This window comes from Bufo gargarizans, chromosome 4 (genome assembly GCF_014858855.1).
Source record: "Bufo gargarizans isolate SCDJY-AF-19 chromosome 4, ASM1485885v1, whole genome shotgun sequence".
Lineage (NCBI taxonomy): Eukaryota > Metazoa > Chordata > Amphibia > Anura > Bufonidae > Bufo > Bufo gargarizans.
Window position 1 is genome coordinate 236,018,994 of NC_058083.1, and position 1,153,381 is coordinate 237,172,374.

The 1,153,381-nt window shown below is 43.7% G+C and overlaps 6 protein-coding genes, 3 long non-coding RNA genes, 51 other non-coding genes and 1 pseudogene across 83 annotated transcripts; 29 read left to right on the plus strand and 32 right to left on the minus strand.

Moving 5' to 3' along the window:
• Positions 1–89,711: 89,711 nt before the first annotated feature.
• On the minus strand, positions 89,712–173,730 carry LOC122935348 (collagen alpha-1(IX) chain-like). The gene is made up of 26 exons (XM_044291114.1): positions 173,658–173,730; positions 171,866–171,989; positions 169,678–170,068; positions 167,196–167,273; positions 166,494–166,592; positions 166,355–166,408; positions 164,825–164,878; positions 164,273–164,326; positions 163,328–163,381; positions 162,858–162,911; positions 156,855–156,908; positions 155,422–155,475; positions 154,883–154,936; positions 154,205–154,249; positions 151,801–151,854; positions 145,734–145,787; positions 145,388–145,441; positions 142,796–142,867; positions 142,583–142,618; positions 142,163–142,207; positions 141,310–141,342; positions 141,070–141,216; positions 138,016–138,192; positions 133,241–133,331; positions 131,639–131,716; positions 89,712–90,302 (listed from the first exon to the last, which is right to left on the minus strand). The coding sequence occupies exons 1-26, from the start codon at positions 173,728–173,730 to the stop codon at positions 90,133–90,135; spliced, it is 2,253 nt and encodes a 750-aa protein (XP_044147049.1). The 3' UTR covers positions 89,712–90,132.
• Positions 173,731–175,843: 2,113 nt separating this feature from the next.
• LOC122935349 lies at positions 175,844–183,778 on the minus strand (annotated as a pseudogene).
• An 85,918-nt stretch (positions 183,779–269,696) lies between these two features.
• Positions 269,697–836,402, minus strand: DST (dystonin). 17 transcript variants are annotated; one of them, XM_044290835.1, is made up of 104 exons: positions 836,156–836,380; positions 835,777–835,811; positions 811,732–811,923; positions 755,795–756,002; positions 635,332–635,393; positions 613,750–613,839; positions 605,195–605,230; positions 597,801–597,878; positions 591,883–591,975; positions 561,418–561,584; positions 538,581–538,693; positions 537,083–537,189; positions 533,997–534,116; positions 533,251–533,346; positions 533,039–533,166; positions 530,560–530,653; positions 530,219–530,373; positions 529,606–530,134; positions 529,163–529,291; positions 528,515–528,592; positions 526,302–526,463; positions 525,597–525,701; positions 524,481–524,576; positions 523,755–523,880; positions 522,914–523,066; positions 520,014–520,168; positions 517,813–517,939; positions 517,119–517,302; positions 516,327–516,484; positions 515,281–515,459; positions 512,691–512,829; positions 512,011–512,204; positions 507,706–507,865; positions 505,643–505,726; positions 505,111–505,218; positions 504,784–504,882; positions 494,705–494,845; positions 486,396–486,484; positions 484,983–485,118; positions 479,671–484,278; positions 478,621–478,761; positions 476,343–476,549; positions 452,622–452,765; positions 451,580–451,813; positions 450,208–450,360; positions 449,125–449,358; positions 446,035–446,313; positions 444,022–444,564; positions 440,394–440,570; positions 438,232–438,355; positions 432,256–432,464; positions 429,993–430,310; positions 428,513–428,679; positions 421,282–421,438; positions 421,064–421,190; positions 420,595–420,654; positions 416,701–416,933; positions 409,018–409,147; positions 403,116–403,315; positions 398,665–399,160; positions 396,416–397,884; positions 350,587–350,748; positions 346,289–346,459; positions 343,783–343,949; positions 338,649–338,808; positions 336,198–336,524; positions 331,764–331,848; positions 331,154–331,395; positions 329,436–329,642; positions 325,696–325,815; positions 325,497–325,604; positions 322,433–322,651; positions 317,360–317,563; positions 315,218–315,449; positions 314,671–314,897; positions 311,286–311,408; positions 310,959–311,060; positions 309,528–309,629; positions 308,923–309,096; positions 306,271–306,426; positions 305,966–306,163; positions 305,393–305,521; positions 302,786–302,956; positions 302,272–302,427; positions 301,272–301,478; positions 301,065–301,184; positions 299,688–299,857; positions 297,600–297,759; positions 297,271–297,465; positions 296,781–296,909; positions 291,329–291,472; positions 288,988–289,176; positions 288,778–288,907; positions 288,178–288,341; positions 286,123–286,285; positions 283,651–283,805; positions 283,473–283,547; positions 281,057–281,074; positions 279,199–279,316; positions 277,859–277,927; positions 273,999–274,192; positions 273,195–273,305; positions 271,365–271,488; positions 269,697–270,658 (listed from the first exon to the last, which is right to left on the minus strand). In XM_044290835.1, exons 1-104 carry the CDS (start codon positions 836,334–836,336, stop codon positions 270,402–270,404), a joined length of 22,530 nt encoding a protein of 7,509 aa, XP_044146770.1. In that variant the 5' UTR covers positions 836,337–836,380; the 3' UTR covers positions 269,697–270,401. The 17 variants fall into 17 exon arrangements, with proteins under 17 accessions (XP_044146770.1, XP_044146769.1, XP_044146773.1 ...); XM_044290834.1 differs by having other exon boundaries at positions 836,147–836,380; XM_044290838.1 differs by lacking the exon at positions 273,195–273,305 and having other exon boundaries at positions 836,147–836,382.
• LOC122935091 lies at positions 462,192–466,245 on the minus strand. Its single transcript, XR_006388776.1, has 3 exons — positions 465,738–466,245; positions 463,380–463,409; positions 462,192–462,426 (listed from the first exon to the last, which is right to left on the minus strand). It is a non-coding gene; the product is annotated as an uncharacterized LOC122935091 (long non-coding RNA).
• On the plus strand, positions 466,711–470,441 carry LOC122935092. Its single transcript, XR_006388777.1, has 3 exons — positions 466,711–466,803; positions 469,132–469,161; positions 470,123–470,441. It is a non-coding gene; the product is annotated as an uncharacterized LOC122935092 (long non-coding RNA).
• On the plus strand, positions 568,287–577,359 carry LOC122935093. The gene is made up of 3 exons (XR_006388778.1): positions 568,287–568,359; positions 571,259–571,303; positions 577,275–577,359. It is a non-coding gene; the product is annotated as an uncharacterized LOC122935093 (long non-coding RNA).
• Positions 836,403–880,515: 44,113 nt separating the features above from the next.
• CEP43 (centrosomal protein 43) lies at positions 880,516–882,007 on the minus strand. Its single transcript, XM_044290676.1, has one exon. It carries the CDS (start codon positions 881,910–881,912, stop codon positions 880,806–880,808), a length of 1,107 nt encoding a protein of 368 aa, XP_044146611.1. The 5' UTR covers positions 881,913–882,007; the 3' UTR covers positions 880,516–880,805.
• Positions 882,008–882,213: 206 nt separating this feature from the next.
• Positions 882,214–914,663, plus strand: RAB23 (RAB23, member RAS oncogene family). 6 transcript variants are annotated; one of them, XM_044291832.1, is made up of 10 exons: positions 882,295–882,339; positions 882,540–882,638; positions 886,496–886,596; positions 886,712–886,957; positions 898,736–898,930; positions 903,666–903,751; positions 907,253–907,409; positions 908,924–909,006; positions 909,108–909,200; positions 913,604–914,663. In XM_044291832.1, the coding sequence occupies exons 4-10, from the start codon at positions 886,935–886,937 to the stop codon at positions 913,741–913,743; spliced, it is 777 nt and encodes a 258-aa protein (XP_044147767.1). In that variant the 5' UTR covers positions 882,295–882,339; positions 882,540–882,638; positions 886,496–886,596; positions 886,712–886,934; the 3' UTR covers positions 913,744–914,663. The 6 variants fall into 6 exon arrangements, with proteins under 6 accessions (XP_044147770.1, XP_044147767.1, XP_044147771.1 ...); XM_044291830.1 differs by having other exon boundaries at positions 882,311–882,339; positions 886,449–886,596; XM_044291836.1 differs by lacking the exon at positions 886,712–886,957 and having other exon boundaries at positions 882,308–882,339; positions 886,449–886,596.
• Positions 914,664–926,147: 11,484 nt separating this feature from the next.
• Positions 926,148–969,163, minus strand: BAG2 (BAG cochaperone 2). Its single transcript, XM_044289694.1, has 3 exons — positions 968,878–969,163; positions 929,057–929,166; positions 926,148–928,718 (listed from the first exon to the last, which is right to left on the minus strand). The coding sequence occupies exons 1-3, from the start codon at positions 969,000–969,002 to the stop codon at positions 928,339–928,341; spliced, it is 615 nt and encodes a 204-aa protein (XP_044145629.1). The 5' UTR covers positions 969,003–969,163; the 3' UTR covers positions 926,148–928,338.
• Positions 969,164–986,858: 17,695 nt separating this feature from the next.
• On the minus strand, positions 986,859–1,068,680 carry ZNF451 (zinc finger protein 451). Of its 3 annotated transcripts, none has more exons than XM_044292534.1 (16): positions 1,068,519–1,068,680; positions 1,064,237–1,064,353; positions 1,054,891–1,054,968; positions 1,050,966–1,051,085; positions 1,048,581–1,048,692; positions 1,044,246–1,044,396; positions 1,029,803–1,029,932; positions 1,025,268–1,025,421; positions 1,024,191–1,024,338; positions 1,005,888–1,007,512; positions 1,002,981–1,003,079; positions 999,280–999,423; positions 997,976–998,106; positions 996,840–997,026; positions 987,765–987,806; positions 986,859–987,078 (listed from the first exon to the last, which is right to left on the minus strand). In XM_044292534.1, the coding sequence occupies exons 2-16, from the start codon at positions 1,064,318–1,064,320 to the stop codon at positions 987,032–987,034; spliced, it is 3,252 nt and encodes a 1,083-aa protein (XP_044148469.1). In that variant the 5' UTR covers positions 1,064,321–1,064,353; positions 1,068,519–1,068,680; the 3' UTR covers positions 986,859–987,031. The 3 variants fall into 3 exon arrangements, with proteins under 3 accessions (XP_044148469.1, XP_044148468.1, XP_044148467.1); XM_044292533.1 differs by having other exon boundaries at positions 1,068,451–1,068,680; XM_044292532.1 differs by having other exon boundaries at positions 1,068,288–1,068,680.
• Positions 1,068,681–1,117,448: 48,768 nt separating this feature from the next.
• Positions 1,117,449–1,117,558, minus strand: TRNAL-CAA. Its single transcript has 2 exons — positions 1,117,521–1,117,558; positions 1,117,449–1,117,494 (listed from the first exon to the last, which is right to left on the minus strand). It is a non-coding gene; the product is annotated as a tRNA-Leu (tRNA).
• Positions 1,117,559–1,117,801: 243 nt separating this feature from the next.
• TRNAR-UCG lies at positions 1,117,802–1,117,874 on the plus strand. The gene has a single exon. It is a non-coding gene; the product is annotated as a tRNA-Arg (tRNA).
• A 2,324-nt stretch (positions 1,117,875–1,120,198) lies between these two features.
• On the plus strand, positions 1,120,199–1,120,271 carry TRNAR-UCG. Its single transcript has one exon. It is a non-coding gene; the product is annotated as a tRNA-Arg (tRNA).
• Positions 1,120,272–1,120,955: 684 nt separating this feature from the next.
• Positions 1,120,956–1,121,065, minus strand: TRNAL-CAA. The gene is made up of 2 exons: positions 1,121,028–1,121,065; positions 1,120,956–1,121,001 (listed from the first exon to the last, which is right to left on the minus strand). It is a non-coding gene; the product is annotated as a tRNA-Leu (tRNA).
• A 242-nt stretch (positions 1,121,066–1,121,307) lies between these two features.
• TRNAR-UCG lies at positions 1,121,308–1,121,380 on the plus strand. The gene has a single exon. It is a non-coding gene; the product is annotated as a tRNA-Arg (tRNA).
• Positions 1,121,381–1,122,065: 685 nt separating this feature from the next.
• TRNAL-CAA lies at positions 1,122,066–1,122,175 on the minus strand. The gene is made up of 2 exons: positions 1,122,138–1,122,175; positions 1,122,066–1,122,111 (listed from the first exon to the last, which is right to left on the minus strand). It is a non-coding gene; the product is annotated as a tRNA-Leu (tRNA).
• A 242-nt stretch (positions 1,122,176–1,122,417) lies between these two features.
• Positions 1,122,418–1,122,490, plus strand: TRNAR-UCG. Its single transcript has one exon. It is a non-coding gene; the product is annotated as a tRNA-Arg (tRNA).
• Positions 1,122,491–1,123,174: 684 nt separating this feature from the next.
• On the minus strand, positions 1,123,175–1,123,284 carry TRNAL-CAA. The gene is made up of 2 exons: positions 1,123,247–1,123,284; positions 1,123,175–1,123,220 (listed from the first exon to the last, which is right to left on the minus strand). It is a non-coding gene; the product is annotated as a tRNA-Leu (tRNA).
• Positions 1,123,285–1,123,526: 242 nt separating this feature from the next.
• Positions 1,123,527–1,123,599, plus strand: TRNAR-UCG. Its single transcript has one exon. It is a non-coding gene; the product is annotated as a tRNA-Arg (tRNA).
• A 684-nt stretch (positions 1,123,600–1,124,283) lies between these two features.
• TRNAL-CAA lies at positions 1,124,284–1,124,393 on the minus strand. Its single transcript has 2 exons — positions 1,124,356–1,124,393; positions 1,124,284–1,124,329 (listed from the first exon to the last, which is right to left on the minus strand). It is a non-coding gene; the product is annotated as a tRNA-Leu (tRNA).
• A 242-nt stretch (positions 1,124,394–1,124,635) lies between these two features.
• On the plus strand, positions 1,124,636–1,124,708 carry TRNAR-UCG. The gene has a single exon. It is a non-coding gene; the product is annotated as a tRNA-Arg (tRNA).
• Positions 1,124,709–1,125,392: 684 nt separating this feature from the next.
• On the minus strand, positions 1,125,393–1,125,502 carry TRNAL-CAA. Its single transcript has 2 exons — positions 1,125,465–1,125,502; positions 1,125,393–1,125,438 (listed from the first exon to the last, which is right to left on the minus strand). It is a non-coding gene; the product is annotated as a tRNA-Leu (tRNA).
• Positions 1,125,503–1,125,744: 242 nt separating this feature from the next.
• TRNAR-UCG lies at positions 1,125,745–1,125,817 on the plus strand. The gene has a single exon. It is a non-coding gene; the product is annotated as a tRNA-Arg (tRNA).
• A 684-nt stretch (positions 1,125,818–1,126,501) lies between these two features.
• On the minus strand, positions 1,126,502–1,126,611 carry TRNAL-CAA. Its single transcript has 2 exons — positions 1,126,574–1,126,611; positions 1,126,502–1,126,547 (listed from the first exon to the last, which is right to left on the minus strand). It is a non-coding gene; the product is annotated as a tRNA-Leu (tRNA).
• A 242-nt stretch (positions 1,126,612–1,126,853) lies between these two features.
• On the plus strand, positions 1,126,854–1,126,926 carry TRNAR-UCG. The gene has a single exon. It is a non-coding gene; the product is annotated as a tRNA-Arg (tRNA).
• Positions 1,126,927–1,132,954: 6,028 nt separating this feature from the next.
• Positions 1,132,955–1,133,064, minus strand: TRNAL-CAA. Its single transcript has 2 exons — positions 1,133,027–1,133,064; positions 1,132,955–1,133,000 (listed from the first exon to the last, which is right to left on the minus strand). It is a non-coding gene; the product is annotated as a tRNA-Leu (tRNA).
• Positions 1,133,065–1,133,306: 242 nt separating this feature from the next.
• Positions 1,133,307–1,133,379, plus strand: TRNAR-UCG. Its single transcript has one exon. It is a non-coding gene; the product is annotated as a tRNA-Arg (tRNA).
• A 684-nt stretch (positions 1,133,380–1,134,063) lies between these two features.
• On the minus strand, positions 1,134,064–1,134,173 carry TRNAL-CAA. Its single transcript has 2 exons — positions 1,134,136–1,134,173; positions 1,134,064–1,134,109 (listed from the first exon to the last, which is right to left on the minus strand). It is a non-coding gene; the product is annotated as a tRNA-Leu (tRNA).
• A 242-nt stretch (positions 1,134,174–1,134,415) lies between these two features.
• TRNAR-UCG lies at positions 1,134,416–1,134,488 on the plus strand. Its single transcript has one exon. It is a non-coding gene; the product is annotated as a tRNA-Arg (tRNA).
• Positions 1,134,489–1,135,173: 685 nt separating this feature from the next.
• On the minus strand, positions 1,135,174–1,135,283 carry TRNAL-CAA. The gene is made up of 2 exons: positions 1,135,246–1,135,283; positions 1,135,174–1,135,219 (listed from the first exon to the last, which is right to left on the minus strand). It is a non-coding gene; the product is annotated as a tRNA-Leu (tRNA).
• A 242-nt stretch (positions 1,135,284–1,135,525) lies between these two features.
• On the plus strand, positions 1,135,526–1,135,598 carry TRNAR-UCG. Its single transcript has one exon. It is a non-coding gene; the product is annotated as a tRNA-Arg (tRNA).
• A 684-nt stretch (positions 1,135,599–1,136,282) lies between these two features.
• On the minus strand, positions 1,136,283–1,136,392 carry TRNAL-CAA. The gene is made up of 2 exons: positions 1,136,355–1,136,392; positions 1,136,283–1,136,328 (listed from the first exon to the last, which is right to left on the minus strand). It is a non-coding gene; the product is annotated as a tRNA-Leu (tRNA).
• A 241-nt stretch (positions 1,136,393–1,136,633) lies between these two features.
• Positions 1,136,634–1,136,706, plus strand: TRNAR-UCG. The gene has a single exon. It is a non-coding gene; the product is annotated as a tRNA-Arg (tRNA).
• A 684-nt stretch (positions 1,136,707–1,137,390) lies between these two features.
• On the minus strand, positions 1,137,391–1,137,500 carry TRNAL-CAA. The gene is made up of 2 exons: positions 1,137,463–1,137,500; positions 1,137,391–1,137,436 (listed from the first exon to the last, which is right to left on the minus strand). It is a non-coding gene; the product is annotated as a tRNA-Leu (tRNA).
• Positions 1,137,501–1,137,742: 242 nt separating this feature from the next.
• TRNAR-UCG lies at positions 1,137,743–1,137,815 on the plus strand. Its single transcript has one exon. It is a non-coding gene; the product is annotated as a tRNA-Arg (tRNA).
• A 684-nt stretch (positions 1,137,816–1,138,499) lies between these two features.
• On the minus strand, positions 1,138,500–1,138,609 carry TRNAL-CAA. Its single transcript has 2 exons — positions 1,138,572–1,138,609; positions 1,138,500–1,138,545 (listed from the first exon to the last, which is right to left on the minus strand). It is a non-coding gene; the product is annotated as a tRNA-Leu (tRNA).
• Positions 1,138,610–1,138,851: 242 nt separating this feature from the next.
• Positions 1,138,852–1,138,924, plus strand: TRNAR-UCG. Its single transcript has one exon. It is a non-coding gene; the product is annotated as a tRNA-Arg (tRNA).
• Positions 1,138,925–1,139,608: 684 nt separating this feature from the next.
• Positions 1,139,609–1,139,718, minus strand: TRNAL-CAA. Its single transcript has 2 exons — positions 1,139,681–1,139,718; positions 1,139,609–1,139,654 (listed from the first exon to the last, which is right to left on the minus strand). It is a non-coding gene; the product is annotated as a tRNA-Leu (tRNA).
• Positions 1,139,719–1,139,960: 242 nt separating this feature from the next.
• Positions 1,139,961–1,140,033, plus strand: TRNAR-UCG. Its single transcript has one exon. It is a non-coding gene; the product is annotated as a tRNA-Arg (tRNA).
• Positions 1,140,034–1,140,717: 684 nt separating this feature from the next.
• TRNAL-CAA lies at positions 1,140,718–1,140,827 on the minus strand. The gene is made up of 2 exons: positions 1,140,790–1,140,827; positions 1,140,718–1,140,763 (listed from the first exon to the last, which is right to left on the minus strand). It is a non-coding gene; the product is annotated as a tRNA-Leu (tRNA).
• Positions 1,140,828–1,141,069: 242 nt separating this feature from the next.
• Positions 1,141,070–1,141,142, plus strand: TRNAR-UCG. Its single transcript has one exon. It is a non-coding gene; the product is annotated as a tRNA-Arg (tRNA).
• Positions 1,141,143–1,141,826: 684 nt separating this feature from the next.
• On the minus strand, positions 1,141,827–1,141,936 carry TRNAL-CAA. The gene is made up of 2 exons: positions 1,141,899–1,141,936; positions 1,141,827–1,141,872 (listed from the first exon to the last, which is right to left on the minus strand). It is a non-coding gene; the product is annotated as a tRNA-Leu (tRNA).
• Positions 1,141,937–1,142,178: 242 nt separating this feature from the next.
• TRNAR-UCG lies at positions 1,142,179–1,142,251 on the plus strand. The gene has a single exon. It is a non-coding gene; the product is annotated as a tRNA-Arg (tRNA).
• Positions 1,142,252–1,142,935: 684 nt separating this feature from the next.
• TRNAL-CAA lies at positions 1,142,936–1,143,045 on the minus strand. Its single transcript has 2 exons — positions 1,143,008–1,143,045; positions 1,142,936–1,142,981 (listed from the first exon to the last, which is right to left on the minus strand). It is a non-coding gene; the product is annotated as a tRNA-Leu (tRNA).
• Positions 1,143,046–1,143,287: 242 nt separating this feature from the next.
• On the plus strand, positions 1,143,288–1,143,360 carry TRNAR-UCG. Its single transcript has one exon. It is a non-coding gene; the product is annotated as a tRNA-Arg (tRNA).
• Positions 1,143,361–1,144,044: 684 nt separating this feature from the next.
• TRNAL-CAA lies at positions 1,144,045–1,144,154 on the minus strand. Its single transcript has 2 exons — positions 1,144,117–1,144,154; positions 1,144,045–1,144,090 (listed from the first exon to the last, which is right to left on the minus strand). It is a non-coding gene; the product is annotated as a tRNA-Leu (tRNA).
• Positions 1,144,155–1,144,396: 242 nt separating this feature from the next.
• On the plus strand, positions 1,144,397–1,144,469 carry TRNAR-UCG. Its single transcript has one exon. It is a non-coding gene; the product is annotated as a tRNA-Arg (tRNA).
• A 684-nt stretch (positions 1,144,470–1,145,153) lies between these two features.
• Positions 1,145,154–1,145,263, minus strand: TRNAL-CAA. Its single transcript has 2 exons — positions 1,145,226–1,145,263; positions 1,145,154–1,145,199 (listed from the first exon to the last, which is right to left on the minus strand). It is a non-coding gene; the product is annotated as a tRNA-Leu (tRNA).
• Positions 1,145,264–1,145,505: 242 nt separating this feature from the next.
• TRNAR-UCG lies at positions 1,145,506–1,145,578 on the plus strand. Its single transcript has one exon. It is a non-coding gene; the product is annotated as a tRNA-Arg (tRNA).
• Positions 1,145,579–1,146,262: 684 nt separating this feature from the next.
• Positions 1,146,263–1,146,372, minus strand: TRNAL-CAA. The gene is made up of 2 exons: positions 1,146,335–1,146,372; positions 1,146,263–1,146,308 (listed from the first exon to the last, which is right to left on the minus strand). It is a non-coding gene; the product is annotated as a tRNA-Leu (tRNA).
• A 241-nt stretch (positions 1,146,373–1,146,613) lies between these two features.
• On the plus strand, positions 1,146,614–1,146,686 carry TRNAR-UCG. The gene has a single exon. It is a non-coding gene; the product is annotated as a tRNA-Arg (tRNA).
• Positions 1,146,687–1,147,370: 684 nt separating this feature from the next.
• On the minus strand, positions 1,147,371–1,147,480 carry TRNAL-CAA. Its single transcript has 2 exons — positions 1,147,443–1,147,480; positions 1,147,371–1,147,416 (listed from the first exon to the last, which is right to left on the minus strand). It is a non-coding gene; the product is annotated as a tRNA-Leu (tRNA).
• A 242-nt stretch (positions 1,147,481–1,147,722) lies between these two features.
• Positions 1,147,723–1,147,795, plus strand: TRNAR-UCG. Its single transcript has one exon. It is a non-coding gene; the product is annotated as a tRNA-Arg (tRNA).
• A 684-nt stretch (positions 1,147,796–1,148,479) lies between these two features.
• Positions 1,148,480–1,148,589, minus strand: TRNAL-CAA. The gene is made up of 2 exons: positions 1,148,552–1,148,589; positions 1,148,480–1,148,525 (listed from the first exon to the last, which is right to left on the minus strand). It is a non-coding gene; the product is annotated as a tRNA-Leu (tRNA).
• Positions 1,148,590–1,148,831: 242 nt separating this feature from the next.
• On the plus strand, positions 1,148,832–1,148,904 carry TRNAR-UCG. The gene has a single exon. It is a non-coding gene; the product is annotated as a tRNA-Arg (tRNA).
• Positions 1,148,905–1,149,588: 684 nt separating this feature from the next.
• TRNAL-CAA lies at positions 1,149,589–1,149,698 on the minus strand. The gene is made up of 2 exons: positions 1,149,661–1,149,698; positions 1,149,589–1,149,634 (listed from the first exon to the last, which is right to left on the minus strand). It is a non-coding gene; the product is annotated as a tRNA-Leu (tRNA).
• Positions 1,149,699–1,149,939: 241 nt separating this feature from the next.
• TRNAR-UCG lies at positions 1,149,940–1,150,012 on the plus strand. Its single transcript has one exon. It is a non-coding gene; the product is annotated as a tRNA-Arg (tRNA).
• Positions 1,150,013–1,150,697: 685 nt separating this feature from the next.
• On the minus strand, positions 1,150,698–1,150,807 carry TRNAL-CAA. Its single transcript has 2 exons — positions 1,150,770–1,150,807; positions 1,150,698–1,150,743 (listed from the first exon to the last, which is right to left on the minus strand). It is a non-coding gene; the product is annotated as a tRNA-Leu (tRNA).
• A 242-nt stretch (positions 1,150,808–1,151,049) lies between these two features.
• TRNAR-UCG lies at positions 1,151,050–1,151,122 on the plus strand. The gene has a single exon. It is a non-coding gene; the product is annotated as a tRNA-Arg (tRNA).
• Positions 1,151,123–1,151,806: 684 nt separating this feature from the next.
• TRNAL-CAA lies at positions 1,151,807–1,151,916 on the minus strand. The gene is made up of 2 exons: positions 1,151,879–1,151,916; positions 1,151,807–1,151,852 (listed from the first exon to the last, which is right to left on the minus strand). It is a non-coding gene; the product is annotated as a tRNA-Leu (tRNA).
• A 242-nt stretch (positions 1,151,917–1,152,158) lies between these two features.
• TRNAR-UCG lies at positions 1,152,159–1,152,231 on the plus strand. The gene has a single exon. It is a non-coding gene; the product is annotated as a tRNA-Arg (tRNA).
• The last annotated feature ends 1,150 nt before the right edge of the window (positions 1,152,232–1,153,381 follow it).

The window sequence follows — 1,153,381 nt, forward strand, 5'->3', positions numbered from 1 at the left end:
GGATGTTTTGATCAGCGTTTGGCCCTACAACAATGTCGGCCCCAGGGCCATATTATAATCTGCCATTGCCCACAGCATTTTCATCAAAAGTGTGCGTGAAGAGCATCACATTTGTATGGTGCAGGAAGGAAGGGTTTGGGTTCATGGAGAACTGGGCCAGAAGCAATGAGCACTTCCATCATTACAGATGGAAGCGCTCATTGCTGGAGCGCCGACGCCCACATACTGCGGCTGGGACCGGGAGCGCATAGTTCCCTGCCCCGTCGCCGATCACCACCATACGCTTTAGGCCTAGTAGTGAAATCCTGGCGCAGGCGTGCGCAATGACGCCATAGCGCGAGCGTGTGCCGGGACAACGCAGCACATGTAAGTGTTGTAGGAAGGTGCAAGGGTCCAACATTGACGTAAGGTATGTGTCACCGAGATTCCTGGCCTCGGTGAGGTAAGAGCCAGTAATTTTAAGTGTCAGCGGCAGTTAGTGCTGACTGACACTATTTGTTAGTTAGTATTGCTGTAGAGCCGATCCGGGCTCGCTCTAATTGGGAGCCGCCAAAGTGCAGGGTGGTGGCTTCTCCCCACGCTCCAGGCCGGGTTTTGGCTGGGATATAAAAACCTAGCCAGCAGTCTCAGCTGAGTGGATTATCCTCCACTTCACAGTGAACCTGTGGAGACGCTGTGGTTTTGGGAGCTCTCTGCGCTGAGGTCTGAAGGCCATGTGTCAGGCAAGCAGGCCGCCTTACAGCCTGCAAGTGGACTTTCTTAGGCTGTTCATTCAGCTAGGTGTGAACTGACACCCAGGATACCAGGTGAATGTTATTTAGTTTTTTTTGTGTGTGAACAAGCACCAAGCCTGAAAAGGGACTGTTCTGTTATATTATGAGTGTGACTAAACACTGAAGATTGATTTAAAACCTGGTCCATTGCCTCTATATTGTGTGCACTAACCTGCCTACCAGAGCGAATCCCCACAATTGGTAGCTTGGAGCGGGAAAACGCAGTGAGGCTGGCCTGAAGGCCGAAAAGTCTTTTTTCCCCCGGGCACGGGTGTATGTATTTTATCAAGCCGGCAAGGTTACAACCTGTATCCCCTGACAAAATGGAGGCAGCCGTGAAAGCCCTTGTGGAGGCTAACTTGAAGCAGTGGGAGGCAAAGAAGCAGCAACAGGAAGCCAACCAGCTGCTATTACAGCATGTGATGGCATTACAAGCGACAGGAGCGTCCCAGAATGTCCACGATGCCCAGAAAGCTGTTCGTGCGGCAATCCCTAAGATGACCCAATCAGACGACATCAAGACGTATCTGGCGGTGTTCGAAAAGGTGGCCGTGCGGGAGAACTTACCTCGAGACCAATGAGCTGAGGTCATCTCTCTGTTCCTGGCGTCTGGACCCCCGCAGGTGTTTTTCAACCTACCAGCTGACCAAGAGGCTGACTACCTGTCCGTAAAAGGTGAGATTCTGGCAAGACTGGGGTGAATGTATTGGTCCGAGCCCAGCGAGCGCGTCAGTGGAAATTTTACCCGGCTGAACCCGCCAGACCGCAATATTATGATCTGCTACACAGGCTGCAAAAATGGCTGCAGCCTGACGTACTGAGTCCCACTGCTATGCTGGAGTGCCTGTTGGCGGATGTCTTCTGGAGGGCTTTTCCATACTCTCTCCAGCACTGGATCGGCCAGGTGTCTCCTGGTAATGCCCTAGAGATGGTCGATCTGGTGGAGCGCTACAAGGCCACCAGAAATATGCAGGGGGGTTCTTTTGGGGGGGGGGGCAGTCAAACCCCGGAAATCTCCACCCCAAGCCCGGTGGCGGGTGCCATCCAACCCCGCCTGGGACGTACCCCCTGGAGACCCAGTCCGGGCCGGTGGTCTGCTGGCGATGTCATGAGGCTGGACACATAAGGGCCAACTGTCCCCATCGGAGTGAACCCATGGACACTAACTTTGGATACTGCCCCTCAATGTATGCCAAGAGGCTGTGTGGATCGAGCAACCCTGAGACAATAGACAATAGTCACCTGTGCCAGGTACAAGTGGGAGGTAACCTGGCAGTGGCGCTGCTGGACTCAGAGAGCCTGGTGTCCCTGGTAAGAGCTGCCCTGGTGCGGCCCGCCGAGTATACTGGCCAAAAAGTAGGCGTAGTGTGCATCTATGGAGACTTAAAGGACTGTCCCACCGCCCTGGTGTCACTATCCACGGTGGCCCGCATGTGGACTCATGAGGTGGCCGTCGCCACAAAGTTGCACTATGAACTAATAATTGGGAGAGACTTCCCTGGTCTCCCGGCACTATGGCTGGATAAGAAAGTTACCAATACCCCGGAGACAGATGTGACCCTAGCAGAGTGGCCCGGCTCAGGGGGGAGACCAGAACCCTGGGAACCTGAGTCGAAGGGCCAGCGGTAGGGGTGACCGCCACTTTTGTGGAAGAGGGGGAGACAACCCCACTAAGTGTGATGGTGGGAGACACAGAGGACTTGCTGCTGGGTCTGGAATTGGCAACCTCAATGTCTCCGGAGATAACTTTGCTACCGCCCAACACTGGGACCCAACCCTATCCTGAGCCTGGGAAAATGTATTAATAGCAGATAGTGAACCACAACAACCAGGGGCAGAGTCAGTGTTCCCCCGTTTTGTGGTTCATCAGATGTTGTACCGGGTAAACCAGCTGCGAGGTGAATCCATTGAACAGTTGGTGGTGCCCTAGGCTTATTGCAAATTCGCCTGGGAATGCAGAAGACACAGGACCGGATACTACAATGGTTTTATTGTCCCAGTGAGTTTAGGGATGTGGAAGAATTCTGTAAATCTTGCCCGACCTGCCAGGCAACTAGCCCCCAACACCTTTTTCGCAGTCCTTTGGTACCTCTCCCGATCTTTGAGGTGCCGTTTGAGCGAATCGCTATGGACCTCGTAGGCCCAGTACCAAAGTCCGCTAGATGACACCAACTCATCTTGGTCGTCCTGGACTATGCCACTCGGAACCCTGAAGCGGTGCCACTGCGACATACATCAGCAAAGCTTATAGTTAAGGAGCTAATGGAGATGTTTTCCCGAATGGGGCTACCTGAAGAGGTTCTGACTGACCAGGGGTCCCCTTTTATATCCAAGGTCATGAGGGAAACTCTGTAGGTTGTTGCATATTAGACAGTTACGGACGTCCGTGTACCATCCACAAATGGACGGTCTGGTCGAAAGGTTTAACAAAACTCTAAAAACTATGTTAAAAATGGTGGTGTCTAAAGATGGGAAGGATTGGGACCTTCTTCTGCCCTATCTCATGTTCGCAGTGCGAGAGGTACCCCAGGCTTCTACTGGGTTCTCGCCCTTTGAATTGCTTTATGGCAGACATCCTCATGGTCTGTTGGACGTGGCCAAAGAGGCGTGGGAACAGCACCCACTCTGCATAAACCACTTAGAACATTTACTAGGGCACCAAATCTGGGCCTATTAGTTGCACCATCTATAAGGAAAAGAACGTCATTGGGGGCCAATACAAACTGGCTTTTGTCAAAAGGGTTCCACAGATGTGGAGTTTGTAATAACTGCAGAATTACCAAGTTACCAAAAAAAAACACCATTTGTCCCAAAACTCTTTCCATTATAAAATTAGAGATAGCTTGTCATGTAATTCGACGGAAGTGATGTACGTTTTGGAATGCCCATGTAGAAAGCAATACGGACGGACTAAGAGAACACTGAAAAAACGTATAGCTGAACACATCAATAATATCAAAAAAGGGTTTGAAAATCATTCAGTCTCACAACACTACAAATTAGTCCACAATCAAGATCCAAGTTCTCTTAAGTTTGCAGCCTTAGAAAAAAATTGAAGATCGTGGGAGGGAGGAGCTCTGTTGCAAAAATGTCTAGAGCAGAGTCAAGAAAGATCTATGAATTTGACACACTAGCCCCCACCGACCTAAATGCAGAGATGGAATTGTTCGGATTTCTGTAAATCAAGTTTTAATAGACGGGGCGGGTGCCGGTGGGGGATGGGAGGTTGGGGCCAGGCTGTTTACCAGTGCCCCAACCTCTTCTTCCACATCGGCCCCCGTCCCTTTGACAACTATTGGCCCTTCATATTATTTATAATATACACATTCTTATTCCTTCCCACTATATATCACTCATATGATTAATATTTATGTCACTATGTATCCCATGATTTAATACATTTTTATATATTTCTATGTCTTGTTACACTATGGATTTTACATTTTACCTACCGTATTTATTATATTATGCTGGTTTTACAATATAATAATATTACGATAGAGCTATTAAATGTACAGTAATTTTATATCAACAACTAGCTGGTCATTTATAATCAATTAACTGAATTCTCATATTAGGGCCATTATATATATTTTTTATTATTTATATTGTTATATATTGTTTTATATTTTCTAATTTTATATTTTATATTTTTATTTCTATTTTTGACGTTTTTACTATGTTTAACCATTTTAGGATGCAATAGATGAACCAATATATGTGTGTGTATATCTGTTTATTTATATATTTATTATATCCACACATCCTGAATTTTATTACATGAAAGACGCATGAGAGACGCGTAGTATTTATAAAACTATTCTGGAGGCAGATTATTTGCCGATCCATTGGAATCCATTCCATATATTATACCCTTCTGAGGCTTGATTTCCCCGCAATACCAGCTATGCTATAAAAAGGAATCAGCAGTAGTATACTGTCTACCACTGAGGAAGGGACCGTAGTCCTGAAACACATTTGGTGCCGAAAAAACACAGTAGATGAATTCAAGTTATCACATATTTTATGGACATACTATAGATCGAACTATTAGAGTATACCAGGATAGCCACCTGACCCGGATAGTGGATGATCATCCCTCAATCGCAAACAGCGCAGTGAAGGAAAGAACGGCGATCCCAGCATACGTGGGACGCTGATCGGAGCGCACACTGAGAAACAGCCACAAGTCGTCATCATCCTACCGAATCCTTTGGAGGGTAATGTAGCCCCTTGCGGCAAGCACATAGATTAAGAGATCTATTGGTTTGTGTGGCAGTGCATATTGATGAATTACTATACCTAAACAGCATTTCCTTGCAATTTATGCAGTAATCCATAGCAAGACCGCAAGAGAGGTCTGGACAATATATGTATACCCCTGTGAATACAATGAATAAGAGGTGTGGATCTTTGAATTAAGATCACTGACTATTACCCAGACTGAAGGGGATCAATGTACTGTTTTTAGGATCCAAATTTAAATTCCATTGCACCTTGGAAACTATTATATTGTATTACTGCGGGACCCGGTATTCATACTATCATTTGGAGGATTCCTAATTAACTATTCATTGTATGCTGCGGCTTTGTGTTCTGCTGCGACATTTTATCTGGCAAATTATTATCGGCAACATTACCATTTTTATTCTTATTTTTTACTTATATATATATTTTTTTTTTTCTATTTATGTGTGTTATATTTATGTGTGTTATATTGTACAGCATTATCCTCCGCTGTCATCGCTGGGGTGATGCTCCAGGTGGAAACAGTGCTAAGTACCATATCACGATCCCACTATTAAAAGGCGAGCACTGATTATCCGAGTGGACCATCTATACAGGGATCCATAGTACAAATACTGAATCAAGATCACAGTCTAGTGTTTTATGAGGACCATTAAGTCCTACTTTTTTATAATAAATAATATATTTTTTACTTCATTTTGGCTTCCTGATATTTTTGAGTGCCCTCTAATCCTACATCTCCGCATAAGGCCCCTTTCACATGGGCGTGAGGTGAACGCATTGCACCCGCACTGAATCCGGACCTATTCATTTCTATGGGGCTGTGCACATGAGCGGTGATTTTCACCCATCACTTTTGCGTTGCGTGACACGCTCGTCTGTAAGGGGCCTAAAAGTGTCCTGGGGTATGTTATCAAGATGCAACAGCGGATAGAGACAGTTTTACCTCTTGTCATGGAGCATATGGAGGCCGTTCAGTGAGCCCAGAGTCGGATCTATAATCGGCAGGCTCGGGTCCGGAACTTTAACCCTGCTGACCGGGTTTTGGTTCTGGTACCGACCGTGGACAGTAAGTTCCTGGCTAGATGGCAGGGGCCCTAGGAGGTACTCAAGAAAGTTGGAGAGGTAAATTACAAGGTACACCAGCCAGGGCGGCGGAATCCGGAGCAGGTTTACCATGTTAATGTACTTAAACGTTGGAAAGATAGGGAAACCTGTACTGAAGACAGCCCGCAGCTGGGTTTTCTAGGGGAAGAGGTTTTGGCTCCTATGTATGACAGCCTCTGCTTTAAACAGGTTGAGGAGACCAGGGAGTTCGTGAGTCAGAACACGGATGTGTTCTCGGACCTCACTGGACGCACTTCCGCAATCCAGCATGACATTGTCATTGAGCCAAAAGTCTGGTTAAAGCCATACTGGGTACCCAAGGCTCGGCGACAAGCCATCTCGGAGGAAGTGCAGCTCATGCTGCAGCTAGACGTCATCTAGGAGTCTAAAAGTGAGTGGCCCAGTCCGGGATGTTACGGTTCTGTAACGATTTTCGTAAGCTAAACGAAATATCTAAATTTGATGCGTATCCCATGCCTCGGGTGGATGAGCTTATTGAAAGGTTAGGCCAAGCCCGGTATTTTTCTGTTTTGGACCTCACCAAAAGGTACTGGCAAGTACCCTTGACGGAGGCTGCCAAAGAGAAAGCTGCCTTCGTTACACCAGAGGGGCTGTACCAATATAAGGTGTAACCCTTCGGTCTGCATGGCGCCCCTGCCACTTTTCAGGGTCTAATGGACATTGTGCTTCGTCCAGATCTGCGATACGCCTCAGCTTATCTGGATGATATTGTCATTCACAGCACCGACTGGGAAAGTCACATGCCCAAAGTACAGGCCATAGTGGACTCCTTCAAAAGGCTGGTCTAATTGCTAACCCCCAAAAATGTGCGATAGGGTTAGAGGAGACCAAATACCTAGGGTATGTCATTGGGCGCAGAGTAATCAAACCCCAAGTAAACAAAATAGAGACGATAAGGAATTGACCCCGACCTGTCACCTCTCGGCAGGTAAAGTCATTCCTGGGAATGGTGGGCTAGTATATGAGGTTCATTCCCCATTTTGCCACTTTAGCAGTTCCATTGACAGGGCTCTTGAAGGGACAAAAGTCTGTGGTGGTCTGCTGGAATGACCAGACAAAAGAGGCTTTCTCCGCTTTGAAGTCGGCCCTGTCTGGGTCCCCGGTTTTGGTGACAGACTGGTGCCTCCGTAGTAGGCCTTGATGCTGTACTGTCTCAGGAAATCAATGGGGAGGAGCATCCCATTGTCTTCCTCAGCCGTAAGCTCACTCCAGCCGAGACTAGGTACATTATAGTGGAGAGATAGTGTCTGACCATCAAGTGGGCACTCGAGTCTCTACGCTATTATCTGTTGGGGAGAAAGTTCTGTCTGGTGACCGACCACTCCCCTCGCATGGGTCCGTCATTGACGGAATGTATGTGTCACAGAGATTCCTGGCCTCAGTGAGGTAAGAGCCGGTAATTTTAAGTGTCAGTGGCAGTTAGTGCTTACTGACACTATTTGTTAGTTTGTATGGTTGTAGAGCCGATCCGGGCCTGCTCTTATTGGGAGCAGCCAAAAGTGCAGGGTGGGTGGCTCTCCCCATGCTCCAGGCCGGGTTTTGGCTGGGAAATATTAAAGAAAACTATGCCACGTATATAGTGTCGTTGCCCATTACCCCTGAAGATGCCGGGGATCTGGCAAACATTTTAGGAGCGGCAGCGTATGAACCGATTTTAGAGGACGGCTATCGTTAGTGCTGACCCTAAACCATATAATCAATGCAATTAATCAATGAAAAGGAAGCAATAGAGGGACAAGTGGTGACAGTGCACAGAACCACATTCCTGGTGCAGGAGAGAACGCAGAATAATACACTACGATAGCTCGCCGGTGTTTAGTGGTCGGAGGACTTTTAATGAAATAGAGTGGATTTATTATTACAGATTATAGGATAAATGTAAATTGGGGGCTATCAGCTGTAGGGGGGCCAGTTTTTATTTAGGAGAACCTAATACCCTTCATTTATCTAGGTCAGATTTGTTGAATTTACGTCTATCGTATAACACCCCCAGTCCTTCATAGTGTATATCGTACAACACTCCGCAGTATACACTGTAATACCCCACAGTATATAACACCGCCCAGTATACAGCACCCCACAGTATGCTGTATAGCACCCTATAGTATACAGCACCCCACAGTATGCAGTATAGCACCCTATAGTATAAAGCACCCCACAGTATGCAGTATAGCACCCTATAGTATACAGCTATCTTGTATCTCCCTTCCTTGGCATCCCATCCGCAAACAAAGACCATGGGCACGTTCATCGTGGACACCGGGACACAAATATGTATCCGGCTTGCGCCTGCGATGGCTGGGAGATTCATAATTCCCTATTAAATGTAGGTGCCAACATTTCTGGGAGGTATCATTGATCCTGGCAAGGGCTGATACCTCCTGCTGGGGGTTTTCCTGCAGGATCCGTGCTGTCTGACTGGAGATGGGAAATGTAATCAAATGTGGCCTGCTAGGAGTTTTCTGCTATCTGGCTGTGGCTTTGAAGCACGGCCCCCCTATGGAGCTTAATTTCCTCTGCCACCTTTCAGCAAATGGTGGGTGTGAGGACATGGCTGACAGTAAATATTAATCCATATTCCTGACAAGCACCCTATAGTATACAGCACCCCATAGTATGCAGTATAGCACCCTATAGTGTAAAGCACCCCACAGTATGCAATATAGCACCTTATAGTATACAGCACCCCACAGTATGTAGTACAGCACCCTATAGTATACAGCACACCGCAGTATGTAGTATAGAACTCTATAGTATACAGCACCCACAGTATGAAGTATAGCACCCTATAGTATAAAGCACTCCACAGTATGTAGTATAGCACTCTATAGTATACCCCACCCCACAGTATGCAGTATAGCCCCCCACAGTATGCAGTATAGCACCCTATAATGTACAGCACCCCACAGTATGTAGGATAGCACCCTATAGTATACAGCACCCACAGTATGCAGTATAGCACCCTATAGCATACAGCACCCCACAGTATGTAGTATAGCACCCTATAGTATACAGCACCCCACAGTATGCAGTATAGCCCCCCACGGTATGCAGTATAGCACCCTATAGTGTAAAGCACCCCACAGTATGTAGTAAAGCACCCTATAGTATAAAGCATCCTACAGTATGTAGTATAGCACCCTATAGTATACAGCACCCCACAGTATGTAGTAAAGCACTCTATAGTATACCCCACCCCACAGTATGCAGTATAGCCCCCCACAGTATGCAGTATAGCACCCTATAGTGTATAGCACCCCACAGTATGTAGTATAGCACCCTATAGTATCAGGCACCCACAGTATGCAGTATAACACCTTATAGTAAACAGCACCCCACAGTATGCAGTAAAGCACCCTATAGTATACAGCATCCCACAGTATGCAGTATAGCACCCAACAGTATACAGCACCCCACAGTATGCAGTAAAGCACCCCACAGTATACAGCACCCCACAGTATGCAATATATAGTATAGCATCCAGCAGTATACAGCACCCCACAGTATACAGTATATAACGCCCCACAGTATATAGTACCCCCACAGTATGCAATACATAGTATAACACTCCACAGTATGCAGTATAGCATCCTATAGCATACAGTATAGCACCCCACAGTATACAGTAGAGCAGTATAGCACTCCACAATATACAGCACCCCACACTATACAGTAGCTTACAGTATAATAACATTACAGCCCCTGTCACCTTTTCCTGATGTAATCTTCACACACAAAAAAGCTTCACAATTATGGCAAACTTCTCCTGCAGCAACACTCCTGGTAGAGAGAAAGGACCTTTGATTACCTCATAGCCATGTGACCAGTAATATCAATATGTTAGTGGTCACATAGTGATGTCATCAAAGGTCCTTTCTCCTAAGAGAATCACAGCTCTCCTTCCTTGCAGAGACATTGGGTCGGGCGCTGCTGCTGCTCATCCCGCCTGAGCCATTCAGATACAATGAATGGCAATGGCAGGATGCACTAGCGCCGCTAGACTCTCAGTCAGAGACTGACTCTGATGAACGCTCTCCCTGTATAGCTGACAGCCTGACACCCAGGGTGGACCACTGATTACATTTAATAGGTACGTTCATAATACAATTCAAAATAATCCATGTTTTTATGTTTACAAATGTCTTTGTGCATAAACCAGAGTGCTGCTACATATAGTGTTTGCATCACTTTTTCTTAGCTATACCCCACTGCAAATTTTGGACTGCCAACTAGATATGAGCGAATCTAAGTTGACAAAAAGGAATTAGATCCGAAATTCATGAAAATTTGGATTTGCACCAAATTCGAATTTCTTTGCGATTCGTGGTAACAAATCGCATTTTTTCCTAAAATGGCTGCTGCACGTGTGAGGACATGGAGAAAGGAACTCTGGGAAGGCAGGATCACCCATAATGCCATGCATGCAGCCAATCGCCAGCCAGCCAGCCCTGTGATGTAACAGCCCTATAAAAAGCCTCAGCCATCTTGGATTCTGCCATTTTCCAGTGTACTTAGTGCAGAGAGAGATGACAGCAGTGCTAGGACAAACTTCATTGTGCTAAAAAAAACTATTTACAAGTGCAGGGAAAGATTATTCAAGCTGTAGAGAAAGCATATGTAGGACTCATTCCACAACATTTACAGACGTGGACAAAATTGTTGGTACCCTTTGGTCAATGAAAGAAAAAGTCACAATGGTCACAGAAATAACTTTAATCTGACAAAAGTAATAATAAATTAAAATTCTATAAATGTTAACCAATGAAAGTCAGACATTGTTTTTCAACCATGCTTCAACAGAATTATGTAAAAAAATAAACTCATGAAACAGGCATGGACAAAAATGATGGTACCCCTAGAAAACACAGAACATAATGTGACCAAAGGGACATGTTAATTCAAGGTGTGTCCACTAATTAGCATCACAGGTGTCTACAACCTTGTAATCAGCCATTGGGCCTATATATATGGCTCCAGGTAATCACTGTGTTGTTTGGTGATATGGTGTGTACCACACTCGACATGGACCAGAGGAAGCAAAGGAAAGAGCTGTCTCAAGAGATCAGAAAGAAAATTATAGACAAGCATGTTAAAGGTAAAGGCTATAAGACCATCTCCAAGCAACTAGATGTTCCTGTGAGTACAGTTGCACATATTATTCATAAGTTTAAGATCCATGGGACTGTAGCCAACCTCCCTGGACGTGGCCGCAGGAGGAAAATTGATGACAAATCTAAGAGACGGATAATCCGAATGGTAACAAAAGAGCCTAGAAAGACTTCTAAAGAGATTCAAGGTGAACTTCATGCTCAAGGAACATCAGTGTCAGATCGCACCATCCGTCGTTGTTTGAGCCAAAGTGGACTACATGGGAGACGACCAAGGAGGACACCATTGTTGAAAACGAATCATAAAAAAGCAAGACTGGAATATGCCAAACTACATGTTGACAAGCCACAAAGCTTCTGGGAGAATGTCCTGTGGACAGATGAGACAAAAATCGAAGTTTTTGCCAAGGCACATCAGCTGTATGTTCACAGACGAAAAAATGAAGCATATCAAGAAAAGAACACTGTCCCTACTGTGAAACATGGAGGAGGCTCTGTTATGTTCTGGGGCTGCTTTGCTGCGTCTGGCACAGGGTGTCTTGAATCTGTGCAGGGTACAATGAAATCTCAAGACTATCAAGGAATTCTAGAGAGAAATGTACTAGCCAGTGTCAGAAAGCTTGGTCTCAGTCGCAGGTCATGGGTCTTGCAACAGGACAATGACCCAAAACACACCGCTAAAAACACCCAAGAATGGCTAAGAGGAAAAAATTGGACTATTCTAAAGTGGCCTTCTATGAGCCCTGACCTCAATCCTATTGAGCATCTTTGGAAGGAGCTGAAACATGCAGTCTGGAAAAGGCACCCTTCAAACCGGACACAACTGGAGCAGTTTGCTCATGAGGAGTGGGCCAAAATACCTGCTGAGAGGTGCAGATGTCTCATTGACAGTTACAGGAAGCGTTTGATTGCAGTGATTGCCTCAAAAGGTTGCGCAACAAAATATTAAGTTAGGGGTACCATCATTTTTGTCCATGCCTGTTTCATGAGTTTATTTTTTTACATAATTCTGTTGAAGCATGGTTGAAAAACAATGTCTGACTTTCATTGGTTAACATTTATAGAATTTTAATTTATTATTACTTTTGTCAGATTAAAGTTATTTCTGTGACCATTGTGACTTTTTCTTTCATTGACCAAAGGGTACCAACAATTTTGTCCACGTCTGTATATAGAACAGGGTTCGGCAGGGGAGGTTACAGCCTGGGTAATAGGAACAATCCTATTACACCTTGCTACACTGACTGCAGATCCAAATCGCCATTATACAGCTCTGTAATTCCAGCAAACCGTTCTTGTTATTGGGGTGCAAGTGCTGTTTGATACATCCATTAACAGGGTTTATTACAAGGAAATATTTCTATGTCTTATTTGCCCTTGTGCGGTACAGTTATATGTTCTAAAGCATTTTTGGGCTTGTATTAGTGGGGGAAAAAAGCTTATTAGCCGTTTTGAGGTGAAGTGCTAAAATTAGAGCCCTTTTTGTCATGTATTAGTGGCAAAAGTAAAATATATTTGCCGTTCAGCGGTGCAGTTATATGTTCTAAAGCCTTTTTGTGTATACCATATTTTTTGCCCCATAAGACGCACCTAGGTTTTAGAGGGGGGCAATAAGAAAAAAATATTTTTCATTACGCCTCAGGTCAGACCAGCAATCAGACCGCCAATGTTAATCAGACCTCAGCTTACAACACCAATCGGATCCCAATGTTAATAAGACCCTCAATCAGGACTCAGATCAGACCCCAATGCGTCAGATCAGCCCCCAGCTTTGTAACCCCCCAGCTTTATGTCAGCCATCAGCCTCATATAGCCCCGAGCTTTATGTCAGCCATCAGTCTCATGTAGCCCCCAACTTTATGTTGGCCATCAGCCCCCAGCTTTATGTCAGCCATCAGCCTCATGTAGCTCCCAACTACATGTCAGCCATCAGGCTCATGTAGCCCCCACATTTGAGGGGTTTCTGCAAACTACAGAATAAGGGCCATAAATATTGAGTTTGGTTTGGCTGTTAACCCTTGCTTTGTAACTAGAAAAAAAATATTAAAATGGAAAATCTGCCAAAAAAGTGAAATTTTGAAATTGTATCTTTATTTTCCATAAATTCTTGTGGAACACCTAAAGGGTTAACAAAGTTTGTAAAATCAGTTTTGAATACCTCGAGGGGTGTACTTTATAGAATGGGGTCATTTTTGGGTGGTTTCTATTATGTAAGCCTTGCAAAGTGACTTCAGACCTGAACTGGTCCCTAAAAATTGGGTTTTTGAAAATTTCAGAAAAATTTAAAGATTTGCTTCCAAACTTCTAAGCCTTGTAACATCCCCCAAAAATAAAATATCATTCCCAAAATGATCCAAACATGAAGTCGACATATGGGGAATGTAAAGTAATAACTATTTTTGGAGGTATTACTATGTATTATAGAAGTAGAGAAATTGAAACTTGGAAATTTGCCATTTTAAAAGAAAAATTGGTAAATTTGGTATTTTTTTATAAATAAAAATACTTTTTTTGGACTTCATTTTACCAGTGTCATGAAGTACAATATGTGACGAAAAAACAATCTCAGAATGGTCTGGATAAGTCAAAGCGTTTTAAAGTTATCAGCACTTAAAGTGACACTGGTCAGATTTGTAAAAAATGGCCAAGTCCTTAAGGTGAAATAGGGCTGAGTCCTTAAGGGGTTAATTAGAATATTCGCCTTTTTTTTCCCACCTTGTACAGTTGTTCGGCATACTCGTTCCCCGTCACCATAGGAACGCCGGTGGATTAGAATATACCATCGGATCTGAGTTTTCACGATCGGAGGGAAAACTCAGATCCTATAGTATATTCTAACCGACAGGCGTTCCCATGGTGACGGGGACGCTTGTCGGGGAGGAGTATGCGAACAACTGTACAAATTGGGGAAAAAAAAGACGAATATTCTAAATAACGAATATATTCACTATATTGCTATATATTTGTTTTTTAGATTATTCGTCAAGTTTTTTTCCATATGAAAACATGATTCCTTCCTGCTTAAGTTGATTGTGGGCCAATGACTCATTGGCCCACAAGCAAGAAGCAGTGAGGAATCATGTTTTCAGAATAAATTACGAATATTCGATATAGCGAATATATAGCACTATATTCTAAATATTCGCGAATTCTCGAAGTTGCGATATTCGAGATAAAATTTGTTATTCGAATATTTGCGCTCAACACTAATAACCACTGATACATAGACCAGTAAGCTCGGGAAGGGACGTTATATCTCCCTAACTGCCCACTAGGTAAATGTAGTGGCTGGGCCTGAGGCGGAAAGTGGTTTGGCGCATGTCCTACCGCCACCGAGGATTGCTGAACGTTTCTCTGTGCCTCCTGTTCCTCCTCCTAGTCCGCTTCTTCCTCTACCGCCTTCTCATCCTCTTCTACCACCTCCGCATCCAGTCAGCGTAACACCTGCACCCCCAACTTCAGCACAGCCAGGGGGAAACAGTAGCAGGCTGTTCTGAAACTCATTTGTTTTGGGAAAAACCCCACACCGCGCAGTAGCTGTGGGCAGGCATCGATGAACAGACCGATGAGTGGTTTGCATCACTGAGCCTCAAGCCTGGCCTGGTGGTGTATGTTAACTGGAAAAATCTCGTAGCAACTCTGGGCCTAGCCGGTTTGATGCACATCCCATACATGGCGCATGTGCTGAATTTGATAGTGCAGAGGTTCCTGAAGAATTACCCCAAAATGTCAGAGCCACTGCAGAAAGTGTGGGCCATTTGTGTGCGCTTTCAGTGTTCTTACCCTGCTGCTTGCCTGTCTGAGCTGCAGCGTAACTTCTGCCTCATATGCAACGTACCCACAAGGTGGAACTCCACCTTGCACATGCTGGAGAGACTATGCAAGCAGCAACAGGTAATAGCAGAGTTTCAATTGCAGCACGCACAGGTGAATTGCTCTGTGGAACAGCACCACTTCACCACCAACACGTGGGCCTCTATGCGGGACATGTGTGCCATGTTGCACTGATTCAAGAACTCCACCAATGTGGCCAGCACTGATGACACTGCCATCAGCATTACTATCCCACTTCTATGCCTCCTTGAAAAAATTCTTCAGGTGATGATGGATGAGGATGTGGCACAGGAGGAAGAGGAGGAGGAACAGGGATCATTTCCTTGGTTATCAGGCCAGTTGTCCACAGGTGGCTCAGTGGGTGGGTTCCTGCACCAACAGCAGCCAGTTACACAACTGTCTAGCCAAAGAACAGTTTTGGAGAATGACGAGGAGGAGGAACCGCGTTTACAGCAGGGTGGCTCCCAAATCAGTTCACAGGCATTAATGGCCAAACTCACGTTTATTAAAATTAACCAGGCATGGATCCCACAGGACTTACCTTGGGCAGAGAAGAGAAGTATACCGATCGCACCCAGCCATTGTTATACTCCAGTTCTGTTTGCCATTTCCCAATGTTTTGGGGGTGTCATGGCCTTTGGTTGCGCTGTGACGCTGGGTGTTTCATCTGTCCAGTGAGGGCCACCCTTGTGGTCATCAATGTCATCGTACGGTGGGCGGTTTTCCCCACTCCCCACCGCGACAGTATGTCCTACTAAGCCCTTTTCCTCTGTCGGTGCCTTCGGAAGAGGGCACAGCATGTATCGCCTGCCGTTTTCTGGCACACATGCATATCCTCCGGAGGGAGGGTGAAAGGGGAACCCTGTGAACAGTGCGGTTCTCTGTAACAGATGTTGCAGTAGGTGTGGACCGTCACTTGTGTTTGGTCTCCCCTCGTCCATGTGTCAGTGGTACTGTCGCTTGTGTTGTGGTGGCTGGCTGCATTTCTTGTTGAACTGGCTTTGATTTATGCTGGTGGGCGATGCATGCTGGCAGCGACTTGGTGTGAACCGTGTCTGAGTGTGGACGCAGTGATCAGTGCGGTCTCTCCTGGCTGTTTGGTGGCTGGCGCCCTGATTCCTGTGTGTTGTTCCAGGGGCTGGTAGCAGTTCTGGAGAGACTCGCTTGCGCTGACACTGATTCTGCTACCTTTTTTTTCCCCTTCCCCCATCCCTGTTTGTGGGTTCCTCACTAGTTTCCCCTTTTTCTGTTGGGGGGCTTTGAGGGGTGGGAGTGTCACGGCCTTTGGTGTGCACTGTGACACTTATGCCACCCTTGCTGCTGCCTGTGGCAACGTTTTGCTGTTTCAGCATGCGGGGGCAATGTCACGGCCTTTGTGGTGTGCACTGTGACATGGTTGCCTCTTGCATGTTTCCGCTGCGGCAACGTGTAGCTTTTTATGCTGGTGTGTGCACTTCCCCTTTCAGTTGTTTCCTCCTCTGTCCGGTGCTGGAGGGGTTAACCACCTTGTTGGGCATGGTCACTAGGTGCTTCATCTTACCTGTGGCTAGAGGCCAGGAGTCAGTGGTATTCCAGCCATGGTGTGTGTTGGAGTTATGCTCCTGGTCTTCATGTTTCATCTCCCAGAGTGAGGGCCTCCTAGTGTGACATACTGTCGCTGTGGGGAGTGGGGAAAACCCCCCCACCGTACGATGACATTGATGACCACAAGGGTGGCCCTCACTGGAACACCCTGGACTGCATGTCCACCTCCTCCTCCACTCGGACCTCCATCCCCTGGCTCAAGATTATTATTTGTTATATTGGCAGTGTAGAGAAGTATAACGGCCATACCCAGCGATTGTTATACTCCAGCGCAGTTTGCTCTGTTTGACATTTCCCAATGTTTTGGGGCCTCCCCAAATAAAAAAAATAAGAAAAAAAAACACAAAAACTGTGCTGGCTACCTCCTCCACCTTCTCTGCCCCTTCCACCTACACCGCCATGTCATCCTCCTGGTTCAAGATTATTATTTTTTATATTGGCAGAGTAGAGAAGTATACAGGTCGCACACCAAAAAATAGCTATAGTTTACACACAGAATTAACAGACAAAAAATAAATAAATAACTGTGTCGGCTTCCTCCTTCCACCTACACTGCCACGTCCAGAGCTTTCTCAACTTCCTACTCCACTTGGACCTCTGCCTCCTGGTTCAAGATTATTTTTTTTTTTTTTCTAGTCCATGTTATTTTAAGTCATTTCCCTAGCCACATTTGTTTGCAGGGTGATTGTACCCCCATTTTGCTTCCTTTTGCAGCCCTCTAGCCCTTTCTATGACTATTTTGCAGCCATTATAGAGCCCCAAAGTTCTGGTCCCCATTGACTTCAAAACAAAGTTTGGCCGAACCCCTTGAACCCGAACGTCCACGGGTCTGCTCATCCCTAGTAGTTACTGCATTTCTTCTCAACTGTTGAAGTTGTGCTTAACACAGGCACAACCGTGGTAGAAGTATATGAAAATGTGTAAAGAAAGGTCATGTGCAGCTTCTTCGGACCGGTTGATGCAGTGGACCACTATTACATGTAAAACACCCAATGGACAGAAAAACAGAGTAAACAGAGCTGCTAGTATTTATGAATATCGATTGTAATAGGATTCTTTATTGCAGATAAATTGGCTACGTGTTTTGGCACTGGTCCAGTGCCAAATCACACAGTCAGTTTATCTATAATAAAGTTTGCTATTACTATGTCTGATGCTGGATGCCAGCAGTGCTGTTTACTCTCCATTTTTCTGTCCATCACACATCTGAAGACAGGAACAGAAGAGGAGGCTACCAGTTTCCAAGGCTGCTGAGAGACATAGTGGAGCTGGAAGAGGGAAGAGATACATTATCTGGTACAGTACATTGGCTGATGTCTTCCTAGACAACTGTTTGGGCCTACAGGCATCATTAAATCCAATACTGCCTGAACTTTGAACCTACTAACATGCTGTAGTTTAGTTCATAACATCTTGAACTGATATTTTCCATTAAAAGCTGTTTAAGTAATTTACTGTGTAACGTACTTGGTCACCTATTAGCAGATTGCTGCAGCATTCTAATCCTGTTCAAATTTCCAAAAGCAACACGTAGAACCTGGAAATCGCTTCTAAGAAACAAAACACATGGCAAATTACTTGGTGGTCTATTCACCATACACTGAACTCTAAGAAGAAAATATATCACAATTTCAATACACCTTTGCATTATTGCATATATTATTTTCTTCTCATTTAATTAAAATATAATAGATATGGTGGTAAGGTATAGTATGCTGTTTTTAATAGTATTTATCTTATGGCTTTATTTGTATGCAGCGAAAAGTATTTAACCCCTTAAGGACCAGACCTCAAAAGGCCTTAAAGAGCTTGCCCAGGCTACAGATACCAATGACCTGTCCTCTGGATAGATCACCAATATCACATTGGTGTGGGTCTGGCACCCAGCACTCCTACTGAATCCTGATTATCTGTTTTGGGCAGCCACGGCACCAGAAACGGAATAAGAAGGCTTCATACACTGTGTACTTTCAGGCACACTCATACTGTTTAGCTCAAATTTACTGTGGTTCTGCTGCATTTCTTTCTTTCTAGCATAGCTATTGTGGATTGTGTTTTTTATTTTCTGCTTGGTTTTGATTTGTCTTGCTAGGTTATATTGCAGAGCAAGGTCAGTTCTGCTATGTCTTTATTACTGCCCAGTGTCATTCCCCACTCTCTAACTGAATCCCATTATATATCCTTGTGCTGTTTCTGTGTACTTGTTGCCTCCCAATGTTCATATATGCTTCATATATTCTTCTTGTGACTGGTTGATATGAAATTCAGTCCTACGGCATGTCCTTTGGGTACTTCTATACATAAAGTCCAGTTCTGCAGTCTTGTGAACAATGAGCATTGTTTTATTAACTCCCACACTTTATGCAGATTACTGTAAAAGTGTCTGCTGATTTTTCAGCCAGGAAGTCTCTGGAGCAACCTCACCCTTCTAGGCTTGACAGAGATCTCTGACATCATATGCATCATCCCCTGTAAAAACATCAGTCAATCCTAGATTAGATGGGTTTCTGCCGAGCAGCAGTAGACTTTACACAATCCCGGATTTGTTTCCTGATGAAGAAACATCTAGCAGACACATCTACAGTAATTAGAATACAGTACACCAGTTATTACAACTTATTTTTCTAATGTATTTTTTATTGTTGCTGGCACACGTGGACATGTTCTGAAATATTTCTTTTTGGGTCAAAAATGCTGACGTTCCTCTAAGTTGTTTTTTTCTTTCCTTTGTAGTAAAATCAATATAAACAGCTTGGTAGGCATATTTCTGTAAAACAGAAAATGCAATTCAGCTGCGGTTTATATTGTACTCCATCATATCTACCAGAAACCGCAATTGTGTAAGACATGTGAGAACAGTTTTTAACATGGAAAAAATTCCAAAGTTTTCCAACAACCACATTGTGCCCTTCATAAAGTGTAAGCCAAAAAAGTGTTGAAATTAATGCCATCTTTATCATAAGCATCTCTTTAAAACCATACTAAATAAGTTGTTCCAAGACATTCCTTTGCCCACGATGCCCACATATCACAAGTTGTCCAGAGACTCATTGGTTTAAATAATTATGTTGCTAACCACAAAATCTGCTGACCAATCTGAGAACCAAAATCATAGAACAGTCAGTTCCATTGCTCTGATTCTGATTTAAAGGTAATGACAAAAAATATTTTGGATACAGTTGGCTAACATAAAGAAATACCAAAATATAATTTACTTCTACCCAGGTTTACTAGTCTAATGCATCTCTTAATCCATGAAAGTCTATAAAGCACTGAGTTTACAAAATACTGAAAATTCTCAGGTTAAAGAGTAAAAGGGATATATGAAGCTGTTTATTCTCAGGTTAAAGAGTAAAAGGGATATATGAAGCTGTTTATTCAATTCATTTTGATTAGGATTTGCAGGTGTAATACAGGGTTTAAAATTCACCCGTATGATGTGTAGTACTTTTATATTGAAGGCCAATCCTTAGTATAGGCCCTCAATATCTGATCATCCAGGGTCCGATACCCTCTACCCTAACACTCCCACTCAACAACTACTTATCCTGTTAGTCCTATAGCTGGCTTGAGTTTTTCAAACTAGTACTTGGGTAGTGGTTTTGTCATAGCATCCGCTACCGTTTTTACAGTTTGACAGTAAGCAAATGCAATTATGCTTCGTTCCACCAAATTACGTAGGTAATGATATTTTACGTCAATGTTCTTGGTTCTTGGGGTAATTTTCATACTGTTTGCAAGTTTAATGCATGTTTGGTTGTCATCTCATCATAGACTATTGTTGGTTCACCAAGATCTTCCAAAAGTTGATTCAACCAGATTATTTCTTGACTGTCGTAGGCTGCAAATACATACACTGATGAGCAAAAGGGTAACAATGTTTAAACTTTTGATTTTCAGGCTCCATATCTCACCATCCACTAAAGCTTCAAATTTGAGACTACCATCATTTTATAGACAATCATCTTGGCTATCTCATACATAAATTGGACTTGCAACTATTTAACGTATGGTTAGTTATGCAGATTCATAGTTACATAGTTAATACGGTTGAAAAAAGACATACCGTATTTTTCACTGTATAAGACGCACTTTTCCCCCAAAAAAGTGGGGGGGAAATAGCAGTGCGTCTTATACGGCGAATGCTGCTGATTTTGCCGAGTTTTCAATGATACACCCGCCGCGATGCTGAGCGGCGGGTGTATCAGCTGTGAGGGGGGAGGGGCTGGGGGCCGGCATCTGCTTTTATAATGACAGTGGGGCCTGTGCAGTGACTGTATTCTACTACACGGGCCCCGCTCACTGTATAATCGTATCTCTAATAGTTAATTGTTATGTATATAATCGCATAATGAGCGCTGTGTATTACTTACAACTACAAGCGCTCGCCGCTCTGTAGGTAGCAGAGAGGAGGGAGGAGACAGGCTGGGAGGACGGGCGCTGGCAGTGTGAGTCATATGTCACGCGCCTGCGCCGCCCACTTTATGAATGAAGCAGGCGGCGTGGGCGCATGACGTATGACTCACGCTGCCAGCACTTGTCCTCCTGGCCTGCCTTCTCCCTCCTCTCTGCTACCTACCGAGCGGCGAGCGCTTGTAGTTTTAAGTAATACACAGCGCTCATTATGCGATTATATGCATTCCAATTAACTATTAGAGATACGATTATACAGTGAGTAGGGCCCGTGTAGTAGAATACAGTCACTGCACGGGCCCCGCTTTCATTATAAAAGCAGATGCCGGCCCCCAGCCCGTGTATTGAGGGTCATTCACTACAGGGACACTTATGGAGGGGAGATGTGGATGACACATAGCATAAGATGCTATATATGTGTCATCCACAGATCCCCCCCATAACTTTCATACACAGATCCTCATAACAGTGCCATCCAGAGACCCCAATAAGTGTCACCCACAGATCCCCCATAAGTGTCACCCACAGATCCCCCATAAGTGTCACCCACAGATCCCACAGATCCCCATAAGTGTCACTCACAGATCCCCCATAAGTGTCACCCACAGATCCCCCATAGCAGTGCATCACCCACAGATCCCCCATAACAGTGCGCCATCCACAGATCCCCCATAACAGTGCCATCCACAGACCACAATTAGTTCAAAACCCACCAAAAGCACACCTTTTGGTTCAAAATATTTTTTTTCTTATTTTCTTCCTCAAAAATCTAGGTGCGTCTTATGGGCCGGTGCGTCTTATAGGGCGAAAAATACAGTAAGTCCATCAAGTTCAACCAAGGGATAGGTGGGGACACGAATCCCAGAAGGAAATGAAACTAAGATTTCTACACATTTTCATAAGCATTAATGTTGTTTACTTTTAAGAATTCATCTAAACCCTTTTTAAAACTGTCCACTGTTCCTGCAGTGACCACGACCGGAGGAAGTCTATTCCACAGATTCATAGTTCTCACAGTAAAGAAGCTTTGACGCTGCTGGAGGCTGAACTTTTTCTTTTCCAGTCAGAGGCAGTGCCCCCTTGTCTTTTGAGGGCATTTTACATCGAACAGTTTTTCACCATATTTTTTGTATGGCCTATTTATATATTTGTATAGGTTATCATGTCCCCCCCCCCCCCCCCGTATAGGTTATCATGTCCGTCCGTCCCCCCCCCCTTAGACGTTTCTTCTCAAGACTAAATAAATTAAATTCTTTTAATCTTTTTGTCATAACTAAGACCCTTCATACCCCTTATCAGTTTAGTCACTCTGTTCTGTACTTTTTCCAGCTGCAGAGCGTCCTTTTTATGGACTGGTGCCCAGAACTGAACTGCATATTCCAGATGAGGCCGCACCAACACTTTGTAAAGTAGTAATTTTATCCCTGCCCCACATCTCCATGCCTCGTTTAATGCATGACAATATCCTGGTGGCCTTAGAAGCAGCTGATTGACATTGTATGATCTACAAGTACACCCAAATCCTTCTCTATAAGTGACTTTGCCGGTGTTACATCCCCTAGGACATATGATGCATGGAGATTATTACTACCAAGATACATAACTTTACATTTATCCACATTGACCCTCATTTGCCAAGTTGATGCCCAATCACTCAGAGTATTCAAGTCAGCTTGTAGTTTATGGACATTTTCCATAGACTGTACAGTACTACATAGCTTAGTGTCATCTGTAAAAATATAAATGGTGCTATTAATCCTGTCCTCGATATCATTAATAAATAAATCAAATAATAGAGGACCCAGCACTGAACCTTGGGGTACACCACCTATAACCCCGGGCCATTCTAAATAGGAATCATTGACCACAACTCTCTGGACACTGTCCTTCAGCCAGTTTTCAATCCAATTACAAACTATACTTTCCAAGCCTATAGACCTTACTTTACCTATTAAACATCTATGAGGGACAGTATCAAAAGCCTTTGCAAAACCCTCTGTCCAAGCTACTACTCACCCTCTTATAAAAATAAATCAGGTTAGTCTGACAACTTCTGTCTTTGGTAAACACATGTTGGTTATCACTTATAATATTATTTACAGTCACATACTCCTGTATATAGTCCCTTAAGAGTCCTTCAAACATTTTTCCCACAACAGAAGTTAAACTAACTGGTCTATAATTACCTGTGGAGGACCTAGAACCTTTTTTGAATATGCGTACTACATTTGCCTTGTGCCAATCACTTAGAACTGTACCGGTACCTAGAGAACCATTAAAAACTATAAACAGGGGTACAGCAATGACTGAACTGAGCTTTTTAAGCACCCTTGGGTGTAATCCATCTGGACCCGGAGCCTAGTTTACATTTACCTTATTTAACTTATCTTGGACCATATCTACAATTAGCCAATTGAGTAGATTACTGGATGTACTAAGAGCCCAGAACCACAGATATCAGTTCCTTTCTCTTTTGTATATACAGAGCTAAAAAACCATTTAGTAACTCTGCCTTTTCCTTATCTTCAGGGACTAACCCCCCTTTGCCATTATTTAGGAGACCTACCTGCTCAGGCCTTTGTTTTTTAGCATATATGGGGTGTTTCTGTAAACTACAGAATCAGGGCCATAAATATTGAGTTTTGTTTGGCTGCTAACCCTTGCTTTATAACTGGAAAAAATAAATTCAAATGGAAAATCTGCCAAAAAAAAGGGTTAACCTAAAGGGTTAACAAAGTTTGTAAAATCAGTTTTGTATACCTTGAGGGGTGTAGTTTCTAAAATGGTGTCATTTTTGGGTGTTTTCTATTATGTAAACCTCACAAAGGAACTTCAGACCTAAACTGGTCCTTAAAATGTGGGTTTTGGAAATTTTCTGAAAAATTTTAAGTTCTAAGCCTTCTAACGTCCCCAAAAAATAAAATGGCATTCACAAAATGATCCAAACATGTAGTAGACATATGGAGAATGTAAAGTAATAACTATTTTTGGAGGTAGAGGTAGAGAAATTGAAATTTGTAAATTTGCTAAATTTTCCAAATTTTTGGTACATTTGTTATTTTTTTATAAATAATAAAAAAAAAGGTTTTACTCAATTTTACCACTGTCATGATGCACAATATGTGACGAGCAAACAATCTCAGAATGGCCTGAATAAGTAAAAGCATTTTAAAGTTATCACCACATAAAGTGACACATGTCAGATTTGCAATAAATTGCCTGGTCCTTAAGGGGTTAAGCACCCTTGGGTGTAATCCATCTGGATCCAGAGCCTTGTTCACATTTACCTTATTTAACTTATCTTGGACTATATCTACAGTTTAGTTCATCCAGTAATATACTCAATTGGCTAACAGCCCCAGCACCACAGATACTGTATCAGCTCCTTTCTCTTCTTTTGTATATATAGAGCTAAAAAAAAACATTTAGTAACTCTGCCTTTTCTTTATCCTTAGTGACAAATTCCCCTCTACTATTATTTAGGAGACGTACCTTCTCAGGCCTTGGTTTTTAGCATTTATATATATATTTTTAAACGGGATTTGTTTTGCTCTCTTTTGCCACCTAATGTTTGTTTTGTATGCTTGCTAAATTTATCTCTTTTTTACAGATTTTATTAAGCCCCTTGTAAACTTTAAACGCTACAGCTGACCCCTCAGATTTTTTTTTTTTAAATGCCCTTTTTTTTGTCTTTTATTGCCCTTTTTACAGTAGCTGTAAGCCACGGAGGGTTTAATTGTATCCCTTTATACAAACCGGATTCCAAAAAAGTTGGGACACTAAACAAATCGTAAATAAAAACTGAATGCAATGATGTGGAGATGGCAAATGTCAATATTTTATTTGTAATAGAACGTAGATGACAGATCAAACGTTTAATCCGAGTAAATGTATCATTTTAAAGGAAAAATACGTTAATTCAAAATTTCACGGTGTCAACAAATCCCAAAAAAGTTGGGACAAGTAGCAATAAGAGGCTGGAAAAAGTAAATTTAAGCATAACGAAGAGCTGGAAGACCAATTAACACTAATTAGGTCAATTGGCAACATGATTGGGTATAAAAAGAGCTTCTCAGAGTGGCAGTGTCTCTCAGAAGTCAAGATGGGTAGAGGATCACCAATTCCCAGAATGTTGCGCAGAAAGATAGTGGAGCAATATCAGAAAGGTGTTACCCAGCGAAAAATTGCAAAGACTTTGCATCTATCATCATCAACTGTGCATAACATCATCCGAAGATTCAGAGAATCAGGAACAATCTCTGTGTGTAAGGGTCAAGGCCGTAAAACCATACTGGATGCCCGTGATCTCCGGGCCCTTAAACGACACTGCACCACAAACAGGAATGCTACTGTAAAGGAAATCACAGAATGGGCTCAGGAATACTTCCAGAAACCATTGTCAGTGAACACAATCCGCCGTTGCCAGCTGAAACTCTACAGTGCAAAGAAGAAGCCATTTCTAAGCAAGATCCACAAGCTCAGGCGTTTTCACTGGGCCAGGGATCATTTAAAATAGAGTGTGGCAAAATGGAAGACTGTTCTGTGGTGTCAAGGAACCATGAACCAGACGTACAACAAGAGATAAGTGGAAATAAGAAGGCTTTATTGAAAATCAAGCTGTAAGGCAAAAGTCCAAATGGATGGCTAAACCGAAGCAGGGTCTTGCGAAGCCAGAGGTCAGGAACCAGAAGGGTAGTCAGACGAAGCCTGGATCAGGAACCAGCAGGGTAGTCAGACGAAGCCTGGATCAGGAACCAGCAGGGTAGTCAGACGAAGCCAGGATCAGGAACCAGAAGCAGCAGCAGTCTTAGAAGCATGTGAACACAGGAGGACCAAGCAAGGAACTGAAGCCACAGACCTCCTATATATATGAGCTAGGCATCCAGCTCCTCCCAGTGGGAAGGAGAAGCCGCAGGGTGGGAGGCTACAAGAAACCCAGAAACCAAGATGGCCGCCAGCACATGTCAAACGAAGGAGAACAGCAAGAAGGTAAGACCATGACAGTACCTCCCCCTCAAGGGCCCCTCCTCCGCGGAGTAAAGAACGGTTTCTGAGGGAAGCGTGCGTGGAAGGCTCGGAGCAAGGCAGGAGCATGGACATCTGCGGAGGGAACCCAGGAACGCTCCTCTGGACCATAACCACGCCAATGGACCAAAAACTGCACCCGACCGCGGACCAGGCGTGAGTCCAGGATATTGCTCACCTCATACTCCTCACGATTGCCCACTTGGACCGGACGAGGCCGAGGAACCGAGGAAGTGAAACGATTACACACCAGTGGCTTCAACAGGGAGACATGAAACACGTTGGAGATCCGCATGCCAGGAGGAAGCGCAAGGGCATAGGCTACCGGGTTTACCCTGCGAAGCACTCGGAAGGGACCAACAAAGCGAGGCGCCAGCTTGGGAGTGGGCACTCGAAGGTTGAGGTTGCGGGTGGACAACCATACGCGGTCTCCAACCTGGTAGGAAGGAGCGGGCGCTCGTCTGCGATCGGCCTGGAGTCTCTGGCGCTGCGCAGAGACCTCAAGGGACCTCTGGATCTGTACCCAAGAAGCACGTAGGACGGAAAGGTGATCCTCCACAGCCGGAATATCCTGGGGAGAGAATACCTCCGGTAACACGGCAGGTTGGAACCCATAATTGGCCATGAAGGGAGACGTCCCAGAGGAAGAGTTCACCGCCGTGTTCCTGGCAAACTCAGCCCAAGGCAGGAGGTCAACCCAATTGTCTTGGTGATCGGAGACATAGCAACGAAGGAATTGCTCCAAGGCCTGATTGGATCGTTCTGCGGCCCCATTGGACTGAGGGTGGTAGGCCGAGGAGAAAGAGAGATGAATCCCCAACTGGGAGCAAAAGGCGCGCCAGAACCTGGACACAAACTGACTCCCCCGATCCGACACAATCTCCTTGGGCAAACCGTGCAACCGGAAGACCTCCCTGGCAAAAATCGAGGCCAACTCTTGTGCAGAGGGTAACTTCTTGAGAGGAACACAGTGGCACATTTTGGAAAACCGATCCACAATCATGAGAATGACCGTATGGCCTCGGGATGCAGGGAGGTCCACAATGAAATCCATCCCCAGGTGTGACCATGGACGCTCCCCGGTGGCTATGGGTTGCAAAAGGCCCAACGGAAGGTGCCGAGGGGACTTACTCTGGGCACAAACGGAGCATGCCGCTACATATGCGGCGATGTCGGAACGTAGAGAAGGCCACCAGAACAGACGTGAAACAGCCCAGGACAGCTGATTCTTTCCAGGATGCCCCGCGGCCTTGGAGTTATGGTAGGTTCGCAACAACCGAGTGCGCAACTCCTCAGGCACAAAACGTCTGCCGTTGGGTCTCCCAGAGGGAGCACCAGACTGAGCCGCCAAAATCTGCTCACCCAGGGGAGAGGTCAGGCTGGTGCGAATGGCGGCCAGGATCTGATTCGGAGGTATGACCGAAGTCGGAATCGACTCCTCCCCGGACAGCTCGGAGTACTGCCGTGATAAGGCATCCGCTCTGATGTTCTTGGAACCGGGTAGGTAGGAGACCACGTAATTAAAACGTGACAAGAACAGAGCCCATCTGGCCTGACGTGGTGTCAATCTCTTGGCCTCAGAGAGGTAGGTCAGATTCTTGTGGTCCGTCAGGATGAGAACCTGGAACCACCGAGCCCTCGAGCAAGTGCCTCCATTCTTTAAGGGCCTGCACGATGGCCAATAACTCCCTGTCACCAATCTGATAGTTGCACTCCGCGGAAGACAGTTTCCGGGAGTAAAACCCACAAGGAAGCAGAGGACCCTCTGGTGTTCTACGCTGAGACAGAAGGGCGCCTACTCCCGTCTCAGACGCGTCCACCTCGAGGACAAAAGGCAACCCAGGGTTGGGATGCGACAGAATCGGAGCCGACACGAAGGCGGACTTTAGAGCCTCAAAAGCTCGGATGGCCTCGAGCGGCCAGACCTGGGGATTACTGCCCTTCCTGGTCAGATCCGTGAGGGGCTTGGCTAGCATGGAAAAGTCCCTGATGAACTTCCGATAATAATTGGCGAAGCCCAAAAAGCGCTGCAGGGCACGAAGACCACTGGGCTGGGGCCACTGTAAGACAGCCGAAACCTTCTCAGGATCCATGGAGAACCCCTCAGCGGAAATGATGTAACCTAAGAAGGTTACCTGGGATCGGTGAAATTCGCATTTCTCAAGCTTACCGAACAGCTTGTTCTCTCGTAACCGTTGCAACACTCGTCTGACATCCATAATGTGGGCCTCCATGGATTCAGAATATACCAAGATGTCATCCAAATAGACCACCACACACTGCTGCAACAGGTCACGGAAAACATTGTTGATGAATTCCTGGAAGACTGCGGGCGCATTGCACAACCCAAAGGGCATAACCAAGGATTCATAATGACCGGTCCTGGTGTTAAACGCGGTCTTCCACTCATCGCCCGCCTTGATCCTTACCAGGTTATATGCCGCCCTCAGGTCGAGTTTGGTAAAGACCGTGGCCCCTTTGAGGCGATCGAACAGCTCGGAAATCAAGGGTATCGGGCTAAGCGTTCTTGATCGTGATGCGATTGAGACCCTTGTAATCGATGCAAGGCCTCAACTCACCGCCCTTCTTTTTCACAAAGAAAAATCCAGCCCCTGCCGGGGACGAGGATTTGCGAATGTGTCCGCGTGAAAGCGCCTCCCTCACGTACTCCTCCATGGCCTCATTCTCCGCTACCGACAGTGGATAGACTTTGCCACGAGGAGGAACGGCACCAGATTGTAACTCTATGGCACAATCGTATGGGCGGTGCGGAGGTAGGGCAACCGCACGCACCTTATCGAATACATCCCGGTACTCCTCGTATTCAGGAGGCAACAGAGAGTCCGAGGAAGTACACAGCAACTTGACAGGCCCATAGATGCAACTAGCCCCACACTGCGGTGACCACGAGAGGATCTCGGCCGATCTCCAATCAAAAGTCGGATTATGCTTCTGGAGCCAGGGGTACCCCAAGACCACCGAGTAGTGTGGAGATGAAATAACCTGGAGACAGACTGACTCTCTGTGAACGGCACCAATGGCCATCCCCACTGGAAGGGTCTCCTGAGTCACGTGTGGCGGCAGAAGGGGTCTGCCGTCTATCGCCTCAAGAGCCATTGGGGAACCTCGAGGCTGCAGAGGAATGGAATTGGCGGCAGCGAACTCACTATCAATGAACAAACCACCAGCACCAGAGTCCACCAACGCCTGGGTCGTCACCGAGCCCCCGACCCAGGAGAGGACAACAGTAATCAGTGGTTTGTCAACACGGGAAACCGGGGACGAGGAGACTCCACCCAAGATCTGTCCCCAACAGGATCTCAGGTGCGCGCGTTTCCCGGACGGTTCGGGCATGCCAACCGAAAATGCCCACCGAGACCACAGTACATGCATCGGCCCTCGCGTCTCCGGAGTACCCTCTCCCCCTCGGACAGGCGAGCAAACCCCAGCTGCATGGGTTCACCCCCAGACAAGTCATCCCCAGGAGGCGTGGGAGGAGAGGGAGGCACGGGTGGGACAGCAAACGTAGGCGCCAATCTGTTAGAAGACCTCCGCAGGCTCTCCTTAAAGGAAGGTCTCTCCCTGAGTCTGGTGTCAATCAAAATCAGGAAAGAAATAAGAGACTCGAGCTCCACTGGTAGGCCACAGCGAACCGGCCCAACAGGTGATCCTGCTGATCAAGTCTGGCAACCAGCGTAGGTAGCGAGGATGGCCCTGTACCGTCAGAATTCATGGCTTGGTCCTAATGTCAAGGAACCATGAACCAGATGTACAACAAGAGATAAGTGGAAATAAGAAGGCTTTATTGAAAATCAAGCTGTAAGGCAAAAGTCCAAACGGATGGCTAAACCGAAGCAGGGTCTTGCGAAGCCAGAGGTCAGGAACCAGAAGGGTAGTCAGACGAAGCCTGGATCAGGAACCAGCAGGGTAGTCAGACGAAGCCTGGATCAGGAACCAGCAGGGTAGTCAGACGAAGCCAGGATCAGGAACCAGAAGCAGCAGCAGTCTTAGAAGCATGTGAACACAGGAGGACCAAGCAAGGAACTGAAGCCACAGACCTCCTATATATATGAGCTAGGCATCCAGCTCCTCCCAGTGGGAAGGAGAAGCCGCAGGGTGGGAGGCTACAAGAAACCCAGAAACCAAGATGGCCGCCAGCACATGTCAAACGAAGGAGAACAGCAAGAAGGTAAGACCATGACATGTGGTCAGACGAGCCACGATTCAAAGTTCTTTTTGGAAATCTGGGACGCCATGTCACCCGGACCAAAGAGGACAAGGACAACCCAAGTTGTTATCAACGCTCAGTTCAGAATCTCTGATGGTATGGGGTTGCATGAGTGCGTGTGGCATGGGCAGCTTGCATGTCTGGAAAGGCACCATCAATGCAGAAAAATATATTCAGGTTCTAGAACAACATATGCTCCCATCCAGACGTCATCTCTTTCAGGAAAGACCCTGCATTTTTCAACAAGATAATGCCAGACCACATTCTGCATCACAACATTATGGCTACGTAGGAGAAGGATCCGGGTACTGAAATGGCCAGTCTGCAGTCCAGATCTTTCACCTATAGAGAACATTTTGCGCATCATAAAGAGGAAGGTGCAACAAAGAAGGCCCAAGACGATTGAACACTTAGAGGCCTGTATTAGACAAGAATGGGAGAGCATTCCTATTTCTAAACTTGAGAAACTGGTCTCCTCGGTCCCCAGACGTCTGTTGAGTGTTGTAAGAAGAAGGGGAGATGCCACACAGTGGTGAAAATGGCCTTGTCCCAACTTTTTTAGGATTTGTTGACACCATGAAATTCTGATTCAACATATTTTTCCCTTTAAAATTGTACATTTTCTCAGTTTAAACTTTTGTTCCGTGATTTATGTTCTATTCTGAATAAAATATTAGAAGTTGGCACCTCCACATCATTGCATTCAGTATTTATTCACGATTTGTATAGTGTCCCAACTTTTTGGGAATCCGGTTTGTACTTGTTACCTAAAGGAATTAGTGCAATTACTCAATGTGGATTTAAAGCTCTCCCATTTATCCTCAGTATTATTATGTGACAGTAGCTGCTCCCATTCTATGCCCTGAAATGCTGCCCTCAACCCAGGGAAATTAGCCTTTTTAAAAGTCTGTGTCTTTGCTCTGCCTGACAGATCTTGCTTCTTATAGTTTAGGGGGAATATAATTATATTGTGGTCACTATTACCAGGTGTTTCTCGAACAGTAACATTTCCAACAAGCTCTGCATCATTATAAATTACCAAAACCAACAGAGCACAATGTCATGTAACTGCATTGTTATTGTTTTGCTCCTGGCTGTGAAACAATCTTTTTCTTCTTGCATACTACAAATTACAACCCGTTCTCACATTCCCTAATAGCTCAGTGTGTTATTAGGTTGATTCCCAAGCGAAAGTTAACTAGTTCAAATGCAGGAGTGGTCATGAAGAAGATTTCCCAAGAACAGAGAAACAGCATCATCCAGCTCATCAATAGCAGTATCTCAGCCAAGAAAATTGCCAAACTGCATCATGTGAGTGCCATGACAGTTGGAAAAATACAAAATGAAGTCTGTCCCTCTATTCCAAAGCCAAGAGGTGGAATTCCATGCAAAATATCGGAGTCCAACAGTCGGTCATCACAACATCTATCAGCTATGGCGCAACAAGCACGGCAGTGGAGGTGGCTCATATGCTTCGTAATAGTGATCGCAGATATACTTGCAAGCAATGCGCATTACACAAGCCTAATATGGTGGACCAAAAAAAGGTGAAGAAGCCTTGACTTCAATATCGTCATAAGTGTCAGCTCAAGGTTCCAAAAAAGTACAAACAGTGGACAGTAGGAGATGGAAACCGGTGATTTGAAGTGATAAGACAATATTGCAAATGTGTCTGGAAAGAGCAAGGGAAAAGGAGGTGTAAAGCCATCAGCTCTTACGACTAGTGTTGAAGAAAGGCAGGTACACAACAAAGTCACTTCAATCCGGTTTATTGATAGTTCCAGCCAACTTACAGTGCAGTGCAGCCGGATCAGGTAGTCAGTCTATAACACAGGAACAAAGTGATACAGGCTCAGGTCTCACTTAGAACCGTCTTTAGGTCAGTGTTGCTTCACTCACACCTTGCGCTCTGTGATCTGTAAGCCTTTTACTCATACAGACACAGCCTGCTTGTTGCTGCTGACTTTGAAATCACAACCTTGGACATGGGCCACCTGCAAAACCCAAAATGGATCATGGGGAATCCAGTTCTTTGCTTATTGCTTATAAAAGTCAGGCCCGGACTAGCTGATACCAGCTGTACCAACAGTGTCCATTATCTATCCTAGTGGACACACTAGGTACTGGCTTTTATTCCACCAAGGCCTTTTATTCCACCTTGGTGGCACGTCTCGGAGGAACCACAGCAAACCATGATATGCATTTCCGCTAATAGGTTTCCTGCACCATTCTAGGAGACATATACCTTCTTTCATATCTGAGGCATGTAACATAGTAACATAGTACATAAGGCCAAAAAAGACATTTGTACATCCAGTTCGGCCTGTGATCCTGCAAGTTGATCCAAAGGAAGGCAAAAAAATAAAACTGAAGTAGGAGCCAATTTTCCCCACTTTAGGGGAATAAAAAATTCCTTCCCGACTTCTTCAATCAGGCAATCAGAATAACTCCCTGGATTAACGACCTCTCTCTAGTAGCTATAGCATGTAATATTATTACACTCCAGAAATACATCCAGGCCCCTCTTGAATTCCTTTATTGTACTCACCATCACCACCTCCTCAGGCAGAGAGTTCCATAGTCTCACTGCTCTTACCGTAAAGAATCCTCTTCTATGTTTGTGTACAAACCTTCTTTCCTCCAGACGCAGAGGATGTCCCCTTGTCACAGTCACAGTCCTGGGGATAAGTAGATGATGGGACAGATCTCTGTACTGACTCCTGATATATTTATACATAGTAATTTGATTACTTTAGTTGCCCTCCTCTGGACCTTCTCCAACTCTGCTATGTCTGCCTTGTTCACAGGAGCCCAGAACTGTACACAGTACTCCATGTGTGGTCTGACTAGCGATTTGTAAAGTGGTAGGACTATGTTCTTATCACGGCATCTATGCCCCTTTTGATGCAACCCATTATCTTATTGGCCTTGGTAGCAGCTGCCAGACACTGTTTTTTGCAGCTTAGTTTGCTGTTTATTAAAATTCCTAGGTCCTTTTCTATGTCAGTGTTACCATTTAATATGTACGGGTGACTTGCTTATTCCTTCCCATGTGCATATCTGCCACTTATCTGCCCAAGCCTCCAATCTATCCAGATCCCTCTGTAGTAGTATACTGTCCTCTTCAGTGTTAATTACTTTACACAGTTTAGTGTCATCTGCGAAAATTTATATTTTACTATGCAAGCCTTCTACAAGATTATTAATAATGTCACTGTACATCCCCTCCCCCCCTCTCTGTTCAAACCTGAGGGGATGAACACTTGTGTAGTGTCCTGGAGCAGGGAGTACTTTGACAGTTGGACATTTTCCTATTTCCCCTATGCAAAGTTAAAACGTCTTATTTTATTTCACCTAAAAGGGTTAACTTGCACAGTTTAATATTGTATAACTGCATTTTATATATATGTTGGGATATATATCCTGTTCATTGTCACTTTATTTATATGGCTCTGTAGAAAGGGTTAATGAATACTGAGAGACTGTTAGGGCTTTGATTAGGAAGCTGGTAATTTTCCACAGCTGCCATAGGGTTTAGAGAAGACCATGTTTTGGAGGGAAAACACAGGCTTGTTTACCACCAAAAAGCAGTCAGGCTGACCTTTTAAATGTCTGGTTTTAGCTCTGTTATTATGTCTGAAAACATGTTTTGTCTGGAAAACCTGCTGTGTCATTGCCATTGAGTATCATTAAAGCTCTAATGTAAGTCTATACCAGACAGGAACTGAAACAATGTATCTGTTTGAGCTGAGTTTTTCCACTCCACCCCTCCCACTAGAAGGTTCTAGTCTAGCAAAAACGGTATATAAGGAGAGCAGTCAGAGCCCCTAGTGCTGCAGTTAGGAACCAGTGCTTGGAAGAGGAGACTCTGACAGATTAAGGAGTGACCAGAATAAGACACTGATACGGGGATATGCTGCCACAGACCCTGGATTACCAGCTTTGGACCAGTGTACCAGCCTTCTGAAGACAGCTAGCATAGGCCTTTCCTAAGCATGAAATCCTTTTTCTACCAGGGAGGAGACTGGAGAAGCCAGCCCAATGCTTCGCCTGTATTTTGAACCTGAATTCCTCCAGTAAAGAAGCACCCTGGATTACTGCAGACCTTGACTCTCTTGACTTATTTCCCATTGGGGTGCACCACGCCTTACCATCCCTTCCGGAGAACAACAACACGTGATTACACCTCGACGGTGTCCGCGGGACCCAGCGTAGCGTTGGGGCCACCCCTAACCCGGCCACTGCAATTTGGCATCACAAACAATCTAGCACCAGCAGTTATTGTGGATCCAGCTCCAATAGATCAAGACAGCCAGTGGCAACTACAGGAACGCCATAGGACATATATGAAGTGGTCAAACACACCATCCCTACTGGGTCCCACCTACCCATTAAAGATACAGACCCATACCACCAGCTATGTAGCAGCAAGTGAAACGGCTAGTGAATGACATGAAAGCCTCTAATGTAATTCGGGACAGTCATAGCCCTTGGGTCGCACCATTAGTGCTTGTGCATAAAAAATGTAATACCATCACCCATAAAGACTCATACAATTTGCCTAGAAGAGTCACTATAAGCCCTAAGCTCTGCAGCATTCTTCTCTACTTTAGATTTAACTCGTGGGTAATGGCATGTCCCCATGGCACTGTGAAAAGACAGCTTTTACCACACCTATGGGACTTTATGAGTTCAATTATATGACATTCGGCCTTGTAAAGCACCAGCCACTTTCCAGCGTCTCATGGAGTATTGCTTAGTGTTATGAATGCTGGTAGTTGTAGTACCTTGTTCACCCATTCCTGACAAACTGCTGATCCTCAGGGATTATAGTTGGAGTTCGGGTGTGGACAAGAATGGCTTTGGATGAATGCAGCTTCCAAGTAGTTCCTCCCCAGCCAGTAGATAGTTACCCAAACAGGAGCCCAGACTTCATGAAGGGTACAAAAGTAACCTTTAAAGGGGCTAAATGTCAGCCTTTTATGCAGGTTTATGGGACACTCCCATGGGGACCTTGTGGAAGCCTGAGACAGTTTCTTACATAAACCAATCACATGCAGTTACCGACAGAAAACACACACATGTGATACAATTAATCAACACAATGGGATAACGTAATCACTCACAGGCAGAAGCTACACACTTTTCCCTTTGTAGTCAGACCACACGTGGAGTACTGTGTACAGTTCTGGGCTCCTGTAAACAAGGCATACATAGCAGAGCTGGAGAAGGTACAGAGGAGGGCAACTAAAGTAATAACTGGAATGGGGCAACTACAGTACCCTGAAAGATTATCAAAATTAGGGTTATTCACTTTAGAAAAAAGACGACCGAGGGGAGATCTAATTAATATGTATAAATATATCAGGGGTCAGTACAGAGATCTATCCCATCATCTATTTATCCCCAGGACTGTATCGGTGACGAGGGGACATCCTCTGCGTCTGGAGGAAAGAAGGTTTGTACACAAACATAGAAAAGGATTCTTTACAGTAAGAGCAGTGAGACTATGGAACTCTCTGCCTGAGGAGGTGGTGATGGTGAGTACAATAAAGGAATTCAAGAGGGGCCTGGATGTATTTCTGTAGCGTAATAATATTACAGGCTATAGCTACTAGAGAGGGGTCGTTGATCCAGGGAGTTATTCTGATTGCCTGATTGAAGTCGGGAAGGAATTTTTTATTCCCCCTAAAGTGAGGAAAATTGGCATTTATTTTTTTTTTTTGCCTTCCTCTGGATCAACTTGCAGGTTAACAGGCCGAACTGGAAGGACAAATGTCTTTTTTCGGCTGTGTGTACTATGTTACTAGAATAATGAGCCAGGGAGGGGAGTCGGTGGTCAGTAGATTCCTCCACCGAACTAATAAAACATAACATGGCCTCACACTTAGTTCACAAACAACTTTGAGACTATGCTATTGTATCTGGTTGATATTATTATTAGTGTTGATCGTGAATATTTGCAAATTTTTATCGTGAATATCTAGAATATAGTGCTATATCTTCGTAATCCCGAATATTCTAGATTATTATATTTTTTTTTTTCATCAGTACCCATGATCCCTCACTGCTTCTTGCTTGTGGGCCAATGAGAAGGCTGCAATATCTTTGACTTTAGGAGTAGTGTTGATCGCGAATTTTCCAATTGCCAACTTTCGCAATGAAGAAAATGACTGGAGGTCAGGAATTTGCGAATATATGATGAATATTCGCCAAAATATTTGAGAAATTTCTCAAATTCGAATATTGCCCCTGTCGCTCATCACTGATTATTATATACTCTAAATCCTACAAAGACCATTTACAACACCTGTCTGAAGTATTTGCTATACTCATAAAACATGGACTCAAAGTAAAAACCATCCAAGTGCCACTTATTGCAGTCTGAGGTGCACTATTTAGGGCATGTGGTCAGTGCTCAAGGAGTCCTCCCTGACCCCAATAAAATCACTGCAGTTAAAAATTGGACCGCACCTACCAATATCTATGAGGTGAAGAAATTTCTAGGCTTTGCTGGATATTATAGGCGATTTATTCAAGATTTTACTAAGATTGCAGCCCCTTTGCAGGACTTGTTAAAAGGCCAGCCTAATAAAAAAGGTTCAAATAAGATGACTATTGTATGGACTGATGCTCAGGAAAAATCTTTTACTGATCTGAAAAGGAAACTTACCGAAGCCCCTATTCTTGCTTACCCAGACTATACTAAACCCTTCAGGCTGTATACTGATGGATGTAAAAAGGGCTTGGGAGCAGTGTTGGCTCAAGTGCCGGACCAACATGACTGAGTCATTGCATATGCCAGTTGATCACTAAGGCTTACTGAGAGGAATGACTGTAATTACAGCTCTTTCAAACTAAAATTGCTTGCCTTAGTTTGGGCGGTTACAGAAAAATTTAGGGAATATTTGACCGCTACTGAATTTGTGGCCTATACAGACAACAACCCGATGGTTCATCTTTCCACTGACCATATAGGTGCCATAGAATAGCGCTGGGTCTCTAGATTAGCTAATTACAAATTTACCATCAAATACCATTCTGGCAAATGTAATATTAATGCAGATGCACTGTCAAGATTTCCTATAGGTGCACCAGCCAACCTGGTTGATGACTACTGGGAAGATGTTGAAATGCCAGCCTTTTTCATCTTGGGGCTCAACCAGGATACTATCACTGCCAGAGAGGCTAGTCAACAAAATTCCATCCATCCACAAGCAGCCAGAATGGGTTGGACCCAAATACAACATAAAAGCAGAGTGCTACAGGAACTATGGATTGTGCTACAATCTGGTAAGAGCTTTATACCACATCAGAGAGAAACAGCCGACCCTGAGGTACTCAAACTGTTGGGACAGAGGAAACACCTCTTTTATTAGAAGGGTCAGCTCAAACGTCGCATTATTGACCCAGACAGGATGCCCAGCTGATCCTGCATGCATACCACAATCATTTAGGATAGTTTGGGTCCCAGAAAACACAGTCACTAATCAGACAGATTTTTTGGGGTTGGAGTGCGAGATGACATAGAAAAATGGTGTTGCGAGTGTCCTATCTGTGTCATTAATAGTTATGACCAGCCCAGACAAAAAGCACCTCTGTACCCAATTGAGAGTTATAGGCCATTTGAACTTGTTGCCTTGGACCACTTATCAGCGCAAACCACTGTGGATGTGTTTGAAAAGGGGCTTATTGAGGTCCACAGACCACCAGAAAAGATTCTGACCAAGGCTCAGCATTTGAGTCACAATTATTCCAAGAAATATGCACATTGTACATTATAAAAAAATACGTATGACTGCCTATCACCCGTAATGCAATGGTTTATGTGAAAAAATGAATCAAAACATAATAAATCTACGTAAATTGTGTGAGTGTGAGAAAGAAAAATGGCTGACTGGGTATCTAAACTGACTTTGCTATATAACCATACACTGCACTGTTCAACTAAACAAGAGCCCTATATATTAATGTATGGACACAAAAGTTGGTTGCCAGCCGACAAATTGTTAACCTGACCATGATAACAACCCGGGCAAAAGAGCAACTGAGGCGCCTCAAACTGATCCAACAAATAACCAATAAAACAACCCAGGAGGCTCAACAAAAACAAATGGATGACTATAATGCCATAGCTGAGGCTAAACCACTATGTGTAAGAGATCACATATAGTTACGAAAACGACACAGGTCAAACAAACTGGAAAATAAATGGGAATCTGTACCCTACGAGATCAAAGCAATACCAACTGCTGAAACCTATCAGATAAATAAACAGGGTGATGAGAACCTAAAAATTGTTCTCCGTAATCAATTGAAGCTGTGTTTATCCAAGGAACTTGGGGAAGAAACCCCTACATCTCAAGAAAATGTACCAACTGAAAATGTAATACCAGAAATTAAATTAAAACCAGCTACAGTGAGTGAGACCCCCTTTAACTGGTTTTCAATTCAAAAATGGTGGATGGTATCAAAAATGTCATTACCTGTGTCTAGCATTCCTGAACTTTGTGGTTCTAGTGCTAAGGTCACCAATAATGCTCTTTCTGATCCTTTGATCAACACACAGCCCAGGAGATCTGAAAGAGTCACCAAAGGTATCAAACTAGCCAGATACCCAGAATAACTGTTCCATCCACATTGCGGTTATGTGATTTATGGGTCAGAACTGCATTCATATGAATATGTGATGATACACTGTATGACTATACCTAAGCTTCTAAGGTTCATCTATGATGCTGCCCATTTTTGCTGATAATGCTGAAGATCTATATCATTTGTAAAATATTATGTTGCTGAAAGCTATGATAAAAAGCTTTAAGGTCTTTAAGTGAAAAGGGCTCCAATGATGCTTGACATACTGTAATGACCATGTTGAGAAGGGGCTTTCTCATGTACTCCATGTATATTGTGCATGATGACTACGTTGGTGGTACTGTTTGCCAGTCCAGTAATTGGTTTGGCACAGTTAATGATGTCCTTTTGAGTCTTTTTGCTACAGGTGCAGATGCTGGCCAGAGAGTCAATGAAAAAGTAGGGGAGTGCCTATCCCTACTTGTCCTAGATCTGCGACCTGACCACAGGGCCTGCTATCCTGTTCTACCCTAGTGGTGACCAGTGAAGACCTTGCTAATCTCTGCGAAATTCCAACTTGATGACCAGAGTCTTAATCAGCCACATGCATTCTGTCCACATGCATTCCGCATTTTCCATAGAACCAACTACCAGGATACATCATTGCCAGACGGGTTACAGCATCGACAGCCCACCAATCTGAAGTGGAACACTACAAGCCCATGATGAATAGAGTTCGTAACATTTAAGAGCCTGAAACCTAGTGGAAAATTGAAGTCCCCCTAGAGCTGGATAATCTCAAACACAATATACATGGTGCCTTGTTGCACAAGTTTTCTTTGTTAAATAGTCCTGACTGTGTCGGGGACGCCACAGTTAAAGTAGGGGAGAGTGTAGTGCCCTGGAGCAGGGAGTACTTTGACATTTGGATATTTTTGGACATTTGCCAATTTCTCCTATGCAAAGTTAAAACTTCTTATTTAATTTCACCTAAAAGGGTTAACTTGCACTGTTTAATACTATGTAACTGCATTTTATATACAAACCGGATTCCAAAAAAGTTGGGACACTAAACAATTTGTGAATAAAAACTGAATGCAATGATGTGGAGATGGCAAATGTCGATATTTAATTTGTAATAGAACGTAGATGACAGATCAAACGTTTAATCCGAGTAAATGTATCATTTTAAAGGAAAAATACGTTAATTCAAAATTTCCCTTAAACGACACTGCACCACAAACAGGAATGCTACTGTAAAGGAAATCACAGAATGGGCTCAGGAATACTTCCAGAAACCATTGTCAGTGGGCACAATCCACTGTGCCATCCGCCGTTGCCAGCTGAAACTCTACAGTGAAAAGAAGAAGCCATTTCTAAGCAAGATCCACAAGCTCAGGTGTTTTCACTGGGCCAGGGATCATTTAAAATGGAGTGTGGCAAAATGGAAGACTGTTCTGTGGTCAGACGAGTCACGATTCAAAGTTCTTTTTAGAAATCTGGGACGCCATTTCATCCGGACCAAAGAGGACAAGGACAACCCAAGTTGTTATCAACGCTCAGTTCAGAAGCCTGCATCTCTGATGGTATGGGGTTGCAGGAGTGCGTGTGGCATGGGCAGCTTGCATGTCTGGAAAGGCACCATCAATGCAGAAAAATATATTCAGGTTCTAGAACAACATATGCTCCCATCCAGATGTCATCTCTTTCAGGGAAGACCCTGCATTTTTCAACAAGATAATGCCAGACCACATTCTGCATCAATCACAACATCATGGCTGCGTAGGAGAAGGATCCGGGTACTGAAATGGCCAGTCTGCAGTCCAGATCTTTCACCTATAGAGAACATTTGGCGCATCATAAAGAGGAAGGTGCAACAAAGAAGGCCCAAGACGATTGAACAGTTAGAGGCCTGTATTAGACAAGAATGGGAGAGCATTCCTATTTCTAAACTTGAGAAACTGGTCTCCTCGGTCCCCAGACGTCTATTGAGTGTTGTAAGAAGAAGGGGAGATGCCACACAGTGGTGAAAATGGCCTTGTCCCAACTTTTTGGGGATTTGTTGACACCGTGACATTCTGATTCAACATATTTTTCCCTTAAAATGGTAAATTTTCTCAGTTTAAACTTTTGTTCCGTGATTTATGTTCTATTCTGAATAAAATATTAGGAGTTGGCACCTCCACATCATTGCATTCAGTTTTTATTCACGATTTGTATAGTGTCCCAACTTTTTTGGAATCCGGTTTGTATATGTCACAGAGAAATGATAATCCCTAAGATGAAAATGATGAAAATGGAGATTTGATTAAATCCCTTATGGAAATGATGAAAATGAAGATTGTAATGGACCGTTTCTGCAGACAAGGGGTTAAAATCCGTTTAGGCGATATGCCCCTTTCTGAGAGACAGGCACAGCTACTGCAGAACACCAAACTCCCGAACTGGATACAAAATAGCACTCCAAACTGGAACCTCGCGAATAGCTGCCAGCAGACGAACAGGAAAAGCATACAGTCAGCTTACACTGCCCACAGGGTTTTGAAATCCAACCAATCAATATCTTACAACACACACAATGCAAGTACAGCAACCAATCGTTCCCGCCCCCTAGTTTGTTTCAGTTTTACATAATAAAGCATTTTTGAAAAAAAAGATTTTTATTTAGTGTCTCTGTAACGGACCGTTTCAGCAGACAAGGGGTTAAAATCCGTTTAGGCGATATGCCCCTTTCTGAGAGACAGGCACAGCTACTGCAGAACACCAAACTCCCGAACTGGATACAAAATAGCACTCCAAACTGGAACCTCGCGAATAGCTGCTAGCAGACGAACAGGAAAAGCATACAATCAGCTTACACTCCTGGCAATAAGTCTCTAACAGCATACAGGGAATCCCCCCAATAACGAGACAAGGCTCCGTGTTGAGGGTCAAGCAGTGGTCTGACTGTACTTCAGGTACAGCCTCTTTTATTCATAAAAAACAAACATAGTACTGCCCACAGGGTTTTGAAATCCAACCAATCAATATCTTACAACACACACACAATGCAAGTACTGCAACCAATCGTTCACGCCCCCTAGAGGACCAGAAGGGAGACTGCGACACAGAACCGATACAACACATCCCCACAATGCATCATGGTTTCCTCCTCTCTGTCCCAGAGACAACCGAGGGCAATCCAATTATCTCTCAGGACAAAGGGGAGATCGCCAATACACATGTGGAGACAACAGGACAGACATCACCATTTAAACACACAATGGGACAATAGAACCACACCCAGCATATTCCTCCCAAGCTGACAAGTTACACTTATTATAAATTGTTACACCTTTGTGAGGTTACATTGTCCATACATATAACTTACTTCAATTTAAACAGTATAACTTGGGGACAAACCTATCCAAAGTTCACTTGAATAGGTTCAGGGGTTTAAAAGTTAGCAAAAGTATCTCAAAGGGCCGTAATCCTGGGGCAGGAGGCTGGCAAACAGCCCCCTCCAAAACACCGTGGCGAGGTTGGTTTCGCCACAAAGATTTGATCAGAACCCTAAGGGAGATGATCAATTCACGGAAGATGTTTAAAATAACATCTCTGTGGGGTGATTTCCCTAAAGAAAGTAAGTGATTTGGTTCAAATCCCTTAACTGTTTTAGTGAAAAGATGAAATAAACAAGTAAGGAGTCCTGGAAAAAAAAAGAAAGCATTAGAAGAACCTTTGATTACCTCATAGACATATGACCAGTAATTTGACCAGTAATATTGCTATGTTACTGGTCACATGGTGATGATGTTGTCAAGGGTCTTTATTTCCATAGCTCTCACAGTTCACTGATAAAAGGCCCTAGCGATTAAAAAGCCCTAGTGACGCCCCTGATTCTAGGTATATACTATTTTGGCAGGGGGAACACAGCCAGGCATATTTCTGTGGGGGCACACTCCTGGCCATGGGTTCAGATATAGAAAAAAAAATCAAACTCTGACCGAAGTTGTATCTGAAGAACAGTTTAATCAAACTATCAGGATGTTTTTGAACAAGTGGCATGATAAATAAAAACCTATCATAGTCATTGAGCAATTTAAATTAGCACCACTACTTAAACTACAACAGACACATAAACAGTACTATTATGGAAAAAAATACAATGTTATGGAAGTAGGTACTAAAAAATCTTTGATTTTGAAGAGAAAGTCTGACTCCGATTCAAATATCTAAACAGTATTAAACTTTTCACTAAACAGTTAAGGGATTTGATGATCAAATCACTTACTTTCTTTAGGGAACATCATCTTCTGTGAATTGATCATCTCCCTTAGGGATTTGATCAAATCTCCATTTTCATCATTTCCCTGCGACATATATATGTTGGGATATATATCCTGTTCATTATCACTGTATTTACATGGCTCTGTGGAAAGGGTTAATGAATACTGAGAGACTGTTAGGGTTTTGATTGAGAAGCTGGTAATTGTCCACAGCTGCCATAAAGTTTAAAAAAGACCATGCTTTGGAGGCAAAATTCCAGACTTGTTTACCACCATGTTTTGGAGGGAAAAAGCCAGACTTGCTTGCCACCATGTTTACCACCAAAAGGCAGACAGCCTGACCTTTTAATCCTTTCAGTACCGGGCCACTTTTCAACTTAAATCCCAGGCCGATTTTTGCAAATCTGACGTGTCACCTTATGTGGTAATAACTTTGGAATGCTTTTACTTAGCCAAGCCATTCTGAGATTGCTTGTTTTCTAGTGACACATTGTACTTCATGACAGTGGTGAATTTGAGTCGATATATTTCACGTATATTTATAAAATAATCCAAAATTTACCAAAAATTTTAAAAAATTCTCAATTTTCAAAATTTGAATTTCTCTACTTTTAAGACAGATAAAAATACCTCATAAATGGTTATCAATCAATATTTCCCATATGTCTGCTTTATGTTGGCATAATTTTGTAAATGTCATTTTATTTTATTAGGACGTTAGAAGGCTTAGAAGCTATTTTTTTTAAATTTTCAACAAAATTTCCAAAACCATTTTTTAAGCACCAATTCAGTTATAAAGTGATTTTGAGGGGCTTATATAATGGAAACCACCAATAAATGACCCCATTTTAGAAACTACACCCCTCCATTTATTCAAAACTGATGTTACAAATATAGTTAACCTTTGAGATGTTTCACAAGAATTAAAGGAAAATGGAGGTGAAATTTCACAATTTCACTTTTTTATTAGATTTTTTTATGTTGGTAAGTTTTTTCCTGCAACACAGCAAGGGTTAACAGCAAAATATGCCTCAATATATATTACTCTGATCCTGCAGTTTACAGAAATACCCCATATGTGATGGTAAACTGCTCTATGGGCACGTGGCAGTGGTCAGAAAGAAAGGAGCTCCATATGGATTTTGGAGGCAGATTTCGCTAGAATGGTTTTTAGGCACCATTTTGTATTTGAAGAGACCCTGACGTACCCCTACAGTGGAAACCCTCAAAAAGTGACCCCATTTTGGAAACTATACCCCTTAAAGAATATATTAAGGGCGGTACTGAGTGAGCACTTTGACCTCCTAAGCGTTTTGCGAAATTTGGAAACACTTGGCTATAAAAATGAATAGTTTTGTTTCTTCCAATAAAATGTTGCTTTAGCCCCAAATTTTTCATTTTCACAAGGGGTAACAGGAGAAAAAGCATGCCATAATTTGTTACCCATTTACTCCTCAATACGGCAACACCCCAAATGTGGTGGTAAACTGCAGTGGGGGTACATGACAGGACTCAGAACAGAAGGAGCGCCATATGGTTTTTGCAGTGCAGATTTTGATGGATTGGTTTATAGATGCCATTGTTTTTTATTTTTTAAGTGATTTTCTTATGTGGGGCAAATTTTTTGCAGATGAGATGACTGTTTGGTACCATTTTGAGTTACATAAGACATTTTGGTCACTTAGTATTACACTTTTGTTAGGCAAGGTAAAAAAATGGCTGTTTTGTGATTTTTTTTTTTTATATATTTTTTTACAACATTCACCTGAGGGGGCATATAATGTGATATTTTTATAGAGCAGGGTGTTACAGACCCGGCGATACACAATATGTCTATCATTTTTATTGTTAAGTTTTACACAGTGAAATCATTGTGTTGCCATTTTCTGAGAGCCATATTGTTTCATTTTTTGGGGCGATTGTCTTAGCTAGGGGCTCAATTTTTGCGGGATGAGATGACGGTTTGATTGGTACCATTTTGGGGTACAGCAGACTTTTTGATCACTTGGCATTACACTTTTTGTGAGGCAAGGGGACCAGAAAATTGCATTTTGTTTTACAGTTTTTATTTTATTTTTTGTGGCGTTCACCTGACGGTGTGCATCATGTGATATTTTTATAGAGCTGGTCGATACAGATGCGGCGATACCTAATATGTCTACTTTTCTTTTTTTCCCCTATTTGTTACAATTATATATTTTTTTACTTTATTTTGGGAAAAGGATACTTTTTTGTTTTTACTTAAAACTTTTAATTGATCAACTCCCACCCCCCAGCACTGATGCAGATTTGTTTCCATTACAGCTGTACTCTAGTTGTGTATAAACCTTACACTATGTATCTTTATAGATGCATATACAGCTCAGCTACATGTGTCTTCTCCAGTCCCCTAACATCACTTTGGCTGAATAGCTTCCTATACAGCCCTGCTACATCTTTGTTCTACTCCCCCACTAGCACTGTGTCTGAAAAGCTTCATATACAGCCCTTCTATATCTGTCTTTTTATCTCTTTAACCAGCACTGTGTCAGAACAACCGCATATTCAGCTCTGCTACATCAGTTTCTCTCTTCCACCAGCATTGATGCTGACCCGCCACATATACAGCTCTGCTACATCTGTCTATTTTCTTCCCCATTAGAACTGTCTCTGAACAGCAGCGTATTCAGCTCTACTACATCAGTTTCTCTCTTCCACCAGCAGTGATGCTGACCCGCCACATATACAGCTCTGCCACATCTGTCTATTCCCTTCCCCATTAGAACTGTATCTGAACAGCAGCGTATTCAGCTCTGCTACATCAGTTTTTCTCTTACACCAGCATTGATGCTGACCTTCCACATACACAGCTCTGCTATATCTGTCTATTCCCTTCCCCACTAGAACTATGGCTGAACAGCAGCATATTCAGCTCTGCTACATCCATCAGCCCCCCCATATGCCTCAAACAGCCCCCATATGCCTCAAACAGCCCCCAAGTGCCTCCATCAGCCCCCAAGTGCCTCAATCAGCCCCCAAGTGCCTCAAATAGCCCACATATGCCTCCATCACCCCCCAAATGCCTTAAACAACCCCCCAAGTGCCTCCATAAGCCCCCCAAGTGCCTCCATCAGCCCCCAATCGCTGGTGGAATTGGTGGTGCACGTAGAAATAATACTTACCCACCGCTTATGTCCTCCGACGCTGTCCGCACTGTCTCTTCCCTGCACGAACTGTTTGGGCGGCCGCGCATGCGCAGAACTATATTAGCCGCGGTGATGTGCACGCGCACTCAGTGTCAGTGAGGAGGCCGGCCGCAGCATTGCAAGAGATAACAATGCGCAAGCGCGGCCCATGGATGCGAAAATAAACAATGGCTATTGAAAAGTATATTTGAAAGAGAAGAGTGCGATTTTTTTTTTTAGTCAGATATAGATATCAGAAAATAGTTCATTGGGGGATAAATAATTTAATTAAATATGATTAACAAGATGGGAATACCCCTTTAAGATTATGTCCATCAGCCTTTGGAACGTGGAGGGGACCCATGTAACCCAAAAGGCAAAACGACATAGTGATAAAGTCCCTCCAGTGTGACAAAAGCAGTCTTTTCCTGCTATGAGAGCAGGTACCTCTGTTTACACTCAAATGACTATATATGTTGCAAATGTCTTGGATGTCGGCCTTATGATAGCGGGTGGTCATGCCACAATACCTTTATTTCGGAGCAGATAAGACATTAATGAATATATGCCTATGCTGCTTCTTACCGACAAAGAAAATACTGCCACTTGGATTTCCGCAGTTGAAAACTAGAGATATGAATGTTATACCTCTGATCACAGAACTACCGACTGTATACCGAATTTGTCATGATGTACCAAACTGTCATTTATTGTATATACCTCTTTTTTGTTTGCACTTCAGTTTGAAAAAGGCCGTGTTGGCCGAAACGTCACAACTTAGTTGCATAAAAATAAAACAATCACTATTTAAGAAGATTTATTTGCCCCACTGACTACAGTCACTCTCTCTCTCTCTGGCCCTTACCAGAGTGGGGTCCTGGAGTTGGGCAGTCCTGAATGTGTCCCGGGACACCTCCAGCTCCGGGATAGATGTGGCCTCAGCAGCCTCACTGGCCAATACCTCTAGGGAAAACCTATCGGGGTTACACTCTCGCCCCGGAATTCCGGGGTATTTGGGTTCAGACCCTGGAGAGTCTTTCTCCACAAGAGTTTGCACTCTGTCCTTCCATAAGGACCAGAATATGCGTAAGTCTCTTCCCAAAATAGCCCCGTACAGAAGATTATTTAACACTCCCACTACGTGCTGCATCTCCCTGCCCGACATGGCCATGACAACCATTGCGGTCGGATACTCTCAGATATCCCCATGTATACAGATGACAGAGATTTTTGGTTCAGAGGGATTTTCCTGAGAAACCAGTGACCCGTGCACCAGGGTCACTAGACTCCCGGAGTCTAATAGAGCATTAATCCGGTACCTGTTAACAGACACCTGGCATATGGGAGGTTCACCAGCCCTCACCAGGGTGTCTGCGGTACAGATAGGCCAGGCGTAGAATGAGGTCCAGCGAGCAAACCCGCAGTCCATAGGTTCAATGGTCAAGGGGCAGTTAGCAACCCTATGTCCAGGCCCCTGGCACCACCAGCATCAGATAATTGTGTCTTTACGAGCCTGTGGGGGCATGCTTAAAGGGAGTCTGTCACCACATTTGACCATATTAGACAGATCCTATAGCGTTATATGTGCCACCCAGCAGTTAAAAACGGTACCTTTGTTGCATATAACCGAGTCTTCTTTCTGCCAAAAATGAACTTTGAAGATTGTGTAAACGAGCCCTCTCAAGTGCCCAGGGCGGTGTCTCAATCTTTCGAGCCCAAGACCGGACCTCCCTAACGGCTCATAACCCTGCCCTCCTTGTGCCTGTGCCCGCCCGTTTACTCCCCTCCCCTCGCCTTTTCCATTGCGGCTGCGCGGACAAATTCGTAGCCGGCGCATGCGCAGTAGGTATTGCGATGCCCTGCCAGGACCGGGCATCGCATTGCGCATGCGCCAGCTACGAGTCTCGTAGCTGGCGCATGCGCAATGCGATGCCCGGTCCTGGCAGGGCATCGCAATACCTACTGCGAATGCGCCGGCTACGAATTTGTCCGCGCAGCCGCAATGGAAAAGGCGAGGGGAGTAAACGGGCGGGCACAGGCACAAGGAGGGCAGGGTTATGAGCCGTTAGGGAGGTCCGGTCTTGGGCTCGAAAGATTGAGACACCGCCCTGGGCACTTGAGAGGGCTCGTTTACACAATCTTCAAAGTTCATTTTTGGCAGAAAGAAGACTCGGTTATATGCAACAAAGGTACCGTTTTTAACTGCTGGGTGGCACATATAACGCTATAGGATCTGTCTAATATGGTCAAATGTGGTGACAGACTCCCTTTAATGGGCTTTTGAGTTGCATTATCCCCTGCTTAAGATTGGGACTTTTTTCCAGTCTCTGTAAGCGGGGACAGGGGTCGGGGTGTCACCTGTTTTTGAGAAGTGTTCTGCACCAAATCCTGGGTGGCCATGTACCACTTGACCAGGCTGACCAACTAGTCGAGGTTGCCCGGGTCCCCTGACCCACCCAACACTGAATGGCCACTGGCAGAGTACACACAAACCAATTCACCACCACCCACTCTATCATCTGCACTGGGCCCAAAGTCTCAGGCTGGAGCTACATATTCACAACAGATAATAAGTCTGCGACCTGGTGGGCCAAGAGTCTACAACACCCACTGGTACACTCGCTGGGCCCGCACATATGTATTGACCCCCATGTGGGCCAGGGCCTCACCTTTTAAGCTTCCCGTAGATTTGGGTGTCCTCACGGCTGAGGTCAAAGTAGGCCTTCTGTGTGTTTCCCACCAGGAACAGAGCCACCACTTTAGCCTACTGGTCGGATGGAAGATTCTCCCGCTCTGCTGTTCTTTCAAAAACTGTGAGGAAGGCCTAGACATCGTCTTCCAAAGTAATTTTCACCAATTCTGACCTGACTTTATCCTGGGGCGCGGGCTAGAGCTGGGTCACCGCTGGTGGTGTCTCTCTCAGGGCCGCAATCTGCTGCAGCAACAGGCTGTTAGTCTGTTGCTGTTGGGCATTGGAGAGAACCAGCTGCTTTACTAGTTCATCCATCTCAGCTGCTGTCTTAGGTTGGAACTTAGCTGGTTGAATACAGGACATGCGAACACAGTGTTTTCCTTACTGGTCTGCCCACATCCTCCACCATATGAAAAGCCATCAACTCCTATGACCAGTGTTGAAGAAAGGCAGGGACACAACAAAATCACTTCAATCCGGTTTATTGATAGTTCCAGCCAACTTACAGTGCGGTACAGCCACATAGCAGCCAGGTCAGGTAGTCAGTCCATAACACAGGAACAGAGTGATACAGGCTCGGATCTCACTTATAACGGTCCTCAGGTAATTTTTGCTTTACACACGCCTTGCACTCTGTGATCTGTAAGCCTCTCATTCATACAGACACAGCCTGCTTCTTGCTGCTGACTTTTAAATCACAACCTTGGACTTGGGCCACCTGCAAAACATTCCCAATAAAAGCCAGGCCCCGATTAGCTGATAACAGCTATACTAAGTACCAACAGTGTCCAATATCTATCCTAGTGGACAAACTAGGTACTGGCTTTTATTCCACCAAGGCCGATCACCTCGGTGGCATGTCTCAGGTCAACCACAGCAAACCATGATATGCATCTCCTCTAATAGGTTTCCTGCACCATTCTAGGAGACACATACCTTCCTTCATATATGAGACCTGTCACTGCCTCACAGGGGTTAATGGATTGTGGAAGGAACTGTCAAGTTTGGTGGAAGAAGCCTGATGTTATGGGGTTGTTTCACAGCCAAAGGCATTGGATACTTGACCAGGATCGATGGTGGTCTCATTGCTGAGCTATATGTGAGTTTACAGTCAAAGGCGTTGGATACTTGATCAGGATCGATCGTGATCTCAGTGCTGAGCAATATGCGAGTATCCTACAAGACTAGTTACTTCGTAAACTCGAGTGCTATGGGTATAAAAAGGACGTCATAGTGTTCCAGCAGGACAACAACCCGAAGCATACGTCAAGATTGGCGAAGAAATGGTTAAATGATAATGAAGTGGAGGTGCTGGATTGGCTTTCACAGTCCCCAGAGCTCAACCCAATCGAACACTCATGGGTAGAGTTGACGAAAGAGCTATATTCATACCCAAGTGAGTCGACCAGTATGCATCAACATTGGGAACGTGTAGAAGAGACCTGGGAACAGATTTCGGTCAAGATATGCTTTAATCTGATTGAGAGCATGTCCGGAAGGATTGAGGCAGTGTTAAAAGCCAAAGGTGGATTTACAAAATACTAACCAAATAATAAAAATAAAAATTTTGAATTTTAGGAGCAAAACAGTATCAATGCAGTTATGTGACAAGAATCTGCAGACCTAATCATATGCTAAATAGTTGCAAGTCTAATTTATGTATGAGATAGCCAAGATGATTGTCTATAAAATGATGGAAGTCTCACATTGCAGCTGTAGTGGATGGTGAAATATGGAGCCTGAAAGTCAAAAGTTCAAAACGTTGTTGCCCTTTTGCTCATCAGTATATACCGCATCTACAGAAGACAAAGCAACATAATCCTGTTTTTTGTTAGACCAAGAAATCAAACTTTCACCTAACTTGAATATGTAACCGCTTGTGGATTTGTGATGTCTAAATGTCTAACGGTCATTTTGTGCACAGCAGCTACAACCATTAGAGTCCTGAATGTGGTCTGCTCAGCAACTGGAGAAAACGTGGCATCATAATCTTCACTATATTTTTGTAAATATCCTTTTGTGACTAATCTTGCTTTAAATCTGTGAGTTTTGCCTTCAGAATCAGTTGATCTTGAAAACCCGTTTACATTGATTGCTTTCTTGCCTTATGGTAACTTGGTGAGCTTCCATGTTTGAAGTTAATGAAGGTTGATTTCGTCATCAGCAGCTTTAGGCTACTTTCACACTAGCGTTCGGGCGGATCCGTTCTGAACGGATCCGCTCATATTAATGCAGACGGAGGCTCCGTTCAGTACGGATCCGTCTGCATTAATAACTTTAAAAAAATTCGCAAGTGCGCAAGTGCGAAAGTAGCCTGCGCGGATCCGTTCAGACTTTCAATGTAAAGTCAATGGGGGACGGATCCGCTTGAAGATTGAGCCACATTGTGGCATCTTCAAACGGATCCGTCCCCATTGACTTACATTGAAAGTCTGGACGGATCCGCACGGATCCGCACGCCTCCGAACGGCCAGGCGGACACCCGAACGCTGCAAGCAGCGTTCAGCTGTCCGCCTGTCCGTGCGGAGGCGAGCGGAGCGGAGGCTGAACGCCGCCAGACTGATGCAGTCTGAGCGGATCCGCCTCCATTCAGACTGCATCAGGGCTGGACGGCTGCGTTCGGGTCCGCTCGTGAGCTCCTTCAAACGGAGCTCACGAACGGAAACCCGAACGCTAGTGTGAAAGTAGCCTTAGTCCATTTCTGTGTTTCATGGGTAGGTAATTGTTACATCTCTTCAACAGAACTATTTTTTCCCTCATGTAAAATGGAACCAAACCGTTATCTGAACCCATAGACATGGCTTAGGACAGAGCAAAACGGAATGCATCTTTTAAAGGCTTTCGTTTTGCATTCAATCTTAAAATTTTGTTATATTCAGTTATAACTTAATTATAATGAAACCTATAACGGAATTCCATGATGCAAATACGAACTCACCCATACTTATTCTGATTTCACAGAGAGTTTGATTCTTCCTTTCTGCAACATGATTTTGTTCAGAATAGTATGGTACAGTAGTCTGGAATAAGATTTCATTACTCTTTAAAATGGTTTGTAGCTTCTCACGTGTATTCGGTTCTATTGTCTGCACGTAGAATCTTTGGCTTTTTCCCAAACTTGTTACTTACTTCAGAGAGATTCATTTTTGCTGTGAAGCAAATAAACAACTCTATACCTTAAATAATCATCAATAAAAGTGAGAAAGTATCTTTTCTTGCCAGGCATGAGCGTAATCATTGGACTACAAACATTTGTGCATATTAAGGCTAGTTTCACACTTGCAGCAGGACGGATCAGGCAGGCTGGTCTCCCTGTCGGATCTGCCCTTCCGCTGTTTCGCCGTATCGCCTGGACCGCCGCTCCGTCCCCATTGACTATAATGGGGACCGGGCGGCGCTCCGGCGCAGTACGGCAGTTCGCGGTCAGAGACCACCGGACTAAAAAGTCGTACATGCAGGACTTTTAGTCCGGCGGCCTTTCGCCGTGCATTGCCGTACTGCGCCGGAGCACCACCCCCGTCCCCATTATAGTCAATGGGGACGGAGCGGCGGTCCGGCGATACGGCGAAACAGCAGAAGGATGGATCCGACAGGGAGACCAGCCTGCCGGATCCGTCCTGCCGCACGTGTGAAACTAGCCTAAGTCATGTGGCTGCTCTGATCTTATGGCACTATTTTTAGGAAATGTTTTTTTCTGGACATTTTTCCTTCAGGACAGCTTGTACAGTTCATCATCTGATTGCATTGGTCTATTTTAACACCTTCATCAAACTGGTCTCAAACTAGCTTTCTTATTGCTTCTAGGTCTCTATGTGCAAGATGTCTGTGCCATACGTGAACACAATCCTTGTGCTGTTCTTGTTTGGCAGTACACACCTTTTCTTTGTATTTTAGTTCATACAGTTTATCTGTAATTTTTCCTTGTGAAAGTGTGCACCCTTGTTTTGAGATGATGCAGTGGTCATTCTTCAATGTGACTTCATTGCCCTGTCCCTGTTTATAGATAAATTGCTTTCAAGACTAGGGACATACAGATAATCCTTTACTGGAATATTTCTGATTTGTGTTGGGGAGACCTGACAATTAATGTAGCCATCTCCTACTCCTTCTGAATTCATATGCTGACCACCATTAGCTAGGCTAATTTTCTTTGTCTTACTATGGTCAAGGTTAGAGAAGAAGTTTGTTTTTTGTCATATGACTAGTTGCTACACCATGCATGTTTTGATGTACTTGAATTAATAATAAATGCTGCTTTAGTACAGCACTGACAGACCTTTCAACTTTGGTGATCAACTTGCCTTTTTAGTTATTTCATTCCAGCTTTCCAAACTTTTCAGATTTTTCTCTTGAAATCATCTACAAGCTTTCCTTTAACATACTCCAGAGTGAGCTCATTATCTGGACATGCATCTAGTTCAGTCACAAGTGTGTGATAACTTTCTGCAAGACCACTGAGTGACAGTGCAGCCACATGGAAATCTTTTATTTCTTCTCCAATATTTTGCAGGCTCTCTGCAATTTCAATTTCCTATATAGCCTTGCATATTATGGCCCTTGCTTAGCTTAGACTGGTACAGTTTTCTCATTAAATAGAGCTTGTTGTTGAGATTCATTCTTTCATGTACTTTCTGTAGCTCCTCCCACATCTCTTTTGCCATTTCACATTTGCATATGTGCACAATCTGATCATCATCTATACTGATGGAGATCGTGCTTTGTGCTTTCTGATCCTTCTCCAGCCAATCTTCTGGTAGTGGGTCCGGTTTACATACATTCTTCTGTGTATTTCCACAGACCTTCTCTTATTAGGTCTCCATCAGACGTAGAACAACAGGGTTTTATTCAGAAATAACAGCAAAACATATGGATATAACTTTCAGTAAGATCATAATCTCAGCATATCTGCTTCTGACTTTCTTGTCCCTAAGCTCTCTCTGTACATGTGCAGCAAGTCTCCACCCTTCCTGCCTTTTTCTTTTAGTAGCACTTTATTAGCAACATAACACTGTGTCTAGAGACAGACAATCACATATGTAGTTATTGCAGTACACAGAATAATAAGCATTAGTCCTGAGGATAGGCCATGAATATAAAAGATTGAAAAATCCCTTTTATTGATGTTTTTTTTCGATTTTATGAAATAGTGGACTGTGGAAAGAAAATTCTAAGCATGAAATCCTGAACCAATTATTATGCTATTATTATGCTATCAATTTTACAACTGCCCTAATGATCCAGCGCTGAGCTCTAGACTGGCATCTATGTCTAAAATGAGAACTGGACACTAAACAAAATTATGGTATTGCAGGTAAGTTATGAGAATTGTGAAATTTCCCTGGTTGCTCTGCTCTTGTGTTCAGATTGCCTATCAAAGGACCAACATTTTTTATGGAAAAATTGGAAAAAATGAATGATAAAGATTAAGCGTAATACATGTCTGTAGCTCAATACAGTGAAAAGAACTAATTATCAGCATTTACTGTGAGCTGTAAAATGATAATTGGCACCAAATATAATCTATTAAAATACCACCAGCCTCAAAAAAAAATCATGGAATCATAATTTTATTTAAATTTTTCACGGACATGTCAGGAGAGAATCAGTCTTCATATCATAGCCGAGAATCATGCTTCGCATCACCCACCACTGTAACAGTCCATTGTCAGATATTTAGGCCCTGGCACCCAGGCAGAGGAGAGAGGTCCCATAACAGAGATTCAGGCTTCATGTCAGCAGAGAATCAGTCCTTATGTCATAGCAGAGAATCATGCTTCACGTCACCCACCACTGGAACAGTCCATTGTCAGATATTTAGGCCCCGGCACCCAGGCAGAGGAGAGAGGTCCCATAACAGAGAATCTGGCTTCATGTCAGCAGAGAATCAATCTTCATGTCATAGCAGAGAATCATGCTTCACGTCACCCAACACTGGAACAGCCCATTGTCAGATATTTAGGCCCCGGCACCCAGGCAGAGGAGAGAGGTCCCATAACAGAGATTCAGGCTTCATGTCAGCAGAGAATCAGTCTTCATGTCATAGCAGAGAATCATGCTTCGCATCACCCACCACTGTAACAGTCAATTGTCAGATATTTAGGCCCTGGCACCCAGGCAGAGGAGAGAGGTCCCATAACAGAGATTCAGGCTTCATGTCAGCAGAGAATCAGTCTTCATGTCATAGCCAAGAATCATGCTTCGCATCACCCACCACTGTAACAGTCCATTGTCAGATATTTAGGCCCCGACACCCAGGCAGAGGAGAGAGGTCCCATAACAGAGAATCTGGCTTCATGTCAGCAGAGAATCAGTCTTCATGTCATAGCAGAGAATCAGGCTTCACGTCACCCACCACTGGAACAGTCCATTATCATATATTTAGGCCCCGGCACCCAGGCAGAGGAGAGAGGTCTCATAACAGAGAATATGGTTTCATGTCAGCAGAGAATCAGTCTTCATGTCATAGTAGAGAATCATGCTTCACGTCACCCAACACTGGAACAGTCCATTGTCAGATATTTAGGCCCCGGCACCCAGGCAGAGGAGAGAGGTCCCATAACAGAGATTCAGGCTTCATGTCAGCAGAGAATCAGTCTTCATGTCATAGCAGAGAATCATGCTTCGCATCACCCACCACTGTAACAGTCCATTGTCAGATATTTAGGCCCCGGAACCCAGGCAGAGGAGAGAGGTCCCATAACAGAGATTCAGGCTTCATGTCAGCAGAGAATCAGTCTTCATGTCATAGCAGAAAATCATGCTTCACGTCACCCACCACTGTAACAGTCCATTGTCAGATATTTAGGCCCTGGCACCCAGGCAGAGGAGAGAGGTCCCATAACAGAGAATCTGGCTTCATCTCAGCAGAGAATCAGTCTTCATGTCATAGCAGAGAATCATGCTTCACGTCACCCAACACTGGAACAGTCCATTGTCAGATATTTAGGCCCCGGCACCCAGGCAGAGGAGAGAGGTCCCATAACAGAGATTCAGGCTTCAAGTCAGGAGAGAATCAGTCTTCATGTCATAGCAGAGAATCATGCTTCGCATCACCCACCACTGCAACAGTCAATTGTCAGATATTTAGGCCCTGGCACCCAGGCAGAGGAGAGAGGTCCCATAACAGAGATCCAGGCTTCATGTCAGCAGAGAATCAGTCTTCATGCCATAGCCGAGAATCATGCTTCGCATCACCCACCACTGTAACAGTCCATTGTCAGATATTTAGGCCCCGGCACCCAGGCAGAGGAGAGAGGTCCCATAACAGAGAATCTGGCTTCATGTCAGCAGAGAATCAGTCTTCATGTCATACCAGAGAATCAGGCTTCACGTCACCCACCACTGTAACAGTCCATTGTCAGATATTTAGGCCCCGGCACCCAGGCAGAGGAGAGAGGTCCCATAACAGAGAATCTGGCTTCATGTCAGCAGAGAATCAGTCTTCATGTCATAGCAGAGAATCATGCTTCACGTCACCCAACACTGGAACAGTCCATTGTCAGATATTTAGGCCCCGGCACCCAGGCAGAGGAGAGAGGTCCCATAACAGAGATTCAGGCTTCATGTCAGCAGAGAATCAGTCTTCATGTCATAGCAGAGAATCATGCTTCGCATCACCCACACTGTAACAGTCAATTGTCAGATATTTAGGCCCTGGCACCCAGGCAGAGGAGAGAGGTCCCATAACAGAGATTCAGGCTTCATGTCAGCAGAGAATCAGTCTTCATGTCATAGCAGAGAATCATGCTTCGCATCACCCACCACTGTAGCAGTCCATTGTCAGATATTTAGGCCCCGGAACCCAGGCAGAGGAGAGAGGTCCTATAACAGAGATTCAGGCTTCATTTCAGCAGAGAATCAGTCTTCATGTCATAGCAGAGAATCATGCTTCACGTCACCCACCACTGTAACAGTCCATTGTCAGATATTTAGGCCCTGGCACCCAGGCAGAGGAGAGAGGTCCCATAACAGAGAATCTGGCTTCATGTCAGCAGAGAATCAGTCTTCATGTCATAGCAGAGAATCAGGCTTCACGTCACCCAACACTGAAACAGTCCATTGTCAGATATTTAGGCCCCGGCACCCAGGCAGAGGAGAGAGGTCCCATAACAGAGATTCAGGCTTCATGTCAGCAGAGAATCAGTCTTCATGTCATAGCAGAGAATCATGCTTCACGTCACCCACCACTGTAACAGTCCATTGTCAGATATTTAGGCCCTGGCACCCAGGCAGAGGAGAGAAGTCCCATAACAGAGATTCAGTCTTCATGTCAGCAGAGAATCAGTCTTCATGTCATAGCAGAGAATCATGCTTCGCATCACCCACCACTGTAACAGTCCGTTGTCAGATATTTAGGCCCCGGCACCCAGGCAGAGGAGAGAGGTCCCATAACAGAGATTCAGGCTTTATGTCAGCAGAGAATCAGTCTTCATGTCATAGCAGAGAATCATGCTTCACGTCACCCAACACTGGAACAGGCCACTGTCAGATATTTTTAGGCCCCGGCTTTAGGGGCCTAACTTTAGGTTGCCCCGCAATATAATGGTAAAATGAAAATAAAAATAGGATTGAATGAGGAAGTGCCCTGGAGTACAATAATATATGGTTATGGGGAGGTAGTTAATGTCTAATCTGCACAAGGGATGGACAGGCCCTGTGGGATCCATGCCTGGTTCATTTTTATGAACGTCAGCTTGTCCACATTGGCTGTAGACAGGTGGCTGCGTTTGTCTGTAATGACGCCCCCTGCCATGCTGAATACATGTTCAGACAAAACGCTGTCCACCGGGCAGGCCAGCACTTCCAAGGCATAAAAGGCTAGCTCTGGCCACGTGGACAATTTGGAGACCCAGAAGTTGAATGGGGCCGAACCATCAGTCAGTACGTGGAGGGGTGTGCACACGTACTGTTCCACCATGTTAGTGAAATGTTGCCTCCTGCTAACACGTTCCGTATCAGGTGGTGGTGCAGTTAGCTGTGGCGTGTTGACAAAACTTTTCCACATCTCTGCCATGCTTACCCTGCCCTCAGAGGAGCTGGCCGTGACACAGCTGCGTTGGCGACCTCTTGCTCCTCCTCTGCCTTCGCCTTGGGCTTCCACTTGTTCCCCTGTGACATTTGGGAATGCTCTCAGTAGCGCGTCTACCAACGTGCGCTTGTACTCGCACATCTTCCTATCACGTTCCAGTGCAGGAAGTAAGGTGGGCACATTGTCTTTGTACCGTGGATCCAGCAGAGTGGCAAACCAGTAGTCCGCACAACTCTGCTGTCGTTGCGCAGGCACTGCAGCATGTAGTCGCTCATGTGTGCCAGGCTGCCCAGAGGTAAGGACAAGCTGTCCTCTGTGGGAGGCGTATCGTCATCGTCCTGCATTTCCCCCCAGCCACGCACCAGTGATGGGCCCGAGCTGCGTTGGGTGCCACCCCGCTGTGACCATGCTTCATCCTCATCCTCCTCCACCTCCTCCTCATCCTTGTCCTCCTCGTCCTCCAGTAGTGGGCCCTGGCCCACATTTGTACCTGGCCTCTGCTGTTGCAAAAAAACTCCCTCTGAGTCACTTCTAAGAGACTGGCCTGAAAGTGCTAAAAATGACCCCTCTTCCTCCTCCTCCTCCTCCTCCTGGGCCACCTCCTCTTCCATCATCGCCCTAAGTGTTTTCTCAAGGAGACATAGAAGTGGTATTGTAACGCTGATAACGGCATCATCGCCACTGGCCATGTTGGTGGAGTACTCGAAACAGCGCAACAGGGCACACAGGTCTCGCATGGAGGCCCAGTCATTGGTGGTGAAGTGGTGCTGTTCCGCAGTGCGACTGACCCGTGCATGCTGCAGCTGAAACTCCACTATGGCCTGCTGCTGCTCGCCCAGTCTGTCCAGCATGTCCAAGGTGGAGTTCCACCTGGTGTGTACGTCGCATATGAGGCAGTGAGCGGGAAGGCCGAACTTACGCTGTAGCGCAGACAGGCGAGCAGCGACAGGATGTGAACGCCGGAAGCGCGAACAGATGGCCCGCACTTTATGCAGCAGCTCTGACGTGTCGGGGTAGTTGTGAATGAACTTCTGCACCACCAAATTCAGCACATGTGCCAGGCAAGGGATGTGCGTCAAACCGGCTAGTCCCAGAGCTGCAACGAGATTTCGTCCATTATCGCACACCACCAGGCCGGGCTTCAGGCTCACCGGCAGCAACCACTCGTCGGTCTGTTGTTCTATACCCCGCCACAACTCCTGTGTGGTGTGGGGCCTGTCCCCCCCCAACATATGAGTTTCAGAATGGCTTGCTGACGTTTACCCCGGGCTGTGCTGAAGTTGGTGGTGAAGGTGTGTGGGTGACTGGATGAGCAGGTGGAAGAATAGGAGGAGGAAGCCGAGTAGGAGGAGGAGGCAACAGGAGGCAAAGAATGTTGCCCTGCGATCCTTGGCGGCAGAAGGACGTGCGCCAAACAGCTCTCCGCCTGGGGCCCAGCTGCCACTACATTTACCCAGTGTGCAGTTAGGGAGATATAGCGTCCCTGGCCGTGCTTACTGGTCCACGTATCTGTGGTTAGGTGGACCTTGCCACAGATGGCGTTGCGCAGTGCACACTTGATTTTATCGGATACTTGGTTGTGCTGGGAAGGCACGGCTCTCTCTTGGAGAAGTAGTGCCGGCTGGGAACAACATACTGTGGGACAGCAAGCGACATGAGCTGTTTGAAGCTGTCTGTGTCCACCAGCCTAAATGACAGCATTTCATAGGCCAGTAGTTTAGAAATGCTGGCATTCAGGGCCAGGGATCGAGGGTGGCTAGGTGGGAATTTACGCTTTCTCTCAAAAGTTTGTGAGATGGAGAGCTGAACGCTGCCGTGTGACATGGTTGAGATGCTTGGTGACGGAGGTGGTGGTGTTGGTGGTACATCCCCTGTTTGCTGGGCGGCAGGTGCCAAGGTTCCTCCAGAGGCGGAGGAAGAGGCCGAGGCGGCAGCAGCAGAAGAGGTAGCAGGGGTGTCTGAGTGACTTCCTTGTTTTTAAGGTGTTTACTCCACTGCAGTTCATGCTTTGCATGCTGGTGCCTGGTCATGCAGGTTGTGCTAAGGTTCAGAACGTTAATGCCTCGCTTCAGGCTCTGATGGCACAGCGTGCAAACCACTCGGGTCTTGTCGTCAGCACATTGTTTGAAGAAGTGCCATGCCAGGGAACTCCTTGAAGCTGCCTTTGGGGTGCTCGGTCCCAGATGGCGGCAGTCAGTAGCAGGCGGAGTCTCTTGGCGGCGGGTGTTCTGCTTTTGCCCACTGCTCCCTCTTTTGCTACGCTACTATTGGCTCGGTCTCACCACTGCCTCTTCCTCCGAACTGTGAAAGTCAGTGGCACGACCTTCATTCCATGTGGGGGTCTAGGACCTCATCGTCCCCTGCATCGTCTTCCACCCAGTCTTGATCCCTGACCTCCTGTTCAGTCTGCACACTGCAGAAAGACGCAGCAGTTGGCACCTGTGTTTCGTCATCATCAGAGACGTGCTGAGGTGGTATTCCCATGTCCTCATCATCAGGAAACATAAGTGGTTGTGCGTCAGTGCATTCTATGTCTTCCACCGCTGGGGAAGGGCTAGGTGGATGCCCTTGGGAAACCCTGCCAGCAGAGTCTTCAAACAGCATAAGAGACTGCTGCATAACTTGAGGCTCAGACAGTTTCCCTGGTATGCATGGGGGTGATGTGACAGACTGATGGGCTTGGTTTTCAGGCGCCATCTGTGCGCTTTCTGCAGAAGACTGGGTGGGAGATAATGTACCACAGTTGTTTCTTCCTTTTTTTGCAGTAAAAGCAAAAAAAAGGAAGAGACCACTGTGGTACTCAGCAGAAGTGGCCAAAATTATTAAAAACAAAAAGATAGCATTTAGGAATTATAAAAAAAAAAAAAAATGAGGATGACAAACAAATTTATAAGATTAGGCAGAGAGAGGCCAAACAAGTTATAAGAGCTTCTAAAGCACAGGCAGAAGAGAAATTAGCTCAGTCAGGGAAAAAAGGCGATAAGGCATTCTTCAGATACATAAATGAAAAAAGGAAACTAAAACAAGGAATTACCAAATTAAAAACTAAAGGAAGGTATATAGAAGAAGATAAAGAACTAGCTGACTGCCTAAATGAATACTTCTGTTCAGTTTTTACAAAGGAAAATGAAGGAGAAGGACCTCAGTTAGGAAAGAAGACTAATGAATCTTTTGACGCATGTGTCTTTACAGAGGAAGAGGTTCTAAGTCAACTGTCTAAAATTAATACAAATAAGTCACAGGGGCCTGATGGGATACACCCAAAGCTATTAAAAGAGCTCAGCGGTGAACTAGCAAAACCATTAACATATTTATTTAACCAATCACTGGCAACAGGAGTCGTCCCAGAAGATTGGAAATTAGCAAATGTTGTGCCCATTCACAAGAAAGGTAGTAAGGAGGAATCGGGCAACTATAGGCCAGTAAGCCTGACATCAATAGTGGGAAAATTAATGGAAACCATACTTAAAGGGTTTCTACCACTTCGGTGTCACATATTTAGCTGTCAGACACTAGCGATCCGCTAGTGTCTGCTCTGCCCAACCATCCTAATATAATTGATTTTGGGGCAGCCGTTTTGCTAAAAAAAGAACTTTTATTAATATGCTAATGAGCCTCTAGGTGCTATGGGGGCGTCATTAGCACCTAGAGGCTCCGTCTACCTTCAGAAACTGCCGCCGCCCAGCGCGTCCCTCCAGCCCGCCCATCTCCTCCTGAATGCGATCCTCCTTGTGAGCGTATGTATTCTGCGCATTCGCAGTGAATGTCTGACCGCTTCCTTGCTCAGACATCTCCACTGCGCCTGCGCGATGACGCCATAGTGCTCCGAGGAACAGGCGCAGTGGAGATGTCTGAGCAGGGAAGCTGTCAGACATTCACTGCGCATGCGCCGAATACAGGCGCTCACAAGGAGGATCGCATTCAGGAGGAGATGGGCGGGCTGGAGGGACGCGCTGGGCGGCGGCAGTTTCTGAAGGTAGACGGAGCCTCTAGGTGCTAATGACGCCCCCATAGCACCTAGAGGCTCATTAGCATATTAATAAAAGTTCTTTTTTTAGCAAAACGGCTGCCCCAAAAGCAATTATATTAGGATGGTTGGGCAGAGCAGACACTAGCGGATCGCTAGTGTCTGACAGCTAAATATGTGACACCGAAGTGGTAGAAACCCTTTAAGGAGAGAATTGTGGAACATCTAAAATCCCATGGATTGAAAGATGAAAAACAGCATGGGTTTACTTCAGGGAGATCATGTCAAACTAATCTTATTGATTTTTTTGATTGGATGACTAAAATAATAGATGGAGGAGGTGCAGTAGACATCGCTTATCTAGACTTTAGTAAGGCTTTTGATACTGTCCAACATAGAAGGCATATCAATAAAGTGCAGTCATTGGGCTTGGACTCCCATATTGTTGAATGGATTAGGCAGTGGCTGAGGGACAGACAACAGAGAGTTGTAGTCAATGGAGTATATTCAGACCAAGGTCTTGTTACCAGTGGGGTACCTCAGGGATCTGTTCTGGGACCCATATTGTTTAATATCTTTATCAGCGAAATTGCAGAAGGCCTCGATGGTAAGGTGTGTCTTTTTGCTGATGATACAAAGATTTGTAACAGGGTTGATGTTCCTGGAGGGATACACCAAATGGAAAAGGACTTAGGAAAACTAGAGGACTGGTCAAAAATCTGGCAACTAAAATTTTATGTTGATAAGTGCAAGATAATGCACCTGGGACGTAAAAACCCAAGAGCAGAATATAAAATCAGTGATACAGTCCTAACCTCAGTATCTGAGGAAAGGTATTTAGGGATCATTATTTCAGAAGACTTAAAGGTAGGCAGACAATGTCACAGAGCAGCAGGAAATGCTAGCAGAATGCTTGGGTGTATAGCAAGAGGAATGACCAGTAGAAAGAGGGAGGTGCTCATGCCGCTCTACAGAGCACTAGTGAGACCTCATTTGGAGTATTGTGCTCAGTACTGGAGACCATATCTCCAGAAGGATATTGATACTTTGGAGAGAGTTCAGAGAAGAGCTACTAAACTGGTACATGGATTGCAGGATAAAACTTACCAGGAAAGATTAAAGGAACTTAACATGTATAGCTTGGAAGAAAGACGAGAGAGAGGGGATATGATAGAAACTTTTAAATACATAAAGGGAATCAACAAGGTAAAAGAGGAGAGAATATTTAAAAGAAGAAAAACTGCTACAAGAGGACATAGTTTTAAATTAGAGGGGCAAAGGTTTAAAAGTAATATCAGGAAGTATTACTTTACTGAGAGAGTAGTGGATGCATGGAATAGCCTTCCTGCAGAAGTGGCAGCTGCAAATACAGTGAAGGAGTTTAAGCATGCATGGGATAGGCATAAGGCCATCCTTCATATAAGATAGGGCCAGGGGCTATCCATAGTATTTAGTATATTGGGCAGACTAGATGGGCCAAATGGTTCTTATCTGCCGACACATTCTATGTTTCTATGTTTCTATGATTTAAAGTAGGCTTGATAAAGCAGAAACCACTAATTTAGAGAATTGCTGAGTTGGGAATTGTATTTCAACCCAGAACAAAAACTGTGCTTTGACGGACCCAAAATAACTTGACCAGCCTCAGCAATAACCACAGATTTAGATGAATATAAATTTGAGGCCTATTATTTAGGTGCTGGGTGACAGGTATACGTTTACAGACAGAATTAGACTTGGAAATGCACAGTAGCGTGTGTGTGAAGTTATTGAGAATGACCCTATCAGCACCTTGAATCTAATATACCCTTTTAGGGATAGATTTAAAGTAGGCCTGATACAGCAGAAACCACTAATTTAGAGAATTGCTAAGTTGGGAATTGTATTTCAACCCAGAACAAAAACTGTGCTTTGACGGACCCAAAATAACTTGACCAGCCTCAGCAATAACCACAGATTTAGATGAATATAAATTTGAGGCCTATTATTTAGGCGCTGGGTGACAGGTATACATTTACAGACAGAATCAGACTTGAAAATGCACAGTAGCGTGTGTGTGAAGTTATTGAGAATGACCCTATCAGCACCTTGAATCTAATATACCCTTTTAGGGATAGATTTAAAGTAGGCCTGATACAGCAGAAACCACTAATTTAGAGAATTGCTAAATTGGGAATTGTATTTCAACCCAGAACAAAAACTGTGCTTTGACGGACCCAAAATAACTTGACCAGCCTCAGCAATAACCACAGATTCAGATGAATATAAATTTGAGGCCTATTATTTAGGCGCTGGGTGACAGGTATACGTTTACAGACAGAATTAGACTTGGAAATGCACAGTAGAGTGTGTGTGAAGTTATTGAGAATGACCCTATCAGCACCTTGAATCTAATATACCCTTTTAGGGATAGATTTAAAGTAGGCCTGATACAGCAGAAACCACTAATTTAGAGAATTGCTAAGTTGGGAATTGTATTTGAACCCAGAACAAACATATATCCTTTGCCAGACAGCAGACAGTATTACAATTGGCTGGCCACAGCTGAAACACCAGATTTAGGTTACTGCTATTTTTGCAATTGTATTTCACCCCTCAATTAAATACCAAGCACAGCCAAGCCCCTGATGTAGGATATAGCCAAAAAATAACCACACTATTGATGGTTAAATGGACTTGGTGACAGCTTGCCCTTGATGTAGGATATAGCCAAAAAATAACCACACTATTGATGGTTAAATGGACTTGGTGACAGCTTGCCCCTGATGTAGGATATAGCCAAAAAATAACCACACTATTGATGGTTAAATGGACTTGGAGACAGCTTGCCCCTGATTTAGGATATAGCCAAAAAATAACCACACTATTGATGGTTAAATGACCTTGGTGGCAGCTTGTGCTAGCGCACCACAAGACACAAAATGGCCGCCGCTATCAGCTGTAGATCGATCACTGACTTAAGTGTTTTGGAGGAGTTAATCACTGCCTAATCTCGCCCTAACAGTCGCAGCTGCAACCTCTCCCTACACTGTTCAGAGCAGAGTGACGTGCGACGCTAAGTGACTCCAGCTTAAATAGAGGCTGGGTCACATGCTGCACTGGCCAATCACAGCCATGTCAATAGTAGGCATGGCTGTGACGGCCTCTTGGGGCAAGTAGTATGACGCTTGTTGATTGGCTGCTTTGCAGCCTTTCAAAAAGCGCCAAGAAAGCGACGAACACCGAACCCGAACCCGGACTTTTACGAAAATGTTCGGGTCCGTGTCACGGACATTCCAAAATTCGGTACGAACCCGAACTATACAGTTCAGGTTCGCTCATCCCTACTCATGAGGTTCATCACTCTAACTTATGCATCACTTGATAGGGTATATAACTAGCTTTTGGGTAATTCATAAACTATCTTCTTTGATTACTTGATCACAATGAAATGAGCACCATTAAAGATGCTTACTGCTTATGCATATTTCCTGTACATAGTACAGAAATAAGATTTCTTCTAGTCCTAAACAGAATAAGAAAAAATCAATTGCTTAGAACACAATAGAAAAGAATATAATGAACAGTAGACATAGCAAGCTATACAATAAGTGGATGCCATTCAAATGCCTACTCATAGAGCTGACTGTAGTCCAAAAAGAAATCTTTGGCAACACTTGAACTGAAGTCCACAGATAATATTAAAAATAGAGACACATACTGAATGACTCATGGTTTCTTGGATTGCAAAATGGGTTTACATGAGTTTTTAAGACATATGTAATGAACAGAATTTACTGTGTATGCTGTATATAGAAGGGAATAACACTGTTTTGGTTTACCATATAGATATACAGTTGCAAGAAAAAGTATGTGAATCCTTTGGAATGATATAGATTTCTCACAAATTGGTCATAAAATGTGATGTGATCTTCATCTAAGTCACAATAGACAATCACAGTCTGCTTAAACTAATAACACACAAAGAATTAAATGTTACCATGTTTTTATTGAACACACCATGTAAACATTTACAGTGCAGGTGGAAAAAGTATGTGAACCCTTGGATTTAATAACTGGTTGAACCTCCTTTGGCAGCGATAACTTCGACCAAACGTTTCCTGTAGTTGCAGATCAGACGTGCACAATGGTCAGAAGTAATTCTTGACCATTCTTCTTTGCAGAAATGTTTCAGTTCAGCAATATTCTTGGGATGTCTGGTGTGAACCGCTTTCTTGAGGTCATGTCACAGCATCTCAATCAGGTTGAGGTCAGGACTCTGACTGGGCCACTTCAGAAGGCGTTATTTCTTCTGTTTAAGCCATTCTGTTGTTGATTTACTTATATTATTTGGGTTGTTGTCCTATTGCAACACCCATCTTCTGTTGAGCTTCAGTCGGTGGACAGATGGCCTTAAGTTCTCCTGCAAAATGTCTTGATAAACTTGGGAATTCATTTTTCCTTTGATGATAGCAATCCGTCCAGGCACTGACGCAGCAAAGCAACCCCAAACCATGATGCCCCCACCAGCATACTTCACAGTTGGGATGAGGTTTTGATGTTGGTGTACTGTGCCTCTTTTTCTCCACACATAGGGCCATTTATCATTACTCTGACAGCTCACTCCACTTTTACATATGGCTAAAGTCAGTTTTAGCCAAGTCAGATTTATGATTGGCTCTTTAAGACTGTAATAAATGTGGTTTGACCGTAGCAGTTTATCCGTCAGTAAACAGCTTTACAAAAGTCGCATGTCTTTACGAAAAAGTCACATGTTCTATTAAAAAGTCTCATAAGAAAGGCATGGTCCTCACTGGAGTGAAATTGCGAAATTTTTTGCTACTTTTTAAATAGTCGCAATAGTAAATCTGTCTAGAGATTTATTTACATAAGAAAACACGCCCACTTTCAGAAAACTGGTGAGCATAGTGCAGAGCAGAAAAACGTTGCACATTTTTGCGCAGTTTTAGCGATTGCACAAAAAATTGCGACTTTTTTACTGCATTATTCTGACTTAAGCTAATGATAAATCTGGCCCATAGTGTTGTGTGTTTCTTCCAAACAACTCAACTTTGCTTTCATCTGTTCACAGAATATTTTGCCAGTACTGCTGTGGAAGATCCAGGTGCTCTTGTGCAAACTGTAAATGTGCAGCAATGTTTTTTTGGACAGCAGTGACTTCCTCTGTGGTACCCTCCCATGAAATCCATTCTTGTTTAGTGTTTAACGTATCGTAGATCCGCTAACAGGGATGTTAGCATATGCCAGAGACTTTTGTAAGTCTTTAGCTGACACTCTAGGATTCTTCTTCACCTTATTTAGCAGTCTGCGGTGTGCTCTTGCAGTCATCTTTACAGGGCGGCCACTCCTAGGGAGAGTAGCAGCAGTGCTGAACTTTCTCCATTTATAGACAATTTGTCTTACCGTGGACTGATGAAAGCAAGGCTTTTGGAGATACTTTTATAACCCTTTCCAGCTTTATGCAAGTCAACAATTCTTAATCGTAGGTCTTCTGAGAGCTCTTTTGTGCGAGGCATCATTCACATCAGGCAATGCTTCTTGTGAAACGCAAACCCAGAACTGGTGTGTGTGTTTTTATAGGGCAGGACAGCTGCAACCAACACCTCCAATCTCATCTTATTGATTGGACTCCAGTTGGCTGACACCTCACTCTAATTAGCTAAGTGATCACAAGATTTTGTCAAACAGTTGTTTCAACCAGTGTTGGACTGGGCTGCCTGGGGCCCTAAGTAAAATACATTTTGGGGGTCTACTGTTGAGCTACATGCGAATATTACCCACTCACACAGCAGCAGTAGCAAGACACTACAAGATGATGGATTATGGGTGTCACTGCAGTGACTTTCAGAGGTCCGGTGCCTGGTGAATGAAATTACTGGCTGGCCTGCCTCTGTAAAGTCATCTCCACCACCCATTGTGTTTATAATAACAAACTGCGTATTTTTAAAAATAATATACAGTATGTAGTACAGTCAGTCTACTGAGCAATGTAACTTGTGTAGGGCATGGGGGCCTAGGGGACCGCCTCCCTCAAGGACTTAATAGGGGATTCCCCTGTTCCTCTGTGGGCCAAGAGATATTATGCATACAGTGCTCCATAATTAACCATTGATATTACAATGTGAAAAAGATTAAGTGGAGCATGCATATAAAATAAAAGGGGTCTTCCAGGTTCAGGAGGAAATCGAACAACCCCCAGGATCTGATTGCAATACAGACCTGAGCATTACTTACCTGATAGACCCTACACCAGCGCTCTCATTATCGTGGCGAAACTCTGTTTACCTGGCTGCAGTGGTGACATCACGTCGGATGGATTGTTACTATCAACTGCAGTATGTTTGTGTTTCAGAAACAGCTTGGTAATGTTGAAGAAAAATGAAACTAACAGCTCAGGACATGCATTTACCTCCAAGTAGTAATGACATGCTGTACCTGCATATGACTGCTGTAACGTTCATGGGTCTCCTACAGGAATGGCAACTGAGGCCAGAGATTGGCTGCAGTGGTCACATGCCAATATGCTCTTTATCATTCCTGGGATGTACACAGAGACCTCCATGAAAACAATAGTGCATCAGTGCTAGAACAGGAGGGGAATAAACAGGTGAGTGTTGTGGATTGTTTTTTGCATAACATTTGTTGCTGCTAGTTTTTTGGATTTTTTTCACTATACATAGCAATTTGCAGACGAGACGATGCTGGTGTGGCTGGGCAGGAACCACATTTACCCAGTGGGCCGCACAAAATATATGACTTTCCTATTCAGTGGTCTGGGAAATGATGCAGTAACCTGGAGTACTGGAATTTAACTGTACTAGTAAAGTGCTTGAAGTGACAACTTTCAAGGTTTAGGATAAAATTGTGATTTAGATGAATGACCAGGAAAGCATCAGAATGAGCACAGCAGATCAATGAGGTATGTTATTCTACACAATTCTGTGGCTTTATTAGATAATTTTAATCGCCTGGACAGCCTGTTTAAAAATATTCTTGAGAAGGGATGACAAACTGTCAAAGTATTTATCTATATCTGTCTTTCCAGGACTAAGCAGATGTTAACTCTCTGTGGACAGTGCATCACTTTTATTATTTATCTTTGTGTGGACACTGGAAATGTTGTCAGATTTTTAGTTAGAATGAGATCCAAGCCATAAATAAATCACAGGATTAAATATTCCAGGATCAGTTTTAATTAAAAAATATCAAAGCCGGGGCAAAAATGACATTGGTGTGTTCATGCAAAATATGAGTCCACCTGTTTTGCAGTCCACCATCGGACATGACCTGTTCTATGACAGCTTCTGCCTGTTAATCCTTATGCAGAATATAGGGCTACGTAGTCACAGAACTGTATTCAGGTCTAAATACCCCTGTGCTGGCAGTGGATGTGCAGGCCTCTACATAACTTTGGTGCTTGCTTCCGTCTGCCCTGCAACATGGTTTAAACAAGATAGCTGGGGTAGTTTTAGACCATTTTCCACACCATAAAGTGGCGTAGAAATGATACAGGCCCGCCCTCTTCCTCGCCCATGCCACACTCCTTTTTCGGCCACCTTGGAAAAGTGGCACGAGCAGGGAAAAGGTGCAGATTTCGCCACAAAACCACTTTTGCAACAAAATCTGTGCCTTAAATACTCCAAATATTTTTCTTCATAAATGATCCCCAAAATGTTGCATTATATGGAAGTGGCCTTACTAATAAATTACATTGCATCTCGCAGATTTCTGACATGGTTGTCATCAGACTCTGTCAGTAGTGGAGACTCAGGCTTTTCAGGTTCAAACAAATTCAATTTAGCCGAGATGCTAATTCATTTTTGTTTGGAAGATCTAATTTAGAGCCACAATACTAAGATTATTACAACTGTATGCTACTGCCACCTAGTGGACATATTGTAATAATAGCTTGTCTTATATCTGCTTCATTTTCCTGGTCTCATTCTGCCACCAAGTGGAACTTCTATGGAAACCTGCTTGGGCTTCTAATGAAACTAACATTGTGGTACATGACTTTATAAGCACCACACAGTAAAATTTGCATAATTAATATAATTCTAATAGAACAACCAAATAACCTGTATGGCCCAGTTATATATGACACTGTTATGTAAATGACTGTATATGTTACATTACATGTCGTACATGTTGAAATGCTGAGCAATGATTAATAATAATACTAGTTTAAGCACTTAAAAAAGTTGTCCAGCTTTTGGCTACCTTTGTGTCGGTTCCCCACAGCATGTTGCATTAAGCATTATGCTCCTCGCTGTTCCACTACAGCTCCCTGGCTCTGTTCAGCAGTCTGTAAATTTTCGGACAATGAAGGTTACGTGTGTTGCTGAAGGCAATGATTGGCCTCAGTGGTGACCCTGTATGTTTTGAAGTTTACAGGCCGCGGCTGGAAAACTACTGAACAAAGCCAGGGAGCCAGAAGGAGTATCAGAGAGCAGGTAGGTCTGATTTTGTTCAGCAGGTTCAACACGCTGCAAGAGACAGCCAAGAAATGCCCAAAAGATAGAATCCTTTTTAACGAGTTCAAGAGGATGTGATAGTTTTTATTTTTCTTAGTTTTCTTACTTTTCTGAATATTGTTTTTATGCTGTTCATCGTGCAGGAAAGATTACATGATAACTTTATTCTGCAAGTCAGTATAATTACAGAGATACCAAATTCATATAACAGCACATATATTAAGACCAGCATTTTAGACGCCGGTCTTAATAAGCCATATACCTGGGGGTGGATCCGCCAGAGTTATGGAGAGGCACTGGCCTTGAGTATAATATATGACCCCCATAGTTTATTGGTTTGTATTTGCTGCATTTGTAGATCCATAACACTTTCTGTTTGCTAAAAGAAAAAGGGTATTAGAAAGGGAAAAAATATGATTTGTGGTGGCTTTTAATCTAAATAAAAAAAATATATACTTTATAGTTTTCTCAATATTCTCAGTTCTAGTAGAAAACTTGAATCTGTGATCCCTGGATCACCTATATAATACCCTTCAATACTTCTGTATTGCAGTAAAGTGATAATACCCTTCAATACTTCTGTATTGCAGTAAAGTGTGCCAGCTACAGTAAATCTAACAGTATGAGTAAAGAGGGGCCATGAAAAAAGCAAACCTTCGGAGGCATCTATAGATAGCTGACCTGGAACAGGTGCAGCGTCCCACTAGTGTACGTGGGCACTTCAAAAGCTTATTGTGTAACATGTATTATGCTGTATTTCATCCTTATGTGAAATCCCTGTTACCAGGCTGTCAGGTGCACTACATACATTTCGCCACTAGATGGGGATAGCACTAGGATATATATACCTCAGTTCAGGCCTAGTTAGTCAGTAGAGAGGAGGAGTAGGAGATGAAGCAGTGAGAGTGCAGCTGCTAGCTGTCTCTAGTGAAAGACAGTTCAAGTGAGAGAGTGGATAAAGACACAAAGGACAACAGCCATTTTACCAGGCTTTGAGGACCTTTGGATTCAAGGTGAAGGATATATTAGCTTTCGGCAGCCTCACCATGAATAAGCTGGAGAAAGAGAACCAGATTAAAGAGCTGAATATCAGTGAGTACACAATTACCTACCCTAGCCTGAGACATAACTACATGTGCAGCCTGTTACTGGGATTCATCACATCCAACTTGAATGTGTATCAGAGACTGTTTTATTACTGGAAGTAAACTGTTATCAAGAACCTGGTTATAGTAAAGTTCTCAGTTGGATTCAAACCTGCCTCATTCTTCTTACGCCATGTTACTACTGCAGCACGCCAGACCTGCAGGGTATAGCGACAGTGAGGTCACGGTATGGGCAATCGAGGGTTACTCACTTTCCTGAGGAGAACCCTGGGCAGGCATGTGACAGTGAAAGAGAGGCAGACACTAGTTCCTCTGGGGCATACTCTGATGGTATGTGAGGTGCCCTGGATGTTATAGGTGTTTTGAGTGCATTAGGTAAGGTCCCTTTAAGGATCGTGACGCCAGTGCCTGTAACGGTGGCACACCGGTTTGTAGGAATAGTAATTGAGGTACACAGATTGTATGGTGAACCAAACGTTGCTTTACTTGGAAAACAGTCCAACTTTGTACAGTCAATTACAGTTGTTAATGATGATGCAGTCCCTTGAACAATACTTCACAAGCAGGTTTCCTTTCGATAATGGCAGGTATTAATCATGCATAATACTTGGAGGGCAAACAGTTAATGCTTTGCAGTACAATGCTGCTCTATCCCCTCAGCTATTCTAGCTGGATGGATCCCAAGGCCCTGATGCCTAATTGCTGGCTTTAATCCTTGGTATATAAATCCTTCCTCCAGTATAGACCCTTGCTTTTCACTTTATAGTACTTCTGCCCATCAGGTTACTTATCTGTACTTGGTTGTATTATCCTCGCTTGGTAGGGAAACTGCAGGTTGCTCCCAGGAGGTGCTCTCCTACTACTGGGGTATCTCAACTGAGCTATCCTTAGCCTCAGGAGCTTCAGGCTGACTAGATGACTCCTCTAGTCCCCTGGAATACACTCGGTCTCCAAGCAGGCTGTACTCCTTCTAGCCTCTTGGTGCAGCTAGGAACCAGGACTGTCCAGCTGCATGTCAGGAGGAGGCCCTCAGCATATCCTGGGCTGGTGCCTTCTCACTTCTGTCTTCACAGACTCCTGACTAAGACCTCTCCCCTCCCTGTCTGGGCCTGGACATTTATACTAGGGGCTCCCTATCTCCCTCTAGTATCTAGGATGTCTAATTACACCCAACTAGGCCTGCCATGCATAATACAGGGGAAACATTGCATGTAAAAAACACATAGAAAATGCATTAAAGTGCACAGTCAAATGTAACATCACTGTCCCTTGTTAGTAGAAGTAACACGTTAACCAATTGACCCTTGTGTAGTGCCCACTCCTACCTAGTGGGACACTACATAACCACTCTCAACATTTTGCACCATCAAGGTGCTGGCGTCACAACATTACTTTCAGGGGCCCAGCCGCACAAGCATTCTGAAACCCAATCACCATCAAGGGCACATCAATCACCACCTGGCCGGTGTCTCCTGTAATAGAGTGTGCCCCGGAGAATCCAGTGCTGTTCTTCCCTTCACTGCACGCCCAGGGAGGCATCTGCTAAACTGTGAGTAACTGATAGACTCTCTTGTACACTTCGGCCCACCGTAGACCTCACGTGTTCTACCCCTGTGGACTGGCACGTTGCACAGGCAGCAACCAGAAGTGATGGTGTGCGCACAGTTCCTAAGCTAGGATTTCCAGACATCCGATTTTAGGCCAGACAATCCAGCTTCCTGGGTGCCTGTCCTCCATTCTGCAAAAGGCCTGAACAGATGCCAGGAAGTCCTCTTTTTCTGTTACTCAGTCTGTGCCTGCAGCATGCGCTCAGACAGTGTAATGCTGCTCTCTGAACGCACTCTTCAGCCACAGATTGAAGAACAAGGAACAGGGGCAGTGACTAATGACCAGGACCTGCTCTATATCTGCTGCACTGATCAGTGCAGGAGGAGCAGAGCTCAATGCTAGCGAGGAGAAGATACAGTATGGTATATGACCTGTGATAATGTTAAGTGACATGAGGAGCAGAGCTTTGTATGTAGGGGAAGAGTAAGGCCTCTTTCACACGAGAGTGACGGATTGGCTCCGGATGAGTTCAGGGTGCGTTCATTAAAACTCGCACCATTTTGCAAGCATGTTCAGTCAGTTTTGTCTGCGATTGCGTTCAGCTGTTCAAGTTTTTTCCACGTGGGTGCAATGAGTTTTGATGCATTTTTTCACGCGCGTGATAAAAAACTGAATGTTTACAAACAACATCTCTTAGCAACCATCAGTGAAAAACGCATTGCATCCACACTTGCTTGCGGATGCAATGCAGTTTTCACTGAAGTCCCTTTCACTTCTATGAGGCCAGGGCTGTTTGAAAAACTCAAAATATAGAACATGCTGCCTTTTTCACGCAACGCAGAACTGATGCGTGTAAAAAACACTCATGTACACAGACTCATTGAAATGAATGGGTCAGGATTCAGTGCTGGTGCTATGCGTTCACGTCACGCATTGCACCCACATGGAAAACTCGCTAATGTGAAAGGGGCCTAAAAGTTGTGGGTTTAGTGTTTCATCTTCTTCCTCTACAGAGCCAAGGATATGCTGAGAGATGTAGTTCTCTTCTCTGATAGTCAACAATAATAGCTTGGATATGGTGGGAGTAGCAGTTCTGATATCCTACACAGGACTGGGAGCCAGGAAGCCTAACTGTCCAGCTTAAAACTGGACATTCACCTCAGTTACAAGTTCTAGGGTGGTCAGATGTCTGGGGTCCTGTAACCATTACTGTATGGGGGTCCCATAGCCATTACTGTATTGAGGTCCTGTGGTCAGGAAGTATGGGGGTTCCGTAGCCCGGACTGTATGGGGGTCCTGTAACAAGCACTGTATACCATTCCTGGCCATTAGCAATCTCTTGGAGGCAGCAAGGAAAGGAGTTAAATGTTGCAAGTAGGAGCCAAGTTTGGTGAGTAATAAAATCATTTATCCTATAGATTTCCAGATTAATTTGTTATATAGATTATGATTTCCATTCTGTGTATTGTTGTGTCAAGGCACGTCTGCATATGATATCCTCCATTTGGGGGTGTGATATCCTCTTATTTAGGGTTATGAAAGTGGCCACCTTATCCAAAGTGCATGCCATCACTGTGCCATAATAGTATGGCAGCCTGGAGTATGTTCTTCTCTTGATGCACTAATACAGCACTGGGCTGCAATAGGTGAATTAATATATCTAATAAAAATACTTAACATGGATTCTTGGCGTCCAAAATAGACAGAAACAAATTTAACAGTCATGACAGATTTAGACTATTTTCACGTGTACATTTGGAATTCCAGTTTTGAGATCCGGCAGAGGATCTCAAAAACAAAATTAAACAGTTCATTTTTGTCCCCATTCTTTGTCAATGGGAACAAAACTGATCAAGGTGCATAAGTATGCATCCATTCACTTTTGTTGCGGTTTTGTGTCCGGTTTGCAGTGTACGCCCAACACCTTCAACTGTGAACTGTTTCCAGCAGTTAGTAGCATCAAAAACTATACAGTGGATAAAGTCGAAAGCATAAGGCTTTTGATGTCCCTGCCGTCCCTCAGCTCGCTTTCAACTGAGCATGGTCTCTACACAGTGGACAGAGCCTTTTATCAGACCCCCACAGATCTGATATTAATGACCTATCCTGAAGATAGTTTATTAGTGATGAGTGAAGCGAGCTTCGGATCCATAGACCTGAAATTGTTTCATTCAAAACTTTGTTTGAATGCTGTACAGAAATACAGCAGTTAAATGTGTGGTCTCTGCCGAGATGAAATTTGTTATCTCCGAAGTCTCGCAAGATACTTATAATTTTCAACTTGAAAACAATTTTTTTAACTGGGATTCGAAGTCGGCTTTAGTACCTACTATTAGCTGGGTGCTGGTACCTATGATTGTGTTTAAATGGTCAGGGCTTATTTTAAGCCTGCACATCTTGCATACGGCTGTTGTCTTGTTTGCCCTGTCTTTTGGAGAAAAGACGCCATATGAGAGTTGAAGAAAATCACAGAAATAAGATAATAATGCACTTAGTAAAGTAGATGCAAGCATTATATATGGACAAAGTCCTCACTCTGATATGATAAAATCTGAGACACTTAGCCAATATATTTTGATCAAAATACATTTGTGCCCGGCTACCAAGCTCCAAGGTGGTCTCAGGTCAGGCGGCTCCTACGCTAAACCTACCTAAGCCATTGGGCTTCTATGTTCAGGAGCGCAGACGCCGCACATATGGTGTGCTGCTCCTAGTCACCTCCATGTGCGTCAAGCAACCGATAGGAGGAGGAGCAAGCACACCAATATGGGGCACAGATGTGTTTTGATCAAAATATATTGGCTAAGTGTCTCATATTTTATCATATCAGAGTGAGGACTTTGTCCATATACTGTATAATGCTTGCATCTACTTTACTAAGTGCATTATTATCTTATTTCTGTGATTTTCTTCAATAATATGGCCAGGGACATCCGCACATTTATATATCATACCATGCAGGATGTTTTTATCTTAGTTTTTTCTGTGATTTCTTTTTGCCTATGTAGTATTTGCTTGAGGGAGTGGCATCTTTAAGTGTAAATGCGCACCTATTTAATCTTGGGAGTACCATTCCTTTGCACTTTTGCCTTTCCTATCCAATAGAGCGCCTTGATTAGGTGGTACATATGGCTGTGCTTGCTCCTCCTCCCATCGGTTGCTTGATGCACATGGAGGTGACTAGGAGCAGCACACCATATGTGCGGGGTCTGCGCTCCTGAATATAGAAGCCCAACGGCTTAGGTAGGTTTAACGTAGGACACGCCTAACCTGAGACCACCTTGGAGCTTGGTAGCCGGGCACAGATGTGTTTTGATCCAAATATATTGGCTAATTGTCTCAGATTTTATCATATCAGAGTGAGGACTTTGTCTATATATAATGCTTGCATCTACTTTATTAAGTGCATTATTATCTTATTTCTGTGATTTTCTTCAATAATATGGCCAGTGACATCTGCAAATTTATATATCATACCGTGCAGGATGATATATTACGAATATTCAAAAAAACAAATATATAGCACTATATTGAATATATTTGTTTTTTAGAATATTTGTCTTTTTTCCATCTGAAGTCATGATTCCTCCCTGCTTAACTTAAGCAGGTAGGAATCATGACTCCAGATGGAAAAAAGACGAATATTCTAAAAAACTAATATATTCGATATAGTGCTATATATTAGTTTTTTAGAATATTCGTAATATTCTAAAACAAGAATATATAGCAAATATTCGAGATTTTTTTTAAATCAGTACACATGATCCCTCCCTGCTTCTAGCTTGTGGGCCAATGAGAAAGCTGTAATATCTTTGACTTTAGGAGTAGTGTTGATTGCAAATTTTCAAAATGCTAATTTTCATAATGAGAATTTTCGTAATGCTAATTTTCGTAATATTATAATTTTCTATATTGCTATATATTCTTGTTTTAGAATATTACGAATATTGTAAAAAACTAATATCTAGCAATATAGCAAATATTCGAAAAAAAAAAAACGAATATAGTGCAATTTAGCCAATATAGTGCTATAATCTTCTTTGTCTAATAGTTGTAATTTTTTTCTCATCTGAAGTCCAGATTGGAAAAAAATTACAACTATTAAAAATAAATATTATAGCACTATATTAGCTAAATTGTTCTACATTTGTTTGTTTTTTTTCGAATATTCGCTATATTGCTATATATTCTTGTTTTAGAATATTACTTTTTTTTTTTTTATCTGTACAGTTGTTCCACTTCGGCATACTCCTCCCCAACAAACATCCCCGTCACCATGGAAACGCCTGGGGGTTAGAATATACCATCAGATCTGAGTTGTCACAATCTCTTTGATTCTCATTACAAAAATTTGCATTACGAAAATTAGCATGATATAAATTCACAATCAACATTACTCCTAAAGTCAAAGATATTGCAGCCTTCTCATTGGCCCACAAGTTAGAAGCAGGAAGGGATCATGTGTACTGTTTTAAAAAAAAATCTCGAATATTCGAAATTACGAATATATATTACTATATTCTAAATATTTGTGAATTCTCGAAGTGCCGATATTCGCAATAAAAATTCGAATATTCGTGATCAACACTATTGTCAACAGGGAGAAGAAAACCTCACCAATAGGATGTTGGTGAGGTTTTCTTGTCACTTCTTTGAAAAAAGGAAGACGCCCCACTCCTATTCAGAGAGGACTCCACTGAAAGCCTTTGCTGGGGCTGCAAGGAGGAGAAGCAGAAGGAACACTGTAATCCCTCCAAAGTCACTTCCACGTCATCCCACTGCTCCATCCAAACCACAATCTAATCCTCTTCATCCTCAACAATAATGTTGCGCCTTTCCAAAGACAACAGGGACAAATGCTGTCCACTACTACTTATTCTGGCAGGATACCTGATGCTGCTACTACCAAACTTCTGACTCTGGGTCATTCATTGGAACCCTTCCGCAGACATTTTTGTGCATCACAAATAATACTGTGTGCCACCCTGTGTATTGGTATAGTAATCCTGTTTATGCCGGTTTTATTAATTTCAACAACTACAAAAAATAAATTAAAATCAAGCGGAAACAGAAATAAAGGGAAATGGATTTAGGCCTAAATTTGGTATCACTCACAGATAATGTTGTGGGTTACCTCGTGTATTGGTGTACTGATTACCTATATGCTGGTTTAATTAAATTAAACAATCTCCAAAAAATGTAATTCCAACGGATAGAGAAATAAATAAATGGAAATGGATGATTGAGGCCTGACAATGTCACATTATCACTCATAGATAATTTGGTGCACTAAAAATAAATGGATGATTAAAGGGGTTGTCTTATCATGGATAGAATAATTTGGTGCACTAAAAATAAATGGATAATTAAATGGGTTGTCTTATCATGGATAGAAATGAGTGAATAAAAAATAATAATAATTTGCTGATTCACCAAATTTTTCCTGGCTGCTGAGAGCCTTTATAATGGTGTAGAACACTGTGCCTTGTAGTAATATGTAAAGGAAGTCTGCTTTGGTAGTGAAATAATACTGTGAGTCCGTATGACATGCAGATGACAGGCGTCGCTCTTAGAATCACTGTACACTTCACTTATTAGGGTAGTCACGGGGCCAAAACTGACCAAATAACTCAAGTATGAACTCAGCCTTACAGGTTGATGTTAGCACCAAGAAGAAGCGCACTCCTTTTACACCATCGCCAGCTGATGCCACATAGATGTCTACAAAACCTATTCTATTAAACGGGTATACAGGGAGTGCAGAATTATTAGGCAAGTTGTATTTTTGAGGATTAATTTTATTATTGAACAACAACCATGTTCTCAATGAACCCAAAAAACTCATTAATATCAAAGCTGAATATTTTTGGAAGTAGTTTTTAGTTTTAGCTATTTTAGAGGGATATCTGTGTGTGCAGGTGACTATTACTGTACATAATTATTAGGCAACTTAACAAAAAACAAATATATACCCATTTCAATTATTTATTTTTACCAGTGAAACCAATATAACATCTCAACATTCACAAATATACATTTCTGACATTCAAAAACAAAACAAAAACAAATCAGTGACCAATATAGCCACCTTTCTTTGCAAGGACACTCAAAAGCCTGCCATCCATGGATTCTGTCAGTGTTTTGATCTGTTCACCATCAACATTGCGTGCAGCAGCAACCACAGCCTCTCAGACACTGTTCAGAGAGGTGTACTGTTTTCCCTCCTTGTAAATCTCACATTTGATGATGGACCACAGGTTCCCAATGGGGTTCAGATCAGGTGAACAAGGAGGCCATGTCATTAGTTTTTCTTCTTTTATACCCTTTCTTGCCAGCCATGCTGTGGAGTACTTGGACGCGTGTGATGGAGCATTGTCCTGCATGAAAATCATGTTTTTCTTGAAGGATGCAGACTTCTTCCTGTACCACTGCTTGAAGAAGGTGTCTTCAGAAACTTGCAGTAGGACTGGGAGTTGAGCTTGACTCCATCCTCAACCCGAAAAGGCCCCACAAGCTCATCTTTGATGATACCAGCCCAAACCAGTACTCCACCTCCACCTTGCTGGCGTCTGAGTCGGACTGGAGCTCTCTGCCCTTTACCAATCCAGCCACGGGCCCATACATCTGGCCCATCAAGACTCACTCTCATTTCATCAGTCCATAAAACCTTAGAAAAATCAGTCTTGAGATATTTCTTGGCCCAGTCTTGACGTTTCAGCTTGTGTGTCTTGTTCAGTGGTGGTCGTCTTTCAGCCTTTCTTACCTTGGCCATGTCTCTGAGTATTGCACACCTTGTGCTTTTGGGCACTCCAGTGATGTTGCAGCTCTGAAATATGGCCAAACTGGTTGCAAGTGGCATCTTGGCAGCTGCACGCTTGACTTTTCTCAGTTCATGGGCAGTTATTTTGCTCCTTGGTTTTTCCACACGCTTCTTGCGACCCTGTTGACTATTTTGAATGAAACGCTTGATTGTTCGACGATCACGCTTCAGAAGCTTTGCAATTTTAAGAGTGCTGCATCCCTCTGCAAGATATCTCACTATTTTTGACTTTTCTGAGCCTGTCAAGTCCTTCTTTTGACCCATTTTGCCAAAGGAAAGGAAGTTGCCTAATAATTATGCACACCTGATATAGGGTGTTGATGTCATTAGACCACACCCCTTCTCATTACAGAGATGCACATCACCTAATATGCTTAATTGGTAGTAGGCTTTCGAGCCTATACAACTTGGAGTAAGACAACATGCATAAAGAGGATGATGTGGTCAAAATACTCATTTGCCTAATAATTCTGCACTCCCTGTACAAGTAGAGCCCCCCCGGACAGAGTGGAGAGGGTGTCAGCAGTAAGTTTGTGTTGACTTAACTGATTAATTTACCCTTACTCTGATCCGTCAAAACAATAACCCACAAAAAATGAATCCTGTCTGTGGAGCATGCGCCTTTACTCGGTCAGCATTTTCTCAATAATCCATCAGTATTGCTAATGCCCAAAAAAAACTGGAGTGGATCTAAAACAAAGATGACACGTGAATGGAATATTTGCATGTCTTTTGTGTTTTGTACCCACCCCTGCTTTTGGCTAACAAATCATAGCCAATTCTGATGGGACCATACAGGCCTTACAGCTGCTACACAGACAGGATCCGTTGTGCGTCTCATTTTTCCTTCCGACAGATCAGAAGAAAGGTCAAATAAATTATGTCTGCCAGGCCGAAAGGCAAAATAGTGGCCCAGTCATGAAGTGGGGTGGGTGGGAACAGCATGAGAAGTCCACAAAGTGGACCTATGAAATAGTGGTGAGGTGGAGGAAGCATGAGGAGACCATAGAATGGCCCAATGACAGAATCTGGAGGTGGCGGCAGCATCAGGAGGCCACAGAGTAGCACGATGACGAGAGATTGTAGAGGTGGCAGCAGCATTAGGAGGCCACAGAGTGGCACAAAGACAAAGTGTGGAGGTGGCAGTAGCATGAGGAGGCCAGAGTAGCACGACAACAAGAGATTGTGGAGGTGGCAGCAGCATGAGGAGGCAACAGAGTGGCACCATGACAAAGTATGGAATTGGCAGCAGTATGAGGAGACCACTCAGTGGCACAATGACTGAATCTGGAGTTGGCAGCAGCAGAGGTCACCGAGTGGTACAATGACAAAGTCTGGAGTTGTCTGCAGCATGAGGAGACCACAGAGTGGCCCAGTGACAGAGTGTGGAGGTGGTGGCAGCAGCATCAGGAGGAGGCCACCGAGTGGCACAATGACTGAGTCTGGAGGTGGCATCAGTATGATGAGACCACAGAGTGGCCCAATGACCAAGTCTGGAGTTGGTGACAGCAGCTGAATTAGGAAGATACCACAGAGTGGCAAGGTCACATAGTGTGGAGATGGCAGTAGCAGCAGCATCGGGATACCATAGAGTTGCAAGGTGACATAGTGTGGAGATAGCAGCAGCATCAGGAGGATACCACAGAGTGGCATGGTGACATAGAGTGGAGATGGCAGTAGTAGCAGCAGCAGCATCAGGATACCACAGAGTGGTAAGGTGACATTGTGGAGATTGCAGTAGCAGCAGAAGCATCAGGATACCATATATTGTGATGCTGCATATGTTGACGCAGGGCTGTGGTGCCAACATTGGCACCCTGGCCTTGCTTCACCTTTTGCCCACATATTCTACATATGGCCATGTGAACCTCCTCCGGCTGCTTAACAAAAAACTGCCACACCGCCAAGTAGGTGATTTTCCCCCAACAATCCGCACTGACTGACTGCTACAGTCGCTGCTTCCGTGAACCCCTGCACCACTACTTCCCGGGCAGGTTGGCTCCCGACTTCCCACTGCTGCCACCCTGCTGACTCCCAGCCATGCTTTCAACACATATAACTGCCGACTTGAACTGAGAATATATTTTTCTTTTTATACTAAAATAGGCCACTAAACGCTTTCTACACATATAACCGCCGACTATACAGGGATTATTGCCTGGAGCACAATAGAGGGTGTTATTATTACTCGGGGCACTCTAGGGGACACTATAGCTGCTGTGGACACTATAAGAACATTTGGGGTAATTTATCAAACTGGTGTAAAGCAGAACTGGCTTAGTTGCCTATAGCAGCTAATCAGGTTCCACCATTCATTTTTGACAGCTCTTTTGGAAATCCAGTTATACTTTACACCAGTTTGATAAATTACTCCAATTGTGTCTATTAGGGTCATTATTTTTTCAGCAGTACAGTACTTGGGGCATTGGGGAGCACAACGGGCACAGTATTGGGAGTGGCAGCAGGATGACTCTGTGGGGACACCAGGATGGGGAGGTTGATGGAAAAATGGAGAAATCTAACGTGTCTGTGTTACAAACTGTGGAGACGAGATGTGGCTGAAAGAATTTGCCATGGTGGTCTGGGTCAAATGGATGACAAGAGGAAAGAGAAGGTCTACATGACAGGAGATGTCACTGGATGTAAGAGTTATGTGGTGCTGTATTCTCCTCCATGTCTTTTTTATTATAATTATATGTATTTTAAATTTGGCGACCACATTTTTACGTTTAGGACCCAATTTGGGGTAATTTGGGGTATTTTTTTTAGTCTGAAGATGTCATATGGCCTAGGAAGAGACTGTGGTGCTCATGAAGCACCGCAGCCTCTTCATACAAAAAATTAATAAAATAAAATGAGGGAGGGGCCCAAGTTGGGTAGACAGCCCCGGGCCTATTATGCACTTAATCCGGCCCTGGGTTAGACGATTATAAAGCGCCACAATCTGTACAAGACTCGATGTTTGAGGGCCTGGGTCCAAGAAAGAGGAAGGGCTTTGATGTGCATGAAAATATTGCTGCTGTTATCAATAGGGAATGGAGTAAGCCAGATAGAAAATTTTTAATTCCCTCTGCCATTAAACGTAAATACCCATTTGATGAGGAAGTATCTGCTTGTTGGGATAAGGCCCCAAAACTGGATGCCCCAGTTGCCAAAATTTCCAAGAAAGCTTTTGAAGACACAGATTCCCTAAAGGACCCCATGGATAGAAGGGCGGAAATTTATTTAAAAAAGAGCTGGTAAGCTACAGCGGGAGCTTTTAGACCTGCCATTGCGGCCACTTCTGTGGCTAGATCCCTAAAAATTTGGGTGAAGGATTTATAGAATCATATAAAGGAGGGAACCCCTAGAGAGTAACTGCTTTCTTCCTTTCCCACTATTTTTAATGCCATTGATTTCCTGACAGATGCGTAGGCGGACTCATTAAAATTTTCTGCTAGAGCTACCGCCCTATCTAACTCAGCATGTAGAGCCATTTGGTTGAAGGATTGGAAGGGAGATTCTACCTCCAAGGCCAAATTATGCACCATTCCATGTCAGGGTGAATTTTTGTTTGGGCCTGTCTTGGAAGATTTGCTTGAGAAGACCTCAGACAGAAAGAAAAGCTTCCCTTCCACTAGTCAGCAACCTCCTAAAAAACCCTTCCGTTCTCAGTCTAATAGTGGTAGTTTTCAGAAGAAAGGAGGTGTCTAGGAAAACTTCAGGTACTATAAGAAGGTCCAAATTATATATTTTTTCCAGAGCAGAGGCCTCAAAAAAGCAGCCACAAGGACGCCAGGGTCCCGGTGACAGGTCGGCTTTCTCACTTTGCAGAACATTGGCAAAAGATATCAAACAGCCCATGGAAAATCTCCATCCTTGGATAATTTCCATCCTAAAAGAGGGCTACAAGATAAATTTTCAGAGGTTGCCGCCAGAAAGATTCATTACAACAGATTATTATTCAAGTCCTCAGAAACAGACGGCCATAGTTTCAGAGTTATCTTCCCTATTAGAAAAGAATGTTCTGTTGGAAGTGCCAGTACAAGAAAAAATAAAAGGGTTTTATTCAACTCTCTTTTTTTGTAAAAAAAAAAAAAAGCCACACAGCTCCTACCGTACAATAATAAATTTGAAACTTCTGAACCGGTATCTAGTGTACGAAAGATTTCGTATGGAAACAATCAAGTCAGTGATTTTAAATCTGTTTCCAAACTGTTTTATGGTGTCCCTGGATCTCAGGGATGCCTACTATCATGTTCCTATACATACCAGTCATCAAAAGTACCTAGGGGTAGCAATTCAGTTGGAGGACAGGATCCTACATGTGCATTTTCAGGGGCTCCCCTTTGGGTTGCCGCAGGGCCCCAGGGTATTTACAAAGATTATAGCAGAAATGATGGCCCATTTGAAAGAAAAGGATTTAGTAGTTATTCCATATCTGGATGACTTTCCCCTTCTCTCTCAGACATTCACACAGCTAGAGGAGCAGATTTCATGGTTCAGGGAAGTATTGGACAAGTTAGGGTGGGATCTAAACATCGAAAAGTCCAGTTTAATTCTGAGTCAGGTGTGCACCTTTTTAGACTCCACGTCACAGATGTGCCTACTTCCCCTTCACAAAGCCTGTCTGATCAGATATAGAGTTCAGTACCTGTTTTCCCATCAGTCTGTTTCCCTAAGAGAAGCCATGTCAGTTTTGGGGCTCATGACAGCTGCCATTCCGGGGGTGGAGTGGGCCCAGTTCCACTCGAGACCACTCCAACTGCAGATTCTGGAAGTCTGGGACAGGAGTCCTTTGTCTTGGGACTCAGAGATTCGCCCCAAACGCTCTCCTCTCTGGGGTGGTGGATGAATCTATCGAACCTGCAGGGGGAAGTTCCGTGGCAGAGACAAGATGTCTTACTCTTGACCACAGATACAAATCCTTACGGTTGGGGGGCCCATATAGAATCTCTCCTTCTTCAGGGATCTTGGGATCAAGAGATTCAATCCCAATCTCATAATTACAGGGAGCAAAACGCCATCTGGATGGCCTTGAAGGAGAGTCTCCAAATAATAAGAGGCAGGAATGTAAAAATGTATTCAGACAACATGACTGCGGTGGCATACATCAACAGACAGGGAGGTACCAGATCCCCGAGTCTAAAGTCCCTCAGTCAAAAGATTTCTTTGTCTGGGAGAGGATTCTCTTTTGTCAATTTCTGCAGTACATCTGAGAGGAAGGGACAATGTGACAGCAGAGGAGAGGGACTTCTTTATGAATTTCCCCCATTTAAGTTATTGCCAAGAGTCCTAAAGAAGATAAGGGAGGAGAGTGCTTTAGTCATCATGATAGCTCCCTTCTGGCCCAGGAGGGTTTGGTTTTCCTGGCTCCGCAGAATGTCAGTTGCCTTCCCTTGGGTTCTTCCAGTCTTCCTGGGACTTCTAGATCAGGGTCCTATCCTTCACCCAAAGGCAGATTTTAAGGAAGAAAGGTTTATCGGAGGAGGTAGTCAACACTCTATTGGCAAGTCGCAAGAGAGTCACGTCCAAGATCTACTTACGTGTTTGGAGGACCTTTTGTATATTCGCAAATAAACCAGTAAATGTACTTGAAGCACCCGATTTACCTCTAGTGTTAGATTTTCTACAAGAAGGCTGGAGGAAGAAGCTTAGGCCTAGTACTTAAAAGGTACAGATTTCAGCCTTAAGTGCTCTTTTTGAGTTCAAGCTGGCTGAGCACCCTTAAAAAAAAAGATTTTTAACGGCAGTTTCAAAGTTAGCTCAAGTCCATAGAGTAAAAATTCCACCATGGGATCTAAATCTGGTACTTTCTGCCCTTACGTCAGATCCCTTTGAACCCATTCAGGAGATCTCCATAAAGGCTATAACACTAAAATTGGCCTTTTTACTGGCTATTACTAGTGTTGAGCGCGAATATTCGAATATCAAATTTTTTCCGCGAATATCGGCACTTCGCTAATTCACGAATATTTTGAATATAGCGGTATAAATTCGTTATTTCGAATATTCATTTTTTATTTTTTTATTATTGTTATATTTTTTTCTTTCCCAATTCCCAAAAGTAGTTCTTACCTGTTCTGAGGATTCCTGGCTTCCTGGCTGCTCCAGTCAGTGCCCGTTGCCGCTTCTGCCGACTTCCGTGCTCATGGAGCGTCCCCATCACCATGGGAACGCCTCCATACTAGAATGTACTGTCGGATGTGAGAATTAAGTTGCAATCGCAATGCGATTAATATAACTTGAAGTATTCGCATTGCAATTTCAACGTAGAGCTGGGTTTCTAATGGGTCAGCTTGCTGGAATTAACGAAGTTAACGAATGTGGAATATAGCAGTGCTAAGTTGAAATCGCAATGCGATTACTTCAAGTTACATTAATCGCATTGTGATTTCAACTTAGCACTGCTATATTCCATATTTGTTAACTTCGTTAATTCTAGCAAGCTAACCCATTAGAAACACAGCTCTAAGTTGAAATCGCAATGCGATTAATATAACTTGAAGTAATCGCATTGCGATTTCAACTTAGACCTTGTTTACTATGGTTGGCTTGGTAGAATTAGCTAAGATGACGAATATGACGAATGTATTCGTCATATTCCTCAAAACGAAGATAACAAAATATTCTCCATCTTCATTTTAGCTCCATATTCGTCAACTTTGCTAATTCTAGCAATCAAATAGGAAAGTTTACTATAGAGACAGCTGTGTTTACTTCGCTATACAATTATATTACTTTGCTTTTTTTTTAAAAATAGAATAATTATAATAATTTGATTGCTATAATTAGCGAAATTGACGAATATGGAGCTAAAACAAAGATGGAGAATATTTTGTTATCTTCAATTTGAGGAATATGACAAATACATTCGTCATATTCGTCATCTTTGCCAATTCTAGATATCAAACCAATAAATCGCAATACGCGATTATTTAAATCGCATATTAATCACGATAACTAGAATAATGACGAATATTCGATTTTGACGAATATGAGGCGAATATTCGCGAATTTCGTCTAAATCGAATATGGCACCTCCCGCTCATCACTAGCTATTACATCAGCTAGGAGAGTGAGTGAGATTTTGGCCTTTTTTTATTGAAAACCCGTATTTAAATATTTTGGAGGATCGAGTGATAATTTCGCCAGATCCTTCATTTCTACCAAAGGTGTCTTCTTCCTATCATCGTTCTCAGGACATTATCTTACCTTCATTCTGTGCCTTTCCAAAAAATAGGAAAGAGTCAGAATTCCACTGTCTAAAGATCACTCAACCTTGGAGATCTTCCTCTAAGCTTCTCATTTCCTTTCAGGGCAAGAGAAGGGGTTTGGCCGCTTCCTCCCGGACTATAGCCAGATGGATAAAACAGGCTATTTACTTAGCGTATTCCTCCAAGGGAGTTCCACCGCCTACGGGATTTGGGGCCCACTCTACCAGAGCGGTCTCCACGTCCTGGGCAGAATGAGCCTCTGCCTCCATGGAGCAAATTTGTAGAGCTGCCACCTGGAGTTCTCCTCACACGTTTTTCAAACATTACAGGCTTCAGTTACCCTCTAATAAGGGTCTAGTATTTGGACGAAAAGTCCTTCAGGCAGTTGTCCCTCCCTTATCTGATCTCGCTTATAGATCCAAAGGTGCTGTCATAGGCAAGGGGGGAAATATGTGATTACACTTACCGGTAATCTTTTTTCCTTGAGCCTATGACAGCAACCGCTTAATTCCCTTCCCTAATAAAAATAAATAAATAAGAATAATATAAATATATAAAAAAGTGTAATCACATATTTCTTTTTGTACTGAAATAGGCCACTAAACACTTTCAACACATATAACTGCTGAAGTGAACTGAAAATATATTTTTCTATTTGTACTGAAATAGGCCACTAAACGCTTTTGCCACAAATAAGTGCACCAGTGAAGTGTGTATATTTTTTTCTTTCTGTACGCATTCAACACATATAACTGCAGAAGTGAACTGAGAATATATTTTTCTTTTTCCACAGATATAAGCCACTAAAGGCTTTTCAACATAGCACTTGCACCCCAAGAACAAATTGCTGGAATGACAGAGCTGTATATTGGCTATTTGGATCCCCAAATAATCTTTCCCTGCACTTGTAAATCTCTTTTCTAGCACTGTCCCTAGCGCCTTCTGACATCTCTCCCTGCACTAAGATGCTAAGAAATAATTCCTCCCTATCTATTCCCTGCACTTATAAATCGGCTTTTCAGTTTCTTTGTTCGCAATGAGGTTTTTCCTATTGCTATCCCTAGCGCCTTCTCACATCTGTCCCTGCACTCAGAAAGCTGGAAAATGGCAGAATCTAAAAAGACTGCTGTATTTATAGGGACATCAAAGGGCTGGCTGGCGGCTGATTAGCTGCCTGGATACATGTCAATCTGGGTGATCTCGCCTTCCCAGAGTTCCTTGCCCCATGTCCTCAGTCCTCACACGTGTAGCCGCCATTTTAGGAAAAATTGCGATTCGTTACCCTGAAGAGCGAGGAAATTTGCATTCGCTGCAAATCGAATTTTTAATGATATTCGGATTGAATTCCGCTGCGTCTTATTCGATTCGCTTATCTCTAATCACGGACGTTGGGGGCATTGCTTATAGATGCCCCCATTGTCTTATAGGTGCGGGTCCCACCCTGCAAGTGAAGGAGGACACGCTGCGCAGGCGCCCTCCATTCATTTTCTATGGGGCCGGCGAAAATAGGCAAGGCTTGGTTGGGCAATTTTCGTCGGCCACACAGAAATGAATGGGAGCAGGGGCCGCGCATGCGTGGTACGCTCCCATTCACTTCTATGGTGAGCCGGCTTGGTGGTGGCTGGACCGGAGTCCTCCAGCCACCACCTTGCGGGATGCGGGGCTCCATTCTTGGTGGGATCCGCACCTATAAGACAATAGGGGCATATCCTAGAGATATGCCACCATTGTCTATGATAAGACAATCTCATGTATACTTTGCTTTTTCCATGCAGAATTTTACTTGTCGTGCAGATTTAGAAATCCACAGTATGTCAATTGTTTGTGTGTATTTTTTGTGCAGATTTCACCCTTTGCAATGCCATGTAGGTAACAAGAAAGTACAGTAAGTAGTAAGAAACATATGCAGACTTTGGTATGGATTTGGTGCAGAAACTCAGAGATTAGCATGGAAATCTGTGCAGAAATTCTGTTGATAAATACACTTACTATTGTACTCCGTGAGTAATGACCCAGCAGCCTTCTTTCCAAATTCTCATCTGAATTCCAAAATACCATACTTACCAACAATTTAGCCCAAGCCATCCTGGAAACTCATTTCTTGCTGAGGTTTAAATAAACCCTTTTCAAGCCACAGCAAGCTGATTTTGCTGGGATTGTCTTTGAAAATTTGGGAAAATTCTGGACATAGTTGCATTAACCCTTTCGAGACCAAAACCTTCAGAAGCCTGAATATCCACAGCAAAATTTCATCCTTTGGATTGGCATATTATGCTAAAGATGAATATATATATATATATGTATATATATTCTTTTATACGCCAGTTATTTTTTTCCTTATTTTTTGCGATACAGGTGGTGGGTCTTTACCAAGGTACTAAAACAATATTCTTATTTTTCTAGTTTTAGCTAGGGCAAAGTTATCAAATACAAAAAATGCAAAGTTATGTCTTATTTCTGTTTATTATTTTATGTAATTACTTCAATCAAAACATTTTCTAGCAAATTATAATCTTCCCACTTGTCTGTGAATTGTGAGATCATACCACATATGTGTACTTTACATAACATACATAGTAACTGTAGCTCCTGAGAATGAAGGAAGCTTCCTGTATTAGAGTCCACGTGCTGACATTGAACGCCACATTTAACATGTTTTCGGACAGAGAAACAGTCAATATAGTCAGTACTATTGATGAAAATAAACATTTTTTTCCTAAAATAAATAACTAAACTGAATGATAAATCAAGTAATGATCTTTGTGTTTTCACATTTCAATTCTTAGCCTTTCAAAACGTATGAATAAAGCATATTTACAAAAATGTGTAGAATCTCATTTTTTAATCGTTCCCACAAGAAATTAAGTAATCTATAAGTTTTTGTAGCCACTTCTTGAGGTCCGCTCTTGAGGTCTGAGCCACTTTGGATCACTTATGTTTAGGAGTCTTAACTCTTAAGTAAGATTTCTTGTTGGTCCAGTTTCCTCACAAACAGAAGCTGAACATGGTCCTGGTGGTCCACTTACTCCTGTATAACCTATATGTCCAGGTTTCCCTCTATGCCCACGAGGACCCAATAAACCAGGTTCTCCATCAAATGCTTGGCCAGTCTTTCCTTTTTCACCTAAAAGACATTTGAGCAAAACAAAAATCAAAGGTGCACTTGTTTCTTTAATGCTACTTTTTTAGAGCAGAGAGTAACACTACCATGTTAATATACATATAAAATAAAGTTGTAAAATACGGTGGTAGTCACTTAACTTAAAACAAAACAAAAAAAACTGTCCACAAAGAAATATATTTTTACATAAAACACCTTTTTAACCACTTTTTCTACATACATGACTAGAGATGAGCGAATCGAAGCTCACGAAATGGAATTCGATCCGAATTTCATGAAAAATTTGATTCACAACTAATCCAAATTTCCTCACGCTTTGTGGTAACGAATCACATTTTTCCTAAAGAGGTGCAGTTATATGTTCTAAAGCCCTTTTTGTAATGTAATAGTGGAAAAATAAAAATATATTTGCCGTTTCCGTGGTGCAGTTATATGTTCTAGAACCTTTTCTGGCGTGTATTAGTGGCTGTTCTAAAGACCTTTTTGTCGTGTAATAGTGGCAAAATAAAAATATATTTTCTGTTCACCGGTGCAGTTATATGTTCTAAAGCCTCTTGTGGCATGTATTAGTGGTAAAAGAAAAATATATTTGCCGTTCAGCAGTGCAGTTATATGTTCTAAAGCCTTTTGTGGCCTGTATTGGTGGCAAAAGAAAAATATATTTGCCGTTCAGTGGTGCAGTTATATGTTCTAAAGCCCTTTTGTGGCGTGTATTAGTGGCAAAAGAAAATTAATGTTTGCCGTTCAGCGGTGCAGTTATATGTTCTAAAGCCCTTTTTGTAATGTAATAGTGGAAAAATAAAAATATATTTGCCGTTTCCGTGGTGCAGTTATATGTTCTAAAACCTTTTGTGGCGTGTATTAGTGGCTGTTCTAAAGCCCTTTTTGTCGTGTAATAGTGGCAAAAAAAAAATATTTTTTTCTGTTCACCGGTGCATTTATATGTTCTAAAGCCTTTTGTGGCGTGTATAAGTGGAAAAATAAAAATATATTTGCCATTTAGCCATGCAGTTATATGTTCTAAACCCCTTTTTGTCATGTAATAGTGGCATAAGAAAAATACACAGTATTAGCCATTCAGCCATGCAGTTATATGTTCTAAAGCCTATTGTGGCGTGTATTAGTGCCAAAAGAAAAATATATTTGCCGTTCAGCAGTGCAGTTATATGTTCTAAAGCCTTTTGTTGCCTGTATTGGTGGCAAAAGAAAAATATATTTGCCGTTCAGCGGTGCAGTTATATGTTCTAAAGCCCTTTTTTGTGTGTATTAGTGTGAAAAAATGGCTTATTAGCCGTTGTGTGGTGAAGTAAGAAAATAACAGTCTTTTTTGGGGTGTTTTAATTTCCTTTTTATTTATTTATTTCATCTAACAGTATGTCAGGCAGAGAAGTGCCAGGCCCTGCACAGAGGAGTGGAAGAGGCCTAAATGTTTCTGGTGCAGGCAGAGGTCGCAGCAGAGTAAGGGGCTGTGGCACTAGGGGTCACTTCGAGAGGCCAGTGTCAGAAAGCAGTTGTGTCTTGACCAGCAACTCAGCGGTTCTTGAATGGTTGACTTGATCTTTGACTTTGTCGCAAGTGACATCAGACACCCCCAGCCAAGAGTTGGTGGGTTCGTCAGACACAACCCTTAGTTGGCATGGCCCGGGAGCAGGCCCTGTGCCCTCACCTGTCCTCAAACTGCCTTTGTCCTTTTCTGTTCCCTCAGCCAGAGAAGTATTGTATGCTGTGAGCTCAGCTCCACTATACAGTGAGGACAAGCTACTAGAAGACAGTCAGCAGCTACTGGCATGTGGAGGAGACATTCGCCGCTTCCTCCACTAGGCGAGCAAGAAATTATGTATGATAAGAGTAGCATGGGAGCTGGTGTTGCGAGCGGTCCGGCTCTTGACCCAGAGACGGTTGAGGAGGTCATCAGAGACGTTCAGACAGTACTCGATGATAATGATGTAGCTGATCGCACTTGGGAGCCAAGTGCCGAAGAGGCTTCATCATCATCGGGAGAAGAGGGTGGCAGATTTCCTGTGAGGCAGCAGCGGAGCCAGCAAGTCACTAAGCGAGGCTGGGAGTCAGCAGGGTGGCAGCAGTGGGAGGTCGGAAGCCAAATGTGCCCTGGTCGACCACCTGCTTCGCAGGACCCTGACTGCCCGGAAAGTAGTGGTGCACGGGTTCACAGAGGCAGCTGCGGTAGCAGTCAGTTAGTCCATAGAGTTGGTAGTAAAATCAACTACTCGGCAGTGTGGCAGGTTTTTCTTAAGCTGCCAGAGGAGGTGAACGTGGCCATATGTAGAATCTGTGGGCAGAAGGTAAAGCGTGGCTAGGGTGCCAATGTTGGCACTATGGCCCTGCGTCAACATATGCAGCATTGTCATACAGTGGCCTGGGATAACTGTGGCTCTGATGTGGTGGACCAGCCTGCTGCAGCAACCTCTGCATTACCCAGTGGCACGCACACGGTTTCAGGCAATCAAGGCTCCATCACCTCAGCCGAAGGGAACTGTCGTCATTCCCATAATCTGCTGGTTTCTGATGCTCCTGCTCCTCCTCCTCCTCCTACTCCTCATCACTCATTCCATCAGTAATCGATCACTGAAGCGATTGCCAAGAGACAACAGTATGCGTGCACTCATCCAACGGCGCAGAAGCTGAATGTGCTCCTGCTGGTGCTGCAGTCCCTATCTTTCCAAGTGGTGGACTCTGCACCTTTCAGAGAACTTATGGCTTGTGCCGAGCCGAGGTGGAGAGTCCCAAGCAGTCATTTCTTTGCCAAAAAGGCAGTACCATCCCTGCACACACATGTAGAACAGAAGGTGGGTCAGTCTTTGAGCCTGTCGGTGTCTGCCAAAGTTCATGGCAGCGCCGACATGTGAGGCTGTACTAATGGTCTGGGACAATACATGTCATTTACGGCCCACTGGGTGAATGTGGTTCCTGCACAGCCACACCAGCAACTTGGCCAGGTGATGCCACTTCCGCCTCCACGTTCTCATGCCGTTGGTCCTGCTACAAAGTCCGCCTCTGCCTCCTCATCCTCCACCGTGTCCTCAGCCTCCACTGCAGTGACAATTCACAGTGCCCGTCCAGTATACCACATATGTAGGGCGCAGCAGTGTCACGCTGTTATGCACCTCATTTGCCTGGACGAACTGAGTCACACAGGGGAGGAACTTTTCCGTTGTCTTCATCAATAAATTGAATCCTGGCTTTCTCCACGACAACTCAAATTTGTTCAATCTGGTTGTCAAGCGGTTCCTGAAGTCTTCCACCCATCTGCAAACATCCTAAAAATGGCCAGGAAACTTTGCATACTTTTCAGTCACTCATACACCGCAAAGCACACTCTCCTTGAGCTGCAGCGGAAGAATGTCCTCCCCCAACATAGGCTGATATGCGACATTTCCACCTGTTGGAATTCCAACCTCCAAATGTTGGACTGACTATATGAACAGAAAAAGACCATAAACTATTTCTTGATGATCCAACTTCGATGTCAGCCAGTGGCAGCTCATGCGTGACACCTGCATTTTCTCAGGCCCTTTGAGGAGGCAACGTTATTTGTCAGTCGCCAGGACTACAAGATGAACTATGTCATTCTACTGATTCATGTCCTGGAACAGATGCTAGTAAATCTGGCTGGTCAGGGTACTGGAGACGTGGCGCCTAGATCTGATGGCCACATGAGCCCTGTGGGGTCTGAACTGGGTATGGAGGAGAAGGAGGTCATTGAAGCACAAGCAATGTGTAGCAAAATGAGTGGTTTTTATACACAGGTGACAGGAGAAGGAGCAGGAGCAACTAGATGAGCGACAGGGCAATGAAGAAGAGGAGGCAGAGGACCCAGACACCGTGGCAGTATGCAGTGGATATGGAGACAGGGAGTCCCTCCGAGTCACTTGCACAAATGACCTGATGCATGCTCACTTGCTTGCATAGTGACAGCCGAATTGTCACCATTCAGCAGAGGGGTGACTTCTGGCTCTCTACCTTGTTTGACCCTCGCTACCTGTCCAAAATGGGGGGCCTTTTTTACACCCACTGAGAGGAAGGACAAACTGAACTACTATAGAGACATCCTATGTAGTCAGTTGGTCGCTGCCTATCTGCGCCATCGTCCATCCTCTCGCAGGTCTGTGCTCACGTTCAACTGCCATGGCTGCTGGGGAGGGGTGGGGTGGCCGGAGCAGTTCCAGCTCCATCAGCAGCAGCCTGAGTCTAATGTCGCTGATGAGCAGCTTTCTCAACCCACATAGTAAAAAACTACTCAGCAGCAGCAGCTAGAACTGGAGTAGGACCTGAACCAGCAGGTGGTGGCATACTTGGACAGCACCCTGCCACTCCACATTGAATATCCGCTGGACTACTGGTCAGCCAAACTGGATTTGTGATGGCAACTGGCAGAGTTTGCCTTGGAAAAGCTGTCCTGCCTGGTCAGTAGTGTGGCATCAGAGTGGGTGTTTAATGCGGCGGGGGCCATAGTTACCCAAAGAATAACTCGCCTGTCCACCCAAAATATGGAGAGACTGACCTTTTTAAAGATTAATCAGGCATAGATCAGCCAGGATTTCCACCAATACCTGATGCATCGGACTAGATCATCCATGGTGCCACACCAACACTTTGACAAAAGAGATCGGTTTCTTCTGGCTACCTGCCTCAGCTACAATTCTGATGCTGCCACCCGCCTCATGCCACAAATCTGATGCCAATGTCTCAAATACAGGGGAGGGACACACTACTGGTTCCTTCCCAGGTGAATGAACCAGTGTCTCCATTAGGCCTAGTAACAACAAGCACAGGGGAACAACAAAATACAAGAAGCAGTACAACTTTTCTTATAGAAAATGGATGAGCAGGAACAGAGGTAAGGCCCACACACCAACTCTTACAAATCCAAGCAGAGAATATCAACCGCATGGTAAGAAGTGTGAGACCAGACTAAGTAGGGAATGCAGTAATGACCACGGGCTGCACTTAACAAGAGGTGTGGTCATTATCAAAGCACAACACTGAGAATCAAGGGGCTGTCAGTTAACCTCACGTGCAGTCAGTCTCCCCGATCTTCTAACCTCTGTCACAGAAGACACCGTGACAGTACCCTCCCCTTCTATGGGTGACCTCCGGACACCCAGGACCAACCTTATCCGGATTAGCCCTGTGAAAGGCTTTTACAAAGCGACTGGCATTAACGTCGGCCGCTGGAACCCACGTATTCTTCTCTGGACCGTAACCCTTCCAGTGAACGAGATACTGGAGGGATCTACGGAGAATTCGGGAGTCCACTATCCTGGCAATCTGAAATTCAAGATTACCGTTCACCATGACAGAAGGGGGTGGCAGGGAGGACGTTTCAGCAGGTTTGACATATCTCTTCAGTAATGATTTGTGGAAAACATGAATCTTTAAAGCCTGCGGAAGGTCAAGACGAAAGGCTACCGGGTTAATAATGGCAGAGATCTTATATGGACCAATGAACCTTGGGCCCAACTTCCACGAAGGAACTTTCAACTTAATGTTTCTTGTGGACAGCCACACAGAATCATCCACTCTCAGGTCCAGACCACTCATAGGTCTCTTGTCAGCCATTCGTTTATACTTCTTGCCGATATTTTTCTGATTATTTTGATTTCCGCCAAATAGATGACAAAAAAAAGGAAAATCTTTCCTCTTCAGGTATACCAGAAGTCTCAGTACCAGAAAATGTGCCAAACTGCGGATGGAACCTATATGCCCCAATAAACAGCGACTTATCAGTGGACTCCTGCCTACGGTTATTTATGGCGAACTCAGCCAAAGACAAAAAAAAAGACCACTCCTCCTGATTCTCTGAGACAAAACATCTCAGTTAAGTCTCCAGATTCTGGTTAGTGCGCTCAGTCTGTCCGTTTAACTGAGGGTGAAAGGCCAAAGAGAAGGACAATTGTACCCCAAGCGAGTGCAAAACTTCTTCCAGAATCTGGAAACAAACTGATTCCCCCTATCAGACACCACATCAGAGGGAATACCATTTAGCTTCACGATGTTGTCAACAAACACTTGTGCAAGAGTTTTAGCATTAGGTAGCCCTAGTAATGCTATAAAGTGCGACATCTTACTGAAGCGATCAACAACCACTAGAATCACAGTTTTACCTGAGGAATTCAGCAAGTCTGTGATAAAGTCCATGGACAAATGAGTCCAAGTTCTGGGCGGGATGGACAACGAAAGTAGGGATCCTAAAGGCTAAGTATGTGTCACCTTTAGAGTTGAGCGAACACCTGGATGTTCGGGTTCGAGAAGTTCGGCCGAACATCCCGGAAATGTTCGGGTTCGGGATCCGAACCCGATCCGAACTTCGTCCCGAACCCGAACCCCATTGAAGTCAATGGGGACCCGAACTTTTCGGCACTAAAAAGGCTGTAAAACAGCCCAGGAAAGAGCTAGAGGGCTGCAAAAGGCAGCAACATGTAGGTAAATCCCCTGCAAACAAATGTGGATAGGGAAATGAATTAAAATAAAAATTAAATAAATAAAAATTAACCAAAATCAATTGGAGAGAGGTTCCATAGCAGAGAATCTGGCTTCCCGTCACCCACCACTGGAACAGTCCATTCTCAGATATTTAGGCCCCGGCACCCAGGCAGAGGAGAGAGGTCCCGTAACAGAGAATCTGTCTTCATGTCAGCAGAGAATTAGTCTGCATGTCATAGCAGAGAATGAGGCTTCACGTCAGCCACCACTGCAACAGTCCATTGGCATATATTTAGGCCCAGCACACACACAGGCAGAGGAGAGAGGTCCCGTAACAGAGAATCTGTCTTCATGTCAGCAGAGAATTAGTCTGCATGTCATAGCAGAGAATGAGGCTTCACGTCAGCCACCACTGCAACAGTCCATTGGCATATATTTAGGCCCAGCACACACACAGGCAGAGGAGAGAGGTCCCGTAACAGAGAATCTGGCTTCATGTCAGCAGAGAATCAGTCTGCATGTCATAGCAGAGAATGAGGCTTCACGTCAGCCACCACTGCAACAGTCCATTGGCATATATTTAGGCCCAGCACACACACAGGCAGAGGAGAGAGGTCCCGTAACAGAGGATCTGGCTTCATGTCAGCAGAGAATCAGTCTGCATGTCATAGCAGAGAATCAGGCTTCACGTCAGCCACCACTGCAACAGTCCATTGTTTTTTTTCAATCTCCATATTTTATTTATGATACAAAAATACATATCGACATGACATTTATAATATCTTAAATGTTGAAATCATCCCCAACCCGCCCCAACCACCCCCCTCCCTCCCAACCTTGCAGGGAAAAAAAAAAAATTAATGAATTAAGCCGTAACCCACTCTCCCCACAGACCACTCCATTTTAAGTAGGCTCCTCTCTGTTTGTACAAGATCTTCTCGTAGTTCTTCACCTTCTCAACCATAGCCATCCAGTTACCACAATCTGGGATGGAGGAGCTAAGCCACAGTCTAGCAACAATAAGCCTGGCCAGGAACATAACCTTAATCAATAATTGACGATTTATGGGCTGATAGTTAACCTCCGATAGGTCTCCCAGGACCCATATCCTGGGGGACAAAGGAACAAGCATATTCAGTTTGCAGGCCAAAGTGGTCTGGACTGATCTCCAATAACCACCCACCATCGGGCAATCCCAGAACAGATGTAAATGATCTGCCCCGGAGTCGCCACAGCGTGGGCAATCGGAGGAGGTCCTAAATCCTCTTCTATATAACCACATAGGTGTCACATATATTTTGTGCAGAATGTTAAATTGTACAACAGTGTGATTGAAGTTGTGTGAAACATATTTTAAGTTTTCCCCTATAGTTTCCCAATCTGGGGGACCCACCTCCGAAAGTAGCAAAGACCAGGACTTCTGTCCTGGAGAAAGAAGACCCATAAAAAAGTGTTTCATTAAGTGTCTATAACAATATGACATTTTAATTTTTGTAGCAGTTTTCTTAATAATAAGATTGTGTAAAAATTCAGGAGAATCTATAAAAAGAAGGTGACTATTCAAAGTGCTGGAGAGTGCAAACCTCAATTGGAAATATGCATACCAAGCCACCTCACCCATATCTGCCCTCTCCCCTATTTCCCTTGAGGACAGAATTTGTCCACCACTAACCACCTGATGTAAATACTGAACTTTCTTCGTCCTCCAGTACTGGCAGCACTTCAGGTCCCTTATATTCACAAGCTTTAGGTTATGCCACAGTGGGGTGCAAATAAGCGATGCCTCAACTCCACACCAGCTCCTGATGACCCGCCAGGTCTTTGTAGCCATTCTGCAAAAAAGTGTATACCCGGTCTGTGAATTTAATAGATAGTCGGACTCCAATACAGTAAAGAAATCCGTAAAGCCTGAGTCTTTCACCACCTTATTGCAGAAATGGCTATTCTCCCAATCACTAAAAAGGCAGAGCTGAGAGGCCATGAAGTAACCCCTAAAGTAAGGGAGGTTAAGGCCTCCCTGACTATAGGGCATAGAGAAGTAGAGCGCCTTCAATCTGACGCGCTTCCTCCCCCACAATAGATCATTAAGCATCCGCTCAATTAATCTAAAGTACTTGTCTGCGATCCATACAGGCGAGTTACGCAGGACATAAAGAACCTGGGGCAGTACTACCATTTTGATTAAAGAAATTCTATCAGCTTTCGTATGCAGAATTTTTTGCCATATCTTGGATTTAGCCCTCAGCTTTGTCAGCAGGGGAATCAAGTTAAGTTGTAAATATTCCAGAGGTTTAGCAGAAACTAGAATCCCCAGGTACTTTATTGATTCAGAGACAGTTAGCTGATCATCCCAGTTACCTCGCAGCTCGTCTATAGGAAGGAGAGCAGTCTTCTCCCAATTGATCTCTAGGCCAGACGGGGCGGAGAAAAAGCCAACCAAATCCATTATACGAGGGAGACTAGTTTCTGTTTGCTGAAGGAAAATCAAGATGTCATCTGCGTAGAGAGATACGCGGTCATGCTTCCCCATTAAACCGAAGCCAGCCACCTGCAAATCCTGTCTTATGCTGGCTGCTAAAGGTTCAATATAGATATTGAAAAGAAGAGGTGAAAGAGGACAGCCTTGACGGGTGCCTCTTCCTAGGAAAAAGCTCTCTGTGACCGTATCATTAATCCTGATCCTAGCAGTTGGGGAGCTATATAATAGCTGAACCATCGCCATAAATCTAGGGCCAAAGCCCATTTTTTTCATTACCGCCCAGAGAAAAGTCCACTCCACCCTGTCGAAGGCCTTGGTGGCATCCAGCGACAGGATGGAGCGGGCCCCACACCCCGGAGACTGAATGTTAATAAATAACCTGTGCAGATTGTGGTGAGTGCCCCTTTTTGGCATGAAGCCATTTTGGTCTGGGTGAATAATAGTTGATATAACCTGTGAAAGCCTCCTAGCTAAAACTTTAGATAGTAGCTTAGCATCTGTGTTTAATAACGAGATCGGTCTATAGGCGCTCATTTCTAGCGGATCCTTATCCTTTTTGGGAATTAAGACAATCAGAGCCTCCATCATAGTGCATGGTAGATTTCCTCCCTGTGTTGCCTGAGAAAGGACCTCTAATAGCTGAGGGAGAATCACGTCGCTATGCTTGCGGTAAACCTCATATGGAAGGCCATCCATCCCCGGCGACGAGTTCCCTGTGATGGATCCCAAAGCCTCTTGAAGTTCCAAAAGGGATAACTCCTCTTCCAGATATTCTACTTGGGCTTCATTTAATACAGGAAGTGAGATCCTCTCAAGAAACCGCGTCGCTAGGTCAGGCGGCAAGCCAGGAGAGGGGCTATATATCTGGGTGAAATATTGTAGGAAGGTGTCCCTGATTCCTTCAGGATCTGTTATAGTTTCCCCTGCTGTATTACGGATCGAAACAATAGACTGATTTTTCTTGCCTTGTTGTGAAATTATCCTAGCCAGCAACCTGCCGGGGCGTCCAGACTCCGAAAAATATTTTAAACCCTTGAAAAATACTCTATGAGTTGCTTTCTCTGTTATGTATTTATCCAAGGAGCAGCTGGCCTTCTGCATCTCCTCCCTATTATACTCAGTGGGTTGGGCGATAAAACGCTCGCTTGCGCCTGCTACAGCCCTGGTCAATTCCTCCTCTTTTTTTTTAAATGTTCTCTTTGTTGCAGCGATCTCGCTTATAAAGACCCCCCTCAGATATGCTTTCAGGGCATCCCATACTATGTTAATGTTAGCAGAGGGGCGATTCACTTCCCAAAAAAAGGATATCAATGATTTAGTGGACTTTAAATTATCCATAATAGAAAACCAATATGGGTTCAGCTTAAATCCTAGCCCCCTGTTGTCCTTGTTCTTCCCAGCACAAACCTCAATCAATACCGGTGAGTGATCCGAGATTGTTCTTACCCCATATCGTATCCTGCGGATATTACAGAGATTATTCTCATTGGTAAATGCTAAATCAATTCTAGACATAGCTCTGCCACCCCTGCTGACACAAGAGTATACTCGCTTGCCTCCGCCAAGATGTTCCCATATATCCACCAGTCCAACTTCCCGGCAGAATTGTGGCAGCGGGGAGGCAGATAGATTCCTCCCACATTCTGCATCTAGTGTGAATCTGTCTTTCTTGGGGTCCATTACTGCATTAAAGTCCCCCATCAAAACTAGCCGGCATTCAGATCTCCCTTCAAAAAAGTGTGTTAGCTGGACCAATGGGTACATTGAAAAGGGCGGAGGTATATAAAAAAAAGCGAGAATATAGCTATGGCCGTACAACTTACCATGCAAGAAAATAAATCTACCCTGGTCATCTATATAGGATTTAATAAGGATAAAGTCCACAGAGTTATGGATCAGAACTGACACACCCCTAGAGGCGCCACTAAAAGTGGAGTGATAAGACTGCAAGTGCCATCCCGTTGTCAAGCGGGACACGGTTTCTTTGGTAAGATGGGTTTCTACCATGCAAATAATTGCTGGAAGATATCGTTTAAGTGCATCCATAATGGCTTGCCTTTTTACCCTTTCACCGAGCCCTCTGATGTTCCAGGTTACAATCCGAGTAGACATCCTTCACTGTGCATAAGAGAAGAAAAAAAAAAAAAAAAAAAAAAAAAAAAAGGCAAACCCTCCCCGAACCTGCAAGGTGGGTTCCCACCCGCCCATCCCGCTCCCCTCTCCATTGATCCGCCCGATCTGGTCAGCGAACCTCTAAACCCACGGCCGTTCTCCCTTGCCCTGGCCCCTCCCTTCCATAATAGTATCCGTTTTCTCCAGCTGCTCTGACGCTTGTTCTGCTTTGTTTTTTTTTTTTTGTTTTTTTTTTTTCCTTTCCCCTTTTCTTCTTTCCTCTATTTCTATCTAAAAAGGATTAAGCAGTTCCCTTATGGATCATTCTTGGATCGCTGGATACTATAGCAAATATTTAACATCATTGGGCGCCCCTCCCTCCCCTCCCCCCCTTCATTCCTGCTAATACAAAATTTCAGATGCCCATTTGCTCCAGCCAGTTTAGCGCCTGCTGTGGTGTCTCAAAATAAAGTGAAGTCTCGTTGTGGATTACTCTCAATTTCGCTGGATACTGTAGAGAGTATTTGATCTCCTTGGCCGCCAATCGTTTCTTTATCTCTATAAAGTTTCTTCTTTTCTCCTGGGTCTGCCGCGCAAAATCAGGGAAAAAGAGCAGTTTAGTACCCTGATATTCAATGGGTGCACATTCTCTTGCTCTTTTCAAAATCATGTCTCTATCAGCAGACAGTAGAAGTTTGATTAAAATTGCACGCGGCGGTCTCCCTGGTATGGGCTTCCCTCCTGGTATTCGGTGTGCTCTTTCTATTTGGAACATAGGGGAAAAGTTCTCACTCCCAAAGCTGTGCATGACCACATCTTTAATTTCTTCCTCTAGTTGTCGGCCCTGAGCTCCTTCCGAAAAACCGATTATGCGCACATTATTGCGTCTTGACCTGTTTTCTAGGTCCTCTAGCTTATTTTGTAGTGCTTGATTTTCTGATGCCAGGGTTGTCATTTTGGATTTTAGCATGCCCATGCCTGTTTGCAGGGAATCAATAGTTTTTTCCACGCTAAGAACTCGCTCCCTCATCTTTCCTAGATCTTCTCTTATTAAGGAAATATCGCTCTGCACTGACCCCAATTGCGTGGACATTCCCTGCACCAGAGTGCCATTATTTTCCACAGCGCAAAGGATTTTGTCCAAGACCCATGGGTCGTATCCCGTTGGTATTTGTGTAGAGGAGCCTTCCTCGCCTTCCTCCTGGTCAGCGTCCTCTGATCCATCCTCAGAGAGATCAGCAGTTTGACGAGTATTCGCCAGTTTTTTCATCTTGGCTGGAGGTTTAATTTTGGCTGGAATTTTTTCAGCTAGGAAGGGCGATTTTAAAAATTTATCGATTTTATTCTCTGGAGTCTTAGCCCCCAGCTTAGTAGTGGAGGAGTCAATTGAACGTCGTTTTGGGGCCATTTCCAACACCTTATATTGTGTATATATTATTTATTTTTTTTACTTTTTTTTTCTCGTTCTCTTCCCTTTTTTTTTCCTTTCTTTTCTTTCCCCCCTCTCTTTTTCTCTTTCTTTCCTTTAGTTCTTTTTATTTATTTATTTTTTATTTATTTTTTTTCCTCCCTCTTCTTTCTTTTTTTTTTTTTCTTTTCCCTTTCTTTTCCTTAACCACAAGCAGGGAGCAGTTTTGGCAAAAGCTATATCCACCTCATATTAACAGTACAATAAGTACAAAATCAAAGTTCAATCCTCACGTGACCGACGTTGTCGTCCCAGTATCCGCCGTGGCCGTGGCAGCAAGTCCAAGCCGTGGTTTAGATATAGTGTATCCGTCCGAGTGGCAAAAAGACCGATAGCAGGCGAACAGCAGAGGGTCAAGGAGTCCAGCAGCAGGCACACCAACACGCCAGCAGACAAGAGGCAGGAAAAGCCCAGCAAGGCAAAAATCCAGAGGGACAAGCAGTCCAGCAGTCCAACGTCAAGCAGAGCAGCGAGGCAGCGACAGCAGACAGGGGCCACAAAAAGGAACCAGACGGGCAACCACAAGGACAAGCAGATAAGGATCAAAATCCAACAGGTGAGGCGGATACAGCAGCGCAGGGCAAGCAAGTCTAGCGGAGACCAGGGAGCAAGACAGCCACAGCCGGCATCTACGTCCTCTACTTAACTTATCATGCGGAGACGTTAGCTGTACGAGGATCAAGCCGGGCACACAGCTCTGCTCTCCTCATCAGCTGGCCGGTTCAACGCATCGGAGCTCAGCGCATCGGAGGGCACCAGCATCAGCTGTTCGGAGCAGGGCGTCGGAGCTTGGGAGGAGGACGCCGGTATCAGCTGTTCCGCGTCAGGGCATTAGCGCTTGCAGGGAGGAAGCCAGCACAGAGGGGAGAGCGAGACGTGATGCGCTCACGTCATCCCGCCGCCCCCGGCAACAGTCCATTGTCATAAATTTAGGCCCAGCACCCAGGCAGAGGAGAGAGGTCCCGTAACAGACAATCTGGCTTCATGTCAGCAGAGAATTAGTCTGCATGTCATAGCAGAGAATCAGGCTTCACGTCAGCCACCACTGCAACAGTCCATTGGCATATATTTAGGCCTAGCACACAGGCAGAGGAGAGAGGTCCCGTAACAGACAATCTGGCTTCATGTCAGCAGAGAATCAGTCTGCATGTCATAGCAGAGAATGAGGCTTCACGTCACCCACCACTGCAACAGTCCATTGGCATATATTTAGGCCTAGCACACAGGCAGAGCAGAGAGGTCCCGTAACAGACAATCTGGCTTCATGACAGCAGAGAATCAGTCTGCATGTCATAGCAGAGAATGAGGCTTCACGTCACCCACCACTGCAACAGTCCATTGGCATATATTTAGGCCTAGCACACAGGCAGAGCAGAGAGGTCCCGTAACAGACGATCTGGCTTCATGTCAGCAGAGAATCAGTCTGCATGTCATAGCAGAGAATGAGGCTTCACGTCAGCCACCACTGCAACAGTCCATTGGCATATATTTAGGCCCAGCACCCAGGCAGAGGAGGGAGGTCCCGTAACAGAGAATCTGTCTTCATGTCAGCAGAGAATTAGTCTGCATGTCATAGCAGAGAATGAGGCTTCACGTCAGCCACCACTGCAACAGTCCATTGGCATATATTTAGGCCCAGCACACACACAGGCAGAGGAGAGAGGTCCCGTAACAGAGGATCTGGCTTCATGTCAGCAGAGAATCAGTCTGCATGTCATAGCAGAGAATCAGGCTTCACGTCAGCCACCACTGCAACAGTCCATTGTCATAAATTTAGGCCCAGCACCCAGGCAGAGGAGAGAGGTCCCGTAACAGAGAATCTGGCTTCATGTCAGCAGAGAATCAGTCTTCATATCATAGCAGAGAATCAGGCTTCACGTCACCCACCACTGTAAGAGTCAATTTTCATAAATTTAGGCCCAGAACCCAGGCAGAGGAGAAAGGTCCCGTAACAGACAATCTGGCTTCATGTCAGCAGAGAATCAGTCTTCATATCATAGCAGAGAATCAGGCTTCACGTCACCCACCACTGCAACAGTCCATTGGCATATATTTAGGCCTAGCACACAGGCAGAGCAGAGAGGTCCCGTAACAGACAATCTGGCTTCATGACAGCAGAGAATCAGTCTGCATGTCATAGCAGAGAATCAGGCTTCACGTCAGCCACCACTGCAACAGTCCATTGTCATAAATTTAGGCCCAGCACCCAGGCAGAGGAGAGAGGTCCCGTAACAGACAATCTGGCTTCATGTCAGCAGAGAATTAGTCTGCATGTCATAGCAGAGAATCAGGCTTCATGTCAGCCACCACTGCAACAGTCCATTGGCATATATTTAGGCCTAGCACACAGGCAGAGGAGAGGTTCATTCAACTTTGGGTAGCATCGCAATATAATGGTAAAATGAAAATAAAAATAGGATTGAATGAGGAAGTGCCCTGGAGTCCAATAATATATGGTTATGGGGAGGTAGTTAATGTCTAATCTGGACAAGGGACGGACAGGTCCTGTGGGATCCATGCCTGGTTCATTTTTATGAACGTCAGCTTGTCCACATTGGCTGTAGACAGGCGGCTGCGTTTGTCTGTAATGACGCCCCCTGCCGTGCTGAATACACGTTCAGACAAAACGCTGGCTGCCGGGCAGGCCAGCACCTCCAAGGCATAAAAGGCTAGCTCTGGCCACGTGGACAATTTAGAGACCCAGAAGTTGAATGGGGCCGAACCATCAGTCAGTACGTGGAGGGGTGTGCACACGTACTGTTCCACCATGTTAGTGAAATGTTGCCTCCTGCTAACACGTTGCGTATCAGGTGGTGGTGCAGTTAGCTGTGGCGTGTTGACAAAAGTTTTCCACATCTCTGCCATGCTAACCCTGCCCTCAGAGGAGCTGGCCGTGACACAGCTGCCTTGGCGACCTCTTGCTCCTCCTCTGCCTTGGCCTTGGGCTTCCACTTGTTCCCCTGTGACATTTGGGAATGCTCTCAGTAGCGCGTCTACCAACGTGCGCTTGTACTCGCGCATCTTCCTATCACGCTCCAGTGCAGGAAGTAAGGTGGGCACATTGTCTTTGTAGCGTGGATCCAGCAGGGTGGCAACCCAGTAGTCCGCACAGGTTAAAATGTGGGCAACTCTGCTGTCGTTGCGCAGGCACTGCAGCATGTAGTCGCTCATGTGTGCCAGGCTGCCCAGGGGTAAGGGACAAGCTGTCCTCTGTGGGAGGCGTATCGTCATCGTCCTGCCTTTCCCCCCAGCCACGCACCAGTGATGGACCCGAGCTGCGTTGGGTGCCACCCCGCTGTGACCATGCTTCATCCTCATCCTCCTCCACCTCCTCCTCATCCTCGTCCTCCTCGTCCTCCAGTAGTGGGCCCTGGCTGGCCACATTTGTACCTGGCCTCTGCTGTTGCCAAAAACCTCCCTCTGAGTCACTTCGAAGAGACTGGCCTGAAAGTGCTAAAAATGACCCCTCTTCCTCCTCCTCCTCCTCCTCCTGGGCCACCTCCTCTTCCATCATCGCCCTAAGTGTTTTCTCAAGGAGACATAGAAGTGGTATTGTAACGCTGATAACGGTGTCATCGCCACTGGCCATGTTGGTGGAGTACTCGAAACAGCGCAACAGGGCACACAGGTCTCGCATGGAGGCCCAGTCATTGGTGGTGAAGTGGTGCTGTTCTGTAGTGCGACTGACCCGTGCGTGCTGCAGCTGAAACTCCACTATGGCCTGCTGCTGCTCGCACAGTCTGTCCAGCATGTGCAAGGTGGAGTTCCACCTGGTGGGCACGTCGCATATGAGGCGGTGAGCGGGAAGGCCGAAGTTACGCTGTAGCGCAGACAGGCGAGCAGCAGCAGGATGTGAACGCCGGAAGCGCGAACAGACGGCCCGCACTTTATGCAGCAGCTCTGACATGTCGGGGTAGTTGTGAATGAACTTCTGCACCACCAAATTCAGCACATGCGCCAAGCAAGGGATGTGCGTCAAATTGGCTAGTCCCAGAGCTGCAACGAGATTTCGCCCATTATCACACACCACCAGGCCGGGCTTGAGGCTCACCGGCAGCAACCACTCGTCGGTCTGTTGTTCTATACCCCGCCACAACTCCTGTGCGGTGTGGGGCCTGTCCCCCAAACATATGAGTTTCAGAATGGCCTGCTGACGTTTACCCCGGGCTGTGCTGAAGTTGGTGGTGAAGGTGTGTGGCTGACTGGATGAGCAGGTGGAAGAAGAGGAGGAGGAAGCCGAGAAGGAGGAGGTGGCAACAGGAGGCAAAGAATGTTGCCCTGCGATCCTTGGCGGCGGAAGGACGTGCGCCAAACAGCTCTCCGCCTGGGGCCCAGCTGCCACTACATTTACCCAGTGTGCAGTTAGGGAGATATAGCGTCCCTGGCCGTGCTTACTGGTCCACGTATCTGTGGTTAGGTGGACCTTGCCACAGATGGCGTTGCGCAGTGCACACTTGATTTTATCGGATACTTGGTTGTGCAGGGAAGGCACGGCTCTCTTGGAGAAGTAGTGCCGGCTGGGAACAACATACTGTGGGACAGCAAGCGACATGAGCTGTTTGAAGCTGTCTGTGTCCACCAGCCTAAATGACAGCATTTCATAGGCCAGTAGTTTAGAAATGCTGGCATTCAGGGCCAGGGATCGAGGGTGGCTAGGTGGGAATTTACGCTTTCTATCAAATGTTTGTGAGATGGAGAGCTGAACGCTGGCGTGTGACATGGTTGAGACGCTTGGTGACGGAGGTGGTGGTGGTGGTGTTGGTGGTACATCCCCTGTTTGCTGGGCGGCAGGTGCCAACGTTCCTCCAGAGGCGGAGGAAGAGGCCGAGGCGGCAGCAGCAGAATAGGCCGAGGCGGCAGCAGCAGAAGAGGTAGCAGGGGGAGCCTGAGTGACTTCCTTGGTTTTAAGGTGTTTACTCCACTGCAGTTCATGCTTTGCATGCAGGTGCCTGGTCATGCAGGTTGTGCTCAGGTTCAGAACGTTAATGCCTCGCTTCAGGCTCTGATGGCACAGCGTGCAAACCACTCGGGTCTTGTCGTCAGCACATTGTTTGAAGAAGTGCCATGCCAGGGAACTCCTTGAAGCTGCCTTTGGGGTGCTCGGTCCCAGATGGCGGCGGTCAGTAGCAGGCGGAGTCTCTTGGCGGCGGGTGTTCTGCTTTTGCCCACTGCTCCCTCTTTTGCTACGCTGTTGGCTCGGTCTCACCACTGCCTCTTCCTCCGAACTGTGAAAGTCAGTGGCACGACCTTCATTCCATGTGGGGTCTAGGACCTCATCGTCCCCTGCATCGTCTTCCACCCAGTCTTGATCCCTGACCTCCTGTTCAGTCTGCACACTGCAGAAAGACGCAGCAGTTGGCACCTGTGTTTCGTCATCATCAGAGACATGCTGAGGTGGTATTCCCATGTCCTCATCATCAGGAAACATAAGTGGTTGTGCGTCAGTGCATTCTATGTCTTTCACCGCTGGGGAAGGGCTAGGTGGATGCCCTTGGGAAACCCTGCCAGCGGAGTCTTCAAACAGCATAAGAGACTGCTGCATAACTTGAGGCTGAGACAGTTTCCCTGGTATGCATGGGGGTGATGTGACAGACTGATGGGGTTGGTTTTCAGGCGCCATCTGTGCGCTTTCTGCAGAAGACTGGGTGGGAGATAATGTGAACGTGCTGGATCCACTGTCGGCCACCCAATTGACTAATGCATGTACCTGCTCAGGCCTTACCATCCTTAGAACGGCATTGGGCCCCACCATATATCGCTGTAAATTCTGGCGGCTACTGGGACCTGAGGTAGTTGGTACACTAGGACGTGTGGATGTGGCAGAACGGCCACGTCCTCTCCCAGCACCAGAGGGTCCACTAACACCACCACGACCATGTCCACGTCCGCGTCCCTTACTAGATGTTTTTCTCATTGTTATGGTTCACCACAACAACAAATATATTATTTGGCCCAATGTATTGTATTCAAATTCAGCGGGATATAAATTTGAGGCCTAGTATTTAGGCGCTGGGTGACCGGTATGGATTTAGTGACAGAATTAGACTTGGAAATGCACAGAAGCGTGTGTGTGAAGTTATTCTGAATGACCCTATGTGCACCTTCAATATGATCTACCCTTTTAGGGATAGATTTCAAATAGCTCTGATATAGCAGAAACGACTAAATTATGAAATTGCTAAATTGGGAATTGTATTTCAACCCAGAACAAAAAATGTGCTTTGACGGACACTAAATAACTTTCCCAGCCACAACAGGACAGCGGTAACGAGAGATTTAGCGGGATATAAATTTGAGGCCTAGTATTTAGGCGCTGGGTGACAGGTATGGGTTTAGTGACAGAATTAGATTTGGAAATGCACAGTAGCGGGTGTGTGAAGTTATTCTGAATGACCCTATGTGCACCTTGAATATTATATACCCTTTTAGGGATAGATTTCAAATAGCTCTGATATAGCAGAAACCACTAAATTATGAAATTGCTAAATTGGGAATTGTATTTCAACCCAGAACAAGAAATGTGCTTGAACGGACACTAAATAACTCGCCCAGCTACAGCACTAGGGACAGATTTAGCGGGATATAAATTTGAGGCCTAGTATTTAGGCGCTGGGTGACAGGTATGGGTTTAGTGCCAGAATTAGACTTGGAAATACACAGTAGCGGGTGTGTGTGAAGTTATTCTGAATGACCCAATGTGCACCTTGAATATTATATACCCTTTTAGGGATAGATTTCAAATAGCTCTGATATAGCAGAAACCACTAAATTATGAAATTGCTAAATTGGGAATTGTATTTCAACCCAGAACAAGAAATGTGCTTGAACGGACACTAAATAACTCGCCCAGCTACAGCACTAGGGACAGATTTAGCGGGATATAAATTTGAGGCCTAGTATTTAGGCGCTGGGTGACAGGTATGGGTTTAGTGACAGAATTAGACTTGGAAATACACAGTAGCGGGTGTGTGTGAAGTTATTCTGAATGACCCAATGTGCACCTTGAATATTATATACCCTTTTAGGGATAGATTTCAAATAGCTCTGATATAGCAGAAACCACTAAATTATGAAATTGCTAAATTGGGAATTGTATTTCAACCCAGAACAAGAAATGTGCTTGAACGGACACTAAATAACTCGCCCAGCTACAGCACTAGGGACAGATTTAGCGGGATATAAATTTGAGGCCTAGTATTTAGGCGCTGGGTGACAGGTATGGGTTTAGTGACAGAATTAGACTTGGAAATACACAGTAGCGGGTGTGTGTGAAGTTATTCTGAATGACCCAATGTGCACCTTGAATATTATATACCCTTTTAGGGATAGATTTCAAATAGCTCTGATATAGCAGAAACCACTAAATTATGAAATTGCTAAATTGGGAATTGTATTTCAACCCAGAACAAGAAATGTGCTTGAACGGACACTAAATAACTCGCCCAGCTACAGCACTAGGGACAGATTTAGCGGGATATAAATTTGAGGCCTAGTATTTAGGCGCTGGGTGACAGGTATGGGTTTAGTGACAGAATTAGACTTGGAAATACACAGTAGCGGGTGTGTGTGAAGTTATTCTGAATGACCCAATGTGCACCTTGAATATTATATACCCTTTTAGGGATAGATTTCAAATAGCTCTGATATAGCAGAAACCACTAAATTATGAAATTGCTAAATTGGGAATTGTATTTCAACCCAGAACAAGAAATGTGCTTGAACGGACACTAAATAACTCGCCCAGCTACAGCACTAGGGACAGATTTAGCGGGATATAAATTTGAGGCCTAGTATTTAGGCGCTGGGTGACAGGTATGGGTTTAGTGCCAGAATTAGACTTGGAAATACACAGTAGCGGGTGTGTGTGAAGTTATTCTGAATGACCCAATGTGCACCTTGAATATTATATACCCTTTTAGGGATAGATTTCAAATAGCTCTGATATAGCAGAAACCACTAAATTATGAAATTGCTAAATTGGGAATTGTATTTCAACCCAGAACAAGAAATGTGCTTGAACGGACACTAAATAACTCGCCCAGCTACAGCACTAGGGACAGATTTAGCTGGATATAAATTTGAGGCCTAGTATTTAGGCGCTGGGTGACCGGTATGGATTTAGTGACAGAATTAGACTGGGATATGGCCAAAAAATAAACAGACTATTGCTGGTTAAATGCACTTGGTGTGACAGCTTCACCCTGATGTAGGCTTTAGCCAAAAAACAACCACACCATTGAGGGTTAAATGCACTTGGTGACAGGCGCAGCTTGCCCCTGATTTTGTATATGGCCAAAAAATGAACAGACTATTGCTGGTTAAATGCACTTGGTGTGACAGCTTCACCCTGATGTAGGCTTTAGCCAAAAAACAACCACACCATTGAGGGTTAAGTGCACTTGGTGACAGGCGCAGCTTGCCCCTGATTTAGTATATGGCCAAAAAATGAACAGACTATTGCTGGTTAAATGCACTTGGTGTGACAGCTTCACCCTGATGTAGGCTTTAGCCAAAAAACAACCACACCATTGAGGGTTAAATGCACTTGGTGACAGGCGCAGCTTGCCCCTGATTTTGTATATGGCCAAAAAATGAACAGACTATTGCTGGTTAAATGCACTTGGTGTGACAGCTTCACCCTGATGTAGGCTTTAGCCAAAAAACAACCACACCATTGAGGGTTAATTGCACTTGGTCGCAGCTTGTGCTGGCGCACCACAAGACACAAAATGGCCGCCGATCACCCCAGAAAAATGTGACTGACAAACGGTCTGTGCAGCCTAAAAACAGTGAGCAATTGAGGATCAGCAGCTCAATGATCCACAGCTGCAGATCGATCAGTTAATCAAGTCCTTTGGAGGAGTTAATCTGCCTAATCTCGCCCTACTGTCGCAGCCGCAACCTCTCCCTACGCTAATCAGAGCAGAGTGACGGGCGGCGCTATGTGACTCCAGCTTAAATAGAGGCTGGGTCACATGGTGCTCTGGCCAATCACAGCCATGCCAATAGTAGGCATGGCTGTGATGGCCTCTTGGGGCAAGTAGTATGACGCTTGTTGATTGGCTGCTTTGCAGCCTTTCAAAAAGCGCCAAGAAAGCGTCACAAAAGCGCGAAGAAAGCGACGAACACCGAACCCGAACCCGGACTTTTACGAAAATGTCCGGGTTCGGGTCCGTGTCACGGACACCCCAAAATTCGGTACGAACCCGAACTATACAGTTCGAGTTCGCTCATCCCTAGTCACCTTAGCACATACACAAGTACTACAGGCTGACACATAGCCCTCCACCAGAATATAAGAGAAATGAGATCGACCATCCATCTGCTCCCAGGGTGTCCAGTAAGAACTGTACAGTGATGTTCCTCGGACATCTTGTGCCGTAATTCAGAAGGAACAAACAACTTTCACGGAGGACAAGAACCTGGTGCATCTCCCTGGGCCTCCAAAACCTCTGCCTCAAGGTCGAGATAAAGAGAGGATTTTATTACCCCTTCAGACAAGATAGGACCAGGGGCTCTTCTGAATCACACCCCCCTCCCTCAGGAAAGCTATGCGACGAGGCATCCTTGAAGTTCTTAATCCCAGGGCTATGGGTGAAAATGAAATTAAATCTGGTAAAAAAACAATGACAATCTGGCCTGCCTTGGGTTTAGACATTTAGCCAACTCCAGGTAAGACAGATTTTTGTGATCGGTAATTACCGTAATGGGATAAACTACTCCTTCCAACCAATGACGCCAATCCTCAAAACTTAATGGTCAGCAATTCTCTATTGCCTACATCATAATTTATTTCAGCAGCCGAGAGTTTCTTAGAGAAGAAAGCACATGGGCGCCATTTACTAGGTGAAGGACACTGCAACAAGACTGCTCCTACCCCTACCACCTCGGATGCATCAACTTCCACAGAAGCTCCTTCACAGCTGAAAAGACGTGTAATGGCTCATCAGACCAGACTGAGAAATCCGCTCTTTTCTTAGTCATATCTGGTAATGGTTTAACAACAGTTGAGTAATTCAAGATATACAGGGTGGGCCATTTATATGGATACACCATAATAAAATGGGAATGGTTGGTGATATTAACTTCCTGTTTGTGGCACATTAGTATATGTGAGGGGGGAAACTTTTCAAGATGGGTGGTGACCATAGCGGCCATTTTGAAGTTGGACATTTTGAATCCAACTTTTGTTTCTTCAATAGGAAGAGGGTCATGTGACACATCAAACTTATTGGGAATTTCACAAGAAAAACAATGATGTGCTTGGTTTTAACGTAACTTTATTCTTTCATGAGTTATTTACACATTTCTGACCACTTATAAAATGTGTTCAATGTGCTGCCCATTGTGTTGGATTGTCAATGCAACCCTCTTCTCCCACTCTTCACACACTGATAGCAACACCACAGGAGAAATGCTAGCACAGACTTCCAGCATATGCTGTGAAGATACAAGATGTGCAGCACCTAAAACTACAGATACTGGAAGTCTATGCTAGCATTTCTCCTGCGGTGTTGCTATCAGTGTGTGAAGAGTGGGAGAAGAAGGTTGCATTGACAATCCAACACAATGGGCAGCACATTGAACACATTTTATAAGTGGTCAGAAACTTTTAAATAACTCATGAAAGAATACAGTTAAGTTAAAACCAAGCACACCATAGTTTTTCTTGTGAAATTCCCAATAAGTTTGATGTGTCACATGACCCTCTTCCTATTGAAAAAACTAAAGTTGGATTTAAAATGGCCGACTTCAAAATGGCCACCATGGTCACCACCCATCTTGAAAAGTTTCCCCCCTCACATATACTAATGTGCCACAAACAGGAAGTTAATATCACCAACCATTCCTACTTAATTAAGGTGTATCCATATAAATGGCCCACCCTGTATTTAATTTAGGAGTTGGTGAACCCCCAAAATCGCATGAGCACAGACTTTTTCCGGATCCATATGAAAATCCAAACATGAGAGTAGGTAACCCAGGAATTGCACTTCCGGAACAGGAAATACACACTTCTCCATCTTAGCATACAACCTATTCTCCCTTAGGATCTGTCTCACTTTATCCTGATCCTTCTCCATGTCGGGGGATAAAATTAAAATATCATCCAGCTACACCACCACAAACCTGCCTACCAGATGATGAAATATGTAATTAATGAAAAACAGCAGGAGCATTGGTCAACCCAAAAGGCATTACCAAATTCTCAATATGACCTTCAGGGGTATTAAAGGCCGTCTTCCATTTGTCCCCCTCCTTGACCCTTACCAGATTATATGCCCCTGTCAAATCCAATTCAGAGAACACCTTGGCACCAACAATCTGATTGAACAAATCTGGGATCAAAGGAAGCTGATAGGGATCATGGATGTCCAAACATGGCCTAAGGGTTCCGTCATTTTTTACAAAGAAGAACCCTGCAGCCACTGGTGATTTAGATGGTCTAATATGACCTTTAGCCAAGCTATTGGTGATATAATCTCGCACAGCTACTCTTTTGGGTTCAGAAAGATTATACAACCGAACTCCGGGAATCATACTCTCGATGTGGGGGTAACTCCTGGCCTCCACTTTCAGAGAATACATCAGCAAAATCAGAAATAAAGGAAGGAACAGCTTTAGTGGTTACAACAGAAATCGATGTGCTAAGACAGTTGTCTATTAGTGTTGATCGAGCATGCTTGGGCTACAACTCCCAGCATGCAAAGACTGCCTACAGCTTTCAGCCTACAGCAGGGCATGGTGGGAGTTGTAGTTTTGCAACAGCTGGAGAGCCGCAGTTTGCCTATCACTGGGCTAGAGCATCACGATGCTCGGCACATCACAGTGTTCGGCCGAATACCGTGTGTGCTCAAGTGCGATGCTCGAGTCTCCTCCCCGCACGTTTGTTGGTTGATACGCAGCCAATAAATGTGCACGTAAGTACTGCTATTCACTGTCATGCCGTAGCAATGTTGGTTACTGGCATTACAGTGATTGGCTAGCCGGAACATGTCATCGGGTGTCATATAGCCCCCGATGACACTTGGTTCGGCTAGTCTTAGTCAGGGAGAGCTGTGCTGTAGAAGGGACAGATAGTGTAGGGAATTGAATTATATTTTTTTGTTAGGCAGGGTTGTTGTTAGAGACCCAAAAGTCCTTTTAAGGACTATTGTCGTGTCTGGCAGCAATATATATTATTAGCGCAACCTGCGCTAAATTGCGTACAATTGTGAGACCCAAAAGTCCTTTTAAGGACTATTGTTGTATCTGGCAGCAATATATATTTTTAGCGCCACTGCAGACAGCAATCTTATCTGCGCTACATCTCCTGTGACATCCAGTGTACATTTTCCGTAGACGGTGTCCGCTGCGGTCAATGACATTACCTGCGCTACATCTCCTGTATAACGTTTGCGCATACTAAAAATATCTGTAACATCCAGTGTACTTTTTCCATAGACGCTGAAGACAGTGACATTACCTGCGCTACATCTCCTTAATAACGTTTGTGCATCCTAAAAATATCTGTGACATCCAGTGTACTTTTTCCATAGAAGCTGCGGACAGCGACATTTTCTGTGCTACATCTCCTGTTTAACGTTTGCACATCCCAAATAGCTGTGATATTCCCTGTCATTTTTTATTAGCAGCTGGCGACAGCAGCAACATTACCTGCGCTACATCTCCTGTATAATGTTTACGCATCCTAAATATCAGTGACATTCAGTTTAATTTATTTGCGCATACACTTACAAAACCTGCGCTAGTGTTTGTGTGACATATTTGCAAGCATATATACCATTTAATATGAAGAAGGCGAGCGGTAAGGGACGGGGAATTGGCAGTGCTGCTGATGGTGTATGCAGAGGCCGTGGCCCTGGGCGCGGTAAAATTGTGTCTGCTGCCAGAGCACAAGAAACACACTCATCAACGATACCTAGCTTTATGTCCCAGTTTGCAGGGTGGCACAGGACACCACTTTCAAAGTCAGACCAGTGCGACCAGGTGGTCGGTTGGATTGCAGCAGATAATGCTTCCAGTCGGTTAAGCACCACCCTGTCTTCCACAAAGTCCAGTCTCAGTAGCCAAGAATCTGGTCAACAGAATTCTCACCCTGATCCTCTTTCCTCCCACCATGGAGAGTTATGCCAAACAAGTGATCCCACACTTGGATATTCAGAGGAGCTCTTTTCAGCGCCATTACTTGATTTGGGCCTCTCACCAAGCCCGCTTGAAGAGGGACATGAGGAGATCATGTGCGCCGATGCCCAAACTCTTAAGCATCCAAAGTCACTAGAAGATGATGGTGGGGAACGGCAATTAGTCTTTCACGAGGTGGATGATAATGATGAGACACAGTTGCCAATAAGTCAACGGCAATTAGTATCTCAAGAGGTTGATGATGAGGATGAGACACAGTATTCAATAAGTGAGGTTGTTGTTTGATGTGAGGAAGTGGAAGAGGAGGTGGTGGACGATGAAATCACTGACCCAACCTGGGAAGGTGGCAAGCCGAGCGAGGACAGCAATACAGAGGGGGAGGGATCCACAGCACCGCAACAGGCAGGAAGAGGCAGTGGGGTGGCAAAAGGGAGAAGGCAGGACACACCAAACAGGCACACAACTGTTACCCGGAGCACCCCCTTGTGGCAATCTCCCTTGCCAAGGGTAGGTGTTCCGCAGTCTGGCGCTTTTTGGGGGAAAGTGTGGGCGATAAAAGAATTGTCATTTGCAACCTGTGCCATACCAAAATGAGAAGGGGCGTGAACACTAGCAACCTCACCACAAGCATGATCCGCCACATGGCATCAAAGCACCCTAATAGGTGGGTCGAACGCCTTGGTCCACAATAAGTGTCTGCGGGTCACACCACTGCTTCCTCTTCCCATGTTTTATGTGCTGGCCAATCCCTTGTCCAAGACACAGGCCTAGATGCCTCCCACCCTGCACCTGGACCTTCGCAAGCACCATCAGCTAGCACATCCACTTCTGTGTCCCAGCGCAGTGTACAGATGTCCATACTCCAGGCCTTAGCGCAAATACCCAGCCTTACACCCACAGGCCATAGCACTAAATGCGCACCTTTCCAAATTGCTGGCCCTGAAATGTTGCCATTTAGGCTTGTGGACACTGAGGCTTTCCACAGCCTGATGGCAGCGGTGGTCCCTCGTTACTCAGTCCCCAGCTGCCACTATTTTTCTCTGTGTGCTGTCCCCGCTGTACACCAGCATGTGTCCCGTAGCATTACCCGCGCCCTGACCAACGCAGCTATTGGGAAGGTCCACTTAACGACTGACACACGGACAAGTGCTTGTGGCCAGGGATGCTACATTTCACTTATGGCACACTGGGTGAACGTTGTGGAGGCCGGGACTGAGTCGTACCCTGGGATGGCACAGGTGCTATCGACGCCAAGAATTGCAGGCCCTACTTCCATCAGGACTTCTGCCACCACCTACATTAGTGGCTGCAACCCCCCTTATCCTCCTCCACCTCCTCCTCCACTTCCACCTCTGAATTCTTATCTTGCAGCACCAGTCAGCCATCAGTAAGTAGCTGGAAGCAGTGTAGCACTGCAGTGGGGAAGTGGCAACAGGCCGCGCTGAAACTAATATGTTTAGGTGACAAACAGCACACTGCCGCAGAGCTGTGGCAGGGGATAAGGGACCAGACTGAGCTGTGGCTCTCGACACTTCAACCTACAACCAGGCATGGTTGTGTCTGATAATGGCTGTAACTTGGTGGCGGCTTTCGAGCTCGGCAAGCTCACACACATACCATGCCTAGCCCACATGTTCAACTTAGTGGTTAAGCGGTTTCTCAAAATCTACCCCAATTTACCTGAGCTACTGGTAAAGGTGCACCGCGTGTGTGCCCATTTCCGAAAGTCATCTACAGCTGCTGCGGTCTTGCAACACTGCAGCAGCACTTGCAATTGCCAGCTCATCGACTGTTGTGCGACGTGAACACGAGCTGGAACTCCACGTTCCACATGTTGGTCAGGATTTGTGAGCAGCAGAGGGCAGAAGTGGAATACCAGCTGCAACATGGTTGTCGCATTTCCAGTCAGCTTCCGCTCTTCACAAGCGACAAGTGGGCATGGATGTCTGACCTTTGTGAGGTTTTACGCAACTTTATGGAATTAACACAGATGGTGATCAGTGATGCCGCTATTATCAGCCCACTTCTGTGTCTACTGAAACACTCACTGCTCACAATGAAGTTGGATGCTTTGCATGCAAGAGGTGGAAATGGGGTAAGACAGTACACAGGGTGATAGCCAGACCACCCTCAGTTCGTCTTCTCAGCGCAAATTGGATGATGAGGAGGAGGAGCAGGAGACGGTTTGCCTCCGCTACAGAGGGTAGTACCCACAGCAGGTTTATTCCATCTGTTCAGTGTGGATGGGCCAAAGAGGAAGAAGAGGATGAGGAGATTGAGAGTCATCCTGCTGATGAGGACAGCAAAGTATGGTCTGTTGGGACTGTTGGGCACACATGGCTGATTTTATGTTATGCTGCCTTTCCTGTGACCCTCGAGTTATACGCATTTTGTCCAACACCGATTACTGGTTGTTCACCCTTCTCGACCCCTGCTACTAAGAGAACTTCTCATCTCTCATTCCTGTGGTAGAGAGGTCTAGCAAAATGGTGCAATACCAGAAGGTCCTTGTGGAAAAATTGATCCAAGAATTTCCAGTTGACAACGCTGGCAGCAGAGTACGTAGTTCCTTGGGCAACCAAGGAGGGGAGACAAGGGGAACACACAGCAGTTTCAACAGAGGCAAGGCAACACTCTCCAAGGCCTGGGATAGTTTCATGACACCCCCCGCCAGCACCCTCACCCTGATGCGCGGCCTAGCATCACAAGAAGAAAAAAGTTTTGGAAGATGGTAAAGGAGTACGTAGCAGACTGTGTCAGCGTCCTCAATGATCCCTCTGTGCCTTACAACTAGTGATGGACGAACAAGTTTGCGGCGGGTCCCATTCATTTTAATGGCAGGCGAACTGAAAAAACCTTCAGCTGATATTTGCAGCCAATAAATAATTACTATAAGTGCACAAATAGTCCCACAACATGGACAGTGACATACCAGATGTATTATTCGAATTTGCGATCTCCATTTATTATTTTTTTCAATGCAAAATATCGGCAATATAATTTTCACGCATGCACAAATGCACTTTACAGTACCCAAATGCACTATAAAGAAAGTATATTGGTATATAACACCTCGCTTCAATCAGTTTTTTTGGGGGGGGTATATCACACCAGTAGAAATTATTTGTTCCAATAACGCTTGTCCCTCTATATACCTGCAGTATCACAGCAGAACCGCACACAACTGCCGCACAATACAAATGCACTATAATATACTTTCTAACATAGAAAGTATATTATAACACTGTACAAGGAAGGAAATCCATTAGAATATACATAAAGATAAAACGTAACCTTTAATAATTTTACTATGAGGGTTCATTCACACGTCCGTAAGTGTTTTGCAGATCCGCAAAACACGGACACCTGCTATCTGCATTCCGCAATTTGTGGACCGCACATCGCCGGCACTATAATAGAAAATGCCTAATCTTGTCTGCAATTGCGGAAAAGAATAGGACATGCTCTATTTTTTGGCGGAAACGAAAGCACAGATGCGAAAGTGCGGATCCGCAAATGCGGATGCGGACAGCACATTAGGGCCCCATTGAACATGAATGGGTCTGCACTCGTTCCGCAAAATTGCAGAACGGATGTGGACCGATTTTGCGGACATGAGAATGGAAAAGATATCCCCTAAAATGAAAATAAATTAAATTATTAAAGTTAAAGGGGTTCTACACTTTGCATCTGATCGGCAGGGGTCCGACACCCGGGACCCCCGCCGATCAGCTGTTTGAGAAGGCAGTGGCGCTCCAGCAGCGGCGCAGCCTTCTCACTGTTTACCGCTGGCCCAGTGACGTCATGACTATTATCAAATAGCGTGGGCGGGGCTAAGCTCCATTCAAATTAATAGTGAGAAGGCCGTGGCGCTGCTGAAGCGCCGCTGTCTTCTCAAACAGCTGATCGGCGGGGGTCCCGGGTGTTGGATCCCCGCCGATCAGATGCTGACGATCTATCCAGAGGATAGATCATCAGTTAAAACAAAGTGCAGAACCCCTTTAAGCAAAAAGCATAGATATGGTAGGCAATAACAAGTGTTCGGCGGCACCAAATCAGAAACCATATGTCCTACCACAATCCGGGGGGTCCCAGCGCACATCCATGAATCTCGGAAGGAAAGTAAAAACCATCTATCCCTGGGCTAGATAATGATGTAGTATTGAAGGACAGAGTGGGCAAAGAACTGTCCCTGATATTGCCCTACAGGGGAGTGCTATTCTGGCCCTGATAGCCTAACCACAGACCACCCATCCTGATAAGAGCGACCCCGTCCGGAACCTTACCCTATATCAAAATGAATGTAAAATGGCGGCCAGATCAGGTTTATTTATAAGGTAGGGGGTATGTCCATGTGCTGAAATGTCTGAATTGGCTGTCCTGCACCACCTGATGGATGTGTGATGGGTCAAAGTTCTTCATAATGTAAAAGAATATGACGGGCACGAATTTCTCCATATGTCCGCATGTTCGGCGAATCGCAAACACGCAAAGTTCGCCGCTAAACGACCGCCCGGCGAACCGCAAGGCCATCTCTACTTACAACTAATGAGTGTCCAAGCTGGACACGTGGCATGAACTGGCACTGTACGCCTTGGAGGTGCTGGCCTGCCCTGCTGCCAGCGTTTTGTCAGAGCGGGTATCTACTGCTGCTGGGGGCATAATAACTGATAGGCACATCCGACTGTCAACTGAAAATGCTGACAGGTTGACTCTTATAAAAATGAACAAGGCCTAGATTGCCCCTGACTTCTCTACTCCACCAGAGGAAAGCGCCTGAACATAAAGGCATTTTAAATGTGGATTTTATGGTGTATTGAATTCACTGTATTTCAAAGCACCCCTTTCACCACAAAAAAGGGTATATGGTTCAAATTCCCTTTTTCTCGTCCTCCTCCTCCACAATATCAACATGCTTATTAGACTGCCCTCGTTTCTAATGTTTTAGAGGGTCAGCAAGCAGCAGGCCCTCAACTATAATTTTTTCCATAGTCAGATCAGCAGCAGGCCCTCAACCATAATTTTTTCGATGATCAGCTCAGCAGCAGGCCCTCAACTATAAATTTTTTCCATGGTCAGCTCAGCAGCAGACCCGTAACAATAATTTTTTCGATGGTCAGCTCAGCAGCAGGCCCTCTCCCACAGTTTTTTCCATGTTCGGATCAGCAGCAGGTCCTCGCCCTAATGTTTTAGAGAGTCAGCTCACCAGCAGACCCTCAACCATGATTTTTTCGATGGTCAACTCAGCAGCAGGCCCTCACCCCTAATGTTTTGGATGGTCAGCTCAGCAGCAGACCCTCACCCCTAATGTTTTAGATGGTCAGATCAGCAGCAGGCCCTCGCCCCTAATGTTTTAGAGGGTCACCAGCAGGCCCTTGCTACTAATGTTTTTGAGGGTCACCAGCAGACAATCAATCATAATTTTTCAGGGACGTGTTTGATGCCCTCCTTTTATCTGTAATAAAGGGTGTATTGGAGTGCCGGTTCCTTGTAATTTTTGGCAGCCCTTTCACTTAGTGAATAGGCTTTATGAGTGTAGGAGTCCCACTACCTGAACAATTGTACAACAATGCAAATGAGGCCCTCCTTTATGTTATATACAGGTTGTATTGCAGTGCCTCTTTCTTGTAATTTTTGGCAGCACTTGTACTTTAAGTGAATATACAGGAAAGAATGTTTCCTAACAATTTTTCCTCTAAAATTGATTTTATCTTCGGATTTGTGCGTATTATTGTCAGTCTGTAAAATTGGCGTACTATTCGGACAACATCGTTCCCAGCAGCGACCTGGTAGTCCAAGATGTATCCAGACATCCTCCCCATGCTGTTCCCGAACCATTTCAGTGGTGTTTCCATCAATTTCTGACCTTTTCATGTAAACTAAACACCCTCCCCTCTTCAGAGTAGGGGGTGCCTGGTTTAATGCTCAGGTTTTTATATCTACTCGAGCACCCGAGCACTTTGGTGCTCGATTAACACTATTGTCTATGCAATAATCACTCCAATCAAGAATCTGTCCCGCTTGCCAATCGATGGTAGGATTATGTTTACTTAACCATGGTAAACCTAGCACCACCGGAGCAGGCAGACCCTCCAGCACAAAACATGAGATGGATTCTTCATGAAAATCACCCACCTTTAAACAGATGTCCTGCACAATTTGTGATAAACATTTTTGAGTGAGTGGACCAGAATCAATTTCAAACATTTGTTGTCAAACCATGTATACGAACAAACTGACCATCAACTTTAACCCTTGCCCCACTGACAATAAACACCTCAATTCCCACAGTTTTGGAGTCTAGCGCCACCTCAGCCGACAGGAAAAATCTGGTACTACCAGTAAATGAAAAAAAGATTAGTTTTCTGGCTCCCCACCCACACCACCAATAGTAAATTGGGGATTAAACAATTTTTTTTTGTTTATACCTTGACGCTGAACGTACGGATATATATTCACAAAATGTCCCTTCTTTCCACAACAAAAACAGACTCTCTTCATATGACCAAAGCTCTTGCCAGCAGTTCTAGGAGTAGCTCCTCCTAACTGCATAGGCTCGTCACAAGGCGTAACCACAGGTGTCTCTCCATCATAAGTGTCAAATGAAGCCACCACATTCTTCGACAGTACGTCCTCAGGGTAAGGAACCCTAGATCTCTCTCTGAGGCGTCTATCAAGACGTACAGCAAGGGATATACTGAACCTGCTTCCAATGACTTGGATTTTCATGAAAGGCCAACGCATCCTTTAGCCTCTCAGTTAAAACCCCTGATGGAATTGGCTATGGAAAGCAGGATCATTCTACTCCGTATCCCTGTATACGTAGTCCATCTCCTAAATTCAGAGCAATAGGTCTCCGTGGAGCGCTCTCCCTGCCATAAACCACGAAGTTTGGTCTCGGCTTGAGAGATCCGATCCGGGTCATCGTAAATAAGACCCAAGTCAAAAAAAAAATTAATCTACTGACCGGGGGGGACTGTGATACAGTCGGCAGAGAAAAAGCCCACCTTTAAACAATTAAATGATCATACCCACACGTTGACTCTCATCCCCAGAAGAGTACGGATGCAGCTTAAAGTACAATTTTCATGACTCCCTGAACCAAATGAAATTGTCGCAACCCCTGGAAAATCTGTCCGGGAGGACAACCTTAGTTTCAGGGCAGGCCTGGTACCCACCACCGGAACCAGCCGCCTGTGGTCTCTGAATCTGCAAGACGGTCGCACGGAGGTCAGCTACCTCCAAAGACAGACCCTGCAGCTATCCAACTAGTGCTGACATAGGATCCATAGCTGCACCGTTCCGAACAAAATGGCAGTTTTTTGGCGGTTGATAATGTCACGAATACAGGGATGGGGAGGGACATATAACTAGGCCCTCAAGGCTAGGGAGAGGGAAAAGGTCATCTCCTAGGAAGCTTCTAAACCTGGCCCTGACTCCTGGCAGTATGTATAGACCCTGAAGGTGGGAAAATATATACTCCGTAACCTAGACCTTAGGAGCCCTGAAATGCCCTAGGTAGTGGCAGGGAAAGAGACTACTGGTTCCTTTCCAGGTGAACAAACCAGCATCTCCCTGAGGCCTAGTAACAACAAGCACAGGGGAACAACCAAATACAAGAAGCAGTACAACTTATCTTATAGAAAATGGATGTGCAGGAACACAGGTAAGGCCCACACACCAACTCTTCCAAATCCAAGCAGAGAATATCAACCGCATGGTAAGAAGTGTGAGACGAGACTAAGTAGGGAGTGCATTACCAAACCACAACACTTAGACTCAAGGGGCTGTCATTTAACCTCACGTGCAGTCAGTCTCCCTGATCTTCCCCGATCTTCTAACCTCAGAAGGCACTGTGACAGCCAAGTGCTCCTTCTTACATCCACCATCATCAGCGGGTACTGTTATTGCCACCCACCTCCCCACTCTGTCACCGGGTCACTCTGTGGTCTCCTTAAGCTGCTGCCATCTCCACACTCTGTCACCTTGCCACTGTGTGGTCTCCTCATGCTGCTGCCCCCTCCACACTATGCCACCTTGCCACTCTGTGGCCTCCTGATGCTTCTGCCAGCCCCACACTATATCACCTTGCCAGTGTGTGGTCTCCTCATGCTGCTGCCACCTCCACACTATGTCACCTTGCCACTCTGTGGCCTCCTGATGTTGCTACCACCTCCACACTCTGCCACCGGGTCGCTCTGTGGTGTCCTCATGCTGCTGCCACCTCCACACTATGTCACCTTGCCACTCTGTGGTCTCCTCATGCTGCTGCCACCTCCACACTATGTCACCTTGCCACTCTATGGTCTCCTCATGCTGCTGCCACCTCCACACTATGTGATCTTTCCACTCTGTGGCCTCCTGATGCTGCTGATACTTCCACACTATATCACCTTTCCACCCTGTGGCCTCCTGATGCTGCCGCCACCTCCACGCTGTAATTGTGCCACTCTGTGGCCTCCTGATGCTGCTTCTGCCATCTCCACACTGTCATTGTGCCACTCTGTGGCCTCCTCATGCTGCTTCCACCTCACCATTATGTCATTGTCATGGTCTTACCTTCTTACTGTTCTCCTTCGTTTGACATGTGCTGGCGGCCATCTTGGTTTCTGGGTTTCTTGTAGCCTCCCACCCTGCGGCTTCTCCTTCCCACTGGGAGGAGCTGGATGCCTAGCTCATATATATAGGAGGTCTGTGGCTTCAGTTCCTTGCTTGGTCCTCCTGTGTTCACATGCTTCTAAGACTGCTGCTGCTTCTGGTTCCTGATCCTGGCCTCGTCTGACTACCCCGTTGGTTCCTGATCCTGGCTTCGTCTGACTACCCTGCTGGTTCCTGATCCAGGCTTCGTCTGACTACCCTTCTGGTTCCTGACCTCTGTCTACGCAAGACCCTGCTTCGGTTTAGCCATCCGTTTGGACTTTTGCTTACAGCTTGATTTTCAATAAAGCCTTCTTATTTCCACTTATCTCTTGTTGTACGTCTAGTTCATGGTTCCATGACATTAGGACCAAGCCATGAATTCTGACGGTACAGGGCCATCCTCGCTACCTACGCTGGTTGCCAGACTTGATCAGCAGGATCACCTGTTGGGTCGGTTCGCTGTGGCGTTGCAAACCCTGCTTGAACGCACGGCTCATTTCGCTTCCGTTGCCGATGGGTCGGTTGTCGCTCCTGGGCCCGCTCCTACTGCCGCTCCGGTTGTTGCGCCAGAGTCTACCCCGACACCTGTTGCTGCGCCTGCGGTGTCTCGGGGTATGACCGGTTCTGCCCCCCTTCCACAGCGCTTTGGGGGAGAGCCAACTCAGTGCCGAGGTTTCCTTAACCAGGTGGGCATTTATTTCGAGTTGCTGCCACATGCCTTTCCTACTGAGAGATCAAAGGTGGGCTTCTTGATCTCGCTGCTCTCGGACAAGGCCTTGGCCTGGGCCAGCCCTTTATGGGAGAACAACAATCCGGTGGTTGCCGAGTTTTCCGGTTTTGTTGCTTCTCTTCGGAAGGTATTCGATGTGCCGGCTCGTGCTGCCTCTGCTGCGAAGCTCCTTATGTCCATCAGACAGGGTTCACGATCCGTAGCTGAATACGCCATTGAGTTTCGTACCCTGGCAGCAGAGGTGGGCTGGAATAATGAGGCTCCGGTCGCTGCTTTCTCTCATGGTCTCTCGGATGCCTTGAAGGATGAGGTTGCAGCTAAGGACCTACCAGTGGAGCTCGAGTCTCTTATTTCTTTCCTGATTTTGATTGACACCAGACTCAGGGAGAGACCTTCCTTTAAGGAGAGCCTGCGGAGGTCTTCTAACAGATTGGCGCCTACGTTTGCTGTCCCACCCGTGCCTCCCTCTCCTCCCACGCCTCCTGGGGATGACTTGTCTGGGGGTGAACCCATGCAGCTGGGGTTTGCTCGCCTGTCCGAGGGGGAGAGGGTACTCCGGAGACGCGAGGGCCGATGCATGTACTGTGGTCTCGGTGGGCATTTTCGGTTGGCATGTCCGAACCGTCCGGGAAACGCTCGCACCTGAGATCCTGTCGGGGGCAGATCTTGGGTGGAGTCTCCTCGTCCCCAGTTTCCCGTGTTGACAAACCACTGATCACTGTTGTCCTCTCCTGGGTCGGGGGCTCGGTGACGACCCAGGCGTTGGTGGACTCTGGTGCTGGTGGTTTTTTCATTGATAGTGTGTTCGCTGCCGCCAATTCCATTCCTCTGCAGCCTCGAGGTTCCCCACTGGCTCTTGAGGCGATAGACGGCAGACCCCTTCTGCCGCCACACGTGACTCATGAGACCCTTCCAGTGGGGATAGCCATTGGTGCCGTTCACAGAGAGTCGGTCTGTCTCCAGGTGATTTCGTCTCCACACTACTCGGTGGTCTTGGGGTACCCCTGGCTCCAGAAGCATAATCCGACTTTCGATTGGAGATCGGCCGAGATCCTCTCGTGGTCACCGCAGTGTGGGGCTAGTTGCATCCATGGTCCTGTCAAGTTGCTGTGTACTTCCTCGGACTCTCTGTTGCCTCCTGAATACGAAGAGTACCGGGATGTATTCGATAAGGTGCGCGCGGTTGCCCTACCTCCGCACCGCCCATACGATTGTGCCATAGAGTTACAATCTGGTGCCGTTCCTCCTCGTGGCAAAGTCTATCCACTGTCGGTAGCGGAGAATGAGGCCATGGAGGAGTACGTGAGGGAGGCGCTTTCACGCGGACACATTCGCAAATCCTCGTCCCCGGCAGGGGCTGGATTTTTCTTTGTGAAAAAGAAGGGCGGTGAGTTGAGGCCTTGCATCGATTACAGGGGTCTCAATCGCATCACGATCAAGAACGCTTACCCGATACCCTTGATTTCCGAGCTGTTCGATCACCTCAAAGGGGCCACGGTCTTTACCAAACTCGACCTGAGGGCGGCATATAACCTGGTAAGGATCAAGGCGGGCGATGAGTGGAAGACCGCGTTTAACACCAGGACCGGTCATTATGAATCCTTGGTTATGCCCTTTGGGTTGTGCAATGCGCCCGCAGTCTTCCAGGAATTCATCAACGATGTTTTCCGTGACCTGTTGCAGCAGTGTGTGGTGGTCTATTTGGATGACATCTTGGTATATTCTGAATCCATGGAGGCCCACATTATGGATGTCAGACGAGTGTTGCAACGGTTACGAGAGAACAGGCTGTTCGGTAAGCTTGAGAAATGCGAATTTCACCGATCCCAGGTAACCTTCTTAGGTTACATCATTTCCGCTGAGGGGTTCTCCATGGATCCTGAGAAGGTTTTGGCTGTCTTACAGTGGCCCCAGCCCAGTGGTCTCCGTGCCCTGCAGCGCTTTTTGGGCTTCGCCAATTATTATCGGAAGTTCATCAGGGACTTTTCCATGCTAGCCAAGCCTCTCACGGATTTGACTAGGAAGGGCAGTAATTTCCAGGTCTGGCCGCTCGAGGCCATCCGAGCTTTTGAGGCTCTAAAGTCCGCCTTTGTGTCGGCTCCGATTCTGTCGCATCCCAACCCTGGGTTGCCCTTTGTCCTCGAGGTGGACGCGTCTGAGACGGGAGTAGGCGCCCTTCTGTCTCAGCGTAGAACACCAGAGGGTCCTCTGCTTCCTTGTGGGTTTTACTCCCGGAAACTGTCTTCCGCGGAGTGCAACTATCAGATTGGTGACAGGGAGTTATTGGCCATCGTGCAGGCCCTTAAAGAATGGAGGCACTTGCTCGAGGGTTCGGTGGTTCCGGTTCTCATCCTGACGGACCACAAGAATCTGACCTACCTTTCTGAGGCCAAGAGATTGACACCACGTCAGGCCAGATGGGCTCTGTTCTTGTCACGTTTTAATTACGTGGTCTCCTACCTACCTGGTTCCAAGAACATCAGAGCGGATGCCTTATCACGGCAGTACTCCGAGCTGTCCGGGGAGGAGTCGATTCCGACTTCGGTCATACCTCCGAATCAGATCCTGGCCGCCATTCGCACCAGCCTGACCTCTCCCCTGGGTGAGCAGATTTTGGCGGCTCAATCTGGTGCTCCCTCTGGGAGACCCAACGGCAGGTGTTTTGTGCCTGAGGAGTTGCGCACTCGGTTGTTGCGAACCTACCATAACTCCAAGGCTGCTGGGCATCTTGGAAAGAATCAGCTGTCCTGGGCTGTTTCACGTCTGTTCTGGTGGCCTTCTCTACGTTCCGACATCGCCGCATATGTAGCGGCATGCTCCGTTTGTGCCCAGAGTAAGTCCCCTCGGCACCTTCCGTTGGGCCTTTTGCAACCCATAGCCACCGGGGAGCGCCCATGGTCACACCTGGGGATGGATTTCATTGTGGACCTCCCTGCATCCCGAGGCCATACGGTCATTCTCATGATTGTGGATCGGTTTTCCAAAATGTGCCACTGTGTTCCTCTCAAGAAGTTACCCTCTGCACAAGAGTTGGCCACGATTTTCGCCAGGGAGGTCTTCCGGTTGCACGGTTTGCCCAAGGAGATTGTGTCGGATCGGGGGAGTCAGGTTGTGTCCAGGTTCTGGCGCGCCTTTTGCTCCCAGTTGGGGATTCATCTCTCTTTCTCCTCGGCCTACCACCCTCAGTCCAATGGGGCCGCAGAACGATCCAATCAGGCCTTGGAGCAATTCCTTCGTTGCTATGTCTCCGATCACCAAGACAATTGGGTTGACCTCCTGCCTTGGGCTGAGTTTGCCAGGAACACGGCGGTGAACTCTTCCTCTGGGACGTCTCCCTTCATGGCCAATTATGGGTTCCAACCTGCCGTGTTACCGGAGGTATTCTCTCCCCAGGATATTCCGGCTGTGGAGGATCACCTTTCCGTCCTACGTGCTTCTTGGGTACAGATCCAGAGGTCCCTTGAGGTCTCTGCGCAGCGCCAGAGACTCCAGGCTGATCGCAGACGAGCGCCCGCTCCTTCCTACCAGGTCGGAGACCGTGTATGGTTGTCCACCCGCAACCTCAACCTTCGAGTGCCCACTCCCAAGCTGGCGCCTCGCTTTGTTGGTCCCTTCCGAGTGCTTCGCAGGGTAAACCCGGTAGCCTATGCCCTTGCGCTTCCTCCTGGCATGCGGATCTCCAACGTGTTTCATGTCTCCCTGTTGAAGCCATTGGTGTGTAATCGTTTCACTTCCTCGGTTCCTCGGCCCCGTCCGGTCCAAGTGGGCAATCGTGAGGAATATGAGGTGAGCAATATCCTGGACTCACGCCTGGTCCGCGGTCGGTTGCAGTTTTTGGTCCATTGGCGTGGTTATGGTCCAGAGGAGCGTTCCTGGGTTCCCTCCGCAGATGTCCATGCTCCTGCTTTGCTCCGAGCCTTCCACGCACGCTTCCCTCAGAAACCGTTCCTTACTCCGCGGAGGAGGGGCCCTTGAGGGGGAGGTACTGTCATGGTCTTACCTTCTTACTGTTCTCCTTCGTTTGACATGTGCTGGCGGCCATCTTGGTTTCTGGGTTTCTTGTAGCCTCCCACCCTGCGGCTTCTCCTTCCCACTGGGAGGAGCTGGATGCCTAGCTCATATATATAGGAGGTCTGTGGCTTCAGTTCCTTGCTTGGTCCTCCTGTGTTCACATGCTTCTAAGACTGCTGCTGCTTCTGGTTCCTGATCCTGGCCTCGTCTGACTACCCCGTTGGTTCCTGATCCTGGCTTCGTCTGACTACCCTGCTGGTTCCTGATCCAGGCTTCGTCTGACTACCCTTCTGGTTCCTGACCTCTGTCTACGCAAGACCCTGCTTCGGTTTAGCCATCCGTTTGGACTTTTGCTTACAGCTTGATTTTCAATAAAGCCTTCTTATTTCCACTTATCTCTTGTTGTACGTCTGGTTCATGGTTCCATGACAGTCATAGGGCCACTCTGTGGACTTCTCATGCTGTTACCCCCCTCCCCACTTAATGACTGGGCCACTATTTTGTCTTTTGGCCTGGCTGACATCATCATTTATTTGACCCTTTTTATGATCTGTCAGAAGGAAGAAAAAATAAGACGCACAATGGATCCTGTCTGTGTATTAGCTGTAAGGCCTCTATGGTCCAATCAGAATTGGCTTGTGATTTGGTAGCCAAAAGCAGGAGTGGTACAAAACACAGAAGACATGCAAATATTCCATTCACGTGTCATCTCTGTTTTGGATCCACTCTTTTTTTGGCATTAGCAATACTGATGGATTACTGACCAAATGCTGACCTAGTGAAGGCGGATGCTCCACAGACAGGATCCTTTTTTGGGGGTTATTGTTCTGACGGATCAGAGGAAGGGAAAATGAATCAGTGATGTCAACACAAACTTACTACTGACACCCTCTCCACTCTGTCAGCGGGCTATACTTGTATAAGCGTTTAATAGAACAGGGTCTGTAGACATCTATGTGGAATTAGCTGACGACGGTGTAAAAGGAGTGCGCTTCTTCTTGATGCTAACATCGACCTGTATGGAGTTCATACTTGAGTTATTTGGTCAGTTTTGGCCCCGTGACTGCCCAAATAAGTGAAGTGTGCAGTGATTCTAAGAGCGACGCCTGTCATCTGCATGTCATACTGACTCACAGTAGTATTTCACTACCACAGCAAACTCCCTATGCATGTTACTGCAAGGCACAGTGTTCTACACCACTATAAAGGCTCTCTGCAGCCAGGAAATAACAGTTTTATAACGTGATTCGCTGATCGAACCAAATGTTTACAGAAAATTCAGCGAACCGGCCGAATCTAATTTTTTAAAATACGCTCATCTCTACAAATGACCCAAGTCATGGATGTAAAACCTAAACAAGATTCTAAATAGTTTTTGTTTATGTTTTAGCATCACAAAAAATCTCTATAAACTAGATAATAGTTTAAATGTACTTTCATATAATACCACAATAAATGTAGTTTCTGCCAAATGACACAAGGCCTGACACGGCCACATTCATGAAATGACAGTTAAAATTTAAAAAAGCAAAATAATTAGCGCTGGTCATTATAGAGGTTTTCCATCCATTTTATATTGATGCCCTAGTCACAAGACTTCAATGGGGGCACAGCTGCAGTAACCAGCTCTGTCCAATACACAATGGCACCAGAGCTTTACTACTCACAGCTGATCTATGGGCTTGTGTGGTTTATAACCCCGCCACTTTAAGATTGGTGACCTATCCTAAAGATAGACCATCAATATAAAAATGCTGGACAACCCTTTTAATGCCTTTCCAGAACTAGTGACTAAAGAGGTATTCATGTCTTACCATTTATAGCATATTTATAGGATATGCCATACTGTAAATGTCCAATACCTGCAGGTTCCATCTCTGGTACTTGCAAGCCAGGAAATAGACACTGTGACTGGTAAGGTGGCTGCTCATCTGCAGCTGTGTCCACTGGTTTCAATGGACGTTTGAAATCATGATTACTCTTCTATTTTCAAAATTTCAATTGAAGTAAGTGGAAAGAGCCACATCTCCTCCATTCAAAGCAGCAGTGAGATGTCCTTTAGATGGTACTGATACCAAAGGTGGAATCCGCACCTATAAGACGTTTATAGCATATCCTTTGGATATGCCATAAATGTGGAGATGTGAATAACTCTTTGGGGAGTTAATGATTTATTTTGCATTTCAATCAACTGATGCATTCTGCAAGCCAAATGTATTTACATTGAAAAAAAATAATTTACATTTGACCTAAGATGTATGATACATATATATTTTGTAAAATGAAAGAGAAAGGCAGCTATTTTGTACCTCTTGGTCCTACATCTCCTTGAAATCCTACTAGACCATATCCTTTTGGACCTATGTCTCCTTTTTCTCCAGGTTCACCTGCATAATTCAGCAAGAAAAGAATTGTGTCATGTGTGCTATCTACAAAAAGTATACATTATTTGCATGCCATTTTATAAATATTACTGTACCATAAGAATTCTCAAAGTGGTCTATACTCAACCTTATAGGGACACTTCCATTAACATTTATTTCAGCACATAGTAACAACCTACTGTATATGTGAATATTCTATATGTTCCTTTTATATATAGAATGGGTGGATGGTTTTCTGTATATATATTTTTACGTCACTTCATGTATTCTATTTCCTGGCCTCGTTAGCTTCCTTTTCGTTGGACTTTTCTCACAGCGAAGAGCCTCACTTAACTTTCTCAATCAGACCATCACTATGGTGGTAGAGCTCCCCTGTGGTGACTATGTTAGAGCATCACACATTAAAGTAATCCATGTGGGGCTCTTCAGTGGGCTTCTTTATCTAGGCCTATCAAGAGAACAATGGCGCTGTCATACTGTATAGAAATTTTACACCTTCTATTATCATGAGGATTGCCTTTCAGATAGCATCTTTCCCTTGGAGCAACAATAAACTGTCAAAGGATTACCTGTCGGCAGTGTTAGGCTACTTTCACACTAGCGTTCGGGCGGATCCGTTCTGAACGGATCCGCTCATAATAATGCAGACGGAGGCTCCGTTCAGAACGGATCCGTCTGCATTATATTAGCAAAAAAAAGCTGTGTGAAAATAGCCTGGGACGGATCCGTCCAGACTTTCAATGTAAAGTCAATGGGGGACGGATCCGCTTGAAGATTGAGCCACATTGTGGCATCTTCAAACGGATCCGTCCCCATTGACTTACATTGAAAGTCTGGACGGATCCGCACGGATCCGCACGCCTCCGAACGGCCAGGCGGACACCCGAACGCTGCAAGCAGCGTTCAGCTGTCCGCCTGTCCGTGCGGAGGCGAGCGGAGCGGAGGCTGAACGCCGCCAGACTGATGCAGTCTGAGCGGATCCGCCTCCATTCAGACTGCATCAGGGCTGGACGGCTGCGTTCGGGTCCGCTCGTGAGCTCCTTCAAACGGAGCTCACGAACGGAAACCCGAACGCTAGTGTGAAAGTAGCCTTACACTGCCAGATCATCGCTAATGAGAGTTACTACGAATGCTCATTAGCAATCATCTGGCAGACAATCTGACAGTCTAATATAGACCTTTTATATATGTGTTGACTGCTACAGAAGGACAATAATTTTATTTTATATCAATGGTATAGTACTGCTGAAAGTAAAAAGAAAGACAGACAAAAATTCCTTTAAAAATTGCTTTGTATGCTTTCTATGAATATTGAGTAAAACCTGCTTTCTGATGAATATATCCCTGTAAAATAGCATAATATACAATGCATTGTTATTAGTGCCATTTAATTTCCAGTAATAAAATGTCCAATATTAGATATTCATTATTTTTACTTGTGGATAGTGGACGACATTAGATGAAGTAAATTATAAAAATTATTTATACACATAGGGTCATCCGCTGAGATTTCTCTAAAGATAATACCTTTCTGCCCCTGCTTTCCAGGATCGCCAGATTCTCCATAAAATCCTTCTGAACCATCTTCACCATCAAGTCCATTCAATCCAGGTTTACCCTAAAAAAATATTTTATGAATACATTCTATCAATAATTTTGGAAACTAAACATAAAAAGTATAATAAGCTATTGAATGGTAGAGTAAGTCTACTGGATCATAGAGCAAGTGCAACAAACTTTAAACAGTTCTTGTCAGAAGATATAGAAACTAGTCAAAGGTTAACATCCTTACTTAGGATAGGTTCACATCCCCATTTGGTAAATCCAGTAGTCTGTACCGCCATAGGAGCAGACTACTGGAGCTACTGTAACTGGTTTCCCATTTCCCTATAATTGGATCAGAAAAATACCACTGCATGCAGGCATGCTTGTAGGATGGTTTTAAAAGGAAAATTCCATGGTCCATATTTAAGGCACTGATGCTATACAGCTACATTCTACTACATTCAAACTGCTAGACGGAACCTGGATTCATTCTGATCTCTCTGTGATGTGAGAGGACCCAACCACTCTAATTTCAATGATATGAATCACTGTACAATCACTATGAAAAATTATTTTGTGGTTCAGAAATATTAACAATCAGAATTATAACAAATGCCGAATTTATCTAAAACAATGGTTTAGATTGAAATTAGCCTAAGTGGAAGCAAAGCCTCTCCTCTTGCTCTGCTAATTGGAGCAGCGCCACAGGCAGGAATTTTGGGGTAAGTGTCTGGCCTGTCACTGCTGCAGCAAGTGGGCACTTCTTTAACTGCAGGGACAGCCCCCCACATAGGGCTGCACCACCAATGAGGTGAGGCAATGGCTTTAGGCAGCGTAACCCTGGAGGTAAGTGGGGGTTGGCAGCAGGGCCTTGGGAAATCAGCGCTTTCATTGAGAAAGCGCTCATCTCTCTATCCTCAGAACGGCGACGTGTTAGATGCTGTGACGTCTCCCTTCCCCGTTCCCTCTGATAGGCTTCAGGTCTAGTGCCTGTAGCCTATCAGAGGCCGGCGCAATAACATCATCATCATCGCCCTCCTGACCGCTGGACACAGGCCGGAAGAGGTCTGTACCACATCACATGGAGGTATTACTGTTTTAGTTTTTTTTCATTTGGCAACATGCTGCTGGGCCACTATGGGACAGGAAGGGGGGGAGTAATGTGGGGGCGTCTACTGGGGGCACTATATAGGGGCATTTTATACTGGCAAACTATGGGGAACGGTGTTAGAGGAGCACTATGGGGGCATTTACTGCTGGCACTATATAGGGTATTTTATACTGGCACACTTTACACAAGAGAATATCTACATCATAGGAGACATCACTGGATGTAGGAGGTATGGGGGACTGTATTCTCCTGTATGTTTTGTAGTGCTGTATGTATTTTTAGGAGGGAAGAGATAAGGTTGAGAATTTGATATGGAGATGGGGGCACCGTTTCAATTTTCCTCTCAGGCAGCAGATAGGATAGGTGCCCCCCTGCCTCCATAGGGGGAGAAGCCCTGCTGATGAGACCGATTTGCTCATCTCTAATTGAAACACAAAGCAGTATTCAAGTATGCAGACAAACCAGTACAAAGGAAAGACAATGGGGACAATTTAATTTAACTAGCATTTCATATGTCAGTATTTATTTTAACAATTCACTGTCCTAGAGTGCAGTAAGTTTATTAAGAGGTGCATCTCGGGAGGTCTGTGACCTGAAACAGAAATGTATGCCAGCTAGCAGCTGGTGCATATTTCAATTGTAATTTACACTAGTTTCGTAGATTTAAATTGTGTTAAATCAGTTGGGCCAAGACTCCCACCCACCCCCACTCCACCCACTTTTCAAAAAGTGCCATGTATGCCAAATGGGCAAAAAGTCATGGAGGGGCTTATACAAAAGTTAGCATTTTTGGCATCACTGTTCTGTCGCAGTGAGTTTGATACTTTCTTCCCATTCACCCACATATATCAACAGTTGTGCACCACTTATTTGTGCATTTCTAAAGAGAAATATGAAGTGATAGTTGCACTTTTTTTTGCAAATGATGACTTTATGACTTTTCTTGTTGCTACTCAAATTTAAAAAGTGACAAGAAAAGTGTGCATAGTTTCCAATGAAACATATTTTTAGTCTGAAAGCAGTGCAAAATTTGGTGCAAATCTACATGCTTAAAAAAATGGACTAAAAATAGACACGATAAGAGCCTAGAATGACACTTGTGAGCCAAGATCTTATTATTGCTCCATCCCAGAAAAACAAGCCATTAAACTGATAAGATCTTATTTAGCATAGTCCAAAGAATAAAAGCTTATCAAAACATAATAAACTGTTTGGCATATTGCTCGATGTTTGACCACAAAGCATGTTATTGACTATTTATTCAGGTCAATTTTATCTTTTTATTTTTTAAACAGACTATTAAAAGACTGCAGGAAATTAAAACCTAGATCAAGGATCTTGCAATCCTGATTTTAACATTTTAGTTCAACTTCTACAATAATATTTGATTAAAGTACTAAATGCTAAACTATTAATGCTAAAATATTTAAATACTAAATCATAATACTAAAATATTAAAATGCAATTGTGAAGCATTTTAGCTGACAGAGAATTTAGGGGGTTTTCCAAGATCACAATATTGATGTCCTATCCTTGGGAAGCCAATAAGCTGTTTTAAGGAGGTGTGGCAATCAGATGGGCACCGCAGCCTCTTCATTGTTTGCACTATCCATATATAAGAACACCATATACTTAGTGCTGTATTACACCAACAGATTATCTGACCAGTTTCTGTAAAATCATACCAGTAGTTGGTGTGTATGACAAAAGATCTGTGTGTGAAAATGGCCGTCTGACCAATGATCAGTCAGAAAATCTGTCAGATAATCTGTTTGTGTAACACAGCCCTCATTAGCAGCTGTTCTGGTAATGCAGCTTTTTTCCAATTCACTTGAAAATCAATGATCTGATATTGATGGCCTACCCTAAGGATAGGCCATCAATACGGTGATCTCAGAAAACCCCTTTTAATCCTTGGAGTTATGATTGTGTTCATACTTACTATTACATTTATGATGCTATTGAACTTGCGTTACAAAGACTGTCTAAAGTTTGATTTATGTATGTTAAAAATATTCTGAGTTTATACATGATAATACTTTTTTAGCCCCAAAAATGTTGGTGTGGGCACAGCTGTTGGACTGATTTTCACTTAATAACTCTTAATAGCTGACAAATGGAAACCAGTGGCTAGCAACATTACTAGCTCAGCCAAGCACCACTTGACTAAAGAACAGATGCTCTGCTATGGGAGATATACTTAGAGAATGGACATCAAAGGCTGCCTTGACACGCAGTAGGTTTTATTGCAGAACATTTTCTATGACTTAAAATCAGGAAGCACATGGCAGGAAGCACATACATTTCTGCAGGACCTATTCCAGTGAATGGAACTGATTTTCAGTCGCGGAAATTCTGCCATGTGTGAAGGCACTCTAAGAAGTAGAATGTATTCTGAAAATGGAAACTATCATCTACATTGCTTTTTACTTCATTGTCGCTATTGGCATAAAATTAGTGTTACATTTATAGTGTGTTCTATGTTTGTGGTGATACCAAAAATGGTGGGGGAGGGGGAGGGTTTATTTTACTGTGCTATAGGTTTTATTTAAAAAATATTTTTAATTATGTATTTTGTGTCTGTCTTTTTTCTTTACTTATTTCATAATACTCTATATTTTATGTTGTTACTTTTCTTTTTTTGTTCGCATAAAGGAACATAGAACTTCAATTGCTTTTTTTTTCATGCCAACATATATTTTGTGTGCACAGAAATAAACTCCTCAGCACTGAAATTGCAACACCAAGAAGGACAAACCATAGGGTTATGCAAATTGAGGAAATAGGTGCTGCAAATTTTCAAGCACCTAAACCTCAAAAATCGGATTAAGTCATGTGAGATGATTGTGTGATTCCTCCTTTTCGTCAACATGCCATTTATCGCAACGTGTCGCAAACTGAGAGAGACAAAATCCTTGAGCAGAGATATCTTGCTTTATCACTCTGGAAGATCAATACGCACCTAGGCCAAGATATGAGCATTGTTCAGCACTGCGTGACTCGGTGGTTGGCAGAACCATGATGAATTGGGGACTCATGCGTGTTACTGAATAAATCAATATGTTTTGAAAATTTGTTCCCATTATTTCATGATTTTCATATCATTAACATTTCTATCAATCCTGTAATGTCCATAATTCCATGACTTTTCCTTCTTAGAGTTGAGAAGTGTAGAAAACCATTGATTTAAACAGAAGATATGCCTAATGAAGTATATTACACACTTATACACAAGTTCATCTTGTGAACTTTTAACCACAATAAAGGGTATCTCTTGTTCAATAAAATGGTGATATTTCATTTATCATGAGAATTATCAAACCCTGCAAGATATAATACTATTTATATTTAAAGAGATTCCCCAGGCACCTCAGAATAGGTCATTAATATCTGATTAGTGAGAGTCCCACCCCTGCGCCCCCACCCATTAGCTGTTTCTTTTCTGTCTCTGGCACTAGAATTAACACTTTGAATGTAACAGGAAGCACTGGGGCGTCTAAATTGTAGTGGCCATGCTGGGTTACCGCTGCACAGCTCCCTTTCAAAATGAATGAACCTGGAAAACCCCTTTAATGGTGAAGTATCACCATAGATTTTAGTGAAGTATCTTATTAGTTTTATAAAAGTGTTATAAATGCTACTTAACTGGTTGTCCAGGTGGCCCAGGCAGTCCTATTGGACCTGGTGCACCCATTGGTACTTCACCAAACAATGGGCAAGCGCTAGCACACTGTCGTCGTACAGATTGTGCATATGATGACATTTGTTCAAGAACAAATTTCTGACAAACTTCTATTATACGGGATGCTGGAAAAGATGGTCCCTGTTAAAATAAAAATAAAATATTAAATTGCTTTTATAATACAGATGTGGATGATTTATAGAAACATAGAAACATAGAATGTGTCAGCAGATAAGAACCATTTGGCCCATCTAGTCTGCCCAATATACTGAATACTATGGATAGCCCCTGGCCCTATCTTATATGAAGGATGGCCTTATGCCTATCCCATGCATGCTTAAACTCCTTCACTGTATTTGCAGCTTCCACTTCTGCAGGAAGGCTATTCCATGCACCCACTACTCTCTTGCTAAAGTAATACTTTCTGATATTACTTTTAAACCTTTGCCCCTCTAATTTGAAGCTATGCCCTCTTGTAGCAGTTTTTCTTCTTTTAAATATTCTCTCCTCTTTTACCTTGTTGATTCCCTTTATGTATTTAAAAGTTTCTATCATATCCCCTCTCTCTCGTCTTTCTTCCAAGCTATGCATGTTAAGGTCCTTTAATCTTTCCTGGTAAGTTTTATCCTGCAATCCATGTACTAGTGTAGTAGCTCTTCTCTGAACTGTCTCCAAAGTATCAATATCCTTCTGGAGATATGGTCTCCAGTACTGAGCACAATACTCCAAATGAGGTCTCACTAGTGCTCTGTTGAGCGGCATGAGCACCTCCCTCTTTCTACTGGTATTGCCTCTCCCTATTCACCCAAGCATTCTGCTAGCATTTCCTGCTGTTTATGACATTGTCTGCCTACCTTTAAGTCTTCTGAAATAATGACCCCTAAATCCCTTTCCTCAGATACTGAGGTTAGGACTGTATCACTGATTTTATATTCTGCTCTTGGGTTTTTACGCCCCAGGTGCATTATCTTGCACTTATCAACATAACATTTTAGTTGCCAGATTTTTGACCATTCTTCTAGTTTTCCTAAATCCTTTTCCATTTGGTGTATCCCTCCGGGAACATCAACCCTGTTACAAATCTTTGTGTCATCCGCAAAAAGACATACCTTACCATCAAAGCCTTCTACAATTTCGCTGATAAAGATATTAATTAATATAGGTCCCAGAACAGATCCCTGAGGTACCCCACTGGTAACAAGACCATGGTCTGAATATACTCCATTGACTACAACCCTCTGTTGTCTGTCTCTCAGCCACTGCCTAATTCTTTCAACAAGATGGGAGTCCAAGCACAACGACTGCAATTTATTAATAAGCCTTCTATGTGGGACAGTATCAAAAGCCTTACTAAAGTCTAGATAAGCGATGTCTACTGCACCTCCGCCATCTATTATTTTAGACACCCAATCAAAAAAAGCAATAATATTTGTTTGACATGATCTCCCTGAAGTAAACCCATGCTGTTTTTCATCTTTCAATCTATGGGATTTTAGATGTTCCAAAATCCTCTCCTTAAGTATGGTTTCCATTAATTTACCCACTATTGATGTCAGGCTTACTGGCCTATAGTTGCCAGATTCCTCCATACTACCTTTCTTGTGAATGGGCACAACATTTGCTAATTTCCAATCTTCTGGGATGACTCCTGTTACCAGTGATTGGTTAAAAAAAATCTGTTAATGGTTTTGCTAGTTCACCGCTAAGCTCTTTTAATAGCTTTGGGTGTATCCCATCAGGTCCCTGTGACTTATTTGTATTAATTTTAGACATCTGACTTAATTAGTCTTCCTTCCTAACCTTTTCCTTTGTAAAAACTGAACAGAAGTATTAGTTGAGGCAGTCAGCTAGTTCTTTATCTTCTTCCATATACCTTCCTTCTCTTGTTTTTAATTTGGTAATTCCTTGTTTTAGTTTCTTTTTTTCATTTATGTATCTAAAGAATGTCTTATCGCCTTTTTTCACTGACTGAGCTAATTTCTCTTCTGCTGGTGCTTTAGAAGCTCTTATAACTTGTTTGGCCTCTCTCTGCCTAATCTTGTAAATTTGCCTGTCATCCTCGTTTTTTTTATAATTACTAAATGCTATCTTTTTGTTTTAATCATTTTGGCCACTTCTGCTTAGTACCACAGTGGTCTCTACCTTTTTTTGCTTTTACTGACAAGCCTAATGCAATTATCTGTTGCCTTAAATAGTGCCACTTTTAAGTAGTCCCATTTCTCCTAGACTCCATTGAAACTGTTCCAATCTGATAGGGACTCGTATACCACTAATCTAATTTTAGAAAAGTCAGTTTTTCTAAAATATAAAACATTTGTTTTTGTTTGGTGTGACTCAGTCACTGTACTTATAGTAAACCACACTGACTGGTGATCACTAGACCCCAAGCTTTCCCCTACAGTAATATTAGATACCAAATTTCCATTTGTGAATACTAAATCTAAAATGGCCTCCTTCCGGGTTGGCTCCTCAACTACTTGCTGTAGAGAATCCCAGTAGGGAATTTAAAATACCTGTATTCCTGGCACAACTAGCTATTTTGGTTTTCCAGTTTACATCAGGAAGATTAAAGTCTCCTATAATAATAACTTCCCATGTCATTTTAGCTATTTCCTCAACTACTAGATCATCTAATTCTTTGACTTGGCTAGGTGGTCTATATATCACACCTACACCTTATGATTATCAAGCTGCAAGGTAACCCAAACTGACTCTAAATTGGTCTCGCTAACTTGTATTAAATTAGATTTTATAGGGTGCTAAAGAAAATACTTTGAAATACTGCCGTTCTTGCATGAAAAACAAGCAATAAATAAAATATTAGGTTTACCTCTATTAATCCAGAGAAAAACATATCCACTGGCTATTGTGCACCAGTCTTGGTTTGTAAAAAAGCTATTGTGCTATAGCATACATAAGGATATCCTACAATTTTATTTAGTTAAAAAATAAATAAAATTATTAATGGCATGTCCTTTTATGTAAACATGTAGAATTTTAATAATAGTGTGTTCTTACCTTTGATCCCATAGGCCCAATATCACCTGGGATCCCAGGGTCACCAGGAAGGCCTTGCTCTCCTGGTTGACCACGAGCACCAAGTTCTCCTGGAGATCCTCGTCTACCAAGAAGTCCTTCTGGGCCTACTGGACCACTATCTCCAACCTAAATTATTACTAAATGTTAATTGATGTACCTAAAACAAATCAATTCATAATGTACAGTAATTACTTGATACATATAAACACACGCACTTACCTTGCCTTTTGGTCCCTTTGTTCCTTTCTCTCCCTAAAATATATTTTATTAATGAAAAAATATTACGTCAGTTATTATTTTTTTTGAACATAGTATACCAGAAAAATGACCGGGTTTGTGCTGCTTTGACAAACCTGGTTAGTTCATTTACATAACTGAAAATCCTGTTCCGTACCTGACTTAAAACGTAGTGACTACAGTGAGGCTCTTTTAAGATGACAGCGGTTAATGCAAGACTTCAGTAGTCTCATGCATGCGCTGTTAGCGTAAGTAGCGGCGCATGCATTTAAATGCATTACATTACAAATCCGAATCCAGGTTCGTGGCACATGCCACGATCATTTATGAACCCAGGTTTAAAGTCATAATGTAATACATTAATGCATGTGTTGCTACTTACAGTAATGGTGCATGCACAAGACTACCGTAGTCTCAGGTTACCAGGCACAATCTTGAAGGAGCCTCATCAGAGGTAATAAATTTTAAACATGTACAGAGCTAGGGATTCAGAATTATGTTGATGAACAAACCTGGTTCATCAAAGCAGTACGGAGCTGGTTTGCTTATCAATAATCTGGACTCTTTACTACTGTACATAATAGTCCAAAATCTGGGTAACAAATTTTCTAAGACTGGTGTTTGCTAAGCCATTTTTAATCACAAGTGTGCTGGAGTAAGACGTGCAAACCTCTTAATAAATTAAGTTCATCTTTGGGCTGTCCATACTGACATTGATACCAGTTATGAGTAGTTGTAGATTTGATCTATATAATCTTATCTTTCTTGTCCATTTGGATTATTTTTTCAGGTGGAAATTCTCATATTAAAATCAGATGCATAAGCCCGATTATACCTTCTGTCCTTCTACACCCTTAGCTCCTTGAATTCCAGTATTGCCCTGTTAAAAAAAAATATATATATTAATTTTAAATGCTTCTGTTTACTAATAAAAGTTTAAATTGTTTCGATTTAAATTACTTCATCCAAAGTACACACCAAAGTACACTCAGGTTAGAAATATATGGCAGCGTTCAATAAGCGTAATTAGTAATAAAATTGGCTAAAATTATTATCATAAACTGCATTGTATCCATTGATATTATTACATGTCTCCTTGAGAGGCAGTTTCTTGTTTTCACAAATGTGTTATTTTCCAGATAACTAAGAAAATGGACAAAAATATGAACCTCACCTATCCCTCCTCAGCCACCTGTGCCATGGGGGAAAGAGAAAAAAACCCCATAAACAATTAGATACCTAGATATACACTTACTTTTGGCCCAGGTGCACCAGGAAGTCCAACATGACCCTGTGAATGATAAAACTGATTAGTTTTGAAATGTATCTTTGCAAGTTCTTAAATCTATTATCTGCTAATAAATCTTATAGGATTACTCATTATTTCAGTTAATTGTAATTCTTCACAGAAGAAAAAATAGAAGGAAATAAAACCAGCTCCACCAGAAAAAAAATTGAAACTACTCACAGCTGCACCAGGTGGTCCGATAAATCCAGGTCTGCCAGGACGTCCAGCTTCTCCTTTTGGTCCTGGAGGTCCCTTTTTACAATTTTAGAAAAACAGCATACAGAAAGTTTAGATCAGGGAATTATAAAGGCTGCGTTCACATTAGCAATAGGATTCCGCGCATTCAGAACCCATTATCTGGGACAAAATTCCTTCATGCAAAACTTTTGTTTTTGTGCTTTCTGACAATCTGCGATGGAAATCTGATCCAAATGGAGCCTCTGACACAGATGTGAACAAGCCCATACAACAAACCATTACAATACAGTATTCTTTTGAGCTAGTTAAAGCAACCCTAGTTTTTTGCAACAACTGAGAAATACACAGAACATTTACCTGAGAACATCCTTTTCATCTTTATAGTTGCTGTTCCACTATTTCCCTGTCTTTTGTCATCCAAGATGTCTGCAATGCATCTCAAACTGTCTAATGCATCCTGAGCATTTGGTAGCTCAAGACACCTGGATTGGCCAGAAGTGAGCAGTACTGGCCAATCCAAGCGTAGGGCTTTAGATGTAGGAATTATCTTGGGCTACATCAGGTAGTCTTAGAAGCAGTGCAGCCATCTTGGATGACAGAAGAGGAGCCCAAGAATTAACAAATCTGCAACAAAAAAGATGAAAAGGAGGACACCAGTGTTTAGTTAGTTCCCCAGTTAATGTTATTTTTTCCTTTCTAGAAGCCAAGGGTCACTTTAACAATACTGAAAAAAAAAACATTTTTTTACACTCTGTTTCTATTTTATGATTGTATCTGTTTTTATTAAATTTTCATTATACTATTATGCAGCATTTTTTATGTTTGTTGATGCAGTTCCAACGATTTGCTTTAACCTCTTCACCTCTTCAAACTTCCAGAAATATATCGGCATTGCAAGATGAATGTTATTGTGTACCATGCCATATATTTAAAGAATGGTGATAGCAGCAACTTATAGTAGTATACGGCTGACAGCCTGCTGCAACAGTCTGAGATTGGTGCTGGCAACAGTCCTGGACATTTAACCCCTCAGTAGCGACTATGGCAGTTCGTATGGCAACTGAAGGCCTCCAGGCTTGCCATGTACTAAGGACTACAAGGCCCTGGTAGGCAAAGTTTCACTGTAAAACTGGCAGGTTCAATACGCTGAAACAGATGACTACTGCCATGTATTGTACCAACCATCAGACCACTGGATCTTCAAGTCCCCAAGTGGGACTGAAAAAAAAAAAACTTTCAATAAAATAAAAAGCGCATCCACAAATTTCTAATTGGTTAAAAATAAAATTAAAATAAACTACACATTATTATTATAATGTTCATGTCATCTCACCTTCCAAAAAATGTTATAATATGCCATTAAAAAGTCATATGTATCCCAAAATGGTACCAATAAAAGTACCATCCCACAAAAAAACAAGCCCTCACACAGCTGTATTGACAGACAAATAAAAAGGTAAGGGACTTAGATATAGTGATTCAAAATAAAATTATTTTTAGACCTCACGCACATAACCGTATACATTCTGCAGTCCGTAAATTGTTGATCCACAAAACATTGATACTTGTGGTATGTGTCCTGCTTTTTCCTGTTCCACACATCCCACCCGCAATATGGACAAGAATTAGACATTGTCTATACTTTTTGTGGACAGTGGAACAGAGATACGGATGCGAACAGCACACAGTCTGCTGTTCTGCATTTTTTGCGGGCGCATTGAAATAAATCATCAACATACCATCTACAGATTCAATATGGATCAAAAAATACAGTCATGTGCATGGGGCTTTAAAGAAAAAATAATTTAATGATACAAAAGTTGTAAAAGATAAAAAAAAAAAAATTTGAATTGCTTTCTATAGGAGAGAGTGTTGTGGGCAGGTATTATAACATTTGTGCTATCTGTACAGTGGGGGGGGGGGGTGAGAATGAGGGAGCTGAGCTGTTACCGTGATTTGATGTTACCTGCCTCAAGCTTTACAGTAGAGGAGGTATAACATCAGATCACACCATGGAGAAACAATCCATACAAAACAAAAAATATATCCCATTGTGAAGCCCGGTGACGAACATGAATACTGAAAGATATCAGACTTTTTTAAAGAGGTCAAAACTGCTGACAGTGCTATATATGGGTGATGGAGAGCAATGTAAGGAATTGGCAGGAGTCCAATACCCGACACCCCTGCTGATCAGCTGTATGAGGAGAAGGCGCACAGTGTACATATTCCGTCTCCCGTCTCTCTTCCTGTTCACCGCTGCTGTCTATAGCAAAGCAGCAGCAAACAGGAAGAGAGGCGGCACGTGTGCACTGAGCGCACCTTCTGAGCGCGCCTGAGGATAGGTCATCAATATTAAAAGCCTGAAGAGCCCCTTTAACTCCAGAGTGTTTAATACATAAAATTGCTTTAAACAGTACAATAGGTAATTTTCTGAGTTTACTAAGATCTAGTCACAGCACAGATACCTTCTTTGATTTCCTCCTAAATATTTCTATGTGAAAATGAATTTCCACATTTTTGTTGTAAAAGAATGCAAGAGAAATTGTATACAATAAAAATCTTTTTACTCACGGGTCTTCCTTGTGGACCTTCAGAACCTTGTTGTCCCATAAATCCCTTTTCTCCCTTTGAGATAAATATTCAAAGTACAATATATAAAATTATCATAGAATATTAACTATAACCTAAGATTAAAATTGAATTTTATAGTGAAGTAAGCTGAAAACCTCCAGGCTAGACAGGATCTAGACTACCATATTGGCATCTCAACTCATTTCTTCCTCCTATGTGTTGCTCATAAAAATTTTGGCAATGAAAAGTTAAAGCTGTTTTACTGTCAACTGTATATCAAGTAGAATAGCTAAGAAAACAGCATGTCTAATGAAATAATCAAATTGTATCTACATATTATTTTTACCTTGAGTCCCAAAGTGCCACGATGTCCTTCCTTACCCTGAAGACCTTGAAACGCCTGTTAATACAACATAGAATAAAACATGTCTGATATTTGCTAGTTATGCCCTTATAAGAGGTCACCTTGGAAATGCTGAAGGTTACAGCTATTGTACTTGTCAAGGATTGATTTCATAATTTAGAAAGAGCATTTTAAAATCAGCGCTAGATGAAAATTTACAAACTTAGTGGACCTGCTTACACATTCTAAGAAATATTATAAAAAAATTAACAAATGGTGTGAAATGTTACAAATGTTGGCGCCAAACTGCTTTCTGCTAAAATGTGTGACTTTTATCGATTTCACACCACCCAAAAATGTGGAAATTTTTTCACTTTATGGGGTAATTACTGTATTTCAGCACTAATAACTGTATTACTTAGACTCTTTATATTGATATTATTTTGGTACTACAGTATATGAACTTTTATATTGACTATATTAATTGGTATTGAGCACAGTTTGGTGTAATTATATGAACATTTGCTTGTGGTATTATTTGGACACCATAAAATGAGTATTATTTGTGTACTGTTTGGCAGTATTGTTAGTGCAATGTATAGTTGTCATTAGTGTTGAGCAAATCGAAGTTCACAAAGTGGATTTCGATTAGAATTTTAGGAAAACCCAAATCTGAATTTCCTCACGCTTCATGGTAGCAAATTGTTCTTTTCCTAAAATGGTGGCCACACGACCATACTGCCATGCAGCCAGCCAATTTACAAATAGCCATCCTTTGTGATGTCACATCTCTATAAAAGCCTAATCCCACGCGGAAGATCGTAGGGAGAGTTTTTAGGCAATGTAGAGAGAACATAGGAAAAGGGAGACTGCAAGGACAGTGTAGGCTGAGTGTAATCGTCCTGTGCATCTTGTTCAACTGCTGCGCTATTCATACTTAATATGTTTAGTTATACATAGACTTACTGTGCGTCAAACTCATTGTCAATAAGTGGTCTAATATATAGGCGCGTTTATCTAGTTCAACTGCTGCGCGATTCATACTTAGTTACATCACACATTCAGTGACTGAACATTGTGGCCATCAGACAGTTGCCGGGCCCCCAAAAGGAAGTGGCAAAAATTTTGCTGTAGCCAGAACGAGTAGCAGCAGATGAAGGGTTGGAGATAGCAGCAGCTGCAGCAACAGGCCAGAGCTGCCACTGTCATCCAGCAATCGTGTTTTGACCACCAATCTAGCGGTCACGTGTTTCGACAGCAATCAATCACCAAGCCGATTGCAAAGAGACAACAGCATGCGTGCACTCATCCAATGGTGCAGAAGCTGAATATGCACCTAGCCAAGTTGCTGGTTCTATTGTCCCTCCCTTTCCATGTCATTGACGCTGCACCTTTTAGAGAGCTGATGGCTTGCGCCCAGTCAAGGTAAAGAGTCCCAAGCTGTCATTACTTCTCCAAAAAGGCTGTACCAGCCCTACACGTGTATGTTGAGCAGAAGGTGGGCCAGTCCTTGAGCCTGTAGGCGTCTGGTACAGGTAATGCCAGCGCTAATTTGTGTAGCTGTAACTATGGTGAAGGACAATATATGTCATTCACAGCCCACTGGATAAATATGGTTCCGGCCCAGGCACACCAGCAACTTGGCCAGGTGATGGCAATGCCACCTCCACGTTGAAATCAGGGAAGTTCTGCACCATTGTCCTGCTCATCCTTCACCTTGTTCTCAGCCTCCACTATAGGCACAGTTCAGACTGGTCCTCCAGCATACCACCTATGCAAAACATGGCGTTGTCACACATTTCTGCACCTGGTCAGCCTGGTTGAACCGCACACCGCGGAGGAAGTTAGCCACATCATCAGCCAAGAAACAGAATCCTGGCTGTCTCCCCGCCAACTAGAGATAGGGACCATGGTCAGCGATAAGGTGAAGAACATTCTTTCTGCACTGCTTCAGGGAGGGCTGACCCACACACCCTCCATGGCACATGTCTTCAATCTGGTTGTAACTTGATTCCTAAAGTCTTCAATCCAACTGCAAGACATCTTGAAAATGTCAAGGAAACTATGCATGCCCCTCTTGACCTGCAAAGGCACAATGGTGTTCCCCTACATCATCTCATATGAGTTGGAACTCAACACTTTCCATGTTGGACTGACTGTATGAGCAGGGGAAACCTGTGACCAATTTCTTTATGATGCAGGTGGACAGGAGTACTTGCCTGTGCAACTTCGACTCTAGCCAGTGGCAGCTCATGCATGAAACCTTCTGTTTGCTTAGGCCCTCTGAGGAGGCCACTTTATATGTCATTCTCCAGGACTACGGGAAGAACAATGTAATTTGACTCCTTCACGTGCTGAGCGGTATGCTGATAAATCTGACTGGCGAGGGGACAGAAGATGTGGCGCCCACATCTCATGTTAATTGATCATGATTTGGAAGCCAAAAGCAGGAGTGGGTCCAAAACATAGAACAGATGCAAATATTTATCTCTGTTTTGGACCCACTCCTATTTTCACCTTACAAGTACTGATCAAATGCTGAACAAATACTGACGCTTTGAAGACGGATGCTCAAAATATAGGATCTGCTTTTTTGGGGGCTGTTTTTCTGATGAATCAGAAGAATGGAAATGTGAACACAGCCTTACTGCTGAAACCCTACCCCCTGTCATGAAGCCACTACTTGAATCTTGGGCTACTGCATGGTTAAGTACACAATGTAAATTAGACTTGACACTAACATTGACCTGTAAGGCTGTGTTCACACTTCAGGAGCCAAACCTACTCTCAGATAAGGTATCATGAATAGTTCTGCACCTGCTCTCTGGTTTTGAGCCACACCTGCATAAATTTTTTCTTTGCTCAAACTGTGTTTCTCATTTATTTCGGAAAAGTAAGTAATGCGGCAATACTTGTAAATGTTTTTGGCTCGCAGGCCTTCATCAGACACTAAAGACATATAAAGGAACAGCACAAAATTGGACCAAAAATGAGTATAAATGAAAAATAATGAAAAATGTAATACAATGACTGAAATAATACAAAACTGAAAGAAAATAAATGACATCAATCCGCTGTCTCGTCAGTTATGAAGAGAAGAGATCTTTAGACCACTAGAGTTGTTCAGGCTTCACTCAGGTGGACATAATGTCTGTGATTAGGGGATCCGGATGGATGTCTGGTATATATCTTATTAAGGTGTGTATATGTATATTGGTCATATTTGCAATAAGTACATAGGTAACAGATGCTAAATACAAAGCCATCAACAGAGTCTAGAATCGGGGGCATACTGATCAAATTTGTAATCAACACGTAGGGAATCCATATTAATTTCCACAATGTACAAACCAATTGATATAACCTGGAACCAGGGGCATACTGGTCATATTTGTAATAAGCACGTAGGTAACAGATATTAAATAAGCATGTAGGTCACAGATAACAAATATACAACCTGGAACCAGGGGCCAGTATATACTATTAGGGACTTACCTGTGTCGCAGTTAGGTAGAAAATGAAGAAAATGTAAAAGAGTGGCGTACACCTGAAGTTCAGGCACTATCTGGCACCAGGAAGGTAATGGTGCACAAAAGAAATACATTTTTGGGGGATTTACATATTGTCTTATCCTATAGTATCCCGCCATTTTATCTCTCCCCTCCCCTGTTCCCTCCCCTTCTCTAAGTTTGCGCTTCATCCCCACACATCTTCCTGCTATTGGAGTGCAACTTCCAGCCGCTGTGCGTTCCAGACCCCGATCTACTTCCGGTGGTTGGAAAAAACTGCGTCCTGCACTCGTCACGTGCTTCCTAGCCACCGTTTACAGCTGGGGACACCCACTCCTCCTATTTAAGAGGACCCAGCTCACTTTCTCTTGTGCACCATTACCTTCCTGGCGCCAGATAGTGCCTAAACTTCAGGTGTATGCCATTATTTAACATTTTCTTCACTTTCTACCTAACTGCAGCACAGGTAAGTCCCTAATAGCATATACTGGCCCCCGTTTCCAGGTTGTATATTTGTTATCTGTGACCTACATGCTTATTTAATATCTGTTACCTGCGTGCTTATTACAAATATGACCAGTATGCCCCTGGTTCCAGGTTATATCAATTGGTTTGTACATTGTGGAAATTAATATGGATTCCCTACGTGTTGATTACAAATTTGATCAGTATGCCCCCGGTTCTAGACTATGTTGATGGTTTTGTATTTAGCATCTGTTACCTATGTACTTATTGCAAATATGACCAATATACATATACACACCTAAATAAGATATATACCAGACATCCGGATTCCATAATCACAGATGTTATGTCCACCTGAGTGAAACCTGAACAACTCTAGTGGTCTAAAGATCTCTTCTCTTCATAACTGACGAGACAACGGATTTATGTCATTTATTTTATTTCAGTTTTGTATTATTTCAGTCATTGTATTACGTTTTTCATTATTTTTTGTTTATACTCATTTTTGGTCCTATTTTGTGTTGTTCTTTTCTATGTCTTTAGTGTCTGATGAAGGCCTGCGAGTCGAAAACATTTAAAAGTATTGTCGCATTACTTACTTTTCCGAAATAAATGAGAAACACAGTTTGAGCAAAGGGAACTCTATACACAGCGCATCATACAAGTTCACTATTTTTAATAACTTATAAGAATCACTGACCAAATAAGTGAAGTGTGAATTAAGTCTAACAGTGACGCACAGTTATTCTACAACTAATACAGTATAAGGAATTCAAAAGCATGTGCTTGCACTGCCACAACATGGATTAAAGAACCTTTTTTGCCTCCATGTCCTTATTGGGACACAGCTCCTATACAGTAGGGGCAGCAGCATTTAGTCAAAACTTAATTTGAATGTTGTACGGGGAGACCTGTCTCTGTACAGCATCCAAATGTATAGCCTCCAGCAAGGTGACATTTGTTATCCCCGAAGTCTCATGAGACTTAGTTGAGTGACTTCGGACTTTGATTTTTAAACTTGAAAAACATTTCAAAACTTGAATCCGAAGTCGGCTTCGGTATCGAGGTACCAGTCGGTACCAAACCTGACTTCAGATTTAAGTTTTAAAATGGTTTTTCAGTTTAAAAATCGGTGGCCGAAGTTATTCACCGAAGTCTCGCAAGACTTAAGAGATAACGGATTTATCCTCTCCGGATCCCATACATTTGAATGCTGTACTGAGATGGATCTCAGTACACCATTCAAACAAAGTTTTGACTGGAGCCTTAGCATGTCTTAGATTGAGTAGAGAATAAATAACTAGAATGTCTAGGCTGTTAGAATTTATGTTAAAATGGATTTCCAGTCTAATCTATTGTTAAAAAATATTGTTAAAATATATATATTTAAATAGGGCTCTGGTATCTGTGATAGAGTAATGTGACTGAACCGATTTTCTTTCTTTATTTTGTTTTTGTCATATTATGCTTGATATATGAGCCATTATATTTTTCATTTTTGGTAATCCTAGCATTTTAAGATATGCGAGTTTACTGTATGTGTACATGCCTTTATATATGGTGGTATTATTTTAGCACTGTTTGGCAGAATGTTTGGGGACTTTATAGAGGTATTAATTTGGCTCTGTACTGTGGCAGTATTTTTCCACTTTATTAAGGTGTCAGCACTTATAACAGTATTACTTACTTATAATAGTGATTTGATTTTGGTACTATATGAACATTTTTAGTTACTATATTTGGTGGTATTAAAAGAGCACAATTTGGCAGAATTATTTGGACATTCGTATGTGGTATTATTTTGGCACTATAAAAGTATTAATATGTGAGTGCTGTTTAACATTGTTATTTGAGAACTGTATGGCTATCATACTGTATGTAGGTTCTAAAAGACCAATCGTGTGGGCTCTTAGTAACATTTGTCTTTGTATGGTTGCATTACTTTGTGACTACATGACTATATTATTTGAGGACAGTGCCACCACTGCTGTATATCAAAAACGATATGGTTTCATTGTGAAAGCTACTAAATGATACTGACTGATATTTGTTTTAGGCAGATTTAGTATAACAATAAGCTTTCATTTTTGCCTTACTTCAATTCCATCATCGCCATCCCGTCCAAACTGGCCTGGGTCACCAATTATCCCCTGTAAGTCACAAATAAATAGAACAAAATTAGAAATTAGGTATATTGCAAAGTATGTTGATATGCACCCTCATAAAACAATCATATCATAGCCTTACTGGGTGCTATTCTCTCTTAAAGGGGTTCTCCAGGAGATTAATATGGATGGCCTATCTTCACGCTAGGTAGTCAATATCTAATCACTGAAGAACTGACTTCTTGTATCCCCTGCTGACCAGTTGTTTGAAGAGAATGTGGTGCTCCTGTGAATCCCACAACCTTTTCCTAGGCCAGTGAAGTCACTTTATCAGCTACATGGCTTAGGAGTTGCTCAGTACCTTTCAAGTGCAGTAAGCTGCAATATCAAAAAAAGCTATTATACAATAAATGGTGTTGTTCTTGGTATGCTATGAAGAGCTTGCAGCGCTCACCAGAACACAGCAGCATATTTAAACAGCTGATCGATGGTGGTTTCAGGTTTTGAAATCCCAGTAATCAGATAATGATGACCTGTGCTGAGGATAGGTCATTGTTATTTTACCCCTGGAAAACACCTTTAAAGGGATTCTGTCACCTCCCCTCAGCCAAAAAACGATTTAAAAGCAGCCATGCAGCACAGCTTACCTGGATTAGGCTGTGCTGTTTTATCTTGAAATCCGTCCAGCAGTTACTTCAAAAAACGACTTTGATCAATAAGGAAATGCGTCCTGAAGGTGCCCAGAGGGGCGTTTTTTTCTTCATAGTGAGCCCAGTACCGCCCCTCTTTCAGTGCCCAGCCCGCCTTCCTTGTATTTTCTAACCGCCGCCCCCAGCCTGCCACAGCCTCCCCTCCCTCTCCTCCCCCTCCCTCACGCCGAACGAAGTCTCGCACAGGCGCAGTACCCACTGAGGGCTGCGCCTGTGCGATCATCAGGAGACTGAGGGCGGCAGCTTCATCTTCGTCACTGGGCATGCGCCGAGCCCAGTGACGTCCGATGCTCGCTCTTCGTTCGGCGTGAGGGAGGGGGAGGAGAGGCTGTGGCAGGCTGGGGGCGGCAGTTAGAAAATACAAGGAAGGCGGGCTGGGCACTGAAAGAGGGGCGGTACTGGGCTCACTAGGAAGAAAAAAACGCCCCTCTGGGCACCTTCAGGACGCATTTCCTTATTGATCAAAGTCGTTTTTTGAAGTAACTGCTGGACGGATTTCAAGATAAAACAGCACAGCCTAATCCAGGTAAGCTGTGCTGCATGGCTGCTTTCAAATCGTTTTTTGGCTGAGGGGAGGTGACAGAATCCCTTTAAAAGCAAAATGTGTAACATGCCCTCCCAAACACAGTAGACACAGGTTCTAGTCCCGCTATCATCCTTTTTGCATACTACTGAAACTTACCAGCAAACAAAGACTGCAATGGGAAGAAGGGTATGTGTTGCATAAGGATACAACTATTGAAGTAAGATGAATTTGGTTTGAATATAACCCAGACCCTTTCCATGTCTGCTGTGGAGTCATCCACCATTTCTAATGGATAGTGAGTAAGAAACCATAGATTTTGAGGTTTCAGAATATTATCTTTGCATTATTTGCTTTTAAAGAATGCAATCACTGTCACTGTTTTTTCTGATATCCTTATACCTCAAAGCAAACCTAAGTTTAAAAAAAGGTTTGCATAATGGAACGTCTTTATACACTGTGAAGGAACTGGTGTTTTAGGGCTTCTCTAAAGTCTTTTTCACCCATATTATTCCCTGTTTCAGCTGCACAGCTAGATGTATTTCACTCAGAAGCAGGGTGTGTATCCTTTCTGTGAAATCTGCCAGCTATGTGCTTCCCTTTACTTCCCACTATGTTTGTTTTCAGCTCTGAAGCTCACAGAACAGATAAGGAGGAAGAAATCACACTTACAGATACACAGGATGCTCCTATAGTCTTCAAAAGTTGTATAGCAGGAAACTTGATACCTACCAAACTTACAATTTGCTACTGTTCATTTAACAGGTTAAGCATTAGCATTTGCTACATCTGTATATCAATAGGTGCATTATCATGATCATCAATACTGATATACACTGGATACCAAGAGAACATATTCCTGCAGATGGATATGGAATAAAATAACTCTTTTATTGGAAGTATCCTGCAGTACCGAATACTTATTTTATTTTTATTTTTTTAAATAATATTGACTGTCCTCTTAAATGTCCACATCATAGAGAGCCAACACTAGCACATTAACAAACTCTTTTAAAGCATTGTTCCAAAATAGTAAATTATGGCACTGTGATTTATACATAAGAGCAAGTGTTATTTTCATACACTCTGTACAGAAGTATTGTCACTCGGAGAACTATACTGTTTAGAACATTTAAAAGTAAAACACAATAAGCCAGATTACCTGTGGTCCCTGTGATCCTTTCTGGCCATTTGGCCCTGGAATGCCCTAAAAATGACAAAAATACTGATCATTTAATTCATTACACAAAGAATAAGCAACTTAGTAAGATTTTAGGGTATAATTTCATATTAATTCCACTCTGCCTATCAGACTCAACATTTTTACTGTGACTTTCACAAAACGTCTCCATATATTGTCCACTACAGCAGTTTTTCCAGCCAGTGAACCCTCACAATATTACTAGAACTTAGTAGCATCATATCACTTATATTAGTATAAAAGACATATCAGTCATATAATTAATAGGACACATTTTAGGCATATGTCTGCACAATAGACATCTTTGAATACTTTACAGCAAGGATGCCCAACCTGCAGCCCTCCAGCTGTTGCAAAACTACAACTTTCATCATGCCTGGACATTCTTCAGCTATCAGGGAATGCTGGGAGTTGTAGTTTTGCAATAGCTGGAGGGCTGCAGGTTGGGCATCCATGCTTTACGGTATACATCTGTTTAATATTTTGGCCTATAAAGTATACCTCAGATCAGAAATGTTGTAAATGGAGAACAGAAAATGGCATTCAACAGTATTGAAGCACAACAATATCCCAACCATTAATAAGTAATATAGCATCAATCATCTCTAAAACATGACTTAAATGCAATGTAGTACTTACTGGCTCGCCTTTCTTTCCTACAATTCCTGGTTCTCCAGGGTCACCAAAAATTCCCTGTAAAAAAAGTTTTTAGATCACCTTGTATATTGACAATATTGAAAAATAAGCCAAATTTGAATATTATGTTATCGTAGTTTAGGATTGTTAAGGTATCAGCAATAATGAAAAGTGAAATGTTCTTTATAAATATACTTTATCCCATCTTAGCTACACGCATATCAGTGACTGAACAAATAAAAGTCTCATTATAATGAACAACACAGTGGTACTTGAAGGACCTAATTGAAGATCTGAGCAGTGACATTGTGGAAGTAAGCATGGCATAGGAGTCAGTTACACAATTCGCAAAAGTTTTTGTGGATTTTTTATTCTTTCATAGTTTTTCTTTGTGAACTACAAAGATTTGCCGAAATGGTGTAACTAAATAATTCCATATTTATATCATGATAAAGATGTTGCAATATTGAAGAGATTAAATGGATTGCCCATCCTATTATCATCTATAATGTATTAATAATATCAATAAAATTTCACCATACCTTTTGCCCTTGCCTGCCTGGACGACCCTCAGCTCCAGGAAAACCATCATCACCCTAGAAATGAAGACAGTATATTGCTGAAATGTGTATTGCCATTCATAGTTTATTTGCTACTTCCTTTGATTCCATATTAGATGAATAATAAAATAAAGAAAATTTAGAGCTATTTTTTAGGCTGTGGAAAAAATTATTGTCTAGCAATATGTATGTTTTCTCAAGTGCTATGGAAATAAACAGTATAATGCATACAAATAAGATACAATGCATTTAAAAGGTCTTCAGAACTCATTTGTTATGTTGTGGCCTTGTGTTAAAATAAAAAAATAAAAAATTAGTAAAAAATGAAAAAGTAAAATTGTGCATGGACATAACTATTCGGACCCTTTGCTATGACACTTGAAATTTAGCTCAGGGGGTCTCCCATTTCTCTTGATCATCTTTAAGATGTTTTTACACCTTGATTGGAGTCCACCTGTGGTAAATTCAGTTGATGGGACATGATTTCGTAAGACACTACCCTGACAATGCATATCACACCAATCTGAGCTTTATGACAGTGTAGCCAGAAAGAAGCCTCCCCCATCAAAAGAAATATAAAAGTCAGCCTGGAGTTTAAAAAAAAAGCACCCAAAGGACTCTGACAGTGAGAAACAAGATTATCTGGTCTGATGAAACCAAGATTGAACCTTTTGGTCTCAATTCTAAGCACCATGTTTGGAAGAAACCAGACACTGCTCATCACCTATCACCAATACCATCCCTACAGTAAGCATTTTCAGTGACTGGGACAGGAAGACTTAATGACAACCTTATCCACAGTGATCTGGACCTCAAACTTGGCCGAAGGTTCACCTTCCAACAAGACAATGACCCTAAGCACACGGCCAAGACAACACAGGAGTGGCTTAGGGACAACTCTGTAAATGTCCTTGAGTGTCAAGACAGAGCCTTGACTTGAACCCAATTAAACATCTCTGGAAAGACCTAAAAATGGCTGTTCACTGATGATCCCTATACAACCTGACAGAGCATTTTCAATAAATAAGCAACAATTTCATACATTCTGTTTTCACTTTCTTATTATGGGGTATTGAGTGCAGATTAATGGGGAAAAACATGTATTTTTATTTTATTTTAGGACAAGGCCTCAACATAACATAATGTGAAAAAAGTGAAAGGGTCTGAAGACTTTCTGATTGCACTGTGATGATACTTCATATTCATCATAAACATAATAATGAAAATACAAAAGGCAGTCACATACTGTAATGCTGTATTAGGGAATATGAACATATAATGTTTTTCTACTAATGTACTTTTTTTATATCTATAGTTCACCATACTATAAACGTGGACCAAGCAAGATGAAGAGATAATATCAAGTAAACAACTGGTCCACTCATTGACATACTGGTTGCTTAAAACTAATGTACCTTCACTCCTCTGAATCCTGGAATGCCTTCATATCCCATTTCTCCTTCTTCTCCCTAAGAAATGTAAATAATATTAATTCAGAGTCAGTATGGGCAAAAACAGCACTCGTATTCTAGGCCTAGTGCACACAGCCGTACAGATGTTCATGGGGCTTCATTGTACATTTGTTTGCCTTCAAATTCATATGGAGACATACTCCATGTTTTATCAGATGTTGGATGAATGAAAATACTTAGAATACTAGTTAAAGTAACATGGGGCAGCATATGTAGTCCCATTCAGCTTCATAGTACTTCTTACCAGTACCAGTATTGTATTATATAGGAAAGTAATTTGGGGGTTCTGTTCAGGGCTTCCATTGCAGATTCCACCAAAAAGAAAGGACAACATTTTTTTTCACTACAAAAAAATGGACAACCAAATAGCAACTGGACAGCAAAATTATAGCCAATGTGTTCTGTTCAGCTTTGTTCATTTCAATCATGTGCTGGATCCAGCATCTCGTTGTTCTGCTCCTATAGCAAAATAGAACAACATAAAAGGCTAGCGCTGATGTATTGTTTGATTTGTTATATCCAAAAAAACAAAGCTGCCATAAATATAAAGTCCAGACAAAGTTATAATAATACTATATGTAAACATCTGGGAATACTTCAGTATCATCATATTCAGGGTCGGACTGGTGTTCCTTGGTATTCAGGGTCGGACTGGTGTTCCTTGGGCTCACCAAAGGAGTTTGTTCTTGGAGCCCAACCCCCATATCATCAATAAGTCTAATAGGTTTTTCTTCAAATAAATAGACCCCAGTGGAAAGTTATTCTCTACAAAGGCTGTATTTAAAAAAAAATCTCCTGGACCCTTGGGGCTCACAATGGTATCAGAGCTTGGGCCCACCAGTGGATCCTCTGGTCCTCCGACTGGCCAGTCTGATGCTGATTATATTAGAGATTTTATTTAAGCCTATTGAAATGTAGCTGAGATGTAAAAATCTCAAAATAAACTCGCCACAAATAGTTATTAGGTAAGGGTGGGTGTATATATATCAGTTGTGTCTGGTCAGTTGTTTTATGTCAGAGCTGGACACAACTGATGTATGTGCACAAAGCCATTGTGCACTTTAGTGAACTGGTTTGACATCCATAGCCTGAAAGCTCCAGACAGAAAAATGCTCTATGCTAAATTTTTCTGTCTGCAGTTAAGAGACATCTGGAGGGGGGGGTTTGGTCTGACTGCCAATGGAGGTGCACGCATAGAGCCTGAGCTCTGCTTCCACACCATGGCCTGTTATAGGTTAGACTTACAGCCTTATAATCTCTCCCACTACCTGAGTGATTTCACTATGGAGGTATGTGGGAGCTTGGCTGTAAGTTGTATCTTAGCACCTCTCCGACCGTGTTCACACACCATAGGTAGTCTAGTGGTAGGAACCCATGCCACACTGAGATACCTTGACAAAAGGGCTCTGATGTGTTCCTGACAAGAATACATTGGCTGAAGTCTCGGTTCTTAACTCAGCTTGAGAGATTAGTCAGTGTTGTCAGTTGCATATCATTGTGGTGCACCTTTCGCAGTGATTTATGTATTTTCATATTCGCATCCACACATTATCCCAGCTTGTGTAGGATGCCTTTGTGGCGCATGTAGTCCGCTGCCAACATCCTACATTGTAGCAACGGATCACATGCGGAGGAATTGCTCCCCGGTTATAAATACGCCACAGTGTTTTGAGCATTTCCTCCCATTTAGGCCACTTTGTTTGTTATTTTTCAGCTCTGCAAGTGACCTGCAAATCTCTGGAGCTGTCCAGAAGAAGCACCATGACGAAGTTTCTTTCCTACCTGGGAGTGGAGCTTCAGGACCTGCTGCCATCTTCTCCTGCAGCCTTCTCACTGCAGACACCTGTCTCAGCATTTCCACAATGTAGCAGACAGAGCCAGGCCAAGTATATGCCCCTGGAATACCCCACTACTAAGGAGTGAGTTAATGTGTTTCATCAATTGAAACAGGGACTTTTTGGAGAGACGTTGGAAGGTGACCATGAGACTACATGTATATATGTCTCTAAATTACAATCTACAATGACTGCACAAGCTGTTGCTCTTGTGACATGCAGCACCCTTTGGAAGACTTGGACAATAGGGGGTGGCGGAACAACATAAGATTAAGGGGCATCCCAGAGGCTCGGGAAAGGGGGAACCCTAAAAGCGATTCTCAACAACATATTTGATACTGTGCTAGACGAGGCCTCCTCTCACACGATCAAGTTGGATAGAGTTCATAGAGCCCTCAGATAAAAAAGGGTCATCTTCCCAACAAAGGGACATTATCTGCTGCATTCAACTTCACCCTTAAAGAGACTATAATGGCAAAAAGTAAGAAATCTCCACAGCCTTGAATTTCAGGGAGCACAGATCGAGTTAATTCCAGACCTGTCTTGGGTTACTTTACAGAAAAGGCACCTTCCCCTGGAAGTTATCAGAAAACACCAAATTTCCAAATTTCTTATTGCTGGGGATTCCCATTTGCCTTAATTGCTCACAAAGATTGATGGACAGCTACCCTTCGATCCTGTGCTGATCTTACCCCCTTCTGTGCCAACGTTAACATTGCTGCTTCAGATATGGTCCACTGGAAAATTGGACTGCCTCTTCCTTTGCCCCTGTGGGTTTGGCACTCGGTTGGGGGATCCAAGCGCCATTGACTTCCTTCTCCACGTCTGTCCTTTGCTGGACCCCGAGCAAATTCCCTCCCACCGATTGTCTAATACGACTTGTATTTCCTGTCATCATGGATTGTTTGTTGAAACTCCTACTGTTGTTTCACTGCAGGGCCCTTATTTGAGCTTTATGGCATGTTCTTTCTCTCTTTTCTTTTTGGTTTAGGTGGTGTTGAACCATTCTTTAATGTCATATTCTAGTTTTACCTTCCTTGGCTAACTGTCCCCGTTATTCAGGTTAAAGTTAGTTAATTTTTATTTTTATGTATTCTCTTGTATGGTGTACATATTATAAGATCCTTTAACACCTGTCCAGTGTCCAATTGCAAACACATACGGCCTGCCCATAGTTGTATTGCATAACTTGTTTTTCATCTGGTCTTGTCTGTTTATTCTCCTCCCTCTTCCTATTCCAGACTTCTTTCATACGACACCTGCAGCCTGGAGGACGCAATTTACCGCAACGGTTTTTCTTTTGGGCTTTAGCCTTCTCTGGTGGTTGGTAAGATGGGATTATTTATCTTTTTTTTGTTTGAATTGGTATTTTTTGGGGTCCTGAATGGTTTGCTACATTACTTTAAATGTCAAGGGCTTAGGATCTAACACAAATTGGCGTTTAGGGAATTCTGTGGCTTTACTTCAAAAGACCCACTATGACCAGACTTAGACCTTTTTCTTCGCTCATCACTACTTTTCTCATAACTATTCAGCATTCCATAGCAGTTATAAGGTAGATGTTATTTTACTATTGAAATCTTGCTTTACAGCAATTACAACCTTTCACCTTGGGTAGCGACACTTGGGCAGTGTGGGATTCCTTTTGCATACTCTCTAATTTGCAACATGCGTTAGGACTATACTCCTCCCCCCTTATCTACCTTTCCCCCTCTGTTTCTTGTCTTGTCTTTGTGGTACTGTTGCTTTGTCTTTGTGTTTTTCTTATTTTTTGTTACAAAACCTGCACATGATTTGCCTTAACCGATGGAGGATCACCTCTTGTATTTAAGTTCCTACAAGCAAGATGAAAGCTTCCATACTTTACTGGGCTTCAGCCATTTGAATATATATCTTGTCTGGCCATGTTCTCCCTTTTTTTCGCTTATAGGTCACACTTGATTATTGTTATGCTTGATTACTATTGGACATCAAAATACTATTTTTTTTAATGTACTCCAATATTGATTTTTCTTAACATAAAACATAATAAAAATGTACAGTTAAAAAAAAATGAGACTTCTGGCATTTGCTGGATGCCCCAAAAATCCAATGAAGGAAATCCATGGGATCGGTGATGGTATCTACAATAAACTACAATGGATTGCTTAATATATTGGAACCTACCCTAAGAATATTGCTGCAAACATGATGTTTGTAATTGGCCTTCTCTGGCTTTTTTGTTCATATATGTTTTATTAATAGTTAATGGACAAGCTGTAGTGTACTCGTCAGCTAATGACTTCCTTCTCGTCTCACATCCATTCCCTGGGTCTGGACGAGGTGAGTGGAGGATTATGAGCACTCCTAGGTTCAGTCAGGGCAGGTACGAGGACAGGGAAATCCCACCATCAGGGATTGTCCGTGGGCAGAGGCACAGTCAGGACTTATATTTTTATCCCCTGCATTAATATTACTGCCCCGATGCCTCTCATTTCTGCCACTACTATCGCCTTAGGTATTGCCTTTATCTAAGCTATTCACACATTCCATTACTGGAAGTATCCAGTGGAAGTCACAGTGGTAGTGATGGACGAACATCTGCCGGGGCGGTGCGCGAACGCGATCAAATGTTTGCGAACCGCAAGTTCGCTGCGGGTCCCATTTGTTTTAATGGCAGGCGAACCTGAAAAACCTTCAGCTCGTATTTGCAGCCAAGAAATAATTACTAGAAGTACACAAATAGTCCCACAACATGGACAGTACCCAAATGCACTATAAATAAAGTATATTAATATATAACACCCCGCTTCAATCAGTTTTCTTAGGGGACGTCTGGTATATCACACCAGTGGAAATTATTTGTTCCAATAACGCTTGTCCCTCTATATATCTGCAGTATCGCATCAGAACCGCACACAACTGCCGCACAATACAAATGCACTATAATATACTTTCTAACATAGAAAGTATATTATAACATTGCACAAGGAAGGCAATCCATAAGAATATACATAAAGATAAAACGTAACCTTTAATAATGTTACTATGAGGGTACATTCACACGTCCGTAAGTGTTTTGCGGATCCGCAAAACACGGACACCGGCAATGAGCATTCCGCAATTTGCAGACCGCACATCGCCGGCACTATAATAGAAAATGCCATATCTTGTTTGCAATTGCGGACAAGAATAGGACATGTTCTATTTTTTTGCGGAAACGAAAGCACGGATGTGGAAGTGCGGATCCGCAAATACGGACAGCACATTCTGGCCCCATTGAAAATGAATGGGTCTGCACCCGTTCTGCAAAATTGCGGAACGGATGCTGACCCGTTTTGCGGACGTGTGAATAGTAAAAGATATCCCTCAAAATGAAAATAAATTAAATTATTAAAGTTAAGCAAAAAGCATAGATATACCAGTCCTTAAAAAGACTTTTGTGGCCCTATTAGCTAGCATTTGGTATCCCTAACAGCCTGCCCCTGCTCCACACAGCAACCTCTCCCTACACTGGCAAAACACTGAATGTAAAATGGCGGCCAGATCAGGTTTATTTATAAGGTAGGGGGTATGTCCATGTGCTGAAATGTCTCAATTGGCTGTCCTGTACCACCTGATGGATGTGTCATGGGTCAAAGTTCTTTACAATGTAAGAAAATATGGCGGGCGCGAGTATCTCCATATGTTCGCATGTTCGGCGAATCGCGAACACCCAAAGTTCGCCGCGAAACGACCACCGGGCGAACTGCAATGCCATCTCTACTCAGTGGCAGTTAGGCCATATCTCTGCCTTTGTTTATTTGATTTCATCCGCCTTGGTATAAAGGGCGTTTTTTTATCTTATCTCTATTAAAAGTTAAGTCTAAAGGGTCCTATAATGATTTTGTTTGATGTTTTACACATGTTTATTATATATGAAAGGTTAACTGAGCACTAGAAAACTACTGTTGCTAATAGTTTCACACAATCTTTCCCACAACTGTATTTTTTTTTATTTGTTTCACAGTTCAGTTCACAGTTGGATCACTCCTGTTTTAATTTATGTATAAATCCAGCCTAGAAGTACATAATATATTAAAAGTAAGCCATTATATAGAAAATATTTTTGCCTTCTTTAATGTGTTCTCACCTTTTCTCCTTTCAGACCAGAGGGACCTCTGATTCCAGGTGGGCCAGCAATGCCCTGCAATATAATTAATAAATATAATATCAGATCAATATATTGATTGATATACATTATAAACTGTCTGCCGCTAAGGACAGTTACCAACAACAGTCACATGCTGTATTCGAACACAACACTGTGCACATCACTGACATGTTGGGATTAAGCACGTCATCTCTGCGGTTTGTAAAGGACCAGTACTAGAAGAACCAGATTAGGGCTGGATATATATATATATATATATATATATATATATATGTATATATATATATCTCAATTTATTTTTAATTTTAATGAGAATCCCGTTTTAAAATGTTTGGTTTCCATTGGGTATGCAATTGCATGAATGTAATAACAGGACAAAAATTGGTAAAGTGTTTTGAGAAACAATTTAATTAATAATACAAAATTAGTTATGATTTTACTTCACTCACTTTGAAACCAGCTGCTCCTTGCAGTCCCTTGAAACCAGGATCACCACGGTCACCCTTTAGAAAACAGTATTTCCAGTCAATTATTATTATAACTTTAATAAACAGCTTATTATGTCAAAAGTGGTTGCACATGAAGTGCTGTAGATAAATCTGAACAAAAGTTTGAACAATACTATTCGTTATTTGTTTCGCAGAAATATGTGTTGCTAATATATATCTATACATTTTCAAATTAATAATTTTTTTGTATTAATGTTGATATCATTAGATAGTGTAGGAAGGCGCAAGGGACCGTCCGTGATGGAAGGTATGTGTCACCGAGGTTCCTGGCCTCGGTGGAGTAAGAGACAGTTGTTGTTTGACACCTTGCTATTTAGTATAGCTGCAATAGCTGATCCGGGACAGCTCTTACTGGGAGTAGTCAAAGTACTGAGTGGGTGAATACTCCCCACATTCCAAGCCGGGTCTTGACTGGCCTATATAAAAAACCCAGCCAGCAATGTCAGCTGGTGGTAATTACGTCTCTCTCTCTGTCAGAGGGGCTCTGGCAATCGCTGGATTGGGATCTGAGCCATGTGCTAGGCTGGAGGCCGGAGTTTGGGAGGTCTGCTCTGTCCTGAGCAATGCCAATCGGGTGTGAACTAACACCTAGGATAACAGGTGACTCTTTTGCTGTATGAACTGTCTAGGTGTGAACGAACACCAAAACTGCAAATGGACTATCATACTGTTTTGTTGCCATAAGTGTGAATAAAACACTGAAGTTTTTGAGTTACAAACTGGTCTTTGCCTCTATATTGCGTCCACTTGTCCTGCTACCAGAGTGAATCCCCACAATAGATAGATAGATAATAGATAGATAGATAGATAGATAGATAGATAATAGAATTTATTTAAATATTTATATATTTTTTTATATTTAAATGTAATTTTATGCATACATACCCTTTCACCAGGTATACCTCTCTGACCCTTTTCTCCCTTTATGCCTGGTTCTCCCTAAATAGCAAATCAAACATAAATGTGTTTTTTTAAATATGAAGGTAAAACAGTCAGACCACACATGGAGTACTGTGTACAGTTCTGGGCTCCTGTGAACAAGGCAGACATAGCAGAGCTGGAGAGGGTTCATAGGAGGGCGACTAAAGTAATAACTGGAATGGGTAGACTACAGTACCCTGAAAGATTATCAAAATTAGGGTTATTCACTAAGGGGGATCTAATAACTATGTATAAATATATCAGGGGTCAGTACAGAGATCTCTCCCATCTTCTATTTATATCCAGGACTGTGACTGTGACGAGGGGACATCCTCTGCGTCTGGAGGAAAGAAGGTTTGTACACAAACATAGAAGAGGATTCTTTACGGTAAGAGCAGTGATCCTCTGGATCAACTTGCAGGATAACAGGCCGAACTGGATGGACACATGTCTTTTTTCAGCCTTATAAACTATGTTACTATGTAGTATGATATATATTGTAATTGAGCAATTTACTTTAATCCCTGGGTCACCAATTCTTCCATAAATTCCAGGATTTCCACGGACACCCTAGTGCATCAAACAAAAAAGAAAAGAAAACATATGTCTGTGAGTTACATATACATATCACAGAGGAACCTACAGAGTAATGAATGGAAACAAGTGTTGTTTATTCTCAGTCATTGCCCATGTAAAGGGGTCTTTGGGACCTTGATATCTTCAGATACCTGACCTATTTTTGTTCAAAAATTGGTGTGTGTAAATGTCTAGTTGATATCATCTGTCAGAAAACTTGTTTGATGTGGATAAAAATTTGATTACATTACACTAGCAGATAATGTGGCAGATTATCGCTAACAAGTGTTCACTGCGCAATCGGAATCTTTCAACAGGTCTAATCTAAAAATCATCACCTGCCGGCAGCAGATATTACTGTCTAATCACAATCTGCTGCCGGCAAACAATAATTCAGTATGGGGACGAGTGATGGCATTACTGTGAAGGAGATCGCTGTATGTAAATGCAGTGGTCTCCTCCGCTGATGAGCAGGCGATTGCTGGGAAGAAATGCTTCCTTCCCGACATTCACCTACTTCATCTGCACATGTAATATAAGCCTTAGTGTAGTAAGCATCTGAAATATGTCTGAACGACAACTCCATTATAGAGAATTTAAATGTTTGGGGTTTTATTTTAGGATGACTCAAGAATTATGGACGAGATGCAAACACTTATTCTTGATAATTACGCTGTGCAAAGGTGCCACTGGTCACCCATCTTATGAGCATACACTCTTTTTTAGGATGATTGCATCTTGTATGTGGCACGTAAAATCATTTCCCTGAATGAATGATCACAGTTACCATTATTAAGTCCGATCATTGCTGCAGGTAAATGAAGCAGACAAGCAGGCAATGATTGGGAATAGACATTCATAGGAACATTTGTTCCCCACCATGTCCACTCTCCTGGCCTATGCTAAAAGGCTTTCAGAGCTGTCTGATTAGTCAAAAATCTGTGTATGTTTGGACCCTTTTATACAAAATGAGAATCCAAATATTTATCTGGGACGAATGTTCCTATGACCTCTAATTCCCAATAACTGGCCAGTGTAAATTTGCCGCCAATCACCCAATAAATGGAAAAACATTAATTTGTTGGTTCATCATTTCTTTCATGTGGCACCTAAAATCACTGTTTCTAGGCAGTAAGTAGGGAGGTGCTGCGACAAACAATTAATTTGTATGAGGATGAACAATGGCAGTGGTGATCATTCATCCCTATACTAACGATTGCTACATATAAATGCAGCTCTACTGTAGTTGAAGGACTGTTCCCAATCATTGCCCTTTTCATCGACCCATATACTGTACATGGGCCCAAACCAAGCTGTACTCATATATTAGCTCTATACGAAAATATCAGCTGTATATAAAAAAAAATACAAAATCATATTAAAGAAAACATGGATAATTCTTACTTTTCAAATAGTTCTGAGACCAATCAGACTGAGAATGTCTAGAAGACAAAAGAATTTGATAATTACCAAATTTCCTACATGTCCAAACTCTCCTCGTTCTCCTTCATGCCCTTTCTGACCCTAAAAAAATGAATAGAAAGCTTTTAAAATTTTGAATTCTATTTTACCTTTTTTCATAATTTTGTTGTTTAGGCTTGCCTTCTACCTTTGCTCCTGTAGGTCCCTGAAGGCCTAAAAGTCCATGTGCACATTTGGAACACTGAGGAGAATTAGCTCCAAGGCTCAGCTCTGCAGCCCCAGCACACTAGAAAACAGAAATACAGGGAATTTAATATCGCTGGTATAGTAAAATATTACTATCAGAATTTGTCAGGATTTTAACCTTGCTTTATCCTTCTGAGAATGAAAAGGTGAAATATATTAAAGGGGTTGTGCAGGTCTATAATATTGATGCCCGGTCCTCAGGATAGGTTATCAATAACAGATCAGCAGGGGTCGAACTCGAGGGAGTGCGCTACCTCTTCAAACGGCTGAGCAGTGGAGTTGTCGGGAGCCGAACCCTCCCCCCCCCCCCCCCGATCTGATATTGATTATCCTGAAGATGGGTCATCAATATTGTAGCACTACACAATCCCTTTAAATCTGTTGTAAAATACTATAAATATATTTAGGGATAATGAAAATCATCTAGCAAAATAAAATCTTATAATAATCTATTAAGCAACCCTTATGAAGCTATTTTATCAAAAATCCATTTCCACTGGATCAACTGGCAGGATAACAGTCTGAACTGGAGGGACGGATGTCTTTTTTCAGCCTTATAAACTATGTTACTGCAGCTAATTTATTGTATTATATGATGCTGAGATCTGGCCTGTATCCAAGGTAAACACGGCTATATACTCACCTGATCATACAGCTCACAACATTGCTCCCTCAATGCTTTCGCTGGATCACTGTGGATTTCAAGCTGCTGAATGTCAACCTACAAACACAAACATTTTAAGCAAATGTATTATTTCTATTTAACCACTTCATTACCGGGCGATTTTCCCTTTATGTTCATTTTTCACTCACTGCCTTCCAGGAGTCATAACTTTTTCATTTTTTTCCATTCACATAGCTTGCTTTTTGCAGGACAAGTTGTACTTTCCAATCCCACCATTTATTATAGCATACAATGTAGTGGGGAACTGGAAAAATTCCAAATGGGGCATGATTGGAAAAAAATGCAATTCTACCACAGTTTTATGGGTTTTGTTTTTACAGTGTTTTCTATATGGTAAAACGAACCTGCTACCTTCATTCTCTGGCTCAGTACGATTACAGCAATACCACATTTGTATAGTTTTTCTTGTGATTTGATACTGGAATCTTTTTTTTCTTTTTATCACCATATTCTGACCCCCATAACTTTTTTATATTTACATCTATGGAATTGTGTGAGGGTCCATTATCTGCAGGACAATATTAGGGTTTGTGTGACTTTTTGATCGCTTTTTATAGCAAATGTTTTGCAAAGTGAAGCAAAGAAAAAATGGCACGTCAGCCATTTAGATTTTTTTTTCTGTTACGCCGTTCGTCGTATGGAATAAATACTTTTATATTTTAACTCTACAGGCATTTTCAGATTCTGCCATGCCTATGATGTTTTTATTGTTTATTTATTTTTCATTTAATTTTGGGGAAAGGGGTCGATTAGAAATTATTTTTTTTACATTTTTAAAAACATTTTATTTTTTTAGGCCCCAAGCGCCTACAAACATGCAATCGTAAGAAAATTCGGTATAGTTCCATGCAGTGCTGCCACCTGAAGGCCTCCATTGGAATATACTAGTAATAGGACTGGCAGCTTCATACAGGCTCAGGTCTATTACTACTAAGAAACACCTTCCAGATCTCCATGAGAGAAAGGCAATTCAGCCTGGGGAGAGTGCACTCTGAGCTCTCATCTGAGGGATTAAATGTCTGTGACAGGCAGGCACCCGGCAGCTTTGGCGCCAGCTCCACTGTGGAGTGGGCGCCATCTTATAAGATCCTATCACTGATGTAGATGGCAGTAAGGAAGTAGTTAAGATTTTCCTATTATTGGAATATTTTATATAACAAACATTACTCTTGGAGAAAATCTAAATGGATAAAATATTTTAATTAGGCAATGTATATACAGTGTGTTTTGTGGTACTAACTCCCAATTCTGTTCAGCATATCTTACTCCATATATTGCTTACCCACCATATGCAGAAATCAGTATGTTCACACAATGGATTTAGAAAATCCACCTATAAAATTTAATGTGGAATCCAATTTTTTTTCAGTGCGTTCTTTGCAGTTTTGACGAAGTTTTTCAACACTTATGCTTAACCAACGCGTGTTTACTTCAGTACAAAACTGCAGTTTCAGCTTGTGATTTGTAGCTGGATGTGCATAAAAAACCCTTGTAGAAAATACGGAAAATAACGCACATGCACATACAGAGCATACACTTTCCAGGCATTTCAATGGGAGATTTTATGCAGATTTTGCACCCAGATAGGCGTGGAAAAAAGAAAACACGTGCTGCTTCCAATTGATATGAATGGGAGGTAGTTCTGAGGCCAAAATCAGCGCTAAAAACTTCATGTGAAATGGCAACCAAAGTTTAAATGGAATCTGTAATCAGAAAAATACATTTTTTACTCTATGCTAAACATATTTTTTTTTTTTTTTCATGTCTCTATTTATATTTTATTCATTTGCTGTTATGAATTATAATCTTGCATACAGCAAATAGATATCAGTTGTCAGTAGTAACGGAGAGCGCATACAAGTGCTGCTGCTCATTATCCACATCCGCCACTCATCCTCCTCTTTGTACTTTCACTTCGCTCCATTACTACACATAGCTGATATCTTATCAGCTGTATGTAAGATCATAAAGACAGCTCTTTAGTTGACTGCTTTGAAGTAACTCGTCCAGCTGTCTTATTAGGACTATTAGGACGGGTTTTGTGTGTGCCAATAGGACAGCGGCCAGATTTCCCATGCTGCATTCCCCTTAAAGAAACTCCTAACAGCTCATAAACAATCATTATAGCTAAATCCTTATCAGTTTGATAAAACGTTGGCTTAAATGAGAATTTATGAGCTATCAGGGGTTCAGAGAGAGGTCCACAGAGCGAGTTGCCGCTTTCTGATAGATTCACGGTGAATCAGAAAGCAGCAGTCTGTAGATGCACTGAACATGAAAACTGTAGGGTAAAAACTGTTAAAATTATTTACTAAAGACCAAATGAAAAATTGGCCCAATCTTTAGCCCAAAATGATTAGAATGCATTGATTTAAAAATGCCTCCAAAGCTTTCAATAGCCTTTAGATCCACTTTGTGAAACAAGTCTGGTATTACCTACCAAAGGGACGGAGGGTGATTCTCCTGGTATACTTGAAGTGAACATTTTCTTCTTATGAGGTTTCTGCTCTGCTATTGTAACTGAACTCACTTCAATACAATCGAAAATCATCTTGGCATCTTCACTTGTTACACTGAAAGACAATTTATGCCATTTCCCATCCAAAAGTATTGTAGCATTACTAGATGTATGGAAATGAAGAGTCCTGGTTGGCGAGGAGTACAATAAGCTCACAGTAGGTGTGTCTTTATTTAAATAAAGTCCAACTTTCTGTTTTTTATTACTATCGACGATTTGCCATAAATTCCAGACGCCCTGTTGAATATTTGATAATATTTTAAATGTGGCTAAGATGGAGTATTCTGCAGGCAACCCATTTAGGGGGAAAGCACTAAAATATAGAAAGACACAAAACCAAGTTAGTAGGAAGCTTTGTTTCACTTGTTTTATCAATATTTTGGAAATGTATTGCTTATTTGGATTGGCTAGAAAACATTTATAGAAAAGTTATCCACAACTAAATGAAATAAAGGATTTTCCAAAGGACAAACAGACCATGGTAAGGGCTTGTTCACATCACTCTTATGTATTCTGTTATGGCTTTCCGTTATAACCATGAATCCATAAGACGGAAATCAAAACGGAAAGCTTTAGAGGCATTTTGTTTTAATCCGTCATAATAGAAGTATATGGGGAGCATAACGGATCCATCTGGTTCCTGTTATGCTGGACGGAAAACAAAGTTCTGTCAACACTGAGTCACAGCCAGCTGTGGTCAAAAACCGCACTGCCAACTGGGCAGCAGCTGCCTGATATTTAAAGGGGTTGTCTCAACTCAGACACTGGTGACATCACTAGGATATGCCCCCAATGTCTGATAGGTCTGTCTTTAGGACGGTGCCTGCAAAGTAAAGGAGGGCACCCGCACATGTGCGTCTGTTCTACATTCATTCCTATGAGAGCGCTGAAAATAGTCCTGTGGCATGCTCAGTCATTTTCAGCAGTCCCATTGTAATGAATGGGAAGCATACTGCAAAGATAAAGTGCGCACTGCTCATGCACCGTTAACCTCCATTAATTCCTATGGGAGCGTCGAAAATAGCCTGTTTCTTGTAAATTCTGTAAGGCTCAGCTATTTTTGACATCCCCATAGAAGTGAATGGAGCTGTGGCCTTGCTTGTGGGATGAGCTTCCCATTCATTTCAATGGGACTGCCAGAAATTTTGGGCACTCCCATAGGAATGAATGGAGGGTGGCTGCGCATGCGTGGTGCACCCTCCTTCACTTCCCGCGCGGTATTGATGGTGCCTCAGAGCCATTAATAATTAAGACCACCTATACAGTGAGGTCTTCATTAGTTAAATATGAGGCAGCTGCAGCCTAATTGGGCATGCGGTTATTGACCACAACCGGATCGCGACTGTGCCATGTGGTCATACCATTATAATGTCAAATCAGACACACCATGTCGCAGTACCACATGCCCAGGGAAATAAAATATTGACACAAAAAACGTGGGAAATTTATCATTGTAGATGTATCAGAGGTTACTTTTTAGACTGGAGCTGCTATACGAACCTGTGCTAAATTTATGAAAATTGTGCACAGCAATAATAAATTTGATCAAAGTGCTATGTGGTTGCACCAATTTCAGTAAAAGTACACCTGGGAATTCCTGGCTTGGCATTGTGACTTTTTTGCGACTTTTTAAAAAGTTCACTAGGCAGGTAGTGTTTGGTGCTGCCTCTGGAGTACTAGGAATGGGTGGACTGCAGATATATCTGCCGCTCTCCACGATTTAGGGCTTGTTAGTATCATATACATATGATCGATTTATAGCCTTTAGAGGGTTTATGGTGATCAGATTACACAGTTTTGGGAGCTATTTTTTGTAAGTGTTAATCCCTTTAAGAAAGGTATGCACGACAGACTGAAACATCATATTTATCTGGATAGCCTTTAATGAATAGAAACTGAGAAGGATTACAGCAGGCTGGCGAGTTAATGTGAAGCATATCATTTCATAAGCAGTGAGATCTTATTCAAGTGTCATTCAGCCAGTCTACAAATGCCTTGAGTTCCGCAAAAAACACAGAAATGCTAAATGGCTTTCTAGTTCGCCAAACACAAAAAAAATAAAAAAACAGACCAATAGAATGAGAAGTTTTGCTGGAATATTTGTTAATACCTTTTTTTATTTTTCAGGTGAGCCACTGAACTTATGCGGAGAGCTGGTAAGTCTGGTTTGGAACCATTGACTATTTTTACATCTGAAGTTGTCGAATAGCGAAGTTCACCAATAAGATCATATACTGTAAAAATAAGAGAAGCAAGAATACATTTTTATTGCATAGATTGCAAATTTCATATTATTGCAAGGCTAAAGGCTGGCTATGAAGTTAGAGGTACTGTGAAAAGGCCTCACAACATCAACAAATTACTCATGGCAATTTACTGAAAACTCAACAAATACTTACTAAAGCGTTAGTGCACACATTGTGCTAACATTTTTGTTAGCTCATTCAGTGTACCTTAAATAACAGAAATTAAGTAACTTTATAAATAGTCTTAAAAAAATAAAAATATATTCTACCATGTTCTATAACTATCCCTGTTCTGGAGGTATGCAATACTTGAATCCCAATTCTACAGAACCAAGCTTCTTTTTGGTGCTCTACATTCAGTTCAATAATAATTCTGAGGGTAACATGTCACATGTGAAATGGAAAGGCAAATGCAGGTGCAAAACACTTGTCTCAATGAGGCAAAAATGTGCAGGTCTGAAGCCCACAGTATGTCCCTTCCGGGCAAAGTATTAAGGGATGCTATACAATAAGGGAGCACTAAAAGGGGTATGCAATGTCAGCAAATAATGCTTATTAATGTTTATTCTTCATATAATGAAAATGTGAACAGTTTTCCAAACTACTTTCTTTGTTAAGTCCTTATAGCTGTCACTCAGTAGAGACATTTATTATTTACTCCCAAGGGATAGAAATCTGCCCTGATGGTGACTATGACACAGAGGTACTCCGCTCATTACATGGTGCTGCTCTGAGGAGGTGTACCCCTCTGTCATGACTGAACATAATTTATCCCTGGTCTCCAAGGGCAGCACATAAGTGCTCCTTTTAATTCCCTGTGATTAATGCCTCCAGCTCCACCAACCAGAGTGCCCATTATAAACCCCCAACTTCAGGCACCCGAATGTACTATGACTTGCTAGGGAAGTCACTTTGGTGGAACAGTGGGTTAATGCATTGGTACATAGTGAAGGCTACATAAAGCATGGCTAGTAGTGCCAATAAAGGGAGCAGCGGACACTTGTTGCAGAATCTATGTGGCAGTATTGCAGTTCTGGGGAGGTTGGTACAGATCTTCTTGGAGCCAATATGAGGATCTCACACTCACATGAACCAGCACATAGTAGCCAACCCACACCAGCTTTGTGGCTGCTGAAACCAATGGTGATGGTGGATCACCTGATGAGAGAGTTGTAGCATTGCAATCCAAGGAACAAGGAGGCCTTGATATGCTGCTGTAGACCACTAAGTGCAGGGGGGGAAATTCACTAGGCAAGTAGTGTTAGGTGCTTCCCCTGGAGTACTAGGAATGGGTGGACTGCAGGTATATCTGAAGCTCTCCGTGATTTAGGGCTTGTTTCAGCCTTTACTTCTTTGAGACACTGAATTATCATCTTGCCTAAAGAATGAAGCATCCCTGTTATTTACACCACCTTTGGTCTAACTATTTGTACATACCACATTATAACATTTTTTGGTTGCGTAATTGTATTTCACTTTATACTTTTTGTATTTCTTTTTTAGTAAATAATAAATTAAACAAATGACAAATAAGTAGATAATGAGCATGTCTCTTGTATCTGTTGTTTCCATTTCATTTGTCACAGTTGCCATGTAATATAACAATTTATTGCGTAATTTATAAAATTGATATACATGATGAGAGCCATGACTTACCAGAACTAACAGATTCCTGGCATTTTACAAGGCCTAGTAAAGTAAGAAGACAAAAGAATCTTGGAAGTGTCATCTTCACTTTTTCCATTAACACATATCTAAAACCAAGAGCAGTACATTGAACATGTTATTATTAATAATAATAATAATAATAATAATAATAATAATAATTAGAATTAATAGCTTTCAATTAGTAAACTATGAGGCTAATTATAGAACCAAAAGGATAAAACATAAATGTTTTTTTTCCAGAAACTGATCCAGAATAGTTTACAAGATCAGCAAGACAATCTTAAGTTCATTTATCTAAATGTAACACATGGTGCTAGTCAACCTATAACACTTAAATGAAAACTCCACTTTAAAATTATAATTAGTTGAATAATTATGACTGAATGTCATGAATACCCAACAAACTAACAGACAATAAACAGATGAAGCAAATACATAATAACTAGAAATGTGCAAACTTCTTGAAATTAAAGGGACTCTGTCACCAGTTTCTAACCCCCCCTTTTAAAACTATTGTTCTCTCCATGGTGCCCTTGTCATTACAAAGCTGTTGTTATAAGATAAATCCGCCGTCTAGTTTTGATAAAAATCGCTTTTATCTAACCTGTCAATCTTCTGGATAAGGTGCCCAGGGCGTTTCTGAAGGTCTGAATCTGCCGCTCTCCGCCGCCGCCGTTGGTGCCCAGCTCCTCCCCTGATCCTTTCAGCGCCACCTGGATGTAATGAAATCCGCCTCCGGCTCTCCTCAGTGCCCCCTCCTCCTTTTCAAAGATCCCGCGCGTGCGCACAGGCCTGTGCCTGATGCGCCCGTGCGGACTTTTAGATTCTGCCTCGTTGAGCGAAGTGCGCATGCGCGCGCACGTGCGCGAACATGCGCGAACACGCGCGAATGTGCAAACGCGCGTGCGCTTCGCTCAACGAGGCAGAATCTAAAAGTCTGCACGGGCGCATAAAAATCGCTTTTATCTAACCTGTCAATCTTCTGGATAAGGTGCCCAGGGCGTTTCTGAAGGTCTGAATCTGCCGCTCTCCGCCGCCGCCGTTGGTGCCCAGCTCCTCCCCTGATCCTTTCAGCGCCACCTGGATGTAATGAAATCCGCCTCCGGCTCTCCTCAGTGCCCCCCTCTCCTTTTCAAAGATCCCGCGCGTGCGCACAGGCCTGTGCCTGATGCGCCCGTGCGGACTTTTAGATTCTGCCTCGTTGAGCGAAGTGCGCATGCGCGCGCACGTGCGCAAACATGCGCGAACGCGCGCGAATGCGCAAACGCGCGCGCGCTTCGCTCAACGAGGCAGAATCTAAAAGTCTGCACGGGCGCATCAGGCACAGGCCTGTGCGCACGCGCGGGATCTTTGAAAAGGAGGAGGGGGCACTGAGGAGAGCCGGAGGCGGATTTCTTTTACATTCAGGCGGCGCTGAAAGGATCAGGGGAGGAGCTGGGCACCAACGGCGGCGGCGGAGAGCGGCAGATTCAGACCTTCAGAAACGCCCTGGGCACCTTATCCAGAAGATTGACAGGTTAGATAAAAGCGATTTTTATCAAAACTAGACGGCGGATTTATCTTATAACAACAGCTTTGTAATGACAAGGGCACCATGGAGAGAACAATAGTTTTAAAAGGGGGGGTTAGAAACTGGTGACAGAGTCCCTTTAATTTCTGGTCCGATTCTAATGAGTCAGTCAGAATTGATTTGGGTACGAAATAAAGTCGATCCATATTAAAAGTGCTCCAATTGACCTGAAAATGTGTGTATGACAGTCCGAGGTCTGTTAGGACGCATATTTTTTCTCTCTTGACTTTTTCTCTTTTTTATTTTTTATAATCCTCCCTCCCATTTTTAAGCACTTTAACACAAGAACAGCGTTAGTAATGTCAGAGCGATAGTGATATATATAGCTATGGGTATGGTTGACTGTATTAACAAACACCCTGTTTAAAAACACACTACACTGTCAGATATGTTATGCTTTAAAAAAAAAAAACATTCCTAAACTTTCCCTTATTGGGGGCAGATACCTATTGGTGTTTATACGCACACACCAAAAAAAGGTAAAAAATATCATGCCTTAGGTATTCCCCACACAGTCACTAGGAAAAATGAGAATCTGGGGAAAAGGGAGGGGGTAGGGATAAGATTTAACTTTGCTGCTTTCTCTTCAGAGCTTCCACATGTTCTACATGTCCTCTACCAGCCGCCCAATATTTGTTATGTGCGGAGAGGAGACACTCACAATCTTGTCCTTTTTTATCTGCCAAGTGAGACTTCCCCCAAGGTTCATTGCCTATGGCCCACTCTTGTTTGTCTGCAGTCACAACATGACAGTAGTGGTCAGCTTATAATGAGCCGTGTGGCTGCTCGACTTCTCCAGCACTTTCACCACATGCATGGAGTCCCAGCATCCTTTGATCTTCTTTGTACCATCTCCAGCTTTTTGACAAGGATTACTCCAGCAAAACCATGATTCAAATCCCAGAGATAGACGGAGATGCCACCATTAAAAAAAAGGTTTCTGTACTGGTCGAATGCGTTGTTGGCTTTTGTAACGGATCTCCTGGCACCCCGACTGGGTACCTCCATTGATGGATGCTCCTAGTGCTTCCCGAGGACTCCCAGCACTCCGCTCGACACCATAACCACCACAGGAACAAGGAACAGGAACAGCTCTTACAAGAGCTAGGGGTTATAACCAGGGGAGTATACAGCGTAATGCAATCCCCACACACATGAGACTAGGCTCTCTCTTGAATTCAAAACACTTTATTGAAGATCAACTCAGTATATATACAGTTCAAGAAGTCTAACAACATAACGCAATCAACCATGAACAACATGCAAACGGACATCTTTACCCCCTCCATAATGAATGAATAGGGAGAGAGGAGACACATGTGATGGAATTATCTCCTGAATGTATCAAAGGTTAACTACTCATCTAGGAGTCGGCTGCTCCTAGAGTCAGCTATCTTAATCCTATCACTAACACAATCAGTGGGAGTCTCAGTGCAGAGTTAACCCCTTTTTGTGTTGCTGAATCCACACCATGCACTTTTAATGGGCAATAGGAAATATGTGGCATATAAATTCCACACACAAATCAGGGTTCATAGTTTCTTGTAACCCCAAAAGGTCTGAGGGGGTCTCCATAGTTCTGGGTCCATAGTCCGTAGGAAGAAGGCTGGCCCCCAGGCTTCTCCAGCAGCCCCAGTGACGGTTCAGTCCGTCACAGCTTTCATCTCCAGCTTGCGCAGACAGGAGGACAGCATGGCTCCATCTTCCAAGAGTCAGTCATACTTATTGCTCCACAGTGACTTGTAGGAGTGACCATCTCTGTTATAATCACACAGCAGGTAGTTTTGCCCTCCACCTTATGCCGAGTGATCTTCAGGGGCTGGTCAACTGAGGACAGGAGATCTTCACAGAGACTGGGTACCAATCAATGAGGTCACTGAGGTCAAGCAGGGAGATGCCTCTTTAAATGTAAGGCATAGTGCTGGTCACTCGTGGCTGCGATAAGTGATGGCCAGGCTCTCCAATGCTTTTACAGTTCACTATAGCTGTGCCCCATATGCCTAGCGGCGCCTCCTCTTCCTTAGAACCTAGAAATTAACATCTGGGTCAGTTGATCAAGATCTCTGGGCCCACAGGATATATACATTTTAAGAGGTGATTTCGTTTAGATAATAATTTTCAAATACCCTCTTATAATGTAAAACACAGAGACCCTGCTGCAACATATAACTTCTATGCATCTGAATCTTACAGCAGGGCACCTTAGTCAGGATAGCCAGGCAAGTAGAGTCATCCTGGACAGGAAATAAGCAAGGTGTACTGCCCTAGGTGTACTCAGTTACAACCTCCTAGTCTGGTGCAAAGTATCAGCGCAGCAGAACTGATTGAATACTTTGGCAGATGACAGCAGGCAGAGCTTAACCAGTTCCTGATCACCTGTTGGTTATATGCGTCTGAGCGGTCATCCTTCATCTCTGCATGGACATTTTAAACATTGTTGTGCAAATCGCAGCAGCAATAAGAGCAGGGATCAGCAGGGCTCCCAATTAAGAGGGCAGGGGTGGTTTTTCACTGTCCCCACCTTCTCCATTACTCTAAGCACATTGCTCTAAACAATGGCACTTGTTGCTCTGGTCCCAGAAGTCATCATCGCCGGGCGTCAGAAGTCTGCATGAGCTGTGGGTCTTAGAAAACACAGGTCAGTTTTGCGACGAGGTTATATGATTTCTATTACAACAGAATTTTTTCTTTTTGATGGTCAGTATTTTCTTCAAAAGTCAGGCGTTTCGATTGGTGTAACATTTTTACCAATATTTTGTCGCTTTGTGAGAGAGAATTTTTCCTTTTGACACATGTAATCCTTTCATATCCTACATCATCTGCTATGCTCATTATATCTATAACTTGCCCATCATTTGGAGGTGTTGTGAAGAGACTGTAACAGAGATGGAGGCTTATTTTAATTGTAATCCCTTTAATCTGTTATTTACATAGAAACATAGAAACATAGAATGTGTCTGCAGATTTGGCCCATCTAGTCTGCCCAATATACTGAATACTATCAATAGCCCCTGGCCCTATCTTATATGAAGGATGGCCTTATGCCTATCCCATGCATGCTTAAACTCCTTCACTGTATTTGCAGCTACCACTTCTGCAGGAAGGCTATTCCATGCATCCACTACTCTCTCATTTAAATTTTGTCATTATGCTTGTCAGGACAATTTTGGGGATGTGAGTCTCATTGAGAATTGCATAACAAAGGTTGTTGAAAGTACAAACCGGATTCCAAAAAAGTTGGGACACTATACAAATCGTGAATAAAAACTGAATGCAATGATGTGGAGGTGCCAACTTCTAATATTTTATTCAGAATAGGACAGAAATCACGGAACAAAAGTTTAAACTCAGAAAATGTACCATTTTAAGGGAAAAATATGTTGAATCAGAATTTCATGGTGTCAACAAATCCCCAAAAAGTTGGGACAAGGCCATTTTTACCACTGTGTGGCATCTCCCCTTCTTCTTACAACACTCAACAGACGTCTGGAGACCGAGGAGACCAGTTTCTCAAGTTTGGAAATAGGAATGCTCTCCCATTCTTGTCTAATACAGGCCTCTAACTGTTCAATCGTCTTGGGCCTTCCTTGTTGCACCTTCCTCTTTATGATGCGTCAAATGTTCTCTATAGGTGAAAGATCTGGACTGCAGACTGGCCATTTCAGTACCCGGATCCTTCTCCTACGCAGCCATGATGTTGTGATTGATGCAGAATGTGGTCTGGCATTATCTTGTTGAAAAATGCAGGGTCTTTCCTGAAAGAGATGACGTCTGGATGGGAGCATATGTTGTTCTAGAACCTGAATATATTTTTCTGCATTGATGGTGCCTTTCCAGACATGCAAGCTGCCCATGCCACACACACTCATGCAACCCCATACCATTAGAGATGCAGGCTTCTGAACTGAGCGTTGATAAAAACTTGGGTTGTCCTTGTCCTCTTTGGTCCGGATGACATGGCGTCCCAGATTTCCAAAAAGAACTTTGAATCGTGACTCGTCTGACCACAGAACAGTCTTCCATTTTGCCACACTCCATTTTAAATGATCCCTGGCCCAGTCAAAATGCCTGAGCCTGTGGATCTTGCTTAGAAATGGCTTCTTCTTTGCTCTGTAGAGTTTCAGCTGGCAACGGCAGATGGCACAGTGGATTGTGTTCACTGACAATGGTTTCTGGAAGTATTCCTGAGCCCATTCTGTGATTTCCTTTACAGTAGCATTCCTGTTTGTGGTGCAGTGTCGTTTAAGGGCCCGGAGATCACGGGCATCCAGTATGGTTTTACGGCCTTGACCCTTACGCACAGAGATTGTTCCAGATTCTCTGAATCTTCTGATGATGTTATGCACAGTGGATGATGATAGATGCAAAGTCTTTGCAATTTTTCGCTGGGTAACACCTTTCTGATATTGCTCCACTATCTTTCTGCGCAACATTGTGGAAATTGGTGATCCTCTACCCATCTTGGCTTCTGAGAGACACTGCCACTCTGAGAAGCTCTTTTTATAACCAATCATGTTGCCAATTGACCGAATTAGTGTTAATTGGTCTTCCAGCTCTTCGTTATGCTCAAATTTACTTTTCCAGCCTCTTACTGCTACTTGTCCCAACTTTTTGGGGATTTGTTGACACAGTGAAAATTTGAATTAACGTATTTTTCCTTTACAATGATACTTTTACTCGGATTAAACGTTTGATCTGTCATCTACGTTCTATTACAAATAAAATATTGACATTTGCCATCTCCACATCATTGCATTCAGTTTTTATTCACAATTTGTTTAGTGTCCCAACTTTTTTGGAATCCGGTTTGTACTATTTATCATAAACCAATGGAAAGCAATACTATTTTGGTCATGCCGCCCCAAGCATGTTATTAAAAATATTACAGTGGGGGAATTTATTTGTGCCAATCTAAACTGTTCCACATCAGAGCATTATGAAAGGGAAACAACTGCTATATTCTCCAAACTAAAGTTAAGACATGATTCAGACTGGAGTTTGCAGCAAGTGAAAAAAAATTGCAGATGTAGGAGCTAGTGCAGCAACCAGGCTGCAGGGGCGCACATGAGTGTTGGTGGCCGGATGGGCGCAGTAGTCGTACTGATGGTTTCCTGAAGCTCCCTGAGTCAGCATACATTGAGGCTACGGGTGCATTGGTTCTGGGGTTTTCCTGCCTGATGGCGAATTAGGTACCCTTGATGTTGCAGTTTTACGGTATGAGGCTGGGTCCTAGCTGTCATGACAAAAGCACCTTGCTGTGCAAATGTATTGTGGTATAATGATGAGACCGGTCTTGGTATACCAGATCCACAGTACTTTCCTGTAGCCGGTCAGCAGGTGATCCACAAAAGAACACGTGAAATTCAGGTGTTACAGTTGATTCAAGTAGTACCCAAAGGTTGTTTATGGAGGCCAGCTTCACTCTCTCTTTATCAGACTGGTCAATCTCTCCTTTTCCCGGCCTAAAGGGATGCAATTTCTCTATCATCAGATATATATAAGTATACAATATCCTCATAGGGATACAGTCTATGAACAGGGGGCCCTCCTGTCCTTTTTTATGGTGGGCAGCTTGTAGCTTACATTGTTTCCAGCACATGCAGAGGAAGCTGTAGCCAGAGTAGCGGCGATTATTTTCTTTGCCAAAGTCTGCAATCCTTTTCTGTAGGCTAAACCTTTAATAGATCTTTTCCTTTCTGAGGGCGGCCACATAAATTGCTTGTGGGCTGTAGGGCAACGGAATCTTCCTACAGGAGCTGCTCCTTCCTGCTCTGAGGTGTTCACTCCTCAGCCGTCAGCAATTAACTGCAGAATCTTCCTCCTAGAGATGAAGGGTGGAACCACCGCCGACTTCCCTCATGTGACTTCCCACTCCCTATAAAACTTTGTGGGATTTGTACTACATGTACAAATTATATGAAATACAATGATATTAACACTTTCAATGCTTTGCAATGTTTTTCTGGACACTGCACAGGGATTATCTCAATCATAACATCTGGTCTTTTTTTTTTCAGTCTGTTTTAGTCTTGAATGCCGCATTTGTTATAGTATCAGAGAATTCAACCCTGTCCTACATCAGGATCCAGGTTTTTCTAAATATGTAGCCCTTAAAAGCTCCATCACTGTTTCACCCAGCTTATGTTGATTCATCCCAAAAACAAAGTACTTGGTTGCAAGTTAAGAATGATAAAATTGATTCTACTGGTTCTAAAGTCTTCTAAATGGCCCTTAAAAGCTCCATCACTGTTTCACCCAGCTTATGTTGATTCATCCCAAAAACAAAGTACTTGGTTGCAAGTTAAGAATGATAAAATTGATTCTACTGGTTCTAAAGTCTTCTAAATGGCCCTTAAAAGCTCCATCACTGTTTCACCCAGCTTATGTTGATTCATCCCAAAAACAAAGTACTTGGTTGCAAGTTAAGAATGATAAAATTGATTCTACTGGTTCTAAAGTCTTCTAAATGTCTCGAAAATTTGGGATTCTAAAAAACTTGTGATATGAGAGAGAGAGAGAGACTGACTAGTATGCTCATATTGTTTTCTGGGCAATATATACAGTGCTGCTCATATTTATTCATACCCCAGGCAAATTTTGACTTAAAGTTACTTTTATTCAACCAGCAAGTAATTTTTTGACGCAAAATGACATAGGTGTCTCCCAAAAGATAATAAGATGATGTACAAGAGGCATTATTGTGGGGAAAAACAAAACATTTCTCAGCTTTTATTTACATTTGAGCAAAAAATACAAGATGTTCCGCACTGTGGAAAATCTCAGAGGACGTGGTCGGACACCAAAAGTGACACCTGTGCTGGCCAGTAGGATAGTTAGAGAGGTGAAAAGAATCCAAGGATCACCACCAAGGCCATCCTGGTGAATCTGGGCTCTATTGGTGGCAATGTCTAAAGGCAGACAATCCAACGGACACTGCACACTGCTGGGTTCCACGGATGCAGAACAGGCACACAAAAACTCACTTGGCCTTTGCAAAAGCTCATGTGGACAAAGAAGAAAACTTCTGGTCTTCTGTGTTATGGTCAGATGAAACAATTTTTTTATTGTTTGGTCACAATAATGTTTCCTTCATTTGGCGTAAAAAAAAGGAGAAGCCTTAAACCCAAAGAACACCATCCCCACTGTCAAACATGTTGATGGGAACCTAATGCTTTGGGGGTGTTTTTCAGCCAATGGACCAGGGAACCTAATCACAGTAAACGGCACCATGAAAAAAGAGCAATACATGAGGATTCTCAACGACAACATCAGGCAATCTACAGAGAAACTTGGCATTGGGCACTAGTGGACATTTCAGCATGACAATGACCCAAAACACACAGCAAAAGTGGTGAAAAAATGGTTAGCAGACAACAGCATTAACGTTTTGGAGTGGCCCAGCCAGAGTCCAGACTTGAATCCAATTGAGAATCTGTGGAGGGAGCTAAAGATCAGGGTGATGGCATGAAGACCCTCCAACCTGAAAGATTTGGAGCTCATTGCTAAAGATGAATGGGCAAAAATACCTGTGGAGACATGCAAAAAGCTGGTCTGCAATTATAGGAAGCGTTTGATTGCTGTAATAGCCAATAAAGGCTTTTCTATTGATTATTGAGAAGGGTATGAATAGTTTTGGTATGAATATATATATTTACCAGAAACCTAGGCTCTCTCTCTCTCTCTCTCTCTCTCTCTCTCTCTTTCTTCTCTATATTGTCCTAGAGTCTTTCCATAAAAATATAAGTCCTAAGAGACCAGAGAGTGTTATATACCATTAGAGCATATTTGATTTGGGTAGAATTGATTCATACTCAGACCCAAAACGAATTTCAAGAAATGTGTTCATCTAATACAAGAGCCCCTTTAGATGTGGGCATAAAATTAGTTTTTGCTGTTCATTTATGTCTCCCTTTCGTTCCTTCAGTTCTATGGTAACAGGTAAATATCAGGTATAACAGTATTCAGCAATATGTCAAGTGTAATACCAAAGTTGTTGTTTACTTCATCACCTGTAGTGCATGCACCATTCAATATGTTGGATGCCCTAAAGGTAATTTGAAAACCAGTATCAGAAGGAACTTCTTGGATTATGGTTATTCATCTCCTCCACAGAGCATTTCTGGAGTGTTATTACACTGGTAGTTATTCATCCTTAAAGGTGTAAGGCATAGAACGAGTCAATTCACCTTTATGTGGTGGTGACCATCATGAGTAGAGAAGCCTTTTGGATATTCGTGTTTAACACTTGCACACCTGGAGGTATGACCAGGTGCCAAGACTAGAGCTAAGCGAAGTATTCAAAAATTCAATTCGGCCGCTTCATCGAATTCTACAAAAAAATTCACTTTCTGACAAATTACTTTGTCACGAAGCGCATTTCTTTGTAAGAAATGTGTGCAATGACAGGGAGAGGTGATTGCGCCCTTCAGATGCTGCATTCATAGCTGATCGCAGCATCTGACAGTAAAAACATAGTGTAAAATAAAAAAATAATACATTTAATCATACTTACCTCTTGCGCAGCCCATGATGACGTCATCACGTCGGCCAGCATGGTGACATCATAAGTAATCAAGATGGTTGCAGCTACCATGAAGCACGAGGAAATTTGCTTTGCGAAGTGGACTTCAATTTGCTCAACACTAGCCAAAACTTTATTTCACATTATTAATTTCCCTTCTGACTAAATGTATTTTCTGCTCTGTGCTGTGCTATGTTATGTTGTTTTGCTGACATGTTGATTTCAATTTATTTTGCATCTGCATTGTTTTTATCAGATTGTAAGGTGGGAAACTGGGATATATAAGTGACTAAAAGCATTGATGCATTCGATACACGTTGGATGTAATCTTTGCATTTGTCACTTGGATTGTACTTAGGATGTTTCATGAAGCCTGGAATATCTTCATACATTGGAAGCTGGACTTCTATTTTACTGGCCTGTGGAGCTACACAAGTCCATGCATCCGTGCAGTGTGGTGAGCTGACTGAAAGTCTTGTGTTTCCAATCTGCTCTATAATATGCTGCCTGTAGCTTACATTGCATTTTCATGGATCAGCTGCAGTGGTGATGCTACAGGGAAATTAAACACGTTTTTTTCTGTTTTTCTCCGTTGGTTTTATACAAGTAATAAGCTCAATCATTAACCTGGAGAATCAAGTGTCTCATCTCCAGTTATCAGTCTTTCCTTTCAGTGCTTATGACATGACACTGACAATAATCAACATAATAAGGTTGATTACTGTTATAAAGTGGCAATTCGATCAGGTCTTCAAACCCAGTGAGGAGACGAAAATTTGTAAGTACGTTCTTTATGGGCATTGTTTATATGAAGCTGAAGGACAGTTTTGAATGTCTTTGTAGAAATGCATAACAGCTTAATTCACTCACAAAGACCAGAGTTACAGCATTTTGGAAGGACTAAGAATTCCCAAATGAGGATAATTTACAGTTCAGTAAAAGGTTCAGACTGTGTTTTGAAAATAATTACATTGTATCATAAAAATCCTTCAGGTCAAAGACTTTTAAATCAACAAAATACATTAACAGCAATTAGCACTAAAGCCTTGGCACGATGTCCCTCCATTGTGTACAATCATTTGCCTTCAGGACTAAATCAAGTTAGTGTGCTAGAACTGCATGTACTAACCATCAAAGCTAATTTGTTTAAATTAATTTGCTTTAGGGTTAACAGACAGTCCTCAGAACACACACAAACAGTCATTGTAAAGATCCACTGCCCTTTTTATGCAGTGCAAATATTGGGTTTCACACTAGCAGTCTGCTGTGAAATTCAATCATACTACACGAATGGGGAAAACACTGTAATGGCCATTCAGCAAGGTGTTCCATTGGAATGCTTATAGCAACCATTTCTTATTTAATGCAATGTAATATTTAACAATAAGAGAACTATTGCCGAAGAGCAGAACAAGGGATTAAAGGGGTTGTTTCATCATGGACAATGGGGGAATATCGCTAGGATATGTCCCCGTTGTCTTATAGAGACACCTATATCGAGAACGGAGCCCCGCAAGGTGGTGGCTGGAAGACTCCGGTACAAGCCGGCTCCCATCAAGCCGGCTCCCCATAAAAGTGAATGGGAGCGTACCGCTATTTTCGTCGGCCCCGTAGAAAATGAATGGAGGGCAGCTGCACATGCACAGTGCGCCCTCCTTCACTTGCAGGGCCCCGTTCTCCCAACGCTGGGACCCACACATATAAGACAATGGGGGCATATCCTATGCCCCCATTGTCCATGATGAGACAGCCCCTTTAAGTTAAGGGAATGGTCACTACACCTACAGTGTACTATACAGATTGTTTTTGGGATTGGTAAATTCATTATCTTATGAAGCTGTTCTAAAATATTAAACCCTGGACAAGGTATCATACAGCATAGTTAGTGAAGTTAAAAATGACAAAAATCCATCAACTTCAATATATAATCCTACAGATCCAGAGGAAGGCAAAATCCTCCATGAAGTAGTTGCCAATTGGCTCATATTATGATGAAAAAATCCTGATTATAAATTTTATAATTAGAGTAATTCCCTAGACCTATGACTGATCGCCAGTACTCAAAGTACATTAATATTACAAATAGTTAAATAATATGTAATTGAAGCATATGTTTATAAAGGCTCACAATAGACTAAAACAATTGAACTATATCATATGGCATCACTTACAGTTCATACTTTGCAGCTGAATACACAAGTCGGGCAGACTGTGAACCGTCACTTGAGGAACCTTCAGGAGAAGAGAAAGAGACTCCCCAGGGTAGTGGGGAAGGTATCACACAAAGTTTCTTGTTCAGTCTTCAGAAGTCACACTACTACTTCAAATATTGTGACTCAGAACCCTGCTCTTAACTGATAGGTGGAACACGAGTACTTCACATTTGTTAGTTTACTGCTGATGCAGTGCCAATCTCAGAAAGTGCAGCATATATATAGTATGGCTGCATTTTGTGAATTTGTTATCCATTGCAGTGCTTCATAATTTTGCCCCATGAGTTGATATGTGGTTATTTAACATCATTATTGCATATTGAACTAATATAACTATGTTTGGTTTTCCTGGTTGCAAACAAAAAGAAAAGTATTTTGGGTGGTTAGGGAAAACTGATGGCACAGCTGATCCTTTATTTTTCTATGGGAATTATCCAAGGCCCTTATTTCTGCAAAAATGTCCAACATTGGCAACATCGGTAAACCTAACCAGTGTTATGCCAGCTTTTTCATTTCTTTTTTGCTAATGAAGAGGAACTAGTCAATGCAGCCACAATTGACATCACTTGAGCACTTGGACACAAAGGGCACAATGAACACAGCTGAGAGGAAGATCAGAAGCAATGTCAGAAAATATTACTTTATTGAAAGTGTAGTAGATGCTTGGAATAAACCTACCTGATTAACATATACAGTATCTATCCTAAGAAAGAAAATAAGGAGAGAATAATGTAAGGGCAGACTAGATGGATCTGTTTAGTTTTCTGCCTTTGGTCTACTATGTTTCTTCTTATGTATTGCCTACTAGTGCCAGACACATCATTCCCATCTTAGTTGAAGCTAAGCCTAAACATAGAACCAGATTTTTGTTCCTATAGGGCCCTCAGGAGATTGTAACAAACATCAAACCACTGTCACCTGACCAAAAACTCCTTTTAAGGGTCCTATCTATATTTTAAAACGTTAACCTTTATTATTTACTTTTAAAACAAAAATACTCAGAGAAACCAATATTACAAGGTAATTAAAAATATCAGGTTGCAGTTACGGGCAAAGTCAGTTAATTTATGTCTGTTTTGGGCCACTGTTGCTCGCTCTACATTCTATTTAAGAGGTGGTTAACCTCATGGATACTCTGTGGCCATGTATCACCGCAGGTTAGCAGGTGTGTTTTCAATGGGGAATTGTTTGGTGTCCCTATAGGTCCTAAGTATAGGAGTTTCTATTGTAAATAGATGAGATGTATTCCTATATCCCTATGCGACAGACATCCATCATTTATTTACACATCTCACATGCTGGGAGATCAGGCAGTTTTCCTCCGAACATTTGCACAATATGTATTGAGCTGGACAATGATTGCGACCCTGCTGGTTGTGGAGCTTGCCCTATACTGCAACCTATCTAAAAATTGTAGATTGTCAATACCCCACCCAACATGTTTCGCCGTGATGCGGCTTCGTCAGGGAAGTTGGGGTAATAGTGTGACACGCTCTGTTTTCGCCTGCCTAAATAAACTATCTATGCCCTCCCAAACTATGGGTTCCACCAATCGAGTTGTGTTGCTGCGATTGACATGTGTATTAGCCCATCCTGTGGGCTTCACCAGGATTGGCAGGTGGGCGGGGGGAGTGACATCAGCCGAGTGCTGCTCCTCTCCACCAATGAATTGAATCGCACACCCCCTTACATAGTATCGCATCACTGATGATGCTTTCTTGCCGCCTATCACGAGTTGTATTGCTGCGATTGACATGTGTATTAGCCCATCCTGTGGGCTTCACCAGGATTTACAGGTGAGGGGGTGACATCAGCCGGGTGCTGCTCCTCTCCACCAATGAATTGAATCGCACACCCCAATACTATGTAAGGGGGTGTGCGATTCAATTCATCGGTGGAGAGGAGCAGCACTCGGCTGATGTCACTCCCCCAGGCCCACCTGCCAATCCTGGTGAAGCCCACAGGACGGGCTAATACACATGTCAATCGCAGCAACACAACTCGATTGGTGGAACCCATAATTTGGGAGGGCATAGATAGTTTATTTAGGCAAGCGAAACAGAGCATCCCACGCTATTACCCCAACTCCCCTGACGAAGCCGCATCGCAGCAAAACATGTCGGGTGAGGTAGTGACAATCTACAATTTTTAGACAAGTTGCAGTATAGGGCAAGATCCCCAACCAGTAGGGTCGCAATCATTGTCCAGCTCAATACATATTGTGCAAATGTTCGGAGGAAAACTGCCTGATCTCCCAGCATGTGAGATGTGTGAATAAATGATTGATGTCTGTCGCATAGGGATATAGGAATACATCTCATCTATTTACAATAGAAACTCCTATACTTAGGACCTATAGGGACACCGACCAATTCCCCATTGAAAACACACCTGCTAACCTGCGGTGATATGTGATATATGGCCGCAGAGTATCCATGAGGTTAACCACCTTTTAAACAGAATGTAGAGCGAGAGACAGCGGCCCAAAAAAGACATGAATTAACTGACTTAGCCCGTATCTGCAACCTGATATTTTCAAATGACCTTGTAGTATTGGTTTCTCTGAGTATTTTTGTTTTAAAAGTAAATAATAAAGGTTAAAGTTTTAACATATAGATAAGACCCCTAAAATGAGTTTTTGGTCAGGTGACCGTGGTTTGATTTAAGCCTAAACATGTTTCAAATTTTAACAGTCAAGTGACGTAACCCATCTAAGAGTCTAAAAAAAACTATGCCCCAATTAAAGTAATTTCAGAGCCATTATCAAATTGAAAAGTGTTGACTCTTCCCAGAGATGTCTGGCTTGTCAAAGCCACTTAAAATGAGTAGCCCCAACTCATCCAGGATGCAAAGAACTGGAGGCCTCAGTTAAGATCAGTGTCTATGACTACATGCAGTAAAATCAATATTTATCTCACACATTTATGGTCCCTGTTATTTGGGATAATGCTTTAAAAAAAAGATTAGAAAGTACTTAGGATTACACATGATATGAAGCAAATGAAACATTCTTAAGTAAAAACATCATATCAACAGATTTGAGAGATCTGGATTTATAGCCATGTAGAAACAACAGAGAGGGGTTTTTCATAAGAGGAATTTTTTCGTTTTGCAGGAGCGTGCATTGCTGTAATCTGCACCCATTTCCTCATCCACATTTCAAAATCTGAGCAGAAAAAAATATTATAAAAATGGTATAAAAATGCTAAATGTTTTGCACATATAAGCCCAAAAGCCAGAATTCTGGGGCTTGATAAATTCTTCATATGAATTCTACACAAAACCAAAAAATTCACAGGAAGAACATCTTGTCGTCTGTCTATAGAATGAAGCATGAGAGGGTTATACAATAAGACAATGATCCAAAAAACAAAAACGAGTCTGCATATACAGTACAGACCAAAAGTTTGGACACACCTTCTCATTCAAAGAGTTTTCTTTATTTTCATGATTATGAAAATTGTAGATTCACACATCAAAAACTATGAATTAACACATGTGGCATTATATACATGACAAAAAAGTGTGAAACAACTGAAAATATGTCATATTCTAGGTTCTTCAAAGTAGCCACCTTTTGCTTTGATTACTGCTTTGCACACTCTTGGCATTCTCTTGAGCTTCAAGAGGTAGTCACCTGAAATGGATTTTACTTCACAGGTGTGCCCTGTCAGGTTAAATACGTGGGATTTCTTGCCTTATAAATGGGGTTGGGACCATCAGTTGCGTTGTGGAGAAGTCAGGTGGATACACAGCTGATAGTCCTACTGAATAGACTGTTATAATTTGTATTATGGCAAGAAAAAAGCAGCTAAGTAAAGAAAAATGAGTGGCCATCATTACTTTAAGAAATGAAGGTCAGTCAGTCCGAAAAATTGGGAAAACTTTGAAAGTGTCCCCAAGTGCAGTCACAAAAACCATCAAGTGCTACAAAGAAACTGGCTCACATGCGGACCGCCCCAAGAAAAGAAGACCAAGAGTCACCTCTGCTGCGGAGGATAAGTTCATCCGAGTCACCAGCCTCAGAAATCGCAGGTTAACAGCAGCTCAGATTAGAGACCAGGTCAATGCCACACAGAGTTCTAGCAGCAGACACATTTCTAGAACAACTGTTAAGAGGAGACTGTGTGAATCAGGCCTTCATGGTAGGCATGCTAGGAAACCACTGCTAAGGACAGGCAACAAGCAGAAGAGACTTGTTTGGGCTAAAGAACACAAGGAATGGACATTAGACCAGTGGAAATCTATGCTTTGGTCTGATGAGTCCAAATTTGAGATCTTTGGTTCCAACCACCATGTCTTTGTGCGAAGCAGAAAAGGTGAACAGATGGACTCTACATGCCTGGTTCCCACCGTGAAGCATGAAGGAGGAGGTGTGATGGTGTGGGGGTGCATTGAGGGTGACACTGTTGGGGATTTATTCAAAATTGAAGGCATACTGAACCAGCATGGCTACCACAGCATCTTGCAGCGGCATGCTATTCCATCCGGTTTGCGTTTAGTTGGACCATCATTTATTTTTCAACAGGACAATGACCCCAAACACACCTCCAGGCTGTGTAAGGGCTATTTGACCATGAAGGAGAGTGATGGGGTGCTGCGCCAGATGACCTGGCCTCCACAGTCACCGGACCTGAACCCAATCGAGATGGTTTGGGGTGAGCTGGACCGCAGAGTGAAAGCAAAAGGGCCAACAAGTGCTAAGCATCTCTGGGAACTCCTTCAAGACTGTTGGAAGACCATTTCAGGTGACTACCTCTTGAAGCTCATCAAGAGAATGCCAAGAGTGTGCAAAGCAGTAATCAAAGCAAAAGGTGGCTACTTTGAAGAACCTAGAATATGACATATTTTCAGTTGTTTCACACTTTTTTGTTATGTATATAATTCCACATGGGTTAATTCATAGTTTTGATGCCTTCAGTGTGAATCTACAATTTTCATAATAGTCATGAAAATAAAGAAAACTCTTTGAATGAGAAGGTGTGTCCAAACTTTTGGTCTGTACTGTAGATGACTGTGAAGGCCAAAATGAAAGCTTTGGAGTTGATGCAGGCAACCCAACAAAAGTAAAGAGTGCTATCCCTAAACATTTATGTGAAAACTGATCAAATTATATGCAGATTTATAAAAGGGCATTCTGGCCTCAGCAAACAGAGCTTATTTGTTGTATGACGGAATGGAATACAGTGTTCTAATATTCTTACTGTATCTTTTCTCTCATGATTTGAAGATAAATGTTTATATTCATTGAGTCCCAGAGATGTTGCATGTCGCGTGCATTCCGGGCATGTTCCAGAATGTTCCGGATGCCTAGGCATGGGGCTGGTACTTCAACATGCCCACTGTGATTTTGCAGAACATTTACTAATGTGTTCCCACATGTGCTCACTCTGACCAAACCCGGATTTAGCACTAAAGCACTGGGAGAAAAAGTCTAGGTAAAGTCTAGGACAGGTATTGAGGATGTTTGCATTCCCATGTACAGCCCCTACTGGTAAACTCCAGAAAATATATTTGTTACCCTGTAAGTGTAAATAGGGCTCTAGTCATATGATGGACACAGGTGCATTAGGTTGTTTATATTTACAGTGCATGTATCAGAGGACTCTTTAATAATAGGCCAAGCACATTTGTGTCCGATGGTGGACTGGGAACTTAAAGTTGCCCTGGAAAAAAAACCTAAAAGTGGCCCCTTGTTGTAAGCGGTTCCAAATTGACAGAAAGTGGGGCAACACAAGTAGGTGAGATTAGCAATACCATAGCGCAAAATACTGTCTCAGCAGAGCCATATGCAACAGTGTAGCACAATATATTGCTCCAAAAGCTGTCCCTCAGTGGTGGCCATCAATAGCTGCCCTATTCTGCCTCTTCATCCAGTCATCTCTGATTAAGATATGGAGCAGGGGGCTTAGAAGGTGAGATGTGGGCCACAATAGTTGAATTTAGGAGGGCATGTGCGGTTGCTGGCTGGGCACATGGGTTCCTGATTCTCACAGAGTTAACTACTGCTGAGAGCTCATTATGTACCCAGTCAGTGGCTGAGAGGAGGGCTTGGGCAGACCCCTGGACATCAGCCCTCCAGGAAATTTCCCTGTGAGGTCTATGACCAGTCCGCCCCTGTTTGTTTCTGTCAGCAAAGGAAGTTCCTATTGACATCAAGAAGAGATCGTGAAAATTGCAAGGAACTTACAAAGTATGGTAAAGTAAAGCATAACCTGTAATAATACAATGAAGCATAGGCAATGGCGTAGATTCAGTAGAGACAGACGACATGACTGCCATGGGGACCGGAGCTACACTCATTCTCTTCCCGTTGTGAAAACACAGCATTTTCGTGCAGCCACCAATAGGGGCAGCTCAGTGCAAAGAGGTTGCAGACTTTGGTATCTGTAAAAACCCCTATGCACTGAGCTCCCTCTAGTGGTAGCTGCAGGCAGACAGCTTTGTTATATGTAAAGTGAAGTAGGAGATTTATACTAGCAGTATACTAGCAGAAGGACCCGGCTTTGCACAGATATATTTCATCTATTTCATTTAATGTTTGTGTTTGATATCGACAGTATCCCCCATAACAGTGACCTCTACATCACCCGCCCCTTTCACATTGAACTCCACAGTCCCCTACCCCTTAACACTGACCCTTCCACAGTGCCCCACCACTTTAAAAAGGTACCTCCACAACAGCCCATCCCCTTAACTTTGAACTTCACAGCAGCCCACCCCTTTAACAGTGAGTTTCACAGAATCCCACCCTTGACAGTGACCTCCTCAGGGGCCTGCCCCCTCAACAGTGACCTCCACAGTAGCCCGCTGCCTTAACAGTGACCTCCACAGAAGTTGCCCCTTTAATAGTGGCCCCTGCCCCCTTAACAGTGACCTCCACAGTGTCTGCTGCTTTAACAGTGACCTCCACAGCGGCCTGCCCCCTTAACAGTAACATCCACAGTGAACGCCCCTTTAACAGTGACCTCTATAGTGCCCTGCCCCTTTAATGCTAGAGCTACACGATGACATGTGTCTCACAACATTTTGTCTCAACAATTTTTATAATGATAGGCTATGGTCTAGCACTGCGACATGTGACATGCTGCAACTGCGACACGACAGTTGCAAAAAATCCATCCAAGATGGATTTTTCTGCAACTGTCGCATTGCAGTTGCAGCATGTCACATGTCGCAGTGCTAGACCATAGCCTATCATTATAAAAATTGTCGCACTACATTGGTGCGACATCAATGTCGCGCAACACATGTAGCAGTGTAGTTGTGCCCTATGTGTCATGGAACTTATTGTCGATCGACACATGTCGTCGTGTCTAGCCTAAAGCTGACTTACAGCAGTGAAGAAAAATGGCTGGGTTGTTATGGCAACCTGGAGTAAAACTGTGTGTATGTGGAGACTAAGAGCCTGCGAGCTTCTATTGGCTGATAAGGGACATGTGACCGTGTGCTTGGTAGTTGGGGGCCTGTATTGGCTAGTGCAGGTAATTTTTTAAAAATATCTCAGGAACGTAGATTTCTTTCTGGATAGCAAGGGATGTGTATATCAAGTTTCGTTGAAATCGATGGTTGCATTTTTGAGTGATTGTGGAACATACATACATACACACACACACACATATATACGTCCTTCTTTATATATATATATATATATATATAGATTTATACCAGTTGTCTGGTGTAAATACATTAAAAAATATGGTGCTCAGAATGAGCACTACATTTTTGAAGCACCAGTTCCACTTTTTCCAACATAGAAGTCAGATAAAATGGATGAAATCGAGAGCAACTCTTTATTTATTTTTTACAATTTAGCATTTTTATTACAATTTTTAATTTTTACACTTTTACAAAAACACTTCTTCTGCCTAAAAAAAATTTGTCTGAAATCCTGTCCCACATTACCTGGGAACTTGGTGGTTCAGGGGGGGCCATACTAAGTTTTGCAATAGGGCCCTATGAGATCTATGTATGCACTGAGTATAAGGACAGTAGATAATTATTCCATTAGGGTTGTTTTTTTCTTGGAATTACCACATGAATAGAAAGTGAGCTTTTTATCAGCCAATATTCAAACAAAGAGAGAAAAAAAAACAGAAGCAAAATTATCATAAAAAATATATATTTCTAAATAAAGCAAAAATAAATTGTCAATTGTTTTATCAGTTTCTGTGTGTTCATTTATTGCATGTTCTTTCCAAAGGAACACTTATATAGTAACAAGTAAAGCTGTAAAAGATATATGCATCTTAAGTATTTTTACATGTCCTGTTGAAATACCATACAGTTCATTGCGAGAAGCTGCTAGACTCAAAGCAAACATACTGTACAGTCTGTGAAAGGAGTGCATTCAGAGAAGCACATTTATAACATAAGGCATTGATGGCAAGGAGGTAAACATAATTTATTAGTCCAGGAAGTTAAATTCATTCAAATTATTAATATGAAGAAAAATAAGAACTTTCCAAATCCCTTGTTAAATACTCAGTAGTAAAAGACTGACCAAGAGTTTCTAATGGCAAGACTACATAAAGAACAATTCACATTACAGGAATCATTTAACGCTATTATTTCACTTTATGAGTGCTACATACATTGCATTGTATCATGGGGATAGCATATTGCTTGGATCTCTATTGAAATATCAGTCTTATTATAATAAAATTCTGAATATGTAGCAAAAGAAGACTATTTGTAGCAATATTGAATATCCGAATAGCTATATCTGTCCACCTTTTCCCTTGCTACACTGACACCCTGGCTAGTATGGCAGATTATTGCAGATGCAGTGCCTTACATGTAAGTGTCAATCTTCAAAGTATACCTTCTGTAAGACTGAACCCCCAATGTCCTATTGGACTGGTGTCTGGACTTGGTATACTGTATGCTGTCAGCCAGTTCTGTGATTCTTGCCATAAGACTCAAGAATGAATCATACTCTTTTTCGAAATATTGTGATCATAGAGTCACATGTACAATAGTATTCTAATCAGGTATTTTATTAGGGGCCATTAAAGAGCATCATCAAAGCACAGGCCGCTAATAAGAGTTGAAAGAATAGATTAATCCATAGTAATTCTATGTAATTATTCCATGTAATTCTGACTTTAGGGTGCCTTAGACTTGGGATGAAGGTAACACAGATGTGTACTTCCTAACCTTTCTTCTTGGCTGGACATGTCCTGATATGTGTGTCACAAGATAACCACCACGATTTCACAATACTGTGTCGCAAAATTCTATCCTATATGTCTCTATGTGTGGCCACCCAGTGGTTTCTTTTCTTGTGAATTGTGTATTGCAGCCTATGAAGGGATTTGCTTGCATGCTGTGTTATTCTATTAAAATGTTTTATGAGACATGGAGTTCTTAAAGGCAATCTGTCAGCTCCCAACCACTCCCCAAATTACAATGCCAACAGTATAGTGTAAAGATTGCAGAGTCTGATTATGTAATTTGTATATATACATTTACTGGCATTCTTATTATGTGCTTCCACATAACCATTATTGGAGACATTGAGAGGAATGCTGAGCACATGAACATAATAGAGAGGACTCATAGAGAAGCCTTTGCAATAAATTTTACAGCCGGTTTACAAGAGCTCAGCATTAGAATGCCAGTAAGTAGAAAGATACAAATCACATATTTGGACTATTGCAATGGTGGCCCATGCCCACCGCTGTCATGCTCCTCCGGGCAGGTACAGGTGCCATGTGACTCACCCTACTTCCTCTGTCCCAGTGGTCAAGACATCCTTGCCCTCCACTGCCTACCAACAGCAGGTCCGATAGCCGGTGTCCCACGTCTCTTCTGCAGGCCATGGTCTACACTTCTTTGCGTAGTTATTTTGGCCTGTCTCTAGGGCGCTTGCACACTCTTCAGCTCTAAGAAGGCTTGCATACGTGCACCCTAGTCTTCTCCAGCCAATGGCTGTCTCCTTAGGATATTTAAGGCACCATGCGCTATGGCAGGGTGCCTGAGCTTTAGGTTCTCTAGCTTGCTAGTTCCTAGTTAAAGGGGTTGTCTCATGTCAGCAAATAGAATTTATTATGTAGAGGATGTTAATACAAGCTAATGTACAACTAATGTATTGTTATTATTCATATTGCTTCCTTTGCTGGCTGAATTCTTTTTTCCATCACATTATACACTGGTCGTTTCCATGGTTGTGACCGCCTTGCAATCTAGCAGCGGTGGCCGTGCTTGCACACTATCCGAAAAAGCAGTAGCCTATGTGCGCTTCCACAGTCCCAGCCACCAGAGAGGCCAGCGCTTTTTTCTATAGTGTGCAAGCATGGCCAGCACTTGTGGATTGCAGGGTGGTCATAACCATGGTAATGAGCAGTGTAGGAAGCAATATGGATAATAACAATACATGAGTAAGTGTCTTGTATTTACTTTCTTTACATGATAAATGCCACTTGCTGATGTGAGACAACCCCTTTAATATGTGCTCCTCTGTTTGTCTGTGTACCTAACCATAGCCTGTTTACAATATTGACCCTTTACTATCTGCTGTAGTTTCACAAATTTGCATGAACTATGCCTGACCTGACCTTTGCCTGTTTCCTGACTTTGAGTATTGCCTGACCCCTCGGTGCTTTGGACTGGTGTCTGTGACCCCAGTGGGTCAGCTGCCATCGACAGAACTATTCCAAGAGATAGCAGCCTGATGGCTCAACAGCAGCAAAGCTCAGATCCCTGTACAAGGTTTAAAGGGTGAATACCAGGGGACTGTCAGGAAAATGCCCTTAGGTCTAGCAGTAATTTCACACCCATTGCAAGTAACATAGACTCAGTAATCTTTACAATGCTTACAGTAGTGTAGGGTGTTTGAGAGCTGATAGATTTCCTTTAACCAAATCAGAGCTTTAAAGTTAACTACAGGGCATATGTGTATGGTGGAGGATTTATCCATCACAACCCTAGATCATGAGTCACAGAAGGCACTGATGTGAAGCTACTGTTGGTGCTGTTTCCAGCCCTAAGGCCAAATGTATATAAATGAAATTTCCTGTACCATGCAGAACTAAAGTTCCATATGGTTCTGTTATTTTTTTTTCATTTATTTTTTTATTTTTTGAGCAATCATTTTTTTTAGGAAAATATTTTCAAACTACAGAAAAAAAATCACCCTATATAATTTTACATTTTACATAAGACAGCTTATAAATGTCACATATAAGGCATCTTCAAGAAATCATAGGGAGAGGGAGATAGACGTTATGACATTACATAGAAAGGAATGAAGGGAAGGCACCAAATCAGAGAGCTTATTAACAAACAAGCGAATTAGGAGGAATGTTACAGAATTTACTGGATAACCAAATGTCCCACTTTTATAGGAAGGGGTTTTTCTTGTTGGCGAAGCCCATGAATCTTCATACCAGCAGTTTTCATCAACTACCCTTATTATCCTTTGAATTGTTGACAACTCTTAATTTTCCCAACACAGGGTTAGTTTGTGCTTTGGTATGATAAGAAAATACATAATTACAGATCATTTGGAAAAAGATCAATCCTTATTTAGGGTAAAACAAGATCAGGTTTAGGTGGAATTAGGATTTTGCATACTGTAGTTTCAAAAGGAACGAGAAGACTTGAGACCATAATGATAAAACAGGTGGACGTTCCAACCACATATGCATATAAGAGCACTTGAGGCATGACACCTCCAGCATGAAGAGGGGAAGGCAGGTAATAGGTAATAATCTGTTAATATACTGTGGTGTGTAATACCATTTGTATAGTATCTTCCTGGCGGTCTTGAGATGATTGGCACCAGTGGCATACCTCCAATAGAGGCAGACCACACAGCTGCTATGGGGCTTGTGGGGAAAGGGTCCTGCAGTAAACCAAAAGCCCCGCCCCCTAATAACACTCATTACTGTCCAGCTCCAGTATATTATCCCTATCATCAGTGGAGAAAACAAAAGGACCTGTGAGGATGCCATCACAGGTCCTGTACATCTGGTAAAGGAACTGCACAGAGTATAGTGTAGTTCCCAGGTTAGATAGGAACATTCTCCAGGACCTGGGATTACATCATTACAGGTCCTGTACATCTAGTAAAGGAACTACACAGAGCATAATGTAGTTCCCAGGTTAGATAGGAGCATCTGCCAGGACCTGTGACGACATCATCATCAACACAGGTCCTGTACATCTAGTAAAGGAACTGCACGGAGCATCATCACAGGTCCTTCAACCCCCAATACCATGGAGAAGAACTGCAGGATAAGTTCTTCACTGAGATTATAATGGATTGGTATGAGGAATTCCTCCTTCTTTCTCCTTATTTGCACCCAATTCCCTATTTTTACTCATATCTCACTTATATAGATAGTAGTGCAGACAGTTATAACCGCTATTACCTCATGTATCTCACACAATAACCATAATATATAAATGACCACATATATCTATACACACCACACTATTATACTGTGTATTTCTCACATCGGTACACTGCTGTATATATGATATATCTTAACACACTGCGTCTATTATACCTCATACCTGACATGTCAGTACACTGCTCTATATACCACCATCTATCTATCTGTCTATATACATTGTGGGGATCCGCTCTGGTAGGCAGGGTGAGCAGACACAGAACAGAGGCACCAAAAACAGTTCTTAATCAACCTCCAGTGTTTTATTCACACAAGCAGGTTTAACAGTTCAGCAAACAACTTCACCTTAGTTGAAAGTCTTGGTGTTCAGTTCACACCATGCATAAAGAGTCCAAGTCCAGGCATGTGTTCACACTTTTCAAACAGGTCCACACCAAAGTTTAAGTCCAGGATTTAGTCGACCTGTTTTCCCCAAACAGGTCGAAAGCATTCATCCAGGCACAAGCCTCATACATTAACACAGACAGCTATATCCCACACTCTAGCTTCCTTTAATGACAGTTGGGTGTTCGCAAAGCCTGGACCGGCAAGTGAAATCCGGCCCACCTTGCTGCAATCAGTCTCTGCAGCATATGCTGGGAGAAAAAAACCTCCCATCTACTAACAGACCCTTCACTGTGTCACAATATACAGTACAGACCAAAAGTTTGGACACACCTTCTCATTCAAAGTTTTCTTTATTTTCATGACTATTATGAAAATTGTAGATTCACACTGAAGGCATCAAAACTATGAATTAACACATGTGGAATTAAATACATAACAATAAAGTGTGAAACAACTGAAAATATGTCATATTCTAGGTTCTTCAAAGTAGCCACCTTTTGCTTTGATTACTGCTTTGCACGCTCTTGGCATTCTCTTGATGAGCTTCAAGAGGTAGTCACCTGAATCGGTCTTCCAACAGTCTTGAAGGAGTTCCCAGAGATGCTTAGCACTTGTTGGCCCTTTTGCCTTCACTCTGCGGTCCATCTCCCCCTAAACCATCTCGATTGGGTTCAGGTCCGGTGACTGTGGAGGCCAGGTCATCTGGCGCAGCACCCCATCACTCTTCTTCATGGCCAAATAGCCTTTACACAGCCTGGAGGTGCGTTTGGGGTCATTGTCCTGTTGAAAAATAAATGATGGTCCAACTAAACGCAAACCGGATGGAATAGCATGCCGCTGCAAGATGCTGTGGTAGCCATGCTGGTTCAGTATGCCTTCAATTTTGAATAAATCCCCAACAGTGTCACCAGCAAAGCACCCCCACACCATCACACCTCCTCCTCCATGCTTCACGGTGGGAACCAGGCATGTAGAGTCCATCCGTTCACCTTTTCTGCGTCGCACAAAGACACGGTGGTTGGAACCAAAGATCTCAAATTTGGACTCATCAGACCAAAGCACAGATTTCCACTGGTCTAATGTCCATTCCTTGTGTTTTTTAGCCCAAACAAGTCTCTTCTGCTTGTTGCCTGTCCTTAGCAGTGGTTTCCTAGCAGATATTCTACCATGAAGGCCTGATTTACACAGTCTCCTCTTAACAGTTGTTCTAGAGATGTGTCTGCTGCTAGAACTCTGTGTGGCATTGACCTGGCATTAATTTGAGCTGCTGTTAACCTGCGATTTCTGAGGCTGGTGACTCGGATGAACTTATCCTCCGCAGCAGAGGTGACTCTTGGTCTTCCTTTCTTGGGGCGGTCCGCATGTGAGCCAGTTTCTTTGTAGCGCTTGATGGTTTTTGTGACTGCACTTGGGGACACTTTCAAAGTTTTTTCCAAAGGTATTTTGGATTTTGCCTCTTTCTCTTTTATACTATTGGCTTAATGTTTGGTTGCTTTATTCCCTTGCCAATAATAGTTTGATTTTAGTTTCCTTGGAAAGTGGAATTCATACTTGTTTTGTAAATGAATGTATAAATGATATCTAGCTTCCTTTAGTTTAGGAAGTATATGATGGCTGAGTGTTTTTTATAATCTTCTTCTAATGTCTTGATGTTAATAAGTTGTTAATTGTTGCTGCTGTAATTCCTTTTTGGGTGGTGGCAAGTTTTAGAAAATGACCCCTGATAAACCCCTGATAAAAGCCTTGTGGGCGGTCCATAGTGTAGTGTCAGAAGTCATGTTGTTATCATTAATTTGGAAAAATTCATTTAGAAAATCAGATGTGGCCTGTAGGTAATTATGATTGTTGTAGCAGTGAGTTATTAAAGGGGTTTCTCTGGAAACTGAATTACTGAAAATACTTTATTATCACTTTATTATAAATATACTCTCAAAAACCTTTAATTAGTTATGATGGCTTGTTTTGTCTACGCAGCAATCATCAGAGGCAATAAAATGGCTGCCGTCCTATTAGTACACACAAAACCTGCCCTAATCACACAGCAAGACAAGTTACTTCACAACACTGAGCCTCCTCACTGCTCTATTTGTCAAGGATTAAGATCCTGAATATAGTTTAATATGATCTTCATCTGAATGTCTGTAAGAATGGAGTTCATTCGGAGACATGAAGTACAGAGAGGAGAACAGGACAGACTGTGGTCATGTGGGGTTGTGGTAATGGAGACTGCATACAAGAACTGCTGCTCATTAGCCACATTCTCACCCTCCTCTCTGTCCTTCATGTCCCCTCATGATCTCCATACCTACAGAGATTCATCTGAAGATCATATTAAACTGTATTTAAGATCATAATCCTTGACAAGTAGAGCAGAGAGGAGGATAAGGCAGCTCTTAACTCAGAGTTGTGAAGTAACAACCTGATGTGTGATTAGCCAGGTTCTATGTGTACAAATAGGACGGAGGCCATTTTATTTCCAATGATGATTGCTCTCTAGACAAAACAGATGTGAGAAAAGCATTACTTGTTTAAACCTTTCAGGAACAGATTGTTCGTAGCTGCCTTCATTATGGCTTTCTTCAGATGATAAAAGTGGAGCCTTGCTAGCACATCTCGTGGTATACTAGCTGGAAGAGATCTTGGTTTAGGGACCCTGGGTGCTCTGTCTATGACTAGATCAGAGCTGGAAGTTTCGGGAAGATAGGACACCAGTAGATCTGTATTGAATTCTTTGAGCTGAGAGTCTAGAATATTCTCAGAGATGTTCCTAAAGCGGACATTATTTCACCCAGAGCAATCTTCCAGGTCAGCTAATGGTGAATAGTAGAGATTGCCTCTTTGATGTCTTGTTATATGGAGTCTTTTAAATCATTAAACATACTCTGTAAATCAGCTCTGGAGATTCCTGCATTCCTCCCTTTGTCAGAAAAGTTGATCAATGAACCACTACTCACCAACCCATGAGAGCTGCTCCCAGTCACCAAGGTCTGCTGCAAGGAGCTGGGTAGGGCTTTCGGTGACAATGCCACTACACCTAGAGGCTCTTCTCTCTCTACAACTGCTGCTCCCCTTGCACTTTAATTGACAGCACCAAGTGCAATGATGTTTACACTGCCTGGTCCTGTCAAAGTGAAGAGGGCGCAGAAGTTGCAGAGAGAGAAGAACCTCTGGGTGTAACGGCAACGCCTTTGTTGCTCCTGGAGGCTCATTTGCATATATTAAAACTTTAGTTTTCTTAGTAATACAGGCACATATGAACATGGGCCAACACAGATGCTTTCAGCTGCCAAGTACACATGCAACAGGTCAGCCAGTTTCATAGGCACAAATCTGGTGACAGATGCTCTTTAACTATAGTGTGTTAGTTAATAAAGGATTTATTATTAACAGAGTGTAGTTAATCAAAGCATACACCATAGTTTACCAAGGAGTAGAAGGAAGGAAAACACAGAAAAAGTAGGAAACTAGGCATAAACTAGCAACCCTTTCACCTTATAGGAATAACTAATATCGGTTAATAACATTATTAATAATTATTAGTACAACCCCCTCATTTTCTAGCCTAGGATAATGACAGGAAAAAAATAGATTTATTTTAGATTATTATAAATGTGTTATTTTGTCCAAGGTCTTCTGCATTGTTCTGTAAAGTTACGTATTACAGATTGAAAATAGAAACATTACAACTTTTTATGCGAAATTATTTGTCACCTTCTAATTCCAAAACAATTTTATGATCAGATCATTTTTTATGTTTTATACTTTGCATGCTAATATTCTACAAAGTAGCCAAAAAATGCCTCATAATTGGCTGTAGAAAAATATAAAATCTTTGTTGAAACTAATATACATTAGTCACTGTCATTTCAATGAAAAACATCTGTTTAGCAGCTAATCCTGAACACTGAACATATCGATGTTCAATCACAAAGATTGCCAAACATTTTATTAGCCACTGATTTCATGGACAGACACTTTAAATTACAGATTAATAAAGAGAAAAGTATGTACCATATTTTAGAGGATTAATAAAAAACACATGAGACCAAACTTACAGATAGAATGTGAATGGGAATTATCCTGTAATCCACTAAAAGGCCATAAAAAATTCATGCATATTTTATGTCACTATAAAATATATTATTTCATGCAATAAAATCTAACTGTACTTCATAGTATATAATTTTTTATATTATGGGCCAGTGTCAGTATATTCTATAAGCATTAGAGCTTGACTCAGTATGGAATGTTTGTAAAACTAAAGGGAATGTCACTCAGGACCGAACAAAGACAGCACAAGGGTCCTATGTAAGAGCCTCATTCAACAGATCATTTGCTAAGGATAGGTATTTGTCCTCATACACCACTCATGGCTCCCCAGCTCAATTGTTCCTGACTGTGTAATTGACCTCATATGCCCTCTACCCTGACTTCTGCCTTTCTAGCATTGTAACCAAATTTCCTTGCCTCAACCCATTCACCATCTAACCACATATTTGCCTGCCACTTTGTACTGCATCTTGGTGTCAACTTCCCTGCTTATGTCAACTGTTGCTGATGGAGACTACTCTATGGTTATCAATCTAGATCCAGATCCCTGTCTAGGAGTGTATAACAGGGAATCCCTTGGACGCTGTGGCTGGTTTTATGCCAAATCCATACCAATCTAGAAAATCATGACAATCAGTTCCCTGGTAATAGTCAGCAGTACAGTAAATAGACAAGTAGAGATGGTAAGCGTTGAGTTCAATATTAACTCTCTAGGGGATCGGATATAGTCAGTAGCCTTTTAGTTGTAGAAGAGGCCACATGGTGATAGTAGTTCCATCACTCTCACAGAACAAAAATAACTAAAATGTAAAATGAATATTAAAATAACCTATTCCTACAAATTACTCGCCAGAAGTTCTATGCAGTACCAATATGTTTCCATATAGTGTTCAGAACAAGTACTCAATTAGGACCCTTTCTGCTCCATTAGAGGAGAAGAACAATGAAAATAATGTGTCACATTCTGCCGATGGCGCACTCCTCAGAAGGCAGCATTGGCGGTATTCAGTTGTCAGAACAACGAGGGTGGGCTTTCTGCACTGATGTCATCAGTCATGTGAGGCTGGACGGTTCATATGCCCACGAAGTGCTGTCTATTTAAACAGGCAGCCTGCTAGCTACAGGTTGCCTATGATGGTTTTATCCCCTGGATTGCCACACTAGCGTTTGTTCCTGTGAAATTGTTATGGAATTCCTAACCCCAGCTTGTACCCTTATTCTGACTTGGGCTTGACCTCTTGGATTTGACGTGATCTCCTGGTTTTGACCTCTGGCTATTTCTGGTTAGTGTCACTGGTTCTGATTCTGTTCTGGTTTGGACTTTCCCAGTATTGACCTTGACTTCCTGTCTTTATACGCTGTGCCATTCTGTCACTAGTCTTCTGGTATTTGGTTTCCCTGTTTTCCCCTCCCTGATTTGGGCCCAGCACATATATAGGAAGGGACTGCCGTCCAGTTGCAGGCTGCCGATTAGGGCAGATCATGTAAGTAGGTAGGAACAGTGCTAAACAGGAGTACAGGGCTCACTGTTCCTTACCGTGACATCACGGAAGTGCTGAATACAGCACATAACTGAAACAAAGAAAACAAAGAAAGCTGACAGAGTCCATTGAGTACAATGGAGTCCATTTAATTTCCATTTGGAATCCTGTTTTTTTACTGAACTAAAAGGTCCTGATTGCAGGACTTTTTGTCCGATTTTGTTTTTCTGGACTTTGTCAACGTGTCCTTATTCTGCTTTCATTATTAGCTCCATATGAGTACTGTATGACAGAGAATACAAAAATAATCCTTTCAAGTATATGAAATTAATGAAGCTCTATTTCACTTGGGATAGTTATTGGTGGATATTTCAAAACATAAGGGGCTCATTTACTTCATTTATTTGTGTCCACTTTTTTTCTCAAATACACTTTATTGCTTGTACATGTCAATGTTCTCTGGGTATGTAAAACAAACTATTGTGAATTCATATTTCATTACCCCATTATTACATAGAACCAGACCTGTGTCACTTTATGTGGTAATAACTTTGGAACGCTTTTACTTATCCAAGCCATTCTGAGATTATTTTCTCGTGACACATTGTACTTCATGATAGTAGTAAATTTCAGTCAATTTTTTTCATTTTTATTTAAAAAAAGACAAAATAAAAAAAAATTAAAAATTTCCAAATTTCCAAATTTCAATTTCTCTGCTTTTAAAACAGATAGTGATAACTATAATAGTTATCACTTTACATTTCCCATATGTCCACTTTATGTTTGGATCATTTTGTGAATGCCATTTTATTTTTCTGGGGACGTTAGAAGGCTTAGAAGTTTAGAACCAAATCTTGAAATTTTTCCCAAAATTTCCAAAACCCACTTTTTAAGGACTAGTTCAGGTCTGAAGTCACTTTGTAAGGCTTAGAAACCACCCCAAAATGAACCCATTTTTTAGAACCTACACCCCTCAAGGTATTCAAAACTGATTTTACAAACTTTGTTAACCCTTTAGATGTTCCACAAGAATTAAAGGAAAATGATGATGAAATTTCAGATTTTCACTTTTTTGGCAGATTTTCCATTTTAATCAATTTTTTCCAATAACAAAGCAAGGGTTAACAGCCAAACAAAATTCAATATTTATTACCCTGATTCTGTAGTTTACAGAAACACCCCATTTGTGATCTTAAACTGCTATATGGGCACACTGAAAGGCGCAGAATGAAAGGAACTTATGGAGTTCCTTTCATTCTGCGCCTTTCAATGGGCCCATACAGCAGTTTAAGATCACAAATGGGGTGTTTCTGTAAACTACAGAATCAGGGTAATAATGGTTTTTGAAGGGCAGATTTCACTGGGATAATTTTAAGTTGCCATATCACATTTAAAGACCCCCTGATGCACCCCTAGAGTAGAAACTCCAAAAAAGTGGCCCCATTTTGGAAACTACGGGATAAGGTGGCAGTTTTGTTGGTACTATTTTAGAGCACATATGATTTTTGGTTGTTACACTGTTTGTGAGGCAAGGTAACAAAAAATAGCTGTTTTGGCACTGTTTTTATTTTTTGTTATTTACAACAATTATCTGACAGGTTAGATCATGGGCTATTTTTATAGAGCAGGTTGTTACGGACTGCGACAATACAAAAATAAGTTTTTTTGGTTGTTTGTTTCAGTTTTACATAATGAAGCATTTTTGAAAAAGCCATTGTTTTTTTTGGGCAATTGTTTTTTAGGCCTCATTCAGACAGCCATATGCTGTCCGCAAAAATGCGGATCCGTTTTTTTGTGGACAGTTCAGCATGTCCGTCAAAAAAAAACGGATAGCATTCAATATTTTTGCGGACCCATATAATTCAATGGGGCCATGTCCGGAACCATGGAATAGAAAAGGGCCCCATAGAAGTGAATGGGTCAGCATCTAATCTGCAAAATAACGGATCTGCATTTTTGTGGATAGTATACGGCCGTCTGAATGAGCCCTTAATAGTAACATTATTAAAGGTTACGTTTTATCTTTATGTATATGCTAATAGATTGCCTTCCTCGTACAATGTTATAATATACTTTCTAACTTAGAAAGCATATTATAGTGCATTTGTATTGTGCGGCAGTTGTGTGCGGTTCTGCTGCGATATCACAGGTATATAGAGGGACAAGCGTTATTGGAACAAATAATTTCTACTGGTGTGATATACCAGTTGCCCCCCCCCCCCCCCCCAAAAAAAAAAAAAAAAGTGATTGAGGTAGCACAACAGGGCACTTTTAAGAAATTTCCCTTTAAGACGCATAAAAATGTCCCCTTATTAAGACACATTTTTTGTTGGAATTTTTGTCATTGATCCCCCTCTAGTATGTCACTGTCCATGTTGTGGGACTATTTGTGCAATTCTGCAGCCATGTTCGTGGCTGCAAATATGAGCTGAAGGTTTTTCAGGTTCGCTGCCTCCGTTGCCTCTGTGTAATGCACACACAGAGCGCTTCTTACAAGGGAGGGACTGAGCCAGGAGGCGTTTAGGGGCGCAACTAAGGGGGAGGAATATGTGCGGCAGGAGGAGGTATATGAATTAGGGGGCGGATGCACGGAGTAGTTGACAGACACCTTATGCCACGCGATGCTGCGCTGGGACCCACAAGGCAGTGCGTCAGGAAGTTACCGCACACATAAACATAGATGTAAACAATCAGTGGGGGACTGTCGGAGCCCTGCTGAAGTGGAAACATACATAAAAACATCTGGAGTGACCTTGAAACAGCTATTAATAGCGAGTTAACTTTTTTTTATTTTTTTCCCCCGGACAACCCCATTTAAGAAAGGCATCAAGGGCCTTTTTGAACTTACATTTAGAACTGGCGCTGGATGTGCCGAAGTTATTGAGAGGCCTGCTCCTCTTCATAATTTTGGTGATCCACCACCATATAGGGCTTTATTAAGACCGGCAATGATGGGGAACAGCGATCCCTCTAATTTAACCCCTCAGATGCAGCAATCAACGCTGATCACAGCATCTGTAAGGTAAGGCAGAGGGATGTGGCTCCCTTTGCCTTTCAATTGGAGCCCCAGCAGTGAAATCACAGGGCTCCAATCGGTTACCATGGCAGCCTGGATGCTTCTGAAGCTTTCCAGGCCTGCCATGGTAAGCTCCATGCTGCACTCTGCACGAGGCAGGGAGCAGAGTACAATGCCATTCACCGTAATAGATCTCTATTAGGGTGAATGGGACAAGGGGTCAAAAGATCTGAGGTTCTAGCCCGCTAAGGGGGCTAAAAGTAAAGAAAAAAAAAACATTCAAATATTAAAAGTTTAAGTCATTCTCCTTTCCTAATTTTACACATAAAAATATATAAACAATAAAAAATAAACCTATTGGGTATCACCACGTTTGAAAAAGTCTGAACTATTAAAAAAAAAAAAGGTAAATTTCCTGTGTGGTGAACGCTGGAACAGAAAAAAAGAAAGAAAAACACATGATTCGCAGTTTTTGGGTAATAAAAATTACAGTTATTCCTGCAAACAACTCTGTAGACAGAAATATAAAAAAGTTATGGGTGTCAGAAAATTGTGATGCAGTACCAGTGACAGTGATGGCCCCATGACAGAGTGGGGAGGGTGTCAGAATTCTTCTCACCCGTCAGAAAAACAGAAGGAAAAAAAAGATCCTGTATTTTGAGCATCCGTAAGGCTCTTTCACACGGTCAGCATTTGGTCAGTATTTTGTATCACTAAATGAAAAGATATGAGGGGCACACCTACAAATGAGAATCACATGGACCACCAGCCAATACGTATATATAATAATATATTTATTAACACCGCACTATAAAATAAGATGAGGATCCTCATTAATCACATTAATACATGCACATATGTTTAAAACACATAGCACTGGTAGGTAACTATGTTGCATAGACTAAATAGTATCGAGTTTGTCTATGCGTAGAGTGTTTCAGATGCGCAGGGATTGATGCGCACTATCTCTATTAGGGTCTGAAAGTTCAGGCCGTAGCCAGTAATTACATAGACAGTCTTGATCTTAAAAAATCTTCACAGCATGAATGGCTTAGTCTACTGAGTGACCACTGAGGAAGGAGTCACTGCCATCTCCGAAACGAGTCTGGTATATAAGTCTTGAGTAAAGAAAGCAACCGCAGCCTAAAATCTGCGCACCATATTTGAATTTCCGGAAACGCTTTTTCACAGAACAGACAGAAAGAAACACAAGCTCTGTGGTGTCTCTAATCAAAGACGCCAACAACGCCAAACTACACATCGGGTCCTGATTACTTCCGACCCCGGCGTCCAAACGAGTGTTTTTCCTGTCTCAGCAATCTACTCACCTGTTTAAAAGAACGGACCGGAGCTTACACCACAGATGCTGTAACACGTGGGATGCCACGCCAAGCACGGGTGATCGGTCATTTCATCGCACCAAAACAGTGAGTAGTGTGTCCACACACAGTGCGGTTTAGCAGCATATTAAGTGTTACATGCTGTGAAGAAAACCTACGACCAAGACTGTCTATGCAAATATAAATACTGGCTACATAGTGCGGTAGCAGTAGACCAAATACCGGCTACACAGTGCGGTTTAGCAGTAGACTAAGCCATACATGATGTGAAGATTTTTTAAGATCAAGACTGTCTATGTAATTACTGGCTACGGCCTGAACTTTCAGACCCTAATAGAGATAGTGCGCATCAATCCCTGCGCATCTGAAACACTCTACACATAGACAAACTCAATACTATTTAGTCTATGCAACATAGTTACCTACCAGTGCTATGTGTTTTAAACATATGTGCATGTATTAATGTGATTAATGAGGATCCTCATCTTATTTTATAGTGCGGTGTTAATAAATATATTATTATATATACATATTGGCTGGTGGTCCATGTGATTCTCGTTTGTAGGTGTGCCCCTCATATCTTTTCATTTAGTCTATTCACTTTGAAAGATTGGGGATATCTTTTTTAGGGGGAGCACCCACTCCTTGTGATTGTAGGGTGAGCCAATCCATCCATCCAAGGTCTATTTTGTATCACTATTTGATCAGTAATTGTACGCCAAAACCAGGAGTGGGTCCAAAACAGAGATAAAATATAATGGACATATTTGCATCTCTTCTGTGTTTTGGACCCACTCCTGCTTTTGAGTTACAAATACTGATCATACACTAATGCAAAACACTGACCATGTGAAAGAGGCCTTATGCTCAATTTGCATCTGTTTTGGCGATTTACATCTCAAATAGTTTTTTTTTTTACATGGAAAAATAAGCCCACATGCAGGTCTCTAATAACCTCTTTCACACGGTCACCATTTGGTCAGTATTTTGCATCAGTATTTGCCAGTATTTGTAAGCCAGTGGATCTAAAACAGAGATAAAATGTAATGGAAATATTTGCATCTCATCTGTGTGTACAGCACAAGATGGTGGCAGATCACAGTAGTAGCAGAACCCAACAACAGCAGTGTGACAGCAGGGGCCAGTGGTATGCATATCCGTGTAAAAATGTAACATGTACATATCAGTAAGCCAAGAAGCCCCATTGGTAGTAGAGGCAACAGGTGGGTGGCATCAGGCAGGTGTCAGCATTAGCATGGTGGCAGCAGCACGTGGACAGAAGTAACAGCCCATTTGGTGAATATTCTGGTGTAGCAGCACACTACAGTGTGATCATTAGTGGCAGAATGATCTGATTCATCTTTATAAAGGTTAGTCTCTCAAGGTTTTGGGAGAAAAGGCGAGTTCTCTTAGGGGTAACTATTCCCCCTGCCACACTGAACACCCACTCTGATGCCACACTACTGGCCGGGCAGAAAAGCATGCCCATGGCAAACTCGGACAGTTGCAGCCACACTTAAAGTTTGCATGTCCAGTAGTCCAGGAGATTTTGGATCATGGCTAAAAGGGTGCAGTCCAAGTATGCCACCACCTGCTGGTTGAGGTTCTGCTGCATGTCCCGCTGTTGTTGCTGGGTGGTTTCTTCAGAAGACGACTTAAGAAAACTGCTCATTAGAGACTCCAGATTTAACTGACTGCTTATTGAGTTGACGCTGCTCCTGTCTCCCCCCCAACACACACACCCCAGTCATGGCACTGGAGCATGAGCGCAGAGGGTCGCCTAGGACACACCTTCATGAGGAGGGGCATGGCACTCGTAGGCAGAGACCAACCGACTACATACCATGTCTCTATAGTAGTTTCTATAGTTTTTGCATCCCTCTCAAAAGATCTAAAAAAATGAGAGTCTAACAATGTGGATAGCCAGTGTCATCCCTCTGCCAAATCCTAATAATGCGGCTGTCACTATGCAAACAAGAAAGCGTGCATCTGGCCATTTGTGCAAGGGACTTGGAGGACCTCCCTGCCTCAATCTCCACTGCATTCTGCCATGGTCTTTCGGGGTCGTCTGCAACGTCTACGTTGTCCTCCATCTCCTCCTGCTCCACTCCTGCACCTTGGGCAGATAAACCACCTAGTTGTGTATAAAATTCCTGGGTGTTTATGTCCTCCTCCTCCTCTGCAAGATAATCCTCCTCAGGGCTCAGGTGGCCATGAGATGTAGGCGCCACGTCTTCTGTCCCCTCGCCAATTAGATTTCTCAGCATCCCCACCAGGATGTGAAGGAGTGGAATGACATTGCTCATCCCGTAGTTCTGCTGACTGACAAATAAAGCGGTCTCCTCTAACGGCCTGAGCAAACGGCAGATGTCACGCATGAGTTGCCACTGGCTAATTTGGAAGTTACACTGGGGAGTAAACGTGTCCTTCTGCTGCATTAAGAATCGTTGAATGCCTTCCTCTGCTCATACGGGCAGTCCAACATATGGAGAGTGGAGTTCCAACAGGTGGAAAAGTCACATATCAGGCGATGTTGGGGAAGAGCATTTTGCCTTTGCAGCTCAAGGAGGGTGTGTTTTGCACAGTAAGAGTGGCTGAAGTGCATGCACAGTTTACTGGACATTTTTAACAGCTCTTGCAGTTCAGTGGAAACCTTGAGGAACTGGATGACAAAGATATTAAAGACATGCACCAATCAGGGCACATTGGTCAGCCCTCCCTGATGCAGAACAGACAAAATGTTCTTCCTGTTATCAGTAACCATGGTTCCTATCTTCAGTTGGCTAGGAGACAGCCAGTGTTTGATTTATTTATTAATGACACCAAGCAGTTCCTCCCCAGTGTGGCTCTGTTTGGCCGGGCTGATGAGGTGCAGAACCACGTGACAATGTCTAGCTTTGCATGCATCATATGCTGGAAGACCACTGTAACTGTGCCTAGAGAGGAGAGTGAGGACAAGGTGGAGGATGAGGAGGATGAGGAGTACATTGGCGCAGAATTCCCAGCATTACAATGCGAAGACGGCATTGCCATCACCTGGCAAAGTTGCTGGTGTACCTGGGCTGGAACCAATATATGTGAACGACATATATTGTCCATGACCATAGTTACAACTTCACAAGTCAGCACTGGAATGAACTCTACCAGACACTGAGAGGCCCAAGGACTGGCCCACTTTCTGCTCAGCAACATGTGTGCAGGGCTGTTTTTTTTTTTTTTTTTAAAGTAATGTCAGCTTAGGACTCTCCACCTTGGCTGGGCAGAAGCCATCAGTTCTCTGAAATATGCAGAGTTAATAACATGGAAAGGGAGGGACTGTAGTACCAGCAACTTGGCCAGGTGCAAATTCAGCTTCTGCACCGTTGGATGAGTGCACACATACTGGAGTCTTTTTGCAATCGCCTCAGTGATGGATTGCTGTCGAAACAAGTGATGAGAAGTAGGAGCAGGAGATGCATCAGGAGCAACAGACGACAACTGAAGTCATTGGGAATAAACGACAGCTTCCTTCTGATAATGTTGCCGAGCCCTGACTGCTTAGAAAGGAGTGTGGTCCGGTCGGAGATGCAGCAATTGCTGCATCAGGCTGTAACACTAAATGATTGGCAAGGTTTTCCCATATCACTTTATGGTGATGTTCCATGTATTGACAAAGGGCCGCCGTGCCAACATTTGCTCTCTGGCCTCATCTCACTTTCTGCCAACACATCCTACTTACTGCCACGTTATCGTCCCCCAATGACTTGGTGAAAAAGTCCCACACTGCCAAGTTTGACATTTCCCCTCCACCACTGCATGATAGCTGCCTGCCTCTGCTTTTATGAACCCGTGCGCAATGCTAATGTGTTCTTCACAGGTAGTCTCCCAAGTAGCAGACAGTGTACCCCTCCTGTTTTTGGCTCCAGATCTCCCACTGCTTCCACCCTGCTGGCTCACGGGCATGCAAGCACCCTGCGGGCTTATGGGCACTCTGTCTCCCTGCTGTCTCTTGGGCATGCTGCCACCCCACTGTTTCACAGGCAAGCTGCCACTCTCTCCGCCACTTCAGCTGGCTCCCACATTCAATTGGCTACATCATCACCTACAAATGTTTAGTTGTCACTTCACCCTTGCTTGTCTCTTGCGCACATCTTTGACCTCTTGAAACATCTTTGACCCGACTTTCATCATCGGTAGTTGCATTCCTAAAGGAGTTTGCAGTGGACCTCTCCTCCAAGTTTTGGCTGGCCTGTAACTGCTGACTGTCTTCACAAAGCTCATTGTCACTGAAAAGCAGAGCAGAAGGAGCAGCAAAAGCAAGAGGCAGGTTCAGGACAGGTGAGGGCATAGAAGCAGTTCCTGGGCTATGCCAACTAAGCGTGGTGTCAGAGGAACCCACCGATTCCTGGCTGTGTATATCTGTTGTCACTCGAGATGATGTTGAAGAGTTAGTCAACCATTCTAGTACAGCTGGATTGCTGGTCAAAACACAACCCCTGGATGACAGTAGTAGCTGCCCTGTTGCTGCAGCTGCTACCACCTACCCTTCTTCTGCTGCTACTTCTGCTGGCTACAGCAAAATTTTTGCCACTGCCTGTTCCTTTAGAGGGCCCAGGCAACTAACTGTCTGTTGGCCATAGTGTACAGTCGTGGCCAAAAGTTTTGAGAATGACACAAATATTAGTTTTCACAAAGTTTGCTGATAAACTGCTTTTAGATCTTTGTTTCAGTTGTTTCTGTGATGTAGTGAAATATAATTACACGCACTTCATACGTTTCAAAGGCTTTTATCGACAATTACATGACATTTATGCAAAGAGTCAGTATTTGCAGTGTTTGCCCTTCTTTTTCAGGACCTCTGCAAATCGACTGGGCAAGCTCTCAATCAACTTCTGGGCCAATTAGAGACTGATAGCAACCCATTCTTTCACAATCACTTCTTGAAATTTGGCAGAATTAGTGGGTTTTTGTTTGTCCACCTGCCTCTTGAGGATTGACCACAAGTTCTCAATGGGATTAAGATCTGGGGAGTTTCATGTCAACGTTTTGGTCCCCAAGCCACTTAGTTCTCACTTTTGCCTTATGGCACAGTGCTCCTTCGTGCTGGAAAATGCATTGTTCTTCACCAAACTGTTGTTGGATTGTTGGAAGAAGTTGCTGTTGGAGGGTGTTTTGGTATCATTCTTTATTCATGGCTGTGTTTTTGGGCAAAATTGTGAGTGAGCCCACTCCCTTGGATGAGAAGCAACCCCACACATGAATGGTCTCAGGATGCTTTACTGTTGGCATGACACAGGACTGATGGTAGCGCTCACCTTTTCTTCTCCGGACAAGCCTTTTTCCTGATGCCCCAAACAATCGGAAAGAGGCTTCATTGGAGAATATGACTTTGCCCCAGTCCTCAGCAGTCCATTCACCATATTTTCTGCAGAAGATCAATCTGTCCCTGATGGTTATTTTGGAGAGAAGTGGCTTCTTTGCTGCCCTTCTTGACACGAGGCCATCTTCCAAAAGTCTTCACCTCACTGTGCGTGCAGATGCGCTCATACCTGCCTGCTGCCATTCCTGAGCAAGCTCTGCACTGGTGGCACTCCGATCCTGCAGCTGAATCCTCTTTAGGAGACGATCTTGGCGCTTGCTGGACTTTCTTGGACACCCTGAAGCCTTCTTAACAAGAATTTAACCTCTTTCCTTGAAGTTCTTGATGATCCTAAAAAATTGTTGATTGAGGTGCAATCTTAGTAGCCACAATATCCTTGCCTGTGAAGCCATTTTTATGCAAAGCAATGATGGCTGCACGCGTTTCTTTGCAGGTCACCATGGTTAACATTGGAAGAACAATGATTTCAAGCATCACCCTCCTTTTAACAGGTCAAGTCTGCCATTTTAACCCAATCAGCCTGACATAATGATCTCCAGCCTTGTGCTCGTCAACATTCTCACGTGAGTTAACAAAACGATTACTGAAATGATCTCAGCAGGTCCTTTAATGACAGCAATGAAATGCAGTGGAAAGTTTTTTTGGGGATTAAGTAAATTTTCATGGCAAAGAAGGACTATTCAATTCATCTGATCACTCTTCATAACATTTCTGGAGTATATGCAAATTGCTATTATAAAAACTTAAGCAGCAACTTTTCCAATTTCCAATATTTATGTAATTCTCTAAACTTTTGGACACGACTGTACAGTAGCAATATTTTACACCTGCCTTTAATACTGAGGCACACTAACTGTATTACTAAAATAACAGATTAACTCTGAATGTCGGTACAGTAGAACATGATGCACACACTGATACACTCTCCCTGCACTCGCTCTGCACTCTCCCTATCCAATATTCTTTTAAACACTTTGCAGCAACACTGTCCCTAGCACATGAGCACTTGCCATGTCTCTGTCACTGTGCGGTTCACTGTGACAGTTGTGGCCGTGTAGGCTGGCTGCAGGCTCCCTAGCATACTGGCTGCAGGTTGTCAACTGTGTATGCTGGTTGCTTGGGGCTGCGTGCTGGCTGCGGTTTTGTGTGTGAACTGTGGCCTGAATTTGTGGCTCCCATGTCCATATCTCTGTGGTTCCTGTTACTGGTGCCGTGCAGGCTGGCTGCATGCACTTTGTGTACTGGCTATGGGTGTTCTCAGGCATGCTGGTTCTGTGATGCGTGCTGGCTGTGGCCTTGTGTGTACTGGGTCTGAGTATGGATGCATTTCTGTTTGTGTCACGGGTTGTTTGTGCTCTGACGTATGGGTGACTCTGTGTTTGCTGGTTGCCAGGGGCAATGTCCAGTACAGCAGCCTGTGTGCTCACTTCTCATTCATGCAGGCTCCCCTCCCTGTTTGGTTCTAGTGTGGTTAACTTCCCCAGGTCTGTTCCTTGGTGTGGCTTATCAAGTGCCCTTATTATGCAGCTATATCCATCTGTGAGCTGTGGGTCTTGGGGTCAGTCTATCTTCTGCCTTGATGTGTGTTGCACCTTGCTGCTCACCCAGGGGGTCAGTCTGTCTTGCGCCTTGTTGGGTGTAGCCCCTGGCTGCTAACCCAGGATGTTTTGCCATCTGCCCTTTTGTTGGTGTCACCTGGTAATGCATTGATGTTGGTGGTGTTGATGTTATTCCCTTGTCTGTAGGGATGAGCGAACTCGAACTGTATAGTTCGGGTTCGTACCGAATTTTGGGGTGTCCGTGACACGGACCCGAACCCGGACATTTTCGTAAAAGTCCGGGTTCGGGTTCGGTGTTCGTCGCTTTCTTCGCGCTTTTGTGACGCTTTCTTGGCGCTTTTTGAAAGGCTGCAAAGCAGCCAATCAACAAGCGTCATACTACTTGCCCCAAGAGGCCATCACAGCCATGCCTACTATTGGCATGGCTGTGATTGGCCAGAGCACCATGTGACCCAGCCTCTATTTAAGCTGGAGTCACATAGCGCCGCCCGTCACTCTGCTCTGATTAGCGTAGGGAGAGGTTGCGGCTGCGACAGTAGGGCGAGATTAGGCAGATTAACTCCTCCAAAGGACTTGATTAACTGATCGATCTGCAGCTGTGGATCATTGAGCTGCTGATCCTCAATTGCTCACTGTTTTTAGGCTGCCCAGACCGTTTGTCAGTCACATTTTTCTGGGGTGATCGGCGGCCATTTTGTGTCTTGTGGTGCGCCAGCACAAGCTGCGACCAAGTGCATTTAACCCTCAATGGTGTGGTTGTTTTTTGGCTAAAGCCTACATCAGGGTGAAGCTGTCACACCAAGTGCATTTAACCCTCAGTAGTGTGGTTGGTCAAGCTATCACACCAAGTGCATTTAACCAGCAATAGTCTGTTCATTTTTTGGCCATATACTAAATCAGGGGCAAGCTGCGCCCGTCACCAAGTGCATTTAACCCTCAGTAGTGTGGTTGGTCAAGCTGTGACACCAAGTGCATTTAACCAGCAATAGTCTGTTCATTTTTTGGCCATATACTACATCAGGGGCAAGCTGCGCCCATCACCAAGTGCATTTAACCAGCAATAGTGTGGTTATTTTTTGGCCATATCCCAGTCTAATTCTGTCACTAAATCCATACCGGTCACCCAGCGCCTAAATACTAGGCCTCAAATTTATATCCCGCTAAATCTCTCGTTACCGCTGTCCTGTTGTGGCTGGGAAAGTTATTTAGTGTCCGTCAAAGCACATTTTTTGTTCTGGGTTGAAATACAATTCCCAATTTAGCAATTTAAAAATTTAGTGGTTTCTGCTGTATCAGAGCTATTTGAAATCTATCCCTAAAAGGGTATATAATATTCAAGGTGCACATAGGGTCATTCAGAATAACTTCACACACCCGCTACTGTGCATTTCCAAGTCTAATTCTGTCACTAAACCCATACCTGTCACCCAGCGCCTAAATACTAGGCCTCAAATTTATATCCAGCTAAATCTGTCCTTAGTGCTGTAGCTGGGCGAGTTATTTAGTGTCCGTTCAAGCACATTTCTTGTTCTGGGTTGAAATACAATTCCCAATTTAGCAATTTCATAATTTAGTGGTTTCTGCTATATCAGAGCTATTTGAAATCTATCCCTAAAAGGGTATATAATATTCAAGGTGCACATTGGGTCATTCAGAATAACTTCACACACACCCGCTACTGTGTATTTCCAAGTCTAATTCTGTCACTAAACCCATACCTGTCACCCAGCGCCTAAATACTAGGCCTCAAATTTATATCCTGCTAAATCTCTCGTTAGTGCTGTAGCTGGGCGAGTTATTTAGTGTCCATTCAAGCACATTTCTTGTTCTGGGTTGAAATACAATTCCCAATTTAGCAATTTCATAATTTAGTGGTTTCTGCTATATCAGAGCTATTTGAAATCTATCCCTAAAAGGGTATATAATATTCAAGGTGCACATTGGGTCATTCAGAATAACTTCACACACACCCGCTACTGTGTATTTCCAAGTCTAATTCTGTCACTAAACCCATACCTGTCACCCAGCGCCTAAATACTAGGCCTCAAATTTATATCCTGCTAAATCTCTCGTTAGTGCTGTAGCTGGGCGAGTTATTTAGTGTCCGTTCAAGCACATTTCTTGTTCTGGGTTGAAATACAATTCCCAATTTAGCAATTTCATAATTTAGTGGTTTCTGCTATATCAGAGCTATTTGAAATCTATCCCTAAAAGGGTATATAATATTCAAGGTGCACATTGGGTCATTCAGAATAACTTCACACACACCCGCTACTGTGTATTTCCAAGTCTAATTCTGTCACTAAACCCATACCTGTCACCCAGCGCCTAAATACTAGGCCTCAAATTTATATCCTGCTAAATCTCTCGTTAGTGCTGTAGCTGGGCGAGTTATTTAGTGTCCGTTCAAGCACATTTCTTGTTCTGGGTTGAAATACAATTCCCAATTTAGCAATTTCATAATTTAGTGGTTTCTGCTATATCAGAGCTATTTGAAATCTATCCCTAAAAGGGTATATAATATTCAAGGTGCACATTGGGTCATTCAGAATAACTTCACACACACCCGCTACTGTGTATTTCCAAGTCTAATTCTGTCACTAAACCCATACCTGTCACCCAGCGCCTAAATACTAGGCCTCAAATTTATATCCCGCTAAATCTGTCCTTAGTGCTGTAGCTGGGCGAGTTATTTAGTGTCCGTTCAAGCACATTTCTTGTTCTGGGTTGAAATACAATTCCCAATTTAGCAATTTCATAATTTAGTGGTTTCCGCTATATCAGAGCTATTTGAAATCTATCCCTAAAAGGGTATATAATATTCAAGGTGCACATTGGGTCATTCAGAATAACTTCACACACACACGCTTCTGTGCATTTCCAAGTCTAATTCTGTCACTAAACCCATACCGGTCACCCAGCGCCTAAATACTAGGCCTCAAATTTATATCCCGCTGAATTTGAATACAATACATTGGGCCAAATAATATATTTGTTGTTGTGGTGAACCATAACAATGAGAAAAACATCTAGTAAGGGACGCGGACGTGGACATGGTCGTGGTGGTGTTGGTGGACCCTCTGGTGCTGGGAGAGGACGTGGCCGTTCTGCCACATCCACACGTCCTAGTGTACCAACTACCTCAGGTCCCAGTAGCCGCCAGAATTTACAGCGATATATGGTGGGGCCCAATGCCGTTCTAAGGATGGTAAGGCCTGAGCAGGTACAGGCATTAGTCAATTGGGTGGCCGACAGTGGATCCAGCACGTTCACATTATCTCCCACCCAGTCTTCTGCAGAAAGCGCACAGATGGCGCCTGAAAACCAACCCCATCAGTCTGTCACATCACCCCCATGCATACCAGGGAAACTGTCTCAGCCTCAAGTTATGCAGCAGTCTCTTATGCTGTTTGAAGACTCCGCTGGCAGGGTTTCCCAAGGGCATCCACCTAGCCCTTCCCCAGCGGTGAAAGACATAGAATGCACTGACGCACAACCACTTATGTTTCCTGATGATGAGGACATGGGAATACCACCTCAGCATGTCTCTGATGATGACGAAACACAGGTGCCAACTGCTGCGTCTTTCTGCAGTGTGCAGACTGAACAGGAGGTCAGGGATCAAGACTGGGTGGAAGACGATGCAGGGGACGATGAGGTCCTAGACCCCACATGGAATGAAGGTCGTGCCACTGACTTTCACAGTTCGGAGGAAGAGGCAGTGGTGAGACCGAGCCAACAGCGTAGCAAAAGAGGGAGCAGTGGGCAAAAGCAGAACACCCGCCGCCAAGAGACTCCGCCTGCTACTGACCGCAGCCATCTGGGACCGAGCACCCCAAAGGCAGCTTCAAGGAGTTCCCTGGCATGGCACTTCTTCAAACAATGTGCTGACGACAAGACCCGAGTGGTTTGCACGCTGTGCCATCAGAGCCTGAAGCGAGGCATTAACGTTCTGAACCTGAGCACAACCTGCATGACCAGGCACCTACATGCAAAGCATGAACTGCAGTGGAGTAAACACCTTAAAACCAAGGAAGTCACTCAGGCTCCCCCTGCTACCTCTTCTGCTGCTGCCGCCTCGGCCTATTCTGCTGCTGCCGCCTCGGCCTCTTCCTCCGCCTCTGGAGGAACGTTGGCACCTGCCGCCCAGCAAACAGGGGATGTACCACCAACACCACCTCCGTCACCAAGCGTCTCAACCATGTCACACGCCAGCGTTCAGCTCTCCATCTCACAAACATTTGATAGAAAGCGTAAATTCCCACCTAGCCACCCTCGATCCCTGGCCCTGAATGCCAGCATTTCTAAACTACTGGCCTATGAAATGCTGTCATTTAGGCTGGTGGACACAGACAGCTTCAAACAGCTCATGTCGCTTGCTGTCCCACAGTATGTTGTTCCCAGCCGGCACTACTTCTCCAAGAGAGCCGTGCCTTCCCTGCACAACCAAGTATCCGATAAAATCAAGTGTGCACTGCGCAACGCCATCTGTAGCAAGGTCCACCTAACCACAGATACGTGGACCAGTAAGCACGGCCAGGGACGCTATATCTCCCTAACTGCACACTGGGTAAATGTAGTGGCAGCTGGGCCCCAGGCGGAGAGCTGTTTGGCGCACGTCCTTCCGCCGCCAAGGATCGCAGGGCAACATTCTTTGCCTCCTGTTGCCACCTCCTCCTTCTCGGCTTCCTCCTCCTCTTCTTCCACCTGCTCATCCAGTCAGCCACACACCTTCACCACCAACTTCAGCACAGCCCGGGGTAAACGTCAGCAGGCCATTCTGAAACTCATATGTTTGGGGGACAGGCCCCACACCGCACAGGAGTTGTGGCGGGGTATTGAACAACAGACCGACGAGTGGTTGCTGCCGGTGAGCCTCAAGCCCGGCCTGGTGGTGTGTGATAATGGGCGAAATCTCGTTGCAGCTCTGGGACTAGCCAATTTGACGCACATCCCTTGCTTGGCGCATGTGCTGAATTTGGTGGTGCAGAAGTTCATTCACAACTACCCCGACATGTCAGAGCTGCTGCATAAAGTGCGGGCCGTCTGTTCGCGCTTCCGGCGTTCACATCCTGCTGCTGCTCGCCTGTCTGCGCTACAGCGTAACTTCGGCCTTCCCGCTCACCGCCTCATATGCGACGTGCCCACCAGGTGGAACTCCACCTTGCACATGCTGGACAGACTGTGCGAGCAGCAGCAGGCCATAGTGGAGTTTCAGCTGCAGCACGCACGGGTCAGTCGCACTACAGAACAGCACCACTTCACCACCAATGACTGGGCCTCCATGCGAGACCTGTGTGCCCTGTTGCGCTGTTTCGAGTACTCCACCAACATGGCCAGTGGCGATGACACCGTTATCAGCGTTACAATACCACTTCTATGTCTCCTTGAGAAAACACTTAGGGCGATGATGGAAGAGGAGGTGGCCCAGGAGGAGGAGGAGGAGGAGGAAGAGGGGTCATTTTTAGCACTTTCAGGCCAGTCTCTTCGAAGTGACTCAGAGGGAGGTTTTTGGCAACAGCAGAGGCCAGGTACAAATGTGGCCAGCCAGGGCCCACTACTGGAGGACGAGGAGGACGAGGATGAGGAGGAGGTGGAGGAGGATGAGGATGAAGCATGGTCACAGCGGGGTGGCACCCAACGCAGCTCGGGTCCATCACTGGTGCGTGGCTGGGGGGAAAGGCAGGACGATGACGATACGCCTCCCACAGAGGACAGCTTGTCCTTACCCCTGGGCAGCCTGGCACACATGAGCGACTACATGCTGCAGTGCCTGCGCAACGACAGCAGAGTTGCCCACATTTTAACCTGTGCGGACTACTGGGTTGCCACCCTGCTGGATCCACGCTACAAAGACAATGTGCCCACCTTACTTCCTGCACTGGAGCGTGATAGGAAGATGCGCGAGTACAAGCGCACGTTGGTAGACGCGCTACTGAGAGCATTCCCAAATGTCACAGGGGAACAAGTGGAAGCCCAAGGCCAAGGCAGAGGAGGAGCAAGAGGTCGCCAAGGCAGCTGTGTCACGGCCAGCTCCTCTGAGGGCAGGGTTAGCATGGCAGAGATGTGGAAAACTTTTGTCAACACGCCACAGCTAACTGCACCACCACCTGATACGCAACGTGTTAGCAGGAGGCAACATTTCACTAACATGGTGGAACAGTACGTGTGCACACCCCTCCACGTACTGACTGATGGTTCGGCCCCATTCAACTTCTGGGTCTCTAAATTGTCCACGTGGCCAGAGCTAGCCTTTTATGCCTTGGAGGTGCTGGCCTGCCCGGCAGCCAGCGTTTTGTCTGAACGTGTATTCAGCACGGCAGGGGGCGTCATTACAGACAAACGCAGCCGCCTGTCTACAGCCAATGTGGACAAGCTGACGTTCATAAAAATGAACCAGGCATGGATCCCACAGGACCTGTCCGTCCCTTGTCCAGATTAGACATTAACTACCTCCCCATAACCATATATTATTGGACTCCAGGGCACTTCCTCATTCAATCCTATTTTTATTTTACCATTATATTGCGAGGCTACCCAAAGTTGAATGAACCTCTCCTCTGCCTGTGTGCTAGGCCTAAATATATGCCAATGGACTGTTGCAGTGGTGGGTGACGTGAAGCCTCATTCTCTGCTATGACATGCAGACTGATTCTCTGCTGACATGAAGCCAGATTCTCTGTTACGGGACCTCTCTCCTCTGCCTGTGTGCTAGGCCTAAATATATGCCAATGGACTGTTGCAGTGGTGGCTGACGTGAAGCCTCATTCTCTGCTATGACATGCAGACTAATTCTCTGCTGACATGAAGCCAGATTGTCTGTTACGGGACCTCTCTCCTCTGCCTGGGTGCTGGGCCTAAATTTATGACAATGGACTGTTGCAGTGGTGGCTGACGTGAAGCCTGATTCTCTGCTATGACATGCAGACTGATTCTCTGCTGACATGAAGCCAGATCCTCTGTTACGGGACCTCTCTCCTCTGCCTGTGTGTGTGCTGGGCCTAAATATATGCCAATGGACTGTTGCAGTGGTGGCTGACGTGAAGCCTCATTCTCTGCTATGACATGCAGACTGATTCTCTGCTGACATGAAGCCAGATTCTCTGTTACGGGACCTCTCTCCTCTGCCTGTGTGTGTGCTGGGCCTAAATATATGCCAATGGACTGTTGCAGTGGTGGCTGACGTGAAGCCTCATTCTCTGCTATGACATGCAGACTGATTCTCTGCTGACATGAAGCCAGATTCTCTGTTACGGGACCTCTCTCCTCTGCCTGTGTGTGTGCTGGGCCTAAATATATGCCAATGGACTGTTGCAGTGGTGGCTGACGTGAAGCCTCATTCTCTGCTATGACATGCAGACTGATTCTCTGCTGACATGAAGCCAGATTGTCTGTTACGGGACCTCTCTCCTCTGCCTGTGTGTGTGCTGGGCCTAAATATATGCCAATGGACTGTTGCAGTGGTGGCTGACGTGAAGCCTCATTCTCTGCTATGACATGCAGACTAATTCTCTGCTGACATGAAGACAGATTCTCTGTTACGGGACCTCCCTCCTCTGCCTGGGTGCTGGGCCTAAATATATGCCAATGGACTGTTGCAGTGGTGGCTGACGTGAAGCCTCATTCTCTGCTATGACATGCAGACTAATTCTCTGCTGACATGAAGACAGATTCTCTGTTACGGGACCTCTCTCCTCTGCCTGGGTGCCGGGGCCTAAATATCTGAGAATGGACTGTTCCAGTGGTGGGTGACGGGAAGCCAGATTCTCTGCTATGGAACCTCTCTCCAATTGATTTTGGTTAATTTTTATTTATTTAATTTTTATTTTAATTCATTTCCCTATCCACATTTGTTTGCAGGGGATTTACCTACATGTTGCTGCCTTTTGCAGCCCTCTAGCTCTTTCCGGGGCTGTTTTACAGCCTTTTTAGTGCCGAAAAGTTCGGGTCCCCATTGACTTCAATGGGGTTCGGGTTCGGGACGAAGTTCGGATCGGGTTCGGATCCCGAACCCGAACATTTCCGGGATGTTCGGCCGAACTTCTCGAACCCGAACATCCAGGTGTTCGCTCAACTCTACTTGTCTGTTCTTCTGTACCTGCTCTGTGGTGATGTTGTTATATCCTTGTCCTTGCCTTGTCTGATCTTCTGTACCTGCTCTGTGTCTTGACCTACTCTGTCGATGTTTAGCCTAGCAGTGCGCTGACTGCATCTGATAGCCTGGCAGTGCTAAACTGCTTCCGATCCTGCCTGTTCCATGTCCAGCATGGCAGTGTCTACTGCTTCTGTTACTTACTGTCTTGCCTTCGTGAGCGGGTCCCTGGGTTCTCTGAAGGGAGGATCTCTAGTCTGTGTACAGCTCTGCCTGTGACCGCTATGCTTCCGTTCTGCATGGGGTCCAGGCATCTGCTTTTGTGCTAGTTCCCGTTTGTCTTGTTGTCTGATCCATGTCCTGAGTTTTTTTGAGTTCCAGTCCTGTTGTCTGTGGTTTCCTGCAGCTTGCGGCCAAGTATACAGGAACCTTCATGGAGGTGTGACCAGTGAGTCCTCGGCCCAGTTCATCCCTACCACCAGGGGCTCTGTGAAGAACGGGGCTCACTGGCTCTCCACCTTCTGGGTTTTGACTATGGTCTGCCGGCAGGGCCGGCCTTAGGTGTTCAGGCGCCCTGTGCGAGCTAACCTTGTGGCGCCCCCCCCCCCCAAAAAAAAAAAAAAAAAACACTGCTTGTTGCTGGCATCATGGCATAGGCTGGCTGACTATCCAACCAAGTAGTTACCAGCCCGCACACCCCAAAGGCCGGTGTAATGTTATACTCCCCTACTTCGTGAGATTTCCCCACCTTCGTCACTTCCGGTCGCACCGGACATGACGTGAGGAGGTGTGCAGCGCCGTGCAGGCGCACAACGACAGGTTAGGGAAATTTCACAGCAGAGTGCACATGCGCCGGGAGCCTCGCCGGCGGTTAGGGTAGGGAAAAACTATGGGCCAGTGTGCAGGCGCAGTGATCGGATGGATGTTCTCAGCTGGACACCGGCCGACACTGCGCATGCACCGGGAGCCTCGCCAGCGGTTAGGGAAGGGAAAAATTACGTACGGGCCAGTGCTTTTTCCCTACCCTAACCGCTGGAGGCTCCCAGCGCATGCGCAGTGTCGGCCGGTGTCCAGCTGAGAACATCCATCCGATCACCGCACCTGTGCACTGGCCCATAGTGCGCCCCCCCCCCAATACCCCAGTATAATAAACATTGGTGGCGCAGTGGGCCCCCCAATATAACAAACATTGGTGGCGCAGTGTGCCCCCCCAACACCCCAGTATGATAAACATTGGTGGCGCAGTGCACCCCCCCAACACCCCAGTATAATAAACATTGGTGGTGCAGTAAGCAGTGCCAATGAGGGTTAAAAAAAAAAAAAAAAATTAACTCACCTCCTCCAATTGATCGTTTCCTGTTCTTTCTTCATGACCTGTCAAAGGACCTGTGGTGACATCACTGTTCTCATCACATGATCCATCACATGATCCATCACCATGGTAATGGACCATGTGATGAGCTCAGTGACGTCACCAAAGGTCCTGAAGAAAGAACAGGAGACCGGCAGCTACGCGATCAACTGGAGGAGGTGAGTTAATTTTTTTTATTATTTTTTAACCCTCATTGGCACTTCCCACTGTGCCACCAACGTTTCTTATACTGGGGTGTTGGGGGGGAGGGGGCCGCACTGTGCCACCAACGTTTCTTATACTGGGGTGTTTGTTGGGGGGGGGGGCGCACTATGCCACCAACGTTTCTTATAAAGTTATACAAATACAGGAGGCGGGTGCCGGAATCAAATAGCCGGCACCCGACCTCTGTGACAGGGAGCTGCGATCAGCGGCAGTTAACCCCTCAGGTACCGCACCTGAAGGGTTAACTCAACTGCCGCTGATCGTAGCTCCCTGTCACAGAGGTCGGGTGCCGGCTATTTGATTCCGGCACCCGCCTCCTGTATTTGTATAACTTTATAAGAAACGTTGGTGGCACAGTGGCCACAGCCCCTCCCCTCCTCCTTCTGTCTCTCTTCTTATTGGCAGCGGCGGGGGCAGCAGGCAGGTCAGACACAGGGGAGGAGGAATCAGGTCAGACACAGGGGAGGAGGAATCAGGTCAGACAGGGGAGGGGGAGATGGAGGGGGCGCCCCGAGGTAGAACACAAGTGCAGCCTCGCCTGCCGCTGCCGCATATACATTGCGAGCTGTCGGCCGCCCAGCGCCCCTGTTGCTATGGCGCCCTGTGCGGCCGCACAGCCCGCACACCCCAAAGGCCGGCCCTGTCTGCCGGTGCACTTGGTTCTGTGGTAGCTCTACCACTATTGACAGTAACATATGCAGGTTATGTCCTGTTTGCTCACAGGAGTTGGCAATCGAAGTTCTCCTAAACTTCTGACCGAATTCCGCTTTGAATGCTTCACTTCGTTCAACACTACTAATCACACAGCAGGATGACCTGTATTAGAATGCAGAGCAGAGAGCAGGAGCCCTATGTAAGGCATGATTTTTTTGTTTTCCAGAGAACCTCTTTAATTACAGATCAAACACACATTTAAACACATCATCAAGCGGTTAGAACTAAGCAGTGGTCCAAAACGAGAACAAATGACATTCAGGCTCTGGTCAACTGCCCTTGACAGTCTGGATGAGCATCTAAATTCTAGCTGCTTTATATAAATCCAGTCTCACATTTTGGCAGGAAAACTGGTGAATAATCTTTGTGTATATTCAGTATTTTTGTATGACATCAGAACCAACCACAAAGTATCTCCACTTTTTTAACCAATACTTAAAATACAAGTTAAGGTTTATAAACCAACTTCTCCAGGAAAGTGCATCGCTGCTAGATACTAGCTTATAAATGTCCATGCACCTAGAACTATGAAAACAAAGGATTCTTAGCCACTCTACAACATATTATTACTGTATTACATATCATTTAATTATACATAAACCAGATTTTTTTTAAATCAAAATCAGGATATATTGTTACATATTACAAATACTTAAAAAAAATCTAAACTCTTAACAAATATAGAATATTCTAATTGTAAGAAGGATTTATTCTGGAAAATACTAAACCTGTTACTTGGGTCATTATTCTTGGCAGTCAGTAATTACAGCAATGGCCAAAATAATCATTATGTTAAAGTACCAGAGGAATTGTACACCTAGGAGTGGAACGATTTAAGAAAATAGGTTTATGTAGTTAAAATAACATGCCCTAGTCTAAATGTTAGAAAGGTTATCGATATCAGCATTATGTAAACCCATTAAGTTTGCTTATTAGTCTACTATGCCATTTCTGATTGGGAAATTCATGTCTGAAATTACACATACTGTGATGTAAAAAATGGTACAGTTATCTCCTACCATTGACTGCAATAGGAATTCAGAATTCCACCGTGGTACTGTCATAGGATGCTACCATTGCAACAATTCAGTTCATGAAATTTCTTTGCTCCTAGATATTTCACAATCAACTGTCAGTGGTATTATTGCAAAACTGAAGTGTTTAGTACCAAAGCAACTCAACTATGAAGTAGCAGACCATGTAAAGTTACAGAGCAGGGTTGCGAACTGCAGAGGCGAATAGTCACCAGTGCTCTGCTGGCTCAATAATTGAAGAGTTCCAAACCTCTTCTAGCATTAACATCAGTATAAAATCTGTCTGCTGGGAACTTCATGTCATGAGATTCCATGGATGAGCAGCTGCATGCAAGCCTTACATCACCAAGCACAATGCCAAGTGTAAGATGAAGTGGTGACTCTGGAGCAGTGAAAGGTCTTCTGTGAAGTGATGAATCACCCTTTTCTGTCAGACTGACGGATGAGTCGTAGTTTGGGGATGGTGAATGCCAGGAGAACATTACCTACCTGTCTGCATTGTGCCAGCTGTAAAGATTGATGAAGGTGGGATAATGCTATGGGGTTGTTTTTTAGGAGGTAGCCTGGGCCTTTAGTTCTAGTGGAGCGATATTTGGACATTTAGAACACCATTGAGATATACTGGAATGAAGATTGCAAGCCAGGCCCTCTTGTCTAACATCAGTATCTGACCTCACAAATGCTCTTCTGGATTAATGGGCTATAATTTCCACAAACACAGTCCAAAATCTTGTAGAAAGTTTTCCTAGAAGAGTGGAAGCTGTTTAACTGCAAATGGATCAACTCCATATTAATGCTTATGGATTTTGAATAAGATATAAAAGCTCTGATACATGTAATGTGTAGGTGCCCACATACTTTTGTTTATATAATGTATACATAACTGTACCTATGTACAGTCTCCTTGGTATTATATTGACAGTGCGGATTGCTGACAGCAATTAGTTCTCACAGTCAGTGTAATAGTCAGGTACACTATACATAGGGACAGTAACATATATGTATGTAGGCAGCGTCAGGGAGAGTAGAGGCAGACTGAGGGGACTGAATTTGCATGTAACAGTGAGCCACTGTATACAAGACCGATTTTTCCTTAGTAACACTCATTTAGAGGATTGCTAAAGAATAACTTCAGAACCAGTTTAGTTTTTTAACAAAACTGAACAAAATCAATTAAGTATATTACAAAAATGCTTCTAATCACTTCCCCTACATATAAAAAAATGTTGAAGTAACAGTTACACTATTCAAACAGGGTAGCTACCTATAGGTGGCACTATAGAGACAGTTTTTCTTCTTGAGAGAGAGCTATTTTGCATGTAAAAGTTTTTTTTATAAACTATGGTCCATCAAAGGTGGAATTTATGTACACACATCATTTAGGATTTTTTATGGATACAATTTATACACAGTAATGTATACATAGATTGGATTATATGAATGCCTGTGTGAAGTAACAATATTCCATACTACAGCTGTGGTCTACAATAGGAGTATAAATGTTGGAGGTGCAAAAGTACTTGTCATACTTTAAGAAATATTTAAATAAAATTTAAAGTATACTTGTACTAGAAGTGACTTGTTTAGATTGGCATTAGCCATCGCTCATCCTTATACAGTGGGGGTAATTGCTGCATGTAAATGCAGAGGTCTTCACTGACGAGCATGCATTTGTCGGAAGGAATGCTTCCTTCGAGACAATTTCCTGCTCCATTGGGCCATGTAAACTCACCTTAAGAAACAATAGAAAATATTGCAGTTAAACCTGAAGGTACTACATTTGCCGAGTTATCTGTGGTCAGTCCAACCTAAACATGGGCTCACAATAGGAGGTGTCCATGTTTACTCCACTGTACTATGTTCTAAACTTGCTTTTATACTCCACAAGAGGGCATCATTGCAATACAGATTTATTTCTCAAGAGTTGCTACAAGGTTAAGAGAAAATAGTGGCTCTAGACATAAAGAATGTAAAGTAAAGTGGTCATGTGAAAAAAAAAAAATATGAATACATGCCATTTATAGCAGGCAGTTGAAACTGTAAGGAACAAGCTTAGGTCAGCTTTTAAAAAAAAATAATCGAAACCAGTAATTCCTATAATATTAATCATAGTATTTCACACATTATATCCAAATACAATATAATCATATGTTACTAATTTAGTGTTTTTTGATAGGAAAGTTTATAGAAAACATTATAATACAGTAACACATACTTTTTAAATTCCTCTTTGTTTTTTGTTTTTTCCCCAAAAGGCATTATGTATAGAAATTACAAATATACCAAATGATACACTTCAGAATTAAAGACTTCTATGGGATGACGTGCTGGTCTTGGTTTTAATGAGATGGATTATCACAAATTTCAGATAGAAAGCTAGTTTTGAAAGGGTGGGAGGAAGAACACAGCTGATAACTCTCAAAATAAGGCATTTTTCTTATATTATTATTATTATTATTATTATTTATTATTATTTATTATTAGGAGGAGACATATGTTACAAAGTATCTTATATTAATTTGTACTATGGATTTATGCATAATTTTTTTGAAGCAACAGTGACCATTTAGGTGTGTCTTGTGTAATATGCAAGTAATGTCACATGTGATGTTGAGGGTCAGTGATCATAACTAATAAGCAAAATGTTAACATACACTTAAGGGGGTGTCTCACTTCAGCAAATTACATTTATCACGTAGAGAAAGTTAATATAAGACACTTACTAATGTATTGTTATTGTCCATATTGCCTCCTTTGCTGGCTAGATTCATTTTTCTATCACATTATACACTGCTCATTTCCATGGATATGACCACCCTGCAATCCAGAAGCGATGGACGTGCTTGCACATTATAGGAAAAAGCACCATCCTATGCATTTTTCCACGGTCCCGGCCACCAGAGAGGGCAGTGCTTTGTCCTATAGTGTGCAAGCATGGTCACAACTGCTGGATTACAAGTTGGTCCTAACCTTGAGAAGTGTATAATGTGAGAGAAAAATGAATCTAGCCAGCAAAGGGGGCAATATGGACAATCGCAATAAATTAGTAGGCGCCTTGTATTAACTTTCTCTACACAATAAATATTTAAAGAGGTGTAAAGAACTGATGTCAGTAGGCACAAATAAAGTGTGTCAAATAACGTAGAGCGGTATTTTACATAAAACTGAGAGGTCTTTTTAGAGGCACTTCTGTCACCTCCCAGGAAAATGGTGATGCCCACCTAGATGAGCAAACATTATGCTGTCAGCAGTCAATAAAGGTCCCAGTAGACCATGGTCAGAAAATGCGCCAGAATAATAGCAATTTGCGTAATGGCACGGGCAGCCTTTAATATAACTGCCTATTCTTGTCCGCAAAGTGCGGACAAGAATAGGATATGTTTTTTTTTTTTGCAGGGGCCACGGAACGGAGAAATGGATGCGGACAGCACACAGAGTGCTGTCCGCATCTTTTACGGACCCATTGAAGTAAATGGGTCCGCATCCGAGCTGCCAAAACTGCGGCTTGGATGCGGACCAAAATAACGGCCGTGTGCATGAGGCCTAATGGCGATGAGTGTTCTGCTCTGAGAAGAGGGGTATGTTTAATGACTGCGAGTGCACTTTGTGGGTTCCATATGCTGATCACTATGCGGTCACTCTGCTGGTCAGTGCTGAAGCATTCTAGCAACTAATGACTGCACTGGTTATCACTAACCAGAGATCTACTCTGCTGTTCCTTGACTGTGGGAGCATCCAGCTTATCAAAGATCATGAGAATATTTTCCTGTTGGTGGAATCTGCTGATCTGTGTAGCATCAGCCTAGCTTTCACTGACAGTGTCTGATATTAGCTATCATTATGGGGGCAATGGATATCACTGAATATAGGTGCACTGTACAGGTCCGATTGTGGGGGGTGCTCTTGGTCAAGTTGCAGTAATAGGCTGTAATCACTTGTGCACATTCCCAGGAAAATACATTGCAGTACCGCAAGTAATATCTTCCTATACCATGCATTTTACAATATAGCAATAAAAAAAATAAAAAAAATATCCATGTTCTCATATGTGTCATGCAGCAAAACTGCACATGATTTTACCGCAACTTAACACTGTTTAGTGATGTGATTTTAGGCTGTACAGCTTAGCTCCAGTGCATTTGTAGGAATGGCTTATTTTAAGTTGTGGACTGGAGCATGTGTCCATAAAAATGTCGGGTTTTCCATCAATTTTGTTGTTCAGGAAAAGTTTATTTGGCACACCCTCCTTATTACTTAGTTCATTTGTTTCAGCCACAACTATTGCAAAACAAAAAATCAAGCACACGGCCATGCAATCTTCATAGATAAACATTGATAGTACTATGAATTGTGCTGAAATGCTTTCTAACATAGTAACATAGTATATAAGGCTGAAAAAAGACAATTGTCCATCCAGTTCGGCCTGTTATCCTGCAAGTTGATCCAGAGGAAGGCAAATAAAAAACCCTGAGAGGTAGAAGCCAATTTTCCTCACTTTAGGGGAAATACTTCCTTCCCAATTCCAATCAGGCAATCAGAATAACTCCCTGGATTAATGACCCCTCTCTAGTAGCTATAGCCTGTAATATTATTACACTCCAGAAATACTTCCAGGGCCGTCTTAAATTCCTTTATTGTACTCATCATCACCACCTCCTCAGGCAGAGAGTTCCATAGTCTTACTGCTGTTACTGTAAAGAATCCTCTTCTATTTTTGTGTACAAACCTTCTTTCCTCCAGACGCAGAGGATGTCCCCTCGTCACAGTTACAGTTCTGGGGATAAATAGATGATGGGAGAGATCTCTGTACATAGTTATTAGATCTCCTCTCAGTCGTCTTTTTTCTAAAGTGAATAACCCTAATTTTGATAATCTTTCGGGGTACTTTAGTCTCCCCATTCCAGTTATTTCTTTAGTTGCCCTCCTCTGAACCCTCTCCAGCTCTGCTATGTCTGCCTTGTTCGCAGGAGCCCAGAACTGTACACAGTACTCCATGTGTGGTCTGACTAATGATTTGTAAAGTGGTAGGACTATGTTCTCATCATGGGCATCTATGCCCCTTTTGATGCAACCCATTATCTTATTGGCCTTGGCAGAAGTTACCTGACACTGGTTTCTACAGCTTAGTTTGTGGCTCACTAAAATTCCTAGGTCCTTTTCTATGTCCATGTGACTTTAAATATGGCACTGTCATAGGATGCCACTTTTGCCAGTAGTCAGCTGACATTTTTTATTGTCCTGGTCCACTATAAGTGCTATTATAGTGAAGAGGAAGAGACAAGTCCAAATGTCCTCTGCAACTATGCATTGGGAGCTCCATGAGATGGGTTTTTGTGGTTGAGCAGTTGCACAAGAATCCTAAAGACAGCCATATGTATTTGATAGCTTTCAGTCAAAGATTCGTTTAGCAGCTTATCACCTGAGAGAACAAAAGGATGGGCAAAAATATTTACTTAGCCAAAGCCTTTTCTCCCCCAACATTATCTGTTGGAGGAGAGTCGTGCAATTCTCATACACATTGGACTGTCGGCCAAACCTACTGTTCTCGGTGAGTTTGACCAACAATACACTAATATGTATGAGGGCCTTAGAATCACTATGCAAATTGGTAATCGTCAGCTGCAGTAGTGCATGCTGTCCTGGACTTTTAAGCAGTGGAAACTTGTTTTCTGGAGTGATGAAACATGTTTTACCATCTGGCGGTGTGATTGATAAATCTAGGTTAGATGGATGCCCAGAGGATGTTGTTTACTGAAATACAAAGTGTCTCCGGTAAAATTTGATTAAAGAGGATGATGGTATGGGTCTGTCTTTTCAAGGTTTGGGCTAAGCTTTCTATTTCCAGTGAGCACATTTTAGACCATTGTATGCTTCCAATTTATAACAACAGTCTGGGGAAGGCCTCTTCCTGTTCCAGCATGACTGTGTCCCTCTGCTGAAAAATAGAAGCCCGGAAAGACCTGGTTTGATGAGTTTATGAAGAGAAATAGTGGCCTGCACAAAGCCCTTTTTTGATTTGTTACAAATTAATTCATCGCAAATCACTATAAACCATGTATACCCAGGATACTCTGCCTACTCGTATTCTTCTCACTTGGTGGCCCAATTTCAGTGTGAAGGCTTGGGAGTTAACCCTTTCCTAACTGCCAACTGTAAATTTACATCGGCAGCTGGGCATTTAAAAATTGCGCCTTCTGGTGCATGCAGAGGGAGCCATGGCCGCTGGGTTTCTACTGTTTTAAAGAGCATCCGGCACTAATGACTGCGACCAGTGGTAATGCCGGCCATGGACTTTTAACCCTTTAGATGCCATGGTCACCCGGGTGTGCTCCGGCTCCCCTTGTGAGATTCATGGTAGATTCATATCGGATATCTTTGCAATACCTCCGCTACAAACAACGCAAAAAGCATGGCCATGCAATCTTAAGTCTACCAAATTTGAACATTGATTTCAATCGTTCAGACCTTCGCTACCTATTAACATTGGGACTACGTCAACAAAGAGAAAGCGGAGTCTCACCTGAACTATCGCGATACCTGGATGCTGCTAGTGGGAGACACGTGAAGTGAGACGCCGCGGCACCTTCCGCTCCACTTGCACCACTGAACTCCTGGGACAATTTGATAGCAGCCCACTCTGAAATGTACAGAAGGAGGTAAGATTAACTATACTTACTGGCTTAAAATCCAAGTTATACCTAGCGTATTGGAATACCAAGACGCAATTGCCATGTGGCTATATACACCAATATAAACAAGTGATACATGTAGTGAGATGCTATAGGCCCTCCGCACCTCTTGCACAATTTACCTCCTGGGACAAGTTGCTAGCAGCCCGGTCTGGAATATATAGATTAAGGTCTATATAGTGAGTTGGAACGCCAAGACGCAACTGCCATCTTTATGACTATTTATATCAATATAAAAAACCAACGCACTGGATATTAATTATCAAATACTAATTTAATTTTTTGGAGATTCTCTTACACCAATCACGTGTGACCAGGATTACTGTTGATATCTATTATAAAGATAACCATATACTCTTTTTTGGAATTGTGTTGGAGTCTTTTATATACTTTTTATATTTTTCATTTTTTTATTTTTCATTGACCACCATTTTTTTACCATTTTCTTTACTATCTTTTCACTTATCACTTATATTATCCTATTTGATATACACCAATTAACTTGATCTATATTGATTTGTATTAAGAACATTTTGGTGACCTACTATTGCTGCTAATATTGTGACATTGGATTGCTGCTATTAATGATGCTGCTGTTGCCAATACGTATGCTGCTATTATTCTAATATATTTTCATATATTTAAATTATTTAATTATTATATATATATATACACTTACAATTGTTCTATTAATCAATAAATCAACTATATCTGACGCCATAGTGTGAGTGCTAGCTTATCCCATTTCTAGTAATATTTATTTGTCGATTGAGGTAGGGTGTCCTCAATTCTAGCTAGTAGCACCTCACCATAATCAGTTGGAAAAGAGCCAGTCCTACAATTACTGTTCACCATATTAGAAATTGCAAGGTTACTTTATCCGTCACCCAGTCACATACAGGACCCTGCCCGCCCTTTGTGTTAGATCTCCTTCTCAGTCAATAACAGCTAAATAAACTGTGACCAGGGGCGGATTAAGTGCATGATGGGCCCGGGGCTCTCTACCCAACTTGGGCCCCTCCCTCTATTTTAGTTTAGTTGTTTTTTCTATGTGAAGAGGCTGTGGTGCTTTGTGAGTGGTTGGGGCTGAGCTGCAATACCAAGCACAGCGCTATCAAATGACATTGCTGAACAAAGAGGCTGCGGAGCTTACTGGAACATCGCGGTCTCCTCAAACAGCTTATTGGCCAGGGTGCCAGGAGTCGGACCCCACCAGTCTCATATTGATGACCTATCCTGAGGATAGGCCATCAATATATAAATCCCAGAGAAACCTTTTACCTTATGCTATCTGTAGTGTTACATAGGACTGCAAAAATACCCAGGAGCCATTGGGTCCTAAACTGAAAAATTTAGGAGCAAAATTAATTTTTTTGTTGCCAAATTTAAAATGCATACCGTATTTTTTGCTTTATAATATGCACCTGGATGTAAGACACACCCCAGGTTTAAAGGAGGAGAATAATAAAAAAAAAATTTCAACCTAAAGGTGGGCTAAAACATGTGCAGTACATGGGTTCATATCTATGGATGAAGGGGGTTATAGTCATATAATATAAACACTGTTAAGTGTACCGTAATTCACCTGTGTTATAACCCCCCCCCCCCCCCCCCCTCATCCATAAGAATCTTATAGAGGGGACTTATGGTCACATTTAATATACACAGGTCATTATGGTACAATTCCTGGACAGTGTTAATATTAAATGTGACTATAAGCCCCTTCATCCATAGAAATTCACTAATGCACTGCTGCACATAGGTGTTTTCCTATGAATGAGGGGGGTTATAGTCACATTTAATGCAAACACTTAGGCCAATAATAGTACAGCTCCTGTACAGTGTTTATATTAAATGTGACTATAGCACCACTCATCCTAAAGGGTGCACCCATGTACCCATGCTGGGCATTTGGGTCGGCGTTGGGCCCCCCAGCGATGTCGGGCCCGGGGCTACAGACCCAAATGCCCCAATTATAATCCGCCACTGACTGTGACTAGTTGTACGGAGGGGGATCTATTATTACTAGAGTTGAGCGAACACCTGGATGTTCGGGTTCGAGAAGTTCGGCCGAACATCCCGGAAATGTTCGGGTTCGGGATCCGAACCCGATCCGAACTTCGTCCCGAACCCGAACCCCATTGAAGTCAATGGGGACCCGAACTTTTCGGCACTAAAAAGGCTGTAAAACAGCCCAGGAAAGAGCTAGAGGGCTGCAAAAGGCAGCAACATGTAGGTAAATCCCCTGCAAACAAATGTGGATAGGGAAATGAATTAAATTAAAAATTAAATAAATAAAAATTAACCAAAATCAATTGGAGAGAGGTTCCATAGCAGAGAATCTGGCTTCCCGTCACCCACCACTGGAACAGTCCATTCTCAGATATTTAGGCCCCGGCACCCAGGCAGAGGAGAGAGGTCCCGTAACAGAGAATCTGTCTTCATGTCAGCAGAGAATTAGTCTGCATGTCATAGCAGAGAATGAGGCTTCACGTCAGCCACCACTGCAACAGTCCATTGGCATATATTTAGGCCCAGCACCCAGGCAGAGGAGGGAGGTCCCGTAACAGAGAATCTGTCTTCATGTCAGCAGAGAATTAGTCTGCATGTCATAGCAGAGAATGAGGCTTCACGTCAGCCACCACTGCAACAGTCCATTGGCATATATTTAGGCCCAGCACACACACAGGCAGAGGAGAGAGGTCCCGTAACAGAGAATCTGTCTTCATGTCAGCAGAGAATTAGTCTGCATGTCATAGCAGAGAATGAGGCTTCACGTCAGCCACCACTGCAACAGTCCATTGGCATATATTTAGGCCCAGCACACACACAGGCAGAGGAGAGAGGTCCCGTAACAGACAATCTGGCTTCATGTCAGCAGAGAATTAGTCTGCATGTCATAGCAGAGAATGAGGCTTCACGTCACCCACCACTGCAACAGTCCATTGGCATATATTTAGGCCCAGCACCCAGGCAGAGGAGGGAGGTCCCGTAACAGAGAATCTGTCTTCATGTCAGCAGAGAATTAGTCTGCATGTCATAGCAGAGAATGAGGCTTCACGTCACCCACCACTGCAACAGTCCATTGGCATATATTTAGGCCTAGCACACAGGCAGAGCAGAGAGGTCCCGTAACAGACAATCTGGCTTCATGACAGCAGAGAATCAGTCTGCATGTCATAGCAGAGAATGAGGCTTCACGTCACCCACCACTGCAACAGTCCATTGGCATATATTTAGGCCTAGCACACAGGCAGAGCAGAGAGGTCCCGTAACAGACGATCTGGCTTCATGTCAGCAGAGAATCAGTCTGCATGTCATAGCAGAGAATGAGGCTTCACGTCAGCCACCACTGCAACAGTCCATTGTCATAAATTTAGGCCCAGCACCCAGGCAGAGGAGAGAGGTCCCGTAACAGACAATCTGGCTTCATGTCAGCAGAGAATTAGTCTGCATGTCATAGCAGAGAATCAGGCTTCATGTCAGCCACCACTGCAACAGTCCATTGGCATATATTTAGGCCTAGCACACAGGCAGAGGAGAGGTTCATTCAACTTTGGGTAGCATCGCAATATAATGGTAAAATGAAAATAAAAATAGGATTGAATGAGGAAGTGCCCTGGAGTCCAATAATATATGGTTATGGGGAGGTAGTTAATGTCTAATCTGGACAAGGGACGGACAGGTCCTGTGGGATCCATGCCTGGTTCATTTTTATGAACGTCAGCTTGTCCACATTGGCTGTAGACAGGCGGCTGCGTTTGTCTGTAATGACGCCCCCTGCCGTGCTGAATACACGTTCAGACAAAACGCTGGCTGCTGGGCAGGCCAGCACCTCCAAGGCATAAAAGGCTAGCTCTGGCCACGTGGACAATTTAGAGACCCAGAAGTTGAATGGGGCCGAACCATCAGTCAGTACGTGGAGGGGTGTGCACACGTACTGTTCCACCATGTTAGTGAAATGTTGCCTCCTGCTAACACGTTGCGTATCAGGTGGTGGTGCAGTTAGCTGTGGCGTGTTGACAAAAGTTTTCCACATCTCTGCCATGCTAACCCTGCCCTCAGAGGAGCTGGCCGTGACACAGCTGCCTTGGCGACCTCTTGCTCCTCCTCTGCCTTGGCCTTGGGCTTCCACTTGTTCCCCTGTGACATTTGGGAATGCTCTCAGTAGCGCGTCTACCAACGTGCGCTTGTACTCGCGCATCTTCCTATCACGCTCCAGTGCAGGAAGTAAGGTGGGCACATTGTCTTTGTAGCGTGGATCCAGCAGGGTGGCAACCCAGTAGTCCGCACAGGTTAAAATGTGGGCAACTCTGCTGTCGTTGCGCAGGCACTGCAGCATGTAGTCGCTCATGTGTGCCAGGCTGCCCAGGGATAAGGACAAGCTGTCCTCTGTGGGAGGCGTATCGTCATCGTCCTGCCTTTCCCCCCAGCCACGCACCAGTGATGGACCCGAGCTGCGTTGGGTGCCACCCCGCTGTGACCATGCTTCATCCTCATCCTCCTCCACCTCCTCCTCATCCTCGTCCTCCTCGTCCTCCAGTAGTGGGCCCTGGCTGGCCACATTTGTACCTGGCCTCTGCTGTTGCCAAAAACCTCCCTCTGAGTCACTTCGAAGAGACTGGCCTGAAAGTGCTAAAAATGACCCCTCTTCCTCCTCCTCCTCCTCCTCCTCCTGGGCCACCTCCTCTTCCATCATCGCCCTAAGTGTTTTCTCAAGGAGACATAGAAGTGGTATTGTAACGCTGATAACGGTGTCATCGCCACTGGCCATGTTGGTGGAGTACTCGAAACAGCGCAACAGGGCACACAGGTCTCGCATGGAGGCCCAGTCATTGGTGGTGAAGTGGTGCTGTTCTGTAGTGCGACTGACCCGTGCGTGCTGCAGCTGAAACTCCACTATGGCCTGCTGCTGCTCGCACAGTCTGTCCAGCATGTGCAAGGTGGAGTTCCACCTGGTGGGCACGTCGCATATGAGGCGGTGAGCGGGAAGGCCGAAGTTACGCTGTAGCGCAGACAGGCGAGCAGCAGCAGGATGTGAACGCCGGAAGCGCGAACAGACGGCCCGCACTTTATGCAGCAGCTCTGACATGTCGGGGTAGTTGTGAATGAACTTCTGCACCACCAAATTCAGCACATGCGCCAAGCAAGGGATGTGCGTCAAATTGGCTAGTCCCAGAGCTGCAACGAGATTTCGCCCATTATCACACACCACCAGGCCGGGCTTGAGGCTCACCGGCAGCAACCACTCGTCGGTCTGTTGTTCTATACCCCGCCACAACTCCTGTGCGGTGTGGGGCCTGTCCCCCAAACATATGAGTTTCAGAATGGCCTGCTGACGTTTACCCCGGGCTGTGCTGAAGTTGGTGGTGAAGGTGTGTGGCTGACTGGATGAGCAGGTGGAAGAAGAGGAGGAGGAAGCCGAGAAGGAGGAGGTGGCAACAGGAGGCAAAGAATGTTGCCCTGCGATCCTTGGCGGCGGAAGGACGTGCGCCAAACAGCTCTCCGCCTGGGGCCCAGCTGCCACTACATTTACCCAGTGTGCAGTTAGGGAGATATAGCGTCCCTGGCCGTGCTTACTGGTCCACGTATCTGTGGTTAGGTGGACCTTGCCACAGATGGCGTTGCGCAGTGCACACTTGATTTTATCGGATACTTGGTTGTGCAGGGAAGGCACGGCTCTCTTGGAGAAGTAGTGCCGGCTGGGAACAACATACTGTGGGACAGCAAGCGACATGAGCTGTTTGAAGCTGTCTGTGTCCACCAGCCTAAATGACAGCATTTCATAGGCCAGTAGTTTAGAAATGCTGGCATTCAGGGCCAGGGATCGAGGGTGGCTAGGTGGGAATTTACGCTTTCTATCAAATGTTTGTGAGATGGAGAGCTGAACGCTGGCGTGTGACATGGTTGAGACGCTTGGTGACGGAGGTGGTGGTGGTGGTGTTGGTGGTACATCCCCTGTTTGCTGGGCGGCAGGTGCCAACGTTCCTCCAGAGGCGGAGGAAGAGGCCGAGGCGGCAGCAGCAGAATAGGCCGAGGCGGCAGCAGCAGAAGAGGTAGCAGGGGGAGCCTGAGTGACTTCCTTGGTTTTAAGGTGTTTACTCCACTGCAGTTCATGCTTTGCATGCAGGTGCCTGGTCATGCAGGTTGTGCTCAGGTTCAGAACGTTAATGCCTCGCTTCAGGCTCTGATGGCACAGCGTGCAAACCACTCGGGTCTTGTCGTCAGCACATTGTTTGAAGAAGTGCCATGCCAGGGAACTCCTTGAAGCTGCCTTTGGGGTGCTCGGTCCCAGATGGCGGCGGTCAGTAGCAGGCGGAGTCTCTTGGCGGCGGGTGTTCTGCTTTTGCCCACTGCTCCCTCTTTTGCTACGCTGTTGGCTCGGTCTCACCACTGCCTCTTCCTCCGAACTGTGAAAGTCAGTGGCACGACCTTCATTCCATGTGGGGTCTAGGACCTCATCGTCCCCTGCATCGTCTTCCACCCAGTCTTGATCCCTGACCTCCTGTTCAGTCTGCACACTGCAGAAAGACGCAGCAGTTGGCACCTGTGTTTCGTCATCATCAGAGACATGCTGAGGTGGTATTCCCATGTCCTCATCATCAGGAAACATAAGTGGTTGTGCGTCAGTGCATTCTATGTCTTTCACCGCTGGGGAAGGGCTAGGTGGATGCCCTTGGGAAACCCTGCCAGCGGAGTCTTCAAACAGCATAAGAGACTGCTGCATAACTTGAGGCTGAGACAGTTTCCCTGGTATGCATGGGGGTGATGTGACAGACTGATGGGGTTGGTTTTCAGGCGCCATCTGTGCGCTTTCTGCAGAAGACTGGGTGGGAGATAATGTGAACGTGCTGGATCCACTGTCGGCCACCCAATTGACTAATGCCTGTACCTGCTCAGGCCTTACCATCCTTAGAACGGCATTGGGCCCCACCATATATCGCTGTAAATTCTGGCGGCTACTGGGACCTGAGGTAGTTGGTACACTAGGACGTGTGGATGTGGCAGAACGGCCACGTCCTCTCCCAGCACCAGAGGGTCCACTAACACCACCACGACCATGTCCACGTCCGCGTCCCTTACTAGATGTTTTTCTCATTGTTATGGTTCACCACAACAACAAATATATTATTTGGCCCAATGTATTGTATTCAAATTCAGCGGGATATAAATTTGAGGCCTAGTATTTAGGCGCTGGGTGACCGGTATGGATTTAGTGACAGAATTAGACTTGGAAATGCACAGAAGCGTGTGTGTGAAGTTATTCTGAATGACCCTATGTGCACCTTCAATATGATCTACCCTTTTAGGGATAGATTTCAAATAGCTCTGATATAGCAGAAACGACTAAATTATGAAATTGCTAAATTGGGAATTGTATTTCAACCCAGAACAAGAAATGTGCTTGAACGGACACTAAATAACTCGCCCAGCTACAGCACTAGGGACAGATTTAGCTGGATATAAATTTGAGGCCTAGTATTTAGGCGCTGGGTGACCGGTATGGATTTAGTGACAGAATTAGACTTGGAAATGCACAGAAGCGTGTGTGTGAAGTTATTCTGAATGACCCTATGTGCACCTTGAATATTATATACCCTTTTAGGGATAGATTTCAAATAGCTCTGATATAGCAGAAACCACTAAATTATGAAATTGCTAAATTGGGAATTGTATTTCAACCCAGAACAAGAAATGTGCTTGAACGGACACTAAATAACTCGCCCAGCTACAGCACTAAGGACAGATTTAGCGGGATATAAATTTGAGACCTAGTATTTAGGTGCTGGGTGACAGGTATGGGTTTAGTGCCAGAATTAGACTTGGAAATACACAGTAGCGGGTGTGTGTGAAGTTATTCTGAATGACCCAATGTGCACCTTGAATATTATATACCCTTTTAGGGATAGATTTCAAATAGCTCTGATATAGCAGAAACCACTAAATTATGAAATTGCTAAATTGGGAATTGTATTTCAACCCAGAACAAGAAATGTGCTTGAACGGACACTAAATAACTCGCCCAGCTACAGCACTAAGGACAGATTTAGCGGGATATAAATTTGAGGCCTAGTATTTAGGCGCTGGGTGACAGGTATGGGTTTAGTGCCAGAATTAGACTTGGAAATACACAGTAGCGGGTGTGTGTGAAGTTATTCTGAATGACCCAATGTGCACCTTGAATATTATATACCCTTTTAGGGATAGATTTCAAATAGCTCTGATATAGCAGAAACCACTAAATTATGAAATTGCTAAATTGGGAATTGTATTTCAACCCAGAACAAGAAATGTGCTTGAACGGACACTAAATAACTCGCCCAGCTACAGCACTAAGGACAGATTTAGCGGGATATAAATTTGAGGCCTAGTATTTAGGCGCTGGGTGACAGGTATGGGTTTAGTGCCAGAATTAGACTTGGAAATACACAGTAGCGGGTGTGTGTGAAGTTATTCTGAATGACCCAATGTGCACCTTGAATATTATATACCCTTTTAGGGATAGATTTCAAATAGCTCTGATATAGCAGAAACCACTAAATTATGAAATTGCTAAATTGGGAATTGTATTTCAACCCAGAACAAGAAATGTGCTTGAACGGACACTAAATAACTCGCCCAGCTACAGCACTAGGGACAGATTTAGCTGGATATAAATTTGAGGCCTAGTATTTAGGCGCTGCGTGACAGGTATGGGTTTAGTGACAGAATTAGACTTGGAAATACACAGTAGCGGGTGTGTGTGAAGTTATTCTGAATGACCCAATGTGCACCTTGAATATTATATACCCTTTTAGGGATAGATTTCAAATAGCTCTGATATAGCAGAAACCACTAAATTATGAAATTGCTAAATTGGGAATTGTATTTCAACCCAGAACAAGAAATGTGCTTGAACGGACACTAAATAACTCGCCCAGCTACAGCACTAGGGACAGATTTAGCTGGATATAAATTTGAGGCCTAGTATTTAGGCGCTGGGTGACCGGTATGGATTTAGTGACAGAATTAGACTGGGATATGGCCAAAAAATAAACAGACTATTGCTGGTTAAATGCACTTGGTGTGACAGCTTCACCCTGATGTAGGCTTTAGCCAAAAAACAACCACACCATTGAGGGTTAAATGCACTTGGTGACAGGCGCAGCTTGCCCCTGATTTAGTATATGGCCAAAAAATGAACAGACTATTGCTGGTTAAATGCACTTGGTGTGACAGCTTCACCCTGATGTAGGCTTTAGCCAAAAAACAACCACACCATTGAGGGTTAAATGCACTTGGTGACAGGCGCAGCTTGCCCCTGATTTTGTATATGGCCAAAAAATGAACAGACTATTGCTGGTTAAATGCACTTGGTGTGACAGCTTCACCCTGATGTAGGCTTTAGCCAAAAAACAACCACACCATTGAGGGTTAAATGCACTTGGTCGCAGCTTGTGCTGGCGCACCACAAGACACAAAATGGCCGCCGATCACCCCAGAAAAATGTGACTGACAAACGGTCTGTGCAGCCTAAAAACAGTGAGCAATTGAGGATCAGCAGCTCAATGATCCACAGCTGCAGATCGATCAGTTAATCAAGTCCTTTGGAGGAGTTAATCTGCCTAATCTCGCCCTACTGTCGCAGCCGCAACCTCTCCCTACGCTAATCAGAGCAGAGTGACGGGCGGCGCTATGTGACTCCAGCTTAAATAGAGGCTGGGTCACATGGTGCTCTGGCCAATCACAGCCATGCCAATAGTAGGCATGGCTGTGATGGCCTCTTGGGGCAAGTAGTATGACGCTTGTTGATTGGCTGCTTTGCAGCCTTTCAAAAAGCGCCAAGAAAGCGTCACAAAAGCGCGAAGAAAGCGACGAACACCGAACCCGAACCCGGACTTTTACGAAAATGTCCGGGTTCGGGTCCGTGTCACGGACACCCCAAAATTCGGTACGAACCCGAACTATACAGTTCGAGTTCGCTCATCCCTAATTATTACCCTTGATACTGGTTATGTTCTACAATTTCTTCTTTCCCCACTGGGGTGCCCCAGCTTCTTGCCTATTTGTAACTGATGTTGGGCAGGTTACTACCCCAAGTCATTGGTTGCTGAGAAGCAGAGTTTCCTGGCTGCCAGTTTGCAGAAGTTGTTTTTCAATATAACTGATGTACTGTAACTTTGTCACAGTGGATGTGTCCCTACACAGTCAAGTCTGGCACTGCCAATACTGATTGGGCAATGTCAAAGTATGCTGGGACACTCCCAACTGCTAACACCTAATTGGCAATTTATTCATACATTTCTAGTAGGAACAACATGGCACAAGGAACAGTTCTATGCAAAGATGATCCACAATTGTGGGGAATACAATTATTTACTAATCATTCTGAACTTTTGAAGAATTGTTGGACAATATGAGATCTGATATGAGCCCTCTTGGTTTTTAGATCTCCAGGATAAGTTATGAATAAATAAGGTATCTGAGCCAAAGTTTGATGCTATTTCTGAATGTTTTAAATGCCTTCATTTAAACCTTGTCAGGGAAGAGGATGGATTTGCAGATTATGTGCATATATGGCAAAGCTGATTCACAGTGATACAATTACAGTGCTGTAAAACACTAAATCTAGGTAATTGTTCTTGCCAAAGCATGAATCAGATTCATAATAGACTCCAGTCTGCTCTGTTTTCCATTGCTTAATAGTTTGGTATGAGCAATCGCTCAAAAAAATTATACTGATTGGAATAGCAGACACTGGCAGAGGACAGAGCTCTGGCCAAGCTCACTGCGACTGGACATGGTTCTAAATATAGAGCAATTACACTTCTCCAGCCTCCTCTTCCGGAAACACCGCTTTAATAAGATCATTCTTATGTAAAAGGCAAATAAGAAGGAAATGAGGTTTGTTTTATTAAATATTAAGTTACAAAACAATAAGGAAATCGCAATCACCCAAACAAATAATTTTTTTGTGTGTTTGTATTTTTTTAATGGCAGAAATACATGTACTTAATCCAAACACTGAATAATAAGGTGGAATAGACACAAATGCGAGCAAAGAGAACACTAAAGGGGATTTCCAGGATCATTTGGAGGAAAATCTGCGCATCTTAAAGTATAACTGTCATATTATTATTTTTTTTGGAGTATTGGATTGTGGTGATTAATATCTCCTTGGTGGCCCTATTTCAACTTTTCACTGTGTATTCAATTACCCCTTAATTCCACAGTTTTGTTCCCTGTACTGCCTATTTTTACCTGTGCTTAAAATAAGGTTGCTAGGCATGTTCCGTCTATGTGTTGAAGGACGGAGGACGCAGAAGCACGCTGCGTGCAAGGTCAGATTACTGACAGCCAGGGACTGTGTGTAAATGATTAAAGCCAGGTCCTCCCCAGCAGCTGATAACAGTGCCTGGGCTGTGTGCACTTCTCCCTGTCCCTGCGCTTGGCAGACGCTCCCTCACTCAGCAGACTGGGACAATGCAGTGCTGAAGCAGCGCAGACCAGGGAAGGGAGATCTGCCATCTGTGTATAAATGAAAGCAACCTGTGGTAAAAGGACCCCTTTGTGCTGCAGGAGATTAACCCTTTAGGGGGCAGGGCTCTGGTTACTGACACTTTTGGGGGGCTATTGTTACTGGCTAGTGAGGGCAGGCGGGATTGGCCTCAGGGTGAGGGCAGTGGCGGCCATCTTAACTGAATAGTGAAATTGCAGTTTTATGCAGACTGGTTACTAAGGGCTGAATCTTATTAAATATGGGGTAAGTCAGTCTAATAGTAACTGATTCTGAAATATCATGTTATTAGTAACTACATATATGAAAGGGTCTAAGTGTGACAGTTATCCTTTAAAGATGTGTCAGCTCTCCTGTCTTGCTAAATGCTTGCATTCTCCAATAAAATAACAATTCCAGAATATCTTACAACTCTGCATTTCCTCTGGGAAATGTATGAGAAAATTGACAACTGAGCATTATTATTCCCGTATTCAATACTCACTGTTAAGTACATTCTACCAGAGTCAATCTGAGCATGTACTGTCGGACACAGCCTAGAGATGAGGGTAAGGCAACACTTCTCTAAAATTTTTTATCATTTTCCAGAAGGATTAACAGAACAACAGCACAAACCAATACAGTTTCTCCAGCACTGTTTTTTCATGGGAAAATAATAGTATTCACTAAAACAGATAGCTGATCCCCTGTACTGTTGCGGCGCAGGCTCAGTAGTGGTGCCCACAATATCATTATACATCTGGCACTCTGCTCTCCATGCTGGGACTGGAGTTAAAGAGGACCCTCTCCTGACAGTTCTGTTGTAATAAGTATTTGCATTCTCCATGAAATAACAATTCTGGAGCATCTTTTCATATAACGATATATTGTGCCATCCTTTTATTATTTTTTCTAGAAGTTTATGAATTTCCAGAAGTCTAACTGGTGTTATTAAAAGGGGTAACTGGTATGTACAGATGCCTATCAAGTCCTAATTGTCATTCTGTCAGTTACAGTAAAACTGTCAGAAGTTTTGCAGTTTATTATATGGGTGATCAGAAGAGCACAGGTTTAAGTCCGTTACTGAGAACTTGAAAAAAAGTTTAAAAAAAAAGGGCTTTGGGAAATAAAAACAAAAACAAATCATCTTTCTTTGTCTTTCAATACCTTTTTTTTTTATGAAAAACCCCAAAAAAGCACATCATTTTTATTGCTGTGTCTGTAACCCATACATTAAATGGAATACATTATTTATCCTGTACACCAAACATAAAAAAAAACTAAAAAGAAAATGGCCAAAACTGCTGCTTTCAATTATACTACCTCATGAAAAAATTTATTAAAAAGACCTATGTACCGCAGCATGGGCTACCACAGCTCAGTTGATTAATAATATTGATCTTTGAATGCGGCAACACGAAAACAAATTATCTTTTATTATGCAAAATTAGAAAAACATAAAAATATATATAAATTTGGCACTGGTGCAAGTATAATAAAGTTATCATGTTACTTATATCACATGATGGATGACAATATATCGAGACGTGACAATCACAGCTTTTCTGAAGCATCTAAACACCAGAGAGTACCATGGAGGTAAAGTTGCCATCTTTAGATTGGAATCGAAAGGGGTAGAACTCCGCCTAGAGGTAGCAACTAGAGATGAGCGAATTTCTCAAAAATTCGATTCAGCCGGTTTGCCGAATTTTATGAAAAGATTTAATTCGATCCAAATTTATTTGTGGCGAATCAAATAAAAAAACAGCTATTTCCTGGTTGCAAAGAGCCTGTATAGTGGTGTAGAACACTGTGCCTTGCAGTAACATGCATAGGGAGTCTGCTGTGGTAGTGAAACAATACTGTGAGTCAGTAAGACACACACATGACAGGCGTCGCTTTTAGAAACACTTCACTCTTTTGGGCAGTCACGGGGCCAAAACTGACCAAATAACTCAAGTGTGAGCCTTACAGGTCAATGTTAGCGCCAGGTATAAAGAACCGTGTAGAGGCCCAATATCCTACTATAGTGTGAAAGAGCGCACTCCTCTTACACTGTCGTCAGCTGATTCCACATAGATGTCTACAGAATCTGTTCTATTAAAGCTTATACAAGTAGAGCCCTCCGACAGAGTGGAAAGGATATCAGCAGTAAGTTTGTGTTGACGTCACTAATTAATTTGCCCTTCCTCTGATCGGTCAGAACAATAGCCCCCCAAAAATGGATCCTGTCTGTTGAGCATCCACCTTCACACAGTCAGCATTTGGTCAGTAATCATCACTATTGCACAGATAGGCAGCGGCCAACAGACTACATAGGATGTCTCTATAGTAGTTCAGTTTGTCCTTCCTCTCAGCAGGTGTAAAAAAGGCCCCCATTTTGGACAGGTAGCGAGGGTCCAACAAGGTGTAGAGCCAGAAGTCATCCCTCTGCCGAATGGTGACAATTCGGCTGTCACTATGCAAGCAAGCGAGCATGTATCGGGCCATTTGTGCAAGTGACTCAGAGGGACTCCCTGCCTCCATATCCACTGCATACTACCACGGTGTGTCTGGGTCCTCTGCCTCCTCTTCCTCATCAACCTGATTCCTCATCTAGCTGCTCCTGCTCATCCTCTCTTGTCACCTGTGTAGAAAAACCACCCATTTTGCTACACATTGCTTGTGCTCCAATGTCTTCCTCCTCCTCCAGTTCAGCCCCCACAGGGCTCATGTGGTCGTGAAATCTAGGCGCCACGTCTCAAGTCCCCTGACCAGCTAGATTTACCACCATCTGTTCCAGGACAGAAAGCAGTGGAATGACATTGTTCATCCCATAGTCCTGGAGACTGACAAATAACGTGGCCTCCTCAAAGGGCCTGAGCTAACGGCAGGTGTCACACATGAGCTGCCACAGGCTGACATCGAAGTTACACAGGGGAGTACTTCTGTCCGCTTGGATCATCAAGAAATCGTTTATGGCCTTTCTCTGTTCGTATAGCTGGTCCAACATATAGACGGTGGAATTCCAATGGGTGGAAACGTCGCATATCAGCTTATGTTGGGGTATGCCATTCTGCCGCTGCAGGGTGTGCTTTGCGGTGTACAAGTGGCTGAAGTGCATGCAAAGTTTCCTGGACATTTTTAGGATGTTTTGCAGATTGTTGGAAGACTTCAGGAACCGCTTGACAACGAGATTGAACATGTATGCCATGCAGGGCACATGGCTCAGCCCTCCTTGACGCAGCACACACACCATGTTCTTCCCATTGTTGGTCACAATGGTACCGATTTTGAGTTGTCGTGGAAAAATCTAGGATTCAATTTCTTGATGAAGGACACGGAGCAGTTCCACCCCTGTGTGACTCCGTTCGTCAAGGCAAACAAGGTGTAGAACAGCGTGACACCGCCGTGCCCTGCACATGTGGAGTACTGTGAATTGTCCCTGCAGTGGAGGTTGAGGACACAGTGGTGAATGAGTAGGCAGAGGCAGACATTGTTGCAGGACCAATGGCGTGAGAACATGGAGGTGGAAGCAGCATCACCTGGCCAAGTTGATGGTGTGGATGGGCAGGAACCACATTCAGCCGGTGGACCATAAAGGTTATGTATTGTCCCTGACCGTATTTACTGCTCCACACATCAGCGCACTGACAGGCTCAAGGACTGGGCCACCTTATGTTCTACATATTTGTGCAGGGCTGGTACCGTCTTTTTCACAAAGAAATGATGGCTTGGGACTCTCCATCTTGGCTCGGCATAATTTCTCTGAAAGGTGCGGAGTCCACCACTTGGAAAGGAAGGGTCTGTAGTACCAGCAACTTGGCAAGGTGCTTGTTCAGCTTCTGCACCATAGGATGACCACAAGCGTATTGCTGTCTCTTGGCAATCGCTTCGGTGATCGACTGCTGATGAAATGACTGACGAGGAGCAGGAGGACGAGGAGCAGGAGATCAGGACCAGTAGATGATGGGAAGGACAGACAGTTCCCTTCAGCTGAGGTGGTGGAGCCTTGACTGCCTGAAAACGGGTGAGTGCCGCTGAGTGATGCAGCAGTTGCTGCGGCAGGCTTGACCACCATATCGGAGCCACGGTTCTCCCAGGCCACTTTATGGTGATGCTGCATATGTTGATGCTGCAGGGACGTGGTGCCAACATTGGCCACGCTTCACCTTCTGCCCACAGATTCTGCAAATGGGCATGTTCAACCCCTCCGGCAGCTAAACAAAAAACTGCCACACCGCAGAGTAGGTGATTTTACCCCCAACACTCTGCACTGACTGACTGCTATGGCCGCTGCCTCTGTGAACCCCTGCACCACTACTTTCCGGGCAGGTAGGCTCCTGCGAAGTGCGTGGTCTACCCCAGGCATGTTTGGCTCCCCACCTCCCACTGCTACCACCCTGCTGACTCCCGGCCACGCTACCGACTAGCTGGCTCCGCCAGCTGCCTCACCCGCCAGCTGCCACCCCTTTCTCCCGATGATGAAGCCCTTTCGTCACCCGGCTCCCCATTGCGATTAGCTACATCATCATCGAGTACTGTCTGCACGTCACTGACGAGTTCTGAAGCATTTGGCTGAATATGAGCAGATAATATTGCCGGAAACACTTCAGAATTCATCCGGCTGCTTTTGTCAGTAGTCACATCATCAATAAATACAAGAGGACCAGTTCCATTGGCAGCCATACATGCCCACGCCGAGACACTACAGCCACCATGCTTCACTGATGAGGTGGTATGCTTAGGATCAAAAGCAGTTCCTTTCCTTCTCCATACTCTTCTCTTCCCATCACTCTGGTACAAGTTGATCTTGGTCTCATCTGTCCATAGGATGCTGTTCCAGAACTGTGAAGGCTTTTTTAGATGTCGTTTGGCAAACTCGAATCTGGCCTTCCTGTTTTTGAGGCGCACCAATGGTTTACATCTTGTGGTGAACCCTCTATATTCACTCTGGTGAAGTCTTCTCTTGATTGTTGACTTTGACACACATACATCTACCTCCTGGAAAGTGTTCTTGATCTGGTAAACTGTTGTGAAGGGTGTTTTCAGGGAAAGAATTCTTTGGTCATCCACCACAGTTGTTTTCCGTGGTCTACGGGTCTTTTGGTGTTGCTGAGCTCACCGATGCTTTCTTTCTTTTTAAGAGTGTTCCAAACAGTTGTTTTGGCCACGCCTAGTGACAGCTTTTTGGATCTCATCTTGAGAGTTGACAGCAACAGATTCCAAATGCAAATAGCACACTTGAAATGAACTCTGGACCTTGTATCTGCTCATTGTAAGTGGGATAATGAGGGAATAACACACACCTGGCCATGGAACAGCTGAGAAGCCAATTGTCCCATTACTTTTGGTCCCTTAACAAGTGGGAGGCACATATGCAAACTGTTGTAATTCCTACACCGTTCACCTGATTTGGATGTAAATGCCCTCAAATAAAGCTGACAGTCTGAAGTTGAAGCACATCTAGTTGGTTTCATTTCAAATCCATTGTGGTGGTGAATAGAGCAAAAAAATCATAGAATTGTGTTGCTGTCCCAATATTTATGGACCTGACTGTATGTTTCTCCTCTCCAATCAACTTTTTAATCAAGGTACGCTATACTTTTGAACAATGTCTGGAACGACCCATTTTCCTCAGAATTTCAGAGAGAAATGTATTGTAACCAGCATGTACATTTGCTGCCTTCCTTCCTTAAATAAGGGCAATAATTGCCACCTGTTTTTCAAAGAATGAATGACCTCACTCATTGAACTCCACACTGCTATTATTTTGAACATGCCCCTTTTAATAAGTGATTGCATTACAGAGAATCAGCAGCATGCATGTCATGACTGTTGGGTCTGTTGGGTTTCTATTACTCTACTACACCTGCTAGTAAATTATTTGCCATGTAGAAATATAATTTCTACCAAAAACAGTGATTGATCAGGTTAGTAATGTCTGACTGTTATTATTTTGAACACAACTGTAGCTCATCCTGGCTGTATAGTGGAGCTGAGCCCACAGCATATAATACTTGTCTGGCCGAGGGAACAGAAAAGGACAGAGGCAGGTTGAGGACAGGTGAAGGCACAGGGCCTGCTCCCGAGCCATGCCAACTAAGGGTAGTGTCTGACGAACCCAACAACTCTCAGCTGGAGGTGTCTGATGTCACCTGGGACGAAGTGGATGACTGAGTCAACCATTCAAGCACCACTCGGTTGCTGGTCAAGACACGACTGCTAGATGACACTAGGAGCTCAGGCCACACAATGGCTAATAAGCCCTTTTTTTCCCACTGATACACCAGGAAAAAAGGCTTCAGAACACTGCACTGTTGAACAGCTTATAACACTTTTTTCCCACTAATACCCCCCAAAAAAGGTTGTCACTTCCACCGCACAACGGTTAACAACCCTTTTTTTCCCACTAGTACACCCCAAAAAAGGCTGTCATTTTGTCACTTCACCGCACAACGGCTAACAACCCTTTTTTTCCCACTAGTACACCCCAAAAAAGGCTGTCATTTTGTCACTTCACCGCACAACGGCTAATAATACTTTTTTCCACTAATACACCCCCAAAAAGGCTGTAATTCAGTCACTTCACCGCAAAACGGCAAATAAGCCCTTTTTTCCACTAATACACCACAAAAAACGCTTTAGAACATATAACTGCACCGCTGAACGGCTAATAAGACTTTTGTTCCACTAATACACCCTAAAAAAGGCTATAATTTTGTCACTTCACAGCACAAAGGCAAATAAGCCCTTTTCCCCCTAATACACCCCAAAAAATGCTTGAGAACATATAACTGCACCTCACAAGGGACAATAAGACGTAGACATATTTCCTAGAAATACACACTGTTAATGGCTGTATCACACAGCACCCAATAAAGAGAACAGTTTCTGGAATTACAGAGGTATCACCTATTGCAAACCTGAAAGCATCATTATAATGGCAATTTGGATTCCCAATCAGTGCAGCAAGGCTTAATAGGATTGTTCCCATTACCCAGACTATACACTCCCCTATTGGACCCTGTTCTCCTTTTATAATGTGGAATAATTCCTCCCTATCCTTTCCCTACACTTCAAATGATCTTTCCCTGAACTTCTATTCAACCCAAAAAAAGTTTTAAAGTCTTTTCTAGCACTGTCCCTAGCGCCTGCTGACGTCTCTCCCTGCACTAAGTACACTGGAAAATGGCTGATTCCAAGATGGCTGAGGCTATTTATAGGGCTGTGACATCACAGGGCTGGCTGGCTGCTGATTGGCTGCATGCATGGCATTGTGGGTGATCCCTCATTTCCAGAGTTCTTTGCTCCATGTCCTCACACATTCAGCAGCCATTTTAGGAAAAAATTTGATATGTTACCACAAAGTGTGAGGAAATTCAGATTCGGTGCAAATAGAATTTTTTCTGAAATTCGGATCGAATTCCACTTTGTCAACTTCGATTCGCTCATCTCTAGTAGCAACGGCTGTTTACTGTGGCGTCCCTCATGTCTCTGCTTCTGGGAAGCTCTTATCTGTAGGAGAGAATGCGGGACTGACAAAGATACGTCCTCTCATCTCGCGAGACCCAGCGGTGGGAAGAGAAGATGGAATACATGAGATGCCAAGCATACAAGCCGGCTGTCTTGTTCCCGCTCCAACTGCAGAAACAAGGAACAAGCGCCCACACGAGGGATTCCACAGTAAACAGCTGGTAACATCTAACCGTGAGTACGGACAATCAAAAAGTGCATAACCAGTTTATATGGCCACACCATACGCAGAGGCTGTACTAAATTGAAGTATCACTATATGCACTTACCTTCATAAAACCTGGATATACAAAGAGACTACTAACCCCTTACTAACCTCCAATAGGGTTCGGACTTATGGACATTTTAACTGACATTGACTACACTAAGTTGGCTATTAGGATTAACTTATGTAGAATAACAGGAAAAATGAGATTTTTGTAAAACTTACTAGTAAAATCTCTTTCTCGCTCTTCATTGGGGGACATAGAAATCATAGGTATATCTATGTCCTCTAGGGGGCGTTGACACTAGGCAGAAGTTGTTAGCTCCTCCCCTGGCAGTTATACCCCCTCTAGCCTGAAGAGAAAGCCTCCATTTGTGTACAAGCAGTAGGAGACACAAGTAAACCAACAAAATAACGTGGAACACCAATGCCAAGAACCCAACTAGGTTCTAACCAGCAACTGCCGCAACTGTGGCTGAACAACAATACTGGGTGGGTGCTATGTCCCCCAATGAAGAGTGAGAAAGAGATTTTACTGGTAAGTTTTACAAAAATCTCGTTTTCTCGCCCATATTCATTGGGGGACACAGAAACCGTGGGACGTCCAAAAGCAGTCCACAGGGAGGGAAAAACCACAGACCCATGGAGCAAGCGCCCCTGCAGGCAACTAAGAAACTGCCGCCAGCAAGACCATGCGGCCCAAGGCAGCGCCCGCTGATGCATAAGTATGCACCTGGCAAAATTTTGTGAATGTGTGAAAGGAGGACACTAGCCGCCTTGCACAACTGCGCAGCCGAACCTTGAATCCTCAGAGCCCAAGATCGCCCACTGCTCTGGTGGAGTGAGCCGTGACACCGAAGGGTGGAACCCTGCACTGGGTGTAGTATGCTTCAGCAATTGCAGATGTGCAATTGCCACCCTGGAGGCCACCAATCCCTTGCGAGGACCCTCCGGGATGACAAAAAAGGGAGTCCATACGCCAGAAGGAACTGGAGGCTGGCAAATAAATCTTCAGAGCCTTGACAACGTACAAATGGTGTAAATCCCTTTCCCTAGGGTGTGAAGGGGAGGGACACAGTGATGGAAGGACAATTTCTTCATTGAAATGGAAATCAGAGACCACCTTCGGGAGAAAGGAAGGAACAGGTCGGAGAACCGCTTATCCCTGTGACGAACCAGGAAGGTTCTCTGCAAGAGAGTGCCCTAACCCGACACCCGTCTAATGGATGTGATAGTCACAAGAAAAAACTACCTTCCACGACAGGAGTTGGAGTGACATCTCCCGCAAGGGTTCAAGGGGAGAAGTCCGGAGCACTGAAAGGACTAAGTTCAGATCCTAGGGCGGTAACCTAGGGCGGAGGAACCGTATGTGCCATTCCCTGAAGGAAGGTTATTATGGGCCCCAGGTGAGTCAGAGGACGCTGGAAAAGGATAGAAAGCGCTGAACCTGACCCATTAAGGAACCAAGGGCTAAACCAAAAACCCAGGACCGAAGGATCCACCTCTGCTAAAGGGAAGCGCTCCACGGAAACGGTAATTGGTCCACCGATGTCCCCAGAGCCGAAGAGGCTTGTGGGGAGACTGAGAAGCTGGCTGATAAACTACCGAGAAAAAAACGCCTGAATGAGGCATGTCCAAATGCAAGCCAAGGAATCAATACATTGGGATAGGTAGAAGTAGAGACAATATGAGAATCACCGGCAGTGAGGAGTTCCGTCAGCGACCGTGTATTGACGGTGTAGGAACGCTGCTCAATGGAAATTTCGACCAGACCAAGATGAGAGAAAAAACTCCTGCCTCAAGGAGTAAGAAGAATAGAAGGGGTGTTCCGTTCCAGGAACGAAACTCTATCAACGGTGGTGAGGCGTGACAGCACCCCCCGCTCCGCCTGGCGTGGTGAGTCTCGTAGTCTAGCCACGGAATGTGCAGTGAAAAGGCATGACTACCATCGGACTGACATGGCAGTCATTAGTCAAGTCTTAAGAGAGGTAGTTGTAGATACGGGTTGTACACCCAGGACCAACGGGTAGGATTCACCTGTAGAAGGAGGGATATGGAAAATATCACAGCCCAACAGTCGGTCCGGAACAAGACTGGAAAGAAAAAAACACAGAACCAATACCCTGCCTCAACTTCGATAAGGGGAAGTAGTAACTTAGGAGTTTGCGGAGTGGCCGTGAACCCTGAGCCAGAGAAGGAAAAGATGGAAGGAAAAAGGGGCAGGGCGAAGCCCATTATCTGAGACTAGCACTACACATAAGTAGCCACCGGATGATTTTGACAGTGCCATACTCCGCCTAAGGAGGAGGCCATGCAGTGTACGCCACCGAATTCGGCGTTAGAAAAATCCGTCACCTGACGAAGGAGCCGTACAGGAGGAGCCAGAGTATGTAATGGTTGCTGCAGGACCCTCGTACCGTAGGAGCCGTTAGCGTGCCCCGCCAGCACAAACTGAGGGGAAGGCTTGAGGAATCCGGTAGAAGCCATGGTACCATACTGCCCCAGGGAAGGAGAGCTAACCTTAAACACTCCACCTGGGAAGGGCGTTGAACAGGAACAACCGCCAAAGCCAGCGTCAGGGTAGAACTCCTACCTGAGGGAATGCCCCACTACAGCGACTGTGAACGCTAGTACCAGCGTAAAATCCGCACCAGCGGAGGAGAACACACTGTAAAAGCTAAACCAGAGTGCCAGCACAACCACTTCCCACATCAGGAATGGTGGATAGAGAATATAGAGTCAGAGTAACACTCGACTTGCTGGAACGTAATCACAATATTATGTGCCATGGTGTACGCACTACATACTGTTGACAACACATATTGGAACAGTGGAGGACCATGGAGATGGGGGATGCTAGGACACATGAGTGACGCTGAGGAGAGAGCTTGTCATATTCATGCCCCAAACCGGCACCGAAGAAAAAGGACACAACGTGGAAACAGCCACATAATCTACTGGCGGCACCAAAATACCATTAGAAGAAAAGTACAGGGCACCAGCGTGTATCGATACTCGCTACTTATCTATAGCCGTGGTGTAGTTGAAGTGCAGCATCCAAGATGTGTACTCATTCCCTACGGTAGTGGATCACTTGTGGAAGGGGCAATGTGGCAATTATGCCACCAATGAAAGGGGGTAATGCCTACGGCAAGAACTGCACTCAGTGGTAGTGCAAGTACTCCACCATGAAGGGTGGCAATGCATTAATGCATCTATCAGGAACTGAATCCAAGTAGAGAGGAATACGCCTCTTACGGAAAGGGCAAGGCATATGGAGAGTCCCGTATCAATACCCCACCTATTTAAGGGGGTAATACATACAGTAAACACTGAACATGGGATAATGCCATAGCACCACCTATGGAAGAGGCTAATGCATACAGTAAGTACTGTCCCCAGTGGGAATGCAGTTCCGCCACCTACAAAAGGGGGAACGCCTACTGCCGGCACTGAAACAGTTCTAGTGCGGTTAGACCCAATGGAGAGAGGTAATATCCAAGGAAAGTACTGCATCTAGTAGTAGTGCAAATACTCCGCCTAAGGATGGGGGTAATGCATATGACAAGTACTGCTGTCTACCTCGGACGCCATCTTGGAAGATCGCATTGAAATCACGGCAGAGGCCGAACCACTGATCCCCCCGTCGGACCGAACCTCTCCAAGGAGGGAGGGTGCACCCTAGGGAGGAAGAGTGGCGGTGTGGAGGTGACCAAGGAGGAATATATCCTGCTCTGGCCCGCTGTGTGCAGTCTTACCTATCAGAATTTTGCACATGGCAGTCGCAGGCTCGCCGGTGGGAGTTATCAACCAAACTACCCGGGGGTGGAATGGGAACTTCTAGAGGTTCACTCACCGGATTGCGCAGGCGGTGCTTTATCAACCAAATAACCCCGGAGGGACATTGGGAAGTCCGGAGATCCACCATTGGAGTGCGCAGGCGGTGCTTATCAACCAAACGACCCCAGAGGGTGATCGGGAAGGTCCAGAGGTCCACCACTGGATTGCGCAGGTGGAGAATATTAACCAAACAACCCCAGAGGGTGATTGGGAAGGTCCAGAGGTCCATCAGTGGATTTCGCAGGTAGTATTTTATCAACCAAATGACCCCGGAGGGTGATTGAGAAGGTCCAGAGGTCCACCATTGGGTTGCGCAGGTAGTGCTTATCAACCAACCAAGCAAATGTATCTGGAGCTGGTCGAATCTTCAACTGCCACTAGCCATATGTTCTGTTAGAAGCTGTGGCAGTTACAGCTATAGATCTACAGCAGAAAGGACATGCCCCCTGAGATGCCAGGCTGGACAATAATCTAGCAGAGCAAATGAAGCAGCGAATGTGGAGAATCTGGAGATCATGTGCTCATAAAGTACAGTGCTGGTTCTAGCTTTGTTAGAAAGGTACTTTCATGTGCTATATGTTGACTGATTTCAATTTTTTACATCAATCATGGCAAACCCCTTTAATTATATATACCAATTTTTATTATATATGAATATATATATATATATATATATATATATATATACAGTACAGACCAAAAGTTTGGACACACCTTCTCATTCAAAGAGTTTTCTTTATTTTCATGACGGTTTGCGTTTAGTTGGACCATCATTTATTTTTCAACAGGACAATGACCCCAAACACACCTCCAGGCTGTGTAAGGGCTATTTGACCATGAAGGAGAGTGATGGGGTGCTGCGCCAGATGACCTGGCCTCCACAGTCACCGGACATGAACCCAATCGAGATGGTTTGGGGTGAGCTGGACCGCAGAGTGAAAGCAAAAGGGCCAACAAGTGCTAAGCATCTCTGGGAACTCCTTCAAGACTGTTGGAAGACCATTTCAGGTGACTACCTCTTGAAGCTCATCAAGAGAATACCAAGAGTGTGCAAAGCAGTAATCAAAGCAAAAGGTGGCTACTTTGAAGAACCTAGAATATGACATATTTTCAGTTGTTTCACATTTTTAAGTATGTATATAATTCCACGTGTTAATTCATAGTTTTGATGCCTTCAGTGTGAATCTACAATTTTTATAGTCATGAAAATAAAGAAAACTCTTTGAATGAGAAGGTGTGTCCAAACTTTTGGTCTGTACTGTATATATGTCTGTGAAGGTTCTCATTTATCCAGGTCATGGTATTTATCTGTAAAGAATAAATCAAGGCAACTGGACGTACTGAAGATTTCTTTAAAACGTTTCACTCGTTCTTCCAACGAGCTTTCTCAATTCTGAGTGATTGTACAATCACTCAGAATTGAGAAAGCTCGTTGGAAGAACGAGTGAAACGTTTTCAAGAAATCTACAGTACGTCCAGTTGCCTTGATTTATTCTTTACAGCTATGTACTGTATATATATATATATATATATATTCATATATAATAAAAATTGGTAAAATTATTCAAATTTTGTGATATATTCTAGATCAGGAGTAGGCAACCTTCGACACTCCAGCTGTTGTGAAACTACAACTCCCAGTATGCATACTTGCTCTGCTTTTCTAAGAGCTCTCATAGAAATGAATGGAACATGCTGGGAATTTTAGTTTCACAACAGCTGGAGTGCAGCAGGTAGCTGATCCCTGTTCTAGATTATCCACAAGCATGCTGAATACAGATTAAATTAATACACATTAAGGGCTCCTTCACATGAACGTGTGGAGCCTGTGCTGTGGAACGCAAATTGCGGTCTGCAATGCACCGTCCGTGGGGCAGGTGCATGGGGATCGCAGACCCATTCACTTGAATGGGTCCGTGATCCTTCCGTTCCGCAAAAAGACAGAGCAAGTTTTGCAGTGTGGAAGCACGGAATGGAACCCCAGAAAGCACTCCGTAGTGCTTCTGTAGTGTTCCGTTCTTCCGTTCTGCATCTCCGGATTTGCGGACCCATTGAAATTAATGGCTCCGCATCCGTGATGCGGAATAGCCACGGAACGATGCCCGTGTATTGTGGATCCGCAAATGCTGTCCGCAATACGGCAACGGGCAGCACACATTCGTGTGAACGAGCCCTAACAGTCCAACGTTCTGTTGACTCCACAAGGTTACACTAGAATTGTGCAGTCTAGATGGAAATAAACATTGAACACAATGAATATTGTCATATTGGAAAACCCAAAAGTATCCTAAATTTAGTAAATAGCTACAGTATATAAAAATAGTCGAAAATACTGAACATAATGCTGCACTACTTCATATATATTGCTTGATCTCCTGGGACTTCAATTGTGGTGGTAAAGGAGGGGACAGAGGAGTGTTTCCAGCTGCTCATAAATACATTACTTTGCTTCCAGGACCAGATTTATGTGCATATTTATATGTTTAAAGGCCCTTTCAGATGAGTGAGTGTCTCACTGCAGACTTGCTGCCAGACACCCGTCCTGAACTTCCAGCACTGCCGGGGTTATATAGCATAATATTGATTTATGATGCTATGTAACCCTTAGGGCTCTTTCACAGGAGAGGATGTCGTGCGGGTAATCCGCTGCGTGAAAGAGTACCAAGCCCTGGTCCAGACATCAGAGACACAGAGCATTAACATGATTGATAATGCTCTGTGCCTCTCTGTGATCTTTTTATATAAAGTTGTCACCGTGATTTTGTAGTAAAAAGGTCACAGAGCATTATCAATCATGTTAATGCCCCGTGTCTCTGGTGTCCGGAGCGGGGCTTGGGTGTCTATTACGCAGCGGATTACCCGCATGGCATCCGCTCGTGTTGTAAGAGCTCTTACAGTTCTGGAATGTATTAGATGACACTGACATAATGCTGTCAGCTGTATGATGACGAGCTATCGCAATAGTGATCCCTCGTCCTCATACTGTGGAGATGATCACTGCATGTAAATGCAGCACTTCACCTCCTCTTAACGAGCAGCTGACTGTCAGGAAGGAGAGCTTCTTTCCTGACAATCTCCTGCTTCTAACCACATCTAAATGCATCTTTTAAGTAGCGCTGTAGTAATGGGCAGCTGGTCAGTTAGATGCTTGAAGTGGGGTTAATATTTAAATATGGGATTGGCACTCATATATGGAACAAGGACAATGTTTAATATGGTAAAATAAAAATAAACCTGTGACATATACAATCTCAATAAAAATGCAATCCTGATAAAAATACAATGTAAATTAATACAATAATAAATCCAAAACAATATGCATAATATCAATGTTATAAAATTATTTTGTAAAAAATCGTAAGTAACGCAGGAGCCGATGGCACTTATTCGCCTCTCCTGCTTTTTCTAGTATGGACCTATATTGGTCCTGGATGTTGGTTATAAACTAGTATGTTAGAGAGACAATAGTGCCGTCGGTCTCTGCTACTTTAGATGGTATTCCTCCTAGTGGGTTCAATTTCATACAATCCTCCCATGTGATAAAATACAAATAGGAACTGGTTGATCTCATGAGTCTCTGTGTGATAACAATGTCCCGTATCCACGGAGTTCAAAAATAAATGAGCACTCCGCACCTTTAGTAATCCTTGTAGAATGTGTCTATTTTTAATGTGATAACTGTGCACAGTTGCGAACAGTTTCTCTGCTGTTGCGTTTCGAGGAGACGCTTTCCCCTTCCTCAGTGGCATACCACTGAGGAAGGGGAAATTGTCTCCCCGAAACGCATTTGGCGTAGTAAATCCTGGACAGATACCCCGAATTCTACAAGGAATAAAGTGCACTTTTACCAAAGAGAAGGATTTCCTCATAGCGTATTAGAAAGACCTCAATACGTCATCCCGTCAGCGCTCGAAAGTAAAGAGCTGCGTACCTCACACAACTCCGTGGATACGGGACATTGTTATCACACAGAGACTAATGAGATCAACCAGTTCCTATTTATATTTTAAAAACAAAGGAATATCGCATGGGGGGATTGTATGAAATTTAACCCACTAGGAGGAATACCATCTAAAGTAGCAGAGACCGACGGCACTATTGTCTCTCTAACATACTAGTTTATAACCAACATCCAGGACCAATATAGGTCCATACTAGAAAAAGCAGGAGAGTGCCATTGGCTCCTGCGTTACTTCCGATTTTTTACAAAATAATTTTATAACATTGATATTATGCATATTGTGTTTTGATTTATTATTGTATTCATTTACATTGTATTTTTATCAGGATTGCATTTTTATTGAGATTGTATATGTCACAGGTTGATTTTTATTTTACCATATTAAACATTGTCCTTGTTCCATATGAGTGTCAATCCCATATTTAAATATTAACCAGACTTAGCTTTGAGGGGTGTCTCAATTTCGGATTAGAGCACCTACCCTGAGGGGACAGTGGTGAGCAGATCTCTTTTTCCATTTTAGATGCTTAAAGTGGTGTCACAAGGGTGTCAAGAACCACGCCTGACTCCGTTATACCCGGGGTCAGGAAGTCGCAGCGGTTGGCTGTGCGCTCTATGTAGTAAGATAGGGCTGTTTCTTTATGGTAGCTTTCTGGGTTTGCTTTGCAACCCTTTTTGGCTCACTCAGGGATCCGTAGCTCCTTCTCCTCAGCTGTTCCTTGTCCAGCACTCCCAACCTCCTTATATTCCCCTCTCACACTTCTCTGGTTGCCAGATATAGAGCTTCCTGCCTGGACTTCTATACTGACCCACTGGAGCTGTGTTGCTGCGTTCTCTGGTTGTTGGTCCAGAACCTTTCCCTCCGGATCCCTGTTGGACCTTTGTGGTCTGCTGTGGTCGCCCACCTGGGTTTATGTGTTTGTCTGTATTGTCTGTCCTCTCCCTGGTGTTTTCCTCTTAGTGTCAGTGGTGCGGACTAGCGATCCCACCGGCCCGTTCACTATCTAGGGCTCATTTTAGGGAAAGCCAGGGTTTAGGCACGTGATCGCCGCACGGGTGAGGAACCCGTCTAGGGACGTCAGGGCAGTCAGGTGCCAGCTGCAAGGTGAGTCAGGGGTCACCACCTTTCCCTCTCCCTTGGGCAGGGCTTTCCCTTTTTCATCCCTGTGCGTGACCGCCGGTCATTATATTATATCTGGCCTTTATTTTGTGTAGGTAAAAAAAATATATCTAATTTTTTTTTCCCCTACTTAGAATCCAGTATGGATACAATTGCTGCTCTGTCCAAGCAATTTCATGGCCTTTCTTGGGAGGTGGCAGGATTGAAGGCGTCGGTCCTCCAGCAACAGCAGCAATTACAAATAACCGCAAGCCCAGCGGTTGCTACTGGTAACCAAGTTGTTGCGGAACCCAAGGTTCCTCTCCCTGACAGATTATTTTGGGGGAAGGGACAAGTTTTTGACATTCCGTGAGGCCTGTAAATTATATTTTAAACTGCTCTGGTAATGAAGAACAGCGGGTGGGGGTTGTTATTTCCCTGCTGCAGGGGGACCCCCAGTCCTGGGTGTTCTCTTTACCCACTGATTCCCAGGCTCTTCGGTCAGTGGATGAGTTTTTCGGGGCCTTGGGTCTCATATATGACGACCCTGACCGAGTCGCACTGGCTGAATCAAGATTACGGAGACTCCTACAGGGAGAGCGGCCGGTAGAGGAGTATTGCTCTGACTTCCGTAGGTGGGCTACGGATACCCAATGGAACGACCCGGCTCTCAGGAGTCAGTTCTGCTCTGGGTTATCCGAAAGGGTTAAGGATGCGCTTGCATTATATGAGACCCCCTTTTCCCTTGATGCGGTTATGTCCCTTTCTATCCGAATAGATAGCAGCCTTAGGGACAGGTTGAAAAAAACCGGAGCAATTGGTAACCCCTCCCAAGCAGCAGTTAGTCTGTACGGACTTAGACGAGCCTATGCAGCTAGGAGGAACCACTCGTCAGGTCCGTCCTCCTGAGGTTCGCCGTAGGCGTGGGGTTTGTTTTTTTTTGTGGGGAAGAGGGGTCTTTTCATTAATGTCTGTCCTTCTTTCCTCAGAAACAAAAGACCGTCGGAAAACTAGTAACCCCAGGCTGTGTGGAGGATGTCAGCCGGGGGGTATATGTTTCCTCCATACATACATCGCAATTTGTGTTGCCAGCGGTTATTGTTTTTGGTGTTAAGACGGAGACTATTTCTTTCTTTCTAGACAGTGGAGCAGGGGTAAATTTGATAGATTCCCATTTTGCCCGCACTATGGGTTTGTCTCTCTGTACGCTACAGAGACCTATTCCCATATTCGCTATTGATTCTGCTCCTCTGTCTCAGAGAAACCTTACCCACATTGTTCATAATTTACACCTTCGGGTAGGGGACCACCATAACGAGATGCTTTCATGTTATGTTCTGGAGGGGCTTCCCACTCCGGTAGTGCTGGGCCTTCCCTGGTTGGTAGCGCACAATCCAGTGGTGGATTGGCAGGCCAGGGCGATATCGGAGTGGAGTGAGCATTGCAGAGAAAATTGCTTAAATAGCAATTGCTTAGTCGCCTCCATAACTACCCTACCTACATTTATTTCGGATTTTGAGGACGTTTTTTCTGAAAAGGGTTGTCAGAAGTTACCACCTCACCGTCCTTATGATTGCCCGGTTAACCTTATTCCCGGCGCAAAATTACCCAAGACCAGGTTATATAATCTTTCGGGTTCAGAGAGACAAGCCATGAAAGATTATATTTCCGAGAGCTTGGCTAAGGGACACATCAGACCCTCTTCTTCACCCGTGGCTGCAGGGTTTTTCTTCGTTAAAAAGAAAGATGGGGGTCTGCGTCCTTGCCTAGATTTTCGCAAATTAAATCTGATAACCATCCGAGACCCATACCCTCTTCCTCTCATTCCTGACCTGTTTAACCATATTGCGGGTGCTAGGTGGTTCTCCAAACTTGATCTTAGGGGGGCCTACAATCTGATTCGTATCAAGGAGGGGGATGAGTGGAAGACAGCTTTTAACACCCCTGAGAGGCATTATGAAAATCTAGTTATGCCTTTCGGTCTGACCAATGCTCCTGCCGTCTTTCAACATTTTGTTAATTACATTTTTAGTCATCTAATCGGCAGGTTTGTGGTAATATGATCTGAGAACACATGAGGTGCATGTCAGACAAGTACTGCAGGTCCTACGGATGAATAAATTATATGCTAAAATTTAAAAATGTGTCTTCGCCGTTCAGGAGATACAATTCCTAGGTTATTTTTTATCTGCTTCAGGTTTCCGTATGGATCCTAGGAAGGTCCAGGCAATTTTAGATTGGGATCTTCCTGAGAACCTCAAAGCACTGCAACGGTTCTTGGGCTTCGCATATCTCTATAGGAAATTCATAAAAAATTATTCAGTTATTGTAAAACCCCTTACTGACATGACTAGGAAGGGGACTGATTTTTCTAAATGGTCTGACGCCGCTAAAGTTGCTTTTTCCTCTCTAAAAGAGAGGTTTACCTCGGCACCTGTACTAGTCCAACCTGATGTCTCTCAGCCTTTTATTGTTGAAGTCGATGCGTCAGAGGTGGGAGTGGGGGCGGTGCTGTCTCAGGGTCCGTCTCCTGGCAAATGGCGTCCTTGTGCTTTCTTTTCTAAAAAACTATCTGCAGCAGAAAATAACTACAATATTGGCAATAGGGAACTATTAGCTATTAAACTAGCGTTTGAAGAATGGCGTCACTTTTTAGAGGGGGCAGTCCACCCCGTCACTGTGATTACGGACCACAAAAATCTTCTGTACCTTGAATCAGATAAGCGTCTCACTCCTAGACAAGCTAGGTGGTCGCTATTTTTTACCAGGTTTAACTTTGTTATTACCTATCGTCCTGGGGCAAAAAATACCAATCTCGTTGTTTCCCTGGAGGGGGTAATGTGAGTGATCCGGTACCCATTCTTCAAAGAGGAGTGGTTGTTTCTGCGGTACACTCTGCTCTGGAGGGGAAGGTGTTAGAGGCCCAGGGGGACGCCCCGGTCTCTTGCCCCTCAGAGAAATTGTTTGTACCGTTGAACCTGCATTTCGAATTATTAAAGGAACATCATAATACGGCACTTGCTGGGCACCCGGGTAGTAAAGCAACCTTGGAGCTATTGTCTTGTCGTTTTTGGTGGCCAAGGTTGCGTTAGGATGTATTGGATTTTGTGTCTTCTTGTTCTACCTGTGCGCGCGCAAAAGTTTCGCATACACGTCCTGCAGGGTCTCTATTACCACTCGTCATTCCCAATAAACCATGGACACATCTGTCAATGGATTTTATCACTGGCTTACCTTTGTCTGCGGGTAAAACAGTTATTTTGGTAGTAGTGGACAGGTTTAGCAAAATGGTACACTTCATTGCATTACCCGCACTACCTAATGCTAAGACTCTTGCTCAGGTATTCATCAGTGAAATCGTGAAGCTTCACGGGGTCCCTTCCGATGTTGTTTCGGATCGGGGTACCCAGTTTATTTCTAAATTTTGGAAAGCTTTTTGTTCCCGTTTGGGGGTACACTTGTCGTTTTCCTCAGCTTTCCATCCTCAGTCGAATGGACAGACTGAGTGTACCAACCAAAACCTTGAGACATATCTAAGATGTTTTGTGTCTGAAAACCAAGAGTTGTGGTCATCATATTTACCGTTAGCTGAGTTTGCTATAAATAATCGTCGTCAGGAATCCACTGGCAAGTCACCATTTCTTGGTGCATATGGTTTTCATCCCCTATTCTGTACTTTCAAAGAGGGGGGGGGGGTCTTCTGGGGTTCCCGAAGAGGAATGGTTTTCGTCATCTCTTTCATCGGTATGGCAGAAGGTGCAAGCTAACTTGAAAAATATGGGAGGTAAATACAAATGCATGGCTGATAAGAGACGGTCGCCAGGTCCGGACTTAGGAGTGAATGACTATGTGTGGTTGTCTACTAGGAATATTAAATTAAAGGTTCCCTCTTGGAAACTGGGTCCTAGGTTCATTGGCCCTTACAAAATTGTAGCCATCATCAACCCCGTGGCTTTTCGCCTGGAGCTACCTCAGACTTTTAAAATCCATAACGTCTTTCATAAGTCGTTACTCAAAAAATATGTTCCACCTCTAGAACCGTCACCGCTGCCACCCCCTCCTGTTGTTGTGGATGGTAATCTAGAGTTTCAGATATCCAAAATTGTTAATTCTCGTCGGGTCTGCCGCTCTCTTCAATATCTGGTGCATTGGAGAGGTTACGGTCCCGAGGAAAGAATGTGGGTTCCTGCGTCTGAGGTAAACGCCGACAGTTCGGGCTTTTCATGCCTCTCAACCTGAGAGACCTGGTCCTGAGTGTCCGGAGGCCCCTCGTAGAGAGGGGGGTACTGTCACGAGGGTGTCAAGAACCACGCCTGACTCCGTTATACCCGGGGTCAGGAAGTTGCAGCGGTTGGCTGCGCGCTCTATGTAAGATAGGGCTGTTTCCTTATGGTAGCTTTCTGGGTTTGCTTTGCAACCCTTTTTGGCTCACTCAGGGATCCGTAGCTCCTTCTCCTCAGCTGTTCCTTGTCCAGCACTCCCAACCTCCTTATATTCCCCTCTCACACTTCTCTGGTTGCCAGATATAGAGCTTCCTGCCTGGACTTCTATACTGCCCCACTGGAGCTGTGTTGCTGCGTTCTCTGGTTGTTGGTCCAGAACCTTTCCCTCCGGATCCCTGTTGGGCCTTTGTGGTCTGCTGTGGTCGCCCACCTGGGTTTATGTGTTTGTCTATATTGTCTGTCCTCTCCCTGGTGTTTTCCTCTTAGTGTCAGTGGTGCGGACTAGCGATCCCACCGGCCCGTTCACTATCTAGGGCTCATTTTAGGGAGGGCCAGGGTTTAGGCACGTGATCGCCGCACGGGTGAGGAACCCGTCTAGGGACGTCAGAGCAGTCAGGTGCCAGCCACAAGGTGAGTCAGGGGTCACCACCTTTCCCTCTCCCTTGGGCAGGGCTTTCGCTTTTCCCTCCCTGTGCGTGACGCCGGTCATTACAAGTGGTTGTTGGGGCAGAGTCTATTCTGCAACAATAGAGACCTATGTTTATAGAAAATACTATACAAATACACATGGATGTGATGGCCATGTTACATTTACATTGGACCCTTGGATGTAAATTCACTATCAGGTATTTGTGGGTGTAAGCCACCTATACACTCATAATGTCAGTGTAGGAATTTTGTTTAAAAGTCATAACAATTTCATTATAACCCTGCAGAGCTGCTGGAACTCAGGCACAGTCACACAAAACATTGTCATGATGTTGGCATCTCTGAGCAGTTGATTCACCAAGGTCACAACACAAGGTCATTGTATGCTGGATGACTGCCACCCGAAACAGAGGCACACCCTAGTATCCAGATATAACCCTCTAACTCACACTAGGCCTACAGAGATATTAAGTATTAACCTATCACAACCCGTTATTGTCTTGAAGTGAGAAGCTGTAACAGAAAATTTGATAGCATTTTCACATATAAAGGTCAGATAGAACGCCAAGGGTGCAGTGACATAATGACTGTGGTTGCAGAGGGTGCAACACTGACCAGGCCCAAAGTCCAAGGGTGTCCACTGGTGGTGCGCACCACTTTCAACTTTATCTTTGTCCTCAGGATGCAGATATATTTTAAGGCTACAGAAGGGAGTGCGTGACAAGCAATAGTAGCGCTGGGACATTTGTTCCTGCACTAAAAATGCAACCACGGCCCACTCCTAATTTGTCCTCTAAGTGTCCACTCCCTCCAACTTGACATGGTGGGGAGACCCATCCTCACACCATCTATTCAACCCACAAATGCCACTGAAGACACAGTACCCCTTTTTACCTCATCTCCCAAATGCAAGGACAGACCTCCTCATCAACTAGATCTAACACAGGAAGGCTGCCTGGCACTCTCCTGCGAGGACCACCATCTTGACCCACTTTCTCCACTCTGAAAAAACAGAGACCACAAAAGATGACGAGGCACCTCTTGCCCTGTCTGCTGCACCATTTGTCTGCACTGTACAGTCTGCTGAATTGAGCTGCTAACAAGTTGCTGCAACATCTCCGGTGCGCAGAGGATCCTGAAGACTAATTCTCCATTTGTGCTATCATTGAGCAGATGGCATCACCAAATCCCTCTCCAACACATTAGCAATATGCCTCCATCTTCTGCAAATATAGGGACTAAGCTTCAAGCAGCCTTTAGCGACTAAAAGCTGATCTTGGGAATTATACAGGGCAGACAAGCATTCCATCATCCCTGCTCTTATCACTACAGAATTTTGGGTAGAAAGAACAAACAACCCATATTTTTCCTCCATAAGAGACGGTGCTACTAAAGGTTTCCCTTTCTCACCTTCTGGCATATACACCACTGCCCCTGTGCAAGTCCCCACATTTAATCACCCTTCTATTTGCTCCTCCTGGTCCGTCTCCTTACTGTAGATGGGCACATAGTAGGCATTATTGCTGTGTGGGAGAAAATGGGAGCATAGTTACAGGGTAGTGAAACAATTACAGTGCTGTACACTACCAGGAGCACTTCTGTGTGGTGCCTAAATGGGGCACTATTACTGTTTGGGGGCACTACTGCTGTTTGGGGCACAAGATATAATTGTGTGGGTCATCATAGAAGGTATTATCATTCTCTGGGATACTTTGTTTGTTTAGAGGTTGGCAGCTGCTGAATAAGTGAGGAGCCAAATATATCCGTGTATTAAATCCTATACAGATAATGCCCAGAAGAAGTCATCATAGTGGGCTGAGAAATTTTATTCAAAAGACAACTACAGCACTTCCAAACACCTAAACATGCATTTCACCTCTATATGCTTCATCAGGAGGTGAAACCTACAGAGGTTATACGCACGTCGAGGTGTGGGACTGTATTAACATCCATCATCATGTCACAGGGTATGTACACTGGATGTAGTGCCTGGGGTGGTTGCTTTACTGGACATTGACCCCTGATGTTTGTGGGACTATGCGCATTGGCTTACATTTTTTTTATATATTTGATGTGTCCATCTTTCCCCCAGCACTCTCCATAGTGACATGTGTACAGGATACTTAGGTGGATGTTAGCTAGATATGTTAAAACTCCAGTTCATTTATTGGCCTTGGACACTATATTCTATCCTCTTATTATGGGGTATTTATTCATTTAATACAGCCCTATCTATTTCTCTGTATTGCCTTTTTGTCATCTAGTCTGCTTCTCTCTCCTTTTGTGTATGTTTTTATATTTGTGATAACCATGCATTTAATACATTTTGATAGATTTTTGAATTCTTTGGGAGTGCCGCAGTTGTCATTTGAAATAAACTTCTCATTTGATTATCTATGGCTTATCTATTTTTTTATACATTTTGAGGATATTGTAGGTTTTTAAGGTGGAAAAGAAAACGGAATTACTCTAATCAGAGGAGACGTCAAAGGATTTACTGTACTATCCTCAGTTATAGAGTTTGCAATGCCTTTTTTTCTTGTAGGGCAAAACAATACACTAGCAACAGCACTGAGGAGGACACAACCAAGCAACAAGCTAGCAGTCATGGCTGTAGGAGAAAGCAGGTCCGCTAGATCGCGCAGGGCAAAGATTCTTTTGTTTACATTCACACACTGCCGGGCGGAAGCTTCCGTCTGGCAGTGTGTTCGGTGAAGTCACCGGCTGTGATGGGCGTGCTTTAGCGCTGCCCTAGCCGTTTAACTAAAGATCTAAAAAAAATGCCTTTGCCCTGCGCGATTTAACGCAGGGCAAAGAAGAGCATCGGAGCATTAACTGCTTCGATGCTCAAGTCAAGGAGCTGCCTGGGTGAAAAGGGAAGTGTGTCTGGGTTCAACTCTGAACCCGGACAACCCCTTTAAAATTAGATTAGACAGTCTATAGATGTGCTAAGGTGGTTCATGCTGAGTAATTCCTGCTAGACCACAAACCTAGTCGAGTTAAGGCACCTAAAACACATAATAAGTTGCAAAGCATGTACATCAGTTTCAAGGAGCAAATTAAGTCAAAGTTCAGTCTACCAAAGCAAGAATCACACAAATGGATTTGGACAGGTTTTATTTTATAGATTTTCGCAAGCAAAACTGATTTGATACAAAAGTTGATATAATGTTACCATTCACTGAAGAGAAGGATAACTGCACATATGCACCAAATGCTATTATTTGAACAGTAATATAGTTCTATTAAGACAGAATCTCACAGACATAAATAAAAATAAAAAAACCTAAAATATAATTTCTGCCCATGATAAAATACATTTCTGTGAGTTCTCTGAACTTAAAACTGCGTAAATAACTACAGTGTGCATAATCAGGTCCAAGTGAAAAGAGATTCGGTAGTGTACGTAAGCTTGATATCTATGTCCATGTTTTTGCTCTATTATAAATAGTTATGAGGTATTCATAATTGGTAACTAATGAAGCAGTGTGTTTGGCATATTGAACGTCCCTCCAGGTTGCAGTTATAAATACATTCAATGATTGATTTAGTTTCTGTACTTCACACAACTATGATGTTAGTTTCATTTGATGTCCCTCAAGCATTTCCAAACTATAAGACAAACAGGTTTTTTTTTCCTGATAAAAATATGTGTAAAAAAACAAGACAAACACACATTTAAGGCCTTCTGCAGGGTTAAAATCAAACATTTGCATTATTCCACAATAATTTCTACATAATATTTTACACCTTACAAACTTAAATAGGCAATACACAAAGAAAAATCTCTCCAAAGCTTGGCATCCTATCTCTTTGTCGATTTGGTTGCTAGCTTGCTGATAGGTGTCCTCCGTTGTGGGGTGGGAATTTTTGAAGGTCTGCCTGTGGAAGATCTTGAACTTGATCTTGGAGAGGGTCTGCTGCTTTCATGAACAGTCTCAGACATATCAGAATATACAGATTGGATGTCTGAAATATCAAAATCAGAGGCATCACTGCCTCGCCGGCTACTTGACCTGCTTCCGGCCTTGCTTCCTGGTCGGCTTGGAGTTTTCCGATAATCTGTACAACAAAGAACCATTAAATCAGCAGAATAATATATGCATGAAAGTTACATGAAAAAAATACTAACAATCAATTGAAAAAAAATTGACAATATAATACTTGCTTTAGTTTCATCCCCCTCATCCTTAGGCCCTGTTCACGCGTTTGTGCATTCTGCACCCGTCCGACCTTAATAAGGCAAATGGCCATTTGTCCTTTTAGTATATGTTTACTATGATATCTCTGATATAAACATCCTTTTTGGTCCTTTTTTTCTAATAAGTGAAGTGTAAGAAATCTACAGTCAGGTGCGACCCTAATCTGCTGCAAGACTGGATCCTCCATTTGAATGAATAAATTTAGGTTCTATTCTATCATTCTGTATAGACAAAAAGGAAACGTCTAAAAGCCCCTAACATGCAAAAGATCAAATTTTAGAAAAACAACCTTTTTTTGGATGGTGAGGACATGAAAGTTCCACTTAAACCTAAACTCTCGGGTTTGTATGACATTTTGTAGAGACATTAAAATTACATTAATGACGCATATTGCTTGATATATAAGATTACATCTTGTATGTGGATTAATTGTATTATTGTTAACCACTACTTTTAAATTAACTAACAGTATTGAACCTCCCCTGAAGTATACATATCTATGCCAGGGAAGAAGTATGTATTTTGTATAGCTAGCACATTGTGCTATATATGTTTAAATGCTTTACCTGCAAACTGTGTTCTGACTTTGGATGCTGCAGTAGTTAATAAACTGTTGTCCTCTGTAGAATGGAATCCTTTTCCGGACAGGTATCCAGGAAGTCTTAATTTGCTTCCCTGGATAGGAGTTCCCTGTATCAGATAAGCAGAATATTTAATGTAAAGAAGTAAAGACATTAACTCACAGAAGCAGACTTCTCTTGTCTTCAGGAAGAATACATGTAAACCAAGAGAACCTGACTTTGAAACTGGACAGACATACAGTAACAACAGGCTGAACTGGATGAGTAGAGTAGAGTATAGATGAGCGAAGTTTTGAAAAGTTTGATACGGGTGCATCACCGCACACACCAGCGTGATCATGTGGTGAGGTCATCATGCTCGCCACAGGTCCTTTGGCGGGTTTTCTTCACTCAAGACGGGAGCGGACGGCCTCTCCACGAGCAAGTGGATGAGGAGAATATAATTATTTTTTTTTGTCAGCCACCATTTTAGGAAAAATTGATTCGTTACCACAAGGCAAGAGGAAATTCGGCTTTGTAATGAATCAAATTTTTCCTGAAATTCAGAACAAAGTCTACTTTGGATACTTTGATTTACTCAGCAGTAATCATCAGGAGTGTATGTATCATCTTCTCATCATGGCTCAGTAGCTATGCTACATTGTATTTTTTGTGTCCCAAACTTCCTTTTCCCAATACTACATTTTAAATATGAAGCATGGAGCAGATAGATTGATAATTTCATTGATCATTGTGCTGAATATAATTTATTACATTTTTGTAACTAATGGCTTATTTTTTAGTCCCTCAATGCATCTGAAGTGGCATCAGTAGATTAATGAGGTGATCTGAGTCCTCTTCATCAGAGTTGTTCTGCAATAAGCTGATGATGGTAATTTTCTAGGTATGAGAGACAGCTGTAGTGTCAAACCAGGAGACTATAGTAGAGGGGCTATAAAGCAGCACAATGCAGAGAGTACTGTCTACTGGGTACTTGCTAGAGCAATATCTGGCGGACTAAAGGTTCATAATCACACTACTTGTGATAACAGCTCCACAAAAGGTATGTTCGTCCTGCTTTCCCTACCCCCTACCTAGTGCCGTCAGCAGTCCTGCATGCTCAAAACTGCTGACAGACTCCCTTGAAGTCCGCACTACTGCACAATCGGTCTTGGATATATGTGCAGTATTTATTCCCAACATTATATCTCACCTAGCATTGTAGCTTACCTATATGCTATCATAAGGCCAGTGACCTACAGTCTGTGACGCTCAAAGTATTGCATAACTACAACTCCCAGCATGCTGGAAACTGTAATTTACCAACAACTCTAGAGCCATGGGTTTTAGACCAATGGATCAAGTAAATGCAGGGAACTTATCCACATTATGTAAAGTGCATTTGAGAAAGAATGACAGAAGGCAGACCACATTTGTAAGATAATCTCTACACTCATTTGTAATCTGAAGATTGTTAGGCTCTGTATTATCATAAAAGAAATCATCAGGAACAAGTAAATGCAAACTGTAGACAGGTAAAGAAGAACATGCATTAGAATTAGAATATAAAATGACTGTACTGGAAACCAATTAATACAGGAGCTGCCATATTAAACAGATAGACAGTGAATCTCAAAAATGATGAAGTAGATGTGGTAGGAAGTAAATCTCGATTATATAGTGGAATATGGGAAAGGATTAAATAGTGATACCTGAGCATCGGTTAAACAGGGTATTGACATGCAAAGTAGGCCTTTTAGTGGTAATAGTGGTCAGTGAACAGAGCAGTTGTGGCTGGGAAAGATTACACAACTGAGTGCCCTGCATGTACTATACCTCTTCAGATGACAGTCTCTGTTCAGGGGATTCAGGGCTCTTACAAGGAGTTGATGTTTTGCTGTTTGTCAACCAAGGTTTACCATAATTGCGTGTTATATGGAGGGGTGTCTGTGTGAAACAATGGCAAATCAACTTAAGTAATCTTAAAGATGGCATTGGAGAAGTAGAGAAGGTACTGTTATGTGATTTACACCTGAACCAGGGTTCTTGGCTATCTGTCTTCCATTTTTGCAGCACTTTGGAAAAAAATAATTCAGCTATGGTAAACACGATCATGTAAGTATCAGAAGCAGTGGACAATTATCTGCCTACCATCACTATGGAGAACTCTAGGTGAAAAATAAATATGGTGAGGGACATGGTGACTCAAAGATCTACAGAAACTCTGATAGTATGAATGCTATACACAATGTGATTCTTTGAGTTCTCTCTCAGTCTGAACATTGCCATGGTATATATTTACAGGCTCCTGCTGTATACCTTACTATATCCCTTACAACTTTATTGTAGATCCATGGACAAAGCGGGTTAGCCGATATAAACAAATAGTTGCAACTGGTGTTTTTACATCACCCTCGCCAGTTTCTGAAAAGGGGGCATAGCGAGGGTGGGGTGTAGGTGCAAGCCCTATCAAGACCGGCATAGCAGACACCATTCTTGATAAATCAGGGCCTATATTTGTGGACAAAAGGCACGCATCATTACATGATCTGTGTGTCTAGATGGCCCTTATTGTAGGCAATGAATTGCAGGAAGTTATTTCTCAATGTGCAGGAGGCAGTGGACAAAGGAAACAATTACCTTGGGGGTGCTGATGCCTGTGGCTTGTGATGGACTAGCTTGAACATTTGGACTTGAGCTGGATCTGTTGGGTGATGCGCCTCTTGAAGACGGTCTTGACCTTCGACCTTTAGGCCGGAATGGAGTCATACACTGACTTATGCCCTCAGGTAACATAAACTTTTCTCGCAATTCTAAGTTAGTTCTTCCCTTAGCTGCAAATAAAATAATGTTAGTGTTGTACTTTGCCCAAAAAAAATATTGCAACCCATAATATGATTAGTCATTACTTCAGAAGCATGAGAAGACATCTACGATGACTAAAGTAAGTTGAAATATAAACTTTCACTGTTGGCAAAATACAAGCACGTATAAACATTAAGAGTGAAAACAATGTCACCATTATATATTGCACTGCCTAAAAAATAAATTATGTGCATACTTCTACCCTGAAATAATTGCATAGTTTAATAAAAAATAAAAAAAACACAAGTAAAAATGAGTCACATACGATTTAATTGGCACTGGGCTATGCAGTTGTTTACATCTAAATCATTCAAACAAGGGTGTTTCCCAAATATGTGCGGTGCCATACGCCCCAGATAAGGGTGTTAGCAAGGGTAAGCACTAGAAGGGCTCTGTTATATTGAGTCCAGCAGATACCAAATTAGAGAATCCTCTTAAAATACAATTTTGTTATTATGTACAACTGAGGATTTGATCAAATAAATGCATCATTTTAAATTAAATATTATGAATGTAAGTGTCACGGGTTCTATTGTAATTAATACACAAAGCTCTTCAGGCTTAATATGGCTGGCTCTGTAATGGTACTGCTGTCTGTAACTCTGCATGCCCAATGTAGGATTAACCAGAGAACGAAACTGATTGATATGTAACATAATATGGTAAAACAAACAATTTAAAGGGGTTGTTTGCAATTTGAAAAACTTCAGAAACAGCCCCACTCTTGTCCATGGCTTTTGTCTGGTTTTGCTGTCCAGTCCTGCTCACTTGTACGACCCACTGACTGGAGCGGCGCTGTTTTAGGAAGGTAAAACAGCACTGATAAGGCGACTATTACATCTGCGTTGTGCTGTCTGGTTTTGAGATCCGGCACAGGGTCTCAAAACCGCAGCGCAACTATTCAGTTTTGTCCCCATTTATTGTCAATAGGAACAAAACTGAACAAACCGTAATGGAGTGTACTAGAATGCATTCCATTCCGGTTTATTGCGTTCCTGTGCTGGACACAAAACGGCTGTTTTGTGTGCGGCATGGGAAACTAAAGAAGCTGGATCCTGCACCAAAAACCATGTAAGTCAATGGTGGTTGTATTATTATAACAGAAGCGTTTTGCTGTGGTTTTAAAATCCCATGCTGGATCTCAAAACCGGACAACAAAATCACAGATGTAAAAGTAGCTTAAGAAGCAATTGTTGATAAAAGTACAAGGTAGGGAAAGAAAATTATACTGTAACTGGATTGTTACTTAGACATTAGAGAGTAACTCAGATAAGACAAGATGTCTGCAAGTGTCCAAGACCAACAGTACCTTTGTATGAAGGATAGTGATGCTCGTTGCCCTATGGCACCAAAAGAACCCCACCTGAGCTAATGCTTTGTAATGCCTCCCTAACTTGAGACAGCATATGTGCTGGGATCTGGCATAATGAGCGTACAGTATATGTTAGAAAGAAGAAAGGACAATGAAACCAAATCAATTCATGTTTACTTCTCAAATTTTAACAGTGTCATTAATATCTGACAAGGGGTGCCATGAATCCCATAGTCCAGAAGTTTTATAGATTACAGGGAAGAGGGCATTACAAAATATTTCAAGTTCTTGGTGAAGTTCTTTAAAGCCAAGCCATTAATAATAATTGCTGATGATTCTTTCAAGCGTATATAGTGGATATAAAAAGTCTACTTAAACTGTTGAAATGTCAGGTTTCTGTGATATAAAAAAAAAAAGAGAGATAAGAGATATGAGAGATAAATCATTTCAGAACTTTTTCCACCTTTAATGTGACCTATAAACTGTACAACTCAATTCAAATGCAAACTGAAATCTTTTAGGAAGAGGGAATAAAAATTATAAAAATAAAAAAATATGGTTGCATAAGTGTGCACACCCTTAAACTAATACTTTGTTGAAGCACCTTTTAATTTTATTACAGCACTCAGTCTTTTGGGGTATGAGTATCAGCATGGCACATTTTGACTTGGCAAAATTTGCCCACTCTTCTTTGTGAAAAAACTCCAAATCTGTCAGATTGCGAGGGCATCTCCTGTGCACAGCCCTCTTCCGGACACCAAACTCATTTTTAATCAGATTCAGGTCTGGGCTCTGGCTGGGCCATTCCAAAACTTTAATCTTCTTCTGGTGAAGCCATTCCTTTGTTCATTTGGATGTATGCTTTGGGTCGTTGTCATGCTGAAAGATGAAGTTCCTCTTCATGTTCAGCTTTCTAGCAGAAGCCTGAAGGTTTTGTGCCAATATTGACTGGTATTTGAAACTGTTCATAATTCCCTCTAGCTTAACGAAGGCCCCAGTTCCAGCGGAAGAAAAACAGCCCCTTGGCATGATGCTGCCACCATCATGCTTCACTGTGGATATGGTGTTCTTTTGGTTATGTGTAGTGTTGTTTTTGCGCCAAACATATCTTTTGGAATTATGGCCAAAAAGTTCAACCTTGGTTTCATCAGACCATAACACCTTTTCCCACATGCTTTTGGGAGACTTCAAATGTGTTTTTGCAAAATGTAGCCTGGCTTGGATGTTTTTCTTCATAAGAAAAGGCTTACGTCTTGCCACTCTACCTCATAGCCCAGACATATGAAGAATACGGGAGATTGTTGTCACATGTACCACACAGCCAGTACTTGCCAGATATTCCTGCAGCTCCTTTAATGTTGCTGTAAGCCTCTTGGTAGCCTCCCAGAACAGTTTTTGGTAATGTCACTGTTGTGCCATATTTTCTCCACTTGATAATCACAGTCTTCACTGTGTTCCATGGTATATCTAATGCCTTGGAAATTCTTTTGTACCTTTCTCCTGACTGATACCTTTTAACAATGAGATCCCTCTGATGCTTTGAAAACTCTCTGTGGACCATGGCTTTTGCTGTGGGATGTGAATAATACAATTTCAGGAAAGACCAACTAGAGCAGCTGAACTTTATTTGGGGTTAATCAGAGGCACTTTAAATGATGGCAAGTGTATGCTGACTCCTATTTAACATGATTTTGGATGTGATTGCTTAATTCTGAACACAGCTACATCCCCAGTTATAAGAGGGTGTGTATACTTATGCAACCTTATTATTTTATTAATTTATTTTCCTTCTTCCTTCCACATAAAACATTTCAGTTTGTTTTTCAATTACAGTGGTACAGTTTATAGGTCACATTAAAGGTGGAAAAAGTTCTGAAATTAGTTATCTTTGTCTAAATTTTTTTACAGCATAGAAACCTGACATTTTAACAGGGGTGTGTAGACTTTTTATATCCACTGTAGGTGTATTTCCTTCTACGGTATTCCTGACAATGAATCCACAATTACAACTAACACAATCATTTACAGGTCCCAACACACACTAGTGTAAGCCAAAGTCCCAGCATGCAATATATGACACTTATGTCTACTCAATGTAAACACGTATGATGGCTCTGAATTACAGCTTCACCATGCATGTTAACCACAGCAATGTCCAAACCTTACACGCTGGTGCCAAGATTACTAAATGAAGATGAGGTAAAAAACAAAACAAAAAAAAACAGCATGCACTACACACAAAATAGGAGACATAAAGATAACAAAGCAAGTGAAAAGAAAGAGTGAAGATGAAAAGAAACGAAAGAGGGAGATATTTGCCAACCTATAAGAGGCTGAGTAGTAATTGAAGAGTTTGATTCCGAACGTAACATTTTACTTCCATGATGATGAACTAGGGAGAAATGACAGAATACCAGTCAAGTAAAATAAAAGAGGATATTTAGTAAATAAAAGGAGAAGTAGTAAAGTACTGCTAAGTGAAATAACAGAATTAAAAGAGTAAACAGAAATTTCAGGTATACATAAAATATCAATGAGCTGATACATCTTTTATCAGTCCATAGGCACCACCAAACTGATCTACTAGGTTCCTATGCTGATCAGTTTCTGAATATACTAATACAATATATAGCTTAAAAACATATTCAGTTTTGTAATCAAGACGATTCTTTACCAGATTTCAGATTTTTAATGCCCATAACTAATAGACAAAATGGCAGCTAATTAATGATAACCACATTCAAGTAATATGCATAGAATATGCTGACTCAGCACCAGGCATTATATACCATCATTGAGACAAAATGTGTGCTATTACTGGACAGCTCCTGTTGGGAGAGAGGGCAGAAAACTGATGAAAACCTGTAATAGACATTTTCTCCAGATTCTTAGTAAACCCTTTATTCATATTATTTACATCCCTATTACCACAAAAAAATAATGTGAAGCGATGCGAGTGTGCAATGTGAATAATTCTCCAAGGTGAAATGATATTTGGGGCAATATCTTTTCATGTATGTCTCTGGCCTGAAGAGAGTGTGAGTAGCAAACAGTACATACATGCTCATCCAATCTGGGACATAATGTCTTATGTACTACCAGTATTACAGATTTAATAAGGACCTGTCCAGTAAGCAATCACTGCAGACTATGGGGGGTTACCAAGCCCTGTACTCCAGAATTCTGGTTGCACAATAGATGCAATATAGGGCTTTTTATGACTTTTTCCCACAAAAATGTGTGACTTTTTGACTTTACACCACTCTCAGCATGGTTAGCTATGTTGAAGGGGTGTCGGCCAGATTTAAGAAATTAAAAAGTCACACAAATGTCATACAAACGTCACAATTTCCCTCCAGTCAGGAGGTGACAAAGAAGCTTTAGTAAAACCTCTAGACATACTGTATGTACAAAAGCACCAAATGTACCAAATTTTAACCTTTGACAAATCTGGTACAAACATTCCACTCAAGATAAAGTCTCCCTATGAACTGTATAAGTACAGGGTATTGATCTGTACCACACAAATCTCAATGTACCTTCATACTATGAAACTGAAAACAGATCTTAAACTTGCTTCACCTATAGAGAGTACCCGACAAATGTGCAGCTTAAAGGAAGCATGAGGGAACCTGAAAGCTATCTGGACACTACACTGCTTACCTCTACATGGATCATTTTTCACTAGGAATTCATCCAGTGCCATCCAACCACCACCTACTCGAACCATCACTGTGCTCCGCAAAATACGGACAAGGCGAAGTTGCTGGGAGTCTCCAAACTTTGGGAAGACGAAACAAGTGCAAATAAGTATATTATATATACATACTGTATGTAAAATGCATGCAGGGGAACATAGATTTAAATCTTATTTGTCACCCACAGCTGATTTTACTGAGCCAGTGCAAATCTGAGAACACCCATGCAACACTAGTTAAAGGCAACTGATTAAAGCAATGGGCAACAGGGATGAAGAAAGGGAGGTAAGCAATGGAGCAAGTCACAGACATTGGAATTCCAGAATTAATTACAATACTTACCATTGCCTGTTAGAATTATTACACTAGAGCCCTATTTACGTGATGTCCCCATTTATAGTTTCGAATGCAATGGCACAAAGGCATCATTGCACAGTAATTCTGCTGCAGATTTGTTGTGGCCTTTGCTGTGGATTTGCACCGCGTTTTATCCAATGAACGTGATTTATAATCCACACCACAGGCCACTATACGTTGCAGATTGTTTCCACAATGTGTGGATGGAATTTCTTCAGATCTCATCTATTTGACCGGTACCATAAAATGCTGCAGATTTGCCGAACACAAATCCACAGTGGCAAATCTGCAGCATTTCCTTCCCATGTGGACGTACCCTTAGTGTTCACATCCAGCAGATTAGCTGCTTGACATGTACTAAATAACGGTAAGATGGACATTACTGGAGTTTAACCAAACCCCACACACATTCTAGTGAAAAAGCCAAGCAGATTTGAGGGCATGCCGTGGATGTTGCAGTCTGAAACATGCCCTGTCACAGATATATCTTTTTGATTTTCCAAGGATTAGTGCTACTGTGATGCACTAAGGGAAATTTGCAGCAAAATATGCATTCAAATTGCTGCAAATTTTTATTTGTGTGGATTTCAGGCCATAACTGAGCATAGCCTTGAAGAAAAGATGGCTTAGAAACTACCACAAGGGCAGAAATCTAATGAGCTACAATTTTGGGCCCTAAAGAAAGGAACTGGCTTTGGTCTCCAAGACATAGCACAAACATACAACGAAATGGAGGGGGAATTAATGTGCATGAGAATGAGGGTCTAAATAATTGGTGGGCACACGGTTGGGGTGCGGTTGTTGTGGTTACTGGATAACATGGTTTCATGCATGAACAACAATGATAGTTAGGGTTTATTTACTAGTCACTGTCTCAAGGTACTATTACACTAGACAATTACTGTAAGCAACACCTCCTATGCTTGAGAGGGAAATTTACAGTAATATGGTGGAAAAAGTATTACAGCTGACATATAATGTATGTACAATGTGATGGCATGGATGTGGATTATGTTATACATGTCACCATGACATATTTGATACATGATCTGTATGAAGGGAACATGCTGGGCATGGGGCAAGTAAAAACATTAGGTATCTTTGAATACCATGTTCGCTGATCATGCATCATGGCAGGAAAGTCAAAGCAAGACTAACCGAAGCCTTGCGGTCTGGGCCACCAACAACTAGAATCAAATCAGTGTCTTACCACAGAAGAGAAAGCACTTATTTGCTCATATCCATTAGTGGAACTATCCTATGGTTATAAAACTATTCAGCAGTGAAGAACAGTGATACACATGTTTGAAATCAGCTTGGTCACAGACTAGTAAAGACCCTTCACCAAAGCAACAATGGATTTGATAGAGCAGAACATAATGGAAGAGTAGGTTATGGTCAAGTGACAGTAATCGCAAGCTTAGGTGACCATGTTTATACATTGGAAACATTTTACTGGTTTATACCTGATTTCCCAGGAAGAACTGATTGCAAAGAGAAAATGGAGAGAAATTAACATTAGTGTAAGTTTTTCTAGTGAACTTTTTTTCTATGGATATCTTACAAGAATAAGCATCTACTACAGGAATGTATCTATTATTCACTTCTTTCAAGCAGTATGTTCATCCTTAGCATTTATGGCATACCCATACCCTGTGGATTTGCAATAGATGTCTGACAGGTAGAGATGGCCTTGCGGTTTGCACGGCGGTCGTTTCGCAGCGAACTTTGTGTGTGCGCGATTCGCTGAACATGTGAGCATATGGCAATATTTGCGCCCGCCATATTCTTTTACATTGTGAAGAACTTTGACCCATGACACATCCATCAGGTGGTACAGGACAGCCAATTGAGACGTTTCAGCACATGGACATACCCCCTACCTTATAATAAACCTGATCTGGCCGCCATTTTACATTCAGTCTTTTGCCAGTGTAGGGAGAGGTTGCTGTGTGGAGCAGGGACAGGCTGTTAGGGACACCAAACGCTAGCTAATAGGGCCACAAAAGTCATTTTAAGGACTGGTATAGGTGTGCTATCGATAGGTGTGATACACAGAGGGGTGCGATATACTTATAATATGTCTAAAACACATAGATCTATATAGTGATCACCTGGAAGTCAGGGGCCTAGGGGCTAGGGGCTTAATTGGGCCAATTTTATATAGGGTAAGGTTCCAGATGGGGTCACTCTTATCAGGGCGGGTGCTCTGTGGTTAGGCTATCAGGGCCTACAGGGCACCCCCCCCCCCCCTCCCCTGTAGGGCAGTATCAAGAACAGTTCTTTGCCCACCCTGTCCTTCAATACCACATCATCATCTAGCCCAGGTAAAGATGTTTTTTGCTTTCCCTCCGGGATTCATGGATGTGCACTGGAACCCCCCGGATTGTGGTAGGACATATGGTTTCTCATTTGGTGCCGCCGAGCACCTGATTTAGTGCCGCCGAGCACTTGATTTAGTGCCACTGAGCACTTGTTATTGCCTACCACATCTATGCTTTTTTCTTAACTTTAATAATTTTATTTATTTTCATTTTGAGGGATATCTTTTAGGGCTCATTCAGACGGCAGTATGCTGTCCACAAAAATGTGGATCCGTTTTTTTGCGGACAGTTCAGCATGTCCTTAAAAAAAACGGATAGCATTCAGTATTTTTGCGAACCCATAGACTTCAATAGGGCCATGTCCTGATTTTCACGGACAAGTATAGGACATGTTTTATTTGCTTGGCGGAACCGTGGAATAGAAAAGGGCCCCATAGAAGTGAATGGGTCAGCATCTAATCCGCAAAAAAACGGACTGCACATCGCCGGCACTATACTAGAAAATGCCTAATCTTGTCCGCAATTGCGGACAAGAATAGGACATGTTCTATTTTTTTGCGAAAACTGAAGCATGGATGTGGAAGTGCGGATCCGCAAATGCGGATGCGGACAGCACATTCTGGCCCCATTGAAAATGAAAGGGGCTGCACCCGTTCCGCAAAACACTTACGGACGTGTAAATGGACTCTCATAGTAACATTCTTAAAGGTTACGTTTTATCTTTATGTATATTCTAATGGATTGCCTTCCTTGTACAATGTTATAATATACTTTCTATGTTAGAAAGTATATTATAGTGCATTTGTATTGTGCGGCATTTGTGTGCGGTTCTGCTGCGATACTGCAGGTATATAGAGGGACAAGCGTTATTGGAACAAATAATTTCCACTGGTGTGATATACCAGTCGCCCCCCCAAAAAACTGATTGAAGCGGGTGTTATATACCAATATACTTTCTTTATAGTGCATTTGGGTACTGTAAAGTGCATTTGCGCATGCGCGTACACAAAAATTATATTGCCGATATTTCGCATTTAATAAAATAATAAATGGAGATCGCAAATTCGAATAATACATCTGGTATGTCACTGTTCATGTTGTGGGACTATTTGTGCACTTCTAGTAATTATCTCCTGGCTGCAAATATGAGCTGAAGGTTTTTCACGTTCGCCTGCCATTAAAATGAATGGGACCCGCCGAAAACTTGAGGTTAGCGAACATTTGATCGTGATCGTGAACGATCCGGCAGATGTTCGTCCATCCCTACTGACAGGCATGGGCCCCACCTTTTGGTTCTTACCCATCAGGGAACCATCAATTCCGTCCTGCTGAATTCTCCATAGAGTAAAATGGAAAGGTGGCCAAAAACGGCCACTAAGAAAAGTTTCCAAAATGCCAAAAAGGAAAGTCAGAAAGAGTCTGACAGCCTGTTGCTACTGTAACACTTTTTATTGTAAAATACTAGAGACCCACATTTTATCTGAGAATACTGCAAACTCCAGCCATACAGTACATATGTCAATGGTAACATTACTTTCAATGTATTGCTTTTACTTACCCTATATTTGTTCTCCCCAATTTGCTCAACTTGGAAGCGTTTGGCACACTTGCATTTTGCAACTTGTCGTGTAACCTGAGAAAACATTCCACATTAATTGTGCAAATAAAAATAATATTTTTGGCAAATGAATGAACTGACAATAACTAATATATATACGGTATTATGGACTAAGTACCTCATCTTCAATTTTGTCTGCATCAGTTACAGGTTTGTAAGCATCTTTGTTGGGGTGAAGGGCTGCCACAAACTCATAATAGTCAATGTAACCATCACCATCCCGGTCAAATATGTCAGCCACGGCGCTCATTTCCAGACGACTGGTAGGGAATTCTAGTAACAAACAGGTTTCAAATCATTAAAATATATACTGCAAGCTGTTTAGGCCACTGACTTATTCTCTGAATAGGACATCAGTATCTGATCGGTGGGAGTCCCATACCCGGGACTCCCGCCAATCCGCTTTTCCTAGGCAAGTGATAACACGATTATCAGTCACATGGCCTGGGCGCAGCTCAGCCCCACTGAAGTGATTGGGGCTGAGAGCGATACCAAGCATAGCTACTATACAATGTGCCGCTATATGGCGCTGTGCTTGGTAAGCTGCGAGAAGGCCGTGGTGTTCACTGGAGAGCTGCCTTCTCAAACAGCTGATCAGCGGGGGTCCGGAGTACGGAGTAGGTCATCAGGCGTAAAAACTTAGAAAACTCTTTAAAGTGTCTTAGAATATGGCAATGGCAAGGTCATGTAAAGCATAGGTGGAAATACAGGATAAGTGACTAAACCATCTAGTGGAGGTCTGACCAAGCAAGATAGCAGGGTCCCTGTGTCCCCCATATGAATATAGTGGCTGCTATGTGTGCTGCTGCTCTATTCAACTCTATGGGACTGACGAAGGTAGCCGAGTACTTGGCTTCTCTTTGCCAGTCCCACAAAGATTAATAGAACAGCAATAAGTATGTCTGACTGCCACTCTATTCATAAGGAGGGGAGAGGGTTCCTACGAATCAGACATTTTTCACCCATCTTGTTGATAGGTAATATTTTTAGGTATTTGGACAACCCCCTACAAAGGGCCCATACATTTACTCTTAAAAAACATCATTATCCAAAGCAATGGCTGCTATTTCTTTACAGTACAAGACAGAACAACAACATTATCTTTGGCAGAGCTCAGTAATCCAATAACAGGGATAATGAAAATATTGCATTAGAGAGGACGATGACATCAAAGTTTGGCGGACTGGAGAACTCTAATATAGTTATCATGTCTATTCCTTTGTCACTAAATAGACTTTTATAAATTGCAGCATTTTGTATTTTGCCAAATGAATGAGATAATCACCCAACTCACAAATTATTTCCGTAATTTGATGTAAGATGAAAAAAAGTACTACTAAAGAAAAAGGGCCAGATTTATAAATGTGCCTAATATCTATCTAAAGAGCGCTGGAAATTGGCGCGATTTGGTGCAAATAGGGATTCTACACTTTTTTAGACTTGCTAGAAAAGGGGCAGGGCTTAGCTGCGAAGCGTGGAGTTATCTCGAAAGGGGCATGGTCTAAGACAGTGGTGGTGAACCTATGGCAAGGGTGCCAGAGGTGGCACTCAGAGCCCTTTCTGTGGGCACCCACACCCTGGATTAGACTTTTCCTGCCATTCATCAGCATAGGGCGCGCTATGAACAGCACAAGCAGCGCACTGAATGCAGGCAGGCTATTATAGCTAACTAATAAAGTACATTGAAGATATACTATATTGGACTGTAGTATTCAGGTTAAATTGCCGTGTTAGCACTTTGCAATAAATATGTGGGTTTTGAATTGCAGTTTGGGCACTCTGTAAAAAGTTCGCTATAACTGGTCTAAGATGTGTTGTTTTGCACCGATATTGACCCATAATTCTAGTGTAAAATTCAACCAATAGTTAGTACAGAGCTAAACAAAAGTCTATCCCTGCACCAAATTTATTAACACGTCTGAGCCACTGTGATAAACATGGAGCAGGTCTAGACAACCTAAGTCTTGTATCTCTACAGTCACGTCTATGTAAAAGAAACTCACTGCATGAGTGGATTCTATAACTTTTTAATTTTTCCATTGATGTAGCTGTATGACGGCTTGTTTTTTGTGGGACAAGTTGTAGTTTTAATGGCACCAATTTGGGGTACACATAATCATTGATTAACTTTTGTTATCCTGCGGATTAAATTACGTGACAATTGTAAAGTTTGGGTCATTACAAATGCTTTGATACCAAATATGTGGAGGTGAATTTATTTATTTTTTGGGGCTTTATTCCACAGTAAATCAATTTTTTCATGGAAAAAGGTGTGTGTGTTTTTAACTTGGGGATTTTTTAAACACTTTATTTCATTTTTTTCTACCACAAGATCTTTTTTGGTCTACTGATGGATGGTGTGCATCAAGTAGTCTGAGAAGCAGTGCGGCCATCTAGGATGTCAGAAGAGGAGCCTGGGAATCGGTAGATTTGTGACTAAAAGGATGAAGAGGAGGGCCCAATGGAAGTGTACTGTTTTTTCCCCAGTTATTGTATATTTTTTTCTTAAACTGGAGGATCGCTTTAAATATTATGAATAAAAATAATTGCCTGCAGTAACATTATAATAAAATAACTTTGTGGTACTTACTTGAAGACAGAATTCCTTCTATGAATTCTTGACGTGTTATTTTTCCATCCTGATCTTTATCAATTCTTCGGAAGAAGTCCATGACACGGGATTTCTTGTGGTTCATCCATCGCATATATTTTTTTCTCCACACGTCAAAATCAAAGTTGGCAAATTCTCGTAGCTGAAATGAGAAAACCTATCCTTAATATACACATTCAGAGGCAGAAGAGAGTGGGTGATTAAATACATTTTGGCAGTCTATTTCGGTAGAAAAAAATGTTTTCCTCTTAAGGAATTAATTATAAGAGGGGCTTTGTGATGGTAAAATATGTGAGGGGTTTGTTCTAAAGATACCACATGTTCTTTCAATAAATTTATGTAAGTAAATAAATTAAGAAGGTCAACTCATTCTCTTTAAGCCATCTAATAAAATAGGAATTTGTAAATGCCGTGCAAATGTTTGGTTTTATCTAGTGTAGAATTTAATTGTCTGTCAACACTTTATTATCTTTTTACATCTACAGTACAGACCAAAAGTTTGGACACACCTTCTCAATACAAGTTTGGACACACCTTCTCATTCAAAGAGTTTTCTTTATTTTCATGACTATGAAAATTGTAGATTCACACTGAAGGCATCAAAACTATGAATTAACACATGTGGAATTATATACGTAACAAAAACCTGGTTTTCACTTCACAGGTGTGCCCTGTCAGGTTTAATATGTGGCATTTATTGCCTTATAAATGGGGTTGGGACCATCAGTTGCTTTGTGGAGAAGTCAGGTGGATACTAAATGAATAGACTGTTAGAATTTGTATTATGGCAAGAATAAAGCAGCTAAGTAAAGAAAAACGAATGGCCATCATTACTTTAAGAAATGAAGGTCAGTCAGTCCGAAAAATTGGGAAAACTTTGAAAGTGTCCCCAAGTGCAGTCACAAAAATCATCAAGCGCTACAAAGAAACTGGCTCACATGCGGACCATCCCAGGAAAGGAAGACTGAGTCACCTCTGCTGCGGAGGATAAGTTCATCCAAGTCACCAGCCTCAGAAATCGCAGGTTAACAGCAGCTCAGATTAGAGACCAGGTCAATGCCACACAGAGTTCTAGCAGCAGACACATCTCTAGAACAACTGTTAAGAGGAGACTGTGTGAATCAGGCCTTCATGGTAGAATATCTGCTAGGAAACCACTGCTAAGGACAGGCAACAAGCAGAAGACCAGTGGGAATCTGTGCTTTGGTCTGATGAGTCCAAATTTGAGATCTTTGGTTCCAACCACAGTGTCTTTGTGCGACGCAGAAAAGGTGAACGGATGGACTCTACATGCCTGGTTCCCACCGTGAAGCATGGAGGAGGAGGTGTGATGGTGTGGGGGTGCTTTGCTGGGGATTTATTCAAAATGGAAGGCATACTGAACCAGCATGGCTACCACAGCATCTTGCAGCGGCATGCTATTCCATCCGGTTTGTGTTTAGTTGGACCATCATTTATTTTTCAACAGGACAATGACCCCAAACACACCTCCAGGCTGTGTAAGGGCTATTTGACCATGAAGGAGAGTGATGGGGTGCTGCGCCAGATGATCTGGCCTCCACAGTCACCGGACCTGAACCCAATCGAGATGGTTTGGGGGTGAGCTGGATCGCAGAGTGAAGGCAAAAGGGCCAACAAGTACTAAGCATCTCTGGGAACTCCTTCAAGACTGTTGGTAGACCATTTCAGGTGGCTACCTCTTGAAGCTCATCAAGAGAATGCCAAGAGTGTGCAAAGCAGTAATCAAAGCAAAAGGTGGCTACTTTGAAGAACCTAGAATATGACATATTTTCAGTTGTTTCACACTTTTTTGTTATGTATATAATTCCACATGTGTTAATTCATAGTTTTGATGCCTTCAGAAAACTCTTTGAATGAGAAGGTGTGTCCAAACTTTTGGTCTGTACTGTAGATTATCTATACTGTAATGTCATGTTTGTATACTTTTATCTATATAAATGTATAATACTGGGTGTCCATAGTCTTACAGAAGGAAAGGAAAGAATTGTTAAAATACATTGCAATATACGGTACCTCTTCCAGCCTATCCAAAGCGTCATTTAAGTTCCTTCTCCTCTCTAATGCCAAAAGCCACACTTGTTGCCATTTACTGACCAGCAAGTTCACTCTTGGGTTTTTCGTTTCTATTGATGATTGTGCACCAGATGGGTACAAGTTAGGAGTTGGTGAACGCTTCCCTGTTATAATACAGAAAATAGTTTTACTTTTCAAAAAAAAATCATCAGGCAAAATGACATCATTGCTAGAAAGCAAAAAGCTACTTCCAGGAAAATTAGGGTCAAGAGCTCTACACATGGAACAATCACCAACTCTCTGTGGCAGTGCATGGAGACCATATTATGGATCAATCCTCAGTCATTGTACCAAGGAGAGCTGCCTAAAGTGTGAAATAATGTATCCAGTGCATATATGAGTACCAGTCATGACCCCAAATACTTATGAGGAATATTCCTATTCAAAGGAATGTCATCAATGTATTCAGATACATAGATCTTTCCAGAACTGATGTCATTCAGGATACTGATTACAATCTCTTTCATACAGCTATAAGCAGCTGAGCTTTAACTACTTAGCAGACTATACCCACAAGTTTTGTGACCCTTTAACACTTACGGCCTGTTCTTCCTTTGCCTAAGACAGGGATTTGAGATTGACCTGTCGTAAGCTCGGGAGCTTTCCTCTTGTAAGTCTTTGTAACTTTATCTACATCTGGCTGCTTTCTAGTCATTTCTTCCATAAAAGCCTGAAAATGACACAAGTTAAATAAAATGTGCACAAAATCCACAATGGAGCACATAACTTAATCAGGAGAATTTATTATACCTGATGTTCTGCAATCAAAGCCTTAACCTCATCTATCTCCTCGGGTATGTCCTCCTTGTCTTTTTCATTCAGTGTGGTCTCTGCCCACTGTAACCACTGGAGCAAAGTCTCCAGAAGTTCCTTTTTGGCTATTAGTTCTTCCAAAGCAAAAGCCAATCTCTGTTGATGCTGTTTTGCCCATGTTAAGACCTAAACAGAGTCAAAACACATGTAAATTATCCAGTATCGGTCTTCTTTTTATACTCTGCCAAATCTATCATAAATTAGCACTAAAAAGATTCATTTTATTTGGACACAGTATTTAAAGAGGACCTTTCACCAGTTCTCAGATTACAATATTAATACCTGGCACTGCAGGACATGTTTAGTAGATGTGATATCGCAATTTTTTTTAGATACGCTGCTCTATTGCAGCACTGTGCCCCCCGTTCTCTTTTGCCACCCTGTATGCTAATCAATAGCATCGCTACAGGAAGGAAGAGACGGTTGCGTTTCTCAGCGGGAGTCTCCTTCTGTGAGCTGCCCAATCACAGCAGACCGCATCACAGCCATTGAGGAAAAAAAAAGCTCACCTTCTCTCTGACTGTGATGCTGTCTGCTGATATTGGACTGCTCACAGCCAGGGAGAAGGAAATGCCCCTGAGAAATGCGGCCATCCCCTCCTCCCTGTACCAATGCTAATGATTAGCATACAGAATGGCAAAACAGAATGGTGGGCACAGCGCCGCAATAGAGCAGCGTATCTAGAAAAAATATAGCAATATCACATCTCCTAAACATGCCTTACAGTGGCAGGTATTAATATTATAATCTCAGAGCCGGTGAAAGGTCCTCTTTAAAGGTGTTATGACGTAACTGATGTAAAAAATTAAAATCAGATATCATATACCGTATTTTTCGCCGTATAAGACGCACCGGCGTATAAGACGCACCTAGGTTTTTGGGGAGGAAAATAAGAAAAAAAATATTTTTAACCAAAAGGTGTGCTGTGGGTTTGGTGGGTTTGGAACTAGGTGGTCTGTGGATGGCACTATTACTGGGGATCTGTGGATGACGGACACTGTTATGGGGGGATCTGTGGATGACGGACACTGTTATGGGGGGATCTGTGGATGACGGACACTGTTATGGGGGGATCTGTAGATGACGGACACTGTTATGGGGGGATCTGTGGCTTTCACTGTTACAGGGGGATCTGTGGCTGGCACTGTTACAGGGGGGGATCTGTGGATGGCACTGTTATACATGTGTCATCCACAGACCCTCCCAGCCCATAACTGTGCCATCCACAGATCCCCCGCCGCTCCTGTATACTAATATAATATGTCTTATTCAATTAATAGTTATTAAATATGCCTCTTTATTCCTAAAAGTACCTTAAATCCTAAGCGCTTCAGTACAATGCCGGCAGGCCGGGCAGCCGGCGCGGCGCGTCACTCACTGACGTCACTTGCCTGCGCCGCCTGCTTCATTCATAAAGTAGGCGGCGCAGGCACGTGACATCAGGGAGTTACGCTGCCGCCCGCCCGGCCTGCATTGTACGGATGAGCTTAGGATTTAAGGTACTATTAGGCATAAAGGGGCATATTTAATAACCATTCATTGAATATGACATATTTTATTAGTACACCGGAGCGGCGGGGCGGGCCTTTAGTACAGTGACTGCACCGCCCCGCCGCTATTGCCGGCCCCAGCTCCTCCTCCCAGTCCCTCCCCGAGTCCTCGCTCTCTTTACATCGCTGCCAGCGATGTAAAACTGACTGCATTCGCCGTATAAGACGCAGGGGCATTTCTCCCCCATTTTGGGGGAAGAAAAAGTGCGTCTTATACGGCGAAAAATACGGTAGTACTTTTCTAACAAAGCTAGAACCCGCCCTGTACCTCTCATGGATCCATAGATCTCCCTATTTATGGTTCCAATTGTTCCACCAGATTTATTTCAGACTGGCAGCTCAAGGGGTGTGTCCTTCTCTAGGTATGTGTCCTTTCTGCTGCTGCTATTTCCCTGTGACTGCCACTGCTTCTGGCAGAACATATGGCTGGTGGCAGGTGAAGATTTAAACTGAGCATGTGCACCCACGTCAATGAGGTGGACGAGACATAAGGCAAGGAACAAAAAATAGGTGGCACTATACAGATACATTATTGAATAGCTCACTGGCTATCACTATATTTTTAATTACATGCAATTACAAAAGTATACAGATCCTGGTTTAAAAAATGTAGATTATTGGTTGTGACACATTCCCCTTAAATAGAATCAACATACCTGAATATCCCCACTTCCTACCTTTAACTTTTAAAACAAGCCATCATCTAAAGAGAATAAATGTATTCGTACCTCTTCAAATCTGGCTCTGATGATAGTTATCCAGTGCTTTATTGTAGTAAAAGAATCTGGGTGACAAATCGAAAGTATAGCTTCTCCCATACTTGCTCCTTTATTCAGCTCAGATCTTTTCTCTTCTACTTTTCTCATAAATTCCTTAAAAAAGCAAAGTTATGATATAGATATTGAAAACACTGGATTCTACATATGGCCAGTAGTTTTACCATAAAGCAAATAAAAATAATAAAAGACAAATGTACGTTTTCAAGAAAAGAAGCCCATTAAAAGCTGCCAGGAAGACACACAATCAAGGAAGATTTCTCGCGAGTTGTATTATTGATATAAAAAAAAATATATATATATATATAATGCATCATGCTTAGTAAATGTATTTATTCTTACTTTCTTTTTCCTATGTTCTGCAGGTAAAATGACAGCACTTACAATGAGGTGGTAGTTAGTAAGGATTTTATGGTGGTGTCACACCACGTCTTTTTTGCAAAAATGCAATGGGGGAATGTATCTTGCTCAGCACTCCAGAGTTCAAGCTTCAAAAATTTGCAAAGTCTTGTCGCCATTTGTGACTAGACCTGCCGCTGTTGTTGAATACTGCGGCAGAGCACTGGAGCCTATAGTTCCCTGCCCCAAACACCTTCATAAGCCTCAGGCTTAGGGTACTTTCACACTTGCGGCAGAGGCCTGCCGGATCCGTCAAAACGTATGCCAACTGATGGCATTTGTAAGACTGATCAGGATCCTTGATCCGTCTTACGAATACATTGAAATGCCGGATCCGTCTTTCCGGTGTCATCCGGAAAAACGGATCTGGTATTTATTTTTTTCCGTCTGCACATGCGTAGACTGGAATGACGAAACCGACATTGCGGTATTTTGAATACCGGACTGGCACTAATACATTCCTAAGGAAAAAAATGCCAGATCCGGTATTCTGGCAAGTGTTCCGGATTTTTAGCTGAAGATAAAACCGTAGCATGCTGCGGTATTATCTCCGTCCTAAACAGTCAAAAAGACTGAACTGAAGACATCCTGAACGGATTGCTCTCAATTTAGAATGCATGGCGATAAATTAGATAATTTCTTTTCCGGTATAGAGCCCCTAGGACGGAACTCTATGCTGGAAAAGAACAACGCTAGTGTGAAAGTACCCTTAGTAGGCCTGAAGCCATCATGGCCGGCACATGTGTGTGTGATTACATCATCGCGCCCGCCTGCGCCGGGACACAGTTAAGGGATGTGCTTGCCTTTGCCAGCCTGCTTCCCACCATCCCAGGCCATAGACCAGAAGAGGCTGTGGCCTGCATCGTGAATGCCGGTACATATGAGTATTAGTTGTTGGCCTTTTTTTTTTTTCAATGCTGAATTGAGGGACATTACTGACAAGGAAAACACTGTGGAAGCATTGGGGAACATAATACTGAAGGGGAACTTTGGGAGACATTACTGACAGGAAGGAAAGCACTGGGTGGCACTGGGGACTTTTAATACTGAGGCACTATAGGTGGCATTACCAGGGCATTTTTTTATATAAGGGCAATATATGGGGTATTACTGGAGGCATTTTAATCCTGAGGCACTATAGAAGGATTTTTTTTGTAGAGGGGCATTACTACTGGGGGCACTATAGAGGACATTATTAATACTGGAAGCACTGTAGGGGCATTTCTATGGCAGGGGCATATTAGTAGACATTATTTTTGGGGACACTATACAGGCATTATTACTGGAAGTACAATATAGGGTTTTATTATTATTACTGGGGGCATTTTAGTGGACGTTATTATTACAGGGGGCACTCTAGGAGGCTTAATAATTGCTGGAGGCACCTTAGGGACACCATTTGTATGGGGGTCAAAAAGCAGGATACTATTTGGGGGCATCGTAGAGCACAGTGAGCCTAGGATTGGGAGGGACAGCAGGATGACATTGTTGGGACACCAGAATGGGGAGGTTGTGTTGAAAATATGGGAAGGTTGATGGAAAAATTTAGAAATCTAACATGTCTGCAACAAATTCTTCAGAGACGAGCTATAGCTGAAATAATTTATCATGGTGGTCTGGGTCAAACGGAGGAGAAGAGGAAAGAGAATGTCTACAGAAAGGAGAGGTATAAAAGGTATATGGTGCTGTATTCTCCTATATGTTTCCTAGTGCTGGCAGGCAGTATGCTGTAAGTAGAGCTGGCTCACTACTGTGGCTTGTGTCTCACCTGCTCCAAGTCTTTTTTCATTATAATTATATGTATTTTAAATTTGGTGACTAAAAATTTAATTTAGCCCCTAAATTTATCAGTTTGGGAGCCAATGGCTCCTAGGTTTTTTTTTTTTTTTAAGTCTGGGGCACTGATGTGTGACTTTTTGGGCATATTTACGCAAACATTTTTTGACTTTGTGAATTATTTTTACCACTCACATCAGTTTTGAAAAGTGGGAAGAAAAGTGGCTGTGGTTAGCTATGTTAGTTTCACTACAGCTTTACCACTGGGACTTTAAAAGTCACAAAAAAAGTCTCAAACAGACTCCAGTTGGAGGTAGAGTAGAAAAAAGGGAGCAGCATTTCTAGACAAAAGTGTTAGATCTTAAGATGTGCTAAATTTAACAATGTGCAACATTTGAGATAAATTTGGTGTAAAGTGCATCAACGCCGGCTCAAGCAAAAATGACATCAAATATAACCCTCATGATAAATTCCCTCCAGTGTTTATAGGTGCATATTCTTGCAGCATTTTTCATTGTGTGTTTTGCAATGAAAAATGCTGCGTCCACATGTTACATACTGGGCAACAATAAAATATAAAATATCCTTCAAACATAATTTTTTTAGTAGCAGCGTTTTATGGCAAGTCATAAAAAATGCTATGTGACAAAAAAAAAAGGCCACACACCAAAAACGGCTGGTGAAAAAATAAAAATAAAAAATAAAAATACCGGTACCTGTGTTTTTTTACAGGTGAAAAAAAAATGTCAGGCATAAAATTAAGTTTGGTAATTCCATTATGGAAAATAGGAAACTCCTGGAAGACAGGTGATAAAAACTAGTGCAAAGGGAAACTGTTTTACCAATCAGATTGATCCTTTAATTTTCCAAAGGAACTCTGAAAAATAAAAGTTGGAATGTTACTGGTTGCAAGGGGCATCTAAGACAGTTTTTCTTTGCACCAGTTTTGATAAATCTCCCCCAGAGGCTTCACTCATTTTCACGAATGCAAATTAATCCCAGACGGAACAATTCGGATACATTATCTTATCAAAGGCAAAGTACTCTCCTTGACAACCACATAAATACTACAAATTGTGTGGAAGTGGAACAAACGAAATTCCCAGGAAGAAACTGTGCCGACCTGTCCAAGAAATGTTAGCACTCAGCAGAGAACAACGTCAGCGAAGAAACTTCATCGGATAATGAGGAGATGGAGCCTGAAAATAGTGTTCTAAATAGTAACACTTCTATTTTCTTTCCACTCTCTAGTGCTCTTCCAGAATAAACATCACACATGTTGTCATTTTAAATGCCTTTCCCTAATAAAGACGTCTTGGAAGCTGGTGATCTTTTTATTGCAGAACCAAAGTGGGATGTTAACCTTTCTTGCAAGTAATTGGCTTAACTCAGAAGTCACTAGGGCACAAATACTAAGACTAGCATTACAATGGCCAGTCTTAGCATAAAGTCCATTGGCACAGAAGGTTTCATAACAAATTTGGCACATTTCCAGGCTGGCGGTGCACCAGAAGTTCAGATGTACACCAGCTATGGGGAGACACAGATTTAAACTATCATTTATGTACAATTATTCTAAATTACTCAAAATATCTAACAAAGCAGCTACTGAGGAAGGGGACTAGTGTCTCAAAACACGTTTAGACAGTTATACTGACACCCCAACAACTGTGGATGTACTGCACACTGCAAATATTCTGCACAGCATGGCAAATTCACACCAATTCAGCTGACAAAAACCTATAGCCTATGCCCTATGGCAACGGATCTGTATCGAACTAAAAGGCTTATCAAGCTATATATCAGCTAAAAGCTAGCGATCATAACTGAGGCCCCATTTACATGACCGTGGGACCACCGAGCCTGTATTCCAGACTGCACAGAAGCCCTTCCGTGTACTTCCGAGTCTGTGCCTCCAAGAAACAATAGATAGAACATGTCCTATCTTTCTCTGCATCTTGAGGATTGCAGACCCATTGTAGTCAATAGGTCCACATCGCAATGCAGAGCTCACATGGGCATTGCCTGTTTCTTGTGGACCAGTGGTTTGCCTTCCGCAACACGGACACAGCTGTTCCACAGTAGAGTGAATGGGGCTCAAGTCAAACACAAAAGGTGCCTGCGCAAACTGATCCATTGTAACAAGGCCTATCCTTGTCTGCAAAATAGACAGGAATAGCACATGTTCTGTCTCTTATGCAGGGTTACGGAATGGACATACGGATGTGAACAGTACAAGGTGTGCTGTCTGCATTTTTTGTGAACCCATTGAAATGAATCAACCCACATCCTATCTGCAAAAAATGTGGATCGAATGCAGACCAAAAATACGGTCGTGTGAATGGGGCCTTACATATACAAGTCGGTATTCAGACCGAAAAGTTACCGTTTTCAAACGGTAGTCCGCAATACTAATATTGAATATGTTATGGACTATTGATACAAAATGGATACTTGCTTGTTGAGGACTATGTTTAGCTAAGATGGCGGCCAGACATTCAGCCAACACCTATAAACTAGAATCTTACTTTGTGTTTTATCATGTGTTTCTTTGTGGTTTCCGTTCAGCTCAAGCAAGCAGTTTCAAAGAAAGAAGAAGTAACGGTTTCACCCACCAGCAAGGGGGGAGGGGGGGGGGGAACTTCCTCTTGTCATCAATGTTACAGAAAATATAGAGTTTATAGCCAATAGAAAAGATACACGCCACCTTACACCCCCTACTCCTTTCCGTCCTATATACTGTATGCTGTTCCTCAAATAAACCAGAGATCCTGTAATAACTCCGAGCTGCGTGTTGTCTCAGTTTGATCTCTCCGTGCACGTACACTAATTAATTTGGAGCAGTACATCAACCGAACTGGCAGCTTGGCCAGAACCAGAACAAATATATTATCGACAAGTGAAACTCATGGACATTCCATGAACTTTAGGGACCAGTTTATCTTAGCCTATCTTATTTTTTTTTTTTTTGTGAATGGACCCTAATTGTAAGTCAGTGATGCTGATTTTACATGCATAGTAAACTTTATTAATTACACTACTGTCTACAGAGCTGAAAATTATATATTTTCTGGCATAAATGATAGCAAATTTATCGGGATATAGAGGTCACATCCCCTCCCGCTAGGTCATATACCCATTTCTCTATGGTATGCACTATAATTTGAGACTTTTTAACACCACAATTGTGAGTAAAATGCTTGACAAATGACCGTCATTTTTTTCTTACCTTGTGCTGGTCTATGAGCGACTTCAGAGACTCTTCATCATCAGGGAGAACACCGTGGAATCTCAAAGCTTGCTCTGCTTCTGCCAGCCACTCCAGTAGAGTATGTACTGCCGAGTGGAATTCCTCTGCCTATAATACAACATCATTTGATAAGTTCTTAGATACGGAAGCTGCTGATCAAACTAAATATGTACCCAGCATAATGTCTGCACTCTATACACCATTAAACAGTTCCAATAACATAATGTATCCCCACCATGGCATTGCTGGTCAGTATCAAATTTATACACAAATCACATTTTGTATTACGTTTAAAAAGACACATTTGAAAAATCCCAAAAGCATTCATGCCACAGTTTGTACTAACATAAAAATCCATCTGTCAATTTTAACTGGTATCTTATCATCACTTAGTAAGAAATGACCTCTTAAATGTAGTGCAGGAAAGTATTGCTGTCGTGACTAAGGCCTAATACCTCTCTGAACCTACCTGGCGCAGTGCTTCTTCTAGTCGGGTCTGTTTGGACACAGACAAAGTGCACACAGTTTCCCAGCGGGTGCTTAATTCCTGCATCTGGGCTTTTACCCAAGAAGGGTCATCACGACTTCCTTCAATTAACTCTCTAGCCGAACGCTTCAGTGCCTGTATACTGTTGCTTCGCTTGCCCAACTCTTTCTGAAAAACCTAGGGGGAAAAGAACAGACTCAACCACTTGATTGTTATACAAGTGCCCCAAACAGCATGCTGAACTTTTTCAAAATGATTTACACTGAATATATATTAACTAGAAAATAAAAAACAGGTATATTCAGAATTACTTTGTGGTTGTCAATGAGGTTCATCACAATGTCAATATCCCCATGCACAGGTTGGTCTTCAGCAAGCTGTGGCTCCACTCTGTACAGCCAGTCAATAAGGGCCTGCAAAGCATCTGTGAACTGGCCGGAAAACAGTAGTGCCTCTTCTAGCTTGTTTTGCCTACACAAAAAAATATGAAAATATGCTAAAAATTCTGAATATAAAGTGAGCAACTATAGTAGTACTACAGTATATGTATCAGCAGTAGCTACATTGATCACCTATCCCTAGCGCCAGACACTCCCATAATTAGCTGACTGAAGGGACGGCGGTACCCTGGCAAGTGCTGCATCAACATTTTTGTTCTCTAAGCACATTTTGTAGTAGCTATGCGTGGTATTATAGCTCAGTCCCATTTAGTCTAGTTTCACACTCGTGCTAAAATCTTCCAGCAGGCTGCTCCAGCAGAGGAACAGTTCATCATATCTGACATAGCAGGCTCCTACGTTTCCCCACCAGAGCCATTAACTATAATGTTTCTGGCATTAGTGATGGGATTTGGCCTGGACAAAAAATGCTGCTTGTGGTATTAGTCTAGCCAAATTTCAGCACTAATGTTGGAAACAGGCTGATCCCCGCGGATCCCATTATAGTCAATGGGACTTGGCGGTGCCCTGGCAGTTTGCGATGAACTCCGGTAGGCTGTTTCTTCTTCCTGAACAACCTGCCAGAAGATTATAATGCTAGTAGAAGAAAAAAAAAAAAAAACAATCCTTTATTTTGAGCAACCATTGTGCTCTATTTGCATTCGTTTTTGTCATTTCCGTCAGAGAGACACTATCTTAGCATGCAGGACTTTTTCTCCTGTCTAAAGTAACTGATCTTTGATGGAATTGACAAAAATGTATGCGATCTGATCATAAATTATGCTCAAAACAAGGTGGTTCAGTTATTTTAGTGCAAATGGATGCTAACTAAGCATAAATGATGCTCAAAATAGCAGATCCGTTTTTTCTTTTGTTTTGCTATTCTTCTGACAGATCAGAAGAATAATAGAAAACAAACTGGGGATGTGAATTTGGCCTTACTTGAATGTAAAGCACATAAAGAGAATTTGGCACTTGCCATATAAGTGTGATGTTGTGCTTGCCGGTGGTGGTTTTTGGAATTGGACTCCACCCAACTGATGTCAAAGGCCGATCCAAAGAATAGGCCATCAGCATAAAATTCACAGAAAAACCCTTTATTTATTAAATGCAAATTACAATATGGCTGACTGTTGTTGTGGAAAGTTATTCATAGACATGCTCTGATTATTAAAGCTTACATCTAAGTATAATCTGTATACCTTGAAGGAAGAGAGTTATGGCTGCTGGACATAGCAGCACTAGTAAAACAAGACAGGACAGGAAAAAACCCATCCTAAGATCCAGCCACCCTCTCTTCTAAAATAGGATGTCGAGCAAGGAATACCCATGACACCATTGTCACGGATGGTGAGAGAAGGGAAGCAAACCAAACACAACAAAATTAAACAAAACAGAAGGCTATGCCCCACAGCTAGAGAAAAGGGAAAGGTCACCTCCTGACAATCCCTGAGCCTTTCCCAGACTGCTACCAACATGAACAAATCTTGATGGTAGAAGTGTTAATGCACTTGAACCTAAGCCCTGCTGCAACTAACACAAACCTTCAGCTAGGGAGCAGGCCAAAAGACAACCGGTTCGAAGAAACCAGCGTCAACCTAAGGCCTAGCCAGTACAAACAGCAGAAGGTAAGGAAGGAGGACTTAACTGAGGACGAACTGGGAGCAGGAGATTCACCAAACACCAGCAGAGAACTCCAGGAGAAACTATAAACCGCAAGGGCTCTAGTGAGAGGCAGGTATAAATAGCATCACTAACTAACTAATGAGCAGAACCTAACAATCTGTCAGATAGAATCACGTGCAGCAAGTCTTACAGATCTTCTCAGATCACTCACAGGGCAGCGCATGACAACCACATTATATCCAAATATAGCTTGAGTTATTAAAAGCTGGAAAGTAAGAATTCAGGGTGCATCATCATTTTTAGGAGGAGATATAAATGTGAAATGTCTGCAGTCACCTTTCCACAGATTTTCCACAGACAGTGTCCCATTTGTCTCTTATCTCACTGAGCATGTCGTCAAGTTTGTGGATATCATCACTCAGTGCAGCTTTTTCTTTCAGTGAGCGGCCGCTTCTTGTGGTGGTATCATAGACTGAATGCTTGACTCCCAGGGTTTTCTGGAATTCCTGTGGATAACAATAAAAAAGCTATTCCCCCAATTCTACCAAAGGTACAAGAGTAACAACAAAGACATTCCACAAACAGCTTTGCGGCATGAAGTGTGAGATAGAGCCTTCTGGCAGCAAAAGGACGGAACAATGGAGATGTAAATCAAGATGGAGAATACGGTACAAAACTACAATGCATCATCTTAACAGTTGCCGATTCATACACCTGTGTACTGCTCCATGTCCACTACCTTTTTGTAACTATGAAATAAACTGCAATTCAAGATTGATGGTGAGTGCCGCAGAACTTTTTTCTATTTTTGGATACTATGATATGGACTATACTACTAGCAGAGCACCACCGTGAAGCTATTGAGTCAGTGCGATGAAGTGATTTATGTTATCATACAGACACGTGTGGCAGTGCCGGCTGCGATATTTCTTATCTCTCACATCATCTTAACAATGTTGCAATGGAAACTTCTCCTCATAAGGTCTATCTTCCAAACCCGTGTGTAAGTCTTGAACAGAGAAATGTAGTACAGATCACATTATTAGCTTGTACTCGGGTGTGCCAGAGAAATCTTAGACTTATTTTAGTGGTGTGAAATAATATACATGTTACTTAATACATTGGCGGGTCATCAGAGGTAGCTGAGAATTGTCAATATGTAGACTGCCATTTCTTCAAATAAAGCCCCCAAAAATGTGCACTTTCTGGAGTCATCCAACAGCCAACATGGTGACTGCAGGCTAAGAGGAAAACATCTGATCTGCAATTTATATCTAACACTTATGGTTTAGTCATTCCAACATTCTTACAAGCTGCCTAAACTGCTGTTATAGTAACCACTGTAAATGTATGATTTAATCGGATTTATTATTCATTATGGAGGGAATTAGCGTACCAATGTGAAATGTCATGATGTCAAGCTGCTTTCACAAATATACTAGACAACGCAGTAACAATAAGGGAACATGTGAACACCAATGTATAACCAAATCCTGCAGCACACAACGAGACGTCTTCTGCTACTCACCGCAGTTACAAGTACAATTACTACATCTGCTTTTCTGACAGGTTCTCTTTAATATACAGAAATATACATTTTATTCAGATTGTATTGAAATGCAGATTCAATTCTGTCACATCTGCAGCCACTATGAAACGTCATTTGCTCGCAGAAATATAACAAAAACTGAAGTTTTGAAAGGAATCGCTGACCTTATGCTGTACCAGCTGAGTCTTAATTTTATCTGGGTCATTTGCAATCTCTAATTCTGAGTCTAAAGATGATTCGGATTCTTCAAGCCATTCCATAAGTTTAGTAAAGGCTTCATGGAACTGTGGAAATAGATATAAAGAAGTTACTGAGCACTGGGCAAGATACTAAAGACTCCACATATTCTCCAAAGTATTTCTAATTTTTACTTGTTTTGACCGCTTGCGAGCATCATCGAGGGCCCGTCCTCTTTCCAGTGAACGCTGTACCACATTTTCCCACCGGCTTTGTACACTGATCAGTAAATTTTTAATCAATACCACATCTTGTTTTTGGCTGAAATATTTTAATTGGTTGCCCGTTTTATCCAGCTCCATTATCTGATCTTTGTGCGAGTTCACTTCTGTAACAAACACCTAGAACATAACAGAACATAACGGTATGATCATTTCTATATAGTTACAGGGATATTTGGATGAAAAGTCAGGGGAAGTAACATACAGTACATCGATAATCAATAATATTCACTCTAAACCATAACTGTAAAGGGGTTACCTGAGTGTTTAATACTGATGATCTATCCACAGGATAGATCATCAGTATCTAATCGGTGGGGGTCTGACTCCCGGCACCCCCCTGCTGATCAGCTGTTTCAAGCTGTTTGCCCTCATCGGTCACAAAGCCTAGGCGCAGCTCAGTCCCACGCAAGTGAAGTGGTCTGAGCTGCAATACCAAGCACAGCGACTATACAATGGACAGCACTGTGTTCGGTAAGCTGCGAGGAGGCAGCAGTGCTCACCAGCGCCAAAGCCACTTCAAACAGCTTATCGGCAGAGGTGCCGAGAGTCGGGCCCCACCGATCACATACTGATGAGCTATCCTGAGGTATTAAGCACTCGGACAACCCCTTTAATGTGAAATGTACAGGGGCAGATTGGCCGTAGACCTTACAGGGAAATTTACCAGGGGGCCGCCTGAACCCTCCTCATGGCCGGCCAGTGAAAGTTTTTGGGGTTATATTTTGTGCTGGTGGCAGCAGTATTTTGTGATGGACTGTGGTACTTGGCTCTGTTGGGGTGGTATAATATCCCACAATATGGTATTGCTTGCCTTCCATCAATTTGGACTTGACTACAAAACGGGGCCACTTTTGGCATTTTTTCCAGTCCACCCCTGGAAATTTATAGAATAAAACAATATTAAACATACCTTATGTTCATCAATTTGAAATAATACTGTGTCCAAAACAAGACTTGGTGGGGAAGCCATAGTGAGAGTCTGCTCCGCTTGAGTTAGCCAGTTAATAAAGTCTTGAAGAGAATTGTGAAAACCTGTGGCCAAACTGAGAGCTTCTTCTAATTTTACCTAAAGAGATACACAAAATGAGAAACAGCTAGAGCTCTCGCTTATCATTTCTCCAGAGGGAAACAACACAATGTGTAATGCTATGTAATAACACAGACTGAAAGCACTGCTCTCACTAAACTATCCAAATAAAACCTTGTAATAGCTAATAAAATTAGATTAACACATTTCTTCATTTCTGGAAACCTCTCAGGAAGAAAAGTGTTAGAGCCATGCTCTTCATAACATGCAGAGATGAAGACAGAACATTCTCAGAGAAGGTGCTCTCTCTTTATAATGTGTTAGAGACACCTAGGTGTGACTACAGCATATAACATATATGATAACTTTTACCCCCTGACCCCACATCCACACTTACTTTCCTCTCACTGAGTTTTGTCTCAACTGATTCCCATTTCTCCTTTAGGTTATTAATATCTTGGTCCATATTTGCCTCTGGCTCATCAAGGCATCTTTGCATCATCTGTTGGCTTTTAAGCATTATGCTTTTGTATACATGTTCTTTGGCTTCAAATGCATCACACAGTTCCTAAAAACATATAACATGCATTCATTATTAAACCACCATATATTAAAAGCTACAACCACAGTACATTTAACCCTTTTTCCTCTGTATACATTTTTAGCCTTAGATTCCAGGCAATGTTCTTCATTTTTTTCATCCTCACATTCCAAAAGCTGTAACTTTTTATTTTTCCATCGATGTAAATGTATGAGGGCTTGTTTTTTGGGGAACAAATTGTAGTTTTTAATGGCACCATTTTGGGGTACACATAACTTAGTGATTAACTTTTATTGACTCCTTCTGGGGTGCATGGGAAAAAACAGCAATACTGCCATAGAATTTTTACGTTATAAATTTTGCGGCGTTTATTTTTTGGCATAAATAACATGATACCTGGGGTCAGAACAATTACAGCGATACCAAATCCAGATCGTCTTTAATTGCAGACTGCTGAGAATTCATTCATAAACTTCTAGTAGGAATAATACAGGAATGGCCCAACATAGAGTCATAGGAATAGATGTCGTTACATAGGGAATGTAAATAGTTATTAAAAACAGACATGTCAGGAGAGGTGACAGTTCCTCTTTAACCCCATAAAGGGGTTTTACGAGATTTTTTTTACTGGTGACCTATCCCTAGGATAGGTCAACAGTATGTGATCAGTGGGGGTCCGTTCAGTTTTTGAGAAGGCAGCAGCGCTCCTGTGAGTGACCTTCTCTATGGTTTTCCTAGGCCAGTGACGACACGCTAGTTGATCACGTGGCCTAGGCGCAGCTCAGTCCCATTCAGGGAGCGCCACTGCCTTCTCTAAACAGCTGATCAGTGGGGGCCCTGGTTTCGGGCCCCCACCAATCAGTAAGAGAAATCTTGTAAAACCCTTTTAATCACCACCGATACTCCTTTTTATAACAGTCATTAATAGGCTTTATTCTAGGCCATCTCCCTTTTACGTCCTGCTCTAATAACCTGGATGGGCAGAAGTGCCGATCCGAGATGCTGCGGTCAATAGCAACCATGGCATGTAAGTGGTTTACAGGGAAGGAACGCCCTCTGTCTCCTATTGGCACCCCACAAATGAGATTGTGAGGTGCCAATGTGTTTGCATGGCAGCTGGGGTCCTAATGAAGGCCCAGACCTGTCAGCAGTATATTCCTAGCAGGCTGTGCCTCTCTGGTGCAGCCTGCTGGTGACTATCAGTATAGCATTGACAATATAATACATTTATACTGCATTAGCAGTATCAAGACTGCCTATTACAGTCCCCTTTAACCTTGACTATGGTTAAAAAAAAAAAAAAATCCAAGTTAAATAAAAAAAACTTTTTCTATTAAAAAAAGCTTTTTAATGGAAGAAATTGCAAAAATGAAATCCCCACCATATATTTTCCGTAACGACCCAAAGTATGGTGAACACTGTAAAAAAAAGAACCTAAAAAACTATGCCAGAATTGCTTTGTTTTTCTTAGTCGACACAAAAAAATAAAACTATCAAAATGTTTTATGTGCTGCAAAACACAGTACAATTTGTACCTCAAAAACCAAGCCCTAACACAGCTCTGTAGAAAGAAAAATAAAAAAGTTATGGACCTTGGGAAAAAAATTCAAAAAAAACATATTCTTCATATTTGTGTAAAAGTAATAAAACTAAAAAACAAACAAACTGGGTTTTACCATTTGATGGAGTGAGCCTGCACAGTTTGTTACTGATTAGATATTGTAAGACAGCGCAGGACCCCCTTCCCCCCTTCCCGAAACTCATAACACCCATAGGGAGCTTAATTGCAAACTTCTGGCAATTACTTCAGAAACTTCTAGCCAGAATAATAAAGGTATGGCACAACATGCGCACATAAGACTAGATGCTCCAAAATTCTTATTACAAGGGGGATGCAAGTTAATAAAACAGACATGTCAGGGAGGTGACAGGTCCTTGTTCAAGAGATTGCCTTTTACATTTATGCCAGAAGACCTCTTATAGCAGAGGTACAGCGTCCATCCATTGTATCAAAGTCCAACCAGAGAGGTGAACTACTGTACATGCAACTCCCATTTTTAGAAGAGCGGGAACTGGAAGACCCTGCTCAATTAGCTCCACATGCCCTACAGAACCATACGACTAGGAGCTATCTAAATGCAGATCAACCCTAGCTCAAAAAAAAAACAGGAGGTTAATTAAAGCAGTAACACAATAAGCACCCCTGAAGAACAAACAATAAGGCTATGTTCTCTTTCACAACATAACTGGTCCTTATAGAGAATGTGCTTCATAATTCATACGTTAAACACAATAAATCACTGCTTGACACGTATAGCATCAGTTATGGTCCAGTTCTCCATGTATCATTCTGTCATTATGTTATATATGACTTTATTTAAATAAGTAAGACACATAAACATATCAGGCAGGTCTTTAAATAACCAGCCGCCTACAAAACTCTGTTCCCTTGCAGATTCTTACCAGATGAGTGTCGAGCTGCTCTTTTGCTGTCTCTGGTAATCCTCCAAGAGGCTTGGAAGCCAGTAAATGACGTTCAGTCTCTGACAGCCATTGATGCATCTCTTCAATTTCATTGTGGAAACCTTGAGCCTAAATTTCACGGCACAGATAAGTGTTAAACAAATGTCAGCAATATAATGTTGAGCAGTGCTTGACTGCTTGCTGAACTGCTCCTTTATGTGGATGTGAGCAATCACATAATATATGGTTCATTTGGTGTTTGGGGACATTGTTTGGCTAACACAACCAAAGAGACATTTCCTGATCTATAAATATAATGAACTTCAGAGAAAAAGACGTCTAAAGTTTATATTTCAATGTGAGGTCATTCATTACACGATATGTATTTATTAATGTACATGGCAAGAACGGAAAACACTCTCAAATAGTCAAAGACCGAGCCACTGCTAAAGCAATGTGTGCACGCCACACGAAAATAACAGAAAATACTGCGGTACCAGGTTATATATAAGGTGAAATCTACTGAATATCTGAATATTACTTCCCAAAGGAATGAGGAAAGAAATCCCTCACCTGGAATAATGCACTGTCCAGCTGTTTCCTCCTCTGCTCAGTTTTGTCCAGGACATTTTGCCAGCGCTCGCTCAGAGCTTCTAACCTGCTTTGCAGACTGCTGGCCTCCTCTCCAGCACTGGACTCAATCAGGTCATTCCCTGCCTTCTGTACTGTTTCTACACTGGATTTGTGTGCTAGTACATCATTTTGGAGTACCTTTATGGATTAAGACAAAAGTGGATCTGTCAGCATATAACATACCGTACTGAATGACTGTGGATATCACAATATGAGATCACATCATTTGCTATAACGGTACTCACATGGTGCTTTGCAAGGTCAATTTCAATGGTCTTCGGATCTCCACCAATGGCTTTCTGTTCATTAAGCAATCCCTCTGTATGAGCCATCCATGTCAATAACTCGTCCAGGGCATGTTGGAAAGGTCCTAATGCTAACAGGGCACCTTCCAGTTTATGCTGTCGGAAATATACAGTACACATTTACACAGTCATCCACATGTCAAAAAGTATGGCATGGAATTTCTTTACTACTAAAATAGCATACAAAAATCAACCAAATGCATTGAAATGCCGGATCCGTCTTAGCCGGAAAAACGGATCCGGCATTTATTTTTTCAAATTTTTTTTTGCGGTCTGAGCATTCGCAGACCGCAAAAACGGATTCGTTTTGCCGGAACACTCAGGGCCGGATCCGGCATTAATGCATTTCAATGGAAAAAAAAATTGCAAGTGTTCCGGAATTTTGGACGGAGATAAAACCGCAGCATGCACCGTCCTGAAAAGGCAAAAAGACTGAAGACATCCTGAATGGATGCTCTCCATTCAGAATGCATTAGGATAAAACTGATCAGTTCTTTTCCGGTATTGAGCCCCTGTGACAGAACTCAATACCAGAAAAGAATAACACTAGTGTGAAAGTTCCCTAAACCAGACACAATGCCTTGTAGGGCTAGCTCACATGAATGTAATGATATGTTTCACTTAGAGATCCGTTCCTTCACTCTGGAAAAAAGTACCTGCAGGCTGGTACAAAACCAGGAGTGAATTCAAAAAGGAGGAGAAGATCTCCATTTATGATCCACAACAGATTTTGGCTTCAAAAACTGCAGCAGAAAACCTGAACATGGAAACCCAGACTTAATCCATATGCAAATGATTAGTTAAATGCAAGCTGACTATGCAGAAATCTGGCCCTGTCAATCAAGGCGAGAGCGGGGCTGGAAGAGGAAGGAACAACGGTGCTCAAGGTGGCTTGGGCCTGTCCTTGGGGCATGTAACTGCTTATTTGCATACAGCTTAAAATAACTTACTTTTACTCCAGAATAAAACATATCACTAAATGAAAGGTATCATCACATTAATGTCAGCTAGCCCTACAAGGCACTGTGCCTAGTTTCACAGAGACTTTTCCTGGTGACATATTCCCTTTAAAGACTACAGACACCTTTAGGGACAATTTTTTACTATTGCATTCTGCTTATCTTGGGCTAGAAATCATCTTCCGAATGGGTCTTTATTAAAATTTTTCAACAGCTTGTTTCCTATAGCCTTCACTGAAATCTATCAGAGAGCTGCTCTGACGGCTCAGTCTGTAGCTCTATCTGTTCACTCCTGACAACTTATTTATGGTAAATTCTTAGCCGCACTCTGTGTATTTGGCCATCTCCGGCAGTCCCACAGAGAATTAATGGACTGGCATGATGCATGCTTGACCAGCCACTCTATTCATTTTGAGGTGCACCAGTTCTCATAATTAGTGAGGTCCCAGTGGTCATACCTACACAGTTCTAATAGTTATTCCCTGTCTTTTGGATAGGAGATAACTTTACATAACAAGACTACCCCTTTAATAATGTGGCAAAACCAACCTCGCCACTGGGTGGTGGAGAGGCCTGGTTACCAGCCTCTTGACCCAGGATTATGGGCCCTCTCATCATCCATGCTTCCTTTGTTCACAAAGGACTTTTACTAACGTTTGAACCCCTGGTCTAATTCGTGCCATTTTGTTAAATGTCTATGTGTACTGTAAAGGGTGGGACATTGTATATTTGAGTGGTCATGTCTGTCCTATTGTCTCCACGTGTGTATTGGCGATTTCCTTTTGTCCTGAGAGATAATTGAATTATGCCTTGGTGGTCTCCAGGACAGAAGACATTGTGTATTCTCCTGCCTGTGATACAATTGCATCAACCCATTGTGTGAGGTAATTGTATCACAGGCAGAGAGGAGGATTTTGTGTGGGAGTGTCTGAGTGTATTGTACGTGTTTATTGGTTGTTTTTACAAAACCCTGTGGGTGGTAACCTTGTTGGAAAATGTGTATAAGTCAATGCTTGTGTATTCAATAAAGAGTTCCTGCTGTACCCTTCATCATGTTGAGGCTGGTGTTTGGGTAACTGATGGACACTGGGGATTGCTATACGCTGAAGATTTGCTATACTCTGAAGATTTGCTATACTCCCCTGGCTATACTATTAGCTCTTGTAAGAGCTGTTCCTGCTCTCTGGATTTAGGAGAGGTTCACCCACTGGAGCCTGGAGCCTTGTCGTAGGTCCAGGGTGGGTAGGAGACGATGAGACCTCAACCAAGCTACTGCGGTTCGTGGGGTCTGCATCGCTTACGGTGTCAAGTGGAGTGCTTGGAGTCCTCGGGACGCACTAGGAGCATCATTCGACGGAGGTACCCGGCCGGGGTGCCAGGAGATCCGTTACAAATTCAAACTTGATTCAAATCTCAGCAGTTGCTTCTTATTTTATAAAGAAGACTTTTCAGTAACACTTCTTACCCATATCTTGTCTGGAATGAACACAAACCTGTACACTGAATATAAAATGGCTAGTATATGTCCACACCACATTGCACATCATAGTACCTGCCTATAATGTATGAGAATTTAAACCAACATACATCTGCACATCACATTATCAGTCAGAAAACACACAATCTCTTTTACCTGTCTGTTGATAATCTTATCCTCTAGAGCTTGCCATAAGTGCTTAAGTTCTTTGAAGGAGTCTTCAACAGCTAGCTTATCATTCTCATCTGTCGCCTTCTTCTGCAACAACTCTTTCTGGTGATTCAGTCTTTCCAGCTCTATTTGCTGCTGATACGCCTCGGTCTTAAATTGCTGCAGCAAAAATATTTAACTCATAAAACAGGACACAAATATCAACATGTTTCTAATCAACATTCTTATTAAGGGCTCATTCAGACGGCCGTTTGCTGTCTGCAAAAATGCGGATCCATTTTTTTGCGGATTAGATGCTGCCCCATTCACTTCTATGGAGCCCTTTTCTTACATTGCACGGCTCAGCAAAAAAATGAAACATGTCCTATACTTGTCAGTGAAAATCAGGACATGGCCCTATTGAAGTCTATGGATTAGCAAAAAAACTGATTGCAATCCGTTTTTTTTGCGGACATGCTGAACTGTCTGCAAAAAAACTGATCTGCATTTTTGCAGACAGCATACGGCAGTCTGAATGAGCCCTAAAAGAAACACACAAATACCATGTGAATATAATGACAGGACAAGACTCAAGAAATGGTTTTCTGTACCTTAAGCTCAGCCATCTGTTGCTTGACAGTCTCTAGGTCCGTTCCTATTGGTGGCATTGCTTCTATCCTTCCCATGGCAATATCAACCCAGTCAAAGAGTGTCTAAGAAAAGCAAAAGAAAATTCTAAATTTCATTGATAAAACACATAAATTATAGTCTGTTACACATAACCCTTTATATTTCAGAACACAATAATTACGCATGACAGAATTCAATGGAATGCAGGGATCAGCAACCTCCGGCACTCCAGCAGTTCTGAAACTGAAACTACAACTCCTAGAATCCCCCTTTCTCTTCTATGGGACTTATAAGAACAGCCGAGTAAGTGTGCATACTGGAATTGTAGTTTCGAAGGTTGCTGATCCCTGGAGTACATTAACAAATGCATTGCTCTACATTTCACCCTGATTTTACAAATCATCCTGAGCTGCATTTGCAATTCTGCAAGCTTGTTGAGCTGAAGTCCCAATGTTGCTCCTGTTTGTTCAATGTCTAAAGAGATTAAAATAATACAGTAATCTGACGCAAATAATGTAAACCTCACAGAATATACAACAGATTGCACTGCATTATATTGGTGCTTTATGTCAGCTGCATTAACGGCTGACTGATTGTTCTACCAGCTCCCAACCGCCCCACCTGGATGCACAATTCCGCCGAGGATGCTTGTGTTTTCAAAAGGTGGTGGTGGGGTGTTAAACCGCTCCCAGTAACCTCTAACATCAGTCAGCACACCTCCAAACACATATGACATCTGCTCCTGCATAAATGAAGGGGTTCAGCTGACTATACTCCGATGTGTACTGGCAACTTAAGAGATGTGCTTGTTGGCATATCATAACTAAGTAAGAATCTGCCTGCCTGGGTATAACACAGATTGTAACTCAGGGACAGAGAAAACTTTGAATGTACATTGTATACATAAATTGTAATAAGAAACCTTTATTGTCTGTTCCCATATGTAACATTTAGATGAAACACTTGGATACTATTCTGCATATTCATTACTAATATTAATGTTTTCGTTAGGCCTCAGACATGGCAGTGTCCGTATTTTGGTCCGCAAAAAACAGATCTGTAAAATTAGGATACCTTCCAGGTGAATTCCATATTTTTTTCTCTCATCAAAAGAAAAAGCTTTTCTCATTCACAATACGGACAAGAATAGGACATGCTATATTATTTGTGGAATGGCCACACAAATCCTCAAAAAATACAGATATGTGCATGGCCCCATAGAAATGAATGGGTCAGTGTGCTATCAGCAAAAAAAGCAGATGACATACAGATGAGAAACATGGTCATATGCATGAAGCTCTAGGATGTATTATTACATTTCTCTTCTGATCTCTCTCTCTTTACACTGAATTAAAAAAAACGAGCTTTAAACGGAACAATACTCATAATACTAATGGATACTATGAATGTACCTGCAGCCCATCCTGATATTGTACAGCTGCCTGCATAGCGTCATCCAGTTTGTCCACGCGTTCTTTCCAAGTTTTATTCAACATTTCCCATGAAGAGTTTAGCTGGAAATAAATATAACAAAGCAAAATATATGTCAAAGATAAAAACATATATGTAATGTCATACTTAGAATAAGTTACTTTGGCATACTGAAGTCATAATGCTAGGGACACAACCTGTTGGCTCAAGGACTTCTTTCCTGCAGAGCAGGCTACAGTCTAACTTTAGCAATCCATATGGAGTCTCAATATTATTATATATCCTTCAAGATGTGAATCGGTGCTTACTTCATCTATGTTTTTATTCACAACGGGTTTATCAGGTTCACCACAGGCAGATATCAGCTCCGATCCAAGAGTTGTGACGATATCCAGCTCTTCTTGCAGCCCATCAATCTCTTCTTTAATTGCCTAAAAAGAAATCATTTTTGTCATAAGAACATATAGATAAACCATGGGTGGACTAGCCATAGTCCTCCTCACTGCTGCTGGCCAGGAACATGGGGGAACTATAGAGGTCATTATTAGAGGATGTCCAGGCAGCATGCTGAAGGTAGGGCTGGCTTGGTGTTGTGGCCCGCATCTCATCTCCTAAGCCACCTGCTTCATATACATATTAGACAATTGGAGGAGGACAGAGCGTGGCAGCTACTGATGGCCACCACAGAGAGACAGCTTCTGGGAGGTATTCTGTGCTGAACTATGGTATTACTGACCCTGCCAACTTGTTTTAGCCCCATCTACTTGTGTTGTCCCACCTTCTGTCTATTTGCACCCACCCGCATCATTGGGGCCACTTTAATGTTTTTTCCAGGGCCACTTTAAGTTCCTATTCTGCCCCTGTAAGATAACACAACCACAATTTCACAAGTTTAAGGAGGGAGCATCATACCCTTATAGCTTGATCATTTACATACAATTTATTATTGTTTAAGATAGAATATTTTTCACCCTATAAGACGCACCCCCCCCTTTAAAAAAGTGGGGGGGGAATAGCAGTGCGCCTTATGGGGCAAATGCTGCGGCCGTCGGGTGTATCGGCTGAGAGGGAGGAGGGGCTGGGGGTTGGTTGAGGGGCTGGTTGAGGGGCTGGGTGTATCGGATGAGAGGGAGGAGGGGCTGGTTCTGTAATGGCAGCGGGGCTCGGTGCAGTCACTGTATTCTACTACACCGGGCCCCGCTCACAGTAGTATCATCATAACAGTAGTATTGTTAAACTATTCAAATATCATCTGAAATCCAGCGCTTTACTTACTACTAATTTCGTAGCAGTCAGGAGGCCGGACGGGCACTTGCAGCGTGACTCACTACGTCACGCTCCTGCTCCGCCCACTTTATGAATGAAGCAGGTGTGTGACGTAGTGAGTCACGCTGCGAGCGCCTGCCCAGCCTCCTGACTGCTACAAAGTTAGTAGTAAGTAAAGCGATGGATTTCAGATGACAATTATATAGTTTAACAATACCTACAAGTTAGATATGATGATACTACTGTGAGCGTGGCCCGGTGTAGTAGAATAAAGTGACTGCACCGGGCCCCGCTGCCATTATAGAACCAGATGCCAGCCCCCATTCACTACACAGGGACACTGTTATGGGGGATCTCTGGATGACACATTAGATAAGATGCTATATATGTGTCATCCACAGATCCCCCCATAGCAGTGTCATGCCATCCACAGATGCCCCCATAACAGTGCCATCCACAGAGGCCCCATAATAGTGTCATCCACAGACCACCATTAGTTCAAAACCCACCAAAAGCACACCTTTTGGTGCAAAATATATATATTTTAATTTTCCTCCTCAAAAACCTAGGTGCGTCTTATGGGCCGGTGCGTCTTATAGGGCGAAAAATACGGTAATATATTGAGAATCTGTATAACAGATTTGAGCTAGATGCTTGAAAATTTGATCATCTGCAATGTGTTGGAGACACCTGCTGCTCTCTCGATTTGCACAACCTTATGGCTTGTCTTTTTTGGTGTTGCAATTTGAATGTCGAAGAGTGTATATGTAACATCGGGATCATTCCCTCCATAACAAGAAGCAATGCAATAATAATTCAGGGTAAATTAGTTAATAATAGGCTAACTGATATGAAAGAGAGGGTGGCTATTATTGGAACAGCCTCAGATTGGGTCGGTTACCTATGGGTTCCCATAGGGGTCAGTATTGTGCCCTCTTCTTTTTTTTCTTTTTTTTTATAAATTACTTTGTAGGGGGCTTACAGATTAGAATTTCAATATTTGAAGAGGATAACAACATCTACTAAGTCATTAACAAAGAAAAGGATAATATTACATTACAGGGTGATGTGGGGAAGCTGGAGACTTGGGCAGAGAAATGGCAAATGAAGTTCAGTGTGGATAAATGAAAAGTTGTGCATTTGGCCCAAGATTATTTTTTTTTACAATTATGCACAAAAAAGTAAACTCTGGGCAAATGCGCCAGTGAAAAGGACCTGCTGAAGAGAAACTTAACTTTAGTGACCAGCACCAGGTAGCTGCTTCCAAGGCAAATAAAATCATGTGATGTATACAAAGAGGCATAGATGCAGATCTACGCCTGTAACCATGACAAGAGGATCTCCTCCGCATGTGGAAGAAAGAAGGTTTCCCCTTCAATAGACAGAGATTCTTTATTGCAACAGCAGTTAGAGTATGGAACTCACTGCAACAAAATGTTGTGATGGTTGACTTATTGAAGTTCACAAGGGGCTGGGTGTCTTTTTAGAAAAATGTAATATTAAAAGTTATGGGTACTAGATTTCTAGAAATGGAACGATGATCTAGGTATGGTAATATGGAGTAAGTGGCCTGTGCTTCATAAAGGTTTTTACATTCCTCTCTATCAACATGATAGGATTATAGGTTCTACTTTATGGATCCGAGTCTTTTTTTCAACTTTATCAAAAAATTTAACTACTGTATGCATCCAGTACTATGGGGCAGTGGTGCAGACCATGCAAACGCTATGGGGCCCATGAGGTTGGAAGGCCCGGCAGGGCTGAATGGCCCCGCCCCCTCACTTTCTAGTTTTACGGCTAACAAGCCGTTTTACACAGCAGCAGAGGATGGAAGCATCATCCTATCTGAACTCTGGCACGGTGGGCACATGCTTCCTGAACTCTGGCACGGCAGGCGCATGCTACCTAGTTGCCAGCGCCACTGCAGGGATGTGAAGCAGGTGCCAAGAGAAGTTTCTATATTGCCCTTCCAGTGTCTGTCTCTCTGACCACCACATTGACGAACTCAGTGAGTAGCCAAGGCCGGAGGTCTACTGCAGCAATCTTGATCACATTGTGTGTGAGTGACTGACTCTTAGTGTAATAATCACTCATTCACACTGTGCTGCAATGCCTTAGGGGAGGGAGCTGTGAACCATGGCCTCTGTCTGTTGTATATGTGTGTGTATTTATAGATATATATGTATATAAAAATAAATACACATACAGTAGTACAATAATTGTACTTTATATTTGGGTGGGGGGCCCAGTTCAGAGATTCGCTATGGGGCCCCTCAATTTCTATGTACGCCCCTGCAATGAGGGACATTTTGATGGGAAACCACACCTTTGTTATTTGCTCTGTGGTATGAACTATGACTGTACTACTCTTATTGTGACTGTGTATTATAGTCTTATTCTTCACTAAGGTTTCCTCAGTGACCTTACCTCTGCTGCCTCTTGCTGCTGTTTCACAACAGAGGGGTCAACTCCAGGTTCTTCAAGTTCACGGATAAATTCTTGGGTGTCTTTTATAGTGGCTAATAATGCAATGTGATCACACCAAAATTTATCTGCCAGCTCCATCACATCCAACAACTGGGCCTCCCTTTCTTCTGTCAAAGCCTGGATGTCCTCCCAGATAAAGACCATTTGGTCAAGCTTATCTTGAACAGCTGGAAAAGAAAACACAATTTATAAACTGCTATGTCTGCAATCAGATTTGCTTTTCATAAAATCAGACATGTTCATAGTTGATCATATGCATTCCTGTAGTTAAATACAAAAGTGCAATTAGGCCTTCATGAGTCATGAATTCAAACAACTAATGTCAGAACATAGCACCACCTTTATCTTGCCAAATTATATTTGATACAGAGATTTAAAAGAGGGCCATGAAAAACAGAACTTTGTTCAAGATAAGAACGTTGAAGACTGTACTATTTCCTATTTTTGGAAACGATAAGGGGAGTTCCTGTCTTCTACAATGGATTACCTTTGGCCGAGATGTCTTTATCAGCACCTTCTGAGCGAGCAATCATTTCATCTCCACGCATCTTCAGTGTTTCATAGACAGGCTGAAGCTTTTCAAGCTCAACTGAGACATTTTTATTTTCACTTATCTGTTCTCTGATCTTCTCACACTCTGCAGAGATTGACGGCGGTTGTCTCAGGCGCTCAGCTATTCGTTCTAGGCTTTCAAGTGTGGGGTCAATTTTGTCATGGAACTAGGAAATAAATTGCAGAAGAATGCAAATGCAATCTGAGTACAATATTTTCATCCTCATTAATCCTTTACATTTTTCCTGCAAACCGACTTTTCATCTATTTTTTGTCTAGCATGGCAATCATGTACCGGTAGGTAAGATACCAGTCAAAGACACATATTGATGTTATATACAAAATATTAATTGGGAGACACACTAGCATGAAACTGGAAAAAAGGTCCCCAATAACTGATCTTACTTTTTAAATACATCTGCAACTGCTATTCACATAGGGTAATGTAATACTGATATGGTAACCCTAAGCAAAATTAGGTCATAAATAAAATATTGCTGCAGCATGTCTGACTGATAGAAGTCGTATTTATGCTCCTTAATTAGAACAATGACAACTATCAATTACAGAAAAAATTGCAGGATTTTAATATTTTTGATCTATCCTCAGGATAAGTCATCAATATCAGATTGGCGGGGGTCCAACACCCGGCCCCCTTCTGATCAGCTGATTGAAGAGAAGGCTGCGCTGCTTCTGTTCATTGTTTACCTGCTCGCCATCGACATCGCAGTGGTGAGCAGGTGTGATTACAAGTAACCGTACTATTCGCTATTACGTGATACCTGGTACCATTGTCCAGCGTGACCAGGAAGTGACTTGGCATTTGTGGCATTTGTTTGCTTTTGTGTTAAGGGACACAGGTTAAAAGCCAATATACTTGAATAGGAAGGAGCCATCCCACAGAAGTGATGCGATGTCGACGGCGAGCAGGTAAACAAGTGCAGCCTTCGTTTCAAACAGCTGATCAGCGGGGGTGCTGGACCCCTGCCAATATGATATTAATGACCTGAGGATAGGTCATCAACATTAAAAACCCAGAAAACCCCTTAAATATAACTTGAGAAATGTACTTTCACAGCTATCACGCATCAAAATATTGTGAATAACTTATATGTTTAACCATCACTCATTCAAGGGGTATTCCTATCTCAACAATTATGGCCTATCCACAGGATAGGCCATAAAGGTTCAAAAGATGTGGGTACCACTTCTGGGGCCCATTTTTATCTCAAGTATTGTGCCCTGTCTCATAGCCATCAAGAATGGAGAAGTGGTCACGCATCTGCGTCTGCACTCACTTTTATAGAACTGAAAATCGCCAAAGCCTAGCATTTGTCTAGCATGTTCGGGAATATGAAGAACACTACACAAAAAGAGCAGGTTTTTCACTTCCAGTGTTCTGTTCATGGACTACCTTACTGTTAGGCCTCCTGCACACAACCGTTTTTTTCCCCCGTTTACTGGCCGTTTTTTGCGTTCCATATACGGAACCATTCATTTCAATGGTTCCTCAAAAAAAATTGAATGTACTCTGTATGCATTCCATTTCCGTATTTTCGTTTTTCTGTTCTCTTTAAAGATAGAACATGTCCTATAATTGCCCACAAATCACGTTCCGTGGATCCATTCAAGTCAATGGGTCCGCAAAAAAACGGAACATATACGGAAATGCATCCGTATGTCTTCCGTTTCCGTTTTTTGCGTAACCATCTATTGAAAATGTTATGCCCAGCCCAATTTTATCTATGTAATTACTGTATACTGTATATGCCATACGGAAAAACGAACGGAAAAACGGAACAGAAATGGAAACACAACAGAAACAAAAAATGGAACAGAGGATCCGTGAAAAACGGACCGCAAAACACTGAAAAAGCAATACGGTTGTGTGCAGGAGGCCTTACACATGAGAAATGCTGTTCTCTTTGGTAAAAGCGGTATTTTATTGCTATGCCTTCATAAATACACCTTATGAAACATTTTTCCTCAAACATAATTACACCAGAGAACCAACTGTCATAGTACATTCTGATGACTATTTTTGCCCCATTGCTTTGTGTGCTGAATACTCTAGTACCTGTGAAGATTGGGAGACAGCTTCATCCAAAGCAACTGCATGTTTCTTTACAACCTCCTTGATATCACTATATAGAGTGTCTGCTGTGATATATTTCTCCTGGATGAAGAACCCTTCTTCGGGGCTGAGTTCCAGCAGCTGTGGCCCAGTTTTGTTCATCTTATCTATGTGAGGCTTGTGTTCAGCAATCAGTTCCCGGAGTTGCTATAACAAAATACAAACTTGTTAATAATCCTCCCCAACATGTCTGGTTTCTGCAGTCTTGATGCCAAAGAGATCTCAACAAAGAGCACTCTGAGATGACGACATCTAGTGATGCATGCAGGATATTTATCTATCTATAGTACTACATTTTCTGCAAGTGCCTTGGTAGAAAATCAAAACTTACAAAGATACGAACTGAATACCCAATGGTTTATCAAATATTAATGTAACAGCACAGTACTGTCTCCTAAATACACAATGGAAGAAGGAGCTTTTCAGATTACTTTTACTTTGTTGCTATCAAGAGAAAACAGAGCCAAGACATAGGAATGCCCAGCGGTGTAAGACGCAGAAGTGTAGCTATTACTGTTTAGGGAGGTTTGGATAGAATACCATTACCCATAATATGCCCAAATTTTGCATTAGACCACTCTCACATTGTCAGTATGTTGCACAAGCCAAAATAGGGGAGCAGAACCTACAAGGGCAAAGTATAATGGAAAATGCCTGCCTCTTCTGTGTTTTGGACCAGCTCCTGGTTTTGGCTTACAAATGCCGATACAAAATACTGACCAAATACTGACCATGTGAAAGTGACCTATCTCAGAATTGTGGACAAGACTTCTGGCAGATTACCTATTTAGGCAGAGCCGGTTAATATGCTGCCATCATTAGAACTAGATTCATTTGTACTTTATTAGATCCAGAATCTGATGAGAGCTCCATTATGTTTCTATTCCAGTACAGCACCATGATCTGACATGCCTGACTGGCTGCTACATCAATAACATGGTATTTGCTGGATAAAAGGGAACTGACAGCTCTCCTGACAAGTCATACATGCAGTCCGCATAACATAATAATTTCAGTATTGTGCCATTCATCCTATGCAGGAACAAAATGGCTGTTACACTTCCCCTCAAGGAGATTGTGTCCACAGTCCAATCAGTGGACAGTGTAAGACACAACCTACTGACAAGGAAAACGGCAACACCCACAGAGCCATTTCAGTTACAGATTTCCAAGAGTTTATTTTATTTTTTATACAGTGTTTTAATAAGTGTTTACATGGTATTTACTCAGACAGGAGGTCTGACATTTCATACTGAAATAGGAGCAGATGTACCAACTGTGCGCCGTACATATTGTCGTCTTTAACATAACAGATACTTAAAGGGAACCTGTCATGTGGATATTTGATTATAATCTAACTAATTATATACAATCATTAACTACTAAAAAGTATCTTAGATGTATTCACTTACTGGTGTGACAGATGGTTACCTCATAATATACACACAAAGATGCCGCATGCTAATGAGCTGATTTGAGTCCAGCGTGATGTCATTGAGTCCAGCGTATATTTAATTCAGAGCTATAGCCACTCCCCTGCCCACCTGCTGCTGATTCCTATGGAAACAAACTGTCAATCAGCAGCAGGTGGGCGGGGAGAGTCAGGAGCTCATGAATATTCAGGACTTGTCATTATCAGCTGGAGCTTTTCAATACAAGATGTTGGCAGATTGACTGGGTCAATTAAAGAAAGTGACCCAGCATTTTGCTAAGCGAATCAGTCACTTATTTATGTTGCCCTTAGTTAGGACACCATAAAACTGGTGACAGGTTCCCTTTAAAAGGTTTGTAGCTCAGTAAGCAAGTACAAAATATTCAGCGCAAAAGACAGCTTCTCGCTGACACTTCAGAGAAGGATGAGGACAATGACATCATATCTACAAAACCTTATCTGCACTCACACTGCAGATCTAAAGCGCAGTTAAGAGACTGTTGAAACAATAATCTAAGGCTGTACACTTCAGAGACAGCAATGCCTGTGATCTCCACAACCTACACATTAACAGCATGGAGAGCAAAACGAAGGTCAGAGAGCGTCCACAGCACACAACGCCAGTATAAACACAAAGTATAAAAATTATTACTATTAGTAGATAAACATTTACTCCTTTTTCAAGGCTTCTCAACCTGTATACAGAGCAAAAATGAAGTGATCATGGATGTTGTGGATAAAGTAATAGCATTTCAGTTCTGGATGCAGTTTGAATAAAGTTATTTGGTAAATTGCACAATCAGCAATTCCCTACTGCAGTTCCTCACCGGCTTTACAAGAGCTGTCTGCTTAGGAATACACTGGGGATTTTCCATTGTGTGTAAGTGTTACTGCAGTGACGTAGCATTCAAACTGACCGCTGCGGCCATCACAGGACCAAGCCGCTTCCTGGTGCCATGGTCCGGCGTGACCAGGCAGTGACTTGGTATTTGTTTGTTTGTTAAGGGACACAGGTTAAAAGCCAATGCTCTTTGGGAGAAGGCAGTCAGATGAGATCTCCTCCAGTAGGAAGAAAAGGGTCTTCTCATTATACAGTGATTCACTTAAGCCTGTACATTTTTTATATATATGCTTTCCTAGAGGGGCTGGAAATGCACAGTATACCGTGCACAAATAAATCTGCAAAGGTAAAATATATAATTACAACGGGAAAATAGGAATAAAAGGGCAGAATGTAAATTACAATAAAGATCACCAAGAAGGCATCAGGGCGATGTTTGACTAATTTAGTGCGGCCAAGTGCTCATTATCTCCCCTCAAACGTTCATATGAATGTGGCCAGCATTGATCGTACAGCGTCAGCGGCCGGTGACCTGCTAGGGCTGACAATAGCACTCATCTGTTCCTTAGTCTCTTCAGTGAGCATCTTACTATCTTAGCTCTGCACCAGATGCACAGATTGAACACTGCTGCCATTTTACTGATGAGGATCTGGAACTACAGTAATGTCATCCTGTCAAGTAAGGTAGAGGGAAACAGCAGTCGGAAATAATTAGAACAAACAATGGAGTCTTGATCCTACGTAATCTGCTAACGTCAGCTGGCTTGTTTAGTAGATGATGACGGACTACATTTCCCTGCAGATCAGCCAGCAGCTGTAGCTGGTACAATCTGATAACAGCCAATACAAATCTAACCAAAGAAATATTAATAGGATTACTGACAATTATTATCATGTTATTAAAGGGGTTGTCTCACTTCAGTATTGTGAATGATCCCACAATGTCTATCTTCCATATCCTCAGTCTTCTCTTCACTCTTTCTAAAACTTAACATGGATAAAACAGAATGTATAATCTGCCCCCATCTTGCTTGCCCCACCCAACAAACCTATCTATCACACTTAATGGCTGCTCACTCTCAACAGTCAGCCAAGTTCGCTGCTTTGGAGTAACCTTGAATTCTGCCCTGTCCTTCAAACCACACATCCAAGTCCTTTTCACCACTTTCCGCCTCCAACTCAAAAATATCTCCCACATCTGAGCATTCCTCAACCAGGAGTCTGCAAAAATGCTTGTACATGCCCTCATCATATCTGCAACACTCTCCTCTGTGGCCTTCCATCTAGAACTCTCACACCCCACCAATCTATCCTCAACTCTGCTGCCCGACTTATCCACCTCTCACCCTATTACTCCTCTACCAATCCCTTCACTGGCTCCCCATTGCCCAGCGAATTCAGTTCAAAATACTAACAAATACATACAAGGCTATCCACAACCTGTCTCCTCCCTACATCTCCGTTCCTCACAAAACCTCCTTCTCTCCTCTCCTCTTATCACCTCTTCCCGAAATCACCTCAAAGATTTCTCCCGTGCATCCCCACACTCTGGAATTCTCTAACCCAACAATATCAGACTCTCACCTACGGTGGAATCCTTCAAAAGAAACCTAAAAACCCACCTCTTCAGACAAGGCTACAACCAGTGACCCTGCTAGCTCTATACCGCCATGACCAACTTCACCCTCTCCTACTGTGTCCTTCCTCCACACCTTGTAGATTGTAAGCGCTTGTGGGCAGAGCCCTTTCTCCTCCTGTACTACTCTGTAACTTGTCTTGTTCATGCATATTTCAACTGTATGTATACCCTTTTTCACATGTACAGTGCCATGGAATGAATGGTGCTTTAATAGTAAATAATAATTGTCCATATTGCTTCATTTGCTGCCTTGATTCATTTTTCCATCACATTAAACACTTCTCATATCCAGGGGTTATGGCCACCGCTGCAGAGCAGATATGAGGTGGCCAGGACACGAGCTGCTGTGCACGCATGCCTATTTGCGCTCACATGGTCCCAGTCACCAGAGTTGCTGGCACTTTTTCCTATAGTCTGCAAGCACGTCCACTGCTGCTGGATTACAGGGTGGTCGTAACCCCTGTAAACGAGCATTTTATACTGTGATGGAAAAAAGAATCGATCCAGCAAAGGAGGCGATATGGACAATCACAATACATTAGTAAGTGCCTTGTATTAACTTTCTCTACGTCATAAATACCATTTGAAGAAGTGAGACAAACCCCTTTAAGGTAAAGCTGGATAGCCCAATCTTTCATGTCTGGTCATACAAAACGTCACACTAATAACATCAAATTATTATAAATAAACTAAAGTGATTATTTATTTAAGACTGTGACCGTGACGAGGGGACATCCTCCACGTCTAGAGGTAAAAAGGATTCTCCATAAACATAGAAGGAGATTTTCACTGTAGGAGCAGTGAGACTATGGAACTTAGTGCCTGAGGATGGAGGTGGTGATGGTGAGTTCACTAAGAGTTCAAGAGGGGCCTGGATGTACTTCTAGAGTGTAATAATATTATAGGTTATAGTTACTAGAGATGGGTTGTTGATCCAGAGAGTTATTCTGATTGCCTGATTGGAGTCGGGAAGGAATTATTTGGCTTCCACCTCATGATTTATTTATTTTTTACCTTCCTCTGGAACAACTTTGCAGGATAACAGGCTGAACTGGATGGACGGATGTGTTTTTTAGCCTTATAAACAATATTACTAGGTCTTACCCGAATATCTTCCTGCTGCTCTCTCAATGTGTCATAGTTTAGAGCGGGAGGTGGCAGTTCTGATATTACTTTCTCTGTCTCTGTCAACCATGGCCAAAGTTCTTCATAAGTTTCCCAGAACTGGTTCACTAAACACACGGCTCGTTCCAGTTGAAGGTTCCTTTCGGCATTTAAGTGACAGATGTTGTCGTAACTCTTCGCCAGTTTTGTCAGCTTGTTCTATATACATTAATACAGATACAAATAACAGTTATAGCAGAATACTGCCCTACATACATGATAGGTTTCATTCCCGAAGGAGATGATAAGGTGATGTTACTGTGTAATGTATTTGAGTTTAAAGCGAAAAATTTGCATGGACTGGGGAACAAACACTAACATGGTGACCTCCTTATGATTAAGAACACGTTTGTTCAAAACGCGTAGACGATCACTTGGAACACTGAGGTGATGCTGTCACTGTATGGATCTGTACTATATTGAATAAAGGAACCCACAATATTTTCAATTTCGATGCTGGATTCATCTTTTAATTCCTATGGTGACCTCCTTAGTCGGCAAATACACTAATTCTCTGGCTACTCTTCTGAAAACCAAGATGTTTGCACCGATTCTCAGACTATGACACTTCCAAGACTCTTCCTACTACTCCAGCCCTGCTTTTGGATTAGTCATAACTATCTAAGGACAGCAGGGGGTGTCTTGAACTACAGCATGCACAGTATGCATCAGGCAGTCTTTGGATCGGTGCGGCCATCTTGGATCGAAGATGAGGAGCCAAGAAATTGTCAGATCTGCAACTAAAAAAGATGAAAAGGAGGTCACCATGTAAGTGTTTTGTATGTTCTCCAGTTCATATGATTTTTTTTCTGGATCCGGAGGGTTGCAGTAATCTTTCCATAAACATTTAGGATTCGGCTCCTATACATTAATGCTTTTCACTTGTAGTCATTGCATTCTCACTGCATAACCTCAAAATCATGAATTCCATATCAAAGCAAGGGATGTAGCTGGCATGAGCCTCCACATGCATCTTATTAAAATCTCTTTAGGTTTTATAAGGCTTAAAATATAAAACATGGCCTGCCATAAACTAGTGTAACATCTGGACATATCATTTTCTGATAATCAGCATTGACAGAAAGTCAGGATTCCATTGGGCGTCACTACTAACAGAATAGTCTACATAGTTTATAATGATGGGGTTGGACAGAATTCTTTGTGTGACAGCTTTTTGGCCCAGCATGTGCAAGACATTTATCATACCATTCACTGGCAAAGTCCAGATATGCAACATCCAAGATATCAAGCCTCTTCCAGAATTCATATTATGCACCTCAGACAGAAAAGCTAATATTGAGGGAAAGCCAAAAGTAAAAAATCAATTTGCTCAAGGCGTGAGTCCTAGTTCTGCTGTTCCCAGGGTGAGTCTATATGTGTTATATGGCAATTACAAATGATAAACATATTATTAACATAAGATCCTCACACGTTAGGGGTTGTCTGACAAGATAAAACATTTTGAGGCACTTCTCACTGATACCCCGCCGTTGCTATTTCGATGTTTCCGAGTCCCCACTGGTCTCTACTTGTCACTGTCATATTGTTGTTTGACTGTGACGCGGTTGCTGTGCAGACTCGTTGCTGGTGGCAACGTGTAGTTTTTAGTTTGCACGTGAAATTCCCCTTTAAGGTGTGCCTCCCTGCTGTTTGGTGTGCTAGGGGTTAATCTTCTGCTAGTGGGGATTATAGTGTGTCCTGGGTGTGGACGCAAGCTTGTTATATACCTGTGGCTTGCAGGCTGGGGGCAGTTGTACTACAGTCTTGTTTGGTGATAGAGCTCTGCTCCTTGCCTGGGTGATTCTGCCCAGTCCTTGAGGGCCACCTTATTGGACATAAATTGTCTTTCCTTATGTTTGCAACTGGTTCCCTACCTCACTTGTTATTTGTTAGGTGTGGGTTTATGTTCAGGGAGTGTTGTACGTCTTCATGGTTGTTACATGTCTGGGCTGTTGTTGGTGTTTGTCCCTACATGTATGTTTGACGTTTGCCCTGTATGTTGATGCCTGTTTGCAGCGCTGCTTGGAGCTGCCATGCACTGTGTGAGCATAGGGGGCTCTGACAGAGTTGGTATGCTGGATTCCTGTGTGGGTTGTTTGTACTGTGACCTCCTGTGTGTTCGGGCTTCTGTACTGATGCACAGGTTCCAGTTGTGGAGGCTTCGGCAGGTAAGAGAGTTGTCTTGTTCTTCTTACCTGACGATCCTCTTGCTGTGAATGGTCTCTCCTTTTCCCTTTGTTGCTAGGCCTGTGGAGACTCTGGTTTATCCGTGTCTTGGATGAACCTGGTTGTCTCAGGTCCCTGTCTCCTAACCTCAGGGAAATTCTGGGATTCAGGGTTCTGAGGTTCCAGCGTATGGGCCCTCCTACCTTATGGGTCGGCTCATACAGTTAGAACAGGGACATATTTAGGGATGCTACCAATCAGATACTGATGACCTATCCAGAGTATAGGTCATCAATAGTAAAGTCTCAGAAAACCCCTTTAAACTATTATTTATTATTAAAGCGCCATTTATTCCATGGGGCTGTACATATGATAAGGGGTGCACATACTTAATACAGACAATTGCACTAAGCATGAACAAGACGAATTACAAACTGGTACAGAAGGAGAGAGGGTCCTGCCCGGCGGCTTACAATCTACATGGTATTGAGGAAGGACACAGAAGGTGAGGGTGAACTATTAGTAAAATGACACATTTCAACTCACTCCTAGGATTATAGCACTACAGGCAAAATGAAGTACCATGTGAAATGTGAGTGTCCCCTTTCAATAAAATCCAATTATCTGCTGTTATTACAAAAAAGGTAACAAAAAAGGAAAGTGTGAAGGAAAAAACAGGTAAAATGGAGATTAATGCCAACAGTAAGTAACTTTCTGGACTTTCTCATTTTCATGTCCAATGTAGACCCCTAATAGACGGGTCTGGTGAGCAGTGGAAGTGTATTTACAATGAGGAGACCTAACATGAAGATGAGAGTATCACTATTCCCTGACATACCAGCATCGGTTGTTTCTCGTCCTCACTGTAAGAACTTAATATTTCATGTCCTGATTTCACTAGTTCATCTATTGTGTCCTTGTGTCTCAGAATCTCCATGGTAAATCCCTGTAAAAATTGAAAAATGTATCAGTTCCTGTAAAATAATTTCACACTGGTCCACGGATCATCGCCCTAAACCCTAAGCACATTCCGTTACCTTTTGAACTTGTAGTTGAGCCACGGTCTGGTCTTGCTCAAGTCTAATATGACCGAGAGCCATCATCTTATTTTTAGTATCCTCACTCCATGTATGCTCTGCGCCCACGGCCTGCTCAAACTGAAAGCATATAAATGTGATTACATGACATAATGCTGCAATAAGACTTTCTGCATGGCTATAAAGTAATAACACATTTCATTACAAAAGCAGCGCTGTCATACTGCCAGATGCTTAAACTATGCAAATGTGAACACACCAGAAGAAACAAGGTCTATATTTAAACCTTCTATTTGTATTAACGCCATGTAAAAATATATGCAGTGTTTTATAAAACAGTTGCACGTTGCAAATCAAAAAGCAAGAAACCAGAGAATAAAATCTGCTTATGGGTGTCATTTATTAAACAGAAATACGCCTATATTAGGTGTATAAGGACCTTTGCGCCACAATCTGCAACTTTTCCCTGCTCACGTCAGGTCTAAAAAAGTGGGCGTGGTATGGTCGGGGAAGGGATGGCAGGCCCGTCTCATTTACCATTTGCTACGCCTGTTTTAGGCTTAGAAAATGGTCTAAATGTAAGACAGCAAGGAAGATGTCTTGCATCTAGAAGTGGCGGTGGATCCGTCAAAGTTATATACACGCCGGCGCCTCTGCATAACTTCGGCGGATCCACCGCTAGCACAGGGCCTTATTCAGTATATGCATTTTAAATAGTATGCACTAAAAAGTGATTATTAAAATAAAAAGGGAGCATTTTCTCCAAAACAGTGCCACTCCTACCCATCTTCGATGTCTATTATAGCAGCTCAGCCCTATTGAAAATACTGTAATTGAAATACCAGACAATTTAAAGGTGTATTACGGTTACAGAAAGTTATGCCCTATCCACAGGATAGGGGATAAATATTAGATGGTGGGGGTCCTACCACTGGAACACTCAATAATCACAAGAACGAGGGCCCTAAACAGCGTGAAGCTCCACTGGTCAGAAATGCACGCCACCGCTCCATTCATTTCTTCGGGAGTTTGTGAGGTAGCTGAGCGCTGTACTTGACTATCTCCAGAATTCCCATAGAAATGAATGGAGGAGTGGCACGCATTTCCGACCAGCTGCTCCGTCCATTTTAGTGGGGCTACATGGAGTACGGGGTTTGGCTACCTCTAGAACTCCCATAGAAATTAATGGAGTTGCAGTGCAAATTTCCACTCGTGATCAATGGACCCCCCCCCCCCCCATTGATTTAATATTTCTGTAACCAGAATACCCTTTTAATGTAGCGGTACTAGCAGTGCACAATGTTCCTATATATGTTGGCATCTTATCATTGGGTTTCAGGAAGCTAAAATCTTGCATACTTATGTGTGAGCGTCAGGTGGTTAATGATAACAAGACCTCATCAACCTCTCTAGAAGGTGGGAAAGGTTATGAAACAAAGAATAGAGCAAGAATGTGATATTTAAATAAGCTAGAAAACCATGAATAATCCAACAGGGGTTCCACCATTGAACCATACTGTTCATAATATGTCATCTGAAGAGTGAATGGAAAGAGTAATATTACAGTAAATGACTAATAGCCGTGACAGAGGATGATCGTTTGCTCCTTTACTCTGATGTGTGTGATCCTGAATATTACTAAGAATCCAGTAAGAGCTGTACATAAAGACTCCTGTCCACTCCGGAGGAATGAAAAAGATGCAAGTTCTTCTGTGATAATGCGCCTGTCAGCTCCAGCGCTCAAGGTCCTTGAGGTTAATTTATATCGTCTTGTCCTTCATTCGGTATGGAGCTTGAGTCAGGAGAGTAATCTGCTACTCCTTTCCAATTCTTTACATGTTTTTTCTTTCTGACAAACATCAAAGCTCATTTGGACAGTTTGGATGGAGGCCATTCTTATTTTAGCCATGGTTAGTATTCTTTGAAACTATACCTACTTTAACATTGGGGTGAGCTGCAAACAAGCTCATTGTACACAACCTATGAATTATATATAATAAAGAGCAGCGATAAATGATAAAACAATATAGGCAGGATTCTTCACCTCAACACATTAATGCACACTTAGGGCCCTTGTAGACGAGCGTTTGTCCTGCTGCGAGTCTGCAGCGCAGCTCCTGTCCTGACCGGGTGACATATGACGCTATGTAACCCTTACTGTTCTGGAATGTATTGGATAACACTGGCAGCATTATGTCAGTGTTATCCAATACATTCCAGAGCTGTAAGGGTTACATAGCATCATAAATCAATATAATGCTATGTGACCCCAGCAGTGCTGGGTGGTCAGGCTGGGAGCTGCACTGCGGACTCGCAGCGTGACAAATGCTCGTCTGCAAGGGGCCGTAGAGGTTGCCTGAGATTGAACTATCCTAAGCTTCTGCAAACAGCTGAACGATGGGGGTGCCATGCCATCCTTATGACCCCACCTAAGGATAGGTCATTAATAGTCCCATCCCGGTAAACCCCTTTAAATGTATAGACACCAAACACATTCGGAGACACTAGAAGGGATTTCCCATCTGACAGCGGCTCTTTTACATGTAAGGACCTGCTTTCCCTGATTCAATTGTCTGCTTATATTTCATCATGGTCTCAGGTTACAACAGTTTCATACAATGGTCATTCCAGAGCGCAATAATATTATAACAAGAAATGTGATTGGTCATGTAATTGTCTTATGTCAGCGACACTTATGCTCTTTAACTATGGACTAAGGGGGTCTTTTATCATGCTGAAATACGCCTATATGACTTCTCCCGGCTCACACCAGGTCTGAAATTGTGGATGTGGCGTGGGTGGGGAAGGGGACCAGCCGGCACACCCATCTCATTCATCATTTTCTAAGCCTGTTTCAGGCATAGACAATGATCTAAATGTAAGACAGCAAGGAAGCTGTTTTGCATTTAGAACTGGCTCTGGATGCGCCGAAGTTATGGAGAGGCCGGCGCCTCTTCATAATTTTGCCGATCTACTGCCAGCTATAGGGCTTTATTAAGACCATTGTCTAAAACGCCATTCTTAATAAATGTGCCCCTAAATGTACAAAATCCTGACTGCTCTAATGAATTCGATGTTCTTCAAGCAGGCGGAAAAACAATATCATATAGTGCAAACTCAACAAAAACACTGCACAAAGAAATACGACCACTGACCAAAAGTCCTCTAATCCCACAATCCTATACATCACAACTGTAATTAGATCTGTGACTCAGAATCTGAGCCATTTTTGAAGATTTTCAGATTTGCAATCTTTCAGTGCTCACTATGAAAAAAACATCCAATGAGCCAATAAAGAATAAAATCTCTATATATTAATATTTGCAATCTACCCATTTCACAATATGACTTGTGTACTATGATGGATTAATCAAGGCAGGTGCAGAATGCCCTTAATCTCTTTCCTGTCAACTGAATACTTAGTAAAAAACCTTAGGCAAGTCTGAGGCCTATGTGTCTAATAAATATGGGATTAGTAGAATGGTATATAGTAGCAAACCAGAGCTGCTATCATGCTTATTTCTTTATCTGGGAAGGCATGATATCTTTTAGGATGCTCGGGGAACAATGAAGCCAGATGGTGCTCACAATATACAGATTAGCTATGCCCTGCTCCTAAATATCTCACACATTAGACCGCTTTTCAAGTCCCGCTTTGTTGTCTGTGCATAGCGAATCAGCAGAAACATTATTTTATAGGCATTTGTTCTAGTCCCGAGGAATCAATAGTTTTTCTGTACCTGCTGAGATCGTAATCTGGCAGCATCTATCTCTTCCACCATTTGCGTTAGGGTGTCGCTCACTGATCTGTAGCGCTCATTGTCTTCTGTTACCATCTTGCCAAGGCCTCCTCTTGCTCTCCAAGGCACTAGCTCCAGCAAAGAGCTGCTAACTTCATTCAAGGAGTCTAGCAATGCTTTATTAGTTCTGGCTTCTAACAATAGTTCCTGAAAAATAAGAAATACCACAGATTGCATAATCTACTGGTGCTCCATGTTTCTCTCCGTTATAATGAGTGGGTTAGGTTGCTTTCACAGTGCATTTTGCAGTCTCAGTCGGAGGTAACTGTTGGGAGGAATTCCCAGTGTATACTTTTGACAGATGCCATTTTACAGACATACATTGGCTTCTGTTGTCCATAGGCTTCAATGTTTAAAAAATGTATACTGTGAGTTATTATTTACTGGATGTCTTGTATGTAACCGTACAAGAGACTGCTCTATTCCAGACATCAGAAAAAAGTATATCAACACAACAGAGGTCACTATTTGATCTTTGTTATGTGAATGGGGGCTATAGATACTACAAATAAACAAAGTTTTGAAAAATTTGTTTCGCCAGCTTCGCCGAAGTTCCACAAGAAATTCGATTTGCTATGCATTAATCGCTATAAATCAGATATACCCAGGTCACTCTGCCTTAGGGTACGGCCACACCAAGCAGCCATGCTGAGGGCGTGTTGCGGCCATGCTGCGGTAAAGAACCATACGGCCAAATAGCCTTCAGCTGCCTTTCATTTAATAATGAACACTGCACTGTATGGTTGGTGTTCATTGTTAATGGCACCTTTAAACAGGGGGTGTTGCTGGTATGCGGTTTGGCTGGTTAGGTGGGGGCACACTATGCATATTATTGCTGTTCTGGCCTGCAATCTCCTGCAGTTTATTTGACAGTAAACACTGAATATTAATCAGCGTTGGCATATCCACTTCTCCAACCCCAGAGCTCTCCTGCTCTACTGGTGGGAGCCCTTCCTTCTGCCATCTGCTTTTCCTCATCATCTAAAATTGATGAGAATATGTCATCAGGAACATCCAGCTCCTTGCTCTGCATCTTGCTGACTTTTCTAGGACGTAAAGGCAGCAAAAGATAAGGATGGTCATCATTGAGACCTGGCCTCCCTAAGGGGAGCAAACTGGATGGTATTGGTTGGCATGCTGGGCACTTGAATAATAAAGGCTTCCATCATACTGGTATTGAATTCTTCTATTAATCATTTCCAGCAACACTGTCCCTAGTGTATGAGCTCTTGCCACATCTCTCCCTATGCTCAACTCTCAGGACAATGGCAGACACCGTGCGGGATGAGTGTTTTTTAGGGCTGTGATGTCAAAGGGATTGGCTACCTGTGGATTGGCTGGCTGCACGGCATTATGAGTGATCTTGCATTACCAGACTTGTCTCCTCTACACTTAGTTTCATTTTGTAACATGTGCAGCCATCATTTTAGGAAAACCTGATTCGTGACCACACAAAGTGCAAGGAAATTTGGATTTTTTGACAATAGAAGTTTCCCTAAACTTTGAACCAAATTCCACTTCAAGTGCTTCGCTTCGCTCAACACTAATAGATACGTCTGAGGTATGCACCAGAATCTTTCCTGTAGCAAACAGATGATGCAAAACACAGAGTGAGAACAGCCTTACAGTCACTGGAAGTAAAAGTAAGGAAGACTTACCTTCTTTCTTTGTTGTACAGCATTCATTTCCTCAGGTTTTTGGTCCTGTATTTCATAGTCCTTCAGCTCTATTTCCACCTTGTCCAGCCACCTTCCCAACTCGTCATGAGTTGAATGGAACTGTGTTGCAAGGTTTAAGGCCTGTTCTAACACTTTAGAAACATCAGAACTTAGCTTTGTGATTTCAGAATATCTAGATTTTATTCCATCCAACTTTTCTTGAATAATAACAACCTCATCACCTAAGTAAAAAAAAAAACATGTTTACCATGTGTTAACACAAAGATTATAAATGTTCTGGTCAACTTGTGACTAATAACAGACCTATAAGGATTACCAATCAGAGCAGGGTGGAGTATAGCTGAAGGACATTTTCCAACATTCAGCTTAAAGTGTCTAATAATGGTCCATGGCCCGAGCAGAGTAGTGTCATCCTCCAGAGACTCGTGAGTGCTAGGGTTCCAGTATCCAGGCCAAACTTTATAACCAGAACCTGATTCTGCTATGGACATATTAACTCGTGTTGCACCATTGAATTCAGTCGCCCTGCATACTAAATATAACCTAGATATTATAGACCTTACGATTCTGGTACAACTACATCACTTACCAGTTGTATGTTTCAGTAGCTCTAATCCATTTTGAATGGCCTGATCAACATTTTGTTTTCTCAGCAGAATGTCTTCCTGAAGGAGCTATCAGAAAAAAATAGAAAGTGTTGGATTAATTTCTCAGAGTTTTGGTGTAAAAATCGTTATTAAAAGAACTGGTCCGCAAAAGATGCAGACAGCACACCGTGTGCTGTCTGCATCTGTGGTTCCGTTACATGGCTCCGTGGAAAGGATAAAGCATGTCCTATTCATGGAAAAGAATAGGCATTTTCTATTATGGTGCAATTTGCGGATCAGCACAACACTACAACCATCTGAATGAGGCCTAAGACTTGGAAAAAATAATGACTGACATTTTTACAAGTGTAAGTGTAATTCAATCATAGTGTACCCCAACCAAGTACTGAATTTTTTGTCTTAGTTTTACATTTATTTTAATATACATGATTTAGCATTTGGAGGTTAATCCCTGGCCTATTACGTGCAGTGTTGTGACATTTATTACCATTATATCTGACCTAAGCCTGCAAGGTTAATTCAGGAGGTTTCACTGCACATCGAGGAGTGGTAAAAATACCTCTAACCCCTGTCTATGGAGCCAATGTTGTTATAGTCACTAGCTCTGCAGAAGTACATTTACACTGTGCTGGCCTGTATATGTTTAAAATCTGAGATGTAATTTACCTGCTCTGACTCTTTTCTGTTCCTACAATTTATTTTTAAGTTGATCTGATATCGTTAGCCTGTCCTGAAGATAGGCCATCAATATTAAAATCCTCTACAACCCCTTTAATAAGCGGACTGCAGTCTACAATAAAAAGGAGCAACTTTGACCTTAAATAATATAAGCAGACTGTACAATTGTTTAGACTACGATAACTATCTAATCAAGCCACATCTCTAGGGGTTGAAGGAAAAGCACTAAGGAAGAATCTCAGGTATGTAGTTAGCTATATAAGGAACTTGATAAACAGTAAAGATTTGCACCAAACTGGGTTCTGAGCTGCAGTAGAAACAGCCCTGCTTGTAGATGACTACAGGTCCTTCTCAAAAAATTTGCATATTGTGATAAAGTTCATTATTTTCTGTAATGTACTGATAAACATTAGACTTTCATATATTTTAGATTCATTACACACAACTGTAGTTGTTCAAGCCTTTTACTGTTTTAATATTGATGATTTTGGCATACAGCTCATGAAAACCCCAAATTCCTATCTAAAAAAATTAGCATATCATGAAAAGGTTCTCTAAACGAGCTATTAACCTAATCATCTGAATCAACTAATTAACTCTAAACACCTGCAAAAGATTCCTGAGGCTTTTAAAAACTCCCAGCCTGGTTCATTACTCAAAACCGCAATCGTGGGTAAGACTGCCGACCTGACTGCTGTCCAGAAGGCCATCATTGACACCCTCAAGCAAGAGGGTAAGACACAGAAAGAAATTTCTGAACGAATAGGCTGTTCCCAGAGTGCTGTATCAAGGCACCTCAGTGGGAAGTCTGTGGGAAGGAAAAAGTGTGGCAAAAAACGCTGCACAACGAGAAGAGGTGACCGGAACCTGAGGAAGATTGTGGAGAAGGACCGATTCCAGGCCTTGGGGGACCTGCGGAAGCAGTGGACTGAGTCTGGAGTAGAAACATCCAGAGCCATGTGCAGGAAATGGGCTACAGGTGCCGCATTCCCCAGGTCAAGCCACTTTTGAACCAGAAACAGCGGCAGAAGCGCCTGACCTGGGCTACAGAGAAGCAGCACTGGACTGTTGCTCAGTGGTCCAAAGTACTTTTTTCGGATGAAAGCAAATTTTGCATGTCATTCGGAAATCAAGGTGCCAGAGTCTGGAGGAAGACTGGGGAGAGGGAAATGCCAAAATGCCTGAAGTCCAGTGTCAAGTACCCACAGTCAGTGATGGTCTGGGGTGCCATGTCAGCTGCTGGTGTTGGTCCACTGTGTTTTATCAAGGGCAGGGTCAATGCAGCTAGCTATCAGGAGATTTTGGAGCACTTCATGCTTCCATCTGCTGAAAAGCTTTATGGAGATGAAGATTTCATTTTTCAGCATGACCTGGCACCTGCTCACAGTGCCAAAACCACTGGTAAATGGTTTACTGACCATGGTATTACTGTGCTCAATTGGCCTGCCAACTCTCCTGACCTGAACCCCATAGAGAATCTGTGGGATATTGGGAAGAGAAAGTTGAGAGACGCAAGACCCAACACTCTGGATGAGCTTAAGGCCACTATCGAAGCATCCTGGGCCTCCATAACACCTCAGCAGTGCCACAGGCTCATTGCCTCCATGCCACGCTGCATTGAAGCAGTCATTTCTGCAAAAGGATTCCCGACCATGTATTGAGTGCATAACTGAACATAATTATTTGAAGGTTGACTTTTTTTGTATTAAAAACACTTTTCTTTTATTGGTCGGATGAAATATGCAAATTTTTTTAGATAGGAATTTTGGGTTTTCATGAGCTGCATGCCAAAATCATCAATATTAAAACAATAAAAGGCTTGAACTACTTCAGTTGTGTGTAATGAATCTAAAATATATGAAAGTCTAATGTTTATCAGTACATTACAGAAAATAATGAACTTTATCACAATATGCTAATTTTTTTAGAAGGACCTGTATATATCAAGTGTGGAACGGTACATCGTGATTTTCTCTGAGGATCTGTTCACACTAGCATCATGGCTCCTATTTCTACTGAAATCATTACAGCTGTACCGGTTCCATTTTCAAACAAATACTGGCAAATTGTGAAGGACTCATAGGGCGTCAGCTATCAGGGCAGGCATTTTCCAAACTGGTCTTTAGATCTCCATGCACCTGCAGAGGATGCGCTTAAAGAGAACCTGTCACCACTCCTGACACGCCTGTTGATAGCTTCATGCATTTCCCATGTAATAACAATTCTGGAACATCTATTCTTATGGCTCTATGTTATGCCATTCCTTTATTATTTCTACTAGAAGTTATGAATGAATTGCTAGCAGTCTGCAGTAAGGGTACAGAGAGGAGGTAACCAGTTGGGGGTGTGTACCTGCACAGACTGACTCTATCCAATCAGTGCTGCCATTTTCAGCCTGAGCAGGTACACACCCCCAAACTGGTTACCTCCCCTCTGTACCCTTACTGCAGACTGCTAGCAATTCATTCATAACTTCTAGTAGAAATAATAAAGGAATGGCACAACATACACCCATAAAAATAGATGCTCCAGAATTGTTAGTACGTGGGGAATGCATTGAGCTATTAATACAGGCAGGTCCGGAGCGGTGAAAGGTCCTTTTTAATTTGGGCCAGCGGGCCAGCTTTTCATAAAGTGGCGAGGACGGTGTGAAAAAATGCTATTTGGGCAAACTTTTTTTGGGGCAAATAGCTGGAGTTTGCAACATTTTTTTACCCCAGTTTTTACCCCACAGTGGGTCACTTATCAATTCCTGATTATGGCTTTTGAAATTGCAAGATACTAGAAAAACCCAACAGAACACCCTGATGAAAAGAAACATAGCCTCTTCTAAAGTTCACAGTAAAATGCTATAAGAATCATGAGTAGAAATATGCATATTTTAAACTGTCCTTGGACTTCAGCTAACTTCAAGAATTTACAGTATAAGGCCTCCTGCACAAGAACGTGTGCGCCCCCTGGTCGTGCTGCGGCCCGCAAATTGCGGGCCATAATGCACGAACACCGCCCGTCGGGCAGCCACAGCGGATCGTGGACCCATTTACTCCGCAAAAAAGATAGGACTTGTTCTATCTTTTTGCGGAACGGAAGTATGGGACTATACCCCAGGGAAGCACTCCGTAGTGCTCCCGTAGAGTTCTGTTCCGTACTTCCGTTCTGCACCATTCCGCAGCTCCGGATTTGCGGACCCATTGAAGTGAATGGGTCCCCATCCGTGGTGCGGAATGCACACGGAACGGTGCCCGTGTATTGTGGATCCGAAAATGCGGTCCGCAATACGGCAACGGGAAGCACCCGTTCGTGTGCAGGTGGCCTAAAGAGATAGAAATAGAAAAGTCAGATCTCATCAGGAAAGATATACCCCCTCCCTTTTAAGCGTCAGATGCTGCAAAACAATTATCGGATAATATTCTCATTAATCCTCGTAACCCGCAGCACCCAGAGCGTGAATTCCAGCAAAATATCCTTGAAAAAAAGAAGCAGTAAAAGTAAAAAAGAAGTATAGAAATAATCAAGACAGGCGGAAATCCTCCCTTATTAAGTTGTCTTCAGAAGACTAATGAGGTAAAAACTGTAAATTTAGGATACGTTCTGTGAAAATATGAATAGTCTGTGCCCTACTTTTTCCTTCTCCAAATGGATTGATGTAACAACAAATAGCGTGTATGGTCATAAAATAATAACACAAGCATGAAGGGAAACTGAACCAAAAGAATCAGAAAACAAACATAAAATACCAGCAGCTCAGTGTGTTGTCGCGTGAGTACATCTGTACTGTGATCTTGGACTGATAGTTTGCTCAGCTTGTCATGTACTTCAGTCAGCCAGTTCATTAGCTCAACTTCATCATCCCCAAATATCTGAGCATTGCAGTGCGCCTGGTGCAGAAGTTCCTCTCTCCTGCTACTTCTCTCCTGCACCTCCATGAATCGGGTTTGGCAAATATCTAATTTTTCCTGAACCATTTCCTTTTCTTCCCTGGAGCTTAAGGCTTTTAATGACTGACCAATGCTCAGAGATTGGTGTAAAATGGTGCTATGAGCTGAAATGTCTTCTTGTAACGCCTGGATGAGGAGATGAAAATGAAATAAAAAAATAAAATAATATATATATATATAAAAACAAAGGGAAAATGTAGCCAAATGAAATGATGCAAATGAAGAATGGAAAATTCAATCAGCGGGGTTGTTAGTTTAATCAGGAGGTGAGAATGGAAAGAAAGAGCTTCATGTTTAACTTGTGAAATCAAACAGACAGTGCAGAGATTAAGATTCTTTAGCTGAAGAAAGTCTGCAAGAGGAACGAGCAAAGTCTGTTAGTTCTGAAGACAGGCGGAGTCATCCATTCTTGAAGCACCATTTGTGCATGGAAATCAAACTTATATATTGTACATAGACACAAATATATGTGGTTCCATATTGGCTTGCATTACACCCATCTCACATGGAAGGAGCTACATTTCAATGATCTGTAATGTGTGAGCTGTGATTCATGTCTGTGTTTCATTATTGGGACATGTAAGGCTGTCGGGTCAAGATGTGGGTCTGCATGTGGACCACTTTTAATGGCTGGGTGCATCTGTACAAGCAATTGGCAGTGATCGACATGCAGATCCCAATTCTATACTGCAACATGTACAAGCAGCTTAAAATAGTTCCCCTTGGAGCAGCAGATTAACTAAGGTCATTTAATCACCTACATAACAGTATATTTAATTGGTTGTAACCTTTTCACACAACTTTATCAGAGTGAAAGGGATTTTTCCACACTTAAGCCCTTTAACTCCTTTCCCTAAACTCATCTATGGAGAAGGGAAGTGTTAGAAAAAGAGCTGATAGGTGGAGAAAGAGATTATTCTTAGATAGAATATATTAGAAGGTTTCTTATAGTCTCTGGCCACAGCTTATCTCCCCAAGATCAAAAGGACTAGCAGTTCAAATCCAAATGCATGGTTCTTTTTTCGCCCCATCATCTGGCATTTGAGTCAGTAGATGACTGGTCCACCCTGACAGCAGGTTTGGCCTACATTCTTCTAATATGTATGGCCAGCTTAGGGTACTTTAACACTAGATTTAGAAGAATCCGGCAGGCAGCTCAGTCAGGATACGGAAATCCGTATACAAACGGATATCATTTGTTTACGGATCTGTCTGACAAATGCATTGAAATACTGGATCGATCTCTCCGGTGTCATCTGGAAAAACGGATCCGGCATTAATTTTTTTCACATTCTTAAAGGTCTGCGCATGGGCAGACCGGAAAACCAGATCAGTCAATGCAACAATTTCATGAACACTTTGTACCAGATACGGCATTAATACATTTCAATGGAAATGAATGCCGAATCCGGAAAGTGTCATTTTGGCCGGAGAAAATACCGCAGCATGCGGGATGGAACGAAAGACATCCTGATACATGCTGAACGGATTGCTTTCCATTCAGAATGTATTAGGATAAAACTGATCCAGTTTTTTTGGGGTATTGAGCCCCTATGATGGAACTCAATACCAAAAAACTTTAACGCTAGTGTGAAAGTACCCTTAACTTGTTTGGGAGCAGACTGGCTGTGACCCAATTTCCACTGTCACAGCCAATTTTTACAGTTTTCATGAGTCACATCTGCAGCTCAATGTATTCTTCACAAAGTAAAATACTTAAAGAGGACCTTTCATGGGTTTGTAGTAAGTGAGATAAATATCTGTACCTGCGGGGTACCCCCCGCTGTGCTGCCACCCTGTCTGTTTTTTTAAAATAGCACTCCTGCACCCCGTTATGACCCCCTGCAAATTTGCGCTCAGTATGCTAATACTGAGCATCAGAGTAATGGGGAGGATATGCAGTCTTTCTCTGTGGGTGTCTCCTTCTTCCCTGGCTGTAGCGCTGTCCAATCGCAGACTGTATCTCCTCCCCATTGCTCCGATGCTCAAAATTTGCAGGAGGCCATAACGGGGTGCAGGAGCGCTATTTAAAAAAAACAGGCAGGGTGGCAGCACAGCGGAGGGTACCCCGCAGGTACAGATATTTATCTCACTTACTACAGTACAAACCCATGAAAGGTCCTCTTAAATTGCACCCACATATGAGAATGTACAATATATATGGCCATGTACGGTGGTATGTGGTACTTCAAAAATGTATAACAAAAAGCAGCACACATTAGGCTTTGTGCAAAAATACTTCAGTCTTACCTTGTGTTGGGCAATCTGTTCAAGGAGTTTAGGTGTCTGTGTTCCTATGGGCTCAGAGTTGGCAAGTTTCTTCTCTGAGTTACTGAGCCAGTCAGACAAAGGTTCCAATGTGTCATGGAACTGCTTTGCTACAACTAGTATACCATCCAACTGTCGATTCCTGAAAGATATTATTATTATTATTTATTATTATAGCGCCATTCATTCTATAGCGCTGTACATATGAGACGGGGTATACATACATAATACAGACACTTGCACTAAGCATAAACAAGACGAGTTACAAACTGGTATAGGAGACAGTGGTGTGAGAGTGGGAGACGCTAAATGTCTGGTCTGTGAGGTATGATGTGATCCAGGAGAGGGCCAGGTCAGTGATGCCAAGAGATGAGAGATATACACCATGCTATTAGTATTAATACACTTTGTAAGACTTTAGTGAACTGCTCATTCAAATCTAGTCATTTTTCAATTGTTGGAGGAGATTTACTAATCAAAATGTGCCAGAAGTCTTTCAAAATTTGTGCCAAGAACTTGCGCACAAGCTTTGCTCCACATTTATTAAGTGTTTTAGACACTTTTTTGGCTCGTCTGACGGGCTGTGTCTTGCCAAAAAGAGGATGTAGCTTACCACAAATGGGATGTGGCTTAAGATACATTTTTCATAAAATTTAGGTGCAAAGTCAGCCAGCTAATAAGCGGCACAAACTTAAACTAGACAGTCTAAAGATGTACCAAATGTATCCTCCAGCAGCAGCCACAGTGATAAATGTGGTGCATCATTAGACAGTATTAGTGAATACTGAGCCAGAAAAGTGTGACAAATATACAGTATATAGATGACATTATAAAATAGAATGGGTCAGAAAACTGCTAAATGCTGCTAAACACTACAGCTGAAAGACAAAGCTACTCTAGTGTCCTAAAAATGTAGGGTAGGTTTAACCATTGTCACGGTGCGCTCAGTGCTGGGTTCCAGGAGGCGGGGACACGCCCGTAGTCGCCTGTTCCCGTGGTAACCGCACTAGGGCTGAGTGCCGAGCTGCTTACTCGGCGCTCGGCTGTAGTGGAACTCAGGAGTCATGTGACGCTAGCCACGTCACATGACTCCACTAGCGCCCTATTTAAACAGGCAATCTGCTGGCCACCGATTGCCTGTTATTGAGGTCCTTCCTGCGATTATACTTACCTGGTATGTTGGTCAAATGCTCCCTCCTGGTTTTGACTTCGGCTTTCTCCTGATGATCCTCCGCTTGCTCCTCTGGTACCTTGCTGCTCTCTTGGTCTCTGACTCGTCTCATTTGACTGTTGTATGTCTTGTCTGTCTTCCCTGCACTTATTCTAGTTGAGGGTTTGTTGACCAGTTGTCCCTTGTCACTAGGACTTGCGAGGCAAGTAGGCAGGGATAGGGGTGCGGGTTGAGCTCAGTGGTCACTTACCCACTACCCGTGTGTGTGACAATCATATGTCACAAAAGGGCTTAAAAGCTCTGGCCTTTTAGAATAAAGACTAAATGCCTATATTTTATATTTGTTCTGGCTCAATTTTCATTAAAAAGCAGCGTACATGCCTTTCACCACTTGTTACAAGTCAGTGGACAAATAGCATGGCTTAGGTAAAATTGGGTGTGCTTTAGATGGAAGGGGACTGACTTAAAATGTGGCAATGTGTGAGAATACTAGATTAGTGTTAGTAAATCTGCCCCATTAATTACAAACTCATCTAAATCTAGTGGGGTGGCTATCACTGGACAATAAGGATCGGTGATCTCGGCACAGCAATCACCACACTTGTTAATAAGACCACTAATAGAACAGAACTGGAGCCTCCGCAGACATAAGGTATAAGAGAAAGGTCTGCTCATGTTCTGTGTTTAGAGCCGCACCTGGTTTTGGCTCAAAGTCACTGATGGAAATCACTGACCAAACACTCATGTGTGAATGAGGCATTATCTGGGTATTTTTTTACCTTTGTATAGCAATATTATGTGAAAACGGAGTGACTAGTATTCACAGGTGTACTCCTATACATTTGGAGGTCGATCTCTTTAGACTTTATCAACACCTCTGTACTACTGCATGTACTGTATATGAGCATAGCACTAAGGCGTGCCTGCAGACTGAATATCAATATAAATCATTCCCAGGGAAAATAGTTTCATCCAGCAATACTTGGGCATTCATCAAGTCCTAATAATGATCTGAGATTCCCTTTTTCTGCGATTCTAGAAAATAACTAGAATTCTTTTACCAAACCGCAGGATATGGACTTCAGCATAAACTGGTAACGGTGTGTGCCATGTCCAGCACAAATAACATGGCTGTGTTGTAATTACATTGAATGAATCTGGTGACCTCACTGGAGGAAAGAGAAAAAGCAGAGCTACGGGATGCAATTACAAGCTTAAATAAACATCTCGGGGTGGGTTCAGTGTATTATTATAGCAGAAAAACCATGTATTGGCTTCGCCTCTCTGCCCCTCCACTATGAACTTGCCTGGCGTTATCATTCTTTTGGCTGACAAGAGCACAATATGAAGATTTCTTTTGTGTAAAAGTCCAGCAAAAGTTCATAAACTCGTGGATATGAAAGTGGAATTATCATGAATTATTTTCAAATTAGTCAGGCTTTACTACATGTTCGCCCTCAAAGATTTCATACAAGAAATATGTGCAGTGTTTGCTTCTATGTCAGTCAATGCTGGGTCACAAAGTAACTTCAAGGAGAGAACAAAACTTTCCATGTATCTTAGTTTTCCAAGGACAGATCTGAGCATTTCTGTACTTCAACGTTTCAGTGGAATACTATTAGGTCTGGGCTTGACATCAGCATCACATATCGGGGCAGTTTTATTTCTGTACATGCGCCAGTTTTCAGCATATGGCTCACAGGTTTTAGCTACGTGTCCACTGGTGGTGGGAGAAGGGATGGGTTTAAAATTCCCCTTAGACTTGCCTAGAGACAATGTTTGGCACATTATGGCTGTAATATGTAATATATGTGCTCTTGTTTGTTGCTGTAATTTATGACTATTTGTACATCAACCCTCCAATTGTAAAGCAACATGTTGGCACTATATAAATAAAGATTTTTATTATATATTGATGGGTTGTTGCATAACTTTCCCCTTTTGGAAGTCTGGGAAAACTGGGATCCAGACCTCAGGGGATTTGCAATGGTGGTCATGGATTTAAAGAGGTTATCCCATGAATGAATGTCTAACCTATGCACAAAATAGGTGATAAATACTGAATTGTGGGTAGCCCAACCACTGGCACAATCAGTGACCAGAGGTCTGTGAGTCCTCATTGAAAGGAGTAGTAGTGTGCATGTCAGTCCACTGCTCTATTGACTTCTATGAGACTGATGTAGACAGTGATCTATCAGTTCCCATAGAAGTGAACAGAGAGGTGTGCCGAGATGTGCTGAGACTCGGGGACCCCATGTTCTAGAAATCACAGAAGCTCCCAGCAGTTGGACCACTGCCAACTGTTATTTATCTCCTATCCTGTGCATATGTAATTAATAGTTTTTTTGTGGGATAACCCTTTTAAGGGTCCATTCACACGTCCGTAGTGTATTGCGGATCCGCAATACACCCAGCCGGCACCCCCATAGAAATGCCTATTCTTGTCTGCAATTGTGGACAAGAATAGGATATGTTCTATTTTTTTTCCGGAGCCGCGGACCGGAAGATCGGCAGCGTGCTCTGGAAATGCAGACAAAACACTGTGTGCTGTCCGCAACCATGCCGTCCCCATAGAGACTGCATGGGTCCGCACCCGTTCAGCAAAATTGCGGAACGGATGCGGACCCATTTGCGGACATGTGAATGGAGCCTAACAGTGGGATAGACAAAGAGAACATAAGGGGGCTGATCACCTTCTGGAGGACTTTTAGAAGACTCCTCCTTGTGGCTGGACCTTCAGGTTCCCCGCTGACATTTGTTTTGACTGGCAGCAGTGATGACCTGACCCTCAGATGATGAATAGTCCCTTTAAGGACTTTTTTTTACAGAATTTTTTAACTGAAAAATCTTTTGAAGAGTGTAACACAAGTCACTGGATGACCTTTGCACAATGAAACCAATGAGTTGATTTGCTATGGATGAGACTCTTATTTGTGCTCTCTATGGATGGCTTCTGTTCCAGGATAACTGTTAAGATGATTAACAGGATATCTTTGTTCACCAAAGCTACCTTTCCATCCATCACATGTACAGTAAAACAATTAAGGCTGTATTAGGCAGCCCGATTCTGCCAGCGATTGTGGAGAAGGATGCCTAGCGGAGGAGACCGGTACTATTACATGCAGCGATCACCTCCACAGCATGGGGACAAGTGGTCGTTATACCATCATATCTTTAAACCTGTCAAAAGATTTAGGTTGCCCGATGAACGAGTGTTTGCTTGTTCATTGGGTAATCGGCGGCAGTATTACACTGCCAGATCATTGCTAATGAGCGTTCATACAAATGCTCGTTAGTGATGACTGGCCTGACAATCGCCTGGTGTAATACAGACTTTACTCCGTTGTATTGATAACTACAGCTAAGGATAAGCATGGAGGAAGCAGACAACAGATGGGTTTACAGCTTAATCCTATAGGTCTGTTTGAAAAAAATCTCTAAATGCTTAGGTTTAACTTCACATTAAAATAACAGTACCAGGAGGAAGCATTACCAAGGAGAATAGCAAGATCACTAAAACTCCAAATAAGCCCTAGGTATATGACACCACCAATAGCACAAGCTATTAAGACCATTCATCTGAAGCCTGGGCACTCCTGCCAACAAGCCAATAGTACCCCGTATAAATGCAAGAGCAATGACTGCAAAGATATGCAAGTGTATGACAGTTCAATGTAAATGAGCTAACACTGCACATGAAGCTGCTTTGTATGAATACATCATTATGTGACGCAAAGGTGCAAGCACAGTGTTGCATTTTAATTTTAAAGGCATGTTCAGGATTAGAAAACAGAGTCTGTGATTTTTCGGGAACCAGCACCACTTCTCCATAGGCTATGTCTGCTTATTGCAGCACTCATTCACTTCAACAAAGATGAGCTACGATAGCAGAAACAGACCAAGGACAAGACTGGCAAAGTCATAGTCAAATACAGTTTGTCGTACCGTGTCTCAGCTTTCTTCAGCAGCTCGTCCCACCTACGTTCTAAGGCACTAAATTGTTTCAAGATTTTATCCTTATCCGTCTGGTCAGCGGTACCGGCAATCTTCTCCCCCTCGCGTTTTATCACATCAATGGTAGGTTTACGGTCATCTAGTAGTCTCTGCAGTAGCTGGTAAAAATTAAATAAAATACAATGATAATTAGAAATAAAAAGAATGAGATCATTTTTAGCGCCCAGTTTATTTTCTGAAGGAGGAAACAAGCTGAAGTTTGGAAACTATTAGGTATAGCTGAATGGTATAATTTTATCAATTGATCTGAGTGCCATAACATCTAAATATGCGCAGTCCCTCATGCCTATCAGTAACATTCACGAAAAACCATTTTGCAAGCATTATGAATGCAGAGCTGAAGGACTAGGAAGACGGATGGAAAAGGAATAGTATACAGCATCTATACAGCTGAGACTGGAGGTGCTTCACTATCATATTGGAACATGATTGCAATGTCTACAACAAACTCAAGTTATGGGTTATGTTTTCCTAAGAAGAACTCTTTGCCTATCTAATAAAGTGATGCTTTTGCTGCCCTTCAGGGACATTGGGGTCCTAGAGGCTAGACCATGACTGATCATAAAGTGATGGTATATCCTAGCAATATGCCACTGCTTTATAGGATGGGAATACCCCTTTAAATGTAAAGCTATTGCATACGTTCTGGTATGTGCGGCACGTGTAACAGCTTTACACAGGGTACGCTGAAGGCATTAGGAGGAACCGATAACACAATTAGAAGCTGAGCATCATTTCTCTATCACACCTATTTTATATGACTGTGTGACAAAGTCTAGGGGAGTAGATTTAGATGCAGCAGAGTTAACAAAGTCATAACGCGTAGATGTAGTGTGTCAGCTACATCTGTACATCGTACAATCAAGAGGATTATCCAAATGTTTTTTACTGATGACCTTTCCTCTGTATAGATAATCAGTATCTGATCGGTGGGGGTCCGACCCCCGGCTGTTTGAGAAGGCACCGGCGCTCGAAGTAGTGTTGCAGATTTCTCCAGCTTTTCCTAGGCCGTATAACATCACATTCATCGGTCATGTGGCCTAGGTGCAGCTTAGCCCAATTGAAGTGAATGGGGCTGGGCTGCGATACCAATCACAGCCGCTATACAATATATGGTTCTGTACTTGGTAAGCAGAGAGATGGCCTCAGCTCCACTGTAAGAGCCAGTGCCTTCTCAAACAGCTGATGGCAGAGGCCCCAGCTATCGTACCCCCAGTGACCAGCTATCCAGAGGATAGGTCATCAGTAAAAAAAACTATTTGAAAAAAAATTAAATAACCTTCCTCAAGTACAAGGCTTTGTACAATGCTGAGACGTATTATGTCAAACTATGTTTTAATACTATACAACCTACTGTTTGTCAGGATTAAAGAAGATCTGTCACCACAAAATGAAGTGCAGCATGTTATAGAGAAGAAGGAGCTGAGCAGATTAATTTCTAGTTTTGTGGGAAAAGATTTAGTAAAACTAGTAATTTATACATTTAAAACTCTGCTTGATAGCACAGATGGCTATACTAGGGGTGGTCTTAAGTTCAGAAAAAGCAGAAGTTTAAATTTATAAATTACAAGTTATATAGAATCTTTTCCCATAAAAGTATATATTAATCTGCTCAGCTCATCCTGTGTTGTTATCATAATAACATTGTGTTGGCCAGATTCTAGACTTAAAGGGGTTGTGCCATGACAATCTCTGTCTAACAAAGTTAAAACCAGCCCCGTACCTCACATGGATCCAGAGATCTCTGCATTCATTGCTCTGCTAGATTTATATCAAGCTGACAGCACAGGGGAGTGTCTTTTCTGCTGCAGCTAAGGGGGCGTGTCTCAGCTCTCCCTATCAGAGCTCAGGAAGCAGTTGAAGGATGAAACTGAGCATGTGCGGCCATCTCAGTGAGCAGGACAAAGGAATAAGAAAAAGAACAAACAGCCGGTGGCGCTATATAGACACATTTTATTAAATAGCTGACTGGCTATACAAAATTTTTAATTAGATGCAATTACAAAAGTATTCAGATCCAGGAGCTGGTTTGAAAATTGTAGAATATTTTTCATGGGACAAGCCCTTTAACTCTGAATTAGACTTGCAACACTAGAGAGTTAAAGCGCCCATATGTATTTAAAAGCTATCGGCCAAACAATAATTCGGTGACAGCTATCTCTCCCAGCTTCCACATCCACATTTGGCTCAGCTAAACGAGCAAGTGTATACTATGGGGAGGTCCCCTTATCCACCCTATCCTTCTCTCCCGCGATATCATCTTTCAGGGAAGAGTTGGGAGATCCCGCTACACATTACAGTGCCAGCCAAACCCGCCGCTCTCAGTGGGTTTGGCCAAAAATAGACTGATGTGTATTCGGGACTTGTCTATGAAAAAAGAAAAATATAAAAAAGTGAGAAATATATCACATGGAAAAATTTAAATAAGTAAACATACCTTTTGTTCCTGAATTTGAGCTTTCACCACTTTATATTCTGCAGATAGTGACTTTTGGTTGGCCACAAGCTCTTCCGTGTCTGTGAGCCAACTCAAAATGGACTCAAGAGCATCTTGAAACCTGCCGCAATGGAGAAGTGCTTCCTGAAGCTGAGCAGCACGCTGGGCAACCTAGAAATATAAACCACTTCTTTAATCACAATAATAGAGGAACAAGCAATCAGAGACCTGAGGACCTGAATATTATTCACTATCAATCATATAGGCATGATGGCTATATTTCATAAATTATAAGTATTGTGTTGTCTTGTTATGGGAAATTCCCATGGTGTCAAGACATATCAACATCTTGTATACAGCACTGTAGCATCAGAGGTGTGGACAGTGGAGGGGCGAGGGAACAGACCTGGCCCACCAGCTACGGGGCAGATCCTCAATCTCTCTCTTTGATCATACAGTGAGTCACCTAGCCTTCCCTCAATTCTAACAAGTGTTGCTTAAAGTTACATATGGAAGTATGGTGTTATATTCAGGCTCGGACTGGCCCACCGGGTAGGTGGGGGATTCCTCGGTGGGCCCCCAGTCTCCTGCGCCCGGAGATAGGACAGATGAGTAATTATTTCTCTTGTTTCTGAGGAGATATAATTATTGTAGCCACTAGATGGCAATATCGCACAGCAGTGCAGCCTCCTACTGGTGTAAATTGTACAGGAGGCCCCGCAGTATCTTCTAAACTTCCCAGCTGCTGGCAGTGAAGGAGGAAAGAACACGTCTGGCCATCCTCCTGCCCTCCCTGCTGTCAGAAAACCGGCTGCTGGAGAGAAGGACTACTCTGCGGTGCTGGGCTGATTTCTCAGGTGTGTGACAGTAGTGAGCTGAAGAAGACTATAAGCGGGAAATAGGGGATTTGTTTATAGCAGACACAGATCTATAAATGTGTGCTGGTCTCTGCAGATTTCAGAGTGGCATTGGGGGGACTCTGCCCTAGGTCCCCCCAATGCCTCTGCTTTAGGTGCACCCTCATAAGTTCCCCCAGCTCCAGATGCCCCCCAATGCCCCCACTCTAAATACACCCCTAATATTGCATCTTTTCCAGTTGCCCCCCTAATACCTCTGCTCCAGGATCACCACTGTTACCCTGCATCAAGCGACCTTAATGCCTTTGCTTTAGGTGCAGCCCCATTACTGCGTCACATTCTCCAGTATCGACACAAATAGTTTACATGGTGGTAGTAATGATATTCCGTATTTACAGGCATCACTACTGCCATGTAAAGAGATACCGGTGGAGGATTTAAAGGGGTTGTCCAGGTTTTCAAGTTGTTCTCTCCACACCATAGGGCATAAGTATATGATTAGTGGGGTCCGATTATGCGACCCCCACTGATCCCAGGAATGGGTCCTGTTCTCACTTTTTGATGGTGTGGCAGGCCACACATATGCCCTGCTGCTCTATTTATTATATTTGGGACCACTGGAAATAGCCAGTGCTGTACTCTGCAGTGACACTCTCCAGTGACCACATAGAGAATGGATGGAGAGGCAGGGCATGTGCTCGACCTGCCACTCAATCAAGAAGGGGGATCAGTAGGGGCTCCAGCGTTCAGACTCCCACGGATCACTTAGTTATCCCCGATCCTGTGGATAGAGGATAACTAGAAAAGTGGACACAGGCCCTTTAACAGGCGAACATTTCTATTTTAGTTTGACACATATTTTGGGCCAGATTTTTTATTTTAATTTTATTTTTTTACACCCAAAGAAAAACTTTAAAGATAGGGAATGTGATTGATTAGTGGGGATCTGACTGCTGGGACCCCCATTATCAAGGGAACGTCTTAAGACTCTTGTGTACATAGATTGGCGGTAATGTAATTGAATGTCTCAGGACCCCTTTTTTCATGATCAGTGTGTGTTCCAGCAGTCAGACCCCAGCAATCTGATATTTATCACCTATCCTGTAGATACGCAATAGGTCATTATGGTGGGACAACCCTTTTAATTATAATGTACATTATGTACAATATGAGGAGGTTAAGATTTGGTAAATTTCATGCCAGACATTTATGCTTAAAGGGGTTAAAGGGTTTGTCTTACTTCAGTAAATGGCATTTATCATGCAGTTAATACAAGGCACTTACTAATGTATTGTGATACTCCATATTGCCTCCTTTCCATCACATTATACACAGCACGTATCCATGGTTATTACCACTGTGTAATCCAGCAGTGGTGGCCGTTCTTAGACACTATAGGGAAAGGCTGGAAGTGCGCATAGGCCAACACCTTTACCTATAGTGTGCAAGCACGGCCACCACTGCTGGATTACACGGTGGTAATAACCACGGATGCGAGCTGTGTATAATGTGATGGAAAGGAGGCAATATGGACAATCACAATGCATTGTAGTAAGTGCCTTGTATTAACTTTTTCTACACGATGAATGCCAATTGCTGAAGTGAGACAACCCTTTTAAGTGCGCTACACTTAATAGGGTTAGGCATAAATGTCTTGGTGTGCGCATTGCGTGTTTCCTATGTGTGATTGGTGTGTGCTATATATGATCTATGTATCAGTGGTGTATATGCGTCAGTGGCATGTGAGCCATGTATAAGTGTCTTGTGTGCCACATGTGTCCAATGAGTGATTAGTGTGCGCTGCATGTGTCTTGTTTCTGACTGACTTAGGCCGAATGCACACGGCCGTTTTTCACAGCCGTGAGCGGTCCGTGGAACCGCGGCCTGGATTCCTGCTGAGAGCAGGAGCGCACGGCGTCATTGGTTGCTATGACGCAGTGCGCTCCCTGCTGCCGCCGCAATACAGTAGTGCACTGGTATGATCTATACCAGTGTATTACTGTACTGTGGCGGCAGCAGGGATTGCACGGCGTCATTGGTTGCTATGACGCAGTGCGCTCCCTGCTGCCGCCGCAATACAGTAGTGCACTGGTATGATCTATACCAGTGTATTACTGTACTGTGGCGGCAGCAGGGATTGCACGGCGTCATAGCAACCAATGACGCCGTGCGCTCCTATTCTCAGCAGGAATCCAGGCCGCGGTTCCACGGACCGCTTACGGCCGTGAAAAACGGCCGGGTGCATTCGGCCTTAAGTGCAGGATATCCATATATGTGTAAATTCTGCCACGTGTGTTTGTGCATTTTGCTGCGAATGTCTGCCATCATACTTCATCTTTATATTTCTGTTATCACTGTAAGGGCTCATGAACACGACCATTGGATGTTTTGCGGTCCACAAATTGCAGATCCGCAAAACATGGATACCGGGTGTGTGCATCCCACATTATGTGGAACAGAACAGCCGGCCTCTAATAGAACAGTCCTGTCCTTGTCTGTAATGTGGACAATAATAGGACTTGTTCTATCATTTTGCAGAACGGCCATGCGGACATACAGACACAGAATGCACACAGAGTGTTTTTTTTTTTTGCGGCCCCATTGAAGTGAAGGGAACGGTACAGACATAAAAAAAAAAGGTGTGCAGGAGCCCTAAAGTGAGCCCCAGAATCAGTTACACCGGTGGGCCCTAAGTACCCCAGTCCGACACGTTATATTGCTGGAGCATTGACTCTGCCCCCCTCTCTCTCGCTTTCAACATGTCTGGCAGGAAACCAGCTCCAGGGTGCCATGACCTGGTAAGCCCAGGCATAGGAATAGTTGTCAATGCTGTAGGTGACATCTAGGCATATATGTCAGCCATTACTTTACACCCATTACATGTAGCTCACATCCTATTATTGTTCTTGTTTTTACTAACCCCAAATCCAGATTGAGGAACTTCCATCACATCAATACACAATTAGAGGTCCCCATATATTACTCTATAGACCGGGCATCATCTTATTATCACAAGCAGTGAGACATGTCACCATTCCTGCCCTGGTCTCCCAGTCTTATTTTCCCACAGTGCCCTCTATTCTTCATGCCACTATACACCTCTTTTGAATATCCATACATTTGAGCCTGTCACCATTGAAATATATAGGCCCCTAAAGTGCTGCTGGGAGGGTTGAAGCTGTCTTGGACAGGACTATGTTGGGCTGCAGTCCTATGTAAGGAGTGAAGAGGAAAGCAGCAGTCCTGTGTAAGGTATGGGGGGGGGCAGCTGTAAACATGCATTACTTGGGTTGGAGAACCACTCAGGCCTCGGATGGTTTTCACCCCCTCCCCTATACTATGCTGAACCTCTAGCTACGCTTCTCATGTCACATTGGAAGGAGAATAAGATCTGTTTAAAATGTGCCCAGGTGAGAGGGAAACTAAGCCAATAAACGATACCTTCTTGTTCAGCGTATTCCACCGAGCGTTGACTTCCTCTAGATCGTGCTCCAAGTTGGTGGTGCTAGTGTTTTTGGCTGCACTTTGCACAAGTCCTTGCCCTAACCAGTTCACCTCCTGTAGATGAGCCTGAAGAGGTTCAATTTCTTCCTTCTGGAAAGTCTGCAGGATTGATACAAAAATTGAAAAATGTGGGGCGTTAATAGTTTGTGATGGTATTTGATTAATTGGTTTGTATCCAACAAACATACTGTGAATTTAGTACATGTCACTCTTTGTATGGCTGAAGTATCCATCAAGTATCCGTGTATGTTTAAATGTTAAAGAGAACCAGTCACCTCTCCTGACCTGCCGTTTTAGTAACTTCTTAAATAATCCATGTAATAACAATTGTGGAGCATCCATTCTTATAAATTCTTGTTGTGCCATTCCTCCATTATTCCTGCTAGAAATGTATGAATAAAGGCACAAGCGGGCATTACTAATTGAGGGTATGTCTCTGCACAGTCTGACACAAAGCACTGATTGGACGATGTCAGACTGTAGAGGCACATCCCCCAACTGCTAACGCCTAGCTGTACTTTTATTCATAAATTTCTAGTAGCAGTAATAGAGGAATGGCACAAAGAAGAGACACAAGTATAAATGATCCAGAATTGAAATTTCTGATGAAACAGACACATGATTTTGATAACATGCATGTTGCATATAATTCCATTAAGGGCTCATACACAGTGGCACGGGGCCTGTATGGCCGTGCATAATGCCTGTACAGCATCTTTTTACCAAGAAATGCAGCCGCCATCCACCGGCCTGTCAGAATCTGTGTGCATGTACATGGAGACATTCTACCCAGTGCTTCTAGAAGAGGATACCTTTATACATTTGGGGTCTGAAGGAGTATTTCTGTATTTCACATCCAACAGGAGAGATATTCTGAAGCTATTCCGTCATACCATAAAATTACACCAATCAACAATCCATACTGTTGGAATATATGGCCCACATTTACTAGTGCAGCTGCCCCATGGAGCAATTGGGCACATCTAGAATTTCTACTCTTTTTTCAGACATATTTGACAAGGGGTGGGACTTAGCATAAAGGAGGTGGGTGTTGCTGGAAAGGGGGTGGTCTTAAGATGCGCCATCTGATATAAAAATTTGTCCTAAAGTAAACCAAACAATAGTTGGTACATTGTCAGTGAAGAGTGTCCAGCCTGAGCCCCTATGACAAATCTGCTGCAGGTCTAGACAGTCCTATGTGATCAGTCAGTTGTCTTTCTCAGGAATAGCAACAAACCATCTCTCGATGTAAGAGAATTGTTAAAAAAAAAAAGATCTTCTAATAAGTTTTTTTATAATCTTCCATTTTCAGGAAAATAACTTGATCAAATTCTAGCCAAAAAGTGACTTTGGTAACCAGGAATGGATGTGAGTTATTGTGGGTACACAGTCAAAATGTCAAGGAACACATGGAAAAGGATAAAAAAGAAATATTAAGTCAGAGAAAGAAACAAAAATAAATACATAAAAAGAAAGGGATTTATCTTGTAAATATTCTTTTATTGCCACTGTGTCAAGTGCCATACTCTTTATAACCTCAACCTGCCATGAGTTTATATCTGCTCATTGTGAGGTCAGGTCTACTGCAGTATATCTGATTGAGACGTTCAAGATGCTTTATCTGAGGGCTCATTAGAGATGCCGGCTTACCAACCCCCTCTGGCAGGCTAAGTGTTCCATATCTACCAGCTGCTTTCAGGCTCAAGTATTTAATATGCCATTGTTATAGATGCTGGAGCAACCACTATCAATGGGGACAGGCTACCTCAGTCCATGTTTTCTCTTTAAAAACCACAAACCTCCCAGGGGAAGTGACATCACGGAAACTACTGAGAACATGCCACAGTTTTCCAACCAACTTAATTGCCGCATCAAGCTAAACAATGGAAACTTGTGCATTAGTTTCACTTTGCTGCACTACATCCAGACAAAACTCAATCATGGTCTACGCTTTTAACTAAGCCTAGTGTGTCTCTGCACGCTTGCATTTAGTAAGATGGACAGGTGATCGTGTGGTCAGACTGGTAGAAATAGGAACCTCTGTTCTGCTGTGATTCACTAAATACTCTGTTAGTCCAGGTATGAACAAAAAAGATTGACCCATTATACAATTTGTGTTGGTCTTGAACTTGTTAACCGTCTGAGATTCAAGGCCCTTCACATGGCCGAGCATCGGGCAGATAATCATTAGAAATTATCTGCCGATTACCCGATGAACGAGCGAAATGCTTGTTCATCACGTAATATGATCATTTATGAGAACACCAAAATCATTGTTTGCCAACAATGATTCTGTATAGGGATGAGCGATACTATGGAGGAGATCACTGTATGTAAATGCAGAGGTCTTCTTTACTTGACCAGCAGGCACTTGTCGGAAAGGAGCACTTTAATTAATCAATGTAAAGGAGCCTTTAGGCAGGATATATAAATTCAGGTTTATGGATTATTTATGTGCATAGTATTAGAACTATGATATGATCCGTTCCTTCTACAAACTGTTGTGTTACTGCTGAGGGAAAGTACTTCAATACACCTACAGACGTGGACAAAATTGTTGGTACCCTTTGGTCAATGAAAGAAAAAGTCACAATGGTCACAGAAATAACTTTAATCTGACAAAAGTAATAATAAATTAAAATTCTATAAATGTTAACCAATGAAAGTCAGACATTGTTTTTCAACCATGCTTCAACAGAATTATGTAAAAAAATAAACTCATGAAACAGGCATGGACAAAAATGATGGTACCCCTAGAAAACACAGAACATAATGTGACCAAAGGGACATGTTAATTCAAGGTGTGTCCACTAATTAGCATCACAGGTGTCTACAACCTTGTAATCAGCCATTGGGCCTATATATATGGCTCCAGGTAATCACTGTGTTGTTTGGTGATATGGTGTGTACCACACTCGACATGGACCAGAGGAAGCAAAGGAAAGAGCTGTCTCAAGAGATCAGAAAGAAAATTATAGACAAGCATGTTAAAGGTAAAGGCTATAAGACCATCTCCAAGCAACTAGATGTTCCTGTGAGTACAGTTGCACATATTATTCATAAGTTTAAGATCCATGGGACTGTAGCCAACCTCCCTGGACGTGGCCGCAGGAGGAAAATTGATGACAAATCTAAGAGACGGATAATCCGAATGGTAACAAAAGAGCCTAGAAAGACTTCTAAAGAGATTCAAGGTGAACTTCATGCTCAAGGAACATCAGTGTCAGATCGCACCATCCGTCGTTGTTTGAGCCAAAGTGGACTACATGGGAGACGACCAAGGAGGACACCATTGTTGAAAACGAATCATAAAAAAGCAAGACTGGAATATGCCAAACTACATGTTGACAAGCCACAAAGCTTCTGGGAGAATGTCCTGTGGACAGATGAGACAAAAATCGAAGTTTTTGCCAAGGCACATCAGCTGTATGTTCACAGACGAAAAAATGAAGCATATCAAGAAAAGAACACTGTCCCTACTGTGAAACATGGAGGAGGCTCTGTTATGTTCTGGGGCTGCTTTGCTGCGTCTGGCACAGGGTGTCTTGAATCTGTGCAGGGTACAATGAAATCTCAAGACTATCAAGGAATTCTAGAGAGAAATGTACTAGCCAGTGTCAGAAAGCTTGGTCTCAGTCGCAGGTCATGGGTCTTGCAACAGGACAATGACCCAAAACACACCGCTAAAAACACCCAAGAATGGCTAAGAGGAAAAAATTGGACTATTCTAAAGTGGCCTTCTATGAGCCCTGACCTCAATCCTATTGAGCATCTTTGGAAGGAGCTGAAACATGCAGTCTGGAAAAGGCACCCTTCAAACCGGACACAACTGGAGCAGTTTGCTCATGAGGAGTGGGCCAAAATACCTGCTGAGAGGTGCAGATGTCTCATTGACAGTTACAGGAAGCGTTTGATTGCAGTGATTGCCTCAAAAGGTTGCGCAACAAAATATTAAGTTAGGGGTACCATCATTTTTGTCCATGCCTGTTTCATGAGTTTATTTTTTTACATAATTCTGTTGAAGCATGGTTGAAAAACAATGTCTGACTTTCATTGGTTAACATTTATAGAATTTTAATTTATTATTACTTTTGTCAGATTAAAGTTATTTCTGTGACCATTGTGACTTTTTCTTTCATTGACCAAAGGGTACCAACAATTTTGTCCACGTCTGTATTACCACTTTACATTAAGGCCTTATGCACACGGAGTGCTTCCGTGGGGTTTCTGTCCGCGCGTCCGCACCGTAAAAAGAAAGTAGTGCATCCACCGATGTGGACCATCGGAGGCGGATCATGGACCACATTCAAGTGAATGGGTCAGTGTCCGTATGAAGCGGCCCTACGGTTGGTGCCCGGCCGTGTGCATGAGGCCTAGGGGTGATGACACATGCAGTTTTTTATGCAGTTTCAGAAACCAAAACCAGGACAGTATTTAAAGAATTGAGAAGAAGTATCTGTTGTTGGGTGTACAAGGTTAGAAAAAGACATGGCTGCCTTTATACACAAACAGAGCCACACCGGTCCATGGGTTACGTCTTGTATTGGAGCTCAAGTACATTGAAGCTCTCATTTTCAAGAGCACTATAAGAAATAAAAGCTGTGCAGTAATAGGCAACAAGGACGGTTTTACTTTTTAGACAGTTTCATATAAATCTGCCCCCTTCGTGCTCATCTAAAAGCTCAGACTTTCCATTGATTTCTGAACATAACACCGCTATAAAGCTATAAATGCTAATGGGACACATAAATACAACCCACACACTATTCAGTAGGTGTTTGCTGCTACAAGAAGACAAATACAAAATGCATCACAAGTGACCACGGAGAAGATAAGAACCCGGTATAGGTGGGGAACAATAAGATGATAAATGTACCGTGGACAGAACAAGAAACTTTGCTGCGGTAGCTACAGGAAAACAAGCAGGGTTACTACTGAAAACAGTAACACCGACCAATACCTTACTGTATTACCAAAAAACACATTTTAGAATAATGTTGAATAGAAAAAGCCTCTCAGTACTTTCAAATAAATGCAACGTATTGCAAGATTGTCTAGCGTCACCACATCTGATGCTTATTTGACTGTGTAGAAGAATCTTGGAGCCAATGCTGGTCATATTTTACATATACATCTGAATAGGATCTGTGCATTCGTAGCTCAGAATTCACAAAGTCAGATAAAGCTCAGGCCAGTTTCCTTAAAACAAATTATACAAAACTAACACAAGACACTCCAGACAAGTAGCAATGATTACAAGCCGGTTGCTACTTACAACTTTTGGATTGGTCCCCGGGAGCTTCATGCCTCTCAGCCTAGGTATATGTGAGTATAGGAGACTGATTTTCAGAGATAAAGCAAATAACTACGGAATATGATGCTGAATCATATGTTATCCATAAAATAGTAGTCTTTTGGTATGATGACACTAGGACTGCTCTGTTGAAAAAAATGTCTGTGTTGCTCCTGCATATTCCAAGGAAGAAGTGCAGTACATACCATAGCCAGGGGTGTATCTATCACAAGGCAAACAAGGCATTTGCCTAGGGCGGCACTTGCCAATGGGGCGGCAAAATGCCTTGTTTGCTTAGAGATAGTTACACAATATGCAAAATATATTTTTTACCCCTTGTCCAATCCGATGCTTCACTATGCGAGCGGCATCGCCGGCGCCACATAGTGAAGGAGCTGAAAGATTTACTTCCTTCTCCTCCCTGACTTCCTCCTGACCTCCCCTGCCTTTTGCGTCCGCGCGTTAGGGGGGTGCCCGAGTTTAGTCTCGCCTAGGGGAGCACAAAACCAAGATACACCACTGACCATAGCGGCAGACCATGTGGCTAAATGGTCCCTAGAGAGAGCCCTGGTTGTTTCTATAGCTTTAGCTCTTGGGTGGTAAGAACCTGTGTAGGACTTGCCTCTTGAGAAGAACTACATTGCTAGCAAACCAAAGAGTGGGAACTGGCCAAAGAGACACAGAAAATATACAGTGAGGGGAGGAGATGTATAACAAAAACAAGATCCTTATTTCCGCAATAATTTTTTTTTTATCTTGGCCCCATAATGAGTGATTTTATTTCAATTACTGAAGCTGTAGCTAAATGTTTCTGCAGTGACTGACAATGAATAGGTTGAGCTATTACGTTAAAGCAGAATGCCACATTGGCCCATATTTATTGATGTGTCTGCGCCAAAATTTGTCTAAAAAGTGGTGCAAATTAGTGCATCTAGGATTTCTACACCTATTTCCAACATGCTCAACAATGGGGCAGTGGCAAGGGATGGAGCAATATTGGAAAGAGGTGCCACAATTCTGGTGTAAAATTCTGTCTCAAGTAAGCCAACCAGAGAGCCTGAGCCCTTGTGATGAATCTGGTACAGGTCTAGACAGCCTGTCTACACTTACCCCATCTTTAAAATTAGTAAATCTGGACCATTTGTTTATACTGATACACCATGGTCTACAGTCGTCAATACCAACACATAAGGCAGGTACACAGCTGTATTTGAAAACCAAAGACATTATCATGGACTTCCACCAGATTTTGGATAGTGGTTGCAGAGATTCAGATCCAATCAGCCAAGAGCATTAGTGAGGCAGAGGACTGAGGATGGTGGACCATAAGATCCTGTTCAGAGCCTACCAAAGTCTCAAGTCAAGTCAAGAATATGAGGGGGTAGCCATAGCTATCAATCATGCTGCTGCTGCCATTTTCTTCTGAGAAATGATAGATGAAATCTCATTGGTTGCTATCAGCAATTACTCCATGTTCCCTAGTTTTTATACATTCCCCACAGGCTGTTTATATACTTTAGTATTGATGGTCCAAATCTGAGACTTGTTGACACTTTACAGCTTCACTTATTTTCTCCTACAAGTTTCCATTTCACTGTAACTGTCCTTACGGCAACCAGGATAATTCCAGCAGGCAGAAATGTGAGAAACTGACTTGTTTGAAATTGCCACGTAGTAAGAGATATTCATTATGACCAATTTTACTGCTAATGTCTGTTTGAAGAGGTTACATCATTTTCTGCCTTTCCTGTGGTCTAAATGACCAAATCCACTAACCACAAGGGTCACCACATAATACGTGTATGACCCTGGAGTGTACTCAAAGACACCTACGCTCAAAGAGGAGTAAAAATGTGCTACATATGAAATACATGGTATCTCAACTATACATACTAGTAGTATTCAATATAAATAATGGTGTGAGAGTCCTGTACCTGGTAGTACTGTACATTCCGGGGGCAGAACCACACTCTTCAATGGTTATTTGCATTAGGAGTAGGGATGAGCGAACTCGAACTGTATAGTTCGGGTTCGTACCGAATTTTGGGGTGTCCGTGACACGGACCCGAACCCGGACATTTTCGTAAAAGTCCGGTTTCGGGTTCGGTGTTCGTCGCTTTCTTCGCGCTTTTGTGACGCTTTCTTGGCGCTTTTTGAAAGGCTGCAAAGCAGCCAATCAACAAGCGTCATACTACTTGCCCCAAGAGGCCATCACAGCCATGCCTACTATTGGCATGGCTGTGATTGGCCAGAGCACCATGTGACCCAGCCTCTATTTAAGCTGGAGTCACATAGCGCCGCCCGTCACTCTGCTCTGATTAGCGTAGGGAGAGGTTGCGGCTGCGACAGTAGGGCGAGATTAGGCAGATTAACTCCTCCAAAGGACTTGATTAACTGATCGATCTGCAGCTGTGGATCATTGAGCTGCTGATCCTCAATTGCTCACTGTTTTTAGGCTGCACAGACCGTTTGTCAGTCACATTTTTCTGGGGTGATCGGCGGCCATTTTGTGTCTTGTGGTGCGCCAGCACAAGCTGCGACCAAGTGCATTTAACCCTCAATGGTGTGGTTGTTTTTTGGCTAAAGCCTACATCAGGGTGAAGCTGTCACACCAAGTGCATTTAACCAGCAATAGTCTGTTCATTTTTTGGCCATATACAAAATCAGGGGCAAGCTGCGCCTGTCACCAAGTGCATTTAACCCTCAATGGTGTGGTTGTTTTTTGGCTAAAGCCTACATCAGGGTGAAGCTGTCACACCAAGTGCATTTAACCAGCAATAGTCTGTTCATTTTTTGGCCATATACTAAATCAGGGGCAAGCTGCGCCTGTCACCAAGTGCATTTAACCCTCAATGGTGTGGTTGTTTTTTGGCTAAAGCCTACATCAGGGTGAAGCTGTCACACCAAGTGCATTTAACCAGCAATAGTCTGTTTATTTTTTGGCCATATCCCAGTCTAATTCTGTCACTAAATCCATACCGGTCACCCAGCGCCTAAATACTAGGCCTCAAATTTATATCCAGCTAAATCTGTCCCTAGTGCTGTAGCTGGGCGAGTTATTTAGTGTCCGTTCAAGCACATTTCTTGTTCTGGGTTGAAATACAATTCCCAATTTAGCAATTTCATAATTTAGTGGTTTCTGCTATATCAGAGCTATTTGAAATCTATCCCTAAAAGGGTATATAATATTCAAGGTGCACATTGGGTCATTCAGAATAACTTCACACACACCCGCTACTGTGTATTTCCAAGTCTAATTCTGTCACTAAACCCATACCTGTCACGCAGCGCCTAAATACTAGGCCTCAAATTTATATCCAGCTAAATCTGTCCCTAGTGCTGTAGCTGGGCGAGTTATTTAGTGTCCGTTCAAGCACATTTCTTGTTCTGGGTTGAAATACAATTCCCAATTTAGCAATTTCATAATTTAGTGGTTTCTGCTATATCAGAGCTATTTGAAATCTATCCCTAAAAGGGTATATAATATTCAAGGTGCACATTGGGTCATTCAGAATAACTTCACACACACCCGCTACTGTGTATTTCCAAGTCTAATTCTGGCACTAAACCCATACCTGTCACCCAGCGCCTAAATACTAGGCCTCAAATTTATATCCCGCTAAATCTGTCCTTAGTGCTGTAGCTGGGCGAGTTATTTAGTGTCCGTTCAAGCACATTTCTTGTTCTGGGTTGAAATACAATTCCCAATTTAGCAATTTCATAATTTAGTGGTTTCTGCTATATCAGAGCTATTTGAAATCTATCCCTAAAAGGGTATATAATATTCAAGGTGCACATTGGGTCATTCAGAATAACTTCACACACACCCGCTACTGTGTATTTCCAAGTCTAATTCTGGCACTAAACCCATACCTGTCACCCAGCGCCTAAATACTAGGCCTCAAATTTATATCCCGCTAAATCTGTCCTTAGTGCTGTAGCTGGGCGAGTTATTTAGTGTCCGTTCAAGCACATTTCTTGTTCTGGGTTGAAATACAATTCCCAATTTAGCAATTTCATAATTTAGTGGTTTCTGCTATATCAGAGCTATTTGAAATCTATCCCTAAAAGGGTATATAATATTCAAGGTGCACATTGGGTCATTCAGAATAACTTCACACACACCCGCTACTGTGTATTTCCAAGTCTAATTCTGGCACTAAACCCATACCTGTCACCCAGCGCCTAAATACTAGGCCTCAAATTTATATCCCGCTAAATCTGTCCTTAGTGCTGTAGCTGGGCGAGTTATTTAGTGTCCGTTCAAGCACATTTCTTGTTCTGGGTTGAAATACAATTCCCAATTTAGCAATTTCATAATTTAGTGGTTTCTGCTATATCAGAGCTATTTGAAATCTATCCCTAAAAGGGTATATAATATTCAAGGTGCACATTGGGTCATTCAGAATAACTTCACACACACCCGCTACTGTGTATTTCCAAGTCTAATTCTGGCACTAAACCCATACCTGTCACCCAGCGCCTAAATACTAGGCCTCAAATTTATATCCCGCTAAATCTGTCCTTAGTGCTGTAGCTGGGCGAGTTATTTAGTGTCCGTTCAAGCACATTTCTTGTTCTGGGTTGAAATACAATTCCCAATTTAGCAATTTCATAATTTAGTGGTTTCTGCTATATCAGAGCTATTTGAAATCTATCCCTAAAAGGGTATATAATATTCAAGGTGCACATTGGGTCATTCAGAATAACTTCACACACACCCGCTACTGTGTATTTCCAAGTCTAATTCTGGCACTAAACCCATACCTGTCACCCAGCGCCTAAATACTAGGCCTCAAATTTATATCCCGCTAAATCTGTCCTTAGTGCTGTAGCTGGGCGAGTTATTTAGTGTCCGTTCAAGCACATTTCTTGTTCTGGGTTGAAATACAATTCCCAATTTAGCAATTTCATAATTTAGTGGTTTCTGCTATATCAGAGCTATTTGAAATCTATCCCTAAAAGGGTATATAATATTCAAGGTGCACATAGGGTCATTCAGAATAACTTCACACACACGCTTCTGTGCATTTCCAAGTCTAATTCTGTCACTAAATCCATACCGGTCACCCAGCGCCTAAATACTAGGCCTCAAATTTATATCCAGCTAAATCTGTCCCTAGTGCTGTAGCTGGGCGAGTTATTTAGTGTCCGTTCAAGCACATTTCTTGTTCTGGGTTGAAATACAATTCCCAATTTAGCAATTTCATAATTTAGTGGTTTCTGCTATATCAGAGCTATTTGAAATCTATCCCTAAAAGGGTATATAATATTCAAGGTGCACATAGGGTCATTCAGAATAACTTCACACACCCGCTACTGTGCATTTCCAAATCTAATTCTGTCACTAAACCCATACCTGTCACCCAGCGCCTAAATACTAGGCCTCAAATTTATATCCCGCTAAATCTCTCGTTACCGCTGTCCTGTTGTGGCTGGGAAAGTTATTTAGTGTCCGTCAAAGCACATTTTTTGTTCTGGGTTGAAATACAATTCCCAATTTAGCAATTTCATAATTTAGTGGTTTCTGCTATATCAGAGCTATTTGAAATCTATCCCTAAAAGGGTATATAATATTCAAGGTGCACATTGGGTCATTCAGAATAACTTCACACACACCCGCTACTGTGTATTTCTAAGTCTAATTCTGTCACTAAACCCATACCTGTCACCCAGCGCCTAAATACTAGGCCTCAAATTTATATCCTGCTAAATCTCTCGTTAACGCTGTCCTGTTGTGGCTGGGAAAGTTATTTAGTGTCCGTCAAAGCACATTTTTTGTTCTGGGTTTAAATACAATTCCCAATTTAACAATTTCATAATTTAGTGGTTTCTGCTATATCAGAGCTATTTGAAATCTATCCCTAAAAGGGTATATAATATTCAAGGTGCACATTGGGTCATTCAGAATAACTTCACACACACCCGCTACTGTGTATTTCCAAGTCTAATTCTGTCACTAAACCCATACCTGTCACCCAGCGCCTAAATACTAGGCCTCAAATTTATATCCTGCTAAATCTCTCGTTAACGCTGTCCTGTTGTGGCTGGGAAAGTTATTTAGTGTCCGTCAAAGCACATTTTTTGTTCTGGGTTTAAATACAATTCCCAATTTAACAATTTCATAATTTAGTGGTTTCTGCTATATCAGAGCTATTTGAAATCTATCCCTAAAAGGGTATATAATATTCAAGGTGCACATAGGGTCATTCAGAATAACTTCACACACACGCTTCTGTGCATTTCCAAGTCTAATTCTGTCACTAAATCCATACCGGTCACCCAGCGCCTAAATACTAGGCCTCAAATTTATATCCAGCTAAATCTGTCCCTAGTGCTGTAGCTGGGCGAGTTATTTAGTGTCCGTTCAAGCACATTTCTTGTTCTGGGTTGAAATACAATTCCCAATTTAGCAATTTCATAATTTAGTGGTTTCTGCTATATCAGAGCTATTTGAAATCTATCCCTAAAAGGGTATATAATATTCAAGGTGCACATAGGGTCATTCAGAATAACTTCACACACCCGCTACTGTGCATTTCCAAATCTAATTCTGTCACTAAACCCATACCTGTCACCCAGCGCCTAAATACTAGGCCTCAAATTTATATCCCGCTAAATCTCTCGTTACCGCTGTCCTGTTGTGGCTGGGAAAGTTATTTAGTGTCCGTCAAAGCACATTTTTTGTTCTGGGTTGAAATACAATTCCCAATTTAGCAATTTCATAATTTAGTCGTTTCTGCTATATCAGAGCTATTTGAAATCTATCCCTAAAAGGGTAGATCATATTGAAGGTGCACATAGGGTCATTCAGAATAACTTCACACACACGCTTCTGTGCATTTCCAAGTCTAATTCTGTCACTAAATCCATACCGGTCACCCAGCGCCTAAATACTAGGCCTCAAATTTATATCCCGCTGAATTTGAATACAATACATTGGGCCAAATAATATATTTGTTGTTGTGGTGAACCATAACAATGAGAAAAACATCTAGTAAGGGACGCGGACGTGGACATGGTCGTGGTGGTGTTAGTGGACCCTCTGGTGCTGGGAGAGGACGTGGCCGTTCTGCCACATCCACACGTCCTAGTGTACCAACTACCTCAGGTCCCAGTAGCCGCCAGAATTTACAGCGATATATGGTGGGGCCCAATGCCGTTCTAAGGATGGTAAGGCCTGAGCAGGTACAGGCATTAGTCAATTGGGTGGCCGACAGTGGATCCAGCACGTTCACATTATCTCCCACCCAGTCTTCTGCAGAAAGCGCACAGATGGCGCCTGAAAACCAACCCCATCAGTCTGTCACATCACCCCCATGCATACCAGGGAAACTGTCTCAGCCTCAAGTTATGCAGCAGTCTCTTATGCTGTTTGAAGACTCCGCTGGCAGGGTTTCCCAAGGGCATCCACCTAGCCCTTCCCCAGCGGTGAAAGACATAGAATGCACTGACGCACAACCACTTATGTTTCCTGATGATGAGGACATGGGAATACCACCTCAGCATGTCTCTGATGATGACGAAACACAGGTGCCAACTGCTGCGTCTTTCTGCAGTGTGCAGACTGAACAGGAGGTCAGGGATCAAGACTGGGTGGAAGACGATGCAGGGGACGATGAGGTCCTAGACCCCACATGGAATGAAGGTCGTGCCACTGACTTTCACAGTTCGGAGGAAGAGGCAGTGGTGAGACCGAGCCAACAGCGTAGCAAAAGAGGGAGCAGTGGGCAAAAGCAGAACACCCGCCGCCAAGAGACTCCGCCTGCTACTGACCGCCGCCATCTGGGACCGAGCACCCCAAAGGCAGCTTCAAGGAGTTCCCTGGCATGGCACTTCTTCAAACAATGTGCTGACGACAAGACCCGAGTGGTTTGCACGCTGTGCCATCAGAGCCTGAAGCGAGGCATTAACGTTCTGAACCTGAGCACAACCTGCATGACCAGGCACCTGCATGCAAAGCATGAACTGCAGTGGAGTAAACACCTTAAAACCAAGGAAGTCACTCAGGCTCCCCCTGCTACCTCTTCTGCTGCTGCCGCCTCGGCCTATTCTGCTGCTGCCGCCTCGGCCTCTTCCTCCGCCTCTGGAGGAACGTTGGCACCTGCCGCCCAGCAAACAGGGGATGTACCACCAACACCACCACCACCACCTCCGTCACCAAGCGTCTCAACCATGTCACACGCCAGCGTTCAGCTCTCCATCTCACAAACATTTGATAGAAAGCATAAATTCCCACCTAGCCACCCTCGATCCCTGGCCCTGAATGCCAGCATTTCTAAACTACTGGCCTATGAAATGCTGTCATTTAGGCTGGTGGACACAGACAGCTTCAAACAGCTCATGTCGCTTGCTGTCCCACAGTATGTTGTTCCCAGCCGGCACTACTTCTCCAAGAGAGCCGTGCCTTCCCTGCACAACCAAGTATCCGATAAAATCAAGTGTGCACTGCGCAACGCCATCTGTGGCAAGGTCCACCTAACCACAGATACGTGGACCAGTAAGCACGGCCAGGGACGCTATATCTCCCTAACTGCACACTGGGTAAATGTAGTGGCAGCTGGGCCCCAGGCGGAGAGCTGTTTGGCGCACGTCCTTCCGCCGCCAAGGATCGCAGGGCAACATTCTTTGCCTCCTGTTGCCACCTCCTCCTTCTCGGCTTCCTCCTCCTCTTCTTCCACCTGCTCATCCAGTCAGCCACACACCTTCACCACCAACTTCAGCACAGCCCGGGGTAAACGTCAGCAGGCCATTCTGAAACTCATATGTTTGGGGGACAGGCCCCACACCGCACAGGAGTTGTGGCGGGGTATAGAACAACAGACCGACGAGTGGTTGCTGCCGGTGAGCCTCAAGCCCGGCCTGGTGGTGTGTGATAATGGGCGAAATCTCGTTGCAGCTCTGGGACTAGCCAATTTGACGCACATCCCTTGCTTGGCGCATGTGCTGAATTTGGTGGTGCAGAAGTTCATTCACAACTACCCCGACATGTCAGAGCTGCTGCATAAAGTGCGGGCCGTCTGTTCGCGCTTCCGGCGTTCACATCCTGCTGCTGCTCGCCTGTCTGCGCTACAGCGTAACTTCGGCCTTCCCGCTCACCGCCTCATATGCGACGTGCCCACCAGGTGGAACTCCACCTTGCACATGCTGGACAGACTGTGCGAGCAGCAGCAGGCCATAGTGGAGTTTCAGCTGCAGCACGCACGGGTCAGTCGCACTACAGAACAGCACCACTTCACCACCAATGACTGGGCCTCCATGCGAGACCTGTGTGCCCTGTTGCGCTGTTTCGAGTACTCCACCAACATGGCCAGTGGCGATGACACCGTTATCAGCGTTACAATACCACTTCTATGTCTCCTTGAGAAAACACTTAGGGCGATGATGGAAGAGGAGGTGGCCCAGGAGGAGGAGGAGGAGGAGGAGGAAGAGGGGTCATTTTTAGCACTTTCAGGCCAGTCTCTTCGAAGTGACTCAGAGGGAGGTTTTTGGCAACAGCAGAGGCCAGGTACAAATGTGGCCAGCCAGGGCCCACTACTGGAGGACGAGGAGGACGAGGATGAGGAGGAGGTGGAGGAGGATGAGGATGAAGCATGGTCACAGCGGGGTGGCACCCAACGCAGCTCGGGTCCATCACTGGTGCGTGGCTGGGGGGAAAGGCAGGACGATGACGATACGCCTCCCACAGAGGACAGCTTGTCCTTATCCCTGGGCAGCCTGGCACACATGAGCGACTACATGCTGCAGTGCCTGCGCAACGACAGCAGAGTTGCCCACATTTTAACCTGTGCGGACTACTGGGTTGCCACCCTGCTGGATCCACGCTACAAAGACAATGTGCCCACCTTACTTCCTGCACTGGAGCGTGATAGGAAGATGCGCGAGTACAAGCGCACGTTGGTAGACGCGCTACTGAGAGCATTCCCAAATGTCACAGGGGAACAAGTGGAAGCCCAAGGCCAAGGCAGAGGAGGAGCAAGAGGTCGCCAAGGCAGCTGTGTCACGGCCAGCTCCTCTGAGGGCAGGGTTAGCATGGCAGAGATGTGGAAAACTTTTGTCAACACGCCACAGCTAACTGCACCACCACCTGATACGCAACGTGTTAGCAGGAGGCAACATTTCACTAACATGGTGGAACAGTACGTGTGCACACCCCTCCACGTACTGACTGATGGTTCGGCCCCATTCAACTTCTGGGTCTCTAAATTGTCCACGTGGCCAGAGCTAGCCTTTTATGCCTTGGAGGTGCTGGCCTGCCCGGCAGCCAGCGTTTTGTCTGAACGTGTATTCAGCACGGCAGGGGGCGTCATTACAGACAAACGCAGCCGCCTGTCTACAGCCAATGTGGACAAGCTGACGTTCATAAAAATGAACCAGGCATGGATCCCACAGGACCTGTCCGTCCCTTGTCCAGATTAGACATTAACTACCTCCCCATAACCATATATTATTGGACTCCAGGGCACTTCCTCATTCAATCCTATTTTTATTTTCATTTTACCATTATATTGCGATGCTACCCAAAGTTGAATGAACCTCTCCTCTGCCTGTGTGCTAGGCCTAAATATATGCCAATGGACTGTTGCAGTGGTGGCTGACATGAAGCCTGATTCTCTGCTATGACATGCAGACTAATTCTCTGCTGACATGAAGCCAGATTGTCTGTTACGGGACCTCCCTCCTCTGCCTGGGTGCTGGGCCTAAATTTATGACAATGGACTGTTGCAGTGGTGGCTGACGTGAAGCCTCATTCTCTGCTATGACATGCAGACTGATTCTCTGCTGACATGAAGCCAGATTGTCTGTTACGGGACCTCTCTCCTCTGCCTGTGTGCTAGGCCTAAATATATGCCAATGGACTGTTGCAGTGGTGGCTGACGTGAAGCCTGATTCTCTGCTATGACATGCAGACTGATTCTCTGCTGACATGAAGCCAGATCCTCTGTTACGGGACCTCTCTCCTCTGCCTGTGTGTGTGCTGGGCCTAAATATATGCCAGTGGACTGTTGCAGTGGTGGGTGACGTGAAGCCTCATTCTCTGCTATGACATGCAGACTAATTCTCTGCTGACATGAAGACAGATTCTCTGTTACGGGACCTCCCTCCTCTGCCTGGGTGCTGGGCCTAAATATATGCCAATGGACTGTTGCAGTGGTGGCTGACGTGAAGCCTCATTCTCTGCTATGACATGCAGACTGATTCTCTGCTGACATGAAGCCAGATCGTCTGTTACGGGACCTCTCTGCTCTGCCTGTGTGCTAGGCCTAAATATATGCCAATGGACTGTTGCAGTGGTGGGTGACGTGAAGCCTCATTCTCTGCTATGACATGCAGACTGATTCTCTGCTGTCATGAAGCCAGATTGTCTGTTACGGGACCTCTCTGCTCTGCCTGTGTGCTAGGCCTAAATATATGCCAATGGACTGTTGCAGTGGTGGGTGACGTGAAGCCTCATTCTCTGCTATGACATGCAGACTAATTCTCTGCTGACATGAAGACAGATTCTCTGTTACGGGACCTCTCTCCTCTGCCTGGGTGCTGGGCCTAAATTTATGACAATGGACTGTTGCAGTGGTGGCTGACGTGAAGCCTGATTCTCTGCTATGACATGCAGACTGATTCTCTGCTGACATGAAGCCAGATCCTCTGTTACGGGACCTCTCTCCTCTGCCTGTGTGTGTGCTGGGCCTAAATATATGCCAATGGACTGTTGCAGTGGTGGCTGACGTGAAGCCTCATTCTCTGCTATGACATGCAGACTGATTCTCTGCTGACATGAAGCCAGATTCTCTGTTACGGGACCTCTCTCCTCTGCCTGTGTGTGTGCTGGGCCTAAATATATGCCAATGGACTGTTGCAGTGGTGGCTGACGTGAAGCCTCATTCTCTGCTATGACATGCAGACTAATTCTCTGCTGACATGAAGACAGATTCTCTGTTACGGGACCTCCCTCCTCTGCCTGGGTGCTGGGCCTAAATATATGCCAATGGACTGTTGCAGTGGTGGCTGACGTGAAGCCTCATTCTCTGCTATGACATGCAGACTAATTCTCTGCTGACATGAAGACAGATTCTCTGTTACGGGACCTCTCTCCTCTGCCTGGGTGCCGGGGCCTAAATATCTGAGAATGGACTGTTCCAGTGGTGGGTGACGGGAAGCCAGATTCTCTGCTATGGAACCTCTCTCCAATTGATTTTGGTTAATTTTTATTTATTTAATTTTTAATTTAATTCATTTCCCTATCCACATTTGTTTGCAGGGGATTTACCTACATGTTGCTGCCTTTTGCAGCCCTCTAGCTCTTTCCTAGGCTGTTTTACAGCCTTTTTAGTGCCGAAAAGTTCGGGTCCCCATTGACTTCAATGGGGTTCGGGTTCGGGACGAAGTTCGGATCGGGTTCGGATCCCGAACCCGAACATTTCCGGGATGTTCGGCCGAACTTCTCGAACCCGAACATCCAGGTGTTCGCTCAACTCTAATTAGGAGGTTTGGAGTATGAGTTGGGGATAAATAATGACATCGTTCCACAACAATATATCTATCCATCATATTATGTTGTATTATAAAAGCCAGTGTTCCTTAACTCCAGAATAACTGTGGTAAGCCCTGATGCACTGACAATAATTATATCACCTGCTCAGTACTAAGGAAATGCTGAAGGAAATCTGGGCAAGTGGGTCCTGAGGACTGGAGTTGAGGAACACTGATATAAGCAACTAGGAAATTAATAAAATAAAAGACTGTCATTCCAACAGAAGGCCATATACTGTGAAAACAATTACTATGCAATGAATAGGACATCACAAAGTATTAGTGCAATATACATGCAATACAAATATTCACTTATCTCAACTTCACTTCTAAATAAGTATTGAGTTATCTCTCTGTAGACAGTGGTGGAGGAAATTGTGGAGGCATTACATACTATAGAAATCTCTGGGGATATATCATACTTTGTATGCATGAGAGGAAGGGATTAATAAGATCTGATTGCAATGCATCCTGGGAGATTCAGTGGCTCGACTGTCTCATGTGACAAGCTATTGACCTCCACAGAATTGGAAGAGAGTCCTCTAGATATGTGATAAAAAAATGTGTTTTAAAGGTCTGGGATAATCCCTTTAACCACTCCTCTTCTCCAGATTACTATTCTCTGATTATTTCTAGGAAGTGGCTTGTATTGTTAGGCCTGATTTAGACAACCGTTTCAATTTTCATATTTGGACGTCCATATAGTTTCTGGTTTGCATTCATTTTTTTCATAACCAGACATTTCAATTAATGAGTGTTGAAGGAAACAAAGAAGAATATTGCATGCTCTGAGTTTCTAGAGTGTGAATTGAACCATTTATTGGGTCCATGTGGGTGTAGTCCGGAAAGTACACGGGCGGAAATTACTGTCATCGTAATTACGCCATAGATGAGATGGTACAGATATCAGACTTCCTGGACTGATTGTCCATAGATGTACAACCAGACGCATGGTTGCATGACAATGTCTGTGCAGCAAAACAAGAGCTATTTCATGACCCATGCTGGTCATGGAAGCCTAGTCCAAGCCAACTTGCATACTGTATTGAAATTTGGCTTTAATTGAATCACAGTACTTGCCAACTTTACTTTTCTTCTCTGTCCAAAGATATTACAATAGCTCTCTGGCCAAATGCCACCCAACTCACACCTCTCAGTATAAACACACATACAGCTCCACACCTTACCTTTCAGATATGGTTAGAAATGATGTCTAGTTTCTTCACATCTTATCAAAAGACTGATTATAGCTATGGGTTGAATACACATAGATAGAATGACGCAGCAAAAAATAAATAAAAAAATCAACTTAAAGGGGTTTTCCAGGATTCACATATTGATGATCAGGATAGGTCACAAATATCTGATCGGTGGGGGTTCAGCTCTGATCCAACTGTTTGAAAAGTTTGTTGCACTCTGGTAAGCACAGCCTAGTTACAGCTCAGTCCCAGTTAAATGAATGGGCATCAGCTGCAATTCCAAGCACAGCCACTGTACGGCGCTGTGCCTGGTTAGCTGTAAGGTTGGGCCACAGCGCTCACCAGAGAGCCACAGCCTCTTCAAACAGTTAACTAGTGGGGGTGCCAAATGTCAGATCACCCATTGATTCTGAGGATAGGTCATCAATACAGGAGCCCCAGAAAACCACTTTAAAAGGTTACTTGAAATTTAGTACAAATAAATCTTCAAGCAAAAGAATTGAACGAGGCGGCACTGCCTAAACTTTAGACTTTCAAATACATAGGCAATCCTGTGGTATGTGCAACACATCCATGCGGTGCTCTGCCCATAATAAGTTCTCAGTAAATGTAGAATACAGTTGCAAGAAAAAGTATGTGAACCCTTTGGAATGATATGGATTTCTGCACAAATTGGTCATAAAATTTGATCTGATCTTCATCCAAGTCACAACAATAGACAATCACAGTCTGTTTAAACTAATAACACACAAAGAATTAAATGTTACCACGGAGCCACTGCTGTCCCCAAAAAACATTGCTGCACGTTTACAGTTTGCACAAGAGCACCTGGATGTTCCACAGCAGTACTGACAAAATATTCTGTGGACAGATGAAACCAAAGTTGAGTTGTTTGAAAGAAAAACACAACACTATTTGTGGAGAAAAAGAGGCACAGCACACCAACATCAAAACCTCATCCCAACTGTGAAGTATGGTGGTGGGAGCATCATGGTTTGCGACTGCTTTGCTGCATCAGGTCCTGGACGGATTGCTATCATCGAAGGAAAAATGAATTCCCAAGTTTATCAAGACATTTTGCAGGAGAACTTAAGGCCATCTGTCCACCAGCTGAAGCTCAACAGAAGATGGGTGTTGCAACAGGACAACGACCCAAAGCATAGAAGTTAATCAACAACAGAATGGCTTAAACAGAAGAAAATACGCCTTCTGGAGTGGCCCAGACAGAGTCCTGACCTCAACCCGATTGAGATGCTGTGGTATGACCTCAAGAAAGCGATTCACACCAGACATCCCAAGAATATTGCTGAACTGAAACAGTTCTGTAAAGAGGAATGGTCAAGAATTACTCCGGACCGTTGTGCACGTCTGATCTGCAACTACAGGAAACATTTGGTTGAAGTTATTGCTGCCAAAGGAGGTTCAACCAGTTATTAAATCCAAGGGTTCACATACTTTTTCCACCTGCACTGTGAATGTTTACATGGTGTGTTCAATAAAAACATGGTAACATTTAATTCCTTGTGTGTTATTAGTTTAAGCAGACTGTGATTGTCTATTGTTGTGACTTAGATGAAGATCAGATCACATTTTATGACCAATTTGTGCAGAAATCCATATCATTCCAAAGGGTTCACATACTTTTACTTGCAACTGTATATCAGTAAGGTGGCACTCACCATTAGACTGACTGTCAGTGGCCAGAGGAAGCGCAATTGCGCGAAATGGCCGTCGCCTTTGACTGCATGGAAGTTTATCCGCCCCTGCCACACATGTATATGTCTGTTTAGACGAATAAAGGACTTTTTTTTTAGACTAATGGTGAGTGCCGCCTTAGGCCTCATGCACACGGACGTTTTTTTTTTTGCGGTCCGCAAAAACGGTTTCCAGTGTTCCGTGATCCGTGTCTGTTTTTTCTTCCGTGGGTCTTCCTTGGTTTTTGGAGGATCCACGGACATGAAAAATGAAAAAAAAATATAAGTCAAGTTTGCCTTTGAAATGATAGGAAAAAACGGACACGGATTACGGATGCTAATGACAATCTTGTGTGCAGCCTTGATTTTTCACGGACCCATTGACTTGAATGGATCCGTGAACAGTTGTCCGTGAAAAAAATAGGACAGGTCATATTTTTTTCACGGACTGGAAACACGGATCACGGACGCGGATGCCAAACGGTGCATTCTCAGATTTTTTCCACGGACCCATTGAAAGTCAATGGGTCCGCGGAAAAAAATGGAAAACGGAACAACGGCCGCGGTCGTGTTCATGAGGCCTTACTGATATATTCTACATTTGAGATTAGTACAAATAAATACTCAAGGAGCAGATAATTATACTAAGTCCAAAAGCATGAACCGCACCAACTTTATAAAGTGGCATAGGCCTCTTAATAATTTTGTCCAGAAATTAAAATCTATGCCAGCTAAGCCATGACCCCTTTTCTTGCAAATTTTCAAAAGTGCGCTAATTTGCAACTTTTTTATGCCACTTTTCTGCAGCCTCAGCATGTGGGAAACAAAGTTAACAAAATAGGCTAAACTCGATGCACACTTACATGATATTTATGCCATTCAATTACAAATTAGCATAGGCTGGTGCGTCTGAACTAAGAGCTGTACAGATAGAAGAAAAAACATTTCACTGTTCTAATGCATGAAATGGTTTACAATACATGTCCAACAGAATAATGTGCCCCCAAAAATAATCTGCCGTTATAGAAAATATGTCCATTCCATCTCATTTAGCAATGCCCATGCAGTTGCAGAGTATCTCAAGGCATATGAAAATATTTGTTTAACAACCACCCTTCATTGCCAAGAGACTACTCCCTATCTGCAGGACTCTGATTCTATTCTGCTACTGAGATACTACGTGTGCTTTCTGAACCACCCAATTTATCAAGAGATTGAAATGTAAGGAGAACCTGGAATGATCAACTATCAAGCAACCAAACTGGCCTCAAAAATATCCAAAAAACTAGTAATAGGATGGCCACGTAGTTTTACTATGTCAACCCCTAAAACTATCCTGGTACCATGGGATGAAGCATATCAACCTGCAGCAATATTTAGGTAAGTAACAGGAAATCTATTGTGCATAGGAAGAATAACGCTCTGGGCCTTCAGTTTTAGGGTACTTTCACACTAGCGTTATTCTTTTCCGGCACTGAGCTCCGTCCTAGGGGCTCAATACCGGAAAATAACTGATCAGTTTTATCTCCATGCATTCTGAAAGGAGAGCAATCCGTTCAATCTTTTTGCCTTTTCAGGACGGAGATAATACCACAGCATGCTGCGGTTTTATCTCCGTCCAAAATTCCAATTTTTCCCATTAAAATGCATTAATGCCGGATCTGGCCCCGAGTGTTCCAGCAAAACGGATCCGGCATTGCGGTTTGTGCATGCTCAGACCGCAAAAAATTTGAAAAAAATAAATGCCAGATCAGTTTTTCCGGATGACACCGGAGAGACGGATCCGGCATTTGATCCATATGACAAATGCCATCAGCTTGCATGCGTATTGACAGATCCGGCAGGCAGTTCCGGCCGAAATCCTCTGCCACAAGTGTGAAAGTACCCCTAGTACATTTACCACGTGTTCATGAATATTTTTTATGCATGTAAGGGCTCATGCACACAACCGTTGTTTTAATCCGCATCTGATCAGCATTTTTTGAAGTTGGGATGCTGACCCATTCAGACCATGTTCTTTAGTGCAATAAAAGCTTGTAGGCAATACTAGTACTATAAATGGATGGAAACTACTGTGTAGGCCAGGGTTTCTCAACTAGGTTTCCCACTTCCCAGAATGGCTGGAATACCTTGTGTCCTAGTAAGGGACTTCCCAGAAACCAACAATGTGACTTGTCACTTTTACAACAGCGAGGGAAAACTGATCTCAGCCTGGTCAAAGGAGAAACCATATCTGAGCCAAATCACAGCACCGGCAAGAATTATAGAATGCTTTTCCTGCCCCTATACCAAGCTTCTTCAGGGTTCTCCAAGAGCAGAAACATTTTTCAAATATTTGTCTGTGAACAATTTCAGCCTAAAAGGGTTTTGTGGCTGTTAGATCGGTGGAGGTCCTACTGCTGGGAACCACAGTGATCACAAGAATGGGTACCCCACACCCCTTGGATCATCTGTACATGAGCTTCAGAGACAGCCATGGTACTCGGTTGTACTTGGATGGACTCGGCAGTGCGCATGCTCAACCTGCTTCTTTGTTCATTGTGGGCCCTCTGAGGGGTATGAGGTTGATCCCAATGGTAAGATCCCTAGCGATAGTAATCCCCTATCCTGTTCACAACCAGAATACCCCTTTCGAACATGCAGTTTCGTTTTATATGCAGTTTTATTTCAGCCAGCACACAGCAGTGAATCCAAATGAGCTTTTCCTTTATACGTCTGACACTTTTTGGATCCCTTTTTGGCTTTGGCTCAAAATCTGTCAGAAAAGATACACATGCGATTCAAGCCAAAGAAATGACGTGTGAAGATTTTGTCCAGGAATAGCATCACTTTTTCTTTCACAGGTAGTCTCTGGCATTCACTTGAACGGGGACAGAGTACATGGGCTAGACAGGAGCTTTTTATGGGGAAAAGCAGATACATTTTTTAGCCTTATACAAAACCTTTAAAGGGGATGTCAGCTGCAAACAGTTCATACTTGTTAGTTAGGGTACTTTCACACTTGCGGCAGAGGATTCCGGAAGGCAGTTCCGTCGCTGGATCTGCCTGCTGGATCCGTCAAAATGCATGCAAACTGATGGCATTTGTCAGACGGATCAGGATCCTGATCCGTATGACAAATGCATTAAAATGCCGGATATGTCTCTCCAGTGTCATCTGGAAAAACGGATCCAGCATTTTATTTTTTTTCACATTTTTGCTGTCTGAGCATGTGCAGACCGCAATGCTGGATATGTTTTGCCAGAACACTCTGGTGCATTTCAAAGGGATAAAATGACGGATCCGGCATTTCGGCAAGTGTTCCGGAGTTTTGGACGGAGATAAAACCGCAGCATGGTGCGGTATTATCTCCGTCCTGAAAGGTCAAAAAGACTGAACTGAAGATATCCTGATGCATCCTGAACGGATTGCTCTCCATTCAGAATGCATTAGGATAAAACTGATCCGTTCTTTTCTGGTCTTGAGCCCCTAGGACGGAACTCAATGCCGGAAAAGAATAACGCTAGTACTGATCACAAAGTTCCCCACTGCAAGGATCCCAGAGATCAGTTGTATCTTGTAAGGAAATCTGCAGTAAGGTTTCTATTTCTCCCATGAACCCTCAACAGCAAGAGAAGCACTCTCCACTATAACCAAGGGATGAGAAACGTTCTCTGTTAACGCGGAATTCCCAAATAAGGTACATGAAAATGGGATTTCTAAACTGGACAACTCCTTTAAATAGAACTGTGTTTTACAAGACCTATTTACTGCAAGCAGTCAGTGCCAGGTAGGTGGGTCAACATCAATGTACGTCCATGTGTTCCAAGCAGGCAGAGTTTACATGAAATTGTGGTTGTAAAGTGACATGGCTAAATACTTGTCACACAACCCATACAAATGGTGTTTTTTCCATAAGTAAATGTATATGTTCTTCACTTCGGGAACAATACAATCTGTCTACAGCAATTCCAACGTTGCATTTAACATGCAATGAAAGAATTTGTGCTAGACTGCAGATCAAAGGAAAAAACAGAAGACGCATGCAAACTGTTTATATTTCCTTAAGAAAAGATTAAATATCACCATTGTGCTCCAAGGAGCAAGGAACATGCCCTGTTATGTGCATTGTTAAGGGGCACACTGTGTCGCGGACAATGACCACTGTTCTTGGCAGCTGGCAGCAATCAGGGCTGGTAGATTCTTGCCATTTAGCCACTGACCGTGTAACCTTTCCAAAAGGAGTCCTCATTAGCATTTAACCAATTGCTATGTGCTGGAAGGCCCTGTGGAGACATCTGGCTGAGTCTGCAATAACTGAAGATGCACATGTGGATGGTTTGACATCTGAACAGCTTACTGGAAATAGCTGCTATGTGAAACATGAGGGTCCTAGTAACAGCCAGGTACCACTGAACTGGTGCAGAAGGACATACAGTACTAAGCACCTTATTTAAAGTAGGATGGAGAACAACATCAGTACAGACATGTGCTACCTTTTTGTAAGGATTTCTGTAAAAGTACACAAAAACATAAGTTACCTTTGAACACAAACATTTGGTCGAAGCTTGTCCTTTTCTTGATTCTTTGGTCCAAAACGTACTGTCCCTCATAGGAATAGTTGTAGGGTGCACCACTGTACATTTATAACATTCAGGAGAATTGCTCAGCACACCCAAGGATTCGGCATGTGCCATCTTCATATGTTTATGATCAGGCCTTGGTAGATCCACATCAATATTACTACCACTTGAAATACTGGAATTAACTTGATTACAGATACCCAAACCATTTGGCACATATCCTGACAGACTATTCCTTTCAATTTGGTCGTGGATGTAACTCTGATCATCTTCTGCAAACAAGTTGAAGCTATCCTCTAACTGAGTATACTCCTCGCAGGGCACAGAACATTCACTATCCATGTCCATGTCAGAATTAAGGGCACTGTGGGATTCAGGGCTCTTGGAATCAGTAATACTACATGAAATCAGACTAAAATCTAACTCGTTCTGGACTTTTGCATATAAGAGGAACGGAGAATGTTGGGCACAATTGGAAATGTCAGAAAACAACTTGTCCACCACATCTCTATTCTCTTTACAAGGCAGAGAAACTTTCTTCCCTTCATGACCCATAACAGTTGGGTCTGCTTTGTCATCTCCATCAGCCTGGGGACTACACAGACCAGAGTCATCTTCTGATGTTAAAGAATGTGTTTCCTTTCTACATGTAGTCATTGTGTCACTCGTAGGACTTTCAACATAAGAACCTTCATTTCTGCTGACAAAGTCTGCTAAATTCACAGGTACAAAAATCCTCCATGACCTTCGGTGCTCCCTTTTGTCTGCTTTGCTTCTACTTCTGGGTGCTCCACCAGAGCGGTGGATCTCTCTATTAAGTTTGAGCGCATCAAAAATCATTTTCTCATCCAGTTTGCTTGGCTCCAACTCACGGTTCCTGAATTCACTGTTACAGGCCAGGGCGCCATTGCTGCACAAGGTGCTGCTGTCCAGTGTTCTATTGCTATAAGGCAAGGTGCGATCTGTAAAGTGCCTGGAGGTCAGGCTTCCTTTACTACCAGAGTCAATCTGTTCATTCAACCGGACTGTGTCATAAATGGACCTCTGGGGGACATAACAATCTTCAACGTTTAAATCCTCCTCCTCTGCCTTCCCAACACACGTTGGATTTTGTCTCAAACAATCCGGCCTGCTTAATGGCTTACCCATATTTTAATAATCACAAGTGCAAGTAACAGAAACTACAAAAATTAGAAAAAAAAATAACTAGGCGGTTCTTCATTTAAAAACATTTATAAAATAAAAAATACGTTGGAACACTTCTGAGGTCTGTTGAATGGCTCCATTTACTATCCATGGGAAAAATGATAAGGTGCTTGATGAACCTGATCAGTACAAGGCAGTCCATTAGAATCCCTTTATTGTCTGAAATAATTCAAAGCAGTGAGCCGAATAGCTGGGAAATCCCTGTCCTGTACAGGTAATTGATTAAACTGTAATCCATTTACATGGCTTGTATAAAGCAGCAAGGGGCAGTGCCGGTTTCTAAGAAAACCCCAAAAAGTCTCTATCCAGTGCCATATGAGAGACGAGCGGTGGAACAAAGTGAAACCTTTATCCCGAGTCATCAGTTACAAACAGCAGTCATAAATCCCCTTTGGCAGTAGAAACTGATGCTCACATTGCATGCTTTGCTCCTTCTCACTGAACACGTCTACGTCCTGTGATCTCTTCACGAAAGTCCTCATAAATAGACCTGTTTGGAAATTGACCAGCTCGTGCATCCACGTGTACCCTGAGATATCCTTGAAAGACCAGTAAAGTAGCAACCGTCTAGTTCTCCTGAAGGCACACAGTGAGATGGTTTACCTCCATTCAGATAAAATATTCACAGTTTTATCCCTGAAGCCACCCAGAAGGAGAAGACGATGACTTGCTGCTCTGTACAATCCAGTGTGTGTGATCAGCTGTGCGGCTCTTGTGAACTGACAGGCAAGCTCCTAGCAGTGAGCCTAAGAAACGCCCTTCTGATTCCTTAAGCAACATCTGCTACTATCCTATTCGTGCTTGAAGCTATTATGCTATTGGTAGGTGACTGACCTCTTGGCACTGCCCCATATGTTTCCTGCCCTACACAGCTCCAGTTTACAGGGACTATTTACTTTAGGTTAAGTAGGCTGAATGAACAATACCTTCAGGTGGAGGCCCAGCAGAGCTAACAGGATCACTGTACACCTATACCACCTACCAGCACTGCATAAAGAGACTTGTATCTGTAGATACAGGGGAAACATCTCCTCACTAGTGATACACATGGTGCTGAAAGACATCACATAATGAGACAAGACGCAGGACATACTAAATTAAAACTACACAGGAATACATGTATTAGGCTACTTTCACACTGACGTTTTTTTTTTTTCGGCATAGAGTTCTGTCACTGATCAGTTATATGCCCATGCATTCTGAATGGAGAGCAATCCGTTCAGGATGCATCAGGATATCTTCAGTTCAGCATGCTACGGTTTTATCTCCGGCGGAAAAAACTGAAGACTTGCCTTAATGCCGGATCCGGCATTTTTCCCCATAGGAATGTATTAGTGTCGGCAATCAAAATACCGGAATGCCGGATCCGTCCTGCGCATGACAAGCAGAGAGACGGATTCGTTCTTGCAATGCATTTGTGAGACGGATCTGCATCCGGATCCGTCTCACAAATGCTTTCAGTCACATCAAAATCGGTGGAACTGCCCGCCGGATCACACTGCCGCAAGTGTGAAAGTAGCCTAAGACTACTTTCACACTGGCGTTTTGGTTTCCGTTTGTGAGATCCGTTCAATGCATTCTGAAAGGATAAGGATCCGCTCAGAATGCATCAGTTTGCCTCTGATCAGTCTCCATTCCGCTTTGGAGGTGGATACCTGCTTGCAGCATTTTGGTGTCCGCTGACGATGCAGAGGCAAACAGATCCGTTCTGACACACAATGTAAGTCAATGGGGACGGATCCGTTTTCACTGACACAATCTGGCACAATAGAAAACAAATCCGTCCCCCATTGACTTTCAGTGGTGTTCAAGACGGGTCCGTTTTGGCTACGTTAGATAATACAAACGGATCCGTTCTGAATGGATGCAGACGGTTGTACTATCTGAACGGATCCGTCTGTGCAGATCCATGACGGATCCGCACCAAACGGGAGTGTGAAAGTAGCCTAACTCTGAACTTCGTCTATGTGCAGAAGAAGCTCATTAATAGAGATGAGCGAACCTCTGTTTTAAGTTCGGCGTCTAAAGTTCGGCTTCCGGTTAGCGGAGAATCCCGATCTGGATCCGGATATGGATTCCGACTTCCGTTGTGGTCCGTGGTAGCGGAATCAATAATGGCCGATTATTGATTCCGCTACCATGGACCACAACGGAAGTCGGAATCCATATCGGGATTCTCCGCTAACCGGAAGCCGAACTTTAGACGCCGAACTTAAAACAGAAGTTCGCTCATCACTACTCATTAACACCCAATACATTATGCTTCTATTAGGACATCATCTGCCTGTCCAGACTTTTTATTCAGGCTTTGCTGGCACAATGATGAAACCGTTTCCATATACCCCTTCAGACAAATGTAGAAACAGAACTGATTTAGACTTGGGGTCTTGGGTGAACAACTGGTTAGTCTGACCAGGGTGACTCATGAGAAATTCCATGAAACCAGTCAGTCTCTATCCATGAACATACTGGAAAACACTGGTTAAAGGCCCTGCTTGTTGGGGATTGTCATATAACATAACTCTGTGCTGACTGGATCCATGATCTTATAGGGACCTATTTCTAGTGCATGATAGTGATGACTGGGGAGGTAAAGCAGTCCTTTAGACCCCTGCATCTTTAAACACAATGCCATGTTAAAATCTAAATGCACTTTAATTGACAAGGCCCAGTGAGAAGTGAGAAAAGCCTAATACGTGACTACATTTAACGTGACACAGACCCTGCCGATCTGCAGCATGGGGATGTCACTGGTTAACCCCTGTGTTACTGGAAGTGCACTCCACGCTATTCTTCTGCCATACCGTGTGTATTGTACAGGTCTCTAATAAAAATACTTTCAATGGGCGTCCCGGAACCATATACAGGTGAAACTCGAAAAATTAGAATATTGTGCAAAGTTAATTTATTTCAGTAATGCAACTTAAAAGGTGACACTAACATATGAGACAGACTCATTACATGCAAAGTGAGATATTTCAAGCCTTTATTTGCTATAATATGGATGATTATGGCTTACAGCTTATGAAACCCCAAAGTCACAATCTCAGGAGCCCTTTGCTCAGGGGGTATGGATTACTTAGCTGACTAGGGTGTGACACTTTGAGCCTAGAATATTGAACCTTTTCACAAAATTCTAATTTTAAGCTGCATTACTGAAATAAATGGACTTTTACGCGATATTCAAATTTTTCGAGTTTCACCTGTAATATTATAACTTGAGAGGCTGTTGTTGTTAAATTCTGTAGGAAACGATCAATTTCATCAACTACATGACAGGTAAACTGCTACCCACAAAGAAATTTGCAGTCAAAAATGGAACTGTGTAACTCTGTGACATGAAATCTGGGTCAGAAACAATGACAATGTTTCCACTGATCTAACAGCGTTGGTTCAAACATTTTTGGCTATCCGGTGCTCACTGCTGACAATATAACGCTAATTCTGAAATAAGGAAATCTATGATTGCAGCCAGTCTGGATCTGCCACCCAGATATTACATGCAATAGATACATGCTGAATCATTAACAGCTATGGGTCACTTGCTAGAAGTGACAGAATTGACAGAAATGACAAATTGCTAGCAGTGCGGAATAATAACCAAATTGGGACCCGGCACAAGTAGATATGGAGACTCAGCTTTCACAGATGTTTTGTTAAAGCCTTGACTTGCTGGATACGGTCTAGACCTGATTTACAATACTTGTGGGTGTCCCATTCTCTCCATCTGTTCCTTCCAATGAAGCAGATGACACTCTTTCAAAGGCAAGTTACATGATAAAACTTGAACTTGTGTGAATAGCTTAAAAAGCTATCCTGCCTTGTGGGAAGCTGCTTATCTTTCCAGCGTGGATCCTGTCATCGCAACATCCTCAACTCTTAAACTTCTGTATCTAGCAATTAGGATATGCTGATTAAGATGACTTTACGGGCTACTTGAGATGGTGATTAGGCTACAAGAAGCGTCCTACAGAGCCGTCCTCTGATTATGTGTAGGACATAGATTTACATTGTTTAACAGCTCCACACAATGTGCCAATTGTAAGGACTGGCCAGGGATTATATCATAAAAAAAACATTAAAATTAAATATACTACCAACCCAGATCCAATATTCCTGCACCATGCAATGACTAGCTTGGATTTGAAGAATCCCTTCCTTGGTAATAAAAGGTGGAAACCGATCTGAAGGAAGTCGAACAAGCACAATACCACCATCATTAAAAATGGTTCATGGGTGCAGCAAAAGGACTTGACAGATTTATAATAAATAAATTAAAAGGTATTAAAATATTAACTCAAAGAAATGATTCATGTATTACCAAACGGCTGTATAAATCAATGTACCCCGGAAGTGATTCATATCTCTCCCGTTTTCATAGGCAATAAAGAGTGCAATGACCGTGGTCCACAAATTCCATCAGATTGCATAGTGAACAATTCTGCACCAAGAGCTACACTTGAAAGGGGTTAACTGGGATTAGAAAAACATGGCTGGTTTCTCCCACTAACAGTGTCACTTCAAGAGAGCTGAGACGCAACGAGTCACAACCCATGGACGTGTGTGGCACTACTTTCATCCTGGTCCTAAGGTATAGGCTGAATTGAAACCTTGGTTAGGCTAGGTTCACACAGACAAGAATACAGCGGCAGATCAATGGGGTGATGTGCCTCTGTGAACAGTGTATTTTGGTGGTGGAAATGCCATCAAAAACATGCAAAAAACCTTCCCTTGACTTTAATGGAGAACACAGCTAAAATCTACTTAAAAGAAGTAACATGCCACTTCTTACGCGGATTTCAAATTAGTGGCAGAAAAAACAAAATGCCACCATGTGCACATGGTGGCGTTTTCCCATTGAAGTCAATGGAAAGCTGTTGCTAGTAACAGATTCTGCAGCAGATTTTATCTGTGTGAACAAAGCCTCCGTTACCTTCAGTATGTTTAAAACTGGTTCGGTAATCCTCTGTGGTTCTCTCATATAGCATGTGAAAAATGGAGGACCTATCACCGCTCCTGACATGTCAGTTTTATTAACTTTATGCAGTACCTTTATTGCAGACCGCTGGTAATTCGTTTATAAACTTCTATCAGGAAAGATGACGGGTTCTCTATGGCCATGGCTCAGCAGAGTTTTCAATACTATATGGGAAGGCCTGACCCTGGGTTTCTTGGTTCATTTACAGAACACAAGGAATGCAAAAACCAATGTGACACCTAAATAAGTGGGACAACAAGGAACAATATGGGAGCTAAGGTGAAAGTAAATCCATTTACCTAGTTATCTAGTTTATTGGTTTATCCAGTTGTACTATTTGTGGTGGGAACAAAGAAGGGTGACACCCTATGGATAATGTAAATGACATTATATTATGTAATAGATGACATTAGCAGCTGTCAAGTTTGGAAATCCAGCACCTGGGAAAATACATTGTTAAGAGACAATAGATAATTAGGCAACTCAGGGACTTCTCTTCCCAGGTCCTAGTTCCAGAAGGTGGACTACTGTGCTACTTAATAACAGATGCTAACCCTCATCTCCTGTGTGTGTAGGTGACAGCAGCAGCAGAGGGGTGCAAACCCCACTAAATGAGCCGCCTTGTGATAAAGGTCTATTTCATGCCCAGAATAAGGACTGGTCTTCAGTCAAAGCCAGGAAGCATCTTACACTTAAAAACAACATCTAAGAATTACCTTGCTTAGGCCGAGTTCACATCACCATTTCGTTTTCCATTCTTCTGACCCATCAGACGAACAGATAAAAAAGGATCCTTTATTCTGAGCATCTATTGTGATTACTTTGCATGTTTTAGCCATTTCCGTTTGAGATCTGTTATTTTTGACAGAGGGAAAAGTCCTCCATGAACGACTTTTTCCCCGCAAAAATAAAGGATCTCAAATGGAAATGGCTAAAACGGAAGCAAACCGATCATTACTGATGCTCAAAAAGAGGATAATTTTTTTTATTTTTTACTTTCTGTTCTTCTGACAGATCCAGAATTGAAAACTAAATGGTGATGTGAACCTAGCCTTATACTAGCTTTTTGAGGTGATTTGTGCTATGTACCCAAGAACTGAGAGATACAACACAGATTGTGCTTCACATTTATAAGCTGCACAGCTGAAAGCGGCATGGCAAAACCTCAGCAATTTGGTTCATGCTCACACGGGGCACAAACCGCTGCCAGCCCCCAATAAAGATTCATTTATCTGCTTGACAAAAATACACTGTATCCTGAATATGACATACTCGTAATGGTAGAGTCATATAAAAGTGAGAAAATAATTATTTTGTCAGATATTTTCAACAACAAACAATTCGAAACATTTCATTCGTAACCATCTCCAGCAATGACAATATTACAAGAAACCTCTGATAATTACGTGCAATTACCGTCACAAGACAGGCAGTACTTACTAATATTTGTGGGAAAAATACATGCATTCATCTCTAGACATGTTAGAACAAAGGACATCAAGAAAGTCAACTGTAGAAATCAGGATTTAATAACCTGAGCCCAGGTCAGAGTATATTCTACGGCACAACACCCACACGTCATTAATTGTGGAGGGTTACCTAATGCAAACTGTGCACAAAGCCAAAATCAAGACCAAACGCTGGGAGAAGTCTCCCGTCAGTAGCCAATATTTCATTCCTTCCTCTAATGACAGACGTAAACAATAGCTATCATTCACTGGTGTCCAGTGGTTACGTCCATAAGTCTTCTTAGTGGATGGACACAATGGAGTGTCTTGACTTGAGAGGTATCACTTGATCATGCAGGCCAGCCCCAAGCACATGCCAGGGCTCAGTGGGTTCGGAGAGCTTATGGCGATCTAGGTAACATGCACTACACTTCAAGCTGAGAGAGGGACGTTCACTGTGACTCATCCAAAGACTAGTATTCTGAACACTTTGGGCCTGTCCTGTCCTCTTGAAGCCATACACACCTCCTCAGCCATATACAACGTACGCACAAGTTTAGAGCAATCAAATTGGGCTACATCAGTCCTCTAAAACTATCCCTGTCACACACAGTATGATTGTTCTGGGCACCTAGGACACTCCTTTCAGCATACACATTTAAAGAGGTAGGCTGGAGGCCTGCAGTGATGTATACTGGTCATGCTGACTGAAATGCGCAAGATGTAAAAGGTGCTATAGAAATGGGAGGAAAATGTGCACCGGAGCCTGAAAGTAAGTAGTAAACAATGTTAGAGGCTGCAGATCACTTTACTCTACTTCCTTTGATCTACACCGAGGCATGATACCACCATGGACATTGTCGTGGAATGCAACATACCTTAGATGCCTTCAAAAGAATCTGCCTTCTCCAGCACTGCTCCCAGACTGCTAAGCTAGTACAGGGAGATGGTTAGATTCAAGCCGTGGATGATCGTCTACTGACATGTAAGTTCCACGAGGTATGCACCAGTACAGGACCAGAGTTGAGTGACTGGCATATTTCTATGGGCAATTATCTGGCTGGCATGTATATGGGTACTGCAGACACAGTACTGTGATGTGGTTATAACGACTGTATTTTATGGACAGCACAATATCATGACTACTTTTTGTGTAGCAGGTGGACAATGGTGTGGGCAATTCAGTGCTGATATCTTACTGTGTTGGCACTACTATGTGGTCTACACAACAGCTGGGAGTTTCTGCATGGACAGTTTGTAGGTACAGTTTGCTGTGGACACTAGTGTTTGGAAGAATTGATTCTTCATGACAGAACACCTAAACTACCAAACTACACTTTGTATATGACAGCTATACAGAAGGGTTAAGAACTATTGCAGGAGCTGTCAGGAAGTGCCGCTCTGGCAGTAAAAGCCATTGTACCATCATCTTAGTATCTTGTACAGTTATAGAGGAGAGAACAGAGGGCCCTCAGTTTCATATGGAACCATCAGCCAAAGTGTGTCACTGGTGCCGTATTGTAGCTGTGATCTGTGGGCTAATTCAGCCCCAAGGAAATAAACACACTAAAAGTCGATAAATGTATATAAAGCTGAGATTCCGGATGTTTTTCCCTCTGTACTAAATTATGGGTCAGAGAAACAGGGTTATGCAATCATGCAACTTCTTATGGCTTTCCTTAGGGCGCATGAACGCTCATTAGCGATGATCTTGCTATGTACTACTGCGAACGAGAAAATGCTCGTTCATCGGGCAATTCTGCGATCTGATGCCGGCAAACTACTAGGCATTATAGGGACGAGCGAAGGCATAGCGATCACTTCTCCCCATGCTGTGGAGAAGATGGCTGCATGTAATAGCTGCGGTCTCCCCCGCTAGCTAGCAAACGATTGCCGGGAGGGAACACTTCCCTTCCGACAATTGCTTGCTCAATCAGTTTGTCTACTACAGGCATTATACATAACTACCACAACATGTATTAGGCAACAGAGTAGGTATTCAATGTTCATGCAATTGTAACATAAATTGTGCACAAAATAATAAGAACTGTCTGCAAATTATTTATAGACATGCATGATGCATCATTTAAAGGGGTTGTCTGGGATACATATATTGATGACCAATCCTCCAACACGCTGGCATCCATTCTCCTGTGCAGTTTCTGGCCGTACAGCAGCTTGGTTGCCATTCACTTGAATGGGAAGTGAGGTGCAGTACCCCACCATAACCACTGCTTCTACTATCAGCTCTGTACAATGCACAGTTTCTGGCAGTACAGCAGCTTGGTTGCCATTCACTTGAATGGGAAGTGAGGTGCAGTACCACTGCTTCTACTATCAGCTCTGTACAATGCACAGTTTCTGGCTGTGGCACTGCCTATAACAGCTGATCAGTGGGGGTGCTTTGTGTCGGACCTCCACTAGTATGATATTGATGACCCTTCCTAAAGATAGGTCATCAATATCTTTTGCACCACGGAGGACTTGTCCCCTCTCCTTATATTTCAGTAAACAATTATTTTCCCCATAAAAAAACACTTCTGGAACTTCATTTCATGGACCTCTCCAGTGTGTCGTTCTTCTGCAATTTAGCCTTTTCGTTCTAGAGCTGGAGAACGGAAAGGACGGATTCGGCACATAATTGAGCCGAACGGAACCTAAGGACCCCATAGACTATAATGGGGTCGTTTAGGTTTCCGCTCAAAGGAAGATTTTTGCATAACTGCAAGTCCTGCGCGCACAACTTTTGTCTCCACTCCAAAATCATCTTCTGAGCGGAAACCTAACGGACCCCATTATAGTCTATGGGGTCCGTAGGCTCCGTTCGGCTCTGTTATGTGCCAAATCCGTCCTTTGCGTTCTCCTGCTCCTAAACGGAGGAGAACAGAAAGGCTAAACGCTGATGTGAGCGAAGCCTTACCTTCAATTTATTTCCCATGTGAAATGCTTTCATCAGCCTGCTGAAATAAATGTGGCTGTCACATGTCTTTGACAATTGGTCCTGTCAGCCCCCAATGACCCTTGAAATGACTGTCACTGATGGGTGGGAAATCTCATGTGGATGCTTGACAGATGTGATGGCAGCTGAGAAGCCGCACACTAGATTCCCATTACAGGATACTTTCTAATCCCTCACATTATCTACTGTAAATTATCCAGGTAATCCCATTCATATACTTTTTAGTTGATTACTGCGTGTCTGGGCATGGAATGATAGTAAGAGGTGGAGTACAAGGTGAATGGCAGCTGGCAGGCTCAGTCTTTGTTAGGCTGGTTTCACACTGCATCTTTTTTTTTTACAAAAACCCTGCATTTCTGTTGCTTTTTTTAAAGCAAAAAAATAATTAATAAAAGCCTCAGCAAGATATTACATGCTGTCAAAAAAAGAAATGACAAAACACCCTACAAACACAACTTTTTTTGTAGGAGTAATTTAAAACAGTTTCCCTGTGATTTTGCTCCCTGGGACATTTTAGCATGGCATTTTTCAGACATTTTCCGATAGACTTCTCTATAAAAAATAAAAAAAAACATAGTGTGACTGAAAATGCCACAAAAAAAAAACCTAGAATGTATGAATTTCTGGTGCTGTTTAAAAGTTATAAAAAGCTCAATAAAAAGTCATTGTGTAGCATCAGCTTCACATATATCAGGTGAATTTTAGTAAAAGTGATATTCCAGTTATATCAAGTTACCCCTATCCACAAGGGATAAGAGGCGTTTTGCTTTCTGTTTGTGAGATCCGTTCAGGGCTCTCGCAGGCAGTCCAAAATGGATCAGCTTTGCCCTAATGCATTCTGAATGGATAAGGATCCGCTCAGAATGCATCAGTTTGCCTCCGTTCCGTCTCCATTCCGCTCTGGAGGCGGACACCAAAACACTGCTTGCAAGTCAATGGGGACGGATCCGTTTTCACTGACACAATCTGGCACACTAGAAAACGGATCCGTCCCCCATTGACTTTCAATAGTGTTCAAGACGGAACCGTTTTGGCTATGTTAAAAATAATATAAACAGATCCGTTCTGAATGGATGCAGACGGTTGTATTATCGGTGCTGATCCGTCTGTGCAGATCCATGACGGATCTGCACCAAACACGAGTGTGAAAGTAGCCTTAGATCTGTGGGGGTACTACCGCTGGAACCTCCACAAGAACGAGAGCCCCAAACCCTGTGGAGCCACCCGAAATGAAGGGCGCAGGTAGTCGGAAATGCATGCAGCCAATCAGCTATCTCTGGAACTCACTAAGAAATTAATGGAGCGGCCATGCGCATTTCCGACCACCCGCTCCCTTCTTTTCAGAGGGGATTCCACAGAGTTTGGGGCCCTCATTCTCATGACTGGTGGGGGTCCCAGTGGTTGGACCCATACCGATCTAATGGTTATCCTCTATTCTGTGGGTAGGGGATAACTTGATATAACTGGAATACCCCTTTAATCTGCAATAGTTGTAAACCTGGACAGTATAAACTGTGGTATTAATCTCACCTAGCGCTTTTACTGCTTTCTGCTTGTCTAGTCGGGCTGAATACAACCTGCTCAAACAGGTGATTATAAGGTATTTCACAGTAATGTCACTTCCCCAAATCCAGGAGACCATTTTATGTAATTTTCACAAGCCCCTGTGTATAATAAGCTCAATTGTTGGCACAGGTTGTTTAGTACAAAGAAATCTAGTCTTTCTATATCCCAATTATCACACACACCCAAGCAACAAGAAAGCTATCGGCCTTCATAGCTAATCTTTTATCTTTCCAGTTGCAGTGCCAGAAGCAAACCCAGGGCTAGAGGAGCAAATTCCCTTCCAATTTCCTCATGTTCTTCCCTGATAGCAGAAAAACATGAGCATGTGAAAAGATTTAGGTGTATAGTACCTACAACAATCCACAAATTTTATAAATGATTATGTGGCTTTAACTAATATATAGTAGTAAGGCCTCTTTCACACGGGCGTCAGTTTTTTTGCCCGGATAAGAGGCGGGTGCGTTGCGGGAAAATGCGCGATTTTTCAGCGCGAGTGCAAAGCATTGTCATGCGTTTTGCACTCGCGTGAGAAAAATCGCGCATGTTTGGTACCCAAACCCGAACTTCTTCACAGAAGTTCGGGATCAGTGTTCTGTAGATTGTATTATTTTCCCTTATAACATGGTTATAAGGGAAAATAATAGCATTCTGAATACAGAATGCATAGTAAAAGAGCGCTAGAAGGGTTAAAAAAAATAATAATAATTTAACTCACCTTAGTCCACTTGATCGCGAAGCCCGGCATCTCCTTGTGTCTCCTTTGTTGACTAGGACCTGTGGTGAGCATTAAATACAGGTAAAGGACCTTTGATGATGTCACTCCGGTCATCACATGGTCTTTTACCATGGTGAATCACCATGGTAAAAGATCATGTGACGTACCATGTGATGACCGGAGTGATGTCATCAAAGGTCCTTTACCTGTATTTAATGCTCACCACAGGTCCTAGTCAACAAAGGAGACACAAGGAGATGCCGGGCTTCGCAATCAAGTGGACTAAGGTGAGTTAAATTTTTTTTAAATTTTTTTTAACCCTTCTAGCGCTCTTTTACTATGCATTCTGTATTCAGAATGCTATTATTTTCCCTTATAACCATGTTATAAGGGAAAATAATAATGATCGGGTCTCCATCCCGATCGTCTCCTAGCAACCGTGCGTGAAAATCGCACCACATCCGCACTTGCTTGCGGATGCTATGCGATTTTCACGCACCCCATTCACTTCTATGGGGCCTGCGTCGCGTGAAAATCGCACAATATAGAACATGCTGCGATTTTCACTCAACGCACAAGTGATGCGTGAAAATCAACACTCATGTGCACAGCCCCATAGAAATGAATGGGTCAGGATTCAGTGCGGGTGCAATGCGTTCACCGCACGCATCGCACCCGCACAGAAAACTCGCCCGTGTGAAAGGGGCCTAAGAGTCTGAGCTCTTTTCTCTCTGTCTACACTGAAAACTAGAAAAAATCCATTGACCAATCATTCAACCAGCGGCAACTGTTATAGTATCATAGGGAGGTGACTGGGTCACTTACCTCCATGGGAACAACTTATCCTGAATTCTGCTAACAGTGAAGGACAGTCCAGATTCCCAAACTTGAAGGCTTGGCCCAAAATTATCTAATGTAAATGGCCAAATCTGTCACCAGTTTTTTGGTGTCCTAACTAAGGACAACATAGACCAGTGACAGGTCTTCTTAGGAAAATGCTGGGTCACTTTCTTGAATTGACTCGTTTGCCAAAATCTTGTATTGAAAAGCCCCAGGACATGCCAATGAGTCCCCATATACATGAGCTCATGGCTCTCCCAGCTCCCCTGTCAGTCAGAGGTAGGTGGGTGGGGAGAGCCAGGAGCTCATGAATATCGGGAGCTCTTAGAACCTAGCAGCATAAAACTGGTGACAGAGTCCCTTTAAGATCAGACACATATTATATAACAGTTAAAAGGTTTGTCCGGTTTCCGGAGGAAACTAGACAAACCTCAAGATCAGCCAGCAATAATGAATTGGTAAGTAGTTATCTGAAAGATCCCGTTCCACTGCTTCAGTTTTTCCAGCTAGGCTGAGCAGTGATACCTGGCTGCAGCAGTAATATATTGACAACACGTGACTGCTGCAGCCGGGTAAATAGAGCCCAGCCAGGAGAAGCGGATCAGGTAAGTACTAAGCGTACATTGACTATAATGGGATCTGGCCACTTTCAGGCAGCATTTTTTGTCTGGCAGACAGCCGGCATTTATGCTGGAACAGGCTGCCAGATCTAATAACACTAGCAGTTCTTTATTGCAGGCTGATTCTGGAGGCTGTCTGTTTTTCTGAACCGGACAACCCTTTTATAGGGAAATGATCATTTTAAAATGTATTTCCCTTGACCTGACTCTAAAAATGTTCCTACACATCAGATGAATGTTTGCTGAACCCACCAATCCCAGTGGAACTGGACAACTAATTAATATGCACGATGGCCTCCCAATTCTCCCCCAGATGTCAGGGAAAAGAAGACTTCTGCATGTTCTCCTTCTTCTGGAGATAAGTCACCAGAGGTGTCTGCCAGCAGCATTTTTCCCTTCTTCCCATTGAGAACACATGCACCCTCAGCTGAGAAGACCATGCATATGTATGGGGTAGTGTGCAAACTGTTGTCAGCCACCTTAAGCAAATTACAGTAACATACAAAAGCAGCTTAATTTAAGGACCCTTTCAGACAATCGATAGAAAACTCATCCATATTCTAGAGGGTAAACAGGAGTGCAGTGGTTCTCACAGCAGGATGGTGCTTGCTGCAATCTCCTCGGCACGGACCGAACGTGAATTCATGGACTATAAGGGGTCAGTGTTCAGTCTAAACTCAAAAAGAAATCTCACTAGTCTAAAAAGGACTGTAATGGATATGAATATGTGGGACACTAAACTAAAATGTAGTCCAAGGACTATTAACCAACTGTCTACACTACAGACTAGATGCTGGCCTTCTTGGTTATTTCTCATGTATTATCCTTTCTAGAATGGCTAGTAAATGGGAAATTGATTGATGTCCTCCGCTCTCCTACATTTACACAATGAAATACATAACTAGGAGCCCAGTGGAGGGTTTGAAGAGTCTGAGGGAATGGAGTTATTTAAATCTGGCCTCAGCTAGCTTTGGTCAATGAGCCTGGATTTAACTTCATTTAGCTTCAGCATAATTTCATATACTGAAAACCACAAAGCAATAGGCAGCTTTATGCAGCTCAAACAGACACTCAAAGTCAATCTCACTGTTTGGACAACATAATAGCTTCATATGCAATCTTTATACAAACATTGTGGACAGAACAACAGAATAACTTCCCGTCTGAACATTTCATATGGGATGAAGTCATTTACAAAGCAACCACGCTCATCCTGTGCCTTACAATGGGAATATAGTCAGCAAAGTCTCCATATGTTAATGAGGAGGGGGTGACTATATACTGTGGTCCCTCAAGTTACAATATTAATTGTTTCCAGGACGACCATTGTAAGTTGAAATCACTGTAACCCTATGGAAAACCATTAAAGGGGTTCACAGCATTTCCTTGCTCCAATGCATCGCGCAGCGCAAGGCTCTGTTTGTTGTGTCACCTCAGTATTCTAGGTGGAGTACCCGCCTCCAAAACAGCCAAGGGCAGCGCTATAGACCTCCTATTTGTACTGGTGACGTCACCGGGCTGACTGCTAGACGGAAGTCTCCACCTAGCATAGTGATACACAACAAACAGAACCTTGCACTGCGTGATGCAGGGAGATGCTCCAATGCTCTACTCATACATAGTAAATGAGTAAAGAAGAGGTTATATCCAGGTTCAGCTCTGAACCCGGAGAACCCCTTTAATTTGTTCCAAAAGGCTAAAAATGTCATCCTAAGATAAGAAAAAGTGAAATTTTAAGAAAAATAAGATGGATAAAGCAAGCCCCTATGTAAGAAAAAGACAGAAATAAATTCTAGAAGCTGTAGAGGACTTTATGTGTGCAGGAGCTTCTTCGGGGTCTTGCATACTACATACATGTACCAGCGTCTTAAGGAGAAGCTCATCCTGGTACAGACATGGGGCAGTTTAGAACATGTTGTAACGCACAGAAGCTACTAGACGACCAATAAAGGTGTTTTACCAGTAAAATGGCCATGTCGATTGGTTGGATCGGAGTCTGAGGCATTGTACGTTGAGTCTAGTTTCAACTTATGATGGATCAGAAAAGACCATTGTATGTTTAAATATTGTATCCTGAGACCATTATATCTTGAAAGATCCCTATACTCATGCTAATAAAAGGTGGACATATATGTTGGGTTTGCAGTTTCAATTTTTTTCTGCAGTTATTGAAGCCAAAGCCAAAAATGCATCATGAACAGATAACACATATTAAAGACATACTAAAGACAGGAGCTCTCATTGGTTGGTAGGCAAAGTGTACTAATAGAACATTCAGAATACACAATAGGAGGGACGTGTGGGACGTGTGCAAGAAGAGCAAAGAACTAAGGAGCCCAGATTTACTAATGTACTGTCTCTGCGCCAAAAATGTCTGAAAAAGTGGTGCAAATTGGCACATCTAGGGATTCTACACTTTTTTAACATGCCCAAAAGGGGTGTTGCTTAATGAGAAATGGGCTAAGCTTCGTGGAAATGGGCAGTGTCTAAGATGCACCATCTTGTGCCAAAATTTTAGTGCAAATGTGGGGTAAAACCCTATCTCAAAGTAAGGCCTCATGCACACGACTGTAGTTCTGGTCCGCAATCCGAGCCGCAGTTTTGGCGGCTCGGGAGAGGACCCATTCACTTCAATAGGGCCGCAAAAAAATGCGGACAGCACTCCATGTGCTGTCCGCATCCGTTGCCCCGCAAAAAATAACATGTCCTATTCTTGTCCATTTTGCGGAAGCTGCCCATGTGCCTTCCTCAATTTGCGGAACGGAACGCCCATTGTAGAAATGCCTATTTTTGTCCGCAAAACGGACAAGAATAGGAAATGTTCTATTTTTTGGGCGGGCCATGAACGGATCAATGGATACGGATAGCACACGGAGTGCTGTCCGCATCTTTTGCGGCCCCATTGAAGTGAATGGGTTCACACCAGAGCCGCAAAAACTGCCGCAAAAGCCTGAGCCACTGTGATAAATCTGGTGCAGGTCAGACAGCCTGGCTAAGATTACACCATTTATAGGATTGCTAAATCTGGACCAGAGTCTTAAAATATAGCTTGAACTAAGAAAACCATCAAAATGCAGTAACTGAAGCTGCCATTAAACTGTAACATAACTCATAACTCTAACTTCTCTGTATCATTCCCACACCTTCACTGTCGGAGACTCTCACAGATGGCCTCCTTTAGATGCCTGGTAATGATAACATAGGATTCTGAACTCTGGGAGTGACCTTCCTTTCCTTGTTTTTCCCACAATCTTCCTCAGTTTGGTTTCTCTTCCCTCCTTTGTTTCTTACTTCTTTCCTAAACTCTCACACTCTAATATACATTTTAAATATATATATATATATATATATATATATATACACACACACACACACACACTCATTAGCAAAAAACAAAAACAAAAAAAACATAAAGGAACCAGGTAGATTGCTGCAAAGCTCAGCATGCAGTTCTATCTCAGGCAGATATGTAAATGATTACAGTTGTGATCTGATCAGACTGTGGGTCTTACTACAAGAGGGCATTAAAGTGTTTCCCCATTGCCCTACAGAACAGCTCTCAGATGGTACTTTTGGGTAGTGTAGAGAGATGGTTAACTGCTACAATGCAAAGATATTTTGCTCAGTTGAGGGGGCACATTGGTCATTTTGACTAAATTTCCCCCCCCCCCCCCCCACTCATCTAGACCATTCTGACTTAGTTGTTAGAAGGTTTTGGAAGCAGTGGTTACGTGAGGACATGAACATATGGCGACCAGGCTCTGGGCGGCCGAGACGGGTCATTAGAGAGGAACTTTAGATCCATCGACAAGCATGGGCAGCTCCGACAATTTCATTGTCCGCCATCCAGACACAGCTGGTATCTTTATTACACACCGCTGTATGTGTCCAGGCCAGGCACTTGGCACCTATCACATGTTCTGACAGCCTGCCACCATCACCTTTGTTTACAGTGATATTTAATATTGTATCACCATTATATTCACACATATAAAGTTTGAGTTTATCCTAACACCTCCTTCTTCATGCAGTATTTTTTACTGTGGGATAAGGCATACCACAAATGTACTCTAGTTCTTTGTCTTGTCTTAACCTCTATGGTACAGCGTTACATTTTTATACTTGGGTCCTGAAAGTACTAGACAGTTTTTTTTTTTACTGTCTCTCTAGATGTCATTTATAATGGCTTTGTCACCTCTCCTGACATGTCTGTTTTAGTAACTACTTGCTTTTCCCATGCAATAACAATTCTATGCAATGTAACTATGACTCTATGTTGTGCCATCCCTCGATTATTCCTAATAGAAGCTTATGAATAAACTGTCAGCAGCTTGTAATAAAGGTCTTTACCATCGTTACCAGTCAAGGGTGTTAACCTGTACAGTCACTGGCAGCACTGATCGGATAGTGTCAGACCTGCAGGGACACGCTCCCAATCAGAAACACCTACTTGGCAATCTATGCATGAATACTGTCAGGAAAGGTGACAGATACTCTTTAGAAAAATGCAATAAATGCTATTAAAAAATAAACTGACATTCATGACCCCTTTTCTGTAATAACTAGATCCAGATGTTTCTTTACTCCCATATATTACTACATACTATTAATGAATAATTCTGCTGCTCTGAAGCTACCACTGGATGGCATATAGCTATGTAAAAAGATGCCAGGGCCTAATGCTATGGTTTCGTAGTGGCTTGTGGCTGCGATCTTCCTCGGCTAGTGGAAAATCGTTATGATGAGTTTAGTCTGGTTACTTTGGCAGACAGATTGTTCTTAATTAAAAATGCTTCCCAGAAAGGAAAGCCTGGAGTTGGACCAACTCCCACTACTTATGTGATAGACACTACAGGAAGGGCTCCACTCTGAGAATGGTAAGTAACTGACATGAACAGATGAATGGTGCCATAGTGATAAGCATCTTTTCAGTGGGAACCACGGGTGATCTGACTGGAGTTTGTACTTTGGAGATTTATATAATTGTACTCATTCGGCTTTTTTTCAGGCTTCCTTTTCTGCCCTTTTCTGGTAAAAGCTATTTTGTACACAGCGCTGGTTGTGTCCGCCAGTCAAGGACGGCATAAAGATATCATCAGATTTCATAATGTCACATGCATTTCTTGCCTTTCTGTTGTGACTAATTCATGTGACAACCACCTTGATGCCACAGCGTTACTAAGCAATGAGAGGGAGCACAGTATATGGTTGCAGTCTTGGGGGTACTTTTACGTGAATACAACTGGTCCAGAATGTGGGGGAACCTTGACCACACATAACATATCTTAAGGTCAAAAAGTATGTTTTCTCTTTGACAATGAATAACCTTTACGCAGTTGATCTTTTCTCTCTACAAATAATACTCTCTTCATATCTTGCTGTGAGACTCTGCTATAAATATTTGCAATCCCCCAGCTTTGAAACGAATCCAGACGTCATGCTGATTCATCACTAAAATACCAGAAGCCTTATTTTTACTACACTTCTCCCGGTATGGCTGAACCACAAATGCACTGTGATCTCATACACGTTCATATACTTTGGATCTGATGCCTCATTTCAAGAAATAAGCTGAATGCAGTAAAAATTAAATACAACACTTCAGGGAAACAGGCCCGACAGACAATATCCTTATTATTAAAGCAGTGAATCTGTAGAATTGTTGTTCAACATCTATCTAACTTGGTATCACACCCAAGGACTTGCATCATAGAACTGTAAAAGACAGAAACCACCTATGGCTCTTATACAAACACACTATCTTAGTGGAGTAGTTGAAGTAGCAAATTAGTAGTGACGATCATATATAACAAGTATGTGGTACATCAAGAGTTCTACAAATACCCATTTTATGAACGCGTGCACATACGGGAAAATGCAATTAAAAGAAATACTCCTCTAGGAATGCAACATAAGCCACTCAGCTCATTAAAATTTTTCAACATTAGGGTCAGGCTACAAAACGAACAAAAAACATATATGAACTGACTATACACAAGAATGGATATTATGTGATCACCTAGATAATACATTATATATACATAGACAGTGCAATCAGCTTTTCTGGTGTAGTCACAAATGTCCATTACCATATAAACTACGCAATAAATATTAACATTTCAACATCTATTTCATGAGAAATCTCATGTTCTTACCGTAAAAACATTTAACTGATGATTAATGACATCTGTCTCCATTCCCACAGCACCTTGGGATTCTTCATGTTCTTCTACTGTTCCAAGCTGATCAACAAATTGTCTTAATGTGCTATAAAACTCTTCTATTCGGGTAATAGTGTCATCAATGTTTTCTTCTCTGGATTTTCCTCGGTCAAGGAGTTTATTACACTGTTTATTTAAGGCTTCCAGGTCCCTCTTGATACCAATAAGATCTGGAGAGGACTCAGTGGTCAACATCATCTTACATGTCTTGTTGGCATTGTCATTAGTTGTTATGAGAGCTCCAAGTTTCTGGAGGAATTTACTGATGTCCTGTTTCTGAGTCTGTAATATATGTCTATCTCTCCCAACTGGGGACATGCTGTCAAGTTCATCATCCAACTCTGCAAACTGGGCAAACATTTCTCGAATACTGTTCTGGAAATGTCCAATTCCTTGTAACTTAGTTTCTAAAAATGAGCATTTTTCATCTACTTGCTCACTGATAGTCTTATGTTTCTGTTGAAGTGACTCTGCTTGAAGAAGATGATCAGAAACACCTTGTGCATCTAAGGCCTCTACTAGCAATTCTTGTGCCATTCTTTTGCAACGTTCTACTTGTGGTTTTAAGCCCTGAAGGGCTTTTTGTTGGGTCTGCATTATGGTCAGGTGTTTGTTGCTACATGCTTTAGCTCCAAGTGAATCATGTATGTCCAAATGCTCTTGTGCTGCAACCAGTTGATTCTCAGCCTCTTTCATGGACTCCTGAAAATCTTTAAGTCGTAATGCCATATTCTCCAAAGTGTCTCTTTTATTCTGCAGGTTGTCAATTAGAGATTCCATCTTGTTGTTTAGCATATTGCTCTCCTCCATGACTATTTCTTTATCCACCTGACAAGATGCTAATAAACTATCTGCAGCGCTCTTTAGCATCTCCAACATCCCACGCTGCTTGTCAACACTTTTTTGTATAACTTTCACTTCTGCAATTGATTTATCTATCGCTTCATCATCTACTGAAGGTCTGAGTTCACATACTTTATTTTGATGCTCCTCAACCCAAGGCAGGATATTATCTACTAGGTCTCTATACTTTATAGCCTTCTGCTGACAATCTATTAAATGGCTTACCCTGTTAGATATCTGCTTATTAATTTCTTCCCATTCACATTTAAGCATGGAGAGCTGACTCTGACGTTTGACCTTGCCTTCTCCTTCTGTTTTCTGTAAGAGTTTTTCACCTTCTTCCATGACCTTCTCAAAGGCATCTTGCTGGCTATTCACAGTATTCTGCATTTGTTTTGTTTCTGTAATTGCTGACTTCAGAATATCAGGTTTGGCTGAAATGGGTGCGGCCTCCTTTTGTTCTTTTTTCGTATTTTCTATCCAGGTCTGGAAATCCTCAGACAATTGATGAAATTTTTGAGAGCTGACAAATGCAGATTGTAATTGTTCTACATGGGCAGCTATGGATATAAAATGATTCATTTACTTAACAAAATCACAGAAGATGGTAATACTAAAATAATAGAAACAAATTAGAATAGATTTATGCAACTATTGCAAAATAAAATAGAGCTATTGCCCCAGGAAGTCCTGCAGTGATGGTGTTACATACAGTAGATCATTCACGAGACTGCTGCAGCCAATCAATGACTTGCTGTACATAGCACATTGGTATCGTGGCACTCCACTCTATGACATCTGTAAACCCTAATTTCCTGTGTAGTGGGCAATCTGTGTCAGCGGCTCTCTACTCTGGCAATGATATCCTTATGTCCCAATGGAAAGGAGTTGAAATCCTCTTTTGACATGAATGGTACAATTGGTGTACTGAAAAAGGAAACTGACACCAAACCTTTGACAATACTGACAACACAAAATAGTCAATTTAGTAGTTTTTTTTGTATTATGTGTATTATGAAAATCATCCACTATTATATAGTGCTATAAAGATAATGCATAGGACTTTGGAGATGTTCTTGTAGATTTAGCTTTAAATAATGGTAGGCACAGAAATGTGAGATTATTTGACTTTAGTACTAAAAACGGTAAGGTGCAGAACCTACTGTATGAATCAAATAGAGCTATGCCAGAAAGTGGATTTTAACTTTATCAGCTAGCCTTGTGTTAATGGCTAGACGGTGAGATGTGAGAGTCAGGACTGTGCTCTAGTTTTTCATTGTTCTTGATATACATTTTTATAGTTACAATTATATCAGAATAACGTTGAGCAAAACACATACCTGTTTTCTCTTTCAAATCCATGAAGGGCTTTACAATGTTGTCCATCTGCCTATTCAACTCCACTTTCAAGTATTCCTCAGCTACCAAATGTGACAATTCATCACATAACACTCTGGCACTTTCAATGGTTGGCATCTCCTGCTTTATTTCCTCCTGGACCTGCTTTGCAGTCTCCAGCTTCAGTTTTACAGCACTTGGATCTGAGCTCAGTGTCATATTGCTGCTTAGTTTGCTATTTAAGGCACTTAGTTTCTCAGAAAGACCATTCAGATGGTTTTGGTAATCAGTACTTTTTACAATGGCTTGGTCAATTTGGTTACATCTGTCATGTAATTGTCCAGTTAGATCTTCCCATTTACACGCCACATCGGCTAACTGCTTCTTTACAGCTTCATCACAAGGAGGAAGGTCCCCTGGTCGGCTGAGGATCCTCTGTCCGGCACAGTTAAGTTGCTCATACTGTTGTTTTCGGGCATCAAACTCTTTTAAAAGAATCTAAAGTAAATAATTGAGAAACCCAAATCACACAATGTATGCAGCAGAACAAGAAACTCAAGAACATAAGAATGACTTGTAGAACTTTCAACTTTTCCTATTCATGTAGAGCTCCATCTGTATGGGCAACATTCCGGCTACAGTGTCAGCATTGCTTTCACGTGACAGGATACCTGTAGTGCAGATGTTTACCATGGAGGTCTACCTGGAAGTCCACATTCTTACAAAGATGCACATTGCTTCTGTTTAACAGTAATATCACAATTTAGGCAAATTTTACATCTGAGTCCGAGGCAAATAGAATAGTCAAATATTTGTATCCATCATGATGCATACTGACATAAACCTTTCATAGAAAGGTCTAGTGAGTGAAAGAACATAGTGAATTAACTCACAAGAGCAGTAATATGAATCCTTGTTGAGTGTTAGATGATACCCAATGTGCAAGATCACTAGCAGCATGAAATTGCAGTGGGTGACCTCATGTGAAACACAATTGTTTACCTTATGGTCTGGAAACATCTAGGGGGCAAGTAACGGCAAAGACCATTTCTGTACTGAAGGGGAAACAAATATCTAAGACATGACAGTCACTCAGTGAGCAAATCCGGGACTGATGGATACAAAGGAATAACTGAAACCTCAATGGAAATGGTACACATGTAACACACACGTGTACAAAAATAATATGATTCAGGCATGAATCATCCCACAGGAGACAAGCAATGAGTATTATGTATAGTGGAAATAATGTAATTAAGTCCACCATAACCCGCAACCATAATGTGAAATTATTTAAGTACAACCTCTGCACCTCATGTATCTGTTGCACTGTAATTAACCCTGTTAACAGGCTACACAGAAAATACCCATGCTTCAACTTAATTATCAGTATTTTGTGTAATTTTATAAAGATAACACAAAAAAATGGCGCATAATTTCTAATGTGAGTGCACTTAGCGTTTGCCATAAACTGTACCAAAATGTGGCACAATCTGGAGCATCTAGGTTTAAAGGGGTTGTCCGGGTTCAGAGCTGAAGCCGGACATACCTCCATTTTCACCCAGGCAGCCCCCCTGACTTGAGCATCGGAGCAGTTCATGTTTCCAAGCTGCCCTGCGCTAAATCGCGCAGGGAAAAGGTCTTTTTAGGAGTTCCGGTGACGTACTGGGCTCTCCGTGAGGCTGCCAGGAAGCCTGGTGACGTCACTGGCACTGATGGGCGGGCTTTACCGCTGCCCTAGCCAGTAAAACGGCTAGAGCAGCACTAAAGCACGTCCATCAGAGCTGGTGACGTCACCGAACACACTGCCGGGCGGAAGCTTTTGCAGGGCAGTGTGATATTGTAAACAAAAGATGCTCCGATGCTTACATCAGGGGGGCTGCCTGGGTGATAATAAGGGTATGTCTGGGTTCAGCTCCTAACCCGGACAACCCTTTTAGAGAAATTATCTGTACCTACTCAGCCAAGGGGTTAGCAGGAAAGGGAATGACATGGTGGCAAAGTGGTGTCCCGTAAGAAACGTCAAGTAAGACAACCGATAGTTTATACAAAAGTGTCTAGCCATGAACCAACATGAACGAGCTTTAACCATTGTGATAAATCTGGTGCATGTCTACACAACCTAAGTCTATGCTATCTATAGGATTAGTAAATCTGTGAATCTGCATGTAAAGTAGTAAAAGAATAAAAAAAATGCATACATACTGTATATACATAACTATCTCCTAACAAGGAGTTGACAGAAAGGAACAGGAGAATAACGGCAAAAGTTTTCAATTTGTGATACTTTTACTGTAGGTAGACATAAATATTTTTTTCTCTATTTCTAAATATTTTTTCACTTGAATAGGACAAAGCAGTTGTAATTACATTGCACTGCTAGAAAGGAGACGACATGTAAGTCATTTTGAAGAGAAAACAGCACTCGCTCAAGCACTTAGACCTCTAAAACCACTGATCGGCAGGGATGCCGGGAATTGGACCCTTGCTGATCTGATATTGATTACCTATCTTGAGGGCAGGTCATCAATATTAAGCCATTGCACAACCCCTTTAAGACCATTCTACATGGTCATCCGATCAGGTAATCATCTAGAACAAAACATCTGTTCCCAATAATTGCCTGATCGAGAGTGAAGATGAGAGTTGCATTTATATGTAGCAATCACCTTCTCTATATGGGGACGAGCGATTGCTCTTGTGATCATTCACCCGACACAGATTCATTGTTTCTGGTCAGATCCCTGTTTACACAGGACAATATCTTGCTCAACAACGATGATGTTTGGTACCACATTGAAAATGTTTTTAGCTGGCAAAAGAGCATTTGCTAAATTAGCAACACCTTTAACACAGGACAACTACCAGGAACAAGGGTTTCATGTGAATGTTCGCTCCCAATAATCAGCCCATGTAAAGGGATCCTAAAATACCAATTTTGTAAAATATAATTCATTAGGGAGTCTGAGAAACTGTTTGAATAAATAATTATCAGAGTTTTAGTTAACTTTGATGGAATAATAAGGACACACATTATATAGTTAAGGGTACTTTCACACTTGCAGTTTTCTTTTCCGGCATAGAGTTCCGTCACAGGGGCTCTATACCGGAAAAAAACTGATCAGTTTTATCCCCATGCATTCTGAATGGAGAGTAATCCGTTCAGTTTGCATCAGGATGTCTTCAGTTCAGTCGTTTTGACTTATCAGGCAAAAGAGAAAACCGCAGCATGCTACGGTTTTCTCTCCGGCCAAAAAAACTGAATACATGCCTGAACGCCGGATCCGGCATTTTTTCCCATAGCAATGTATTAGCGCCGGATCCGGCATTCAGAATACCGGAATGCCGGATCCGTCGTTCCGGCATGCGCAGATCGGCAAAAATGTGAAAAAATGTACAAGACGGATCTGTCTGTCCGCATGACAAGCGGAGAGACAGGTCTGTCCTTGCAATGCATTTGTGAGACGGATCCGCCTCCGTCTCACAAATGCTTTCAGTCAGCGGCAGATCGGCGGATCCGGCGGCCAGTTCCGACGGCGGAACTGGCCGCCGGATCACACTGCCGCAAGTGTGAAAGTAGCCTAACCTAGCTTCCCATAATTTATCGAAAAATGCTCTGTAGTCATGAAATGTCTTACCTTAAAGGGAACCTGTCATCAACTTTATTCTGCCCATAAAGTAGAGACAGGTGAGTTGATTTCAGAGGTCTGTCATTTAAAAGTTAAAAGTAAGAGGTTGTCGAGAACCAACATCACAATTACTGCAGACTTGGCCTGGAAAAGAGTCATGGCCACCTGAGAAGAGTCATAGTTATTCATGAATTCCTGCTCTCCCTGCCCACCTGCTGATGATAGTTTTCTCCCTTTCTCTTTAGGAGACAACTGCCAACCATCAGCAGATGGGTGGAGAGCAGGAGATTATGTATAACCAGGACTCTTCTCAGGTAGATTTGACTCTTTTCAAGGCCTGGGCTGCAATTATTATGATGCTGGTTCTCAGCAACCACTTACCGTACTTTTAGCTCATGAATGACACAGCGCTGAAATCATCATTTTTGTCACTATTTTAGGCTGCCCTCACTGAGATAAGCAAAAAGTTGAAGACAGGTTCCCTTTAATAATTGTTATAGAATATACAACATCATAGATAAGAATCCTATTTCCAGTTCAGATGAAATCAGAACAAGTGTAAGTCATGGAAAATGTCAAGTATCTTGTTTTTCTCATTAACTCCTCTGCTGATCCTAGCATTAAAAATGTTGCCCAGGACAGTCAGAGAGTCCACAACTCCCTCATCACCATCAAAGGGATGCCTGTTCGCTACCCTGACTTTAAGGAGAAGCTGCGTGTCTCTCTCTGCAACACTAATTGACAAAAAGCATATGCAATGTTCTTGGCAGAGAATAAAAGTGTAAGAAAATGATCAGATAATGCACACAAAATTCTGGGTTTACCTGGACTTGCTGCTTTTGTGTTTTCAACATATTAGGGTCTATTGACAGAGGTCCAAGTACACTGGCCATAAGTTCTTTCTCTACGAGCCATTGTTTTAATTGAGCCTCCGCATTCTGGAAAAGGGTCAGGTCATTTGAAGACTCTTCCAATGTTCGCTGCCTTTCAGCAGTCATCTTGGTTATGTCTTTCCAAGACGTGTCTACAACAACCACAAGTGAAAAAAAGACAGACCTTATTATCTACAGAATATGTCTCTATTTAATTACTTGTAATAAATTTTAATCTGTAGTAGTTTTCAGAAAATCATCTCTTGGACTCCTGAATGATGGTGGACAGGAGAGAAGAGACTCGGCTAAAAGAACCATAAAGATCAGTTGTGAGCCCATCTATGTATTAATGAGATAGTAAAGGGAGTCTGTAATTAGGAAATTCTCTGATAAAACCGGCACATTGCTTTGTGCTTAGCTGAATGCAATGATACCTGTCACTTAGTACTTTTAATCTATATGCAGATGAGCACTTAAAGAGGACCTTTCATGCGATTTTATTAAGGGAGATATATACCTGTTCTTGCGGCGGTACCCCCCGCTGATGCTGCCACCATGCTTGATTTTTTTAAAATATGCCTCCTATGCCGCGCAGGATTTCTCCCGCTCAGTATGCTTAGAAAAAACCTCCCTGTGATGCTCTGTGCTGCGATTGGACAGCGCTACAGCCAGGGGAGAATGAGACGGCCACGGAGAAAGACTCAGTCTCCTCCTCATTGCTCCGATGCTCAGTATAAGCATACTGAGCAGGAGAAATCCGGCAGGGCACAGCGGGGCATATTTTTTAAAAGTCAAGCAGGGTGGCAGCATCATCAAGTGCAGATATATATCTCCCTTAATAAAATTGCATGAAAGGTCCTCTTTAAGTGCAACAGGGCGGACTCAAGCCACTCTGTGTCCCCTTGCTCGTCCTGCTTCCTCTGCCAGCCTCCCCCTCTCCTTGACTGACAAGAGAAGGCAAGATGACTTTGCAGGAAACCTGCCCTGCCAATTAAGAAAGAGAGCAAGGGGCTGGCAGAGGAAACAGGAAGAGCATGGGCGCACAGAGTGGATTGGGTTCGCCCTGGTGCACTTAACTGCTTATTTGCATATAGATTGAACAGAGAGTCCAGTCGATCATGCACTCAGTGGCTCCACTCATTTCTATGGTAGTTCCGGAGATATACAAGTGCCGGCTATCTGGAACTCATATAGAAATTAATGGAGTGGCTGAGCTCATGCCCAACCGGCAGCTCTGTTTATTTTGGGGGGCTGCAAGGGGTACAGATCACCGGTTCTTGTGGTCATTGGGGTTTCCAGCAGTAGGACCCCCATGATCTAATAGTTATTCCCTAGCTTGTGGTTAGGGAACAAGTTTATAGAACCAGAAAACCCCTTTAAGAGTCCATTGGACGTTTCTGCTCAGTGACTGTCAGCCGTCACCTTACAAAAAGCCATAAAAGGGTAGGCTGTCACTCACTGAATAATACCAACCACAGGACTCCAAAGCACAGAAGGTAATAGAACTTTAATAAATTAATGGCAAGTTATATTTATCAGCTCCTTTTGGACTATAACCTGCCACATGCAGAGGCCATTTTCAACATGACAGGTTAAAAAGGTTTAAATTGGTTACATTAAATTTCTATCTACATTTGTAAGAGCAGTTCTGTACCCATGGTAACTTGTAATGGTTGAAAAGTAGTACTTCCTTAGGCTCGAATCATATAATTATGCACCAGAGCATATTAATACGTATACTCAACAAACAGTAACATCTTAAGAGGGCTGACTATGCACAACATACGAATAGTTTTCATCTGCTAGCATGATGTGGAACACAACACGGGAGGTTTAGGTCATAGTGCAGTTATAGTTTTGAATCACTTTTCATCTTGTAGTGATATTACTATGTAAACTGTGGACATCCTGGATATAATAGTCCCATTTTTAATCATCTTTTACCCCCATTTCAAAGTCTCAGGTATTGGAATTAATTAGGTAACTGCCTGCTACATCCAACCCAGAGAAGAAGGCCTAACCATACAAATCTATCTTTCTGGGATCAACTTTTTGCATGTCAAGGAACATATGTTAATATGCTGGCTTGTAAAATTAATCTGAGGTTATGGCATGTAGATTGCTTGTTCTGGATCATTAACTAGCTTCCCAGCCTAAGCTGCAGACAGGTTCAGGATAATCTGTGTTGATGCCTGTAGCTTGCACTTTGTTAGTGTGATTTAGTAAATGATCTTCCTAAGGTGACAAGAGTATTGCTACAGAGGAGTACTGGGGTCTACTTTTACAAATTGAAATCACCACGATGGGGTAAGCTGCTGCAGAGGCAGCAGTAAAATGCAGCACAGAAGCAAAAGCACTGGCCTAATGGCAGATGTTTCTACTGTACCTGACCACAATATACAGAGGTCCAGGGGCGTTGCTAGGCTAAAACATTCGGGGCTTGGGCCCCTGATGTTTTGTCCCAGGCCCTTAATGTACTTCCTGCCAGGCAGACACCACTGTATTGCCGTCCTTAGGACGGCAATACAATTGAATATAATGCACTGCAAGATCTGAAGGACCTGTGATGACATCACAGGTCACGTGATCAGTGCAGAAAGCAGGAATTGAGAAGGACCTGTGATGATGTCACCATAATGTGACCAGTGCAGGAGAGGCCTGCAGTGAAGAGAAGAAGTCCTGGGGAAGAAGCTGTGGTGATGTCTGCTACATGAGGAGAGGTAAGTGAAAGGAGAGGCAGAGCAATGCTGGGAGTTGAGGTTATTTAACTGGGACTGTATGTTAGGGCTGAAGGGAGGGATGTTCTCATGGGACTAAATGTTCAGGAGTGATGTTATTTACATGGGGCTGTATATTGATGGTGGCTGGGGGAGGGAGTGATTTACATGAGACTAATCTTATAGATTTTTTTGATTGGGTGACTAAAATAATAGATGGCGGTGGTGCAGTAGACATCGCTTATCTGGACTTTAGTAAGGCTTTTGATACTGTCCCACAGAGAAGGCTTATCAATAAATTGCAGTCTTTGGGCTTGTACTCCCATATTGTTGAAAGGATTAGGCAGTGGCTGAGGCACAGACAACAGAGGGCTGTAGACAATGGAGTATATTCAGACCATGGTCATGTTACCAGTGGGGTACCTCAGGGATCTGTTCTGGGACCCATATTGTTTAATATCTTTATCAGCGGAATTGCAGAAGGCCTCGATGGTAAGGTGTGTCTTTTTGCTGATGACACAAAGATTTGTAACAGGATTGATGTTACTGGAGGGATACACCAAATGGAAAAGGATTTAGGAAAACTAGAGGAATGGTAAAAAATCTGGCAACTAAAATTTAATGTTGATAAGTGCAAGATGATGCACCTGGGCCGTAAAAACCCAAGAGCAGAATATAAAATCAGTGATACAGTCCTAACCTCAGTATCTGAGGAAAGGGATTTAGGGGTCATTATTTCAGAAGACTTAAAGGTAGGTAGACCAGGTCATAGAGCTGCAGGAAATGCTAGCAGAAGACTTGGGTGTATAGGGAGAGGAATTACCAGTAGAAAGAGGGAGGTGCTCATGCCGCTCTACAGAGCACTAGTGAGACCTCATTTGCAGTATTGTGCTCAGTACTGGAGACCATATCTCCAGAAGGATATTGATACTTTGGAAACAGTTCAGAGAAGAGCTACTAAACTAGTACATAGATTGCAGGATAAAACTTGCCAGGAAAGATTAAAGGACCTTAACATGTATAGCTTGGAAGAAAGACGAGACAGAGGTGATATGATAGAAACTTTTAAATACATAAAGGGAATCAACAAGGTAAAAGAGGAGAGAATATTTAAAAGAAGAAAAATTGCTACAAGAGGACATAGTTTTAAATTAGAGGGGCAAAGGTTTAAAAGTAATATCAGGAAGTATTACTTTACTGAGAGAGTAGTGGTTGCATGGAATAGCCTTCCTGCAGAAGTGGTAGCTGCAAATACAGTGGAGGAGTTTAAGCATGCATGGGATAGGCATAAGGCCATCCTTCATATAAGATAGGGCCAAGGGCTATTCATAGTATTCAGTATATTGGGCAGACTAGATGGGCCAAATGGTTCTTATCTGCCGACACATTCTATGTTTCTATGTATGTTGGATAAGGCTGGGGAGGGGGTGATGTTATTTACATGGGACTGTATATTGATGGTGGCTGGGGGAGGGAGTGATGTTATTTACATTGGACTGTATATTGATGGTGGCTGGGGGAGGGAGTGATGTTATTTACATTGGACTGTATATTGATGGTGGCTGGGGGAGGGAGTGATGTTATTTACATGAGGCTGTATGTTGATGGCGGCTGTGGGAGGGAGTAATGTTTACATGGGAGTGTATGTTGATGGTGGTTGTGAGAGGGAGTGATGTTATTTACATGGGACTGTATGTTGATGGCGGCTGTGGGAGGGAGTGATGTTATTTTCAGGGGACTGTAAGTTGGGGAGGCTGGGGAGGGGGCGATTTTATGTACATAAGGCTGTATGTTGAAGGAAGCTGGAGAGGGGGTAGTGTTATTTACATGAGACTGTATGTTGAAGGTGGCTGGGGAGGGGGTGATGTTATTTACATCGGACTGTATATTGGAGGGGGCTGTAGACAGAGAGGGATGGTATTTACATGGGACTGTATGTTGGAGGGGGCTGTAGACAGAGAGGGATGTTATTTACATGGGACTGTATATTGGAGGGGGCTGGAGAGATGGTGTGATGTTATTTACATGGGACTGTATGTTGATGGTGGCTGGAGGGGGTGGTGTTATTTACATGGGACTCTATGGTGGAGGGAGGGAAATAGTGTTATTTACATGGGACTGTATGGTGGAGGGGCTGAGGAATTATAATCTGTGAGGACACTATGAGGAGGAATATAACTACAGGGGGGACTGCAGGGGAGAGCATTATAACAGGAGGGGGCAATATAAATACTGGGGACAGTAGGCGTTCTTATTACTACTGGTGGCTCTGTAGGAGTGACTTTCAGATCCACTTTATTTCTACAAAGAGCACTATGGGGGCCTTATTACTACTGAGGGGTCTGTGAGGGCATTATTAATACTGGAGGGCTCTTCTACTAATGGAGGCACTCTTGGGGGGCATTATCACTGTTGGGGGCACTGTAGGGGGCAGTATTACTAATGAGGACACTCTAGAAGGGAATTACTATTGGTGGGACTATGAGGAGCACTATTACTATGGGGGGGGGGGCTATCTGTACAGCACTCATTTTTCTTCAGGATAGTATTTGGGGGTATTGGGGAGAAGAGCGAGCAGCAGGAGAACACTGTGGGGACTCCAGGTTAGGGGACGATGATAGAAATGTGAGGAAGCTAAGATGTCTGTGTGTCACACTCTGCAGAGGTGAGGTGCAGCTGAAAGAAATTGTCTGGACTGAGTGGAGAAGATGATGACAGAGAAGATCTACATCAGAGGAGACATCACCTGGAGGCACCGAATGTGACAGGTATGTGCTGCTGTATAACGAGTACAGCAAAATGCAGCATGCACGGGGAGGGTCGACTTAGGCTACTTTCACACCAGAGGTAGCCTTCTCCGGGAGGCTGTTCTGGAGGGTGAGCAGCCTGCCGGATCCGTGCTACCGCTAGTGCACCGTGCGCCGAAAGTCCGCTCCGGCCCCATTCACCATAATTGGGCGGGCTGCAGTTTTATTCCAGCCGCCTCTCCGCATGTTTGCCATGCTGTGGCCAGACCCTAGCAACCCCCTGCAGAGATCAGTGCATTTCTTAGAATGATCCTTGATACTTTACTGTAATGAATGTGGTGCAGAGAATCGAAAAAGATTGAAAGATCCTACATCAAATTTGCCAAATACCTATTTTGTCCAACATGTCCTTCCACTTCTGAGATTCAGATGCATCTCCATAATTTTCTATAACATTTTTCAGCTTGCCTTCCAGTGCATCCACTTTTCTTTCATTCTTTTTCACTTCTGCCGCAAAGATCTAGAAAACATAAGTTTACACAGTAATTGGTAGATAAATATAAGGTTATCGTAATGCAGCACAGCATTAGAAATAAGTAAAATTAAAAGAACGGTAGTATAAAAGGCCAGTAGAAGATGGCATAGCTATAAGAGCCCCAGTGGTCACAGATGCAACCGGACCCCACAGGCCCCCTCACCACACTAAGGGTCTATTCACACATCTGTATGTGTTTTGCGGATCTGCAAAACACAGACACTGGCAATGTGCATTCCGCATTTTTGGACCGCACATTGCGGACAAGAATAGTGTCATGGAACCATGAACCGGACGTACAACAGAGATAAGTGGAAATAAGAAGGCTTTATTGAAAATCAAGCTGTAAGGCAAAAGTCCAAACGGATGGCTAAACCGAAGCAGGGTCTTGCGAAGCCAGAGGTCAGGAACCAGAAGGGTGGTCAGACGAAGCCTGGATCGGGAACCAGCAGGGTAGTCAGACGAAGCCAGGATCAGGAACCAGAAGCAGCAGCAGTCTTAGAAGCATGTGAACACAGGAGGACCAAGCAAGGAACTGAAGCCACAGACCTCCTATATATATGAGCTAGGCATCCAGCTCCTCCCAGTGGGAAGGAGAAGCCGCAGGGTAGGAGGCTACAAGAAACCCAGAAACCAAGATGGCCGCCAGCACATGTCAAACGAAGGAGAACAGCAAGAAGGTAAGACCATGACAGTACCTCCCCCTCAAGGGCCCCTCCTCCGCGGAGTAAAGAACGGTTTCTGAGGGAAGCGTGCGTGGAAGGCTCGGAGCAAGGCAGGAGCATGGACATCTGCGGAGGGAACCCAGGAACGCTCCTCTGGACCATAACCACGCCAATGAACCAAAAACTGCACCCGACCACGGACCAGGCGTGAGTCCAGGATATTGCTCACCTCATACTCCTCATGATTGCCCACTTGGACCGGACGAGGCCGAGGAACCGAGGAAGTGAAACGATTACACACCAGTGGCTTCAACAGGGAGACATGAAACACGTTGGAGATCCGCATGCCAGGAGGAAGCGCAAGGGCATAGGCTACCGGGTTTACCCTGCGAAGCACTCGGAAGGGACCAACAAAGCGAGGCGCCAGCTTGGGAGTGGGCACTAGAAGGTTGAGGTTGCGGGTGGACAACCATACGCGGTCTCCGACCTGGTAGGAAGGAGCGGGCGCTCGTCTGCGATCAGCCTGGAGTCTCTGGCGCTGCGCAGAGACCTCAAGGGACCTCTGGATCTGTACCCAAGAAGCACGTAGGACGGAAAGGTGATCCTCCACAGCCGGAATATCCTGGGGAGAGAATACCTCCGGTAACATGGCAGGTGGGAACCCATAATTGGCCATGAAGGGAGACGTCCCAGAGGAAGAGTTCACCGCCGTGTTCCTGGCAAACTCAGCCCAAGGCAGGAGGTCAACCCAATTGTCTTGGTGATCGGAGACATAGCAACGAAGGAATTGCTCCAAGGCCTGATTGGATCGTTCTGCGGCCCCATTGGACTGAGGGTGGTAGGCCGAGGAGAAAGAGAGTTGAATCCCCAACTGGGAGCAAAAGGCGCGCCAGAACCTGGACACAAACTGACTCCCCCGATCCGACACAATCTCCTTGGGCAAACCGTGCAACCGGAAGACCTCCCTGGCAAGAATCGTGGCCAACTCTTGTGCAGAGGGTAACTTCTTGAGAGGAACACAGTGGCACATTTTGGAAAACCGATCCACAATCATGAGAATGACCGTATGGTCTCGGGATGCAGGGAGGTCCACAATGAAATCCATCCCCAGGTGTGACCATGGACGCTCCCCGGTGGCTATGGGTTGCAAAAGGCCCAACGGAAGGTGCCGAGGGGACTTACTCTGGGCACAAACGGAGCATGCCGCTACATATGCGGCGATGTCGGAACGTAGAGAAGGCCACCAGAACAGACGTGAAACAGCCCAGGACAGCTGATTCTTTCCAGGATGCCCCGCGGCCTTGGAGTTATGGTAGGTTCGCAACAACCGAGTGCGCAACTCCTCAGGCACAAAACATCTGCCGTTAGGTCTCCCAGAGGGAGCACCAGATTGAGCCGCCAAAATCTGCTCACCCAGGGGAGAGGTCAGGCTGGTGCGAATGGCGGCCAGGATCTGATTCGGAGGTATGACCGAAGTCGGAATCGACTCCTCCCCGGACAGCTCGGAGTACTGCCGTGATAAGGCATCCGCTCTGATGTTCTTGGAACCGGGTAGGTAGGAGACCACGTAATTAAAACGTGACAAGAACAGAGCCCATCTGGCCTGACGTGGTGTCAAGCTCTTGGCCTCAGAGAGGTAGGTCAGATTCTTGTGGTCCGTCAGGATGAGAACCGGAACCACCGAGCCCTCGAGCAAGTGCCTCCATTCTTTAAGGGCCTGCACGATGGCCAATAACTCCCTGTCACCAATCTGATAGTTGCACTCCGCGGAAGACAGTTTCCGGGAGTAAAACCCACAAGGAAGCAGAGGACCCTCTGGTGTTCTACGCTGAGACAGAAGGGCGCCTACTCCCGTCTCAGACGCGTCCACCTCGAGGACAAAGGGCAACCCAGGGTTGGGATGCGACAGAATCGGAGCCGACACAAAGGCGGACTTTAGAGCCTCAAAAGCTCGGATGGCCTCGAGCGGCCAGACCTAGGGATTACTGCCCTTCCTGGTCAGATCCGTGAGAGGCTTGGCTAGCATGGAAAAGTCCCTGATGAACTTCCGATAATAATTGGCGAAGCCCAAAAAGCGCTGCAGGGCACGAAGACCACTGGGCTGGGGCCACTGTAAGACAGCCGAAACCTTCTCAGGGTCCATGGAGAACCCCTCAGCGGAAATGATGTAACCTAAGAAGGTTACCTGGGATCGGTGAAATTCGCATTTCTCAAGCTTACCGAACAGCTTGTTCTCTCGTAACCGTTGCAACACTCGTCTGACATCCAGAATGTGGGCCTCCATGGATTCAGAATATACCAAGATGTCATCCAAATAGACCACCACACACTGCTGCAACAGGTCACGGAAAACATCGTTGATGAATTCCTGGAAGACTGCGGGCGCATTGCACAACCCAAAGGGCATAACCAAGGATTCATAATGACCGGTCCTGGTGTTAAACGCGGTCTTCCACTCATCGCCCGCCTTGATCCTTACCAGGTTATATGCCGCCCTCAGGTCGAGTTTGGTAAAGACCGTGGCCCCTTTGAGGCGATCGAACAGTTCGGAAATCAAGGGTATCGGGTAAGCGTTCTTGATCGTGATGCGATTGAGACCCCTGTAATCGATGCAAGGCCTCAACTCACCGCCCTCCTTTTTCACAAAGAAAAATCCAGCCCCTGCCGGGGACGAGGATTTGCGAATGTGTCCGCGTGAAAGCGCCTCCCTGACGTACTCCTCCATGGCCTCATTCTCCGCTACCGACAGTGGATAGACTTTGCCACGAGGAGGAACGGCACCAGGTTGTAACTCTATGGCACAATCGTATGGGCGGTGCGGAGGTAGGGCAACCGCACGCACCTTATCGAATACATCCCGGTACTCCTCGTATTCAGGAGGCAACAGAGAGTCCGAGGAAGTACACAGCAACTTGACAGGCCCATGGATGCAACTAGCCCCACACTGCGGTGACCACGAGAGGATCTCGGCCGATCTCCAATCGAAAGTCGGATTATGCTTCTGGAGCCAGGGGTACCCCAAGACCACCGAGTAGTGTGGAGACGAAATAACCTGGAGACAGACCGACTCTCTGTGAACGGCACCAATGGCCATCCCCACTGGAAGGGTCTCCTGAGTCACGTGTGGCGGCAGAAGGGGTCTGCCGTCTATCGCCTCAAGAGCCAGTGGGGAACCTCGAGGCTGCAGAGGAATGGAATTGGCGGCAGCGAACACACTATCAATGAACAAACCACCAGCACCAGAGTCCACCAACGCCTGGGTCGTCACCGAGCCCCCGACCCAGGAGAGGACAACAGTAATCAGTGGTTTGTCAACACGGGAAACCGGGGACGAGGAGACTCCACCCAAGATCTGCCCCCGACAGGATCTCAGGTGCGAGCGTTTCCCGGACGGTTCGGGCATGCCAACCGAAAATGCCCACCGAGACCACAGTACATGCATCGGCCCTCGCGTCTCCGGAGTGCCCTCTCCCCCTCGGACAGGCGAGCAAACCCCAGCTGCATGGGTTCACCCCCAGACAAGTCATCCCCAGGAGGCGTGGGAGGAGAGGGAGGCACGGGTGGGACAGCAAACGTAGGCGCCAATCTGTTAGAAGACCTCCGCAGGCTCTCCTTAAAAGAAGGTCTCTCCCTGAGTCTGGTGTCAATCAAAATCAGGAAAAAAATAAGAGACTCGAGCTCCACTGGTAGGTCCTTAGCTGCAACCTCATCCTTCAAGGCATCCGAGAGACCATGAGAGAAAGCAGCGACCAGAGCCTCATTATTCCAGCCCACCTCTGCTGCCAGGGTACGAAACTCAATGGCGTATTCAGCTACGGATCGTGAACCCTGTCTGATGGACATAAGGAGCTTCGCAGCAGAGGCAGCACGAGCCGGCACATCGAATACCTTCCGAAGAGAAGCAACAAAACCGGAAAACTCGGCAACCACCGGATTGTTGTTCTCCCATAAAGGGCTGGCCCAGGCCAAGGCCTTGTCCGAGAGCAGCGAGATCAAGAAGCCCACCTTTGATCTCTCAGTAGGAAAGGCATGTGGCAGCAACTCGAAATAAATGCCCACCTGGTTAAGGAAACCTCGGCACTGAGTTGGCTCTCCCCCAAAGCGCTGTGGAAGGGGGGCAGAACCGGTCATACCCCGAAACACCGCAGGCGCAGCAACAGGTGTCGGGGTAGACTCTGGCGCAACAACCGGAGCGGCAGTAGGAGCGGGCCCAGGAGCGACAACCGCCCCATCGGCAACGGAAGCTAAATGAGCCGTGCGTTCAAGCAGGGTTTGCAACGCCACAGCGAACCGACCCAACAGGTGATCCTGCTGATCAAGTCTGGCAACCAGCGTAGGTAGCGAGGATGGCCCTGTACCGTCAGAATTCATGGCTTGGTCCTAATGTCATGGAACCATGAACCGGACGTACAACAGAGATAAGTGGAAATAAGAAGGCTTTATTGAAAATCAAGCTGTAAGGCAAAAGTCCAAACGGATGGCTAAACCGAAGCAGGGTCTTGCGAAGCCAGAGGTCAGGAACCAGAAGGGTGGTCAGACGAAGCCTGGATCGGGAACCAGCAGGGTAGTCAGATGACGCCTGGATCAGGAACCAGCAGGGTAGTCAGACGAAGCCAGGATCAGGAACCAGAAGCAGCAGCAGTCTTAGAAGCATGTGAACACAGGAGGACCAAGCAAGGAACTGAAGCCACAGACCTCCTATATATATGAGCTAGGCATCCAGCTCCTCCCAGTGGGAAGGAGAAGCCGCAGGGTAGGAGGCTACAAGAAACCCAGAAACCAAGATGGCCGCCAGCACATGTCAAACGAAGGAGAACAGCAAGAAGGTAAGACCATGACAAATAGGACATGTTCTATTTTTTGGCGGAACGGAAGTGCAGATCCGGGAGTGCAGATCCACAAATGCGGATGCGGACAGCACATTCTGGCCCCATTGAAAATGAATGGGTCCGTATCTGTTCCGCCAATTTGCGGTATGGATGCGGACCCATTTTGCGGACGTATGAATGGACCCTAATGCTGAGCAGAGCACTACTCAATCACTCAGCCAGACCATAGAGAGAAGTGTACATTCATACAGCTGCACAAACCCATCACCTTCACTGATCAGGACAACATCCGAGCCTGGACAGGTGAGTAACCAGTGGACCCCAGGTATGCAGCATTAATCCTTACAATGGCCTAGACTACTAGTGAGCCTTATATTAACCTGTTCACTGCCCTGGAGCACCAGGCGTCCTTACATTAATCCCTTCACTGCCTTAGACCACTAGTTATACTAACATTAACCGCTTCACTGCCCTAGACCACCAGGCACACAGACATTAACCCCCTTCACTGCACTAGACAACTATGTGCATTGATATTAACACCTCCATTGCCCTATACGAATAGTTATACTGAAATGAACTCTTTCACTGCTGTAGACCACCAGGGATACTGACACACACACACACATTTACAGCTATAGACCACCATGCACACATACCTTAACTATTTCCTTGCAGAAGACTACAAAGGATACAGACATTTACCCCTTCACTGCCCAAGACTACCTAGGATACTGGAATTACCTATTTTACTGCCCCAAACCTTTCATTGCCCTAGATCACCAGGGACATAACCATTGCCTTTGACCTACAAACTGTTTAATACGATTTGCATGGACGCTGTGTAGATGGGCATATCTTGCTGTTCTATGATTAATTATTAGAGTGCTGCGCCTTAATTTTTATTTTTAAAGCATTCTCTATTGCTTGCCTTAGAGGGAACAGTGTCCAGGTCCCTATCTGCTCCACTCCCTAGTTATAAAGGCTTAGAGGGAACACTGGCAGTGATGCAGGTAAAAGGTACGCACAAGTCATGGCTGGTGTGAAGAGAAGTCATGTGTGGAGGTGGCGCTCATGCTGAACTTTTGTACCAGGGCCCATGAGCCTTCAGCTATGCACCTGCACTGCAGTCTAATAATGAGATATTATTTACTGCTTGGTTTAAAAAGCTTGGCAAATCCCCAACTATCACATAATGACAGAGTCTCTATATACAACATTTCCTTGACCGTGCATTTAGCCAGCATTGATGTTAATCATGTGGAACAATAGTTCTGACTAATTGACCAGGTGCCAACAGGAGATCTGTACAAAGACTGGCCTTTGCTGAGGCATTAAATCAACACTATGGTACACATCAAACGCCTGTATGTTACAATGTTGTGGTTTTGCCCCATGCATAGTCCTGTGTATTCACTTTGCCTTCAAGGATATGAATTTAAAAAGACACGTAGATTTGTTAATGCTACATGAAAGGATCCATAGACATGTTCAACCTGCGGCCCTCCAGCTGTTGCAAAACTACAACTCCCAGCATGCCCGAACAGCCTACAGCGATCAGCCTGCAGCAGTGCATTGTGGGAGTTGTCGTTTTGAGCATCCCTGCATTAGAGGATTTACAAAAACTGAAAAACTGTAGACAGACTTCTGTGAAATATGCTAAGACCTAAGACATATTTTCACCTGTAAAGCCATATTCCCACAGCAGTCCCATGCAAGGAAAGGGATAAGATTTTGGCACTACAATTCCTATATGAATTTTGAACATCTATGGATACATTTTCTTTATTACTAGTTTAGACTGAGGACTGAGCGGTAATAGTGGGATAATGTAGCTGTAGGTTTACATACACATTCATATTCATAACACGTTGAAGGAGTCTAACATTCCCACTATTTAGCCACTGTCCTCCATGTTTCTGATAACCACACCCAGACCACGCTGTCACCACAGAAAGGATGACATCACCAAAATCACACCCAACACGACAGGACTGAAAGGAATGAGAAGACTACGTCATAGACTTCAATGTAGAAGCAGTACCTTATGCTGTTGTACTTGGCTTCGTACCGATTCACTGTCTGTCGGTGCTTCCCAGGCTATAGCGGTTGAGTGCATTTTCTCAAGCCACTGCATTAAGGCGCTAGTTTCATCATGCACTTGCTGAAGCTGAGACAGGCGACCTTCCACATCACATACTTTATCTTTTAATATATTGCCTAGATGTTCGTAACCTTCATTAACATCCAGCATCCCCTTCTGCACAACTGCTAGCTCTAAAAAGAAATGATTAAACACTGTGATATTTCATACAATACCCTTTGAATGATTTATTTTGCTATTTGGTTACTGAAAGAGGACCTGCCGGCAGTCCTTACATGTTTCCCACAACACTTTGTTGTGCTGTTTCCCTGTTGACAACTGGGCGTTACTGGGCGTTACCATTCCGCGGTCAGCACTGACTGGACAGTGTGAGACTGTGAACGGACACAACACCAGCTGACAACACCCAGCTGTCTATTAATTCATATCAGCACCACAGTGAGTTCTAAGAAGAGATGCTCTAGATGTGTTATGTTATATAAAAGTACTATAGTAAAGCATAAATGATATATCCCAAATAAATATACACTCAATGACAAAATAGAATGCACCCAGATAGAAATGACAGATTGTTGCAAAGCTCAGCATGCAGTTATAGCTCAGGTAGATATGATTACAGCTGTGGTCTGATTAGACACTGGGTTTTGCCACAAGAGGGTGTAAAAGTGCTTCCCCTGCTGCCCTATAGAAAAGGCTTTCAGAGGCTACTTTTGGGTAGTGTGCTTCTTGGCAAGGAATCATTGACTTCTAGACATGCCTCTAAATCCCACTCAAAGGCAATTTGCTCAGTTGACAGAATTTGAAAGGGGGTGCATTATTGGACTGAGAGAAGCAGGATGGTCATTTTGACGAATGTCTGTTCTGACCTAGCTGTTAGGAGGTGTTGGGAACGGTGGTTACATCAGGACCTGCACACATCTTGAGGCTCTGGAAAACCCAGACAGACCTCCAGTAGAGAGGATCATTTGCTCCACAACAAACACAAGCGGCTCCCACAGTTTTATTGTCCACCATCCAGATGCAGGGGGCATCTTCATTACACACCCCTCTAACAGGCGGCCAGACCATTTCCAGGTGCTTAATAGAAGGAAATTTGGTGTCACATCACCCATTTTATTTTCCTGCCATTGATAGCCAACCACCGTTGTCTTTGTTTGCAGTGGAGTCGTGAACAAGAAACCAGGCTATGGACTGGAACCAATCATCTTTAGCAATGATTCCTGCTTCTGTATGGGATTCCACAATGGTCAGGTCCGAGTATGGAGCCCTCATGGTGAATGCTTCAAACCTGCCTTTGCTGTAGAGTGACACTGCCCTAATTGCTGGTGTGATGATCTGGGGAGCCATCACATATGACAGTTACCCCTAGTGGTGATATGAAGGACACTAATAGCTCAGTGATATGAGCAGGACATCCTGTGACCACATGTTTTGCTTCACATGGCAGCGCTTCCAAATGGCATTTTCAGCAGGATAATGCTTACCCACACAGCAAGGGTTTCACAGGAAAGTCTCCGTGGCATAAATCCGTGGCATAAATGGTCGCCAAATTTATTGTCAATTGGACATTTATGGGACAGTTTTAGCAGCTTACAAGTGTGCAGGATCTATAGGTCCAGCTGCAACATCTGTGGAAAAATGTGCCGCAGGATACCATACAGGACCTGTATGGCTCGACTCAACCCATATCTAATTTTGTATCCAGGCTAGCAGTCGCCCAACAGGATACTAGAGCTTCCTTTCAATTGTACAGTTTCCCCCAATAAATATACCCTTTCGCTCTAAAAAGGTAATCAACGCTTCCGTTATAATAATACAACCGCATGCATCCGTCATAACCAGATCCGGTTGTATTATGTCTTCTATAGGAGCAGGGGGGCGTTGTTCCTGCTCCTAGAGGCTCCGTTCTCCCACCTTTGTCGCCTCCCTCCAAGTCCTGATTGACAGGGCCAGGCAGCGCTTGCAGCCATCTGCCAACCTTGTTCTCTGGTGAAATCTCACACCGTTCAGTATTTGGTGAGGAAGCTGGCAGCCTGCAAGCGTCTTTCCCTCACCGCGCCTGCACCGAATGCTGAACGGCGTGAGATTTCACCAGAGAACAAGGCTGGCAGACAGATGCGAGCCCTGCCTGGCCCTGTCAATCAGGACTTGGAGGGAGGCGACAAAGGTGGGAGAATGGAGCCTCTAGGAGCAGGAACAACGCCCCCCCACCCTGCTCCTAGAGGCTAATTAGCATATTATAAAAGTTTTTTTTCTGGCGTAACGGGGGCATAGATAAAAGTAGGAATAGGCTAGTTAGGTTTAGCTGACATTAGCACATCGCTAATGTTAGCTAAAGTTCCAATAAATGTTGATTGCGCTGCCTATGAGTATAGGATTCCAATCCCAGGACTGGCGAAACCCGGGTCGGGTGGACTTTTGATGAGAATATATAGATTTTAAGGCTGAAATGTTATGTCCTTTTTGTAAGTAGAATAAAAACGGCTATTTACGGAACTACCTGGTGGAACTTCACTATTGTGTTGTAACTTCCCTCTAGGGTGCAGGTGTACGTGAGTGCACCAGCCTCTGGAAACCGATTGTTTGGCTACAAGGTGAAACAACTGCTCATTTGGAATAAGAATCTGGGATTGGAATCCTATACTCATAGGCAGCGCGATCAACATTTATTGGAACTTTGACTGTGAAGCGAACTTTACCCAAGTTGCTTGGTGGATCTGCAGTGCCGATAAGTAACCACAAAGATTAGAGACTGCTTGTATTTTGAGCTAATGTCAGCTAGCCTAATAGGGTTAAATCTGGTGACAGAAACCCTTTAAGTATTAGCTAACGTGGATCCTATATAGTCTGTAATTTGGCAGCATTGCCACCTAGTGGTAACTTCATGTAAAAACAAATTTGTCAAGATGCTGAAATGAATTCTATTATACAGATGAAACTCGAAAAATGAGACTATCGTGCAAAGTTCATTTATTTCAGCAATGCAACTTAAAAGGTTAAACTAGTATATGAGATAGACTTATTACATGCAAAGCGAGATGTTTCAAGCCTTTATTTGTTATAATTTGTTATATACAATTTTGAGGTACCTTTGCTCAGGGGGTATGGATTAATTAGCTGACTAGAGTGTGACACTTTGAGCCTAAAATATTGAACCTTTACACAAAAATTCAAATTTTAAGCTGCATTAATGCAATTCCTTTTAATTTGCATTACTGAAATAAATGGACTTTTGCACCATATTCAAATTTTTCGAGTTTCACCTGTATAGTAGAACATGCTAACACAGTTCTTTATAAATGATCAAATAATTAGTGGAGAAAGAAGAAGAGCTTTGTGCCACAGAGCTCAAGTGCTTTACTGGGTGTTCTTTTTTTTTTCTTTTAATGGAAAGCAAGCAGTGACGCTGGGTTCACACCTGAGCGTTCTGAAAGGAGCGCTCTGTATGCGCAATTGTACGGGCGTTTGCAATCGCGCATACAGAGACAAGCGAACGCCCATTGTCGCGCGTTCCCGAAAGTCTATGTACGGGAACGCGCGACAAGACGCCCCAAAGAAGCTCATGTACTTCTTGGGGCGTCGGGCGTTTTACAGCGCGATCGTACGCGCTGTAAAACGCCCAGGTGAGAACCATTCCCATAGGGAATCATTGGTTTCTCCTTGTTGAGCATTTTACAGCACGTAGGAACGCGCTGTAAAACGCTCAGGTGTGAACCCAGCCTGAGGGTTTCAAAATGTAGTACAGCCATATTGTGTGTGACTGCATATTCATATGTATTTCCCTCAATACTAACAAAATGTATATTAAAGTCAGCTTGCATTAAGCTTTCTTACCTTTGTTGGTTAACCTCTCCTTCACATCTGATGACACAGAACCATTGACTATGCTCCTACCTATAATTCACAGAGCACATAATGTAAAAAGCGCACAGTGAAGACCAGACATCAGCAACATCAAAGCCAACATAAAATCTTCATAGTCTCACGAACAAAAGTTTACACTTTCTATGTAGCAGCAGTGTACCATACTAATATTTCACAAATTATTGCACGACCAGAATAAAGCGGGCTTCTAAGCAAACCCCAGAAGGTTCAGCACCGGGGGCCCATTCCCATTTATAAAACACCACTCTCAATCACAGTGATGATTGACAATGGTCTTCTTGAGATATTAAAAGATCATTGGTCAGGGTTCTGTTAAAAAGTGCCATGAGGAAAGTGTTCTATGATGGGCTCTTGACTTCAAGCTAATCAGCAACTGGTGACTCTGCTGTGTCCACCCATTGACTACATGACTCAATACCTGATTTCATTGATGCTCTATTCTTTGCAGGTGACGTCACAGCATTTATCAGGTTACATAATGCTGTCCCCTTGCTGTTCACTTTCTGAACATCTTTTCCTTTTAGTGTCCACTCTTCCTGTAAATTCTGAAAGTACAAAATACAGAAATGTAAAGATATACTGCATGCAAGGTGTATGTACCTAATGCCATTTACCAACCAATGTCAAAGTGCTAACCTTCATATCTGTTAACCGTTTAGAGAGATCGTCCACACACGGTGTCAGGCTTTGTGCAGGGATTCTGTCATTTACTAAGGTGAACCAGTGTTTTAAAGATTGGACTAAAGACTGAAAAGAATCCATCTGTGCTTGGCAGGATGACACATCTTCTTCCCTGAAAATACAATTACAAGACGCCATGAGTGAAACCAACAGATGGAAGCAGAGCTTTATCATCCTAATCTGACAGCACAAGAGGAGTCATCATAAATTCAGTAAACAGTGTAGGGCACCAGACTATGAATTATATTTCTTATTACAAAATGTCAGCTATGCAAATGGCAAAACCATCGCGGCACACTACAAATGAGCACAATACCACTGCTGACAGCATTGATTTCAATATGGTTCTCAAAAATTGACTGGCCTTATTTTCAACTCTAAGAGTACTATAGTCATGTCTAGCAAATGGTTTTCTCCATTTTATATATCTATTTACACTATAACACTTTATTTCAGTTTTTTAAAAGTACCAGCAGGACATACCTGGGGACTAGCTTTAGGACGTTAGAAGGCTTAGAATTTTAGAAACAAATTTTTCAAATTTAAGAAAATTTAAAAAAACAATTTTTTAAAGCAAGTCAGTTATAAAGTGATGAGAGGCTTACATAATAGAAAACACCCATAAATGACCCCATTTTAGATTTTAGATACACCCCTTAAATGATTCAAAACTGATGTTACAAACTTTCTTAACCCTCGAGGTGTTCCACAAGAATTTAATGAAATGAAGGTGAAATTTTAAAGCTTACAATATTTTTTGCAGATTGTTTATGTTAATCATTTTTTTCTTGCAACACAGCAAGGGTTAACAGTAAAATAAACCTCAATATGTATTACTCGGATTCTGCAGTTAACAGAAACACCCCATAAATGGTGGTAAAGTGCTCTATAGGCACATGGCAGTGGTAGGAAGGGAAGAAGCGCCATATGGTTTTTGGAGGGCAGATTTTGCTAGAATGGTTTTTGGGCAACATGTTGTATTTTAAGAGACCCTGATGTACCCCTACAGTGGAAACCCCAAAAAGTGACCCCATTTTGGAAACTATATCCTCAGGGAATTTAGTAAGGGGTGTACTGTGCACCTTGACCTCAGAGTCTTTTATGGAATTTAGAAATACTTGGCTGTGAAATTTCATTTCTTCCAATAAAATGTTGCTTTAGCCCCAAATTTTTCATTTTCATAAGGAGTAACAGAAGAAAAAGCAACCGATAATTTGTTACCCCTTTTCTCCTGAATACACCCCATATGTAGTCGTAAATTGCTATAAGAGAACACTGCAGGACTCAGAAGAGAAGGAGCACCATATGGCTTTTGCAGTGAAGATTTTAATGGATTGTTTTACAGGCACCATGTTGGTATTGCACAGTCCAGAGGTACCAGTATAGGTACCATACCAGACAACCATACATTTTTCTCTGTGTAATGACTTATTTTTTGTGGGATGAGTTCCTATCATCATTAGTTCTATTTTGGGGCACATAAAACTTTTGGATCACTTTTTATTTAGCTTTTTGGGAAGCAGGAAAAGGAAAGGAAGCAATTCTGCAATTGCTTTTTGGGTACTGTTGTTGTGGCGTACATCGTATAGGGGAAAAACAACATGTTATCTTTATTCTTCTGGTAAGTACGATTACAGAGATATCAAGTTTATATGTTTTTAGTGTTTTACTACTTTTTCACAAAGCATTTTTATAAAGAAAAAACATGTTTTTGCATCACCATTTTCTGAAGGCCATTATTTTATTTATTTTTTGGACCGATTGTCTTATGTGGGTGATGTTTTAATTGGTTCCATTTAGGGTGACTTTTTGATCACTCAATATTATGCATTTTGTAAGATGAGGTGACAAAAAATGACTGTTCTGGCACTTTTTTTGTTTGTTTATTTTTACAGAGTTTACCTGATGGGGTAGATCATGTGATATTTTTATATGGCAATAATATGTCTATTTTATTGTTAAGTTTTACACAGTAAAATCATTTTTGTTTCCATTTTCTAAGAGCCATTTTTTCCAGCAATTGAGGTAGGGGAAAATCTTTTTGAGGGATAAGATGATGGTTTTGGCACTGTTTTTATTTATTTATACGGCGTCCACCTCACGGGGTGGATCATGTGATATTTCTATAGAGCTGGTTGATACGGACATGGCGATACCAAATATGCCTATTTTTCTTCTTTTCCTATTTTTTATGACTTAAAGAGGACCTTTCATCGGTCCAAACATTGTGAACTAAGTATCATGACATATACAGCGGCACCCAGGGATCTCACTGCACTTACTATTATCCCTGGGCGCCGCTCTGTTCTCCCGTTATGTCCTCCGGTATGTTCGGGGACTTGGTTATAGTAGGAGGAGACTGCCCTTGTTCTGCTGGGCGTCTCCTTCTCCTAGGCTGTAGCGCTGGCCAATCGCAGCGCAGAGCTCACAGCCTGGGAGAAAAAAACTCCCAGGCTGTGAGCTCTGCGCTGCGATTGGCCAGCGCTACAGCCTAGGAGGAGGAGAGGCCCAGCAGAACAAGGGCAGTCTCCTCCTACTATATCCAAGTCCCCTAAGTCTCCGCCTACTATAACCAAGTTCCCGAACATACCGGAGGACATAACGGGAGAAAGGAGAGGCGCCCAGGGATAATAGTAAGTGCAGTGAGATCCCTGGGCGCCGCTGTATATGTCATGATACTTAGTTCACAATGTTTGGACCAATGAAAGGTCCTCTTTAATTATGGGAAAAGGCCACTTTTTTTAATTGGAACTATTTATTTTATTTTATGTAAAACACTTTTTTTCCTTTTCATTTTTGTCCCATCGTGGGACTTCAACTTTTGGGGGTCTGCTCTCCTCTGGAATGCATTACAATACATGTGTATTGTAATGCATTTCCTGTCAGTGTATTACCTATGGAAGGCATCAGGTTGCCTTCACAGCCATCGGGTCACTGCAGTGTGGGGACCCTTAACCTCTGCAAACAGCTTCTATGCCGTGGTCAGTGCTGACCATGGTATAGAAGGGGTTAATCCCACCAGCATCAGCTTTTACAGCAATGCCAGCAGATACAGCAGGAGCCAGGCTGTCAGTCACAGTCGGGTTCCTGAACTGATCGGGCGTGCACAGCTCTGGTCCACGCCTGATCAGCATGACGTACTATTACGTCAAATTGGAATAGTACGTCATATGTTGGGATGGGGTTAATATTTATATGTCCGTATTTCTTCAACTTAAAATCATGTTGGCATTACAAACAGCTAACAAATAACTCTTACTCATTGCTAAGTTGGTAATGGCGCTAAGTTTTAAAACCCACCAACCAATCAGATATCAAATAATACTTGGTATGTATGTTACCAATGAGAGAATTGGAACTACAGTTCAATTAATGTTTCCAAGGCAATTTAACTCATTAGTCAATCTCGAATAATCAAGACTAAGGCCCCTTTCACACGGGCGAGATTTCCGCGCGGGTGCAATGCGTGAGGTGAACGCATTGCATCCGCACTGAATCCGGACCCATTCATTTCTATGGGGCTGTGCACATGAGCAGTGATTTTCACGCATCACTTGTGCGTTGCGTGAAAATCGCAGCATGCTCCTCTTTGTGCATTTTTCACGTAACGCAGGCCCCATAGAAATGAATGGGGTGCGTGAAAATCGCAAGCATCCGCAAGCAAGTGGGAATGCAGTGCGATTTTCACGCACGGTTGCTAGGTGACGATCGGGATGGGGACCCGATCATTATTATTTTCCCTTATAACATGGTTATAAGGGAAAATAATAGCATTCTGAATACAGAATGCATAGTACAATAGGGCTGGAGGGGTTACAAGTGGATTAAGGTGAGCGCGAACAAGTGGATTAAGGTGAGTTAAATTTTTATTTATATTTTTCAACCCCTCCATCCCTATTGTACTATGCATTCTGTATTAAGAATGCTATTATTTTCTCTTATAACCATGTTATAAGGGAAAATAATACAATCTACACTACAACTAACCCAAACCTGAATTTCTGTGAAGAAATTTGGGTCTGGGTACCACAGTCAGTTTTTTAGAACACGCGTGCAAAACACATTGCACCCGCGTGATAAAAACTGAACATCGGAACGCAATCGCAGTCAAAACTGACTGCAATTGTGTTCCTACTCGTGCGGGTTTGGCGCAATGCACCAGGACGCATCCGGACACGCTCGTCTGCAAGGGGCCTAAATGCTAACTTCTCAATCTACTGTAGCTTGTTTTTTCACATGATGCCCAAGTACTCATACTCATAAGGCTCCTATATTATTATTATTTATTTGAAAGTGTAATTAATTCCACAGTGCTGTATATCTAAAGGGGGGGGGGGGGGGTATACATACACCATATAAAACAACCCAAGTACAATGTGCATGAACTTAGTAACAGATTTGTACAAAGGAGAGAGGACCCTGCCAGCTTACAATCTACAAAGAACAGGGTAAAGACACAGTATGTGAGGGAAAAGCTGCTTATCTGGCCGTGTGGTGGCAGCATGCTTATTGTAGGTGGTGGTTTTTCCTGAACAGGAGGGTTTCCATGTAGCTTTTGAAGGTCTGGGTGCTGGGGGAGAGTCTGATGTGCTGGGATAGCAAGTTTCAAAGTATGGGTGATACACAAGAGAAATCTTGTAGGCAATTGTGTAAGCAACAGACAAGTGGAGAAAAAGGAAGTCTTGTGAGGATCAGAGATTACGTGTAGGAGTATATTGGGAAAGCAGGTGAGAGGTGTAAGGAGGGGACATATTGTGTATGGTCTTATATGTAGTTGTTAGTATCTTGAACTGAATGCGCTGGGCAATGAGGAGCCAATGAAGAGACTGATAAAGGGGAGCTGCAGGGAAGAAAAAGAGGGGAGAGGTGGATTAACTCGGCAGTGGAGTAAAGTTGAGGACAGACTGGAGGAGTGTTAGATGGGAGGCCACAAAGGAGGATGTTGCAGTAGTCCAGGAAGGAGATGATGGGGTCATGAACTAGCATTTTAGTTGACTCAGGGTGGAGGAAGGAGCAAATACGAGCAAGGTTCTTGAGTTGAAAGTGGCAAGTGGAGGTAAGGGTTTAGATGTGTGGTAAGGCAGAATCAAATGTTATCTCTTGGCAGTGGACATATGAGACTGGAGAAAGCATGGTGCTGTTAACTGTAAGGGCCCTTGCAGATGAGCGAGTATTCCGCGTGGGTGCAATGCGAACGCACTGCGCCCGCACTGAATCCGGACCGATGCATTTCAATGGGTCTGTGTACATGAGTGTTGTTTTTCATGCATCACTTGTGCGTTGCGTGAAAATAGCAGCATGTTCTATATTCTGCATTTTTCACTCAACACTGGCCCCATAGAAGTGAATGGGGCTTTGTGCAAAACGCATTAAATCGCATTGCACCCGCGCGATAAAAACTGAACAACTGAACGCGATCGTATACAAAACTGAATTAACTTGCAAAATCGTGCATTTTTCACTGAACGCATCCGCAACGCATCTGGACCTAATCGGCTCATGCTCGTCTGCAAGGGGCCTAATGGATAGGTCTGCTGGAGAGGGGGGCTGAATGACTTGGCAAAAATATGATGAAATCCATGTTTCCATGTTGAGATTTAAATGCCTATTATTTAAATTACATGTTTATGTTTAACATATTTTTACAGAATTTTTTATGTTATTATTTTTAATTTCCATGTGAATATCTATATTTAAACAGAAACCATAAAATCCTGCAGTGGGCACTAAGCCTAATAATAGGTGCCACTTCTTGGTCTGTACAGGTCATTATACTGCAGTTACCTGTTTATCTACACATATAGGTGATATCATTACAGGCAGGATTAGAATGACAGGATTGTCAAATTTTATCTATTCTTTCCTTGTACAATGTCCTCTGCACAGGTCACAGAGCATGCCTAGAAAACTCATCCATAAAAGTCAATGAGGTCCCCTCCTGTCCATTGTGTCTATGGCTCATGTGGCTGCCGTAAAGCAATTTTCTTAATGCTTTCTAAATGCTGTTAAGAACAGCTCATTAAAGATAGCCACCCCCATTAAAATGTTCAGGAAATAGAATAAAAAAATCTGTAATCAGAAAATAAAAATAGATTAGAAAAAAAAGGATGTGTCGCCATCTGGTTTTAATTGGCAAATAATATTTTGGGTGACACATTCCCTTTAAAAGCAAGAGTAGCAGAATTAAGATATAGCAAATAGACACCCTGGAATTCTAGATAGAAGGGAAGTGACATGCGAGCCAGAGAGATAGAGTTGAGTGTCATCAGAAACACTGAAAGTTCTGTTGGTGAGGAACAAGAAGATCCAGGAGAGGGCCAGATCTCTGATGCTGAGGGAAGAGAAGGTTTTCAACAGAAGTGAGTGATCGACTGTGCCAAAGACAGAGAAAAGGTCAAGAAGGAGAAGCACAGAGTAATGACATTAAGCTTTGGCTGGTAGATCACTGGCAACTTTTGTTAAAACGCTTTTGGTAGAGTGACTGGGTCGGAAGCCAGATAGTAGTGGATCAATAAGTAAATGGGATGTGAGGTGGGAAGACAGTTCAAGATGGACATATTGTTCTAGGAGTTTTTATGCGAATGGGAGTAATGACATGGCACAATAGGTGGATAAAGATGATGGGTCCAGGAAAGGCTTCTTGAGCATAGGTGTGATGGTAGCATGTTTAAAAGAGGAAGGGAAGACACCAGTGGCCAATGATAGGTTAAAGAGGTGGGTAGCATAGGTCATCAATATCAGATCGGCAGAGGTCCGACACCCAGCACCCCCGCCGATCAGTTTGTTCAAGAGAAGGTGCGTGCCGTACGAGCACTGCCTTCTTTTCATTGTTTACCTGTTCGCCATTGCAACAGCATTAGTGAGCAGGTGTAATTACTAGAAGCCATCCTATTCAATTCTATGGGATGGCTCCTTCCTATTCAAGTGTATAGGAAGAGCTGTCCTATTGAAGTGAATGGGACGGATCTTGTAATGAAACCTGCTCACCGCTGCTGTTATGGTGGCGAACATGTAAACAATGAAGAGAAGGCAGCGCTGGCACGGTGCGCATCTTGTCTTCAACCAGCTGGTCGGTGGGGGTGCCGGGTGTCAGACCGCCGCCGATCGGATATTGATGACCTATCCTATGAAAATGTGTATTTGTCAATGCATTTAACAGTAATACTTATGACATGCTTGCACTTACTTTGCTTTAACAGTCTCTTCAAGATCCTGAAACTGTTTTAAAATAGAGTTAACTTTTTCTAAAACCAGAGATTTGTCTCCAGGAAGCGCATACACACATAACTCATCAACGAGTTTGTGTAAATCTTCTACGCTCTTTTTCTGCTCCAATATCTCGTTGCTAGTTTCCTGTCATAGAATAATATAAAAAAGCAAGAGGTCAGAATTGCTGCTGAAAAGATTTCTGAGATCGAGTTGTCAGATTTAGTGTGTAATTGATTTCACTATGCCAATGAGACTAAAAAAACTATTTTATTCAAGCCAAAATGATACTTGCATAACAATTTTCATTGCTCTCAATTTCCCTTACGCTGGGTTCAGACCTGAGCGTTTTACAGCGCGTTCCTACGCGCTGTAAAACGCTCAACAGGCAAGAACCAATGATTCCCTATGGGAATGGTTCTCACCTGGGCGTTTTACAGCGCGTACGATTGCGCTGTAAAACGCCCGACGCTCAAACAAGTGCTTGAGCTTTTTTTTGGGGCGTTTGTCGCGCGTTCCCGCACATAGATATTCGGGAACGCGCGACAATGTGTGCACGCCTGTCTCTGTATGCGCGATTGTAAACGTCCGTACAATCGTGCATACAGAGCGCTCGTTTCAGAACACTCAGGTCTGAACCCAGCGTTAAAATGGTTTTCCCAAGTAGGCATAACTGCAGGGAGTCTACCATTGCCTACTATCAGGAAATACTCCTTTAAAGGGGAAACTAGAAAACACAGGTGATCCACCTGCAATAAAGAAGTGATTATTTCCTGTCCGGGATCTGAGTGATCTATCCTCGGCTGCAGCAGTGACGTCACATTGACAACTGACCCCTGAAGCCACTGCATGAGGATCCCCAGTTTGGTCCACTTTCCTCCTGAAACTGCACGAACCCTTTAAACACACTTTACTTTAAAAGAATATATATATATATATATATATATATATATGTATGAAATAATTTTATATACATTGTGGGACATTTTTCAGTGCCAAGTAGTACATCAGAAAACTAGCATCAAAAAGTTGTAAATATCTGCACAAGCCACATTTTGCACAAAGTGTAAGTTTTTTAATTTTCACATGGCTTTTGCCACTTTTGCCAGAAGCGGATGGGGCTTAACAGAGGGGATGTGGTCTTCTGCAGATTGACAATTTACTATCATTTACAGCACAAACGGATAGAAATTATAGCTCAAATCTACGCAGGCTAAGAGCTGGCATAGATTTTCTTTTCTTGTGCACCAAAGGCCCAGAAAGATGAAATCCTAAATGAATGGGTGCTGAAGACTGAAAGATAGAGTTTAAAGTGCTACCCTATTACCCTATTATTCACTAATGATCTTTTCTCTATAACCATATCAGCGGGTGTATCCCACATGTCAGAAGCCAGTCAATGAAAGCCAATATAGGGCCTATAAAACATTCTCAGAGGTTGCATGCAATGAATTCAGTACCTGCATAAACTGAGATAGCTCAGTCACATCTTTTCCAGGCCCATCTACCTCGTTCAGTGCTTTTAGTTTTTTGTCTAAGAACGACTGTACTTTGCCAGAGAGATCCTCAAACTGTTCAACTTTAGTCTTCAAATCTTCCATCTTCTCAGTTCGTGCCCTTGTTTGTTCAGTAGCTTTAGAGAAGCGCTCAGACAGGTCATTCATCTTTCCTTGCAGAGATGAAGCAGAGGATGGATCTGCAGTCTCCATGAATTTCTTCACTTTTTCATTCATTGCACTGATGCTGCTCTGGCGACTTACAATATCTTGCTCAAGCATCTTGAAAAAGTAATCAGAAATGAAAGTTTGGACTACAAACAAAACATCAGAATAGATAACAATCAGGCTCACAATCAACAATGAGTGTCTCCTGCCCCTCCAAAGCCATTAGACCCTTCACTTGGTCCAGGACCTCCGCCCTAGACTGCCCAGTAGATTGAAACCAACATTGTAACAGGCAACATTTGGTTACTAGATAAATGGAAAGGAAAAGGACAGGTAAAGTGTTTTTCTGTTTTTCTTCTCTTCCGACCTCTCAGTAATGAAATAAGTCATGGGATACAAAGAATATTTATACCTAATATCCTTGATTACTTGCTGTATCTGTTTCCACAATTTCGGGGAACTCGCATAGCTCCACAGCCCATGAAACAAATCTGTGTGAGGAGTTTCGGATAACTGGTTAGCCTCTCTGGCCTTCTTTGAGCAGGGGGCATAGATGGCACTGTGTGTTCCATGTCTGATTAAGAGCCGATCTCATCACCGCCATCCACCCCTTCAAAATCTTATCTCCAGCATCCTGGTCACTCAAAAGTCTAACCCAAGGTTTGAAACACTGAGATGGCGATATATCCCCTAACACTTTGCTAACCTGATAATACAGAAAGGACACTAACCGAGGTCCCGATCCCCGCATTATTATTTTGCCCAGGTTGTTCTGAACCACCTTGTTGGAAACATCAAAAAAAGCGATTGTTCACAAACTTCCGAATCTATTGAATATTCTAAAAATGACTCAAGTTATACTTGTCTATTACTTCCTGACAACTTAACCACCTGGGATCTAGATCATGTAGCATGTGTTGAGCTGGGAGAATCTTTTTGTCTCTCCACTCTTGGAAGAGTTTATTTGTCCGCTCCTGGTCAAACTTAGTATGATGCCATAGTGGAAGATGCTTAGAAGCGAGTTAGGACATGTGGAGTGACGTATCCTATTTTATGCCTGTATAGTGGGATACCTTGCTTTATGTTGGGTGTATATATAACTAGGCTCCAAATGTAATATAAAGAAATCTACCATTCTGAAAAACACAAGGCGAATGCTACAAAACAGAGTAGGTTGACTTCTACTGTAAGCAGTAAGTAAGGCTACTTTCACATTCGCGTTTGGTGCAGATCCGTCATGGATTCGCATAGACAGATCCGTTCAGATAATACAACCGTCTGCATCCGTTCAGAACTGATCCGTTTGTATTATCTATAACATAGCCAAAACTGATCCGGCTTGAACACCTTTGAAAGTCAGTGGAGGACGTATCCGTTTTCTATTGTGCCAGATTGTGTCATAGAAAAAGGATCCGTCCCCATTGACTTACATTGTGTGTCAGAATGGATCCGTTTGGCTCAGTTTCGTCAGACGGACACCAAAATGCTGCAAGCAGCGGTGTCCGCCTCCAAAGCAGAATGGAGACTGAATGGAGGCAAGCTGATGCATTCTGAGCGGATCCTTATCCTTTCAGAGTGCATTAGGGCAAAAACTGATCTGTTTTGGACCACTTGTGAGAGCCCTGGACGGAAAAAAATCTATTGCAATATTCTTCCAGCATCTAAAATAACCTATACTTCCACTTAGGTAATTGCAGTTTCTTGCAGAAATGAGTATCAGGGAACACAAGTTAAATGCTATGAATATTTTAGTGACTATTCATGAGTAGTGTTGAGCGAACTTGTGTTTAAGGTTCTGTGTCCAAAGTTCGGGTTCGGGTTATCGAAGAATCCCATTATGGATTCCAAATTCCGTTATGGTCCGTGGTAGCGGAATTCATAACGGGATTCTTCGGTAACCCGAACCCGAACTTTGGACACAGACCTTAAAACACAAGTTCGCTCAACACTATTCATGAGCACTTTTCAATATTCGGCACAGAAGCACTAACAATAAGATAGGGTTCATTATACATAGTTGGTGCCTAGAAGATAATGTGCAGTCTGGATACAAACTTACATTATTTTTTGAGATCACTTCCTGAATTGATGACGAATTTAATGACACTTGTTGATGCTCTTTTAAGTCCCTTTCAACACTTTGCATCCAGTCAAACATTTCATCCAGTCCATCCTGAACACTTAGTGATCGAGTCAGAGTTATCTGCAGCTTTTCATTCCAGTCACTCACAGACTGAGATAAATCATTGTATCGTCCCACTATGTCATCTGCAACAAGTCATTTAGAATAGTGTTAGTGAGTCAAATAATAAAAAAAAGTATGCCGTTGTTGGAAAATGGCTAGACCATACTCCAAAACCAATATTTACAAAAAGCAGGTTTACCGTATACTAATCTTATATTTAAAGTGAAAATCACAGCTGACTACAGAAACTAAGAATGATATAAAAGCTCAGGGGTGGTCATCTAGCTAGGAGATCGAGATACAGTATAAAATAATGACCTGACAAAATAATACCCCAGTTATCCTCCATCAATGGGAAAATCCTAGCTCACACTAGGAAACAAATGGAACTAATGGTAAGAAATATAATTAAATACACATAATTAACACTTTCAATGACATAAAGGTGCTGCTGCCAAAGCAAATAAAATTGTAACGTGCTTAAAGAGAGAAAAAAAGATTATTCAGCTCTATTACCTCCTCTTTAAATCTATTTTAGAAAATAATCTTAAAGGGGTTGTCTCACTTCAGCAAGTGGGATTTATCATTAGGTTAAAGAGGTTGTCCGGTCCCAAAATCATAATTCTTTTTATGTGCTCCTAACACCCCTCACCATCCATACATATGCCCCCAATACCTGTTTTTCATGTCTGAGCTTTCATTCCCCCCTGGAAGACATCACATTATCCTGGCAGATCTGTTTACTTTCTCCCCTTCTTCTTTTGTTGAATACATAACTTTATTGATACACAAGCCTGGCTGCACTGCACAGTGATGAGTCACAGGCTGGCCACCCCCCCACACTGCTCTGTCTGCAGCAGCTACTCCATCTATAACTCCTGTGTCCATGTTACTACACCCAGACATGAATCTACTTCTGACCCAGTGTCTAAATCCCGTCACTGACCGTCTGCAGGCTCTTCCCTCATGTGTATCTAATCCTATCCTGTGTGATACAGCCTGCTGAGCTGTGTATCTAATCCCATCACTGACCGTCCACAGAATCTTCCCTCACCATCTCCAGAGTGTAATAAACACATCTGTATCTAATCCTATCCTGTGTGATACAGCCTGCTGAGCTGTGTATCTAATCCCATCACTGACTGTCCACAGAATCTTCCCTCACCATCTCCAGAGTGTAATAAACACATCTGTATCTAATCCTATCCTGTGTGATACAGCCTGCTGAGCTGTGTATCTAATCCCATCACTGACTGTCCACAGGCTCTTCCCTCACCATCTCCAGAGTGTGATAAACACATCATATCCAAACACATCTGTATATAATCCTATCCTGTGTGATACAGCCTGCTGAGCTGTGTATCTAATCCCATCACTGACCGTCCACAGGATCTTCCCTCACCATCTCCAGAGTGTAATAAACACATCATATCCAAACACATCTGTATATAATCCTATCCTGTGTGATACAGCCTGCTGAGCTGTGTATCTAATCCCATCACTGACCGTCCACAGAATCTTCCCTCACCATCTCCAGAGTGTAATAAACACATCTGTATCTAATCCTATCCTGTGTGATACAGCCTGCTGAGCTGTGTATCTAATCCCATCACTGACTGTCCACAGGCTCTTCCCTCACCATCTCCAGAGTGTGATAAACACATCATATCCAAACACATCTGTATATAATCCTATCCTGTGTGATACAGCCTGCTGAGCTGTGTATCTAATCCCATCACTGACCGTCCACAGGATCTTCCCTCACCATCTCCAGAGTGTAATAAACACATCATATCCAAACACATCTGTATCTAATCCTATCCTGTGTGATACAGCCTGCTGAGCTGTGTATCTAATCCTATCACTGACCGTCTGCAGGCTCTTCCCTCACCATCTCCAGAGTGTGATAAACACATCATATCCAAACACATCTGTATATAATCCTATCCTGTGTGATACAGCCTGCTGAGCTGTGTATCTAATCCCATCACTGACCGTCCACAGGATCTTCCCTCACCATCTCCAGAGTGTAATAAACACATCATATCCAAACACATCTGTATCTAATCCTATCCTGTGTGATACAGCCGTCTGAGCTGTGTATCTAATCCCATCACTGACCGTCCACAGGATCTTCCCTCACCATCTCCAGAGTGTAATAAACACATCATATCCAAACACATCTGTATCTAATCCTATCCTGTGTGATACAGCCGTCTGAGCTGTGTATCTAATTCCCATCACTGACCGTCTGCAGGCTCTTCACTCACCATCTCCAGAGTGTAATAAACACATCATATCCAAACACATCTGTATCTAATCCTATCCTGTGTGATACAGCCGTCTGAGCTGTGTATCTAATCCGATCACTGACCGTCTGCAGGCTCTTCCCTCACCATCTCCAGAGTGTAATAAACACATCATATCCAAACACATCTGTATCTAATCCTATCCTGTGTGATACAGCCTGCTGAGCTGTGTATCTAATCCCATCACTGACCATCCACAGGCTCTTCCCTCACCATCTCCAGAGTGTAATAAACACATCATATCCAAACACATCTGTATCTAATCCTGTGTGATACAGCCTGCTGAGCTGTGTATCTAATCCTATCACTGACCGTCCACAGGATCTTCCCTCACCATCTCCAGAGTGTAATACACAGCATGACTCAGCAAGCACATGAAAATCACTTCTGTATCTAATCCTATCCTGTGTTTGTGCCTGATACACAGCCTGTGTGCGATACTGCCTGCTGAAGTGTGTATCTAATCCCATCTTCTATGATACAGCCTGCTGAGCTTCGTATCTAATCCCATTTTGTATGATCCTACCTGTTGAGCTGTGTATCTAAACCTTTATGCACACGACCGTATCCATTGTGTCAGTCTGCGAGACGCAGATCCGCTAAATAAGGATACTGTCCATGTCCGCATATTTTTTATTTATTTTTTGCAGTCCCATTGATTTCTATGGATTTCAGGTCTGCATTATGAGGACCAGAATAAGACATGCTCTATCTTTTGAAGAACTGACATACGGAGGTGGAAAACACATGGACTTCATCAGTGTGCTTTCCACATCCATATATCAGTACAGCAAAAGATAGAACATGTTTTATTCTGGCCCTCATTAAGCAGATCTAAAACACATAGAACTCAATGGCTCTGGAAAAAAATGCACATCTCACACAGGCAGTATCCTTATTTAGCAGATCTGCTACTTGGAGAGAGCAGAACGAATACGGTCCTGTGCATGAGGCCTAACTTTATCTTTTTTGGTCCTGACTGCTGAAGGGTTTATCTTGGGCCATCATATGTGATACACGTGAGATAAGACCATGATCAGCCTGGGAAACACGGTCCGTGTGTCGCCGCATATCCCAGCCCGACCTCACTCTCCTGACCGAACTGACGATATGACAGTAATGTATGATACAGCCAGTCTCTTATCTGGTCAGGGGAGCCGAGGTTGGCCTGGAAATTGTGGCTGACACATGGACTGAGACATGGATTCCTGGGCCGATCGTTTGCATTATCCTTATCACTCATACTGAGCCGCCATAACAGTGTCATCCACAGAGCCCCCATAACAGTGACATCCACAGTGCCCCCATAACAGTGAAATCCACAGCGTCCTCATACCGGTGACGTCCACAGTGCCCCCATAACAGTGACATCCACAGTGTCCCCTTAACAGTGACATCCACAGTGTCCCCTTAATAGTGACATCCACAGTGTCCCCATAATAGTGACATCCATAGCATCCCCATAACAGTGACATCCACATTCCCCTATAACAGTGACATCTAGAGAGCCCCCATAACAGTGATATCCAAGGTACCCCCAATGCCATCCACAGTGCCTCCATGTGCCATCCACAGTGCCCCCATGTGCCCTTTACAGTGTCCCATGTTCCATGCACAGTGCCCTAATGACATCCACAGTGCCCCCATGTGCCATCCACAGTGTCCCTTATGACATCCAGTGCCCCATGTGCCATCCACAGTACCCCTAATGACATCCACAGTGCCCCCAAAGTGCCCATGTGCCATCCATAGTGCCCCTAATGACTTCCGCTGTGCCCCCAAAGAGCCCCCATGTGCTATCCACACACAGTGCCCCCAAAATGCCCATGTGCCATCCATAGTGCCTCTAATGACATCCACAGCTCCCCCAATGACCTCCACAGCATAGTGATCAGCCTCTGTGGCTGATTGCTATGCTGTCACTCATGTACAGCTCTTACATCGAGCTGTGCAGGAGTTAGTACAGGCTTCACATAGAAGCCTGTACACTCAGAAGACGGCCGGCGGTACCGGCGCATGCGCAGTAGTGTGCAAGCCACGGGACCAAGGAAGGCTGGCAGGAGGCAGAGACGTCAGTGATGATGTTCCGTCTCCTGCCTCAGGCAGGAAAAGAAGAAGATGGCGCTGGACCGGAAGACTTCAAAACGCTTCAGGAGCGGTCAAGTGACAGTGAGGAGGATCATAGGAAGGGCTGCGCTGTGGAGGGTAAGTATTGGTGTAATAACCTTCCCTCTACAGGTTATTAAGATGGCCAATTTTCAAGTAGGGGCAAGAGAACCCCTTTAACACAAGGCACTTACTAATGTGTTGTGATAGTCCATATTGCCTCCTTTGCTGGCTTGATTTATATATCCATCACATTATACACTTCTCGTTTCCATGGTTACAGCCAACCTGCAATCCAGCAGAGGTGGTCGTGCTTGCACACTACAGGAAAAAGCGCTGGCTTCTCTGGTGACCAGGATCACGGGAGTGCACATGACCTGGCGCTTTTTCCAATTGTTGTGCAAGCACGACCACCGATGCTGGATTGCAGGGTGGTCATAACCATGCAAACTAGAAGTGTATAATGCGATGGAAAAATGAATCCAGCCAGCAGAGGAGGCGATATGGATAATAACAATACATTAGTAAGTGCCTTGTATTAACTTTCTCTACATGATAAATGCTATTTGCTGAAGTGAGACATCCCTTTAAGGCCTCTTTCACACTGGCATGTGTGCCCCGTTGCCGTATGGCGGACCGCATTTGCGGATCCGCAATACACGGGTGCCGTTCCGTGGGCATTCCGCATCAAGGATGCGGACCCATTCACTTGAATGGGTCCGCAAATCCGGAAATGCGGAATGGTTTGGAACGGAACCCTACGGAAGCACTACGGAGTGCTTCCGTGGGGTTTCGTCCCGTACTTCCGTTCTGCAAAAAGATAGAACATGTCCTATCTTTGCGGAACGGCTGGATCGCGGACCCATTCAAGTGGCAACGGGGCGCACACGCCAGTGTGAAAGAGGCCTAAATATGTGGCACAGTTTAGGGCTACAATGATACAGGAAAACCGAAAAAAAAGGTTAAAAGACGACCAACTATATTAAGTAATGGAATGTGTGGTCTCTTATATAATCCAGAACCTAACTGAACAGCACCAAATAGACCCCACTAACCATAATGGGATCTGTTTGGTTTCCATTTGGGTCTGCACTTTTAACATGCTGTATGATGGAGGTCTGGAACACAGCATCCAATGCAGATGTGAACAAGCCTTTATATGTACACATCTATATGAAGTCACAAGACATATTCATTGTAAGGCCACTACTACAGTACACCGTAAATCAGAGGATATTTACATGGGTGAGAAATTCGCCAATACCGTACCACAAGACATACTGCAGTGATGGCAAAAAATTAAAGAAGGCCTAGAGATTTATCTCCTATCTCCCGTATTTGGCATTGAGGTCCTGTCCTACCTATGCAACCGACCATAAGTAACTTCATCATGATTAATCCCGATAATAAAGAAATAAAAAACTAGATTAGGTACCAAGCGGCTTCTGGATTTCATCTTTGTTTAGCAATAGTCCCACTTTCGTATTGAGAATTCCTTCTGCAGCCTTCTTAAGCTTTTCCACGCCAACCTGGTGAACGGACACCTGTTCACAGAGCAACTGGAAAAAAGGGAAGGAGTGCACATGAAGCAGCAAAAGATCAGAACTCATGTCTTAGGCTAGGTCTACACGACGACATTTGTCGCGCGACATTTTGTTGCACCAATGTCGCGCGACAATTTTTATAATGGCAGTCTATGGTGTCGCACTGCAACATGCGACATGCTGCGACTGCGACGCGACAGTCACAGAAAATCCATTCAAAATGGATTTTTCTGCGACTGTCGCGTCGCAGTCGCAACATGTCGCATGTTGCAGTGCGACACCATAGACTGCCATTATAAAAATTGTCGCGCGACATTGGTGCAACAAAATGTCGCGCGACAACTGTTGCGCCCTATCTGTCGCGCGACTTTTTGTCGCGCGACAAATGTCGTGGTGTAGACCTAGCCTTACAAGTTTTCAAATAAGGTAGTGATCTTATATCTGAGCAATCAGATTTTATAAAAGCAACAACTATTGTGTGTGGTATACAGAGAACTAAGATTGGGCTTATCTTGTTTTTTTCCTTAAAGGGGTTCTGCAGTTTTTTTAAACGATTCATTAGCTGATTCGATCATTAGCATCTGATCAGCGGGAATCCGACCCCCGGGACCCCTGCCGATCAGCTGTTTGAGAAGGCAGCGGCGCTCCATGAGTGCTGCGGCCTTCTCACTGTTTACCGCAGGCCCAGTGACGTCACGACTAGTATCACTGACCTGGGCGGGGCTAAGCTCTGTTCACTTAAATGGAGCTTAGCCCCGCCCAGGTCAGTGATACTAGTCGTGACGTCACTGGGCCCGCGGTAAACAGTGAGAAGGCCGCGGCACTACTGGAGCGCCGCTGCCTTCTCAAACAGCTGATCGGCGGGGGTCAGACCACCGGCGATCAGATGCTGATGATCTATCCAAAGAATAGATCATCAGTTTAAACAAACTGCAAAACCCCTTTAAAGATTGCAGTAAAAGTCAACTAATGACTATTGCAGTATTTTCCCCAAATCAGCCTGGGAAACATCTTGAGGGGGTTGTCTGGTATAATTTTATCCATGGCATGTCAATCCAAATGAATAACCATTGAATGACTTGCTCCTTTATCCTCGGCAAGCTCGCCCTCGGCACAGTATGGAGCACAGCTAATAGCCAAGGACAACCTGCTAACCTGAGACCAAGCTCCAGTGGAGTACAGGACGATTTCTTTTAATGCAATTTAACCAGAAAGTAAATTTATTTGTAGTAACAGTCACCTAAGGTTAATGCTAAAAATAGATAAGTTGATCTCAGATGACCACTTTAACCCCTTAATGACCAGCCTACATTGGACCTTAAAGGGGAAGTTTCATCTTAGACATTGGAGGGTTATCACTAGGTTATGCCAACAATGTCAGATAGGTGTGGATCCCACCTCTGGGACCCATACCAATCTTGAGAACGGGACCCCCAAAATGAGTGGAGAGCTTATGCGTAGCCACCCTCCACAAATTTTTGTGGGACTGCCAAAGCGCTGGTTCAGCTATCTCCTGCAGTCTCATAGAAGTGAATAGAGTGGTGGCCGCGCTTGTGCAGTGTGCTCTCCATTCATTTCTATGAGACTTTTTTCGGAGCTCCCACATAAATGAATGGAGAGCACGCCGTGCACGCACGGTACGCTTTCCTTCTTTTTGGGGAACTTTTCTAGAGACAGGTACGGGTCTCAGAGTGGGACTCACACCTATCTGACTTTGATTTCATATTCTAGGGACATGCCCTCAAAGTCTGAGATGACAAGACATGTGACATGAGCATTTGTCACAGATTTTGGTCCGGCTCTGCAGCAGATTTCTCCCAATGCATTGCAAAGGGTGAGATCAGCAGTGGAGATCCATAGCATAAACTGACCTGCTGCGGATTTAAGATCTGGACCACATGTCAGTTTACAATATTTTCACAGCGCGTTGATGAGGTTTCCCAAAATCTGATGCACTTTGCCGCTACTGCCAAACCTGAATCCACATTTGCAAATCTTTATATAGTTATATAAGGTGGAAACAAAAAGCCATTATAATAAAATAAAAAAGTACCTTTGTGTCTTCTATCTGTCTCTGCAGGTTCCTGGTGTCGGCAGCAATGGGCTCAGACAATCGTTTCTGCACAGCAGATTCAGACTTCTGGAGACCGCCTAACAGTCCACAAGATGCTTCTTTATAGTGCTCATATTTGTCTACTAAATCCTTCAGGTTGTTTCCCAGCAAATTACACTAAAAAGAAAAGTATAGTCAATAATAAAAAGGGTGCTTCAGCCTTAAAGAGAACCGGTCACCATGAAAGGCAAGGCATTTAGAGCAGGAGACGCTGCGCAGTTTGATGTATAGTTTTTTGGGAAAAGATTCAGTATAAATTTGATATGTATACATTTATATCTCTGCTCCTTCTGACCTCAGTAGCCAGGTGGGCAGTGTCATCAGTGACAGATAGCTATCTACAGTGGTGCTTGAAAGTCTCTGAACCCTTCAGAATGTTCTATATTTCTGCATAAATTTAAACTACATCTACATCAGACATAACTTTTAATGTCTAAACAATCAGTAAAAAATAGAGTGCCCTGATATGCAGGGCCGTCTTTAACGAGGGGCAAAAGGGGTAGCAGAGGCCCAAGGCAGCTGATTCTTGAGCCCCGCTGGCCACTGGTGACATGGGGGGCAGCGGCAGGGCACAGGGAGATGAGCGCTTCCATAGTCATCTGTATCACCGTCAGGACAGCGATACAGATGGAAGCACTGCAGCGGGGCAGGGGAGGGAGAGGCGTCTCCCTTCCCCGTTCCACTGATCGGCTGCAGGCATTAGGCCTACAGCCTATCAGGTCGTGCCACCTGAGCCGCACAGCGCGGGACACAGGCCGGAAGAGGCCTGCATCACATCGCTGACAGCCTGATGTAGGTTAGTGTTTATTTTTTTTATAGGGTACTACTACTGGAACATGATTGGGGGGCATCTATGGGGGCACCTGTTACTGGCACATGATTGGGGGCATTTATGGGGGTACTTGTTCATGATTGGGGGGCATCTATGGGGGTACTTTTTACTGGCACATGATTGGGGGGCATCTATGGGGGTATTTGTTACTGCCACCTGATTGAAGGGCATCTATGGGGGCACATGATTGGGGGGAATCTATGGGGGCACTTGTTTCTGGAATATGATTGGGGGGCATCTATGGGGGCACTTGTTACTGGCACATAATTGGGGGGCATGGGGGGGCACATCTTACTGGCACATTATTGGTGGCACTTTTTACTGGCACATTATTGGGTGGCACTATCGGGCATCTATGGGGGGCACTTCTTACTGGCACATTATTGGGGGCATTTACTGAGGCCAAAAAGAAGGGGTATTTTATATGGGGAAGGGGCATCTATGGGGGTATTTGTTACTGCCACCTGATTGAAGGGCATCTATGGGGGCACATGATTGGGGGGAATCTATGGGGGCACTTGTTTCTGGAATATGATTGGGGGGCATCTATGGGGGCACTTGTTACTGGCACATAATTGGGGGGCATGGGGGGGCACATCTTACTGGCACATTATTGGTGGCACTTTTTACTGGCACATTATTGGGTGGCACTATCGGGCATCTATGGGGGGCACTTCTTACTGGCACATTATTGGGGGCATTTACTGAGGCCACAAAGAAGGGGTATTTTATATGGGGGGCTCTGTATAGAGGTATTTTATACTGGGGCACATTATGGTGAGTACTATGGGGAAGGGGAGAGAGGAGTACTATGGGCTCATCTATGGGGGGCACTAAGAAGGGGTATTTTATACTTGAAAATTATGGGGGACACTGAGGGCATTTACTGGGGCACTATATATGGGGCATTTTATACTGGTACATTAAGGGGGCACTAGACAGAAAGGGGAGAAGCACTATGGGGCATTTACTGGGGGCACTATATAGGGGTATTTTATAGTGACACATTATGGGGGCACTATGGGGACATTAGCTCAACTGGGGACATTAAAAGGGGGTATTTTTTGCACTGGCACATTATAAGGAGAATTATTACTACTGGGGGCATTATGATGGGCTTTATTACTACTGCGGTTGTATGGGGAACATGATTACTAGTATAGGCACTATGATAGCATTATTACTTCTGGGGCACAGTGGGGACATGTTGGGGGCACTGTAGGAGCACTATTACTACCATGTGTGCTCTAGCAGATAATTATTCCTATTGGTGGGACTTTTGGGAGCACTACTACTATTACTATGGGGGCACCTTGGCACAGTGTCAGCTTACCACAATTATTTTTGGGGGACATTATGTTTACACTATTAGTGTCAGGGGCACTATTTGCCAGGCGCAGTTATTTTAGGGCATTGGGTGCCAATAATTATTGAAGGGATATTGAAGGGCACTATCTACATGGTACTAGTATTATCAGGGAGTTTATCTGTTTCTGCAGTATAGTATTAGGGAGCACAGCAGCACAGTATTGGGGTTGGAAGGATGATTTGTCCAGAAGATGGGAGGATGATGGAAACGTAGTAAACTAAGATTTTGTTCGTCAAACTGCAGAGATGAGAAATGGCTGAAAAATGGTGGTCTGGTCTTAAGGTCTGAAAGGAGAAGACGAGGAAAGAGAACATCTACATCAAACAGACGTCACTAGATGTAAGAGGTATGTAGCGCTGTATTACCCTGTATGTAGGGGTGGATGGAGGGGCTAGTAGTACAGTACTATCTGCACATTGTAAAAATAAAGTAATCTTCAAAATACTATATATTTGTATCAGAAGTTGTGCTTTTTTTAATTTTTAGAATAATGATACAGCCATTTTATTTGATACTTCTGTGCTGATTCTTTTTTTTCTTCTCTGTATTAAGGGACACCATAGTCACCAGAACCACAACAGCTAAACGTAGCAGTTCTGGTGTCTATAGAATGTCTCTGCAAGCTTTTTAATGTAAACACTGCCTTTTTAGAAAAAAAGACAGTATTTACATTACTGCCAAGGAACACCTCTAGTGGCCACCCATCATTATTAAAGTTTACTACTCTACGAGGTGTGTGGATTTTTTTGTGTGTGTGTTTTGTGGTGGAGGGCGTGATTGCATGCTAGGGTGTGTGAAGGTGGGATCCAGGGGGCCCAAGTAAATTCTTGCTCAGCGTCCAATCACGAGTCAAAAACTTTTGAGCACTGTACCTAAAGGCTTCCACGTGAACCTATCAGCTATAATACATTTTAAAGAGGGTCTGGCAACAGCAAATTCACTGCTGTTCAATGAAAAGGTGCTTCATTCTGGAGAAAAAGTCATTTTAATCCATATGCAAATTGCGCAGTTAAGGGCGGATCCAATCCCGTACTCCTCCTGCTTCTTTTGCCAGCCACTTACTCTTGTTGATTGACTATGTAGGAACCTGGCCCTGTCAATCAACAAGGAGAGTGAGGGGCTGGCAGAGAAAGCAGAAGAAGCAAAGGTGCACATAGAGGCTTGAGCCTGCACTCAGTGCACTTAATCGCTCATTTCCATATGGCTTAAAAGTACTTTTTCACCAAAAAAGCAGCAATAGATCGCTAATTGAAAGATTAACAGTGAATTTCCTGGTGACAGATTTGTTTTAACTAAATTACACTATTTCAATGGGATATATTTTCACACAAAGAATAGCAATGAACTGAAATACCAAAGACAAATACCTTGGCATGTAAGAACTTGAAGTCTTCTGAAGCTATGTCTAATTTGCTTTGCACCATCTTACAGGTTTCCATGGTGCTAATATTATTGTTGTCTTCCTCCACATCATCTTTACTGCAGGACTTTGCAGCATCTAGCACCCTCTGCCCAGATATAGTGATATAACGCAAGTCTCCTTTGTGAGAAATCACATCCTCAGAGAAGCTTTTTTGTCTCTGAAGCTTGGTCACGAGACTCGCAAAGTCCTCAGCTCCACTTTCCAAGTTTTCTAGTTCATGTTTCGAGTCTTGAAGCCAGTTCTCAAACTCACTGTAGTCGGCCGTGAACTTTTCTAGCTCTTCTTGAACTGTCTGGATCGCCTTCATTTTCCTCTCAGAGTCACTCAAAGCTGATTCAAACTGGGCTTTCAATGCTTCTATGTTTTTCTGGAGTTTTTCTTTCTCTTCAGGCGTAAGATGGCGGCCTTGCTTCTCGAGTAGAGCTTGTGCTGATTGGGTGGTTATTATAACTGCCTGATGTTGAGCCACAATTTTCTCATGCTGAGCCTGTAGGTAATAACAGGTAGTATAAATCTTATTAATAGTTTAAATAAACTCTGAAACCAGGGGACACACTATCATCACAATAAGAGTTTTTAGCAAGGGTGGGTGTGTTAGAAGTGTATGTTAATCAGAAGTTTTGAGCACTCACTTTAGGGTGCCGTTTCAAATTAAAGTATAGTCAATTGCTGCACCCTGTTTTTCCAGATCATCAATATCTGATCATGGGGGTCTGACACCTGGGACCCCCGCTGATCAGTGTTTGAGAAGGCACCGGTGCTCCTGTGAGCGCCGCAGCCTTCTCTGTGCTTACCAAGTACAGCGCCGTACATTGTATAGCGGCTGTATAGCAGCTTGGTATTGCGCTCAGCCCCATTCACTTCTGCTCCTAGCCCATGTGACCAATGAAAATGTCATCACTGGCCTAGAAAAAGCTGAAAGAAGGCGCTCAGAGGAGCACCGATGTATCCTCAAACAGCTGATAGACGAGGGTCCAGGGTATCGGACCCCCATCGATCAGATACTGATGACCTATCCAGAGAATAGGTCATTAGATATAAAGTCTCAGAAAACCCCTTTAATGTTATGGGCTGTTCTATTTGAATCATTAGCAATATGCTAAACTGGTACTTGGATTTAGTGTTATTGATGGGGAGGTTTGCAAAGCAGAAAAATAAACATTTGTTAGCCATGTGGTCAATGTCAGAGGCTGATCCCTGAGTAGACTAAGGCGCTTTCACACTCTTGGCTCATATGTAAAATGTATCTATAGGCCCTATTTACATGTGTCATTTGGCCTCTGCCAGTGTACATTGATATACCATTATTCTGCTGTATGGAACGGGGCAGTCTGCTGCACTAATCCATACTGAGGCCTGCAGTAAAAACAAGTATATGCCATCTGTCTGAGGGATGCATTGGAATTTTGGAGGTCTAGATCATGAAATCTTCCAAACATATAAAGTATTCTCAGGAAGTTTACACATATCTGTTCATTTACTTACCAATTTGTAAAATACATTTTCATTGAAAGATCACAAGGCTCAGTTTTTGACAATTGTATAGGTTCTATGTTTGACAGTACTTGTCACTGCAAATCTTAGCAAAATGGTGTCCAACTTAGGGCAACTGTGTGAAGTGGATATGCATGAGCAGGGTGATTGCTTAGTATATATATCTGTCCCTGTTAGATATGTGGCAGGTTGAGCTTGAGTTTTCGTTGGAAGATAAAACAGCCATCTATTATGCGTGCCTTCTTCCTATGCCTATATTTTAAAAGGACATCTACATCTATTCATTTAAAATAAAACTCAAGTTCAGCAGAGCAAAATCAGAATAATAATATTATTACATATATATTAACATGTTTTGTCATGTAGTTTCATTTGATGCCCTTTTAGGACAAATACATGACACTTTTTGCTGTCTTTTCTTTATCTACTGTAGGTTTCAAATATAACCCTCATCTTATTGTACCTTCACTTTTTCATATTGGCTATTTAGATCCTCTTCTTTTGACTGCTGGACATTCATAAAGTTTGACTTTCCATCGCACACAATCAGGTTACCGTTAACCTCTTGCACGCCATCCAGTATAGACTGTATTTCATTGTCTTTACGATGGGTTCCATTTTCCTTAATATGAGATTTCTTTACTTGGTTTCCATTCTCTGCTTCTTCATCCACATGTGAAAGCCAGTCTAGCAGGCTTTCTATTTTGCATTTGCTTTCTTCCAGTTGTTCTACAGCAGCAGACTAAGGAGAAAAGACATTTAAGGAATTAATAGCAAAAGGACCTACCCTCAGGACAGCTCATCAATATCAGATCTGCAGGATTTTAACTCCTGGCAGCAACGCCAATCAGATGTTTTCACAAGCTGCCCTGCCGGAAGCAGGCACCAGAACATAACAGCTCCATACACTGTGTAGTGGCCATGCCTAGTTACTGCAGTGCTGAATATAGCAGTGCTGAAGTTACCAGGCATGGCCACTAAACAGTGTATGGAGCTGTGTAGTTCTAGCGCTTGGTTCCTCTGTCGCAGCTTGTGAAAACATCTTGGCCAAAAGTATTGAGACACAAATTTGCTGCTTCTGTGTTTTTCACATGTTTATGGCCTCATGCACACGACCGTTGTTGTGTTCCGTTCCGCAAAATGGGGTTTCGTTGTTCCGTGATCCGTTTACGTTTTTGTTTCCGTGTGTCTTCCTTTATATTTGGAGGATCACCAGACATAAAGGAAAGTTAAAAAAAGTCTAAGTCAAGTTTGGCATGCAAATGATAGGGGAAAAAACGGACGCGGATGACAATCTTGTGTGCCCCTGTGTTTTTTCAGGTACCCATTGACTTGAATGGGTCCGCAAACCGTTTTCCGTGAAAAAAATAGGACAGGTTATATTTTTTTGACGGACTGAAACCACGGATCAGGGACGCGGATGACAAACGGTGCATTAGCCGAGTTTTCAACAGACCCGTTGAAAGTCAATGGGTCCGCAGAAAATCACAAAAAACGGAACAACGGACACTGAATGAATGAGTGCATGAGGCCTATATCAGATGTTCCTATGTATACTAAAGTACAATTATATAAAGATTTTCATAAGTTTTTTAACATTTTATTGATATATATACAGTACAGACCAAAAGTTTGGACACACCTTCTCATTCAAAGAGTTTTCTTTATTTTCATGACTATGAAAATTGTAGATTCACATTGAAGGCATCAAAACTATGAATTAACACATGTGGAATTATATACATAACAAAAAAGTGTGAAACAACTGAAAATATGTCATATTCTAGGTTCTTCAAAGTAGCCAGCTTTTGCTTTGATTACTGCTTTGCACACTCTTGGCATTCTCTTGATGAGCTTCAAGAGGTAGTCACCAGAAATGGTTTTCCCTTCACAGGTGTGCCCTGTCAGGTTTAATAAGTGGGAGTTCTTGCCTTATAAATGGGGTTGGGACCATCAGTTGCGTTGTGGAGAAGTCAGGTGGATACACAGCTGATAGTCCTATTGAATAGACTGTTATAATTTGTATTATGGCAAGAAAAAAGCAGCTAAGTAAAGAAAAACCAGTGGCCATCATTACTTTAAGAAATGAAGGTCAGTCAGTCCGAAAAATTAGGAAAACTTTAAAAGTGTCCCTAAGTGCAGTCACAAAAACCATCAAGCACTACAAAGAAACTGGCTCACATGCGGACCGCCCCAGGAAAGGAAGACCAAGAGTCACCTCTGCTGCGGAGGATAAGTTCATCCGAGTCACCAGCCTCAGAAATCGCAGGTTAACAGCAGCTCAGATTAGAGACCAGGTCAATGCCACACAGAGTTCTAGCAGCAGACACATCTCTAGAACAACTGTTAAGAGGAGACTGTGTGAATCAGGCCTTCATGGTAGAATATCTCCTAGGAAACCACTGCTAAGGACAGGCAACAAGCAGAAGAGACTTGTTTGGGCTAAAGAACACAAGGAATGGACATTAGACCAGTGGAAATCTGTGCTTTGGTCTGATGAGTCCAAATTTGAGATCTTTGGTTCCAACCGTGTCTTTGTGCGACGCAGAAAAGGTGAACAGATGGACTCTACATGCCTGGTTCCCACCGTGAAGCATGGAGGAGGAGGTGTGATGGTGTGGGGGTGCTTTGCTGGTGACACTGTTGGTGATTTATTCAAAATTGAAGGCATACTGAACCAGCATGGCTACCACAGCATCTTGCAGCGGCATGCTATTCCATCCGGTTTGCGTTTAGTTGGACCATCATTTATTTTTCAACAGGACAATGACCCCAAACACACCTCCAGGCTGTGTAAGGGCTATTTGACCATGAAGGAGAGTGATGGGGTGCTGCGCCAGATGACCTGGCCTCCACAGTCACCGGACCTGAACCCAATCGAGATGGTTTGGGGTGAGCTGGACCGCAGAGTGAAGGTAAAAGGGCCAACAAGTGCTAAGCATCTCTGGGAACTCCTTCAAGACTGTTGGAAGACCATTTCAGGTGACTACCCCTTGAAGCTCATCAAGAGAATGCCAAGAGTGTGCAAAGCAGTAATCAAAGCAAAAGGTGGCTACTTTGAAGAACCTAGAATATGACATATTTTCAGTTGTTTCACACTTTTTTGTTATGTATATAATTCCACATGTGTTAATTCATAGTTTTGATGCCTTCAATGTGAATCTACAATTTTCATAGTCATGAAAATAAAGAAAACTCTTTGAATGAGAAGGTGTGTCCAAACATTTGGTCTGTACTGTATATACACATAAGTTTAGGAAAAGACTCAATAACTGACTTTTGCAATTCGCAGTGGCATGATGGATATCAGCCTCCGGGCCTAATTCTGGTTGATGGCAACCGACTGTTGCTAAATCAGTACTTTGAATTTATCACAATTTCTGTGACAAAAGGATCTAACAGTGAAGGAGCAAACTTTGTGAACACCAACATTCATGTCAGTCTCAAAACTTTTGGCCTTGACGGTATAGTAACAGGAACAGCTATGGCAATGGGGACACTTCAAAATTGAAAATCTTAGTACGTTTTAGATAATATAATAAATGTGAGGAACCTTCTCTGTTTCTTTCTTGATAGCTGTTGTGACCGCCTTTTCAAGTTCCTTTTTGGACTGTTCTGCCTTCTTACGGAGCAGCTCAAACTTAGCTTTTGCCTCTTTTAGTTTCTGCTCGATGATGACTTTTTCTTCTGGGGAAAGTTTATCTCCATGTTCTTGAAGGAATTTTTCTGTGTTTTTCACAATCTCTGCAAGTTCACTGGCACCAGCCTGCATATCTTTCTGTAACTCCTACAAATGTATGAAAAATAAATCAACTGGAGCATAAGACTGTTTCATTTTCCAGATTGTTAGTATCGCAATCTGGCAATGTTAAAATTTACATCATCCTTCTAACAAAGGGAGTTTTCCAAATAATCCTCTGCAACCTACACTCCTTTTATACCATGATAAGAATAGTGATGCAGTGCATTAAAAATTAAACATTTCAAGAGCCTCATGACAAAAGTGTTGTTTTGTTTCTCAATGATAAGAGCAATTCCAACTAGATACTATGTATAAAATCCCCATAATAGCTAGGAATAAAAGTATAGAGCATTCTAGTCCCAAATTATCAGCAGATGAAGTGACAGGGTGATGTGAGATCTAGAAGCTTCAATTCTTAGGTGAACAAAGGCACAAAGGATCTTCTCAAAAGGTATGATTTTACAACTTATGTGCATACTGCAGAAAAACGCCAGCATGGATTTTAGGGTAACATAGTACAGCATAAGAGCTGTAGACACAAAATGGTAGAAGGTCTTTTAGTTAAGACTATTTGAAGAGGACAGGGAATGTTGAAATCCTACATGCACTATCTTTCTTTCCCCCAACATCTACCGACAGTTGAGACAACCCCTTACACATGAGTCCTGATGACTTTGGTGGATCAAGCCGACATTCATCTAATGTGTAAGTGCACCTGTACTCTGCTCACTGTACGAGCAACATACAAGGATATGGCCATGTACACATACTCAACACTTAGGAGCTCCAATTGGGGGAAAAATTTGTTCATAAAATAAATTTTCTCTTCAGAAAGAAAAAAAAGAATATAATGACTCCCATCAAATACAAAACAATAGGTAGAATGTATAATACCTCATATTCAGCCTGACAGTGCTGTAGATCAGTCGGGTTGTCACGAGCAGTCAACATGTCTTGCTGGCCAATAAGCCTGTTCTCTGTCTGAGTGAGCAGGTCACATATTTCTTGCAACTTATCTTTGTGCTCTTGTAGTTGTTCTTCAGCATCCTGCAGAAATAAAAAACACAAATGAAGCCTTCATTCACAAAGACAGCACATAAACGTCACAAAGCAGTGTGCTGTAAACATGACCACAGTGGATTATGGATTGAGCAAGGTGATTTAAGTGTAGGAGGAAACATTTCATTCATCTCAAAGAACTGCAAACAGCGCAAGTTGAGAGAGATTTCAAAGCCTGACCATGCACAAGTTAAAGTAGATGGTTCTACTGCGTTGAATATCCCAGTGTCTTTTCATCCTGGAACCTGTGTTAATAATGATGCAGAAAAAGATAGATCAAACAGATGTTAGTATTGAAATATGATTGTTAAAGCAAGTTGTACATTTTAACAGCATGCAAAGGTTTTTGTTTCATTGGCTTGGCTTAAAATGGATGTCTTTTTAAGGCTTATAATTTGTGTAGCAGTTACCTTTTGTGACTGATGATTTTATTGCCTTTAGGTTCCTGTAACGGTAATGAGTTCCTCAAGTTCTGGCATTCCGGGGAGCTAGAGGAAGGCTAATACTTATAGACAGCAGGAGGCTTGTGCATATACACAGCACTCAATCTTAACAAGCAGAGCTGCAGTGTAAATGATGGGGAAGGTAGAGAGCCGCAGCCTCAGAGACAGTTGGTGGATTTTAGACTACTTATCACTTCTATAAGATAATTCTGCAGTCACTAAGCACAGTTGTGCATTACTTGAGTACAAATTAAAGCACCCATTGAAAAGGTGTATAGAAAAGTAAAAGGAGATGGATGACTTTGCTTATTTCACAATATTGTGGCCATTTAATTGGTACATACTTGTCATTTCACATATATAAATGATGTTCTCTAGCAGTAAAGCAGATCAAATGTATAGCTTTATCATATAATCTTCAATTGGTTTTTGTTTTTAGGGATTGGTGACAATTCAGAAGTTTAGAATTCAACCATTAAAGCAGAACTCACTTCCGAAACATCGAGGTTACTAAGATAAATATGGATCACACAGCACACACCCAAACTGCTAACAGGAGAAATGCTATAGACAAAAACAGCATTCCAACTACAGTATATATCACAAAAAAAAGCATGAGGCCAACCATTTGTGAAGCTGTAAAAAACATGAAGTCAAATATGTTTCTGCTTTTCAAAACATATAGCAATAAATACAATGCTCAGATAAAAGAAGTAAATTCCAAACAACTATGGGCAAGCACCACATGCACCGAGATGTCAAACCTTCTGCTCATTCAAATCTTGTGCTGCCAGCAGGTGACTCTTTAAAGACTCCATATGTGAAACAATCCTTTTCTGAGCATCCTGAAAACTCTTCTGTGTTGAATTCAGTGATCGTAACAGCTGCTTGCTTTGATTCGGTGAAAGATCCTGAGCATGTTCTGATATAAAGAACTGAACATCAAATGCTGTGGCCTCTAGGTCTACCCTTTTTTCTGAAACATCATTGCTGAGATTCTGTAGGTGAAACCATAGCAAAACATACAAAAATATTCTTAGAAAAACACATGAAAGATTTATGGAACTGTGCATAAAAAACTGCAAACAATGTTTTGTAAAATTTCTTAAGAAAGACTAAGTAAGATGAATCAAGGTGTCAGATATGATCAAGAGAAATGGGAGGCCCTCAGATATAAATTAATAAAGGATCTGAATACTTATGTCCATTTGCAATTTGTCCTTTTTTTTTTATAAATTAGCAACAATTTCTGATTTGAGTTATTGAGTGCAGATTGAAGGTGGAAACCTAGAATTGTTTTTTATTTTATCATAAGGCCGCAACATAACAAAATGTGAAAAAAGTAAAGGGATCTGAAGACTTATATGCAATATATATATATTTTTATATATCACTGCTTGACAAAAAGGTTCCATTGTGTGGACCGAAACGTTGCGTTGGTGAAATAAAATTCCAATTCTTTTTACTTTTTTGTATGTTTCCTGGGGATCGGATCGCTCCAATAAACCGCTGGCACCCAACTTTTACTTGACTCGCTGTGCTGCTCACAAGCCTGGAATCGTTTATATATACTGTATATACATATATAAATATCCATTTATTTGTATGGCCAGCATGCAATAATACATTTCCCCTGCAGGGAAAAAGTGTGACCAGCCAAAGATCAAAATAGGCTGTAGTGATGAGAAAACCCCTTAAGACGAAATTACATTGTGCACAACTATAATTGCTTATAAAGGACTAATGTGAGAAAATATAGCCCTAGTAGTCCTACTCATATAAAAGAAGATAAATGAATAACATTACATTCAAAGACTGCATGGTTTGTTTTACAACATCCACATCATCACTGCTGACTGAAAAGTCCAATGTCTCATTACTGGAGGTTATCCAATCCGCCAAGAGTTGTAGTCGGCTAAGTAAATCTCGATGGGTTTCTGCTAACTTTCCCTGGAATAAGAATGGGAAAATTACTTATTAAAAACATAAACTACTGTTTATAATTAAAAAAAATAAACTGTTGCTTAAAAACAAATTAATGCGCTTTATGGGTCAAGCAGCACAAACAGCATTAAAGGGAAAGTGTCACCAAATGTAATGTAATCTGCACGGAGTATGCTGTAGCTGACTGATATATCAGGAAAAGATCCGGTATAAGGGCTCATTCAGACTACCATAGTGTTTTGTGGTCCACAAATTGCAGACAAGAATAGGACTTGTTTCAAAATTTTGTCCCGCAAGAAAGATTGGGACAGATGGGGACCCGTATACACGGTTGTCTGAATGAGCTCTAACCTGTATTTTTATTTATCAAAATTCCTGCACAATCTGGGCGTTGAAGTTAAGAAGGCAGGCCTATCAGTGACTGTAGCTCTCTACACTACTCACAAAAAGTTAAGGATATTTGGCTTGTGTGTGAAATTTCAGCATGAACCTAAAATGCACTTTAACCTTTATAGGTGAAGTTACTGTGACCTTCTCAGAATTTTTGAATGTACATGTCCAACTGTTCAATTTTTCAGTACTTTTTGCACAACTTGCTGTTCTCTAACAAGGAGCTTAACGTCAAAATTCACAACAGGTGTTTGATCCATGAATCATCCAATAACTTTCCTGGTTCAATTAGAATTGATATTTAAACAGTCATCCTCATGATGCTGTTCACATTTTGACATCATGATCAACAGTACCTCGCCATTGCAAGGCTTTAAGCAGGATGTTCTCAAGACGGAAGTGGCCACTTAGAGTGTCACAGAGTGTAATCAGCAGGTTGCAACAGAGATACAGACAGACTGGAAGAGTCACAGAATGGCATAGACGCACACTAATGACCGCTTCACTGTGAACAATGCCCTAGGAATCGGATGATGAATGCCACACAACTCCAGATACATTTAAGGGAGGTGAGAGGCACCCAAGTTTCATGTCAGACCATTCGGAAATGTTTACATCAGCGTGGTCTGCATGCTAGGCAACCTGCAAGGGTACCTGACCACACCACAAGGCACAAGCATCTTCGTCTTGAGCATTTGCGCTGGACGAGGGCCCAGTGGGCCTCAGTGTTGTTCACTGATTAAAGTCGATTTACGCTGAGCAGAAATGATGGCTGCCAACGATGTTGGAGATGTCAAGGAGAGTCCTATGCATCAGCCACTGTTGTCACCAGACGAGCCTTTGGTGGTGGTGTTATAGTGTGGCAGGTGTGTCTAGTCAATACAGAGCTGCCCTACACTTTTTTAATGGTACAGTAACAATCCTATACTACTTACATAGAAACATAGAATGTGTCGGCAGATAAGAACCATTTGGCCCATCTATTCTGCCCAATATACTGGATACTATGAATAGCCCTTGGCCCTATCTTATATGAAGGATGGCCTTATGCCTATCCCATGCATACTTAAACTCCTTCACTGTATTTGCAGCTACCACTTCTGCAGGAAGGGTATCCACTACTCCATGCATCCACTACTCTCTCAGTAAAGTAATACTTCCTGATATTACTTTTAAACCTTTGCCTCTCTAATTTAAAACTATGTCCTCTTGTAGCAGTTTTTCTTCTTTTAACCCCTTAGGGACGCATGATGTACCGGTACGGCATGTTTCCCGAGTCCTTAAGGACCCATGATGTACCGGTACGTCATGTGTTGTTCCGATCACCGCCGCCCGGCGGGCGGGCGGTGATCGGAACATGGTGCCTGCTCAAATCATTGAGCAGGCACCACGGCTAAATGCGCCTCCGTGTCGGCGCATTTAGCCTGCGGTTTGCGGCTTTTTATTGTGCGGGCGGCGGTAGTCAGCGGTGCCATCGGGTCCCGATGGGGCTGTGGGGGGGACCCGATGGCATGGAAAGCAGCGCGATGCCTAAGGAAGGCATCGCGCTACCTTCTGGTGAAGAGTCTGTGAGATCCAGCCCCCTGGATCTCACAGGCCGGAAGCTGTATGAGTAATACACACAGTATTACTCATAAAGCTAATGCATTCCAATACAGAAGTATTGGAATGCATTGTAAAGGATTAGACCCCCAAAAGTTCAAGTCCCAAAGTGGGAAAAAAATAAAGTGAAAAAAAAGTTGAAAAAAATAAAGTTTTCCCCCCAAAAAATTAAAGGTTTCAAGTGAAAATAAACAAAAACATCATTTTCCCCAAATAAAGTAAAAAAACAAATTGTAAACAATACGGGGGAAAAAAAGTATACATATTAGGTATCGCCGCGTCCGTATCGACCGGCTCTATAAACATATCACATGACCTAACCCCTCAGATAAACACTGTAAAAAAATAAAAACTGTGCTAAATAAATAATTTTTTGTCACCTTACATCACAAAAAGTGTAATAGCAAGCGATTAAAAAGTCATATGCACCCCAAAATAGTGCCAATCTAACCGTCATCTCATCTCACAAAAAATGAGACCCTACCTAAGATAATCGCCCAAAAACTGAAAAAAACTATGGCTCTCAGAATATGGAGACACTAAAACATGATTTTTTTTTTGTTTCAAAAATAATATTATTATGTAAAACTTGCAAAAATAAATAAAAAGTATACATATTAGGTATCACCGCGTCTGTATCGACCGGCTCTATAAAAATATCACATGACCTAACCCCTCAGATGAACACATGTAAAATAAAAACTGTGCTAAATAAACCATTCACCTTACATCACAAAAAGTGAGGATATGTCATGTTTCGTCTTAAGCGGATTACCTACTCCTCTAGTGTTACCTGGCTCACTAAACATAACCCCACCATTGATTGGCAAGCAAGGCAAATAAATGGTTGGAGTGAGTTTTGCAGAGAGAATTGCTTCACAGCGTCTCTTTCAGAGGTTTCTACCAAGACTGTGCCATCTTTTCTCTCTGAATTTTCGGATGTGTTTTCCGAGAGTGGTGTCCAGGAGTTGCCCCCGCATTGGGAGTACGACTGCCCTATTAATCTCATCCCAGGTGCCAAACTGCCAAAATCACATTTATACAATCTCTCCCAACCTGAAAGAGTCGCTATGCGTACTTATATCTCTGAGAGCCTGAGAAACGGACACATCCGACCCTCGAAGTCACCTGTTGTCGCAGTTTTTTTTTCTTTGTAAGAAAAAAGATGGTTCTTTAAGACCTTGTCTGGATTTCAGGGAGCTGAACTGTATCACGATTCGTGACCCATAAAGGTTTTTTCTAAGCTGGATTTAAGAGGGGCATACAACCTAGTCAGGGTCAGGGAAGGGGACAAATGGAAGACGGCCTTCAATACCCCTGAGGGTCATTTCGAGAATTTGGTTATGCCTTTTGGTTTGATGAATGCTCCGGCCGTCTTCCAACATTTTGTGAACAGCATTTTTCAGCATTTAATGGGGAAATTTGTACTGGTGTATCTGGAGGACATTTAGATTTTTTTCTCCTGATTTGAAGACTCATCGAGACCACCTACGTCAGGTCTTGCTGATTCTGCGGGATAATAAATTGTACGCTAAACTGGAAAAAATTGTGTTTGAGGTTCCGGAGATTCAGTTTCTTGATTTTCTTCTCTCCGCTTCTGGTTTTCGCAAGGACCCTGAGAAGGTCCATGCTGTGCTTGATTGGGAGCTTCCTGAGAATCAGAAGGCGCTGATGCGGTTTTTGGGTTTTGCCAATTATTACAGAAAGTTCATTTTGAATTATTCCTCTGTTGTTAAGCCACTCACTGATATGACTAAAAAGGGGGTAGACTTTTCTTTGTGGTCGGTAGATGCGCTTAAAGCTTTTTCTCGTATCAAAGAGAGTTTTGCTTCCACTCCCATTTTAGTACAACCTGATGTCTCTCTACCTTTTATTGTTGAGGTGGACGCTGCTGAGGTAGGTGTGGGTGCGGTCTTATCTCAGGGTCCCTCTCCTGCCAAATGGCGACTGTGTGTCTTTTTCTCAAGGAAACTCTCCTCTGCAGAGAGAAATTATGATGTGGGAGATAGGGAGTCTTTGGCCATCAAATTAGCTTTTGAGGAATGGCACCATTGGTTAGAGGGAGCCAGACACCTTATTACCGTATTTACAGACCATAAGAATCTGGCCTACTTGGAATCGGCCAAGCGTCTGAACCCGAGACAGGCCAGATGGTCTTTGTTCTTTTCTAGGTTTAATTTTGTTGTTACGTTCCACCCTGGGGTTAAAAATGTGAAGGCGAGTGCCCTGTCACGTTGTTTTCCGGGAGGGGAGAACTTTGAAGACCTGGGTCCCATTTTGGCTGAAGGGGTGGTCGTCTCTGCTCTTTATCCTGATTTGGAGGCAGAGGTTCAGGCAGCCCAGGCAGAGGCTCCTGATCTTTGTCCCCCTGGGAGGTTGTTTGTGCCTCTCGCTTTACGACACAAGGTTTGTAAGGAGCACCATGATACTGTCCTTGCTGGGCACCCGGGGAGCAGAGCTACAGTGGATCTCATTGCTCGGAGATTCTGGTGGCCGGCTCTTCGTAAGACGGTTAAGGGTTTTGTGGCAGCCTGCGAGACCTGCGCTCGTGCCAAGGACCCTCATTCACGGCCATCGGGTTCTCTCCTCCCGTTACCCATTCCTTCCCGTCCTTGGACGCATCTGTCCAAGGACTTCATTACGGACCTGCCTTGTTCCTCAGGAAAGACTGTGATTCTGGTAGTAGTGGACCGTTTTAGCAAAGTGGCGCATTTCATTCCCATTTCTGGGTTACCCAATGCTAAGACACTGGCGCAAGCGTTTGTTGATCACATTGTTAAATTGCATGGCATTCCTTCAGACATTGTCTCTGATAGGGGCACGCAATTTGTTTCCAGATTCTGGAAGGCCTTCTGTTCTCGCTTGGGGGTTCGGTTGTCGTTCTCTTCTGCTTTTCACTCGCAGTCGAATGGTCAGACCGAACGCGGCAATCAGAATCTGGAGACATATCTGCGCTGTTTTGTGGCGGAGAATCAGGAGGATTGGTGTTCTTTTTTGGCCCTTGCTGAGTTTGCTTTAAATAACCGTCGCTAGGAGTCCTCTGATAAGTCACCATTTTTTGGTGCATATGGGTTTCATCCGCTGTTTGGGACATTCTCTGGAGAGGGGTCTTCTAGTTTACCTGATGAGGAGAGATTTTCCTCGTCTTTGTCATTTATTTGGCTAAAGATTCAGGGTAATCTGAAGAGGATGAGTGAGAGATATAAGCGTGTGGCGGATAAGAGACGTGTGCCTGGTCCGGACCTGAATGTGGGTGATCTGGTGTGGTTGTCTACAAAGAATATCAAACTGAAGGTTCCCTCCTGGAAGTTGGGTCCTAAGTTTATTGGGCCTTACAAGATCTTGTCCGTCATCAATCCCGTTGCCTTCCGTCTTGATCTTCCTCAAACTTGGAAGATCTATAATGTTTTTCACATGTCCCTATTAGAACCTTATGTCCAACCCACTGTACCCTCCTCTTTTCCTCCTCCTCTGATTGTTGTTGATGGTAATCTTGAATTTCAGGTCTCTAGGATTGTGGATTCTCGCATTATCCACGGTTCTCTCCAGTACCTCATTCATTGGGAGGGTTATGGTCCTGAGGAGAGGATGTGGGTCCCAGTGGCGGACATTAAGACCACTCGTCTTATCAGGGCTTTCCATAGGTCTCATCCTGAGAAGGTGGGCTCTGAGTGTCCGGAGTCCACCTGTAGAGGGAGGGGTATTGTCACTGCCACTTCTGTGAGAAGGTCTGTTAGATGTTCTTCTCTACCTGCATGAAGTTCTTTGTTTTGGTTTCACTTTGTTATCTCCTTTCCTTCTCCCAGCTGTCACCTATTTACACTAATTGTCTCCCTTTATATTCCCTCCCATACTGCCTCACTTTTCTGTTTATACTTCTTCTTGGATTTTGTTCACTGCTGGATGCTGCTTCTGCTGATTCCTCAGATAAGTCTGTTTCCTTTATTTGTGTTTCCTTGCTGGCTTGATTCTAGGTGATCCTGACTCCATCCGTATTAAGTGCAGGGAGCCGGTGGTCGTGTCCCCTCACTATTATAGAGTTTTCAGGTGTCACATAGTATGGGGTACGTGGACATGCAATCGTCTACCATAAAGACCTTTGCATGGGCATAGCAGTCAGGGAGAGCTCTAGGGGTTTTATAGGGCTCACCCATATGCTCCTTAGTTTGGGATCAAGCCAGTCGGATGTTTATTTATAAGTTCAAGCTTTCTGCAACACCATCCGTGACACTTAGGCTTCTTTCACACCTGCGTTCGGCGCGGATCCGTTGTGTATCCGCACAGACGGATCCGCACCGATAATGCAAACGCTTGTATCCGTTCAGAACGGATCCGTTTGCATTATTCTTAAAAAAAAAGTTTAAGTCAAAACGGATCCATCCTGACTTACATTGAAAGTCAGTAGGGGACCGATCCGCTTTCAGTTGCACCATATTGTGTCAGTGAAAACGGATCCGTCCCCATTGACTTACATTGTAAGTCAGGACGGATCCTTTGGCTCCGCATCGTCAGGCGGACACCAAAACGCTGCGGAACAGAGACCAAACTGATGCATTCTGAATGGATCCTTATCCATTCAGAATGCATTGAGTCTGAACTGATCCGTTTTGGGTCGCTTGTGAGAGCCCTGAAATTTGTGACTGTGAAATTTGCCACTGTGAAATTAGCCTTAGAAATATTTCACTGTAATTATTGATATATTCACAATTACGTCACCAACAATTCAGAATCTCAGTATTTATAGGGATGCTAAAAATAAAAATAACAAACCAACTTTATTCTGTTACTTAAAATAGGGGAAACTACACTTAGAATATATTGTTGTCCAATATTATACCATGGAGCTATCACAGTACTATTCGATTATCCAGCTGAATACATATGTGTGAACGCAACTACATTAGCTCCTATATCTGCTGCTGGGAGCATCCTATGGTGAATACTAGAGTCACACTGAATATTTGTGATATGGAAAAATGTAGCTCCAGTATAATATTGATAGTAGTGGGATAGGATATGCCTAGTAATATTCAGCACATTGTCAAATAGGCTACCTCTCCTCCAACACCCCTGCTATAATACTGAACTCACTCACTACTAACTTGCATTAAAAACTAACTGACACTGTCTAATACATCTATGATTCGTCTGCCAACACTGGCTGTAGCTCAACACTGGCTCAACGCGTTTCCGGTAACACTACCTATTCAGGAGCCTAATTACTACTAGTGTCAATATTACTTTGTATCATTGAGACAGACAAACAGACATATAGCGTGCACATAACCACTCACATGTGGCAATGATCCAAAGTGGCTCCACCCACTAGCAGCCGGCATATCCAATCAGCTGACCACTGCTCGGGAGGCAGGAGCGCTCACTGAGACACTCCCCCGGGCAGACGTCAGCTGCATCTCATGGAGGCCGGTCTGTATGTACAGGTATCAAACCTATGTATCACAGGGATCTCATGCGGGAGACTTTATTATTTATCAGGCGATCCCAACACTGGGGGCAATATAAAACCAGGTCCCTAAAAAGGGAAAAATAGAATGACCTATGCTAATATGGCTCATAACATATCCTTGATCGGCCACATAATATTAAATAATGAGGGCCACATAAAACAAATGTCCCAACAGGGGAATAGGTTGTGCAGGACCTGTAGACCAAGTCTAGTATGAGACAATGATTCTACTTCTAGCAGCATCACTTGGCGCCCCGATATACAGATATCATTGCTCTCAATAATATAATTTACCAGTTGGAACTAGACTTTATGAAAGTACAACAAGAATTGTTGAATCAGCCACCCTAGATTCATAATTTATTTGGGGATACATTGGGATCTAAGTCCATCCAAGGCCCAACCATGAAATGACAGAGGTGGCTACACATCCACTGAAATATTACAAGAAACAACTATATGAAATGTGGCCATTTAGACCCTCCGGACGTAATGTTTTAAGACGAAAGGTCCATTGGGCCTCTTTCTGAAGCAGAGGCTTATCCATATCACCCCCTCTGGGCGATGGTCTGACCACTTTAACACCTTGGAAGCTTAAGGTGGCTGTATCATTCAAATGACATTCAGTAATATGATGCACGATCGGGGTATCCGCCTCTTTACATATATCCCCAAGATGTTCACCTATGCGCCGCCTGAACTCTCTCAGAGAATGAAGTATTGAGGCACTCAGGTTCTTTTTGCAATTTAAATGAAATTTATTTCATGAATTAATCTCTGCATCATCCATTCGCCCGTGGTATATATAGGAGCATTAAACAACAGAATATTTCTGACCAAACGTTTCGGTCACGGTGGACCTTCGTCAGTGGTCATATTATCTGGAATAATATTGGATACATGTTCAGGGTTATTCGGATGGCAGAGATAACGTTACATCATCATAGTGAAACAAAAATCAATGTCGATATATACAAGTCAAATTGAACACGGTTGTAGCAGCAAGAGAAATGGTGTCCATTAACGTAATAAATATTCAAATACATAGACGCAAATACGATGGGTCCGTGGCGTATGGTTTATAAAGGTAAAAAATAGTAAAGTACCAGTGTAATAATAGTGGAAGTGACAGGGTTCAAATTGGTACATGGTATATTGTATACTGTGGTATCACACGTGTATCACCGAGTATTACTGGTATATGCTGAATCGAGGACATATTCTATAGTCGGATATGGGGGGGTCATTGTACGACTGCCATTGGTATAATAATTTTGTTTGAAAAATGCATAAATCCTCTATGTAGCATATCACAGAGTACTCAGGCCGTGCGGTATTTACATTTGGTATATATCAGGTATCACCTATAACATTACTGTAGTATCACACGTGTATCACCGAGTATTACTGGTATATGCTGAATCGAGGACATATTCTATAGTCGGATATGGGGGAGTCATTGTACGACTATGCCATTGGTATAATAATTTTGTTTGAAAAATGCATAAATCCTCTATGTAGCATATCACAGAGTACTCAGGTATTTACATTTGGTATATATCAGGTATCACCTATAACATTACTGTGGTATCACACGTGTATCACCGAGTATTACTGGTATATGCTGAATCGAGGACATATTCTATAGTCGGATATGGGAGAGTCATTGTACGACTATGCCATTGGTATAATAATTTTGTTTGAAAAATGCATAAATCCTCTATGTAGCATATCACAGAGTACTCAGGCCGTGCGGTATTTACATTTGGTATATATCAGGTATTACCTATAACATTACTGTGGTATCACACGTGTATCACCGAGTATTACTGGTATATGCTGAATCGAGGACATATTCTATAGTCGGATATGGGGGAGTCACTGTACGACTATGCCATTGGTATAATAATTTTGTTTGAAAAATGCGTAAATCCTCTATGTAGCATATCACAGAGTACTCAGGCCATGCGGTATTTACATTTGGTATATATCAGGTATCACCTATAACATTCACATATGCATGGGGGCACAAGCGGCATATTATACATCGTTCGTATGTACCACAGTATTCAAGTGCACAGAATCATAAGTACAAGTATCTCAATTTATAACACTGCACAAAGTTGGTTCAGTGACATGGAAGCATAGAGGGATGAGAGGCTGCAGGAGATTTCCAATGGTGAGCAAGCTGACATAGTGAGAGGGTTTCTGTGGAAAAAAGATTCAAGGTTAGAGCATATTTTCTACCTGAGTGGTGTATGGCTGTGTTCTGGGGCGCTGGATGCAGGTCTGACCCACTTTCTGCCTCGGTTTAAGTAATCCGAGAGGATCAGAGTTCCGGTCATCTGACCGGAAGTGACGTAGTGTGTGGAACGCAAGTTTGCGTTCCAAATACCGGAAGTGCTGCTGATAATGTGGCTGATTAAAAGGAGAGTAGAATGGAGCGCATTTTTGCGCATTTATGCGTTCCATATGGCGGAAGTATTAGTGTGGAGCATGGCTAGTGGGTAGATGGAGCGCAAGTATGCTTTCCAAGTAGCAACATGTGGTATAGTTGTCACCTGGGTACAGAGTATGTATATCTCTGTGTCAAATATGGATCCAATACAGAAGTATAAGGAGAGTTTATATTTATTGGGAAATTCAATGATAAAAGGGAATGGGAAGATGGGTATATGGAGGACTATGTATATAGGTAATATTATGATAAGGATAAACCTGTCAGGGCAGTATGGAGAAGTTGTTAGGTAGATAGTTAGTGCTGTTTTTATATGTATATATGTAAATATTATGCATGTAATGGCGATATCGTGTCATTGCAGATATCTGATGTTGTAATGATGTTAGTGGTGTGTCTCCGCCTGGTTGTAGGGATTATATGGGATCTCATGGATGTATATAGGGAAGAGCAATAGCCTATTTAAGTATATATGGAAATAGATGAGGCTGTTAAATCATATAAGTACATCATGGGATATATCCAATAATTTGGACATACTCATTCGGTCAGGCGGATGGAGGGGGAGGGAGTAGAAGGGGAGGGGGGGTGGAAAGGGGAAGGGGGGGTGGAAAGGGGAGGGGGGGAAAGGGAAGGGGGGGAGGGGGGCGGATGGGGGTAAAGAGGGGGGGGTTTGGGAGGGAGGGGGAGACTAATACCTCACCCTCGTCAGCTTGTAGACAATTCAGTGAGTCTGCAGAGGAGAGAAGAAATACATATCAATATACATCAAAATATCACAGGTTTATGAAGAAGTCACATTCTCGGTTCAATCCGTGTGGTGCCAGTGTCCCCAATTTGTGGATCCAGAAAGCCTCTCTCTGTTTAAGGAGAAGTGTCCTGTTGCCACCTCTCCTTGGTTGGTCAGTTTGTTCCAGGATTTGAAAGCGGAGCTGGGAAATTTGATGTTTTTTCTCAGCAAAATGTTTGGGTATTGGTAAGAAAGTATGTCCTAGTCTGATTGTGGACTTGTGCTTGCTTATCCGGTCCCTGATGTGCTGTGTTGTCTCGCCGACGTACCCGAGGCCACATGGGCACTTTAAGAGATAGACGACAAAGCTTGAGTCGCAAGTGTAGAAACCTTTTATCGCAATGGTTTTTCCGGTACGTGGGTGTGTGGCATATTCTCCCTTGATTACGCTAGAGCAATGTGCGCAATGTAAGCATGGGTATGTTCCTTGTCTCCTACTACGTAAAAAGGTTTGTTTCGGAAGTCTGGTGAAGCTGCCTATATCGGCTTTGATTAGTTTGTCCCTTATATTCGGTGGTCTTTTGTAGCAGGTTAATGGTTGTTGTTCGAATTCTTTGATTTCCGGATGCGCTTTTGTGAGTAGTGACCAGTTTTTTTTGAGAGCTTGTTGTATTTTGGGCATAAGGGGGTGATAAGTAGTTACGCACGCTATTCTATTGGAGTTATCCTGTTTGGTTTGGGGTGGTGTAGATGGATTCTTTAGATCGTGAAGGGCTTTTTTTAGAATAGCCTTTGGGTAGCCTCTTTGTGTGAATCTGTCAGTCATGCTATCAAATCTTGTGTTTTTCATGGTGATATCGGTAACAATACGGTCAACGCGTGTGTATTGGGAACGTGGTAACGATTTTTTTGTGGCTCTAGGGTGGCAGCTATTTAAAAGGAGGAGACTGTTCCGGTCCGTGGGTTTATGGTATAGATCTATGTCTATAGATCCTGCTTGGTCAATCCTGACCAGGGTATCTAGAAAACTAATTTCCTTTTTGCTGATGTGTGAGGTAAACCCCAATTCGCTATAAGTATTGTTGAGATCTGTGATGAAATCGTCTATGGTGGATATCGGACCCTTCCAGATGCAAAAAATGTCATCAATAAAGCGAAGCCATATATGGGCATGTTGTTGAAACAGGGGGTGGGTATAGACATAATCTTCCTCAAATTTTATCATGAACGCGTTAGCATAAGGCGGGGCCACGTTGGATCCCATAGCGGTACCTATCTTTTGGCCATAATAGGTATCCCCGAATAAGAAAATTTTTTTTGTAAGTATGATCTCTAATAGTTTTAGGCAGCATTCTTGTTGTAAATTACTAAGGTTGGATTGTTCATTGAGGAGTTTTGCAGTGGCTTGTATACCCTTCTCATGTGTAATGGAAGTGTATAGACTGTTGACATCTAGTGTCAATAGGTTACAGTCTATCAATTTGTCCATGTCTTGTAATTTTTTTAGAAAATGGGAGGTGTCAAGTATGAAGGACCTGGATGTTTTAATCAGGGGGGTCATAATTTTTTCTAGGTAAATGGCCAGAGGGGAAAAGATGGACTCAGTAGAAGCAACAATAGGGCGTCCTGGAGGTTTTGTCAAATTTTTATGGATTTTGGGTAGGATGTAAAATACTGGGGTGATAGGATCTCTTTTCGTAAGAAAGATGACGGTTTTGGGATCTATGACGCCTAGTGTTGAATATGAATTGATAGTGTGAGAAATCAACTCTTGTATGCGTGAAGTAGGATCTCTGGGTAATATTTCATATGTTTCTGTGTCGGAAAGTTGCCTATTGATTTCCGCCAGATAGTCTCCCTTGTCCATGACGACAAGGGCTCCACCTTTGTCCGCCGGTTTAATGATTATGTCTTTATTCAATTGTAATGAATTAAGAGCTATTTTCTCTTCTTGAGATAAATTGTTGGTGTGTTTGAATTGGCCTTCCGTGTTTGCCTTAAGAATGTTACCTACTAATTTCTGAGAAAGGGAGATATATGTCTCTATGGGATGTTGATTTTTTGGGGGCATGAAGGAACTCTTGTTCCTGAGTCCCAAGTTTTTGATGGACAATGGTCCTGGTTCCGTGGCGGGGATGGGATGTTCCGGTGTTAGTCCCTGGAAATGGGCTTTAAGTCTTATTGTCCGGTAAAATTTCTGTAGTTCTTGTTCTAATAAGAACGTGTTAAGTGTGGGTGTGGGACAAAATGATAAGCCCTTTTGTAGGACTGTAATCTGTATGGGTGATAGGTTAATGGATGAAATGTTGATGACTAGGTTGTCTTCCTTACCTGGGAGCGTGTCTGTATGCGTCCCTCTTGATTTCCTCCCGCCCCGCCTGGTCCTCCGCGTCTTGATCTGCCCCTCCGTGGGGCGTTGCCTAAAAAACGAGGTTCGTGATGTCCGGATCTATCGCTGTCTGATGCCGAAGAACCAGAGTAGTGTGGATGTCTGTATCCTCTGTAATATTGTTGCTGTTGATTTCCCTTCCAGCGGTAGACTCTCTCTAATTTGTAATCTTCAGCGTCTCGTACAAATTTCTGTCTCTTTCCTTGTTCCGCGTACTTTTGATATTCTTGTAGTTGTTTATTAATCCTTTCTTTGGTTTTAGAGAGTTCTTCTTCCGGTGTAGTTGAAGTCAGCTGGTCTTCGGTTGTCTTGATCTGTGTGGCTAATTCGCCAATTGACGTTTGTAGTTCTTCTATAGTTAGTAAGATCAAATCGAGAGAACACTTGTTTAGAATGCTCTCGAAGCGTTCGCAAAATTCCTTTTTCTCTGAGAAGAGTGTAGGTCGGAGATGAGATCTCAAGCCTCTTGGAATCCGGATTCCAAGAGGCTTGAGATCTCATCTCCGACCTACACTCTTCTCAGAGAAAAAGGAATTTTGCGAACGCTTCAAGAGCATTCTAAACAAGTGTTCTCTCGATTTGATCTTACTAACTATAGAAGAACTACAAACGTCAATTGGCGAATTAGCCACACAGATCAAGACAACCGAAGACCAGCTGACTTCAACTACACCGGAAGAAGAACTCTCTAAAACCAAAGAAAGGATTAATAAACAACTACAAGAATATCAAAAGTACGCGGAACAAGGAAAGAGACAGAAATTTGTACGAGACGCTGAAGATTACAAATTAGAGAGAGTCTACCGCTGGAAGGGAAATCAACAGCAACAATATTACAGAGGATACAGACATCCACACTACTCTGGTTCTTCGGCATCAGACAGCGATAGATCCGGACATCACGAACCTCATTTTTTAGGCAACGCCCCACGGAGGGGCAGATCAAGACGCGGAGGACCAGGCGGGGCGGGAGGAAATCAAGAGGGACGCATACAGACACGCTCCCAGGTAAGGAAGACAACCTAGTCATCAACATTTCATCCATTAACCTATCACCCATACAGATTACAGTCCTACAAAAGGGCTTATCATTTTGTCCCACACCCACACTTAACACGTTCTTATTAGAACAAGAACTACAGAAATTTTACCGGACAATAAGACTTAAAGCCCATTTCCAGGGACTAACACCGGAACATCCCATCCCCGCCACGGAACCAGGACCATTGTCCATCAAAAACTTGGGACTCAGGAACAAGAGTTCCTTCATGCCCCCAAAAAATCAACATCCCATAGAGACATATATCTCCCTTTCTCAGAAATTAGTAGGTAACATTCTTAAGGCAAACACGGAAGGCCAATTCAAACACACCAACAATTTATCTCAAGAAGAGAAAATAGCTCTTAATTCATTACAATTGAATAAAGACATAATCATTAAACCGGCGGACAAAGGTGGAGCCCTTGTCGTCATGGACAAGGGAGACTATCTGGCGGAAATCAATAGGCAACTTTCCGACACAGAAACATATGAAATATTACCCAGAGATCCTACTTCACGCATACAAGAGTTGATTTCTAACACTATCAATTCATATTCAACACTAGGCGTCATAGATCCCAAAACCGTCATCTTTCTTACGAAAAGAGATCCTATCACCCCAGTATTTTACATCCTACCCAAAATCCATAAAAATTTGACAAAACCTCCAGGACGCCCTATTGTTGCTTCTACTGAGTCCATCTTTTCCCCTCTGGCCATTTACCTAGAAAAAATTATGACCCCCCTGATTAAAACATCCAGGTCCTTCATACTTGACACCTCCCATTTTCTAAAAAAATTACAAGACATGGACAAATTGATAGACTGTAACCTATTGACACTAGATGTCAACAGTCTATACACTTCCATTACACATGAGAAGGGTATACAAGCCACTGCAAAACTCCTCAATGAACAATCCAACCTTAGTAATTTACAACAAGAATGCTGCCTAAAACTATTAGAGATCATACTTACAAAAAATTTTTTCTTATTCGGGGATACCTATTATGGCCAAAAGATAGGTACCGCTATGGGATCCAACGTGGCCCCGCCTTATGCTAACGCGTTCATGATAAAATTTGAGGAAGATTATGTCTATACCCACCCCCTGTTTCAACAACATGCCCATATATGGCTTCGCTTTATTGATGACATTTTTTGCATCTGGAAGGGTCCGATATCCACCATAGACGATTTCATCACAGATCTCAACAATACTTATAGCGAATTGGGGTTTACCTCACACATCAGCAAAAAGGAAATTAGTTTTCTAGATACCCTGGTCAGGATTGACCAAGCAGGATCTATAGACATAGATCTATACCATAAACCCACGGACCGGAACAGTCTCCTCCTTTTCAATAGCTGCCACCCTAGAGCCACAAAAAAATCGTTACCACGTTCCCAATACACACGCGTTGACCGTATTGTTACCGATATCACCATGAAAAACACAAGATTTGATAGCATGACTGACAGATTCACACAAAGAGGCTACCCAAAGGCTATTCTAAAAAAAGCCCTTCATGATCTAAAGAATCCATCTACACCACCCCAAACCAAACAGGATAACTCCAATAGAATAGCGTGCGTAACTACTTATCACCCCCTTATGCCCAAAATACAACAAGCTCTCAAAAAAAACTGGTCACTACTCACAAAAGCGCATCCGGAAATCAAAGAATTCGAACAACAACCATTAACCTGCTACAAAAGACCACCGAATATAAGGGACAAACTAATCAAAGCCGATATAGGCAGCTTCACCAGACTTCCGAAACAAACCTTTTTACGTAGTAGGAGACAAGGAACATACCCATGCTTACATTGCGCACATTGCTCTAGCGTAATCAAGGGAGAATATGCCACACACCCACGTACCGGAAAAACCATTGCGATAAAAGGTTTCTACACTTGCGACTCGAGCTTTGTCGTCTATCTCTTAAAGTGCCCATGTGGCCTCGGGTACGTCGGCGAGACAACACAGCACATCAGGGACCGGATAAGCAAGCACAAGTCCACAATCAGACTAGGACATACTTTCTTACCAATACCCAAACATTTTGCTGAGAAAAAACATCAAATTTCCCAGCTCCGCTTTCAAATCCTGGAACAAACTGACCAACCAAGGAGAGGTGGCAACAGGACACTTCTCCTTAAACAGAGAGAGGCTTTCTGGATCCACAAATTGGGGACACTGGAACCACACGGATTGAACCGAGAATGTGACTTCTTCATAAACCTGTGATATTTTGATGTATATTGATATGTATTTCTTCTCTCCTCTGCAGACTCACTGAATTGTCTACAAGCTGACGAGGGTGAGGTATTAGTCTCCCCCTCCCTCCCAAACCCCCCCCCTCTTTACCCCCATCCGCCCCCCTCCCCCCCTTCCCCCTTCCCTTTCCCCCCCTCCCCTTTCCACCCCCCCTTCCCCTTTCCACCCCCCCTCCCCTTCTACTCCCTCCCCCTCCATCCGCCTGACCGAATGAGTATGTCCAAATTATTGGATATATCCCATGATGTACTTATATGATTTAACAGCCTCATCTATTTCCATATATACTTAAATAGGCTATTGCTCTTCCCTATATACATCCATGAGATCCCATATAATCCCTACAACCAGGCGGAGACACACCACTAACATCATTACAACATCAGATATCTGCAATGACACGATATCGCCATTACATGCATAATATTTACATATATACATATAAAAACAGCACTAACTATCTACCTAACAACTTCTCCATACTGCCCTGACAGGTTTATCCTTATCATAATATTACCTATATACATAGTCCTCCATATACCCATCTTCCCATTCCCTTTTATCATTGAATTTCCCAATAAATATAAACTCTCCTTATACTTCTGTATTGGATCCATATTTGACACAGAGATATACATACTCTGTACCCAGGTGACAACTATACCACATGTTGCTACTTGGAAAGCATACTTGCGCTCCATCTACCCACTAGCCATGCTCCACACTAATACTTCCGCCATATGGAACGCATAAATGCGCAAAAATGCGCTCCATTCTACTCTCCTTTTAATCAGCCACATTATCAGCAGCACTTCCGGTATTTGGAACGCAAACTTGCGTTCCACACACTACGTCACTTCCGGTCAGATGACCGGAACTCTGATCCTCTCGGATTACTTAAACCGAGGCAGAAAGTGGGTCAGACCTGCATCCAGCGCCCCAGAACACAGCCATACACCACTCAGGTAGAAAATATGCTCTAACCTTGAATCTTTTTTCCACAGAAACCCTCTCACTATGTCAGCTTGCTCACCATTGGAAATCTCCTGCAGCCTCTCATCCCTCTATGCTTCCATGTCACTGAACCAACTTTGTGCAGTGTTATAAATTGAGATACTTGTACTTATGATTCTGTGCACTTGAATACTGTGGTACATACGAACGATGTATAATATGCCGCTTGTGCCCCCATGCATATGTGAATGTTATAGGTGATACCTGATATATACCAAATGTAAATACCGCACGGCCTGAGTACTCTGTGATATGCTACATAGAGGATTTACGCATTTTTCAAACAAAATTATTATACCAATGGCATAGTCGTACAGTGACTCCCCCATATCCGACTATAGAATATGTCCTCGATTCAGCATATACCAGTAATACTCGGTGATACACGTGTGATACCACAGTAATGTTATAGGTAATACCTGATATATACCAAATGTAAATACCGCACGGCCTGGGTACTCTGTGATATGCTACATAGAGGATTTATGCATTTTTCAAACAAAATTATTATACCAATGGCATAGTCGTACAATGACTCTCCCATATCCGACTATAGAATATGTCCTCGATTCAGCATATACCAGTAATACTCGGTGATACACGTGTGATACCACAGTAATGTTATAGGTGATACCTGATATATACCAAATGTAAATACCTGAGTACTCTGTGATATGCTACATAGAGGATTTATGCATTTTTCAAACAAAATTATTATACCAATGGCATAGTCGTACAATGACTCCCCCATATCCGACTATAGAATATGTCCTCGATTCAGCATATACCAGTAATACTCGGTGATACACGTGTGATACTACAGTAATGTTATAGGTGATACCTGATATATACCAAATGTAAATACCGCACGGCCTGAGTACTCTGTGATATGCTACATAGAGGATTTATGCATTTTTCAAACAAAATTATTATACCAATGGCAGTCGTACAATGACCCCCCCATATCCGACTATAGAATATGTCCTCGATTCAGCATATACCAGTAATACTCGGTGATACACGTGTGATACCACAGTATACAATATACCATGTACCAATTTGAACCCTGTCACTTCCACTATTATTACACTGGTACTTTACTATTTTTTACCTTTATAAACCATACGCCACGGACCCATCGTATTTGCGTCTATGTATTTGAATATTTATTACGTTATTGGACACCATTTCTCTTGCTGCTACAACCGTGTTCAATTTGACTTGTATATATCGACATTGATTTTTGTTTCACTATGATGATGTAACGTTATCTCTGCCATCCGAATAACCCTGAACATGTATCCAATATTATTCCAGATAATATGACCACTGACGAAGGTCCACCGTGACCGAAACGTTTGGTCAGAAATATTCTGTTGTTTAATGCTCCTATATATACCACGGGCGAATGGATGATGCAGAGATTAATTCATGAAATAAATTTCATTTAAATTGCAAAAAGAACCTGAGTGCCTCAATACTTCATTCTCATGATAAATGGCTTAATAAGCCCTTGATTGGCACCGGTGACACACTTGAATAGAGTGCGGTTCCTCACTGTATTATAAGTGAACTCTCTCAGAGTCTTGCCTACATATTGCATCCCACATGTGGAGGTAACAAGATACATCAGTCCCATGGTCTTACAGTTGATGAATGTTCTGATCCCATAGGACCGGCCCGTGGATGTACTTATGAAAGTGCCACCCTTCTTAATGGAGCTGCAGGCAATACACTTGCCACATCTGAACGTGCCCTTTAGAGGATTCTGTAGCCAGTTGCTACTGGCTACAGCCGGTTGAAAGAAGCTATGCACTAGGCGATCTCTGGTGTTACGGCCTCGTCAGTTTGTGATAGCTGGTCTCTCTCTAACCAGATGTCCAACACCTGGATCAGCATGTAGAATACCCCAAAATTCAGACAGCACCCCCCTTACAGCCTCATATGAGTCATCAAAGTTGCCTATGATGCGGATCTGTTCAGATGATTCATCCCTTACCCACGGGTGCAGTAAAGATGCTCTCTCCTGACTAAGGGCATGTTGATACGCCTGTTTCAGAACCCTGTCAGGGTACCCCTGAAATGTAAATCTCTGCCGCAAATCTGCTGCCGCCACCTGGAAATCCCGTAAGGTCGAACAGTTACGTCTCAGTCTCAAATACTGGCCCTTGGGGATACCACGTCTCAGGGGTAATGGATGACAGCTCTTCCAATGTATTGTGCTCCAAAATAAATTACATCAATTGGAGAACAAACGTATTGTGCATGTGGAGGTGGGTACCTTGCTCACACAAAACCTTCACCACTGCCTCGCATCCTTTGTCATGGGGAATAGAACTATATAATGCTTCTATGTCCAGGCTTGCTAGTAACATGTCATCATCCATCTGGATGCCCTCAATGCATTCCCATGTGGTACGTGCTCGTTTTGTAAATTTATAAAGAAGGGCAAATATTTTACTAGCAGGTACTACATATGGGCTGAGATCGTTTGTGAACTGCAAGATGGTAGGAGTGATCTATCTCCTTACTTGCGTGTGCGGTAAGCAATATGTTGGCAAGACAAAACGCGAGTTCAGGAAAAGAATTGGGGAACACCTTTCAGACATCAGAAATGAGGCAGACACATCAATAGCCCGACATGTGAGTGAATGTCAAGCTGGGAGGTGTGAAATAGTTAAATTTCAAGGGGTTGAAAATGTGACACTATCCACACGAGGAGGGGATGTTGACTCCATTCTATTGCGTAGTGAGGCCCAGTGGATCTTTAGGATGCAAACCGTGAAGCCAATGGGCCTAAATGATGCCATCTCCTACTTGTGTTTTATTGAGTGATCCGTGTCTTTTTGGCCTCATCCCTTATTAAGGTGCTATTTGTACTGCCTTTTAGTGTGCATGGATTATATTGTTTGGGGATATTTGTTATATTATAGACACTACCCTCTCTTTAAAGAAAACATATGTGGCATATCCCCAACATATTAAATGCCAGGCAAATTCTTTTGCCATACTGTCTGAATAGTGGTGGATAAAATCGCTCCCCCCATCTTTCTCAGTGGTACTTAATTGTTCTAATGAGCCGTGACTGTCAGAATTTCAATTCGACCTTACTTGACATGTAATCCCTCCTGTAGTGACATACTGCAGTGATTCTAAGATGTACAACGTGCTAAGGCCGCCTTTAGATTTCCCATCAACTCTTCACTGCTACATGAAACAAGCGGCGGACACGGTGCAGCGGGCGGGACTGGAGATACCCCCCGCTGTGACTGGCTGTCCTCCGAGCCCGTGTGTGCTGGGGGGGCGGAGTCAAAACTATTTGAACTCACCGTGCGAGTGTCCGGCACAGCCGTCATAGTGCCGAGTTTCTGCTACTCCGCACGCCACTCTGTATGGAGTTTTAATGCTCGCCTGCTCCTGATGAAATGCGCAATTACCAGCGCACAGAAAGGCTGAGAATTTAATATAAGCAGTTGAATGAGTCGTAGGGCTGTTTTTACAGGAATGAGAGGCACTAATACTACTGGGTCTCGTGTGTCCCATTGGTTCTAATAATGTAAACCTGGACATTCATTACAATAGCTCCTGTTATTAGGCTTCTATAGGCAGCTATACAAGCGCCTGCTTGATATGTGGCAACATACTCGTAATTCTGTAGCCTGACACGTGTTTATACAGTGTTACTTATGTTGATAGGGTCTGAGAGGCACTCAGTCTCAAGATAGAGATTATACAATCAACTTGAGTGCCTCCCCTCCAGCACTGGGAGTTTACCCTAGCCTGATTTACTCTAGTTTAGAGTGGTAGGTTTTGATTCATTTTTAGTAATTTGACACAATAAAAATTTATTATTTTGTTTTAACGTTATATTCAGGCAAATTTTCTATTTTCCTGAACTTTTTACTTTTTCCATAAATATCACCCAAAAGCCAAATATCCCTAACTTTTTGTGAGTAGTAAATATACACAGTCATAGAGGGAAGGCTGTCAATTCCACCTCTTTGACTTCAAAGCCCAGAAAGAGCAGGAATTTAGATGATTAAAATACAAGCTATACTGAATCTTTTTCCACAAAGATATAACAATCTGCTCATCTCCTGCTCTACAGCATGCTGCCTTCAGCTCAAGCATCATGTTCCACATGACAGGTCCCCTTTAAAGGGGTTATCCCACAAAAACCATTACTATGCCAACAAATAGGGCTTTTCAAATGAAGCAACATACAATAAAAATAATGTTTGGTTTTGTATGAACATTATATTTTCCACTCTAGTTGTGCCCCATTCTCTTACTCTTGTGGACAAAATGTTGGTCCATCTTCTCCTGCATTGAGTGGCAGCCCAGATACAATCAGTAGCTTTGCTCCTCTCAGAACCAGCTTACAGTAAATTCAGCTGAACAGGAAAAGAAACGCGCACATCTGGTCAGGACCCGGGAGGAAAGGCCTGCAGTCTGTGTGCTTACAGTGGAGCCAGGGACAGATAGGTACTGTCTAAAAGATCTTCCCTCCACGAGTTAGTAAAAACTACGGTTTAGCTAAAATGGCCAGAGAACCCTTTTAGACAAATGCATAATGTATAAGTTGCAAGAAAAAAGGATAAACCTTGCCTGAAAAATTTTGTTAGATAAACAGAATGGTAAGTCGGATTAAACTATATGTGATGCAGTGAAACTAGTGGTCCACTATTTTCCAAAACCTTTAAGGCTACTTTCACACTGGTGTTTTGGCTTTCCGTTTCTGAGATCTGTTCAGGGCTCTCACAAGCGGTCCAAAACTGATCAGTTTTGCCCTAATGCATTCTGAATAGAAAAGGATCCGCTCAGAATGCATCAGTTTTTCTCCGATCAGTCTCCATTTAGCTCTGGAGGCGGACACCAAAACGCTGCTTGCCTGACGAAACTAAGCCAAACGGATCCATCCTGACACACAATGTAAGTCAATGGGGACAGATCCGTTTTCTCTGACACAATCTGGAACAATAGAAAACGGATCCGTCCTCCATTGACTTTCAATGGAGTTCATGACAGATAATACAAACTGATCCATTCATGACGGATGCATGCGGTTGTATTATTGGATCAGTTTTTGCAGATCCGTGACGGATCTGCCCAAAACGTGAGTGTGAAAGTAGCCTAAAAGGAGTCTGTCGTCTGCAACCTCCAAACTGTTTGCACAGACACAGAGCTGTGGTTAACCTAATTAAAACACAGGTGTTGTTTTTTTTGTTGATCTGAGGCTCTGTTCCCAAGTTATCATACTTTAGACCTTTGGTGCAATGAGGGTGTCACCATTACTCCTGTTCCACCCAAGCTCCACTCATTTCTATGGTCAGCCCTTCTCTTATTGCTTTACCACTGAGTGGCCTATCAATCAGAGCAGCAAGGGAGAGGCTGGCCACAGAAAAGAGATTAAATACAACAAGAGCAATGGTGACTCCTTCATTGCACCAAATACCTCATTTGCATATTAAGGCTACTTTCACACTAGCGTTCGATCGGATCCGTTCTGAATGGATCCACTCATATTAATGCAGACGGTGGCTCCGTTCAGAACGGATCCGTCTGCATTATATTGGCAAAAAATGGCTTAGTGTGAAATTAGCCTGAGCGGATCCGTCCAGACTTTTACATTGAAAGTCAATGGGGGACGGATCCGTTTGAAGATTGAGCCATATTGTGGCATCTTCTAAAGGATCCGTTCCCATTGACTTACATTGTAAGTCTGGACGGATCCGCACGGCCAGGTGGACACCCGAACGCTGCAAGCAGCGTTTAGGTGTCCGCCTGGCCGTGCGGAGGCGAGCGGAGCGGAGGCTGAACGCCGCCAGACTGATGCAGTCTGAGCGGGTCCGCGTCCATTCAGACTGCATCAGGGCTGGACGGCTGCGTTCGGGTCCGCTCGCGAGCCCCTTCAAACGGAGCTCACGAACGGACCTATGAACGCTAGTGTGAAAGTAGCCTAAGAAGTATCATAACTCAGGAACAGAGCCTTAGATCAACAACAAAAAAACTGCATTTTTATCAGGTGAACCACAGCTATATGTCTATTCAAAAAGTTGGATAACGAGGTCGCTGGTGCCAGAATCCCTTTAAGCAAGTGCAAAATGATAGACTGTTGGTGGCAGAAGGGACAATTGATGTAAAAGTTCAGTAAAGAAACCAGCAGCAAATAAGCAGTGACTTAGAAATAACAAATCGAATACTCTTTACCATTTCAGCATCCACAGCAAATGCAATCTGTTTAGCACGATCTGAAGACACTTCACAAACTGTAGCAAAGGTTTTCTTCAAGTTCCCACTTAATTCCTTGAGATGCTCTCCTGGAAGGTCACCAGGAACAGAGGTTAAGAATTGCTCTGCGAACTGTACATCTTTTTTCAGTGTAACAGAAAACGCAGCCAACCTTGACTGAAACGACTGAAAGAAAGGACAAAAAATATTTACTTGAAATGTAATCTGTAACATACAAGAAAGATATATATATTTTTTTTTGAAAGAGGAATGAGCATAAATGTTTCTTTTGTAACTAACAAAATAACTGCTCCCCTTCCTTAGTTTCCCTCTGCCACAGTTACATTTGCTTATTTTAAAGGTTACGGTTCTCTTGATTTTTCTAGTCAAATCTACATGCAAACTGGACTTTCCCACTGTGATTATCATTAACAAATAATCTCTGTCCATTAATCCTTGCTCTAATTATGTTTGGAAGCTGCTTTGTAGTGATGTGCATCACATGCTTGCCAATGGCATCTTGGACTACACTTTTTTTATGACATACTCGCCAAGGGGGGAGGGGGGCTTAGTGGAAAGGGCCAGAGCTTTACAGGAGACATTAGAGGCATAAGACAACACTTTTGCACCAAAATTGGTCCACAATTCTGGTGTAAAATTCTGTCTCAATGTAAGGGCTCTTTCACATCTGCGCTATAGTCTTCCGGCATAGAGTTCCGTCGTCGGGGCTCTATGCCGGAAGAATACTGATCAGGATTTTCCTAATGCATCTGAATGGACAGTCCGTCCTTCAGGATGCATCAGGATGTCTTCCGTTCCGGAACGGAACGTTTTTTGGCCGCAGCAAATAGCGCAGCATGCTGCGCTTTTTGCTCCGGCCAAAAATCCGGAACACTTGCCGCAAGCCCGGATCCGGAATGAATGCCCATTGAAAGGCATTGATCCGGATCCGGCCTTAAGCTAAACGTCGTTTCGGCGCATTGCCGGATGCGAGGTTTAGCTTTTTCTCAATGGTTACCATGGCTGCCGGGACGCTAAAGTCCTGGCAGCCATGGTGAAGTGCAGTGGGGAGCAGGAGAGCAGCATACTTACCATCCGTGCGGCTCCCGGGGCGCTCCACAGTGACGTCAGGGCGCCCCAAGCGCATGGATCACGTGATCGCATGGGGCGCTCTGACGTCATTCTGGAGCGCCCCGGGAGCCGCACGGATGGTAAGTATGCTGCTCCCCCGCTCCCTACTACTACTATGGCAACCAGGACTTTAATAGCGTCCTGGGTGCCATAGTAACACTGAAAGCATTTTGAAGACATATCCGTCTTCAAATGCTTTCAGTACACTTGCGTTTTTCCGGATCCGACGTGTAATTCCGGCAAATGGAGTACACGCCGGATCCGGACAACGCAAGTGTGAAAGAGGCCTAAGCCAACCAATAGTTGGTATAAAGTCAGAGAAAAGTGTCTATCCCTGCTCCAGATTTATCATCCAGCCTGAGCCACTATGATAAAACTGATGCAGGTCTAAGCTTATGCCATCTTTAGGATTCATAAATCTGGGCCATTAGTTTTGATTCAACTAACTGACTGTTGCTAGGGAAAAAAAATCTTCAGCATTTTACTAAACACTGAAGATGCCGGATAACTGTCTGATGCATAAACTTCTAAGCCTGACTCCTTACCCCAGCCTCTGATTTCCTACAAGTATGTAATGTATGGAACCAAAAGTGTTTTGATATGCTTTCCTGCTACCTTCCCAGAACACCTCAGTTTAGTGCTAGGAAGATAGGGAGCAGAGCATCCCTGCAGTAATCAGCACTAGCAATAAGTGTACTATGTAACTATATACTCACTGTCAGCACAGATCGTTGCATGGGAGATCTGTGGCAGGTTGAGAATCATGCCTCTGCATCATACAGTTATCCAGCATCTTCTGCATTTAGTAGAATGCTGAAGATGGATACCTCTTAGCAACCCTCAGTTAGAGGGGTTGCGAGGCTGAGAGTTTAAGTTTTAAATTTAAAAAAAATACCATATTTCCCAAATACAGTATATTAAAGAATCTCTTTAATACGTTATTAAACACTTTACCACACTAAGTTGAAATACATTTGAAACAGTTCAGGAATGTTGAATTCTTGTCTAGTGAAATCTTAAACATGTAGTTAAACACTCACTGCTTTACTGCTCCACAGTAAACCCACACAATCACAGAAACAAAGTAGACGTATTTGTGCAGAAAGAAAACTGTACCAATACTGACCTCTAAGTGCTCAAGCTGACTTTTTAATGTTTCCAAGTTATCACCAAGGACTGGTAGATTATCCAAGTGAAGTTTCTGATTTTGAACAACAGTCAGATGACTATTTAATGTCTGGCAACACTGATTCAAAGTCAAAGTTACCTAAAGTGAATAAGAAATGTATGTCATAGCAACTAATTTTTAAAATACAGTAACATTTTTAAGTAAATCTAGAAGCTATGTTAATTCTTACTTGGAGATATACTGGCTGTATCTTAAAGTGGTTTGAATTAATGACATCTTAGTAAAATGTGATAAGTGTTGTAGTACAAACAAGAGTGACAGTCTTAACTGTATTCAAGTTGCGGTCTGAATGTCAATACAGTGTTCAAAATCTAAATTTGAGTTCACCACTTAAGCCATATCTTACAGTATGGATGCTAGGAATATACTTCCTATCTACCACAATGTTTACCTGGGTGTCTAAGGCACATAGCCAACAATGAGTCTTTTTCAGCTAACTCAGGTCTTCTGCTCAAATACACATAAAAAAAACCAAAGGGTGATTTGGTAGAACCTTAACCACTCCAATCTCTATATCTTCCTGCAGTATTAAACATTTTTTTTCAAATGTTTGCATGTAGCTATTAATATGTTTGCTACTGTAGTGAGGGGACTGTTTTCACTGGACTCAGTCGTGGAAAATGAAGGGAATGTATTGCTTTATAAAGCTTATAAAGTGGTCACATGCCCCTGGGTGAAGACATCATTGCTTGACCAGAAAGTAGAGACTGGAGATGGGGCAGCATCAAAAGTTCAATGTGCTTGGGGGGGGTGAATGGGAATCTTTTTTTTTTTTCAACATGATGAGCAGTTTTACACTTTTTGTTTTGCCTGGAAAAAAACTTTTAAAAGATAGCTAGTTACTTATTCTGAAGTTTAACCTCATTAAGTTACATTTATAACCCTCAATGCCATATGTCATTAAATAAAAATCTAACCCTTTTTTGAATGTCATCATAGTAACTGATTAAAAGTATGCTCTGCTAACTTGACTTAATATCAACCCACCTTATCAACCGCTTTGTCTCCTGCGTTTTGCTCCACTTTAAATGCAGTTGAGAGTGAAATATTTTGTGAGGTAGGGTTTTCATCCAGTAATTTCACATCATTGCATCGTTGCTCTGTAAAGCTGAATTTTCTCACGGTTTCTGGATCGTCAGAATGGTATTCTGGGAAAGTTGATTTCTTTTGTTCAGGAATTTGCTTGTTCATCTGATCAGGGATGGAAGAAGGTAAGCCCAGCTCACTGGGAAAGAGACCTTTATTCATGTTAATTATAAGTTCTTCAAATTTGTTTGATTTTTCAGAGTCTGGAGGAACATGAAAGATTTGATCAAGCTGGGAAGGGATTAATTTTGGATGTTTTGGCTCTAGCATTTTGTGTTCACTTAAAAAGGATGAGGTACTCAAAGTTGTATGATTTTGGAGCATTTCCTCATTACATGACACTGTGTCATTGTCAATAAGTTTGCCTTGTTGATAGTTATCTCCATGAATCAATATTCTATTTTCTTCTGATTTTATCTTCACACTAACAAGGTCTAAGTCTGGTAGGAGTTTTAAATGCTCATTATTTTCTCCAAACTTTTGTGCGAAAAGGTCTCCACCTTCTTTAACCAATATATCCATGGATACATTATTGCTTCTGACTTCTGTATTTACTGGATCCAATGTGTGAATATGATCTTCAGCAAAATTGTTTTTACTTTGATTGCGCTCATCACAAGACAATTGTGGTAAAATTTTCCCATAACCGTCTAAGTTCTCCTCTGTTTTACATGAGCTCCTGGCATCTCTCAAAATACTTAGTTCGGAATAACCAAAGTGATCAGGTGTATCCATAATTTGTGCACAACCTTTGAGGTAAGTTGTTAAATTATCCATTTCTCCTTTGTTACTTGCTACCATACCAAGTGCATTAGAATTTTGTACAATTTCAAGCACAGCACTGTCAGTAGTCACTACTAAATCATCGCTAATGCTTTTACTGGTAGATGATTCAAAAATGGAACACAGATTATCAATATGAATTGGACTTTTTGATGTAAGTTTGTCAATACTTTCTCTATGACTATTTCCCTCTTGTATTTTAATTATGCAAGTTTCAGTGTCATTAGTTTCCAGTGAAGAGAGACTTTTCTCTCTACAGCATGTACTGTTATCTGGTAAATCTGAAGTAACCTTCTGTGCTGTCTTGCTGGGTGACTCTATGTCTTCTGTACAGCAATGATTTTCCGTTTGGGTAACAGTGGTGTCAAAAACAGCTTTGCCTTCACTGGAGGCATACTTTTCAATCATTTTCTCTGAGTTGAGGTCTAAGTCGGTCTTGGACTCAGAATCATTCTTGAATTGCACAGTAGATCTTTCAGTTGTAAAGTGTTCCATAACCTGATTACCACATTGATTATTGCTTTGACCAAAAGGCTCATTATCTTCAGCTTTTAAGTTTGTGTTACTGCATTCATAACTTGCATTCTCTTTCTCAGCTTGAAAACTTTCAGGATTTATATTTCTATTATCTGTTGGAGATTGACTATGATCAGTACACTGCTCAAAAGGTGCACTATCATCATCGTCTGTACAATCAAGGCTATTATACAGTTTAGGACAAACAGGAACATCTTCAGCATCAAGTCCTTCTTCGGTGCTCTTATTTTTAAGGTTAATTAAATCTGGTGTTTCAGTAATATCCTTGTCAATAAAATTTGTATCCCCAGTTTCAGGAAGCTCTCCATCAGATAAACCTGATTCTCTCGGGGATGTCTTAAAATTGCCATGATTGATATTCTCACTTTCTCCTTGAATGTGTAAAGGCTCATCAGATTGACTAAGAATGTCAGTGTTGGAAGTAGTTCCAGAATTACCAGGATGTGGATACAAGACATTTTCAATGCGGAAACCTCTTTCATTGCCACTATGGCCAAAATCAAACAAAACAGCTTTGCTATCAATTTCATTGTCTTCAAAGTATTCATCTGAATATTCTTCAGTGGCTTGATAACCTGTTTCACTGTTGGTCTCATCAGTAACAAAACAGTCAATGTCTGTTTCACTAAAACTACTCTCACAGTATTCCACATCTGGCTCTTCCTCTATGGTCACTTTATCTTTAGTCTTCAAGTTAGCAGCCACATCCTTTTCAACCGCTTCATATTTACTACTCTCATATTTTTCCTCTACTGAATTACTTGCAAAAGAAGATTTTTCCCTATGAACTGAAGCTTGGTCATCCAAACAGGAGTTACTTTCAGAATCTTCTTCTATTATGGTTTCCAAAAATTGCCGTCCTTGCAACATATCAGTGTTATCGACATCACTATCAGTGTAATAGTAAATATCTTCATCTGAGCTTGTATCACTTTGGGTAGGAGTTCTGTCTTCTATGATGCAATTTCCTATAGTTTTCCAAGTCTTTTTATTTTCATCAGTATACCCAACTTCATCCTCACTTTCAAAATTTCCATCAGACATATCCGAGTCACTGCTGCTTTCAAAATATCCATAAAGCTCATTAGAAATATTTTGGCCCACATTAGGCTGTGTATCACAGTTGGTTTCAGATGGAGGAGCAGCAGAATCACTCATGTTAGGGTGTTTATCACAAAGCTCTTTAGATGGCATTTTCTTATCACTAAATGGATCTCCAAAAGATACAACAGGGTCTTCTGTATGACTTTCACTAAGACTGATGTTTGAAGTAGTTACAGTGTCTTTTGGACAATTATAAACGTCTACAGTCTGGTGGCAGTCTTCGCTAGAATTCTTAAGAGTATTATTTTCCTGATTTAAACTGTTGTACTTGTCATCTACAGCAATCATTGTGTTACTCGGTTTGTCAAGATGAACATCAGCTATGATGACATCTTTTAAAAGAAAAGATTCTATTTTTTCATGTGTTCCTGTTGTGTGCTTGTGCTGCAGTTTATGCTCGTTGGATAATTCATTGTATTCTACATTTTTGAATGGTTGACAAATCACCTCCTCAGGGTCTTTGCTGTTGACTTTGTCCATAAAATCAAGACATTCTGTAGTATTTTTTAGGCTCTCCGTTCCAAAGCTTGAGTTCAAATGTGATGCATTCCCAGACTGAGTTATATTCCTGTGTACATCATGGCTCAGGTCAGTTTCATTATCCTGCACATTTTCTCCAACAATATCAGTAGTACCTCTTGCATTTCCACATGATATACGTACAATATGTTCAGACTCAAGTAACATACTGGCAGCTTCATCAAGATCACCATCGAACAGTAATAGTCTTTCTCCTGTATTTGCATCAATATAACTATTTACCATTAGATAAGAAATAAATAATTGCTTGGTATGCTCTGGATTATGTGTCAGTTCATCCTCTGATTTGTTTTCAGAACTTTCATTTACTTGAGCTGTGTGGGATTCATAAGAAGATATCCATTTTAGACCATGCTTGCAGGTTGGTTCCAGAACATCTATGTTTGGCATTTTGTCCTGTAATTCCAAGCTGCTGAGGATGGATGCAGTGTTTTTTTCTATTATACCAGACTGAGCAGCTATATCTAATTGGACAATCTTAGATGTTTCAGGAATATATAACGCAGCAATTTTGTGTCTGTTGCTTAGGATCTTTTGCGCTAACTCAGTAGAAATTAATCCTTGTTGCAAAGATGTTGATATGGGGAATATTTCACTAGTATCAGGCCATATTAGTCCAATAAAACCTCTTTGTGCCTCTAGGACCATTAATGCGCTACTATATGATATTAAATTACACTGAACAGCTTCATCTACTGTTACACATTTTCTTGTAGATGGGCAAAGGATTCCACCATTTTGAACTTGTTGGGTTAAAATTCCACAAACTGTTCCATGATCGATAATACTTTGTTCTTGAGCTTGTTCCAAAGTCAGTTGATTTCCACTGTCTAGGTCAATAATACCACCTGAGAAAAGCTGAGCACCAAGTAGCCTGTACATAATTTCTCGTTCCAGAATTCCTTCATGTGCTGCACGTAATACACTAATTTTCCTTCCAGATTTTAATGTGATTTTACCTTTATCTTCAGAGTTAACGGGAAGAAATCTCATTCCTGTTTTCTCATCTGTCACAGTCCTCTGGAACAGGTCTGCTAATGTCACCTTTTCTGCAGTAATGGGATCAATGAAATCTTTGGCCATTTTCTCTCTCTCAATAAGCTTTGTAAACATTGACGTAGAAATGATATTCCTTTGGAAAAGCTTGTTTACAGTGAGTTGCTCTCCTGTAGTGGCAAGCTGAAGACAACAACAAGAAAGCAAAGTGTTGATCATTTTGACTGTTACGGTCTCTGAAATTAATCCTTCATTGTAAGCTGTGATTATAGGTAAATCACTTGGAGGGAGAGATAAAATCACACTTTTAGCATGAGATATTTCCTGGAGTCGCACTTGAATTTGATCATCTATAAGATTATGACTCTTAGAATCTTCAATTTCAAAGCAGCTCTTTAACTGTGGGCAAACCAGTCCAGACACTATAAGTTGTACTTCAAGTAGAAGAATTCCTGTTTCATAATCAACAAGTCCTTCAACAATAGACTGGTAAATGGAAAGAATTCTCCCATTTGCCTCATTAATAGTCCCTGACACAACTCTGTCCACCTGAAATAGGAAAATAAATATTAGTAAGTATGGCGACTTTTTGCCAGTTTAATTTTTTTTTTTTTAAAGTGTGCTCAACATGCTGAAGATACTTACCACACACAGAACAAGCTGACTGTATAAGCAGTTCAGGTAAAAATATTTTTTGTCAATATCTTGACAGCAAAAGTGGCACAAGCTTTGAACTCAGCATGCATCTGTGAACTAGAATTTAGCTTTACGTCACATTGTGTGTGTTAGTCAGAAGAGTGATGACAGCATGTAGATTAAGTTACACCTGTAAACCAAATCACCATGCCATTTGATGCAAGTGAAGGGTTAGGAGATATGTCACATAGAAACCCATGCTTGTCATGTTTACAGCACACTGTATACACCACACCTGATGAGAGAAACTCTGTTAATAAAGAAGTAAGCATGATACCACTGAAAGCAGTCCACCAGGTATAAAAATACTTGTGATGTTTTGCTAGTTTTTGTCACATGAGACCACAGAAAAGCATGACCAGAAGAATTGTGAATATTAAAGCCAGCACAACATTATCTTGGCTAAACTAACAGCATACCCAAAGCCTTATTCCATTGACTGATTTACAAAAATTATCTCCCATTACCATTGCTCCAGTTACATGCAAAATAAAAATAACACAAAGTTTGGAAATTGGTTGCAATAGAAACAGATCAAATTGTTCTGCTGATGTCACCTTCTTTTCCACCAGTTTAGCTACCATCTCCTTGGCTTCTTGTTGCTGTCTTTCATACTCTCTTGATAACAGACTGTGGCTTTCTTGGAGTGCTTTGATCTGATTTTCTGTTTCTGCTCTTTCCTCTTCAGACATTCTGGAGAAAAATTAAACAAACCACCTATAAAATGATGTGTAGGTGCTATGTGACATGTTCTGTTTATGGTATTTTTCTAGAAGTCCAAAGGTGCAAGAAAAAGTATGTGAACCCTTTGGAATGATATAGATTTCTGCACGAATTGGTCATAAAATGTGATCTGATCTTCATCTAAGTGACAACAATAGACAATCACAGTCTGCTTAAACTAATAACACACAAAGAATTAAATGTTACCATGTTTTTATTGAACACACCATGTAAACATTCACAGTGCAGGTGGAAAAAGTATGTGAACCCCTAGACTAATGACATATCTAAGAGCTAATTGGAGTGAGGTGTCAGCAAACTGGAGTGCAATCAATGAGATGAGATTGGAGGTGTTGGTTACAGCTGCCCTACCCTATAAAAAACACGCACTAGTTCTGGGTTTGCTTTTGCATCAATGCCTGATGTGAATGATGCTTCGCACAAAAGAGCTCTCAGAAGACCTACGATTAAGAATTGTTGACTTGCATAAAGCTGGAGAAGGTTATAAAAGTATCTCCAAAAGCCTTGCTGTTCATCAGTCCACGGTAAGACAAATTGTCTATAAATGGAGAAAGTTCAGCACTGCTGCTACTCTCCCTAGGAGTGGCCGTCCTGTAATGATGACTGCAAGAGCACAGCGCAGACTGCTCAATGAGGTGAAGAGGAATCCTCGAGTGTCAGCTAAAGACTTACAAAAGTCACTGGCTTATGCTAACATCCCTGTTAGCGAATCTACGATACGTAAAACACTAAACAATAATGTATTTCATGGGAGGATACCACAGAGGAAGCCACTGCTGTCCAAAAAAAACATTGCTGCACGTTTACAGTTTGCACAAGAGCACCTGGAGCTTCCATAGCAGTACTGGCAAAATATTCTGTGGACAGATGAAACCAAAATTGAGTTGTTTGGAAGAAACACACAACACTGTGTGGAGAAAAAGAGGCACAACACACCAACATCAAAACTTTATCCCAACTGTGAAGTATGGTGGTGGGGGCATCATGGTTTGGGGCTGCTTTGCTGCGTCAGGGCCTGGACGGATTTATGCAGAAATCCATATCATTCCAATGGGTTCACATACTTTTTCTTGCAACTGTATATTATTGCGTCCTAGGGAGAAAACTCTGAATAAATAGATTTTGATAGATTTTGAAAAGGATTACAAACCCCTACCAGTGTCTTGTCAATTACAATAAATTGTACATGTATTAAAAATGTACATCAAAGGGAATTGGTACAATACCTGTCACCGTGCTTAGCTAAAAGCAATTGTAACGTCTGCACAGCATCCGAAATCTCTTCCTGCTTTGACAGAATCTCTTCACTGGAAATCTGAAATAAAATATACATGTGAGGATTATATACCGTAGGTAACATTTCTGTACCAGTAATCAAATGCATATAGCAATGTAACATTTACAGTACTTTGAACTGGAAAAATCCTCAAAATGAATTTATTCTTCCTGAGAATATATGCAGTAAGTATTTCCTAAATCTGACAGTTCAGGAAAACTTTTTCTTTAAAGGGAGTCTGTCACCTCCATATGGCCATATACAGTGCTTACATGGCTCTGTAGCACACCTATACAGGATTGTAACGGTACCTTTGTTCTGTTCTTTAGACTTGCACCAGCAGGAAAAACGAAGTTTAATTCATATGCAAATGAGCATTCGCAAGTGCCCAGGGGCGGCGTTCAGTGTGTAGGAGCCCAGACTGCTCTGCCTTCTTTTCACTTTACTCCTCCCCAGTCTCTGCCTTTGCCCTTGCCAGCCCTCCAAGTCCGGACCTATCGATGAGGCAAGAGACTTGGGGGGCTGGCAAGGGCAAAGGCAGAGGCTGGGGAGGAGTAAAGTGAAAAGAAGGCAGAGCAGCCTGGGCACTTACACACTGAACGCCGCCCCTGGGCACTTTCGAGTGCTCATTTGCTTATGAATTAAACTTCGTTTTTTCCTGCTGGTGCAAGTCTAAAGAAAAGAACAAAGGTACCATTACAATCCTGTATAGGTGTGCTACAGAGCCATGTAAGCACTGTATATGGCCATATGGAGGTGACAGACTCCCTTTAACTCTTCAACATTTTAGCTTTTCAATTCATTAACTCAGGTTCAACACACTTGCACATGTTTTTGATGTAACATGAACTGTAGAAAATGTGACAATAGAAAGTTCAAGCAGATTATAACTGAGTATCAACACGTAGTGCTGTAATTATTGTAGTATTCTTGGCACTTCTTAGCCCTGTATAGGTTAATAGGCCTAACCTCACTATAGGCTATCACTAGCTGATCTGTGGGGAGTCTAAAACCTTCTAACTCTGACCAATAGCTGTTCAGGTGTAAATCCGTCACCAGAAGTCAGCGCTAGAACTACACAACTTTGTTAACCTTGCAAAAAACAGCGCCCATCAATGCAGTGCTCCAGCTGAGCATAGGACATCACTTAGTAAAGCCTGGACATCCCCTTTAATATACCATGTTATATATCTGCAATATACTGCTTTCATACAGATTCATTCATTCTGGGCAGCATATCACTGTTCACACAACACGATCTACTCCCCAGACGATGATTTAATGTGCTGCAACAATGAGCGTTCATAGTAATATTAGTTCCCGATAATCAACCCGACAACTGAGAAGTGTAAATCCGCCATTAGTCAGTTTCTCTATTCATTCCTATGAGACTGACACTGAGACTCTTCTAGGAATAGACAGAGAAAATGGTCCTTTCCACATAGCACATGATGAGGGATCCAGTAAGTCTCATCAAGGGTTACATGATGTTACTGCCAAAAGTAATGGAGGCTTAAAATACATTAATAAACTAATAAGTACAATTAGAAATGCCAGCACACTTATAAATAAAGGGGAATTTTTTTCTCGGAGTGCCTATTTTTACATGAATACCGCACACATAGCATGATAATTTTGGTGCAACTTTGGCATATATATATATATATATATATATATATATATCACATAGTCAACAGCTTTAATAATTATGAGCACCATATGTCCCTATTTCTGTATAAAAATGGACAGCAATTATGGACTACTTTGTCTTACTGCAAAAGGTACAATAGTATATGCTTTTTAACAACAGGGTGAAGGATACTGATATCCTATACATAGGATAGGTCAACAATATCAGATAGTTGTTTTGGGCTGCCACGGTGTCGGAGACTATACAGTGAACTGAGCTAGAAGCACACACCTACATACAGTCTGTAGTTGCCATGCCAGGATTGTGCAGCTCAGTTCCCATTCAAGTGAACAGGAACTGAGCTTCAATATGACAGTGCTGGAATCTATACAGTGTACGAAGCCTTCAGCTGCAGCCCGAAACATCAACCAATCTCATATTGATGATCTATTTTGAGGATAGGTCATCAATATGTGTATCTTGGAGAATCCTTTTAAGGAAAAGCTTTTGGCATATACCTACTCTATAGAAATCAATTCAGATTGACAGAAATGAAAATATGATAAGATGTCCATCAACCGCATGGTGAATATTCATAGGATTACACGAAAGAAAAATAGTAGTAGGCATTATGCCTGTTTATTTTAATGTTTTGTAAGCTACCTCTGGGAATCTCATAATCTCGGTGTTGGACTGAGGTACCTAGGGCCAGTAGTAAAATACATTCTGGGGTCCCACTGTACAGCTACATGTAAGTATTACCTGACCCCATTTGTAAGTCCCTAAACCTGTGTCTTACACATTATGATAAGTAGTGGCCTGCTATTTAACCTGTGCTTCAGACTGTTCTGACATGGAGACCTTGTATGATGTTTACTGGTTCATGCCATGAAACAGGGCTCTTGCCTTGAACACATACACACAAAACAGTAGGTGGTAGCAAGGTGCTTCAAGATGACTGAATATGAGGGTCCCCTTAGCGACATCGAGTAGGTGGGCCCCTGGTTTAAGAAGAAAGTGGCTGGTCTGCCTCAGTGTCTAGAAGTCAACTCAGCCACCTGATGCAATAATAAACTGGGTAGCTTTTTAAATCAATCCAGTTCTTATATGGAGGCATAGGCTCATTGAGATGCTGTATGTTGCCTATATGTATGCAATACAATGTACTTGTACAGGGTGTGGGGGACTGGGACTTGCTCAGGGGCCCAACGGGGGAATCACATGTTCCCCTGTGGGCCAGTCTGAGCCTGCTCATAATACTAACCTAAACTCTGTGGCCTGGGTTTACTGACATTTACAATCTACTTCCTTAGTCAAGGTTTTGCCATTTGTCATCTGCAAATTCTTAGAATGCATGCAAAACTAGGTGCCTCAGATTTTTTTTTGGGGTGCTATTGCACTTTTTTATTGTTTTATTACAACCATTTTACAGTTTACATAAAATAACATTAAGATATTTATATTAGTATTCTGAGATAGAATACCGTATATAACTAAAAATCTCTATTTTTCATTTTTCGTTTTCCAAAGTTATGCTTAAAAATTTTGGCTGTTTGACTTGGTCACTCAAGCCAAAAAAGGGAGCTTGTAACCTTCTCTTAATTTCCCTTGTTTCAGGTTAAGTGTCCTTGTAAATATGTAGCCCCTTTACATATGCATTAGTCTTTTATTTCCAGAATACAGTATATCAGAAGATGATTGTTTTTGAAAGTTTTTAAGTTCAACATATTTTTATTTTCATGTTATCATTATCTATATTTAAAAATCATCCTGAAATGAAGCAGAATTTGTGGTGACTATTGAGTCTCACAATATGCCGACACTTTCAACTTTGTGAATAGACATTTTGTATAGTCATCATAATACTATCACAGGATCCGCCTCTGAGAACAGACGTCCCAGCTCACGTCCTCCCCCTCACTGCACAGATCTTAGACTATGGCCCAAACACTTTCCTATAGAACGTGATGAGTCATCTCCATTTTTGGAACCACGTTTTCCATGTTATTATTTGAAAAACCACCATGTATATTTCTAGGTCTTTTTTTGGTGTTGAAAAAGGAAGCTTGAGTTACAAGTCTATTTTTTTACGTTAAAAGGGAATCTGTCAGCACATACCTTTATATATACTCAGTTCAAAAGAGCATCAGTGGGGAGTAGTAGTGTAGCATGCATTGTATTCCCAAGCACTGTACACACTACTAAAGAATGCAGGTTGCAGAAGACATTAATCTGTCGGAACATACCTTGATATAAATCCAGCTGCCAAGGGAGATGTGTGCCGAGCAGCTGAATCTAATCTAATTTGTCCCATGTACATCCATCCATGGTGCCAATCCAGAGATATGAACTATTTTATATTATGATAATTAAACCCTTGGTACAACGCGGGTGTTGCTCTTGCACCTGGAGAACCAGTCAGTTGTGCATAACATACTTCCAGCACTTCTTCATAAAAACAGATCCTTTTATTCATTCATATAAAAAATACCATCCACAGCTGCAAGAGTGATGATTAAAATGGGCCAACATGTTTCAAAAAACCACAAACACATCCCTGCTCAAGGACTATGGCTTGATGCACATGCAGAAAAGGCTCCATCCACTTGGTGAACTTCATTATTGTATTTCAGATTTCAGGGCCAGATGAGATTACCTTAACACTGCCTGCCTGGCACTCACAGTGATAGAGCGCGGTGAAAGGGGGCCGCATTCACTGACTGGAGATCCGGTGTAACGAGATGTTATGGCAAAGCCCTTGTTGCACCAAGGGGATAATTGGCCCAATATAAAACCGCTAATATCTCTGGACTGGCACCACGGATCTACACCGGACAAATTGGGTTAGATTCAGCTGCTCAATGCACATCTCCAATGGCAGGTGGATTTATATCAAGGTATATGCTGACAGAGTCCCTTTAATGAAGTAGTCAGGTACAACCTGCATTCTTTAATAGTGATTACAATACTAGGGAAAACCATGCATGCTACACTAGTGCTCCCCACTGATGTTCTTTTGAGTGGCATGGTATGGTACCAATATCAGTCAAAGATCTTTTGCGCTGCAATCTGCGACTTCTCCCCACTCATGCCAGGTTTAAAAAAGTGGGCATGGAGTGGGCGGGAAAGGGCCGTCAGGCCCATCTCACTTGCCATTTTCTACGCCTGTTTTAGAAAGCTGTCTTACAGTTAGAAGTGGCAATGGATCTGCCGAAGTTATGAAGAGGCTAGCGCCAGCTATAGGGGGTATTACGATATTACGATGTCTAAAAACATACTTAATAAATGTGACCCATAAATGTTTTTGTTTTTAAATGGCTTTAATAGGGGATAACACAGCATAAGGAGAACACTGTAACTAATCTTAAAGGGATTCTGTCATGAGGTTTTACCCCTATAACCTAAGGATATGCTCAAGTCCGGAGTAATAAGGATAATCCTAAGCTGGCCTTATTAAACTACACTGTGGCTTTATTTGCCCTAAAAACAGGTTTTTATAACCTGTCAATCACTCACTTAAGGTGCCCAAGGGGAGATCCATTAATTCAGGGTGCCCGGCCGCACCCCTTGCCGTCCCGTGCCCAGCGCCGCCTTCGCTGTCTTTTGCGCTGCCTTCTACAGCTCAGCGCCGCCTCCGCAATCCTACCTGTCCCTCTGCCAGATCCCGCGCCTGCGCACTAGGCTCAGCCTGATGCACCACGGACTCCTGCCAGTGGCTTCGTTGAGCGAAGTGCGCATGCGCATCAGGGACGGGTAGGATTGCGGAGGCGGTGCTGAGCTATAGAAGGCAGCGCTGAAAACAGCAAAGGCGGCGCTGGGCACCGGACAGCGAGGGGTGCGGCCAGGCACCCTGTATTAATGGACCTCTCCTTGGGCACCTTAAGTGAGTGATTGACAGGTTATAAAAACCTGTTTTTTGGGCAAATAGAGCCACAGTGAAGTTTAATAAGGCCAGCTTAGGATTATTCTTATTACTCCGGACATGAGCATATGTTTAGATTATAGCGGTAAAATCTCATGACAGAATCCCTTGAAGAATTAGAAATCGGATGTGCCTTGTTGTCATGGAAACACTTAATGACACGATGAAGGTGTCCCAAAATCAGTAAGAAAATAAAAATCCCACATCTTTCAAGTTCTTATATTATATCTCCAACAAATGGTTGGTGTAGGATCAGAAAAAAAGTGTCTATTCCTACACTAGATTTATCATCCAGCTTTAGACACTGATAAATCTGATGCAGGATTCACAGCCTGTATAAGTTTACGCCATCTTGAGGATTAGTAAATCTGGGCCATTGTCTGCAACACTGCTGCGTTCACAATTATCATATCTATGCAGGTGGTCCACACATAAAGCAAATATATTTTGGGTGATGCAGCACTGAGAGTCAAAATTATTCTGTGGCTTCTTGACTTAAATGATATATAACTGAGCTAAGCAAGTTTTATTTCCCTGGTTCTTTTCTGGCCCTTTGTTTACATGCAATAAAAACAATCTCTGCCCCTCCCCCTGCAATGCTAAGGGAGTGAATACAAGAGCTGCCCTGAGTGACATGTCTGCCTGCTGGGATACTCTGCAGCATGTTGTATGTGTAGGACTACAAGTCCCAGCTGTATAATGATACTGCTAAGGGAGTGAATACAAGAGCTGCCCTGAGTGACATGTCTGCCTGCTGGGAGACTCTGCAGCATTTTGTATGTGTAGGACTACAAGTCCAAGCTGTATAATGACACTGCTAAGGGAGTGGATACAAGAGCTGCCCTAAGTGCTGGGAGAAAACAGCAACTTGTAAGTGTAGAACTACATGTCCCAGCTGTATAATGACACTGCTAATACACATAGGATCTCCCCCCCTACCTTCTTGTGCAATGCTCTCTCTAGTATGTCAACTCCAGTGCCCAGCATTGTCTCCTCACTGCCTGCAAAGCTGTGCAGCTGAAGGGGTTAAGAATCCTAGTAGAGAGTAGACTGCAGTGAAGGGGGGCGTAGCCAGCACAGTGACGTCTCGTTTTCAGGCTTGTAAACGACCTTTATGAGAGCAGGGAGAGAAGCTGACATCACAGGTCATGTGACCCTCAGTGAAATCTGAGAAACCAGCCACTGGAGATAAAGTTAGTGAATTGGAAAGCTGTTACATTTGCTTAGTAAGGAACATAGAAAGAACAAAAAAATAACTAGGATAACCCCTTTAAGTAGTGTTTTCTTGTCCACCTGGATATAATATTATAACCCAATGATGTTTCCGAGCTGCAAACTTTGTACCGCTTTATGAGTAACAAGCAGGGAACAAGCAAGTTTTATGAAGTGATATGTTCATGTAACACATTGCTGAGAGAAGGCTTTTCAGTACTAGTTAAATTACTACGAGTACAGATAGTTCATTCAATATGACATTTTCTTTGCTTCTGTGGTTCATTCCTTAGTTGCTGCAGTTATACCATGACAAGAAAATGACTACCTATTGACAATTTTCTGAGGGTAATTGATATAAAATTGTAACCACAGAACAGTGAGAAAAGCTATTCAGATAAAAGCAAAAAAGAAAACCTTTCAATCATAATAATAGCAAATGTGTTGCACTGCATGGTGTCATTTATTAGCACTGGTAAAGAAATCACATCATAACAGGATTTTTAAAACATTTTATTGTAGTTTGCATTTTATTACACAATGGTTTGGTTTGCTGAGACCTATTACCTGCCTATTACTCATTGAAATCCACGGGTGGACTAATGATTTCAGGATCGACCAAAGCAAGGAGCACTCTTTGCAGTGGCACCCAATTAGCTTACAGAAGGAGGACCTTGTAGTGCATGTATAAGTCCTTTAGGACATTTTTACAATGAGGTTTTCTGTTTATAAAACTTTTTCAGTGTTTCTTTTTGTTTTACTTTTTCATTCTATATGGGTACTTGAGCAAATTTTCCTATGATTTAGACTGCAGATGTATTGGATTCAGCAGATGGTTTATAATAATTGACAGTTCATAGCATCCAAATGCTTTAAATAACTTTTTAAAATGTAATGTCCTAGATCTGTTATAATTCTGCTTAATAATTGGATAACTCATAGTTGCCAACAGTCCCTGTAAAGGAATGTGGCTGATCATAATGTAGACAGGGTTTGTGCAAATGCACTCCAGGATGTGGTCATGGGAGTGGGGCTGGGTATTACTGGACAGGTTGGTGCCCTGGGTGGGGTTTAAATGTCCCAGGATATGTTGGAAACTATGATAATGTCTTAAAGTAATTTAACAAAAAACTGGAAATTGGAAAGTTAATATCACTTAAAAGACTCAAGACCCATAATAATGTTTTAAAAATGATACCGATAAGAGGGTTTTCTACAACAAGTCATGCTCAGTCAAAACTGCTACTCAGTGCAGAATAAATTGTTTTAAAAATTGTTAGAACAACTGGCGAGGTGCTGCAAGGTAGACCACAAGAACCCTTTTACTAAGCAGAGATTATCAATAAAGTAATATCTGTTGTTTTTAATAAGTTGGTAATATACAAATGTGAAACAAAGTATATAGGATACAATATACAATTTTATTGCTTCGCAAACAAAACATTAATATACTGTACTTAATGAATTTTGATTACCAAATAGTGTTTTCCAATACCTGGTGCTTAGAAGTGGGTGTCATTCCTGCTCTCTCTCTGTCTCCTCCTTCTTTACTTAGAGTTTTAGTGACTTTAGACACCCAATTCAGTATGTCACCTGCCTTCTTTACATGCTCTCGTTTTTCCTCTTCCAATGATTTCTAGCAATAAATGCATGATGTAAAACACATATAAACATTACATATGAAGAAGCAAAATGTTCTGAAAATGTTCAAAAATAAAATGTACTTTAGTTACATTCGATTTTGTCCTGATACACAAGAATATTCTATAAAAATATGATATCAATACAAAGTATAACTCACTAGAACTATGAGGTCTATTCACCCACAGTGTTTAGTAATATTCACAAATGGTCATTACACACTATTTTGGAAATACGGCTACCAACATTTTGGTATTAGCTATATACAGAATTTGATGATAATGTTTAGATACTGTAAGGCAAAAACAAGATAAAAAATGCATGTTTTGGACAAGTAAAGGACAAGTAGTATATTATTCTCCCAGTGAAATTTGCATAACTTAATCAACCTGCTTCTCAGTGTTATTTGTTCATTGCTATGAATAGACCCCAAAGTACAATTTGTTTGAAAGGAAGATAATAGTAAAAACAATTAAAGATCAACAATTAAACATCAACTTATACTTTCTGCCTTTGCATTAGCTTGACCATAACAGGTAAAAAAAAAAAATATATATATATATATATATATATATATATATGTATGCAGCCATCTTCTTAAGAAAACACTTCATTAACTGTGTCTCTCAACGTACTTACAATTTTCTTTACCTTAAAAACAGCAAAGACACTCAGATACACCTTCCAAGAAGATATTTTGGACTTAGCTAGTAGTTAAGGTTCCACTTTCTGTTACAATTATTTGAACAAAAACATAGAGTACGGTCTTTGCTTCAGTGTTCACTGTCATAGCAAATTAAAATATTCATGTGCCAAGGTGAGTGTACCTCCAATACAAACTTGTGTGTTTTTAATTTTAGCTTTGTGTATAATAGACGCAGACTTTCTATATATGCTAAGTAATGTGCAAATAATAGATAGGGGGTGGTGTAACATACCAAAGGTGCAAAGGGGCATTGGATAAAGGGTTAGGGTTCTTCCCCCTAGGTAAAGAAAAGCATTCAAATAAAACAATATAGATGTACTGTGTCATTAGGTGAAACTAAATTGGAGCATATTAAAAAACACAACACGCTCAGTGTTGCTATTTGCTGATAATCAGCAACATACATACCACAGTATGTAAAAAGAGGTAATGCAGGTAAAAACTAAAATATCAATGTTCACTATAAGCCTCCATCATTAATAACCGGCTTCCTCACTTCAGCATGACGCCTGTTTGGACTTCCTCACAATGGAAATCCAATAGATTGCTTCATTGGCTTCTCCTTGTGGCATATTCTTTAGACAATGTGGTTGTCTTTATTGTGAAGAAAAGTAAAGGCTGGGTATTCCAACAATCAGAGGCAGAGGTGACTCCATTAAACGTAGACCAGTGTGACAGTCATAAACTGCTTTCTCTAAAGCCTCCTTGTAGGATAATTTCCTCCTGGTTTTGGGACAGGTAAGGTTTTTGACATATGACTTCTCATCCTTTAGTTTTGTTGCTGTGGCAGAATCAACAATTCCTTGTTTGATTGCATCCTCCAATGAAAGCCGTGAATGAGACCTTGGATCTATTAATCCTCCAGTTAAGTATTGATACTCTAGGCATCTGTAACCAATTTCTTTGTTGAATATGTTTAAGTTCATAGCTTCACCAACAGATAAAATGGCCTTTGTTGTGGGATGGGTAACTCCATTGTATGAGACCTCACACTGTTGAATTTGCTTAGCACAAACATCATCAATTAGGCCTTTACATAAAGCATCTAACACATTATATTTTTTCCCATTTGAAGGATCAATGATCCCTCCGGTGCTAATCTGAGCCTCAAGACATCTAAACACTGTTAATCTGTCTACCATGTTTCTTCTCAATGCTTTAAAGACAGAAACCCTTTCATTGTTTTCATAAATCCAGTATCCTGCTATAGGACTGTTAGGATCCTTACTGGGTCTTGTTTTAGTTACTAAAATGTCAGCTAGCTGAATGGCTGAAAGGATCCCTTCTTTAAATTTAATAATTAGTGATGAGTCAATTTTACCTTGAGAAACAGCGTCCTCTAAAATAAACTGTCTTCCTGTCTTACGATCAGTTAAGTGTACTTGTGACTTGCCCTGGGAGTCAAAAACTGTGGAGCTCTCCCACTGGCACTCAGCCTGTGAAAGGTCAGTATATGTTTCCTTGTCTAGGAGACCTCTTTCAAATGCCTCAAAACGTGTCATTTCTGTGCCAGATCGAACATCTACTATGCATATTTTGTGACCTCTTTCTGCTGAAAATGCTGTAATTTGTCTTTCACCAATTGGTAAAAGGAATGTTTTGCTATCTAAATCGAGGACACACAATTGTAGCAAATCTGAATAATACATACTCTGCTTACTGGTTGGAAAGTGAAAACCTTTCACATTGCTAGCTGGTTCATGTAAAAACTTTAATGTCGTATGATTTAATAAACCCTTCAGAACTGCCACTTCAGATGGGATTCTTATGCTTTTAACTGGGTCAATGACACCACCTGTGGCGATCTGAGCTTCAAGGATCCTTTTCCCTTTCTGTCTTTCAAGAAGTCTAGTCTCAATTGCCTGGAAAACAGACAACTGTTTGCCAGAATGAATGTATCCTAAGGCAGCTTTTTCAGCTTCAAGGAGTTTTTCTTTAAATTCGTGGTCAACAAGTCCAGAGCTGATGGCCTCCTCAACAGAATATTTTTTGCCTGTAGAAGGATCAATGATAAAACCGGTCACTACTTGTGCTTCTATATACTCCAAAGCAATACCTTTATCAATAATTCCCTTTTTGGCAGCTAACCAAAAAGGTACTCTTTCTCTGCTCGATTCAAGGTATAAACCTGCTATTGCAGTAGCTTTTGACAGGTATTTGTCAAACTTTTTCTGAATTTTTTGAACAGTTGTTTGACCCAACTCAAGCTGTTCCATTGTTTTGGCATCAATTACTTTGGCTTCTACCATTTGTTTAGCAGACACATTTTTTCTGAGACCTTGGAAGATAAACCTATCATCAGTAGAAGAACTGTCACTCAAAGAAGTCTCAGAGCTTGCATAGCTTTTATAATTGGAGGACATATAACCCATCTTCGGTACATCTGTTCTCCTAAATCCTTCCAAAACATTACGTTCTTCAAAAACTTGATCTTTATTGTTAAGCAGGAATTCTTTTTCCTGTTTTACAGTTGTAACTTCAACAGTCAAATCATACTGCTTGCTCTTCACTATCTGTAAACATATTTAAAATAAAGGATGGGTGGTTAGGAATAACATCTATATATAGCTATCAAATAAACAAAATATCTAACGCAGCATAAAAACACAGATAAGCATTTCTAATAATCAATCCTGAACATCAAAATCTAAAAAAGACCCACAGAAGCCACTTTCCAACAAAGACCCGCAAAGCCTGCATTTAAATACAACAGATAGTATATTTACATAAGCTGTAAACCTAACTAGGATATGCATCTGACTTATACAACAGCTTGAAGTGAACATGTAAGGTGATTTATGCTGCCCTATCTGAAAGCACCATATTGTAGAGGGAGAGAAGCTAAGCTCTATGTTGTATAGGTTTATGCAAGTTGGTGCAGAATTTGTTTGTCCGTGCACTCTTACTGTACTGGACCACAGGAGTTCCTTATATATGATTTTATTAAACCCGATAGCATGTTGGAGCAGATTACGGAGGTCAGGACAGTAATTGAAATCCGTAATCCATGCACCAAGTGTTTTGCAGATCCTCTGGGACTGAAAAGACACTCTGCATTTGATACCATGTTAACCTTCTCACATTCACATTAAAATTGGAAAAACCCACCAAAAATTTTCACTTTTTTATTGTAGATTTTTAATATGTGTCTGAGGTAAATCTTGTAGACGTACAACCCAGGGGACACAACTGCAAATTTTAACCTCTTAGTAACATCATAAATTTTAGCCTTAATGACCAGTAACCTATTCCCTCTTTGTGGTCCAGCAGTCATAAACTTTTAATTCTTCCTTCTATTTTGTTATTTATCTTTCAGGATGAGTTGTAAGTGTTATAGGAACCATTTTTGGGTATATATAGCGTATTAAATACATTTTATTTAATTTTAGGGGGAAAGATAAAACAAAAATTATTTTATTATGTGGGTTGGTAAAATGATAATAATGCTGTCATAATGCTACTGGAATGTCAGCTTTCAAACAAGACCAGGCCCATGCCTCTAGCTGCTAGTAATCAGGAGCAGCTAAAACAGCCCCCCTTCCCCTTCTGTCAAAGCCGGACTCGGGCTAAATTGTTAGGTACAAAAAAAGGTGAATAAATCCTGACAATAGTCCAAGAACGGACAGTAAGGGTCCTGTTTACTTTTCCCACACACTGTGATTGACAGCCTTCTGCATACACACTAATAAAGGGAGAGCTGTCAATCATCTTGTACGGGTGGAGTTATCAGGACTCTCACTGTCACTCTTAGGAGTCCTGTCAGGTTTTACTCTGCTTTGCGCCGCACCATATCACAGAACTCAACTATTCTCCAAAATCACCTGACAGATTTACCTTATAGGGAATCTGTCACCAGCGACCGCCCTATCAAAATAAATAGACACATAGCTGTGTCTCTGCTTACTGGTGGGAAAACACAGTTTTCTTTTGTTGATCCATTACTCAATTTGCGAGTTACAGTTTTTGTTAATATGCAAATTTGGCCTTTGGTGCAACGAGGGTGTCACTATTGCTTTTGTTGCACCCAAGCTCCACTCAGTTCTCTGCCCAGCCTCTCCCTGGCTGCTTTAACAGGGCCAAGAAGTGGCAAAGCAGCAAAGGAGAGGCTGGCCACAGAAATGAGCAGAGCTTGGGTGCAACAAGAGCAATGGTGAAGCCCTCATTGCATCAAATGCCTAATTTGCATATTAAGAAAACTTATATTAGAACTTAGCCACAGATGAACAAAAGAAAAAAAATATATTTAATCAGGTGAACCACAGCCATGTATCTATGCAAACAGTTGGATAGGGAGCATATCAAAACATGCCATTTAACTTTTATAGCAATTAACAATGAGGATATGCATAAAATACCTCCACAGGTTGATCAAATTTTCCTAGCTCTTTTCCAATTTTCTCCTCTTCAATTCTTAAAGCTTGAATGGCATTTTGTATACTTTTATCTTTTATAGCGTCTAGCTCTGACAGCTGTTTGTAAGCATTGTTGTTATCAATAGATATTTGAAGCTCTGTGCTGGTCTGCGTAATGTACTCAGTAAATGGCTTTGCTTTCTCTCCAACATCAAGGGACTGCTTTATTCTGGACAGCTGTATTTGGAGTTCCTTCTGCACACTGTCATCATAACCATCCAAGTGCTTATTTTGTTCAATGAGTGCAGAGTTAAACACAGGACTACTGACTTCTAGATGACTATCTAGCTTTTGTCTCAGCATTGGAGAAGCTTTGGATCTTTGGCTAAGTCCATCAAAATCTTGTTGGGAACCAGGGGAGGACATAATATAGCTGTTTCCTTTTACTTCAAATTCATTTTTATGAAAAGGGCTTCTTATACTATTATTTTGCTGAATCTCACTCTGTAGATATCTTAACTGGTTTATATGGTCTTGTCTCTGCCTGTCAACTTTCTGTTTAAGACTTTCAACAGCACGTTTTTGAACCTCCAGTTCTTCCTCTAGCTTTCGACAATTCTGGATACTTTCCAGTCCAGATTTTTTCTCCAAGTTCAATTGCTCTTGACATCTCTGCAATCTTTCCTGTAGTTCTGAAAGTTCAACTTTCATCAATTTAATCTTTTCTTCTAACATTGCCTTCTCTTGTTTCAAACCAACAACTTCGAGCCTCATGTTTGAATAATTATTTTCAGTGCTAAAACTAGATTCCATTGACTTCTCCAGTTTTTTCCTGAAGTCTTCTGCTGAGTTTTTATATTTTGCAGATTCTTCTTGGTACAACATAAGCTTTTTCTGTGCTACTTGCTCATCTACAATCTTCTTATGAAGATCATCTTGCGCTTTCTTGAATTTCGTAGTCATGTCCTGAAGTTGTGTCACGTGCTGCTGTAGCTTCTGGTCCACTAAGCGCTTTTCCACAGTTAAATTGTTTAATTCAGCTTTTAGCTTTCGTATCTCCTTTTCAGAATTCAGTATTGTTAAGCTTTGCATGTCACATTTTTGCCTGATTTCACTTAGGTAATTTTTAGATTTTGATAATTCTTCTTCTAGCCTTTTAGCCATGTTTTGAGTTTCATACTCTCCCTTAGACTGTTTTTGCAGTTGCTCACTGGTAACCCTCATTTGTTCCTTGGTACTTTCTAGCTGTGATTTTACTGTATCTAAATTTTTATGCAAATTATTTCTTTCCATGATTGTTTTCTCACACTCAGTTTTAACCTTCCTCAACATCATTTCTGTTTCATTGTGTGATTTAGTAAGATCATCAAACTTAATCTTCAGAGTATTTGACCACTGATTGCTTTTTGTTATCTCATCTTGCAGCTTTATACATTTTTGTTGCTGCTCTTTCTGTGCCCTAACAGTTTGGTGGAGCTCATCTTGAGTTTTCTTGAGTTGATCCCGTAAATTTTCAACCTCTCCACTTTGAGATTGTGACCTCTGTTCAATTACAATCTTTTCTTGATTCAAATTACTTATTTGTGAATTTAGAATTTTATGACTGCTCTTTGCTTTTGCATTTGCACTGGTAAGGTCCTCAATTCTCTTTCGGAATTCATCCACATCTTGTTTCTTTCTAGTTAAATCTTCTTCCAGGAAGGATATTTTTTGAAGGCTATTTCTTTCAGACATTTCTTTCTGCCTCAGTCCTTCCTGGCAAGCTTTTAGCTTTTCTCTGACATCATCATAGTCTGCTTTTTGCATCTTAATGTTATGCTCAAGGGAGACTTTATCTTGTTGCAATATCTTTAATTCTTCCTCAAAACTCTTTTGAATCTTTTTAAGATCATTAGCCTCTTGCATCACTTCTTCAGCCTTATCCTGACTCTGATAAAGCTTTCGCTCCACCTCTCTAAGTTGCAAAACATAACTCTGTTCTAACTGGTTCTTCTGTTCTATTTCAAGTTTAAGTTGCTGCAACATATTATGTGCATCGTCCAACTGATTTTTTAGTTGGCGGTTCTTCTCATCTGCAGCTGCCTTTTGTATTTGTAGTGTACTTAGTTCTGCTTTATACTGTTTTAGCTCATTCTCAGTTTTTTTGTGAACCAGTGTAAGTTCATCAAGCTGCTGCCTAAGGGTTTCTGCTTTTTTAACATACTGTTCCATTTGAGGCCCTCTCATGTCTGATTCAATCACATAATGAGCCTCTTGTCCAGATCGTGCAGGGATCACCATTTCCTTAGCAGAAGAATAACTATATAATGAATCTGAATATTGTCTTTTTGTTTCATATTCCATTTTCTCCTCTACAATCTTTTTCTGAAATACAAGGTCACTTTCAAGGTGTTTTATCTGTCTCAAGAGTTCTTCTTCTATCTCAGCTTTCCGTTTCAGTTCAGCCATCAGACTGAGTTTTTTATTTTCTAGATCTTGAACATCAATTTCTTTTCTCTTCAAATGGTCCTCTAGCCGCCTTCTTGCTGTAGTGCTTTCCTCTATTTGGGTCTTAAATGCTCTAAGCTTGTCTTCTACAGCATCGCGTTTAGATTCTGCTTGTCGTGTCAACTGGCGTATATGTTCTAGCTGCTGCTCAGCTGCTGTTTTCAGTTTGACTGTGGTTTCCAGCTCTAAACGGAACTGTTGCACCTCATATTCAGCCTTTTTTTTTTGCAATGTCAATTCTTCCACTGCCTTTTGGTGTTTTTTAATCTCCATCTCAGCAGCACCTCTTACTTTGGGCAATTCTTGCTCTAGTAGATGTTTTTGTTTTTTCACTTCTTCTAGTGTTAGTTCAAGCTCCTGAATTCTTTTCAAGAGCACCTTGTTTTCCTCTGCACTGGCTTTTTGCTGTTCTGCTATTTCTGGGTAAGTGGACAAGGACGAATGCACTGAGTACATCACAGTCTATGATTAAATAAAAAAATAAAAATTACCTTTTCAGTATATTTTGCTATAAAATGAACAGTCCATTATGCAATGTTAAGATTTAAAAGTTATTTTGTAAAAATGAAGCCATAAAGGCAATTTAACATAATTGATCAAATTGATCTGAGTCTTAAGAGACAATAATATTATATAAACTGAAAAATCAAGATAAAGTTAGGCTACTTTCACATCTGCAACAGCTATTCAGGTAGAGCACAGCCTGCCAGAATTCTCCGGACCAGGCACTGCCGGATGTGACCAATGCCCGCTGTCCCCAATAAGTATAATGGGGTCCGGAGGAGATCTGGCTGCATTCCAGCAAAAATGGGGAGAACCGGCCAGACAGAAACCACTGCACAGAGCGGTTTGTGCCTGGCCAATTCACAGCGTTCTCTGCTGGTACTGGCAGCTGGATCACAATGCTGCAGACATGATAGGTCATCCCTTACGGAGTACAGCTCCTGGGTCTTGATAAGTCTCAAGCAGGGATTATATTAAGTGCAACAGAATGGGTGCTAGGAACTCACTGGTCAACACACAAGTACCTTGGCAAATGTACCATTGTGCTAGCTGTATCTCACCACACCCAACTGCCAATTACCCGATGAACATGCAAAACACTCGTTCATCAGGTAATCCGATCATTTGTGCACACACAAAAATCATTTGCTGGCAGTAGATTGTGTTGTGTAAACACAATCTGCGGCCGGCAAACAACTGTATGGGGCAATGGCATTAAATATAACTCCTCCCCATACTCTGGAGGAGATCCCTGCATGTAATAGCAGTGGTCTCCTCCACCAGCGAGCAGCAGATTGTCAGTAAGGAACGCTTCCTTTCTGACAATCTGCTGCTCTGTCGTCCCATGTAAAGGGACCATAACACTTTAGTTTAATATAAATCATTATTAAAGTAATAAAATACATATATTTATTGACTTACCTCTTCCAACCAATTGAAAGATTAAGATTCAACCACCTTGTCTCGTGAGTGAAGTATCAGAAGAATAATAAGAAGCAAGACACCCAAGTCCATAGAAGCAAAAATACATACTGTACAGTAGACAAAATATCTGCAGAATGTTCAAGCTATTATTAAAAAGAAAAGCCCAGAATGTGCATACAACATAAACCATGCACACCCACACAGAAAACATAACAGAGAGTACAAGTAACTTTATTGGTTATACGTGGAAGCTAATGCAAAGGCAGGATGCTTATTACCCTAAATATTACAATGATATCATGAATAAAAGTAAATAGTCTTACACAGCTACTAAAATAAAAGAAAACACATAACCAGTCTTACTTATTCATGTAGATGACCCTGAAAGTAAAAGTAAAGCAAAATATTGTATCCTGTATTCTAGTATTCTGCAGGTATCAATGATAATAATATAGTATTTTGGTTGCTGTTGTAGTAATTAATTAAGTCATGTGAAACTACTATAGGAAACAGCCGAATTGGCTATATATGTACCTCAAATATAAGCCAAATATCTGCATTCTGTCATGTCTGATACTGTTGTTAACGAGCTAATTCTTTAGCTTTATTTGCTAAAATATGTCTGTATTATTGTTATAATGCACAATTGTACTTTTGATTACTGTTATGAATTGGAAGACATAACTATTGCTAAAACTTGCATTGTAAACTCTTAAATAATGTATAAAGCTAATAAATTTACTGTCATATGAGATTTTCTTTTAAATACATAAACCTTACTCCTACTTAGCAGAAATAATGCATAGTAAACCACCACCAAAAAGAACACCAACATTTATATAATGCAAAAGAAACTGAAAATGAGAATTATTTCCCTCACCGACAGTGCCCAGAATGAAAGAAAAGTATAAAAAAATAAATCGGTAATCTCAATGTAAGAGTTCTAACTTGTATCTTTACCTCCTCTTCTTCCAATCTTTTCAAAGTTTCTCCAGAAAATTTTATAAACTGGGTAACTAAAGTCAGCAAAGCAGTGTAACGGGTCCTTAGATCCATATACTAGATAGGAAAAAGGTATATTTTATGCAATAATGTATGATTTATATCCCATACAAATCACATAGACATAACAAAGACACAGATAACATTGCTAGAAAATATCTATGTTACGCCAAGCAATATAGCAAACCTAACACATTGTATGGTTACAAGCAAACAGTTTACTAATGTACCTCTACATTTCCTACGTATTACTGTAAATATATCACAAAAGACTATAAAAATTACCTCTTGAACAACAACATCAGATGAGCTCTGGAAGCGTCTACGTTTCATTGGAGATTTCTGATGCGAGTCCACGAGTGCTCTGTAAGTCATCAGCTGTAATTCATAGTCCTTTAAAACATAAGGATGCTAAGTTTTAACGCCAATTTGGCCTACATAATTAATTTTCTATTTTTTTTAGATCCACTACACAGCCATATTGCTCCGTTTTGTATGAATCTGTAATGGACACCCGTGGAGATATATGGGACCATACTGTGCCACCAATTTCATACCAAAGTACAATATACTGAATACAGAGCTATTTGCCTCCACATGCACCTAGGTGAGAATATTTCTTTCATATGGCACCCGGTGTAACAAGCTATGCTGGCGCACACAGTCCCTGTGGCTTCATAATATGAAGCTCCGCGGGACTTCCGTGTAGGTTTTGTGTGAGAGTTTATTAATAGGCTGGGATCAGACTCTTTGGCATCACATTCAGGTATACGGAGTGAATATTACATTAGGACGGCAACTGATAAAAAGTACATACCTTAATAGCCAGAGAATACTGTTCAGAATACTTCTGGCATTCGTCAATTTTGCTTTGTTTCATCTCAATTTCAGAAATCAAATTCTATAAAAACAAGAAACAGAAATGAGTAACAATACAATCTTCTGCAAAGTAATTAACAGAATTTGATGACCACAAAATTCCTTTAAAAAACTGATTTTTCATGACTCTTCATAGTTGTTACTAAAATTGCACAATTCCATCCCCACCACCCGTAGCAAACAGCCGATTTTGCTTGCCAGCCACACATCTTTAACCTGCAGTAGTGGTGGGGTACCCTTTCTATGATGTCCATATGCCCTAACAGAGCATATTGAGAAAAGCTGTTTTCATGAGACAACTCCTTTAACCAGTTCAAAACCAGGTCATGTACTCCCCTTACTAACCAGGTGCATTTTCCTTTTTTTTGTTTTGCTTTAATGTTTTCATTAGTACAAAACACAACTAAAATAAATTTTTTAAACTATGCCGTAATGGTCATTATGATAGAGTGGATATACAGTTTATGATCACTGGGGCCAGCCTGTTCCCTTCCAGGCCCACGCCATGCCCACTTTTTTAGACCTGGCATGAGTGAGGAAAAGTCGCAGATTGAGGCACAACGGCTAGTATAGGCTTATTTCTGGATAATAAATGACCTCTTTTGCGCCCACATAAGGTCACACAGGTCCTTTTGTGAGCATTTAATATAGCTTTTATGCACTGTCGTACCGCTCATATAGGCAGACTAGGCAGTTGCTATGGGGCCCGTGAGTGTGAAGGGCCTGGCCAGGCTGAATGGCCCTGCCCCCTTTTCCGACCTAAACGCACGGCTTCCTTCCTCCTTGCCCCTGCAGTTACCCGCCATCTGCTTAATTCCTCTGTTAGACACAGAGCTGGTCAATAAGCAGGGAGATGCTGTGTTCCCTGCTCTGCACTGTGACCTGACCTGTCCTTCATTACAGCAGCAGAGCTTTACTTCTCTGACCTTCCGACCAGTGACCTGCAGAGGTAGCGGATTAACTCTTTCAGCTATCTACACTACAATGTTCATGGCTGACTGCTGTATGTGTCTGCTGGCTGAGACTAGGTGTAGGTGTGTAATATACGAGTAGGGACAAGGTGGGGTTAGTAGGAGTGCTGGTGTGTGTTTATTATACTGTCTGTATATATATGCACTGCTTACTGACTACACAGCAACCTCCATATGCCTCCAGTCCCTCACAAACACATACTTGAAATTCAATAAATTCAGTCCTTCATTGCCCTGGCTGAGCACAGCAACCAATCAGATTCCACCTTTCATTTTTCACAGCTCCTTTGGAAAATGAAAGATGGAATCTGATTGGTTGCTATGGGCAACTAAGCCAGTTCTACTTTACACCGTTTTTTTTTTTTCTTCTTGTAACCGCTTCCTGCTCTGCTATGTAGATGTGTAGCACAGTGATCACCTTTTGGTGTCTGCTATATAGCTGATACATTGCTGAAACTGACCGGACTGGAACTAGTTCTGCGTTTTTAACCCTTAAGATGCTGTGTGTGAACATTACAAACACAATGCACATAAAACAATGCCCCATCATTTCTATGTACGGCCCTGCTTTTATGGCTAATTTTTCCTGTAATTGGGGTCTGACATGCTAGCCCCAGTTACAGGGGGAATACAGCGCTGTCAAACCTTGTAGCAGAGCTGATCTGGGCTTCCTAAAACCTAGCATAATGCCAAATACTAATCACATGATTGCTATAGGATCGGAGCAGGAAGTAGCACTGCCACTCCTGATCGATATATACTGTGCCAATATACAGCACAACTGCACAATCTCCATGCAGCTGCTAACTGGAGAATGCCATTACAGAGTTAAGTGTGGACCACCCAGATGTTTGTAGTCAACAGGTAGTCCGCAAGGCTTAATCATAGTAGTAGCATTTTGAGAAGAAATGTAGAATTCCTAAAAATTGTTGTAACTCTTGAATAAAAGCTGCCAACTAGGTAATCAGAACACAATGGTATTACATAACAACTAAAAACATACAGGAATTTTAATAGAAGTTCAGGTTACCTTCTGTTGGTCCAAAAGTTTGGAAAGGGCCTTACTATCGGAGATGCCATCCTGCAACTTACTTTGTCCATCCTCTATTTGCCTAATCCAGGAATCAAGTGGCAAGTAAGATTCTTTGTAATATTTTAGAGACTTGCTTATTCCATCCAGGTCTCTTAACCTATTAAAGGAGCAAGATATAGTACAAAATGGTATCACTGTTTCACATATGCTCACATAGGCTGTGAGCTCTCAAGAACGTAGGCAAAACATTCAATATATGACTACATGACTATGCATTGTGTTCTGTTTAACCACTTCAGCCCCGCTAGCTGAAACCCCCTTCATGACCAGAGCACTTTTTACACTTCTGCACTACACTCCTTTCACCGTTTATCGCTCGGTCATGCAACTTACCACCCAAATGAATTTTACCTCCTTTTCTTCTCACTAATAGAGCTTTCATTTGGTGGTATTTTATTGCTGCTGACATTTTTACTTTTTTTGTTATTAATCGAAATGTAACGATTTTTTTGCAAAAAAATGACATTTTTCACTTTCAGCTGTAAAATTTTGCAAACAAAAACGACATCCATATATAAATTTTTTGCTAAATTTATAGTTCTACATGTCTTTGATAAAAAAAAATGTTTGGGCAAAAAAAAAATGGTTTGGGTAAAAGTTATAGCGTTTACAAACTATGGTACAAAAATGTGAATTTCCGCTTTTTGAAGCAGCTCTGACTTTCTGAGCACCTGTCATGATTCCTGAGGTTCTACAATGCCCAAACAGTAGAAAACCCCCACAAATGACCCCATTTCGGAAAGTAGACACCCTAAGGTATTCGCTGATGGGCATAGTGAGTTCATAGAACTTTTTATTTTTTGTCACAAGTTAGCGGAAAATGATGATGATTTTTTATTTTTATTTTTTTCTTACAAAGTCTCATATTCCACTAACTTGCGACAAAAAATAAAAAATTCTAGGAACTCGCCATGCCCCTCACGGTATACCTTGGGGTGTCTTCTTTCCAAAATGGGGTCACTTGTGGGGTAGTTATACTGCCCTGGCAATTTAGGGGCCCAAATGTGTGAGAAGAACTTTGCAATCGAAATGTGTAAAAAATGACCGGTGAAATCCGAAAGGTGCACTTTGGAATATGTGCCCCTTTGCCCACCTTGGCTGCAAAAAAGTGTCACACATCTGGTATCGCCGTACTCAGGAGAAGTTGGGGAATGTGTTTTGGGGTGTCATTTTACATATACCCATGCTGGGTGAGAGAAATATCTTGGCAAAAGACAACTTTTCCAATTTTTTTATACAAAGTTGGCATTTGACCAAGATATTTTTCTCACCCAGCATGGGTATATGTAAAATGACACCCCAAAACACATTCCCCAACTTTTCCTGAGTACGGCGATACCACATGTGTTACACTTTTTTGCAGCCAAGGTGGGCAAAGGGGCACATATTCCAAAGTGCACCTTTCGGATTTCGCAGGCCATTTTTTACACATTTTGATTGCAAGGTACTTCTTACACATTTGGGCCCCTAAATTGCCAGGGCAGTATAACTACGCCACAAGTGACCCCATTTTGGTAAGAAGACACCCCAAGGTATTCCGTGAGGGGCACGGCGAGTTCCTAGAATTTTTTATTTTTTGTCGCAAGTTAGTGGAATATGAGACTTTGTAAGGAAAAAAGAAAAAAAATGAAAAATCATCATTTTCCGCTAACTTGTGACAAAAAATAAAAATTCTAGGAACTCGCCGTGCCCCTCACGGAATACCTTGGGGTGTCTTCTTTCCAAAATGGGGTCACTTGTGGCGTAGTTATACTGCCCTGGCAATTTAGGGGCCCAAATGTGTAAGAAGTACCTTGCAATCAAATCTGTAAAAAATGGCCTGTGAAATCCGAAAGGTGCACTTTGGAATATGTGCCCCTTTGCCCACCTAGGCTGCAAAAAAGTGTCACACATGTGGTATCGCCGTACTCAGGAGAAGTTGGGGAATGTGTTTTGGGGTGTCATTTTACATATAACCATGCTGGGTGAGAGAAATATCTTGGCAAAAGATAACTTTTCCAATTTTTTTTATACAAAGTTGGCATTTGACCAAGATATTTTTCTCACCCAGCATGGGTATATGTAAAATGACACCCCAAAACACATTCCCCAACTTCTCCTGAGTACGGCGATACCAGATGTGTGACACTTTTTTGCAGCCTAGATGCGCAAAGGGGCCCAAATTCCTTTTAGGAGGGCATTTTTAGACATTTGGATCCCAGACTTCTTCTCACACTTTCGGGCCCCTAAAAAGCCAGGGCAGTATAAATACCCCACATGTGACCCCACTTTGGAAAGAAGACACCCCAAGGTATTCAATGAGGGGCCTGGCGAGTTCCTAGAAATTTTTTTTTTTTTGCATAAGTTAGCGGATATTGATTTTTTTTTGTTTTTTTCTCACAAAGTCTCACTTTCCGCTAACTTAGGACAAAAATTTCAATCTTTCATGGACTCAATATGCCCCTCAGCGAATACCTTGGGGTGTCTTCTTTCCGAAATGGGGTCACATGTGGGGTATTTATACTGCCCTGGCTTTTTAGGGGCCCTAAAGCGTAAGAAGAAGTCTGGAATATAAATGTCTGAAAATGTTTACGCATTTGGATTCCATGAGGGGTATGGTGAGTTCATGTGAGATTTTATTTTTTGACACAAGTTAGTGGAATATGAAACTTAGTAAGAAAAAACAAAAACAAACAAAAAATTTCCGCTAACTTGTGCCCAAAAAAATGTCTGAATGGAGCCTTACAGGGGGGTGATCAATGACAGGGGGGTGATCAATGACAGGGGGGTGATCACCCATATAGACTCCCTGATCACCCCCCTGTCATTGATCACCCCCCTGGTAAGGCTCCATTCAGACGTCCGTATAATTTTTACGGATCCATGGATCGGATCCGCAAAACACATGCGGACGTCTGAATGGAGCCTTACAGGGGGGTTATCAATGACAGGGGGTGATCAGGGTGATCACCCCCCTGTCAATGGATACATGGATCGGATCCACAAAACACATGCGGACGTCTGAATGGAGCCTTACAGGGGGGTGATCAATGACAGGGGGTGATCAGGGTGATCATCCCCCTGTCACTGATCACCCCCCCTGTAAGGCTCCATTCAGACGTCCGCATGATTTTTACGGATCCATGGATACATGGATCGGATCCACAAAACACATGCGGACGTCTGAATGGAGCCTTACAGGGGGGTGATCAATGACAGGGGGGTGATCAGGGAGTGTATATGGGTGATCACCCGCCTGTCATTGATCACCCCCTGTAAGGCTCCATTCAGACGTCCGCATGTGTTTTGCGGATCCGATCCATGTATCCATGGATCCGTAAAAATCATGCGGACGTCTGAATGGAGCCTTACAGGGGGGTGATCAATGACAGGGGGTGATCAGGGAGTGTATATGGGTGATCACCCGCCTGTCATTGATCACCCCCCTGTAAGGCTCCATTCAGACGTGCGCATGTGTTTTGCGGATCCGATCCATGTATCCATGGATCCGTAAAAATCATACGGACGTCTGAATGGAGCCTTACAGGGGGGTGATCAATGACAGGGGGGTGATCAATGACAGGGGGTGATCAATGACAGGGGGTGATCAGGGAGTGTACATGGGTGATCACCCGCCTGTCATTGATCACTCCCCTGTAAGGCTCCATTCAGACGTCCGCATGTGTTTTGCGGATCCGTAAAAATCATACGGACGTCTGAACGGAGCCTGACAGGGGGGTGATCAATGACAGGGGGGTGATCAATGACAGGGGGGTGATCAGGGAGTTTATATGGGGTGATCATGGGTGATCAGGGGTTCATAAAGGGTTAATAAGTGACGGGGGGGGGGTGTAGTGTAGTGTAGTGTTTGGTGCAACTTTACTGACCTACCTGTGTCCTCTGGTGGTCGATCCTAACAAAAGGGACCACCAGAGGACCAGGTAGGAGGTATATTAGACGCTGTTATCAAAACAGCGTCTAATATACCTGTTAGGGGTTAAAAAATTTGGATCTTCAGCCTGCCAGCGAGCGATCGACGCTGGCAGGCTGGAGATCCACTCGCTTACCTTCCGTTCCTGTGAGCGCGCGCGCCTGTGTGCGCGCGTTCACAGGAAATCCCGGCCCTCGCGAGATGACGCGTATATGCGTCGTCGTGCGCAGGGCTGCCGCCTCCGGACCGCACATCTGCGTTAGGCGGTCCGGAGGTGGTTAAAATGTAGATGAAAATGTAAAAGCCTCTGACCAAATTAAATGTGTACAAACCTGTTTTCAATCTGAGAATGTACATTCTGCCACCGCTCAGCAATCTGGTCCGCCTTTTCTTTGTGCCAATCAAAGTCCAGATCCCGCTCCTTGTGCACTTTGAACATTTGATCACTGATGCTTTTGGCTTTCTGCAATTCATCTTCCAGTTCATGAAACACTTCTCTTTTTTCATCCACCTCCGTTCTCCATTGCTATGTTATAATTGACAAATTAACACTGTAATCCTCAGAAAAATAAGGAGAGTCAAAAAACAATATAACTAAGGCCCTGATTTATCAAGACAACTGTAAGTTATACTGGTCTTGATAGAGCCCGCGGTGTCGGAGGAGGCATGTAATTTACGATAAGGTGCAGGCCTTGTCATAAATTACATGTCTCCTCTGGCAATACCTGTTTCAGACTGAAATCTACAGGATCTGAGAGCGGACATAGATTTCAGTCATCAGTTTCTGGCATAAATAATGACGAAAGTGCCAGGGCCGACTTAAACAGTCACAATGGCATTTAAAAAGTTGCAAAACCGTAGTTTTGCACCTTTTTAACTGCACAAAGGACATAGGGAGAAAGATAAATTCCCCTTAAGTGTCAAAATGTACCATAGGTAGAAATCCAGGAGAGTGCAGAGTGCAATATATTAAGCAGAAGTAAACACTATGTCACATATAAAGATGCTTTACCTTCAAGGTGGCAATCAGTCTATCAATTGTGTTTCTATCAGCTGTAATGACATCTTCTTCACATAGTTTGGTCTCATATGCTTTCACTAGGCTCTCCGCTCCTTGAGTATTCTTGAGCACTAGATTTATAGTCTTTAATCTGTATGTGATAAAAGCAGAATAGTAAGGAACATTTGCAGTGCTACAAACAAAGAGAAATAAAGTATCAGTACAGCCATTGGCTACCAAGAAAGAAGAGTAGAGGATCCTGTTTTTTAGGCTATTAGTGGGCTTGACATGTCAGCACAGCTAGGAGAAGAGAAACTAATAAAGCATTAAGTGCACCTCTAAGAATAAAAAAAAATGCCTATATAAAGTGTAGAAGTGTGCACAATAGTAATTTTTAAACAGTTTGTAAATCAGTTTTTTCTTAGGCTGTGTTCCCATGTTATACAGAATAATATCTTTAAAACAGAAACCACAATGCAGTGCTGGATACTTCACCAATGGTGCCTGACAGACCCACTGATCTATAATGAGGTCTGTTCATAGTTTCCATCACTTTACCATCACTGTCTCTGGAACTCCCATAGAAATGAATGTTCACATGACCAATGTGCCGCTTCTTTTGTTTCAGGGCACTCTGAAGGGGTATAGTGTACCCGTTCTCGTGATTGATGGGGTCCCAGCAGTAGGACCCCCACCGATCTAATAGCTAACCCCTATTCAGTGGCTATGGGCTAACGTTTAACAACCGAAATACCCCATTTAAAAAGCTTATAAATAAGCCATGTGAAAGTTTAATTCCTTCTAAATGATATTATCTCAAAGAGCTGGAGCAGAGTCTGTCTCTGGAGCAGAGTCTTTAGATCTTCTTTAGATCTTTCAGCATGAGCATGACATAAATCCTTTGGGCAAATTCAGTCCTGTGTCAAAGAGTGTCATAAATTATATTTCCAAATTCTCTTGGCTCTTTGAGATTTGAAATTTCCTTCTAATATGGCTACTTTCATATGTTCTGGGATACAAAAATGGTTGGCCACAGGAAATTGTGTCTTTTTCTATTTGTGCGGTGATGGGACCTCATCCTTCATCCAACATAGAGATCCTGGACAGGACATTTAGAGCACAGAATCAGATACAGAACATTGGATGTAGATTATGGTGTGTGTTGGGAATCCATATCCTGTCAGTGGTCATTACATGGGAATGGGTCTTACATCTCCGTACATTACAGGGCTAAGTTCCTTTTTGTGTGATAGGCTACTTTCACACTGGTGTTTCGGTTTCCGTTTGTGAGATCCGTTTCAGGGCTCTCGCAAGCGGTCCAAAACGGATCAGTTTTGTCCTAATGCATTCTGAATAGAAAAGGATCTGCTCAGAATGCATCAGTTTGCCTCCGTTCAGCCTCCATTCCGCTTTGGAGGAGGACACCAAAACGCAGCTTGCAGCGTTTTGGTGTCCGCCTGACGATGCGGAGGCAAACTGATCACACACAAAGTCAGTCAATGGGGACGGATCCGTTTTCACTGACACAATATGGCACAATAGAAAACGTTCCCTTCCCCTATTGACTTTCAATGGTGTTCAAGACAGATCCGTTTTGGCTACAGATAATACAAACGGATCCGTTCTGAATGGATGCATGTGGCTGTATTATCTGAATGGAAGCGTTTGTGCAGATCCATGATCCAGATCCGCACCAAACGGGAGTGTGAAAGTAGCCTTACATGGCAATGAACTCCTAATAATCACATTTGGAGGTTGGAGATTGTGGTAAACATAACAAGGGATGGTCTGTGAATATTATTTGTTCAGACACTTTGTTATACTATACCTGAAGAAGAGTTGTCTCAAAAGCGTGCTATGTAACATAACTGCTTCTATAATTGTAAGCCATATTAGAGTATCGAACCTGCAAGAGTCTTTTTTTGTGTCTCGTAATAAGAGAGATTACCATTTTTCTACACACATCATAAAGGTAAATATTTTCTTACAAGTTTCGATCATAAAATCTTAGTCATAGCATGAATAAGATTGTATGAAAAGCATAAGAAAAGATATTGAAGATGTATCCATGTTGATGTTTTGAAATCAAGTATAGAAGATTTTATACCACTCACTGGAGTGCTGGATATTTCTTTCTTCATATTTGAATCTTTCCAGCTATTTTCCATGCACCCAGAGGACTACAAATAAGACTGCCTACAATTGTGTACTTGAATGCTAAATTAATCTACTGAGACTTTTGGACTGCTAGCAAAAAAATAAAAATGCTAAATAGTATTTAAGGGTGATATTTATGATCTATATAGTTGTGGAGATAGTTCTCGAGACTCTTCTATAAGGTTCTGTTTTTCCCCCAAAAAAATGTACTTCAGTGAAACTTTTAATAGGTCAATAAAGACAGTGTGATTATCAATCTCACCACCATCACAGTCGTATGTAAAGTATTAAGTGTAGATAATTACAGTAAAACACAAAAAGAAACGTTAATGGCAAAAATATACAACTATAAAAACCGTATCCCAGGAAGAACTTTAGAATATTTCATGTTTTGTGATAATTATGAGGAAAAAATGACAGTAGAACCATAAGTAAATCCACATACTTTTCTAGGTAAATGGATGACATAGAGTAGACTTGACTCATAGCCTGGACAACAACATTGAGTTCAGTTCGTAGAGCCTCAATTGATGGAGAGGCAGCAGCTTGGCTGAAGAACTCCTCACATTTATCTGAAATTGCTGATAAATCTACTTTCAGGTGGTCCAAGTCCTTCTTTAATTTCTGTGTGGGCAAAAAAGTGCTTTACTTCATTCAAGAAACCAACAGTTTCCTACTAACGTCAGAAGAAATATTATTTTCCCCTGTGGGGATCCAAAACTCATGCATGTCTGACAGAGACCATAAAGACATTGCGTTGGCCTCCATTGAGCGAATGGAGCCCTATGGGTATGCTTAGCTTCGGGCTTTTCCAAGTGTAAACGCTACGTGCAAATCATAAACATAATGTGAATATAGCCTGATATAAGAAGAATTCTGTACACCACATTCTAAAAGGCACTGAGTGGGATTCCATGCTGTAAGTGATTCACAATTAAAGTGTTCTTCCCATTTCATGTGACATTTACAAGCAGGCAGATCTTAGTTCTGGCTGTAAATCCTTTAATAAGCAGTTTGTGTAATTTTTTGCAAAGCTTCTGCTTTACCGCTATAGTATCTGAATACACGGTTAGTGGCTTGTGATTTATGCATCTTTTGACACTAATAGCCTGCCTGTTCTAATAGGAGCTCATGCTCAATATAGATTCCTAGGAAGTAGAACAGATGCTTTGAAAGGTCACGAGGGCCTGCCATCTTTATCTAAACAAGGGAGCATAAAAGATTAATAAAGTATATGGAAGATTTACAGCTTTAAGTAAGATCCGCCAGCTTGTAAACTGTATGACATAGAAGGCACACTACAGATGACTACAGAGAAAACAGTGGGGTTACTCTTGTCCATGAATCTATCATTTGTTGTGCCACTTTAAAAAGGATGCCAAATCTTAAAGCCTTGGCTTCAAGGTGTCATTTGGTTGCGGTAAAACATGGCTTTACCACAGTTCCCATGGGACCTCAATGGAGAAAGTCAACATGGTCAGCATGGCCTACCTCTTGTTCAGAGATTCTCAGTGCGCTTTCATGCAGATCATCCCTGTCTAGCAGTGTTCTGATTTGCCGAATAAGCCGTTCCTCACAGCTTTCCAGCCGAAGACGGAAGTTTCTGATCTCAGAGGTATACAGATTGTAAACAGATTCTTCTTGTTCCTCTGTTGAGAAATTGATTTAACATTGTTAGCTTTAATACTAATTATTTTCTGAATTTAAAGCTCATTGGTGATCCACTTTGTTCCATCTTGCTTGTGTCATCCTGCAAGAGTCTCTAGCTGTGTCAATGGTGTCTAGGTGTCAATGGAAAGTCCAACGACATACCAATTCGGTAACAACATTATTAAACTTTGTACTCCATACCCAATTTCTCACCTGTCTCAGCATTCTAGAATTAACCATAACTATTAATAAGAAGAACATTGGTAGAAGACTAAGAAGACTCATCTCAGTTTAATTTGCACATGCATCAAATCGTTTTTACACAATAAAAGCACACAGAGCTATGGGGACTGGGTATTGCGGATGTGCTAGCGGCCATCTAGCAACCCATGTCCTCAGCTCTATACCCCAAATCCCGGTGACAGGTTCCCTTTAAATAAATCTAGCTGAGCAAATGGAGCAATGAATGGGGGAGCTGTGGAATCATGTAAGGTATAGGACTGCTTCTAGCTTTGTAAGAAAGAGACTACCATGTACAATATGAGGTCTGATGTTTTACATTAATCACAGGAATAACCCCTTTAAATGAATAAATACAAATTTTGTTTGGTTTTCAATGTCATTTATATTCACCTCTCTCGGCAGATTTTAGAAGCTCCTCATAGTATAGTTTGCAGACATTGACCTCTCTCTCTAGCTGTCCTATATCAGACACAGAAAACATCTTTGACTCCTGGCTGTCTTCCAAGAATTCATCAAACCGAGTTTTCAGATTGCCCAGAACCTGCTGATGTTCTCCAGGAAGCAAGGTTTTAATCTGCAACAAAGATGTATACACTTACATTATTCTTATACCTCATACATTTGTAATGATGATGTTAATAGTTATGAAGAAACGGGTTTTAATGGTTTTAAATGGTTACATTATTTCGATATAACTAGCAATAGCTGCCGATGCAAATACAGCAACAATAGTGTTACAGTGAGTCTGAACAGCGTCCACAGACTAAGCCAACGCTTTTGTCAGATTAGCAGAAGATGAATGAGAGCCTGTCACCCCGAAAATGCAGTGTAATATCCACAACAGCTCTTTGGTCAGTTCTCCAAGATGTTTGGAACAGCCTCCCCGCTGAGTCCCTACAAACTGTGTGCATGTGTACCTGGAAGGACTGATGCTTTTTTTAATGCAAAAGCTGATCACAACAAATATTGATTTAATCGATGTTTCTTTTTTGTTCATTCACTTTCCATTTTGCTTTTCCATTAATTGATCCATTACTTTTCCATTAATTGATCATAAACTTTAAAAAAAAAGAAAAATACATACTGAAGAAACCTTGGTAGCTCGGATGGCTTCAATTTCATTCATTAGGAAATGCCAAGACACTATGCTCTTCATGTTGACATGGGATTCGTGCCAAAGAGATAATACACTTTGATACATTTGCTCAATCCTGCAGAAAATATTGAAAAATTATGTCAATTTATAACAGAGTTGCTAAACTGATTCAGAAATGCAGATAACAGCATTAAAATCTATACTTTCACTATATTAGTAATTTAGTAATGACACTGATATGTTACTCAGCTATATGAGTCTGCTCAGCTCCTGCTGCTCTACAACAAGATGCCTGCAGCTCAGACACCGCGTATCCATGTCATTGTCTTTTCTTAGAATTCTTGTGGCATTCCTTGGTTACTCCTCCAGTAAATGTAATTATAATTTGACAACTGGGTTTACCATTCCCCTTATCAAATAAGTGACTAAGGCTATGGTCACATCTTTGCTTAGGCATCATGGTAAAGAGGAAAAAACTACCATAATTATCATATCTGGCAAAGCCAGACACCACTGTACACTGCCGGACCCCACTGACCACAGCCACTGCATACAGGAGTGTTTGCCCAGCACAAAGCTGGCATTTCTGCCTGATCCCCTTTGGATCCCATTATAGTGAATAGGGATGCGGTGGTGTCCAGCTTTGCCAGATGCGGTAATTCCAGTAGTCTGTTCCTCTGCTTGGCGATATGTCCTCTTAAAATGGAGACAGGTGCAGTTAGCTCCTGAGCTTTATTTAGTGGATGCTGCAGCCAGCATGTTATATTTTTTACTGATGACTTATTCTCTCAATAAGGCCTCTTTCACACGACCGTTTTTTTTTTTCCGTTTTGCGGGCCGTTTTTTGCGGTCCGTATACGGTCCGTATACGGAACCATTCATTTCAATGGTTCCGCAAAAAAAACGGAATGTGTTCCGTATGCATTCCGTTTCCGTATTTCCGTTTTTCCGTTCCGTTGAAAGATAGAACATGTCCTATATTTGGCCGCAAATCACGTTCCGTGACTCCATTAAAGTCTATGGGTCCGCAAAAAAACGGAATGCATACGGAAATGCATCCGTATGTCTTCCGTATCCGTTCCGTTTTTTGCGGAACCATCTATTGAAAATGTTATGCCCAGCCCAATTTTTTATATGAAATTACTGTATACTGTATTTGCCATACGGAAAAACGGAACGGAACAACGGAACGGAAACGGAACCACAACGGAAGCAAAAAAACGGAACAACGGATCCGTGAAAAACGGACCGCAAAACACTGAAATGGACATACTGTCGTGTGAAAGAGGCCTAAGGCCTCTTTCACACTACAGTATTTTGCGTTCCGTATACGGTCCGTTTTTTGCGTTCCGTATACGGTCCGTATACGGAACCATTCATTTCAATGGTTCCGCAAAAAAACGGAATGTGTTCCGTATGCATTCCGTTTCCGTATTTCCGTTTTTCCGTTCCGTTGAAAAGATAGAACATGTCCTATATTTGGCCGCAAATCACAGTCCGTGGCTCCATTCAAGTCAATGGTTCCGCAAAAAAAACGGAACACATACGGAAATGCATCCGTATGTCTTCCGTATCCGTTCCGTTTTTTGCGGAACCATCTATTGAAAATGTTATGCCCAGCCCAATTTTTAATATGAAATTATTGTATACTGTATTTGCCATACGGAAAAACGGAACGGAACAACGGAACGGAAACGGAACCACAACGGAAGCAAAAAACGGAACAACGGATCCGTGAAAAACGGAACGCAAAACACTGAATTCAACATACTGTAGTGTGAAAGAGGCCTAAGTCATCCCGTCGATCAGCTGAGAAGGCAGCGGAGCTCGTAGTAGTGCCACAGCCTTTTCCTAGGCCATGTGACGTCACGTTCTTTGGTCATAAGGCCTAGGAACATTGAAGTGAATGTGGCTGAGCAGTGATACCAAGCACAGCCACTATACAATGTACGGCACGGTGCTTGGTGAGCAGAGAGAAGGCTGCGGCATTACTAACAGCGCTGCTGCTTTCTCAAACAGCTGATCGGCAGGGGTCCCGGGTGTCAGATCCCCACTGATCAGATAGATTCTCAGAAAACCCCTTTAACTAAAGTTGAGCAGGAGTTAGAGAGTCTGCTAAATTATTCTAATACTCTTTTATCATTATCAATATCTTTTCAGGTTTTACATTGACTGTTAGTGGACAGCACCTGTTCGCGGACTCAACAGCTTCTTTGTTTGGTGGTGGCACTGTAAAGCACACAGATGGGACCATGGCTTCATTGCCAGTCGGACTGATCACCTTCCACTTTGCACGGTGTGAATTGCTTGCTAGTACACATTCATCGTCTTTGTAAATAGTTATCTGCATGTAAAGATTGGAAAAATGTACATTATTGATTATAGAGCATTAACTGTATTTCAATCTGACAAGAACATTTTATAGAAGAGTTATAGAAGGGTGAGAGCACCACTACTACAATGATAATATATGCACATCGGTATGCAAAAGGTGGCTTCATTTTTACAATGGAGGGCCTTGCTTCTATAATGTGTATAATCCAACATTGTTTTAATTAATTTTAATAGTAGATTACAATCATCTTAAGGTGTAAGAGCAATTATATTAAAGGGAACCTGTCACCATGAAAATGCAGTGCAATCTGCAGGCAGCATGTTGTAGAGCAAGAGGAGCTGAGCAGACTGATAGACAGTTTTACAGGAAAACATTCAATAAAACTTTATACATTTAAACTGCTGATTTTTATGCATAGGAGTCAAGTGGGCGGTGACAATCAGTGACTGACAGCTAACTGTACATGACTACACATACAGCGGAGGCTGTCAATCTCTGAGGAGGACCGCCCACATGACTCCTAAAAAGAGCAGAGATTTAAACGCATAAATTACAGGTTTTATTGAATCCTTTCCCATAAAATAAACATCAATCTGCTCAGCTATTCCTGCTCTATAATTGCACTTCATTTTGACGGGCACAGGTTTGCTTTAAATGAAATCTTAGATTTTTAAATTGTTGATTGTAAGATCAGCAAATCACTGTGTGCAAATGCAATTGCTCAACGATTTTTCAAATAAAAAGGGTGCTGCCATGCAATCTCAGTTAGTGACCAGCACAATTGAAAAATGTACAGCCACTCTAAGGGTCCATTCACACAACCATAAGTGTTTTGCGGTCGGCAAATTCCGGGTCCGGTTACCGGCAGTGTGTGGCCAGCCCTATGATAGAAATGCCTATTGCGGACAAGAATAGGACATACGCTATCATCTTTGCGAGGCAGCAGAACGATACTACGGATGCAGACAGCACACCGGTATGTTCGGTCACTGGGTTATAGTAGGGGGAGACTTAGGGGACTTGGTTATAGTAGGAGGAGACCTACTGCCCTTGTTCTCCTGGGCGTCTCCTTCTCCTAGGCTGTAGCGCTGGCTAATCGCAGCGCAGAGCTCACAGCCTGGGAGTTTTTTACCTCCCAGGCTGTGAGCTCTGCGCTGTGATTGGCCAGCGCTACAGACTAGGAGAAGGAGACGCCCAGGAGAATAAGGGCAGTCTCCTCCTACTGTAAGCAAGTGACCAAACATAACGGAGGGCATAGCAGGAGAATGGAGCGGCGCCCAGGGATAAGAGTAAGTGCAGTGAGATCACTGTGCGCCGCTGTATATATCATGATACTTAGTTCACAATTTTTTCCCAGATGAAAGGTCCTCTTTAAGCTACATTCTTATCACTAAGGCTGAGTTCAGCCTTTCCGTTCTCCTGCTCTGTTATAGGAGCAGGAGAACGGAAAGGACAGATAACTGAGCTGAACAGAGCCTAGTCCTGCGCGCACAACTTTTGTCTCCTCTCTAAAATCATTTTCTGAGCGGAAACCTAACTGACCCCATTATTATAGTCTATGGGGTCCGTAGGCTCCCTTCGGCTCAGTTATGTGCCGAATCCGTCCTTTCTGTTTTCCTGCTCCTATAACAGAGCAGGAGAACATAAAGACTGAACGCTGATGTGAACTCAGCCTTAGATAAGGATTGAGCTATAATGAGTGTTTATAATGTGAGAGAGCAGAGATAAAAAGTCCTTCTGTTCCTCAGATGACGGAAAGGACAAGAAATACACAGGCAGCTAGTAGAGTATGACAGCTCTGTACAGGAAAAAGGATTCCATATTGTTAATAAACACCAATAAAAAAATGATTTTTAGGCTACTTTCACACTGGTTTTTGGCTTTCCGTTTGTGAGATCCATCCAGGGCTCTCACAAGCGGTCCAAAACGAATCAGTTTTGCCCTAATGCATTCTGAATAGATAAGGATCCGCTCAGAATGCATCAGTTTGTCTCAGTTTGCCTCCGTTCCGTCTCCATTCCGCTTTGGAGGCGGACACCAAAACGCTGCTTGCAGCGTTTTGGTGTCCGTCTGATGAAACTGAGCCAAACTGATCCGTTCTGACACACAATGTAAGTCAATGGGGACGGATCCTTTTTTTGTTTGACACAATCTGGCACAATAGAAAACGGATCCGTTCCTCTATTGACTTTCAGTGGTGTTCAAGACTGATCCGTCTTGGCTATGTTAAAGATAATACAAACGGATCCGTTCTGAACGGATGCAGACAGTTGTATTATCTGAACGGATCCGTCTGTGCAGATCCATGACGGATCCGCACCAAACGCTAGTGTGAAAGTAGCCTTAGCTCAAAATAAGTATAATGCAATAATAAAATATGCCCCCAAAGGTGTACATAGCCTTTAAGGGGCCTTTCTAATGAAGAGAATGCCTTTCCGTTTGCTGTGGAACTTTTTCTCATCTAGCATAATGTGACTTCTGTGACTTCATTTTTTCAAGGTTTGTACATATCTGCCTGAATGAAAAATTATTATTAGCTGCCGTCCCATCCCTTCGCTAGCCATTAGCTGTGTAAATGCTTTAGGGGGAGACCAGCAACTAGCAGAATATATAGCAATTCTTGTTTTGTGTGATTGAATGTCTTGTGATTGCAAACCCACTAAATCCACATGCCACTTGTTAAAGAGAATATATCTGCCTGGCTAATAGGACACTAAGCAAGGGTTCACACTGTCCATTGGCTCATACACTGACCTCAATTTGTCTGTAGTCACATATGGCTCGAATCGGAATAGATGCTTTCAGTGGATTGTCAGGGTTCCTTGGCTTTAATTGAACTACTGTCTTTGCTTTTCCAACAAGGCTGGCAATTGTGCTTTTGTACTGCAAAAGCTGCTCCTTTTCTTCCTGCATGATTAAAGAAAAAAAATAGTGTTCATACTGCTAGATCACATCTGCTGCTGGATGGTTCAGGAGGCTCCTTGGTTTTTTATTAGCAAAAAGAATGTCAGAGCAAGATAAATACACTACTTCTAAATTCTCCATCCAGCCTACATCCACAGGGAAAATACACTGGCAGGAAAGAAACATTTCTGCGGGTTGGCTGCGGAATTTAAAGCAAAACCTGCAGCAAAATCTGCATATTTTATGTGGGGATTTTGTTTTGGACTTCACCCTATGCATTGCCAAGGGTGAAATTCACAATTAAAATTCCCACTATAAATTGACGACCCCCGGATTCATATCACATGGCAATTTCCTTGCAGATTTCTCAAAATCTCATCCACTTTGCTGCCACTATACTACTCTGATAATTATTCACAGATTCCCAACAGGTCTTGATTTGATGAAATCCCATAGACATTGTGAAATTAATCAGGGGTGTTTAGGCACTTCTCTAGACAATATGAATACATTTTATCATCTGTTCTTCTGCAGACTCCACATGACAAGAAGAACTGCACACATCTCATGGTGTAACCAAGTCTTCCAGAGCCGCATTTTCCAGCATCTCTCCACTACATAGCATTCATAATTCCATATGTATCTAATATATTAAAGGCTATCAAAGAAAACAGTCGTTTGTGTTCATTACCATTGACTCTTGCACCAAGTCTTCCAGTTTATGCACACTGGTTGATTTATCACAGCTATACTTCCTCAGTATGGAATCTTTTAAGCTCTTCAGGTAGTCTGTGGCATCTTTGGCTTCACTGAAATACTACAATAATTTAAACAACATAAGTCAAATACATTTCAGAGCTTTAAATCTGGAATAGTGTTTTAATGGTAATTTTGGAATAGTGATCACTTGTGGAGTCATATAATGAGGCACTCTGCAAATCTGTCTTTTCTCAAAGGGCTGGTGGACACCATCATACTTGGGATTTGTAACACAGAGATCCCAAATAACGCAGAGATTTTTATGCTCACCATATTATGAGCCACGCTAAAATGTATGTATAAGCATAGAGATGAAGATTTTCACAGTGTGCCAGGACCATAAGGACGAGCGGCTATAATCAATGGAGTGGTACACCATTTTTTATTGAAGATTTACTTTGGAAGATTTATAGAAGATTTACTTTGGACAACCCCTTACCATATAGTTCATTATAACATATTCAACATTAATCAGAAAAAACTCTACAAAAAACTAATTCTCATCATCATCCAGTAATATGTGCACATCTATGACCTGCTTTTCATACTCCTATGACAGATAATGCATATATGGCCACCAAACATGTGGTGAAAGCACATCTACAGAATGAGCATTTCACTTCCACACAAATATATGTAAAGGAAATTGATGAAATACCTCATAGTAGGCAGTGTTTTGTCGTATATGTTGCTCTACACAACTGCACAGCTGCAGAATCCAGTTCCACTGTGTCTGCATAGCTGCTTTGTAGGCCTAGAGGTGGCAAGAGAGGTAGGCAATTATGTAGCATCATGCACCCAAAGAAAAGTTAGGTTAAATAAAACAGAGTTCCTTGTATCATGTTCTAGAGAAGATTGTGTGTATATGAACATTAGAACTGTGGATTAATATAAATTTAAAAAATAGAAACGTACAGGTCCTTTATCCTCTCCAACATTAGGGTGAATCGGAAAGGAAGGTGGCCGTTCCAGCTTCTGCCACAAATCCACAGCAAAATCTACATCAAGATGTGCTATATGGCAAAGGGTGAAAGTCGAAGTGAAAACCCACTTTCCGCCCTGCGTATTCACTGCTATGTGTATATAATGGGTATGTAGAAACCCTATCCACATATATTGTACTGTCATTTTTTACGCATTTTCAATGAAAAGTCTAAATTCACTAATCTCCAGTAAGTATAAGATTTACTATAATATGTAGTAAAACCTGTCAATATAGAGTCCTGCTCACACGTCAGTGAAAACAGAAATGATAACAGATCTATTATGATCCATCTTGATACAGATCTCTGGAAAATCTCACTTATATTGGATCCATTTTATTTCATTTGCGGGAACAGGGTAGCATATTAGGCTATTCTGACTGTCAACAAGCAAAGGAGAATGTGGGCCTTATAGGCAAATATCCGATTGTGAGACAACTACCGACCACCCATCAATCATTACTGGCGCTGCTCCAAAATCAATAGTGCAATCACAGACTTCAACAATATGACTTTTGTACGTGTCTATAACATGTCACAACATCATTTTGACTCAATGTCCCCAACAGCAATGGCCTCAATTGGTTGTCGTAGGAGCAGCACCCATGTTGCCAGAGCAACACAGAAAAACAAGGGTAAGTGTATTATAGTTTTGGTATATTTCCCATGTTAGAATTTAGTAAGCCATACTGGATTTCCATGTTACTAAAATACATTGCACCTTTTCACTAATCATGTCTATTGGACAGTTAAAAACTAAAGAAAATGAGGAAAAGATTTGCTGTGCTCACCTCAATACTGGATCTTGCAGGATGATTCTGGAGCAACAACTGTTCTGCCGTATCTTGCACAGATTTAATAACTTCTTCTTTATGATCAAGTTCCCTCATTAAATCCTTCATAAATAGAGATCAGAGATAAGTTAACAAATATGGTTCTTTTCTAATACGTCGCTGGAGGCCATAGATTCTAGTCGGGAGCTTTAGAACAATGAAGATGTGCTTTGTACGTGGATTCAGAGATTAGGCATCCCATTTGTTTACATGAGGGATCAGGGTAACCTGGTAATAGTAAAAAGGGGCTTATTTTAAACAATAGTTATAAAGTGGCCTACTCCTTTAGGGACCGTTCATACAGCAGATGTTGCCTAGGCAAAACCCGCTGTATATTCTGCAGTAGAAACCATTGCAGTATTTCACTTTGAGTGCTGTGGATCGGCTCACGGGTTTAGCCTAACTGAATGGAGCTAAATCATGAGCAATACCATGCACCACTGCTACTAAGTAGACAGAATGCAACCGGATGTCCCAACATAAACAATGAAGAGGTTGCATCCCCTGTAGAAGCATCACAGCCCCCTTCAAACAGATGATATACAGGAGTACCGAGAGTCAAACTGCAACCAATCTGATGATGATGGCCTATCCGGAGGAACGTTTATCAGTATTCTGAACCCAGTGCAGGAGTTTTGGTCTAGCTGAAGTCAGGACACTTACAGCATGGTAGTCCTTTTTAGCTGGTATGTTTTGGTTTCTATCACTCCAGTCATAGGCTACTTCTTCCTCTTCTTTTTCATTCAGCCATATCAGCTCCCTTGTGGCTCTTGTGACAAAACTGTGAAGGGAGTCCAGGTTCTTTTGACGGTTTCTTGATGTTTGCTTATTAAAACGAATTATGGGGAAAAAAATAAATAAATATATATATATATATATATTAGGAACTATCAAAATGTGTGCAGATTAACCACCATGGCCTCATCATGCCTATGATTACATTGAGGTGATAGTGATTATGCTGTCACTCGAACAGTAGCAGTAGGAAACATGTCATTCCTGTACATCATTGGTGACAAACCCTAACTTATAGAGTACCCTGCAGCACCGAGACATACCTGGCTTAGTATATAATTGTATTCCCCATGAAATACCAATTCTCTGATATTCCTCTTGGAAATGACAACTGCGTGCTATCATTCCCCTTGTAAATAGATTGTGTTTAGAAATGTTTGGGGTTATACTCCAATGACAAAAAAAATTGTAACATTCAGTCATCAATTTATTAATATATTTTCAGAGAGAACAACAGCACAATGCAGAGTTATGGGAAAATATGCTGCAGAAGTGTAATTTCATAGGGGACATGAAAATGTACCAAACAGGTTAGGAGAGCATACAGTTACAGATTGTAATGTGCAAAAGATGGATATCTATATTTCAAGGACTCAGTAAAACTGCTCATTATACTTTCCTAAAAGGTCACTGAGGCTTATCAAAGCAGATCTGTCAGCTTAATATGCTGTCCTATGTAAGGGCGCCACATTACAGCTACGGGTCCCTATTCCATGTGGACAAAACAGCACAAAAATGTAACATTCAGCTACCAGGAGAGCTCCAAGAATACGCTGGTCACACAGAGTCTGGTAAATTCATGAAATCAGCACTCCCCCACCCCAGCTCCTCTCTGTAGTGACTAACAGGATAATGTGTGTACATGCATACACAGCAACCTGGTAATCACTACCACCAAAAGACAGAGGAGGTAGGGGTGAGTGCCCCCCAGGAAAACACCAGTATCCATAAATATGTATCTGGTGTATTCTTTCAGCACTCTTAGTCTCCAAATGGTATGTTTTGTGTGTCATTTAGAAGTATGGACCTGAGGCTATAATATACTTCCCTCACATAGGACAGCATATTAAAGAGGTTCTCCGGGAAGAAGAAAATGAAAATACTTAAATATCACTTTAGTATAAAAACAGTATATTCCCGAATACCTTTTATTAGCTATAATGGTTTAATTTGTCTAGGGAGCAATCATTAGGAGAAATAAAATGGCGGCCATCCTATTAGCACACACAAAACCTGTCCTAATCACACAACAGGACAAGTTACTTTACAACACTGAGCTATAAAGCTGCCTCATCCTCCTCTCTGCTCTGCTTGTCAAGGATTACGATCCAGAATACAGTTGATAAGATCTTTAGCAGAATCTCTGTAAGAATGGAGTCCATGAGGAGACATGAAGTACAGAGAGGACGGACAGGACAGACTGTGGTAATGGAGACTGCATACAAGTGCTGCTGCTCATTATCTAAACCCCCACTATCCTCTCTGTAAATCATGTCTCCTAATGAACTTCATTCCTACAGAGAGTCATCTGAAGATCATATTAAACTGTATTCAGGATCATAATCCCTGCCAAGTAAGAGAGGAAGATGACGCAGCTCTTTAACTTGTCCTCCTATGTAATTAGGACAGGTTTTGTGTGTACTAATAGGACAGCGGCCATTTTATTTTCCCTAATGATTGCTTGCTGCACAAAACGAGCCATTATAACTAATGAAAGGTATTTGGTAATATATTTATAATAAAGTAATATTTAAGTATTTCATTTTCTTAATTCCCGGAGAACCCCTTTAAGCTGACAAACCACTTTAAACAAAAAAAAAAAAATTGTGAACAAAATTGGAAGAAAGAATTATACTGACAATAATTGATGTAATCATCAAGCAATACATTACTTGCTGACATGTTCCAATTATCAGAAAGTTCTGCCAGCATGAAGGAGACAGGGACCTTGCGATCCCCTCTCTGAGTCCTGCGCTCATCATAAACTGAACAAACAAACATACAGGGGCATCTAGTGCAGGTCACCAGTGCTCACCTTGTGAGCTGCACTGACATAAAATGTTATGGTGCTATTGCCTTACCAGTAACTTTGAATAGGAGCTCTCAACTTTGTTGAGGATATCAGTATAAGAACTTTTCAAAGGACCTGACATGTGGAGCTGTAAAAAAAGAGAATAATAAGAGTAATGTATAATGCATATATGGAAAAAGAAACTGGGAGACGTATATATGTTATAGTCATCATATACAAAGATGATGCATGTCAAAAGACTGTCCTACTTTTACTTAGTTTGCACCCCAGACCAGTGAACACACCCAGTTCTATATAAGTGATGTATGAAATTATAATTTCACTGGGTGTTCACATCTAGTCGTAGAAACAAGACTAAATATGTTCTCAGAACAGCAAAGCGATGACAGGTCCCAGGTAACATAATAAGTCATATAAACTATGTGCTGATTTATAACCAGAGGCATAATAATAGTGCACAATGTGCTAATGTTAGAATGGAGAACTTCAAGCAAGCACAGGCATAATATAACCCGCAGGGAGGGCAAAGGAATTAAGTGCTAAGATTAAATGATGTTCTTTCTGAAATGGAAATATCTGACATAGCAAGAGGAGAACTATTTCTTGGGGGAAAAAAATCATCGCTATTGTGTCAAAAATCCATTGGGCGAAGCTAATAACTACGTTGGAAAGTATTCAGACACGACTATACCAATACCTCGTTCATTTTGGCCTCTTTTAGACTGGTATCAAATTCTTCAACAACCCCATGGAAGGTCCTGTGATTCTCTAAATGCATCTCAATGCTGGACAAGTCTGAACCCCACTCTCCGCGGTCCAGTTGTATCTGTGAGGAAACATTAATATGTTTGGGACCACAGATATGAAGGCAAATATTTCATAAAATGTTATGTGCTCATCATTAAGCATTACCATAGCCAACCACCATGTTCCGCTATAACATATAGAAAATATCATCTTGCTGCTACACTTGTATCCAACTCTGCCATAAATAGAGTAGCATATTAATAATCAGTTGGATAGCATATTCTATACACTAAACTGACGATACCGCAAGGAGGTAGACTCATACAGCAGTGTCATATTGCTTGGTATGTAGAGGGTATTCCATGTTCCATGGATAGAGTCCAAAGACTTTACCTGCATTTCTTCCACCCAGTTGGAGAGGTCTTGAACGAATTTAACATTCACTTCTTCTTCGGGCAAATTTTGATCAGCAAGAGATGATTTCCTCAAGGGTTTCTTGACTTGCATGAGCTTGAGTGACTGTAATGCATTTGAGTTCATCCCAGTTGCATAGTTTTGGATAAAACCTGGGCTAAAGCTTGGTGCAAGTGTTGGTGTCACGGGAGTCAAATGTGAATTAAAGCCATGAGACATATTAGTTGCAAGGCTGGATGGCAGACCAGGAACAACACTTGGCAGGAGACCAGGAGACATGCTGCTAGATATACTTGGAGTCAGGCTGGTGGGTGACATTGGTGTCATATTGTGGGACATTGAAGAGTTTCTTACAGGGTTCAAGCTTTGTGAAAATCCTGAGTTTAGGCTTTGTGATATTCCTGATAACATAAGTTGTGTCTGATCAGACGCAATCATCCGTCCCTTGCTGTATAACGAGGAGTATTCATTTCTTAATGACAGTAGTTCATCCCGCAAGGAAGCCACCCTGCAGAGAGGTAGCCATAATTATTACAGAGTGATGATAATGAGCAAGGCACGCTTTCTACAACGTACACACAAGCTGTATTACCTTTGCACTAACTGGTCTGCTTGATAGTACTTTCCATCTACAAGCGCCTGGACGTCCACAAGCTGCTGTCGCAGTAGATTTTCACATTCAATCAGGTAACCAGCAATCTCAGCTTCATTTTGAAACTGGATTCCAGATTCCATCCGTTTGGTGTCCTGTAATAAGGGAACAAAGGGCTTAGGGTCTGTCACTCTGTTTGTATAACAAGCCAAGTTCATCATGTTGTTAGACTTGTACTTGCTGAAATGTCATGAGCATCTAATGCGAATGAAATTAAATAATCAAGCAAACTATCCTGAAAGGCAATCAAGTGACAGTCAACTTGTGTAAGGAACACTCACAGCTTGAAGAGCGCTCCGAGCTAATATCAGCTTATCTTCACATCCAAGACTATCTCTCTGCACTCGGTTTGCAATCTGTTGCAGCATCTCTTGCCTAAAAGAAAGCGATAATAACAGATAAAACAGATCAGGAAAACCATATGACACTAATATCTATCATCTATCGCTCTATCTTCTATCTATACACACTACACATAATAAAAATTATTGTATTAATTATAATTATATTAATTATAATTTATAAATGTAGAAAAACCATAATAACACATACCACGTGCTGCTCGACTGCTCACCACCAAAGCTTATGTATGAATGTATCATTGTAGGACCGCAGTTAACTGACAGTAAGTTCTCATTGGAGCCGACACTCGTGCGATCGCTCCCCGTGAGTACAGAGTCACTACTGTAGTAGCCATAACAGGTGCCGTTCATTTTTATACTACTGACCCGCAGTCACCCATCCAAACTGACAGTATGATAAAAGGTAAGCGTAAAAAAGCCTCCAGAATGTACAGCTTCCAGAAACGAAAATATATCCCTACTGGCTAAGAGTACCACTAGCGTCCTTTCTTAAATAGGCTCTAACATGTAGATTCAAACCCCAGCAAATAATATTCACATTGCTCTTCAAAGGATTTTGCCTGCAGCCACATTTACCAGTTGGAGTCTGCCTTTCCTCCCTAGCTTTAACACTGAGCAAGTTTGGGCTTATCAGCTTCATTTGGGCGTCTGTGGGAAGTGGATCTGCCAACTATTTCAGGTATTCTCAATCAGACCGTTCCAAGTCTCGGTGCAGATACACCAGCAATGTTTACATCCCAGCGCTATGAGCAGGAAACAATTAACATGCACAAGCGCCTTGTCTGGCAAAGACAGTCTTGCAGCATGCCAGAGGGTTTCAAGCTATTAGTTCTATTCAATGTGATAACCAAGGAGAAACTCGCATACATTGGGGATCTTGTAGTAGAAGAAGATGAACGGTTTTAACATTTAGTGCTCTTTGCACTGAATACTAAATGATGAGAACATGCAACTGACCCTACTCGAAAACTCCCCCCGAGCTGCCATATCAGGCAGGAACACTGTATGGGCAATGTGTGCTTTACACACATCTATCCTGCCTCTAAGGACAAACCATGAAAACGAATCACTCCTTAAGTGAGAAGACAGTAAAGCAGGTAAGGCTACTGGATCCGTCATGGATCAGCAAAAACGCTTCCGTCATGATAATACAATCGTCTGCATCCATTATGAACGGATCCGGTTGTATTAGATTTAAAATAGCCAAGACGGCTCCCTCATGAACACCATTGAAAGTCAATGGGGAATGGATCCGTTTTCTATTGTGTCTATTGCCGTCTCGACAATTTGAAATCTAATACAATCGGATCCGTTCATAACAGATGCAGACGGTTGTATTATCATGACGGAAGCGTTTTTGCTTATCCATGACGGATCCAGCAAAAATGCTGGTGTGAAAGTCGCGGACAGAGAAATGTTGCTTGCACCGTTATTCTGTCCGCGATGGGGACGCAACCAAATAGAACAGAATGCATTCTAGTGCACTCAGTTTCGTTCAGTTCAGTTTTGTCCCCATTGGCAATGAATGGGGACAAAATGGAAGTGTTTTCCCCGCTATTGAGATCCTATGACGGATCTCAATAGCGGAAAGGGAAAGCGCAAGTATGAAAGTAGCCTTACTTGTATTCTCTTTCTGGGCTATGGCTGATAACAATAAAACACAAATTCTGCTGTGTTTTTTTACTTATTTTGATTATGGCATTCACCGTGTTTTATGAATAATGCATACATTTTATACCACGCTTCATTGTGGTCGTGACGATAACAATTATGTAAACTTTTTAACATTTTTATTTTTCTGTACTTTTTGTAAGGGGAAAAAAAAAATTTGGGGTCACTTTGGATATTGTTAATTTTTACTATGTATTCACGTTATTTTAATTTTTTTGTTTTAGTGCCGCAAGGAAACTTGTGCATATGACCACTTAGCATCAATTTACAGCACTTAGCGTTAACTACATAGCACCAATGGTTAAATGTACAGCAGATGGCACCAAAGGGTTAAAATGTATCTCTATCACCATTCTAGTTTATATATGAAATTATGAATATAATCTGTATAAACGGTCAAACATCTCTTTGTAATGATTGTGCGGGCATTTCAGCTTGGTCATACTCACGTAAGCGCTGTGGCCCCTTTAAACAGCTGATCTTCAGGGATGCCAGTTGGATCCCCACTAATCTGATACCCTAAACCCAGAAAAACCTTCTAAATATGACACCCCTGCTTTAGATTTGTCATGTGACATTTGCTTTTGGTTCGACTGCAGTTTTATATACAGGGGTCAGTAAAACTCCAAGAAATGGATCCCGGAAGGTAATAATTCATGACACGTCATTGTGTACTTCGTACTTCTATGAGAACATAATGGCAAACAATGAACCACCATATAAATACCTTTCAATTTCCGGTCTTAATGCTTTCTCCCGTTCAAACATAGCGATGATTAGCTTTCCCCATTCTTTTTCGATGTCATTTGGATGATATCCCTGACAAAGCTTGATGCGTCCAAATTCAATCCAAGCCTTGACAAAAAAAACAAGTCTCAATGTCAAGTGCTTCATAAATCCACAAAGATAATGCATTATCCACATCAAAGCCATACTTACTTCCAGCAGTGAGTACAGGTGCTTGATCTTTTCTTTTTCTGCTTCCTTTGGTGGGATGTCTTTCTCTTTAAACTGCAAGTATTGGTTATAAAGTGCCTGCGAAGGTAACAGAGCAGTCGAGTTAAAAATAGTGTTATCAATGTGTATTTGACATATTTTGTGTGGTATGAACTGTAATACTGCCTAGAAAACTACGCATATGGTGGTAAATTAAAATTATGAGTGTAGAGATTGCTTAACACATACCGAACAGGGGTTGGCAATACCCCCTCGCCCCTCCGGGAGCTGACTCCTTCGCTCCTGGGCCTTGACTGCTCTACGGGATGTAAACTATTGACACTGCTGCAGCCAATCACTGACCGCAACGGTGATCATCTCCCCATGCTTCATGAGATTATTTGCCAGGATGCAAGGACATCAGGGATCCGCTGTGGCCAGCAATTGGCTGAAGCGACGTCAAGCAGAATGTTTAAAGCAAGGGAGCCAAGAGAAGCCCTGAGTCCGTAGAGGATGCCGGGAGCCAGCACCAGGAAGCAAGTAAGCATGCTTCCTTTTCCCAGATCTGCCCAGAAGGGAGAAGTTTGCCAATAGCCCCACAAAATGTTTACAATCCCTTTATGTGAACAGAATGGGCATTGACAGGTTTTGCTGCTAATTTTCCTACATTACCATTTATGCCGTTTATTATGTGTTTACTTGCATTCAAATAAAAAAACATGGCATACATAAGAGAAGCGAACCCTTACCTTTAGTTCTGCAACAGTGTTTGGAAAACTTCTGTCAGACATTAACGCTACATGGTGCCTAATCCATTGGATGAGGTAATTCACCATATTCTGATATTCTATCCATTTTACTTCAACATCCTAAAACAAAAAGAATACAAATATACTTAATGTTACATCACATATAATAAAAGAAAGCACAAGCAGAGAATGCATGAGAAGTGGGAGGAACAGCTGACCGCCAAATGAGGGATTGCTCAACAGTTATCTGAAGATCTCCTTGCATGCTCCTTTCGGTTTACTGTATGTAAAAACGCCATTTGTTTTCATGGTGTTTTTACAGGAGTAATTGGCGGTTTTTCAATTTTACACATGGGAATTTCCTGGTGTTTTACAGGTTCTATAAAGAAACCTATCAAGAAAAAACAACATGCAAATGCCTGTGGATATGCAAAGATATCCGAGATTGATATAAATGTTAAAGGGGTTAACCAACCCCTGAAATGCTACACTATACGCCCGGGCCCCTCACCCTCACCCACAAAATATACTTACCTTGCTCACTGGCACCCGCGTCGCTCCTGTTCCCCGCACTGCCATCCGTAGTCGGGAGGGGGGCATCCAATGTCAGGCTGTGACAAGCCTCTCTAGCATCACCCAAGGTGCTAGGGAGACTCATCCCCCTCGCCGCCTGCCATTGGCTGCCCCCCTCCCCGACAGTGGATGTTTTCAGCCACGCACAGGGAGAAGCAGCGGCAGGAGTGACGTGGGTGCCGGGGAGCAAGGTAATTATATTGTGTGTGAGGGGCCCGGGCGTATGGTGCAGCATTTTAGGGGTTGGATAACCCCTTTAAGTATGGCCACCTTAAGCGTACATGCAAACGGGACTGAATTGCTACAGATTTGCCACTGCAGATTTGCATGGGGTTGATTCGGGGTGCTGTACATTACCACAAATGTAAATAAGTTTCAAGAAAACTCAACCACACACTGCAAAAAAAAATAAAAAATCTGTAGCACCAACTAGCCCGCGGTACAGTTCTTAAATCTGCAGCAGGTCAATATATTCTGCATATTTCCACCATGAATTTCACCCTATGGAAGTCAGCAAAATCCACAGCAAAATCAACAAAAAATATACACTGAACAAAAATATAAACGCAACACTTTCGGTTTTGCTCCCATTTTGCATGAGATGATCACAAAGATCTGAAACACTTTCTACATACACAGAAGACCCATTACTCTCAAATATTGTTCACAAATCTGCCTAAATCTGTGTTAGTGAGCACTTCTCCTTTGCCGAGATAATCCATCCCACCTCACAGGTGTGGCATATCAAGGTGCTGATTAGACAGCATGAATATTGCACAGGTGTGCCTTAGACTGTCCACAATACAAGGTCACTCTGAAATGTGCAGTTTGATCACACAGCACAATGCCACAGATATCGCAGTTTTTCCTTACGGGGGGGGGGGGGGAGGGACGGGACAACACCAGTAAGCATCTGGTGTGGCCACCATTTGCCTCACGCAGTGTAACACATCTCTGTTGCATAGAGTTGATCAGGTTGTTGATTGTGGCCTGTTGAATGTTGGTCCACTCCTCTATAATTGCTGTGTGAAGTTGCATGTTGCATAATATTGGCAGGAACTGGAACACGCTGTCGTATACGTCGATCCAGAGCATCCCAAACATGCTGAATGGGTGACATGTCCGGTGAGTATGCTGGCCATGCAAGAACTGGGATGTTTTCAGCTTCCAGGAATTGTGTACAGATCCGTGCATACAACACAACGTGATGGTCGTGGATGAATGGCACAACAATGGGCCATAACATATGCCTGCCCATACCACAACCCCACGGCCACCATGGGCCACTCGATCCACAACGTTGACGTCTGCAAACCGCTCACCCACATGACACACCACACACGCTGTCTGCCATCTGCCCTGAACATTGAAAACCGGGATTCATCCATGAACAGAATGCCTCTCCAACGTGCCAGATGCCATTGAATGTGAGCATTTGCCCACTCAAGTCGGTTATGACGACGAACTGCAGTCAGGTCCAGATTCCGAAGATGACAACAAGCATGCAGATGAGCTTTCCTGAGACAGTTTCTGACAGTTTGTGCAGAAATTCTTTGGTTATGTAAACCGATTGTAGCTGCAGCTTCCATGTGGCTGGTCTCAGATGATCATGGAGGTGAACATGCTGGATGTGGAGGTCCTGGGCTGGTGTGGTTACACGTGGTCTGTGGTAGTGACACCAGTTGGATGTACTGCCAAATTCTCTGAAACGCCTTTGGAGACGGCTTATGGTAGAGACATGAACATTCATTGCACGGGCAACAGCTCTAGTAGACATTCCTGCAGTCAGCATGCCAATTGCACACTCCCTCAAATGTTGCGATATCTGTGGCATTGTGCTGTGTGATCAAACTGCACATTTTAGAGTGGCCTTTTATTGTGGGCAGTCTAAGGCACACCTGTGCAATATTCAATGCTGTCTAGTCAGCACCTTAATATGCCACACCTGTGGGGTGGGATGGATTATTTCGGCAAAGGAGAAGTGCTCACTAACACAGATTTAGACAGATTTGTGAACAATATTTGAGAGTAATGGGCCTTTTGTGTATGTAGAAAATGTTTCAGATCTTTGAGTTCAGCTAATGCAAAATGGAAGCAAAACTGAAAGTGTTGCATTTATATTTTTGTTCAGTGTATTTAAATAACACATATATTGCCATAATTTATTGCAGACTTTACCCCTACAAATAATTTCCTATGCAAATGTACCCTTTTCATAGGAAAAACTGAGATCTCCTAGGCTAAGTGGGCCATCCCGAGAATATTGACCTGATGTACACTTTTTATGTAATGGGTATGATCTATATTAGTTAATTAATCTGATTATTTTTTATAGAAAACATTGTCCATAATATTCTTAAGAGCTTTCAAGTAGAACCCTTATTATATTGTACATTATGTAGTATGTGTTATTTGTAAGTTATAGGGCCTCCTGATTCTGACAAGGCACAAAGTAAAAAAAAAAAGCCTAAAACAAGTTAATATACAGTAGCTATGAAATCTGCATTACTTACATTTGCACTAATTCCTTCCCCTCCATCTGGTGTCTTGGGAAAAGCATCATACATTGAAGAAACATATGTAATCACCGACTTTTCATCTGGAGAAGAAACATCTACGTCTAGGGATAAAAGGGGATAAATGTGTTGAAATTCATCTTTATCCTTAAACAGGACCTTTACCTTTTTTTTATTCAAGATAAATACCTGTCGCTGATGCTGCCACCCTGCCTGTTTAAAAAAAAAATATTGCCCCCCCCCCCCCGCAGTTTTCATGCTCAGTATGCTAATACCGAGCATCGGGATAGGGAGGAGACTCCAGGTCTCCTTCTCCCTGGCTGTGCCGCGATCCAATCACAGCAGAGAGCGTCACACACAGCCAGGAAGAAACCAAGAGGTTATCCCAAAAACAATTTCTCGCCAATTCCAGACAATGCAGAGGGTCAGCCAGACACAAATCAATGCATGCTGCGGTTTGTATCTGGACGATTCCGATTGTCACCGGAACAGTCTGACGGCATATACACTGGAAATGTGAAACTAGCCTAACGTTCGATAAAGACAGGGTCTTGGGGACCATCATTCTCAGGATCCCTGAGGGCTACATTGGTCACAACCCCAGCAATCTGGCATTTGTCACCTATGTTGGTCCCATAGAAGTGAATGGAATGGTGCATTGACATGCGCACTAATGGACTCGGGGTCCAGTGGCATGCCTTCAATGCAGGCAGACCACACAACTGCTAAGGGGACTGGAGGGTGGGAGGTGGCGTTGAACTCCTTTTTATTTTCTGGATATGCAAACATTGCATTTTCATGCAGCCACCACTAGGGGGAGGTCAGTGCAAACTAATTATTACAGCTTCTAATTCAGTCAATTGTAACTGCATGAATTCCTATTGACTGAGCTCCCTATAGTGGTGGCTGCAGACAGGCAGCTTTCTAATCGTTTTCTAGTGTAAAAGACATTAAGGAATATTGTGTTCAGTACAAGTGCCCTTTTTATAAAGCACCTTTTCACTTTTTTCTGACATAAAAGGCAGATAAAGTGGGCGAGGCCAGGTGTGACTTTTTATTACAATTTTTTAATTACAATTTCTTCCACTTAATAACAAAAAGTATATATATATATCACCAAAAATCTAGGACATTGTACTTAGCATTCTGAATTGCCTGGGAGGATTTGACACGTGTACTGGGAAACTGGTGTAAGGATGTTTTTTTATTCCCTGTAATCAGCATGAAAAGGCTTTCCAAATCTCTTCCTAATTTTTTTAATTTGGGACATGACCAGAAGACGTGTACTGGAAAACTGGGTGGGGATGGGGGCTCATACTAAGTTTTGCTATGTGCCCTATGAGATCTATGTATTCCCCTGTCAGAGACCCTACCTTCTGTGGATCACTAGACCTCCCAGTGGTCAGACCACAGAGAACTGACATTTATCACTTATCCTGTGATATATGCTGATGGGGATAAACCCTTTAAAAAAAAAGCTAGAATGCTATTGTACCTTCTGGATCCAGCAGTCTGGTGACACCCAGTTTTTCAGCTACATAAAAAGCATTTTCTAAGTTTGTAATGTTGCTTTGAACAGCAACGGTATCCATGTCAATCAGGTCCGGCCTGCAAAACAATACACAACCAGGTAAGATACATTTGGTATAAAAAAATCACAAAGGCAATAGTCTTTTCACTGTCTTATGATAGTGACATATCACATAATTTGGAGATCTTCATGCCGGGCAAGATCACTCAGCTCTGATTAGCTTTGCTTGGCTGTCCTTGGAGAGAGAAGCAAGTGGCATACAGGCTCAAAGCAAGTCAAGGAGCAGAAAGACCATGTGAGAATTTATCATAGACGTTTTATGCCGGTCTAGGATACCCCCTGTGCTACTAGAGGATGCATCTAATTTATGGCGAGGAGCATGCCTCGTCATAACTGAGGTGCATCTTCTTGCATGTGCCTAGACTGAAATTCAATATTCTTTTACATCACAAAACTGGCATAAAAGAAGATAACCCCCCCCCCCCCCCCTTGCCCTCCTCATGCTCCCTTTAAGGGAAAGTGGTGAGGGCAGCGTAGATACACTTATACCTAGATTTAGAAGTAACGGCGTTTAAAAAGTCACAAACACGAGGTTTTGACTTTTTTACACCAGAAAAATGGAGTGGATCGAATAATAATTTCCCCCTATGAGTCTCCTCCAGGAGAGATGATCAGGGCTCTTCCGTGCATTGGGGACAGCAATTTCGGTCCCCAATGCACGGGTCTCATCCGTGCAGCGGGCTGGACCCATTCAACTTGAATGGGTCACTGGTATGTCCGCACCGCAAAAAAATATGACATGTCATTTTTTTTGCGGTGTGGAAACACGGAAAGAAACACAACGGAAACACTCCGTAGTGCTTCCGGTGTTCCGTATCTCTGGAATTGCGGACCCGTTCAAGTGAATGGGTCCGAATCCGTGTTGGGAGCTGCACACGGCCAGCGGCCGTGGATTGCCAACCCACCGTTTGCGGGCCGCAATACGGCTACGGCCGCCCAACGGCCGTGTGCATGAGGCCTAAGTCTGTCAGATTTGACAGAAAATATATATTTTTTTTATATCACACAAAACATAATTTATGAATTGGTATCATTTAAAAAAAAAAAATCCTATATCTCGATACTGGTCTATATTTACTGAAATAGCTACACCAAAAATCTATCTAAAAAGTGGTGCAAAATGGGGCAAATTAGTGGATCTACGGTTTGTGTTAAAGCACCCACGGTGAAAGGGTCCCTACAGCGCTCCACTTCCTGCTCCAGGGGGGGATTACATTCAGCGGCTGAGGCAGGTCTATGCTGCAGCCAGTGAGTGACATTCACAGCCATAGCCAGCAGTGTCAAGCCAGGAGGTGGAAATGGCACATCAATTCTGTTATTTCTTTAACCGGTATACAGCCTTTGGGAACACTTTTTGCGCAGGAATACCCCTTTAATGTTTCTTTTTCAATATCTTTATTGTTTGCCTAACAAAATAGTGGCTCTTCAAAGTCAAATGCTATTTTATATTTTATGTATTTTATACATTTTCTATGTCATAAATAATGAAGATGGCAGCACTAATCTATAGTAAATATGAAAAGGGGTCTCAGCACATAACTTAAGATACCAAACAAGTACTAAACCCCACTAAATGAGGATCAGGAGACAGTAGGTAAGGGCAAAAAAAAATGCACAGATAGAAGTATAGAGGCAGCACAGTTATTGTAGGTGTTTCTGAACAGGTGCGTTTTCAGGTCACTTTTAAAGGTTTCAAAGTAGGTGAGAGTCTGGTGAGTTGGGGTTACGAGTTCCAGAGTATGGGTGATGAACCCAAGAACTCTTGCAGTGGGTTGTGCGCAGAATGAAAAAGGAGGGCAAAAAAGGAGGCCTTAAAAGGATTGAGCATTATATTTTGGGTGGTATCAGGAGGTTAGCAGAGATGTAAAAAGAGGCAGGTTGTGGATGTTGTTATAAGTCATTGATACACTTTAACTGAATTCTCTGGGCAATGTGTAGTCAGTGAAAGGACTGGCTTGGATGTGTGGTTTGAAAGACAAGACAGAGTGACAGGTTATCCTGAGCTAGGACACTTGTGAGTCTGAGAAGTGTCCATTCTGAATAACCCAGTGAGACCATTAAAAGGGTTTTCCAGGATTTTTTAACCATGATTTATCCTCCGGATAGGTCACCAGTATCTGATTGATGGGGGTCTCTCGCAGCTTTCCTTAGGCCATGTGACATCACGTTCATCCGTCACATGGCCTAGGCACAGCCTAGCCCCATTGAAGTGAAAGGGGCTGAGCAGAGAGAAGGTTGCAGCGCCACTGTGAGCACTTTCTCAAACAGCTGATCAGCGGGTGTCCCGGGTGTCGGATCCTCCCTCGATCAGATACTGATGACCTATGCAAAGGATATGTTATCAGTTTAAAAAATTCAACAAAACACCTATAATTACATGGTCACTGTATAATACAACATTTTCCAAGCTGAGTTGTGCCTGTGGCCATCAATTGACAGCACTTTCTCATCTTTTTTTGACAGGACAGGTAAGGTGAATAAACTCCCCGAAATACTGAAATCAATGGCATTATGTAACATTTTTCTTCATGTTAAGGGTCCATTCACACGTCCGTTTTTTCTTTCCTGATCTGTTCCGTTTTTTCAGGAACAGATCAGGACCAGATCTGGACCCATTCATTTTCAATGGGTCCTGGAAAAAATCGGACAGCACAATGTGTGCTGTCCGTTTCCGTTGTTCCGTTCCGCATGTCAGTTTAAATATAAAACATGTCCTATTCTTGTCCTGAAAAATCGGATCCTGGTACAATACAAAGTCAATGGATCCGCAAAAAACGGATGACATTCGGATGTCATTCCGTATGTCATCCGTTTTTTGCGGATTCCGTTCCTGGAAACACATAACAAATTTTTTATTTTTTTTTTTTTTTCAATTTTTTTTCAAAGAAATCCAAACAACTTTATTTGATTATTGAAATGTATACATGTTTCCGTTTTTTGCGGATCCGCAAAAAACGGATGACATACGGAAACATTTTCAGGAACAACGGATCCGCAAAAAACGGACCGTTTTTCAGGATGAAAAAAAACAGGACGTGTGAATGGACCTTAAGGGAAAATATTACAAATCTCTGGAAACAATACTGCACACATTCTTATTATAAATGCAGTGCTGTTGATTGTTCCTTAAGATTAGTCTGCCTGAAGCCTAAGATAATTATTACCACTCCCTCAATACCGTAATAAACAAAATGTACAGAAAATAGTTGCATAACAACATTTCTAGACAATCAGGAATCAGACTATTTTGTCCTATTTAAAGGGTTTTCCCAGGACCAACATACTGATGACCTATCCACAGGATAGGTCAGCAATATGAGCTTGGTAGGGGTCCTATACCCAAGACCTCCATGATCAGCCATTAACAGCAACCACAGGTTCTGGAAGTAACCAGTGTATGAATCCAATACGTCACAGCTGATTGGTAGGAGTGCTGGGTGTCGAACCCCCATCAATCTCATATTGATGACCTACTCTATATCAATAGGTCAGTCCCTTAAAACCCCTTTAAGGGCACAATAGTATGTGGACAGGTTTTTTAGCCCAAAAGTAACCAAAATATATGGTACAAATTGACTAAAAAAGCAATCCGAGAACACAGTGAACTCATAGTTATGGGTCTGCCTTCCCCCTCCCATCTCATACCATAGATATGGAGATTTTTATTAAAAATGTATTTACAATAGGTTGTAAATGTGGAAATTTCAGTGGGGGCACTACTTTTTGCAGTGTACACCCCTGCTCACGAAAGCCGCTGTGGACTAGAACTACGAGTCCATTATTATTTTATTATTCATATTAGTCAAACACAATATTCTGTTGTGCTGTATGGGCTAATGTAAGTGCGGACCTGTCCCATACTATACTGTCCTTAAAGAGGGCCACACCACAGTCTGCTGACAGATCTACTTTAATGATACAACCTGTTAAAAAAAGAACGCAGGTCAAAACATGTAGTATACATAATAAATGTTATTGGGTAAATCACAAACATCTAAGGAATATCTGGTCTCTAACTTTAAAGACAGGAGCTACATGGTGATCTTGGCCACGATGATCATTGTATAACACTACAGCCATTGTGCTGAATGGGATCACAGTGCAATGACTGCAGTGCTACACACTGATTGCTGGTTGCACAACATCACCATGTACCCCCAAACATTTGCACCTGTTCTGTGTTTCACCCAAACCTGATTTGGCTGACAATCACTGATGGAAAATAATGACCAATATACTGACGTATTAATTCCCAATACAGACACTAAGGCCTCTTTCACACGGGCGTTGCGGGAAAAGGTGCGGGTGTGTTGCGGGAACATGCACGATTTTTCTGCGCGAGTGCAAAACATTGTAATGCGTTTTGCACTCGCAGGAGAAAAATCGTCATGTTTGGTACCTAAACCCGAACTTCTTCACAGAAGTTCAGGTTTGGGATCGGTGTTCTGTAGATTGTATTATTTTCCCTTATAACATGGTTATACGGGAAAATAATAGCATTCTTAATACAGAATGCATAGTACAATAGCGCTGGAGGGGTTAAAAAAATTTTAAAAAAAATTTAACTCACCTTAATCCACTTGATATCGCAGCCGGTATCTCTTCTGTCTGTCTTCTGTGCAGGAACAGGACCTGTGGTGACCTCACTCCGGTCATCACATGATCCATCACCATGGTAAAAGATCATGTGATGGATCATGTGATGACTGGAGTGACGTCACCACAGGTCCTGACAGACAAAAGAGATGCCGGCTGCGCAATCAAGTGGATTAAGGCGAGTTACATTTTTATTTATTTCTTTTTAACCTCTCCACCGCTATTTTACTATGCATTCTGTATTCAGAATGCTATTATTTTCCCTTATAACCATGTAATAAGGGAAAATAATAATGGTCGGGTCTCCATCCTGATCGGTCTCCTAGCAACCGTGCGTGAAAATCGCACCGCATCCGCACTTGCTTGCGGATGCTTGCTATTTTCACGCAGCCCCATTAATTTCTATGGGGCCTGCGTTCTATGGGGCCAAGCTATATACTCACACTAATTAAAATTCGTCTGCCCTATAGGCTGATTTCAATTAGTGTAAGTATATAGCTTGGCCTGCTCTCTCTTGTGGACTCTCATTACAGTCTTTGGTGGCCATTTGGCACCAGGAGTGGTGTGGAGTGGGCCCGGCATGCATGTTGGTACCTGCATTCCTTTGATATAATGGAGGCCATTTTGGCACCAAAAATGACAGAAATTAAAGCAGGCCCAGCATGCATGTGGAACCTACACTCGCTGAATTGTATGGTAGCCGTCATGGCACCTAACAGGTAGAATTTAGTGTTAGGAACCCGTCCTACAGAGATCGCCTTGACGTGCGGCAGACGGGCTCAAATAATTTGCTATACGTATAATACGGGCTACCCTGAGTTTTCTCTGCAGCACGTGGATGGGATTTCTGAAGCCTTAATCCAATTTTCTGGTACTGTAAATGCTGCGGATAGTCTGCATATGTGGCTGTGCCCTTATTTCTACAAAGGGATTTTAACTTTTCATTCAAATTTTTAACTTAGGCTAGCATATTTATGAATGGCAGCATATTGTGCCTGTCTCTAAAGATACGCACACACCTATAAAGGCACACCATTGGTCTGTCTGTTAGGGGAAATTCACACGGCCGTAGGTGTTTTGCAGTCCGCTAATTGCGGATCCTCAAAACACGCATATCGGCCGCGTGCGTTCCGCAATTTGCGGACCGCACATGGCCAGCGCTATATAGAGAATGCCTAAGCTTGGCCGCCGTTGCAGACAAGAATAGGACATGCTCTATCTTTTTTGCGGGGCCACAGAACGGAACAACGGATGCGGACAGCACACAGTGTGCTATCCGTATCTTTTGCGGCCCCATTGAAATTAATTGCTATCCGCAAATTTGCGGAACGGATGCGGATCCATTTATACGGTCGTGTGAATGCACCCTAAATCCGCTGCATCTTGCTACAGATTGAAACAACAATATTCATGTTTGAACAGTATAATACAGAATCACTGCAATGTGAGTCTTCCCATGCCAAGCATTGTTATAAAACAGAAAGAATGTAAACTTTTAGCCTCTAACAAATTAGGTTAGATTTCCCACTTTTGGCATCATTATTTTGATCATTTAGCTGAAAAGATTTTTTTTAGATTTATTCCTAAACCATATTCGGTATACTTCCTATGTAGTAACAATTATTTTATGTATTTACCAGAGCAAACAAGATTAAAGCTGGCATATAACATGCCAGCCTTGATAAATTCCCCCCATAGTGTGACTACGACAAGTAGGTGATGGATCTCCGTTTCTCTGTCATTAAGGTTTAAAGATGCTTGGAAAGATAAAACGCATCAAGGAGTTTTTCCGTGTTACAGTGAGCAGCAAACATTCATCCAATCTGTTTTGTGCCAGTATTCGGCATGGATTTGATCCTATGCCACAGGGATTTGTAACATCATACAACACTCCAAGACCGCAGTCATTTCATCAGTTCAATCATTTCTTTCAGGACATGAGTTCTTTGCTAAGGTTCCACACCCACAATTAGTTCATCTTTTTTCTGTAGCCCTTTGTATGACAGATCAAACAGAAATGTACAAACACCTGTCTGTGGGCGCTGAATGCATGGTGCACCAAAAATCCGCAATAAGTCAGTTATATTATCTCAGTGACAAAAGTGTTCGTAGTCCACTGTGAAGGTGCATATGCTACACATGGTGGATACGCTGATGGTTTTACACAAGCTCTGGAAAATTGGACAATCCTTGACCTGCGCAACATGTCAGTTACAGATGCAAACCCGCAGCATTTCTGTAAATAATTTTACAAACCAAACCCCAGAACAGTGATGGACAATTCGCATTGTTCGCCCGCGAACATATGCGGGCTGGCCTCTCTTTTCACAAGTCCGGTGAGGCACAGGTAAGCCCTTACCTGTGCCTGTGGCGGGAGCCGATCTGAAATCAAATGCGGACACCGGGAGCAGGCAGTTCAGAGAACAGCCCGATGAACTGCCTGCTCCCGCTAACCGCACTTGTTTTCAGACTGGCTACAGGTAAGGGCTTACCTGTGCCTCGCCGGACTTGTGAAAAAAGATGGCAGCCCGCATATGTTCGCGGGCGAACCATGCGAACTGGCTATCACTGCCCCAGAATGCTATCAATGAAACGTACAGCTCACCTCACAGAAATGAGCCCTAACATAGCTCTGCACACATAACTACAAAAAAGTTATAAGGGTCAGAAAATGATGACGAACAAAAAGATAAAAAAAAAAAATAACTTTTTTCAGGATCAAAACGCAAGAAAAACTATACATACATGGTATCGCTGGATTTGTACTGACCTAGAGAATGAAAGCACAAGTCAGTTTTACTGCATAGTGAACGCCGTAAAAAAAAAAAAAAAAGGAAAACTGTAGCAGAATAGAATATTTTTTTCCAATTCCACCCCATTTGGATTTTTTTTCCCACTTTCCACTACTTGCTATGCAATATTAAATGGTGACATTAGAAAACACAATTTTTAGAAGCGCACTTCTGTGATAAATTCTATGGTAAGACGTACAATAGTTTTGCAGAAATAATTTGCTCCGGGAGAAAGGAATAAAACATGCGTAGATACTTCTCACACAAGAGCTGTAGAAAGTCAAGAAATATTATCCCACTGTGAACACAAATCTCAGTTTTACCCGCAGCAAGACATTTACACTGCCATTCATAGAGATGGATTCATACAATCCTTGTAGTCATTCACATTTGACTAAACCTTTGATAAATCTACACCTCTCTAGAAATAATTACAGCCCTCAAAAGAACATTTAACACAAATTGCTAATTCTTCTGCTTATCTTTACCATATTACAAATGTGGGCCATCGTTGTATTAATACAAAACTACTTCTACTTATGGGCAGATTTGTACCTACGTAACTGGATGACCTGTTCCCTGTAGGCTTGGCAGCTGAAGGCATCTGTGTTGGTCCTATGATTATAAGTGCCTGCATTACTGAAAAAAATGATGTTTTAATAATATATGCAATGAGGCTGTAGGAGCAACAGAGCGTTGCCGTTACACCTGGAGGCTCTGCTCTCTCAGCAACTGGCACATCCTCTGCATTTTGATCGACAGGACCCGGCAGTGTAAACATCATAACGCCTGGCCCTGTCAGAGTGCAGAGGGAGCGGCAGATGCAGAGAGGGCAGAGCCTCTAGGTATAACACCCCCATTGCTCCTAGAGGCTCATTTGCATGCACTTTTAATGCCGCCTCTTCCAGCAGGCTGCGCCTCTCTGGGATAACGCAATGCATTTCAAAATACTGTCTGTTAGGCCTCATGCACACGACAGTTTTTTTTCACGGCCCGCAAAAACTGGGTCCGTGGGTCCGTGATCCGTGACCGTTTTTTCGTCCGTGGGTCTTCCTTGATTTTTGGAGGATCCACGGACATGAAAAAAAAGTCATTTTGGTGTCCGCCTGGCCGTGCGGAGCCAAACGGATCCGTCCTGAATTACAATGCAAGTCAATGGGGACGGATCCGTTTGATGTTGACACAATATGGTGCCATTTCAAACGGATCCGTCCCCATTGACTTTCAATGTAAAGTCTGGAGTTCTGTTATACCATCGGATTGGAGTTTTCTCCAATCCGATGGTATGCGCCGCACAGACCTGTCACTTACCAGTAGGAGGAGCTCCCGGCCGGACGCAGACATCGCAGCAGCAAGAAGCAGGTAAGTATGAAAATCTTCTACTCCGCTGCCACCGATGATGATTACAATAGAGGGAGGGAGGGGGGGGGGGGGGGTTGGGGGGGTGCGCACACTGGCCCCAATGTATTAAAACAATAGAGGGAGGGAGGGGGGGTTGGGGGGGCGCGCGCACACTGGCCCCAATGTATTAAAACAATAGAGGGAGGGAGGTAGGGGGGTGCGCACACTGGCCACCAACGAGTTAACAACAGGGGAGGGGGGGGGCCGCACAATGATATTCAAACTGGGGAGGGGGGGGGGGTCTGCCCCCTGCTGCCTGGCAGCCCTGATCTCTTACAGGGGGATATGATGGGGTTAATTGTACTATCATATCCCCCTGTAAGAGATCGGGTGCTGCCAGGCAGCAGGGGGCAGTCTTGTACAAAGTTTGCAGTGTATTCTAACTAGAAGCGTCCCCATCACCATGGGAACGCTTCTGTGTTAGAATATACTGTCGGAAATGAGTTTTCACGAAGTGAAAACTTAGATCAGAAAAAGCTTTTATGCAGACGGATCTTCGGATCCGTCTGTATGAAACTAAAACCTACGGCCACGGATCACGGCCACGGATGCCAATCTTGTGTGCATCCGTGTTCTTTCACGGACCCATTGACTTGAATGGGCCCGTGAACCGTTGGCCGTGAAAAAAATAGGACAGGTCATATTTTTTTCACGGCCAGGAAACACGGCTCACGGATGCGGCTGCCAAACGGTGCATTTTCCGATTTTTCCACGGACCCATTGAAAGTCAATGGGTCCGTAAAAAAAAACGGAAAACGGCACAACGGCCACGGATGCACACAACGGTCGTGTGCATGAGGCCTTATAGTGGTAAAAAAAATGAAAAAAAAACAAACACATTTGTACACTATTTTTTCCATTGAAAATACATCTTTCAATGAAAAAAATTGCAAAAATAAAAACCTTCCCCGTATATTTAGTATTGCGGTGTCCATAATGACCCGGACAACATAAATATCACATAAATTATCCCCTACAGATAACGCCTTTAAACAAAATTAAAAATACTTGCTAATTTATTCTTAAGGCTCTTTCACACCTGCGTTCTTTTCTTCCGGCATAGAGTTCCGTCGTCGGGGCTCTATGCCGGAAGAATCCTGATCAGTTTTATCCTAATGCATTCTAAATGGAGAGAAATCCGTTCAGGATGCATCAGGATCTCTTCAGTTCCGGACCGGAACGTTTTTTGGCCGGAGAAAATACCGCAGCATGCTGCGCTTTTTGCTCCGGCCAAAAAGCCTGAACACTTGCCGCAAGGCCGGATCCGGAATTAATGCCCATTGAAAGGCATTGATCCGGCCTTAAGCTAAACGTCGTTTCGGCGCATTGCCGGATCCGACGTTTAGCTTTTTCTGAATGGTTACCATGGCTGCCGGGACGCTAAAGTCCTGGCAGCCATGGTAAAGTGTAGTGGGGAGCGGGGAAGCAGTATACTTACCGTCCGTGCGGCTCCGGGGCGCTCCAGAGTGAAGTCAGGGTGCCCCAAGCGCATGGATCACGTGATCGCATGGCACGTCATCCATGCGCATGGGGCGCTCTGACGTCATTCTGGAGCGCCCCGGGAGCCGCACGGACTGTAAGTATACTGCTCCCCCGCTCCCCACTACTACTATGGCAACCAGGACTTTAATAGCGTCCTGGGTGCCATTGTAACACTGAACGCATTTTGAAGACGGATCCGTCTTCAAATGCTTTCAGTTCACTTGCGTTTTTCCGGCGTGTAATTCCGGCAAGTGGAGTACACGCCGGATCCGGACAACGCAAGTGTGAAAGAGGCCTTGGTTGCCCCTAAAAAAAACACAATAACAAGCGATCAAAAAGCGCCATTTACTCCAAAATGATACCAATGAAAAATGCAAGTTGTCCCGCAAAAATCAAGCACTTATACAACTCCACAGAAAGAAAAATAAAAAAGTTATGGGTCTTGGGAAGTGGCAATGCAAAAACATTTTTTTCTTTTAAAAAAAAGGGGTTTTATTGCAAAAAAGTTGTAAAATGTGAAAAAAAACTATGTGTATTTGGTATCAATGTAATCGTGCTGACCCATAGAATAAAGATATTATGTTATTTATACCGAAAAATGAACGCCGTAAAATTTATAACGTAAAAACGCAGTGGCAGTATTGCTGGTTTTCCCATCTTCCTCCCAAAAAGAGTTAATAAAAGTTAATCAGAAAATTATGTGTACCCCAAAATGGCACTTAAATGGTGCTATAAATACAAAAAAATTAAAAAGTTATAGCCCTTGGAAAGCAACGATAAAAAAGGAAGAAAAACGCTTGGTCGGTAAGGCCAAAAACAGGCTGGTCACTAAGGGGTTAATAAACTTCTACACTTGTGAACATGAAATCACTCCAAACATTCCCAAAGAAAGGCACACAGATGTCTGGGAGTAGCAGTCTGCCATCAAACACATTAGATTGTCAGCTGATCCTGCTAAGATTGGTGGGTTCTTTCACTAACTATCTGAAGTGTATAGCGAGCCTTAGGGCTCATGTACACAACAGTATTGCTTTTTCAGTGTTTTGCGGTCCGTTTTTTACGGATCCGTTGTTCCAGTTTTTGTTTCCGTTGTGTTTCTGTTTCCTTTCCGTTTTTCTGTTCCGTTTTTCCGTATGCCATATACAGTATACAGTAATTACATAGAAAAAATTGGGCTGGGCATAACATTTTCAATAGATGGTTCAGCAAAAACGGAACGGATACGGAAGACATACGGATGCGGACCCATTGACTTGAATAGAGCCAAGCACCGTGATTTGCGGACAAGAATAGGACATGTTCTATCTTTTCACGACACGGACATACTGAAATACTGAAACGGAATGCACACGGAGACACTTCAGTATTTTTTGCTGAACCATTGAAATGAATGGTTCAGTATATGTACCACATACTGAACTAAAAAAGAATTCCAGTATACTGAACCCAAAATACTGTCGTGTGCATGAGCCCTTAGGTAACTGACTGGAAGGCTTACAGCATATCTCCCAAAAGAGATAGTAGTAGATTTCTAGAAGTAGAATCATGTCACCCTAATAATTATAGGGGGCTTATTTTTGTCTTTTACAGTATAATATTAAGCCAAACTATGCAGACTTCCGTCCTGCTTTCAGCCTTAGGCCTCTTTCACACTACCGTTTTTTTTTCCCGTTTTGTGGGCCGTTTTTTGCGTTCCGTATACGGAACCATTCATTTCAATGGTTCCACAAAAAAAAACTGAATGTTTCCGTATTTCCGTTCTGTTGAAAGATAGAACATGTCCTATTATTGCCCGCAAATCACGTTCCGTGGCTCCATTCAAGTCAATGGGTCCGCAAAAAAAAAACGGAACACATACGGAAATGGTGTAATAAGAGCTATGACTCTATGACTCTGGAGCACTTCAGCATCACTACGATGATTCCATACATATGATTAGGGTTGGCTTATCCATGATGACATGCAGTCCCTATATATTCCTGTACAGTATGCATGATGTCATAAAGGTCATATATATCCCCATACAGTATCCATAATGCCATGCAGTTCCTATATATTCCCATACAGTATCCATGATGCCATGCAGTTCCTATATATTCCCATACAGTATCCATGATGCCAGGCAGTTCCTATATATTCCCATACAGTATTCATAAAGCCATACAGTTCATATATATTCCCATACAGTATCCATGATGCTAGGCAGTTCCTATATATTCCCATACAGTATCCATGATGCCATACAGTTCATATATATTCCCATACAGTATCCATGATGCTAGGCAGTTCCTATATATTACCATACAGTATCCATGATGCCATGCAGTTCCTATATATTCCCATACAGTATCCATGATGCCAGGCAGTTCCTATATATTCCCATACAGTATCCATGATGCTAGGCAGTTCCTATATATTCCCATACAGTATCCATGATGCCATACAGTTCATATATATTCCCATACAGTATCCATGATGCCAGGCAGTTCCTATATATTCCCATACAGTATCCATTATGCCATACAGTTCATATATATTCCCATACAGTATCCATGATGCCAGGCAGTTCCTATATATTCCCATACAGTATCCATGATGCCAGGCAGTTCCTATATATCCTCATACAGTATCCATGATGCCATACAGTTCATATATATTCCCATACAGTATCCATGATGCTAGGCAGTTCCTATATATTACCATACAGTATCCATGATGCTAGACAGTTCCTATATATTCCCATACAGTATCCATGATGCCATACAGTTCATATATATTCCCATACAGTATCCATGATGCCAGGCAGTTCCTATATATTCCCATACAGTATCCATGATGCTAGGCAGTTCCTATATATTCCCATACAGTATCCATGATGCCATACAGTTCATATATATTCCCATACAGTATCCATGATGCCATACAGTTCATATATATTCCCATACAGTATCCATGATGCCATACAGTTCATATATATTCCCATACAGTATCCATAATGCCATGCAGTTCCTATATATTCCCATACAGTATCCATGATGCTAGGCAGTTCCTATATATTCCCATACAGTATCCATGATGCCAGGCAGTTCCTATATATTCCCATACAGTATCCATGATGCTAGGCAGTTCCTATATATTCCCATACAGTATCCATGATGCCAGGCAGTTCCTATATATTCCCATACAGTATCCATGATGCCATACAGTTCATATATATTCCCATACAGTATCCATGATGCTAGGCAGTTCCTATATATTCCCATACAGTATCCATGATGCCATACAGTTCATATATATTCCCATACAGTATCCATAATGCCATGCAGTTCCTATATATTCCCATACAGTATCCATGATGCTAGGCAGTTCCTATATATTCCCATACAGTATCCATGATGCCATACAGTTCATATATATTCCCATACAGTATCCATGATGCCAGGCAGTTCCTATATATTCCCATACAGTATCCATTATGCCATACAGTTCATATATATTCCCATACAGTATCCATGATGCCAGGCAGTTCCTATATATTCCCATACAGTATCCATGATGCCAGGCAGTTCCTATATATCCTCATACAGTATCCATGATGCCATACAGTTCATATATATTCCCATACAGTATCCATGATGCTAGGCAGTTCCTATATATTACCATACAGTATCCATGATGCTAGACAGTTCCTATATATTCCCATACAGTATCCATGATGCCATACAGTTCATATATATTCCCATACAGTATCCATGATGCCAGGCAGTTCCTATATATTCCCATACAGTATCCATGATGCTAGGCAGTTCCTATATATTCCCATACAGTATCCATTATGCCATACAGTTCATATATATTCCCATACAGTATCCATGATGCCATACAGTTCATATATATTCCCATACAGTATCCATAATGCCATGCAGTTCCTATATATTCCCATACAGTATCCATGATGCTAGGCAGTTCCTATATATTCCCATACAGTATCCATGATGCCAGGCAGTTCCTATATATTCCCATACAGTATCCATGATGCTAGGCAGTTCCTATATATTCCCATACAGTATCCATGATGCCAGGCAGTTCCTATATATTCCCATACAGTATCCATGATGCCATACAGTTCATATATATTCCCATACAGTATCCATGATGCTAGGCAGTTCCTATATATTCCCATACAGTATCCATGATGCCATACAGTTCATATATATTCCCATACAGTATCCATAATGCCATGCAGTTCCTATATATTCCCATACAGTATCCATGATGCTAGGCAGTTCCTATATATTCCCATACAGTATCCATGATGCCAGGCAGTTCCTATATATTCCCATACAGTATCCATGATGCTAGGCAGTTCCTATATATTCCCATACAGTATCCATGATGCCAGGCAGTTCCTATATATTCCAATACAGTATCCATGATGCCATGCAGTTCATATATATTCCCATACAGTATCCATGATGCTAGGCAGTTCCTATATATTACCATACAGTATCCATGATGCTAGGCAGTTCCTATATATTCCCATACAGTATCCATGATGCCAGGCAGTTCCTATATATTCCCATACAGTATCCATGATGCCATACAGTTCATATATATTCCCATACAGTATCCATGATGCTAGGCAGTTCCTATATATTCCCATACAGTATCCATGATGCCATACAGTTCATATATATTCCCATACAGTATCCATGATGCCAGGCAGTTCCTATATATTCCCATACAGTATCCATGATGCCATACAGTTCATATATATTCCCATACAGTATCCATGATGCTAGGCAGTTCCTATATATTCCCATACAGTATCCATGATGCTAGGCAGTTCCTATATATTCCCATACAGTATCCATGATGCCATACAGTTCATATATATTCCCATACAGTATCCATGATGCCAGGCAGTTCCTATATATTCCCATACAGTATCCATGATGCCATACAGTTCATATATATTCCCATACAGTATCCATGATGCCAGGCAGTTCCTATATATTCCCATACAGTATCCATGATGCCATGCAGTTCCTATATATTACCATACAGTATCCATGATGCTAGGCAGTTCCTATATATTCCCATACAGTATCCATGATGCCATACAGTTCATATATATTCCCATACAGTATCCATGATGCCAGGCAGTTCCTATATATTCCCATACAGTATCCATGATGCCATACAGTTCATATATATTCCCATACAGTATCCATGATGCCATGCAGTTCCTATATATTCCCATACAGTATCCATGATGCTAGGCAGTTCCTATATATTCCCATACAGTATCCATGATGCCAGGCAGTTCCTATATATTCCCATACAGTATCCATGATGCCATACAGTTCATATATATATTCCCATACAGTATCCATGATGCCATACAGTTCATATATATTCCCATACAGTATCCATGATGCCATACAGTTCATATATATTCCCATACAGTATCCATGATGCCAGGCAGTTCCTATATATTCCCATACAGTATCCATGATGCCATACAGTTCATATATATTCCCATACAGTATCCATGATGCCATACAGTTCATATATATTCCCATACAGTATCCATGATGCTAGGCAGTTCCTATATATTCCCAAACAGTATCCATGATGCCATACAGTTCATATATATTCCCATACAGTATCCATGATGCCAGGCAGTTCCTATATATTCCCATACAGTATCCATTATGCCATACAGTTCATATATATTCCCATACAGTATCCATGATGCCATGCAGTTCCTATATATTCCCATACAGTATCCATGATGCTAGGCAGTTCCTATATATTCCCATACAGTATCCATGATGCCATACAGTTCATATATATTCCCATACAGTATCCATGATGCCATGCAGTTCCTATATATTCCCATACAGTATCCATGATGCCAGGCAGTTCCTATATATTCCCATACAGTATCCATTATGCCATACAGTTCATATATATTCCCATACAGTATCCATGATGCCAGGCAGTTCCTATATATTCCCATACAGTATCCATGATGCCATGCAGTTCCTATATATTACCATACAGTATCCATGATGCTAGGCAGTTCCTATATATTCCCATACAGTATCCATGATGCCATACAGTTCATATATATTCCCATACAGTATCCATGATGCCATGCAGTTCCTATATATTCCCATACAGTATCCATGATGCTAGGCAGTTCCTATATATTCCCATACAGTATCCATGATGCTAGGCAGTTCCTATATATTCCCATACAGTATCCATGATGCCAGGCAGTTCCTATATATTCCCATACAGTATCCATGATGCCATACAGTTCCTATATATTCCCATACAGTATCCATGATGCCAGGCAGTTCCTATATATTCCCATACAGTATCCATGATGCTAGGCAGTTCCTATATATTCCCATACAGTATCCATGATGCCATACAGTTCATATATATTCCCATACAGTATCCATGATGCCATGCAGTTCCTATATATTCCCATACAGTATCCATGATGCTAGGCAGTTCCTATATATTCCCATACAGTATCCATGATGCTAGGCAGTTCCTATATATTCCCATACAGTATCCATGATGCCAGGCAGTTCCTATATATTCCCATACAGTATCCATGATGCCATACAGTTCCTATATATTCCCATACAGTATCCATGATGCCATACAGTTCCTATATATTCCCATACAGTATCCATGATGCCATGCAGTTCCTATATATTCCCATACAGTATCCATGATGCCAGGCAGTTCCTATATATTCCCATACAGTATCCATGATGCCATACAGTTCATATATATTCCCATACAGTATCCATGATGCTAGGCAGTTCCTATATATTCCCATACAGTATCCATGATGCCATACAGTTCCTATATATTCCCATACAGTATCCATGATGCCAGGCAGTTCCTATATATTCCCATACAGTATCCATGATGCTAGGCAGTTCCTATATATTCCCATACAGTATCCATGACGCCATACAGTTCATATATATTCCCATACAGTATCCATGATGCTAGGCAGTTCCTATATATTCCCATACAGTATCCATGATGCCATACAGTTCATATATATTCCCATACAGTATCCATGATGCCATACAGTTCATATATATTCCCATATAGTATCCATGATGCCATACAGTTCATATATATTCCCATACAGTATCCATGATGCCAGGCAGTTCCTATATCTTCCCATCCAAATCAGATTAACAACAAACAGTAGGCAACCAGGGCCATGATGTGTTCACATAATACCATCAACTCCACAACATTACATATATGACACATATGTACATTAAGCCTCATGCACACGGCAATAGTGTGTTTTGCGGTCCGCAAATCGCGGATCCGCAAAACACAGATAGCGGCCGTGTGCGTTCCGCAATTTGAAGAACGGCACGGACAGCCATTGAAAAAACGGACAAGAATAGGACAAGTTATATTTTTTATATATTTTTTTTAACCCCTCTAGCGCTTGTTTTACTATGCATTCTGTATTCAGAATGCTATTATTTTCCCTTATAACCATGTTATAAGGGGAAATAATACAATCTTCAGAACATCAATCCCAAGCCCGAACTTCTGTGAAGAAGTTTGGGTTTGGGTACCAAACATGCGCGATTTTTCTCACGCGAGTGCAACGCATGACAATGTTTTGCACTCGCGCGGGAAAATCGCGCATTTTCCCGCAACGCACCCGGCTCTTATCCGGGCAAAAAAACTGACGCCCGTGTGAAAGAGGCCTAATAGATCTCTATCAGGGTGAATAGGACTTTACACGCTCCCTGCTGCTCTGTGCATAGTACACACACAGCAGCAGGGAGCTGACTATGGCAGCCAGGGCTTCAGTAGCCTCCTGGCTGCCACGGTAACCGATCGGAGCCCCAGGCTTAGGCCTCTTTCACACTTGCGTTGTCCGGATCCGGTGTGTACTCCACTTGCCGGAATTACATGCTGGATCCGGAAAAACGCAAGTGTATTGAAAGCATTTGAAGACGGATCCGTCTTCAAAATGCTTTCAGTGTTACTATGGCACCCAGGACGCTAATAAAGTCCTGGTTGCCATAGTAGGAGCGGGGAGCGGGGGAGCGGTATACTTACAGTCCGCACGGCTCCCGGGGCGCTCCAGAGTGACGTCAGAGCGCCCCATGCGCATGGATGACGTGCCATGCGATCACGTGATCCATGCGCTTGGGGCGCCCTGACGTCACTCTGGAGCGCCCCGGGAGCCGCACGGATGGTAAGTATACTGCTCCCCCGCTCCCCGCTACACTTTACCATGGCTGCCAGGACTTTAGCGTCCTGGCAGCCATGGTAACTATTGAGAAAAAGCTAAACGTCGCATCCGGCAATGCGCCGAAACAACGTTTAGCTTAAGGCCGGATCCGGATCAATGCCTTTCAATGGGCATTAATTCCGGATCCGGCCTTGCGGCAAGTCTTCAGGATTTTTGGCCGGAGCAAAAAGCGCTGCATGCTGCAGTATTTTCTCCGGCCAAAAAACGTTCCGTTCCGGAACTGAAGACATCCTGATGCATCCTGAACGGATTTCACTCCATTCAGAATGCATTAGGATAAAACCGATCAGGATTCTTCCGGCATAGAGCCCCGACGACGGAACTCTATGCCGGAAGAAAAGAACGCAGATGTGAAAGAGCCCTTACACTGCTGGGGCTCTTATCAGAACTGCCACTGCCACCAATGATTATAATACTTGGGGTGGAGGGTTGGGGGCGCACTGCACCACCAATGATTCTACTTTATAATACTGGGGTTGGGAGGGGGGGTTCGGTGCACTGTGCCACCAATGAATATAGTTTATGCTTAATACAAACACAGGCTGCGGGTGCCGGCCATATCCCATACCTGGCACCCGCAGCGCAGCCTGTGTTTGCATTCAGGCATAAACTATATTCATTGGTGGCGCAGTGGCCACAGCCCCTCCCCTCCTCCTTGCTTCTATCAGCCCATTGGTGGCAGCAGCGGTACAGGGGGGAGGGACTGCCTCCTTCTCCCCTGTGCTGTTGAGAAGAACATGGTACGCGCTGACAGCAGCGCTTGGCATGTCAGTTTATTGTGAAAGCGGCAGAGCAGCGGAGGGTCTAGGAGCAAATGGCGACAAGACTACAAAGTCTTGTTGCCATTTAGCAATTCTAAGTCGCATTGGCGACCATTTTGGTTGCCATCTGGAGCCCTGTATAGAGCTGAGGACATGGGTTGCTAGATGGCCGCTAGCACATCCACAATATCCAGTCCCCATAGCTCTGGGTGCTTTTATTGTGTAAAAAAATGTATTTGATACAAATGCAAATTACCCTGAGATGAGTCATGTACCGGAGATGAGTCCAGCCTGAAGGAGCCCAGTCACAAAGCTAGAGCACCGTAATCTCGCAATGCGCGAGCTAGCACATGCACAGTTTGTTCCCTGAGGCTGATGCCAGCACAGGGAAGGAACACTATGAGGACACTGTGCATGCTCTAGCTCACACATCGCAAGATTACGGCGCTCTAGCTTTCTGACGTCGGGATGCAGGGTGGTGCGGGGCTCCTTCACGCTGGACTCATCTCAGGGACAGGACTCATCTCAGGTTAATTTGCATATGTATCAAATCAGTTTTTTTACACAATAAAAGCACACAGAGCTATGGGGTATTGCGGATGTGCTAGCGGCCATCTAGCAACCCATGTCCTCAGCTCTATACACAAAATCCCAGTGACGGGGTTCCCTTTAATTCATTAAGTAAGCCTTTATTGTATTGCTCAGAAATGATACCCAAAGTGCACTATTATCAATGAAGTTTCCAAAATTATAGATAATTACTCTGTGTTGTAAATAACTTGCACCCAGATCCAAATCAAGCAAAAACATTTTTTAAGAAGTTTGAACATGAAAAGCTTGATGTAGTTATGGAAGCAAGTTAGGCTAACCATGAAATTTGAAACGTATCTGCTCTCCTTTCTGTGGATTGTCCCTTTGATGTAAGAGGACGTACAGGAAAGCGGATCTCTCCCAAACATAATGTGAAAGGGACTAATTCCTCCATTGATGTGTACCTTTGGCACTCTGGCAAGCTCTCCTCTCAGTGCTCCCTTTAGGTCCTCAGTCAGTGCATGTGTTGGCTCCAGTCAGAAGGAATGTGAATCATGCACAGGCCTGAGCGCTGGAAACATGTTCAAACAGTGCAGTGGGCTCGTGCTCCGCCAGACGCAGATACTTCATACATCATTATACAGCCATGGCCACAAAATCATCTCAGCTTCTACCTTATTAACTGCAAATCACACAAAAGCATTGCCACAGGGCACTGTACGTGAGGTACATAACTGAAGATTTACCACCTCACAATGTGCCCTTTATGTTACGACACGTTTATACTAAGCTATATTCTACAAGCCACTTAATAAATTACCTAACAACTCCGGAATTATTCTTTAGGGAACTACATTTCCTAGTAGCACTTTAGCCATGTACTTGCAATGGACTCTGGACTGTCTTTTACAGCATAGCCGCCAATCAAGGATCCTCTCTTATTTCCTCGCTATTGTATTGAGTACAGTACATAAGGGATGTAATGTCATTGGGAGGGAATGCAGACGTTAGTCTCATCAGTGGTGCAATGGACATGTATGTGGCTAGTGTGCAATTATTAGATGTCTGAAGGCACAGAGCCATTTACAAAACACACAGGGGCAGATTTATCGTAGTCATACTCCGGGCTATGATAACCAGGCGCCCTCCTGGTATATGACGAGGCATACACCTCGCAATAAATTGGGCATAGCATCTGACAGTCTGCGAGTCTGAATTAAAATCTATGCCAGCCCCTGTTCTTCTATGCCAGCCCCACCTCCTTTTCGGGAAAGTGGTGAGGCTGGCGCAGTAAGCCCACTTGCGCAAAAAATTTCTCACAAGTGCCATTTAAAAAGTCGTAAACGTGCCTGGGTATTGCAGCTCTGCTCACCTTCTCTTTAATGGAAGCTGAGCTTCAGTACCCAGGCAGGTTTGCAGAAACTAAACAGTGAATAGAGCCAGAAGCAGATTGGTGAGGATGCTGGGTGTCAGACAACCACCGATAGGAGATGTATGATCTATCATAAAGACAGGACATCAATATCTAAGTGCCAGAAAACCATTTAATAATTGTAATGAATTGTCACGGCACAGTTTTTCAGTTTGCTCAGGAGGAGCTGAGCAAACTGATATATGATGTTGTGGGAAAACATTCAGTATACCTTGTGTTGCATTCATATAAAACCCTACTAAGGCCTCATTCACATGCGCGTGTGTGCCCCATGGTCGTGCTGCGAAATGCGGGACGCAATGAACGAGCACAGTCCGTGGGGCAGGCACAGCGGATCGCGGACCCATTCACTTGTATGGGTCCGCGATCTGGCCGTTCCGCTAAAAGATAGGACATGTTCTATCTTTTTGCGGAACGGAAGTATGGGACAAAACCCCACGGAAGCAATCTATGATGCTTTTAGTTTGGGTTTGTTGTGGTAATATAGGTACATAAAACTGGCCTCCGAGAAACTAATCATTGTTCTGGATTTTAATCCCATTCAGCACTTTTACACATCCTTAGGCCTCATACACACGACCGTTGTTTTGGTCCACATCCGAGCCGCAGTTTTGGCGGCTCGGATGCGGACCCTTTCACTTCAATGGGGCCGCAAAAGATGCGGCCAGCACTTCGTGTGCTGTCCGCATCCGTTGCTCCATTCCGCGGTCCGCAAAAAAGATATAACCTGTCCTATTCTTGTCCGCGCTTTGCAGACAAGAATAGGAAGTTATATTAAAGGCTGTCCGTGCCGTTCTGCAAATTGCGGAACGCACACGGACGCCATCTGTGTTTTGTGAATCTGCGATTTGCAGAACGCAAAACACACAATGGTCGTGTGCATGTAGCCTTAAAGAGATTGTCCTGTTTTTATTTTTTAATCCATTCTATCCTCAGCCCTGTAGAAGGAAGACTGTTTAATAAGTACTTACCTGTCCCATGCCCCACCTATGCCACTGTACCTGCTGCACTGACACAGGCCGCAGGCTCTTCTGCCCAGGTCCTGATCAGACACATGCACTTCTTTTCCTGTTCAGCTGCATAGTAGTAAATGCAGCTGAACAGGAAAAGAAGTGCACACATCTGGTCGGGACCTGGGTTGAAGAGCCCGCAGCCTGTGTGAGTGCAGTGGAGATAGTGGCGAGGGATGGGTAAGTATGAAACAATCTTTATTCCACACGACTGAAGATAGAATGGATTTTTTTCTTTTTAAAGCCCGGAGAACCTCTTTAATATTTTTAATTGTGAATGTTAGTAAATTTTTTTCTGTTTGGTGAACATCAAGTGTGTATCTGACTACAGAGAATAGTGCTGCAATACTGTAAATGATGTACACACATAAAGGAATCTAACAATGCATCCATTCTAAGTGCACACTTACCTGTATCTATGAATGATGGCGTTAAAGAGTCGTCCGTCTCGCCAGCATGTGGTAAAGTTTTCACATCGAATTCCACTGTAGCCTTCAGCTGCTTGTTGCGTCCAAAGAAGAAGCTTCTCTTTGGCTGACATATCCTCTGACTCTCCAGTAACATGGATGTCAGAAATCTGAAACAGAATACATAACAACTATTAACTTGTCCAGTATAACATCGAAAGTCGGGGCAAACTTGGGGCACTGCAAGCATTGAATGCCAACATCAACTTCGTAACGACACCTTCTCAACGGCTGTGTCAGTTCTTTCAAAGCTGGCAGAAGAATACCCCTGCTCCAAATATCCACTGATCCAGGGGCATACCCAGATCTCATAGGGCTCCATTGCAAAACTTAGTATGCCCCCTAAGTGAGATTTCTAAAAATGACATTTTTTTAAATTAAATGGAAGAATTATTGTAATAAAAAAGAAATGAATCATACTCCGTCTTAACCACTTTACCTGACTTCTATGTTGGTAAAAGTGGAACAGGTACTTCTTACATATGGTGCTCACTCTGAACATAATATTTCTCAATGTATTTACCCCATACAACTTGCATATATACAAGAAATCTTGCCTATACAGTTATTAATGACTGCTTCCCCTCACATGATATACTACAAAACTAGATCTCTGAAGCCACCTCTAGGGGGAGCTCAGTGCATAGGAATTTATAGTTACCATCACACTCTATGGAAGATCACTATGCTCTGAGATTCCCCTACTGGCAGCTAGAGGAAAAGCCATGAATCTATGTGAGCAACAAATGAGCAAGTCAGCACAGGGTTCCCCTTCCCCTTGGCCTGATAACAGCTGTGTGGTCTGCCTCTATGGTAGCTACGCCACAGCACAGATCATCCTTAACATTAAACCTGCCTAATACTGTATACTATGTGGCTATGCAGACCCATACTCTAAATAAACTTTTTCAGCAATTTTTACTACTGTAATTCTTCTGTGGGATCAGAGCCTCCACTCCCCACAACATCAACGAGCCTTGGATGGTAGTTTACCAGTTGTCATTCCTTGGAACACTATGGTAGGTACTAATCACTAGACACCGGGAACACTACCTAAGACCTGCCATGTTGAAGCTGCTCTTACCCAGTCGTCTAGCCTTCATAATCTAAACCTTGTCAAAGTCACTCAGATTCTTATGCCTGTCTGTTTTTCCTGCCTCCAACACACCAACGTCAAGAACAGACTGTTCACTTGTGACCGAATATATCCCACCTGATGACAAGGTGGTCAACGTTATCCATCTGTTATTCAGTGTATATTCAGTAAATAGTGTTTATAAGAATAAACAAGTTACCTTTTAATTATTTACAGAACTCTTTGATTCAACCAACTAGAAAATTACAAATTTTCATATTACGTGCAATTAAATTTCTCAGAATTAAAGACAGATATTACCATAATTCCGATTCTTTTTTACATTTACAAGCTGCACGTTTTGTGCCAGGTCACCCCACCTTACTACCAGACCTTCACTGAAGTAATATGATGTAATGCTGCTCATCACTGATGGCTACTAGTCATCATGACCACAGCAAAAGAAAAACATCACTGTTCATTTTTATCAAACCAAAGGCAGATGAGATCATAGAACATTTCAGAGGCATCACTGCAACCAGCAAAACAATGATGAATTATTAAGAGGACAATAAGTCCTTGTTCACAAAGGGCAATTCTGATGTCGATTCTCAGGTCATTACGGCATCCGTTTGTAAGCTTTGTAAAGTTTTATTATTGGGTATAGTTATAAAACCACTAAAAAGCCTTTCAAAGCCAAACAACAGGCAACAAAATGGCAGCAAAAAGAATATATGATGCATTCTACAACGCCTGTATTCTTTCCAGAACTGCTAACCCCTTGAGAGGGATCATAGGATTTCACAGAACCTTTCTTTTTAAACCCATTTGTCATCTTATGGGCCTGTTTATTGGATGTAATTAAACTCACTTGTACCACTCTGAAATGACAGGCTAAAGCGGTCAATAATGGCACCATTTTCTATGTAAAGGGGTTGGACACTTTCTGGTTATTGCTCAAATATTAGTTGGTGAGATTATTATATAACACTTACTAATATAGTCTTTGTTGAAATGCTGCACCATTTTATATATTTTACAAGTCATGTTCCCTTGTATACAAAGCCTTTTGTGCTGTCCACACAGAGGTCCTGTCCATAAAATGGCTGCTGATGGAGGGTCATGTGACCAGGCAACTCACCTCCATGTGATGTCTTCTGCATTCACACACATTGCACCTGTATTAAACTTCCAACAGTGCAAGTACAGATGGCAGGTGCAATGTTTTTGAATGGAGGTGAAATCAAATGGAAGTGATCTGCCTGACATGACCCTCCATCAGCAGCCATTTTATGGACAGGACCTCTATGTGGCCATCACAAAAGACTTGTAAACAAGAGAGCATACCTCATGAATTATAGACAATGGTGCAGAATTTCAACAAAGGCTACAATAGTAAGTGCCATATAGTCATCTTACAAATATATTGGTCAACAATGATCAGAAAGTGGCCAAAACCTTTAACAGTTTCCTTAATAATAAGGTAAGCTTAGAAATGATAACAATAACACATACAGTATTTTTACATATGTACATATTACTATATGGATATGTACACCCAATAAAAATAAAATCCATACTAAAAGCCTATTAGAGGGTTCCAGAAATGGCTAAGCTTGTGTCTATTTTAACGGCTTTCCATGGTATTTGGATGCTCACATCCACCATACAAACTTCTAGACATCACTATAGGCTAAAGTAAAGACAGCTATGAATACTGTACTTCTACCATAGGAAAGAGATATTTGCAGATAACTGAACAGATTTTGAGTATAACGTGTAGCAATATTCTAGACTGACCACCAAGCTTATTACCATAGTGGGAACTAATGTCCCATAAACATTGAATGGAATGGAAGTGTGCATACATGGTCATCACTATAGTCACACTCCACCGAAACAGCTTTGTTCTGGTAATAGCTAGGGATTCCAGCATAGGGGCCCCCAGAGATTAAAATTCTGTCACCTATCAAGATGATAATTTATGTTTTTTGTACAATTATCTATTTAAAAAAACGTGGTAAATGAGTACGTAAAGCATTCTAAATCTCGTAATTTGACCATGATTTGCTGACTGCTTTGCTAGAATTAGGAAATATTGCCATCCCGGCCTTTTATATAAAGAGATCGTTCTTGCTAAATGTTACAACAGTTAGGGGTCTGACAACTAGACACTATACTCAGCCGTTTTCTTAACTCCCACAGAGTTTGTATGGAGTGATGATGTGCATGCTCGACTCCAGCTCCATAAAAAGCTTGTCTTCTTCTACTGATGCTGCTAGAGGACACAGGTGACCAGAGTTTCCACTTCTAGCAATCACCGGGATCAGACACTCTAGAATCTAACATTTATCACTTTTCCAATGGATATGTGAAACATTTTTACAGCTGCAATACCTATTTAATATAATTTCATGACACATTCAAGATAATATATAAATCACCAATAAGGTACTAAACCATTTTACCATAAACTCCAGCAACCGAATGGTAAAATTGTCTAGCTTAAGGTATGTTCCAATGTGACAGATTTCTTTTGCAGAAATTTCTTTCACAGGAATCCATCATATAAATTCACTAGCACGTTGTAGTAACAGCCTCATTCAGATGTATGGGACAGATTTCTGCAACAAATTTACTATATGTAACTCTGAGGCCATTTTCACACTTTAGTGTTTGATCACTGATTTCTATCAGTGTCTGTGAGATGTGGGGATTCGCTCTGGTAGTTAGGACTAGAGGATGAGTATAGAGGCAAAGTATACAGTTCTTGAATCAAATAACGATGTTTATTCACACATTGGTGTATAACAAACTGCAGATAAGGTGTACCAAGCAGGTGGCTTGGTGTTTGTTCACACACAAGGAAAGTCCATAAACAATAAAAGTCACCTTTTCTCCTGGGTGTTAATTCACACCCTGTTAGCAGTTCAGCCACATCAAGTCTATAGGCGGCCTGTTCGCCTTTAGAGGGGCCTGAGTCCACCAGCCTGGCTCAAACATTAAATCCCAGCACAGCCCTCAGTTCATAACACACAGACTCCTGATCTCCACTGTCAGAGGGAGGTAAATCCACCACACCTGGCAGTGCTGGCTGGTTTTTATGCCTGGCAAAACCCGGCCTGGAACATGGGGAGTAGTCACCCACCCAGCACTTTAACTACTCCCAGTAAGAGCCGTCCCGGATCAGCTATGACAGCGATGCTAAATCTCACGGTCTCTATTAGCAATAGCTGCTGCTGACACATAAAATACTGGCTCTTACTTCACCGAGGCCAGGAACCTCGGTGACACATACATTCCATCCACGATGATTCTAGGTACCTTCTCACAGAACCAAAACCAGGAGTGGAGCCCACAGAGATAAAATACAATGAAAAGATCTGCGCCTGTTCTCTGTTTTCGACCTGCACTTGGTTTTGGTTCACAATTACTCTTGAGCGAAGCAAGCTTCAGGTGATAGATTAGAAGTTGCTTTGTTAAAAGCTTTGTTTGAATGCTGTACGAAGACCCGTCTCTGGTATTCAAATGTATAGGCTCCGTTGAGGTGAAGAAATTCAGCATTCAATTTTACAACTGAAAAAAACATTTTAAAACCTCAATCCGATGTACCATTCGGTACCAAAGCTGACTTTGGATTGCAGTTTTCAAATAGTATTCAATTTGTCAAATCAAATGCAGAATTTCCTCACCTCACGAGACTTAACGAATTTCACCGTACAGCATTCAAATGGAGGGACAGTGTCAGAAAAGTTGTGTGACCAAAAACATTTGTGCAAATTCTTCTTGCCCTTCTATTGGCTGTGATTTGGTGTTAAAACCAAAGCCAAATCACAGATAAGTCACACGCAAGTCGCAGTTGCACAGAAGGAAAAGCTGCATGCAAATTGCAACCAAAAATCAAACAGTGTTAGATTTTATGTAACTGCTGCATTACAGTTGCGGCATGTTATGTGTCGCTTGATGACCCCATTGACAATCATTAGATGGGATGTCACACAACACATCTCACAGTGTAGTCCCAACCTAACAGTTAACTAAAATATCACCGAAACAAGGTCAGAAAAAACCTTAAAGGATCCAAAATCTGTCCTTTAAAAAATTGTATATTATTCCCATGAACTTTACAGAGCTTTCTGACTTCAAACCTGCACTGGAACAAGTCATAATACGAGAGGCCTAGTTCAATCTTTTACGTAAAAAAATAAAATATTAACTTATTCCACCTCAGCATAGGAATTTGTTAGTATAACTATACGACTGTCGTAGGCAGTATTGAATTACTGTTCACAAAGCCAGCAGTGCCCTCAAGTGTACGTACAATGGCTTTTTTGGAATGCACAAGGACATTGCTCAGTCACAATCCCAGTGTCCCTGCAGGGACTTTCTGTGCTTAAAGGTCTTTACATTTCAGTAAACTGCTTCTTCTACTGATCGTAGAATACCAGGACAAAGTTCAGCTGCTGGGAACTTTTCCTGTGTAACTGTGTGAAGGTCTAAGCCATTGAGATTTACTAGCTTGCAATCGCTTTATTCTTATCTTTGGTAGTTTGCATTAACCATTTCTAGTGCTTCACCTTAGAAAACACTTGGAACAGACATGTGCATAATACAAGATGAGGATTATTGGATGTCATGTGCTCTAGTTACCTGACACGCTGGTGAAGGACTGCAGTGGACCTTCTCATCTTTTGGCACAAGAGGTAAAGATGTAGAATAAGAAGGCCTGGCTATCTCGCCACCTGTGAAGTACCTGGCATACACAACACAACCACTGCTCTTGACTTTTCTCACCCCCTTCACATCACTACTGCACCGTTCTTCAGAAAAACCACTTGTAGGACTTTTCCACTGCGCCTTAACACGGTCAATGGCCGTCAGACTAGAAGTCTTTCTCATATCAGAGGCATCCACATAAGAAAGGAATGGTAATTTATTTGGAATGTTTGGGAAAGAACGTTGTCTGTCTGCAGCAAAGTTTTTGAGGGAAACAACTTCCTTGTGTGCACTCGGCTTAGTGTTTAGATGGTACGATTCATAGTGAAGTGGCACAATCCTGTCCTTCACCACACTTGAGTCACACTTGGGGAACATCTGTCCATCAGTGAGACTTTTGAAGTAAGAACTACCAGACACAAGAAAATCCTCAGGGTTAGATCCATCTTCTTCCTTCTCTGTGACGGCTTCTATGGCTTTAGCTCCATCACAATTCTCTGCCTCTTTCCTTCTGTCACATTTTCTCCTTTTGAAAAACTTCCTGCCTGGAGAATTCTTAGCAGGAGTGAGAGGAGCCTTTGCTGGATCAATGTAGTATTCCTCCTTCTCGGCTCGCACACATCCACATACATTTCCCATTGGTAGGGGAGGCAAATCACATTTCAGTGTACCAGATGGTATTAACAAAGTTATCCCAAATCTTGTGCGCAGAGCTACAAAGTCAGACCAGCATCCTGATTCTTCTCAGAGATCACTCCCTAAGCTCTGCAGTAAGCAGCCATCTTGGAAGCTGAGAAATGCACACGTCATAAATGTCATGGCACTGTGCCCAGTCCAGGCCTGTGTCTCATTAGACGCTGACTTATTTCTGGCCACCAATCCTCTTAGACAAACATATGATTGCCTCTGTGCTAAAGTATGAGGTACGACAAATTAGCTTTCAGAGGCAGGGCACAGAGCAGCATGTGACTGCGATGTGGCAGATGGATTTTACTTTTACTTCACTTCTAACACCCTGTCACACAGCATGACTCATATTAACCTTTGGAACCATTTACCTGGAATTACTAGGAACAAACAAAACCGAAAATGAGGTAAACAGCGCAGTCCTGCCTATAGTTTATGCTGTATGGGGAGAGGGTAACCATCTCCAAATTATGGGGCTGCAATGGTTAAGTAGTTAACAAGGCAGCCGGTAGTCCTGCATAAACTCCATATGATAATAGGCGTGAGAAAACATTAACTCATGCATATTCATTAACACAGGTCATGACGTTACGCAAATCTGACTGAAAATACATAGATGCAGGCGAAAAGAGGGGTATCTAAAGCGATTCCAAATTCTTGTTCACACGATGAAAATGTGCGGCTGAGATTTCTTTCACTGTCCAACTGCAACTATGTATCTGCTGTAACAACTCCGCTCAGATGTATGAAACAGATTTTTAGTCACAGAAATCTCTGCAACGATCTGCTGCATGCAAACATATCATAAGAGGAAATGGGCAATTAAAGGGTTATTCCTATCTCAGCCTTTAAAGGCAATCCATCGTATTGAACTCAGTGTCTGAGATGAATGCCGCATGTTATAAATCAGGAGGAGATGAGCCGATGAATATATAACTTTGTGGGAAAATATTCAGCATAACCTTTATTTCATTCATTTAAAGGGGTTGTCCCATGAAAAATATTCTACAGTTGTCAAACCAGCTCCTGGATCTGAGCACTTTTGTATTTGCATATAATTAAACATTTTGTAGAGCCTCTAAGTTATTCAATAAAATGTGTCTGTATAGCGCCACCTGCTGTTTGTTCTCTCTTATTTCTTTGTCCGGCTCACTGAGATGGCCGCACATGCTCAGTTTCATCCTTCAGCTTTCTCCTGAGCTGTGATAGGGAGAGCTGAGACACGCCTCCTTAGCTGCAGCAGAATAGACACTCCCCTTGAGCTGCCAGATTGATATAAATCTAGCAGAGCAATGACAGGGAACATCTCTGGATTGATGTGAGGTACAGGGCTGGTTGTAGCTTTGTTAGTCAGAGATTGTCATATACTATATCATGTCTGATTTTCTTTTTTACATTAGTAATGGGATAACCGCTTTAAATTCCTGCTCATTCTGGTCTTTGAAGTCAAGGAGGCAGTCCTATCAGTGATTGACAGCTGTCTGTGTATACATGGTCATAGAGGGAAGGCTGTCAATCATTTATACGACCGTCTCCTTGACTTCAAATTACAAGTTATACTGAATCTTTTCCCACAAAACTGTATATCAATCTTCTCAGCTCCTCCTGGTCTATAACATGCTGCCTGTAGATTGTACTTCATTTTCAATGATGATAGGTTAGCTTTTATGGCTGAGAACAGAATAACCCTCATAAGTGGAGGCCAGAGGTGGCCGGAGTGACTGAAACAACTGAGCATGTTTTGGTACGTTTTTGTTCCTTAACTCATATAGCAGAGATGGCAGCTACACAAACAGTGTAGAAAGGCGAGCTACGCTCTTTCTATAACTTAGGAGTTTCCAGTTATAGTCTCAGGTTACAATATTTTCAAGTTACAAGGATCATTACCAAATGAATTAATAATGTAACCACACACAGTCGCTACTATATGTACAGTGTGCTGAGTGTACAGAGTACTGTGAACAAGTTGTGAACAAGTGTGAATGAGTTCCACGGCCCTTTAAAAAAAACTGATCGGCAGGGGTGGGAAGAGTCAGCATCACAATGATCTACTATTGATAGCCTATACTAAGGATATTAAATCCTGGAAAACCCTTTTACCTACCAAGAATGCATCTCATACAGTATGTCCTTGCTACTGATGGCTGGACTTAGCAGCTAGGGCCAGGGCTTGTATTAAAGCAGAAAATCTAAGCTTAAAGACAAAAGCCACCAGCTACGAAACATTGCGAGCTACAGCACTAAGAAGCAGGTTCCAGTGAGAGCAGCACATACCAGCAGCTCTCACTCCTGACCCAATTTGTAAAGGCTGTAACTCTAGATGTAGAGCAGCTAGCACTGTGATCGAGTTTTGATTGTCAGTCTTAAAGACTTGGCTCACATCTCTAGACGCTACAAAACCTAGATATTCCAAGTTAAAGCAGTTATCCCCTACTTCAGCTGGCTGAGATCTCAGACAGCATGGAGGAGGGGAGGAGGGGACATGCTGATAGGCTGCAGGCAGAGAATTAGATCCTCATCTGCATGTACAACTGCACATGATCCCATGGGGAGGGCAACATGGACTTCCCCCATCAATCAGACACATACCTGCTCTATGACTGTCCATACAGGATCTATAAAGTAAAATATACATCTATAGCAATACCCGCTATGAAAAGCAGTAACAGCGATAACAATTATCACCAGAGTCATATCTAATATAGATCTGACAGATAAGAAAATAATTTTATCAGAATGAAAAGACATTGTTGCCATAAATAATCACTTTCAATTAGCACTATTCAGACGCTTTTCAGGAAGGTGTAACACAGCGACGTTTTCTTGCGCTCATATTATGGACACAACACCCGGACCTCCCGCAGTTCATCAGAACCAGAGTTATGGCGCTCTTACTTATTTTCTGACAAACGGAAGGGATGCAGGAGGTTGAGGTATTGCATCCATAATACAGGAGCAAAAGAGCCCCCAATATTGTACCTGCCTGAAAGGGACCTTAGTTATTGCATTACATTAGGTTTAGAAATGTATCATTGTTAATTATGATTACAGTTTGTGGGGGGGGGGGGAATTATATGCTATGCATGAAGGTGGTTGTGCATTAATTATTAGGTTGTATTTTTTGCTCACAAATAATGTAGAATCTGGTAACATGGCAGCTGTTTGCCAAGCACAGTATACATTTTTAACACATTTCTGGGTGACAGCTAAATATAATAGTCTCTGTTGATAAACCTCTGCTTGGATGTGATTTTTATGTGCAAATGTTAGTTTTGATGGATTTTAAAAAAAATCTCCTGTTTGAAGGTGAACCTGGCTGCAATCATCAGTCTGTTGGAGGAAAGATATACGGTAGGTTTTGAGGGTGCACTTACATTTCAAGAAGTGTAATCTCTGTATTTTATTGGTTGTTAGGTTTTTGTTTTGTTTTTTTGTGATTTTTAGCCTTTCTAGTTCTGGTAATTTTATGAAGTGGTATATACACACTGCAAATGTTTTTAGGAGGTGTGGTGCACAGAAATCACACTGTAACCCAATACAATCAATGCATTTGTTAATGAGAAACTACATTTTGCTGCAAAATTGCACTAAAGTGTCTGTGTGTCTAAAGTGCTGACTGCCATTTTGACAATGTGTCAGGTGTCTACTTTCAAAAAATATATATTTTTGCACCTCTGGTAGCCAGCATAATCATTGCAGTTTTGACAAACACCTCTGTCAGTGAAAAAGTTAAAGGGGTTGTCCCAGAATGAAAACGTACCACTAGAGCTGTTCTACTCAACCATCTTTAGCAGTCCTAAAGACTATGGGCCAGATTTATCATTACTCTGACAGCTCACTCCACTTTAACATATGGCTAAAGTCAGTTTTAGCCAAGTCAGATTTAAGATCGGCCCTTTAAGACTGTAATAAATGTAAGCAGCTTTACAAAAGTCGCACATCTTTACAAGAAAGTCACACGTTTTTATGAAAAAGTTGTATGTTCTATTAAAAAGTCTCATAAGATAAGCATGATCCTCACTAAAGGGAAATTGCGACTTTTTTGCGACTTTTTAAATAGTCCCAATAGTAAATCTGTCTAGAGAGTAATTTACATAAGAAAACACGCCCACTTTCAGAAATCTGGCGAGCATAGTGCAGAGCAGAAAAAAGGGGACTTTTTGGGGGACTTTTTCACTCCATTATTCTGACCTGAGCTAATGATAAATCTGTCCCGAAGTGTTTGACTGCCACTCCATTCATAAGGGGGACATGAAGCCCCTGACCTCATGCTCACCACCAATCAGACATTGATCACCTATCCTGTGGGCAGGAGATAAGTTGTCATTTTTTGACAACCCATTTAATAATACTGTATTTCAGTTAAAAAAATATCTTGCAAAGACAACGAAAATACCAGAGTGCTAGTCACATTACTGGCAGAACTGGTGTGAAACTCTATAGGCAGAATCAATCATTATTTAGGAAACCACTTAATGGTGACACACGCACGCTGAAGGTGACGTCTAATTTTAGTGCCCAGTCCATACATTAGACTGTAGAGAACAGGTGGCTTCTATTTAAGGAAGTCGGTCTTATTACTGACTTTGGGAACCAGTAATCAGATCTCAAGTGGAATATACATTACATTTAACTTGTCATTGTAAATAGGCCTGGCAGAGCAAAAAGAATTTCTACACATCATCCTCACACATGAAGAATTGTGTGGGAGATGCTCATTTTCAGAAAAAAATGTTACAGCACATATGGCTTCAATGATTCTGATTATGTTTTTATATGTTGGGCTGGGGGCTTCAGCTGGGGGGACTGATCTGAGGCTGAGTGGGACTGGGGGGTCTGATCTGAGTCTGATTGGGGCTGGGGGGTCTAATCATCTAAGGCTAATGGAGGTTGGGTGGGCCTGATGAGAGGCCGATCTGAGGCTAATAGAGGCTGGGGAATCTGATGGGAGGCTAATGGGGGCTGGAGGATCTGATGGGAGGCTTATGGAGGCTGGGGGTCTGATTTCGGGGTCTGATCTGAGGTCTTATGAATAATAGGGGTCTAACTTGATAGTCTGATGAGGATTAGGAGTCTGATGAGGGTCTGATCTGAGGTCTGGTGAAGAATAGGGGTCTGATTTGAGGGTCTGCTCTGAGGTCTGATGGAAAATATTTTTTTTCTTATTGTTCTCCTCCAAATCCAAGGAGCGTCATATAGTCCGGTGCATCTTATAGTCCGAAAATGAGGTATTTATTGATGCTCTATTAGAACTGGTGTTCAATATCATATAGGTGAGGATCCAACTCACAAGACTCCTGTCAGTCAGCTGCAATATGCCGACATGGCCAATGCAGAGCGTAGGCAGCTGTGTAGTTCCGGTGCCTGGTCCTGGCTCCACAGTCAGACAGTGGGAGTCATACCCCTGTCAATCTAATATTGATAAGCCATCCTAAGAATAGGCCATCAGTGCATAGTGTATATTTGTGCACAGTAAAATTTTTATACATTATAATGTATAATTGGTAAAAGTATAATTTATGCACAGGATATGATATTGTTTGGATTTTACAAGGGTGCATGAAGGATCCATGGGCCTTATAGCAAAACTCGGAATGGAGCTTCACTCCAACATGACCAATTTTTGTAGCAAACTCAGAACATGGGAAGTTTCTGGTTGTCTTGGTTTCCCTAATGCACAGGGATAATGCACACAATGATGTCACAATAGTGGAATAATGCACACAGTTACAGCACACACATAACGTGCACAACGATGTCAGAGTCCAGTGATATCAAAATAGTATCACACTATGCATGGTGATATACAGAAATAAGGCACAATGTAATGCATGCTTCCATTGAGCATAGATATCACTAACTGTCCACACTGTATGCCTGTGTGGAGAAGTGTCCCCTTGGATGGGCCCCATGCCAGCTGCTAAGCCTGCTATCCTGGTATTTACAGTTTAACTCAGGATGGATCAGGACTCACAGCCTGTCCTGAAGGGGTTTGTCTCAATTTAGCAAATGGCATTTATCATGTATGTAAAGTTAACACAAGGCACTCACTAATGTATTGTGAGTATCCATATTGCATCCTTTGCTGGCTTGATTCATTTTTCCATTACATTATACACTGCTTGTTTACAGGGGTTTTACGACCACCCTGCAATCCAGCATCTGTGGCCGTGCTTGTACACAATAGAAAAAAGCATTGGCCTCTCTGGTGGCCAGGACCATGGGAGCATGCATGTGCAGCAGCTCTCCTCCTGGTCACTTGTATCTGCGCTGCAGGGTGGTCGTAACCCCTGGAAATGAGCAGTGTATAATGTGATGGAAAAATGAATCCAGCCAGCAAAGGAGGCGATATGGACAATTACAATACATTAGTAAGTGCCTTGTATTAACTTTCTCTACGTGATAAATGCCATTTGCTGAACTAAGACAACCCCTTTAAGTGTACTTAGGGGGCGAGGTCTGCCTCTATTGGAGGTATGTCACTTTATGGAAGGAAAGTGCCAGAACACACAAAGTACCTCAGCTTGATTTGTATGGTGTGCCCATGCTGATTTTCCACTGCCAAAAGCCTTTATAATGGGCACATGAGAATCATGGAGTAATGGAAGAAGGCGGCCTGGTCTGAGAAATCATTTTTTCTGATAGTTGGGTACATGTGTGACACTTACCTGCGGAAGAGATGGCATCAGGATGCAAGCCAATAGAAACAATGTGATGCTCTGGGCAATGTTCAGATGGCATTTATGAGAATGTTACAGATATTGTTGCAGACCAAGTCCGCCTTTTCCCGGAAACGTTATTCCCTAATGGCAGTGGCCGCCTTCAGAAGGGTAATGCACCCTGCGTCACTGAAAAAACTGTCCTGGAATGATTTGTAGAACATGACAAATGAGTTCAAGGTGAGAACAACGGTGGGATGCACGGGGGCCCACATCACAACGTACCGGACTTAAAGGGAACTTAGCACCATATTATTTCATTAGCTGTATCACAAATTCCAAACTCTGCAGCAGGTGAAGCTGTTATGGTCTCCATAATCCTTGGTAGTATGTTGTTCTAACCCTCTCCTTTCCAGAGAGCACAGCTTAGAGGGAACCCTGCCTGTGAGGAGATTCCCGCTCCCTCCTTACAGACCGCTATGTTTGATTGACAGGTCCCTCCCTATGCACAAATAGAGAGACCTGTCATTCTAGAGGAGACCCACCCAAAAGATTATTTTCCCATTCCAAGCTCATTTTCAAATTAGGTTTTCTCTGAAGTGTTGTACTCATGGATTTCACGCTGCCTGTGGTTTGGAAAGCATCCCAAATATTTAAAGGGAGTCTGTCACCACATTTGAGCATATTAGACTGATCAAATAGCGTTATATGTGCCACCGAGAACTTAAAAACGGTACCTTTGTTGTTTCTAATGGAGTTTTCTTTCAGCCAAAAATGAACTTTTAAGATTCTGTAAATGCGCCCTCTCAAGTGCCCAGGGCGGCGTCTCAATCGTCCGAGCCCCAGGCAGCACCTCCTCAACGGCTCATAACCCCGCCCTCCGTGTGCCTCTGCTCGCCCGTTTACTCTCCTCCTCTCTCGTTTTCCACTGCGGCTGCGCGGTCAAATTCGTAGCAGGTGCAGTGGAAAGGAGAGAGGAGGAGAGTGGGCGGGCAGAGGCACACGGAGGGCGGGTTATGAGCCGTTGAGGAGGTGCTGCCTGAGGCTCGGACGACTGAGACGCCGCCCTGGGCACTTGAGAGGGCGCATTTACAGAATCTTAAAAGTTCATGTTCATGTGCTATATTATGACTGATTTTCTTTTTTTACATCAATCATGAAATAACCCCTTTAAGGCAGATTTACAAGTCCTAGGGACTTCAACATTCTATTAATTTCCTTTCATGATGTACTGTTATATCATACTAATATATGTTTTGCATTACTGTACACCATAATTAATAAAACATTACTGATTCGGATCTACAAAGCAATAGGGATATGTGTATAAGACTGCAGGCAAATTTATGGTAGACTCGCTTCTTGCAATCTCTTATATGAGCTCCTTAGCTCCGGGGGAATAAACTGTAGCACTTAGCTACTGGCTTGAAATATGCACATAATATACAGAGCCAACTGTGTGTGTTTCTACATGTCAAGGCACAATCTAATTAAAATCCTAAACTCAATACAAACACAATAAAAACACAAATCTAAAGAAGTCATTCAGGTGCCAACCCAGAGAATCCATAGTGAGAGAGGAGTTTGCACTGACATCTCATCAAAACATGGTCAAACTAAGTGGGAACGATCTTCAGACCACAGAATGAACACTGAATTAAGAAAACATTGGGTGCATATCCTGGCAGCATGCGCACAGCACACAGACCCACACCACTATCCAAAGGTCCATGCGGGGAGACGTAGGACATGCACTACTCTGGTCCGTGTCTCACAGAACACAGACCTGGAAGTCACTGGAGACAAATGTCTTCTGAGATCTTTAGATCTGTGTCCTAATTGAACATAAGGAGCTCACTGCATATTAAAAATCACCCATGTTAGCGCAGTGGAAAAACGGAGATGTGATTTGCACCATTGTCTTCTATGGCCATATGCCAAAAAATACAGTCATCTGAATCAGGCCTAAAGGAAAAGTAAATGCAAGTAGATTGAGTTTTTCTTAAATGGGATGTCTGAGTGTATTTTTTATTTTACCAAAGTGATGCGGAGGCCTGGTAAAATAATAAGTTAAATACCTTCCCTTCCTGCACCCACCCAACATAGCGCCACTACCGTAATCTTCCCAGGCTGCAGCGAATGATGTTTATTTGCTGCAGAGTAGACTTTCCATATACCGCTGCAGCCAATCATTGGCCTCAACAGTGTATGGCGCAGCCTTAAGTTTCTTAATTATTTTATCAGCCCCACAACCACAAACCCCCACTTTGGTAAAATAAAAAACCTTTAACTGCAACATGTCCTATTAATTGTGAGAATTGCTGTAAAATCCACATGATCCGTCACCTTATTAAATCTGTCTGAATAAAGCTCATTAATAAAGGTAATTTCTTTAGCCATAGTCCCCTACTTAAAGAGGTTGTCTCTACGTCTTTAAATGGAAACCAATGTGGCCAGTGCAGGATGAGCTGGGCCCATTAGATACAGTACATACATTAAGGCAGGCAGACAGGACCACCTTCATGTGACAACAAAACAGTATTGTGCTTAGACACTGTTTCCTATAACTTTTTAGTGTCCGTTATTTTGTCCTTGGTAAGGTCATGTATGTCTATGAAACTGTATCTCTGCTCCTGCTAATCTTCTTATATGACTTTGCCCAGGTCTCCCAAGTATCAATTACCAGTCAGTAGCATCTGCCAAGGTCATAGCATGTGACTGACCAGCATTTTAACACCCCCTTTCAGGTAAGGCTACTTTCACACTAGCGTTAATATTTTCCGGTATTGAGATTTGTCATAGGGGCTCAATACCAGAAAAAAACACTTCCGTTTTGTCCCCAATCATTGTCAATAGGGAGAAAACGTAACTGAACAGAACGGAATGCTCCAAAATGCATTCCGTTCCATTTGGTTGCTTTCTCATACCGAAGAGCAAACCGCAGCACGCTTAGGCTTTAAAATAGTATTCACATACTATTTTAAAGCCAAAATTTCTTATGATCTATCACTGGTCGTGACGACAGACTTGTGAATTTTCTAATCATTGGATGGTTTTAACAGTCAGTTAGAATAGTGAAAGATCTTCAGGGTTGGAACTACAGATCTTCTCCAGACATTTGTGCCCAATATGTTAGATTGATAATGTTTCAGGATTTTGAAGGGGATGCCATGCCTTAAAGGGCTTCTGTCACCCCACTAAATCGTTTTTTTTTTTTTGTTTACTTATAATCCCTATAGTGCGATTTCTGCATACATAAGCTAAATAATCATTTCTGTTCAGTAGAATTGGTTAAAAACTTAATTTTAAAATATGCAAATTACCTTGCTACCAGCAAGTAGGGCGGCTTCTTGCTGGTAGCAGCCACATCCTCCAATCCCAAAGACGCCCCCTCCGCATGTTGATTGACAGGGCCAGGGAACGTTGTTTCAAAATATCGCGCCTGCGCCGTACCTGTCTTCAATCGGCGCAGGCGCACTGAGAGGCGGCCGCTCGCTCGGCCGCTCCATCCTCAATGCGCCGATGACGTCACATCTACACCCGGCGCAGGCGCATTGAGGATGGAGCGGCCGAGCGAGCGGCCGCCTCTCAGTGCGCCTGCGCCGATTGAAGACAGGTACGGCGCAGGGGCGATATTTTGAATTCAAACAGGGCCAGCAGAGAACGATCCCGTTCCCTGGCCCTGTCAATCAACATGCGGAGGGGGCGTCTTTAGGATCGGAGGATGCGGCTGCTACCAGCAAGTAGCCACCCTACTTGCTGGTAGCAAGGTAATTTGCATATTTTAAAATTACGTTTTTAACAAATTCTACTGAACAGAAATGATTATTTAGCTAATGTATGCAGAAATCGTACTATAGGGATTATAAGTAAACAAAAAAAAAAAAAAACGATTTAGTGGGGTGACAGAAGCCCTTTAAATATTGATGACAGAGGTCATCAGTATCAGATCAATGAGGGTCTGGCTCTCAGGACCCCCACTGATCACCTGACAGAGGAAGAAGTAGCACACTGGAACTAGCACAGCTTTGTACACTGTGTAGTGTCTGGGTAAGGTTCTGCAAGCTCAGTCCTGTTCCAGTGCATAGGAGTACATTAGACAATCCACAGAGCTCTGCCACGGCTCCCTCTATCAGCTGACGGATGAGGGTGCTGGGAGACGAACCCCCACCAATCTTTTATGGAGCTTTTCTTAAAAAGATCTCCTTACATCTGTCACATAGAGGATGTCTGGCTTTGAGGGGTGTACTGGCTCCATCCATTGCCATGTGCATAAGGCCTAAAGGCAAATGGAAAGGAGATTGTAGCACCTAGTAAATGAGAAAAGAAAAATAGTAAAAACCCTAAAATGCGCACATGCGAGATTTCTGAGGCTTCTCACTGCTTCCTCCTGACTTTCCAAGATCTTGGACCTTTTATACACAGAGCCACAATTCTGTCCCCTCCTCATTGTGGGAGGGAGCTATAGCGGGTGGTTACAAGTACACAGTATTAACATGCATATGGTTTACCTGGTGGGATATTTTTTTTAATGCTTATCAAAAGGTAACTAGAATGGTGACTGTAAAGGATGCAGCTTGGCTTGGAGACAACACAAGAATTTATTACAAATATAGTGATTCTCCTATGTCTAAAGAAATTGATCAAGAAGTAACAAGAAGAGGCCTTGGAGCATGCCCGGTGGGATCGTCATACGTAAAAGTTTTCTAGGAAACAGGTGCAATGCTAGAGAAAAATGCAGGCAAGCTGTCAGTGAATTCTGGCAGACTCGGCACATTAAGACATGTAATAAAGTCCCTGAACTTGACCAAGATATTTAGAGAATTTAGAACTTGCGAATGTAAACTGAACAGCTTGATGTGTAAGCTGATTTTCTAGCAATTAATAATTCCGGGGGTTCTCCACAGTGCTATAAATAAAGCTGATTAGAACCTACTTGTACCCATGCCATGTAATAAGTGAGATTTCGGGGGAAAGAAAAATTGATGTAGTTGCCCAGAGTAACCAATCAGATAACAGCTTATTTAAAAAAGGGCCCTTAAGAAATACTAGAGGTTGCATGGTTCCTATGGACAATCTCTCAACTTTTTCTGAGTACCATTTGTAATTGATCTGCCCTGGTGTGTGCAGGATCTGTTTTCAGTGCTTGTTTCAGTGACTTTAATGTAAAAAAATCAAGACAACTGCTTTAAAGGCGGGATCCCCCTCCCCTGATCTGCTGTTGGAAGAGGCCGCGGCACTCACTTCTCACGTTCATCAGCCACATGGTCCAGGTCAGTGATGGCGAACCTTTTAGAGACGGAGTGCCCAAACTGCAACCCAAAACACTTATTTATTGCAAAGTGCCAACACAGCAATTTAACCTGAATACTGAAAAATACCGTCCAAGTTAAGCTGTGGGGGCATGGCCCGAGTAAAATGAATGCCCCCTTTGGTGCCCCCTAGTATTACAAAAATGTCCCATTAGGGGCACCCAGTATTAAGAATACCCCAGTAGTGACACCTAGTAATAATAAGGCCCCCATTAGTGGCCCAGTGTTACTAATGCCCCATTAGTGGCCTCCAGTATTAATAATGCCCCATTAGTGGCCCCCAGTATTAATGAGAACCCATTACTGGCCCCAGTATTAAATAATGCCCCATTGGTGGCTCCCAGTATTAATAATGCCCCATTAGTGGCTCCCAGTATTAAAGCCCCCAATTAGTGGCCCCCAGTATTAATAAGGCCCCCATTTGTGGCTGCATGTATTAATGAGGCCCCCATTAAAATTAATGCCCCGATTAGTGCCTCCCTAGTATTATTTTTCATCCATTAGTGGCCCTATTAGATGCCAAAGTATAATTAATGTCCCCTTCCCCACTCTTCTTGTGCAAAAAAGTAAAATAAAATAAATCTCACCTCATCCATTTGATCGCGCTGCGGGGAACACTCGCTGCTCACTGGATGTGCAGGACAGGACCTGCACTACAGAGTGATGACGTCCTGCTGCTTCCAGTCAATGCTGTGAAACGTCATCACGCTGGAGCGCAGATCTTGCCCTGCACATCCAGTGAGCGGTGAATGTTCTCCGCAGAGCGATCAAATGAATGAGGTGAGTGTTATTTATTTAACACAAGCAGAAGAGGGGGCAAAGGCATAAACTAATGAGAATTCCACAATGGAAGAGCTCATTAGAAACAGTACACAAGTGGCAACCCTACCCGCAACCCACACAGAGGGCTCTGAGTGCCCCCTCTGGCATGCGTTCACCACCAATGGTCTAGGTGCAGCTCAGTCCCTTTCAAGTAAATGGGCATGAGCTGCAATACCAGGCACAGCCACTATACAATGTACGGCACTGTGCTCGGAAAGCTGTAAGGAGGCCGCAGAGCTTACTGGAGTGTGGCCGCCTCTTTAAACAGATGATCAGCGGGGGTGCTCGGAGTGGGACCCCCACGATCTTACATTGATGACCTATAGGCCGTCAATATCAAAATCTCAGACAACCCCTTTCATGGCAAAGATATAATTATGGTGAGCCATGGATCGCCAGCTATTTGAATAAAGAATAGACGTGCTGTGTCTGGTCAATGCAGGACGGTCATCCGACAGAAAGGTATGGTTTTAAATGTCTTGGAGGGCACCACACCTCCATAGTAATGGCTTATGTGGCATATACAACCCAAAACTCTCTTTATTAATTCCACTTTCCATTTTTACAGAACGTTAGATAACATGTAGGCAACTTATTAAAGGAATGGAATCGCATGATTAAATAGTTGTGTGTGTAATATTTTTATTAGGTGTAGATCCCAAGGCAAAATGGAAAAGACGAACACAATGAAACATTTGGAGTTCTGAATCCTTAAAAGGAAAAGACTTGGAAGAAAAGCAGGTTATATTCATAGTGTGATTGTCTATTGAAATATCAGACACCATAGGCTCCAGTACTTTTGTGTTCCCTTGAGATGAATACCATACATGACTCTCAATACATACACCAGTCATCACATTAAAACCACCTGCCTAATATTCTGCAGGTCTTCCTCCTGTAGTCAAAATAGGCTTTCTAGTCCATCAAGGCAGGGACTTTTTAATGGAGACTGTCAGCAGTTTTATTGATGCAAACCTGCTGTCAGACATAAGTAGGGGCAGTGATGTAAAAATTAACGCTGAATGCCATGGTCGTAAGTGCACCAAGGCCGGGTCCGCAGGCTGCAGTGCTTCAGGCTTAGTGTCTGAACAGCTCCACAGCCCCTCCTCTCTCCTGTGAGTGACAGCTGTAGTGTCCAACCAGGAGACTACTACAGCTGTCACTCACAGCAGAGAGGAGGGGCTGTGGAGATGTTCGTAGACTGAGTTTGAGGAACTGCAGACAGTGAGCCCCCACCAGTGGACTCCACTGATTAAACGTAGGCATAGAGGTATGTATTACCTTCTGCTCCCTATGTCAGATGCAGGATTTGTATCTACAAAACTACTTACAGATGATGTGATTCATTAAACCAGGCCGCCTTTTAACCACTTGCTCAGTGGTCATGGTCCAGTTATAATGTTCACATACCCATTCCCGTCACTTTAGTGAGTGGACACAGGACAGTACGTGCACTCGGTCCGCTGTCATGCACCGTGTGCTCAGGCACAGTTCTATCCCTTTTTTTCCAGCAGTTTGTGCTTCTGTAGGTCTTCTGTGGAATAGGACCAGAAAAGGCTAGCCTTTCCATCAACAAACCTAGGGAACGCATGACCTTGTCACTCCTTGGACCACTTTTGGCAAGTACTAACTACTGCACACCAGGCAATACCCCATTAGGCCCGCTGTTTTGGAGAATCTCTGACCCAGTCATCTAACCATCCAAATTGGCCCTTGTGGAACTCACTCAGATGCTTACATTTGCCCATTTTGCCACTTCCACCAGGTTCAAGTACTGCTTGTTACCCCTTGACAGATGCAACTGTCACAAGAAAATGTTATGCCCTTCCGCTTTCACCTGTCAGTGATTTGAGGCTGTGTTCACACAATGCATTTTTTGTGGTAAAAGAACACATGACACAAAAAAAATACACCATAAACAAAATGTGTGCTGCCACAGTTCTGCAATGTAGTAATTGCCAACATGGTTTTTACAGGTGAGACATGCTACATAAATGTGTTTCAACTGTAAACGTAGGGGGTCATTTACTATCCAGAAATACACCTATATTAGGGCTCGTTCACACAACCGTGCCAGTTTTTACGGTCCGCAAATTGCAGATCCGCAAAACACGGATGGCACCCGTGTGCCTTCCGCAATTTGATGAACCGAACAGGAGGCCTTTTATAGAAATGCATATTCTTGTCCGCAAAACAGACAAGAATAGGACAGGACTCATAATTTTTGCTGTCCACATCTTTTGCGGACCCATTGAAATGAATGGTTCCATATACGGACCGTATGCGGAATGCAGAAAACGGCCCGTATACGGAACGCAAAATATGTTCGTGTGAACGAGCCCTTATGCATATTTAGGGCTCAGATTGCGGTGCAAAAAAGTTGGCGGGTGAGGGGACCTACAAAATGGTCTAAATGTAGAACATTTTCTAAATGTAAGCCAGCGAAGAAGCTGTCTTACATTTAGGCCTCTTGCACAGGAACGTTGTGTGTCTGTGGCCGTATTGCGGCCCGCATACAGCGGGTCTGCAATACACGGGCACCGACCCGTGTGCACTCCGCATAATGAATGCGGTCCCATTTCCTTGAGGACACGGTAAAACTGAAGCCAATGGTTGACTGCAGCGAAGCGGGTAACCATGCCTATGCAGGACACTCATCAGGGGACACGCGGGAGCAGGACTAGAGGAGTGGGGAGCAGGTAAGTATAAATCTTAAGGCCCCTTTCACACGAGTGTGACAGATTAGGTCCGGATGCGCTCAGGGTGCGTTCAGTGAAACTCGCACTATTTTGCAAGCAAGTTCAGTCAGTTTTGTCTGCGATTGCGTTCAGTTGTTCCGTTTTTTCCACGCGTTTTGATGCATTTTTCACGCGCGTGATAAAAATCTGAAGGTTTACAAACAACATCTCTTAGCAACCATCAGTGAAAAACGCATCGGCACTTGCTTGCGAATGCAATGCGTTTTTCACGCAGCCCCATTCACTTCTATGGGGCCAGGGCTGCGTGAAAAACGCTGAATATAGAACATGCTGTGATTTTTACGCAACGCAGAACTGATGAGTGAAAAACAACGCTCATGTACACAGACCCATTAAAATTAATGGGTCAGGATTCAGTGCGGGTGCTATGCGTTCACGTCACGCATTGCACCCGCGCAGAAAAATCGCTCGTGTGAAAGGGGCTTAACAGTGCGCATGCGCAGGTCGGGAGGTGACCGATGCTTACACGAGATCTCCAAGCCAGAGGAGAAGGACAAAGAAGGACAGGAGGGCGGGCTAGAGGAGTGGAAGGGGAACGGTTATGTTGGCATATCGGAGAGAGGCAACTGTGCTATAACGCCATATAAGTAGATGACAGACTCCCTTTAAGGTGACATTCACATGGCAGTGAAAAATGGCCATGAAAAACAAACACACTGTCAGCTTTCCATGGCCATTTTTCAACCATTGTTGCAGCCATTTTCTGTCCGTTTGTCAGTTTTTAATGGCTGTTTTAACAGCTGTTAAATACGGCCCTAAAAAGGCTGAATTCAATTGTCTTTTTGTTTTTTTAAATCCCAACCCCTGCAGTACCCACTGTATACATAATGTCCCACATAGTGCCCTCTGGACATCAAATACCCCCATAGTGTCTCCAGTATGATTAATACCCCAGTTAGTGGCCCCCAGTATTATGAATTCTCCATTTGTGGCCCCAAGTATTATGAATTCCTAATTAGTGGCCCCCAGTATTATGAATTCCCCATTAGTGGCCCCCAGTATTATGAATTTCCCATTAGTGGCCCCAAGTATTATAAATTCCCCATTAAAGGCCCCAAGTATTATAAATTCCCCATTAGTGGCCCCAAGTATTATAAATTCCCCATTAGTAGCCCCAAGTATTATGAATTCCCCATTAGTGGCCCCCAGTATTATGAATTCCCCATTAGTGGCCCCAAGTATTATGAATTCCCCATTAGTGGCCCCCAGTATTATGAATTCCCCATTAGTGGCCCCCAGTATTATGAATTCTCTATTTGTGGCCCCAAGTTTGATGAATTCCCAATTAGTGGCCCCCAGTAATATGAATTCCCCATTAGTGGCCCCAAGTATTATGAATTTCCCATTAATGGCCCCCAGTATTATGAGTTCCGCATTAGTGGCCCCAAGTATTATGAATTCCCCATTAGTGGCCCCCAGTATTATGAATTCCCCATTAGTGGCCCCCAGTATTCCCCCCTTTGGCCGCCATCCACGTGCAAGGGCACTCACTCTTCTCTTGATGCAACAGGAAAGGACCTGCGCTCCCAGCTTGGTGACTTTATCACGCTGGGAATGTCAGGTCCTGCTGCATCCAGGGTCCCTGCTCGTGCAAATGGATGAGGTATTATTATTAATATTTAAAGGGAACCTGTCACCTGGATTTTGTGTATAGAGCTGAGGTCATGGGCTGCTAGATGGCCACTAGCACATCCGCAATACCCAGTCCCCATAAAAAACGATTTACTACATATGCAAATTAACCTGAGATGAGTCCTGTAGGTGAGATGAGTCAGGGACAGGACTCATCTCAGGTTAATTTGCATATGTATTAAATAGTTTTTTTTACACAATAAAAGCACACAGAGCTATGGGAACTGGGTATTGCGGATGTGTTAGCGGCCATCTAGCAGTCCATGTCCTCAGCTCTATACCCAAAATCCCGGTGATAGGTTCCCTTTAACCCCTGAAAGACCAAATGTGCCCTTTTTAATGCCATCACACAGGTGCACTCTTGTCTGAACGGCTGTTAAAACCCATCCCATTGATTTAGATGGGGTCTGTCTGGCCGTGAACATGTCCTATTTTGGATGGCCGATATCCACTGGCCATTTCCTCATTGACTTCTAAAAAGGGCCGTGTGACACCCGTATTTCACTGTCATGTGAGTGTAGCCTAAGAGGAACTGAAGATTTTAGTTTTTTATTTTTATTTTAGATTTTTTTTAAATGGATACAAATCTAGGTGCAAATGCACGTTTGGATCTATTCACTTATTGGCCCCAACTGGAGACAGATAAAAGGATACTGCAGAGTATATACAGAGTTTTATACAGTATGTAAGGACTGGATTTACCTGTATTAGTTTTGTGCATTTATTGTCTTTAAAATGTATTTTTTCTTATTTGGACATTTTGGGGGCTTCACACCAATTACTAGTTTTCCATATTGTTAAGGTCTCAAGTTACAATGGTCCGGGAACCAATTCATATTTTGAACCAGCTTTGAAACTGTGATCCAGATGGGCTAAAAGCACACACTATTTTAAACACTATGGACAGATGTACGCCTTTACAGATTGTCGGCTGCCCTTTCAATAGAAGTGGAGTTACTGGGACGCTATTGGCATCTATGTATTAAAACGTACAGGCTTGTTGGTATACGGTATATACCAAGATTTTCCTGCCGGTTCTGCCAATACAGCACAAAAACATGATGTAAATTTAGACCAAATCCCAGATATTGCTTTACTGTATAGTAATAACAGAATAATATTTCAGTCTTACACATGTCACAATAGGCATAGTCCTAATCTCCCTATTTACTGAAGCAATGACTACTACTAGAAGAAGACCTTCAGCAATGCTTGCTGGGAGGACTGTTCATGTAGTTGTGTGCCATTATGGAAACAACTCACTGATGCCAAGGAGCATGCAGGATCTCGCAGGACCAAGCCCTGCCCCAGAGGGTGATCTCATCGTAAATCAATGCAGCCACTGCCTCACATCATGCTGATTCAATGCTCTGTGCAGTTTTCAGCTTCTAATGAAAAGGTGTTGCATTCTCCATGATCTCTGCTGCATTAGTTGTGTTAGTTGTGTCAGTAGGCCTGAATGAAAAGGGTTGTCTGGGAATAACTAGTGATGTCCGGTAGTAAGAGATCTGTACTTACCTGCTGCGCGCCGCTCCAGTCCTGCGTGCTAGCTCCTGAATCTCCACCATCCAGTCCCCTGCATGGGCATGGTCACCTGCTCTGCTGCAAGCTTCAGTGGTGATATGCTGCTTGTGGACACGGTTGACTGCAGCGAAGCGGGTAACCATGCCCATGCAGGACACTTATCGGTGGACACACGGGAGCAGGACTAGAGGGGGGGGGGAGCAGGTTAGTATAAATCTTTCAATAGCAGAAGCAGGATATCGCATCACTGAAAGGTTAGTTATTCCTAGACAACCCCTTTAAGGACATACTGTACATAGATTTCCTCATCAGTATAAAATAAGCCAAAGTGAAACCTACGTATTGAAAATAAGACAGTTCACATCTGCCTCGGCTCATCTGTTATTCTGTTTGATTTGAGACCTTGTGCTTCTGTCATTCAATGACGTCAATGTTTAAACAAAAAATGGAAAGCTCCACTCAGTCAGATTTCCGTTATTTTTGGTGGAAATGAAAGCAGAACAGACAGGACTTTTTCCTCCCATCAAAAATAACTGAACCTGATAGAACTCACAGCAACCGGGCACAACTAATGCTTTGTACAAGGCTACATGCACACGAACGCTGTTTGTTTCCTGGTCCGTTCCGTCTTTTTTTGCGGATAGGATGCAGACCCATTAATTTCAATGGATCCGCAAAAAATGCGGACAGCACACCGTGTGCTGTCCGCATTAGTATGTCCGTTCCGTAGTCCCGCAAAAAAATAAAAAATAATAGAACATGTCCTATTCTTGTCCGTTTTAGGCATTGTTACAATGGATCCACAAAAAAAAAAACGGATGGCATACGGATGCCACGCTTTTTTTTTTTTTTTTTGCGGATCTGCAATTTGTGGACCGCAAAACATATACTGTCGTGTGCATGTAGCCTAACCCATTCAAAAGAACTGAAAGAAATCCATGTTTCTGTTCCTCTGACAGAAAAAATCAACGTAGTCAGAAATGAACCCGGCCTAATAAAGTGATCTGTGCGTGACTCTTTTTATAGCAAGTCAACTACAGGTGCCATATAGTACAGTAATCATTGGGCAGCCACAGAGAAAACGGTGGCCATTTTTTTTTATTGTAAAAGCTCTTGGCGCCCGCTAGTTTGGCATACCTTAAATGCGTGTTTCCCCTCCACGATAAAACTTTTATACCATATACATTACAAAATGTGTTTTACTTCTGCAAAGTACCAACAATGCTGAGAAGAGTTATACTGCAAGGTGACACTTGTTTCCAGGACACCTTTGCTCACACTTTTTCCCTCAGACTTTCTCCTGACAGGACAGACATACTAAATGCTCACTCAACTAGATCAAGCTCCCTGATTGGCCACACATCGCTCCTCTGTTTTCCTAAGCTGAAAGTAGGGGCCAGTGCTGTATCTCAGGGATTTGCATTCCTAGGAATCAGCTTCTCTATTATGAGGGATCTGTTCTCACTCTTCGTAACAACTTGTCAAAAGGTCTCCATTTTTGCCCTCCTCCCATTTATTTACTGGTCATCAAAATTTAGGGGGAGATTTATCATGACCGTCATTTTCAATGCCAGTCTCGATATCTCCTGTACTGACGGGGGATGTAGAGATGATAAATCTCACAGGGGTTGGTTTCATCAATCTATGTAATCCTCTGCAAGCTAAACAGAAGAAATCTCACATATCCTAGACTCCTAATACTGTATATGGACAGGAGGTGTCTTCATTAGAAACCCCTTTAAGTAGTTATAATAAAGCCACCAGACAAAATATGTTCACCTTGTCTTTCACAGAAACATAGAAGATTGATGGCAGAAGACACCTTGGTCCATTGAGTCTTATATAATTTCTTGTTTCTCTTAGGCCAGACATGTGAATGTCTACTTCGTGTGTATTTATACCCATTTTATTTCGGTAAATATATCTGCAGCATTTGGCCAGGGGCATACATAGAAATCATTGAGCCCCATAGCAAGAATCTTAATGGTGCCCCCACTTACTCTGCCCACTAACCACCACTGGCCCATCCCACCACCTGCCCTGGCTCCTCCCCTGCCATACCCCCAGCAGTGGCAGCCATGTAGGCATCAGGAGCGACGTGGGTGCCGGGTAGTGGGGTACGTATTAGGCTACTTTCACACTTGCGTTTCTATTTGGCTTCCGTTTGGCCCCATTCATTGTCTAAGGGCACTGTCCACTATAAGCAGCACACAGGCACAGTTCATGGGGGGGTATGGTGGCGCTGAACCGTTCATTTTCCTGTGACACACGCGCATCTTATCCGGCCTAACAACCTGAATAGAGAGAAAGCAGGGCCCGGGACGGGACAGACAAGTGGGCCGCCTCAATGCTCCATATAAGGCCTCATGCACACAAACTTTTTTTTCTTCAGCTCACGGGCCGTTTTTTTCGTTCCGTATACGGAACCATTCATTTCAATGGTTCCGTATGCATTCCGCTTCTGTATTTCTGTTTTTCTGTTCCATTGAAAGATAGAACATGTCCTATTATTGCCCGTAAATCACGTTCCGTGGCTCCATTCAAGTCAATGGGTCCGCAAAAAAAACGGAACACATACGGAAATGCATCCGTATGTCTTCCGTATCCGTTCCGTCTTTGCGGCACCATCTATTGAAAATGTTATGCCCAGCACAATTTTTTCTATGTAATTACTGTATACTGTATATGGCATACGGAAAATCGGAACGGAAAAACGGAACAGAAACAAAAAACAGAACGGTTCAGTGAAAAACGGACCGCAAAACACTTAAAAAGCCATACGGACGTGTGCAATAAGCCTAACTAGTAGTAGGCAGCAATCATAGTACATAATACAGATGTAGGGGGCGGGGCCTTCAATGCGCTCCGGGCCCCCCCTGCCATGGGCCCCATAGCAGCTTAGTGGTCTGCCTATATGGGCGGTATGCCACTGCATTGGGCAGACTGTGGATGCCGCTATTCATGTCATTGTCTTAGCTTCTGTTTAAATGTGGGTTGGATTCATGGTAGATTCCACAATCAAGGGCAGTGAAATGATGGGCCCCTAAATAAATGGTGTGTAGGGGGCATTGCTGGTGTTCACCATGTGAAGGATGGGTCACTGCATTGTGACAACACAAAGGTGATTACAGCCTTATTATGTTTTTCTTTTACTTTACTGTATTGCAAATTAGAACTGAAATGTTAGACATAAAAATATAGTTGGTGCTGACACCTAGTGGTTATTCCACAAACTGCAGAAAATATCCAAAGCTGATGTCATTCATAAAGTTAACATATCAATACAAATATTTCACACACAAAAAGCTTTGCCGTAATCCTTCACAGTATTCTTGTATTTAACCAAGACTTTGGCACCAACGTCATATTTGATCTTAGGCTTACACTTCTTTTTCTCGGGGTGTACAAGAAGAAAATACAAGACTAAGAACATGCATTTGGTGCTAGCTGCATTACTCCAGGCTGGAAATTAAAATGTCACATATAAGACAGGAAACCTCTGACAAGTCTAAAAAAAGATTCACTTATCACTCATGTTCAGAACACGGTATCAAACCAAGAGTAAGCCCGACTTCTATCCAACTGCCTTGTCAGGGTAACTGCTTACCACACAGGAAGTGGCCCGCTGCTTGTAGCTACGAGTAGTCCAAAAATACATGACTAAGGCTAGGTCTACATGACGACATTTGTCGCGCTACATTTTTTCACACCAATGTCGCGCAACAATTTTTATAATGATAGTCTATGGTGTTGCACTGTGACATGCTGCGACTGCGACCGTCGCAAAAAAAATCAATTTGAGCTGTATTTTTTTGCAACTGTCGTGTCGCAGTCGCAGCATGTCGCATTTTGACAACATAGACTATCATTATAAAAATCGTCGGGCAACATTGGTGCGACAAATGTTGCAGTGTAGTTGTGCCCTATCTGTCCCGCGACACATGTCGTCTTGTAGACCTAGCCTAAGAAAAAGCCTGAGCAGCCAGGAACCAAATATATAAACTTAAGGAGAACCACTCACCACTAATGATGTGTCTGTTATAGTAAATCATTATAATCATCATGATATAGTGATTCTGGATCCTAATTCATAGCTCTCTTTTGTGCCACCCCTCTAGTAGTCCTGTGAATACATTGACAGCTGGGTGTTACCATTTTCCTGTCCCTGTTAGCACTGATTGGACAATGTACAAACATGTAGGGACACACTCCCATCTGCTCACACCCAGTGGTCAATTTATTCGTAAATTTCTAAGAGGGATAACAAGGGGAATCAAACAAGGCATAGTTCCAGAATGTTTAGTATTTTAGCACTAAAGCACACCTATCTGGAGAGCTTTCAGGTCCTCTTCAAAGATGCAATCCGGTGAATATTTTGTCACCGCAGACATTTTTCTCCATTCTCCCTGAAACATTGGGGGACATTTTTCAAGACTAGCATTCCCATACGTCAATCTTAATCCCCCTGATGTCCCTTAATAAATGACTCACATTTCTGGATCTCTGTGCGCCAGAAACTCAAGTCTATGCCAGTCAGGGGCTCGGGAAGACGAGCTATAAATTACTCCAGATTCTGGTGCAAGTTATGGTAAAGCCGGTGGACAGCTATAGGCCTGCCCCTCCGCTAGGCCCCACCCCTTTTCAAACCACTTCAGAGACGTTAAAAAAGTTGCAAATTATGGCACAAATATGGCGTGTGCGATAATTTGTGACCCTTTTACGCCACAATACTGGCATGAAAGCTTTACTAAATGCCCCCTCATTGTGCCTCTTCTTCATTCTGTTGGGTCCCTCAACTGGTAAGTGACCCTTTATATTTTACTGTTGTCCCTGTGGGGTTACCATCAGGCTATGTGACCCACTTTCTGAATTCCACCGTGCTCTGCATGAATGCCCCTCACCCACATGACTAATTCCAGTTGCAGAGGGACTCACTAGAGGGAGTGTGTCAGCCCAAACATGGCTGCTAATGGAGAAATCCAAGGTGGCAGCAGGAATAAAGGCTGGGAGAACCACTGACTAAAGGACTTTATAGGGCAAAAAAAAAACTCACCGTAGTGCTTCGTTAGGACAATGATGGGTAAAAAAGCCGGCAGAATGAAAGCAGACAAAATCTAAAATCCACAATTGATACTTTTCCGATGCTGTAATTCTGTAGCAAACAAGCAGCTTCATGGAGCAGAAACAACAATCCATAAAGGGGAACAATTATAATATCATACCTGAAAGTGCAGAATGATGGTCCATATTAAGCCCAAAGTCAATTTGGGATTTCCATCTGTTATGTCATCATTTCTTATATTCACCAGCTTCACCTGCAATAAAGAGACATAAGACATTCACTTTTTATTAACAAATAACAAACCTGGACATAATAGTTCTAAGCTCCAGTATTTAGGAGTGAATAATTGCCAGGAGCTCTAAAGTGAATCTCCATCTCATATTTTGGCCCAATATTGTACGATAATTAATTTCTTAATGTTAAACATGTTAAACTCCAGACTGCCTGCAGCCACCACTAGAGGGAACCTGAGATCTTACTGTATACAGAGGCACACCTCGACACTTCTATGAAGCCCATTATAATAAGCAGGCCCAGCTCTCGTCTTCTGCTTTTCAACATAGATCCATGGCGTTTTTCTACCGGATTTTTACCGCCGTCATATGCACTAAGAAGCCAACAAATGTTTTACCATGTGCAGTGTGGAGGAAACGACCTATTTAGAGTTGTAGAGGGGACATTTATCAATGTATTTAGATATGAGGCGACTAAAGCTGTGCCATCAGAAATTACCTATTGTTTAAATCACATTTTTATATTAAACATGTTCTTTTTAGAACTTTTTTTTATTTTTCCGTGTCACTATGTATTATGTATATGTTTTAAAATGTATATAATCCTGCAATTTTCACACTGGCCACTAGGCCTAATAATAGGTCTTGATCTCATTATCACCACAGTGATAAGTACCATCACCATATAAATGAAACACAGAATCCACCACTTACAATAGGCGATATCCCAGCTTATCATCTCCTCCTGACCTCTGCACAGGTCACAGAGCATGCCTAGAAAACTCTCCTATAGAGGTCAATGGGGTCCCCTCCTGTCCACTGTGTCTATGACCCATGTAGCTGCTCTCAAAAGACAGGGAGTCCTAAAATATTTCAGTCCTAGTGGCCAATGTGAAAATGGCAGGATTATATACATTTTGGTTTTTAAAATATAGATAGTGACAAGGAAAAATTAACAGAGATGCCAAACCTCTTTCACTGAGTAGAGTGGTAGTATGCATGCTGGTCCACTGTTCCAGGCTCGGACTGGCCACAGGGGAATAGGTGAATCCCCTTTTGCAATTTGGGCCCTTAATCCCCCATCCCCTACACAAGGAGCACGTGGCAAAGACTGCACTACATACAGATACCAGCCTATGCTTGTATAAAAACAGGCTCTATTTTTCACATCGGGTGGTGCAGAGGAATTCTAGGTACAGAGGCTGTCCAGCCAGTATGTTCTGTCCCCAGGGATCTGACCTCTGAAAGTCACTACAGGGACCCCCATAATCCTATAGCGTCTTGCTGCTGCCCAGTGGCGTAGCGTGCGGGGGGCCGTGGTGGCTGTTGCCCCGGGCGCCAAATTGCAGGGGGCGCCAGGCAGCAGGAATTTCAATGAGGGCCACGGGAGCCTATGACTTTCGTCCCCTCCGTTATGCCTCATAGCCTTCAGGCCACTAGACCTGAAGCCTATAAGGCAGTAGAGCGACTCAGGACTCGGTCACGATTACCTCACTGTGACCTCCTGCGTCGGATCTCGCGAGATGACGTGATGACGCAGCGCTGGAAGGCACAGAGAGGCGTTCGTGACCACTTGCGCGGGACGCCACAAGCTGTGATGGAGAGAGGTAAGTATTTTTATATATTTTTTTTATGTACCCTACCCTAATTGCAGAGGTACTGGGGGCACTGTGGGGGTGGGGGAGGAGCAGAATGAGGAGGAAAGTGGAGTGGCCATTATATTAATAATAAAGAGGGGGGCAAAATATTAATAATAAAGATGGGGCCAATAAATTAATAATAAAGAGGGGGCCAATACATTAATAACAAAGAGGAGACAAATACATTAATAACAAAGAGGGGGCCATTACATTAATAGCAAAGAGGGGGCCAATACATGAATAATAAAGAGGGGGCAAATACATTAATAACAAAGAGGGGGCCATACATTAATAACAAAGAGGGGGCAAATACATTAATAATAAAAAGGGGGCCAATACATTAATAATAAAAAGGGGGCCAATACATTAATAATAAAGAGGGGGTGTGAGGAATATTGATCATCCTTTATTGGCAGCCCTGATTGTCATTTGAGTCACCTTTTGGCATGTACAGTCAGTGTACATGCAAAATATGTTCTCACCCCCCAGCCATCTGCTGTCAGCTAGCAAGGGAGGAAGCCCCAGGGGTCCAGGCTTCAAGGAGGCCCCAGGTGGATAAAGTCACACCTCAACCAGCCAGTTTGGAGGCAAGCTAATCCTGCAGGAAAACTTCCAGCAGGAGGTCTCAGCCCTTGCCCAGGATCAATGATACCTCCCAGACATGTTGGCACCTACATTTCATAAGGAATTATGAATCGTCAGTCCATCCCAGGCATAATTCGGTTATCTTTTTGCGATCCTGGGGCAAAGCCAAACATCCACGTGGTGCTGGCTTGATGATAGGATGCCCGGGAGGGGAGATATACATAACTCCCCACAGAAACCACATAGCGGCACCAAGTTTGGACTCTAGTTGTAGCCGGAACCCGGGCGGATCAATTGGGCCCGGAACCACCTTTCTGCGACATTCTTGTCTGGGGCTATGAGCCCTAAGGGGTTTTATGGGTCATTTGCTGCCAGCACCAGAGAAGGAGGAGTGGACCCTTCCCAGAGATGGGGAGGGGAGCGGCCGGCTACAGGTCATAAGCAGATGCCAGCAAGCAGGCGTGTCTTTTCTTAAGGGGGTCACATCGTGCCAATGTGTTTGGAGAGACCGGGAACCAGCTGACATCACTGCCCTCACGTGACTGCAGCCAAGGACTATTCCGCCCTCATAACCCAAAGGAACTTTCATCTACCCGGTAACTGACTTATGCTCTGCTTAACCCTGTTGTACCTATATCACCTGTATCTGTAACCTCAGACCGCTGTATATATTCCCTGTGTGTATAGTGTTATATCTAGTGTGCCCTTAAGGCAATTAAATATATAATTTAATCTTGTGCTGTCTTGTATCTCGATCACGAATCCCCACTTCTGTGTTTCGGCCTATGTTATAAGCTACCGCGGGTTGGTTTCTCACCCTATATAATCCTGTTAGCAGACCGGGCTTATACACTGCCTGTCCAAAAAAATTGTATTTAACTAAGCAACTAGCTATGAGCCTCCTATTGGATAATTACTGCATGGGCGATTATCTTTCAGCGGGCAACAAGTTATTTAACCCCAACTGGTGCTTCTCATTTCTTAAACAACCATGTCAAAAGACACATCTCGTGGTCGTGGAAAAGATGTTAGTCTGTTGAGAAGGGTCAAGTCATTGGCAGGCATCAAGCAGTGACAAAATCTAAGGAGATTGCAGAAACTACTAAAATTGGGTTAAGAACTGTCCAACGAATTATTAAAAACTGGAAGGATAGTGGGCACCCATCGTATTCGAGGAAGAAATGTGGCCGGAAAAAAATCCTGAATGATCGTGATTGTCGATCACTTAAACGTTTGGTCAAATCAAATCAAAGAAAAACAACAGTAGAACTCAGGGCTATGTTTAATAGTGAAAGTAAGAGCATTTCCACATGCACAATGCGAAGGGAACTCAAGGGATTGGGACTGAACAGCTGTGTAGTCATAAGAAAATCACTAATCAGTGAGGCAAACCAGAAAAATAGGCTTAAATTTGCTAGGGAGCATAAAGATTGGACTCTGGAGCAATGGAAGAAGATCATGTGGTCTGATGAGTCCAGATTTACCCTGTTCCAGAGTGATGGGCGCATAAGGGTAAGAAGAGAGGCAGATGAAGTGATGCACTCATCATGCCTAGTGCCTACTGTACAAGCCTGTGGGGGCAGTGCTATGATCTGGGGTTGTTTCAGTTGGTCAGGTCTAGGTTCAGCAACAGTATGTGCTCCAAGAATGAGGTCAGCTGACTACCTGAACATACTGAATGACCAGGTTATTCCATCAATGGATTTTTTTCTTCCCTGATGGCACGGGCATATTCCAAGAAGACAATGCCAGGATTCATCGGACTCACATTGTGAAAGAGTGGTTCAGGGAGCATGAGACATATTTTTTTAACACATGGATTGGCCACCACAGATTCCAGACCTTAACCCCATTGAGAATCTTTTATTTTTATTTTTTTGGTGGCAACTTTTTTTGGGGACAGGCAGTGTATCAAACGAGAAGCTGGTGGAAGATTTCCCGGGCTCAGGACGCACTGTTTCACTTGGGCAGTGACCAGGCTCCCTCAGCTTTTTGCCTCTCTGTGCCCGTGTGGACAGGAGGAGTCGGTGTAAACTGTACCAAGCTGACCTTACCTGCTCCTCCAGGAGGGCGGTATCGTCACGCTTTGGTAACCCGTGACCATACCGCGTCTGGTGGGCTCGTAGTCGACGTCAAGCGGGCGCGAGGCGTGTTATTCTTCACAGGGGGCCATTACATTAATAATAAAGAGGGGGCAAATACATTAATAACAAAGAGTGGGGCATTATATTAATAATAAAGAGGGGGCCATTATAGTAATAATAAAGAGGGGGCCATTATATTAATAATACAGAGGGGGCCATTATATTAATAATACAGAGGGGGCTATTATATTAATAATAAAGAGGGGCCAATATATTAATAACAAAGAGGGGGCCATTATATTAATAATAAAGAGGGGGCCATTATATTAATAATAAATAAGGGGCCATTATATTAATAATAAATAAGGGGCCATTATATTAATAATAAAGAGGGGGCCATTATATTAATAATAAAGAGGGGGCTATTATATTAATAATAAAGAGGGGGCTATTATATTAATAATAAAGAGGGGGCTATTATATTAATAATAAAGAGGGGCCAATATATTAATAACAAAGAGGGGGCCATTATATTAATAATAAAGAGGGGGCCATTATATTTATAATAAATAAGGGGCCAATTATATTAATAATAAAGAGGGGGCCGTTATATTAATAATAAAGAGGGGGTCATTATATTTATAATAAATAAGGGGCCATTATATTAATAATAAAGAGGGGGCCATTATATTAATAAAAAAGAGGGGGCCATTATATTAATAATAATACTAATACAGAGGGGCCATTATAATATACAGGGGAAATAATATTATGGGGAATGGGGGACTATCTGCATGGCTCTAGCACAGTATTGGGGGGCAGCAGGATGACCGTGTTGAGACACCAGGAAGGAGAGGATAATAGTAAAGTGAGGAACCTAAAAATTGTTCTGTGAAACTCTGCAGAGCCGAGGAGCGGCTAAAAGAAAAGTATCATGGCAGTCTTATCTCTGAATGAAGACGTTGAGGAAAGTCTACATCACAGGAGCCGTCACTGGATGTAACAGGTATGGTGCTGTATTCTACTGTATATATTAATGTCCATCCACATACGTATCTGTTTCACGGTAGGGTTGGGGGAGGAGATTGAGAATTTGGCACACTTTATCTAGGCCTCAAGCCCTATAATAGAACTTCGTGGCTGAGATCAGAATGCCTACTGAATGCAGAAGTCAGGTCAGAATTATGGTATACCACTTTAACTTGGATGATAATGATGAGTCTACTTTATTTTGTCCCAGTCTATACAGCAAAGCTGACATGTGAGCTACAGAAAACAGAAAGTGTCAGTCTGTTGTGACTGCTCTTGTGGCTAGTGTGAAAACTGGAATATTTAACAATGTCTATAGTAAGAATAATATTTTATATATTTAAATAAATGCATTGTAAAAACCTGATTTTATTAATATGGAGATTTCTGATGAGGCAATCCATTTAACATTATTTAACTGTATGACATAGAACACAATCATAACACTAAATCACACATTTACTATAATTATAAAAATGAATCATTTAAAACAAAGAAAGGCATTACCTGGCGTTTTTTCAAATAATCAAGTGCAATTTGTACATTCTGTAGTCTGTGAAAGCGCATTCGGCCTTTTTCTCTGGGCTAAAAATAAAAAAGAGAATAAAAGATTGTACTATACATTGATATAAATGTAAAGAGCATCCGCCTAGGTAAACATTGGTGGCAATGTTCAAGAGAAAAAATGTTTTTATGCAAATTAGGGCTTAAGGGCACTACGTTATGGAGCCTAGCCCCTGGGTGCACCTCAGCTTTCCAGTGCTGGCCCCGCCTCTCAGTGCACGGAAGCCAGCATTTGCATAAAGAATAAAAGTCAAGGCATCTATCATTTTACTCCGCAGTGTCAACCGTACCAGGCAGGATGACTGGTTTAATAGGATTGATCCCGCTGACTGTTTCTCTTTAAAGGGGTTATCCAAGACTAAACTTTTTTTTAACAGACCTCTTCGGGGTGGCTGGACCTACGGTGGTGTTCGTACTTACCTGGATTCCGGTTGCATCACTCCACGGCCGCCTCAGCAGGTCCCAGGTCTCTGTCACCCAAGTGGTAACACACTGGGCTGCAGCCTATGAGAGGTTGCAGTGGTCACGTGACGCCTGTCAACAGGATGTTGATTCCCAGGGAACTGCAGAGGTGGCGGTGGATCAACACAGCCGGAATCAAGTGGCGGAGGCCAGGTAAAGTATGAACCCCACCTCAGGTCCAGCCACTCTGAGATAACCCCTTCAAGGGGGGTTTGAAATCCCCCAAAAATAGGTTCCTACAGCTCACTATATTTAAAAAAGAAACTTTACAATATATTTACCTTTACAATTCAGCTTCAGGCCACTAGATTTTTACCACCCATTGTTGTCACTGTTGCAGAATAACATGACGTTTGGTCCAACACTAGCTCACCAGTGCCATGTGGTGCAGGGTAGCACTGGATTGCACACTAGTGAGCAACAATAAGACTAAAAGTAGGCTAGACCCCATGTGACCAGTGGTACTGGAACAACTCTGAGTACAGAATACAGTTTACTTTAATGGGGTTGTCCAGCATGATAAAAAAACTGAGGAGGCAGGCTCAAGTAAAATAAAAGAACATATACATCATCGATCCCCCCAATCCGGTCCGCTCTCTATTTCCTGTCCCTACTTAAACACACAGGAAATGCCTGGAGATGCCATTTCAGCCAACTAGTGACCTGCCTCGTTTAGTGATTGGTTGTGTGTCAATACTGAGGCAGGAAATAGAGAGCAGAGAGGACCCGGCAGCATCAGAATGGCACCATCAGTGAGTTGGGCACTGGCTCTTTCAAGTTTTTAAGCCATTCTAAGCCCACTGCCATCAATTTTGCTAGAAAAAACACTTTAAAGGGGTTTTATAGTACTTATCAATTGAAAGCCTCTCCTCAATAGAGGACATCTATATGAGAATTAGGGGGGTTCGACACTCTGCACCCCCACTGATCAGCCGAAAACACCAGGTTCCAACCACTGTGTAGTGGCCGTGCCGAAGTACTACAGCTCAACTCCCATCCAAGTGAATGGAAACAGCTGCAGTTAACCAGAGCCAGAAACTACAAAGTGGGCAGAGCCTTACGTCCACTGTATTGTTTCCAGCACAGCAGCTGGGTGTCGAACCCACACCATCTGATTACGATGATAACCTATCCTGAGGATAGCCCATCAATAAGTACCAGAAAACCACTCAATGAATGTGAGCCTGGAGGAACTTATTTTAGGGGTCATAAAACACTTTAGGACAACAGATAAAAGTCAAGACATTTTCTACTCTATAACTCCACAGATATTGTATCAGAGAGAGAAAATTATTGGTGACCACTAGCTCTCCAGGTGACAACCCAACAAAACCCCCATATCTTAACTTCCTGACCCTCTAGGAATATGGTACTTTCTCCAGAAGGCGTGTTACTAGAGGCATTTATGCGACATACACAAGGCATTTTCAGCACATACATAATACCTGGGCGTACAGTAATACTGCAGCCATAAACTACTACATGAAACATAAACAGTATCTAGTAACATGAAGGTAAACCAGTGAGCCCTGATAGCTGAAGAGCAACAACTTTTATAGAGTCCAGGTTCACACTACTAGTTTTCTTTCATGTTACTATAATGGAGACACCATGCATCGCTCCAAGCAATCTGGATACAGGAAGATGAGGTCAGAGCGTGATGTTTGTATCGGAAGACTATGGGTTGAGGGATGGACTGTCATGTCTACTCTATAAGGCTTTATTCACATGACAGTGGAAAACAGCTGCATGACCAGCCATTTCCGAACTACTGCGGTTGATGGGGGAGATTTATCAAAACTGGTGTAAAGGAAAACTGGCTAAGGCTGCGTTCACACCTCCGTCAGAGATGTTCCAGCAACCTGATCCGGCATAATTGCCAGTTGTCAGGCCGTACCAAAAACACTGCATGCAGTGGTATTTGTCCGGCTGAAATCTAGCATATATGTCAGAAAAAAGATGGACACCATCATACCTCATTACAGTCAACGGGGATTCAGTGAAGAACTAGTGAGTCCAACAAAGCTGGATCCTGTGCACTCCGGCAGGCCAGAACAGCCTGCCAGAAATGTTCACCAGAGATGTGAAGGCAGTCTTAGTTGCCTAAAGCAGCCAATCAGATTCCATCTTTAATTTTCTAAAGACATTCTGAAAAAAAAGGTGGAATCTGATTGTTTGCTGTAGGCAACTACGTCAGTTTTCCTTTACAACAGTTTGGATCCTTCTACCCCTATAGATTTATTCACATTGCCTTTTTTTTTTTTTTTTAACGGCCCATGAAAAATAACAGCCGTCCAAACATGAGACATGTCCTATTATCCTTTCCAGCCAGACAGTTTTGAAAGCCAGACAGACCACATACAATGGAAGGGAACCAATTTTTTAACGGCTGTTCCTCAGAAAGACGTCGGTGAAAAAATGACTGCAACCTAAGGGCTCATGCACATAATATCCGTGTAACATCCGTTTTTTTTGGCAGCTACATTGTAACAATGCCTGTCTGTCCGCAAAACGGACAAGAATAGAACATGTTCTATTTTCTTTTGCAGAACGGACATGTGGACACGAGTCATTTCCATTTTTATAAGCCCAATTGAAGTGAATGGTTCCATATACAGACCTGTAAAAAAAAAGGGAACGGAAAAAAAAATCTGTTCATGTGCATGAGCCCTAAAGACTGTAGGATGATTGCTGTAATGCCTCAAAACTGCAGTGGGAAATTCTAACAGTATGATAAATGTACAGATTTGATAGCAATGCGTAAAGCTGAGATCATTGCCAATTCTACATATCTTTAGTGACATCAATCTCTGTAATAAAAACTAAAAAAATTCTGCTCTTATCACGATATGGTATGATCATCTGAAAAACCAAGAAACCATATAAATAGCAGAAATAAATTAAGATTTGTTTCATATCGTTAGGAAAAGTGTGGTGCAAATATTACTATAATTTTAATTAAGACTAAAATATCATGCAACACAAGTTTTATGTCAATTTATGTAAAAAAGATGGTAACATTTTAGTTTCTCATCTGTACCACAAGGTGGCAGAGTTCCACTAAAGAACACAGCCTATGGAGTCTGAATATTTGATGCATTCCACTTGTGCAATCTATGTAAGTGAAGGCCAAATATTCAATGAATTCCCCTTGCACGATCTATGAACATGACTTTTTTGTTCACACCCAACACAAAAGCAGTGTAACACAACCTTTGATCTCATCCTCCCCAGGTTCCAACAAAGCTGAATAATGAGGTGACTGGTTTTTCCACACACCTCCCTCATAATTTGCAGAAGAAGCAACAAGTGAAGAAATTCAACATGCCAATCACTAGTACAAGCCATGTATATGCAGACAGAAGGGGGGAGGAGAAGAAAAGGTTGGTGGAAGCACGGAGCTGGTATAATACACAGAAGCGGGTGTGTAGCGGGAGTCAAAGCTATTTGACTGTGAATAATCTGACTTGCTTGGTGGAACAACATTCGCCATCAAACATGTCTTCCACCACTTCTACATCTACAGTACTGGCAATATCCTGATTATCTCACAGTCACAGGATGCAAGTGCCCACAGCCGAAGGATCTCTACCGCAGATCTGCTCAGGAAGTGTGTGCCTTCTGTGTCAGTACAATACTACCCCATCATGGCCAGTTTGTAATGGAACAAAAACCATCTATTATATTTCTAAGTGCTCCTGTCCTTCTGTTTTTTCTTGTTGGTGTCTCTGATACACAGATATGATTACTATGGGGGAGATTTACCAAACTGGTGTAAAGTAGAACTGGCTTAGCTGCCCAACCAATCAGATTTCACCTTTAATTTTCCAAAGGAGCTGTGAAACATGAAAGGTGGAATCTGACTGGTTGCTATGGGTGACTAATCCAGTTCTACTTTACAGCAGTTTGATAAATGACCTCATATGTCTATATCCCAGAAAAGCCGTATCGCAATGATGACTAGGTAAATTTTATGCAACAACCTCTTTAAAGCTTTCCATACTTATTAAACAGATCACTTGATCTAATGTGTATGAGGGATCAAAACTGTCACCTGACTGAAGATGTTGGGTGGAAAGGATCAAACATGCTGGATCTCAACATGTCCAGTCCTTTATTCCTAACAGCAGTTTATCCCCCGTCTCTCCATTGAAATAGACACGTGCCCCGGATGGAGCCACAGGTGCATGTTTAAGATGGAGTCCACAGAGGAAAAAGAGATGCTAAGAATCCCTGCAGTTGTTAAAGGGGTTGTCCGCCTTCTATTAAGGATAGGCCATCACTAGCTGCACCCCTGTCTACCAGCTGTTCGTCAATAGCTCTGGCGCTGAAGCAGACTATTCCGTCTACTTTTCTGCTCCCACGTTCTTCAATGGGAGCAGCACTGAGGTGCAAGTTCAGTCCACTACAAAGTGGACAGTATAGTCTGCTTCCATCACCAGAGCTACTGCCAAACAACTGATCGCCAGGGTGTCGGACCCTCACTGATCAGCTAGCGATGGACTATCCTGAGGATGGGCCACCACTTCTTAACAAAACCTGGACAACCCCTTTATCCTTGCTGATCAATCATAGGAAACATCTTTAACAGAATTGCCACATTCTAAATGTCATGGTTAGATTTGCCTTGAAGGGGCAAGAGCTTAATGGACAGCCAACATGTTGAAAATGCAGTCCAATATGCAGGTATTGGGTTCTACAGCAATATGGGCTGAATAGACAGATTTATCAAACTGGTGTAAAGTAGAACTGGCTTAGTTGCCCATGGCAACCAATAAGATTCCACCTTTCATTATCCAAAGGAGCTGTGAAAAATGAAAGGTGGAATCTGATTGGTTGCTATGGGCAACTAAGCCAGTTCTACTTTACACCAGTTTGATAAATCTCCCCCATAGTTTTGTGAAGGAGGTTCAGTATAACTGGTAATTTTTTCATTTCGACTTCTGCTCATTCTGGGTTTATGAATCCAGTGGCTATCCCTCATACAGTCACAGACAGAAGGCTGTCTATAACTGAGTAGGATCGCCCCCCCTGGGCTCCTAAGCATAGAAAGATCAGAGATTTACATGAATAAATTACACGTTTTGCTGAATCTTTTCTCTGATAAACTATTTATCAATGCTCAGCTCCTCGGGCGTAATAATACGCTGCCCGCAGATTGCTCAGCATTTTCAGCATGATGCCACTAAACCTATCCATACATTTTTAGTAAATACTGGTAACAGGAATAGAGATGGCTCTTCTTCACCATTCTCCCTTACTTAAAGCTCTACTTTGTGCCGTTCCTTTGTTGGGGTGCTTCAGCACTGGGGTGGTTCTGGCACTTTTATTTGGTTTGTAAATAAATGTCATGAAATGTTTTTGGGTAGCGTTTTTTTGTCACCATGGCACAAAAAATATCAGGAAATTGTCTTAAAACACCACAACAAAAACAGTGTTTATAGTTTTATAATTTTCTATTGGCCAACGTGTTACATTTGGCCACAGTAGTTTTTTTCCAGGAAAGAACAATGCCTTATTCACAAGTCAGTGTTTGGTCAGAGTTTTCCATCAGTGATTTTTGAGTCAAAACCAGAAGTGGAGACTACACAGAGATGAGGTATAACGGAAAGATCTGCTCCTGTTCTGTGTTTAGAGCCGCACCTGGTTTTGGTTTAAAATCACTGATGGAAATCACTGACTGAACACTGACTATGTGAATGAGGCATAAGGGTACTTTCACACTAGCGGCAGGACGGATCCGACAGGCTGTTCACCCTGTCGGACCCATCCTTCCGCTATTTCGCCGTGCCGCCGGACCGCCCCCATTAACTATAATGGGGACGGGGAAGGAGCTCCGGCGCAGCACGGCAGTGCATGGCGAAAGGGCGCCGTACTAAAAGTACTGCATGTCCGACTTTTTAGTCCGGCGGCCTCTCACCGCGAACTGCCGTGCTGGAGCTCTGCCCCCGTCCCCATTATAGTCAATGGGGGGCGGAGCGGCAGCACGGCGAAATAGCAGAAGGACCGATCCGACAGGGTGAACAGCCTGTCGGATCCGTCCTGCCGCTAGTGTGAAAGTACCCTAACATGACATTAAAAAAAATCTTATTGTCAAATCACCTGCAAATGTATGAATACTATTCATTTAGGGTAGGTTCACATCACCATTTCGTTTTCCATTTTTCTAATCCATCAGAAGAACAGAAAAATAAAACAAAAAACATGTCCTTTATTTTGAGCATGCTCATTTTGCATCCATTTTAAACATTTAGGATTTGTTATTTTAGACGGAATAAAAGGCAATTTTTGGACTTTTTTTTCTGTCTAAAATAACAGATCTCAGCCGAAAATGGCTAAAACAGATGCAAAATGTGCATAACTGATGCTCCAAATAAATGATCTTTTTTTCTGTCCTTGTGACGGATTAGAAGAACGGAAAAAACGACATGGTGATGTGAACCTGTGATGTAGCTGTGTCCATGCATAATCTGATAATTTTCAGCACTACAGATTCAGATTGTGCAGGGACACACTTGGAGAAGGAGAATATTAACATCAAGCAGTCAATGTATTCATACATTACCAAGAGGAATAACAGAGGAATGGCACAACGCAGTTTCCTAAGAATAGATGCTTTAACATTTCTCCTAGGGAAACAAGCATCTACTAGAAGAGACATGTTGACCTGAGAGGTCCGCTATAAAGAACGGACATCACTAGGCAAGGTTAGCTCTAAAAAGTGTTTTAGTAACAAGTGAATTTTTTGTGTGAAAAACAGTGACACTGCAAACCTAAACAGGATTTAGTATTGTTATGGGGGTCACACCTACCCCCTTATCCTCATCATCCACCTCCTCATGCTGATCAAACTCGCATGCTTCTGCGGGACTCACCAACCGTAATGTCTTCAAAAAATCTCGTTCCCTTGGCTAATGAACACAACAGACAGAAAAAGAAGGCACAGCAAAGACACAAGACAGACCACAAATGAAGAGAAGAGCATGAAAAGAATGAAGAGGAGGTATACAAGGAAGGGAAGTCATGATCACAACACAAATCAATACTGAAACCGGGCACGGAAAGGGTTAAAGTCCATTGGAACTAGAACTATACAGAACCAAATACTCTGATATATGTGAGGTAAATCTGTCACCGATTGTATTCTGCCCTACAGCAGCATAATCTGGGGACCCCTACTTATTTCTGTTCAGCCGTTTTCTCAAAATCAAAGTTGACATTCACCTGTGGGACCCCCCACCTTCTCATGGATGACTGTCAATCAGTGACTGGGCGTGGGAAAGCCGGTATTTCAGGAACACGAGGACTCCAGTGGTGTAAAACTGGTGTACATCTGGTTTAGTTGCCCAGATTTCACCTTTCATTTTCCAAAGGAGCTGTGGAAAATGAAAGGTGGAATCTGATTGGTTGCTATGGGCAACTAAGCCAGTTCTACTTTACACCAGTTTGATAAATCTCCCCCAAAGTGTTTAGCAGCATTTTTTTTAGCACTTTTGTCAGCTTTATTTGTGAAACACTGCAGCCAGATGTTGATCCCAGATCTATAGCAAATTATTGTAAGGTCTATATACCCAGCATTTTGTTGGTGCTTTTTAAAGTGTGTTGCTTTTTTTTTATTATTATTTTGCAGGTTTCCATATAGCACTTGAAAAACAGTAAAAAATACATGTTACAAATGTGACAAAATAAAAAACCTTGTATGACCCAAAATTGAAATGGCTTTTTTTTGTTTTGTTTTTTACATGGGACAAATTGTATGTGTATGTGACGTGGCCCTTAAATAGGGTTGCAACCTTTCCTAACAAAAAATACCAACAAAGTTAAGCCACCCCCCAAAATATCAATGTCTCCATTAGTGCCCTGCAGAATGGATAATGCCCCCCATTAGTGCCCCCAATAATAGTAATGCCTTCATTAGTGCCCCCCAGAATTAATAATGCCCCCATTAGCACCCCAGAATTATTAATACCCCCATTAGTGCCCCCAGTAATAAAAATGCCTCCATTAGTTTTCCCCTAGAATTAATAATGCCCATTAGTACCTCCAGTAATAGTAATGCCTCCAGTAGTGCCCCCCAGAATTAATAATGCTCCCATTAGTGCCCTCCAGAATTAATAATGCCCTCATTAGTGCCCCCAGTAATAGTAATGCCCCCATTAGTGCCCCACAGTAATAGTAATGCACCCATTATTGCCCCCCAGTAATAGCAATGCCCCCATTAGTGCCCCCCAGAATTAATAATGCCCCCTTTAGTGCCCCCCTAGAATTAATAATGCCAATTAGTGCCCCCCAGAATTAATAGTGCCCCCATTAGTGCCCCACAGTAAGCGCTCATTCAGACGGCCGTATGTTTTATTCTGTACCCATTTAGCATTTTTGCGGAATGGGTGCAGACCCATTCATTTCAGTGGGGCCGCAAAAGCTGTCTGAATCCATTGTTCCGTGGCCCTGCAAAAAATATAGAGCATGTCCTATTCTTGTCCGCAGTTGTGGACAATAATAGGCATTTTCTATGAGAGTGACAGCCATGTGCGGTCCGCAAATTGCAGAATGCACACAGGCCGGTATCTGTGTTTTGCGGATCCGCAATTTGCAGAACACAAAACACATACGGCCGTCCTAATGAGCCCTTTTAGTAATGCTTCCATTAGTGCCCACCAGTAATATTAATGCCCCCATTAGTGCCCCCAGGTAATAGTAATTCCCCCATTAGTGCCCTCCAGTAATAGTTGGCATGGGGGGGCTGAGTGCTCCACAATGGAAGCGCTCATTAGTAACAGTCCATATAAAAAATACAGACGGTAAAAAATTACCAACAACGGCAGGGAAACTACAACTCTACCCTTAAACAGTGTAGAAATAACACAATTTTCTGCCTGGCCATTACCATTGTATGTGAATGTACCCCAATGACAACACATGTAGTTTTTTTAGCCAACCCCTGTAATAAACCCAAAAAGTGAAAAAGTATAAGAGAAAGACCAGTACTTCTAATTCCCATTATATTCACTGCTGTGTTTGAATAAAAAATAATTTTAGGCAACATCTCACGTTACATAGGCTCAGGTGACACTGCCTTAGAGCCTTACATTTGACGTACAGTACAGACCAAAAGTTTGGACACACCTTCTCATTCAAAGAGTTTTCTTTATTTTCATGACTATGAAAATTGTAGATTCACACTGAAGGCATCAAAACTATGAATTAACACGTGGAATTATATACATAACAAAAAAGTGTAAAACAACTGAAAATATGTCATATTCTAGGTTCTTCAAAGTAGTCACCTTTTGCTTTGATTACTGCTTTGCACACTCTTGGCATTCTCTTGATGAGCTTCAAGAGGTAGTCACCTGAAATGGTTTTCACTTCACAGGTGTGCCCTGTCAGGTTTAATAAGTGGGATTTCTTGCCTTATAAATGGGGTTGGGACCATCAGTTGCGTTGTGGAGAAGTCAGGTGGATACACAGCTGATAGTCCTACTAAATAGACTGTTAGAATTTCTATTATGGCAAGAAAAAAGCAGCTAAGTAAAGAAAAACGATTGGCCATCATTACTTTAAGAAATGAAGGTCAGTCAGTCCGAAAAATTGGGAAAACTTTGAAAGTGTCCCCAAGTGCAGTCACAAAAACCATCAAGCGCTACAAAGAAACTGGCTCACATGCGGACCGCCCCAGGAAAGGAAGACCAAGAGTCACCTCTGCTGCGGAGGATCAATTCATCCGAGTCACTAGCCTCAGAAATCGCAGGTTAATAGCAGCTCAGATTAGAGACCAGGTCAATGCCACACAGAGTTCTAGCAGCAGACACATCTCTAGAACAACTGTTAAGAGACTGTGTGAATCAGGCCTTCATGGTAGAATATCTGCTAGGAATCCACTGCTAAGGACAGGCAACAAGCAGAAGAGACTTGTTTGGGCTAAAGAACACAAGGAATGGACATTAGACCAGTGGAAATCTGTGCTTTGGTCTGATGAGTCCAAACTTGAGATCTTTGATTCCAACCACCGTGTCTTTGTGCGACGCAGAAAAGGTGAACGGATGGACTCTACATGCCTGGTTCCCACCATGAAGCATGGAGGAGGAGGTGTGATGTGTGGGGGTGCTTTCCTGGTGACACTGTTGGGGATTTATTCAAAATTGAAGGCAGCAGCATGGCTACCACAGCATCTTGCAGCGGCATGCTATTCCATCCGGTTTGCGTTTAGTTGGACCATCATTTATTTTTCAACAGGACAATGACCCCAAACACACCTCCAGGCTGTGTAAGGGCTATTTGACCATGAAGGAGAGTTATGGGGTGCTGCGCCAGATGACCTGGCCTCCACAGTCACCGGACCTGAACCCAATCGAGATGGTTTGGGGTGAGCTTGACCGCAGAGTGAAGGCAAAAGGGCCAACAAGTGCTAAGCATCTCTGGGAACTCCTTCAAGACTGTTGGAAGACCATTTCAGGTGACTACCTCTTGAAGCTCATCAAGAGAATGCCAAGAGTGTGCAAAGCAGTAATCAAAGCAAAAGGTGGCTACTATGAACAACCTAGAATATGACATATTTTCAGTTGTTTCACACTTTTTTGTTATGTATATAATTCCACATGTGTTAATTCATAGTTTTGATGCCTTCAGTGTGAATCTACAATTTTCATAGTCATGAAAATAAAGAAACTCTTTGAATGAGAAGGTGTGTCCAAAAATTTTGGTCTGTACTGTACATGCCAGGAGAATCTTCCAGGATATACAGCAAACATATCCATAGGGCCCCGCTCACCCAGCCGTGGCCAAAGAGTGTCTTTCAGACCTCCAACCGGGTGGCATGATTCAGCATACCTTTTTTCAGCTGTATAGGAAAAAGCAGAATGCAGCACTGTCGATACAGAGGCCGACAGAAAAAAGTATTCTGCATGGAATCAATAGGTGACATATGCTACTGCATGTCTATGGTCTTCTGCCTGAGGGACACGTCAGGAAATCCTCGCTCTGAGTCTTATGTGCAGTAGGGTCTACAGGCTGATGAAAGTGAATTGGAAATCAGCTGTATTGAGGAAATACTATGTGGCTACGTTCACACATTCCGGACGCACTGCGGCCAAGGAGAGCCTGGGAAGCAGCCGAAAACTGGGGCAATATGAAGATTGGCGTGACTTTCAAATAACTGCAGGTAATAACACTTTCATTTTTAATAACCACATGGTTATCTGCAAAGTTAAAATGAAAGTGCTTTTAGCTGCCTAAGATCTTTCACATGTCAATGAATCACAGAACATAGAAAGCACAAGCCTCTATTCATTTTAGGCTGCATGCACACGAACGTATGTGTTTTGCGGTCTGCAAATTACAGATCCTCAAAAAAAAACGGATGACATCCATATGCCATTCGTTTTTTTTTTTTTTTTTTTGCGGATCCATTGTAACAATGCCTAAAACGGACAAGAATAGGACATGTTCTTTTTTTTTTTTGCGGGGCTATGGAACGGACATACAGATGTGGACAATTTGCGGACCCATTGAAATTAATGGGTCCGCATCCTATCCACAAAAAAAAAACGGAACGGACACGGAAACAAACAACGTTCGTGTGCATGTAGCCTTAATTTGTTTATTCACACTGATTATTGTTCACTGATCATGGGTCAATAGAAAGACATCAGAGACATGCGCTACTTTGTACCATGGTGTGGACCATACATACCCATGGAAGTCTATGGGGAGATTTATTATATCCCTGCACCCATTTTTTGCCATAAAAAAGGGATGAACTGAGTTTGTGACTTTATAAACGTCACTGCAACAATATTTTGTCGCAAGTGGCATTTCTACGCCACCCTCGCCTTTTTCTGAAAAGGGGCATGGCGAGGGCAGAGAGGGGTGGGACCAGCTGGCCCATAACATTTATTTTAATTTATGCCAATTTTTGGGTCTAAATGAATCCAGAAATCTTTGGCAGCTTTGAGCTGCCGTCGGTCTAGGCACACAGACTGACGGAGGATGTGCCAATCTTAGTAAATCTCCCCACACCCGTTTTCTGGCGTAATAAAGTTGCAAACCCAATGTCCGTGACTTTTTAAATTATATTACGCCTACATTTAGGGGCAAGTGGCGTTTCTACACCGCTGTCAACACTTTCCAAGAAGGGAGCGTGACCAGCAGGTCTGGCATATTTAATCTCTTTTTTACTTTCCGGCATTTAACAAAACTGAAATCTCTGGCAGCTCGGAGATACTCTAGAATTCAGTTTAGGATCATGGACTGCCAGAGGATGCGCCTAAATTATGATGAAGCATGCCCCTCATCATAAAAGAGGCACATCCTCTAGCAGAGCAGGGGATATGATAGACCAGCGTGAACCTCTGGTCTATGATAAATTCCCCCCCTATAGGTTACATGCACACGACCATTCCGTTTTTTGCGGTCCGCAAACCGCTGATCCGCAAAACACGGATGGCGTCCATGTGCGTTTTCGAAATTTACGGAACGGCACGGACAGCCTTTAATATAACTGCCTATTCTTGTCTGCAAAGCGCTGACAAGAATAGGACATGTTATAATTTTTTTGCGGGGCCACGGAAAGGAGCAACGGTTGCGGACAGCACACGGAGTGCTGTCCGCATCTTTTGCGGCCCCATTGAGGTGGATGGGTCCGCATCCGAGCCGCCAAAACTGCGGCTCGGATGCGGACCAAAACAACGGCCGTGTGCATGAGGCCGTAGGTCCATGAAAACCACTGACAGAACACAGAAGGCATGTGTGTTCTGTCAGTGGTTTTCACTGAAGATAGGAGAGCATGTGGAATACAGATAGCTTGCGGAGGGCAAACATGGATACATGGAAGAAACACAAACCCTTCAAAGACATCTTGTCGCAGACGTCATCACTGACACAGACATGTGAGAGAGGCCTAATGAGGATACTCTGCAGCCCTAACTGTATTGAAAAGCATAGCTGACTTTTCAGTACAACTGTACTCTTCACGTATAAGAGGAATACCGTAATGTACACCTTTTTTAATAGCCGTCAATAGCAGGTATATAACTGTGTACGGATACAGTTGTACAGTCTATGTATTCAGTGGGGTGGAGAGCTACAGGTACAGGGTGCAGAGGTAGCAGTTGCATCGGTGTCCTATGACACAGAAGACGACCCTATTTAAGGGGGCAGTTACTCATTCTGCATGACAGGGCCTTGGGCTTTATAGTTAAAGTGGTTGTCCGAGATATATAAAAACTCTGGAAACCCTTGTAAACTGCCTAAAATAACAAGAGACTCCATCGTCACAGCTGTTCTTGTTGTTTTTGGTTGCAGTGGTGCTTGGTCACTGCTGCAGACAATCACTGGCCTCAGCAGAGACGTCTCATGTGCTGTGCAGGGAATGTGACCGCTGCAACCAAAAAGGTGACATCAGCAGTGGGAGGACCAGGGGGCAGCACTCGACAAAACTGAAGGAAACCGGTGAGTATACATTTCTTATTTTAGGCCATTTACAGGGGTCGCCAGGGTTGTTATATAACTAGGGCAACTCTTCTGGGCACCATAAAACGTTGTGTGAATGTATAAAAAGGAAGGATTGGTCACTCTTACATGGAAATATAGGATATTTGTTTTATTAATATTACTAATATAAGTTAAAATGCAAAAACAATAATATAAAATGCATAAGATAGAACAATCTCCTATATCTATTCTCTATTCGTAATGTATATAACAAAGACGATAATAATTTCAATGCTGGACAGAAAACAGTGTCACAGTGTCTCCACCTGGATTTGATAGTCTGTTATGTGGAAGACAAATTGATACAAATATTCGCCCAGTGATTTGGATACAGTTTCAGTTGAATAAATAAATCAGCTGTATAATGGTAGAGAATGAGTCTCTAATACTTGTGTCAAAGTCCATATGTATGAACGAAATCCCACTCGTTGTTTCTGCTCCTTTTCTTGGTGTTATAGTATATGGCACTAATAGTCCATGCAAAATACTTTGAAACACAGTGAGTATAGACGAATTGGCCGCTATAGGCCGATGTTGCACCGTATGCGTCTGCTGACTGATGTACTATATTTGTAAGAATTATCGCTGTATGTACAATTTCAGTCTTCACAGGCAATGTATTTGATCGGTGTTAACTGGATGTTATACCCACTGGGATAGTGGGCTTACCTTAGTTGAAGCCGTCGGATAGAGGTGAGGGCTTGAATGCGAGACCCTGCTTAGCTGGATCAGCCGGCGTCCCGGCTGTAGGGCTGCTCGCGTCCCACGTGTTCTCCGCGGGAAATTTGAACCGGATATGCAAAGTCCTTCTCTCTCAGCGCTGGTAAATGACGTATTGCGATGATTTCGATAATGGATCCAAGAGTTTCTTTTTCTTTATAGTGCACTTGGTAGAAGATGGGGTATTCGTCCAAAGGTGTGACGCTAGACGCGTTTCGGGGAAACACTGTCCCCTTCCTCAGTAGCATACTCCCATCTTGTAAAACCTCGTAATTTATACTGATGTTGGTTATCACCAAGGTCCGGACTGGACTCTGGAGTGTTTCATTCAGGGTCAATGTAGCATTTTTAAATATTTTAATGCATTGTTTTCATATCTCGATCTGGGTCATTGTCATATTTGTACCTAACATTTTAGTCTACAGATATAGGGTATCATATCAGATATTGATATTTCATTTCTTAATTTTAAACATATGATAAAAATACACTTTAAAAGTATGTAAAAATATAAATAGATAATACCAAACATACTCAAGTCTGTTATTCCAAAGCTTTTTTAGAGGGTTTGTTTCATTTAGATCTTCTTTTCATTGAAAAACACACTTCACTTCCAAAAAAAAAAACGCACCTTATTGCAAAAAACGCAGATGCGGTTTTGCTGCGTTTTCTACAAATTTGATGCGCCCTTTCTCCTCTTTCACTTCCCAAGTGTCCAATATTATTCAGAGATGTTATATATATGCTATCTCCTATTATGCGGTGTATATAATAATAGATGTAGTGGCAGTAGAGGGAGTGATAAGATAGATATAGGAGATTGTTCTATCTTATGCATTTTATATTATTGTTTTTGCATTTTAACTTATATTAGTAATATTAATAAAACAAATATCCTATATTTCCATGTAAGAGTGACCAATCCTTCCTTTTTATATATTTACTTACCATTTTGAGGGGTGACTCATTTTTGGATTGGAGCACCTGTCCTGAGGGAAACAGAAGTGAGCGGATCCCCCTGTTTTTGTGTGAATGTAGCCTAGCTGAGATTCATTTTATAAATGTACATACATGTGTGTGCATCTTGAGGGCAGCTCATGAAATGTATAACAAAATATGAGACGTATTACGAAGGACAAAGACATCCATGAGAGCATATTATGGAGCACAACCATACTGCAGGCTTACTCAACTAAAACAAGTAATAGAAAGGACTTACCAGGGTATCTCCAGAGAGTACTTCTAGTAACGAGATCAGGTTATGTCCATCTCGCAGGTCTTCATACAGATCTCCTACATGCTTCCGTACCTGGGGTAGGAAAATTGAATATGTAACTACACAAAATGTCACTTTATTAGCTTTATTAAAAAGTAGACACTTTGGTTTCTACATCAGTAACAAAAATAACATCTTCTCACAACATTATACAGAGGAAGGTTTAACAGTTTCAGTCATTCACCCACAGACTCGATGAAACCTAAGAAATAGAACCACCCAATTCAAACTAAGCCACACATCCCTCCTCTGTGAACTGTAGACTCTTTATTGTACAGCAGTATACATGTGAATGGTGGTTTACAAACCCCTATTCACATGCTGAGAAAGTTTTGCATAGTTTCACATCCGCAGCATAATGGAGCTAGTTGTTGTAGATTATGAGGCAGTATAATTTTCCATTGTGAGTAGATATGGTCAATACAAAAAAAATAAAAAATTTAGCCAATACTTACAAAAATGTCCTTTATTGTTTTAAAAAAATAGATCTTTTGTTATAGCAATCCAGGATTTTTGTTGGACTTGAACATAAAATTGATTTATGACCAAAAGCAACAAAAATGACATTTTAATGAACTGTGAGTCTGTGACAATTGTTATTATTACAACAGATTTGACATCAGCTCCTCAAACATTCTTTAAAGATTAACAAAATCTCACAGAGAGGAAAAAATTACTCTTATAAGGGTATTCTGGGATTTTTTTAATGATGACATCCTCTGGATGGGTCATCAGTATGTGATATGTGGAGGTCTGATACCCGGTGTTCTGCCAGATTCCTATACCTTGGCAGAATGCTATACCCAAAAGTGACGCGGCCGCACTGGAATGCCCGAAAGTAGTAGCACTGTGCCCTTCTCCCAGCTTTGCCACGTTCATCAGTCACATGATTGGCAATCAGAGAGAAGTCTGCAGCTACTGTGAGCACTAGTGCCTTCTAAAACAGCTGACCGGTGGGGTCCGGGGTGTTGTACCCCACGATCAGATAATGATGTCCAATCCAGAGGATAGGTTATCCGTTACAAAATCCTGGAAAACCCCTTTAAAGTGGATTTCTTACCATTAAAACTGTGGGATTATAAAATGAACTATTGGGTATTCTTTCTAATCAGTTATTACACAAAGAGCTAGTTAATAGCTCCTCCCACCCAGCTAGTTACATAGACACTCCCCTATTAATGCCCGTAACACCCAGCTAGTTTATAGCTCCTCCCACCCAGATAATTACATAGACACTCCCCTATCACTACCCCTAACAACGCCCAGCTTGTTTATAGCTCCTCCCACCCAGATAATTACATAGACACTCCCCTATCACTACCCCTAACAACGCCCAGTTAGTTTATAGCAACTCCCACCCAGCTAGTTACATAGACACTCCCTTATCACTACCCCTAACAACACCCACCTAGTTTATATCTCCTCCCACCCAGATAATTACATAGACACTCCCTTATCACTACCCCTAACAACACCCACCTAGTTTATAGCCACTCCCACCCAGGTAGTTACATAGACACTCCCCTATTACTGCCCGTAACACCCAGCTAGTTTATAGCTCCTCCCACCCAGATAATTACATAGACACTCCCTTATCACTACCCCTAACAACACCCACCTAGTTTATAGCCACTCCCACCCAGGTAGTTACATAGACACTCCCCTATTACTGCCCGTAACACCCAGCTAGTTTATAGCTCCTCCCACCCAGCTAGTTACATAGACACTCCCTTATCACTGCCTCTGATGCTGCTTTGACACACCCATGGACATAACATCACAGGAAATAATAAAGAGCCGTATGGACATGGTCATGTGACCACAGCCCAGAACAGAAGATAGGACACTGGTTTAGGACTGTCCAGTTTTTTTTTACATTTTTAAAATAGTCTATGTATGATGTCACTGTGTGCCTACACAATTGCATTTGTTAGGAGTATACATCTGAGGTTTCCGTCGGGGATACTGCAAAATATAAGACACAAAGCATGCATTAAAACTGTTCTAGTAAATATAGACACTGTCATCTACAACGTTCTAAGGGTACTTTCACACTGAGCTCCGTCCTAGGGGCTCTATACCGGAAAAGAACTGATCAGTTTTATCCCCATGCATTCTGAATGGAGAGCATCAGGATGTCTTCAGTTCAGTCTTTTTGACTTTTCAGGACGGAGATAATACCACAGCATGCTACGGTTTTATCTCCGTCCAAAAAGACTGAACACTTTCCTGAACGCCGCATCCGGCATTTTTTTTCCATAGGAATGTATTAGAGCTGGATCCGGCATTCAAAATACCGCAATGCCGGATCCGTCCTTCCGGTCTGCGCAGACCTTTAAAAATGTTTTTAAAAAAATACCGGATCCGTTTTGCCGGATGACACCGGAAAAACGGATCTGTTCTTGCAATGCATTTTTCTGAATGAACAGGCATTTTCCAGACTGATCAGGAACTGATGCCTGCCAGAATCAAACAACCCAAGTAGCTACTTTCACACCAGTTTTTGCTGGATCGGGCAGGGTACAGCAAAAACACTTATGTTACTGATAATACAACCGTCTGCATCCGTTATGAACGGATCCGGAGGTATTATCTTTAAAGGGAACCTGTCATGTGGATATTTGATTATAATCTAACTAATTATATACAATCATTAACTACTAAAAAGTACCTTAGATGTATTCACTTACTGGTGTGACAGATGGTTACCTCATAATATACACACAAAGATGCCACATGCCGCATGCTAATGAGCTGATTTGAGTCCAGCGTGATGTCATTGAGTCCAGCGTATATTTAATTCAGAGATATAGCCACTCCCCTGCCCACCTGCTGCTGATTCCTATGGAAACAAACTGTCAATCAGCAGCAGGTAGGCGGGGAGACTCAGGAGCTCATGAATATTCATGACTCATCATTATCAGCTGGAGCTTTTCAATACAAGATGTTGGCAGATTGACTGGGTCAATTAAAGAAAGTGACCCAGCATTTTGCTAAGCGAATCAGTCACTTATTTATGTCGCCCTTAGTTAGGACACCATAAAACTGGTGACAGGTTCCCTTTAAGGCTATTTTTACACTTGCGGCAGTGTGATCCGGCAAGCAGTTCCATCGTTGGAATTGCCCGCCGGATCCGCCGATCTGGATGTGACTGAAAGCATTTGTGAGACGGATCCGGATATCATGCGGACAGACGGATCCGCCTTGTATCTTTTTTTATTTTTTTACCGGTCTGCGCATGCATGTATTTTGAATGCCGGATCCAGCACTAATACATTCCTATGGGGAAAAATGCCGGATCCCGCATTCCAGCGAGTCTTCCGTTTTTTTGGCTGGAGATAACCCGTAGCATGCTACGGTTTTATCTTTTGCCTGATCAGTCAAAACGACTGAACTGAAGACATCCTGATGCATCCTGAACGGATTCAGAATGCATGGGGATATAACTGATCAGTTATTTTCCGGTATAGAGCCCCTAGTACGGAACTCAATGCCGGAAAAGAAAAACGCTAGTGTGAAGGTACCCTAAAGGATAACTGTCAAATTTTCAATAAAAAATACATTTTAGCATATGTTACTGCTGCAGCAGCATTATGCATAAAGCAATCTTTAGTTTCTTCACATACCACTGTTTTCCTTGAGTTTTCCCCTTAGTTATTCCTAGCCAGAGACAGATGAGACACAGCAACGGTCTTTTAAGGGAGCAGTGGAAAGGGACAGAGGACATTAATGAAAGCTGTTATTATAAGGGAATTACAGATCTTTTGGAAATCATTGACAGACTAACTCAGGTATACATGCCTAGCTATAATAAACTAGCAAATAAATAAAAATATGACAGTTATCCTGTAACATAGCCAAGACGGATCCGTCATGGACTCCACTGAAAGTCAATGGGGACGGATCCGTTTTCTATTGTGTCAGAGAAAACATATGCGTCCCCATTAACTTACATTGTGTGCCAGGATGGATCCGTTTTGCTGCGGTTTGCTCTCCGATCTGGGAACGCAACCAAACGCATTTTGGAGCATTCCGTTCTGTTCAGTTACGTTTTGTCCCCAATGACAATGAATGGGGACAAAGCGGAAGCATTTTTTTTTTTTACGGCATTAAGACCCAATGACGGATCTCAATACCGGAAAATAGAAACACTAGTGTGAAAGTAGCCTAAACCTGCTTTGGAACAAAAAAGTAATACTTCTCAATATAACGAATATAATCAATGTAATCAAAACTGCATCCGACACATTACTGACAACCAAAGGCAATTCTTCCCACAGCTTGGTGGAATCTGACACATTAGGAGTATTTCTGGCATTAGAAGTGGCAGAGGATCCGGCGAAGTTATGTAGAGGTTGGCGCCTCTTCATAACTCCAGAGGATCCACCACAAGGAATTAGAGGGGTTTTAGACACCGGTCTTAATAAATGCGCCCCTAAGTGTTATGGAAATCCTGCTTTACTAGCTGGGACCCCACCGATCAGCTGTTTGAGAAGCAGTGGTGCTCGCAGTAGTGCTGCAGCCTTCTCACAGCTTAGCCTAGGCAATGTGTTGTTGCGTTCATCGGTCACGTGGCCTACGTGCAGCTGAGCCCTATTGAAGTGAATGGGGCGGAGCTGCAATACCAAGAACAGCCACTATAAAATGTATGGAGCTGTGCATAGTGAGCAGAGAGAAGGACGTGGCGCTATTGTGAGCACTGCTACCTTTTCAAACAGCTGATCGAAGGGGGTCCCAGGTGTCAGAGAACACTGATCAGATACTAATGAGGTCATCACTAAAAAATACTTGGAAAATTCCTTTAAGCTCAGTGCCATCCACTGCCTGTGACTGCTAATTAATAACAGTTTTCCACAGAATACCAGAAAATAATATTTTCTGGGTACTTCTAGGCTTTTTCCAGCTTGAGGCACATACATGTACATGTATGAGGCACTAGTAGGTGATATTACTGAGAAAAGATCCACCAAATTTCACTGGCAAACAAAGGATTCTTTATTGCATTTTGGGCTTAATAGTCTTTGCTGTAAGGACGTCACAGGAATGGGATGTATATGCTATGGGGGTCATTTACTAACCAGAAATACACCAGCACCTCTTCATAACTCTGGCGGATCCAGCGCCAGGTATAGGTATTATTATGACTGGCGTCTAAAACGCAGACCTTAAGAAATTACCCCCTATATCTATTGTACTGATGCACTTGAATTTTCAGACCTAAGCCACCCAAAATCAACAGCCATTCAAGTACATGGCAGAATTCCTGAAACAACCTGTAACTAGGTAGTGGAAATGTCTGTATATCACCAGTGTGAGGTCTGGACCTGACAGGTCTGTTCCCCATAAAATAATAACTGAAGTGATTTCAGTTCTTCCCACTGTCCGATTTCTACATAGACCGGCCAGCATCAGTCTAAGTACACAACCCTGACTGGTGCGGTTCTGAGAAAATGCTCCAAAATTGTTTCTCCACTAGAAATATATTTATTTACTGCAAATTATGTCAGGAGATCTCACTGTGCTCTTTAAAGCCCATCTGTCAGCACAGCCAATCCTAGTGAAGCGAACATACTGCTGAGCGTACCAGCGCCTCTGCTGCAGCAATCAAGAAATCTGCACTTTATCTTAATGAGGTGTTCTGATCACTGAAAGCAGTGGCCTAGTCCTTCATAGCATTGACAGGAGCAGCCTAGCCCTTCACAGCACGGACAAGAGCGGTCTAGCCCTTCACAGCACTGAGGAGAATGGCCTAGCCCTTCACAGCACTGAGAATAGTGGACTAGCCCTTCACAGCACTGAGAATAGTGGACTAGCCCTTCACAGGACTGACAAAAACAGCCTAGCCCTTCACAGCACTGAGGAGAATGGCCTGGCCCTTTACAGCACTGAGGGGAGTTGCCTTGTCCTTCACAGCACTGAGAATAGTGGACAAGCCCTTCACACACAGCATTGACAGGAGCGGCCTAGCCCTTCACAGCACTGACAAGACCAGCCTAGCCCTTCACAGCACTGAGGGGAGTGGCCTAGCCCTTCACAGCTCTGACAGGAGTGGAATAGCCCTTCACAGCACTCAGGGGAGCAGCCTAGCCCTCCACAGCACGGAGGCTAGTGGACTAGCCCTCCACAGCACGAAGGATAGTGGACTAGCCCTCCACAGCACTGAGAATAGTGGACTAGCCCTTCACAGGACTGACAAAAACAGCCTAGCCCTTCACAGCACTGAGGAGAATGGCCTGGCCCTTTACAGCACTGAGGGGAGTTGCCTTGTCCTTCACAGCACTGAGAATAGTGGACAAGCCCTTCACACACAGCATTGACAGGAGCGGCCTAGCCCTTCACAGCACTGACAAGACCAGCCTAGCCCTTCACAGCACTGAGGGGAGTGGCCTAGCCCTTCACAGCTCTGACAGGAGTGGAATAGCCCTTCACAGCACTCAGGGGAGCAGCCTAGCCCTCCACAGCACGGAGGCTAGTGGACTAGCCCTCCACAGCACGAAGGATAGTGGACTAGCCCTTCACAGCACAGAGGATAGTGGACTAGCCCTTCACAGCACAGAGGATAGTGGACTAGCCCTTCACAGCACGGAGGATAGTGGACTAGCCCTTCACAGCACAGAGGATAGTGGACTAGCCCTTCACAGCACGGAGGATAGTGGACTAGCCCTTCACAGCACTGGCAGGAGTGGCCTAGCCCTTCACAGCACTGAGGGGAGTGGCCTAGCCCTTCACAGCACTGACAGGAGTGGAATAGCCCTTCACAGCACTCAGGGGAGCAGCCTAGCCCTTCACAGCACGGAGAATAGTGGACTAGCCCTTCACAGCACTGGCAGGAGTGGCCTAGCCTTTCACAGCACTGAGGGGAGCGGCCTAGCTCTTCACAGCACTGAGGGGAGTGGCCTAGCCTTTCACAGCTCTGACAGGAGCGGCCTGGCCCTTCACAGCTCTGACAAGAGCATCCTAGCCCTTCACTGCTCTGACAGGCGCAGCCTAGCCCTTCACAGCACTGAGAGGAGCGGCCCAGCCCTTTACAGCACTGAGAGGAGCGTCCTAGCCCTTCACAGCACTGAGGGGAGTGTCCTAGCCCTTCACAGCACTGAGAGGAGCAGCCTAGCCCTTTACAGCACGGAGAGGAGCGTCCTAGCCCTTCACAGCACTGAGAGGAGCGTCCTAGCCCTTCACAGCACTGAGGGGAGCGTCCTAGCCCTTTACAGCACTGAGAGGAGCGTCCTAGCCCTTCACAGCACTGAGGGGAGCAGCCTAGCCCTTCACAGCACTGAGAGGAGCAGCCTAGCCCTTCACAGCACTGAGGGGAATGGCCTAGCCCTCCACAGAACTGACAGGAGTGGCCCAGCCCAGTGGTCGGCAAAGTGCGGCTCGTGAGCCACAAGCGGCTCTTTAGACCCTTCAATGCGGCTCTTTCCCATGGCGACCCATCCTGCACTACAGAGGAATCAGTGGCGGGAAGCAGCTGCTTCAGAGCCCGAGCTCAGAAGGGGCCCGGGAGCAGTCACTGTACGTCACCCCGGGCCCCTGTGAGAGCAGCTGACTTCTCCTGCATGGGGTCCAGAGTGCTGCACTTACACCTCTGACCTGACATCAGAGACATTGCTCCGCCTCTCCCCTCCTTAGTTCTTATGATGGACAGTAACCAGCAACAGGACGGCCCGACGTGGGCGGGGGAACTGGGGTTATATTCAGCTTTCCCAGACTGTGCACATGTGACCTGCAGTACAGTAGGAAAGCTGGGTGAATTATATCATGAAATGTCATCCAGCTTCCCTGCTATCCTGCATGGCACAAGTTCAGAGGCATTAGAGTATGGGGGAGAGGCACAGCAGGAAAGCTGGGTGTCTATATATGTGTATTGTATATGTGTGCGTCCATGTATGTGGTGACTGTGCATGAATGCATCCATGTATGTGGAGAGTGCGTGTATGAGCGCGTCCATGTATGCGTGGAGAGTGCGTGTATGACTGCGTCCATGTATGTGGAGAATGCGTGTATGATTGCGTCCATGTATGTGGAGAGTGCGTGTATGACTGCGTCCATGTATGTGTGGAGAGTGCGTGTATGACTGCGTCCATGTATGTGTGGAGAGTGCGTGTATGACTGCGTCCATGTATGTGTGGAAAGTGTGTGTATGACTGCGTCCATGTATGTGTGGAAAGTGTGTGTATGACTGCGTCCATGTATGTGTGGAGACTGCGTGTATGACTGCGTCCATGTATGTGTGGAGAGTGCGTGTATGACTGCGTCCATGTATGTGTGGAGAGTGCGTGTATGACTGCGTCCATGTATGTGTGGAGAGTGCGTGTATGACTGCGTCCATGTATGTGTGGAAAGTGTGTGTATGACTGTGTCCATGTATGTGTGGAGAGTGTGTGTATGACTGCGTCCATGTATGTGTGGAGAGTGTGTGTATGACTGCGTCCATGTATGTGTGGAGAGTGTGTGTATGACTGCATCCATGTATGTGTGGAAAGTGTGTGTATGACTGCGTCCATGTATGTGGAGAGTGTATGTATGACTGCGTCCATGTATGTGTGGAGAGTGTGTGTATGACTGCGCCCATGTATGTGTGGAGAGTGCGTGTATGACTGCGTCCATGTATGTGTGGAAAGTGTGTGTATGACTGCGTCCATGTATGTGTGGAGAGTGTGTGTATGACTGCGTCCATGTATGTGGAGAGTGCGTGTATGACTGCGTCCATGTATGTGTGGAAAGTGTGTGTATGACTGCGTCCATGTATGTGGAGAGTGTGTGTATGACTGCGTCCATGTATGTGTGGAGAGTGCGTGTATGACTGCGTCCATGTATGTGTGGAGAGTGCGTGTATGACTGCGTCCATGTATGTGGAGAGTGCGTGTATGACTGCGTCCATGTATGTGGAGAGTGCGTGTATGACTGCGTCCATGTATGTGTGAAGAGTGCGTGTATGACTGCGTCCATGTATGTGTGGAGAGTGCGTGTATGACTGCATCCATGTATGTGTGGAGAGTGCGTGTATGACTGCGTCCATGTATGTGGAGAGTGCGTGTATGACTGCGTCCATGTATGTGTGGAGAGTGCGTGTATGACTGCGTCCATGTATGTGTGGAGAGTGCGTGTATGACTGCGTCCATGTATGTGTGGAGAGTGTGTGTATGACTGCGTCCATGTATGTGGAGAGTGCGTGTATGACTGCGTCCATGTATGTGTGGACAATGCATCCTGCACTACAGAGGAATCAGTGGCGGGAAGCAGCTGCTTCAGAGCCCGAGCTCAGAAGGGGCCCGGGAGCAGTCACTGTACGTCACCCCGGGCCCCTGTGAGAGCAGCTGACTTCTCCTGCATGGGGTCCAGAGTGCTGTACTTACACCTCTGACCTGACATCAGAGACATTGCTCCGCCTCTCCCCTCCTTAGTTCTTATGATGGACAGTAACCAGCAACAGGACGGCCCGACGTGGGCGGAGCTATAATAGCCCCGCCCCCTTTTTACCCGCGATTCCTGCTGCTTGAAGTTGAACCTTCCCTGCCCAGCATGCTGAACATCAGGTTGGGCTGCCACAACTGCACCAGTGATGTGAGTGGCAGGGGAACTGGGGTTATATTCAGCTTTCCCAGACTGTGCACATGTGACCTGCAGTACAGTAGGAAAGCTGGGTGAATTATATTATGAAATGTCATCCAGCTTCCCTGCTATCCTGCATGGCACAAGTTCAGAGGCATTAGAGTATGGGGGAGAGGCACAGCAGGAAAGCTGGGTGTCTATATATGTGTATTGTATATGTGTGCGTCCATGTATGTGGTGACTGTGCATGAATGCATCCATGTATGTGGAGAGTGTGCAGGGATCTCAACTCTCCCGGAGGGTTAGGGAGTCTCCCGCTATTAGATAGCAGCTCCCTGACACCCGCATGTGAGACAATATCTCCCGGAAAGGTTTATCTCAGTCAGATTGCAGAGCAGAGAGATCAGAGAAGTGACAGGACAGAGTTTAGATTACAGGTTGAATTAACCCTTTAGGGTCAAATTGGCTTCTCAAGGAGATATATATGTTAAAGGCATCCCTTCTGTCTCATTCAGTAGCTATATAACTATTGAGAGAGATGTATTTTTTTAAAAATACATTTACACATTTAACCCTCCATTTTAATGATATTATTTACCCCAGTGTTAAATTCACACCTCCTGGATGCTTTAATCATATATATAAATATGATAATTTGGGGCAGGGTAATGAGCCCGGTCCTCCACACCATAGAGCAAAGTGTGCAGATACTTCATATGTTTGGAAAATGTAATAAAAAGTTCGTGAAAAAAAACAAAAAAAACCTCCCTGAAATGAGAAGTGCACCTCCCTGAAATGAGTTTTTGCAGGTTGGGATGTCTGAGTGTGTGTATGAGCGCGTCCATGTATGTGTGGAGCGTGTGTGTATGACTGCGTCCATGTATATGTGGAGAGTGTGTGTATGACTGCGTCTATGTATGTGGAGAGTGCGTGTATGACTGCATCCATGTATGTGTGGAGAGTGCGTGTATGACTGCGTCCATGTATGTGGAGAGAGTGCGTGTATGATTGCGTCCATGTATGTGTGGAGAGTGCGTGTATGACTGCGTCCATGTATGTGTGGAGAGTGTGTGTATGACTGCGTCCATGTATGTGTGGAGAGTGCGTGTATGACTGCGTCCATGTATGTGTGGAAAGTGTGTGTATGACTGCGTCCATGTATGTGTGGAGAGTGTGTGTATGACTGCGTCCATGTATGTGTGGAGAGTGTGTGTATGACTGCGTCCATGTATGTGGAGAGTGCGTGTATGACTGCATCCATGTATGTGTGGAGAGTGCATGTATGACTGCGTCCATGTATGTGGAGAGAGTGCGTGTATGATTGCGTCCATGTATGTGTGGAGAGTGCGTGTATGACTGCGTCCATGTATGTGTGGAGAGTGCGTGTATGACTGCGTCCATGTATATGTGGAGAGTGCGTGTATGACTGCGTCCATGTATGTGTGGAAAGTGTGTATGACTGCGTCCATGCAGGTGTGGAGAGTGTGTGTATGACTGCGTCCATGTATGTGTGGAGAGTGTGTGTATGACTGCGTCCATGTATGTGTGGAAAGTGTGTGTATGACTGCGTCCATGTATGTGGAGAGTGTGTGTATGACTGCGTCCATGTATGTGGAGAGTGCGTGTATGACTGCGTCCATGTATGTGTGGAAAGTGTGTGTATGACTGCGTCCATGTATGTGTGGAAAGTGTGTGTATGACTGCGTCCATGTATGTGTGGAGACTGTGTGTATGACTGCGTCCATGTATGTGTGGAGAGTGCGTGTATGACTGCGTCCATGTATGTGTGGAGAGTGCGTGTATGACTGCGTCCATGTATGTGTGGAGAGTGCCTGGCCCTTCACAGCTCTGAAAGGAGCGGCCTGGCCCTTCACAGCTCTGACAGGAGCGGCCTGGCCCTTCACAGCTCTGACAGGAGCGGCCTGGCCCTTCACAGCTCTGACAGGAGCGGCCTAGCCCTTCACAGCAATGAGAGGAGCGGCCTAGACTTTCACGGCATTGAGGGGAGCGGTCTAGCCCTTCACAGCACTGAGGATAGTGGACTAGCCCTTCACAGCTCTGACAGGAGCGGCCTAGCCCTTCACAACAATGAGAGGAGCGGCCTAGCCCTTCACAACAATGAGAGGAGCGGCCTAGCCTTTCACAGCACTGAGGATAGTGGACTAGCCCTTCACAGCACTGACAGGAGCAGCCTAGCCCTTCACAGCACTGACAGGAGCGTCCTAGCCCTTCACAGCACTGACAGGAGCGGCCTAGCCTTTGACAGCACTGAGGGGAGTGGCCTGACCCTTCACAGCTCTGACAGGAGCAGCCTAGCCCTTCACAGCTCTGACAGGAGCAGCCTAGCCCTTCACAGCAATGTGAGGAGTGGCCTAGCCCTTCACAGCACTGACAGGAGCGGCCTAGCTTTTGACAGCACTGAGGGGAGTGGCCTAGCCCTTCACAGCACTGAGGATAGTGGCCTAGCCCTCCACAGCACTGAGGATAGTGGACTAGTATTTCACAGCACTGACAGGAGCGTCCTAGCCCTTCACAGCTCTGACAGGAGCGTCCTAGCCCTTCACAGCTCTGACAGGAGCGTCCTAGCCCTTCACAGCTCTGACAGGAGCGTCCTAGCCCTTCACAGCTCTGACAGGAGCGTCCTAGCCCTTCACAGCTCTGACAGGAGCGTCCTAGCCCTTCACAGCTCTGACAGGAGCGTCCTAGCCCTTCACAGCTCTGACAGGAGCGTCCTAGCCCTTCACAGCTCTGACAGGAGCGTCCTAGCCCTTCACAGCTCTGACAGGAGCGCCCTAGCCCTTCACAATGCTGAGGGTAGAGTCCTAGCCCTTCACAGCACTGAGAGGAGCGGCCTAGCCCTTCACAGAACTGAGAGGAGCGTCCTAGCCCTTCACAGCACTGAGAGGAGCGTCCTAGCCCTTCACAGCACTGAGAGGAGCGGCCTAGCCCTTCACAGCACTGAGAGGAGCGGCCTAGCCCTTCACAGCGCTAAGAGGAGTGGCCTAGCCCTTCACAGTGCTAAGGGTAGCGGCCTAGCCCTTCACAGCACTGAGAGGAGAGGCCTAGCCCTTCACAGAACTGACAGGAGCGGCGTAGCCCTTCACAGCACTGAGAGGAGCGGCCTAGCCCTTCACAGCGCTAAGAGGAGTGGCCTAGCCCTTCACAGAACTGACAGGAGCGTCCTAGCCCTTCACAGCACTGAGAGGAGCGTCCTAGCCCTTCACAGCACTGAGAGGAGCGTCCTAGCCCTTCACAGCACTGAGAGGAGCGTCCTAGCCCTTCACAGCACTGAGAGGAGCGTCCTAGCCCTTCACAGCACTGAGAGGAGCGGCCTAGCCCTTCACAGCACTGAGAGGAGCGGCCTAGCCCTTCACAGCACTGAGAGGAGCGGCCTAGCCCTTCACAGCACTGAGAGGAGCGGCCTAGCCCTTCACAGAACTGACAGGAGCGGCGTAGCCCTTCAGAGCACTGAGAGGAGCGGCCTAGCCCTTCACAGCGCTAAGAGGAGTGGCCTAGCCCTTCACAGCGCTGAGGGTAGCGGCCTAGCCCTTCACAGTGCTAAGGGTAGCGGCCTAGCCCTTCACAGCTCTGACAGGAGCAGCCTAGCCCTTCACAGCAATGTGAGGAGTGGCCTAGCCCTTCAAAGCACTGAGAGGAGCGGCCTAGCCCTTCACAGCGCTAAGAGGAGTGGCCTAGCCCTTCACAGAACTGACAGGAGCGGCCTAGCCCTTCACAGAACTGACAGGAGCGGCCTAGCCCTTTACAGCACTTCTTGATTGGTAGGAATTTCTGGTGCACTATAAAAGCAGGGAAACTTTAGCCATAAGCATGTAGTAGAATAACTCCCAACCGTCCCGGATTGCAGTGGCTGTCCCGGTCCAGGGGAGCTATGTCCCACTTTCTGGCAGCTGTCTCTGATTCCATAGGAAGCAGAGACAGTTGTCTGTGTATTATGATAAAGCAGAGTCGGCATCGGCTCCCTGCTTTATCATTCCTCCCTCCTGCCATCTATCCACACCTCTCGTCTGTGCAGGAAGGCGGGCCTGGCTGGCAGTCAGCCTCAGCTCCGCCTCCTCCACAGACCAAAGCAGCCAATGTCCTGCTGCTGCTAGGAACAAGGTAAGCATGTGGTGTTTATTTTTTTACTTTCTGGGGGCATATTACTGGGGGCACATAACAGGGCATATTACTGGGCACACAACTGGGCATATTACTGGTGGCACATAACTGTATATTACTGGGGGCACAGCTGGGCATATTACTGAATTTACCGGGGGCACTTAGGGCATATTACTGGGGGCACATAACAGGGCATATTACTGGGGGCACAGATGGACATATTACCGTGGGCACAGATAGGCATATTACTGAAGGCACATAACAGGGCATATTACTAGGGGTACATAACTGAACACATTACTGGGGGCTCAGCTGGGCATATTACTGGGAGCACATAACAGGGCATATTACGGAGGGCACAGCTGGGCATATTATTGGAGGCACATAACCGGACATATTACTGTGGGAATAGCTGGGCATAATTCTGTGAGGGGGCACATAACTGGGCATATTACTGGGGGCACAGCTGGGCATAAATACTGTTCGGTGGCATGAAGGGGGAATCATTTCTATGTGGGGGCATTAGAAGCACTGGTTGGGATTAGGTGCATAGTTATGTTTAGAGGCATGGCCTTGTGCTGAAAAAATTTGGCGCGGCGCGCTTTGCGTGCCACACAATGTGTCCCTCTTTGTTCATTTAAAAAGTTGGGAGGTATGATGTAGACATCACCTAGAGCTGTAATCAGACTGTGTGGAAAGACTTGAAGGAATCTTTCCTTTCCTGAGTCACATTTGATGACAACAGATCTGCATGTTGCTATGGTAACTACAAAACACAAGTAGACAAAAGCTACTTATTTCTTTGCAGTCTCTATAGCACTTAGGCAGTGGTCTCTGGGCTTCATTACCGGTAATACACATTTATTTACAAGGTGTACAGCATAGACATCAGAGTCGAGGATATTTCTAGAATAATGGCTACATTTAGGGTACTTTCACATTAGCGTTGTTAGAATCCGGAAGGCAGTTCCATTGCTGGAACTGCCTGCTGGATCCGTATGCAAGCGGATATCTTTTAATTCATCGAAATACCGGATCCGTCTTTCCGGTATCATCGGGAATAACGGATCCGGTATTAAATTTTTTCAAAACTAGAAAGAACTGCGCATGCGTGGACAGGAAAACTGGTTCCGGCGATGCGGCAATTTCTGGAACACTTGGTACCGAATCCGGCATTAATACATTTCAATGGAAATGAATGCCGGATCTGGCAAGTGCGGTGGTGTTCTGGAATTTTGGCGGGAAAAAAAAACTACAGCAAGTCAAATACCGTACAGGGAACGTAACAGAAGACATCCTTATGCATACTGAACGGATTGCTTTCCATTCAGAATGCATTGGGACAAAACGGAAGCGTTTTTTTTCCTGGTATTGAGGCCCTTTACCGCATTTCAATACCGGAAAAAAATAACGCTGGTGTGAAAGTACCTTACACTAGAAAGGTCTCTAGGATTTAATGCTGTACTGCTAGCAACACTAATGCTCTATTCACACACATTCAATAACAAGCAGCCTCCAGTGTCTTTTCTACCCATTCTGGATACATTCTGCAGCCAAGGACAGTCCCTCACCAAACCCACCACCACTTCACTATAGCTATGCATTCACAGAGAAGGGGCAGGGAAGGGGGCGCGGTTACCTTGACTTGAAGCATGACTGGAAAATAGCGCGGACGGAGGATAAAAGATCATTTTTCATACTTCTGCCTCATCAGAATGCAGTAAGAAAGTCATCATTAGAAACTCACTGCCGGCTACTTGAAGGGACTGCTGGTGGTTTGGGATGGCTTTTGCCGCTGACAGGTTCTCTTTAAAGGGTTTTTCTTCGTCCGGACAAATACCGCTGCGCGTGGTTTAACATTTTGCTGGAGAAAAGCCAGCAGATTTCACCCTTTCCATTGCAAAAGGTGAAATCTGCAAGAGAAATCCACTGATAAACTGACAATTTTATATGCAGCGTGTGGACGACAGAAATTCTCATCCGCTTTGTCGGTACTGTGCAATGCTGCAAGTTCACATCTAATCCGTGATGTGTGACCAGGCCTCATGGAACCTTCTGCGCAGCTGCCCCTTTAATAGTGGCCTCCACAGTCCCCTCCATCCTTAACAGTGACCTCCACAGTGACCGCCCCTTTAACATTGACCTCACAGCGGCCTGCCCCCTTAACAGTAACATCCACAGCACCCTCCCCTTTAACAGTGACCTCCACAGCGGCCGCCTCCTTTTTATTAGTGACCTCCACAGTACCCAGTCTCCTTAAAAGTGACCGCCACAGAGCGACGTTCCCTTATAATGTGACCTCCACAACAACCCGCCCCTTTAACAGTGAACTGTACAGCACCCCACTCCTTAACACTGACCTCTACAGCGCCCCCCCCCTTTAACAGTGACCTCCACAGCATCCTGTCCCTTTAACAGTGACCTCCACAGCGACCCACCTCGTTAACAGTAACCTTCACAGCGGCCGCCCCTTTATTAGAGACCACCACAGTACCCCGTCTCCTTAACAGTGATTTCCACAACACCCCGCTCCCTTAACAGTGGCCTCTACAGCAATCTGCACCTTAACACTGACCTCCATAGTGGACCGTCCCCTTTATTGTGACCTCCACAGCAGCCTGCCCCGGACAGTTTGAGGGCGGACAGTCCAGCTTTCAGACTCCCTGTCCTCCGTCTGGCACAGGGCCTGGACGGACACAGGGATGTCCTTTTGAACAGCTCACTCTCAGACAGCAGCACTGTGCTGTCTGAGTGTGAGCTGCAGGGAGAAAGTCGCCCTCCCTCCCACCCCTGCAGCTGACAGAAGTTGATTTTTACCTTCAGTTTTTCAATCCCCGTATCCCCGTCGGCTGCGGAGTGGGAAGGTGTGTGGCCTAACCGGGGTAGGGGGCGTTGCATAGCTGGACTTGGGGGTGGAGTTTTTAAGTCCGTCTTTTAAGGGTGGCCTGAATGGCCACCCTACCTGCCCCTCCGCAGCACTCCGCTCCCTTAACAGTGTCATCCACAGCACCTTGCCCCTAGGAAATCTGTCACCAGGATAATCGCTATTGAAGTAAAGCCATGACCTAATAGCACTTAGTACCTTATTTCCAGATGTGCCTTTGTTTCAGCAATAGATGTTTTCTATCTTCTTAAAATCCAGTTTATTTGGTATGCAAATGAGCCAGTAAGGTGCCCAGAGGGGCATCACTCTTGCAGAAAGGAGCCCAGGCACGCCTCCTGCTAGTGCCCATGTGCCCATCTCCGCCCTCATGCTGGGAGCAGGGAAAAGGGGGGCAGAGTTATAGCTTAAAGGGGTATTCCCATCTCAGACAATGGGGGCATATCTCTAGGATATGCCCCCATTGTCTGATAGGTGTGCGTCCCACCTCTGGGACCCGCACCTACAACGAGAACGGAGCAGGGAATGCTGTGGCTGTAGGATTCCGGATTTCCCGGGGTCCATCCACCATAGAAGGGAATGGGAGCGCACTGTGCGCATGGCCCCTGCTCCTATTTATGGGGCAGACGGAAATAGCCGAGCCCATTTTCGGTGGCCCTATATGAATGGAGGGCGGCTGTGCATGCGCAGTGCGCCCTCCATTCATTTCCCCGCTCCATTTTCATTGTAGGTGCGGGTCCCACCTCTATCAGACAATGGGGGAATATCCTAGCAATATGCCCCCATTATCTGAGATGGCAAAACCCCTTTAAATGTGATGTAGAAGGGGTGGGTGGGCATATTGTAGCAGGAGGCATGCCTGGGCTCCTTCCTGTAAGAATGACGCCCCTCTGGTCACCTTACTGGCTGGAACAAAGGCACATCTAGAAACAAGGTACTAAGTGCTATTAGGCTATGGCTTTACTTCAATAGCGATTATCCTGATGACGGATTTCCTTTAAATCTGACCTACAGCAGTGAAGAAAAATGGCTGGGATGTTATGGAAACCTGGTATAAAACTGTGTGCATGTGGACACTAAGGGCCTGCAAGCTTCTATTGGCTGATAATGGTCATGTGACCAAGCTTCTAGTGACTAATGCATTTTTGGGGAATATCTCAGGAACGGTACATGCTAGAGAGCTGAGACCCGGTCTAAAAAAGCTGATGTACCCGTGTGGCAAATTTCGTGATTGTAAATGCAACGGTGCTGATTCCTTTAGCGGAAGAGATGAAGACTGTTCTACTCTTCTCAAAAATACCATGATGGCCTGGCAATAAGACTAGTGCGAACAGAGCTATATGACTAATTCGAGTTTTATAACTAATCAACAAAGTAAAAGATGATATATTACATAGTGTTTGTATGTGTTCTCTAACCATGCATTATACAGACTTTGCACTCCCTGTATTCATTTATGCAGTATGAATATTACATTGCAGCACATAGTAGCTGTTATCTCAATGACCCACTTTTTTACCACCCAAGAAATGAGTCAACCATGTGCTAGTTATCTTTTCCTACTATCTCTCCCTCCCTTTTCCTCAATAATTTATTCCAAAAGAAACCAGTATGTCTAACTTGCAGCGGTTTTGCTATCTTGGCCAAAGCTGGAGTTGTACATTGTATGGCAGATGTGCTTGGGAAGAGTGGTGGCTCAGTGGTTGCACTGGTGGCTTGCAGCGCTGGAGTCCTAGATTCATATCTGACCAGGGATGACATCTGCATGGAGTTTGTATGTTCCACCTTTGTTTGACATATGTAATTGACCCTCCTGTGTGGGGGTTGAGCGCCTAAACGGTGGCTATTGACTTCCCAGGGAGTTGCCACAAAATTACAAGTCCCTGTGAGAAAAGTTATTTTTCAATTATCCTAAATGTTTAAAAGTTAATACATAAGGATCTCTACAGCAAGACACCCACACCTTCTATTTATGCATACAAAGTAGGTTACATTCATATCAGGGGTACCCCCTGCCACTGGCAAATGCTGCCCACATACCAGGTCATAAAAGCACATTTGTTCATGTCTCAGCAGTATAAATGACTGCCTCGCTACCATGCTATTTAATATTATGTTCTTTTTTCCAGTCTATGACTCGTCTCAGCTTGATTTTGTCTCATTTAAACCATATACTTGCACGGAGCCAACTTGGCAACGCGCACCAACTCCCAGTCTGCATTTCCTATGGATGCATACAGAGGGCTGATGACAGCATCATCTGACTCACATTCTCCTCACACAACAGCGCCATAAGGCCTCCTTTACACACAGAGTTTCTTTAGAGTTTTCACATTTTTGTTAAAGGGCCTTTTAATCCTCAGGATAGGTCATCTGTATCAGATCAGCGGGGGTCTGACACCCGGCACATCCACCAATCAGCTGTATGAAGGGTAGGTGCGCGCAGTGTCTATTGCGAGCAGGAAGAGACAGCACGCGCAGCTGATCAGCGGAGGTGTCGGGTGTCAGACCCCCACCGATCTTGCAGAAATCCGTGTGTGCTTCCTACCAAAACAGCCCCATTCGGACGACTGGAACCGATTCCATTCCAAACTTGCCACGTGTGAAGGCACTCTAATACAGACCCTAAAATACACTCACGCAGCAATCTGAATGAGGTCCTAGAGACATAGTGATGCCAAAGCAAACATGCAAAATTTATACTACTATGTTTCATTTTGTAGTATTTATCTAAGGACGTCTAGACAATACAACATTGAAAATCACACTCAGATCTGCCTATAAACCTGTGTGATCAAATCAATAGCAGATTGTCCATAGCTTCAAGAACATTTCAATGTTTAAACTGTACCTCAAAAAGCATTAATGTTCTGTACTTACAGTATACCGCATAAGTATGTAGGCACCATATTCAAACAGTAAAACGTTTCAAGTCACATAGTGCATAAAAAAAAAAATATGGCAGCAAAAACTATGATTTGACCACATCTGTGACTACATTGTTCGCACCAGGCTTGCCAACTATGTCTAGTGTAAAGGACGTAAGCATCTGTATGCCAAGTCAAAAGTACACATTTGGTTTTCCAGGACAATACTAATGACCTGTCTCGCAAAACACAGCCGTCACACTAGACCATTGCTAGTAAAATATAGCTCTCAGAAAATGGTGACACAAAAACATGATTTAAAAAAAATATGCTTTAATTGTGTAAAAGTAGCAAAACTTTAAAACAACTACATAAAATTGGCATCTCTGTAATCGTACGGACCAGCAGAATAGAGAGGACATGCCATTTTTCTCACACAATGTACGTTGCAAGACCAAAACCAACAGACATTCGTCCATTCAGTTCAGCCTGTTATCCTGCAAGTTGATCCACAGGAAGTAAAAAAAAAAACTGTAGAAGCCAATTTTCCCCACTGTCAAAGTATGCGCTCTTCCTTCTGAACCTTGCACTGTACTAAAACGACAGTTTGAGTCCATATTTATGGCATTTCAGAACCCTTTAGAACCCGCCTAACAACATAAAGGGCGATAGATGCCATATCTGTGACAAAAATTGCAATTTTTTATTAATTTTTTTTACTGTATTTTGACATGCTGTGTCAAAATGCTCACGCCACTCTTTAATACCTTTATGGGCAGAGTTTTCAAAATGGGGTCACTTCTCGGGGGGTTCCATTTATTATTTCACCCAAGTATCTACAGTTGTCAGCACAAGCAATGCAAATCACCATACTGGGCCTCAAAATGCACATAGTACTTATGACCACAGTTTATGACCACTGCAAGCATTCAATGGGTGAGGTCAAAGATGGCAGATATGTATCATTGAGGCTGCTACTCTCAGTGATATATTTCCCGGAGGTAGGTTGTGACCAGTGATGCTAGATCACTGAGTTTGTGGTAGCTGGAGTTTGGGTTTTAGGAGTGACTGAAGAGCTCGGGTGGGAAGGTCACTCCCATACTTCATCCCGGGTGTTCCTACCTCAACCAGGTGGAAAACTAATTAAAAGGCACGCTGCCAAAGAGCAGTGTGTGTGTGTGTGTGTGTTGGTCTGAGAGGAAGACCACTATGCAAAGTGGAATCTTTAGGTGAAAACCTACAAGCTGGTGAGAAGCTTATATCACAGAATTTTTGGTTATTTTCATGAACTGTTATTTTGTTTGCTGAAGCAAGCCTGTATCGTTTTGCTGTGTATGCCCAAGAAACCCTGGGAAAAGAGACTCTCTGAATTGTCCCGCCTCACACCACATTGGGTGTATTGCCATACTTGAGAAAAATTACGTAACTTTGGGGCGCTTTTGCTCCTATTATTATTTGTTAAGATGAGACAAATGAGGCTAAAACAACATATTATTGAAATACAATGTCATTTTTATTATTCACTTATTTCATGTTCCAATCTTAGAAATTTCTATGAAACACCGGTGGGGTCAAGCCAAATACTGTACCCCTAGGTGAATTCCTTGAAGGGATTTAATTTCTAAAACGTGGTTTTATACTGTACTGGTACCTTAGGGACCCTGGAAATGTGACATGACACCCAAGAACCATTCCAGCAAAATCTGCTCACCAAAAGCCAAATGGTGCTTCTTCACTTCTAAGCCTTGCAGTGTGCCCTTACAGCATTTTACGACCACATATGGGTTGTTGCTATTTTCAGGAGAAAATGTTTAACAAATTGTGGTGTGCTTTTTCTCCTGTTACCCCTTGAGAAAATGAAATTTTGGGCTAAAGCAACATTTTATTTGAAGAAATTAAATTTTTCATTTTTCCAACCAAAAGTCTATAAATTCTATGAAACGCCTGTTGGGTAAAAACTGTTGCTACACCCATAGGGGGATAGATCATCAGTATCTAACAACCCCTTTGAATCGAAGGTAATAAAACGGAAATTAAATATATATATCACTATTTCCACTACTTCCGTCATGTGTGACTTTGGTACTTGTACTATCATTTACTCACCTTCATAAGGTGCTGGTTAATCCATTTGGTGAATGTCTTCTTTTGTACTTTGTCTCTTTCATCTGAAAATACAAAGGAAAAATAATTTTTACACATTTGATGACAAGTCAGATATACATTCGTCCTTTATAGAGCACATAAAGAAACAAATTGTATGTCCTGTGTTTGTATGTTAGTGGAGGACAGAATGCAGTAGTGATGCAGAAGATAAATCATAAATTGTTCTTGGTAGCTCTTCCTACTTCCCTATCCCATAATAATCAGGAGTGGGTCATAAAAGGAGAGAAAGTATACATGACAGATACGACTTCCTCTCCTTTTTGAATTCACTCCTGGTTTGGCTTCCAAAACTGCATATACAAACCTGACAGTGTGGCCGTTCCCTAAGGCTGCAGCTATACCTACACTTTTGCAGCACTTTTAATTGAGTTTACAGGTTGAGAGACACGTGCAGTACACAAGACTGCATACTAGTCAATTTACTGCTCTAGGCCTCTTTCACATGGTCAGTATTTGGTCAGTGTTTGTAAGCCAAAACCAGAAATGGAACCTACCGAGAAAAGGTATAATAGAAAGATTTGGGTCTCTTCTGTGTTTTGGAACCACTCCTGGTTTTGACTTACAAATCATGACCAAATACTGTGGACTAAGCGTGTTTTTTCTGCTCAGATTCTCATACCAGCAACGAGTGAGATTTCACAAAACTCATGTACACTTTGATTTTTCACTCCATGTGGAAACTGACCTACCATGCGGCATGTCAATTCTTTAGTTCTTTTGTGCGGATTTCACCCATTTCAATTCAAGGGTGAGATCTGCATCAAATAGGCATTAAATCTGCAAAAATAACACAAATAACACAAGGTTTTTCGTGCGTATTTGGTGCACAGAAAGCTGCACAGAAATTTCTACTAGACAGCCCATACCTGCTCAATAGTCAGCCTGAAAGACCGCTGATATGTGTTTTTACGGCCAACATTAATGGGTATTATTCTAGGCCTCTGCCTTTTTACAGGGGTCTCCCGTGCAGTAAAGAGCAGGAGCCCTGCTCTCATATAATCCGATAGTGATCTGGTATGCATTTTATTTCACTGTTTTGTTTTAGGGTTTTGTTTCTCAAAAAATAACAGGAAACATTTTTTGTGAACACATTTTTAAAGATCTAAAATCTGCTATCCTTCATATAAAAAGGCTAAATATCAATTTATGCATGACTTTAGCTGCCACCAGGGGGCACTTACTTGATTTCCCATTGGAAAAAATAAAACAAAAACAAAAAAAGTATACAGTGATAATCCCAACAGCAGCCACATCATTATACCTGCGGCTATGCACAAGGTAACAAAGCTGAAAATCAAACGTATTATACTACAAATATAGAAGGTTTACCATCTAATATTTATAGGCAATCTACTGTATACTGTAATATTGTTTTCTACCTAAACATCCCCTATTCTCTCTAGACAGCCCGGACCATGAGCTGATCACCAGGGATCCAGTTGCTTTAAATCCTGTGATCACATCACTTATTACCTGGGGAAGCATCAAAGCGCTACAGTACAGTGAGTACCGCTGAAATCAATGGATGTCAATGTAACACATGATTGAGCGCCCTAGATCCAAAGCTGCTCCCTAAACGACTATCCGCGATAAAACATATGGACGGTGGTTGTCCTGAGAAGGTAATCCCTTACAATAACCCCCCCCCCCCCCAAAAAAAAATTATAATAATAATAATATATGCACCCCCCCCCCCCCCCCATTGCCAATTCGCTAAAAGTATATTGGAATCTAGGAAAGTGGGTGACTAGCAACATGACAAACATAAAACCACCACATGGATTGTCACCCAACTTTCCCAGACCTATGAATGGCATATCTGACTACTTTTTCAGTTATGTGGGAGCTATAATTTGAACAATATTGATTGTCAGACAAAAAGATATAAATGAGAAATGTCAGCATACATACTATAGATTTGGGGATTGTGCTGATGCTAGGGGGAAATTGCCAATCATGATACATTTCAGGTAGCCGTCAGTAAGAGGTACACACAGATACACAGCAGAGAGAAGCACGAAACAACAAGTAGTACAAAGGCACATACTGACCCATACAGCACATGAGCGTTACCAGCACTGCATGCAGATCCTGCTCACTACTATGCAGATGCCACATCATTCTTCCTACCCTTCCTGATGGCAAATTAAAGTAGATTTAGCTTTTGCAGTGCAGGAAGGAAAATTCAGTGACGAGGACAACTCCGCCTGTCAGCAACACCCATAGCGAACCTCGCACACCAGCACTAGCATGTCATTCAAGTAGAACCACTGCATAGTACCGATCTGTCTGCACTGCCAGCTAGCTGAGAAATACCTCATTACATAAAAAGCATCAGTTCTTAGAATATCCACCACGCTGACCACAAAATGATTAACCCTATATTTCCCCAAATAAGGACTGCATTTTGTACTTAAAAAAAGGATTATGGACTAAATGCTGGGACATGTATAAGGGAAATGGGAAATTACTGCAAAATGCTGTGTCGGTGGAGTGCATCCCTGCCCGGGTTCAGACTGAGGGGGTGGATGGGAGCCAGGGAAGAGACTCTTCACCGCTGAAAGGGTTACAACAGTCCGTGACTGAGATGCCTAGGAGCCTGGTTTGTGCGGTTTTCACTTTCTTTCATTCTCATTTGCAGAGCCTCAGGTCAGGTTTTGACGCTCTATTTTATACCAAGCGCTGTTACATTTTCAACTAAAAGTTAAACATTTATTTCAAGAGTAGATAGGAAATCCAAAATGTTTGCCAACCTTGAGTTGCTGGCATTGAAACTAGGTTATAATAGAGGAATATTTCCTGGTTAGTAATAATTCCTTTCTGACCATAGACTGAATGAGCTGGTATCATTTATTGATGATAGTAACATAATTGATGTATCCGACAACCAGAAGCATCGCCAGCACTGGGAGTGCAACCTGTTCTCATCTCATTTTCATTTGTGGTCATCAGAAGCATTCGCTATGCCCCATCTACAGACCAATGGAAACTGGACCAAAGCAAAATCTCACGCGGCTGACTCAAGCAGCTACAGCAGTGATGGCAATTCTTGGCTATACAATCAACTGGCGCTCTTGTTCATATCTTCTAGTGCTAGTTTATACATCCTGCCTCCACCTTGTGTGTTCTAGTATCTGTATTGGGGCTCATGCACACGACCATATGCCCTCCCGAGACATACGGTCCGTGAGCAGGCCATATGTCCCAGAGCGGCATACATCGTGCGCACGGGAGTACACAGCATCATAGGTTACTATGATGCTGTGCGCATCGGGCCGCCCGCCAGACTATTGTCCTGCACTAATATGATATTATGTCTGCAGGACAATAGCCCCGTCTCGGAGGGCATACTGTCATGTGCATGAGCCCTTAGGGTGCATTCACTCGACTGTGTATTTTGCAGTCTGCAAAAAATACGGATGACGTCTGTTGCATCTGCTATTTTGTGGACATATTGTAATAATACCTATTCTTGAACAGGGCATGTTCTCCTGTTCTCCTAGAACAGGGCATGTTCTTTCTTTTTTTGTAAGACCATGGAACAGACATACGGATGTGGACAGCATGTGGTGTGTTGCGTGTGTTTTTTTTTTTTTTTTTGCGGAACAATAGAAATAAATGAGTCCGAGTGCAATCTGTAAAAAGTGCGGATGCGGACCGAAACTACAGTTGTGTGAATGGGACCTTAGACTTGGGTCAAGAATTCCTGACAGTATAAAGAGAACTCCTAAATGACACAACAAAGCCTTTGAGAGATTTTTTGGGGGCATCAACAAAGCCTGTGCATCATATGCACTATTTTCTTGTGCACTAAAACGCTGTTTATATGGATGCTGTAAATTCTATCTGAACACTGTGGCCCAGATTTGCTAATGTGTTTGCAACAAAAAACTGACTAAAAAAGTGGCGGAAAAAACAGCAAAGCATGAACAGCTTGGTGGCAGTCTGGCACCTGGCCAATCAGCTGTTTCGGACTGCCATGTTGTGGGAAAGTAGACAGCGCCGTACACTGTGTAGTGGCCATGCGGGGTACTGCAGCTCAGGGGCAGATTCAATATGCCGGCTCCAGTATATGCATGCCTTCTGCACTATTGGTTTCTGGCATCACAGCAACCCAAAACACCTGAACGGTGGAAGGTGCCCGGTGTTCACACCTTTCTGATACTGATGACCTATCTTGAGCATAAACAGCTGTAACTCAGAGAACCCCTTTAATAATCAATGTTTCTGCTATCTAAAGATTTTTGCTGTCTATTCCACATTTTCTTCCGGACCTCCTATCCTAGTAGTTCAAGTTTCCTGTATTTCTAGAAAGAGAAGTATGATGTCTATGCTTGAGTTAAAACAAAAAATCACTTTTCTGGTTAAAAACGAGCTCCACTGGTTTAACTGAAGACCCTTCCTGACTGACAACAAAAGTTTGTCTGCGAAATCAATCATCACAGACCAATAGAGACTGATGAGACTGAAACGGCATAAGCCTGTGTCTCACAATGCTTAAAGGGATATTCAGGTTATATAAAGTTATCCCCTATCCACAGGATCACGAGAACCGCTTACCCCATGGAACCCCCCCCCCCCCCCCCCATCATAAATGGAGTGGCCGGATTTATGGGAGTTCTGGGGAGGGCTGAGTACAGTGCTCTGCTATCTCTGGGACCCCCACAGAAAGTGTGCATGGCTCCACTGGGTACAGGGTCCCAGCAGTAGGACCCCCACCAATCTGATCATTAACCCCTATCCTGTAGATATACCCAGAATACCCATGGCTATGGCGCACAGTTATATCACTATTCCCTACATCAGTAAAATGTTTTGTCTATTACCTCTACTGCTATACATCAAGGTCATCAGGAATCATTGAACTGTGTCCTAAAAACCTTTCTGTATCAGAATTTGTTTTATTATTAATATTCATTCTATGTTTTTTATTAGCAGCTGATTAGAAAACAGAACGGGACAAGTCACCTAATGCCACCAGCATTAGGGGCAGAGGCGTTAAAAGGCATTTAAAATTCAGGCGCTTTGTCACTGTTGCATCTGGACACAAACAGGGTATTGTGTGGCATATTGGAAGTCTCTGTGTGGTGTAAGCAAACACACTTGGTGCCAGAAACAAACACAAAAGCCAGAGTTTGGGAGGAATGTGAGCGCTGCAGAGTGGATTAGTGTTTGCACAGCGTCAATATCCATTTACTAGAACTATTTTCTTTCCAGTTTTTTGCTTATACTGATAGGAGCAGGGAAGAACGGAGGCAGAAAGCGCAAGGTTTAGGTGATGTGTCACATGGGAGGGCTTACCAACAGCCCAATACAGAAGTAATAGGGAGTTGTGGGAACTCCCACCTCTTCCAGTGCCAATTACTAGCACAGTATGGGTAGGTTTAGCACGACCTGGTCTGGCTCTGACGCCTGCCATGCTTCCCACAATGAGCTATTGATGGCGTCACCCAGCTGGCAGCGTAAAGGCCTTCGGCACACTTTTCATCCAGCTTACAATATGGAGTGGGATAAGCAAGGATATGCAAGGGATTGTTAAAAACTCCACAAATGTTCACAAAAAGTATAATTCTCCACATGACTTGTTATCACTACTGATCACCCCAATCATGAAAAACATAGGCCCAGATTTACTAATCCTGTAGACGGCGTAAACTTAGGCTAGTTTTACACTAGCTCATGTATATTCAGCAGGCTGTTCTCTCTGCATTCTGGCATTGCCAGAAACTACAATGGGGGGCCGGCCGCAATCCGGAAAAATATGCAGAGAATCAAGCAGACGAAAACCGCTGTGCGGCCGGTGGAGATTATTATATTTAATTAATGTTTTGCCGTCTCTTTTTCATGGATCTGTTGTTCAGATTTTTGTTTCTGTTTTGTTTCCGTTCTGTTTTTCCGCAAAAAAACTCGGTATGGTTTCCGTATGCAATCCGTTTTTGCGGATCACAAACGGAAACATAAAATTTATAATTAATGCACCCTTTGAGATGTGTAAGTAAATGCGCCAAAAAACTCACCGAAAAAATGCTTGTGAGAAACGTACTGTAGAATTTAATAAAGTCAAAAACCTGCGTAATTTTGAGGTGTAAAAATCTGCTTGGATTTAGTGCAGATTTTTTACACGTGTATCTTGAAAATCAGCCATGGGAAATTACTCTTAGGCTACACACACACGACCGCTGTGTGTTTTGCGGTCCGCAAATTGAGGCTCTGCAAAACACGGATGGCGTGCATGTGCGTTCCGCAATTTGCAGAACGGCGCGGACAGCTATTAATATAACTGCCTATTCTTGTCCACATAATGGACAAGAATAGGACAGGTTATATATTTTTTGCGGACCACGGAACGGAGCAATGGATGCATACAGCACACGGAGTACATTGAAGTGGATGGGTCCACATCCAAGCCGCAAAGACTGCAGCTCGGTCGTGTGCCTGTAGCCTTAGGTTACTTAGACCTGCACCAGATTTATTACAGTGGCTCATACTGGATAATCTGGTGCAAGGATAGACACTCTTCTTTGAGGCAGATTTTTACAACAGCTTGCCCTGAAATTTTGGTAGAAAATGGTGCACACTGAGCCCCCCTTCTCTGAGAAGCTCTCCCCATGTTTCACTAAGCCATGCCCCTTGTGGAGTATGTTGGAACAAAGTGTACAAACCCTAAATGCGCCTAATTGATCCACTTTTTTTTTTTGACAGATTTTTGGTGCATACACATTAGTAAATCTTGCCTAATTGGCTTCATGTATGTCGGTCATGTTTCCGGTGTCCCATGGATCACTCCTGTGCACTATACTATTAACGAGAACTAAAGAGCTGACATCTGTTTGCTCTGTTTTTCTCTGTTCTGTACCAGCGAGAGGAAACAACTGAGAGCGCTTCATTGTGGTTGTCTCTTATGGAGGCACCGGGCTGGTGAGGCTCTATGTACTGTGCCTAGCACTGTAAGGCAAGGTCTGCACCGGACTGTTTGATGCACTTTTTCATGTTGGATCCTGAAGAGAAGTATAACCCTAAGTTCACACCTGAGCGTTTTACAGCGCATTCAAACGCGCTGTAAAACGCTCAACACGTGAAAAACAATGCTTCCCTATGGCCCTGGTTCACACTTGAGCGTTTTACAGCGCGTTTGAACACGCTGTAAAACGCCCGACGCATAAACAAGTTCTTGAGCTTTTTTTTGGTCGTTTGTCGCGTGTTTTGGCCCATAGACTCATTGGACAACACTGCAGTCAATCACACAAACGTGCGTTTACTATTGCAAAAAACGCGCGACAAATACGCGCGTCTCAAACGCTCAGGTGTGAACCCAGGGTAAGGGTAGGTTTACACAGAGTTTTTGGTGGAGGCCTTGAGGCAGATTTTACTGCAGGCTTTTCAGCCAAAGCTAAAAGTAGATCAGGCAGGAAGAAGTAGAAGTCCTTCTTTTATATCTCCGGTTCCTTTCAAATCCACTTCTGCCCTTGGCTGAAAAACCCACAGGAAAGTCTGTCTCAAAATATCATCCCAGAAACTCAGCGTGAAACCACCCTAAAGGTACATGCAGTGTATGTATATTTTCAGTGCTATTTTTGGGGCACTTTTTCGCTGTTTTTCCACATCACATCCCTGCCAAAATCCACATGGATTTTGTCACTGATTTTGAAGCAGATTTGCCCCAGATCAAACCCTTTGCAGTGCAAAATTATGCACTAAAAATCCACACAAAAAACTGACATGCTGCATTTCAAAATACGAACCACAGGTAAATTTACACCGTGTACATGAGATTTTGAAAATCTACTTAGTTGGTACTATATTATGCACCATGTGCATAACCCTAAACGGAATAAACAAAAACAAAATTGTTAAAGGGTTTCTCCGGGAAGTAAGAAAATAAATACTTAAATATTACTTTATTATAAATATATTACCAAATACCTTTCATTAGTTATAATGGCTCCTTTTGTCTGTTGAACAATCAGGGGAAATAAAATAGCCATCGTAGTATTAGTACAAACAAAATCTGTCCTAATCCCACAGCAGGACAAGGTATTTCACAACACTGAGCTACAGACCTGCCTCATCCTCTCTGCTTGTCAGCGATTATGATCCGGAATACAGATGATCTTAGCTGAATCTCTGTAGGAATGCAGTTCATGAGGAGACATGAAGTACACAACATATGGACAGGACAGACTGTGGTAATGTGGGCTGTGGTAATGGAGACTGCGTACAAGACTCGCTGCTCATTACCCCCACCCTCCTCTCTGTACTTCACGTCTCCTCATGAACTCCATTCTCACAGAGATTCAGCTAAGATCATCTGTTTTCAGGATCATAATCCCTGTAGGAGAGGAGGCAGCTCTTTAGCTCAATGTTCTGAAGGAAGTTGTCCTCCTGTGTGACTAGGACAGGTTTTGTGTGTACTAATAGGATGGTGGCCATCTTATTTCTTCTGTTTGCTCCCTAGACAAAACAAGCCATTATAACATTATATTTACAAATCACTAGTCAGATCACACATGGAATACTGTGTACAGTTCTGGGCTCCTGTGAACAAGGCAGACATAGCAGAGCTGGAGAGGGTTCAGAGGAGGGCAACTAAAGTAATAACTGGAATGGGGAGACTACAGTACTCTGAAAGATTATCAACATTAGGGTTATTCACTTTAGAAAAAAGGACAACTGAGGGGAGATCTAATTACTATGTATAAATATATCAGGAGTTAGTATAGAGATCTATCCCATCATCTATTCATTCCCAGGACGGTGACTGTGACGAGGGGACACCCTCTGCGTCTGGAGAAAAGAAGGTTTGTACACAAACATAGAAGAGGATTCTTTACGGTAAGAGCAGTGAGACTATGGAACTCTCTGCCTGAGGAGGTGGTGATGGTGAGTACAATAAAGGAATTCAAGAGGGGCCTGGATGTATTTCTGGAGTGTAATAATATTACAGGCTATAACTACTAGAGAGGGGTCGTTGATCCAGGGAGTTATTCTGATTGCCTGATTGGAGTCGGAAAGGAATTTTTTTTTCCCTTAAGTGGGGAAAATTGGCTTCTACCTCAAAGTTTTTTGTTTTTTTGCCTTCCTCTGAATCAACTTGCAGGATAACAGGCCGAACTGAAATTTCCTTTTTCGGCCTTATATACTATGTTACTAACTAATGAAAGTGATTTGGGAATATATTTATAATGTAATACTCAAGTATTTTCATTTTCTTAAATGCCGGAGAACCCCTTTAAATTTACCACTTGTGTGGTACATTGCAAAAGGGATGTAAAGCTGCGATTTCATGTAACACATGTATTTTGTTGCGCTGATAAAGGTATTAATAAGCCATGTTTACATCCACCACTAGATGGAGCTGGTGTCACCCTCTCTACATAGAGAAGGAGGGGTTAGAACAGGTCAGTTTATTGTCCAGTCCAGTCTTAAAGCAGAGAGGAGTGAGCACATGCTAGGTAGGAGAGCTGAGAGGAAAGCCAGCCCTGGAATAGGTACCAGCCAGAGGAAGGCAAGAGAAAGACCAAAAACATGCCAGATGTAAAAGAGGACATGTGGAGAGTTCGTACTGCTATTTGAAAAGATCCACTGGAACTTCATAGTCATGTGTAAAGGAGTTTAAAGTCTTAGGCTACATGCACACGACAGTGAAAAACGGACATGTGATGTACATTTCACTGCCAACACATGTCCGTTTTAAGACCAGTGATAATCTATGGGGTTATTCACATGGCAGTTTTTTTGACTGTCAGGGAAAAACAGACATAAAAAAATAGAACATGCTCTATCTTGTCCGTTTTTTACTGACAGACTGCCCCCATACAATTGAATGGGTCCATTTTTAACGTCCGTTTCTTATGTCAGTTTTTAACAGAGTTTTTTTTCACTGTCGTGTACATGTAGCCTTATGGTGCCTGAACACTTACTTGGAGAAAACTGGCCATCTGCATAAGAGAATATCCACACTCTGCAGAGTACATTGTGGCAGTGAACACTAAGTACAGCGACCTGTAAAAAAGGTGCAGAGCATAGCCTGACTTTGGGGTCCGCCCGGGGGTTCATTGTAGAAGTGTTACATCCCATTCCTGGATGCTTGCGCAAGATTCAGCTACAGAAGTGCAGTGTGAGGAGAATTGCTTTAAAGAGACATCTTGGCCTATTAACTACCTTTGCAGCCGTGTAACCTGTAAGATCTGTGCAAACTGCATTTGTATAACATCTGCCACTCCGTATATGCTGAGTACTCATAGGCGTGCGCACGGGGTGTGCCGGGTGTGCCTGGGCACACTCTAATAGGTTCGTCACCTCCATGCGCACTGCCCCCCAGCCTATTTCCCTGTCTGTTTTGCTGGCTGCCGCCGCCCGCCGCGCTGTCAATTCATTTACAATATCTGGCTGTGGGCGGCCGGCGGGCGGTAGCTAGTATTCAAATAGGGGGCGGAGTCCCGGACCCGGCGGAGGCAGAGAGGGTGTGCGTGCTGTGCGGCGCAGGCTGAGTTGACGTTGACGTCACGTCACGCTGCATCTGAATAGTAGTACCCTGCCTGCGCGCCTGGCCGTCCTGGTGAGGTGAGGGCTGGGCATATAAAAAAAGTAGTATGTACCCCCCCGTCCCACAGTGCTACGAATCCTCTGTTGTCGCCTGTATTATCCTGATACCCCTCAGTTATATAATATATCTGAGGGGTATCAGGATAAATCATACAGGGGATAATATAACTAGGGGTATCAGGGTACATGAGGGGAAATATAACCGAGGAGGGCTAGGCTACTATCAGACATTATACAGGGGTAATATAACTTATCTTACCCCTCACCCCTGTATTATGTCCCTGATAGCCCTCCTCACTTGTATTACCCCTGTATAATGTACCCTGATACCCCTCAGTTATATAATATAACTGAGGGGTGTCAGGTTAAATTATACAGGGCGGGGTAATATAACTAAGGGGTATCAGTGTACATTATTATACAGGGGGTAATATAACTAAGGGGTATCGGGGGACATTATTATACAGGGGTAATATAACTTAGGAGGGCTATCAGGGGACATTATACAGAGGAAATATAACTTATATTACCCCTGTATAATGTCCTTGATAGCCCTCCTCAGTTATATTACCCCTGTATAGTGTACCCTGATACCCCTTAGTTATATTACCCCCTGTATAATTTACCCTGATACCCCTCAGTTATATTACCCCTGTATAAAGTCCCCTGATAGCCCTCCTCAGTCATATGTCATCCACAGATCCCCCATAACAGTGTGTCATCCACAGGTCCCCCATAACAGTGTGTCATCCACAGGTCCCCCATAACAGTGTGTCATCCACAGGTCCCCCATAACAGTGTGTCATCCACAGATCCCCCATAACAGTGTGTCATCCACAGGTCCCCCATAACAGTGTGTCATCCACAGGTCCCCCATAACAGTGTGTCATCCACAGATCCCCCATAACAGTGTGTCATCCACAGATCCCCCATAACAGTGTGTCATCCACAGGTCCCCCATAACAGTGTGTCATCCACAGGTCCCCCATAACAGTGTGTCATCCATAGGTCCCCCATAACAGTGTGTCATTCACAGATCCCCCATAAAAATGTGTCATTCACAGATCCCCCATAAAAATGTGTCATTCACAGATCCCCCATAAAAATGTGTCATTCACAGATCTCCCATAAAAATGTGTCATTCACAGATCCCCCATAAAAGTGTCATTCACAGATCCCCCAAAACAATGTGTCATCCACAGATCCCCCATAAGTGTGTCATACACAGATCCCCCATAACACTGTGTCATCCACATATCCCCCATAACAGGGCACCTGCGCACTATGGAGAGACTGAAAGGAGGGGAAGATCCGCGGAAGCAAGCAGAGGACGGCACAGCAGAAGACTGAATAGCTTCTTTTGTAAGTAAATTATTTTATTATAGTGCTGAAACTGCTTTAAACTCTAAAGAAAAGTTTTGGAGAGTGTTTCTCTCTTTCTCAGGTATGAAGCAATACCGAGGAAGAAAGGAAAACTCTTGAAAGCTTGTCTTTTAAGTATTAGGATAGTACAATAAAAAGGTACCCCTGCATACCGCAATACTCTCCTATTTTGTAATCTTATTTATATATACTTATTTAGTTTTTTTCAGTAGTATGATTATATGGTGGAAATTATTAGTGCCCCCCGCCCCCATTTTTGACTGTGGTATATTATGTGCCCTCCCCCCCCCCCCCTATATATTGTTCCTAGGTGCAGAGGTGGAGTCACGGCAATGCTAGGGTGAGGCCCAGCCTGTGTATATATGTGTGTGTGTGTGTATATAATTATATACAGTATATACAGTGTGTGTGTATATATATATATATATATATATATACGGTATATATATATACACACACACATATATACATACATACATAAATACACAAATACACACGTGCGCGGGGCGTGTGTTTTTGTGCTTTAGGGTGCACACCCTAATGCAATAGGCTGCGCACGCCTATGTGAGTACTTAAAGGGTTGTCTCATTATGGACAATGGGGGCATATCGCTAGGATATGCCCCCATTGTCTTATAGGTGCGGGTCCCGCACCTATATCAAGAACGGAGCCCCGAAAGTGAAGGAGGACGCACTGCGCATGCGCAGCAGCCCTCCATTCATTTTATATGGGGCCGGCGAAATTAGCCGAGCGCTGGCTAAGTTATTTCCGTCAGCCTCAAAGAAATGAATGGGAGCGGTGGCCGCGCATGCGCGGTATGCTCCCACTCACTTCTATAAGGAGCCGGCTTGGTGGTGGCCAGACCAGAGTCCTCTAGCCACCACCTTGCTGGGCTCCGTTCTCGATATAGGTGCGGGTCCCTATAAGACAATGGAGGCATATCCTAGCGATATGCCCCCATTGTCCATGATAAGACAACCCCTTTAAGCTTGAATCTTAAGTAAAGAACTGTTCTACTGAAAAGATGTCTCGTCATTGCCTCCACTGCTGCACATGACCCTTGCCTTGCATCTCACAATTCCCACCATCAAGGGCACCGCAAACCAACATCAGGCAGTAGAATCCCAAGACCAATGTGTGCCCCGAAAGGAAGAAAGGTACACCTTTCCCATCACTACACGGCCTAGGGGAGCAGAGTGAGAACAAACTACAACCAACATTCTTGCTACTATCACTCCTATCCTCTCCTGATCATAGTACAGAAATACACAACAAAAATTCACATGCTGCGGACTTAAATTCTGGACACTGTGGATTTCTTGAAATTGCCACCCACACTGGTGCTGTACAAAGCTGCAGACTTAGTCTTTCTGTTCTGCATCATAGGAGCAGAAAATGGAATTGAAGCTGTAGCAGATCTGGCACCTGACACTTTTTGATGGAATCTGTGACAGAGGCTCAACGCGGAGCTGCCAACGCAGATGTAAAGAAGCGCTTAGTTTACAGCAGGAACCTGGATTTTGCTGCCAAACAACCACTAGGTGTCGCTGTCGCGTTACTATACAGAATTTATAGGGCGATTTCACACAGAACACGTTATTAACGGAGATTGAAAATGGGCAGTGTGTAAAACGGTAAAGCTAGCTGTGACTGAATGATTCACTGGCATATGAGAACCCGAAACACAATGGGGGACATTTTCTAAGCATGTTGTGCCAGAATTATGGCGTAAAATGTGCCAAAAAGAATGGCGTTTTAATTTGCACCAAATATATCAACTGTTCTCTCCACAAGTTTTACTGTAAACAATGCATCACGCCCGAAATGAGTTATAAATGTGAAAGTAGGCGAGGCTATCAAATCGGTGCATATTATGCCTCATTTATCAGAATGGCTCAAATTGCTGCAAAGAATGAAGCCAGCTTATGTAGTGGTGGTTTGTGTAAAAACCAACCTGTTGTGGGAACAAGTAATATTTAAGTATTAAACCAGGATGATATAAATGAGCTAAACAGCCGGGTTTTGTCAGTAAATTGTCATTCAACAAAAACGTCCTGAGTCTGAGAAAAAAGTGACAATTTACCACTGGAAATGTTGCAAATATGCTTCAAAAGTCGCAAGTGTGGTCTGGACATGGGTGGATGGAATTCAGTTTAAAAAAGTCTCATTTTAGTGCTATTGGTGTTAAAATTTTGCAAATCAAGAGAAATAGGCAGATAATCGAGTTGATATTTAAAAAAGTCACATTTTACATGATATATGAGGTGAAACAAATCACTTTTGATTTGTAACAGTAGTATTTTTTAGGGCGCAAATTACACCTTTATTAATAAATGTCCCCCAATGTATTTAAACAGCAGATTAAGGCCCCATGCACACGGCCGTGTTTCACGGCCGTGTGCGGGCCGTGGAACCGCGGCCTGGATCCCTCCTGAGAGCAGGAGCGCACGGCGTCACTGGTTGCTATGACGCCGTGCGCTCCCTGCTGCCGCTGCAGTACAGTAATACACTGGTATGATCTATACCAGTGTATTACTGTACTGTGCCGGCAGCAGGGAGCGCACGGCGCCATAGCAACCAGTGACGCCGTGCGCTCCTGCTCTCAGGAGGGATCCAGGCCGCGGTTCCACGGCCCGCACACGGCCGTGAAACACGGCCGTGTGCATGGGGCCTTAAATGGTATGTCAGGTTCCATCATAGCGCTAGTCATATAGCGGAATACAAATACTAAGCATTTGATCAGTATCAACATTGGTATAGTCTTTGGGGGTCATTTATTAATTTGAAATAGGACTAAATTGGGCATATTTCTGGCACAGATGGTAGCGCAACGGTTAGTTATCTGCGACTTTTCCCACTCACGCCAGTTCTAAAATTGTGGGCGTGGCATGGGCGGTGAAGGGGCCTGTCTCATTTATTCATTTTCTATGCCTGTTTTACATGTAGAAAATGGTCTAAATGTAAGACTAGGAAGCTTAGACTGTTGCTGGATGCGCCGAAGTTATGGAGAGGCCGGCGCCTCTTCAGAACTTCGGCGGATCCACTGCGAGCACCAGGGTTTTATTAGGCTTAATAAATGCGCCCCTTTGTTCACAAACCACTATTGGTTTACAGAAGGAAAAGGCTTTATACAGAACCTGTTCCCCTTTGGCACTATTCATAGATTTGTCCTTTACATTCTTCACCATTCACATTAAGGGCTCATGTACACGACTGTTGTTGTTTTGCAGTCCGCAAACCGCAGATCTACAAAACACGGATACCGCCGTGTGCATTCCGCATTTTGCTGCCAGAACAGCCACCCCTAACACAACAGTCCTATCCTTGTCCATAATGAGGCCAATAATAGGACATGTTCTGTTTTTTTGAGGAACGGACATGTGGACATATGGACATGGAATGCACACAGAGTCATTTCCAGTTTTTTTTTTTTGTGGCCCCATTAAAATGAATGGTTCCGCATAGGGGCTTAAAAAAAACTGGACATAGACAAAAATAAGTTAGTGTGCATGAGCCCTAATGAAAAGTGTGCTTGCAATGTTGTATCCACTTTCCAGGAAGAGAAATCTCTGTGCAGGCCCAAAGGGCTATACACACAGGGGGAGATTATTAAAATGGTATAAAGTAGAACTTGCTTAGTTGCCTATAGCAACCAATCAGATTCCACCTTTCATTTTGTACAGCTCCTTTGGGAAATGAAAAGTGGAATCTGATTGGCTGCTATGGGCAACTAGGCCAGTTCTACTTTACATCAGTTTGATGAATCCCCCCCTGTATACAGTGATTTAGTTCTGAATATCAATGCCTGCATTATATACACTGTGGGGGTCATTTATCAAACTGGTGCAGTTTCCCATAGCAACCAATCTGATTCCTCCTTTTATTTTCCAATGGAGCTGTCCAAAATGGACTCTGGTTGCTATGGGCAACTAAGACTAAGCCAGTTCTACTTTACACCAGTGTGATAAATGACCCCCTATATTTATTAGCATCACACATCGCCCTATATGAGGCTTCGATAGTGTACTGACATCTGCAGAGGGGTTTATAGCTAGGGAGAGAAAAACATTTAATTATTCATCAGAATAATCTATACAAGCCCTGAGCCGCCTGACTGCTGGAGGTCACCATGCTGATGGAGTAATGTGGCTTCTTCATCTATCACCCACCATGTGGCAACCTAAATACCCAATAAAAAGGAAGTGCACAAATCTAATTGCTGCAAGCTTGGCACTGAAATAATATTTTCCACTAATAGCTTCCTGATGTCTGCTTTGCTTTTCACCTAGACAATACATGAACCATTCTCATTCCATCCTGTAACTCTATAGTTTTCCATAGAGACGGTTAAGAAGATCTGTAATGATGAACATAAGCGGACGGAGGCAACAGCCTGGAAACAAAGAGCGTGACCTCATCACTACTCCACCTCGTTCATACAATTACATAAGAAGTGGCTCCACACAGATTGCCTTCCAGTGCTCAAAAGCATGCATCATTTACAGATAAAGAACTGACCGTTTGCCCAGAGCAGCCAATGGCAGCTGAGATTTTATTTCTTAAACTGCTCTGGAAAAATGAAAGCTGCACTGTGATTGGCTGCTTTGGGTGACAAGGTCACGTTGTTCCATTAGTTATCATGCATAAGGCTACTTTCACACTAGCGTTTTTTGCGGATCCATTACAACCATATGCACCCGTCATGAACAGATCCAGTTGTTATATCTTATATAGCCAAGACAGATCCATCATGAACTCCATTGAAAGTCAATGGGGGATGGATCCGTTTTCTATTGTGTCAGAGAAAACGGATCCGTCCCTATTGACTTACATTGTGTGTCTCTCTCCGCATCCCAGGACGGACAGAAAAACGCTGCAAACAGCGTTTTGGTGTCCGCCTCCAGAGCGGAATGGAGACAAACTGATGCATTCTGAGCGGATCATTTTAAATTCAGAATGCATTAAGGCAAAACTGATCCATTTGGATCGCTTGTGAGAGCCCTGAACGGATCTCATAAACGGAAAGCCAAAGCGCTAGTGTGAAAGTAGCCTAAGACTTGTATCACTTATACAGGAGGATACAGAGGAAATAACTAATCTTACTTTATCTCATGTACCGGTCTCAGCAGCACAGGGGAGAAGGAAGCAGTGTCCCTTCCCCCCCATGTGCCGCTGCTGCCACCAATAAGAGGAGAAAGGAGAAGAGGGGCCACTGCGCCACCAATTATGTTGACTCACTCATTCATTCAAATTCAACAGGAGGCGGGAGCTGGCTGCAGAATCACATAGCCGGCTCCCGACCTCTATGACAGGTAGCTGCGATCTGCGGTAGTTAACCCCTCAGGTGCCGCACCTGGGGGGGTTAACTGCCGCAAATCGCAGCTACCGCTCTTAGAGGTCGGGTGCGGCTATATAATTCTGCAGCCAGCACCCGCCTCCTGTATATGAATTAATGGGCGAGTTATATTCATTGTCAGCGCAGTACGCCCCCCCAACCCGACCCCAGTATTAAAAATCACACAATAGTGAAGTACCTCCGATGCATTTAAAATAAAGTGGTTTTATTATACTCGCAAGCATGTTAAAATTACCAGCATATCATAAAATTTAATACGTATAGCCTGGCTAGCTCAGGGGCTGTGATACGTATTAAATGCTATGATTTGCTGGTCATTTTAACATGCTTGTGAGTATAATAAAACCACTTTATTTTAAATGCATCGGAGGTACTTTACTATTGTGTGATTTTTAAATCTCCATAAAGAATCCTCTAGGGGGGGGCGTGGCTAACGGCCGACATGAGCGGTCGCACATAATCTGAGCTCCGGCTCCCGTATACCATCCTGAGCCATCCTGAGTGCTAGAGCAGCTTTGTACTCCATCTGAAGCGGCAGGCGACAGCTCGGATCCTTCTTACAGTCCGTGATGGGCCCCAGCAAAGCGCAAGCCGCCGCGGACCGGCTGAAAGAATTCGCGCGCCAGGACACCCAACATGGCGCCGCGGCGAGCGGAACGCCCCGATCTCAGCACACCCGAGGTCAGGCGGCATTGCAGGCGGCTGCGGACGAGCCAGAGGCGGTGGAACTTACCCCAAAAGAGGCGCATGACCAGCTAATGGCCGCGATATTGGTGTGCCAGACCTCCCTCACAACTAAGATAGAGGAGGTGCGTGTGGATGTGGGCCTCCTCAGGCATGATGTCCAGCAACTGAGGGACAGAGTGAGGGGGACGGAGGATAGAATCTCCGAGCTGGAGGACCTCACACGCCCGCTACCTGCCAAGATCCAAGCTCTGGAGGGTTCAGTCTCTTTATGGCAGCAAAAGTGCGACGACCTGGAGAACAGGGCCAGGCGGAACAACGTGCGCATACTGGGCCTGCCTGAGAGGACGGAGGGGCAGGATCCTGCGGCATTTCTGGAGGCCTGGTTTAAATCGACCTTTCCTGAGGCGGCGTTTTCTATGGCGTATGCAGTTGAGAGGGCCCACAGGGTACCGGCGCGTCCGCCGCCTCCGGGAGCCCCGCCTAGACCGCTCCTGGCCCGCATGCTGAATTGGAAAGACCGGGATTTGATCCTTACCCACGCCAGGAAAAAGCAGACCGTCATGCACGAGAATGCCAAGGTGTCTTTGTTCCCTGATTTTTCCGCTGACCTGCAGAAGAGGAGGGCGACCTTCGTTGCTGTGAAAAGGAGACTTCGGGACATGAACTTACCATATTCTATGGCGTACCCCGCCAGGCTGCGGGTGGTGGATGGCGACAGATCAATCTTTTTTACGGATCCCAAGGAGGCGGATGACTGGGTCGCAAGGAAGAGGCGAAGATCACCGCCGCCGCCATGACGCAAAGCAGCACTTCAGCAACCCACCTTTGCTGTACCCAAGGGACCTTAAGGGTCGGCCGGGACGTATTCTGTACATACAGGTGGTGCTTAGCTGCCCAAACGAGGCATCGGGCTGACATTATGATATTGGCGTGAGTTATGCTGTTTCACTGTTTATATGCATATGATGATAGCTGCAAGCACGACCATATCGTGCTAAGGGAGTTGGTCAGATACCGGCGTGTTCTGTTTTCCACCTCGTGACATGCTGGTCCCTGATTACGTAGCCACACAGGAGATATTACCTGTCTTTTGGCATTATACATTGTTTTTCAATGCTAGTTTATGGCATGGTTGGTTCACATTTATGTTGTTTTATTGTGTATGGGCACTGTATGGTATTATATTGCTAGTGGGTGGCAAGATATATGTATGTAACATGATGGGGAGGAGTTTGCACAGAGGTCCCTGGAGGGTAGACAGCCTTGTTTGTAGCCGGATGACACAGGAGAAATGGCTGCCTTTATGTTGATGTCGTGGAATGTGAGGGGTCTGGGAGCTCCGGGTAAGAGGATGTCCGTGTTTGCACATGTCCGTAGATATAACCCACATTTGCTTGGCTTACAAGAGACCCACCTCACGGCCGAAACGGCGTCTAGATTACAGAAACCCTGGGTCCAATGGGCTAGTCACTCTTTTGGTACTTCCCATTCAAGAGGAGTGTCCCTGCTTGTTAACCGTTCTATTAGGTGGGAACCGCATGCAGTTGAGTCTGATGCAGAGGGCAGGTATATTTTTGTCCATGCACATGTGAATAATATGCCGTTTGTGATTTTAAACATCTATTGCCCCCCACCTGCTAATATGTCACTTCTGCAGACCGCGGCTATTTTTGTAGCTCAGTATCCGCATGCTGGGCTGCTGTGTATGGGGGATTTGAACATGGTTATGGACCTGCGGTTGGATCGTCTTCATGCTAATCCGGCTTCCCCGCCATCTGGTGCGCCGAGTTTATTGGCGTCTTGGATTGCGGAGATGGGATGGCTGGACCTGTGGAGGGAGAGACATCCGGACTCCATAGAGTATTCATGTTTCACTCCTTCCGCCGGTGCAATGTCTAGGATAGACTATGTGTTTGGTTCCCCTGAGGTGTGCCTGGGATTGTCGGATATTTCTTATGGTCCCAGGAGCGTCTCGGATCATGCACCATTACTAGTTAGGCTGAATGATTCACGGGAGAGGAGGTCTGGGACGAAGCTGAGAATTCACCCTTTCTGGCTCACGCTCCTGAAGGATCAGGACAGGATTCCTGATCAGTTGCGTGTGTTTCTGGAGGTGCAGGATGTGGAAACGAATCCGTTATTATTGTGGGATACCCTTAAAGCATACCTTAGGGGATGTCTTAAATCTTCTATATCTTATATCAAAAGGGAGACCAGGGAGAAGGAGGATTCCTTTAACATATGTGTTAGGGAGGCTGAAGCGAGATTTGCAGCGGATCCCTCTGAGGTGAACAGGCAGGACTGGTTGCAGAAGGGCAGGATGTATCTGGTACACCTGCATGAAAAGAGTAGTCGGAAGATGTTCTTTTATAAACAGCAGGCTTTCGAGGTGGGGGATAGGGCTGGGAGAGTATTAGCGCAGATTGTCCATAGGAATTCGGCAGCCCCGCCGGTTCTGCGTATTAAGGCCACGGATGGCGAGGTGAGGGACTCCGTGCCAGATATCCTATCGAGTTTTGCTGACTTTTATCGCGATCTATACAGGTCACGAGCGGAGCACTCGGAGGTAGAATTGGAGGCTTATTTAGCTGAGATAGACCATCCGACTTTGTCAGTGGAGGATAGCCAGGTGTTAGAGGAGGACATAACTGTTGAGGAGATACGGGAAGCTATAGCAGACCTGGCAAATGGGAAGGCCCCTGGCCCTGATGGCCTGCCATTAGAGATTTATGCTAAATATGTAGATATACTTGGGCCTCAACTTAAGGTGATGTTCCAGGAGGCGTGGAGGTTGGGTAGGCTACCTGATTCGTTGTATGAAGCGACTATAGTAGTGCTTTTGAAGCCGGATAAGGATCCAGTGGAATGTGCCTCCTATCGGCCGATATCTTTGCTGAACCTTGACTATAAGATTCTGACAAAGATCTTCGCCAATAGGTTGAACAAGATGATAGCCAGCATAATACATAGTGATCAGACTGGGTTTATACCTGGACGCTCGACCTCTAGCAATATACGTAGGACTCAGGTCGTAGCCCAAATTGGTACTCAGGATGGTAGGCAGTGGGCCTTGGCTTCGCTTGATACCGCGAAGGCATTCGATTCGCTAGAATGGCCCTATTTGATGAAGGTAATGGAGAAGTTTGGCTTCGGTCCTGGGTTTCTGCAGTGGATTCGAGTATTGTATAAAAGTCCCAGAGCCAATGTCTTGGTGAATGGTACCACCTCAGCTTACTTTGATTTACAAAGGGGGACGAGGCAGGGTTGCCCTCTTTCCCCTCTCCTGTTTGCAATAGCCATTGAACATCTGGCTCTTCGCATTCGACGGGATCAAATATATGAGGGTGTAGAGCTGGGGGGGAGGGAGGACAGAGTGGGCCTATACGCAGACGATCTCATATTGTTCATCAGCAGGTTGGAGGTGTCTTTGCCGCGGGCGATCAGCATTATAGAGACGTTTGGGCGGTATTCGGGTTTGCATATCAATTGGACCAAGTCGGCGCTCATGCCTTTATGGAGCGCAGACTGGCCCAATGATTATCATAATCTGAAGATTGTAGATCATTTTAAATACTTGGGGATTTTCATTACCAAGGAGCCGAGGGAGTCGTATGCCAGAAATATTGCCCCTTTGGAATCTGTTTTTTCTAGCAAGTTTGCAGTCTGGAAAATGTTGCCTATATCTATTATGGGTCGGATTAACTTGATAAAGATGATCCTATTACCCAAGGGGTTATATTTATTGGAACATGCCTGCACTCCAATACCTAGGAATTTTTTTGACAGGCTTCACTCCTTAATGGTGCAGTTTATCTGGGGCAAGGCCAGACATAAATTAGCCTTACACACGTTACAGCGGTCCAGGTTGTCGGGAGGCGCTGCGCTCCCGGATTTTCACTTGTACTTCTTAGCGGGTCAATTGAAATTTTTAGCCGGTTGGGTTAATGGGCAGCCTCTTGTGAATATGGAATATTACCTGCAGCAGTACTTGGGGTTGTCCAGTTTATGGCCAGTGTTAGAAGGGGCAGGGTCGATATCGGGGAAACTATTGCAGATTCACAAGCTAGCACATCAGGTTTGGAAAGACTCCAAGTTGAGGCGTTATCAGGACTGGGCAGATGATATACCCCTGTGGGATAATCCGTTGCTTCCCCATCTACAGTCCATTGAGGGAACTCAGGTCTGGGCATCTTTAGGGATACATGCGCTGCGTGACTTGTATGAGAATGGCGTTCTCTGTTCCTTTTCCCAAATTCAGGAAAAATTTGGCCTAGAGCGCACCCAATTTTTTAGATACTTGCAGATCAGGCACGCCCTGCAGGTGCAGTTTAGGGATCCGAGCAGGGCCATCTCTTCATATCCCTTAATCGGTGTAGTTAAATCACAGGGACCTAGAGGTTTGATTTCAGCCCTTTATACTTATCTGCTGGGTTTGCGAATGTCCTCGCAACCCATTCTAGCCGAGGCCAGGTGGAGGGGTAATATTCCTCATCTTACTGCAGAGGATTGGACGGAGGCGTTGGAGGCTGTCACCTCTGTGTCACCCTCGGTTAACAACAGACTGATACAGTTGTATATGTTGCACCGTAGTTACCTGACTCCTACCAGGCTGCATAAGATGGGGAGGATGCCTCAGCCTAACTGCCTTAGATGCTTGCAGACTAACGCGGACTTCTGGCACATGATGTGGGAATGCTCCCATATCAGATTATACTGGCAGGATGTCCTTAGAGTTTTGTCGTCACTGGGTATGGGCCCGATTCCGCTGTGTGCCAAGGTATGTCTGCTGGGTATATTTGACAATGACGGGTGGTCGCACTACAATAAAATACTACTCAGTGAATCCCTGTTTATGGCCCGCAAAGTGATTGCCCTTAAGTGGATGGCGGAGGATCTTCCTACTGTGGGTATTTGGAAAAGGCTAGTTAATCAGATCGTCCCGTACGAGAAAGTATTATATGTGAATAGAAAGTGCCCTGACAAATTTCAGAAAGTTTGGGGTTTATGGTGCGATTCTTCTTTAACCATTTCGCCCAATTCTGTAAGGTCAGACGACCCCTGAGCGGGGTATAGCGCCTCTAAGTGCTCTCCCACATACTTTGATTGTCCACACTGTGCTCATGAAGGAAATAACGACATCTGTATGATTGTATACTCTTTGTTTATTTTATTGTACTGTACTGTGTACTACTCCGGTATGTCTGCATTATTCTTGCTGTAACCTACTGCATGTGATCTTACGATATGCATATGTCTATGCCATATATGTGCCTTGTTACTCTTTTTCAATAAAACGAGTTTAAAAAAAAAAAAAGAATCCTCTAGAGGTTCGTGGAACAAACAACGAGAGTATCTTTGTCTTGTGTCTCGCCACGTGGATATGTGCACCGAAAGAAAAGGTCTTATTTGAAGGAGCAGCGCAGTTCCAATACTACTTCTACCAGTGTGCCATGTGCCCGCTGATGCCCCGCTCCTCTGTTGCAGGCAACAGTTTGCAAACTTGTCTCAGGTCTTCTGCCTTAAGGTGTGTACTCCCAACCTCCTAAGGGGCCAGTGCGAACCCTTAGGCCCCTTTCACACGGGCGAGTTTTCCGTGCGGGTGCGAGCCGTGCGGCGAACGTATGGCACCCCCACTAAATCCTGACCCATTCATTTCTATGGGGCTGTGCACATGAGCGATGTTTTTAACGCATCACTTGTGCGTTCAGTTGAAATCGCAGCATGCTCTATATTGTCCGATCTTTGACGTGACGCAGGCCCCATAGAAGTGAATGGGGTGTGTGAAAATCGGATGGCATCCGCAAGCAAGTACGGATGCCGTGCGATTTGCACGCACAGTTGCTAGGAGACGATCGGGATGGAGACCCGATCATTATTATTTTCCCTTATAACATGGTTATAAGGGAAAATAATAGCATTCTGAATACAGAATGCATAGTAAACCAGCGCTAGAGGGGTTAAAAAAAAAATTAAAATAATTTAACTCACCTTAGTCCACTTGCTCGCGAAGCCCGGCATCTCGTTGTGTCTGCTCTGCTGATGAACAGGACCTGGGGTGAGCTGCTCCATTAAATACCGGTTAAGGACCTTCGATGACGTCACTCCGGTCATCACATGGTATTTTACCATGGTGAATCACCATGGTAAAAGATCATGTGACGTACCATGTGATGACCGGAGTGACGTCATCGAAGGTCCTTAACCTGTATTTAATGGAGCAGCTCACCCCAGGTCCTGTTCATCAGCAGAGGAGACACAAGGAGATGCCGGGCTTCGCGAGCAAGTGGACTAAGGTGAGTTAAATTATTTATTTATTTTTTTAACCCCTCTAGCGCTGTTTTACTATGCATTCTGTATTCAGAATGCTATTATTTTCCCTTATAACCATGTTATAAGGGAAAATAATACAATCTTCAGAACATCAATACTTCTATGAAGAAGTTCGGGTTTGGGTACCAAACATGCACGATTTTTCTCACGCGAGTGCAACGCATGACAATGTTTTGCACTCGCGCGGGAAAATCACGCATTTTCCCGCAACGCACCCGGCTCTTATCCGGGCAAAAAAACTGACGCCCGTGTGAAAGAGGCCTTAGTCTTCCCCATTCTATTGCAGGTCACTTTTGGGTATTTAAAGCACCCTCCCCTAAGGGAATATGCCTGAGCTTTAGGTTCCTAGCTTGCTAGTTTACCCAGTGAATATGTGCTATTCAGACTGTTTGCTCATTTACTGAACCTCTTCCTATTAACCTATTCTGTTACTACCTTACCTGCCCTGACATCAACATGTTTGACTACGAGCATTGCCTGCCAACTTCACCGGGACTATTTAAAGAGGTAGCTGCCTGGTGCGTCCCTTGCAAAGAAGACCAGGGCTATAGGGGTTAAAGGATTAAAATCAGGGGATAGTGATGACAATGCCTTAGGGGTAGCCCAAAGCTAAACTGGTTAGTTGGCACAGTGGGTCGACACCCACTCCCCGTTACAAGTCTCTTTATATAGGTTATAAGTAGGTTAGACACACCCTTTTTCATAAGCCACTTCCTTAAAAGACCACTCCCATTTTAGCCTTGACCCAATGCTTGAGCATCACCCTGTAAAGGGCTCTCCCAGGTTGACAATATATTTTGATACACAATATAAAAAATGCTACTGAGGTATTTTATTTAGTCAAGGTACCAGAGAAAAGGTCCACCTAAGTTGTCAGAACATGCTGAGACCTGCAGACATATTGTATATTCTACAAGCTGTCTGGATATTAACGCTGGTCATCTCAGACATTACACAGCAACATTTATGACACCATTATACACATAATCTTGTGTCCATATCTACTACATAGCCATAATGTTAAAGGGAGTCTGTCACCACCACATGGCCATATACAGTGCTTACATTGTCCTATAGCACACCTATACATGAATGTAATGGTACCTTTGTCTTTTTCTTTAGACTTGTAGAAGCTGGAAAAATGAACGTTAATTAATATGCAAATGAGCACTCGCAAGTGCCCAGGGGCGGCGTTCACGGTGTTGGAGCCCAGGCTGCTCTGCCTTTTTTCATTGTTTCCCTGCCCCAGCCTCTGCCTATGCCCGCCCTCCTATTTCCTTGTGTCATTCTTTGGTCTGGCCGAGATCCCGCACCTGTGCGCTGCCTCGCCGGGCCGAGCATGCGCACAGCGATGCCCATTGTGAGCACGGCATCGCTTTAACTACTGCGCATGCGCCAGCAATCGCCACATTGCCGCTGGTTTCGCGCCTTTCGCCAAGCCATTCTAAATAATGAAAGGTATTTGGGAATATATTTATAATAAAGTGATATTTAAGTATTTTCATTTAAAAATTTTTTATTCCTGGAGAACCCCTTTAATCTAAGGCGGCGGGTTCTGTGTTTCTTGGTAATAGTGTATATTTAACCCTGATTGTTCAACTGCCTTGTATACTTTCCTATAATGTTCTATATCTGCAATTCTGTAAAAGGCAACCTAAGAATAAGTTACATTTCCTGACTGTAACCTCAAATTAAGTCCCTACAGGCCCTTTCCTTGTGCTCAGTATTAACATCATTATTCCTTTGTAGTATATAATCCTTACACAAATATCATAGTAATTCAACAGAGAACAGCAGGTCTGTTAGTGTGTATGCTTGGTGAAAAGTAAATGATATATTAAAGTAAGTAAACTGAACTTTATGGACCTGCCATCTCATGTATACAGTATATCTACGTATGTTAATATTGTAACATGGTATCTGGCTATAACTGTATGTCTCTGTATCCTGTAACTTATTGTACAGCACCGCAGAAAATCGACCGTTCTTGAAAGAACCTGTGCTGCCAGAGGGGCATTTCATTTATAACACAGGCCTCATCATAAATACCATGCCTCCTCCAGCAGTCCGTGCCCTGGAATGAAATCTACAGCAGCTCGGAGCTGCCAAATATTTCAGCCACTATTTCAGGCTACTTTCACACTAGCGTTTGATCGGATCCGTTCTGAACGGATCCGATCATATTAATGCAGACGGAGGCTCCGTTCAGTACGGATCCGTCTGCATTAATAACTTAGAAAAAAATCTAAGTGTGAAAGCAGCCTGAGCGGATCCGTTCAGACTTTCAATGTAAAGTCAATGGGGGACGGATCCGCTTGAAGATTGAGCCATATGGGCTCATCTTCAAGCGGATCCGTTCCCATTGACTTACATTGTAAGTCTGAACGGATCCGCTCGCCTCCGCACGGCCAGGCGGACAGCTGAACGCTGCAAGCAGCGTTCAGCTGTCCGCCTGTCCGTGCGGAGGCAAGCGGAGCGGAGGCTGAACGCCGCCAGACTGATGCAGTCTGAGCGGATCCGCATCCATTCAGACTGCATCAGGGCTGGACGGAGGCGTTCGGGTCCGCTCGTGAGCTCCTTCAAACGGAGCTCACGAGCGGACCGACGAACGCTAGTGTGAAACTAGCCTAAGACGCTTTCTGTCATAAATAATAAGTAATGGGCCGGGGCCGATGGGGCCCTCAACACACACCCTTTTTGTAAAATTGGCAAGTATGATGTAAAATGCCAGTTGCGACTAGAAATGTCACAATGGCAATGAAAAGTCAGAAATCCAGTGGATTTGCAACTTTTTGAAGCCAAAAACCAATGTGAAATTATGCATTTATTTTATTAGAATTTTGCATTTCAGTTAGTTTGCGAGAAATATGCAGAATTACCACTACTAGTTTCAAGGGCTTTAACGTGTATTAGTTCTATCAGTCTTGATTGCCTTAATACACGTAAAGGTGTTTTCTGGTATTTAAAGAGAACCTGTCACCGCTCCTGACATGCCTCTTTTAATAGCAACATGCACTCCCCATGTGATAACAATTCTGTAGCATCTATTTCATGGCTCTATGTTCTGCCATTATTTTATTATTTCACCTAGAAGTTATGAATGAATTGCTAGCAGTCTGCAGTAAGGCCCCTTTCACACGAGCGAGTTTTCCGCGTGGGTGCAATGCGTGATGCGAACGCATTGTGCCCGCACTGAATCCTGACCCATCCAATTCAATGGGTCTGTGTACATGAAAGGTACATAGAAGAGATCGGGGCTGCGTGAAAATCGCATTGCATCCGCAAGCAAGTGCGGATGCGATGTGTTTTTCACGGATGGTTGCTAAGAGATGTTGTTTGTATACTTTCAGTTTTTTATCATGCGCTTGCAAAATGCATTAAGTCGCATTGCACCCGCGCAATAAAAACTGAACAGGATCGCATACAAAACTGAATGAACTTGCTTGCGAAATCGCGCATTTTTTCACTGAATGCATCCACAATGCATCCGGACCTAATCGGCTCACGCTCGTCTGCAAGAGGCCTAAGGGTGCAGAGGGGTGGTAACCAGTTGGGGGTGTGTACCTGCACAGTTTGACATTGTCTGGCTAGTCAGACTTTGCAGGGTGTGAGAAGGCACAAGGTGCCATAGCAGATGATAGATACGTGTCACCGAGGTGCCTGGCCTCGGTGAAATGAAACGGTAACGTTTTGTCAGTAACCCTAGGTTACTGACACTTGTTAGTAGTTTAGCTGCTAACTGCAGCTGATCCGGGCCCGGTTTTATTGGAGCAGTCAAAGAGCAGGGTGGGATGACTACTTCCACGTATCCAGACCAGGTTTTGCCTGGCCTATGTAAGCTAGGAAGCCCAGGTGAGCTGGGGGTGTGGTTCCTAGTCTGAAAGTGTGAGAGACTGGGAGTACAGCTGTGTGGAGTGTTTCAGCGGAGAAGCCTGCTATTGCCAAGTCTTTTACCCTTCAGGCTAGTGGTGGAAACCAGGATCTACAGAGGACTGTGAGTCAGACCACTTTACATGGACTGTGTTTTTTGTGTGTTTACATGCTGAGGTAAGCGAGTATTTGTTGAATTAGTTTTGGACAAAATAAAAGACTATTGTTTGAACTATATCTGAAGTCACCATTTGAGCTGATCGCCACAAGGGATACACTCCCAACTGATTGCCACCCCTCTGTACCCTTACTGCAGACTGCTATCAATTCTTTCATAACGTCTAGCAGAAATAATAAAGGAATAGCACAGTATAGAGCCATAAGGCCTCTTTCACACTTGCGTTGTCCGGATCCGGCGTGTACTCCACTTGCCGGAATTACACGCCGGATCCGGAAAAACGCAAGTGTACTGAAAGCATTTGAAGACGGATCCGTCTTCAAAATGCTTTCAGTGTTACTATGGCACCCAGGACGCTATTAAAGTCCTGGTTGCCATAGTAGTAGTGGGGAGCGGGGGAGCAGCATACTTACCATCCGTGCGGCTCCCGGGGCGCTCCAGAATGACGTCAGAGCGCCCCATGCGCATGGATGACGTGTCCATGCGATCACGTGATCCATGCGCTTGGGGCGCCCTGACGTCACTATGGAGCGCCCCGGGAGCCGCACGGATGGTAAGTATGCTGCTCCCCGCTCCCCACTGCACTTTACCATGGCTGCCAGGACTTTAGCGTCCCGGCAGCCATGGTAACCATTGAGAAAAAGCTAAACGTCGCATCCGGCAATGCGCCAAAACAACGTTTAGCTTAAGGCCGGATCCGGATCAATGCCTTTCAATGGGCATTCATTCCGGATCCGGGCTTGCGGCAAGTGTTCCGGATTTTTGGCCGGAGCAAAAAGCGCAGCATGCGCAGCAAGCGCCCTGATGCATCCTGAAGGACGGACTGTCCATTCAGAATGCATTAGGAAAATCCTGATCAGTATTCTTCCGGCATAGAGCCCCGACAACGGAACTCTATGCCGGAAGACTATAACGCAAGTGTGAAAGAGCCCTAAGAATAGTTGCCCCAGAAAGACCATGTGTCTGATGTATGTGATGTTATGGGCCATGGAAGGACCTGCTGTGCTCACTCAAGTGCTGCATCCACTTCTAACAGCTGACCAGCGGGGTCCTGGGAGCCTGACCCTCACCAATCTGCAGAACAAGGTCATTGATATTTACACACATACAAATTTCCAACGCCAAGATATATAGGACACACATGTCACTGTATACCCTGACGTTTGTAAAGAAACCCCATATAGCTTGCCAATAACCCCATAAAAAATAAAAAAATAAACCATAATAGAAAAGTAGAATTTATTAGTCACACAAATAATAACACAAATATAAAATAGGGGCCAAAACCCCCAAGGTATATGCTACAGAAGAGAAGACAATACCGGTCAGTTTAGACAAGGCCAATGCAAGAATAATAAAGATGACTATATTCAAATTAGTATATCTACAGTACACGTGGCTACATCAAGAAAAATAATCAATATATCCCCCATTGTAACTCGGGGAAAGTTGACCATTATCATTTTTTCAAGTTTTTGCATAATTCATGAATTTTTACTTTTTTTTTTTTATATATTAATTATTGGTTGACAGTTAATATGAATTCAATAATTCTACACTTGTTTTATCAATCTCACGTATCACTTTTTTTATGGATCAATCATGTTATAACTAATTTTATATTTAGAGTGCTGGTTGCAGTGTGTGATTGCATTTTGTGTTTTTGCGTTTGTATCTGTATTTCGCCATAGCAATCTGCACCTGCTAGGGGTTGTGCGGGCTGAATCCCCCATATTGTTTCTTTGTAATATGTATTGGAGGCGTGGCGATCTCCAAGCAGTCATGCACACCTGACCAGTTAGTATGCCCTTGAGGCTGGTTTTAAAGTCAGTATAAAACTGAGTCTGCTTATATAGCACCTACCAGTAGCCATTGGGCTCCAGGAGAAGTATATAGTGGGCTCAGCATGCATGTTGGTACTTGCATCCCTGGATCCGATGAAAGCTGTAATGGCACCGGACGGGGTTAAAAGCAGATTGTGCTTGGCGTGCATGCTGTACCTGCGCTCCCTAGACTTTGTGTGGCTGTCATGGCCCATAAAAGGTTGGTCCCTAACACTAGTTCCTCTCATTAAGGCGACCTTGACGTGGTGAGTGGCTTATTACGCTTTGGCCAAAATGTACACCAATGCCTTATTCAACATCCAGCATAAAAGCAGGGCAGAGTGCTGGTTGCAGTGTGCGATTGCATTTTGTGTTTTTAATTTTATATTTAGCTTGTATTGTCTATATACAGTGGATATAAAAAAAATCTACACACCCCTGTTAAAATGTCAGGTTTCTGTGCTGTAAAAAAAAAGTGACAGATAAATCATTTCAGAACTTTTTCCACCTTTAATGTGACCTATAAACTGTACAACTCAATTGAAAAAGAAACTAAAATCTTTTAGGTAGAGGGAAGAAAATAAAACAAACTAAAATAATGTGGTTGCATAAGTATACACACCCTCTTATAGCTGGGGATGTAGCTGTGTTCAGTATTAAGCAATCACATTCAAAATCATGTTAAATAGGAGACAGCATACACCTGCCATTACTTAAAGTGCCTCTGATTAACCCCAATTACAGTTCAACTGCTCTAGTTGGTCTTTCCTGAAATTTACTTAGTCGCATCTCACAGCAAAAGCCATGGTCCACAGAGAGCTTCCAAAGCATCAGAGGGATCTCATTGTTAAAAGGTATCAGTCAGGAGAAGGGTACAAAATATTTTCCAAGGCATTAGATATACCATGAAACACAGTGAAGACAGTCATCGTCAAGTGGAGAAAATATGGCACAACAATGACATTACCAAGAACTGGACGTCCCTCCCAAATTGATGAAAGGACAAAAAGAAAACTGGTCTGGGAGGCTAAGAGGCCTACAGCAACATTAAGGAGCTGCAGGAATATCTGCAAGTACTGGCTGTGTGGTACATGTGACAACAATCTCCCGTATTCTTCATATGTCTGGGATATGGGGTAGAGTGGCAAGACAAAAGCCTTTTCTTACGAAGAAAAACATCCAAGCCAGGCTACATTTTGCAAAAACACATCTGAAGTCTCCAAAAAGCATGTGGTAAAAGGTGTTATGGTCTGATGAAACCAAGGTTGAACTTTTTGGCCATATAATTCCAAAAGATATGTTTGGTGCAAAAACAACACTGCACATCACCAAAAGAACACCATACCCACAGTGAAACATGGTGGTAGCAGCATCATGCCAAGGGGCTGTTTTTCTTCAGCTGGAACTGGGGCCTTAGTTAAGCTAGAGGGAATTATGAACAGTTCCAAATACCAGTCAATATTGGCACAAAACCTTCAGTCTTCTGCTAGAAAGCTGAACATAAAGTGGAACTTCATCTTTCAGCATGACAACGACCCAAAGCATACATCCAAATCAACAAAGGAATGGCTTCACCAGAAGAAGATTAAAGTTTTGGAATGGCCCAGCCAGAGCCCAGACCTGAATCCGATTGAAAATCTGTGGGGTGGTCTGAAGAGGGCTGTGCACAGGAGATGCCCTCGCAATCTGACAGATTTGGAGTGTTTTTGCAAAGAAGAGTGGGCAAATCTTGCCAAGTCAAAATGTGCCATGCTGATAGACTCATACCCAAAAAGAGTGCTGTAATCAAATCAAAAGGTGCTTCAACAAAGTATTAGTTTAAGTCCACTCCTCATTCGAGAAGTTAGTTACACAGATTAAAGATCCCACAGGGAAATTATCTAAACTATATGAGATTTTAATGTCCGCGTCTAAAATAGATAGCCCAACCTTTCTTCAACAATGGGAGTTAGACTTACAAATCAAATTTTCAACTGCTGAGAGGAAACTCGCTTTGCTCTCCCCGGCTAGGGTGTCCAGGTGTGTCAAGGTACAAGAAAACAGTTATAAAGTCCTAACTAGGTGGTATTTTACACCCCAAAGACTCCATCGTATGTTTCCTGCTACTACAAGCCCGTTGTGTTGGAGGTGTAATAGGGAGGTGGGTACTCATGCACACATTTGGTGGTCTTGTGACCAAATAGCACCCTTTTGGGAAGCAGTATGTGGAGTATTATCAAAAATGAGTGGGACACCTGTCCCTGTGACTCCAAAACTTTGCCTGTTTGGTTTGTATAATGATATAAAGGGTCCAAAGAATATAAGAATTTTGTGTACGGCTCTGCTGGCCTCTGCTAGACTTCTCATTGCGACATGCTGGAAACAACAGGAAACACCTCCAATCCAGAAATGGTTTGTCAAATGTGATCAGATATGTAGACTTGAGCAGATAGTACATTGGGACCTTGGATCCCCACTCAAATTTGAGGCTATTTGGAACCCCTGGAGAGCATATAGGCGCTTTACTCTACAGTGATTGCCCTGGATAGGACATTACTAGATATACTTGAATGTCTAGCCCTTGCATGAAGATGAGCAGTCCAAAGTTCATATGGATGAGACTTACGAGGCACGAGTTTATACCATCTGACTGTCCTTAATATGATAAGGTCCCAAAGTTATTGGGAATATCTCAGGCACCAACTATAGGTTTACCCTTCCCCCATTATTCTACCTTACCCCGCTTACTTGTGTTTGTCCACTACTGCTTGTTATGTATGTGGATGTTATCTGAAGGTTCTGTATTTACGTGCTTATACTTGGATATGTTACCGGAATGTGGAGTATGTCCATTATTTCTGATACACATTACGACATATGGTATCTGTGTCTCAGTTTTATGTCATGTACATCCGAGTATCAATGAGTATGTTCTTATTGATGATAAAACAATAAAAAAAAAGTTTTAAAACAAACAAACAAAGTATTAGTTTAAGGGTGTGCACACTTATGCAACCATATTATTTTATTTTTATATTTTTTCTTCCCTCTACCTAAAAGATTTCAGTTTGATTTTCAATTGAGTGGTACAGTTTATTGGTCACATTAAAGGTGGAAAAAGTTCTGAAATGATTTCTCTTTTTTTTTTTTTTTTTTATTTTTTTTTACAGCACAGAAACCTGACATTTTAACAGGGGTGTGTAGACTTTTTATATCCACTGTATATACACTATGCCATCTTTGTCACCCGTAGTGTTTTGATATGTATTCCCTATCTAAAATTGAGTGCAACCTGTTTATGTGCTGTGGAAGCACATTGCACTGTGCTCAGTTTACTGTTCCCATGGCAAAGTCTGTTTACGTATCTTCACGTGACTCCTGTCACATGGATGGCACTGGACGCGGACTGAATACGTCATATACACGCGCGGCCATGTGACCCGATGGCTGTGTAATATGAGTTTGCCATGTGGAATGGTTTTGAGCAGTGCGTCGTTGTGCCCTCCCACATCATTACAGGTTTGCGCTCTATTACTTCCAGGTATGGATTATTAGAGGCCTATATATTACCCCACTTTTTAGTTAGTATTGCCTCCTGACGAAGCTACTGTAGCCAAAAACGCGTCAAGGGTGTCTGCTGTATGGGATACTTTGGGACCACTGCCAATATGGGTATTTATATATTTTATTGATTAGTTATGTATGGTATATTCTGCTTTGTGAACCCTTGTCCACACAAAAATATTATCTGTTAGTCTTTTTGACATTGCAACATAATAGGGCTTATGGTTATTTAACCTCTTTTTGCCTAGTTATATTGATGGTTGGTCTATTTAATCATTTTTTACATCTATGAATTATCATGTATGTACATGTATTATCTCCAACCTGGTCTTCTTTTTAGATGTAGCATGTCTATCGTCTCTCCCTGAGTTACATGTGGGATATATTGATTGATTTTTCTTGATGTAGCTATGTGTGGTACTGTAGATATACTAATTTGAATATAGTCATCTTTACTATTATTCCATTGGCCTTGTCTAAACTGCCCAGTATTGTCTTCTCTTCTGTAGCATATTGCTTGGGGTTTATGGCCCCTATTTTATATGTGTTATTATTTGTGCGATTAATGAATTCTACTTTTCTATTATGGTTTATTGTTTATTTTTTATGGGGTTATTGGCATTGCTATATGGGTTTTCTGTTCTGTTTAGCTAGACCCCTTTCTTTACCTCTATATCCTAGTTATTATAGAGGTTTGATTGGTATTTCTACCCCGACGTATAAATGTCTGATGGAAGGCTCAAACAAGATTTTAACAGAGCCTTTCTTTGTTTACTATGGAAATTATGGTTGTCTTGTGGACAAACAGTCAGTCTCTATTGACAGACGGGCAGTCTCTACAGTTTTAGCACTGCTTTTCTCCAGAACTATTAGTTTGAATTTAATAAACTCGCAAGCAGCTCTAGGTCAGCCGTCCTGTGTTGTGGCAGCAGATGCACGATATGGGTATGCTCAGAGACTCCCTGGCCACAGGCTGACTCACCCTTTCCAGGCACCAGCTGGGATATGGGTCGCAGTGTCGCAGATCCTGAATAGAATGGGACAGGTGTCAAAGCAGGAACATACTCTTTATGAGCCAGGAAGGCATATAAAATGCCAAAGAGGAAAGGGACAATTCACTTTTCAGGAATGAAATAAATATGAGGTTCACTGAGGCTTACATTCATTAAGAAACTGACTATACAGATAAAGACAATAGAAATATACCATATGTACACTGGCAGTGATACTATGGCTCAGTAAATATTATGTTTCATCAAAAAATGTGTATCTGTCCTCAGTTCTGGGAAACGTACACACTTCTAAAACCATAAGACACTTAATATTGACAATCGAAAATTTTCTGAGCCTGACCAAAAAAGAGGTGTAGTTTATATAAACCATACACAATAGTGGGCATTTTGGGGTATATCTGGACGTAAATGTCTAGATTATGGCTTTTTTTCTTTTTTTTTTGGTAAGTAAACAACTGTATATATGCACCACAGTTTGTCCACTATGGCTTCTTTATCCAGGATCTCTCCTGGAAAATGGTCCACAATACTGAATAGACAAGTACAGATGCAGAAGATAGTGCTTGGAATTTAGAAGAGCGCTTGTCTCTGGGAAGTAGATTTTGTCTACTTATTGTCAAGCACAACGATGTACAATCTTATGGTCCTGAGATGTACATGAAGTCTTGTGATGGGCATGAATGTGACAGAAGGCTCAGCATCTTGGTGTTGTGTACATAATGAAATACAATCTAATGTTACATATTTATTCCCAGAATTCTTGTACAGTCACTCAGAATTGAGAAAGCTCGTTGGAAGAACGAGTGAAACGTTTTCAAGTAATCTACAGTACGTCCAGTTGCCTTGATTTATTCTTTACAGATATACCATGACCTGGATAAATGAGAACCTTCACAGACAATCTAATATGGCAAATAATTATACCTAAGGGTCCTTTTACATTGAGCCTCTGTCAGCATGATCAACCCTATTAATCCAGGCATACTGCCTGTCCAACAAATGCAAACTTGAAAAGTTTTAAGTTTGCATTTGTTGGAGTGCCAAGCTTTTCCATGCCCTGGACCTCTGCATTGGAGTTGGCCGTGATTATCTTTTGCCTGTTAGGGTTGATCATGCTGATTAAAACAATACCTTTCTTCTGTCTGTATGTTACACAGCTACAGAAATATCTTTATATGCATATGCAAATGGACATGTCTGAGCCTACGAAGAAATCAGTAACTCACTAACGGTCACCCAAAATAAATCTTAGAAGTTCCAACCGGGTCCTCAGTCTATAAAAAGGTGCAATGTCAGTCATCTGAGGAATGTGAAGTAATGTGAAGTCCTACTGTTCACAAATGAACGTGAAGCACAAATATCTGAGAAGGACATTGTATATAGGTTACTTTTAGCAGGCTGCAATGTCTGCTCAGTCTCTGCTCTAGTTTTTCGGTCATCTGATTACATGCAGAGGCTTTCTGAACTGCATCCCCAAACCTACAGTAGCAATATACACTGCCTGTCCCCAGAAAAAATCCACCTGGATTTAACTAATCAAATAGTTATGAGCCTCCTATTGGATAATTACTGCATGGGTGATTATCTTTCAGCTGGCAATGAGTTATTTAACCCCAACAGGTGCAATGAGTTGCTTCTCATTTCTTAAACAACCATGTCGAAAGACACATCTCGTGGTCGTTGAAAAGATGTTAGTCGGTTTGAGAAGGTTCAAATCATTGGCATGCATCAAGCAGAGAAAAGGAGATTGCAGAAACTACTAAAATTGGGTTAAGAACTGTCCAACGCATTATTAAAAACTGGAAGGCTAGTGGGGACCCATCTTATTCGGGAAAAAAAATCCTGAATGATCGTGATCAGCGATCACTTAAACGTTTGATCAAATCGAAGAAAAACAACAGTAGAACTCAGGGCTATGTTTAATAGTGAAAGTAAGAAAATTTCCACACGCACAATGCGAAGGGAACTCAAGAGAATGGGACTGAACAGCTCTGTAGCTGTAAGAAAGCCAGTAATCAGTGAGGCCAACCAGAAAAAAAAATATTCAATTTGCTAGGGAGCATAAAGATTGGACTCTGGAGCAATGGAAGAAGGTCATGTGGTCTGATGAGTCCAGATTTACCCTGTTCCAGAGTGATGGGCGCATCAGGGTAAGAAGAGAGGCAGATGAAGTGATGCACCCATCATGCCTAGTGCCTACTGTACAAGCCTGTGGGGGAAGTGCTATGATCTGGGGTTGCTGGTTCAGCAACAGTATGTGCTCCAAAAATGAGGTCACCTGACTATCTGAACATACTGAATGACCAGGTTATTCCATCAATGTATTTTATTTTTATTTTCCCTGATGGCACGGGCATATTCCAAGATGACAATGCCAGGATTCATCGGGCTCAAATTGTGAAAGAGTGGTTCAGTGAGCATGAGACATCATTTTCACACATAGATTGGCCACCACAGAGTCCAGACCTTAACCCCATTGAGAATCTTTGGGATGTGCTGGAGAAGGCTTTGCACAGCAGTCAGACTCTACCATCATCAATGCAAGATCTTGGTGAAAAATGAATGCAACACTGGATGGAAATTAATCTTGTGACACTGCAGAAGATTATCGAAACAATGCCACAGCGAATGTGTGCCGTAATGAAAGCTAAAGGCGGTCCAACAAAATATGTTCAGTGGTGACTTTTTTGGGGGGATGGGCAGTGTATCTACTGCTAACCATGGACATATCCACATATGAAACAACACAACACCCAACAACTGGGCAAAATGAACTCTACTGATTTCACAACCTACTTCTATGACAGGGAAACTAAGGGAACGTTTTACGGTGGCACCGCACATACTGCATCTCAATGATCCCAATATTGTTTGTACTGCTAATAATAATTATTATTTATTGTCAACAGTAAAATGAGTCCTGACCAACTTTAAATAAACAAAATAATATACAGTTTACCAGAAAATCTACTTCATAAACCAAATGTATTTTACTTCTAGATTTCCCCTATGTGCTGAGAGAAGCACTATATCGTTGTGACAACAGTGCCAGCTAGTGGAAATGTTTAGAATGGCTTTCTTCAATCTGATACATAATCATTACATTACGGTGTCATGTAGGCTCCAACCTTAACTTATTGATCTCCCTCGGCAATGGACATATGCAAAACAATTTGTTCCTGAATTAAAGAAAAAAAAAGACATCAACTTCAGATTTTTTTTTTGAAAATCTAAGGCTGTAGGTGTGAAGTAACCGCTATGAATAATTAGGGGGGCACTCTGACACTGTCATGTTTTATGCAAAATAACCATGGACCCCCAGTTATTGGTCTTCAAAATCATATGTCATAAAAAAGGGTATTACCACTTATACTGAACCTTTCCAGCGCATACACTAAATGTACACTACAAACACAGTGGTATGCGGGTTAGAAGACAAAGCTCTGATTACTGTACTGTAAGGGCTTACCCACATGTACATATTAAAAACTGCCCATGTTGCACATTTTTGTATGGCAGTGAAGTCTATATGTCCATGGAGGACACAGATCTGATGACTGCTGAAGACAAAAAAATCACAGCTAAGGGCTCTTTCACACCTGCGTTCTTTTCTTCCGGCATAGAGTTCCGTCGTCGGGGCTCTATGCCGAAAGAATCCTGATCAGTTTTATCCTAATGCATTCTGAATAGAGAGAAATCCGTTCAGGATGTCTTCAGTTCAGGACCGGAACGTTTTTTGGCGGGAGAAAATACTGCAGCATGCTGCGCTTTTTGCTCCGGCCAAAAATCCTGAACACTTGCCGCAAGGCCAGATCCAGAATTAATGCCCATTGAAAGGCATTAATCCGGATCTGGCCTTAAGCTTAACGTCGTTTCGGCGCAATGCCGGATCCGACGTTTAGCTTTTTCTGAATGGTTACCATGGCTGCCGGGACGCTTCAGAGTGACATCAGGGCGCCCCACGCTCATGGATGACGTGATCGCATGGCACGTCATCCATGCGCATGGGGCACTCTGACGTCATTCTGGAGCGCCCCGGGAGCCGCACGGACGGTAAGTATACCGCTCCCCACTACTACTATGGCAACCAGGACTTTAATAGCGTCCTGGCTGCCATAGTAACACTGAACGCATTTTGAAGACGGATCCGTCTTCAAATGCTTTCAGTTCACTTGCGTTTTTCCGGCGTGTAATTCCGGCAAATGGAGTACACGCCGGATCCGGACAACGCAAGTGTGAAAGAGGCCTAAGACAATATCCCGTCAGAGGGAGTAATAATCACAGGTGGTATGTATATATCATTATTTAGTCACAGGCTACCTCCTGTTATAAAACGTAGCCTTTAATGTTAGTTACATATAAAATAACACTCCCACAGACAAACAAAACACAGAAAAGAAAAGAAACAAAGAAATGACACATCAAGGTTGGCTATATACTATATGTACTCTGCGACAATACTCCTATTCCTCAGTTGTAATTTGAGGACATGAAGATATAGGCAGGGTAGTTTCTTGTTATTTTGGGCCTGTCCCTAGATATGGGCCTCTACTACACAGGCCCTGCCTAAAAACGGAATAGCCGCCCCGATGGGGGCGATCCCGTGTTCTGGAACCTCCTGAAATTCCCTAGGCTGACCCTATTACACGATTGTAGGCAGAGCCATATTGGATGCCCATATATTAGTGGTCTAGTCTAGGTACAAAAAATAACAAAATTGCCGTACAAGGAGCAATGGAGCACCACAGCCGTGGATACCCTGTGTTTTGATAAACAATTGCTCTTAAAGGGAACCTGTCACCCAAAAATCGTCTATCAAGCTGTTTACAGTACCTTATAGTGCTGTGTCCTCGTTTCTCGATGCACTTTTTCTTCGTTTTGCCGCATGTCTGCTCATTCAGAAATCGTAGTTATATTCAGCTGCTGCCCCGTGCTGCAAGTCAGGCTTGAAGTCACGGGGGCAGCGGCCTCGGCGTCTTCCATGGCCCTCTCCCCGCCCCCTGCCTCTGTGACTGACACCCGAACATCCGAATCCGGGACCGCGCTCAACGGCCGCATGCGCAGTAAAGGGCGGCAGGAGCGCGGTCCCGGCTGCCGCGCGTACTACGCGCCGTCTTACTTTCGCCGCACTGCGCATGCGCCCGACATCCTGTATCAAACGCGCCCGCGCCCGGCATCTGGGCGCGGGCGCGTTTGATACAGGATGTCGGGCGCATGCGCAGTGCGGCGAAAGTAAGACGGCGCGTAGTACGCGCGGCAGCCGGGACCGCGCTCCTGCCGCCCTTTACTGCGCATGCGGCCGTTGAGCGCGGTCCCGGATTCGGATGTTCGGGTGTCAGTCACAGAGGCAGGGGGCGGGGAGAGGGCCATGGAAGACGCCGAGGCCGCTGCCCCCGTGACTTCAAGCCTGACTTGCAGCACGGGGCAGCAGCTGAATATAACTACGATTTCTGAATGAGCAGACATGCGGCAAAACGAAGAAAAAGTGCATCGAGAAACGAGGACACAGCACTATAAGGTACTGTAAACAGCTTGATAGACGATTTTTGGGTGACAGGTTCCCTTTAATGTGTCGTCTTAATGATACACCAAAATGGTGATATACAATATATACGGTTATCTATGTGTACAGTCGTGGCCAAAAGTTTTGAGAATTACATAAATATTGGAAAAGTAGCAATTTGCATATACTCCAGAATGTTATGAAGAGTGATCAGATGAATTGCATAATCCTTCTTTGCCATGAAAATTAACTTAATCCCAAAAAAAACTTTCCACTGCATTTCATTGCTGTCATTAAAGGACCTGCTGAGATCATTTCAGTAATCGTCTTGTTAACTCAGGTGAGAATGTTGACGAGCACAAGGCTGGAGATCATTATGTCAGGCTGATTGGGTTAAAATGGCAGACTTGACCTGTTAAAAGGAGGGAGATGCTTGAAATCATTGTTCTTCCATTGTTAACCATGGTGACCTGCAAAGAAACGCGTGCAGCCATCATTGCGTTTCATAAAAATGGCTTCACAGGCAAGGATAGTGTGGCTACTAAGATTGCACCTCAATCAACAATTTATAGGATCATCAAGAACTTCAAGGAAAGAGGTTCAATTCTTGTTAAGGGCTCTTTCACACCTGCGTTATTGTCTTCCGGCATAGAGTTCCGTCGTCGGATTATCCTAATGCATTCTGAATGGAGTGAAATCCGTTCAGGATGCATCAGGATGTCTTCAGTTCCGGAACGGAACGTTTTTTGGCCGGAGAAAATACCGCAGCATGCTGCACTTTTTGCTCCGGCCAAAAATCCTGAAGACTTGCCACAAGGCCGGATCCGGAATTAATGCCCATTGAAAGGCATTGATCCGGATACGGCCTTAAGCTAAAGGTCGTTTCGGCGCATTGCCGGATCCGACGTTTAGCTTTTTATCAATGGTTACCATGGCTGCTGGGATGCTAGTCCTGGCAGCCATGGTAAAATGTAGCGGGGAGCAGGAGAGCAGCATACTTACCGTCCGTGCGGCTTCGGGGGCGCTCCAGAGTGACGTCAGGGCGCCCCAAGCGCATTGATCACGTGATCGCATGGCACGTCATCCATGCGCATGGGGCGCTCTGACGTCACTCTGGAGCGCCCTGGGTGCCGCGCGGACTGTAAGTATACCGCTCCCCCGCTCCTACTATGGCAACCAGGACTTTAATAGCGTCCTGGCTGCCATAGTAACACTGAAAGCATTTTGAAGACGGATCCGTCTTCAAATGCTTTCAGTACACTTGCGTTTTTCCGGATCCGGCGTGTAATTCCGGCAAGTGGAGTACACGCCGGATACGGACAACGCAAGTGTGAAAGAGGCCTAAGAAGGATTTGGGGCGTCCAAGAAAGTCCAGCAAGCGCCAGGATCGTCTCCTAAAGAGGATTCAGCTGCGGGATCGGAGTGCCACCAGTGCAGAGCTTGCTCAGGAATGGCAGCAGGCAGGTGTGAGCGCATCTGCACGCACAGTGAGGCGAAGACTTTTGGACGATGGCCTGGTGTCAAGAAGGGCAGCAAAGAAGCCACTTCTCTCCAAACAAAAAAACAATCAGGGACAGATTAATCTTCTGCAGAAAATATGGTGAATGGACTGCTGAGGACTGAGGCAAAGTCATATTCTCCTCCTTCCGATTGTTTGGGGCATCAGGAAAAAGGCTTGTTGGGAGAAGAAAAGGTGAGCGCTACCATCAGTCCTGTGTCATGCCAACAGTAAAGCATCCAGAGACCATTCATGTGTGGGGTTGCTTCTCATCCAAGGGAGTGGGCTCACTCACAATTTTGCCCAAAAACACAGCCATGAATAAAGGATTGTACCAAAACACCCTCCAACAGCAACTTCTTCCAACAATCCAACAACAGTTCGGTGAGGAACAATGCATTTTCAAGCACGATGGAGCACCGTGCCATAAGGCAAAAGTGATAACTAAGTGGCTCGGGGACCAAAACATTGACATTTTGGGTCCATGGCCTGGAAACTCCCCAGATCTTAATCCCATTTAGAACTTGTGGTCAATCCTCAAGAGGCAGGTGGACAAACAAAAATCCACCAATTCTGACAAACTCTAAGAAGCGATTATGAAAGAATGGGTTGCTATCAGTCAGGAATTGGCCCAGAAGTTGATTGAGAGCATGCCCAGTCGAATTGCAGAGGTCCTGAAAAAGAAGGGCCAACACTGCAAACACTGACTCTTTGCATAAATGTCATGTAATTGTCGATAAAAGCCTTTGAAACGTATGAAGTGCATGTAATTATATTTCACTACATCTGAAACAAAGATCTAAAAGCAGTTTAGCAGCAAACTTTTGAAAACTAATATTTGTTTCATTCTCAAAACTTTTGGCCACGACTGTATATATAAATGTACAGTTGTTTATGTACACATTTATATATTGAGATGCCAAACACATTATTGGTATAAATATGATTTTTAAAAGCGCCTGAATTTGCTGCCCTAGAGCAACAGAATACAACTAGGCACCTTGATCTCAACGCGTTTCGCCCACATTAATAACCTGGGCTCTTCAGGGGACACATAATTCAGTGTCGTACTAGGCATCAACACTTAAATAGGGATAACAAAATTGTCAAACACGGCAAACCATCATGATACTGCGTTAAACATACATTGTAGATAACCTTTATGATATAATATACTAGGATAGCTCGTTCTGTCAGACATATGAACCAAAAGACACACCTACACATTCGTTCCTAATGGAAATAATATCCATAGAGTAATGACCCAACAGGGTCAAGATGCTCAAAGAATGCCACACCATATCCAGGTCAACAATCCTGGTGATATACCTATGGATAGCCACATGGAAATGGTCACATAGAATTAATAGTGTGTACCATGTCCTACAAGATAAACAATGTTACTTGCGTGCCCAGACTAAAAATGGATGGTCCCATGAAGTCACTGGGATTTGTACTGTGCCCCAGGTATTCCAGTTAGGTCCATGACAATATATGTCGGCGCCTCACTGATCCCTTGTGTGCTCAGTCCAGTGAATAGTGTCTGTCCAAAAATAAGACATGTCCTATTTTTTCCCATTTTCACAGCCAGACTGATCCCACTGAAATTAATGGGGCCGTTTTTAATGGCCACTTAGACAGGAGTGCACCTGTCTAAAGGCCTTTAAAAATGGGTACACTTTAACAATATGGCCATTTAGAGGCTAACAAATAATAATTACCTCACTTCATCCAGTTGCTCGTGCTGAAGCAGTTTCTTCTTTCTTTGAACAGGACCTGCTGAAGGACCTGCAATATGCGTGATGACGTCACCACGTGGGAGCGCGTGGTGATGCCATCATGCACATCGCAGGTCCTTCAGCAGGTCCTGTTCAATGAAGAGAGAAGAGACTGTTGCAGCGCGAGCAAGTGGAAGAGGTGAGGTGTTTTGTTTTGTCAAATCAACTAATAAAATAGCTGGGGGCCACTATGGGGACATTATTTACACCATGGGGGAAATTATTTAAGCTGGGGGCCTACATTACAGGCATTATTAAAGCTGGGGGCAGTATATAAAAATTAGCAACACCATGGGGGACATAATTTTAGCTGGGGGAACTATGGGGGACATAATGGGCACTATGAGGGACATGAAAAACAGATTAAAAACTGACAGAATATGGATGCATACACTGATGCAAAATGGCCATGAAAAACTAACAGTGTGTCTGTTCTTAACGGAGGTTTTTTTTCACTGTTGTGTGCGTGTAGCCTGTCTTATTTTTCTTTATATACCCCAAACATACTGCTATAGGTCTGTGTGCAGTCAGTGGCACCTGTGGCCGCCCAAAAAAAAAAAGAAAAAAAAGTTGTGTGAATAGGCCCTTATTGTGTGTCCATCACATAACCAGGACAGGCTTTTATTCACTGAAAGCAAAGAGTGAAAGTGAAAAATTGTATATTAATAGAAAATCATAAAACCTTTAATTACACAAACAATAAAAGGATACCCCTTTAACCACAGACACACTTACATGGTATGGCGGTTACTGTATTTGTACAGTAAATCAAAGAAAAAGCTAATTATTATACTTGGGAAAATATTTCTATCGTGGCTTTACCATTATTCTGAGATGAACTGCAGAGAGCTTATCTCCAATTAGTACACTCTCTTTATTAGGCTTTCCGCTCTATGCCAGCAGACGGGTTACTGTTGTGGTGTCAGGTGTCACTGCTATGTAGAGATGTTTCTTCTGTCTGATGCAGAGCAGTCATGGCTGGCCGACCAACAACACCTAGCATGCCAGGGAAAACACACTGCGGTTGGCTAACCACTAACTAACTGAAATACTACTATGCCCTATTCACTGACAGATATGATTGTGAGTTAATCAGCTTTTATAATGACTTCCATCATGGAAACTGACCACACAATGCAGAATACCTAATCATCCTACCTAATAATACACAACAATGATAAAACACCATGGTAGCATAACATGCGATGGGTCATTTCCCAAAGTCTACACCAGTTTTTTGGCATGGAAAAGTCACAAATTTTGTCGCAGTGCTGGTTTGTGACAAAATTTTGAACTTTTTAGCTATTTCTGATACCCTCGTGACATTACCAAATAGGAGAGGTGTGGACAAGATGAAGACTATTTCCCAACATGTGTGCCAGAGATCTGGCGCACATTACATTTGGGCTGTTGTAATGCATGGCTGGAGCAGATTTCTATTCTGGCGCACAGATGGCAGAGGATGCAATATATTTATTACGAAGTGTGAGTCTTCTAATACACTGGTTGGATATCTCACCAGCAGGGTTTTTACTAAGGCTACTTTCACACTCCCGTTTGGTGCAGATCCATCATGGATCTGCGCAAACGCTTCCGTTCAGATAATACAACCACATGCATCCGTTCAGAACGGATCCGTTTGTATTATCTGTAACATAGCTAAAACAGATCCGTCTTAAACACCATTGAAAGTCAATGAGGGACGGATCTGTTTTTTATTCTGCCAGATTGTGTCAGTGAAAACTGATCCATCCCCATTGACTTACATTGTGTGTCAGGACGGATCCGTTTGCTTCTGTATCGTCAGGCGGACAGCAAAACACTGCAAGCAGCGTTTTGGTGTCCGCCTCCCGAGAGGAATGGAGACGCAACGGAGGCAAACTGATGCTTTCTGAGCGGATCCTTATCCATTCAGAATGCATTAGGGAAAAACTGATCCGTTTTGCACCGCTTGTGAGAGCCCTGAACGGATCTCACAAACGGAAAGCCAAAACGCCAGTGTGAAAGAAGCCTAAGACCGGCACGTGAAAGACTAGTCTTTAGTAAATGACCCCATTACAGATTTGTTAATAGTGGCGCAATGGGCTCCAATGAAATCTGCAAAACATTTATCAACATGGTGATATTGGTGAAACATTTATCAGAAATATTTTCCTCAGAAAATTATGACAAATGTGATAATTGTACACGTTTGGACCTATTGGGAAAAATGGCACAGTGATTCAAAATACGCTGTAACGGTATAAAGAAGGGGAAAAAACCTAACTACTGCAATATATTAGTAAACGAACAGACAACATGGTAATAAGGTTGTAATTACTTGAAACCAATTCAAGGGGATGCACGTTTACCCAAAAAGATCATGCAGGATGATCCGCAAATTCACCATTCATACTCTTCCTACAGTCACTGCTGCATTCTGCTTTGATGTATCATTCCATTCTAAATAATGGATGAACATGAAAGAGCAATCCCCATGGAGTGATGAAGTAACCCTAACGGATGCTATGGTGACATCATTCTCCAAGATCACAGGTTACTGCGCTAGGCCTTACACTGACACAACACGTATTACTGTCTCGGTGCACGCTCATGCAGCAACCTGTTTAATTCAGAGTTAAAGAATAGTAGCATTTTTCTAATTGATATTGATATAGTACCACTGTGCTCCTACACAAGGACCATGGTCTTCCAAAAAGGGTTCTGTAGTGGAACGGACCCTGCAGGAGAACTCAGAACTACTATGGTAGCTGCAAAATGGTACAGCAATGTATAGATCCTGCGACATGCCAAAAGTAAAATGTCAGACACTATTAACAGCTCATGCACACGACTGTATGTATTTTGCAGTCCGTAAGCTGGCGACCATAATAAAACAGTCCTATCCTTGTCTGTTATGCGGGAAATAGGACATGTTCTATATATATTATTTTTTTTGCAGAACAGACATGTGGACACAAAATGCACACAGTCATTTCAGTTTTTTGTGTGGTCCCGTTGAAGTAAATGGTTACTCTTATAGGCCGCAAAAAAATAAAAGGAACGGACATGGAAACAAAATACGTTTGTGTGCATGAGCCCTTAATAACAGAGGTTCACTGAAAAAATAGGCCCTCCTGTCCACCAATATTGGGCGTCTGTTTCTCCTACCTGCCAGCACAACCTCTCCCACATTGTACCAGTAAGAAAATACCAAGGCTGGGTTCACATTGTGTCTGTGGCAAAGCTCCCCACATACACTGCAAACGTGTCCATTAGTTTGTCTTTTGGACACTGTCTGGCTGGTATACATCAGTATACCGCAAATAAAAGAGAATAACACAGTAGACTATCTTGTTATATCCCATGGAACTCAATATAAACCATATGTGTTAGGGTCTATTCACACGAGCAGGTAAACAGTAAGGCCTCTTTCACACGAGCGTTTAGGTATGCAATTGCAGTCAGTTTTGACTGCGATTGCTTTCCGTTCAGTTTTTATCACGCGGGTGCAATGCGTTTTGCACGCGCGTGATAAAAAACTGAATGTGGTACCCAGACCCGAACTTCTTCACAGAAGGTCAGGTTTGGGTTCAAGGTTGTGTAGATTGTATTATTTTCCCTTATAACATGGTTATAAGGGAAAATAATAGCATTCTGAATGCAGAATGCATAGTACAATAGGGCTGGAGGGGTTAAAAAAAATAAATAAAAAACGTAACTCACCTTAATCCACTTGTTCGTGCAGCCGGCATCTCTTCTGTCTTGTTCTGTGAGGAATAGGACCATTGATGACGTCACTACGCTCATCACACGGTCCGTCACATGATCTTTTACCATGGTGATGGATCATGTGACGGACCATGTGAAGAACGTAGTGACGTCATCAAAGGTCCTATTCCTCACAGAAGAAGACAGAAGAGATGCCGGCTGCGCGAACAAGTGGATTAAGGGGAGTTAAATGATTTTATTTTTTAACCCCTCCAGCCCTATTGTACTATGCATTCTGTATTCAGAATGCTATTATTTTCCCTTATAACCATGTTATAAGGGAAAATAATACAGATCGGGTCCCCATCCCGATCGTCTCCTAGCAACCGTGCGTGAAAATCTCATTGCATCCGCACTTGCTTGCGGATTGCGATTTTCAAGCAGCCCCATTCACTTCTATGGGGCTTGCGTTGCGTGAAAAACGCACAATATAGAGCATGCTGCGATTTTCGCGCAACGCACAAGTGATGCGTGAAAATAAACGCTCATGTGCACAGCCCCATAGAAATGAATGGGTCCGGATTCAGTGCGGGTGCAATGCATTCAACTCGCGCATTGCACCCGCGCGGAAAACTAAAGAAGGCAGCGCTTGTACGAGCCAGGAGTCAGCCCTGCACCGATCGGATATTGATGACCTATGAAGTATTCAAATGCATGTTTCAAGAGCTTTTCATGACGGATCCTTTAAAACGATGCCTTTATAGCCTTTGAGGGTCAATCCTCCATCCATAGGCTATAATGTCATAGTTTAAATATATATCCTGAAAAGCTACACAGTATAGCTTTCCTGAGCCACCTACACGGTATATGAGGCTTTCTGTGTCTGTTTCGCTGACAACACCTTCTAAAACCAGATTGTGACATGAACGGTCACTGTGTGTGTGTGGAGCCTAAACATAACTGGACGAGAAGTGATCGCCGTGACCTTGATTGTCTCCTGCACTTGTGACATATTTATTAGACATAAAGTAGGGCTCCAAGTAGTGATTAATCCCCTGGAATATATGACTTGCGTCAGTATTTACAATGTAATAACTTTTCACCAGTTCTGGCAAGGGCAGTGATTCAATCCATGCAGAGAAACAAGTCAACAAGCCAAGTGAGTGGACTGGCATTTACTGGAAAGCTGCAATAAAGCTACTGTACACAGTGCTTAGCGATTGCACCTTTTATGGTTCGACAAGCACCTCAATGTTTACCCGAGGACAGGTGAGCTGATAAGCTGATCTTACTAGCAGGGTTCATTTACTTAAGAGCACATCAAACACAAAACCTCTAGTAGCAAAGATGACTGGAATGTACTGTGTTAACAGGGAGCCTCACAAGGGACCCGCTCAATTGTGCCTGCTGCAACGGTGACGACTAGTTCACGAAACCACCCACTTTAAGAAAAGATGCAGAAGGCAAGGTTGTAAAAGAAAAAAGAACTCCAGTTTAGCAGTTATCTGGCTCGTAAAAAAGAATAAAACATTATCCCCTGCTTAATTTTCATAGCAATTTTTTAAGAGAACTTGCAGGCATAGACGATTTATATAAGGATGAGCTGTCCTTGGATGACAACGGCTTAAACTTTCTTTATGTTCACTTTTACCGCTGCTGATTGGCATTGAGTGCTACTTCACATGCAAAACAAGAATGGTCCAAGTCTGGCAGAGCAAGAGAGCTCATTACCTCACAGATGGAGGTCCCAATTCAGAGGCCTTCCTCTGTCATGTTCATAGGGCCTGATGGACAAGAGTTTTCCTAAGTCCTACAGACATACTGTATCATGTGGATTTGTATTCACAGCTACGAAACAAGCCTGTGTTACCTTAGTTATGCCTTAAAGACAAAGCGTCCTGTTGGAAAGCCCTGTCCTATATATTCTGTTGTACAAGGGAGTCTCATATTTCTACGTGTAAGGATTTTTCAAGCATATGTAAGCAGTGCTGTAGCAATGCTGGTCAAAAGTGATGACTTAGTCCACGACTTGAAACTATATACTACAGAACTGCTGAAGGGAGGCTGGCTGCATGTAGACTGGAAGGCACAAAAACTAACAACCTGACCGTGGCTTCAAAGAAGTGTCTGATCTGAAGGCTGGTTTAGTAAAAATGTTGACTGTGAATACAAACAAATGCAGAGGTATATATGGTAAGTTCCATAAGTGTTTCAGCTTTAAAGGGAACCTGTCACTGGGATTTTGTGTATAGAGCGGAGGACATGGGTTGCTAGATGGCCGCTAACACATCCGCAATACCCAGTCGCCATAGCTCTGTGTGCTTTTATTGTGTACAAAAACCGGTTTGATACATATGCAAATTAACCTGAGATGAGTCCTGTCCCTGACTCCTCATATGTATCAAATTGTTTTATTTTACACAATAAAAGCACACAGAGCTATGGGAAATCTATATTGCGGATGTGCTAGTGGCCATCTAGCAACCCATGTCCTCAGCTCTATACACAAAATCCCGGTGACAGGTTCCCTTTAATGTAGCTGGAGCATCTTATATGTCCACTGCTTCCACGCTTCGTCATCTTCTCTGTGGAATGCAGGGCATTTCAGAATACACTGCATGGGAGGACATATCAGTTCAAAACATGTTCAAGCAAAGCATCTAAGGAAGTACACAGTATTCGAGTACCACCTGCCCGGAAAACAACTTCAAGATTTGAACTATATTGAACCTGGTTAAACAAAGGACACATTTTGACAAAAGATCCCGGAGAACCCCGTTAGACTAAAATGGTATGACCTAGTTTTTTTTCACAAAGTTTATTTGAAAGGTTGGTTTTAGTCAGAAAAAAAATCCTAAATAAAAGCACACATGGACTCCCCTACATGCAAAACCAGCCTGTATCTGTAGTACTGAAATAACTGTGGGAAGAATATTTGGTTGATCTCCTAGAGATGTACATGGCCAAATAAGCAATATTGTCCACATGAACAAAATTCCCCATAAAATGTTGAACACATGAACAGCTCACTGAAATATGGAGTTATTATACTTTACCGCAGGTCACCAGACGAGACACATATATATGCCAGGCATTAGATTTCTTCTGCTCAACATCAAATAGCGTGGCATGTCTGGTGACTCAGGCAAGCAGGTACATCTTCAAATAAATATTTTTATTATAAGCAGGAGAAGACAAGCTAAATATGAGCATGCCATCTGTTTAACATTCCGCACCACCTCATGGGATTTTCCTGGACAAGAGGCACTTAGGTGGTTATCAATTATAAGTTTAAAAACAAATTGATACTCAGCTACCGGACTAAGTAAACTTTACATTACAATAGCTTATGAAATAAAACCATTGGGAGTCTTTATAGAACAATCTAGTAACTTGTGAGCAGGGTAGTCTCCAACACATGAAACAAATGGCCACCAATCTAGAGAATAGGGGTGACTGAAGCAACTAGAGAACCTCAAGCCTGATGGAGGTTTCAGAGTGAATGGAGCAAGGCTCTGAAGTAGGAACATGCACATGACAGACATTCCAAAACACCTCCTCTTGTCATTTCCATGAATTAAAGTGAAGGAAGTAGTATAAAAATGAAGAGCTATACAAATACAGCATGCAATTGGTAAAAAAGTAAATCTAAATAATTAAATGGGTTTTCCAGACTTTTAATATTGATGACCTATCCTCAGGCTAGGTCATCAATATCAGATCGGTGGGGGTCCAACACCCTGTACCTCCGCCAATCAGCTGTGTGACAAGAGCGCACACGACGAGTGCATGCCATCTCCTGTCTCTCTTCCTGCTCACTGCTGCTATGTCTATGGCAAGCAGGAAGAGAGACAGACGGCACACACACATGGCGCATGCCTTCTCTTCATACAGCTGATAGGCGGGGTTGCCGGGAGTCGGATCCCCGCCGATTTTGATATTGATGATCTATACTGAGGATAGTTCATCAATAGTAAAAGCCGGGAAAACCCCTTTTACTGGAAATACTTAGGCTACGTTCACATCTCCGGTGAATGTTCCTGGCAGGTTGTTCCAGCAGAGAACACCGGCTCTGTTATTGCTAGATTTAAAAGATCACCGCTAGATCCCTATTGACTGTAATGGGATCCGGTGGTGATCTGGTCGCTTTCTGGCATAAATGGACAAGTACCGCTGCATGGGTTTTTGTTTGTCCAACAGCTGGCTTTTATGCCAGATCAGGCTGTCAGATCATCTGTAACAAAGAAGTGAATGCAGCCTTAAAGGGATTGGCCACCATATGCATAAAATAACTAAAGCCACGAGGTATTTGTATCATGAGACATACTGTGTACATATAATTTTTCTAATGTGTTCAACATAGCATGCTCCCATTGATGAGAGGCTGTGTGGGCGGAGCAGCTTCAGAGTGAAAGTAAAAATCCCAACATGCATCACAGCAAGCATCTTCAGAGCAGTGATCACATGACATCCCTGACCAAACAAAACAAATCATGTTTTTCTGTGTCCTTTTTTCTGCCAATCATCGTGTGCACAGGTCATTTTTTGCGGGAAGAGTTGATGTTTCTATTGGTACTATTTTTGGGTACATATGATTTTTGGATCACTCAATATTACTGTTTATGGGTCAAGGTGACAAAAAAAATTGGTTGTTTTGATAGTTTTTATTTTGTTTTATGCCATTCACCTAAGGGGCTAGACCATGTGATATTTTTATAGAGCAGGTCACTACAAATGCAGCGATACCTAATGTCTACTTTTTAAAGCATTTTTGAAAAAAATGTCATGTTTCTGAAAGACATTTTGTTATTTTTTGGGCGATTGGGGTACATATGAGTTTTTGATCGCTTTATATTACACTTTTGTTAGGCAAGGTAACCAAAGATGGCTGTTTTGGCGCAGTTTTTATTTTTTGTTTTTTAGTGTTCATCTGACAGGTTAGGTCATGTGCTATTTTTATAGAGCAGGTTGTTACGGACGTGATGATATCAAAAATTTTCTTTTTTTCTTTCTTACGGTTTTACATAATAAAAGCATTTTCGTCTTGTGCAGGGGCTCGTTTTTTGCAGGAAGAGTTGACATTTTCATTGGTCCCAATTTTGGGTACATAACGGTAATATTTTTTTGATCATTCAATATTACACTTTATTGGGCAAATAGACCAAAAACGTTTTTTGTTTTGGTACACTTTTTTTTTATTATTTTGGCGTAACGACTTGCTCTTTAAAAATATCACAGACTCTTCTGCCAAAATAATTAAAAAAAAAGTGTGCCAAAACAAAAAACGCAGCGATATCTAATTTGTATTTATTTTTTATTTTTTTGGCTTTACACAATTAAAAGCATTAAAAAAAAAAAAAAAAAAAGGTTTTTGTGTCTCCATTTTCTGAAGGCCATAGGTTGAGGTGACGGTAACCATCGGGACACTGCCACAGCAGCGCAGCCCCTGATGGGGGAGGGAGCTCCCTCCTTCTGTTAACCCATCAAATATCGGGCCACTGCCACAGCAGCACACCGATGGAAGAGGGAGGGAGCTCCCTCCATCTCTTAACCCCTTCCATACAGCGCTCCCTATGGACCGCAGCATGGAAGGGGTTAAACGGCCGACAGCTGACACTCTGCAAACCACTTGGCAATCCTGAAACTGATCGAGGCGGGAGTGGGGGCGGAAGGGGGATCAGCAGTGCTTCTGCCGGCCATCCTGAATTTAGGGGGGCACAATGGGGGCGGGAGCCCACGGGGGGGGGGGGGGGGGGATATTACATATACACACATTTTAGAAGGTTCTGATCCCCACAGTCACGGACTGTGCGGATCAGAACCTTTCAGCCGGCATTAGAATCATGTGATTGGCTAGTCTGTACAGACTAGTCAATCAGAGTGATTGCCGGGGGGCAGACTGGGCATGCGCTGCTCTTAGGCAGATTAGGAAAAGCAGCACATGTGCAGTTACAATAAAGGCATGGACGAGCTGTCTCCATGTCGCGTGCAGCCATGGACGAACTGGCTGCACGGCATAGCTAGGCTCAGGGGGCGTGGCTTACTATAAAAAGATTACCAGACCGATTTTTTTTAATTAAAGTATATTTGGAATCTCTTTTTTTACTCTGCGCCTCCAACAATGTTGTGTAAAGTACTGATATAGTGGCCAACCCCTTTAATGCAAGTTCAAACAACGGCTTTTCCTTGGTAACTACAGTGAATATGCATATTCTGTATTCAACGTGAAACCTATGTGTATTCTGTCTTAATGAGAATCTTTGCCATAGTTTAATTTGTGTCCCAGAGAAAAGAACTGACATTAGAATTAGATGGTTTTCTCACAAAAGCACAGTGGAACACCACACGAGGATTAGCCCCACTGAATGTGACTAATCAGCGTGCGGATCTGCAGCCATAAATGCAAGGCTAAGCCTTGGATTTCTGCCGAAAATCTGGTTTCAAATTCAGTACCTGATTTTTCTGCATGAAAAATTAGCCTAAAGCCTCATGCCCACGACCGTTGTTGTGTTCCGTTCCGCAAAATGGGGTTCCGTTGTTCCCTGATCCTTTTGCGTTTTTGTTTCCGTGTGTCTTCCTTTATTTTTGGAGGACCACCAGACATAAAGGAATGTAAAAAAAAGTCTAAGACAGGTTTGCCATGCAAATGATAGGAAAAAAACGGACACTAATGACAATCTTATATGCCTCCACGTTTTTTAGCGGTCCCATTGACTTGAATGGGTCCACAAACCGTTTTCCGCGAAAATAATAGGACAGGTTATATTTTTTTGACGGACTGGAACCAGGGATCACGGACGCGGATGGCAAACGGTGCATTAGCCGAGTTTTCAACGGACCCATTGAAAATCAATGGGTCCGCAGAAAATCACGAAAAACGGCGCAACGGACACAGAATAAAATGGTTGTGTGCATGAGGCCTTATCTGTAGTAAATCCATGTTTTTATCACAAACTACAGTTAATACAAGGCTTCACAATTTTGAATACTGAATATATTTCTTTTTTATCTAATGCAAATGTTTGAAATGACTAATGAATTTGGCTGTGAATCTTGACATTTACTGACGTGTTATGTCGGCATCACATGGACCTATGGAACATAAACTTCTGCGTAATGCTGGAAATGTATCGGATTCTGAAACATTGATCTGAGTTCCTGTAAATGCAAAGGAAGGCAGGCTGGGTGAGCAAACATCAAAGCCTCTTACTGTTCTTCTCTCGTCATGAATCATTTATAGCCTCTGCAATGTCACAATATTTAGGTGAGCCATAATTAGAGATCTTCATCTCTGCAAACTAGTCAAATAAAGAAAGCCCTGAGAGTCAGTGCCCTACTGAAAGGATATCTTTACCTAATGCTAACAAAACATATTCCGGTATATTGCATAATGGCCAGTCCGTTTACATGACAGAAGTAAAACCAATATTTAGAATGCTGGTTGCCTACAGAACTGACATGAAGGCAACAAGGTGGTCATCTATTTTTGACTTCCTGACACTAGATTGCGGGATTGGAAATGCATTTGCGACCTTTGTATCAGCTCTGTAGGTTCAGGCACTTCTCAAACGGCCCTTTATTGTGAAAGTCATTCTATGCAGGAATATTGACCATACTGTACCAGCTTTTAGCTTCAGAGTGGGATGCTCTTAGGCTGCAGCGCTTTGCTGTCCGCCTGACGGCTCCGTCTTGGCACACAATGTAAGTAAATGGCACAATAGAAAACGGATCCGTCCCCCACTGGTGTCCAAGACGGATCCATCATGGCTATAGAAGACTTAGTATATCCGGATCCGTTCATGAAGGATGCATGTGGTTGTATTATTGTAACGGAAGCGTTTTTGCAGATCCATGACAGATCCGCAAAAAAACGCTAGTGTGAAAGTAGCCTTAAATAGGCAACAATTTTGAGTCAGCAATTTGAACGTAAAATGGAAGGCTTAAGTAACTAACCATCCAATGAGTGTTCTATTTACCGTCCGCCATAATTCACATGCATATCACACTTTTTGAAGACTTTTCGGCGACAGTCTAGTCTGAATAGACTACAGAAACAACCTATTTATGTATGAACACATTTTCAAACATTTCTGCAGCAAATAGTTAGTGACTAAATACCCTTCGTCACACTTTTTCCAGAAAATTTCCCAGATATTTTACAGTACTCATATTGTTGTTATTTCCTATGAAGAGTAGAAACGGAAAGCAGAAGTTACGAGTTTCAGTTCTAAAATCCAGTGCTGAGGCATGATAACGCTCGACGAGTGAACCTGGACCATGAGGCCACAAATACCCATACATCTTTTATATGGGACACTACATTCTTTCTCCAACTGGCTAATGACTTTGAATACTAACGTGTTATCGCTAAAACTGAGTTCTTGAGCTTTGGTTCACAAGTCCTTATGGGAACTCCTCAGAGATTTAGAGACCAACAGACCTCAAATGGAACACATTTTGTCCCTCGGCATCTGTAGGGTTTTCATTTTATGTGATTAAAGGGGTTATCCATATTCTCAAAAACCCACCACATGTGCCAGGCGCCTCACAGGTAATATACTTGCTGTGCTCCCCGCACCGCTCCTGGTCCCCACACCGCTGCTTCTCCCTGTACACTGATGAAAACATCCGGTGCCAGGGGGGGCAGCCATCGTTCCCGTCCCCACCTGCCATTGGCTGCTCCCCCAAACACTGGATGTTTTCATCCGTGTACAAAGCAAAGCAGCAGCGGCGGTGCTGGGAGCAGGGTAAGTATGTTACCTGTGAGGGGCCCAGACATGTGGGGGGGGGGGGGGGGGGTTGAGAATTTGGATAACCCCTTTAAATAACCATCAGTAGAGTATTTAGAACTAGATATATGATTTTAGGATGGCTTAATTTTATGGGGGAAAAAACACTGCCATGGTTTTGTATACAGTTTTTTTTGTGAAAGCCAGAAATGAATACAGCAGGGAGGGGTAGAAATTCTTCCTATTGCCCATTCTTTTTTTCAACCCTTTTCTGGCTTTGTCTATAAAAACTACAAGGAGAAAAAAAACTGCCATAAAACCTCTGTGCGAGGGTCTCCTCAAGACTTCTTTTAAAAAATTAACTGGCGGTGGCAATATTTTCCCATTTCATTGAATGTAAAAACATGGTAATCACGGATGGGCCAGGTCCATCACAGCAGAGAACCGCATTCTACAATGTCATACAACCTATTACGGAATACAAAAATCATATAGGGTGGTCCCCACTAAACTAAAATTAAGGAAATAATACCTGGATACCGTAAGTAGCACATGGCTGCTAAGGCCCCGAGTATTCCGCGCGGATGTGATGCGTGAGTTGAATGCATTGCACCCGCACTGAATACCGACCCATTCATTTCTATGGGGCTGTTCACATGAGTGGCGATTTTCACACATCACTTATGCGTTGCGTGAAAATCACAGCATGCTCCTCTTTGTGCGTTGCGGTGCGATAATCCACGCAACGCAGGCCCCATAGAAGTGAATGGAGTTGCGTGAAAATCGCAAGCATCCGCAACAAGTGCGGATGCGGTGCGATTTTCACGCACGTTGCTAGGAGATGATCGGGATGGAGACCCGATCATTATTATTTTCCCATATAATATGGTTATAAGGGAAAATAATAGCATTCTGAATACAGAATGCATAGTCAAATAGCGCTGGAGGGGTTAAAATATTTTTTTTTAACTCGCCTTAGTCCACTTGTTCGCGTAGCCCAGCATCTCCTTCTGTCTCCTTTGCTGAACAGGACCTGTGATGACGTCACTCCGGTCATCACATGTTCCATCACATGATCCATCACCATGGTAAAAGATCATGTGATGACCGGAGTGACGTCACCACAGGTCCTGTTCATGTAATGAATGCTCACCCCAGGTCCTGTTCAGCAAAGGAGACAGAAGGAGATGCCGGGCTACGCGAACAAGTGGACTAAGGGGAGTTAAATTATTTTTTTATTTTTTTTAACCCCTCCAGCGCTATTTGACTATGCATTCTGTATTCAGAATGCTATTATTTTCCCTTATAACCATGTTATAAGGGAAAATAATACAATCTACAGAACACTGATACCAAGCCCGAACTTCTGTGAAGAAGTTCGGGTTTGGGTACCAAACATGCGTGATTTTTTTTTACGCGAGTGCAAAACGCATTACAATGTTTTGCACTCGCGCAGAAAAATCGCGGGTGTTCCCGTAACGCACCCGCACATTTTCCCGCAATGCCTGTGTGAAAGGGGCCTAACAGTTATATCAATCCTGTTATGTATTTTTAGTCCTCTGTTACTATAGGTTACTAATTCCTAATATAAGGTATCTGGTTATTATGTTATTGGTGCCGTCTCCTCCTATTTATCCAAATGTATCTCTATTTATCCGGATATTATTGTTAGAGGTACTTTTGGATTGATTACTAAATCACGCCTATCTAGGCGGATTTTTCTTTATATCTGTGCATGCATCACTTGTTTTGAGGGTACATCTATTTTATTATCGTATTTAATAAAAGTTATATTTTAAGGGTAATTTACTTCTGTGACCTCTCTACCTATTTGCCCTATTTAGTGGTGTAGCCAATATTAGTCTCTTCCTACCAACGGTATCTTTTTGTAAATGCTCGTAGAGTCCCTTTAATTGTCAAACCATGGCAATCCAGGGCCATGGCTTGGCTCCTCTTAGCCCCAGTATGTGAACACATGCAAAAAGAAAAAAGTACTTCACAAGGCCAACTAAAGCACATGGGAACATTCAGATTTACATCATCCCCCACAAAACATGAAGTCGGTAAGCCTCTCTAATACCATTATCATCTATTTACGGGTCTAAAATGCTTAAGCAATTAGTAAATAAGGACACACTATGGATTTCTGTAACCTTCAATGTAAGGTTCACTGTAAGTTATCAATTTACAGGAACATCATCTAATGGATGTACTAATATATCCTACAGCTGTGTTTGTCTCTATTTACTTTCTACAAGAAAGAGCAGTGTATAAGGTTCAGTTCTAAAGACATTTGTTCTCAATCCCTTTCTCTTACAGGGGTTGATTAACAAGGAATAACCCTTTATCCATGAGTCCTATAAGGCACATGGAGGTCTAAGAAGGACTTCCCATTATTGGGGACTGGTGAGCTGCTTTTTGTAAGGTTGTCCACAGTCTTGCAGACCTATCATTTGAATGCCTAACAAGAATTGCAAAATTTTAGTGGCAGTGGCTGCTGAAGGTCAAATGTATGGTTGCAATGATAGCTGACCGCCAGAGGTTAGGAAGACAAACACAGCAACCGCTGAAATAGTCCTGCTTCAGAATGAAATAAAAATTGACTTCATGAAACGTTCCCTTTTACCAAAATAAAATAACGTGAATAAGGATAGACAAAACAGTTAAAGCAGTGTTTTTGCTTTTGATTTTTTCTGGGGGGTTTTTTAGAAGAAAAACATAAGGGTGAACAGATTTTTTGAGTGCCAGAGAAAAGTAATCCTAAAAATATGAAAATATGTTTTTAGACAAATCATTCTGAATATCAACAAGTATACCTGACTATCCAGGATGTGTCAAGATTTTGAGGCCACCCACACAAATGTACTGTATATAAGGCTACAGTCATTTTATGTCTTCAGTATAAAGGGGTTGTCCCGTGAAAAATATTCTACAGTTTTCAAACCAGCTCCTGGATCTGAGCACTTTTGCAATTGCATGTAATAAATTATTTTCTTATAGCCACTGATTTATTCAATAAAATGTATCAGTATAGTGCCACTTAATTTCTTACTTCTTTGACCGGCTCGTTAAGAAGGTCGCACATGTTCAGTTTCATCTTTTCACTGCGTCCTGAGCTGTGACGGGGAGAGCATAGACACGCCTCCTGAGCTGCCACCTTGCTATAAATCTAGCAGAGCAATGAATGGGGGATCCATGTGAGGTACAGGGCTGGTTCTAGCTTTGTTAGACAGAGATTGTCACATACTATATGATGTCTAATTTTCATTTTTTACATTTATTCATGGGATGACAACTTTAACAGTATTAAGAGGAATAATATATTTCTTCACATCAGGGACCCTTTTGGACCCGGGAGATTGATTCTTATTCAGTTCAGTAGCCCAAGGCTAGATAGTTCCCGTTTATGGTCAGTATTAAAACGTAACATTTATTTCATTTTTATTTAAAAATGTCAAAAAGAAAGAGGATCGATATTTAAAATTATATACGGCTGGGCTCTGTGACTGGGTAACCTCACCAAGTCCTTCTCATTCTCCAATTGGAGTACTATATTTTAGAGTGTACTCATATAGGGATAATCATAGGGATATTACTGCACATCCCCTTGGTTACAATGTGAATGCTGCCTAGTTAGGATTTGCTGTCACAGCAACTGTTTCTCCCCTGTAGGGGATCAATAAAGTGTTAGGGGATCAATAAAGTATTATTATATCATTTTAAATATTCATCCTCCATGAAATAAATGTTACGTTTTAAGGCTCCATTCAAGCGTCCGCAACATGTTTTGCGGATCCACAAAACACGGAAAGTGCATTTTGCGGACCGCACATTGCCGGCACTAATAGAATATGCCTGTTCTTGTCCACAATTCCGTGTCCGGGCAGCGCATCGTGCTGCCCCATAGGAATGAACGGGTCTGCAATTCCGTTCCGCAAAATGCGGAACTAAATTGCGGACTTGTGAATGGAGCCTAAGGCCTCTTTCACACTACCGTATGGCTATTTCAGTGGGGTTTTTTGTTTCCGTTTCCATTCCGTTTTTCCATATGGCATATACAGTATACAGTAATTACACAGAAAAAATTGGGCTGGGCATAACATTTTCAATAGATGGTTCAGCAAAAACGGATACGGAAGACATACGGATGCATTTCCGTATGTGTTCAGTTTTTTTGCGGACCCATTGACTTGAATGGAGCCACTGACTGTGATTTGCGGGCAATAATAGGACATGTTCTATCATTCAACGGAACAGAAATACGGAAACTGAATGCATACGGAGTACATTCAGTTTTTTTTTTTTTCCCGGAACCATTGAAATGAATGGTTCCGTATACGGAACGCAAAAAAACAGCCCGCAAAAAGGGGAAAAAAAACTAACGGTAATGTGAAAGAGGCCTAATACTGACAATAAATGGGAACTATCTAGCCTTAGGCTACTGAACTGAACTAAGAGGAATAATCTAAACTCTTCACTGTGCTTCACTGCTTCTCAGTTTAGTAATGGCTCATAAATGAGATTAAGCTCCTTCCATACAACACTGGAGATGTATACAGCTGGGTACGAAGAAAAAGGATACAAACTTTTCTTGTCAAGACTCTGGGGCAAATGTAAATTTTGCACCAAAAAAACTAGTGTACATCGTTTGCACCTCAATCGGCTCACGTTCTAGGAATTAGGAGTGTGGCTCATTGTGGCAAAGTTAAGATACAAAAATGGTCTAAAGTAAGCCAACAAAAAAGTTGGAAAACGTTTCAAAAGTAGCACCAAATTTATCATACAGAATAAGCTACTGGGAAAAATTTGGTGCATTCAGTTAAGGCTATTTTCACACTGGCGTTTTGAATTCAGTTTGTGAGATCCGTTTCAGGGCTCTCACAAACGGTTTAAAACGGATCAGTTTGGCTGCGTTCTGCCTCCATTCCGCTCTGGAGGCGGACACCAAAACACTGAGCCAAACGGATCCGTCCTGACTTACAATGTAAGTCAATGGGGACGGATCCGTTTTCACTGACACAATATGATGCAGTTGAAAACGGATCCGTCCCCTGTTGACTTTCAATGTAAGGACGGATCCGTTTTGAGTTAGACTTTTTTTCTGAACGGATACAAGCGTTTGCATTATTGGTATGGATCCGTCTGTGCAGATGGATCCGCACCTAATGTAGGTGTCTGTAATACATTAAACAACATGGAGTTCAGAAAACTATATTTATGAAGCTCCTGCTTCACTTTTCCAACATAGACGGCAGGTAAAGTGAGTGAGATGCAACTTTTTTTTTTATTAAACATTTCCTCCACTTCCTCATTGCACAAGCACTCGCTCACAATCAGGACACATGCATACCAGTGTGTCCACATTTCTGTCCATACAAGACGGATACGCAAAATACGGATATTATATCCACTTGGTATTTTTCTTGTTCCCACAAATAGTAAGGGCTATTCCTGTCTGCAATATGGACAATAATAGAACCTGTTTTACAATTTGGATCTGCTAAAAATATGGATGAGTGCGTGGCCCCACAGAAAAGAATGGACCAGGGTCCCAACCGCAGAACATGCAAATAGCCTACAGATGAAAAATATGGTCGTGTGCAAGAAGCCTAATAATAATACCACATAAAAACTGGGTTTAGAAATATAGATGTAGATTTTAAGATTCTGAGATGCCCTTTGTGACCACTGTTCACTGTGATGCTTATCCATTTCCTAGAGTCATGTAAAGATACATTTCAGAGTATTTTCAGACCATTCCAGCTATTTAATCAATAATCTCAATTCAGACGCTAATATTGATGCTTTTAGCATCACATTACAGTCTAAACTCAATTTCCAAGGGAGGCAAACGTCCAATTAGAGGCATTTGTTGGAAATATAAACCTTGCACATAAATGGCACATACGGTTTATCAGCAGCTACAATATCTGTGTATGATATTTAAACACAGACATAACCAACATTATCATTGTGTACGAGTACAGCAGACAGATCTCTGGCTTACCAGCCTCATGGTAATGCATATTTATAAGCTCTGGCCCGTCAATAATGCTTTTCCTCCAGGCGTACAATGCGATTTTGTACTGTGTTGCCAGGAAACGGCTGTGGCATGTAAATGGCCATATCGTGGAGCCTATGGGTTAACAGTAAAGAACCTAGGGGACGCTACCAAAAAAACTGACAATAACTGACTGAGATCGCACAATTTATTTCATTTTACTAACCGTGAAACTAGCATAGAAAATGTAGGAGATTAATATCCACTAAAACAAATGTATTCCCGGATGCCCACTACATTGTGAGACATGCTTCCTAATTCCATTCAATGGCCAGCAAAGCAACGTTGAGCTTTTTATCAGTGTCCTGAACATAAATATCATAACTCTGTTCATAATTATCACAGAACCATTTACGGTATTATTCAAGTGACATTGTCTTAGGACAGATCAAAAAAGAACGTTTAAAAGCCCAAAAGACGAACTACTCCCAGAAATGAAAGAATAAGGAGGATTAACTGACATACCCATCCATAATGTGGAATAATTTAGGCTGGTGTCAAACAAGGTCAGTCCTTTGGAGCCTTTAAACTCATTGCTTAATAGCTCCTACGCTGACGAGCAGTAATGAATGGCTGGCCTTCATACACTCTAAAATGCTAATTCTGAAAACTAGTGCTCGGGGGCCCTTGGTTCAGAGTTCTGCCAATCCATTCTGCTGAAGGAGACAAGAAGTGCAATGGTAACCTCTTTATTCCTTATAGAAAACTCCATTTGGATTGTGCATGGTCTCTGATTTCAGAATTCCCAGATCTAAATCTATGGAAAATAGCCCCTTTTTTTTTTTTTTTTTGTAACTGGTATTATATAATTATTTATATTACATAGTAATGAATTAATTAAAAAGATTATGGGGGAGATTTATCAAACTGTCTTAAAGGAAAACTGTCTTAGTTGCCCATCGCAACCAATCAGATTTCTCCTTTTATTTTCCAAAGATCTGATTGGCTGACTGCAATAGGTCTCAAAATGGCCAAGCAGCCTTACAGAGAAGACATGACACTCCATGTCAACCCACAGTCTTCCAATATAAACATCACGCTATGACCTTATCTTCCTGTATCCAGATTGTGTAGAGCGATGCATGATGACATAAAAAAAACTTTTGATATGGCAAAGCAAAACAAAATATAAATGGATTTTTAAGGGATTTTATAATGCAAAAGTACAAAAAAATGAAAAAAAAAAAAATAAAAAAAAAAAATATATATATATATATATATATATATATATATATATATATATATATATATATATATATATGGGCTCATGCACATGAAAGTATTTTCTTTCCGTGTCAGTTTATGCGGAACCATTCACTTTAATAGGGCTGCAAAAAAACAAAATGACTCTGTGTGCATTCCATTGCCGTATGTCCGCAAAAAAATAGAACATATCCTATTATTGTCCGCATTACAGACAAGGATAGGACTGTTCTATTAGGAGCCAGCTGTTACGTTCTGCAAAATACTGAATGCACACGGACGTCATCCGTATTTTTTGCAGAACCTTTTTTTGCGGACTGCAAAATACGTACGGCCGTGTGCATGAGCCTAAACTTGGTACTGCATAATAAAGTTATCATATTGTATATACTGCATGGTAAACCGCATAAAAAAGAAAAGCACCAACATAATTGAAATTTTATTTATCACACCTCCCAAAAAATGAAATAAAAAGAAATCAAAAAGTCATATGTACCCCTAAATGGTGCCAATAAAAACCACAGCCCATCCCGCTAAAAACAAACCCTCAAACAGCAAAGTTGACAAATACAAATGTTATGATAGTATATGTGATCCAAAATATAATGGATTTAAAAAATAAAAGTGATTTTATGATGCAAAAGTAGTAAACCACGAAAAAAAACATATAAATCTGGAACTGCCATAATTACATCCACTCTATGTACCCCCAAAATGTTACCAATAAAAACTAGAGGATGTCCCGCAAAACAAATTCTTTGAAATTCCAAATACCGCTCCTTCCCTTCTGAGTGCTGCCGTGTCCTCAAACAGCAGTTTAAGACCACATATGGCATATGAGGTATTTCTGTACTCGTGAGAAATTACAGTACATATCAAATTATTTGGTGATTTATTTTCTATTTTTCTTTTAACCCTTGCAAAAATGAAAAATTTTGGGCTATAGCAATGTACAAATTTAATTTTTTTTATTTTCACGGTACAATGTTAATAAAGTCTATGAAAAACCTTTTGGGATTAAATCCATCACTACAACCCTAACTACAGCCCTTGGGTAATTGGGGTTATTTCTTGGAGTTTTTCATTGTGCTGGTATCTGAGGTGCACGTTTGACATGGTGCCCAAACCAATTTCCGTAAAATCTGGATTTCAAAAGCGAAATGCTTCTCCTTCGCTTCTGAGCCTTGATGTGTGCACATACAGCGGGATACAACCACATATGGGGTATTGTATACTTGGAAAAAATGGTGTAACAAATCAGCTTTTTTTTTTTTTTTCCTCCTATTAACCCTTGTAAAATTGAAAAATATTACGCTAAGACTGCATATTATTATTAACATGTCATTTATTTTTTATTTTTTTATGCCCCAATTCTTACTTCAAATTGTTTTTTATTGTTTCAGAGATATGAAAAATACACTGACATTCAATAAAAGATTAGCACTGACAAGATCTTAGATATATCAGCACGCTTAAATAACAGCCAATACATTAGATACATCGATATTGATAACCTCAGTATATCGCATCATGCCCCAATTCTAATAAATTCTATAAAACACCTATGGGGGTCAAAATGCTCAATGAACCCCTATAATAATTCCTTAATTAATATTGTCACAAGAACATTCTCAGAATTGCTTGGATAAGTACAAGCATTCCAAAGCTATTAATAAATGAAGTGACACATTTCAAATTTGAAAAATGAGACTTAGTCCCTAAGGCCAAAGAAGGCTTGTTCCTTAAAGGGGTTGTTCTCACCTCCATAATCACCATTTAATCAGTTCCTTGTAGTCCGAGGATCATTTCTGTAATGTAAAACAATTTTCCAATTTGCCTCTGCAACCTTTTATTCCTCCTAATACTGCTGCAAATTTCTTGCTCATTTCCCAGGGCTTACGGACACTGCTGTTATGTTATGAGCCATGGCCGAGCAGGTGCAAAGAATCCCTATCGGCTGGCTGCTCTGGTGGCTGGGTTTCACGGGAATGAACGTGCACATATTATTGTGCATGCGCAGTGACTCCTAGCCCAGCCACCTCATCTGAGCTTTACTACAAGCTTGTAGGATCTACAGGGAGCTACAGGGAGGGTGCATGCACAAGCATGGGGCAGGGCTGCATCCTCTCTGCCCTGCTCACTGTGCCTTCAGCTCCACCCCAAGCAAGCAGGAAACCGAGGCCCGGAAGCCGTGAGGGAGCCTGTAAATAACGAGGTGAGACTACCCCTTTGAGGAGTGTGACGAATACCTTACCCCGACTGATGTTGGACGTCAACTACGTCAATCTCACGAGTTACGGTATGGTCATGGGTTACCAAGGCGTGACGTTACACCCTCCTGGAGGAGCGGGTAAGGTCAGTATTGGTACAGTGTTCACAGACTCCTCCTGTCCACACAGGCACAGAGAGGCAACAAGCTAAGACAGCCTTTTCACTGCCCCAGTGAAACGGCGTGTTCTCAGCCCGGGAAGTTTCTTGTTTGATATAAGCCCGGTCCGCTGACTGGATTATATACGGCAAGAAACCAACCCGTGGTAGCATATAACTAGGCCGAAGCATGGACATGGGGATTCATGATCAAGATACAAGATGGCACAAGATTAAATTATATATTTAAACACCTTAAGGGCTCACTAGAAATAACACTATACACACAAACAATATATACAGTGGTCTGAGATTACAAATACAGGTGGTATGGTAGAAACAGGATTAAACTGAGCAAAAGTCAGTTTACCAGATGGAGTCCTTTTGGGTTGTGATGAGTCCTTTGCTGTAGTCACATGGGAAGCAGTGACGTCAGCAGGTTGCAGGTTCCTCTAAACACATGGCACCATGTGACCCTCCTTCAGAGAAAAGACACGCCCGCTTGCTGGCACTGGCCTGTAGCCGGCCCATCCCGGCCTCTGGAAGGTGAGCTACCCCCCCCCCCCTCTGCTGGGCTGGCAGTACATGAGCCACAAAACAGATTAGGGCTCATGGCTCCAGACCAGAATGTCACAGGGAGGTGGTTCTGGGACCAATGGATCCGCCTGGGTTCCAGCTACCAGTAGAGTCCAAGCATGGTACCGTTATTTAGTTTCTGTGGGGAGATATGTATATCTCCCTTCCCTGGCATCCCACCACCAAACTAGGACCAGGGGCCTGTTCATCGTTGCCACAGGGACACAAATATGTATCCGGTTTGTGGGTTATGAACCACCGGCTCCAATATGCCTGATAAATTTTGATTGAACTGGGGGAATGGCCTAGACCCCTGCAGAGAGTCTTTTCCTGTTCCATTAGCTGGGTTCCTGGCTGGCTGAATGGAGGTGAGAAATTGTAAAAAAAAAAAAAAAGGTGGCCTGCAAGAAGTTATTTGCCAGTTGGCTGGGCTTTGAAGCAGCCCCCCCCCCCCACCCCTGTGGCGCTCACTCCCTGTGCTACCTTCAGCAGATGGTTGGTGTGGGAACATGGCTGACCGTAAATAATAATCCATATTCCTCACAAGGAGCTAAAAAACAAGTCGGTTGTGGACAACCCCTTTAGAAAGTTAAAGACAGTGATCCAACATTTTGCTAAGGGTATCCGTCACTTGTTTATGCTGCACTTGGATATGGCAGCAAAAAAATAGTAACAGATTCCTTTTAAAAAGGTTGTCCAGGAGTGAAGGAGATCAAGAGCAGGGAACAGATGATGACTGTGGAAAGTAACTAACTGTATTGCAGACGCTATTGTTCCATAACAGCCAACCTCATTGACACATTTAGACTTAACAATTCTATTGTTATGACATTGATAACTCACAGTTTCCCAGACCCAGATCCATTTAAATTTTGGATTAACATTAGTTTTCATGTATTAGTGATGTCTGATGTATTAGCGATGCCGTTTTTATTTATTTTTTCTACATGATGTATCTCAGAATCACTGAGACAGACTCTTTCACTGCACCCTGTAAATTAAATCTGTTAAGCTAATTAATTATGCTAAGCTTTCGCATTTACAACAATGTTCCCTATGTTTCTGTGACCTGGTAGCATGGCTTCCTCTGAAATATTAGTCTACAAGACATCCAAAATTCTTTGTGATAACCTGGAAACAACATAGTTACCACAAGGTTGAAAATTCTAAAGCGCCTCTGCTCCATTTCTTTCATTCTGCCAGACAGGACAAGACTGAGGTCACATGAGAAAAGGGACAGTTTTGTCATGCTAATCATCTACATGGAAAGTTTGAAGCCTTGAAAGATGGATTCAGTCACTTCACATAAGGGGGTAGAAAATAAATAGGATGCCCAACTGATGAACTTTCACTACACAATTTAAACTAAATGTAATAAAGAAATGCCCAAGTATTCAATAATGCTTGGAGATCACAAACAAAAACCTGTAGTCTCCTGGGAGACTTATTGAATTGCATAGTCAGTGCTCTATATGGAAAGACATGGCTTGACACTACCAATCTGTTTCAGATATCCTTAGTCTTGAGCTGGTGAAGCCTTCCTTCCTGCTGTGCAATCTCTGTAGCACAGGCAGCACACCATCATAAGCAGCAGGATATTATACAGAAGTACTGAACATTATAGCTGTGAATCCAGCACTGGAGCAGCATCTCTGTGTGTCTGCATAAATTGCTACTTTCATGACTGATGACTTTCATCTGATGCTTAAATGGGTTGTCCATGTTGAGGGCTGAATAATAAGCTTCCTTCACTCCTTTGCCATGCACAAGTGGAGCATCGGAACATTTCCTTGCTCCGATGCTCCCCTTGCCTTGCACTGCATCGTGCAGGGCAAGCTTTGTTTGTTCTGACCCAGTAATGTACCACTTCACATCAGAATGTGAAGTGGAGGCTTCTGCCTAGCAGGGAGCAAATGGGCATTGTATAAAGCTGTTAGAGGCAGGTATCACTAGTATCCGCCTCTAAAACCACCCAGAACGGTGCTATACACCACCCATTTTTGTTGGTGATGTCACCAGGCTCCCTGCTAGGTGGAAGTCTATCGTATTTTTACCATCATCATTAGGATGTAACATGAAATTAACATAATTTTGCAAATTAATACTTCTGTAAAACCAATACAGATATTGCTGTTATTACTATCATACAATCATTAATAATAATAATGCCATACTATATATGTGTAACTTGGGCCTCATGCACATGTGTCCTATCCGCATTTTTTACTGACATCACAGGGACCCATTTCGTTGTATGTCTGCAAAAAACGACCGCACATGGATGGCATATTTTTGTACACTTCAATTTTAACCCCACTGATTTTTTTAATTTGTTGAAAATTCAGAGAAAGCTCATATGAACATGTATATCTATGTTTAGCAACATATATCTCCCCCCAAACAACTATGAGTTGTCACAAGAAGACAACCCCTTTTGAAATAAACGCCTTCATGGATTGGACTTTTCCAACGCATAGTGTGTGTGGTCAGACATTTTCCCCCACAACGTGTGCTACAGGGGAAATGTAGAATTATATGGTGGCCATTCAAATGATTGCCTGTTCATATGATACACTAACCCTATATAATAATGTTTATACGCCCTAATAGGGCATATATATTTGGGCTGTCAACTGTTTTTAAGCCTCTCGCTAGCAGGGGTATTTGGACATTTTGTACCTTTGGTAGTCAGGACAATTTTCACAGTTTTGACATGTAAAAATAAAACCTAAATCACAAAATAAAAAAATCATACTAGCCCCACATATATTTTCTAAAAGCAGACACTCATCACATTGTCAAGCCACCTTCATGTAACTTTGTCTTTAAAGAATAATTTTTTATAAAAATTACATAAAAGTTGATATTAGTGAGTGAATGTATCACTCAGTAGAAAGTCACATGCACCCCACCTCTTAAAATAAACATTCAGCATGTGCAGAGTTCATAAATACAACTTAGTTACGGTACATGCACATATCTTCATAAAATCATCAGACCTGAAAAATCTGGTTTTAAATAGCCACTCATTTTCACATAACTTTGCATAAATCTATAGTATACGCGACCATAAAAAAAAACCTTTGTAATATATGTTATCAGTGAGAATTTTCTAGTTCTCATGTCATCAGTCCCCCCCCCCCCCAACCCCCTTTGATAATTGCTTTTAACTTTAAAACATTTCTAAAACTGGTCTAGGACAGATAAGTTCCACAGAAGAATCATTTTATACATGTCACTACTAGTACCTAGTACTAGTATTGTGAGCGGAGGGGGGAGGAATGAGCAGGAGGCACTGAATGAGTCGCACACAAGCAAAGAGGCTACTGTAGCTAAATCGGATGTTGTATCTCAAAATCCTTTTTTCACACCCATACAGAACATTATTTCTCTGTAATTTCCTCTGTGATCCTGGGACTGCTTCTCAGTGAGTAAGAGACGGTTAGGAAGGAGATTCTCCTCTACTTTCTGTGATCGGTAGATGGCAGCTAGTCTCCACCCACCAGTTTTAGGAGAATTGCAAACTAGACAGTCTGCAACCACAGAGCAGAACTGCTAAAAAAAATGCCAGATAGAAATCATATAGTTGCCAAAATACAGTTAAAGGGAACCAGTCATCAACTTTATTATGACCTCACTGAGGGCAGCATAAAATAGTGACAGAAATGCTGATTTCAGCGGTTTGTCACTCATGAGCTAAAAGTAAGTAGTTGCTCAGAACCAGCATCAAAATCATTGCAGCCAGGGCCTTGAAAAGAGTCAAATCTACTTGAGAAGAGTCATGATTATTCAGAATCTCCTGCACTCTCATCCATCTGCTGAATGGAAGTAGTCTTCTAGAAAGAAAGGGAGAAAACTAGGTAGAAGCCTGTTAATCATCAGCAGGTAGGCAGGGAGAGCAGGAATTCATGAATAACCAGGACTCTTCTCAGATGGCCATGACTCTTTTCCAGGCCCAAACTGCAATGATTGTGATGTTGGTTCTCGGCAACTGCTTACTTTAAACTTTTAAATGACAGACCGCTGAAATCAACTCGCCTGTCTCTTCTTTATGCTGCCCATACTAACGGCAGCATAAAGTTGATGACAGGTTCCCTTTAATCTTCATGTACACACACTTTACTACTGATTAGTGATTGTTGAATGGTTAGCTACGCTTTAAACTGGAAATTGAAAAAATTAAAATAAAAGTAACAACCTATAAAATATTGTGATTACAAAAAGTAAGTCCAACCTTGAAGTACATCCAAAATCTATATATTTTCTGAAAGCTGGTGATTGCAGTTGCCTTGATGGACTGTTGATAATCATGACAAACAGGAATCATGAAAAAAATGCACCAAAACAAACATTAGGATCTAAACTGCATATCCAAACCAAAGTTTACACGTAAAACCAAATGTGTAAAATATTAAGGTGTGTAAATCTCAGATATACCACAAACATGGACAATCTTAGACAAGTCAAATTTAAGACTAAAATGTGTACTCTAGCAGAATCCTTATGCAAATAAAATAGTCTGTGAGGATTTCATATACAGTTGAAACCAGAAGTTTACATACACTATATAAAAAGACACACATGCATGTTTTTCTCAATATCTGACATGAAATCAGAATAAACCTTCCTTGAATTTGGTCAATTAGGATTACATAATTATTATTATTATTATTAGCCAAATGCCAGAATAATGAGAGAGAGAGAATATTTTAAGGCATTTTATTACTTTCTGCAAAGCCAAAAGTTTACATACACTAAGATTACTATGCCTTTAAACAATGCTGGACTGCCCATGTGATGGTGTCATGTGTTTGGAAGCTTCTGTTAGGTTTGTTGGCAACATCTGAGTTAATTAGAGACACTTATGTGGATGTATTTAAAGGCACACCTGAAACACACTGCTTCTTTGTGTAGAATCGAGGGAAAGTCTAAAGAAATCACCCAAGATATCAGGAAGAGAATTGTGGACTTGCACAAGTCTGGCTCAACCTTGGGTGCAATTTTAAGATACCTGAAAGTGCCTTGTTCATCTGTACAAACAATTATATGCAAGTACAAACAAGATGGGAATGTCCAGCCATCATACCGCTCAGTAAGGAGACGGGTTCTGTGTGCCAGAGATAAACATGCTTTGGTCCGAGGTGCATATCAACCCAAGAACAAAAGCTAAAAACCTTGTGAAGATGATGGCAGAAGCTGGTAAGATTGTGTCAAAATCCACAGTGAAACTAGTACTGTCTTAACATGGACTGAAAGGCCCCTCTGCCAGGAAGAAGCCATTACTCCAAAAGAAACATAGAAAACCCAGATTACTGTTTACAAATGCACACAAGAACAAAGACCTACATTTTTAGAGACATGTCCTGTGGTCTAACGAAACTAAAATGTAACTTTTTGGCCATAATGACCATCGTTACGTTTGGAGGAAAATGGGAAAAGCTTGGAAGCCTAAGAACACCATCCCAACTGTAAAACACGGGGCTGGCAGCATCATGTTGTGGGGTTGTTTTGCTGCAGGAGGGACTGGTGCACTTCACAAAATAGATGGCATCATGAAGAAAGAAGATTATGTGGAAATACTGAAGCAACATCTCAAGACATCAGCCAGGAAGTCAAAGCTCGGACGGAAATGGGTCTTCCAAATGGACAATCACCCGAAGCATACTGCCAAACTGGTTACAAAGTGGCTTAAGGATAACAAAGTCAATGTTTTGGAGTAGCCATCACAAAGCCCTGATCTCAATCCTATTGAAAATTTATGAGCAAAGCAGAAAAGGCAGGTGCGAGCAAGGCAACCAACAAACATGGCTCAGTTACACCAGTTTTGTCAGGAGGAATAGGCCTAAATTCCGACCAACTATTGTAAGAAGCTTGTGGATGGATATCCAAAACGTTTGACCCAAGTAATACAGTTTAAGGGCAATGGTACCAAATATTAATGAAATGTATGTAAACTTTTGACTTTGCAGAAAGTAATTAAAATGCCTTAAAACATTCATTCTCTCTCTCTCTCGCTCTCTCTCTCTCATTATTCTGGCATTTGGCAAATAATAATAATTATGCTAATCCTATTTGACCAAAAACAGGAAATGTTTATTCTGATTTCATGTCAGATATTGAGAAAAACATGCATATGTGTCTTTTTATATAGTGTATGTAAACTTCTGGTTTCAGCTGTATACTACACGTCTACGTTAAATGAAGCATGTATTAAACAAATGTACAAAAATTGCGGGAGTGCATCAACTTTTGCATGCACATATTTGGAATTGCGCAGTATATAATTTTTTATCCCCCTATACAAAGTGTAATCCTAATTAACAATTGTAAATTGGTGCATTAACTAAAGCCGCTTTCAAATGGGTATAATATGGGTGTTTTATTGCTCCTGTATTACGGACACAACATCTAAACCTCCTGGAGTTCATCAGAAAATTAATTAGAAATGCCATTCCTCTGATTCTGATGAACCATGTGAGGCCTGGGTGTTGCATTCATAATATGGACACAAAAGAATCCTGTATTACATCCATCTGAAAAGCGGCTGTATACTTTGAAAACTTTGGTAATTGAAAAGATTATGGTGATAGTCAATGAGTCTTTTCTGAATTATAAAAATGTTGTCAATCGCTATTACTGCAGCATGTAACGGGTATCATTAGCGAAGCAGTCTGCATATTTTACCCTACAGATCAGGTATGGACAGAATTTAATTAATGCTTGTGTGTTTGTGATGTGTTTGGGACTTTTTTAGCCCGGTGATCCCAATGCTGGTAAACGTCTGGGTCATGGTGCCAATAAACAGTCTAAGCAGCCATAGAGGGGTGATTACATAAGCAGGCACTCATCATCTCACTCCTTTTATGGAAAAAGGCTCCCCTATACGTGACATTCAGAAAGCAAGTACACTCTCCAATATATCAATGTGTGAAGGGGGTTGATAATATTTACAGAAGTCCATGTTACCCTCCCCCTGGGACATGTACAGTTAAACAGGGAGAGAAAATCTCTCTCTCTCCTCTGCGCAACCTGTCGGCAGGTCCTCCACCGCTCCTCCTCCATAATGGCTGACATCTCGGCCAGCTGACGGGGGCGAGGGCTGCTTTCTAATGGCTTATCTTGAGCTGTGTAACAGCTAGAGATTAATGCCTGGTCTTGTTTTAAAGCTGACAATCTCAGACCAAGACCGAGATTAAGACTATAGCTGTGATAAATCATGAATTAGAGCACTTGAAAATCAGGTCCGGAATAAAAGCTGCAGCTTTCAATGAGATACCTTTTTAAAGGATCTAACTCGTGATTTATCATGGCTAGATCCTTAATCCTGGTCTTCTTTTAAAGTTTCTTTATCTGTCTGTAACCCGGCCTAAGATACAGCCATCAGTATCAAGCGGATATAAGGGTACATCCTTGGCTACTGAACTGCCACCCTCCAAGGACGTATAACAATATGGATTTCTGCACAAATTGGTCATAAAATGTGATCTGATCTTCATCTATGTCACAACAATAGACAATCAGTCTGCTTCAACTAAAAACACACAAAGAATTAAATGTTACCATGTTTTTATTGAACACACCATGTAAACATTCACAGTGCAGGTGGAAAAAGTATATGAACCCCTAGACTAATGACATCTCCAAGAGCTAATTGGAGTGAGGTGTCAGCTAACTGGAGTCCAATCAATGAGATGAGTTCGGAGGTGTTGGTTACACCTGTCCTATAAAAAACACACACCAGTTCTGGGTTTGCTTTTCACAAGAAGCATTGCCTGATGTGAATGATGCCTTGCACAAAAGAGCTCTCAGAAGACCTAAAAATAAGGATTCTTGACTTGCATAAAGCTGGAAAGGGTTATAAAAGTATCTCCAAAAGCCTTGCTGTTCATCAGTCCACGGTAGGACAAATTGTCTATAAATGGAGAAAGTTCAGCACTGCTGCTACTCTCCCTAAAAGTGGCCGTCCTGTAAAGATGACTGCAAGAGCACAGAGCAGACTGCTCAGTGAGGTGAAGAAGAATCCTAGAGTGTCAGCTAAAGACTTACAAAAGTCTCTGGCATATGCTAACATCTCTCTTAGCGAATCTATGATACGTAAAACACTAAACAAGAATAGATTTTACGGGAGGATACCACAGAGGAAGCCACTGCTGTCCAGAAAAAACATTGCTGCACGTTTACAGTTTGCACAAGAGCACCTGGATATTCCACAGCAGTACTGGCGAAATATTCTGTGGACAGATTAAACCAAAGTTGAGTTGTTTGGAAGAAACACAACACTATGTGTGGAGAAAGAGGCACAGCACACCAACATCAAAACCTCATCCCAACTGTAAAGTATGGTGGTGGGGGCATCCTGGTTTGGGGCTGCTTTGCTGCATCAGGCCTGGATGGATTGCTATCATCGAAGGAAAAATGAATTCCCAAGTTTATCAAGACATTTTGCAGGAGAACTTAAGGCCATCTGTCCACCAGCTGAAGCTGGGTCCTGACCTCAACCAGAATGAGGTGCTGTGGCATGACCTCAAGAAAGCGATTCACACCAGACATCCCAAGAATATTGCTGAACTGAAACTGTTCTGTAAAAAGGAATGGTCAAGAATTACTCCTGACCGATGTGCACGTCTGATCTGCAACTACAGGAAACGTTTGGTAGAAGTTATTGCTGCCAAAGCAGGTTCAACCAGTTATTAAATCCAAGGGTTCACATACTTTTTCCACCTGCACTGTGAATGTTCACATGGTATGTTCAATAAAAACATGGTAACATTTCATTCTTTGTGTGTTATTAGTTTAAGCAGACTGTGATTATTGTCTATTGTTGTCACTTACATGAAGATCAGATCACATTTAATGACCAATTTGTGCATAAATCCATATCATTCCAAAGGGTTCACATACTTTTTCTTGCAACTGTATATAAATAAAGTACAATACGATATACAAACCGGATTCCCAAAAAGTTGGGACACTAAACAAATTGTGAATAAAAACTGAATGCAATGATGTGGAGATGGCAAATGTCAATATTTTATTTGTAATAGAACGTAGATCACAGATCAAACGTTTAATCCGAGTAAATGTATCATTTTAAAGGAAAAATACGTTGATTAAAATTTCAACAAATCCCAAAAATGTTGGGACAAGTAGCAATAAGAGGCTGGAAAAAGTAAATTTGAGCATAACGAAGAGCTGGAAGACCAATTAACACTAATTAGGTCAATTGGCAACATGATTGGGTATAAAAAGAGCTTCTCAGAGTGGCAGTGTCTCTCAGAAGCCAAGATGGGTAGAGGATCACCAATTCCCACAATGTTGCGCAGAAAGATAGTGGAGCAATATCAGAAAGGTGTTACCCAGCGAAAAATTGCAAAGACTTTGCATCTATCATCATCAACTGTGCATAACATCAACATCTCTGTGCGTAAGGGTCAAGGCCGTAAAACCATACTGGATGCCCGTGATCTCCGGGCCCTTAAACGACACTGCACCACAAACAGGAATGCTACTGTAAAGGAAATCACAGAATGGGCTCAGGAATACTTCCAGAAACCATTGTCAGTGAACACAATCCACCGTGCCATCCGCTGTTGCCAGCTGAAACTCTACAGTGCAAAGAAGAAGCCATTTCTAAGCAAGATCCACAAGCTCAGGCGTTTTCACTGGGCCAGGGATCATTTAAAATGGAGTGTGGCAAAATGGAAGACTGTTCTGTGGTCAGACGAGTCACGATTCGAAGTTCTTTTTGGAAATTTGGGACGCCATGTCACCCGGAACAAAGAGGACAAGGACAACCCAAGTTGTTATCAACGCTCAGTTCAGAAGCCTGCATCTCTGATGGTATGGGGTTGCATGAGTGCGTGTGGCATGGGCAGCTTGCATGTCTGAAAAGGCACCATCAATGCAGAAAAATATATTCAGGTTCTAGAACAACATATGCTCCCATCCAGACGTCATCTCTTTCAGGGAAGAACCTGCATTTTTCAACAAGATAATGCCAGACCACATTCTGCATCAATCACAACATCATGGCTTCGTAGGAGAAGGATCCAGGTACTGAAATGGCCAGTCTGCAGTCCAGATCTTTCACCTATAGAGAACATTTGGCGCATCATAAAGAGGAAGGTGCAACAAAGGCCCAAGACGATTGAACAGTTAGAGGCCTGTATTAGACAAGAATGGGAGAGCATTCCTATTTCTAAACTTGAGAAACTGGTCTCCTCGGTCCCCAGACGTCTGTTGAGTGTTGTAAGAAGAAGGGGAGATGCCACACAGTGGTGAAAATGGCCTTGTCCCAACTTTTGGGGGATTTGTTGACGCCTTGAAATTCTGATTCAACATATTTTTCCCTTAAAATGGTACATTTTCTCAGTTTAAACTTTTGTTCCGTGATTTATGTTCTATTCTGAATAAAATATTAGAAGTTGGCACCTCCACATCATTGCATTCAGTTTTTATTCACGATTTGTATAGTGTCCCAACTTTTTGGGAATCCGGTTTGTATTACAATCACTCGGCAGGGGTCATTGCACCAGTTTGTGCACCATTTTACAACCTATAAAGAAATTCCCCTTGGTTTTACCAGCAGGAATAGAGTCTATGCTTTATTTGGGAATCTCAATTTCTTTTAAACAATTAATACACAGTGTACATAAGTAGTGATTTTAAAATGAAAATGGAGTTCAGAAACATACAATACATACTGTTACAAATAAATATTAAACAGCAAAAAACTATTTACTAATCTTTAGGAAGCTTAAAAGTGATGTATCGTAAAAAATATGTAATGTCAAGTTTGCAAAATAACGTGAATGAATCAGATTTCTGACCTCACGATAAGCAAGTATACTGTATTTATACAAAAGTGCACATTCCAGAGGTGTGAAGTCCTGGGAATGCAGTCTAGTCTGTTCTTACACAGAAAATGGCAGAGAAAATCATCTCTTTGTTAAACTTTCCATAAAGGACCCTTTTCACCAAGCCTCTGAAGCCTGAAATAACGGTGCAGTATTCACAATCGCCATTTATAAAGTAATGTGTTCAACAGACACTGTATTAAGGGGGAAAAAGTTGTGCCGCATACAGAAAAGTGGTGTAAGATTCACAATTAGGGCTCATGCATGTGCGCCCTGTGTCCTTGCCACGGACCACATATTTAGGTCCGCAATGCACAGGCACCGGCCGCAGGCTTGCCGTTTGCGGACCCATTACCCTTGAATGGGCCCACGATCCGCAGGATTCAGTCCGCACCGTTCCATAGAGCTTTCGTGGGTTTCCGCTCTGTGACTCTGCTCCGCACCGTATCTTACGGATTGCAGACCCATTCAAGTGAATGGGAGGTGCCATGGCTGGTGAACGTATATTGCGAACCCGCTGTTTGCACGTTCGTGTGCATAAGCCCTTAAACGTGTACCTAGAACATTCAGAATAATTGATTACTAAAGGAAAACTCAACCCAAGAAAAACAGCAGCTAAAAATGACATTCACTCCTGGGAATATTGGCAAGGGCCACGCTCATTACTAATGCTCTCTCCATTTTTGAAAATTATTACAAATTACTGTAGTTTCTATGTACTGTAACATCATTACTAAGGGTTCCGGAAATCCGTATGCAAACAGGTAGCATTTGTTTCTGGATCCGGATGCGGATCAGTCTGACAAATGCATTGAAATACCGGATCAGTCTCTCCGGTCTCATCCCGAAAAACAGATCCGCATTTTTTTCCGCATTTTTAAAGGTCTGCGCATGCGGAGACCGGGAAACCGGATCATTTTATTTTATTTTTTTTGGAACACTTGTTACCGAATCCGGCAATAATATATTTAAATGGAAATTAATGTCGAATCTGGCATGTGTTCCGGAATTTTGGCCGGAGAAAATAAAATACTGTAAGAGGGACTGAACTGAAGACATTCTGATGCATACTGAACGGAATGCTTTCCATGCAGAATGCATTAGGATAAAACTGAAGCTTTTTTTTTTCCGGTATTGAGTCCCTGTGACAGAACTCAATACCGGAAAACTTTAACGCTAGTGTGAAAGTACCCTTAAGCTATAACCAGAAACATGACAGCTTTAATGGCTATAATAATATTGCCATTAATAAAAGCAATATGGCGCACATAAAATGTAAGCAATAGACCCACCAAGAAAACTATTCAAGTCGATTTTAAAAAGTCATTATGAAAGTTTTTTTTTTTTTTTTTTTTTTTAGCAAAATACATATAAAGGTGAAAAATAATAATAATAAACAGAAAAATAGCATAAGCAACCTGGGCAAACAAAGGTAATATACTGTCAGGGTAACAATGAATCAAATGGTCAATCCACACTGAAAAGTCATAATATGGAGATAAAAACCCCATAATATCAATGAGAGGATCTGGAGGCTCCCTTGAGATCATAATGGGTAAGGCCTCATGCACACAAACGTAATTTCTTTCTGTGTCCGTTCCGTTTTTTGGGGATAGGATGCGGACCCATTCATTTCAATGGGTCCACAAAAAATGAGGACAGCACACTGTGTGCTATCCGCATCCATATGACCGTTCTATAGCTCCGTAAAAAAAATAGAGCATGTCCTATTCTTGTCCGTTAACCGAACAAGAATAGGCATTATTACAATGGATCCGCAAAAAAAAAACGGATGTCATACAGACGTCGTCTGTTTTTTTGGGGGGGGATCCACAATTTGCAGACCGCAAAACACATACATTCGTGTGCATGTAGCCTAAGGCCAAGTTTACACTTCAGTTATTTGGTCAGTTATTTCCATCAGTTATTTTGAGACAAAACTTGTTGTGGGTCAAAAACACAGAACAGGTGCAGATCTTTCCATTGCATCTTATCTCTGTATAGGCTTCACTGCAGGTTTTGGATCACAGTAACTGATGGAAATAACTGATCAAATAACTGAAGTGTGAACAATTTGCATTCCCCAATGCACGGGCCACGTCCGTGTGGTTGCCTCATATGGATGCAGACCCATTCAACTTGAAAGGGTTTGTGATCCATCCGCACCGCCCAAAAATAAGACATGTTCTATTTTTTTTGCAGTGCGGAGGCCCGGACAGAAACCCCAGGCTGTGAGCTCTGCGCTGCAATTGGACAGCGCTACAGCCTGGGAGAAGGAGACGCCAAGGAGAAAAAGGGCAGGCTCCTCCCAGTATAACCAAGTCAGCAAAAATACTGGGGGGACATAGCGGAAGAACGGAGCGGCGCCCCGGAATAATAGTAAGTGCAATGAGATCCCGGGGCGCCGCTCTATGCAGCCTGATAGTTATCTTACAATGTTTGGACTGATGAAAGGTCCTCTTTAAATTCAATGTTTTGTTAATCTGAATTTTATGTGATGACCAGAACACAATAGTCCAAGTTGGTGAAGTGCAATGAGAAAAATATATAAATAAAACTATTGTTTAGAAACAGAAAATTGGCATGTGATTATGTATTCACCCCCTTTGTTAGGAAGACCATAAAAAGCTCTGGTGCAACCAATTACCTTTGGAAGTTACATAATTAGTGAAATGATGTCCACCTGTGTGCAATCTAAGTGTTAAATGATCTGTCATCACATATACACACCTTTTTTGAAAGGCCCCAGAGGCTGCAACACCTAAGCAAGAGGCATCACTAACCACACACTGCCATGAAGACCAAGGAACTCTCCAAACAAGTAAGGGACAATGTTGAGAAGTACAAGTCAGGGTTAGGTTATAAAAAAATATCCAAATCTTTGATGATCCCCAGGAGCACCATCAAATCTATCATAACCAAATGGAAAGAACATGGCACAACAGCAAACCTGCGAAGAGACGGCTGCCCACCAAAACTTATGGACCGAGCAAGGAGGGCATTAATCAAAGAGGCAGCACAGAGACCAGGTAACCATGGAGGAGCTGCAGAGTTCCACAGCAGAGATGGAGTATCTGTACATAGGATGACAAGCCGTACGTTCCATAGAGCTGGGCTTTATGGCAGAGTGGCCAGAAAAAAGCCATTACTTTCAGCTAAAAACAAAAAGGCACGTTTTGAGTTTGCGAAAAGGCATGTGGGAGACTCCCAAAATGTATGGAGGAAGGTGCTCTGGTCTGATGAGACTAAAATTAACTTTTCAGTTTCAGCCATCAAAGAAAACGCTCTGTCTGGTGCAAACCCAACCCATCACATCACAAAAAGAACACCATCCCCACAGTAAAACATGGTGGTGGCAGCATCATGCTATGAGGATGTTTTTCAGAAGCCAGGATTAGAAAACTGGTCAGAGTTGAGAGAAAGATGGATGGTGCTAAATACAGGGATATTCTTGAGCAAAACCTGTACCACTCTGTGCGTGATTTGAGGCTAGGACTGAGGTTCACCTTCCAGCAGGACAATGCCCCCAAACACACTGCTAAAGCAACACTGGTTTAAGGGGAAACATGGAAAGGTGTTGGAATGGCCTAATCACAGCCCAGATCTCAATCCAATAGAAAATCTGTGGTCAGACTTACACAAGATTGCTGTTCACAAGAGCAAACATCCAACTTGAAGGAGCTGGAGCTCCTTGCAAGGAGGAATGAGCAAAGATCCTAGTGGTAAATTGTGACAAACTCAGAGACTTATCCAAAGCAACTTGGAGCTGTGATTGACGCAAAAGGTGGCTCTACAAAGTATTGACTTTGGGGGGTGAATAGTTATGCACGAGCTATAATTTATACCTCATACCTCACATATCAGTACACTGCTGCATTATACCGGCCAGGAACAGGGGGTAGTGGGAGTGGCTGTGAATGAAGCATGGGGTCCAAATTAGATTCTTGCTACGGGGCCCCGTGATTTCTATCCTAAATGACTGCTCAGTCACTAGGTATATAAGAAAGCAGCTGTAGACAGCCTAAGTGCTGGAGCTCCCAAACCACTAAGATTACTAGCGTGTACCCACACAGACTTCTTCACCACTGAACAAACGGACATACATTCCACATGATGCTGTGTCATGTCATTCCAAGACTGTGGGCCCGGGACAGAATTCCTACAGCTGCCACCTCTAGTTTACACAGCACAACAGCTGAAGCCTGAAGGCCGAGCTGCAGCGCATTCTATATGAAAGTGCTGGCGACATGGCCATTTAATGCTCAAGAAGGCAACTGTTTAAGGATAATGGGATTAGCTGGTGGCGAACTACTATTGGTTCCAGGCTTCCATATCGTATATTTGTTTGGAATTGCTTGCAGAAGACACAGAATGCTTCTGCAAGGGGACATGTGTTGGATGCTGCCAGAGATGGCTTCAGATGAGGTATTCCAGCCTGAGGGATCCCAACCTCACCTGAGCGTATGAGTACGCTGGCTATTCAGCCAAGCAGCTCCACCTTCGTGACTACGATGAGGTAATTTCAGTACAGTACGCCTTATGTTACATGATGAAGTTACTGATATAGACATTTTGAAAGTAAAAAAGAAAAAGTACAGCATAAGGGCTCATGCACGCGACTGTATTTTTTGTCCACATCCGATCAGCATTTTTGGGGTATCAGATGCAGACCCATTCATTTCAATGAGGCTGCGAAAGATGCAGATAACAAACCGCGTGCTATCCAAGTGTCTGTTCAGCGGACAGAGCATGTCCTATTCTTGTCCATATTACTGACAAAGATAGGACCGTTCTATAGAGGGCAGGATGTTCTATTCTGCAAAACGAGAAACACACACGGCCGGTATCCGTGTTTTGTGGACTGCAAAAATGCACATGGCCGTATGCATGAGCCCTAAGCCATTGGTGGTGGTTTAGGGCAGTGAAAGGTAATGACAGGTTCCCTTTAAGGCTACTTTCACATTAGCGTTTTTTGCGGATCCGTCATGGATCTGCAAAAACGCTTCCGTTACAATAATACAACCGCATGCATCCCTCATTAACAGATCCGGATGTATTATGTCTTCTATAGCCATGACTGATCCGTCTTGAACACCACTGAAAGTCAATGGAGGACGGATCCTTTTCTATTGTGTCAGAGAAAACTGATCCGTCCCCATTGACTTACATTGTGTGTCAGGACGAATCCGTCTTGCTCCGCACCACATCGCGGACAGAAACGCTGCAGGCAGCGTTTTCGTGTCTGCCTCAAGAGTGGAATAGTGACTGAACGGAGGCAAACTGATGCATTCTGAGCGGATCCGTTTCCATTCAGAATGCACTAGGGCCAAACTGATCCGTTTTGGACCGCTTGTGAGAGCCCTGGACGGATCTCAGAAACGGAAAGCCAAAACGCCAATGTGAAAGTAGCCTAATACATGATCAGCCAAGAACATTGCAATTACATGATAGGTGCCTGGAATTTCTTACTATGTTCACAATGGCATCACTGAGAAATTCATGATTTTCTCCTTGGCTTCCTGTTCAGAAATGTATAAGACGGATAATCGGTGAACCATGAGATTAGCCACAGCATGTGCCAGAAACAGTAAAATTAGATGGCAAGCTTCATTGGGGCAGGAGCCAACCCAAATGTATGCACTGGCTCTTTATATGAAAAGGTAATCATGGCAAGGAGAGTAGCATGTCTTCTGGAAGCCTTCACTTCTAAACCATCCACATTTAAAAAAAAATTAACCCTAATTTTATCAGTACTCCTGATTCCAGCATTGAGGACAGGTAGCTTTATCCTCTTGGCAATCCTACGTGCTAAAAATATAAGTCTACAAGTGCCACTGGTGCTTCCTTGATATTAATAGGATATGCTGTGTCTTTATAATCTGTGGGGATCCAAGTACTGCAACCCTCATGATTCCCGAGGCTGAGAATTAAGGGGGCCATAGTGCTTCCCTACCATCCAGGGGACTGCAGCCAATCCCATTCACTTGACTGGAGCTGCTGGCATCTGTATGTCTTCCGTATCCGTTCCGTTTTTGCGGAACCATCTATTAAAAATGTTATGCCCAGCCCGGAACAACAGATCCGTTAAAAACGGACCGCAAAATACTGAAACAGCCATATGGTCGTATGCAGGAGGCCTTAGAAATATTGGGAGATATTCATCAAGACCTGCATTTTCCACACTGGACCTAAGTCCCTCTGTGCTGCTGGAGGAAGCACAGGCCTCTGCATAAATTTGTCGCTTTCTCCGGCAGGCCGTGCGACAGACTTGACTGTACACCAGCCCTCTTGCTGACGTAGATTTAAGCAATTTTGCAAGGCAAAAACCGGCATGGAAAATGATAAATGAGCAGCACGCCATGCACCACTTATAAAAACAGGCATGAGCGGGGGAAAATTACAGATTTTTCCACACAAACGGTGTGTGACAAAATCTGTAACTTTAGTGAGTGTCCCCCATAGTGTGCATACAGCTCCTAGGCAGACCTATACCTCTCAATGGTAAGAGACTACTGAAACCCCAGTGTAGGCCTCCACTCCCTTTTTGCAATGTCCCCTACTTCTTTCTAACCTTCTGAATGTATAGGATTAGGGAGAGATGGAAGAGCTGGTACTGGCCACACAGGGGTTGTGCGAATCTGGATAGGTGCTGTGCACACAAAACGGCAGACCACAGGCTATTTGCAAAGTTACTTCTTTATTTTTGATACACTGAAGTAGTAAAAAATAAATGGCTGGAAAAGTTGTAAACCATAAAATCCTGCCCTTACATTAAAAGCATTCTGGAATATTCACTCGTCGGCCGCCTTCCTGGTTCCCAGCAGTGATGTATGTGTGTGGGATGCCTCAATACTTGAAAAGGATGTTACCTCTGATCAACAGTAAGATGGTTAACCGATGAGATCATCTTCATCTCTAAAAGCACACCGCTGATGTCATACCATAGGGACCTCTGAAAACCTATACAACTTAATGTGTTTCCCAGGCAGGCAGTTTTTCCTGCCAGGTGCAATATTACCAGAAATTCCTGGAGGGAAGTAGACGACGGCACCTTGTAAGCCAGCGGTATTAGTACGTGTCAAGAGACCAACCAGTGGTCCAGTTACCAAGGCTTTCCATACAATTCATTACGTACTGACCCAGTGGGGATAACGGCATGACTTTTATTGGCAGGACTCTTTCCACTAAGGAGGGAGGCATGATGGGCTGCTAGTAGGTACAGGTCATATGCAAGGTGGGTGTAAAATGTCTGTGTGCCCCATGCGTGTATACAGGAATGGAAACTAATCAGTGACCTCTTCATTGCTTCTACCACATTAGAATGGACATCAAGATACATTCTGTAAGATATCCGCTGCCCTCCGACATTCATCGAGCTGCCCTTTCTCCTGTTCAGAGAGCTGCCATTATTTGGCTGAGGCCAATGCCGGTTTTCATTCTCATGTCAAACTGCGAACAAAAGATTTCCTGTCAAGTAAAAAGACCATTTCTGTACTTTTTATTCAAAAGTTCATTACAGTTCCTTTTTATACAGAGGGGGCATCTGTTCAGTAAAAGAACCAACAGGCACTGATTATGCATTGTGACATCCAGGGTCAAGCCTTAAAGGGTTTATCCGACCCCTAAAATGCCTCCCCATAGGCCGGGCCCCTCACAGAGGTTATACTTACCTGGCTCCTCGGCACCATAGCTTCTGACGCCTGCGATACTCAGGAGAATTTATCCCATCGCGCCCTGCTATTGGCTGCCCAGTCCTCCCGAGGCCGGATGTTTTCATCCGCACGACGAGGAGATGCAGCGGCGGCCATCAGAAGTAACGTGGGTGTCGGTGAGCCAGGTAAGTATAACCTCTGTCAGGGGCCCGGGCGTATGGGGAGGCAAATTAGTGGTTAGATAACGCCTTTAAAAGGGATTCGGTCACCTCTTTTTACCCTATAGAGATGCGGACATGCACGGCCATATCTCTGTGGTTTTATTGAGTGTAAAAAAAGATTTTATTTATATATATATATATATATATATATATATATATCAGCCTGGTAAGGAGCCCAGGGGGCAGTACTAACCATTCTGGAGCCCAGCCAGGCCCCCCTGTATCCAGCAATCTCCTCCTTGCTCACAAAGTCAGATTGCCATAATCACACGGTGTGCGAGCTCGCGGATGCGCAGTTCCTTCCCTGAGGCTGATGCCAGCACAGAGAAGGAACACTATGGCGGCACTGCGCGAGCTCGCGCATCGCAAGATTGCGGCGATCTGACTTCGTGAGCAAGAAGGAGATTCCTGGTTACGGGCGGTGCTGGGCACCTTCACAGGGGGGCGTGGCTGGGCTCCAGAACGGTTAGTACTGCCCCTTGGGCTCCTTACCAGGCTGATTTACATATACAGTATAGACCAAAAGTTTGGACACGCCTTCTCGTTCAAAGAGTTTTCTTTATTTTCATGACTATGAAAATTGTAGATTCACACTGAAGGCATTACAACTATGAATTAACACTTGTGGAATTATATACATAACAAAAAAGTGTGAAACAACTGAAAATATGTCATATTCTAGGTTCTTCAAAGTAGCCACCTTTTGCTTTGATTACTGCTTTGCACACTCTTGGCATTCTCTTGTTGAGCTTCAAGAGGTAGTCACCTGAAATGGTTTTCACTTCACAGGTGTGCCCTGTCAGGTTTAATAAGTGGGATTTCTTGCCTTATAAATGGGGTTGGGACCATTAGTTGCGTTGTGGAGAAGTCAGGTGGATACACAGCTGATAGTCCTACTGAATAGACTGTTAGAATTTGTATTATGGCAAGAAAAAAGCAGCTAAGTAAAGAAAAACGAGTGACCATCATTACTTTAAGAAATGGAGGTCAGTCAGTCTGAAAAATTGGGAAAACTTTGAAACTGTCCCCAAGTGCAGTCACAAAAACCATCAAGCGCTACAAAGAAACTGGCTCACATGCGGACCGCCCCAGGAAAGGAAGACCAAGAGTCACCTCTGCTGCGGAGGATAAGTTCATCCGAGTCACCAGCCTCAGAAATCGCAGGTTAACAGTAGCTCAGATTAGAGACCAGGTCAATGCCACACAGAGTTCTAGCAGCAGACACATCTCTAGAACAACTGTTAAGAGGAGACTGTGTGAATCAGGCCTTCATGGTAGAATATCTGCTAGGAAACCACTGCTAAGGACAGACAACAAGCAGAAGAGACTTGTTTGGGCTAAAGAACACAAGGAATGGACATTAGACCAGTGGAAATCTGTGCTTTGGTCTGATGAGTCTAAATTTGAGATCTTTGGTTCCAACCACCGACGCAGAAAAGGTGAACGGATGGACTCTACATGCCTGGTTCCCACCATGAAGCATGGAGGAGGAGGTGTGATGGTGTGGGGGTGAATTGCTGGTGACAATGTTGGGGATTTATTTAAAATTAAAGGCATACTGAACCAGCATGGCTATCACAGCATCTTGCAGCGGCATGCTATTCCATCCGGTTTGCGTTTAGTTGGACCATCATTTATTTTTTAACAGGACAATGACCCCAAACACACCTCCAGGCTGTGTAAGGGCTATTTGACCATGAAGGAGAGTGATGGGGTGCTGCGCCAGATGACCTGGCCTCCACAGTCACCGGACCTGAACCCAATCGAGATGGTTTGGGGTGAGCTGGACCGCAGAGTGAAGGCAAAAGGGCCAACAAGTGCTAAGCAACTCTGGGAACTCTTCAAGACTGTTGGAAGACCATTTCAGGTGACTACCTCTTGAAGCTCATCAAGAGAATGCCAAGAGTGTAAAGCAGTAATCAAAGCAAAAGGTGGCTACTTTGAAGAACCTAGAATATGACATATTTTCATTTATTTTCACACTTTTTTTTCAGTGTGAATCTACAATTTTTATAGTCATGAAAATAAAGAAAACTCTTTGAATGAGAAGGTGTGTCCAAACTTTTGGTCTGTACTGTATATAAAATCATTTTTCCCCCTAAATAAAACCACACAGAGCTATGGGACAGGTATATTGCGGACATGCTAGCGGCGATCTAGCCGTGCATATCCGCATCTCTATAGGGTAAAAAGAGGTGACAGAATCCCTTTAAGGAGGCCATACACAATAGATAGAAGTAGGTTGCTGGCTGACCATCAGTTGATCACTCAGACACGACCATACACATTTTAGTCCGTACCGGCCGTTGTTCACAGTTCAAACTGCCCCTACATGTTCTATGAAACCAGGGGATGGACGGAAGATCCGCCTGGGATCTTTTGTCCACAAAGAATCTTTCTTTAAATGAAAGACAATTCATCTGTCTGAAGACCATGTCAAACACGGACGACTTCTTTTTTGATGATGGCAGTCTGTCATAGGTTGGCTAAATTGAATTTGATGAACGATGGCTTTGGTTGAAAACATCCACTTTGGACTAAGGCTTCTTTCACACTTCTATAGCGGTTTTTTTTTCCGTCCGACTCCCAGCATATTTCCAGAGTAGCGTCCGGATCTCTGCTGGTCTCCATTATAGTCAATGGTATGGGCAAGCATTCTAGTAACATCTTGCAGCGCCGGATCCAGAGAGCTTCTGCCGGAACCACGAATGGAAATGTGAAACTAGCCTAAAAAGTATGTCCGCCTTTAAGATGGTTGGTGACCTGTGTAGTGCACCATGGATGCCTGTGGTGTAAGATAATAAGGTAGCCCTGATATTACACTGTCCAATCGGTAAACTAGGGAATGTAGGTTGCTGCATTTCCATACATTTTGGCACCATGAGATAAATTCTATGGCATTCTTATGATGGCTAGTAGTATGCCCCTCAGCAGCTACAGATGTGCCCTGTGGCTGAAGTGGCAGGTTTACAAGGTCCGACCGGAAAGCAGCGTTCCGTCCCGACAGTTGGCTGCTCACTCAGTGAAGGAGATCGCACTTTTACAGCAGTGATCTCCTTCACAGTATGAGGACGAGGGATTGCTCGTCCTCATACAGAATCATTGTCTGTTTAGACCGCACAATCTGCTGCCCTGAAACGTTTTGCTCATTCATCGGGTGATCGGTGGCACATTTAGATGGGCAGATTGTCGCAGGAACATTTTGTTCCCAATAATGTATCGGGCAGTGTAAATAGCCCTGGTGACATACAATACATTGGCTATGGAATTCTGGCACACAGCAAAAATAATGGTATAGCCCATATATTACTGCAGTCCTACACGGCGTATATATAAGACCCGAACTGTCCATGTATGCAGACAAATGAGTCCAGCAGATGAATCTTCAGATGAGAGAAACGTCCTGAATGTTTAATCAGAACATTTCTCCTTAACATCAATTATTTACACCGACTAGAAAAATTCACTTAGCACAAAAAAAAAGGGAAATGGAACAATTCACCAATTAGGCCTCATGCACACGACCGCAAACCGAGGATCCACAAAATACGGATGAGTGTCGCATCCACATTTCCTGAGGACCCACTGACTGCATGTTGCGGACAAGTATAGGACGCGGTCTATCCTTTGCAAAACGGACATAAGTGGGTTTAATGCATCCGTATGTCCATTTCACAAAAAGATAGAACATGTCTGCCAACAACGGAAACAATGTGTCCGCAAAGTTCACACGAACCACATCCGTATTCTGCGGATCCATGATTTGCGGACCACAAACGGATACAGTCATGTGCACGAGGCCTTATTGTGTGATAGTAGCAAGAAAAGTAAGGAAAAAACGATGACTGAGAAGAGCGCTCACATCACCGGACTAGGTCTATGGTCACAGCCTGCCACCAAGGGACACTGCGCCATACTTTACCAGTACCTACCTATATACAGTATGTGTGTGATACAATGTAGCAGATCTCTAGTTACCGCTCTGTGTGATACAATGTAGTAGATTTCTAGTTACCGCTCTGTGTGATACAATGTAGCAGATTTCTAGTTACCGCTCCGTGTGATACAATGTAGCAGATTTCTAGTTACCCCTCCGTGTGATACAATGTAGCAGATTTCTAGTTACCGCTCCGTGTGATACAATGTAGCAGATTTCTAGTTACCCCTCCGTGTGATACAATGTAGCAGATCTCTAGTTACCGCTCCGTGTGATACAATGTAGCAGATTTCTAGTTACCGCTCCGTGTGATACAATGTAGCAGATCTCTAGTTACCGCTCCGTGTAATACAATGTAGCAGATTTCTAGTTACCGCTCCGTGTAATACAATGTAGCAGATTTCTAGTTACCGCTCTGTGTGATACAATGTAGCAGATCTCTAGTTACCGCTCTGTGTGATACAATGTAGTAGATTTCTAGTTACCGCTCCGTGTAATACAATGTAGCAGATTTCTAGTTACCGCTCCGTGTGATACAATGTAGCAGATCTCTAGTTACCGCTCTGTGTGATACAATGTAGTAGATTTCTAGTTACCGCTCCGTGTGATACAATGTAGCAGATTTCTAGTTACCCCTCCGTGTGATACAATGTAGCAGATCTCTAGTTACCGCTCTGTGTGATACAATGTAGTAGATTTCTAGTTACCGCTCTGTGTGATACAATGTAGCAGATCTCTAGTTACCGCTCTGTGTGATACAATGTAGCAGATTTCTAGTTACCGCTCCGTGTAATACAATGTAGCAGATTTCTAGTTACCGCTCCGTGTGATACAATGTAGCAGATCTCTAGTTACCGCTCTGTGTGATACAATGTAGCAGATTTCTAGTTACCGCTCTGTGTGATACAATGTAGCAGATTTCTAGTTACTGCTCCGTGTGATACAATGTAGTAGATTTCTAGTTACCGCTCTGTGTGATACAATGTAGTAGATTTCTAGTTACCGCTCTGTGTGATACAATGTAGTAGATTTCTAGTTACCGCTCCGTGTGATACAATGTAGCAGATCTCTAGTTACTGCTCCGTGTGATACAATGTAGCAGATTTCTAGTTACCGCTCCGTGTGATACAACGTAGCAGATTTCTAGTTACCGCTCCGTGTGATACAATGTAGCAGATCTCTAGTTACCGCACTGTGTGATACAATGTAGCAGATCTCTAGTTACCGCACTGTGTGATACAATGTAGCAGATTTCTAGTTCCCGCTCCGTGTGATACAATGTAGCAGATCTCTAGTTACCGCTCCGTGTGATACAATGTAGCAGATTTCTAGTTACCGCTCCGTGTGATACAATGTAGCAGATTTCTAGTAACCGCTCCGTGTGATACAATGTAGCAGATCTCTAGTTACTGCTCCGTGTGATACAATGTAGTAGATTTCTAGTTACCGCTCTGTGTGATACAATGTAGCAGATTTCTAGTTACCGCTCCGTGTGATACAACGTAGCAGATTTCTAGTTACCGCTCCGTGTGATACAATGTAGCAGATCTCTAGTTACCGCACTGTGTGATACAATGTAGCAGATCTCTAGTTACCGCACTGTGTTATACAATGTAGCAGATTTCTAGTTCCCGCTCCGTGTGATACAATGTAGCAGATCTCTAGTTACCGCTCCGTGTGATACAATGTAGCAGATCTCTAGTTACTGCTCCGTGTGATACAATGTAGCACATTTCTAGTTACCGCTCTGTGTGATACAATGTAGCAGATTTCTAGTTACCGCTCTGTGTGATACAATGTAGCAGATCTCTAGTTACCGCACTGTGTGATACAATGTAGCAGATCTCTAGTTACCGCTCCGTGTGATACAATGTAGCAGATTCCTAGTTCCCGCACTGTGTGATACAATGTAGCAGATCTCTAGTTACCGCTCCGTGTGATACAATGTAGCAGATCTCTAGTTACCGCACTGTGTGATACAATGTAGCAGATCTCTAGTTACCGCACTGTGTGATACAATGTAGCAGATCTCTAGTTACTGCACTGTGTGATACAATGTAGCAGATCTCTAGTTACCGCACTGTGTGATACAATGTAGCAGATCTCTAGTTACCGCTCCGTGTGATACAATGTAGCAGATTCCTAGTTACCGCTCCGTGTGATACAATGTAGCAGATCTCTAGTTACCGCTCTGTGTGATACAATGTAGCAGATCTCTAGTTACTGCTCCGTGTGATACAATGTAGCAGATTCCTAGTTCCCGCACTGTGTGATACAATGTAGCAGATCTCTAGTTACCGCTCTGTGTGATACAATGTAGCAGATCTCTAGTTACCGCTCCGTGTGATACAATGTAGCAGATTTCTAGTTACCGCTCCGTGTAATACAATGTAGCAGATCTCTAGTTACCGCTCCGTGTGATACAATGTAGCAGATTTCTAGTTACCGCTCTGTGTGATACAATGTAGCAGATCTCTAGTTACCGCTCTGTGTGATACAATGTAGCAGATCTCTAGTTACTGCTCTGTGTGATACAATGTAGCAGATCTCTAGTTACTGCTCCGTGTGATACAATGTAGCAGATTCCTAGTTCCCGCACTGTGTGATACAATGTAGCAGATCTCTAGTTACCGCACTGTGTGATACAATGTAGCAGATCTCTAGTTACCGCACTGTGTGATACAATGTAGCAGATCTCTAGTTACCGCTCTGTGTGATACAATGTAGCAGATCTCTAGTTACCGCTCTGTGTGATACAATGTAGCAGATCTCTAGTTACCGCTCTGTGTGATACAATGTAGCAGATCTCTAGTTACCGCTCTGTGTCATACAATGTAGCAGATCTCTAGTTACCGCTCTGTGTGATACAATGTAGCAGATCTCTAGTTACCGCTCCGTGTGATACAATGTAGCAGATCTCTAGTAACCGCTCCGTGTGATACAATGTAGCAGATCTCTAGTTACCGCTCTGTGTGATACAATGTAGCAGATTTCTAGTTACTGCTCTGTGATACAATGTAGCAGATTTCTAGTTACATTTGCCATTTAACTATAACATCCACAATACCAGATTAAGGGTACTATCACACTTGCGTTAAAGTTTTCCGGTATTGAGTTCCGTCACAGGGCTCAATACCGGGAAAAAACACTTCCGGTTTCCCGAAATCTGTTTTTACCGATGACACTGGATAGACTGATCCGGTGTTTCAATGCATTTGTCAGACTGATCCGCATCCGGATCCGGAAATAAATGCTTTCCGTTTGCATACGGATTTACGGATCCGGCAGGCAGTTTAGGCAACGGAACTGCCTGCCGGAATCCAACAACGCAAGTGTGAAAGTGCCCTTACCAGAAATGAATGTTTCTTATTCTGCACCATGAAGAAGAGTTGAGTTATGCAAAAAATGGTCCTAACAAAGGGCCGAGATAAAACCCAACCTACACATCAGTCTATTACCCGGGGGCGATATCTAAATGATTCAGCGCTTCACACCGGTACCGAAGCCCAACCACACCGGCCGACTGCCCGTCGTAACCTCCACTGACGAACAATCACCTGACTTTTGCCATGTGTGAATGCACTGATAGGGTGTGGTACAGGGTATGAGGGCACCGCTCTGTGCCACCTGCCTGGTATCACATATCATGGTCAAACATAAAGTTATATAAGGTTGTATGTAGCAATAAACTAAAAAAGTGACATCTCATTAAATAACACACTTCATTTGGCAATCGGAGCCCTTGTGAAGAATGGCAAGGGGGCAAGCTTCTCATGGGCAAGCAGACGAGAGCCTAGTGTAATCTCCCCGGTGTGACGGCATGATCCACAAGGCAACAATAGAAAGGGCAGGGTCTTTACTGAGCTGCAATCAGATTAACGGTATCTTGGCATAAAGGCAATTAGCGGCCGGTCACTGGCCCTGCCTCTGTAAGACTGTCATGGTATTACCCTGCTGCCTGCACACTGGCTGGCACCTTGCTGGAAATGCCATCTGCGATCAGCTGTGCTCAGTGACAGACATCACCTTCCACAGACATCAGCACTGCCAGTCCCAATACTACAATCCATCATAGAGAGCTGGGCAGTTCTATACGCCAGTCCTCTGGGCATCCTCCAGCAGGCTATGTAGGGCAGTGCCTATTCCTTCCATGCCTGGCACCCAGCAGTATGCCTTATCTGCAGTAAGTGACACGAGCTGCCTGCGGCTATTTTAGGTGAGTGCCCTTCTCCCTGCACTGGACCGCCAGCCAGCCTGGTGCCCACTGTGCCCAGTACCTTTATATCTTTCCAGCACGTCCTCGTAGGCCTGCAGGTATTCCTGTTCTTCACTGCGGTGCTGCGAGGACGACGAGGCACTCGCCATATAATAAGCCATGGCTGAAGTTTGCGCACCGGCTCCCTGTGACCACTGTACAGCCGGGCTCCGGCCACCACGGACAATCTGAGATGTGACGGGGCGGAGGGAGGGGGGAGCTGACACTGGAAACGCCCAGTCTGTGCCTAGCCTCCTCCTGCCCCAGACCAGTGCCCCAGCTGTCACAGGACTTCTCCGGGCTCTCAGTGACAGTAGAGGCTGGGCGGTGTCCGAGGCATTACACAGCTCTTCTCAGAAACCCCCTCTTTCTGCGAGACGGATAGTACCGCCCACAGCTATAAAACGCTGCGAGATGAAACCAGTCCCCTCACTTGTGCTACTGGAAGCATCTCCTCAGCTTGTGTCATGCCTCTAGGGACACACGGCTACCTCACTGCGTGTGTCAGCGCTATGAGGAGGAGACTGTACATGGGCAGGGACTACAATAGTACATGTAGGGCAGAAAAGCGGGAATGTATACACTGCACACCCCAATAACCGTACCACAGCCGTGTATAAATGTGTGAGAGAAACAACACTACCAGTATACGTCAAGCCATTCTGGCTGCAGGAAAGCTGGGTCACAACCAGTATGGCCGCTATAAGAACACCCAGCCACAATGGCTGCCCTCAGCTTTCCCAGCTACAGAATGTTTAAATGAAGAAAAATCATCTTTTAATTATAAAAAACCAGCGGCTGCAGAATATTGTACCTTCCCCAGCAGTAACTGAAGGGAACATGGAACACAATAGGACGTGGCAGATACGTTTCCACACACACTGTGAGCCTCACCCCAGGAAATACTGGGAAGTGCAGCCATGGAAAATATCTCCTGCATGCACAAAGAGGGGAACTCCATGCCAAGCATCACAGGTGCACTACCAGGGGGCAGGGGCACTGCCACACATAACAACACAGGCACCTCATACATTATTAATAGCACATGGCTAAAATCCCTGCCCACAGCCTGGCTGATGGGGCATAGCACAAGGTGCAGTCATTGGTCACAAGAAAAGTTACAAATGATGAGACCTGTATACTGGCACTGCAGCATATTTTCCAGTTTTTCCCTCACCACATTATTTTTTCACTGGCGCTGCAGTGAGAAGTCTTATTTTCCTGTGTTTCGTTTTTTTTTTTTGCATCCTAGTACGCAAAATTTGACAGAATGTTAGGAATTTAATTTACAGGTCGTAACAAATGTTTAACTTTTTTGTAATAAAAACTAAAATGTTTACTATCCATTTGCATTAACTAATTGTTTTAGTAAATTTTTTTTTTTTTTTTTTGCCCCACAAGGGGAGTTTTCAACTTGTAAAGTTGTAAAATAATACATTGAAATACCTATGTAAGGCTACTCACACTAGTGTTTTTGCTTCATCCGGCAGGGTTCTGGAAAAACGCTTCCGTTACTGATAATACAACCGTCTGCATCCGTTTTGAATGAATCCGGTTGTATTATCTTTAAAGAAAAAAACCTCCCACGAATGTGTGCCACTTAGTGCAGCCTTAGGCCCCTTTCACAAGGGCGAGATTTCCGCGCGGGTGCAATGCGTGAGGTGAACGCATTGCACCCGCACTGAATCCGGACCCATTCATTTCTATGGGGCTGTGCACATGAGCGGTGATTTTCATGCATCACTTGTGCGTTGCGTGAAAATCGCAGCATGCTTCTCTTTGTGCATTTTTCACGCAACGCAGGCCCCATAGAAATGAATGGGGTTGCGTGAAATTTCGCAAGCGTCCGCAAGCAAGTGCGGATTCGGTGCTATTTTCACGCACAGTTGCTAGGTGATGATCGGGATGGGGACCCGATCATTATTATTTTCCCTTATAACATGGTTATAAGGGAAAATAATAGCATTCTGAGTACAGAATTAATACATAGTAAAATAGGGCTGGAGGGGTTAAAAAAATAATTTAACTCACCTTAATGAGAAGAAGTTCGGGTCTGGGTACCACAGTCAGTTTTTTATCACGCGCGTGCAAAACGCATGAAAACGCGATGAAAACTGAACAACGGAACGCAATCGCAGTCAAAATTGACTGAAATTGCATACCTACTTGCGCGGGTTTGCCGCAATGCACCGGGACGCATCCGGAACTAATCCGGACACGCTCGTCTCAAGGGGCCTTAGTGTTTCAAAACAAGAGACTGACCAGCTATGGGAGGAGGAGCTCAGCCCTGGATGCATGTTTACAGTGTTGTAGGACACTGGCTCCTCCTCCTGCAGGCAAGGGACAAATCAGAGTGGTCCCTTGCCGACGATCGTTGCGATTGGTTAGCCTATGCAGACTAACCAATCGGAGCGCGACACTGTAAAAATGCCGGTTTCAGGTTGTGATCTCAGCTAACACTCTGCTGCAACGGACAAAATACCGATCAGCCGTTTAGCCCCATAGATGCCGCGGTCAGCAGCTGCCCGCGGCATCCATGGGGTTGAGAGGGAGGAAGCTCTTGGGTAGTGGAGGAGGTTGTCTGCATTCTGATTGGTCCTGCTTGTGTGCTAGTGCATGTGAGGAAAGCAAGGGCTTATGGGAAGTGAGGGAAATACAGGATGGCCTCAAGGAAGTGCAGCAGAGGCCATTTTAGGAAGATGCGGAAATAGAGGCACAGAGAAATATGGTTGCTAAGGGCTGAGTACAGACATTTCCACCTGATATCTGTTTTTTTTAAGATGAGAAAGTGCTATATGCAGTCCTTTTTTTTTTCCCATCTAAAAAAACAGATCTCAGATGGAAATGGCTCAAACGGATGACAACTGAACAGAAACAGAAAACTAAACGCTGATATGAATGCCCCCTAAAGTGCACTGGCAGCGTATCTCACGTGTGCTCTAACAGGGATGTCTTGGGGAAACACTAGATGTCTTTGTTAGCACATGTTCACACAGGGTCTCCCATCCAGATGCACAGGCAGAAGATCTTTCATGGATTACAATAGCACCTTACAAAATATTTCTGCAGTGTAGCTGTATCCTTATGTTACAGGTTTGTTGGGGATTTTCCCCAGTGAGTTAAACCCCAATTTTTGAGGATTGTCTGCAGTTCCTGCAAGTCCTAAATTAAAAAAACACTCTTTGCCTGGTGATTCGGTGGTTCTCTTGCCTGGATCCCTGTCCGCATCTGTACACCTGGCTTTCCGTGACCAAGTCTTGTCATATGAGATTGACGCAGCCAATCATAGGCTGCATGTGCAAGACATCATGACAGGAGGCCGGATATACAGAGGCCATCATGGGACCAGAGGTGTATTGCCATAAGAGGGCCAGGGAAGATGAGCAGACTTTTTTTTTTTTTTCTTTTTTTAGCGCTCAAATGTTTTCTAGACGTAAATCAGCAAAGAAATCTGCAGAATTTGACACACAAAAAGAAACATACCTGTCTATGTAAGGTCTCACAGCTGACAATGCATATCAGAGCAAAAACTAGTGTTGAGTAAATCTCCGGACAGTATTAATCCAAAGTTTTGAATGAAGCGACTTCGGATGTAGCACCCGAAGCTCGCTTCGCTCAACACTAGCAAAAACCAAGCCATTAGGAGGAAGGAACTACCTGAAGAGCACCGAGACAGGATTGTATGAAGGCACATATCCGGAGAAGTTTGGAACAACCAGGACCCTTCCTAGAGCTGGCTGCCCCTTCAAACTTATTAATTGGAGGAAAAGGGCCTTGGTAAGAGAAGTGACCAAGAAACCAATGGTCATTCTGGCTGAGCTCCCAGATGGGAGAAACTTCCAGAAGGTCAACCATCACCACATAAGTCCACCAATCTGGGTTTTATGGCAAAGTGCCCAGAAAGAAGCCTCTCTTCAGTAAAAGACACATGAAAGCCCACCTGGAGTTTGCAAAAAAGGATCTGACGGACTCTCAGACTTTGAGAAACAAGATTCTCTGGTCTGATAAATCCAAGATGGAACTTTTTTTTTAATCTCAATTCTAAGCATCAAGCCTGGAGGAAACCATCACCTGCACAATACCATTGCTACAGTTAAGCATGGTGGTAGCAAAATCATGCTGTGGGAGTGTTTTTTAGTGGCTGGGACAGTGAGACTGGTCAGGGTTGAGGAAAAGCTGAATGGAGCAAAGTAAAGAGTTATGCTTAATGAAAAACTGATCCAGAGTGCCCGGGACCTCAGACGGAGCCAAAGGTTCACATTCCAACAAGACAAGGACCCTAAGCACATAGTCAAAACAAAATATGAGTAGCTTAGGGACATCTCTTTGAATGTCTTTGAGAGGCCCAACCAGAGCCCTGACTTAAATACAATCAAACATCTAAAGGAACCTGAAAATGATGGTTCCCATCCAACTTGACAGAGCTTGAGAGGATTGGCTGAGAAAAATGGCCGAAAACCCCCAAATCTAGTTGTGCAAACCTTGTGGCATTATACCCAAGAAGACTTCAGGCTGTAATCACTACCAAATGTGCTTCAACTAAGTACTGAGTAAGGCTAGGGCTACACGACGACATTAGTTCCGCAGATCACGGGCACCGGCCATGTAAACGCTGCATCGCAGCTCCATTGGCTTGAACGGGTCCGCGATCTACAAGATACGGAAAAAGATCAGACGTGTTCTATCTCTTGCCGTGTTTATCTTGCGGATCACGGACCCAATCAAGTCAATGGGTCTGCATCCGCTATGCAGAGTTCACAAGGCCGGTGTCCGTTTTTTTGCAGACCGCTATTTGTGCAACACGGGCACGGTGACCATACGATCGTGTAAATGGGCCCTTGCACAGAGAATGCTGTCAATCACTGATAACACCTCCCATGTGAACAGTGAAGTCAGAAAAAACAGATACACATGTATAAAATCGAAGTTTTAATGAATCTTTTCCCATAAAACTATATCTGCTCAGCTCCTCCTGCTCTAAAACCTGGTGCCCTCAGACTGTACAGCTTTCATGGTGACAGGTTCTCTTTAGTAGTACCAATAAAAAGTACAGCTTACAAGCCCTCATACAGATCGATTGATGGGAAAAAGCTATAAGTGTCAGAATATGGCAACACAAAGCAAAATGTATATTTATTTTTTAAAAGGTTTTTCTTTTTTTTCTTTTTTAAGTAGTAAAACATAAACTATAAAAATCAAGTGCTTTCTGGACATTTTATTATAAATCTGAGAGCTGCTCAAGCACTGATCTCGACCCATATTGCCTGGCTTGCAGTAATTGTCCTACTCAATTTTAGAAGTGTTTTATGGGTTTGAGGTCAGGATGAGCCCTAAACCATTATTCCTTCTCATCCATATTTTATAGCCGGATATTTGTATTATGGAATTTTTGAATTTATTGAATGAGCCAGTCCAGCATGGAAAAAATTGACAAAGATGGTGCATGCTGCCGTTTTCTCTGTACACACTAATGGTCCGTGAAGAGAACGTTTGCATTGGCCCATTGGCTTTGAGGAATTATTCAGACAAACAACTTGCCTGCTCGGTTGTTGCTCGTGTGAACGCACAGGCAGCACAGTGATAGCGCTGGTGTCTGAAGTATGCAATAACAAAGCTCCGTGCAGCAAGTAGCTTTCTTATTTGGAAGGAAGCTGCCTATTCGTCAGTTTGGGTGGGCTGTCGGACCATGCGGCGAATCGCTCTGAAGCTATAGAGCAGCGGTTCTCAACCTAGGGGTCGCGACCTCTATTGTGGGGCGCCCGTGTAGCGTTATACTACCCTACCTCGTGAGCAGTGGCGTCGCCAGAGGGGGCCACGGCCTCCCCTACATCACGCTGTGCCCCCCCAACTAAAATGCCCCCGTTCCCGCCCCCCAAGTGAGCCGCCGCCGCCGCAGTCAAGCACAGGGAGATGAGCAAGTCCATTGCGCTCATCTCCCTTGTAATCTGCCTGTGCTGCGTCGGTGCAGGGGAGGGAGAGGTGTGTCCCCTCCCCTTCCTCTGATAGGCTGCCGGCGCACTAGGCCGGCAGCCTATCAGAGGCCGGCGCAGGCGGCGCGATGACGTCATCACGCCACCTGAGCCTTACAGCGCGGGACACAGGCCAGAAGAGGCCTGCATCGCATCGCTGACACTGAGGTAAGTGTTTTTTTTTATTTTATTCCAATACTGGCATATGATGATAGGGGGGGACTTAATACTGGCTGGCACATGATGATGATTGGGGGGGACTTAATACTGGCTGGCACATGATGATGATTGGGGGGGGACTTAATACTGGCTGGCACATGATGATGATGGGCGGGGGGACTTTATACTGGCACATGATGATGATTGGGGGGGGCGACTTTATACTGGCACATGATTGGGGGGGCGACTTTTTTTTTTTTTTTTTGAAGATAAAATGTAATCTTTAATAATGTTACTATGAGGGTCCATTCACTCGTCCGTAAGTGTTTTGTGGATCCGCAAAACACTGACATCGGCAATGTGCGTTCCACAATTTGCGAACCGCACATCGCCGGCACTATTTTTTTTTTATACATTTATCTTTTATTCTTTTTCTTATATATGCCAAGTAATAGAGGGGGGAGCACATATAACAATACATATGTCAATACATTTAGAGCAGTGTATCTAGTTACATGTTATGGTGACATACATATATAAAAGACATCTATAGCCGAAGTTATCCTGACATTAATATCATTTCTTAAATACATATCGAGGTTCATCAGCTCTACCCCCAAAAAAAAACAATAAAAAAAGTGGGAGACCCATTTCCCCCCCCCCCCCCCCCATTGTCCCCCACCCGCCAATCCCGTCTAGTCTGGTCTGGTGCGGCGGCCCCGCGGGGCGATGGAGCACTCTTGCCCCCATCTGAGGTATCTATCAGAGTTTTATAGTATCCAAACCAATTAGTGTGGGCCGTGTTTAGTAACATTTATTATTCAAGAAAGTGGGGTATATTTATTAATACTGGAGTGTAGCCTCAATGATAGCACTAAAAGGGCATCAGTTCCAGTCAGGAAAATTCCTCTCCCCATATCAACTTTCTCTATATGCCCATTTCAGTAGCAAAATGCACCCCACATCGTTTCATACTCTCGAAGTTTGTCATTCTTGTCATTAAGGTTTGCCATTCATTAATTGTCGGAAGTCTATCTTTCACCCACTGTCTCAAGATTATTACCTTGGCCAATAGGAAGCCCCTCAACCAATAAGCCTGTTCATCTTTGGAGGTTTTTTTTTTATATTCAAGAGGGAGAAAACCAAGCACAACTACTTGAATGGTTAAAGGGGGGCTGGTCCTGTTTTGTGCCGTCATTATCTGAAATATACTATCCCAAAAGGTCCTAATCACAGGACAATCCCACAGCATGTGTACGATCCCGGCAGCTACAAGGGAGCATTTCAAACAGCTAAATTCTAAGCCCTTATTGCTATATACTTTGGATAGGAGGCTCGGAGTGACATATAGACGGTGTATTATTTTAAATTGTAACAATTGATATTGTCGTGAAGAGGAGGCCTTCTTGATATTTTGATAGATTTCCCGCCATTGTGAGGGATTACATTCCCCTATATCCGCATTCCACTTATCTACACTTTTAAATTTAGTGGTTGTACTTAATTCCTCAATAAATCTCTTATAAATTAGTGAAATCTTAATTTTATTCCCGAATAAATTATAACAAAATACTAAAAACCCTGGGGTGTCTTTTATAGGTATTTTTTTAAGAGTACATGCTAGTGCGTGATGTAGTTGAAAGTATCTATAGTGCTCTAGTGCAGTTCTTGGTGTCAGTTGATTCAATTCCCTTATTGGTTTAATTTTCCCTTTCATATATATATGTGAAACTAATGTGATACCTTTTTGAATCCAATATTCCTTTGCATTAAGTGTCGAGAATTCTGTTAACGCGGGATTGTCCCATATCGGGGAGAAGTCCAGAATTTTTGGAGCCAGAGTCAATTTCTTAATCCTGTTCCAAACTTTCTGCAGCGCAGCCCCAATGGGACAAGACTGACTTGCATGTTGGAGAATTCCAGTTTCAAGTATATTAAATATATTATACGTGGGTTGATGTCGTTGCCCTAGAATATGGGGCAGTAATGCTCCATCTCCGTTGTTAACGCACCACTGTAGTTGTGCACACAAATAGTATATTTGAAAATGGGGCAAGCCTAGGCCTCCATTGCTAGCTGGCATTCGCAAGTATTGTAGTTTAATGCGAACCCTTTTCCTGCCCCATATCAGGTCGTTTATCAAACGATCAATCAGATTGAAAACACTATCCTCAATCCAAGCCGGGCAAGAGCTTACCGTATATAGTATCCACGGCAGTAGAATCATTTTAATCAACACAATCCTATTTATCTGCGACAGTGGGAGTTTCTGCCAGATCCTTATTTTTTCTTTTATCTTCCCGACTAAGGGGATAATATTTAACTTGTTGTAGTTCCTGATGGTATTACTAATTTTTATCCCAAGATAGTCTAAATGATCAGTTGGGGCAATAATTCTGACCCGTAGGTCGTTCGGGGGAGGCATCCGATTGAGAGGGAAGAGCACAGACTTTACCCAATTTATCGCATAGCCGGAAACTCTACCGAATTCCTCTGTTATCCGTATAACATCGGGGACATTTCTCCATCCGTCATTCAGGTAGAGTAACACGTCGTCTGCATATAGACAGATCTTATCATCCGTACCCTTCCCCCCAAAGCCCACTATGCCAGGTTCTGTGCGTATCCTGCAAGCGAATGGTTCCATAAAGATCGAGAAGAGGAGCGGAGAGAGTGGGCACCCCTGGCGCGTCCCCCGCTTTAGGGAGACGGCAGGGGTGAGTACCCCATTGACCTTAATTCTAGCGGTGGCGTCACAGTATAGCAATTTGACCCATCCAATAAATGTCTGACCCAGGTTCATCCTATGCATAACACGCCAGAGGAAGGGCCACTCCACCCGATCAAACGCCTTAGCGGCGTCTAATGACAGGATGGAGTGGTCCTCCCCCCCCCCCAATCTGGATATTAAGGATGGTCCGGCGTATATTTGTCTGTATCTGTCGCCCTGGTATAAATCCAGTCTGGTCAACATGGACCAACCGAGCTATTACTTTTTTTAGCCTATTAGAGAGAGCTTTGGCAATAATTTTATAGTCCGCATTAAGCAGTGATATAGGCCGATAGTCCTCAACCTTATTGCCGTCTTTTCCTTTCTTTAGGATCAGTGTGACTGTTGCCTCAGTCATGGACGGGGGCAGTTTTCCACACTCACTAGATCTATTCAGGACCTGTAATAACCCGGGGAGAAGTACCCCCGTGTGGCATTTATATATGCCAAACGGGAGCCCATCCAACCCGGGCACCGAGGAGCCCCGAGTCTCTTGCAGGGCCGCCTGTAGCTCCCCCAAAGAAATGGGGGAGCCCAAGGCGGCCGAGTCCAAGTCCGACAGTGCCGGGATCTTAACTTGTTTCAGGAATTCATCTATCTGAGGTCCTGCATCCGCCACACCAGAGCGATATAGATTATCGAAGTATTTAAAAAACTCTCCCTCCATCTCCACTCCACCTCCCAGTCTGTGCCCATCATCTGTCAATAGTTGTTGGATCTTTTGGGAGGGTCTTTGATTCGCAATAATGGAGGTCAATAACCTACCCGGAGTGCCGCACTCACAGAAGTCTTTATATCCCATAAAAAACAGTTGGTTCTGGGCTTTCTCCCGCATAAAGATGGAGTATTGGTCTTTAGCAGATTTTAACTTAGTGCGTATATTAGCATCGTTTTGTGTGCGAATACAGCCCTCCAGGTATGCAATATTTACCTCCAACTTCCTTTGTTCCTCAAAGAAAACATTTTTTTTTTCTTTTTTATTCGGGAGAAGTATATCCCGCGTATAAATGCCTTCATAGCATCCCAGACATAATGAACATGTGTTGTAGCGATGTTTTCCTGCCAAAATTGTATAAGTTCTTTATCAATCCCTACAGAGTCATTTAATATAGTTAACCAATGTTCATTCAATCTAAACGGCCTGCTAATGCCGACTTGTTGTCCGGTCTTCATCACCAGTAAAATTGGTGAATGGTCAGAGATGCCGTGTATCTCATATGTCATTTTTAAAATAGATTCAAGCATCTCGCCATTGGCCAAGGCAATATCAATCCTGGACATAGCACTATACGCTCTGCTGAAACAGGAAAACACCTGTCTATTACCATAGAGCCGTCTCCAGACATCTATTAATCCCATCTCCTCACAGAACCCACGAAATAGGGCATACTTTTCCTGCGTATTTTTCCGGGCAGATGAAAATCTATCTAGCTCCGGATCCAGTACGCAGTTAAAGTCGCCGCATATTAATACCGGAGACCGCTCCCTACTATGCAAAAAAAGGGCAAGTTGCTTTAAAACATTCATTGTAAATGGTGGCGGGATATACAAAAAGGCCAGGACACACTTTCTGCCATTCCATTGAGCGTAAAGAAAGATGAATCGCCCATCCCTATCGATCAACTGATCAAGCGGAGTAAAATCGATGTTCTGATGTACATACACACTGATCCCACGGGAATATGGCGAGAAGCCAGAGTGGAACTGATGCCCCGCCCATCTCTTTATTAAATATTCTGGAATGTTTGGCGTGGCATGCGTCTCCAATAGGGCCACTATTGCAGGGAGATGACGGTTAATCAAATCAAAGACCACAACCCGTTTCGTTCTATCCGCCAGCCCACGTACATTCCATATCATAACTCTATTATTAATCATGTCATGAATTATGAAGGAGGCGTCCATCGCCCCCCGCAGGCAGCCGCACCCAGACCAGAATCCACCCCCGCCTACCACCCACCCCACCCAATTGACTCCCACCCCCCCATATCCCCCTTACTGGTTCACTGATGCAAAGCATCATTGTAAACCTCTTACATTTCGCCCCTCCATCCGTGGGCCGCCCCTATTGTTCCCCCAGTCCCCTACACCTGATCAGCCTCCTGCCATATCAGTCAAGACTCAATATCTAATCCCTAACAGTGTCTAACCACTCCAGGGTTTCTCCAGGCGAGTAGAAAAACATTATAGTATCTCTGTATACTACTCTTAGCTTAGCCGGGTATAGCATAGAGTATTCGATGTTTCCATCCCGTAATCTTTTTTTAATGTCATAATACTCCCTACGCTTATTCTGAGTGTCTTTAGAAAAATCAGGGTATATCCGTATCATGTGGCCGTCCAGAGTTACCTCTGCCAATTCCCGCTTACGTCGAAGAACCCAATCTCTATCACTAGTCGATAGTATCCTAATTAAGAGGGGGCGAGGGGGGTCCCCCGGCGGGACCTTTTTTACAGGGACTCTGTGCGCTCTCTCTACACAAAATCCAGGAGTGTCTCCACAGGGTCCCAGCATTTCAATCAGCCATTTTTGCATAAATGCCGCGGGGTTCCCCCCCTCTACTCCCTCTGGGAGACCCAATATTCTAAGATTATTTCGGCGTGCTCTATCCTCCATATCAGTCAATTTTGTATTAATCCGTTTATTTTCCTTATCCAATTCATCTATTTTTTTTGACATTTGTCGCTGTTCTATTTGGACCTTGGATAGTTCGGTTTCGACTATTGAAACGCTAACCCTGATTTTATTCATGTCTTCTCTGATATGGGTAAGCTCAGTCTGTAATGTCTGTACTGTGCTGGCAACATCTAAAACCGATTGGTTGGTAGTCTGCACTGCCGATAATATGTCCACTAATTTATTCTCAATCATGTCAAATCGCACAGATTGCTCAATCTGTGCAGGCAGGTCTATTTGTGTCTCCACTGGTTCAGGTATTTTTTTCCCCCCCCTCTGTTTAGGTGGAGGCGATTTTAGATATTTATCCAATCTTGCCTGTGAACTATTCTCATCACCAGCCCTCGGGGATCCCATACCCCCAGATCTCCTATTATATTTAGGGGGCATAGTTCCAATGTATAAGTCACGGATAATCCGTACAGGGAAAAAGAGAGGAAGAGTGGAAAGAGAAAAAGGCAGGCAATTCAAAGGGCGGACGCACTTATAATCTCGCCCCTTGACATGAATATCCTAGCACTGTACCCCTTTTTTTTCTTTTTTCTTTCCTTTTTTTTTTTTTTCTTCCTTTCCCTTTCCCTCCCCCTTCCCTCCCCTCTCTCTCCCACCTCCTACCTCCCCCCCTAAAGCATTAGTTTATCAAAGACCTTTTTAAAAGGGGTATAAATATAGACCGCTATTTAGAACATATATATATACATATACACATGAAATGACGACGGCAGTTATTAACGTAGCATTAAGCCCAGTGGGTACCTAGGTCTTGCAAAAGATCAAAAAAAAAAAAAAAAAAAAAAAAAAAAAAAGGGGGAGAGCAGGCGGAGGGAGGGCGCCTAATTATGTCAATAACACAAAAAAAGAAGAAAAAAAAAAAAAAAGGAGAGAGGAGAAGGCAGAAGTTAGTAAGTTAGTAAGGGGAAGAGGACACAGCTCCCCTCGTCACTCTCTGCGCATGTCAAGAGTTCGCCTAGTTATCATTTAACTGCCCAAAAATAGAGCGATGGGCCAGATGGACCATGTCCTTCCTTCCCCAGGATTTTCGGGATAATGGGCAATAGTCTCCAGTAGTCGCCAGAGGTTTATATCAGGGACAGTCCAGCAAATCCAATGTGTCGCCTCAGGGAGCCTCTATTGGCTTGTTGTAGGGAGAATGTCCAGCATGTCCAACATTCAGTATTGGCCCCCCATATTCTCCTATGATACACGTTTTTTTTTTTGTTTTTTTTTGCGGTAGTGTAATCAGTGCACATTCACTATAAAGGGGTATGTATATGTTACAACCCTTGAACAATGGGGGAAACACATGAGGCCACAGAGTACCCCTATATCCCCTATATCCAGGAAGGGCAAAGGTTATTCCGGCTCTTATTCCCAAGCCGTCAGCCTCACCGAAGGCCACCACAGAGTCCTCCCCTATCGCCAATCAGCAGAGACACACCGGAGGCACACACCCGACCAGCGCGGCACCAGGGGGCAGCAAACAGAAGGTGAGTAAGAGAGCCGGGTCAGATGGATCGAATGGGGGGCGAGTTTCTATATACGCAGGGTAGGTTTACAAAACGCTAATTAGCAGGAGCGGATGTTAGTAGGTAAGCACACAGGACCGATCTCACCGGATTTTCAGCCAGCCGGCCCGTCCAAGTGTGTCATCACCCTCCACCGCGTATGCCTCTCCACTGCGGATTTGTCTGCAGGCAGCGACCCCTTTCATTGTAGCAGACGACTCCCAGTGCTCTTTCCACTCCAGCGTCAAGACAGGTATAGCGCCCAGGATCACATCGGGTCCATAGGGAGGGATACAGCTAACTGCTATCGCCCGGTAGCTTGGCAGACATCAATGGCTCCCAGCTCAGTTCAACAGACCGCGCTGAAGAGAGGCAGGGCAGGTGCAAGAACCACACGCCGAGACGCCAGGTCAGGGCGGGCGAACAAGGGGGCGGTACCCATACGGACGTGCAGCACGTCTACGTAGCTTCTCTGCTACGTCATGCTGTCTGTGCAGGAAACTGTGCAGGGGGGGCGACTTAATACTGGCACATGATGATGATGGGGGGATGGGGACTTAATACTGGCATATGATGATGATGGGGGGACTTAATACTGGCACATGATGATGATGGGGGGGCGACGACTTTATACTGGCACATGATGATGATGGGTGGGGGGACTTTATACTGGCACATGATGATGATTGGGGGGACGACGACTTTATACTGGCACATGATGATGATTGGGGGGACATATCAGATATTTACATTACAATTCATAACAGTAGCAAAATTAGTTATGACGTAGCAAGGAAAAAAATTTAATGGTTGGGGGTCACCACAACATGAGGAACTGTATTAACGGCTTTAGAAAGGTTGAGAACCACTGCTATAGAGGGAGACTTGTGCAGCGGTGCCGCGATCTTCAATGCTGCTAGCGGATGGGCAGGGTAAGCAGCCTCCTGGTGGGCAGAGGACTTTAGTTAATGTTGGTCAGGGTGGGCTGTCTAGGTTTTCTAAGCCCCTTGAAGGGGTCAGGAGTGAATGTAGGGCAGGCAAAGTACAGGGGAGTGAGATACAGTATACTGGACTGTACTTTATCACTTGGCTATAAATGCCTGGCATGCACTCACTCCAGACCCCTCCCTTATTAACCCTATCCTAGAGGGAAGGGAGTGCTAGTATTTATATGGGACTATATGATGGAGGGGCTAAAGGGAGGGCTGATGTTATTTACATGGGACTGTACACTGGAGGGGACTGAATAGAAGGGAGAGATGTTATTTAGACCAGTAATGGTTCCCCTCCATAAATACAAACCTCTTAGGGCACGTTCACACCACCGCTACCTATTTCTATTATTCTACTCCGTTAGATGAGCAAAGCAACCAAATGGAAGTACTGTATAGGGCACATAGCTGAGCCGAACTCGGCTGAACCGACTCCATTGACTATAATGCAATTTGTTCAGTTTCCGATCGGGGTCTTATCTTTTTTACCAGACAAAGCCCTGCATCACAGGATTTTTTTTGTCCAGTCTTTTTGACAGAATCTGTGACAGAGGCCTTGAACAGAGCACATGTGAACAGGCCCTTAAAGGGGTTATTCAATTCTAAAAATGCCCCCCACAATGCGATGGGGAGATGCAGGGATCCGGAGTGACACTGGTGCTGGGGAACAGGGTAAGGCTTATTGCACACAAACAGGTTTTTTTTCCGTTCCGTTTTTGCGGATTCATTTCAATGGTTCCACAAAAAAACGGAATGTACTCCGTATGCATTCTGTTTCCGTATTTCAGTATATACGTTCCGCTGAAAGATAGAACTTGTCCTATTATTGCCCGCAAATAACGATCTGTGGCTCCATTCAAGTCAATGGGTCCGCAAAAAAAAAATATACGGAATGCATACAGAACACATCCGTATGTCATCCGTTTTTTGCGGATCCATACTCACTTTGCCCATGTGTATACTGTTAAAACACATTACTGTATATTACAATAATGATAAAAAAATGTCATGTTTCTGTTTGAGATCCGCAAACAACGGATCGCATACGGAAACCATACAGAGATTTTTTTGCAGAACTACAGAACGGAAACAAAAAAGAACAACGGATCCGTTAAAAAAGGACTGCAAAATACTGTATCTTGCGGTCTGTTTTAGACGGATCAGTTCTTCTGTTTCAGTGTTTCCGCTTCCGTTCCGTTTTTCCATTTGGTTTCCGTTTGTGATCTGTTTTTTGCGGATCAGAAACAGAAGCATACAATAATGTTTAAACAGTAAGTACATAAAAAAATTTGGCTGGGCATAACATTTTCAATAGATGGGTATGCAAAAATGGAACGGATACGGAAGATATACGGATGCATTCAGTTTTTTTCGCGAAACCATTGACTTGAATAGAGCCACGGACGTGATTTGCGGGCGATAATAGGATATGTTCTATCTTTGAACGGAAATACGGAAACGGAAGGCATACGGAGTACCTTCCGTTGTTTTTGCGGACCCATTGAAGTGGTTCTGTATACGGACCGCAAACGGAACACAAAAAAACGGAACAGATCCCAAGTATGATCTATAGGAGGGGCCTGGGCATTGTGGGGGGCAGTTTTAGAATTGGATAACCCCTTTAACATTATTAGGCCTATGTATTATTTATTTGAACAACTGCAACTTTCGTACTCTTCCTCGGCTAAAAATATGGAGTAGTATTTTTACCCTTCCGGAAAAAATGTAGTGCGACTTCTGCTCGTGTAAGACAGCACCCAGGCTAAAAATTTACATATTATAGTCAATGGGCCAGTCTATGTGTCATTTTTTTTTTATACTGACCATCTGTCAGTTCAAAGAAAATCCCAGCATACTCTAGCGTCATACATTTTCATGCTGGACCAGCCCACTCAAGTCAAGAGGTCAATGAAAAAAAACTGGCAGCACACAGATGCCATCTCTGTGCAGTCCATTTTCCGCTGATGGTTGCTAGGAGACACTAGGTGTTCATTTTTTTTTCAGGTATTTTCACTGATGTGAAAAAGCTGAAAATGACAAACTGAATGAAGTCAAAGACAATACCGATTCAACGTGAATGAGATATCATCAGTTCTCATGAAAGATTTCATCTGAATAAGCCCAAATGTGTCAGTGTTCACTCGGCGTGCTGCCTGTTCTACACCTGGACAGCACCCAGGCAGAATGGGCGAGATTTATCCAAACTGGTGTGGTTGCCCATAGTAACCAATCAGCTTCCTCCTTTCATTTTTCACATCTCCTTTAGAAAATGAAATGTGGAATCTGATTGGCCGCACCAGTTTGATAAATCTCGCCCAATATCTTTTGAGTGAGCCCTAAGGCTGCTTTCAGAATGGTGATGTCTGGGTTCTGCCCACGTTTAGTACAACCAGCATCCTAACCCTGACCCCATGTGGTTAATTTTCCGCACAAACCATAAATCTGTACAACGTGTTATATCTTTATCCAATTCCCAATAAGACGGACTCTTTCATATGAACTGCACAAGGACTCCATCCGAGTGGGGTCCAGTGGGAACACAGAAGAGTTTCCTATCGCTGGTCTGCAAGGGTTATATGCGGCAGTTCATCCATGGAAACCCAACCCATGAAGCTCATTGCTTCCACTCTGGAAACTGATCATTTCACGACCAGTCCGTTCTGTTCAGAGGGCCTACGTAGTCTACTGCGTTACAGCTGAGCTACTGTAGCTAGAAGTGCCGCAGCATCACAGTAATGACAGCACATCCGATGACAGCGGTAATGCGGACTGGGCCCTTTAGCATCCATTCTACTGCTACTGTTGGTTCATGGAGATTGCAGGGCTGTATGCTTCATTCAGCTCAAATGATTCACACGATATTACTAGACATGGTCTCTGCACAGATAAAGCCGCTAGAAGCCAATGAACCTGTGCTTGCCCTTGTATTCCTTTCTTATTTGTACTGCCTTTCTCTACAGTTCTGGTAACAGATGGTCGCGGCTGTCACTCGCTCTCCTCCCCGCAGCACCTGCACAGTGGGCAGAATCTGAAGTCCAGGTCCCTATGCCATCAAAAATAACACACTCCACTGCCTCCCCCCAAGAAGACAAGCATCCTTAGGCCTCATGCACACGGCCGCTGTTTTGGTCCGCATCCCAGCCGCAATTTTGCTTTCATCGGGCTGTTCTTCATGTGTTTCAGAGCAGCTCGCGGCGCAGGCACAGGTAAGGACTTACCTCTGCATCGCCAGGCTTGGGCGTGAAGATGGCAGATCGCATGTGTTCGTCGGCAAACACTGCGAACTGGCCATCACTGTTGATCAGAAACCTAAGCTGAAATGTTATTTTTAAGACTAACTTTTCTACATTCCAACCATTATGGTTTGGTTCCCGTGTTTAGAATATACACACACGTATAGTAAGTATTTATTTCTTGCTTCTAACTATGACGTTTGGTGACACTGAACTGAAGGGGAATGATCTGGGAGTGTTATCTGCTTCCATGTGTCATTTCCTCATCAGGCCTGTGAGTCAGACACTTCTCCCATCATTCTGTCCTTATCGTACTCACATATGTACTTTGCTGGGCATATACAGTATAGCCTCATTATTAACACATCACTCTGACTCTGCATGCTTACTAACCACTAGGGTTACTACTAGCCTTAGAAAAGCTGATTTGTAACCGACCCACAAGCACATTTTACACTCTATTACCATAATGCCCTGTTACTTTTGCTGTATGCACTTTTTCAATTCACTAAGAAATGCTGCAGAATATGTTGGTGCTTTATGAAGGTTTTAATTGTTCTCCTTTGCTGTAGAAATAATCAGTGGGTCACAATAGGATTCATGGCTCCCCCTAGAGGCAGTACAGCTGCATTCCCAGTCCTGTTCATATAAAACCAACTGTTCAGAGGTACAGGGCTAAGGGTACTTTCACACTTGCGGCACAGTGATCCGGCAAGCAGTTCTGTCACCGGAACTGCCTGCCGGATTCGGCAAAATGTATGCTAACTGATAGCATTAGTAAGGGCTCTTTTACACTTGCGTTGTCCAGATCCGGCGTGTACTCCATTTGCCGGAATTACACGCCGGATCCGGAAAAACGCAAGTGAACTGAAAGCATTTGAAGACGGATCCGTCTTCAAAATGCGTTCAGTGTTACTATGGCAGCCAGGACGCTATTAAAGTCCTGGTTGCCATAGTAGTAGTGGGGAGCGGGGGAGCGGTATACTTACAGTCCGTGCGGCTCCCGGGGCGCTCCAGAATGACGTCAGAGCACCCCATGCGCATGGATGACGTGCCATGCGATCACGTCATCCATGCGCGTGGGGCGCCCTGACGTCACTCTGAAGCGCCCCGGGAGCCGCACGGACGGTAAGTATGCTGCTCCCCACTACACTATACCATGGCTGCCAGGACTTTAGCGTCCCGGCAGCCATGGTAACCATTCAGAAAAAGCTAAACGTCGGATCCGGCAATGCGCCGAAACAACGTTTAGCTTAAGGCCGGATCCGGATTAATGCCTTTCAATGGATCCGGCATTCAGGCAAGTCTTCCGTTTTTTTTCGCTGGAGATAAAACCGTAGCATGCTGCGGTTTTCTCTTTTGCCTGATCAGTCAAAACGACTGAACTGAAGACATCCTGATGCAAACTGAACGAATTGCTCTCCATTCAGAATGCATGGGGATAAAACTGATCAGTTATTTTCCGGTATAGAGCCCCTGTGACGGAACTCTATGCCGGAAAAGAAAAACGCAAGTGTGAAAGTACCCTTATCTCCCACTTTATCTTTTTCTTACCTTTGGCTGTATGGGTACAATGTTATTTCGTCTTACTGTACTGTCACATACTGGCACCAGGAGACATTGGTTTACAACAGCATCTATTGGGGTGCCTTCACACGCAGCTGATTTTGTGGCAGAAAATTCCGCAACTGAAAATCCGTTCCATTCACTGCAGAATTTCCTGTGCTTTCAGCCCCATTCAAGTGAATGAACTGATTTTCAGTGCCCTTAGCTAGTTGTTTATTGGGGTATAGGCTTTTCTATATATGTGTTGATTGTTCAGTTGTATTTTTGTTTCCCTGCCATTGTCATCTTTTACTCATTTTTTATATATATTTCTGATTTACTATCAATAAAATATTGGATGTTATATAATTTGCATTCCTGTGTATTTTTTCATTTTTTGGTGATCAGTTGAATGATAGTATACACAAGTAGATTGTGATTATATTGGAGACCCCTTTACCTTTTCGCTATAGGTGATATGTGTAGGCATACAGTTGCATACATCTGTTCTGCTGACCACGTCAAATGGTCTGGTCTGGCCAAACAATATGAATTTAGCCTTAGGCTAGCCGTACACCTCAGATAATTGTTGGCTGAACCAACCAGCTAACGCTTCGGGGGGCTTCCTGACCCTAATGTCAAGAATAAGAACATTTCAACAGGCCAAACCTTTTGATGTCAGGAGAGATCAGCTGCCACCCGAGGTGCCCGGCAGAGGCGTACTCATCTCTCCCACTGAACACACATGCACACTTGGTCCAGCGAAGCGTGTGTGTGTGCATGGGGGACTAGGGGGGGAGTGACTGTCGGATGAACCAGCTTTTGGTGGACAGCAATTGTAGTGTATGTTCATCTTTAGGGTAATTGGTGGTAATTTAGCTTATTTTAGCAGCTAGGCTCCACACACAATACTACAACCCTTCAAGAATCATACAATGAGCAGTGATAGGCGTCTTAATCATTAGCTGCTTCTCCTTGCTGATTTTCTTTGGCTTAGGGTCTCTGGAGTATTTCCTAGGCACAGTCAACTATCTGCAGTTGTAATAGCATCCCAGCTGCCGCCGCGGGGTTTGACCATTTCATTGCCAGAATGTCAATTATTTATCTAACAAAACTGGAATGAAGCAACCTCTAGTGTGAGATAACATACATCATGTCCACCCTAGCTTGTTGCAGTTGACACTTTTATATACATATGGTGTCCAGATGAATGCAACACAGATCCATACAACTGCTCCTGGTCATATGGATTGCATTAGCCACTGAGAGGGCAGAAGATGGTGTTTATATCCTTGGGGAATCATTGAAGCCTACTGACCAATGGCCGATTATCTCAGGAATGAAAGGACATCAGTCAGCTTCTCCTCACATCGGTGGGGTTGTTCTAACCGAGAAATGATTAGATTTACAATAAATGACAAGCCATTTCTGTATCATGAATAAGTCATATAAGCCCTGATCATCTTAATGTGCCTGGGGCTGCATTCTGCGCCTCACAGCACAGGCAGCCTGACCATTATAACACGTGATCCAATCAATGCAGCCTGGCGCATTACTGCGTGCATACTTATTGACTGTGTGACATACCAGAGGATGCAGCCCCCTGAACCGTCATCTAGATGAGTGTACAATCCAATAATGTTCAGCAGGAGACGGCAGATGCCTTGGACATGGTGCATCTATAGTGTATCTGCTGAATATGAAGATGGTGCCCCATATCTACTTATTCTCTGCACATCATGGCTAACTAACCATCCGCAGACCAGCATGCCTCACCCATCTTGAGATGCAGAGAATGTGATTTGCAGTCAGTTCTCACTCTCTCTTCTGGCTACTTAAATGGGCAAGCGATAGTTCATGCATGCATAATACACCTTCCGCCCCCAAAACACACACACATGATCACTTAAGCCAAACACTGGTCCCAGCAGTCATATAAGGTAGTCATTATCACAAGATTGGCACTATAGCAATGACATGCTTGAGTCCAGATGACCACTGAGGCCAGTAATTGGCTGCAACGGTCAAGTGAAGTAGTTGGATACATCATTGCTGTAGTGCCGGTATAAAATAGCCAGTAGCACTGGAACAGTGGGTACCGAGACGGTGATCATTGCTGCTTTTTTATTTTAGAATATTCCAGGCCTTCCCTTACAATTTTTGGGGTCTCAGAAAACTCCTTTAAAATGTTATAATCATATTATTATGTTCTATATCAGTTTTTATTACAAAGCGGAGGCAAATAGTGTCATTCTTCAGCAATAAATCCCTAGGCACATCTGTCCTCGTGTACAGATATAATCATTCACGCCCACGCTTTCACAATGCCACAAGAAGCCGCACACTCCTCTGCAATATAACACCCTGCCATACCACCAGCATGTATTTTAAGCAATAAGTAAGTCATTTAGAAACATACTAGGAAAACATTATGTGAATCTCAAGGTCCTACAAGATAATGAAAAATGTTTTCTTTGTGATTTAGCAGATAAAGTGTTACAATTATAAGTGCAAGGGAAAAGCAGAAGAGATAAGAGAGGTGGCTCGCCTTGAGAACATGCAGGTCGTGTATGCAGATACCAGATTTGGAACTTTGTTAATAGTTGGTGTATAGTACAGGCATTACCTTGTGTGATACAATGCTTAGAACAATGTCATCAATTGACCTAACAAAGCGGATAATATGATAGGAAAATGGCAGAATAATGGCAGGTCCACATGTACCACTTCAGGCTAGATTTAGGCTACAGTCACACAACACTGTAAAAGGCCTGTTACAAAAACGGCCATCACACATTCATAGCCAATTAAAGTCAAGGGGCGATTCACATGGCTGTTTTTAACAGTCGGTGAATAGCGCCATCAAAAAATAGGATGTCCTATTTTCACAGCCAGACAGACTCCATTACATGGAGGAGTACATCCATGGAATGGTCATAAAAAAATGGGTACATTGTGTAAAAAAAATCCCTCCTGATGCACACACCATTGTGGTTGTGTGACATTACAACTAGTGTTGAGCGAACTTGTGTTTCAAGTTCGGCATACAAGGTTCGGGTTATCTAAGAATTTTGTTATGGATTCCGCTACTACAGACCACCATAAGTTATGGTCTGTGGTAGTGAAATCCATAATGGTATTCTTAGATAACCCACCCTAACCCGAACTTTGTACGCCGAACTTGAAACACAAGTTCGCTCATTCCTAATTACGACACTAGGATAGTAAGGTCCTGGTGCCTCCAGTGAGAAGTAATTGTCCCTGAGTGTGCAAGTGGATGAGGTGAGTATGGTTTGTTTTTGTTTTTTATTGTTTGCTTTTATTTTTTGACACAGGGTTCGGGGGTGGTGTGAGAGGCATTATTGGACATTAATGGTGGACATTATTATGGCCATTATGAGGACATATATTCAGGGGGCACTATGAGGACGTATATTCAGGGGGCACTATGAGGATGTATATATACAGTGGGCACTATGAGGACATATATACAGTGGGCACTATGAGGACATATATACAGTGGTTACTATGAGGACATATATACACGGGGCATTATGAGGACATATATTCAGGGGCACTATGAGTATATATATATATATATATATATACACATACACAGTGGGCACTATGAGGACATATATACAGGGGGCATTATAAGGATGCCGTGTTCAGTGGTGATCTGCGGCCAGTGCTTCCCATTCACCGCTGCAGTCCTGGGCTCTGTCTGTGTGGGTGCTATTGTTCTGGGATCCGCTCCACAGTTTGCTCTCAGCCCTGGCCATAGCATGCTTGCTGCTTGTTTCCTGAGCACTTCCCTAAGGGCCGTCACTTCCTGGGCTTTATGGGTTAGGTCATGTGACCTCACTGACCTATCCTAGCCCTCCTGTGCATATATAAGTGGCTCAGCCCCCTTCCCAGATGCCTCAGTGTCAAGGTCCTTGCATCCTGCTAAGTTTCCGCTAGTGTTCCTGACTCGTATCTGCATTCCTGGATTCTACTACCAGTTAGATCCCTATGTGCTTGCCTTGACTCTCCTGTTGCCGATCCAGATTGCCTGACCTGTACCTGTGCCGCCTGCCATGACCTTTTGCTTGTCTGACTACGCCTCTGCCTCATTCTTTGATCCAGCACCTCTGGTACCTTTCTCAGGTACCTCCTGGTTCGCCTGGACCAGCTGCCTCGTGTGCCTATCCTCCTCAAGAGGTAGCGACCTGGTGTTCCTCTCGGAAAAGTCTATCCCAACCATCAGGGGTACTGTGAAGATCCAGGGGTTCACTTAGACAACGCCCTTAGAGGAGGTAGGACACATGACACAGTGGGTTCAGACCCGCTGGTTCATGACAATGTATACAGGGGGCACTATGAGGACATATGTACAGGGGGCACTATGATGACAAATATACAGGGGGCACTGTGATGAACACAACACCTCGCTGCTGCCGGACATCAAATACGTAGAGCCAGCGAGATACGGTATGTTCACTGGTTACCAAGGCGTGATGTTACGCCCTCCTGGAGAAGCGGGTAAGGTCAGCTTGGTACAGTGTTCACAGACTCCTTCTGTCCACACGGGCACAGAGAGGCAACAAGCTGAGAGAGCCTTTTCACTGCCACAGTGAAACAGCGCGTTCTCAGCCTGGTTATACTGCCACCAGTTTCTTGTTTGATATAAGCCCGGTCCGCTAACGGGAATATATAGGGTAAGAAACCAACCAGCAGTAGCGTATAACTAGGCCAAAACACGGACGTGGGGATTCGTGATCGAGATACAAGACAGCACACGAATAAATTATATATTTAATCGCCTTAAGGGCTCACTAGATTTAACACTATACACACAAAGAATATATACAGTGGTCTGAGGTTACAAATACAGGTGGCGTGGTACAAACGGGGTTAAGCAGAACAAAAGTCAGTTTACCAGGTATAGGAGTCCTTTGAGTTGTGATGAGTGCTTAGCTGTGGTCACATGTGACCTCTCTTCAGAGAAAGACACGCCTGCTTGCTGGCACAAGCCTTTTAACCTGTAGCCGGCCCCTCCCCTCTTGGCCTCTGGGAGGGGTCCAGCCCCCTCTGCTGGGCTGGCAGCACATGAGCCACAAAACCAATTAGGGATCATGGCTCCAGACCAGAATGTCGCAGGGAGGTGGTTCTGGGACCAATGGATCTGCCTGGGTTTCGCCTACCAGTAGAGTCCAAGCATGGTACTGTTATTTGGTTTCTGTGGGGAGATATGTATATCTCCCTCCCTGGCATCCCACCACCAAACTATGACCACGGGCCTGTTCATCGTGGCCACAGGGACACAAATATGCATCTGGTTTATGTCTGTGATGGACAGGCGATTCATAATTCCTTATGAATCGCCGGTTCCATGATGTCTGATAATGTTCATTGAACTGGGAAATGGCCTAGACCCCCTGCAGAGGTTTTTCCTGTCCCATTAGCTGGGTTCCTGGCTGGCTGAATGGAGGTGAGAAATTGTAAACGACGGTGGCTGCTAAAGGTTCTCTGCCATATGACTGGGCATTGAAGCAGGGCCCCCCTGTGGAGTTCACTACCTCTGCTATCTGACAGCTGATGGCTGGTGTGGTAACATGGCTGACAATGAACAACAATCCATATTCCTCACAGGCACTATTAGGATATATATACTGGGGGCACTATGAGGACATGAATACAGGGGGCACTATGAGGATATATATACAGGGGGCACTATGAGGATATATATATATACAGTGGGCACTATGAGGACATATATTCAAGGGCACTATGAGGACATACATACAGGAGGCACTATAAGGACATATATACTGGGGCACTATGAGGACATGTATACAGGAGGCATTAAGGGGGCTAATCTCCATTCAAATCAATGATAAACTGATTCTGCAGTAGAAAACATCACAGAAAAATCCACAACAAAATCTGTGCAGATTTTTTCATAGCTGTATCCACCGCAGACTCAGTTTGCCATAGGATAACATGGTAGAAGTCTTGATGATGCAGATTTTCTTGCAGAATTTTCCGCAACGTGTGAAGGCACCCCAAAAGTGACAATAAACCTTAGGTAGCTGTTTGCTGAAAGCAATTCCGCCTAAGCCCCCCAAACACATGCATGATGGGCTTGGTTGTTCTGAATAGTGAGAGCAAAAGAACCAGACATGTTCAAATGTGACTAATTCGTCAGGTTGTGGCAGATTCAGTGGGGGAGATTTATCAAAACTGGCGTAAAGAAAAACAAAACCAATCAGATTTCACCTTTCATTTTTCAAAGCTCCTTTGGAAAATGAAAGACTCAATCTGATTGGTTGCTATGGGCTACTAAGATAGTTTTCCTTTACACGATTTAAAAAACAATCTTCCCCAGTGGGTTTGACTGACATTCGTCTAATGTGTTTAGTCACCTTCATAAAGGAAATCTGTATGATTCTCTTGTATAGATCTCACTCTGGCACACGATATACGAGTGTATAAGCTGCGGATTGTACGCCACGGAATTGTGGGCAGACAATCCACAGTATTTTACAGTAGCAGCAAAGTGGATGAGATTTAACCATATGTTATCCACACTCTGTGCGGATGCACAGGACGTCAATTTATGCTGCAGATTTCGTCCATGGATTTCACCCCTTACAATGAATAGAAGCGTAATCTATCGGCATTTATTAGGGGGATTTTGATGCGTATTTGATGCTGATTTTCTGCAGCAGAATACGTCCCGTGAACCGAAAACTGCACTGTGCAAATAAGCTCTTGAGGTGTTAACCAGTGACTCTACAGCCCCAAGGATGTATACTGAAGGCAGTACCTAGAGACCTATTCTAGAATATGTACACACGGCAGACTTGCTGCAGTCCGGTTCACCTGAATGAGGCCTGCAAAATCCACGGCCCAGACCTGCTAATCCTGAAGATGGCGCAAGCTTTAGGACAGATTTATCACAGGGGCTCGGGCTGGATGATCAATCACTTTCTCTGACTCTGCACCCAATATTGGTTGGTGCACTTTCAGAATCTTAGGCCGGCCCCCTTCACCAGAAAGCCCCACCCCCTTGCTGAGCATGTAGGGAAACAATGTAGAAACCCTAGATGCGCCAATTTGCGCCACTTTTTAGACAGATTTTTGTTGCACATACATTAGTAAATCTAAACCAAAACAGACCCATTTCCGATGAATGCAATAGATTTTTATAGACATTTCTGCAACACCTCTGTGGCATGGGAATAAAAATAACCGCTCGCAGCAGCCAGCCTGCTTGTTGCCAGTTTCCAGGCAGCAACCGTTTTTTTTTTTTACTCTGAACAAACATTAAAAAAAGCATTTTCCAAAACTGCAGAACTCTACATGCACTAAGGAATACAACCCACTTTACTAAAGGGTAGAGCTTCACTTCAGACTATATATATATATTTCATCAAACGTCATCATAATATCCTGTATGTGCTGGGCTGGGACTTACTAAGCCTGACACTGCTGCATACATAGTTGGGAAATAGAATTTCAAAAATGTCTGGTTCATATAAACAGCTTGGGAATGCACAACAACATGGCATTCTGCATATCCAGACTCTCTCTATATATATATCTATAGTGTGCGAGTGCACCTGAGTGCGTAAGGGTGTATAGATGGATTTTTTTATATATATATATATATATATATATATATATATTTTTTTTTTTTTTTACTATTCATTTAGAACACTGCGTTGTGTGTGTATATATATATATATATATATATATATATATGTATATATATTTACAAACAGTGATGGAGATGTATCAAACTGGTGTAAAGTAGAACTGGCTTAGTTATCCTAACAACCAATCAGATTCCACCTTTCATTTTTCACAGCTCCTTTGCAAAAAGAAAGGTGGAATCTGATTGGTTGTTAGGGTAACTAAGCCAGTTCTACTTTACACCAGTTTGATCGATGTCCCGCCAGTATGTATATATATATATATATATATATATACACATAGATATATGTAGATATATTACAATACAATATTCTAAATAAATAATCTTTCATTTCTTTATAGTAATATAGAAATATTAATATAAAATGCGCTTGGTCCATATGAAGGCAATGATCATGTGAACAGTTAAATTAAAATATTAATAAAGAATAATAAGAATAATGCAAAACATATATGGGCAGAACTAGAAAACACCTCCTTTTTCTTTTCTAACCCTGAACAGCATTTTGAGAATAAGGTGATAATCATGATCTATATTCTGGTGACATCTATGAGCAGTAGCTGTGGCACATGCTAGGAGCCTGGACATGAGGGTGGACCACACACTGATACAGGCGCTTCCTGTGCCCACAGAAAGAGCTTAGTCACCACAATACTGCCATTAACCAGCTAGCTGCCGGGCATCCCTGATGTAACTTCTCTGCAGCTTCCTACCAATACTGCAAGTCACAGGTGAGGATGGAGCAGTAAGCGTTAGGATGCGTATGCCAAGTCATGCCAGGATGCATGCACCCTTACCAGCTATCCTGAGCACTGCCCTCTCTGCCGGGTCCAGCACCGCTGCCCCCGACGTCTTCCTTTTGCTCCTCTCATGCCGGGGCAGGTTCCAGGGCAGGGTATCTCCCGGGGCAGGGGAAGCAGATCCTGATTTCTGACTGTAATCCTCATCATCCGAGAAGTCAGCGGAGGAGGACATGGAGCAGCGATAGGACGCGGTGCCCGAGCTCTGAGGAGACAGATAACAGGTATCACACAACATGTACCCACCGCCTGTCAGGCGATCGCCGCCACTCACTCACCATGATGTGACATTCAGGAGGTCGGTGACTGCTGAGAGGATGAACAGGAAATGATCCCAACAATCAAACGATCTCCTCTACTGACCGGCCCAGCTCCACAGCCAGCAACTGCAGCCAAGCCTACCGTGTTTACAGCATAGCGCTTGGCGCCCCCTGGTGGACAGCCTCCACGGGCGCAGGCTACTCCTGAGGAACACGTCTCTGCCCGAGGAGGGTGGCTGCTTCCTTTGTTGTGATTTGGCGAGGCTTCATATACCCCAGCTCACATCCCACTTAGAGATCCTCTAATATCCTGTCTGCAGGCTGTAGACAATGGAGGAGCAGGAACTGCCTGAGCTGCACAGGCCACGAGCTATATATACAGGCGAGCTCCAGGAGCTGCCCCCTGCCCAGACAGCTCCAGTAAACACATGTTTCATCTCACTTTATAGCCTCTGTCCTGGCATTGCTCCTCATTACAACCAGAGGACTGCTGCCATTTCTGGGCAGCCTGGCACAGGGCAAAGAAGGATGTGAGCTTGCACAGGAGCTGTCACTTTTTATCTGATTATTCTGACACCTGTTTAAGTAGCTTCAGACTGCCATGACATAGAAGGAGCTGTGCAGAAACAAATACTGAGGGTACAACCAGTCAATATTTATATAAAGGGCACCCTGGGCACTGTCCAACATGCCATCGCTACCAGTGACCAGCAGGAGCACACACAAGATGGCTTACCATCCCAGATCTTTACAGACAATGCTTCTTTTCTAATGTTTTTCTCTTGCTATTACAAACTGTCATCTTGAGGACCACAAATACAGTCATCCATATAGACATGTGATGCATGTGGGTAGGAACGTCATCCTAGATATCCTTCCTAATGAACAGCCATTTTCCATGCACTTCTGCTGAAAGGATAATATCTTAAAAGAAACTATGGGCATGATGAGATATGGAGTAATGTCACTGTGAGTCATACAGAACACAGCAATAGTTTTCCATAATTCACACGTCATCCTATCACTCTTCATTAAAACGCTGTAACATGAGAAAAGACCCAAAATACAGTACAAACTGGAAATGTGAGCAGGCCTCATACACAGGGGCGGACTGGGAACTTAAAGGGATTCTGTCACCAGGTTTCACCCCCTCCAGATAAAAATATGGTTATGTTCAGGGAGCTTTAACCATTCCTAATGTGGTCTTATAAATGTAATCTGTAGGCTCATTTTGCTAAAAATACGCTATTACTAACCTGTCATTCCTAAAAATAAGGTGCCCAAGGGGATGTAAATGGATCCAGGCTGCCGCCCGCACCCGCCGCCGTTCGTGCCCAGCTCTGCCTTTCCCGACCTCAGCACCGCCTCATAATCTTCTGTGACGCCTCCCGCTCTCCCTCCCTCCCCCCTCCTCCTGCTGTAAGATCGCTGTGACGCCTCCCCCTCCTCCTGCTGTAACATCGCTGTGACGCCTCCCGCTCTCCCTCCCTCCCCCCTCCTCCTGCTGTAACATCGCTGTGATGCCTCCCGCTTTCCCTCCCTCCCCCCTCCTCCTGCTGTAACATCGCTGTGACGCCTCCCGCTCTCCCTCCCTCCCCCCTCCTCCTGCTGTAACATCGCTGTGACGCCTCCCGCTCTCCCTCCATCCCCCTTCCTGCTGTAACATCGCTGTGACGCCTCCCGCTCTCCCTCCCTCCCTCCCCCCTGCTGTAACATCGCTGTGACGCCTCCCGCTCTCCCTCCCTCCCCCCCTGCTGTAACATCGCTGTGATGCCTCCCGCTCTTCCATTCCTCACCCTCCTCCTGCTGTAACATCTCTGTGACGCCTCCCGCTCTCCCCTCCCTCCCCCCTCCTCCTGCTGCGTGACGCCTCCGCTCTCCCTCCCTCCCCCCTCCTCCCCCCTCCTCCTGCTGTAACATCGCTGTGATGCCTCCCGCTCTCCCTCCCTCCCCCCTCCTCCTGCTGTAACATCGCTGTGATGCCTCCCGCTCTCCCTCCCTCCCCCCTCCTCCTGCTGTAACATCGCTGTGACGCCTCCCGCTCTCCCTCCCTCCCCCCTCCTCCTGCTGTAACATCGCTGTGATGCCTCCCGCTCTTCCATTCCTCCCCCCTCCTCCTGCTGTAACATTGCTGTGATGCCTCCCGCTCTCCCTCCCTCCCCCCTCCTCCTGCTGTAACATCGCTGTGACGCCTCCCGCTCTCCCTCCCTCCCCCCTCCTCCTGCTGTAACATCGCTGTGATGCCTCCTGCTCTCCCTCCCTCCCCCCTCCTCCTGCTGTAAAATCGCAATGTAACAGCAGGAGGAGGGGGGAGGGAGGGAGAGCGGGAGGCGTCACAGCGATCTTACAGCAGGAGGAGGGGGGAGGGAGGGAGAGCGGGAGGCGTCACAGCGATGTTACAGCAAGAGGAGGGGGGAGGGAGGGAGAGTGGGAGGCGTCACAGAAGATTATGAGGCGGCTGGTGCGGGCGGCAGCTTGGAACCATTTACATCCCCTTGGGCACCTTATTTTTATGAATGACAGGTTAGTAATAGCGTATTTTTAGCAAAATGAGCCTACAGATTACATTTATAAGACCACATTAGGAATGGTTACAGCTCCCTGAACATAACCATATTTTTATCTGGAGGGGGGGAGAAACCTGAAACCAGAATCCCTTTAAAGTGGCCCTGGAAAAAAAACTAAATGTGGCCCCGTTTTGTAGTCCGGTCCAAGTTGATGAAAGGCAGGGCCAACACAAAAAGGCGTGGTCAGCAATACCATATTGTGGCACATTATACCACCCCAACAGAGCCAAATACCACAGTCCACCACAAATACTGCCAGCAGCACAAAATACAACCCCAAAAGGCTCAGGTAGCCCCCCTGGGCATCAGCGCACCAGGAACTTTCCCTGTAAGGTCTATGGCCAATCCACCCCTGCTCATACATAATTTAGGCTACTTTCACACTAGCGTTCGATCGGATCCGTTCTGAACGGATCCGCTCATATTAATGCAGACAGTGGCTCCGTTCAGAACGGATCCGTCTGCATTATATTGTCAAAAAATGGCTTAGTGTGAAATTAGCCTGAGCAGATCCGTCCAGACTTTTACATTGAAAGTCAATGGGGGACGGATCCGTTTGAAGATTGAGCCATATTGTGGCATCTTCAAACGGATCCGTCCCCATTGACTTTCATTGTAAGTCTGGACGGATCCGCACGCCTGCAAGCAGCGTTCAGGTGTCCGCCTGCTGAGCGCCGCCAGACTGATGCAGTCTGAGCGGATCCGCATCCATTCAGACTGCATCAGGGCTGGACGGAAGCGTTCGGGTCCGCTCGTGAGCCCCTTCAAACGGAGCTCACGAGCGGACAGCCGAACGCTAGTGTGAAACTAGCCTTACTGTGATGAGCAGATATTTTGGAGCTATTTTTATGCAAATGACCCCAAAGAATCAAAGACCAGGCTTTTACCAATCATATTCCAATCATCAAAACTAAATCAGGGATTGGCATAAGAAAACTATCATAGGCAGCACAGAGACTAGGGTTGCTTCAATACCAAAATTTTGATTCGGTTTCGATACCATAAAAAAGTATTGCCATACTCTATACCACGCGAAAAAAATAAAACAATAAAAAAAGCTGCGTGCATTCCGCATTTTATGGAACATCCGGCCCATAATAGAACAGTCCGATCCTATTGTTTGGGGGACAAGGTGACAAAAAAAAAAGGCAAATCGAGAGGTTTATATTTTTATTTTCTGTTACAGCGCACACCGCATAAGACATTTTTTTATATTTTAATAGTTTGGACTATTCAGATGTGGTGATATGTTTATTTATTTATTGTTTATATATTTTATATGTAAAATTGGGAAAGGGGGTGATTTATACTTAATATTTAGATTTTTTTTTTTTTTACTTTTTTAAAACTTTTTATTTAAAGGGACACTGACAGGCAAAAATCAGCATAGTTATATATATGACATTACAGGTCTTATACAGTCTATTAAAAGCATCTAAGTATCCCCCCTGTCCACCCTATAAATACCGAAAAATAAAGTTTTATAACCTGCCTGTCTCGTCACCAATCTGCCCAAGGGGCGGCGTTTCATCTCAAAATGCGCCCAGCCAGCCGCTCCCAACTGCCGTTCTGAAGCCCCGCCCAGCTCATCAATATTCACTTCGCTGGGCGGCGGCTACAACTCTCCCCAGGCACGATCCTGCGCATGGGCAATTGAATCCTCCTGGCATCGTTCACGTCTAATCTTCTGCGCTTGCGCACGGCCGTGGTTACATGTCAGTGGTTACGTGTCAGATTTTATCAATAGAGTGAGGGCTTAGTCCATAAGTTATGCTTGCATCTATTATTATAGTGCATTATTTTCTGTGATTGTATAAATGTAGCCATGTACATCCGCAACATTCATTATCATATCGTGCAGGATGTTTTATATATTTTTTCCCGTGATTTATTTAACTTGTCTTGAAGGAGTGGCACCTTCATCTGTGAATACGCTCCTATTTTGGGAGTAGTATTCATGTGCACTTTTGCTCAGAGGCGTATCTATCGCGAGGCAAACAAGGCATTTGCCTGGGGCGGCACTTGCCAATGGGGCGGCAAAATGCCTTGTTTGCCTACACAAATACTTGCCGATCGATCCGATCCTTCACTATGCCGCTGCGAGCGGCAGCATCGCCGGCGCCGCATAGTGAAGGATCGGATCGTTCACTTATCTCCTCCTCCTCCCGACCCCAGCTGTTTTCCTACCCGGCCTTGCTACCCACGTCACTTCCAGTAGTGACGTGGGAGGTGCGTCTCTTCCCTCCGCTCCTGACTGGGTTTGTTGGCGCAGGCCCCGTAGCAGAATATTCCGGCCCGGCCAGTGCGCATGCCCGAAGCGCAGTAGGAGCGGAGCAGCAGAAAATTCCGGCTCCTACTGCGCATGCGCCGAGGCGCCTTATTTGCGCATGCGCAGTGGGTCAAAATATTCAAAAATACAAGCGGCAGCCACAGCCGGCCGGGAAAAGTCTGCCCAGACCGGCTCCCTCCTCACACAGACAGTTGGCCACTTTGCCTGACTGACTCCTGGCCTACGTACCCTGCGAGGAGTGTCCAGACCAGGACCAGGTCCTGAGGTCCAGGCAGAGGAACAAACAGGAGTGAGTGAGAGTGAGACAAGAGAGTTAAAAAGCACAGTTCACAGTGAGAGTGAGACTCATAAATAAAGGTGGTATGATGTCAGACTGTCTATAGTGGCCCTGGCCTCTCCTTGAGGCTGCCCCATACAGACTGTATGGCCTGGGGCAGCCTCGAGGAGAGGCCAGGGTCACCATAGACAGTCTGACATCATACCACCTTTATTTATGACACAGACACAGTGCACTATTTGCTTGTGGCAGCCGGGCAGCCCCCAATCCCCCATACAGTTTAGTGTCTCCTTGTGGCTGCCCCCGGCCCCCCATACAGTATAATGTCTCCTTATGTTTGCCCCCAAATATGCCATACAGTATGTATAATGTCTCCTTGTGGCTGCCCCCGCCCCCATACAGTATAACGTCTCCTTGTGGCTGCCCCAGTGCCCCATACAGTATAACGTCTCGTTGAGGCTGCCCCCATACGGTATAACGTCTCCTTGAGGCTGCCCCATACGGTATAACGTCTCCTTGAGGCTGCCCCATACAGACAGTATAACATCTCCTTGAGGCTGCCCCCATACGGTATAAGGTCTCCTTGAGGCTGCCCCATGCAGTACAACGTCTCCTTGAGGCTGCCCCATGCAGTACAACGTCTCCTTGAGGATGCCCCATGCAGTACAACGTCTCCTTGAGGATGCCCCATGCAGTACAACGTCTCCTTGAGGATGCCCCATGCAGTACAACGTCTCCTTGAGGATGCCCCATGCAGTACAACGTCTCCTTGAGGATGCCCCATGCAGTACAACGTCTCTATGAGGCTGCCCCATACGGTATAACGTCTCCTTGAGGCTGCCCTATACATTATAACGTCTCCCTGAGGCTTCCCCATACAGTATAACATCTCCTTGAGGCTGCCCCATGCAGTACAACGTCTCCTTGAAGATGCCCCATGCAGTACAACATCTCCTTGTGGCTGCCCCATACAGTATAACGTCTCCTTGAGGCTGCCCCATACAGTATAACATCTTGAGGCTGCCCCCATACGGTATAAGGTCTCCTTGAGGCTGCCCCATGCAGTATAACGTCTCCTTGTGGCTGTCCCATACAGTATAACATCTCCTTATGTCTGCCCCCATACAGTATGTATAATGTCTCCTTGTGGCTGCCCCCGCCCCCCATACAGTATAACGTCTCCTTGTGTTTTTTCTTTTAAACGGGATTTATCGCGATATATATCGTTATTGCGATAAATTTCTTACTATCGTTATCGACTGAATATTTTTGATATCGCCCAACCCTAGGTGGAGTCACGGGCCGGCAACGCTAGGGTGAGCCTTATCTCCTCCAAGTGCAGAACAGATCCTGCACACGGTCACCGTGAACACTGAGTCTGCTGTCTTCAAAAACTGTAAGTACTTAAATTAGAGTAATTCACAAAAAATCTATTACTTAGATGTTTTATGGGGTAAGGGGTTGGGTGGTTATAGGGGGGAGAATTAGGGAGGGTTTAGGCTACTTTCACACTAGCGTTCGTTGGTCCGCTCGTGAGCTCCGTTTGAAGGGGCTCACGAGCGGACCCGAACGCAGCCGTCCAGCCCTGATGCAGTCTGAATGGAGCGGATCCGCTCAGACTGCATCAGTCTGGCGGCGTTCAGCCTCCGCTCCGCTCGCCTCCGCACGGACAGGCGGACAGCTGAACGCTGCTTGCAGCGTTCGGGTGTCCGCCTGGCCGTGCGGATCCGTGCGGATCCGTCCAGACTTACAATGTAAGTCAATGGGGACGGATCCGTTTGAAGATGCCACAATATGGCTCAATCTTCAGGCGGATCCGTCCCCCATTGACTTTACATTGAAAGTCTGGACGGATCCGTACGAGGCTATTTTCACACTTAGGCTGTTATATGCTAAAATAATGCAGACGGATCCGTACTGAATGGAGCCTCCGTCTGCATTATTATGATCGGATCCGTTCAGAACGGATCCGATCGAACGCTAGTGTGAAAGTAGCCTTAAAAGGGCCCTCGCACTTGCATCTCTCTCTGCTCTGTCCCTGATTAAAGTCTGACTGTTGCCATGGAGAGCAGACAGCAAGCCGACCTCCCATGAGAAGCAGCATGCTCCTTCAGAGCCTCCTTCCATTATAGCCGAGCAGCACGTGCTACGTCTGTTGATTTTCAGTGACGTTATGTCTGTTGATTTTCACTGACGCTATGCCTGTTGATTTTCACTGATGCTCTGTCGGTTGATTTTCACAGCATTGGTACTATTCTTAGCAGCCATGAGTGACGGGCGAAAAAGGCTAAGTGGAGCAGGTTACCGAAAAAATGCAAAAATTAGGCGTGAAAAACAAGCCAGGGAGCTTGAACAGACAGGAAAAATTGAGCAATTTTTCACGAAACCTGTGGCTTCTTCTAATACTGAGCAGGGTGAGGAGGTAGTTGAAGATTTAACTGCTGACATCTGTGAAACTGATGTTGCTACATCATGCAGTTATGATACTTCCATAGCTACCAGTAGTACTAGTATTGCCAGAGAAACAGAGACTTCTGAATCAGGTCCTTCGAGTTCAGTAGAATTTGATGATCCTGTTGTACAAATAGGAGTGAGCTCTGACCCTGCTGAATGGGTTTTAAATGATTGCACCAGAGACCATGTGGCTAAACATGGAATAATTCAAAATGAGAATCTGGACTTTACACAGTCGAGAAGGCTGTATGCGGACCATTCTAGGTTGCTAACTAAACACCTTTTTGAAAAAGAAAACTTTAATGGAGAGAAACAAAAAAGGAGCTATTTGGTTTACTCCAAAAGCAAAGGAGTAGTGTTTTGTGCTCCATGTCGTTTGTTTGGTGGCAAATCCCAGTTGGCAGAAAGTGGCTTCAATGACTGGAAAAATGGCACGGCTCGATTAAATGAACACGAGCGTTCAGCTGAACACAAATCCTGTGTGCTATCTTTAAAATCGAGAGCATGTACACTGGGGAGAATTGATGAAAGTCTTACAAAGCAGCGTTCTGATGAAATTCAATATTGGAGAAATGTTTTAAAAAGAGTTGTTGCTGCAGTTAAGGCACTTGGCACTCGAGGACTTGCTTTCAGAGGGAAAGATGACCGTTTTGGTTCCACACATAACGGAAACTACATGATGATGTTTGAATTTCTGTCAGAATTTGACCCATTTATAGCAGAACACATTGCCCGTTACGGCAATGCAGGAAAAGGAGTCACATCTTACCTCTCATTCACTACCTGTGAGCAGTTTATTCAGCTTATGGCAGATTCTGTTACAAAGCAGATAGTTAAGGAGGCAAAGGCTGCTAAATATTACTCTATCAGTGTTGATTCAACACCGGATAGCTCCCACACGGATCAGCTGGCCTTCATCTTAAGGTATGTCAAGGAAGATGGCTTACCGATTGAGCGCTTTCTACATTTTATTCCAAATCCTGGACATAAATCGGAACAACTGGCTGAAGTGGTCCTCACCACTCTTAAGTCATATGATCTTGATATTGCCAACTGTCGTGGTCAATCATATGACAATGCAAGCAATATGTCTGGCCATTATAGAGGATTGCAAGCCAGAATTCTGGAAAGAAACCCACTTGCTGTGTATATTCCATGCGCTGCACACTCTTTAAATCTAGTAGGGAAGCATGCTGCTGAAAGTTGTCCTGAAGCCTGTTCATTCTTTGGTCTCCTACAATACCTTTACATTTTTTTTACTGCTTCCACTCACAGATGGGAGATTTTACAAAAACACTTATCATCTGTGCCAAACACTGTAGCGGTAAAGAGATTATCTGACACACGATGGTCAGCCAGGGAAGATGCCTGTCGAAGCTTAAATCGAAATTGGACTCAAGTAATCGAAGCCTTAACAAAAATTAAGGAAAATACAGCAGAGGCACCAGGAACATGCAAGGAAGCTGAAGGTCTTCTGAATAAAATACAACGTCTGGAGACTGCACTTATGAGTGGTTTGTGGGGTACTATCCTGGATAGATTTGGTGCAGTTAGCAAAAAACTCCAAAGCATTGGTATTGATGTTGGAATTGTAGGGGAGCTGTATGAGTCACTGATCCAGTTTGTTCGAGAAACCAGAGGCCTATTCCCGACTTTTGAAGCTGCTGCAATGGAAAAATCAGTTGTGAAGGATTATGAGACTAAGAGGAAAGGTGTACAAGCACGGAAAGTTTTAGCAACTTCCAGCAAGACACAGGCAGAGGTAGCCCAAGAAAACTTTCGCATTAACACCTTTTATGTTATTTGTGACAACTTAGTTGCTGAACTTATGAGAAGAAAATCGGCATATGACTCTTTTGTTGGAAAGTTTAAATTCATTACTGAACTATCAAAAACTGAGCCATCAGCAATTTCACAGCATGCAAATAACCTTTGTTCTTCTTACAGCAAAGACTTGGAACAGGAGTGTTTTGTTGATGAGTGCCTCCACTTTCGTTCATACTTAATAAGTTCTTCTGCAGAAGATACCTCTGTTCTGGTGATGTCCCGAATGATAAGAGAGAGAGGATTGCAAAGTATTTATTTAAATGTGGACATTGCTCTCAGAATGTTTTTGTGTACTGCAGCAACAAATTGCTCAGCTGAGCGTTCTTTCTCGACTTTGAAGCGAGTGAAGAACTACTTGCGATCCAGAATGGGAGAGGAAAGATTGAACTCCCTGGCAGTGTTGGCAATAGAGTCTGAACTCACAAAATCTTTGGACTATGAAGAGCTCATCAACAGCTTTGCCACACAGAGAGTTCGGCGAAAGGCATTTTAGTTTCCAAGTATAATTTAGATCTTAATATTCAACAGTTTGCACTTAAGTCAGAAATGTTTACAGTTTCATTTGTTGTATTCAACAAGTTGCATTTCAGTTTAATATATTAATATATTTAATTAAAGTCATCTAAGTTATTAAAAACCTCATCGTGTCCGTTTCAGGATAAATTAATTGATGTAAGTAAATGGTGTGTGAAAGTCTGTGCTATGGCTAAAGTAATGTAATGGACTGGATGTGTTGATATGTACAGTGGCATTGTCTTGTATGAATGACACAAATTGTGTATGCATGTCCAGTAACAGCTGTTGAAGCCTTGGTGCTGTTACTGCTCATGTGGACTCTGGACTGACCTTGTGCTAATTCAAACAATTTGAAGACGTGATCAATATAGTATAGTTGACCTGGATGACTGATCTTTGTAAAGTGGTTGAATTTACACTTTATATTATTATATGTAAAGATTCTCTTAAAATAATAGATGGTGCAGAAAACACAAAATATTGTCCTTCGTTATTCACTTTTAAATACAGAAAGGAAGATGTGAAGCTCCGACAGGAAAGGGTGGGGCCTAAAGAGGAAGGGGCGGGGTTTACAGAGGAAGGGGTTTGGCCGTGACAGGAAGGGGTGGGTTAAATTTATATTAGGGGGTGCCCAAGTTTAGTCTCGCCTAGGGCAGCACAAAACCAAGATACACCACTGCTTTTGCTCCACCTATCTAATAGGCGACCTTGATTTAAGGTGCTACATATAGGTGTGTGTGCTCCTCCTCCCACCGTTTGCTGTTGCACATGGAGGTAACTAGGAGCAATACACTATATGTGCGGGGTCTGCGCTCCTGAACATAGATGCATAACGGCATAGGAAGGTTCATCGTAGGACCTGCCTGAACTGAGACCACCCTGTCGCTTGGTGGGTGAGCTTAGATGTGTTTTGATCAAAATGTATGTACCAAGTGTCTTAGATTTTATCAATAGAGTGAGGACTTAGTCCATATGTTATGCTTGCATCTATTATTATAGTGCATTATTTTCTGTGATTGTATAACTGTTATTACTCTCCCAAGAAGTGGTCCTAAATGTGATGTTAAGCTAAGTTCGATTTTCACATAAGTCCTAAAAGTAGGTAAAGATAACCAAATCAACAAAAAGAGTCAGAATATTTGACTAGGTAATTTATTTATTTATTTTTATTGAGGAAATTGATCCAATATCACAATCTGTAAGTTGCAAAAAATGTGAATCTTTGCTTTCTGTATCTGGAGTGACCCCTTTGTACAGCAATTACTACAACTAAACATTTCTGGTAATTATTGATTAGTCCTACACATCGACCTGGAGGAAGTTTAGCCCAATCCTCTGTACAAAACATCTTTAGCTCTGTTATGTTGGTGGGTTTCCTCTCATGAGCTCCTCTCTACATGTCCTTCTACAATATTTCTATTGGATTAAGGTCAGGAATTTGATTTGGTCATTCCAAAAATTTAATGTTATTCTTTAACCATTCCTTGGTAGAAGGACTTATATGCTTAGCGTTGTCTTGTTGCATGACCCGCATTCTCCTGAGATTCAGCTCACAGACAGATGTCCTGACATTTTCCTTTAGAATTTGGTGAAATAATTCAGAATTCATTCTTTCATCAATTAAGGCAAGCCATTCTGGTCCACGTGCAGTAAAACAGCCTTAAACCATGATACTACTATTACCGTGTTGCACAGATTAAATGTTTTTATACTGGAATGCAGTGTTTTCCATACCAAAAATAACACCTCACATTTAAACAAAAAATTCTATTTTGGTCTCATCCGTTCATAAAACATTTTTCCAGTAAACTTCTGGCTTGTCTGATCTTTAGCAAACTGTAGATGGGCAGCATTGTTATTTTTGGACAGCATTGATTTTCTCCCTGCAATCTTGCCATGTACACCATTTTTGTTCTGTGCCCTCCTGAAGGTGGACTCGTGAATAGAGTTGAGCGGACACCTGGATGTTCGGGTTCGACGGGTTCGGCCGAACTTCACAAAAAAGTTTGAGTTCGGGACCCGAATTTGACCCCAAACCCGAAGTCAATGGGGACCCGAACTTTTGAGCACTAAAATGGCTGTAAAAATGTCATGGAAAGGGCTAAAGGGCTGTAAATGCCATCAAAATGTGGTTAAGAGCATGGCAAGTGCTCTGCAAACAAATGTGGATAGGGAAATGACTTTTAATAACATAAAATACGTAAAAATAACAAATAATCTTGATCTAGGAGGACAAGGTCAATATGGAGTAGGAGGTTCAGGAGGCGGTGGATGTGGCGGTGTAGGTGGAAGCGGTGGAGGAGCCTACACTGCTTTTTGGTTTTAAATTTTATTTTTTATTAGGGTACACCCTAATACATTGGGAAAAATAACCTGTGATAACCCCCTCCAGTCCTTCTAAACACACGTTCAGACAATACACTGGCTGTAGGGCAGGCCAGCACCTCCAAGGCGTAAAGGGCAAACTCAGGCCATGTGCCCAATTTGGAGACCCAGAAGTTGCAGGGGGCAGACCCATCAGTCAATTAGTGTAGGCGTGTGCAAACATACTGCCCCACCATGTTGCAAGTGCCCGTGATGTTCACGATCCAATTGGATATCTGTTCTATCAACTTCCAATGTTCTTTTCTGCGCCTACCATGTTGATCACGGTTAGCGGTGAATCAGGATTCCACGCCGGAGAGGGAGCGTGAGACAGAGAGACCACATCCAAGGGAGATCAATGGATGAAATTTAATTGTGATTGATTGGAAATGTAGGACAAATTATTAAAGCAGAAGAATTGAAGGAAAGGAGGGGGAGGAGCATGGCAATTACCCACTCCCGACTCGGGGAGGTAGTGACGATAAATAACAATACAGGACTCTTAAGATGCCCTGTTATTGGAATGATTAATAAAAAATTATATGGAATGTCACTGTGGTATTTTGGATTTGGAAACGTTAGACAGGTGAGGCCCTGCTGCCGCTTTGTTGACTCTAGATAACTTCTGCCTGATCGTATGTCCCCGTGACGTCCACGATCCATTTGGATATCTTCTCTATCAACTTTCAATGTTCTTTTCTGAGCCTACCATGTTGATCACGGTTATCGGTGAATCAGGGTTCCACGCCGGAGAAGGAGCGTGAGAAAGTGATACCACATCCAAGGGAGGTCAATGGCTGCAATGTGATCGAGCTGAAATGTGGGACAAGTTATTAAAGCAGAAGGATCGAATGAAAGTGCCAATTAAAGACAAATTTTACAAATTTAATTCCCTGTCACCTATGCAGAGCAGGGGTTTTTTTCACGGCAAAAATGGTAAAATGTCACCCAAGAATGTAACAGAAAAATTTGTAAAATTTATTAACCTGTCTATTAGGTAGAGCAGGGGTATATCACAGCCAAAAATTGGTAAATTTCACCCGAATATGTAACAGACAAATTAATGATTTTTTTTAACCTGTCTACTAGGTATAGCAGTGGTACATCACACCCAAAAATTGGTGAAATACACCCAAAAATGTAACAGACAAATTAATGAAATGTTTTTACCTGTCTACTAGGTACAGTCAGGGTATATCACACCCAAAAATTGGTGAATTTCACCCGAATATGTAACAAACAAATTAGTGAAATGTTACCTGTCTACCAGGTAAAGCAGGGGTATATCACACCCAAAAATTGGTGAATTTCACCCGAATGTGTAACAGACAAATTAATGAAATGTTTTTATCTGTCTACTAGGTACAGCCAGGGTATATCACAGCCAAAAATTGGTGAATTTCACCCGAATATGTAACAGACAAATTAATGAATTTTTTTTACCTGTCTACTAGATATAGCAGTGGTATATCACACCCAAAAATTGGTGAATTTCACCAGAAAATGTAACAGGCAAATTAGTGAAATGACATAAAATACGTACAAATAAAAAATAAATAAACTTGATTTAGGAGGTCGAGGTCCATATGGAGTAGGAGTTTGAGGAGGTGGTGGACGTAGCGGTGTAGTTGGAAGCGGCGGTGGAGGAGGATGAAGTAGCCAACACTTGTTTCTTTTTTAATTTTAATTTTTATTCCAAAAGAGTGTGAAATATCCAAAATACAAGAATGAACAATTGCGCTGTAGTATAACAATGGCTGGTTAGTGCCGGTATACATGTCTATTCTGCACAAGGTACGGACAAGTCCTGTGGGATCCATGCCTGGTTCATTTTAATGAACGTGAGCTTGTCCACATTGGCTGTGGACAGACGGCTGCGCTTGTCTGTGATAACGCCCCCTGCCATGCTAAACACACGTTTAGACAATACACTGGCTGCAGGGCAGGCCAGCACCTCCAAGGCGTAAAGGGCAAGCTCAGGCCATGTGCCCAATTTGGAGACCCAGAAGTTGAAGGGGGCAGACCCGTCATTCAGTACGTGTTTAGGCGTGTGCACACATACTGCTCCACCATGTTGCTGAAATGCTGCCTCCTGCTAAGACATTTCTTATCAGCTGGTGGTGCTGGTTGTTGTGGCGTGCTGACAAAGCTTTTCCACATTTCGGGCATGCTAACCCTGCCTTCTGAGGTGCTGGTGGTGCCCCAGCTGCGTTGGCGACCTCCTCCTCCTCTGCCTTCGCCTTGTGCTTCCACTGTGCTCCCGCTGTCACCTGGGAATGCCTCCAGCAGCGCGTCTACCAGCGTGCGCTTGTACTTGCGCATCTTCCGATCACGCTCCAGTGATGGAATTAAGGACGGTACATTGTCCTTGTAACGGGGATCCAGCAGCGTGGCCACCAAGTAATCAGCACAAGTTATAATGAGGGCAACTCGGCAGTCGTTGCAGAGACATTGCAGCATATAATCGCTCATGTGTGCCAGGCTGCCCAGAGCCAACGAAAAGCTGTCCTCTGTGGGAGGTGTATCGTCTGTGTCCTCTGTATCCCCCCAGCCACGCAGTGATGGCCATGAGCTGGTTTGGGTGCCACCCTGCTGTGAACACGGTTCCTCAAACTCCATTTCCTCCTTCTCATCCTCCACCTCGTCATCCTCCAGAACTGTGCCCTGGCTGGACAATTGTGTGCCTGGCGTTTGTGGGTGCAGGAACCCACCCTCGGAGCCACTTGTGAATGACTGTCCGGAAACCCTATGAAATGATCCCTCTTCCTCCTCCTCCTGTGCCACATCCTCTTCCATCATCGCCAGCAGTGTTTTTTCAAGGAGGCATAGAAGTGGGATAGTAACGCTGAGAACGCCGTTATCGGCATTGGACATGTTGGTGGAGTACTCGAAACGGTGCAACAAGGAAGACAAGTCTCGCATGGAGGCCCAGTCATTGGTGGTAAAGTGGTGCTGTTCCGCAGCACATCCCTTGCCAGCATGTGCAAGGTGTAGTTCCACCTTGTGGGCACGTCGCATATAAGGCGGTGAGCGGGAAGGCCGAAGTTACGCTGCAGCGCTGACAGGCGAGCAGCAGCAGGGTGAGAACGCTGAAAGCGCGCACAGACGGCCCGCACTTTCTGCAGCAGCTCTGACATATCGGTGTAATTTTTAAGGAACCTCTGCACCAAATTCAGCACATGCACCAGGCAAGGGATGTGCATCAAACCGGCTAGTCCCAGAGCTGCTACGAGATTTCGCTCATTATCGCACACCATCAGGCCGGACTTGAGGCCCACTGGCACCAACCACTCATCGGTCTGTTGTTCAAGGCCTGTTCATGGCTCCTGCGCGGTGTGGGGTTTGTCCCCCAAACAGATAAGTTTTAAACTGCCTGCTGTCGTTTACCCCTGGCTGTGCTGAAGTTGGTGGTGAAGGTGTTATGCTGACCTGATGAGGAGGCGGTAGAGGATAAGGAAGCGGAGTAGAAGGAGGAAGCAACAGGAGGCAAACTGAAGCGCCCTGCAATCCTCGGTGGTGGAACGACATGTGCCAAACTGCTATCCGTCTCAATCCCAGCCGCCACTGCATTTACCCAGTGTGCTGTTATGGAGATATAACGTCCCTGACCGCGCTTACTGGTCCACGTATCCGTAGTTAGGTGGACCTTGCCACAGATGGCGTTGCGCAGTGCACACCTGATTTTGTCCCCCACTTGGTTGTGCAGGGAAGGAATGGCACGCCTGGAAAAGTAGTGGTGGCTGGGCACGACGTACTATGGGACAGCCACCGCCATAAGGCTTTTAAAACTCTCTGTCTCCACCAGATGGAATGACAGCATTTCAAAGGTAAGTAATTTTAGAAATGCTGGCATTCAGGACCAGGGATCGCGGGTGGGTAGGGGGTACTTCCTTTTCCACTCCAGTGTTTGGGAGATGGAGAGCTGAACGCTTCAGTGGGACATTGTGGAGATGCTTGGTGACCCAGGTGGTGGTGTAGCTGGCAGATCCTCTGTTTGCGGGGTGGCAGGTGGCACTGTCACTCCAGAGGTGGATGAAGAGGCCAAAACTGCAGCAGAGGAGGAAGCAGGAGGAGCCAGAGACCTTTCTTGGTTTTTGAGGTGTCTACTCCACTGCAGCTCGTGCTTTGCACTTAGATGCCTGGTCATGCAGGTTGCGCTCAGGTTGAGAACGTTTATGCCTCGCTTCAGGCTCTGATTGCACAGCGTACAAACCACTCGTGTCTTGTCGTCAGCACATTGTCTGAAGAACTGCCACACCAGGGAACTCCTTGGAGCTGGCTTTGGTGTGCTCGGTCCCTTGCTGCGGTGGGCAGTAGCAGGTGTACTGTCTAGGGGACGGCCGCTCCGCTTTTGCACTCTGCTCCCTCTTCTGCTGTGCTGGTGGCTCTGTGCGACCACCGCCTCTTCCTCCGAACTACACAGGTCACTCTCATGACGTTGATTCCATGTGGGGTCGAGGACCTCATCATCCTCCACATCATCTTCCACCCAGTCTTCACCCCCGCCCTCCTTGTCAGTCTGCACACTTTCAAAAGCCACAGCAGTTGGCACCTGTGTTTCGTCATCATCCGAGACGTGCTGCGATGGTCCTCCCATGCACTCATCTTGAAACATAAGTAGTTGGGCATCTCTTCCACTTTTGGGGCAGGGATAGGTGGATGGCCCTGGGAAACCCTGCTAGCAGAGTCATCAAAAAGCAAAAGAGACTGCTGCATGACTTGGGGCTCAGACAGCTTGGCTGATTTGCAAGTGGGTGAGGTGAAAGACTGATTAACATCGGCTGCAGGTGCCAACTCTGATCTTTCAGCAGGAGACTGGGTGGGAGACAATGTAAAGGAACTGGTGGCACTGTCAGCAACCCAATCTACTATCGCCTGTGCTTGTTCTGGCTTCACCATTCGTAGAGCCGCATTAGGCCCAACCAAATACCGCTGAAGGTTCTGTCACCTACTCGCACCTGAGGAAGGTGTTTTACTTGTGCGTGTAGCTGGCACAGATCGACCACGTCCTCTCCCTGCAACAAAAGCTCCACCAGCAGCACCACAACCGGGGCCACGTCCCTTATTTGATGCTCTCCTAATATTTCTCAAATTTAGGATCTTTCCCAAAATGGGTGTTTTTTTTATAGCAGAATAGAACAACAGTATCTAAAGGGTGTATCTCACAATGACAGATGCAGACAAGGCTGCAATATTAAGTACTTTGCCCAAAATGGGTGTTTTTTTTACTAACAGAATATGACAGCTGTATATACTGCTTGAATTTCACACTGACAGATGCAGCAAGGGCTGTAAAATTGAGTATTTTGCCCAAAAAATTTGTTTTTTAAAACTCAGAAAATGATTGCTGTATTTCAAGCTTGGATTTAAATGTCACAAAAGCACATATGCAGTGCACTGAGCTTGCATAAACAGACAGATAAAAGTTATTTTTCTGTGTCACTGGGCTCAGGGCAGGGTAAAAGATTGTGCACTGCACCCACAAAACTAAATCTAGGTAGATCGCTGAGTTAACAAGCACTTCTGATTAAAGATTCTTTCCTATTCTCTCCCTCACAGCAGCAGCATCCTCTCCCTTCACTAGTAACAGCAGAGTGACGTGCAGAGCTTCGTGACTCCAGCTTATATAGAGGCTGGGTCACATGCTGCACTGGCCAATCACAGCCATGCCATTAGTAGGCATGGCTGTGATGGCTTCTAAGGGCACAGAGTTAAACGCTTGTTGATTGGCTGCTCTGCAGCCTTTCAAAAAGCGCCATTAACTCGCCGAACACTGAACCCAAACCCAAACTTTTACTGAAAGGTTCGGGTCCGGGTTCCAAAAATCCTAAAGTTCGGTACGAACCCAAACTTTACTACTCATGAACATTAAAATTAGCTTCTGTGAGAAGGACCTTTGTTGTTTAGATGTTACCTTTAGGTTCTTTCGTGACCTTGCAGACTATTACACGCCTTGAACGCGGCATGATCTTTGTTGGTTGACCACTCCTTGGGAGGGTAATAACAGTCATGAATTTCCTCCATTTGCACACAATTTGTCTGAATGTGAATTGGTAGAGTCCAAACTCTTTAGAGATGAGTTTGCAACCTTTTCCAGCCTGATGAGCATAAACAACTCTTATTATGAGGTCCTCAGAAATTTCCTTTGTTCGTGCCATGATACATCTCCACAAACGTGCTGTGAAGATCTGACTTGGATAGATCCACGTTCTTTAAATAAAACAGGTCCCCCACTCACACCTTATTGTCAACCAATCGATTAAAAACACCTGCCTCTAATTTTTATCTTCTAATCCTAAAGGTTCATATACTTTTAACACTCATAGACCTGTGATATTGGATGATTTTTCTCAATAAATAAATGAGCAAGTCTAATATTATTTACTCATTTGCTTGATTTGGTTATCCTTATCTACTTTTAGGACTTGTGTGAAAATCTGATGTAGTTTCAGGTCAAATTTATGCAGAAATATAGATAATATAGAAAAAACTTTCAAGCACCACTGTATGTTAATTATACACTGACGAGCAAAAGGGTAAGTATGTTTTGAACTTTTGACTTTCAAGCACCATATCTCACATGACAAGAATCTGCATAACTAAATATATGCTAAATAGTTGCAAGTCCACTTTATGTATGAGATAGCCAAGATGATTGTCTATAAAATGATCGTAGTCTCATGTTCAAAGCTGTAGTGTATGATGAGGTATGGAGCCTGAAATTCAAAAGTTCACCCTTTTTCTCGCCAGTGTACGCATACACATAGATAGCTTTGCTTTATGAAAAGGATGATCAATGGCCATCTTCTGTTAGTGGACAGACCTTTATGTGCTAAATATTTGGTCCACTCCCATGGGTTCATCCTGATAAAGTACTTGGCACTGCTGGTAGAGGGCTCCAGACAATAAAACAACAGAGGATCATAGGACTTTCAGATGTCATGTCCAATTTAAGTCACAGAAGCAGTAACTTGAAGCACCAAAGACATAAAGAAATGGTTTGTGTCACATTGTGATACAATCTGCACCTTCAGGGTTATCTCAGTTGAAGATACATAATGTGGCATACGTCTAGATCAGTTTTGCTTGTCATTGAGGGATTTCAGCATACATTATTTCCTTCAGCAGAATATCGCCATGGCACCGTATGCACGTGTTTGTTTTCATACACATGACAAAGGCTTGTTTCTCATACTGCTTGCAGAGTCATGGATGTCTCTAAGCAATCTCAAACAATGCTTAGGTTTGCAATGTATAAGCATATTGTATATCTGTATTATACTACAGCAGAAAGCTTATAGGTGGTTTCCAGATAGATATATGTTTTAAACCGGGTAGCAATGAGTTAAAAATAATCAATACTCCCACACTGATGAGAAAAGCTCCACATAGGGTTTGTACTGCTCTCTCCAGCCCCTACACAGTTCTGTCAGCAGTTTACCATGGTACAAACTGCTTACAGATTCCCTCTCAGTGTTTCAGAACAGGAAATTATACACAGACTGATGTGAATGGTGAGAGTCTCTGTATAGTAGAATGTGTTGGAGCTGAAAAAGCAACCTAAAGTGTATGGACATCATCAGTTATGACATATAAAACTCAGTGGAAACATTAAACATTTTTCCTTCCTGAATTCACTGAGAGAATGGATAGAATAAATGATGATAATTACAAGTTAATTTAGTCCAGCCGGCTGCTCTCCCATAAGAGTGAATGCTAATTTATGACAGACGTCAGGAATGATGTTTTTACCACTGGACAATATTCTGCAACTCATCTGATTCAAAATAGATTGTAAAACGGACAAAAATCCTAGAAAACTGTGAACTGACCCTTCAATTTGTAATAAAGAATCACTCAAAATCAGTAACATACCCTCTTGTATCAATGTAGTGCACTGCTGAAATGTGTAAGCAAAATATTGCAGTTTTAAAAGGGTTTTCCAATATTAATTATATGTTATGTAATGCCCACAGCCTGAAAAAGAAGATTCATACTTACCTGTTCCATGGTCCTTCATTGTGTCCATCGGAAGAAGTGTTTACGTCAGGCTGGCCATGGTCACATGAACTGCTCCAGCCAATGACTGGCTTCAATGGTGATGTGGCCACAAGCAGCAAGTAACCACCGAAGCCAGTCATTGGCTGGATCAGTGCATGTGACTATGCTCATGGCCAGACATACATAAACAGTGTGGGGACCGGAAGATGGACAGTGGAGGACCAGAGCAGTGTGGGGCAGGTAAATATGAATCTTTTTTTTCAAGAGGGAGGCTGCAGCCACTACATAAAATATAATTATTACGGAAAATACCCCCAGCTCAGATAGGGCAGTAGGGGGAAGGGGGAGGTCAGTTTTAGACGCTCATATCTGGATTGGTAGCAGCTAGAGGTATAGGCCTGGTCTAGTTTAAAAGCTGACAGACCAATCTTTCATACAAGACCAGAATCACAGCATTAGCACAACATTAGCAGGAGATATCATAGTTAGAATTCGAGTCGAGAAAAAACAGTGGTAAAATCTGCATTTACTTTCACTTTCAGCTGCATTCACTGTCATCCCAATTTCTAACAGCAATATATTCCCATGAAGTAGGACTTTTACTGTTTGAAAGTTTGGAATGCCAGCTTTCAAAGACCATATCTCTAGCTGATACCAATCTAGAGATATGAGCAGCTAAACCAGCCCTCCCCTGCTGCTCGAGCACTCGGGCTGATCTGTTAGGTGGTTAAAGAGGTTCTGCAGGAAAGAAAATGAAAATACTTAAATATTACTTTATTATAAGTATATTCTCAAATACCTTTCATTATTTATAATGGCTCATTTTGTCTGGGGAGCATCATCAGGGGAAACCCTATTAGTGCACACAAAATCTGTCCTGATCACAAATGCAGACAAGTTACTGTACAATACTGAGGTAAAGAGATACCTCATCCTCCTCTCTACTTGTCAGGAATTATGTGTCACGGCTGAGGATGGGGAAAACCCTCAGCCGTGCGATGCCAGAAGATGTTAATGGCTGCTCGGCCAGGACGACAGAATTAGGGAGCAGGTCACCTCCTAACGCATCCCTAATCTGACCTTAACTCCTAGCTGCATGGGCCGACCTTGAAGGTAGGAGGGCCCATGCTCAGGTACCTCGGCTCCCTACTCACCCTCCGCCGATCCCTGAACTAGGAGCAGGGTAAGACGACCTGTTTCTTCTGGATACGGAGGAACAGGAGTCTCACTGGCCAAGCTGCAAGGAAGAGGGGAACACAAACAGACCTATGGATATGGCAGGTGAACTGCACTAGTTCCAGCCACCTGCCACAGCCTTGCTGACTGGATCCCTGTGCTGGCAAGCTGATGTCCACACAATACAAAATGAACACAGCACACACACATCCACACACAGGAACCCAGATCCATAGCTGCACCAAATAACAAAAGGAAAACATCAACTGAACATCACATAAACTTATGACCACAAGGGTGGCCCCCACTGGCAGATGGTGAATTACCAGGAGGCTGTCTCCAGCAAAGCATGGCTGAAGAACCCCTCAGCTTCAGATCTCCAAAGAGGCTTTATTGCCCAAAGTGGCCACACCCACACAGACACATACAGGAGAGGGAATTAACCCTTTCAACACCAACCAGGGAAGTGAAACCGCATAAAGGGGAAAGTGCACACATAACATAACACCCCGTGCACACCGATAAAAGGCATACCTATAAAGGGAGGTTGCCAGGTGCAACCGTATGCATATTGCAGCAAGCTGCCTAGCACCGCTCAGGCTGCTCTGCTGCCACATATACAATGTTGCCAGCGGCAACCTCAGGTGAGGCAACATACAATAGCCCTCACCTGTGATTGACAACAAAACCAAGACCGCAGGCAACTGCATGCGGTTACATGAGTCACGACCATAACCATGGTCGTGACATTATGATCCTGAATACAGATGATACAAACTTTAGCTGACTCTCTGGGAAATTTAGTTCATGAGGAGACATGAAGTACAGAGAGGACGGACAGGCTGTGGTAATGGAGACTGTAAACAAGTGCTGCTGCTCATTAACCACCTCCTCACCTCCTCATCATCTCAATTCCCACAGAGATTCACCTGTATTCAGGATCATAACCCCTGACAAGCAGAGCAGAGAGGAGGATGAGGCAGCACTATGACTCATTGTGGTGAAGTAACTTGTCCTCCTGTGTGATTAGGATAGGGTTTGTGTGTACTGATAGGACAGCGGCCATTTTATTTCTCCTAATGATTGCTCCCTAGACAAAACAAGCCATTCTAAGTAATGAAAGGTATTTGTGAATATATTTATTATAAAATAATATTTAAGTATTTGTAACAAAGTATATAAGGCCGAAAAAAGACAATTGTCCATCCAGTTTGGCCTGTTATCCTGCAAGATGATCCAGAGGAAGGCAAAAAAAAAAACTGTGAGGAAGAAGCCAATTTTCCCCACTTAAGGAGAAAAAAATTCCTTCTCAACTCCAATCAGGCAATTGGAATAACTCCCTGGATCAACGACCCATCTCTAGTAGCTATAACCTGTAATATTATTACACTCCAGAAATACATCCAGGCCCCTCTTGAACTCTTTTAGTGAACTCACCATCACCACCTCCTCAGGCAGAGAGTTCCATAGTCTCACTGCTCTTACCGTAAAGAATCCTTTTCTATGTTTGTGTACAAACCTTCTTCCTCCAGACGCAGAGGATGCCCCCTTGTCACAGTTACAGTCCTGGGTATAAATAGATGATGGGAGAGATCTCTGTACGGACCCCTGATATATTTATACATAGTAATTAGATCTCCCCTCAGTTGTCTTTTTTCTAAAGTGAATAACCCTAATGTTGATAATCTTCCAGGGTACTGTAGTCCCCCCCATTCCAGTTATTACTTTAGTTGCCCTCCTCTTTACCCCTCTCCAGCTCTGCTATGTCTGCCTTGTTCACAGGAGCCCATATCTGTACACAGAACTCCATGTGTGGTCTCACTAGTGATTTGTAAAGTGGTAGGACTATGCTCTCATCACTGGCATCTATGCCCCTTTTAATGCAACCCATTAACTTTTTGGCCTTGGCAGCAGCTGCCTGACACTGTTTTTTACAGCTTAGTTTGCTGTTCACTAAAATTCCTAGGTCCTTTTCCATGTCAGTGTTACCGAGTGTTTTACCATTTAGTATGTACGGGTGACTTGCATTATTCCTTCCCATGTGCATAAGCTTACATTTGTCAGTGTTAAACCTCATCTGCCACTTATCTGCCCAAGCCTCCAATCTATCCAGATCCATCTGTAGCAGTATACTATATCCGTGTCAATTACTTTACACAGTTTAGTGTAATCTGCAAAAAATGATATTTTACTGTGCAAGACTTCTACAAGATCATTAATAAATATATTGAAGAGAATAGGGCCTAATACCGAGCCCTGAGGTACTCCACTAGTGACAATGACCCAATCTGAGTGTGTACCGTTAATAACCACCCTCTGTTTTCTATCATTGAGCCAGTTACTTACCCACATGCAGACATTTTCTCCCAGTCCAAGCATTCTCATTTATATACTAACCTTTTATGCGGTACAGTGTCAAATGCTTTGGAGAAGTCCAGATATACGACATCCATTGATTCGCTGCTGTCAAGTCTAGAACTTACCTTCTCATAGAAATTGATTAAATTAGTTTGACATGACCGATCCCTCATAAAGCCATGCTGATATGGCGTTATTTGCTTATTTTCCTTGAGGTACTCCAAGATAGCATCTCTTAGAAAACCTTCAAACCACGACAGATGTTATACTTACCGGCTTATAGTTTCCAGGCTCTGTTTTTGGATCCTTTTTGAATATTGGCACTACATTTGCTATGCGCCAATCCTGTGGAACATTCCCCGTCAGTATAGAGTCCTTAAATATCCGAAATAAGGGTCTGGCTATGACATTACTTAATTATCTTAGGATACGGGGGTGTATGCCATCTGGTCCTGGCGATTTGTCTATTTTAATCTTTTTAAGACGCCGCTGTACTTCTTCCTGGGTCAGACAGGGCACTTTTAATGGGGAATTAACTTTTACAGTTTACCCCTAAAAATTCCTGGAGAACCCCTTTAAGCTGGCCATACACAGTACAAGTATGTTGGCTGAACCTCTGATACTGGTGTATAGGGGACCTCACAGCATTTCTCCAAAGGTAGTTGTCAGGGACGATAAGGATCGGGTAGTTGGATTTCCACTGTCTGATACCTTTGTTATGGAAGTGGCTTCCATCCCCGCTTCCTACTTAGAATACATGCAAGCCTGGATGAGCAGGAACAGTGGCGTCGCCAGGGGGGGGCCAGAGGGGGCCACGGCCCCCCCAACATCATGCTGGGCCCCCCCATGTGCCCCCCCAACTAAAATGCGCCCTCCCCCCCGTCCCTGCTGCCAGCAGCATTCACTTGACTGATCCGAGTTCAGCTCAGCTCAGTCACAGTCTCTCTCTCACCTCACGCTGCTGGCAGCAGGGACGCAGGGAGCCGAAGCCTGAGGGAGGGACTGGGAGGAGCGTAATATGATCTCAGAGTGGAAGCTGGCTTCTGCCAGCCCCACCCCTCCCCGCCCACCAACCAATCACCGACCAGAGCTGAGGGGGCAGGGCAAGCACAGCACACCAGCAGCTCTCTGAATCGAGTCGTCTGAGTCACACAAGTAAGTGCAGGGAGTCTAAGAATAGAAAGGAATCGAATGAGTCACAAGTTAAAAGAATCTAAAGATCCGACTTAGTTTGTGACTCATTCGATTCATTGAGTTAAAAGAGCAGTGAGTCAGAGGGTAGAACAGGTAAGGCTACTTTCACACTTGCGCTTGATCGGATCCGTTCTGAACGGATCCGATCATATTAATGCAGACGGAGGCTCCGTTCAGTACGGATCCGTCTGCATTAATAACTTAGAAAAAATTCTAAGTGTGAAAGCAGCCAATGTAAAGTCAATGGGGGACGGATCCGCTTGAAGATTGAGCCATATGGTGACCTCTTCAAGCGGATCCGTTCCCATTGACTTACATTGTAAATCTGAACGGATCCGCACGGCCAGGCGGACAGCTGAGCGCTGCAAGCAGCGTTCAGCTGTCCGCCTGTCCGAGCGGAGCGGAGGCTGAACGCCGCCAGACTGATGCAGTCTGAGCGGATCCGCTCCATTCAGACTGCATCAGGGCTGGACGGAGGCGTTTGGGTCCGCTCGTGAGCTCCTTCAAACGGAGCTCACGAGCGGACCGACGAACGCTAGTGTGAAAGTAGCCTTACACTGAGGCTGAGGCTGCTTTTGTTGCAGCAGTGATAAGATTAAGGGACAGGAGAAGTGACAGATGACACAAGAGTTTAGATTACAGGTTGAATTAAATTAACCGTTTAGAATCAAATTGGCTTCTCAGGAGATATATATGTTAAAGGCATCTCATTCAGTAGCTATATAACTAAGGGCCCTTTCACACTTGCGTTGTCCGGATCCGGCGTGTACTCCACTTGCCGGAGGTACACGCCGGATCCGGAAAAACGCAAGTGTACTGAAAGCATTTGAAGACGGATCCGTCTTCAAAATGCTTTCAGTGTTACTATGGCAGCCAGGACGCTATTAAAGTCCCGGTTGCCATAGTAGTAGTGAGGAGCGGGGGAGCGGTATACTTACAGTCCGTGCGGCTCCCGGGGCGCTCCAGAATGACGTCAGAGCGCCCCATGCGCATGGATGATGTGTACATGCGATCACGTCATCCATGCGCCTGGGGCGCCCTGACGTCACTCTGGAGCGCCCCGGGAGCCGCACGGACGGTAAGTATGCCGCTCCCCGCTGCACTTTACCATGGCTGCCAGGACTTTAGCGTCCCGGCATCCATGGTAACCATTCAGAAAAAGCTAAACGTCGTATCCGGCAATGCGCCGAAACGACGTTTAGCTTAAGGCCGGATCCGGATCAATGCCTTTCAATGGGCATTAATTCCGGATCCGGCCTTGCGGCAAGTCTTCAGGATTTTTGGCCGGAGCAAAAAGTACTGCATGCTGCGGTATTTTCTCCAGCCAAAAAACGTTCCGTTCCGGAACGGAAGACATCCTGATGCATCCTGAACGGATTTCACTCCATTCAGAATGCATGGGGATAATCCTGATCAGGATTCTTCCGGCATAGAGCCCCGACGACGGAACTCTATGCCGGATCCGGACAACGCAAGTGTGAAAGGGGCCTAAGGGTGGGTTCACATCACCTTTATGGATTGTACTGTCAGTGTCAGATTGTTGTCACTGTGGGTAACAATGCACAACAGACAACAATTCACATTGCACACCACAGTGACAGCTTCTGACTCCTGTCTGACTCCTGACTCCTCCTGTCCGGCGTCAGCCTCAGCTTCCCTTTACTATAATAAATCACTCAATACTAGTAATCAGAGTTCAGAGAGAGCTGAAGAAGACGAGCCGACTGCACTGAGTCAGCAGCGCAGCAAGTAGTGAGTGAATCGAATGTATCAAGCATCTGCGCATGCGCATCGGCACCTAGAGTCTTCGGTTCACTTGCGAGTCAGCTCAGCAGTCTGACTCACCAAGTGAACCGAATATCCGATTCATGAATTGGTTCATTTGAATGAGCTGATTCAAATGAACCGATTCACCTAAAAGATCCGAACTTCCCATCACTAAGCGGCGGTGCAGGGGAGGGAGAGGCGTGTCCCTTCCCCTTGCTCTGATAGGCTGCAGGCACTAGACCGGCAGCCTATCAGAGGCCGGCGCAGGCGCGCGATGACGTCATTGCACCGCCTGAGCCATACAGAGTGGGACACAGGCCAGAAGAGGCCTGCATCGCATCGCTGACACTGAGGTAAGTATAATTTTTTTTTTTTTTTTTACAATAGTGATACTTGGGGGGGGGGGGGGGGGGACTTACCTAATAATGGCACATTGGGGGGGGACTTACTTAATGATGGCACATTGGGGGGGACTTACTTAATAATGGCACATGAAGGGGGGGGTACTTACTTAATAATGGCACATGATGGGGGGGCCTTAATACTGGCACATGATGGGGGGCCTTAATACTGGCACATGATGGGGGGCCTTAATACTGGCACATGATGGGGGGGCTTAATACTGGCACATGATGGGGGGGACCTAATACTGGCACATGATGGGGGGAACTAATACTGGCACATGATGGGGGGACCTAATACTGGCACATGATGGGGGGCTTATTACTGGCACATGATGGGGGGCTTATTACTGGCACGTAATGTGGGTCTTATTACTGGTACGTGGAGTCATCTACGGGGGCACTAAGAAGGGGTAATTTATACTTGCAAAATTATGGGGGACATTGAGGGCATCTACTGGGGCATTTTATACTGGTACATTATGGGGGCACTAGGAGGAAGGGGGAGAGGAGCACTATGGGGCATTTACTGGGGGCACTATGTAGGGGTATTTTATACTGGCACATTATGGGGGACATTAGCTCAACTGGGGGCATAAGGGGGTATTTTTTGCATTGTCACATTATAAGGAGAATTATTACTACCGGGGGGCATTATGGTGGGCTTTATTACTCCCACATGGTATGACCCCTAGTAGCAGCACCAGCCTCTCCCTGCTCTGCTATTCCTCTGCCTCTTCTCCAAATCCTTATTATGAAATCTTTCTCATTAGGATAAAACACATCAGCTCCGCCGAGCCCCCGGCCAAAGTGTGGAAGTGGCGTCCGAGACCCCCAAGGGCCAAGCCAAGTAACTGTAAGTTTTCTTGTGAAATATGTTTGTTATACACATATAGCCTACACTGTGCCCCACAATATACAGTATACCGCCACGCTGTGCCCCACAATATATAGTATACCGGTACACTGTGCAGTCTGTTCTATAAGCACCCTTGTTCTGTGGCGGTGGACAGAAAATAATCTGGAAGTGCCCCTCCCGAGACCAGGCTCTGGATCCGCCACTGGTCTGGACCGCTCACAGGAGTGTACATTTCTTCTAAACTGTAATCCGTATCCTCTGACCTGCAGAAATCAGCACTCGCTCGATAAGAACTAACAGGCAGTACCTGTAGGCTGTAGCCTGGCCCTGTTTCCGAAGCTAGCCGAGTGGTGTAAGGTTAAGGTACTAGTAGAGATGAGCGGCCGCTTAATCCTGATTTAAAGTTAAAGTTACTGCAGGATATGGATTACGGTTTAGAAATGTCAAATGTACACTCCTGTGAGTGGCGGGGAGGGGGATCTGTGGATGACACTGTTATGGAGGGGGAAATGGGGATGACACTGTCATGGGGTGGATCTGTGGATGACACATATAGCATAAGATGCTATACATTACACGGTATGTGGCATCCACAGATCCCCCCCATAGCAGTGTCATCCACAGACAGCTGGGCTTTTCTTCCCTGTTGCGGTTTTAGGTATTGGGTAAAGTATCGCAGCATTTCTAAGTGTACTTGTGTAAATGTATCGTTGTTATAGCTGCCCCCCCTACTTTTGTCCTGGCCCCCAGTGTGCCCCCCCAAAATTTGAAAGCTAGAGACGCCACTGAGCAGGAATGTATACAAGGTAATAAGGAGTGACAGTTGTTGGCCAAACAAGCGTTCAGACAACAGCTATCTTATGTATATGGTCAACATTATGGGTAATATTCTAAGAATGGCGTACTAGTTTTATTTGATCACCTACTCAAAACTTACACTTGCACGCATCAGCTCCACAATTTCCATATTATTATACAGTATCACATATAAAGACTAGTGTACCAGTTACTGGGTAGGTCAGTCAGGGGTGCAGTGTGTTCGCCAACACTTTGCTCGCCTGTTGAGCAGTTTAGCCTTGCAGTACTGATCGTCAGGCCAAATCTGGCATTGTTGGAGAGTATTTAGTAATCATCATAAAGTTCATGGTGAACATCCTTTTTTCAATGCAATTATGTCAGACAACTGATGTAACTGCAGTGATAACTGACCCCATTCAATGATAACACATACAGCATAGGAATGGCACTCTTTCTCTTCATGCTGGCATCTGGCATCTCTTCCTTCATGCTCTATCTTTTCTGAGAACCTTCTATATTTTATGGGAACAATACACTGATGATGATAAAGAAGCAGGTGAACTGACAATACCAGCTAGGAAGCAAAGATAAATACTTTCCTAGCAACTGACTAATGCCAGGCCTCCTCACGTTCTCTATCAAAATGATTTCCTTTGATACCATTTCATCTGTAGCATTGCTGTTTTACAGAAGCCAACTCCTATAATAAGTTACATGCAATGCGTCTGTCAAACAAATACAAATAAGTACGTAGCCAAGTCAAGTTTTTAGATGAACGTTTGTCTGATGTACACCATATCATCTTGCCCTACATATATAGTGTGTTTATAGAGGGGTTTCCAGCAATAACAACTTTTTAATTATAGAGGGTCTGTTCGGATCCCCGCTGATTACAATAATCAATAGGCTCTCTTTAACATATCTGCTTTTTTCCTGAAGAGTTCCAATCTTTCAATAACTGTAAGTTATGAGTATTTTTATTAGTATTTTCTAACATTTTTACCATATCTACAAGTCTCCTGAGCACTGGACACCACCCCAACTTTCCTAAACTTTCTTATGATGTGACTACGTAAGCTTAAGTGAAATTTTACACTGCTTATAAATACGAGCTTTTGTATAACAGTGTGCAGATGGATTTACACAGGAGCAGCTCACAATGTACAGGAAATAACTTGCAGGAGAACAGGAACCTGGCCTATAAAGTGTAATCAGTCCTTTGGTACAAAAGAACAAACAGGGACTGGACATGTATCAGTTTGGGCTATCGTACAATTAAACCAGAAGGCATAATGGCGATGAGGGAAGAGCTTACAGCAGTTGAAGCATTTCCTTGTTTATTTTATGAAGAACATTCTGTGGAGACATATCTAGAGGACACAGACAAGCAAATAGCTGTTTATGTGGTGACAGCAACTAAAGTTTGTTCATCCGGGTTTCTTTCTTTCTTTCTTTTTCGCTGATACAATCTAGTAAATGTCATGGAGGTGAATCTAAGACTAAAGATGGTGCTTTATCTTCAATCTCAACAAAACATGGAGGTGACAGGACACTACAACAGTTTTTTCAGTATTTATCCAACTTTCCCGCAATTTTTGCAGTACTCCTCCTATGAAAACACAGCGAGCTTGCAACACTTCCCACTTAGACTTACCTCCCCATCAGAGACTTGGATGTATCTGACCACTCACAGCAACATGGGACATATGGTACATATCACATCTCATACTCTCTTTATTGCTGTAATTCAGGGTGGAAACACCATATATTTAACATTCACAGCTGCACAAGGTCCTTGCAGGCAAGAAGGTCTACTGCTACCTTAAAAAAATGCTAGTGCTTCCTACTGTCCTTATTATAGACTATGTTCATTCCCATCCATGTCTTACAGTTACTGATAGACAGGTGTCACTGCCTGCCCTGTGAGGGATCTGAGAAGATCGGATAGACTTGCAGCACCTGAGTCTATCTGACAGGTCTTTCTGTGTTTCCTTTCTGTTTGTTGTTGTGGGCAGGATTCCACCTCTCCACAGGTTCTGCTCGTTAGCTGGTTAAGAGGCTCTATTTAAGTCCGCCTCTTACTGCTGACTTTGCAGTTGATATTTTCCTTCTGGAGTTCTATTCTGGGTGTTTGTGGATCCTCTACTTCCCGCTCGTCTCAAGCTAAGTCCTCTTGTTTTCTCCTTTGTGCGTGTTTTGCTTCTAGGTCTCAGGGAGACGCTGGTCCCTTCATGGTGGAAGGTACCGGCTGTCTCATTCCCCACTTCCTAAGTTAGGGTTTGCGACAGCAGGGCTTAGGTTCCAGCGTATGAGTTCGTTCACCATCAGGACTTGCTCATACTGTCAGCAGTCAGGGAGAGGCTCAGAGATTGTTAGGAGCTTACCAATCCCTCCTCCATACCTTTGGGGCCTAGTCAGTTTTCCTGTTGTTGTTTATTTACTTGGTGTTCCTCTTATCCCCATCTACTGTGACATTATCAACTGCCCCTACCGTCATTATTTTCTTTGCTTTGTGCAGATATGGATACTGTTAATGCACTGGTGGATTGCATGCAGGGATTATCTTTGGAGGTAGCTGACCTCCGTAATTCAGTTGCACAGTTTCAGAATTCTCCGGCGTCTGGTTCCGTCAGTGGGAACCAGGGCATCTCTGAACCTAAAGTCACCCTCCCAGGTAGGTTTTCTGGGGAGAGTGATAATTTTGTGAACTGTATTTTTGACTGCGTCCACTCTCCCCTGGGGACAAAAATCAAAGAGTGGGGATTATTATTTCTCTGCTGAAAGGTGATGCTCAGTCCTGGGCCTTTTCTCTACTGATCAGGCTACTGATTCGGAGTGGAATGACCCAGCACTCCGTAGTCAATTCTGTCAAGGGCTGTCTGAGAGACTAAAAGACGCCCTGGCATTCCACGAAAAACCCTGATTCTTTGGAGGTGGCTATGTCCCTGGCCATACGGATTGATAGACGCCTGAGAGAGGTGCAAGGTTCCCCTCACTTGGGATACACTACCATATGGGGAAACAGACTCTTCTGTCCCGCGGGGTACAGAGACATTCAAGCTTGTGTCTGGTGATGTGCCCATGCAATTGGGACAGGTCTCTTCATACCCTGGTAATGGGAACTTCAGGGTTCAGAGAATACTTAGTTTCTTTTGTGGTAAAGAAGGACATTTTATTAACGTATGTCCTTATATTAAACCTCAAAGTTAAAAAGAAAAAAAAAAGGTTGTAACTAATGGGTCTAGTTCTCTTACTCTTGGCAGTGTGGGTGGGGAGTTGGAGAAGGTATTTTTGTCTTTTACCAATAGTACCCGATTTCTCCTGCCTGCCATGGTGGCGCTAGACTCTGAAAATATTGAATTGGAAGTATTTGTTGACAGTGGGGCAGGGGTTAACCTTGTGGACTATCAGTTCGTTCATAGTCATGGTTTTAAAACAAGCGCATTAAACAAGGGGGTATCTGTGTTTGCTATTGATTCCGCCCCTCTCTCTCAAAAGTGTCTCACACGGTGCATGATATTCATTTAAGGGTGGGTGATTCCCATGTTGTGTCCCTTTCTTGTTTTGTACTGAAGGGTTTGCATGCCCCTCTAGTGCTAGGTTTACCATGGTTGACCAGACATAATCCTACCATAGATTGGCAAGCAAGACAGATCAGTAATTGGAGTAATTTCTGTGGACAACTTTCTCGGCGCGTCACTTTCTGTGGTATCCACTAAGGTGTTATCCCCGTTTCTTTCAGATTTTTTCTGACGTATTCTCTGAGAGTGGAGATCAGGAGTTATCCCCTCACCGAGAGTATGATTGTCCGGTCAACCTTATTCCTGGAGCTAAATTGCCAAAGTCTCGACTGTATGATCTTTCCCAACTCGAAAGAGTAGCTATTAGTGAGAGTTTGGCAAACGGACATACAGTTGCAAGAAAAAGTGCAACCCTTTGGAATGCTATGTATTTCTGCACAAATTGGTCATAAAATGTGATCTGATCTTCATCTAAGTCACAACAATAGACAATCACAGTCTGCTTAAAGGGAACCTGTCATCGGGATTTGGGGTATAGAGCTGAGGACATGGGTTGCTAGATGGCCGCTAGCACATCCACAATATTCAGTCCCGATAGCTCTGTGTGCTTTTATTGTGTAAAAAAACCTGATTTGATAATATGCAAATTAACCTGAGATGAGTCAGAGCTTGAAAATATGACTCTTCTCTGGTCACACAAGTAAGATATGACTATTTTATGTTAATTTGCAAATGTATCAAATCGTTGTTTTTTTTACACAATAAAAGCACACAGAGGTATGGGGACTGGGTATTGCGGATGTGCTAGCGGCCATCTAGCTGCCCATGTCCTCAGCTCTATACACAAAATCCTGGTGACGGGTTCCCTTTAACCGCCTCCGGACCGCCTAACGCAGATCCGCGGTCCGGAGGCGGCAGCTGCAGGCAGACTGACGCATATACGCGTCATCTCGCGAGACGCAAGCTGATGGCTGGCAAGCTGATGATTTTTAAAAAATCCAATCAAGAGCCAGATAACAGATCATATTAGTAAATATGATCTGCTATATGGCTGCCCTGCTCCTCTGCTGGTCCTTTTGGTCGGTTGGATCCAGTAGAGGAGCAGGCTTCACAGTGAGTAGCACCAACACTACACTTTAGCCCCAGATCACTCCCTGCACCCCAATTAACCCTTTGATCGCCCCTGTCAATCTCTAGTGAAAGGAAAAAAGTGATCAGTGTAAACTGTCACTTTTTTTTTTCCACTGGTATTGACCGTTAGGTTTTAGGGATAGTTTAGGCCCCTTGGTTAGGTAGTTTAGGGATCAGTTAGCGCCCAGCCCACCGCACCGCAGTCCCTTATTCGCTGATTAGCGTATCGCTAATCAGCATTTGTACTTTTATAGTATCTGTAAGTGATCAAAACTGATCACAGTCAGCTCTATAATAGTATTAGTGTCACTTTAGTTCGCCCTCCACCCAAAACGCAGTGTTTGCCCGATCAGGCCTGATCGGTCGCCCACACGTGCGTTCGCCCACACCCGCCCCGCCGCAGTGACAAAAAAATTTTTTTTTTTGATCACTGCACATTCACTTTACACGCGCTGCGACGATAAAAAAATCAGTTTTGATATTTTTTATCAACCGCAGCGGCCTCCGGTACTTCGCTAGCCTCCCATTTGTAAGACAGGCATGCTTTTTTTCTTGGGTAGTCTCAGGGAATACCCCTAAATTTAGTTGCCCAAATGTCAAACAGGGAGTATTCTTCTGAAGAGGCCTACAGGCTTCTGACCCAGTCGGATGAGGAATGGGAACCCTCATCTGACAAATCTAGCGGGTCAGAATATGAACCTGTAGAAAGCAGTGGCACTCTGACCCAAAGTTCGGATGAGGTCCCTGATAGCACCAGGCGTACCCGGCCCCGTGTCGCTAGACCACAGGTTGCGCAGGATCCGCTTCAAGGGCAGCAGAGTGGGGCTGGTGCTGTCGGATTACGTGGTGAGGCATACACCAGCAGCGCAGCCCTCCCTGGACCTAGTACCAGCACTGCCGTACAACCTGGTGAAGTGGCGAGCACCAGAAGGGCAGTTGAAGCTGGTACAGTGGCACGTGCATTAGTTACCCCGTCGCAGCCACCGCAAAGACGGGCCCGTAGACCCCCTAGAATCCCTGAGGTGCTGGCAAACCTTGATTGGCAGTCCCCAACTTCAGCCGCACCTGTAGTTCCCCCTTTCACCACCCAGTCTGGAGTTCGGGTTGAGACAGCTCAGATCGGTTCGGCCCTGGGATTTTTTGAGCTGTTCTTGACTGCGGAGCTCTTGGACATAGTCGTGGCCGAAACAAACCGGTATGCCACACAATTTATAACCGCCAACCCGGGAAGCTATTATCCCCAGCCTTTCCGGTGGAAACCAGTCCAAGTTTCCGAAATTAAAACTTTTCTGGGCCTTCTCCTCAACATGGGTCTAATCAAAAAGCATGAATTGCGTCCACGAACCCAATTCATCACATGCCCATGTCCTCTGCTGCTATGTCCAGGGCACGTTTTGAGGCCATCCTGCGTTTTCTGCACTTTAGCGACAACACCACCTCCCATCCCAGAGGCCACCCAGCTTTTGACCGGCTCCACAAAATTCGGCCCCTCATAGACCATTTCAACCAGAAATTTGCAGATTTGTATACCCCAGAGCAAAACATTTGTGTAGACGAGTCCCTAATACATTTTACCGGGCGCCTTGGCTTCAAACAATACATCCCAAGCAAGCGCGCCCGGTATGGGGTCAAATTGTATAAGCTCTGTGAAAGAGCCACAGGCTATACCCACAAATTTCGTGTCTATGAGGGAAAAGATCAGACCCTGGAGCCGGTTGGTTGCCCTGACTACCTGGGGAGCAGTGGGAAGACAGTCTGGGACTTGGTGTCACCCTTATTCGGCAAGGGGTACCATCTTTATGTGGACAATTTCTACACAAGTGTGGCCCTCTTCAGGCATTTGTTTCTAGAACAGATTGGCTGCTGTGGCACCGCGCGAACTAGTCGCGCGGGCTTCCCCCAACAGGTCGTTACCACCCGTCTTGCAAGGGGGGAGAGGGCTGCCTTGTGTAACCAAGAACTGCTCGCGGTGAAATGGAGAGACAAGCGTGACGTTTACATGCTCTCCTCCATTCACGCAGACACGACAATCCAAATTGAGCGAGCAACCCGTGTCATTGAAAAGCCCCTCTCAGTCCACGACTATAACCTTCACATGGGTGGAGTGGACTTCAATGATCAGATGTCTCCGTATTTAGTTTCCCGCAGAACCAGACGCTGGTATAAGAAGGTGTCTGTATATTTGATTCAATTGGCTCTGTATAATAGTTTTGTTCTCTACAGTAAGGCTGGGAGAACAGGATCCTTCCTCAAATTTCCGGGAAGAGATCATCGAGAACCTCCTGTACCCAGGAGGTTCCGTGGCCCCATCCACCAGTGTAGTTAGCCGTCTACACGAGCGACATTTCCCCAATGTCGTTGCCGGTACCTCAACCCAACCGTCACCCCGAAAAAGATGTCGTGTCTGTAGCAGGAGTGGAATAAGGCGTGACACCCGCTATTTCTGTCCTGACTGCCCTGACCACCCTGCCCTATGCTTAGGGGAGTGTTTCCGGAAGTACCACACACAAGTACACCTAGCATAGGGATCACATCTCACCAGGACAGGCACACAGGGCTATTAGGGCCCATTCACACAGAGCTGCTGCAAACGTCTCCTTTCACCTGGGACAAAGTGCATAACGCACTTCGCCACATCTTTGGGCGATTTGCGCTTTGCACATTGTCCCATGGGGTAGGAGAGGTTTGTCCTATAAAGGTAAAAAAAAAAAAAAATTACCAGTAAGCAAAAAGGTTAATGTTCAGTTCAAAAAGTTAAAGTTTATATGTTCTGTTCCAAAGTTAATAAAATTATTGCGTTGCGGTCTGGTTTTTTCTTTTTTTTTTACCTTCCAGGTGGACCAACCGATCGACTAGCTGCAGCACTGATGTGCATTCTGACAGAAGCATTGCGCTGCAAGACGAGATTTCTCCTCTGCAGTAAAAGATACGTTTGCCGAGGCATATGAGCTGAGGAGGAGGCGGTGTTCCTATGCTTTGGCAAACACTTTGTATATAAAAAAAAATAAAAAAAATCCCGGCAATGATTTATTCATCCACATGGATTGATGTGAATGGAGACATCTGGTTTGCCAGGGCATACGAGCTAAGTGGGTATGGATGTTGGGCAGAGCTCCTATGTCCTGGCAGACGCCTTTCCCCTCCTTTTTTTTTTGGGCAGAGATTTTTTCATCCACATTGATCGATGCGAATGAAGACATCTGTGCCGTTCATTTTTTTCTTTCAGCCCAGAGGCTGAACGGAAAAAAAAATTTCATTACCTGTATGCTCAATATAAGGAGAATAGCAGAAACTCCTAATGCTGGCCATACATGTAATGATTGCGGAGACCCTCAAATGCCAGGGCAGTACAAATACCCCACAACTGACCCCATTTTGGAAAGAAGACACCCCAAGGTATTCGCTGAGGGGCATATTGAGTCCATGAAATATTTACATTTTTGTCCCAAGTTAGCGGAAAGTGAGACTTTGTGAGAAAAAAATGAAAAAATAAATTTCCGCTAACTTATGCCCAAAAAAAAATTCTATGAACTCGCCAGGCCCCTCATTGAATACCTTGGGGTGTCTTCTTTCCAAAGTGGGGTCACATGTGGGGTATTTATACTGCCCTGGCTTTTTAGGGGCCCTAAAGCGTGAGAAGAAGTCTGGGATCCAAATGTCTAAAAATGCCCTCCTAAAAGGAATTTAGGCACCTTTGCGCATCTAGGCTGCAAAAAAGTGTCACACATGTGGTATCGCCGTACTCAGGAGAAGTTGGGGAATGTGTTTTGGGGTGTCATTTTACATATACCCATGCTGGGTGAGATAAATATCTTGGTCAAATGCCAACTTTGTATGAAAAAATGGGAAAAGTTGTCTTTTGCCAAGATATTTCTCTCACCCAGCATGGGTATATGTAAAATGACACCCCAAAACACATTCCCCAACTTCTCCTGAGTACGGCGATACCAGATGTGTGACACTTTATTGCAGCCTAGGTGGGCAAAGGGGCACACATTCCAAAGAGCACCTTTCGGATTTCACCGGTCATTTTTTACAGATTTTGATTGCAAACTACTTCTCACGCATATGGGCCCCTAAAATGCCAGGGCAGTATATCTTGGTCAAATGCCAACTTTGTATAAAAAAATTGGAAAAGTTGTCTTTTGCCAAGATATTTCTCTCACCCAGCATGGGTATATGTAAAATGACACCCCAAAACACATTCCCCAACTTCTCCTGAGTATGGCGATACCAGATGTGTGACACTTTTTTGCAGCCTAGGTGGGCAAAGGGACCCACATTCCAAAGTGCACCTTTCGGATTTCACTTGTCAGTTTTTTACAGATTTTGATTGCAAACTACTTCTCACGCATATGGGCCCCTGAAATGCCAACGCAGTATAACTACCCCACAAGTGACACCATTTTGGAAAGAAGACACCCCAAGGTATTTTGTGATGGGCAAAGTGAGTTCATGGAAGTTTTTATTTTTTGTCACAAGTTAGTGGAATATAATACTTTGTAAGAACAAAAAAAAAAAACAACAACATCATTTTCCGCTAACTTGTGACAAAAAATGAAAAGTTCTATGAACTCACTATGCCCATCAGCGAATACCTTAGGGTGTCTACTTTACAAAATGGGGTCATTTGTGGGGGTTTTCTACTGTGTGGGCATTGTAGAACCTCAGGAAACATGACAGGCGCTCAGAAAGTCAGAGCTGCTTCAAAAAGCGGAAATTCACATTTTTGTACCATAGTTTGTAAATGCTATAACTTTTACCCAAACCATTTTTTTTTTTTGCCCAAACATTTTTTTTTTATCAAAGACATGTAGAACAATAAATTTAGCGGAAAATTTATATATGGATGTCGTTTTTTTTGCAAAATTTTACAGCTGAAAGTGAAAAATGTCATTTTTTTGTAAAAAAAAATAGTTCAATTTCGATTAATAACAAAAAAAGTAAAAATGTCAGCAGCAATGAAATACCACCAAATGAAAGCTCTATTAGTGAGAAGAAAAGGAGGTAAAATTCATTTGGGTGGTAAGTTGCATGACCGAGCAATAAACGGTGAAAGTAGTGTAGTGCAGAAGTGTAAAAAGTGGCCTGATCATTAAGGGGGTTTCAGCTAGGGGGGTTGAAGTGGTTAAACTAATAACATACAAAGAATTAAATGTTACCATGCTTTTATTGAACACACCATGTAAACATCCACAGTGCAGGTGGAAAGTATGTGAACCCTTGGATTTAATAACTGGTTGAACCTCCTTTGGCAGCAATAACTTCAACCAAACGTTTCCTGCAGTTGCAGATCAGACGTGCAAAATGGTCAGGAGTAATTCTTGACCATTCCTCTTTACAGAACTGTTTCAGTTCAGCAATATTCTTGGGATGTCTGGTGTGAATCGCCTTCTTGAGGTCATGCAACAGCATCTCAATCGGGTTGAGGTCAGGACTCTGACTGGGCCACTCCAGAAGGCGTATTTTCTTCTGTTTAAGCCATTCTGTTGTTGATTTACTTCTATGCTTTGGGTCGTTGTCCTGTTGCAAAACCCATCTTCTGTTGAGCTTAAGCTGGTGGACAGATGGCCTTAAGTTCTCCTGCAAAATGTCTTGATAAACTTGGAAATTCATTTTTCCTTCGATGATAGCAATCCGTCCAGGCCCTGACGCAGCAAAGCAGCCCCAAACCATGATGCCCCCACCACCATACTTCACAGTTGGGATGAGGTTTTGATGTTGGTGTGCTGTGCCTCTTTTTCTCCACACATAGTGTTGTGTGTTCCTTCCAAACAATTCAACTTTGGTTTCATCTGTCCATAAAATATTTTGCCAGTACTGCTGTGGAACATCCAGGTGCTCTTGTGCAAACTGTAAACGTGCAGCAATGTTTCTTTTGGACAGCAGTGGCTTCCTCTGTGGTATCCTCCCATGAAATCTATTCTTGTTTAGTGTTTTACGTATCGTAGATTCGCTAACAGGGATGTTAGCATATGCCAAAGACTTTTGTAAGTCTTTAGCTGACACTCTAGGATTCTTCTTCACCTCATTGAGCAGTCTGCACTGTGCTCTTGCAGTCATCTTTACAGGACGGCCACTCCTAGGGAGAGTAGCAGCAGTGCTGAACTTTCTCCATTTATAGACAATTTGTCTTACCGTGGACCGATGAACTGCAAGTCTTTTGGAGATACTTTTATAACCCTTTCCAGTTTTATGCAAGTCAACAATTCTTAATCATAGGTCTTCTGAGAGCTCTTTTGTGCGAGGCATCATTCACATCAGGCAATGCTTCTTGTGAAAAGCAAACCCAGAACTGGTGTGTGTTTTTTATAGGGCAGGGCAGCTGTAACCAACACCTCCAATCTCATCTCACTGATTGGACTCCAATTAGCTCTTGTAGAGGTCATTAGGGGTTCACATACTTTTTCCATCTGCACTGTGAATGTTTACATGGTGTGTTCAATAAAAACATGGTAACATTTAATTCTGTGTTTGTTATTAGTTTAAAGGGCTTCTGTCAGCCCACTAAACCGTTTTTTGTTTACTAATAATCCCTATACTGCGAGCTCTGCATACATAAGTTAAATAATAATTTTGGTTAAGTAGAATTTGATAAAAAGCTATTTTAAAATATGCAAATTACCTTGCTACCAGCAAGTAGGACTGCAGATTGAAGATAGGTACGGCCGCGGCGCAGGCGCTGGATTTTGAATGCAAACTGGCAGGGCCAGCAGAGAACGATTCCGTTCACTGGCCCTGTCAATCACAATGCGGAGGGGGCGTCATTAGGATCGGAGGATGCGGCTGCTACCAGCTCTTTAAGCAGACTGTGATTGTCTATTGTTGTGACTTAGATAAATATCAGATCACATTTAATGACCAATTTGTGCAGAAATCTATATCATTCCAATGGGTTCACATACTTTTTCTTGCAACTGTATTAGACCATCTGAGTCACCGGTGGCTGCCGGCTTTTTTTATGGGGTAAAAAAAAAATGATGGGACCCTTAGATCGTGTTTAGACTTCTGGGAGCTAAATCTTATCACTGTCTGTGATCCTTATCCCCTTCCCTTAGAATCAGAAAGCGCTGATGCGGTTTTTGGGGTTTACTAATTACTACTACAGAAAATTGATCCTGAATTATTCTACTGTTGTCAAGCCTTTGACCGATATGACCAAGAAAGGTGTGGATTTCTCAGTCTGGTCTGAAGAGGCATTACATGCTCTTTCTGCAATAAAGAAATGTTTTGCTTCTTCTCCCATTCTGGTGCAAACTGATGTGTCTCAGTCGTTCATTGTGGAGGTTGACACGTCAGAAGTGGGAGTCGGAGCAGTTTTGTCACAGGGTCCTTCTCCTGGCAAATGGCGCCCTTGTGCTTTTTTTTTTTTTAAACTCTCTTCTGCTGAAAGAAATTATGATGTTGGTAATAGAGAGTTACTGGCCATTACATTGGCCTATGAAGAATGGTGTCATTGGTTAGAAGGAGCGATTCATCCCATTATATTAATTACTGATCATAAGAATCTGGCTTACCTGCAATCAGCAAAGCGTCTGAACCCAAGGCAGGCCAGATAGTCATTGTTTTTTACCAGATTTAATTAACTTTTCTGGGGGGGCGGATTCGGAGGATTCTGCTCTGATTTTGGCTGATGCGGTGGTGGTTCCCGCCCCTGTATCCCGAACTTGAGACAGAGGCGTTGGAAGCTCAAGGTGAGGCACCTGATTCCTGCCCTCCAGGGAGGTTGTTTGTTCCTTCTGGGCTTCGGCACAAGGTGTTAAAGGAACATCATGATACTGTCCTTGCGGGACACCCTAAGAGCAGATCCACTGTGGATCTTATTTCCCAGAGATTCTGGTGGCCAGGTTTACGTAAAGGTGTGGAGGGTTATGTGGCAGCCTGTGAGACCTGTGCACGTGCCAGGGTGACTCATACTCGGCCTTTAGGATCTCTTCTTACTTTTTCCATCCCATCCTGTCCCTGGACGCATTTGTCCATGGACTTAATCACTCATTTGCCTAGTTCCTCTGGATAGATGCCGATTTTGGTGGTGATGGACCGCTTCAGTAAGATGGCGCACTTTATACCATTATCGGGTTTGCCCAATGCCAAGACTCTCGCTCAAGTGTTTATTGATAACATCGTGAAATTACACGGCATTCTCTCTGATGTGGTGTCTGATAGGGGGATGCAATTTGTTTCCAGGTTCTGGAGGGCATTCTGTACTCGTCTGGGAGTTCAGTTGTCCTTCTCTTCGGCTTTCCACCCTCAGTCGAACGGACAAACTGAGCGCACTAACCAGAATCTGGAAACTTATTTGAGGTGTTTTGTCCCCGAGAATCAGGAAGAGTGGTCTTCATTTTTGTCTTTGCCTGAGTATGCCTTAAACCTTAAATAACCGTAGACAGGAGTCCACTGATAAGTCACTATTTTTTGGTGCATATGGGTTTCACCCTCAGTTTGGTACCTTTTCTGGGACTGAATCCTCTGGTATACCTGAAGAGGAAAGATTCTCTTCCTCATTGTCATCTATCTGGCGGAAGATTTAAATCAATTTGAAAAAGATGGGCGAAAGATATAAACGTATGGCTGACAAGAGACGTATGACTGGTCCGGACCTGTGTGTGGGTGATTTGGTGTGGCTGTCCACTAAGAACATTAAGTTGAAGGTACCTTCTTGGAAGTTGAGCCCAAGATTTATTAGTCCTTACAAGATCTCTGCCATTATTAATCTGGTTGCGTTTCATCTCGAACTTCCGCAGGCTTGGAAGATCACGGGTCTTTGTTGAAAAACTATGTGGAACCTGCTGAACCATCTCCCTTGCCACCTCCTCCTGTCTTGGTAGATGGTAATCTGGATTTTCAGATCTCCAGAATAATTAACTTGTGTATTCTTTGTGGTTCCCTTCAGTATCTCGTACATTGGAAGGTTTACAGTCCTGAAGAAAGAATGTAGGTTCCAGCGACTGATGTCAGTGCTAGTCAGCTTCTGAAGGCTTTTCACAGGGCACACCTGGATAAGGTCGGTCTTGGCTGCCCAGAGGTCACATGTACAGCAGAAGTCCGGGGGCACGCGTTCACTAGCGGAAGGATGGATCCGACAGGCTGTTCACCCGCCGGAACAGCCTGCCTGAGTCCCTTTCTGCTAGTGTGAAACTAGTCTAAGTCAACAATGCTTTTTAGACCACAATACACGCCAATGAAATAAAAATAATAATCCAATAATAGTCCATAGCCTATCTAACCTAAATATTTAACACCTGGATATGATTGAAAACCACTATAGACTTAATCTGCCTTGTCTGCCCTCTTGTGGCTACTTTCCAAATATAAATTACAATGAAAAAAACGAATTTATTTATTTTATGCACTTATATAGCGTTACTATGTTCCACAGCGCTTTACAGAAATTAGCATCCAACTGTCCCCAGTGGGACTTACAATCTTAGTTCCCTATCAGTATGTCTTTGGAGTGTAGAAGGAAACCCACGCAAACATGGGGAGAACATACAAACTCCATGCAGATGTTATCCTTGGTCATATTCAAACCTAGGACCCCAGCGCTGCAAGGCACCAGTGCTAACCACTGATCCACTGCACCAGCATATTCAGTACATCTCTCCAGTACAGTGGGGTTCTGCTCTTTACTTATGCCAGGATGAACTGCTCCTTTGGAGACACGGTGAGGGCGGCTCCATGTTATTTTGCTTGTACTCTCTGTGTTCTCCACAGTTCCCTAAAAGAGCTTGTGTCCACATCATAGAAAGTGACTCACCAGAATCCAGCTGCTTTTTCTGACTTTACTTATTTTACGTTAACCCCTTGCCAGTGGCGTAGGGATCGCCATAGCAACCACAGAAGTTGCTATGGGGCCCTACGCCACTGGGGGCCCGCCCGTCCTGACCGCATAATTATTATTATTTTTTTTATTACACTCTGGCAGCCAGCAGCCAGGCCCGACCGCCCGCCCAGTGTAGTGGGCGGGGCGCGGGCGGTCCGCGGCTCGGGCCTGGCTGGGGGGGGGGGGGAATGCGGAAGCCGGAGTCACACAACAGGCAGCCAGCAGCCAGGCCCGGGACCGCCCGCCCAGTGTAGTGGGCGGGGCGCGGGCGGTCCGCGGCTCTGGCCTGGCTGGGGCCCGGGGAAGGAAGGCGGAAGCCGGAAGGAGGAGAGGAGGACAGGAGGACAGGACGGCAACTCAGAAGTGAACTGTAGCCTACCAGACCAGTACCACCACTCTGGAGAACATGAGGTAGGGGTACTAGGCTGGCGGTCGGCGGACGCGGTGGAGGGGGCCGGAACGGGGGGCGTACTACGGAAATGAATTACAACTAGACTTGGAATAAGGTCAATATGGTGAATAGTACAGTACATGTTACATTGCTGAACGCTTCTGTGAATAGCCAACCGTTCACGTTGATACTACTGATGTGAAATTTTTTGGTCAAGATTTTATTTTACTGTTTAATGTTTTTCTTAAAGTCATTATGGCACGTGTGAACGTTATTCCCTATCCACAGAATAGAGGCTAACAAGCAGAATGGCAGGGGTCGCAACCCCGATGATTCTGAGAACGGGGGTCCCTTGTTCTCAACCTGATAGAGCGTTAGGCCAAGCAAATGTCCTGCCATTCTAGAGAATGAATAGAGTGGCAGCCTGGGTATATGCCCTGCCGCTCAATTCAGAACAGGAACATAAGAGTCCCGGTTCTCAGAATCGGACCCCCTTATAGTATGTAGCTGAGCCCACATGAACACATACACATTAGGGATTAGTTAAAGGGGTTGGCCGGGCTTTTTCTATTGATGACCTATCCTCAGGATAGGTCGTCAATATAAGATCGGTGGGGGGTCTGACACCTGGCACCCCCACCGACCAGCTGTATGGGGAGACGGCGCGCGCTTCTGTCTTCCTGTCCACTGCTGCTGTCCCATAAGAATTTCACGGAGGAAGAGCTAATAACAAGTACAGTTTGAAGTAAGTATAAAAGAACAGATGGGTAGTATTGTGTGTTTAGATCCAATCTTAAAGCTTTCCCCTTTCCCTTCTCCTTTACAGGTAACATTTAATGATGACATATCAAGAAGATGAAAAAGACTACGAAGAGGACACTTCACAACTAGTGAACATACAGGTCTTACAAGTAAGTCTAATATCCCCCAGCCCCCCACCACACACACACTTTATGTTTAAATACAATTACTAATTATAATTTTTTTTCCAATTCTTCATGTTTCAGATTGGCCACTTTATCAGTTACTGAATGGTTTTCAATTTTGAATTAAAAGGTTCATATACTTATTTGTTTTTTCCACTGACTTTTCTATGCTCATGGCGGTGGGAGATCTAGGATGGGGGTGTTTGCCTGGGAGCTCTGGAAGGGGTGGTGGGAGGCCCGATAGATATGTGAGGGGGGGGGCCCATAAATTTTTTTTGCTATGGGGCCCATGCATTTCTACCTACGCCCCTGCCCCTTGCCAACATGTAGAGCGGATGTTGGGTCTTTAACCCTTAGGATAACAGAGGTTTTTTTCGTTTTAATTTTTCTTCCCTGTCTTCCCTGTTTTATTTTTCCGTACATATCCATATGAGAGCTAGTTTTTTAGCAGGACAAGTTGTACTGTCTAATGCCACCATTTATTATGGCATACAATGTAGTAGGAGGCAGGGAAGAAAAATCCAAATGGGGTTGAATTGGAAAGAAAAACACAATTCCACAATAGTTCTATGGATTTTGTCCCTACGGCATGTGGCAAAACTGACCTGTTCCCTACATTCTCAGGGTCAGTATGATTACAACGATACCACATATGTACAGGTTTTATATGTTTAAATACTGAAAAAATAAATTAACTTTTTTTTTACATCACCATATTCTGACCTCCATAACTTTTTTTATAATTATGTCTACTGAGCTGTGCGTGGGCTCATTTTTTGCAGGATGATCTGTAGTTTTTATTAATACCATGGAGTGTGTGTGTCTTTTTAATCACATTTTATTACATTTGAAATGAAAGGGTATGAAAGTGAAGAAAAATGGCGAATCGGCCATTTTGATACTTTTTTCCATTACGCCATTCACGGTATTGGAAAAATATTTTTATATTTTAATCGTACAGGAGTTTTCAGATGCGGTGATACCTATGATGTTTATATTTGTTATTATTTATATATTTATTTTTAAATTCTAAGGAAAGGGGGTGATTTAAATTTTTTGGGTATATTTTTTACATTTTTGTTTTATTTTTTACAAATCTTTTGTAGCCCTTCTAGGAGGCTACAATGTCCACAATTTTGTTTTTTAGAGAATATTACTACACTCCCATAAGGAGTATAGTAATTCTCTAATTGCTGATCTCTTATGTTGGCCTGCCACTGCAGCTGTAATACGCTGGGTCTCTTCAGAGAGTAAACAGCAGAGCTATGGTGCCCGCAGAGCTATGGCGCCCACTGCACGTGTGAGTGGGCTCCATGTTTAAAGACCCCACCAGCGCCCTATATGTACGGCCCTGGTAGCGAAGGGGTTAAAGATGGAGCTCACTCACAAGCTGAGCGGGCATTGTGGCTGCCGGGGGGCTGCTGTTTTATACATCAGACACCTGGAGGCAAAGTCTATGATTGGCGATAACGCCAATTATGAACGTTTAACCCCTCAGGTGTGAGGAAGCGGGGGAATTGTGTGTCGGACTGACACCGATCAGATACTGATGACCTATTCAGAGGATAGTATAGTATTAAAGCCTCTGTAAAACTCCTTTAAAGGCATCTATATATACTTTTCTAAGATGTTTTGCATTGCACTTCCCCCTCATCTAATATTTCCAACAAAAGTTTCTGAAATTTCCTATTATGACTAAGGATTTATGTGAGAAAACACGTTTTTTGTTCATTTGCACATTCAAACTATTGTGCAGGCTGTTTACTATGTAAATGACTTCTGCTTTGTTTTTTTGTAAGGCTAGGGCTGCACGGTGACATGTGTGTGCAGCGTCCCACATCAGTGTATAAATGGGACACTTTAAACATCTGAATATTTATGTATTTATCTAATGTGTGGTATTTCACATTATCAGTCCGACATTGTCATTTCACCCATTAGCCCCTAGGTGGTGCTGGCACCACACTATATATAGCTTTGGGTGTGTCTAGTAGAGCAGTGGTCCCCAACCTTTTTTGCACCAAGGACCAGTTTTATGCAAGACAATTTTCCCGGGGACCGGGTGGGGGGGAAGTGGGGGGGATTCTGGGGCGGGGCTTAGGTTTTTTATTTTTTTTCTGTGCCGGCGCTCACCACATAGGAAATTTTTGGGGATATTTTAATACTTTGGACTTTTCAGACGTGGCGATATGTAATATGTTTAATTATTGTTTATATATTTTATATTAAAAATTGGGAAAGGGGGTAATTTATACTTAATATTTAGTTGTTTTTTTATCCTTTTTTTTTTTTTTTTTTTACTGTGTGATGTGCACGTTGGGCCTGCATGCGCCTGGCGTCTCTGCTCCTCTGTATTGCTGCGGCCTGGCAAACAATCTTCCAGGGCCCGATCCTGGTTGGGGACCGCTGTAGTAGAGGGAAGAGTAGAGAGGAAGTGAGGTGAGTTAGTACAGTGTGTATGGAGGAGAGAAACAAGCATTGTCCACCATGTAGTCTGCTATTTCTAACCCTTGGTCATGGCCAGGCTAAGGGAGTACACCTAACATTTATCTACAGCAGCCAAGCACAAGACAGTAAGTCTATGTCTAAATATGAAGCAAGCCTAGTGAGGGTTACAGCTGAATCTAGCTTATGGAACTCATCAGTACAAGTGCCTGAGAGCAACTTTCCAAGTGCCGGGACACAAATGGATAATTGATCTGCAGAATTGTCCTTATTCACTAGAAGCCTTCCGGGTTATAGTGGAAACCTAAAAACCTGATTACTTCAGGGGAACATCCTGCAAATAATGTAGCAGAATACTGATGCATACCGCGAGGGGAACACCCATATTGGATAGCTCAAGATAAGTAGAAAACAGCATATTTAGTACCAGAGTGTAATAGGATAATTACAGAAGTCTTGCCTGTAAAGAGTCAATCCTTGTCACGAGGGTGTCAAGAGCCACGCCTGACTCCGTTGTACCCGGGGTCAGGAGGTCGCAGCGGTTGGCTGCACGCTCTATGTCAGATAGGGAAGTTTCCTTATTGTAGCTTTCTGGGTTTGCTTTACAAACCCTTTTGGCTCACTCAGGGATCCGTAGCTCCTTCTCTCAGCTGTTCCTTGTCCAGCACTCCCAATCCTCCTTATATTCCCCTCTCACACTTCTCTGGTTGCCAGATATAGAGCTTCCTGCCTGGACATCTATTCTGACCCACTGGAGCTGTGTTGCTGCGTTCTCTGAGTGTTGCCTTAGAACGCTACCCTCCGGATCCCTGTTGGACCTTTGTGGACAATTGTTGCCGTCCACCTGGGTGTTTGTGTTTGTCTGTGTTTGTCTGTCCTCTCCCTGGTGTTTCCCTCTTAGTGCAGTGGTGAGGACTAGCGATCCCACCGGCCTGTTCATTATCTAGGGCTCATTTCAGGGAAAGCCAGGGTTTAGGCACGTGATCGCCGCACGGGTGAGGAACCCGTCTAGGGACGTCAGGGCAGGCAGGTGCCAGCTGCTAGGTGAGTTAGGGGTCACCACCTTTCCCTCTCCCTTGGGCAGGGCTTTCCCTGTTTTCCTCCCTGTGCGTGTTGCCGGTCATTACAATCCTAAAGAGAACTCCTTAACTGACAATTGCCTAAACCTGATTAAAGGAATACAATTGAACTTATTTCTGAATCATCACCTATATCATACAAATGAACTGTGTCTGTACTGACTACCTGAAGACAATTGATTTGGTAAATGTTCAACTGTTTGATAACAACTGACTCCTCATCATTTCCACTAGCTACGCTACTAGCGCCGTATACTACAGAGAGCAGGGCCCGGTGTAGTAGAATACAGTGATTGCACCAGACCCCGCTGCCATTACAGAAACAGATGCCGGCCCCCATTCACTACACAAAGACACTGTTATGGGGGATCTGTGGATGACACATAAGATGCTATATATGTGTCATCCACAGATGCCCCCATAACTGTGCCATCCACAGATGCCCCCATAACAGTGCCATCCACAGATGCCCCCATAACAGTGCCATCCACAGATGCCCCCATAAAAGTGCCATCCACAGATGCCCCTATAACAGTGCCATCCACAGATCCCCCATAATAGTGTCATCCACAGACCACCATTAGGGTAGTTTAAAACCCACCAAAGGCACACCTTTTGGTTCAATTTCTTTTTTCTTATTTTCATCCTCAAAAACCCAAGTGCGTCTTATGGGCAGGTGTGTCTTCTAGGGTGAAAAATACAGTACATTGCGACATATGTTGCGCAACAGTCATTAATTAAACTTGGATGTTTTTTTGCAGCTGTCCTGTTGCTGTATGTCGCAGTGTGACACCATGGATTATCATTGCAATAAATTGTGTGACATGAATGTCGCACGACACATATCACGTTTAGCTTAAGGCCGGATCCGGATTAATGCCTTTCAATGGGCATTAATTCCGGATCCGGCCTTGCGGCAAGTGTTCAGGATTTTTGGCCGGAGCAAAAAGCGCAGCATGCTGCGGTATTTTCTCCAGCTAAAAAATGTTCCGGTCCTGAACTGAAGACATCCTGATGCATCCTGAACGGATTTCTCTCCATTCAGAATGCATTGGGATAATCCTGATCAGGATTTTTCCGGCATAGAGCCCCGACGACGGAACTCTATGCCGGAAAAGAAATACGCTAGTGTGAAAGAGCCCTAACTCAGGAAAGACCGAGGTGGGAATAACCCTTTAAAAGTTGCCTCTGCTCCATGAAGAACTGAAATGCAAATGTTCAATTGTTCAGACTTTTGCTATGATTTTTAAGGATGTTCAATTTAAAAAAATGTTTTTAAATGATCTATTGCATTTAATATAAAGCAATAAAAAATCTACTGTTTTGTGTCTACGTCTCCTATGCAGACCTATATGTCGCCACGGTTACAGACTACATACAAACCCTTTGTAGCATGGTTCAGCAGTTATACTCTTTTGAGACATACTCATTTGTCCCCTTCTTCTAGGTAGGGTGGTCAAAAGCTCTATATTGTTACGAAATTGTTTTATAGCTATCATAAACTTACCACACATGCGGCATACAAGAATACAGTAGCATATGCTTTTGCCTCCAACCATGGTACCAGGGGCGTAGCTATAGGGGCTGCAGAGGTAGCAGTCGCTACCGGACTTGATGGGGCCAAAGATCCTTGTGCCTCATAATAAGACATTGGTATTCTAGAAAGTGCTCGTTGGGAGGGCTCCGGTATAGATTTTGCACTGGTGTTGCATACTACTGGGGCCCAGAGTCTTCAAGTTACACACCTGTGGCTGGAGGGAAGGGGTTAGGTCAAGAATTTGGCATGAAGGGGGGTGCTGTTACAATTTTTGCTTCAGGCAGCATGAAGCCTATGTGCTTTCCTGCCCCTTGTCACAAAGCACTGAGGGAAGGGGGGGTCCAAGCCTTGCACCAGGGCCCATGAGCCTTTAGCTACGCCCCTGCATGGTACATCACATGATCATGATTTCACACATGAGGCACCAATGCCTCCACCAGGACCCATCCCCTAGAAACCGATAGCTGCCATTTGTATGTGCCATGCAGGAGTTGTAAGGCAGAATGGTAGGTGTTACATTCACTCGGTGGATTGTAGGAGGTGAGTTGAACTGTATCTGGCGGTCTCTTGCTCTCACTTCTGGAGACCTGGGGGTACTACAATTGTAAATACTTAGGTTTTGTATTTTATATTGTTATGTTGTTATGTATTTTGTACATCTGGCAGTTATTACCAGTAGGGAATCACTGGCAAAGGGTGACATGAACATGGCTAACCACCCTGTTCATCCCCTCTTGGTAGAAGTGAGCTGGTCCTGCTTTGTGCCAGGAGGGGGAGTTCCAGAACAGTCACAGTGTGAAGAGGAAGCACACCTCAGAGCTCCTGCTCCAGATTCTCTAGAAAAATCAACTTTATTCTAAGCCTCAAGTGAATCCTTGAGAAAACAGACAGCAGAGTGAACAACTATATCCAGCATTTAAAGACACGGCTGTGAGATGAGGGACTACGTCTAAGACACCCATTACCCAGAACATTACTAGGCCAGTACCACCTAAGTGCTAAACTGCAGACATCCAACCTGCCTCTATAATCCTTATTGGTGTCTGAAGATTGCATTCAAAATCTGCTTCTATTGGATGGTGTGAATTTAAACGTGTGAATGCAGCACACTACTCAGTATTAAAGGACAGTTGCAAGTCCTGGCATCATGTGTGTCAGTGTGTATGACATGTGACCAATGCAGTCAGCGATCGACTTGAGTGGGCACGTGCCAGTAAGGCATTGGTTTACCAAGGTAAACACAGGCCAGCAGGGGAACCACACAACCACTGATGCTGGCAGCATCAGGGGATTTTAATAGTATGTATGGGTTTTATAATTTTTTTGTATATCATCACATATCAGCTGCTCCTTATTTATGATACTTATGTGGTGTGAATGCTGAACACGTGCCTAGACCTACAATCTAGTCCACAAACATTACTGGAAATGGATTCCTAGCTTTCTATTATAATTAATATGACATTACGTATAGAACTGAACACACAGTAACACTATAGTAACCTTCAAAAAGCACTCTGGCTGCAGCGTCCTCTAATCTATGGTGAATGTTAACAGTGAAAGGACTGTTTGCATTTTTTTCCCCCATAGAGATCCCTTTAGCTCATTGGAATGCTAAATGAGTAGTGGCAAATAGCAGAAATTTGCATAGTTCACAGTCACAAATCAAACAGGCAAAAATTCAGCAAACAGAAAACCCAACAATCTGTAATGAACACACATTGCCACTGCATTAAAAACTGAAATTACACAGCATGCCTAATTCTAACATTTCTCCACCAGCAGAATACCCTTATATCATGTTTTATTCTTTTATTCCAGGCACTGACTTGCTTAATACCACATATGTATAGCTTTTTTTGCGTTTTGATACTGAAAAAAAAAATTTGAAAAATAGAATTTGTTTTTATTTACATCGCCATTGTCTGACCCCCCATAATTGTTTTATAGTTATATCTACCGAGCTGTGTCAGGACTCTTAGTTGCAGGACAATCTGTAGTTTTTATTGGTACCATTTTGGAGTGTGTGTATCTTTTTGATGACATTTTATTAGATTTTTTAGGTAAGTGATGTTATGAAAAAATGGCGAATTGGCCATTTTGACTTTTTTTTCATTACGCCATTCGCCATATGAGATAAATATTTTTATATATTAACAGTATGGGCATTTGTAGATGCAACAATGCCCATGTTTTTTATTTTTCTTATTGTTTATATATTTATTTTTTTATTCTAGGGAAACGGGGTGATTTACATTTTTATATTTTTTTATATATTTTTTTAGTTTTAACTTTTTAGTAATTATTTATGCGCCATAAAATCTGAAATGTTATACTTTACCACTCCTGAAGATTTCCTCTGGCGCTCGGTAACTGGATTTAGGGATCGTATGTCCCACGTGGCGTCCCACGTTTCCCTGATGTCATACGTGGTGTCCCACGTGGTGTAGATGGTAAAGGATTACTGGTTCCTTACGAGCGGGCTCATTTGAATCATAGAAGTCTGCTTTTTAGCTGATCGAGCCTGACAGGAGTAGTAAAAACAATAATTTTCAAAAGGACAGATGTGGAGATGGTACTTTGGGGCTTTCGTGTGTCACTGTTGGGGTCAACATTGAGTAATGATATCTGTAAATGATCAGTTAATTGAGTTTGGCTTAGATTTACTATTATTGACGTGTCTTGGGCTGTCTGTGTGGATATCTTCTTGTTTGAGTGTCTTCATCTGTGTATCCTTTTTTGTTGTCGTGCGGTCGTGTCCCCAAAGCACCATCTCCACATCTGTCCTTTTGAAAATTATTGTTTTTACTACTCCTGTTAGGCTTGATCAGCTAAAAAAAAAGCCAACTTCTACAATTCAAACAAGTCCGCTCATAAGGAACCAGTAATCCTTAACCATCTACACCACGTGGGACGCCACGTATGACGTCAGGGACACGTGGGACACCACGTGGGACATACGATCCCTGAATCCAGTTACCGAGCGCCGGAGAAAATCTTCAGGATTGGTAAAGTACTACATTTCTGATTTTATGGCAATTTGGTTCAGCGACATGGTGCATAAAAAATTACTGGGGGCATAAGCAACAGTTTACGGAGTCAAATTAATGACTATCCTGCCGGCTAATATTACCTTCTTTTTTTCTGACTCCTCCCATACTGTAAATAACTGTTCCTTACTAACACACTGTTATCTAACGCAGTGTATGACTTACTAACATACGTACATTGGTGGACTACAGATCTGTTGGATTACTAAAAAGTCAGTACCAACGGCTGAACGGAACCTCTTCCCTTTTTACCTGAGTTTTAAATAACTACTATTCCAGACCGGATAGGTCCTCCGCCGCCTTTATGTTTGGGTACCACTGCATCCATAACTGCGCATCTGAATTACATTTTATGCTTATACATTTTATATATTTTATTACCCCTTTTTAGCTTGTGTTCTATGTTTCATGTTTTATGGTTTATGTACATGTGATATAGCCAACATTTGGTTGTCTAAACCATCATCTATTCATTTTGTGCATGTCACATTTCTCTTTTAATAATAAATGTGCCTCATATTTTGAACTTAGTGATAGGGGAGTGTCTATGTAATCATCTTTGTGGGAGGAGTTATAAACTAAATGGGCATTGTTAGGGGCAGTGATAGGGGAGTGTCTATGTAACTAGCTGGGTGGGAGGAGCTATAAACTAGATGGGCATTGTTAGGGACAGTGCTAGAGCTGTGGCAGAGAAAGAAGAAGTGCATCATCGGTTTGGTACAACAGGAAGTGCTACATAAAAGATGTAAACAAACCAGATTAATTGGTTTACATTGTAAAAATGGATCCCCTGGTTTTGCCCTGTCCTTCAAACTGCATATCCAAGCTCTTTCTACCACCTACCGCCTCCAGTCCGTGCATTCTTCAGCCAGGCGTCTGCAAAAATGCTTGTACATGCTCTCATCATCTCCTGCTTAGACTACTGTAACATTCACCTCTGTGGCCTTCCATCTAGCACGCTCTCACCCCTCCAATCTATCCTCAGCTCTACTGCCCGACTAATCCACCTCTCCCCCCATTACTCCTCTGCCTCTCCACTCTGCCAATCCCTTTACTGGCTCCCCATTGACCAGTGAATTCAGTTTAAAATACTAATAAATACATATAAGGCCGTTCACAACCTGTCCCCTCCTTACATCTCTGACTGCTTTCTCAATATATCCCCACGCGTAATCTCCGATCCTCAGAAGACCTCCTTCTCTATTCTCTTCTTATCACCTCTTTTCACAATGGCCTTCAAGATTTCTCTGGTGCATCCCCTATACTCTGGAACTCTCCACCCCAACATATCAGACTCTCACCTACAGTGGAAACCTTCAAAACCTGAAAACCCACCTCTTCAGACAAGCCTACAACCAGTGACCCTGTTGCTGATAGACCGCCATGACCAGCTTTACCTTCACCTACTGTGTCCTTCTCCCATTCCTTGTAAGCCCTCATGGACAGGTCCCTCTCTCCTTCTCTACCAGGTTGTATCACGTCTTGTTCATGCTTAGTGCAATTGTTTTTTTATTATGTATATATACCCCTTTTCATATGTACAGAGCCATGGAATAAATGGCGCTCTAATAATAAATAATAATAACTTTTTAGGGGTGGCAGCTCTCCAATTGCCCCCTTTCTATTTAATATAGTGATAGCGTTTCATATGATCTGTCAACATGGTATTATGCACTTTTTAAGAGAAGCATAGTATGGGCAAGGGGTTAATTGAAACAATGGAAAAACATTATGATAGTGATTGATGGCTACAAGTGTCCTGCATGAATGCAGTGGACTCATAACTCTGATACTGTAGATCCCATTATCCACATGGCACTATATGTTTGTGCTGCTTGGGCTAATAGTAAAATGGTGCTGTTCCCCTACTATGCTGTCCTTGCATAAACAATGTATGCTAACTGATGCACTTTATATGATAAAAGTCCCGTATTTACAATCAGGTGGAGATTACTGCACATGTATAAATGCTCCCATTGAATATATAACTGTAGATGAACATCATTTTATGACAGTAGGAAGGGAAGCAATGGCAGCAGCTGTGTAGTCAGAGCAGAGGCATGTTATATCACTGATGGAGTTGCCAAAGGTCTGGGAGAACCCAAGTGTCCCCATAGGTGTACTATTAATATTTGTGCTGATTTTCTAATTGTTAAATATCACTGGGTCCTGTTGGTACACACAGTGGATTTTCTATGCACTAAAGGGGTTTTTCACTATAGCAAATAGCATTTATCATGTAGAGAAAGTTAATACAAACCACTTACTAATGTATTGTTATTGTCCATGTTGCTTCCTTTGCTGCCTGTATGCATTTTCCATCACATTATACACTGCTCGTTTCCATGGTTATGACCACCCTGCAATCCAGCAGCAGTAGCTGTGAATACACAGTATAGGAAAAAACACCAGCCTATGCACGCTCCCGCAGTCTGGGCCAGTAAAGCGGCTGGCGCTTTTTCCTATAGTGTGCAAGCGCAGCCATCACCATTACAGGGTGGCCGTAACCATGAAAACAAGCAGTGTATAATGTGATGTAAAAATGAATGCAGCCAGCGAAGGAAGCAATGTGGATGGTAACAATACATTAGTAAGTGCCTTGTATTAACTTTATCTACATAATAAATGAATGGCACAACCCCTTTAATAAACTGTAAGTCACTCCACCCAACATCATTCTAACTATCCTGGAGTGCTGACCTTACTATTTTAGTATTTCATACCACATTTGAGAAATAAATTCCAGGAAAGCTGTATGCAGCATGACGGTGATGAATTGTTTACACTGCCTGCAACTGTACATACGGTAGCGGGTAGCTTATAAGATCTGGGACCATGCTGAGTAAATAGGCCAGGGGTTTCCATGTGACACAACCTTGTGCTCAGGTATCAGATGTTGCCCTGCAGATACAGAATACATACCGGTTTTCGAGTGGGGGTTACTTGCACGGATTGATAAAATTCTGGCTGAACCCGGCTGCTTCTCTTGATCTTTCGCTTTCTTAGAGGTGAAGATGTATCATGGTCACTCTGGTGGACTTCATCCAAGGGCTTTGTCTCTTCGACACGGGTTCGGGCGTACCTCCGCAAGTGACGAGGGCTTGGCCTGAATCCCTAGCAGAAAATGAGAAGTTCTATTTATATGTCTAACAAAGCGATTGAGCATACAGTCTATTCATAGGTTACTAGAAACCAACAGTAAATGAGTAAATGCACACCCAGGTTAAAGGTATACAAACACCAGTGTCCTACAGTGGAGGTTCATAGCTTATCTTTTTAAATGAACTGTTGTGTCCCTTTAACTACAAAGTCCTCACCTATTCTCTGATTTATCAGTACCTAATCTCAGAGACTGATCTCAAGAAAATGCTCTGAGATTACTAGCCTGATTAATGGTCACTTAATATCCCTAAAATATGGCCCAATGCATTTAAATTGTACATACAGAAATTCCCAAATATACTTTTAATTATCGGAATAACCCAGTGAGAGCAGTGGGAGCTCTCCAATTACACAGCAATATAGCGGTAGCTCCCTGCTGCCTTGTCAGTCCATTAGTAGAATGCTGACAGGCTACAGGAACGACTTGCTTGCTGATTCAACAAATTTGATCCGATTCCTGAGATAAAGCATTTTTCCCACAGGATAGGTGATAAAAGCATGATCGCTAGGGGGTTAGGATTGCTGGGACTCCCACTCATCACAAGTAAGTGGTCCCCCAGTCCCCTCTGTAAATAGAACAGTGGGGTGCATGTGTGACACGATTCCATTTGCTTCTTTGAGACTGCTGAGTATATCACTCACCTATGTCTGTTGGTCCTATAGAGCAGTGGTCCCCAATCTTTTTTGCACCAAGGACCAGTTTCATGCAGGACAATTTCCCCAGGGACCGGATGGGGTGGGGGTGGGGGGTTCTGGGGCAGGGGGTGCTGGTCGGTGCTGACTGATTCATGTGCATAACAAAACACAAGGTGCATATTAAAATATATAACACTATATAACGATTACATGTATTATTTATCAACTCGCCATAATGCAGAATCAGTGTGAAAAAGGCCTTGCTATTACATTGATATCTCCCTGCCTTTATTTCAGGTTGACATGGTAACTATACCTGAATTGGCTTCACAAAACTGACTAGGGTCTAGTAGTCACTGGTCTCTGCTGCACTGGTCTCTGCTGCACAGGGCTCTGCTGCACTGCTGATATTTTCAAGGTGACTGTCACAAAGAGGTGTAGAGGGTAGTGACCACTGGCTGCACCCACACCCCTGTCCCTGCCTACTTGCACCACTCGTCCTAGGCAACGAGGTACAACTGGACGACGTTCCGTAGCCTGGGTAAGTACGGAGGGACATACAAGACAAACAACAGATATGTCAGCAAGCCGAGTCAGAACCAGAATGTCGCTAAAGTACAAAAGGATCATCAAAGAGAAGTCAAGTCCACGTCAAAGGTCAAACCAGGAGAAGCCAATAAATGCAGGGAGCAACCGGGGACGAAGTCGGGAATCTAGCTGCATGTCACACAGAACAAGTTCAGGAAGAGACTGAATTCACAGGCAACCTGTGGCCAGCAGGCTGCCTGTTAAATAGTGGAGAAGAGGAGTCATGCGACGTGGCCAGCGTCACATGACTCATTCTCCTGAATCCAGCCGAGCACCGAGTGATCACCTCGGCGCTCAGGCTTATCGCAGTTGCCATGGACACGAAGGACGCTGACTGCGCCAAGGGAATACGCGCGGCCAGATCCTCCCTGTCCCTCGTTGCTTTGGAGACGAGGGTGTAGCGCACGTCCTTGCTCCGTATAAACTGCAGAGCGCTGACGGCGGTGAATAGGGGGATCCTGCCGTCGGCGCCCCGTGACAGTGACATGGTAGAGGAACTGCAGGTCATTCTCCCGCTCACTCCCTCAGATACTAGCTGAAACTGGATGCCAACAACCCCCCTCCCCACTCGGGCCATCATGTTTATTTCCATTGGTGGGGCAGTGAGACCTAACCAATCCCTGGCTCACTAGCCCTTTTCAAGCATTTTCATTGGTGGCAGTGGCTGGCCGGCATCACAGTTGGAAGGACTGCTATCCTTCCTTCCCGTTGTACGGCCGCGCACTGTGTGTGATGAGCTTGTCTCCGCTCCTCTGTATTGCCGCTGCCCAGCATACAATCTTCCAGGGCCTGATCCTGGGCCACGGCCCGGCGGTTGGGGACAGCTGCTATAGAGAATGGAGCGGTGGTCACACATGTGCACTATCACACTATTTACATAGTGGACTCGAGAACCTCCTTTGTTGTGATTGGTGGGGCGGCAGAGTCCCTGCGTTCAGACCTCCCCAGGGACCATACAATTATCACCTATCCTGTAGATAGGTGATAAATGTTGTTAACAGGAAAGCCCATTTAAGTAGCCAAAATTACCCCACTATCATCATAGAAATAATATAATTACATAGTTAGAATGGCTGAAAAAAAGACACCAAGCAATGAGTAAGGATATGAATTTTAGGAAAGGCAAATGAGAACCAGAATTCTACCCATTTTCATAGTGATTAATTTAAAACTGCCAACACCAGTGCCTTCTCAAACAGTTCAGGAGTCCTCGGTATAGGACCCCCACCGATGAGATGCTATAAAAATCTCAGAAAACCTCTATAATTATAATAATTCATCCAAGTCTTTTTTTAAACCATCCAATGTTTCTGTCATTACCACTTCCTGAGGTACACTGTTCCACAGATTCACAGTTCCTATGGAACGCCTCTGAAGACACCTCTGAAGACTAAACTTTGTCTTCTCCAGACGGAGGCAGTGTCCCCTCCTCAATTGAAGGATTTTACATGGAACAGCCTTTTACCATATGGTCCCTGGCAAATCCATATGGACTGGTTTATGGCTGAGAGAGATAACTAGTAGCTGTTGAACAATTAATAACTTATGTCTAAATCCAGTTTGAAATGTACCAGCTTTATTTTTGGCTATACATTCAAATAAAAAGGAACATTTTTGTATACTGAAAAATGACTGCTGACATGTTACATTTCAATATGTGTGCTGTGTGCTTACGACCATGCAAACAGATTGCAATCAACAACATATGTCTGGCCCAGCTTCCCCTTTCCCCCCACTCTTGGCAGATTGGATTTGAAAATGCTCAAACTTTGGTTCCTATGGGAGATTTAAGTACTACCAGAGGAGTCTGCCAGTGGTCTATCCCTAAGGAAGCAAAGTGCCACCATCAGCAGAATATAGTAGCTATCAGCACAAGGCAGCCCGTATTGTGTCAGCAGAGATCTTGATGACACCAGCGCTGTCCTGCTGTATTATTTATTTTTATGCTAGTTTATATAAGGAACGATACATACAGTGAAACACTATGTTAAGTAGCTTTCGGATGGAATTTCATTGGAAAGATTTTAAGAAAAAAAATCTTCTCCCATAACAAATATCTATGATTTCTAAAATGAGCATTGTGATAATGAAAGGCTTGTGTGATCATGCCTATGTGTCTATGGCCTCCTGTCATTGGAAAAATATTCTCCCTTTCTATAAGGCGTGAGGCCTATGTAATTACTCTCTAGAACACATCTTCACCCCCTGTGTGCTTGACCCAATCCCATCCCATTATGTGTGCGCTTGACCTGATCCCATACCATCATGTGTGCCCTTGACCTGATCCCTTCCCACCTCATCCCCAACCTCACTACATAGTTTAACCCTGCCCTAACCCATACCTGCACTAACCCTACTGTTTTAAACATGCTACCATCACACCCATCCTCATAAAGCCTTCCCTTGATCCATCATCTTTGTCTAGCAATCACCCCAATCTGGTATTCCACTCCACCACTCAACTGAATCTGCTCTTACCAAAGTTACCAATGACCTGCTAACTGCTAAAGCCAAATGCCATTACTCTCTCCTCCTCCACCTTGACCTATCCTCTGCCTTTGACACAGTTGACCTCTTCCTTCTGCTACAAACTCTCGCATCTCTTGGCGTTACGGACTTGGCCCTATCCAGGATCACATCATAACGGACATTTAGTGTCTCCCACTTACACAACACTTCCTCGCCTTGTCCCATCTCTGTTGGTGTCCCTCCCTGCTCTTCTCAATCTGCACCTTCGGCCTGGGACAGCTCATAGAGTCCCATGGCTTTCAGTATCACTTTTATGCTGATGACAAGCAAGTTTACCTCTCTATTTCAGATATCACCACCCTACTTTCCAGAATCCCACAGTGCCTATCCTCTATAGCCTTTTTTTCTCATCTCGCTTTCTAAAACTTAACAAGGATAAAACTGAATTTAGCATTTTTCCCCCCATCTTACTAATCCCCCTCATCAGACCTTTCTATCACAGTCAAGTGATCTGCTGCCTTGGGGTAACCTTCAATTCTGCTTTGTCCTTCAAACCCCACATCCAAGCACTTGCTACCTCCTTCCACCTCCAACTCAAAAATATCTCTCGGATCCACACATTCCTCAATACAGAGTGTGGCCCCACTGCCAAGGGAATCCAGTACAAAACACTTACTATTACTTACAAGGCCGTCCACAACATGTCCCTGTCACGGCTGAGGATGGGGAAAACCCTCAGCCGTACGATGCCAGAAGATGTTATGCGCTGCTTGGCCAGGACGACAGTATTAGGGAGCAGGTCACCTCCTATCGCGTCCCTAAACTGACCCTGACTCCTAATCATATGAGTCAACCCTGAAGGTGGGAGGACTCATACACCGGATGCCTTGGGGTCCCTGCTAGCCCTCAGGATTGCCCTGGAACAAGGAGCAGGGTAAGACGACCTGTTCTTCCTAGGCACGGAGGAACAGGAGTCTCACTAGCCAAGCTGCAAGGGGAAGAGGACATAAACGGCCTATGGATATGGCAGGAGGATGAAAAGCACTTCCACACCTACCTGCCACAGACACACAGACTGGATCCCGTGCAAAACAGCAAGTGTCCACACCCAAACACCAGTGGACACAGCACACACACAAACACACAAGAACCCAGATCCATAGGTGCATAACATAACAAGGAAAACATCAAGTGGACATCACATAAACTTAAGAGTCACAATTAGTTTATGACCACAAGGGTGGACCCCACTGGCAGATGGAAATACCAGGAGAGTGTCTCCAGCAAAGCATGTCTGAAGCACCCCTCCGAACTGCACTATACACTGAGGTTTTATCGGGCCAAGTAGTCACACCCACATAGAGACACACCCACATAGAGACACACCCAATGTTCACACACACAGAAGGGAATTAACCCTTCCAACACCAGGGAAGGGAAGACAGCAACTTAAAGGGGAATACACACAAATAAACCCTGTGCACACCAAACAAGGAAAGTGCACACATACAAACCAAGTTGCCAAGTACAACCGCATGCACTTACAGCAAGCTGCCTAACAACAGCTCAGGCTGCTATGCTGCAACAGTACAACATAACTTGTTGCCCGCGGCAACCACAAGTGAGGCAGCACACTAGCGGCCCTCACCTGTGGTTGAACACCTACATACAAACCGCAGGCAACAGCATGCGGTTCAAGAGTCACGACCATGACCATGGCCGTGACAGTCCCCTTCATACATCTGTGACCTGATCCCTAGATACCTTCCTACACGCAATCTCCAATCCTCACAAGACCTCCTTTCCTTTTTATCTCCTCTTCCCACAACTGCCTCCAAGATTTCTCCCGTGCAGCCCGCATACTCTGGAACTCTCTACTGCAATATATCAGACACTCACCTACCGTGGAAACTTCAAAAGAAACCTAAAAACCCAACTCTTCAGACAAACCTACAACCATGCTACCACTCTACCGCCATGACAAGCTCTTTACTCTCACTTACTGTATCCTTATAGATTGTAAACTCTTGCGGGCAGGGTCCTCTCTACTTTGGTACATAAGGAAAGAGTATATATATATATATATATATTTATTAAAATAAAAAATAGAGCAGCACTTCGGTATGGTGAAAAAAGAAAACTGTAGTGACGAGACGTTTCGGCTCCAACATGAAACCTTTCTCAAGGCTTGAGAAAGGCTTCATGTTGGAGCCGAAACATCGCGTCACTACTGGGTGAATAAACAGTTTTCTTTTTTCACCATACCGGAGTGCTGCTCTATTTTTTATTTTTATTATCCTGGGACGCTTTTCCTATTGGAGCTTGCACCCAATTTTCAAATCAAAAGGTTGGTGCTGCCATTGCATTTATATACAGTGTATATATATAGACACATGCTCAGTGCAGATTTCCTAATAGTCATGTGTTATACTGAATATATTTTAATTTAAAAAGTACAGAGAATTTCCCATGGTGATATGAAGCCTGGGCTGAAATACGTGCTAGTGACCTACACTCTTATGACACAGGAGGGTAAAGAATGAGGAAGTGAAGTAAATGCAGTAAATCTAGTATATACATTTACACTGACACTATACTTTATCATCATATAGCACACAGTTATCTACACAGATAACTGTGAAATGCATACTATATGGTATAAAATAGAGTTAATATTTACTGGGGACTGAAAAAGCTAATTAATAATCCCTGTGTAATTCCACATAACGTATGAGCTTCATTACATGACTAATACTTCATTAGTACATAATACAACATGAATCCCAGCAAAGTACTATAAAATCATATACATGCTTGCAATGCAATTTAAATAATAAATTACCTTTTGGCATCATGACGTTTATTTTGTACAGAATGATGACTGCTATAACTGTAAAAGATCTCAGCTGGACATTAACAAATCAATTCTAAATGAATCAATTTCTCTAAATGGCAACCACCATTCTACAGTGGGAAGACAGAGAAGAAGACATCTGTCACCGAAAAGGGATCATTTTTAAAATGTTTTTCATGTTAAAAAAATCTGACAGCGCGGTGTGTTTTTAAACAGGCTGTTTGTTACCACCAGCCATGACACATTTACCCATAGCCATACATATCACTTTGACATTACTAATGCTGTCTTGGTGTAAAACAGAGAAAAAGGGGATATTTTTCAGGGCACTAACCAAATGTATTCAGACCAAAATTGATTTCAACAACCAATTCATGCAAATCGGACCAGAACCGTTAAAAATTTTGGTGAGCAACCTAAGAAACATCAGTGGTGGTTTTATATAAAAATAGCACCTTTCTTGTTTACAGATACTTACATGTAGTGGAGAGACTCTATGGAATAAAGTGCTTAGGTGAAAAACCCTTTTAACTCATCTATTGGAATTGCAGAGTTACCATTTGTAACCAGGATTTAACACGTGACTTGCCAAAGGAACTATATGTAGAAGGAGACGACAAATCCTGCTAATGTCCAATTTATTTAAGCGAATACACATCTCACTGTATAAGCACATTTTTCAATTTATATGTTTTTTGCTCAGTTCCAACAAAGAACACAAGAAAATGCGCAAACCATAAAGTCACATGATCAAATCTCAAAATGTATTAATGTCCAAAACATGATCACAAAACAGTTTAAAACCCATTAAAAACAGTGTTACGGGGAGGTGTATGGTAAAAAAAAAAATTTTATGAACCTCCACCTTCCTCCTTCCACACAATTTATCCCTGGTAAGGTAATAAATCTCATGAGACCAAGCACCAAATTAATTGTAATATTGCACGGGTTCCAGTTGTGGAGGCTTCGGCAGGTAAGTAAGTAGCCTTGTTGTTCTTACCTGCCGATCCTCTAGCTGTGTATGGGCTTCCCTTTTCCCTGCTGCTAGGCCATTTGAGACTCCTGTTCATCCATGTCTGGGAAGAACAGGTCATCTCTCCCCTGCTCCTATATGAGGGATTATCAGGGTGACTCAGGGCCATAGGTATCCTGGTATGAGCATTCCTACCATCCAGGTCCGCTCATACGGTGAGGAGTTAGGGTAAGGATTAGGTATGCAATAGGAGGTGACCTGCTCCTTGATTCCGGCGTCCCGGCCTAGCTGCTTCCCCTTTATCTCTTTACATTGTACAGTGGGGGGGTTTCCCCACTCCCCACTGTGACATGCGCATGCTCATGCAATATAAAAAATGTCCAAGATGACACTACAACAAAGGCTGATGCATATATGATTCCCGTTGATGTTATATGTTTTTTGTACATGCATCCTTAAAAGGCTTCTCCAGGAATGATATACAAATGGTGTCTAGCAACCAGTCTTAGAATGTGACTAGGACAAGTTACCTTTATTTGCAGATCTGCTTAGGTGGGTGCACCTGCATTCATTTAGATTGCTGAGAATTTCTGTCAGGCTGCTCAACCTGATGGCATTTCTCATACACAATCCCTTCATTACTATCTATTGTAGAGAAGGAAGTCTGTTCTACAACATATAGTAGCTGCCACATATTTACCCGTCTGGGCTCACATGGCAAGTCCACCGCACTATGGCGTTGCTCACAACGTAGCTCTGTCAGGGCTGGTTGCCCTATCTGGGTGCAAGGATGCCAAACCAATCAGGCTCAGCACCGGTGCTTCCTGAGGGTGGGCTATTTAAACAGGCAGATGATGGCCACAGTTGCCTGTGATTTGTATTCCTGCCTCACTAGCTAGTTTTGTGTTTGTTACTCTCGATCACTGACCTTTTGCCTTTTTCACTGTTTATTTTTTGCCTCAGTATACTGATTTTAATGTAAAAACACAAAATGCAATCGCACACTGCAACCAGCACTCTGTCCTGCCTTTATGCTGGATGTTGAATAAGGCATTGGTGTACATTTTGGCCAAAGCGTAATAAGCCACTCACCACGTCAAGGTCGCCTTCATGAGTGGTCCCTAACACTAGTTCCTACCTTTTATGGGCCATGACAGCCACATAAAGTCCAGGGAGCGCAGGCACAGCATGCACGCAAAGCACACTCTGCTTTTAACCCCGTCCGGTGCCATTACAGCTTTCATCGGATCCAGGGATGCAAGTACTCACATGCATGCTGAGCCCACTTTATACTTCACCTGGAGCCTAATGGCTACTGGTAGGTGCTGTATAAGCAGACTCAGTTTTATACTGACTTTAAAACCAGCCTCCAGGGGGCAGATTAACTGGACAGGTGTGCTTGACTGCTTGGAGATCGCCACGCCTCCAATACGTACTACAAAGAGAAAAATATGGAAAATTCAGCCCGCACAACCCCTAGCAGGTGCAGATTGCTATGGCGAAATAGAGATATAAATGTAAAAACACAAAATGCAATCGCACTCTGCAACCAGCACTCTGTCCTGCCTTTATGCTGGATGTTGAATAAGGCATTGGTGTACATTTTGGCCAAAGCGTAATAAGCCACTCACCACGTCAAGGTCGCCTTCATGAGTGGTCCCTAACACTAGTTCCTACCTTTTATGGGCCATGACAGCCACATAAAGTCCAGGGAGCGCAGGCACAGCATGCACGCAAAGCACACTCTGCTTTTAACCCCGTCCGGTGCCATTACAGCTTTCATCGGATCCAGGGATGCAAGTACTCACATGCATGCTGAGCCCACTTTATACTTCACCTGGAGCCTAATGGCTACTGGTAGGTGCTGTATAAGCAGACTCAGTTTTATACTGACTTTAAAACCAGCCTCCAGGGGGCAGATTAACTGGACAGGTGTGCTTGACTGCTTGGAGATCGCCACGCCTCCAATACGTACTACAAAGAGAAAAATATGGAAAATTCAGCCCGCACAACCCCTAGCAGGTGCAGATTGCTATGGCGAAATAGAGATATAAATGTAAAAACACAAAATGCAATCGCACTCTGCAACCAGCACTCTGTCCTGCCTTTATGCTGGATGTTGAATAAGGCATTGGTGTACATTTTGGCCAAAGCGTAATAAGCCACTCACCACGTCAAGGTCGCCTTCATGAGTGGTCCCTAACACTAGTTCCTACCTTTTATGGGCCATGACAGCCACATAAAGTCCAGGGAGCGCAGGCACAGCATGCACGCAAAGCACACTCTGCTTTTAACCCCGTCCGGTGCCATTACAGCTTTCATCGGATCCAGGGATGCAAGTACTCACATGCATGCTGAGCCCACTTTATACTTCACCTGGAGCCTAATGGCTACTGGTAGGTGCTGTATAAGCAGACTCAGTTTTATACTGACTTTAAAACCAGCCTCCAGGGGGGCAGATCATGCTGTGCCTGCGCTCCCTGGACTTTATGTGGCTGTCATGGCCCATAAAAGGTAGGAACTAGTGTTAGGGACCACTCATGAAGGCGACCTTGACGTGGTGAGTGGCTTATTACGCTTTGGCCAAAATGTACACCAATGCCTTATTCAACATCCAGCATAAAGGCAGGACAGAGTGCTGGTTGCAGTGTGCGATTGCATTTTGTGTTTTTACATTTATATCTCTATTTCGCCATAGCAATCTGCACCTGCTAGGGGTTGTGCGGGCTGAATTTTCTATATTTTTCTCTTAGTATACTGATTTTGTCTCCTAATAATTGACTTTGTGACCTGACCTTTGCCTGCTGACTTTGTCTCTGACATCATCTCCTGGTTTTACTATGCTGTGTATTTTACTTAGCTTGTGGGTTATGTTTCGGTCCTGGTTTGACCTCTTTCTGTCAAACTACACTACCCCATTAGGTTTAGGCCCCTGCACTTAGTCAGGTCAGGGATGTCACCAAATGGTGGGCCGCTATTTAGGACAGGTCATGCAAGTAGGTAGGAACAATGGTGCGGGTAGAGTACAGGCTCCCCTTTCCTACCATGTTCCCTACCATACATTACAGCAACCATGCGATCCTGTGTGCAATGTGCTGTCGTGGCTGGGCAACCTGGCAGGAATAGGGAGCAAGACGTATCGTTCCCCCTGTTCCTGTCAGACTGCTGAGCCATGATAGCATATTGCACATATGATATAAAAATGTCTTCAACATAATATTTACAAGGTTTTATCTGCAGCAAAAAGACACAAAAAGTCAACACACTACCAACACCTATAATGCAGCAAAAAAGCTTAGCCTGAAATCTAGTTTCAGTGTGGTACCAATATTAAGCAGAGAAGTGCTGAGAAAAGGCAAGCTTAAGTATTATTTAAAATGGTAGAGCCCATGTTAAAGTGAAGCACTATGTGCATCACAACGGCCTCTGCGAGAAGACAATTCACAGAATATAGGCTTTTGTAAATATTATCAACATTCTGTTGAAGCCCTCTGCAGGAAAACAGCAGTGAACACATGCTCCCCTTGGTGTGACCCTTTTTATATCACAGTTACATGAGTTCCTACTATATACTAGCAATAGTCTACTGTATATTAGCAAATTACTGTACGCCTCAATGAATAGATGTGGCAAACTGGGCATAAATCAACTTGTTAGTGCTGCATAAGTGAAGTCAGAATGTCCCTAAAAGAGCTGCAGGAAACCTGCTCCATATGCTAAAAAACTTCGGAAAGTCCAAAGGAAAAAGACCGATTATTGCATAAATGTATTATCCTATAAAGCAACCTGAAATCGCATGTGTATGTGTGATTTTATGCAATCACAAAAATATCCTGATCACAAAAAATGTGACAGACAATGCTGTTATATTTATTATAATTGTCAATCACAATGATTTTTTTTTTTACATTGATTTTGTATGTGATTTTCGGCATTAGCACAATTTACTTAAAGGGGTTTTTCATCAGTTCAATATTGGTGGCCTATCTTGAGGATGGGCAATCAATTTCTAATAGTGGAGATCTGCAGCTTACCAAGCACGGCGCTGTACATAATATAGTGGCTTAGCTTGGTATTTGCTATTGATTTGCATGGGACTGAGCTGCAGCTAGGCCATGTGACTGATGACTGTGCTGCCACTGGCCTAGTAAGGCTACTTGTACACTAGTGTTTTTACTGGATCTGGCAGGGTTCAGCAAAAACGCTTCCGTTACTGACAATACGTTATGAACGAATCCGGTTGTGTTATCTTTAACATAGCCAAGACGGATCTGTCATAAACTCCATTGAAAGTCAATGGAGGACGGATATGTTTTCTATTGTGTCAGAGAAAACTGATCCGTCCCCATTGACTTGCATTGTGGGTCATGACGGATCCGTCTTGCTCCGCATCCCAGGACAGAAAGCAAACTGCAGCGTGCTGTGGTTTGCTCTCCGGTATGAGAACAGAACGGAATACATTTTGGAGCATTCTGTTCTGTTCAGTTGACAATGATTGGGGACAAATTGGAAGCAGATTTTTTTCCGGTATTAAGACCCTATGACGGATCTCAATACCGGAAAATATTAACACTAGTGTGAAAGTAGCCTAAGAGGCCGCAACCTCTTCAAACAGCTGATCGGCGGGGGTGCCGGGTGTCAAACCCCCACCGATCAGATATTGATGACCTATCCTGAGGACAGATCATCAATATTCTTCTCCTGGGAAACCCCTTTAATTTACTGACCTCAACGTGTGAGATTTATGAGTTCTTTACATGTCAGTTCTATAAACATACTTCACATACTTGTAAATACTGTATAAGAGCCCAGGTGAAGGTTACTCCAGATTAAAACCTTGTCATAACAGACTGCATCTAAAACTTTCAAATAATTTCTACACTTTACATACCACAGCCTTTGAGGGGGAGGGGATGAAGGGGGGGGGGGGGTGTAGGACTAATGCAAGGATTCTCTTTGGTTCTTGCTGTGGGCTATTTTCTACTCTATAAACCTTATATCTTGATCCTAACATTGGGGGAGATTTACAAACCAAAATTCTATTGTAATTTGTGCAAAATAATCCTTTGCTAATACCTTGCACCACATTTATTAAGCGGCTTTAGACTTTTTTAGCTTCACCTGACAAGGGGACATGGCTTTGCAGAAAGGGAACATGGTCTACTGACAAGGAATGTGAATTGCGAGGCGACTATGGCATTAAAAAGACTCAGATTAATTGTTCTACAATTTTTGTGATCTTCTAAAGTGGAGAGAATTGGGGCAGGGATTAATGGTAGAAACAGAGCCTCTGGCAGGTCGCGGGGCATCCTCCTCTTAAAATGCTTATCGCTTTCCTCAGCTCTTGGATACCTGATCTCAGCTGATGAAGGACATCCCAAGGATGCAGGAATTACAAGAAGGTGTGACTCATTGTAAATAATATATAAAACGTAATAGATAATCTAGCAAATTTAATCTTCAAGTTGTCTGCAAACAGGACTTCAAATAAAAAAAAGCCATCATTATATTTTCCAGCATGACTCAGCTCAATCATGCTGGTGCTGAATACTGAAGAGTCATTGAAGCTGACCTGGCCGCAGAATATGACTTCACTGTCTGCCTCATATCTGCCTCATATCTGTCACATCATCGACTTCTATCAAACATAGCTCGGGGGGGTATCCCAACTCAATGGGCATTGACAACGTTGCTCAGTAATGAAGATAGCAATGTTGGTCGATACAGGCTTTGACTACTCTCCACGCAGCATGCACTCTTTACACAGTGGTGACACAAGCCTAGTGAACAAAGCAATGCCGATGGCCATCAATATCAGATCAGTGGGGGGCAGACTTTTGTCACCTCTGCCAATCGGCTGTCTGAAGCAACCACAGCACTCAGGAGATTCTGTCGCATCTTCTTGTTTATATCGGTCCATCTACTTGTAAGCTGCACATATCATAGTGGCAGATCAAGGTTTAGCAACTTTGTCCTATTCAAGTGAATGGCTCAAAAGGGCCAAATGAAAAAGATGCTCATAGGGTAAGGGTCCATTCACACGTCCGCCATTTGGGTCTGGATCCGTTCCGCAATTATGTGGAACGGGTGTGGACCCATTCATTTTCAATGGGGACAGAAAAGATGCGGACAGCACACAGTGTGCTGTCCACATCCGCATTTCCGCTCTGCAAAAAAATAGAACATCTCCTATTCTTGTCTGCAGCTGCGGACAAGAATAGGCATTTCTATTGGGGTGCCGGACCAGTGTTTTGCAAATCCGCAAAACACTGCGGACGTGTTAATGGACCCTAAGAATGTATATCTCAAAGTGAAATAGTAATTCTCACCTTCTTGTGTTGTGCTACATTAGGCACAACTCTAATGGAAAGCTTATTACCAGTGGCAGTCAGTGCTCACTGCATAGAGTGCCGATCCTCAGCAGGAAAGGAATGTCTAGAAGACCAGTGGACCTTCAAAGACGACTTAAAGGGGAAGTCCTGGTTCTAACCTCTTCTTCACTCATTTAGCATGTCTGAGTGGAGCATTTCTTGCTCTGATACACCACCTTGCCCTGTGCTGCATCGCGCATGGCAAGGTCTGTTTTCTTTACTTCCGCCTAGCAGTGATCCCGGTGACATCGACTGCACAAATGGGCGGTCTATAGCACTGCCCTGCCCTAGTGGCATCTGCATGAAAATGCATTTCTTTCATGTTAAGACAAGGTGTTCAGCGGCAGGCCCCTTCTCCCCCCAGGCCCCATGACTGTTGCATGATCTGCCTCCATTGAAAGTACGCCACTGATCTACAAGATGTGCAATAAATGTCAGATTCAGTGTTCAAAGGAGCAGAGTTCACTACGGGAATTCATGCTGCCACACGGAACGTGTTTCCCTGGCCTTATACTGCAGCATGTGACGCAGCTCAGGGTTCAGATGATATATCATGAATTTCAGATTTGGCTACGATTCCTCCTTTTATTCATTATGCATTGCTTTGCTTGCGGCATTCATTCAGACGTTCTCAGTTACAACATTTCAATTATTCCTGCAACACACTAAAGCATTTCTTTTGCTGCTTTGCATCGTTGCTTCCCATAAGACCACATTTGTTTTTTTTACTGTCTTCTGGATATGGAATTCAGGACTCAAGACATTTAATAAGACAGTAATAAGCCTTTCAGATTTTATTTTCTGATTACATCACACAGAGCCCCTGTATCAACTACATCACACTTGACCCAGTGCACATGGCCATTGTACCGATAACACCAAGCGCCTCTGTACTGACTACACTGTGCACAGCTCCTCTACCAGTTATACCGCACAGCTCCTCTACCAGTTATACCGCACATATCTCCTGTACTGACTACACTGTGCACAGCTCCTCTACCAGTTATACCGCACATATCTCCTGTACTGACTACACTGTGCACAGCTCCTCTACCAGTTATACCGCACATATCTCCTGTACTGACTACACTGTGCACAGCTCCTCTACCAGTTATACCGCACATATCTCCTGTACTGACTACACTGTGCACAGCTCCTCTACCAGTTATACCGCACATATCTCCTGTACTGACTACACTGTGCACAGCTCCTCTACCAGTTATACCGCACATATCTCCTGTACTGACTACACTGTGCACAGCTCCTCTACCAGTTATACCGCACATATCTCCTGTACTGACTACACTGTGCACAGCTCCTCTACCAGTTATACCGCACATATCTCCTGTACTGACTACACTGTGCACAGCTCCTCTACCAGTTATACCGCACATATCTCCTGTACTGACTACACTGTGCACAGCTCCTCTACCAGTTATACCGCACATATCTCCTGTACTGACTACACTGTGCACAGCTCCTTTACCAGTTATACCGCACATATCTCCTGTACTGACTACACTGTGCACAGCTCCTCTACCAGTTATACCGCACATATCTCCTGTACTGACTACACTGTGCACAGCTCCTCTACCAGTTACACCGCACATATCTCCTGTACTGACTACACTGTGCACAGCTCCTCTACCAGTTATACCGCACATATCTCCTGTACTGACTACACTGTGCACAGCTCCTCTACCAGTTACACCGCACATATCTCCTGTACTGACTACACTGTGCACAGCTACTCTACCAGTTATACCGCACATATCTCCTGTACTGACTACACTGTGCACAGCTCCTCTACCAGTTATACCGCACATATCTCCTGTACTGACTACACTGTGCACAGCTCCTCTACCAGTTATACCGCACATATCTCCTGTACTGACTACACTGTGCACAGCTCCTCTACCAGTTATACCGCACATATCTCCTGTACTGACTACACTGTGCACAGCTCCTCTACCAGTTATACCGCACATATCTCCTGTACTGACTACACTGTGCACAGCTCCTCTACCAGTTATACCGCACATATCTCCTGTACTGACTACACTGTGCACAGCTCCTCTACCAGTTATACCGCACATATCTCCTGTACTGACTACACTGTGCACAGCTCCTCTACCAGTTATACCGCACATATCTCCTGTACTGACTACACTGTGCACAGCTCCTCTACCAGTTATACCGCACATATCTCCTGTACTGACTACACTGTGCACAGCTCCTCTACCAGTTATACCGCACATATCTCCTGTACTGACTACACTGTGCACAGCTCCTCTACCAGTTATACCGCACATATCTCCTGTACTGACTACACTGTGCACAGCTCCTCTACCAGTTATACCGCACATATCTCCTGTACTGACTACACTGTGCACAGCTCCTCTACCAGTTATACCGCACATATCTCCTGTACTGACTACACTGTGCACAGCTCCTCTACCAGTTACACCGCACATATCTCCTGTACTGACACTGTGCACAGCTCCTCTACCAGTTATACCGCACATATCTCCTGTACTGACTACACTGTGCACAGCTCCTCTACCAGTTACACCGCACATATCTCCTGTACTGACTACACTGTGCACAGCTACTCTACCAGTTATACCGCACATATCTCCTGTACTGACTACACTGTGCACAGCTCCTCTACCAGTTATACCGCACATATCTCCTGTACTGACTACACTGTGCACAGCTCCTCTACCAGTTATACCGCACATATCTCCTGTACTGACTACACTGTGCACAGCTCCTCTACCAGTTATACCGCACATATCTCCTGTACTGACTACACTGTGCACAGCTCCTCTACCAGTTATACCGCACATATCTCCTGTACTGACTACACTGTGCACAGCTCCTCTACCAGTTATACCACACATATCTCCTGTACTGACTACACTGTGCACAGCTCCTCTACCAGTTACACCGCACATATCTCCTGTACTGACTACACTGTGCACAGCTCCTCTACCAGTTATACCGCACATATCTCCTGTACTGACTACACTGTGCACAGCTCCTCTACCAGTTATACCGCACATAAACTCCTGTACCGATTATACTGAACAAAGCTCCTGTAGTGATTATACCGCACATATCTCCTGTACAGATTATACTGAACAAAGCTCAGTATACTGTACACTCTCCTGTACTCAGTATACTGTACACTCTCCTGTACTCAGTATACTGTACACATCTCCTGTACTGATATACTGTACACTCTCCTGTATTCAGTTTACTGTACACTCTCCTGTACTCAGTATACTGTACACTCTCCTGCACTCAGTATACTGTACACTCTCCTGTACTCAGTATACTGTACACTCTCCTGTACTCAGTATATTGTACACTCTCCTGTACTCAGTATATTGTACACTCTCCTGTACTCAGTATACTGTACACGTCTCCTGGACTCAGAATACTGTACAATCTCCTGTACTCAGTATACTGTACACGTCTCCTGCACTCAGTATACTGTACACTCTCCTGTACTCAGTATACTGTACACTCTCCTGTACTCAGTATATTGTACACTCTCCTGTACTCAGTATACTGTACACGTCTCCTGGACTCAGTATACTGTACAATCTCCTGTACTCAGTATACTGTACAATCTCCTGTACTCAGTATACTGTACACTCTCCTGTACTCAGTATACTGTATACTCTCCTGTACTCAGTATACTGTACACGTCTCCTGGACTCAGTATACTGTACAATCTCCTGTACTCAGTATATTGTACACTCTCCTGTACTCAGTATATTGTACACTCTCCTGTACTCAGTATACTGTATACTCTCCTGTACTCAGTATACTGTACACGTCTCCTGGACTCAGTATACTGTACAATCTCCTGTACTCAGTATACTGTACAATCTCCTGTACTCAGTATACTGTACACTCTCCTGTACTCAGTATACTGTACACTCTCCTGTACTCAGTATACTGTACACATCTCCTGTACTGATATACTGTACACTCTCCTGTACTCAGTTTACTGTACACTCTCCTGTACTCAGTATACTGTACACTCTCCTGTACTCAGTATACTGTACACTCTCCTGTACTCAGTATATTGTACACTCTCCTGTACTCAGTATATTGTACACTCTCCTGTACTCAGTATACTGTACACGTCTCCTGGACTCAGAATACTGTACAATCTCCTGTACTCAGTATACTGTACACGTCTCCTGCACTCAGTATACTGTACACTCTCCTGTACTCAGTATACTGTACACTCTCCTGTACTCAGTATATTGTACACTCTCCTGTACTCAGTATACTGTACACGTCTCCTGGACTCAGTATACTGTACAATCTCCTGTACTCAGTATACTGTACAATCTCCTGTACTCAGTATACTGTACACTCTCCTGTACTCAGTATACTGTATACTCTCCTGTACTCAGTATACTGTACACGTCTCCTGGACTCAGTATACTGTACAATCTCCTGTACTCAGTATATTGTACACTCTCCTGTACTCAGTATATTGTACACTCTCCTGTACTCAGTATACTGTATACTCTCCTGTACTCAGTATACTGTACACGTCTCCTGGACTCAGTATACTGTACAATCTCCTGTACTCAGTATACTGTACAATCTCCTGTACTCAGTATACTGTACACTCTCCTGTACTCAGTATATTGTACACTCTCCTGTACTCAGTATACTGTACACGTCTCCTGTACTCAGTATACTGTACACTCTCCTGCACTCAGTATACTGTACACTCTCCTGCACTCAGTATACTGTACACTCTCCTGTACTCAGTATACTGTACACTCTCCTGTACTCAGTATACTGTACACGTCTTCTGTACTCAGTTTACTGTACACTCTCCTGTACTCAGTATACTGTACACGTCTCCTGTACTCAATATACTGTACACTCTCCTGTACTCAGTATACTCTACACGTCGCCTGTACTCAGTATACTCTACACTCTCCTGTACTCAGTATACTCTACACTCTCCTGTACTGAGTATACTGTACACATCTCCTGTACTCAGTATACTGTACACTCTCCTGTACTCAGTATACTGTACACGTCTCCTGTACTCAGTATACTGTACACATCTCTTGTACTGAGTATACTGTACACATCTCCTGTACTGAGTATACTGTACACAGATGCCATATTTATCATACTGTACACATCTCCTGTACTCAGTATACTGTACACGTCTCCTGTACTCAGTATACTGTACACTCTCCTGTACTCAGCATACTCTACTTGTCTCCTGTACTCAGTATACTCTACACGTCTCCTGTACTCAGTATACTCTACACATCTCCTGTACTCAGTATACTCTACAATCTCCTGTACTCAGTATACTGTACAATCTCCTGTACTCAGTATACTGTACACTCTCCTGTACTCAGTATACTGTACACGTCTCCTGTACTCAGTATACTGTACACATCTCTTGTACTGAGTATACTGTACACATCTCCTGTACTGAGTATACTGTACACAGATGCCATATTTATCATACTGTACACATCTCCTGTACTCAGTATACTGTACACGTCTCCTGTACTCAGTATACTGTACACTCTCCTGTACTCAGCATACTCTACACGTCTCCTGTACTCAGTATACTCTACACGTCTCCTGTACTCAGTATACTCTACACGTCTCCTGTACTCAGTATACTGTACACTCTCCTGTACTCAGTATACTGTACACGTCTCCTGTATTCAGTATACTGTACACTCTCCTGTACTCAGCATACTCTACACGTCTCCTGTATTCAGTATACTCTACACGTTTCCTGTACTCAGTATACTGTACACTCTCCTGTACTCAGTATACTGTACACATCTCCTGTACTGAGTATACTGTACACAGATGCCATATGTATCATACTGTACACATCTCCTGTACTCAGTATACTGTACACATCTCCTGTACTGAGTATACTGTACACAGATGCCATATGTATCATACTGTACACATCTCCTGTACTCAGTATACTGTACACATCTCCTGTACTGGTTGTACTGTATTCGTCTCCTGTACTGGTTATAGTGGGCACATCTCTTGTACTGATTATACTGTACTCAGATGACATATTTATCATACTGTACACGTCTCCTGTACTCAGCATATGGTACACATCTCCATTGACAAGTATATGTCTCCTATACTTATACAGTACACAGATGCTATATTTATGATACTGTACACGTCTCATGTATTCAGTACGCTGTACACGTCTCCATTAATAGGTATACAGTACATGTCTCCTATACTTATTATACAGTACACAGATGCTATATTTATGATACTGTACACATCTCCATTAATAACTATACAGTACATGTCTCCTATACTTACTACGCTGTACAAAGATGCCATATTTATCATACTGTACACATCTCCTGTACTGGTTGTACTGTATTCGTCTCCTGTACTGGTAATAGTGGGCACATCTCTTGTACTGATTATACTGTACTCAGATGCCATATTTATCATACTGTACACGTCTCCTGTACTCAGCATATGGTACACATCTCCATTAACAAGTATAATGTCTCCTATACTTATTATACAGTACACAGATGCTATATTTATGATACTGTACACGTCTCATGTATTCAGTACGCTGTACACGTCTCCATTAATAAGTATACAGTACATGTCTCCTGTACAAAGATGCCATATTTATCATACTGTACACATCTCCTGTAGTGATTAGCGTCTGTTCACACCTGTCAGAAGGCATCTGTTCCACTTTTCTCTTGTGATCTACGCTGCACATGACAACCCACATCTCCTATCTTTCCATCTTTTTTTGCTACAAGTGCAGGGGAAATAACTCTACCTGAAGTCCAGGCTTGGAAAGCCGGGAGATTTTGTAGAAAATAATGTCTTTTCTGAAAGTTGATTTGAATACACTGTACGGCCAGAGTGCGGATAATTCCCCCCTCCACAGGATTAGGTCTATCAGATTTTTAGCCTCTAAATATAAACAAGAATGTTTTGTATTCATTATGTGTTTCAATTCCAAATGTGTTCTTATGGGACTAAACCTTAGGGGTCTGTTCACATGTGGAATAAATACTGCAGAATATCAGCAAAGTGGGTGAGATTTTAGGAAATCCTGCAGCACAAACTGACTTGCGCTGCGGGTTTTTAACCCGCAAATAATGTTAAAGGGGTTGTCCCATTAAAGGGTTTCTGTCACTACAATTGTCATTATTAAACTGTCTGACATTTGCGATGTGCTGATGCCAGCTGCACCTAACTCTGCTATTCTTGTGATTATTCATGCCCCTGCGCCTGCAGAATTCTTACTTTTATAATATGCAAATTAGCCTCTAAGAGCGGGGGGCGTTGATTGACAGTCTTGATTGACAGGGCCAGGCAGCGTTCGCATCCTCCTGTCGCCCCTGTGCGCTGGGGAAATCTCGCAACGTTCAGTATTTGGCGTAGTCGCGGTGAGGAAAGGACACTCGCCGGCTGCCAGCTTTCTCACCGCGCCTGCGCAGAATACTGAACAGTGCGAGATTTCCCCAGCGCACAGTGCCAGCAGGAGGATGCGAATGATGCCTGGCCCATGTCAATCAAGAGAAGAAGGGCGTGAAAAGAAGTGGGTAACCTGCCGCTCCTGCTCCTAGAGGCTAATTAGCATATTATAAAAGTTAGTTTTTCTCAATAAAGGCTTTAGGCAGTGAGATGGCGGAGCGTGATTTCCCCAGCGCACAGCGCCGGCAGGAGGATACAAACACTGCCTGGCCCTGTCAATCAAGACTTGGAGGGCGTGTAATGAGGTGGGAGAACGGAGCCTCTAGGTGCAGGAGCAACGCCCCCCCCTGCTTCTAGAGGCTAATTCGCATCTTATAAAAGTAAGAATTCTGCAGTAACGGGGGCATGAATAATCACAAGAATAGCAGAGTTAGGGAGCATTCACACGACCGTCTGAAGCCTGTGCCCATGCTGTGGACCGCAAATTGCGGTCTGCTAAGCACGGGCACCTGCCGTGCGGCAGCCGTATAGGGATCGCGCCCCTATTCACTTGAATGGGGCCGCGATCCCTCCGCTCTGCAAAAAGATAGAGCAAGCTCTATCTTTTTGTGGTGCGGAAGCACGGAACGGAACCTCAGAAAGCACTCCGTAGTGCTTCCGTAAGGTTCCGTTCCGTGCTTCCGTTTCGCATCTCCGTATTTGCGGACCCATTGAAATGAATGGGTCCGCATCCGTGATGCGGAATGCACACGGAACGGTGCCCGTGTATTTCGGATCCGCAAATGTGGTCTGCAATACGGGCACAGGCTTCACACGGTCGTGTGAATGCTCCCTTAGGTGCAGCTGACATTAGCACATCGCAAATGTCAGCCAGTTTAATAGTGAGAATTCTAGTGACAGAAACCCTTTAAGACAACTTATCCTCTAGTCACAGGATAAGGAATAATTGTCTGATCGGTGGGGATCCGATCACTGGGGCCTCCGCCCATCATGAGAACAGGGGCTCATGCTCACTGTTTGAATGAAGTGACAGATGTATTCATGATCGCCACTCCATTCAACTCTATGTTACTGCTGGAGATAACTGAGTGTAAGCGCTCGGCTATCTCTGGCAGCCCCATAGAGCCGCATGCATCAGCAGCACGGGCCCTTGTTCTTGTGATCGGCAGAGACCCCAGCAGTCAGACCCCCACCGATCAAACACTTATCCCTTATCCTGTGTATAGGGGGATGTTGCCTTAATAACCTCTTTATTTATGCCACAGCAATGGAGCTGTAAAAGCCAATTACAGGCATCATTTGCTGTGGGGTGTTTCTTATCCCAATTCACTCTGGATTTTCTTTATTGGAAAATCTGCATCGGAGTCACCACATGTGGACATGGACTGAAGGGGTTTTCCAAGATGTTTTATTTGGCAGTGGGCTGTGTAACATTAATACAATTGTATAGCAGAGCTTTCCAGTCCTTTGTCGAATGACATTGTATGACACAATGTGATGAAGAGGGTTTTCAGTGAAGTGGAAGGCAAGCGTGTGTGCTGCTGCTCCATGCAAGTCTATGGGTCTGACAGAAACAGTCATGCTCCATTCAAATTCCTTGTAGTGGTCGTGAGGCTAAGGGAAGCACTGGAGACCCCCGTTCTCGCAACAGGTGGGGTTCCACTGGGTTCCTATATTTCAGGCAGGGGCTACACAGTAACTTTGGCTATGACAAGCATCACGTGACCAATGATCCCTGTGTGGCAGCGCAGCCTCACAAATCAATGGGGTCGCATCCTGACTCTCAAGCTACCATGATCCCAGTATCATAAAAAAAATCCCCCAAAAAGTTTGATGCAGCCAGAGTCACCGTGTAAACCCAGCCTTATCACCAGTGCTTGCTATACATCTTTTTTTACTTGCAGTGGGTACGTTGCTGGCAGGGGTGCACCACCAATGAGGCCAGGTGAGGCGATTGCCTCAGGCAGCACCAGGAAATGGCAAGAGGGGGGCATTGGAAGGGCCATGGGCTGAAGGGATTAGGTTAATAAATTGGCATTGGGGAGGGGCACCGTTTCAGTTTTCGCCTCAGGCAGCAGAAAGGCTAGGTGCGCCCCTGTTTGCTAGTTTCTATACAATGCCCTTGTTAGGGGGGGACTCATAATCCCTGGGTTCTTGGGAACACCCCATAACTACAAAGCCATTATTTCTCTAGATGCTGCGATGAGTTTTGCTTGGCAGCTTTTATGCCCGCAGAGTAATACAAAAGTTACATTAACCAGTGATTTGTATCATGAAAAAAAGTCCTAAGAAAAAGTAGTGATGATACAACTAAGTGCAATGTGAATCTTCTGATCAGATACTAAGAAGCAGTGACTGCTGGGGGAAGTGGGCACAGAGCGTGGCATTGAGAGAAAAGGGCATGCAGTTACCTCTGAGCGGAAATGATGGGATCTCAGGAGGGCATCTGGAAAGAGAAAACAGAATCAGTGTCAGGCTTTCACTTTTGACAGGGATTATCAGGCAATCCTCTTATATAATTTATATGCTGTCAAGGGCATGGCAGAGCTGGCAGGCAGGTGGCATGGGGGGGCTGTGCCCTGCACACTGTCCCAACATCTCATCTAGTTTGGTATAGGATGGGTGGAGACAAGTCTGCCGCAGTCCTGCTGGAAATCCTCTAAAACTCAGGACTGCCACATGTACAGGGTGCCTCCTCCTCCTCACCACAGGGCACACATGCTGGGTGGCAGGTAACACATGACATGGCACACACAGAATAGGGTAAAGATGGTGTCTTACATGTCCTACCTCTGCTCCGGGGCCGGTAGCTGAACACCGTCTTCATGGGGTGCCTGCCCTTCTGGAGCTTGCGGTGCCAGCAGAACAGGAAGGAGATGGTGGCGATGGTGCCCAGCATGAGGAGCAGTAACAGCAGGGCACATTGGATGCTGTAGGGTCTGAGCAGCACCAGGAAGGCAGCGGCGATCATGGTGGAGAGCGCTGTGCACACCGATCACCATCCAGTCTGGGTGACTCAGCAGCCCTAGATGGTACTATTCCAGCTACCTGTGCCCGCACTGATCGGGTCCTGTGCACAGCCTGGGTGGCATCGGCGGAGACTGCCCCCAAATCAAACTTTAGCTCCCAGAGTGCCCGGCTGACTAACCCCAGCATCAGCAGCGGCTGCCGGGGGCAGGGAGACGGGATGCTCGGCTCCTCCTCCTCCTCCTCCCGGTGCTGCAGAGACTGGAGGAGTCATGGCTGCGGGAGGATGCCAGGCTGCGCGTCTAGCTCCGCCAGTGCCTGTCAACCAGCCCCTATCTGCCTGTCTAATATCGATCTATCCCATATCTATCTATCTAATATCTATCAATCCATGTAATATCTATATAATCTATGTCTGTCTATTTAATATCTATCTATTTCATATCTATCAATCCATGTAAAGGGATTCTGTCACCTCTTTTTACCCTATAGAGATGCGGATATGCACGGCTAGATCGCCGATAGCATGTCCGCAATATACCTGTCCCATAGCTATGAGTGGTTTTATTTAGGGTAAAAAATGATTATATATATATATATATATATATATATATATGTATATCAGCCTGGTAAGGAGCCCAGGGGGCAGCACTAACTGTTCTGGAGCCCAGTCATGCCCCCTTTGAAGGAGCCCAGAAACGCCCGTATCCACGAATCTCCTCCTTGCTCACGAAGTCAGATCGCCGTAATCTCGCAATGCGCAATTCCTTCCCTGAGGCTGATGCCAGCACAGGGAAGGAACACTATGCCGCCACTGCGCATGCGCGAGCTCGCACACCGCGAGATTATGGTGATCTGACTGTGAGCAAGGAGGAGATTCCTAGATACAGGCGGTGCTGGGCTCCTTCACAGGGGCCTGACTGGGCTCCAGAACAGTTAGTGCTGCCCCCTTGGTCTCCTTACCAGGCTGATTTACATATATATAAAACCACACAGAGCTATGGGACAGGTATATTGCGGACATGCTAGCGGCGATCTAGCCGTGCATATCCGCATCTCTATAGGGTAAAAAGAGGCGACAGAATCCCTTTATATATATCTATCTAATCTATGTTTATCTGCCTGTTTATCTATCATCTAAATATATATCTATATTTCTGTCTCTGTAGCTAATATCTATCTAGGATCTATCTAATATCTATCATCTATTTATCTATCTAATGATCTAATATATATCTACTACAAAAGAAACAACAGCAGCACTTTCACTAAAAGCTGAAGGTTATGGGTGCTATCCCTCCAGGACCGTTGGCTGATGGCCCAAAGATTCAACTAGAAAAAGGAGGCAGCTCTCCAATGAAGTCACAAGGGTGCTGGACCTGCTTTATTACCCCAGAACACAACTTTGCATCAATACAACAGAGCAGGAGATCGCAATGACATCAACTCGACCTCCTGCGCTGGATTTCACGGTATGACATCACAATGTTTGTGACATCATCACCCAGCACAGGAGGGCATGGTAAAATGATCGTGACAGCCAGGACACTGGAAACAGTATTTTTTATTTTTAAAGCAGCTCTGTCACCAGGATTAACCCTATTAAACCAGACACACTGCCTGGTAGGGCAGTGTGTCTGCTGATTAAGATATATCTATATCTTTCTCTTTTCTGTATGATAAACAGCTGCAGACAGGGGCGTAACTACCATAGCGGCAGACCATGCGACTGCTATAGGGCCCAGGACAAGAGGGGGCCCAGTTGGAATCATCCCCTCTTCTACTGGGGGTGAAAACGTGGTCAGGACTCTACCCTCTAAAGCAGGGGTGGGGATTTTGCTGCCAAGGGCCATTTGGACATTATGGTTCAGGGGCCATACAAAATTCTCAACTTAAATATTTGATTGCTATATTTGGTCAAACATATAACTAACTTAGGAGTAAGTTAAAGTGTTTCTTCACCAGATTTAACCCTATTAAGCTAGCTGACATAGCTAAACCTAACTAGCCTATTCCTACTTTTATCTATGCCCCGTTACGCCAGAAATCTAGCTTTTATAATATGCTAATTAGCCTCCCACTTTTGTCACCTCCCTCTAAGTCCTGATTGACCTGGTTCACCCAGCTTTCTCTCTCCCTGACACTGTCCCTGTCTCTTTCTTCGCAACTGTCCCTGCCTTTGTCCCTTTTTTTAGCCTCAAATCGGCCTCCTATCAGACCCCCAAACTACATCTGCCTCAGATCAGACCCTCCCCAGCCTTAGATCAGACCCCCAGCCTCAGATCACCCCCCCTCATAAGACCTCCCAACCTCAGGTCACACCTCCATCCGACCCCCCAACCTCAAATCACACCCCTCCACCTCAGATCAGACCCCCCAGCCTCAGATCAGACCCCCAAATAGGCCCCCCAAATAGGCCCCCCAGCCTCAGATTAGACCCCCAGCTTTAAATAAGACCCAATAGCCTCAGATCAGCCCCCCCCAGATTCAGATCAGACCCCCATCCGACCTTCCCCACCCTCCATTAGCCTCAGATCAGCCCCAATCAGACCTCAGATCAGACATTTAAAATAAAATTACCTTTCCAAAGCATCAGGTCATAGTGCGCTTCTAAGTGCACTAAATCCTGACGCTCTACTTGTCATTAGCATTTTCACAATATGTTCTGGCATGATCCCACGGGCCACAAGTTCCCCAACCCTGCTCTGAAGGAACAACTTTTAGCAAATGAGGCAGTGGAAAAAATTGGCTCACAGGTCATTAAAAGGAGTTTAGGCAGAAACCCCTCTGTCCTGTGTGGGGGCCCTGGTTTGATCCTTACTATGGGGCCCTTACTTCTTTATGTACGCCAGTGGCTGCAGAGATACTGTATCTGTGTTTTTATTCATATACAATTGAGCAATTCGAGCACCAAGAGGCGGGGTTGAATAGTCTGAGCACTGCTTTGTACCAGCCCCTGTGCTATGCACCCCCTCCCCTTGATTGACAGGGCTACACAGTATACTGAGGGCAGAGCCCTGTCTAAGAGCTGCGTGCTAGCAATATCATATCACTATGTACTATAGCTTCACCACCCTGAGATCTGCTCAGAAAGCTACTATACATATTACTGCTTTATTCACAGGCACAAGATATGATTATACAGACACCAGTACTATTTGTCATCCATATAGAAAATACATATTTCGCAATATGGCAATGCTATAGCTTGGTGTTAAAGTGGTCTACCTTGAGACATAAGTTTTCTATTATTTTTTTCTCTTTTATTTAAAACCCATATTAAAAGGCTATACTATAATAAATAATATATAATGATATATTAATATGCATTACTATATTGAGAATAGTGTTTTGTTTTTGCTAAAACCTATTACTGCTTTATTCACAAACAAAATATATGATTATAAAGAAACCAAAAATATTTATTGGCTTTCCAAATAAACATTATTCTCAATATAATAAGAATAAAGATGAGCGAATTTTTCAAAAATTCGATTTGCCGGTTCGATCAGAATATATTCACTGCGAATTACATTAAAAAACGGCTATTTCCTGGCTGCTGAGAGCCTTTATAGTGGTGTAGAACACTGTGCCTTGCAGTAACACGCATAGGGAGTCTGCTTTGATAGTGAAATAATACTGTGAGTCCGTATGACATGCAGATGACAGGTGTCGCTCTTAGAATCACTGCACACTTCACTTATTTGGGCAGTCAAGCGGCCAAAACTGACCAAATAACTCAAGTATGAACTCAGCCTTATAGGTCGATGTTAGCGTCAAGAAGAAGCGCACTGCTTTTACAACGTCGCCAGCTGATTCCACATAGATGTCTACAGGACGTGTTCTATTAAACGCGTATACAAGTAGAGCCCCCTGGACAGAGTAGAGAGGGTGTCAGCAGTAAGTTTGTGTTGACGTCACTGATTAATTTTCCCTTCCTCTGATCCGTCAGTACAATAGCCCACAAAAAAAACGGATCCTGTCTGTGGAGCATACGCCTTCACTAGGTCAGCATTTGCTCAAAAATCCCTCAGTATTGCTAATGCCCCAAAAAAACTGGAGTGGATGTAAAATAGAGATGACACGTGAATGGAATATTTGCATGTCTTCTGTGTTTTGTACCAACTCCTGCTTTTGGCTACCAAATCATAAGCCAATTCTTTTGGGACCTTACAGGCCTTACAGCTGCTACACAGACAGCCTCCGTTGTGCGTCAGATTTTTCCTTCCTTCTAACAGATCAGAAGAAAGGTCATATAAATGATGATGTCAGCCAGGCCAAAAGGCAAAATAGAGGCCCAGTCATGAAGTGGGGAAAGTGGGAACAGCATGAGAAGTCTACAGAGAGGTCCTATGACATATTAATGAGGTGGAAGCAGCATCAGGATACCACAGAGTGGCAAGGTGTCATAGTGTGGATATGGCAGCAGCGTCAGGAGACCACAGAGTCGCAAGGTGACATAGTGTGGATATGACAGCAGCAGGAGGAGACCACAGAGTTTCAAGGTGACATAGTGTGGAGATGGCAGCAGGAGGAGACCACAGAGTGTCAAGGTGACATAGTGTGGAGATGGCAGCAGGAGGAGACCACAGAGTGGCAAGGTAACATAGTGTGGAGTTGGCAGCAGGAGGAGACCACAGAGTGGCAAGGTGACATAGTGTGGATAAGGCAGCAGCATCAGGAGACCACAAAGTGGCAAGGTGACATAGTGTGGATAAGGCAGCAGCAGCAGGAGGATAACACAGAGTGGCAAGGTGACATAGTGTAAATATGGCAGCAGCAAGAGGATACCACAGAGTGGCAATATGACATAGTGTGGAGATGACAGCAGCAGGAGGATACCACAGAGTGGCAAGGTGATATAGTGTGGAGATGGCAGCAGGAGGATACCACAGAATGGCAAGGTGACATAGTGTGGATATGGCAGCAGCATCAGGAGACCACAGAGTGGCAAGGTAACCTAGTGTGGAGATGGCAGCAGCAGCTGCATCAGGAGACCGCAAAGTGACCCAGTGACAGAGTGGGTAGCAATACCAGTACCCTCTGATGAAGATGGCTGAAAGAAGGAGCACTCGGCATCAGATGTGTGGCATCAGGGGGGTGGCAGCATCAGAGTAGTAGCTGAAGCAGGTAGTCAGGAGAAACCGGTCTCTCTTATCAAACTGTTGGTGTGGCACCATGGATGATCTAGTCTGATGTATCAGACATTGGTGGTTGGAAATCCTGGCTGATCCACGCTTGATTCATCTTGACAAAGGTCAGTCTTTCCACATTTTGAGTGGACAGTTCTCCTTGGGGTAACTATGGCCCCCGCTGCACTAAACACCTGCTCTGATACTACACTACTGGCCAGGCAGGACAGCTTTTCCAGGGCAAACTCTGCTAGTTGCGGCCACAAATCCAGTTTTGCTGCCCAGTAGTTCAGCGGAACTTCAATGTGGGGAGGCAGGGTGCTGTCCAAGTATGCCACCACCTGCTGGTTCAGGTCCTGCTCCAGGACTAGCTGCTGTTGCTGCTGCTGGTGAGTAGTTTCTTCACTAGGTGGGTGAAGAAAGCTGCTCATCAGCGACTCTAGACTCAAGTTGCTGCTGCTGGAGCTGGAACTGCTCCTACCCCCCAACCTGCCACAGCAGCCGTGGCAGAGGAAAGTGAGCGCAGCAGAGGAAAGTGAGTGCAGAGAGCCCCCCCCCAGTCAGACCTGCGAGAGGATGGACGATGGCGCAGATAGGCAGCGGCCAACTGACCACATAGGATGTCTCTGTAGTAGTTCAGTTTGTCCTCCCTCTCAGTGGGTGTAAAAAAGGCCCCTATTCTGTACCAATAGTGAGGGTCCAACAAGGTGGAGAGCCAGAAGTCATCCCTTTGCCAAATGGTGACAATTTGACTGTCACTACGCAAGCAAGTGAGCATGCATCAGGCTATTTGCGCAAGTGACTCGGAGCGACTGCCTGCCTCCAGCTCTACTGCATACTGCTACTGTGTGTCTGGGTCCTCTGTCTCGTCTTCCTCATAGACTGAAATGCACCACTATAAGCTTGTGCAGTGCGTATATATTTTTATTTTTTTACTCTAATGCGCCCCTATACGCTTTCAACAGAAATAACTGCAGAAGTAAACTGAGTATATATTTTTCTTGTTGGACTGAAATAGGCCACTATACGCTTTCACCAGAATTAACTGCAGAAATGAACTGAGAATATATTTTTCTTGTAGTACTGAAATATGCCCCTATACGCTTTTACCAGAAATAACTGCAACAGTGCTGTTGCTATATATTTTCCTTTTTTTACTGAAATACACCACTATATGCCTTCACCAGAATTAACAGCAGAAATGCACTGAGAATATATTTTTCTTGTAGTACTGAAATATGCCCCTATACGCTTTCACCAGAAATAACTGCAACAGTGCCGTTGCTATATACTTTCCTTTTTTTACTGTAATACGCCCCTATACTCTTTCACTAGAAATAACTGCAACAGTGCAGTGCGTATATATTTTTCTTTTTTTACAGAAAGGAAATACCCCCTTATACGCTTTTACCAGAAATAACTGCAGAAGTGAAATGCGTTTATTTTTTTCTTGTCGTACTGATATAAGATACTAAAGATACTAAGATATAAGCCACTAAAGTCTTTTCAACATAGTACTTGCAGCCGAAATAGCTCATTTGCATATGAATAAAACCACAGATATCTCTGTAGCTGTTTATCATATAGACAAAAGAAAGGTATAGTTTTAATCAGCATGTCTGGTTTAATATGGTTGATCCTGGTGACAGAGCCTCTTTGGATGTATGAATGCTGGGTGTACAGGGGGGATGGAGAGTGTTATATTTACTACAGAGGGAGCCATTCTACAGGGGGGCATTCTATATACTACAGAGAGGGGCATTCTACAGAGGCAGACATTCTATATACTACAGGGAGGGGCATTCTACAGAGGGGGGAATTCTATATTCTACATATGGTGGACATATGAAGGGACCATTTCTATGTACTACAGAGGGGCTATTCTACAGAGTGGCCATTCTATATACTACAGAGGGGGGCATTCTACAGAGAGGCCATTCTATATACTACATATGGGGAAACATGCTACAGAGAGGGCCATGTATCTATCTAATTATCTATCTATCTCACACTATATCACGTGTAACATTTTTATCCGCATCACCCATGCGCACACAATGAGGAGCAGTCACAATTCGTGCCATGCCTCCCAGGGGTACCAACCACCTATAATTTCTCAGTATGTAGTAATAGGGGACTTGCTTCTAGTACCAAAATACAACCCAAGTTCTAAAAAAGTTGGGACTCTGTGTAAAATATAGATATATGCAAATACAAATAGAATGCAGTTATTTACAAATCTTATAGACCCATATTTTATTCACAATAGATAAAAAAAACACATATCAGATGTTAAAAGTGAGAGATTTTACCATTTCATGAAAACTCATTTAGGACTTGGCAGAAGAGGTAGGACAGGGCCAGGTCTACCATTGTGTAGTATCCCCTCTTCTCTTAAAGGCTATGTACACCTTTGGGGACAATTGTATGATTTTCCTAACTTGTGACGTAAAGTCATGATTGTATTAAAGACACGGAGGCGAGTATTGCTATCTCTTTCTTTACTGAATCAACCAATAGCAGCAAAGAAAAACATATCCATCACAAGTAACCATGGTGACATGACCCTCCTCTATGTGACCCAGTATAATAGTCCTGGTACCCTTAGAGTCTTCTGCTTTCTTTGAAGATGACACCTCTTCAGGACTGTTGAACGGATAGGAACCAATCTCTAACCGAAAACGAACTGCAATGTAACCTCAATCGAACAAGAACTTTCCAAACTGAAGAATGAAGCTGGAAAAAACACAACTGTCGATTTCAGGCTCCCCATGATGGTGATCTTTCATCCTGAGAACACAGATGAGAAGAAAAAGAAACAAACAGGAATGCATTACTGTTAGGAGCGTGGATAAGGCACAAGAAAGCATACAAAAAACTGCATACAAAGGACAGGCAACCTGCTGACGAATAAATAGGCAGTATAAGTTTAAATAACATGCAAGATCAAAGGTAAAACGTGTAGTCAAAAAAAGGGGGGGAAACAGGGAGGGGCAATACTTGCCGTGTCTTTAATAAAATCATGATTTTACGTCATAAGTTAGGAAAATCATGCAATTTTATTACATGACATGGAGGCTCCTATTGCGAGTTTAAAGCTGACTCACAACGGAGGAAAAGGCATTAGTAGGGGGACGAAAATAGAACTCACGAAAAGTGGACACTCGGGACCAATCAGCCAAGCGCATAATGTTTTCCAACCACGCTCCCGCAACCGCCATAGAGGTCGCCGAAGTCCCTCTAATGGAGTGCACAGTAAAAACAGAAGTATCCACTCCCGCTATGGTCATAGTCCACTTTACCTATCTGGCCAGAGTGACGCTGGTGACAGGGGCAAAGGGACGACGGAGCGAAAGGAAGAGCTGAGGAGATGTGCGAGACTCATACTCCCACAGACAGGTGACAGGGCAGAGAGCTGGAAAATCAGGGAAACTGAGGTACGACGCGAAATATTGAACACAACGCCTTCTGGAAATATTGAGCACAACGCCCTCTGGGGTAAAAGGCCGCGCGTTGTAGTTTAAAGCTCGGACATCCGAGACTCTTTTGCAAAAGATCAAGCAGAAAAGTGAGACCAACTTGGCCGAAAGTTGCCGCAAGGAGAGGTCCAAGTTCGATGGCCAAGATGAAAATAGAGACAAGACCGAAGAAACATCCCAGGTAGTGGAAAAAAGGGGTCTAGGTGGACGAGAAAGACGGGAGCCTCGAAGGAGGTGACACAAGAGGATGCTGACCCGCGGGGCATCCATCAAATCCTCAGTGAGAGGAGGAGATGTCTGACGTAACCAAATTGATTGTACGATATGCTTTCTCGTCCTCAAATAAGGAGGTGAGAAACTGAAGGATCTCGGTCACAGGCGCCGAAATGGGATCCACGTGCCTAGCCAAGCACCAGCCAGCCCAAGATTTCCAGGCTGCCCGATAGGAGCGTCTGGTGCCAGGAGCCCATGCTTCTTCCAAAAGGCATCTAGTTGAGTCCGAAAACTCCTGGGACGCCCCAGGACTCCCTGAAACCCTGCAGGCCAAGAGTGGCAGAGACTCCTCTAGAACGAGAGGGTGTTGCTGACCCGACGGGAAGCCTGGGAAGAAGCTGGATCAGGCATTCCAGCAACTGGGGAAACCACGATTCATTGGTCCAAAAAGGGACTAATAAGACCAGTTCGGCCCCCTGCTGGCGAATCTGGGCTAAAACGCGAGGGATCATCGTGAATGGGGGAAACGCATACATGAGATGGCTGGACCAATCCTGAAGAAAAGCGTTGTTCAAACGGGACGCAAAGAGATCTATATAAAACGGTCCCCAAAGAGATGATATGGCAGAAAAAATCATCACGTCTAATTTCCAATCGCTGGTGTCGGAAAGAAAACGAGAACTCCAGTCTGTGTGAATGTTGTGAAGGCCGGGAAGATATTCCGCGACCACAGTGATGTCTCTGGCCAGACAAAAATCCCAGAAATCCTTCACCAGATGGGATAACGCAGTTGAATGTGTCTCCCCCCCCCCCCCCCATGCCGTTGACATACCTAACCACCGAGTTATTGTCCACCCGCAGTCTGATGCAGGCTCTGGCCATCCCATTCACAAAACTGTGAATCGCGAAAGATCCCGCCAGGAGTTCCAAGGAGTTGATGTCCACACTTCTCTGTGGACCAGTGTCCTCCTGTGGTCTCCCCGTAGCAACAGGCACCCCAACCTAGCAGGTTGGCGTCCGACTCCACCGTGAAATCCGGACGAGGGCTGAAAATCGCCTTGCCATTCCAGGCCGTCAAGTTGCGGATCCACCAAGTCAATCTGGTCTCTGTATCTAATGAGATCAAGTCTGCATAAGATGCACCCGAGTGAAGGTGGGCGATCTTGAGACGCTGCATGGCTCAGTAGTGTAACGGGGCCGGAAAAACTGCCTGGATCGAGGAGGAGAGAAGACCTATGAAGCGAGCCAAGTGATGTAATGAACTCTGAGGAAGCGAAAGAGTGTGACGGAGTTCCCTGCGTATAGCACGGACCTTGGAAAGCAGAGGACTGAGTGTCTCTGTGGTCGAGTCGATCGTGAATCCTAAGAACTCCATGGATCGGGCCGATACTAAGCAAGACCTCTCCAGATTGAGGAGGAAGCCCAGGCGAGACAAAAGGTCCATTGTCCAGCTCAAATGTGTCAGAAGGATCGATCGGTCCTGGGCCATGAGCAGGATATCGTCCAGATAAATAATCAGACGAATCCCTGATGGGGCGTAACAGCTTGGTGAAGCACCAAGGTCCCGATGACAGACCGAAAGGGAGACATGTGAACTTCCACCTCTCTGACTTCCAGAGGAAACAAAGCAAATCCCTGGATGGTTCTGATATCGGCACGGTCAGATATGCATCTTTTAGGTCCAATTTGACCATCCAATCGTCGTGGAGGAGCATGTCCCTGAGGAGGTGAATGCCCTCCATTTTGAAGTGGCGATAACGAACTAAAGCGTTTAGCGCCCGTAGATTGATCACCTGCCACATCTTTTTTGGCCACTAAGAAAGATATTGCTGAGGATCCTGCCGGATGGGGGAAAGGGGCTCGCTCTATTGCACCTTTTCGAAACAGTGCCAACAATTCTCTGTGTAGAAGGCGCTGCTTTGGGATGGGAAGGACCACAGGGTGGGGGTGCGGGATGCGGATCGGAGAACTCACGAGTTCTATGTGATAACCGCGGACAGTAGAGAGGACCCACAGATCCGACATGATTGTCAACCAGACATGAGGAAAAAGTCAGAGCCTTCCCCCTACCCAAGCAGCTGAAAAAAGTAACGAAGGATGTAGACTTACCAAATGGGGGACCAGTGACGTCACTGACCTCCTTCTGACAACTCCATTATGGCTCAGGTTGGCTTCGCTGCTGTTTTGAGGCTGACAAATGTTGCGAGGCCTAGTCGGTTCCTGAATGCACGGAGAGCCCCTCCAGGCCCCAGCGTCCCTGCCCGCACTGCGGTGTCTACAAGCACCGGCGCCATTCAGCCCAAACCGGATAAGATTAGCTTTGGCTTACTGAGAGTGTTCAGTGTTGTGATCCCATTCTTGTATGTTGGAACGCTAATCAGCAAGAACTTTGCAGCCCTACTTGAAGAACATGACATTTTTGTTCCAGAGGATGATGATGACGACGATTGAGACACGGCACGAGGCAACTACATCCAAAAAGAAAACGCAATAAATCACAATCAAATATCTTGTCATGGATTATTTTGATGCAATGTACTACCATGTATAGTAATTAATAAATTGAGTTTAAATCAGAGACTTACCAAATGGGCGTATGTTATTATTATTTTTTTTACTTTTGCTCCCCAATTTGTTCATAAATGTTTTGGCTCTCTGTGATTTTTAATTAAAGGGTTTCCCATGACCTGAATAGATCATTAATATCTAAGTCCCAGAAAGGTACATGCTGTGGCTTAGAGGCGAGATTGTACCAGGGCTCCAAATTGCAAGAGGCACCGGATGCATTAGGCCTCAGGCAGCTTCGTCAAGGCGCAAGAGCTGATGGCACTCTCATAGGCCACTAGGTCTGAGCCTATGAGGCAGTGGAATAGTGCAGGCGGTCACGCTAACATCATCGCAAGCTCCTGTATTGGGTCTCACAGTGTGATGACATCATCATGCAGCCTGGGACCTGGCGCAGAAGGTTGCAATGATATCATTGCAACCACCTGCACCAGGATGCAGGCAGCCACAGCCACAGGCCGGAAGAGGCCTGTGGCCTGCATCACTGGTGGCAGCGTGGAGCAGGAGTTAGGTGAGAATTTTAGGTTTTGTTTTTTTGTTGTTTGTCAGAACTACTGGGAGCACTGCATGGATATATATACCGAGGGCACTGCAGGGAGGGCATTATATATATATATATATATATATATATATGAAGGGCGCTGCATGGGGGGCATTTCATATACTGAAGGCACAAGAGGGGAGCATTTTATATATCTACTGAGGGCACTGCAGGAGCATTATATATACACTGGGGGCACTGCAGGAGCATTATATATACACACTGGGGGCACTGCAGGGGGTATTATGTATACTAAGGGCACTGCAGGGTGGCATACATACTGAGGGCACTACAGAGGTATTATATCTACTGAGGCCATTATAACTACTGGAAAAAGAACAAGAAAATGGAGCTCATAGTACCAAAAAGTTAAAATATGCTTTATTTGAACATAATTAAAAATTATACATAAATAGAAAGACAAGTAAATATTGTGCCATTTTAAAAGTGAATGGGAACAGAGAAAGAGCGCCACCCTGGGATGGCACACAGGTCAATTGTAGAATGTCAATGTATGGGTCAAGGAAAGATACTGGGTACAATGACCAACCTATGACCTGATAACAAGGTAAGAACCAGAATACATGGGTGAGTCAGTAGTCGTCAAACAGACCTGCACGGCAATGAACCAAGGTTTGTATAGCAAGTGCAATATGAGAGGTAAACAACAAACCACAGTGGGGACCAGGTGTGGTGAAACGCCAAAGTCAAAATGCCGTCCCCTCCCCTGGGACACCTTGGGTCTTTTTTGTTTGTTTCATTATAACTACTGGCAGCATTATAAATACTGGGAGCACTCAAGGGGACATTATATCTACTGGGGGTACTAGAGGGGTGCATTACATCTACAGAGGGCACTACAAGGGTAATATAAACTGCGGGCACAATAGAGAGCCATTGTAACTACTGTCAGCGTGATAAATATTGGGGGCACTACAGGGAGAATTATATCTACAGAGGGCACAGGGGGCATTAAATATACTGAGGGCATTATACCTACTGATGACACTACATAGAGCCATTATAACTACTGGCACCATTATAAACATTTACACTATTGGGAGAATTATATCTACAGTACTACAGGGAACATTATATCTACTGAGGGCACTACAGGAGGCATTAGGCATAAAAGGAGGCATTTTGACTAAATAGTTGTGTTCTGTGCAGCAAATTATGCAGAGACAGAGATTGTGCTGAGACAAGTTAGGAGAGGTCATGCAGGACTGAGGGAAAAAAAGGAAAGAGAAGGACTCCAGTCAGTGGAGACATCACCTGTAAGACACTGGGGACCTAAGCAGGATTACTGAAGGTGTTTTCCAGGCTCCTGATATTGATGACACCTCGCAACCCCACTGATCAGCTATTCCCTGCAGCCTCAGGCACTGGAACTTTGTATGGAACAGCAAGCACAGGTCTGTTCAAAGTGTAGTGGCTGTGCTGGGGTACTGCGGCTCATCTCTCATTGAAGTGAATGGCAGCTAAGGTGCGGTAACCTGGCACAGCTACTACACTTTTAATGAAGCTGTACTTCATGTCACCTAACAGATTGGATGATTGGATATTTATTTATATTCTGAGGTCAGGTAATCAATATCAGGAACCTGGAAAATCCCTTTATTGGCTGGGACCTATATGGGTATGAGGTAGGGTCATGTCAGAAAGGTATTATTTGACCTTTATACAGTGTTAGGCTAGTTTCACACTAGCGTTCGTCGGTCCGCTCGTGAGCTCCGTTTGAAGGAGCTCACGAGCGGACCCGAACGCCTCCGTCCAGCCCTGATGCAGTCTGAATGGAGCGGATCCGCTCAGACTGCATCAGTGTGGCGGCGTTCAGCCTCCGCTCCGCTCGCCTCCGCACGGACAGGCGGACAGCTGAACGCTGCTTGCAGCGTTCAGCTGTCCGCCTGGCCGTGCGGAGGCGAGCGGATCCGTTCAGACTTACAATGTAAGTCAATGGGAACGGATCCGCTTGAAGAGGTCACCATATGGCTCAATCTTCAAGCGGATCCGTCCCCCATTGACTTTACATTGAAAGTCTGAACGGATCCGCTCAGGCATCTTGCGCACTTAGAAAATTTTCTAAGTTATTAATGCAGACGGACCCGTACTGAACGGAGCCTCCGTCTGCATTAATATGATCGGATCCGTTCAGAACGGATCCGATCAAGCGCAAGTGTGAAAGTAGCCTTATTATTGCTAATGTTGGTCTTGGTATACTGTGGGTCGTAGTTATATAAAGTGGGGTGTATCCATAGGTTAGGGTTAGGGGTCCAATACTTGGCTTGCCCCGGGTGCTGGCATCCCACACTACACCAATCTATTGCCGGCCACATGACTCCCATAAGTGCTTACCACATGCCAACCTAATACATTGCAGCCATATACCATCTAATGTACATTGTTGAAAACATACCCATCTATAAGTGTGGGTGACATGCTATCGTTTAAGGGTTAGGGTAAGTTTATATCTGCATACTGAATTTCATTTTTTGGAACTGTCATAGGATGAGGATACTGAATTCAAGCTGGTACATCGAATGACATACACCAACACTGCCCAATAGATCCCATTGACTTATAACAGGGTCCATCAGGGTATAACTAGCACTGCATGCTGAGCAGTTTTTCCATGAAATGTGACTGAAACTCTGATCCAAGCTCTTCAGTAGGCCCCATTCCTGGGGGCATCCTTTGACTCCAGAATTTAGGTGCAGTCCGTGCCAAAAAGCCAGTGGAAGCGGAGCAGAATCCACCTCCCTTGTTCTCAATTGGAGGCCACTTGTGCCATTTGTGAGACCTCTCATGGCCCTCCTGTCCATGTAGTAAATTTCCTTCCTCCAGTTTTCTTCTGATGATCCCTCCATCAGCTTGAAGTATTTTCTCTGAGTGATGCTGCCACCTGCTGGCAATACACATTATGTCACCTTTTAAGAAAATAATGTATTGTTTGCCTGATTGGTTTCTGTCTTATGGGATCTTAAAAATTTAAGTCACTGTTTTAATAGACAAAGGGAAATTCCCCATGTCAGGGATGGGTAGAGTGAGTAGCACATTGTCTCTAGATATACATTCATTGACAAAAAATAATAATGTTCCAGGTAGAAATGTCAGATTTAGGGCTGCAGCGATTAATCAACATTATCGATAATATTCGATAACGGGATTCGTTGTTGACGATTCCCGTTATCGAATAATCGGCCGATTTGTTGCGGGAGCGGGCGGCAGCGTGTAAAACTTACTAGTACACTTCGTAGCAGGCAGGAGGCCGGGCGGCGGCAGCGTAACTCACTATGTCACGCGCCTGCTCCTCCCACTTTATGAATGAAGGCGCAGGCGCATGACGTCCAACTGCCCGGCCTCCTGCAATAGTTTAATACTAGTAAGTTAGGGTCTGGAGTGATTTTGCACTATAAGTAGTTTAACATCCCCTACTTGAAAGATATGATTAGGTAAGAGGGGCCAGGTGTAATAGAATACAGTGAATGCACCGGGCCCCGCTGCTATTACAAAACTGAAATGCCAGCCCCCACCCCTGTATTGGGGGTCATTCACAATCACTACACAGGGACACTGTTATGGAGGGGGGGGGAATCTGTGGATGACACATATTTGTCATCCACAGATCCCCCCATAACAGTGCCATCCAAAGATGCCCCCATAACAGTGCCAGCCATCCAAAGATCCCCATAATAGCTCATTCTCCTTGACCTCTCTGCAGCTTTTGACACTGTAGACCACCATTTCTTACTCGCCATGCTCCAATCCATCGGCCTAAAGGACACCGCCCTCTCCTGGTGTTTTTCCTATCTCTCTGGTCGCTCTTTTAGTGTATCATTCACTGGCTCCACTTCCTCACCTCTCCCCCTCGCTGTTGGAGTTGCTCAGGGTTCAGTCCTAGGCCCTCTTCTCCCTGTACACAGCACCAATTGGACAGACCATCAGCAGATTTGGCTTCCAGTACCATCTCTATGCTGATGACACACAACTATACACTTCATCCCCTGACATCACATCTGCTGTATTACAAAACACTGTCTGTCTGCCGTCTCTAACATTATGTCCTCTCTCTATCTAAATCTTTTAAAAACTGAACTTCTTGTGTTCTCTCCATCTACTAACCTGCCTAAACCTAATGTCTGCCTCTTGGTGTGCAACACCGTCATCACTCCTAGGCAGCACCCACAAAGTCCTCCACAGTGCTGCACCACCTTATATATCTTCTCTCATCTCTGTCTACCACCCTACCGTGCTCTCCGTTCAGCTTTGACTTATGACTGACTTCCACCAAAATCCGAACTTCTCTCTCCCGGCTCCAAGCTTTCTCCCGAGCTGCATCGGTTCTCTGGAATGCCCTACCCCAAGAAATCAGGCTTAATCACAACATGCACAGTTTTAAGCTTTCACTAAAAACACATATTTTCAGGGTGGCCTATCACCTCCCTTGATCTAACCTCCCATAGCCCATTTATCATTCCCTGAAGCTGAGCCTCCACTGCACCCAGAAGCACTTTGTATATTGGCTGCTGACCGGCTCATGTGGCTTTATATCTGCTCCCCTATTCTCCCAAGATGTCTGGACTATCGTACATAACAAGCACTTCTACCTTTTGTGTCACCACTATCCCCTCATAGATTGTAAGCTCTTGCGAGCAGGGCCCTCATTCCTCTTGTAATAATTGACTTGTCTGTTGCGATGTTATTTATGACTGTTTGTACATGAACCTCTGAATTGTAAGGCACTGCGGAATACGTTGGCGCTATATAAATAAAGATTATTATTATCTTTAATGACATATCCAGGTTTTGTTTGGGATCCAAGTTGGCCAGGATAGAGCATGGAGGCATCGTGATGTGCACTTCAATCCTGCCTTCTTTGGAGGGACACACTGACTCACCTGTTGGTGTAATGATTTAGGGAGCCATCACATATGACAGTTGGTCACCCCTAGTAGTGATATAAAGGACACTAACAGCTCACCGTTATGTGCAGGACATCCTGCAGCCACGTGTTTCCTCCAATGGCAGGGCTTCCAACTGACATTTTTCAGCAGGATAATGCTCAGCCACACATTCCCAGGAATGTCTCCACCAGATTGCAACACTTACTTGGTCTTCCAGTTGAGCATTTATGGGGCCAGTTGGAATGCCATCTTTGTCAACCTATGAATGTGCAGGATCTACAGACCCATCTACAACATCTGTGAGCAAATGGTCCACAGGATACTGTATGGAACCTGCATGCCTCCATGCACAACTATATCTCATATATTATCCAGGCTAGAGGCGGCCCAACATAGTAATAAAGCCTCCTTTCAATTGTACAGTTTTCCCAATAAACGTACCCTTTTACTCTAGTATTATAATCCCTTATATATATCATTACATTCACACACATATGACGTTTAAAGGGGTTGTCCTGAATTAGAAAAACATAGATACTATCATTTAGGCAATGGGCAAAAGTATCTGCAGAAATATGGATGTGTATGGCCCCTTATAAATTAATGGGTCAGTGTGCTAGCCGCAAAAAATGGGAATAGCACACGGATGAAAAATAGAGTGCATGAGACACAAAGCTGTCCTTTTATGCTATCCTTTAAGCCACAATTTTTCATATTGAAGTCATTGGGAAGAAAATACTACAAAGACATTATGGTTAGGCACATAACATGCCCTAAAAATGGTGCATTTATAAATATGTATAGTCAACTCCAGGTAAGGTCTGCAGTTCTGTTTGTGCTGAAAAAATGTGCAGTGTGGCAAAGTTTAATTTTCAGGAATATAAAAGAAAAGAAGTAATAGAATGTAGGTGATGCTAGAATAACACTGCCAGCTAATTCTACCCATAATTATGGTGGTTTTAATTAATAATTACAGTATTAATAACTACACAGTTAGGTCACATTATTATGACCATAATAATATCCATAGCAACCACCATGTGCAGCACAGACAGCAGCTAGTCAGTCTGGTAGTGACTCAATAAGGTCCTGGTAGGTTGTCACAGGTATCTGGAGCCATGCTGACTGCAATTAGGGAGGATCCATTGACTGAACAGACAATATATCTGTGGTTCCACAGATGCTCAATTGGGCTCATGTCTGGAGAAACAGGGGGCCAGGGTAGTACTTGTCATGCTCTTGCAGTGGCCAGTTTTTGGAAAGCCCCATTGCTACGCTTGGTCCCCGAATACCGTTGACACATGTTGCTGCTTTCTGAAAGGGATATTAAGACATGCTGCACCCCAATGACAAATAAGTCTAGAGGCTCAGGGTCTGCAGATAACCAGTGTGCTTTTTTACTGGAGGAAGTAAAGTGCAAAACAATACAGGCAAGGCACTGAGCTGGCTTCTCTAGTCTCCTCCTGGGCAGAAGAAGGTTTCATACTGAGGAAAAGCTTGAGCTGTCTCTCTCTCTCAGAAGGTTAGTACCCTGGCCAAAGTCTAGTGGCTCAGAGTCTGTGGCTCAGTCTTCTGGCTGGCTCCCTGGTCAACGGGCTGGTAACCTAGGGTCTGTGGCATCCCCATCTCAGCGTCTTTTTCTGGTCACCCATGCAATCTGATATGCCACTGACTATACTAGCTAGTCATACAAGCAGATATTAAAAGCTGAGACTTTTGCCAATATATTCCTGTCAGGAACACATCGGAGCCCCTAATGCAGCATGTCACGGTCTCTCAGCATGGCAAGGGTCCTACCACTACGCTAACTATGGTGTGAACACGGTCTGAAGGTGATGAAATCCAGCTCACAGCCAAGCTTACAACCGCATAGCAGGACAACTAATGCAATGTGAATAAAGCAAGACTGTAAGCTACACCCATATCAGACCATGTGCTGGAGGCTACCAGGTGCAAAAGAATGTTAAATGCCAGGTGAAGGCACATTCAATACATATGGAACAAAATCACAGAAATACAGTGGCCAATATGGGGGAACTGCTCAGACCCCAAACACTGTAGCGTGTTTCTCATTGGGGTAGTAGTCCCACCGCATGTGGACCGCAGCAAATAACCATCCCCAGCAAAAAATGCGTACAATGGAGGATGCCGGCGCAGTCCACATGCACCACAAAGGCATTATACACAAAATGGAGCATTGTGCGGATGAAAATATATAAATCACAGAAAAAAATGCACCTAACGGATATGCCACTGACTATACTAGCTAGTCATACAAGCAGATATTAAAAGCTGAGACTTTTGCCAATATATTCCTGTCAGGAACACATCAGAGCCCCTCATGCGGGGGGAACACATGCGGTGGGACTGCTCCCCCAATGAGAAACATGCTACAGTGTTTGGGGTCTGAGCAGTTCCCCCATATTCACCACTATATTTCTGTGATTTCACCCATGTAATCTGGCAGAGTCTGTCCTACTACGCAATGGTCCCTATCTGCAGACTGGCAGAGTCTCTTTTTTTATGAAGCACTTGTCCTTATCTGCAGACAACTAAGGGATACTCTCCTTATATACAGTTTCTAGCTGAAGTAGAATCTTCTAGTAGGAAGGGTGGAGTGGAGAACCACAGCCTAAACATAAACAATGTTACAATTTTAGTCTTTTAGACTTGTATAGCGTTTCAATACAAGTGTATGTGAATGAATAAGCAGCTTTTTCAGACATAAACAAGTCTTCAGACCAGTCAGAAGGTCTGTGTGACTGTTATTTACCTTCCAAACTTTTCATAGGCAGAACATCTCTCAGTTTTAGCTGGCTGTGCACTAACCTTTTTCACAGTGCAGTCCAGCGCAGCTATAGTGTAATAACAGTGCAGAGGAACAGAACATATTTCGATAAACATATAAAATGCAGTTCAACAATATGAAGTATAAGTGCACACAACAGCATAAATCACAGTGCAAGTTTACCCTTCAATGGGCAATAAAGTATGGAGTTGATGGCTTTCCATAGTAGTAGTAAGGGCAAATCTCCAGGGCACTGCACTCTTCCAACCAATGTCAGACATTTCCATGAGACATGTCGCTGCAAGATCCAATTCGCCCCAGGAAAGACAATCAGCGTGTATAGATGTACATGATCTGCAAGGATGGATTCATACCCATATCAGTTGAATGTGCCTTCCATATGGATGAGTGGGCCCAGAAAATGCTACAAAAATAGTCCCCAGACCATAACACTGCCACCACCAGCCTGTGTTCTTCCAGCAATGGTTGCAGGGTTTTGTTCTCTGATGTTTCTCGTTTGAAACATCCATCTGTTTGATGAAGTAGAAAATGTGACCCATCAGAAAAGGCAGCCCTTATCCGATCAACGCAGGTCTAGTTCCACTACTGTCATGAAAATTGAAGCCTTTTCTGCTGATGCATATTTGTAAGCAGAAGTGCAGTGACCATCCAACTGCTTTGGAGCCCCATATGCATTAGGGTTCGCTGAACTGTTGTTTTAGAAACACGTCTTGCCTTTTTTACTCATGACATCAAATGAGGGATATGTATGTAGACATCTTATTGCACACCTTATATAATAACCAAGCCAGCTCATGACACATAACAATTATCGAGGATGAGCCTTCATAGAAACAGTTGTTCCCGATAATTGACCTATATAAATCTGCCAGAGATCACCCGATGAAAAAGTATATGCTCGTTCATAGGGTGATTCTGTTGTTCAGCTAGCACCTAAAACCATCATTTCCTGGCAGTAGATTGTGCTGTAAAAATTGTGAGTGGTGTAAAAATATAAACTGTTGCCCTATTTTGTGACTTGTTGCTGCACCATGGAACAGATAGAAACTGGAAGACTTGAGTATGTGGGGAGTCTAGGAACTCTCCTCTTTTTCCTGGAGTTTCCCCGACATCATGAGATAGTTGGCAAATATACAATTACCCCAGGTCTAAAAAAACTGGGCGTGGGTGGGACAACAGGCTAGTCTCATTTACCATTTTCTACGCCTGTTTCAGGTGTAGAAAAAAGGTCTAAATGTAAGACAGCTAGGAAGCTGTCTGACATTAAGAAGCAACGCTGGATACAGCGAATTTATGAAGAGGCCAGCGCTTCTTCATAACTTTGGTGATCGACCACCAGCAGTGGGGCTTTAATAACACCGGCATCTAAAATGCCATCTAATATATAAAGCTGAGTGTATGTGTGTATGTATGTTCGCTAAAGGAATCCCCACCATCGCATTTACAATCACGAAATTTGGCACACAGGTACATCAGGTGTCCGGGAAGGTTTAGACCATTCCTGAAATATTCCCAAAAAATGCTAATATGGCACATCACATGACCTACATAAGCCAATAGAAGCTCACAGGTCCTTAGTCTCCACATACACACAGTTTTACACCAGGTTTCCATAGAAACCCAGCCACTTTTCTTCACTGCTGCAGGTCAGCAAGAGAGCGCAGTGCTGTGGAGCTCACAGTTCAGTGGGGCAGATAGGGTGGCCATTCAGGCCACCCTCAAAAGACGGACTTAAAACCCCGTCCCAGGTCCAGCTAAGCCACAATCATGATCTGGTTAGGCCACGCCCCCTCCCACTCCGCAGCCAACAGGGATTGAAAAAATGAAGGTCAAAATCAACTTCTGTCAGCTGCAGGGGTGGGAGGGACAGAGAGATTCCTTCTCCCTAGCTGTGAGCGGACCGCTCTGATTGGATCGCGCTCACAGCCAGGGAGAAGGAGAACCAACAGCAGAAGACTGCGTCTCCTCCCCATTGCGAGTTTACTGCTTATTATTATACAGTGCGCCAAATCATGGGCGGGGGCCAAAGCGGACGAACGGGGAAGGGGCTTTTGAAAAAAAAACACCCATGGCATCAGTGGGGGCCGCCCTACAAGGTAATACCATAATTAGCCTATGTCAGAACTGAAAGGTCCTCTTTAAGGGGCTGGGTACTGTAGAGGTCACTGTTAACGAGATGGTACTGTGGAGGTCACAAATAAAGGGCCGGCCGCTGTGGAGGTCACTGTTAAAGTGACGGGGGACTGTGGAGGTCACTAGAGTTGAGTGGACACCTGGATGTTCGGGTTCGGCAGGTTTGGCCGAACTTGAAAAAAGAAATCTGGTTCGGGACCTGAACTTGACCCCGACCCCGAACCCTATTGAAGTCAATAGGGACCCGAACTTTTGAGCACTAAAATGGCTGTAAAAATGTCATGGAAAGAGCTAGAGGGCTGCAAAAGGCAGCAAAATGTGCTTAAGAGCATGGCAAATGCTCTGCAAACAAATGTGGATAGGGAAATAAATTTAAAAAACATAAAAGACCTTAACAAAATAAAAATTAGGAATGATGTAGGAGGAAGAGGTTGAGGAGGCGGTGAATGGGTGGATGTGGCCGTGTAGGCTCACGTGGCGGTCTAGGTGGAAGCGGCGGCGAAGGAGGAATAGGTAGCCAACACAGATGTGTGTTATTTTGCATTTTTACATAGGGGTATGCCCCAAAATACTGGGACATATATATATATATATATATATGTATATATAAAAAAAGGAATAAGTGCACTTGAGTACAAGGATGGATGGTTGAGGCTGTTAGAACTGTCTATTCTGCACAATGTACAGACAAGTCCTGAGGGGTCCAGGCCTGGTTCATTTTAATGAACGTGAGCTTATCCACGTTGGCTGTGGACATGCCTCCTGCCATGCTAAATACACGTTCATAGAGTACACTGGCTGCAGGCCAGCACCTCCAAGGCATACAGGGCAAGCTCTGGCCATATGGACAATTTGGAGACCCAGAAGTTGAATGGGGCAGAACCATCAGTCAGTATGTGTAGTCGTGTGCACAGGTACTGTTCCACCATGTTGTTCAAATGCTGCCTCCTGCTAACACGCTCCATATCAGCAGTTGGGGCTGGTTGTTGCGGTGAGGTGACAAAGCTTTTCCACAAGTCAGCCATGCTAACCCTGCCTTCTTAGGTGCTGGCGCTGACACAGCTGCGTTGGTGACCTCTTCCTCCCCTGCCTTCGCCTTGTGCTTCCATTTGTCCCCCGGCGTCAGTCGGGAATGCTCTCAGGAGTGCATCTACCAGCGTGCGCCTGTAGTCGCGCATCTTCCGATCACGCTCCAGTGAGGGAATTAAGGACGGCACATTGTCTTTGTAACGGGGATCCAGCAGGGTGGCCACCCAGTAGTCAGCACACGTTAAAATGTGGGCAACTCTGCAGTCGTTGCGCAGGCACTGCAGCATGTAGTCGCTCATGTGTGCCAGGCTGCCCAGAGGTAAGGACAAGCTGTCCTTTGTGGGAGGCATATCGTCTGCGTCCTCCGTATCCCCCCAGCCACGCACCAGTGATGGGCCCGAGCTGCATTGGGTGCCACCCCGCTGTGAACATGCTTCATCCCCATCCCCCATGTCTTCCAGTAGTGGGCCCTGGCTGGCCAAATTTGTACCTGGCCTCTGCTGTTGCAAAAATCCTCTTTCTGAGCCACTTCTAAAAGACTGGCCTGAAAGTGTTAGAGATGACCCCTCTTCCTCCTCCTGGGCCACATCCTCTTCAATCATCGCCCTAAGTGTTTTCTCAAGGAGACATAGAAGTGATATTGTAACGCTGATAACGATGTCATCGCCCCCGGCCATGTTGGTGGAGTACTCGAAACAGCGCAACAGGGCACACAGGTCTCGCATGGAGGCCCAGTCATTGGTGGTGAATTGGTGCTGTTCCACAGTGCGACTCACCCGTGCGTGCTGCAGCTGAAACTCCACTATGGCCTGCTGCTGCTCGCATAGTCTCTCCAGCATGTGCAAGGTGGAGTTCCACCTGGTGGGCATGTCGCATATGAGGCGGTGAGCGGGAAGGCCGAAGTTACGCTGTAGAGCAGACAGCCGAGCTGCGGCAGGATGAGAATGCCCGAAGCGCGCACAGACGGCCCACACTTTATGCAGCAGCTCAGACATGTCGGGGTAGTTGTGAATGAATTTCTGCACCAACAAATTCAGCACATGCGCCAGGCAAGGGATGTGCGTCAAACTGGCTAGTCCCAGAGCTGCAACGAGATTTCGCCCATTATCGCACACCACCAGGCCGGGCTTGAGGCTCACTGGCAGCAACCACTCGTCGGTCTGTTGTTCTATACCCCGCCACAACTCCTGCGTGGTGTGCGACTTCTGTAGAAGAGGAGGAGGAAGCCGAGTAGGAAGAGGAGGCAAAGAATGATGTCCTGCGATCCTTAGCGGCAGAAGGACGTGCGCCAAACAGCTCTCCGCCTGGGGCCCAGCCGCCACTACATTTACCCAGTGTGCAGTTAGGGAGATATAGTGTCCCTGGCCGTGCTTACTGGTCTACGTATCTGTGGTTAGGTGGACCTTGCCACAGATGGCGTTGCGCAGTGCACACTTGATTGTATCTGATACTTGGTTGTGCAGGGAGGGCACGGCTCTCCTGGAGAAGTAGTGGCTGCTTTTAGTACATGCTGTATTGTCTTGATGAAGGGCTCAATACCATAGCCCGAAACGCGTCACAACTACAACTTGTCTTTCCATGTGATGTATGTCGGATCTTAAATTTTGGAGACCAATAAAGAACCAATTATTTTTATACGTCAGAAGCTGGAGTCGATCCTTTGTTTTTGGACATTTCAAATGTGGCTGGGTTCAAGCCATATCCTCTGTGCTTCACAGGGATCTGAGGTGAGATCTGCAATCTTCTGTCTTTGCGGCTGGGAACAACGTACTGTGGGACAGCAAGCGACATGAGCTATTTGAAGCTGTCCGTCTCCACTAGTCTGAATGACAGCATTTCAAAGGCCAGCAGTTTAGAAATGCTGGCATTCAGGGCCAGGGATCGAGGGTGGCTAGGTGGGAATTTACGCTTTCTCTCAAAGGTTTGTGAGATGGAGAGCTGAACGCTTCCGTGTGACATGGTGGAGATGCTTGGTGACGGAGGTGGTGTTGTTGGTGGCACATCCTCTGTTTGCTGGGCGGCAGGTGCCAACGTTCCTCCAGAGGTGGAGGAAGAGGCCGAGGCAGCAGCAGAAGAGGGAGCAGGAGGGGCCTGAGCCCTTTCTTGGTTTTGAAGGTGCTTACTCCACTGCAGCCCGTGTCTCGCATGTAGATGCCTGGTCATGCAGGTTGTGCTAAGGTTCAGAACGTTAATGCCTCGCTTCAGGCTCTGATGGCAAAGCGTGCAAACCACTCGGGTCTTGTCGTCAGCACATTGTGTGAAGAAGTGCCATGCCAGGGAACTCCTTGAAGCTGCCTTTGGTGTGCTCGGTCCCTGGTGATGGTGGCCAGTAGCAGGCAAACTGTTTTGGCGACGGCTGCTCTGCTTTTGCCCTGCTCCCGCTTTTGCTACGCTACTATTGGCTCGGTCTCACCACTGCCTCTTCCTCCGAACTTTGAAAGTCAGTGGCACGACCTTCATTCCATGTGGGGTCTAGGACCTCATCGTACCCTGCATCGTCTTCCACCCAGTCTTCCTCCCTGATCTCCTTTTCGGTCTGCACACTGCAGAAAGACGCAGCAGTTGGCACCTGTGTTTCGTCATCATCAGAGACGTGCTGAGGTGGTATTCCCATGTCCTCATCAGGAAACATAAGTGGTTGTGCGTCAGTGCATTCTATGTCTTTCACCCCTGGGGAAGGGCTAGGTGGATGCCCTTGAGAAACCCTGCCAGCAGAGTCTTCAAACAGCATAAGAGACTGCTGCATGACTTGAGGCTCAGACAGGTTCCCCAATATGCACGGGGGTGATGTGACAGACTGATGGGCATGGGTTCAGGTGCCACCTGTGCGCTTTCTGCAGAAGACTGGGTGGGAGATAATGTAAATGTGCTGGATCCACTGTCGGCCCAATTGACTAGCGCCTGTACTTGCTCAGGCCTTACCATCCTTAGAACGTCATTAGGCCCGACCAAATACCACTGTAGATTCTGGCAGCTACTGGGACCTGAGGCAGTAGGTTCAGTAGGACGTGTAGCTGTGGCAGAACGGCCACATCCTCTCCCTGCACCAGAGGCTCCACCAACACCACCACCATGACCGTGTCCCTTATTAGATGTTTGCCTCATAGTTAGCGTTTACAAAGCAAATAAAAAAGTGGTTAAGTCTGTTAAAAATAATTAACCGCCAATAAAAACCCTGATGTAGGGTATTGCACTCAATTGTTTTTTTTTAACTCTATATGACAGCGGTATTTCTGGCCTAAAGGTGACACTCACTTATGCACGTCTTATCCCAGATGTGCAGTATATCAGAGGGTCTTTTCACCCTAGTAACCAAAAAGCCGCATTTCTGGCCTAAATGTAACACTCACTTATGCACGTCTTATCCCAGATGTGCAGTATATTAGAGGGTTTTTTTCACCCCAGTAACCGAAAAGCCGTATTTCTGGCCTAAATGTGACAGTCCCTTATGCATGTGTAATCCCAGTTGTGCAATATATTAGAGGATTTTTTTCACCACAATAAGCCAAAGCCGTTTTTCTGGCCTAAATGTGACAATCACTTATGCACGTGTAATCCCAGATGTGCAGTATATAAGAGGCTTTTTTCACCCCAGTATGCCAAAGCCGTATTTCTGGCCTAAATGTGAAACTCACTTATGCTTGTCTAATCCCAGATGTGCAGTATATCAGAGGCTTTTTTCACTCCAGTATGCCAAAGCCGTATTTCTGGTCTAATCCCAGATGTGCACTATATTTAACAGATGTATTTTTTTTTACCCCAGTAAGCAAAAAGCTGTATTTCTGGACTTGCAGCTAGCCTGTGCTAGTGCACTATCGTTGCATAAAATGGCTGCCGATTATGTATTGATATTGACTAACTGAAGAAAAAAAAGTTCGTTTTCAGTAGTAGTTGGCTCAGGGCAGGCTTAAAAAAATTGTGCACTGCACCCACAAAACACATTTGCTGTAGATCGCTGAGTACATAAACCAGTTCTTGATCAGATTTCTCCCTGATCTCTCCCTCGCAGCAGCTGCAGCCTCTCTCTACACTAATCCGAGCAGAGTGACGGGCGGCGCTACGTGACTCCAGCTTAAATAGAGGCTGGGTCACATGCTGCAGTTGGCCAATCACAGCCATGCCAATAGTAGGCATGGCTGTGATGGCCTTTTGGGGCAAGTAGTATGACGCTTGTTGATTGGCTGCTTTGCAGCCTTTCAAAAAGCACCATAAAAATCGCCGAACACAAACTTTTACGTAAATGTTCGGGTGCCGAAAACCCTAAAGTTCGGTACGAACGCGAACTTTACAGTTGGGTTCGCTCAACTCTAGAGCTCACTATATTAAAGGGGCAGCTGCTGTGGAGGCCACTGCTAAGAGGGCGAGTGGAAATCACTTTTAAGGAGATGGGGTACTGTGGAGGTCACTGGTCCGAATTAAGAAGATGAGGAAAGAGAATGTCTACATCATAGGAGAGATCACTGGTTATAAGAGGTATGGGGCACTGTATTACCCTGTATGTTATGTAGTGCTGTATGCCATTTTTACCAAGTATGACTTCAACAGTGGGGCTGGAAGGAAGGGGGTTAGGTTGAGAATTTGGCATGGGGGTGCCGTTTCAATTTTTGCCTCAGGCAGCAGAAAGGCTAGGTACTCCCTTGCAACAAAGCACTGAGAAAAGGGGAACTTCTGCACCTGCACCAGAACCCATGAGCCTTTAGCTATGCCCCTGCCATTGTTGTTCAGTGTCCTTCTTATGGTGGATTCCTGAACATTAGCTAATGTGTGAAAGGTGTTTAGAGCTTACCTAGGGTATCTCTGTGACCTTGCAGACTATTATAGGCATGGCTCTTGGCATGATCTTTGTTAGTCACACTCCTGCAGAGGATAATAATAGACTTGAATTTCCTCCAGTCAGTAAATTGAGTCCAAGCTCTTTAGAAAAATGAAAATTAGACAGATCACTGTTCTTGTAGCCCACTCACACCTGATTGTTATTCTATTGATTAAAAACACCTAATTTCACCTTCAAATGATCTGCTAGCCCTAAGGGTTTATATACTTTTGCTGCTCACAGATGTGATCTTAAGGTACCTGTACAGGTTTCAACAATGACCCTTTAGAATCGTCAATTATTGTTCAGAAAATCTTAATTTCGATCACATATTCAGCCATCAATTTTTAAACATGGATCTGATTTCAGATCCATGTTTTAAAATGGTTTTAAAGTTTAAAAATCAAATCCCAAAGTTATTCACCGAAGTCCTGCAAGACTTTGGTGATAACGAATTTGCCTCACCGGAGCCCATATATTTGAATGCTGTACGAAACTAAGTTTTCACCGAAGCGACTTCGGATCTATGAGCCAAATTTGGCTTTGCTCAACACTAATTATGTTCTATGACAAAATTTAAAATAAAAGCACTCGAAAAAACCGAGGCTTTAATGTCTACACAGTCACCACCGTAATTTTATCAAGTTTAATAAGTTATTTACTACTAGGGTGCTATATATGGAGAATTTATCATTATTGCATACTGGTAGTCTTAAACAATAATTCTAAGGATAATGTGAAATACTGGCTCAATGAAAAGAAAACACAACACAGGGGGGACGTAGGAGGAGTGTAGCTTCCAAACCAGTTAGAAATTTAGCAAAAAACAAAAATGAGACAAAACTCTAAGAAAATTGTATTATATTTAATCACTAATCACATATAAACTAATGGGTTAAAGCCTATGGCATAGATATAATAGCAGAAACTACCTATAAAATGGATGCCAGACTGCTTATAATCAATATACGTTTTATTAATCAATTAAAAGCAGGTAAGGCTACTTTCACATTAGCGTGTTTTGTGGATCCGTCGTGGATCTGCAAAAACGCTTCCATTACAATAATACAACCACATGCATCCATAATGAACGGATACGGTTGTAATATGTCTTCTATAGCCATGACGGATACGTCTTGAACACCATTGAAAGTCAATGGGGGATGGATCCATTTTCTATTAGCGGTGGTAGTATTGTCACTAAGGGTTTTCGCAAACCCACTGCAACCAATTCCCTTCTGCACCATGACAGTTTCCATCCAATTAGTGTAAAGGAATCAGTACCATACGGGCAGTTCATAAGACTCATGAGGGATACATCAGCCAGGCGAATGAATTAAAAGAAAGATTAATAAGGAGGGGATATCCGGTGAGGGATCTCAATAGAGCCCTAGAGAAGGCAGGAGCATATACACAGGGCATACTCCTACATAGGGGCAAAGATAAAAAACCTAGGAATGAAGAAGGATTTACTTTTACTTTCAAATTTAGTCCACTAGCCAACCTAATTAGACAAACCATATGTAGTAATTGGGATATATTGAGGAATGAACCAGGCCTGAAAGATGTAGAGGAAAGAAAGCCACTGGTGGCATTTAAGAGATGCCACACACTTAAGGATAAACTAGTAAGCAGTCGCCTCACAGACAAGAATAAAAAAACATGTAGGTAATTTCAGGTGTGGAGACTGTTCATTCTGTAGGTACAATTATCAGAAGAGGCTTCTTGTGTTTGCAGGGATTAACCATAGAGTCACCCAATTTATTAGCTGTAGAACTAGCTATGTGGTCTATGTGATTTCATGTCAGTGTGGGGTTTTCTACATAGGCAAAACCATAAGACCGATGTTTGAGAGAATTAGGGAACACCTTAATTCGGTGAGGACAGGAAAAGGGTGCCCCCATCTCATTGAGCACCTACGGGAGATTCATGGAAGTAACACCAGTTGCCTGAGTTTTGCGGGCATTGAAATGGTCCCTCCAATAGTGCGGGGTGGCGATCGACATCGCCTCCTACTTCAAAAGGAGGCAAGATGGATCATCTGCGCTACACTTAGATTGTTCTTCTCATTAAGTGTTCATATATTTGCTATTTCATGTTTTTAGCTTGTAATATGTGTGTGCATTGTATTCAGCTAAGCGTCAAGTGTTGCCCTGGCAACGGACGTGCTGACGCTCTAAAAGAGGGCGTCGATTTACGCTCTTATGTCAGTATCTGGAAGAAGCGCGGTTGCACGAAACGGCCGTCGCTACAAGCTCTCTGTGAAGGCTTAGGTCCCCCATAGCCACACCGTGATTAGTATTTGAGTCTACAATAAAGACTACGTGATTTGTACTAGTAGTGAGTGCCACCTGCTTTACTTTCTATCTACAACCAGCTGTCCGTTTTCTATTGTGTCAGACTTATATCTTATTACTGTGCAAATTTTCTTTCTCCCTTACCTTCCTTCTCCTTTCCCTACTTCTTTTCCTTTTTCTCCTTTCCCTGCTATTTTCTTTTTTTAACATAAGGGCATGATATGATACAAGGAAAAATTTCATGATGATACCAACGGATGAAGCATAAATCTAATTAAATTACACAATAAGGTGTGTAAATAGTGAACAGTCCAAAGTAATAGCCTATAAAATAATAACCAATGTGGTTGTGCAATAAAAATACAATAAAAAGAGAATAATAAAAATAAAACCATAATAAAAAACACTTGGCGTATGTTGAAATACAGAGGTGGTCTACAAGAAAGATGAAAAACCTGGCGTAAGATGAGATAAGTAAAATCCAGGAGGATAGTGCTGGCTTCAGAAAACATAGTTGCTAGAGCTATTTGTTTGTAAGTGCCTTGTATTAACTGCATGATAAATGCCATTTACTGTAGCAAGACAAACCCTTTAACCCCTTTAAGCATAATTAAAAGGGCTGTCCCACCATAATGACCTATTGCGTATCTACAGGATAGGTGATAAATATCAGATTGCTGGGGTCTGACTGCTGGAACACCCACTGATCATGAAAAAAGGGGTCCTGAGACATTCAATTACATTACCGCCAATCTATGTACACAAAGGTCTTAAGACCAATTTTACCTTGATCATGGGCGTCCCAGCAGTCAGACCCCCATCAATCAGACACTTATCACCTGTCGTGTCATAGCTGTTGGACCTTTTCACATTCCCTATCTTTAAAGGTTTTCTTTGGGTGTAAAAAAAAAAAAAAAAAAATTCAAATCTGGCCCAAAATATGTGTCAAACTAAAATAGAAATGCTCGCCTGTTAAAGGGCCTGTGTCCACTTTTCTAGTTATCCTCTATCCACAGCATCGGGGATAACTAAGTGATCCGTGGGGGTCTGAACTCTGGATCCCCCATTGATCCCCTTCTTGATTGAGTGGCAGGTCGAGTACATGCCCTGCCTCTCCATCCATTCTCTATGGGGCCACTGGAGATGGCAGAGTACAGTGCTGGCTATTTCCAGCCAGTGGTCCCAAAGAGAATAAATGGAGCAGAAGGGCATATGTGTGGCCTGCCACACCATCAAAAAGGGGGAACAGGACCAGTTCCTGGAATCAGTGGGGGGTCGCGGAATCAGACCCCACTAATCATATAGTTATGCCCTATGGTGTGGAGAGGATAACTTGAAAACCTGGACAACCCCTTTAAATCCTCCACCACTCCACCAGTATCTCTTTACATGACAGCAGTTTTGCCTGCAAATACGGAATATCCTCACTACCACCATCATGTAAACCATTTGTGTGAATACTGGAGAATGTGACGCACTGTGCAGAATTTTTTCACTCATAAGTGAACAAACAGGGTCATAACTGAATCAGAGGCATTAGGGTCACCTGAGGCAGGGTAATAGTGGGGATCCTGGAGCAGGGGTAACTGGAGAAGAGGCAATATTAGCGGTGCATTTAGAGTAGGGGAATCTGGAGCTGGGGCACTAATGGGGATGCACCTAAAGCTATTTCCCCCTTACAGTCTTCTACAGCTCACTACTGTCACACACCTGAGAAATCAGCCCAGCAACACAGAGGAGTCCTTCTCTCCAGCAGCCAGTTTTCTGACAGCAGGGAGGACAGGAGGATGGCCAGACATGTTCTCTCCTCCTTCACTGCCAGCAGCCGGGATATGGGTAGATACTGCAGGGTCTCCTGTACAATTTACACCAGTAGGAGGCTGCATCACTGTGCGATGCTGCCACCTAGTGGCTACAATAATTATCTCTCCTGAGAAACAAGAGAAATAATTACTTCTCCGTCTTATCTCCAGGGGCAGGAGACTGGGGGCCCACCGAGGAATCCCCCGCCTCCCCGGTGGGCCAGTCCAAGCCTGTCTCTAGGAACAGATGTTGGAATGTCCTTAAAGTCCTTTTACTTTTAAGAAAAAGTCAATAGGTGGACATAATGACAGTGGGGGAAATTTCTTAGACTTACATTTAATGGAAGATGGTATCTCCTCAAAATTTGACTGTTTACTCTCTTCCAACAAATCCTCCAGAGTCCGCACTGCCTGCTGTTCCTCTATAGTGGCAAAAATTCCCAGGTCCACCTCCCTGTGACGCCATCTTTTTAAAAGTAGTGAGCGGGCGAAGATGTGCAAATCTTTCAGGCACATGGAGAGAATGCCAAACCCTTTTCCAAGACTGATATATCAGTTGGTGACAATACATGCTCAGAAAGATTGATTGCCTTCAAACTGTCAAATTTTGTGTCTCCCTTTCTCTACGGAAAGGTCCTTTCACATTTATGGTTTTATTATGCAATTTATTATTGCATTAGGTTATTTTCACATTTGTTTTCACTTCACATTTGGTTATGATTTTCCAATTTTCATTTACTTAATGATGACGTCTAGTATAATTTATTTTTTACACTTTTATTCACTTAGATGTTACTTCACACACACACACATATATATATATATATATATATATATATATATATAATATATATATATATTATATCTATATATTTTACACACATTTTTACATAATTATCATGTTTTGATTGTATTTTGATAAATTTGCCACTATTTTTTGTTTTTATCATTGGCTCCATAATCATGCCCTCCTCTCCATCTGTTAATATGATTTGTACAATAAATTTTTCCTTATCGCTCTGAATTATTTGTTTTTTATTGTTTGCTACTCTATGTAAAATCATGCAATTTATTGTAATTTATTATTATTTACTCGTGTTCTCATTTCCAGACTATATATATTTTTTTTTTTATAATGTATTTAATAATCATGAATTTACTGTTATTATAGTTGGTATGGGTATTTGCCAGGCCTGCGCATATTCATCTGATGCTGCCGGCATAGATCTCACGATGTATACATCACGGGCTCTGCCTGCGTCATCATGTCACACGTAATGCGGTGACGTAACAGATGTTACGTGACGCCTTTCTTCACATTCGTGCGGCCCAGAAGAACCGAAATCAGGTGCTAATAATATATTTATCATTCGTTTGAGTCACAGGATTGATGTTTGTGGGTATATAGTGTGTGTCCTCCAGTGATGACGCCACCCCCAGACGAAGGATCTCCGAAACGTGCATCGGGTTTGGCGCCATCGTGGAGGAGACACAGTATGGGTAACTGCTTCTTGTCCTAAACAATTTGTTGCTGAGTGGCTTTTTGCACTTGCGCTTTATTTCTCTCCTTTTGTTTTTGTGGCCATATATAATCTGTTGCCACTGTGTTTCTCCTCCAGTAGATGTTGCCTTTTTACCTGTACCTTACCTGCTTTTAACTTATGTATTGGTCTAATTGATTAATAAAACTTATATTGATTATAAGCGGTCAGGCATATATTTTATAGGTAATTTCAGTTAAAAATTTTGACAGAAGTTTCCCAACCCAACATGGCCAATGAATCAACTGCAAAACCATGTAAGATACATAGGCCCTCAAACCCTGATTCTAGCAGGAATCATGCAAGCCTTCTAACCCCAAATCCCATAAAATGCCTAAGCCCAATAAGCAGGGCTTATCTGTTCTACTCTTCTTCCAAAGATATGACCCTCTCCCCCATCTAGTCCCTTGGATCCCAATTTAGAGTCCGATCCTGTTCCTTGTGAGCAAGCCTTGGCCTTTGGGGAAGCTGCTTTCTAGTGTCCCTGGGGGGAGGCTAGTTCCCCTGCTAGTCTATCTGGATGGACACCGAGGGAGTCCCAACTACTTTTGGGGATCTGTCCAGCTCTAGTCTTGTCAGAATCTGGGAATAATTCTACCATTACCATCATTCCATTTGCCCATAACACCTGTGTATCCAACACACGAATCCACACCCATAGCATTGTTAAATGTGTCCCTATTTACATTGCGCTACTCCATCTATTTAATCTGATTTAAGTATTTTCTTTAGAACTCCCGATTGCTGACACAGACAACATCGGCTCAGGGGTGTAGCTCCGATACCCACCACATAAAGAACTGGTGGTCAGGAGTCTTGTCACAGACTATTTCGGTCCAGCCAATCCAAAAAAAGCAGTCTGTAAAAAGAAAACCAAACAAGAAAAGAGGGGGAGCAAGATTAAGAAGAATAGACAAAGAAACCCAAGTCCTAAAAGAAACAAGATCATACGACAATATTTAATTTATCAAGGTATGTACTATTTGAGAATGAAACTAGCGAGTTTGAATTATTTTTAGACCTTAACAAGACATTTCTCCATCACACGGTTATGGATCAGATTGTTACCCACTCATATCCATCCCTGCCCCCCAACCGGACCACTATCAGATCTAAGTCTATGTTTTTCCCTGTCCATCATATAAGGACGAAAACAGTGGGGTTGCGTAAAAACGCTAGAAAGGACCACAAAGAGGCGCCAAGATCCCTAGTATCTAGGGTTGTGATGGTATATACCCAAAAGGTGTTAGATACACATAAGTGGGGTGACAGTACTTTCACACTCACCAATTTATTTATTAAGATTCTCACGGTCAACTCGCATATGGTGTGCAAATAGCAAATGTAGTATTAGGTAAATACAAATATAAAACCTTTGACAAATAAACGTTTATATGCTCCTGATGAAGGGGACCCACTAAGAGGCCCCGAAACGCGTTGAGCTGCTCACTCCCCCACCCTGGCTTTGGAATAAAAGAATATAAAGAATGAACAAGAACTCCTGAGTGATCATTGTTCATCCGTGAGACTCTACTGGCGATCCAGGCGCAGGAGGTGTGATGTGGGTGTCTTGTGCTTTATCCCACATTACCCTCCTGGGTGAAGTGAGTCACTAAAATTTTGATTTTATATCTTGATTTTATATCTAGATTTTATATTTGTCAAAGGTTTTATATTTGTATTTACCTAATACTACATTTGCTATTTGCACACCATATACGAGTTGACCGTGAGAATCTTAATAAATAAATTGGTGAGTGTGAAAGTACTGTCACCCCACTTATGTGTATCTAACACCTTTTGGGTATATACCATCACAACCCTAGATACTAGGGATCTTGGCGCCTCTTTGTGGTCCTTTCTAGCGTTTTTACGCAACCCCACTGTTTTCGTCCTAATCACCCACCTTGAGGGCATCAGGGTGGGTCGAGACCATTGGCAGCCTGCCCTCCTTTGTTCCACTAAATTTTTAATATATACATATACTTGTTCTCCAAAAATTCTGGTACAAACGAACTATACGTACTTTTTGACCTACCTTTGGCGCCCTGCGATGTTATCCCTGGACCATCATTCTGAAAGGCCCAGTGACTAACCCTCTTTTTTTCTTTTCCCTGTCTCTGACCATCATATAAGGAATCATGTTGAGACTGCTTATAACAGTCTCAACAGCTTTGTAATCACAGAGTACCTTCACCAGTGTAAAACGTAACCTTTACTGATGATCATTAAAAATCACCCAATTTGTGCCCTTAAAACTCATTTAACAATAAGGGTGGGCATGACAAGGAAAGGAAAATTGACTCACCCTCACACTTGCCCCATCAAGCTATAGGCCCTGCCTAGCAAATTGGAATAGCCGCCCCGAAAGGGGCAATCCCATGTCAGGAACCTCCTGATAGGCCCTATATGTCCCTGACAAGGGATAGATACCGCCACTAGAGAAGAGGCCTAATATGACTACAGTCCAATGTCATAAGTCAATGCATGTATCAGAAAATAGTTACAACAAAATTATCTCACATAATACATATATGCTCCCAAATAAACCAGTGGCATCCAGGTTTTGATCAACATTGGGGAAAAAAGGAGCACATACCATATGTCCCAGGAATGCAAACTTTGTCCCGACGCATTTCTCTGAACCGTTCTCTGGGGTCAGTTCATCAGGGGACCACATATAACAAAAAAACTCCAAAAAACAAACGTTACAGGAATAGAGGTAATAATGTGTGCGCGGATCAGATTATATTCTTGTAGTAATACCCAAATGATAATAGTAAATCTCATGGCCATAAAGAAAGACAATTCCCACATATTTGGGACCAAGTATAATGCATCTGCACCACATACCAAATGTCCACAGTGCTGCTACTACTGAGACCCTTTTAAAAATCTACCACACACCATTTAAATACTTATAATCAAAGTACGTCTTTCAATAAAATCTAAATAACAACAGCAGAATAGGCCCATAAACATAACAATCGCTATGATAGAAAGGGGAGGATATGATTATACTTCCCTAAATCCTAGATGAGATGCCAAGCCTGGAGAGGGTACGATAAGGGATCAGTCTGGGTCAGCACAGGAGCATTGGTGGTGTAGTGGTGGCCATAAACGGTTCCTACCTCCATCCTGATAATCTCTTGTGGAGGGAGAAGGGGCCTTCTAAGAAATCAGCTGACAAGGATATTGTCGTCTAAGGACCTGATAAAGGGAGAGGAATAGTAACATAGTCCCATATAGTCCCAGTCCCCATATTGAGGAGGCAAGGAAAAAAGAAGAAAAGCAATCCAGCACTCCAAAAGTGAATTTTGAGCCGTCGGCTAAGCGTTTCGAACTAACAGGTTCTTATTCATGACTCCAATCCACTTTTGGAGTGCTGGATTGCTTTTCTCCTTTTTTCCTCATCTCAAGAGGTCTTACCATGGATTCCCGTGCACCCAAGGACTGCAATAAATGCAGCAGATGAGCTGGTTTACCCTACAACCATATTGAGGAGGCTCTGAGAATTTTGTCCGATATAGATGAAGATATCTGGGTCACTCTTGATGTGCCCTCCCTGTATAGCAATATCCCCATGATAAAGGGGTTTGTGCAATAGCTAGGGTCTTAGATAATAATCGAGAAATGCCCTGATCACAAAACAAATTCATGCTAAAACTTATTATGTTAATTTTTGAATATTTTCACATTCGAGGGCAAACTTTATCTTTAAACAAGGGGGACCAAAATAGGTACCCGGTTTGTTTTGCAAACATTAGAGATGAGCGAATTTCATATTTTGAAATTCATTCACACTTCATTTGTTGGTATAAGGTGAATTGCGTTACGGATTCCGTTACCATGGACCATAACGCAATTCTATGAACATAGAATTACGTAACATAGCCAAGACAGATCAGTCATGCACTCCATTGAAAGTCAATGGGGGACGGATCCGTTTTCTATTGTGGCAGATTGTGCCAGAGAAAACGGATCTGCCCCTATTGACTTGCATTGGGGGTCACGCCGGATCCGTCTTGTTCCGCATCCCAGGACGGAAAGCAAAATACATGTTGCGGTTTGCTCTCCGGTATGGGAACGCAACTAAACGGAACGGAATGCATTTTGGAGCATTCTAGTCTGTTCAGTTTTGTCCCAATTGACAATGAATGGGGAGAAAACTAAAGCGTTTTTTTTTCTGGTATTGAGCCCCTATGACGGATCTCAATACCGGAAAACTAAAACGCTAGTGTGAAAGTACCCTTACATGGTACAAGGAAACTAAGTGGTAGCTGAGGGAGATAGGATTATTAGGAAAACCTTCTTTATGAAGGTAGATTCTAACAGTTTGCTACATTTTATAAGTTGCAGTTTGGAAAAATGAAAAACTAATGTCCTGTTTAGGCAATTTAAGATGATCTGACAGAAATGTACGAAGAATGAAGATTTCCTCCAACAGGGTCACTTAGGGTCCATTCACACATCCGCAGAATGGGTCTGCATCTGTTCCGCAAATTGCGGAACGGGTGTGGACCCATTAATTCTCTATGAGGCAGGAATGGATGTGGAAAATACAGTGTGCTGTCTGCATCCGCATATCCGGAGCGCCCCCCCGATCTTCCGGTCCGCGGCTCCGGCCAAAAAAATAGAACATGTCCTGTTCTTGTCCACAATTGCGGACAAGAATTAGGAAATTACCTCACACATTGCGGTACATGGGATCATCTGTAAAACTTTACTGACCATTAAGAACATCTTGCTCCAGTAGGTTGTGCCTGTTGGTTAGGGCACCTGACACTGTGCTGAGTACTCCTTTACTTAAATATACGCCATAGGAAAAAAAAAAGTCCCCAGTGCACTGCAACTAAAGAATTATTTCCCATATGATCCTTTCTCAATTCTTAATTGACTATTTGATCCACAGTACAGACCAAAAGTTTGGACACACCTTCTTATTCAAAGAGTTTTCTTTATTTTCATGACTATGAAAATTGTAGATTCACACTGAAGGCATCAAAGCTATGAATTAACACATGTGGAATTATATACATAACAAAAAAAGTGTGAAACAACTGAAAATGTCATATTCTAGGTTCTTCAAAGTAGCCACCTTTTGCTTTGATTACTGCTTTGCACACTCTTGGCATTCTCTTGATGAGCTTCAAGAGGTAGTCACCTGAAATGGTTTTCACTTCACAGGTGTGCCCTGTCAAGTTTAATAAGTGGGATTTCTTGCCTTATAAATGGGGTTGGGACCATCAGTTGCGTTGTGGAGAAGTCAGGTTGATACACAGCTGATAGTCCTACTGAATAGACTGTTAGAATTTGTATTATGGCAAGAAAAAAAGCAGCTAAGTAAAGAAAAACGAGTAGCCATCATTACTTTAAGAAATGAAGGCCAGTCAGTCCAAAAAATTGGGAAAACTTTGAAAGTGTCCCAAAGTGCAGTCACAAAAACCATCAAGCGCTACAAAGAACCTGGCTCACATGCGGACCGCCCCAGGAAAGGAAGACCAAGAGTCACCTCTGCTGCGGAGGATAAGTTCATCCGAGTCACCAGCCTCAGAAATCGCAGGTTAACAGCAGCTCAGATTAGAGACCAGGTCAATGCCACACAGAGTTCTAGCAGCAGACACATCTCTAGAACAACTGTTAAGAGGAGACTGTGTGAATCAGGCCTTCATGGTAGAATATCTGCTAGGAAACCACTGCTGAGGACAGGCAACAAGCAGAAGAGACTTGTTTGGGCTAAAGAACACAAGAAATGGACATTAGACCAGTGGAAATCTGTGCTTTGGTCTGATGAGTCCAAATTTGAGATCTTTGGTTCCAACCATCGTGTCTTTGTGCGATGCAGAAAAGGTGAACGGATGGACTCTACATGCCTGGTTCCCACCGTGAAGCATGGAGGAGGAGGTGTGATGGTGTGGGGGTGCTTTGCTGGTGACACTGTTGGGAATTTATTCAAAATTGAAGGCATACTGAACCAGCATGGCTACCACAGCATCTTGCAGCGGCATGCTATTCCATCCGGTTTGCGTTTAGTTGGACCATCATTTCTTTTTCAACAGGAAAATGACCCCAAACACACCTCCAGGCTGTGTAAGGGCTATTTGACCATGATGGAGAGTGATGGGGTGCTGCGCCAGATGACCTGGCCTCCACAGTCACCGCACCTGAACCCAATCGAGATGGTTTGGGGTGAGCTGGACCACAAAGTGAAGGTAAAAGGACCAACAAGTGCTAAGCAGCTCTGGGAACTCCTTCAAGACTGTTGGAAGACCATTTCAGATGACTTCCTCTTGAAGCTCATCAAGAGAATGCCAAGAGTGTGCAAAGCAGTAATCAAAGCAAAAGGTGGCTACTTTGGAGAACCTAGAATATGACATTTTCAGCTGTTTCACACTTTTTTGTTATGTATATAATTCCACATGTGTTAATTCATGGTTTTGATGCCTTCAGTGTGAATCTACAATTTCCATAGTCATGAAAATAAAGAAAACTTTTTGAATGAGAAGGTGTGTCCAAACTTTTGGTCTGTACTGTATGTTATATAATGTACTAGTAATTTTTTATTTTTTTTTATGTCTGAACCACTAAGGTCTAGAATTAATAAGCATAGGTCCAATGTCAGTAGTGGACATGGCAAACAAAGTGTGTCCCGGCATAGTTCCTATATCGGGACCGTGGAGTGCACATAGGCTAGCAGTTTTTCCTATAGTGGGCAAGCACAACCACCGCTGCTAGTTTGCAGGGTGGTCGTAATCCCTGAATATGAGCAGTGTATACTGGGATGAAAAAATAAATAAAAGTCAGCAAAGGAAGCAATATGGACAATCACAATACATTACTAAGTGACTTGTATTAAAGGAGTTCTTCAGGCTTTTAATATTGATGACCTATCCTCAACTGTTTGAAGAGGAGGCGCGCGCCATGCCAGCGCTGCCTCCTCTTTACTGTTTACCTTCTCGCCGTCGCCTCTGCAGCGGTGAGCAGGTGTAATTACAACTAACCGTCCCATTCATTTCAATGGGATGGATCGTTCATACACTTGTATAGGACCGTGCCGTCCCATTGAAGTGAATGAGACGGTTAGGTGTAATTACACCTGCTCACCGCTGCTGAGGCGACAGTGACAAGGTAAACAGTAAAGAGGAGGTAGCGCTGGCATGGCGCGCGCCTCCTCTTCAAACAGCTGATCGGCGGGGGTGCTGGGTGAGGATAGGTCATCAATATTAAAAGCCTGGAGAACCACTTTAACTTTCTCTACAGGAGCAATATTTATTTTTAAAAATCAGGCAGGGTGCGGTACCCCACAAGTAAAAGGTATTTATCTCAATTAATAAAAAAAACATGAAAAGTCCTCTTTAAGATCTCCCTCAAACAGACGTAATGGAGTATATTTTAGGGTCCATATCATGGCAGCACTTCTCCACCCAGCTGCGGGTCTATATAGGCATATATGATGCCCCACCTACCGTGTAACAAAGGCTAGGGCTACACAGCAGCATGGGCCGTGCAACAGCAAGTCGGCGAAAATTCATGCAACAACAACGTTTGACTTGTTTGCAACTTTCTGTTCGGTGATTTGGTGGAAAAACACAGCCAAACTCGACTTCCGTTAAAGTCAATGAAGTAAAGTTGCACAACTTGCGAGCCAAAATCCATCAGATCTTGATCCGCCAACTGTCACGCTGATAATCATTAGGTACAATGTCACCGTGTAGCCACCCTGCATTGACAATAGGTGGGGGCTTACTGCTTGCTGTCAGGTATCTCCCATCGGCTGGTTAGTTATTCAGCGGGATCGTTCAGTGTACAGTATATGGCGGAGCAGTGAGCCCAGCCATCTCCAGGCAGTACTGCACTAGGAAGACTGATCTGTCTTACTAACGCTCATTTAGAGAGCGACGCTATGGGACATTTCTATACTATAAATGTGCAAAGTATATTACAATAATGTTCCCCATCACTCTCCTTACACATTAGGAAAAACATGGCAGACTAAGCTGAGAACTGCTGCAGTGTCCCCGTTACAACCATGAGCATTAGAGCTTAGCTTATATTCACTGCTGCTGGGAAGGGGGGGCGATGCATGGAAACTGCTACATATCAACGATGGCTTGTACTGGCTTCTTTTCAGTAGTGCCCAGCAACATGAGCCGCCACCGGTGGGCTACAGCAGACGTTTCACTCTCCATCAGCACACGCCCAGGATGGCAGACAGCACCCGACAATGCTGAATAATGCAGACTGTTCAATTACCAACAGCAACCACCGCTTGGCTTTTACCGGTTGCTATGGACAGAAGGCTTTTTTTAAAATAAAATTAGAAGATAAAAAGCAAACGGAGCAATTTTTTCTCAGTATGAGCAGTGGAGAAACAATGGAGCAGATTTACTCATGCGACTGATGTAAAATGCCCCAGAACGGTCCTATTACTGCCATACGTCACATGATGTGTAATGCCTGGTTGTGAAGCTCAACCGGGGGGGGGGGGGAATTGCACCTCAGCGCAAGATCACGGCTTGGATAAGGTAAACTGACTCACGGACACCGCGCGTGTGCCGTCAGGGGTAAGGAGATCTGACGGTCTTTTCTCCTTACCCTCACACTGCGCACGCGCGGATTGTGAAATCTCCTTTTGCTCCCAGCACTATCAGCGATCCGGGGGGTGGATACCCTAACCCTTGTGAGGGTAAGATTTCACAATCCGCGCGTGGTGTCCACGAGTCAGCGCTCCATGTAATTTTATCTTACCCGTGCCGTGGTAATGCGCTTGCGCACACACCCCAAGTCACAAGGGGTAAGGTATTTTCACGAAGTAAGGATTTTTGTTAGAACACCGGATTTTTCTGCAGTGCGCCATCTATTTTATTCAGATGCCACACGGACCCATTAGAGGTGTTGTGTCTGAGAATACCGATTACTAAAGATGATGCTTCATCCAAAGTCGCTTCACTAAAAAATGTGTTATAATACTGGATGGAGATTCGTCTCTGTACAGTATTAAAATGTATGGGCTCCAATGAGTCAAAGTAAGTTATTCACGAAGTCGCGCAAGACTTTGTTCAATAACTTTGGTAATTGATTATTACAGTGAAAAACCTTGAAACCAAACTCTGTTCTAAGCTACCACTTGGAACCAAAGCAATTACCAAAGTCAGGGCCGTCTTTACCAAGGGGCAAAAGGGGCAGCTGCCCTGGGCCCAGTTGCTCCTGGGGGGCCCAAGGCAGCTGCCTCTTGAGCCCTGCTAGCTACTGCCCTGGGTGTCAGGCTGTCGGCTACACAGGCATCATGATCGTACTGTGTTAATGATCTTAATTCTAGGACCTTAATGAGTTTTGCTCTAGGACCTTAATGACATCATTACCATGTGACCAGTAACCTAGCAATTACTGGTCACATGGTTATGAGGTCATCACAGGTCCTACTGAGTGTTGCAGAAGTTAACTGTGGAGCTTTTTTGTGTAAAGATTACATCAGAAAAAGGTGACAGGGGCTGTTATGTTAATATACTGTAAACTACTGTATAGTGGGGTGCTGTATACTGTGTGGGGCTGTATACTGTGGGGGCCTGTATACTGTGGGGGCCTGTATACTGTGGGGGGGCCTGTATACTGTGGGGGGGCTGTATACTGTGGGGGGGCTGTATACTGTGGGGGGGCTGTATACTGTGGGGGGGGGGGTGTATACTGTGGGGGGGGGGGTGTATACTGTGTGGGGGCCTGAATACTGTGTGGGGGCCTGTATACTGTGTGGGGGCCTGTATACTGTGTGGGGGCCTGTATACTGTGTGGGGGCCTGTATACTGTGTGGGGGCCTGTATACTGTGTGGGGGCCTGTATACTGTGTGGTGGGCTATATATTGTGTAATGGGCTGTATATTGTGGGGGGGGCCTGTATACTGTGGGGGGGCCTGTATACTGTGGGGGGAGTGCTATACTGTATAGTGTGGGGGGCTGTATCGTGTATAGTTTGGGGTGCTGTATACTGTGAGGTGTTGTATACTGTGAGGTGCTATACTGCTCTACTATATACCGTGGGGTACTGTATAGTATGGGGTGCTAAACTGCATACTGTGTGGTGCTGTATACTATAGGGTGCTATACTGCATACTGTGGGGTGCACTGTAACACTAGGGTGACCCGAGCCCTGGTCTCCTTCCTGCAGAGCGGTGCCCACTTCCAGCCCAGAGCACTGATCCTGAGCCGCTTGAGTCTTCAGAACTGGAAGTATTTATAGTCATTCACTGGACTCTACCAGATGTGTGGATTTTTTGTGTGTGTGTTGTGGTGGAGGGCGTGATTGCCTGCTAAGGTGTGGGAAGGCGGGATCCAGGGGGCCCAAGTAAATTTTTGCCCAGGGTCCAATCAATATTAAAGACGGCCCTGACCAAAGTTATTCAACTAAGTCTCGTGTGACTTCATAAATAACGGACTTTGGCTCATCGGAGCCCATATAGTCTAATACCGTACGGAGACGAATCTACGGATGACCTATACTCAGGATTGGTCATCAGTATCCGATCGGTGGGGATCCAACTCCTAACACTCCCGCCCAACAGCTGTACTTTGAAGGGACTGCAGAGCTTTGTGGGCGCCACAATAGTGACATCACATTCAATCAGTAACAAAACCTAGGCACAGCTCAACCTCATTGAAGTCAATGGAGTTGTGCTGCGATACCAAGCACAGCAGTTATCCAATGGAAGGTGCTGTGATTGGTTAGCTAAATATGGACAAGGTCAAGTGCATGAAGCAGGTGGTATGAAGTTAGACAAGGGTCCACCCCTGCACCAGATCTATCGTCCAGCCCGAGCCACCGTGATAAGTCTGGGGCATCTTCTAACAATCTCACTTCCCGCAGACATGAAGACCCCTGTGATCACCTACACTTTTATGCAGCTGCTGACATAACTAAACCAATGCTTCCATAAAGAACAAGTTGTAAAATATTTTATTTTTATACCTGAGTCTATATACCAAAAATATGTCTAATTCTTCTACATATGGTGGAACCCAACAGATGACCAGTATCCATCATCACAGCAGATCTGGAGGAGCACCACGAGAAGATGTCACAGTAACCAGAACTTAGTCTAATGGGTATCTTTTGTAGATAACTTCTGACCATTTCGCCAACCAGATGGCGGCATCTTTTCTCCTGGATATAACCACGCAGTGTAACAAGCCTCTTAACGCCAGAGCAGACATGTCCGACCTCTCACGAGATATCCTCCAGGTAGTCCGCCACATCACTGAGGTGGGAGATGGAGTTGTCCAAGGTGAGCTCCTCCAGCTTGTGGTCACTGGCAGTCAGGTCATCCACAGACAGCTCCTCCTCCAGGTCCTCTCCTATACTGAGCTCAGAGCGCTGACTGCTGCTGTGGAAGTCATCCATGTAGTCCTCCTCATTGGCAGCCTTCTCAAAGGGGGACCTCAGCTCCTTCAGTGAGCCATCTCCGTCCTGATCACTAACCTTAGTTGACCCTGACAGGGAGCTCTGCGAGTGTGTGGCCCCTGGATGGGCCCCATTGCTCTCCTCCTTCCAGCCATATGTTTTCTCGGGCTTGGGTATAGGGTCATCAAAGAAAGAGTCTCCCTCTAGGTCGTCTTCCTCCTGCCGGAGGTCGGTCTTGGAGGGGTCTCCATGGGGCTGGGCGCCGGGAGGCAGGTCACGGGTCACCACGCTCCTGCACTGCATGAAGAGCCGCCGATACATGGCCAGGAAGCCCTGCTCATCCACGCCGCCCCTGCCCGCCAGCTCGTCCGCCATGTACCTGTCCAGCATGCTCCGGCTGAAGTGCGGGCAGAGGTCCGCCAAGAGCGCCCGCAGCTCCTCCCCGCCGACCTCCCGGGAATCTCCCCGGCGGCACTGCTTGAACTTGGCCTGCGCCTCCTCGAGGTCCTCCGGGGGCAGCTCCTGCGGCACAGGCCGCGCCGCATCTCTCCGCTGGGATTGTCTGACCAGCTCCAGGAGCAGCGGCGCCTTGGACACGGGGAGCCCCAGCTCTCGGCAGGTTGACGTCCGCTCGTCCGGAGCGCTGGGCAGGCAGGCTTCAGGCTGCAGCACGGCCAGGGTGAAGTCCAGGTGGAAGTGCTGCAGGAAGTCCGTGATCAGGCCGGCTACCAGGCGGCCATCTCTAGTGGCCAGGAACTGCCGGAGACTCTCGTTGATGAGGGAAGGCTTGTTCTCCGCCCGCTCCTGCTCCTCCAGCGCCAGGAAGACGGACGCCCGCAGCTCGGCCTTTATCTTGTTCAGGACGCCGTTATTCTCCAATGTGTGGATGAGCAGATCCCTCAGCTCCGTGTCCTCCTCCGCCGCAGACATCCCTGCCGAGCGGCTCCACTCACCACCTACTAAGGGAAGATTGCCGAGCTTATCGAGCGTGGATCTGTCAACGTCTCCAAACGGCCAATCACACCGCGCGCCGCTGGCAGGGGGAACCTAGAAAAGAGCAGTGGGCGGCGGGGCGGGGCTTCTGACGTCAGAAAGCGCCAGGTTTGAGCGCCAAGACGGCTTCGCTGAACGCTGCCTTCAGTCACTAGTAACCTAGCAACATAAAGCTCCGCCCTCCAAGGCATTACGTGTAGCTGCACGACGCAGAGAAAAAAATCGATTGTCTCTACGGCTCAGCTACTCTGGGCTTGTGGTCTGTGTGTCTCATTTCAGCCCTCCCCGCGTTCCCCGGGCGCTTGGCAACCGAGCGGCGCAGAGCGTGGAAGTGAGGCACCGGGAGCTGGCTGCCGGGAGCAGGGTAGGATCCGGGGATTGGTGGGATGGGTGGGGTTTTCTACACTTGTTGGTGTGGCTCCGATCACTTAATCTTCTGACACATAAGATCACTGCTGTCTGTGATGCAGCCTCTGGCCTGTCCCTATAGATGTCTGATCCTCCTGTGTGATGGCTGCTATGTTCTGATTACCCTGTTATGTCACCACCACTCTCTGTATACAGTGATCACATCATATGAATTGCTATGGTTACACAACTGGTGGAGCTGGTGACCACTCTGGAGCCCCCCCATAGGAACTGCCATAGAGAAGAGCCTGGACAGTAAGTTACAGCGTCCCCGGGACTCGCCCTGCAAATGGCCACTTTTTACTTAGTCTGTCGCAGTCTGTTCGCTAGGATGCTACTTTATGTAACCTACCTCTGGGATGATGGCTGTCAGCAAGAACCCCCCCCCCCCCCATCCTCTTCCCAGCTAGACTGAGTGGTCTCCACAAGAGATGACTATCGGTGGTCACCAGTACCGAAGAACCTAGCCTGGCTGGAGCAAACCTGCTTCTCAGTGGGCTCCTCCATAGGGCAGTGTGGTACCCCGGCATCTGTATAGGGCAGTGTAGCGTATGCTTGTGAAGCCCCGGGTCCATATGTATAATCGGGGGAAGCCATCAGGGCTGGAGGAATCCTGCTACTCAGTGGGCTCCTCCATAGGGCAGTGTGGTACCCCGACATCTGTATAGGGCAGTGTAGCGTATGCTTGTGAAGCCCCGGGTCCACATATATAATCGGGGGAAGCCGTCAGGGCTGGAGGAAACCTGCTTCTCAGTGGGCTCCTCCTTAGGGCAGTGTGGTACCCCGGCATCTGTATAGGGCAGTGTAGCGTATGCTTGTGAAGCCCCGGGTCCACATGTATAATCGGGGGGAAGCCGTCAGGGCTGGAGGAAACCTGCTTCTCAGTTGGCTCCTCCATAGGGCAGTGTGGTACCCCGGCATCTGTATAGGGCAGTGTAGCGTATGCTTATGAAGCCCAGGGTCCATATGTATAATCTGGGGAAGCCGTCAGGGCTGGAGGAATCCTGCTTCTCAGTGGGCTCCTCCATAGGGCAGTGTGGTACCCCGGCATCTGTATAGGGCAGTGTAGCGTATGCTTATGAAGCCCCGGGTCCATATGTATAATCTGGGGAAGCCGTCAGGGCTGGAGGAAACCTGCTTCTCAGTGGGCTCCTCCATAGGGCAGTGTGGTACCCAGGCATTTGTATAGGGCAGTGTAGCGTATGCTTGTGAAGCCCCGGGTCCACATGTATAATCGGGGGAAGCCATCAGGGCTGGAGGAATCCTGCTTCTCAGTGGGCTCCTCCATAGGGCAGTGTGGTACCCGGGCATCTGTATAGGGCAGTGTAGCGTGTGCTTGTGAAACCCCGGGTCCACATGTATAATCTGGGGAAGCCGTCAGGGCTGGAGGAAACCTGCTTCCTCTTCTCCAGTGTACAAGCCATAGGCCACCTCCAGAAAACCGGCCTAAGGAACTGGTTACAGACGTCAGTATAAAATATACTTTGCATGTAATAATGCGTATACGTGGACCGCACGATTTTTGTTGGTAACTTCTCAATTTCAAAACATCCAATTTTGTGCATATGGGTAAAAACATCAGATTCCACAAATATCTTCCTCTCACAGAGAGCCCTGTGGAGTATCAAAGACCGCGCCAATAGTGAAGTACTGTAGACACTATTCACATGCACTTGTATTTGTTATACTCACAAGCGCCGGAGAAAATGCGGGCACATCAAACACATATGACTTCTCGTGTCTCTCTCCCATGGTTAATTCTACAGAAGAGAAATCCGCTCCAATAGTGAAGGACTGCAAACACTTTGCCTAAATTTTTTTTTTTATTATACTCACAAGCGTAGATTTCAGGTGACTACCTCTTGAAGCTCATCAAGAGAATGCCAAGAGTGTGCAAAGCAGTAATCAAAGCAAAAGGTGGCTACTTTGAAGAACCTAGAATATGACATATTTTCAGTTGTTTCACACTTTTTTGTTATGTATATAATTCCACATGTGTTAATTCATAGTTTTGATGCCTTCAGTGTGAATCTACAATTTTCATAGTCATGAAAATAAAGAAAACTCTTTGAATGAGAAGGTGTGTCCAAACTTTTGGTCTGTACTGTATATAAAACTAATCCCCTCATATTAAGGGTAGCTACCCTACCATTCTTTTTATAAAAACTACACAAATATACATTTTCATTTACGGGATATCCCGTTCATAAACTCCCTTCCACACATCATTGACCTTCATGCATCCAGGTGGTACATACCTGACCAATCCTTGGAGAACCTACCGTGAGATGCAGCCGTTTCCATTCATTCATTACTCACAACAGGGTACAGCGTAAAGAAAAGAGTGTTACCGTCAAATATGTCTCTTGTTATCTTGTTATGTCAGGCACGATGTCGCATCACACTCCACATTCAATCCCTGTGGTTGGATCGTGTCCAACTCGTACATCCATTTCACCTCTGGTTGATCAATGTTTGCAATAGTATCAAATCCCCACCCCCGCGCCAATTCCCCTTCACTAATTCCACCCCAGCAAACAAAAGTCCTCTAGGGGTTTTCTGGTGAGCGGTTTAAACTGTGGCGAGACCCCATGTGTTTATAAACCTTTTTTAATGTTCCTTATATGTTCTTGTATTTGTGTGCTAAGCTTTCTCATCGTGCGGCCCACATACTGGAGGCCACACAGGCACTCCAGCATGTAGTCCACCCCTGAACTTTCACATGTAATTTCTCCTTACATTTTTTGGTCCTTATTTCTTTTATTCGAATGGATCATAGACACCATTTTCAACCTCCCTTTCTTGTTCCTATTCCTGCATGGAAGGCAGAACCCACACCATACAAATGTATCTTGCTTTTGTTTTCCAGTATCTATGGGGATCGCACTGCGCTCTAAATGATTCCTAAGGTTTGGGGCTTTTCTAAAAATAATCTCCGGGGCGGTCGGGGATTTCCTTTCCCAGGACAGGATCATTTTTCAATACTGTACAATTATTTCTGATGGCATTCTTTATAAGGCCGGCATGCCTGGTGTACTGCGCAAAAAATGTAAAGCGGAAATCTTTTGTTATTTTTCAATCCTTCCTTACCCCTCATTTTTCCTTTCTCCTCTATAATTCAACTACAAGTTGTTAGTTCTTCCCTCGAATAATTTTTTTTCTATGAATTTGTCCTGTCTAATCTGGCTTTGTTCTCTAGTCTGTCACGTCAGTACAATTACGATAGATCCTTTTTATCTGTCCCTTAGTGATATTGTGAAGCCATGGGCCATAATGGCAACTTTCCATGTCAATATAGCCATTTACACCTGTATCCTTAAAAAAAAAAAAAAAAAAAAAGTTTTTGTCTTAAGAATACCACCGTCGACAAATATAGTCAGGTCCAGAAAATTCACTGCTACATTGCTAATGGTGCTGGTGAATTTTAAGTTCCAATCATTTACATTTAGCGCCGCAGTAAAGTCTTCCAGACCCCGTCTGTCCCCTTCCCGTCATATCTCCTCCAGATGATTAGTTTACCAAACTGAGATATTTTGAACAAATATGGGCTAATCTTCTCCTTCTCCCAAAGGGACATAAACAATTTAGCGAAACTGGGGGCGAATGTGTTTGATGTGCCCGCATTTTCTCGGGCGCTTGTGAGTATAACAAATACAAGTGCATGTGAATAGTGTCTACAGTACTTCACTACGGTGCGGTCTTTGATACTCCACAGGGCTCTCTGTGAGAGGAAGATCTTTGTGGAGTCTGATGTTTTTACCCATATGCGCAAAATTGGATGGTTTGAACCTGAGAAGTTACCAACAGAAATCGCGCGGTCCACTTAAACACATGTGACTGATTGTGGACAGAGCCCACTTCACATTTGGGACCTGCGGCGTTCAGACATTGAGGCAACGTATTGAAAACCCTTTTTATTTGTATGTAATAATGCCTAGAGTCTTTGTTGTCATGGTAGGCCCATATCACTTCCTCCAACCACCTGGTGCTAAAATGTTCCCACAACACAGTGGTGTCCAGGGTGTGCTGGACCTGAAGGTGTCACCCATTTCCTGTTGACTTTAGGTGGAGGGATTTGCCCACGTGTCTGTCCTAATGTAGTTTCTGTTTAGCCTCTGACCTTACTATGGTAACGGTCCTGCAGCTGAGGCGTACTGTATAAATCCGCCACCTGGGGAGCATTGACCCACCGTGCATGTGGCTGCAGAGTCTGGTGAGTACAATCTCTTTGTCTGTAGACACTTGAAGATTCATGTTTTGTGTCTCGGTGCGGCAGATATCTGGATATCCTTCCAGGCACTCGTTCAGATTTCTCTTGTATGCAGCAGATTGGAAATCGTGAGGTCTTCTTGTGTTAACGCCCTGAACATATGTTTCCAACAAAAATATTTTGCTGGTGAATGTGAAACATCCCGGGAATCATCCATGACTGAGCCGCCCAGTGCTTTCCAAAGATCCATTTGTGTTCTACGTGGGTCAGTTCCTTGTAATCGGAACCTGTGGGACTATGGAGACCACTTGTAACGGGACGTACGGGAAGGAAGCCCTATAATGTCCTCGTCTGTTTATTCAAGGTAGTTTTACCTCTATCTGCTCAGCCTTTTGCTTCTGGTCTTGTGAACATTCCCATTCTATTGCTGTTCTGTGTCAGATTATCCAGCTTTCTGGAGTATCCAATGCTCGATTCATGGAATTGCACTATATTTTTTGTAATATTCATGTAACTTTGGAATCGGCAATCTCCAGCATGCCAGCTGTGGAGAAACTGCAACTCTCAACATGCACGCTTGCTTGGCTGCCTATAGAAGAGAATGGAGCATGCTGGGAGTTGCAGTACAGTTGCAGTGCCATAGATTGCTGCTAACCCCTCATACATTTCATCATCTTTGGATCAGTGGAGATTCCGCACTGATTTTTGGAGGCGCACTTTCAGAATCCACCATGTGAGCGGACCCCTAGGGTAGGGTCACGCAGAGTGTTGAGGACTGGTGCGGCCACTTTACAGCCAGAGACGGTTGTGAGATGAAGGGGAGAACATGTAATATAAGTTCTTATATATTCTTCCAGTATGATACAGGATATGATCTAACTAGGGGAGGACTGTCTAGGTTTTTTATATTTCTCTTATGCATTTTCTACATGTGGTGTATCTTTAGCTCATGCACACAAATTATAATTATTTTTTTTCTGTGTCCATTCCTTTTTTTTTTTTTTTTCGGCCCATATGTGGAACCTTCACTTTAACGGGGACCCAAAAAACCGAAAATGAGTCGATGTGCATTCCGTATGTCCACATGGCTGTTCCGAGAAAAAATAAATAGAACACGTCCTATTATTGTCCGCATTACGGACAAGGATAGGACTGTTCTATTGGGGGCTAGCTGTTCTGTTCCACGGAATGCTCACATCCGTTAGCCGTGTTTGGCGGACCACAAAACAGAAAACAGTCGTGTGCATGAGCCCTAAGCAGAATGAAGATCTGAAGTCTAAAGATTACAAGCCCACATTTCACCAGCAGGAACCCTGTTATGCCTGGACACCTGATCTTAGGAAGTGAGCCATCCAGGAGCAGAATCCCCGCGTTCATATTTCATGTTTGGATAGAAGCAGTGTTGACAGGTCACTTTCTGCGCCTCTCAGGTTTGGGGAAATGAGCGCAGTATTAGATCATTTTGCTGGTCACCTGGATGGAGTGTGATGGAAAAGGGCCGTAGCCTCAGAGGCAGATTGTGTACAATGCCTACAATAACTACATAAGTTATTCTGTTCACACAGCATTGGAGCAGTAAAATGGATTCACCCCATTTGTATTAGGACCCTGAAAACTTATGCCACAACTTTTCTTTCCATATAAAGTGATATTTCGCTCTACATGTACATGCAGCTTTCATGTTCCTGAATGCGGAAATAAGTCACAAAGCTTTTTATAATCTTAAAGGGGTTATCCTTAGGGCTCGTTCACGCAAACTTTTTTTGCGTTCCGTATACGGGCCGTTTTTTTTAGTTCCATATATATACGGAACCATTCATTTCAATGGTTCAGCAAAAAAAATGTGATGTCGGGCAACACAAGTAGGCAGTGCCAGCAGTACTGTAGTGCAGAACAAAATACCGCCCCAAATACCCCAGTACAGCACAAAATACTGCCGCCAGCCCCACACTATGAAGATATATCATCATCCTGAGGACGGTATTACAATTGAATTCAGGAGGGAACCTTCAGCCGATGCTGTCTGCATCTGCATTTCCGGTCCGCGGCCCCGTACTTCCGGTCCGCAGCTCCCGAAAAAAATAGAACATGTCCTATTCTTGTCCGCAATACACTGCGGACGTGTGAATAGACCCCAAGTCAGAAATATCTTTTCCCGGATAACCTCTTTAAAGAAATGTCTATAAAAAAACCGGAATCGAGGTTAAATGTAAGAGTTGGTGTCGATAAAGGGATGATTCCAAGGTGTTACACTGCTGGGACCCCCTAATGATAAGCTGTAATCTGTAGGGAACCCATCGGCAGGTGTTCGACTTCCCTTCAGCACCAACGCAGGGGAAATGGAGCATTACTCATTTCCCACGTGGAAGAACGGCCCCTATAGTCACTCTGCAGATGCGTTGGTTTAGCAAAACTAGAGACTCACTTTGCAGTATGGCTAAACAGCGACATTGCAAGTAATGATGGTGTGGCAGTGCAACATGCTGCATCCATGGTTACGACCACCCTGCAGTCCATCAACGGTGGACGTGCACGCACACTATAGGAAAAGGTGCTAGCCTCTCTGGTGGCCGGCACTGCGAGAGTGTGCATAGGCCAGCACTTTTTCCTATAGTGTACAAGCATGGCCACCACGCCTAGATTGCTATGTGGTCATAACCCCTGGATATGAGCAGTGTGTAATGTGATGGAAAAAGGAGTCAAGCCAGTGTAGGAGGCAATATGGCCAATCACAATACATTAGTAAGTTCCTTGTATTAATGTTGTCTATATGATAAATTACATTTACTGAAATGAGATAACACCTTTAACCCCTTAAGGACCAGGCTCATTTTCACCTTAAGGACCAGGCCATTTTTTGCAAATCTGACCAGTGTCACTTTAAGTGCTCATAACTTTAAAACGCTTCGACTTACCCAGGCCGTTCTGAGATTGTTTTTTCGTCACATATTGTACTTCATGACACTGCTAAAATTGGGTCAAAAAAGTTAATTTTTTTGCATAAAAAAATACATTTTTTACCAAAAATTTTGAAAAATTAGCAAATTTCAAAGTTTCAGTTTCTCTACTTCTGTAATACATAGTAATACCCCCAAAAATTGTGATGACTTTACATTCCCCATATGTCTACTTCATGTTTGTAGCATTTTGGGAATGATATTTTATTTTTTGGGGATGTTACAAGGCTTAGAAGTTTAGAAGCAAATTTTGAAATTTTTGAGAAATCTTCAAAATCCCACTTTTTATGGACCAGTTCAGGTTTGCAGTCATATTGTGAGGCTTAGATAATAGAAACCTCCCAAAAATGACCCCATTCTAGAAACTACACCCCTCAAGGTATTCAAAACTGTTTTTTCAAACTTTATTAACCCTTTAGGTCTTCCACAAGAGTTGATGGCAGATGGAGAAACAATTTTGAAATTTCTATTTTTTGGAAAATTTTCCAATATAATCAATTTTTTCCAGGAGTAAAACAAGGGTTAACTGCCAAACAACACTCAAAATGGGTTGCCCTGATTCTGTAGTTTGCAGAAACACCCCATATGTGGTCGTAAACTACTGTTTGGCCGAACGGTAGCACATAGAAGGAGGGGAACACCATATGGGTTTTGGAAGGCAGATTTTGCAGGACTGGTTTTGTTTATACCATGTCCCATTTGAAGCCCCCTGTTGCACCCCTAGAATAGAAATTTCAAAAAAGTGACTCCATCTAAGAAAGTACACCCCTCAAGGTATTCAAAACTGGGTTTACAAACTTTGTTAACCCTTTAGGTGTTCCACAAGAGTTAATGGCAGATGGAGAAACAATTTTGAAATTTCTATTTTTTGGAAAATTTTCCAATATAATCAATTTTTTCCAGGAGTAAAACAAGGGTTAACTGCCAAACAACACTCAAAATGGGTTGCCCTGATTCTGTAGTTTACAGAAACACCCCATATGTGGTCGTAAACTACTATTTGGCCGAACGGGAGCACATAGAAGGAGGGGAACACCATATGGGTTTTGGAAGGCAGATTTTGCTGGACTGGTTTTGTTTATACCATGTCCCATTTGAAGCCCCCTGTTGCACCCCTAGAATAGAAATTTCAAAAAAGTGACTCCATCTAAGAAAGTACACCCCTCAAGGTATTCAAAACTGGGTTTACAAACTTTGTTAACCCCTTAGGTGTTCCACAAGAGTTAATGGCAGATGGAGAAACAATTTTGAAATTTCTATTTTTGGGAAAATTTTCCAATATAATCAATTTTTTCCAGGAGTAAAACAAGGGTTAACTGCCAAACAACACTCAAAATGGGTTGCCCTGATTCTGTAGTTTGCAAAAACACCCCATATGTGGTCGTAAACTACTGTTTGGCCGAACGGTAGCACATAGAAGGAGGGGAACACCATATGGGTTTTGGAAGGCAGATTTTGCAGGACTGGTTTTGTTTATACCATGTCCCATTTGAAGCCCCCTGTTGCACCCCTAGAATAGAAATTTCAAAAAAGTGACTCCATCTAAGAAAGTACACCCCTCAAGGTATTCAAAACTGGGTTTACAAACTTTGTTAACCCTTTAGGTGTTCCACAAGAGTTAATGGCAGATGGAGAAACAATTTTGAAATTTCTATTTTTTGGAAAATTTTCCAATATAATCAGTTTTTTCCAGGAGTAAAACAAGGGTTAACTGCCAAACAAAACTCAAAATGGGTTGCCCTGATTCTGTAGTTTGCAAAAACACCCCAAATGTGGTCGTAAACTATTTGGCTAAACGGCAGGACATAGAAGAAGGGGAACGCCATACGGTTTTTGGAAGGCAGATTTTGCTGGACTGGTTTATTTACACCATGTACCCTTTCAAGCCCCCTGATGCACCCCTAGAGTAGAAACTCCATAAAAGTGACCCCATCTAGGAAACTACGGGATAAGGTGGTTGTTGTTTTGGGACAATTTTTGGGGTAAATTAGATTTTTGGTTGCTCTATATTACTCTTTTTTGAGGCAATGTAACAAAAAAATGTAATTCTAAAATTGTTTCTACATTCGCTATTTAGTTTTGTGGAACACCTAAAGGGTTAACATAGTTTGTAAAGTAATTTTTGAATACCTTGAGGGGTGTAGTTTCTTAGATGGGGTCACTTTTTTGGAGTTTCTAGTCTAGGCTACATCAGGGGGGGCTTCTAATGGGACATGGTGTAAAAAAAAAAAACTGTCCATCAAAATCTGCCTTCCAGAAACCGTATGGAGTTCCCTTCGTTCTATGCCCTGCCGTGCGGCTATATAGCCATTTACGACCACATATGGGGTGTTTCTGCAAACTACAGAATTGGGGCAATAAATGTTTAGTTTTGTTTGGCTGTTAACCCTTGCTTTATTACCGGCAAAATGGATTTAAATTTAAATTTTGCCCAAAAATAGGTGTTTTTATTTTATATTTTTAACACCGTTCATCCGAGGCGTTTGGTAAAAAGTTATTTTTATAGCGACGACTTTTACGCACGCGACGATGCCCAATATGTATGGCTCTCAGACTTTGGAGACACTAAGCAGGCATCCTAAAACTGCGGCCCTCCAGATGTTGTAAAACTACAATTCCCACCATGCCCTGATGATGGCTGTAGGTTGTCTGGGCATGCTGGGAGTTATAGTTTTACAACATCTGGAGGGCCGCAGTTTGAGGATGCCTGCACTAAAACTAATATTTTTTGGGGAAAGAAAAATTGTTTTCGTGTCTCCAAAGTCTGAGAGCCATAGTGTTTTATGTTCTCTAGTGAACTGTTGGGGATTATAAAAATTTAGTACTCCATGGAAGTGTGATACTCCCTGAAGCAATCGATAATGCAGAGGCCCGGATGATCGGGGCACGTGTCACATTGAGTTGTGGTGTCCTTCCGTATCCCCCTCTTGTGACACACTCTGCACTTTTTTTGGGTTCGTCCCTTCTTTCCAGTATGGGGGACCACACCTGGAAAGTGTTGGCCAGGGACGATCCGGGCGCCTCCAGTTCCCGAGGTACTCCGGCCTGCTCTTTCCCGGTCCGAAAAGATCAGGTCTTTGAGGACTGCCTCATAGAATTGGAGGAATGTCCCTGTGCTGCCAGCGCTTCGGGATAGTACAAAAGAGTTGTACATGGCAACCTGCACCATGTAGACCGCAACTTTTTTGTACCATGCCCGGGTTTTGCGCATGGCGTTATATGGCGTGAGGACTTGATCAGAGAGATCAACTCCTCCCATATACCGATTGTAGTCGACGATACAATCGGGCTTGAGGACCGTTGCCGCGGTACCTCGCACAGGGACTGGGGTGGTGCTGTTACCGTGGATTGTGGACAGCATAAGGACATCCCTCTTGTCCTTATACCTGACCAGCAACAGGTTTCCACTGGTAAGTGCACGGGTCTCACCCCTGGGGATAGGTACCTGGAGGGGGTAGGCAGGGAGGCCGCGTTGATTTTTCCGCACGGTCCCACAAGCGAACGTGGATCTGGCGGCAAGGGACCTGAACAAGGGAATGCTGGTATAAAAGTTGTCCACGTACAAGTGGTAACCCTTATCCAGCAGTGGGTACATAAGGTCCCACACGAGTTTCCCGGTAACACCCAGAGTGGGGGGACATTCTGGTGGTTGAATCCGGGAATCTCGCCCCTCGTACACACGAAATTTGTAAGTGTACCCTGAGGTACTCTCACAAATTTTGTATAGCTTCACGCCATACCTCGCCCGCTTTGTGGGAATGTATTGGCGGAAACTGAGTCTCCCCTTGAACGCAACGAGAGACTCATCAACCGCGACCTCCCTTCCAGGTACGTAGGCCTGCTGAAATGTGGCCCCAAAGTGATCGATGACCGGCCGTATCTTGTACAGCCGGTCATAGGCAGGATCACCTCGGGGTGGACATGCTGCATTATCGGAATAATGCAGACATTTCCGGATGGCCTCAAACCGGTGACGTGTCATGACCATACTGTACAGTGGGGTCTGGTACAGGACGTCCCCACTCCAGTATTGCCTGACACTGGGTTTTTGGACTAGACCCATATGCAGCACGAGGCCCCAAAATGTCCTCATCTCGGCTGCACTGACCGGCGTCCAGCCACCGGGTCTAGCCAAAACTGAGCCTGGGTTTTGAGCGACGAACTGTTGGGCGTACAGATTCGTCTGCTCCACCATCAAATTCACCAGTGGGTTACTGAAAAAAAAACTAAAAAAGTCTATTTCAGTAAACCCCACTGTGGGAATCTGGATTCCAGGATTGCCAGCGAAATCCGGAATCTCAGGCTCAAAGTCCACTGGGGGACACCAGCTAAGTTCATCGGCAGGGGGCTCCGGTGAACTTATTTGGTGGGCCGGGAAACCAGTACGAACCCCAGGGCGGCTCGTACTAGGGTGGGCCACAGGATCCCTAGCATGTGTGGCCCCTGGCTCCGCCTGGCGGCGTCTCCGCTGCCTTGGTGGCTCATCGTCATCCGATGATGATGAGGAGGATGCGGATGACAAAAGGAACGTGGGGTCATCCTCATCCTCACTGGGGCTCTCAGAGTCGGAGGCAATCTGGGCATATGCCTCCTCGGCCGAGAACACCCGGCGGGCCATGGGTGTGTGTGTGTGCGTGTGTATGTGCGTGCGTGTAAACCTTTATTCTATGTGCGTGTGTGTGGGGGCACGGGTGTTCACGTACTAAAAAGTCCAGGCAAAAAAAAGTGTTAGGAAAAAAAAAAAAAAAAAAGTTCAAACTTGCTGATCTGCGGTTCAACGCTGATCAGCGGTCGGTGGGGTGGTGGGGCGGGCGATGCGCTAACAGTGGACGGACGCTAAAAAGTGCCGGCCAGTCAGCGCACGCAGAAAAAAAAAAAAAATGGTGGTGGGGGAAGGGTCTGGTGGTGGGTGGGGGGGGGGCTGGTGGTGGGGGGGGGCTGGTGGTGGGGGGGGGGCTGGTGGTGGGGGGGATGCGGGGGGGGCAAGTGGCAGGGGGGGTCTGGGGTCTGAAAGTTGAAAAAAAAAAGTTTGGAATAAATGTGCTTTTTTTTTTTTTTTTTTTTTCTAACTTTTCCCTTCTATCCCTGCCTAAAGGTGCCTCTCCCTCACTGACCCTAACTTACCTGGGTGGCGATGGGTGCAGGAGGGTGATGGATGCCGATTTAGGGGGACACAGGAGCTGGTGCTGGACGATGCTGCACGGTCAGGGTGCTGGACAGGAAGAGGAGGGGAGAGAGGAGCGCAGGAAGTTTGAATCTCGCGCCTCTCTCCCCTGCACCAATCAGCACCCTGGACAGCGGCGTTCAGCACCAGGGCCAGCTCCGCCTCTGCAAATCCTCGGACTGCGATTGGTGGTGTAAAATTACGCCACCGATCGCAGTCTTTTTCCGGTTCATCGGGTCACAGGACACCCGAATGGACCGGAAACGCAGAAAACCGCAGGTCTGAATTGACCTGCGGTTTTCTGCGATCGCCGATACGGGGGGGTCCAATGACCCCCCCCTGCGTTGTTACGGGATGCCGGCTGAATGATTTCAGCCGAAATCCCGTTTCGATTAACCCCCGCGGCGCCGGAATTCAGATTTTAAGTCAGGACGTACCGGTACGTCCTCGGTCCTTAAGGACTCGGGAAATAGGGCGTACCGGTACGTCCTCGGTCCTTAAGGGGTTAATCTAAGGCTTCGTTCACATCAGCGTTCAGCCTTTATGTTCTCCTGCTCTGTTATAGGAGCAGGAGAACGGAAAGGACGGATTCGGCACATAACTGAGCCGAAGGGAGCCCAAGGACCCCATAGACTACAATAATGGGGTCCGTTAGGTTTCCGCTCAAAGGGAGATTTTTGAAGCAGAGACAAGTCCTGCATGCACAACTTTTGTCTCCGCTCTAAAATCATTTTCTGAGCGGAAACCTAACGGACCCTATTATAGTCTATGGGGTTCTTGGCCTCCGTTCGGCTCAGTTATGTGCCGAATCCGTCCTTTCCGCTCTCCTGCTCCGTTATAGGAAAGGCTGAACGCTGACGTGAACTCAGCCTAACATTGCGCCTCATGAATATATCTGGCCTGTTGGTTGCAGTCAGTGTGAATGCTTTAATATTTGGCGGCTTCTCTTTCAGTGTCTGCATTCTTCATTGTGCCTCTGTTTAATACTACAGGAATGTATGGAGCGGGAACGGCATTTTTCCTATAAACTTTGCTATGTTTAGTCTATGCTGTGTGATGCAGAAGCCCTATGGATGACAGCACAAAGAGACACGAGCCAGATAACGTATTTCTGTAGGACAACACTGACCATTCATGTTCCTTGTGAATATATTTCCTTCCATTTATGAATGTTTTTGGTCACATATACTGTTATGCACGGCGGACTGGCCGTAGACCCTACAAAGAAATTTCCCTGTGGGCCGATGTCCAGGGTGTCGCTGTCCGCATCCGTATGTCCGTTCAGATGCATCTGCAAAAATATAGAACTTGTCCTATTCTTGTCCCCATTACGGACAAGGATAGGACCAGTCGATTATGGTCCGGACATTCCATTCTGCAAAATGCGGAATGCACATTGCCAGTATCTGTGTTTTGCGGATCCGCCATTTTACGAACCACAAAACAGGCAACAGTCATATGCATAAGCCCTGAGGAATTAGACCTCATTAGACCTCATTGGCCTTGCCGGATCCTCTACTTCGCCGCCGGATCCCCATTGACTGCTGTGAGGTCTGGCGGTTATATACGGCCGTTTTCTGGTCTAAATGCTGGACAAAGGCTGTTGGATGTAATGTGTGTTTTTTTTTTTTGTTTTTGTTTTTTGTCCGCCCGACAGCCAGCATTTGCGCCAGATCAGGTAGCGGGATATCCTATACCGAGATTTGAATGCGGCCTAATACAAAGATGCCTCGCTTCATTCATCGACTGCTGAGCGACTTTTAATAAATAGCCTGCAAAATACTGACTGAATCTGCTACTCCTGAAAACCAGGCGAGCTTGATAAATGTGCCCCAATAACGCCAAAGTTTATTAAAATCTATAAAAAATGTGCCCACAAGCATCCTTATTTATTTTGGGCTCACCACTCCACCGTCCCAAATCTCTGTATATTCTCCGGGTTGCTCTCCCGCTTGGCGTTCTAGTAAATGCCTGCTTCTTTCGCCCTCTTCAGCGCAGGTCTCCTGTGCTAGTTCCCTCCACTCCTCTGTTCACACTGGGCTGCACTTGGGAGTGAGGGTTATGCAGGAAAAGAACAAACCAGGGACACTGGGTGGATGGCAATAAAACACTTATATAAGAATAGCGACCAAAAAAAAAAAGTAAAAATATTGGTACATGACTGCTTTTGCCTCCCGCGGCTTCATCAGGGGTGTACCGACTTACATAACTTCATCCCATCTAATTCATTAACCCTCATCGCCATACTCCACACTGAAAACGCAGCATGTGAACACTTCCCCATGCGAATACTTCAAGTGCTGGAGTCGCAGCCAATTCCTGACACATTTAACACTGTGTTAACCGCTCATTAGCCCCTTAGTGACCCCAACACACGCCTTTTTACAGCGGTCACTAAGGGGCCTTAGGCTAGCCCTTGGATCTTAATTGAAAATTTAATATAGCCACTGAGCTATTTCTCTATCCACCTTGTTATCTGCCATGACAGTTACAGGGAGAGAGCTTCAGCAGAAAGGACACACCCCTGTGTTGTGATAGTGAGGGATAGCTCAGACAAAGGACACGCCCCTGTGTTGTGATAGTGAGGGATAGCTCAGACAGAAAGGGCGCGCCCCTGTGTTGTGATAGTGAGGGATAGCTCAGACAGAAAGGGCGCGCCCCTGTGTTGTGATAGTGAGGGATAGCTCAGACAAAGGACACGCCCCTGTGTTGTGATAGTGAGGGATAGCTCAGACAGAAAGGGCGCGCCCCTGTGTTGTGATAGTGAGGGATAGCTCAGACAGAAAGGACACGCCCCTGTGTTGTGATAGTGAGGGATAGCTCAGACAGAAAGGGCACGCCGCTGAGCTGTCAGCTTGAAAGCCAGGGGGTACATATAGGAACTCCAGATGATGTAGGTAGAAGAAAGGATAGGGGGAAGGCTGCTCAAGTGGTCCAGGTGTAGGGGTGAGGCTACACGTCGATTGACATTCGGTAGATGTGTTGTAGTAGTACAGGAGCTATATGAACGTACAGTTCCCGTATACTCCAACAAAAAAAGGGTATTAGGTTTGTCCACTGATAGGCGCCACTCCCTTTAGAGAAAGACAATAATGGGGATGCTGGTAGAGGTGGTATGTACGAGGTAGTATTGATTGGCACCGGAAGGGTGAAAAAGAAAAAGAGGCCACTGTCATTCAGCGCATGGACAAAGAGGAAGATAAATGCCTGATGTAGAATAGAAACCCTATATAGGGTGTGCAGATAGGAGAAGAGCTAAACAGTTAAAATGGCATACATAAAAATAAAATAAAATTGGATGTTACTCGCGTCACTGGGGAGGGTGTCTGTAGGATAAGCTCAAGACCCCTACAGACAACACCTCCCCAGCCGAGTTCGCTCCAAGGATAGCAGGATTGATGGCAGCAGATTCCTCAGCTTCTGATCAAATTCCTTTATTGGGTATAACAACGGTACTCAATGCGTTTCGGGGGTATATGTACACAACCCCCTTCTTCAGGAGTGAAAAGGTTTAAAACTTACCAGGTTGGCAGTATAGTGAAGGGGGATATATAAAAATGGCCGACCTTTCTCATTTGGCTGTTTTCATTACCTCCCATTCTCCATGATGCAGACCAGGCATTCCGTGGAGTCATTAAAGGGGTTTTATGAGATAACTGATGTATCCTTAGGATAGGTCATCAGTGTGTAATGTATCTGACCCTTTCCTACGGTCTTGTGCCTAGCAGGACTTGAGTCCTCCTTTTTAGCAATTTGGTGGGTTCCCACAGGTTGGACTCGCCAATCTACCATTTACCGTCTATCCAGTGGTTTTAAATCCCCCTTTTAATGAAGTACCTGATACAGCTCTATCCCTGTGAATGGTGCTGAGCTGCAGTAGAAGACCGTGTCTCATGGATGAGCATCTTATGTCAGCCACACAAAGAGATTTTCTAGATATAAATGATGTTTACGTAGCTTTCATTTTGCCTCTTTTGCTATGATGGCTTATAGAGTCTCCATCTTCTTTATATGCCTCCAGGATAAATTCAGAACACAGTGCTAAACTGCAAGCAAGCAAGATGTTGGAAGAGGACATGGAGGTGGCCATTAAGGTGGTGGTGGTTGGGAACGGTGCCGTTGGTAAATCAAGTATGATTCAGAGGTACTGCAAGGGAATATTTACCAAGGATTATAAGAAAACCATCGGCGTGGACTTCCTGGAAAGACAAATTCAGTATGTATTTTTTTTTTTTTTTTTACGTCTTTGTTTCTTTTCTGGGATAAAATGCATCGCACCACATGAATAAATAATGAGGCGGATTTACTAATGAATAATCGCTATAATTCTGGGTCCTTACGTACTGTTCACTACATTTGCACAGTTTAACCAGCACAGTCTGTGAGCATGGCCTAACGGGAAAGGGGGCATGACTTGTCAGATCGAGGCATGGCTTAAGATGGTGGAAAGTCAGCCAACTAATAGGTGGTGTAAAAACTAGACAGCTTAGAAGTTCACACTTTCTAAGGCCTCACGCACACGACCGTATTTTTGTTCCGCATCTGATGTGCATTTTTTGCGGATCGGATGTAAAACCATTCATTTCAGCAGGCCAGTAAAAAATGCGGACAGCATACATCCGTATGTCCGTTCTTCTGGCCTAAAAAAAGATAGAGCACGTCCTACCCTTGTCCGCTTCAGGGTGCACATGGCCAGTATCTGTGTTTTGCGGATCCACAGTTTGTGGACAACAAAACATATACGGTTGTGTGCATGGGGCCTAATTCTAAGACTTGGGCCACTTTCACATTAGCGGTAGGCTGCTCTAGAGGGTGGACAGCCTGCCGGATCCGTGCTGCCGCTAGTGCACACGTACCGCCGTACGCGTGCTCCGGCCCCATTCACTATAATGGGGGCGGGCCTGAGAAGCGGCCAGAATAAAACTACGACATGTAGTAGTTTTTATTCCGGCCACCTCTCGGCATGTTTGCCGTGCCGCGGCCGGACGTCCAGCCCGCCCCCATTATAGTGAATGGGGCTGGAGCGGACTTCTGGTAGCACGGTACACTAGCAGTAGCACGGTTCCATCATGTGGCTCACCCGCCGGAGAAGACTGCTGCTAATGTGAAAGTAGCCTAAGTAAATCTGCTCCAGTGTTCTTTGTGCGAATCCATTTGTTTAAGCTGCCATATCTTCAGGGCATGTCTACAATGTATCATACGTTCTTTATCCTGCTACACAACACCCATGAGTCACTGGCTTTACCGGGATGTTGGTGCTTCCCATTTTTTCGATCTGATCAGTGTCTGAAATGCTTGAAATACTTCTATTAGAGAGGACCTGTCGCCTCTCCTGACATTTCTGTTTTAGTAACGGTCATTCACCAGGATATAATAATTCCGGAGCATCTTGTCCTGTGTGTTATGACGTTCCTATATTATTCCCACTAGAAGTTTATGAATAAATTGGCAACTGAGTATTGTCAGACTGTGTAGGGAAATAACCCCAACTGATAACAGTTGGCAGTTTATTTGGAAGAAAGTCGACTGTGACACAAGCACAACACGCCATGCTAAACTAGGTGGGAAAACCCCTCAGTGCTGGGATGAGTAGTCCCTACAGCAATAGCTGCTCCCCATACAGTTTCATTGCTTCTGGGCTGCAGATAACGGAGTATACCTGTACAGGACAGTCTGCTGCACAGAAATAATGATTTTAGATGCTGGCAGAAAGACACAATCACCCGATGAACGAGTATTTGCTCATTCATCATGTGATTGCCAGCACCTTTTACACAAGCCAATTATTAGCAGTAAGCTTTTCTACAAATGTTCATCCCCAGTTGTTGACTAGATGGTCAGACCGTGTAAAAGGACTATTAGTCTAATACTAGCGATGTGGCTAACCATCATGATTAGGGTTGTTGCGGGTATCGAATTATCGATACCCAATCAATACTTTTGTACCGGTATCGATTCGATACCAGGATTTGACATTTACCAATACTAGGCTGCGCTACTGCGCAGCCTAGTATCGCAGAACATGACGCGCGCTGCTCTCAGCGCGCTCCATGTTCTCCTCAGCAGCACAGGAGAGAAGGAGTCTCTCTCTTCCCCTCCCCCTCTGTGGCGCTGCTGCCACCAATAAGAAGAGAGGGGCGGAGGAGGGGAGGGGCTGTGGCCACTGCGCCACCAATGATAACTAAACCATTAATACAAATACACCGACCTCTATGACAGGGCACTGCGATCCGAAGCAGTTAACCCCTCAGGTGCCGCACCTGAGGGGTTAACTGCCACAGATTGCAGGGCCCCATCATAGAGGTCGGGTGCCGGCTATGTGATTCTGCTGCCGGCACCCGCCTCCTGTATTTGTATTAAAAGGTTACTTATCTCCATTGGTGGAGCTGTGCACCCCCCGCTTCCCCCCAGTACTAAAAACTTTAGTGGCGCAGTGCGCCCTCCCCCAACCCCCCAGTATTATAATTATTGGTTGCAGTGGCCACAGGGTCCCCTTCCCTCCTCCTCATTGGTGGCAGTGGCAGCTTCTGATCGGAGCCCCAGCAGTGTAATCCTGGGCTCCGATCGGTTACCATGGCAGCCAGGATGCTACTGACGTGGCTGCCATGGTAATCTCCCTGCTGCTGTGCTATGCACAGGACAGCAGGGAGAGTGTGAGATCCTATTCACCCTAATAGAGCTCTATTAGGGTGAATAGGACAAGGGATGAAAAGATCCCAAGTTCTAGCCTCTAAGGGGGAAAATAGTTATTAAATAAAAAGTAAAAAAAAACAAAAACACTAAAACATTAAAGGTGTTGTCCGGGTTCAGAGCTGAACCCGTACATACCTCCATTTTCACACAGGCAGCCCCCCTGACTTGAGCATCGGAGCAGTTCATGCACTGATGCGCTCTTTTGTTTACAATAACACACTGCCCTGCGGAAGCTTCCGCCCGGCAGTGTCTTCGGTGACGTCACCAGCTCTGATGGGCGTGCTTTAGAGCTGCCCTAGCGCCCGTCCATCAGTGCCAGTACGTTACCCGAACTCCTGAAAATGCCTTTGCCCTGCGCGATTTAGCGCAGGGCAAAGGAGAGCATCGGAACATGAACTGCTCTGATGCTCAGAACACGGGGCTGCCTCGGTGAAAATGGAGGTATGTCCGGTTTCAGAGCTGAACCCGGACAACCCCTTTAAGTTTAAATCACCCCCTTTCCTAATTTTACATATAAAATATATTAACAATAAATGAATAAACCTATTACAGATCGCCACGCCCAAAAAAGTGTGAACTATTAAAATATAAAAAAAAAATCTCTTATGCGGTGAACGTTGTAACAGAAAAAAAAATATAATGCGCGATTCGACATTTTTTAGTCACCTTGTCCCCCCACAAAAATAGGAATGTTCCATAAAATGTGGAATGCATGTGGCTTTTTTGGTGGTTTATTTTTTTCATGTGGTATCGAATGGTATCGAGTATCACAATACTTTTTTATGGTATAGAAATCGAATTTTGCTATTGCAACAACCCTAATCGTGATATTTTAAAAAATATCTATCACATGGCGCTGAGCCAATTTAGAGTAGAGACCCACTTAATAGAGGCCCCTTTGATGTTGCACTGGACATGGTTGACACTTGACATTCGATGCTGAGCCAATTTAGAGTAGGGACCCATTTAATAGAGGCCACCATGATGTGAGTGGTGTATTGCAGCGGCGGTGGTTGCCATCTGGTACTGTGCCAATTTAGAGTAGGGACCCGCTCAGTAAAGGCCACCTTGGTGTGCTGAGTGGGCCTATGCATTTTGATTCAAAACATATACTAAGTACCTCATGTACAATTTATATGTGGAACTAAGAAGCAGTAGATCAGTGCATGGCATGTGGATGTGCAATCCATATCTTTTTCTCCACGGTCTGGTAACCCTCGTTTTCTGTGATGGTGAAAGCTCATTTAATTGGATCCACCCAATGTTCTTCTCACCAGTATACAGGTTCTAGTTATAGCAGAGTGGAGGAGCCGCACGCATAAAGCCGGTCATTTCAAGCTCTGCTGGCAGAGAAGCAAGCTTTTAAACACATTTAAAAAGGTTTTCTCATTTTCATCTATACTTTAATGGCCTCTTTATGTAACACTTCCCCTTTAAGGTGGTGCTTAAAATAACACCTAGTCATTGATGAGATACAAGTGAGACTTGTGAAAGTAAATGTTTGACTGGTTGCTATGTGCTAACAGCATTTTTCTGCTATTTTCAGCTTAGTGCCCTATACTGCTGCCTCACTAAACTTGGCAGAACATGTCCTTCACATCTGTAAATGATCCACAGGGAGTCTAACTTGTCACAAATGGGGCATTTTTAGTTCGGTACTTGTAGCATATGATGGGGGAGACACGTGCAGGTAAATTAAGAACATTTAAGCCATAGTAACCCCTTCCTAACCAGCAGGCCAGTGTGCGCAGTGCCATCAACTGAGCTGGACTGCTGCAATGCCCTGAAAGTAATGGCCGTTCGATTTCTTCCAGAGGATGCCCAGTCTAATTCTTTACCATTATTTGTTTGCAGATCTTACTGCTTCATGTTCTTTTCCTCCCTTCCCTTCCCTGACCATCAGCACACCCCAGGGCTTCAGCCACGTTTTCCACCACTGTGTTGTGCCAGCATTACACTGAGAAGGAGCCAGCCACAGTGTTTTAAGAAGCCAATGATCTGCACTGTCATTCTGTGGCCTGGCCCCAGAGAGCTCATCTAAAAATGACTTGTCAGTTTACACTCATTACACCCCCTCCTTCTGGAGGATGACTGCTTAATCAAACCTAATGACCCAAGCAATGTTCAGGTGAAGCTAAATAATTACAAAAACCTATGAGATTAGCGGGTGAAGTGAGCTTTGAACGCCCTTTGTGAATGACTCCTGGAAGTTCTATGACTAATTCTTTCATACGCTGTGGTTGTGTTTTCTCTTTTAGGATAAATGATGAAGATGTTCGGCTTATGTTATGGGACACCGCAGGTCAAGAGGAGTTTGATGCAATAACTAAAGCCTATTACAGGGGTTGGTATGAACGAATGATTTTGATATTAACGGAAATTAGCTAGGAACACTGTTGGGTTGGTTTCACAAACAGTTATTTTTTTGCCAAAGCCTAAAGTGGATCCAGTTGGGAGGAGAAGTAGAATCCATACTTCTCAATTTCTGATTCCTTTTGACCATTTGATCCTAAAATAAGAAATTGCTTGCGATTTCACGTCCTTGAAGGGGAAGTCCCATTGCAACAACTTATCCCCTTTCTAGCTCTGTGTTGTCACCTGGGAGTGAGAATGTACAGGTAGTAGAGATGTTAGCACGGATAGGCAGAATTGTCATTTAAGACCCCAGATTTGAGGGCGATATGTGAAATCTAAAATCAGGAGCCCCAATGTAAGAGAAATGTTCTACAGTTTGAAAATGAAATGTGTGTCGGTAAGTCTTGTGGGACCAGCTTAGTGCAGCGACGTGTTTATAATGATGCAGACAAATCACAGGAGAGGTTAGCGGTATTTCCGTAGGGATCTGCTAATTATCACAAGCAATGAATCATCAACATAATGGGAAAGTTAGACCATAAAAATAAAGGGCATTGGAGGCAACAACAGGTTATCCGAAAAAGTGCATCTTAGGAAAAGATCCTGGGGATTTCTCTGCCAGCGTTATTTCAAGGATTATCTGTTACTTCGTGAGAGGCGCCTGTACTTCAAGTAGTATTACTATAAAAATGGTTGCCAAAGTATGTGTCTCTTCACCTTCCTCTATTCTGAAGAAGTGTCCAGTATTCAGAGAGCATGTAGCGACTGGGGGCATCTAGGCAGTTATGCAGAGGCTCCTCATCACCATCAGCCCCCACAAACACAATCATTGCCATGGCAGACACGGCCTAATATCTCCTGTCACTCTTATAGTGTTTGTTTTTATAGTGCAGTGATATACCTTGTATACCACTGCATTATAAAAACAGTTTCCTAGTAAAGGTAAATAAAAATGTATTAAGAAATGCACACATCTATGGTAACGAAAAACACAAAAGAAAATGGAACCGTTCTTATAAAAAAAAAAAAAACAGTCCCATGTATGGCAAAATAGTACCACTGCAACCACATGTCGTCCCGCAAAAAACAAGCCCATATAAGTGGAAAAATGAATACGACTGTTTTTGTATGAGACGTGCTATTATTGTGCAAAAGTAATGAAAAACAAAGAAAACTACACATTTGGTACAGCCATTATCGTACTGACCCATACAATATAAGTAATGTGCTAGTTATGCCAGGCGGTGAACGTTGTAAATTTAAAGTCCAAAAAACTACAGTGGAATAGCTTTTTTTTTTTTCTTTTTTTCATTGCCGCACGCCAAAAAAAGAATGAAATTTAATCAATAAGTTATATGTACTGCAAAATGGTGTAACTAAAAACTCCAATTCAACAGAAAAAAAAAAAAAGTTCGCCAGAAAAAAAATAAAAGAAAATAAAATTTTAAATCGATAATTGTCCTTCAATTGAAAATTTTATATATATATTATTTTTTTTTATTTTTATTTTTTTACTAAATCTCCTGGCTCTAAATATCATCATCAGTTCTTCTCAGTGCTGTTGTCCTATGGGATTTCATAGCATGTTGTATGAGGCCAGGATAATCTTCCCTGGTCACAGGTATAATAATAAGAATAGACAATTATTTTGTAAGTAGGCATCAAGGGAATATGACGTTTTATGTGCTTTAGTATACAAAATATTTTCTGTATTTTTATACCTTTTATTTTGTATATATATAAAAAAAAAATCTGTCCCAGTGTTTTTGTTTTTAGTTTTTTTTTTTAGTTTTTATTTTATTTTTTATTTTAGTTTTTTTGTGCCCTGTAGTTGAAGGGCTAGAAAATGATATCCTACAGGGAAGCATTACTATCTATCTCTAATTCATTTTTAACAAAAGGCAGTGCTTTCTGAGCCCACACCATTTAGGCTAGGGCTACACGGCAACAATAATCCAATCGCAGCATGCTGCAAGTCCCAGTGCAACACCATTGACTATCATTATAAAAAAATCAGCGTAGCCCTAGCCTTACCGGAAGAGAGAGGATGTCACGTTTTTAAGAAAAGTCTGGGAGAAAGTGCTATCTGTTCCTATATGATGTATTCAATATGGGAGAGAGAATCTGGATCGCACATCCTCATTACTATGCTTTTGATATAACAACTGTTTCAAATTTAAGCATGCTACAACATGGCTATACAGCACTATTATCAATATATTGCTTTGCACTATTAGGAGGCATTAGTATACAGTTTGATCAAAGAGCATAGGCCCACTTACCACGACAAGGTCGCCTCTATCAAGTGGGGACCTACGCTAACTTTGGCGCGGCACTGTGCAGCGACCATCGTGCCCCCGCACCGCTCCAGCAGGCAACGGGACCCATCAGCCACAAAGCAAAGCATGTTCCTATATGATGTTGTAGAATATATATAATGAAGGCATTTTGGGTGAATTTCTAAATTAAGACACTGTATTTATATCCTTACTGAAATCCAGCTGCTGTAGGGAATCTTACAGGCAGTACTCCATGGGGAAAGAGTATCCAAATTAGCTCTCTTCCAACGGGAAAAAACAGTCTCTCTAGCTGTGGTGGCTAACCTCCGGCACTCCAGCTGTGGTAAAGCTACAACTCCCAAGATGCTCACTTGCTTCGCTGTTCTCAGAACTCCACAGAGCATGCTGGGAGTCGTAGTTTCACCACAGCTAGAGTGCTGGAGGTTAGCCGTCACAGTGTGCCTCATATAGGTACCTTGTAAGTAAGGAGAACCAGTAACCCCTCCCACACAGAGCTCCGTTACTGACTTGGAGCAAGAACTCTGAGATCTTTGTTCCACAGATGGGTCTCTGGTTTAGCTAAATAAACCTGGTCAGAAAAGACACTATTGAAACGACCTAATGTTACATAGTAGACAATACCAATAAGATGGGTACAGATGTATCCTGGTAATTAAAGAAGCCATGTTCTCCATGTTGTCTGCTTAGGAGAAGGCTAGTGACCTTCTTCTGATGTCGTGTATCAGTAACCGGCCCCACAAGTTCTAGACACAGCTCCGTCCCCTGTAAAAATCCTGCCCTGACAGATGTTATAAGAGTCAGTTGAGTGGATGTAGTAACTCAAGACACTAATCTATGTGGCTGGGAGAATGACCTAGAGGAAAGAAGATGGGGAAGAGTCCCGAGAACTTGGCATCTGCATAAGTATGGCTACGGGAGCTGATATGTGGCTGTTGGTCATTCTATGGACATGTGATGTCTACACTACACATTATAGAGGGAGATTGATCAAAACTAATGCAAAGGAAAACTGACTTAGTTGCCCATAACATCCAATCAGATTGATCTTTTCATTTCCAAAGACGCTCTGAGGAATCAAAGGTGGGATCTGAGTGGCTGCTACGGGGAACGAAGCCAGTTTTCCTTTGCACTAGTTTTAATAAATCTCCCCCAATGATTCACTAATAATGGTGAAATACTTTCTTTGCAAGGTGCCCAAGCCTGTGTGCTGGTATTTTCTACAACGGATAGGGATTCATTTGAAGCGGTGCCCAGCTGGAAAGAGAAGGTGATGGCTGAAGTTGGAGATATTCCTACTGTTCTTGTTCAAAATAAAATTGACCTGCTGGATGACACAGTTATTAAGAAGTAAGTCACTACAACAGTGCCACTCGTGTCCATTAGCTCAATTCAAGTGTGGTCACATTCATCCAAACCCTAAGTTCTACATCATTGCTTGTGTTCAGAGAAGAAATGTGAATATAATGAGCCGCTAGTATTTAAGGCTGGCTGTCCTGCCTTGGAGCCGACAACCCGTGGGGTCCTAACTTGTGCCCATTAACATAAAAGACTCACCCACCAGTCTGCGGTCCTGCACTGCCCCTGTCCCCCAAGAAAGCTGGCTGGCTGTTTTTAAAGGGTTTCTTTGAGGCCTGAATCCCATGATTTTATTTGCCTTGGCAGCAGCTTTCTGAAATTCTGGCACTGGTTGCTAAAGTTAAAGGGAATCTGTCACCAGTGACCTCCCTATCTAACCGTTTGCATAGACACAGCTGTGATACATCTCATTGAACACTGTTTTTATTTGATTGATCTGAGGCTCAGTTCCCGAGCCGTACTTCTTCCGAATGTGCAAATTAGGTATTTGGTGCAATGAGGGTGTCATTGCACACAGGCTCCACTCCTTTCTATGGTCAGCCTCTCCCTCACTACTTTGACAGACAGGGCCAGGCAGTGACTGAGGAGCAAGAGCAATGATGACGCCTTTATTGCACCAAAGGCCTAATATCAAGGAAAAGTAAATCAGGAACGCAGCCTCAGATCGGCAAAAGAGAAACGGCGTTGTAATCAGGAGAACCACAGCTATGTGTCTGTACAATCGGTTTGATAGGGAGGTAGCTGGGGATAGATTCCCTTTAGGCTTACTGCCCACTAGTGTCCCTAAATCTTTTTTTTTTTTTTTTGTGGCAGTTTTATCTAGTCTTTTACTATTTAGTACATATTTACCATTTTGTTGCCAGACTAAAGCCTTTATAGTCTGAGCCACAGAGACACGGCCCTTAAAGTGACACAGCCTTATGCAGTGCCTGGCTATTTAACATTTATTTTTATTACACCCATATAAAAGTGTTTTTTATTACATGTGTCCTTTAGTTGTTTCTAGTGTAACCTGTGCCAGCAGGCGGTACTGGAAATTGTACATGCATAATGCTTTCTCCCCAGTTTGTGGTTAAAGGGGTCCTCCCAGCTTTTAATATTGAGTCCGACACCCCTGCCGATCAGCTGTTTGAGGAGACGGCGTGCGCACATGCCGTCTCCCTTCTCTCTTCCTGCTCGCCATAGACATAGCAGCAGAAAGAGAGAAAGGAGCTGTCCCTTCATACAGCTGATCGGCGGTAGTGCCGGGTGTCGGACCCCCGCTGATCTGATATTTGATGACCTATCCTGAGAAGTCCTCAATATTAAAAAAAACAGATATCCCCTTTAATATTTTTGCTCTTTAGAAATGCTTTGCCCATCTTTAGATATTTTCTTTGTAATTTCACATGAGGTCTCATTATGAGAATATTATTCATAGGTTTACATAATGATAAATGTGCTGCATCCATAAAGCATGGACTTCATGGTGTGAATTCTGATCAATTCCATTTCTCTGACTCTAGTGAAGAAGCCGAGGCCCTGGCAAAAAGGTTAAAACTGCGATTTTACAGAACGTCTGTTAAGGAAGATCTGAATGTTACTGAAGGTAAGTTGTCCTCCATTGTAAAATGTCCGTGGATTTCACACCATGTATTGTGTCCATTATAATTCCATTGATTCCTTATTAAACCAAATATTCTATTTCAGTTTTTAAATATTTGGCTGACAAGTATTTACAAAGGCTAAAACAGCAGAACGCTGAAGACACCGAAATTTTGCACACTAGCAGCAACAAAATTGGTGAGTACCTTCCTGATCCTAAAGGGAATGTGTCATCAGAAAATGACCTATTGTTTAAATCCCTTTTTTTGTTGAACATATTTATAAATATTTATATTTTTATATATATATATATATATATATATATATAATTATTTTTTTCCTTGTCACAATCTATATAAAATTTTAGTTTTTTTTAGATATAATCCTGCCATTTTCACACTGGCCACTAGGCCTAAAATATATTAGGACATAAGGTCTTTTGAGAGCAGCTACATAGGTCAAAGACACAGTGGACAGGAGGGGACCCTATTGACTTCTATGGGGGATTTTTCTAGATATGCTTTGTGACCTGTGCAGAGTTCAGGGAGGAGCTGACAATCTGATGTGGTGGAATCTGTGTGATCTGTTTAGGTGTTACTTGTCATTGTAATTCTGCCGGTTGTGATAATAATAGCTACTGAAAAGTTACCTGTACAGAACAGGAAATCGTGACCTATTATTAGTTATAGTGGCAAAATTGCTGAATTGTATACATTTTTGTAAAATATAGATGGTGACATGGAAAAAAAAAAAAACTTGCTAAAAATTCTTTAAAGATATTTTAACATAACAATGTGATTTATACAATGTCATGTTTTGGTGGCACATTCCCTTTGTGATACTGTTTCCAAGGGCAGCATATAGTGACAGACACAGCGGTCTGTTCCTTATGTGTTAAAATTCAGCAGATTGTGATAACTTAAGTGTTATTCTTTTCAGTGAATGCGCAGTGATGCCAGGAAGAAGTTTGATGTATTGATGATATACATGCCCTCCTTGCCCGACAGTTGATTGACTGATTTCTCGCTACACACAGTAGTAGGGAGAATTGGGTCAATTGGCAACTGGATGGCGGGTGGGGCCTGAGTATGGTGAATATGATTAGACCCTCACTGGCAGCAGAGTATTTGTATGATTAAAATGCAGTGAGCCTAAAGATATAAATTATAGAATTACTGTAAATTAAGGTAGTGTAATTCAGATTTCTGACTATTGCCCAGTAAGTTAACAGTGTGTACTCTGCTGGGACGGTTTTACATTTGGTAGGACCCCTATGTTTAATATGTTCCATGGGAAGTCTTGCACTGTGTAACCAGATTCAAGGTGTTTTTTTTTTTTTTTTTTTTTTTCTTCTATAAAACAGGAAACCTAATGCTCATTATCATTCCCTTCTCTTACTTTTGGCTGCCAGAAAAGTGTCCGTTTATTAGCTACTCGAGTGTGCTCATTTAACAAAGAATCTGGCACACCCATTACAAGTCAATGGGATATCTTACCAGGAAGATAAAAACTGTTCTTCTATACCGTATTGTTTGCCCCATAATTTGCACCTAGGTTTTAGAGGAGGATGATAAAAAATATATATATTTTTTTCATTAGACCTCGGCTCAGACCCCCAATCAGATCTTAGCTTGGATGCCGCCGCTGCTGCACCTGAGATCCAGTGCTCTTCCTACTGCGCTGTGACCCAATGTTGTACAGCATGAGGTCACAGAGCGCCTCGACGTCCTTGCGCTGTGCACAGGTCGCGGCAGAAGAACGGGAAGCAGCGACTAAAGAGCCAACACAAGGAGCGCTGCATGACCACTCCACAGTCCTACGGTATTAATGAGTGCTACCATAATGGAAGCATTCATTAGTATTTGCCCCATAAGACACACTAACATTTCCCCCCGCTTTGCGAAGGGGAAAAAGAGCATCTTTTAGGGTGAAAAATACAGTATATATTTCATGGGTTCATGGAAAATGGAAGCCATGCCGATCATGTTCAAAAATTATGGAAACCTAAACCTGAGGTCATTAGACCTTCTGCTACTGCGCAAGTTTGTAAGGGGTATAGAGAGGTTGACCCCAGTGTCTGCAGATTTCTCTGCATGGAAAGAGCAGCATGTAATTAATAAATTCATTCGAAGTTCTCCAGAAGTAGAGCTCTTGGCCTAATAGAGGGCTCTGTGCTAGTACATGACATACCATTGTGATTGCTGGGCATCAGACTTTGGGAGCCAACTGATCCTGAGGTCTCTTTTGGCTTTTTCCAACACAGCAGCAACCATTGCTTCCCACTGTACAAGAAACTGCAACACCACTTCATTCAAATAAGTGGAACTTAAAAAAGTGCATTTTCCTGTACGGTAGGAGGACAGGAACACCTTTGGAGGACCCAGGAGTTGAACTCCCACAGATCAGTAAGTCATGTCATATCCTAGTAATAGGTCATTAGTGTTGAGTGAATCGAGCTTTGGATCACAGATCTGAAGTCAATTCGTTCTAACACTTTATTTTAATGCTGTACAGAGACCTCGCACGACTTCGGGTGAAACTAATTTTGCCTCAAACAAAGTGTTAGAACGAATCGGCTACGGATCTATGATAGAAACATAGAATGTGTCGGCAGATAAGAACCTTTTAGCCCATCTAGTCTGCCCAATATACTAAATACTATGGATGCTAATGATCAGTACTTCTAATGGCTAGAAATCTCCTTACATTTGTAAAAGATAATACAATGGAGGAAATTTCTCATCTACCTGTACCTGATTTCTTGTGTAAAAAAAAAAAAAGTCACAAACCTTGTGTTTGCTACTTTTTAGATGCCCTTACAACAAAATATTGCTGCAAGCGGCGTTTTTATGCAACCTCGCCACTTTTCAGAAAAGGGGAGTGGGCATGGTCAGCAGCAGCAACAAATTTTATATTCATTTTTGCCATTTTCGTGGCACAAATAAAGACAAAAATCAGCGGCAGCTCAGAGCTACCGTAGTTTCTGTTTAGGTGACTGCCAGAGGATGCGCCTAATATATGACAAGCCACGTTCCTCATCCTAAATTAGGCACATCTTCTGGCAGTTCAGGGGATATCAAAAAAGCAGAAAGCGCTGATCTTGATAAATCTCCTCCATAGCATTAACATAAAAAAAAGTCTACGGCTTCTGAAATGTTTAGGTGAACAGTGTTGTGCCATTTAAGAAACCTGGTGTTTAAGTAGTGGAGTTGTCTGGATATATGCTGAAAGGTTTCAGGTAAAGAAATAGACAATTGCTAAACATTATTCCATACCTGGGGGTTGTGTAGGGGGTTTATATTGATGATCTGTCCTCAGGATAGGTCATCAATATTGGATTAGTTTGGGTCCGACTCCAAGCACCCCCCGCGCTGCTTTCTCCGGTGCTGGTCTCATTGAAATAAATGGGATCAACACTTGTAATTACACTGTGCCGCCGCTGCAAACAAGACAACGCGCAGGGTAATCTTAAAGAGGAAGCGCTTGCACTCTTCATCAACAGTTGATTAGCAGGGGTGCCTGGAGTCAGACCTCCACCAGTCTGATATCGATGACCTATCTTGAGGATCAGTCATCAATATAAACCCCCTGCACAACGCCATTTACCTGTATTCTAACATCTGTTACTGCCCTGCTCTATCTTATCATGGTATATACATAGGAGGCCTGTGTGAGGATCTTTATCATAGCCGAATGTGAGGTGTATTTTATTATTTGACATTAAAAAAAAAAAGTTCACGGGGTATTCCAGCAGCGAACGTCTTCTATCCGCAGTCTTTGTCATGCATAGACAAGACAAATCATCCATAAGGGGTTCCTAGCTGAAATATACATGTAGAAGTGGTGTAAAGGTGGCCATACACATTCAGTAATTGTCGGCTGAACGATCGCTCATCTGACTGCTATCTCTACCGGCAAATACCGGTTTGGTTCAGCAAAACGTGTATTTGTATTCAATGGGGAGAGAGAAGAAGGCCGCTGCCAGACACTAATGCTGGAGGCTTACATCCCAGGAGAACAAAAGCCTCAGGCAGAAATCTTCACTTCGCCCAGTCGTTTTCCCCTACGCGATCAGTCGGGAGCTTCCCACACACATATGACTTGGTGGGTTCGGCCAACATTGCATTAATCTGTATGGGAGCCTTAAGGCACAACCCCTTTAAGTGATTTAATGTTTTCCTAACTTGTTCATAGGTATTTGGAGTCCCTTCATGCTAACCCAAAACCATGGAAAATTATAATTTCTGTAGCATATTCTTCTATATCTAATCTAATTTATATCTATAATATCATCTATAAAGTGAGGAAAATCGGTTTCTACCTCTCGGTTTTTTTTTTTTGTTTTTTTTTTTGTCCTCCTGGATCAGCTTTTCAGGATAATAGGCCAAACTGGATGGAAGTTTGTCATTTTTTTTTTAGCCTTACAAACTGTTAATATAGTGCCTGATATATTTGGAATATACAGGTTAAATATATTTAAAAAAAGGTATAAAAATGGTATAACTGACAGCATGTTCTGTAAAGCAGAAATAGTCATTTGCATACTTGCAGCTATATTTCAGGATGGAAGTTGCAATGTTTTAATGTTTTTATCATTTCAGGGGTATTTAACACTGCAGGCGGTAGTCACTCCGGTCAGAAATCCAGTGCTATCAACGGGGGAGAAGTTATCAACCTAAGGCCAAATAAACAGAGGACCAAGAAAAGCAAAAGTCCTTTTAGCAGTTGCATGTTACTCTAAGACTGTATGGTACAGATCCGAAAAGGAGAACTTCAAGTCTGGGACTACAGTGCAATTGACCAGAGGAATACAGCCAATTCCAGAGACAACTGTCACTTCTAGCTGAATTTGATACCATCAAGAGGAGCGCAGTGTGGGTTAGGCCACCTAGTGTTGGCCAGGGAAATTGCATGTTATGGTGTACCAACTGAACAAATGCTGCCCACATACAGTTCTATGAAACCTCCACATTTGTAGTATTTATTGGAGATGATATATTTAACCTTACTAATTGTATGGATGCTTTTTTGCAGCATCTGTTGGATACCAAGTCACACACTACATGGTACTTGTGCAATATTCATCTTGCTCACAAATCATTGCCTGATGTCTGTAAGAAGGTGCATATACAGGACGTTTATATCCCCATGAAATGACATGTATGAAATAAAGGATCCTCTATTCAGTTTACATAGAAATACTAATGTGTTTTAAAGATGTTCAGTCATATCTATGTTTTGGGACCTCACAGGTTGATGTGCTTTGTGCCAAACTGCTTTGTCGCTATTAAGTGCTTGAAAATGTATTTTTTTTAAAGTTCATCTCAACTGTTCTAGCCATCCAGCACACTGTAGGACGCCCAGTTTCATATGGCCTTCTGCCACATACATCAGCCTCCTGCTGTCTATTAAGTGGCCTGTTAATAGGAAACATTTTTGAAAACCTTTCCATTTTGGACCTTCTATCTAGATTTTACAAATGTCTTATTTTATACACCTTAGGATACAGGGAGCGTTGGGAGTCTGGTGAATGAGGCCTTTATTCATTCCGGGATATGTCTTATTTTTCTTTTCACAATTGTCTTCACCTTATATTATACCTTAAAGGGAACCTGTCACCGGGATTTTGTGTATAGAGCTGAGGACATGGTTTGCTAGATGGCCGCTAGCACGTCCGCAATACCCAGTCCCCATAGCTCTGTGTGCTTTTATTGCTTAAAAAAAATCAATTTGATACATATGCAAATTAACCTGAGAGGAGTCCTGTACGTGAGATGAGTCAGGGACAGGACTCATCTCAGGGTAATTTGCATATGTATCAAATCTTTTCTTACACAATAAAAGCACACAGAGCTATGGGGACTGGGTATTGAGGATGTGCTAGCAGCCATCTATCAGCCCATGCCCTCAGCTCTATACACAAAATCTTGATGACAGGTTCCCTTTAAAAATTTTTAAATCCTACATTATCATGATTCAGATTAACAAACATTCCAGATAAATGGACAGATGTACAGTGAAGAATATAAAAGGAAGACAAGCTACCCAGACTGGTCTTTTTGTCACCAGTTTGTCGTCCTCACTGGACTAGCAAGTTTCAGACGATTGTGATAAAACTATTACAATAAGGGGGCAGACTATTGGAATGCCTAATATATTTTCTGCTAGATTAGGGGAGCTTTATAGCTGGATATTGCTGTTGGAGATTCCAGAAGCTTGGTTGGATTTTACTCTTTTCACTTGCCTTTTATTGCTTATTTCTATAAAAATCCTTCCATTGCAATCAATGCCTTTTGTGTGACGACGTGTAGTGTTCGGTTTCTTGTTTGTCTGGGGCTGCGTCTGATTAATTAGAATAATGTATAGGTAATCAAACAAGCAGGACATACACTTTCAAAGCATCCATGTGCAGTAATCTTCAGTATTTCATTTCAATCTATCTGTTGCTGTGGTTTACCACTGATATCTCAACCAGATATAAAACTATAACTCCCAGCATTGAAATTGTAGCCTTCGATTGCCACGTCATGCTGCAAGTTTCATTGTATGTAGGCCTCGGCTGTTCAGCAATAGTGCCAGCAGCTGGTAGCCCCTTTAACTTTGTAGTGGACTGAGCTTGTCACTGCAGCGCTGCTCTCATTGACTTCAGTGGGATCAGCACTGTACAGACAAGCTCCATCCACTACAAAGTAGACCAGGGGTAGGCAACCTCCGGCACTCCAGCTGTTGTGAAACTACAACTCCCAGCATGCATACTTGATCTGCTCTTTTAAGAACTTACATAGAAATGAATGGAGCATGCTGGGAATTGTAGTTTCACAACAGCTGGAGTGCCGAAGGTTGCTGGTCCCTGAAGTAGACTGACCTGTCTGCTTCAGATCTGGAGCTCCTGAACGGCCGATCGGCGAGGTGTTGGACACCCACTGATCAACGAGTGATGGCCGATCCTGATAGGCAGTTACTCAACTTTTATAAAATTCCATTAATTAAAGGGGTTATGCTTTAAAAATCATTTATTATTTATCTACAAGATTGTTGATAAATATGTGGCCCCTGGGGGTCCAACTGCTGGGACCCCTACTGATTAGGAGAACAGGAGTCCACAGATAACCTGTGTGAATAGAGCAATGGTGTATATCTATAACCATTCACTTCTGTGGGATTTGCAGCAATAGAGCAGTCAGATTCCAGACTCATCTCTGGCTGTAAGGCAACTGTCTGCGGCAGTAGCCCTCCTTCTCTGTTTAGTCTGCGTCTTCTAGACACACTTGGCACCGCCCCTTGATAATTCCAGATAAAAATATAAGAAGCCAGACTGAACCTAATCCTTGGTTCTCTACTAGATTTCGATAACGCTATGGGGGAGATTTATCAAACTGGTGTAAAGTAGAACTGGCTTAGTTGCCCATAGCAACCAGTCCAATACCACCTTTTATTTTTCACAGCTCCTTTTGGATAATGAAAGGTGGAATCTGATTGGTTGCTATGGACAGCTAAGCCAGTTCTACATTGCACCAGTTTGATAAATCTCCCCCCTATTTGTTTCAGGAACTGGAGAAAATCCTGCAGACTGACATACACTATGGGCATATTTATCTCCTTGTAACTTTTCTAGGTGTAGTGGCCTTTTACTAATAACGCTCAGAAGTTCTCCATGTTAAAAAGTGGACGGTTTATAAAAGAACCCAGAATAAATATGATGTATGTTGAACAACTGTGTGCAGTATATTTCTACCAAAGTACACACATCCTAGCCTTTACAATACAGCCACCGCTCCATGATTACTTAGATATTTTATATTTTACCGTGGCGTTTGTAAGTAGAATATAACTAACACTTGACAGTGGTTAACGCTTAGACAAACCTCAACTCAGGTGCACTTTAAAGACAACATTTCCAAACCACGTGGGTACATTCTGTGTGTACATTGTAGGAGTTAGTAGGTGCCGTAGAGGATACAAGGTCACTGCTATACAAAGTACATCTACAGGATTTCTGTTTGGATTGTGGTAATCTACTGGGATGGTTTGGATTGGAATCCCTATTTACTTATCTGTATTCTGGAATATTTCTTTATTATCTTGTGTAAATAAACCACTTTGACAGATTGGATTCGTGTGGAGATTCGCTTTTACTTCATGACATATATGTGTAATGGCGTATTAATGTATTTATTACTTTATGCACTTATATAGCGCTGCTATATTCCGTACAGCTTTACAGACATTACAGTCAAGTATTCTACTTGTATCCACGAAATTCCCTATCAGACCTGGCTTTCCCACTTTTATTAAAATATGGAGGAAAGATCATATGACTCAGTGATGGGTGCCTGATTGCCACTGATCCCTAGAATGAAGGAGTCACAGTGCTTCTGAAGGACAAACTGGTCAGCCATCTTGAAATGATCGCCTTATGGCCTATAGCAACCAATTTATGTCCTTTGTTTTATTTATCCCATGGAAGAACAGAATATATTTACTTTTACATGATAAAATTCTGTCTGCCTGAGGCACCTCTTGAACCCAATCTTAAAACCATCTTTGGCCATCCCCAATGCTCTTCCGAGTGGCAATGGTCTTTTCACTGACAGGAGGCTGTGGAGCTCTAACAGAAACCCTATGAAGTTATATTCTGAATTGAATCCTCAATAAGTACTTATAATTGAAGGGGTTCATTTCTTACTATTGTAACAAAATATTTTCATGTATTTTTTTTTTTTTAGTTTTTTTTTTTAGCCTGCAAAAATGTATTAAAGTATTAAAGTGGGAGTGATTGTCATTCTAAAACCAAAGACTCATAGCATAGGTAAAGGACTCGGTGCCACGCTGAAAATCCACAACTGGTTATAACATCTATGGTCATGGAAACACGACTATGGGGAATCTTCTTTATCCAATCTCTTAAAAACAACATTTTTAATCAGAGTCTAGCTAAGGGAACAGAGACTGGAGCAATGAAGACAGCAGCCGGCAGAGGATGCTGGGCAGCATAGATCCATAAATAAAGCATAGCTTTGAAGCAACTTCATTCATGGCAATGTCCATGTATAATATTCAGGATTGATAAAGCAATGCTGGCTAGCCTTAAAGGGAACCTGTCACCGGGATTTTGTGTATAGAGCTGAGGACAGCTAGATGGCCGCTAGCACATCCGCAATATCCAGTCCCCATAGCTCTGTGTGCTTTTATTGTGTAAAAAAAAAAACGATTTGATACATATGCAAATTAACCTGAGATGAGTCCTGTCCGTGACTCATCTCACATACAGGACTCATCTCAGGTTAATTTGCATATGTATCAAATCGGTTTTTTTACACAATAAAAGCACACAGAGCTATGGGGACTGGATATTGCGGATGTGCTAGCGGCCATCTAGCAGCCCATGTCCTCAGCTATATACACAAAATCCCGGTGACAGGTTCCCTTTAAAGTCAAACTTGAAAAAGGAGTGCTACACGTGTTGTTATGAAGAGACTGAATAATGAAGAATCCTTTGTCATGTTTCTGTGCCCATAGATTTTGTAACCACATGTGGATTTTTAGCTTGGCACGGAGTCCTCTACCTATGCCAGGCATGTCCAAAGTGCAGCCCTCCAGCTGTTGCAAAACTACAACTCCCAGCATACCCTAATAGCTGTAAGCTATCCAGGCATGCTGGGAGTTGTAGTTTTGCAACAGCTGGAGGGCCGCACTTTGGACATGCCTGACCTATGCTATGGTTCTCTCTTCCTCCTGTTGGACAACACCCAGTTAGTGAGGACTATTGTAGAACAGTGGCAGCACTGCCCAGTCTCCTCACCTCACAAGCGATACACTAATGTTGTGCCTAATCTGCACAACCAAAAAAAAGTGAGCAATATTCCGCCTACTGAAGATGGTCCTTTGTACTGTTTTACCCTATGAGAGCATTTTCTGTGTCATCCATAAAATTGCTGGAAACAGAACTTTCCTGTAGTTTCCAGCAGATGAAAACATCACCACACCTATATTCCTCCCATGACAACTAAAGAAAACACATTGCTGAGAAACAGAGAACACAAAGGGATCAGTTAACACTGTCTAGGAGGTTCTTCCAAATTTCAGTTTTTAACATTGTTTAAAACTACAATGTTTACACATTGATCAGCCATAATACAATCATAGTATCATCATTTTTCAGGACTCCTTGTTCTTTATGCTAAAATAATTCTTAATTACACAAGCTGTAAAAATAAAATTCAGGGTGCCAAGGCTGCCATAGTAACTGAGCATAACCAAGCAATTTTGCCATAGGGGTTCCAAGCAGAATGGAAGAAAGAGAGTCCCCAACCTCTGTCTAACCCCTCAGATGTCATGGTCACTACTGACAATAGCTGATGGGTTAAATTACCATAATTCCAGTGATTGCCAGCAGTTGACAGTTGTATTATAAAGCCAGCACCCACCGCATATGGAGCAAGTTCAACTCACAAGCCCACTCCATACATACCCCGCCTGTGTATGACGGATATATCTGCCATGCATCGTTAAGGGGTTAATGACAATGTATTCTCAAATGGCAATGACCTCCTTCAGCAGGATTATGGTCTTAACAGACTGAAAAAATGTTGGAATGGTTTGAGGAACATGACAAAAAATTCAGGGCATTGACATGACCTCCAAATTCCCCCTAATTTCAATCTAATCAAGTATCTGCATTTTATATTTCCCATATACCTTCAGCTTACTTCTGGACTGTCATTTTTACCACACAAAGGCACCAAATAAAGGGGGAAAAACAACATAAAAGTGCAGAAAAATGCCACTAAAAGAGCAGTTTTCCTACTCCACCTTCCTACTGGAGGGAGATTGTGACTTTTTTTTGTGTGAAAATTCTCAATGATAACTGTGAAGTGGATCTCATTAATATAGCTAACCCACTTTTTCATCCACGTTTCAAAACTGGTGTGAGTGGTGTAAAAATAATAAAAAAAGTTTGTGCAAGGGAGTGCAAAAAGTCACATAGGCCTTATTTAGCGACTTTTTGAAGCCAGAGTTCTGCAGTTAAGGCATGATAACTCAGGGTCCATGACTTCAAACCCAAATCCGGAAAGTAAAAATCCCTCTCTATTCCCTGCTGCTGCGTTCCAGAGTTAAGGCCCCAATGCATGACTTCTGGACGGGGTCATGTGGACAACTGCAACTGTTCATTGGCCTCAGTTAGTGATGAGTCCCTAAGCGTGTCAGTGCATGATAGGTAGAGTTGGCCTTGTGGTTCGCCTGGCTGTCGTTTCGTGGCAAACTTTGCTAGTTCGCGATTCGCTGAACATGCGAACATATGGTGATGTTCGCATGCGCCATATTCTTTTGCATTGCACCGAACTTTGACCCATGACACATCCATCAGGTGGGACAGGACAGCCAATTAAGACGTTTCAGCATATGGACACACCCCCCACCTTATAACAGAACCCGATCTGGCAGCCATTTTAAATTATTTGCTTTGCCAGTGTAGGGAGAGGTTGCTATGTGGAGCAGACTGTAAGGGACACCAAACACTAGCTAATAGGGCCACAAAAGTCCTTTTAAGGACTGGTATAGGTGTGCTATTGATAGGTGTGACATACTGAGGGGTGTGATATACTTATAATATACTTTCTAACATAGAAAGTATATTATAGTGCATTTGTATTGTGTGGCAGTTGTGTGCAGTTCTGCTGCGATACCGCAGGTATATAGAGGGACAAATGCTATTGGAACAACTGTTTGCAATGGGTGTGAAAAAAACTGATTGAGGGGTATCAAACCCACTCTATGCTTCCACAAAATACTTATTGAGGGGTGCGATATACCTGATTTCACCTAATATTGATTCAGGTGTTCAATATACCTGTTTCCACAAAATCCTGATTGATGACTGCAATATACCTGCTTCTACAAAATCCTGATTAAGGGGTTCTATATACCTTCTTCCACTAAATACTGATTGAGGGGTTTGATATACCTACTTCCACAAAATACAGATTGAGGGGTGCGATATACCTGCTTATAGAAACATAGAATGTGTCGGCAGATAAGAACCATTTGGCCCATCTAGTCTGCCCAATATATCTGAATCCTATGAATAGTCCCTGGCCCTATCTTATATGAAGGATAGCCTTATGCCTATCCCATGCATGCTTAAACTCCTTCACTGTATTTGCAGCTACCACTTCTGCAGGAAGGCTATTCCATGCATCCACTACTCTCTCAGTAAAGTAATACTTCCTTATATTACTTTTAAACCTTTGCCCCTCTAATTTAAAACTGTGTCCTCTTGTGGTAGTTTTTCTTCTTTTAAATATGCTCTCCTCCTTTACCGAGTTGATTCCCTTTATGTATTTAAAAGTTATCATATCCCCTCTGTCTCTTCTTTCTTCCAAGCTATACATATTAAGGTCCTTTAACCTTTCCTGGTAAGTTTTATCCTGCAATCCATGTACTAGTTTAGTAGCTCTTCTCTGAACTCTCTCTAGAGTATCTATATCCTTCTGGAGATATGGCCTCCAGTACTGCGCACAATACTCCAAGTGAGGTCTCACCGGTGTTCTGTACAGCGGGATAAGCACTTCACTCTTTCTACTGCTTATACCTCTCCCTATACATCCAAGCATTCTGCTGGCATTTCGTGCTGCTCTATTACATTGTCTTCCCACCTTTAAGTCTTCTGAAATAATTACTCCTAAATCCCTTTCCTCAGATACTGAGGTCAGGACTGTGTCAAATATTCTATATTCTGCCCTTGGGTTTTTACGCCCCAGGTGCATTATCTTGCACTTATCCACATTAAATTTCAGTTGCCAGAGTTCTGACCATTCTTCTAGTTTTCCTAAATCCTTTTCCATTTGGCGTTTCCCTCCAGGAACATCAACCCTGTTACATATCTTTGTGTCATCAGCAAAAAGACAAACCTTACCATCGAGGCCTTTTGCAATATCACTTATGAAGATATTAAACAAAATTGGTCCCAGTACAGATCCCTGTGGAACCCCACTGGTAACATGACCTTGTTTTGAATGTTCTCCATTGACTACAACCCTCTGTTGTCTGTCACTCAGCCACTGCCTAATCCACTCAACAATATGGGAGTCCATGCTCAATGACTGCAGTTTATTGATAAGTCTTCTGTGTGGGACAGTGTCAAAAGCCTTACTAAAATCTAGATATGCGATGTCTACTGCACCTCCACCGTCTATTATTTTAGTCACCCAGTCAAAAAAATCTATAAGATTTGTTTGACATGATCTCCCTGAAGTAAACCCATGTTGTTTTTCATCTTGCAATCCATGGGATTTTAGATGTTCCACAATCCTATCCTTTAGTAGGGTTTCCATTAATTTGCCTACTATTGATGTCAGACTCACTGGTCTATAGTTGCTCGATTCCTCCCTACTACCTTTCTTGTGAATGGGCACGACATTTGCCAATTTCCAATCTTCCGGGACGACTCATGTTACTAATGATTGGTTAAATAAATCTGTTAAAGGTTTTGCCAGCTCACCACTAAGCTCTTTTAATAATTTTGGGTGTATCTCATCAGGCCCCTGTGACTTATTTGTCTTCACTTTAGACAGCAAACTTAGAACATCTTCCTCTGTAAAGACACATGCATCAAACGATTTATTAGTCATCCTTTCTAGTGGAGGTCCTTCTCCTTCTTTTTCTTTTGTAAAAACTGAACAGAAGTATTCATTAAGGCAGTCGGCTTCCACAAAATACTTACTCAGGGGTGTGATACACCGGCTTCCACCAAATATAGATTGAGGCCTGCGATACGCCAGCTTCCACCAAATATTGATTAAGAGGTTTGATTTATCAGCTTCCAGCAAATACTCATTATTGGGTTCTATATACCTGTTTCCACAAAATACTAATAGAGGGTATTGATATACCGGCTTCCACCAAATATTGATTGAGGCCTCCTATACAACAGCCTCCACAAAATATTGATTTAAGAGGTTTGATTTACCGGCTTCCAGCAAATAATCATTATTGGGTTCTATATATACCTGTTTCCACAAAATACTGATAGAGGGGATTGATATACCGGCTTCCATAAAATATTGATTGAGGCCTGCGATATATCTGCTTCCACAAAATACTGCTCTTCTATAGGGACTTTGTCACAGGGTCATTTTGAAAATGACAGGCAGATGAAGAGGCAGGCCATTCTGCAGGGGTGGTAGAGGTTGGGCAGGTGCACCAGGCTGGAGCCTACGTGGTATGTTGGAGAAGGTGCGTGTAATTACGTCAAAGGATGCACCAGAGTTGGTTGAGTGGCTCACTCAGCCTTCCGCTTCTGCACCCTCCTCATCCTCTGTATCTGCACCCTCCTTACTCTATGCTGTGTGCCCGCCAACTACTGCCATATAAACTGGTGGACTCGGAGGCCTTTAGAAAATTTGTGGCCATTGGCACACAGCAATGGAAGGTCCCCCTGGAAGGAAATATTTCTCACAGAAGGGCATCCTAGAGCTATATGGCCACGTTCAGCGGCGTTATATATCTCTGACACACAGTGTCGGTGCCAAGATACATCTGACCACAGACACGTGATCTAGCAAACACGGCAGCAAGGAGACTGCAGCAGCTGTGAACCAGCATTCAATAGAAGTGATGTGGCATCACAGCTTAGTCAGACAGCACTGTATGTATGCGTACATGTGGGTGTTTGGGACAGTGTTGGGCCTCACAAAAATGAAGGGGTCATGTTCCACTTGGGGACATATATAAAACAAATTTGTTCACACCGGGCTTCTGCTGTGGATAGGGTTCCCACCCCAGTCGTAATATAATAAAAATGACAGCAATAGATGATTTCTTTAGTTTACGATTTATTGAATGCGACAACAACGTGTTAACGCGTTTGCGGCTGAATTAGCCTTCATCAGACACGTTGCCGCTTGATGGTGGAAGTCAGACACATAAATAGATAGGGTGCTGTCAGCAGAAACCACTGGTGCTGACAGCACCCTATCTATTTATGTGTCTGACTTCCACCATCAAGCGGCAACGTGTCTGATGAAGGCTAATTCAGCCGAAAACGTGTTAACACGTTGTTGTCGCATTCAATAAATCGCAAACTAAAGAAATCATCTATTGCTGTCATTTTTATTATATTACCACTTGGGGACATGATACCGCCTAAAAATTACACAAACAGGGGACCGGAGCCTTGGTGCTGGAATTGTCCAGTGGAGAACAGGTGAGTTTAACTTTATGTTAAACAGCAGTATTCCTCAACTCCAGTCCTCAGGAACCACCTACTGGTCTTGTTTTCAAGTTTTCTTTATTGAGCAGGTGAAATAATTAGTGTCAATGCATTAGGACTTACCACAGTTATTAATTCTGTGGGGTATTCTCAAATCATGACTGGTAGGTGGGCCCTGAGGACTGGAGTTGGGGAACACTGTTAAACAGTTTCCAGGACCAAATTAAAATTGGGTTTGAAGTCAGAAACCCCCTTTAATGGATCTGCTGCCAACATTGTAGTGCCAGATACCACATGGAACCATCAGAGGTCTTACAGAGTCTATATCTCAATGGGTCAGAGTTGTTTTGGAAGCACATGGGGGATCTCGCCATCTTTTTTGACTTGTACATGTCAGTGGCATTTCCACTGCTGCTCACTTTTAGCTTCCTCTTTCTTTTGCCAAGGAACTTCTTGCAGACAGAAGCAATCTACAGCCCCTGTAATGCGATATATGAGAACATGCTGACTATACATTTATTTAGATACATCAATAAAAAAAAAGTAAATTTTTTACATTGATAAAATTATAAGGTGATAACATTACGGCAGATTTCCTTATCCTGTATGAAATCTAGAAAGTTTAGACTTCGGCAGTGCAAAGATGTGCCAGATTTATCACTGTGGCCCAGGTTGTATGATATATTTGAATGTCTAGACATTTTTGTCTAACTTGACAGCAACTACTGTTCGGCTTACTTTGTAGTTTTTACCATAGTTTTAGTGTGATTTTAGGTGCGTTCTTTTTAGCCCATTTGCTTCCTAAATAGGTCTACTATTACGACAAGAGCAATCACATTCGCTCACTGAGTTACTGGGGTGAAATAGTCACTAATGACACCTAGTGGAAAATGAGAAAACAGCAATATTGTTATATGGTTAGTCTGAAAATTAAAGGAGGCACAGCGCAAATCTGCTTTTAGTGCATTATCTGACATTCCTGTCCCAGAATAATAATTTGCAGCCATCATTCCCCATTATGGGAAGCTCAGATCAGATGACTGCATGTTATTGTAGATGATCAAATGTGAGACATTTCCTGTTACTCCATTATTGAGTATTATTGGCAGACAGTGTTGGCTGGATCTGTAAAGAGAATAATTACTTGCTTCCCGACACCGGCTCCTTCTCCTCCTGGCATGTGACGCTTCCCTGACCGCTCTCACTGAAAACCTCCGGTTTGACACTGCAGCAGCCAATTACCTGGCCACAGCAGATACTGGATCCCCTTGGGTCATTACATAAGGGGAAACGGTCACCACTGTGGACAGTGATTGGCTGTGGCGATGTCAAACTGGATGTTTTCAGTGAGAGAGCCCAGAGAAGCATTGCATTCCAGGAGGAGAAGGAGCGGGGAAGCAGGTAAGTAAGCTTTCCTTTACAAGTCCAGCCAAGTAGGATGAGGGGAGTTGCCAAATAAACCCCATTCTTGTAGAACCCCTTGATGGTGAGATGTGAAATTGCTCTATAGCTGTGCAGGAAACACTGTACGCAGTCACTGTAGATTCATTTGACAAGTTTGAAGAGACTCGACCTTCACTGAAATTTGCCCCAAACTGTTGTGTATATTTCTCCTTAGCAAGAGACGACACCCAATCTGTCACATTGCTTACAACACATTCTGTGAAAGGAGCAAATGACTGGAAAGTGATCCCAGATTTCAATAAATATCCCCCCTCCCAAAAAAAAAAAAAATGATAACTGTAAATAAAAACCGTAAGACACTGAAAGGATTTCTTCTAGTACGTTTTACTTGTCAGTGCACCGGAATACATCATGTAGAATACCTAAATATATGAATGTAATGCATGGATTATACTTATAAAAACAAGGCTCAATGACCTGTGCAATACTTTGGAAACTTTTATGGAAGGCTCACAGAAAGTGACACACACTTTGAGATACCAATCCTTTAATACAAAGAAGAGAAGGATATGACCTTCAGTAACGCCATAGTATAAGTTCAACATCAAATGGTAAACTGCCAAAGGTACACATAATGACATAACATATTCTGTGTTAATCAACTGGTGAATCTACACATATACTGTGCCAGTGGGTTAGGGTGGTGCAGTGCCAAGTAGGGCTTACCCTGTCAACAGGGGTGCTGTGGGCCTACTGGGCCTCCCGTGTGCAGGTGCTGTGTTGCAGCAGTGGTGTTCATCATGTGGTACTTTGCCAAATTAGTGTAAGGATCCACTCTAATAAGGCCTCTTTGACATGGTGATCAAAAAGTATACAAATAACATCAGCAGCAATATGTCAGTGCTGTCTTTTTTCTACAGTTTGGCACAGTTGCAGCTAACTTGCCTTTTCGATGGATTTTGTTAAGTGTCAATTTAAAGTTGACTTCATCTGTTTAATACATTTCAAGTTCACTTTTGCTACATCTGTATAGGAATTATAAAGCGCCACAGAATATGTTGGCGCCAGATAAAGATCATTATTGTTATTAAGTTAATGTATTTTGTCATATTGTCACACTATCTACTTTATTGCCTGCATACGCTGTTATACTGTGTTTTGACTCTGGGAACACACATTAGTTAAGGTTAGTGGCTCTTACCAACAATCTAATATATATGGGGCTGCTCCTATATACTAGTGGAAGGGAAGGATAGGGCACATTGGATGGCATCAGGTCTAACCCTGTGTTCCCAAGAGACAGGACACTGCCAAGTGAGTCAAGCAGTGGCTTGTCCCCTCTTCATAATGAAATAAACATGCAATGTAGAGTTAGGGTTGATGATCTTATGTATGTGGCCTGCATGAATCTGATTCTGTCAATCAAACCTTTCCTCTATGACTGGCATGTCCAAACTGCGGCCCTCCAGCTGTTGCAAAACTACAACTCCCAGCATGCCCTAATAGCTGTAACCTATCCAGGCATGCTGGGAGTTGTAGTTTTGCGACAGCTGGAGGGCTGCAGTTTGGACATGCCTGCCTATGACATCCTTATGCCAGAGTAGGGTACAAAGACAGAGGTGATCCTGAAATGGAAACTCCTTAAAGTAAAGTGATTGAGGCTTCCTACAAACTGCACTTCCATGAACATTAATCAACCCACATTACAACTATGTCCTCGGTGTAGGTTCTGGGTACATTAGAGAACACAGATAGGAATACATTTATAGACATTCAAGTTTTGCTACCCTACTCTACAGTAGTGTTAAAGGGGTTGTCCGAGTTATATCTATACATGTTACTTTGTCTTATAACAGTATTAAAAAAAACATTGTAATTTACTTACATAATTTATTCTGCATTGTTTGTGAACTGCCGATGCGGGTCATGTGACCCCTGACGTCATCCACCAGGCTCCGGCGGTGACGTCTCGTGTACAGGCTTCTCCCTGCCTTAGGGAGTGGCCGGGCTCTGTACACGAAACGTCAGAGCCTTGTGTCTCCGCCTCTCTCTCTCCCCTCTGGCTGCTGCGGCTCCTGTGAGGTATCGCGCATGCGCGATCCTTATCAGTGCCGGCAGCGGAGAAGAGAGATTCAACGGTGTGCCCGTTCCCTCTCTGTGATCTACTTCAGTATTCTTCTCCTTATTTATTCAAAGCAGTGCCAGGGTCGGTAAGTGTGTGCCCAGATTATTGTTGGGTGGTCTAAACCTATACCTATGCCACCACCATGCTTCCACCCCACAAAAAACACTTTTTAAAGTGTTTCAGTACACTGGCCCAGATTTATTAATAGCTTAGATACATATAGCTGTGTATCTGAAATGTGACAGGAAGATCTTCTGCATATGTGAGCTAGGAGATGATCATGTGACTGTTTTTTTTTATGCAAAGTGCGGAGCAGGGGGAGGGGAAGGACAGATTATTCACACCCACAAATATTCATGAGGGAGAGCTCAGGCATTGTTGTTACAGCCCTCACAGCTTTGCTGCAGCATGTAAACAAAGCAAGAACAACAGAACCATGCAAAGGTGTAAGTATGGGTTTTCTCTTAAGAAATCAAGCTTAACTAATGTATATGTATATGTCCTGATGAGTTTTATACGTGTTTTTTCCCCCTGTAACTCGGATAACCCCTTTAAATACCCACATACATGTTTCCTCCTGTCTGGATGCTTTAGATTTAATTGTTCTTGAGAGGAACCGATTTCTCCAGCAGTGTGATGGACTTCCCTGAATTGTCAATGTTCCTAATAAGATTTTCTAGTCTCCTTTTAATTTTCTTTTGGTCCTCTATTGCACAGCCAATAATGACAGACTGGAACTTCTGATCAATGGGTCCAGGCGGGACATCAGAAGTACAAGCTGCATACAAGGTAATCAGCTGTTTCTTTCCATCTTCCAAGTTGTCCATGACTTTCTTCAGAATCTCATCAATAATCAAGGTGGCTTTCTGGAGAGCTGAGGTTTGTTGGGGGTTTCTGATGGTTTCCACTGAGACTTCTACCGTCACTGTGCGGCTCATCAGACGTTCTGCAGTTAATGTTAGTTCTTCTCTTTCACCTTGACATTAAATAAATGTGACAGTGAGTGCCCACATCAAAAGCTGCTATATCATATTGATATGAACTTGATACTAATTATTTGATTTCTCTTCCAGTCAGAACTAACTGGTAGTATGGATGATTATAGCTGATGGCTATGGCTTGGCAATAGCACAGCCTAAACCATATAATGGTAGTGCAGATTGAGGCTCGATTACACGAAGCCTAGACCCATGTGTGGACTTGTAAGTTGACAGTATCCAACTTTTTGAGCACTTGAGTCATTTGTGTCTTTATTCCATTAGTGCTGTCAGAAGATGCTCCCAAACCCCCAGGTGCTAGTAAAGTATGACTTACCATCACTTATGTTCCTCATGTCCTGGCTGTTCTTGACACTGTGAATCATCTCTATTATAGAATCTTTCTCCAGCTCCAGTGCAGATGCTGAGTCCCGCAGGGATTGCACTCTAGACAGAGATAAAATAATGATCGTTAAATTAAATCATTTCCATTCTTCTTTCCTGTGATTAAGGCTAGGTCTACACGACGACACCGACACATAGGGCACAACTACACTGCAACACGTGTCGCACAACATTTTGTCGCGCAACAATTTTTATAATGATAGTCTATGGTGTCGCGCTGCGACATGCGACACGCTGCGACGCAACGCTACGGAACAGACATACTGATGCGGACAGCAGACGATGTGCTGTCCGCATTTTTTTGCGGACCCATGGAAATTACTAGGTCCGCATCCCATCCGCAAAAAGAACAGAACGGACACGGAAACAAAATATGTTCGTCTGCATGAGGCCTTACATCCAGTGAAATGCTTTACAACCCCAGTTCCTAAAAAGTTGAGACCCTGTAAAATGTAAATAAGGATGCAATGATTTGGAAATCGCACAGACCCATATTTTGTGCACGATAGATATCAGATGTTGAAAGTGAGACATTTTACCATTTCATGGAAAAAATGTACTTATTCAGAACTTGATAGCAGCAATGTATTTCACAAAAGTTGGGACGGAGACAACAAAAGGCTGGAAAAGTAAGTGGTACTAATAAAAATCACATGATTGGGTTTAAAAAGAGCATGTTAGACTCAGAAAAAATATGTATGCTTCTGTACTGGAGATGACTGCATGGTCTCAGGAACACTTCCAAAAATTGTTGTCTGTGAACACAGTTCGTAATGCAATCCACAAACACAAGTTAAAGCTGTATCATGCAAAGAAGAAGCCATGTCAACATGATCCAGAAATTTCAGAGGTCTGTCATTACTTGGCTGGCAGTCAGTACTTTTATAGCCAAACCCCACAGTGTGTGCCAGTGCTGTGAGGGAGAGGAGTCCAGCGAGACTAGCTTCCCCCACCCTTTCCCATCTCTGGACGATGGCTGGCAGGTTTCTTTCATGTGTGGAACAGGAGGCAGGGGTAGGGCGGGTACAGGGTGCATGACAATGTACGCTGTATTTACAGTAATCTATGATCTACAAGTACATCCAAATCCTTCTCTACAAAGGACTCTCTCAGTGTTGCTCCCCCTAGGACATATGATGCATGGAGATTATAACCATACATTTATCCACATTGACCCTCGTTTCCCAAGTGGTTTTACTAATCCTATAGACAGTGTAAACGTAAGGATGCCTTCCTTCCCGGCAATCGCTTGCTCGTTAGTGAAGGAGACTGCTGCATTTACATGCAGTGATCTCCTCCACAGTATGGAGCGGAACGATTGTTAATGCCATCACTCAACCCAATACAGAATCATTATTTGCTGACAGCAGAGCGCTGTTTAAACAGCAATATCTACTGCTGGCAAGCTATGATTTAGGTGACCGATCTTAGTACCCAAGGAATGAACGTGGCATCTTCACAATTATCTGCTCTGTGCTTGTCCAGTGTAAAGGGGCCTTTGGACAGGACTGTCTAGACCTGCAGCAGATTTATCACATAGGCTCAGGTGCAGGGATAGACACGTATGTCTAATTTTACAACAGACTTATGACAGAATTGTGGTGCAATATGTCACATCTTAGGCCATGCCTCTTTCCTACTAAGCCACACCCTTTGGGGTGCATTTCATGAACACCATAAAATCATGGCCTTTCACTCCAAAGTCTATCCCACCCAAGTTTTGCACTGCTTCGTGATTTTATGGTTTAAATAAAATGTGCATTACTTTTTATCTTCTGTGAGTCTAATAAATCCTGTTCGCTTTTAAACTGAGTTTACAGTGCTTCACCATTTGATTTCTTATGCGTTTTTGAGCTAAGATCTAGAAGGGGAACTGTTAGGAAGAAGCTGTCTCAGGAGCTGAAGTACTGCGAGGACTGTGTGAACTTTGCTGAAGCAGAAGTTACTGCGGGAAGGACATTGTGCAGTTCTTCTATTTAGAATATTCCTTTTAAAGAAAGAGGGTAGTGTGATCCGGTAAAAACTTCTGTGTAATTATTGGTCACATCATACCGTCCCGGATCTGGAGGGACAGTCCCGGATTTCAATGGCTATCCTGCTGTCCCTGTACAGGGGGAGGTATGTCCCGCTCTCCGGCAGCTGTCCCTGCTTCCATAGGAAGCAGAGACAGCTGCCTGTAATGATAAAGCAAGAGCCACCCGTCCGCTACTTCATTCCTCCCCCTGTCTGCACTCTACACTGCAGGTCTGGACAGGGGGTTGACCCGACCGGGAGCTCCGTGTGTATCCTGCTGCTGGGTACGAGGTGAGTATGTGGAGTTTATCATTTTTTACTGCCTGTGAAGGGGGGCACAGTCCTGGGCATATTACTGTGAGGGGGCACAGCTGGACATATTAGGCTACTTTCATACTGGTGTTTCTGGGTCCGCTTGTGAGATCCGTTTAAGGGCTCTCACAAGCGGCCCCAAATGGATCAGTTCAGCCCCAATGCATTCTGAATGGATAAGGATCTTCTCAGAATGCATAAGTTGGGCTGCGTTCGGTCACCGTTCCGCTTTGGATGCAGGGGAGCTGCTGGCACTGGGGGCTTCTGGCACTAGGGAGGGGGGGGGGGGGGGTAGCTGGCACTAGGGGAGATGCTGGCACTAGGGGTGGCTGCTGGCACTGTGGGAGCTGCTGGCATTGGGGGGGGGGCTGCTGGCTCTGGAGGTAGCTAATGGCTCTGGCAGTGGCTGCTGGCACTGGGGGGGGGGGGCAACTAGCACTTGGGGGGGCTGCTGGCACTAGGGGGGCTTCTGGCTCTGGGGGGGTGGCTGGCATTGGGGGAGCTGCTGGCACTGGGGAGGCTGCTGGCTCTGGGGGTGGGCTGCTGGCTCTGGGGGTTGCTGTTGGTTCTGGGGGTGGGATGCTGGCACTTGGGGGATTATTTTTTTTTTTTTTATTAGCTTTGTCGAAACTCCAGTGTGAAAGTAGCCTTAAAGAGAAAGTTCTGTTGTGGGCAAGCACCAATTTATCTTCTATAAAGTAAGTTTTAAAAAATGTTTGGGGGCGATTTCTCTATAAACGGTGCTCTAAACATGTTCTTATAACGTTATCTGCATTTTGTCTGGTATTATTTTATGTAGAGATGTCTTCACCTCAACAAATTGCCAGTAAGTATAAAATCAACGCTTGGAGTTTGTACTGTTTGATTTGTTGCATTAATCAGTATGTGCTTTTATTCTAGGCTTCTTCATCATCATCTGCCGGCCCTCCAGCTGTGGCCTGCTCACCTGCCGGGGCCGGCTCACCAGTGGTGGCCTTGCTGTCATCCAGGGGAGGTGGACCAAGCCCGGACCAGAGCCGTCAAGAAGTTAAAATATATATATATATTATATATATATATATATATATACACTCGATAAATGACGAGGCAGCACTTCCAGCTTTTGGTGACAGGGTGACGACCCCAAAACTTTATTCCCAGCTGGGAATAAAGTTTTGGGGTCGTCACCCTGTCATCAAAAGCTGGAAGTGCTGCCTCGTCATTTATCGAGTATATATCGTGGAGGAGAAGCCTACCTCTGACGTGGTCTGACTGTGCTGCTGCAATATTGGTGGTAATATATATATATTTTTTAATACATTATGGATCCTGGCCGCCAGCCAGGATCCCCAAGTCTCCTCCAGAGTTCATGGGAGTGTGCGTGGCGGTCGTAGACGTGTAAGTCTTGATTAAGTAGTTGTAATTTGCATTTTGTTTTCGGATTTTTAGTTAATTTTGTATTTCTTTTTCTTTCAGGGTTCCAGAGGCTCCACCAGAGAAGATGAGGAGTCCGTTGTCCCTCACGTTGATAACGAGCTCCTCATTCAACTGGTGGAGGCGCGTCCATCTTTATGGGACCATTCCGACCGCCACCACGCTGATCATCATCGCACCCAGGGGCTCTCGAGGGACATTTGTTCGGAACTTTTTGAGACCTGGGGGATCTAAATGCAGCGGCTCAGAAGAAATGTGGTAAGTACAGCAATATGTATTTTACTACATTCATATTGTTGTTCACCTTACATCATGCAAATTATTATTTTTATGTTTTTTTCAACAGTCAAACAGGTTACCACGTGGTGGCGATCTATCCAGGACCTCTTTAGGAGGAACTATAACAAGGAGGTTTAGGCCCCGAGTGGCTCCGGAGCAACCTCAGAGCCTACATACATGTATACGGTGGCCCTGGGGTTCCTGCGACGTACAATGGCACCAAGAAGGTAAGGACTGTAAAAAGCATTTATTTTAAGGGGCTGTCTGAAACAGTGGAGAGTTTTGCTCCCCTGTTTTGGCCAGCCCCCTACAGTCAGAGGGACAACTGTTCTCTCCGTCTGAGTTTAAGGGGCTGTCTGAGACAGCGGAGCGTTTTGCTCCCTTGTTTTGGCCATCCCCCTATGGTATAAGGTAGCCATAGCATAGAACATAGATGCGCTATTTAAAGAACAATTCTTTACTTTCCTTTGTTTTTTCCTACAGAACTACCAGCAGCACTCGGGAGCCTTAACAACCTCCTGAAGCGGAACAGGAACGGATCACCCACGCCAGCCCTCCTGTCCCTCATGCATCGGCCCTACTGGATCCCTCCGCTCAACAGAGGCTCTTAAGTTTCTGGAGAAATTTGAGAGCCCTGGTGAACAGGCAGAGATCCGGTAAGCTAAGTTGAAATGATTATGTGGACCTTGTAGAGGTTGTTTTTCTGGAACATCAGAAGGTATTTACTGCTGACTAGATTCACCGCTGGGAGGGGGCGGAGTCGGCGATTCAATGCAGCCCCAACTACCATTATGGGCTAAGCATAATCAATTTGATGGACTCAATAACGCCCGAGCAGTTGCATGAGTTTAAAATCATGCTAGAGAACGGGTCATGGGAAATTATGCACCGCAGCATTATTATGAATTCATTAATACATTTTACAGTTTGATTAATGATTTCCCGATGACGCTCTGACATAACTAGTGTGATTACCACATGGGACACGCAAGAAACATACTGCTGTTAAGGCCATTGCCCACGACTGTATGCCCTCCGAGATATACGGTCCGTGAGCGGGCCATATATCCCATAGTGGCATTGATCGTGCGCACGGGAGTACACAGCATAATAGTTTACAATGATGCTGTGCAAGTCGGGTTGCGCGCGGGGCTATTGTCTAGCACTAAATAGATCATATGAGATCCAGTGTGCGGCACAACATGGACAGCATCATGATGCTATGTACTCCTGTACGCACGATCAATGGCGCTTTGGGACATATGGCCCCCTAACGAACACTATACATCTTTTAGTGCATATAGTTGTGTACAAGAGTCCGAAAGGTGTGGTCCATGATCAGAGCTGAAACTGGACCCCAACAGATTAGCAAGGGAGCATTTAAATTCTTCAAAGCTAATGACAACCCTGGGGATCTGAATACATAAGTGGGGGGACACTTTGAGATGCTACTCAATACAAAATGGATCCGCTAAACGGATGCAAAAACGGAACGAACGTGACAAACAGATCCGCATTACAGACAGATCCATTTGTACGGATCCGTCTGAATGGCTTTTGTTCATCTCTGTGTAGTCATTTTATTGACGGATCCGTGAAACGCCAGTGTGAAAGTAGCCTTACTGTGAGGGGGCACAGCTGGGCATATTACTGTGAGGGGGCACATATCTGGACATAACTACTGCGAGGGCGAACATATCTGGGCATATTACTATGAGGGGGTACATATGTGGGCATTAGGGCTGCACGATAAATCGAAAAAATAATCGAATCGCGATAATTGCCAAATGCGATATGGCGATTTGGCCGACCCGAAAATGCCGCGATTATATATAAAAGGGGCCCCACGCACATAACTGCCTTTTGCATGTAAAGTGTTTTACTAGTGTGTGTGGGTGAAACACTCTCTCTCCTAACAGGTCCGGCCTCTGTACTCACTATGAATGCAATGCTCTGCAGTGAGCGGCAGCGAGGTGGCCGGCCGGCGCGTGACTGACGTCACTTAGTAACGCTCCTCCCACTTCATGAAGCAGGAGCGTTACTAAGTGACGTCAGTCACGCGCTGGCCGGCCACCTTGCTGCCGCTCGCTGCAGAGCATTGCATTCATAGTGAGTACAGAGGCCGGACCTGTTAGGAGAGAGAGTGTTTCACCCACACACACACTAGTAAAACACTTTACATGCAAAAGGCAGTTATGTGCCCAGTTTAGGACACATGAGGAGGACCAGCATAAGATGCTATATGTCTTAAGCTGGCCCCCCTCATGGCCCTATGTGTCCTCCACTCATCCCCTATAACAGTGCCATCCACAGGTCCCCCTCAACAGCGCCCTCCACAGGTTCCCCATAACAGCGTCCTCCACAGGTCCCCCATAAGTGTCCTCCACAGGTCCCCCATAACAGCGCCCTCCACAGATCCCCCATAACAGCGTCCTCCACATATCCCCTATAACAGTGCCATCCACAGGTCCCCCATAACAGCGTCCTCCACAGGTCCCCCATAACAGCGTCCTCCACAGATCCCCCATAACAGCGTCCTCCACAGATCCCCCATAACAGCGTCCTCCACAGATCCCCCATAAGTGTCCTCCACAGGTCCCCCATAACAGCGTCCTCCACAGATCCCCCATAACAGCGTCCTCCACAGATCCCCCATAACAGCGTCCTCCACAGATCCCCCATAAGTGTCCTCCACAGGTCCCCCATAACAGCGCCCTCCACAGATCCCCCATATAACAGCGCCCTCCACAGATCCCCCATATAACAGCGTCCTCCACAGATCCCCCATAAGTGTCCTCCACAGGTCCCCTATAACAGCGCCCTCCACAGATCCCCCATATATCAGCGCCCTCCACAGATCCCCCATATAACAGCGCCCTCCTCAGATCCCCCATATAACAGCGCCCTCCACAGATCCCCCATATAACAGCGCCCTCCACAGATCCCCCATATAACAGCGTCCTCCACAGATCCCCCATATAACAGCGTCCTCCACAGATCCCCCACATAACAGCGTCCTCCACAGATCCCCCACAACACAGCGTCCTCCACAGATCCCCCACAACACAGCGTCCTCCACAGATCCCCCACAACACAGCGTCCTCCACAGATCCCCCACAACACAGCGTCCTCCACAGATCCCCCACAACACAGCGTCCTCCACAGATCCCCCATATAACAGCACCCTCCACAGATCCCCCATATAACAGCACCCTCCACAGATCCCCCATATAACAGCACCCTCCACAGATCCCTCACAACACAGCGTCCTCCACAGATCCCCCATATAAAAGCGGCCTCCACAGATCCCCCATATAACAGCGCCCTCCACAGATCCCCCATATAACAGCGCCCTCCACAGATCCCCCATATAACAGCGCCCTCCACAGATCCCCCATATAACAGCATCCTCCACAGATCCCCCATATAACAGCGTCCTCCACAGATCCCCCATATAACAGCGTCCTCCACAGATCCCCCATATAACAGCGTCCTCCACAGATCCCCCATATAACAGCGTCCTCCACAGATCCCCCACAACACAGCGTCCTCCACAGATCCCCCACAACACAGCGTCCTCCACAGATCCCCCACAACACAGCGTCCTCCACAGATCCCCCACAACACAGCGTCCTCCACAGATCCCCCATATAACAGCACCCTCCACAGATCCCCCATATAACAGCACCCTCCACAGATCCCCCATATAACAGCACCCTCCACAGATCCCTCACAACACAGCATCCTCCACAGATCCCCCATATAACAGCGCCCTCCACAGATCCCCCATATAACAGCGCCCTCCACAGATCCCCCATATAACAGCGCCCTCCACAGATCCCCTATATAACAGCGCCCTCCACAGATCCCCCATATAACAGCGTCCTCCACAGATCCCCCATATAACAGCGTCCTCCACAGATCCCCCATATAACAGCGTCCTCCACAGATCCCCCATATAACAGCGTCCTCCACAGATCCCCCACAACACAGCGTCCTCCACAACACAGCGTCCTCCACAGATCCCCCACAACACAGCGTCCTCGACAGATCCCCCACAACACAGCGTCCTCCACAGATCCCCCACAACACAGCGTCCTCCACAGATCCCCCACAACACAGCGTCCTCCACAGATCCCCCATATAACAGCGTCCTCCACAGATCCCCCATAAGTGTCCTCCACAGGTCCCCTATAACAGCGCCCTCCACAGATCCCCCATATATCAGCGCCCTCCACAGATCCCCCATATAACAGCGCCCTCCTCAGATCCCTCATATAACAGCGCCCTCCACAGATCCCCCATATAACAGTGCCCTCCACAGATCCCCCATATAACAGCGTCCTCCACAGATCCCCCATATAACAGCGTCCTCCACAGATCCCCCATATAACAGCGTCCTCCACAGATCCCCCACAACACAGCGTCCTCCACAGATCCCGCACAACACAGCGTCCTCCACAGATCCCCCACAACACAGCGTCCTCCACAGATCCCCCACAACACAGCGTCCTCCACAGATCCCCCACAACACAGCGTCCTCCACAGATCCCCCACAACACAGCGTCCTCCACAGATCCCCCATATAACAGCTCCCTCCACAGATCCCCCATATAACAGCACCCTCCACAGATCCCCCATATAACAGCACCCTCCACAGATCCCTCACAACACAGCGTCCTCCACAGATCCCCCATATAACAGCGCCCTCCACAGATCCCCCATATAACAGCGCCCTCCACAGATCCCCCATATAACATCGCCCTCCACAGATCCCCCATATAACAGCGCCCTCCACAGATCCGCCATATAACAGCGCCCTCCACAGATCCCCCATATAACAGCGTCCTCCACAGATCCCCCATATAACAGCGTCCTCCACAGATCCCCCATATAACAGCGTTCTCCACAGATCCCCCATATAACAGCGTCCTCCACAGATCCCCCACAACACAGCGTCCTCCACAGATCCCCCACAACACAGCGTCCTCCACAGATCCCCCACAACACAGCGTCCTCCACAGATCCCCCACAACACAGCGTCCTCCACAGATCCCCCACAACACAGCGTCCTCCACAGATCCCCCACAACACAGCGTCCTCCACAGATCCCCCACAACACAGCGTCCTCCACAGATCCCCCACAACACAGTGTCCTCCACAGATCCCCCATATAACAGCACCCTCCACAGATCCCCCATATAACAGCACCCTCCACATATCCCCCATATAACAGCACCCTCCACAGATCCCTCACAACACAGCGTCCTCCACAGATCCCCCATATAACAGCACCCTCCACAAATCCCCCATATAACAGCACCCTCCACAGAGCCCCCATATAACAGCACCCTCCACAGATCCCCCACAACACAGCGTCCTCCACAGATCCCCATAACTATGTCATACCCAGCCGCGTCAGCGGCTCATATGGGAAAATCCAAGCAAATAGACCTCTAGCACAATTCCTTTAAAATATTGCATCGCATATTGTTATCGCAATATGTGGGCATCGCTACTGTGAGGGGGCACATATCTGGTCATAATCTGTGAACGGGGCACAATGTTGACATAACTAATGTGTGGTGTCATAAACGGGGAATAATTACTATGTGGGGGCATTTAGCGGACTGGGTGGGATATGGTGTTTAGTTATGTTTTGGGCAGAGTTAGAGGAGTGGCCTAGTGCAGAAAAAATTTCCCTTTTCCTTCTTTTCTAAAGTTGGGAGGTATTGTCACATGATGGATCTAACATTTCTGAATAAAAAAATGTGCCTGAGATGTGAACCTAGCCTAAAGTATACTGTATGGGGGACATTTACTAAAATCTTCATACCCCTGGCTGGCATAACTTCAGTTTCCAGTATGCGGGCAGGGTAGAGTTGCGCCTAATTTATTAAGACATCTGCCTCGGCCTCTTAATAAATTAGGTGCATCTCACTTCAGTGCAGGGAGATCAAGACTGGCGTATAGGCATGCCAGTCTTGATAAATGTCCCGCTATGTGTTTTACAAGCTTGAATGCTATGAGAGGTAGAGGACCTTGAAATGTGTGAGCCCCTTTCTCTGAGTGTATGATGTACTTTATGTGGTTACTGTAATGAAGACATAACCTCTCTTTTGAACTCAATCTTGTAGTATGCGCCGTTAGTATGTCATTATAGCCAGGGGCGGACTGGCCATAGACCCTACATGGAAACTTCCCGGTGGGCTCATTCCCAGAGGGCCGCCTGGTCCCAACTCACAGCCGCCATCCCGGTAATTATTGATCTGGCACTCTATGCGTTAATGCTGAGAGTGTCAATGAACATATGTACGTGGCCGTCAGCCGTGGGTACCCTGCTAACTCCTGAATCCAACTGTATTGCCATCCTGAGGCAACTAGAGGAGGATAGAATGTGGCAGCTGGCGCTGGCCACCACATAGGGACCAATTCTAGGGAGGTATTTTGTGCTGCACTGTGGTATTTGGTTCTGCTAGGGCAGTATTTTGTGCTACCATATGGTATGGCTGGCCCCATCTAATTGTGTTGCCCTGCCTTCTGTCAGTTTGGACCCTCCTACAACATTTGCCCACTTTTTTATTTCACGGCCACGTTAAGTTTCCAGTCCGCCCCCAATTATAGCAGTGACTAAACAGTCAATGTAGGAACAGACGTGAGGGAAGAAATTATGTTTGGTCACAAAATGAACATTGCAGATAAGCGGGAAGCAGATGGCAGGAGCTCAAGGTCAGTCCAAGTGGTATAAAAGCACTGTGTGATATTTTTTTTTAACCTCTTCCATACATCCATCTCAGATACATGGTTTCCAATGCATTTTATAATTACGTTATACAATCTGTTTTCTTGACCACCAAGGAAGTGTAACAGATAGTAGTACTGGTCTCAGTAGGAATGCTGGTTGAGGCCTCCTAAGTGGCAACAGTGAAAAGTGTTCAGTCAGAGGTTGCACTGAATATTCAGCTCTCTAATAATACCCCTCTTAGCACTTTAAGGGGTATTTTTAGCCAAGAAGGAGCATGTATATGATTTCCAGTCCATTCAGTTTAACAGTACCTAAACTGAAACGTAATCTGTGCCACCACGTGTATATGAGTAGTAATATACACTCTGTTGTTATTTAAAGGGGTTGCTAGGATATGCCACCGATATCAGATATGTGCAGGTCCCACCTTTGGAATCACTCCTATCTCTAGAACAAAGCTCCCAAACAGAACGAAAGTGCATCGCTCATGTTCTCAATTCATTTCTATGGGAGTGCCAAAAATAGCTGGGTGCTATATCCGCCAGTTCCATTGAAGTGAATGGAGGGTCGCCGTGCTTGCGATTCATTTCTATAGGACTTCAGAAAATAGCCAAGAGCGATACTCTGCTATTTTCTGACATTGTTGGCATATGCTAGTAATAAAGCCGAGAAGTAAATGGTCGGCACACCACAATTGTATCCTCTGGTGCTCAGTGGTCGGGTAGTTGTCCCGGTACAATATAGAAGTGACCACGGCAGTCAGTGTGAATTTGAACAACGATATCCAACATCTCCATGCTTTCACCTTGGAGACCTAGGCCGTGATCAAGGTCCAGGTATGGACCAAAATGTTGGCCTGCATAATTTATTTATTTACTCAGATGTGAAAAAAAAAGCATTTGAAACTTCAAATTCACACTGAGTGCCGTGATCACTTCTATATTATATCCTAGTAATAAGCCACCAATGTTCAAGCTGAGACAACCCATAATACATCTTCAATAATTGTTAGCTGAACGATTGTTTGGTTGATAGCAGTCTCTCCAGACACATACTGCCAGGCGGCTTATCTCCTAGAACAGCAAAAGGATTGCGGGTTGAAATTCAATGCCCCGGATCCTTCTCTCTCAGCTTCCCGGGGAAAGGCAGGAGATCCCTATACACATTAGATTGTTGTCCGACAATAATCTAAAGAGTAGAAAGACTTTTACCGTAGTATAGGCACTGTAGTGAGACTAAGAACTGCCTGACCATGGCACTGGTTAAAGGAGATGTGCAGTACAGTAAAGTAAGGAAATGCTAAACCTGTTCCCATGGGATGATAACAAATAAGATCCGGATTCCCAACACACAGCAGAACTATAAGATCCCTGGGACATTCAAGTGTTCTACATCCAAAGTTGTGTACCTGATTCTGTGCACTAAGGGGGTCATTTATGAACTGATATACACTTTTGTGTCATATATCTGGCGCAGATTCTGTTGCACGCCATGTTGCGGCAGAATCTGTGACTTCTCCCCGCTCACGCCAGGTCTAAGAAAAGGGGGCATGACGGGGAAGTGGATGGGCCAGCAGGCTCATCTCATTCATCATTTTCTATGCCTGGTTTAAGCGTACAAAATGGTCTAAATGTAAGACGGCAAGGAAGCTCTTTTACATTTAGAACTAGCGCTGGATGCGCCAAAGTTATGGAGAGGCCGGCACCTCTACATAACTTCAGCAATCCACCGCCAGGGCAGGGGCTTATTAAGACCGGCGTCTAAAACGTCGGTCTTAATACATATGCCCCTAAATGTCTTGTCGGGGGGTCTCTATGAAGGAGGAACAGGACAGAAAGTTAAAGCAAGGATGAGATCCCATTGCCACACAATATAAGAGAAAAAGGCACATTTTTGTAGCCCAGGACAGAATGAAAACCACATAAAAGTAGTCATAACGCTTAGAGGACCTTGCAATTTTCCTTTTTGTATTTTTCAGTTCGCATAGCCTTATGAGGGCATATTTTTTGCGGGACAAGTTGTACTTTCGGCACCATTTACGGTTGCATACAATGTAGTAGGAAGCAGGAAAAAAATTCCAAATGGGGTGGATTTGGAAATAAACCGCAATACTGCCACAATTTTATGTATTTTTTTTATTTTACGGCTTTCACTATGCTTTAAGATTGACCTCTTACCTTCATTCTTCAGGTCAGTACAATTACAACGATACCACACTTTTTTTTCTTGCATTTTAATACTGAAAATAAATACCTTGAAATATTATTTTTTTTCATCACCACATTCTGACCCCTATAACTTTTTTGTAGCTATCTGTACAGAGCTGCGGGTGTGGGCGGCTCATTTTTTGAGGGTCGATCTGAACTTTTAAGCGATATCATTTTGAAGTGTGTGTGACTTTTTGAACACTTTTTTAAACATTATTATGGGGAGCTGAAGTGACAAAAAATTGCGAATTGGCATTTTTTTAATTTTTTTTTTCTGTTTCGCCATTTGCAGTATGGCATCATTATTGTTATATTTTAATAGTATGGGTGTTTTCACACACACAGCGATGTCTATGATGTGTATTCTTTTTATTAGTTATGTACTTTTCATTTTGGGGAAAGTGGGTTGATTTGAACATATATATATATATATATATATATATAAAGGAGAAAAATCCACAGCACATCCAAGTTGTAAAAAGTAAAGACGGCTTTATTCACCAGACACGCGACGTTTCGATCCGCTCAATGGGATCTTTCTCAAGCAGTGACAAAAGTGGGCAGTGCATAGTGCATATTTATGCAGTTTAAGCATCATTAAGTAATTGATCAATCAAATACATTTGGTACATATAATATAATAAAAACAGCAATACAAATAATATTTTCACAGTCAAAGTCTGTACCTCATTTAAATATATCACAATGGCATTCTTCAATCTTATACAATACAGTATACACATCAAAATTTTGATATAATATATTAATTGTGATCATAGTGAGAACAGGTGCAAATCTTTTCTAATACCCTAATAATCCAAAGTGCACAGGTGTACCTTTAGTTGAGGATGACATGAATCGTGGGAGTATGGAGTCAAGACACATGGATCCCGGCGTATTCGACAATGCAGTGCGCATGTCCAAGGACCTTTCCACGCAGCTCAGTCACGTGATCGCACGTAAGCCGGTCTCGTAGTGCGCATGTCCAAGGACCTTGAAACATGTGATCGCACCACGTGATCACGTACCCGATCACGTGACTAAGTACATCACGTCACAGGAAAAAGGGAATTTCAAGTGCATTGTAACCTACGTGACTTAGGAACAACTGATCATAGGTCTGTTCTTGTGTTCCAATATAAAGTCGCCCCCTCTTGGAGAACGTACACATATAGATTGTTTAATTAAATAACATAGTTTTCATAGTGTCTGCAACTAGGCACATGTACAGAACCATTATCCGCATCAACACATCACGATCGCCGGCCATGTCTCAGTGTTGGCCGCAAATTACCGGCTCTGATGGACAAGAGGCAAATGCATATGGGTCCGTGGTTCATCAAGGAGATTAGCAGGCAACTGTTGGACGGAAATACCGTTATTGTAAAGAGAAGTAACAGGGTGTACAGTGTGCGGTAGTACCGCCAGATACCAAATCGAGTTGTTAACTCAAAAATGGTCATTTCAGTGCCTCCCAGTCATGTCGAGGAACACAACCACTGTGGTGCGGTTGTCACCGCTTAACCTCAGGTTGGAATGATCCCCTGTTCACAGGATCCCATTTATGGGAATCCAATGTGACCGCCCGGGATCATCCTCTAGGCTGGGGGGCAATCATACATAACACCCATTAGAGAGATCCTGTGTCGCCTATCTCTCTGATACCACTGACTCCAAATGCACCACCGTATGGTCGGTCGGAAGATGCAGGTCATCCTCTGGACACCGCCGGTCTATCACGACAGTGTCGCGTATGGGTCTGTCAATGTGCCAGGTGCAGAGCAGATTAATCATATAATATAAAATAATACTGTGTACGAAAAAAAGAAAAGGGGGGGGGGGGGGAAAAGGGAAGGTGGAAATTCTTAGTAAGACTAATCCAGGTCCCATGTTGATCCAATTGGTTGACTTTACACCATTCTCCCCTGGCATAAGCCAGATCAATTGTCACCATCTCCTAAAGATGATAAAAACAATACATAGAATTACCCTGTTATTTCAACAAGGAGCACTACCACAGATGATTCAAGACAGGAGCAGGCGAGCAAAATCCCAACATGATCACTCAGGACAATAACCAGGGCCTATAATCCACATTTAACCCTTGGGGTCTCAAAGTGTTTAGTCTAGCAATCCATCGGATCTCGCACTTCTTAAGTAAAGTGTGTCTATTGCCACCTCTACGGGGAGTAGGAATGTGGTCTATTAACATGAATTTGAGGTCCCTTTCTTTATGGCCCATGTCAGTAAAATGTTTTGGAACTGGAAGATCCATCCGTTTTTTACGGATAGTGTACCGATGTTGATTAATTCGACTTTTAAAATCCAGTGAGGTTTCTCCCACGTATAATAACTGACATGGGCACCAAAGAATATATACAACGAATGAAGAATCGCATGTTAAGTAATGTTTGATTTGGTATTTTTTCTGTGTCGATGGATGCAGAAAGAAACTACCTTTCTGCATATAGCGACAGTTGATACAGTTTAAACACGGGAAACTACCCAATTTGGGGCAACGTAAAAAGGTCTGACCAGATTCTTTTTGTGAACCTATGTCGGTATGTATTATTTTATCTTTGAGGTTTTTGGCTCTCTTGTATGACATGAGGGGAGGAAGAAGAAATTCTTCAATTCCCCCATGTCCGCTCCTCAGTATCGACCAGTGTTTTGATATGATTCGTCTAACCTGTGTACTATCTTCAGTATAGGTAGTAACTAAAGGAATTCTCTTAATTTGTTTGTTATTGTTCCCATCCTTCTTTTTGAGGAGATCAACCCGTGATTTCCCTTGTGTCGTAATGAGATGTTCCTTAAGTAAGGACAGGGGATAATTTCTTTCAACAAAGGCCTGTGTCATGCGTTTAAGGGTATCTGGTAATTCATCATTATTACTCACAATGCGTTTTGCACGGTAGAACTGACTTAGAGGAAGGGATTTCACCATAGCTCTTGGGTGTGCACTGTTGTAACTCAACAAGGTATTGCGGTCAGTCGGTTTGGAGTACAGGCTTGTTGACAATACACCCTCCTTGATGGTCACAACAGTGTCCAGAAAGTGGATCTGTTCCCTTGAGTGTTCCAATGTGAATTTAATGTCTATGTCAATAGTATTCAAAAAATGGAAAAACTCAATGAGTGCATCCTCTGGTCCAGTCCAAATCAAGAAAATGTCATCTATGTATCGCCACCACCTCAGGACATGCCGGAAGTGGGGCGATACATAGATGTACATTTCTTCGAGGAAGGAGACCGCCATGTTGGCATAAGTAGGGGCCACATTTGACCCCATGGCGGTCCCCTTCCTCTGGAGATAGAAATAATCTCCAAACAAAAAATAATTGCATGTCAGTACCAGGTGTAGCAATTGTAAAATAAAATCCTGGCACTCAGCTGAAAAAGTCGACTGAGCCAGAGCCTTAGTGACTACCTCAATCCCAAAGTTGTGTCGGATTGAGGTGTATAAACTGGTAATGTCCAACGATGCCAATATGGCATTCGGTGGAAAGGTGGTCATTGCCAGTTTATTCAGAAAATCAGAAGTGTCCTGAATATAGGACTGAGCTGATATTGCATATTGTCGCAATATTCTATCTAAAAAGATAGAAATATTGGACAAAATGGAACCTCGGCCCGAGACGATAGGTCTCCCTGGTGGAATTTTGAGATTTTTGTGGATCTTAGGCAACAGGTATAGAAACGGTGTCATAGGATGTGAAATTATTAAAAAGTCTCTAAGTTTGTCATCAATAATGCCAGCATTGCTGGCCCCCTGTATCACACTCTGTATCCTACGCTCAATGTCCCATCTCGGGTCAGTATTCAATTTCTGATAAACCTCACAGTCATCCAACTGTCTATTGGCCTCTGCAATGTACTGATGAGTGTCCATGACCACAATCGCACCGCCTTTGTCAGCAGGCTTAATGGTGAGACTGTGGTCATGGACCAACTCATCAATAGCACGCCACTCTAGTAATGTCATATTAGGGTGTACAAATTTTTTTTGAACATTCAACTTTAGTGTATTTACATCTTTCATCACTGCATCAATGAATAAATCAATTGCTGGAGAGGACACAGGTGGAACAAATTCACTCTTATTGAATAAATTGTAATCACTCAATTTCAATTCAGTATGAGTACAGGGTTTATCTGTAAATGAATGTGTTGAAAACCAGGTTCTGAGTTTGAGCCTGCGGAAGAATTGATATAGGTCCGCTTCAAGTTGCAACCAATCTGTGTTACTGTTAGGGCAAAAACTCAGACCTCTGGCCAACAGACTCAATTGTGTATCTGACAAAACATGTGATGAAATATTTACCACAATATCGGCATCTTTTAATTGCGTTTTTTCACAAATGGCCTCTTGCTCCTTGTTTTTATATTGGTAGCGGTGGTGTTTTCGTCCTCCACGTCGCGTTCGTTTCTTCCTGATACATTCACTGTATGCTCTAAAAAAGGCTCAGTAACCAAGTTGTTTTGTTGTACTTGAGTAGAGTCCCTGATAGGAGATTTCTTTCCGGTTTTTTGAGTGCGTTGTTGTGGCTGGTGATTCATTGTCCAGTTATAAACATTCCCTGTGTTGTAATCTGATGTATCGCGCTGCCATTTGCTGCGCTTAGTGTCCTGTATTTCAATCCTCAATTTGTCCAGGAATGGTTGGAACTTTGATAAGTATTCCTGATATTCATCTGTGGATAACAGGGAACATAATGTGGCTTGTAAAGCTTCCTGTTTTTCAGTAGTATCAACCAAATCTTTTTGAAGAAACTCCATATTGAGTAAAATAAGGTCCAGTGCAAACTTGTTAGCGATGGATTCATATTTAATGCGAAAATCGTTGTCATGCATATACATGGTAGACTGTGAATGTGTCCTCAATCCACGAGGTATTCTATTGGTTTTAAAATATTCTCCCAAAGTGGTAAGGTGCAAATCAAGACTTACCAATTTTTTTGTAATGCGCTCAAAGTCCCGTTTGGTATCCAAGATGTTAGGAGTGGATAAAAACTCGGCATTTCCTTTGTGAGCACCCAGGATTCTGCTCGCCTGCTCCTGAGAATATGAAAAGACGCCTGGTGTAGACTGGTCCCCAGTGGGAAAGGTAGTATCGGAAGTCATCTTGTAAATCGGCGTGCTTCGCTCCACTTGATGCAGTGATAATACAGGTAGAAAGGTGTGGGCAGCACAGCTGTCTGGACAGTACGGTCGGAGTGCCAGCGGCTGAGGAGGCGATCCACCTCCAGAGATATAAAGGAGAAAAATCCACAGCACATCCAAGTTGTAAAAAGTAAAGACGGCTTTATTCACCAGACACGCGACGTTTCGATCCGCTCAATGGGATCTTTCTCAAGCAGTGACAAAAGTGGGCAGTGCATAGTGCATATTTATGCAGTTTAAGCATCATTAAGTAATTGATCAATCAAATACATTTGGTACATATAATATAATAAAAACAGCAATACAAATAATATTTTCACAGTCAAAGTCTGTACCTCATTTAAATATATCACAATGGCATTCTTCAATCTTATACAATACAGTATTTTGATGTGTATACTGTATTGTATAAGATTGAAGAATGCCATTGTGATATATTTAAATGAGGTACAGACTTTGACTGTGAAAATATTATTTGTATTGCTGTTTTTATTATATTATATGTACCAAATGTATTTGATTGATCAATTACTTAATGATGCTTAAACTGCATAAATATGCACTATGCACTGCCCACTTTTGTCACTGCTTGAGAAAGATCCCATTGAGCGGATCGAAACGTCGCGTGTCTGGTGAATAAAGCCGTCTTTACTTTTTACAACTTGGATGTGCTGTGGATTTTTCTCCTTTATATCTCTGGAGGTGGATCGCCTCCTCAGCCGCTGGCACTCCGACCGTACTGTCCAGACAGCTGTGCTGCCCACACCTTTCTACCTATATATATATATATATATATATCTATTAATTAAATATTTTGAAAAAACTTTTTTTTTGCTTTTTTTTAAGTGACCCTGGGTGACTATAACTGGTAATCATTAGATTCCTCATTGTGTTCTGTGATAGCTATATAGCCATCATTGAACACTTAATTTACAATATACCAATACAGTGCTGCCACCTGCTGGCCTGTATAGGTATATTTTAGTAATGGCTACTAAAGCACTCAGGCTACTTTCACACTAGCGTTTTTTGTAGCTCCATCATGGATTTGCGGATCCGTCATGGATCTTACAATAATACAGGCAGCATTTTGGTGTACGCCTCCAGAGCCAAATCGTGACTGACCGGAGGCAAAATGATGGATTCTGAGCAGATCCTTTTCTATTCAGAATGCATTAGGGCAAAACTGATCTGTTTTGGACCGCTTGTGAGAGCCCTGAACGGATCTCAGAAACGGAAAGCCAAAACGCTAGTGTGAAAGTAGCCTTATGTAACAGGTTCCCACATCTCAGCCGGGGAACGCTGTTATGGGAGCGGGAGCGCGCAAGCTTCTGGAACGCTCAGATGCCGTGGTCACATTTGACCACTGCATCTGAGGGGCTAAATGTATGGCTGATCGCATACGTCCGCCATGGGTCTCTGCTTGCAACAGCAGAAACCTGGTGGCTATGGCGCCTGCTGCACACATGAGTGTACGCCATCTTTAAAGTGTGAAGGGGTTAAAAGATAATTTCAGATCGCAAAGAGCTAGAAGAATTTGGGAATACAAATTTATGACACTGCTTGACACGTTGAATAAGGCCTCATGCAAACGACTGTATGTATTTTGCGGTCTGCAAAAATCAGATCTGCAAAAAATACGGATGACGTCCGTGTGCATTCCGTATTTTGCGGAACAGAACAGCTGGCCACTAATAGAACAGTACTATCCTTGTCTGTAATGCAGACAATAATAGGACATGTTCTATTTTCTTGTGGAACAGACATACAGACACGGAACTCACATGGAGTCATCTCTTTTTTTGTCGCCCTATTGAAGTTGAATAGTTCCGCATACGAGTCGCAAAAAAAACAGAAAACAGACACAGACAAAAAATATGTTCGTGTGCATGACCCCTAACTAGTTTTCTTTCAGGTTGTCCAGAATTAGAAAAACATGGCTGCTTCTTCCAAAAATAGCCCCACACTTGTCCACGAGTTGTACCCGATACTGCAGTTCAGCTCCATTGATGTTAATGGAGCTGAGCGGCAAAGACACACACAACCTGTGGACAGGTGCGGTGCTGTTTTTTAGGACAACAGCCATGTATTTCTATTACTGGAGAACCACTTTAAAAAGGACCTGCCACCATAAAATGCAAAGCAATCTGAATGCACCATGTTATAGAGCAGAAGAAGCTGGGCGGATTAATATATATTTTTCTGGGAAAAGATTCAGTAAATCATATACATTTACCAGTATATGTTTGCTTTTTCTAACAGCTATTGGTACAGGGAGGAGGCGTTAGGCCCCTTCCAGGTGAGTGTTTGTCACGCTGCGAGTCCGCAGCGAAGCTCCCGGCCTGACCTCCCAGAACTGCCAGGGTCACATAGCATTATATTGAAATTATGCTATATGTAACCCTTACAGCTCTGGGATGTATTGGAAAACAGTGACAGCATTATGTCAGTGTCATCTAATATATCCCAGATCTGTAAGGGTTACATAGCATCATAAATCAATATAATGCTATGTGACCTCGGCAGTGCTGGGAGGTCAGGATAGGAGCTCCTCCTGCTCTATAACATGGTGCTTTCAGATTGCACTGTATTTTGTGGTGACAGGTCCTCTTTAAAGCTGCTTGGGCTGAGCTGCCAGTAAAAAGGCCTTCAATGAGGACACCTAATCTCCTCACCACAGTCCAAGCTATAACAGAAAGATAAAATCATAGTAAGATTTGTCAGCAGCAGATGCCTACCTGTTGGTGGTTTCCAAATAACATGACTGCACTAAAAACAGCAAATAATAAAAATATGTCAAAAAATGCTATATTTTTGTTCAGAAACACTCTCTATAGCTAATGTAAGCCAGAGATGGAGCTGTACTTTCAGCTACTTCAGTGACCAACATGCTGCCTTCAACCATCGTCCTCTGTGTACAGTGAGGAACAGAAGTATTTGAACACCTTGCGATTTTGCAAGTTCTTCCACTTAGAAATCATGGAGGGGTCTAAAATTCACATTGTAGGTGCATTTCCACTCTGAGAAACTGATTATTATTTTTTTTATTCAGGAAATCACATTGTATGATTTTTAAAGAACTTATTTGTCTTGCACTGCTGAACATAAGTATTTGAACACCTGAGTAAATCATTGTTAATATTTGGTACAGAAGCCTTTGTTTGCAATTACAGAGGTCAAACATTTCCTATAGTTCTTGACCAGGTTTGCACACACTGCAACAGGGATTTTGGCCCACTCCTCCACACAGATCTCCTATAGATCTGTCAGGTTTCGGGGCTGTCGCTGAGCAACATAGAGTTTCAGCTCCCTCCAAAGATGTTCTATTGGATTTAGGTCTGCAGACTGGCTAGGCCACTCCAGAACCTTGATATGCTTCTTACGGAGCCACTCCGTGGTTATCCTGGCTGTGTGCTTCGGGTCGTTGTCATGTTGGAAGACCCAGCCACGACCCATCTTCAATGCTCTGACTGAGGGAAGGAGGTTGTTGCTCAAAATCTCACAATAAATGGCCCCATTCGTCCTCTACTTAATACAATGCAGTGATCCTGTCCCCTTCGCAGAAAAGCACCCCCAAAGCATGATGATACCACCTCCATGCTTCACAGTAGGGATGGTGTTCTTGGGATGCAACTCTTCCTTCTTTTTCTTCCAAACACGACGAGTGAAGTTTAGACCAAAAAGTTCTACTTTGGTCTCATCTGACCACATGACTTTCTCCCATGCCTCCTCTGGATCATCCAGATGGTCATTGGCAAACTTCAGACAGGCCTGGACATGTGATGACTTGAGCAGTGGAACCTTCCGTGCAATGCATGATTTGAAACCATGACGGCGTAGTGTTCTACCGACAGTGACCTTTGAAACTGTGGTCCCAGCTCTCTTCATGTCATTGACCAGCTCCTCCCTTATAGTTCTGGGCTGATTCCTCACCTTTATTATCATCAGTGATACTCCACGAGGTGAGATCTTGCATGGAGCCCAAGTCCGAGGGAGACTGACAGTCGTCTTTAGCCTCCTCCATTTTCTAACAATTGCTCCGACAGTTCATCTATTTTCACCAAGCTGCTTGGCAATTGCCCCGTAGCCCTTTGCAGCCTTGTGGAGGTCCACAATTTTGTCTCTGGTGTCTATTGACAGCTCTTTGGTCTCACCCATGGTAGTAGTTGGCGTCTGACTGACTGTGGGGAGGACTGGTGTCTTTAACCCCTTAAGGACCAGGCTCATTTTCACCTTCAGGACCAGGCCATTTTTTGCAAACCTGACCAGTGTCACTTTAAGTGCTCATAACTTTAAAACGCTTCGACTTACCCAGGCCGTTCTGAGATTGTTTTTTCGTCACATATTGTACTTCATGACACTGCTAAAATTGGGTCAAAAAAGTTAATTTTTTTGCATAAAAAAATACATTTTTTACCAAAAATTTTGAAAAATTAGCAAATTTCAAAGTTTCAGTTTCTCTACTTCTGTAATACATAGTAATACCCCCAAAAATTGTGATGACTTTACATTCCCCATATGTCTACTTCATGTTTGTAGCATTTTGGGAATGATATTTTATTTTTTGGGGATGTTACAAGGCTTAGAAGTTTAGAAGCAAATTTTGAAATTTTTGAGAAATCTTCAAAATCCCACTTTTTATGGACCAGTTCAGGTTTGCAGTCATATTGTGAGGCTTAGATAATAGAAACCTCCCAAAAATGACCCCATTCTAGAAACTACACCCCTCAAGGTATTCAAAACTGTTTTTTCAAACTTTATTAACCCTTTAGGTCTTCCACAAGAGTTGATGGCAGATGGAGAAACAATTTTGAAATTTCTATTTTTTGGAAAATTTTCCAATATAATCAATTTTTTCCAGGAGTAAAACAAGGGTTAACTGCCAAACAACACTCAAAATGGGTTGCCCTGATTCTGTAGTTTGCAGAAACACCCCATATGTGGTCGTAAACTACTGTTTGGCCGAACGGTAGCACATAGAAGGAGGGGAACACCATATGGGTTTTGGAAGGCAGATTTTGCAGGACTGGTTTTGTTTATACCATGTCCCATTTGAAGCCCCCTGTTGCACCCCTAGAATATAAATTTCAAAAAAGTGACTCCATCTAAGAAAGTACACCCCTCAAGGTATTCAAAACTGGGTTTACAAACTTTGTTAACCCTTTAGGTGTTCCACAAGAGTTAATGGCAGATGGAGAAACAATTTTGAAATTTCTATTTTTTTGAAAATTTTCCAATATAATCAATTTTTTCCAGGAGTAAAACAAGGGTTAACTGCCAAACAACACTCAAAATGGGTTGCCCTGATTCTGTAGTTTACAAAAACACCCCATATGTGGTCGTAAACTACTATTTGGCCGAACGGGAGCACATAGAAGGAGGGGAACACCATATGGGTTTTGGAAGGCAGATTTTGCTGGACTGGTTTTGTTTATACCATGTCCCATTTGAAGCCCCCTGTTGCACCCCTAGAATAGAAATTTCAAAAAAGTGACTCCATCTAAAAAAGTACACCCCTCAAGGTATTCAAAACTGGGTTTACAAACTTTGTTAACCCTTTAGGTGTTCCACAAGAGTTAATGGCAGATGGAGAAACAATTTTGAAATTTCAATTTTTTGGAAAATTTTCCAATATAATCAATTGTTTCCAGGAGTAAAACAAGGGTTAACTGCCAAACAACACTCAAAATGGGTTGCCCTGATTCTGTAGTTTACAAAAACACCCCATATGTGGTCGTAAACTACTGTTTGGCCGAACGGTAGCACATAGAAGGAGGGGAACACCATATGGGTTTTGGAAGGCAGATTTTGCAGGACTGGTTTTGTTTATACCATGTCCCATTTGAAGCCCCCTGTTGCACCCCTAGAATAGAAATTTCAAAAAAGTGACTCCATCTAAAAAAGTACACCCCTCAAGGTATTCAAAACTGGGTTTACAAACTTTGTTAACCCTTTAGGTGTTCCACAAGAGTTAATGGCAGATGGAGAAACAATTTTGAAATTTCTATTTTTTGGAAAATTTTCCAATATAATCAATTGTTTCCAGGAGTAAAACAAGGGTTAACTGCCAAACAACACTCAAAATGGGTTGCCCTGATTCTGTAGTTTGCAAAAACACCCCATATGTGGTCGTAAACTACTGTTTGGCCGAACGGTAGCACATAGAAGGAGGGGAACACCATATGGGTTTTGGAAGGCAGATTTTGCAGGACTGGTTTTGTTTATACCATGTCCCATTTGAAGCCCCCTGTTGCACCCCTAGAATAGAAATTTCAAAAAAGTGACTCCATCTAAGAAAGTACACCCCTCAAGGTATTCAAAACTGGGTTTACAAACTTTGTTAACCCTTTAGGTGTTCCACAAGAGTTAATGGCAGATGGAGAAACAATTTCGAAATTTCAATTTTTTGGAAAATTTTCCAATATAATCAATTTTTTCCAGGAGTAAAACAAGGGTTAACTGCCAAACAACACTCAAAATGGGTTGCCCTGATTCTGTAGTTTGCAAAAACACCCCATATGTGGTCGTAAACTACTGTTTGGCCGAACGGTAGCACATAGAAGGAGGGGAACACCATATGAGTTTTGGAAGGCAGATTTTGCAGGACTGGTTTTGTTTATACCATGTCCCATTTGAAGCCCCCTGTTGCACCCCTAGAATAGAAATTTCAAAAAAGTGACTCCATCTAAGAAAGTACACCCCTCAAGGTATTCAAAACTGGGTTTACAAACTTTGTTAACCCTTTAGCTGTTCCACAAGAGTTAATGGCAGATGGAGAAACAATTTAGAAATTTCTATTTTTTGGAAAATTTTCCAATATAATCAGTTTTTTCCAGGAGTAAAACAAGGGTTAACTGCCAAACAAAACTCAAAATGGGTTGCCCTGATTCTGTAGTTTGCAAAAACACCCCAAATGTGGTCGTAAACTACTGTTTGGCTAAACGGCAGGACATAGAAGAAGGGGAACGCCATACGGTTTTTGGAAGGCAGATTTTGCTGGACTGGTTTATTTACACCATGTACCCTTTCAAGCCCCCTGATGCACCCCTAGAGTAGAAACTCCATAAAAGTGACCCCATCTAGGAAACTACGGGATAAGGTGGTTGTTGTTTTGGGACAATTTTTGGGGTAAATTAGATTTTTGGTTGCTCTATATTACTCTTTTTTGAGGCAATGTAACAAAAAAATTTAATTCTAAAATTGTTTCTACATTCGCTATTTAGTTTTGTGGAACACCTAAAGGGTTAACATAGTTTGTAAAGTAATTTTTGAATACCTTGAGGGGTGTAGTTTCTTAGATGGGGTCACTTTTTTGGAGTTTCTAGTCTAGGCTACATCAGGGGGGGCTTCTAATGGGACATGGTGTAAAAAAAAAAAACTGTCCATCAAAATCTGCCTTCCAGAAACCGTATGGAGTTCCCTTCGTTCTATGCCCTGCCGTGCGGCTATATAGCCATTTACGACCACATATGGGGTGTTTCTGCAAACTACAGAATTGGGGCAATAAATGTTTAGTTTTGTTTGGCTGTTAACCCTTGCTTTATTACCGGCAAAATGGATTTAAATTAAAATTTTGCCCAAAAATAGGTGTTTTGGCACCGTTTTTATTTTATATTTTTAACACCGTTCATCCGAGGCGTTTGGTAAAAAGTTATTTTTATAGCGACGACTTTTACGCACGCGACGATGCCCAATATGTATGGCTCTCAGACTTTGGAGACACTAAGCAGGCATCCTAAAACTGCGGCCCTCCAGATGTTGTAAAACTACAATTCCCACCATGCCCTGATGATGGCTGTAGGTTGTCTGGGCATGCTGGGAGTTATAGTTTTACAACATCTGGAGGGCCGCAGTTTGAGGATGCCTGCACTAAAACTAATATTTTTTGGGGAAAGAAAAATTGTTTTCGTGTCTCCAAAGTCTGAGAGCCATAGTGTTTTATGTTCTCTAGTGAACTGTTGGGGATTATAAAAATTTAGTACTCCATGGAAGTGTGATACTCCCTGAAGCAATCGATAATGCAGAGGCCCGGATGATCGGGGCACGTGTCACATTGAGTTGTGGTGTCCTTCCGTATCCCCCTCTTGTGACACACTCTGCACTTTTTTTGGGTTCGTCCCTTCTTTCCAGTATGGGGGACCACACCTGGAAAGTGTTGGCCAGGGACGATCCGGGCGCCTCCAGTTCCCGAGGTACTCCGGCCTGCTCTTTCCCGGTCCGAAAAGATCAGGTCTTTGAGGACTGCCTCATAGAATTGGAGGAATGTCCCTGTGCTGCCAGCGCTTCGGGATAGTACAAAAGAGTTGTACATGGCAACCTGCACCATGTAGACCGCAACTTTTTTGTACCATGCCCGGGTTTTGCGCATGGCGTTATATGGCGTGAGGACTTGATCAGAGAGATCAACTCCTCCCATATACCGATTGTAGTCGACGATACAATCGGGCTTGAAGACCGTTGCCGCGGTACCTCGCACAGGGACTGGGGTGGTGCTGTTACCGTGGATTGTGGACAGCATAAGGACATCCCTCTTGTCCTTATACCTGACCAGCAACAGGTTTCCACTGGTAAGTGCACGGGTCTCACCCCTGGGGATAGGTACCTGGAGGGGGTAGGCAGGGAGGCCGCGTTGATTTTTCCGCACGGTCCCACAAGCGAACGTGGATCTGGCGGCAAGGGACCTGAACAAGGGAATGCTGGTATAAAAGTTGTCCACGTACAAGTGGTAACCCTTATCCAGCAGTGGGTACATAAGGTCCCACACGAGTTTCCCGGTAACACCCAGAGTGGGGGGACATTCTGGTGGTTGAATCCGGGAATCTCGCCCCTCGTACACACGAAATTTGTAAGTGTACCCTGAGGTACTCTCACAAATTTTGTATAGCTTCACGCCATACCTCGCCCGCTTTGTGGGAATGTATTGGCGGAAACTGAGTCTCCCCTTGAACGCAACGAGAGACTCATCAACCGCGACCTCCCTTCCAGGTACGTAGGCCTGCTGAAATGTGGCCCCAAAGTGATCGATGACCGGCCGTATCTTGTACAGCCGGTCATAGGCAGGATCACCTCGGGGTGGACATGCTGCATTATCGGAATAATGCAGACATTTCCGGATGGCCTCAAACCGGTGACGTGTCATGACCATACTGTACAGTGGGGTCTGGTACAGGACGTCCCCACTCCAGTATTGCCTGACACTGGGTTTTTGGACTAGACCCATATGCAGCACGAGGCCCCAAAATGTCCTCATCTCGGCTGCACTGACCGGCGTCCAGCCACCGGGTCTAGCCAAAACTGAGCCTGGGTTTTGAGCGACGAACTGTTGGGCGTACAGATTCGTCTGCTCCACCATCAAATTCACCAGTGGGTTACTGAAAAAAAAACTAAAAAAGTCTATTTCAGTAAACCCCACTGTGGGAATCTGGATTCCAGGATTGCCAGCGAAATCCGGAATCTCAGGCTCAAAGTCCACTGGGGGACACCAGCTAAGTTCATCGTGAGGGGGCTCCGGTGAACTTATTTGGTGGGCCGGGAAACCAGTACGAACCCCAGGGCGGCTCGTACTAGGGTGGGCCACAGGATCCCTAGCATGTGTGGCCCCTGGCTCCGCCTGGCGGCGTCTCCGCTGCCTTGGTGGCTCATCGTCATCCGATGATGATGAGGAGGATGCGGATGACAAAAGGAACGTGGGGAAAAAAAGGAAAGTTGAAAAAAAAAAGTTTGGAATAAATGTGCTTTTTTTTTTTTTTTCCTAACTTTTCCCTTCTATCCCTGCCTAAAGGTGCCTCTCCCTCACTGACCCTAACCTACCTGGGTGGCGATGGGTGCAGGAGGGTGATGGATGCCGATTTAGGGGGACACAGGAGCTGGTGCTGGACGATGCTGCACGGTCAGGGTGCTGGACAGGAAGAGGAGGGGAGAGAGGAGCGCAGGAAGTTTGAATCTCGCGCCTCTCTCCCCTGCACCAATCAGCACCCTGGACAGCGGCGTTCAGCACCAGGGCCAGCTCCGCCTCTGCAAATCCTCGGACTGCGATTGGTGGTGTAAAATTACGCCACCGATCGCAGTCTTTTTCCGGTTCATCGGGTCACAGGACACCCGAATGGACCGGAAACGCAGAAAACCGCAGGTCTGAATTGACCTGCGGTTTTCTGCGATCGCCGATACGGGGGGGTCCAATGACCCCCCCCTGCGTTGTTACGGGATGCCGGCTGAATGATTTCAGCCGAAATCCCGTTTCGATTAACCCCCGCGGCGCCGGAATTCAGATTTTAAGTCAGGACGTACCGGTACGTCCTCGGTCCTTAAGGACTCGGGAAATAGGGCGTACCGGTACGTCCTCGGTCCTTAAGGGGTTAAAGGGGTTCTGCAGTTTGTTTAAACTGATGATCTATCCTCTGGATAGATCATCAGCATCTGATCGGCGGGGTCCGACACCCGGGACCCCCGCCGATCAGCTGTTTGAGAAGGCAGCGGTGCTCCAGCAGCGCCGCAGCCTTCTCACTGTTTACCACTTGCCCAGTGATGTCACGACTAGTATCAACTGGGCGCGGCTAAGCTCCGTTCACTTGACAAATACTATAAGTTAGATTAATGAGTGAAGTAAAGGTGGACTTTTTAAAGGCACAGTAACAGGTCTTTAAGAGCCAGAATTCTTGCTGTTTCTCAGGTGTTCAAATACTTATGTTCAGGAGTGCAAGATAAATAAATTCTTTAAAAATCATACAATGATTTCCCGAATTTTTTAAAAATAATTCTGTCTCTCAGAGTGGGAATGCACCTACAATGTAAATTTCAGCCCCCTCCATGATTTCTAAGTGGGAGAACTTGCAAAATCACAGGGTGTTCAAATACTTCTGTTCCTCACTATACAAGCCTAGTAGTCTGACACAAATAACACTGCAATTCCACATTAGTCATTCGTGTGCATGTAAGCTCCAGACAATGCTGCCCTGGAAATTCTTATGTTCTGACCTGCAGAATACCTGTAGAGACAATAGCATGACATAGTATTTCCATATATCATGGGGGTTGTGGTGACCTATTCCACCCCTTTCTTCCTACTTCTCATCAATTATGTCTATCCTGTTATGTACAGCTAAGACACCACAATGATTCCTATCCATTCACCGATCACTTCCCGGCCTTACCACATCCTTAATCCTCATCTTTGTTTTCAGATCCGTTCTCACTGAACAATTCTTCTCCAGCCTTTTATAGAAGATACAGTACTAACGTCTGGTGAGACATTTTCCTGTTGTCCTCAAACATCTGTCATCTCTGCTCCAAATAAACGGTAATGTCTGAAGGCACTAAAAACTCAAGTTTATCCACACCAGGTGAACCACAGTGAAAAAAAACCTATTACATATACTGTACATATAGGGTACAAGCAGAGATAACGCTCTGGAATACTGTACATATAGGGTACAAGCAGAGATAACGCTCTGGAAATTTGTGTGAATAGATGGGGTTGGAAAAGAGGAGCTGGGTGCTGTCAGTTGGCTGGGTTGGGGTTTTTAGGCGCTAGTCCAGCATACATGACTGTAATGGGGTCTACTGGTTTCTCTCATTCTGCTGGACAAAATTGTACTGCACACAGCGGTATTATCTACTTCTTTTTGCTGGAATCTGCAATGGAGGCTTCTAATGGAACTTCCACCGCATGATAGGATGATGTGGCAGATTATTGAGGATGAGCATTTGTATAAACACTCATTCCCGATAATTGGCCTATATAAAAGGTCAGATAACAAATATAACGACATCGTAGAAAGTCACACATAACAGCCGACATCATGCGGTAAATGATACTAACATTCTAAAGATGTGATCACTTCCTTTTCAGATTAGGAAGAACCAAGTCTACTGAATGAGGTATCTGTTGAGCTATGTGGACATGAACACTTTTCACAATTCAAATAATATCTGCTGGACAGACAGACTTCGGGTCCAGATGCAGAAAGTGACAGTCACTGTCTCCCATGCAGGCGTTCCACATTAACACGTGTGACTACCATAGCCACAGACTATACCCTCTAATGCCTCCGTTCACACGCAGCAAATTCACTGCAGAGTTCTGCAGCTGACAAGTCAGTTCCATGCATGTCAACACTGTTTCTGCAGCATTTACATGGATTTCTGCAAACCCATTCACATGAATGCGACACAAACATTTCTGCAGCAAATCTGCCGCTTGTCAGTACAGTTTTTAATGGATTGTTAGTGGCCACATGGATTTATGGGTAAAACTGCATGTTACCTGCATGATTGGGTCGTAATTAATGCAAGTAAATTGCTGTTTTTACTGGAACAGTATGTGACCGTGAGGGTATTTTCACATGTTTAATGGGAATCTGTCAGCAGATTTGTACCTATAAAACTGGCTGTCCTGTTACATTTTGGCAGCTGAAGGCCTCTGTGTTGGCCCATGTTCATATGTGCCTGCATTACTGAGAAAAATGATGTTTTAATACATGCAAATGAGACTCTAAGAGCAATGGGGGTGTTGCAGTTACACCTAGAGACTCTGCCCTCTCTACAATTGCTGCGCCCCTGCACTGTGCAGGGGGAGCAGCAGGTATAAAGAAAGCAGATCCTCTTGGAGTAACGGCAACGCCCCCGTTGCTCCTAGAGGCTCATTTGCATATTTTAAAACATCCTTTTTCTCAGCAATAAGGGCACATATGAACATGGAAAATCACAAAATATATTTTTTTTTCCTGTGATTTATATAATTATATTTTCATCCGCACAATGCTCTGTTTTGTGTAGGATGCCTTTGTGGTGCATGTGGACCGCGGCGGCATCCTCCATTGTACGCATTTTTTGCTGTGGATGGTCGTTTTCTGCGGTCCACATGCGGTCCACAGTGTTTGGGGTCTGAGCAGTTCCCCCATATTTGCTACTATATTTCTGTGATTTTGTTTTATATGTATTGAATGTGCCTTTGCCTGGCATTTAAACATTCTTTTGCACCTGGTAGCCTCCATCACATGGTCTGATATGGGTGTGGCTTACAGTCTTGCTTTGTTCACATTGCATTAGTTGTCCTGCTAAGCGGTTGTGTGGAAGCTTAGTTGTGAGCTGGATTTCATCACCTTCAGACCGTGTTCAAACCATAGTTAGCGTAGTGGTAGGACCCCTTAGCATGCTGAGACACTGTGACGTGGTGCATGATGGGCTCCGATATGTTCCTGACAGGAATATATTGGCAAAAGTCTCCGCTTTTAATATCTGCTTGTATGGCTAGCTAGTATAGTCAGTGGCATATCCGTTTGGTGCAATTTTTTTTTTTTCCTGTGAATTTTATAATTATATTTTCATCCGCACAATGCTGTTTTGTGTAGGATGCCTTTGTGGTGCATGTGGACCGCGCCGACATCCTCCACCGTATGCATTTTTTGCTGGGGATGGTCGTTTGCTGCGGTCCACATGTGGTGGGACTGCTCCCCCAATGAAAAACACGCTACAGTGTTTGGGGTCTGAGCAGTTCCCCCATATTGGCCACTATATTTCTGTGATGTCGTTCCATATGTATTGAATGTGCCTTCACCTGGCATTTAACATTCTTTTGCACCTGGTAGCCTCCAGCACATGGTCTGATATGGGTGTGGCTTACAGTCTGGCTTTATTCACATTGCATTAGTTGTCCTGCTATGCGGTTGTGTGGAAGCTGAGCTGTGAGCTGGATTTCATCACCTTCAGACCGTGTTCACACCATAGGTAGCTTAGTGGTAGGACCCCTTGCCATGCTGAGAGACCGTGACGTGGTGCATGATGGGCTCCGATATGTTCCTGACAGGAATATATTGGCAAAAGTCCCAGCTTTTAATATCTGCTTGTATGACTAGCTAGTATAGTCAGTGGCATATCCGTTTGGTGCAATTTTATTTTTTTCCTGTGATTTATATAAATATATTTTCATCCGCACAATGCTCCGTTTTGTGTAGGATGCCTTTGTGGTGCATGTGGACCGCGCCGGCATCCTCCATTGTACGCATTTTTTGCTGGGGATGGTCGTTTGCTGCGGTCCACATGCTCCCCCAATGAAAAACACACTACAGTGTTTGGAGTTTGAGCAGTTCCCCCATATTTGCCACTATATTTTTGTGATTTTGTCACATAAGGGACCAACACAGATGCCTTCAGCTGCCAAGTACACATGCTACAGGTCAGTGAGTTCCATAGGTACAAATCTGCTGACAGACGCCCTTTAAAAACCACAGCAGAAAAATCTGTAGCAGATCAGTAGCTGAAATAGGTCTTTTTGGTGTCAGATTTATCATTTGGTGGAGTTTTTAGAGAGGTTTTTACTAGCATATTAGAAGAGTTTTTAAGTGAGTTTTTCAAGTGAGGTTCTCTTCCCCATTGACTGCTATAAAATCTACAATCAAATCGGCTTCTAAGAAGTAACATGTCACTTCATTTTTACAAATCAGCTACTGAAAAAAAGCCTCTACAATTTCTACAAGGTGTGCACGTGGTCCAGTCTTTTACAGTAAAGTCAACTGTTGATAGAGTTTTGAATGGGGATTCAGCAGCAGGAAAATGCCCGTTTTCCGTTGCTGAATCAGCGGCACATGCCATGTGAAGATACTGTTAAAGGAGTTGTGCCACCTCAGACTTTGATAGCATATTGCCACTTTTGGGACCTGCTCCTATCTAGAGAATGGGGCCCGAGAATTGAAGGACCGCACACCACATATCAGCAGCGTGCTCTCCATTAATTTCTGTGTGGCTGCTCTCTGTTTACTTCAGGGTGTCCTGTTATGGAGACAGGAGTGGGTCCCAGAGGTGTGACATACCAATCTGACATTGTGGCACATCCTAGCAACATGCCACTAATGTCTGAGATGAGACAACCCTTTAACAATCAACTAAATGCTGAAGAAATATGTTGCTTAATATGTTTCTTGGGCGGTTCAGTGGCCACTCTGTGCGGCCTTACCCTTAGGCCCCTTTCGCATGAGCGTGACGGATAAGGTCCGGAAGCATTCAGTGAAACTCGCACCATTTTGCAAGCAAGTTCGGTCAGTTTTGTCTGCTATTGCGTTCAGTTGTGCGAGTGCAATGCGTTTATAAGCGTTTATCACGCGCGTGATAAAAAATGGAAAGTTTACAAACAACATCTCTTAGGCCCCTTTCACACGGGCGAGTATTCCGCGCGGATGCGATGCGCCAGTTGAAAGCATTGCACCTGCACTGAATACCGACCCATTCATTTCTATGGGGCTGTTCACATGAGCGGTGATTTTAACGCATCACTTGTGCGTTGCCTGAAAATCGCAGCATGCTCTATTTTGTGCGTTTTTCACGTAACGCAGGCCCCATAGAAATGAATGGGGTCGCGTAAAAATCGCAAGCATCCGCAAGCAAGTGCGGATGCGGTGCGATTTTCACGCACGGTTGCTAGGAGACGATCGGGATGGAGACCCGATCATTATTATTTTCCCTTATAACATGGTTATAAGGGAAAATAATAGCATTCTGAATACAGAATGCATAGTAAAATAGCGCTGGAGGGGTTAAAAAAATAAATAACATTTTAACTCACCTTAGTCCACTTGATTGCGCTGCCCGGCTTCTCTTCTGTCTCCTTTGCTGAACAGGACCTGTGGTGACAACACTCCGGTCATCACATGATCCATCACATGATCTTTTACCATGGTGATGGATCATGTGATAACCGGAGTGACGTCACCACAGGTCCTGTTCAGCAAAGGAGACAGAAGAGATACCGGGCTACGCGATCAAGTGGACTAAGGCGAGTTACATATATATTTTTTTTAACCCCTCCAGCGCTATTTTACTAGGCATTCTGTATTCAGAATGCTATTAATTTCCCTTATAACCATGTTATACGGGAAAATAATACAATCTACAGAACACAGATCCCAGACCCGAACTTCTGTGAAGAAGTTCGGGTTTGGGTACCAAACATGTGCGATTTTTCTCACGTGAGTGCAAAACGCATTACAATGTTTTGCACTCGCACGGAAAAATCGCGGGTGTTCCCGCAACGCACCCGCACATTTTCCCGCAACGCCCATCTGAAAGAGGCCTTAGCAACCATCAGTGAAAAACACATCGCATCCGCACTTGCTTCCGGATGCAATGCATTTTTCACTAAAGCCCCATTCACTTGTATCAGACCAGGGCTGTGTGAAAAACGCAGAATATAGAACATGCTGCGTTTTTTTAACTCATTGAAATGAATGGGTCAGGATTCAGTGCGGGTGCTATGTGTTCACGTCATGCATTGCACCCACGCGGAAAACTCGCTCGTGTGAAAGGGGCATTATAGGATGGTGTCTGTGCTCTGAAATCTGACTGACATTTAGCCATTTATGGTTCTCCTTACTGAACTGGACAACATCCATCCCGGGATTCTGTCCCAGCCTTCTATTAACAATACTTTTCTTTACTTCTTAGATGATCCATTGCTGTTCTAAGAGATTAAAGGTTTTCAGTAAGAATAAAAATAAAAGGGTGGTAAAAAAAAAAATAACCTTCACAATCCCCTGCTGCGGTCCTGGTGCCAGCATGTCAGACATTCACACGCCAAGGAAAGTCACCGTTACAACCAGTTTACATATAGGCCCCAGGTCACAATGTTTTGGGAATCAAGTTTTGTGATTATTTTGGGATCCTCAAAACACTGACAAAAATAGGACATGCCGAACATTTTGGGATCAACAGGTGCGAAAAACATCTCCTGAGGCCCCATTTGGTGCAGTAGCTCCTGGCACTGCTGTGCTGCAAACATACTATACATTCATGACATCATTATCAGCTCACATACCGTAGAGTGCTGTTACATTTACAGAGACGTGTGAGGTCACAACATCATGGACTCATAACGTATGCTCCTGTCACACTGACAATCTCCTCGCCCATAGCAGAATAAGGCAACATTTGTTTTTGGCATGACTAAAAGTTGTGTGGGCTGGCTGCTTCAAGGGGTTGTCTCATCTAAGACAATCGGGGCATATTGCTAGGATATGCCCCCATTGTCTGATAGGTGCAGGTCCCACCGCTGGGACCCACACCTATCTCCTAAATGGAGCCCCAAAAGTGGTAGAGCGTGCACCGCGCATTCACCCTCCATTCATTTCTATGGAGCCAGTAAAGATAGCCAGGCGCTAGCGTTGGCCGGTCATGTGCAGTGCGCTCCTATTCACTTCTATGGGGAGAGCGCTTGGTGGTGGCCGGACCGGAGTCCTCCAGCCACCACTTTGGCCCACTCCGTTCTCGATATTTCCTTGGTTGAACCTATCTTTTTTTAACTATGTAACTATGATATAGGTGTGGGTCCCAGCAGTGGGACACGGACCTATCAGACTACGGGGGCATATCCTAGTGATATGCAACCATTGTCTCAGGTGAGACGACCCCGTTATGGATAAATGCATTTATTTAACTATTGCTGTTTTACTAGATTTAAAGTGTTTTGTTTTTCTCACTTATAAAAATATATTTATAAAAATATACGGTATACAACATGTGTACAACTCACCAATAAAGTTCTCCTCATGTTATCCAATCTTCTACTAAGCCATATGTTATCCAGCTTTCCCAAATTCCTGAATCTGCACAGTACTAGCCAGAGTTGCTACTCAGGAACCTAGAAAAGTTGGGTGACCCAGATAGTCGATGGTCTACTCTATATCTACAGGAGGTGCAGCACATCGGTTAATGTAGTAGCTGAAAATACAAGCTGATAGTATTCTATAGGTCCCCCCTGAACCGCCATCTGCCTGGTGCAATGCATTCCATATCACAGACGGTATTCCCCCTAGAGGCACCAACTGTAGTGAAGAATATCCAGAAATGTGGACTGCAACATGGATTCGTACTGTGTGCTTGGACCAGGCTCTGAAATCATAACGGGCCCCAAAGATCCAGGAGAAAAATAAACATTTGGCTGCCTTCGGAGCCAATCACTTGCCAGTAGGGTCTATTTCTTCTATTCAAAACCTATTCAACTTTATTTATGATATTTATGACATAGGGGTTGGGCCTCTAGAATAATTTCCCCTAGTGGTCCCCAGGAACCTGAGTCCAAGGGGGCTCCTGATTTTGTCTTACAAATACTGACTGTGTGAAATTGGCCAAATAACAGGTTTTCAGGAGAGTTTTTTTGCAAACTCATGTGGCTTATGGCTTATGAAATTTAGCGGTCATCTAAAATTAAGATGTAACCCAGTTTCTTTTCTGAATATTGGCACTCCAATGTTCTGCCAGCAGAGCTAAAAAAATGTAATGAGATGGAATAAAACTAACCCAAACTATTAGTGGTAATTGAAAAAAAAACAAAAAGCACCTAAAAAAGCACACAAAGCTCATATAACCGGGCACAGGACACAAACACAATACATAGTATCATGTGTAATAATGTAAAACTACAAATAGAATAGCATTAAGAGAAGCAAATAAATGATATGAAAGCAAGACAAAAAATGGGCGCACCTCATTGCTGGTGAAAGTGAACGGACAAGCCGCTTGTGTAACACAGGGTCAAGCCATTTGCTTCTCGGTGTAATTAATACAGTGGTTGTACGCTGCGTCTCCAGATGGGTTTACTGTTAGTGTGAAAGAGGTTTAGTGAAGGCGGAGGCCATCTGTTATGATACTGCACAGGAGCTTAGGAGCCATAAACCAGCAGCTCATGTTAACTGTGGTTAGGGTGTATACAATAGGCTGTGCTTCCATGTATATAACATACCAACCTTCTACACATAAGCCACAATGCCCTGCATACCAGCACTGCCCGATAGGTTCCAATGACTCAGGGCTCATGCACACAAACGTATTTTCTATCCACTTCCGTTTTTTTTGCGGACCGTATGCGGAACTATTCACTTCAATGGGTCTTCAAAAACAATGGAAGGTACTCCGTGTGCATTCCGTTTCGCTAAAAAGTAGTGCATGTCCGATTATTGTCCGCAAATCATGGCCCGAGGCCCCATTGAAGTCAATGGGTCCGCAAAAAATACGGAACGCACACAGAACACATCTGTATGTCATCTGTATTTTGCAGATTCGTACTGTAGAAATGCTATGCCCAGCCCATATTGCTCATGTGTTTGGTGATTAAATTACTGTTTCCGATCCGCAAAATACAGATCGCATACGGAAACCATACGGATATGTTTTGTGAAATAACAGAATGGAAGAGTACTTAAATCAGAGAAAAAAAAACTCTGATACGGAACAAAGGATCCGTGAAAAACGGACTGCAAAACAACAAAGGTCGTGTGCATGAGCCCCTAAAAAAGGGGTAGATCGGGGATCTGTCATTTTGAGAGCAATACTGGCGTGGCTTTCTGCACCTCGAATGTGATGGCGCTGCCCACCAGTGTCTTTTAGAAGTAGTGGGTGTGGGATGTGTATGTGTGACATGTATCAATGTCTAAATAAACAACTAGGGGATCACTCAACCCCCTTTGCCAGAAAACCAGCATAAAAACTATTTTTTTTTGCTAAATGTTGGCACAAATGGAAGTTTTACTCCTCCCTTGCCACTTTCAGAAAAGAGGGTATGGTGTGGGCAGAGCTCAGTTTTCTGGAGTAAATGGTGACTGAAATCTAAGCCAGGTATGAGCTGATGTATATATTATTCTAGGCACACAGAGAGGATGCACTTAAAGGGGTTCTCCTTTCTTCTGTCCTGTGGAAGAGAAATAATTTGGTTAAAGGGAACCTGTCATGAGCTTTATGCTTACCTCACTGAGGGCAATATAAAATAGTGACAGAAATGCTGATTTCAGCGCTGTGTCATTCATGAGCTAAAAGTAAGTGGTTGCTGAGAACCAACATCATAATCGTTGCAGCCCAGGCCTCGAATAGAGTCAAATCTACCTGAGAAGAGTCAAGGTTATACATAATCTCCTGCACTCTCACCCATCTGCTGATTGGAAGTAGTCTTCTAGAAAGAAATGGAGAAAACTAGGTAGAAGACTGTCAGTCATCAGCAGGTGGGCAGGGAGAGGAGGAATTCATGACTAACCTGGACTCTTCTCAGGTGGCCATGACTCTTTTCCAGGCCCAGCCTGCATTGATTGTGATGTTGGTTCTCTGCAACCACTTACTTTTATCTTATAAATGACAGACCGCTGAAATCAACTCGTCTATCTCTACTCTATGCCGCCGTTAGTATGGGCAGCACAAAGTTGACGATAGGTTCCCTTTAATACTTACCCATCCGTTGCACCGCTGATGCCGCCATCTCCACTGCACTCACACAGGCTCTTCCGCTTGGGTCCAGATCGGATGTGTTTTACTATTAGGCAACTTTCACACTAGCGTTTTTTGCGGATCCGTCATGGATCTGCAAAAACGCTTCCGTTACAATAATACAACCACATGCATCTGTCATGAACAGATCCGGTTGTATTATGTCTTCTATAGCCGGGACGGATCCATCTTGAACAGCATTAGAAGTCATTGGGGAACGGATCTGTTTTCTATTGTGTCAGAGAAAACGGATCCGTCTCCATTGACTTACATTGTGTGCCAGTATGGATCCGTTTGGCTCTGCTTCATCAGGCGAACAGCCAAACGCTGCAAGCAGCGTTTTGGTGTCCGCCTCCAGATCAGAATGGAGACTGATCGGAGCCAAACTGATGCATTCTGAGCGGATCTGTTTCCATTCAGAATGCATTGGGGCAAAACTGATCCGTTTTTTTTCGACCGCTTGTGAGAGCCCTGAACGGATCTCATAAACGGAAAGCCAAAACGCCATTGTGAAAGTAGCCTTAGGCATCTGAACAGGAAGGGTGGGAGGAATGAAATGGACGCCAAGATTTCATTACAGGTGCACAAACTGAAAGAAGTTGCGCTTAATTTATGACAGAGTGTGAGCCTCATCATAAATCAGCTTCATTCTCCCACCGGCCAGGGGCCATACAAGACTGACATCGAAAATGCCAGAATTGATAAATGGCCCCTAGTGTAGTACTAGGTAAAGAAGATAATTAGCAGACTATCAGGAATACCGTCACGCGTTTACAGCCATCGTTTAGAAGCACAGCATGGCCTATTTATGGCTTTGTTGCTGAATTTGTGGCGGTTTTTCCTAATTAAATGCCATAAAGGTCCAATAGCTTAGGGTCCCATCTCTAGGACCCACAGTTATTCCAAGAACGGGTAGGTCGTCCACGTGCAACTGAGATGAAAGTGTGACATGCTCTCCATTCAAAGCGGGCCCCCAGTTATTGAGATAGGAGAGGGTCCTAGAGGTGAGACCTGCATCGGACATTCATGGCATGGCCAATACATGGGAATACCCCTATAAGTTCAATAAGAAATTCACCCTGTTTATCAGAGCTGTAAGGAGACAGAACAGGCCTGATTTATAGCTTATGGATGTAAGCAAAGCATATTTCCATTCACTGACGGCAAGCAGAGACCAGCAGTCATAAGGAACTAAGATACACTAGAAAGTAGCAGAACTTTCCGTGATAGCAGAACACAGAGATCCATCTGCGGTTATTGATGTAATAACTGGTAGATTTACCAGCCAGCAGACAATCCCTGCGTCACCCAGCTTTCCCAGAAACAGATGAGGACACCTCAAGGACTACAGGGACAGTACAGAGCAATGCCACCTCCCGTTACCTTGTCTCCAGGTCATCCAGAACCTCCACCAGGTGACTGGACCGGACTGCCATGGACATAGAGCGGCAGAACTTGCCCCCATTGTGCCCCTCGTTAGCCTTGGCTTGGATCTTGGCTTGTGCCATGTGACTGTCTCTCTGCAGCAGTGAATGGCTGGCAGCTCTGCAGCTCCTCTAGGATCTTTCTAGACACATCTCCGGGCAGACGGATGAAACATTCCCTAACAAGGACCTGGGCGGCTCCCTGTCCTGCCCCCAGCTGCCCTGCTCCTCCGCGTGTGCCCGGCTCTGCTTCATGGTGGCAGGATAAATGAAGCAGTAGTCCCACCAGGCACAGGGCTGACTGACTACAGCTGGAGAGCGCCGTTTTATAAGACTTCAATAATGACAGGAAATGAAACTTTCCTGAAGAAAATGTATGACAAGCATAGCTGAAAATGTTTAAATCCAGGAGCTTGTACTAGGGCGCTGCCTGCTAGAACAGGGACCAGCAACCCCCTGCACTACAACTCCCAGAATCCTCCCTTCACTTCTATGGGAGTTAAAGGGAACCTGTCACTGGGATTTTGTGTATAGAGCTGAGGACCTGGGTTGCTAGATGACAGCTAGCACATCCGCAATACCCAGTCCCCATAGCTCTGTGTGCTTTTATTGTGTTAAAAATACGATTTGCTACATATGCAAATTAACCTGAGATGAGTCCTGTAACGTGAGATGAGTCAGGGACAGGTCTCATCTCAGGTTAATTTGCATATGGATCAAATCGTTTTTTTAACACAATAAAAGCACACAGAGCTATGGGGACTGGGTATTGCGGATGTGCTAGCGGCCATCTAGCAACCCATGACCTCAGCTCTATACCCAAAATCCCAGTGACAGGTTTCCTTTAAAATAAAACAGCCAAGCAAGTGTGCATGCTGAGAGTTATAGTTTCACAGCAGCCGCCATGCCAAAGGTTGCTGACTCCTGTGCTAGAAGCACAATTTAGGGTCCATACACACGTCCGTGGTGTGACACCCGGCCGGCACCCGCTATAGAAATGCCTATTCTTGTCTGCAGCTGTGGACAAGAATAGGACATGTTCTATCTTTTGCGGAGCTGCGGACCGGAAGTTCGGGGCCGTAACACAGAAGTTCGGGGTCGCGCTCCGCATAGCGGAAGCGGAGAGCACATAGTGTGCTCTCCGCTTCACGTCCGGGCCCAAAATTGCAAATTGCGGAACGGGTGCGGACCCTTTTGCGGACGTGTGAATGGACCCTTAGTTATTAACTATGGTCGGTTTGGTGGCGGATACACGGTGGATTTTCCACAGCGGAATACCCTGAGCACATGCAGTGTCAGCAAAGTGAATGACATTTTTAACCCCTTCAGGATCCTGCAATTTTTCACCTTAAAGGGGTATCCTCAACACACCGTTTAATACTTACCTGCTCCCGGCGCGCTGTCCACTTCCTGGTTTCGGCAGGCGGTGGGCTCCATCTTGATTGATGTCTTCTCCCGGCCGGGCCGCGCGCTGTACTGAACGTGCACGCCGAGTCCGGGCATGCGCCCTGGTGACTTCTTCCTGGCAAGCATACTATACTGGCCAGGAAGAAATCACCAAAGCGCATGCGTGGCCTCGGCCGGGAGAAAAAAATAAGTAGTCTGCGCACGCGCGGTCACCGCGATTCCTGAGAAGAGCGGTGGCCGTAACCAGGGGAGACGGAAGACAAGTCAGGTAAGTATAGGTTCATTTTATTTTATGGGGTGGGAATTTGTTAATTAAATATATTTAGAAAAATGATCACTGTTAAATCATTAACAGATTTAACAGTGATCATTAAGATGATAATACCCCTTTAAGGACCAGGCGATTTTTGGCAAATCTGACATGTGTCACTTTATGTGGTGATAACTTTAAAAATTTACCACCGTACTTCATGACAGTGGTAAATTTGAGTAAAAAAAAATGTCATTTTTAAATACCAAAATAAATACCAAATAAAAAAATACCAAATTTACCAAAAAAATAGAAAAATTTATATTTATCTACTTTTATAATAGATAGTAATACCTCCAAAAATAGTTATTACTTTACATTCCCCATATGTCTACTTCATGCTTGGATCATTTTGAAAATGACATTTTATTTTTTGGGGATGTTAGAAGGCTTAGAAGTTTAGAAGCAAATCTTAAAATTTTTAAGAACATTTCCAAACCCCAATTTTTTCAGGACCAGTTCAATTATGAAGTCACTTTCTGGGGCTTACATAATAGAAACCACCTATAAATCACCCCATTTTAGAAACTACACCCCTCAAGGTATTCAAATCTGATTTTACAAACTTTGTTTACCCCATTAGGTGCCCCATGAGAATTAAACGAAAATGGGAATGAAATTTCAAAATTTCACTTTCTTTTAGCAGATTTAAAATTTGAATCTATTTATTCTGCAACACATCAAGGGTTAACAGCCAAACAAAGCTCAAAATCTATTACACTGAATCTGGAGTTTACAGAAACACCCCATGTGTGCTCAAAAACTGATGTATGGGCGCACAGCAGGCTTCAGAGTGGAAGGAGCACCATATGGCTTTTGGAGAATGGATTTAGCTGGAATGGTAATTGGGAGCTATGTCGCATATGAAGACACCCCGAGGTGGCCCTACAGTGGAAACCCCCAAAAAGTGACCCCATTCCGGAAACTACACCCCTCAAAAAAATATGTATGGGCACATGGCAGGGCTGTAGATACAAACAGCTAAATATGGATTTTGCTGACCTGAACTGGCAGACATGGATTTTAGGTGCCATGTTGCATTAAATAAATTCCTGAGGTTCCCAGAAATGAGAAAACCCCAAGAAGTGACCCCATTTCGGAAAGAGCACCCCTGTACGAACATTTTAAGTGGTGGAAAGGGTACTTTTTAGCAAACAGGTGTCTCACAGAAGGCAGAATTCCTTGAGAGAAGCATTTCAAAGCACACATTCGTAAAAATCACTAGCAGACCCCAATTTTTCACTTTCGCAAGGGGATAAAGGAGAAAATGCACCCCAGTATATGTTCCTCATTTTGTGAACACCCCATATGTGCTCATAGCCTGCTGTATTGGCACACAGAAGGCCTCTAGAGGCAAAGTGCAAAATATGGTTTTTGCAGGCCTGAATTGGCAGACATGAATTTTAGCTGCCATGTCGCATTTAAAAAATTTCCTGAGGTCCCTAGAAATAAAAAAAAAACACAAGAAGTGACTCCATTTCGGAAAGAGCCCCCCCGTACGAACATTTTAAGTTGTGGAAAGGGCACTTTTCACATAACAGGTATTTCATAGAAATGAATATGTAGTGGTTGGTGAAAAGTGGATATGTAAGCTATGCGGACTAAATCAGAGGTATAAGGTGGTAAAAGGGTACATCAAGGATGAAATTAATACTCCATGGATGTGTGGTAGATTCTGAAACACTCCTTCATGCACAGGGCAGGTTTCGCAGTGGTATATAGTGTTCTTCCTTATCCCCCTTTTGGACACAGGCACCACGATTTCCAGAAGTACTGGGACCCTCCCCAGCCTGGCTTTAAAAAATTAGGGCCTTGATAACCACCTCTTGGAACTGGATGAAAGTTCCTGTGTGGCCTGCAGATTGAAATAGCACGTACGCATTGTACATTTTGTTTTTCGTGTAGGGCTTCAGAACTTGATCTGAAAGATCAACCCCGCCCATGTGCTTATTCTAGTCTAGGATGCAAACTGGTTTGGGGACAGTGGTAGTGGTACCTCGCACATGAGCAGGGGAGCTGGTATTTGGATGAACGGTGGTCAGTAAAAGGACATCCCTCTTGTCCTTGTACTTAACTGCCAGCATGTTCTCATGGAGGAGAGCCCTGCTTTTACCTATTCTCAGTGGTTGCCCTAATAGGGATCTAGGGGGGCGTCTCTTATTTTTGCGCACTGTGCCACAAGCCACAGTACTTCTGGCAGTTAGGGACCCGACTAGGGGTATGCTGGTATAATAGTTATCCACATAGAGGTGGTCACCCTTATCCAGCAGTGGGTGCAAGTCCCACACAATCTTTCCACTAACTCCTAGGATGGGGGGCATTCTGGGGGTTCTATGCGGGAAACTTTCCCTTCATAAACGCGGAACTTGTGGGTGCACCCAGAGCTACTCTCACAAAGTTTGTAAATTTTTATGCCATACCTTGCCCTTTTGCTAGGCAGGTACTGGCGGAATCTAACCCTCCCTTTAAAAAGTAACAGGGACTCATCTACACATACATTTTATTAGGGGTGTACACCTCAGCAAACTTGGTGTTAAAGTGGTCAAGGACAGGCCTAACCTTGAACAGATGGTCAAATGTCGGGTCATTTTGGGGTGGGCACTGTGTATTGTTGTTGTAGTGTAGGAATTTCCGAATGGACTCAAAACGCTTCCGGGTCAAGGTCTGACTGTAAATTGGAGTCTGGTAGAAAATGTCCAAACGCCAATATTGTCTGACGTTTGGCTTCTTTACTACGCCCATATGCAGCACAATCCCCCAAAACTTAATCATCTCTGCTGCTGCACTTACTGGGGTCCAACCTAGGGGTCTAGCGTATGGCGAGGTAGGGCTCTGAGCTATAAATTGTTGGGCGTACAAATTGGTTTGGGCCACCATTAAATTTACAAAATCTTCAGAGAAGAAGATTTTGAAAAAATCTTGTTCTGTGAAGCCCGCACTGTCTATCTGTATTCCGGAATTACCCACAAAATCCGGAATTTGGGGCTGATAATCGTCAAGGGGTGGTTTCCATATGGGGGTCATCCTGGGGGGCTGCCTCTGCTGCTACCCTGGGGTGCCTTCTAGAGGGTCCCTCATCAGCAGATAATGATGATGAGGGGGTAGAGGAGTAGAGGAAAGTGGCATCCTCTTCTCCCTCCCTCACTAGCCGACTCAGTATCAGAGGCAAGATAGGCGTATGCCTCTTCAGCTGAGTAAACTCGTTGGGACAGACGGGACATTTTTATTTTATTGGGGTGTTTTGTGTGAAATGTGTAAAATATTATTTAGTATGGGGTGTGTATGTAGTTTTTTCACACGTGAAGCGGCTTGTAATAAATTTGAAATATAGATAAAAGAGTAGGGGGAATTTTTTTTTTATAATTTGCTGAATGCACGCACAAACCTACACTAACACAACCTAACTAAAATTGATTTCTATATATATATGTAGTAAACTGAGGAGACCGGTCAGAAAAATTGATGTTTCTGATCAGCGCTCAGCAGGTGCAGGACACACACACACAGATATTATGTGCATGCCAAAAGCGACCCTAACACTACCTAACTAAAATAGATTTGTATATAGAGATAAATATATAGAACTATCTCCATATACTAACTACTTGAAGAAGAAAAAAACTGCACAGTAAACCGAGCAGACCGTTCAGAAAAATGGATGTTTCTGATCAGAGCTCAGCAGGTGCAGGACGCACAGATATTATGTGCGTGCAAAAATCTACAATAACACTACCTAAGGCTACTTTCACACTGGCATTTCTGGGTCCGCTTGCGAGATCCGTTTACGGGATCTCACAAGCAGCCCAAAACGGATCAGTTTAGCCCCAATGCATTCTGAATAGATAAGGATCCGCTCAGAATGCATCAGTTTGGCTCTGACGATGCAGAGCCAAACGGATCTGTCCTGACTTACAATGTAAGTCAATGGGGACGGATCAGTTTTCACTGACACAATATGGTGCAATTGAAAACGGATCCGCCTCTTATTGATTTCAATGCAAGTCAAAATGGATCCGTTTGCATTAACATGGTAATCCGTTTGTGTTCATGGTAATGCAAACGGATCCGTTCTGAACGGATACAAGCGTTTGCATTAGAGGTGCGGATCCGTCTGTGCAGATACCAGATGGATCCGCACCTAACGCAGGTGTGAAAGTAGCCTAACTAAAATTGATTTGTATCTAACACTAAAAGTACTTTTGTGCAAAAAGAGCACAAAAGCGGCCAGTAAAAAAAATTGTACTTATTGGTGCTCAGGGTTGCAGAAAGCACCTAAGCGGACATTTGGTGCGTTCGTGCAGACACTGCAGTATAAAATTTTACTGCAGATACAAAAAAAGAACACTAGCTAAAAATTAACTCATATATATATATATATATATATATATATATAAAATTCTATTACTTGTTAAAAAAATAAAATGGACAGATGAAAAAAATATATATCTGCCCCCTCCAAAAAACAAACAAACAAACAAACAAACAGGTGCTGAGCAGTGAAGTACAGACTGATCAGCACTTGGCGTTCACAGCTCACATACAGAAAAAGTGGTGCAGAGCAGGAAAACTTTTTTTTTTAATAAAAGCTACAAAAAATAAATAAAAATATTTGCCGCAGGCAAAATCGAACGGGAGGGGTGGGGGGATAGGGACAGGGAATAGGAGGGGGGGGGGGGGGGGAAGGAATCAGGGATCTAGAACTTCTGCTGCAGAAAAAAAATAATAATCACTGCAGCAGATGTGCCAGATGTTGTTCTATACAGGAGCAGTAAAGGCAGTGAAAGCTGTGGTAGAACCACAAATCCCAGCAGATCGAGCACAGAACCTCTCAGCATGCAGTCACTGGCTACAATGGCTGCATGCAGTGAGGTTGTGCCTTTCCTGTGCAGCTATAGCACTGCCATTGGCTGGAGCGTTGTTCCAGCCAATCGCACCGCTGGCAGGGGACCCAAAACACTGGTGTTCCCTGCCTCACCTTGGAGGTGACCGATGCTGACCAGTTCAGCATCGGCCACCTCCCCCCACAGCTTACATGTGTTTCCGGGCGCTGGGATGTGCCTTCATCACTGATCGGCCAATAGCAGCGCACGGAGCTGCAGGGGGGACGAAATAGTCGATGCCGGACTTACTCGCCATGGCTGCCTGTCGGTAAGAGCAGCCATCGCCCTCCGATCCCCCCGCGATTTTCCCCCAGAGCCCGGCGGACCTCGTGCCATACATGTACGGTGCTGGTCCTTAAGGGCTGTTTCACACGAGCGGATGCCGTGCGTGACATCCGCTCCGTGAATGACAGCCAAGACCCGATGCGGACTGCAGAAGTACGGAGCATTAACATGATTCATAATGCTCCGTGCCTCTCTGTGATCTCTTTACTACGAAATCAGTGACAACTTTATCTCACTGTGATTTCGTAGTAAAGAGATCACAGAGAGGCACGGAGCATTATCAGTCATGTTAATGCTCCGTGCTTCTGCTGTCCGCATCGGGTCTTGGCTGTCATTCACGGAGCGGATGTCACGCACGGCATCCGCTCGTGTGAAACAGCCGTTAGTCACCTCCGGTAGCGCGGGTCCTCTACTGGTATCAACGTTTTGTCTATTTAGTGCAGGAGTGCACAACCTTTTTTGGTCTGGGGGCCACATTGTCACATCACACTATTTCAAGGGGCCACAAAAAGTTAATCAGCGCTGGTTTGCATCAGCCTATTACACAGGCTAATGCAAAGTGACTGGAGAGGAATGATCACTACCACAGTCATTCCTCCCTCATTCACTATTGATTATCGGTAGCACATTTCTGATTACACTGTGAGATGTGCTGGAGATAAATGTACATCTTTCATCCTGATAAAATATGCAAATCAGCCGACAAACGAGTGATTCCTTGTTTATCGGCTGATCAGCGGCACGATTATACCGCCAGATATCAGGAATGAGTGTTCCTATAGAGGGGGCTTAGAGAGAAACAGGGGCTTTTTCCTAGTAAAAAAAATGATTTTTAACACGTTCCTGCAGCATGGGCCTGAAACACAAGATTTATACTTTCCTGCTCCCTGTCTCCATCTTCTGGTTCCAGCGCTGTTTACATCCGGTTGGATATGGGCATAGTCACTTGTACCTCTCCAGCCAATGACTGGCTTCAGCGGTGATGTGGCCACAAGCAGCGTTTCACTGCTGAAGCCAGTCATTTACTGGAGAGGTGCTCCAGGACCGGAAGATGGAGACTAGTGATGAGCGACACAGGCAATATTCGTTTTGCGGATTAGAATAGGCAGTTATAACAATGGCTGTCCGTAACATTCCGCAAATTGCGGAACGCACACGGACACCATCCGTGTTATGCATTACCATGAACACAAACGGATTACCATGATAATGCAAACTGATCCATTTTGACTTACATTGAAAGTCAATAAGAGGCGGATCAGTTTTCAATTGCACCATATTGTGTCAGTGAAAACAGATCCGTCCCCATTGACTTACATTGTAAGTCAGGACAGATCTGTTTGGCTCTGCATCGTCAGGCGGACATAGTCAGGTGTCCGCCTCCAGAGCAGAATGGAGGCTGAACGGAGGCAAACTGATGCATTCTGAAGGGATCCTTATCTATTCAGAATGCATTGGGGCTAAACTGATCTGTTTTGGGTTAGTGTAAATTTTTGCATGCACATAATATCTGTGTGCATCCTGCACCTGCTGAGCGCTGATCAGAAACAAATTTTTCTGACCGGTCTGCTCAGTTTACTACATACATATACATATATATATATATATATATATAACACAGAAAAAACTGTGGCACTCCTTAAAGTAGAAAAATGTGCAATTTATTCACACATGTCAGCAGAGACAACGTTTCGGTTCTCTCTCAGAACCTTTTTCAAGTCAAGTGAACATAAAAAGTGCATATGTGCATATATAAATACATCATCACTTGGTGCCTAATTGATTCAACAACCAATGCAATAGCAGTGCACTCCCCTTGGGGGTAAGCTACAATTCATGTGGTCAATTCCTAAAGTTAACATGGATACCAATCTATCCTAAATACATGTAGGTGAGGTTTTAAAAAAAAATATATTTCATTGAAATCCTCATAATTGCGTACAGGTGCATATAATAAAGTGAACAGTGCAATTAAAATCATGACTGTAATACCTTCTCAGAGCAAGTTATGGAGAGAAATATCGGGAAAGGCGTCTTCACTTGTATGGAGGCTCGCGCCACTGTTCCGCGTCTGCTACTCCCCACTGCGCATGTGTCAATCCTTCTTCCCTCGTGACGCCGTACATAACCACCCTGCGTCACATCTAGGCGGAGTCCCACATGATGACGCTCGATCGGCCGCCCCAGCACCATCCCCGCACGCGCTGCGTGCGACAATAGGCTGCGTCAGTCGCACCGAGCCACATCACTGGTCTATAACCGCCATCTTAAATCAGGGCATTCATCTGGGCAAAATATTACAACTCTGTTTTCCCATAGTTCTTCTCCAAACTTATAATCCGCCATAGGCAACAGTCAACATAACATTTTAAACAATGCCTACAGACAATTAAGCCACATGTTTAACATGAACATGACCATAGCTTCTATTAATTCACTATATACAGTATACGATACACGTCAAATCACAGGACTGTGAACTTGAGATTAACTGACCATTTCTCCCGTTACCCTAAATTCAACGTTTAGCCCTTTTGGTTTCAAAGTATCTAGTCGAAAAATCCACCTGAGCTCAATTTTCTTTAATATATTTAATCGATCCCCTCCTCTCACCAAAGGTTTAACGTGGTCAATGACCATAAATCTCAAGTCACTCTCCTTGTGATTTTTTTCTACAAAATGTTTCGATACAGGCAAATCAGTTCTTTTACTCCTGATGGACTGTCTATGGTTATTCAACCTGGTCTTTAAATCACATGTCGTTTCACCGACATATAGCCTTTTGCAAGGACACCACAGTACATATATCACCCATGACGAATCACAGGTGAGATAATGCCTTATGTTAAAGATCTCTCCCGTGTCTGGATGTGTAAACCCTGATCCTTTCACCATCAGTTTGCAGTTCACACATCCAAGACACGGGAAGGAGCCCGTGCGCCTTGTCTTCAGAAACGTCTGTCTTAATTGTCCCTTTTCAGGTACTCTGGAGTGTACAACCTTGTCCCTAATGTTCCCTGCTCTTTTATATGCCATCATAGGCGGATTCTTAAAGGCTGCAATATTCGGGTGTCCACTACTCAGTAGCCCCCAATGGCGCCTCACTATATTTTCAATATTAGGGCTCAACTCATTATATGATGATATAAACGGCAATCTATCATTCGCCTGTCTTTGTTTGGGGGCCAACAGCTCCTCTCTTGAAGTTTCTCTAGCTCTGTCCGCATGTTTTTTCACTAACCTTCTAGGGTAACCCCTATCAACAAAGGCTTGTTCCATCTTATTCATTGCCAAATTCATGTTCTCTTCCTTATCAACTATTCTCCGTACCCGGAGTAACTGACTGAACGGTAGAGAGTCCACCATCCTCCGTGGGTGACCACTTGTAAAATGCAATAATGTATTCTTATCCGTGGATTTAATATTCAAATCCATATGCAGCTGATCATCCTCAATATATACCTGTGTATCTAGGTACTGCACCCGGTCAGCCGATGCCGTTAACGTAAATTGGATCTCCCTATCTAGAGAGTTCAAAAATACGTGAAAGTCCATCAGCTGATCCATGGTGCCACCCCAAATGAGGAAAATGTCATCTATGTACCTCCACCACGTCAAAACTTGGTTGAAGTGGGGAGATACATAGACGAGACGTTCCTCAAATGACCGCACAAAAATATTTGCATAGGTGGGCGCGGCGTTGGACCCCATCGCCGCGCCCATCGTTTGCAAATAAAACTGTCCCTGGAACTCAAAGTAATTGTTCCTCAAAGACAGCTCCATCAGTGTCAATACAAACTGTCGTGCTGGGGCGGAATAATCCGAATGCTGTAACATCTCAGCCACAGCCGACAGTCCCTTTTCATAATTAATAGACGTGTATAATGACACTATGTCAAAAGATGCCAAAATCGCCCCTTTCGGAACCCTCGTTCCTTTAATCTTGGTGATGAAGTCTCCGGTGTCCCTAATGTATGATTTAGCACCCATAGCGTACTCCCTAAGTATTTTGTCCAAAAAAACATTTATGTTCGACAGAATCGAATTCCTGCCCGAAATTATTGGCCGTCCTGGAGGGTCGACCAACCTTTTATGTATCTTTGGTAATACATATATAGTGGGTGTAACCGGAGACTTCACCACCAAAAACTCTTTAAGTTGTTTATCAATGGTCCCATCCTGTACTGCGGCTGTTAAATGTGCATCAATTTTCCTGGCAATATCGAATCTGGGGTCCCTTTGAAGCCATTTCAAATAAATATGCGATGGACATTATGTTGCTCAATATTGAGTTTTCACAGAAGGAAATGCTGGTATTAAAGAGCAAATTGCAGGACATTGAACAACAGCTTAAAGCAACAGTATCTATTAATGAAACAGAGGTGTTCTTGGAGAAACAACGGTCTTTTTTGGAAAAAATGCGAAAAGATCTTGAGGAAGTTAAAAGGTCTAAGTGGCATAGAGACCAAAATGATTATATGTCTGGGCAAGTTTATATTTGGGAACAACCTTGGCATACGGATCGGGGTCCGCAGCCAAAAAAGATGCCAAAACGGAACAAAGATACAAATAAATGGGCGAGAAACAACGATGCAAATGATGATTTCAATTCTAGCCAGCCTGGAACTTTTTTAGGCCCACGTGTCGCTACGGGAGACGCCCCCACAAGAAGGGGAGGTGTCCGACACAGGAGATCTGGGAAAAACCAGGGCACAGAGATTAATGAGGACCAACAACTCCAGACAGATGAATATAACAAAGAAGAAGTAGAGTCGAATGTGGTGATAAATATTTCATCTTATTCATTGACTGATTATGAATTGAAAGTTCTGAACAAAGGACTATCATTCTGTCCACAGGCTAAACCTGATTGGTTCCAGTTGGAACTGGACTTGAACCGCCTCTTCAGGAATTTAAAACTGAGGGTGTGGTTCGACTCCAGTTCCCCTGGTGCCATGAACACTAATGAGACTGATTATTCTGATGATCAATTGACGTTACAACAGTTTGGTTTGCATTTAAAAAGTGATTTTTTTCCTCTTGTTAATTCGCATGCCCTAGAGTGCTTTATAGAGGCGGTCAAAAGAGATGTTGCCATATTAAGAAAAAGAACCCAAGGTGAAATTTTCACTAAACCAAATATCACGGCACAGGAAATGTCTGCGCTTGAGAGTTTGTCCAGTAACCCCGATCTCACCATCAAGTCTGCGGACAAGGGTGGTGGGATCGTGGTTATGGACACCTCTCGGTATATACAGGAAATACACAGGCAATTGTGTGAACCTGGTGTCTATGAACCATTGGTCAGGGATCCCAGATTCGATATTGCCAGGAAAATTGATGCACATTTAACAGCCGCAGTACAGGATGGGACCATTGATAAACAACTTAAAGAGTTTTTGGTGGTGAAGTCTCCGGTTACACCCACTATATATGTATTACCAAAGATACATAAAAGGTTGGTCGACCCTCCAGGACGGCCAATAATTTCGGGCAGGAATTCGATTCTGTCGAACATAAATGTTTTTTTGGACAAAATACTTAGGGAGTACGCTATGGGTGCTAAATCATACATTAGGGACACCGGAGACTTCATCACCAAGATTAAAGGAACGAGGGTTCCGAAAGGGGCGATTTTGGCATCTTTTGACATAGTGTCATTATACACGTCTATTAATTATGAAAAGGGACTGTCGGCTGTGGCTGAGATGTTACAGCATTCGGATTATTCCGCCCCAGCACGACAGTTTGTATTGACACTGATGGAGCTGTCTTTGAGGAACAATTACTTTGAGTTCCAGGGACAGTTTTATTTGCAAACGATGGGCGCGGCGATGGGGTCCAACGCCGCGCCCACCTATGCAAATATTTTTGTGCGGTCATTTGAGGAACGTCTCGTCTATGTATCTCCCCACTTCAACCAAGTTTTGACGTGGTGGAGGTACATAGATGACATTTTCCTCATTTGGGGTGGCACCATGGATCAGCTGATGGACTTTCACGTATTTTTGAACTCTCTAGATAGGGAGATCCAATTTACGTTAACGGCATCGGCTGACCGGGTGCAGTACCTAGATACACAGGTATATATTGAGGATGATCAGCTGCATATGGATTTGAATATTAAATCCACGGATAAGAATACATTATTGCATTTTACAAGTGGTCACCCACGGAGGATGGTGGACTCTCTACCGTTCAGTCAGTTACTCCGGGTACGGAGAATAGTTGATAAGGAAGAGAACATGAATTTGGCAATGAATAAGATGGAACAAGCCTTTGTTGATAGGGGTTACCCTAGAAGGTTAGTGAAAAAACATGCGGACAGAGCTAGAGAAACTTCAAGAGAGGAGCTGTTGGCCCCCAAACAAAGACAGGCGAATGATAGATTGCCGTTTATATCATCATATAATGAGTTGAGCCCTAATATTGAAAATATAGTGAGGCGCCATTGGGGGCTACTGAGTAGTGGACACCCGAATATTGCAGCCTTTAAGAATCCGCCTATGATGGCATATAAAAGAGCAGGGAACATTAGGGACAAGGTTGTACACTCCAGAGTACCTGAAAAGGGACAATTAAGACAGACGTTTCTGAAGACAAGGCGCACGGGCTCCTTCCCGTGTCTTGGATGTGTGAACTGCAAACTGATGGTGAAAGGATCAGGGTTTACACATCCAGACACGGGAGAGATCTTTAACATAAGGCATTATCTCACCTGTGATTCGTCATGGGTGATATATGTACTGTGGTGTCCTTGCAAAAGGCTATATGTCGGTGAAACGACATGTGATTTAAAGACCAGGTTGAATAACCATAGACAGTCCATCAGGAGTAAAAGAACTGATTTGCCTGTATCGAAACATTTTGTAGAAAAAAATCACAAGGAGAGTGACTTGAGATTTATGGTCATTGACCACATTAAACCTTTGGTGAGAGGAGGGGATCGATTAAATATATTAAAGAAAATTGAGCTCAGGTGGATTTTTCGACTAGATACTTTGAAACCAAAAGGGCTAAACGTTGAATTTAGGGTAACGGGAGAAATGGTCAGTTAATCTCAAGTTCACAGTCCTGTGATTTGACGTGTATCGTATACTGTATATAGTGAATTAATAGAAGCTATGGTCATGTTCATGTTAAACATGTGGCTTAATTGTCTGTAGGCATTGTTTAAAATGTTATGTTGACTGTTGCCTATGGCGGATTATAAGTTTGGAGAAGAACTATGGGAAAACAGAGTTGTAATATTTTGCCCAGATGAATGCCCTGATTTAAGATGGCGGTTATAGACCAGTGATGTGGCTCGGTGCGACTGACGCAGCCTATTGTCGCACGCAGCGCGTGCGGGGATGGTGCTGGGGCGGCCGATCGAGCGTCATCATGTGGGACTCCGCCTAGATGTGACGCAGGGTGGTTATGTACGGCGTCACGAGGGAAGAAGGATTGACACATGCGCAGTGGGGAGTAGCAGACGCGGAACAGTGGCGCGAGCCTCCATACAAGTGAAGACGCCTTTCCCGATATTTCTCTCCATAACTTGCTCTGAGAAGGTATTACAGTCATGATTTTAATTGCACTGTTCACTTTATTATATGCACCTGTACGCAATTATGAGGATTTCAATGAAATATATTTTTTTTTAAAACCTCACCTACATGTATTTAGGATAGATTGGTATCCATGTTAACTTTAGGAATTGACCACATGAATTGTAGCTTACCCCCAAGGGGAGTGCACTGCTATTGCATTGGTTGTTGAATCAATTAGGCACCAAGTGATGATGTATTTATATATGCACATATGCACTTTTTATGTTCACTTGACTTGAAAAAGGTTCTGAGAGAGAACCGAAACGTTGTCTCTGCTGACATGTGTGAATAAATTGCACATTTTTCTACTTTAAGGAGTGCCGCAGTTTTTTCTGTGTTATATTGCTGGTCCTGGATCGAGGGATCACTGCGGGCACCGCTACAGCTTCAGCTGCATACTAAGGAGTGCTGCCTGACCTTTTGTTATGGATATATATATATGGATATATATATATATATATATATATATATATATATATATATATATATATATATATATATATATATATATATACACACACACACACACACATATATATACACACATACATATATATATATATATATATACACATATATATATATATATATATATATATATATATATATATATATAGAAATCAATTTTAGTTAGGTAGTGTTAGTGTAGGTACATTCTCTTCAATGGGGCCACAAAAGATGCGGACAGCACTCTGTGTGCTGTCCGCATCCGTTTCTCCGTTCCGTGGCCCCGCATCTTTTGTGGCCCCATTGAAGAGAATGGGTCCGCATCCGAGCCGCAAAAACTGCGGCTCGGATACAGACCAAAACAACGGTCGTGTGCATGAGGCCTAAAAATCATTTTAACTAGGAAACTCCTTTAAGTGGCGACGTTTCCTTCCTGCCTCCTATTCACAAATGAGCGCTTTAAGTCACTGCAGAGGACGGCTCTCATTGGTACTTACCGCCTTCTGCCCCCCAGATATACTGTAGGTGCCCCGCAATAACCAGTAAGCGTTTTCCATGAGGGCTCACGCACACTGCTATTGTTTTAGTCCGCATCTGAGCCGCATTTTATGTGGCGTTCAGGAGATTGTCTTGACCAGGACCACAACCCTACATGCATTGAAGCAACTGCCATGTGATTGGTTGATTAGATAATTGCATTAATGAGAAATATAACTGGTGTTCCTAATAATTCTTTAGGTGAGTGTATATAGCATACACACAAAGCATATAAAATTCTGAATAAAAGATAAATTGTTAAAACGTGCTATAATACAAAAACCTCTCTCGTCCCATTACCAAGTGGTTTTCTATATTGATAACCAACAGGAATGAGTTTTCAGCACATTATGATCATACCCAAACATGTTTTAACTCTTTATTGATACTGAAGACTTTATATGTTTTGTAGCCATAACCTGGTAATTTCAAGGTTACTCTGTTTTCTCTCTACTATTGGCATATTTTTGGCATATATGTAAACCCCACCACAAGTGTTTTGTATGTCCTTTCATCTGACAAAGAGGGATTGTGTACAAAACTAGTAGTCTTGTAGACTGAATAAAGGAATTTTATGATTTAAAGAGGACCTTTCACCACTCCTGACACGTCTGTTTTAATAGCTTTGTGCATTCCCCATGTAATAACTCTGGAGCATCTATTCTTATGGCTGTATGTTGTGCGATTCCTTTATTATTTCTGCTAGAAGTTATGAATGAATTGCTAGCAGTCTGCAGTAAGGGTACAGAGAGGGGGTAACCAGTTTGGGGGGGTGTACCTGCACAGTCTGAAAATGGCAGCACTGATTGGATAGAGTGACTCTGTGCAGGGACACACCCCCAACTAGTACCTCCCCTCTGTACCCTTACTGAAGGCTTATAGCAATTCATTCATAACTTCTAGTGCAAATAATAACGGAATGGCACAACATACAGACATAAGAATAGATGCTCCAGAATTGTTAGTACGTGGGGAATGCATGAAGCTGTTAAAACAGGCATGTCAGGAGCAGTGAAAGGTCCTCTTTAAAGGGGTTGTGCTACGTTTGTGGTTAACCCCTATCCACAGGAAGCTGGACAACCCCTTTAAGTCCACTTCCCCTGTTGAGAATTATTTCAATGAACTAAAATAGTAATTGAGAATTATTTCCACAACACAGTCTTGCAAGTCCCACTGAAATATTTCTTATGAAGGGCAAGTCAATCACCACAGGCCTTACCATAATGGGGGGTTAATGGCAAAAGGATTTTTCTTTCAACCATTGTATTTATTCTTTCTGTACACAATTGGTTTACAATACATTTATTCAAACACAAATTATTATTAAACACATTTTTATATGTGTATGTACACATTTGCAAAATAAACCATATAAAAAATAACTATTATAAAACAGAACTGGGAAGTTACATGAATTTAGACAAATTAACTAAAATGTACAAAAGAATATGAAAATAAGAGTAAGAGGCAGCAAGACTGCACATGCTTTATAAAGCTGAACCTCATGAAGGATCTTGGAGATCATTTAAAACTTTTTTTTTTTTTTAATAACAGAAGGAAACAAAAATAAAGACACAGATAAACATCCAGACTTCACTGGGATTCGTATTGGGAAATACCATTAAAGGGTTTCTGTCACCTGAAAAATGGGTATTAAGCTGGCTGACATTAGCGATGTGCTAATGTCAGCTGAACATAACTATATTAGTGCCATCTCACTGCGTTGAACCTTTTCCTAGAGGCTCCGTTTGCCCACCTCTTTTCACGCCTTTCTTCTCTTGATTGACAGGGCCAGGCAGCGCAGCTCTTCTCCCGCCAGCCATGTCTACAGTGTAAATCTCGCGCAGGCGCAGTGACTGAAGGAAGCCTAGCGGCTGCCGACTTCCTCACTGCGCCGAATATTGAATGGCGCGAGATTTACACTGCAGACATGGCCAGCAGGAGGAGAGCAGCGCTGCCTGGCCCTGTCAATCAAGAGAAAAAAGGGTGTGAAAAAGAGGTGGGCAAACGGAACCTCTAGGAGCAGGGGCAACGCCCCCCCCCCCCCCCTTGCTCCTAGAGGGTAATTAGCATATTCTAAAAGTTTGTTTTTCTCAATAAAGACTTTAGGCACTGAGAATATAGTTATGTTCAGCTGACATTAGCACTTCGCTAATGTCAGCCAGCTTAATACCCATTTTTCTGGTGACAGAAACCCTTTAAAAAGGGAACATGGTGTCTGAGCTGCAGGCAGCATGTTTTAGAGCAGGAGCAGACTGATATATAGTTTTGTGAGAAAAGATTCAGTAAAACTTGTATTTCATTCTTTTAAATTCCTGCTCATTCTGGTCTTTGAAGTCAAGGAGGCAGTCCTATCAGTGATTGACAGCTGCCTGTGTATACATGGTCAAAGAGGGAAGGCTGTCAATCATTGATAGGACCGTCTCCTTGACTTCAAAGACCAGAAAGAGCAGGAACTTAAATGAATGAAATATAAGTTTTATTTAATCTTTTCCCACAAAACTATATATCAGTCTGCTCAGCTCCTCCTGCGCTATACCATGCTGCCTGCCGATTACTTTGCATTTTCATGGTGACAGGTTCCCTTTAACAAGTAAACCATTGATTTAAATCATAAAAAGAGGGCATGTTCAACAACGTCGCTTTCCCCTTCTTTTACATTTCCACCAAGCTTCTTCTGATTGCTTCGTCAATGTTGGCTTCTGGAAAAAGAAATCCAAGTGTAAAAAATCTATAGTGATACTGTGCTATAGACTGGCTTGCATAACAGATCTACAGAAGTGCCCTGTGAAAGAACAACATCTGCAGAATCTACTTAACATACCCGGCACCCTCCTTTTCAATGTCTCTGGCACAATTGTCCCATTTACAGTCCCTTTTCCATGCCTGTATAGTGGCAGATTTGCAGACTCCCCTTTACACAGTGTGCTTTGGAAGTTTGAGACACTCCTCTTGCTCATGAGGCAAGGAGCCTGCAGGAGAAGACAGGATGGACACTGCTGAGGTCATCAAGCGCTGGTCCATCCATGAGACTGCTGGAGTTCACTGTGCATAGAGTAGTCTGAGATTCTGGCATCCATTTTAGAAAAATCTTAACGGCGTATCGAACATACTCAAATAGTCTGAAGGTGTAACTGAGGTCAAAGCTTTGTGGGCATTTTTTTTTTAATAATAATTGCATTCTACTTCATTTCAGCTACAAATATTTTTTTTGATTAAAAACGGTCAGTTATTTTTGTCTACATCTTTCAGTTTTCCTGCATCTGCAGACTGTTGCTTCTGCTTCACGGTGAAACTCCTCAGCTCTTCCGACAACGTGATCTGTAACCCTTACCATCATTTAAGCTAAATTCTTATCAAACTTATTAAAAAAATGCTGGTGACAAACCTTCCTCCTGCTCAACTGTGCTTTTCTCAGTGTCATCCAAGTCTATAAAAAGAAAATATAAATATAAATAAATAAATAAATAGGTTAAAAAATAAATAATTTATAGATATTCTTCATTGCTTTGGAATACATCCATTCACTTTTTATATATTGGTTGGAGCCATATATTGCAGACTCTGGACTGCTGCTTACACAATGCTGGCTACCTGCTTGGCTAGGTGTTGAATTGTACAAGGTGTCAATTACTTAAATGTACCAAAGGTAACAAGTCACGTGTGGATAAACAATTCTGTGAGCTATATGGACACAACTATAACAAAAGACAGAGAATGCAGCCCTTGGGGGAGATTTACTAAGCAAAAATGATTGCTTCCGAATCCTTGTGCAAACTGCGTTACAAACTGCTGATCATGTGACAGACGTATTTTAGCTAGAAAACTGATGTCTAAGAGGAGCTGTAAAAAGTGCCACATTTCTTAAAGCGGTTTTCTGAGACTTTACTACTGATTACCTATCCTCTAGATAGGTCATCAGTATCTGATTGGTAGGGATCCGACCCCTGGGATCCCCACCGTTTAGCAGTTTCAGAAGGCACCAGCGTGCCTGTGAGTGGCGTGGCCTTCTCACAGCTATTCCTAGGCCAGGTCATTGGTCACATGGCTTAGGAGCAGCTCAGCCCCATAGAAGTGAGCACGATACCAAGCACAACTGCTGTACAATGTAGCGGAGAGAAGGCCGTGGCACTACAGTGAGCTCCGGTGCCTTCTCACACAGCTGATTGGCAGGGGTCCGGGTGTTAGACCCCCTCTCCAGAGGGTAGGTCATTCATATTAAAGGGACACTGACAGGAAAAATCAGCATATTTAGTTATATATATGACATTACAGGTCTTATACAGTCCATTAAAAGCATGTGAATATTGAGGAGCTGAGCGGGGCTTCAGAACAGCAGTTGGGAGCGGCTGGCTGGGCGCAATTTGAGATGAAACGCCACCCCTTGGGCAGATTAGTGACGAGACAGGCAGGTTATAAAACTTTATTTTTCGGTATTTATAAGGTGGACAGGGGGGATATTTAGATGCTTTTAATAGACTGTATAAGACCTGTAATGTCATATATATATAACTAAATATCCTGATTTTGCCTGTCAGTGTCCCTTTAAAGTCTTGAAAAACCCCATTTAATTCTGTGCAATATTATTCTAGTCGAGAGGTGGAGTATGGGTAAATATCTAGCAAGATACAGCAAACCGATTACACAACGGGGACCACAGCTTCTGCCTGTCTCCTCCTATATGCTGTCTACATTTAGAACAGTATTAATAATTCTGTCTGCGTGTGTGTATGTATGTATATATATATATATATATATATATATATATATATATTTTACACACACATATAATTTGTGGGAATATCCATATTTATGTGGTGTGCTGCAGTTTTGAAAAGTAAACATTAAAAGGGGTTGTCGCATGAAAAATATTCTACATTTTTCGAACCAGCACCTGGATCTGAATACTTCTGCTAAATATATTGGTATAGCACCCCTTCTGTTTTTTTTTTCTCTTATTTCTCTGTCCATCTTGCTGAGGCGGTCACACCTGCTCAGTTCCATCATTCAACTGCCACAAGCCAGATCTTCTCAGCTTGACAGTAAGGGTGCCTTCACAAGCTTTGATGCAGAATTTTCCGCAACTTAAAATCAGCTCCATTTATTTCAATGCGGCGTCAACTAGGGGTGCACCGAAATTCCGGCGGCCGAAAATGGGCCTAATCCATTTCAGCCGATATTGGTACATATCGGCAGAAAATATGGTTGGTTATATACGTTCGGGCGGCGCCCCTCATGCTGTGCCTCCTAAACGCTTGCCGTTCTAAAGAATCTCCGGCTCAGTGCTGCGCAGCCTGCTGTGTCTGCTCTGTGCTACTGCTGTTGTTAGTGTAGCGTGGCCGAGCTCTGTTCGTTCCGCGGTACAGGAGCTTTTGTTTCCTGTACCCGGCCGGACTGACAGGAAGTGCTCACTTAGTGTGCACTTCCTTTCAGTCCGGCTGGGTACAAGAAACAAATGCTCCTGTACCGCGGACCGAACAGAGCTCGGCCACGCTACACAGGCTACACTAGAGGTGACAGGGGGGGAGGGGGGGGGGGGTAGAATGAGAGTGACAAAGGAGGGGGGGTAGAATGAGAGTGACAAAGGAGGGGGGGTAGAATGAGAGTGACAAAGGAGGGGGGGTAGAATGAGAGTGACAAAGGAGGGGGGGTAGAATGAGAGTGACAAAGGAGGGGGGGTAGAATGAGAGTGACAAAGGAGGGGGGGTAGAATGAGAGTGACAAAGGAGGGGGGGGGGAAAATGAGAGTGACAAGGGAGGGGGGGGGAAATGAGAGTGACAAGGGAGGGGGGGGGAATGAGAGTGACAAGGGAGGGGGGGGGAATGAGAGTGACAAGGGAGGGGGGGGAATGAGAGTGACAAGGGAGGGGGGGGAATGAGAGTGACAAGGGAGGGGGGGAAATGAGAGTGACAAGGGAGGGGGGGGGGGAATGAGAGTGACAAGGGAGGGGGGGGGGAAATGAGAGTGACAAGGGAGGGGGGGGGGAAATGAGAGTGACAAGGGAGGGGGGGGGAAATGAGAGTGACAAGGGAGGGGGGGGGGGAAATGAGAGTGACAAGGGAGGGGGGGGGGAAATGAGAGTGACAAGGGAGGGGGGGGGAAATGAGAGTGACAAGGGAGGGGGGGGGAAATGAGAGTGACAAGGGAGGGGGGGGGGGGAAATGAGAGTGACAAGGGAGGGAGGGGGAGAGTGACTTTTTTTTAAAATAACCACTTTGGGTGGCATTGTGTGTATAATATCTATGTATCTATGTATCTGTTTAACTTTATATTTTAATTCACTTACCTTTTTTTTTACTTAAAAAAAGTATTTTAAAAGTATTTGGGCAAAAAGGCAGTTTCGGTTTTCGGTCAAGGGCATCCTGAATTTTCAGTTTCGGACCAGAATTTTTATTTCGGTGCACCCCTAGCGTCAACCAAATGGATTTCTACAAGCCCTATTCCGCAGTATATGAAGGCACACTAACAGGGTGTAAGCTGTAGCAGAAAGGACACTTTCTGAGAAAGAACACACCCTTTAAACGGCTAGTTGGAAATGAACCCATGCGGAGTACAGGGCTGATTCTAGCTTTCGTAGAGATTTTTATGTACTATATGATGTCTGTCTTTTACTTTAATCATGGGATAACTCCTTTAACAACATAACATGTTAAGTAAATGGATAATAAATTAAATTTACCATGGAAATTTCTCCTCTCTATGCATGAACTGTCTACTTGCATAGCCTGAAAGTTTAATATTACATAGAAAGTGAACAGTAATAATTGCACTTTTGACAAAAATAAATAAAATATATTATAAAAGTTCCATTAATAGTTTTATACTCTACATTAGGAAGGCAAAAACAAAGCAAAGACGAGATATGCTATTTTGAATGGGGGCCGTCATATCGCTTCTTATAGTAAGACCACAAATTAATCAAGCAATTGTCTTAGATAAATTTTTGGAATGATCCCTTTTAGACATTGCTTAGTATAATGCAGTCAACCAATGGTATTAAAGGCAACATATCATTAGGTATGGGACAAACTCTCTTGCTGCGCATGGGTATTAATAATGTGTCCCCATGCCAAATGCTACAGATGAAGCAGACCTTATAAGAAATTCCTGGAGTGATAACACAAGCTTATCGAGCTGGCTTTAACAAAGTGCAAAGCTTGTTACTCATTTGGGTTAACGCCTTAAAAGGGGTTGTCCTGCCATTTATATTGATGCCTCCTTAATACACTGCATGTCGTCTCGGAAGTGCAGTGTAATACAAGTACTTGCTCCATTCAAGTGAATAGAGGGAGTGCTTGAAATTACAGTAATCCACCACTCCACAGGAGACGAGGCGCAGTCTCCTAGATCAGCTGGTGTGCTGGGTGTCAGATCCTCATCGATCATATACTGATGACCTATCCTGACGACAGGTCATCAATATAACTAGCAGGACAATCCCCTTAACCCATTTATGTTGGCAATTTCTAGATCTGTATTTTCTATCAGACAATACTCTCTACGGGAAAGCAATGATTGCTTACAGAGGTCTCCTGGCACATGGTAAAAGTCTACTGCTACGTGACAGGTGTAGTTTAGGGCAGGGGAAGCATCCAGTTGCTCTGATACCACATACATTATCAGTGTACCCTGATGCTGTTTGAAAATGAGATACTTTACGCAGATTTTTATTATTTGGTTATGCAGACAGTAACAACTAAATATTGAAAGTTTGAAATTAGATGGTTTTCCCACTAGCCACTAACGCAGACAAAATTTGTTATCTCTATAGTTCACGTATCCCTTTTCCTGTGTAGACTTGGAGGGAATACGCAGCCCCTTTTCCTGTGTAGACTGGGAGGGAATACGCAGCCATCTTAAATATAATCTGCCACAACAATCTTGGACTATCATCCTATGAGTCTTCTCACAGTGGCACTTTGTGGGGGTAATCCATAATATGAATATATATGACTCAGCGGAATGTGGCAGATTGCCTTTAGCGAAACTTCATGCGACATTCCCTTTAAGAACAGAACACCTTACAATTTCTTCATCTTCTCAAGAAATGCTAAAACTGACTAGACTGATCCTTCATGAAGACATGCAGATAGAGGGGGAACACATTCCCTTCCTCAAGGTAACTGGGAAAGCATACTTTGATCTGAACTTTTTTTTTAAAGTTTGCATACTGATATGCATCATAACTGAAGGAACAAGTCTTTTATAGGCTTCCCTAATGTCTTCCTCAGCCATATTATTTCCTGTTTCTGCTGCACAGCTAGAGGTATTTCTCTCACAAGCAGGGGGTGTCTGCCAGTACTGCAGTGACCTCACTTCCCGTATTTTCCACTATATTTGTTTTCTTCTAGGGAGCTCGAAAAGTGGATAAGCAGGGGAGATTAGACTTCTCTGTAAAGTCATCTGTGGAAATACTAAAATACTGCTGTAAATAACTGATGAAGACTCTGCAGCTTCAAAACAAAGTGCACCAACTCTACTTCCCTTCATGAACATCCTCTACCATCCCTTGGTTGATCTCAATGGACATATGACTTTTTTCAACTGGACTATGTAACCCCCTTGACTTCAAACTCTGAGGTAGTTTTGCTTGGGTGCCTCAGGTGTCCCAGAACAAAAAGCATTCAGGTCATTTACCGGCAGAAACTTTACCAAGAATGACATAAATGAGCTTTGAAAGACACCTCTACTTTTCATAAGGTAACTAGGAATATTCAAAATGGCATTGCCAGCAGGGAATTGTATACTTCTATGCACCTTCTATGACTGACTGCTTACAAAATGAAAGAAAGTACTTTGTAGACTAATGTAAAGTCAGCATTCCAAAATTCATGTGAGTTCTCTGGGGACAAAGTATTGTGTACATGACTGGAGAACTAGTGTGTGTTCACAAAGATTGCAAGACAGTGAGAAGGGCACTTGGGTGGTGGGGTGCTACAATATATTGTCTTCAACCTCACAGCACATGCAGCCTCAGCATGAATAGGATTGCCTTCACATTTGGCAGGTTTTCTTGGTTGCAAAAAAATTAAAAAACAAAACAAAAAACAAACACCTTTTGGGAACCTGAGTGACATTTAAAACAACACTGGCTAAATGTTGTACTCTGTCAGGGTGCCTTCACACACAGCAGATTGTGGCAGAACATTTCTGTGACGGAAAATCCATTTAATTTAACTAAAGGTGTTACTCACATTTTCAAAAGCCCCCCCCATATTCCATAAAGCACATAGAAACATAGAACACTTCTGGCAGAAAGTCCACAGAGTCCACCAAGTGATGTCATGGAGATGGTGTGTTATCAGATCAAACTACTGAAGCTGTTCTGACTCTGTATGAGCAGGGACAGAGCAGCTCAAGTTAACATCTCCTTTACCCCTGAGCGGTGGATATCACCTAATTGTCTATTTATTTACTTATTTGTGTAACAGGCGCAGAAAAAGACGGGACAGACGGCATGAGAGTGGGGGGGGGGGGGGGGGCGCAACAATAGGACAAAAAAAAACTGGTCTATAATCAAAAGGACAAATAATTCAAGTATGGTGGCAATTGAACTTTTTTGGGGACATGACAGCCCCTCAAACAAATAAAAAGACCGGCTTGTGTTGACCATTTATTATATAGCATGTTTAAAAGTGTGATAACAGAGTAAGGCTGGTCATACACTTTAGGTAACTGTCCAGCCAGCAGTTATTTCTCCTGACCATGTGTACGCTTGGCCTAGTGTTCATGTGTTCTCAGTTAGGAGAGGGGAGTACTATATTAAGGATTTGATGAATTGTAAATTCAGACCATGTGGTCTACAAAATAGACTGCACAGCATGTGAAAAATCATATATAGGCTGTATCACAAGAAAAATTAAGGTCTGTATAGCTGAACATGCAACGGACATTGCGAAGAAATGGAGCGCAGCTTCAGGTGTGGCAGAGCCCTTTGTAGAGATGCATGAGGCATTTTTGGGGAACAGAACAGGTGCATAAGCCCACCGGGGAAAACCATAATAAAAAAAAAAGATTGTCAAGAATTGTGGATATTGTGCCTGGGCACAAGACTTCCCACAGGCTTAAACTATAAAACATATAGATATCTATATCTCTATCTATCTATCTATCTATATATCTCTCTATCTATTTATTTTGGAGGGATCAACCAAATTCAATTCCAAATAAAGCCTCCTGCACTTTTCCATATGGCATTCCTTCAGGTCGGTTTATACTTCAGAATTTGCAACCACTCGCTCATTAAATCTGCAGTAAGGTCTATCCACTCAACACTAATCTAACAATGAATTAAATTAAAGAAATTCCTGGAGTGATAACAAGCTTATCGAGCTGGCTTTAACAAAGTGCAAAGCTTGTTACTCATTTGGGTTAACGCCTTAAAAGGGGTTGTCCTGCCATTTATATTGATGCCTCCTTAATACACTGCATGTTGTCTCGGAAGTGCAGTGTAATACAAGTACTTGCTCCATTCAAGTGAATAGAGGGAGTGCTTGAAATTACAGTAATCCACCACTCCACAGGAGACGAGGCGCAGTCTCCTAGATCAGCTGGGGTGCTGGGTGTCAGATCCTCATCGATCATATACTGATGACCTATCCTGACGACAGGTCATCAATATAACTAGCAGGACAATCCCCTTAACCCATTTATGTTGGCAATTTCTAGATCTGTATTTTCTATCAGACAAACTATAAAACATATAGATATCTATATCTATATATATATCTATTTATTTTGGAGGGATCAACCAAATTCAATTCCAAATAAAGCCTCCTGCACTTTTCCATATGGCATTCCTTCAGGTCGGTTTATACTTCAGAATTTGCAACCACTCGCTCATTAAATCTGCAGTAAGGTCTATCCACTCAACACTAATCTAACAATGAATTAAATATACAAAAATGGTGAATGTGAGAAACGTTATTAACCCGTTAAGGACCGGGCAATTTTTCACCTTAAGGACCAGGCCATTTTTTGCAAATCTGACATGTATCACTTTATGTGGTGATAACTTTAAAACACTTTTATTTATCCAGGCCATTCTGTTTTCATATTGTACTTCATGACAGTGGTAAAACTCAAATTTTTATTTTATTTTATAAAAAAACCCTCAAAATTTACCCAAAATTTTAAAAAATTAGCAATTTTCAATTTCTCTACTTTTAGAATAGATAGTAATACCTCCAAAAATAGTTTTGAAAATTTTAATTAAAAAAAATTAAAAATAATTCCTCCACCGTTTTACAGGTTTTGTTCCCACAGCGTTTCGCTTGCGGCAAAACTGACCCATGCCCTTCATTCTCTGGGTCAGTACGATTACAACAATACCCCATATGTATAGGATTTTTATGTCTAAATAGTGTAAAAAAATTTTTTTTACTTTGATAAAAATATTTTTTTACATCAACATTCTGACCCCCATAACTTTTTTTTATACTTATGTCTGAGCTGTTTAGGGGCTCGTTTTTTGCGGGACAATCTGTAGTTTTTATTTATACCATTTGGAGTGTGCGTGACTTTTTGATCACATTTTATTACATTTTTTGGGGTAAGAGAAGCAATAAAAATAAAAAAATTAAATAAAAAAAGGCAAATCAGCCATTTTTTTCTGTTACATCATTCGCCATACTGGATTATTTTTTTTTTCTATATTTTAATAGTATGGGCGTTTTCGGTCCACGATGATACCCATGATGTTTAAATTTATTGTTACTAAGGCATGTATTTTTTAACCCCTTCAGGACCAAGCCATTTTTTGCAAATCTGACATGTGTCACTTTATTTGGTGATAACTTTAAAAAGCTTTTACTTATCCAGTTTTTTGGCAATTATTAAAAGGTAGGGTATGATTTTTGCAGTTTGATTGGCACTATTTTGGGGTGTGTATGCCTTTTTGATCGCTTGCCATTACACTTTTTATGATGCAAGGTGACAAAAAATTGTCTTCGGTAGGAGCTAATTTTTTGTGAGATGAAGTGACGGTTAGATTGCCCCCCAAAATAGTACCAAACGCCTTTTTAAATCACTTGGTGTTGCACTTTGTGTGATGTAAGGTGACAAAAATGCCTTTTTTTTTTTACACCATTTATTTTTTATTTTTTTATGGTATTTATTGGACAGGGTGGATTATGTGATATACTTTTAGAGCCAGTCTACGGACACGGCGATACCCAATATGTGTGTTATTAATTTTATTAAAAACAACTTTTTTTAACTTTATTTCTGATGTTTACTTTTGGGGGTCTGATCCCCTCTGCAATGCATTACAATACATCTGTCTCAGGACCCCCCCTCGGCATTGACCCAGGGTGCCTGCTGATTGATTTCAGCAGGCACCCAGTTCCGATCACCGCGTACCTGTACGCCCTATGTCCCCAAGAGGTTAAGGGAACTGGAAAAACGTATGACTTTTCTGCCTTGTGTAACCGATGGCTCCTGCACATGGTAGAGATTGCATACCTTGTGTTGTCTCCGCTATGCTGTTCAGCAAGGCACACATCATGTCTCCTCCTAAATGGTGTGGGTTAAGGATATGAGCAGGCCGCTGTGTTTTTTTGAACTGGTTCTCCAACTCTAAGAAACCTTTATCACCCGAAAGAATGGTGAAAGGGATTTGTTTGGGTAGTTTCTCATCAAGACGACCTGCCTGAAATCACAAACATAGGCATTTAACTGAATTATACAAAACTGCCTGTCGATGTCTTGGGTACTGTCTATCTGACATGATGGCAAACAACCATACTCCTCCTGCTAAGCACATGGGACGTTGCAAGTATGCCTGTGCAATAGCTGTAATAAACAACCACAGCCCCAGCGATCCAATGTGTCATCTGTTACTGTGGACTGCTGATATTTTGTGGAATAACCCCTTTACGGTAAATATATTTGTGGTCCACAAAACACAGATACCGGCCGTGTATGTTCTACATTGCTCAAATGCACACAAGAATAGCTCTATCACTGAAATTAATGTGTCCACATCTGCTCCGCAATTTTGCAGACACAAATACGGTTGTCTGAATGAGCCCTAAAGTCTTTCACACAAGGTCGTTTTCGCGTGGGTGCAACGCGTTAGGTGAATGAATAGCAACTGCACTGAATCCTGACCGATTCATGTCAATGGGTCTGTGCACATGAGTTTTTTTTCATGCATCATTTCTGCAAAGAATCACAGCTTGTTCTATATTCTATTGAAAAGTGAATGGGACTACTGTGAAAAATTTTCACTGAAGGTTTCTAGGAGATGTTTGTAGGCCTTCAGTTTTTTTCCCCCCACATGTGAAAAACGCATAAAAACTTAAAAAATAAAAAATTGCAGAGTGCTCCCTCTAGTGGTGGCTGAAGACAATTACATAATCGCCCATGTATGAGCCCTGAACAAACAAATGCATGCATAAATACACAAAAAGTTGTCACAAGCGTGGACAGGGAAAAGGACAAAAACAGATACAGAAGACACTGTACATACAGATAGAAAACATAAAAGATTTCAGTAGGGAATATTTGGCAGTATACAAATTATCCAATAACATATAGCTGAGATCCCTTTCCCTTCCCTATAATAATACATTGTTGAAAGCAATAAGTGAACTTACATGCATGCAAATAGCAAAGTCAGCAGCATCTTTCCTATTACTGCAGCGAGGATGAAGGAAAAAACAGCCAGTGTTTGAAAGATACTTATAAATCTTGCAGTTAATAGGGGGCTTCCAAATATTTTTTCCACCTAAAAAAAAGTTGAAACATAAAAGAACTTAAAGGGGTTGTCCCATTTCCGGAAGAAACCAGACAAGACTTGGGATCTATATATAAAAGTCCAGCACATTCACTTTGGTCACAGATCAGAACCACGGCATGGATCCACTACGTGCCTACACCCAGGTAATCCAGAAATAGGAAGAAAAAAAAAAAAAAAAAAAACAAACAAACAAAAAACAGGATTCAGCATGTAAATAAAATCCAAAAGTTGCTATGGTTAAAAGGATTTGTCCGTTTTTGTTGGGCTAGTTTCACACTAGCGGCAAGGAACTCCGGCAGGTGAACAGCCTGTCGGATCTGTGCTGCCGCTAGTGCACATGTGCCCCCGGGAATACCGCTCCAGCCCCATAGACTAGAATAGCATGACATGTTGTAGTTTTATTCTAGCTGCCTCTCGGCATGTTTGCCGTGCTGCCGCCAGAACTCCGGCCCACCCCCATCATAGTCAATGGAGCCGGAGCGGTAGTCCGGGGGCACGGCAGATCCGACAGGCTGTTCACCCGCAGAAACAGCCTGCCGGAGTTCCTTGCCGTTAGTGTGAAAGTACCCTTATATTGATGACCTATCCGCATGATAAGTCAATAATGTAAGATCGGCCGAGGGCGACTGCCGGCACCTCCACTGATCAGCTGTTTGAAGAGAAACCACTTCTGCAATGTTGACGGCATGCAGGTGTGAATGGGGCGGCTCTTTCCTATTCATCTGAAGAGTGAAGTGAATGGGAACACAGGAAGTGTAATTACACTGCTTGCTGCTACAATGTTGACGGCGAGCAGGTAAACAGACGAGAACACAGCACACAACGTAAACGAAGAGATGTGTTCTTTATTAATGGGTTTCTTTTAATAAATGTTTGTATTTTATTTACACGCTGATCCTATTTCTTCTATATCTGAACACTTGGGATCTGCCTGCAGTAAAGAACTTAACATTATTTACAAGGCAGAGCCTGGATCTGGATTTCTTGCGACTGCCATGGCAATCCCATTCATTGTCCCCATACACAGTAGATGATTGCTGCAAGTAAATGCAGCTCTCACCTCCTCTGATGAGCAGTCAAATACGAGGAACAAACAGTTTGCCTGTTCAGCGAGCCCATGTTAGTGAATCTCTTCATATGGTACTATAGACAAAGATTTACCTTGAAATCCCCAGACAAACGTTCCCTGGTTCAACTGTCCCGGTAGATGAGTAAAAAACTGCGCCCAGTTGTCTAAGTCAACAAACACTATGTGGGTCATTGTTTGAAGAAATTCCAAATCAGGTAAATCACTTTCCTCAAAACCTAGATAAAGACAGAACATTTATACTGCAATTGGTAGGTAAGAGAACAGCAGCGAACTGAGTAAAGAAAACAGAAAACTTACAGGTCCATGTCTCCTTCACCTGCAAACATCAAAGGGGTTCTGCAGTTTTTTTTTTTAAAACGATGATCTATCCTCTGGATAGATCAGCATCTGCTCAGCGGGGGTCCGACACCCGGGACCCCTGCCGATCAGCTGTTTGAGAAGGCAGCGGCGCTAGCAGTAGTGCCGCGACCTTCTCGCCATTTAACGCAGGACCAGTGACGTCACGACTAGTATCAATGGCCTGGGCGAGGCCAAGCTCTGTTCACTTGAATAAAGCTTAGCCCTGCCCAGGCCATTGATACTAGTGGTGACAACACTGGGCCCGCGGTAAACAGCAAGAAGGCCGCAGCACTACTGCCAGCGCCGCTGCCTTCTCAAACAGCTGATGAGCGGGGGTCCCAGGTGTCGGACCCCGCCGATCAGTTTAAAAAAAACTGCTGATCCCCTTTAAGGGACCGCATAGCAGCACCTCAATGGCAGATTTGTTGAAGAAATTCCTCCAACTGTTCAGTTTATCTAAATGGAGCTTGCTGCAATGTATGCGTATGCTGCAGATACAACCCAACTCATAACTACGAAACTGATTCTCAGTTTCTGCAATAACTGCCTCGTGTGAACATACTCTAAAACCTACACATTTTATTGTACATTAACAGATATAACCTAAAGATGTTGTGCAGCCATACAAGACTACAGACATACTGTAATTATGTTTCCCTAAAACAATCTTACTAATAATAAAGTAGTTCCAGTTTAGGCTCCAAGCCCCCTTTTTGGATCGTATAATCGGTCGGAGCAAGTGCTCTCTAGCTTCTGGTTACTGAGCGCTGTTGTCAATGTGTCTCAAGTGGTTCTGTCTTAATCAAGTGATCAGTGACCTCTGTGTGCGTCCGGGGCAGGGCTTCTGGCAATGATAGGATCCATCTCAGGGGCGGGGCTTTTAGCAATCTGATCCACCTAAGGGGGTGTGGATTCTAGGATGTTGCATGCTATTCACTGTGCACTGCACCTGTGTTCAACCTAACAAGTGATTAGCTGACCACAAATGAGTCACAAAAAGGAACAGGGCTAGTGGAGAAGTCACATGATCAGGCAGACACAGAATCACGCTGTATGCCTGTACCATGGATCATTGTGGTCATGTGAAAGAGGGTCAGAAAGGGGAGTTGGAGCCCAGACTGGAACTGCTTTATTGTTAGTAAAGGTCCCTTTAGACGGCACAAGTTAGCGGGCGATTGTCGGCAAGGAAGCTTTGCCTTCCCAGAAAGCGTCTGCTCATCAGTGAAGGAGACCGCTGTTTGTAAATTTAGCGCGATTGCTAATGCCATCTCTCGTCCCCATACAGACTCGCCGTTCGCCAGCAGCAGAGCGTATTTAGACAGCACAATCTGCTGCCAGCAAAGATTTATTGCCTACACAAACGATTCAATTATACAATGTTCAAGCACATTTACACTGCCAGAGCATCGCTAAAGAGCGTACTTATGAATCTCTAGAGATTATCTGGCAGATTCTCGGCCCATGTAAAGGGCCCTTGAAGTGGCTCTGTCGCCAGGATCAACCCAATTAAACCAGGCTGGTAGGGCTGATCAAAACCATACCTTTCTTTTGTCTGTACGTTAAACGGCTGCAGAGAAATTAGAGTTTTTATATTTATATGCAATTGAGCAATTCGAACACACAGAGGCGGGGCTGAAATTAAGGAGCACTGCTCTGTAACACCCCCTGTACTTTGCACACGCCGGACGTGTGAATGGACCTAATGTGTATTATACACACTCTACTATAGCTTTAACGCACTGAGATCTGCTCAGAAAACTAATCTACATATTGCTGCTTCATAGACGCAATATATGATTATACAGACACCGGTAATATGTATCAGCTTAGAAGCATGGAAAAACCATACATCTCTATGTGGTGATGCTATAGCTTAGCTTATAGTGGTCTGCTTTGAATATAGACATCCCTGGTTCAAGTCCCAGGAGAGGTATATGCTGTTTTTTTTTTCGTTTTTATTTAAAACCATATTAAAAGACTATAGTAGAATAAAAAAAAATTGATATAGTAATAATAATAATAATATTAATAGCCTTACTATATTTCAGAAGTGTTTTTTTCTTCTAAAACCCGTTACTGCTTCATTCATAGACACAATATATATACCAGTAATATTTATTAGCTTTCTAAAAAACATTCTCAATATAATAAAAGGACATAGACTTTTCTTATGGGATAAATATGGACAGAAAAAAATATCCAAAGATTAAAAAACTTCAAAGTCTCTAATAAGATTCAAACCTAGGATCTTCACATACAAAACCAGTTGCTTAACCTCTAAGCCAGGGATCAGCAACCTCCGGCACTCCAGCTGTTGTCAAACTACGACTCCCAGCATGCTCCATTCACTTCTCTGGGACTCCTGAGAACAGCCAAGGAGGCGTGCATGCTGGGAGTTGTAGTTTCACCACAGCTGGAGTGCCGAAGGTTGCTGATCCCTGCTCTAAGCTATAGCATTACTACATAAAAAGTGTTTTTTTTTCTATATTTATAAGCTAACATATAATGATAAAGCAGCAATATATAGAGTAGCTTTCTGAGCAGATCTCAGGGTGGTGAAGCTATAGTACATGGTAAATATGATATTTACATGGTAGCACACACCTCTGCCCTCGGCCTGATGTCTAACCCTGTCAATCAAGGGGAGGGGGGCGTGTGCAGAGCACAAGGGGTGTTCCAGAGCAGCGGTCAGAATATTCAGCCCCGTCTCAGTGCTCGAGTTGCTCATTTCCATATGAATAAAAACACAGATTTCTCTGCAGCTGTTTAACAAAGACAAAAGAAAGGTATAGTTTTAATCAGCATGATTAGCCCTACCTGGCAGTGTGCCTGGTTTGATAGAGGCTCTGTCACCAGGATCGACTCTAAGTCAGGCATGTCCAAACTGCGGCCCTCCAGCTGTTCCAAAACTACAACTCCCAGCATGCCTGGATAGCTTACAGCTATTAGAGCATGCTGGGAGTTGTAGTTTTGCAACAGCTGGAGGGCCGCAGTTTGGACATGCCTGCTCTAAGTAAATTGCTTTAGGGAAACATAATTAAGTCTAAGTAATTTTATATCGCTGCAGTGCCCTTTTAAAATGTACCTGCACTTTGAAAATCTGATACATCATATCAAAGGTTATGATCGGTGGGCGTCCGAGTGCTGAGACCCCATGATTGACAGAATGAAGAGAGAGAAGCGCTTCGTTGGGGAATTGTCTCTACTTACTGCCGAAGACTGCCTTAATAGAAAGTCTCAGTCCATCTTTCAGTCTCCTTCAGCAAGCAGATATGTGCTAGGTGAGCGCTTCTCTTTGCTCGTTCTAGCAATCATGGGGGTCTCAGCACTCAGACCCCCACTGATCAAAAATGTTATTATGTTGCTAGGACACAAACGTTTTTTGAAATTGCAGTGACACTTCAACAAATTTAGTCTGGTAAAAATACAATACCTGCATCCATAGGTTGTAGGTCTGCATCTTTATTTTCAGTTGAAGTTGAAAAAGGTTTAGGCATCACAAGAGACATTCCTGAGGAAGTTTCGGCATGGGCTTAAAAGAAAATACATTGAGGTTACAGGAAAAGCCACCTTAAAGTAGACTTGTAACCACTCCTGGCATGTCTGTTTTAGTAATACTTGCATTGTCCATGTAGAAACAACTCTGGGCCAGCTATTCTGAAGACTGTATGTTGTGCTATTCCTCTATTATTCCTCCTAGAAGTGAAGAATGATTTGCTGGCAATTGTCAGTGAAGGTCCAGTTAGGATTTACCAGTTGGTGTGTATCCCTGTACAATCTGATACTGGCAGCACTGATTTAAAATCGGGTCAGACTGTGCAAGAACCCTCACTTAGACCGTTACTGCAAACTGCTGGTAATCCATTCATAACTTCTAGAAGGAATAAAAATGGAATAGCACAACAGAGTCCTGTGATTAGCTGCTTCGGAATTGTTAATACAAGGAGAATGCTAGTAGTTACTAAAACAGGCATGCAAGGAGGGGCGACACACGTATGACCAATCAATAGACCATTTTGTACTAAATGGTTATCAACATCCAAAAATTGTGAAGGCAGCAGCAATTTTTAATTATTACCTTTTATCTGCGGGATAGCAAATAGCTATTAAATAGGTGGGGGTCCTACCACTGAGACCCCTATTGATCACGAGAACAGGGATCCCATACCCCTCAGAACAGTCCTGAATTTAGCGGCAGGGTGAGCATGCACATTGCCTTTATATTCATCTCTATGGGATTTCCAGAGAAAGCGATTATTCCCCACTCCATTTCTAACAGTGATTTATCCTCTGTTGCTTGGACTTTAGCCGTCATGCTGTATGAATGCCTTGAATGTCAGCTTTCAAACAAGACCAGTTGCATGTTTCTAGCTGCTACCATTCAGGAGATAGCAGAGAAGATATAGAGAAGCCCTCCCCCTCTAGTTAGCCACTTCTCCCACTCTGAGCTGGACGGGCAAAACAGTTGAATAAGCCAAATCCTTATATAACAATTTAGGTTACTTTCACACTTGCGGCAGGACGGATCCGGCAGGCTGGTCTCCCTGTCGGATCCGTCCTTCCGCTGTTTCGCCCGGCCGTCGCTCCGTCCCCATTGACTATAATGGAGAAAAAAGGCTGCCGGACTAAAAGTCCTGCATGTCCGACTTTTTAGTCCGGCGGTCTCTGACCGCGAACTGCCATACTGCGCCGGAGCACCGCCCCCATTATAGTCAATGGGGACGGAGCGGCGGTCCGGCAATACGGCGGAAGGACGGATCCGACAGGGAAACCAGCCTGCCGGATCCGTCCTGCCGCAAGTGTGAAAGTAGCCTTAGCTATAATGAGTACCTTTGCTCAGGGGATATGGATTATTAGCTGACTAGAGTGTGACACTTTGAGCCTGGAATATTGAACCGTTTCACAATATTCTAATTTTAAGTTGCATTACTGAAATAAATGGACTTTTGCACAATATTCAAATTTTTCGAGTTTCACCTGTACATCAAGTCGTCAGAGCAGCAACCTGACGTGTTCAGTGTGGAACTTGAAACAAAACACTCTTCAGACAGACTGAAACTTAACCCCACAGAACAAAAAAAAAAAAGTGACAAATTTTAATAACCAACTGAAAAAAAAAAAAAAAGCGTAAAATGCAATCATAAAACAGTCGGAAGGTGTTCATAGCCATTAAATGCAGCCGGATTAATATATTATTAATGTATCGGATGTAGGTGAAATGCCTCTAATCCTGTGTCGCATGCAATCACAGTTTATTGTAGCATGTGTGACCTCTCATACACAAAGGCCTCGTTCAGACTTCAGTGTTTGGTCAGTGATTTGTGAGCCAAAACCAGGAGAGGGTCAAAACCACAGAATAGGTGCAGATCTTTCCATTATACCGGTCTCTGTGTTGGCTTCACTTCTGGTTTTGGCTCACAAATCACTGACCAAAACACTAAAGTGTGAACGAGGCCTTAGGCCTCATGCACACGACCGTTTTTTTTTTAAGGTCCGCAAAATCTGGGTCCGTAGGTCCGTGACCGTTTTTTTCGTCCGTGGGTCTTCCTTGTTTTTTGGAGGATCCACGGACATGAAAAATGAAGAAGAAAAAATAAATAAAAAAATATCGAAGTAAAGTTTGCCATTGAAATGATAGGAAAAAACGGACACGGATCACGGACACGGATGACAATCTTGTTTGCATCCGTGATTTTTCACGGACCCATTGACTTAAATGGGTCTGTGAACCGTTGGCCGTGAAAAAAAAAAATAGGACAGGTCATATTTTTTTCACGGCCAGGAAACATGGATGCGGCTGCCAAACGGTGCATTTTCCGAGGACCCATTGAAAGTCAACGGGTCGGCGAAAAAAAACGGAAAACGGCACAATGGCCACGGATGCACACAACGGTCGTGTGCATGAGGCCTTATGCTGCATTTACATACAGCAACTCAGCACACAATTGTCGGGAAGGAAGCGTTGCTGACAAATGCCTTCTTTTTAGTGAAGCACTGCATTTATATGCAGCGATCACCTCCAAGCTACTGCTGTCACTTCTTGTCCCCATAAAGAAAAGTTGTTTCAGGCCGGCAGATCAAACAGCACAATCTACTGCCCAGAAACGATGATTGAGGGGTTCACAATAAGTATCGGGCTGTGTAAACCACATTTTGTTCTCCTCTTCCCTGATGTACTGGATGCACACGTCTCTTATGACCATTCCTCCATATACAGTGATCCCTCAGGATACAATGGTTTCAACATACAATGGTCTTTCTGGAACCAAATATTATTGTAACTTGAGGGACCACTGTATCACATCATGCACAATACCCCATCAAACAAATTGTAAAATACCTGTATCTGTTAAGCCAATATCCATAGACTCTACTTCATTTTTCACTGTGGATGAACCAGACATATTTTTAGGTTTGCCAAGAGCTTCGTAATGTAACTTTTCTGTATGGGCTTTCTCCATCAACAATGGCTGCTTAGATACCCTAGAACCACCGGCTGTAAACTTGAACACCTCATTCTTGGATTCACAAGGTGTACTAATAATGTAGGGTTTCTCATGGAAACAGTGCTTTGTGTGATAATGGAGTTGTGCATGTTCAGCTTCATGGAAGGACTTTGAACAAATGCTGCACTTTACAAGAAAATCTGAGCTGATCTGCTCTGTGCCTTTCTTACATAAATGCCTACGTATGCCCTCAATTGTTTGGTCAGTTGCCGAGCATGAACTACAGCTGTACCACAGTTTTCCTTTCTCAAAAAGTTTTGCTAAGCATAGCTGTCTGTCCTCCTTCCTTTTTGCTTTGTCAGTATATTTTACAAGACAGCCACATGTTAGGTGGTTCTCCGCTCCAGTTGAGCTAGTAGATGTCACTGCAGGCGTTTTAGAAGGGGACTGGATCTGATTTGGAACAAACCCATAATCTAGGCCATGGAAGCTCTCATAGTGGGCAAGAAAATCCTTCTCTTCATCAAGGTAGAGATCTTCGCAAAGGCCACAGAAATACTTTGTCTTTATGTCTCCATCGTGTTGATTTTGACAGTGTCGGAATAAAGTTTCTAGCTTGTGAAATTTCTTTTTACAGGTGTCACAGATGTATTTGTGGAACTGATGTATGGTCAGAGACTTACAGTGTTGTTTAACGGTCTCTTCGGAGTCAAACATTTCTTCACATATATGACACTGCCACATGCCTTTAGAAGCTTGCTGCGGCACTGCTGAAAGATCTGCTTCCAATAGCATAGGAGTCTTTGCCTCGGTAGATGTGGAGGGTTGCTCAAAGACATCTTCTTCATAATAAAATGAATGGCCTCCATGAATGTCTGAAACATGTGCCATGACATTTTCAACTCTCACCAGCTCTATAAGACATATTTGGCACCAGAAGCGGAAATTACTCAGATGTGCCCCACCATGGAATCTGCTCATATGCAGGTGAATAATGCCCAAATCTTCAGCAAGCTTGCCACACACCAAGCATTTGTGAAAAATTCTGTTGGCTGTCATAATATGTTTTTCTGCGGCTTTCTCAGATGGGAATTTCTGAAGGCATTCACAGAACCATGCTTTTATTAGGACATCGTGATCCGTCTTCACACGCCAGTCGTTAATGGTTGCCATTTTGCTTTCTTTTTTGCACTTTTGCAAAATATTACTTGAAATATCAGTGTTGTGTAAAGTCCTTTTAAGCGTGCAAGGTTTAAGTCTATCGTTGGCTGCAGACAAGCAGATATCAGATGGGGTTTTAGTCCCTTCATTGATGTAACAAAAAACCAGGATAGATTCCTCTATAGAGGCAATTCTCCTTATCTTATGACTAGTTTTTGCAGTATGCTTCACAATGTGAGAGTCCGTATTTAAAGCCAGTTTACAGTATGGACAATAGGCCTCCAGTCGGAATACAGCAGCAACATCTACGATGCTTTTCTCAGAAAGGGAAACGGGACCAGCATTTCGACACCGTGTTCTACGTAAAAATAAATAAAAATAAGATGAAAGATGCAAATGAGCAGAAATGTCATAAAATATTCAGGTACATATAAGGCTACTTTCACACTTGCGTTCGGGTGTCCGCTTGCGAGTTCCGTTTGAAGGGGCTCACAAGCGGCCCCGAACGCATCCGTTCAGCCCTAATGCATTCTGAATGGACGCGGATCCGCTCAGAATGCATCAGTCTGGCAGCATTCAGCCTCCGCTCCGCTCAGCAGGCGGACACCTGAACGCTGCTTGCAGCGTTCGGGTGTTTGCCTGGCAGTGCGGATCCGTCCAGATTTACAATGTAAGTCAATGGGGACGGATCAGTTTGAAGATGACACACTATGGCTCAATCTTCAAGCGGATCCGTCCCCCATTGACTTTACATTGAAAGTCTGGACGGATCCGTCTGAGGCTACTTTCACACTTAGAAATTTTTTAACACTATAATGCAGACGGATCCGTACTGAACGGAGCCACCGTCTGCATTATATGAGCGGATCCGTCTCAGACGTATCCGCTCTGAACGCAAGTGTGAAAGTAGCCTAAGTTCACTGTAATGAGGAGAGAAAAAAAAACAGGCAGGTTTTCATTGTGGCTCCGCTGCACAGACTTCAGTGCGTCCTTTGCTGCTTTCAGCTTTTGCACTGTAAACGTTGAAAGCCGTGGATAAAACCAAAGGCATAAAACGAAGTGGATTGAAAACCCACAGCACAATTCAGTTTGTCAGGCGGGTTCTCTCTGCAGCATGTGGATGAGAATTCTCAAATCTCAACCACTTAGCTGGTGTAAAATGCTGTGGATGCTGTGTTTACAGCACATATCGTAAGATTTATTGGTCTCTACCATTTACACAAAGAATGAATCCCAATATTTACAACAATGGAAAGCTTTTTAACTTTCTAGCATGGATGTGTAAAATAACTGCGGAGCCCCAGTTATGGGTCTTCAACACAGTGAAAGCCAGATATCCCTCAAAGGAAGGAAAACCGAGCTAAGGGAGCTTTGCACTTTGGATTGCTGTGTTGAAACTCTTAAATGAGGCTCCACAGTGTTTTCTGTAGCTGGTCTCCCTAAGATCAGCTATTGTTTTGCTTGAGTAGCATGGATGTGTTACCACTGACTTTAGAATCCTTTGCCCACACACTTCCTTAGCCGTTTTCATGAGTCCTGCAGAAATAAAAGGAGAGAGCTGAGCAAGCATGCTGCGTCTCCAGGTGAGATGGGAGTCAGGGACACCTGATAACAGAATGGGTGCGGGTCCCAGAGGTGGGACTCATCAGATATATCCTGTGGAAATATACTAAGAAGAAACAAAATTTTTGTACTTACCGTAAAATCTGTTTCTCTTCCGTTCATTGGGGGACACAGGCTTGACCACGGGTATAGCTGTTGCCACCAGGAGGCGGACACTAAGCAGAAAAGGGTGAATTCCTATTTTCAGCTATACCCTTCCTACAGGGACTAAGCTAAATCAGTGCAAAAGCAGTAGGAGAAGCAAGAAAACAAAACAAAACAGGAAGACCAAACTATGTACGAACCGAGAACTACACAGGCCAGAAGAGGCCCATAAAAGATAGAACAGATGGGAGCTGTCCCCCCCCCCCCAATGAACGGAAGAGAAACCGATTTCACGGCAAGTACAAAAATCTCTAGATTTCTCATCCGTATCATTGGGGGACACAGGTTTTACCATGGGACTTTACAGAGGAGTCCCAAGGGTGGGCATAAACAAGAACCCTCCGGCCAATCAGAGAACCACCGTCTGCAAAACTCTACGCCCCAGAGAGGTGTCAGAAGACGCAAAAGGTGTATACCCTGTAAAATGTGGAAAAGGTGTGCAAAGACAACCAGGTAGTCGCCTTGCATACCTGAAGGGCTGAAGCCCTATGATTCACTGCCCGAGGCACCCACTGTCTGAGCAGAATGAGCAGTAACCCGGAAGGGTGGGGCCAGGTCACCGACGTGGTACGCTTCCACAATGGCCGAACCAATTCATCGGGAAATGGAAGTTTTAGACGCAGCCAGCCCTCATCTCGGCCCTTCTGGAATGACCAACAGGGAATCCGTCCGTCGAAAAGATGACGTCTGGGACAGATAGATGCGAACGGCTCGTGTGGAGCGACTGCTCACGAGGATGAGACGGGACAGGAGAAAAGGAAGGTAGAATGATTTCTTCATTGAGATGGAATGCTGACACAACCTTCGGAAGGAAGGACTAAACAGGGCGAAGGACTACTTTGTCCTTATTAAGTATCAGGAAGGGCGACTCACAGGAAAGAGCCGTGAGTTCCGACACCCTACAGATAAAAGCGATTGCCACCAAAAAGGCCACCTTGTAGGACAGGAAGGTTAAAGACAACGGCTGCAAATGCTCAAATGGTGAAGACTGGACTAGATTTAGATCCCAAGGATTTAACGGATGACGGAAAGGGGGCGCAGCGTGCGCAACCCCCTGCAGAAAGCAAAGCCAAGTTCCACTGAAAAAGAATGGAAAGAGCCAAAACTTGCCCTTTGAGGGAGCTGAGAGCCAGAGTCCATGCCCGACTGCAGGCAAGACAAGAGTCGAGGCAATGAGAAACAAATGTGAGACAGCTGGAGACGCTCGCACCAACTAAAGTAGGACCATCCAGGTCTGGTGGTAGATTCAGGAAGACAACGACTTTCTGGCATGAATTATGGTCTGGACAACAGTATCTGAGAAACCCCGAGCCCTTAGTACGGCGGCTTCAACAGCCATGCCATTAAATGTAGAGACCCTAAATTCTGGTGGATGATCGGTCCCTGCGACAAGAGGTACTCCCGAATGGGAAGACGCCAGTGTTCGTCGGCGAGGAGGGCGACTAGAGATGCGTGCCACACTCGGCACGGCCAATCGTGAGTAGCATGGATGTCAACATGGGGGAAACTAACCACCACCTAAGGGCCCGGCGGGTGGGGGTAGGGAGACGTATGAGCCGATCCAGGGAGGGTGGAGAACGGTCTCCGTTAGAATGGCTCGCTGAAGAGTCCTGGTATGAAAGTGAGCATAGAGAAATGCTTCGAAGGCAGAAACCATGTTACCCAGAGCCTGCATGCAGTGACGAATACGAAGAGGATGGGGCCGCAACAAGGGGAGAATCTGAAGACCGAGAACGGATAGTGTCTCAGAGGGGAGAGGGTACCTTGGCCTGAAAGGTATCGAGTAACATGCCCAGAAAGTTTAGCCGCTGAGATGGATAAAGACATGACTTTTGCCGGTTCAGGATCCATCCAAAGTGTTCCAGGGTGTCCAGGACTATGCACAGGCTGTCCGCCGTTGCGTGGAATGAAGGACTCTTTATCATATCGTCCAAGTATGGAATTGCCACTATACCCATGGCATGGAGCAGGGCCATAACCGCCGCCAGAACCTTTGTAAAGACTCTGGGAGCTGTGGCCAGGCCGAATGGGAGGGCCACAAACTGGTAGTGAAAGGGAACCACAGCAAACAGGAGAAATTTTTGGTGACTCTCATAAATGGGGACATGAGGATAAGCGTCCTTGATGTCTATCGAGGACAAGTACTCCCCCGGTTCCATGGGCGCAATGACCAATCTCAGGGACTCCATCCGGAAGTGGCGGAGCCCAAGGAAGCGGTTGAGTGCTTTGAGGTCCACAATGGGACGGAACATCCCCTTCTTTTTGGGGACCACAAAGAGATTTGAGTAGAACCTGCGGGGGAATAAAATCGGGATGGAGGGGGGACCTGAATTCCAGCTTGAAACCCTCTGAGATTACCTCTCCGAGACGTGAGCCAGCCAAACATGACGGAACAGATGAAGACGGCCGCCCACCCGATCGGAGTGTGCTGGAAGCTGCATGTCATGCAGAAGAGGTCTTGGGGGTATAGGACTTGGAGCCTTGTTGACGGAGACACCAGGAAGGGCGAGGTTTGAAGGAAGGCTTGCGCTTCTGATCCACGGCAGACTTGGGGCTGAAAAAGCTCTGAAAGAGGTTCATGCTTTTTTGACTTGTTGAAACGAACCCTGTTCTGTGGTAAATTAGTGATCTTACCACATGTAGCGTCAGAAATTATCTCGTCCAGGCATTTGCCAAAAAGTCTGCTGTCGGTAAAGGGTCCGCTTTGAAGCATTATCTGCTGCCCAGCAGGAAAGCCATAGGGCACGGCAAATAGCCACCAAAAGGGCTGACGAACAGGCCATTAGCATGGCTGCATCCAGAGAGGCTTCACAAATATACGCACTGGCATGGGAGAGCTGCAGGGCAATATCGGAAAGTTCCTCCGAGGAGAGACCCTGACGTAGATTGTTCACACATATAGAGGCAAAAACCGGTCGCAGTGCTGTGCCCACTGCTTCAAAGGATGATTTCACGAAAGATTCCAAATCCCTGACATCAGAGAAAGAAGCCCCATCTGCCATCGGCAAAGTGGTATGTTTTGCCAAGCGGGATACTGGCAGGTCAACTATAGGTGAGGACAACCACTTCTTAGTCAAATCCTCTGGAAATAGATACAGGACGTTTAAGCGTTTTGGTAAGGCAAAACGTCTATCAGGAAAGTTCCACTCCTTGGAAAGAGGAATAAAAATCCTGGTGGTTGGGGAAACATTTCGGCGAGTGACGGGACCTTGTGAAGGAAAAACTTGAGCCGAACGATGAGAGTGCGGGGTCCTCAACCTGTAAGGTCTCTAACTGCTGTAATGAGATTGTCCACCATGGAGGACAGTTTTAAAGACTGACCTTCAGGAGAGAAAATCTGCATCTGAAAACCTCTTCGGAACATGCCTCTTCCAAGGAGGACACATTGGAGTGAGACTCTCTGGAAGGTGACGGAGAGGCAGAGGAACTGCAGAACCCTTTAGGGGGAGGGTTGTCTGGCCCATTTAGCGGGATGGCCGCAACGGGAATGAGCACCAGTACCCCCAATGTCGGACTGGTCAGAGGACGGCCTTGTGGACAAAGGCCCCAGTGTTTCCACAATGGCTTTGTTAGTATGGGAAACGTCCTGTACCATCCTTGACAGGAAGGGCGCCCACTCCGGCTCTACCATAGGCTGGGCAGTAGGGGGCAACTGCGTCAGGGTCAGTAGGGCCACTTGGCGGTGGAGTAGAGCACGAAGAGCAGAGGGGATCTAACTGGAAGAAAAAAAAATTACCATCAACAAGCACAAGCAAAATGGCGCACAAAAGTGACAGTGTGCTTTGGAGCCTGGGCTCAGACATAATGAGTACCCTGTAGTGACAGGTAGGAGGATGAGGCGGGTAGGTTAAACCTTGTAGGAAGAGGAGACAGAGCTTACTTGGCCTGTGTCCCTCAATGCAGCTTGTCTGGAGGTACCTTGAGCCAGAGTCCCGCAGAGGTCCTCTTGAAACAGGAGGTGGGCGGAGGCAGAAAAGGAGTCAAGATTTGCGCCACACTACAGATGGAGGGGGAGAACTTCCTTCCCCCCCCCCCCCCCCCCCCCCCCCCCGAAATGGAATCGGTCCCCGGCGAAAACGTATGGAAGCGCAGGCCTGACCCTTCTTTCCCTGCTAAATAGACCTCCCCCCCCCCCCCCACTCACGGGATAGCAGAGCTGCCGCTAGAGCCCTAGCAGAACACAGATGCCAGCCGGGAGAGAGAGAGAAGAACCTGCAGGGAGCTGATGCGGAAGCCGAGGCCTCAATTAGAAAGGAAGGGTCGCAAGGAAAAGAGGGGGAATTGCGCACCAGAGGCTCCTCCCCCCACCCCAAACGAGGGAGAGAGCGCACATTGAGGATGGAGCGGTCGCCTCTCAGTGTGCCTGCGCCGATTGAAGACAGGTACGGCGCAGGCGCGATATTTTGAATTCAAACAGGGCCAGCAGAGAACAATCCCATTCCCTGGCCCCGTCAATCAACATGCGGAGGGGGCGTCTTTAGGATTGGAGGATGCGGCTGCTACCAGCAAATAGCCACCCTACTTGCTGGTAACAAGGTAATTTGCATATTTTAGAATAAAGTTTTTAACAAATTCTACTGAACCGAAATTATTATTTAGCTTATGTATGCAGAAATCGCACTATAGGGATTATAAGAAGCCCTTTAAAAGGGATTCTGTCATCAGATTTAACCCCTCTAACCTAAACATATGCTCATGTCCAGACTAATAATAAGAATCCTAAGCTGGCCTTATTAAACCTTACTGTGGCTCTATTTGCCCAAAAACGAGATTTTTGTATAACTTACCAGTAAAATCTCTTTCTCGCTCTTTCCTTGGGGGACACAGAAGACCTTGGGGTATAGCTCATCTCCATAGGAGGCGTGACACTAAGTGAAAACTGTTAAGCCCCTCCTCCACAGCTATACCCTCAGCCTGGAGAGAGAGACTGCCAGTTGCGTGTCCAAGCAGTGAGAAAAGGCAAAGTCCAACAAGGAACCAACAAGCCAACTACCCAACGGGTAACAAAAACTCGGAAACTGTACAGAGAAAAACAATGAATGGGTGGGTGCTGTGTCCCCCAAGGAAAGAGCGAGAAAGAGATTTTACTGGTAAGTTATACAAAAATCTCGTTTTCTCGCCCAGTTTCCTTGGGGGACACAGAAGACCTTGGGACGTTCAAAAGCAGTCCAAAAGGGGGAGGGACCACAGCACCAAGGTGAAGCACCCGAAAGGCATCAATGAACCGCCGCCCGCAAACCCAGGCGGGGCAGGCAGCATCTGCCAAAGTCAGAGTATGCACCCTGTAGAACTTGTCAAGGCGTGCAAGGTAGACCTGTGGCCGCCTTGCCCAAATGCATGGCCGAAGCCCAATGCCTCCGGCCCAGGAGGCACCGACCGCTCTGGAGAAATGAACGGTGACACCAAGACAGAATCCTGCCCTAGGTGCGGAAACCTCAGCAATAGCCAATCTGAGCAAGCGGAGGACAACCACCCTGGAGTCCGTCAACCCTATGCACAGACCTCCTGGAAACCCAAGAGGCCGAACATCTACAAGAGTCGGAGATCTCCAAGTAAAAAAACGGCAAGGCCCAAACAACGTCCAAATAGGTGAGGTGTTGAAGCGAAAGGCAAACACCACCTTCAGAAGGAAGGAAGGAAGGAAGGAAGGAACGAAGAAAAACGGGATGTAGAACAGCCCTGTCCTGGAAAAGACAGAAGGCTCGTAACAAAAAAAGGGCCATTCCGGCACCCGTCAGAGACACGACTGATACAGAACACAACCGTACCGGGCAGAAGGGGTAGAGAGAACCTCTGTAACGGCCCCAAGGACAAGATTGGAGCGCCGAGAGCTCAGTATATAGTCCCAGGGCGGTACCGAAGGACAGTACAGAGGAACCAAAGAGCCACTCCGAGGAAGAAGGTCTTGGCAGGCCCAGAGGGCCGGGAACGCTGGAAGAGGAAGAACAGCGCCGACACTAGACACCCCAAGTAAACGACAGAACCATGGGGAGAGAAATTCAGAGTGGGGAATGCACAGCTTCCCACAGAACCCCATACAAAAAAACCTAAGCCTTACGACAGATCCTGGACGAAACACAGCCAGGAGTGGACAGTAGCGAACCCGCTGGAGTCGCCTGGCAAGCGGGCGAAAACCCAATGTGATCAGGCGCAGACCAGTAACACGGGCAGAAGGGTCGACAAAACTAGCCCCGTCGGCCCTCGAACAACGTTGTCCCGTATCCACCCGAGTGGGGGAGCAGAGGACAGATGGAAAGAACCCAAAGGATCCGCCAGATACCAGGAGAAGACAGGCAAAAGTCCATGCTGATGTAACCACGTTGTACAGCCCCGGTGTGGGAGATCAAAGGACAATCTGGATCGAAAAAGGTAGTCCCCCCAAGTTATCAAGAAGGCAAGTCTACAGCAGGACCATGCAATCTGCACTCAGCGGGAGGACAGCACGCGGTAGACTCGGTAAATAGGCACACAGCTAATACAGCCAGTGTGAACCAGGGAGACAGCACGAGGCCAAAAGGAACACCGGAACCATCCACATGAACAACCATGCTCTCCCCAGAGGGGAGGACAGTGAAAGAACAGCCTCTGAAGTCCGGCGGGAAGCCACATCGGAGTGATCCGTACCGAGCGGGAGCCAAACAAAGCCGGCGAGATAAGGCAGTGGAGACAGAGGCCGGCATAACACCCTCCAACCGAAAGGAGGAGGGGTGGGCAACAGGGAAGCCATAGGCCAGCTGAAAAGCAGAACCCGCTACACTGAGAGACGCCCGGTCCACCGCCTCGCAGAAGGCGAATACCTTGGCGAACCCAAGGCGGAGGTCCTCCGGACCTGGGTAATCGAGCACCCAAGAGAAGTTGGGTGACCTTCCAGAGAATAGCAGCCCGAACCTGGCAGCAGATCAGACAGAAGCGCAGAGGCGCCAAGAGGAAGGACTCATACCACACTGCATCCGAAGAGGAGGAAATTGCAGCAGGCAAGGGAATCGCAGTCCTGCACGAGCCAACGAAGAATTCGAGAGGCGCTGCAGACAACAGCACTCTCGAGCATGTGACCACTAGCGCAGGGGAACAATGCCGCGGGAGGACGAATGGGTACGTATCTAGGGACCACGAACACACCCCGGGCGGAAGGGCCACGAAAGGAATGAGTACCACCCAGCTAGGTGCAGTAGCAAACAGGTAGAGCCCGTCTACTTATAAAAAAGGTATGTACCTTGAATACATTGGGCATTCATCTGCTGTTTGTTGGACACCACCTCAGGCCCACACAGTTGGACCGAATGAGCTCTTTAGAGAATAGTGCAAGGCTTGCTGGAAGCACCATATCCCAAGAGAAAAAAGTACATCTCAGGATAAAGGGGGGCATACGGACGAGTAGCCCCGTAAGCAGTGAGAAGGCCAACCCACCAATGGGAGGAGAAGGCATACACGGCCCAAACAACGGATAGAGCGCACAAGAAAGTCCGCCCACTGCAAAAAATAGTCACTCAGCGAAGAATCAGCCAGAGTCCAACCGTAACAATGGAAGTGCAAAGTGCAACCCGAAAGGTAGTCATGCACAAGACTAGTACGGCATGCGATGGAACGCAAACAGTCCGCCCAGAAAAGGGGGAAAATGTACCTGGCAACCACTGCAGAGGCCTGCCCAAAAAAAGGGGGGGGATGCCAAGGCCAGTACCTACTCCGGAAAGGTAGGACATACCATACTCCGCCCAGAAGGGGGCCATGCCCATGGCCGCACATATCCAGCAGAACGCAGGAAGGTCCACTTTAGTGAAAGGGGGCATGCACAGGTTATTCTATCATTAAGTGATTGTGCAAAAATCCACCCAACACCGAATGTCGTGAGAGTGCACCACTCCGCCAATGAAGGGGGACGTGTACCAGTCCAGCACAGCATAAACAAGGACAGCCGTGGATCGTGTGAGCGTGCAAAATGCCGCCCATGGAATAATGGGGGATTAAGCACAAGACCAGCACCGTATCCAATGGAAGTGCCAGCATTCCACCCAAGTTAGAGGGCATGCTCATGACCGGCAACGCATCCAGTGAGTGCAGTATTCCGCCCAGAAAAGGGGGTCATGCACATGGCCAGCCACGCATCCAGTGAGAGCGCCGCCATGGATGAGAGTGCACGTATGTCGCCTGAGGAAAGGAGACATGTCCATGGCCGGCAGCGAATCCAGTGAGAGTGCGGCACACCGCCCACGGAAGGGGGGGGGGGGTCGGTCATGCAGATGGCCTGCAACGGATCCAGTGAGAGTGCAGTGTACCTATGAAAGGGGTTCACGCACACGGCCGGCACCGTATCCGGTGAAAGTGCAGTATTCCGCCTATGGAAGGTTTCATGCACATGGCCGGCAGCGAATCCAGTGTTCCGCCTATGGAAGGGGAACGTGCACATGGCCGGCACCGTAACCGGGGAAAGTGCAGTATACCTCCTTATCCGGGGAGAGTGCAGTAGACCTCTCATGGAAGGGGTTCATGCACATGGCCAGCACCGTATCCGGTAAGAGTGCAATATTCCACTTATGGAAGGGTTCATGCACAAAGCCGGCAGCGAATCCAGTGAGTGCAGCGTCCCGCCTGTGGAAGGGGGTCGTGCATATGGCCAACACAGCATCCGGCGAGAGTGCAGCAGTCCGCCTAGAAAAGGGGGATCATGCACGAGGCCAGGCCGCAGCCAGGGAGAGTGCAGTATTCCGCCTAGGAAGGAGGGTCATGCACCTGCAGCCACCAGAACTGGAGTGGGTGACGAAGTCTGGTCAGAAAAAAATCTGCATGCACTTGGCCAGCGCCGAATCCCGGGCGAGGGCAAGAAAAAAACGCCTGGGAGGCACCGCGGCCGGGGAACACGACACACCGCCTAAGAGAGGGGGGCATGCATACAGACAGCAGTACTGAATGATGAGGCTGCCGCGTCCTGCGCAGCCCACAAGTCCAGTTATTTAAAACAAAATAATAGTATTTTTTTTTTTTTTTTTTTTATTATTTTTATTATCATTATTATTTATTTATTAATATTACAGCCTCCCTGAGGCAGAAAGGGGGCCACCATACAGGGGCACAGGTCGTACAGGCCCTCAGGAGCCGGCCAGTACCCAAAGGGTTAACCGGCATCTGGCCTGGGGGCGGCGCAGCGAACCCCTGGGGGTGGGGGAACCTCCAGGCGGGAAGAATCCGCGCCTGGAGAGTTCCCGCCACCCCCCCCACAGAGGCCAGAATGTTGCGGCCTAGTAGGCCGTGAAGCCGGGGCCTAAATTTTAGCGTCGCCCAGCTGACCGGGGCCGCAAGTATTTAAAGTATCGGCCGGGCCTAAGCCGGCCGCGGGAGCCCCCGTACCGGTCGCGGGTGCCCAACCCGAGCGCCGGAAGTGCGCAGCAGGCCGCTGAACAAACTATGCAGCGCCCCGGCCGGCCGGAATGCACCGACGGCCGGCCGGGACCTGTTGGAACACAGCGCTATCCAATGCCGGCTGCGGGAGCCCACCCGGCAGCCGGGAGAATCAGGGACCCGAGAGGAGCGTGAGGTGCGGCCCAGTAGGCCGCGATGTCTGGGCCCAAAGTTGCGGCGTCCGGCCAACCGGACGGATGGTCGGCCGGCCTAGTTATAGCATAGTGCGCACATGCAATGCAGACCGCGGGTGCCCACCCCGCGGCCCGGAAAAGTCAGGGGCCCGAGGAAAGAGCACCGGATGGTGCGGGCCAGCAGGCCGCGAAGCCTGGACTAAATTTTGGCTGCGCCCAGGATTACCCATGCCGTCAGGAGCGGCAGCAGGTCCTGAGCAGCGCACCGGTAAGCGCCCCCTCTTCGGTATGATCTATGGCGGGAAAGAGAGGGAGCAGATTGCCGCCTTGCGGCACCCCAGGGACCACCCTAGGTCCAGCAGGGCCACCCTATAGCCACTCTGCTATAAGAGACAAACATTTTAAATCTGTCTTTGGTAAAGCAATGGGTAATGCCTAAACCTTGCACCTCTCCGCTCTCGGATAGGCTACCAGTATGGGGGTCAGTCACGCAGGAGACCGGGGAGGGAGGGGACGTAGGGCTGGAGAAGCCACTCTCTCACCACAGATGTCTTCACCCTCGGTCCGTTCCAGCAGGGTCGCCCCTTCAGCTACTGGCACCGTAGTGGCAGGACGCTGGAAGAGGGGCTTGGCGTGCGGGCGACCCTTGCGCTGGCGGGATGCAGGGGAGCAGAGCTGCCCTGGTCCACCTTGCCTTCTGTGGGGGAGGCAGCAGTGCGGATGACCGGCACTGGCGCAGCTCAACCCCGGGAGAAACAGAGAGGTCTAGTGCGTCTCTGTTGTCCCGTATTCTGGAACAAAAACAAAAGAAAAAGTAAAAATCAAAAACTTTAAAACAACAAAGGAGAAAACAGCCCTGCAGTAGCAGGGAGTGTCTTGCCTCCTTGGACACTAAGCAAAAACTGGCAGTCTCTCTCTCCAGGCTGAGGGTATAGCTGTGGAGGAGGGGCTTAACAGTTTTCACTTAGTGTCACGCCTCCTATGGAGATGAGCTATACCCCAAGGTCTTCTGTGTCCCCCAAGGAAACTGGGCGAGAAAAACAGGTTTCTATAACCTGTCAATCACTTACGGTGCCCAAGGGGAGGTCCGTTAATACAGGGTGCCCGGCCGCACCCCTTGCCATCCGGTGCCTAGCTCCGCCTTCCCCGTCTTCAGCGCCACCTTCTACAGCTCAGCACTGCCTCCGCAATCCTCCCCGTCCCTCTGCCAGATCCCGCACCTGCGCACTAGGCTCAGCCTGATGCGCCCGTGCAGACTCCTGGCAGCAGCTTTGTTGACCGAAATGCGCATCCGACTGGCGCATGCGCACTTCGCTCAACGAACGCTAGAAATCGAAGTACAATATCAGTAACAAAATCCTCCGTTTTATGGTTCAGGCTTATGTTATTAATCCCGCCATGTACAATATCATTTGTTAGGGTAAGGCTACAATGTTGCTGTTTTTTTTTTTGTTTTTTTTTTTACAAGTCCTGCTGCAATCCCATTGATTTCTATGGGATTACCAAAACTCTGCGATTCTCGTCATAACCTAAGGTCGAATGCACACGGCCGTGAGCGGTCCGTGGTATCCCGGCCTAGCATCCTACTGAGAGCAGGAGCGCACGGCATCATTGGTTGCCATGACGCCGCGTGCTTCATGCCGCCGCTGCACTACAGTAATACACTTGTATGATCTATGCAAGTGAATTACTGTAGTGCAGTGGTGGCATGAAGCGCACTGCGCCATAGCAACCAATGACACAGTGTGCTCCTGCTCTCAGCAGGATGCCAGGCTGGGATACCACAGACCGCTCACGGCCGTGTGCATTCGGCCTAAATCGGCCTGAGGAACGAGCCTCTGTGCTCCAGAAGTTTGAAAGCTTTTCCGGTTTCCCACTAAGTATCACTCTTATGGCTTCCATAATGCGTCTTTAGCATCACAAAGATGGTATATTTGCTATATTCGGCTTCCCATTACTATGAAGCATGAAAACCACTTCACACATCACATCCACAGCTATTTAAAGTACAATGTATGTGGATGGAGTTTTCCACACCAGTGTAGAATTCTAGGTATGTAAATTCTGTTGCATCTATTTCAGTGTATTTAACCCTTTGCAACACACAAAAGTGGTGAAATCAAGAGATTAAAACGAACTTAGTCTGACTTTACCTTTCGTGTTTAACCCTTAGGATACTGGAGTTTGTCTTCCCCATTTTCCTTGAGACATAATTCTTTAATTATGGCATAAAATGTAGTGGGAAGCAGTAAAAAAAATTCCAAATGTGGTGGAATTGAAAAAACCAAAAACAATTCCTCCACCGTTTTACGGCTTTTGTTCCCATGGCGTTTCGTTTGTGGCAAAACTGACCCATGCCCTTCATTCTCTGGGTCAGTATGATTACGATACCCCATATGTATAGGATTTTTATGTCTAAATAGTATAAAAATAAAATTTTAACTTTGATACTTTTTTAATATATTTTTTTACATCACCATATTCTGACCCCCATAATTTTTTTTTTTATACTTATGTCTACTGAGCCATTTAGGGGCTAACTTGTTGCGGAGTGTGCGTGACTTTTTGATCACATCTTATTAAATTTTTTGGGTTGTTTCAGTTTCACATAACAAAGCATTTTTGAAAAAAAAATTGCGTGTCTTCCACATTCTGAAAGCCGTAGTTTTATAAAATTTTAGGGGCAACTGTCTTTTGTAGGGGCTCATTTTTTTCGGGATGAGATGACGGTTTGAATGGTACTGTTATAGGGTGCATATGACATTTTGATCGCTTGCTATTACACTTTTTGTGATGTAAGGTGACAATTTCTTTTTTTATTTTATTACACCAGGTATTCACCTGAGGGGTTAGGTCATGTGATATTTTTATAGAGGGGTTCTTACTGACGCGGCAATACATAAATAAAAAGACATATTAGTTAAGTTTTACACAATGATTTCATAAAAAAAAAATAATAATAATAATGTATATCTATGTTTTAGTGTCTCCATAGTCTGAAAGCCAATTTTTGGGTGATTATTTTAGGTAGGGTCTGATTTTTGTAGGATGAGATGACTGTTTAAATGGCGCTATTTTGGGGTTCGTATGACTTTTTGATCGCTTGCCATTACACTTTTTGTGATGTAAGGTGACAAAAAAAAAAAAAGAAAAAGGGATATTTTTTTTTACAGTTTTTATTTTAATTATTTTACGGTGTTCACCTGAGGGGTTAAGTCATGTGATATTTTTTATAGAGCAGGTTCCTACTGACGGCGCGATACCCAATATGTATACTTTTTTTTAATTTACTTACGTATTACACAATAACAGCATATTTAAAACAAAAAAAAAATAATTAAAAAATATGTTTTAGTGTCTCCATACTTTGAGCCATAGTCTTATATTTGTGGGGCGATTGTCTTAGGTAGGGGCTCCGTTTTTGCGGGATGAGAGGACTGTTAGATTGGTACTATTTTGGCAGGCATACGCCTTTTTGATCGCTTGGTGTTTTACTTTTAGTGACATAAGGTGACAAAAAAATTGTTTATTTAGCAGTTTTTATTTTTTTACGGTGTTCATCTGAGGGGTTAGGTCATGTGATATGTTTATAGAGCCGGGTTGATACAGACGCGGCGGTACCTAATATTTTCTTTTTTTATTATTTTTTTTTTACTTGAAACTACATTTTTTGGGGGAAACTTTTTTTTTTCAACTTTTTTTTTTGTACAACTTTGGGACTTCAACTTTTGGGGGGTATGATCCCCTTTACAAGGCTTCTGTATTGGAATGCATTGGCTGTATGTGTAATACAGTGTGTTTACACATTCAGCTTCCTACCCGTGAGATCCAGGGGGCTGGATCCCACAGGCTCCCCACCGGAAGGCAGCCCCGATGCCTAAAGGAAGGCATCGGGCTGGCTTCCATGCCATTGGGTCCCCAACACAGCAGCACAGGGATCCAATTGCAGCTCCAATCCCCGCCCTACATCGCACATGCCGCAGTCAGCGCGCCAGCATCTCTGATTTCATCGATTCAGGCGCATGCAGCAGGGGTCCGGCTATCAGTGACTGTCAGACCCCTGCCGCTGAAGTACATGTACGTTATGGGTCCTTAAGGGGTTAATTATACGGAAAAGGGGGGGGGGGGGGGCGATTTAAACTTTTATATTTATTTTTTTTGTGATGATTTTGTAGCTCATATAGGAGTCTATAAATAATGTTTATTGACGGTCACGGTAATCAATCACCCGCAGTTCTCTGCAGTTTAAAACAGCAGAGATCTGCCGGCCATGTCACCCGCTGCACGTGCGAGCAGGCACCATGTTTACACATGTCTCCAGCGCCGTAAATGTGCCGCGCTGGTAGCAAGCGGGTTTAAAGGAGTTTTCCAGGATTTTAATACTGATGACCTATCAATAACACATTATTGATGTTAGATTGTTGGACTCTTGGCACCCCTGGTGATCAGTTGTTTGAAGGGGCCACTGTGCTGCAGTGAGTGCTGGAACCTCTTCATTTAGAGCTTTCTGCATGCCATCTATAAAGCAGTGGCTGCGCTGTGTCGTGTATAACAGCTTTGTCCCATTCATTTGAACGGAGGCATCGATGCAATATCCAGCAAAGCCGCTGGAGTGTATTGAGCACTACAATGTAGAGGACGCGGCGCTCACCGAAGCTGTTATTGCCTCCCCTCGATCATAAAAAATGTAGTTCAAAGCTTTAGAGCCTCATACATGGGCAGTGACAGGGAAGCAGTCAGTCCAAATTTTTTTTTACAGATGCTATTACTTCTGCATAAAATTGCTTTCTGCCATCAGCCTACAGAGGACCAGGGAGATTGCAAAATGACACATGAAGCCACTCCTTCACTACAAATCACAGACTTCTTAAAGGGCTACCGTCAGCCCACTAAACTTTTTTTTTTTCCCCCGTTAATATTAATCCCTACACTGCAAGCTCCCTGTACATATGCTAAATATTAATTTTCGTTCAGTAGATAGTTAAAAATCAAGTTTTATAATATGTAAATTACCTTGCTACCAGCAAGTAGGGCGGCTACTTGCTGGTAGCAGCCGCATCCTCCTCTCATCATGACGCCCCCTCCGCCGTTTGATTGACAGGGCCAGGGAACGGGTTCGTTCTCTGCTGGCCCTGTTCGAATTCAAAATATCGCGCCTGCGCCGTACCTTTCTTTAATCGGTGCAGGCGCACTGAGAGGCGGCCTCTCTCCCGGCCGCTCCATCCTCAATGCGCCTGCGCCGGGTGTGGATGTGACGTCATCGGCGCAGGCGCACTGAGAGGCGGCCGCTCCATCCTCAATGCGCCTGCGCCGATTACGTCACATCTACACCCGGCGCATTGAGGATGGAGCGGCCGGGAGAGAGGCCGCCTCTCAGTGCGCCTGCACCGATTAAAGAAAGGTACAGCGCAGGCGCGATATTTTGAATTCGAACAGGGCCAGCAGAGAACGAACCCGTTCCCTGGCCCTGTCAATCAAACGGCGGAGGGGGCGTCATGATGAGAGGAGGATGCGGCTGCTACCAGCAAGTAGCCGCCCTACTTGCTGGTAGCAAGGTAATTTACATATTATAAAACTTGATTTTTAACAATATCTACTGAACGAAAATTAATATTTAGCATATGTACAGGGAGCTTGCAGTGTAGGGATTAATATTAACGGGGGAAAAAAAAAAGGGTTTAGTGGGCTGACAGAAGCCCTTTAATGTTCAGCAAGTATGAAAAATACTGCACATGTACGCACCTGAAATGAGCAGTGAGTTCCGTATAAGAACGCAGCTCAAGACGACAAGCTGTACAAACTATTTGGAATAGAATGTCTTTACAGAGGGCAATCAAAACATTTTTTGCATACGCCGGCATAGGTACAGGACATGGGGCGTCCCTCTGGTCTGTAACAGAAATACAGCAAACAATTCAATATAACAACATATTAGCTAATTGCGCTAAAGACATTTTTCAAGTCACTTAGCAGCTCATTTGTCCAGATTTACACATTTATATGAATGTTAAATTTTAATTCAAAGGGTTCTCTAGTAAACAAACAAAAAAAAAAAATATTGAAAAACATGTTTTTCAGAAAATATTGAAAAACATGTTTTTCAGAAATATGAACACATTCCCAAATGCCTTTTATAATGGCTCGTTTTGTCTAGGGGTGGTCATTAGAGGAATCCGTCCTAATGACAGCAGAGTTAGAATGTAGAGCATTAGCTATATGGAGGCTTATTCTCTGCCCTGTGTGTCTGGTCCTTCATTCCAGCGAGTACGGGTTAGGCTACTTTCACACTGGCGTTTTGAATTCCGTTTGTGAGATCCGTTTCAGGGATCTCACAAACGGTTCAAAACGGATCAGTTCAGCCCCAATGCATTCTGAATGGATAAGGATCCGCTCAGAAAGCATCAGTTTGGCTCCGTCCCCCATTGACTTTCAATATAAGTTAGGACGGATCCGTTTTGACAGACTTTTTTTTTTTTTTAAAGAATAATGCAAATGGATCTGTTCTGAACGGATACAAGCGTTTGCATTATATGTGCAGATCCGTCTGTGCAGATAGCAGACGGACCCGCACCTAATGCAGGTGTGAAAGTAGCCTGAGATATGAGCCCCGACAGTCCCACATATTTGTCTGCATATCACTTTTCCAGCCAAGATCTTACCAAGAGTATGGGTCGTATAGGTCGGCTCTTACCTTTTTTCACAATTATTATCCTTCACAAAGAATGACCTTCATATTGAAAAATTCATCACCTCTCAATACAGTACACTGACATAAAAATTATATTTGTCGGATTCCAACGTGAAATCTCTACACCATACCTTTTAAAACAATGGTTCGCCTAAAGTGATTTCTCGCAGACATGTGTTTGAGACACTCATCTCTTTGGTAAAACAATACAAAACAGCTTGGACAAGCAAAACACTGGATAAGCAGCGGAGGTATGTGTCTTTCATGACCATCAGTCAACTTTGCCTAGGAAAAAAATAAATAAATACAATACTTCACAAAGTAAACCAATTCCCAAATAATCAATGTGACAGTAAGACGAATCGTTATATAAAAGTAAAATTAAAGGGAATCTGTTTCTGTTGCCCTCTGTGAGGGCAATATATGGTTGTTATAGGTATTTCTGCATTGTCTTAGTTATGTACGTTTCTGTGAACTGTGCCATTTATTAGCTGCAGTGCTGGCAACATGCTTAGATGAAAAAAAAAAAAAAAAACTCAATAGTTATGAATAGGGATGCGTATATGGTAAATTGCGCTTTGGATTCCGTTACCGTGTACCATAACGCAATTCAAGGACAGAATGTCTTTAGATGCATTCTGTCATAATAGAAGTCTATGGCCAGCATAACGGATCCGTCTGGTTTCAATTATGCAGGACTTCTCTCCTGCATAACGGAAACCAGACCGATTCGTTATACTGGCCATAGACATCTATTATGACAGAATGCATCTAAAGACATTCTGTCCTTGAATTGCGTTATGGTCCACGATAACAGAATCCATAACGCAATTCAGCGTAAACACGAACTTCAAAAACTGAAGTTTGCTCATCCCTAGTTATTAACTACTGGGCTAGCCCCACCGTCTTCCCGCTGATTGACAGGGTTCTCCCTATGCACAGCAATAACTTCAATTAATAATTGTAATAATACAGAGCCAGATATCGGGAAAATACAAAAAAGGAAAAAGGGGGGAAAAAATTATGTTTGAATACTTGTATTTGTATGTATGAATAATTTAATAAAAGTTATACACTCACCTAAAGAATTATTAGGAACACCCTTTTGCCTTCAGAACTGCCTTAATTCTACGTGGCATTGATTCAACAAGGTGCTGATAGCATTCTTTAGAAATGTTGGCCCATATTGATAGGATAGCATCTTGCAGTTGATTGAGATTTGAGGGATGCACATCCAGGGCACGAAGCTCCCGTTCCACCACATCCCAAAGATGCTCTATTGGGTTGAGATCTGGTGACTGTGGGGGCCATTTTAGTACAGTGAACTCATTGTAATGTTCAAGAAACCAATTTGAAATGAATCTAGCTTTGTGACATGGTGCATTATCCCGCTGGAAGTAGCCATCAGAGGATGGGTACATGGTGGTCATGAAGGGATGGACATGGTCAGAAACAATGCTCAGGTAGCCCGTGGCATTTAAGCGATGGCCAATTGGCACTAAAGGGGCCTAAAGTGTGCCCAGAAAACATCCCCCACACCATTACACCACCACCACCACCCTGCACAGTGGTAACAAGGCATGATGGATACATGTTCTCATTCTGTTTACGCCAAATTCGGACTCTACCATTTGAATGTCTCAACAGAAATCGAGACTCAGACCAGGCAACATTTTTCCAGTCTTCAACAGTCCAATTTTGGTGAGCTCGTGCAAACTCATTTTCCTATTTGTAGTGAGTGGTACCCGGTGGGGTCTTCTGCTGTTGTAGCCCATCAGCCTCAAGGTTGTGCGTGTTGTGGCTTCACAAATGCTTTGCTGCATACCTCGGTTGTAACGAGTGGTTATTTCAGTCAACGTTGCTCACAGGACTGCCGCATGCTGGACGTTTTTCCCTTTTCACACCATTCTTTGTAAACCCTAGAAATGGTTGTGCGTGAAAATCCCAGTAACTGAGCAGATTGTGAAATACTCAGACCGGCCCGTCTGGCACCAACAACCATGCCACGCTCAAAATTGCATAAAATCACCTTTCTTTCCCATTCTGCCATTCAGTTTGGAGTTCAGGAGATTGTCTTGACCAGGACCACAACCCTACATGCATTGAAGCAACTGCCATGTGATTGGTTGACTAGATAAATCGCATTAATGAGAAATAGAACAGGTGTTCCTAATAATTCTTTAGGTGAGTATATATATATATATATATATATATATATATATATATATATATATATATATATATATATTAATAATAATTGTAATAATACATTACTACATGACAGTTACAGATTGCAACAACTTTTCCAATCCAATAGGGTATGGTGTGGCTCTTCCACCTTCTTAAGAGGCGAGAATAAATGACCACCACGCTATTCAAAAGAGGAAACACAGGGCCCCCATTCTCATGACTGGTAGGAGCCCACTGGTGAGACACCCACACTTCAGACACTTATCCCCTACTTTTTGCAGCCAAATTGCCTCAGATACAGTGCTCCAGACAAAAAAAAAAAAATGACCAGGAGCCATTGGCTCCTAAACGAAAAAAATTTAGGAGCCAAATTACATTTTTTAGTCGCCAAATTTAAAATGCATATAATTTAAAAAAAAGGACTGTGAGAAGATGAGACGCAGGTCACAGTAGTGAGCCAGCACTACATATAGGAGAAAACCACATACCTCTCACATCTAGGGACATCTTCTGGGGGATAAGGTGACTAAAAATGGCGAATTGCGTGGTTTAGAGTTTTTTTTTCTGTTACGGCCTTCACTGAGCGGAAATATTTTTTTATATTTTAATAGCTCCCACTTTTTGGGACGTGGCGATATGTAATATGTTAATTCTTTATTGTTTGTAAATTTTATATGTAAAACTGGGAAGGGGGCCATTTTAAACTTTTAGTATTTTGGTGTTTTTTTTGTTTAACCTTTTATTTAATAACCATTTCTTCCCTTAGGGACTAGAACCTGGATCTTTTTATCCCTTGTGCTATTCACCCTGATAGAGATCTATCAGGGTGAATAGGATCTCGCACATCTCCCTGCTGCCCTGTGCTCTGTGCACACAGCAGCAGGGAGCTGAACATGGCAGCCAGGGCTCCAGTAGTGTCCTGGCTGCCATGGTAACGATCTGAGCCCCAGCAGTGTAATCTGCCACTAATGGAGTGGATGGGAACCTGTGGCCACCATATAACAATGGGGGGGGGGATGAGGCTTTGGGGGTGCGCACTGCATCACCAATGAATGTAATTAAAGAGGACCTTTCGTGGGTCCAAAGAATATTAACTTATTAGTAGCAGGCTGCATAGAGCGGCGCCCAGGGATCTAAGTGCACTTACTATTAGTCCTGGGCGCCGCTCAGTTCACCCGCTGTGGCCCCCGGTAATTTCAACATTCAGAGCAGGGAGGAGGAGACGCCAGTGTCTGTCCTTCCCCCTGACAGCAGCGCTGACCAATCACAGCGCAGAGAGAGGGAGTTGTTTTTTTCTCCCTCTCTCTGCACTGTGATTGGTCAGCGCTGCTGTCAGGGGGAAGGACAGACACTGGCGTCTCCTTCTCCCTGCTCTGAATGTTGAAATTACCGGGGGCCACAGCGGGTGAACTGAGCGGTGCCCAGGACTAATAGTAAGTGCACTTAGATCCCTGGGCGCCGCTCTATGCAGCCTGCTACTAATAAGTTAATATTCTTTGGACCCACGAAAGGTCCTCTTTAAAGGGGTTGTCCAGGTTCAGAGCTGAACCCGGACATACCCTTATTTTCACCCCGGCAGCCCCCCTGAGCCTAGCATCGGAGCATCTCATGCTCCGATGCGCTCCAGTGCCCTGCGCTAGATCGCGCAGGGCACAGGCTCTTGTGTTTTCAATAACACACTGCCGGGCGGTAACTTCCGCCCAGCAGTGTGTTCGGTGACGTCACCGGCTCTGAGGGGCGGGCTTTAGCTCTGCCCTAGCCGTTTTACTGGCTAGGGCAGAGCCAAATCCCGCCCATCAGTGCCGGTGACGTCACCGGGGTTCCTGTCAGCCCCATAGAGAGCCCGGTACGTCACCGGAACTCAGAAAAATGCCTTTGCCCTGTGCAATTTAGCGCAGGGCAAAGGAGAGCATCGGAGCATGAACTGCTCCGATACTCATGTCAGGGGGGCTGCCTGGGTGAAAATGGAGGGCTGTCCAGGTTCAGCTCTGAACCTGGACAACCCCTTTAACTCCTGTCGGCAGCGGTATAACAGACCCGGCACCCGGCCTCAATAACAGGGCATGCGATCTGTGGCACCTGAGGGGTTAATTACCGCAGATCGCATGCCCTGTTATTGAGGCCGGGTGCCGGGTCTGCGATACCGCTGCCTATACTTATGTTTTACATTCATTGGTGGCGCAGTGGCGACAGCTCCTCCCCTCCTCCTCCCTGCAATCTCCCCATTGGTGGTAGTGGCGGCCGCGTCACAGTGGAGAGGGAGGGACTCTTTCCTTCTCCACTGACTGTGCTGTGCTACTGAAGAGAACATAGGCTGCGCAGGATCGCGGCGGTACAGTCGCAAATGGCGACAAGACTAAAAAGTCTTGTCGCCATCTGCAAATTTTAAGGCGCATTGGCGACCGTTTTGGTCGCCATCTGGAGCCCTGAGATAGACACATGACAAAATATTAGATAAAAAAAAAAAATAACTAACCTTTGCTGAGAAATGATCATCATACTCTTTCATACTTCCGAATCTTTTAAGACACAGAACACAGGCGTAAGTGGAGTGGTCACACACACCATGAAGAGCAATAGTTGGGTCACATGGTGAGTGATCGAACCTTGGGAAAAAAGCAAATTCTAAATTTTAATAAATGATTTAAAGGGGTTGTTCGAGTTATGAAAAAAATAATACATCACTGAAAATCTGATATATATATATATATATATATATATATATATATATATATATATATATATATATATATTTTTTTTTAATTTATTAATTTCCTCATTTCCCTGGTTCTTTTCTGGCCCTTTGTTTACATGCAATAAAAACAATCTCTGCCTCTCCCCCTGCAATGCTAAGGGAGTGGATGCAAGAGCTGCCCTGAGTGACATGTCTGCCTGCTGGGAGACTCAGCAGCATGTTGTATGTGTAGGACTACAAGTCCCAGCTGTATAATGACACTGCTAAGGGAGAGGCTACAAGAGCTGCCCTGAGTGCTGGGAGAATCAACAGCAACTTGTGAGTGTATAACTATAAGTCCCACCTGTATAATGACACTGCTAATACACACAGGATCTTCCCCCTACCTTCTTGTGCAATGTTCTCTCTAGTAGGTCAGCTCCAGTGCCCAGCATTGTCTCTTCTCTGCCTGCAAAGCTGTGCAGCTGAAGGGGTTAAGAATCATAGAGAGTAGACGGCAGTGAAGGGGGGTGTGGCCAGCACAGTGACGTCTCTTTTACAGGCTTGTAAATTACCTTTATCAGAGCAGGGAGAGAAGCTGACATCACAGGTCATGTGACCCTCAGTGAAATCTGAGAAACCAGCCACTGGAGATAGTGAGTTCATTGGAAAGCTGTTACATTTGCTTAGTTAGGAACATAGAAAGAACAAAAAAATAACTCTGATAACCCCTTTAAGTTTCATTTTTTTCTTGTACAACTTCTCAATTCTTTTATTGCAACCACAAATATAAATTTTCATTTTGGCTGCCATGACCATGTCTAAAGACATGTATTCTACTGTAACTGCATATATTTCTTCTGTGTGTGCAATAAAAAGTATACTAACAAATATGCACAAAGGCAACCAATGCAGTGCTCCAGATGGTGACTAAAATGGTCGCCAATGCGACTTAAAATTTGCAGATGGCGACAAGACTTTTTAGCCTTGTCGTCATTTGCGACCGGGCTGCCGCGCTGTAGCTGGATATTGCAGCGGGGCATGGGCATAGGTAACGCGCTGTCATCTCAGACTCCTAGAGAAACAGACAGGAATGGAGCGGAGCCGAGTCTCCATGGTGCTGTAACAGGAAGAGAGCCTGGAGAGAGCATATCAGTTTGTGCTTCAGCAGTAGGAGAAACAGTACCGAAACAAAAACACAACCAGTAAGGACCACTGCCCAACAAAAACCGAACCGGACACCAGCCCCAACCGGCAACTCGGACCCACTGGCCACAAAACAATAAGAAAAAATGGGTGGGTGCTGTGTCCCCCAATGAATACAGCGAGAAAGATTTTACAGGTGAGTTCACAAAAATCTTGTTTTCTCGCTCATATCATTGGGGGACACAGGACCGTGGGACATCCTAAAGCAGTCCCCGGGGCGGGAAAAAACAACCCTGGCCCCCAACTCCTTCATGTAAGACACTACACCGCGGCCTGTAAAACTCTGCGGCCGAGAGCAGCATCCGCCGAGGCGAAAGGATGCACCCAGTAACATTTTGTGAAGGTGTGTAAAAAGGACCAAGTCGCTAGTCGCTGCTTTACACAATTGAGACGCCGAAGCGTGGTGAAGGTGAGCCCAAGAAGCCCCGACCGCCCTGGTAGAGTGAGCCGTGATACCGGGAGGAGGAACCCTGCCCTTGGAGCGGTAGGCCTCGGCAATGGTCGATCTAATCCACCGAGCAATCGTCACCTTGGAGGCTGACAAACCTTTACGAGGGCCTTCCGAGATCACGAACAGGGAGTCCGTGCGTCTAAAAGGGGGCCACCACTGACAGGTAGATCTGCAAGGCCCGTACCACATCCAGGCGGTGGAGAGCCACCTCCCTAGGATGAGAAGGCTCAGCGCAAAAAGAGGGCAGAACAATGTCCTCATTAACATGAAATGCCGAGACCACCTTCGGAAGGAACGACGGCACCGTCCGGAGTACCACCTTGTCTTGATGGAACACCAAAAAGGGTTCCTTGCAGGAGAGAGCCGCCAGTTCCGACACCCTACGGATGGAGGTAATGGCAACCAGAAACGCGACCTTACATGAAAGCATGCGGAGGGAGGCCTCTCGCAGAGGTTCAAATGGCTCGGACTGGAGCGCCACCAGCACCAAATTCAGGTCCCAGGAATGCAACGGTGGCCGATAAGGGGCCGCGGTGTGAGCCACCCCCTGCATGAAGGTCTTGACCGGACCCAATACCGCCAGTGTACGCTGGAAAAAAATGGAAAGAGCAGAAACCTGACCTTTCAGCGAACTCAGAGCTAGTCCCAGCTCTAAACCCGCCTGAAGAAAGGCCAGCACCGTAGGGAGGGAAAACTTCCTGGAAGGAAGATCTCTGTCCTCACAGAATTTAAGGAAGGACTTCCACGTCCGATAATAGATTTTTGCGGAGGAGGGCTTCCTAGCCCTAATCATTGTGCAAATGACCGCATCAGAGAAACCCCTTTGCTTCAACAGGAAGGTTTCAATAGCCACGCCGTTAAACGCAGCGTATGTAAACCCTGGTGGAAGACTGGGCCCTGAGAGAGCAGGTCGGGTCTGAGTGGAAGGGGCCACGGCACGTCTCCCAGAAGAAGAACGAGCTCCGAGTACCAAGCTCGACGAGGCCAGTCCGGGGCGATCAGAAGCGTCTGAATGCCCTCCATCCTGATTCTGCGAATGATCTGAGGCAGGAGTGGTAACAGAGGGAACACGTCCAGAAACGCAAAGTTGTCCCACGGTGCCACGAGGGCGTCTACGTCGTACGCCATCGGATCTCTTGTGCGAGACAGAAAGCACGGGAGTTTTTGATTTAGCCTGGATGCCATCAGATACACCTCCGGGCGTCGCCACCGGAGACAAAGGTCCTCGAACACCTCCGGATGGAGAGACCACTCCCCCGAGTCCACCGTCGTTCGGCTGAGGAAATCCGCTGTCCAATTGTCCACACCCGGGATGAAGATTGCCGAGATCACCGGGACATGGGCTTCCGCCCACTGCAGAATCCGCGCAGCCTCGTTCATCACCGTCTCGCTGCGAGTCCCCCCTTGGTGGTTGATATAGGCAACCGCTGTGGCGTTGTCCGACTGTATCCTGACCGGACGGCCCTGCAAATAGGGGGTCCAATGGCATAGGGAGAGGTAGATGGCCCGGAGCTCCAGTATATTGATAGGTAGTTTAAACTCCGACGGAGACCAAACGCCTTGGGCTGTCCGGGTACCGAAGACCCCTCCCCAGCCGCGGAGGCTGGAGTCTGTCGTAACCACCGTCCATGACACTGGGAGGAAGGACTTCCCCGAGGACAGATGGTCCGGCACCAGCCAAGAGCCGCGCGCACGGGCTGAGACAGTGAGATCCTGAGGTCCAGAGAATCCCGGGACTTGTCCCAGGAGGACAAAATGAGCCGCTGAAAATCCCTGGTGTGGAATTGGGCGAATGGTATCGCCTCGAAGGAGGCCACCATCAGACCCAGTACCCGCATGCAGCTGCGAATCAACACCCTGCGGCGCTGGATGAGCAGACGCACCGCACTCTGAATGCCCGACCTCTTGTCCAGCGGTAGACGTACCACGGCAGCCTCGGAGTCCAGTGTCATGCTCAAGAACCTGATCTGAGTGGTGGGAGACAGGCATGACTTCCTCAGGTTGACTATCCAGCCGAAGCAAGTGAGGGTGCTCATCGTGATCCGAAGACTCTCCTCGCATTGAGATGCTGTAGGCGCCTTGATCAAGATGTCGTCCAGATACGGGAGAAGAGTAATGCCTCTGGAGCGCAGGATCCCCAGAAGGGGGGCAAGAACCTTCGTAAATACTTGCGGGGCCGTCGCCAGACCGAACGGCAGAGCGACGAACTGGTAGTGAGCTGACTGGATGGCAAATCAAAGGAATCGTTGGTGGGCTGTGGCGATGTGGAGGTACGCATCCTGGATGTCTAAGGACGCCATGTGCTCCCCCCCTTTCACCAGTGAAGCAACCACGGAACGGAGGGACTCCATTCTGAACCTTTGAACTCGCAGATAACGGTTCAACAGTTTGAGGTCCAGCACTGGCCTCACATCGCCCTCCTTTTTGGGGACTACAAACAGGTTGGAATAAAAACCTGTAAACCGCTCCTCCGAGGGAACAGGTGAAATCACCCCCCGTGAGAGAAGTGACTGGACTGCGTGCAAAAAAGCCGCGGCTCAGACGGGATCCCTGGAGGGCTTGGAGAGGAAGAAACGGTTGGGGGGGAAAAGAGCTGAACTCTATTTTGTAGCCCGAGGAGACGACCTCGAGCGCCCATGCGTCCGGAACATGGGCGTGCCAAATCTCCTGAAACAGGAGGAGACGCCCCCCCCCCACCTGTGAGGGTGGGGACAAACCTTCATGCTGAGGGCTGTTTACCTGGGGCTGTACGAGGCTGCTGAGCACGCTGACGCCAGGCCTGTTGGGGCTTAGGATCGGCGGAAAGGACCATCCTTTGTTTGGGCGGCCCCGCCGCTGAGGTGGGTGCTGAACGGGTGCCCGAAAAACGGCGAAAGGACTGGAAACGAGAAGATGCAGTTCTGGACTGAAAGGGCCGCTTTGCCTTGGGCTGGTGCAGATGGGTGCTTTTCCCACCCGTAGCCTCTGAAATAATCTCATCTAGTTTGGACCCAAATAGCCGAGACCCAGAAAACGGAAGCCTCAGCAGGGAGCGCTTAGATGAAGAATCAGCCTTCCAGGCCTTGAGCCACAACTCCCGGCGGACCGAAGTGGCAAGAGCCGAGGAACGGGCAACCATCGACCCAGCATCCAGTGCCGCTTCACAGAGATATTTCCCTGCCTGAGAAATTTGGAGCGCCGCCGATTGAAGTTCAGCGGGAGGGAGGTCGGACACTATGTCCTGGCTCAAACGTATGGACCATTCCGAAACCGCTTTGGTTACAGAGGCAGAGGCGAAAATCGGACGCAATGCCGAACCGCTCGCCGTAAAGATAGACTTAGAGAGTGACTCTATGCGACGGTCCACTGGATCCTGGAGGGAAGAGCCATCCGCTACCGGGAAGGTCGTGACTTTTCCCAAGCGAGCAACCGGTGGGTCCACCTTCGGTGGGGAGGACCATTTGTCCACGGACTCGCGTGGAAAAGGGTAGAGTAGGTCTAGGCGTTTCGGGATAACAAAAACGCAAGCCTGGCTGGTCTCAAGCCTTTGTGACAACGACAGAAAAATCTTCGTGTAATGGGAATGCCTTGGGGGTCTGTTTCGCACGCAGAAACGACACCCCTTGTTGGCTAGTGGAGGGAAGGTCCTCCTGAACCTGGAAGGTGTCCCTTATCGCTGATATCAAGCTATCCACCATGGATGCAATCTGAGAAGAATGCTCCAGATCCATATCTGCATCCGAATCCCCAAGCTCTCCCTCTGACAATGCGTCGCCTAAAAGGGAGGATGCCTGTGAATGGGAGCCAGGAGCCGGGGGAGATGCTGAGGCGTAAGAGGAGGAACGGGTGCCTGCTCTGGGGCGCTTACTAGGAAGTTTGCCTCTGGTTTGTGCGCCATGCGACTGTGCGGATTGCACCGGTGGTGATTTCTCCACTAAACGACCCAGCAATGAAAGGGTGGAATGGGAGATCTTAGAGAGGTCTTCCACTGCCCGTGACAGGGACCTTGCCCAGTCTGGTTCCCCCTGGACAGGACGATCCAGGGCTTCTGTGTGCTGTTGTGCCCTAGGGGGATGGCTCTGTGCAGGTTTCTGACATGTAGAGCACAGTGATAGTGAATGACCACGAGGGAATTTTGCCGAGCACAAAGAGCAGGCATAGTAAGTGGTCCTACAGGGTGCCTGGGGAGGGTCAGTGGCCGGGTTAGACATGGTCAAATCTCCTGCTGGATGGGGGTTATCGATCGCCTACCAGAATGGAGGTCCCAGGTCCTGTGTCCTACCCATGCAGCGCCGGGGAAGAAGCAGGAAGTTTAACTAGGGCGGGAGAATAAGCCACGCCCCCTTCCAGCCCAGGAGCGGCAGCCTAATGCTGAAGTGGGGAGGCCACGCCTCCCGCTCTATGCACGTGACCGCTGATGCTGCGGCCAGAGTGTCCTAATGCTTCCCCATGATCCGTGAACATGGTGCCGGCGCCCTAAGTCTGCGTTCCCCTTCTCCGGCGCTTAAGCGCGGCCTGGGGAGACGCCCCCACCTATGGGGAGGGAGAGCCCATTGGGGAGGCCACTGCAGCTGAGGATGAAGCAGGTCTACTTACCTGTCTTCATCTGTGTTCTTCACCCTATGACCGCTGGCACCAGGCGACAGGGGTCCGGGCAGAGAAGGGCTGAAGAGAGGGTGACCCTTTTGGTGGGGGCAAGCAGGGGAGCGAGGCTGCCCTGGTCCACTTTAGCTTCTTGGGGAAGGCAAGGCGGTGAATCAGGTACACCGGCCAGCCTCCCGGGGATACAGGGACGCAGGCGACCCTGTGCCCCCTTCCAGGAATCTGTGAATAAAAAGAAAAGAAAAAGAAAATAAAATAAAAATACAAACGCCACCCTGCAGGGGAGGAGCTAACAGCTTTCAGCCTAGTGTCGCCTCCTAGTGGCAGCAGCAAGCTATACCCACGGTCCTATGTCCCCCAATGATATGAGCGAGAAAGATTATTATTTTTTAAATATAAAATGCTTTTTGAGGAAAATATATTACCATCCAAAAGGTTATTCCATCATGAAATAAAGATTAGTTTTTTAATTATGTAGAATAAGGCCGTATATGTTTAATTTTTTTGGTAAATTCCATTCACAATGTCATGCTCTTCCAGAGGTTTTTGTAAGATTATTGGGCAGTTTCTCTGCCTACAAGATATTATCATAGATGCTTTGTTTACTTTTGCAGTTCTCAAAACTGAATTTGACTCAGCAGAGATCACATGCCTCTTCTTCACAGCAAAAATGTTATAACATGAACAGAGTTTAGAAAAATACCTTAATCCTAACTTCTACAAACCTAAGAATGAAGAATCAACCTAATCAAACTAATATGAAAAAGTTGTTATGCTAAAAATCTTCATCTACTTGTATATTATAAGTTATACCAGCAAGAATTAGTCTTTATGTAGAAAAACGAGATTTTTGTATTACTTACCAGTAAAATCTCTTTCTCGCTCTTTCCTTGGGGGACACAGAAGACCTTGGGTATAGCTCATCTCCATAGGAGGCGTGACACTAAGTGAGAACTGTTAAGCCCCTCCTCCACAGCTATACCCTCAGCCTGGAGAGAGAGACTGCCAGTTGCGTGTCCAAGCAGTGAGAAAAGGCAAAGTCCAAAAGTGGAACCAACAAGCCAACTACCCAATGGGTAAAACAAACTCTGAAACCGTGCAAGAAAAAACAAGAATGGGTGGGTGCTGTGTCCCCCAAGGAAAGAGCGAGAAAGAGATTTTACTGGTAAGTAATACAAAAATCTCGTTTTCTCGCCCAGTTTCCTTGGGGGACACAGAAGACCTTGGGACGTTCAATAGCAGTCCAAGAGGGGAGGGACCACAGCACCAAGGCGAAGCACCCGAAGGCATCAAGAAAACACCGCCTGCAGACCAGGCGGCCCAAGGCAGCATACGCCGAAGCCCGAGTATGCCCCCAGTAGAACTCGGTAAGGTGTGCAAGGAAGAAGTGACCGCCCTGCACAAATGAATGGCCGAAACCTAACACCCCCGCCCCAGGAGGCACCGACTGCTCTGATGAAATGAACGGTGACACCGAAAGCAGAACCCTGCCATTGGTGCGATAACCACAGCAAAAAGCCACACTGAGAAAGCGGAGGAGGCCACCCTGGAGGCCATCAACCTTTGCACTGACCTCCTGGAAACACAAGAGACCGAACGCCGACCGGAGTCGGAGATCTCCAAGTAAACAACCGCAAGGTCCAACAACCTCCCAACGGCAAAGCGTCCGTACCCGGGGATGGGTGGAAAAGGACGAAAGCCTCGTTGATAAGAAGGCAGATAACACCTTCAGAAGGAAGCAAGGAAGAAAGGAACAGGACGGAGAACAGCCCTGTCCTGGAAAAGGACAGAAGGCACAGAACACGAAGGGCCATCAATCAGGCACCCGTCAGACATGATGGCAACAGAAACACAACCGTACAAGACAGAAGGAGTAGGAAGAACTCCTGCAACGGCTCCAAGGGAAAGACCGGAGCGCAGAGAGCTCAGTATGTAGTTCCCAGGGCGGAACCAGGAAACGATAAAGAGGAACCACAGAGCCACTCTGTGGCAGAAGGACATGACAAGGCCCAAGAGGGCCAGGAAACGCTGGAAGGGGAAGGACAGCGCAGACACTTGACACTTCAAGTAACAGAAGTCCCAGGGTCAGGCCGGACTAGCGAAAGACAGAACCAAGGGCGAGAAGGCAGAGTGGGGGAATGCCCCGCTTCCCACAAAACCCCAGGTAAGAACCCTAAGCCCGACAACCAAACCTGTACTAAACAGTCGGGAGCGAACACTAGCGTGCTCGCAGGAATCACCCAGTAAGCGGAAGAAAACCCAATGGGATCAGGCGCAGACCAGTAACACGGCCGAAGGATCGGAAACCACGGTCCTGTCGGCCCCCGAACAACATAGCCCCGTATCCGACCGGAGTGGGGGAGCAGAAGGACAGACGGAAGAAACCCGAAGGGTCTGCCCAGCATCCGACAGATGCCCAAACCAGACAGGCCAAGTCCAAGTCGATGTAGCCACCAAAGAAAGGAGTTCCACAGCCCCGTGTGGGAGATCCAAGGACAATCCTGACCGAAGGGCAGTCCTCCCAAGGCACTGAGAAAGTAAGTCCCACAGGACCATACACCCAGAACGGAAAGGCAACCTGCACCCAGTGGGAGGACAAAACGCGGTAGGCCCGGCAAACCGCTAGCACCGCCAGCGAGAACGAGGGAGATGGTACGAGACCGCAAGTAACACCGGAACCATCCAAGCGAACAACCATGCTCACCCCAGAGGAGGGGGGGGGGGGGCAACGACGGAACAGCCACTGAGGCCTGGCCGGGGCAGCAGCCACATTGGAACGACAAACCCAGAGCAGAAGCCAAAAAAACCGAGCCGGCGAGGAAAGGAAGAGCCGAATCCCCTCTACTCTGTGAGACTACCTGCACACCGTCGCAGCAGGCGAATACCCTGAAGAAACCAAGGTGGAGGTCCCCAGGACCTGGACAATCAAGCACCCAAGAAGAGTTGGGCGACCTACCCGAGAGGAGCAGTCTGAACCTGGCAGCAACAGACTGGAGCGCAAAGGGCGCCAATAGGAAGGACCCACACCACACTGCATCCGAGAAGAGGAAATGGTAGTAGGCGAGGGAACCGTAGTCCCGCCAGAGCCAACGTAGAGGTCGAGCGGCACTGTAGACAACACTCTCGACCCCGACCGGTTGCGTAGGGAAACAATGCCACTAAATGACGAATGGGTACGCATCAAGGAACCCCGAACACTCCCCAGGTGGAAAGGCCAACGAACATGGTGGGTGCCGACAACAACGGGACCCCACCGGAGAATGGGTACCACTCAGCTCAGTGCAGTAGCGAGCCAGCAGAGCCCGTCTACGTACATACAAGATATACAGCTGTGAATACATTGAGCATCCATTGTCGCGTGTCGGACAACAACACCTTAGGCTCACAAGTGGACAGAACGATCTCCTCAGAGAAAGTGCAAGCTTGCGACAAGCAAACACACCCCAGAGAGAAAAAAAAGTATGTCGCAGGAAGAAGGGAGGCATACGTACTAGCAACCCTGCAGGTAGCGAGAAGGCCAACCCACCCAAGGGAGGAGAAGGCATACACGGCCCAAAACAACGCACAGAGCGCACAGCCACAGCGTCCCACAGTATCCACGGAAGTGTAAAGTGCAGCCCGAAAGGGAGTTATGCACAAGACCAGTACCGGCATGCGAAGGAACGCAAGTAGTCCGCCCGGAAAAAAAGGGGGGGAAGGTACCTGGCAACTCTGCCGATGGCAAGAGTGGAAAGGCCCTGAAAAGGGGGGGGCATGCACCGGATATCCTAGCAATAAAAGATTGTGCAATAATCTACCCAACACCGAATTTCGCGAGAGTGCAACTACTCCGCCCATGAAAGGGGAACGTCCAGTACAGCATACACACGGACAGCCGTGAATCTCGTGAGCGTACAAATTTCCGCCCATGGAATGAAGCACAAGGCCAGCACCATTCCCAAAGGGGGTGCAAGCAGCGCACCCCTGCTAGAGCCATGCTCACGGCCCGCAACGCATTTGGTGAAAATGCAGTGACCCAAACAAAAAGGGGGGAGGGGGGGGTGCACAAGGCTACCATCGCATCCCAGGAGAGCGCGAGCATCCGCCATGGATGGGGGTCATGCACCTGGCCGGCAACGTGCTGGCACAATGACACCCAGTCAGTAAAAAAGGTGCATGAATGTCGCCTGAGGAGGCATGGCCACGCCGGCAGCAATCCAGCGCGAGTGCGGAACACCGCCCACGGAAGGGGGCCATGCATATAGCCGGCAGCGGATCTGGTGAGAGTGCAAGCACTCAGGCACGTGGCCAGCAACCTACCGCGAGAAATGCAAACCAATAAGAGTGCAGCCGTCCGCTTACGAAAGGAAGTCATGCACATGGCCGGCAGTAAATCCAGTAAGAGAGCAGTGTTCCGCTTATGGAAGGGGGACGTGCACATGGCCAGCACCGCATCTGGCGAGAATTCGGAATTCCTCCTACAGAAGGGTTTCATACACATGGCCGACAGCGAACACAGCGGGAGTGCAGCGTTCCGCCGAAGGGGGTTATATACATGGCCGGCAGGGAATCCAGTGAGAGTGCCGCGTTCCCCTAAGGAGGGGGGGGGGGGGTCGTACCCATGGCCAACACTGAATCCGGTGAGTGCAATTATTCCGCCCCAGAAGGGGGACATGCACCTGTCCAGCATTACAACCAGTGAGTGCAGCGTTCCCCTAAGGAAGGGGGGTGTCGTGCCATGGTCAGCACCGATCCGGTGAATGTAGTATTCCACCTATAGAAGGGGGTTATGCACATGGCTAGCCTGCGGCCAGAGAGCGCAGAATTCCACTCAGGAAGGGGTTCATGCCCATGGCCAGCACCATAACTGGAAAGGTGATGTCCTGCCATAGAACGGGCGGAAGAGGGGGCGCCTACACTTGGCTAGCGCCGTATCCCGGTAGATGGCAAGGGTCCGCCTAAAGAGGAGACTTGCAGCCGGTCAGCACCGCAGCCGGGGAGCGCGACATGCCGCCTACGGAAGGGAAGCATAGCATGCAGCCAGCACCACTGTATCATGCTGCAGCGTCCTGCGCAGCCATTCCGTTATTTAATAACTCCGCCATGGAAGCCCTTTTTTTTTTTTTTTTTTTTTTAAAACATAGCCACTCTGAGGCAAGAAAGGGCCACCATACAGTCCTCCCAAGGCACTGAGAGACATAGCCTCGTATAGGCTTATTAGGAAGCCCACCAGGACATAGAGGGGGTCCTCCAGAAGGGAGCCGGCCCTTGGAGATAGCCGGCACCCAACAGGTTAACAAAGATCCGGCCTGGGGGGCGGCGCTGCGATCCTCTGGGGGGGCGGAGGACGTGCGGGCGGGAAGAATTCGCGCCGCGAGACGTTCCCGCCCCCTCCAACAGAGGCCGGGATGTTGCGGCCTAGTAGGACCCGAAGCCGGGGCCTAGATTTTTGCGGCGCCCGGCCGGCCAAGAGGCAACGACGGTGAGCCGGGACCTGGAGGGAGCCGGCTGTCGCATGTACCAAACGGCCGCGGGTGCCCAACCCGCGGGCCGGCAGAGACAGAGGTCCGGAGCAGCAGGCCAAAGCCTGGGTCAAAGTCTGCGGCACCCGGCCGATCGGAAGCATCAGCAGTTGGCCGGGGCCTGTTGGAGCATCGTGCAGGCCGCGAGGCCCTGCGTCTGGCAGCGCCTGGAGCGGCCCTTTGGCTCTAGCACACCGGTAAGGAGGGAGACCCCGGAAGCCAGCACTGCACCCCCTGCCCTAATGGACATCTGTAGTTCCCCTAAGGAGGGAGAGAGAGACAGGGGCAGCTACCGTGGGCCCCCTACTGAACTGCGACCGGCAAGGGGGATGGACGGCATAACCCCTGTGTTAGGGGCAGCTAGGAGCAGGTCTCTGGCCCTATATTCCTCCACAGCAATGCCATGCTCACCCCTGTGCAATCCCCTATGGAGGGGCATTGTATTGTCGCCCTGCGGCCACCAGTATGGTGGTGGTGTGGGGCTATATAATTATTGGGCAACAGCTAGCCCAGGAGCCAGCATAGGTCTGCCGGGACCAGCATGGGAGTCCAGCACGCAGGATGGCCAGGGAGGGGGACGTAGGGCTGGAGAAGCCTCTCTCTTACCACAGCCGTCTTCACCCTCGGTCCGTTCCAGCAGGGTCGCCCCTTCAGCTACTGGCACCGTAGTGGCAGGACGCTGGAAGAGGGACTTGGCGTGCGGGCGACCCTTGCGCTGGCGGGATGCAGGGGAGCTGGGCTGCCCTGGTCCACCTTGCCTTCTGTGGGGGAGGCAGCAGTGCGGGAGCCCGGCACTGGCGCAGCTCAACCCCGGGAGAACAGAGAGGTCTAGTGCGACTCTGTTGTCCCTGATGATCTGGAACAAAAAGAAATAAAAAAGTAAAAATCAAAAAATTAAACAAAGGAGAAAACAGCCCTGCAGTAGCAGGGAGTGTCTTGCCTCCTTGGACACTAAGCAAAAAACTGGCAGTCTCTCTCTCCAGGCTGAGGGTATAGCTGTGGAGGAGGGGCTTAACAGTTCTCACTTAGTGTCACGCCTCCTATGGAGATGAGCTATACCCAAGGTCTTCTGTGTCCCCCAAGGAAACTGGGCGAGAAACTATGATTTAAATCAAGCCTTACTGACTAGGGATTTAAATAGTGAGTTAAAATCAGTTTGATTTAGGGCGCTTTCACACCTGCGTTATTGTCTTCCGGCATAGAGTTCCGTCGTCGGGGCTCTATGCCGGAAGAATCCTGATCAGTTTTATCCTAATGCATTCTGAATGGAGTGAAATCCGTTCAGGATGCATCAGGATGTCTCGTTTTTTGGCCGGAGAAAATACAGCAGCATGCTGCGCTTTTTGCTCCGGCCAAAAATCCTGAAGACTTGCCTCAAGGCCGGATCCAGAATGAATGCCCATTGAAAGGCATTGATCCGGATCCGGCCTTAAGCTAAACGTCGTTTCGGCGCATTGCCGGATCCGACGTTTAGCTTTTTTAGAGTGGTTACCATGGCTGCCGGGACGCTAAAGTCCTGGCAGCCATGGTAAAGTGTAGTGGGGGAGCAGCATACTTACCGTCCGTGCGGCTCCCGGGGCGCTCCAGAGTGACGTCAGGGCGACCCACGCGCATGGATGACGTGATCGCATGGCACGTCATCCATGCGCATGGGGCGCTCTGACGTCACTCTGGAGCGCCCCGGGAGCCGCGCGGACTGTAAGTATACCGCTCCCCGCATGGCAACCAGGACTTTAATAGCGTCCTGGGTGCCATAGTAACACTGAAAGCATTTTCAAATGCTTTCAGTGCACTTGCGTTTTTACGGATCCGGCGTGTAATTCCGGCAAGTGGAGTACACGCCGGATCCGGACAACACAAGTGTGAAAGAGGCCTTAAATCAAATCCACCCTGCTTTGACACGTACAACCTTCCTAAACATTGTTGCAGACCAAGGTATTTCTTAATGGCGGTGGCTTCTTTCAGCAGGCTAAAGGGTTATAAAGGATAAAGGCCAGACTGCAACAATTGTTCAGGTATGGTATAAGGAACATGACAAAATGTTGACTTGGCCCCCAAATTCTTCAGATCTCAATCTGACCAAGCATTTGTGGAATAAGCTGGAAAAACCATGGAAGGCCCCACCTATAGACACCTTAAGTGTGAAACATAGTGTGCAGATAGTTTTAAATAGTCTACTTCTAAATCAGCAGAATAGATAAAAAGTGTGTTTACATGATCACAAAAGAGCATTTCTCTGAATGGGGTTGTGTCTGAACCAAACGCAAGGAGTTTTAGAAACCTTATTCAGATGTATGAAAGAGTTGCAGAAATTTCCGCAAACCTGGCACATGTGGACATACCCCAATAATGACAACCAGAATAACAATACCCACATTGGATACTTTACCTGAGCTCCAAGGTTTGCATTACAAATAGATTCCCCTTCCTGACTAAACAAGGCCATTTAGTAATAAAAAGACTCTACATTTTGGAGCAGAAGGGTAGGACAATACGCATAGCTTACCTTTTGAGGTGACCTAATAGCAGTTGTCCGTTGTCAAACTTCCTGTTGCATTTCATAACGGGACAAATGATCGACTGACTTCTCACAGAAATGCTTTCACGAGATCTAGAGAAGTTTCGGCGGCTGGCTGAAACACAGCCTGGTCTGAGGCCTTGAATACAAATATAAAATGTTTTCTATTACAGGCTTAGAATGGCATAAAAAAATTAAAATGGATACTCACCCCACTGTTCCAACACTTACTAAGCCCTCGCTAATTCCTGCTTCCTTGTTCCTCTTGACATGCAGGCAATGTCTGCTGACATTTTATAAGATTTTTTTAAATCTTAAGTTGGCAATCATTTGATCGCTTCTATAACATATTGCAAAACTCATGTAATATCAGTGTATATTGAATGTCAGTGTTTATGCCTTATTCACAGTCAGTGATTTCCACCAGTGATTGAGCCAAAATCAGGTGTGGGTTTAAAACAGAACAGGAGCAGATCTTTCCCTTATACCTCATGTCTGTCGAGGCTCCAGTCCTGGTTTTGGCTCACAATCACTGCTGGAAATCACTGACCAATCACTGACGTGTGACTAAGGCTTTAGGGAGAGTTCACATCACGGTTTCATTCTTCGTTCTTCTGATCCTTCAAAAGAACAGAAAAAAAAAAATAATAATAATAATCCTGTGCATCAGTTAGGCTACTTTCACATTTGCGTTCGGGGCTCCGCTTGTGAGTTTCGTTTGAAGGCTCTCACAAGCAGCCCGAAACGGATCCGTCCAGCCCTAATGCATTCCGAGTGGATGCGGATCCGCTCAGAATGCATCAGTCTGGCACTGTTTGTCCTCCGCTCCGCTCAGCAGGCGGAGGCAAACGGATCCGTCCAGACTTACAATGTGAGTCAATGGGGACGGATCCGTTTGAAGTTGACACAATATGGCTCAATTTTCAAACTGATCCGTCCCCCATTGACTTTCAATGTAAAGTCAAAACGGATCTATTTGCATTATCATGAACACAAAAAAAAAAAAAAAAAAAGTTTTATTTTTTTGTTCATGGTAATGCAAACGGATACGTTCTGAACGGATCTAAGCGTTTGCATTATAGGTGCAGATCTGTCTGTGCAGATACCAGACGTATCCGCACCTAAACGCAGGTGTGAAAGTAGCCTTATACATATCGGGCATCAGTTTGAGCCACTTCCGTCCGAGATCCATTTTCGAGACTGCATGCAGGATTTTTTTTTTTTTTTTATCCCCGTCTAAAATAATGGATCCCTGACAGAAATGGCTCAAACGAATGCCAAATGTGCATAACTGATGCACAAGATCCATTTTTTTTTCTGTTCTTCTGCTGGATCAGAAGAACACAAAATGAAACGGCGACGTGAACTCTCCCTTGGACTGACACAGCCTATTGCAGTGATGGCTAACCTTGGCCCTCCAGCTGTTGTAAAACTACAACTCCCAAGATGCCCCCCTTGCTTGGCTGCTCTCAGAACTCTGTAGAAATAAAATAGAGCATGCTGGGAGTCGTAGTTTCACCACAGCTGGAGTGCCAAGGTTAGCCATCACTGGCCTATTAGGTCATGCTCTGAAGCAGGCATGCTCAACCTGCAGCCCTCCAGCTGTTGCAAAACTACAACTCCCAGCATGCCCGTACAGCCTACAGCAGGGCATTGTGGGAGTTGTGGTTTTACAACAGCTGGAGGGCCACAGGTTGAGCATGCCTGCTCTAAAAGGCTAAGAACACCTTCTGGAGCAATATTATATATATATATATATATATATATATATATATATATATATATATATATATATATATATATATATATATATATATATATATATATTTTTTTTTTTTTTTTCACTGCAGTTTCTGTTTTACAGCCTATCTTGCCTTTGGGTTTGCAGAGATTGACTGCTCTAGGTGCAGCCCTTCCTGTGGGTGGGCATGAGCTCATAGGATCCACTGCAACTTGCTCGTTAACCCTTTTCTCCCATGCATAAAAATGGTCCCTTTCAAACAGCCCCAGAGAGACATATGGTTGGCAATGTCTCCACAATCTACTACACCAAGCACTGGCAGGAGGGGAAGGAAGCAGGGAATCTGTAGAGCAAGTTAGTCCACCACTGAATGCAGGAGAAGATGGACCAGAAGAATAGAAAACAGGGGGCTCTGCCAGAGAGCAAAATGTAATGGACATGAAAATCAAAATAATTTATTGCATGTTTAGGGCTATAATACTTGATTTAAAATGCATTATTTATTTCTTAATACTTTGTTGGATATCCTATATAAAACACCCATGTACATGGTAGACCGAGTCCTTTGTTTGGCCATGGCTGTCACATCAAGTCAATAGGCACCCCATGCAACTGTGTTATGGGGATGGGGTCACCATTGGCATAAACAGTGAGCCACTTTCATTTCTAAAAATACTCAGGTGCCATGATCAATAGCAAGATAAATGTTCTATTATGGTTCATCACGTTTCTGGCAATACTCATTATGCAACACAATTTTAAAAGTGTTTTTTTTTTTCTTCTGTCAAATCCATTGAATATTCTTTAACTTTTTTTTATTTGGGTCTCAATAGGGATTTCACACTTCGATCTTTAAATTACTTCTATAATTCATTACAATACTGCATCTCCATTTAGAATATACGCCAGGAAAAGCTCTTAACATGCACTTTAAGCATGTCTATAAAAAGTTCCATTAACCCAGTGGAGGCCAAAAGAGGGATAAAAAAATATAATAATTAAACTCACCTTAATCCACTTGATCGCGCAGCCGGCATATCTTCTGTCTGTCTTCTGTGCAGGAACAGGACCTGTGGCGACGTCTCTCCGGTCATCACATGATCTTTTACCATGGTGATGGATCATGTGATGACCGGAGTGACGTCACTACAGGTCCTGTTCCTGCACACAGCAAAGAAAGAAGAAAGAAGAGATGCCGGCTGCAGTGGATTAAGGAGAGTTACATTTTTTTTTTATTTATTTTTTTTTTAACCCCTCCAGAGCTATTCTACTATGCATTCTGTATTCAGAATGCTATTATTTTCCCTTATAACAATGTTATAAGGAAAAATAATACAATCTACAGAACACCGATCCCAAGCCCGAACTTCTGTGAAGAAGTTCGGGTACCAAACATGCCGATTTTTCTCACGCGAGTGCAAAACGCATTACAATGTTTTGCACTTGCGCAGAAAAATCGCACATGTTCCCGCAACGCACCCGCACCTTTTCCCACAACACCCGTCTGAAAGAGGCCATACAGTTGACTGTATTAAAAGGGGTTGTCCAGCCATCATCAGGATAGGTCATCAATATCTGATTGATGGGGGTCCGACACCTGGGATCCCCGCCGATTAGCTGTTCGTCTCGCAAGTGCAGTGTAATACAAGAACGCATTCCTTTCAAGTGAATAAAGCGACTGCTTTTAATTACACTACACTACCGCTTTACAGGAGACCATATGCAAGTGTGGAGACCTCGTCAGACAGCCGATTGGTGGGGGTATCGGGTGTTGGACCCCCACCAGTCAGATATTAATAACCCGTCCTGATGATGACTCATCAATATTCAAATTTGGACAACCCCTTTAATAACAGCTTAAAATGTAAATTATCTTGCAGCAAGGAAATTCATGGATTTCTACAAACCTTATTTAGATGTTAAGAACCGTTGTAAAAACGTAGGCAACAAATTTGCCCAATAGGATTTATGAAAAAGTAGCCCGCCTCCAGCGATCGTATGACAAGATGAACGAGCGAGTGGACTGTGTTTTGTTTTTTTTGTTAATTACCCACAAGTCACAAAAGATGCTGAAAGTGGTCCTCATTCACATCTATGCATTATGTTGGCTGATACTGCTTGCAGCTCTTCAACAGTGACGCAGAAGAAAAAAAAAAATGTCTGCTTTTTCCAACCAGATGGGCCAAAATGTCACACCTCACTGGCTTTTATGAACGTGAGCAAGGGATTATGGCCACCACGTTCCCCAGACTTGTCCACATGTGATTTTTATCTGTGGGGAATTTTAAAGAAGAAAACGTACGCTAACAATCCACATCCCATGGATGAACTCAAGGAAACATCACAAACACTATCCGCAGCATCACTGCAAGCAGTATCAGCCGACATAATCCGACGTGCCCAAAGATGCATAGACCTGAATGGAGAATGTGGGTAATAATAATAAAAATAAAAAACAAAAACACACACACACACACACAGAGTCTACTTGCTCGTTCAGCTTGTCATACTATCACTGGAGGCGGGTTACTTTTTCATGGGCCCCTGTGTTCTGTCAGAAGCAAAGCATTTTGTTAGTTTACCTGGCATGTTCAGCCACTCTTTGACACACATTTTTGCAGCTTGTTTGCCAGGTACATCCTTGATAAACTCTAACTCTTGCAAACCATGAGCATGCTGAAAGTTTAATTTCTCCTAAGAAAATAAAATAAAAATAAGTAAAAATAAAAACAAGTATTCCTTATAAAGTGATATGACATCTAAAACTATATAGATTTTTTTTGTTGTTGATGCAACAGGAATTAATTTGTAACCTAAAAAAAAAGTTGGATTTTTCAAATAAAAAATAAAAAAAGAGTTCATAATTTTTACTATTAGTACCTATCAAGATGTAGTAGCAAAGGAGTAGAAAACATTGGCAGCCTCTTTACATACTGCCTGCCCATTCTGCAGCATCTCTTGTAGAGGCTCACCCCCACTGCTTTAAAGAGGACCTTTCATCAGTCCAAATGAACTAAGTATCATGACATATACAGCGGCGCCCAGGGATCTCACTGCACTTACTATTATCCCTGGGCGCCGCTCCGTTCTCCCGTTATGTCCTCAGTTATGTTCGGTCACTTGGTTATAGTAGGAGGAGACTGCCCTTGTTCTGCTGGGCGTCTCCTTCTCCTAGGCTGTAGCGCTGGCCAGCAGAACAAGGGCAGACTCTGCCTACTATAACCAAGTCCCCGAACATACCGACGGACATAACGGGAGAACGGAGCGGCGCCAAGGGATAAGATTAAGTGCAGTGAGATCCCTGGGCGCCGCTGTATATGTCATGATACTTAGTTTGTTTGGACTGATGAAAGGTCCTCTTTAAAGGGTTGTCTGGCTTCATAACAAATCTCAGACAAAGCCTATAGTTTAGCAAAATTTTAAAAACAAAAATAAAAACAACCATTTACTCCTCCTTTTCTACAGCACCATTTTCTATGGCGCTGGTTTGGCACTCCCACTGCTGTTTATTTCCATACAACAGCAGTGACATGAACCCTGCAGCCAATCACTGCCCTCTGCTGCAGACTGCTATGGACAGTGATTGGCTGTAGCAGTCATATGTACCAGTCTTCTCCTTACACAAGGCAGGCTACTTTCACACTGGCGTTTCTGGGTCCGCTTGCAAGATCAGTTCCTGGCTCTCACAAGTGGCCCAAAACGGATCAGTTCAGCCCCAATGCATTCTGAATGGATAAGGAACTGTTCAGAATGCATCCGTTTGGTCTCCGTTGCGTTTTTTAGACTGTCACTAAAACGCAGCTTGCAGCGTTTTTGTGACCGTCTGCCTATACAGATCTGTCTAGACTTACAATGTAAGTCAATAGGGACGGATCCGTTTTTCACTGACACAATATGGTGCAATTGAAAACAGATCCTTCCCCCATTGACTTTCAATGTAAGTCAAGAAGGATCCGTTTCGATGCAAGACTTTTTTTTAAATGAATTATGCAAACGGATCCGTTATTAACAGATACAAGCGTTTACATTATTCGTGCGGATCCCTCTGTGCAAATACAAGATGGATCCGCACCAAACGCCAGTGTGAAAGTAGCCTAAAAAACAATGATGTCACATGTGGGCACAATGCCCACAGGACACACAACACAGGAATAATATAGCAGTGTCACAACACAGCATTGCTAACCATGGGGCAGCATTCAATGTTTTATGCCATCTAACATACACTTAACTACTAACTGCACTAAAGGTTTGAGTTGATTTGGGGCCCCCCTTAGCAGCTGATATGTCTGCTACCCTAGTAGTTATGCACCACTGGAGGGGAGAGGGGAGAGGGGAGAGGGGAGAGGGGAGAGGGGAGAGGGGAGAGGGGAGAGGGAGAGGGGAGAGGGGAGAGGGGAGAGGGGAGAGGGGAGATTCCACCACTTTCAGAGCTGACTAGGGGGGTGAGAGAGCGGGGTCTCACTACACTGCTCTACAATAGATGGTACTGAGGTGATCCTGCCTATAATGTGCTATCATGGCTGAGCAGCCCGACAGGAAAACTCAACAATATGTAGTATATGCAAGTGCCAGAGTGTGTAGCGAGACCCCGACCCTTCATCACCCTAGACAGCTCTGCAGGTGGAGGGAACTAGTCCTGCTCACATTCTAGAACAGGTTGCTGGCAGCCATTTACAAACATTCCCAGAGAAGCTCTATAAAGGTTGAGTTCCCATGAGGAGGCAGCTACCCGGCCAATGGGCGCATGAACTTGCAGGTTAACAAAGTATTACCTTCAAATCTTTGTGATCATTGACCAACGCGTGTCGGTGGGGTTTATTCACAGCCCAATAGATTTTACATTTACTAAATAAGCATACAATGTGAAAAAAAAAAAAAAAAAAAAAAAAAAAAAAAAGGCAGGATCACCTACATTACAGAAAATATAATTTAGTTGCACATTAAGAAAACCGTTATCAATTCACCTGAAATGCTCTGTTTTTTTCAGCTTTCTGCTGTTTTGACTCTTCAACATGGCGTGCAAGACGCTCAAGTGTGGAAGCCACCCGGTCCTTCTGACAATCAACATGGTCCTTTATGGTTCTCTAAGATTGGAAAGAAATACACATTTCAATAGCATTAATACAGTATAAACTGAAGAACATCAAATCATGTCCCGATACTGACCTTTCAAACTAGGGAAAAAAAATGGAATTACAAAAAAAAAAAAAAAGAACTCATTAGCTTACACAACATCCTCACAATAAAATACCGAAAACTGACTTCTACAAATTCTTCAGGATCAGGGCTCATGTACACGACCGTAATTTTTTTGCCTGTCTCCTTAAGGGTACATTCACACGTCCAGATTCATGTGTGGAGAATCTGCACTGAAATCTGCAGGTGTTCGCAGGCAAATCGGTGCGGTCAATCAGCATCAACTGATGAGGATTTAATGCGGATTTTACTAAGGGAATGGAGAAAATTCAGTCAAGAAAAATAAATTGACATGCTGTGGAATTTAAAATCCGCACCGCAGGTCAAATTCCGCGCTGAATAAAAATCTGCATCGTGTAGATTGAGAATTTCAAATTCTCATAGAATACAATGTACATGACCGACGGTGCGGATTTTTCACACACAAATCTGCACGTGTGCATTTAGCCTTATAGGCCTGTATACGTAACCATTCACTTCAATGGGTCCGGCAAAAAAAGGAGTTTGTATGTCCGCTCTGCATAAAAAATAGAACATGTTATATTCTTGTCCGTTTTGCGGACAAGGACAGGCACTGTTACAAAGGATCCGAAAAAAAAAAAAAAAAAAAAAAAAAAAAAAAGGATCTGTGTCCACAAAATACATATGGTCATGTGCATGAGCTCTTAACTGGACCAAATATCTAAAAAGGAATGCACCAAAGGAAATTTCACGCATAATATTTCTGAGCTGGCATCTTACGCCAATGAAACAATATAATTCCAATTACTCAGACCTACAGTGTGCTGGAAAAAATAGGATGACAAAGGCTTATAATTGCATGTAATCTATAGTGGACAATAATTCTGGATACCATTTTCAAGACATTAAAAGGCCAAGTACATCTTTGGGCGCAATTTTTTTTTCTTATTTGTGCATTGTGCTCATTTTGAGCTGAAAATCTTTTTTTTTTTTTATTAAAAATATGGAGTCTTTTTTTCTGTACATAGCTGACATGCTGTAGTAGCAGCCTGTGGATTTTGTCTGTGTTTGGGCTCCTTAGGCCTCTTTCACACTTGTGTTGTCCGGATCCGGCGTGTACTCCACTTGCCGGAATTACACACCGGATCCGGAAAGACGCAAGTGAACGGAAAGCATTTGAAGACGGATCCGTCTTCAAAATGCTTTCAGTGTTACTATGGCAGCCAGGACGCTATTAAAGTCCGGGTTGCCATAGTAGTAGTGGGGAGCGGTATACTTACAGTCCGTGCGGCTCGCGGGGCGCTCCAGAATGACTTCAGAGCGCCCCATGCGCATGGATGACGTGCCATGCGATCACGTGATCCATACGCTTGGGGCGCCCTGACGTCACTCTGGAGCGCCCCCGGGAGCCGCACGGACGGTAAGTGTACTGCTCCCCCGCTCCCCACTACACTTTACCATGGCTGCCAGGACTTTAGCGTCCCGGCAGCCATGGTAACCATTCAGAAAAAGCTAAACGTCGGATCCGGCAATGCGCCGAAACGACGTTTAGCTTAAGGCCGGATCCGGATCAATGCCTTTCAATGGGCATTAATTCTGGATGCGGCCTTGCAGCAAGTCTTCAGGATTTTTGGCCGGAGCAAAAAGCGCAGCATGCTGCGGTATTTTCTCCGGCCAAAAAACGTTCCGGTCCGGAACTGAAGACATCCTGGTGCATCCTGAACAGATTTCTCTCCATTCAGAATGCATTAGGATAAAACTGATCAGGATTCTTCCGGCATAGAGCCCCGACGACGGAACTCTATGCCGGAAGAAAAGAACGCAGGTGTGATAGAGCACTATCTATGACATTATAACACTCATTATAGCTCAGTTCTTATCTTACTGATAAGAATGTGGCTTAAATAAGTGTTTATGTCCTCTTAGTAGTTTAGAGATAAGGATTATTAGAGGACTGTCACAAAAAGTGACAGTTAGAAAAACACAACGGCTCAATAGTTTTCATATAGGGTGATTGAAAAATATTTTTTACCAAAAATGAGTAATATGCAATCAAACAAAAATTGCCTCAGAAGGTGTACATAAGACTTAAACTGTTCAATATTAGCGATCCAGCTACACTGGATTTTGCTTTGCTTTCTCCCTAAACACCCTATTCCCCTTTATATCAAAAAAACTATATTATTCTGGCAGCAAGAAGCGCCATTCTAAGGGCTCTTTCACACGAGCGGATGCCGTGCGAGGAATCCGCTGCGTGATAGACACCCAAGCCCCGCTCCGGACAGCAGAGACACGGAGCACTAACATAATTGATAATGCTCCGTGCCTCTCTGAACTTTTTGCTACAAAATCACAGTGACAACTTTATCTCACTGCGATTTTGTAGTAAAAAGATCACAGAGAGGCACAGAGCATTATCAAGCGTGTCAATGCTCCGTGTCTCTGATGTCTGGAGTGGGGTTTGGCTCTCTTTCACGCAGTGGATTACCTGCACAGCATCTGCTCGTGTGAAAGAGCGCTATAAAAAAAAAAAAAAAAGTCCCGGCAATTTCCAAAGTCTGGATAGCTGTTTCACATGTTCACAAAATGGAGATCAAACTCGCCTCTTACTATTTGTCTCTTTTGGAGACCCAATCTTCTCAAGAATAATACATAATTAACATAAAAACCCTATATGCCCTATTAATACCGTTCTAGGGGTTTCCCAAGACTTATACACTGATAACCCATCCTCTGGATAGGTGATCAGTATCTGATCATTGAGGGTCTAACACCCGGGACCCCTGCAGTTTAGCTGTTTAGAAGGCACCGGCACTCCTGTGAGCGCTGAGGTCTTCTCACAGCTTTTCCTAGTGCAGTGCTGACATGTACATTGGTCACGTGGCCTAGGAGCAGTTCAGCTCCATAGAAGTGAATGGAGCTAAGCTCTTATACCAAGCACAGCGACTATACAATGCACCACTCTGTGCTTGGTAAGCATGGAAAAGGCTACAAATTCAAAGTGAACATCTTTGAATATATAATTATACTGATAATTATGTTTTAATCTATGCAAATGGGGGCTTATGCACACAAACGTATTTTATTTCTGTGTACGTTCAGTTTTTTTTGCTGACCATATACGGAACCATTCATTTCAACGGGTCCGCAAAAAAAAAACAAACAAAAAAAAAAAAAAACAAACAAAAAACGAAGGTACTCCGTCTGCAATCCGTTTCCGTACGTCCGCTCCGCAAAAAAATAGAACATGTCCTATTATTGTCCGCATTATGGACAAGGATAGTACTGTTCTATTGGGGGCCAGCTGTTCTGTTCATACCATCCATATTTTTTGCGGCCCGCAAAATACATACGGTCGTGTACATGAAGCCTTACATGGACTGTCTGCAAAGAGGAAATTGGGCTGCAATGTACTACATATCACACACAGGGGGAGATTTATCATAGCCTTGCGTTTACGGCAGCCTTTGAAATTTCCTGCACTGCTGGACAACGCGCCTAATATATGAAGAGCTGCAGGCCTCATTATATACTGGGGGCATCGTCTGGCAGTGGTTGTGCCACAGTAAAATCTACAGCAGCTCAGAGCTACCACTGATTCTTTCTTCATAGGTGCAAATGAAGATAAATGAAGAGCCCCCGCTAGCTCTGCCCACTCAAAGTGGCATTTTTACGCCAAAAAAGTGGCGAAGGGAGTTGATAAAATTTCCATCATAGTGTATTCATACTTACATTCACATTCAACGCCTGGGTCTCATCATCGCTACTAAGCAAGTCAACGCATTCCAGAACAGGTCTTAACTGTTCTTCCTGTATAGGAAAACACACATATCATTTATTCCAGACAGACTGGATAGACGTAAATGTCCTTTAATCTAGCAATAAGTGGGTCTGAGAGTCCAGGTTACTGCACACACACACAAGTTAACCACTTAATGACCAAGCCAATTTTAGGCCAGGCACACATGAGTGAGTTGAATGTGATAAACTCATAGCGTGTCAGTGAGTGGTCCCATCCTGACCTCTCCTCCTCTGACAGGATCGCACACCCCGAGAGTCCTGGAATCTACTGAATTAGGCCTCATGCACATGACTTTTGTGTGTATTGCGGATCTGCTAAACACGGATGGCGTCAGTGTGCGTTACGCAATTTGCAGAACGGCGTGGACAACCATTAATATAACTGCCTATTCTTGTCTGCAAAACGGACAAGAATAGGACAGGTTATAGATTTTTTTGCGGACAGCACACGGAGTGAATGGGTCCGCATCCAAGCCGCAAATACAACGGTTGTGTGCAGGAGGCTTTACACTGGCAGCATTAGGTCTGTGGAATTCAGTAGATTTCAGGACTCTCAGGGTTACACAGCCTTATAAATCAGTATACGGCTCATGCACACAAACGTTGTCTGGGTCCACATACGAGCCGCATTTTCTACACCTTGGATGCGGACCCATCCACTTCAATGGGGCCGCAAAAGATGCGGACAGCACATTTCCGATTCTTGTTTTCCTGACAAAAATAGGCATTTCTATTATGGTCGGCCTGTTCCGTAAACTGCTGAACGCAACGCGGGCGGCATCTGTGTTTTGCCGATCCGCAACTTGCGGACTGCAAAATACGGCGCGGTCATGTACATGAGTCATAATGCTGTGCGATCCTGTCAGAGGTGCGGCGGTCACGAGCCTCTCACTGACACACGCTGCGAGATTATCGCATTCAACTCAGTCATGTGTGCCTGGCCTAAGGGTGATGAAAAATGTGTTGCTCCCTGCCTTTAAAGAGCCAGGGCTTGTTTTTGTTTTTTTTTAACGAAAAAAATGGATTTTTTGTACTCACCGTAAAATCCTTTTCTCGTAGTAGGCATTGGGGGACACAGCACCATGGGTATATGCCCAGCTGCCACTAGGAGGCTGACACTAGAAACAAAAAAGTGTTGGCTCCACCCAGGTGGGCTATACCCCTCTGCTAGAGCCAGAACAACTCAGTCAGTACCCAAAGCAGTAGGAACGCCACACCTGAACCAAAAAGAAACGGAGTGCCAACAAGTCTTGAACTGGGGAACCCGACAACCACAAGCAAACGCCGGAACCACGAACAAGAACAAATGCTCCAAGGAAAGGGAGGGATCTGTGTCCCCCAATGCCTACTACGAGAAAAGGATTTTACGGTGAGTACAAAAAATCCATTTTTCTCGTGCGTGGCATTGGGGGACACAGCACCATGGGACGTCCCAAAGCAGTCCCTGAGGGAGGGAAGAAGATCGCCAGACGGCAACCTAAAGCACCGCTGCCTGCAGAACCTTACGCCCCAGGCTGGCATCAGCAGAAGCCAGGGAATGAATGTGGTAGAATTTAGAAAAAGTGTGAACTGACGCCCAGGTGGCGGCCCGGCAAAGCTGGGCAGCCGAAGCCTGATGACGCACCGCCCAGGAAGCTCCGACTGCCCTAGTCGAATGAGCGGTCAACCTGGAAGGGGGAGCGCGACCCTTCGCGGCGTAGGCCTCCTTGACAGCCGACCGAACCCAGCGAGAGATGGTGGCCTTGGAGGCAGGCAGACCTTTACGAGGACCCGCCGGAACCAGGAAAAGAGAATCCGAACGACGGAAGGGTTCCGTGAGGCGAAGGTACCAGCGGAGGGCCCGAACAACATCCAGGCAATGGAGAGACTTCTCCCGAGGGTGAGAAGGATTAGGGCAGAAGGAAGGAAGGATAATCTCCTCATTGATGTGAAACGGGGTGACAACCTTAGGGAGAAAGGAAGGAACGGGACGCAAAACGACCTTGTCCTGATGGAACACCAGAAAAGGCGACCGGCAGGAAAGCGCCGCCAGTTCGGAAACCCGACGGATAGAGGTGATCGCCACAAGGAAGGCAACCTTAAATGACACAAACGGCAGAGAGATGTCTGCCAAGGGCTCAAAAGGAGAGGACTGAAGAGCATCGAGGACAAGATTCAGGTCCCACGGCTCCACCGGAGGGCGAAAAGGAGGGGCTCGGCGAGCGACACCCTGCAGAAAAGTCTTAACCTGAGCCCGCGCGGCCACAGAACGTTGAAAAAGGACCGAAAGGGCAGAAATCTGCCCCCTGAGAGAAGCCAGGCGAAGCCCTTTATCAAAACCAGCCTGAAGAAAGGCCAGAATATTAGGGACCGAAAAAAGGAGGGGACGAGAACGTGCGGACTCGCACCAAGCAAAATACGCCCTCCAGGTCCGATAGTAAATACGGGCCGACTGGGGCTTCCGAGCGCGAAGCATCGTCTGAACGACAGAGTCCGAGAGACCACGGGCCTTCAGGATCGCGGTCTCAACAGCCACGCCGTCAAACGAAGCTGCGGTAAATTCGGGTGGAACAGAGGGCCCTGCGAAAGGAGATCGCGACGCAGGGGAAGACGCCATGGAACGTCGGCGAGCAGGAACACGAGATCTGCGTACCACGCCCTGCGGGGCCAATCTGGAGCCACCAGAATCGCCGGCACCCGGGCCGCCTTGAGACGCTTGAGCACTCGAGGCAGAAGAGGGATGGGCGGAAAGAGATACAGAAGGTCGAACTGAGACCAAGGCAGAACCAGGGCATCGACCGCAAGAGCTTGCGGATCCCTGGACCGCGCAACATAGCGCGGAAGTCTGTGATTCAGGCGAGACGCGAAGAGATCCACGTCCGGAACTCCCCACCGGAGACACAGTTGATGAAACACCTCCGGGTGGAGAGACCATTCGCCCGGGTCGACGAGCTGACGACTGAGAAAATCTGCCGCCCAATTGTCGACCCCGGGAATGTGGACGGCGGAGAGAACGGGGACGTGGTCCTCCGCCCATCGCAGGATCTGAGAGGCCTCTCGCAGGGCCATCACGCTCCTGGTGCCCCCCTGATGATTCAGATAAGCCACGGCGGTGGAGTTGTCCGTTTGAATCCGGATCGGGAGGCCGCGCAGACGAAAAGTCCAGTGCGACAGTGCTAAGAAAATTGCCCTGAGTTCGAGAACGTTGATCTGCAGGGAGGATTCCTGAACAGACCACAGACCCTGAACCGTGAGGGACTCGAACACCGCTCCCCATCCCGCGAGGCTGGCATCGGTCGTGATCACGCGCCAACTGGGGGGGAGGAAGGACCGGCCCAGGGACACCGTCCGAGGAAGCAACCACCAGGAGAGATCCAGGCGAATCTGAGGAGGGAGACGAACAAGGCGCTCGAGACCCTCCGGGGACTTGTCCCACCTGGACAAGATGAACATCTGAAGGTCCCGAGAGTGGAATTGGGAATAAGGAATGGCTTCGAATGAGGCCACCATCCTCCCCAGGACGCGCATACACGTCCTGATGGTCAGAGAGGACGGCCTGCGGAGAAGATGCACCCCCGCCTGAAGAGAAGACACCTTCTCTGGGGGAAGGAACACCCGCCCGAGGCGAGTATCGAAAAGCATGCCCAGAAAGAGCATCCTCTGGCGTGGGACAAGGGAGGACTTGGAGTGGTTGACAAGCCACCCGAACTGAGCAAGAGCCGAGAGGGTGATGCTCAGGCTGGACAGATTGTCCTCGGGAGACGGGGCCCGAATCAGAAGGTCGTCCAGGTAAGGCACCAAGGCGACCCCCCTGGCACGAAGAAGAGCCACGAGGGGAGCTAACACCTTGGTGAAAACCCTTGGTGCGGAGGCCAGACCGAAGGGAAGGGCTACAAATTGGAAATGAAGCGAACCCACCGCGAAGCGAAGGAACCTTTGATGGGAGAGGGCGATGGGAACGTGGAGATAGGCATCCTGAATGTCGATAGACGACAGGAACTCGCCCAACTCCAGAGAGGCGATCACGGACCGGAGGGACTCCATGCGGAAATGACGGACCCGGACAAAGAGATTGAGCGCCTTCAGATCCAGGATAGGACGGAGTGAGCCGTCCTTTTTGGGGACGGTGAATAGGTTCGAGTAGAAGCCCCGAAAACGTTCTGACTCTGGAACCGGAACGATGACCCCCAGAGCGCGCAGGGAATGAATGGCCTGAAAAAACCTGTCTGCCCGGGCGGGAGACATGGGGGGGGACGTCAAGAAGAAACGACTGGGCGGAAGGTCGGTGAATTCGATTCTGTACCCAGAAGAGACCACCTCGAGGACCCAGGCGTCTTCTACGTTTGCCCGCCAAACATCTCGAAAGAGGAGCAGGCGCCCTCCCACCATGACGGGGATCGAGTCATGCTGAAGGAGGCTTAGTGGACTGGGGACGAGCGGGCTTGGGTTTGGCGTGCCAAGAGGGCCTGGACTTGAAGGAAGGCCTGGAAGGCTTCTTGTCGGATCGGGCAGGAGGGGCCCGAAAGGACCGAAAGGACTGCGTCCGGGAGGACGACCCGGGGAAACGACGGCGGCGAGGCTGACTCTGAGGAAGAAGAGAACTCTTACCTCCAGTGGCCTCGGAGATGAGCTCCTCTAAGCGTTTCCCAAAAAGCTTTCCACCGAGAAAGGGAAGAGAGATAAGAGCCTTCTTAGAGGCGGCGTCCGCCGCCCAGGAACGAAGCCAGATGGTGCGGCGGATAGCCACAGAGTTGGCGGCCGCACGCCCAGAGCGGCGAGCCGATTCCATAGAGGCGTCACAAAGAAACTTGGAGGCCTGATAGATCTGGGAGGCAAGCACTGCCAAGTCCCCCTGGTCAGAGTCAGCAGGTAAGGCACGGAGAAGCTGTTTTGCCCAAACAGCGCATGCCTTGGCGACCCAAGAGGCGGCAAACGCAGGGCGGATGGCGGCGCCCGCTGCGATGAAAACGGACTTGGCCAAGGAGTCGACCCGTTTATCAGCGGGATCCGACAAGGAAGCCGCATCAGCCAGGGGAAGCGTAGTAGCCTTCGCCAGACGAGCGACCTGAGGATCCACCAGGGGGGGAATCGTCCAGAGATTGACCGAATCCTCAGAGAAAGGATAAGGCACATCAGAAGCCTTGGTGAGATGAAGGCGCCGGTCAGGGTGACGCCACTCCTTGGCAAGGAGAGCGTCCAGATCCTCGTGATTGGGAAAAACCACCGTGGACCGCTTAGAGCGGCGGAAGGACACCGCCTCCAGGGAGGAGGACGAGGGGACGTCCTGTACGTGGAGTGCGTCCCGAACGGCCCTGATGAGATCCTGCACGGCTGCCGACATCGCCGAACACCGCTCAGATTCAGAATCTGAAGCGGAGGAGTCCCCAGGAGCGGCGGAAGCGGCTGAAGAAGAAATCTCACCGGACTCAGACCTAGCCGGAGAGCGATCCGGGGAAACTGAGGAGGAGTGGGACCCAGCCGAGACCGTACGTGGTCGTTTGCGGGACCGAGAGCCGGAGCGAGGATGGGAACTGTCGCCAGGCGCATCACCAGCGGTAGAGGCCCTGCCAGAGGCGGCCGCAATCTGGGCAGGGAGACTGTCCAGAGAGTGCGCCAGGGATTGGGAGAGGCTAGCAAGGCTACCTATGGCCTGGGACAGGGTAGCAGCCCATTCCGGGAGAACCGACAAGGTAGAGGCCGCAGGAGCGGACTGGGCGGGCCCGGGGGTGAGGCACTGCACACAGAGGGACGTAGGCTGGCCGCATGGGAACTTCCTATTACACACAGAGCAGGCGTAATGAGTGGAAATGGCGGCGGGGGGAGTGGGGGCCTGACCAGAGGAAGACATGATGGCGGTGGTGGAACCTGAAAAGAAGAAGTCAGCCAGAGGCTGCCTACCACGACCAATGGTGCTGTGTCCCAGAAAACCGACAGCTGGAGGATCCGGAGCGCAGAAGAATATGGCGACGCACGCGACCGCTCAGCTCAGGCACAGAGAAAGCCGGGGCAGAAGAAACGCCCCCCTTAGCAGCCCGCGCTGGCGCTGGATTGGGCGGAAAGAAGAGGGACCTCCGGGGGAACGCCCACAAGGGGAGGGGCAAGAGAGGAAGCCCGGGAAGCCCAGGAGGCGGAGACGACGCCCGCCCATGTGACCGCGGCCTAGGCCGAGCAAAAGCCGCGGCCTCTAGTATGTCAAGGCGCAGTCGGACGAGAGAGGAGAGCGCCGCCGCCGGCAACCCCCGCCCGCCAGCGCAGGAGAAAAACTACAGTCCGCGCCGAGGACACGGCAGAGGAGGGGACACAGTCACCAGAGGTAGGGAGAGGGCGAAGGCCGAAACGGCCGTCTTAAAGGAGCCGACTCCATTAAAAAAGCTCCAGAAGGGGGACCCCCCCCGAGAAGGAGAGTAGGAGAGTGAAGGCCCAGCTATACTAGGGGGGAAATGGGGGGGGGGCTGAGCTCATACTCACCCTCCGATTAGTTCAGGCGCAGCATGACCACCCCCTCGGCGGACTCAACACGGAAACCGTGGGTCTGCCGGAATCCACTGCAGAAGCAGGTCACGTTGGGGACTGGGTGGCTGCAAGGTACCCGAGTACGCGCCCGCAGGGGGGCAACTAAGGTGGAACACGATGGAGCCGCCCCTGCTACCTGTAGAGGAAAAAATTAAAAGAAATAAAAATAAAATAAAATAAAAAATTAGCAGAAAAAGGACCTGCTAGCAGGTCATGTCTGCCTCCTACGGACACTAGAACTAGACTGAGTTGTTCTGGCTCTAGCAGAGGGGTATAGCCCACCTGGGTGGAGCCAACACTTTTTTGTTTCTAGTGTCAGCCTCCTAGTGGCAGCTGGGCATATACCCATGGTGCTGTGTCCCCCAATGCCACGCACGAGAAAAATGCAATTCAGTCTTTGTTTTTTGGACTTGTAAAACACTCAGTAAAACTGACATGGAAAAGGATCTAGGAATTTTAATAAACAGCAAACTAAGCTGCAAAAACCAGTGTCAGGCAGCTGCAGCCAAGGCCAATACGATAATGGGTTGCATCAGAAGGGGCATAGATTCCCGTGATAAGAACATAGTCCTACCACTTTACAAATCGCTAGTCAGACCACACATGGAGTACTGTGTACAGTTCTGGGCTCCTGTAAACAAGGCAGACATAACAGAGCTGGAGAGGGTCCAGAGGAGGGCAACTAAAGTAATAACGGGAATGGGGCAACTACAGTACCCTGAAAGATTATCAAAATTAGGGTTATTCACTTTAGAAAAAAGACGACTGAGGGGAGATCTAATTAATAAGTATAAATATATCAGGGGTCAGTACAGAGATCTATCCCATCAGCTATTTATCCCCAGGACTGTGACGAGGGGACATCCTCTGCGTCTGGAGGAAAGAAGGTTTGTACACAAACATAGAAGAGGATTCTTTACGGTAAGAACAATGAGACTATGGAACTCTCTGCCTGAGGAGGTGGTGATGGTGAGTTCACTAAAAAAGAGTTCAAGAGGGGCCTGGATGTATTTCTGGAGCGTAATAATATTACAGGCTATAGCTACTAGAGAGGGGTCGTTGATCCAGGGAGTTATTCTGATTGCCTGATTGGAGTTGGGAAGGAATTTTTTATTCCCCCAAAGTGAGGAAAATTGGCTTCTACCTCACAGTTTTTTTTTGCCTTCCTCTGGATCAACTTGCAGGATGACAGGCCGAACTGGATGGACAAATGTCTTTTTTCGGCCTTATGTACTATGTTACTATGACTTTCATTTTTACAGCATTCATGTCACAGCAAACATGGCATATTAACATTATTCTGCAGGTCAGTAAGATTGTTACCAAATCTATATAGCTAATTAGGTTTTACTATTTTTAAAAATTGCTTCATGTCGCCATATTCCGACACTCATAAAGTTTATTTTTCTATTGACTACTTTCACACTAGCGTTCGATCGGATCCGTTCTGAACGGATCCGATCATAATAATGCAGACGGAGGCTCCGTTCAGAACGGATCCGTCTGCATTATATTGGCATATAAAAGCTAAGTGTGAAAATAGCCTCGGACGGATCCGTCCAGACTTTCAATGTAAAGTCAATGGGGGACGGATCCGCTTGAATATTGAGCCATATTGTGGCATCTTCAAACGGATCCGTCCCCATTGACTTAGATTGTAAGTCTGGACGGATCCGCACGGCCAGGCGGACACCCGAACGCTGCAAGCAGCGTTCAGCTGTCCGCCTGTCCGTGCGGAGGCGAGCGGAGCGGAGGCTGAACGCCGCCAGACTGATGCAGTCTGAGCGGATACGCATCCATTCAGACTGCATCAGGGCTGGACGGAAGCGTTCGGGTCCGCTCGTGAGCCCCTTCAAACGGAGCTCACGAGCGGACAGCCGAACGCTAGTGTGAAAGTAGCCTAAGCTGTCAAACGGCATTCCCCATGTGGAATAAATTACATGATGTTGAAATATTTCTGACACCCAGCACAATACAATAGCTCCGGGGCTGGAAATACAGCTCTGTCCACTGTATAGTAGACAGAGCTGGGTATAACAGCACTGAAGTGATTGGAAGTAATGCTGCAGTAACCAGTAGTGACTGAGAGGGGTGCAGGGTGTTTGGGCTGGGACATTAATAGACTGGAATCCTCTTTAAAGGGGTTGTCTCATCACAGCCAATGGGGATATATCGCTAGGATCCCACACCTATATCGAGAATGGAACCTTGAAAGTGTTGGAGGGCGTACTGTGCATGCGCAGCCACCCTCCATTCATTTTCTATGGGGGCGCGGAAAATAGCCGAGCCAGCTTGTTTTTTCTGTCAGGTCCACAGAAGTTAGTTAATGGGACTGGTGGCCGGTCATGCACGGTGCGCTCCCATTCATTTCTAGGGTCGGGGGACGCGCTTGGTGGTGGCCGGACTGGAATCCTTCAGCCATCACTTTGCGAGGCCCTGTTCCCTATATAGGTGCGGGTTCCGGCCCCTATAAGACATTGGGGGCATAAACTAGCGATATGCCCCCATTGCCTGTGATAAGACAACCCCTTTAAACCTGTGATCGATGTGCATGTAGCCTTAGCAGGTTAGCAAATGCGCTGGTATCGCTATTGATTTGGGCCTGACATGGGTATGTACTAGTAGTGATAACCTTCTGACCCTACTAATGCAATGATACCCCTTGTGCATATGCCAATATAGAGGTACATATGACTCCCGACTTCCTACCCTGAATTTGATAAACAGAAAACAAAAAGGAAATAAGTAAAAAAAATAAATAATTCAATTCAATTCCAATACTTACACCGACAAACTCAATCTCCTCTTCACTATTGTGCTTTTCTTCTGCTTCCATCTCTTCCTCATTACAGGTCACTGCCGAATCCATGAGCCAGGCCAAATATGACCGCTACTAATGTTACTGCAGAATAACAAACACTTTAGGAGAACTTGTAGTACGACAGTAACAAGGGAAGAACGCATGAGCGTGGGCTTCCAATAAGTTGCCGAATAATGGGTTCCCTTTGCTGCAAAACCCAAAAAAGATGGCTGCAGCACACAGGAGAGGTGAGGTAGACTTGGTTCAAATCGGATTTGAACAGATTTTCATACGAAAGTAAAGAATTAATATTCAATCTTAAAGGGATAAAAATATATAATATTATAACATTTGTTAAACTTTTATGAAATGGTTTCTGGCTATCTTGTCCTAGCTAAGGGCAGCATAAACTGGTGACAGATACCCCGAGCAAAAAGCCTGGAACACTGTCGACTTGCTGGAAGCTTTACTGAACAAGTCCAGCAAGAGCCAAGCGCTGGAGTCTGGCCGCTCATTACAGAGCACAGGTGACTAGTGTCGCGCTAACTTGTGTTTCAAGTTCTGCGTCCAAAGTTCGGGTTATCCACCATAACGGGAATCTTCGATAACCCGAACCTGAACTTTGGACGCAGAACTTAAAACACAAGTTCGCTCAACACTACAGGCGACAAATCAACGGTTTTGTGCGGTGAGGGTGCAGAGACCCCCGCTGGTCACTATATCACTCACTGCTGAAGACAGGCTCAATGGAAAGTCTATGATCCAGGCCCCCTTCTGTCCCCTGCCATGAGGAGAGACAGCACTTCTTTTTCTCATTCTACTAATCGGTGACGGTCTCTCAGAAACCCCACCAATCAAAACTTCATAAGGTGTATTTAGGCCAAAGAAAAAAAACAAAACAAAAAAAAAAACATTATAATAGGTTTTTAGTAAACGTTTGCAGTCTTTGGCTTCTGCCTCTTCTATAATTCACAGTACATAGCAGCCGTGTTAAATCCATTAGACTGGCTGCCTGATGGCTCGTTCTCCAGGGCCTTCTTCCTGACCTCTGCTGAACGATCTTCAAATCTGATGTGGTCATAAATCAGAAGTTTGTCTGGGGGAGGTCAGAGAGGAGCTGGAGAACGAGTAGTTGGCAAGTCTGACGGGTTTATCACAGAACAGCATTCTGCAGCTGCTATGAACTTTTTTTTTTTTATAAAAACATTAATAGGTTTAATAAAAAAAAAATGAAAAATAATAAAAATGGATCTAACTCTAAGGCCCCTTTCACTAGGGCGAGTATTCTGCGCGGATGCGATGCGCGAGTTGATCCCGACCCATTCATTTCTATGGGGCTGTTCACATGAGCGGTGATTTTCATGCATCACTTGTGCGTTGTGTGAAAATCGCAGCATACTCTATTTATTGCGTTTTTTATGTAACGCAGGCCCTATAGAAATGAATGGGGTTGCGTGAAAATCGCAAGCATGTGCGGATGCGGTGCGATTTTCGCGCACGGCTGCTAGGAGACGATCGGGATGGAGACCCGATAATTATTATTTTCCCTTATAACCTGGTTATAAAGGGAAAATAGCATTCTGAATACAGAATGCATAGTACAATAGCGCTGGAGGGGTTAAAAAAAATAAAATAATTTAACTCACCTTAATCCACTTGATCGCGCAGCCGGCATCTCTTCCGGCTTCTTTCTTTGCTTTGTGCAGGAACAGGACCTGTGGTGACGTCACTCCAGTCATCACATGATCTTTTACAATAGTGATGGATCATGTGATGACCGGAGTGACATCACCACAGGTCCTGTTCCTGCACACAGCACAGAAGACAGACAGAAGAGATGCCGGCTGCGCGATCAAGTGGATTAAGGAGAGTTAAATTATTATATTTTTTAACCCCTCCAGCGCTATTTTACTATGCATTCTGTATTCAGAATGCTATTAATTTCCCTTATAACCATGTTATACGGGAAAATAATACAATCTACAGAACACTGATCCAAGCCCGAACTTCTGTGAAGAAGTTCAGGTACCAAACTGCCAATTTTTCTCAAGCGCGTGCAAGACGCATTACAATGTTTTGCAATCGCGTGGAAAAATCGCGCATGTTCCCGCAACGCAACCGCACCTTTTCCCGCAATGCCCGTCTGAAAGAGGCCTAAAAGGTACGTCACAGCTGATCCGGTTAATGATCTGGTTTCTTCATGACTTGGGACCTCAGGCTGAGCATACCGTTTTCAGGACCCAATAAGATCCTGACACGACGCGCAGGTAACTTTGAAGTGGAAGCAGCTCTCGCACAGCTAATTGGCAGGTGTGGCGCTAGACGATATCCATGTTTGCACTGCACAATCCCTTTGGCTACTTTCACACTCCTGTTTTGTGTGGATCTATCATGGACGGATCCGTTCAGATAATACAGCCATCTGCATCCGTTCAGAACGGATCCATTTGTATTATCTTTAACATACACTCCATTGAAAGTCAACGGGGGACGGGTCCATTTTCTATTGTGCCAGTGAAAACTGATCCGTCCACATTGACTTACATTGTGTGTCAGAACTGATCCATTTGGCTCAGTTTCATCAGGCGGACACCCAAACGCTACAAGCAGCGTTTTGGTGTCTGCCACCAAAGCGGAATGGTGACTGATCGGAGGCAAACTTAGGCTACTTTCACACTGGCGTTTTGGTGTCAGTCTGACAAAACTGAGCCAAACGGATCTGTCCTGGCATACAATGTAAGTCAATGGGGACAGATCCGTTTTCTATGACACACTAGAAAACGGATCCATCCTCCATTGACTTTCAATGGTGTTCAAGACGGATCCGTTATTATGTTAAAGATAATACAAACTGATCCGTTCTGAACGGATGCAGACGTTTGTATTATCTGAACAGATCCGCACCAAACGCGAGTGTGAAAGTAGCCAGATGCATCCTGGATCCTTTTCTATTCAGAATGCATACTGATCCATTTTGTACTGCTTGTGAAAGCCCTGAACGGATCTCACAAACTGAAAGTCAAAACGCGAGTGTGAAAGTAGCCTAAGAGCCCATCTTCAGCTAATGACAGCTATACAGCCTAAGGCTACTTTCACACTAGCGTTCGATCGGATCCGTTCTGAACGGATCCGCTCATATTAATGCAGACGGTGGCTCCGTTCAGAACGGATCCGTCTGCATTATAACTTAGAAAAATTTTCTAAGTGTGAAAGTAGCCTGAGCAGATCCGTTCCTACTTTACACTGAAAGTCAATGGGGGACGGATCCGCTTGAAGATTGAGCCATATGGTGTAATCTTCAAGCAGATCCGTCCCCATTGACTTACACTGTAAGTCGGAACGGATCCGCTGGCCTCCGCACGGCCAGGCGGACACCCGAACGCTGCTTGCAGTGTTCGGGTGTCCGCTCACTGAGCGCTGGCAGGCGGATGCATCCTCAGTGGATCCGCCTCCACTGAGAATGCATAAGGGCCAGACGGCTGCGTTCAGGGCCGCTTGTGAACCCCTTCTAACGGAGCTCACGAGCGGACACCTGAACGCAGGTGTGAAAGGAGCCTAAGGGTACAGGACTCAGCCGATCGTCTCTGCCCCTTCCTATAGATCGGTGGGGGTCTCAGAAACCAAATCACTGCTAAGCAAAACTTCCGGCATTTCAAAAGTTTTAGGGTACAGATGAGCGAACTTGTGTTTTCAAGTTCGGCGTATCTAAGAATTCTGATATGGATTCCGCTATAACTTATGGTTAGTGTTAAGCGAACTTGTGTTTTAAGTACGGCATCTAAAGTTCAGGTTATCGAAGAATCGCATTATGGATTCTAAATAACGTTATGGTCCGTGGCAGCGGAATCCATAACAGGATTCTTCGATAACCCGAATTTTAGACACCGAGCTTAAAACAAACACAAGTTCGCTCAACACTACTTATGGTGCGTGGTAGCAGAAGCTGTAAGGGAATTCATAGATAACCTGAACCTTGTACTCCTCAACAGTATTTAAGGGCTGTTACACAGAGCTTACATATATCAACCAGCCTCACCTTCCTGCACAAGCCTGAGCACTGGTTTCACAAGGGAGGAAGACACCAGACAACATGGAGGACCAGTGACACCAGAGGATCACACTGTATAATGCACGGATGTCACCCAAGAACAGCTATTAGCCAGGACACTTCCAGATGGCAGACAGCTCTGACTACTCACAGTGAACCCTGACACCCTCGAATCTCCGGTAACTGGACCCCAGGTATGCGGCCTCCTCCCAAACTCACTTCTATTTCCCCCTCCGCCCGTTACCGGCAGCCACTTCCTCTCGCTGGATGTGTACTGTCACAGTTTCCCGCGTAACTTGCACGTTAATTCCAGACAACGTCACTGAGACAGCGACAAACGGCGGTGCAAGAATGTCGGGAAATGTAGTCCCCTGGCATTGACAGCCCCACGTGCCCACAGGGGGCGGGGTCTCCACGCTAAGCACAGCAGTACGTCATGGGAGACAGCAGGGAGAGGGCGGCGCCTAGAATGTATGGGATTCTGAGCGAATGCAGCCGCACCCCTAACTGGTTCCAGGAGCAAATGTGCTCCACTAAAACAACCCTTAGGGGGCCCCTTGCAGACGGACGTCATGGATTTGGTCTGGATGCGTTGTGGGAAACCCGCGCACGCAATTTCAGTCAGTTTTGTCTGCGATTGTGTTGTGTTTTTTACGCGTGAGTGCAATGCGTTTTAATGCGTTTTGCACTCGCGTGATAAAAAAACTTAAAGAGGACCTTTCATCGGTCTAAACATTGTGAACTAAGTATCATGATATATACAGCGGCGCCCAGGGATTTCACTGCACTTACTATTATCCCTGGGCGCCGCTCCGTTCTCCCGCTATGCCCTCCAGTATCTTCGGTCATTTGGTTATAGTAGGAGGAGACTGCCCTTGTTCTGCTGGGCGTCTCCTTCTGGCCAATCGCAGCGCAGAGCTCACAGCCTGGGAGTTTCTTTTCTTCCACGTGGTGACGTCAGCGCAGGTCATTCAGAAGGACCTGCAAGAAGAAGAAAGAAGAGGATCCCGGCTGCGCGAACAAGTGGATGTGGTGACCATTTTTTTTTTTTTTTTTAACTTCAAGGGACACATTTCACTTAGCATTCTGTATTAAAGAATGCTAGTATTTTCCTTTATAACCATGTTATAATGGAAAATAATAAAGTGAATGGACCATTGCCCCTATTTAATAACATCATCTCCTTAGCAACCATCTGTGAAAATCGCATAGCATCCGCACTTGCTTGCGGATGCTATGCGAATTTCACGCAGCCCCATTAACTTCTGTTGGGCCTACGTTGCTTGAAAAACGCAGAATAACATGCTGCGGTTTTCACGCAACACACAAGTGATGCGTGAAAAACAATGCTCGTGTACACAGCCCCATTGAAATGAATGGGTCAGGATTTAATGCAGGTGCAATGCGTTCAACTCACGCATTGCACCCGCGTGGAAAACTTGCCCGTGTGAAAGGGGCCTTACTATAAGGGCTTGTTCACACGACCGTGCCGTGTTTTGCGGTCCGCAAAACACAGATGTCTCCCGTGTGCCTTCTGCAATTTGCAGAACGGAACAGGAGGCTCATTATTGAAATGCCTATTCTTGTCCGCAAAATGGACAAGAATAGGACATGCCTCATAATTTTTGCGGGGCCACGGAACGGAGTAACGGAAGCAGACAGCACACGGAGTGCTGTCCGCATCTTTTGCGGCCCCATGAAGTGAATGGGTCTGCACCTGAGCCGCAAAAAATTTGGTTCTGGTGCGGACCAAAACCACGGTCGTGTTAACAAGCCCTAAGGCTACATGCAGACGACAGTGAAAAAAAAGTACGTTCAAAAATGGGTAAGCTGACCATTTTTAACGGACATTTTTTTTCACTGATGCCTTTCTGAGAAACTGACGCATTCAATTGCATGGGGGCAGTCGGTCAGTGAAAAACAGACAAGATAGAACATGTTCTATTTTTTTACATCTGTTCACTGGCCACAGACGGCTCCAGACCCATTCAACTTGACTGGGTCTGTGATCTGTCCAGACCATAAAACATAGAACAAGTTAAAAAAAATTGCGGTGCAGAGGCATGAAGAGAAGCCGTATGAAAGCAGATTGCTGACCCGTTCAGAAGGTGCTTGAAACATAATTTTTTACATTTTTTTTCATTATTAAAAACACTTTTTATTTTTACTTTTAATACCTCTTTTTTATCTTTACTTTATTCGGGCGCACACCGATCAGCATGATGTAATAGTACATCAAATTGCAGAGCGGTACAATCTTCCAGAGCTGCGGCCGGAAGTTTGCGCTGCGCTCCGGAAATGCGGATGCGGACAGCACACTGTGTGTTGTCCACATCCATCCCTGCACCGTTCAAATTAACTAATGGTAATCCCGGGTGTGGCTCTGTAGCACTGTAAATCTGATGGGCAGCAATATATAACTAAGGCTACTTTCACACTAGCGTTCGATCGGATCCGTTCTGAACGGATCCGATCATATTAATGCAGACGGAGGCTCCGTTCAGAACGGATCCGTCTGCGTTATATTGGCAAAAAAAAGCTAAGTGTGAAATTAGCCTGAGCGGATCCGTCCAGACTTTTACATTGAAAGTCAATGGGGGACGGATCCGCTTGAAGATTGAGCCATATTGTGGCATCTTCAAACGGATCCGTCCCCATTGACTTACATTGTAAGTCTGGACGGATCCGCACGGCCAGGCGGACACCCGAACGCTGCAAGCAGCGTTCAGGTGTCCGCCTGTTGAGCGGAGCGGAGGCTGAACGCCGCCAGACTGATGCAGTCTGAGCGGATCCGCATCCATTCAGACTGCATCAGGGCTGGACGGAAGCGTTCGGGGCCGCTTGTGAGCCCCTTCAAACAGAGCTCACGAGCGGACAGCCGAACGCTAGTGTGAAACTAGCCTAAGCTAAGGGCCCTTTCACACTTGCGTTGTCCGGATCCGGCATAGAGTTCCGTCGTCGGGGCTCTATGCCGGAAGAATCCTGATCAGGATTATCCTAATGCATTCTGAATGGAGAGAAATCCGTTCAGGATGCATCAGGATGTCTTCAGTTCCGGAACGGAACGTTTTTTGCTCCGGCCAAAAATCCTGAACACTTGCCGCAAGGCCGGATCCGGAATTAATGCCCATTGAAAGGCATTGATCCGGATCCGGCCTTAAGCTAAACGTCGTTTTGGCGCATTGCCGGACCAGACGTTTAGCTTTTTCTGAATGGTTACCATGGCTGCAAGGACGCTAAAGTCCTGGCAGCCATGGTAAAGGGGAGCGGGGGAGCAGCATACTTACCATCCGTGCGGCTCCCGGGGCGCTCCAGAGTGACGTCAGGGCGCCCCAAGCGCATGGATCACGTGATCACATGGAACACGTCATCCATGCGCACGGGGCGCTCTGACGTCATTCTGGAGCGCCCCGGGAGCCACACGGACTTTAATAGCGTCCTGGCTGCCATAGTAACACTGAACGCATTTTGAAGACGGATCCGTCTTCAAATGCTTTCAGTACACTTGCGTTTTTCCGGATCCGGCGTGTAATTCCGGCAAGTGGAGTACACGCCGGATCCGGACAACGCAAGTGTGAAAGGGCCCTAAGCAAGTTTTAGGTAAAAAAAAAATCTATTTCCTCATTTCCCTGGTTCTCTTCTGGCCCTTTGTTTACCAAGCAATAGTAACAATCTCTGCCCCTGCTCTGCAAAGGGAGTGAATACAAGTGCTGCCCTGAGTGACATGTCTGACTGCTGGGAGACTCTGCAGCATGTTGTATGTAAGTCCCAGCTGTACAATGACAGTGCTGATACACACAGGATCTTCCCCCTACCTGTTCTTGTGCAATGCTCTGCAGAACTCCTCTGTCAGCTCTTGTGCCCAACATTTGTCTCCTCACTGCCTGCAGCTACTCAGTAAAGCCTTTTCACCCTGAGTCTGTGCTCCTAAAGGGGTTAATCTTTACTGAAGTATCTAGTGGGAGGGAGACACAGGGCAGAGAGCAGCTGCAGCAGACGACAGTGCAGAAAGGCATTGCCAGCACTGTGACGTCTCGTGTACAGACACATATTTGCTCTCTCAGGCTTGTGCACGAAACATCATCTGAGCAGGGAGAAAAGCTGACATCACAGGTCATGTGACCCTCAGTGAAATCTGAGAAAGGAACAACTACAGATGCAGTAAGTGCATGGTAAGGCCGAATGCACACGGCCGTCAGCGGTCCGTGGAACCGCGGCCTGGATTCCTGCTGAGAGCAGGAGCGCACGGTGTAATTGGTTGCTATGACGCCGTGCGCTCCCTGCTGCCGCCACAGTACAGTAATACACTGGTATAGATCGTACCAGTGTATTACTGTACTGTGGCGGCAGCAGGGAGCGCACGGTGTCATAGCAACCAATGACGCCGTGCTCTCCTGCTCTCAGCAGGAATCCAAGCCGCGGTTCCACAGACCGCTCATGGCCGTGAAAAACGGCCGTGTGCATTCGGCCTAAAGCTGTTACATTTGATTAGTTAGAAACAAAAAAATAACTTGGACAACCCCTTTAAGTTTCTGTTCATTTTTTTCCCCAGGGCTCAATAACGTAGAACACCACACTTTTCTATCCTGCAAAATATGGGTTTAAAAAATTCTGGACAATCTCTTTAAGCCTCAAGCCCTGCAATCATCCTCACAAACACAGAGTAAGGCTTCCTGCACACGAACGTATGTGTTCCGTTCCCTGCATTGGGGACCGTAATTTGCAGTCCCCAATGCACGTAGAACATTCGTACGGCCTCCGGAACTTGAATGGGTCCGTAATCCGCCCGTTCCCTAAAAAGATAGAGCAAGTTCTATCTTATTGCAGAAGGGGAGTACGGAACCCCACAGAAGCACTCCGTGGTGGTTCCGTAGGGTTCTGTTCTGTGCTTCCGTTCCGCATTTCCAGACCCATTCAAGTGAATTGGTCCGCATCCGTGATGCGGAATGCGCACGAAACGGTGTCCGTTTATTGCGGATCCGCATATGCGGTCCGCAATACAGAAACGGCACACATTCGTTTGTGTGCAGGAGGCCTAAAGCCTAGACCAGTGATGGTGAACCTTTTAGAGACCGAGTGCCCAAATTGCAGCCCAAAACCCACTTATTTATCGCAAAGTGCCGACACGGCAATTTATCCTGAATACTGCAGTCCAATGCAGCATATCTTCCATGTACTTTATCATTTAGCTATAATAACCTTCCTGCATTCAATGTGCTGCCTGTGCTGTTCATAGTGCGTGATGAATGGCAGGAAATGTCTAAGGCATATTGGTACACCATAGATTTTTCCAGGGTGCGGGTGCCCACAGAGAGGGCTTTGAGTGCCACCTCTGGCACCCGTGCCATAGGTTCGCCACCACTGGCCTAGACTGTATGGGGTCCTGTGAGTCCAGATAGGTGGTGGTGAAAATGGTGTATGCTAGGGTTTGGTTAAGGCACCATGCACACAATCGTATGTTTGGCCCACGTCTAATCCATATTTTTTACAGATAACACGCAGCCCCATTCATTTCTCCAGGGCTGCAAAAAATGCTAACCGTTTGCAGTCCGCATCAGTGTATCTTCGTTCCCACCAAAAAAATAGGACATGCCCTATTCTTGTCCGTTTTGCAGACAATAATAAGCATTTTTACAATAGGGAAGGACATGCAGAATGGAGCTTGCAGGATGTGCCCCGCCAGTATCTGTTTTGTGGATCAGCAGAGAACATTTATCAATTATGGTGTAATTTGCGCCAAAAAAACCTAACATTACAAATTAAAAGTGTACGACCAAGCGATCAAAAATTAATATGCACCCCAAAATAGTACCAATCAAACCTTCACCTCATCCTGCAAAAAAATAGCCCCTACATAAGACAACCCCCCCAAAAAAATAAAAAACTATGCTCTCAGAATATGGAGATACTAAAGCATCATTTTTTTGGTTTAAAAAATGCTTTCATTGTGTAAGACGTAAGTAAAAAAAAAAGTATACATATTGGGTATTGGCACGTCCGTAACGATTTGCTCTATAAAATTATCACATTACCTAACCCCACAGGTGAACACAAAAAAAAAAAAACTGTGCCATAACAACCAATTTTTGGTCACCTTGTCCCATAAAGCGGAATATGAATGACCAAAAAAGAATATGTTTTCCTTAAAAATGGTACCAATAAAAAAACTTCGACTCTTGAGCCCCTGCACAAGACGATCGGCAGAAAAATAAAAAAAAATATTCCATTCAGAAAATGGAGACACAAAAACAAAATTTTTATACAAAAATGCTTTATTATGTAAAACTGAAAGAAACAAAAAAAAGTACACATATTTTAGATTGTTCAGGCCCCCCATAGCGTTTCGCTTGGGGATCACATGGGGGCAATGACACCATTAATATGTGTATTTTAGTATGGTTTTGCTCGTTTTTCTCCCCCCCCCCCTTTTTCTTGCTTTCCCGCTCTTTTATTTCAGGTTTTCATGAAAGGGTTAAGTCCTGTCAGAATCAGCTGGTTTTAGCCGGTCTCACCTGAGCCTTGGATGTCAAGCAGGGATCCTCTCTTATTGGTACAGCTGGTTGCTAGGGGAGATTTCTGGGCAGCTGATTGATGTGGATGCCAGCGGCTGGAAAGTAGGGTCCTTAACCCTTTCATGACCAAGGGTCATTGATGCCCCAGTGTCCAGGTCAAAATTTACAAATCTGACATGCGTCAATTTATGTGGTAATAGCTTTGGAACACTTTTACTTATCCACGCCATTCTGAGATTGTTTTCTCGTGACACATTGTACTTCATGATAGTCATATATTTGAGTCAATATATTTCACCTTTATTTATGAAAAAATCCCAAATTTACCAAAAATTGGGAAAAATTCACAATTTTCCAAATTTCTATTTCTCTGCTTCTAAAACAGAAAGTCATACCTAATACAATAGTTATTACTTAACATTCCCCATATGTCTACTTTATGTTGGCATCATTTTGGAAATGTCATTTTTTTTTTTTTTTTAGGATGTTAGAAGGCTTAGAAGTTTTTTAAGAAAATTTCCAAAACCCACTTTTTAAGGACCAGTTCAGGTCTGAAGTCACTTTGTGGGGCTTACATAGTGGAAATCCCCATAAATTACCCCATTGTAGAAACGACACCCCTCAAGTTACTCAAAACTGATTTTACAAACTTTGTAAACCCTTTAGGCGTTCCACAAGAATTAAAAGAATTAAAGGAAAATGGAGGTAAAATTTCTAAATTTCACTTTTTTCGCAGATTTTCCATTTTATAATTTTTTTTTCTTTAACACATTGAGGGTTAACAGCCAAACAAAACTCAATATTTATTACCCTGATTCCGCGGTTTACATAAACACCCCACATGTGGTCGTAAACTGCTGTACGGGCACACGGCAGGCAGTGGCGTACACACAATCCACGGGGCCCCGGTGCGAAACTGATCCATAGGGCCCCCTTCCCGTCGACGCCCCCCCAACCCGCTGCCGCACGTGTATGCGTGTGTGTGTGTGTGTGTGTATATATATATATATATATATATATATATATATATACAAAAAATGGCGGCACTGACTACAAATGGAAAAAATGGGTGCACGTTCCAGGGGAATCGACCTCTTACCCCAATCAATGGATCCAGAAAAAGGACGGCACTCCGGTCTTGAAAAAGTAAAATTATTCTTTAATCAACCTTGCGGTACAACGTTTCGGCTCCAATACTGAGCCTTTCTCAAGCACCTTCGTGTTTGAGAAAGGCTCAGTATTGGAGCCGAAACATTGTACCGCAAGGTTGATTAAAGAATAATTTTACTTTTTCAAGACCGGAGTGCCGTCCTTTTTCTGGATCTATATATATATATATATATATATATATATATATACAGTCATGTGAAAAAATTAGGACACCCTTTGAAAGCATGTGGTTTTTTGTAACATTTTTAATAAAAGGTTATTTCATCTCCGTTTCAACAATACAGAGAGATTAAAGTAATCCAACTAAACAAAGAAAACTGAAGAAAAGTATTTTCAAGATCTTCTGTAAATGTCATTCTACAAAAATGCCTATTCTAACTGAGGAAAAAGATAGGACACCCTCACATGTATTCCCTCTTAAATTGGCTCAGATCTCACACAGGTATATCACACCAGGTGCACATAATTAGTAGATCGTTACTCTGCATGTTGAATGAGGCTTGCCCTATTTAAAACTCAGACATTTAGTTTGGTGTGCTCCTGACTGTTGAAGTGAGAGTGAGCACCATGGTGAGAGAAAAAGAGCTGTCAGAGGACTTCAGAAAAAAGATTGTAGCAGCCTATGAGTCTGGGAAGGGATTTAAAAAGATCTCAAAAGATTTTGAAATCAGCCATTCCACTGTCCGGAAGATAGTCTACAAGTGGAGGGCTTTCAAAACAACTGCCAACATGCCCAGGACTGGTCGCCCCAGCAAGTTCACCCCAAGAGCAGACCGCAAGATGCTAAAAGAGGTCTCCAAAAACCCTAAAGTGTCATCTCGAGAACTACAGCAGGCTCTCGCTACTGTTGATGTAGAAGTACATGCCTCTACAATCAGAAAGAGACTGTACAAGTTTAACTTGCATGGGAGGTGTGCAAGGAGGAAACCTTTGCTTTCCAAGAGAAACATCGAGGCCAGACTGACATTTGCCAGAGATAAAGTTGACAAAGACCAGGACTTCTGGAATAATGTTCTTTGGACAGATGAGTCCAAAATTGAATTATTTGGACACAACAGCAGAGGACATGTTTGGCGTAAACCAAACACAGCATTCCAAGAAAAGAACCTCATACCAACTGTGAAGCATGGAGGTGGAAGTGTCATGGTTTGGGGCTGCTTTGCTGCAGCAGGACCTGGTCAGCTCACCATCATAGAATCCACGATGAATTCTACTGTGTATCAGAAGGTGCTTGAAGAACATGTGAGACCATCAGTTAGAAAATTAAAGCTGAAGCGGAACTGGACCATGCAACATGACAATGACCCAAAACATACTAGTAAATCAACCAAAGATTGGCTGAAAAAGAAGAAATGGAGAGTCCTGGAATGGCCAAGTCAAAGTCCAGATTTGAATCCCATTGAGATGCTGTGGGGTGACTTGAAAAGGGCTGTACGTGCAAGAAACCCCTCAAACATCTCACAGCTGAAAAAGTTCTGCATTGAGGAGTGGGGTAAAATTTCCTCAGACCGATGTCGAAGACTGGTAGATGGCTACAAGAACCGTCTCACTGCAGTTATTTCAGCCAAAGGAGGTAACACTCGCTATTAGGGGCAAGGGTGTCCTATCTTTTTCCTCAGTTAGAATAGGCATTTTTGTAGAATGACATTTACAGAAGATCTTGAAAAGACTTTTCTTCAGTTTTCTTTGTTTAGTTGGATTACTTTAATCTCTCTGTATTGTTGAAACGGAGATGAAATAACCTTTTATTAAAAATGTTACAAAAAACCACATGCTTTCAAAGGGTGTCCTAATTTTTTCACATGACTGTATATATATATATATATATATATATATTTTATATACTGTATATTACTATATACAAGAGGATGATATTCGGTATAACCCACGGTATTCCCACGTAAAACCAGCTCTGCTACATTATGTAGCAGTGCTGGTTTTGTCATGCATTTCTTTTGCCTTCATATAGTAAAATACTTCATTGGCCTATCAATGGCTTTATAACTAACTCTGCTATATTTCTGTAGCCTACAACCTCTGACTGCCCAGTTGAAACTACTACACCCAACATGTTCTGGCAGTAATAGTAAATGGATATTGGTGCAATTCTGAGCTACTAGTCTATATAATAAATATGTAGGCTACATATGTATTATATAGACTAGTAGCTCAGAATTGCACCAATATCCATTTACTATTACTGCCAGAACATGTTGGGTGTAGTAGTTTCAGTCCAACTGAGCAGTCAGAGGTTGTAGGCTACAGAAATATAGCAGAGTTAGTTATAAAGCCATTGATAGGCCAATGAAGTATTTTACCATATGAAGGCAAAAGAAATGCATGACAAAACCAGCTCTGCTACATCCAAGCATATACTAGAAGCTCAATAGAAGTGCCTACACAAAAGAGCTGCACCCCAAGACAACAGAAAAAAAACCATTACTTCATAGAACAAGTCACCAGTCATAACTTTACATACATTACCCAACTCTGAGCCCCCATCAGACCTCACTCACTCTGAAAGCCGGACCGGCTTCTTTGCGCAGCGCTCTCCCTCTCCCTTTCTTTTCCGGCGCCTTCTCTCTGTCCCTGCATCTCAACGTCATGTCCGGCACGCCGCACTGCCGGCCGGGGAGGAGACTCAGGGGCAGGAGCGTACATAAAAATCACTGGGCCCCATAGCAGGAATCTAAATTGGGCCCCCATTCCCCTTTAATAGCCCCTCCCTTTGTTCCATGAACTATTCTTGCTGCTGCGTTTTATAATTTATGCCATCAGGGCCGGATTGGGATTACAAAACAGCCCTGGCACACAAAAGAGGTATAATAGATGCAGTGTGTACAGATGTATATTATATACAGCAGTATACAGTTATATGAGGTACGCGGTATAATATATGCAGTGTGTACAGGTATATAGTATATTCCCTAGTGTTCTGATATGTGAGGTACAGGGTATAATATATGCAGTGTGTACAGGTATATAGTATATACAGCAGTGTACTGATATGTGAGGTACGGGGTATAATATATGCAGTGTATACAGTATATACAGTAGTGTAATATGTGAGGTATAATAGATGCAGTGTGTACAGGTATATAGTAAATACAGCAGTGTATTGACACCTCGTACCTCACATATCAGTACACCGCTGTATATACTATATATCTGTACACACTGCATCTATTATACCTCATACCTCACATATATAGTATATACAGCAGTGTACTGATATCTGTATACACAGCATCTATTATACCTCATACCTCACATATCAGTACACTGCTGTATATACTATATATCTGTACACACTGCATCTATTATACCTCGTACCTCACATATATAGTATATACAGCATGGTACTGAAATCTGTACACACAGCATCTATTATACCTTGTACCTCACATATCAGTGCACTGCGGTATATACTATATATCTGTACATATTGCATGTATAATACTGTGTAATATATGCAGTGTGTGTGTGTGTGTGTATATATATATATATATATATAGATAAAGAAAAATGGCGGCACTGGCTAGAAAAAATGAGGCGCGGGTGCACGACTCCAGGGGATAGACTTGTAGCCCCAATCAATGGATAAGGAAAAAAGAGCGGCACTCCAATGGATAAAATCAAGTATACCCTTTAATCACCCATGCGGTGCAACGTTTCGGCTCCACTGAGCCTTCCTCAAGCAAATTTACAACTCAGGTGTTAGCACTTATATACAAACCAAATTATCATACAAGTCATGTGATCACATATCACTAATGGATACATTACAAATCCAAACAGAAAGAAAATAAACAAATATTGTGTCACATAGTGCAATTGGTGAAGAAACGTGATTTAGAAGGCATGATCATACATGCTAAATACATCAATGGCATCATATCCATATCGATCATAATATAAATTTGCACAGTGTGTATAGACAAGTGAACATAATTACGGGGGAGGAGCTAGATAATTATACCGGGAGTGTACCAGACCAGCAGGGAGGCTCATTCAATACTGTCGTCTCGGCGTTGTAGACATCCCATTGCGCAGGCGTGGCCGAGCACCAATAGCAGGTAGTTGATTCACAGTGGACGCTATACGTCGTCAGGGCAGGCCGGCATTCAGACGTGATATCAACGTCACTAAGATCAATCGCGTCACCGCGCATGCCCAGTAGGAAATATGGCTGAGCGGCGCCATATTGGTTATTGGAAACAAGCCCTCCGATCTTTCCTCTGTATAACGCATCCACCCTGGAATAAGTCGGGACATCCAAGGCTGGAAAAAGGTCACTAGGCTCCTATGTAAACAGGATGCCTACATGTCCAACCCAGGCAGAGATCCATAGCAGCTGCGATTACAGCAATCGCTGCAAGGATCCTGCCAAGGGTACCAAACCTCATTGTGAACCGAGAGGGATCTCCTCTTACAGGGTGTATAGATGTCACAGAGTGCAAATGGAAATAAATCAATGCTGAGAAGAGAAAGCCAAACACGCACACCCGCGGTGCCTGTCAGGCCTGGCAAAGACAGGGATGAATAAGGCCTTAGACAATATATATTGTGGTGAATTGGCCCCCTCCTGTGGTATACGGCATATACATCATCAAAATGTTCCTTCCCCCGTAGTGTTGAAAGTGAGTGATCTAAAAAAAGAAAAAAATATATATTAAGGCAAGAATAAATTGAGCTATATAACTCTCAGAGTATGCACACAACTGGTGGGCTAACTTCTGGCAAGACATTTGGGGCAAACCAACTCTCATAGAACTTCCCCAAAGCTGTATTCGACATTTAGACCCATAGGTTTCAAGCTGTCCAATTTGTGGATCCAGCTGAGCTCCCTTCGTTTCAGTATCCTGGACCTATCCCCACCTCGTCTGGGTTGGGGTATATGGTCCAGGATCCAGCACCTTAAATCGCCTTCTTTGTGTTTGGCCTCAGTAAAGTGCTTCGATACCGGCAGATCCAGCCGTTTTTTACGTATACTGAGACGATGATTATTGAGGCGAGTTTTCAATTCAGTTGTCGTCTCACCCACATAGAGCAAATTGCATGGGCAAGACAACACATAGACAACGTGGTTGGAATCACAGGTAAGATGGAAGGAGATGCTATATGTGGCACCAGTGGTGGGATGTATGAAATTCCTCCCTTTACGGATATACTTACAGTTGACGCAATTCAGGCAGGGAAAACAGCCCTGACCGGATTGCGTCAACTTGGTCTGTCTCAGGGACCCTTGAGAGCCAATGTCGGCCTTCACCAATTGATCTCGCAGATTTCTAGACCTGCGGTAAGAGGATAAAGGTGGACATGAGAACTCTGGAATGTCTCCGAAACAGGTACCCAACAGACCCCAATGTTTGTTCAGGATCTTGTTGATGGATGGACTAAGTTCCGTGTATACAGAAACGAACGGGATCCTGTTGGTATTGCGGACATGTTTCCGCTTTGTCAACAATTCGGTCCTGTCCAGGGTGCGGACCCTATCCATATGTTCCCTCAACAGTCGTTTGGGGTAACCCCTCTCTTGGAACTTGGTGGCCATAGAATCTAGGGTGACATCCAATTTGGCTTCATCCGACACAATGCGTCGAACACGGAGAAATTGGGAAAAAGGCAATGATTGAATCATTCTCCTGGGGTGGGAGCTGTTATAACGCAGTAAGGTGTTAGTATCGGTGGGCTTGGTAAATAATTCAGTCTGGAGCATACCCTCATTAAATAGCACTACGATCGATATGGATATGATGCCATTGATGTATTTAGCATGTATGATCATGCCTTCTAAATCACGTTTCTTCACCAATTGAACTATGTGACACAATATTTGTTTATTTTCTTTCTGTTTGGATTTGTAATGTATCCATTAGTGATATGTGATCACATGACTTGTATGATAATTTGGTTTGTATATAAGTGCTAACACCTGAGTTGTAAATTTGCTTGAGGAAGGCTCAGTGGAGCCGAAACGTTGCACCGCATGGGTGATTAAAGGGTATACTTGATTTTATCCATTGGAGTGCCGCTCTTTTTTCCTTATCTATATATATATATATATATATATATATATATATACACACACACACAGAGCAGTGTATTGATGTGAGACATAGAAGGTATAATACTGTAGATGCAGTGTTTACAGATATATGTGGTCAGTTATACATTATGGTCACTGTGTGTGTGAGGTACATGAGGTAGTAGTCACCGTAACTGTCTGAAGTATTATATATGAGTGAGCAATGAGTAAAAACAGGGCATGGAGGGGGGGGGGGGGGTAAATGATGAAAAGTGGAGGACCTCCTCTTACCACTCCAGTCCAGTCTGTATGAATTAACGCAGAGCTGATTGTGAACTTCTAATACTTGCTGTTAGGGGTTGAAGGACCTGGGATGATGTCATCACAGGTCCTGGCAGATATACCTTTGAAACCTAGGAACTACACCATTTTTGGTGCAGTTCCTTTGCTAGATTCTGCAGGACCTGTGATGTTGAATATGATGTCATCACAGGTCCTGGCAGATGCACTGTTCTAACCTGGGAACTACACTTTACACTGTGCAGTTCCCTTACAGGACCTCTGATGACATCATCAAAGGTCCTTTAGCTTTAGAAAGATAAATAGGAGCAATTAGGGGGCGGGGCCTCTCCTCCACTTCGGGCCCCGTATGCCTATATGGTAGGTAGCCACTGCTCAGGGGGAGGAGACTCAAGGGAGGGTAGGGCTGGCAGCAAAGAAACTCAACACTGGGGGGCGGGCCGCCTGGGTTATACAGGCACAGCACTGCTGCAGGGCGGGTCCACAGGCGGCCGGGGAGGAGACTTAGGGGGAGGAGACTCAAGGGAGGGTAGGGCTGGCAGCAGGGAAACTCAACACTGGGGGGCGGGCCCCGGGCCGGCCTCCTGGGTTATACAGGCACAGAACTACTGCAGGGCGGGTCCACAGGCGGCCGGGCCCCCTGGAGTGCTGGGCCCGGTCGCAAGTGCGAACCCTGCGACCCCTGTATGTACGCCACTGACGGCAGGGCGCAGAAGGAAAGGAATGCGGTTTTTGGAAGGCAGATTGTGCTGGATTGGATTTCTGAACGCCATATGTTTTTTATTTTTCTGATGATCATCTTGTGCAGGGGCTCGTTTTTTGCAGAAAGTGTTGAGGTTTTTATTGGTACCATTTTTGGGTGCATAGGATTTTTTGATCATTCATTATTACACTTTATGGGGCAAGGTGACCCAAAAATTGGCTGTTTTGGAACAGTTTTCATTTATTAATTTTTACAGCGTTCATCTGAGGAGTTAGGTCATATGATAGTTTTATAGAGAAGATCGTTATGGATGTGGCAATACCAAATATGTATACTTTTGCTTATTTATTTAAGTTTTACACAATAATAGCATTTCTGAAACCAAAAAAATGATGTTTTGGTGTCTCTATAGTCTGAGAGCCATAGCTTTTTTATTTTTTGGGCGATTGTCTTAAATAGGGTATCATTTTTTGCGGGACGAGGTGACGGTTTGATTGGTACTATTTTGGGGGTCATACGCCTTTTTGATCGCTTGCTGTTGCTCTTTTTGTGATGTAAGGTGACAAAAATGGCATTTTTTTTACACAGTTTTTATTTTTATTTTTTATGGTGTTTATCGGACGGGGTCTATCATGTGATATCTTTATAGAGATGGTCGTTACGGATGCGGTGATACCTAATATGTGTAGTTTTTTTATTTTTCATTTTTTATAGGAAAAGGCAATTAATTTTTTTAATTTTACATTTTTATTTATTAATTTTAACTTTTATTTATTTTTTCAATTTTTTTTTTATCAAGTCCCTATTGGATCTTGAAGATCCAGTGGGGCTGTACTATAGTGAATTGACTGAAAAAAATTCTCAATTGGTAGTTGTATAAGGAAACTGGATCACAGAGGCCAACTACCTAAAACATAACTTTTATTCTTATATTCTAAGATCAACAAGGTCCCTCTCTAGGGGACTAATCCGACATAGACAAACAACAAAACAACCAAAAGCGGCCGGCGCGGAACAGAAAGAGATGCTCTGATGTTGACAGCGGGTACTGGGCAACCATATGGGGTCCCTGGTGTAACCCTAGGGTGTCCCTGGTCTATTTCTCTGCCCAGAGATGCCCCCAGAAGGTAGAGGCACTCTGTCCCCGTGCCTAGAACTGTCTGTCCTTGCAAAGGCCCTTACCACACAGATTGGCCCATATGGATGCCCGGGTCATTCAATGCGTGATTTAATACCTAAATAATATTGGTCTCCCTTCTAGTCTCGACGCGTTTCACCTATTGTAGATGGGCTCATCAGGAGACAGTGAAGGTAATCGGGTGGTCCACCCACAATGCTTGGTGGCCACACACCAGTGGTTTAACACTTATAAACCAAAATCAAGGAGAAAACAATATATAATAACTGGAGCTACCCCACGGTCGCAAACCAACAGCCAAAGATCTCACAACAATAATATGTTATCACCATAGCCAGCCAGTTCAGATAAAACTGATTATTCAGATTAATTCAATACTTATCTTTTCGCTGCATGAGTCCTAAGCGGCGACCTGTGGGTAGGGGTGCTCCAGGGGGCACTAAAAATGAGGCTCCAATTTGTGTGCTGGTTCCTAGCTGATTTAAATTCCCAGGTGGGACGGTGCCTAATAGTAACTCTCCAATCACCAAATAGATAAGGGTGTCATGTGGTACAGTCTCCACTCCACCCCTTGCATTGACAGGTGCCATAGATTAATCTAATCTAAAGATATTCATGTCTACTGGGGTGTATATATATACTGGATGTTGTTTGGGAAAGACTCCTCTCGCCTGTTAATAATATACACTGCTTACAACGGCACTGTGTTTTCTGTGCCGAATCGCCACTGTGCTCGATCCTGTCTGGTGGAACGCACGCCGGGGCTCCAATATGGCCGTGCGTTCCACCGTGCGTCGGCCAATCCGGGCCTATGACGTCATTATGAGCGACGCTTGTGCTCCAGTGCCGCGCACTATGGGCGTGGCTATGCGTTCAACTACGCTCGCCGGCCCCGTCTCTGAGTACTGCAGTGCCGCGGGCTTACAGGGGGGAGGAGTGAACTAATTCCTGGTGAATGGTTAGGAGAGGGGGTGTCAGAAGTATATTAACCACGGTGACAATAATCTAGTGGGAGGGGGATCATTGATGATAGACTCTATAAGGTGTCCACATGGAGGTGACCCCATTTAAAGTAAATGACATATTTATGTGGGTGCTTCTGGGCCAGTTTTATCAAGACTGGATTGTCACCCCGCCCTCCCTCTCTATTCTTATGCTTTATGTCGCTTTGCTTTATTAGAGGGGCTGGATTTCGGTAATTATTGGAATTTTTTATGATTATTTACTCAATGAATTTGAAGTTTTAATTATTTATTAATTGATTTACCCATAATAAAGCATTGCAGCCATTTTTATTCCAATACAAGGTGTCATGTCATTATTTTATTAATTAATATGGTTTAGCTATTAAGTCTGAAAGGGGTCATTTGCCTCCATGTCTGTAACAACTTGCTCTAACCTGTCAGATGAACATTGTAAAAAACAAAAAATAAAAACTGTGCCAGAACAGCCATTTGTTTATTACATTTCCTCACAAAAAGTGTAACATAGATTAAAAATCATATGTAGCTCAACATTGTATCAATTAAACTGTCACCTTATCCCGTAGTTTTAAAAATTGTGTCACTTTATGTAAGTTTCTATTGTGGGGGGCTTCAAATGGGACATGGTGTCTAAAAACCAGTCCAGCAAAATCTGCCTTCCAAAAACCATACAACTCTCCTTTTCTTCTCCGCCCTTCTGCGTGTGTCCATACAGCAGTTTACCACCACATGTGGGGTGTTTCTGTAAATTGCAGAATCATGGTAATAGATATTGAGTTTTGTTTGGCTGTTAACCCTTGATGTGTTACAGAAAGAAAATGATAGAAATTGAAAATTTGCCAAAAAAAGTTAAATTTTGAAATTTATTTTTCCTTTATTTCTTGAGGAATAAAGGGTTTACAAAAGTTTGTAAAATCAGTTTTGAATAACTTGATGGGTGTAGTTTCTAAAATGGGGTCTTTTATGGGTGGTTTCTACTATGTAAGCCCCACAAAGTGACTTAATAACTGAACTGTTTTGCGTGGATGACACGTCGTAGACACACTACGTTGCGCCTCTCGCTTCACCCCACCACGCTGTGGAAGACATGCTCCGCTCCGTCTGACCCGAGGGATCTAACTGCTGCTGAATTCTCCCGTGGTGGGCCCTCCTTGTGCCTGGTTCTTTCCTGTGCTGACGTGCGCGTCTTCCATGCTGCCATCTTATTGCCACCTGCTTTGGTCTCTGCTCGGCTCTCGTCTGCTGCCTCCGATGCCTCTTTGCTTCTTCGCTTCTCTGCCTTCAGCTCCCAGCAGCTTTTGTATAAGGTTTGAAGAGCGTCTGCCTGGTGTCCTTCCCTGATTGTGTGTTGGATCCAACCTCCCTCCCGTTCCCTGTTGTGTCTCTCTGATCGCCAGCTGTCTTCGCTGTTGCTTTTGGGGTTTGTCCATGTTCGTGCTACCCTCTCTGATGGTTGACTGTGCTAGCTAGCCGCACTTTGGAGAACTGTGCTGGCTGTATATCGTGTGAACGGCTGTTAAAAGAAGCAACGAAAAAAAATAAAAGTAACAGGGGACAGAGATGGAGGGGGGGGGGGGGGAGGGAATAATGGGTCCCAAACAAAATAGGTGATCATTGGCTTATTCAGAAACAACCCAGAGGTCTATAGAAACAGCTAAGGCTACTTTCACACCTGCGTTAGGTGCGGATCCGTCTGGTATCTGCACAGACGGATCCACACCTATAATGCAAACGATTGTATCTGTTCAGAAAGGATCCATTTGCATTATGAAGAACAAAGTCAAAACGGATCTGTCCTGACTTACATTGAAAGTCAATGGGGGACGGATCCGTTTTCAATTGCACCATATTGTGTCAGTGAAAACGGATCCGCTCCTATTGACTTACATTGTAAGTCAGGATGGATCTGTTTGGCTCCGCATCGCCAGGCGGACACAAAACGCTGCAAGCAGCGTTTTGGTGTCCGCATCCAGAGCGAATGGAGGCGGAACGGATCCAAACTGATGCATTCTGAATGGATCCTTATCCATTCAAAATGCAGGGGACCCCCAGAGCAGATAGCTTGGGGGACACATAGGGACATGATCACTTTCTGTCAGGGGTTTTAATATTTTGGCTGTTGGTTTTGGTGCCTGTCTGTCCCCCCCTCCCCCTTCTATGTTTCAGGTATTACCTGACTGAGTCCGGTTCCAGCTGGTCCCTGTCACCTGGAATACTTTGACAGCTGTCAAAAGTTGAAATGCTGATTGGTCGGCAGTCCAGCGGCGGGAGATTGGAAATCAGCTGATTGGCAGAGTTCGTCAGTGGCGGGAATCCTTTGAAGATAAAAGAAGAAGGATCGCTGTTAGTAGCTGCAGTGTGAAGAAGACCGGGTCCTGCGCTGAGATGGAAGCCCTTCTGCGACAGCTGATTCAGAGGGCTGAAGCTGCCGGCGGTGAAGAGTGGCTGCAGTGATGTCTCGCCCAGCCTGAACAAGATACTCCAGCGCTGGAAGAAGAAGAGCGGCACTTGCAAGTGCCTGAAGTTCCGGAGGCGGCGCAGGAAAGGGATAGTCTACTGGAGGCGGAGTTCCCATCGCTACCTTCAAAAAGAGCTAAGCGATCCAAGCGCAGGGGTTCTCCGCCTCCCAGGGCTGGCAGTGGGCGCGAGTATTAAAAGGATGGCCTGGAAGTGAGCCGCACGTCACATTCTATCACCCAGCAGCGTCATATGTGACCAGCGTGGGACACGACTGCAGGCTTTTTCAGTAAAGCAGCAGCAGTGGTTGGCGATGGATCTACAGTAGCAGGCGCTTTTACTGGGCAAGAGGAATCGTCTGATCCGGATATTTTATGGATGGGCAGCTTACCTGGCAGCAGCAGTGATGACCTCCCTTCAGCAGCGCAAGCAGGAACCCCTCAAGTCAGTGGAGAATTCCCAGGCAAGATCAAGCTGAAGTTTCCTCAGTCCGTGGTTCCTGGACAGGGGGCGCCACCTAGGGGTGAGAAATTGAACACACAGTCATTGTCTGATTTATTGTGTAACAAAAAATTTGTTTCAGGTTTGTGTTCTCTTTTTGCAGATTATATACAAAAAGAGGACTTTAACTCACCATCTGGTGTATGGATTACCCAGCCAGTGGCTTTGCGCCAAAATGTTAGTGCTCTTAATCTTGATAAAAGTTTAGGGGTATCTGAAGCTTGTGTTAAGGAGGCGTTACCTTGTGAAGTATCGCCTTTGGACTTTTATTTACCCCTAAATATCAAGGAGCGTATTTGGCGTATGGAATTCATTAATTTAATGTCTTTATTGCCTTTGGCTAAAGATCAGATTGTTGCGGATAGGAAGGAGGAGAAGGTTTAAGATGTTAGGAAGCGTAGTCAGCCACGGTCGTTTAATAATTGGCTTCAGGCTTTCTGTATATATGTGGCAGTTATATGGGGAGAAGTTTCCAGACAAGTGTTGTGGACTTTTCCAAGACTTGGATATAATCCTGGAAGCTTATAGGAATTTTGGCGGAATGGCATGGTTTAGTTATGACGAAATGTTTAGACAAAAGTTGGCCATTCACCCTTCCTTAAAATGGGGTACTAAAGACATTGGGTTGTGGATCAACCTGATGCTTCCTCAGAGATCTAATCCGGTCAAGCAGGCTCCTTCTCAGAATTTGAGGAAAGGAGTCTGCTTCGCCTTTAATGAGAACACCTGTAAATGGCTAGCGAATTGTAGGTATAAGCATGAGTGTTCCTTTTGTGGAGGTGTGCACCCAATGTCCAAATGCTTTAAGCGTAGTGGGAACTTTCCATCAACTAGGAAACAGCTTTAAAAAAATATTGACGCCAGTGAGGCTGGAAAGAATGCCACCCTGGTTAACATAGTAACATAGTACATAAGGCCGAAAAAAGACATTTGTCCATCCAGTTCGGCCTGTTATCCTGCAAGTTGATCCAGAGGAAGGCAAAAAAACAAACAAAAAAAAAACCCTGTGAGGTAGAAGCCAATTTTCCCCACTTTAGGGGAATAAAAAATTCCTTCCCGACTCCAATCAGGCAATCAGAATAACTCCCTGGTAGCTATAGCCCCTAATATAATATTACGCTTCAGAAATACATCCAGGCCCCTCTTGAATTCCTTTATTGTACTCACTATCACCACCTCCTCAGGCAGAGAGTTCAATAGTCTCACTGCTCTTACCGTAAAGAATCCTTTTCTATGTTTGTGTACAAACCTTCTTTCCTCCAGATGCAGAGGATGTCCCCTCATCACAGTCACAGTCCTGGGGATAAATAGATGATGGGATAGATCTCTGTACTGACCCCTGATATATTTATACATATTAATTAGATCTCCCCTCAGTCGTCTTTTTTCTAAAGTGAATAACCCTAATTTTGATAATCTTTCAGGGTACTGTGGTTGCCCCATTCCAGTTATTACTTTAGTTGCCCTCCTCTGGACCTTCTCCAGCTCTATGTCTGCCTTGTTTACAGGAGCCCATAACTGTACACAGTACTCCATGTGTGGTCTGACTAGCAATTTGTAAAGTGGTAGGACTATGTTCTTATCACGGGCATCTATGCCCCGTTTTGATGCAACCCATTATCGTATTGGCCTTGGCAGCAGCTGCCTGACACAGTTTTTTGCAGCTTAGTTTGCTGTTTATTAAAATTCCTAGATCCTTTTCCATGTCAGTGTTACCTAGTGTTTTATCATTTAGTATGTACGGGTGACTTGCATTATTCCTTCCTATGTGCATAACTTTACATTTGTCAAACCTCATCTTCCACTTATCTGCCCAAGCCTCCAATCTATCCAGATCCCTCTGTAGAAGTATACTGTCCTCTTCAGTGTAAATTACTTTACGCAGTTCAGTGTCATCTGCGAAAATTGATACTTTACTATGCAAGCCTTCTACAAGATTATTATTAAATATATTGAAGAGAATAGGGCCCAATACTGACCCCTGAGGTACCCCACTAGTGACAGTGACTGTCACGGCTGAGGATGGGGAAAACCCTCAGCCGTGCGATGCCCAAAGTGTCACGGAAGGTGTACAGGAAACAAGACAACACAAAATGAATATACGACTCACTGGATCCAAAACTAAGGAACAAAAAGGAAGACCCCTGCATCAGACCTGGCACTCTCCCTGACTGCTCAGCCTATGCGAAAATCCCAATGGTAGATGATCGCATATCCTCGTACCTCGACTGTAGAACACCTGAACACCCTATAATAGTGAGGGGACACGACCACCGGCTCCCTACACTAGATACGGAGGGAGTCAGGGTCACCTGGGATCCAGCAAACAGAACACAAAAAACACAAATGAATGCACAACACTTATCTTGTAGAAGACTGGGAAGTAGGATCAGCATGCACACACACTCAAGGAAGTAATATAAACCGCAAACTGATGCACTATGGGGAGGGATTTAAAGGTATGCAATCAGTACAACTACAGCTGAGAGAGGCTAACGAGATGAGCTGAAAGCAAAACAAAGGAAGCTCAAGGAGGAGGTTCTGAAAGGCATCTGTCAGAGCTTCTCAGATGTCTGGTGGTGACAGTACTCCTTCTACAAGTGGACTCCGGACACTCAGAGCCCACCTTCTCAGGATGGGACCTATGGAAAGCCTTGATGAGACGAGTGGCCTTAATGTCCGTCACTGGGGACCCACATCCTCTCCTCAGGACCATAACCCTCCCAATGAACGAGGTACTGGAGAGAACCGCGGACAACACGAGAATCCACAATCCTAGAGACCTGAAATTCAAGATTACCATCAACCATAATCGGAGGAGGAGGCAAAGGCGAGGGTACAATGGGTTGGACATAAGGTTTTAATAAGGACTTATGAAAAACATTATGGATCTTCCAAGTCTGAGGAAGATCAAGACGGTAGGACACAGGATTGATGACAGACAAGATTTTGTAAGGCCCAATAAACTTAGGACCCAACTTCCAGGAGGGAACCTTCAATTTGATATTCTTAGTAGACAACCACACCAGATCACCAACATTCAGGTCCGGACCAGGCACACGTCTCTTATCCGCCACACATATCTCTCACTCATGCTCTTTAGATTATCCTGAATCTTTTGCCAAATAGATGACAAAGACGAGGAGAATCTGTCCTCCTCAGGTAAACCAGAAGACCCCTCTCCCGAGAATGTCCCAAACTGCGGATGAAACCCATATGCACCAAAAAATGGTGACTTATCAGAGGACTCCTGACGACGGTTATTTAAAGCAAACTCAGCAAGGGACAAAAAACACCAATCCTCCTGATTCTCCGCCACAAAACAGCGCAGATATGTCTCCAGATTCTGATTAACGCGCTCTGTCTGGCCATTCGACTGCGGGTGGAAAGCAGAAGAGAATGACAACCGAACCCCCAAGCGAGAACAGAAAGCCCTCCAGAATCTGGAAACAAACTGCGTGCCCCTATCAGAGACTATGTCTGAAGGAATACCATGCAATTTGACAATGTGATCAATAAATGCCTGCGCCAGCGTCTTAGCATTGGGCAAGCCAGGAAAAGGGATGAAATGCACCATTTTGCTAAAACGGTCCCCCACCACCAGAATCACAGTCTTCCCCGAGGAACGAGGCAGGTCCGTAATGAAGTCCATGGACAGATGTGTCCAAGGATGGGAAGGAATGGGTAAGGGAAGGAGAGGACCTGATGGCTGTGAATGAGGGACTTTGGCACGAGCGCAGGTCTCGCAGGCTGCCACAAAACCCTCAACCGACTTACGAAGCGCCGGCCACCAGAATCTCCGAGCAATGAGATCCACTGTGGCTCTTGCCCCCGGGTGCCCAGCAAGGACCGTATCGTGGTGTTCCTTAAAAATCTTGTGTCTCAAAGCGGGAGGCACAAACAACCTCCCAGGAGGACAAAGATCAGGAGCCTCTGACTGGGCTACCTGGACCTCTGCCTCCAATTCAGGAAAAAGAGCAGAGACCACCACACCTTCAGTCAAAATGGGACCCGGGTCTTCAAAATTCCCACCTCCCGGAAAACAAAGTGACAGGGCATCTGCCTCCACATTCTTAACCCCAGGGCGGAACGTGACAACAAAATTAAACCTTGAAAAGAACAAAGACCATCTGGCCTGTCTCGGGTTCAGACGCTTGGCCGACTCCAAGTAGGCTAGATTTTTATGGTCAGTAAACACAGTAATAGGGAGTCTGGCTCCCTCTAGCCAATGGCGCCATTCCTCAAAAGCCAACTTGATGGCCAACAACTCCGTATCTCCCACATCGTAATTTCTCTCTGCGGAGGAGAGTTTCTTTGAGAAAAAGGCACACGGTCGCCATTTGGCAGGAGAGGAACCTTGAGACAAGACCGCACCCACACCCACCTCAGAAGCATCAACCTCAACTATGAAGGGTAGAGAAATATCAGGTTGTACCAAGATGGGAGCGGAAGCAAAACTCTCCTTGATATTAGAAAAGGCCTTACGCGCCTCTAACGACCAGGAAGAAAAATCGACCCCCTTTCTAGTCATATCAGTGAGTGGTTTAACAACAGAGGAATAATTCAAAATAAAATTCCTGTAATAATTGGCAAAACCCAAAAAACGCATCAGCGCCTTCTGATTCTCAGGAAGCTCCCACTCAAGCACAGCGCGGACCTTCTCGGGGTCCATGCGAAAACCAGAAGCGAGGAGAAGAAACCCCAGAAATTGAATTTCTGGAACCGCAAACACACATTTCTCCAGTTTCGCGTACAATTTATTCTCCCGCAGGATGAGCAAGACCTGACGTAAGTGTTCCTTATGAGTTTTGAAATCAGGAGAAAAAATCAAAATGTCATCCAAATACACTAATACAAATTTCCCCATTAAATGATAAAAAATGCTGTTCACAAAATGCTGAAAAACGCCTGGAGAATTCATCAAACCAAAAGGCATAACCAAATTCTCAAAATGGCCCTCAGGGGTATTGAAGGCCGTCTTCCATTCGTCTCCTTCTCTGACCCTGACCAGGTTGTATGCCCCTCTTAGATCTAATTTGGAAAAAACTTTAGCCCCAACAATCTGGTTAAACAGGTCCAGGATCAGAGGAAGCGGATAAGGGTCACGAATTGTGATACTGTTCAACTCCCTGAAATCCAGACAAGGTCTTAAAGAACCATCTTTTTTCTTAACAAAGAAAAAACCAGCGGCAACAGGTGACTTCGAGGGTCGTATGTGTCCTTTTCTCACACTCTCAGAGATATAAGCATGCATAGCGACCCTTTCAGGTTGGGAGAGATTGTATAAACGAGATTTAGGCAGCTTGGCGCCTGGGATGAGATTTATAGGGCAATCGTACTCCCTGTGCGGGGGCAAATCCTGAACTCCACTCTCAGAGAAGACATCCGAAAATTCAGAGAGAAAAGATGGTACAGTCTTAGTAGAAACCTCAGAAACAGATGTCGTGAGGCAATTCTCTCTGCAAAAGTCACTCCTACAATTTATTTGCCTTGCTTGCCAAAACATGACACATCCTCAACATGAGCATCACTCACAATTAAACGGATATTGTGAACTATGCCCTTTAATGATTTCTGAGAAAGTGGAGCAGAATCAATAGCAAAAACAGGAATATCCTTTCCCAAAGTGCATACCTGGAAACCATGAGTTATCGTAAATTGATTATCAATGAGATTGACAGCTGCTCCACTATCTACAAAAATCTCACAAAAAATGTTCTTGCTCTCTAGCGCCACCCTGGCAGGCAGGACAAAACGGGAACTACAAGCAAACGGAAAACCTTCAATTTCCACCTCAACCCTGCCAATGTTAACAGATGGAACATTTTTAAAGGATTTTTTCCTTTTTGTTTCTTTATTACTCCCAAAAAACTGCCTGAATCTCCTAGAGGGACAAACATTTGCCAAATGATTTATACCTCCACAACAAAAACAAACTTTCCCATGCGGCTGAATCTTCTATTGTCAGAGGCAATCAACCCCAGCTGCATGGGCTCCTGCTCAGAAGGGGTTGACAGCGACTGAGACCCCTGCGCACTGAATGAGACCACTGCACTGTCCTGGGATTGAGTATGACAGGAAGGAGTGATCTCTCCTCTCTCTCTAAGACGCCTGTCAATACGAACGGCCCGAGACATGGCAGAGTCCAAGGAGGTTGGCCTCTCATGAAAGGCAAATGCATCTTTCAATCCCTCTGAAAGACCATGGCAAAATTGACTTCGGAGTGCAGCATCATTCCAACCAGTATCAGCTGCCCATCTCCAAAATTCTGAGCAGTATATCTCTGCGGATTGTTTACCCTGGCATAACAGACGTAGTCTAGACTCAGCCAAAGCAATACGATCCGGGTCATCATATATCTGACCCAGGGCTAAAAAGAATTCATCCACTGAACGGAGGGGCCATGCCCCCACCGGCAGCGAAAAGGCCCACGACTGAGCGTTACCCCTGAGCAGCGATATAATCATCCCCACCCTCTGTTCCTCATCACCAGAGGAATGGGGAAGAAGGCGAAAATGGAGTTTGCAAGCCTCTCTAAAACACACAAAATTCTCACTACCCCCGGAGAACGTATCCGGGAGCGAGATCTTAGGCTCAGAACAAACTCCATGAACGCAAGCTGAACCGGTCACTTGAAACTGAGAAAAAGTCTTACGGAGATCTGCTACCTCCAATGAAAGACCCTGGAAGCGTTCAGTCAAAAGTGAAACCGGATCCATGCTTGAGACGGTTTTGGCGGTTTATAATGTCACGGAAGGTGTACAGGAAACAAGACAACACAAAATGAATATACGAGTCACTGGATCCAAAACTAAGGAACAAAAAGGGAGACCCCTGCATCAGACCTGGCACTCTCCCTGACTGCTCAGCCTATGCGAAAATCCCAATGGTAGATGATCGCATATCCTCGTACCTCGACTGTAGAACACCTGAACACCCTATAATAGTGAGGGGACACGACCACCGGCTCCCTACACTAGATACGGAGGGAGTCAGGGTCACCTGGGATCCAGCAAACAGAACACAAAAAAACACAAATGAATGCACAACACTTATCTTGTAGAAGATTGGGAAGTAGGATCAGCATGCACACACACTCCAGGAAGTAATATAAACCGCAAACTGAGGCACTATGGGGAGGGATTTAAAGGTATGCAATCAGTACAACTACATGACAGCTGAGAGAGGCTAACAAGATGAGGAACTGAAAGCAAAACAAAGGAAGCTCAAGGAGGAGGTTCTGAAAGGCATCTGTCAGAGCTTCTCAGATGTCTGGTGGTGACACAAAGATGTTAACGGCTGCTCGGTCAGGACGACAGAATAGGGAGCAGGTCACCTCCTAACACATCCCTAATCCGTCCCTAACTCCTAGCTGCATGGGCCGACCTTGAAGGTAGGAGGGCCCATGCTCAGGAACCTCGGATCCCTACTCACCCTCCGACCGGTCCCTGAACTAGGAGTGAGGGTAAGACGACCTGTTCCTTCTGGACGCGGAGGAACAGGAGTCTCACTGGCCAAGCTGCAAGGAATGGGGAACAAATGCAACATACAGATATGGCAGGAGTACTAAAGCAGATTCAAGCCTACCTGCCAAAGCCACGCTGACTGGAACCCGTGCATAACAACTGATGTCCACAAAACACTAAGGGACACAGCACACAACACATATCACACAGGTAACCAGGAGATCCATACACTGCAAAGAATAGGCATGACACAGGAAAACATCAGATGAACATTGTGTATAAAAATATATAACAATAATTTTATGACCACAAGGGTGGCCCCCACTGGCAGGTGGAATTGCCAGGAGGGTGTCTCCAGCAAAGCATGGCTGAAGAACCCCTCAACTACTGAACTCCAAAGAGGCTTTATAGCCCAAAGTGGCCACACCCACACAGACACACAAGGAGAGGGAATTAACCCTTCCAACACTTACAGGGAGTGAAACCACTTAAAGGGGAAGTGTCCAAATGCACATCACACTGCGGCTGTTACCGCTGGCAACGACATGGGTGGCAACAATGTCCTGGGAGTCAGCCAGAAGGCCGAGACACTGCCACCACATGCACATCATACCAAACGTTGCCACGGGCAGCCACAGTGAAGGGAAGTGTCACACTGCACACCTAACAAAAGACCAAGTGCACACCAGACATACAAAGTGCATAACATAAACACACACCTAACAGAGAGGTTGCTAGGTGTAACCGCATGCCATTGCAGCAAGCTGCCTAGCACCAGCTCAGGCTGCTATACTGCGACAATACAACACTTGTTGCCCTCGGCAACCACAAGTGAGGCAGCACACAAGCGGCCCTCACCTGTGGTTGAACAACCAAACCAAAACCGCAGACAACCGCATGCGGATCAGGAGTCACGACCATGACCATGGCCGTGACACTCCCACCCCTCAAAGCCCCCCCCACCAAAAAAGGTAAACTGGTGTGGGACCCAACAAGGAGAAGGGAAAAAATAGGGATCAGTGTCAGCGAGTCTCCTCAGGACTGATGCCAGCCCGGAGAGACCGCACTGAACACTGCGTCCACTCTCAGACACGGTTCCCACAAAGTCGCTGCCAGTATGCATCCTCTCCCAGCACACACAAAAGTCAGTCCAACGAGGCCTGCAGCCAGACACACCGACACAAGCGAGAGAACCACTGAGACGTGGACGAGGAGAAACCCAACAACAAGTGCCAGTTCACACACACTGCAGCCAGAGCTACAGAGAACTGCACTGTATTAGGGTTCTCCTTTCACCCTCCCTCCGGAGGATAAGCATGTGTGCCAGAAAGCGGCAGGCACCACATGCTGTGCCCTCTTCTGAAGGCGTGCAACCACACACCAAAAAACACCACGGTGAGGGAATAAAAATAAGGGGATGCCAAAACAGACAACGGTGAAGGAATGGCGGGGAATGCCACTCACTGCGCCTTCAGCGGCGAAACCCCCACAACGCTCTCCCTCCGGAGAACGCGCATGCACCCCATCCGCAGATGGCGGTACATGCTTCACCCTCTTTCGAGGGAAGGCCACGTGAGGAGCCATTGTGGTCATACTGTCACAGCTGAGGATGGGGAAAACCCTCAGCCGTGCGATTCCCAAAGATGTTAACGGCTGCTCGGCCAGGGCGACAGAATAGGGAGCAGGTCACCTCCTAACACATCCCTAATCCGTCCCTAACTCCTAGCTGCATGGGCCGACCTTGAAGGTAGGAGGGCCCATGCTCAGGAACCTCGGTTCCCTACTCACCCTCCGACCGGTCCCTGAACTAGGAGTGAGGGTAAGACGACCTGTTCCTTCTGGACGCGGAGGAACAGGAGTCTCACTGGCCAAGCTGCAAGGAATGGGGAACAAATGAAACATACAGATATGGCAGGAGTACTAAAGCAGATTCAAGCCTACCTGCCACAGCCACGCTGACTGGAACCCGTGCATAACAACTGATGTCCACAAAACACTAAGGGACACAGCACACAACACATATCACACAGGTAACCAGGACATCCATACACTGCAAAGAATAGGCATGACACAGGAAAACATCAGGTGAACATCGTGTATAAAAATATATAACAATAATTTTATGACCACAAGGGTGGCCCCCACTGGCAGGTGGAATTACCAGGAGGGTGTCTCCAGCAAAGCATGGCTGAAGAACCCCTCAGCTACTGAACTCCAAAGAGGCTTTATAGCCCAAAGTGGCCACACCCACACAGACACACAAGGAGAGGGAATTAACCCTTCCAACACTTACAGGGAGTGAAACCGCTTAAAGGGGAAGTGTCAAAATGCACATCACACTGCGGCTGTTACCGCTGGCAACGACATGGGTGGCAACCATGTCCTGGGAGTCAGCCAGAAGGCCGAGACACTGCCACCACATGTACATCATACCAAACGTTGCCACGGGCAGCCACAGTGAAGGGAAGTGTCACAGTGCACACCTAACAAAAGACCAAGTGCACAGCAGACATACAAAGTGCATAACATAAACACACACCTAACAGAGAGGTTGCTAGGTGTAACCGCATGCCATTGCAGCAAGCTGCCTAGCACCAGCTCAGGCTGCTATACTGCGACAATACAACACTTGTTGCCCTCGGCAACCACAAGTGAGGCAGCACACAAGCGGCCCTCACCTGTGGTTGAACAACCAAACCAAAACCGCAGGCAACCGCATGCGGATCAGGAGTCACGACCATGACCATGGCCGTGACAGTGACCCAATCTGAGTGTGTACCGTTAATAACAACCCTCTGTTTTCTATCATTGAGCCAGTTACTTACCCACATACAGACGTTTTCTCCTGAGCATTCTTATTCTATATACTAACCTTTTATGTGGTACAGTATCAAATGCTTTGGAGAAGTCCAGATATACGACATCCATTGATTCACCGCTGTCAAGTCTAGAACTTACCTCCTCATAGAAACTGATTAAATTAGTTTGGCATGACCGATCCATCACGAAGCCATGCTGATATGGCGTTATTTGCTTATTTCCGTTGAGATGCTCTAAGATAGCATCTCTCAGAAAACCTTCAAGCAGTTTATCCACAACAGATGTTAAACTTACCAGCCTATAGTTTCCAGGCTCTGTTTTTGGACCCTTTTTGAATATTGGCACCACATTTGCCATGCGCCAATCCTGTGGGATATTCCCTGTCAGTATAGAGTCTGCAAATATCAGAAATAAGGGTCTGGCTATGACATTACTTAATTCCCTTAGGATACGGGGGTGTATGCCATCCGGTCCTGGCGATTTGTCTATTTTAATCTTTTTAAGTCGCTGATGTACTTCTTCCTGGGTCAGACAGGACACTTTTAATGGGGAATTTATTTTTACATTCTGCATGTCATCTGACTATTTTCCTCAGTGAAAAAAACAGCTTTGCTTTCTCCTCGTCGCTCTCTGCGACTCCCCCCTCATTACTCTTTAAAGGGCCGACACCTTCAGATTTATACTTTTTAACATTTATATAATTGAAGAACATTTTAGGGTTAGTTTTACTCTCTTTGGCAATTAATCTCTCGGTCTCTAGTTTGGGTGCTTTTTTTTTTTTTTTTTTTTTACATGTTCTATTTTTTTCCTTAGGCCTCTTTCACACGGGCGTCATATTTTTGGCCCGGATAAGAGGCGGGTGCGTTGCGGGAACACACGCGACTTTTCCGCGTGAGTGCAAAACATTGTAATGCATTTTGCACGCGTGTGAGAAAAATCACGCATGTTTGGTACCCAAACCCGAACTTTTGCTTGGGATCTGTGTTCTGTAGATTGTATTATTTTCCCTTATAACATGGTTATAAGGGAAAATAATAGCATTCTGAATACAGAATGCATAGTAAAATAGCGCTGGAGGGGTAAAAAAAATTACAATTAAAATTAACTCACCTTAATCCACTTGCTTGCGCAGCCCGGCATCTCTCCTGTCTCTTTCTTTGCTGATTGCAGGACCTGTGTTGACGTCACTCCGGTCATCACATGATCCTTTGATGGATCATGTGATGGATCATGTGATGACCGGAGTGAAGTCACCACAGGTCCTGCAATCAGCAAAGAAAGAGACAGGAGAGATGCCGGGCTGCGCGAGCAAGTGTATTAAGGCGAGTTACTTTTATTTTATTTTTAACCCCTCCAGCGCTATTTTACTATGCATTCTGTATTCAGAATGCTATTATTTTCCCTTATAACCATGTTATAACCATGTTATAAGGGAAAATAACAATGATCGGGTCTCCATCCCGATCGTCTCCTAGCAACCGTGCATGAAAATCACACCGCATCCGCACTTACTTGCGACCCCTTTCATTTCTATGGGGCCTGCGTTACGTGAAAAACGCACAAAATAGAGCATGCTGCGATTTTCACGCAACGCACAAGTGATGCGTGAAAATCACCGCTCATGTGAATAGCCCCATAGAAATGAAGGGGGTCGGTATTCAGTGCGGGTGCAATGCGTTCACCTCACGCATTGCACCCGCGCCGAATACTCGCCTGTGTAAAAGAAGCCTAATAGTTTTTCAGTGCTTCCGTGATACCCTCCTATTTTAGTGATTTATATGCTTTCTTTTTATTTATTGCTTTCTTTACAGTTCTATTTATCCACATTGGTTTCTTTTTGTTCCTTAACCTTTTATACCCATACGGTATGTACCTCTCACAATGAGATTTTAGGATGTTTTTAAAGATATCCCATTTTGTGGCTGTATTTTTATTTTTGAGGACTTTGTCCCAGTTAGTTAGGCCTATAGCCTCTCTTATTTGGCTAAATTTAGCTTTTTTGAAGTTTGGTATTTTTGTTCCTCCCTGTAGAAGCGCTCTTTTGAATGATAATTGGAAGGTTATTACCTTATGGTCACTATTTCCCAGGTGTCCACCAACCTGCACGTCTGTTGTTCTGTCAGGCCTATTGGCTAATACTAAGTCCAGTATGGCCGTCCCTCTAGTCGGGTCCTGAACCAGTTGGGAGAGGTAATTGTCTTTTGTTATTGCCAAGAACCTGTTTCCTTTATGAGATATACAAGTTTCAGTTTCCCAGTCTATATCTGGGTAGTTGAAGTCCCCCATAATAACCACCTCATTATGATTTGCCGCCTCGTCTATCTCGTTTAGTAGTAGATTTTCGGTGGACTCTGGTGGTGGTTTATAGTAAACTCCTATTAGTAATTTATTGTTGTTTTTAGCTCCATGTATCTCTACCCATAGTGACTCCACATGTTCATGTCCCTCACTTATATCTTCCCGGACTGTGGGCTTTAGACAAGACTTTACATAAAGGTAGACCCCTCCCCCTCTCCGGTTTTTACAATCCTTTCTAAACAGACTGTAACCTTGTACATTAACTGCCCAGTCATAGCTATCATCCAGCCATGTCTCAGTTATTCCCACTATGTCATAGTTCTCCTCACACACCACTTATTCCAGCTCCCAAGTTTTATTAGTCAGGCTTCTGGCATTAGTATACATACATTTGAGAGGTTTATGTATATTTTTTTTACCCTACACCTTTCCTTCTGAACTGTTCTAGTCCCTCCTTCCATTCCTCCCCCAGTCCCACTACCTTGCCCCCGGTTAAGGGTCTATCCAGACAGGGAGACAGCTAAGTTAATTTTTGAAGGTTTTTCTGTAGGTTTTCCTGTCCCAGAATTTAAAGGCAATGTTTGCTGGTTGAGAATTTGAAATCAGTTGATAGGTTTCCTAGTATAGTTTGGGACAAGATTAGTAAGGAATTAGCTAGCGGAAGGATTGCAGGCCGGTTTGAATGTACTCCATTTAAAAATTTTAGGGTATCCCCTCTTGGTACAATGAAAGCAAATAAAGGGATGTTAAAATAAGAAAAAAAAAATAAAGTTTTATTCAATGTGTAAAGTAGAAAACTTATAAAAGTGAATGAAATAAATATGTGGTATTGGGCCGAATCAGATATGTAAATCAAATCCCACCGCTAGTGGTGATTGAATATATGCATCCAATGAGCAGGGTATATGCCTCTGCACTAGTTGTGAGCTGGTGAGATTAGTACTAAATAGAATTGTATCACCACTGGGATAGACAGGTGTTCTCAGAGATGTGGTATCTCACAAAGAGGAACCCAGTGGGGTAACATTCGCAGCATACCAAACTGTTCAGTACCTGATCAGTCACTGCGCAGTTATAGTCAGCAAGAGAAATGGCTGTGCACTATACCGCCCCTCATACACTGACTCTCATGTGGTGCACAATAATAAGAGGTGATTGCTGATCTGGCTATTGTACCACCAGCTCCCAGCAGTACCTAATAACACTTAGCTACGGCTCAACGCGTTTCTATGCACATGTCTCGTGCATTTCGTCAGGAGCCAACGTAGCAGTACACCTGAATCTGCCTAAGCCGAAACCCTAGTGTGGGAGACAGCGTGCTGCATCAACAAACATAGCCCCGGCACTGTGATGGCCGCAAAGCGGCCAGCAAGACGCCGTGATTTAAAGGACAGACACCACACCCCTGTGAGCGCGCCTCCCATCACCAGCCAATACGGCTCGAGAAACACTCATACTGAGCCGGTCAGCTGACGAATGGGAGGAACGGAGATACACTCAGGGGAAAGCGCACTAGCGCTACATAGTAACATCATATTAGGGAATAAATCGGCGGCTATTAAAAGAAAGCGGTAACTGTAACAAGAGAGTAACTAGGGCGTAACCCAGATGGACTATATAACATGCTGGAAAAACATACATAAATGAAAGAATAGATGTGGCAGCCATAAGGTACATACCGGAAATATCATGTCAGATGGTCCGATTGACAAAAGCAAAAAAATTGTATTATTATAAACCCATACTTTAAAGTTTGACTGATAAGACTGACAACTCAAAATAATATAATGGCCCATGATGAAATAAGGACCATTAAGATTTGTCAGCTCGACAGATGGTAATAACCCCATATCAAAGGTATTAAAATATAGGGGAATTTTTTTTATTTTTTAATAATAATAATAATGAAAAGGGAGGCAAGGAAGCTGTATAATAATACTTGCGCGAGGAACATCAGAGCTAAGGAGGGGGCGGAGTCAGCCAGTGACCAACTCATATGAATGGCACATAGGATATGGCATCATTAAGACCATTAGGTTTAATGGTCCCTAGCCTAAAGATCCACTGTGCCTCTTTCTGCAAGAGAAGACGGTCAATTGGTAATAATGTAACCAGAGGCATTCAAAGTGATAGTCAAATCAAGAAACAAAATGTGACTATCACTAATTTCCGAGGTAAAAAAATAGGCCCAACTGGTTAGTATTTAGGACTGCCACAAAATCATGAAAGAGAGTGGTACTACCCTCACCCCCCCCCCTCCCCCCACAGAATCAGCACATCATCAATGTACCTAATCCATAGGGGGATAGCTGAAGTAAATTGCTCCATATCGTCGGTAAAAACCACTTCCCTCTCCCACCAACCCAGAAAGAGATTCGCGAACGTAGGGGCACATGGACTGCCCATTGCGACTCCTCTGAGCTGGTGAATTAACACATTATGTGTCAAGATGAATTCTAGTAGCTCCATAACAAAGGCATTTTTATTTAATTCCATTCATTTACTTTTATAGCCCCCCCCCAAATTTTACTTGCATCCCTGTTCTCTAAAGGGGCGGTCCTAGAGATGGGTAGGGGCGTGGCCAGGGGAGGGGGGGGGGGCGAGTTCCACCACCTTTTCTCTGAGAAAAAAAGCCCTGACTGTAGGTGGTAACTAGGGATAATTTTGAGATGACTTTGTTTAAGACAGCTTTCATTTTAGTTTTCTTTGGTGTTCAGACGTATGTTTTCTTGATGACAGGTTATCAATTAAAATTTGACGTTCAAAGACTGACCAGTTAGGCTACATTCACACGTCAGTATTTTTCTATATCCCGAATTTCGATCCGTTTTTTGCGGATCCATTGTTCCTGAAAATGTTTCCATATGTCATCCGTATTGTATACATTTCAATAAGCAAATAAAGTTGTTTGGATTTCTTTGAAAAAAAATTGAAAAAAAAAAAGTTTCTGTGGGCAGGATTTAATTTCCAGGAACGGAATCCGCATAAAACGGATGACATACGTAATGACATCTGAATGTCTTCCGTTTTTTGCGGATCCATTGACTTTGTATTGTACCAGGATCCGATTTTTGCGGAAAAGAATAGGACATGTTTTATATTTTTTCGGACATGCGGAACGGAACAACGGAAATGGACAGCACACATTGTGCTGTCCGATTTTTTTACAGGACCCATTGAAAATGAATGGGTCCAGATCGGTTCTGCAAAAAACGGAACAGATCAGGAAAGAAAAAACGGACGTGTGAATGGACCCTTAGGGAGAGGTCAGATTTTTTATTTGAACAGTTGGGCTAACTCAAGCTTATGTCCGGTCAGAGCTGTCAAAGCATGGTTGCATATTAGGCCAGCGGTTAAAGGTTCTTTGTTAATGCATGCTGATCTGAGACCATTAACTAGATTTCAGTTTAATTCAGTAAAAATCCCTGTGTGCCTTGGAGATGGGGCACTTAAAAATATCCCTACATTCCTTTCGTATAGGGGCAGCTACAGAAGCAGTGGGTTTGGGATTGGAGGATGCCATCATAAAAAGATTGGGTCGCTGGAATTCTAACCGTTTTAAAATTTATATAAGGCCGGATTTATTGTAGTTTGTTGTTTCCTTATATTTTGCAGGTGTCCAATATATAGTTTGGGTGGTGGGGCATTCCTATGTGTATTGGGCCCAGAAGAGAGCCAGTAAGAGGAATTATTCTGAGAACCTATCATTTGATTGTAATGAACTTAACATTTTCTGGTTGGGGGTCAGAGGTTCACATTGGAATGATTTATTATCTTTGCTTCAAAAATGTAAGTCAAAATGGCCACTGCCTCATTTTCTAATCATCCACTTAGGTGGGAATGACATAGGCAAAGTCAGAACACTGGAATTGCTGTGGAAAATAAAGCAGGATTTGGTTTTATTGAAAAGTTTTTTACCTGACACTGTGCTGATTTTCTCTGAAATTGTGCAAAGATTTTTTTGATCGTCCTTAGAAGGACGGCCTTTTGAAAGAGTAAGAAAAAGAATCAGCAGAGCGATGTTTAAATTTTTGCCTATTTTAGAGGAGCTTAGTTACAGGCACAGTGATCTAGAGGGTTTTGTTCCAGGTTTATACAGAGCGGACAATGTACATCTGTCTGAAGTGGGTCTGGATATTTTTAATTTAGGTCTGCACAATGCTTTGGAGATAGACCTGTGTTGCTTTTTTTGGGGGGGGAGGGGGGGGGGGGGAGGGGGGGGCCCTTGGCTTGTTGAGCCTAGGCCTTGTGGGAAATGGTTGCCCAGCTAATGCTGGGTGGACTTAGTGGTCAATAGTTTCATTATTGGTTTAATATTTATTGGCGGTTGATTTATGGTTTATTTATTAAATATTTATTTGGTTCTTTAAACTTGGTAACCCCATAATAACGCAACATGTCCTAATTTTTCCAAATTACTAATTGGTGTGGTCTCTTGTTATTTGGTTATGGTATTTAAATTGATATTTGGTTATGTGATCTATGTCCTCCATGCAGGGGCCCCATAGAGCGGATAGCTTGGGGGACACATGGGGACATATCACTTCACTTTCTGTCAGGGGTTTTAATGTTTTGGCTGTTGGTTTTGGTGTCTGTCTGTCCCCCCCCCCCCCTTCTATGTTTCAGGTATTACCTGGCTGAATCCGGTTCCAGCTGGTCCCTGTCACCTGGAATACTTTGACAGCTGTCAAAAGTTGAAATGCTGATTGGTCGGCGGTCCAGCGGCGGGAGATTTGAAATCAGCTGATTGGCAGAGTTCGTCAGCGGCGGGAATCCTTTGAAGATAAAAGAAGAAGGATCGCTGTTAGTAGCTGCAGTGTGAAGAAGACAATTTTAGTTGTGTTGCTTATTTGGGGGAAATGGTTGCCCAGCTAATGCTGGGTGGACTTGGTGGTCAATAGTTTCATTATTGATTTAATATTTATTGGTCGTTGATTTATGGTTTATTTATAAAAGTAAAATAAAAAAAATGGAGAATGCAAGATATTTCTACACAGCTTGGCGCAATCCAGACTGATGTGATCCTGATAAGGGATGATCTCTCTAAGATACGGGACTGAGTTACAACCATAGAAAAATCTGTTGGGGTTCTGGAGAGTGAAGCCAAAACATCTAAAATCCAAATCTCCTCTTTAACCGCCTCCCGACCGCGTAACGCACGGATGCGTCCGGGAGGCGGTTGATTCATTCCTCCTGGACGCATCCATGCGTCATCTCGCGAGAGGCGAGACTTCCTGTGAACGCGCGCACACAGGCGCACGCGTTCACAGGATCGCAAAGTAAGAGACAGGATCTACAGCCTGCCAGCGGCGATCGCCGCTGGCAGGCTGTAGATGCGATTTTTTTTAACCCCTAACAGGTATATTAGACGCTGTTTTGATAACAGTGTCTAATATACCTGCTACCTGGTCCTCTGGTGGTTCCTTTTATTTGGATCGACCACCAGAGGACACAGGTAGCGCTGTAAAGTAGCACCAACCACCACTACACTACACTACACCCCCCCTGTCACTTATTAACCCCTCATGAACCCCTGATCACCCCATATAGACTCCCTGATCACCCCCCTGTCATTGATCACCCCCCTGTAAGGCTCCATTCAGATGTCCGTATGTGTTTTACGGATCCACGCATCCATGGATCGGATCCGCAAAACACATACGGACGTCTGAATGGAGCCTGACAGGGTGGTGATCACCCCATATACACTCCCTGATCACCCCCCTGTCATTGATCACCCCCCTGTAAGACTCCATTCAGACGTCCGTATGTGTTTTACGGATCCACGCATCCATGGATCGGATCCGCAAGACACATACGGACGTCTGAATGGAGCCTTACAGGAGGGTGATCAATGACAGGGGGGTGATCACCCCATATAGACTCCCTGATCACCCCCCCCTGTCATTGATCACCCCCCTGTAAGGCTCCATTCAGACGTCCGTATGTGTTTTGCGGATCTGATCCATGGATCCGCAAAACACATACGGACGTCTGAATGGAGACTGACAGGGGGGTGATCACCCCATATAAACTCCCTGATCACCCCCCTGTCATTGATCACCCCCCTGTAAGGCTCCATTCAGACGTCCGTATGTGTTTTGTGGATCCGATCCATGGATCCGCAAAACACATACGGATGTCTGAATGGAGACTGACAGGGGGGTGATCAGGGAGTTTATATGGGGTGATCACCCCCCTGTAAGGCTCTATTCAGACGTCCGTATGTGTTTTACGGATCCACGCATCCATGGATCGGATCCGCAAAACACATACGGACGTCTGAATGGAGCCTTACAGGGGGGTGATCAATGACAGGGTGGTGATCACCCCATATAGACTCCCTGATCACCCCCTGTCATTGATCACCCCCCTGTAAGGCTCCATTCAGACATTTTTTTGGGCACAAGTTAGTGGAAATTGATTTTTTATTATTTTTTTTGTTTCTGTTTTTTCTTACAAAGTCTCATATTCCACTAACTTGTGTCAAAAAATAAAATCTCACATGAACTCACCATACCCCTCACGGAATCCAAATGCGTAAAATTTTTTAGACATTTCTATTCCAGACTTCTTCTCACGCTTTAGGGCCCCTAAAATGCCAGGGCAGCATGGGCGTAGGGATCACCATAGCAGCCATAGCAATGGCTATGGGGCCCTATGCCACTGGGGGCCCGGGCCACCGTCTGAGGATTATATATTTTTTTTATTCATGTGGCGTAGCTACAGGGGTCGCAGGCCCCTCCAGGACAGACAGAGAAAGCGCTATCTCCAGGGCCTGCAGGCTGTGGGCGGTGCGAAAGGCCAGAAGTGGAGGAGGCGGAGCGTACAGCGAAGCTGCGTGCTGCTGGGCCTGGCAGCGCTGCTGGAGTGTGGGCGCGCAGACGTTCAAGTGGCTGTGAGGTGAGGGCTGGCTGACTCTGGGACTGGTAAAACTTACTCTGGAGTCCTGGACCATTATATCTGGGGAGGAGGGGGGAGCAGCACCCTGGAGGTCTGGACCGGTACATTTAAGGAGAAGTGGGGAGCAGGACCCTGGAGGTCTGGTCTGGACCATTATATAGGGGGGAACAGGACACTGGAGGTCTGGACCATTATATCTGGGGAGGAGGGGGGAGTGGCATCCCCGAGGTCTGGAATTATTATATCTGGGGAGGAGGGGGAGCAGGACCCTGGAGGTCTGGACCATTATATTTAAGGAGAAGGGGGGATCAGGACCCTGGAGGTCTGGACCATTATATTTAAGAAGGGGGGAGCAGGACCCTGGAGGTCTGGACCATTATATTTAAGGAGAAGGGGGGGGGGGCAGGATCCTGGAGGTCTGGACCATTATACAGGGGGGGAACAGGACACTGGAGGTCTGGACCATTATATATTGGGAGTAGGGGGAAGCAGGATCCTGGAGGTCTGGACCATTATATATGGGGAGTAGGGGGAAGCAGGATCCTGGAGGTCTGGACCATAATATATGGGGAATAGGGGGAAGCATGAATCTGGAGGTCTGGACCATTATATAGGCAAGAGGGGGAGCAGGACACTTGATGTCTAGACCATTATATCTGGGGACTGGCGGTGGGAGGTCTAGGAGGGGTGTGGGGATGTTGGGGTGGGAGGTCCTGGAAGGGTGTTTGGGTGGGAGCTCTGGAAGAGGTGGGGGTCTGAGAGGTATGTGGGGGTGGGAGATCTGGGAGGGGGGGCCCATAATTTTTTTTTGCTATGGGGCCCAGTCATTTCTAGCTACGCCCCTGCAGGGCAGTATAAATACCCCACATGTGACCCCATTTCGGAAAGAAGACACCCCAAGGTATTCCGTGAGGGGCATATTGAGTCCATGAAAGATTTAAATTTTTGTCCTAAGTTAGCGGAAAGGGAGACTTTGTGAGAAAAAAAACAAAAAACAATTTCCGCTAATTTGTGCCAAAATAAAAAAAATTCTATGAACTCGCCATGCCCCTCATTGAATACCTTGAGGTGTCTTCTTTCCAAAATGGGGTCATATGTGGGGTATTTATACTGCCCTGGCTTTTTAGGGGCCCTAAAGCGTGAGAAGAAGTCTGGGATCCAAATGTCTAAAAATGCCCTCCTAAAAGGAATTTGGGCCCCTTTGCGCATCTAGGCTGCAAAAAAGTGTCACACATGTGGTATCGCCATACTCAGGAGAAGTTGGGGAATGTGTTTTTACATATACCCATGCTGGGTGAGATAAATATCTTGGTCAAATGCCAACTTTGTATGAAAAAATAGGAAAAGTTGTCTTTTGCCAAGATATTTCTCTCACCCAGCATGGGTATATGTAAAAAGACACCCCAAAACACATTCCCCAACTTCTCCTGAGTACGGCGATACCACATGTGTGACACTTTTTTGCAGCCTAGGTGGGCAAAGGGACCCACATTCCAAAGAGCACCTTTCGGATTTCACCAGGCCATTTTTTACAGATTTTGATTTCAAACTACTTCTCACGCATTTGGGCCCCTAAAATGCCAGGGCAGTATAACTACCCTACAAGTGACCCCATTTTGGAAAGAAGACACCCAAAGGTATTTCATGATGGGCATAGTGAGTTCATGGAAGTGTTAATTTTTTGTCACAAGTTAGTGGAATATGAGACTTTGTAAGGAAAAAAATAAAATAAAAAATTCATATTCCGCTAACTTGTGACAAAAAATAAAAAGTTCTATGAACTCACTATGCCCATCAGCAAATACCTTAGGGTGTCTACTTTCCGAAATGGGGTCATTTGTGGGGGTTTTCTACTGTCTGGGCATTGTAGAACCTCAGGAAACATGACAGGTGCTCAGAAAGTCAGAGCTGCTTCAAAAAGTGGAAATTCACATTTTTGCACCATAGTTTGTAAACGCTATAACTTTTACCCAAACCATTTTTTTTAACCAAACATTTTTTTTATCAAAGACATGTAGAACAATAAATTTAGTGAAAAATTTATATATGGATGTTGTTTTTTTTGCAAAATTTTACAACTGAAAGTGAAAAATGACTTTTTTTGCAAAAAAATCGTAAAATTTCGATTAATAACAAAAAAAGTAAAAATGTCAGCAGCAATTAAATACCACCAAATGAAAGCTCTATTAGTGAGAAGAAAAGGAGGTAAAATTCATTTGGGTGGTAAGTTGCATGACTGAGCAATAAACGGTGAAAGTAGTGTAGTGCAGAAGTGTAAAAAGTGGCCTGGTCATTAAGGGTGTTTCAGCTAGGGGGGTTGAAGTGGCTAAAGACGGATGTTATGACCTTACAGAAAAAAACTGTGGAATTGGAGGACAGGCTTAGGCGATTGTGGAAGCGCTTATTAGTAAAGGAGGCTGAAGGAACAGTGAGTACAGCGCTCCCAGCACTAGCTGTACTCACCGCTGGCCCTCTTCTCTATGGCTGCAGTATTTTCAGGGATAGAGCAGCCTGTGCAGTGTCTGTGAGGGAGGAGGAAGGGCCTGTGGGAGCGTGTCAAGCAAGGAGGTGGGGCCAGTGTGAGAAGAGGACAAGGCACTAAGGGCTGTGTGGATCTGCATGAGGGAGGAGGAGGAGCTTATCTGGGGAGGAGTCAGGTAGCTGACCTGTGAGGAACTTTCTTCACAGTGAGTACAAACCATAATGTAAATGTGCTGGAACCTGTACATGAGGGATGTTCAGTGTATGAGGGGGGCTCAGTACATGAGGGGAGATGCTGGGGGGATGCTCAGTACATAAGGGGAGATGCTATGGAGGATGGTGGTGTTCAGTGTATGAGGGGAGATGCTGTGGAGGATGGGGGTGTTCAGTGTATGAGGGGAGATGCTGTGGAGGATGGGGGTGCTCAGTGTATGAGGGGAGATGCTGTGGAGGATGGGGGTGCTCAGTGTATTTTAGAAACTACGGGATAGGGTGGAAGTTTTGTTGGTACTAGTTTAGGGTACATATGATTTTTGGTTGCTCTATATTACACTTTTTGTGAGGCAAGGTAACAAGAAATAGCTTTTTTGGCACCGTTTTTTTTGTGTTATTTACAACATTCATCTGACCGGTTAGATCATGTGGTATTTTTATAGAGCAGGTTGTCACGGACGCGGCCATACCTAATATGTGTACAATTTTTTTTATTTATGTAAGTTTTACACAATGATATCATTTTTGAAACAAAAAAATTATGTTTTAGTGTTTCCATAGTCTGAGAGCCATAGTTTTTTCAGTTTTTGGACGATTATCTTAGGTAGGGTCTCATTTTTTGTGGGATGAGATGACTGTTTTATTGGCACTATTTTGGGGTGCATATGACTTTTTGATCTCTTGCTATTACACTTTTTGTGACAAGATGACAAAAAATGGCTTTTTTTACACTGTTTTTATTTTTATTTTTTTACGGTGTTCACCTGAGGGGTTAGGTCATATGATATTTTTATAGAGCCGGTCGATATGGATGCGGCGATACCTAATATGTATACTTTTTTTTAATGTAAGTTTTACACAATGATTAAATTTTTGAAACAAAAAAAATCATGTTTTAGTGTTTCCATAGTCTAAGAGCCATAGTTTTTTCAGTTTTTGGGCGATTATCTTGGGTAGGGTATGATTTTTGCGGGATGAGATGACGGTTTGATTGGTGCTATTTTGGGGTGCATATGACTGTTTGATCGCTTGCTGTTAAACTTTTTGTGATGTAAGGTGACAAAAAATTGTTTATTTAGCACAGTTTATATATTTTTTTTTACGGTGTTCATCTGAGGGGTTAGGTAATGTGATATTATTATAGAGCTGGTCGATACGAATGCGGCGATACCTAATATGTATTCTTTTTTTATTTATGTAAGTTTTACACAATAATATCATTTTTGAAACAAAAAAAAATCATGTTATAGTGTCCCCATAGTTTTTTTTTTTTTGGGCCATTGTCTCATGTAGGGGAAAATTCTTTGCGGGATGAGGTGACGGCATGATTGGTACTATTTCGGCGTACATGCGACTTTTTTTATCACTTTTATTTCCTTTTTGGGAAGTAAGGTGGGCAAAATTTCAATTTCCTGATAGTTTTTATTTTATTTTTTTTATAGCAGTTACCGTGCGGGGAAAGTAACATGACCGTTTTATAGAGTAGGTTGTTACGGACGCGGCGATACCTAATATGTGTAGTGTACTTTAGTGTAGTGTATTTTATTTTTTAAATTTTTATTCAGTGATAAGTGTTTTTTTATCTTTACTTTTTTTCACTTTTTTAAAAAAATTTTTACCCAGACCCACTTGGTTCTTGAAGATCTAGTGGGTCTGATGTCTGTATAATACAGTACAATACACTATATAGTGTATGGTCCTGTATTTTACTAAAACTTTGTCTGAACAGATCTATGCCTTTAGCATAGATTTGGTCAGCACAATGGACAGCAGGATGCCTGAGAAGGCGCCCTGTTGCCATGGGAACCTTCCCCGTCTGCCACAACTGAGCAGACGGGGAAAAGGAAGGAGGGGAGCTCCCTCCCTCTGTCACCCCATCCATCTGGGGGCTGCAAAGGCACAGCAGCCCCCCGATGGCAGATGGAGCTCCCTGACCTAACCCTTTCCATACAGCGCACCGCCCGCCTCCCGCAACTCCCACAACGCCCGCACCGCCCGCAACCCCCCAAAAATATAAAATATTTTGAACCCCCCTTCACCCCTGAATGATTTTATGTCGGCGGGTGCAGGGGGGTTCAAAATATTTTACTTTGGCCATTTTAAAGTTTCTGAACCCCGCGGTCAGGGACCGCAGGGATCAGAAACTACAGAAAGCGCTGCAAACCGTGGGTCTGAATTGACCTGCGGTTTGCAGCGATCGCCGATACGAGGGAGTCACAGGATCCCCTCGGCATTGACCCTGGGTGCCTTGCTGTGTGTAACAGCCGGCACTCAGCGCTGTCACCATGTCTGCGCTAAGTATCAGTGCTCCAGGACGAGTATACTTGTTATAGGTCCTTAACGTGTTAAAGTAAACTAAGGTAGGCAAATGGGGCAGCACTGGGCATGTATTGGTGGACACTACAAAGTGGCAGTGTTAAAAGGGGCAACTATATAGGGAGGTTATTTGCTATAGAGGGTCGGGTGGACTGCAGAAACAACAAGCCAAAGTCAAATGTATAAGCTGAAGTTCCTGGTACCTAATGCAAAATCGGTAACAGACCTCCTCTACCCTGTGCCATTTATTAATACTGGTGTCTTTTTATGTGGCAGAGGGGGCTACGCACCCCTGGCTGAAGATGTGTGTGCATGAGCTTCTGGAAACAAACTGAAAAGAAAAGGAAAGTGAACAAACTGATATCTGTGGAGACTTTAAACGTGAATGGGGAAAGGGGGGGGGTACGCTTTTGTATTGTTCGCCCTGTTGGCAAAATTCCCTAGAAACTGCCCAGCCTCCATGGACAATATTCGTAAAGATACTGGTTTCACGGGACAGAGATATGATCTTGAAAAGGGCTAGGGAATGCCCCCTATCCTATTTAATGGGAGTAAAGTGTCCTTCCCCGATTTCTCAAAAGAGATTCAAGAAAAGAGACGCAGTTTTACTGTGGCAAACAAAACGTTTCCAAGAAAGAATATTCTTTTGTTTACCTGGATCTCGTGACAGACTGGTTGAACCTGGACAATATTTAAGCATTGTTGAATATATGGTGTTTTTTTTTCTCTCTTTTTGGTAGCGGTGAGGTTGGAGGAGAGGAGGAGGAGTGGTCTTAGTTAAGAGATCCGGTGCAGTGATGTGGCGGATCAAGAGGATTGGGGGGTACGGGGTGGGTTGTGATGCGTCTCCCAGCTAGTGAGGGGAAGAAGTGGGATTGGTTTTTCTTCTTCTTTTTTTTTGCTTATTTTCTGATTGATGTTGGTTAGAATCCTAACCTGGAATGTTAGGGTTCTTGCGAATAGGTTAAAAAGACAGGCGGTTTGTGATCGGGTCTGCAGACACCTTCCAGTGATTACTAGTTTAGTAGAGGCCCATTTTACTGAGGGGGAGATTCCTCAATTCGGTGGGGGATGGACTGTGCAGACTTATCATTCCACTTTTACTAGCTATTCAAGAGGAGTAACAGCATTAATTCATAAAGGGATTGATTTTGTCTGCCGGGTCTCCTCCATCGATAAGCAGGGGAGATTCGTATTTCTTTATGGAAATTTATTTGGAAAAGCATGCATTTTGGCTTTTATATACAGTATATCCCTCTCCACTTTTTACTTCATGTACTTAATTGTTTACTAACCTTTGTGGATTGGTGGCCTGAATGCCCTGTCATTGTGACCGGGGATTTTAATTGTGTTATTGATCCACAGAGGAGAAGGAGAGGGATGTTTATACTCTAAGTCAAGGGTCTCCTCTATCCCATTTTTGTCAGAAATCTGGCTTTGTTGATATATGGAGATATCTGGGGAAGGGGAAACAAGCATACTCTTGTGTTAGTAAGCCTGGGAGGTCAATGTCTAGGATAGACCTAGCCCTGATAAACAAAAGTTACTTGAAATATATAAAATCTATGAAATATGAAGCTAGGTCTCTAGCCGACCATTCACCCCTCACAATTGAGCTTTCTATGGTGGACAATAAATATGTTGTTAGGCCTCCATTCAAACTAAATCCCCATTGGATCCTTATACTGGACAACCATGAACTAATTAAACAGGAGATGGATTTTTTTGGGAAGGAGAGAAATCTGCAAGAAGCAGTGATAGCTAGTATGGAAGAGTTCTGTAATAAAAGTACAGAACAAAATAGGGGACTTATGCAAAGGTCAAGTCAGGCTCTCTCTAACTTTCTTCTGGATAAAGCTTAGCAAAGGGACTTCCGGTTCTGGCGCTCGTATGTAAGGCAGCAGGGGACGAGAGCTCCGCACCGGAGAACCGATCACAGAGCCACTACAGTTTTCAGAGGGGTGCAAACCCCACTCACCTACTCCATACCTTCTCCGGAGTGGATGGAGAAGTTTCTGACCAGAAGTGGCGCAAGTGTGGGAAGCCCGGCACACCGCAGGCACGCGAAGTGCGACGTCGGGGAAGACAAGATGGTGGGCGCGGCAGATCGCATCATGCGCTCAGCTCGATCCTCCTCTCAACCTCCCCCCGTAACCTCAAAGGCCATCGAACCGGTGGTGGATACGGACATTACTGACCAGGAGCCTGAGGTATTGCAAGGGCTGGGGGTTAGCTGCAAGGCATTGGCAGTGGAAGTAGCAAAGCTTTTAGCTCCGGATATTAAATCTGCGCTTGAAGCCACTGTGAAGACCACGTTGGCGCAACTACAGGCGGACGTTTCCCTACGCTCGTCCCAAATTTTAGAGCTGGAGAAAAAGATCAGCTCGCTTGAAAGTTACCTGGGCCAGTCCCAGATACAGCTACAGGCAGTACTTAAATCTGCCACTGGGCTCCGAGACAAAGTAGAGGACCTTGAAAACCGGTCCCGACACAGCAATATACGCATAATAGGCCTACCAGAGTCGATCCCATCCAGCCAACTTGCATCAATATGCACTGTGGATATACCAAAAGCGCTAGGTATCCGTAGCCCTTGTACAGTGGAGAAGGCGCACCGAGTGGGACCACTGCGGACTGACCTAAATGACACGCAGAATAGAGATCAAGCCGTGAGGCCTCCCCCCACGATAGTCAAGTACCTGAATTATGCAGAGAAGGCTGATATATTGGGACACTTTAAGAAGAGAGGAAAACCGAGAATTTAATCGATTAATCGGGAAAAAACACCAAAATTACAAAACAAAGAGGTTTATATGATTTTACTTGAAAAATTATGTTCAAAGGCCATATTAAAACAAATTGTGGATGGCACTGTTATGTATGATCTGTGGATGACACTATTATGGGGGATCTGTGGATGGCGCTGTCATGGGGGATCTGTGGATGGCACTGTTATAGGGGGGATCTGTGGGTGGCACTGTTATGGATGGGATCTGTGGGTGGCACTGTTATGGAGAGGGGGATCTGTGGGTGGCACTGTTATGGAGAGGGGGATCTGTGGGTGGCACTGTTATGGAGAGGGGATCTGTGGGTGGCACTATTATGGAGAGGGGGATCTGTGGGTGGCACTGTTATGGAGAGGGGGATCAGTGGGTGGCACTGTTATGGAGAGGGGGATCTTTGCACTGTTATGGGAAGGGGGATCTGTGCACTGTTATGGGGAAGGGGATATGTGCACTGTTATGGGCATAACAGCGCACAGATCCCTTTCCCCATAACAGTGCACAGATCCCCCTCCCCATAACAGTGCACAGATCCCCCTCCCCATAGCAGTGCCATAGACAGATCCCCCCTCCCCATAGCAGTGCCATACACAGATCCCCCCTCCCCATAGCAGTGCCATACACAGATCACCCTCCCCATAGCAGTACCATACATAGATCCCCCTCCCCATAACAGCCCCGGCCCCGCTGCTCACAGCAGACTAATCACTGCATCTTTATTTTACCTTACAATGACCCTCCAGTAACAGGCAGAGCGGGCGGCGGCATAACGTCACTGACTCACGTGATGCACCTGCTCCTCCCACTTTATGAATGAAGGAGGCGGAGCAGGCGCGTCACATGAGTAAGTGACGTTACGCCGCCGTCCGCTCTGCCTGTTACTGGAGCGTCATTGTAAGGTAAAATAAAGATGCAGTGATTCAAAGTAAACCGCCTGCCCGCATAGCAACGAATCGGACGATTATTCGATAACTGGATTCATCGGCAACGAATCCAGTTATCGATTATTATCGATTACATCGATTAATCGTTGCAGCCCTATTGGACTCTCTTTTTCAGTCCTTACAGATAATTAGAGAGTGTTCCTCAATGCTGACCTCTCTATGCAAGAGCTAGAGCCCTCTTTGAAAGATTGTGTGGGAAACTCTTCTCCAGGATCTGATGGATTCCCATATGAATTCTACCACAAATACAGGGAGGTTGTTTTTCCCCATCTTCTGAAGGTATTTATTGAGGCAATAGAAGAATGTAATCTTTCAGAATCTATGACAGAGGCTGTAATAGTATTAATATAAAAAAAAAGGCAAGGATCCTTTAAAAATTAGTTCATACAGGCCGATCTCCTTGCTAAATACGGATCTCAAGCTTTTTCCAAGGATTCTTGCCGCTAGGTTGTCCAAAGTAATTTTGTCTATCATTCATTGCAATCAAAATGGCTTTATCCCTGGCAAGGGTACCCACTATAATTTGCATCGTCTTTTTGCCAATATTCAGTCCTCCAAGGCGTTCAACAGGGTGGAGTGGAGATTCCTCTGGAGGGTATTAGAGAGGATGGGATTTAGTATTAAGTTTATAAATATGGTTAAGCTTCTTTATAAATCCCCTAAGGCGAGGTTGAATATCAATAAGACGCTTACAAGGTATATTTCCTTGCAGAGAGGCACTAGTCAGGGATGTCCTCTCTCTCCATTGTTATTTGACATCTATATTGAGCCCCTAGTGGTTAGGATTAGGCAGGATCCTGAAATTGAAGACTTTGGGGTATTGGGAATAGAAGATCGTATTTCTCTATACGCTGATGTTTTATTTTTTATACAACATACTAATACCACACTTATGAGCTGTTAAAGACTTTGGCGAAGTCTCAGGCCTCAATATCAATTGGTCCAAAACTATTCCAGGCCATTGGAGATAGTTTTCTTGTCACATATTGTACTTCATGACAGTGGTAAAATTGAGTCAAAAAATGTAATTTATATTTATTAAAAAAATCAAAAAAAATTTTTTTTGAATAATTTGCATATTAGCAAATTTCCATTTCTCAGTAATTTAGGAGAAAGGAAAAAAAGAAGGACGCTGTCAGAAGTGGGATTTGAACCCACACCTCCATTTGGAGACCAGAACACCCCATACACAGAAGAAATTAACTCTTGAGTCTGGCGCCTTAGACCACTCGGCCATCCTGACAAACTCCACTGCACCTTCAAGAGCGTTTAAAAAAAATTCGGGAAGCAAATCTACAAAGTCACATTTTCAAAAGTTTTAAATTTCATTTAAGAAACATTGTTCTATGATTACACAATAGAGAATGTGTATAATTGGTAATATTTGACAGATTCATTGAAATATTTTTTTTCCTTTGACTTTAGTTCAATGTAAATCGGTTGATTTCTGGGATCTTTTCATTTTTTGCCAAGGATCCGGGCTTTCGACCGTGTGGCCTAACGGATAAGGCGTCTGACTTCGGATCAGAAGACTGAGGGTTCGAGTCCCTTCGTGGTCGCGATGATGCTTGCTTATAAAGCTATTGTACAGGACTCGAGAAGCGTGGTTGTTTTTGTTTTTCCAGATACAATTGACAGCTTCTAAGAGAGAAAGCACTCTGTCAGAAAGGGGAATTTGAATCAACACCTTTATTTGGAGACCAGAACGCCACAGATCCTGGATGAATTTTAATTTTTGAGCCTGGGACCTCAGGGTACTTGGCCACCCTGACAAAGCGTTAAGATGTTGCCTGAGGGGTTGACATTTTTGGGAAAGCAAATCTACAAAATCCCTATTTGAAATGTTTAGATTTTACTTAAGAAACATCGTCATTGTAAGAAGATGGTGAATGTGTATATTTAGTGATCTGTGAGGAATTGAAATCAAGAGACTGTTTTGCTAGGGTTCCTAAATTTTACTCCTAATTGTACATTTCTAGACCTCGTGGTCTAATGTATTTGGCAAAAACCTTCGGGTCACACGATTGAGGGTTTGAGCTGTTTGGTAGTTTTCACAATGTGTGGCTTTAATGTTCTTGCCTTCTTTTAATGTTGACAAAAATGTTTAACCATGAAACTCCAATTTGCCATATTAATTAGGCAGCTAAAGCCAAAAACTTGCCGTCAAGGGTGTGTTTTAAACCCAAATCTCAGTTTGCCAAGCAGGACACCCATCTAAGGAGAAAGGAAAAAAAGAAGCACACTGTCAGAAGTGGGATTTGAACCCACGCCTCTATTTGGAGACTAGTGATGAGCGGCAGGTGCCATATTCGATTTCGACGAAATTCGCGAATATTCGATAGAATATTCGTTTTATATTCGTCGAAATCGAATATTCGTCATTATTCTTGTTATCGCGATTAATATGCGATTTAAATAATCGAATTTCGATTTTAACTTAAAGGCTACTCTCCTATTGAAATTGCAATTCGATTTTTTCAAGTTATAATAATCGAATTTCGATTTTAACTTAGCACTGCTATATGCCATATTAGGCTAACTAATATGGCATATAGCAGTGCTAAGTTAAAATCGAAATTCGATTATTATAACTTGAAAAAATCGAATTGCGATTTCAACGTAATTCTCAAATCCGACAGTACATTCTAGTATATGGAGTCGTTCCCATGGTGATGGGGACGCTCCATAAGCATGGAATATGGCTTCAATGGCTTGGTAGAATTAGCGAATTGACGAATATATTCGTTATATTCCATAAAACGAATATAACGAATGTATTCGTCATATTCCACAAAACGAAGATAACGAATGTATTCGTCATATATCACAAAACGAAGATAACGAAGTATTCTGCATCTTCATTTTAGCTACCTATTCATCAATTTCGCTAATTCTAGCAATGATATAGGAAAGTTGACTATAGAGACAGCTAAGTTTAATTCGCTATGCGATTATATGACTGCTTTTTTTTATAAATAGTATAATTATAATAATTATCAGGTATTATAATTATTCTATTTATTTAAAAAAAAAGCAGTAATATAATCGCATACTAGAATGTACTGTCGGATTTGAGAATTACGTTGAAATCGCAATTCGATTTTTTCAAGTTATAATAATCGAATTTCGATTTTAACTTAGCACTGCTATATGCCATATTAGGCTAACTAATATGGAATATAGCAGTGCTAAGTTAAAATCGAAATTCGATTATTATAACTTGAAAAAATCGAATTGCGATTTCAACGTAATTCTCAAATCCGACAGTACATTCTAGTATATGGAGATGTTCCCATGGTGATGGGGACGCTCCATGAGCATGGAAGTCGGCAGAAGCGGCAACGGGCACTGACTGGAGCAGCCAGGAAGCCAGGAATCCAAAGGACAGGTAAGAACAACTTTAGGGAAGTGGAAAAGAAAAAAAATATAACACTAAAAAAAAAAAAAAAAAAACGAATATTCGAAATATCGAATTTATATCACTATATTCGAAATATTCGCGAATTAGCGAAGTGCCGATATTCGCGAAAAAAATTCGATATTCGAATATTCGCGCTCAACACTATTGGAGACCAGAACACCCCATACATGGAAGAGTTTAACTCTTGAGTCTGGTGCCTTAGACCACTCGGCCATCCTGACAAACTCCACTGCACCTTTAAGAGCGTTTAAAAAAATTGGGGAAGCAAATCTACAAAGTCACATTTTCAAAAGTTTTAAATTTCATTTAAGAAACATTGTTCTATGATTAAACAATAGAGAATGTGTATAATTGGTAATATTTGACTGATTCATTGAAATATTTTTTTCCTTTGACTTTAGTTCAATGTAAATCAGTTGATTTCTGGGATCTTTTAATTTTTAGCCAAGGATCCTGGCTTTCGACCGCGTGGCCTAACGGATAAGGCGTCTGACTTCGGATCAGAAGATTGAGGGTTCGAGTCCCTTCGTGGTCGCGATGATGCTTGCTTATAAAGCTGCTGTACAGAACTCGAGAAGCGTGGTTGTTTTTGTTTTTCCAGATACAATTGACAGCTTCTAAGAGAGAAAGCACTCTGTCAGAAAGGGGAATTTGAATCAACACCTTTATTTGGAGACCAGAACGCCACAGATCCTGGATGAATTTTAATTTTTGAGCCTGGGACCTCAGGGTACTTGGCCACCCTGACAAAGCGTTAAGATGTTGCCTGAGGGGTTGACATTTTTGGGAAAGCAAATCTACAAAATCCCTATTCGAAATGTTTAGATTTTACTTAAGAAACATCGTCATTGTAAGAAGATGGTGAATGTGTATATTTAGTGATCTGTGAGGAATTGAAATCAAGAGACTGTTTTGCTAGGGTTCCTAAATTTTACTCCTAATTGTACATTTCTAGACCTCGTGGTCTAATGTATTTGGCAAAAACCTTCGGGTCACACGATTGAGGGTTTGAGCTGTTTGGTAGTTTTCACAATGCGTGGCTTTAATGTTCTTGCCTTCTTTTAATGTTGACAAAAATGTTTAACCATGAAACTCCAATTTGCCATATTAATTAGGCAGCTAAAGCCAAAAACTTGCCGTCAAGGGTGTGTTTTAAACCCAAATCTCAGTTTGCCAAGCAGGACACCCATCTAAGGAGAAAGGAAAAAAAGAAGCACACTGTCAGAAGTGGGATTTGAACCCACGCCTCCATTTGGAGACCAGAACACCCCATACACGGAAGAGTTTAACTCTTGAGTCTGGCGCCTTAGACCACTCGGCCATCCTGACAAACTTCACTGCACCTTCAAGAGCGTTTAAAAAAAAATCGGGAAGCAAATCTACAAAGTCACATTTTCAAAAGTTTTAAATTTCATTTAAGAAACATTGTTCTATGATTAAACAATAGAGAATGTGTATAATTGGTAATATTTGACTGATTCATTGAAATATTTTTTTCCTTTGACTTTAGTTCAATGTAAATCGGTTGATTTCTGGGATCTTTTCATTTTGAGCCAAGGATCCTGGCTTTCGACCGCGTGGCCTAACGGATAAGGCGTCTGACTTCGGATCAGAAGATTGAGGGTTCGAGTCCCTTCGTGGTCGCGATGATGCTTGCTTATAAAGCTGCTGTACAGAACTCGAGAAGCGTGGTTGTTTTTGTTTTTCCAGATACAATTGACAGCTTCTAAGAGAGAAAGCACTCTGTCAGAAAGGGGAATTTGAATCAACACCTTTATTTGGAGACCAGAACGCCACAGATCCTGGATGAATTTTAATTTTTGAGCCTGGGACCTCAGGGTACTTGGCCACCCTGACAAAGCGTTAAGATGTTGCCTGAGGGGTTGACATTTTTGGGAAAGCAAATCTACAAAATCCCTATTCGAAATGTTTAGATTTTACTTAAGAAACATCGTCATTGTAAGAAGATGGTGAATGTGTATATTTAGTGATCTGTGAGGAATTGAAATCAAGAGACTGTTTTGCTAGGGTTCCTAAATTTTACTCCTAATTGTAACATTTCTAGACCTCGTGGTCTAATGTATTTGGCAAAAACCTTCGGGTCACACGATTGAGGGTTTGAGCTGTTTGGTAGTTTTCACAATGCGTGGCTTTAATGTTCTTGCCTTCTTTTAATGTTGACAAAAATGTTTAACCATGAAACTCCAATTTGCCATATTAATTAGGCAGCTAAAGCCAAAAACTTGCCGTCAAGGGTGTGTTTTAAACCCAAATCTCAGTTTGCCAAGCAGGACACCCATCTAAGGAGAAAGGAAAAAAAGAAGCACACTGTCAGAAGTGGGATTTGAACCCACGCCTCCATTTGGAGACCAGAACACCCCATACACGGAAGAGTTTAACTCTTGAGTCTGGCGCCTTAGACCACTCGGCCATCCTGACAAACTTCACTGCACCTTCAAGAGCGTTTAAAAAAAAATCGGGAAGCAAATCTACAAAGTCACATTTTCAAAAGTTTTAAATTTCATTTAAGAAACATTGTTCTATGATTAAACAATAGAGAATGTGTATAATTGGTAATATTTGACTGATTCATTGAAATATTTTTTTCCTTTGACTTTAGTTCAATGTAAATCGGTTGATTTCTGGGATCTTTTCATTTTGAGCCAAGGATCCTGGCTTTCGACCGCGTGGCCTAACGGATAAGGCGTCTGACTTCGGATCAGAAGATTGAGGGTTCGAGTCCCTTCGTGGTCGCGATGATGCTTGCTTATAAAGCTGCTGTACAGAACTCGAGAAGCGTGGTTGTTTTTGTTTTTCCAGATACAATTGACAGCTTCTAAGAGAGAAAGCACTCTGTCAGAAAGGGGAATTTGAATCAACACCTTTATTTGGAGACCAGAACGCCACAGATCCTGGATGAATTTTAATTTTTGAGCCTGGGACCTCAGGGTACTTGGCCACCCTGACAAAGCGTTAAGATGTTGCCTGAGGGGTTGACATTTTTGGGAAAGCAAATCTACAAAATCCCTATTCGAAATGTTTAGATTTTACTTAAGAAACATCGTCATTGTAAGAAGATGGTGAATGTGTATATTTAGTGATCTGTGAGGAATTGAAATCAAGAGACTGTTTTGCTAGGGTTCCTAAATTTTACTCCTAATTGTACATTTCTAGACCTCGTGGTCTAATGTATTTGGCAAAAACCTTCGGGTCACACGATTGAGGGTTTGAGCTGTTTGGTAGTTTTCACAATGCGTGGCTTTAATGTTCTTGCCTTCTTTTAATGTTGACAAAAATGTTTAACCATGAAACTCCAATTTGCCATATTAATTAGGCAGCTAAAGCCAAAAACTTGCCGTCAAGGGTGTGTTTTAAACCCAAATCTCAGTTTGCCAAGCAGGACACCCATCTAAGGAGAAAGGAAAAAAAGAAGCACACTGTCAGAAGTGGGATTTGAACCCACGCCTCCATTTGGAGACCAGAACACCCCATACACGGAAGAGTTTAACTCTTGAGTCTGGCGCCTTAGACCACTCGGCCATCCTGACAAACTTCACTGCACCTTCAAGAGCGTTTAAAAAAAAATCGGGAAGCAAATCTACAAAGTCACATTTTCAAAAGTTTTAAATTTCATTTAAGAAACATTGTTCTATGATTAAACAATAGAGAATGTGTATAATTGGTAATATTTGACTGATTCATTGAAATATTTTTTTCCTTTGACTTTAGTTCAATGTAAATCGGTTGATTTCTGGGATCTTTTCATTTTGAGCCAAGGATCCTGGCTTTCGACCGCGTGGCCTAACGGATAAGGCGTCTGACTTCGGATCAGAAGATTGAGGGTTCGAGTCCCTTCGTGGTCGCGATGATGCTTGCTTATAAAGCTGCTGTACAGAACTCGAGAAGCGTGGTTGTTTTTGTTTTTCCAGATACAATTGACAGCTTCTAAGAGAGAAAGCACTCTGTCAGAAAGGGGAATTTGAATCAACACCTTTATTTGGAGACCAGAACGCCACAGATCCTGGATGAATTTTAATTTTTGAGCCTGGGACCTCAGGGTACTTGGCCACCCTGACAAAGCGTTAAGATGTTGCCTGAGGGGTTGACATTTTTGGGAAAGCAAATCTACAAAATCCCTATTCGAAATGTTTAGATTTTACTTAAGAAACATCGTCATTGTAAGAAGATGGTGAATGTGTATATTTAGTGATCTGTGAGGAATTGAAATCAAGAGACTGTTTTGCTAGGGTTCCTAAATTTTACTCCTAATTGAACATTTCTAGACCTCGTGGTCTAATGTATTTGGCAAAAACCTTCGGGTCACACGATTGAGGGTTTGAGCTGTTTGGTAGTTTTCACAATGCGTGGCTTTAATGTTCTTGCCTTCTTTTAATGTTGACAAAAATGTTTAACCATGAAACTCCAATTTGCCATATTAATTAGGCAGCTAAAGCCAAAAACTTGCCGTCAAGGGTGTGTTTTAAACCCAAATCTCAGTTTGCCAAGCAGGACACCCATCTAAGGAGAAAGGAAAAAAAGAAGCACACTGTCAGAAGTGGGATTTGAACCCACGCCTCCATTTGGAGACCAGAACACCCCATACACGGAAGAGTTTAACTCTTGAGTCTGGCGCCTTAGACCACTCGGCCATCCTGACAAACTTCACTGCACCTTCAAGAGCGTTTAAAAAAAAATCGGGAAGCAAATCTACAAAGTCACATTTTCAAAAGTTTTAAATTTCATTTAAGAAACATTGTTCTATGATTAAACAATAGAGAATGTGTATAATTGGTAATATTTGACTGATTCATTGAAATATTTTTTTCCTTTGACTTTAGTTCAATGTAAATCGGTTGATTTCTGGGATCTTTTCATTTTGAGCCAAGGATCCTGGCTTTCGACCGCGTGGCCTAACGGATAAGGCGTCTGACTTCGGATCAGAAGATTGAGGGTTCGAGTCCCTTCGTGGTCGCGATGATGCTTGCTTATAAAGCTGCTGTACAGAACTCGAGAAGCGTGGTTGTTTTTGTTTTTCCAGATACAATTGACAGCTTCTAAGAGAGAAAGCACTCTGTCAGAAAGGGGAATTTGAATCAACACCTTTATTTGGAGACCAGAACGCCACAGATCCTGGATGAATTTTAATTTTTGAGCCTGGGACCTCAGGGTACTTGGCCACCCTGACAAAGCGTTAAGATGTTGCCTGAGGGGTTGACATTTTTGGGAAAGCAAATCTACAAAATCCCTATTCGAAATGTTTAGATTTTACTTAAGAAACATCGTCATTGTAAGAAGATGGTGAATGTGTATATTTAGTGATCTGTGAGGAATTGAAATCAAGAGACTGTTTTGCTAGGGTTCCTAAATTTTACTCCTAATTGAACATTTCTAGACCTCGTGGTCTAATGTATTTGGCAAAAACCTTCGGGTCACACGATTGAGGGTTTGAGCTGTTTGGTAGTTTTCACAATGCGTGGCTTTAATGTTCTTGCCTTCTTTTAATGTTGACAAAAATGTTTAACCATGAAACTCCAATTTGCCATATTAATTAGGCAGCTAAAGCCAAAAACTTGCCGTCAAGGGTGTGTTTTAAACCCAAATCTCAGTTTGCCAAGCAGGACACCCATCTAAGGAGAAAGGAAAAAAAGAAGCACACTGTCAGAAGTGGGATTTGAACCCACGCCTCCATTTGGAGACCAGAACACCCCATACACGGAAGAGTTTAACTCTTGAGTCTGGCGCCTTAGACCACTCGGCCATCCTGACAAACTTCACTGCACCTTCAAGAGCGTTTAAAAAAAAATCGGGAAGCAAATCTACAAAGTCACATTTTCAAAAGTTTTAAATTTCATTTAAGAAACATTGTTCTATGATTAAACAATAGAGAATGTGTATAATTGGTAATATTTGACTGATTCATTGAAATATTTTTTTCCTTTGACTTTAGTTCAATGTAAATCGGTTGATTTCTGGGATCTTTTCATTTTGAGCCAAGGATCCTGGCTTTCGACCGCGTGGCCTAACGGATAAGGCGTCTGACTTCGGATCAGAAGATTGAGGGTTCGAGTCCCTTCGTGGTCGCGATGATGCTTGCTTATAAAGCTGCTGTACAGAACTCGAGAAGCGTGGTTGTTTTTGTTTTTCCAGATACAATTGACAGCTTCTAAGAGAGAAAGCACTCTGTCAGAAAGGGGAATTTGAATCAACACCTTTATTTGGAGACCAGAACGCCACAGATCCTGGATGAATTTTAATTTTTGAGCCTGGGACCTCAGGGTACTTGGCCACCCTGACAAAGCGTTAAGATGTTGCCTGAGGGGTTGACATTTTTGGGAAAGCAAATCTACAAAATCCCTATTCGAAATGTTTAGATTTTACTTAAGAAACATCGTCATTGTAAGAAGATGGTGAATGTGTATATTTAGTGATCTGTGAGGAATTGAAATCAAGAGACTGTTTTGCTAGGGTTCCTAAATTTTACTCCTAATTGTACATTTCTAGACCTCGTGGTCTAATGTATTTGGCAAAAACCTTCGGGTCACACGATTGAGGGTTTGAGCTGTTTGGTAGTTTTCACAATGCGTGGCTTTAATGTTCTTGCCTTCTTTTAATGTTGACAAAAATGTTTAACCATGAAACTCCAATTTGCCATATTAATTAGGCAGCTAAAGCCAAAAACTTGCCGTCAAGGGTGTGTTTTAAACCCAAATCTCAGTTTGCCAAGCAGGACACCCATCTAAGGAGAAAGGAAAAAAAGAAGCACACTGTCAGAAGTGGGATTTGAACCCACGCCTCCATTTGGAGACCAGAACACCCCATACACGGAAGAGTTTAACTCTTGAGTCTGGCGCCTTAGACCACTCGGCCATCCTGACAAACTTCACTGCACCTTCAAGAGCGTTTAAAAAAAAATCGGGAAGCAAATCTACAAAGTCACATTTTCAAAAGTTTTAAATTTCATTTAAGAAACATTGTTCTATGATTAAACAATAGAGAATGTGTATAATTGGTAATATTTGACTGATTCATTGAAATATTTTTTTCCTTTGACTTTAGTTCAATGTAAATCGGTTGATTTCTGGGATCTTTTCATTTTGAGCCAAGGATCCTGGCTTTCGACCGCGTGGCCTAACGGATAAGGCGTCTGACTTCGGATCAGAAGATTGAGGGTTCGAGTCCCTTCGTGGTCGCGATGATGCTTGCTTATAAAGCTGCTGTACAGAACTCGAGAAGCGTGGTTGTTTTTGTTTTTCCAGATACAATTGACAGCTTCTAAGAGAGAAAGCACTCTGTCAGAAAGGGGAATTTGAATCAACACCTTTATTTGGAGACCAGAACGCCACAGATCCTGGATGAATTTTAATTTTTGAGCCTGGGACCTCAGGGTACTTGGCCACCCTGACAAAGCGTTAAGATGTTGCCTGAGGGGTTGACATTTTTGGGAAAGCAAATCTACAAAATCCCTATTCGAAATGTTTAGATTTTACTTAAGAAACATCGTCATTGTAAGAAGATGGTGAATGTGTATATTTAGTGATCTGTGAGGAATTGAAATCAAGAGACTGTTTTGCTAGGGTTCCTAAATTTTACTCCTAATTGAACATTTCTAGACCTCGTGGTCTAATGTATTTGGCAAAAACCTTCGGGTCACACGATTGAGGGTTTGAGCTGTTTGGTAGTTTTCACAATGCGTGGCTTTAATGTTCTTGCCTTCTTTTAATGTTGACAAAAATGTTTAACCATGAAACTCCAATTTGCCATATTAATTAGGCAGCTAAAGCCAAAAACTTGCCGTCAAGGGTGTGTTTTAAACCCAAATCTCAGTTTGCCAAGCAGGACACCCATCTAAGGAGAAAGGAAAAAAAGAAGCACACTGTCAGAAGTGGGATTTGAACCCACGCCTCCATTTGGAGACCCGAATTTATTAACCCCTAACAGGTATATTAGACGCTGTTTTCATAACAGCGTCTAATATACCTCCTACCTGGTCCTCTGGTGGTCCCTTTTGTTAGGATCGACCACCAGAGGACACAGGTAGGTCAGTACAGTCCCACCAAACACCACACTACACTACACTACACCCCCCACCCCCCCCGTCACTTATTAACCCCTTATAAACCCCTGATCACCCCATATAAACTCCCTGATCACCCCCCTGTCATTGATCACCGCCCTGTCATTGATCACCCCCCTGTCAGGCTCCATTCAGACGTCGGCATAATTTTTACGGATCCGATCCATGTATCCATGGATCCGTAAAAATCATGCGGACGTCTGAATGGAGCCTTACAGGGGGTGATCAATGACAGGCGGGTGATCACCCATATACACTCCCTGATCACCCCCTGTCATTGATCACCCCCCTGTAAGGCTCCATTCAGACGTCCGCATGATTTTTACGGATCCGATCCATGTATCCATGGATCCGTAAAAATCATGCGAACGTCTGAATGGAGCCTTACAGGGGGGGTGATCAGTGACAGGGGGGTGATCACCCTGATTACCCTGATCACCCCCTGTCATTGATAACCCCCTGTAGGCTCCATTCAGACGTCCGCATGCGTTTTGTGGATCTGATCCTGGATCCATGGATCCGTAAAAATCATGCGGATGTCTGAATGGAGCCTTACAGGGGGGGTGATCAGTGACAGGGGGTGATCACCCTGATTACCCTGATCACCCCCTGTCATTGATAACCCCCCTGTAAGGCTCCATTCAGACGTCCGCATGCGTTCTGTGGATCCGATCCATGGATCCGTAAAAATCATGCGGATGTCTGAATGGAGCCTTACAGGGGGTGATCAGTGACAGGGGGTGATCACCCTGATTACCCTGATCACCCCCTGTCATTGATAACCCCCCTGTAAGGCTCCATTCAGACGTCCGCATGCGTTCTGTGGATCCGATCCATGTATCCATGGATCCGTAAAAAATCATGCGATGTCTGAATGGCCTTACAGGGGGGTGATCAGTGACAGGGGGGTGATCACCCTGATTACCCTGATCACCCCCTGTCATTGATAACCCCCCTGTAAGGCTCCATTCAGACGTCCGCATGCGTTCTGTGGATCCGATCCATTATCCATGGATCCGTAAAAAGTCATGCGGATGTCTGAATGGAGCCTTACAGGGGGGGTGATCAGTGACAGGGGGGATCACCTGATTACCCTGATCACCCCTGTCATTGATAACCCCCCTGTAAGGCTCCATTCAAACGTCCGCATGCTTCTGTGGATCCGATCCATGTATCCATGGATCCGTAAAAAATCATGCGGATGTCTGAATGGAGCCTTACAGGGGGGTGATCAGTGACAGGGGGTGATCACCCTGATTACCCTGATCACCCCCTGTCATTGATAACCCCCCTGTAGGCTCCATTCAGACGTCCGCATGCGTTTTGGGATCCGATCCATGGATCCATGGATCCGTAAAAAATCATGCGGATGTCTGAATGGAGCCTTACAGGGGGGGTGATCATGACAGGGGGTGATTACCCTGATCACCCCTGTCATTGATAACCCCCCTGTAAGCTCCATTCAGACGTCCGCATGCGTTTTGTGCATCCGATCCATGTATCCATGGATCCGTAAAAATCATGCGGATGTCTGAATGGAGCCTTACAGGGGGGTGATCAGTGACAGGGGGTGATCACCCTGATTACCCTGATCACCCCTGTCATTGATAACCCCCCTGTAGGCTCCATTCAGACGTCCGCATGCGTTCTGTGGATCCGATCCATGTATCCATGGATCCGTAAAAATCATGCGGACGTCTGAATGGAGCCTTACAGGGGGAAAGATCAATGACAGGGGGTGATCAGGGAGTCTATATGGGTGATCACCCCCCTGTCATTGATCACCCCCCTGTCATTGATCCCCCCCCCCCCCCGGTAAGGCTCCATTCAGCCATTTTTTTTGGCACAAGTTAGCGGACATTTTTTGTTTGTTTTTGTTTTTTCTTACAAAGTCTCATATTCCACTAACTTGTGTCAAAAAATAATCTCACATGGACGCACCATACCCTCACGGAATCCAAATGCGTAACATTTTTAGACATTTATATTCCAGACTTCTCACGCTTTAGGGCCCCTAAAAAGCCAGGGCAGTATAAATACCCCACATGTGACCCCATTTCGGAAAGAAGACACCCCAAGGTATTCCATGAGGGGCATATTGGTCCATGAAAGATTGAAATTTTGTCCTAAGTTAGCGGAAAGTGAGACTTTGTGAGAAAAAAAACAAAAAAATCAATATCCGCTAACTTATGCAAAAAAAAAATAATTCTAGTACTCGCCATGCCCCTCATTGAATACCTTGGGGTGTCTTCTTTCCAAAGTGGGTCACATGTGGGGTATTTATACTGCCCTGGCTTTTTAGGGCCCGAAAGTGTGAGAAGAAGTCTGGGATCCAAATGTCTAAAAATGCCCTCCTAAAAGGAATTTGGGCCCCTTTGCGCATCTAGGCTGCAAAAAAGTGTCACACATGTGGTATCGCCGTACTCAGGAGAAGTTGGGGAATGTGTTTTGGGGTGTCTTTTTCATATACCCATGCTGGGTGAGAAAAATATCTTGGTCAAATGCCAACTTTGTATAAAAAATGGGAAAATTGTCTTTTGCCAAGATATTTCTCTCACCCAGCATGGGTAATGTTAAAATGACACCCCAAAACACATTCCCCAACTTCTCCTGAGTACGGCGATACCAGATGTGTCACACTTTTTTGCAGCCAAGGTGGGCAAAGGGGCACCTTTCGGATTTCGCAGGCCATTTTTTACACATTTTGATTTCAAGTACTTCTTACACATTTGGGCCCCTAAATTGCCAGGGCAGTATAACTACCCACAAGTGACCCCATTTTGGAAAGAAACACCCCAAGGTATTCCGTGGGGGGCACGGCGAGTTCCTAGAATTTTTTATTTTTTGTCACAATTTAGCGGAAAATGATGATTTTTCTTTTTTTTCTTTTTTCCTTACAAAGTCTCATATTCCACTACTTGCGACAAAAAATAAAAAATTCTAGGAACTCGCCATGCCCCTCACGGAATACCTTGGGGTGTCTTCTTTCCAAAATGGGTCACTTGTGGCGTAGTTATACAGCCCTGGCAATTTAGGGGCCCAAATGTGTGAGAAGAACTTTGCAATCAAATGTGTAAAAAATGCCCTGCAAATCCGAAAGGTGCACTTTGGAATATGTGCCCCTTTGCCCACCTTGGCAGCAAAAAGTGTGACACATCTGGTATCGCCGTACTCAGGAGAAGTTGGGCAATGTGTTTTGGGGTGTCATTTTACATATACCCATGCTGGGTGAAAAAATATCTTGGTCAAATGCCAACTTTGTATAAAAAAATTTGAAAAGTTGTCTTTTGCCAAGATATTTTCTCTCACCCAGCATGGGTATATGTAAAATGACAGCCCAAACACATTCCCCAACTTCTCCTGAGTACGGCGATACCAGATGTGTGACACTTTTTTGATGCCAAGGTGGGCAAAGGGGCACATATTCCAAAGTGCACCTTTCGGATTTCACCGGCATTTTTTACAGATTTTGATTGCAAAGTACTTCTCACACATATGGGCCCCTAAATTGCCAGGGCAGTATAACTACGCCACAAGTGACCCCATTTTGGAAAGAAGACACCCCAAGGTATTCCGTGAGGGGCATGGCGAGTTCCTAGAATTTTTTTTTTTTTGTCGCAAGTTAGTGGAATATGAGACTTTGTAAGGAAAAAGAGAAAAAAAAAAATCAGCATTTTCCGCTAACTTGTGACAAAAAATAAAAAATTCTAGGAACTCGCCATGCCCCTCACGGAATACCTTAGGGTGTCTTCTTTCCAAAATGGGGTCACTTGTGGCGTAGTTATACTGCCCTGGCAATTTAGGGGCCCAAATGTGTGAGAAGAACTTTGCAATCAAAATGTGTAAAAATGCCCTGCAAAATCCGAAAGGTGCACTTTGGAATGTGTGCCCCTTTGCCCACCTTGGCAGCAAAAAAGTGTGACACATCTGGTATCGCCGTACTCAGGAGAAGTTGGGGAATGTGTTTTGGGGTGTCATTTTACATATACCCATGCTGGGTGAGAAAAATATGTTGGTCAATGCCAACTTTGTATAAAAAAATGGAAAAGTTGCTTTTGCCAAGATATTTCTCTCACCCAGCATGGGTATATGTAAAATGACACCCCAAAACACATTCCCCAACTTCTCCTGAGTACGGCGATACCAGATGTGTGACACTTTTTGCTGCCAAGGTGGGCAAAGGGGCGCATATTCCAAAGTGCACCTTTCGATTTCACCGGTCATTTCTTACACATTTGATTGCAAAGTTCTTCTCACACATTTGGGCCCCTAAATTGCCAGGGCAGTATAACTACCCCACAAGTGACCCCATTTTGGAAGAAGACACCCCAAGGTATTCTGTGAGGGGCATGGTGAGTTCCTAGAATTTTTTATTTTTTGTCGCAAGTTAGTGGAATATGAGACTTTGTCAGAAAAAAAAAAAAAAAAGAAATCATCATCATTTTCCGCTAACTTGTGACAAAAAATAAAAAGTTCTATGAACTCACTATGCCCATCAGCGAATACCTTAGGGTGTCTACTTTCCGAAATGGGGTCATTTGTGGGGTTTTTCTACTGTTTGGGCATTGTAGAACCTCAGGAAACATGACAGGTGCTCAGAAAGTCAGAGCCGTTTCAAAAAGCGGAAATTCACATTTTTGTACCATAGTTTGTAAACGCTATAACTTTTACCCAAACCATTTTTTTTTTTCCCAAACATTTTTTTTTTATCAAAGACATGTAGAACTATAAATTTAGCGAAAAATTTATATATGGATGACGTTTTTTTTGCAAAATTTCACAGCTGAAAGTGAAAAATGTCATTTTTTTGCAAAAAAATCGTTACATTTTGATTAATAACAAAAAAAGTAAAAATGTCAGCAGCAATAAAATACCACCAAATGAAAGCTCCATTAGTGAGAAGAAAAGGAGGTAAAATTCATTTGGGTGGTAAGTTGCATGACCGAGCGATAAACGGTGAAAGTAGTGTAGTGCCGAAGTGTAAAAAGTGGCCTGGTCATGAAGGGGGTTTCACCTAGCGGGGCTGAAGTGGTTAATTAGGCAGCTAAAGCCAAAAACTTGCCGTCAAGGGTGTGTTTTAAACCCAAATCTCAGTTTGCCAAGCAGGACACCCATCTAAGGAGAAAGGAAAAAAAGAAGCACACTGTCAGAAGTGGAATTTGAACCCACGCCTCCATTTGGAGACCAGAACACCCCATACACGGAAAAGTTTAACTCTTGAGTCTGGCGCCTTAGACCACTCGGCCATCCTGACAAACCCCACTGCACCTTCAAGAGCGTCTAAAAAAAAATCGGGAAGCAAATCTACAAAGTCACATTTTCAAAAGTTTTAAATTTCATTTAAGAAACATTGTTCTATGATTAAACAATAGAGAATGTGTATAATTGGTAATATTTGACTGATTCATTGAAATATTTTTTTCCTTTGACTTTAGTTCAATGTAAATCGGTTGATTTCTGGGATCTTTTCATTTTGAGCCAAGGATCCTGGCTTTCGACCGCGTGGCCTAACGGATAAGGCGTCTGACTTCGGATCAGAAGATTGAGGGTTCGAGTCCCTTCGTGGTCGCGATGATGCTTGCTTATAAAGCTGCTGTACAGAACTCGAGAAGCGTGGTTGTTTTTGTTTTTCCAGATACAATTGACAGCTTCTAAGAGAGAAAGCACTCTGTCAGAAAGGGGAATTTGAATCAACACCTTTATTTGGAGACCAGAACGCCACAGATCCTGGATGAATTTTAATTTTTGAGCCTGGGACCTCAGGGTACTTGGCCACCCTGACAAAGCGTTAAGATGTTGCCTGAGGGGTTGACATTTTTGGGAAAGCAAATCTACAAAATCCCTATTCGAAATGTTTAGATTTTACTTAAGAAACATCGTCATTGTAAGAAGATGGTGAATGTGTATATTTAGTGATCTGTGAGGAATTGAAATCAAGAGACTGTTTTGCTAGGGTTCCTAAATTTTACTCCTAATTGAACATTTCTAGACCTCGTGGTCTAATGTATTTGGCAAAAACCTTCGGGTCACACGATTGAGGGTTTGAGCTGTTTGGTAGTTTTCACAATGCGTGGCTTTAATGTTCTTGCCTTCTTTTAATGTTGACAAAAATGTTTAACCATGAAACTCCAATTTGCCATATTAATTAGGCAGCTAAAGCCAAAAACTTGCCGTCAAGGGTGTGTTTTAAACCCAAATCTCAGTTTGCCAAGCAGGACACCCATCTAAGGAGAAAGGAAAAAAAGAAGCACACTGTCAGAAGTGGGATTTGAACCCACGCCTCCATTTGGAGACCAGAACACCCCATACACGGAAGAGTTTAACTCTTGAGTCTGGCGCCTTAGACCACTCGGCCATCCTGACAAACTTCACTGCACCTTCAAGAGCGTTTAAAAAAAAATCGGGAAGCAAATCTACAAAGTCACATTTTCAAAAGTTTTAAATTTCATTTAAGAAACATTGTTCTATGATTAAACAATAGAGAATGTGTATAATTGGTAATATTTGACTGATTCATTGAAATATTTTTTTCCTTTGACTTTAGTTCAATGTAAATCGGTTGATTTCTGGGATCTTTTCATTTTGAGCCAAGGATCCTGGCTTTCGACCGCGTGGCCTAACGGATAAGGCGTCTGACTTCGGATCAGAAGATTGAGGGTTCGAGTCCCTTCGTGGTCGCGATGATGCTTGCTTATAAAGCTGCTGTACAGAACTCGAGAAGCGTGGTTGTTTTTGTTTTTCCAGATACAATTGACAGCTTCTAAGAGAGAAAGCACTCTGTCAGAAAGGGGAATTTGAATCAACACCTTTATTTGGAGACCAGAACGCCACAGATCCTGGATGAATTTTAATTTTTGAGCCTGGGACCTCAGGGTACTTGGCCACCCTGACAAAGCGTTAAGATGTTGCCTGAGGGGTTGACATTTTTGGGAAAGCAAATCTACAAAATCCCTATTCGAAATGTTTAGATTTTACTTAAGAAACATCGTCATTGTAAGAAGATGGTGAATGTGTATATTTAGTGATCTGTGAGGAATTGAAATCAAGAGACTGTTTTGCTAGGGTTCCTAAATTTTACTCCTAATTGTAACATTTCTAGACCTCGTGGTCTAATGTATTTGGCAAAAACCTTCGGGTCACACGATTGAGGGTTTGAGCTGTTTGGTAGTTTTCACAATGCGTGGCTTTAATGTTCTTGCCTTCTTTTAATGTTGACAAAAATGTTTAACCATGAAACTCCAATTTGCCATATTAATTAGGCAGCTAAAGCCAAAAACTTGCCGTCAAGGGTGTGTTTTAAACCCAAATCTCAGTTTGCCAAGCAGGACACCCATCTAAGGAGAAAGGAAAAAAAGAAGCACACTGTCAGAAGTGGGATTTGAACCCACGCCTCCATTTGGAGACCAGAACACCCCATACACGGAAGAGTTTAACTCTTGAGTCTGGCGCCTTAGACCACTCGGCCATCCTGACAAACTTCACTGCACCTTCAAGAGCGTTTAAAAAAAAATCGGGAAGCAAATCTACAAAGTCACATTTTCAAAAGTTTTAAATTTCATTTAAGAAACATTGTTCTATGATTAAACAATAGAGAATGTGTATAATTGGTAATATTTGACTGATTCATTGAAATATTTTTTTCCTTTGACTTTAGTTCAATGTAAATCGGTTGATTTCTGGGATCTTTTCATTTTGAGCCAAGGATCCTGGCTTTCGACCGCGTGGCCTAACGGATAAGGCGTCTGACTTCGGATCAGAAGATTGAGGGTTCGAGTCCCTTCGTGGTCGCGATGATGCTTGCTTATAAAGCTGCTGTACAGAACTCGAGAAGCGTGGTTGTTTTTGTTTTTCCAGATACAATTGACAGCTTCTAAGAGAGAAAGCACTCTGTCAGAAAGGGGAATTTGAATCAACACCTTTATTTGGAGACCAGAACGCCACAGATCCTGGATGAATTTTAATTTTTGAGCCTGGGACCTCAGGGTACTTGGCCACCCTGACAAAGCGTTAAGATGTTGCCTGAGGGGTTGACATTTTTGGGAAAGCAAATCTACAAAATCCCTATTCGAAATGTTTAGATTTTACTTAAGAAACATCGTCATTGTAAGAAGATGGTGAATGTGTATATTTAGTGATCTGTGAGGAATTGAAATCAAGAGACTGTTTTGCTAGGGTTCCTAAATTTTACTCCTAATTGAACATTTCTAGACCTCGTGGTCTAATGTATTTGGCAAAAACCTTCGGGTCACACGATTGAGGGTTTGAGCTGTTTGGTAGTTTTCACAATGCGTGGCTTTAATGTTCTTGCCTTCTTTTAATGTTGACAAAAATGTTTAACCATGAAACTCCAATTTGCCATATTAATTAGGCAGCTAAAGCCAAAAACTTGCCGTCAAGGGTGTGTTTTAAACCCAAATCTCAGTTTGCCAAGCAGGACACCCATCTAAGGAGAAAGGAAAAAAAGAAGCACACTGTCAGAAGTGGGATTTGAACCCACGCCTCCATTTGGAGACCAGAACACCCCATACACGGAAGAGTTTAACTCTTGAGTCTGGCGCCTTAGACCACTCGGCCATCCTGACAAACTTCACTGCACCTTCAAGAGCGTTTAAAAAAAATCGGGAAGCAAATCTACAAAGTCACATTTTCAAAAGTTTTAAATTTCATTTAAGAAACATTGTTCTATGATTAAACAATAGAGAATGTGTATAATTGGTAATATTTGACTGATTCATTGAAATATTTTTTTCCTTTGACTTTAGTTCAATGTAAATCGGTTGATTTCTGGGATCTTTTCATTTTGAGCCAAGGATCCTGGCTTTCGACCGCGTGGCCTAACGGATAAGGCGTCTGACTTCGGATCAGAAGATTGAGGGTTCGAGTCCCTTCGTGGTCGCGATGATGCTTGCTTATAAAGCTGCTGTACAGAACTCGAGAAGCGTGGTTGTTTTTGTTTTTCCAGATACAATTGACAGCTTCTAAGAGAGAAAGCACTCTGTCAGAAAGGGGAATTTGAATCAACACCTTTATTTGGAGACCAGAACGCCACAGATCCTGGATGAATTTTAATTTTTGAGCCTGGGACCTCAGGGTACTTGGCCACCCTGACAAAGCGTTAAGATGTTGCCTGAGGGGTTGACATTTTTGGGAAAGCAAATCTACAAAATCCCTATTCGAAATGTTTAGATTTTACTTAAGAAACATCGTCATTGTAAGAAGATGGTGAATGTGTATATTTAGTGATCTGTGAGGAATTGAAATCAAGAGACTGTTTTGCTAGGGTTCCTAAATTTTACTCCTAATTGAACATTTCTAGACCTCGTGGTCTAATGTATTTGGCAAAAACCTTCGGGTCACACGATTGAGGGTTTGAGCTGTTTGGTAGTTTTCACAATGCGTGGCTTTAATGTTCTTGCCTTCTTTTAATGTTGACAAAAATGTTTAACCATGAAACTCCAATTTGCCATATTAATTAGGCAGCTAAAGCCAAAAACTTGCCGTCAAGGGTGTGTTTTAAACCCAAATCTCAGTTTGCCAAGCAGGACACCCATCTAAGGAGAAAGGAAAAAAAGAAGCACACTGTCAGAAGTGGGATTTGAACCCACGCCTCCATTTGGAGACCAGAACACCCCATACACGGAAGAGTTTAACTCTTGAGTCTGGCGCCTTAGACCACTCGGCCATCCTGACAAACTTCACTGCACCTTCAAGAGCGTTTAAAAAAAAATCGGGAAGCAAATCTACAAAGTCACATTTTCAAAAGTTTTAAATTTCATTTAAGAAACATTGTTCTATGATTAAACAATAGAGAATGTGTATAATTGGTAATATTTGACTGATTCATTGAAATATTTTTTTCCTTTGACTTTAGTTCAATGTAAATCGGTTGATTTCTGGGATCTTTTCATTTTGAGCCAAGGATCCTGGCTTTCGACCGCGTGGCCTAACGGATAAGGCGTCTGACTTCGGATCAGAAGATTGAGGGTTCGAGTCCCTTCGTGGTCGCGATGATGCTTGCTTATAAAGCTGCTGTACAGAACTCGAGAAGCGTGGTTGTTTTTGTTTTTCCAGATACAATTGACAGCTTCTAAGAGAGAAAGCACTCTGTCAGAAAGGGGAATTTGAATCAACACCTTTATTTGGAGACCAGAACGCCACAGATCCTGGATGAATTTTAATTTTTGAGCCTGGGACCTCAGGGTACTTGGCCACCCTGACAAAGCGTTAAGATGTTGCCTGAGGGGTTGACATTTTTGGGAAAGCAAATCTACAAAATCCCTATTCGAAATGTTTAGATTTTACTTAAGAAACATCGTCATTGTAAGAAGATGGTGAATGTGTATATTTAGTGATCTGTGAGGAATTGAAATCAAGAGACTGTTTTGCTAGGGTTCCTAAATTTTACTCCTAATTGAACATTTCTAGACCTCGTGGTCTAATGTATTTGGCAAAAACCTTCGGGTCACACGATTGAGGGTTTGAGCTGTTTGGTAGTTTTCACAATGCGTGGCTTTAATGTTCTTGCCTTCTTTTAATGTTGACAAAAATGTTTAACCATGAAACTCCAATTTGCCATATTAATTAGGCAGCTAAAGCCAAAAACTTGCCGTCAAGGGTGTGTTTTAAACCCAAATCTCAGTTTGCCAAGCAGGACACCCATCTAAGGAGAAAGGAAAAAAAGAAGCACACTGTCAGAAGTGGGATTTGAACCCACGCCTCCATTTGGAGACCAGAACACCCCATACACGGAAGAGTTTAACTCTTGAGTCTGGCGCCTTAGACCACTCGGCCATCCTGACAAACTTCACTGCACCTTCAAGAGCGTTTAAAAAAAAATCGGGAAGCAAATCTACAAAGTCACATTTTCAAAAGTTTTAAATTTCATTTAAGAAACATTGTTCTATGATTAAACAATAGAGAATGTGTATAATTGGTAATATTTGACTGATTCATTGAAATATTTTTTTCCTTTGACTTTAGTTCAATGTAAATCGGTTGATTTCTGGGATCTTTTCATTTTGAGCCAAGGATCCTGGCTTTCGACCGCGTGGCCTAACGGATAAGGCGTCTGACTTCGGATCAGAAGATTGAGGGTTCGAGTCCCTTCGTGGTCGCGATGATGCTTGCTTATAAAGCTGCTGTACAGAACTCGAGAAGCGTGGTTGTTTTTGTTTTTCCAGATACAATTGACAGCTTCTAAGAGAGAAAGCACTCTGTCAGAAAGGGGAATTTGAATCAACACCTTTATTTGGAGACCAGAACGCCACAGATCCTGGATGAATTTTAATTTTTGAGCCTGGGACCTCAGGGTACTTGGCCACCCTGACAAAGCGTTAAGATGTTGCCTGAGGGGTTGACATTTTTGGGAAAGCAAATCTACAAAATCCCTATTCGAAATGTTTAGATTTTACTTAAGAAACATCGTCATTGTAAGAAGATGGTGAATGTGTATATTTAGTGATCTGTGAGGAATTGAAATCAAGAGACTGTTTTGCTAGGGTTCCTAAATTTTACTCCTAATTGAACATTTCTAGACCTCGTGGTCTAATGTATTTGGCAAAAACCTTCGGGTCACACGATTGAGGGTTTGAGCTGTTTGGTAGTTTTCACAATGCGTGGCTTTAATGTTCTTGCCTTCTTTTAATGTTGACAAAAATGTTTAACCATGAAACTCCAATTTGCCATATTAATTAGGCAGCTAAAGCCAAAAACTTGCCGTCAAGGGTGTGTTTTAAACCCAAATCTCAGTTTGCCAAGCAGGACACCCATCTAAGGAGAAAGGAAAAAAAGAAGCACACTGTCAGAAGTGGGATTTGAACCCACGCCTCCATTTGGAGACCAGAACACCCCATACACGGAAGAGTTTAACTCTTGAGTCTGGCGCCTTAGACCACTCGGCCATCCTGACAAACTTCACTGCACCTTCAAGAGCGTTTAAAAAAAAATCGGGAAGCAAATCTACAAAGTCACATTTTCAAAAGTTTTAAATTTCATTTAAGAAACATTGTTCTATGATTAAACAATAGAGAATGTGTATAATTGGTAATATTTGACTGATTCATTGAAATATTTTTTTCCTTTGACTTTAGTTCAATGTAAATCGGTTGATTTCTGGGATCTTTTCATTTTGAGCCAAGGATCCTGGCTTTCGACCGCGTGGCCTAACGGATAAGGCGTCTGACTTCGGATCAGAAGATTGAGGGTTCGAGTCCCTTCGTGGTCGCGATGATGCTTGCTTATAAAGCTGCTGTACAGAACTCGAGAAGCGTGGTTGTTTTTGTTTTTCCAGATACAATTGACAGCTTCTAAGAGAGAAAGCACTCTGTCAGAAAGGGGAATTTGAATCAACACCTTTATTTGGAGACCAGAACGCCACAGATCCTGGATGAATTTTAATTTTTGAGCCTGGGACCTCAGGGTACTTGGCCACCCTGACAAAGCGTTAAGATGTTGCCTGAGGGGTTGACATTTTTGGGAAAGCAAATCTACAAAATCCCTATTCGAAATGTTTAGATTTTACTTAAGAAACATCGTCATTGTAAGAAGATGGTGAATGTGTATATTTAGTGATCTGTGAGGAATTGAAATCAAGAGACTGTTTTGCTAGGGTTCCTAAATTTTACTCCTAATTGAACATTTCTAGACCTCGTGGTCTAATGTATTTGGCAAAAACCTTCGGGTCACACGATTGAGGGTTTGAGCTGTTTGGTAGTTTTCACAATGCGTGGCTTTAATGTTCTTGCCTTCTTTTAATGTTGACAAAAATGTTTAACCATGAAACTCCAATTTGCCATATTAATTAGGCAGCTAAAGCCAAAAACTTGCCGTCAAGGGTGTGTTTTAAACCCAAATCTCAGTTTGCCAAGCAGGACACCCATCTAAGGAGAAAGGAAAAAAAGAAGCACACTGTCAGAAGTGGGATTTGAACCCACGCCTCCATTTGGAGACCAGAACACCCCATACACGGAAGAGTTTAACTCTTGAGTCTGGCGCCTTAGACCACTCGGCCATCCTGACAAACTTCACTGCACCTTCAAGAGCGTTTAAAAAAAAATCGGGAAGCAAATCTACAAAGTCACATTTTCAAAAGTTTTAAATTTCATTTAAGAAACATTGTTCTATGATTAAACAATAGAGAATGTGTATAATTGGTAATATTTGACTGATTCATTGAAATATTTTTTTCCTTTGACTTTAGTTCAATGTAAATCGGTTGATTTCTGGGATCTTTTCATTTTGAGCCAAGGATCCTGGCTTTCGACCGCGTGGCCTAACGGATAAGGCGTCTGACTTCGGATCAGAAGATTGAGGGTTCGAGTCCCTTCGTGGTCGCGATGATGCTTGCTTATAAAGCTGCTGTACAGAACTCGAGAAGCGTGGTTGTTTTTGTTTTTCCAGATACAATTGACAGCTTCTAAGAGAGAAAGCACTCTGTCAGAAAGGGGAATTTGAATCAACACCTTTATTTGGAGACCAGAACGCCACAGATCCTGGATGAATTTTAATTTTTGAGCCTGGGACCTCAGGGTACTTGGCCACCCTGACAAAGCGTTAAGATGTTGCCTGAGGGGTTGACATTTTTGGGAAAGCAAATCTACAAAATCCCTATTCGAAATGTTTAGATTTTACTTAAGAAACATCGTCATTGTAAGAAGATGGTGAATGTGTATATTTAGTGATCTGTGAGGAATTGAAATCAAGAGACTGTTTTGCTAGGGTTCCTAAATTTTACTCCTAATTGAACATTTCTAGACCTCGTGGTCTAATGTATTTGGCAAAAACCTTCGGGTCACACAATTGAGGGTTTGAGCTGTTTGGTAGTTTTCACAATGCGTGGCTTTAATGTTCTTGCCTTCTTTTAATGTTGACAAAAATGTTTAACCATGAAACTCCAATTTGCCATATTAATTAGGCAGCTAAAGCCAAAAACTTGCCGTCAAGGGTGTGTTTTAAACCCAAATCTCAGTTTGCCAAGCAGGACACCCATCTAAGGAGAAAGGAAAAAAAGAAGCACACTGTCAGAAGTGGGATTTGAACCCACGCCTCCATTTGGAGACCAGAACACCCCATACACGGAAGAGTTTAACTCTTGAGTCTGGCGCCTTAGACCACTCGGCCATCCTGACAAACTTCACTGCACCTTCAAGAGCGTTTAAAAAAAAATCGGGAAGCAAATCTACAAAGTCACATTTTCAAAAGTTTTAAATTTCATTTAAGAAACATTGTTCTATGATTAAACAATAGAGAATGTGTATAATTGGTAATATTTGACTGATTCATTGAAATATTTTTTTCCTTTGACTTTAGTTCAATGTAAATCGGTTGATTTCTGGGATCTTTTCATTTTGAGCCAAGGATCCTGGCTTTCGACCGCGTGGCCTAACGGATAAGGCGTCTGACTTCGGATCAGAAGATTGAGGGTTCGAGTCCCTTCGTGGTCGCGATGATGCTTGCTTATAAAGCTGCTGTACAGAACTCGAGAAGCGTGGTTGTTTTTGTTTTTCCAGATACAATTGACAGCTTCTAAGAGAGAAAGCACTCTGTCAGAAAGGGGAATTTGAATCAACACCTTTATTTGGAGACCAGAACGCCACAGATCCTGGATGAATTTTAATTTTTGAGCCTGGGACCTCAGGGTACTTGGCCACCCTGACAAAGCGTTAAGATGTTGCCTGAGGGGTTGACATTTTTGGGAAAGCAAATCTACAAAATCCCTATTCGAAATGTTTAGATTTTACTTAAGAAACATCGTCATTGTAAGAAGATGGTGAATGTGTATATTTAGTGATCTGTGAGGAATTGAAATCAAGAGACTGTTTTGCTAGGGTTCCTAAATTTTACTCCTAATTGAACATTTCTAGACCTCGTGGTCTAATGTATTTGGCAAAAACCTTCGGGTCACACGATTGAGGGTTTGAGCTGTTTGGTAGTTTTCACAATGCGTGGCTTTAATGTTCTTGCCTTCTTTTAATGTTGACAAAAATGTTTAACCATGAAACTCCAATTTGCCATATTAATTAGGCAGCTAAAGCCAAAAACTTGCCGTCAAGGGTGTGTTTTAAACCCAAATCTCAGTTTGCCAAGCAGGACACCCATCTAAGGAGAAAGGAAAAAAAGAAGCACACTGTCAGAAGTGGGATTTGAACCCACGCCTCCATTTGGAGACCAGAACACCCCATACACGGAAGAGTTTAACTCTTGAGTCTGGCGCCTTAGACCACTCGGCCATCCTGACAAACTTCACTGCACCTTCAAGAGCGTTTAAAAAAAAATCGGGAAGCAAATCTACAAAGTCACATTTTCAAAAGTTTTAAATTTCATTTAAGAAACATTGTTCTATGATTAAACAATAGAGAATGTGTATAATTGGTAATATTTGACTGATTCATTGAAATATTTTTTTCCTTTGACTTTAGTTCAATGTAAATCGGTTGATTTCTGGGATCTTTTCATTTTGAGCCAAGGATCCTGGCTTTCGACCGCGTGGCCTAACGGATAAGGCGTCTGACTTCGGATCAGAAGATTGAGGGTTCGAGTCCCTTCGTGGTCGCGATGATGCTTGCTTATAAAGCTGCTGTACAGAACTCGAGAAGCGTGGTTGTTTTTGTTTTTCCAGATACAATTGACAGCTTCTAAGAGAGAAAGCACTCTGTCAGAAAGGGGAATTTGAATCAACACCTTTATTTGGAGACCAGAACGCCACAGATCCTGGATGAATTTTAATTTTTGAGCCTGGGACCTCAGGGTACTTGGCCACCCTGACAAAGCGTTAAGATGTTGCCTGAGGGGTTGACATTTTTGGGAAAGCAAATCTACAAAATCCCTATTCGAAATGTTTAGATTTTACTTAAGAAACATCGTCATTGTAAGAAGATGGTGAATGTGTATATTTAGTGATCTGTGAGGAATTGAAATCAAGAGACTGTTTTGCTAGGGTTCCTAAATTTTACTCCTAATTGAACATTTCTAGACCTCGTGGTCTAATGTATTTGGCAAAAACCTTCGGGTCACACGATTGAGGGTTTGAGCTGTTTGGTAGTTTTCACAATGCGTGGCTTTAATGTTCTTGCCTTCTTTTAATGTTGACAAAAATGTTTAACCATGAAACTCCAATTTGCCATATTAATTAGGCAGCTAAAGCCAAAAACTTGCCGTCAAGGGTGTGTTTTAAACCCAAATCTCAGTTTGCCAAGCAGGACACCCATCTAAGGAGAAAGGAAAAAAAGAAGCACACTGTCAGAAGTGGGATTTGAACCCACGCCTCCATTTGGAGACCAGAACACCCCATACACGGAAGAGTTTAACTCTTGAGTCTGGCGCCTTAGACCACTCGGCCATCCTGACAAACTTCACTGCACCTTCAAGAGCGTTTAAAAAAAAATCGGGAAGCAAATCTACAAAGTCACATTTTCAAAAGTTTTAAATTTCATTTAAGAAACATTGTTCTATGATTAAACAATAGAGAATGTGTATAATTGGTAATATTTGACTGATTCATTGAAATATTTTTTTCCTTTGACTTTAGTTCAATGTAAATCGGTTGATTTCTGGGATCTTTTCATTTTGAGCCAAGGATCCTGGCTTTCGACCGCGTGGCCTAACGGATAAGGCGTCTGACTTCGGATCAGAAGATTGAGGGTTCGAGTCCCTTCGTGGTCGCGATGATGCTTGCTTATAAAGCTGCTGTACAGAACTCGAGAAGCGTGGTTGTTTTTGTTTTTCCAGATACAATTGACAGCTTCTAAGAGAGAAAGCACTCTGTCAGAAAGGGGAATTTGAATCAACACCTTTATTTGGAGACCAGAACGCCACAGATCCTGGATGAATTTTAATTTTTGAGCCTGGGACCTCAGGGTACTTGGCCACCCTGACAAAGCGTTAAGATGTTGCCTGAGGGGTTGACATTTTTGGGAAAGCAAATCTACAAAATCCCTATTCGAAATGTTTAGATTTTACTTAAGAAACATCGTCATTGTAAGAAGATGGTGAATGTGTATATTTAGTGATCTGTGAGGAATTGAAATCAAGAGACTGTTTTGCTAGGGTTCCTAAATTTTACTCCTAATTGAACATTTCTAGACCTCGTGGTCTAATGTATTTGGCAAAAACCTTCGGGTCACACGATTGAGGGTTTGAGCTGTTTGGTAGTTTTCACAATGCGTGGCTTTAATGTTCTTGCCTTCTTTTAATGTTGACAAAAATGTTTAACCATGAAACTCCAATTTGCCATATTAATTAGGCAGCTAAAGCCAAAAACTTGCCGTCAAGGGTGTGTTTTAAACCCAAATCTCAGTTTGCCAAGCAGGACACCCATCTAAGGAGAAAGGAAAAAAAGAAGCACACTGTCAGAAGTGGGATTTGAACCCACGCCTCCATTTGGAGACCAGAACACCCCATACACGGAAGAGTTTAACTCTTGAGTCTGGCGCCTTAGACCACTCGGCCATCCTGACAAACTTCACTGCACCTTCAAGAGCGTTTAAAAAAAAATCGGGAAGCAAATCTACAAAGTCACATTTTCAAAAGTTTTAAATTTCATTTAAGAAACATTGTTCTATGATTAAACAATAGAGAATGTGTATAATTGGTAATATTTGACTGATTCATTGAAATATTTTTTTCCTTTGACTTTAGTTCAATGTAAATCGGTTGATTTCTGGGATCTTTTCATTTTGAGCCAAGGATCCTGGCTTTCGACCGCGTGGCCTAACGGATAAGGCGTCTGACTTCGGATCAGAAGATTGAGGGTTCGAGTCCCTTCGTGGTCGCGATGATGCTTGCTTATAAAGCTGCTGTACAGAACTCGAGAAGCGTGGTTGTTTTTGTTTTTCCAGATACAATTGACAGCTTCTAAGAGAGAAAGCACTCTGTCAGAAAGGGGAATTTGAATCAACACCTTTATTTGGAGACCAGAACGCCACAGATCCTGGATGAATTTTAATTTTTGAGCCTGGGACCTCAGGGTACTTGGCCACCCTGACAAAGCGTTAAGATGTTGCCTGAGGGGTTGACATTTTTGGGAAAGCAAATCTACAAAATCCCTATTCGAAATGTTTAGATTTTACTTAAGAAACATCGTCATTGTAAGAAGATGGTGAATGTGTATATTTAGTGATCTGTGAGGAATTGAAATCAAGAGACTGTTTTGCTAGGGTTCCTAAATTTTACTCCTAATTGAACATTTCTAGACCTCGTGGTCTAATGTATTTGGCAAAAACCTTCGGGTCACACAATTGAGGGTTTGAGCTGTTTGGTAGTTTTCACAATGCGTGGCTTTAATGTTCTTGCCTTCTTTTAATGTTGACAAAAATGTTTAACCATGAAACTCCAATTTGCCATATTAATTAGGCAGCTAAAGCCAAAAACTTGCCGTCAAGGGTGTGTTTTAAACCCAAATCTCAGTTTGCCAAGCAGGACACCCATCTAAGGAGAAAGGAAAAAAAGAAGCACACTGTCAGAAGTGGGATTTGAACCCACGCCTCCATTTGGAGACCAGAACACCCCATACACGGAAGAGTTTAACTCTTGAGTCTGGCGCCTTAGACCACTCGGCCATCCTGACAAACTTCACTGCACCTTCAAGAGCGTTTAAAAAAAATCGGGAAGCAAATCTACAAAGTCACATTTTCAAAAGTTTTAAATTTCATTTAAGAAACATTGTTCTATGATTAAACAATAGAGAATGTGTATAATTGGTAATATTTGACTGATTCATTGAAATATTTTTTTCCTTTGACTTTAGTTCAATGTAAATCGGTTGATTTCTGGGATCTTTTCATTTTGAGCCAAGGATCCTGGCTTTCGACCGCGTGGCCTAACGGATAAGGCGTCTGACTTCGGATCAGAAGATTGAGGGTTCGAGTCCCTTCGTGGTCGCGATGATGCTTGCTTATAAAGCTGCTGTACAGAACTCGAGAAGCGTGGTTGTTTTTGTTTTTCCAGATACAATTGACAGCTTCTAAGAGAGAAAGCACTCTGTCAGAAAGGGGAATTTGAATCAACACCTTTATTTGGAGACCAGAACGCCACAGATCCTGGATGAATTTTAATTTTTGAGCCTGGGACCTCAGGGTACTTGGCCACCCTGACAAAGCGTTAAGATGTTGCCTGAGGGGTTGACATTTTTGGGAAAGCAAATCTACAAAATCCCTATTCGAAATGTTTAGATTTTACTTAAGAAACATCGTCATTGTAAGAAGATGGTGAATGTGTATATTTAGTGATCTGTGAGGAATTGAAATCAAGAGACTGTTTTGCTAGGGTTCCTAAATTTTACTCCTAATTGAACATTTCTAGACCTCGTGGTCTAATGTATTTGGCAAAAACCTTCGGGTCACACAATTGAGGGTTTGAGCTGTTTGGTAGTTTTCACAATGCGTGGCTTTAATGTTCTTGCCTTCTTTTAATGTTGACAAAAATGTTTAACCATGAAACTCCAATTTGCCATATTAATTAGGCAGCTAAAGCCAAAAACTTGCCGTCAAGGGTGTGTTTTAAACCCAAATCTCAGTTTGCCAAGCAGGACACCCATCTAAGGAGAAAGGAAAAAAAGAAGCACACTGTCAGAAGTGGGATTTGAACCCACGCCTCCATTTGGAGACCAGAACACCCCATACACGGAAGAGTTTAACTCTTGAGTCTGGCGCCTTAGACCACTCGGCCATCCTGACAAACTTCACTGCACCTTCAAGAGCGTTTAAAAAAAAATCGGGAAGCAAATCTACAAAGTCACATTTTCAAAAGTTTTAAATTTCATTTAAGAAACATTGTTCTATGATTAAACAATAGAGAATGTGTATAATTGGTAATATTTGACTGATTCATTGAAATATTTTTTTCCTTTGACTTTAGTTCAATGTAAATCGGTTGATTTCTGGGATCTTTTCATTTTGAGCCAAGGATCCTGGCTTTCGACCGCGTGGCCTAACGGATAAGGCGTCTGACTTCGGATCAGAAGATTGAGGGTTCGAGTCCCTTCGTGGTCGCGATGATGCTTGCTTATAAAGCTGCTGTACAGAACTCGAGAAGCGTGGTTGTTTTTGTTTTTCCAGATACAATTGACAGCTTCTAAGAGAGAAAGCACTCTGTCAGAAAGGGGAATTTGAATCAACACCTTTATTTGGAGACCAGAACGCCACAGATCCTGGATGAATTTTAATTTTTGAGCCTGGGACCTCAGGGTACTTGGCCACCCTGACAAAGCGTTAAGATGTTGCCTGAGGGGTTGACATTTTTGGGAAAGCAAATCTACAAAATCCCTATTCGAAATGTTTAGATTTTACTTAAGAAACATCGTCATTGTAAGAAGATGGTGAATGTGTATATTTAGTGATCTGTGAGGAATTGAAATCAAGAGACTGTTTTGCTAGGGTTCCTAAATTTTACTCCTAATTGAACATTTCTAGACCTCGTGGTCTAATGTATTTGGCAAAAACCTTCGGGTCACACAATTGAGGGTTTGAGCTGTTTGGTAGTTTTCACAATGCGTGGCTTTAATGTTCTTGCCTTCTTTTAATGTTGACAAAAATGTTTAACCATGAAACTCCAATTTGCCATATTAATTAGGCAGCTAAAGCCAAAAACTTGCCGTCAAGGGTGTGTTTTAAACCCAAATCTCAGTTTGCCAAGCAGGACACCCATCTAAGGAGAAAGGAAAAAAAGAAGCACACTGTCAGAAGTGGGATTTGAACCCACGCCTCCATTTGGAGACCAGAACACCCCATACACGGAAGAGTTTAACTCTTGAGTCTGGCGCCTTAGACCACTCGGCCATCCTGACAAACTTCACTGCACCTTCAAGAGCGTTTAAAAAAAAATCGGGAAGCAAATCTACAAAGTCACATTTTCAAAAGTTTTAAATTTCATTTAAGAAACATTGTTCTATGATTAAACAATAGAGAATGTGTATAATTGGTAATATTTGACTGATTCATTGAAATATTTTTTTCCTTTGACTTTAGTTCAATGTAAATCGGTTGATTTCTGGGATCTTTTCATTTTGAGCCAAGGATCCTGGCTTTCGACCGCGTGGCCTAACGGATAAGGCGTCTGACTTCGGATCAGAAGATTGAGGGTTCGAGTCCCTTCGTGGTCGCGATGATGCTTGCTTATAAAGCTGCTGTACAGAACTCGAGAAGCGTGGTTGTTTTTGTTTTTCCAGATACAATTGACAGCTTCTAAGAGAGAAAGCACTCTGTCAGAAAGGGGAATTTGAATCAACACCTTTATTTGGAGACCAGAACGCCACAGATCCTGGATGAATTTTAATTTTTGAGCCTGGGACCTCAGGGTACTTGGCCACCCTGACAAAGCGTTAAGATGTTGCCTGAGGGGTTGACATTTTTGGGAAAGCAAATCTACAAAATCCCTATTCGAAATGTTTAGATTTTACTTAAGAAACATCGTCATTGTAAGAAGATGGTGAATGTGTATATTTAGTGATCTGTGAGGAATTGAAATCAAGAGACTGTTTTGCTAGGGTTCCTAAATTTTACTCCTAATTGAACATTTCTAGACCTCGTGGTCTAATGTATTTGGCAAAAACCTTCGGGTCACACAATTGAGGGTTTGAGCTGTTTGGTAGTTTTCACAATGCGTGGCTTTAATGTTCTTGCCTTCTTTTAATGTTGACAAAAATGTTTAACCATGAAACTCCAATTTGCCATATTAATTAGGCAGCTAAAGCCAAAAACTTGCCGTCAAGGGTGTGTTTTAAACCCAAATCTCAGTTTGCCAAGCAGGACACCCATCTAAGGAGAAAGGAAAAAAAGAAGCACACTGTCAGAAGTGGGATTTGAACCCACGCCTCCATTTGGAGACCAGAACACCCCATACACGGAAGAGTTTAACTCTTGAGTCTGGCGCCTTAGACCACTCGGCCATCCTGACAAACTTCACTGCACCTTCAAGAGCGTTTAAAAAAAATCGGGAAGCAAATCTACAAAGTCACATTTTCAAAAGTTTTAAATTTCATTTAAGAAACATTGTTCTATGATTAAACAATAGAGAATGTGTATAATTGGTAATATTTGACTGATTCATTGAAATATTTTTTTCCTTTGACTTTAGTTCAATGTAAATCGGTTGATTTCTGGGATCTTTTCATTTTGAGCCAAGGATCCTGGCTTTCGACCGCGTGGCCTAACGGATAAGGCGTCTGACTTCGGATCAGAAGATTGAGGGTTCGAGTCCCTTCGTGGTCGCGATGATGCTTGCTTATAAAGCTGCTGTACAGAACTCGAGAAGCGTGGTTGTTTTTGTTTTTCCAGATACAATTGACAGCTTCTAAGAGAGAAAGCACTCTGTCAGAAAGGGGAATTTGAATCAACACCTTTATTTGGAGACCAGAACGCCACAGATCCTGGATGAATTTTAATTTTTGAGCCTGGGACCTCAGGGTACTTGGCCACCCTGACAAAGCGTTAAGATGTTGCCTGAGGGGTTGACATTTTTGGGAAAGCAAATCTACAAAATCCCTATTCGAAATGTTTAGATTTTACTTAAGAAACATCGTCATTGTAAGAAGATGGTGAATGTGTATATTTAGTGATCTGTGAGGAATTGAAATCAAGAGACTGTTTTGCTAGGGTTCCTAAATTTTACTCCTAATTGAACATTTCTAGACCTCGTGGTCTAATGTATTTGGCAAAAACCTTCGGGTCACACGAATTGAGGGTTTGAGCTGTTTGGTAGTTTTCACAATGCGTGGCTTTAATGTTCTTGCCTTCTTTTAATGTTGACAAAAATGTTTAACCATGAAACTCCAATTTGCCATATTAATTAGGCAGCTAAAGCCAAAAACTTGCCGTCAAGGGTGTGTTTTAAACCCAAATCTCAGTTTGCCAAGCAGGACACCCATCTAAGGAGAAAGGAAAAAAAGAAGCACACTGTCAGAAGTGGGATTTGAACCCACGCCTCCATTTGGAGACCAGAACACCCCATACACGGAAGAGTTTAACTCTTGAGTCTGGCGCCTTAGACCACTCGGCCATCCTGACAAACTTCACTGCACCTTCAAGAGCGTTTAAAAAAAAATCGGGAAGCAAATCTACAAAGTCACATTTTCAAAAGTTTTAAATTTCATTTAAGAAACATTGTTCTATGATTAAACAATAGAGAATGTGTATAATTGGTAATATTTGACTGATTCATTGAAATATTTTTTTCCTTTGACTTTAGTTCAATGTAAATCGGTTGATTTCTGGGATCTTTTCATTTTGAGCCAAGGATCCTGGCTTTCGACCGCGTGGCCTAACGGATAAGGCGTCTGACTTCGGATCAGAAGATTGAGGGTTCGAGTCCCTTCGTGGTCGCGATGATGCTTGCTTATAAAGCTGCTGTACAGAACTCGAGAAGCGTGGTTGTTTTTGTTTTTCCAGATACAATTGACAGCTTCTAAGAGAGAAAGCACTCTGTCAGAAAGGGGAATTTGAATCAACACCTTTATTTGGAGACCAGAACGCCACAGATCCTGGATGAATTTTAATTTTTGAGCCTGGGACCTCAGGGTACTTGGCCACCCTGACAAAGCGTTAAGATGTTGCCTGAGGGGTTGACATTTTTGGGAAAGCAAATCTACAAAATCCCTATTCGAAATGTTTAGATTTTACTTAAGAAACATCGTCATTGTAAGAAGATGGTGAATGTGTATATTTAGTGATCTGTGAGGAATTGAAATCAAGAGACTGTTTTGCTAGGGTTCCTAAATTTTACTCCTAATTGAACATTTCTAGACCTCGTGGTCTAATGTATTTGGCAAAAACCTTCGGGTCACACAATTGAGGGTTTGAGCTGTTTGGTAGTTTTCACAATGCGTGGCTTTAATGTTCTTGCCTTCTTTTAATGTTGACAAAAATGTTTAACCATGAAACTCCAATTTGCCATATTAATTAGGCAGCTAAAGCCAAAAACTTGCCGTCAAGGGTGTGTTTTAAACCCAAATCTCAGTTTGCCAAGCAGGACACCCATCTAAGGAGAAAGGAAAAAAAGAAGCACACTGTCAGAAGTGGGATTTGAACCCACGCCTCCATTTGGAGACCAGAACACCCCATACACGGAAGAGTTTAACTCTTGAGTCTGGCGCCTTAGACCACTCGGCCATCCTGACAAACTTCACTGCACCTTCAAGAGCGTTTAAAAAAAAATCGGGAAGCAAATCTACAAAGTCACATTTTCAAAAGTTTTAAATTTCATTTAAGAAACATTGTTCTATGATTAAACAATAGAGAATGTGTATAATTGGTAATATTTGACTGATTCATTGAAATATTTTTTTCCTTTGACTTTAGTTCAATGTAAATCGGTTGATTTCTGGGATCTTTTCATTTTGAGCCAAGGATCCTGGCTTTCGACCGCGTGGCCTAACGGATAAGGCGTCTGACTTCGGATCAGAAGATTGAGGGTTCGAGTCCCTTCGTGGTCGCGATGATGCTTGCTTATAAAGCTGCTGTACAGAACTCGAGAAGCGTGGTTGTTTTTGTTTTTCCAGATACAATTGACAGCTTCTAAGAGAGAAAGCACTCTGTCAGAAAGGGGAATTTGAATCAACACCTTTATTTGGAGACCAGAACGCCACAGATCCTGGATGAATTTTAATTTTTGAGCCTGGGACCTCAGGGTACTTGGCCACCCTGACAAAGCGTTAAGATGTTGCCTGAGGGGTTGACATTTTTGGGAAAGCAAATCTACAAAATCCCTATTCGAAATGTTTAGATTTTACTTAAGAAACATCGTCATTGTAAGAAGATGGTGAATGTGTATATTTAGTGATCTGTGAGGAATTGAAATCAAGAGACTGTTTTGCTAGGGTTCCTAAATTTTACTCCTAATTGTAACATTTCTAGACCTCGTGGTCTAATGTATTTGGCAAAAACCTTCGGGTCACACGATTGAGGGTTTGAGCTGTTTGGTAGTTTTCACAATGCGTGGCTTTAATGTTCTTGCCTTCTTTTAATGTTGACAAAAATGTTTAACCATGAAACTCCAATTTGCCATATTAATTAGGCAGCTAAAGCCAAAAACTTGCCGTCAAGGGTGTGTTTTAAACCCAAATCTCAGTTTGCCAAGCAGGACACCCATCTAAGGAGAAAGGAAAAAAAGAAGCACACTGTCAGAAGTGGGATTTGAACCCACGCCTCCATTTGGAGACCATTTTCGTAAAAGTCCGGGTTCGGGTTCGGTGTTCGTCGCTTTCTTGGCGCTTTTGTGACGCTTTCTTGGCGCTTTTTGAAAGGCTGCAAAGCAGCCAATCAACAAGCGTCATACTACTTGCCCCAAGAGGCCGTCACAGCCATGCCTACTATTGGCATGGCTGTGATTGGCCAGAGCACCATGTGACCAGCCTCTATTTAAGCTGAGTCACATAGCGCCGCCCATCACTCTGCTCTGATTAGCGTAGGGAGAGGTTGCGGATGCGACAGTAGGGCGATTAGGCAGATTAACTCCTCCAAAGGACTTCACTTGATTAATCGATCGATCTGCAGCTGTGCATCATTGAGCTGCTGAACTCAAATGCTCACTCACTGTTTTTAGGCTGCCCAGACCGTTGTCAGTCACTTTTTTATGGGTGATCG

Excerpts from the sequence above, each read along its gene's own strand:
- LOC122935348 (XM_044291114.1), bottom strand. The coding sequence starts at position 173,730 with ATGACACTTCCAAGATTCTTTTGTCTTCTTACTTTACTAGGCCTTGTA. Across the intron at positions 163,382-164,272 it reads GAGGTATACCTGGTGAAAGG|GGTGACCGTGGTGATCCTGG; the intron begins GTATGTATGCAT and ends TGTTTTCTAAAG. Across the intron at positions 145,442-145,733 it reads GTGGCACTTTGGGACTCAAG|GGAGAAAAGGGATTTATGGG; the intron begins GTAAAAATAATA and ends TTTATCTCAAAG.
- DST (XM_044290834.1), bottom strand. The coding sequence starts at position 836,336 with ATGATCGCCGCTGCCTTCCTGGTGCTGCTCAGACCCTACAGCATCCAA. Across the intron at positions 288,342-288,777 it reads AGGCAAAGGAAGAACAGGCC|GGAAGCGTTCACCAACTCCT; the intron begins GTAAGTGTTAAA and ends GTATTATAACAG. Across the intron at positions 274,193-277,858 it reads TACTACTCAGCCTCTTATAG|CTAAGGGAAGAACTAACTTA; the intron begins GTTGGCAAATAT and ends TTTTATTTGCAG.
- CEP43 (XM_044290676.1), bottom strand. The coding sequence starts at position 881,912 with ATGTCTGCGGCGGAGGAGGACACGGAGCTGAGGGATCTGCTCATCCAC.
- RAB23 (XM_044291832.1), top strand. The coding sequence starts at position 886,935 with ATGTCCTCGTCTGTTTATTCAAG. Across the intron at positions 907,410-908,923 it reads GATGACACAGTTATTAAGAA|TGAAGAAGCCGAGGCCCTGG; the intron begins GTAAGTCACTAC and ends CTCTGACTCTAG. Across the intron at positions 909,201-913,603 it reads CACTAGCAGCAACAAAATTG|GGGTATTTAACACTGCAGGC; the intron begins GTGAGTACCTTC and ends TTATCATTTCAG.
- BAG2 (XM_044289694.1), bottom strand. The coding sequence starts at position 969,002 with ATGGCACAAGCCAAGATCCAAGCCAAGGCTAACGAGGGGCACAATGGG. Across the intron at positions 929,167-968,877 it reads CTGGATGACCTGGAGACAAG|AGTGCAATCCCTGCGGGACT; the intron begins GTAACGGGAGGT and ends ATCTCTGTCTAG. Across the intron at positions 928,719-929,056 it reads CATGAGGAACATAAGTGATG|GTGAAAGAGAAGAACTAACA; the intron begins GTAAGTCATACT and ends TTTAATGTCAAG.
- ZNF451 (XM_044292534.1), bottom strand. The coding sequence starts at position 1,064,320 with ATGGATTCGGCAGTGACCTGTAATGAGGAAGAGATGGAAGCAGAAGAA. Across the intron at positions 1,048,693-1,050,965 it reads AAAAAAACAGAGCATTTCAG|GAGAAATTAAACTTTCAGCA; the intron begins GTGAATTGATAA and ends TTATTTTCTTAG. Across the intron at positions 987,079-987,764 it reads CACAGTTGAGCAGGAGGAAG|AAGCCAACATTGACGAAGCA; the intron begins GTTTGTCACCAG and ends TTCTTTTTCCAG.